Raw genomic sequence first — 1,153,433 nt, forward strand, 5'->3', positions numbered from 1 at the left:
TTTAGTGAGTTTTTTAATTGAAGTATAACTCACATAGAGAAGAGTACACAACTCATAAGTACGTAGCTGCATGAATTTTCAGAAAATGAACACCCCCATATAGCTACCACCCAGATCAAGAAATAGAACATGACAAGCATTGCAGAAGCTCCCTCCTGCCCCTGTGCATGTTCCTGTGAAAGAATTACCTTTAAGTCCTGAATCTGTCTGATTTGCTGTGGAAGATGTGCTTAGCCGGCAAACGTTCTACCAATTATTTGCTAGTCACTTGTGTACTTTAATAACAAGGGCTGCATGGTGCAAAGGACAAGATTCAGAAAGAAGCTCCATGTTTATCTTGGGGCTTCTAGTATCCCTGGCAAGCCCTCAGACCCCATCCCCAAGGGAACAGATTGTTCCCTTAGAGCTGAGTGCACAGCACACATTGCCCTTTAGTGTGAAGGGATTAGAAATACAAGAGAATGACATTGTCTATCAATTATAGCTGAGTTTATGAAGATCAACTGCTAGTTACCGCATACAAATTTCTCACTGTTGTGTGGACAATGAATCCTTCTGTTACAAACACTCATTAGGTATTGTCAGGGATAGACGAGGGACTCAGGGGACCTTAATGGCATTTTCTGTCAAGGGTTCCCATGCCCAGATCGGGTAAGTAGCACCCCGTAGGAAAGATGCTTTGAGAAGAATTACTTCTGGCTGAAATTGATCTTAGTAGCAGCCGGTAGATGAACTGAAAACCCAGAGCTAAGATAAATGGGGAAAGTAGTTAAGAGTCCAGGTGGGAAAATCAGTCTGGGGCCATACAGTAGGGTGCTTTTTTTTTTTTTTTTTGCGGTACGTGGGCCTCTCTCACTGTTGTGGTCTCTCCCGCCGCGGAGCGCAGGCTCCGGACGCGCAGGCTCCGGACGCGCAGGCTCACGCGCCCAGCCGCTCCGCGGCATGTGGGATCCTCCCAGACCGGGGCACGAACCCGTGTCCCCTGCATCGGCAGGCGGACTCTCAACCACTGCGCCACCAGGGAAGCCCCAGTAGAGGGTTTTGAAAGCCAGGGGAGGAATCTGTTGTTAGGCGATCAGGAATCACAGGGTTTTGAAGGGAGAGCTGTTCAGATGCTCATCTTCCTCCTCCCGTTGGTCATGATTTTTATTTCTGTTTTCAGAGGGGGTTTCTGATGTGACATGTAGGACAGAGGAGTGATTTGTCACCCCTGTGGCTTGTAGGGGGAGATGAATCTGTTCAGCGAGGCCCTTTATCAGCCCTCCAACCTCACCGTGGTGTTGGCTGCCTGTCCAGGCTCCGAAGGAGTTCAGGATGTACCACCCTCAATGCTGCTTTTGCGCATCGATTATTCTGAGCTGAAGGCACTTGAGAAACAGCAAGTGCAGGAGGGGCTCTCTGACCCTTTCCACCTAAAAACAGGCCATGAAATTTCCTATAAGAAAGATGCCTTCCCTGTATCAGGAAGTAAAGATACATCCTCATCACCAGAGACTGGGAATTGCTTTTTTACCCAAAGAATGGTGCTCCCTTGATACGATTGGCTGCAGAACCCTGGGAGGGTTTGTTAGAGTAAAAGTAGTTTAAGATCCAAGGCAAGATAACAAAGCATTATTATCTGAGTACTCAGCACACGTTGCCCTTTCAGAACTACCACCTGTGGACTTCCTGCACAGAACAAAGCCCTCTGGGAATGAGCACTTAGGAGGAAAAATGGTCTATTATCATAATGGAGTATTCAATTACTTGCTCCGATGAGAGGTGGAGGAACTTCTAAATTCATTGTATTAATTTAGAGTTTTTTGGGGAAAATAATTAAAAATGTAAACTATCTAGGTGCTGGGTAATGTGGATGATAGAGCGTGGTTATAAGGGGACTATGATACATTTTATTTATACAGTCTCTAGCTACAAAGAATATATTAGGTATTTTGCGGTAGGCTCCGAAGCACAAAACAAACAAGATTAAAATCAGCAATAAACCAGATCAGGAGATGCTAGTGAGATTCAGCAATAAATGTGATGCAAAACCAATGGGATGTGCCAAAGGCCTTCTAGGATTTGCTGCGGTCTGATGCTTGGGCTTTCTCATTTTAGTGATACGGAAGGATGTAGAAGGAGGGGTTGATGGCTGTGAAGGAGAGGTCATCCAGGGCGCGCTTCCTATTGCAGAAAGAACAATTCTGATTTTGTGGGGAGAATAGAATTTTCATGGCCTACGGATATTTGTGAAAGCCGTGTGTGTGTGTGTGTGTGTGTGTGTGTGTGTGTGTGTGTGTGTGTGTGTACTTCCCCCAGTCGCTCATTCCTGTGTGACTCCCCCTTACAATCAGCAAATCCTTACTTTCTATGCAACTCCACCTTATTTATCTTTCTGGGTTTCCTACTAAAGATTTTTTCCTCTCTCTGACTCTCAATTTTGTTTCTCCCAGTCCCTTTCTCAGCTTCCAATCTTTTAAAACCCTTGGTGTTCCTCATGTTAATGTAACATAGCATCCTGGACAGAAATAAGACTGTTGGAATCGGATTCTGCAAAGGGGGTCGCTTAGCTTTTGTTTGCCTGACCAGGTTAGGGGAATAAAGACCTCGTGATAGGCAGTTCTTTGGGTCCATGTACCTAAACGTAATAATACCTTGAAAAAATTTCTTATCTTAGAATTTTATGGAAATGGCAGCAAAGATTTATTGAGAAAGACTGAATGCACTCTCTGTAAGGAAGATAGCTTATTTTTCTCTAGGCACTTTTATTAAACATATACTAAAGCATATCTTCTAACACCCTGGTAAAAAACCTTAACCAGTACGTTGAAAGAAGATGGTTCAGGCCTAGTTTGCGCCGTCTTTTATGCATTCCATGTTGTTCTTGCTGCAAATGCAGATTCATTTGCCTGTCAAAGCATCACCGCTAAGGACTGAATCTTTTTTCACCTATTTTCTAGGGAAGATTTGCCGGCCATGTATTCTGCAAATTACTTGCTAGTTGCCTGCTCGACTTGTTAACAAGAAGGGGTGCAGACTGCTGCTGCATCTCTCATCCTGCTCAGAGTGCACTGCACCCTTGGTCTCTTGGCCTCTGTTTTTGCTTTGGTACAATTCATTTTCCCTGGATGGTGGTGATCGCAGAGCTGTTTCATCCCCCTTTGTTGAGAAGTATCATTTCTGCTTGACAGCTCTGTTAAAAGAACCTGCTTTGGGCTTCCCTGGTGGCACAGTGGTTGAGTGTCCGCCTGCTGATGCAGGGGACACGGGTTCGTGCCCTGGTCCGGGAAGATCCCACATGCCGCGGAGCGGATGGGCCCGTGGGCCATGGCCGCTCAGCCTGCGCGTCGGGAGCCTGTGCTCCGTAGCGGGAGAGGCCACAGCAGTGAGAGGCCTGCGTACCGAAAAACAACAAAACAAAACAAAAGAACCTGCTTTGAGCCACACCATGGCCCTTTCTGGGTAACACCATTAAACATTCTCTTCCTCTTTGTACCATTGACTGACGGTGTTATTGTTTGAACACTCCATTTCTAAAATCATGTAGTGACATCAAATTGCAATCATGCACTGCACCTGCATTATTTCCCAACTTGCTGGTGTGTTTCTACAAGGAGGGGCTATTTTCATATTTGTTTTGTTTTTCTCCATGTCTGGCTCATTGCTGTGTATGTATTAAATACCCAATAAATATGCTTTTTACACATACACCTTTCATATTTTTCCTCTCAATGTGTTATTTTTAAAATGTTCAAACCTACAGAGAAGTTGGGAGAAAAGAACGAGAACCTGTATACCTAGACTTATGAGTTGCCTATATTTGGCCACATTTGCTTTATCTGTTTATATATATTTATTTTCTAAACCATTTGAAAGTAAGCTGCAGAAATCATGATTTTTCACCCATAAATATTACAACACACATTTCCTAAAAATAAGGATATTTTCCTATATAATCCCAGTACTATCACGACACCTAAGAAAAGAGAATAATATACAGTCCATATTTAAAATCCTAGAACTGTCTCAAAAATGTCTTTTACATTTATTGCTATTGCTTTTTGAAAATCTAGGATCCCACTGAGGTTCATAGATTGCATTTTGTTCTTCTATCCTAAAAGTCAGTTTGAATGGATGTGGAAGTTCAAAGTCATTCATTTACTGTTTCTGTTCCATCATTCTTTGTGGTGGAATCCGGAATAATTCTTTCTACCTAGAAAGATCAAAGAGGGACTAGAGATAATCTTAGGATTAGAGTAGGGTTGATAGGCAACAGCATAATTACATGGCTGTGGATACTGAAATGTTATTTACTGAGGGTAAATAGCTGTTGCCTGAGCTCCCCACTCCCACCCCATGTGCTCTCTTTCTCATACCTCTCACAGCCATCGCTACAGGACCTGAAGACTTAATTCCTGGCACCACAGATGACCTCCAGGACCAAGGCTGAGTCGTCCATTCTAATGGGTTAGTACCTATGTCATATCATTCTTAACGTTTTAAATAATCACCCCTGGATTAAAAGAATGAAAACCTTGAACAGACATATTCCAGATGACTCTGTGTCTATTTCCATTTTTCCCATCTGTTAAATGAGATCATGGCTAAAAAAATGATTTTAGAACTTCTGATATTTCATCAAGTCACTCAGTAGGTTTAGGATTAAACAGTTTTGACTATTTAAGGTGTTTACGTCATCCTCTTATTCATTCCCATAATTCTCTGCGTTTTGCCCTTCTTTGCACTCATACTCATCCCTCATATATAACAATTCTATTTACATTTCCTCAAAGAAGAGCACATTTTCTACATGAACACTGTAGCCAAAGAACCCAGCATTCAGTGCTCAGGTGAAAACCATATTTGTTAATTTCCACGTTGGCACTGAATAGGTAGCAGGTGGTAATGATGGTTTTTAAAGGATTGTGTGCATATCTGAGCATTTATTTACTTAATATTTTTGAAATTAAGTGTGGAAATTTCACAAGCCTGTAAAGTTAAACAAATGTCACCTATTTTGCCTTGACTTAGTGCATACAAATGTTTATAAAAGTGGTGCTTCTGAGCACTTATTACATCACCAAAGGATTTGATGAGATTTTGAGCAATCATTTAATTAAAAATTTTTAAGTTTTAGAGTGTGTAAAAGTGAAGGAACTGTGTAGGAACTCTGAAATAAATGTATCAGAATTGCCAGTGAAATATTAGGAGAGATTTTTGGAGTCTGAAATGGAACATGGATAGAAAATGCTGAAGAAAGAAGATGATTGGAAACAAAATACCCTGGAATTTCTCGAATAGAGGCTAATAGTCAACAAGCTGTCAGCAGCATAGCAGAACAACGTGAGTACTGTGCAAGCAGGACATTAGTGACAGAAGTAAAAAGTAAGTAAAAGCCAGAATATCAAATTGTTTGTTTGTTCGAACAATGTATGTTATGTCAGGTAAAGTTCCTTGTAAGGATTTTTTTTAATTACTATTTTTTGAACAGATAATACATTTATATGGTTCAAAAATTTAAAAATACACCCTTACCCTTTAGCCACCCAGTTCCTTCATCAAGAGGCAACCAAGATTATCACATTATCAGCTTCTTGTATTCCTATAAGGGTATATAATCCATATGTAAGCATAATCTATTCAGAATATATATAAATTCAATATATCTACTCACATTCAGAAAAGAGAACAATATATTTGACAGTACATTGTTGTCACCTTCAGAAAGGTTAGTAGAATAGCTCACAAAAATAAAATATAGATAGAATATAAAACAAAGTTACTATCTACGTAACTACACCTAATCCAGAAAGAGAACATTACCAGTACCCCTCCCCTCCCCTCTTACCAAGAAGGTAATCACTATTTTGATTTATAACAGTATAGTATGTTTTGCCTGTTTTTGAACTTTATATAGATGATATTAAACCGTGTGCATTCTTGTGTGTCTGTCTTTTCTTATTCCACATCGTGTTTTTGAGATCCATTCACATTGTTGTGTGTAGCTGAAGCTGGCTTCTTTTTTGTTGCTCTAGAGTGTTCTCTCATATGGCTGTGGCATTGTTTATGCATTCCACCGTTGGTGGGTGTTTTTCTGTAATGCTCACTTTGGGGATATTATGAATAATGCTGTTGTGAATATCTTTTACACATCTCTTGGTGCATATGTACTCATATATCTGTTGGGAAAAATATATGCATAAAACATAAATAAGTCTTAATGTGTTACCCTTCTCTCCATACACACAATGGTTTTATTCGCAAGGGTTTTTTATGAAACAGGACTAATAGAGGCAAGTTAGTTTGGGAGAGCTAATCAAATTATACCATGTAGGTTGCTGTTTCTCACTTATCAGCTGAACCAATTCAGCTCGATCATCTCTGTTCAATAGATGTTTAATCCATACAGAATAATAATCCCGTCTGTGAATCAGGTTCCCATGTAATGCCTTCCAATCTCTGGGTATTAAAGGGCATTGTCATAACAAATAAAATGATCTCTGTGGATGGTTGAAGATCCTCTTAGAAGAGCTGAAGATGGTCATGCTGTTGTAGCAGCCAGAAGCCATTGCAAAGGGAAGTGTGATTTCAGGATGATTGAATTTCTTGAGACATTAATACAGGTGTCCCCTGTTCTTCGAAAGTTTGCTTTATACCCCTTTGCTTTTATTAAAGACCTACATTGGTACCTGTTTTCGGCATCTGAGAAATTCGAAGATGATTTTCACTTTGACAAAGAAGAAGTGAAAAGCAAAAATAGCGTTCTGCGTTCCTTCTGCAGCAAGCTCGTTACAGAGGCAGCACATACCCAGCGCAGGGAGAATGGTCCTGCCAAGTTCCTTCCCCGGGAATTACACTCAACATCTCAGCATGAAGCTGCCTTAGCTTTGAACTCTGTCTGTGTGCATCTGTGCTTTATCTAGATTTATTTTGTGCATCCCTTACCAAGATCAGTCTGAAGGTAATTGCTTCTTCCCTTGAGGCCATTTTAGCATACCAAAGGTTTCCTAGGAACGCTCTAATTTTGGATAGTGGGGGAAACCTGTACTTGAAATCGTGGAATGGACAATGCCACTGTATAACTGATTGGTACAAGTTTGTTTTGTTTTGTTTTCTAAATCACTGATGAGCCAATTAAGGACAAAAATAAGCATCAAATAACTAAATAAAAATTCAAATGCTTTGTTATTTTGGATATTTGTTTCATTCCACAATCAACATCTCTAAGCAGTTTTACAGAACAAGCACATGGAGTTTTGTATTATCTACAGTTTTCCTTATATATGTGAAAAATATAAACAACACATTAGAGGTTTTTAACTCCAGACAGTATGAAAAATTTCAGATATGAAATCATATTGTTGATTGCTTTAATGTTCCTTCTGATTTTATATATTAAGATGAGATTATAATCTATAAATCTATCAAAAATGTTTCTATTTTTGTTATTGTTCCCAAAAGGTAACTTCAGTTTGAATTAATTCAACTAAATGGTGAAGTCTTTTTAAAATTGCTAAAGGAAATACTGTGTTTAAATCACTTGTTATTAGTTTGATGACTGTGGTGACTTTTACCAGCCTCTCTGGTGTAATTTCCCTTAAAAATCAAGTATCTTTGGAAGATTCAGTCTCAGCCTCCTTATATATTATGGTAGAGAGGATGTTTCAACAAATACTGAGCCACTGCTCTGTGGAAAAACTGAGTGTGTAAAAATGAGTTTAACAGTGTTTTTGCACTCTCTTTTGCAAACAAGACCTAAGGAAACAAATACATTCTGTATAACTATCATATTCTCTTGTCATAATTGCTACTAACCAAGAATTAAGGGATCTGTGTTGTGCACGTGTGCCATGCGTAAGTGCTCAGGTGAGCTACTGACCTTGTAACCGAGAAGGACCCTCCGAGGTCCTCCCAGAATAGACACCCACCCCCGTCCTCTGCCTGCCTTTTGTCTGTAGAAAAACTTTAGTCAAAGAATAAATTTAATCAGAGAAATGAGAAAATATAGAAAAAAAGGAAAACAGTCAAGCAAGACAAAATAATAATACTTTAGCCATTAAACAAAGTCACGGACCTTTAGTTCTTCCTCAAGGACTATAGATAATATTCTGAGCCATGTCCTTTGAGCTGTTTTGCAGATACTGAAACCCTCACCAGGTGGGAGAAATTAACTGTATGCTGCCCACGCGCGCACAGGCCTCCAGACTGGTTGGAACCAGAAGGTTGATGATGTTGACTTCCAATTACCTCACCACTGACCAATCAGAAGAATGCCCCTGAGCTGATCACGCCCTGCTCCTTGAACACTGTAAGACTTTTCACTACCCTCTCCAGGGTGGGAGGTGCAGTCTTGAGGGCCTTAGCCCTCTGTGACCGCCCCCGCCCCCCCACTTGCCTGGCAAAGCAATACAGCTATTTCTTTTTTTTGCGGTATGCAGGCCTGTCAGTGCTGTGGCCTCTCCTGCCGCGGAGCACAGGCCCCGGACGGCAGGCCCAGCGGCCATGGCTCACGGGCCCAGCCGCTCCGCGGCATCTGGGATCCTCCCGGACCGGGGCACGAACCCGCGTCCCCTGCACCGGCAGGCGGACTCCCAACCACTGCGCCACCAGGGAAGCCCCAGCTATTTCTTTTACTTCACCCAAAACTCTGTCTCGGAGATTTAAACCAGCACCAGCGTACCGAGGCTGAATTTCGACAATAAACTTTGGCCTTAAAAGGTAAGCAGAATTTTAACCAGGTGAATTGAAAACCATTTTTTCTTAAAAACAACCATATGCTGAGTGTCCTACAAACATATATTATCTTTGAGTATCTCAACAAACCTGAAGCTAGGTAACCACATTTTAACAGGTGTGGTATCTAGGCTCAGAGACATTTTAGGTTGAGCAAAAGTAGGTAGGAAAAAGGGAAATATAAGAATACCTGGTGTGGGACTTCCCTGGTGATGCAGTGGTTAAGAATCCACCTGCCAGTGCAGGGCACACGGGTTTGATCCCTGGTCTGGGAAGATCCCACATGCCACGGAGCAACTAAGCCCACGAGCCACAACTGCTGAAGCCCGCGCACCTAGAGCCCGTGCTCCGTAACAATAGTAGCCCCTAATGGCTGCAACTAGAGAAAGCCCTCACGCAGCAGCGAAGACCCAATGCAGCCAAAAAAAGAATACCTGGAATATTGGGGACATGTCTAGAGAGTAGGGTATAATGGGGAGTGATCGATAAAGGAAGCTGGAAAGATAGCTCGGAGCTGGCTCTCTAGTAAACAATGTGAAAACCATGCTTTGGGCAATGGCAGTCCTTGGAGATTTTTAAGGCAGGAGTAAAAGGATCAGATTCCTGCCTTTTTTGTTTGTTTACAGGAGAGATTTATTAGAAGAAATACTACAGCATATATAAACTACATAAAGTCTTAATTTCTACTCATACAATGGTAGATTTGATGTAATGCATAATAAAATTTTCTTTAATCCATAGTGCAAAGTTTGATCACTAAGTCATTAGTTGATAAGCAAACCTCACAGAACGGCTTCACATCAGCAAAGGCCACAAACGCCATATACATACACGTGTATAGGTAGATATATTTTTGGGGTAAAATTTGTAATATTAAATTAACCATTTAAACGTGTACAGTTTGGTGCCATTTAAGACATGCACATGGTATGCAACACTCTCTAGGTCCAGAACTTTCATCACCTCAAAAGGAAATCGTATACCTGTAGCAGTCACGCCTCACGTTCCCTTCCTCCTGGCTCCCAACATCCACTAATCTGTCTTCTCTCTCTTTGGATTTACCTCTTCTGGATACTTCATATAAAAGAAATCAGACATATATGACCTTTTGTCTGGCTTCTTTCACTTAGCATAATGTTTTTGAGATTCATCCAGGTTGTAGAATCTATCAGTACTTCATTTCTTATTATGGATGAATAATATTCCATTGTATGTGTATATACCACCTTTGGTTTATCCATCTGTCCACTGATGAACATTAAGGTTGTTTCCACTTTTTGGATATTGTGAATAGTACTGCTATGAATATTTGTGTACAAGTTTTTATTTGAACACTTGCTTTCAATTCTTTGGCATAGGTACCTATGAGTAGAATTGCTGGGTCATGTTGAATTTTATGTTTACATTTTGGAAGAACCACAAAACTGTTTTCCAAGCAGCTGCAGTATTTTATATTCTCATAGGTAATGTACTAGGGTTCCATTTCTCCACAGACTTGCCAACACTTATTTTCTTTTTTCAAAAAATTTTAAATCATGGCCGTCCTAGTGGGTGTGAAGTGGTATCTCATGGTGGCTTCGATTTGCATTTCCTTAATGACTAATGGTGTTGAGCATCTTTTCACATGTGTGTTGGCCATTTGTACATCTCCTCTGGAGAAATGTGTATTCAGAAACTTTGCTTGTTAAAAACACTGGATTGTCTTTTTGTTGCTGAGTTGTAAAAGTTTTTTATATTTTCTGGATACTAAATTTTTATCAGATATATGGGATTTGCAAATATTTTTTTCCCATTCTGGAGGTTGTCTTTTCAGTCAAGAGATTTTTGAGCCATTTATTGAAACAGGAAACACAGAGAAAGAAGCCAATGAGGATAGAAAGGGGTAGGAGAAGTGGGCTCAGTTGGAGGTGTTGGTTGGGACACCCAGCCAAAGGTATTTGGCTGCACATGGTGCCTGGAACATCCTATGCATTTGGTGTTTGTTGATTGATGGAATCTGGGAGAGAAGCTGGGGACAGTTGCTGCTTTAGCTACAAGCCGTCAGGCTGTATTCCACAGAAACAAAGGACACTCCCCTTTCAACAAAGTTGTCCTTTATTGTTGAAAACACTATTTTTGGCCAACCTCCTAAAACAGAAACTCAAATGAACTTGAAGATTTGGCCACAATTTCCGGATCAGACAGCATAGGCTGAACCATGTTACCGAGAATACGGAAGACAAAATCAACCAGTGAGAGATACAGCCTATTGTAATCTACTTATAATATTTCCCTTCAAATAGAATACAATGTGTGTATATCTTAATCTAAGCTTATATTTATGTAAGATTTATTTGAACCAAAGTAATTGAAGACGCTGATATAAAATTCAAATCCTGTATAAATAAAACAGTTCCTTTTTCCATGATGCATCATTGACTTTTTAAAAAATTAATTAATTAATTTTTGGCTGCATTGGGTCTTCGTTGCTGCACACAGGCTTTTCTCTAGTTGTGGTGAGCAGGGGCTACTCTTTGTTGTGGTGTGTGTGCTTCTCGTGATGCTCAACACAGGCTCTAGGTGCACGGGCTTTAGTAGTTGTGGCACATGGGCTCAGTAGTTGTGACTTTTGGGCTCTAGAGCGCAGGCTCAGTAGTTGTGGCGCACGGGCTTAGTTGCTCCACAGCATGTGGGATCTTCACGGACCAGGGCTCGAACCCGTGTCCCCTGCATTGGCAGGTGGATTCTTAACCACTGTGCCACCAGGGAAGTCCAGCATCATTGAATTTTGCCTTCAGTTTATAATCTGTGTGCTGTGCCTTGATTTACTCGGCCATGCCTAAAGCAGATTTTTATATCTTGGGTGAGCAGGCAATGTTGATGGGGGCATGAAATACCTCCTTTTTAGAATTCTGCCCACATGGCTTATATTATGAGACACTCTTTTTAAAATCCCCTGGATCTGTGCTGGGTGTCCTGCAGACACCCAAGCCTGGCATTATTATTTTTATGAATCTCAGGGAAGCCATTCTGCTGCTGAGCTAGCCTCACTCACACGTTTCATTTATCCACAATAATAAGAATATCAATACCTTGGATTTATATAGAGCCTCTCATCCAGAGGTCAAAGCATTTTAATTTAATTGGCTGTTCCTGTGGCTTTAAGAGCCTCTGGGTATATTTACAAATGTAATAATAAGAAACAGTCTGCCCTGGTTTACAATATAATAGACAGCATAAAATAAGACCTGAACATACACTGCTTCTCACCCTCACTGCACAAACATATCCGATGCCTGGCCATGGGGTTCAGGGTCCTTTCTGAGCAGATCTCCGTGTGTCTCTTTACCCATAATTCCACTTTTTCTCCATGAGTTCTTTACTTTAGTGAAATTATTCTCTTATCATAGGATGCATGTTTTCCCTTTGCTCCTTAACCTGTTATAGAAGGCCCTTCTCCTCCTCAGATGCTTTTTAAGTCTGTACTTTTTTTGTTTTTGGTCCAGCTGACTTATAACCCATCTGTTCCATGAAGACTGACTGCTATAGCATCCTAGCCTTCCTTGCTTATTTCCCATTGAAAAATCTGAAGCATTTATGCTCTTATTCTTTGGGCATTGATGCTGTGGTTTATGGTCATTTCCTTTTCTTTTCTTTCCCTGTATAGCATGTCAGCCCCTCCACGCAGAGCAGTCTATCATCAATGCGTTAGATGTTCATAAACCTTAGCTGGTTCCAAGTAGCCCGGTGAGTTTGGGAGTCTGCGTTGAAGGCTGAAGGTTACAAACAAGCAGACCCACTATGCCTTCTCCTAATTGTATTTTCCCCATTGTTCACAGTTTAGTGCAAGTTTGGAATTAGTTTAGAAGGTCATCTAGAATAGAAACAGTGTTAAAGGCTATGGTTGTCACCTGAAGATGAAAGGTACAATGGTACAAAGATTTCCTGAGGTGGGATGTGAAGGAAGTGGAACAGAGAAGAGAAAACAATTTATTGAATGAAGGTTTAATTGGGGTGTGTTGATTTAATTATCATGTAATTGCATTTCCAGTGTGTAATTAAAGTAGCCCATCATTTTTGATGCTTATCCAATTCTTGCTTTTTAAAAACGAAGTTCTTTTTAAAAATTTCTGTTTATAAAAGTAACACCTATTCAGAGAAAATTTGGAAAACACAGTGAAGTGTTTAAAAAAAAAAACAACAAAAAATTATCTTTTGCTTGCTCCTCAAAACAACTTCATAACACCCAGAGATGTATTTTAAACAAAATTAGTACCGTACTTTAGTAACGACAGCTGATACTTACAAAGTGCTGGTCATGTATACCTCACACAGTCTCACTATAACACTCTAAGGGAAGTAGTATCCTCATGTGCTTTACAGATAAGGAAGCTGAGGCGCGGGAAGATGACGAAACTTGCCTAAGGTAACCTAGCAAGCAAGTGGAGAGCTGGGATCGAATCTGGCCAGTCTACCGCATAAACTACATTCTTTATTTTCTTATTGTGGTAAAATACACATAACATAGGAATGATCATTTTAACCATTTTTAAGCGTATCATTCAGTGGCCTTTAATATTCACAAAATTGTACAACCATCACCATGATTCAGTTCCAGAATATTTTCATCATCTCCAAAGGAACCCTGTGTCTACAAAGCAGCCATTCTCCATCCGCACCTCACCCCAAACCCTGGGACTCACTCATCTACTTTCTGTCTGTATGAATTCACCTAGTCCAGATATTTCGTGTAAACAGAATCATATGCTGCGTGGCCCTTTGTGTCTGGCTTCTTTCATTTAGTACAATGTTTTCAAGTTTCCTTAATGATGTAGCATGATCAGTATTTCATTCCCATTTATAGACGAATAATATTCCATTGGATGAATATGTCACATTTTGTTTATACCTTAGTCACATACCACATATTATACCACATTCATCTATTGATGGACATTTGAGTTGTTTCTGCCTTTTTGCTATTATGAACAATGTTGCTATGAATGTTTTTGTACAAGTATTTTTTTGAGCACCTGTTTTCAGTTCTTTTTGATATATACCTATGAGTGGAATTGCTGGGTCATAGGGTAATTTTATGTTTAACTTTTTGAGGAACCACCAAACTGTTTTCCACAGCTGATGTATCATTTTACATTCCCACCAACAAAGTTTGAAGGTTTTTTTAATCAACATTTTTTCCCCCATTTTAAAAAATTAAAGCCAAACTAGTAGGTGTAAAGTGGTATCTCACTGTGATTTTGATTTGCATTTCCCTGTTGTTAAGCATCTTTTCATGTGTTTGTTGGCCATTTGTATTGATATATCTTCTTTGGAGAAATGTCTGTTCACATCTGTTGCCCAGTTTTTAATTGGAGCTTTTGTCTTTTGCTTTTGAGTTGTAAGAATGCTTTCCATATGTTGGATATAAGACCCTTATCACATATATGATTTGCACATATTTTCTCACATTCTGTGGGTTGTCTTTTTAAAATTTCTTCATAGTGTTCTTTGATGCACAAAAGTTTTAAATTTTGATGAATTCCAGCTTATCTATTTTTCCCTTTGTTGCTGTTGCTTTTGGTGTCATACATAAGAATCCACCGCCAAATCTAAGGTCATAAGGATTTACCCCCTATGTTTTCTTCTAAGAGTTTTATCTCTTACGTTTAGGTCTTTGATGCATTTTGAGTTAAATTTTATGTGTGGTTCAAGGTCTGAATAGGTGGTATCCTCCCCACTCCCAAAATTCATATGTTGACTCCTAACCCTCAGAGGTGGTGGTATTAGAAGGTGGGGGCTTTTGGAGGTGATTAGGGATTAGTGTTCTCATAAACGACACCTCACAGAGATCCCTAGCCTCTTCCACCATGTGAGGGCCCAACGAGAAGGTGCTGGCTAAGCACTAGGAAGAGGGCATTCCCCATGAAACAACCATGATGACACCTTGATCTTGGACTTCCTAAGATTCAGAACTGTGAGAAATAAATTTCTGTTGTTTATAAGCTACCCAATCTGTGGATGGACTAAGACAGTGTCCAACTTCATTCTTTTGCAAGTGGATATCCAGCTTTTCTAGCATCACTTGTTGGAGGGACTATTCTTCTCCCATTGAATAATATTGGCACCCTTGTAGAAAGTCAGTTGATTATAGATGTATGGGTTTATTTCTGGACTTACAATTGTATTCCATTTATCTATGTGCTTATGTTTTTGCAAGTACCACACTTTTGATTACTGTAGCTTTTTGGTAAGTTCTGAAGTCAAGAAGTCTGTGTCCTCCAAACTTGCTATTTTTTTCAAGATTGTTTTGGCTATGTGGGATTCCTTGCAATACCATATAAATTTTAGGACCAGTTTTTCTAATTCTGCAAAAAGACCGTTGAAATTTTCGTAAGGATTGCATTGCATCTGTAGATAGCTTTAGGGAGTATTGACATCTTAATGATATTAAGTCTTCCAGTCCATGAACACAGGATGTCTTTCCATTTATTTAGGCCTTCTTTAATTTCTTTCAGCAAAGTTTTGTAGTTTTCAGTGTATAAGTCTTTCACCTCCTTGGTTAAACTTATTCCTAAGTATTTTATCCTTTTTGATGCTATTGTAAATTGAATTGTTTTGTTAATTTCCTGTTTGGATTGTTTATTGCTAGTGTCTAAAAGCACTATTGATATTTTTGCCTTGCTATTGTGTCCTGCAACCTTGCTGAATTCATTTATTAGCTCTAATAGTTTTTAAAAATTTCTTTAGGATTTCCATATGTACAACCATGTTGTCTACAAATAGAGATGGTTTTACTTCTTCCTTTCTAATTTGAATGCCTTTCATTCTTTTTTTTTTTTTGCCTAATTGTTCTGGCTAGAATTTCCAGATCTTTGTTGAGTACAAGTGGCAAAATGGACATCATTGTCTTGTACCTGATCATAGCTGGAAAGCTTTCAGTTTTTCACCATTGAGTATTAGCTGTGGGTTTTTAATAAACATCCTTTATCACATTGAATAAATTCCCTTCTATTTCTAGTTTTCTGAGTGTTTCATCATGAAAAGGTTGTTGGATTCTGTCAAAAGCTTTTTCTGTATCAACTGAGGTGATCATGTGTTTTTTTCCCTACTGCCTGCATCCTTAGCCACTATGCCCAATTACCCCCCTCTCTCTCTTTCTCTCTCTCTCTCTCTCTCTCTCTCTCTCTCTCTCTCTCTATATATATATATATATATATAAGTTCTTTAATTTTATAGCCTGCTTTTTGCACTTACATCATGAACATCTTCTCTTCATTAAAACTCACTAAAATTGTGATTTCCAATGGCTATATGTTATAATATATCTATCCTCTTGTGGACATTCCATAATTTATTTAATACTTCTGTTTTAAAATTTTCAGTATTTTTTCTGTATCTCTGTTTCTTTAGGATCAAAGTCCCTAGAACTGGAATTATCGGGCCAAAGGCAAGAAACACTAAAAGAAAAAAAAATATATTTCCAACTTATTTAAAAAAAATCACTGTGAACCTCTACCAGCTTATATCTGCCTAATCAAAGCAGTGGACATTCTCTGTGCTTGCTATTTCGTAACTCCAGGACCTCTGAGTCTGCTTTCTATCCGTCTCTGAAGTTCTTTAATCTCTACCTCTACTAAGGAGATCACTCACTGCCTTCCCTCCTTTTCAATATTTATTTTTCTTCTTGTTCCTCGATTTATGCACTTTCTATTCTTACTCTGATCGTTTTTTTAGTTCATCTGCTGAATTAGTGACTAAGCCAGTAGAGTTGAATGCAGGACATATGAAAACTTAACAGTAAAAATATTAATAAAGCACAACTGTGCATCATTACCAACTATATTTTATTTAGCTTGGGAAGAAAAGGAATCTGCAATCTGGTCAGTGTTGCTTTTCGGTTTTTCTGTCTTTTCTTTATCAGTATCCATTTGTGTGTTCCTGCTTGCATGTTTTTTAGGATTACCTGGAAATGTCAAAATAATCGAACTCACGCATTAAACGAATGTATAAACATTTAGTTTTAGAGAATACTAAAGAAAAGCATTTCTGTGTCTATTCATTTTCGCATTTTATTGGATTTTTCTTAACCACCTGTGTTTAAAGTAAAAACTTTGTATATAGACGTCAAGCACCGACCCTACTTAAATACACACCCCACATAAGCACTTTGGCAATGTCAGATAAATTTGATTTAAAAAGTAATAAAATTCTAAAAACAAGGAAACTGGGAAAAAACCCACGATCAGAATAAATATAAATGAAGACATTAGGAGATTTCATCAAGTCGCAACTAGATCAGTTTTTCTGCGCGCCCAGGAAACGCGGAAGAAAACTACAGTACCCAGAATGCTTAGAGCGCGCGTCGGCCCTCGAAACTTGCTGCTTCAGTCCCGCCTCCTTCCTTTACCGATTGGATTATCCAGTTCCGTGACTCTGGACTTTTCTTCTCCCATTGGTGCACTCTCCAGAGGTCAATTACAGAGTTTACCCTCTGTTCTTTCTGGCTCAGCCGCTCTCCACCTTGTACCAAGATGGCGGCAGAAGGAGCTGGTGGGAAATACAGAAGCACAGTCAGCAAAAGCAAAGACCCCTCGGGGCTGCTCATCTCTGTGATCAGGTGAGGGAGGCAGGGTCAGGGGACGGGGGCAGCGGTTCGACCTCCGCTTTGGAAGGGAGAAGGGTTAGCTGGGTTCTACCCTGCTGACCCCTCCCTTCCCTCCTTGCCTCCCCTCAGCCCCTCCCAAGGGCCCCCACAGTTCTGCCTTTTTCTCTGGGGTTGGGCTAGAGGGAGGAGCCCGGCCTCGCAGTGTTTTCCTAATTTAGGGCCAGAGCTTCGCATTAGGGTCCCGGGGCCCTAAAAGCACACTGTTTGGGACTTGGTGGAGAAAGCCAGGTGTGTTCACTTATTCATACATTTACTGATTGATTGCTTTCAGCACCGCTCATTGTGGAAGGCATCTTGTTCCCTGGGCTTCTGGGTGTCAGGCCCCGAAGTCCGGAGACTCCTGTCACGAGTTGCAGACTGTGTTCTCACACGTTGGACACCTCCAACCACCTGTGAATGGCCACAGCCTCAAATACAAGAGCCTGTAGTGAGCTGGTAGAAGGGCTGTGGGTTTGAAAGCACACATCCGTGTTTGATTTTTGTTCTGCCTTCCTATCCCGATCTAGTCTTTAAAAAACAAAACAAAACAAATTTCACGTTATCCTCTATGCATATCATTTTCCCAGACTATATATGGTGGGAGTAGGAGTGGTCGACCTTTTAGAGGTTTTTTTTCTTTAAGTGAAATAAATTATAAGGGTGGAGAACCGTTTCAAACCCATTTCAATAAAATGAAAATAAAAAGAACGGAGGATGCATATCTCTTGTTAGTAAATTGTTCTGACTCTGAAGTTGCTGCTTTGTCTGTCTGTTCAATTTGTATTCTTTGTGTTACCCGTCTTGCAACATTGTATTCATGATTACCTCTTATCCTTAACCTCTACTTCAAATTCTCTGTCAAAGACTGTAGCTTTCCTGGTTGCTTTGGCAACAAGCCTCAAAAAGGAAAACCATTTTAGGCTCATGTTTATAAAATCTGAGCATCCCTGAAGATGTATCTGGTACGTGCCAGTTCTCTTCCGTGTTTCCTTGGACCTGTCATTTTGTCACAAAATAAATTACTTGTTAGTGATAGAGTCCACTGTCCTTTGAAAAGTTTGAATAGTTTAGCTTTATCTTTTTCTATCAACGAGCAGTTGTTTTTCCTTTTTGAATAGTGAATGTTAAAAATTCTCCTTCAATTCCGTTCTGATACGTAACAGGTGTCATTTCTGTACTACATTATGTATTAGCATAACACTATATTTTCATATTCATCCTATTAGCAATAAACAGCATTTATTTTTACAAGCATCTTTTAAATGGAAAAAAGACAATAGGTGGATAAGGGTTTGACCTGAGGACAGGGTAGGAGTATATATGGGGAATAACCAAATCTCATCACTATTTGCAGCCATGGTACCAAATAGTTAAGTGATTAATTTGTTAGACGGATAGTCCACTTTAAAGCATTTAAAAGTCAAAATGATTTAAAGAAGTATAGTGTAATTGTAATGGAAGTGTTACATTTGGTGGATGGGTTATTTAAGTGCCTTGAGACTCATAAATGAAATTCTTAACCATTTATAAAATACTGAATAAAAATATTTCAGGAGGGTCAGCTGTTTCAAAGGGTGGACTATGGGGTTTTGCAGAAGAGGTTCTGCTGTGATGCCGTGCTTTGATGAGGGGATGCATGGTGTTTGGGACTGCGTCTTTTGGAGGCTGCTGCTAACCACAGCTTTTGGTTTTAAGTTTTGCCCCTGGCCCTTTAAAATGGAACTAATTGGGTGGACAGAGTCCTAATTACCTGCCGATGTACTATTTGGACACACAAGGTACCCACACAGCATTTTCCTACTTTTCTGTTGATTCACCCCCCACCCCAACCTTTTGTTTGGTGTGAAGTTGGGGCAGGCAGCCCTTCTAAATAGGAAACAAGCAAGATGGCATTTTGGAGATGTTATTTTATTTTTGTGAGGTCTTGTCAGGTTTTTAATTGGGAAATGTGTCTACCACTTACTGTTAGGTGATTTACTTCCCAATTACATGTGACTCTCTTCTCTTTATGAGTTGGCCTTTAATAGCTGGTTTAATTTGGAAGACAGACTTGGGCTGTGACTTGAGGAGACCTCATTGAAACCTCGGAGCGGAGCTTTTGTGGACAGACTCCGCTCACAGATGTCAAGGAGGTTTGAAGGCAGTTAAAGGCTCACATGGTCATCAACTTTTATGTCTTCACAGAAGTTGGAGTTTCAAAAACTTGGTAAATCCTTTATGGTAGACACCTGTTAAATCCCCTTCCTCCTCAGAGTATTTTGGTCAGCTCTGTATTTAATTCAAAGTAAACTTTGATGAAGGAGTCCACGTTTTGATCAGAACTTTGAACAAACAGCTTTGAGGTCCATGCCACAGACTGTGGCAGGAAGGGAGTGTGGTCACTGTTCAGAGCAGAGTCCTCGGAGTCCTCGGAGTCATCAGGGGATTAGTGTTGATGGAGAGGAGCACTAACTCCTCTCCATCTGAGCCTGTCTCATAATGGTTTTTAGGATTTCCAGCTCTCTTTGTACCCTGGGGAGTCTTGACTCTAGTGATGCAGTACTGTTTGAAAATTACTGTTGGTATATCTGGAAACTAAACACGTATAAACTTTCTGGAAGCCCTGGGGCATCTGGAAGCATATATGGATGTAAGGGGCAAAAGAATTCCCATTTTTTGCTAAACGCACAGAATTGATACCTTGGGAACCCATGTCTAAGTTTCTAACCTCGTGTAATTTTTAGCATTGAAATTTCTTAAAGGCTTTGAGGTATATAGTTTTAATTTGGGGTGATAACGATCAGGTTTTTTCCAAGCCATTTCTTATAGATAAATGTTGTCAGAGTCTTCAGTGGGAGGTTCGGTATAGGTAGTAGAGCCTTACTGTATTATCCATGTAAAGTGACCTTGGACTCATTACTTAAAAACCCCTGTGTCTTAGTTTGTCATTTGTAAAATGGGATAATCATACAATGTGCTCTGGGTTTTCAAAAAATTAAATAAGAGTATGTAAAAGTGCCTCACAGTTTGGCACAGAGAAGGCACCCAAATGTTCATTTCCTCCTTTCCAGGAGCCCCAGCTTCTCTGGTTAGAAAGTTGATTTGAGTAAGTTTGCCAGATAGCAACCAGGATATAATTTTCCGTCAGAAATATCCTTGCTATGTTGACTAGAATGTTTGATGCCAGTTGACAGAATGTTCTCTTTGTAACTAAGAAACCTTGTATAGCTGACTTAAGATGGTAATTCTTTGATAATTTGAGACTCAGCTAAAGAAGCTAGATTTAAATATATCTGTGCTTATGTGTGTATAAGAAACATGTAAAATATGAACAGACATAAAATGTAAAACATTTATTAAAGATAAAAAGACTATAAACAAGCAAACTGAAGGGACCATGGTCTCTTTGCCTAGATAACCCTCGTTGCCATTAAAAAATTATATATGTGATTTTCTAAAATTATATGCATAATTTTTAAAAATTAGTTACATATTTAGAAAAGTCAGATATTTCAAGAGGTACAAAATAAAAAGTAGACTTTCCCCCCTGTTCGTCTCCCTCATGAAACATACCCCTTTTAAGTGTCCTGAGGGAAATATAAGACTGTATTTAAGTATGTGTGAATGTATAATCTTTAAACAAAATAATATATATTCTTTAATGTATTAATATCTAATATTGTTTATGAGTTTATATGCACTTAAGGAATATTCATAAAAATTATATATTCTATGTGCTTTAAACAAATGGGATCATACTATGTGCACTTTTGAACCTTTGTTCATTTGTTTTTCTTTATCTTGGAGATCTTTTCTAGCAGCACACGTTGATCTTATTCATTGTTTTTAGTGTCTAGGTAGTATTCTGTCACATGGATACACCATAGTCTATTTAATTGGTGGCCCATACCCCCCCACTTTTTAACACATACTTTGGTTTTATTTTTTGTTCTGTTAAAAATATGTTGCAATGAGCATTCTTGTACATTGGGCAGTATATCCATGGTGTAAGTCCATGGCAGTGGCAAGAGAATAGCTGATTTAGAGTATATGTGCATTTTGTGTTTTGACAGAGCCAAAATGTCCTCCAGAAAGACGGTAATTGACATCCCCACAAGTGGTGTATTAGAGTACCTGTTTTCCCGTGCTCTTGCCAGAAACCGAGTATTTTTGATGATTGTCTCTGTTAACTCTCCTCTACTGCATGATTAAGAGGGAAGTGTTTACCCCACTGTCATTTAGACAGTGTTGTTGCATGTATGTGGATATATGTGATTTGAAAATATTTTTTCCTGGTCTGTGGCTTTTCTTCTTATTCTCTAGGCAGAGAATTCGTCTTGTCCCGAGCAGAAGTTTTTAATCTTAGTAAAATCCAGCTTATCACTTGTTTCTTTCACGGATGGTGTGTAGCTAAAAAGTCATTGCTGTACCCGAGGTCATCTCAATTTTCTCCTATGCTAACTTCTAGGTGTTTGATATTTAGGTCTCATACTCATTTTGAATTAATTTTTGTGAAGGCTGTAGGATCTCTGTCTAGATTGATTTTTATTTTGGTGACTGTCCAGTTGTTCTCACACCATTTGTTGAAAAGATTATCTTTTCTCCATTGTTGGATATATGTGAGATCTTCACCAACATTCTATGCTTTTCGTTCTTTTTCTATGCACACTTGTCATTGTAACTTTTCCCATTTTCCTTTATAAAAATCGTATCACATAGACTTGTTAAAAAAATGTCATCAGAGAGAAACATTGTCCAAAAATCCTGTTTCCCAAAATACTGTTTTTGTTTTTAAGGTTTTTGTGTGGATCCTGTCCAGGTACCTACAGGGCTTAACGGTTGTAATTATAACAAAGTTAACACTATTTTTAGCGTAACAAAAGAATATAAATATCCTTGTATGAATATTTTTAAAGTGGTAGAAAGTTACAGAGAAGGAAATATAAGTTACTCATATTCACCCAGAATTAACCGTCGTTAATAACTTTGCTTTCAGCTTTTAAAAATCATTGCATTATTATAAAAATAGTACATACTCATTATAAAGTATTCAAACAATGGAAATGCAGAAAAATGTGAAGATGAAAGTAAAAAATATTTTTCCAAACTTTATCCTCCATAAGTTACCATCATTGATATTAGGTGAGCCTAATTTTAGATCTCTCTCTGTGTGTGTGTCTCTCTCTGTATGAGATATTGGATGGATAGATAGAAATATTTTAAAAGATAAATATGGGATCTTACTCTGTGTGCTAAACTTAACACGATAACTTAATGTCTCCGTTTTTAAGGTATACATACATATAGTAAAGTGCACACATATTAAGTATATGGCTTAATGAATTTTTGCCTGTGTAACCAGTACTCGTGTCAAGATAGAGAACACTTCCAGCATCCCTGTCAATTTTTTTCCAGTTCAGTTTTTTTGTAAGGATATCCTGTGGTTCCAACACCATTTGTTTAAAAGACTTCTTTTTTCACTGAATTTCTTTGGCACCTCTGTCAAAAATCAGGTGGCCAGTGTGGAGCTATCAATATTTCTTGACTCTCTAGTGTGTTCCATTCGTCTGTTTATCTTAATGACAGTTCTACACAGTCTTGATTACTGCTTTTATAAGTCTTGGAGACAGATAGTGTAAGCTTTCCAACTCTGTTCTACTTTTTCAAAGTTTTTTTGGCCATTCTAGGTCCTTTGCATTTCCATATCAGTTTTAGAATTAGCTAATCAATTTCTAGAATAAAACCCGCTGGGATGTTGGTTGGGATTGCATTGAATGTCCTGATTAATATGGGATAATTGACGTCTTAACAATATGAGTTTTCTGATCCATGAACAGGGTATCTCTCTCCACTTAACTCCTCTTAGCAATTTTTTTGTAGATTTCAATGTGTAAGTCCACGTATTGTTTGTCAGATTTACCTTTAAGTAGTTTAAGACACTTCAAGTTGTCCCACAGCTCACTGAACGCTGATGTTCTCCCCCCGCCCCCTTTGATTTTTTTGGTTTTTTTTTCTTGGTGAGTTTTTATTTTTTGGTATAGTTTCTGTTGCTGTGTGTTAAAGTTCACTAATCTTTTCTGCAATTCCTAATCTGCTGTTAATTCCATGTAATGTAATTTTTATTAGATTGTGGTTTTGCTCTCTAAGAAGTTTGATTTGGGTATTTAAAAAAATATCTTCAGTCTTTCCTATAGCTTCTTTAACATGGAATACAGGTGTTATAACTGTTTAAATGTTCTTTGCTAATTTTATCATCTGTTGCCATTTTGGGGTTAGTTTTGGTTGATTAATTCCCCCTCCCCTGCCCCCCGCCCCCGTGTGCCTTGCCACTTTGGATGCTAGATTTTGTGAATTTTACCTTGTTGGGTACTGATATTGGATATCTTTGTTTTCCTATAAATATTCTTGAGCATTGTTCTGGGATGTGGCTGTTACTTGGAAACAGTGTGGCCCTTTAAGGTCCTGTTTTAAATTTTGCTAATTGGGAGCAGAGCAACATTAGTTTAGGGCCATTTTGTCTCAGTACTATGGCAAAATCCTTCTGAGTACTCCACCCAGTGCTCTGTGAGTGATGAGGTTTTTCACTCGGGCTGTGTGTGATTTCAGATAATTGTTCTCGCAGTGCTTTCAGGTGGTTCTTTTTGTGGCCTTGAGTAGTTTTCTACCACGCATGCTCAGGGGAAGACTCCAGGGAGCTCCTCCACAGATTGCCAGGGTGCTTTGGGTAGCTCTCTCCTCTCCGGGACTCTGCTCTGCAAATTCGAACAGCTTTCATGTCCAAGGTTTTGAAACCCGTTCTGTTTGTTGTTTCAGATGGGAGGGTAAATCTATTTCCTGTTATTTAATCCGTTCCAGCAGTAGAAGTCTATCAGTGCTTCATATTTTAAAAAATATCTCAGGATATTAATCGTCATGGGTCAAATTTTGGGTTGCCTATGCTCAGAGAGGAAGAATAAGGTAACCAGATGTGCTAAATGAAGTTGTGGCGCGAAGGTGAGCTAGGTATCTCAGCGCTGATGGTCTTTCTGATTTTGCAGTATTTTACAGAGTATTTAATGAAACAGTTCATTTCGTATAGTACTTTTTCAGGAACTTTTCCTCCAGAACTCTTAGAAATGCCTAGGAACTAGTTTGCATCTGTTTATGTACTTATTTTAAAAAATGTAGTTCTTTTTATTTAATACCTGTGATGGTATTGTTTATTGAGGTCTAGTGTGGCTGGTAAATGGGTTTTCTTTGGGTGACATAGTACTTAGACTCTTTCTGTTGGTGGTGGTTTTGTTTTTGTTTGCATTGGGACGCTTGCAACCTGTGCTGGCCTTTTGCAGTTTGCAGTGGTGAGCTCTGCTTCCCTATTGTCTTTGTTTGTTTGTTTTTTGTGGTACGCGGGCCTCTTACTGCCGTGGCCTCTCCCGTTGCGGAGCACAGGCTCCGGACCTGCAGGGCTCAGCGGCCATGGCTCACGGGCCCAGCCGCTCCGCGGCATGTGGGATCCTCCCGGACCGGGCACGAACCCGTGTCCCCTGCATCGGCAGGCTGACTCTCAACCACTGCGCCACCAGGGAAGCCACCTATTGTCTTTATTTATTTATTTATGGCTGTGTTGGGTCTTCATTGCTGTGCACGGGCTTCTCATTGCGGTGGCTTCTGTTGTTGCGGAGCACGGGCTGTAGGCGTGCGGGCTTCAGTAGCTGTGGCTCCAAGGCTCTAGGGCACAGGCTCAGTAGTTGTGGTGCACGGGCTTAGTTGCTCTGCGGCATGTGGGATCTTCCTGGACCAGGGCTCAAACCCCTGTCTCCTGCATTGGCAGGCGGATTCTTTTTTTTTTTTTTTTTTTTTGGGCAGGCGGATTCTTAACCAGTGCGCCACCAGGGAAGCCCTACCCTATTGTCTTATACTCTGCTGCTCCATACGTTTTTGTTAACTGCTTTCAAGCTATGAAATGAGTTATGACCTTGGTCTTTATGGTAGCCAGTCCTTTGTGGTTTTCACCTTGAAAAACACTGAGACTCACCATTTAACAGGAAGTTATAAGGGAAAATTCTCGTGTATCATTTGACATTGTAAGAAAAATAAGTATTTCAAGATCCTTAGAAACTTTTCTGACTTTCATTTATTCTTTTAAACATAGACTTTTATATAAAGCCTTTGCAAAAAATACCGTGGCATGTAATTCAGGTGTTTTTCTGTTGGCAACTTGGTGCCTTTTTGTGCTGAATATTACGGGAGACATTATTTTGTACTCAAAATGTCAGTTGAGAGCTTGTTAGAAATGCGGACTCTTAGGCGCCACCTGAACCACCTAACCTGAATCTGCTGTTTAACAAGAGCCTCAGGTGAGTCTAATAAATGTTAGTTTGAATAGCCCTTAGGACATAATTTGGGAAAATACAAGAAACCAAGTAGCATTGTTAGCTTGTTTTTAGCTGAGATAATGGTATGGCCATTTTTCTTTTTAAAAAGTACTCTTCTTGGGCTTCCCTGGTGGCGCGGTGGTTGAGTCCGCCTGCCGATGCAGCGGACACGGGTTTGTGCCCTGGTCCGGGAAGATTCTACATGCCGCCGAGTGGCTGGGCCCGTGAGCCATGGCCGCTGAGCCTGCGCGTCCAGAGCCTGTGCTCTGCAATGGGAGAGGCCACAACTGTGAGAGGCCTGCGTACCGCATTAAAAAAAAAAAAAAAAAAGTACTCTTCTTAACAGATAAATACTGAAATACATACCAGTAAACATGATATCACTTCTGGGATTTGCTGCAAAATAAGAAGATTGGAGTCAGTGAGAGTATAGATGAAACAAGATGGGAATGTGTTGATAATTGTTGAAGGTGGGTTTATTCAATGAGTCTCTTAATTTTTGTGTTTGAAAATTTCCATAAAAATTTCACATGTGTATGTATGTTTATAATATATGTATATGCTGGGGAGAGGGAAGGTGGTGGGAATGACAAGGTTCTGTAGGTTAATAAATTGCAGAAATGCTGCATAATATATTCCTCTTCTATCCACCCCGCTCCTACCCAGACAACCTCCTGCCCAGAGGTAGCTTGTACATTAACATATTAAAGTCTCCTGAAAATGACTGTTGTTAGGAAACCTTCAATTTGTGTAACCCAGAATTTCCAAAATAGCCTATTACCACATAATGTCTATTAATATCTTATAAAACACTGTTTCTGAGGCACTCACTAGAAACTTCTCATTAGGGAATAGCATACATGTTTAAAATGGTCGAATGCTGTAATGCGTTGTAGTAACAAACATTCCCCAGGAGGTGAAAAATGAGATGACTGAAAACGGTGCTTTAAGGACATGGGGCTTAAAATGGGAGTGAAAGAGAGGTAGGGTTTGGTTCGGTAAGGGTGGGGGAGATTTTAAGTTGACTTTGTCAACCCTAGACTGTTGTATGCTTTTGGTAGAGGTGATTTTACTTAATTTTGGTAATGGCCTTCTCTGTTGGCTACAAGATTTATACTTTTGGTCCCCACAAGTGTTTTATATAACCGAGTTAATTGAAATATAAAAAAACTGCATGTGTCAGGTGTAGTAATTGGCCCTAAGCACTGTCTGAAGGAAGATGCCAGTGAAATTTTCAATTGACTTTAAAGCAGAAATTGTTTACTGTCACTTGATATTAAGTGAATCTCTTTGTAGTGAATTAGGGGATGTTGTTTTTATGCAGCAGAAAACTTTTTCAGAGGGACTTGTCATTATGAATCACTATCAGTTGGGATGGGATTCACTATCAGTTGGGATGGGATTATCTTGTGTTTTGTGGGATCTAATAAGACATAATTCAGAAACAAGCAATTGCGATGTCTAATTGAATATAATAAAATCTGATTTAAAAGTGTAGTGTAGATTTGGTTATGCTTTGAGTGAAGCCATATCTTATGTGATTATATAGTGATACACATCTCATATATTTAATGTGTAATTTTTTTTTTTTACAAAACTCAGAATTATGAGTTTTTATAGTTCATTGGAAGCCTTTGTAGACTATTCTTCTTATACAAAGGGGTCTGCTTCATTTAATAGGCTTTGAAGACCACTCTCAACTTGTTTGGTTAGGGTTCATAGTCGTAGTAAACTCTTTTCCTCCTTTTCAGTTTGTACTTTCACACTACTCAGAACTGTATTTAGTGTCCCTCCTGACATAATAGGTATATTGTTACTGTCAGGCACTTCTTAGGATGGCTGTTACATATTTTCGAAGAAAAGAAAATCTGACTCACACTGAAATAACGGCTAAGCGGATCTAATAGTGTAATCTAATATCTTCTAGTTAAAAGCAGTTTGGAAAAGAAAATAGAATTCACGTTTTCAAGAATCATGTCAGCTCTAGACTCTTTTTTTCTTGTGTTGGGATCAATAACAAAAAGAAATACTATGTTCTAGAAAGATCAGTAAGTTAATTGTTCATTTTCGTCCTACTTGGAGTGAGGTTCAGAAACTAGTTAACCCTTGAATATTTGTTGAGAGTTTAAAAATACTCAGTTTGGGCCTTATGATAATATGTTAGAATATGTTGTAAAGATGACTCCTGCTTTTTCCATTATGCAATTTAAAAAATTCACAAGAATTGTCCGAAAAAGAGAGAAGGTGGTACTGATTGAGGGATTCAGGTGCTTGATGAGTAAAAAGTGCAGGGGCTCAGTGACATCTAGTTTATCTGCTAAGGGGCCCACTTTGAGTACTTCCCAGATTGGGGATCACTGAGGAGATTTGATTCTTACTGTAGATTTTGATCTATAGAGCTGTAGCTTCCTGGTAAGTGATTTCTGGATATGTGGAGCCTTACTTGTAATTAGTTTCTCTGAGTTGCTTGAAGTGATTTCCATTAATTGTTTAATCTTTATCATTCCTGGAGGAGAGGTCACTGGATGCTAACAAGGAATGCCCTTAGAAGACAATTAAGCATATTAACTGTTTTCAGAAAGCCTGACTTAATGCTGATTATTCTGCAGGTGTCACCAAAATTCAGGTGTATTATGTTAAATATTTCTTATAGCAGGTTAATTAGTTATCTGAGACTCTATCAGGCAGGTAACTCTTCTTGGGGAAGAATCTGTGTTGCTGAGGTTAAGGGGGGGATTACTGGTAACATCTGCCTTGAGATTTTACCCAACCAGAATAACACCTCCTGTGTTTTATAGGGTGGTGTATTAGTCTGCTCAGGCTGCCATAACAAAATACCATAGACTGGGTGACTTAAACAACAAATTTTCTCACAGTTTTGGAGGCTAGAAGTCTAAGATCACGGTCTTGTACCATCAGGGTTGGTGTCTGGTGAGGCCTCTCTTCTTGGCTGGTAGATGGCCATCTTCTCGTGTGTCCTCAGATGGCCCTTCCTCTGAGTGTGTGGGGAGGGAGAGGGCTCTCGTGTCTCTTCCTCTTTTTAGAAGGACACCAGTTCCATCGCATTAACGCCCTGCCTGTATGACCTCACTTAATTTTTTTTTTTTTTTTGCGGTACACGGGCCTCTCACTGTTGTGGCCTCTCCCGTTGCGGAGCACAGGCTCCGGATGCGCAGGCTCAGCGGCCATGGCTCACGGGCCCAGCCGCTCCGCAGCACGTGGGATCTTCCCGGACCAGGGCACGAATCCGTGTCCCCTGCATCGGCAGGCGGACTCTCAACCACTGCGCCACCAGGGAAGCCCCTCACTTAATCTTTATTACCTCTCTTCTAGGCCCTGCCTCCAAATACAGTCACGTTGGGGATTAGGGATTCAACATATGAATTTTGTGGTGGTAGGTGGTGTGTGTGTCACAATTCAGTCCATAACATATGGTACTCTGGGCACTCTTACTTGTTGAAATACCCTAAAATGCTTCCAGAGTGACAGCCTGGCAATCTTGAGGCTCAGGCAAGAGCCCTGGTCAGGCTAATTTTTCACACTTGTTGTCAGTCTTACTACATGCTTTTCTGTCTTACAATGTTTAACAGTCCTCTATTAGCCCTCCAATACCGAATACTTGTACTGTGGACGCTCTTCAGAGAATTTCTGTCTGGTCAGCTTGAACTATCAAAAGGCTTGCTCAGAGGAGGAAGTTAATGAAACATGATTTGTTCCGTTTAGTCCTTTAAATTCCCTAAATTCTATTCTTAGATTAAAATCATTGGAAAGCTTAATACTTTGGACTATATTCAGAGTCTTTGAAAATCTCTTAGGTCCGAGTTGTGTTTTAATGTTACGTTCTTGAAGGGACTTATAAGAAATGGCCGTGTAAAATTCATTACTTTGTTTTTAGAAGGTTGTTGAGGACATTGATCACTATATTGTGTAATGTCTTGTTTTATTTTTATTTAAAAATTTTTTTTTTTATTTTGGGCTGTGTTGGGTCTTCGTTGCTGCACGCAGGCTTTCTCTAGTTGCTGCATGTGGGGGCTACTCTTCGTTGTGGTGTGTGGGCTTCTCACTGTGGTGGCTTCTTATTGTGGAGTGCAGGCTCTAGGCACACAGGCCTCAGTAGTTGTGGCACGAGGGCTTCAGTAGTTGTGGCTCTCAGGCTCTAGAGCGTAGGCTCAGTAGTTGTGGTGCACGGGCTTAGTTGCTCCGTGGCATGTGGGATCTTCCCGGACCAGGGCTTGAACCTGTGTCCCCTGCATTGGCAGGTGGATTCTTAACTGCTGTGCCACCAGGGAAGTCCATGTCTTCTTGTTTTAAGTGAAAGTTTTTTTTTTGTTTTTAGAATTTAGTATTAGTTTAAAGTTTGCTTGCTTAGAGCAACTGGAATCTGTCTTTTTGAGAATGGGAATTATATATAATTGGCTAGGGTTCTCTTTTTGCATCGGCTACTAGGAGCCCCAAAGTTAAATTGGGGGCTCATTTCATACATGCTACGTTTGTCCGTATGACCTGTGTACCTGTGTTTTACATTTATATGGCATTGTTGTCCTGCTTGTCTTCAACTAGTTCCTCTTATTTGTATTGTCCACATTCTTGTATATACAAACCATCTCAGATCTTTTTTGGAAAGAACTGGGATAGAATTGAAATGAAACTTGAAAGTAAATATTGTTACTCATTATTCGCCATTAACTGTTGGTTGAAAGCTGTTATTCTTTTCTTTGGTGCTAACTCCCAGGTGACTTCAGAGAACACTTTTAGAGTAGAAGCCCGCAAAGCTGTCCTGATGTGGCTCCCGGCTTCCTCTCTGACCTTGTCTCCTATCATTGTCATCCGTCCTCCCTTCTCTAAAGCCACATTGACTTCTTGACCATTCCTTTTTCCTTGAACAGGCCAGACATGTCCTACTTCAGGGCCTGTGTGTCTTCTCTTGTCTCTGGGATCAGTTTACCCGGGTAGTGCCAGCCGTACCCCTCCTGCTCTCTCCGGCTTTCTAGAAAGCTCTGTTCAAATGGCATCTTGATCTGAGAAACCATTCCTGGCCTTCTTGTGTAAAAGAGTCTCCCTTCCCCCTACCCTGCCTTCGTTTTTCCATAGCTGCTCCCTCACTCTCCCGGCCTCCATGTGTTGTATGCCTGCTTCCCCCACTAGACCAGGGTGTGAGCTTCATGAGGGAGGGATTGGTTTATATTCACAGCTGTGTCTCTAGCCACTTACAGCTATGCCTGCTAAGTTGTAGGTGTGTCGTAACTATTTGTTCAATGACTAAATGGACGAAAGAGGGTCAATGTAGCTATTGCTTGTCCTTTCCTATAGATTTTTGAACTGACATTTATTTGTGTGAGATAGTCTAGTTGCAGTTGTTCCTTAAGGCAGGTGACTGCCCTCCATGACCTCTTCAGGTCCTGCATCTTGCTGCTGCTCATTATTTAGCTTTATCTAAGCTCTTAATGTACCAGGCACCATAAGAATATAGAGAAAAGGTCTGATCTCAGTTCGTAAACATCCTCAGGAATTTTCCACTGGGGGAGGCTTTAGGGGACTTGGGCTAACAATGTTGTGATTCACAAATGATTGATTTTGTTCCTAATAACGTGTCAGCCCCGCATTGAGGGCATCTTATATCTTACAGAGCACATTCACACACTTCTCCAATCCTCACGATAACCTGGTGAGGCAGGTTCTCTTACCTTGTCTGTTTGACAAGGAAAGAAACAGGCCCAGACATGTTAACTGACTTGCCCAAGGTCAAAGAGCTTGAAAGTTGCAGACGCCTCATGTTTGACATTATTTGGTCAGAAGCAAGACACTTCTGCTGTATTCCTAATGGTAGTATTCTAGATTTGTTTTTTTCATCGTATTCTGCCTTTGACTGGAGGTTATTGTTTCTCTTGAGTGATAGGTTACCTTTGGGGGACTAACCCTGTTTTCATAGGTGTGCTTTTTCTTTTATTTGATCTTGCTTTTGTCTTTTTTAAAGAGTAATATCGACTTTTGTGTACTTTCTCCTGTCTGGACTCCATTACTCTATTAAGTCCAAAGTGAAAGCAAAATTGTTCCATAGAAGGAGCCAGTTATCAGTGACTAGTTATTTTCCTTTCAAAACACTTGACCGGCTACACTGAAATACAGAAGCTGGTGTCAAAAAGGAAACTGACAAATTTCAGTTTAGACCTGCAGGTATTTCCCCTGGGTTTTTATGCTTGTTTATAGGGCTTTCTTGGAGCTGGTGGTTGTAAATTCACTAGAACCATTTAAGGGACGTGTTCCTACGAGGTGTTGTTAACAATAGCGTAGCATGGGTACCGTGGTCCTTTTAGTCCACTGGGTAAATAAATTCCTTCCTGGGATTAATTAGTCATGGTTAGTGATGTCATTCATCATGCAAATGCCAGAGCTGTGTTAGTGAAAAATTCTTAGTGATCCAGAGACGTCTGTGTCCAGCTTAACTGGAATCTACGCTTTTATGTGCATCCATGAACTTGGCAATAGTTTGTAAAGCATAATGATTTTGAGATAGGAATGGAAAGCTCTAAAGAATGGTTCAGTAACTTGAAGGCATCTTGGGATGGCAACTTCAAATAGTTTCTCCTCTGCTCCATGTCTTCTTTTAGCTCATGCTTTTTAAACCTTCTTGTCCAGATTCAAGACTGTTACTACTGAAGAAGCCGCCAGGTGCTCTGTTGACATCTCTAGCTGTTCACTCCTCTCTTGACATGTGGGCTGTAGCTTGATTAGGCTGCAGTCCTGCAGCTCGGGAGCTGAAGGCGGGAAAGGCGGTTTCACAGCATGTATAGTGGAAAGGGCATGGGTTTTGGCGTCAAGTATACTCAGCTTTAATTTCATTTTTGATGTTAGCTGTGTGCAACTTTACCTCACTGTTCCTTTGAATCTTGATCTGTAAAAAGGTGGTGATACTATCTCACCAGACCATTTTGAGAGTCACCTTAAATTATGTGTACAAAATAACTCATGCATTGTTTGGTGTATAATAGACATTCAGTAACTTATATCCTGTGCCTCACTTTTGACCTTCTTTTCCCAAAATGTGGGACACAGGAATGCATGTAAATTTGTGCATTTAGTTTTAAAATCTCCCAAGTAGAGGGTGAGTGAGAGCTAGATTGTCTGTCAAAGGGATCTTGGATCATTTTTGGACTCAACATTTTCAAAAGAATACTGTGTAGTTTTAGGTTACATGATTAGAAATAGAGTGCCTATATTATGGGATATAAAACCTCTTTCTGTCTGGATGGTCACACCCTATTAGAAGTATGTTGTGTCAGTTCTGAGTACCACATCTTGAGGCAGGATAGGGAACCTTTTAAGAACCAGACTCTCCAGGTCTGAGGCCTGGCTCTGTTACTTAAAAGTTCTGTGCTTCAAACGCACAACTCAGTCTTCATTTGTAAGAAGAGGGGGGACAATGGCACCTACTCCACAGGTGTTGTCTGGAATAAATTATTATATATAAACCACTTAGATTAATGTAGTAAGTCCTATGTGAGTGTTACCCATTTTCAAGGGAACTTCAGAAGAAAGTAACAAGGCTGGTGGGCTGCCATGTTGTGGGAGAAACAGATGAAGAAATTGGAGGTGCTGAAGGTGAGAAAAAAACTATTGAGAGTCCTTGACCATTTAAAGAGAGACTTTATGAAAGAGGGAATAGACTTATTTTATGTTGCTGAAAAAGGTGGAACTAGGATCAATGGGTAGAAATTACAAAGAGGCTGATTTTGCTTTATGTTAATGAAAGACCTTGTAACAAGTAGAGCAGTTCAAAATTGCAGTGAATGGCTTTGTGGGCCAGTGAGGTTTCCCTTGCACAGAGGCTTAGAAGGCCGAGGAGAAGTTCCTGACCTGGCTGGCGGGGTGAGCTAGACGACAGACGTTCTCTTCTACCCTGCTCTCAGTTCAGGTCAAGTGACTTGCTTAAAGTAGGATAATCCTACACTGAATTTTGCTGCGTTTTGGTAGCATGTGTGGGAACTTTCTCCCTAGAGTCAGTCTGCTTTTATGGTCTATCATTCATTCATTGTGCAGATATTTATTGTGGGAGGCATTGTATTTCTGGTCTCACTTTGCAGAAAAGAAAACAGGTTGGAAATGAATCTTCATTTATGGTCTACTATTGCTTGACACCATGCAGTCCCCGGAGGAACCCAATGAATTAGGTTTCATTTTTGTTGGGAGACGATTCTCCTTGGGAAGTTTGTGTTTCTGAAGTTCTTGTGAGCAAAGTACGGGTGCCCTTTGTTTTAGACTGTCAAGGATGTTTGTTTGACATGTTTGGAAAATAGAGAAAACCTTTCCAGAGCAAAGGGCAGGCATGTTTACTGCCTTTAAGCAGGCATGTTTAAGCTCAGGGTTCCTCTCCAGCAACTCAGCATGTGTAGGCATCCATTTGGGCCCATCCTTCCAACGCCCATGGGACTTGGGGGCAGGGGGCCTGCTACAAATATGCTGATGCTCGTGTTACTTGCTGTGCTATGACTAATAAAGTCCTGAGCTTCTGACCCACCCGGGAGTTTTGTGACTTCCCCTAGCATCCGTGAAACTGTGGCAGGCTAACTTGTTAGCTTCTAAGTAGGATAAAGTCTCAGACTTCGCATTTCTTGACAGTATGGAGGAGTGAAGTGGGAGGTCAAATCTCATGCCTCTCCTATAAAAAGGGAGAGGGAGGGGACTTCTCTGGTGGTGCAGTGGTTAAGAATCTGCCTGCCAATGCAGGGGACACGGGTTCGAGCCCTGATCTGGGAAGATCCCACATGCCGTGGAGCAACTAAGCCCGTGTGCCACAACTACTGAGCCTGAGCTCTAGAGCCCTCGAGCCACAACTGCTGAGCCCGCATGCCACAACTACTGAAGCCCGAGCGCCTAGAGCCTATGCTCTGCAGCAAGAGGAGCCACAGCAATGAGAAGCTGCACACTGCAACAAAGAGTAGCCCCCTCTCGCCACAACTAGAGAAAGCCGCGTGCAGCAACGAAAACCCAACACGGCCAAAAATAAATAAATTTATAAAAAAAAAAAAGGGAGAGGCAGGATAACCACAGGACCCACTCCAGTGGGCTGTTCTGAGGATTAAACATACTTTCTATAAAATGTGCAGCCTCTAGATATTAGTGGCTATTATCGCTGCCTTCCTTTTCTCTAATTAAAAAAAAAAAACTTTAATGGTTTTGTCCTCTCAGAGTTCTCCTATGTAAGTATATTTGACTAAAGGCAAAATGTCATTCAGCCCAGTTTACATCAAGAGGATGAATTTCAGATGTGGGGCAAACATGGCACAGGCTATTTCCTTATATAAATATTTTCTCTGAAAATGAAAATAGGAGCTAAAACCCCCTATAGGCCCATCTTTCTCATCTTCATTTTAGTAACCCTTTGTGTTTTCTAAGTCATTTCTAATGCCATGGTAATGTGTTACAGGGACCACTGATGCCCGAGAAGGTGTCCTCTCTCTCAGCCTGACATCTTCCTTGATGGTAATTCTACTAGTTAATGTAAACAATGTGAAATGCTTGGCATGTTTCCTCCCACAAACGGTGGTGGGGAGGAAATCATGCAAAACATCATAAAGATGGCAAACTGATCCAGTGTAGCTTTGAAAAGTCTGTGGCCATTGGCTGTGAAAGAGGGGAATAATAGTTCAATATCTGGGAACTCTTCCCTTTGGGACACTTGATAAATTGAAGGCATTTTCTGACTGTGCTTTACTTTAGATTAACAGCCTGGAAGGTTTCAGATTTAAAGAGCAAAGTTATATATCACAGAAACAACAGGGTGATATGCTTAGCCACCCTGTAGGCAAATACTGCAAGTAGTATTGGTAGCTCTCTCTTTGAAGCCAAATTCCCCCTAAGTTCTCTACTCTGACTTACTTTATTAGTCAAATGCTTGTGTGGTATTTTCTACCTGAAAGTAAGCTTGGAGGTAGTCTGGTGTAGGCTTAGCAGTTGACAGAGGAGGACACAGAATCTGGCGTGGTAAAGGCCTTCCTTCAAGTCTTGGGGTTCCCAGTGTGTGGCCTGGAGCGTATCCTGTAGCCCTCACAGGCTTCACCTTTTCCTTCCTTCCATTTCTATCCCTCCTGCTCCCCATTTCATGCTGGGCCCCATCTCTTGACATCTCTAACACACTTGCAAACTTCTTTTTTGAGGTCAGATTGAAGTCAGAGACTGGCCTGCTGAATCGCCCTCTAAATTGGAAGATAAGTTTTATATATTATGTGACTCATGAATTAAGATCTTTCACTCTAAGTGACATTTTGGAGAAGACTGTTGTACAGTGTTTTGCTTGCAAAAATCTGGAAGGGGTTATGTGACTGATTCGCTGACAGACCATCTCTGAAAGCAGTTCTAATGATGGACTTATAATTGATTGCATCCATCATTGAGAGCCTAAACTACCCCCTCCCTAAATTAAAAAAGATAAATGAAATAAAGTATGCTGAATGTATAGCTGACAAATCTGAGGGAATTTAATGAAACTAAATTACTGCAGCCAACAGATAAGAGAAAAAGGTTTCTTTGTTACTGATTATAACACTAAATTAAAAAAAAAATTATCCAAGAAGGATAAAAGAGGAAACAAGATCTGTGGTTCATGTATCAAACTAAGTTATTGAAAGATTTTTAATAAGTGTATCTATCTCATTCCCTGCTTATTGTTGATTCGTATCAATCTTGTTAGTGCTGTTGGAAGAACAGTAAATGCAGGAACTGCCTTGTAGTATAGCTGATATTGCCGTCTGTTGTAGTGGGTTTTAGAATGACTGTGACCTTATTTCCAGGCCGCTGGGGGGCTCTGTACTAAATTCATGTCATTTGAATGAACTATTTGGAAGGCGGTTCCTCAGTGTAGAAGCAATTTTATAGTGCTTTGGGCTATGTATAAAAGAAGACCGTAAAGCAATTATACTCCAATAAAGATGTTAAAAAAAAAGAAGACCAAGCGAAAGTGACTTAAACAATGGATATTTATTATCTCCCCTAACAGGGAGTTCCTCGGTAAGGCAGCTGTGGGTTGGCTGCTCTAGTGGCCCAATGATGTAATGGCAGTAGCTTGGCATTTCTCTTGGCTTCCCCTTCCAGGATTATAGTATGGCTAATGTATGATTATCTTAGTTTTGTATAACAGTACCCGGTGTTGGGAAAAGGGACCTGCTTCCTGTTAACCTTCTTGCAAGCAAACTACTCCTAGGGGCTTCCCTGGTGGCACAGTGGTTAAGAATCGCCTGCCAATGCAGGGAACACAGGTTCGAGCCCTGCTCCGGGAAGATCCCACATGCCGTGGAGCACCTGGGCCTGTGTGCCACAACTACTGAGCCTGCACGCCTAGAGCCCATGCTCTGCAACGAAGAGTAGCCCCCACTTGCCGCAACTAGAGAAAGCTTGTTTGCTGCAACAAAGACCCAAAGTAGCCAAAAATAAATAAAATAAATAAATAAAAAAATATCATTTTATAAAAAGAAAAAGAAAACTACTCCTAGAAGTCCTTAGGTCTCATTGGCCAGACTTGTCACTGGTAAGGGGAATGCAAGTACTTGAATTCACTCCAACAAATCAAGACCTACCCAGGTTCTTGCAGAGCTCATGCTGCCTGTTACCTGATTATGCCAAGGGGAAAAGTGAAGAGAAAGACTCCTTGGATTGGCAACCAATAAATCCATTTAGATAGGCTGCTGGATTTTACTGTGCAGGCGGTTTCATATTTTCTCTTAGTAACTTGTTTCATTTCCTAGTTAGTGAGGTGAATGTGCTCTCATTGACTAACTCATCCTTCGTCTACTTTTGGGTTTTAAGTTTGCCTCAGCTTGATATATTCTGTCTTTACCAGGACCCTGTCTACCAGTGATGATGTTGAAGACAGAGAAAATGAGAAGGGGCGTCTTGAAGAAGCCTATGAGAAGTGTGATCGTGACCTGGATGAATTGATTGTGCAGCACTACACAGAATTGACGACAGCCATTCGCACGTACCAGAGCATCACAGAGCGCATCACCAACTCCCGAAACAAAATAAAGCAGGTAAGCCTCCATCCTTCTAATATCTGGTGATTGTTGCATCTACCATTAGTCTAGGTGTTATAGCTTGGAGGTGCCCTGGTAGTGGTAACAGCCTTAACGAGTGATTCATACTGATGCTTTGCAGGAGTTTTGCAGGTTTCTGGAAAATGCCAGAATGCAGAGGATCACAGAGGGCATCTGGACTTGCTTCTTTTCTCCCTTAAGTCTGATCCTTGGCTTCTGCCATTACTTTTCTTTTTTTAAAAATAAATTTATTTATTTATTTATTTTGGCTGCGTTGGGTCTTCCTTGCTGTGTGCAGGCTTTCTCTAGTTGCAGTCAGTGGGGCCTACTCTTTGTGGTGGTACGCGGGCTTCTCATTGCGGTGGCTTTTCTTGTTGCAGAGCACGGACTATGTGTGTGGGCTCAGTAGTTGTGGCACACGGGCTCAGTAGTTGTGGCTCGTGGGGTCTAGAGTGCTGGTTCAGTAGTTTTGGCACAGAGGCTTAGTTGCTCTGTGGCATGTGGGATCTTCCCAGACCAGGGATAGAACCCACGTCCCCTGCGTTGGCAGGTGGATTCTTTTTTTTTTTTTTGTGGTACGCGGGCCTCTCACTGTTGTGGCCTCTCCCGTTGTGGAGCACAGGCGCCGGACGCGCAGGCTCAGCGGCCATGGCTCACGGGCCCAGCCGCTCCGCGGCATGTGGGATCTTCCCGGACTGGGGCATGAACCCGTGTCCCCTGCATCGGCAGGCAGACTCTCAACCACTGCGCCACCAGGGAAGCCCGGCAGGTGGATTCTTAACCGCTGCTCTACCAGGGAAGTCCCTCTGCCATTACTTTTCATTGCAGTGTGAAATGGCTCAGAGGAGATGGCCTCAACTTGAGGAAGCCTAAAAGGGGAGCTGTTTTAAGAATCTAGGGCCTTTTATTGTTAGAGGCTCTCGTTATAATGTATTAAATGTATTTATTGTGCTCATGTCACACATTGTGTGTGTGTATTGCTGTAGCAGTTGAAAATAAAAAAATTTTTGGTGTTGAGTATGTCACCCCATTTGAAGTTGGTTGTGATTTCTCTGCAGTCATTGTACATTCTTGGTGGTTTTTGAGAAGAAAATCTAACTCACAAATTATTAAATGTAAATACTTATGAATACTGAAGTTCTTGAACATGATTCTTTAGTAGTGACAAGCATGCATTAATTTTTATTTTGTAATTGTCTTTCATATTTTGGAGCTGTTTTTCTTTCACTTTTTCTTTCTCTCTTCCTCTCCTTCCCTCTTCTTGGTTCCTTTCTTCTTTGTTTTTTTTTTTATTGGGGTATAGTTGTTTTACAATGTTTTAGTTTCTACTGTACAGCGAAGTGAAGTAGAGTTCCTTGCGCTATACAGCAGGTTCTTATTAGTTATCTATTTTATACGTATGGGTGTATATATGTCAATCCCAATCTCCCAATTCACCCCACCACTACCTACCCACCCCGCTTTCCCACCTTGGTGTCCATACATTTGTTCTCTACATCTGTGTCTCTATTTCTGGTCTGTAAGGCAGAAATTGGTTCCTTTCTTCTTTCCTTCCTTCCCTCCCTCCCTCCCCACTTCCTTCTGTGGTTGGTCTTTGAAAAACTTTTGGTTCCTGGGTGCCACATCTTTAGTTCTTAAAGGATAAAGTGGGTTCATAAGGGGTATTTTTTATATTTGGCCAAGGGATGAACGGATCAAGTAAAGGTTATACACTGTCACATCATAGTTATGTGGTTCTTGGCTATTTATTTTGAGGGTCACTCCTTTAATACCTTGTGTTACTGCTCTCTGATAAATAACAATTGGTCCCACTTACTGAGCACTGATTCCTTGCCAGGCAGAATTGTGTCTGTTCCCCACTCAACAAATTTAGGATTTGAACTCTGGTCTCCCTGCTCTGAGGTCCTTGATGCTGGTTTTCAGACATCTTTTAAGCAGTAGTCCCCCATTTCTTTGTACATGAGATATTTTGCAGAACCCCAACATACCAGTTGCCTCTTGTTTGCTATTGGGCTGAGAGATGCAGAGCCTCATGCTGGCTCCCCTCCTTAGCGCTCAGCAGCTGACCTTCAAGCACCTCTGTGGCCAGAGGGCTGCATAGACCATTTGAAGTGCGCTGCCCTGTGCTATTTGATTGGTTCGGGAATTCTCTGGATGTACCTGCCCAGTGGTGGCTGTGCCTATGGTCTCCTCACATGTTTTCTTCCCTGCCTTCTAGACCTTATGATTTGGTAATAGGTACCTAAATGATTCTTCTAAGAATGCTGTTATATGTGAGTTTCAGCCTTGAAGAGTACAGTTCCACAATCAGTAGGTTCTTAACCTTTTTTGAAGCAATGTGGTGACCGCTTTACATTTTAAAATTAACTGGGCATTTTCAAAAGGAATTCTATAATTCTTAGCCTTTATAAGTGGTGAGCTCATCCTGTGGATTTATCGGTGAAACTAGGTAAAGCTATAGATCAGTAGCTCTAGATTTAAAGTGAACTGTAGTCCATTTTGACCCAATATACTAAGCTCAAGAGGGGTCAGAAAGTGAATCTGTAAAGCTGCTGACCTTCTGGCTTTGCCTCGGGTAATCACAGTAAGAGTGAAGGACCTCTTGGTGTTGGTGTTTTCTGATGAGTGTGCTTGACTGGAAGGACTTTGTCCTAATCTCAAGGGAGGCACTGCTGTGGTCTCTGCCTTGACTCCCTATCACTCTGAGTCAGTAGTATCTTTGCCCAAACAAAGAGTGTTTGCTGGTACTGAAAAGGAGAGTCTCATCTTGATTATTTCACATTTGTTTCAGTAGCCGGTCTTTTCACTGTCCTCCTCATTTTCAAGTATGCTGGAGTTCTGAGCAAAAGGAAACAACAGAAAATTGTTTTTTACTATATCAGACAGTTGTCAAGAAAGTAAATGTCACATAACTCAGTATTATGAACTAGCCTCAGTATTGGCAAGAGAAAAATAAAGGGCTAAATGTCTTTTCAAGAAAGCCTTTGATAGTTGATACATGGGAGAAGACAATTTTGGGGAAAAATGAAAGGGAATTTGTTTTTATTGTATAATTTGACAGTTTTGTACTGTGAAAGTCTGTTTCTCATCACCAAGGAAACACTGATGTTTCCTCACTAATCTTTGCCTGTCAGTTTTGGTTTTTAATTGCACTTTAGATTGTATACAGAATAAAGGTATGTATATTTTTAAAGTAAAAATGGGGATGATCCAGTAATCATTGGTTTACATTATTTCAGAGCCAAGCAAGATGTTGAGAATGTGTGAATCTGAGTTGACATTTTCTTTCTGCTCTCTGCCAAAAGAATGGAACGAGGATCCACTCAATAAATATTTGTTGAGTGCCAGCTATGTGCTGGTGGTGGTTTCGATACTGAAATATGTTTTAGATTTCCATGTAGTGGAAAATACCAGTCCCTGTCCTCATGGGGCTTACATGCTAGTGGGAAGACACAGGAAAACAAATAGATGATATTTAGCAACATTGATTTAGTCTCTATATTAAGTGTTTGTTTTGTGCTGAGCAGTGGTCTAGGTCCTGGGGTATAGAAGTGAGTAAAACAGACAAAAATTCCTGTCCTCGTGGAGTTTACATTCTAGTCAAGAAAGGCAGGCTATCAATTAGTAAGAGGGTATAACAGATGGTAAGAAATGCTGTGCTTAAAATAAAATTTAAAAAAAAAGCAAGGAAGGAGAATAGGGGAGTTGCTGTTTTGAACAGAGTGGTCAGGGAAGGCTTCACTGAGGTTATATTCAAGCCAACACTAGAAGAAGGTGAGGGAGAGTCCGGAAAAGCACCCCAGGAAGAAGGAATAGCAGGTACAGAAAGATCCTCAAGCAAGAACATGATTGGAATTTGGGAGAGCAGCAAGGTTGGAGCTGGAGCACAGTGAGAAGTGGGGAGAGTGGCAGAGGGAGACGAGAGTGCTGGTGGGTGAGGTGTGGCAGAGTGGGTCAGGTCACGTGGGGTCTTGATCGCTGTAAGGACTTTGATTTTAACTCTGGGTGTGTGGAAATCATTGTAAGTGTTGAGCACAAGAACGGCACGATGTGTCTAACATGTTAAAAGGGCCACTCTAGCTGCTATACTGAGAAGAGATTTTAGTGGGGGCCAAGGCAGATGAAGATGTTCACGTTCATGCTTTGTTACCTTTTAAAGCTTGAGAACACAGAACTGTTTACATTTCCCATCTTGGCACTTCTTTCATTTATGGATTCTTGTTGGTAGAATCTCTGTCCTTGAGGACAATATGAGCTGACAGATAGATCTGACTCTTCTTTGATGCTCCAGACTTCTTTATATCAGTCAAGTCCACTTAGAATTTTTTCGAGATTAAATGTGCAAATAAAATACCATGTATGATTGATCAGGTCACTTATGTGGATAAGTAAAATAGTTGGGCTGTCTTATTACTATTGAGTACAAATGAGATGTTGCTGCATTAGAAAACCTCAGAATTTATAGGTTCTACCAGTGTCTGTCATAATGACTGTTATAGCAGCACCAGAATAGATGAATATGAATGGATATGAGTTGGGAACTTGGGCCGTATGCTTGTTGTTAGTATTTGAATTTGAGTGTTTCTTCCATCCTGTATTAAGTAGATGAGATGATGCCAGATTTCTTTAAAGATACTAAGTATCCATCTAATGCTTATCATAGAAGCAGGTAAACTGAAGGGAAAACACAGACACTTGTCTCTGTTTTGATGTGCGCACACACACTTTACATTTCGCCCCAGTTTCGGCTGTTCTGTTGGTGCTTGATCGAGCTCTTAACTCATTTTTCTTGCCTGTAATTGGAAATAACCATATGTGATTGTTCAAGTGAAGTTGTTAGGGCTTGATCATTGAGTAATGTAACATTCATTACTTAACATTTAACTAAAATAATTTTGTGACCTTTTTATATGAAAGTATATGTTGTGAGGTGGAATTAGAATGAAGAATAACCTTAATGGATATAAAAAAGTAAGTCACAGTAGGACAACATGGTTTTGGTAGGAAGTTATTTAAGCCCAGACATAAAATCCCAGCTGCTTGTATGAGAAAGGGAAAAAAGCCTAGAAATGGACATGCTAAACTGTGGGCAAGAATGAGATATCATCATTTAAAATCTAGGCAGTGGTCCGGATCATCAATGCGGTCACAAGAACTACAAGGCAGTCTTTTCATTAAGTTTAACTGTGTCTGTATTTGTGTTCTGTATCCAGACTCTGCAACTCAAAAGCGTAGTATTGCCTTCGGAAAAGGTTGAGTGAAGCCTCTCAGAATTTAAGACCTTAAAATGGAAGCTGAAAAACTAAGGAGCAAAAAGCATGAGAAATAGAAGTTTGAGGGTAATTAAAAAATGATCTTTAGTTCTAAAGGGCTTTTAAACAGAGCACTGAGTAGTGTTTCTAAAGTTCATTTGTTTTAAGCACTTTCCGTTAAGACTATGGGAAAAAGTGGCTTGGACATGTGTTAGGAGGATACCCGTGAAAATGCTTACATGTGGATTTGTTTTTACTACAAATAAGAGAAAATTTGATACTCTGTACTTTTAGAAGTAAGAATAACGTTGATTGTTTCATTAATTTTCATTTCCCATCCCTTGCTTCTGAGGAACTTTACAGGATATTTCTAGTCTACAGTATCAATGAGGTGCTTGCACATTTGTTGTATTTTATTACAGATAACATGCACGCTCAAAGGCATTCCCCTCCTCCCCTAATACTCCATCCAAGTTCAATGCTTTTCTGATTTTATGGCTTAAAAGTTAGGGCCTCCACCACCTCCCCTCTGCCTCCATCAGCATCCTCCTCTGTCACATGTCCCAACGTGTTGTTCAGAGGCCCCAGTTCATTTCCTCCTCTCTTGATCTTTCTCAAGGCAGGGTTGCAAAAATCTCTCTCTCTCTGCTTTCTGTGTCATCTCACATATCCATTCACAATGACCTCTTGGGCCCTGTGTTCCTTATTTTCTCTTTTTCTAATAGTCTCTAATTAAAGTGATTTAGTTCTTGTTTATTGAAACTGAAATTCTTGTTTTAGGTAATTTGGAGCAAATGAAGTTACTAGAGTTCTGAGGAAGCAAAGGAAACTTGTGTTTGAGGAAGGATTTCTTTACTTGGGTTTTGATGTCATGATTTGAAAAGCTTGACTCTTCATGGATTTATTTAAGGAAGAAACAGAGTAACAGAATTTTTGAATCTTAACTATCCTGATTAAATTAGAATGGAATTAAAATGCTGTCACCACGTTTCTAAAAGAACAGGCCTTTGAGAAATAAACATTTAGGTGGAATATGGTACCTTTCTTACATTTACCTGCATTTATTCATGGATGGACATAGCCCTGTTTCTCCCCTCCCTGTTTCAAAAATCATATTTATTGAGCTAGCGTTTACGTACAATAAAATGCATTGTTTTTAGTTCAGTGAGTTTTGTCAGACGTATATATCCTTGAATATGTTTCCATTGCCCCAGAGACTTCTCTCCTGCTTCTTTATAGGCCGTACCCCCCACCCCATCTTGCCCCAAACAAATACTGATTTGAAATCTATCACCATATATTATTTTTACCTGTTACAGAACCTCATAGCGTGTATACTCCTGCGTCTGGCTTCTTTTGCTCAGCATAATCTTGAGGTTCTTCACATTTCTTCCTTTTTATTGCTGACTGGTATTCCCCCTGCCACCCCAAGTTTTAAAAGAGCATTTCTTCATAACTGACTTTCTGATCAAAAAGCTGAAGCCTCAGGGCAATTTAGTATTAAAAGTTCTTTTAGCTTCTTATGTCTGCAGCTCTGGCTAAACCGTTTAGGAAATGGTTTTGGTAATGTTCATTTTCCACACAGCCTGATGCCATTTCCCCCACCCCCAACACACACACATTCTACCTTCCTTTTCATTTTTCCTCCATGTAGTATGTAAAAATGAGGAGTGAGCTGATTATACTGTATATATCCTAGTGTGAAATGCCATAATGGTCTTTTATTCCAATCAGAAGGGAGTTTGCCAAGCTTTGTTGACACCCTGTAAGTCTATCTCCCACTATCTGCATCAAGAGCCTAGTTGGGTGTTGTATGACATAAAATTTATTTTTAACAGTTTCCATAGTAACCATTACACACAGAGGGAAAAGCTGAGAAGTATAGAACCAAGGTGATATAAGTAGAATATCAGAAATTAGATTCTGAGAGATTTTAACTAAGATTTAACATAGAATGGATTTAATAGCTGGAGTTCTTAACCCAGGCACCAAGAACTCCTAGAGGATCTAGGAATGGCCTTGAGAACTGTGTTTAAAAAATCAAATAAAACCACAAATGCTGATAAAAACCAGCATTCCCCTACCTCATCCTACCACAGTACTAATTCCAACACTTCGGAGGTATGGACTTTTACTCTTTTAGTTTTTTTTTTCCCCAGATATTTGTATTTCTGTATTTCTAAGTAATATGCTTATACTACTTTTCTGGATTTTTCTATTTTAGACATTGTATATGAGCTTCCAGTTATGGTTCCTCCTTCACTCTTTCCCCCACCCCACCTCATCTTCTCCCCTCATCCTCTCTGTATAGTTGTGTCCTAGTTTTCGGTTAAATAGCTGGTGCGTATTTTATTATAACGACGTAAATAGTTACATCTAAACCATCCAGCATACTTTTTTTTTTTTAAACCCCACATTTGTTTGTTTATTTATTTATTTTTGGCTGTGTTGGGTCTTCGTTTCTGTGTGAGGGCTTTCTCTAGTTGTGGCAAGCGGGTGCCACTCTTCATCGCGGTGCGCGGGCCTCTCACTATCGCGGCCTCTCTTGTTGCGGAGCACAAGCTCCAGATGTGCAGGCTCAGTAGTTGTGGCTCATGGGCCTAGTTGCTCCGCGGCATGTGGGATCCTCCCAGACCAGGGCTCGAACCTGTGTCCCCTGCATTAGCAGGCAGATTCTGAACCACTGCGCCACCAGGGAAGCCCAGCAGCATACCATTTTTGCTTGTGCAATTTTGTTCTCGTTTTCCTTGTAGTTAATGATTGTAAAATCCCATTGCCTTTGTTCTGCATCGGTTTCCCCCTTTCCTGGATCCTCTGTTTCTCCTCTTGTTTTTCTCTTATATTGATGGAGTACATTCTTCAGTAGCTTGCTGAGATAATGGTGCATATGAGGTTTATTTTTTAAGAGCTTGCATGCCTGAAAATGTCTTTATTTTTTCCTCACACTTGATTGATAGTTTTTCTGGGAAATAATTCTCTCTTAGGATTTTGAAGATACATTATTCCTTTGTCATGTAGCTTTCAGTGTTGCTGTTGAGACGCATTCTGATACACAGTCCTTTGTATGGCTTTTTTTCCTCCTTTGAAAGCTTTTAGGATTGTCTCTATATCCTTATGTTCTTACGAGTCAGGATAATGTGCCCTGGGTCTTTTTTCACTTCATTGTCTCAAACACTCTGTGTGCCTTTTCAATCTGAAAGTTCATGTCTTTTACTCTGGAACATTTTCTTCCATTTTATTATTAGTTTTTCTCCACTTTGTCTAACTTTTCCTCCCCTGCAATTCTTATTTGGACCTCTCGGATCAACCACCCCATTTTCTTTTATCTCCTATTTTCCTTTCTTTGTTTTTTGTGTCTTACTCTTTGGAGATTTCAAGAGTCTCTTCTAACCTTTGTGTTGGATTTTTTTTCCTATCATATTTTTAATTTCCAAGAGCTGTTTTTCATTCTCTGAATTTTTAATAGCATCCTGTTCTTGTTTCATTGATGTAATATCTTTTCCCCCAAGGGATATTAATTATAGCTTTTTAAAATTTCTTTTTCCTGCCTAGTTTCTGTTCCCCTACTCCCCTCAGCACTTTTTTCTTTGTTTTCATGCCTGTTTTTCCATATTACAGGCTTTACTTGACTGTGTGGTGATCCTTGGCTAACTGTTTGGATGGAGGAGGGAGGTATATTACAAAGCTGAGATGGAGCTCACAGCATGTGGTGGGGCTTGTCTAGTGATGATTGGCTGGGACCCAGCAGTTTCCTTGGTTGTTTTTCCCAGGGGAAAGCCATAAGTTTCCTGTGTTGGGGATCAAAGTCAAGCTGAGTGTTATTGGAGCCAACCCAGGAAGGAGGCTGTGGGTCCAGGGAGGGCTGAGGACCTTACTTGTCAGTGGGTCCACTTTGACTTCATTCTCCTGTTTTCTGTCCAGTGCCTCACACCCTCCTCTCAGCTGTCTGGCATTTCCTGGTCCAGATTCTTTCTAGTTCAGTTTCTTCAGATTGTAAACCTCCTATTTGGCCAGTGCTGTGGCAGAGGGAATTACATGTCTGTGTGGTTTGATGAGGATGTTGGATGAGGGCTCAAAATACTTAGTTTCTACCCTGTACTCTTGCCTTCAATATTCTGGGTGCCTCCTTTTCAGTGTTACCAAACCCCACTTGATGCCAGCCATCTTCTTACCAGCTTTCAAGGGTTTCTAGCCATCCTTGCTGTTCCCTCCTCTCTGTTCTCTCTTTTCTTGGTATTTTATGCTAAAAAATAAATAGAATTATTTTGCTATCTCTTTGGGATTGATGGAAGGAGTAGAGGTGATTAGAACCTTCTTCAACAGATTGTCAAAGGGGTCTATAACTCCCCAGAAAGCTAACAGTCATTCTTCTGTGCTAATCAAGACAGATTACAGAAGCTGTTTATTCAGGGCTCTTTTTACATTGGACAGTTTGATAAAAGTATGATTTAGATATTGTCCTAAAGTTGTAGGATTAGATTAGATGCTGTCTCAAGATACCTTCTAATTTTAGTGTTCAATTCATATTTTCCATGTTTGCTGGAAAAATGTCAAAATTTAGTTTTACAGTCACCAAAAAGTAGCATCATGAGTCTGTGTACCACCACACCAAATGTTGTAAAAGAAGACAGATTTTTAATTGTTAAAAACATGGTAGACTTTCTAGGGTGATGGGAATGTCCTATATATTGACGAAGGTTTGGATTATTGCAGGTGTGTATGCATTTGCTAAAACTCATCAAGTGATGCACTTTCATGCATAAATTTTACCTCAAACAGAAAACAAAACCAAAACTGTAAACAAACATGAAATTCTAATTTAAATAAAAATACATGTAAAGGAATGTCGAAAGTATATGAAAGGTCATGATTCTTTTTATTTTTTCATGCTATAAAAATCAAATTTTTGGGCTTCCCTGGTGGCGCAGTGGTTGAGAGTCTGCCTGCAGGGGACAATGGGTTTGTGCCCCGGTCCGGGAAGATCCCACATGCTGCGGAGCGGCTGGGCCCGTGAGCCATGGCCACTGAGCCTGCGCGTCCGGAAACTGTGCTCCACAACGGGAGAGGCCACAACAGTGAGAGGCCTGCATACTGCAAAAAAAAAAAAAAAAAAAAAAAAATTATCAAAATTTTAATTAGGGTAGAACATGAAAATACACTTATCATGTACATGGCGACTACCCTTCCCTGATCCTCTTCTCCTCCTCCTGTGTTATCAAGCTGTGCCTAGGCTGGTCAGCAAACTGTGCAGATCTATGAGAATGCCTGCAACTGTCATATTTAATGCCTAAAATCAGAATACATGGAAACAATTCTTGGTATGTTTTAATTCCCTTTATTTCACGACTGTCTCTGGAAGCGTCTACTCTTTTCTGGAAACTGGGCTTACCTTCATTTTAGTCAGTTGAGACGAACGTCCGTGTCCTTTGTTATCAACTTCAGCTAAAGTTCTAGACCTAGAAGGATGAACCAAGTGACCTATCATCTGAATAGGAAAGACGCCAGGAAGAATGGGGAAGGAATAATAGCACGGACTCGCAAATCAGTCATTCCCTTCTAGATATATTAACTTTGGTGTGGAACTTCATATTTTCAGAGTATATGCTCTATATCCTGAGTAATTTTCTCATTTCTCAGGAGAGAAAATACAGAGAAGTGGAGACCTGAGCAAGTGAATCTGTGTAATAACCAGGATTAGAATTTCACAAGCAGATTAACCACAGCAGAATGAGTGGCAGTGATAACTAGGAACTGTTACTTATAACAGTACTGGTGAAGAATACTAACCAAATTGTGGGTTTAGGCTGGAAAGACTTTGGACTGACCCAAGATTGAAACTGTTCTATTGTAGGTAAAAGAGAATCTGCTTTCATGCAAGATGCTGTTGCACTGCAAACGAGATGAGCTTCGGAAATTGTGGATTGAAGGAATTGAACACAAGCATGTCCTGAACCTGCTGGATGAAATCGAGAATATCAAGCAAGTGCCTCAAAAGCTGGAACAGTGCATGGCCAGCAAGCACTATCTCAGTGCCACCGACATGCTGGTAAGAGCACAGCCTGCGCTCCTGGGCATTTCTGCTAAGATGGAGCGCTTCCTTCTGTTCTCTGAATTCTGTCCTTCATGAAGCACATGACAAACTGCCCTCTTGGGATTCACGAGCCCTTGCAGGTGAAGCCTGCCGGTTCTCTTCCTAATGTCAGTGTTTGCAATAGTAGGCGATTCTCTTCCTAATGTCAGTGTTTGCATTGTCTGCCTTTGGAACAGCGGCAAGAAGTATAATGGTAAGAAACCAGTACTTAAGTCATGTTGGAATGGTAATGAGAGGTGTTTGTTTTAGTTTCAGAGGAAGATAGTTAATGAATCCCATTTTGAAGAATGAAATCTGCATGAGAGAGAAGTTTAGGAAATTTATAAACTATGTTCCAAAAATTCTGTGAAGGACTATTTATATTAGGGCTTTGTTTTTTTTCCTTTAAGTTGATAAGAAAGAAAATAATTTTGGGGGGAATAATTCTGGAATAACTTTGTCCAGCAGGAGTATTCCACAGCCTAGCCTTTAGCCTGTATCTTCATCCATTCTGCTACTTTGTAAAAAAAAAAAAAAAAAATTAATTTATTTAATTAATTTATTTTTGGCTGCGTTGGGTCTTCGTTGCTGTGTGCAGGCTTTCTCTAGATACTCTCTGTTGCGGTGTGTGGGCTTCTCATTGCGGTGGTTTCTCTTGTTGTGGAGCATGGGCTCTAGGCATGCAGGCTTCAGTAGTTGTAGCACGTGAGCTCAGTAGTTGTGGCTCGCGGGCTCTAGAGCGCAGGCTTAGTAGTTGTGGTGCATGGGCTTAGTTGCTCTGCGGCATGTGGGATCTTCCTGGACCAGAGTTTGAACCCATGTCCCCTGAGTTGGCAGGTGGATTCTTAACCCCTGTGCCATCAGGGAAGCCCATTTTGCTACTTTTTGAATTAGGAATGAAAATTCAGAGAAGGTTGCAGCTGGTGGTACATGTGGCTGAGCATCAAGATAATGAATAAAAAAATAGGGCTTCCCTGGTGGCGCAATGGTTGCGAGTCCGTCTGCCGATGCAGGGGACGCGGGTTTGTGTCCCGGTCCGGGAAGATCCCACATGCCGTGGAGCAGCTGGGCCCGTGAGCCATGGCTGCTGAGCCTGTGCGTCCGGAGCCTGTGCTCCGCAACGGGAGAGGCCACAACAGTGAAAGGCCTGCGTACCGCAAAAAAAAAAAAAAAAAAAAAAAAAAATACACATCTTGCTCCCTAAAAGCGCTAACTTTCCTAGGGCCTGTGGCTATTAGCAAGGGCTGCTCATTCCACCTCCTCTTTCCACACAAAGTTCCCTACTTCCTTCTCACAGTTGTCTGGTGACTACGGAAACTCTCAGGAGTAGATGGACTGTGTTTGGATTTTCTTTTCACTGTAGGTGAAAGTCCCTTATCTTTGTTTCAACAAATTAGATTGGCTGTAGCACTGGGGGGGAAAAAAACACTGCGAGGAATTAGTGGGAGAAAAACAGGTTAAATCCTCTAAGTGGTTCTAATTCATTCAGACTTCCAAGAGGAATTTTGCTCTAAGTCTGTCATACGAAGCTTTAAAGGAAATTTGGTAACCAAGAGATGAGATGTGCCGTGATATTCTCTCATATATTAAAACCAGGTAGTGTGATAGTGAATAGTCAGTTTCCACAGTGGAGGGAGATTAATAATGGTCTTTTCTTTGGAGTGGTAAAATAATTGGGTATTTTCAGTATCTTTATAATGTCATCTTCCTTAATGATGACTATACAGTGTCCAACAAAAAAATTAGTCACCTCTTTAGCTTTGCTGTTGGTTTGTGTTAGGAAGGCATATATGTGCTAAATATTCAAGATTCAGCAATCAGAATAGATAAGCTTATATATATTTGTGTAGCATTTACACATCTATTTGAATCATGATTTTTTGTAGTGGGCCTGCTTTTAAGTAAGTGCCATATATTAAAAATAGGTTGTTAAGGCTTCCCTGGTGGCGCAGTGGTTGAGGGTCCGCCTGCCGATGCAGGGGACACGGTTCGTGCCCCGGTCTGGGAGGATCCCACAAGCCACGGAGCGGCTGCGCCCGTGAACCATGGACGCTGAGCCTGCGCGTCCGGAGCCTGTGCTCCGCAACGGGATAGGCCACGGCTGTGAGAGGCCCGGGTACTGCAAAAAAAAAAAAAAAAAAAAAAAAATAGGTTGTTAGAACTTATTTTGGTGTTAATTATGCTCATTTTAGGATTTCAGATTTTAGGATTAGCCTTTATTCCTTAAGGGCTAATTTATTTAAGAGCTAATTAATAATGAACATTGTCTTGTCTTTGTTTTGACTTAAGGACCTCATTAAATACTTCTTTAAATTCTTGGCTGTAAGTTACAGAAATTTAGCTCTAGCTAGCTTAGGTAAAAGAATTGCTTTACTCATGTAACCAATCTGCTAAAAGAACAGGAGTATATGTGCAATGCCATCTGTATGTTTTTTCATTGTTTTACTGTAGACTTTCTTCCACATGTGGGCAGGGTTTGGATGTGTGGGGAAAAGAAGGGTTGTGAGCTGTATTTTACATTTTTCCAGCTTTGCAGAGGAAAATAATCTTATAATTCAAAAATGGGGGTCAGATCTAGATTAGGCAGCTTGGGTACTGTGATTGTCAGTTCCAACTTAAACTATTTTGTTGGGGGAAGGGGGGTCCTGGGGAGTTGTGTGGGAAGGAAGGGTAGTCACCTCTAGAAAAGAGTAAGTATGAGAGAGATAGTTCCCAGAAGTTCCTCTTTTTCTGTTGTAGTTCTTTATGTACTCTGGATACTTATCCTTTGTCTTTTAGATGGATTGTAAATATCTTTTCCCAGTTGGTAGTATATCTTTTTGTTTAGGGTGTCTTTTATTAAAAAGTTTTAAAATTTAATTCAATAATGTTTTTCACTCTTTATTTCCTTTGTTATGTGACTTATTTTGAGAAAGTGTTTTATCCTACTGTCATAAAGAGAATCTCTTATATCATTGTCTTGAATCCATTTAAAATGTATTATCATATATGGTATGAACTAGGGATCTAATTTTACCTTCTATATAGCCACTTGGCTCACACCATTTATTGAATTCATTTCCTACCGATTTATAATTCCATCTTGATCACATACCAAGTTTTCACATGTGCATGGGTCTGTTTCTGAGCTCTTTATGTTGTTCAGTTGGTCTTGTCTGTATCTGCACCAAAACCATGTTGTTTTAATTACTATAATTTTATAATATATCTTGATAGCAGGTGAAGACATTCCCTCACTTTGCTATTCAGAACTGTCTGTGCTATTCTTGGCCCTTTTCTCTTCCATATGAATTTTGGTATCAACTTGTCAAGTTCCATGCAAAGCGTGATGGTATTTTGATTAAATTTAGGAGAACTTCATCTTTGTAATATCAGGTCTTTCAGAAAAGGGTATCTCTCATTTATTGACGTCTTAATTTATGTGCTTTATAATAATGCTTAGTAATGTATTCCTTAGAGACAGTACATGTATTTTGTTAGTTTTACTTCTGGCTCTCAGCTCCTGGTTGCTTTTTAAAATAGTGGCTCTTTATTAATTATAATTTCTAGCTATTTGTTGCTGATGTATAGGGATGTGATAGATTTCTTGTTTATGAATCGTAGATTTCCTTGAACCTAATCCTTATCCTGCTTGCTTGGAAAATGATGATTTGTTCTTTAAGACTTGGCTCAAATTTCATCAAGTTTCTGAATGTCCCTGGTAATTAGATGCTTCTCTTTTTTTAAAAAAGAATTATTATATATTTTTATTGTGGCAAGAATACTTGACATGAGTAGATGCTTTTCTTTGTCTCCATAAATATAATTGCTTTTGTTTGTATGGTAGGTCATTGAGGGCAGGGACTATATCTTACCTATTTTTGTCTGCCCTGTACTTAGCATAATGTACTTCACATGGTCAGAGTTCACAGATGATTAGCCGAACGGGTAACTCTGTGGAAGACTTTGACACCACTAAATAGAGAAAAGGAAAATTCCTCTCTAGGAGCTCTGGTCTGATTTTTTTCTCCTCTGGTTTGGGGTTTTTGTTAGGTTTTGTTTTTGTTTTTTTAATGGCAAGGTTCTCTAGTTTCTAACCGTTCCTTTCTGCAATATTTAAATGGACAACAAAAACAATAATTATAATAATAGCTAATATGTGTTGAGCCCTCACTGTGTGCTGGTACCATTTTAAGTATGTTACCTTTGTTAACACTTTGAATTCTCACAACAACCCTATGAGAGAGAGGTTTCTGATGTCCTTCCCATTTTCCAGAGGAGGTAGTTGGTTTGGATGACCAGGGGGTTTAGCATATTCTAATATACAGTGAAGATTTCATGGAGGTAGGATTTAAGATGTGCTCAAAACGTTGGAAATATTCCTCAATTTGGTCTTTTGTATATGAGTAAATAGTAAGGTCTATAACTGCTCTTTGATTGCACTTCATATGAGAAAATAATCACATTTCCTTTCCCCATGGTTATGTGCTATTAGAAGTAAAATCTACTTAAGGCATCTCAAGGGTCCAAATGGAAATCTTTGCTAAAAGACATCAGAGGAGGACTTACCTGGTGGCGCAGTGGTTAAGAATCCGCCTGCCAATACAGGGGACACAGGTTCGATCCCTTGTCCAGGAAGATCCCACATGCTGCGGAGTAACTAAGCCCATGTGCCACAACTACTGAGCCTGTGCTGTGGAGTCAGTGAGCCACAACTGTTGAAGCCCATGTGCCTGGAGCCTGTGCTCCGCAACAGGGGAAGCCACCGCATGAGAAGCCCACACACCTCAACGAAGGGTAGCCCCTGCTCACCCGCAAGTAGAGAAAGCCCATGCCCAGCAAGGAAGACCCAAGGCAGCCAAAAATAAATAAATAAAGATAAATTAAAAAAAAAAGAAAAAGTAATTTCCTTTAAAAGACATCAGAGGAAAGTGAAGACAGAACAATCTAGTCTTTCAAACCCCTCTGATTTGCTTAGATCTTTTTATCAAGAGATTTTGTCTTTCCTTTTTTTTTTGCGGTACACGGGCCTCTCACTGCTGTGGCCTCTCCCGCTGCGGAGCACAGGCTCCAGACGCGCAGGCTCAGCGGCCATGGCCCACTGGCCCAGCCGCTCCGTGGTACGTGGGATCCTCCTGGACCGGGGCACGAACCCATGTCCCCTGCATCGGCAGGCAGACTCTCAACCACTGTGCCACCAGGGAAGCCCTGTCTTTCCATTTTTAAGGCAGGTGCAGATGCCCAGTAATTTAATCCCTACTCAGGTTAATAAATTCAGAGTAAATAAATCAGTGGTGACCCATGGCTCTTGTCAGCTCCTGCAGTTCCTATTTCACCATCAGCCTGGGCTGATAGCTGTAGACTTGGCTTCTAGATGGGATATTTATGTCTTTTGATAACTTGAGTATTGCATAAAATAAATTGTCATGACAGGGGATGTCTGCAAATAGGCATGGCCTTTTGTTTCCTCCTTCAAGGTAAAGAGCTGCTGTTAGCCTATGAAAAGCTAAAAGTGATCCAACAAGAAGCCTGTATCCGTCATATTGAAATCAGAGACTTGATTAATACTGTAGCCTGTAGCTTTGTGATATGTACGGTTTAAATTAGACCTCTGCAGTCATTGTGCTGGGTTGATGCAAGCGCATTAATGACATAATTTCTGGTTGCTGCATCACATTTCTGCAGTTTGTCCTTTGTATTCCACTCACATTAATTGAAGTAATTTTGCCAGTGAAGCGTGTTTCAAACCTCTGCATTTAAATTGAAATTTTAATTCCCTTATTGTCTTGAAAAGACGGCTGAAGATGCCTTGTTACAGGTTTCATTATCACTCAAAACACTCCAGCTGCTGGTTCTAATGTACAATGACTGATTAATTCTGGGAAGAATTATTAATGTAAGAACAGCTTCTTCCCAGTGGCATGAGCTAACCAGGAAGGTATTTCATGATAGTTAATATTTTTATGAACTATTTTTTTAAGGAGAATTTTGTGTGGAAGTCTGCATCGAACTGATATTGCACAGATGAGCTTTGAAAACCACTTACACAAGTTCTGATTTATCAACCCATAGAAGTCAATTCATAATTGCATTCAATCAGTGGAAACCAAGCCAGTGTGAGTAGTTTTGAAGCACTTTAGCTGACAGTCACAAGGCTTGTGACTAAAATAAATTTTTCATTTCTAAGCCTTCCTGAGATTGTAGAGATTTTGAATGTCTCTTGATCATTTTGTCGTTTTTTAAAAATTTATATGCCTTTTTAAAAAGAATCCATAGTTGTATAGTCAGATAAGGATTATTATGATAATTATAATAACAACATATATATGTTGCCTGTCTTCTTCCCAGAGGATCCCAGAGTGCTTTGCTGAAAGAGTGGTATGGTGGAATTATTTCACTTACTCTGTGAAGATGTGGCCACCTGGGGTGAAGAGAGTAAAACAGCTATTTAATTGCATAGTTTTTTAAGATCCTATAATAAAAATAGGTATATGTGTAATACTCTTCATTTACAAGAGCCTTTGCAATTGTTGTACAACATTCAAGGCTGTGAATGTCAGCGTGGGTCTTAGTGTGGGTCAGGTGGACCTGTGCTTGAATCCCAGCTTTGCCCTTTACTAGCTGGATGACTTGGGGCTACTTATTTAATTTGACTTTGCTGAAAGTTGGAGTTGAGAATAATTGTATGCCTCCAGAGTTGCTGAAGGGATTAAATGAAATATTAAGCTATGTATGTAAAGTACGCACAGCATACATAGTAAGACCTTAGAAATGTTATTTATAATTGATTATGTTTACTGATACTGTAAGAAAGGATGTAGTGATTGCTATCATGTTATACCCTCAAAAACTCGTCTGAGGTGGACTTGTTTTGAGCTGATGAGAGTTGAAGTAGGGCTGGCTAAGTTAGGCATTTTTGATTCCTTTTCTTCTTGCCCTGAATGAAAGACCACTCCACATTTTATATGGTCAAGGAATTCCTGCAGGCAGAGATAGGATTTTTCTCGGAAAACAAGTCTAGTCTGCTCTTACACAGGCACAGATGGATGATCAAGACCCCAGAGCCCTAGGCCATATTTTTGGGATTTGGCATGAACAAATTTCAGTTTCTGTGTCATCAGTCACCTCTTCAGCTTACATCAAGTATATGTTCGATGGGTACCCACTGACTGTCCAATTATGAGCGATGTAATTTGTTGGTAAACTGTCCAAGACCAGTTTGTTGCAAAATCTAGTCTTAGGTGACTCTTGGGTATTGTAATCAGATACAAGCCAGTTCACTATAAGAGAGTGCTTATCAACAAATGTTGATTTTAGTATCAGAGTAGTTGATGTTCAGTTATTCTTTCTGTCATTGCTTAGATGGCAGGACCAGTGGACCAATGAGGTTGCTCCTGTTGGTGCCAGTAAAACTGTGTCATCAGCAAATAAACTAATGCCTCTTTTCTCAAATTATGGGCAGGCAAGGGGTGACCATGCATCCACTGATTCATGTACAAGAAAAAAGGGGCCAAAGTGCATATTCCTTTCATCTGGCTTGAAAGATTCTGAGATCTCACAGGGCTGATTTTTCCTACCCTGACTCTGGGAATGAATGGTATTGAGGTGAAAGCACTGGGAATATCAGAGCCGAAACTCTAGCGAACTTATTGGACCAAACCTGACAGTGGTTCAGTGACTGCAAAATGTTTCAATATTCCATATAGATTTCCCTACATGATAAAAAAAAAATGTATCCGTGATCAATAATGAAACAGCCACCGTTAAAGCCCATCTGTTCCTAGTGTAGAATACTGATCCGAAAGACTGATGCCAGTATTCTATACTAATAATTTGTCAGCAAAGAATTTGGCACATATTTTGATAGACGGACAAATGAATGTGACGATACCATTGTTGATTACTTGTGTTGTTTCTATGTGGATCTGTGAAGGTGGCCTTAAACTTGAAGGACCTTACGTGCTAGGAGGAAGGGACAGATGTTGAAGAAATAAACAGCATCTCATATCATGATCAGTGCAACAGGAGTTCCAGGAATACGGGGGCTGGGAGTGGGGTAGTCTGGTGTGCTATTTTATTTTATTTTATTTATTTATTTATTTTTTGCGGTACGCGGGCCTCTCACTGCTGTGGCCTCTCCCGTTGTGGAGCACAGGCTCCGGATGCACAGGCTCAGCGGCCATGGCTCACGGGCCCAGCTGCCCTGCGGCATGTGGGATCTTCCTGGACCGGGGCACAAACCTGCGTGCCCTGCATCGGCGGGTGGACTCTCAACCACTGCGCCACCAGGGAAGCCCATGGTGTGCTATTTTCTGGTCAGCCGTAGCTGCTTTCAGCTGCATTTGGGAACCCTGAAATCCCTCAAACACCTACATCTGATTTTCTTGGCAAAAAGATGAAGGAAAAGCTGAAGATAAAGTTAGTAAATGAGTAACCTCGGTTTTTGGATCCCAAATTAAGTAAGTAGCTTTAGTGTGGCAGCGTTACGTTTCTCCTAGAGAGTAAAAGTACAGGGCTTTGTAGTAACTATTTTTCTTGCTGCTCATTGCCCTTTTAATTTATGTTTGTTTTTGAAGGCTGGGGTTTTTAAAAGCCACACTGTTTGATAGGCACTGGCTTATTGTAATAGCTTTCTTTCTCCTTTAGTTTTATTTTGCTCTTTCTGTCTGCTCTTCATTTGCCTCTTATTTTAAAGCAAATAGAAATTGTTTTATTTCACTAAACCTCATAAGGTTCAGCAGTTTTCAGCTGGCTCACTTGACTGTAGGGCAGTGGTTCCCAAACTCTGCACATTAGGGAATCCTTCAAGAATCCTAAAGCCCAGGTTGCACCCTAGACGGATGACGTTGAAATCTCTGGGGGTGGGACGCTAGCTTCAGTAATTGTTGGCATTCTCCAAGGGATTCCAATGTTCAGACAGATTTGGAACCAGTGATGTGTAGGGTATAACCTATGCTATGCAGTAGACCAAAACTAATTGTCCTTGACTTCATTTAACACTTACATTTGAAACCAAATATTTGTGTAAGACAGACATCACATGGCAATATTGACCTTTATGTAGAAATGTTGTAGGTTGACTAAAGTTACTTTGTTGCTGTCCTCTAGTGCAGTTTTTGGATAGAGCTGATGAGTATTTGGCTCTTAGTCTGATTTTATAGCCTGATTATTTGGTCAATATGAGTTTCGTTGAATGGCTAAATTAGATGCTCTCCAGGTTTGAGCTGACTTGGAACTCTTTAGAGCTGTCATCTTGGTGCTCTGATTTCTGTATCTTTACTGTGTGTTCTTATCTGACTTACTGCTGGGATTGAATGGATTGAAATTGGGGCAATAAATTTATTTATTGACAAGTGGTGTCTAGGTACAGCATAGTATAGTAAAAACAAAATGGGTTGAAAAGCCAGACGTTCTTAATTCTAGTCCTGACCCAACAACCCACTAGTTCTGTGAGGTTAGACAGATGCATCACTTTCTCTCTGTTTTCCAGTATCCTCTTCTGTATAGTGGATATACAGATACTTACTCCGTGTACATTATGGAATGGTTGTGAGAATAAAAATGAAACTTTGTACAGGTAAAGTGCTTTGGGAAACAGAAGGCAGTATAGAAATTTACAGTGGTGTAGGTAGCATGAGAGTCATCACTGTCACACGGGGCCAGGTGAAAAGAAAGTGGTAGTCTGGGGCTTCTGATGTTGAGCAGCATTTCTCTCCTGGCTCTACCATCACTAATGCTTACCTGTTGTAATCAGGTTAACCATAGGCGCACGTGCTTACATTTACACACTTCAAGTCTGTAGGAGGAATGATCTCAGTCAAGAATAACACACAAGTCCTTTGCTCACATCGTCCTTCTTATGTCTGGTTTCAGCCTCACGTATGGATTTGCTCGAATAGGATTTTGACTGGTCAGTCTGTGGCCAGGTGGGGACCCTAATGTATGTGTAAGAATGGCAGCAGATGGCAACGCCTGTTGTTGCTGGGAGCCCTCTCTCCACCTGGTGGTGGTCTGAGAATGCTGATCAGTAGTTTTTGCTTGGCTTTGACAAGATAGGGGGAGCTTGCTGAGGAAGTCTATTTTCTTTGAGATCCATCCCAATACTAATTACTTGTGGTTGCCTAGCTCTTAAATGAAAAAAAGCCGTATTCCTCTCATGTTCTTTTGTGGGATTTTATTAGTTCATGTTAGTAAAGAGCTGTAGAAGTGCTGAGCAGTGCTGAGCCTGCCCCCCCCTCCCCCCCCCCCGCCCCAACCACTGCTATAAAACCCTCAGCAAATCCTCCTGGGTTGGGACACATTGAAGGCAGGAGCCCATTGTGGCCCCCTTTGCCTGCCAAAGTCATAAAGCTATTCTTTTCTACTTCACCCCAAACTCTGTCTCTGAGATTCTGAGATTTGATTTGGCACCAGTGTACAGAGAGACCTAGAGCTTTTGGTAACAATGGGAACTGAGAATTGAAGGCATCATAAAATTAGGAACAAAGAAGGATTTTTTCATGAGCTTTTCCATAAGCAATTACAGTTCTTATAAGGTATTAGGTATAGTCTAATTTCATCAGGAAAGTGATTGTGAACAGAGTTGTTAAGTCCATTTAGAACAAAATAATGCTCTTAAGTTGGCATTATGCATCAGAAACCCTAAATAACGTTGGTCTTGGAATTCTGCTTCTTGAATATTATGTTAAGGAAGGAATTAAGAATTTTAATTGTGAAGCATTCAAAAATATGTATACAAGGATAATTATCACAGTAAGATTTATGGAAGTAAAAAAATTAGCAGTTACCTAAGTATAGTGAGTTGGTTTAAGTCATTTATGGAATATTCATATTATGGACTAGCAAGAAAATACTAAAAATCATGTCTAGTGATGGGCAGATGGTCCCAAAATATTTCCATATGAAAAAAGCATATTGAAAAGTAACAGTATTTTTGTAAAAACTCTGTGTGGAAAATGATCGGAAGGAGTCAGTTTAAAATGTATTTTATCTGATCAGTAAAAATATGGATCTTTTTCCCTTGTGATTTGTTTTTCAGGTTTTCTTGAACATCTGTTACTTTTCTAATTTGAAAGAAAAAGGTTAAGAAAAGCATTTCGGGGCCACAGGTTTTTTTTTAAAATATGTAAAATTGGCATGGGGCCTCAGTCTTAACAACTTTTAAAGACCCCTGAAAACAGAAAATTCTTACCTTTCATTTCTCGGATACTGTCATTCTGTGAGGCTTGTGCTAATGGGACGGCTATTTTAGAAGACCTGGTTGCCCATACTTTACAAGAGAAAAAAAAAAAAAGACTTGCTTTAATAAAATATGGGAATTAGATGTGGTAGAATGCCCTGATGTTTAAGAAAACCAAAAATAAGGGAGAACCCTCAAAAAAGCTTAAGAATAGTTTAGTAGACTGGTATGCTTTTAGAACAAGTCAGTGGTTCATGGCAGTCATAGGATGAGATCTTTGATGAAGTTGGAAGGCACATTTGATCTCTTGAGTTTTGTTTTCTAAGATAGATTTGAAGATCCTGTACAGGAGAAATTCACAAGTAAAAGGCCTTTTCTTTGACAGCACTTGATTTTACAGGCACCCCTCCCTTCCTTCACTTATCAATAACTTCATCTCATTTGCTTTATCCTGTAAATTCCATTATCTCCCAGGCAGTCTATTGCATTAAGCCTTTAGTACCTACTATCGCCTCATTTACATTGACGCGTGCTTGACCTCAGCCCTTGTCCTCTCTTTGTTAATGCACCAGCAAGCACTGATATCTCTCTGGAGCCTTATCATTTGGCTGTTACCTCAACTACTAACAACCCTCCATTTGAGCTGATGAAGGTTTATTAAATAAAAACATGCAATAACCCTGGCAGTAATGAAGGGAGAATGGAGGTGGCTAGCATCCTGTTCGTAGTGGTGAGAGCCTGCTGAGTCCGCATAATAGGTATTGGGCTTCCTGAGGGAGAAGAAGGGGCACCTGAATGCGGCTGATCAATGTTACGTTAGCAAAATGACTTATTCTAAGAATGGGCTTTTTTGATGGTCTGATTTGATCGTTGTTGATGGGCTACAAGCTGAGGAGTTAGGGGGAAGAAAAGTGTTCTTGCTCCAGGCACTCGGCCTTGCCCTGTGCAGCTTTCTTGGGAAGTCTGTCTTAAGTACCAAACTGTCAATAGCCCTGAGGCCTTCAGTCAGAGGCCAAGCTGAACCCTAGGGAGCCAGAAACCTCTATCTTATCCAGTGAAGCTGGGATCAGGGATTCTGTTTTTCCTCTAGACCCCTAGGACTCCCTGAAACCTCCACAGTAGCCTGAGCCCTTTATTCTCCCTTGTAAGCCCCATACTCTCTTCCTCCCTCCACCAGCCACTTGTGCGTGCAGAGCAGTCTAAGCCGTCCTCTACTTAGGCCACATGTGGTGGCTCGTGTCATGCTATAAACAGAAGTGAGTGGATGAAATTTATCCTTAAGAAAGTTTTTAAGTGCTATTATCAAGTTTATATCTAACAGGTAGGAGTTTTGTGCACAAAATCCTTTGGGGTCACATGCTTGTGTTTTATATCCCATATAATATGATACTATATTCTGCAAGTAAAATTGTTGCTAGTTTCTGTATGCAGTTAAATACTTAGGACTCTATACGGGCCACAACATTCTACAAAGTACAGTGATTTCCTAGATGCATCAAAGCCTTCAGACTGGCTCCTTAAACTGTTAGATTGAAACAGCCGATATTTGATCATTTTTGACTCGTGAAAACAGTAATTTTCGTATTTCAAACTAATACATGAAATCACGTTTTTTTTTGTTTTTTTAAACTTGCATTTGGTCTCTTTTACCAGTTTCTGTCTGATAAAGAATAAAATCTCTGCTTTGGGAAATACGGTATAGCTAAACGGGAATGTTTGGTAAGTGAATGATTTGGGATTCTTGTGAGAAACATCCTCCCTGCTTGTGTTGAGATGGGTATGAATCATACTTGATTCAGAGCGAGGCTTCTTGGGCCCATCTGGGACCCCCTGAGCTTGAATGTGGAGAATTCTAGATAGAGTACTGTCTTGAGGACTAGGGCCTGAAGACACCAGAGTTCGCCTTCCCACAGTTCAGGGGCCCATGGCAGCAGGCTGGTGACCTGGGTGCTAAGTAAATCTCAGGTTCCAAGGCATGTTGCTTTTGTTATTCATAGCCAAAGGTTTTTGGTGTTCTTATTTAGTTGGGGGTGTTCAGACTTGTGTCTTTTTATATACTTATGGGAAGGGATGGTATCGATTCTCTAAAATAGCCTAATTTCATATCTTTCTATTATATCTGTAAGTTGGGCCAAGGCAACATTTTCAGGATGGTTATGTTGTCTTACTAGAAAAATGCTTCCTTAAGGGAGATGTACTGACCTATTGAAAAGTGATAGAACATTTTGGAACCATGTAATTATCAGAGTCCTGAAGGAAATATTTGTTTTGGACTCAACAGTGGCAACACATTTGCTTTTTGTAGGGAACACTGTTGCCAAAATATTAGCCAGCAGATGGTTTAGTTATCAGGTTGGGTTTTTTTGCTTAAAATTGAAAGATTTTTTTGTTTGTTTTTTGGCTTGAACCTTAGTTCTATTTAGAAACAGTTACAGTTGTCATTCACCTTTGTGTATCTCACCTCCCCCAACCAAAAAAATAAAGATCAGTGGTTTCTTTTCTAGCGTTTTTTTCAATGAAGCAGCTGTTGAGAATGGCTGACTTTGATGTTACTTAAAGACATTTCCACTGGTTCGTGTTAAAGCACAAAACTAGATCTTTTTACCTAATCAGCTTGAGTAAGACTGGTAGAAGACAAACACTTAACTATGAAATCATTATTCCTAGTTTAAACTAAAACGAAAATGAGAAATAGACATTTGGGAAAGAAAATTTAAGGGCACTTGTAGTTTCTAATTACAAAGATTTCCTTTGTTGTAGGTTGATCTCTCAACTCAAGGCAAATTTCTTTTTTGAAAGCACCAGACGATTCTTGATTATGTACATTTTAACTGTACCTCTGACCTATATTATTGAGTTAAGGAAATATTTCTCAGAACTTGTTTCCTAAATGGATAGGTTTTCAATAGTGAAGCATACTGTCCGGTTCGATACCATGTGTTAAAACATTTTGTAGATGTTTGCTTATCTTCGTAATCCTAAAAGAAATATCTGTTTTCAACTCAGACAGATTTCTGTTGTCTGTATGAGCAGTTTCTAACTCTGGTGAGTTAGAACATTAACGTTCTGTCAGATAATAGTAGGTGTTCTGTGAAAAAATCCTTGTTGGTAGTATCTATCTCCCCTCCCTCCCCCTCTCCCCACGTGGATTTATTTTTGAAAATATGTGTAAGAAAACTTCCAAATACATCTGGTTGGCTCATTATGTAGTACTCTACCTTTAAGAAATGGTGTGGGGACACTCCCCAGAGTCCGCCATTAGCCCCACCAAAGAGCCTGTAGCCTCCAGTGCTGGATTGCCTCAGGCCAAACAACCAACAGAGAGGGAACTCAGCCCTCCCCATCAGCAGACAAACAGATTAAAGTTTTACTGAGCTTTGCCCACCAGAGCAACACCCAGCTCTACCCACCACCAGTCCCTCCCATCAGGAAGCTTGCACAAGCCTCTTAGATAGACTCATCCACCAGAGGGCAGACAGCAGAAGGAAGAACTACAGTCCTGCAGCCTATGGAAGGAAAACCACATTCACAGAAAGATAGACAAAATGAAAAGGCAGAGGGTTATGTACCAGATGAAGGAACAAGATAAAAACCCCAGAAAAACAACTAAATGAAGTGGAGATAGGCAGCCTTCCAGAAAAAGAATTCAGCATAATGATAGTGAAGATGATCCAGGATCTCGGAAAAAGAATGGAGGCAAAGATTGAGAAGATGCAAGAAATGTTTAACAAAGATCTAGAATTAAAGAACAAACACCTAGAAGAATTAAAGAACAAACAGAGATGAACAATACAATAACTAAAATGAAAATACACTAGAAGGAATCAGTAGCAGAATAACTGAGGCAGAAGAACGGGTAAGTGACCTGGAAGACAGAATGGTGGAATTCACTGCCACAGAACAAAGAATGAAAAGAAATAAAGACGGCCTAAGAGGCCTCTTGGACAACATTGAACACAACAACGTTTGCATTATAGGGGTCCCAGAAGGAGAAGAGAGAGAGAAAAGGACCTGAGAAAATATTTGAAGAGATTATAGTCAAAAACTTCCCTAACACAGGAAAGGGAAAGGAAATAGCCACCCAAGTACAGGAAGCACAGTGAGTCCAATACAGGATAAACCCAAGGAGAAACATGCCAAGACACATAGGAATCAAATTGGCAAAAATTAAAGACAAAGAAAAATTATTGAAAGCAACAAGGGAAGAATGACAAATAACACACAAGGGAACTCCCATAAGGTTAATAGCTGATTTCTCAGCAGAAACTCTACAAGCCAGAAGGGAGTGGCACGATATACTTAAAGTGATGAAAGGGAAGAACCTATAACCAAGATTACCCGGCAAGGATCTCATTCAGATTCGATGGAGAAATCAAGAGCTTTAAGGAGGGCTTCCCTGGTGGCACAGTGGTTGAGAGTCCGCCTGCCGATGCAGGGGACACGGGTTCGTGCCCTGGTTTGGGAGGATCCCACGTGCCGTGGAGCGGCTAGACCCGTGGGCCATGGCCGCTGAGCCTGCGCGTCCGGAGCCTGTGCTCTGCAACGGGAGAGGCCACAAAAGTGAGAGGCCCACGTACTGCAAAAAAAAAAAAAAAAAAAAAAAGGCTTTAAGGACAAGCAAAAGGTAAGAGAATTCAGCACTACCAAACCAGCTCTACAACAAATACTAAAGGAAATTCTCTAAGCGGGAAACACAAGAGAAGAAAAGGACCTACAAAAACAAACCCATAACAATTGAGAAAATGGTAATAGGAACATACATATTGATAATTACCTTGAACATGAATGGATTAAATGCTCCAACCAAAAGACACAGGCTTGCTGAATGGATACAAACAAGACCCATGTATATATGCTGTCTACAAGAGACCCACTTCAGACCTAGGGATACGTACAGACTGAAAGTGAGGGGATGGAAAAACATATTCCATGCAAATGGAAATCAAAAGAAAGCTGAAGTAGCAATACTTGTATCAGGTAAAATAGAGAATGTTACAAGAGACGAGGAAGGACACTACATAATGAGCAAGGGATCAATCCAAGAAGAAGAAATAACAATTATAAATATATATGCACCCAACATAGGAGCTCCTCGATACATAAGCCAACTGCTAACAGCTATAAAAGAGAAAATTGACAGTAACACAGTGCTAGTGGGGGACTTTAACACCTCACTTACACCAATGGACAGATCATCCAGACAGAAGATTAATAAGGACACACAAGCTTTAAATGACACAATAGACCAGATAGATTTAATTGATATTTATAGGACATTCCATCCCAAAACAGCAGATTACACTTTCTTCTCAAGTGTACATGAAACGTTTTCCAGGATAGATCATATCTTGGGTCACAAATTAAGCCTTCGTAAATTTAAGAAAATTGAAATCATATCAAGCATCTTTTCTGACCACAGTGCTATGAGATCAGAAATCAGTTACAGGGAAAACAAAACGTAAAACACACAAACACATGGAGCCTAAATAATACATTACTAAATAACCAAGAGATGACTGAAGAAATCAAAGAGGAAATCAAAAAATAACTAGAGACAAAGGACCATGAAAACACGACGATCCAAAACCTATGGGATGCAGCTAAAGCAGTTATAAGAGGGAAGTTTATAGCAATATAAGCCTACCTCAAGAAACAAGAAAAATCTCCAAAAAAACTAACCTTACACCTAAAGGAGCTAGAGGAAGAACAAACAAAACCCAAAGTTAGTAGAAGGAAAGAAATCCTAAAGGTAAGAGCAGAAATAAATGAAATAGAAACAAAGAAAACAATAGCAAAGATCAATAAAACTAAAAGCTGGTTCTTTGAGAATATAAACAAAATTGATAAACCATTAGCCAGACTCACCAAGAAAAAGAGGGTTAAGACTCAAATCAATAAAATCAGAAATGAAAAAGAAGTTACAACAGACACTGAAGAAATACAAAGCATCCTAAGAGACTACTACAAGCAACTCTATGCCAATAAAATGGACAACCTGGAAGAAATGGACAAATTCTTAGAAAGGTAGAACCATGCAAGACTGAACCAGGAAGAAATAGAAAATTTGAACAGACCAATCACAAGTAATGAAATTGAAACTGTGATTAAAAATCTTCCAACAAACGAAAGTCCAGGACCAGATGGCTTCACCTTAACACCCATTCTTCTCAAACTCTTCAAAAATTGCAGAGGAAGGAACACTCCCAAACTCATTCTATGAGGCCACCATCACCCTGATACCAAAACCAGACAAAGATACTACAAAGAAAGAAAATTACAGACCAATATCACTGATGAATATAGATGTAAAAATTCTCAACAAAATACGGGCAAACAGAATCCAACAACACATTAAAAGGATCATACACCATTATCAAGGGGGATTTATCCCAGCGATGCACGGATTCTTCAACATATGCAAATCAGTCAATGTGATACACCATATTAACAAATGGAAGAATAAAAACCATATGATCATCTTGATAGATGCAGAAAAAGCTTTTGACAAAATTCAATACCCATTTATGATAAAAACTCTCCAGAAAGTGGGCATAGAGGGAACCTGCTTCAACATAGTAAAGGCCGTATACGACAAACCCACAGCAAATATCATTCTCAATGGTGAAAAACTGAAAGCATTTCTTCCAAGATCAGGAACAAAACAAGGATGTCCGCTCTCACCACTCTTATTCAACAGTTTTGGAAGTCCTGGCCACAGCAGTCAGAAGAAAAAGAAACAAAAGGAAAAGAAATAGGAAAAGAAGAAGTAAAACTGTCACTGTTTGCAGATGACATGATACTATACATAGAGAATCCTGAAGATGCCACCAGAAAAGTATTAAAGGTAATCAATGAATTTGGTAAAGTTGCAGGATACAAAATTAATGCACAGAAATCTCTTGCATTCCTATACACTAACAATGAAAGATAAGAAGAGAAATTAAGGAAAAAATCCCATTCACCATTGCAACAAAAAGAATAAAATATCTAGGAATAAACCTGCGTAAGGAGGTAAAAGACCTGTACTCAGAAAACTGTAAGACACTGATGAGAGAAATCAAAGATGACACAAACAGATGGAGAGATGTAGCATGTTCTTGGATTGGAAGAATCAATATTGTGAAATGACTGTACCACTCAAAGCAATCTACAGATTCAGTGCAATCCCTATCAAATTACCAGTGGCATTTTTCACAGAACTAGAACAAAAAATTATAAAATTTCTGTGGAGACACAAACGACCCCGAATAGCCAAAGAAATCTTGAGGGGGGAAAAAACAGAGCTGGAGGAATCAGACTCCCTGACTTCAGACTATACTGCAAAGCTACAGTAATCAAGACAGTATGGTACTGGCACAAAAACAGAAATATAGATCAATGGAACAGGATAGAAAGCCCAGAGATAAACCCATGCACTTATGGTCAGCTAGTCTATGACAAAGGAGGCAAGGATATACAATGGTGAAAGCACCGAAGTCTCTTCAATAAGTGGTGGTGGGAAAACTTGACAGCTACATGTAAAAGAATGAAATTAGAACACTTCCTAACGCCATACAGAAAAGTAAACTCAAAATGGATCAGAGACCTAAATGTAAGACTGGACACTATAAAACTCTTAGAGGAAAACAGGAAGAACACTCTTTGGCATAAGTCACAGCAAGATCTTGTTTGGTCCACCTCCTAGAGTAATGGGAATAAAACCAAAAATAAACAAATGGGACCTAATGAAACTTAAAAGCTTTTGCAAAACAAAGGAAACTACAAACAAGACGAAAAGCAGACCCTCAAAATGGGAGAAAATATTTGCAAATGAATCAACAGAGAAAGGATTAATCTCCAAAATATATAAACAGCTCATACAGCTCAATATTAAAAAAAAAATCCCAATCAAAAAATGGGCAGAAGACCTAAATAGATGTTTCTCCAAGGAAGACAGATAGTTGGCCAAGAAGCACATGAAAAGCTGCTCAACATGACTAATTATTAGAGAAATGCAAATCAAAACAACAATGGGGTGTCACCTCACACCAGTTAGAAATGGGCATCATCAGAAAATGTACAAACAACAAATGCTGGAGAGCGTATGGAGAAAAGGGAGCCCTATTGCACTGTTGGTGGGAATGTAAATTGATACAGCCACTATGGAGAAAATAGTATGGAGGTTCCTTAAAAAACTAAAAATAGAATTACCATATGACCTAGCAATCCCACTCCTGGGCATATACCCAGAGAAAACCATAATTCAAAAAGACACATGCATCCAGTGTTCAGTGCAGTGCTAACACAATGGAATATTATTCAGCCATAAAAAGGAACAAAATTGGGTTATTTGTAGAGACGTGGTTGGATTTAGAGGCTGTCATACAGGGTGAAGTAAGTCAGAACGAGAAAAACAAATATCATATTTTAACGTATATATGTGGAACCTAGAAAAATGGTACAGATGAACCGGTTTGCAGGGCAGAAATAGAGACACAGATGTAGAGAACAAACGTATGGACACCAAGGGGGGAAGGTGGCAGGGGGTGTGGTGGTGGTGGGATGAATTGGGAGTTTGGGAGTGACATGTATACACTAATATGTATAAAATAGATAACTAGTTAGAATCTGCTGTATAAAAAAGTAAAATTCAAAAATTCAAAAAAAAAGAAATGGTGTGGCATACCTGAGAATTCTAGAAGGTCACAGTAGAGATCATTTGACACATGAATTCATCATATTTCGATCTGTGAGTAGATGTAAAGAGCATTTTCCAGTGAACAGTTCCACTGTATGTTGTCTGATCTTTCATCTGCCTCATCTGCCGTGTCTTGTCCTGTAATTTTAATATTTATTTGTGATAGTATTCATTGTTGTATGTCACATTTCTGAAACCGATTTTGATTATTTCTCAAAGAATTAATCTGTTGCCGTCCACTTTAATCCAGCTGCATCTCTTGAATTCCTGTTGATGTGTCATCGGTGTGTTATTTAAAAAGTGCTCTGCAGTCATTAAATTTAGAAAACAGTGAAATAATTTACAAAATGACCACTTCCCATACATTAAAGAAAAAAATGGTGGTATTTTTATCAGTAATTACGCACATTTCTAACTGTAGATGGATATTTAAGGATTTGTCCTCTATTAAAGGCTAAATGTTAGGAAATGCCTAGAAACCAGACCCCCCCCCAGTAAAACAGAATTAATCATCAGTCATGGTGGGATTGACTGCTGCCCCACCGAGTTTTCCTTATGTGTAAGCTTTATGGTACAAGCTACTTAAAACCACAGAAGATAAAGTTCAGGTTTTTAAACTGATGTTCTAGGGATGAAATATATGCATTGACAACTATTTTCTGCAAATTGTTTCGAGTACCACTAAGCAAGGTTAGAGTCAGGGAAGACAGTGGCCTTGCTTAGCTTGCATAATTACAGCTTTATAAATAGACTTTTAATTTGTGAAGGCCAGAAAATAAGGCACTGTATCTTCCTACAGAAATAGAGGCTATTTTCCTATTTGTGGTAAGGTTTTTAAATCTTTGAAGTTCTGAGACTACTCTTGATTGTATATATGGTAACTGTACTTGTATTTTCGGTCAAGAAAACATATTCAGAAAGTTTGTTTTCTACGTGATTAATAATAGTTCCATGATGGAAACAGCACTTTACTGAAAATGCTGCCTTAAAACATGTTGGAAACACCCTCCGAGGTTTCTTTATCCACATGGTAAATAGGTTCTGTTAAAAATAATGTGAGGAGCCCTCAGTATGTGCCAGGCACTGTGTTGCTAAGTGCTTTGCCTACATTTAAGAAAAATTAAGTGGCTTTGAAAGTTGACATCGTCGTATAGTTTTGTAATTGGAACATGAGCTGTTTGGGTTAAAAATCTTCATGCAAATTCTTACAAACAAATTGAGTGTGGACGTGCAGTGGGTGGTTTTTAAGCTTAAATATCTCAGCTGGATTTAATTACCTTGAGGGATAAGGCTACATGATGGGCCAGTGGTTTACCAAATTATTTTTCATTTTCTGAATCTTGATGTCACTAAAGGTTAATGCATCCTCTTTTCTCTGCTAGAGACCTGAGTTAAAATCCATTTTAGAGCACACGTGTAAATGAATTTGTTGTTGTTTTTCCTCCTTGGGGACACTTTGGTCATTTCGTGAGGCAGCCTTTCCATTTGGAATTGCCCGCAGCTTGCACCAGGCAGGGAGGCTCTCATAGCAGGGGCGGTCGCGATTCAGCCTGAAAATGAACTGGCAGGCTTCAGAGGGCAGAGCTGGCCCAGGGCCTGTCACTCTTTCATTCCTCGATTCTGTCTTGGTTAACTTAAGGAAACTTATTTGTTGCTGACATTTCATTATAGCACTTCACAAAACAAGTGATGTGTTTGTGGCTAAGCCATTGCATTTTCCTCCCCATCTCAGGCCGGTTTGTACTTGGCAGCTACAAAGCTTTCTGTGTTCACTGTCCGCACTCTCCTAAGTGACTGCATATACTGGGATAGATCTGTGATCAGCATTTTTGATCACTGATCTTTCATGAGTTCTATCATCTGTTGATTGTTTTTGTATAAATGCTTGATTTTTTAAGTAGTGTTATTAGTTATTGCCTTTATCTGTACAAATGAGGAACATTTAGATGTATAACCAACGCAGGGAATAGTCATTGCACGTTCATTCTTTCAGGGAGCTTGGCAGGGCTCTTTTCCCTGAGTTCAGCTTGTAGTCAACTCTTCTCCATTACTATTGTTATTATTACTACTACTACTGCTACTATCATTATTATTATTAGTCTTTGTGTTTCTCTCTTCTTTTTTTCTCCCAAGGAATAGTACCTCTTCACTTTTTTTTTTCTTTAAGAAAAATATGTAAGGTCTTTATACATAGAAAGACATAAATAAAATTTTATGTACATGTTTAAATGGGATTATATAATACATACTGTCTTTTTTTCCCCTTTGCAATTCTCACTTTGGTTTCAAAGTGAATTATTCCAAATTCCCTGAATCCCTCGTCTTGTCCATTTGTTGTAGGTATTCCTACACCATTTTTATTCATTCAATCCTTTGTGTCTTAAAATCTCCCAAATTGCACTTTATGCCAAGAGACTCTCCCTTCTCATAGTTTATCTTCTGTTCACCTTTCAAATCCCGTTTCTTCTATCAGACTGAGTCAGTCCAAGGAGAGGTGATGACTGCTGTTGTCTGCTTGTAACATTCATGTAAAAATGCATTTTCCTTTGTGTGTATGTGAATATGAGAAAGAGCTAGAGATGACTGTAAATACACTTGTAGACTTAGGCTTACCAAGCTCTGATTCATGATGGCCATGAGAATTATTAAGAAAATTATAAAGTGTGCTTTTATTGAGTCTTAGTCATAAGAGACTAAGTTTGACTAAAAGTTGATCTAAATCATTAGTATGTGGACATCTTGTGAGGATATAAACATTATAATTATTTCAGTAGGAGGTCGTTTTACTTGTGTCCATGGATAGGCAATGTGTGTGGGAATAAATAGTATGTACAGCTTTGCTGAGGTGCTTTAGATGCCTTCATGTTTACCATGATTGTTTTCTTCAGCATTATCTGTCTCCAGTGTTAAACCCTTCAAGAGTAGAACTAGGCCTATCCACATTACACTGAAAGTCTGAAGTATGCTGATAAAGTTCTCAAACTCTTTTGACAGTATCTTTTATTTTTATTTTTTAAAAATTTATTTATTTATTTATTTTTGGCTGCGTTGGGTCTTCGCTGCTGTGTGCGGGCTCTCTCTAGTTGCGGCGAGCTGGAGCTACTCTTCGTTACGGTGCGCGGGCTTCTCATTGCGGTGGCTTCTCTTGTTGCAGAGCACGGGCTCTAGGGCGCATGGGGTTCAGTAGCTGTGGTGCGTGAGCTCAGTAGTTGTGGCTTGCGGGCTCTAGAGCCCAGGCTCGGTAGTTGTGGCGCATGGGCTTAGTTGCTCCGCGGCATGTGGGATCTTCCAGGACCAGGGATCAAACTCGTGTCCCCTGCATTGGCAGGCGGATTCTTAACCACTGGACCACTGGGGAAGTCCCGACAGTATCTTTTAAAAGATAGCCTTTCTTATTTATAATATTACTAGATTATTTCATTGTCTTAATCTTTTTTTTTTTTTTTTTTTTTGCCGTTTTCAGGTGTCTGCAGTCGAGTCTTTGGAGGGTCCCCTGCTCCAGGTGGAAGGACTGAGTGACCTTAGGCTGGAGCTTCACAGCAAGAAGATGAACCTCCACTTAGTTCTCATAGACGAGCTGCATCGGCACCTGTACATCAAATCCACTAGCCGAGTTGTGCAGCAGAACAAGGAAAAAGGCAGGATGAGGTTGGTTAAAGAGGCTCTTTGCCACAGTGTCTTGTGGCCATGTAGAATTTTAAGGAATATTATTTGTTTCCCACAATACTGTTATAGTTTATTTTACTTCTCTTTTTAACATACTGTCTCTGAAAATGTAAGATAGTTTTATGATACCAAATACTCCACATTCTGGAGGCTGACATTCAAAGTTTGTTCATTCCCTCACTGCACATTTCTTGTGGTCCTTTTATGTAAAGATACATAAGAAACATTTACTGTGGGTCTGTAAGTGGATCAGAGAGACCTCTGGCATATCTCAGAAGGAAGAGAAAATAAATCCTTAAATTGTATAGTGAAGTCCGCCTAATTGAGAAATATAGGTGTATGAATATGAAGTTAGAAGACTCTTTGTTACTTAGGGCTGTGTTCAGCTTTGGACAGTCCTCTTTCTGGAGTAGTTTAGGGAAGGTTTAGAGAGAGCATTTTTTTTTTTTTTTTTTTTTATGCCTGGGCTCATTGTAGCACAGTCCTGTGTTGAAGGGCCTGGGTGGACTCAGGACATTTATTAGGTTAGGAGAAACCTGGTAGGGAATAAGACCAGATGGTAAGACAGTAGAACGTTGGCGTTATTAACATGTATCAGATAGCTGTGCACATCATATGTCCTTCCAACATTCCTTTAAAATAGCCATAAGATTCTTCAGAGGGCAGTTGAGCACTATATGCTGTTGATACTTTTTCATCAGGCTATAGATGAGAGGAGCACTGGAAGCAGTGCATGCTGGGAGTGAAGTCTATAAAATCCTATTCTGTTCAAACCAGAATTTCCAACTTTGTGTGTGATGCTTCAGTCTAGTCAGAGAAAGAAGTTTGCATCTCTTCTCTGCAGATGGGCACTAGAAAAACTTAGGCACACAAATTGAGCTAAGGGTTATGTACCTTAGACTTAACTTCAGCACTGCATCTGAATACAATCTTGTTGGAGAGTAAAGTGGTAGATGGGAGCTGTGCTAAGGAAATAGCTTCCAGAGTGTCTGGTGGTAAATAGTAGATCTAAATAGATTTCTACCCGTGCAAGGATTAAAAACAAACAGAATAACCCCACTCCCTTATAAGCCCAAGGGAAAAATACTTATTTTCCCTTATGCTGTAGAATAAGCATTAGGGAAAAAGCATTAAGTTGAGGTCTCAAAGAAGAGCATTTATTTGAAGAAAAAGATTTATAAAGCAAAATAGCAGAAGTTTAGGAGACTTAAGCTCAAGTTTCTCAAAAGATGCAAGATGATGTAGTAGGTTTAGAATTTTGCTAAAAATTATCAGCCTTTCCCCTCCAGTTGAGTGGGAGGAGTGTATTTCCTTCTCTTTGATTTTTGGGCTCTTGCTGTTGCTGATTGTTAGCATGTAACATGAGGAGCTTGAAATTTGCTTGTGCCAGGGAGCATGCCCTGTCATGCCTCTGCCATTGCCATGATGGCGCTGGTCCCAGGAGGAGGAGGAGAGACATGTGAAATCGAGCCATGTTCAGCTGAGCTGCCTAGCCTGAATCAGCCAGTCACAAAAATATGTGCTTATTGTTGAACATGACTGCGATTCTGTGGTTGTATGTAGCAAGCATATAGTTTCTATGAAATGATAATGGGGAGCTATATGAATGGGATTGGGAGAAATGCAAAAAGAACTGGCTACAACAGGAACAAAATGTAAGGAAAAACCAAAATGATAATAGGGAAATTAAGTCTTTCTTAAAACATTAGAAGAATTAAATCAGTGATATGAGGGAAAACTTTTCTTATCGTGAAGAAGAAAAACGCAAGATGATAGAAGAAAGATAATGTGAAATGTGGAGAATAGTGATCAATCAAATGATTTTAGGCATTCTACAGAATGACACTAAAATGATAGTGTTATAGGTTGAATTGTGTCCCCTTAAAATTCATGTATTGAGGTCCTAACTCCCAGTACCTAACTGTGACTAAATTTGGAGATAGGGTCTTTCAATAGGTAAATAAGTTAAAATGAGGTCATTAGCATGGCCCTAATTCAATATGACTGGTGTCCATATAAGAAGAGGAAATTTGGACACACACTTCCGAAGAGGGAAGACCATGTGAAGACACAGTGATAAGACAGCCGTCTACAAACGTAGGAGAGAGGCCTCAGGAGAAACCAACTCTGCCAACAGCTTGAGCCTCCAGAACTGTGAGAAAAGAAATTTCTGTTGTTTAAGCTACCCAGTCTGTGGTACTTTGTCATGGCAGCCCTAGCAGACTAATACAGACAGAAATAGTAGCAATAATTATAGTGTAAAGAAAGAAACTTAAACAGAAAAAAAGACCTTGGTCTGCAAATCAAAAGGATTCAAGGTAAACTTAGTGAAAAACTTACTCTTAGATATGATCATGAAGTTTTTTATGAATTTCAAAAACAAATACTGTAAGCACCAAGGAGAAAAATTATGTTACCTGCCCTGACAGATATAGTTATTTGCCCACCAATATCCATTCTCTCCTTTTTTTTTTTTAGATTTATTTAATTCCTTTCTTTCTCTTTTTCTTTTTCTGTGTCGGGTCTTAGTTGTGGCAAGCATGATCTTTGTTGAGGCAAGTGGGATCTTTCCCTGCAGTGTGGGTTCTTTGTTGTGGCACGCAGGCTTTCTCACTAGTTGTGGCATGTGGGTTTTCTGTCTCTAGTTTGCGGCACATGGGCTCTCTTGTTGAGGTGCGTGAGCTCAGTAGTTGTGGCGCGCGGGCTTAGTTGCCCCGTGGCATGTGGGATCTTAGTTCCCCAGCCAGGGATGGAACCTGTGTCCCCTGCATTGGAAGGCGGATTCTTTACCACTGGACCACCAGGGAAGTCTCTCTCCTTCATTTTTAATGACAACTCTTGTTTTGTTCGTGGTGGCCATATGTCCAGCTAAAAGGCTACATTTTCCATCCTCCTGTGTAGCTAAAGGTGATTCGTGAGACTTCTGCTTGCAAGCTGTTGAATCAGGGCTCACAGGAAAATTATTTACAGGTACCATCTAAACTGGTATGGTCACTCTTTTACTCTTCACTTGCCTTCCTTTACTTTCTGTCGAGGGCATGGATTGATGCCATCGTCTTGGACACTAGTGACCTTGAGGATGAAAGCCAAATCGTAAACTTTTTAATGACATGGGGCCTCCATTATGGCTCTGAATGGGTTTGTATCTTTTATACGGGAAAAAGGAAGTCCTTTTGTTTTACTCAGGCCACGGCTATTTGGGTCTTCTGTTTTATATAGTTAAACTTAGTCCTGATAAACAGAAAGGAGTAAAAATCAGGTTCACTGGGATTTGCTGAACATGAAATGCAAGAAGACAGCAGAGCAAAGTCTACAAAGCGTTGAATGGGAAAGAATTGGGACCAAAGATTTCTATACCCAGCCAAGTGGACATAGGCAACACAGAGACAAAACAGATATAAATTAACACAAAATGAAAAGCTAGTGTTCTTTTTCTGAGAAAAATACTCAAAAATGAACTATAAGATGTAAACCAAAATCAGCAACTTGAGAACAATAAAGTTGTAGGTGGTTTGAAACTGCTGCCAGGACTGACTGCACAGCATTAAATATGTAAATTTGCGTATAAATAACTGAAAAATATTTTTGTAAGATCAAAAATATAAGCTGAAAACTATTTTTGAAAAAGAAGGTCTATGTGGTTGAAGAATACTCTATAATAGTAAACAGGATTAGATACCTAGTGGGAAGCAACTGCATAGCACAGGGAGATCAGCTCAGTGCTTTGTGACCACCTAGAGGGGTGGGATAGGGAGTGTGGGAGGGAGATGCAAGAGGGAGGAGATATTGGAATATATGTATATGAATAGCTGATTCACTTTGTTATAAAGCAGAAACTAACACACCATTGTAAAGCAATTATACTCCAATAAAGATGTTAAAAAAATAGTAAACAGGATTTATATCACCACATTAAGTTAGTAGAGACTGGGAAATTTGGATAAGCAGGAGATGCAAAGGAGTGCTGAATTCTTAAGATGTCAGAAGTTTTGGATATTAATAATTAGAGAAAATGTTTAATTCATTTAATTTTGTGTTTATTAACCTAGATATGTATATTTAAAGATTTTTATATTGAAAAGTCACTAGAGAAGACAGAATCAAATAAAACATAATTTTTATTACAAAGGATGATGTTTTAGCCAGCATTCTTGATAGCAAATAGCAGACATCAGTCCTCGTAATAAAACAAGGAAAGAAATTTAGTGGAAAGTTATCAAGTAGGTCACAGAATCTAAGGAAAGGAAGTCTATATAATCAGGCTCTAAAACCCTGGAGGGACCAAGGGAGTTGCAGCAGCTGAGCGTACATCATAGATAAGCCATAGGAAGGGTCTGGTTGGGTTGCTGCATTATGCCTACAATTGCTGGATTTTTAACTCAAGTGAATGATCTCTAAATGTTGCTGCATCTTGCCTTTATTTCTTCAAGATTCAAAGTCTTGGCTGGAAGCATCCAATTCTTTGAGCTTGAGACATGTCAACTTGTATAGTAGGAAGAAGGGCCAGGCCCTCTTCCCTTTTTGCTTTGACCCAGACCATGGAGAGTGTCTCCAAATACAAAGACTGTTCCAATTGTTGGTATCCAAAAACAAACACAGAAACACAGATTTCTACTGAAGGAGAAAACAAAAGAAGTCACGTGAAGGCACTTAATACATATAAAGTAGAACAGATATTTTTGAAGTAGAAGTGGGAAACTAGTAGAATTGATAAAAGAAGGATACATGCCTGTATGGAAAAAATAAAAATGGTTTTTGGAGGCTGTGAAACAAAACCCGAATAAATGGGGAGACTTTCCATGTTCTTAGCTCATAAAGATGTTAAGTCCCAGTTAAATCTCAGTTGAGATTTTTGGAACTGTCAAATCTGTAGTTCACATGGAAGAATAAATGTATAAGGATTGTTTAAAAAAAAATTGAGAAGGGAGATTATAAGGCATTTCCTTATCTAATATTAAAGTATATTATAAAGCTACTTTAATCAAAACAGTACAGACATGCAAACACAAAATCAGATTGTTGGAAGGAAATAGAATTTAGAAACAGACCCCAGGATATATGAAACTTCAATATTTTAAAACAGTAGTTCAGTTCAGTGAAGTGAATGAAGGCTATTTAGTAATTTGTGTTGATACAATCAGCTGTGTGAAGAAAAGAAATTTAGCTGCCTACCTGTTATTATGTACAAAAAATTCTAACTTGGTTTAAAAAAATCACATGATGCAACTTTATTAGCATTAGGAAAAAATAGGAGAATATGTATGTGGGAGGCTTTCTAGGTCCACATCCTACAAAAATAGTACCATTTCATAAAAATACATGTAACAGGATGTTGACTGGAACATTTTGGGCAGAACAACAAAAATACACAAGCCCAATATTCAAGAGGACTATGGTTAAATGAATTATGGTGTATCCATGCTGTGTAATACTAGACATTAAAACGAATGAGAAAGATTTCTTAGTGCTGATAGGAAAAGATTTCCAAGGTGTATTCTTGGGTTCAAAAACGCCAGGTGAAAAACAGCATGTATGTTATGAATCTATTTGTGTAAGAATTGAAAGAATATATACTTAAATATATATCCTTTATATATAGATGTAAAAATTTGTGTGTGTGTAAATGATTTCTTAGAAGGATAATGCTGAAAAACAATGATAAAAGTAATTACCTATGGGAAATGGAAATGGGGTGGCAGGGAATAGAAAAGAAGGACTTATTTCATACCTGCTGCACTGGGAATGTATTCACCGGAGCATGTATTATTACTTTAATAATAATACTATTGATAATACATTTTAAAAAAGATTATTTATTTTTGGCTGTGTTGCGTCTTCGTTTCTGTGCGAGGACTTTCTCTAGTTGTGGCAAGTGGGGGGCCACTCCTCATCGTGGTGTGCGGGCCTCACTGTCGTGGCCTCTCTTGTTGCGGAGCACAGGCTCCAGACGTGCAGGCTCAGTAATTGTGGCTCATGGGCCTAGTTGCTCCGCAGCATGTGGGATCCTCCCAGACCAGGGCCCGAACCCGCGTCTCCTGCATTAGCAGGCAGACTCCCAACCACTGTGCCACCAGGGAAGCCCTGATAATACTTTTGAAGATAACTTTTAATGAAATGGCAACATGTTTACTGTTAAAAGGAAAACCTAGGGTTTAATATTCTATACAGGGTGATCCAAAGAATGTTGAAAATCATGTGTACATTTTTGTGTGTATGCATGAGTAGGGGTGTGTGTGTGTGTGTGCGTGTGTGTGTGTGTAGGGATGGACAGACTCCTTTCTGTTAAATGTTTTGAAAGACATTATACTATAATTAGATTATTTTCATTTTCTTTATATTTTCAAAAAAGAACATTTAATACCTTTATAAGCAGATAAAATCAATAAAAAATTATTTTAAAAAAGGTTAATCCTTTTACTTGTTGCATGCATCCTGGTTTAATACTTGATCACCCCATTGTATTTCTTGCTCCCTAACTAATTTTTTCTTTTTATGTATGTCTGTTTTCTTTTTGTTATCTTTCAGTGCTTCCCCTCGCCTTCCTGCTTTGCTTAGGTTTTAGCTTCACCTTATCTTGTATTGCATGTCTTCCCTCTTGGTTTATCATTTGAGACCATGACTGTTTTTGACTTTTCTACCCTCTGAATCATTATTCTTTCTGTACGTTCAGGCAGATCTTAGAACTATAGAGAATTACTGTGCCAGACATTCCTGATTCATTATTCTGTTACATTTTCTTACGAAGGGCATATTATATTTGACAGACACTTCTCAGCTGAGTTTGATTTGACAAACTATGAGCACTTGCTCTTTGACAGGTCCTGTGCCAGCTTTTGGGGTTATAGGGTGAATATATTAGTTATTAGATTTACAACTTAAAGTTCAACTCACCTCTGTTAAGTTTCAGTTTGACTAAAGTCAACCAAATGACCTGCTGCTGTGAATTTTGGGCAGAGTTGGACATATTTATTATTAAGTGAAGGAATAGAAATAAGTTATAATTAAAATGCAAATATTTAATAAGCTGTTAGCACTTCTAACCCTTCTTAAAAAAAAAAAACTTCATGGCCTGAAATACTGAAATCAGACACATTTTGAAGTAGATCCTTACTAGTTGGATGAGTGTTGAATGGTCAGAAAGTCCTAGGAGTTACGGTGGTGGGGGGTTGTTTTTGGTATGGTTAAATTTGCTTTATAGTTTTCCTGTCTGCCACCATGTGGTTATTAAATAGCAAACCACTCAATTACAAGATACAATTACTGATTTTGGGGACCTGTCTTATACTGGGAAGGATTTTATGTGCATCACCTGTCTTTTTCAACTCGGCTGTGAATGATTCTGAAAGGATTTAAAATAAAAATTTGTAATCATAGATCTTTAAGAAGAAAAATAATTTCTATCAGTATTTCTTTGAAATAAAGCTGTTCAGAGGATTCGTACTAATTAGAAACTCAAAGAACAATCTAATATTTTTTTGTGGTAACATTGGTTTATACATTGTATTCAATATAAGTTTCACGTGTGCAACATTATCTTTTGACTTCTGTATACACTACAGCCTACAGCGTGCTCACCACCAAAAAATTATTATCCATCACCCTTCAGTTGACCCACTTTATCTCTTCCGCCCTCCTCCCATTCCTCTTCCCCCTGGTAACCACTACTCTGTTCTCTGTATTAGTGTTATTTGTTTTGTTCTGGTTTGCTCATTTATTTTGTTTGTGTTTGGTTTTTATATTCCATACATGAGTGAAATCCTAGAGTTGTCTTTTTTTGTTTTATTTATTTCACTTATTCTAATGCCCTCAATGTCCATCCATACTGTTGCAAATGAGGAAGACTTCATATTTTTTATGGCTGAGTAGTATTCCTGTGTGTGTGTGTGTGTGTGTGTGTGTGTGTGTGTGTGTGTGTGTGTGTGTGTATCACATCTTCTTTATCCATTTATCTGTTGATGGGCACTGAGGTTGTTTCCGTATCTTGACCACTGTAAATAGTGCTGCTATGAACATAGGATGCATGTATCTTTTCGAATTAGTGTTTTTGTATTCTTCGGATAAATACTCAGAAGTGGAGTAGCTGGGTCATATGGTAATTCTAGTTTTAATTTTTCCAGGAATCTCCGTACTTCTTTCTGTAGTGGTGCACCAATTTACATTCCCACTAACAGTGTATGAGGGTTCCCTTTTTTCCACATTTTCTCCAAATTTGTTATTTCTTTCCTTTTAAGAACAATCTAGTTTTGATTTTATTTTATTTTTCTCAAAAATACTTCCTCTGAGAGATTCAAAACCCTTTGAAGGTATTAATTAATACTTCTCAACTTTATTTCTGATGTATGTATTTCTTTATTTCAACTTTTCTCTCTTCTGAAATGGAAACTAAGATATGTGATATTCTATAGTAGCAGGTACCTTTCTGTTGAGTTTCACGTCTGAGGTAACTACATGAGTGGGTGTGCCCCCTGTTTCTTGAACTCTTGAGACTAAGTCCTTCCATAAAAGAACAAGAGAAAAACCAGAAGTCATTTCCAGAGTTACTTGCCTTTGGGTTAGTGTTCACAAAGGAGAAAATTGAAGCCCAAGGGAAAATTTTAGAAAGAGAAAAGAGTCTATGCAAATAGTTTTACAGTAAATTGACTTTCTAAGAGTTTATTGATGGAGTTTGAGGGCCCTTCTGGCTCTGATAATAAAGTCAGCAGGTTATGTTTTTTCAGAGTTAAAATGGCAGGCCATTTATCACCCTATATTTAACTGAAATACATGTTTAGGTTGAAACTGAGAAAATGATTGTAGGTTTTAATCTAAAGTGAATCATGTGCACATCTGTATTTATAGAAGTGGGTATTATACTTACAGATATACATAGCACTGTGCACACACGTCTGTACTAACTGCTGCCTCATTTACAGCCTTGGTGGGCAGTACTCCAGCTATGTACCTGAATTTCCTGCTAATGGATACCTTCATTTATTAATGCTTTAAAAATAACTCCTCCACTTCTGTTATGGATATATTTATTAAATTTATCAAATCTTTTTTCTATCATGTAAAATTAAAATTAACTTCTTCCTAATTATTCAGTAACAGCACTGTAAACATCGGTGGTTATCCTTTGTCTCTTTGGGCATGTGTATCCAGAGGCTGGGGAGATGTGTAGAGCTAGTTTTCCACCTGTGAGTAAAATGCAGGTAGAAGAAGGAGAGGTGGCTGAGGAGAAAAATGAGAATACAACAGTAGTCAGTATAGAAGAGATGAACGGGTAAATATGATCAAATTGATTTTATGATTAGACTATTGTAGCCAGTCAGTGGATTTGAAGGCTCTTTTGGGTTTTCTTAAGATAGTGTAGGCAAATAGGAACTTACAGCTTTGTATTGGAGGAATAGAGTCACTGGAACTGTGTCAGTTCAGATCCTGGGAAATGCTATTGCTGTTACTTTTATGTCTCATTCCTCACTTGAGGTTTCGCGTTAGTCTGCAAATGATTCCATCACTTGGAAATGCATGAAGTTGGGTATAGCTCATATCTTACTCATACTTGGATGCTCAGCACTGAGTGAAGTGCCAAGCACATAACAGAGGCTGAGACTTGTTTGAGTAATGCTTCCCCCTTCCCTGTAGTAAGTGAAAAGGGAGAAGCTAATGACTGCCATAGTTAACCTCCGGGCCTAGGACAGTGGCTGTAAACATTAACACTAGATAAAAATAACACCTTGAAAGATAATTTTGCCTTTTAACCTAAAGTTTGTTTTTCAAAGTTTTCTGAAACATGTTTTTTTTTTTTTTTTAATTAGCTTAGAAATATACATGTACCTTGCATGTGGAAGTTTCAAAGGAGTGGTGGGAGGGAGATGGGGATATATCACTTAGGGGGTCAATGTTCAAACTTCCACACGTTTTTTTCTCCCATTTGGGGGAAGGTTTCTTGAAGGTGTAGTCTTGTTCCTGCTCCCCTCTGTCTGCCCTCCCTTTACAGCCCACTTTGAGAATCACTTCCGTGGTAGCCATTCTTACTGGTGATGTTATTGGGACTGGAAGGAGGTGAGAACTATGGCTTTGACCTGTCTATCCTTGGAACATGAGTTCGAGAAGCCTTTCTGTTAGAGATGCAATGTGATTAGATGATTCAGTTTCTTCAGGGTAGGGCACAGGTGTTATTTGCCTTGGCACTGCCTACATTCTTGGACTTAACAGATGCCTGTAAATGGGAATTATCTTGAAAATTGGTTTTTTATAGTCTTTGTGTCATTTAAAGCTAATGTGTTTATTTTGGAGACTCCAAAGTTAATTATTAAGATGAGTTGCTAGGCCTTTTTGGAAAAGGTGAAATGGGTAATCAAATACTGAATTAACCTGTTTGTGATTCCTTAAATCATCTTTTATAAACCTGATTCTCAACTTGATGAAATTTATGAATCTTTTTTTTAAAGGAAACTAAGTGCAGTGAACTCCCAGTATATGTCAAAAAAAAAAAAAAAAAAGAAAGGTCCAGCTTGAAAGACACAAGTTAATCTAGGCTTAACTTTCATTCAGTTATCATGGTAAGGTGTTATTTGATCTTTCTTTGCTGATAAAATAATTTTAATATAGAAACAAAGGGGGTAATGAAGCGTGTGGCAGAATTTGGTTATAAGGTGGTCATCAGATGATCAGAATATACTTAAACTATTTTTTTAACCTAGTATTGTAATAAAAAGTTAAAATGTAAATATTGATATTTGGAATCCTTCAAATACATTTTTATTCCCCTGTCTGTGACCAACACTTTACTTGAAGTAGACTTGAGATATTTGAAGTCAGAGTATAAAGAGGGTTCATGACAAAAGGAAAGCAATAAAGGATGGGCATGTTTTTGGACTTAAGTTGATTTTGGAGAAAGCGCTAAGTAACTACTGCTACTTTCCCCCTTCAGCTCCCTCGTGAAAGATGCTTCTCCTGTTCCTCTGCTTGATGTTACAAACGTTCCTACTCCTCGAAAATTCCTCGATACCTCTCAGTATTCTACTCCCGGAAGCTCAAGTGGTAAGTATTTAATTCTTCAGCCACTCAACTTCTTTTTGCTGGGCTGCGGTTCCTGGGCCCAGGCCTGGGGAAGCCTTCACGGCCAGGGTTGGGAGGGCCTGAGGTTACCGCCTTGGAGCCTGTGATCAGCCCTTTGCTGCCCTCAGAGGGAAGAAGACAGAAGATGATTGGTTGGGCCTATTGCATTATCAGTTTTAAAAACTGTCAGCTGAAGCTGGCCTGTCTGCTGACTCCAGCTGTGTTTTGTTTGACCAGCACTGCTTGTTTTTCTGAAGTTGAATTTGAATGCTTTTTTTATTTTTATTTTTTTTGCGGTACGCGGGCCTCTCACTGTTGTGGTCTCTCCCATTGCGGAGCACAGGCTCCGGACGCGCAGGCTCAGCGGCCATGGCTCACGGGCCCAGCCGCTCCGCGGCCTGTGGGATCCTCCCGGACCGGGGCACGAACCCACGTCCCCTGCATCGGCAGGCGGACCTTCAACCACTGTGCCACCAGGGAAATCCCCTGAATGCTTTTTGACGGAGCATATGCTTTTTGTTTTGATGTTTTGCTGTAACTTCTGTTGATCCTGTTAGCTTTTACCCAGCTGCAGCACGTAGTACCTTCCTGGTCTGAGAGCTTTTGAGTGTGTGACCCCTGCCCTATATCTTGATTTCTTATATCTTCCAGTGGCCTCTCCATGTCTACATGTGCCTGCATGTGTGTGTGTGCATGCGCGGACACACACAGTGCGCTTTGGGGACATATCCACAAACGATTATTGTTTATTCCTACGCAACCTAATACTGTGTTGAATAAGACAGAGGAGAGCCATTTTTGCCTATATTTAAAGTTGGGGGAGGGAAGGTGTACTTTGAATATGGATGCAAAGATTTAAGGGAATTCTTCTGGAGTGGCTCAGACCTGCCCCATCAGAAGGTTCAGCTCAGCTGGATTCAGACCTTCTGGGGTCTGCGAACACCTGCCCTGTTTGTCGCAGCTTTGGGCTAGGGAGAAGGTGACGGGATGTTTTTTTGTGGGCTGTCCCACAGTTGCCTTTGTGTGACGGCTAAAGTTCTCAATGCCTTTTAAAGAAAATAGTAATATTGATTATCATTGGCTTTTCAGATAAAACTTAGTTCCTACTAGTTCTGTAGTCCTATAGACCTTGAAATGATGAAGAGGTAGAAAAATAATTTGGATTCAGTCAATGTGTTTTGTGCAACTAACTGAAAGTGATTCTTTTGAGAGCCTAACAGTATATTGTTGCTGGGGCATATTTAATTACTTTATAAAATACAATTTAATTAAAATTTAGGGTTATTTAGGCCTGGAATCTTGAAGAGTATTGTTTTTACCGTAGGAAATGTATAGGAATTGCTTTATAATAAATTTTTCTATTAGTCTTAGTTACTGATTTTTTTTCCTAAAACCCAAGCACTTATTTTTATTATGACACTTTACAGAGGTTTGTGCTCAAGCTTCTTCCTGGAATTAACAGGTTTTGTTTTCTCCCCCTTTCTGTTGTAATATTGCTGTTCTCTGAATTTTGACACTGCTTTGAGCTGTTAGAGAGTGTGGAATTATGAAATAGAAAATGCATTAATACTTTTGATCTGTAGTTTACCTCTACCTTTTGTGGAAATTACCAATTGTTAGATCTTTGTGTTTTTATAATGTGAATTATTGCTTAGCCTGGTTATATCAATTTACATAAATGTTGCTGAGTCAATGGCCAAGTGAAATAAAAATTTTAATTGTTCATGAAGAGATGATGGGTCAGGCATTTTGAAAATGAAAAATATAAATACCAAAAAAGCTGAAGAAAATGCCAGTGATGGCAAATTTCAGTAGAAACTAATTTTGCAACATTTGTTATTTTTAATAAGACAGCTCTTCCTCTTTGCGCGCTTTTCCTGTCAGGCCCTGTAGATAGCCTTTATCACTGAGTGGAGTTCATAGTGACACTTTGACTTCAGCAGTCTGTGGGGATGACTCTGGAAGAACTGTGTGATAGATGAGTGGAGCTTGGGACCATTATGGAGACGGCTTGTAGATATGTGCACAAACCTTTCGTTTTAGAAAAGCTCATTTCCTTGACTTGTTTGGAAGACTGTCGATCTCTTGATTTTTCTGGGGGGTGACTGAAAAAGAAGGTAATTAAATTATTACTGATTAAAGTCAATAGTAGCAGTAGTTAAGATGTGTTTAGTACCTTCTAACAGTAGAAATAAGTGCTTTACATGAATTAACTCATTCAGTCCTTTCAGCGATCTTATGAGAGAGGCACTATTAGCCCCATTTTACAGATAAGAAAACCAAGACTGAGGGTAGTTAATAATGGGTTTAAGTTGACACAGCTGACAAATAGTAGCTGGGTTCCAGAGTATGCTCAGTTTGTTTTCCTGAAAATAAGGTATTATGGGACTTCCCTGGTGTTCCAGTGGTTAATACTCTGCCTTCTAGTGCAGGGAGAGTGGGTTCGATCCCTGGTCGGGGAGCTAAGATCCCACATGCTTCGTGGCCAAAAATCAAAACATAAAACAGAAGCAATATTGTAACAAATTCAATGAAGACTTTAAAAATGGTCCACATCAAAAAAAATCTTAAAGAAAAAAACAACAACCAAAAACTAGGTATTAGTTTTCCATTGCTGCTGCAACAAATGACACCATACATTGATCATCTTACAGTTGAAGTCCGTAAGAAGTCCGACATGGGTCTCATTGGGCTAAAATGAAGGCTGTGGGCAGGGCTATGTTCCTACCAGAGGTTCTGCAGGAGAATCCATTTCCTTGCCTTTTCCTGCTCCTAGAGGCTCTTGCTTTCCTTGACTTGTGGCTCCCTTCCTCCATCTTCAAAACCAGGGATGGTGGGTCACATCTTTCTCAGGTCACATCCTTCTCACCTCACATCTCTCTGACCCACTCTTCTGCTTCCTTCTTCCTCTCTTACGGGCGCATGTGATTAAATTGATTCCCGCCTGGATAATCCAAGATCCTTTCCCCATCTCAAGGTCCTTAACCTTAATTTCATGTGCAACGTCTCCTTTGCCATGTAAAGCAGCATATTCACAGACTCTGGGTATTCGGACATGGATATCTTTCAGGGACCATTATTCTGCTTATCACACTCTGCACTACCTATCTTCTTGACTTAAGTTATTTTTAGGAGCCAGTGTATAAAAATTTGACTTTCTTGAAATTATGTGTGAAGTCTTTGCAGTTCTAGTTTTTAGGACTATATTAATCCGGGTCACATTATTAAAGGGGATTGTGTAAATGAGGAAGATGTAAATTATCTAGAGAACTGCATAAACTGTTACTAAGTAAATATAAAAGTGTGGGGTTGAAGAAATACACTATAACAAAGGACAGAAATTTTGTCTTATTCTTAATAATGAACAGTAAGTCCCGGGAGTCTATTTGTGAAGTGCTCTGCAAGTCAGCCTAGAAAGTAATAGTCATTTTCAGCAGGGAATTTAACATAGGCTCTTAAAGCTCCTCTCTCATCTTGTGAAATAGTAGGATTGAGGGTGTAATCCATTAGAACTGACATTTTTATAGAGGAAGTTGCAACAGGGAATCCCTGGGTAGAATAGATCTCCCATCGGGGTGCCATAAATTAAAGTGAGAGGTGATTCCTGAAAACTTTCAGATTATTATTAATTAAATGAGAACTTTGATGGCTTGTGAGTGAGTCGTTTTTCAGATGTCTTATTTAGAGGTAGAGTTGTGAGTGACTTTTCTATTCTTTTTTTTAAATTAATTTTATTTTTTATTTTATTTTTGGCTGCGTTGGGTCTTGATTGCTGCGTGTGGGCCTTCTCTAGTTGCGGTGAGCAGGGGCTACTCTTCATTGCGGTGCGTGGGCTTCTCATTGCGGTGGCTTCTCTTGTTGCGGAGCACGGGCTCTAGGCGTGCGGGCTTCAGTAGTTGTGGCACGCGGGCTTCAGTTAGTTGTGGCTCGTGGGCCCTAGAGCGCAGGCTCAGTAGTTGTGGCACATGGGCTTAGTTGCTCCGCGGCATGTGGGATCTTCCCGGACCAGGGCTCGAACCCATGTCCCCTGCATTGGCAGGTGGATTCTTAACCACTGGGCCACCAGGGAAGTCCCTGAGAGGTGATCTTATCATAGTTTACATGTTACAGTTTGCAAGATACGTTATATCATTCAACTGATGCAGCAGTCCTACAAGGTAGTTGGGGCGGGTACTGTTGTCATTATCAGTGACAACACTGATATTGTCACTGTTAAGATTATTATATTTATATGACATATTTAAGTGTATTATCAGGTGTTTAAGTTATCCTAAAAGTATGGAATTATATATGTCTATGCATCATCTAATTAAAAAATAAAACATTTACTTACAAAATGCAAAATCAAGGCACAGATTGGCAGAAGCAAGCAACGCATTAAGAGGAAAATGATTAGCATCCACTTAATTTTCTTACATAATAATGAAAAAAGCAATGGCATAATAAAGAACTGGGCAAATGTGCAATTCACAGAAGAGTCTATATACATGGAAAGATTGGCATTTATCTGACAGACGTTAAGTATTCAGAATATATAAAGAATCCCTATAAATCAATGAAGCAAGCAAGTAGAAAAATAGGCAAAAATATGAACAGGCAGTTTGCATAAGAGGACACCTATGCTAGTAAATATATGAAAAACTGCTTATACTCCAGTTAATCAAGGCTTATTTTTAAAACTCTTTTTACAAATGTGGAAACTGAATCCAGGGAGGTTGAGTGATTGGTCCAGGTTCAACCAAGATGGTAATTGTTGGAGGCTGGCCTCATGCTGTCCTCACTCTGAATATGTAAAAGATGTATTTTGCAAGCCTTTTTTTCTATTATTCTCATCAGTCACAGTATTTTGTAATATACAGGGAACTAAAGTCTAATTTAGAAACAGTAATTCAACTATAACTTAGGTAGAAGGATGGGCGAAGTGTGGAGAAAAGCCAATAATTATAGTAAAATGTTGGTTTAAGCTTTTGGATTCCCATTATGTCTTTTTATTTGGCAAATTGCCTTTGGAACGTTTTGACTGAGCGATTACTCCCAAGATACACAGGCATTTCATTGTGGCTTCTTTATTCATTTTATTTACACTCCTGCTGGGATTGCTGTGAATATAACTATAATGAAATTGGACTTCCTACTCCCTTCCTTTTTGGAACCAGCATAGGTTAAGCAATAAAACTTAAAGAGATCACAAATGAGATGATTTTTTTTTTATTTTGCTGCTGTTTTCTTGATGTGTGTTTTATTTCATCAAACCTTGTTCTGAGACTTGATATTTATCTTAAGAATTTTGGGTCTGATATTTTAAAAATTCTCTTTACATGCGTTGGGAGCTATGAATCCTAATAAAAGGAGATGAAGTTTCTCTTTTTGGAACTCAAATGTCTAGAATAGTGAAGATCTGATTCTCCAGAATCTTGACACCTTTTGAGTTACTTCTGTCCTCAGGACAGGACCTCCCTTGGTATTTTTTTTCTTTAATTAATTAATTAATTTATTTTTGGCTGCATTGGGTCTTTGTTACTGCGTGTGGGCTTTCTCTAGTTGTGGTGAGCGGGGGCTACTCTTTGTTGCGGTGCACGGGCTTCTCACTGCGGTGGCTTCTCTTGCTGTGGAGCATGGGCTCTAGGCATGCGGGCTTCAGTAGTTGTGGCAGGCGGGCTCAGTAGTTATGGCTCATGGGCTCTAGAGTTCAGGCTCAGTAGATGTGGCGTATGGGCTTAGTTGCTCCGCGGCATGTGGGATCTTCCTGGACCAGGGCTCAAACCCGTGTCCCCTGCATTGGCAGGCAGATTCTTAACCACTTTACCACCAGGGAAGTCCCCTCCCTTACTATTTTAAATCAACTGTTTCTGAAGTATCCTTGCATTTGCTCTTATTAAATATCTTTGACTTCTATGATTGGTCAAAAGTAGAGTTGAGGAATATATACAAGGGAGACAAAATAGAACTAATAGTTCATATGTTTCTAAATGTAAAAATGAAGCAAGACCAGAGTTTATTTTAAGAAAAATATTAATTTTTAATGTATAAAAATGTATTTAATAATATAGTTTATAAATATGAATAAATACTGTATAACATATACACATATATAAATATATAGACCCAGAATTACCAAAGTAAATCTGAGGAAAAAGAACAAAGCAGGAGGCGTAACCCTCCCAGACTTCAGACAATACTACAAAGCTACAGTAATCAAAACAGTGTGGTATTGGGACAAAAACAGACATATGGATCAATATATAGAAACAATATATATAGTCTGCATTTACACATGTACAGCCTATATACACATATACATACATATACACAGTAAAAGTATGAAAACAAACAGGAAAAAGATACAGAATATAAATATAGGTATACCTCAGAGGTAGTGTGGGTTTGGTTCCAGACCACCACAATGAAGTGAGTCACAGGAAGTTTTTGGTTCCCCTGTGCGTGTAAAAGTTATGTTTACACTATACCGTAGTCTATTAAGTATGCAATAGCACTATGTCTAAAAAAACAATGTATATACATAGCTTAATTTAAAAACATTTTATTGCTAAAAGACGCTAACCATCATCTTAGCCTTCAGTGAGTTGTAATCTTTTTACTGAAGTAAAAAGGTGGAGGGTCTTGCCTTGGAGTTGATGGCTGCTGACTGATCATCAGGTGGTAGTTGCTGAAGGCTGGGAAGGCTGTGACAATTTCTTAAAATAAGACAGCAATGAAGTTTGCCCTGTTGACTGACTCTTCCTTTCACTTGAACACTTAGAGGCCATTGTAGGGTTATTAATTGGCCTAATTTCAGTATTGTTGTGTCCCTGGATATAGGGAGGCCTGAGGAGAGGGGAACAGCCAGTCAGTGGAGCAGTCAGAACACACACAATATTTATCCATTAAGTTTTCCATCTTACTTGGCTGTGGTTTGTGGCATTCCAAAACAGTTACAGTAGTTACATCAGAGATCACTGATCACCATAACAAATATAATAATAATAATGAAAAAGTTTAGACAAATCGTGAGAATTACCAAAATGTGACAGAGTGAGCAAATGCTGTTGGAAAAATGATGCTGATAGACTTGCTTGACTGAAGCTTGCTGCAAACCTTCAATTTGTAAAAAATGCAATATCTGCAAAGCACAATAAAATGAAGCACAGTAAAACAAGGTGTGCCTGTATTCTGTATTTATTAAAATATTTATAATCAATATGTATTATAAAATATGAATATTACATTATTCATGCATCAGAGATCAATATAACCATCACCTATGTACTTCCCACTAGATTAATAAATCTTACTATTTTTCTATATTTGCTCCAGATTCTTTTTTAAAAAAATAAAACATTACACATGTAATTGAAGCTCCCATGAATTCATGACTTCTTTCCCAATTCTTTCCTCTCCCTTCTACCCCAGAGGTTAGCTGCTATTTTGAAATTGTTCTGTATCTTTTTCCTGTATGTTTTCATACTTTTACTATGTGTATGTATGTATATGTGTACATATTTTGGGCATTTGTCAAATAGAAACAATGCATGTAGTTTATATATATTTATATTTATATATAAATTTTATGTTTACACATCCAAACTGTATTGTCCTTTGAATATTTTAAGGCTTAAGTAAATTAATTTACTTATTAATTTTAATTATATAATTGCTTAATTAACTTATAATTATATAATACAATATGTATTATTCTACTACTGGAGTGTTTCATTCAACATTGTATTTTTGGATTTTCTCATGTGCTATAACTTTAGTTTATTAATTTTACTACTGTCATAGTATTTTATTATATAACTAGATCATACTTTATTCATTCTGTTATAGATAGACAAGGTATAAGTTGTTTCTTGTTTTTCATTATTGGGAACCTTACAGCAATGAAGATTCTTGTATATATTTCTCTAGGACAGTTTCCTAACCCCTGGAATGGTTTATAGTATATCTAAGATAAACATTTCAGCCTTTGGAATAGCCAGTTGGGGCAGTCAGAATCTCTCGGCAAGTCCCTTCTAGCCACATGCAGCCACCTTCATATACCCTAGCTGTGCTATAAAAGTACTATTATTTTCTGTATGTGCCATGATGCCCAGGAGGTAGGGAAGCCTTGCTCTTAGGGTGCATGTGTGTGTATGGATAGGAATGTTGTGCCTTTTAAAGTTTACTTGCAATTGATTTTTAAAGTAGTTATACCAATGTAGAATTCTCCAAGCAGTGCATGTTTCTCTACCTCTTACTGTTAAATTGGCTTTGTTAGACTTTAATTTTTACAAATTGATTTCTGTAAATGTGACAGGTTTTTTTTTTTAACATCTTTATCAGAGTATAATTGCTTTACAATGGTGTGTTACTTTCTGCTTTATAACAAAGTGAATCAGTTATACTATACATTTGTTCCCATATCTCTTCCCTCTTGCATCTCCCTCCCACCCTCCCTATCCCTCCCCTCTAGGTGGTCACAGACCACCGAGCTGATCTCCCTGTGCTATGAGACTGCTTCCCACTAGCTATCTATTTTACGTTTGGTAGTGTATATATGTCCATGGCCCTCACTCACTTTGTCACAGCTTACCCTTCCCCCTCCCTGTATCCTCAAGTCCATTCTCTAGTAGGTCTGTGTCTTTATTCCTGTCTTACCCCTAGGTCCTTCATGACATTTTTTTTTCTTAGATTCCATATATATGTGTTAGCATACGGTATTTGTCTTTCTCTTTCTGACTTACTTCACTCTGTATGACAGACTCTAGGTCCATCCACCTCATTACAAATAGCTCAATTTCGTTTCTTTTTATGGCTGAGTAATATTCCATTGTATATATGTGCCACATCTTCTTTATCCATTCATCCGATGATGGACACTTAGGTTGTTTCCATCTCCTGGCTATTGTAAATAGAGCTGCAATGAACATTTTGGTACGTGACTCCTTTTGAATTACGGTTTTCACAGGGTATATGCCCAGTAGTGGGATTGCTGGGTCATATGGTAGTTCTATTTGTAGTTTTTTAAGGAACCTCCGTACTGTTCTTCATAGTGGCTGTACTAATTCACATTTCCACCAGCAGTGCAAGAGTGTTCCCTTTCTCCACAACCTCTCCAGCATTTATTGTTTGTAGATTTTTTGATGATGGCCATTCTGACTGATGTGAGATGATATCTCATTGTTGTTTTGATTTGCATTTCTCTAATGATTAATGATGTTGAGCATTCTTTCATGTGTTTGTTGTCTGTACATCTTCTTTGGAAAAATGTCTGTTTAGGTCTTCTGCCCATTTTTGGATTCGGTAGTTTGTTTTTTTGTTATTGAGCTGCATGAGCTTTTTGTAAATTTTGGAGATTAATCCTTTGTCAGTTGCTTCATTGGCAAATATTTTCTCCCATTCTGAGGGTTGTCTTTTGGTGTTGTTTATGGTTTCCTTTGCTGTGCAGAAGCTTTTAAGTTTCATTAGGTCGCATTTGTTTATTTTTGTTTTTATTTCCATTTCTCTAGCAGGTGGGTCAAAAAGGATCTTGCTGTGATTTATGTCACAGAGTGTCCTGCCTATATTTTCCTCTAAGAGTTTGATAGTTTCTGGCCTTACATTTAGATCTTTAATCCATTTTGAGCTTATTTTAGTGTATGGTGTTAGGGACTGATCTAATCTCATACTTTTATATGTACCTGTCCACTTTTCCCAGCACCACTTACTGAAGAGGCTGTCCTTTCTCCACTGTACGTTCCTGCCTCCTTTATCAAAGATAAGGTGACCATATGTGCATGGGTTTATCTCTGGGCTTTCTATCCTGTTCCATTGATCTATATTTCTGTTTTGGGGCCAGTACCATACTGTCTTGATTACTGTAGCTTTGTAGTGTAGTCTGAAGTCAGGGAGCCTGATTCCTCCAGCTCCGTTTTTCGTTCTCAAGATTGCATTGGCTATTCGGGGTCTTTTGTGTTTCCATACAAATTGTGAAATTTTTTGTTGTAATTCTGTGAAAAATGCCAGTGGTAGTTTGATAGGAATTGCATTGAATCTGTAGATTGCTTTAGGTAGTAGAGTCATTTTCTCAATGTTGATTCTTCCAATCGAAGATTCATGGATTCTTCCAATCCATGTATATCTCTCCATCTATTTGTATCATCTTTAATTTCTTTCATCAGTGTCTTATAATTTTCTGCATAAAGGTCTTTTGTCTCCTTAGGTAGGTTTATTCCTAGATATTTTATTCTTTTTGTTGCAATGTAAATGGGAGTGTTTTTCTGATTTCACTTTCAGATTTTTGATCATTAGTGTATAGGAATGCCAGAGATTTCTGTGCATTAATTTTGTATCCTGCCACTTTACCAAATTCATTGATTAGCTCTAGAAGTTTTCTGGTAGCATCTTTAGGATTCTCTATGTATAGTATCATGTCATGCAAACAGTGACAGCTTTACTTCTTCTTTTCCAATTCGGATTCCTTTTATTTCCTTTTCTTCTGTGATTGCTGTGGCTAAAACTTCCAAAACTATGTTGAATAAGAGTAGTAGGAGTGGGCAACCTTGTCTTGTTCCTGATCTTAGTGGAAATGCTTTCAGTTTTTCACCATTGAGGACGATGTTGGCTGTGGGTTTGTCATATAGGGCCTTTATTATGTTGAGGAAAGTTCCCTCTATGCCTACTTTCTGCAGGGTTTTTATCATAGATGGGTGTTGAATTTTGTCGAAAGCTTTCTCTGCATCTATTGAGATGATCATATGGTTTTTCTCCTTCAATTCGTTAATATGGTGTATCACATTGATTGATTTTCATATATTGAAGAATCCTTGCATTCCTGGAATAAACCCCACTTGATCATGGTGTATGATCCTATTAATGTGCTGTTGGATTCTGTTTGCTAGTATTTTGTTGAGGATTTTTGCATCTATGTTCATCAGTGATATTGGCCTGTAGTTTGCTTTCTTTGTGACATCCTTGTGTGGTTCTGGTATCAGGGTGATGGTGGCCTCGCAGAATGGGTTTGGGAGTGTTCCTTCCTCTACTATGTTTTGGAAGAGTTTGAGAAGGATAGGTGATAGCTCTTCTCTAAATGTTTGATAGAATTCACCTGTGAAGCCATCTGGTCCTGGGCTTTTGTTTGTTGGAAGATTTTTAATCACAGTTTCAATTTCAGTGCTTGTGATTGGCCTGTTCATATTTTCTATTTCTTCCTGATTCAGTCTTGGCAGGTTGTGCATTTCTAAGAATTTGTCCATTTCTTCCAGGTTGTCCATTTTATTGGCATAGAATTGCTTGTAGTAATCTCTCATGATCTTTTGTATTTCTGCAGTGTCAGTTGTTACTTCTCCTTTTTCATTTCTAATTCTATTGATTTGAGTCTTCTCCCTTTTTCTCTTGATGAGTCTGGTTAATAGTTTATCACTTTTGTTTATCTTCTCAAAGAACCAGCTTTTAGTTTTATTGATCTTTGCTATCGTTTCCTTCATTCCTTTTTCATTTATTTCTGATCTGATTTTTATGATTTCTTTCCTTCTGCTAACTTTGGGGTCTTTTTGTTCTTCTTTCTCTAATTGCTTGAGGTGCAAGGTTAGGTTGTTTATTCGAGATATTTTCTGTTTCTTAAGGTAGGATTGTACTGCTATTAACTTCCCTCTTAGAACTGCTTTTGCTGTATCCCACAGGTTTTGGCTCGTTGTGCCTCCATTGTCATTTGATTCTAGGTATTTTTTGATTTCTTCTTTGATTTCTTCAGTGATCACTTCGTTATTAAGTAGTGTATTGTTTGGCCTCCATGTGTTTGTATTTTTTACAGATCTTTTCCTGTAATTGATATCTAGTCTCATAGTATTGTGGTTGGAAAAGATACTTGATGCAATTTCAGTTTTCTTAAATTTACCAAGTCTTGATTTGTGACTCAAGATATGATCTATCCTGGAGAATGTTCCATGAACACTTGAGAAAAATGTGTATTCTGTTGTTTTTTGGTGGAATGTTCTATAAATATCAATTAAGTCCATCTTGTTTAAGGTATCATTTAAAGCTTGTGTTTCCTTATTTATTTTCATTTTGGATGATCTGTCCATTGGTGAAAGTGGGGTCTTAAAGTCCCCTACTATGAATGTGTTACTGTCGATTTCCCCTTTTATGGCTGTTAGTATTTGCCTTATGTATTGAGGTGCTCCTATGTTGGGTGCATAAATATTTTGCAGTTGTTATATCTTCTTCTTGGATTGATGCCTTGATCATTATGTAGTGTCCTTCCTTGTTTCCTGTAGTAGTCTTTATTTTAAAGTCTGTTTTGTCTGATTTGAGAATTGGTACTCCAGCTTTCTTTTGGTTTCCATTTGCATGAAATATCTTTTTCCATCCCCTTACTTTCAGTCTGTATGTGTGTCTAGGTCTGAAGTGGGTCTCTTGTAGACAGCAAATATATGCGTCTTGTTTTTGTATCCATTCAGCCAGTCTGTGTCTTTTGATGGGAGCATTTAGTCCATTTACATTTAAGGTAATTATCGATATGTATGTTCCTATTCCCATTTTCTTAATTGTTTTGGGTTCATTACTCTAGGTCTTTTCCTTCTTTTGTGTTTCTTGCCTAGATAAGATCCTTTAGCATTTGTTGTAAAGCTGGTTTCGTGGTGCTGAACTCTCTCAGCTTTTGCTTGTCTGTAAAGGTTTTAATTTCTCCATCAAATCTGAATGAGATCCTTGCTGGGTAGAGTAATCTTGGTTGTAGGTTTTTCTCCTTCATCACTTTAAATATGTCCTGCCAGTCCCTTCTGGCTTGCAGAGTTTCTGCTGAAGGATCAGTTGTTAACCTTATGGGGATTCCCTTGTGTGTTATTTGTTGTTTTTCCCTTGCTGCTTTTAATATGTTTTCTTTGTATTTAATTTTTGACAGTTTGATTAATATGTGTCTTGGCATATTTCTCCTTGGATTTTTCCTGTATGGGACTCTCTGTGCTTCCTGGATTTGATTAACTATTTCCTTTCCCATATTAGGGAAGTTTTCAACTATAATCTCTTCAAATATTTTCTCAGTCCCTTTCTTTTTCTCTTCTTCTTCTGGAACCCCTATAATTCAAATGTTGGTGCGTTTCATGTTGTCCCAGAGGTCTCTGAGACTGTCCTCGGTTCTTTTCATTCTTTTTTCTTTATTCTGCTCTGCAGTAGTTATTTCCTCTTTTTTATCTTCCAGGTCACTTATCCGTTCTTCTGCCTCAGTTATTCTGCTATTGATCCCATATGCAGTATTTTTAGTTTTATTTATTGTGTTGTTCATTGTTGCTTGTTTCATCTTTAGTTCTTCTAGGTCTTTGTTAAATGTTTCTTGCATTTTGTCTATTCTATTTCCACGATTTTGCATCATCTTTACTATCATTATTCTGAATTCCTTTTCAGGTAGACTGCCTATTTCCTCTTCATTTGTTAGGTCTGGTGGGTTTTTATCTTGCTCCTTCATCTGCTGTGTGTTTTTCTGTCTTCTCATTTTGCTTATCTTACTGTGTTTGGGATCTACTTTTTGCAGGCAGCAGGTTTGTAGTTCCCGTTGTTTTTGGTGTCTGCCCCCAGTGGCTAAGGTTGGTTCAGTGGGTTGTGTAGGCCTTCTGGTGGAGGGGACTAGTGCCTGTGTTCTGGTGGATGAGGCTGGATCTTGTCTTTCTGGTGGTCAGGTCCACGTCTGATGGTGTGTTTTGGGGTGTCTGTTGACTAATTATGATTTTAGGCAGCCTCTCTGCTAATGGGTGGTGTTGTGTTCCTGTCTTGCTAGTTGTTTGGTTTAGGGTGTCCAGCACTGTAGCTTGCTGATCCTTGAGTGAAGCTGGGTACTGGTGTTGAGGTGGAGATCCTTGGGAGATTTTTGCCATTTGATATTATGTGGAGCTGGGAGGTCTCTTGTGGACCAGTGTCCTGAAGTTGTCTCTCCCACGTCAGAGGCACAGCACTGACTTCTGGCTGTAGCACCGAGAGCCTTTCATCCACACAGCTCAGAAGAAAAGGGAGAAAAAGTAGAAAGAAAGGAAGAAAGAAAGAGGATAATTAAAATAAAGTAAGATAAAATAAAGTTATTAAAATAAAAAATAATTTTTAAGAAAAAGTTTTTTTAAAATAAAATAAAAAGAAATGAACGGATAGAACCCTAGGACAAATGGTGAAAGCAGAGTTGTACAGGCAAAATCTCACACAGAAGCATACACATACACACTCACAAAAAGAGGAAAAGGGGAAAAATAATAAATCTTGCTGTCAAACTCCACCTCCTCAATTTGAGGTGATTTGTTGTCTATTCATGTATTACACAGATGTGCAGAGTACATCAAGTTGATTGTGGAGCTTTAATCCGCTGCTTCTGAGTCTGCTGGGAGGGACTTCCCTTCTTCTTCTTTGTTCTCACAGCTCCAGGGGCTCAGCTTTGGATTTGCCCCGCCTCTGCGTGTAGGTTGCAGGAGTGCATCTGTTCTTCGCTCAGATAGGATGGGGTTAAAGGAGCTGCTGATTCAGGGACTCTGGTTCACTCAGGCCAGGGGGAGGGAGGGGTGGGGATGCGGGGCGATCCTGCGGTGTCAGAGGCTGGCGTGAGGTTGCACCAGCCTGAGGCGTGCCGTGCGTTCTCCCGGGGAAGTTGTCCCTGGATCACGGGACCCTGGCAGTGGCGGGCTGCACAGGCTCCCCAGAAGGGAGGTGTGGATAGTGACCTGTGCTTGCACAGAGGCTTCTTGGAGGCGACAGCAGTAGCCTTTGCATCTCATGCCCGTCTCTGGGGTTCGCGCTCATAGCCGTGGCTCGCGCCTGTCTCTGGAGCTCCTTTAAGCAGAGCTCTTAATCCCCTCTCCTCTCGTGCAGCAGGGAAGAAAAAGCCTCTTGCCTCTTCAGCAGGTCCAGAATTTTTCCCAGACTCCCTCCCGGCTATCCGTGGTGCAGATAGCCGTTTAGGCTGTGTTCACGCTGCCATTCCTCTCGCTGCACTGAAGCCCGAGCCTCAGCTCCCAGCCCCGCCTGCCCCGGTGGGTGAGCAGACAAGCCTTTTGGGCTGGTGAGTGCCAGTCGGCACCGATCCTCTGTGCAGGAATCTCTCCGCTTTGACCTGTGCACCCCTCTTTTCTGTGCTCTCCTCCGCGGCCCTGAAGCTTTCCCCCTCCGCCACCCGCAGTCTCGGCCCGCAAAGGGGCTTCCTAGTTTGTGGAAAACTTTCCTCCTTCGCAGCTCCCTCCCACTGGTGCAGGTCCCGTCACTATTCTTTTGTCTCTGTTTATTCTTTTTTCTTTTGCCCTACCCAGGTACGTAGGGGAGTTTCTTGCCTTTTGGGAGGTCTGAGGTCTTCCGCCAGCCTTCAGTAGGTGTTCTGTAGGAGTTGTTCCACGTGTAGATGTATTTCTGGTGTATCTGTGGGGAGGAAGGTGATCTACCCGTCTTACTCTTCTGCCATCTTCCTCCTCTCACTCCCTAGTCATCTCTTGATTGGATGAAGTTTATTACCTAAAAAATTCCTCAAGAAGTGGTCATGGGTGCAGAGTTCCTTTATTTGAAAACTTTTTTTTTTTTTCCCCTTTCCCTGTAGCCTTGTTACTTAAAGGACAACTTGGGGATATGAATTCTTTGGTTTACACTTTCAATTATTGAATTGTTTTTTAAAAAATGCTATTTTATTGTTTTTTTCCTTTGAGCGCTTTAGGAAAATTCTGATGCCTAATTTTTTTTTCCCCTGTAAGTTCCTTATTCTGTAGGCCTTAAGGATTTTTTAATCTTAGGAACTTAATAGTTTTAGTAGGATATGTCTTGGAGTTTTGATATTTTTTTTGCTGTTACTTTTCCAAGATACCCAATGAACTATTGTTTCATTTTGTACATTCCTTATTTTTCCTAAGATTTCTTTGTTTACAATTTTAAGTGTTCTGTTGTTTGCTTTCCCTCTTTATCACTGTTATTTTTTCTTCACCTGTCTTCCATTTCTACTACCTTCTTCATCTTTTCATTTCTTTTCTTTTTTTATCTCTGTTTTATCCTGTACTTTGGTTTCCTGCATTTCATCAGTATCCTTTATAAATTATTCATTTCAGTTTATTCTGCCATAGGTATTTTGTATTTTTTCTTCATATCTGAGATAATTTTATCTTTTTCTTCCATCTCTTTCCTGAGTTTGGTAAGTTTTCTTTTCACAGTTTGCTTTTGATTGTCCATGTCTGTCATAATTTTTGACTCAAGGTGGCTTTTCATATCCCCAAATTCTTGTTTGAGTATATTAATTCCACCTGGAGTGTCATCTTCTAGTTTTCCTGTCCTTCATGTTTGTTCTATTGGATGAAATTCTCCTCTGTTGATGTGTGTTGGGTTTTTTTTTTTTTTTGGTAGTACTCTCATGAGAATGTGTTCATTGTTTTTTCTGTTTATTTTTATGATATTGGGGTGTTTTGTAGGATTCCTAGCTCATTGGCTCCCTCCTCTGTCACTATAGCAAATTCCAGATACTTTAGCTGACTTTGTTTTGGCAGAGGGGGAAGCTTGTTTGTTCTCTGAATTTTGACTCTCCTGTTTCTCTTTTTGCTTCTTTCTCCCTTCATCATCCAACAGCCAAAGGGCATTTATCTCTTTCTTTCTGTCTTATTTCTCTCTCAGGGGCTGTGTATTTTCAAACACTGCTCTTTCAAATTGTGTCTGCTTTTAAGTCCCTATAGTCCATGCTGTGATCTGCTTGGATACTTTTTTAGTATTTTGAAACTTAGGGTGGAATTTGTCTTTCTAAAACTTTGGTGGTTTTAGATCAATCTTAGGCTCATCACTAACTCCCTTTTAATTAATCTCTTCGTCATAGTTTTTCATAGTCTACCTTTGCTTATAACAAAGCCTTGTAGCAAAGCAGAGGTGGGGCAGGAGCATGAGATATTACTTCCTGGGATTAGGTGGGTTCTTTTTTCTTATTTTTATTTACAGTTATTTTGAATTTGGGGCAATTTCTGTCTTTAGGTTATCATGAAGGCATAGTTTTTATGAGTTTTGTTTATTCTTCTTGTTGTTCTATGTTGGTTTTGGAGGAAATGTTGAGAAATGGGGACCTAAGCCACCACCCTTGTCTTCAGCAACCCTGGAGTTCCTAAAGCTAGAATTTTTAAAAATACATTTTTTTACTTTTGGGAATTTCTCTTGATGTCATATTATCTCATTAATAGGCACAATTCTATTGATAATGTTATCTACACTTTACAGATGAAGAAATTGAGGTCCAGCAAGATTTAATAACTTGAGAGACATCACACAACTAGAAAGTGGTAGACATGATAATTAAATCTAAAGTGATGCCAAGTTCTTGTTCTTTCTACATACTATCTCCCTGGGCAGTTGAACTTACAAACTCATACATTAACTACCACAGTCTGATACATTTTAGGGAATATTAATATAAACTGTCAATTTATTTATCTGTTCCTTGTCTGTTATCCTGTGTCCCTGTTATATTTCTAGTAGCCTCTTCTCCATTGATTGCTACTCCTTGACCTACAAAGGTGCATCCTCCTTGCTCTAGGTGATACAATGCACATTAAGTACTGTCCCAAGGAAAATTGATTCAATAGATGTTAGTTTTGTTTGTTTTTATCCTAATAGAGTATTCCACTCTACATTCTCCCCAATCAAACATGCCGTCATTTCCCCCTTAGCCCGGTTTCACTATGGAAGGATCAGTGTACATTCATTGTGTTTTCAAAACTCACTGCAGTGTGAGGTTCCGTCCCGCTGAACTGAAACTATCCCTGTGCCGAGGCTGTAAAGTCTCCTAGCTCAGTGTAAATGATCGCCCCACGTAGCAGCTGGCAACAGCTTTTGGGAATCTCCTTTCAGGAGTGGGGTGTAATTTAATCTGCACCTTAGGGGTGCTTAGTTGACATTTGAAGTACCTTAATCAGGAATGCATACTCTAGGGGTAGTTAGTTAACATTTGAAAGCCCCTAATCAAGATTCTATACTCCAGAGGCAACCAGTGCATCCAGTACTGCTCTCTCAGTCTGCACCAGTGGGTGTGTTAATTAGAATAAAAGATGTTAGAGGTAATTTTTCATTGGTGAACTGAATGGTATTTAAGATAAGTAGTTGGCCAAGTCCCTCCACTGGGGTGTAAATGGAGGATAAGGGTTTGATGAGGCCAGTAGCCTACCACGGTAGGTCTAGAGCTTGTTTGGCCCTGTGCTTGCAGCCGTTGGTGGAGGATTTTGTCAGCTCGCCTGGCCAGTGGAGCGTGTTAAGTCTATAACCCTACGTGGGCCAAATCCTGGTTGACTGCCTGCTTCTCCACCCAGAGCTCATTGCACACACACTCTGGCTCGACTTGTTTGCATTTCTTGTCCACAGACATGTTATTCTCAATTTTGAGCCCACTATTTCTTTTTAATTTCTTAATTTATATTTTGTGTATAATTGTGTTTAGAGCAGATTGGATATCTCAAGTATGAATTTACAGTGCCATTTTGATCAGAAGCATAAGAATTATTTTTAAGTGGTAACTTTCTTATTTTCTACTTGAGAATACTGACAGTGTTCTGAGGCCAGGCTCCCATCTTTGGGGGCAGCATTGTGAATGTGTAATTCTCTGGATATTTTGTGGTCTAATTGAGCTTGGTAATTTTTTGAAGGTTCTTTCTTATATTGAATTCTGTTCAATAGTGGCACATAGTTCTCCTCTTAAATAGGGGTAATGTTTTTGAACACAACATGTAAATTAAGTTCTATAGATTGAAATCATTTATATGAACTTTACATAATTTATGTCCTGTGCATAGTGTAAGGAGTGACGTCTATAGGAGTTTATAGTAAACAGTACTATTATCTCTTGTACTTTAATTGACATGTATAAATATAAATGATAAATGAAATAAAACAGCATATTTAATAAAACTTTAAGTGTATTACCAGGGCCCTTATCTTCTGCAGTTGGATGAAATATGTGTATAGGCATGGCATGGGTTACTGATCTTCTTACCAAACATACTGAGAAAAGAAAGCAGACAGGGACTAGTCTAGATTGCTTTCCATATTCACTGGGAAACAAAAAAGTAGTTTTCTTTCATAAGATACTTAGCTGCATAAATGGATTATTCACCTTGCTTATCTGTTATTAAATGGGCTTTTATAATATTGGTATACATAATTAACTATAAGCCTTGGAACTAGAGATATCCAGAGTTAAACCCTAGTTAATGGAAACAGGGAATTACAGAGTTTGAAAAGACCTTAGATAGCATCTACTTAATCCGTGCATGACTACCAAAGTGTCCTAGTTAAACCCTCCTTCCATGATACCACATGGACATGATTTATATCCACTTAGGCATATATGTCTGTACAGATATATAGTGATCTGTCTGCCTTATCTGTCTGATATGTCTGTTTATCTGTCTAGGACTATGTGTGTGTGTATAAAAGAAACAATTGGGACCAATAGCATTTTAGTAGAAATAATTGGTTAAAGAACATCAGAGTCGTAACAGTGCTAAATGTTTACATTTAGCACTGTCCTGTCAGTGAAAATCTTCAAAACCAAGTTGAAGAAATCGTCACTTGATAAGATCCTCAGCAAAAATAAAAAAGAGAATTGGGAGGGACTTCCCTGGTTGCGCAGTGGTTAAGAATCCGCCTGCCAATGCAGGGGACACAGGTTAGAGCCCTGGTCTGAGAAGATCCTACATGCCATAGAGCAACTAAGCCCGTGTGCCACAACTAGTGAGCCTGCTCTCTAAAGCCTGTGTGCCACAGCTACTGAAGCCTGCGCGCCTAGAGCCTGTGCTCCGCAACAAGAGAAGCCACCACAATGAGAAGACCATGCACTGCAGTGAAGAGTAGTCCCCGCTCGCTGCAACTAGAGAAAGCCTGGGCACAGCAAAGAAAACCCAACGCAGCAGAAATAAATAAACTTATTTAAAAAAATAAGAGAATTGGGAAAGGAAGTGAAGTATTTACAATTTTAAAGTGTTCTAAAACCAACACGTTGAGTACATAGTATAAGGATAGAGATACATACAAGAGAATGATTTAGGGTTTATTAGTTTGGAAAGATGTATATTTTGTGCTAATGGTCGTGTGAGGCCTTACTGAATTTCAGCTAAATTATTTTTATACAAGGTTTTTTCCTTAAAGCACCAATAATTCTGTCTGACCTCACAGGCTTTTTGTGGTTATCAGACTAGTCTTCATGGTTGATTATATTCTTCTTCTTTTTTTTTTTTTTTTTTTTGTGGTACACGGGCCTCTCACTGTTGTGGCCCTCCCGTTGCGGAGCACAGGCTCCAGACGCGCAGGCTCAGTGGCCATGGCTCACGGGCCCAGCCGCTCCGCGGCATGTAGGATCTTCCTGGACCAGGGCACGAACCCGTGTCCCCTGCATCAGCAGGTGGACTCTCAACCACTGTGCCACCAGGGAAGCCCTCTTTTTTTTTTAACATCTTTATTGGAGTATAATTGCTTTACAGAGTTGTGTTAGTTTCTGCTGTATAACAGTGAATCACCTATACATATACATATATCCCAATATCCCCTCCCTCTTGGATCTCCCTCCCACCCTCCGTATCCCACCCCTCTAGGTGGTGGTAGAGCACCGAGCTGATCGCCCTGTGCTATGTGGCTGCTTTCCACTAGCTATTGCTTTTACATTTGGTAGTGTATATACGTCAGTGCCACTCTCTCAGGTCGTCCCAGCTTACCTTTTGCCTTCCCCATGTCCTCAAGTCCATTCTCTACGTCTGTGTCTTTATTCCTTTCCTGCCCCTAGGTTCTTCAGAAGCATTTTTTTTTTTTTTTTTAAAGATTCCATGTATGTGTTAGCATACGGTATTTGTTTCTCCCTTTTTAACTTACTTCACTTTGTATGACAGACTCTAGGGCCATCCACCTAACTACAAATAACTCAATTTCATTTCTTTTTATGGCTGAGTTCCATTGTATATATGTGACACATCTTCCTTATCCATTCATTTGTTGATGGACACTTAGGTTGCTTCCATGTCCTGGCTATTGTAAATAGTGCTGCAATGAACATTGTGGTACATGATACTTTTTGAATTATGGTTTTCTCAGGGTATATGCCCAGTAGTGGGATTGCTGGGTCATATGGTAGTTGTATTTGTAGTTTTTTAAGGAACCTCCATACTGTTCTCCATAGTGGCTGTATCAATTTTTATTCCCACCCACATTGTATGAGGGTTCCCTTTTCTCCACACCCTCTCCAGCATTTATAGTTTGTAGATTTTTTGATGATGGCCATTCAGTCTGGTGTGAGGTGATACCTCACGGTAGTTTTGATTTGCATTTCTCCAGTGATTAGTGATGTTGAGCATCCTTTTGTGTGTGTTGGTAATCTGTATATCTTCTTTGGAGAAATGTCTATTTAGGTCTCCTGCCCATTTTTAAATTGGGTTCTTTGTTTTTTTTGATATTGAGCTGCATGAGCTGCTTGTATATTTTGGAGATTAATCCTTTGTCAGTTGCTTCATTTGCAGATATTTTCTCCCATTGTGAGGGTTGTCTTTTGGTCTTGTTTATGGTTTCCTTTGCTGTGCAGAAGCTTTTAAGTTTCATTAGGTGCCATTTGTTTATTTTTGTTTTTATTTCCATTTCTCTAGGAGGTGGGTCAAAAAGGATCTTGCATTGATTTATGTCATAGAGCGTTCTGCCTATATATTCCTCTAAGAGTTTGATAGTTTCTGGCCTTACATTTAGGTCTTTAATCCATTTTGAGTTTATTTTTGTGTGTGGTGTTAGGTAGTGTTCTAATTTCATTCTTTTACATGTAGCTGTCCAGTTTTCCCAGCACCACTTATTAAAGGGGCTGTCTTTTCTCCATTGTATATTCTTGCCTCCTTTATCAAAGACAAGGTGACCATATGTGCGTGTGTTTATCTCTGGGTTTTCTATCCTGTTCTATTGATCTGTATTTCTTTTTTTTGTGCCAGTACCCCACTGTCTTGATTACTGTAGCTTTGTAGTATAGTCTGAAGTCAGGGAGCCTCATTTCTTCAGGTCCGTTTTTCTTCCTCAATATTGCTTTAGCTATTCGGTGTCTTTTGTGTTTCTATACAAATTGTGCAATTTTCTGTTCTAGTTTTGTGAAAAATGCCATTGGTAGTTTGATAGGGATTGCATTGAATCTGTAGATTGCTTTGGGTAATATAGTCTTTTTCATAATGTTGATTCTTCCAATCCAGGAACATGGTATGTCTCTCTTTCTGTTTGTATCATCTTTAATTTCTTTCATCAGTGTCTTATAGTTTTCTGCATACAGGTCTGTTGTCTCCTTAGGTAGGTTTAGTCCTAGATATTTTATTCTTTTTGTTGCAGTGGTAAATGGGCGTTTTCCCTAATTTCTCTTTCAGATTTTTCATCATTAGTGTATAGGAATGCCAGAGATTTCTGTGCATTAATTTTGTGTCCTGCTATTTTACCACATCCATTGATTAGCTCTAGTAGTTTTCTGGTAGTATCTTTAGGATTCTCTATGTATAGTATTATGTCATCTGTAAGCAGTGACAGTTTTACTTTTCTGATTTTGATTCCTTTTCTTTTTCTTCTCTGATTGCTGTGGCTAAAAGTTCCAAAACTATGTTGAATAAGAGTGGTGAGAGTGGGCAACCTTGTCTTGTTCCTGATCTTAGTGGAAATGGTTTCAGTTTTTCACCATTGAAAACGATGTGGGCTGTGGGTTTGTCATATATGGCCTTTATTATGTTGAGGTAAGTTCTCTTCATGCCTGCTTCTGGAGGGTTTTTATCATAAATGGGTGTTGAATTTTGTCGAAAGGTTTTTCTGCATCTATTGAGATTATCATATGGTTTTTATCCTTCAGTTTGTTAATATTTTGTGTCACATTAATTGATTTGCATATATTGAAGAATCCTTGCATTCCTGGGATAAACACCACTTTATTATGGTGTATGATCCTTTTAATCTGCTCTTGGATTCTGTTTGCTAGTGTTTTGTGGAGGATTTTTGCATCTATGTTCATCAGTGATATTGGCCTGTAGTTTTCTTTCTTTGTGATATCTTCGTCTGTTTTTGGTATCAGGGTGATGGTGGCCTCGTAGAATGAGTTTGGGAGTGTTCCTCCCTCTGCTATGTTTTGGAAGAGTTTGAGAAGGATAGGTGTTAGCTCTTCTCTTAATGTTTGATAGAATTTGCCTGTGAAGCCATGTGGTCCTGGGCTTTTGTTTGTTGGGAGATGTTTATTCACAGTTTCAATTTCAGTGCTTGTGACTTGTCTGTTTATATTTTCTAATTCTTCCTGGCTCGGTCTCAGAAGGTTGTGCTTTTCTAAGAATTTGTCCATTTCTTCCAGGTTGTCCATTTTACTGGCATAAATTTGCTTGCAGTAATCTCTCATGATCCTTTGTATTTCTGCAGTGTCAGTTGTTACTTCTCCTTTTTTATTTCAAATTCTGTTGATTTCAGTCTTCGCCCTTATTTTCTTGATGAGTCTGGCTAGTGGTTTATCAATTTTGTTTATCTTCTTAAAGAACCCAGATTTCAGTTTTACTGATCTTTGCTGTCATTTCCTTCATTTCTTTTTCATTTATTTCTGATCTGATCTTTATGATTTTTTTTCCTTCTGCTAACTTTGGGTTTCTTTTGTTCTTCTTTCTCTGATTGCTTTAGGTGTAAAGTTATGTTGTTTATTTGAGGTGTTTCTTGTTTCTTGAGGTAGAACTGTATTGCTCTAAACTTCCCTCTTAGCACTCCTTTGCTGCATCCCATAGGTATTGGGTCATCATGTTTTCATTGTCATTTGTTTCTAGTTATTTTTGATTTCCTCTTTGATTTCTTCAGTGATCTCTTGGTTATTTAGCAGTGTATTGCTTATCATCCATGTGTTTGTATTTTTTACAGTCTTTTTTTGAATTGAAAGAATTTATGTCTATTTTGCAATGAACAAAACTAGGTATTATACATACTTGAATAGACAGAAAAATATGACTTTCACAATATAAATAAATGCAGTGTTCCAGTAGGAAGTAAATACAATTCAGTATAATTGCACTGTTTTAGAAATCAATTATAAGGAATAAACAGAAATGCAGACAGATATGTGTATAAAGTAGTGTTTGCTCTAACAAATATTAAACTAAATGTTCAACAATGAGGAAATTGTTAAATATACTATGAGATACTATGCAGATCTTTAAAGTTACATTTGTTTTTTATTACATTTATAAAAAATTCAAAGAGAAAGTCACAAAAATTATAATCATCCTCATCAGTTCCCTCAGTCCCATGTAATTAATCTTTTTTTCATCTTGATCTTTTGTTAGCACTTTTATGAATTCATCAATTTTCCATTAGAGTTCTGAAAATGCTTATTCATTCAGTTCAGCAGTACAGTCAGTTACCAGAAACCTGTACTTGTCAGAGTCTTTTCCATGAACTCCTTGAAGATGAAACCCTTTTATAGGAACATTTTTGCAAAAGCATCAGAGTGCACCCAGGACTGTCTGTAAATGACAAAAGACTTAAAAATGACCACGGTTAAAGATTTGATGAAAGTTCATAATAATGCAATTGACAAGGAAATTTAGTTATTTCTGAGATATACATTTAAAAGTAATAACTAGAATTATGACTTATAATATTATACCAGAACATATAAGATTTTTAGGAATTTCATGTAATGTCTGAAACATTTATATTAACATATTCCATACAAATAACCCAAAGAAATTCAGTATTAGTTGTTTTTTAATTTTTACATTTTATTTTATTTATTTTCTTATACAGCATGTTCTTATTAGTCATCAGTTTTATGTACACACATCAGTGTGTACATGTCAATCCCAGTCGCCCAGTTCAGCACACCACCATCCCCATCCCCCCGTGGCTTTCCCTCCTTGGTGTCCATACATTTGTTCTCTACGTCTGTGTCTCAACTTCTGCCCTGCAAACCGGTTCATCTGTACCATTTTTCTATGTTCCACATACATGCGTTAATATACGATATTTGTTTTTTCTCTTTCTGACTTACTTCACTCTGTATGACAGTCTCTAGATCCATCCACATCTCAACAAATGACTCAATTTCATTCCTTTTTATGGCTGAGTAATATTCCATTGTATATATGTACCACAACTTCTTTATCCATTTGTTTGTCGATGGGCATTTAGGTTGCTTCCATGACCTGGCTGTTGTAAATAGTGCTGCAAAGAACATTGGGGTGCATGTGTCTTTTGAGTTATGGTTTTTTCTGGGTATATGCCCAGTAGTGGGATTGCTGGATCATATGGTAATTATGTTTTTATTTTTTTAAGGAACCTCCATGCTGTTCTCCAGAGTGGCTGTATCAATTTACATGCCCACCAACAGTGCAAGAGGGTTCCCTTTTCTCCACACCCTCTCCAGCATTTGTTGTTTGTAGATTTTCTGATGATGCCCATTCTAACTGGTGTGAGGTGGTCCTGTAATTGATATGTAGTCTCATAGTGTTGTGGTCGGAAAAGATAGCTGATACAATTTCAATTTTCTTAAATTTACCAAGGCTTGATTTGTGACCCAAGATATGATCTATCCTGGAGAATGTTCCATGAGTACTAAAGAAGAAAGTGTGTTCTGTTGTTTTTGGATGGAATGTCTTATAAATATCAATTAAGTCCATCTTGTTTAATGTGTCATTTAAAGCTTGTGTTTCCTTATTTATTTACGTTTTGGATGATCTGTGGATTGGTGAAACTGGGGTGTTAAAGTCCCCTGATATTATTGTGTTACTGTCGATTTCCCCTTTTATGGCTGTTAGCATTTGCCTCGTGTATTGAGGTGCTCCTATGTTGGGTGCATAAATATCTTGCAGTTGTTGTATCTTCTTCTTGGATTGATGCCTTGATCATTATGTAGTGTCCTTCTTTGTTTCTTGTAGTAGTCTTTATTTTAAAGTCTATTTTGTTTGATGTGAGAATTGCTACTCCAGCTTTCTTTTGATTTCCATTTGTGTGGAATATCTTTTTCCATCCCCTCACTTTCAGTCTCTCTGTGTCCCTAGGTCTGAAGTGGGCTTCTTATCGACAGCATATATACGGGTCTTGTTTTTGTATCCATTCAGCCAGTCTGTGTGTTTCGGTTGGAGCATTTAATCTACTTACACTTAAGGTAATTATAGATATGTATGTTCCTGTTACCATTTTCTTAATTGTTTTGTAGGTCTTTTCCTTCTCTTGTTTTTCCTGCCTAGAACAGTTCCTTTAGCATTTGTTGTAAAGCTGGTTTGGTGGTGCTGAATTCTCTTAGCTTTTGCTTGTCTGTAAGGGTTTTAATTTCTCCATCAAATCTGAATGAGATCCTTGCTGGGTAGAGTAATCTTGGTTGTAGGTTTTTCTCTTTCATCACTTTAAATATATCTTGCCACTCCCTTCTGGCTTGCAGAGTTTCTGCTGAAAGAGCAGCTGTTAGCCTTATGGGGATTCCTTGTATGTTATTTGTTGTTTTCTCTTGCTGCTTTTAATATTTCTTGTTTGTATTTAATTTTTGATAGTTTGATTAATATGTGTCTTGGTGTGTTTCTCCTTGGATTTATCCTGTATGGGGCTCTGCGCTTCCTGGACTTGATTGACTATTTCCTTTCACATATTAGGGGAGTTTTCAACTATAATTCCTTCAAATATTTTCTCAGTCCTTTTCTTTTTCTTTTCTTCTTCTGGGACCCCTGTAATTCAAATGTTGGTGTGTTTAAAATCCCAGAGGCCTCTGAGACTGTCCTCAATTCTTTTCATTCTTTTTTCTTTATTCTGCTCTGCGTTAGTTATTTCCACTGTTTTATCTTCCAGGTCACTTACCCCTACTTCTACCTCAGTTATTCTGCTTGATTCCTTCTAGAGAATTTTAAATTTAAGTTATTCTGTTGTTCATCATTGTTCGCTCTTTAGATCTTCTAGTTCCTTGTTAAACGGTTCTTGTATTTTCTCCATTCTAGTTGCAAGATTTTGGATCGTTTTTATGTCATTACTCTGAATTCTTATTAAGGTAGACTTCCTATTTCCTCTTTATTTGGTCTGGTTGGCTTTTACCTTACTCTGTCATCTGCTGTGTTTTTCTGTCTTCTCGTTTTGCTTAACTTACTGTGTTTGGGGTCTCCTTTTCACAGGCTGCATGTTTGTATTTCCCACTTTTTGGTGTCTGCCCCCGTGGGTAAGGTTGGTTCAGTGGGCTTTGTAGGCTTCTTGGTGGAGGGGACTGGTGCCTGTGTTCTGGTGGATGAGGCTGGATATTGTCTTTCTGGTGGGCAGGACTGCGTCAGGTGGTGTGTTTGGGGTGTCTGTTAAGTTATTATGATTTTAGGCAGCCTGTCTGCTAATGGGTGGGTTTGTGTTTCTGTCTTGCTGGTTGTTTAGCATGGGGTGTCCAGCACTGTAGCTTGCTGTTCGTTGAGTGGAGATGGATCTTATCATTGAGATGGAGATCTCTGGGAGAGCTCTCCCCTATTGATATTACATGGGGCTAGGAGGTCTCTGGTGGTCCAATGTCCTGAACTCGGCTCTCCCACCTCAGAGGCTGAGGCCTGACACCCCGCTGGAGCACAAGACCCTGTCAGCCACAGAGCTCAGAGGAAAAGGGAGAAAGAAAAGGAAAGATAGGAAAAAAATAAAATAAGTTATTAAAATAAAAGTAAAAAAATACTATTAAAATAAAAAAATTAAAGTAATAAAAATAGAGCAACGAAACCAATAAACAAATCCACCAATGATAACGAGTCCTAAATACTATACTAAGATAAACATAAAAATCAGAAACTAGTCAGTCGCATACAGCAAACCCCAAGTCTACAGTTGCTCCTGAAGTCCACCTCAGTTTTGGGATGATTCCTTGTCTATTCATGTATTCCACAGATGCAGGCACATCAAGTTGATTGTGGAGATTTTATCCGCTGCTTCTGAGGCTGCTGGGAGAGATTTTCCTTTCTCTTCTTTGTTTGCACAGCTCCTGGGGCTCAGCTTTGGATTTGGCCCCACCTATGTGTGTAGGTCACCTGAGGGCGTCTGTTCCCCACCCAGTTAGGACGGGGTTAAAGGAGCGGCTGATTGGGGGGCTCTGGCTCACTCAGTCTGGGGGAAAGGAGGGGTACGGAATGCGGGGTGAGCCTGTGGCGGCAGAGGCCAGTGTGACATTGCAGAGGCCTGAGGTGTGCTTTGTGTTCTCCCGGGTAGGTTGTCCCTGGATCCCATGACCCTGGCAGTGGCGGGCTGCACAGGCTCCCGGGAGGGGAGGTGTGGAGAGTGACCTGTGCTTGCACGCAGGCTTTTTGGTGGCTGCGCAGCCTTAGCCTTTCATGCCCGTCTCTGGTGTGCACTCTGATATCTGTGGCTTGAGCCTGTGTCTGAAGTTCGTTTAGGTGGTGCTCTGAATCCCCTCTCCTTGCCCATCCTGCAACAATGGTGTCTTGACTCGTAGGCACTTCCAGACTTTTTCCCAGGCTCCCTCCCGGTTAGCTGTGGTGCACTAGCCCCCATCAGGCTGTGTTCACGCAGCCGACCCCAGTCTTCTCCCTGGGATCTGAACTCCGAAGCCCAAGCCTCAGCTCTATATTATTTTTTAAATTCCCTTTTAATTTTTAGCTGGTGTAAGTGAAATAGATAATATAAATTAATTAATACTGGCTCTGTTCAGTGTTTATGCTCTAGGAGATTTTGGGAGACAAACAGAAAGATAAGGTTGTAAACAAATGTGCCATTTGGGGCTGTGACATTTTATTATTCATACCTTGCTTATTTGTTATTTTTTAATAGGCTATCATATTAGTGTGCATATAAGTAGCTGTATGCCACTTAATCTAGGGGCTTATTGATTTCAACTACGTGTACCTCATTACCCAAGCACTCTTGCAGCAGGTGCCTGAGATGTTTAGGTGGCCCTTTGCATGTGTCCTGTCTGTGCTTCATATGTGCTCTTGTGAAGACCATTTTTGTCCCAGCTGAATTTCTGTTACCTTCTTGCCTGTCTGAAGCTCTGCGTATAGTTTTGTTTCATTTTCCCCCTCTGCCACGCTGAATTTAGATGGCTCCCTGGTTGCTAAGTACTTTGCTGCTGTTGAGGTTGGTTTTGCAGCATGGAGTGATTCTGTGGCCTGAGGTGTCTAGCTCTTCACGTGTGAAACAAAACCAGTAACTAAAATGTCTGTTATTGGAATGTCACGTCTGGAAATATCGATGACTTTTTTCGACTTGCCTTCAGAATTGTCATGTCAGTTTAGAGGCTTTAAGCCTTCTTGGTTCTACACCCAGTTTGCTACTATTAAGATATTTAAAATTAAATATGGTATCGTCAAATGCCCTCTACACTGTGAAGGAAACCATATGGATTTGGTCATTCTCTGTGTGCTTCTCTCTTGTGGGTTTCAGGGGTCTAGTGAGGTGAAGTAAGGCAGCAGAATTATGCATAAATCTGTAGAGGACTTATTCACTTAAGAACAAATTTGTGTAAGTAATTATATCATGGGTGTCATTAAATGAACATTAAATGTTCGTACTTAAGTGCATTTTATGAGTTGCGAGCAAAAAAAGAGATTGAGAATAGCCTACATGTCATCTGAAGTAGAGGTTTCAGAGATGTTATACAGTGGTTAGAAGGACTTATTCCATATACTGGGATATTTTCATTCTTCCTTAAATAAGTAGATTTCAAAACACTCCAGTGGTGTTGAACAACTTGGAGTGGTTTGTGTTGTACAGTTGAGCTTGAATCTAGTAAAGAATGTATATGTTCTTTCAGGATATCACATTTTAAAAACCTTTCAGTTGTTGAGAGGAGTGGAGGAGAGGGGAGGATGGGGACAACTTTGTTAGGGTCCATCTTTAGGCTGGTATTCACTTTTGCTTTTGTCTATCTTAATCCAGCCATTTGTAAAATGAGAGAATTATTTTTGGGCCAGAGGTTTTCAACCTGTAGTTCTTTTGGTAGTTGTGGAAACCCCTGAAGTCATATGAGAAGTTTTGTGTATATACATGTTAGTTCGAGGGAAAGGCCTGTGGTTTTCAGTAGGTGACAGGAGTCTCAGATCCCAGCCCTGCGCTCTCCCCAGCTCCTGCAGGGGTTAAGAACCACTGTTAGAAACCAGATGGTTTGGATGAGAGCTGTAGTCTAAACATCTGCAGAGACTTTCGACACATAACCCTACTCAGAAGACTTCCATGCTTTAGCAAGACCTGTCTTCAGTAGATAATGATGCTTTGCTGGACATGTTTATAAATAAAACTAGAATGTCGTTCTTTTGTATTTATGAGATACTCTTCATTACTCTTTTCCTCAGTCTTGTCTGACTTGTACCTATTATTTTTCCTTTCTTTTTCTTCATCTCTCTTATTGGTTATAATTTTAACTTATTTACCTTTTCTGTTCCACATGTATGTATGATGTCTTTTTATCAAGCTACTTATCTCTGACTAATAAGTAGGAATTTTAGACTATGGTCTGGCTCTTTGGAATTCTCCTGCAGCACCAAGTATGGCATTTTGTGAACAGTGAAGGTTGATAAATGTCGCCAATGTTAATAAATGACTCACCGGAAATGGTAGTCTGCGGGAAAATTTCCGTGGAGATTTGCTTACTTTTAATTTCTTCTCTCTCTTATTAATTGATGGGTATTAATATGAGGAACGTAACTGTGTGTGTGTGTGTGATTCTTTGATAGTTACTGTGTAAGTATAATTTAATTTCAAATTTAATTGAAAAACCTCTCTGATTCCTTTAAGGGAATAACTGCATTTTTTAGACCCGTTCTGTTTTTTGATTTGCCGATAGAATCTGTGGCTATTTATTAATTTTTTTACAGTGAAGGAGATAAACCTTCAGGACATCAAGGAGGATTTGGAGTTGGATCCAGAGGAGAACAGCACCCTTTTTATGGGTATCCTCATCAAGGGGCTGGCCAAACTGAAGAAGATCCCAGAGACAGTTAAGGCGATCAAAGAACGCTTGGAGCGGGAGCTGAAGCAAATTGTGAAGAGGTCTACAACCCAGGTGGCTGACAGTGGTTACCAGAGGGGAGAGAACCTCACGGCTGAGAACCAACCAAGGTAGGTGGGGGTGTGGTTTGTGTGGGTTTTTTTTTTTTTGGTTGCGTTGGGTCTTCACTGCTGTGTGCAGGCGTTCTCTAGTTTAGGCGAGCAGACGCTACTCTTTGTTGCGGTGCGCGGGCTTCTCATTGCAGTGGCTTCTGTTGTTGCGGAGTGTGAGGTCTAGGCACGTGGGTTCAGTAGTTGCATCCCATGGACCCTAGAGTGCACAGGCTTCAGTAGTTGTGGCGTGTGGGCTCAGTAGTTGTGGCACGTGGGCTCAGTAGTTGTGGCACGTGGGCTCAGTAGTTGAGCCATGCTGGGCTCTAGGGCACATGGGCTTCAGTAGTTGTGGTGTGCAGGCTCAGTAGTTGTGGCGCACGGGTTTAGCTGCTCCACAGCATGTGGGATCTTCCTGGACCAGGGATGCAACCTATGTCCCCTGCATTGGCAGGCGGATTCTTAACCACTGTGCCACCAGGGAAGTCCCATGGTTTGTGGTTTTGATCATTGTATTTACTGTACCTTTTCTAGGGTGGGTGGGGTAAGTAAATATCTTAGGTTTATGTTGTTTCTTGAACTCTGTATACTGTGGCCCATACAAACTCAGATTGGTGAAAACAGCTTGAAGAGGCATAGTTCAGCTGGTTTTTGAGGTAGTTGAGAAGTTTTAAAGCATGTTGTCCATACTCAAATGAAAGAATGTAGCAATTATTGAATATTTCTTAAGCACTTAACTATATTCAAGGCAACTTATGTATATTATTTAATTCTCACTATAACTTTTTGAGCTGATTACTTAGTATCCACGTTTTATAGTTAAGGAAACTGGGGTTCAGAGATGAAGTAATTAACTCAAGGTCACAGAACAAGTGGCTGGCCTTCCAGCTGAATGCAAGTCCATGGTATTTCCTCTGTCCCATGCTTTCTTCTTTAATGTGTAGTGATATTTGCCAATAGGCAAATCAGTCTCAGGGATTCCTTTATGTACTTAAAACAACTAATAAGGTTTGGATTTCATAATTCTTCTTTCGTAACGGGAAAACTGAAATTGTCCTCTGATCCTAACTCGGTCTTGACTGTGATACACTGGGAGCTCATGTCTGCCAAACCAGGGCTTAGGGCACACTAGTGTAATGTCATCTGATGGTGGGAGAAGATATTTCAAATTGAGGCTTTCCTAGAGAATCCAAGATTCACTCTACATGGATCTTCGTTCCCTCCTTCCCTTTCTCTGTTCTATTCCCCAGCCCTCCACGTACACCAGATATGGGCAAGGCAGGAATTTGTCGTTTGAAGGGAAAAGGCCAATGGAAACTACAATTTTATCTGAGAACAGAGGGCAAAGTAGGGCATTTCTTCTGAGTTGCTCAAATAATGTGTGTTCCTGGGAGGCGTGAGATAGTGTGTGTTCGACAGAGTTCATAATCTTGTTGACACGTCGTGAAGGAAATTCTGTTTGTACTTAGGACTTAAATTTTTTTTTTTAAAGAAGATAAACAAATTTAAGGAGAAATAATAATAGCTTAGTATGGAGTTCCCCACTTTAAAATTTTGAAGAAAATAATGTATTCTGTTTATGTTTTCTATATTCTTTTGTTTTTCTAAATAATAGTGATCTTAATTATACTTTAGAAGTCTTCAACAATTAATTCCCTTGTACACTTCATTTAGAAGTACGATTGGTGAAGAAAACATTCTCCACCCCTCTTATGCCACAGAGTATTTCAAAGCACATGTTTTGAGGAGCATGGGTTTTGGAGCTGAGCAGACCTGACTTTGAATTTCAGCTCTGTAACTGAGGAAAACAGAACCTGTCTTACAGGGTTGCTCGTGTTAGATGAGGTTATATGGTTAGAGCTTTGTAGAGCAGTGCCAGTAGGTACCATTACATGCATTTGTGCGTGTGTGTGAATACATAAGTTTATTTATTCTTGGTTCCTTTCTCAACTTTCATGTTCGTTGATCACTCACACTGTGATCCAGAGAAGCTGGGAATGGTTCTGAATGGAACTGTGCTTTTCTTCTTTCTTTGCCTGGTGCCTGGATTTTTGTGTAGACCTTTTGCCTCCTTACTAATGAACACTCCAGAATTCTGATTTGCTGTTTGCCCAGTTGCTGCAAGTCCCAAGATGAGTACAGTGAACTTTCATAGGGAAATAGCATGACTATAGTATATATTGGAAATAAAACGAAAAGGGCACGGGTCAGTAACTGTTCTGTAGTTCTCATTACAGTCCCCTTAGCAGCAGTGTGTCTTTCCTAGGATTTTGACCTCTTCCTCTTCCGTTCCTTCGGCGCCTTCCAAAATTCACAAGTGGAAATTACAGCAACAGAAGTGGAAATTCGGCATACTGCCCCAGGAAATAATAAATGTTTCTCTGTGAAGAATGAGTCAGCAGGAGGGTATTTTTCCCTCTTTAAGTTTCGTTTTTTGTCAGTATTTTAAAGGCCTTTGTAGGTAGGATATATTTGGACACCGGCAAGTGAACAAGCTATTCGTCTTGATTTCATGCCTATAACATGATCCCATTTTATAAAATGTACAAATATGAAAATTTGGGCCAAAACTCCTTATTATTAGATAAAATAGTACAGAGTAAGCAAATATTTGGAACCACTCTTTTCGAAAATCAAAGATTAAATTCTTGGGTTGGTGTTCCACATGGCTGATAATTTGGAGCTAGTCTATGGCAGCTGTGTGCCAACAAATGCTTTAAAACTCCTCAAGAATTAATTACCTGGGAAACTTCATTCAGAAGTGATTGCATTGTCGCTTCTAGAGGTTTAGAAGTTTAGAAAGGATATTGTCAGATTATCCTTGAAGCTTGCATGATACCTTGTGTTAAACTGTACTGGGAGGTGGGAGTGACATTATTTTAGAGAGAAGTCAAGTCAGAATACTTTACATTATTATTAATATTATCTTTTACCATTCAAGAAATCTTACGTTAAAGGTGTAAGAGACTGTTTTCCTTAAAGGAAGTGGGAGCATAGGCAAAAACAACCATGAATCCTTCTTCCACAAAATGATTCTCTCCCTCACTACCCCCCCGCCCCCCCGCAGTGAAATAACCTATTCCAAATCGTTAGCATATAAATGCTACTCTGAGGCTAGGCACCAGAATTGTAACTTTCCCTAAAAGTCTCATTGTTCAGCATCATCTTCTTAAATATATTCTGGTTGTGATGCATTGCAGGCCTGTTTTCATTTGTCTTTATGTAAAGAGAATTAATGTTGTGTGCTATTTTGCTAGAAAAGTAGTAGGAACCAGACTAGTGAACTGTTTTGCTTTCACTTCCTGCAGAGCCAGAATACTTTCACAGACAGTTTTCAAAAATCACTTTGGTCACCCACTTGTTATTTTATTTTATTCTTGATCCCCCAACCTATCTATTGTCTATTTATAGGAGAAATATTTTGTCTTCCTGTTCATTCATTATCTAGTGTCTATAAACCTCTGTTTACTATGAAAGGAAAATATTCAACTACTATTGTTGCCAAGTTGATAAACATTAGGGTAACAAGGGCTTTTTAAATCTCCCAGAACCACCTGCTACCCATAATTTCCTCAGAAAGGCAGGCAATGTCTTCAATATCAGATGGCTTGTGTGGTCTGCAGCCTGTGCAGCTCATAACCAGTTTCTTCAACTCCTGCTGCCTAGCTATTGGTTCTTTCCCAAAATCTAGCTCATGAGCATTTTCATTTTTGTTCAGAAAAGCTGTAGGAAGTCCTTTACTATTTAGCAAATAAGAAAAGCGTGAAAAATACATGGAACAAAATCTTCTCAAAGGTGTGATACCTTGTTAAGAATATGTGAGAGAGTAGAATGTGGGAGAAGAGAAGGATTGGCGTGTAACAGCTACTTGACTTACTTGCAAGTGGTCCTGGTTAAAAATGAAAGCAGACTGGGGAGGTGCTGGAGGCCTGCTCCACTTTGGTAAGACTATTGGTCTGGAAGAGGGCAGAAAGGATTGAATGAATGGACAATGGCTGCCAGGGAGACCTTTTCCCTTTTTGGAAGGAGACCATTTTGTGATGTTCCTTGATGTCTGTTATGAATGAGGGAAGATTAAGCGTCTGATATAAAAAGCAGAGAACACTGCATATTCTGTGCTCACTGTTATACTGAGGAAAAATTCATGGAAGAAACGGGAGAGAAATATGCTTTAATGCTAAAAGTAGTTGTGTTTGGACAGTAAGGTTATAGGCTCCACCCCCCTTTATTTTGCACCTGTTATTAAGTTATAGTGAAAAATAAATTCATTATTTAAGAATTAATATAAAGTATTACTCAAGTTATTTTAATCAAAAGAAATCATTACAAATGGAAATGCTGATTGGGGGTATTAGTGTGGAAAAACATAGTACGTATTTGCAGATCAACTGGATCATGTTCATTAAGTTACTTTTTATGGTGTGTATGTGTGTGTGAATGTGTGTGTGTGTGTGTGTGTGTGTGCATGTTTGGTTATTTTCTGACTACTCCTAGAATGGAAGCTTCAAGAGAAGAGAGAACTAGTTTGCCTTGTTCAGCACCATATATCCAGAATGTAGGCACAGAGCCCACCAGACCCATAATAAATATATTTTGAATGAGAGAATGAATTCCACTTATATTGAATATCAGTCATGGACCAGGAACTGGGCTCAAATGCCACACAAATATGGTCCCTGTCCTTATGGAGTTTAAAGTCTAGAGGGGAAGAAAGGCATTAGTAAGAGAACCTTTAGATAAGTGTATTATTACAAACTGTGATAAGTGCTGCAGAGGAAAAGCAAAATGTGCCATGAGAGCATATAACCATGGGGACCTAATCTGGTCTGGGTAGGTGGGCATTAGGGTGTGTCTTGTGTCTGGGGGGGGATGGTGTGTGTGTGTATTTTAACTAATAAAGTAAGGCAGCTTTTACTGTTGTTTTATACAAGTTGTAGTTATCAAGCTCCATTCATTTGATAGCACCTGCTAGTTATTCTTCTAGTTGTGCAGTTACCTTGAAGATGACATATAAGATGCGAGAAGGAGAGCATCCGATTTTTGTGCCATTTTCAGAGTTCTTTGCTGGTTGATTAGATTTTTGTGGTTTATTCGATTTTGATAATTGTTGCCAAGTGTGTTTTTCTTAGAGATAATACCAAGTTTTCATGTCATCAATAATGTTTGAGAGTTCCTGTAGTCTCTAGTAAACAGATTGTATTATCAAAATGTTTTTATCTTTGTCAGTCTGATCAGTGAAAAATGGTATTTCCAAGGTGGTTTTGATTTGTATTTTTTAGAGAAAATTTGAGTGAGGTTAAACTTCTTATTTGTGTAAAAAGTAATTCATTGTTATGATATCTATGTTATGTATGGATATATTACTTCAAAATAATCTGGGTTGAGTGTAGATATAGCTAAAACAAGATTAGTGATAAATGATACTTATTGAATCAGGGTGATAGGTACAGGATGGTTCATTATCCTATCCTAAAAGCCGACTTGTTTAAAAGTTGAAATTTTCAATAGTACAGTGGTCAAATAATGTTTTATTTCCTTACTGAAAAGTAGTGAACACCTATTTTTCCAGTATGTTTGTCTTTCTGTTGATTTACAGGAACTTTTTATATATCAAGAAAATTAGTTCTTTGGGATTTATATTCTAATTTCCCTCCAGCTTCTTTCTCTTTTGACTTTATGATGTCTGATCATGTATACGTTGTTTTTATTTTTATGAGGTTGTATTTATCAATGTTTTCTTTTAAAGTGTCTGGGTTTTGTGTCAGAACTTAGGTCTTCTTCACTCTTAGATTATAAATAAAATTTCCCAAACTTTCTTCTAGTCTTTATATTTTTGATCTGGAATCTGAAGGAGTGGCCATGCTACTTTTAAATAGTCATAACACTTATTACATTGTATTGTAATGGACTGTATACCCTTTTCGTTTCTGCCTCCTAAGTGTCTGTCATGTAATTGATTGTCAGTGTTAGATGAATACTTGCTGAATAATTCTAACATTGAATCATCCACTTTATAGTCATGTTTTTCTTCATAGTTGGTATTTGCCTCATTTCCTAAAACTCCCCACTCCCCCAGCCCCCGATTTCTCAGTCTCTGCAGGCTTTAGATTTGTAGAGATACATTGAATTACTGCTCTAAAAGTTAGAGAAATGTACTTTAAAAATTCAGAGTCCAGAACTTGAAATGAGGGCATACTGTTGTAATAGGCCAGTCATACAAAGTGGTTTTATCTATGAGACAGTCAAAAGGCTCAAGCCCCAAGTTTAGTTTTGTGGTACAAGTACAGTGTTTATGGAAAGAGAAATAAATATTTCTCGTGATTTCTTTATATCTGTGGCTAGAGTCAGGCATGTATTTCTTTTTCAAATAAGTAGCATTTCCTTTCATCTCTTCTTTCTCTATTAGTTACTCTTCACCTAAGTATCTGAAATGTAGGATTTGGTGGAATTGGTCATTTTATTTTACAGAAAAATCATTTAAGAGCAGCTTTGAAGCAAGGTCAAGCATTTGTCCTTGTGGCTTCTTGTAGCCATTCCCAAGCACTGCGTGTAGCACCTGGACATGCTTGGAATCAGGAAGGGCCTCGATGTAATTTAGATGAGTCGTTAATTTGAATCAAAGCAAGTGGGAAGCAAGTAAATTTAACTTCAGTGATTATGATTCCATTTGATTAAATCTCTACTTTTGATTACATGTATCAGTGAGAACATGCTCTAAATACACCCAACTATTAAATACTGAAGAGTAGGAATAGGATGAACCAGGGACATATGGAAGAAATTCCACTATTCCTCAACTAGAATATAATCCCCTGCAGCTTTACTAAAATATTTTTAGAACAAATGAAAGGAATTACTTCTTTACATATGGGGCTTATTACACCATTTGTTAACTAAAATATAGAGTTCATTACCATGGAAGGTAGTACTGGTCCCAAATCTACATACTTTCTTGTAAGACTTAAATTAATTGATGATAGCTTCTTCTTTTTTTTTTTTTAACATTTTATTTTATATTGGAGTATAGTTGATGAACAATGTTGTGTTAGTTTCAGGTGTACAACAAGGTGATTCAATTATACATGTACATCTATCTATTCTTTTTCAAATTCTTTTCCTAATTAGTTGTTACAGAATACTGAGCAGAGTTCCCTGTGCTATACAGTAGGTCCCTGTTGGTTATCCATTTTAAATATAGCAGTGTGTACATGTCAATCCCACACTCCCTAACTGCCCCCCCCACCTTCCCCCTCGTAATCATAAGTTCCTTCTCTAAGTCTGGGACTCTGTTTCTGTTCTGTAAATAAGTTCATTTGTATCATTGTTTTTTTTTTTTTTTTTTTAGATTTCCCAGGTAAGCAATAGATGATAGCCTCTTAGCATATCAGGTGAATTAATAATGTGGGTAATGTTCGTAGCTCTTTGGTAAACGTGCAGTTGGACAGCTGTCTTTCTGATCCTTATGATGTCCTTTGGTTATAGTCCCTGGAGAAAGGGAGCTTGGCTGAATGTGCTAGAGGTCTTACTCAGTGTTACATTTCTTAAATATTTATTTTATATTTGTCAGGGTAAAAAAAAAAATGCTTTTTATTTCTCTTGTTTTGCACGCTGTAGGAGGTTCATATTAGAGATGGGGCCAGTTAAGGAAATGACAGATAAAATCTACATTTTAGGTTATTGATAACGTTATTTAGGCGTCTGCCTTCGTGTCGCATCAAGGCCACTTCTTCATTTGGCAGATAGTAGGAGCTGCCTTAGACCTTTTCATTTTCTGTGTGCTTGTTGGTGTCATAATCCAAAGATACTCCACACTCAAACCGGCACTGAATCTTTCTCATAGCAAAAACACACAAACAAAGACTTGTGTCAGCTTTCCTCAGCTACCGCTGAGCCGCTCCGTCCTTCCGAGGAAGCTAAGGCTGCATTGGGGTGAGGCCCTCACTTCATCAGGCAACTAGCACCTCGCCCGGCAGCCCCTCCCTAGCGCTCGCCCGCACCATGGCCTCCGCCTTGGAGCTCGCCCGCATCTACTTGGCCCTCATCCTGCATGATGATGAGGTGATGGTCACGGAGGAAAAGATCAATGCCCTCATTAAAGCAGCCGGTGTAAATGTTGAGTCTTTTTGGCCAGGCTTGTTTGCAAAGGCTTTGGCCAGTGTCAGCATCTGGAGCCTCATCCGCGGTGCGAGGCAGGTGACCTGCCCCCTCCCCCACTGCTGCCCCAGCTGAGGAGAAGAAGGTGGAAGCGAAGAAAGAAGAATCTGAAGAGTCTGACGATGACCTGGGCTTTGCTCTTTTTGACTAAACCTCTTTAGTAACACATTCAATAAAAAGCTGAGCTGTTTGCTGCTAAAAAAAAAAAAAAAAAAAAAAAAAAAAAAAGTGTGTCAAATGAAATTCTTCCCTTGGTGATGTTTAGGAGTGAGGTCAGATATGATTAGAGCACCTTTGTGTGTATCTTAGGCTATACTTTATTTTTCTGGGCTCCTCTAGTTCCTGGCCCATATCATCATTATGTTCTCTAATCAGATTGGGCTGTAAGTTTTTAAGAGGGGGTTAACTTTGTGTTCGCAGCCTGATTTAGGGCTGGGCACGTACTAAGTGCCCAGGAAGTTTAATGAATGAATAACTAAGAAAAATGCAAAGAAGACAATTTTAAAATAAGAGGAAACGATTTTTATTTTTAAAAAAATCTCAGCACTACACAGAGTGGGGTCTAAGGACCAGCAATACCAATGTCACTTGAAAGTTAGAAATGCAAATTATCCCTGTGGGGAGGGGTGATTAAATTGGAATCCCTGAGTGCAGGGCCCACAGGAGTCTCTAGATGATTCTACACATGCTAAAATTTGAGAACACTCTTTGTAACATCACAGACATCACGGAGTTCTGTAGTTTTGTAGCATTTATGCTTCGCAAAGCAGTCTGCCATCTGGCATCTCACCTGAGTGAGCCTTACTGTTGGCCTCATCACAGGTAGGGGCGTTTTTATTAATCCCAGATTTACCCAGGGAAGTGGGAAAGCTGCAATAATTTGACAGTTTCACAAAACTGGTTGGTGGTGGAATTAAGAGGATAAGTTGTCTGTATCCTCCATGGAAGTTTGCTTTCTGGCTTATGTAAAGATCACAGTCCTAACTCATTTCCTGGGCCTGATTTTGTTCTTCCTCAGGAGAAGGGCGGTATTTTCGCTGACACATCCATTCCCGCACCCGTACAGTCTCCACCCCACACCCCGCTGTGATCAATGGCAGGCCTCTCAGCGATAGCTGGACATGTTAAGAAGTGTGATCAGCCGCCACAGAGTAAATGAGTCTTAATTGACTCACTTGAGAATCAGACTGATGACTTAGAGACACGTAAACAGTTCCCCTAGAAAGCTTGTACGTTCTTGTACTAAGACCAGTATACAACTAAGTACTAAGAATATACACCTAAAATCATAACTTTTCTTCTTTGGGAAGTGGATTTGTGGATACATTTTCCAATGTTCCATTATGATGAAATATGATTTTTCAAATGGGTGAAAGGCTTTTCTTCCCCCTAGCTTTATTGAGATAATAACTGACATAACATTGTGTAGGTTTAAGGTGTACAATGTGTTGATTTGATATACTTAAATATTGCAGAATGATGACTACCCTAGCATTGGCTAACACCTGCATCACATCACATAATTACCATTTCTTTTTGTGGTGATAACTTTTAAGATGTACTGTCTTAGTAACTTTCAAGTATTATATAATACAGTATTAACTATAATCACTATGCTTTACCTTAGTTCCTCAGATCTTATCCATCTTATAACTTGAAGGTTGTACTCCTTGACCACCATCTCCCGTTTTCCATAGCCCCTGGCAGCCACCACTCTAGTCTCTGTTCCTTTGACTTTGGCTCTTTTAGGTTCCACATATGAGTGAGAACATATAGTATTTGTCTTTCTCTGTCTGACTTATTGCACTTAACCTAATGCCCTCGAGGTCCATTCATGTTGTCGCAAATGGCAGGATGTCCTTCTTTCTCATGGCTGAATAATAGTCCACAGTGTGTGTGTGTGTGTGTGTGTGTGTTTTGTGGCCATGCCGCGCAGCATGCGGGATCCTAGTTCTGCGACCAGGGATCGACCCCTGTGCGTGTGTGTGCGTATGTTATCTATTCATTCATTGATGGACACTTAGGTTGTTTCCATGTCTTCGCTCTTGTGAATAATGCTGCAATAAACATGGGAGTGCAGATATTTTTTGAGAGTCTGTTTTCATTTCTATTGGATATATGCCCAGAAGTGGGATTGCAGGATCATATGGTAGTTCTTTTAATTTTTTGAGGAACCTCCATACTGTTTTTCATAGTGGCTGCATCAATTTACATTCCCACCCAACAGTGTACAAGGGTTCCCTTTTCTCCATATCCTCCCGACACTTGTTATCTCTTGTCTTTTTGATGATAGCCCTTCTGTCAGGTGTGTGGTGATAGCTCCTTATGGTCTGATTTGCATTTCCCTGATGATTAGTGATGTTGAGCACCATTTTGTGTACCTTCTGGTCATTTGTTTGTCTTCTTTCGAAAAATGTCTATTCAGTTTCTCTGCCCATTAATCGGATTGTGTTTTGTGTTGTTGTTTTTGAGTTGTGTGAGTTCTTTATACATTTGGGATATTAACTTTTTATCATATATATGGTTTGCAAATATTTTCTCCCATTCATAGGTTGCTTTTCATTCTGTTGATGGTGTCCTTTGCTGTGCAGAAGCTTTTAATTTGATGTGGTTCTCTACTTGTTTATCTTTGCTTTTGGTGTCAAATCCAAAGAGTCATTGCCAAGACTAATGTCAAGGCTCTTACTCCTGTGTTTTCATGTAAGAGTTATATGGTTTCAGTTCTAAGTTCAAGTCTTTAATTCATTTTGAGTTGATTTTTGTGTATGGTGTAAGAGTGTTCCAGTTTCATTCTTTTGCATATGACCATTCAGTTTTTTGATCGTCTTTTGTTGAGGAGACTGTCCTGGGAAAGGCTTTTGAAAGAATGATACTAATACTTTAATTCAAAGAAAAAGGGCCTGGGTTTATTTTCTAATTTCACTCCCTAATTTGCCACACGTTAGAACTAGAAGTTCATTCGAGGTCATCTACCAAGAATTCAGAAACTGAGCATGAGAGGTTGACTTGACAAGTGGGGAAGTGACACAGGAAGGCAATTACTAGAGCCAGGACTGGTTCTTTTTATTTTTACTGTGTTTCATTCTATATTGCTAATAGTTTTTTCCTATTCTTTTCATAGTGCAGATGGAGAATTAGTCAGCACTCCTCAAATAGTAACTGCTCTTTACATGAAGATTGTTATTAATAAAAGTGGTGAAACTAATCTCTATCCCTTGGAAGTAGGTATTAGATAACCTTGAAGATTAAATGGCATCTATGTCCTGTTTGAAATGAAAAATACTAGCTCAGCCAAGCTTATTATGAAAATGTGTATGTGAGATACAGGAGTGTAAAACAAAGACCATTTTGATATGAAATAATTGATGATCAGTTTCTTTTAATTTTTCATATAAAACCTTATAAGACCTAAGCTCAGAGTTCAGTATTTTCTTATCTTTTAGAACGTAGAAGTAGGGAAATAAATATTCTGTGGTTAATGCCTTTGTCTGTCAGTGGGAAAACGCAGAAACCTGATATTAAGGTCTCAGCAGATAAGTAGTAGAGCAGGACTGATTTTCTACCTTGTGTGTGTATCTTTACTTCGTGACCAAGCAAGGCAGCTTCTTGGCTGCTAACATGGATTTTCCAGCCAAATGACTAACTCAAGGTTCCCTGGATGTTAAATTTAGATCCAGATAGTTGAATCTCACCTTAAATATTGAACATTTTTCACAGCTTGATGATGTAGCTTTATACCATAGACATTTCCTGACGTGTGCAACTGTGACTATTCCTGAACATTTTCTTCTCCGTAATTCTCTGCCTTTTTTCATGGTGGCACTCCAAGATGAGATACATAGGAGTAGTTATGGGTAGGAAGTTAGTGGCTGTCTGGAAGAATAGGTAACGTTTTGCTTGTATTTATAAGAAGCCTGTTTTTAAAACCTGCCAGGTAATCGGAAGTATGTTTAAAGAACAAATATTTGCTTCTTCTTGACTCTTTCATGTTTTTTAATACAAAATAGATTTTAATACAGTATTATTAAAGTTAGCTCTGAATGCATATATATCTTTCAGCTTGTAACTATATTTCTTTTCGTTCTCATGTTTATGTTGATGAGGTTATCTTTCTGAGAGGAGAATTTTGTGTGAAATATTTTTGTTGTGGTCTTCTGATTTCCCTCCAGGAGATCACAGGCAGTAATACATATTTCCTTGCCACTTGTTATCTGTAATCCGGTCTCTATCTCCCCCATCTGCTGGAGCTCATTGTTTCATTCTTTCTTTGAACAAATACTCATTTATTGCCTGTCATATGCTTACTATTATGACAAATACTGGAATACTGTGATAAATCAGGCATAGTTCTTACTCTCATTGAATTTACAGTCTAGAGAAGGAGAGGCAAGGACTGGAGGAAAGGAGTCTCCTCTAAGGGTTGTTTTAAAAATCCAGGGAAGAGATGATAAGGCCTGCATTAGCAGAGTAACAGTGGCAATGGGCTAAAGTAGGCCCATGGTAGAGGTAGTAAAGAGGTAGAAATAAAAGAGGTTGGTAATTGATTGGATTTGAGGAAGAGGGGAGGGGAGGATGATTTTCTGGGGTAAGTGATACCGTTCACTGACTTAGGTAAATGGATAAGTAGGTTTGGGTAGGAGAATGATGAGTTTTATTTAAGACGTGTTAGGTTTGATGTCTACAGCTCACGAGAGCCGTCTGGACAGAAGATACGTTTGGGAGTCATTAGCGGGTGGATGATTGAAGACGTAAGTGGTGGATGAGCTCACCCAGAGAGAGTATGAGGATCGAGAAGAGTTGACAGCATTTAAGGAACAGGCTGAGGAAGAGATTCTTGAGAAGGCGCAACCAGGGAGGTGGAAGGCGAGTGGGAGAGTATAGGGTTGGAGCCCGTGGAAGGCAGTGTTTCAAGGAGGAGTGAGTGGTCAGTAGAAACAAGCACTGCACCTCCTTGAATAAGGACTGAAGAGGTCTTATTTATTTATTTATTTAGAGGTATAGTTGACTTATAATGTTGTGTTAGTTTCAGGTGTACAGCAGAGTGATTCAGTTATACATGTGTATGTATCTATTTTTTTTCAGATTCTTCTCCCTTATAGGTTATTATAAAATATTAAGTATAGTTCCCTGTGCTGTAGAGTAGGTCCTTGTTGGTTATCTATTTTATATAGAGTAGTGTGTATATCTTAGACTGAGCAAAATGATGATTTGAGACTTTTGCAGGAATTGTTTTAGTAGAGTACCAGGGGTAAACTGGTTGGCAGTGAGAAAATAGAGGCAGGATAGACTTCTGTTGATGCTCTTTCCAGCCTTGGTTTCTGTAGCATTTGATAGTACTGATAACTCTGGCCTCTTCTCTTAAATTACTTTTTTCCCTAACATCCTTTAAAAGAAACATTCTCCAAAATCGAGTCCTTTGGTCTCTCTTTATCTCTGAGCTTTCATTCTCTTGTCTATAATGTGGGGATAAAAGTAGTACCTTCCTCATTGGGTTCTCCCGAGGATAAAGTGTGCACTTCACACAGCGCCTGGCCTGTTGTCATCAGTGTGGCTGTGAAGACGTAGTTGTCTTTGTTGTGGTCCTCGTCGTTGTCATCATCATTATCTCACTCCAGCCTCACCGTTTAAGGGCTCTCGTCCATCATGACGGCTTTAGCTGCTGGCCCCATGCAGAGGACCCCAGGCTGGTGGCTCTAGTCCTGGACTTCTCCGAATACTGCCACCCTAAATTGCTCATTCTTTTACTCATATGTACTCAGGCACCCACAGCTTAACTAGGCATTGGGCCATGTGTTGGGGGAGAGGTGTGGGTACATAACCACACATAAACAGGGACTGTGTTCTTATTCTCTGGCCCAGGAGGCCATGCATGTTGCTCTTTTGTCACTTCTCTCAGTCCATTGTGATCATCTGCTTTTTTTTGAGGGATTGTAGAATGAAGGAATTGGCTGTTATTCTGTGAATTAGACCCTCTTTTAGTTAGCAGTGACAGAACCCACCTCCAACTAACAGAATTAAAGAGGGGTTCTATTGGGATGATACTAGTGTATCTTATGGAATACAAGCAGGACTTCACTAAGCTGGGGGAAGGACAGAGATGCAGCTGGGCCATGGGGACATCTGGAGTATCTCTTGTCCCCCACCTTTTCCCCCTCTACATGGTAACCGTTGAAGGAAGCAATTTACTGTTGTTTTGAGCTTGCTTTTTAGTATACTTTCACTTACATTATTGCATTTAATTCTCACAGTTTGTGATTAGGAAATTGTAATTGAGGAAATTTGTGTTTGAGGAGCCTGAGACTTGGAACAGTCCCATGATGTACTGAAAATCCCATGACTATTCAGTAGAGAGCTGCTACCAAGTCCAGCTTTCTAATGCCAGTCCTTCATACCGGCATTTATACCACATTGCCATCCCAGGATTGAAGTTTTCTTTCACTGACTGTGGTGTTGTATTGCATATTATTGCATACTGTTTTGTGACTCTGGAAATAACCTCTGTGTGTGTGTGTGTGTGTGCGCGCGCGCGCGCGCGTGCGCATTTGCACGCACGATTTTCTTCTGACTGGTAGAAATTGCAATTAACTGAAATTCTAATCTCTATGGTTCTTAGGCTTATTCCTGTCTGAGGCCTTTTTTTATTCAGTTCAATTTAAGGAATCTCTAGTAATTTAATGATTCTGCCTGCTCTTTTGTCTTTTGGATCAGTGGTGAAAACCTTGATCCTAACAGGATTTAAGCAACTGAGCTAGTTGCAGTGTCATGTTTTATATCATCTTTTATTTAGTTGAAATTTTGTTGGTGGAGTAGGGTCGGGAATGACTTTTTTCTTTTTTTAACATCTTTATTGGAGTATAATTGCTTTACAGTGGTGTGTTAGTTTCTGCTGTATAACAAAGTGAATCACCTATACATATACATACATCCCCATATCTCCTCCCTCTTGCTTCTCCCTCCCACCCTCCCTATGCCACCCCTCTAGGTTGTCACAAAGCACCGAGCTGATCTCCCCGTGCTATGTGGCTGCTTCCCACTAGCTCTCTATTTGACATTTGGTGGTGTATATAAGTCCATGCCACTCTCTCCCTTCGTCCCAGCTTACCCTTCCCCCTCCCCGTGTCTTCAATTTCAGGGGATGACTTTTGTGGGGCTCTGTGTGTGCAGGTCATCCTGAGTGTGTCTGCAGGGAAAGGCAAACACTTGTTTTCTCAATGTAGTGTCGGGTGGGCAGCCAGCGAGTGCCTGTGAATATTAACAGCATATTTCAGTTTATTTCTGGTAGCTTTAAATTGGGCCAGACTACTGCATTTTATGTCTTGTTCATGTGAGTGATTCCTGGTCTCTCTTATTCTTGCTGCATTGGGAGAGAGTCACTTGCTTTTTCATTTTCTTTTTTTAGGAGAGCATGTGTTGGTGAGGAATGGTCAGCCTTTGCAAAGTGTGTGATTGACTTGGATTCTTTCCCTTCTTAGCCATTCACTCCTTATCCCGCTGCTGAGTTCAGCATCCAGTGCTCCCCTGAAACCCTTCTTGCCAAGGTCACTGGGACCTGTGAGTTGTACATTTCTGTCTTTACATCAGCTGGCTGCCGTGTAGCCTTGGCTCTGTTGCTATTCTCTTCCCCACTGTCTTCTACAATTTTCCTTCCTGTCGTTTTCCTGCCTCGCTACTTCCTGAACATCTCTTCACTGCTGCTATTTCGGGGAATGTTGGCTTGCTTTTCTTACTCTGCATATTATCCCTGAGTAATCTCATCCTCTCAAATATTTATCACTTTGTAAATTTCCAAAAATCAGTGTCTCTCCTGGGCTCCAGACTTGCATATCAGAGGACCGGTATGTAACACCTTAAACTTAACATCTTCAGATCTAAACCCAACAGCTCTCCTTTTCAATAGTTTCTGTCTTCACTTCATTCTCATTCTCTCTCCCTCTCCCCACTCTCTCTTTCTCTTTCTCTTTCTCTCAGGAAGGGTAACCATTGTCTTCAGAGTTGCTCAAGCCAGAAATCCAGACAAAAGGATCCTGAAACCTCCTCTCTCTTTAATACAGTACAATTACCTCAACTAATTCTGTCCATTTTCTAATGTGATCCATCCATCAGTTGTGTGAGGCTCCTGAACAGGTATTAATTAATACTTTGGTTTTACAGATAGGAACACTTGAAGAAGTTGAGAGATTTTCTCATAATTACAGGGTTAGGGATTATCAATGTTGGGAAAGAATGTGCATCTTTTGTTTCTTTACCGGTTACTTACGTAACAAGGAAAAACAAACAAAAAACAAGTGAACCAATAGAGAAAAACTAATGTCCTCCTGGTAGTAAGATTCTGAAGGAGTCAGTGTTCATACTACTTCACTTTTTGAGACATCAGTTTCCTTTTTTCACTGTTCTATATGTTTTCACTTCACCACAGGGGAGGTGTTGGGCCCTCACTGGCCTTACTCAGAGCCACAGCAGATGATTTAAAAAACAAAAACAAAAAACAGCTAAATTGAGATATAATTCACATACTACACAAATCACCCCTTGAAACACTGGTTTTTGGTGTATTCACAGGGTGTGCAACCATCACCGCTCTGTAGTTCCAGAACATTTATGTCCCCCCTACAAAACAAGCCCCATATGCTTTAGTGGGTAATTCCCACCTACCTAAGAACCACTAACATATTTTCCTTCTGTGCAATTTGCCTATTCTGGATATTTCATATAAATAGAATCACACAAAGTCACAACGTAGTCTTCTGTGACTTTTTTCACTTTGCATAATGTTTTCAAGGTTCATGTTGTAATATGTATCAGTACTTCATCTCCTTTTATAGCCAAATAATATTCTATTGTATGAATATACCTCGGGTTTTTTGGTTCCATTTGTTAGTTGATGGACATTTGGATTATTTCCACTTTATGATTTTACTATTACTATTTTACTACTATTTTAATATTTTACTATTATGAATAATGCTGCTGTGAGCACTTGTGTACACATTTTTGTGCACATGTGTGTTTTTGTTTTTCTTGGGTATATACCTAGGAGTGGAATTGCTGGGTACGTATGGTAACTCTATGTTTAATGTTTTGAGGAACTGCCAAAGTGTTTTCCAAAGCAGTTGTACCATTTTTACATTCTCACCAGTGCTGTATGAGAGTTCAGATTTCTCTACATCCTTACCAGTACTTTGTATTGTCTGTCTTTTTGATTATAACCATCCAAAAACTGGTATCTCCTGGTTTTGATTCGTATTTCTCTGATGGCTGAGATGTTGAGCATCTTCTGTTTGCCTACTGGTCATTCATATATCTTCTTTGGAGAAATGCATATTCAAATCCTTTGTCCATTTTAAAATTTGGTTGTCTTGTTACTAGTTGTAAGAAATCTTGAGGTATTCTAGATACAAATCAGGTAAATTATTTGCAAATGTTTTCTCCCATTTCTTGGGTTGCCTTTTCACTTTCTTGATGGCATCATTTGCAGCACAAAAGTTTTAAGTTTTAATGTCAGAGCTGCGGGTTTTATTAGTATTGTCGAGACTGTGCTGTGGTGAGGCAGAGGAGAGCTTCCCTCTCTTTGAAATTGGTGGATGTTTCAAGGTAGGCAGAGCGGCAAATAGAGTGTCTTGATTTCCGGCCTGGCTCTTCTTGTTTTCTTCCCTCTGTAGCCTGTCTTATGGCTCTGATAGTCATACTACAACACATCTGTCTTGGTCTTGATCCTCCAGGTGTGGCCGAAGGTGGTCGTGTGTTGCATTTTATCCAGGGATTGCTATTTCCATACTGTTAAGATACCATGGACCTCATTTTACACCTCAGTTCCCTCTTAGGTCTCTTTTCTAAACAGAGCACTGCCCCTGGTTGCTGAGTTGCTCTTGTCCTTGAGTGGCAGCCAAGGTGTGTGTAGTCATGGAGTCTAGTGGCTCTGGAGATAACCAGACAGCAGCTGCTCCATTCAGAGGAGCCACTCCTCTTCCAGTGTTTTCTGCTTTATTGCTGGTTTGTAGGCCTGTACCTAGAACTTCATGCCATTGGGAAGTTGGATACCAGCATGCCTTACGCTTCTGAATGTCATGAATCGACATCATTTCAACAGAAACAGACGCACAAAGAAAACAAACTAGTGGTTACCAAAGGGGAAAGGTGAGGGGGAGGGATAAATTAGGAGGTTGGATTAACACGTACATACTGCTATACATAAAATAGGTAATCAACAGGGACCTACAGTATAGCACAGTACTCTGTAATAACCTATCTGGGAAAAGAATCTGAAAAAGAATAGATATATGTATAACTAAATCACTTTACTGCACACTTGAAACTAACACAATGTTGTAAATCAACTATACACCACTATAAAATAAAAATTAAAAAAAAAATCATTCCAGAAATGTTTGGGTATAGCATAACGTTACTACGTTTTAATTTTGTCAAGTAAGGACATTTGGCAATATAACTGCAGTCATGGGAGAAAATAACAGATTTTTCTTACCAAGAGAATACCAAAAATATCAAACAAATTTACCTTTGTGAAACGTGAATATATGGTCTTATTTTTCTGTCTACCACTGAAAAATACATTTTGGTCTGTGGATTGACATTTGGGAACCACAGGCTTTTACATACTCAGCATAAATCTTTATTTGAAAAGTAGAACCTTAATCAGGTATTTTCTCTGTATGATGCCAGATACCAGTCTTACACAGAGTATTTACCAACACTGAATTAACTATTTTAGTTAAGTTGGATTCAACTTCCTGTACTTTGTACCTCTTTCTGCTGATTTTGAGTAGTTCTTATATAACACAGATGAAAGTGAAGAATTGTTTTAGGTCAATGTGAGTATAAATATGAATTTACCTTTAGAAGATGTTAAAAAATCATCCTTCAAAGGTAGAATGGCTCCTATTTACAAATACGATGTGTAATTTCTGGATTATATATATATATTCTAGACTGGGAGGCATATGTACATTTTTATTGATTCTGTCTTGTCTAAATAAAAATGTCAGAGATATTAGGGTTTTATCATAAGATAATTATTGGCTGTCACATTGGCACATTAATTACAGTAATTGGTCAATAAAGAAGCCCTAGGAATAGATATTATGCTATAGGTTTTGATGAGATTGTAGTTACAGCCTCTTATTTATGGTAATAAAATCTTGTTAATCGACATTGCTGACAAGATGTTTTGCTTTCTTTTTCTACTTTCCAGGTTGGTTTATAAGTCTACTTAGGAACTATGAACTGAGAGCCACAGATTATACAATAAAGGTCACATTCCAAAATTGTCTGTACTCATTCATGGTATACACATTAAATTCATTCAGCCAATATTTGCTGCTCCCTGTTCTGAGTGCTCCTGCGTATACAGAGGCGTATAAAGCAGTGCCTGCTCTAAAGGACTCATAATGGGGAAGGGAGGTAAAATGTCTATATATAAATAAATGTGACCCACGTTGATTGAGTCACGCATGTGAGCCATATGTGTGATAAGTTCCTTAAAAGTGGAATAAAATACAACTTCAGAGGAGGAAAGGATGATTCCAAGTGTGAGTGATCAGTGATGCTGTAAGGCTCAGTGATGGGGGAATTACTTTGCATCCATGACATGAAGCTCTGAGCCATCTCTGAATATACATCTCCACTGTAAAACTATAGAGAGAGGTAGGTGGCTCAGTGCTCTGACATGAAAATCAACTTTTGTTCTGGGGTCAGCTGCCTTGCAGCCTCATTTTGTGTCCTTGAGTATATAAAATTCATGTAATAATATGTGTCCATCTCTCAAGATGCAAAATGAGATAATGCGGAGGTCCAAGCTGCTCCCTGTGGTGAAAGTCAGATTTCTCAGCAGGTGTGTAGTTTTTTCTGGCAAGTTAGGCCATACATTTGAATGGGAGTAAGCGCAGCTTTCCATGACTAAAAGGATTAGTGTCCTCACCAAAGTGCCCAATTTATTGCTAGAGAATAGCACATTCTCTGTAACATTCGAACTGTTGTCTGAAAAATTGCCTGAATTGCTTAGAAAAACTACCTATATAAAAGAGTATAGTAATCACCGAATTATGTTAAAAAGGAAACAAATGTTTACTGAGCTGCTACTGCTGGTTTAGGGACTTTAAGATTGTCTTTAAAATTTGTACACCATGTCCATTTTTTTAAATTGAAGTATAGTTGATTTACAATATTATGTTAGTTTCAGGTGTGCAGCAAAGTGATTCAGTTATACATATATATTTTTCAGATTATTTTCCATTATAGGTTATTATAAGATATGGAATATAGTTCCCTGCTCTATATAGTAAATTCTATTGCTTACCTATTTTATGTATAGTAGTTTGCATTTGTTAGTCCCATACTCCGAATTTATCCTTCCCCCTTCCCTTCCGCCTTTGGTAACTATAAGTTTGTCTTCTACATCTGTGAGTCTGTTTCTGTTTTGTATATAGATTCATTTGTATTATTTTTTAGATCACACATATAAGTGATCATATAATACTTTGTCTGACTTCACCATGTCCATTTTATAGCAGAGGAAACAGACAGATAAATTTTCAAAAGTTACTTAGATCAGACAAATGTTTGAAATGAAATCTGTTGAAATTTAATGAGCTGTTTACATGGTAGTGTGCTACTTCACTTTAGTTTGATGTTTTTCTTGCAGGCCAGTGTCAATCATTTTGTGTTTGTTTGTATGTAAATGTTTATTTTTTTCACTAGGTTACTTCTAGAACTGCTGGAGTTGCTGTTTGACAAGTTTAATGCTGTAGCTGCTGCACACTCTGTGGTCCTGGGGTACCTGCAAGACACTGTTGTGACTCCACTGACTCAGCAGGAAGATGTCAAATTGTATGACATGGCAGACGTGTGGGTGAAGATCCAAGATGTGCTGCAGGTAAGATCCTTTTACAGAGGGTGCTCATCTTGATTCGGAATAACAGGTAGGAACATAAAAAAATCAGCCACCTAAAATATTCTCTTAATCATAAGCAGTGAGAATGTAGTGTTCCTGTTTAAAGGTGATGCTTGCTGATGTTATGAACTTCTATCATTTTCAAAAGACGTTTTAAACAAACTTCTTTTGGCCAGGCTTTAAAATTAGGAGATTCTCAATACGTAGCAATCAAGGATCTAAACATATGTAGCTTAAGTTTATGACCATTTTCTTACAGTCAGCTCTTGCATATGTTGGGGTAAAAGACAGGTCAAGAGCTTATTTTAAGAGATGAAGATAAACCTGTAAGGTATAAATGTACCACTTTGATTGATCTGTTGAAGATCGGAGGAATGATATTACTGTTTGGTATGATGCTGCAGAGGGGGTATTTAGAAATTTTATTATGTTTTCTCTCCATGCGCCAGGAAAATATATTTGATATGGCCAGATGAAAATGAGAAATACGATTAAGAGTTAGCTGAAGCAAATTTGACATAGCTATATAGAAGTGACTTGGTTAGACAGTATCTACTAATAGGAAAAAAATTAAGTATATGTAGGGAATTGAAAAATATAACTGTGTAGAAATGAAATTATTTGCATGGCAAATAGGATTCTTTGCAGGAAAAAAATAAATCATGTATGTAGATTGTAGTTATTTTTGAGAGTATAGGCATGCTCTTGGTGGATTGATTGATTCCTGATTATTCATTCATTAGACAGTTTTTGGGATACAGTCTGTGTGCTTTATTGATGGTTCAGTAGAAAGAATATAGGTTGCAACTATATTCCATGAGTTTGTTTTGCTGCTATGTCAATTACCACGTGCCCATAGTAGGTGCTTGATGAATATTTGTGTGTTGAATAAAATATCTTTATTGCTTGGAAACTGGTTATTTAAGATTTTATATCTTGGTTTGCTAATCTGTCATGGAAGTATATGCTTTTCAGGTTACATGTTTATTTTAATGATGAAATTAGATAATAGATTTTAAAGCTATTTCAAAAATAGTTAGAATTAAGGACTTCTGGTTCTGTCCATGATGTGGTTACCTCCTACCATAAGTAACTTGAAAACTGGGTGGACTCAGGCGATCAGCATCATCAGTTGAGAGAAGAGAATACATGAGGTCACTTTCACATACATCCCAGCTCCTTCTCTGGGGACACTTTCAAACTATGACATAGGAAAGTGAACAAACATCAGCAGGCTCTAAGTAGTAGATGAAGCAGAGTTCAGGGTTCAGGGGTGTGGAGGCAGCTGCAGTTTGTGGGTTAGGATACTGAAGGAGAGGGAATTGCAGAGAGAAGGAACCCCAGAAATATGAAAAGAGTAGTGTTGAGCCTTTGGTCAGATGTGAAGTTTCACCCACTCCAAGGCAGAATATAGCTACTGTGGGACTGTGAGCTGAATGGAAATTGCAGAAGTTGCCAAATGCTCAGAAACATTGGAATTCAGACCGGCCAGTGTGGGGAGAACTTAGTGAACATCCTGTGCTTTCATATGTGACCTCAGATGTTTTAGGAATTGGGCTGTTCTAGCCATAGTGTACGTGATACTGTAATTTCATGTAACAAAGCCCCAAACCAAGTCTCTACAGTATTAGTCTGATCCACCTGTAAATAAAGTAATATAATCTAGTATCTCAATAATGAAGCATCCACGTTGTGCAGCATACGATTATTATACTTGCAAAAAAGCAGAAAAATGTAACTAATAACCAGAATTTTAAAAATTTGATGAAAATATCTGAAATGAAAAATTTACCAGATGGATTTAGCAACAGATTGCATGCTGTATAAGAAACGATTAGAAAACTTGAAGAAAAATCAATCAAAACCAATCTAAACTAAAGTACAGGGAGAAAATAGACTGAAAAGAAAAATGAGCACAGCCATAATGTCCTGTGGGACAGTATCATGCTGTCTAACATTTGTGTGGTTGGAACTACAGAGGGAGAGCAGGGAGAGAGATTGGGGCAGTTAATTATTGGAAGAAACAAGGACCCCAAATTTCTAAATTTGTTGAAAAACATAAACCCACAGATCAAGAAGTTCAACAAATCCAAGGAAGTTTAACACAAAGAAAACTATATCTAGACACATTATCATAAGGTAGCTGAAAAGCAAAGAAAAAAATCTTAAATATAGCCAGAGGAAAAAGAGTGCATTGCCTACAGGGAACCAGTGATAAAGATGTTCACTAATGTCTCATCAGAAACAATACAAGCCAGAAATTGATGTATGTCATCTTGAAAGTGCTATAAAATACAAAAATTGTCAATCTAGAATTTTATATTCACTGGAAAAATCATTTGAAATGAAGGTGAAATAGTGACGTTTTCACATTAACTAAAGCTGAAAGAATTTGTTTTCACTGGCCCTGCACTTAAAGAAATGTTAAAGAAAGTTTTTCAGGCTAAAGGAAAACAATACCAGATGGTAACTCATCTACAGGAAAATATAAAGAAGTCCAGAAGTGGTAAATATGTGGGCAAAAATAAAATATATTTTTCTCATTTCTTAATTTTTGTTTAAAGCAAAACCAATAGTAATGTATGTGAGTTTTATAATATATTTTGAAGTAAAATGTATGACAATAATTGCTCAAAAGATGGGAATAGGGTAAATGAAACTCTACTGCTGTAAGTTTCTTACATTATACATGAAGAGATACAATGTTTAAGGTAAACTGTGGTAAGTTAAGGATGCATATTATAATCCCTAGAGCAAACATTAAATTGTAAAATAGATGTATAGCTGAAAAGCTAGTAAAGGGCATAAAACTGAATAGTGAACAAATATTTGATTAATCCAAAAGAAAAAAGCAGGAAAGGAAGAAAAAAGAACAATGAAGAAAGAAAAGATAAAGTACAAAACAAAGATAGGATGAATAGAAAACAAATAGCAACATGTTAGACTTATACTGCCCATGTAAGTAATTACATTAAATGTAAATGGACTAGACACTTCAATTTAAAGGCAGAGTTTGTCAGATTGGTTTAAAAAAAGAAAAACCCAACCATACTGTTTACAAGAGATATGTTTTATGTTGTTTTTCTGAAATTTTAAAATAACTTCAAACTTTTAGAAAGGTAAGAATAGTACAAAGGGTGCCCATATAACTCTTAATTCAAATTCAACTGCTGTTAACATTTTGTCACTTTATCAATTGTTTTCTTTCTCTATATATGCACTTGTGTGTGTTTTCTCTGTTATCTATTTTCTATTTCCTAGTTTTGTTGATTGACCCAGTAATGTTCTTTAGGGCAGTTTTTTTTTTTTTTTTGCTCCTCCAGTAGAAAATCCAGTCTAGCATTAGATACTGTATCTGCTTTTCATGCCTCTTTAGTTTCCTTTAAGCTTGAACATTTCCATAGCTTTTCTTTACCTTTTATTATAACAGTGGCATTTTGAAGAATATATCCCCATCTTTTAATTCAAGTTCCTCATTTTGGGCTTAAGAGATTTTAAACATAAAGATATAGACAGATTAAAAGTATATGAATGGAAAGAGATGTACCATGAAATACTAATAAAAATATTTGTGTTATGCAAATGTATTGGACAGTATTAGAATATAATATTATCAAATGGAATTATTTGTATCAGTACTTATGGCATTTAAAACCTGAATACGTTAAGCCCTAGGAAGTATGTTATAGACTATGTAATCCTGTTGTCACAAGGTTATAAAATGCTTTATGAATAAGTTTTTGATATCTGATATTTGAATAAGACTAATGTTCTAAGTTTAAAACAACTTTTGAATCTACTAGGATCCTATTTATAGGATTTATGAAGAATTAATTATGGTTATGAACAAAGTAAGATATGCCTTACTTAGCCCTACTTACTTTGGATTTGTCAAATGTATATAATTCCTACACTTCTGAAAACAAAACCCATTATCTCATATTAAAAATGTTTATAATAAACTAAGGAACTTTAAGTTCCATCAGACATTAACTTGAAATGAAAAAATGAAAGTATGTTTCTGGCTTATTAAATGAGATATACCTTTCACACATGTCATTTCAAAAGATGATTGGGGAGCCTATCTTCCATATTATGGAATGAGTTATTCATTTGTTTATTTAAAGAGCTTTATTGAGATTTAATGTACCTGCCACAAGGTTTACCTGTTTAAGGTATAGATTTCAATGCTTTTTAGTATATTTATGGAGTTGTGCAACCATCACCATGATATGATTTTATAAAATTTTCATCACCCTAAAAAGAAACCTTGTTTGTATCCATTAAATATTTATTTATTTGGTTGTGCCGGGTCCTAGTTGTGGCTCTCTGGCTCCTTAGTTGCGGCATGTGGGCCCCCTAGTTATGGCATGCTAACTCTTAGTTGTGGCATGCATGTGGGATCTAGTTCCCTGACCAGGGATCAAACCCGGTCCCCCTGCATTAGGAGCATGGAGTCTTATCCACCATGCCACCAGGGAAGTCCCTCTTTGTATCCATTAGAAATCACTTCCCATTCCCCACTCCCTTCACCCTTAAGATGTATTTAAGACACTAAAGAGGCATCAACTGTGTGTTAAATCTCTGAGTAACTTGTAGTCCCCAAATCATACACTTGGCAATACTGTTGCCATTTCATGTTAATGTGTACATATACTGTTGGCATAAGCTATTTGACAGATAAAGAACATAAAACTAAAACTGATCTAATAGTACAAGGTGATGGGTCTAACGTAGAAATAACATTTCATTTCATGTATTATGTTTACTTGTTTTGAGGTCAAGATATGACAGTGTTCTTTGCTTTTTTCCTTTCTTTCTTTTCCTCTATTTTTCTCCTCCTCTTACTTTTCTACTTTTCTGCCCCCAGTTTGTGTTTTCTTAGACATGTAGCGGAAGAGTGGTATTAGTCATGACTTGAATTAATCTCTGGTTGATTGTTTCTTAGCTGTCTATTATACTCATCTTTATTAATCCACAGATTCAAGAATAAAGCATTTTAAAGTAAGAGGTCATCTACATATTTTAAATGGTTACTATTATGTAATAAAAATTGGGCTTCCCTGGTGGTACAGTGGTTGAGAATCTGCCTGCTAATGCAGGGGACACGGGTTCGAGCCCTGGTCTGGGAAGATCCCACATGCCACGGAGCAACTAGGCCCGTGAGCCACAACTACAGAGCCTGCGAGTCTGGTGCCTGTGCTCCACAACAAGACAGGACGCGATAGTGAGAGGCCCGCACACCACGATGAAGAGTAGCCCCCGCTTGCCACAACTAGAGAAAGCCCTTGCACAGAAACGAAGACCCAACACAGCCAAAAATAAAAATAAATAAATTAAAAGAAGGCTCAACATTAAAAAAAAAAATTGTTATACAATTTTTAAATCGGTTTTAGTTTTCTGTATTTTCTAGTTCCTTAAAAAATTCTTTCAGGTTACAGATTACTTACAGATTTCTTACAGTGTAATATTAGGTTATATACCCATTAATAAACTGGATACGCAGTGACACAGACACACAAATGGTCTAATGTTGCTAAATGTAAGAATGGTAGTTGGCACAGTGTGTCATATAATCATCCTGAAACATGTTAAATGGACCAAAAACGGTGTTCAGGATCGTTGAAGAGCTGATTCTTGGAGGTTTTGCAGAGGTCGAGAAGATGCAAATGGCATTCGAGACAGCTGGAATGGCAAGTGAGATACTGGTAAGTGGCACAGAAGGAATGAATGGACAAGGATATTCACGGATAAGTAAGAAAAGAATGGTTCAGCTGTAACTGAGGGTTTATTTTGTGCACTAGAAGGTAAGGTCAGATAGGTAGGTTTGGGTTCAGGTTGTGGAAGCCCTTAAGTGTCATCTAAGGGGATTGTGATTTGTCTTTAGGCTAATGGTTTCTGAAGCTGAGTATGCATTAGGTTTACCTCTGGATTGATTCCTAGTCCCATCCTTGACCTTCTGATTAAGGATCACTGTGGATGAGGACTGGATTTTGTGGGGTTTTTTGTTGCTGCTGTTGTTTTTTGTTTTTTTAGCTCCTAAGATGATTCTGATAATTTGTTTGGGATCCTGTAATTGGGAACTGTTGCTTTGGGTCAGTGGTCTCAAAGTATGTTTCCTGGACCAGCAGCATTAGTGTTACCAAGGAGCATGTTAAAAAAGAAATTTGTGTTCCTACTTCATAGTTACTGATTCAAAAACTCAAGGAGTGAGGCCATACAATCTGTATTTTAATAAGCCCTTCACGTGATTCGTATGCACGCTCAAGTTTGAGGACCCTTTCTTTAGGTGATACTGGGCCATTTTGGATTTGGATTGGCATGTGGTGAGATGAAGTAGGATTAATATGGTAGCACTGAAAAGGATTGGGTGTAGAGGCTGGAGACTAAGGCAAGGAAACTAGTGTGTAGGCTAGTGGAGAGTCTGTGGGTTATATTACTTGAGATATTGTCTAATAGTAGAACAAATCACAGGCTTTCATGGAGCATGTTAGAGGAATACAAAGAAGAGGGAAGGATTTGTAAACCTTTAGGGAGTCTTTTGGAAAATATATAAAACCATGTAGTCAACGTGTCATGCTGGTTTCCAGTATGACTGATATTTTAGTGTTAAGTTATTGGGGCGAACTATGTGCTAAGTATTGAGGAATAAAGCTGAACACAAGATAGAGAGCTCACTCTGGTGACGTGAGGGGCGTGGGCAAGAGTGTGTGTTTTTACCTCAGTGTTAGCCAGCTGGCATGGGAAGTAGCACAGGAGAATGTTTGCCAACGTGGAGGGCTTAGAAAAGAAGACTTTTGGTTTAAGTTTGCATGCAGAGGTTTATGCTTAGGGCCAATTTAGTTTTCTGATACTTGTTGGTGGAATGCTCTTTAGGTTAAAATCTTTTCTGGAGAACAGACATAGTTGAGAACAATAGACGCCTGCAGTTAGCATGTACCAGCATGTATGAAGGTGATGGGATCATATGCTGAATGGAGCTACAGGTGTTTAGGCTTCGAATTTCAGTGTTTCTTTGAATCGAAAATGTTTCTTGCTGAAAAATGGAAATGCTCTTTTGTTTACTGAATCTTGGGAAAGAAAATAATTTTTGATCACGTAGAGACTTCGGCAGCTTTTCTCCACTGGAACCTGGGCTGTCCCTGGCAGGCAGAATCCATCCTGTAGCTGGAAGCCTCATTTGTCTCGGCGTGTTTGTGTCTGGAGACAGCCGTGTGTGGAGACCCGGCTGTCGCTATCATAGTAACAGGGTGTCAGAGTTTTCTGCTGGTGTCATCCCTGTGACCACACACCATTGAACTCCCTTTTGAGTTTTACACACGCTTTAGAACTGTGATAATAGAAATGCATGTTTTTGCCCTTCTGAGTAACAAACAGCACCTTCCGAAATGTCACCTACTTGGTGACATGCCTGTCATACCGTTGGCTGCACATTTTCAAGTGTGTTAAGACCGAGGTACACTAGAAACACAAAATGCTCCATTTCTTGTGGGATTTAACATAACAGAGGAAATAAGAGGATCACTTTGAACAAACCTATCTTTCAGGTGTTACGATTCCGAAAAAAAATCTCATTTTTTTATTCACATCTCTTTTCAAAGCCAAACTGCCTGTTTAGCCATTGTCGGCTTAAGTGTGTAACCCCGAGTGTGCTAAGTAGTATTCTACAGATGGAGGCTGTGGGTTGTAATTACACTGTTGAACCACTGACAGTGACACCACAAGTCACTTCACTTTTTAGTGCCCTGATCTCTCTTTCTGGAGCTTAACAGAGACAGAATGGAAAATCATTTTACTTGTGTTAACTGCCACTTAAATGTCTAAATAGTGATAAAATTAACCTCATGCAGAGAGAACTTGAAGTTTGCTGTCAGGTAAGAAAATCCACAAATCTTATTGGTACTGATCCATGACCTAGAGGAGTTTTTCAAGGAGACAGATGCAATTTCTATTTTGAATTCAGGTCTGAAACTAGGTTATTCTTAGCTTTTGTTTCATGTGATATTTTGGTTAGCTGAGGATTCCATTCCTCAAAGTAAAACTAGCTTTTTTTTTTTTGCTGTATTCTAGGCCAGATAACTTGTGCGATTATTCTTACAGAAATAGTTTTTCTTCATTTCTCAACCTTTAACACTTTTTGATAGCCTCTGTTTGGGGTGGCATATTAGAGTCATGTTGTCGGCCAGGCCACTGAGTCTCTAGGAAGGTGCTTGCTCCTCGATTTTTTGTTCTGTCTGGTCAATGGATAGTATGCTGCCCAATGCATAGAATTAAGTGAACATGTGAAAGTTAAAGTAGAAATCTTCCTCTAAATTGAAGTCAGCTTCTATAGCATCAGGACTCTCTGTAGGTTGTTTTATGTTCACTACTTAAAGCAGGAAATGATGGGCAGCCAAGGAGATTCCTCTGGCTCCCCGTGCACGTGTAGCAGTTACGCAAGTCAGAGTGCTAGGGTGTCTGAGGCCCAGTGAAAGTTGTGGTGAATGTCATGGATATCTTAATACACTGGGCCAAACTTTAAAAAATAGTAGCTCGGTGGCTGATGCCCCAGAATTAGGTGGATTTGGTGGAAAGTCTGCTCTCCTTAAATTTCTAATTGCCCAGGAAGTATCTGCTTGGGTCTGATTGGGTCTTGGTCTAGAGGACCCAAGGGTAGAAATGACAGGGCTTCCTTACAGTCCACCACCTCCAAAGCTTTTCTCTTTGTCTGTTGTTTTTTTCTTTTTAAATTATTTTATTTTATTTATTTTTGGCTGTGTTGGGTCTTTGTTGCTGTGTGCAGGCTTTCTCTAGTTGTGGCGAGCGGGGGCTACTCTTTGTTGCGGCACGCGGGCTTCTCATTGCAGTGTCTTCTCTTGTTGCGGAGCACGGGCTCAGTAGTTATGGCTCACGGGCTCTAGAGCACAGGCTCAGTAGTTGTGGCGCATGGGCTTAGTTGCTTCGCGGCATGTGGGATCTTCCTGGACCAGGGCTCGAACCCGTGTCCTTTGCATTGGCAGGAGGATTTTTAACCACTGTACCACCAGGGAAGTCCCTCTCTTTGTCTGGTTTTGTCTGAGGTACTGGAGGGTGGACCGCTGAAAGCCAAGGCAGATTTGTACTGCCCCTGGTGATTTAAACGGCCTTAGTCCTTAAGGAGGCTGTGTGTTTATCAAGGTTTGGTGCACCTGGGCCCAAGCAAGGGGGTTACTAGTAACCAAGAGGCCATAATTAAGTGGTGATGATTAATGATAATAGGTGGGATAGTGTGAGGTAGAGTATCATTATATGATTTGAGTGAAATTAAAGCAACTGGCATTGCTCCACTGATACTGCTCTTGCCTACCTGAGAAGATTTTAGAGCAAAAATGATGATATCTTCCTGAATTGATAATACTTTACAAAAAAACGTTCTTTCTCTTAAACCTATTCTGATTGTGGAAGTAATTTGCGAGGTTGCCTAAATTCTTGAGTATAGCTATAGTTCTTTTGGTTTGATGGTGTGTTGCTGCACACCACATTGCTCAAACTTCATGGCTTCTGTTTGCTCTCAGTTTTATGAGGCAGAAATTCACTCAGGGCTCAGCAGGGTGGTGCTTCTACTTTACATGGCGTCAACTGAGAACATTCACTTGGCTCCTTCAGCTAAAGGCTGGGCTGCGTTAGACGCTTTCTGTCTCTCTCCGTAGGACCTCATAGCGTGACAGTCTCAGGGTAGTTGGACTTCTTACATGAATGCTGGCTTCCAGTCCGGAGCAGTCAAAAAGGTAAAGGTAGAGGCTGATGATCCCTTAAGGCCCTGCCTTGTATATTACATGGTGTCACATCTGCCGCATTCTATTGGTCAAAGTGGAGGGAAAATAGAGTCCATTCAGTGGGAAGAGTAGCAAGGAATTCTTGGCAATCTTTACTCCACCACAACATTGTAAGGTTTGTAAGTTTGCTTTTAGAATAATTCATCAGACACTGGCATTAGATTATTGTTGCTGGGTCTTTGTCACAAGATAAAGATCAAGATTTTATTCTTGCCTACTGATCTTTTTTTTTTCTTATTTTAATTTATTTATTTTAAAAAATTTTTTGGCTGCATTGGGTCTTCGTTGCTGCGCGCGGGCTTTTTCTAGTTGTGGCTAGCAGGGGCTACTCTTTGTTGCAGTGTGCGGGCTTCTCATTGCGGTGGCCTCTCTTGTTGTGGAGCACGGGCTCTAGGTATGTGGGCTTCAGTAGTTGTGGCACACGGGCTCAGTCGCTGTGACTCACGGGCTCTAGAGTGCAGGCTCAGTAGTTGTGGCGCACAGGCGTAGTTGCTCTGCAGCATGTGGGATCTTCCTGGACCAGGGCTCGAACCCGTGTCCCCTGCATTGGCAGGCGAATTCTCAGCCACTGCGCCACCAGGGAAGCCCCTTGCCTATTGATCTTAATTGGTTAGAGAATATTTAAATGATTATCAGGCTCAGCAAATCTTACCATTTCAATCATGTTAAAACAAAGACCATTTACAATACATTTAGGAAAATACAGCTCTTTCATGGAGTTACTTGGTTCAAGTGAATTTATGAAATTCTTAAGTAATTTCACTTATCTGTCACTTTAGACTCAAGCACTAAAATGATTTCTTGCATCTTATGAATCCCTTTGTCCTTTCTGTTTTTACCATTCGTCATATTGTTCCCATTTTAGAGCTGGAGAAACTGAGATAAGAGTTTTAAATCATGGTTATAGCACCAAAGAGTCAAATGTAGAACTCAGCTTGCCCTAGCTTGCTTTCTTTTTTTAAATTTATAAATGTATTTTATTTTATTATCATTATTATTATTTTTTTATTTTTGGCTGCACTGGGTCTTTGTTGCTGCATGCGGGCTTTCTCTAGTTGGGGCAAGCAGGGGCTACTCTTCCTTGCAGTGCGCAGGCTTCTTACTGCGGTGACTTCTCTTGTTGCGGAGCATGGGCTCTAGACATGCGGGCTTCAGTAATTGTGGCACGCAGGCTCAGTAGTTGTGGCTTGTGGGCTCTAGAGCACAGACTCAGTAGTTGTGGCGCACGGGCTTAGTTGCTTCGCGGCATGTGGGAATCTTCCTGGACCAGGGCTCGAACCCGTGTCCCCTGCATTGGCAGGCAGATTCTTAGCCACTGTGCCACCAGGGAAGTCCCCCTAGCTTTCTTTTTAAATGTTTAAGTCAGTGATTTACACGCCTGCTTTGGCTTGGACTTTGACGTCTTGACATTTCACTTGAGAATCTGTGATACTTGTAGGTGATTCATTTAGTTGAAATGACCTTAGTTCTCATAATTTTAAAATAAGGACTCTGCGTTGAGGACTATGTCTCACTAGGCATTTTACTAAGTGTATGTATATAAAGTAGTGTATTTATACCTATATATGTATACATATTTTCAAATTGTGAAAATTGAGGATTTCATGTTTCAAAGAATAGCAGTCACTGAATAGAGATTTGGGTTTTCCAGTTCTAAGATGCCAGGTATTTTGTTAAATGCACTAAAATTGGTTTAAGCCTTTGCTTTACCCCATAGGAACAAGAAAATTATTTATGTTTTCTCAGTGACTTCAGATTAGATCATCTGAATGTTCTGAATATTTTGGTAGTCACAGCTATTAGTTGTCACTGAGCCTTCCTTTCTTCCTCCCTTCCTCCCAGTCAGAATTACCTGTGGATCCCACATCTGAAAAGCCTCTTTCAGTAGGATTCCGACTGATTCTAATGCACAATCTGGTTAAGAGCTACAATGAACAAGTATTACAGGCTTGGTCATATTAAAACCAAGACTATTAGAAGACAGTCTTAAGGGGTGGGAGAAATTTACAAAAAGTGAGTTTAGTTTTATTTAGAAAGATGCATCACTGTGGCATGTTTAGGAGGGAGTGTGTGTTCTATGACATATAGCAAACGATGATAGCATGTTAAAGTGCCATAAAGATGGGAAATGCTTTAATATATACATACGTTAAAGGGAAAAGAAAATCCAAATGACTGTGCTGTAATTAGTCTCCATTTAGAGATTTTGATTCAACTTTATTTAGAGTTAGCAGCCCAAAGACAGCAAACATAGGTAATTCCTGTTTCTGACTTGAGTAGTTGAGAACATTGAAAAATATATTTTTTCATTCAAGAAGTTTTTGGACTGGAAACAGTTATATCAGAATCTTAATGATTGTCTTTTTATTAAGAAAAGAGTTGTTTTCTTTGTTTCTTCTCTCCCCACCCCTATTTATTACCTGTATGAGTTTTTCAGATTTATATTAATGGAAATTTGTTGTTGTTTTTAACTACGGAGAAAAGGTATTTCTTTTTTAAGATGTATATGTAAAAGGCATTTATGAAATTATTTTAACCTTGCAGGGAGTTAAGACAAAAACATAACCAACAATAATACAGGGCTGTTTATGGTCCCAGGAATAAATTTCAGAGGAGATCATAGAAGAACAAGGTCAGAATGCGTTAAAGCGTTTGAGTTCATGGACAAGGAGAGACTTGGCACACCCTAACATGGTTAGGGTTGAATATGTAATACACATAGTATTATAGAGAGCTGGGAAGAATGGAGGTTTTTTTGGTTAGCTTTTTTCTGGGGGGGAAGTGTTACCAAAATAAGATTGAATAGTTTTGGGTGCCAGGGAGATCTTTGAATAAGAGATTGGGCTTGCCTCTTTTGGCTGTGGGCTGCCGTAACGTTTTTTTTGTTTTTATTTTATTACAGAAAATTTCAAACGTGTTCAGAAATACATAGAAATGTATAATGAACCCCTATGCACCCATTGTCCAAATTCACTTTCTGATGTTACCAATTTATAGTACTATTGTCTCGTTTCTACCCCTGCCCATTTCCCTTTCCCTTATTTAAAAAAAAAATCCTAGAGAGCATATTGTTTCACCTATATTCCAATGTGAATCTCTGAAAGATAAGGTCTCCTTTTAAAAACCATGATCATACCTAAAAGCATAGTTTTCTTACTGTGAAATATCCAGTCAGGGTTCACATTTCCAGTTGTCTCAAATGTCATAATTGTGTATTTTTTACAGTTTGTCTGAATCAGGATTCAAATAAGGTTTAAATACCTCAGTGTGTTTGGTAAGTTTCTTAAAACTATTTTAATGTGTAAGTTCCCCTGCATCTCATTTTTACCTCTTGAAATTTATTTACTGAAGAAGCCAGATCATTTGTCCTATAGTAATTTCCCACATTCTGGCTTTTGTTGATTGCTTCCCCATTGTGTCATTTGCTATTTATCGATGTCCCCAACTTAGGTCAAGAGGCTTAATCAGATTTAAATTGTTTTGGGGAGGGCATGATTACTTCATAGATGATAGTAGCTGTTATGCTTTTTCAGTAGAAGAGTGAAATGATGAAAGTAATATATTCAGGATGTTTAATCTGGCAACAGCGTGCAGAATGAATTGGTGGAGAAGGAAGTGGATGGAGAGATACCGATTAGAAGTCAAGTTCAGTCAATACAGGAAGGAAGGGCTAGACTAGGGCAGGGGCAGTGAAAAGAAAGAGGACTGAGATTAGAGAGAATTTGAAAGAAGAATGAATTTTCAGAACCTTTTACCATTTACTCTAATAAATGGAGAGCCGTAAGTCAGGGTGAAGTTTTGCGCCTGCGTAGTTATTAGGATCAGGAAGATGGTGCTTTGTGCCTGTTAAATTTGAGGTATTGGCAGAATATCCCCATAGAATTGTGTTACAGGCAACTAGAGATGGAGCACTGGAGGCTAGGGGAGAGGTTAGGGCAGGAGATAGAAATTTAGGGATCATCTATCTGCCTGAGCGTAATAGCTGAAGCTATGCAAATGGACCAGCTCAGAAACTCATGAGTGTACAAGTGAAGCGAGGGCTACTTTCCTTCGGTAGTTCATCAATTTAATCAGCTCTCCATTGTTGCCACAAGCAACATATTTTATAGTCTCTAGAGACTGGAGCTTCTTACAGTGATGCCATGCTTTGCCTTTCTTTGCTTCTCCATCTTTCCATTATATGTGGGTGACATGGCAGCAAATTTGTGAGCAGGACCCAAGTGCTGTTCAGGTTAGGGATGGTGGCTTTCTGGAGTTGACCATTCCTTAGGGGATGTGGACAGACACCTTGGAGAGGGAATAAAAGCCTGTTTTAACAGATATGGAAGTGAGCCTCAAAGGAAAGGAAGAAGCAGAGCAAGCAGGGCAAGAATACACTGGGCCAGCCATTAGCAAAAGACCTTGGAGTTGAGGTGATTTGAGGTTTATTTCCCTCACAATCCCTGTATTAGCTTATTACCCCATGGCCAAATCATGACGGAGAACTTGTCCGTGATGGTGACACCAAGGGTTTCCTGATACGCTCTCCTGTTTCTTCTCTCATCGCCACTAGAACTCCAGGGAAGGTGGTTAATGGGAAGCCACAGAAATTATATATAGCCATAAAAAAGTCTTTCCTAACTTAAAGGATCTTAAGAAACTGTTACTCAGAGATCTCTCTCAAACTGTTTAACAGCATCCCATTCACCACCTATGTTTTATGTACATTTTTAGATTACAGTTTTGCTGCCAGATCTATACCTGTAATACAGTCAGGTGTTGATAAAACCTGGGCCCTTCGCAGGGGAATTTTCTTCAAAATTATTTTAATTTTTTTATCCTTAAGATCATATAGCAAATTTTCTAGCATTCAAAGGTGCAGATTTATTTATTCTTTTTAGTAGTTCTGGTCTTCCCAGAAGTATTTGTTGGTGTTGGCAAAGGGACACAGTAGTGAGTGGCACGAACCTTTTTTGATTAGCTACCTAAAAGCTTTGAAGGATTTAAAAAATACAAAGTGAGCCATGACAACAAAATTCACTGCTTCGATATGATTCCATCTAAGGAAAATGAGGGTGGCCGCCCAGTGAACTACAGCAGATGACGGATGCTCAGCACGCAGTCGCCAGTCTCACGGGGGTGATAAATGACAGCACATTAGCTGTGTGTTAGCAGCGTGATATGGCAATGAAAAAGGCCAGTGCTATTTTCGGCTGTGCTGCACGAAACAGCTTCTCCTCATGGAGCTGGGGCGTATCATCCCTGTCTCCCCTGTTCTGGTGAGGCAGCATCTGGGTTGCTGCCTTGAGTGTCAGGCACGTGTACACCAGAAAGAAAGACAAATGGGTGGGAATCCGAAGCCGAGCATCTGCAGCGATGAAGGACTCAAGATGAGGCAAGTCTCAGTGCATTTTGGAGAACTGGCCTGTTGAGGAACAGGCACGGAAGCAAAGAGATGTTAACCTTTTCAGAGATAGGATGGCACTGAAGAAACAGCGTCATTGTAAAGTTAGTCACTCAGAGTTATGACCCCTCAATAGTTGTCATTGGTTTAATACAGAGCACTTTTGGGGGGTTACTCAAGCATTTTCACAGAGAGCAGATCATCAAAAAGGGCTGCAGAGTAAAATTAACTACTTGTTTATTGTCAACCGTGTTTTTACCAGGTGATCAACGAGTATGGCAGTGTCTGCTCTCGTGGGAAAAGGAATACAAAAATCAAAATGGATAATGTAGGTCAGGTGCTTTTAAGTGAAAATTCAAACGCAGATGATAAACTTGGGAACAGTGAGGGGTGAGACTTTACAGTAATTTAAAAAAATTCAAATATGAAATAAAGGGATGGTTTACTTTCCACAATAGTAACATGAGCACAGCAGAAAGAAATCAAGAAATACAGAATGTAAACTGAAATGTCAGGGAATATTTCTACAGTGAAAACCGTTGGGTCACAGAGTAGTCCCTTAGGAAAGTGGGGTTGAATTTCATTGGCCATTTGATCCTGACAGAATTGAATGTGTATCAGTCGGGAAATAGAGTGACTATCCCCACAGGCTTTTTTCTTTCTTTCTTCTCTGATTCTGGGCCCTGGTTGATGATCTGTTCACCTGCTGTGATCAGAAAGAAATAACCACCTCTTGTTTTTCTCCACCCAGGCACATTTTAGATGCTCTGCTTATTGCCCTGTGGTTGACCCAGCAACAACCCAGCCTCATCTTACAGAATTACTCCCCTCTGTTTGGGATAGAGCACCAGTAGGGTCAGTAGGGTCCCTTACCGAAGGTGGATACTTTTGATAGAGTGGGCTGCTGTGTGTGTGGATTATTATGGTGGTGGTCTTCAAAGACACCTAATAACCCGGTAGGGTTGCAAGGTGGCCTCCCTGGGGTGCTCTGGGAGTAGAAGAGCCGCAGGAGTGAATACCAGTCCTATACTTCCTGTTCCTCCTAGGATTTTCATATAAGGAAAAAGCATATTCAGCAGGCTAGGTGACTGTGGACTCTTCCTTTGTCCTGTAAAAATGTGATAGTTCCAAGATTTTGGATGACTAAGGGCTCCTGAAGAAAAGCTTGACTCCTTAAGGTAGGGTGGTGATGTATGTGCCAGTCTTCGTAGTAGCATCATTATATAATCAGAGAAGTAAATTGGAAATGCAAATTGAAATTTAGGTTTATTACAAATGGTCTGTGTTTCCCTGTATTAATTAGGTTGTTGGATGAGGCTTTTTTTTTTCGTTGTCATTCAAATGCTTCCACAATTTGGACAAAGCCTATTTTTCCGTTTAGTTTACTCTCTTCCTTTAGAAATGCTGTGTCCTAATTAAATTAGTTTTTCTCTTTGTCCTCCAAATATGACACTGTCCTTTCTCACACTAGTACTTGTTGATACTGCACATCTTTCCCACTGTCTTTGCTGCCATCCCTGAATACCTTCTCTAATATACTCCTGTCTGCTCTATCTTATCTCCTCTGGAAGCATTCACTGAGCATTTCTTTTCAAAAATTCACTGCTCTTCTTGTTTTACTACTCATTCCACATGTCTCATAGTTATATTGGGTTGGCCAAAAAGTTCATTTGTGTTTTCCTGTACAGTCTCACAAAAAACGTGAATGAACTTTTTGGCCAACCCAATATATCTTTTCTCTTCTGAATCTGCATCTTTCCTTCTCAATCAGATAAAAGTCCTCTGGAAGACCGTTTCCTACACGTCATTCAGTTTCTCACAGTGCTTTCCCACCTTCAGTTTTTAATTCCTTTTTCTCAACTAGTCTGTAAGCCTTTTGAGAGAAGGGATGGGACTATTATTTATTAATTGTGGCCCCACCCCAGCCCCACCTCAGAATCTGGCACTGCTTATGTGCAGTATGCAGCTAATTAGTATTTCTTGAATGAATGAGTAGTAGATATACCCAGTTACATATCCGTTGATTTAGGATTCCATTTTAAATGCTTTTTAAATGTGATGAACTTTGTAGATTTAAAAGCCACGTAGCAAAGGGCTCATAAAACTTTGTTACGGTGACGATTTGAAAGACTGCTGCATTCCCAGGAGACCAGTTCATCCTCTCTTACACTGGATGGCAGTTAGATCATCCCCAGGGTTTCTGTTGGTTAGACAGATTAGCTTGGGGTTCCAAGTAAGGGGCATGAAATAATGTTGGCAGGAGAAACCGGTAATAATGGAGACTATCATGGTTTTGTTACTAGATAACGATGCTCGCTCATGGGCATCATTTTTATTGTGGGTGTGACAGTACTTTTGGAAGAATGGTGACAAATTTGATAGTAGGTTAAGCCAAAACTATCCAAAAGCTGCCCTTAGTTCTTTGGAAGAAAAGATTTTACAGTTTGATTTTTCATTTTGGTTTTCTTATCCTTATTAAGAAGGTTTTCTTTCATATCTTGCTATAAGTGAACCACATTTGCTGTAAATTAACTCCACTTCTTTCAGTAATATCTTTTGTGTGTAATTACCCTCTTTGAGTGTTAAGTCTTTCTTTAGAATCATTAAAGCTGCTATTATGGTATTCTTTCGAGTAAATGCTAGTTAATCAGAGCATGCATTTCGCCTACGGACAGCTGCCAATGAGCAGTGTGGAGGTGTGTCCTCTGAGTGTAGTTGGTGAAGTGTTCTGTGGTCCTCTGGGAGATGAGGTGCTATAGAAATGTAAGGTAAGGCTTTTATGATAACTCTGGGCTACTATACAGAAAGAACCATGCTAACTTCATTGATGATTCTTTTGCATAATCAAAGAATTAAGCAAAAAAGTCATATTAATTTTCAGCTCCATTAGAGATGCAAGAATCAAAAAAGATGTTTGCCAAGTGGGAAGGGACTAAATTGGTAGGAAAAGAAATTTTAATTTCAAGCTTCAAGAGAATGTTACAAATATAGCATTAAAAAAGATCTGACCAAAGGTGACAGTGCCCTTTTTAAAGACCAGCAAAGTTACAAGAGGAAAAAAATGGAAAAAAGGAACTACAAGAATATGAAATTAAAATTGCCATAATTGAGTCAGTTTATGGTAGTAAAGTACTTCTGAGAGACTCAATTTGAAGATGCCCAGCTAGACTGTAGTAATTAGTATAATTTTGCCATGGTCACCAAGTCTTTATATTATTGTTGCTGGTCAAAGAGCAGTACTTTCACTGTTTTTTTTTTTTTTTTTTTTAAAACCTGGTAGCAGTTGGAGATGATGAAAAATCCATTTACTTGTGGGAGGGTAAAGGTGAAATTCCTAAAGTGAAATAGGGAAATTTAAAATGCTCACTTGAAAGAAAGCTTGCATTTTTAATATAAAATACTCTTATAATTTTCTTCTACCTGCATATAAACACCCTTCCAGTATATGTGAAGAGGTGTTGTTCATCTCCTGGGATCATTAATCAGAAGACTAGACAGATGGGAAAGCATATGCCATGAAGAGCCATGCCCTTTTCTTTAAAATAAAAACCTGAAAAATGCCATTGGTTGTTTGATAGGGATTGTATTGAGTCTGTGGATTTCTTCGGGTAGTATAGTCATTTTCACAATATTGATTCTTCCAATTGAAGAACATGATATACCTCTCCGACTGTTTATGTCATCTTTGATTTCTTTCATCAGTGTTTTATAGTTTTCTGAGTACAAGTCTTTTGCCTCCTTAGGCAGGTTTATTCCTAGGTATTTTATTCTTTTTGTTGCAATGGTAAATGGGAGTGTTTCCTTAATTTCTCTTTCTGATTTTTCATTGTTGGTGTATAGGAATGCCAGATATTTCTGTGCATTAATTTTGTATCCTGCAACCTTACCAAATTCATTGATTAGTTCTGGTGGTTTTCTGGTGGCATCTTTAGGATTCTCTATGTATAGTATCATGTCAACTGCAAACAGTGACAGTTTTACTTCTTCCTTTCCAGTTTGTATTCCTTTTATTTCTTTTTCTTCTCTGATTGCCATGGCTAGGACTTCCAAAACTATGTTGAATAAGAGTGGTGAGAGTGGACTTCCTTGTCTTATTCCTGATCTCAGAGGAAATGCTTTCAGTGTTTCACCATTGAGTATGATGCTTGCTGTGGGTTTGTCATATATGGCCTTTATTTTGTTGAGGTAGATTCCCTTTATGCCCACTTTCTGGAGAGTTTTTTGTCATAAATGGTGTTGAATTTTGTCAAAAGCTTATTCTGCGTCTGTTGCGATGATCATATGGTTTTTATTCCTTAATTTATTAATGTGGTGTATCACATTGATTGATTTGCATATATTGACGAATCCTTGCATCCCTGGGATAAATCCCACTTGATCATGGTGTATGATCCTTTTAATGTGTTGTTGGATTCTGTTTGCTAGTATTTTCTTCAGGATTTTTGCATCTATGTTCATCAGTGATATTGGTCTGTAATTCTCTTTTTTTGTGTGATATCTTTTTCCGGTTTTGGTACCAGGGTGACGGTGACTTCATAGAATGAATTTGGGAGTTTCTCCCTCTGCAAGTTTTTGGAACAGTTTGAGAAGGATTTGTGTTAGCGCTTCTCTAAACGTTGGATAGAATTCGCCTGTGAAGCCATCTGGTCCTGGACTTTTGTTTGTTGGAAGAGTTTTAATTACAGTTTCAATTTCATTACTTGTGTTAGGTCTGTTTATATTTTCTAATTCTTTCTGGTTCAGTCTTGGAAAATTGTACCTTGCCAAGAATTTGTCCATTTCTTCATGGTTGTCCATTTTATTGGCATATAGTTGTTTGTAGTAGTCTCTTATAATCCTTTGTATTTCTGTGGTGTCAGTTGTGATTTCTTCTTTTTCATTCCTAATTTTATTGATTTGCATCCTCCCTTTTTTTCTTGATGAGTCTGGTTAAAGGTTTATCAATTTTGTTTATCTTTTCAAAGAACCAGCTTTTAGTTTTATTGATCTTTGCTATTGTTTTCTTCTTTTCTATTTCATTTATTTCTGCTCTGATCTTTATGATTTCTTTCCTTCTACTGACTTCGGGTTTTCTTTGTTCTTCTTTCTCTAGTTGTTTTAAGTGTAGGGTTAGATTGTTTATTTGAGATTTTTCTTGTTTCTTGAGGTGAGATTGAATTGCTTTAAACTTCCCTCTTAGAACTGCTTTTGCTGCGTCCCATAGGTTTTGCGTTGGCGTGTTTTCATTGTCATTTGTTTCTATGTTTTTTAAAATTTCTTCTTCGATTTCTTCAGTGATCTCTTGGTTATTTAGTAGTGCACTGTTTAGCCTCCATATATTTGTGTTCTTTACAGTTTTTTTTCCTGTAGTTGATTTCCAATCTCATAGTGTGTGGTCAGAAAAGATGCTTTATACGATTTCAATATTCTTAAGTTTTCTGAGACTTGATTTGTGACCCAAGATGTGATCTGTTCTGGAGAATGTTCCATGTGCGCTTGAGAAGAAGGTGTATTCTGCCACTTTTGGGTGGAATGTTCTATAAATATCAATTAAATCTATCTGGTCTATTGTGTCATTTAAAGCTTGTGTTTCCTTATTTATTTTCTATTTGGATGATCTGTCCGTTGGTGTAAGTGAGGTGTTAAAGTCCCCTACTGTTATTGTGTTACTGTCGATTTCTCTTTTCATGGTTGTTAGCATTTGCCTTACGTATTGAGGTCCTCCTATGTTGGGTGCATAGACATGTATAATTGTTATATCTTCTTTTTGGATTGATCCTTTGATCATTATGTAGTGTCCCTCCTTATCTCTTGTAACAGTCTTTATTTTAAACGTCTATTTTATCTGATATGAGTATTGCTACTCCAGCTTTCTTTTCATTTCCATCCCCTTTCAGTCTGTATGTTTCCCTAGGTCTGAAGTGGGTCTCTTGCAGACAGCATATACATGGGTCTTGTTTTTGATCCATTCATCCAGTCTTTGTCTTTTGGTTGGGGCATTTAATCCATTTATGTTCAAGGTTATTATTGATATGTATGTTCCTATTACCATTTTCTTAATTGTTTTGGGTTTGTTTTTGTGGGTCTTTTTCTTCTCTTGTGTTTCCTGCCTGGAGAAGTTTCTTTAGCATTTGTTGTAAAGCTGGTTTGGTGGTGCGGAATTCTCTTAGCTATTGCTTGTTTGAAAAGCTTTTGATTTCTCCATTGAATCTGAAAGAGATCCTTTCTGGTTAGAGTAATCTTGGTTGTAGGTTTTTCTGGTTCATCACTTTAAGTATATCTATCCTGCCACTCCCTTCTGGCCTGCGTAGTTTCTGCTGAAAAATCAGATGATAACCTTATGGGGATTCCTTTATATGTTATTTTTTGTTTTTCCCTTGCTGCTTTTAATATTTTTTGTTTGTATTTAATTTTTGATAGTTTGATTAATATGTGTCTTGGTGTGTTTTTCCAGGGGTTTATCCTGTATGGTACTCGCTATGTTTCCTGGACTTGAGTGACTGTTTCCTTTCACATGTTAGGGAAGTTTTTGACTACAGTCTCTTCAAATATTTTCTCAGACCCTCTCTTTTTCTCTTCTTCTTTTTTGCTTTTTCCAACCTTTCTCTATTCATTTTTTTTAACATCTTTATTGGAGTATAATTGCTTTACAATGGTGTGTTAGTTTCTGCTTTATAACAAAGTGGATCAGTTATACATATACATACTATCCCTTTCCTCTTGTGTCTCCCTCCCACCCTCCCTATCCCAGCCCTCTAGGTGGTCACAAACCACCGAGCTGATCTCCCTGTGCTATGTGGCTGCTTCCCACTAGCTATTGTACGTTTGGTAGTGTATATATGTCCATGCCACTCTCTCACTTTGTCACAGCTTACCCTTTCCCCTCCCCATATCCTCAAGTCCATTCTCTGGTAGGTCTGTGTCTTTATTCCCGTCTTACCCCAAGGTTCTTCATGACCTTTTTTTTCCCTTAGATTCCATATATATGTGTTAGCATACGGTATTTGTTTTTCTCTTTCTGACTTACTTCACTCTGTATGACAGACTCTAGGTCCATCCACCTCACTACAAATAACTCAATTTCGTTTCTTTTTATAGCTGAGTAATATTCCATTCTATATATATGCCACATCTTTTTTATCCATTCATCTGTTGATGGACAATTAGGTTGCTTCCATGTTCTGGCTATTGTAAAAAGAGCTGCAATGAACATTTTGGTACCTGACTCTTTCTGAATTATGGTTTTCTCAGGGTATGTGCCCAGTGTGAGATTGCTGGGTCGTATGGTAATTCTATTTTAGTTTTTTGATGAACCTCCGTACTGTTCTCCATCGTGGCTGTATCAATTTGCATTCCCACCAACAGTGTATGAAGGTTCCCTTTTCTCCACACCCTCTCCAGCATTTATTGTTTATAGATTTATTGAGATGGCCATTCAGACCGGTGTTAGATGATATCTCATTGTAGTTTTGATTTGCATTTCTGTAATAATTAATGATGTTGAGCATTCTTTCATGTGTTTTTGGCAGTCTGTATATCTGTTAAGCTTATGGGGCTTCCCTTGTGTGTTATTTGTTGTTTTTCCCTTGCTGCTGTTAATATGTTTTCTTTGTATTTAATTTTTGATAGTTTGATTAATATGTCTTGGCGTGTTTCTCTTTAGATTTATCCTGCATGGGACTCTCTGTGCTTTCTGGAGTTGATTAGCTATTTCCTTTCCCATATTAGGGAAGTTTTCAACTATAATCTCTTCAAATATTTTCTCCCTTTCTTTTTCTCTTCTTCTGGGACCCCTATAATTTGAATGTTGGTGTGTTTAATGTCCCAGAGGTCTCTGAGACTGTCCTCAGTTCTTTTCATTCTTTTTTCTTTATTCTGCTCTGTATTAGTTATTGCTACTATTTTATCTTCCAGGTCACTTATCTGTTCTTCTGCCTCAATTATTCTGCTATTGATCCCATCTAGAGTATTTTTAATTTCATTTATTGTGTTGCTCATCATTGCTTGTTTCCTCTTTAGTTCTTCTAGGTCCTTGTTTAATGTTTCTTGCATTTTCTCTATTCTATTTCCATGATTTTGTATCATCTTTACTGTCATTATTCTGAATTCTTTTTCAGGTAGACTGCCTATTTCCTCTTCATTTGTTAGATGTGGTGGGTTTTTACCTTGGTCCTTCATCTGCTGTGTGTTTCTCTGTCTTCTCATTTTGCTTATCGTACTGTGTTTGGGGTCTCCTTTTTGCAGGCTGCATGTTCGTAGTTCCCGTTGTTTTTGGTGTCTGTCCCCAGTGGCTAAGGTTGGTTCAGTGGGTCGTGTAGGCTTCTTTGTGGAGGGGACTAGTGCCTGTGTTCTGGTGGATGAGGCTGGATCTTGTCTTTCTGGTGGGCAAATCCATGTCTGGTGGTGTGTTTTGGGGTGTCTGTGGACTTATTATGATTTTAGGCAGCCTCTCTGCTAATGGATGGGGCTGTGTTCCTGTCTTGCTAGTTGTTTGGCATAGGGTGTCCAGCTCTGTAGCTTGCTGGTCGTTGAATGAAGCTGGGTGTTGGTGTTGAGATGGAGATCTCTGGGAGATTTTCGCTGTTTGATATTACGTGGAGCTGGGAGGTCTCTTGTGGACCAGTGTCCTGAAGTTGGCTCTCTCACCTGAGAGGCACAGCACTGACTCGAGGCTGGAGCGCCAAGAGCCTTTCATCCACACGGCTCAGAATAAAAGGAAGAAAAAATACAGAGAAAGAAAGAGAATAAAATAAAATAAAGTTATTAAAATAAAAAATATTATGAATAAAATTTTAAAAGTTAAAAAAAAAAAGATAAAAAGAATGGACGAACAGAATCCTAGGACAAATGGTGAAAGCAAAGCTATACAGACAAAATCTCACACAGACATATACACACTCAGACTCAGAAAAAGATGAAAAGGGGAAAAAATAATATGTCTTACTCCCAAAGTCCACCTCCTCAATTTGGGATGATGTCTATTCAGGTATTCCACAGATGCAGGGTACATCAAGTTGATTGTGGAGCTTTAATCCGCTGCTCCTGAGGCTGCTGGGAGAGATCTCCCTTTCTTTGTTCACCTAGCTCCCGGGGTTCAGGTTTGGATTTGGCCCCGCCTCTGCGTGTAGGTCACCTGAGCGTGTCCGTTTTTCGCTCAGACAGGATGGGGTTAAAGGAGCCGCTGATTCGGGGGCTCTGGCTCACTCAGGCCGGGGGGAGGGAGGGGTACGGATGTGGGGTGAGCCTGTGGCGGCAGAGGCCGGCGTGACGTTGCAGCAGCCTGACGCGCGCTGTGAATTCTCCCGGGGAAGTTGTCCCTGGATCACGAGACCCTGGCAGTGGCCAGCTGCACAGGCTCCTGGGAGGGGCGGTGTGGATAGTGACCTGTGTTTGCTCACAGGCTTCTTGGTGGCTGCAGCAGAAGCCTTAGCGTCTCATGCCCGTCTCTGGGGTCCGTGCTGATAACCGCAGCTTGCGCCGGTCTCTGAAGCTCCTTTAAGCAGCGCTCTTTATCCCCTCTCCTCATGCAGCAGGAAACAAAGAGGGAAGAATAAGTTTCTTGCCTCTTCCGCAGCTCCAGACCTTTTCCCGTACTCCCTCCCGGCTAACTGCGGTGCAGTAGCCCCCTTCAGGCTGTGTTCACGCTGCCAACCTCAGTCCTCTCCCTGCGATCCCATTGAAGCCTGAGCCTCAGCTCCCAGCCCCGCCCGCCCCGGCGGGTGAGCAGACAAGCCTCTCGGGCTGGTGAGTGCCAGTCGGCTCTGATTCTCCGTTCGGGAATCTGTCCGCTTTGCCCTCCGCACCCCTGTAGTTGTGCTCTTCTCCGAGGCTCCAAAGCTTCCCCCCTCCACCACTCACAGTCTCCGCCCGCGAAGGGGCTTCCTAGTGTGTGGCAAGCTTTCCTCCTTCACAGTTCCCTCCCACTGGTGCAGGTCCCGTCCCTATTCTTTTGTCTCTGTTTATTCTTTTTTCTTTTGCCCTACCCAGGTACGTGGGGAGTTTCTTGCCTTTTGGGAGGTCTGAGGTCTTCTGCCAGCGTTTAGTAGGTGTTCTATAGGAGCAGTTCCACGTGTAGATGTATTTCTGATGTATCTGGGGAGGAAGGTAATCACCGCCTCTTACTCTTCCGCCATCTTCCCGTGTGTCCTCTTTTTCTCTTCTTCTTCTGGGACCCCTGTAATTCTAATGTTGGTGCATTTAGTGTTGTACCAGAGGTCTCTGAGATTGTCTTCGATTCTTTTCATTCTTTTGTGTTTTTTCTGCTTCTCGGCAGTTATTTCCACCATTCTGTCTTCCAGCTCACTTATTCGTTTTTCTGCCTCGTTTATTATGTTATTGATTCCTTGTAGTGTATTTTTCATTTCAGTTATTGTGTTGTTCATCTCTGTTTGTTCTTTAGTTCTTCTAGGTCTTGTTAAGCATTTCTTGTGTTTTCTCAATCAGCTCCTCTATTTCTGAGATTCTGGAGCATCTTTACTGTCATTAATCTGAATTCTTTTTCAGGTAGGTTACCTGTTTCCTCTTCATTTATTTGGTCTGTTAGGTTTTTACCTTGCTCCTACATCTGTGACATTTTTTGCTGTCTTTTTTTTTTTTTTTAATTAGTGGGATTGTGTTCCTGTCTTACTGGTTGTTTGGCCTGAGGTTTCGAACATTGGAGTTTCTAAATTGTTGGATATAGCTGGGTCTTGGTGCTGAGATGAGGACCTCCCTGAGACCTCACTCTGATGAATATTCCCTGGGGTCTGAGGTTCTCTTGTTAGTCCAGTGGTTTGGACTCAATGTTCCCACTGCCGGAGCTTCAGCCCAACCCCCGGCTCATGAACCAAGATCCTGAAAGCTGTGTGGGGTGGCAAAAAAAACAAAGAAAAAGAGGAAAAATAGAGAACAATAACAAAGTAAAAAACAAAGTTAGAGTGGGAAACAAACAGATATGTTACAAAGAATAGAAAAATAAAACTATAGATGAATCAACAACCGGAAGGTACATCAGTACCACAGTAGTAAAAAACAGGAGGAGGGAAAAGAAAAAAAAGAAAGAAGGAAAGAAAGGAAAAGTTGTGGGGAAGATCTTGGCTGTGGAGGGTCAGGCCTAGGCAAGGGTGAGGTTTGGGTGGTGTGCGCGGCCTATGTTTAGGATCCACAGGGATGGAAAAGGCCCTGGGGGCTGCGAGGGGTGGGGCTTAGGCTCAAGGAACAGAAGGGACCCAGGCGTGTCCCCTACCCCTGGTGTCAGTGGGCAGGGGACCTCAGGTGGGAGCCCAGCAGGCTTCAGGGCTCGAGTGGGCCTGCGAAACCCCTTCCTCTCCTCTCCTGGTCTTCCGGTCCTGGAGGCCCCCTCCTGCCTGCCTCTTCTGACCTCCCCGGCCTCCCTCCTATGCCGCCAGGACCAATGTGGTTGGGGAGAGGGGGGTCCTTGGAGGGCAGGGGACTGTCCTTCTAGCTCAGCAGGCTCCCCCCAACCACAGACTCCCTGGCCCAAGGGGCCAGGCAGTCGCCCTCCGCTCCTCTCCCCCTCTTCCCTGAGGATCTCTCCCGCTTGCCTCTCTTTGATATCCCCTGCCTCTGGGTCCGAGTGGGTGGGGCAGTTGCCCTCTGCTCCTCTCCTCCTCCGGGAGGGCCCTTCCCCCCCTGCCTCTCCTGGTTTCCCTGGCCTCCCTCCTATGCCCTCAAGGACCCACGCAGTCTGGAGGAGGTGGGGGCCTTTGAGGGCAGGGGATCGGCCTGGGAGCTCAGCAGACTCCCCGTGCCTAGGTGGGTGGGGCAATTGCCCTCCATTCCTCTCCCGCTCCCTCCGGATGGCTCCTCTTGCCTGCCTCTCCTGATCTCCCTGGCCTCCCTCTTACGCTCCCAGAACCCACGCGTACTGGATGGGGCTTTGGGGGGGGGTACCGGCCTGGGAGCTCAGCAGGCTCGCTGGCCCATGTGGGCCAGGCAGTCACCCCCCACTCCTCTCCCCCTCTTCCCTGAGGGTCTCTCCCGCTTGCCTCTCCTGATCTCCCTGGCCTCCGAGGCACCAATCCTGTCTGGCGTCCACTTCTCCTCCCACCTCTGTCCCCCCACGTCCTACCAGTTCCCTTGGGGGTTCCTCCCGTCACCTTGGGCATTAGGGTTCCCCACCAGCGGCCGACAGGTGCCCTAGTTGTGGGCAGATGCTAACTTGGCATCTTCCCACACTGCCATCTTCACTTGTCTTTCAATATTCATAATTCATCCTCTTTTACCTCTGAGCATTTTTACTTGCCATTCCTCTAGTGTAGATACACCATTCTCTTCCCTCTAAACTATTTTCTCCATTAATAATGAAAAAGTGTATAAATTACAGTTGACATTTATTGAGCATTTACCACATGTTTATAGTTTATACACATTATCCCATTTAATCCCCACATTGATAATGCCATTATTATTCTTTCTCTCAAGGTGGCAAAAGTGAGATTTAAAGAGGCTAAGTGACTTGCCCAGCCATTAAGTGGTGATGCAGAGATTTAAACTCAGCTTTGTCTAATCTCAGTTAAACACTTAGCCACCATGATATATTGTCTCCATTGTTTTCAAAAATTATATAAACCTTTATGGCTTTGTCTCCTTCCCTTTATTATGGTATCTTACCACGTAAGCTTAATACGCTTGTCGTAATCTGAAAAAAATATTTGTAGAGGCAATTAGGCAGACCTTCCAGGCCAGAACTGCCACACATAAAGTCTTGGGAATCTTCTACAAGATGGATGGACCAGAATATCATAAGTACATACGGGCTATAACCTCCCAGGTTAAGTTTTATTTCACATAGGTCAAGCTATCTCCTTGCTTTCGTTCATAGTTAAGCTTGGGTGCCATTTTCAGTCGACTCCAGTATAAGTGAAAGGATATGTGTGTGTACATGGTCCTATTAGGAAATAGGGTTATATCAGCATTTCCCTAGTATGGTTACAGACAGTTGCTTTTGATCCCGCATCTCAGTGACCTTGTACACTTGCATGTGAACCCTTTGTTTTACACTCACTCCGCATTTGCTTTATTTACATGTGTGCTTTAGTCACTATGTGGACTAAAACATAGTGGGGCCAGATCGTCATTTAATAACATTTCCTTTCCACGTATTCCGCAATAATGCTTTCTTTCTTGAAGCCAGTGTTAAAAAGGGAGCTAAAAGCAAAACAAAGCTGAGTTTTTGTTGTCCTCTTCCGTTTATTTCCTCATGTTCCACCTTCTCAACTGAAGTCCTAGGGACCAAAGAGAACTTGATTCCCTTTAGTTCCTTTCAGTGTGAGCCTAACTTAGTGACTTCGCTTCCATTTTCTCTGTATGGAATTATTTGCATGTATTTCAGAGGATGACCTGTGGCTTGATTAGTATCTCTAAGCTGATTAGAGAATGTAAAGCGGTATGTAAGTGCTTATTATTTTTAAATTACATTTGTAAGGGTAAAAATACAGATAATTCAACCGTCATTATCATCATCATTTAGAATTTGTAGACCATTTACATTTCCAAAGTGCTTTATTCATGTAATTAGCTGGTCCTCCTGGTATTTCTATAAATTATGAGGGTATTATCCTTTGAAATGTTGACATTTTTAGTTTATAGTTTTTATTTCAGCTGAGCTACACCTTGTTAAAAGGGTAAAAGTGATTAATAGCTTTTAAACCACTAAAGGTAAGCATTCTTAAATACCCTTGGAGATAACTAGGTGCCTGGGACTACTGACATGGCTGCCAGACCAATATTTGAGAATGAATTTATTTCCTTTGTACAGATTATATATCTTAGGTTTTTCTCTTTTAATCTTCTTTCACCTTCTCCACCTGCTTATTTTGTATTTTTTATAAATACAAGAATATACATCTCATAAGTGTATATTTTTCACATGTTTTTACAAACTAGGCATACCCATGTGATCAGCACTGAGGTCAAGAAATAAGACACTGTCAGGGACTCTGAAACTCTCTCATTACTTGTTCATTTGAGGGCAAGATTCTGTCTTACAACCTAGAGACATAAAGATCAGTATAGTTGGAATTTTGGGCACAATGAGTTTTCATGCTGAGATGTTGCTTCAGTTATGAAACTCATCTTTATATGTTCCAGAAATTTTATCTCACCAGTTTAAAGTAGTGCTTAATATTCACAGAAAGATGCACAGCACACGTGTGGTGTAGAGAAAATAAGCTATTGGACATCCCAGGAGTGAAGTTGGGCCCTTTTAGAGGTGGGATTAGAGCCGGACTGCTCCTGAGGATAGAGAGCTTGTACAGTAGAGTAGGAGTGAGTGAAGAGACGGAAAAAGCAGGAGGGTAGAGTGGCGTATATTCCAAGCAGGGAAAATAGAGATATCTTGCGTGTGGCATTGCTGGTTACAGTGAGTCAGTATCCCCGTTTGTTTGCAGTAGATGATTCCTATGAGGGCGTAGTCATCGTTCAAAGAGGTGAGTAGGGGCCAGATTTTTGAGGATCTTGAATGTCAGCTAAGGATTCGTAGTAACGGACACTTACTGAATATCATTTTTGTGTTAGGCATAATAGTGCTTTTATATGCATTTTGAGCGTACATTCAAGACAGTTGGGGCTGCAGGGGCAGCGGTTAGTGGCACTAAAGACATGCGAGCAGCCTGGAGAAAAATGGGGAGACTGGAGGCAGGAGAAGCAGTTAGACGGCTGTTAGGGTTGATCAGACATGACATGATGAGACCTTAGAGTAGGCTTAGTCCTGCAATTTGTAAATCCAGCTACTTGAAGATCTTGGACCTAAAGAATAGAGACTTTAGATTTTCTTAGATACTTACCAATCACCTACTATAGCTACATCTCTTTACTAGGTTTGATGGGTTGCTCACTCTGCCCCTCTGCTCACTTGGCATTAGTTAAACTGGGGCAGCCCTTTAATAAATTTCTAATATTTGTATGTAATCTATTGTTGAGGAGTCACAGTACTGACTGGAGATTGAGGTTTAACAAGGTTCTCTCCATTTTTTTCTGAGGAATTTTTGCTTTCCTTCTTTACGGCAGCATGTCAATGTCAGAGCACTGAGTCTAGTTCATGGTTCTTCACTTCACCATTTTAGCAACCAAAGCCAGATCTCTCTGAGGAAGTTCTCTTGACCTCTTTCTCCTAGGTTTAGTGCTTGTTGGCCATAACAACTATCTAAGGTTTGTCTCCGGCCCTCCTTTCTTTCCATCACCCGTCTTGTTCCTGTTTTGTGTTAACATGATGGGTTAATAAAACTAGATAATGAGAGGATGAGCATAGAGATAGATGGGGTATACAGATTGGTAGATTAGTGGGTATTCTGGAACATGAATTGTGTGCTAGGGGAATAAGAAAGAAGGAAGGAAGAGCAGATGCAGGAATTAAAACATACATGAAAATAGGACAGAGAAAATGAAGTGTGAGACCTCGGCCTGGTGACTTGAGCTGTTTGTAGCCAGAGGTTCATGGCTGAAGTCAGGTTCTGAAACTCTTCACCAGGTTGTGCAGGGAGCAGTACAAGTTATAAAAATGTCTTTCAAGTTCTTTTAACCAACTGGAATTGTTGCCATGACTTTTCACACCACTCTAGGATGTGCCTAAGAATCCCAGTTAACACTGCTGTTTGTTTACGATATTGTTCCTTGATGCCAAGTGCACGTCTGAAGAGATGGAGCCTCTTCGTAGTGGCTTTTGTATTATATTGATCCAAATATAGGGAAGTATCTGTTTTCTTCTCTGTCCATTCAGTCAGTTTTTTAACCTCTCAGTGATTTTAGCTACCGTAAAATTTGGTCGGTCATAGATGGACAGTGTTTTGTGTTCTTTAGTAATTAGAGGATAAATCATCGGTGCGAATCTTTTTAATTGAAGATTTTTTTTAAATAACAAGGTATTAAATAGTGTATACAGTGATTTTTACATGAATTTTTTTTTTTGGTCTAAATTTTGATGTAAGTTTAGCTTCTTCAACCTTTTAATCTATTCCTGAATACATTATTGTTAATAGATGTGGTGTTTATTTTGGAACAGGAATATTAATTACCCCTTTTAAGGCAAATCATTATCCAAAACACAGTAACTGTGCCTCCACTGAGAGCTGTGGTAACAGTTTCACCTGACAAGAGGGGGTGGGCAGAAAATTAGCTAATGAAATAGTTGTTCCAGACTAGCATATAATTAAGGACTTTGCATAGCCCTTTGGGAAACTAGGAAACTGGGGTTGAGTTATAAGAATGTAAATTATCTATTGTTCTTCCTAATACATGTGTAGTGGAAATGAATTTTTTCTCTGGAAAGTATTTAAAACAAGAAGAAATCATAATTATATTAGTTTTGCCTAAGTATTCTGGCCTACTGAATGCAGGAAATCCTGTAGTTACTTTTTTTTAACATCTTTTTTTAAAATAAATTTTATTTATTTATTTATTTATATTTTGGCTGCATTGGGTCTTTGTTGCTGTGCATGGGCTTTCTCTAGTTGCGGTGAGCGGGGGCTACTCTTAATTGCGGTGCGTGGGCTTCTCATTGCGGTGGCTTCCCTTGTTGCAGAGCGCAGGTTCTAGGTGCGTGGGCCTCAGTAGTTGTGGCTCGTGGGCTCTAGAGCATAAGCTCAGTAGTTGTGACACACGGGCTTAGTTGCTCCGTGGCATGTGGGATCTTCCCGGACCAGGGCTCGAACCTGTGTCCCTTGCATTGGCAGGCAGATTCTTAACCACTGTGCCACCAGGGAAGTCCTTTTTTAACATCTTTATTGGAGTATAATTGCTTTACAGTGGTGTGTTAGTTTCTGCTGTATAACAGAGTGAATCAGCTATATGGGTAGAAGACCTAAATAGACATTTCTCCAAAGAAGATATACAGATTGCCAACAAACACATGAAAGGATGCTCAACATCACTAATCATTAGAGAAATGCAAACCAAAACTACAATGAGGAATCACCTCATACCGGTCAGAATGGCCAGCATCAAAAAGTCTACAAGGAATAAATGCTGGAGAGGGTGTGGAGAAAAGGGAACCCTCTTGCACTGTTGGTGGGAATGTAAATTGATACAGCCACTATGGAGAACAGTATGGAGGTTCCTTATAAAACTAAAAACAGAACTACCATACAACCCAGCAATCCCGCATATACCCTGTAGTTACTTTCTGACTCATGCTAATTGTCATTAAATACCAGTGTACTGCTTTGTAAGCTGCAAAATGTGAAGGCTGTTGTTGAGTTACTCCTTCAGTTATGGGGGCAGCAAGGCTGATATGTTTATTTTAGCTTTAGGGAAGTGAGTTGTGGACAGATCCCTAATTCAGTGTTTCTCAAGCTTTCATGCATATAAATCACCTGTTGATCTTCTTTAAATGTAGACTTTTATTCAGTAGTTCTGTGGTGGGGCTAGATAATTTACATTTCTAACATGCTCTCGGGTGATGGCAGTGCTGTGTGGACCACACTTTTTGAGTGGCAAGACACTAATATTTCTTGAAAGAAAGGGAGAAATCGTTTTATTCATGGGAACCACATGCATGTCATCCTTCAGCATTTCATATTGAGAGATTGGGAGCTGTTTAAAGTCTATAAAGAACTGTGGTCACTACTCCTGCCTCTTCAGTATCCTTTTCCTCTAATTCCTGTGATCCCACTGCATTTATGGAAGGACTGCTGGCTGGACATCACATTTGACCGAGAACTCAAGCTCTGAACTTCTCTGTGGGTTGTCCACATTAGTAGAAATGAATTTGGCCTCTGGTAGTGACTGGCCATTATGGTGATGCCAACATTATTTATTGAGTCCTGTGTCTTTGCTTAACTCAGTGCTAGGTGCTAAGCCAGCTATGTTCTCCACCATAGTGACTTCTGAATATTACCATTCCAGATGCTCCACATCTTTTAAAAACATCCTACATTGATCACTAAAGTTTAATAATTCCACCCGATTCACATCTCTGAAACCCTCTAATTTCTGTCTCACTGCAAGTCTACAGCTTTAGGTCAGGGCGGCATTTACTAGCCCCAGGTCACTGTACCATTCTGTAAACTGATCTTCTAGCCTGATTTACTCTCATTTTATGTTCCTTAATGTCCCAACTCTGAAGATTAAGTCCAGACTCCTTGGCGTGGCTTATAAGGCCTTCCTTGAGTTCGGCCTTGACAGCTTTTACATCTCACTTGAGTTCTTCGATGGGGTCCTATTCTTTCCTGCCCCGAAACTTTCACCCTTAACTTACCCTCTGCCTAAGATACTTTTCCTCAGCTTTCCTTCCCTGGGTAACTATCATTTATCTTTCATTTCTCAATTTTGATGTCAACCTTTCTGGGACCTCCAAAGAAGGATTACGTACCTCTGTTGTGGACTTCTCTAAAGCCCTGTGTACTTTCCTGTTCAGCTATATATTTTTGTTTCAATTTTTTTAAATTGTGGCAAAATACATGTAACGTAAAATATATCATCTTAACCATTTTTAAGTGTACAATTCAGTGGTATTAAATACATTCAAAATATTGTGAAACCATTACCACCATCTATCTCGATAACCCTTGTAAAACTGAAACTCTGTACTCATTAAACAATAACTCTGTATTCCCCCCTCCCCACAGCCCTTGAAAACCATCATTCTGCTTTCTTTCTCTAATTCTGAATGCTCTAAGTACCTCATATAAGTGAAATCATATAGTATTTGTGATTGGTTTATTTCACTTAGCATAATGTATTCAAGGTTCATCCATGATGTAACATATATCAAAATTCCCTTCCTTTTTATGGCTTAATATTATTCCATTGTATGCATGTACTGCATTTTGCTTATCCATTCATCTGTCAGTGGACACTTGGATTGCTTCCATGTTTTCACTGTTGTGAATAATGCTGCTCTGAACATGAGTGTATAAATACGTCTTTGAGACCCTGCTTTTAATTCTTTTGAGTATATACCTAGAAGTGGAATTGCTGGCTCATGCAGTAATTTCTATTTTTAATTTTTTGGCACAGTGGCTGTACCATTTTACATTCCCCTGGACAGTGTGTAAGAGTTTCAATGTCTCCACATCCTTGCCAACACTTGTTTTGTCCTCTGTGTGTGTTTGTGTGTGAGTGTGTGTGTGTGTGTTAATAGTAGCCATCCTAACAAGTGTGAGGTGGTATATCATGTCCATTTCCCTGATGATCAGTGATGTTGAGCATCTTTTCATGTGCAATATTATTGACTATTTGTGTATCTTTTTTGGAGAAATAACTCTTCAAGTCCTTTGCCCATTTTTGAATCAGGTGGTTTGTTGTTTTGTTGTTGAGCTTTAGGAGTTCTCCATATATTCTGAATATTAATCCCTTATCAGATAGATGATTTGCAGATATTTTCTCCCTTTCCTTGGTTGCCTATTTACTCCATTGATAATTGTTTTTTGACACACATACTTTTCAAATTTTCATGAAGTCCAGTTTGCCTATTGCTGCCTGTGCTTTTGGTGTCATGTGCAAGAATGCTAAATCGCTAAATCCAATGTGGTAAAACTTTTGCCCTGTGTTTTCTTCTAAAAGGTTTATAGTTTTAGGTTTATACATTGAGGTCTTTAATCTAGTTTTCATTAATTTTTGTATATGGTGTTAGGTAAGGGTTTAACTTCATTCTTTTGCTTGTGGATATCCAGTATTCCCAGCGTCATTAGTTGAAAAGATTCACAGCTATATTCTTAGTTCCTGGAGCATAGAAATATTTATTGAATAAGAGACTGAGTGAAGAAGTCAGAAGTTAGGTATTGTATCTTTATTTTGTCTAAGGCAGAATTTACGATGTTTTTGAGTCTATGGAAACTTTGTTTATAAACATCATACAATGCTGATTTGGTAGTAAAGTTCTATGAGGTATGTAGAACAAATGTCAAGAAAATTTATAATTTTATGTTAGTATATAGCCCGTGACCTGTATTAAACATGAAAGAAGAGGGAAAAGATCTGGAATAATAATCATAAGACCAATAACACATATTTGAGAAGGTATAGAGAAGTTGTGGAAAATGCAAAAAATAAGATTCTTCCTCCTTTTTGTGGTTTCTTTATTCAGATCATGGTAAAATAATATAAGTATTGCTAATAAATGTTAATATTAAAATCTCCTGTTTTCTGAATGTGATTTTTGTTTGCCTTTTGGGACAAATGCACCACCCTAAGGTGGTAATAGGATTATAAATTTTGAGCAAGGAAAAGAGAAACTGCATCCATCCATCTACCCACCCACCAGTCCATCCACCTCACCTTAGCAAATATTTGTGCGCCTGCTGTGGGCAAGACACTGTGTTAGATGCTGAGGTTGTAGGCAAGATACATATTAAAGAGAAAGATGCTGAGGCCGTAAGCGAGATACATATTATCTTAAAGACAAAACATGTCAAGACTTAGAAAAACATCTAGAAAGTGAGTCTGCTTTGGTGTTCTCAGTATAGGTAATACCTGAATAGTGATTTACTGCTTGCAAAGCTCTTTGATGTGCGTTATCTCCTTTTATTCCTACATCACAGATGAAGAAACTGAAGCTGAGAGTAATGTACACAAAGTCCCATGGCTACCCAGGGGAAAAAGTAAACTTGACCCCAGGAGAGATTCTGATTCCAAATCCCATGCTGTTTTCTTGCATGATCTGTAATGGCTCCATGAGCTACAGGGCAAGTACCTCCACAGAACCCTAACAAGATCATGGTTTGAAAAATACTTTTTTTTGTATTTATGGCACATGTTCCAATGCTTAGTAATTTTTGAGCATTGTGGACTAATATAACTAAATTTGTGTCCATTATATTACCTGTTGGGTCTCTCTCTCTTTTTTTTGGCCGCTTTGTGCAGTATGTAGGATCCCGACCAGGGATTGAACCTGGGCCCCCTGCAGTGGAAGCATGGCGTCTTAACCATTGAACCGCCAGGGAAGTCCCAGGTCTCTCTTACTTTAAAACATTAAAAACATGGTTTTACCCTTAATGTTTTCTAGGATTGTATTTTTAATTTAGTGGTCAAAAGAGGGTATGTATTTCTTGAAATTTCTTTTGATTCTTTTCGCCTCCTGTAGTTTCTTTGCTATATTGATAAGTACAAAGGGTGAAGTTCTTATAGCTAGAAGGAGCTTCAGAGAAGGAAACCTATTATTAGAATTCTAGCATATAAATAAAATACAGTTTTCATAGTTCACTTTAAATTAGTTTTGTATCTGCTTGTAAAGAAAGTCTTCATTTAGGCAACAGCCATTTATCAATTGACAGTTATCAATTGATAAAAATGAATGTATCCATGGTTCATTAAATGTCATATGCCATAGGAATGTAACGTGGTATTATAATTTTGAACTTGGACACAGAGAGAGAGGGAACAGTCCATTGCTGCCAATATGCATGTCCCAGAGTGTGTGCAGTAAGCCTCAAGTTATTTATTAGGACAACTACTCTTGCCCTCACGCTGGGATTGTTTACCCTTGGATTTGACAAAGACTTTCTCCTAGACCAAACTTTAGTTCGGTTCCTCTACCCCTCTTCTTGATTAGGCTTTGACCTCGGGCTTCTGTGTTTCTCTTTACTGAGTCCAGTTTTAGCAATAATCCTACTAAGTGAGTTGAGTAGGATGTTTGATTACTCTTAATAATTGATTTCTAAATGTATATTTGGTTTAATTTAATTTGTTTTCGTCTTCTCGGTAATTATGCAGTTATGATGTAGGTATTGGTAGTGATGATGGAGTTGATGTGGTAACGGTAGAGGTGTTGATGGTGATGATGTAGGTGGTGGTGGTGTAGTGGTGGCATTCCTTACTTAAGGTTTCGTTTGTTCTAAGCTCTGTGATGATCTCATTTTACCTACATTTCAATGTTCTGTCCAAGTTTTACTGCCTGGCTGACAAGTGGCAAGAATTGGGTTTGAACCTAAATCAGTCTGACACCAAAGTCTAAATAGTCTGCTGGAATGTTAGATTGCTTCCTATATTCTTTTCGGTCTACCATTTGTGAATTCTATATGTTTTCATAGAATGGTGACACTAGCCATGGGTTCTGGGACTGTGGGGCTAGGACGAGGTGGTCAAACAGGTATCAATGATTCTTCTTATTTACCTTTGCATATTTTAATATTTAACACTTTATTTATAAGACCAAAAGCCCTTTCTGAAGCACCATATGTAGCCTGTGTTGGGACCATCTTATGTAGACAGTGTTCTGTTGCTGGAGCTATTTTGAGTGACTGCATAAAAAGAGAAGTGTAATCAAAATCAGATAAACCTCCCGGTAGGTTAGTATATCGATAAATCATTGTCCTTCTTACTCACAGGCTGTGCCTCTGCATTGCTCATCAGGGATTGTACAATCAGCTAGCAAATTTATAAGTGTTTAGCTAAAATACAATAACAGGACGATCAAGCTTTATTGCCACTTTATTGAGGTTATGTTCTCCTGCTACAGAGCTACCATTTTGATGGCCTAAAAATACCAGAATTTTAGGAGTATGTGGTTTACTCTCACTTAATTTCATTCCCTGTGCAGAACCTGCCTGCTGCACACACGAGGGGAGAGATGCATGTAACGTCTGTGCTCCGTGCTGCATCTCAGCACAGTGCTTACCCCGTCTTCTCAAAGCAGTCATGTGGAGTGTCACCAGCTCTGAGAGGCAGAAGGTGCTGGAGGCTACATTTCTTTGTTTATGTTCAAAATGTTTCCAGAAATGGCCAGAGGAGTTGATTTGCTTTGGCTTTTCTGAGCATTTCCACTATTACCTTTCGAGATCACTAGCTCAGAGTAGTGGGTGTGCTTTCTTCTATCCTCATCCTGACCCCTGGGCAACTTTTCTTACATGGAACATATCTATCACCAACTAGCCTTTTTCAGCCTTATTCATTTAGCAGGCTGTGGTCATTCATTTAATTCCTCCTTTCTTTTCTCTATGTTTTAATTACCCCAGGGATCTGGTATTCTGAAGAATGTTGCCTTTGGCCAGCTTGATAAGTGTTGGAAATATGACTTGGCTCTTCATAGCTCTGGCTTAGTTAGCCTTACAGGGCTAGAGTCGGGAACTGAAGGAAAGAACTAGAAATTATTGGACCTCACTTGCCGCTAAACGTGATGTCAGTTAACATTTTAAAAGAATTTTGCCTTTTCCTGGTTCTGTATCATTGTTAATTAATCTATCTGTATGATTTTCTTAAGAGAACATTCAGAGTTATTTGCCTTGTTTTACGAATACAGACATAGAGACTAAGCATATAGATTTGCAGGGAGGCTCTTTTCGGGGCTAAGAAATAATATTTTACCTGGGCCTGCCTGCTTATCACCTTCTCATTTCTTCCTTACCTCCAGACAGCCCGTCCTGCCGAGCCAGTACACAGTGAGTGTACTTTTTAAATGGCTTTCTATCCATGAGCACCATACAGCTAGCCTGCAGGAATCATCATAATGTGTTGGGCATGTGTTTCAAGGTAGCTCATGCTCTTCTTATCAGGACGTATATCTTATCGGATATCAGAGGAGGCAGAGAAGAAAGCATTGTATTAGAGAAAAAAGCATTATATTAGGGAAATTAGAGTTTTGCTTAGGGTTGTCAAAAACGCCTTAAGAGTGATGAATGTATGTCTGTACTTGTGTGAATTTCTTCTCTGCATGTGGCTCTATACGTGTTTCACATTGTGCACATGTGGGGATCTGTCAGCTGTCTTATTTTGTATTTTGTTTGGATAGGTACATCAAAAGTCCCCAAAAGGGAGGTTAGGTTTGACATAAATACACTACCATGTGTAAAACAGCTAGTGGGAACCTGCTGTATAGCACAGGAAGCTCAGCTCGGTGCTCTGTGATGACTTAGATGGGTGGGTTGGGCGGGGGAAGGTCCAAGAGGGAAGGGTTATGTGTATACATATAGCTGATTCACTCCATTGTACAGCAGAAACTAACACAACATTGTAAAGCAATTATACTCCAATAAAAAAAAAAGTCCCCTAAAGATGGTACTAAAATTTATTGTTTGAAACCTACATTAGCATCTGTAGCTCTCGATCATTTAAATTGTGCTGGGTCAACATCTCTCATCCTGTTTTACTAAAGTTTGGGACTGGTATTACATTGAATGGGGCTATGATCTTAAGAGTCATATACTAGCTATCTTTGGGTCAGTTAACTTTGTTTTTTATTTTGGCTATAGATCATAAATTACTTATCTGTGTGAATAAGTTATGGTCAGCCATCTTAAAGATATCCATCTTTTATATCAAAAGGAACTTGGCAAATGAATGTGTGTATATTAGTGTAAACTTGTATCCTCTTCTATAAAAAACAGTTAAACTTCATGTCTTACATCTATAAAGTCATTTCTGGACACAAAGAAAAGGGCCTTAAATAGTTTATTAAGTATTAACCGAACATAAGGAAGTCAAAGCATCTTTCAGCCATCTACAGATTGTAGATCCTCATTGAATCACTTTAGCTATTAAAGCACTGTCTTTAATAGTTTGTGATGTCATTAGAAATAAACTTGAGAATTCCTTAAAGATGATACAGACAGATGGAGAGGTATACCATGTCCTTGGATTGGAAGAATCAACATTGTGAAAATGACTCTACTACCCAAAGCAATCTACAGATTCAATGCAGTCGCTATCAAACTACCAATGCATTTTTCACAGAACTAGAACAAAAAATTTCACAATTTATATGGAAACACAAAAGACCCCGAATAGCCAAAGCAATCTTGAGAACGAAAAATGGAGCTGGAGGACTCAGGCTCCCTGACATCAGACTATACTACAAAGCTACAGTAAGCAAGACAGTATGGTACTGGCACAAAAACAGAAAGATAGATCAATGGAACAGGATAGAAAACCCAGAGATAAACCCACGCACATATGGACACCTTACCTTTGATAAAGGAGGCAAGAATATACAGTGGAGAAAAGACAGCCTCTTCAATAAGTGGTGCTGGGAAAACTGGACAGGTACATGTAGAAGTATGAGATTAGAACACTCCCTAACACCATACACAAAAATAAACTCAAAATGGATTAAAGACCTAAATGTAAGACCAGACACTATCAAACTCTTAGAGGAAAACATAGGCAGAACACTCTATGACATAAACCACAGCAAGATCCTTTTTGACCCACCTCCTAGAGAAATGGAAATAAAAACAAAAATAAACAAATGGGTCCTACTGAAACTTCAAAGCTTTTGCACAGCAAAGGAAACCATAAACAAGACGAAAAGACAACCCTCAGAATGGGAGAAAATATTTGCAAATGAAGCAGCTGACAAAGGGTTAATCTCCACAATTTACAAGAAACTCATGCAGCTCAATATCAAAAAAACAAACAACCCAATCCAAAAATGGGCAGAAGACCTAAATAGACGTTTCTCTAAAGAAGATATACTGATTGCCAACAAACACATGAAAGGATGCTCAACATCACTAATCATTAGAGAAATGCAAACCAAAACTGTAATGAGGTATCACCTCACACCAGTCAGAATGGCCATCCTCAGAAAATCTACAAAGAATAAATGCTGGAGAGGGTGTGGAGAAACGGAAACCCTCTTGCACTGTTGGTGGGAATGTAAACTGATACAGCCACTATGGAGAACATTATGGAGGTTCCTTAAAAAACTAAAAATAGGACTACCATATGACCCAGCAATCCCACTACTGGGCATATACCCTAAGAAAACCATAATTCAAAAAGAGACATGTACCGCAATGTTCACTGCAGCACTATTTACAATAGCCAGGACATGGTGGCAACCTAAGTGTCCATTGACAGATGAATGGATAAAGAAGATGTGGCACATATATACAATGGAATATTACTCAGCCATAAAAAGAAACGAAATTGAGTTATTTGTAGTGAGGTGGATGGACCTAGAGCCTGTCATACAGAGTGAAATAAGTCAGAGAACAACAAATACCCTATGTTAACACACATATATGGAATATTAAAAAAATGGTTCTGATGAACCTAGTGGCAAGACACGAATAAAGACGCAGATGTAGATGATGGACTTGAGGACACAGGGAGGGGGAAGGGTAAGCTGGGCCGACATGAGAGAGTGGCACTGACATATATACACTACTAAATGTAAAATAGCTAGTGGGAAGCAGCCGCATAGCATGGGGAGATCAGCTCAGTGCTTTGTGACCACCTAGAGGGGTGGAATAGGGAGGGTAGGAGGGAGACTCAAGAGAGAGGGGTTATGGGGATATATGTATACGTATAGCTGATTCACATTGTTATACAGCAGAAACTAACACAACATTGTATAGCAATTATACTCCAATAAAGGTGTTATTAAAAAAAGAAATAAACTTGAGAATTTTTATTGTTACACAGAAATATTCTTAGTTATGCATTTTAAAGACAATTCCCTTTTCCTGTGCTTTTCCTGACCTCTGCCAGTACATTTAGCACATCCTTACACTTGCAGAATTCTAAGTAGATGGTATCACAGATTGTGTATCTGTTGATTTAATGTTTTCAGGACTCAACATCGGCAAAAGTGGAACAATTTCTTGGTCTTTACATTTCATTTAAACATGAATTGACATTCTCAAAGTCGTTTGAACAAAAATCCCAACATCAAATACTCCAGTGAAGGCACCTGTAGGTGAAAATTATGATCAGATTATGAGAGACTTATCTTCAAGGTCACAAAAGCGTGCTGGCTTAGGAAAAGCTGTGTCCCAATGTGAAGTGGACCATGATCGTTTATTTGGAACTCATGCAGTGTTGTTTATACTGAAATACTTGATTGTGTGTTTTTACCTGCTGTCTTTGGCCTTCTAAAAGTCAAAGTAAATCATAATAACAAAACAGTTTTTTTCCTTCATGTTGAGTTGCAAGTTTTTTGTTCCTCTCTAATAATACAGTTTACTTCTAAGTATGGCCTTTGAAAGGAACAGGTAAGACCCCAAATCTTAAAGTGAATCATTAAATAATAATCACTGTCTTTTACTGAGCTTGTTTGTAGGGTGTATTGTTTTTGAGGTTGTTACTTGGCTGCTGGTCAAAGTTAGTCCTGCTCTGCAGCAGGCAGTCTAATCATAAGCCTTGTAAGAGTTTCTGGGCTGTGCACTATTTGTGATTTGTACTTGCTGAGTACTTCAGAATTCAGCTGTTTTTTGGCCAGCAGTCGGTGGGCCGGCATTAGTTAGCCGATAAAAACGTGGTGTGCTGCAGTGGGGAGTTTGGAGGATTAGACATATATTTTTGGGAATGTTTCTGGATATTTTAATATTTCCATCTTTGTTTGGGGGTAGTGTCTAATTCTTTTTCCATATTCTGGTACAAGGCTTTTTAGCATCTAAGGATAGCCCAGTTCTGCAACCTCACAATTATATGTTAATCCCAAATCAACATGTAGAATCAAATACCCTCTTAATTAAAGCAGAGCCTGGTCATAAGGCTAATTTATATGACAAGAGCAACCATAAGAAAAAAGAAGCAATTATAAAGGGCATTTTTCTATAAACAGACTCCCAAATTGTGTTAAAATTAAAATTTAAGGGGAGAGATAAATTTTGAGGGTTTCTTTTTTTACCCCATGACAATAAAATCCAGAAGTGGTTTACAGTCCTTCTGCTGTCTTTCTCAAAACACTTGTTTGACGGGGAGGTACTAGGCAGGGACTCTGTCTCTTTCTTAGAGGTGCTGAAGGCATTATTGGTGCTCAGTTCATGTTTAATAACAACATTATTCAGGGTTGAAATGTGGCTGGCACACCAGGGTTAATGCCAGTGCTCTTAGGAGAAGGGTGATTGGCATTTTAATCAGTGCAAATGTTCAGAACCTTTGTCTGAATGACTGTATTTCCAGCTCTTCAGATTTCAGATTGCTCTGTGGTTCAGCATCAGTTCAGAGGGGAGAGCTCCATCTACTGAAGGCCCATTTCAGGATTATTCCTTCTATTGAGTTCAGCTATTTTCCTTTTGCGCAGCTCATTGAATTTTCTTTGGACTTACAAGCTTCAATGGAGGTTATGCCGAAGCTGGTAATTTGGCCTTTTCAAAACCAAATTCCTTGTCGTTTTGCTTAGTGCTTACATCCAAAGAAGTTATCAGGGAGCATTCTTAATTCACTCTATTTAATAGTTATGTTTTGTTGGGACCTAGATAGGTGGTAAAACTGCCCTTAGGAAAATGTTGCCGTAGATAGTCTTTCTTTAGACATCCCGAGCTTGAATCTCCTTCCATACCCTCACATTGGCATTTTATGGATACTTTAGAAGTGACTTTGATGTCAGATTGAAGCTTGACTTTGTTTAGCCACTTTGGCTGGCTCTGGGATTTTGTACAAGTGACTTAATTTTTATAAACCCTGGTTTCCCCATTGGGACTTGTGGCCCATGCTTAATGAGCTTGCACTTTGTTGGAAGGGCAGTGGAGCCTTTGAAAAGTTTTAAATAGGGGACTGTTCATAATTGTATTGTAGATCAGATCAGATATGTTGGTGCCCAGGTCTGTAGCTATCAGCCCCTTCAGAAGTCTGGGCCACATCACCCAAGATGCCTCATCTTGGGTTGGCTTACATCGACTGAGCAGTGAGAGAGTAGAAAGGCCAGGCCATCTCAGCCCAATTCTGGATGACACTGAAGGGCCATCCTACCTCCATAGCTCCCCCCAGTGTCAGCTGATGCTGTCATTTGGCCTTTATTGTGGCTTGACATCTCCCTCTGCTCCATCTGGCTTCCATTACTTATGTGAAAGGAAGCTGTGGGTGTTGATCCCAAGAGTACTCCTTAATGAACGTTCCATACTCTAAACTGTGTCCCAGAGGATCTGTTTTCTGGGGATCCCAGTTTGGGAATTTGGAGGATAGAGATTAAATTTTAGAATTCGGATGTTTTCCTATAGTTAGTAAGGGATCATTCAGATGATTTGAGCACAGAAGTAATAAGTTGAAAGCAGCGTATTAGGATGTTTGATCTGGCTTCCACATGGGTCACACAGGGGAGAGTCTGGAGTAATAATTCTGAGAGATTGAATGAAGCAATGGTTAACAGGTACTAATGAAATTGGGGGAGAGAAATGGAGCTTTGTTGCTTACCAGCTGTGTGGCCTTGAGAAATTACGTAGTCGCTTTAAGCCTTAGATTTCTGCTTTGTAAAGTGAGGGAATTAGTATAGATATCGTGAAACTATTGATAGGATTAAATGAGTTAAAGACAGACACATATTTTGGTGCTTAGTAAGTGCTACGTCCTTTGAATAGATGTACTAATCACAGTCACTTCACTACTGTCATGTACACAGACACACTCACACACCCCTTCTTCTGCACACATAGTTGACTCTTGGCTAGAAACCTTTCAGCTTTGCCTTTCATGATCTTCTTTGTGTGGTGGTCACGAGCTTCTCCTCTGTCGTGGTGCTTCCCTCTCACCTTCTACCCTTTATCCTCCTACAGTGCATGCAACAGGCCAGAATATTTCATGTTTTTCATTCTTCTTTGCCTGTGTACGTGCTTTTTACTCTTGCTGATGTGCCCTGGTGGTGCTCTGGTCCACCTGGGAAACCTTCAGAGTCCCTGTGTGGCTAACCTATTACTTAAAAACAATGATCGACTTCCTGGTCTGTATATTGTATACATTTCGTTTCTCTGACTTATACTCTGTGGAAATTTTTTATTTTCTTAACCATTTTCATTGTGACCCTCTTGGACCCAGGGCCCATGTTGTATTTATGTTTTACCTCCCATCATGCATAATGGTGTGTATGGCACATCACGGGCACTCAGTAAATGTTCATTGAAAGCAAGTTGAGGAAAGATTCTGTGTTGTGCCAACTGTTGTCAGATTCTCCTGAAGTCAAGGCAGCTTGGTTGTAGCCCTGAGAGGTTCCCAGAATCTGGGGATACTGCACAGTGCCGGGGTGCATGCACAGATGCTCTGTGTTACATCACCACTTTCTTGGCAGGTTTAGAGATCTGCTTTGCAGGTCGATGACTTGCAGCCAAGGGCGTTGGGTCAGTAGAATCCCTGATACCTTATCACCTATACCCTGTGGCTCCAAGATGTCTTGCCAGTGATGGTTTTCTTGTTCTAAGAGGTTGGAAATTGGAACAAGTCAGTTCACTCTCTGATGAGGAATGACTTTGGATTAGCTTTCTTTAAAAGTTCTCCTGTGACTTACCTTATCCTTCACAGATTTATAAGTTTATTCCCTGACAAACTTATACATTCTTTCTCACTGGTTTATTTGGGAGGAATAATTTTTCTACTATAATTGTAAAAATGAGTAAAATTGGTTTCAGTAAGTAATTATTGTAGTATTTATTAATTATCAGTCTAATAGTATCCTGCAAGTTGACTACAGTATTTTGAGTCTAAATAATAGAGAAAGTAGATGCTAAAAGAACTCACTAGAAGTAGGAAAGTCAGAAAGAGAGGCTATATGGAAAATGTATTTATCTTAGGTTATTATTAAAATAACAATCAGCATCTAAGATGAAATGTCCAAAAGGCAGCAGTAGTTCAAGATGTAAGTCAGGAGAGGCAATATAACTTTTACCCCCAGCTTTTTCTGGGGAAAAATTTCAAACATTGGAAACTACTGAAAGAATAGTAAAATAAAAACTAATATACGAAAAAAAGGAACAAACTAATACACACTTCACCTAGATTTGCCACTTCTTAACATTTCCCAGTATTTACTCTCTCTCTCTCAGTGGAAATATACATATTATATATCATATGTATACACACATCTGTACAAAATTATAGAAATATTTGTGTGTATTTATAACACACATGACATAGCACACATTACATTTTACTCATAAATATATTAGCCTATGTTTTCGTACAATAAGAGCATTCTTTTACATAGCTTTAGTACCATTATCACACACAATTTAATATTGATACAATCATATTTAATATACAGTCCATATTCAAATTTCTCCACTTATCCAAAAATAGCATTTGCTTTGTGCTTTAAAGAATAATTAGGGAGAAGCAAGAAGAACTACAATCCTGCAGCCTGTGGAACAAACACCACATTCACAGAAAGATAGACAAGATGAAAAGGCAGGGGGCTATGTACCAGATGAAGGAAAAAGATAAAACTCCAGAAAAACAACTAAATGAAGTGGAGATAGGCAACCTTCCAGAAAAAGAATTCAGAACAATGATAGTGAAGATGATCCAGGACCTCGGAAAAAGAATGGAGGCAAAGATCGAGAAGATGCAAGAAATGTTCAGCAAAGACCTAGAAGAATTAAAGAACAATACAATAACTGAAATGAAAACTATACTAGAAGGAATCAATAGCAGAATAACTGAGGCAGAAGAACAGTTAAGTGACCTGGAAGACAGAATGGTGGAATTCACTGCTGCAGAACAGAACAAAGAAAAAAGAATGAAAAGAAATGAAGACAGCCTAAGAGACTTCTGGGACAACATTAAACACAACAACATTCGCATTATAAGGGTCCCAGAAGGAGAGAGAGAGAGAAAGCACCTGAAAAAATATTTGAAGAGATTATAGTCGAAAACTTCCCTAACATGGGAAAAAAATAGCCACCCAAGTCCAGGAAGTGCACCGAGTCCCATACAGGATAAACCCAAGGAGAAACACGCCGAGACACATAGCAATCAAATTGGCAAAAATTAAAGACAAAGAAAGATTATTGAAAGCAGCAAGGGAAAAATGACAAATAACATACAAGGGAACTCCCATAAGGTTAACAGCTGATTTCTCAGCAGAAACTCTACAAGCCAGAAGGGAGTGGCACGATATACTTAAAGTGATGAGAGGGAAGAACCTACAACCAAGATTACTGTACATCAAAAGCTTTACAGACAAGCAAAAGCTAAGAGAATTCAGCACCACCAAATCAGCTCTGCAACAACTGCTAAAGGAACTTCTCTAAGTGGGAAACACAAGAGAAGAAAAGGACCTACAAAAACAAACCCCAAACAATTAACAATATGGTAATAGGAACATGCATATTGATAATTACCTTAAACGTGAGTGGATTAAATGCTCCAACCAAAAGACACAGGCTTGCTGAATGGATACAAAAACAGGACCCATATATATGCTGTCTACAAGAGACCCACTTCAGACCTAGGGACACATATAGATTGAAAGTGAGGGGATGGAAAAAGATATTCCATGCAATTGGAAATCAAAAGAAAGCTGGAGTAGCAATACTCATATCAGACAAAATAGACTTTAAAATAAAGAATGTTACATGTTAAATAAAGAGACAAGGAAGGACACTACATAACGATCAAGGGATCAATCCAAGAAGAAGATATAACAATTATAAATATATATGCACCCAACGTAGGAGCACCTCAATACATAAGGCAATTGCTAACAGCTCTAAAAGAGGAAATTGACAGTAACACAATAATAGTAGAGGACTTTAACACCTCACCTACACCAATGGACAGATCATCCAAAATGAAAATAAATAAGGAAACAGAAACTTTCAATGGCACAATAGACCAGATAAATTTAATTGATATTTATAGGACATTCCATCCAGAACAGCAGATTACACTTTCTTCTCAAGTGCACATGGAACATTCTCCAGGACAGATTACATCTTGGGTTGCAAATCAAGCCTTAGTAAATTTAAGAAAATTGAAATCATATCAAGCATCTTTTCTGACCACAGTGCTATGAGATTAGAAATGAATTACAGGGAAAAAACGTAAAAAACACAAACACATGGAGGCTACACCATACGTTACTCAATAACCAAGAGATCACTGAAGAAATCAAAAAATACCTAGAGACAAATGACAATGAAAACACAACAATCCAACACCTATGGGATGCAGCAAAAGCAATTCTAAGAGGGAAGTGTATAGCTCTACAAGCCTACCTCAGGAAACAAGAAATATCTCAAATACACAATCTAACCTTACACCTAAAGGAGCTAGAGACAGAAGAACAAACAAAACCCATGGTTAGCAGAGGGAAGGAAATCATAAAGATCAGAGCAGAAATAAATAAAAAAGAAACAAACCAGTAGCAAAGATCAATAAAACTAAAAGCTGATTCTTTGAGAAGATAAACAAAATTGGTAAGGCATTAGCCAGACTCATCAAGAAAAAGAGGGAGAGGACTCAAATCAATAAAATTAGAAATGAAAAAGGAGAAGTTACAGCAGACTCCGCAGAAATACAAAGCATCCTAATAGACTACTACAAGCAACTGTATGCCAATAAAATGGACAACCTGAAAGAAATGGACAAGTTCTTAGAAAGGTATAACCTTCCAAGACTGAACCACGAAGAAATAGAAAATATGAACAGACCAATCACAAGTAATGAAATTGAAACTGTGATTAAAAATCTTCCAACAAACAAAAGGCCAGGACTAGATGGCTTCACAGGTGAATTCTATCAAACATTTAGAGAAGAGCTACACCCATCCTTCTCAAACTCTTCCAAAAAATTGCAGAGGAAGGGACACTCCCAAACTCATTCTGTGAGGCCACCATCACCCTGATACCAAAACCAGACAAAGATACTACAAAAAAAAAATTACAGACCAATATCACTGATGAATATAGGTGCAAAAATCCTCAACAAAATACTAGCAAACAGAATCCAACGACACGTTAAAAGGATCATACACCATGATCCAGTGGGATTTATCCCAGGGATGCAAGGACTCTTCAATATACGCAAATCAATCAATGTTATACGCCATATTAACAAACTGAAGAAGAACAACCATATGATCATGTCAATAGATGCAAAAAAAGCTTTCCACAAAATTCAACACCCATTTATGATAAAAACTATCCAGATAGTGGGCACAGAGGGAACCTACCTCAACATAATAAAGGCCATATGTGACAAACCAACAGGAAACATCATTCTCAATGGTGAAAAACTGAAAGCATTTCCTCTAAGGTCAGGAAGAAGACAAGGATGTCCACTTTCACCACTGTTATTCACGTCCTAGCCACGGCAATCAGAGAAGAAAAAGAAATAAAAGGAATACAAATTGGAATAGAAGAAGTAAAACTGTAACTGTTTGCAAATGACATGATACTATACATAGAGAATCCTAAAGATGCCACCGGAAAACTACTAGAGCTAATCAGTGAATTTGGTGAAGTTGCAGGATACAAAATTAATGTACAGAAATGTCTTGCATCCTGTATACTAATGATGAAAAATCTGAAAGAGAAACTAAGGAAACACTCCCATTTACCATTGCCACAAAAAGAATAAAACATCTAGGAGTAAACCTACCTAGGGAGCCAAAAGACCTGTATGCAGAAAACTATAAGACACTGATGAAAGAAATTAAAGATGATACAAGTAGATGGAAAGATACATCATGTTCTTGGATTGGAAGGATCAAAATTGTGAAAATGACTATACACCCCAAAGCAATCTACAGATTCAATGCAATCCCTATCAAATCACCAATGGCATTTTTTATGGAAGTAGAACAAAAAAATCTTAAAATTTGTATGGAGACACAAAAGACCCCGGATAGCCAAAGCAGTCTTGAGCAAAAAAAGAGCTGGAGGAATCAGACTCCCTGACTTCAGACTATACTACAGAGCTACAGTAATCAAGACAATATGGTACTGGCACAAAAACAAATATAGATCAGTGGAACAGGATAGAAAGCCCAGAGATAAAACCACGCACCCACGGTCAGCTAATCTATGACAAAGGAGGCAAGGATATACAATGGAGAAAAGACAGTCTCTTCAATAAGTGGTACTGGGAAAACTGGACTGCTACATGTAAAAGAGTGAAATTAGAACACTCCCTAACGCCATACAGAAAAATAAACTCAAAATGGATAAGAGACCTAAATGTAAGACCAGACAGTGCAAAACGCTTAGAGGAAAACATAGGACGAACAGTGTTTGACATAAATCACAGCAAGGTATTTTTTGATCCACCTCCTAGAGTAATGGAAATAAAAATAAACGAATGGGACCTAATGAAACTTCAAAGCTTTTGCACAACACAGGAAACCATAAACAAGACTTAAAGACAACCTTCAGAATGGGAGGAAATATTTGCAAACGAATCAACAGAGAAAGGATTAATCTCCAAAATATATAAACGGCTCATGCAGCTCAATATTAAAGAAACAAACAACCCAATCCAAGAATGGGCAGAAGACCTAAATAGACCTTTCTCCAAAGAAGACATCCAGATGGCCAAGAAGCACATGAAAAGCTGCTCATCACTAATTATTAGAGAAATGCAAATCAAAACCACAATGAGGGATCACTTCACACCAGTTAGAACACGCATCATCAGAAAATCTACAAACAGATGCTGGAGAGGGTGTGGAGAAAAGGGAACCCTCTTGCACTGGTGCTGAGAATGTTAATTGATACAGCCACTATGGAGAACAGTATGGAGGTTCCTTAAAAAACTAAAAATAGAATTACCGTATGATCCAGCAATCCCACTACTGGGTATATACCCGAGAAAACCATAATTCAAAAAGACACATGCACCCCAATGTTCATTGCAGGACTATTTACAATAGCCAGGTCATGGAAGCAGTCTAAATGCCCATCGACAGACGAATGGCTAAAGATGTGGTACATGTATACAATGGAATATTACTCAGCCATAGTAAGGAACAAAATTGGGTCATTTGTTGAGGCGTGGATGGATCTAGAGACTGTCATACAGAGTGAAGTGAGTCAGAAAGAGCAAAACAAATATTGTATATTAACGCATATATGTGGAACTTAGAAAAATGGTACAGATGCACCAGTTTGCAGGGCAGAAATTGAGACACAGTTGTAGAGAACAAACGTATGGACACCAAGGGGGGAAAGCGGCGGTGGGGTGGGGTGGTGGTGTGAAGAATTGGGTGATTGGGACTGACATATATACACTGATATGTATAAAATTGATAACTAATAAGAACCTACTGTATAAAAATAATTCTAAAAAAAAATAAGAATAATTTGGGACCTACCCAAGGGTTTTGTATTAAATTTTGTTTGTCATGCTAATCTAGAGTAGTCCTTTTACCTTTTTTGTTTTTACTGATATTTTGAAGAGTCCAGTCCAGTTGTTTTGTAAGAATGCCCTACATCTGGATTTGTCCAGTTAATTCCCCTGATGGGATTCAGTTTGGCAAATTTTGGCAAGAGTACTCCATAGGAGGTGTTGTGTACTTTCCATTTTGTCACTGCAGGAAGTATATATTTCTTTATTCTGTTGTTGGTGATGCTGCATTTAATCACTTGATTAAAGTATTTCTTCCAACTCTGTATTTTTGGGCAGATCTCCTTTATAATTAATAAGCACTCTATAAAGTGGTACTTAGAGACTATTTGCTTATCTTCTTAACAGTCTGTTACCGAAACATTGTTGATTTTTGCCTGAATCAGTTATTACATGAACTGTAAAATAGTGTCTATAAAATAGCTAGGTAATGTAGATTTGAAAGTAATGTATCAGTTACTGGTTAGCAGGGGTAAGGATGGATTTGATAGATGATCAAGTTGGCTATCTATATGAAAAAACTAAAATTAAACACCCACCTCATGCTGTACAGAAAAATAAATGCCAAATGAGATATAAGTCTAAATGTGAAAAGCAAAACTCTGAAATTTTCATAGGGGAAACATACAGTGCATATTTCCATGATATTGCGATAGGGAAGAATTCCTTAAACAAGATGTAAAAATCACAAGCCCGAAAAGAAAAGACTGCCGTTTTGTAATACGTTAACATAAAAATCTTCACTAACAAAAGGCATTAAAAAGAAGATGAAAGGACAGACCATAGAATGGGAGTATATATTTGCAGCTCTTCTATGTGATGAAAGATAAGTATCCAGAGTTCAGCAGCAGTCATAGAAATCAAGAAAAAGACGAACTGCTCAACAGAAAATGGGCAAAGGATGTGACTAGGCAATTCACAGAGGAAGAAGACTGAATGGCCAATTAGGAAAGATGCTCAACCTTAGTAATAATCAGGGAAATGAAAAGTAAAACCCTGGTGAGATTCCATTTTACACCTATTGATTGGCAAGACCTAATAAGCTTGTTAACACCAAGAGCTGGCAAGGATGGGTAGGAACAGGAACTCTTGTATACGACTGCTGGGAACAAACTGCTGCTTTATTTTTAGTGATCAGTCTGGAAATACCTGGCACAGCTGAAGATGCGCGTATTTCGCATCTCAGCCTTTCTGCTTTTAGGGTTCAGAAAGTGGTCACGTGTAAAACAAGGAGACATGTACAAGGATATTCATTGTAGCAGTACTTCCAATAGGAAAAAAAGTACTGGAGGTGATAAATGTAGTGTAATTTATCTCCCCATGCACTGGAGCAGTTAAGATAGACTAGTTGTACTAAATAAATATAGTACTAAGCGAATAAGTTTTAAGAGACTATAATATATATGTGTAATATAATATAACTATTATAAGTGGATGTAATGTATGTAATATAATTGTAACCTAATATGTGTATGCTATGTTTATATATATAATGATAAACCAGCCATATTAAGATACTAGTGCACATATCATCCAATTCACCTATTTAGAGTGTACAGTTCAGTGGCTTTTAGTATATTCAGAGTTGTGCATCTGTCACTACAATCAATTTTAGAACATTTTCATTACCCTTAAAAGAAATCCTTAGCTGCCAGCCCCCCCCCACCCCCCAAATCTCCCATCTTCTCCAGTCCTAGGCAACATTAATCTACTTTCTGTCTTTATAGATTTGTCTGTTCTGGACATTTCATATAAATGGAGTTGTATGGTGTGTGGCCCTTTGTGACTGGCTTCCTTCAGATAGAACATGTTTCCAAGGTTCATCCATGGTGTATGTAGCAGTCCTTCATTTCTTTTAATTGCCAAATACTATTCCATTGTATGGATATGTCACATTTTATCCATTCATCTCTTGATGGGCGTTTGGATTATTTCCACTTTCTGGCTATTTTGAATGCTGCTATGAACATTGTGTACAAGTTTTTAAAGCATACAGAACGTTAGTATGTATTGTTTCTCAATAAATATATGTATAATCAAAGTATAAAAAAAGGGAAGAGATGGTAGAGTGGGCTTTAGCTGTATTTTTATCATTTTACCTCTTAAATAATGAAAAAAAAAAAGACATGATACAAGTAAGGCAAATATTAGCATTTGTTAAAGCATGGTAGATACATAGTTGTCTGTTACATTACCTTTATTTTTGTGTATGTATATATATATGTATGTGTAAAACCTGTATCTCTATATGTTTATATATACAGGCAACTATAGCAAAAAGATAGTTGATGTGGTGAGAGCAGAAAATTCTTCTGAGGAAGAATGAGAAAATGGAAATCCCAGGAATGCTTTGGTTCATGCTTCCCTTTTGGTGAGTTAGGAGAAACGGGAAATAAAGATTCGTCGAAAAGGTATAAGTTGAAGAGCCATATATTAGTATAGATACCAAGTAAGGGTTGTCAACAATGTCAGATGTTGCCGAAAGGGAGGGAATGTGGTCTTGTTGTATAAAAACAACAAAACCTTTTATTTGGTAATCAGCTCACTAATATTCTCAGAGGATAGAGTTTTGACTTTAGAAGTGAGGTTCAAATTTAAATTGTAGGAGGGAAGCCAATATGTGGTATGTGAGATAGAGTAAAACCCATTAAGAAGGTTGCCAGTGAATTGAAGGAGAGCAGTAAGGCAATAGCTTAAAAGGAAAGATGGATCAAAGAACTTTATTTAGCCTGTGCATCAAACTTGATACAGTACTTGACCATGATTCATGTGAACAGCTTGGAATTTCGAAGTGCCACTGCAGCAACACTGTTCTGATTTAGAAACTCGAGAGTGACTGCACTGCTACTTTATTCATATCTTCTCTCCTTTCTCCTTTGTTAGAAACATTATATTATTTGCATATATGGCTCTTTCTCTTTCTAGCTCTTAAGATCCTTTGGGTGAGGGAATAATGGGTTATTCATCTTTGTACCACTGCCAACCACAGTATTTTGCATATGGTAGATGCATGAATAATATACCTTAATTTTAAAAGGAGCAACTTTATTCAGCATGGAGACACCTTATGGGAAAACCTTCAAAAAGATGGAACGGTTGAGGAAAGTGTGTACAAAGTGCATGCAAAGCACCTAACTCATGGTCCATGAATGTTAGTATTTCCTCATGGCCCGTCCTCTCCCAGATATTTGAGAGGAAAGAATTGAGGAAAATCAATCTGGAAGATTCTGAAAGGTTGGCAGCGTTCAGTTTTTAAAGAGGGAGGGATGGAGAGAGGGAGCAGCAGCCAGTGTTGGAGGGGAGGAGGAATGATGATAGTGCACGGTCAGTGCCCTCCGTGTGGTGAGCAGGGTCCTGCACTGATGGAGGCAGTGCTGGGGGCTATTAGAGAGGAAGAGCCTTGGGAACATCTTTGTATGAGTGAGGAAATAAAAGGCAGGTGACTAAATGCATCGTCTGGTCACACTGAGAGCTGACTTGAATGTAGACAGTATGAATGATGAGGTCTTTGCGAATGTGCGATTTTTATGCTTTGGAAGCTGAGACTGAAGAAAAGCATACACAGTGTGTAATATAAGGGAGGGGATTCACAGGGCTGCAAATGAAAGATTTGGTGGAGACAGAGTCATTGCCTTTTAAACGTTTGAACAGTTCCCATATAGATAAGTAATTCTTTTAATTCTATTTTATTAGAGGACTAAACTCAGGCTAAAGAGTTGATGTAAGATTCCTGCCCAGTAAAAGTGCTTACCAATAATAAGCCATCCAATATTGTAATACACTATTTTGGGAGAGAGGGAGTTTCCTGTCAGGGGAAGGATTCAGAGAGAGAGAGGGGGCAGGATGTGAAGATGGAAGGTCTGACTGCATGTCCGCTAAAAACCTTTTCAACACTGAAGGTGTTGAAAAGATTTTGTGATCAAAAGGTTGGTGGGGTAAGAAGATCTGGTTTGTAGTTAAGAGCAGAAAAACTTGTAGTGACCAGGAGGCCAAGCTAGACTGGATGTCCGTTGCAGCCAGAAAAGAGCCAAAGATCTAAGACAGTTGGGAAACATCCATGCCATAGTTGCAACATGTTTTCTGCCTCTCTATTTTTAACATTAACATCATGGTTTCAACAATTGTATCTCCCATTACTTGCAGTCATGCTCAACCAGCCTGTCTTACCAGTACCAGTACCTTTGGGCTCCATGTGTTTTTACTGTCACTTAAAATTTCATTTTAGAGTGAATTAACTTCTTTGAAATAAAAACCAAGGAGTTTTAAATTTATTTGTGGATTGCACATGTGATACATGAATGTTTTAAATACATTTCCAGTTTTTGCCTGATTTTCTTTTCACTGGCATCAATCTAGAGGTGAATGTTTGATTTTGAGTGAAGCCTATACTATTACTAACTAAATTTTTCCCATTTTTATTACGAATTCTTGTTTCCTAACTTTTCTCACCCCCCTTTCATCTCCTCTTAGTAGTTTTATCAGTTTTACTCATCTCATGGAGAAAATGTCATGAAACGTACCCTGAAGTCCAGGACAAGGGACAACTAATTCACACAGAATTCATGTATTGGTTTCTTTCTTGGCTCAGTGTTTAACATTATATAAGCTGTAGGCTGTAATGTTGTAGGATCCCAAACTCAACACTGTTTTTCGATGTGGTACATTTAGTGTCTAGAATGTTAGTATTGATTACTGTAGTTTCTCCTGCTTGATCTGAATGTGAAAGGAATGGAAAAGTATCTTGGAGCATAAGGTTGGCCAGTTAGCTCTTTTTGCTTGCTTTGTTTGTGTGTTGGTTTCTAGAGAACACTGAATAATCTGTCTCTTACTTTCATGTCGTACTGCAAAGATACTATTGAATTAAAGTCAGTATTCTTGAAAAACGTGTTAGAAATTACTGAGAAGAATATCTAAAATGTACACAAGTTGGTGAAGCCCTGGTGAGAAAAAATGGGTCCATACATTGATTCTTTTGGGGTAAGGATGGAGGCTACAATCTTCAAGGAGCCACAACAGAATCTTTGGTTAAAACTTTGCTAAATATGTGTGATCCACTTCCTGAAATTCTGTTATAGCCATCGCTCCTGGGATTCTACATTTTCTTTTATCCTACTTTGAATCACGATATGTACTCACTACCTAAAACTACTGTTAGGTTTACTATGATTATGGTTAGATATAAGGTGAATATACTCTGGGGCTGGGAGACCATTGTAATTGATTGCCTAGCTATTTTATAGCAAACTCTTAAGTAGGATATGGGATTAGATACAGCCCTCATACGTGAGAAGCTTTTAGAATTTTAATTAAAAATGAAACAAAAATGAACACTTATGGGGAAGTACTGTTAGGATGATAGATATTTTCAGTGTTGAGAAAAGGTCATCCTTGACTATGTTTAGAAGTGATATTCAATATGGAAAGTGTTTCAATATAATCTTCCTGGTATGAGTGAATTCAAGGAGTGTTGGGCAGAAGAAGAGACAGAAGAGACTCCTGAATAACTCATTTCAAGTAGCAGGATGTCTAGGCAGAATTAAAGAAGGTAGAGTAGTGACTTCGAGAAAATTACAATGAGGTTTTAATTTGAGGGACATCAGAGGAATCATCTAGTGAAAATTTTGGTGATTATGGAATAACAGTACAGGGACAGATGAGCTGATGTATGGTCAGTAGGACTGGGAAAATGCCAAGAAACAACAGGAAAGGAGGCTCATAGCATAGAACAGATAAAAGGTTTACTTATAGAGGCAAGTTTGAAATTCTCCAGTTCTTCAAGTTGGTATTCATCATTGAAAGAATTAGGTTTTATAGGTGAGATGGTCAAAAAGTACAATCTTCCGATTATAAAGTAAATAAGTCTTGGGATATAACGTACAGCATGGGGGTATATAGCTAATAATACTGTATTGTATATTTTAAAGTTGTTAAGAGAGTAGATCTTGAAAGTTCTCATCACAGACACAAAAATTGTAACTGTGTGGTGGTGGATGTTAACTACACATACTGTGGTGATCTTTTATATATACACACACATATATATATATAGAGAGAGAGAGAGAGAGAGTCAGTCGTATTGTACACCTCAAACTAATATTAGTTATATATCAGTTAATTTTTTTTTTAAAAGTAAGTTCTCAGAACCAACAGTAAAGAAATTTACCACATTGTCTAAGGTGTTTTGATGTGAAGCAGATTTAAAAAGGAAACTGAAGTCTGAATGACTGATACCAAGAAGGAAACAGTGGCATGATCAGACACAGCCAGTACTCAGGTGTTTATTGAGTACTGTCCTGGGAGCCTTGGTGAACGTGGTTGGTGTTTTAAGAATCTTGTAGTCTGATGGGGGCAAGAGCAACTTGAAAGGTCAACCCAAATGGAGGACAGCATATGTTGGTGTCAGATGAGTACTACTGCTATTCAGAGTGGGGAATCTCAGGTCTCAGGCCCCAACCCAGACCTACTGTATTGGTTTTCTATGGCTGCCTTACAAATTACCACAAACTTAGTGATGTGAAGCAGCGCACACATTTATTATCTGCCGGTGTCTGTGGGTCAGCAGTCCTGGCAGCTTAGCTGGCTCCTCTGTCAGAGTGTCTTACCAGGCTGCAGTCAAGGGGTTGGCCAGGGCTGGGTTTACCTCAGAGGATCCACAGGAAAGAGGTTGCTTCCAGTCTTTTTTTTTTTTTTTTAAATTTTAATGTCATCAAGTGCTTTTCCTTTCCTCCCCTCCCCTCCCCTCCCCTCCCCTCCCCTCCCCTCCCCTCCCCTCCCCTCCCGTCCCCCCTCCCCTCCCCTCCTCTCCCCCTCCCCCTCCCCTCCCCCTCCCCCCTCCCCCTCTCCCCCCTCCCCCTCTCCCCCCTCCCCCCTCCCCCTCTCCCCCTCCCCCTCTCCCCCTCCCCCTCTCCCCCTCCCCCTCTCCCCCTCCCCCTCTCCCCCTCCCCCTCTCCCCCTCCCCCTCTCCCCCTCCCCCTCCCCTCCCCCTCCCCCTTAGAAGTGCAGGAGACACCTCTAAATTTATATGATAAATTCCTCTCTTATTTGTTTAAGATATTTTGAGTTGTTTTCTGTTACTTTCAGCTAGAGAGCTGAAATGAGAGCCCAATAAGTATGGTACTTAAACATTTTTTAAAAAATTCCTTAACTACTCCTTTCTTTTTCTCCCCTCATGTCTATATAGTTCATTTTCAAAGGCCAATTATATTCCTTAATTTATTGAATAGTCATTGAATATTTTTTTCAGGATACCTTAGAGCTGTGAGATGAAGAAATATGATCGTTGCCTTCAGTCAGTTTTTAATTTACTGATGGAGATGGACATGTAAGTGACCACCTATAATATTAGGCAGAAGTAAGAAATAAGTACTATATGTAACTTACATGAGGTGATGTTTATCTTTTGCTTGATAGCCTTACTTAAGGCCATTTAAAAATTTCATTTTTTTTGGAAGTAGCTGACTGAAGCTAAGGTCCTGACTCATGCTTCTGGACTTATCGTTTTTGCCTGTGCCTCTGAGCCCTGTAAGCAGGCCAGGGAGTCGGGCCACGTATGCCTTTCTTTATTAAAGTAGGTGGCAGGAATTACAATGATGTATGCAAAACTGAAAGCAAGTCAAAACAGAAGCTCAGCTCTGAGGTCAAAAACAACTTGGTGAAGTTATTTGCTCTCCTGAGATAACTAAGTCACCCTTACCTGGGGTGATTTGAATATTTCCATATTTCAGGTTGGTCTTAGAGGTTCTGTGTTCTCTATAGTTTGCATTGTGTATAAAAGGGTGCTTATATAGTTTGTGTTATATACTAAAAAAAGATACTTAATATAAGAACTCTGTGTTCCCTGTAGCTTACATTATGTAATAAAAAGGGTACTTATACAGCTTGCATTGCATAATATAAAGGTTACCCAATATAAGAGTTCTGTGTTGCCTATAGCTAGTATTGCATAATAAAATGGTGCTTAAATTAGATGGAAGCCAATGAAATTATAGTTAAACTGCATTGGGCTGATTTTAGAACTGCGTTTTCTTAACATGGAGGTTATATAGGTTGTATGTTTACCGGCTTATGCAGTTCCTCAAAATGACCCAGTTCAGAATGACATTCAACTTAGAGAAAGATGATTAAAGTGTTCATTGGTGGAAAGTCCCTTGGGGACTTAGGAGCAATTAAAAAAAAACTAGGAATCTCATTCCTTATAATAATAGAAAAAAAAATCTGTAGTTAGAAACAATTTTAGAGAAATACGTGAAGCTTTATCTTACTAAAGAAATTGTGGGAAATGCTTACATTTTTCAAAGAAAAGGAACTAATTAGTCTTATTTTGAAAATATCATTAGGGAAAGTAATAGAACAAATGGAATAACCCAAGGAGGAGCTAAATAATTTTCTTTAAAGTGAGAATTCTTCTAGAGATTAATTCTAAAGTTGTTCTGGAGACTTCATAATACAGAGGAGTGGAACCACAGGTAAAAACTAATACTGGCTTAGATATTCTATCTTATCTTTTTTTCTTGTCTTAGATAAGCCATCCATAGTTTTCTTATATTATAGCACTCTTTATCCTACCTTTACATCATTTGCTCATTTTGACATTGTGTGTGTATGTGCACACGTGCATGTGCACTCATACATGTGTGTACATGTGTACACATTTGTATACATTTGTCAGTTTCTTCTCTGCTCGATATTAAGTTCATTGAAAATGAGAACCATGTGGTTACCTTATTTTCACTATGTACCTCGTACCTAGCACTGTCCTTGGGCATAGTAGGCACTTAGCATTATTGAATGAATGGATATTTATTATTTATTTGCATAACCCTGCACTTTACAAGTATTACTCATACAGAGATATGCCAGAAATATTATAAGTAACATCATTTTTTGGCTCTTAGGATATTGTATATTTGATGTAAGGTTTAGCACTATGAATATAGTCAGTCAATGCTCCATAAAAAATGTGATCAACTTGACTCATTTCTTATCTTCTGTCAGAGAGAAGCTAACCTTAAAACAAGAAAAGAGAAGAATAAGGGAGGGATCAATAGGTGGGACATTTATCATCTTGAATCCATGACGTGGCAAATGACTACCAAAATTCTTGGGGAACGAAGCTTCTAGTAACTAGGTTGGCCAATGCACAGACAAGGTTAGGGGAGTTCTCACAGCTGCAAACTAAGTCAGTGGTGGCAGCAGTTCCGGTGTAGGAAGCAATGCTGTTTTTCCAAGGCCAGAGCTCAGGAGTGGGGCAACACACTGTCATGGTACCCTTTGGGGGAGGGGAACGTGCTCCATAGATTCTAGTTATGGGTCTCTAGGGAGAAAGGCTTTGAAGATAGTGAGCTGAGCAGCCATGAAAGCTGCAGAGGATTGGGGGACATTGGTAGGGAGTTGCCCTTTCCCTGGAGGACAGGGTTCAGTAGTTGGATTTAGTGTTGATTGTGCCCCTCCTGCCCCTTTCCCTTACATGTTTTTTCTGTTTCTCGTAACGCTTTTCACACAGAATATATCACTGGTCAACATGCCTGCCCGGATAGTAGAGTTGTTAACTGAATTCAACCTTGGTTAAATCCACGTATACTTTAAAGTTGGTGACATCATGCCCCAGTTGGGGGTTATGTCTGTAACCGCCACAGAAGCAGTTCTGTGCGTTACGCCTGCAGACGGCTCTGAATCTGTCAAGGAAAGAGCAAGATAAATATTTCCTTATAAATATAAAAGGAAGAGTTAAACTCTTATTGTTTAGAAACGAAGCTGATAAGCATATTACATTGTCTGAGGCACCAGAAGTAAGCAAATTAATTACATGCAAATAACTGTTGCTTATGAAGTGTGGGATAATAATAGTATCTGTTTGGATGTTTATGGTAAATTTATTTACATGGCTCAATTTTCTGCTACTTTTCCTGTGGAAAACGAAAAATACTTGGTTCCCTTTGCCTTTCTTTCAGAAATACTTTACAGAAATTGTGGAAACCGTTACTTTGACTTGCTATTATTGCCTTGCCAAAGGCAATTCTAAAGACAGTATCTGTGTACACATGGTGAAGAAAGAACTGTTAATTATTTCTGTTTCTTTCCTGCCTTAAACAAGTGGCTGCCATCACCAGCTTCCTTATGTAGTATAGAGGTTCTCATTATTGAATTGAATTATTGCACTCATGTCATTCAGTCCAGATTGACTTTCATGAACATTTTTGATGTCAGCTTCTTGGTAAACTTCAGAAGTTTCCTCCCTTAAAGCAACACAGGGAACTGAGCAGTTCATATTGACAGTGTGGTCCATGGTGTGGGTCTCTGCCGTTTCCGCTAACGAGTGGTTGGGTTTGTTTTGAAAAGATGGCTCTAGACTCTGCCTGGTGTTCCACACACTCCAGAGAACTCCCTGCATCCCCCTGTGCCTCCCCGTGCTCCTGTCTGTTCCTTGAGGTACGTCAGAGGTGATGAGGGGAGTTCTTTCATTCTTTCCAGATAATCAGTTCTTGTGGGTCATGAACTTGGATTGTGTATTGGATACCTCATAAGCCAAGGAACATTTTGGTTGGGAAAAGGAGTAATTGTTTTTCTAGCCAACTTTCCAGGCTAGGCTTATCCATGGAATGCCTCCCTCAATAGGATGAGTCTCCCCCCTACTGTGTTACTATTTTGTTTACTCTGTATGCTAAGTCCCAGGCATTTTGCTCACCTCTATGCATTTTCATCAACAACCCTGACATTTTGACATAATTGGAAACTATTATCTTACAGCATGCAAAACATTGTGGTTAATCACCTGCTGTTCACAAAACAGGAAGTAGAGTGGCAATGGACTTTTGCTTTAATTTTTGTGGGAGAAGGAATTTTAACATCTAATCAAAAGTGAAAACAGCATTTTGTATCTGGGATTAGTTTGTGTCGGTTACTCTTCAACCTCATTTTGCCATCTAGTGGTTACATGTGGGTTAGGGTGCAGGAGAACATGGGGGTGGTGTAGGAAGGTTGAACCACTGAACTCTGGAAATTAGAATCTTGCCTTAGGGGACTCTCTTGGCCAGTCCTCTCCATCGATTGCCATGATAGAGCTTAGGGTTCAAAAGGCTGGTGGCCAAATATTTTCTCACTGTGTTTCTGGTGGGTGAGGGGTGAGGGCAGTACACACATACACACCGTGGGGATCCACTGTTCGGCTTTTCTTCCTTTCAGATTGAGATTCTCGGGTAGAGAAATTATACTACCTTTAATAATCCGGATTAAAAGAAAGAGAAAAATCAGTTGGTAGATTTTGAGGAGAGAATCGATTTCCTTATTACAGAAAAGGATGAGAGACGTAACCACCTTGTGTTTGCAGATTATTTGCTTTCAGTCTATGATGCTTTCAAGAGTTTGAGAAATAGGGTATTTAACTTCTCAACTTATGACTGATAGGATCTTGGTGAAAGTGCTCCAGCCTAATGCAAGTTTAAAATGCAGTACTCAGAATTGCTGGATCATACTTGACAGTGATCTGTATGTCTACGGATTATTAAACCTCAGCATAGAGAATGTCCTAATTTAAAAATTTCCAATTTTAATTCCTTGGTCTGATGTAAGGAGCAGCTATCCCTTCTGTAGTCTTGTGTAGTAGAATGTAAATTTCTCAGCCGCAGGTGAGTTTCTGGTCAGGGCCAACCAAACTGAACTTTAGGGAGTTTCTCCCTCTGGGACTTCTCAGAGAATTACTAGCATGTCCTTCACCCTTGACTTTGTTCTTCATTGACATCTAAATGCCATTCGTTATTCCAAGCAGCCATAGCCTGTGCCACGAACTGGAGTACATACCTTGGGAAGAAGGAACTCAGAACAAATGGTGCTCACTCTGTGCTAATATTTTATATTTATTATGTAGGCACTCATACGGTTCTTCTAAAAATCCTTGAAGCTTCTGTAGGTTTGCCTAAGTACGCATAAACTTAATGTTCAGAAATTTGCTGCTGTGGAAATTATAAATCAGGAAACTGATTTAATAGTTGTGGCTTTAAGACTTGTTTAACATAACTTCCAGGTTCCTTCAGCTACATTCTACATAAGTGTGTTTTCTTGTTACTCCACAACCATTTTATTGGTGCTTGTTGTGTATATTTAGTTCTGAATTGGGTTATACCAGGATTTAAAGTTAATTTTGATAAAATTGCTTACAGTGAATATCTTCTTAATTTTTGTGTTTTCCTCCTCTTCACTAACCAAAAGTTACCTTATGAATGTTACACAGATGTGTATATCTGAGAACCCTGACTTGATAAGAGTCAAAAGCTGATTAAGGGGGATGGTAGAACTATTGATGCCTTGGAAAGTCTGAAGAGGCAGGGAAAGTATGAACCAAGACAGAGACGACTTGGGAATGGGAATTGCAGTAATTAATAATATGAATTAAGAAAAACAGTGATGAAGGAGAAAGAAAGAGTATATTGATTTAGTTGGTGCAAGGGTACTGGAACAATGGAGTCTTAGAATATTAGAGAAAGAATTGATAGAAACATGACTTTTCATGTCTTTTAATCTACTTTAACAGTGTTTTGGCCTTGGACCTAAAATAATGACCAAGTGTAAAATGTTACTTTGAAATCATAATCTGAATACTTAAAATATTTCACTAAGTATTTTTAAAGCAAATCTTCTACTTTCTATTTCAATAAGCCATTTTCCAAGTTTTGCCAAGGTAAATGATTTTATTAGATATTGAGCCCAATATGTTTTCCATAATTAAAAAAAATTTCCAGATTACAAAATTGAGATATATTTCACATCCCGTACAATTCATCATTTTGAAGTGTAAATTCAGTAATTTTTAGTATACGCATAAGGTTGTGTATCTGTTATCGATACCTAATTTCAGAACATTGTTCATCATCCCCAAAGGGAACTTGGTCATTGGCAGTAACCCACCATTAGTAGTCATTCCCATTCTTCCTTCTCCTCAGCTTTTGTCTACTTTCCGCCTCTATGGATTCATCAATTTTGGACATTTCATATAAATGGAGTGGTATAATACGTGATCTTTTGTGGCTGACTTCTTTCACTTAGTGTCGTGTTTACAAGGTTTATGCCTGTTATATCATGTATCAACACTTCATACCTTTTGATTGCCTAATAGTAACCCGTTGTATGGTCGTTTGATTTTTCCGTTCATTGGTTGATGGACATCTAGGTTGTTTCCACTTTTTAGCTGTTATGAATAATGCTGCTATGGACATTCATGTACATGGTTTTGCATGAAGATATATTTACAATTTCAGTATACCTAGGACTGGAAGTTCTGGGTCATATGGCAAATCTATTTTTAACTTTTTGAGGAACTGCCTAACTGTTTTCCAGTTGGCTGCACAATTTTATATTCCCACTATATTGGTTATGTTATTTGAAATTAATTGACATACTGTTAAAAATAAGTTTATCGGGACTTCACTGGTGGCACAGTGGTTAAGAATCCACCTGCCAATGCAGAGGACACGGGTTTGAGCCCTGGTCCGGGGAGATCCCACATGCCGTGGAGTAACTAAGCCTGTGCGCCACAGCTACTGAGCCTGCTCTCTAGAGCCTGTGAGCCACAACTACTGAGCCCGCATGCCTAGAGCCCATGCACCGCAACAGGAGAAGCCACTGCAATGAGAAGCCCACGTACCACAACGAAGAGTAGCCCCCGCTCGCTGCAACTAGAGAAAGCCTGCATGCAGCAACGAAGGCCCAACGCAGCCAAAAATAAATAAATAAATTTATTAAAAAAAGAAAAAAAAGCTTATCTGTGCTTTGTTTCCTGCCCTTCTGGACATCATGTTTACTGGAATGAGTTATTACCTGAAATTCTGAAAGGTAATAGAATTTTAGGACTCGAGGGATTCTAATGGATTCATCTTCCCACTGAAATAGAAGGTCGCTGAGGTCAGGCATTTTGCTCACTGCTGTACCCACTCCTCTGAGTTCAGTGCTATAAAATACTAGGTGCTCAGTATATGTTTCTGAATGAATGAATCTTTTCAAATACCTCTGTGTTTTAATGAGAAAAATGGTGCTCAGAGAAGTCAGGTGACTTCCGAAAGGTCACAGTCTTAACGGCAGAGCAATGGCTAGAATACTTTCTTCGCCATGGTAAATGGTATAAATCCTGGTATCTTACCATCACAAATGTCTTGAATTCACAATTCTTCCTGAGTTTGCTGGTCCACTGCTGAGCTGGTACAGCATTTTCTGACAGTTTTACAGCTTTGCTTTGGGGGTTTATTGACGTTTAGTGAGTGTTTTTTGTTCTTGTGAAGTCACTTACATGTTTGCTGCTGAGGCCAGCATTCATAAAAGGAGAGAAACATTTAAATAACTGCATTTTACCTAGGGAAGATAAATTACAGTTGCCCATCAATAAATAGATAACTTTCTTAGCTGCCAGGATTATTAGATTGTGTAAGACAATAAATTTGTCCCCTCCCTTGTGAGTCACTTGCCTTAAAACTTCACAACTAATTATCTGGAAGTGAGACAAGTTACTGCAGATTTGCAATCTATTTACTAGTATTCCTTTCTTTCTTAATCACCCTTGTGGATGGAAGAATCCATTTTATCAGTCTTTCCTCCATACTCTGCTCTTCCAGAGTAATATACGTATAAATTAAGTGTAGCTTAGCGTACGTAAGCGTAGATTAGCCTGTACTGGAGGCAATGCTCTTGGAGCCACGTTTGCATGTTAAGTGGGATTGTGTGCCCTGATGGATAGGTTTATAGACTAGACCCATAATGAAGTCGAGAAACACTGTGCAAGGGCTGTAGGTAGAAATCTAGGGCCTTTGAAAGCAAAAAATATATATTACACCTCCTTTGACAAAGCCTTTATTTTATAAGGCCTTATGGGAAACAGGTGGTTCAATTACTTTAGTTACAACTCATTTCAGGAAACAGAATATCAAGACATTATTTGAAGGTATTGAGATTAACCCCTTTTTGAAACTTTTCACAGCTGATTGATACCTGGTGTCAGGTTTAGTAGGTTATTATGAATTTTGGTCATATTTGTCCAAATCTGTGGGGCATATCATAGGGAGGGTCGTAAGGCTATTAAGGGCCTAATTGTATTTCTGATCTACTACATCCCTGTACTATTCGGAGTTAAGGTTAAGAAAATATAAAAGAATTTTCCTTCTTGCTAAGGTAAGAAATAAAGGATTTTTTTTTTGTATTAGCATGGGGTGGTAGGCAAAAAGACCCAGGCTTTTATTTAGAAGATTTATATTCAAATTTTGGTTCTCTGGCTAACTAGTTGTGCAATCTTTAAATCACAGAACTTCACCAAGGCTAACTTTTCTCATTTGTAAAATGTGGATAATAATAATTCCTTACAACGTAGATTTGTATTTGTAAGGATAATAATAGTTCCTTACAACGTAGATTTGTATTTGTTGAGATACTCTGTGGAACACACAGTAGGCATTCAGTAGTTGTCAGTGGAATCTGAACCTGGGGTTCCTTGGATCACTTTAATAAAGTTTTGCTATATGCATACATAGGTGTACGTATATACATACAGCACATGCATGCACACCCTCCTACCCCAGCTGTCTCCACCCCACATCTTGCTTCCAGTAGGATTTAACTGGTTAGGTGGTTGACAAGTTAACTCTTAAATGTATGTGGATAATCGGAGCCTTTAAAAATTATCTTCTCATGTTGTTTCCTGTAAAGACTTGTTCATAGCTGCTGTAAATCCATCAAGTGCTTTCCATTCTCTGCCAGTTTCTGTCAATACCACCACTACTACTTAAGTTATCAAAGTTGGAAATCTTTTCTGCCTTCTCTTTGCTTTGTGATTTTGCTGCCTAGCAGGCTATTTCTATGCAAAGTTAATACTGCATAAAAGATAGTTGATGCTGATGTAAGGTGGACAATTTATTAGTCAACAGATTACTGAGGTGCTAATAAAGCTTTTAATCATGTCCATTTATACTCAGAAATACAATATAATCCCAATTTTAAAGTGTTTTTTTCATGTTTAGTTTTTACTTTCTAATAGTCCTCTAAATGCTAAGCTTATAAAATAAGGTCTCGTTTACCTAGATGGTGTAAGTGACAACACCTTTGTATTCCATTAACAGCAGGATACCAGCAGGATACCAGGTGTGGGTAAACAAAAAAAATGTCTAGCGACCTGAATCTGAGGATATGGTAGATTGGATTATTGTTCAGCAAGTATTCATTCCCAGCCCGCTCCACCACCAAGCAGCCCTGCCTCTATGAGAGCAATATGCTTCCTGCTATCGTTGATATTGGGGTTAGACATGTGGCTTACCATGGGCAGTGCAACGTTCACAGATATACCACTAGCAAAGGCTTGAACTCTGCTTGTGCATTTGGACTAGGTCTTTTGCTGAATCCCAGATAACCAGCATATATGTGAGCAAGCTTACTAAGTTTTGAGGTGGTTTGTTACTCAGTATTATTGTGGCAGTAGCTAACAGATACAAAGAGATGCTGATTTCTTTCAAAGATTTTCTTTGGGCACTGATTTGGGAGCCTTAACTTTCCCTGTAGAATCAGAACGCTTTATTGTTTGATTGTACCTATTTTAATGCCATTTTTGTCTCTGTTCAGGATTAAAACCTCAGTTTAAAGGAATGCTGAAAATTCAGATCTAGAAGAAGGGCACTGGTTGACCCTGGTTGTCTATGCAAACCTGTCTATACTTGGAAGCTGTTTCTAGGAAAAGATAATGGCCGGTGGCTCCTTTCTTGTTGGTATTTCCTTAGTGGTTAAAAGGGCAGTGAATACACAAAGATAGTCTCTTTAATTATGGAAAGAGCCTATTAAAATTCCATTTTGTCTTTAGAAGTAAACATATAAAGGAACCTGGAGGAGGCCTAACACCTCTTTAAAATAATGGTATTGGGCTAATTCTTTCACTGTGCCTCGAGGACCATTAGATGTCAATCCTACTGTGTAGGTTCATTGGCAAACAAAACTGATTAGAGAGGGCAGGCTATGTGCAGAAGACTTCCCTAAAGCAGAGTTTCAGACACCTGCCCATTGTTTAAACCCATTACCCTCAGCAGTACTTTTATTTATTTTCCCTCTACCTAGAAAAAAAATGGGGGGGAAAAAGATTGTTTATTTCAAAGGGTATTGGAACTCATCCTTCAAAAGAGAACACTGAAAAAAAGAGAAAAGATATTGTGTAAAAAGCTCAGAAGGTTTTCAGAATTTCCCTTTCTTGCCTATTATAAACATGATCTTTCCCTTTGCTCTGAGCTCCCCCCTCTGGCATTCATGGTATATTTCTCTTTCTATTATTACAAACTTCAAAGCTCCCCCACCATGTCATTTTGCAAACCCTCTAGACTGTAAGTGATGGTTCCGGCTGCTTTTATTTCCTAGAGTTTGGCTGGGGTTGTGGATTAAGGAAGGCAGAGGAACTGCCTGGAACATTTATTAACTTTTAATTCAGTGAAGAAAAAACTGGAAACCCAATGCACCATTGATGTTGCTTCAAAGATGCTTTGAGCTTGTTTAACCATTTTTTAAGGCTTGTGTGCCAGGACTGAAATGAGGTGCCTTTTCACAGACCTCAGGATTCTGCTGTCATAATAGACAGATCCATATGGCTCTTTGTTTCTGCAATTAAAGCTTTATCCTTATTCTTTTTCTGCTTAAATGGCTATCTTTGTTCTGATGAAGACTGATTCCTTTATATTGTAAGTAAACTCCTAACTACTGAATCATATTTTCTTTAAAAAGAACAATGGTAATGCCCAATTTATTTAGCACTGTTTAGGAATCTGATTTTCAGTGTAGCTTAATTTTTCAGAAAACAAAATCTCATCCCTTTAAAGCACCAAAGATTGTATTTTAACTTTTTTTTTTTTTTTTTTTTTTTTTGCGGTACACGGGCCTCTCACTGTTGTGGCCTCTCCCATTGCGGAGCACAGGCTCCGGACGCGCAGACTCAACGGCCATGGCTCACGGGCCCAGCCGCTCCGCGGCATGTGGGATCTTCCCGGACTGGGGCACGAACCCGCGTCCCCTGCATCGGCAGGCGGACTCTCAACCACTGCGCCACCAGGGAAGCCCAACATTTTTAAACAGAAAATTTTGTATAATACATTTCTCAGATTGGGTCTGTAGGGGAGGGAAAAGTTTTCCTTTCCTTTAGGGTCCCTGGCTGGGTCTGAACATTAAACTGACAGAGACAGATTAATAGGAGAAAAACATCCAAATTTGTTTAAAATTGGTTTTATGCGATAAGGGAACCCTCATAAGGAAATGAAGACTCATAGACTTGGCAAAACCTATTTACTTTCTAATATTAGGTTGAACAAAGAGAGGCCATTATGGAAAAATGACTCAACTATGTGAGGAGGCCAAAGGAAGATAAGAATATTTCCCCCCCCCCCCCGGCCGCGCTGCACGGCTTATGGGATCTTATAGCCCTGACCAGGGATCAGACCCAGGCCCCAGCAGTGAAAGTGCTGAGTCCTAACCACTGGACAGCCAGGGAATTCCCGATAAGAATTATTTTAACACGGTCTGTTTGTATAGAATCCCTTGCGTCTCAACTTCTCGTCCTTCATGATAAGAATGCTACTTTGCTTCTGGTATAGAGAGGACATCTTTCATATAGGAATTTCATCTCTTTTAAGAAAAAGAAGGAAGATCCAAGTGTTTTTCTTATATTTGCTGTTTTTTAAATGCCTTTGACTCAAAAGAAGTTAATATGCCAGAGTGGCATATTTTGCTGTGACGTGCTCTGAACTCCTTCAGTCCCTTTTGTCACAAAATCCTGAACACATTGGGACTTTTCTTGATGATTGAAGGCCATGATTTTGAACCTGGTTAAGTGATGCTTCGTTTGAACTCTGCAGACCTGCCCCTTGTTGACTCTGTTGTGGTGTGTCACTGGTCACCTTATCGCCTTTGGAGTCAGGTGTGGTGTTGCCCCCACTTTGAATCAGACCCCGACTTCCATGTCTTTCTATCTCCTTGTCTGCTTTTCATGCCATGTGTCCTTTTTCCCCTTGCTGTGTGGTTGTAGGTCATCATATCTAGCTGTGTATCGTGTCTCAGACAGGCTTCTCTTGCCTTCTGAGTTGCGCAACTGCTGTGGTATAAACTGCAAAGGCAGGAAGCAAGGTGGTTAGAATTGTGTGTAGAATAAGTAAACAGCACTCTGGCATCAAGTGGTTGAGTTCGTAACTTCGATTTTTGTAACATAGGTACATTTTGGCTGTGGATACGTCCCTTTTTCTTTCCTATTAAGTTCTCAGTGGTCTAGGTTGCCAGATAAATTAGGTATTATTAGGCTAACAATGGCATCACTTCACACTGGTCAGAATGGCCATCATCGAAAAATCTGCAAACAATAAATGCTGGAAAGGATGTGGTGAAAAAGGAACCCTCCTGCACTGTTGGTGGGAATGTAAACTGATACAGCCACTATGGAGAACAGTATGGATGTTCCTTAAAAAACTAAAAATAGAACTACCATATGACCCAGCAATCCCACTACTGGGCATATACCCTGAGAAAACCATAATTCAAAAAGAAACGTGTACCCCTATGTTCATTGCAGCACTATTTACAGTAGCCGACATGGAAGCAACCTAAATGTCCATCGACAGATGAATGGATAAAGAAGATGTGGCACATATATACAATGGAATATTACTCAGCCATAAAAAGAAACAAAATTGCATTATTTGTAGTGAGGTAGACGGACCTAGAGTCTGTCATACAGAGTGAAGTAAGTCAGAAAGAGAAAAATAAATACCGTATGCTGACGCATATATATGGAATCTAAAAAAAAAAATGGTTCTGATGAACCTAGTGGCAGGGCAGGAACAAAGACATAGACGTAGAGAATGCACTTGAGGATCTGGGGTGGGGGGAGGGGAAGCTGGGGCGAAGTGAGAGCAGCATCGACATATATACACTACCAAATGTAAAACAATTAGCTAGTGGGAAGCAGCAGCATAGCACAGGGAGATCAGCTCGGTGCTTTGCAATGACCTAGAGGCATGGGATAGGGAGGCTCAAGAGGGAGGGGATATGGGGACATGTGTATGCATATGGCTGATTCACTTTGTTGTACAACAGAAACTAACACAGTATTGTGAAGCAATTGTACTCCAATAAAGATCTGTTAAAAAAAAATGATACTTAAAACAGGTGATATATACACATACATACCACATCTTCCTTATCCATTCATCCATTGATGGACAGTTAGGTTGCCACATTATTCACAATAGCCAAGGTACGGAAACTATGTCTTAATTTGTTCTTGTTGATCTTTTATTCCTAAGGGTAGCATAAGTGTTTGAATTATCTTAAGCAGCGTGTTTTCATGTGTTGTTAAAAGGAGACAGTTTATTCTTGACACTTGTTTTAAGAGGATGGTGCTCTCATATCAGCTTGATTGTTTTTGAAATTTTTTTTTTTTTTGCATCCAGACAAACTGGATATGAACTGGTCAAACCTAGAGTGGTCTGGGCCTTCCTTGTCCTTTTAACTCTCTCAACTGGCATGTCTGTACTTGCCCATCTACCCATCCTGAGTTTGGCCTCCTGATGAGAAGATCCCGAATTTGACTCTAACTGTCCTCTTTAGGCCAGCGCTACTGTTACGCATATAAATGATATTATTACCTTTGAGTCATTCTCCTTTACTCCTCATGTGGCATTAAGACTCATAAATGATGAAACACACTTTCCCCATAATCAAGACCAGTACCCTTTTCCTTTATCTCTTCTTTGTCTTTTTTTTCCCTGAGAGAAGGCAGTGTGGCCAATTAAAAAAATAAAAAGCCTGATATCATTGCAACCTTACGAGATAGTCTACTGGCCTAATCCTTCTTTACTAAGGCTGTAGAGGTCAGTTTTAGCGACCTGATAAGAAGACTAGGACTGACCTGTGAAGTAAACAGCCTTTGTATGTGAGTTCAGTGGCTTTCAGTTCTGTTTAATGTGTGTAGTTATTAACATGTACGACATGGAATGCACTATGCTGTACACAAAAAGCGACCCCACAATGAAGTCTCCCCTTTTAATTTAGCTTGTAGGAAATGCAGCAGATAGTTCTTTTGGCTTATGTTTATAATTGAGATCTCTTCTTTTTAATTTAGTGTCAACCTACTGAAAGCATATGCCTCTATGTAAATTTGTCTGTCTGCCCTGTCTGTAAATTGAAGATAAATTAATAAGTGGCTGGGGGTTGTGTTGGAATGTGTGTGTGAGGAGCTCCCATGAATCATTAAATTATATAATGATCATAATAAAGGTAGTTTTTAGGATTTCTGTTTATATTTGATTTCTCTTTAAACTTAGCATGTCCTCCAAATACATTAGAGGATTTCTTTTTAAAGAAAGTACTGAGAATGTTCGCTCAAATTTATGGTATCTGTTGTCCTTTTCTGGCTTTCATTTTGTGTTTCTCAAATCTACTATATTTATGTTACTAGAGTTTTTACTTTTTTATTCTGATTATGGTTGATGATTTAATTACCCACCAGATGTTCAAGTATTTTACCTTTTGCTTTTATATTATTTCATGCGTGAGAGAAAAATGAGCTATAACCTTTCTCTGTGGTACAATTTTCTGCTCAGAAGAAATGGAGAAGTTTGGTAGCATTCACTTTCTAGCTCTTTGAATGTATGCATGTTCAACTATCTGGTGGTCACTTGCTGTTTGCTGCAAACTTGGTGCTAATGTTGGATAGTGATGAAGAGTGTCTCTGGCCTCAAGGAGCTCACAATCTGTATGCGAGAAAAGGTCACTGATTTTTTTTTTTTTTAATGCAGCAGGTTCTTATTAGTCATCAATTTTATACACATCAGCGTATACGTGTCAATCCCAATCACCCAGTTCATCACACCAACACCCCTACCCCCCAGTGACTTTCCCCCCTTGGTGTCCATACGTTTGTTCTCTACATCTTTGTCTCTATTTCTGCCCTGCAAACTGGTGCATCTGTACCATTTTTCTAGGTTCCACATATATGCGTTAATATACGATATTTGTTTTTCTCTTTCTGACTTCCTTCACTCTGTATGACAGTCTCTAGATCCATCCATGTCTCAACAAATGACCCAATTTCGTTCCTTTTTATGGCTGAGTAATATTCCATGGTATATATGTGCCAACATCTTCTTTATCCATTCGTCTTCGATGGGCATTTAGGTTGCTTCCATGACCTGGCTATTGTAAATAGTGCTGCAATGAACATTGGGGTGCATGTGTCTTTCTGAATTATGGTTTTCTCTAGGTATATGCCCAGTAGTGGGATTGCTGGATCATATGGTAATTCTATTTTTAGTTTTTTAAGGAACCTCCATACTGTTCTCCATAGTGACTGTATCAATTTACATTCCCACCAACAGTGCAAGAGGGTTCCCTTTTCTCCACACCCTCTCCAGCATTTGTTGTTTGCAGATTTTCTGATGATGCCCATTCTAACTGTTGTAAGGTGATACCTCATTGTAGTTTTGATTTGCATTTCTCTAATAATTAGTGATGTTGAGCAGCTTTTCATGTGCCTCTTGGCCATCTGTATGTTTTCTTTGGAGAAATGTCTATTTAGGTCTTCTGCCCGTTTTGGATTGGGTTGTTTGTTTCTTTAATATTTAGCTGCATGAGCTGTGTATATATTTTGAGATTAATCCTTTGTCCGTTGATTCGTTTGCAAATATTTTCTCCCATTCTGAGGGCTGTCTTTTTGTCTTATTTATGGTTTCCTTTGCTTTGCAAAAGCTTTGATCAAAAAATCTTGCTGTGATTTATGTTAAAGAGTGTTCTTCCTATGTATTCCTCAAAGAGTTTTATAGTGTCCGGTCTTACATTTAGGTCTCTAATCCATTTTGAGTTTTTTTTGTGTGTATTGTGTTAGGGAGTGTTCTAATTTCATTGTTTTACCTGTTGCTGTCCAGTTTTCCCAGCACCACTTATTGAAGAGACTGTCTTTTCTCCATTGTATATCCTTGCCTCCTTTGTCATAGATTAGTTGACCATAGGTGCGTGGGTTTATCTCTGGGCTTTCTACCTTGTTCCATTGATCTGTGTTTCTCTTTTTCTGCCAGTACCATATTGTCTTGATTACTGCAGCTTTGTAGTATAGTCTGAAGTCAGGGAGTCTGATTCCTCCAGCTCTGTTTTTTTCCCTCAAGACTGCTTTGGTTATTCGGGGTTTTTGTGTCTCCATACAAATTTTAAGATTTTTTGTTCTAGTTCTGTAAAAAATGCCATTGGTAATTTGATAGGGATTGTATTGAATCTGTAGATTGCTTTGGGTAGTATAGTCATTTTCACAATATTGATTCTTCCAATCCAAGAACATGGTGTATCTCTCCATCTGTTGGTATCATCTTTAATTTCTTTCATCAGTGTCTTATAGTTTTCTGCATACAGGTCTTTTGTCTCCCTAGGTAGGTTTATTCCTAGGTATTTTATTCTTTTTGTTGCAGTGGTAAATGGGAGTGTTTCCTTAATTTCTGTTTCAGATTTTTCATCATTAGTGTATAGGAATGCAAGAGATCTCTGTGCATTAATTTTGTATCCTGCAACTTTACTAAATTCATTGATTAGCTCTGGTAGTTTTCTGGTGTATCTTTAGGATTCTCTATGTATAGTATCATGTCATCTGCAAAGAGTGACAGTTTTACTTCTTCTTTTCCAATTTGTATTCCTTTTATGTCTTTTTCTTCTCTGATTGCCATGGTTAGGACTTCCAAAACTATGTTGAATAATAGTGGCAAGAGTGGACATCCTTGTCTTGTTCCTGATCTTAGAGGAAATGCTTTCAGTTTTTCAACACTGAGAATGATGTTTGCTGTGGGTTTGTCATATATGGCCTTTATTACGTTGAGGTAGGTTCCCTCTCTGTCCACGTTCTGGAGAGTTTTTGTCATAAATGGGTGTTGAATTTTGTCGAAAGCTTTTTCTGTATCTATTGAGATGATCATATGGTTTTTATTCTTCAGTTTGTTAATACAGTGTATCACATTGATTGATTTGAGTATATTGAAGAATCCTTGCATCCCTGGGATAAATCCCACTTGATCATGGTGTTTGATCCTTTTAATGTGACGTTGGATTCTGTTTGCTAGTATTTTGTTGAGGATTTTTGCATCTATGTTCATCAGTGATATTGGTCTGTAATTTTCTTTTTTTGTAGTGTCCTTGTCTAGTTTTTGTATCAAGGTGGTTGTGGCCTCACAGAATGAGTTGGGAGTGTTCCTTCCTCTGCAATTTTTTGGAAGAGTTTGACAAGTATGGGTGTTAGCTCTTCTCTAAATGTTTGAAAGAATTCACCTGTGAAGCCATCTGGTCCTGGACTTTTGCTTGTTGGAAGGTTTTTAATCACAACTTGAATTTTATTACTTGTGATTGGTGTGTTCATATTTTCTATTTCTTCCCTGTTCAGTCTTGGAAGGTTCTACCTTTCTAAGAATTTGTCCATTTCTTCCTGGTTGTCCATTTTATTGGCATAGAGTTGCTTTGTATTTCTGCAGTGTCTGTTATAACTTCTCCTTTTTCATTTCTAATTTTATTGATTTGAGTCCTCTCCCTCTTTTTCTTGATGAGTCTGGCTAATGGTTTATCAATTTTGTTTATCTGCTCAAAGAACCAGCTTTTAGTTTTATTGATCTTTGCTATTGTTTTCTTTGTTTCTATTTCATTTATTTCTACTCTGATCTTTATGATTTCTTTCCTTCTAACTTTGGGTTTTGTTTGTTCTTCTTTCTCTAGTTCCTTTAGGTGTAAGGTTAGATTGTGTATTTGAGATATTTCTTGTTTCTTGAGGTAGACTTGTATGGCTGTAAACTTCCCTCTTAGAACTGCTTTTCCGGCATCCCATAGGTTTGGATCATTGTGTTTTCATCGTCATTTGTCTCTAGGTATTTTTTGTTTTCCTCTTTGATTTCTTCAGTGATCTCTTGGTTATTTAGTAATGTATTGTTTAGCCTCCATGTGTTTGTGTATTTTACGTTTTTTCCCCTGTAATTCATTTTTAATCTCATAGCATTGTGGTCTGAAAAGATACTTGATATGATTTCAATTTTCTTAAATTTACTGAGGCTTGATTTGTGACCCAAGATGTGATCTATCCTGGAGAATGTTCTGTGCACACTTGAGAAGAAAGTGTAATGTGCTGTTTTTGGATGGAATGTCTTATAAATATCATTTAAATCTATCTGGTCTATTGTGTCATTGAAAGCTTCTGTTTCCTTATTTATTTTCATTTTGGATGATCTGTCCATTGGTGTAAGTGAGGTGTTAAAGTCCCCCCCTATTATTGTGTTACTGTCGATTTCCTCTTTTAGAGCTGTTAGCAGTTTCATTATGTATTGAAGTGCTCCTATGTTGAGTGCATATATAATTGTTATATCTTCCTCTTGGATTGATCCCTTGATCATTATATAGTGTCCTTCCTTGTCTCTTGTAACATTCTTTATTTTAAAGTCCATTTTATCTGATATGAGTATTGCTATTCCAGGTTTCTTTTGATTTCCATTTGCATGGAATATTTTTTTCCATCCCCTCACTTTCAGTCTGTATCTAGGTCTGAAGTGGGTCTCTTGTAGACAACATATAGATGGGTCTTGTTTTTGTATCCATTCAGCAAGCCTGTGTCTTTTGGTTGGAGCGTTTAATCCATTCACGTTTAAGGTAATTATCGATATGTATGTTCCTATGACCATTTTGTTAATTGTTTTGGGTTTGTTTTTGTAGGTCCTTTTCTTCTCTTGTGTTTCCCACTTAGAGAAGTTCCTTTAGCAGTTGTTGTAGAGCTGGTTTGGTGGTGGTGAATTCTTTCAGCTTTTGCTTGTCTGTAAAGCTGTTGATTTCTCCATCGAATCTGAATGAGATCCTGGCCAGGTAGAGTAATCTTGGTTGTCGGTTCTTCCCTTTCATCACTTTAAGTATATCGTGCCACTCCCTTCTGGCTTGTAGTGTTTCTGCTGAGAAATCAGCTGTTAACGTTATGGGAGCTCCCTTGTATGTTATTTTTCATTTTTCCCTTGTTGCTTTCAATAATTTTTCTTTGTCTTTAATTTTTGCCAAATTGATTACTGTGTGTCTTGGTTTGTTTCTCCTTGGGTTTATCCTGTATCAGACTCACTGCACTTCCTGGACTTGGGTGGCTATTTCCTTTCCCATATTAGGGAAGTTTTCAACTATAATTTCTTCACATATTTTCTTGGGTCTTTTCTCGCTCTCTTCTCCTTCTGGGACCCCTATAACGCAAATGTTGTTGCATTTAATGTTGTCCCAGTGGTCTCTTAGCCTGTCTTCATTTCTTTTCATTCTTTTTTCTTTATTCTTTTCTCCAGTAGTGAATTCCACCATTCTGTCTTCCAGGTCACTTATCTGTTCTTTTGCCTCAGTTATTCTGCTATTGATTCATTCTAGTGTAGTTTTCATTTCAGTTATTGTATTGTTCATCTCTGTTTGTTTGTTCTGTAATTGTTGTAGGTCTTTGTTAAAGATTTCTTGCATCTTCTCTATCTTTGCCTCCATACTTTTTCCAAGGTCCTGGATCATCTGCGCTATCATTATTCTGAATTCTTTTTCTGGAAGGTTTCGTATCTCCATTTAGTTGTTTTTCTGGGGTTTTATCTTGTTCTTTTATCTGGTACATAGCCCTCTGCCTTTTCATCTTGTCTACCTTTCTGTGAATGTGGTTTTTGTTCCACAGGCTGCATGGTTGTATTTCTTCTTGCTTCTGCTGTCTGCCCTCTGGTGGATGAGGCTATCTCAGAGGCTTGTGCAAATTTCCTGATTGGAGGGACTGGTGGTGGGTAGAGCTGAGTGTTTCTCTGGTGGGCAGAGCTCAGTAAAACTTTAATCTGCTTGACTGCTGATGGGTGGGGCTGGGTTCCCTCCCTGTTGGTTGTTTGGCCGGAGGCAACCCAACACTGGAGTCTACCTTGGCTCTTTGGTGGGGCTAATTACAGACTCTGGGATTGCTCTCACCAAGGTGTACTTCCCAGAACTTCTGCTGCCTGTGTTCTTGTCCCCATGGTGAACCACAGCCACCCCCTGCCTCTGCAGGAGACCCTCCAACAATAGCAGGTAGGTCTGGTTCAGTTTTCCCTGGGGTCACTGCTCCTTCCCCTGGACCTCGATGCACACACTACTTTGTGTGTGCCTTCCAAGTGTGGAGTCTTTGTTTTCCCTAGTCCTGTTGAAGTCCTGCAATCAAATCCCACTAGCCTTCAAATTCCAAATCTTGGAATTCCTCCTCCTGTTGCCGGACCCCCAGGTTGGGAAGCCTGATGTGGGGCTCAGAAACTTCACTCCAGTTGGTGGACTTCTGTGGTATAAGTGTCCTCCAGTCTGTGAGTTACCCATCCAGCAGTTATGGGATTTGATTTTAGTGTGATTGTGCCCCTCCTGCAGTCTCATTGTGGCTTCTCCTTTGTCTTTGGATATGGGGTCTCATTTTTGGTGAGTTCCAGGGTCTTCCTTTCGATGATTGTCCAGAAACTAGCTGTGATTCTGGTGTTCTCACAAGAGGGAGTGAGAGCACGTCCTTCTACTCTGCCATCTTGGTTCAGGCCCTAAGGTCACTGATTTTACCACTCACTTTTTCTTTCTCTCTCTCTCTCTTTGTCTCTCTTTTCCTTTCCTTCCTTTCCTTCCTTTCCTTCCTTCCTTTCCTTCCTTCCTTTCCTTTCCTTCCTTCCTTCCTTCCTTCCTTCCTTCCTTCCTTCCTTCCTTCCTTCCTTTCTCTCTCTCTCTCTCTCTCTCTCTCTCTTTCTCTTTCTCTTTCTCTCTATTTATTTTCAGTTTTTTTTTTTCATTCAGTAGTCAGGACTTCCTCTGACCACAGCTGGGAAATGTTCTCTCTGATTTTTTTTAAATTAATTAATTTATTTACTTATTTATTTTGGACTGTGTTGGGTCTTCATTTCTGTGGGAGGGATTTCTCTAGTTGTGGCACGCGGGGGCCACTCTTCATCGCAGTGCACAGGCCTCTCACTATCGTGGCCTCTCGTTGCGGAGCACAGGCTCCAGATGCGCAGGCTCAGTAGTTGTGGCTCATAGGCTTAGTTGCTCCGCGGCATGTGGGATCCTCCCAGACCAGGGTTCGAACCCATGTCCCCTGCATTAGCAGGCAGACTCTCAACCACTGTGCCACCAGGGAAGCCCCCTATTTTCAGTTTTATTGACGTATAATTGAAAGACAGCACTGTGTAAGTTTAAGGTGTGCAGCTTAATGGTTTCACTTACATACATTATGAAATTCTCACAGTAAATTGATCATCTCATATAGATACAAAATTAAAGAAATAGAAAAAAATTTTTTTCCTTGTGTTGATAAATCTTACGATTTATACTCTCCTAACGACTTTTACATGTAACATAGAGCAGTGTTAATTGTATTTATCATGTTGTACATTACATCCCTAGTACTTCTTTATCTTATACCGGGCAGTTTGTGCCTTTTGACCACCTTCATGCAATTCCCCCTCCCCCCAACCCCCTGCCTCTGGTAACCACAAATCTGATCCCTTTTTCTATGAGTTTGTTTTTGAAGTATAATTGACCTCCAAAACTGTGTTAGTTCCTGTTACACAACATACTGATTTGATACTCCTATACATTCCAAAATGCTCACCAGGACAAGTCTAGTTCCAGTCTGTCACCATACAAGAGTTTACATGGTGACTGACTGTATTCCCCACAACTTCACATTTCATACCTGTGACTCATTTCCCACTAACATTTTCCATAATGTCTCTTTGTAACCATTTTAAGATTGATAGATATTTCATTATCTAATTTTTCCCCCCTTCACATCTTCTGTTTCACCATTTTTCTGTGATATTTCCATAATGATTGTAAATGACTTCTCAGGTGTGTAAGTGAATTCCCTTAAGAGGCTTAGTTTCCCATCATTCGGGCCTTCTGATTGTTACGAGTTCAGTTTTGTCAAGTGTTCCCCATCTGCTTTTTGTCAGTCGCTATTTCTGCAAAGTCTTCATTCTCTTTAATTATACAAATATGTCTTCTTCACTTTTCTTGTCAAAGACAAATTAAAAAGAATCAGTTCAGTTTCCGAGCTAGTTTAGTCTTCAATAATTCCATACCCCACTCCGTTTTTAGCACCATTTTTCTTTTCCTCCTCTTTCCCCACCTTGATAATTTTAAAAGTTCGTCTTCTCATGTCTGGCTTATTTGAGTAGCATGAATGAATTTGCTACCTCCAACTCTCTTCCATGAGTTTTAGCTGACTGTAACAAGATACTTTTCACTTTTCCCCATAGTTCGTTCAGATCTGTCTTTTTCTTTAGATATTTGAAGAGTCATTTGTGAAACTACATAAGGTGTTTCTTGTTCATTATTGGTTTCCCCAAGAGGAATTTTAATCGTATGTGTGTTAATTATTTAATTATCCGAATGATGCCTCATACGGTACTCCTGGCCTCTTGCGCACTGATGGAATTAATCCTTCATCCCAGGGCTACTCAGAGTTCCTGATTCTTTAATGTTTGTACATTTATATTTAAATGGTTCTTACATTAGCTTATAACTACCTTTCCCTTGTTTTTCCTCCCATCGCCCAAGTTCTGTCTCTTCTTTCTCTAAAGACCGATGTTCTTTAGATTTAAATTTTTATTTTCTGTGATGTTTTCTCCTTTCTTTCCATTGCCTCCAGTGCAGGTCATTATTTTCTCTTACACTCTGGTTCTCAAACTTTAATGGACCTGAGAATCACCATGGATTGCTCCTTAAAAGTCCAGATTCCTGGGGCCCCAACCCAGAAATTCTAATTCATCCAGCCTGTGAAGAGCCTAGATATCTTCATTTGTAACAGGCATCCAGGAGGTTCTGATGGCATGGTCCTCTGACTACACTGCTGTGTACTACAGCTACTGCCTGCTAATTACCTTAAGTTCAACAGCCAGATTTTTCATCTCAGAACATTCATCCAGAAATTAACTTATAAAATACCTACTATCTGCAAGGCACTGTGCTGGGCACTCAGAATATCATAATAAGCAAAATGGACTTTGTCCTTGCTCTTGCAATGCTTATAGTATATTGAATTGTTTTCTTCCTGTCTTCCTCATCTCAAAACCTTTCTTGATTTCCTCTTGTTTACATGCAACATTGAGTCAGTTCATCAATATTTTTTGCTAAGGGGCTTATAGAACATAAGAGCAATAACTGGGAATCAGGAGATTTGGATTCTAGGTTTATTTTTCCTTCTGACTGTGTGTGTGTGTCTTATGAAAGGAGGTGGGTTGGCTTAGCTCACTAATGCTCATTTCAGTCAGTGTTTGAATCTGTTGTGCCCCTGTGCGTTTAAGTTCTTATAGTCAAGTTTAGAGGAAATGTACCGTTTCATCAGTTCTAATATGTCATCATGTATAAGACCCCTCTCAATTTGAGCAATGTTAAACTGTGAAATAATATGCATCATGCAACCAATGAGATACTGCCTATGCGTTTGTGTGTGTGTTTGTATTTATGAGGACAGTGATACTACATGAAACTACCTTCTAACTCCTGACACATGATTAACTGGGACCAAAAAAGAAGTATCACTGGCCTGACACTCATGGATGTGTCAGGACTTATTAAAAGACAAAGTCTGTAACACAAAAGAAGCAAAGATGCAGTGGGAGTCTATCAGTCTCTCAGCCCAGTTGACTTCTCTTGTGTTTCCCCTGGGTTTGCCTCCCTATTGAGTTGTGGAGTGTGTTTAGAGAGTTCTAACTATAAAGTAATCAGGGTGACTGTAACTCTGTGGTCAAGTCTTCCATCTCTCGCTCAGTTCAGACAGCACAGAGAAACCAAACTCAGGTTAACACAACGCTTCTAGCGAGTTACACCCTCTTTATTTTTTCCTTTTAATTAAATGTGTTCATTTAAAAGCATTTTTAAAAGCACGTGTAGTGACCCAATAGAATAATCACTTACTGGCCACCCTGTCCCAGCCCCACAAACTTTAACTATTTCCAGGCTAGGGTCTTGTATAGGTCACATCAACCACCTTTTCGACTTTTCAAAAAATTATCGTAGTTCTTGGAAACTGCAAGGGCCATCTTATTTCTCTTCCTGTTTTCACTGAGTCTTACTGTTCCTGAATGGCACATTGACGGATACAGAGGAAAGTACTAGAATCAACTCTGTACTCTTATGAAGGCTCTCACTCTGTTGTTATTCTCACCTTTAACTCTACCCCTGGCTGCCCATTCAATTCCCTCTTCCTTTCAAGCACATTTAGCCTTAGCGTTAACTCCTCATGCTACATTTGGTCATCAGTATGCATCACTTGACTGTGGAGATATTTTAGTACTACTGGGAGATTCTGGTCAAAATCTTCCATTTCAAAAGTTGTAACTTTAGCAGCTAGTGGTAACTGCCAAATAAATGAGATGGGCTCCAGGTACCAGGGGAGTTAAAGGGAAGGAGAGATCACTGAGTCATTGGAAGATGCTTCAAGCTAGGAGTGGTATTATGGATGAGTAAGCAAGTAAGATCTGGGAAGCGGTACCAGAGAAAGGTAGAGGCAGGAAAGGGTGGGGAGTGTGTGGGGGAGGGACTGTACTGAATGGACTAGCACAGAGGCTGTACATGTGTGAGACATGCATGTGAGGAAATCCTGGCCAGGTAGGTTGGGGCTGAATCATGGAGGGTCTAGAAATCCCAGCTAAAAATGTTCAGTTTTACATTTTATGGTGCAAGAGTTTTTAACATCTTAATGAGGCATTTGTCACTCCCTGTAAGACCCCAGTCATTCTCTAAGGGATAGGGCTGGTGAATGGCACAGTGGGGCTCATTCTGACTAAAATCGTTACGGCTTTGTGTGTGTGGTATGTGTGTCTGTGTAGGTATGTGAACGTATGCAAACACAGTATACATACTAATAGATATTCTTGAGATGGGAGGCCCTGAACAGCCTGGAGGAGAGTACAGCACTGCTGGCAGAGTTCTCCTTTTGTTAGTAATCTTGGAAAGCTGTGAAGTGAAATCCCAACTACCTGGTCTTCCAGATCTCTTAATTTCTAATGATCACCCTGCTGACAAGGCTTGCCATAAGCAGTGGGAAGCATTGGAGATCTTTTTTTTGGTTTTCTTTTTGTGTGTGTGTTTTGTGTGTGTGTGTTTTAAATGTTGGAATTGATATTATGAAATTATTGTGTTAGGATGTGTGCTGGATGTAGTTTTCTGATGAGTTGGAGGGGATAGCTCAAGGCCAATTGAAAAGACCCTTTTGAAAGTCTAGTATGAGACGAGGAGGGACAGAATAAGGACAGTGAGAATAGAAAGAATGGAATACAGGGAGAATTTATCCACTTAGTAAACGTGTATTGAAATTTATTATACTTCAGAGTTTTAAAGTGGAAAAAGCTGGAATCTCTGCTTCCAACAGCCCTCACTAGTGGGCAGTCAGACATGGAAATTGTGATAACATGATGCGCTTAATGATGGAACGGTGCTGAAGTGCTGTGGAAACAGGGGGATTGCTCAGTCTAGGGGGGATGGGGAAGAGACTCAAGGGGAGCTTAAAAGGAGTGATATTTGAGCTTATTTATAAGCTGAAGGAGAGAAGCTAGTAGAGAAGGAGGGGTTGGTTTATGATCGAGGAGACAGAAGAGCAAACTAAATCGAGTGAAATATGGAGGAGGTCGGGGTAAATGGAGTTTGACTACAAGGAGAAGGCATCTGGGAGACTCGAAGATTGACCATACAGGGAGGAAAGGAGTAAATTAAAGTTGACCGAGGAATCAGTTTTGTGTAACTGAAAGAATGGTGGTACTGTTTGTAATAAAGAGAAGATGGATTTGTTCTAAGCCCATTTGAGTCTGAGGTGCTGACAGTCCAATAGGAAGCTGGTAGTGAAGCTTGATAAGGCAGTGAAAGATAAGGGTGAGCACCATTGATCAGAGGAGGTGGATAATGGTAATGTAATCTGTCATATCAAGTGCATGTCTGTGGGAATGGGGGGCTTGTGAGAGGGCAGGTTGCTGTGAAAGGCATGGAGTGGGTTTTAAGTTCTTCCAGAGGTGATGCATTGTCCAGGATCCCAGGCATGGAATGATTGTGGAGGCTAGACCTGGTGCGGGAATGTAAGTAGTGCTAGAAGCAGAAGGATGGCTTTCCAGGAAGTCCTGGCGGGACAGGCCCAGTGCAAGGGAAAAGATGAACAGCAGACACACCGACCTCTTGGCGGACTCTCTCCTGTGTAGTGTAGAATGTGAGCTCATCGCTGGTTTCTCTACCAGAGAGCAGCGGGGTAGCCTTGGATGGAATCAGAACTCAGACCTGTAGGGATTCCCTGGTGGCGCAGTGGTTAAGAATCCACCTGCCAGTGCAGGAGCTGCCAATGCAGTGGACACGGGTTCAAGCCCTGGTCTGGGAAGATCCCACACACCGCAAGAGCAGCTAATAAGCCCGTGCACCACAACTACTGAGCCTGCGCTCTAGAGCCCGAGTGCCACAACTGCTGAGCCCGTGAGCCACAACTACTGAAGCCCCCGCGCCTAGAGCCCGTGCTCTGCAACAAGAGAAGCCACCGCAATGAGAAGCCTGTGCACCGCAACAGAGTAGCCCCCGCTCTCTGCAGCTAGAGAAAGTCTGCGCTCAGCAATGAAGACCCAGTGCAGCCAAAAATAAATAAATTTATTAAAAAAAAAAAAAAAAGAAATGAGGCCTATGGGTAAGGACTTGGTCTGTGAAGTGCAGTTGCCCTAGAGTCTGTTGTCACTTCATTCCAGGGATGGAAACTCAAGTACTAAAAACTTGTCTGTGTCCCTTCCCATGGTCAAGCACCAGCGTGCAGAATTCAGCAGATACTCGGATGAGTGCTTCTCTTTGCTGCTCTTCAGATGCAGCTGCCTGCCTGTGGGCTTGCCCTCTGTTGGGGGATGTCCGTGGGTGGTAACAGTGACCTTTAGGAAAAGTTTCCCTGTCTTGTTGGCTGTGATGACGGGCCAGAACCAAGCATAGTACCTAAGGGCCCTGGGGCTTCATCCCTGTCTCTCAAAATTGTATTCCCAGAAAGGTCAGCTGGAAAATGCCCCCTCAGAGTGGAAGGTGGTTAAGTGAGATGTTGTCTTCCGTGCACAGAAAGCAAACGAGCACCTGCAATAAGGATGGTGCCCAGACAACAAAAGCTTGGGGTGGAGTGTTTCCCTTATGTTGGCCATTGTGCCAGGACTGGTGACAAATGATAGGCCACAGGAGCCACGTGGTTCAGGGAATTTTGATCACGTTCTGTTCTCTTGATCCCAGGAGACTTGGGTGTACTGATATCCTGGCCAAAAAGGTATGCTGAGAACCAGGTCCACATCAGAGTGGGGTGTAGTTCACTCACTAACTGTGGTTGGCCAAGGGTTCAAGCTGAACACTGTCTTCGGGGAGAGCTAAATTACAGAGTCAAGCTGGCTGACCAAGGGACTTTTTACTCCAAAGGTGCAAGGATGATTCTGGATGAGAGCCAGTGTAATAGGCTCCAGGAGACCAGAAAAGGAAGGATCAGAGTAGAGAGTAGCAATTAGTCTGAATAAGTTTTTTGCACCAAAGTGAGTATCTTTATATAGGGGTACATGGGGGTCTCAGGTGTGAAAAAAAGAACTCTTTCAAAGAGCCTGACCATCTGTGAGTAGTTTATTCCTTTTTACTAACCTTCTGGAATCTTTCTTCTTCTATTTGTCTCTATTTAGGCATAGTTAGTTGGAGAGTCATATTTATTGAGGACTGACTTTATTCAGATAATGTTTTAGTGTTGGGACCATGGCAGTGAACAACATAGCTGTTGGGACAGAGAAGAGTTCCTTCTTCCATGGAGCTTACATCCTAGAGGGGGGTTGGAGGCAGTAAACTCATATATACATAGGTACATACGAACGATGATTTCCTTCCTGATGTGTTCCTATGAAAAAGAAGCATTAAGGAAGGGACCAATGCTGTAGGGTGTGATTTGTTCTGGAGGTGTCTTCTTCAAGCTAGGGTGGTCAGCAAGCTCTCTTTGAAGAGATGACATCTGAGTTCAGTCCTGAATGATGAGAAGGAGCCAGCCACATTGAGACTGGGGAAAGGGAGAGGAGAGTTAGGGCTTTATTGGGCCATATTGTTTGTGGTGCCTGTGAGACATGAGATACAGAGCTAGCAGGTGGGCATATGCTTCTGGGTGTTCAGGGAAGAGATCTGGGCTGAGAGATTGTATTTTAAAGTTATAGGACTGGGTGAGATCTATTCACACTTTTGTGGGGCTCTTTTTAATCATGTATATTTGCCTAGAGATAAACTATGTGCATATAGAATTCTTTTTTTAAATAGGACACTTTTTAAAAAAATTAGGCAGAACTTTGGGAGCACGAATATGATTTTGTATGTGCATATTTTTTTCCATATTTCTGGATTATATAGTGATTGCTAAGTTCCTTCTACCATGCACTTGATTCTAGGAGACAGCATTTCTCAAAGTTTTCAACTTCTGACAAATTGAAATTTTTCTAAACTCATTACAGAATCTACTCAACTGTGCATATGCAGTCATAGGTTTCTGGTCTTCAGATTTATTAAGAGTCCCTGAAATCACTCTCTTAGTAAATATTATATTTGTAAAAGGATTGCTGAAACACGTGGAAAGTGCTTTACAGCTAACACACATGCGGCGTTCTGAAACTCCTTACAGTTGTGTAGAGTAAGGCTTTGGAATACAAGGTGACTTGTACAGGGCAACACAACTGAAAAATTTTAAGGGCAGCCATAGAATCCGTGGCCTTAATGTCTGTGCCTGGGCTCTTTCTGCTACCTCAGTGGTTCTCAGCCTTGCCTGCACATTAGAATCATCTTAAGGAGTTAAAACAAAGCAAAACCCACTATGCCCAGGCTCTGTACTGGAGGCCTGGACAGTGATTGTTTTTTAACACTACCCAGGTGATTCTACTATGAGGCTGTCGTTGTGAGCCGCTGGCCTGTACCAACTGCCTTCCCAGGAGCTGTGTTGACATCAGATGTATTGTCTCTTTAACTCTAAGAGATTACTGAGTCAACCGGGACACTTTGTAGCGATATTGGTAAGGAAGGCCTCTCTTTTCTTTCCATTAAAGTCTCAGATAGAGCCCTTACTCTTACTCTAACTGTTTTCAGTCTCTGTGAGTTTGAAGGCATCACACATTCTGTTTCTTTGGCGTCGGCATTCTCTCTGCAGGTACGTGAGACCAGTGAAGCTGGACCAACTCTTTTCTTCTCTCAGCCCAGTATAATCACAATCCAAGACTGTCAGTACAACTGTCTTCTCATTTAAAAGGGGACTTTGTCCAGATTTTTGGATTGAGAGATAGGCTTTTGTAATTTTTGCTCCATTCTTCGTGTTGTAAAATTCTCTCTGGTGATTTGTTTGTGTTTTGAATGGTTACTCCCAGCTTTTAAAGCAGGTTTGTCTGTGAAATGAAGTTGGCTTCCTCTCTCATGTGCCACTATTAACTAGTGACTAGATGCCAGTTTCTTGCTTGACCAGATTAATGCTACTAACCTGGTATTAACCTGGTCGCACCAGCAAGTATACTCACTGGGCCCTATACTCGCCATCATAAATACAGATATTGAGATTAAACATTTAGAAATTCTTAGTGATTGGGCAAAGTAATTTTATGTCTGTTGAATAATAAAAATAAAATTGGAGCTTAGGTTTTGTTCATATTTGTCTTTCTAAAATTTTACTCTTTCTGTGTTTTGAGAAAGTATCAAAACTGATCCATCCTCACAGATAATGTCAGAAGCCATGGACTAGATCTCTGAACCCAGCAGGAACTGAGAAGACTAAGGACCACCCCTACTTTTTTCACATGAATAGTGATAATATACTTGATTTGGGACTATTTTTGAGGATGTAGAGTGACAAACCGTCAAGTGGTAAACTTCAAGTTTTGGCAGTGGGAGTCAGCCTACAACTCAGCCTCAACTTACAAATTTCTAAACCTGTTTCTGACACTTTATTTGCCATCTGCCCTCCTTAGGCTGCAGTTACATTTCCATATGTTTATTTATCCCTTTGAAAACACAGAGACATTCTGGTAGGTTTAATGTTGGATTTTTAACCACGAGTCAAGTACTAAAGGGGAAAAATCATTTTCATTTTGCTTTGGTAGCTTATGTTTCCATTTTTAAGTGAGTCTGGCCAGGTCCACCCAGCATTTTCATCATTTCTTGGGTTCAGATGTATTTTGACTCTGCACTATTATGTTCTAGAAGATATATCATTTTCTAAAGCATATTGAGGCATGAAAACATCAGTGTTGATCCTTTTTCACTACACATTGTTTTAGGCAATCAAGGACTTTTGCTTGCTTTTCTCCCTACTAGGATATATAGATCTTACAGACGAGAAAGGAAGGTTGGTTCGCTCTCTGTGATTTCCGCAGAGTCCACCAGGACTCCCCTCCTTTCTCTTATACTGTTATTTCCTTTTGTAAGAATAAGGCATGACCATTATAGAAAATTTGGGAAATTCATAAAAATAGAAGAAGGAAAGTTAACTTTTCCATGTTCCCAGCACCTAGAAATAACTGTTCTTACATTTTAGTGGACCTTCTTCTCCAAATGTTTGCTTCATTAAAAATCACAAAATTGGCTTCCCTGGTGGTGCAGTGGTTAAGAATCCGCCTGCCAATGCAAGGGACCTGAGTTCAAGCCCTGGTCCAGGAAGATTGCACATGCCATGGATTGAGGTGATTCATCTGCAAGCAACCACCAGCAACTAGGAAGTGGCAAGGAAGGATCCTCCTCCAGAACTTTCAGAAAGAGCATGGCCTACCAACACCTTGATTTCAAACTTCTGGCCTCCAGAACTGTGAGAGAATAATTACTGTTGTTTTAAGCCACCGTATTTGGGTAATTTGTTACTGCTACCCTAAGAAACTAATACACTCCCGAGAACAGTGGTGCCTTATTTTCTGAACTCTCACAGGTTATGTCTTCTGGGCTTTCTTAAACATGAGAAAAAATTATTTTTGGCATGCACTTTTCCCTTAAAGATCTGTCGACATTGTTCCATAGTCTTCTCTGTCATGTAGTGTTGCAGAAGGTATAAAGCTATCCTGATTTTTGTTCTTTTTGTAAGTTCTTAGTTCTACCTATTTTTTATTTGCCTCACAAATTAGGTCTATCTAGAAAAAGGTCATTTCATTGCTCACCCTCCCCCAAATGTGGTAAACTCTTGTTTTACTCATGGTATTTTTTTCCCCCAAAACAAGAAAATATACTTCAGGGTGTGTGTGTGCGCGTGTGTGTGTGAGTGTGCGTGTACACGTATATCTTTTTAAAAAAATGTTTCTAAATTCATGGATTAAAACCGTGTTCTCAAATCTCCATATCATCTGTTCTCAACCTTTTCCACCTTTGTTGTTGTTTTCCCCTCTACATTTGGAAGTACTTCTCAAGTTTGTTTTTTATACCTCTGATTGTACTTGATGGAATATCATTGATTACCTTTGTCCTTTTATTATAGCTCTCTCTTCTGCTATGATGTTTTATTTTCTTTGTAGTTTTTCTCATGTTTCCTTTGTTTTTATTTTATCCTGGTGTCTTTTCAGTCTTTTTTCTCTTTAATGATTTCTTTTACTATTGCAAGAGGCCATGTGTTCTTCTTACATGCTACTTGAAGATGCCAGAAGTTATTGAAACTTTCTTGTTTCTAGTTTCTTGAACTGTATCTCTTCCTCACTTTTTCTTTTTCCTGTTTACTCATTCTCAAATGAGAGGAAGTTCCTCTAGACCCAATTTTTGCTGACTGTTCCAATATGAAGAATCTGCTTCTTAACCTATTACTAAAACGTGTGGGTACTAATGAAATCATTTTCTGAGTTTTATTGCTAGAAGTCAGTTTCATGTTTATGTCTGCCAACTCAGTTCCTAGTTTTCATATAATGCAAATCTGTTTCCTTGAGATGGAATCTTCATCCTCCATTACTACCTGACTCCCTGGTACATAGAAAATAGATGACACATCATAATAAACATAAATGCATCTTCCATGATTATTTTTGTCTTTATCTACAGCCTTTTACATAAGAAGATTCTATTTGTCAGCGCTCCATTGCCAGTCTTGTTCTAGTTTGTAGCATATTGATGAATTTGAAGTGCTGTTTCCAGTGGATATCGGATAAGAAGGTGTCCGGTAGTAAGCAGGAGGGCTAGCTGCCTCTCAAGCCAGCATCAGTGTAATAGTGAATGGTTGCCCAGTTTTGTTTGGTTTGGAGAGTACAGACAGTGGGAGAGTGGGAAAGGTTTTCTGTACCTATTTCCACGTGAGCAGATTCAATTTCCTTCCATCGGTGCAGCAGTTACTATTAAGTTTAAACCAAAAAGGTGTAGGTTTTAATCCCTATTCCATCAACCTGTATTTAGTGGAAATTCTTTAAAGATTCTGGTAGTAGTTGTGTGTGGGTTCAGAGTTTTGGCATTGTGAGTTGTTTTTTGTCTTCTTTTGCACTCATAGGTATTTTAATGAGTATGTGGGAGAGATTGTGTGGGGTACTACTGGCCAAATACCGTCTTTACATTTTAACTTGAAAGTCTGATGTTGGTTTGTCATTTCTACTTATAGGTTTCCTGTTGAATTGTAACTTAGGGCAAGATCATCTTTTAATCTTACTTTCTTCAGCTTTAAATGGGATTTTAAATGTCTATTTTAAACACAGATTAATATAACTATTAATTTAGGTAATTTACTAATATTTTATTTATTAATATAAGATATTTTTCTTGCATTCTTGACCAAATGAATTTTTCTTTCATTCATTTGATAGACTAATAGTATTAAAAAATTTCACTTTTTTCCCCTATTTGTAGATTTTCCTATTTGTATATTTGTATATCTCCAAGCATATATTATTTAAAAACTTTGAGTTAGACGAAGAGTTAAAGGGGTTTATTTATGGATTTGAGATGGTGGCTGCCCATCGGTGAACTGCCATGCTAAGGAGAGAATGTGAAATGGAGCATCAATTCCGACCTTTTTTGAGTAAGGTCTCCAGCATACTGCTAGCTTACAGTGTGTTGATCAGTTAGACCTGCTCAGCCCATACCTGACTGATACGGTGAAAAGAGATCAATGATTTTGCGTCAAGAAGACAGCTGTATACTGGGATGATTCCAGAATGACCTGTTGTCTTACTTTAACTTTTTAAGAATTTTTTTCAAATGTGATAAAAACACATAACATAAAATTTACCACCTTAACCATTTTTAAGTGTACAACTCAGTAGTGTTAAGTATATTCACATTATTGTGTTGCTTTTAAACGTTTTTCTCCTACTACTGAGAAGACGTGAAGCTCTAATATTCAGTCCAGTGCACTGTGATTTGTTGAACAGCCCAGCTTTTCACATGAAAGAAACAGCTGAAGACAGAATAAAATGAAATAAAGAAGAAAAGCAGTGAGGAGGGAAGAGGGATAAAGCTTAGATTAGAAATAGTCCCTATATGGGCTTCCCTGGTGGCACAGTGGTTGGGAGTCCGCCTGCCAAGGCAGGGGACGTGGGTTTGAGCCCTGGTCCAGGAAGATCCCACATGCCGTGGAGCAGCTAAGCCTGTGCGCCACAACTACAGAGCCTGTGCTCTAGAGCCCGAGAGCTGCAACTACTGAGCCTGAGAGCCACAACTACTGAAGCCTGTGCTCCTAGAGCCCGTGCTCCACAACAAGAGAAACCACCACAATGAGAGGCCCACACACCGCAAAGAAGGGTAGCCCCCGCTCGCAGCAACTAGAGAAAGCTCACGCAGAGCAACAAAGACCCAACGCAGTCAAAAATAAATAAATAAATTTAAAATAAAAAAAAAAATAGTCCCTATAGCAGCAGTATTAGTGAATATTTCATTTCCTTTATCTAAAACATTAAGAAGTTTAAGATTAGGGAAAAAAGGAAAAGTACCTTAAATGTGTACATCTATTGTAAAACAACTTGTTGATAACTATTTTTAAAGACATAATTATTTTAGATATGTTAAAATGTGAGAAAACCTGTATTATAGAATCTAAGAAATACAGGGAAGTGTTACGTATGGTGATGAGAAGCAGTACATGTTGTGTCTGAACAGATAGCTGGTGACCAAAGAGGCAGAACAGTGGCACAGCCCAGGCGTAGAGAGGAGCCAAGAGTCATCTTGCCAACCTCAACCACCGCCTTCTTCATACTCCACCCAACCTTCAGCTCTCTGCCCATCACATATGTCCAGAGGAGCTAATGCTCATTGATTCTAGATAAGAGGGGTTTTTTCCCCTATAAAATTTATTTTCAAGTGGGTTGCTTTGATTCTCCACCATTAAGGGCTGTTGACAGCAGCTGACAGTCTAACAAATGCAGACTGTGGAAACATGTTCTTAGCAATAATGACAGAATAGCCAACAAAACGTTACATATGTGAGGTACTAACCTTTGTGTTTACTCTGAGCAAATGAGCGATATATGGACACTCTGAAATATATGTCAGTTTAAAATTCTGTCACGTGAGCTTAGTTCAATTCTCTAGTCCATTTTCTGTTTCTTTCTATGTGAAAAGTACCTTATAATGGCTTCACTGATTGTTTATCAATTTCCTTTCCATTATGTAAGCTCCATGTGTGTCTACCCTCTGTCAGCCTGTAAGTTTATCATGACACATATACATGGAATGGATCTTTTCTGGGAGGAGAATAAACCATAAATATGAACGAGGTTTTAAAAGAGCCTAACATAAATCACTAAGAAAAATCTGTGGTAGACTGTGAGAGTATAAAAATCACTGCGAATTATAAATAAGACAGCAGGGTTATAGAAATCATTTTATATGAAAGCAGATATATTTCTTCTTACAATAGTACTCAATGATTTTAATAACATTGGTTGACCAGATTTGTTGTGGAATATAGTAGAAAGTTCCACAGTAAAAATTCTGGGTGATAATTGATAGCATGGAACACTGATGCAACTTATGCTATTGGAATTGCATTTACTTTATGTTGTTTTCAAGGTATTGTCAAAAGAAATCTTTCCCTTTTCTCTTTACATTTGCTCTTAGAAAATAACGTATAGATTTGTAATTCTTTAAAAATCTGTATTGAAAATTTCAAGCTCAATATTTTCACTTAATTAAAAAGTTATTTATCTGAAATTAGTGATTAACTTTTGGGTTACTTATTAATGAAGCATCCAGAGAACCTCCTTAATTTTTTTCCTATTTATTTTAACAAAATTTTCTAAGGAAAATTTATCATAAACATATAAGTAATTTTTAAAACATGCTTTAAAGAGAATATTCTATTACTAAAAGCATGATCTCTTGGTAATTAGCTGTTTTAGCAAAGAGGGTATATTTTGCTTTAAGAAGTTTTCTTTACAGTTAAGAGTTGTATGTTAAATGCACAACTTTATTTTGAAAGCAGGATGATTTCCTTTCTACGTAAAAAGTGCTTTATTCGTGTCATTTGAATTGAGCAACCTCTATAGATAATACAGGAGATAAAGAAAAAGTATAACACAATGTTCTTAGATTGCATCCTAGTTGAGATCAAACTAATGTTATTATTATTTTTTTTTAAAGGAAACACACTCTCCTTATGACTTTTGAGTGGTTTGTTCTCCTATTTATTTATTTATTTATTTATGGCTGTGTTGGGTCTTCGTTTCTGTGCGAGGGCTTTCTCTAGTTGCAGCAAGTGGGGACCACTCTTCATCGCAGTGCGCGGGCCTCTCACTATCGCGGCCTCTCTTGTTGCGGAGCACAGGCTCCAGACGCGCAGGCTCAGCAATTGTGGCTCATGGGCCTAGTTGCTCCGCGGCATGTGGGATCTTCCCAGACCAGGGCTCTAACCCGTGTCCCCTGCATTGGCAGGCAGATTCTCAACCACTGCGCCACCAGGGAAGCCCCTAATGTTACTTTTAACAGCACTGACATTTCAAGACAATATATGATTAAGTTCTAAATTGTGTGGTTCAGGCTGCTTTTAAATGTCAATCTTAAAGAAAACTAGAGACAGGCTACTATTACTTTTTTAGCCGTATTCACACATAACTGGACTGAAAACATTCTAAATATTCAGTTTCCAATAGATAAGGAGGTGTTTTCCTTAATTCATTTCTAAAAGGAAATTTCTTCTGTACTAAAACAACCCCTTGTTTTTATGTTTTGTATTATGTTTTTAATTATTTCTCCAAAACTACCTTTATTCCTTAAGAACATTTGCTTTGGTTCGTTTAGGCTGAAGGTTATGAAACACCAAACTCCTTCCCTGCTAAGAATAGAGCACATTTCTAAGGTGGCAATATGTGATTATTATTTAATAGAATTTTTATCTTGGCAACTTTCAGCTCATCTATGACAAAGCTTAGGAATACCACCATCTAGATTCATATCATTGATTTTTAGTTCAAGTATTGTTGACACATGAGACAAAATAATAAACTTTATTTCCTAAAGTTGTTACCTGTAGAACCTTTTTATTATGGAGAGTTTTAGGTTTTTTTGAAAGCTCTTTCACAGTTGATGATTCTGAAAATTCAAGTGGTAGATATATCTGTGAACCAATACTGATAGATAAGGCTGAGCTGGTGACTGTCTGGACAGGAAAGTGCTGACTGCACCTTTAAAACTGCATGTATGGCGGGGAGAGCTTCAAGATGGTGGAAGAGTAAGACGCGGAGATCACCTTCCTCCCCAAAAATACATCAGAAATACATCTACATGTGGAACAACTCCTACAGAACACCTACTGAACTCTGGCAGAAGACCTCAGACTTCCCAAAAGGCAAGAAACTCCCGACGTACCTGGGTAGGGCAAAAGAAAAAAAAAACAGATACAAAAGAATAAGGACAGGACCTGCACCAGTGGGAGGGAGCTGTGAAGGAGGAAAGGTTTCCACACATGAGGAAGGCCCTTCACTGGTGGAGACTGGGGGTGGGTGGGTGGGAAGCACTGGAGCCACGGAGGAGAGCACAGCAACAGGGGTGCGGAAGGCAAAGGAGAGAGATTACCACACAGAGGATCGGTGCCGACCAGCACTCACCAGCCCGAGAGGCTTGTCTGCTCACTGCCGGGGAGGGTGGGGCTGGGAGCTGAGGCTCAGGCTTCGGTCAGACCGCAGGGAGAAGACTGGCAGCGTGAACACAGCCTGAAAGGGTTAGTGCACCATGGCTAGCCGGGAGGGAGTCTGGGAAAAGGTCTGGAGCTCCTGAAGAGGCAAGAGACTTTTCCTTGCCTCTTTGTTTCCTGGTGCGCGAGGAGAGGGGATTCAGAGTGCTGCTTAAAGGAGCTCCAGAGATGGACGCGTAAATCTTGGAAATATAATGGAGAAAATACAAAAAACGTTTAACAAGGACCTAGAAGAACTAAAGAGCAAACAAACAATGATGAACAACACAATAAATGCAATTAAAAATTCTCTGGAAGGAATCAATAGCAGAATAACTGAGGCAGAAGAACAGATAAGTGACTTGAAAGATAAAATAGTGGAAATAACGTTATTCTTCTACAGAGCAGAATAAAGACAAAAGAATAAAAAGAATTGAGGACAGTATCAGAGACCTCTGGGACAACATTAAATGTACCAACATTCGAATTATAGGGTTCCCAGAAGAAGAAGAGAAAAAGAAAGGGACTGAGAAAATATATGAAGAGATTATAGTTGAAAACTTCCCTAATATGGGAAAGGAAATAGTTAATCAAGTCCAGGAAGCACAGAGAGTCCCATACAGGATAAATCCAAGGAGAAACACGCCAAGACACATATTAATCACACTATCAAAAATTAAATACAAAGAAAACATTAAAAGCAGCAAGGGAAAAAAAACAAATAACATACAAGGGAACCCCCATAAGGTTAACAGCTGATCTTTCAGCAGAAACTGCAAGCCAGAAGGGAATGGTAGGACATATTTAAAGTGATGAAGGAGAAAAACCTGCAACAAAGATTACTCTACCCAGCAAGGATCTCATTCAGATTTGACAGAGAAATGAAAACCTTTAGAGACAAGCAAAAGCTAAGAGAATTCAGCACCACCAAACCAGCTGTAAAACAAATGCTAAAGGAAATTTCCTACAGAGGAAACACAAGAGAAGGAAAAGACCTACAAAAACAAACACAGAACAATTAAGAAAATGGTAATAGGAATGTACATGTCGATAATTACCTTAAATGTAAATGGATTAAATGCTCCAACCAAAAGACATTGATTGGCTGAATGGGTACAAAAACAAGACCCGTATATATGCTGTCTACGAGAGACCCACTTCAGACCTAGGGACACATACAGACTGAAAGTGAGGGGATGGAAAAAGATATTCCATGCAAATGGAAATCAAAAGAAAACTGGAGTAGTAATTCTCATATCAGACAAAATGGACTTTAAAACAAAGACTATTACAAGAGACAAAGAAGGACCCTGCATAATGATCAAGGGATCAATCCAAGAAGAAGATATAACAATTGTAAATATTTATGCACCCAACATAGGAGCACCTCAATACATAAGGCAAAAACTAACAGCCATAAAAGGGGAAATCGACAGCACAATCATAGTAGGGGACTTTAACACCCCACTTTCATCAATGGAAAGATCATCCAAAATGAAAATAAATAAGGAAACACAAGCTTTAAAAGTTACATTAACAAGATGGGCTTAATTGATATTTATAGGACATTCCATACAAAAACAACAGAATGCACATTTTTCTCAAGTGCTCATGGAACATCCTCCAGGATAGATCATATCTTGGGTCACAAATCAAGCCTTGGTAAATTTAAGAAAATTTACATCGTATCAAGTATCCATTCTGACCACAATGCTATAAGACTAGATATCAATTACAGGAAAAATTCTGTCAGAAATACAAACACATGGAGGCTAAACAACACACTACTTAATAACCAAGAGATCACTGAAGAAATCAAAGAGGAAATCAAAAAATATGTAGAAACAAATGACAATGAAAACACAATGATCCAAAACCTATGGGATGCAACAAAAGCAGTTCTAAGAGGGAGGTTTATAGCAATACAATCCTACCTTAAGAAACAAGAAACATCTCAAATAAGCAACCTAACCTTACACCTAAAGCAATTAGAGAAAGAAGAACAAAAGAATCCCAAAGTTAGCAGAAGGAAAGAAATCATAAAGATCAGATCAGAAATAAATGAAAAAGAAATGAAGGAAATGATAGCAAAGATCAATAAAACTAAAAGCTGGTTCTTTGAGAAGGTAAACAAAATTGATAAACCATTAGCCAGACTTATTAAGAAAAAAAGTGAGAAGACTCAAATCAATAGAATTAGAAATGAAAAAGGAGAAATAACAACTGACACTGCAGAAATACAAAAGATCATGAGAGATTACTACAAGCAACTGTATGGCAATAAAATGGACAACCTGGAAGAAATGGACAAATTCTTAGAAATGCACAACCTGCCAAGACTGAAACAGGAAGAAATAGAAAATATAAACAGACCAATCACAAACACTGAAATTGAAACTGATTGATTAAAAATCTTGCAACAAACAAAAGCCCAGGACCAGATGGCTTCACAGGCAAATTCTACCAACCATTTAGAGAAACGCTAACAGCTATCCTTCTCAAAGTCTTCCAAAATATAGCAGAGGGAGGAACACACCCTAACTCATTCTACGAGGCCACCATCACCCTGATACCAAAACCAGACAAAGATGTCACGAAGAAAGAAAACTACAGGCCAATATCACTGATGAACATAGATGCAAAAATCCTCAACAAAATACTAGCAAACAGAATCCAACAGCACATTAAGAGGATCATACACCATGATCAAGTGGGGTTTATCCCAGGGATGAAAGGATTCTTCAATATACGCAAATCAATCAACGTGATGCACCATATTAACAAACTGAAGGAGAAAAACCATGGGATCATCTCAATAGATGCAGAGAAAGCTTTCGACAAAATTCAACACCCATTTATGATAAAAACCCTCCAGAAAGTAGACATAGAGGGAACTTTCCTCAACATAATAAAGGCCATATATGACAAACCCACAGCCAGCATCATCCTCAGTGGTGAAAAACTGAAACCATCTCCCCTAAGATCAGGAACAAGACAAGGTTGCCCACTCTCACCACTGTTATTCAACATAGTTTCGGAAGTTTTAGCCACAGCCATCAGAGAAGAAAAGGAAATAAAAGGAATCCAAATCATAAAAGAAGAAGTAAAGCTGTCACTGTTTGCATGTGACATGATACTATACATAGAGAATCCTAAAGATGCTACCAGAAAACTACTAGAGCTAATCAATGAATTTGGTAATGTAGCAGGATACAAAATTAATGCACAGAAATCTCTTGCATTCCTATACACTAATGATGAAAAATCTTAAAGTGAAATCAAGAAAACACTCCCATTTACCATTGCAACAAAAAGAATAAAATATGTAGGAATAAACCTACCTAAGGAGACAAGAGACCTGTATGCAGAAAAGTATAAGACACTGATGAAAGAAATTAAAGATGATACAAATAGATGGAGAGGGATACCATGTTCTTGGATTGGAAGAATCAACATTTTGAAAGTGACTCTACTCCCCAAAGCAATCTACAGATTCAATGCAATCCCTGTCAAACTACCACTGGCATTTTTCACAGAACTAGAACAAAAAATTTCACAATGTGTATGGAAACCCAAAAGACCCCGAATAGCCAAAGAAATCTTGAGAAAGAAAAATGAATCTGGAGGAATCAGGCTCCCTGACTTCAGACTATACTAAAAAGCTACAGTAATCAAGATAGTATGGTACTGGCACAGAAACAGAAATATAGATCAATGGAACAGGATAGAAAGTGTATAGATAAACCCACGCACATATGGTCACCTTATCTTTGATAAAGGAGACAAGAATATACAGTGGAGGAAAGACAGTTTCTTCAGTAAGTGGTGCTGGGAAAACTGGACAGCTACATATAAAAGAATGAAATTAGAACACTCCCTAACACCATACACAGAAATAAACTCAAAATGGATTAAAGATCTAAATTTAAGGCCAGACACCATCAAACTCTTAGGGGAAAACATAGGTAGAACCCTCTATAACATAAATCACAGCAAGACCCCTTTTGACCCACCTCCTAGAGAAATGGAAGTAAAATCAAAAATAAACAAATGGGACCTAATGAAATTTCAAAGCTTTTGCATAGCAAAGGAAACCATAAACAAGACGAAAAGACAGCCCTCAGAATGGGACACAATGTTTGCAAATGAAGCAACTGACAAAGGATTTATCTCCAAAATTTACAAGCAGCTTATGCAGCACAGCATTAAAAAAACAAACAACCCAATGCAAAAATGGGCAGAAGACCTAAATAGACATTTCTCCAAAGAAGATATACAGATTGCCAAGAGACACATGAAAGAATGCTCAACATCATTAATCATTAGAGAAATGCAAATCAAAGCTACAATGAGGTATCATCTCACACCAGTCAGAATGGCCATCATCAAAAAATCTACAAACAATAAATGCTGGAGAGGGTGTGGAGAAAAGGGAACACTCTTGCACTGCTGGTGGGAATGTGAATTGGTTCAGCCACTATGGAGAACAGTATGGAGGTTCCTTAAAAAACTGCAAATAGAACTACCATATGACCCAGCAATCCCACTACTGGGCATATACCCTGAGAAAACCAAAATTCAAAAAGAGTCATGTACCACAATGTTCATTGCAGCTCTATTTACAATAGCCCGGAGATAGAAACAACCTAAGTGCCCATCAACAGATGAATGGATAAAGAAGGTGTGGCATATATACACAATGGAATATTACTCAGCCATAAAAAGGAACGAAACTGAGTTTTTTGTAGTGAGGTGGATGGACCTACAGACTGTCATACAGAGTGAAGTAAGTCAGAAAGAGAAAAACAAATAGCGTGTGCTAACACATATATATGGAATCCTAAAAAAAAAAAAAAGGTCATGAAGAACCTAGGGGAAAGATGGGAATAAAGTTGCAGAGTTACTAGAGAATGGACTTGAGGTTATGGGGTGTTGGAAGGGTAAGCTGGGACAAAGAGAGAGCGTGGCATGGACATATATACACTACCAAGCGGAAAATAGATAGGTAGTGGGAAGCAGCCGCAGAGCACAAGGAGATCAGCTCGGTGCTTTGTGCCCACCTAGAGGGGTGGGATAGGAAGGGTTGGAGGTAGGGAGATGCAAGAGGGAAGAGATATGGGGACATATGTATATGTATAACTGATTCACTTTGTTATAAAGCAGAAAGTAACACACCATTGTAAAGCAATTATACTCCAGTAAAGATGTTAAAAAGATACTGCATGTATATATAATATGCATAATTGACACTCCATAGATTTATGAGTTTTACCTTACTGCTATTTTGACTGAAAAGTTGAATGATCAGGCTTCCGTGGTGGCGCGGTGGTTGAGAGTCTGCCTGCCGATGCAGGGGACACGGGTTCGTGCCCCGCTCCAGGAAGATCCCACATGCCGCAGAGCGGCTGGGCCCATGAGCCATGGCCGCTGAGCCTGCGCATCCAGAGCCTGTGCTCTGCAACGGGAGAGGCCACAACAGTGAGAAGCCCGCAGACTGCAAAAAAAAAAAGTTGAATGATTTATTTATGGTCCTTGCGACGTTTCAAGCAGCAAAAGTAACAGAATTTCAGGAAACATACGCGGTGCAGTTCTTGCCCTGCCTGTCGTGTCCCAAATCATAACCTATATTATTTATTAATCTGAGAATTATTGATTATAATAGCTTCATTCTCTTAGAATGTAAATTATAAGAAATTAATTTTGTGAGCAGTCTGTTTCCTTCCATGTTGGGCTAAATCAGAATGTCTTTGGTTGCTGTGCTACATGCTGTATTCAGTCTAGGTGTATTATGCCTTTTTCCATGGAAGCTATTATTTAATGGGAAATATGTGTTTTTCAGTTGAAGGTAAATGCAAAGGAAATGAAAGCTACTGTATTTCAGCCTATAGGTGGTTATTAACAAGTTATTGTAACTGAATCCTAGAATCACCGTATTCATATGGGTCACCAGATTCCAGAGGGGTCAACATGCGGCTAGAAAATGTTTAGATAATGGCTTCAAGGGTCCAGAAGAAGGAATAGCTGTACCAAGGGCAACGAAATAGTCACTAATTATTATATCTTCCCCACCTGGAAGTACATCACTCTCAGGAATGATAAGTTCTGTTGCCTTTATGGAGCACACCATCATCATTTACATTCATGTGATCATGTAATTGAACACCCTCAGGAGGGAGAGGAACTTCCGGTGGAGTTACTCTGGTAAATTGGGTTAATAATAACACACTAGTTTCTTTTCTGTCTAATCAGTGTCTCTGATAAGAGAAAACTTAGGAGATATCATCAGTTGAGCTCCAGGAGCTGCTCTGGATGGTGCAGATAATCTTGTACTTGAAGGTAGATAGATGTGCCTTCTCCAGTTCTCAGAGCTTACTATTGGGCTGCAGCTGCTACCAGTATAGAATCAGGTATCAGAGCCCATGGTTGAAGAACATGATAGGTTGCTGGGTGATGTGGAGAAATGGATCACTCCACATAGCCAGTGAGGTGACAAATGAAGGTACTTACATTAGTGCCTAGCACATAGAAGGCACTCATCAATACTATCTAATAAAGCAAATTATAGCAACAAGCCAGAGAATATGGAGAACAAAGATGAGTTGAGTCAGCAGCTGGAAGCTCTTCTGCTTTAGTGGTACGTTTTTTGAATATATACTTTGGTGTCGTGTTTATAATATTTTAAAGGTTAATTTTATTTACAGAATTATTTGTGTAAGCCAACAGAGAAACTAAATGCTGTAGTTCAAAGGAATGGAAGACCATTGAGCAATGCTACGAACTCCTTTGCGGCATAAACTGTCTTGTGCATCTGTGTATGTACAGTGCCTTGCACTCAGAAATGTTTGTTGAATGAATAGAAATATCAGTGAAAAGTTGATGTTTGTGCTGGGCCTTGAGAGGTGGTTGAATTTGATGTAGCAGAGGGAAATGAGACGGGTTTTCAAATTAGTAGAATTCTATGAATAAAGGCATAGCTATTGGAATGAGCTTAACTGATTTTGTGAGACGCTGGAGACGTCATTCTGATGAGTGGCCTGTGGTGGATATTGTGGTGGTAATGGTTGTATGGGGTTGTTTTAAAGACCAGTTCCTAGGAATTCTGTCTTTATTGATGCCCTGTTCTGATTATCTTGTTGGGTAAAACTACTTTAGGAGAACTGGGTACTAATGAGGCCAGGCTTACGGTTTTCATCTTCATAAAAAACATTAATTCAGTTGCTATTCATCGTGTGCGCATGTACACACGCCCACGCACTCCCATATGCACATACCCAGTAAGACTCAGTGTATGCTTCCTTGGGGGAAATGAGACTTCTACTGAAATTCTCACAGACTAATGTCGTAACTCTTAATCAGGTGCCTTACTGTGGTCTGTTGGTGACAAAGGGGCACTAGCAAGTGTGATAGCTCAGCACACCTACCTTCCTGCAGCTTAGAGCTCCCCATATTGAGTGGTGTCATTTTTTCAATCAGATTGCTTATTAAAAGTCTTACCCTAGGTGGATTGAGTCAAATGTAAAATTCTGAAAGTATCCCCTGGAAGAGGGAGCCTCTTCTAGTTCAAAGTTGGTGTATCCCATTGTTGTTCCAGCCCTCGGGAGGCAACTACAGATGCTGCTAAAAGGACGTCATAATTTAGCAGAAGTATTTTCCAGAATAGCCATTTAAAAATTCTTCTCTGCTTCCTCTTTTTTTCACCTCAAATTGGCTAACCAGTATATTGTGTTACATTTTCACTTACGGATTTTTTAAAAAATGCATGAGTTTTGGTTTGTTCTTTAGAGAAAAGTAATCCTGATACTACGATTATTAGAAATACTTCTAACTGCACTGGTAGCTGTAGCTCTGGTAGTAACACTAAGAACCCATGCTTTTTAAGTGTGTTGTAGGTACTTTGTATTGAGCAAACACTGAACTATTCTCAGACGTTTAGAAGGAATAAAAGAAGGGAAAGTTAGAAGTATAATCAGAGACAAAAGCAGAAAAAGAGTTGGATTGCAGAAGGGATATTTTTCCTTGTCTAGATGTGTACCTGGATTAAAGAATAATTATTTTTACTGGCTAGGTAGTACACTACAAATGATTTACAGTTTTGAGTTCTGCAGATATTTTGTCTAGAGCACTGTGTAGCTGTTTATCTTAGTCATTATCGTCCTCAGCGGTGGTTGTACCCAGCTCCTCTTAAGCTGGAGAATCTGAGATTGAGTATTAAAGCCGGAATGAGGACCTGATCTGGGGTTTGGGATCTGCCGTTTATCCTATCGCAGAATACAAACACTCACAAATTCAGTGAAGTGCACTCCAAAGACGTGGTTTTGCTTTCAACTGTGATGACACTATAATTGATCCAATATATTCTTTCAAAGAATCATAAATTCTTATTGGATTGTGAGGAGATGTCATGTTCATTTGTCAACCTGTCACTCCAGGGACACAGGTGCAGCAAATTTATGGAGGCAGCACCTCGTGTTTCTCCTGAGCCACATAAACATGAAGCCGTCCTGACTGAAAATGTGTGGCTTTCGATTACTCCTTATGTGGAGAGCAATTAAGATCTCTCTGTAGAAGGCATTTCACTGGGATTCTCAGGTTTTCACACAGCACAGGCAGGGATAAGGTCTGAGGGACACCAGAGGAATTTTTGGAGACCTGCAGATGTTGTCTCAGAAAAGAATACTAAGGCAGTTCTTCTCTGGCGGAGTGAATATTGCACGTTTTTAGTCAAGTGCATGATTAACTTTGACATTTGAAAATAGAACTTCATGTAAAAATAAGCATGGTACTTCTGCACGTTTAATTAAGATGTTTAGTTGCTGTCAAGACTGATCGTTTTGTTTTTTCTTTTTATTTCCCCTGTGAAGGACAATATATTCTAACTTCTGAAATTTCAGAAATCTGTACTTAACCTTTAATCGTCATTCCATTTACATGGAAATCTGATTAACAACTTTTAAAGTTCATGAGCTCTTGGTAAATGTGATTAAGACCTTTTTGGAGTTTGTTATTAAGAGCTGGCATTTACAGAAGACTAGGGCCTGGCTACTGTTGCTGTCTTCTCCATAGTTGGATGTCTTAAGCAATTAGCAGAGAACATGAGGTACATGAATTGTATTGTATTGCTTCTGAGTTAACGTGGTTGGTATTTAAATAGCACGCTGTCTTTTTCTTTCCTATGACTTGCTAAATGGTATGAGCTAGTTACCCAGTGGTAGAATAGGGCTAAGGATAAATTAGGTGGAGCTGTAGCAATTTGCATAACTAGGAGAGCTAGGCTCCTCCCTCCCTCTGATGTTCTGAAGTCATGTTTACAAACATTCATTCTCAGGTTGTAAGGAATCAGGTTAATCATCCTACCACATTGCATTTTTGTTTTGGAGTATATAGTTGTCTTACAATATTATGTTAGTTTCAGGTGTACAACCTAGTAATTTGATATTTTTATGGATTATACTCTATGTAAAGTTATTATAAAATACTGGCTATAGACCCTATGCTGTACATTACATCCTTGTAACTTACCTATTTTATACCTAGTAGTTTGTACCTCTTAATCCCGCTTACCCATTTTGCTCCTGCCCCTCATCCCCTCCCTTCTGGCAACCACCAGTCTGTTCTCTGTATCTGTGATTCTGTTTCTGTTTGTTATATTTACTCATTTGTTTTACATTTTAGATTCCACATATAAGTGAAAGCATAGAGTATATGCATTTTTTTAAATTGCATTCTTCTATGGGGGGTGGTAGTCTTTTTGAGAGTTAAAATTAAAAGATGTACACTTTGGAGAGAGAAATTTTTCAGGTATGCAACTTCTTTCTAAACTTTCAGGCGTTTCAGCTATTGAGATATTGCCCTTGGGTTGTGAGGACAGAAGGGAAGAGTAAATGTGTCGGAGCAGGTCAGTGTAGCATAATCACCAAATTGAGATGTGCTGTGATGTATGGAAAACGGGAAGTAAATAGTTAAACCCCCAAAGGATCCTACTGGACCATATTCTGCCAATCCGGCAGGTTTTATTCACTTGCCTGTAGAATTGGGCTCTCTGATAGACGCATATAATGCATTTCATAGGTACTTTGTGCAGAACACTGCTTGTTAGCATTTAGAGGAATGACAGGAGAAAATAATGAAAGTATCAACAAAGGCAAATCTTTAAAATATATTGTATATAACAGTATTATTAAAGAATACTTGAATCTTTACATGTTTCCGTACCAGGTAAAATTTTTATGAGCATATATTGCTTTTAAATAAAAGAGAAAAATAAAACAAAGTAGTATGTGGGAAAAATAAATTTGAATAGAAAAATTGATCTGAAATAATTAAATTCGATGCCAGAAATATCGATGAAGTAGTTCTCCATTTTTGGACCCTAGAGTTTCTGTGTTTACTTTAAACTTACTTAAACCAGCAGTGCAGTTAATTGGTTACTCTTTTAAATTATAGGCTAACCTCAAATGTAGTAGGTAAATGAAATGGCTTAGTCCCATGTTTTGAATTAACATAAAATATTTCAGTAGAAATAGCATATAATAATCACAAGCCTCTTATGGATTTGGAAATTTGTTTTCTGGCCACAAAACTGATAAAACAGGATTACTTTAGTTTAACCAAACTGTCAACAGTTTTTTTTTTTAAAATCAGTTTAGTATCTTACTTAAGGGAAATATATATATATATATATATATATATATATATATATATAAAATCTCATCATTTTCAGATAGAAGAATTTTTCTTATTTTATAGATGGAATCTTTATTGTAGATACAAGAGTTAAGTATAGAAATGAGTGATATTAAGTTGCTCCTTCAGTTTTAAAGGATTTTAGTTAAGGTATTCCAGCGTGGCATGAATCTGTGGTAATACAGGGAAGTATTAGACAAAGTGCCTTCTCATTAAGTCATGTTGGGAGTTTGAGATAAGTAGAGGTAAAGTTAAATATCCAGCAGTATATGATTAATTGCCAAATCTGGGTAATCAACTGTGAGTCCTGTAGGAATTTAGAGAGATGAGTTAAGATAGATTGATCAGGGAAGGTTTTGTGTATTTGGTAGGAGCTGGCTCTTTAAGGAAGGCTAGACTTCAGGTGAGTGGGCAGATCATTCTAGGTAGGTATAACAGGCATGTATACCAACAGTGAGTACCTTACTGAATTAACCATATACACAATTTGTACAGAGGGGTGTAAAATGTGATCAGATAGACAGAAGCCAGATTCGGAAGAGCCTTAGATGAATTCAGTTGAAATCTTCTTTGTGGACTCCTTAAAGAAAGGAACTGCTTTGTCCTTGTGCTTTGTATTCTCAGTGCCTCTAAATCTCATTATCTCCCAGTCTTAACAATATTCCCCGCAAATCCTAAGGGAAATGTACTTAACATAGTTCCTGGCACTCAGTAGGTACAAAATAAATGTTAATCAAGTCTGAATCTGCACTTGTTATTCCTAAATAATCCATTTTGAATGATCTATAAGCAAACATTGTTTTTTTGTAGGTGTGTCATTGTTCACAGATAAGAGATAACCAGTATGAAGGAGTCTCTAGTAACTGAACTGCTAATTGAAAATTCTGGGTTGTAGCCACTTAATTGAATAAACTGTCTCCAGAGAGCAATTTGGGTCTTTTCCAAGATGCATTAACTCTTTCAGGTCATTAGGGTAGCACTTATCTCATTGGAGCAGAAATTTAATAAATGGTATTCCTGTGATGTGAGTAAATTAATGTACCTCAAAAAGCCTGAAGTTTCACCATGGGTGTTATAGTTCTACTCCAAGGAGCTTGTCTGTGAATGTAAAACATCAATAAGTAGCTGCCCTTTCAAACATCTTACTTTCAATTTAGGTAACCTACTAGGGAGCATCGACTTTGTTCAAGGCACTGTGCTAGATGTTAACAGAGATACAAAGAAAAGGCATGGCTTGCACTGAGAGGCAGGAGAGAAGGCAAATAACCACAAAATAAAATCCTTGAGAGATACAAACTACAGTGTGGGTTTTAATGAGAGAGATACCATAGCTAACAGTTAAGATAGATGGTAACCTCCCAGAAGGTAGGGACCGTGGCTTGTTCGCACAATGTGCTTATTCATATTTATTCTCTCTGTTGGGACTGTAGGGGATAAACAGAGGAAAAGTTAAATATATATACATACACACATATAATGGTAATGAGCTGGATCAATCAGAAGCTTTTTTTTTGTTTTTCCCCCACAATTTTCACACATGTGCCTTTTTTCCCCCCTGTGAGATACGAATTATTAATGTCTGGTGTTAATCTAAAATGAGTATGGTAAAGATGTGAAAACCAGAAAAAAAAAACAGCATCTTTTGGAGATATGCTCCCTGATTGTCTGATAGTCTCAATTTGTCTGTCAGCCTACTGATGGAATATTGACCTTCAGGTAGTAAAGAGGTTAAGAAAAGTCTGTTCTACCTGCCAGCACATGTTACACATTTATATCTGTTGTGAAAGTAGAGGCAGTTAGTTGTTATCATAAGACTAAGGGTAAGTAGCATAAAAGACCACTGTGGGAGAAAAGAAGGTAGAGGCAACACCATAAGAAGATAAAACTTCCAAGGGTAACACCACTGCTTCCTCGTGCATGGGGTTGGCATCTCCACTGGGGATGTGGGTTGTGATTAGTAACATCTGGATGGTGAATGTGTAATTTGTTAAAAATCAATCAAGTTAATACTTAAATTCACTTTTTGGAACTCATTCTCCCATGCTTGATTAATGATAGAGGTAGTTACAAGCAGGGGGAAAAAAGGATAAACTCAGACATGACAAAAACCCTTGGGACTTATTTATGGAACAGGAAATTATCTAGGTTAACTAAATGGTAATTATATAAAAACAACTAAGAGGAAATAAGGCTGCAGAAGTCAGTTGGGTTGTGGAAGGTGCTGAATGACAGGAGGATATACAGGTTTATTTTGCTTGCAGGGACACCACTGAAGGATTTGGGCAGAATGATGACATTGAGCTGTGTGTTAGTGAGCGTAGTGGGTTGTGGGATAGATTGTCATGAGAGGTGTAAGGCGGGCTGAGCAGTTGGGAGACTGTTGTACTAAGCTGTGTGAAGGATGAGGATCAGATTTAAAGACATGAGGGTAGGAATCAAAACATTTAAAAGAGGAAACAGACACAAGATGTGTGGTATAATATAGGACTTGGCAGTTGATTTGGAGAACAAGCCTGAGAAGAGTCAGCTAACTACAGATTGTGATCCTGGGTGGTCAGAGAAATGACAGTGGTGTTAACAAAGAGGGGAACTAAGAGGACCTTTCCTTCTTCCTTCTTTCCCCCTCTTCCTCCTTTTGAAGAGAGGTGATAATAAAGAGTTTGCTTGGTCAGGATGTTTGTTGACCCCATGCCCCAATACTCTCAATATCTGTTGTGCTGTTTTCACTTTCTTACTGTGATAAGACACTCTTGCAGGCAATGACAGTGCATCTCTGGCGCTTGGGAGAAAGTATGATGGTAGAGGGAGATTTGGGAATCATCTGAAATGAAGATATAACTAAAATGGAAGAGAACAAGAGTAAAGAGTAAGAATATCGAACTTCAGATAGTTGAGAAGAAAAATGTGGTAGTCAATCTCAGGGAAGTGAAAGAAAATATTTCAGAAGTTTAGAGATGAATATTAACAGGAGCCTGAATTTGGTGATTGAGGTCTTTACTGTAGAGAGAAGGGGAGGAGGAAAGAAGAATGAGAAGAATGTCAGTGAGTAGATGATGAGGATATAGAGATAATTTTATTTATTTATTTAATAACATTTATAAAGTGTTTGCTATGCCCCAGGTTATGTTCAAAGTGATTTACAGCATTAACTCATTTAATCCTGATGATAGTTCTGTGGGAGTAGGTAATATTATTCCTGTTTTACAGATGAGGAACTAAGGTTCTCAGGCACAGAGAGGTAATATCTTAGTTACCTGGTTCCTGGGATGCATTTTAAAAAAACAACAAATTTCTGAGCCTTATCCTCAGAGATAATAATAGCCTGTTACGAGCCAAGCATTTTATGTATGTTGTTTATTTTAGTTTTCATATTAATTCTGTGAAGTAGATTCTATTACCCATATTTCACAGTTGAGGGAGATACAGTTTAGCAAGATTAAGTAACTTGCCAAGGTCACATTGCTAGTAAGTAGTAGAACTGGTTTTAAGCACAGACTTTTTGTGTCTGAATTGTCCTCTCAATTTGAAGTTCTAAGGTGGGGTGCATGAGTCTTTATTTTAAAATAGTTCTCCAAGTGATTCCTATGTATAGACCGGTCTTTCTAGAATTTTAGCACAAACTAAGAAGGAAGAGGTGTATGTATTTTGGGGAGGAGAAAAAACACTGTGGTCAGAGAGGAGAATTCAGAATTAGAGACGTTGGAGATGGAGTATTTCCAACGGAGAAAGAATGTCAAAGAGTAATAGAGGTCATTGGGATTGAGGAGACTGAGAAAGACTGTAATGGTAAAAAGGAGTCATTAATATATTCTGATGAAACCTGTGAGTCGTAGTACAGAGTAAAACTAACAGCAGCTAACATTTTTGTAATGGTGTAAGAAACCCATGGAGGTTGTGTCAACTTTAATGAGAAAAGGGGAGAAAGAGGCGTAAATATGTAGAATGAACTTTAAAATACGTTTTAGTGAAATGGGCAGAGAATGAAGCTGCAGTTAGGAAGGTGCCTTTGGGCTTTGAGACCACTTCTGTGTCTTCCCTTGGCGTGGTCTTGTTGTCTTCTATTTTCTATGGGTAAGCTATAAATAAAAAATCATGAAAGTACTGTGGGCTCCAAAATGCATGGAGGGAACACAGAGAATTGAAATAAGTGGGAAATTCAACACTTATAGTTGGAGATTTCAATACTCCTTTAAAATAATTAATGGAACAGCTGGACAGAAAACATACAAAACATGAGCTACACTATCAAGCACCATGACTTAAAGTGACATAGATGGTACACCCTACTTAACACCATCAGAATACAGATTCTTTCATGTCTGTCAGACATACTCCATGATAGATCATACACTAGACTATGAAGTTAAGTCTCAGTACATTTAAAAGGATTGAAATCACACAAAGTATGTTCTCCATACATAACAGAATTAAATAAACAACAGGAAGAAATGTTGGCACTTCTCAAATATTTAGAAGTAGAGCAACAAACTTCTGAATACACCATGGGTGTAAGAAGTAAGACCTAAGATCAACAATCAAAGTTTCCATCCTAAGAGCTAGAAAAAGGAGGGGAAAAAAAAATCAAACCCAAAGCAAGCAGAAGGAAAAAATGATAACGATTAGAGTGAAACATCAAATATAAATCAGAGGAACAATACAAAAAAGTAATGAAACTAAAAGTTGGTTCTTTGAAAAGATCAAAAATTGATAAATCTTTAGCTAAACTTATAAATTAAAAAGGAGAGAAATCTCAAAAAATGCCGAAATCAGGATTGAAAGAGGAGACATCACTGTAGACCATATAGATGTTAAAAAAGATTATAATGACTAACTTTATGCCAATGAGAGCACAGTTATGCCAGTTAGACCACTTAGATGAAGCGGACAAATTCCTAGAAAGAAACAAAATACCAAAACTGGTTCAAGAAGAAATAGAAAATCTAAATTGTCCTGTAACAAATACAGGCATACCTCATTTTATTGCAGTTTGCTTGGTTGAGCTTTGCAGATACTGCATTTTTTAAAAATTGGAGGTTTGTGGCAACCCTGTGTTGAGTTAAGTCTATCAGTGCTGTATGTTCAACAGCATTATTTTTAAATTAGGGTATGTACATTTTCCCAGACATAATGCTCTTGCACATGTCTAGTGTAAACATAGATTTTACATCCACTGTGAAACCAAAAAAATTCATGTGACTCGCTTTATTACGATACTCACTTTATTAGAATGGTCTGGAACCGAACCCACAGTATTTTCAAATTATGCCTATAAATTAAATAATTTAAAAATTTCCTACACATACATAAGTACACAAATGTTTTATCAAACATTTGAAGAAGTAATAATATCAATCCTTTGCAAACTCTTTCAGAAAACAGAGATGAGAAACACTTTTCAACACATCTGTGAGTCCATTATTACCCTGATAAAAATTCGAGATAACAGAGGAAACTATAGAGCAATGTCCTTCGTGAACATAGATGCAAAAATCTCAAACGAAATACTAGTAAATTGAATCCATCAACATGTGGATTCATATCACACGTATGAATGTATGTGGTATGTGTTACATACCACAATTAAGTGGGATTTATTAAAAAAAATCAATGAATGTAATATACCACATTCATAGAATAAAGGAAAAACCTTCATAATTATCTCAATAGACACAGGAAAGCACTTGACCCCACTGATGACTAAAAAAACAAAACAAAAGCAAAAACCTTCAGCAAACTAGAACTAGAAAGGAACTTTCTCCGTCTGATAAAAGTCTCTGTGAAAAACCTGCAGGTAACATCATAAGGGAACTTTCTGAAGTGTTAGAGGTGTTTTATAATGATTGTAGTGATGGTTGCACCGCTGTATACATTTACTTAAAAGCTGTTCATCGGTACACGACATTAGGTGAATTTTATGGTATATAAATTGTACCTCAACAAAGCTGTTTTAAAAATATTATGGGATAAAATCAGATTACAAATATTCGAAGATATATGTCCTTCACAGTATCCTTCAGAGAACTTGTAGAAAAACAGTTAACAGTCCTAATGGAAGTTAATTAGTGTATAAATCATGGAAATCTCATCAACATTATTTCCCCTTTCACAATTATGTATTTGAGGGTATGCATGAATATTCATATGCTTCACAAGGGATTGTATTCCAAACTAAATTTATTGTCCCTATCAAACTCATTTTTCCTGCGTTCCTGATCATTGTTCTTGAACCACAGTGTTTTAGTCCCTCACATGTGCAATCTTTTAGCATTTTAAAATTTCTCTTCTTTTCTTCGTAGAATACCTGCTTACATTTTTTCAGTTTTTTCCTCTGCGTCAACTCACAAATGTATCCCTAATTGTAAAATCTCATCACCACTACTTTAGTTTAAAATCCTTTTTTTTTTAATTTCAATTATCATGGTAGTTTTTTTTCTTGTCCCCCTCCCTTTATCTTATTACCTTAATCATTCATTTTTCCCCAAATCCCATTGCCTTCTAATCTATTATTGTATACGCCAGCAGATTAATTTACTTAGAGTGTGTTTATCAACATTTTATTTACCTATTGAAAGCTTTTTACTGCCCTCCTCATTCTGTACTTGACTTCAGTACCTGAGCCTGGTGTTAGAGGCCCTGAGAAGTTGGTGCATTTACCACCTCTCCAGGCTTACCTCTCAGACTTCATTTTTATGTTACCTGAAGTATTTGCAGTTCACTGAAGACACCCGGAATTTCCCTAGCACTGTTTATTTATTCTGTTCTTTCTGCCATTTTTTGGCCTTTTACACATTATAAGATTTTATTTATGTCCTATGATCTTTTTTTTTGTCTGTACGTGGGCCTCTCACTGCTGTGGCCTCTCCCGTTGCAGAGCACAGGCTCCAGACGCACAGGCTCAGCGGCCATGGCTCGTGGGCCCAGCTGCTCCGCGGCATGTGGGATCTTCCTGGACCGGGGCACGAACCCGCGTGCCCTGCATCGGCAGGCGGACTCTCAACCACTGCTCCACCAGGGAAGCCCTGTCCTGTGATCTTGAAACTCTTTTTTATTGTCCTACTTGGGATCAATCTTGTCCTTCTATAAATGCTCACAACAGTATCTTTGACCTGATGCTTCCAACTTTCTCCCATGTATTGTAGTCATTCATGTTTGTCTCTATAAGCACATTGAGGGAAGGATTGATGGATTGATTGATTTGGCTTTTAATTCACTTAAATTTTTAATTTATATATAGTAAAATTCACTTGTTTTAATATTAGGGAAGGATTTTTTTTTTAAGTCTTGTTTTTATATCCAGGATAATACCTTGCATATTTTACGTATTAAGTAAACACGTTTAATTTAAAATAAATGAAAACTTTCTTTTGAAAGCTATCTAAAACTGGGATTTCTTTGTTAAAAGCTCTTCTGTTGGGGGGGTGGGGGGAGGTAAATGTGAGCTCTTTGAGACTCTGCTTGTCAGGGCTTTGACAGGGGACCAGGAATTACTTGTGTAGTCTTGAAATTTTTTCATCTGTTTTACTTTGAACACTAAGGAACTATTCACAAGACCAAACATAGTAGTTTTAATGATACAATTGCCATTGATAATGAGTGTAATGAAGCAGGCAGCCATTCCATTTGCAGAATGACTGTTTATTTTTCTTTTGTTTTTCTTACTGCAGAATACTTTAGTCTTTATACAATGGGGAAATGAGACTGCTATTTTCAAAAGATAACGTCTTTTGTTTTTTCTTTGTCACTAATATTTCATCCATTAGCAACCTTACGCGGGGGGGGGGGGGGGGGAAGTCTGATAGTTTGTAGTAATTTTAAATGGTGGTCCTAGTTTTAGAAAATATTGTTGCTTTGTTTCAGTGTTCCTCTTTAATATTTTCTGGAATCAAGGTGATAGTTTGAGGGGTATATTACCCTGATTTTGCCCCTCGTCCACCTCTGGATTTCTCTTTTCAAATTCTAGGCCTCCTGGTCTCCCTTTGCTAGGCCTTGCCTCCTGCATCCCGTGAGACTAGATTCTGCTTGGTTCTACTCTTGCTCCACGGGTGCTGGGAGGGGTTCTCTGGGAAGAATCCAGAGGAACTGTGTGCTTCCTTTCTTCTCTCAGGGGTCATAGCCACCAGTTTCTACCGAATTTGGCTCTTCTCCGGGGCCTTCAAATTTTTATTTTTTTAATATGTTTTTTCACCTGTTCTAATTATCATCAGAATGAGGGATAGTCCAAGGAAGCTACTTTGCTGTTCCTGGGAGAAAAACTCCTGGGCATCTGTATTTTAAAAGAGCAAATTATTAAAAATTACAATATTTATTGTAGGCACAGTCAAGATATTGCACAAGAAAGTTGAGCCTTACTTCATATTGGGAGCTCAAGGGTATTTTTTTTCACCTTAGAATTGCTCCCGTCATGAAGCAATCTAGTTCTCAGATTCACGGTGGGGGGTGGGTGCGGGTAGGGGGACACATACACAGTATGGCTTTGCTGTAAATCATCAAACATTTGAAGGTAATAGTCAGGAGAATTGGTTTCCTAGTTGCAGAGATTGAAATCTGTGCAAACCACTACTCCCGTTTTTATAAGATACCAGTGTTTTACAAAAATAGTATTTGTGATATAAATGTCACTGGATGCATATTAGTATATAATTGTTTATCCATAGATAGCTTAGTGAAGAAACAAAAACTCATGAAGTTATCATAAGGAAGAAATAAGGAAAACATACTAAAGGCTATAAGGATGTATTGTAGAACCCAAGGGTAGAAAATCTAAGACCTTATCAGCGACTGGATTTGAGACCTTTGCACTATGGATAACTTAAGGTTGCAACCTTTGAATCGCTCTCCTGTGGGTCTCCTCTTTCTCTTTGATCATCTGGTTCATTCTTTATTCTCTCTCTGCAGATTGGCTGTCTTTGATTTTTCATCCACATAGTAAAATGTGGTTGCCCCAAAGTACTTACATCTCCTCACTTACATTGATGAGCACAGACCATATCCCACTAACACATTTCTGGGAAAGAGAATCTGATTGGCTAATTGAGGGTTGGCTGTTTCCCTGGTGAAGTAGGCTCTGACCTAGAGGGTGGGATCCCAGGCCTGGCTACCCAAGTCCGTTGTGTGGTTGGGGAACCGCCCTTAGATGAGGCGAAGATTTTGTAAGCTGGGAAGATACTAAAAAGGATCTACCACGTTAAGTATCTAGAAGGATCTGGGTGTTTCAGTGAGTAGCTACTTGGATAAATGCAGAGGCTGAAGACAGGAGATGTGTTAATTCTAAGTCTGTAAATCCCACATTTATTTTTAGAAAATTCTATGTGTATGACCACAAGCAGCCATAGGCAATATGTTAAATAAAGAGGATTAAATGGTAAATGAGGGGCCCATTCAGAATGATATTACCAATGTTAGAGCATGTTATAAATCTCAAAATCTTGGCCCTGCTTTATGTATCATGGGATTACTGACTAGCATCTTAGCAACTGCTAATCAGTCTTCTAGCAGAAGAGATGCCTAACCACTCCAATTGTACGCTCTATTGAAGCATCATATTTCTTTGCTTCTACCACAGAACCATCCAGCATACCAGATACCCAAAAAATACAGTGAATCATGATATCACTGGTGTATGTAGAGTTTTCACGTGCTTTTCAACACAAACTATGACTTTTAATTTTTTGAACTCTTGATCAACAAGAAATAGCAATTCCTGGTACTTAAAAAGAGAAAGGAATGAATGAGATATGTAGGAATTTAGAGGCAGCAAGAACACACATGGGATTATCTTCTACAGATTTTCTGTGGGCAGAATGTATTTGGTATTACATGTAATGCCCTTTGCCCCAGAATTCCAATCTGGGGTGATTTCCCGCAGGCAAAAGACAAGCTGTATAGCTTATTTCTTTTCATAAAAATGGAAATTTGAACTCATCCGTGAGTGCTTAGGATATTTATGTACCATTTGGAAGATGCAGTACGTTATCCACAATGATGCAGAATCACCAAGAAATGATAATGGTTATATTTTAATACCAGGCATCTGGTGTTTGTGTCAAGACTTTGTAGTAGATTTAGCGTAATTCAAACACATTTCAGGCATCTTAGAAGTAGGGGCTTATTCTTTGAGATATTAAAAAATGCACTTTTACCAATTTGAGTGTCAACATAAAACTTTACCTGTCTTAAAGCAGTATTTTTCAACCGGTGGTGAATGTTATTAGCAAAAAGAGGCAAACACAATGAAGGAAACAAACGTCGCAAAGCCTGCGGTTAAAATTGCAGCTATCCCTTTTTTACTTAACTCACAGGGTAGATTTTTGTACTGTGGACTCTTTCTACTTTGGAGACTGTCTCTAACTTGCATATAATGATATATGCATCAAGGCTTCTTATCACGTGCTTTTTAAAATTCAGTGGTTCCCTATATTTTTTGATTCACTGATATGTTGCATGGCTCTGTGGTGGAAATGAAGAAATACAATGCTTTAAGGAATATAAAAAATCCTCATGTTTATCAATGGTGAGGTGGCTTTTCATTAAATAATAGCTAATAGTCTTAGGCAGTTTGGGATGAATAATTATTTTTAATGATGTGTAAAGTGGATACTTGAGCTCAGCTGACTTAGGGGACAGCTGACTTAGAGTGGCCTGGGAAAGGAGTGGTTGAAGAGGGAACACTGGAACTGTTTTTTGGAAGGGGCTGTTAGGAGTCAGGAGAGAGGGTAATCTAGGGTAGGCCTTCCAGCAATGAGGGGGCCCTGGCATATTCAGGGGAGAGTTAACTGGGTGATCTTGATTGGAGTGTTGGGTGCATGTTAGGGAGAATAAGATATGATTGGAGTATTGCGGTCAGATAGTTGGAGGTGATGAGGAGCCTTTTGATGGTAGCAGCAACTGTGTTTTTTATTTTGTTTGTTTCTTGTTTTTAATTTTTATTGGAGTGTAGTTGATTTACAATGTTGTGTTACTTTTAGGTGTACAGTGAAGTGAAGCTGTTATACATTTACATATCAAGATATCCACTGTTTTTTAGATTCTTTTCCCATATAGGCCATTACACAGTATAGAGTAAAGTTCCCTTATACAGTAGGTCCTTATTAGTTATCTATTATATCTATCCTTATTAGCTATCTATTTTATATATAGCAGTGTGTATATGCCAATCCCAATCTCCCAATTTATCCTCCTCCGCTTACCCTCTAGTAACCATAAGTTTGTTTTCTACATCTGTAACTATTTTGTAGATAAATTCATTTGTACCCTTTATTTGGAGCAGCTTTGCTTTAGGAAGATCATTCTGTTGAGGATGTAGGAGGATCAGAAGAGTAAGAGATGGGAGGCAGAAAACTAAATGAGGAAAACTGCGTGAGGTGAACTAAGGTGGTGGCTGTCAGAGTGGACCAGAATGGGCAAACTCATAGAGTTGAGGTAGAGTGATTAATGAACTTGGACACTGACTCCTTTGTGGATACAAAGAATAAGGAAATGTGTTAAAGACAGTTCTGAAGTTTTAAGCCTGGAGATCAGTGAGAATAAGAAAATACTAAAAAACAAAGTTGGCAGAAGAAATTACTGATTTTATGGGAAGATGATTTAGGTTTCAGAATTTAGGGTTGATTTTATCAGTGAAATAGGTGAATAGGTCAGGCATGCAGTCACAGACTGGAGCTTGGGAGAGAAATGAGGGATAAAAACCACATCATGGTAAGAGAAATAATATATGTGGAGGCTGCTTTTAAAAGTTTAGAACCTAAAGATAAAAAGGAAATAAGATTATAGATCGTGAGGACCAAAGCAAGATTTTTGTGGAGAGGGGAGAAATAGTACATTTGTGTAGATAGAAAGGGAGAAGCTGGTGAATAGAAGTAGACTAAGACTCCTGAGAGCTAATAATTAAGGGGACTTCATTGATGTGGAGAAAAAGGAACAGTGACCATAAAATACCTGGATTTAAGAATGCTACTTAGTTAGGTCCTGGTCAGTCAATATTTTATCGTAAAAGGACAGTCATTGAATTTTAGGACAATAATTACCTCGACAGAATTACTTGGTGTAGTGTGTCTTCAAGCTTTGGTAGAAACATAATTCTGTCATATTGGTGTAATAACCACCATCTGAGTGAAACCAGGGCATTTGTAGACATCTTTCTGTGTTGAAATTTGAAAGACATCAACAATTTGAAATTCTTTTCTGATGTACTGGCCTTCTTTTGATCACGGATTCCTGCAAACTTTATTAGCATCAGTGCCAAATCTACAAAATAATTGAGTCCATCACTGGAGTTGTTACTAAAGTAGAGACCCAATTCAGTATTCTCCCTGACTGTTGTGCAGTTTCGGTGATATAGTAACAGAGGTAGTACTTGCCATTATATTACTTCATCAGCTTGCTGAGTAATACTCCAGTGGCCTTGTAAATAAATTAAAAAACATTGACCAATCTCTTAACATGTTTTATGCTTTCCCCGCGAACTCTTTATTGTACAGAAAATGAAATAAAGTCCATTTACTGCCACCCATAGTCATTCTCATTGATAGTTTTTATGCTCTTAGTGAGAATGGAGTGTCATGGGGAAGAGAACAGACTGTGGAGTCAACTAAACCTGAGTTGAAATCCTGGCCTGTTATTGTGTAATTATAAGGCCTTAGGCTAGTCCCTCCCTCCCCCCTCCCCTTCCCCCTCCCTCCCCCCCTCCCTTTGTCTTTGGAGTTTTTTCAAAGAGCATTTTAAGGTTCAAAGCAAAATTGAGGGGGAGAGTACAGGGATTTCCCATTAACTCCTGCCTCCACACATGCATATAGGCTAGTTTCTTAATACCACTAACTCTCAGTTCCTTCATCTCTAACTTACAATTAGTAATACTTACTTCATGGATTTGAGGATTGAGTAAGGTCATGTTTTTAAAATGTCTTGATATTTGATAAGTACTCAGTAATGTGTATGTGCTTATAATATAGACATAATTGGCTTTAAAACTTACTTGGAGCAATATATTCGCAGGTGTGCTTCATAAATGTTTTGATGATAATGCTTGATATGGCCCTCACATCTCTATTGAATGAATGAATGATTATATACATATATGCAAGAATAATAGTTATACGGGACCCTGGTTCTGAAAAGCTTTCACTTCAGTCATGGGTAGAATTGTTTGTCTACATGTACTGTATACCACTTGGTTATCTTAAAATTTTAAATGTGGCAAGTGATTATAGAAATGAGTTGAGTTGATACACTTTAGTCCCGGGTTAGATAATCTTAGGAACCATGGTGATTTCTGTTCCAGATCTGCTATTTTCTTTCACAACAGTGGGAACTTTTTACACTTGTCTTAGAAATAGTACAACTGATTCTAGCCCAGGCCCCCAAACCGCTGAGGCTCTAAAGTGGATTGATTTTTATAAGCAGGACCTGCTGGCAGTAGTGATCAAAAAAGCTGTTGCTTTTGTTGCTTTGAAACTCTGAAGATGAGTAGCGGGCCCTAGAAATTCTTTGCAGGTCAGGACCACTTAGTCTGCTGTGGGCTACGCTAACCTGGCTGGCCGGTTTGTTAGTGTGCTGGTGCAGTTCCTTGTCTATAATCTGAGAACTGATTTTCCTGATAAAGTTTTGTGCTTTCAGTGAGGTAAAATATCTAAATGGATTAACCCCTTGCCTGCAATATAGTAAGCCCTCAGTAAATGTTACGGCATCGCTGCTGCTGCTGTCGCAATTTGGAATAATGAGGATTAAATTATGACTAAAGGAGTATATTGATTAACTCACCCAGCCCGGTGCCTGACACATCGTAGACCCTGAATAAAAATGTTCCCTTTACCCCCATGTACAAATGCTCACTATACACCGTTCCCAGTTTTAGGAGTAGGTAGCAAATTGCTGACTTTCTGGCTATAATGAATCTTCCCTTAGGTCTACACCTAGGAATATGAATAGCTAGGTTAATATCCTGAATGTCAGGGAGGTTTCAGAATTAGGTCTTCATGGTTTTAAAATTGCTTTTTCTTAATAGCACATCATAAATGTGTGTGTTAAGCTGTTTGTCTGCTTGTACAGATGCTGTTGACTGAGTACTTGGATATGAAAAATACTCGTGCAGCCTCTGAACCCTCAGCTCAACTAAGTTATGCCAGCACTGGGCGCGAGTGTGCAGCCTTTTTTGCCAAGAAGAAACCTCAAAGGCCCAAAAATTCTCTTTTCAAGTAAGTGTCTCCTTGCTGGTAAGGTAGGTGTCAAGATGTGTTAGATCCCAGAAGAACAGTTTTCTACTTTATTGACAGCCATTACTTCACCCATTTAGAGTTGATTTGAAATAATTGATAGGAAGTGACTACATATTCAACTTTGTGTACTTCCATTTTCTGTAAGGGAGGTGACTATTTTGGAATATGGTTACTGGACTATCTAGAACTTTTAATAAAAAAATTCTGGAATTTGTTTCTGGGGAGTCATATAAAATGAAGAGAAATGAAATTCTCCCCTTGTTTCTGGGGAATTTTATATGAAATGAAAGGAAATGAAATATTTCAGCCTTTGGAAAGCCCCAAGTGCCAAGAAACAACCTTTGTTAATAAAGTCATGCAGATCTCTCTAGCTAAGTAGTACTGGGTTTTACTTGATTTAGTAAAAGAACAATGTGGAAATTCTTTTTTTCAAATTACGATTAGCTACACTCACCTGGCCACATATCCTAAGTATATGTCACTTGGTAACAGCTAACAGTTAATATTATTATTAACATTAATAATAATAATGATAACAGCTACCATTGCTTGAGTGCTTACTATGTACCAGGCACTGTGGTAAATGAGTTTCTCAGAAGAATCTCAATCAAACATAATTTGATTCAGATTATACCAAATTTGGGCAGCAGGGTAGTGGTTAATGCCTACTGAGTCCTTACTAAGTGCTAGCCAAGGCGTAAAGCCATTTTCATGGATTGTCTCACGTATTTATTCATTCTAACAACCTGATGGGCGTGGGTTCTATTTTTCATCCTCTATTACACGTTAAAAAAAATTTGAGGCGCATGCGCAGAAACATATAATTCAGAAAAGAAGACAGACAAGTAAATAATTGGTGATAGTTCCATGTAGTAAAATGTATGAGATGAGCACATGGTATTAGTGGAGATTAGGAAGGGACTTTCAATCAGGATCAGCTCTTAAGCTTCTCAGGAAACTTCACACTACCCTCCTCGGAGCAAAGCCAACTCTTCTACTGAGTTAACAGTGCCTTGGGAATCAAAGGCTACCAAACTCTACCTATGCGGTATTGGGTATTGTTTATTCTCGTGGTCAATGACTTTCTCTCCTCAGCGCTCGTCAGAGGGGATTATTGGATCACATACATGGCACAGAAAAAGCTCATTGGAAACCCCAATCTATTTATCAGACTTACACGTGATCTAAATGCAGTGTGGTATCCTGGAACAGAAAAAGGATGTTAGTGGAAAATTTTGTGAAATCCAAATAAAGTCTGTAGTTTTTTGTCATAGCAATGTTAATTACTTGGATGCAACAAAATGTACCACGACTATGTAAGACATTAACGTTAGGGAGAGATTTGGGTGAAAGGTACACAGGAACTCCCTGTACTATTTTGCATCTTTTCTATTAATGATTCCAAAATAAAATTTGTTTTTAAAATTTTTTTTAAAAAATCAAGGCACAAGAGGTTAAGGAAATTATGCAAATTCACACGGCTAGCAAGTGGTAGAAATAGGATTTAAATCTTGGCAGACCTGTGTTCTTCTAAGGAATTAATAGATATTTAAGAACTTGTATCTGTACATCTAAGCATGTAAAGTGACTACAGAAGTATCGTCCCAGTATTCTGAATTCCTTCTTTTTAAATAGTTGAAAGTCCTGTATCTTCTGTTGATGCACTTTTGAGATTTGTTTTCTGTCAAGGGTTCATAGAGTTCTTAATCATTAAGGAAAGTTTCAGCGGTTCATTTATCTTGTGGTCTAGAGGAGAGGAGATTTACTGTGCCCACACTGGAATGAGATCCATTCTGTTTATTGAATTCGTTCTCTCTCTCTTTTTTTTTTAAGCAGTTTTATTCAGAGGTTGGATGCAGTATCAGTTAAAAGGCTTTAGTCTGCAAGTAGCATGGAACCCCAAATGAATAGGTTAACCTATAGAAAGTTATTATCTCACACATAAGAGTAAATATAGAGGATTCTTTAATTCACCGGTACAGTATCATCAAGGACTCAGCCCTTTCCATTTCTCTGCATTCAGTCCCACTCCAATAAAAATGGTGGTGCCCAGGAAATAGTGTGTGATTCATCCTGAAAATCCCTTTTTTTTTTTTAAATTAATAGGCTTTATTTTTATCCATTTTAGGTTTACAGAAAAATTAAGCTGACAGTACAGAGATTTCCCTTATGTCCCTTTACACCATAGTTTCTCCTTTTATTAACACCATAGTTTCTCCTCTTATTATTAGTGTGGCATATTAGTTACAATTGATGAACCGATGTTGATACACTATTATTAAAGTCCATTGTTTACGTTAGGGTTCACTCTTTGTATAGTTCTGTGGGTTTGGAGAAGTGCACAATGTCATATATCCACCATTATAGTATCTTACAGAATAGTTTCACTGCCCTAAACATCCGGTTTTCCACTTAGTCATTCCTCCTCCTTTTCCTTACCCCCTTTAAGTGACTGATCTTTTTTACTATCTCTATAGTTTGTCGTATCTGGAATGTCTTAAAGTTACAGTCATACAGTACGTAGCTTTTTCAGACTGGCTTCTTTCACTTAGCAGTATGCACTTAAGGTTCATCCATGTCTTTCTGTGGCTTTTTGTGACATCCTTTGTATCGCTAAGTAATACTAGTTTGTGGATGTACCACACTTGTTTTTCCATTCAGCTATTGAAAGACATCTTGATTGCTTCCAGCTTCTGGCAGTTATGAATAAAGCAGCGATAAGCATTCACGTGCAGGTTTTTGTGTCAGTGTCAGTATTCGACTCATTTGGGTGAATACCCAGGAGCATGATTACTAGATCATATGGTAGGACTGTGTTTAACTGTGTAAGACACTGCCGCACTGTGTTCCAAAATGGCTGTATCATTACAAATCCATTTTTATTAATGATTAATCATCCATCTATTAATATTTTTTGCCAGTCACAAAGCCGCTCTGCAAGTTTTTCTCAAGAAAACTAATAGGACCTGGGTCTGAGGCCCATTCCTAAACCAGTCACCGGCAAGGGGAAGTAGACCATGGTGATAGTCTTAAACCAGTCAGAGTTCATCTCCAGTGATAGGTCTGCAGCTGGAGAGGGAGCCCCCTCTCCTGAGCACCCTGCCTAGTGAGAGGGAGCGAGGACCCAGACGCCCAGATAGAATCGGGCCTGTGCCAGCGAACAAGACAGACAGTGGGAGGAAAGGTGTTTGATGGAGGCAACTAAGACTGCCTCAGATACTGCCTAAGGCCTACGGTTAGGCCTTTTCTTTCCGCTCTCCCCTCCGTTCCTCCCTCCGCCCCTTCCAGTCCTACCCGCCCCTCTTCAAGCTCAACTGACCGTTCTCAGTCTACGCCTATTGCAGAAAGCAGGTTTCGGGGTGTTTATGCTGTCAGCCCTCACCCCTAACTTGCAACCTCAGACCACATAAACATTTTCAGACATTTAGCCAGTCCTGCAATTGCGGTGTTGGAAAACATAAGTGACTGGAAATGAATAAGTGAACTTAAGTAATCGTTACACATTTGTTACTATTACATAGTAATAAAAACTCATCACCTGCACAGAATTAGGCCCCTCTTAGAAATGTGCCCATTTCTAGTCTTGGTTCCACCATTAATGAGCCATGTGAGTCAGGGCAGTTCTCTTGTCTCAGTGGCCTCGGTGCCTTTGGCTGTAAAGTGGGGAGGTGAGACTGGCTAATCCCTCATGCCTCTTTTGCTGTAAAATTATATCCATCTGTGACTTGTTGCAAACGCAAAAAGGATTCCTGAGTAGTGAAAATGCCTCAGGTCATAAAGGATTCAGATTTTGGCAAGCTGTCATCTGTTTCTGTCACATCTGTGAAGAACCTTATTACTCTCTTTAATTGTCCCTAGCCAAGGTTAATTAAGTGTGTTTAAGTTCTTTCTTATTGTATGTGGTGTGCCTCTCTGTTCTTTGCTCGAGTTTAGTTTTTCTCTTGCTGTTTCTGATCAATAGCTGTCAGTGTGCTTTTTGGAGGTCAGTGGCTTCTCGTCAGCACTCGACTGGCAGGTGACACTTTTGAAGTACTGCACACTTTGCCTTTCTTCTGGCTGTTTGTGCCCTCTTAGTTCTCGGCAGGGTGCAGAGAAAGGATCAAGTAACTCAGCTGTTTCCCTCAGACTGACATTCATCTTGGTATTCATCTTCCTTGTCAAAGAACCGATAAAGAAGGCACAATTAAGAAAATGTTGGTGCTCCTTCCTTGTGGCCAGGAACCTATCCCGTTATCACTGTTGCTCTTTCACTGTGTTGCTGTTTGCCCCTTAGTGGCTGTAATTCTTAGAAGGATTTCTCTTGTCAGCCTGTTATCCCGACTTTGAAAATCTCAGGTTTGAAATGGAGTTTCTTAGCACATCAAAGGATTTACAGTTTGATGATACAGTCATAATTTTACTTGTTTTTGTTGTTGTTGTTGTTCTTCCTTGCCTGCAAGTTACTTTTAAGACTGTGATTTGTTGTTGTCATTGTTTTAGCTTTTAAAGCCATGTTCTGTATCACGAACCCATCCCCCATGTTTCTGACCTCTGAAGCAGTGCCTGGGGAGGTGTGAACAACAGTTTGTAGCTTGGTATTTTTGAAAGTATTTTATGTGGTAAAATACAACAACAACCAAAAAAACCAGGTAAAATTATGACTGTATCAAACCGTAAATCCTTTGATGTGGTAAGAAATTACATTTCAAACCTGAGATTTTCTGTCAGGATAACAGGCTGACAGGAGAAATCCTTCTAAGAATTACAGGTGGCCGGTAAGAATCCTGGCAGCCGTTTAGAAAGTGTATTGTTTCTGAGGACTTTTAAGGAGAGACCATAGATGCCTTGTTTCTCTGGTATAGTTATTTAACATCATTTCTCACAGCCCATTGGGCTAGTCCTCTCACTGGGGGAGTTAGAAAGGCCAGGGGTCAGCTCTGAGGAGCCCGTATTTCTGTGGTGGCAGCTGGCAGACACTGATGTCTTTTGAGCTGCCTAGGAGCAAAATCAGAATGCCATTAGAGGATACGGCTGTTGCTGTGTATGTAGGGATCCTGGCAAGGGATATGGAGGCAAAAGAAAGTTGCAGGATCGAGTGTATCAGTTGAAATAGAGAAGGAGCAGAAGATCCAAATACTGTCATGGAGGAGCGTTTAGGCAGGAATATCATTCACAAATCAAGGTCTATGGCAGCCTGCCCTGGCCTGGAACAGCCAGAAGGTCTTGGTCGTGGAACACTAGGGGGCATCGCACGGGCTGGAGTAGAATACTGTCAACAGTTCAACGGAATGTACAGAGCTGGACACCGCCTGTTTGGTTACTACCTAATCGTTTGTTTACGCTGCATTTCGTTGCAGGTTCGAATCATCCTCCCATGCCATCAGTATGAGTGCCTATTTGCGAGAACAGAGAAGGGAGCTGTACAGTCGGAGTGGAGAGCTTCAAGGTGGGTAATCGACCTTCTCCAGAAAAATCAGTTTTCTGGAGGATGATCTGAAGTGTTTATAGCATGTGAATTTGAGGTCTGCATTCACAGGATTCTTCCAAGATAGCAAAGATTGAAAGACCTGGAAATCCGTTTCTTCTATCATTTCCCAGCATGAGCTGCCAAGCAGCTAAAACTATTCCTGTGGCCACAGGATTTCTAGACCTGTTAATTCAGGTGGGAACTCAGTGTAAAAAGAAACGAGGGCAGTTCCTTTTTGCTTAAAGATGGCAGACATGATTCCAGTCACAGTCTAGGGGAAGGCCAGTCTTCTGTGGCTGCCAGTGTTATTTTAATTATTGTTTTCCGTACCTTCTGGAATATGGCAGGGTTACTTGAGATTTGGAAAAGTACAGATGCAGCCTCTGTTGTTATTTAAAGGGAAGAAGGATGCCTTTAAACAGTACGTTCTGATCAACATAACTTTGATACACAGGATAGTTGATGTTCATGTGTGGTTACTAAAATGTTGGAATCTGAAGAAGAAAATAATTAAGAAAATAAATTATAAGTAAATTTATTTAAATTAAAAAATCACACTCATAACATTTTTTCCTGTGACCAAAAGGATGCTGATCATGGTAAATGTGATCAGTTAAGAAAGATTGGTGAAGGTCTGCTAAGTGCAAGACATCCAAGCACTGGAAGGGATGGAAGTTGTTGAGTACATGGAAATAAAAGGTAAAAACCTTAAGATCCAGTTATGAAAGTAAAGAATGAATATCAGTAACAATATAAGGCAGTCAGTGGTAACAACTAAGTGGGTGGTATGAATAAAATTGCTAGAGGAGTTGAGAGGGGAGAGATTCTTTAAATTATTTTAGAACTATGGGCTTTCTCCATGAGGGATGGAGAAGAACACTTTCACTGTCTTTGATGCATTGCAGGCACTTGGAATATTTTGTAGCCTACACAATTAAATATTTAGTTTTTAAGACTCATCATAATTCTACAACAGAATATCAGGAAGCAACTAGCCAGCCTTTCTAGAGTTAAAAGACTATTGCCTAGTCATTCCTACCTTCACCTTCATTATTAATCTATCAGTAAATACCTGTAAATTCTTCCAAAGACTCTGCTATGCTGTCTCAAAGTTATATCACAGTAATAATTCCACAACTCAGACATAAAGTTACCAGAATTAAAAGCCTAGAAATACATTTGAGGATATAAGGAAAAGAAAATTGGATTACAAGCATTTTATTTAATAGTAAAGTATTGCTGTATGTTCTAGAAAACATGAAGTGTGTGTCTTGGAATCTTGAAGTGGAGAAGTACAGAGAGTAGTTAGGTTTGGAACAAATGAAGGAGTGAGCCACTGTATGGTCAGTCAGACAAGGAGGGAAGGAGGAGGGTGACCTGGGCTTCTGCAGGTAACTACCTCCCGGCAGTATAGGGTGCACTGCAAGGCTTGGAAGGAAATGATAGTTCTGGAACACACATTCTTGTAGGACTGATCATACTTGAACTGACACTTAGGGGGCGTAGAAAATTACCTAGGTTTGGAGAGCTCTTCCATATCTCCACCTTCCATCACAGTGTCCTACTTATTTTTTTTATTTATTTATTTTTGGTTTCCCAAAACCCCACAGGTTTTTTGTTTTGTTTTGTTTTACACACACACACACACACACACACACACACACACACACACACACACACACACACACACTGTATTTTATTTTTACAAGCGATAAATAGACTGCACAGTGTCCTACTTATAAATTCAGAATTGACCTAAGGAGTAGTTTAAGTTTACCTCCAAAATTTCTCTCCACCTGGCTTCTAGTATATGAAATTCCTTTAGTGAGGACACACAGAGCCTTTCTTCTTCTTTTTTAGCTTGAATCCTGATCACTTCCTTTTTTATTAATTAAAAAATTTAATTTTTTAGAGCAGTTCTGGGTTCACAGAAGAACTGAGTGGAAAGTACAGAGAACAGCCCCGTCCCTACATACGTATACACAGCCTCCCCGACTTGCAGCAGACAGCCTGCACCGCAGTAAAGCTTTTCACTTGACACTTAGAGATGAAAAGGTAGACCACGTAACTAATGGGACAGCAGTGCAACTTGTCATTCACTCGTATTCAAGCATTGTTACTGAACGAGAATAAATGACAGATACCAGATTCTTCTTTTTTAGTAGACAGTGAGCACGGTGAGTGAGCACTTTGCGCTTAGCTCTAGCTGTGCCCCATCCCCAACCCTACCCGTGGTCCATGACCTCTTGAGAGACAGACAGTACAGCCAATCAGTGAACAGTAGAGGGTTCTGGGCCCGTACTGCCTACGTTTAAAATCTAGCTCCCCATTGCCTAGCTTCAGAAGCTCTGTGCCTCCTTATCTCTAAATGGGCGTATCTCTAAACAGTGCCTACCCCATGAGGTTGTTGTGAACGTTAGGTGAGTAAGCTATGAAAAGTGCTGAGAAAAGTACCTGACATGTAGTTAATGTTATGCCTTCCTCCTTCTCTCCAAATGTTGTTATCTCTAGTTTTGTCACTTCAGAGTTTTCGTATACATTCAGTTTGTCTCCTCGTTGGGCTAAACCCTGCTCAGCTTTCCAACTTCAGTTTGTCACTGTGATGAGCCCTCCCTGCTGGTGTCTCCTCTCCCTAACATACCCCCTCTAAAACAAAAAGCACAAAGCACACACTCTCTGTCTCTCTTTCCTTCTCTCTCTCTCTGGGCTTGTGGCCCCTGCTGTGTGCTCACATCTTTACTGTTCCCTTTCTTATATCGTTCTCCACACTGTATTGCGGATTTGCACAGAGCTCTAAGCTCCATGAGGGACATACTGTTTTATTCCCTGTGCTTAGTACAGTGCCTGGTGTAGTAAATGTTCAGTAAATACTGATTGACTCACTGACAGAAGGAATGAGGATGGCAGAGGTCTAAAGTAGGATGGACAGCTTATTAGTGAGAGGTTAGGAAGGGGGTCCCAAAGCAGATGGGGCCACTGACAGCCATTATCAGCTTCATAGGTTTGCATTAGCTTTTAAGTTTAAGCCGAAGTAGAGCCTATACGTAGATACTTTTTTGTTCTTTGCAGTTATACATGGCTTTATTAAATAGAAATGTTGCCCTTGAGCTGTCTGGCCTGGGACAACATTGCTGTATATAATTGAAAAACATTGAAAAATCCAACTAAGTTACAGAGGACTTTCATTCTGTGAGAATGGTTAATCGAAGAATCATCATAATCTAGGAACTTTACCATCCTTCAAAAAGCTAGTTGAAATATGGAACTTTCAAGCAACAGTCTATTGTACTTACCAGTGTTGAGCAAAATAGGAGCATTTATCTCTGGTTAGAGGGGAGAAAGTAGCTAGCAAACATATCATGTTCATAATAATCATTAAAAATAATTGAGCTGAGCCGACACATCATGTGCTTGGTGAGAGGCTGTATCAGCTGACCAGTTTTTGTGCAAGTTTGATGGAGTTTCATTCAGGAACCAAAGTTTCTCTGATGAATGCTTTTAATATTGCAGCAGGAAGAAAGGAGCTGGGGGGGAATCACATCTTTTTTCCATAAAAAACGGTCATTCTTTTTCAGTTATTCTATTAATCTGACTGGTCTGAGGACCACAGTGAGATCTGCATTTCACCTTATCCTGAAAAGGCATAGTTAAATAGTTCAGTCACATCATAAGAGACTGGCAGGAGATTTTTGTCTCTTCTCTTAGAGCCATGAAGCCGCAGGCTTCGCTTCCCAGTGGTTTGGTTCGTGAGGTCAGCTCTTCCTTCTGTGGTAGGAGAGCGGTAAAGATAGACCATCAAAGTAACATTAGAAGGCTCACATCTGACAAAAGTTAAGCTCCTGTCAACATTTCTAATTCATCATGCAATTAAAAAATGTTCTACCTAACAACACACAAGGGGGAAAAAAGAATGAAAAAATGAGATTTCTTTGGTATCATCAACCCATCTCAGTTGGCTCTAACTGTCAGGGTACAGGTGGTTCATTACATTGTGTGCTGTAGGCAGCGGGGCTGAGGACGTTGGGGTGCTGTTCCCAAGAGTGCAGCGCAACAGCTGGAAGTCAGACTTGTTCATGTGTCTGCGTTAATCATGGATGTCCTGTTATTCTGAGCCCCTCCACTGCTTCATTGTACTGCTCACACAGTCATGTGGTAGCTTAGAAAGGTACTCATTTTAAAGAACATTTAGCTTCAATATAGTATCTGATTTTTTTTTAAATTTTATTTATTTTTTTATACAGCAGGTTCTTATTAGTTATCTATTTTATACGTATTAGTGTATATATGTCAATCCCAATCTCCCAGTTCATCCCACCCCCGCTTTCCCCCCTTGGTGTCCATACATTTCTTCTCTACATCTGTGTCTCAGTTTCTGCCCTGCAAACTGGTTCATCTGTACCATTTTTCTAGGTTCCACATATATGCATTAATATACGATATTTGTTTTTCTCTTTCTGACTCACTTCACTCTGTATGACAGTCTCTAGATCCATCCACGTCTCTACAAATGACCCAATTTGTTCCTTTTTATGGCTGGGTAATATTCCATCGTATATATGTGCCAACATCTTCTTTATCCATTTGTCTGTCGATGGGCATTTAGGTTGCTTCCATGTCCTGGCTATTGTAAAGAGTGCTTCAGTGAACATTGGGGTGCATGTGTCTTTTTGAATTGTGGTTCTTTCTGGGTATATGCCCAGCAGTGGGATTGCTGGGTTATATGGTAATTCTGTTTTTAGTTTGCTAAGGAACCTCCATACTGTTCTCCATAGTGGCTGTATCAATTTACATTCCCACCAACAGTGCAAGAGGGTTCCCTTTTCTCCACACCCTCTCCAGCATTTGTTGTTTGTAGATTTTCTGTTGATGCCCATTCTAACTGGTGTGAGATGAGACCTCATTGTAGTTTTGATTTGCATTTCTCTAATAATTAGTGATGTTGAGTAGCTTTTAATGTGCTTCTTGGCCCTCTGTATGTCTTCTATGGAGAAATGTCTATTTAGGTCTTCTGCCCATTTTTGGATTGGGTTGTTTGTCTTTTTAATATTGAGCTGCATGAGCTGTTTATATATTTTGGAGATTAATCCTTTGTCTGTTGATTCATTTGCAAATATTTTCTCCCATTCTGAGGGTTGTCTTTTCGTCGTTTGTGGTTTCCTTTGCTTTGCAAAAGCTTTGAAGTTTCATTAGGTTCCATTTGTTTATTTTTGTTTTTATTTCCATTACTCTAGGAGAGGAAGTGGATCAACAAAGATCTTGCTGTGATTTATGTCAAAGAGTGTTCTTCCTATGTTTTCCTCTAAGAGTTTTATAGTGTCTGGTCTTACATTTAGGTCTCTAATCCATTTTGAGTTTATTTTTGTGTATAGTGTTAGGGAGTGTTCTAATTTCATTCTTTCACATGTAGCTGTCCAGTTTTCCCAGCACCACTTATTGAAGAGACTGTCTTTTCTCCATCATATATCCTTGCCTCCTTTGTCATAGATTAGTTGACCATAGGTGCATGGGTTTATCTCTGGGCTTTCTTTCCTGTTCCGTTGATCTATATTTCTGTTTTTGTTCCAGTACCATAGTGTCTTGATTACTATAGCTTTGTAGTATAGTCTGAAGTCATGGAGTCTGATTCCTCCAGCTCCGTTTCTTTCCCTCAAGACTGCTATGGCTATTCGGGGTCTTTTGTGTCTCTGTACAAATTTTAAGATTTTTTGTTCTGGTTCTGTAAAAAATGCCACTGATACTTTGATAGGGATTGCATTGAATCTGTAGATTGCTTTGGGTAGTATAGTCATTTTCACAATATTGATTCTTCCAATCCAAGAACATGGTATATCTCTCCATCTGTTGGTATCATCTTTAATTTCTTTCATCAGTGTCTTAGTTTTCTGCATACAGGTCTTTTGTCTCCCTAGGTAGGTTTATTCCTAGGTGTTTTATTCTTTTTGTTGCAGTGGTAAATGGGAGTGTTTCCTTAATTTCTCTTTCAGATTTTTCATCATTAGTGTATGGGAATGCAAGATATTTCTCTGCATTAATTTTGTATCCTGCAACTTTACCAAATTCATTGATTAGCTCTGGTAGTTTTCTGGTGGCATCTTTAGGATTATCTATGTGTAGTATCATGTCATCTGCAAACAGTGACAGTTTTACTTCTTCTTTTCCTATTTGTATTCCTTTTCTTTCTTTTTCTTCTCTGATTGCCGTGGCTAGGACTTCCAAAACGATGTTGAATACTAGTGACAAGAGTGGACATCCTTGTCTTGTTCCTGATCTTAGTGGAAATGCTTTCAGTTTTTCACCACTGAGAATGATGTTTGCTGTGGATTTGTCATATACGGTGTTCATTATGTTGAGGTAGGTTCCCTCTGTGCTGACTTTCTGGAGAGTTTTTATCATTAATGGGTGTTGAATTTTGTCAAAAGCTTTCTCTGCATCTATTGAGATGATCATATGGTTTTTCTTCTTCAATTTGTTAATATGGTGTATCACATTGATTGATTTGCGTATATTGAAGAATCCTTTCATCCCTGGGATAAATCCCACTTGATCATGGTGTATGATCCTGTTAATGTGCTGTTGGATTCTGTTTGCTAGTGTTTTGTTGAGGATTTTTGCATCTATATTCATCAGTGACATTGGTCTGTAATTTTTTTGTAGTATCTTTGTCTGGTTTTGGTAACAAGGTGATGGTGCCCTCATGGAATCGGTTTGGGAGTGTTCCTTCCTTTGAAATTTTTTGGAAGAGTTCAATAAGGATGGGTGTTAGCGCGTCTCTAAATGTTTGATAGAATTCACCTGTGAAGCCATTTGGTCCTGGACTTTTGTTTGTTGGAAGATTTTTAATCACAGTGTCAATTTCATAACTTGTGATTGGTGTGTTCATATTTTCTATTTCTTCTTGGTTCAGTGTTGGATGGTTCTACCTTTCTAAGAATTTGTCCATTTCTTCCAGGTTGTCCATTTTATTGGCATAGAGTTGCTTGTAGTAGTCTCTTAGGATGCTTTGTATTTCTGTGTTGTCTGCTGTAACTTCTCCTTTTTCATTTCTAATTTTATTGATTTGAGTCCTCTCCCTCTTTTTCTTGATGAGTCTGGCTAATGGTTTATCAATTTTATTTATCTTCTCAAAGAACCAACTTTTAGTTTTATTGATCTTTGCTATTATTTACTTTGTTTCTATTTTATTTATTTCTGCTCTGATCTTTATGATTTCTTTCCTTCTAACTTTGGGTTTTGTTTGTTCTTCTTTCTCTAGTTCCTTTAGGTGTAAGGTTAGATTGTTTATTTGAGATTTTTTTTTGATTCTTGAGGTAGGCTTGTATAGCTGTAAACTTCCCTCTTAGAACTGCTTTTGCTGCATCCCCTAGTTTTTGGATCAGCATGCTTTCATTGTCATTTGACTCTAGGTATTTTTGATTTCCTCTATGATTTCTTCAGTTATCTCTTGGTTATTTAATGTATTGTTTAGCCTCCAAGTTTTTGTGTTTTTTACATTGTTTTCCCTGTAATTGATTTCTAATCTCATAGTATTGTGGTCAGAAAAGATGCTTGATATTATTTCAGTTTTCTTAAATTTAGTGAGGCTTGATGTGACCCAAGATGTGATCTTCCTGCTGTTTTTGGATGGAATGTCCTATCAATATCAGTTAAATCTGTCTGGTGTATTGTGTCATTTAAAGCTTCTGTTTCCTTATTAATTTTCTGTTTGGATGATCTGTCCATTGGTGTAAGTGAGGTGTTAAAGTCCCCCACTATTACTTTGTTACTGTCGATTTCCTCTTTTAAGCTATTAGCAGTTTCCTTATGTATTGAGGTGCTCCTATGTTGGGTGCATATATATTTATAATTGTTATATCTTCTTTTGGATTTATCCCTTGATCATTACGTAGTGTCCTTCCTTGTCTCTTGTAACATTCTTTATTTTAAAGTCTATTTTATGTGATATGAGTATTGCTACTCCAGCTTTCTTTTGATTTCCATTTACATGGAATATCTTTTTCCATCCCCTCACTTTCAGTCTGTATGTGTCCCTAGGTCTGAAGTGGGTCTCTTGTAGACAGCATATATATGGGTCTTGTTTTTGTATGCATTCAGCAAGCCTGTGTCTTTTGGTTGGGACATTTAATCCATTCATGTTTAAGGTAATGATCGTTATGTATGTTCCTATTACCATATTGTTAATTGTTTTGGGTTTGTCTTTGTAGGTTCTTTTCTTCTCTTGTGTTTCCCACTTAGAGAAGTTCCTTTAGCATTTGTTGTAGAGCTGGTTTGGTGGTGCTGAATTCTCTTAGCTTTTGCTTGTCTGTAAAGCTTTTGATTTCTCCATCAAATCTGAATGAGATCCTTGCCGGGTAGAGTAATCTTGGTTGTAGGTTCTTCCCTTTCATCACATTAAGTATGTCCTGCCACTCCCTTCTGGCTTGTAGAGTTTCTGCTGAGAAATCAGCTCTTAACCTTATGGGAGTTCCCCTGTATGCTATTTGTCATTTTACCTTGTTGCTTTTAAAAATTTTTCTTTGTCTTTAATTTTTGTCATATTGGTTACTATGTGTCTCGGCGTGTTTCTCCTTGGGTTTATCCTGCTGAGGACTCTCTGCACCTCCTGGTCTTGGGTGGCTATTTTCTTTCCCATGTTAGGGAATTTTTTGACTATAATCTCTTCAAATGTTTTCTTGGGTCCTTTCTCTCTCTCTTCTCCTTCTGGGACCCTTATAATGCGAATGTTGGTGCGTTTAATGTTGTCCCAGGGGTCTCTTAGGCCGTCTTCATTTCTTTTTATTCTTTTTTCTTTATTCTGTTCCACGGCAATGAATTCCTTCTGTCTTCCAGGTCACTTATCCGTTTCTGTCTCAGTTATTCTGCTATTGATTCCTTCTAGTGTAGTTTTCATTTCAGTTATTATACGTTCATCTCTGTGTGTTTGTTCTTTAATTCTTCTAGGTCTTTGTTCAACATTTCTTGCATCTTCTCGATCTTTGCCTCCATTCTTTTTCCGAGGTCCTGGATCATATTCACTATCAGTATTCTGAGTTCTTTTTCTGGAAGGTTGCCTATCTCCACTTCATTTAATTGTTTTTCTGGGGTTTTATCTTGTTCCTTCATCTGGTACATAGCCCTCTGCCTTTTCATTTTATGTATCTTTCTGCGAATGTGGTTTTCATTCCACAGGCTGCAGGATTGTAGTTCTTCTTGCTTCTGCTGTCTGCCCTCTGGTGGATGAGGTTATCTAAGAGGCTTGTGTACGTGTCCTGATGGGAGGGACTGGTGGTAGGTAGAGCTGACTGTTGCTCTTCTGGGCAGAGCTCAGTAAAACTTTAATCTGCTTGTCTGCTGATGGATGTGGCTTGGTTCCCTCTGTGTTGGTTGTTTGGCCTGAGGCGGCCCAACACTTGAGCCCACCCCGGCTCTTTGGTGGGGCTAATGGCGGACTCTGGGAGGGCTCACGGCAAGGAGTACTTCCCAGAACTTCTGCTGCCAGTGATCTTGTCCTCATGGTGAGACAGAGCCACCCGCCCTGCCTCTGCAGGAGACCCTCCAACACTGGCAGGTAGGTCTGGTTCAGTTGCCTATGGGGTCACTGCTCCTTCCCCTAGGTCCTGATGTGCACAGTACGTTGTGTGTGCCCTCCACGAGTGGAGTCTCTGTTTCCCCCAGTCCTGTCAAAGTCCTGCAGTCATATCCCGCTAGCCTCAGAATCTGATTCTCTAGAAATTCCTCCTCCCGTTGCCAGACCCCCAGGTTGGGAAGCCTGACATGGGGCTCAGAACCTTCACTCCAGTGGGTGGACTTCTGTGGTATGTGTTCCCCTGTTTGTGAGTCCCCCACCCAGCAGTTATGGGATTTGATTTTATTGTGATTGTGCCCCTCCTACCATCTCATTGTGGCTTCTCCTTTGTCTTTGGGTGTGGGGTATCTTTTTTGGTCATTAGTTCCAGTGTCTTTCCTGTCAATGATTGTTCAGCAGTTAGTTGTGATTCTGGTGCTCTCGCAAGAGGTAGTGGCAGTCTAGTGTCTGAGTTTTAATGTGTGGGTCTTCAGGAGAATAAGGTAACTGATGAACACATTGTCTCATGAGGGTTGAAAAAAAAAGTCAAAATAGTTACTGCTGCCCATGACCAAAACAGGGTCTCTGGTTAATCCCCTTTGCCTCGGTTTTCTCATTTGAAGAATAGAGCTGTTTCCAGTTCTGACTCTTTCAGGAGGGGATATTGTGACTGTAAAATTAGATATCAAAACTCTGGAAAAATTAGAATAGCTGTAATTGATTGAAATTAAAATGGTGCTTTAAAAGAAGTTTATCATTGTGGAATGAGGAGAGCTGCATCCCTCTCTTTATCTCTCATTTTCTCTTCCCATTCACTCTTACTGTTTCTCTGGGTCGGCTCACCTCAAGGTCACCGGTGACCTCCATCTTGGCAGATTCAGTGTTTGCTTTTCTGTGTTCATCTCACTTGCTCGTTCAGCAACTGTTTTCCTTTTCTCTTTCTCATGTTCTTTCTGAGTCTTCTCAAGGGCTCCTTGGAGTGTCTCATGGTTTGGTCCTGAAAGCTTTCCTGTGTTCCCTCTGTACACTCTCCCCTGATGGTCTCAACCAAAACCAAGCTTTGCTTGGGGCCAGGTGCAGATGACTTGCAGATCTAGGTCTCCTGCCCACATCTCATTATTGTTTCCTGATCTCTTCCAGCATCCTATCTCCCCTCCCCACATCTTATCATTCGTAATCTCAGCATGTTTTTGATTTTCCTCATAATACTTAAAAAAATATGTACATCTTGTCAACTTGTTAATATTCTACACAGAATGCAAGCCTTACTAATGCGTTCCAGTGCCTAGGACGATACTTGGCTTGAATTAGGCACTTCGAAAATATATGATGAAGGAGGCCTCTTTCCTCCATATCTCCTTATTTGCATGCACAAGCCTACTTATTTGAGAAACGCTAGTGGGAGCTTTAATAAACAGACTAGGAGTTCTGTACTTTGTCTTTGCTCGGTTTTTAAAATTTATTTATTTTTTTTGTGGTACGCAGGCCTCTCACTGTTGTGGTCTCTCCCGTTGCGGAGCACAGGCTCCGGATGCGCAGGCTCAGCGGCCATGGCTCACGGGCCCAGCCGCTCTGCAGCATGTGGGATCTTTCTGAACCGGGGCACGAACCCGTGTCCCCTGCATCGGCAGGCAGACTCCCAACCACTGCGCCACCAGGGAAGCCCTTTGCTCATTTTTAAAGGTGATCAAACTCTCTAATAGGTAGAGTACATTAATTGTCACCAATCCAAGTAGAAATGTATACTCAGTTTTGATTACAGTTTCTTCTCTGTCTTGGGGCTACTTAGTACTTCTGTTTGTACTCAATCATATTACCTTTAAGAGTGTCATTTTTATTACCATTAGTTAAATCAGTGGCATTTCCATGGCCCTGACATTGAAATAGTCTTTAAAGCTCTAACCACTTGAAATAGTCTGTAAAGCTACAACCACTTGAGAATTGACTTCTCTAAGAGGATTTGCTTTACATAGTAAATATGGAAGTACTGACATCAGGGAAAACTGGGCTCTTATACTGACCTGACCTGAATTTTCTGAGTTTTTCTTTCTAATGGGTTGTTGGTGACTGGGGTTGTGAATACTTAATAGTATCGTATGTAATTAATCTGCTTGGAGGTGCCTTGCCTTAAGGTAAGGCAATATTTGAAATAGATTAAGCATGAGTTGATTATCCTTTTTACAGAAGGATTTATTACAGGAGGATTTAGTATAGGAGTCTCCTGGGTAGCAGGCTGTTCTATAATGGAGCATTTAGAGCAAGATTTCACTTATGCACACATTTTCAGGGGCGTTTTGGCTGAAGTGAGGTACAGCAGTTTTACACACATACCACTCTCTTGTTCCACAGCATTATATGTAAGAAGCACTTGTAAAGCTTTATATTCGTGAAATTTGATTAGAAAATTCTTTGTAGTCTTTAAAATCTTGCTTAATGACTTTGTTAATAACTGAGTAACAATATGCAAGCGACATGGGGAAAAAAGTACTTTTTTTTTTGGTTAAAATTGCACATAATTATTTCAAAATAACCTTAATCTCTTACAGTTATCTCTTCTGTTTTAGGTTGTAAAATAGTATATGAAAATTGATTCCCCCTCCTTTTGTATATTTATATTCTTGCTTTTTAAAAGACAGATCATAACTTATATGTAAGATATGTCTTAATATGAAATTATAATAAAATTTTTATAAGTGCTAATTTCTTTATCTTTTCCTAAGAAGTAGTAAGTAATAAATATACTTTCCTCAGGTCATGAGCAGAGAAATGCGTTATTTCAAATCATGTAGGAAATAAAAGTGTTCCTATGCCACAATTGTTATTGAGCGTACCAGCCCTTAGTCTTAATCTATGCCAGATAGATGTTTATTTTATTTTAAAATGTTCTTTTGTGGATTTAGTTTATATAAAATGGATTTATTTTCTGAATAAGTCTAGTTCATAAAACATCCTTTCTACCCAGTGGACAAACCACTGGTAGCTGAACCATGTGGAAGGTCATGAGAAAATGGATCATTAGAGTGCAAAGTGGCCATCACAAAGCCTTACTTAGTAAAGTCTAAGAGCCTCACTCTTGAGGAATGACCCTTGGTCATTGTGCAGAACTAGTTGATGATATATCATCTTATTTTTAAAAAACTTTTGTTCTATCCATTTATTCATTCATCCATACAGAGATAGGGGAGAAGAGGCCATGCTGTTAAATGAGATATATATTTGAGTTTTAAAAGTGGTACGTATGCATGTCTATCTATATTATACTTCAGTTAAAAGGTTTTCTTTAAAGCAAAGTATGAAAAAACACCAGAAACTTCTAACATGATGTAACAGAGAATTTTGAATGTTAGCTTCTCTTATATTTTTCATCATTTGGTTCACATTAATTTTTTAACAATGTGAAGATGATAGCTTTGCTATTATTCCTTATTTTCTTAGACTTTCTCTAGGACCATAAGAAGTTGTATTTTTGGCAACCCTAGTAGTTTATATGATGCAACTAATAATTCTGACCTGAGCTCTTTTAGAAGGTAGAGAAGACCACAAACATTTGTAGTATGTAGTGAGGAAAGTAATTATTAGAAACTAGTGAGAATGCTACATAACAAATTTATCATTGTCCCAGTAAGACACAATTCATAAGGTAATTTTACATTTTCAAAATGAAAGTTGAGTCCTTCAGGAAGGCTAATAGTTAGAGATTACCTTATCTAAAGTGATCTGTTACCAAAATTCAGAAGAAATTGATGTAAACAAGCACATAGTATGATGTCTAGAAAATGAAGAAATAGATTTTAATGGTAGAATGTGCTTTAGAACTCATAATCTAGTGCTTTTAAACTCATTTTTCAGTCATAGAACCTGTCTTCTGTTTAAGTCTTATTTCATAGTTCAAATGGTTTGACTAAGTGGGGTTGAGGGCTCAGAGCCCCACCTGCTTAGATGCCCACCCGCCTTCCATTTGCTCCTTTCCCCTTCCTCTGTGTGGCACCAAGGCACCATTACAAAACTACAGACTCCCAGAAGCAGACTCCTACGCAACGGAAAACTTGATATCGGGAGAGAGATGACATTACAGATTTGTGGGGATAGGACAGACTAATCAATAGTGGGTGTTAAGACAATTGATTATCCGTAAAGAAAAAAAGACATTAGATTTGAACCTCATATCATTTAGGAAAATAAATTTTTGATGGGTTAGAACTCAGATGTGAAAGACGAAACCTCTGGACAAGTATGCTCATAGCAGCATTGTTTGAATAACAGAAAACTGGAAACAACTCAAAGGCCATAGACAGGAAAAAGGAGTTATAAATCAGTATAGCCATAATTCCACATGGCGCAATACTTTATAACAGCGAAAGTGAACGAACTCTGCTATACATTACCTTGGTTAAGTCTCCGAAGCAACCACATAGGAACATATATAGTCTAGTTCCATCTACATGAAGATCAGAAGCAGTCAGAACTGAATAGTGTCTTCCGGAGGCGTACTTCCTCATGTGATGAAAATGTAAGAAAGGTGAGATGGGGGCATAAATACAAAACTAAGGAAAGGGATCTGCTCCGGAAAGGATGGAGGAGGATATGATCAAAGAGAGGAGCACGTGGGGCTTGAAGGGGATAATGGTGGTGGTGTGTTTCTTCAGCTAAGTGATGGAAATGGTATGGCTTGTTGTATTATTTTTAAAACCATACAAATGTCATAGATACTCATATATATAATACATTTCATAAGAAGTAGAAATATAATCATTTTTAAAAGGGCCTCTAAGTGTCCAGAGACAAAACCATATATGTAGTGTAATGCCCCTGTTTAGAAGTCTAAACCAAATTTGGAGTTTTTTGTGACCACTGGATTGGTTCTTGGGCCTGCAGCCTTCCACTGATACTCCGTGTCCCTGCCGAAGCTGTGAATGATGACTGAACTAGTCCTGTACCTTAAGGAGTTCATGAGAAGATAACCTCAGGGTCAGGAGGGCTCCCTCCCCACTGACCCACACCCTCCCCTCCCCCATCCTCCATCTGGGTGTCAGAACCTAGCATTAAGCGAGGTCAACAGCTATTCTGCTTTTCTTTCCTGTATTTTCTAGGAATTCTGATTGTTTATTGAATCGGTACAGATTTATCACATGTGTTCATACTGGGCACTTCACTTGGCCTTTAGGATACAGTGATGAACAGAACCAAGTTTTGATTTTTGCCTTTGAAAGTCAAAAGAATAGAAAGGGACCATGAATGTGTCACAGAGAGCCTGGCACTTGTCTCCCAGCATTTGTTCTATATTAACAGAGCCCCTGATTTTTAGCCGGACACATGGCCACCCCAAAATATAAACATATGTAAGCTTTCCTTGCAGTCAGCCATGGACACATAATTCTAACCAGTAGAATGTGAGTGAAAGTGATATGCATAACTTCAGGTCTTACATTTAAAGGGAAGGCTCTCCTTCTCTCCCAGCCCAGTACCTGTGTGCTGTGTGAAGATGTTCATACACACAGTGTGAACGAAACATGGTGGGGAGTCATCTTAGACCGCGCAGGTGAGGCCGAACTGTAGGGATGGTAGAGCAGTGGGATACAGGGAGCTTGGGTTTCTGGGACCGTGGAGTGTCACACTGTGATGACCAGAGCCACCATCCCATCCCAGACTTCTCTGTGAGAGAGGAAGAAACTGTCTTGTTCAAGTCACTTGTAGTTTGATTCTCGTATTACTTGCAGCCCTACTTATGTTCTGATTAATTCAGCATACAAGTAAGTGATCACAGCCCTGTGATATGTGCTATGATGGAGTTGTATATGTATGTAATTGAGATGTGTGTACAAGTTCTGGGAAAGGCAGGGAGGCTTTCATAAGTATTTAAGGTTTGAGCTGCTTATAAGGGATGAAAGGAAGCTTTCCAGATAAAGAAAGGAGGGATGGGCATTTCAGGCAGTGGGCATGGAGGGATAAATGCATGCAAGTGAGAGAGTATAGGCTTTTCTTGTTTCATAACATGAATTGGATGTAACTTTTTCTGTTAATTAAGGAAATCAATTCATGTATACTGACCTCTACTGATTATAATTTGTTACTCTTGGGAACCAGAGATGACAGAAAGGACACCAAAGCTGTTGTGAATGGCTTTGGTCATTGTGCATCATAACAGTTAAGAGATGAAGAACTGATAGGAACCAGTGGTGTATTGACAATGATAGGAATATAAAAGATGATTATACTAGAGCAAAAGCTACACATAATCATACACTGGATTTTCTGAGTGGTGTTCAAGCAGTATAGCCTTGCCACTTTATTATTAAAAATCCTATAGGAAAAATAACTGTTTTAAATGCAACTATGGTAGCAGTATCAAAATCAGGCCGTGCATGGTAGCTACAACTTGAGATATTGGCAGCATCTGGACCAGCCCAGCCTAATTCCAAAGTCCCTTGTTCAGCTTAGGCTGCAAATGGCAGCTTGCTTCTGTGTGGAGATGGCAGAGTTCTGTGTGCTCACACTGGATTTCCAGCTTGTAATTGTGGTGTGGATGAAAATATGCATCAAATTACTTTTGGCTTCACCACAGTTTTAAACTTGAAAATCCCATATTACAGTAATTTATGATAGTCTGTATGAATGCTGCATGAATACTGTAATAGTCATAATATAGGATGTTCATTCCTAGAATTGTGATGACATCTACTGAACTGCAGCCAGTTCATTTGCATATTCATGCCCACTGAGCTCAAATAAGTCCCTGTTTGCTTGCACATTAATGCCTGATTTCAGCACCGGTTAACTCGTTTACATATCCCTGTTTAGTTGGTTAGTGAGGTTCATATGTGGAATATTGGTGCAGCTGTTCGTGCTTTGAGTAGCTAGGGCAGCTTTGTGGTTTAGTGGGAGGAGTACCTATTACTCATCTTGCTTTTACTAGGCAAGTCACTTTACCTTTCTGACCCCCCGGTTACTCAGCTGGTGTAGTGAAAGTAGCGATACTTACCCTGCCTCTTTCTTAAGGTTCTTGTAATTGATGTATTGGAGTTGACAACATACAATCAACATTTCTAGGCCAACCATATTCTAGGCACTGCTCCTGAAACATTTACATATGGGAGAGTTCTAGGTCCCATGGAAGGCAAGACATGCAAACAGAGGCAGTTTTAATAAATGTTAGAAGTACCTTGGGGAGCATGGAAGAGAAAACACAACATTCCCGAGGGAGTCATAGAAGCTGTTACAAAGGAGGAATCATTATATTGAAATTGGAAAGATGAGTTAACCATACTGACCAGGGGAAGGGCACTCACTGCAAGTAGGGAGAGGATGTAAAACACACAGCTGTGTGAAAGCTTCAGGGAACTAACTGTGGGTATTGCCTTGTGGGAATATTGGACCCAGTCAAGGGAGATGGGTGGGCAGATCTCAAAGGACCTAGTATAACAGCAAGAAGGCATGGTTTCTGTCCTGTGAATGTTAAGGAATCCTCTAAGGATTTAAAGCAGGAGAGTCACATAATCAAAGCTGTATTTTAGTAATAGTATTCTGGTGCCTTGCGGAGGAGAATCAATGCAGTGAGGTTGGAGACAAGAAGGCAAATTGTATTGTTGTTTCAGGTGAAAGCTTATAGAAGAGTATGCCAGCTTTTTTTTTTTTTTTTTTTTTTTTTTTTTTTTGCGGTACGCGGGCCTCTCACTGTTGTGGCCTCTCCCGTTGCGGAGCACAGGCTCCGGACACGCAGGCTCAGCGGCCATGGCTCATGGGCCCAGCCGCTCCGCTGCATGTGGGATCCTCCCCGACCGGGGCACGAACCCATGTCCCCTGCATCGGCAGGTGGACTCTCAACCACTGCACCACCGGGGAAGCCCATATGCCAGCTTTTTAGGAGGGTAATAGCAGTGAAGATGGAGAGGTGGGAATAGATCCAAAAGCTAATTTCGAGGTAGAGTCAGTTGGACACGTTGACTCATTCTGTGTGGAGATTGAGCAAGAGATAGGCTTGGTTCCCAGTTTTCCAATCTGGTGACTTGGGTAGATCATGATGTTATTTGTTTTAAGATAGGAAATACAAGAAGAGAAGTAGTTTTTATGGAGTGTTAGCGGTGAAGATAGCTTTTTAAAGTATATATTTTCATGTTTCTCTTCTAGCTTTGTTTAGATCTATATAATCTAACATTAGGTAAACTAACTAATTGAATTAATCTATTATCAACTCCCTCATGATTAAGGCATTCCGCAATGTTCGATTACGCATTACCATTCCCCTTCCTAAGTGCAGAGCATTGGAGTTAGAGTTTTTTCCCCTCCCTCCTCCTCTTTCTATTTTTAAATTGCAAATACTGCTTTCTCCTTTCTAGGATTTGACTGATCTGTTAACTTTAGTGCCCTAATAAGTCTCTGAAGAATATGAATTCTTTAATTTTTATTTCTAGGTATCTTCTGTATTTTTATTATTATTAAAATCAAGATACCATCCATCTTTCGTAATAACTTGTTTTTGATTTTGTACAAGTCACTTTACCAGTTTTCTCAATTGTAAAGAAAAGCTCAGTGTTCTCTCTGACTCTCATTCTGCCCAAAGCTCTAGACTCTTGAGTCTCAGCCAATCAGTCACTCTCTGTTCTGGGTCTGAGGACTACTTAGTATTTCAGAGCGTGGTCTCTGCAGCCAGGTTTCCTATCTGGGTGACTGGGCAAATTAACCCCTTTGTGTGTCAGTTTCATTTTCTATAAACTGTGAATATAATATACCTATCTCTTAGGGCCATAGTGAGGATGAAATGAGTTAATATGTGTTTAGAACATACTAAGTACTGAATAAATGTTAATTTATTTGTGACTGCCCCCTATCCCCCCCCCCAGCACTTAGCATCATTCTTCACACATAGGAGACACTCAGTAAATTCTTTTAAAATTAATGAATAAGCATGGTAATGGACAATTACATTTAAGTAGAATCTCCTATAATGGTCCTTAGAAACTCTTTTGCTTCTTTTCTGTTTTCTTTGACAAAAGTCCTTCTAGTTAGAGGGTTGAGAAACCATGTTTACTTCGGTGATCCTCCGAATCTTACAGTGTTAAGTGGCATCCACTGCAGTAGTCTGGGTGGAATTTACATATATCTCTAACCACAGGGCAGCACTTAGTGACTCTGTAGTGATCTGCTCTTCCCATTTATATCCTCCCCAGAGATAAATATTCATGGCAATAATGAAAGTAGCCATTTCTCTTCAAAGTTATTTTGATCTTGTCGCACTAACTCTGAACTTTACTACACAAATAATTTAGAATGATTAGTATATGGCAAAAAAAAAGGAGGAGGCTAAAGTGGAATGGACATGACTTCTTTTTATGGATTAACTACATCTCAGCATTTGGCAATGTTTTATATACCTTGTTGTTTTGCCTTCCTCTTTCCTCCAGTTTTAAATCATTTCCTTGCTACTTGTGAAAATGAAAAATAAATTATACTCTAACTTTTAACCTAAAAAATCCTAGAAGTAGCAGAGAGCTCAAATTAGTACCATAAAGGGAAATAAATTGAAATGATCTATTGAAAACAACATAAATTCTTAAAAACAACAAACGATGTATGACTGAAATGAAGTAAGAAAACAAAAACAATTACAACTAATCTGAAAGGGGAACTTTTGACTTAGCCTGGAAGGTGAGCAATGAGCTGTGTGTGGACGTTATTCTCCACAGAGTGGCTACAGAAAGAGGACTGGTCAAAGCGAGGCTGTGGACGGGTCAAGCCATTCACTCGTTTATGATTATCTACCCTTTGTAGATTCTGTGACTCTTTCTGGAATCTGTTGGAATCACTAATTCTAACTCCTCTTAAATATTTTGTGAGTCATTTAAAAAAAATTTTCAAGAGAAGATCTTTTGCTACAGAAATTCTTTTAGCATCTAATTTGAGCTCTTGACTCCGATCATTTCAAAACTATTTACTCCGATTAACTTAGTAGATGTAGTTTCCTCAGAATAGATACAGAATTTGGTCTTATTTCCTAAGGAATTGAAATCCTTTGTTATCCCCGAATCAGTCAGTATGGTTCTTTTTTTTTTTTAACTTTCACTTCTAGGACAATTTTAGGCAAATACAATGCCCCAAGGGGAATAATTAGCTCAATTTTAGATGCTGTTTGCTTCATCTTTAGCCATAATTGTTTTATTTTACACTTTGAAATTTGTCACTGCCTTAAATGTTTTTAGAAGTAATGATATAAATTATATAAATAGGAATTTTCTCTAACATATGAGCCTAGGAACTGAATCCTTTCTGTTCTTCCTTTTTTCTACCTTATTTTCTTTATTATTGCCATTTTATTTTACTTTTTATTGAGATAGAATATACCTACAATGAAGTGTGAAGTGTGCTTATCTTGAATATACATCTAAAATTTTGCATATTTATATAAATCATGTAACCAGCACCGAAAAGATTTTCTCATGTCATTTCCCAGTCCGCCTCACCCCCCTCAAGGTAACAATAATTCTCATACGAATGCTGTCACTTAGTCTTGCCTATTTAACTCTGTACAAATAGAATCATACTATGTCTTATGTATCTGGCTTCTTTTGCTCAACATAATATTTGGAGATTCATACATGTTGTTGAAGATATAGTTTGTTTTTATTGCTATATATTCTATTGTATGATTGTAGGGCAAATTATTCATTCCCCCTGTTAATAGACGTTTGTCACCTCCACTTTGGGGCTATGATACATAACTATGCTATGAAGAATTTTGTACATATGCACTCACTTCTCTTGGGAATTAATATAGGAGTGGAATTGCCGGGTCATGAGCTAAGCACGTGTTTACCTTTAGAAGATACTAACAGGCGTTTTACAGTTACAGAAATGAATGAGAAATTCTATGAGAATTTCATTATTCTACATTCTCACTGACGTGATTTTATCAGCCTGTTAAGTTTTCTCTTTTCTGGTGGATGTGTAGTCTACTTTATTAAAAAAACCAAAAAAAATCTCTCAGGTCTCCCTACTTCTGGATATGAGTATTCAGTTTACAGGCTATTTCCCGATTCACTGATTTATAGTACTACAGCTTTTCATAGTAATGTGACCCTGTGTTCTTCATAGGAAGTCCTGATTGTGTATATACGGTCTTACCCAGAATTCTTGGGTGGCCTTTCTTGTTAGAAATCACCTATTAACCTGTCATCACTTGATGGAATATAAAGATATCACCTCTCTTCTCTCTTTGCCTTTTTTTTTTTGGTCAGTGGCTTTCTATTTTGAATTACATCTTTATTACATGTATCTTATTGATATTCTCACTGGTGGTAGGCAGAACTCTAAGTTGACCCCAATGACCTGTGACCTTTAGAATTCCTCCTCTTGTGTGTGGGCCAGATCTGTGAATATGATAGAGTCTCATTCCCATGATTAGGTTACATCATACTGCACCTGTAATGGGATTTTGCAGATAGGATTAAAGTTCCTAATGATTTATCTTTGAGTTAATCAAAAGGGAGATTACCCTTGGTGGGCCTGACTTAATCAAGTGAGTCTTTAAAAGAGACAAGAAGCAGTACAGACACTAGCCTTGAAGAAATAATTCTTGTGAGAAGAGTGGGCCATGTGAAGGACCTGAGGTGGTTTCTAGGAGCTGAGAGTGACTCCTGTCCAACAGACAGCAGGAAAACGAGGACTTCAGTCCTACAACCACAAAGAACTGGATTCTGCCAACAACCTGAATGAGCTCGGAAGAAGACCCCAAGCCTCAGATAAGTTTGCAACCCTGCCTAGCACCTAGTATTCAGCCTAGTGAGACCCTGAGCACAGGACCCAGCTAACCCCATGCCTGGACTCCTAAGTCACAGAAATAGTGAGCTAATCAGTGGTTCTTTTAAACTGCTAAATTTGTGGTAAGTTGTTACACATCAATAGAAAATTAATATACTACCCAGTCTTGATACTTCAGGATTCTTCCTTTTAGACTTCCAAACATTCCCTTAGACAAATGGATGGAAGTTGCTAAACTAGTTCCCTTACTGTAAGCTAGGAAAAGAACCACCTTTTTTCTTCTGACTCCAAATTTACTTGAGCTGTCAGTCTTGCAATTATTCCCTGCCCCTCCAGGTCTCTGTGACTTTAACTTAGAAGCTGAGAGGGACTTTGAGAAAGGATGGAGGTCTAATATGTTTCTGTAGACTTTACAGTATGAAATGAGGTTAAAAAATTTTTATAATACTTTATATGTACAATAAAAAACATCATCATGATAACTCTCTAAGGCAAGCTGTACAGAACCTGTTACCTCTCTGGGCTGTCTCATGTGCACCAGACACTGAACATGTCCAAATCAAACTCATGATCTCCCCTTCTCCCCATCACCCCCAAGCCTGCTCTTCTTTCAATGTACCTGATTTCATTAAATGGCGTTGTTGACTTACCAGTTGCTAAACTCAGAAGTCATTCCTGTCTTCCACCTTTGTACTACACAGTTTGTTACCAGACCCTACTGATACTGCCTCCTAAACCCATCTACTGTTTTTATAAATGGCTCTTGCCTTACCCAGGTTCTAACTGCTATCACCTCTTGCTTGTTACTGCCTCTGCCTTAAATTCTTCCAAACCACTGGCTATACTGGAACCAGAGTGATTTAAAAGTATTCAGTGATTCCTTATGTCCCTTGTGCTAAACCCCATGTCCTTAATATGTATGATTTGACCACCAGTTACACACAGCCTCTTCTCGTCCCCTTTTCCTCACCATGGCCTTCTCGTTGGACTTCTCATGACCTTCTACTGGACTTCTCAGAACTTGCCAAGCTCATTCAGGCCTTGAGGCCTCCCTACTTGGAATTGGTTTGCCCCTATCTTCTCCTTCTCCTTGATAAATAGTTGTCATCTTTAAGGTACTTCTTTGCTTTATAAAAATATTTTTATATAATACTTATTAAGTATTTACCATGTGTAAATCAGTATTCTAAAAAATTTTGTATGGAGTATCTTCTTTCATCTTCTTAACTATTACGTCCTTCAGGAAGCTTTTTTTGTTTTGTTTGTTTAAATTTTCCCGGACAAGTTTAGGTTCCTTATTTGTAGGACATGGCACGCTTATAATTATTCAGCTAATTACTCGTTGTTGTTTGTTTGAAATGCGTACTTATTCATTTTAAAGTTCCACACAGGCAGGAACCTTGTCAGTTGTGTTTACCTTACATACCAAGTTCCTAGTCCAGTGTCCGGCATACAGTAAGTTCCCAATAATTATTCAGGCTTTTTAAAAATGAAAAGAAGTTCAATGTTACACATTAACCAAATGGTGAACTAGACAGAAGCTTAGGTCTTTTCTCTCCAAGTTTAGAGCTTTGTCCAGTGTGTTAATAATACTTGAGAGATGAGCAAATATATCATAGATTATATTAAGAAGGGAGATAAGGGAAACTAATATTATTTGAGAGAAGAGAGTGAAGTTATTGAGATGGCATTTTTGAGTATATACATAATTATCACTTGATTCTCATAATCATTTTGTCAAGTAGGCCTTGTTTTCTAATTTTTTATGGCTAAGAAACCACAGCTTATAGAAGTTAAGTAACCTGAACAAAGTCGCAAAACCAATAAATGATAGAGATGAACAGTTAATAGAGTTTCATTAGATAAGGTTTGCAAAATAACTTGCATTTGAAACGGCTTGTGCCTTTCTCTACTTTATTGAGATAATTTACATGCAGTAAGCTACATTCATTCAAAAGGAACAACTTGATGAGTTTTGATGGGTGTGTACACGGATACGGGACATTTTCATCACTCAAAAGTTTCTTTGTGCCCTTTTGTAGTCTGTTTCTCCCTCAATTCCCAGCCTCAGGCAGCTACTGAAATGATTTATGTCAAGAGATTAGCTTGCAATTTCTGTATTTCATATGAATGGAATCATACAGTATACCATTTTGTGCCTGGCTTCTTTCATTCAGTATAATAACTTTGTCATTCATATTGTTGCATATATCAGTAGTTTGTGCCTTTTTATTGCTGAGTAGTACTCTATGGTACGGATATACACAGTAGGTATGGGTATATCACATTGTTTATCCTTCCAGCTGTTGATGTATGTTTCAGTTGTTTCCAGTTTTGAGTTGTTGTAAAAAATGCTGCTCTAAACTTTCATGGATAAGTCTTTGTGTGAGATGTATATTTTCAATTCTCTTGGGAATACTTGAGCGTGGGATTGCTAGATCATATGGTAGGTGTGTGTTTAACTTTTTAAGAAAATGCCAGTTTTCTAAAGCGAGTATGGCATTTTATATTCCTACCGGCAGTGTATGCCAACCTTGGATTTGTCAGTCTTTTTAATTGCAGACTTTCAAATGAGTGTATAATGGTGTTTTATTGTGGTGGCTTGTAGATTTTTAATGTAATAGCTTATTGATATGTTGTGTAGCTGTGGATTTGAACATTCTAAATTCAAATTAGAATCCATCTCAAATCTTTTTTCGCTTGTTGTTAATAACTAGTCCAGACCTGTTGTTCTGTTATTTCTTTTTTTTTTTTAAGATGTTGGGGGTAGGAGTTTATTAATTAATTAATTAATTTTTTTTGCTATGTTGCGTCTTCGTTTCTGTGCATGGGCTTTCTCTAGTTGTGGCAAGCGGGGGCCGCTCTTCATCGCGGTGCGCGGGCCTCTCACTATCGTGGCCTCTCCTGTTGCGGAGCACAGGCTCCAGACGCGCAGGCTCAGTAGTTGTGGCTCATGGGCCTAGTTGCTCCGCGGCATGTGGGATCCTTCCAGACCAGGGCTTGAACCCGTGTCCCTGCATTAGCAGGCAGATTCTCAACTGCTGCGCCACCAGGGAAGCCCAATTTCTTTTGAAATAACTTTAAAAATATTTACCTCTATGGCATTTTTAAGTATAGAGAAAATAGACATAACTATTTTACAAGTCAACTTAGAGCCATGTATATTTATATTCATTCATATGTTAAAAACAGTGCTTACTAAAAGTACTGATTATTGTGTATCTGTATAGTTCCAGCATCTTCTGAACGTTTGTGTAATATTATTAAACAGTAGTGAGGGAGTTCTAAATAAGTCATGGTCTGAAGCTAAAAATTCCCAGTTGTTGCCTTATTAGTAATTGTAGGTCTAATGCAAAGTGCTGCTAATTAAGACTTTCTGTTTTTCTTTGCGTGCCACCGTGGCAGCAAATGGTATCTTAAACTGACAAGCTGTAAATTAAAACTTGCAGAATGCAAGACCTAGTCTAGGGAAAATGAAGTTATGTATAGGTGACTTGTTCCACTTGAATTACTCAAAGGGCTGCTGGTGTAGACCAGCTGTGTTCTCTGATGACAAAAACGAATCTTGACATTTGGGATAATGAAAATTCAGTTCAGCACCTCTTTGAGATGTATGATAATATATTTTCAGTCAGAAGCAGAGGGAAAGGTGGGAGCAAAAACGCTGGCTTATTAAAATAGGCAACGTGACAAGTGGACATTGCTGGATCTGCAGTTTCTAGGAAAAAAAAATGTCAAGGGAAACTTGTTTTACAAAAATGATAGGAATAGCTGTTTTATGGAACGAAGGTGAAAAGATTTGACTTTTGGTGTCTGACCTCTTTGCAGTTGCCTTTGTTCATGATTCCTAGTTTCATGGTTTATCGTACTTGGGGTGCAGGGTGAGGCATGAAAGACCTGGAAAGGAGACTCACTTTTTTGGTTTGACAGTATTAATGCAATCATCTAGTTCATACCTTGTAAGCCCACTTATCATTTCCTCTGCGTGCGGTTTTTCTAGTTTAGCGGATTAGCTGCACTGTCTCTTCAAAGGCTATCCAATCAAGGAGGGGTTATTAAAACCAGGGCTATTTATGACTGAGAATTAATTAGAGAAGCATTTTCATGCAAAACATCCAATTTTTTGATTAGCAATGGAGCAGGGCTGCAATTAACACTCTAGGAAGCTTAAATTTCCAGCTTTTTGATTCTCAGGAAATGAGATTATCAAACCAGGGTCAGATACTTGACAGCAAAGCAGGGGTGGGAAAGTGTGAAATTATATGTAAAAAAAATTGTCTTTTGATTTTAATTCTGAGATTGCTATTAAGGCAATGGAAAATTCAGAGACGTGGAAGAAAAAAAAATCTGAAAATGCAAGAACCTGAAATGCCTGATTTTTTAGTGGCCTATTTACTATGCAGAGTATCTATTATAAATGTTTGCTTGGAATGTTTTAGAAACACAGCAATATATTTTGTTCCTCTATTATTACTTATTATTCAATCTTTCTCCAATAAATTTCTTTTAGATATTCAGTGGCTGAACAAATATTTAAAGTGTTTGTATGCTTAGGAGACAAACCAAAATTTCTTTCGTTAGAAAAGGAAGTTTCTTTTCTAAATGGTGGTTTGCTGTTTTTGGAGTCTATTTATTTTCATTGGTGTTTTTAATTATTTTAAATCACTTGAGACATAGTCAAGGTAGTGAGTTATCTCAAGACATAGATTACCATTTAATGGTAAGTGACCTTTGTCAAGCTTAGGTGTCTGCGGTAAGAAGTAAGGCAACCCTAGACCTCTGTAAAACAAAGTGGATGCTGTCATCAGCATAATTGGTGCTCCCTAAGGAGATAGAACATAATGAAAATTCATTCATTCTGGAGAATATTTTTCACCTTCTCTTCTCTTAATTTAGACATCTAATTTCAGTTGAGAAATAGAGGAGCAATGCACCTTTTGTGTTAGCTCACTCTGCCAGGGTAGCTTTCTGTCTTTCCCTTCTTCATCTATTAGTTTCTAAGACTCCTAAGTAAAGGGACCTTGTCAGTATTTTAAAATCACCAGTCCTTCTCTTCACTGGTTTTCTTTTTTTTTTTTTTTTTTTTGCGGTACGCAGGCCTCTCACTGTTGTGGCCTCTCCCATTGCGGAGCACAGGCTCCGGACGCGCAGGCTCAGCGGCCATGGCTCACGGGCCCAGCCGCTCCGCGGCATGTGGGCTCTTCCCGGACCGGGGCACGAACCCGTGTCCCTTGCATCGGCAGGCGGACTCTCAACCACTGCGCCACCAGGGAAGCCCTCTTCACTGTTTTTTTGTGCTTATGATGGTACTCTGTGTATCTGAAGCTGTTGATGGGTACTATTTATGGACTGCCTGCTTATTGACATCAGGGCAACCATTGCCTTCCAGTGCTAAGATGAACACAGGTGAAGGGGTCCCTTCCTAGGCCAGGGATGGAGGTTGGGGGTTAAGATTTGTGGACAATCTGTGTCAATCTGGTTTATCTCATGTTCTCCCAGATTTGATTTTTCTGTTTCCATAAAGGGTAGGAGCTTCTGTTAGACTCCTGAGGGTTGTTTTTAAAAACAGCTTCATAAGCAGTTTCTGGACTATGCTGACCATGAATGGAGGAGACCATGTGACATCTGTATAATCAGTGATTTCTGTCATTACATTTTTCCCTCTAACGCATCTCTGATTTGGGAACATGATTTGTTGATCTAGTCTATCACTCTTGCAATCCCACTGTGGACCCTCAGCTTTATTTGTAGTTTTGCTTAATCCTCCTTCCTTTTTTGGTGAAGAGCATCCGTCACTGGCTGGATGACAATTGGCTGCAGTTTAATCCTGGGGAAGAGGTAGAGGAAAAACTGCCAGTCAGAGGCTGAAGAGTTGGTCTTTTCAGATTTGTAGCCGTCAGCCTCAGTGCTGATCTTCACGTGCTTGGATGTTGATGATTACATGCTTTTTTGGTGTCTAATAAGTATTTGCTGAAGAATTTATGATGTAATAATGTTTATAGACCTTTTGTTGTTGTTGGAAAATGTTTCTACATTTCCAAATCCATAACATAGGGATTCAAGCAGATGAATTAGCAGATGCATGGGTTTGGGGGAAGGGTGCATGGGTGGCTTACAGGGAATCAGTGACCCCATCAGTGTGTGCAGATTTGTGGGAAAGGTGGGGAGAAGTTGCCTAGTTTTCATTAGGTTTGTAAAATACTACTATCACGTGTATGTGTGTACGCACATTCACAAGTACATATAAAAATACAGTTCCCAGCTAAGCCTTATTATCTATAGAAGAAAACAATCAAATAACTTCAGTAAAAGCACATAAAATGATATCCTTTTGTAACAAGTGTGAATTAAATACATACATACCTATATTGTTTAAATATCAAAGGTAGGCAGAAATAAATGAATTTATAAAAATTGGGAAAATGAATCAAGAAAAGCATAGTAATTTAATATAAATCATTTTAAAGAAAGCAAGGATTATTGTTTAGTGGAGTGGAAAAACCAAGAGGATTCTAGGGTTTTTCCTCTAATGTTAGGTTTTTAAAAACTATAGTCTGATACAGCTCAATCAGTTATTTAAGGAACTCGATTTGCTTTAAGAGGCTTACAATTGGTAATAACCTTATTACATTCTGGAATTTCCAGGGGTGGGGTGAGGTGTCAGCTGTTCTACTGGCAACATTTCTCCTTTGTTTGGCTTGCTATGTGTTCGGTGTATATAGTGGTGAACGATGGGCTTGGAAGAATACTTAAAAATCTTTGCTGGCGATGATTAGAAAAGAAGGCTTTCACTTTAAGTATGATACAATCTTTAATAGTGATTGACTCATGTATGTTTATATGATTATACATGTACACATAATATTTAACTTAAACGTGTAAATACCTAATTATTGAAATTTGTACTGGGAAAATTACATTGTTATTGAGTTTCTGATCTTCTTTAATCCCATTTCCCATTGAAATACTTGATTTCATAAGGATATCCTATTCTAGCAGAAATAGTAGGGAAAAGAAATCCATTTTTGTAGGATCCTGATCAATCTAATTTATGAAATTAGATTTTTATGAGCATGAGGGTTGGTGTTGGCCAGTGAAATGAAAGGCTGAACCCTCAGGGTTCAAAGCAGTGGATTGGGAGAGATTAGATCAGGAATTGAAGTATCTGAGTCATTTGTGTGGTAGACGGAAAATCCGGCGTTGCTGAGCTTTTTAGAAAAGTAGGGATGAATGCAAAGGAGAGCTCAGGACTAAGTCTTGGTTGAAGAAGCACCGCTCATGAGACATGAGGAGTGTCTTGAATAAGTTAGGGAGAGGGTGGGCAAACAGATAACTAAGGTTTATAAGTATAAAAATCTTCCTCCGTCAGCTTTTTAAAAAACTCACATAGATGAGGTCTTAGTGATTCCCAATAACCATAATCAAATGTTTGCTTTTGCTTCTACAAAAAGGTTTTCTGACAAAACCTTTTTGTCAGTTTCGATAATTATACCTTTGTCTGTGAGCCCGATGTATCCAAAACTGTGGGTTTATTTTAATGATTTAATAGTCTGCTCTTGAATGCAAGTTTCTAAGTTAGAATTGTATGACTTTTGCAACCACTGTGATAATGGTCAGTGAAATACAATCTTTGGATAAATAATGCCATCACGTCTTTAAATGTTTTGTTCTGATGACATGTAATGAACCAGAGCCATGAAAATTTTTCTAACAGGTAACACCAAGAATTTCTCTCCATCTCTTTTATGAAACTTCTTTAAGGCCCAGGTAATTGCAAAATCTCCCACGTTCTTGAGAGGACTCCAGACTCACTCTGATTCTTTTAAGAATTTAGTGCTATTGCAAATCACATTAATGTTTTCAGATTTCTGTCTAATTGCTTGATGGTATGATAACAAAAGCTTGATAGTATAATAACAAAAGCTTGAGGTTCTGTAGCTGGATTCCCTTAAATAATGTAAAAATTGTTATAAATGATTAGTAGCTTGGATGACTTCCCACGTCCCTCTCTCGGGGTCCTAGTTGCTATGTTTTTATGGTTGTGTTCAACTTAATTGCCATTAACCACTGCTGAAGTCTCCTGCTTACTCACCATGCAGTCGTTGCCCATCAGTGGCATTTAGTACGGGATGAATGAACAAGTCCCTTCTTTGTGTGTTCAATGAATGTCTACATACTTGCAGATGGTCTTCCTCAAATAGAGTTTCTTTGAAATGGGAGATAATGCTGAAGAAATATTTTCAAAAATACTTATTCCATAGAAGTTGACTTACTTGATAGTTGCATTATATTTGGCAGTTGGATGACAGGTTACATCTTAGAATATCTAAATGGATTAGGAAGACACATTTCTTGATATTTATGTATGATTGATGTAAGTTGAAGGTAAAACTCCATGGTAGTGATTGAGTAATCTAAATATAGTCATGTGTGTAAATGAAATTTGGATGGTTTTAGTGATATTAAATCCCTCAAAACATTATATTCTGCTGTGGGAATAGGAAGTATCTTCTGAGTTAATAGAGTTTAGTGGTTTTAAAACTGTGTTTGTTCTAGAACACTTAGATGCCCGGAAAGGTTTGGGAAATTGACCAGTTAGGATTCCCAGTCCTCCCTTGAAACCTCCAATCAGGGAGGCTTAAGGTCTTTGCTTTTTTATTTTTATATGTTTGGATTCAGTGTAAGATTTTTTTTCTTTCAAGTGTTCCTCTGTAAAATTCTGTGTGTTTTGAATTCTGTACATGAAATTGTTGTTCATGTTGACTGAATTTTATGCATGAAATTGTTGTAAACATTAGTAAAACCGTTTAACCTCTCATCTTCACCTGCCCAGACGATCCACTGTAAGGAATTTAGTGTGCATCCTTCTACTTCCTGTTCTATGTGTTTATAATATGTATCAGGTGATCTCACATATACACATTTTCCAAATTGCTATTTCAAAAATGTTGTAGTGAACACTCCTATGAACACTTTTGAATACTTTAACATAGGTATTTAGAAGGGGAACTCTTGGGTAAGAGGATAAGTCTCTTCAGAATTTGAATATGAAAATATGAATTTGTGTAGACTACTAAACTACATTCGCTGGGGGTGGGATGAATTGGGAGATTGGGATTGACACATATACACTATAAAATAAGTAAAATAAATAAATAATGAGAACCTATTGTATAGCTCAGGGGACTCTATTCACTTCTCTGTGGTGACCTAAATTGGTAGGAAATCCAAAAAAGAGGGGGTGTGTGTGTGTGTGTGTGTATGTATGTGTACGTACGACTGATTCACTTTGCTCTACAGTAGAAACTAACAACATTGTAAAGCAACTATACTCCAAAAAAATTAATTAAAAAAATAAACTACTTTCCAAAAAACTTACCAGTTCACACTCCCTTCAGAAGTCCATTTCTTTACATCTTTGACATCACTTGATATTATCAATTTTTACAAAACTTGACTGGAGTGTATACCTGCTTTCTAGCCAGGTTTAATATCTTTTTGTACGTTTATTTGACAATGTAGTTTTTTCACTGAATTACTTTTATTATTATAGAGTTGAAAACTCTTTGATCTTAATCGCTTTCCTACTTTTTATTGGGTTGTCTGTTTTTACTTCTCTTTAATGATTTTTAGATACTTTTTGTATGTTCTATATTATAAATAGTTTTTTTCTTCCATAGTCTGACACTTAGGTAAGGTTTAATTTGGGGGGGAAAGGATTATTTTTCTAAAAATAATTTTAAACTCACTAAACTAGCAGTATTTTTGATGCTATGACTTCTTTCAGATGGGCGGATAGATATTTTTAAAAGATTCTTAAGTAGCTATTACAGTTTTCACTGGGTAATCTATTCTAATGTCTCAAGTCCTTATAAACTTTGTTTCTCAACTTACAAGAACATTAAATAAGGAATAATGAACATCCTCAATTAGTTTGAGTATTCAGCTTACTTAGCAGTCTAAAAAAATTTTCACATGAAGTATCAAGATTCTATTGTCTTCCAATTCATGTTTCAAGTTTTTCATTACTACGTAGCAACTTGGCTCCAGTTTTTCTTCCTAAAATTAGTTTGCTTTGTAGACTGTGATCATCACAGTATCCCTTCTGGATAGATTGTGCGTGGGCATCTGCACTTTTTAGAAGGGAAGAACAGATGTCCAATAACTTGCTGTGGGTTGTACCACAGCAGAACCAGAAATCAGAATCTCGCTCTGTTTAGATGTGCTCTCAAGAAAAGATACGTTTGGCATGCCCATAGGGCATAGCTATTTTGTCTAGCAATATGTGTCCTAACCTGTGGTCTTTCCTGTAAAAGGCACCAGAATCACTCCTGTGTTCTATTCCTCAAGACCTCTATGAATGGTTACCACCATGGTGGCTTATCTCCATAGCTGAGCATGGCTGGAAGAATTCTAGCATGACTAGGTGGCTTTTTCCCCATCACCAGCAGCTAGTAGTAAGGTATAAACTAAGGAATAAAGTAGGCCATTATAATTCCTCTCCTCTTAAAATCCGAAATCAACAAATACAGTTATTTTATCCATGGCCACAGAGATACCTGATTGAATATGTAATGACATTTCTTATTTGTCCTTGAAAACTTAGGTATTTTCAGTGAACGAAGTGCCATATGGGGTGTATCCTAAGACAGCGTTTTCCAACGTTAGGGTGCATCCGAAAGCCTGGAGGATTTACTGAAACAGAGACTGCTGTCCCACATTTTCTGAGTTTCTGATTCAGTAGGTGTGGGGTGAAGTCTGCGAGTTTGCATTTCTAATATGTTCTTGTGTGATGGTGATGGTCCAGGGAACTCATTTTGAGAACCTGTCCTCCAAACCTGGTAATAAACCAAGAAAAGACGGTGCTAATCAGGATAGCGCTATTGTCTAAGACCAGCTACTTTTGTTGCCTCTTTAATACCGTAGCACTTAGGAATTCTCTTATTTTCCCTGGAGAAGATCAAACCTAATAGAATTATGCACGTGCATTAAGAGATCATCAACCTTATACTTTTTCCCCTGGGCCTAGAGCAATTTGAAAAGAGACATTCCCATCAAATGACATAAAACCTGTAGCTATAGTAACAAATTAACAATTACCAGGCTCTATAATTGGGTGTTTGTGCAAGTCTCGTTCATTTGGGTTTATGCATGAATTGCAGAGCTGGAGATGGGAGAATGTTTTGGGAAAGGATGAAGGACTAGCTTTCAAACTGTTATTCTGATAGAGATTGCAGACTCTAATTTTGTATTAAAAATGAATAGTCAGTTTAGATGCTTATAATAGGAACACCACATTCTTGAGAAGAATAAAATACTATACAAAGATACTGTCTTTGTGCTAGGTGTTTAGTTGTGTATTAGTGTTGAGTTTTTATTCCATACTTTTCTTTTGATTATTTTTGGTCTTGAGCAATTTTAAAGGGAATCTAACAACCTGCTGGTTACTTAGTCAGAATACATTTACCTGCCTGCTTCTCCTCCTTTTTCTTTCTTTTTTTTTTTTTTTTGCGGTACGCGGGCTTCTCACTGTTGTGGCCTCTCCCGCTGCGGAGCACAGGCTCCGGATGCACAGGCCCATCAGCCATGGCTCACCGGCCCAGCTGCTCCGTGGCATGTGGGATCCTCCCGGACCGGGGCACGAACCCCTATCCCCCACATCGGCAGGCGGACTCCCAACCACTGTGCCACCAGGGAAGCCCTCTCCTCCTTTTTCTAAAAAAATATCCCCTTTCTGGTTGTATTCTAGATGGTAATGTTCGTAGCTTAAAAAACATATCTCCAACTGTCCTTTGCAAGTGGGTGTGACCCATGAAATATAAGCAGAGGTAGTTGGATAGGGCTTTTGTGACAACTAACTCCTTAAGAGGAGCTGACTCAGCTGGGAGTTTCCCATTTTAAACCCTTCTTCTTTCTCTCTGCTTGAAGTTTGGGTATGGTAGCTGAAGTTTCAACAGCCATCCAGGATTGAGGCCACCTTGATATTGGGAGCCAAGCAGTAATGCTGGTTGAGCAGGAAGGAGCCTCCGTCCCTGATGACCCTGAGTCAGCGTTCCAGCCCTGGACTGTGTACCTTTAGATTGGAGAGAGAAATAACCCTCTGTTTTGCTTAAGCAATTTACTTGGATTTTTTGTTATTTGCAAGTAAACCTTGCAGTTAATGTCAGAGGTGGCATTTCCTCTCTTTTTTAAAGAAGTGCTTATCTTTAAAACCTATGAGGTATTTTCAGTGTTGACCCTGTAAATTCATTATAAATTATCCCACGTGAATGACTAGATCCCTGTCATCTTACACCTCTTCTTTCCTCCTGGTGAAATAGCATGCTTTCAGAGTCAGATACACCTGTTTTATTTGTAACAGCTTTATTGAGGCATAATTAAAATAACATAAAATTCACCCATTTTAAGTGTACAATTCAGTATTTTTGATGAATTTACTGAGTTGTACAAACATTATCACAGTTCAATTTTACAACATTATTTATCACCCCAATAAGATCCCTTGTGTCTGTTCACAGTAAATACTTACCCAACCTCAATCACTGATCTACTTTCTGCCTCTCTAGGTTTGCCTTTTGGGACCTGTCATATAAATAGAATCCTACAATTATGTGGTCTTTTGTATCTGGCCTCTTTTAGTTAGCCTAGGTTTTTGAGGTTCACCTGTGTCATATCACACATCAATAGTTCATTGCTTTGTATTGATGAATAGCATTCTGTTACATGGTTATACTGCATTTTGTTCATCAATGATGGACATTTGGATTGTTTCCACTATTTGGCTATTTTGAATACTGCTGCTCTGAACATTGATCTGCAAGGCTTTGGTTCACCTGGCTTTGAACCTTAGCTCCTCCACTTAATAGCTTGGTGACCTCAGGTAAGTCTCCTAACTGCTCATCTCTAAGAGATGTGATTTCCTCATCTCTAAAATGTGATGATATAGTCTTGTGGAATTGCTATGAGGATTAAATGAAGTACTGTAAGAGATTATTTATTGAGAAATCTAAACACTGGAGGCATACAAGCAATAGCATTGTTTTAAAAGCATATGTTAAAATGAATCACACAGTTATAGTGATTTTCAGTAATGCACTGTGGGTGGTGATAATGCAACCTACAGGGCTGCAAATGACTAATTAGTGTTGTCATCAAAGTTTGTTAAGTGTGTTATGGACAGAGTGGTACTAATCACAGCAGAACCTGTAGTGACTGTATTATGATACTCCTGGTGATGCAGTAGTTGTGATGTTTGGTTGTTCACATGGATTGGCAGGTCAGAACCATCTTATAGTTCTAAATTGCAATGTGCAAATACATATTTTAATTAGGGAGGCAGTCAGAATTGAAGAGAAAGTATTGGTAGCTTTTAGCCCTGTGTTTGGTATTGTTTCTATATTTAAAATTTTTACCCTTTTCCCAAAAAGAAAAAAAAAAGCTTTTTACAATATTTCATGTCTTTCTTGTCTTTTTGAAGAGAATATTTTAAATATAAGATAACTTTTATTGATAAATTCGAATCATCTTTATGAAGTTCAAACAGAATACTATACAAAGGTTTAGGTCTGTTTGTCCTTGATCCAAATCATCCAGCGTCCTGGCTCTTTGTGTTCTTGGTATTTAATTTAATTTAGTTTAGTTTAATTTCATTTTCACCCCTTCCTTTTCCCCTCCCCTTCTCTTTCCTTTTCTCTCCTTATTGTCAATATTTTCTTTTGCTCTTAGCTTACTTCCTTCTAGTCATCTTTGTTCTCATTCTTTTCTTTAGACATAGAAATTGGATAGAAGACTGTGTTGCTCTCTGTAAAGTAGAAATAAATAGATCTGAGGTGAGGAGTAAGGCTTGTGAAATTTGTAACATCTACCTTGTCCCTTGAGCAGCCTTTTTGGTTTACTTCCGATTGTTGATTAGTATCTGGATTCATGAAATTGCTGGGTATATGTGAGCTCTTTTTGTTCTCCAAATTACTGGACAGTAGTTGGGCAGGGGACACAGTTGGTTGTTGCATTGAATGGTGTTCTTCTGGCACATCTGTGGCTCACCAGGGTCCCATATCGTGCTTGTTAATTTATGTATGCAGTGTGATACGTAACCTTTATATCCAGACATTGCTCTAGGTGATTTACATGTATTAATGATATTGATAATAATTTCTTACTAATGTGGAATTCAATTTGATTGATTTAGTTCTAACATTCAACGCAGAGGAGCATCCCTATATTTAAAACAAGTAGTTATTTTTTCCTTCATATAAATTCACTTTTACAATGAATGTTCTAGAAAATTTGACAACGAGGTACTTCTGTGCAGCACCAGATAACTCCTTCAGTATCTAAATTATTAATGAGAGGCTACCTAGTCTAGATTTATAAACTGTCCATGGAGGCAACAAGATGCATCAGAGTTCTTAAAAGAAGGGTAATGAAAAATACAGAACTATGTAACAAGGTATAGGTTAACATTTTTTAGTTGATTAGATAGCAGTGAAAGTGAGGACTTAGGCTTCAGGGAGCTAAGAACCTGGCACTATAATGAGAAAAATTTGGGTGCCCTAGGAGGTTGTGGATTATTTTTGACTCAGTATTTTATGTTAATTATACTATGGTAAATTACTCAATATATTGTCTGTGTATAAGAAAATTTTCTCTGATGTTGTAGACTAAGAATATTCCAAACTTATTTGTTGCCATCACTACTTTATTCTTTTTTTTTTTTTTTTGCGGTACGCGGGCCTCTCACTGTTGTGGCCTCTCCCATTGTGGGGCACAGACTCCGGATGCACAGGCTCAGTGGCTATGGCTCACGGGCCCAGCCGCTCCGCGGCATGTGGGATCTTCCCGGACTGGGGCACGAACCCGTGTCCCCTGCATCGGCAGGCGGACTTTCAACCACTGCACCACCAGGGAAGCCCTACTTTATTCCTTATTATTGAGAAGATCAGATTGATAAACCAAGTATTAAATTCTAGTTCTTATTACACTGTCAAAAGAATAAATTTTTTAGAGCATGTTGTTTCTTTTGCATACATCTCTAAAGATAGTTTACTGTGATTACTAGCTGCTCATTTATTTGTGGTATGACTTTCTATTACTGGTGTTTTTAATTATTATACTGTGAGAAGGATAAAGAACTGGATGAATATCTTTTTGCAGTTGGTTAATATTGATGCACAATACAGTGTGTTGCAAGACCTTCAGAATGTACTTTCTTTAGGCAGGCAATAAGATCTTTACATCTTCCGACCGTGGAGGTTGCTCCATCAGTAGCACAGGACACTGAATTTTCCAGTGGGGCTTGTTTTTCTTCAAGGCAGATTTTTTTTTTTTTGCGGTACGCGGGCCTCTCACTGTTGCAGCTTCTCCCACTGCGGAGCACAGGTTCCGGACGCGCAGGCCCAGCGGCCGTGGCTCTCGGACCCAGCCGCTCCGTGGCATGTGGGATCCTCCCACACCGGGGCACGAACCCGTATCCCCTGCATCGGCAGGTGGACTCCAGGGAAGCCGGAGGCAGATTTTTATAGTAGCAAAAATAGGTGCTCTACTACAGCCAGTTGCTAAAGAATTTGCCAACAGCATGTCTTCTTACAGTTTAAAATCATGATCAAAATAATGAAAATATGCCATTGAAGAGCCTTATTGTCAGTAACTGTGGTCTCATCAGTCTGTATAGAAAATTTGTCTTTGATGTTAAGTGACATCTCATCAATACATCTTTGAATTGAATCATTGCTCAATGGCAGTGTTTTAAAAATACTGGAAGTTTAAAAAAATAAAATACTTTTTGGATTTTGGTTGCATCACTACTGCAATTACTGTCTCTAACATGGGTCATATGACAGTCTCAGCAACTATATGAACAGTAGAAGGTTTTAGGGAGCTTTTTTTGTTTTGATATTTTGCATCTTTTTTTCTGTTACTTTTTAAAACACAGCTTTATTGAGGTATAATTCACATGACCATACAAATCACCCATTTGAAATGTACAATTCAGTGGTTTTTAGGATAAGCACAGTTGTACAACCATCACCATAATAAATAAAATAAATTACAACTGTGTCAGAAAGGCTAAAGCGTTTTTTCCCAACAGCTTAACATTGTATTTATTTTTATTTTAATTTTAAATGAACATATGTGAAAGATTTATTTAATTAATTGGAAACCAGCAGAATGGTAAAGCTAGTTCAGAATATTTGAGAAACTGAGTATATATCTATTTTACTTGTTTATGTTTATTGAAGTAAAGTTGACTTACGGTATTATATTAGTTTCAGGTATATAACATAGTAATTTCATATTTTAATAGATTATATTCCATACAAAGTTATTATAATTAATTGACTACCCTATGCTGCACATTACATCCTTGTAAGTTATTTATACCTAGTAGTTTGTACCTCTTAATCCCCTTCACCTATTTTGCCCCTCCCCTCACCCTCTCGTAACCACTAGTTTGTTCTTTGTATCTGTGAGTCTGTCTCTGTTTTATTGCATACGTTCATTTGTTTTATTTTTCAGATTCCACATACAAGTGAAAACATACAGTAGTTTTCTTTCTCTCTGACTTACTTCACTGAGCATAGTACCCTCCAGGTCCATCCACATTGTCACAAATGGCAAAATTTCATTCTTAACCAGATACAAGCTTGTTTAGGATGCACCAGAAGACCTGTGGTTGTCTCTTAATATACTTACCAAATTCTTTTCTATTAACGTTTTTTGTGTCTGTCTCATTCAGTGTGGGTAACTTACTCATTTTGATGTTTTCAGGGACAAGTACAGAATCTAGCCCATAGAAGGAATTCAGTAGCATCTGAGTGTGAAGGAATTGGATTTCAGGGCCCTTGTTTTACTGAGATGTGAAATGTTGACAGATGAAACTGTCAATTGATGAAGCTTCTTTGAGAAAAGGGGAAAACAGTGCTCAGTTAAAATACTGTACGGGGATTCCCTGGTGGCGTAGTGGTTGAGAGTTCGCCTGCCGATGCAGGGGCCGCGGGTTCGTGCCCCGGTCCGGGAAGATACCACATGCCGCAGAGCGGCTAGGCCCGTGAGCCATGGACTCTGAGCCTGTGCGTCCGGAGCCTGTGCTCTGCAAAGGGAGAGGACACAACAGTGAGAGGCCCGCGTACCGCAAAAAAAAAAAAAAAAATACTGTACTAATTTTATTCGCACCAAATACAATATTTGGTGCAGAATGTTTAAAAAAGATAAAATATATAGTCCAATGAAGAAGAATGGTTATTGAAGTTACATTTTAAATGCAAATAGCACAAGTTATTAGTTTATAGGAATTATGGGCGATGTTTCTGTTGCTCTTGCTAATTCTTCTCCCTTTTAGTTCCGAAAGTCCTACCTTCATTCCTCCTGTCTTACTTCACCTCTCTCCTTTTTTTCCTTTATCTTTTTCTCTGTCTGTTCCTGCTTCTTGTCTTCCCCCCTTTCTCACTCTCTTTCCCTCTCCACCACAAGCTCAGCAAGAGAGGGAAGTTTTTGAGTTTCATTTGTGCCTTTCTCCACTTAGCCATAAAAATTAACCAAGTATGTGTTGAAGATAGCCCTAGTATGATGGGAAATAAGCTTCAGATGTAGGATGATTACTGTTGGTGATGGTGTATAAAATAAAGGATTTTATGTGGAATGTTGACCCTTCAGGGCTAGTATGTGCTCATTACATGATTTGGATGGTAAACTGAGCCACCTTAATAATGTTGGCTACTGGAAATAACAATGTTTATAAGTCTGCACAGTGACATTTTTATGAATCCGGCTTTAACTTTTATTGCATTGAATACACTTACTATTGTTATTTTAATCATTCTTCCGGAGCTGTTTATGCTATGGGAAACGCTAGATGAAAATTTGAAATCCTTAGAAATTAAATGATTTTTATTTTACCTCATCTTTCATGATGATTGTAATTAAGATTTTATTTGTAAATCACTCTGCACATGAGAAAAAAGCTTTTTCTTTCATGATTTTCTCAATGAAAATAGTTTTTGTCATTTCTGTGTAAAAATACTTTCTCTTAAACAATCAGCGTTCCTTATTTATTTCTATAGTTTTAGAAATTTGTATTGCCCCCAAGGTATTTCAACAGTAATGGGAAAAATGAAGGATAACCTAGAATTACACCCCAGAGCAAAATATACTGTGTTTATTATTTGCTATTCATTCTAGTTCTGTTTCATATAGTATTTGTAACTTTAACAATGCAATAATAATGGTGTGGATTCAGCTTTCCTTAAAAATGGATTTAGGTAGTTTATATAATGATCCTATTTATTAAATCAAAATCAGCAAAGACATTTCGTCAGGACTAATATTCATTCTCTTCAGCCATTTTAGTAAATTTTAAGAAGTGAAAATGGAGTTTAGTATCAACCTTTACTGATGTGTTACAGCTTAATTTTTAAAATAGTCAAGCTAGCAAAAGCTTTCCCAAAACAAACATACAAACAATCCCCTAATCTACAGGTGTGGGCCACCATTATCTTTTCTGAGTTTCATGCCTTTAATGTGTTTTGAGTCTCTCTGAGGTGCCTAATATGTGTGATTTGTTTGAGTTTCAGCCATTATGGACTCTACATATAATGAATTTCGGGAAATACATAACAACAACTTCTGCTTGTAGATAAAGACAGTAAGATGATGGAGTGATCAAATAGAAATGCTCCTTCAGTTTATTTTACCAAGACATCTATCAGTGTTTTATTTATAAGGCAATTGAAGTCATTCATTTTATATGGAACTCTTACCCTCTGAATAACAAATAATACATTATCATATACACCATATTGGAGGAGGGAGTAATGAAAGCTGTACTTGAAAATAAAAGTTTAATATTTTGGGCTCATTGGGCACAATTATAGTGGCACTATCTTTGTTTTCAACTGAATCATAATTGCGTGTGCAGATTAAAAAAGAAAAATTTAGGTGGCACAGTACTGTAGGAGATAGAAAGTTCCCTGTTCAAAGAGGGAAAAGGTGTTTCTTTTCAGCTGCCGAGCATTTTAGATGCACAGAATCTGTCTCGGATATATCCCTTTGTAAGGGCCTTGCACATTTTATGAGTGACTAGAGTCAAACAGGAGCCTGTCTGCCCAAGATCTATGACAGGGCCATATGAAAGCCATGGTCAGATGTTTTGTTCTCAACTCTTTTCATAAACTGTACCATTCATAAACTGGAGTCTGCAGCATTTCATTTCTGAGCCAAGTCAGGTCGCCTCCTGGGGTTTCACTCTCCACTTTGTGTTTTGCTTTTGCCTGATGCCACACAGGAATACTTCTAAAGCTTCATCGTAGTGATAATTGTTATTTACCTTCAGTTAAAATTCCAGCTAGTAACTATAATGTGCCACAACTTCTTACGCACTGATTGCCTGAGACTACCCACTTTGGGGATAGTTTAGAGGAAAACATCATGCCAGAAAGAAAAGTTGGAAGTTTAGAATCTCGTAACATAAGTGGGAGGCGATAGTTAAGCTCTTGCATACCTCTGTTAAAGCAGATGCTTCATCTTGAATTCAGTAAGGATATAAATATATTAATGGTTAACAGCTCTCTATAGTTTGGGTAGATCCATGCAATGTTGAGATAGTTTAGTGTCATGTTTTTCCTAAGCATGGTCCCAGACCACTCAAATCTTACTGTAAGATTCCTTTCGATAACGACCTCTTTCTTAGTATATTGAAAGTATCTGACTTATAAACCACTATTTCAGGAATATCCCTTATGCACGGTGATTGAACTATCAAAACATATTTGATAATTATAAAGATGTTGGTTTGTGATTGTTTTAATCTCCTGTTGAGGATTTCAGAAAATTATTCTGTTGTCAGGCATTTGAAATCCTTTTTATACAAACAGAGAGCTTTGACCTGTTCCGTCTTTTAAGTGTGACATTTAGCCAGTTTAATTGTCCTCCACAGGTTATATGCTAGTTTCTACTTGCATACCATAAGGACCGTATTTGGAGTGCCTGATAGTGTCACTTCAGTGGTACCGTAGATAGTATTTTGGCCAGAGGAAAATGTGGTTCCTGATGACGAGTTAGCTGAGTTCTCCCTGAGCTGCCTTTTCCTTTCCCAGAGCAACCACTGTTGCTAGGTTAATAAAGGTCAAACTGATTGGTGAAACTTACTTCTCTTTAGAGTAAATAAAACATCTCAACCTTTTAAAGGTTTTATTGTAGTTTCCAAGTGAGAATAATAAGCTGGTATTGTTTCCTAACGGGTTTGTGGATTTCAGAAGAGAACAACATGCATCTGTTTTTTCTTGGAAAGTTCTTCCTCCTGATGGGGTTTATGCTGGAATTTCTGGGACTAATTGGGAGTATTCTCTCTTCTCCCTCCTACTTCCTTCTTTTTAAAGTAGAATTCTTTGCCTTTTTTGAATCATGAACCCCTTCTTAGAATGAGATAAATGCCTTAAAGTTGCATAGAAGCACAAAAAGAACCAACTATATTGAAATAGTTGTAATAAATAACAATATGTAATGGCAAAGTCTAATAACACTGTAATTTCAAAGCCGTTACGAGCATTAGTGTAATTTTTAACTACTTGCAACAACTGTAATATGATATGGAAATATTATTGATTTCTGTTGTTGACAGTGTTACATATATGTTCATATTATTGTAGTTATTGCCTAAAATCATACTTGAAGAAAATGCTGAATTTCAATTAGCAGTTAGTAAGTTACAGATAAGTTTTCCCCATCCAAGGTCATTATACTCCTTGAATTCTATCCGTGGACCTCAGATGAAGGCCTCTCCTTTTCTAGAGGGATTCCTGCGTGTCTGATCATTACTCTTCCTGAGCCAGTATTCCAGAGAGAGACTGTTATCTGCCTCTTATTCCTGAAGGGCTGACTTCTTACACATTAGCAGATGAGGCCCATAATGCTGCTGAGACTTCAGTCTCTTTAGCTTCTTCTGCCAGAAGAGACGTATGTTTGGTGCATTATTTTCCTTTCCCCGATAATTGGCTCTTTCTTCGCTTGAGAGACCAATACCATTTTATTACCCAAACCGTTGAGAAATTTCTTATTTTTGGGGGATGGTGTAGACCAAAGCACAAATCAGTCTGACAGAGTCCCTACTCTTTTCTCTTTCCAATTTGCTCACATAAGTTAATCTCATTTATAAATGTTGAACACGTCTCCTGTAGTTAAGTTGATGCCAGGTTAGGAATTCGTTTGTGGTAGAAGTTCAGTCACCTGGAATAAACCAATGATTCACTGGACTAAGAGGAAAGACCAAACTGATTTGCAGAGAATTTTTTTAAACACATGATCTAAGATGCTATAAAACTTTTCTCATTGGTCCTACAATCTGTTTCTCAAGAGAGGAGTTTACTGGGATATAGCTTGGTGCAGCAAACAAATGTATAGTGACTACCTACTTGAGCACATCAGTTCACAAAGGCCTTTCACTTCTCTGGACACATTAGGTAGAATCAGCAGTAAGAATATAACTAATTTTACTGGAGAGACTTAATGGGAAATAGATTGAGAAGACAATAAACAAGGGAGCAAAGTTATTACAGGGACACTAGCCATAATAACCATCCCTATCGACTGGATTTTTCTCGTATAGAACTAGTCGATTTGAAGTGAATAGCACGTATTTAAGTCATGTGATCGTCGGGGCCTTTTATGTTGTTAACTAAGGGCTCCAAGCATACAAATAGAGACCATTATCTCAGATCTTCCTTAGAAATGTCTGCTGTATTATATCCAGAGCTATAGGTAAAGGAATGAGAAGATTTACGCAGTATAGTGGAAGGTATTTTGGAAAGGTTGGAAAGCCTCTGGAAACCTAAAGAAAAAAGATAAGTTAAAAACTCTAGTTAGTATAAATTTCAGACTGTATACAAAGGAAAAACTGTATGTAGGTAAAGCAAAGGGTTTCATTTCATTTTGGAATGCCTGAAAAATGTGAATTGCATCCAATTGAGAAAAAGTGCAGTAGTTGAAAGTGTTCTATTGTGTAGGCCACTGTAGCAAGCCCTACAAGTCAGTCATCAAATTCCTAAATGAAACATGACATTGTTCTAAAAATAATCAAAATTCTTTCCTGTTTTCAGAAAGAAAAAAAAGGGGGAAAAAGTGGTGGGGACACATATTTACTGTTCATTTCTCATTTCCTTTTTTTTTTCCCCCATGGTCAAGCATCCTTGAATATATCATTCTTAAACTTTATTTGCATCAAAATCACCTGGAGGGCTTGTTAAACACACAGGCTACTGGGTATGTACCTCCCACCCCCCAAGGTTTCTGATTCATTATCCAGTCAGGAGTGGGACCCCAAAATTTGCATTTTTAACAAGTTAGGTACCACACTTGGAGAACCTCTGCACTTTATTATCCTTGTAATTGTTTCCTAGCGGTAGTGATGACTTTCCAAATAATCTTTTGCTTAATCTGTCTGCGTGACCCAATAGAGCACCTCATCTTGTTAAAAACAAGAGGAATCAGTTCCATAGTTAAAAGAAGCTCTAATAAACATACAAGACGCTCCGAGCCTTGATCTCAGAAACATCCAGAGTCCTTTAGACTGGAGAAAGGTCCATTATGAAACGTTAACTTACAGTCTCAGCAAATATGGAGGTTAAGGAGATGTTAATGTTGTTAACTGGCTGTGAAAATTCTGGTTGTTACAAATACATTTTTTTCTTGGCTGCACTGGGTCTTCGTTGCTGTGTGCGGGCTTTCTCTAGTTGCAGTGAGTGGGGACTACTCTTCACTGTGGTGTGTGGGCTTCTCATTGCAGTGGCTTCTCTTGTTGTGGAGCATAGGCTCTAGGCGTGCAGGCTTCAGTAGTTGCAGCATGCGGGCTCAGTAGTTGCAGTGCGTGGGCTCAGTAGTTGTAGCTTGCAGGCTCTAGAGTACGGGCTCAGTAGCTGTGGCGCATGGGCTTAGTTGCTCCACGGTAAGTGGGATCTTCATGGACCAGGGCTCAAACCCATGTCCCCTGCATTGGCAGGTGGATTCTAAACCACTGCGCCACCAGGGAAGTCCACAAATACACTTTAAATGTTTTATTCATTACTGCGATTGTGAGTTTGGCTTTAGTGATGCCCTGTTTAGGTTTGGTTAAATCTGCAGGTGTACTTTTTTTTTTTTTCTGGTGACTGATCATTATATTGGTTTTAGGTTGTTTGTCACCATCACTTGGTTTATGCAGATCTAAATAGGGTCTCAAATTCTCTACTTTGGTCATATTATTTACTGGTTCATTCAAATTCTGGGTGACTATTTTAAATGAGCCAGGACCCTTAAAATTGCTCAGCTTGAGAAGATATATGGGTACTCTTCATACTATTTAGTTTTCTGTAAGCCTAAAACTGGCCTAAAAAATAAAGTTGATTAATGTTTTAAAAAGTGCTCAGAGCCAACAACAAAAAAAATAGGTTAGAAAATATACATAAGTTTGACAGTTATTGGAGAAGAAAGATCCTGGATGTGCAAGGTGTTTTTTGTTTTTTTGTTTTTTTTTTAAATCCCTCTTCATTTATACATCCAAGCACCAACAGATGTATGATTTAGCATTTGCCCTGCACCTCTGGCTCTAGGAACTATGGAGTTTTTGTATATGGATTCTCTGCCGCAGTGAACTCTGTCATTGTTATGAACAGCTGGGAATGGAGTATAGCTTATTAAGACAGGAGATGTTATCCAAGCCTCCCCTGGCATCCTGAAGAGTAGTGAATACGTTTTGCTTCCCCACATCTAAAGTATCCATTTCCTTACCACCTAGTGTTCTCTTTGCTTTTATTGAAAAACTCTACGGGCCCCATTACCTCTTTGAATGATGTGCACAGTTTATACCAGCTGTTCCCTTATTATCTCTTTTTCCTCTTCTTTGGATTTTTATTGTGTTTATGGTGTATGTTGTACCTTTTTTTTCAAAAAATAAAGCCCCAGTGTAATTAGTACATAATTGTTTATGTAACTAGAAGAATATTAAGAACAGATTTCCACAAATAAATCCCTACCACTCAAACATCCTTGCTCCCTTGGGGATGAAAGGCAACTTTGCTGGGGAAGGGGTTGCAATTTAAATTCATCGTGCTTATCAGGAGAGGGAGCTTACATTTTGTAAGCTTATTTTGTGCCAGGTGCTTCAGCCATATCACTTCACTTGACTGTGGTAATAAATCCATGAGTTTTAAGTATTATCATCCCATTTTGTAGATGGAGCACTAAACATCAAAAATGAAATAACTCAGTAAATTGTGGAGCAAGGATTCAAACCTGTGACTTTCTGACTCTGTAATTTTTCTCTCTACTACTTCTGCAGACTTTTGGTGAGTTATACATAAATTCAAATGCCCATGTTCATTTTCCATGTGGCATTGTTGTTCACTTATGAGACATTATTCAGAACAAAAATAAAGACAACTAGAGAAAGTATGTTAAAAATACCACTTTTATCTGGAGATTCAGATTCATATGTAGATCATCATTTTTCTATTTGGAGGATTATTCGGTCTTTGCCAATGAAATTGGCAGGGATGATCAGGAATAATCTGGAGCTTCCTTTGTGATTGGAGAGAAACATTTCAACTTCTCTGCTAACCTGTATTGGAGTTTACAATGTGCCAGCCTTGTACATGCATTATTTCACTTCATCCTCTAGAAGTATAGGAATAGATGTGGAAAATGAGGGCCAAAGCACTTAAACAGTGTGGCCAACATAACCTGCAAGTATACAGTCTGGGGAGAGCTGCCATCAGAATCCAGAACTCACTATGTCAGTTTATGCTACCTTGCCAAGAAGTGGCAGTTTCAAACATGAGAGTGGGGTGACGTCATACCCTAGAAAAAGAGGTAAATTATTTGAATGCCTGAATATTTTCTTTTGCCATCGACGAAATAGAAATATTAAGAAAATGGAGGTATGTTTGTTCCTCCTTGAATACTAATCTCATAAAGAGAAATTAAAGTACATGTATGTTTACTTTGTATACTTTTGATTAATCCAAGAAAGTTAGTTGTATGATTTCTAAGTCCCAGTAGTTGGGTATAAATGGAGGGAACTGGGGGTTTAGAAAACAAAAGAGTTAAAAGCAGTGACAGAGAAAGGCTACAGGTTTGACACATACACAGCATTGTCAAAGGTAAAAGGAGAGGAAGGACGTGAATCCGATTCACTTTCTCGTGGCCCAGCATCTGTGAGTAAGCCAGGAATGATTCCAAGTGCTTTGGCATATTAACTGCATAACCTGGAGTGTAGTGGAGGGGCTTACCCTGATCCTTTTTCCTAAGGCACAGTAAGATATGTGACTTTTCTGACATCCATCATGGCAAGACTCAAGGAGGCAGGATCTAGTAGAGACTGTAATCACTGAACATTTGGGTGGAGTAATAGACAGTTCTTAGTATCCATATACATGCAAATACCTCTTAATATACATATTTTCTGTAGCAAAGCAAAACTGTAGGAAAAGGGAAATTTCTAGTTAGGAAAAGATTTTAATTAAAATTAGTAGTATGGTATCCATTGTTATTCATGTCCCTTAAATATATAGCTGATGTTATCTTTATATGAGAAGATATCTTTATTTTATTTTAGTGACTGTAAATGCACTTATATAGTCTTTCCCAAGTTCATTCCTGAACCACAGATTCTTCCATTGGTGTTTTATGGAATATTAAAAAAAGTTTTTTTTTTAATTGAGGATAGTTGATTTACACTGTTGTGTTAGTTTCTGATGTACAGCACAGTGAATCAGCCATGCATATACATATATCCACTCTCTTCTAGACTCCATTCCCGTATAGGTCATTACAGAGCAGTAAATAGAGTTCCCTGGGCTATACAGTACGTTCTTATTAGTTATCTTTTATATATAGTAGTGTGTATGCATCAATCCCAATCCACCAGTTTATCCCTTCCCCCTTTCCCCCTTGGTAACCATGAGTTTGTTTTCTGCATCTGTGACTCAATTTCTGTTTTGTAAATAGGTTCATTTATAACAATTTTTTAGATTCCACATATAAGTGATATCATATGATATTTGTCTTTCTCTGTCTGACTTCACTCAGTATGACGATATCTAGGTCCATCCATGTTGCTGCAGTTGGCATTCTTTCTTTCTTTCTTTTATGGCTTAGTAATATTCCATGGTATATATGTACCACATCATCTTTATCCATTTCTCCGTTGATGGACATTTAGGTTGCTTCTGTGTCCTGGCTATTGTAAATAGTGCTGCAGTGAACATGGGGGTGCATGTATCCTTTCGAATTATGGTTTTCTCCGGATATATGCCCAGGAGTGGGATTGCTGGGTCATATGGTAGCTCTAATTTTAGTTTTTTAAGGAATCTCCATACTGTTCTCCATAATGGCTGTACCAATTTACATTTCCATCAACAGTGTAGGAGGGTTCCCTTTTCCTCATACCCTCTCCAGCATTTATTGTTTGCAGATTTTTAAAAAATAAATCTATTTATTTATTTATTTGGCTGTTTTGGGTCTTTCTTGCTGTGCACGGGTTTTCTCTAGTTGCGGCAAGCGTGGGCTACTCTTCATTGTCGGGGGCGCGCTTCTCATTGCAGTGGCTTCTCTTGTTGCGGAACACAGGCTCTAGATGCGTGGGCTTCAGTAGTTGTGGCACACGGGCTCAGTAGTTGTGGCTCACGGGTGTTGTTGCTCTGCAGCATGTGGAATCTTCGTGGACTAGGGCTCGAACCTGTGTCCCCTGCTTTGGCAGGCAGATTCTTAACCTCTTTGCCACCAGGGAAGTCCCTATTGTTTGTAGATTTTTTGATGATGGCCATTCTCACCGGTTTGAGGTGATACCTCATTGTAGTTTCGATTTGCATTTCTCTAATAACTGGTGATGTTGAACATTTTTTCATGTGCCTCTTGGCCATCCATATGTCTTCTTTGGAGAAATGTCTAGATCTTCGGCTCATTTTTTGATTGGGTTGTTCGTTTTTTTGATATTGAGCTGCATGAGTTGTTTGTTTATTTTGGAGATTAATCCCTGTTGGTTGCTTTGTTTGCAAATATTTTCTCCCATTCTGTGGGTTTCCTTTTCGTTTTGTTGATGGTTTCCTTTGTTGTGCAAAAGCTTTTACATTTAGAACATTCTCTAACACCATACACAAAAATAAACTCAAATGGATTAAAGACCTAAATGTAAAACTCTTGGAGGAAAACATAGGCAGAACGCTCTCTGACATAAATCATAGCAGGACCTTTTTTGATCCACCTCCAAGAGTAATGAAAATAAAAACAAAAGTAAACAAATGGGACCTAGTTTTATGGAATCTTAACCATCCATGTTGGAGAGTATCCATGCTTCTTTAGTCAGGTTTTTAAAAAAAATTTTTTGTTTTATCTTTCATCAGTTTTAATGTGATAAACAATTTCATGTTTAGCATTTTTGATTTATAGTACAGTCTACTTGGCTTCTAACTACAGATTCATTAACTAAATTTGTATTCTTTTGTTAAATTTGAAAAGTAGGTGAAAGTTGGAGGGGAGACAAGGGAACATTGTAATAAAACCAAGAAAGACTATTGTCAGGGCATGTGGCGCTACCACTTATTTTGAGACCAAGGCAAGGCTTGAGAGCAGGTCTATCAACCTCAATAAGAAAAAAGACATGAAAAAATTTTTTTCATGTGAAAAATGTACTAGTCCTCAGGATATGGCTCCTTCTTGGAGTTGCAGTTGAGAATTCAGTTGTACTGCTTCTTTTCAGTGAACCTGACTTTTAATAATGTGATAGTTTTTTTATCCAAAACAACAGCAACAAAGAAAACCCCTTAGACTCAGTTTTTAGAAATGAGTTTTGAGCAATAGAGGCCTGGCAGGCAGGCCTACAAGTACCCAGTATTTATTATTTCTCATTTTGGGGAGCCCTAAGTTATCTGAACTTTTCCTCTCTCTGAGCCTAAACTTGACTCTTTAACTATATTCATTAGTATATGCCCCATCATAATTCACTATTTTAGAAAAATAAAAGGAGGAATGGGTTCAAAATGACAAGATTTAGGATAAATTGCTTCAGGGAAAGCCCTCTTAGGAAGTATCAGTTACTTTCTCCCACTGTAAACGGAGAAGAGCCGGAGAAACCAAGCACACTGACCAGGAGGTGGAGCTTAGCTTAGTAGGTAATTAGTTTTCCTGAGTGCTGAGTGCTTTTCATACATGATGCTATGGTCATAAGTTAATGCCAGAAAACAAAGCCCAAAACTAGAAGAAAACATTGACCTAGGAGAAAGGCTGTATTTGATATCCTTTTCTTTTAGAAGTAAATGGGACTTTGGTGTGGCTAAGATATAAATTGGCATCGTCTGTTCTTAGGTTTGGAAACCGTGTTTGATTTTGAACCTTAGCAGAAGGGAAAAAAATGAATTATTTACTCCAATATAAATTTGTTTGCAGGCATATGTAATTGACTTATTTAGAAGCAATGAAATAATTCAGATAATTTCAGAAAATTTGTTTTTGAGAAGGAATTCTAATAAAGGATAATTTGGACAATTATATTATGCGTGAGAAAAGACCGTTTACTAAAAAAGGAGTAATGTTATTATAGTTAGAGTTTAAAATGAGAGATTCTCTCTGAAAATAGTCTCTTCTCAGAGATTTCAGGGTGAAATTACATGGATGAAGTATGACCCAGAAACAGCCCTGTCAATGATTGCCACTGGGAATACAGTAATTGAAGATTTGCCTGTGTTGATTGACTTTCAGTATCTGATTACAGAAGCTCTAAGCAGTGTATCTTATTCTTTGATCTCCTTTGTTACCTCTTTTCAGGAATGCTTATAAGATGTGTCTGGTTTATCTATAGATTTTTGGACTCTTAGAAGGTCACTTAACCATTTCTGTTTAGTGTTTATCAGTAGACTATTTCAATTGATAGCAATATTAACATTGTACAAAACCTGAGCTAAATGTTACTAGAATTCTGAGACTCATGTTTTTGGCAGATAATATACTTATTTTTTCTTTGTAGAACCTCATATATATGAATGTTTGTGTTGAAATACTTCTTGATCCTGAGGGCTAGAATGAGGGCCTATGCCAGGGCATTGTAGCTTGTGAATGCCAACCCTTTTAGAATGTCTCATTGGTGCAGGTTATGTTTTGAGTAAATCTGTCTTTAGGAATTAAATTCAATGCTGTCAACATGAGAATCTGGTTACTTTATTTAGAATTTTACAGTGGCAGAATGTATTAATGGACTTTTACTTTAAAAAAAAAAAAAGACATCTGTATCCTATTCGACTCTAGCTCTGGGGGTAGCCTGTAGAGTGGATTACTTACGGTCAGCTTCTTGTGCCACAGCTGACTCTCCATCTCTGTGTAGATCTGGTTTAGTTTTGCTTTTTCTGAAGCTCTACTGTGCTGCTAGAAACATTGGTGGATGGATTAAGAAGACTATTGGAAAATAGACATACCTTACTAGTTCCTTCAGTTTTGCCAGGAGTACATTTTGACTCTTAAAAATCCAGTTCAGTTTTCCCATATATACTGATTTGGCCTAGTGGTAGGGGAGTACATGGTGAGAAAAGGGAAGGTAAGGAAGGTGAGGTCATTGTCCTGAAGGCTGTGGATGAGATACCTAACTCCAAGCCTTTGAGAATGATAAGTGCATGAAGTCCACATTACATTTGAGAATGCTTTTTCCAAATTAGCATAGATCAGAGAATTTTATTTCAGCTCCAGTAAGCACTTGGTTTGTGTTTCTAGTATGCCCTGTATTTTCATAATCAAACCATACCCTCTACCTTTTGACATTTTTGTTTTGCTCAGCACTTTTGTTCTGTATGTTCATGTTTTTATTGTCATTTTTGATTTAGTGTAGGACTTGAATAACGACTGCCTACATTTTAAACGATGTCACGTTGCAGTGTTTATTTGCTCAAATTTTTGTGCAGTCAGTAATCATACGTTTTTGGTGTTTCCTTTCTGTTTCAGAGATGCACCTTTGGCTGCAGTTGTTTCCAAAGCCCCTTCATTTTGTCCTGGGTCGAAGAGCCTTAGCTAATTTTAATCATCCCTGAGCTGTCATTTCTGTTCATCACTGTCACATTAGCATCATTCCTGTTCATCAGTGTCACATTAACAGCAAATCTGAACTTGCTGATTAGTAAAGTGGATGGAAATCACAGCTCTGTGTGTGTCCAAATAGCTACTAATCAGCAAGGCTTGTGACGGGGTCTGATGGTTTAATGCAGGCCTTAATCAAGGGCTGAGAAATGTTTTCTCTGCAGTTTAACCTTGTAGTATTGAATTACTTTAACATGTATATACACTAGCATACACACACACACAGAAGTAGTGTTAACATTAGCGTTCAAAGTCAATCAGGCTGAATCAAACAAAGGAAGGAAATAAACAGACCTGAGGATGGCTTCCCTTGCAATTTCAAGTCAGCCAACAGAAACGGCATATTTACCTTTGGACTCGTTGAGTCATTCATATCCGGCTGAAGAACTGCTTGACTGCAAATATACTATCCTTGGGGATGGAAACTGGAAAACTATGAGGTAGCTGGGATAGCTTTTCATGTTTATCCCAAATAGTGTTCTGAGGATTGCATTTAAGAAAAAGTCATCGTACCTTGATGCTTACAGTCCTATCTGAGGGACCACAGCCATTGTGAATCCTCACTTCACGTAGGATGAGCACTAACATTGGAAACATGGTAGAAAGCAAGGATGACACCAGCGTTTACACCAGCATTCTCTCAGAGGATTGTAGGGTTTGCATTCAAACTAAGGACAGCACTGGGATCAGGACTCTGGTACTATTTTATGGAAGCCAGTGTAACGCACACTTGTAACGTAATATCAATTCTTTCATCTGATTAAAACATTATTTTTACTTTTTAGTAGGTTTTTATTTTCTTTTATAGACTCTAGCCCTGGAAACATATATATCTATCTTCTAAACATGCTGTTATCTTTTTCTAAGATTAGTGACTGCATGTTTAAGTATTTCCAGCATATATTTTGTTGCTGTTATAAACTGAACATACTCAGTTTTTCCAAAATTTCTGTTACTATCACACTGTCTCTTTCTTTCCCAATGCCTCAGATTAATAGGGTGCTATCACATTTATTTCTCTTGCCTGTTATGACAAATGGGGTGTTTTACTTCTATTTTGAGTCTACTTAGTTTTGTTCAGAAATAGAACTTTGAGGCAGCAGCATCATGCAGTGGAAACTTGTGGGCTTTTGAGACAAAGACCTCTGAATTAGGATTGTTGCTTCTCCACTTACTAGCTTTTTGAGTTACTGACTTTTTCCAGCCACACTATCCTGATCTATAACAATAGGGATTAGTTGGGGTGTTGTGAGGATTATATAGGGCAACTGAAGAGAAATGGCTACCGGTCCCTTACTCAGAGTGAGTGTTCAATAAGTTATAATTTTCTTTTATATGCAATACTGTTTCCCATACTTTTTACTAGATATTTCCCTCCCTTCCTCCCCGTCTCCCTCTATTACCTTCTCTCTTCAACCCCCTCTCTTTGTTTTTCTCTGTTTACAACCCCAAAGTGTTAGTGATTCTTAGGAGATCACACTTATCGACTTGGGAGATTGCTTTGACTATGCTGTCTGGTCATTAGCTTAGACAAGTAGAGTCGTCAGTATTGTTTCTAACGAGCTTTTTTATTTCAGCGAACTGTTACTTCATCATACTACTTTTCCCAGTCACCTGTTGTCTCCCATGTTACTTAACTATTTTATCTGAGCTTGCTTCTTTATTTTACTGTCAGTCCATTTTAAAACTCTTCTTATCAAGTTGACAGACTTCCTGCCAAACATCTTTCTCTTGGCTGTAGGAGGAGGTTTGGCTATAGATAATAGAGACTCAACATAACAGTGGTGTAAACAAGATAGAATTTTATTTCTGTTTCACATAAAAGTCTGGCAGTGAAGTCCTGGCATGGTGGCCTTGATCCATGATGTCCTCAGGGGCCCAGGCTCTTTCTTATTAAAGTTTCGTCACGTGTACTCCGTTCCTAATGTCTCCTCTCTGTCCAAGATGAGTACCTGAACTCTTGCATCACATCTACGTATTAGTAGTCAGGAATTAGGCAGGGGCAAACTAGGACATGTCCCTCTTCGTGTACTGTACTTGATCTTTTTAAGTCTACATTAACTGTGGAAATAGAATGCCACCTGTGCTCTATTTTGTTCATTTTCTTACCAAGAGAAAAGTGTCCCTACTAGTCAGATTCTTTGTTCCCTAATGAATCAGCTACCATGATCTTTGCATGCTTAGCAGGCAGATCTAGTAGAATGTCATGTTGGATTTTTTCCTCCATGTTCCCCCGAAAGTAATTCAACATGTGGATATTAATACTGTCTTCAAGCAGAATAATGGTGCTGTACAACTCTTCAGTTTACTTTTCTCAAAACATCTGTGGAGACTTAGAGAACAAACTCATGGTTACCAGTGGGGAAGGATAGGGAGAAGGGATAGTTTGGGAGTTTGGGATTGACATGTACACACTGCTGTATTTAAAATGGATAACCAACAAGGACCTACTCTATAGCACAGGGAACTCTGCTCTATGTTTTGTGGCAGCCTGGATAGGAGGGAAGTTTGGGGGAGAATGGTTACATATATATGTATGGCTGAGTCGCTTTGCTGTGCACCTGAAACTATCACAACATTGTTACTAGGCTATACTCCAATATAGAATAAAAAATTTTAAAAAATCTTTGGAAATAGAGTCCATACTTAAGATATATCAGTACTCAAGTATAATTGTGAACTGTTTTGAAGGTATAATTATAAAAAGTTTTACATATTGATCACAACAGGCCATTCTTTTGGTTCATTTTGTTTTCTTTTATAAATAAATATTTCCTTTCTTTAGTACCAACAACGACAAGAACTTTCCCTGCTTTTTTCACATGATTTGTTGTGACGGACAGGCCATAAGAGTACTTTTAATGGATGAGGCTACTGGGTTCAGAGGTTGGGTAACTTGTCCAACGTCATATAACTAGTAAGCAGCAGACCTAAAATTCAGACCTAGATCTTCTGAGTCCGAATCCAAATCCTTTTGCACTGTGGTACAAGAGCTGGGAAATAAGTGCAGTCTTTCGCTTAGCACAGATTGTGAATTCTCAGAATTCCCTGTTGTTTTGTTGTTGTTGTTGTTCTTCTTCTTCCATAAAGGATGATAATGGATGGATCAGCCTTCATAGAAGAACCCTACCAAAATGTTTAGCTGGAATAGAGTTGTTTCCCCTTATTTCCTGTTAAACGGTTTTCTCCTCATCCATAGCTTAGTAAAGATCTCCTTCCCTCTCCTTAAAATCTTTTACACTTGGTCCTTTGTTCCTTTTTTTTTCTATGATTGAATTTATAATATATGTTAAAAAATTGTGTCCATGCTCTCAAGGAACTTAAATTTTCTTTAGGGGGATATAATATATGTATCAGGAAAGGGTCACATTGCCACACTTGTCTCAGTGAAATTGCTGCATGTGTATGTTTTTCTCTTCTTTTAGTGTTCTTTATCCAGTACATTTTTAATATAAACCGATACTGCTGTGTTATCCTGTATTCTGGAAATGTTTACTTAATTGTGTTTATCTTTTACCCATGTACCTTGTACTCATGGTTTGCTTTACTCCATTACTTCTGGAAAGAACAATCTTATATTTATACACACACACTCACTTCCTCATCTTATAATTACGAAGAGTGGGAAAGAAGGCATTGGCAGAGTGTCCTACTCTGCATGGAAATGGGGGTCACCCCATTCTTCATTCTGACCTACTTCAAGCACTTGTGATGCTTTGATTAGGTAAGAGACTTTTTTCTTCTGTTGTTGTCAGCTGGTATCTGATACAAATAGCTATCTCTCCTGTATCTCATTTTGTCCTTAACCTTACCTCCTGGGCTGTATTTTTCCATTTTGCATAGCTGCCAGTGTCTGAACTTTAAAATGAACTTAACTCATTCTTAACAGAGTTCCAGATCTCAGTTGCATTCTATTCTTTGCTGACTTAAGGGAAGACAGGCTCTCATAGTACCCGTTAATCAATAATAGAAAACGCCATTTGTCTCAGGCATAGGTTCTCTCTAAAAGCTAACCATGATATCTGTGTAAGTTGTGACAATTTAATAATTGGGAGTTTTTCCTTTTTTGTGTGTGACATAGCTTTCTGTATAGGAAAGGAAATTATAATATGGTTTTATAAGCAGAAAAACTTTCGCTAGATCCCATCATGGATATGGGAATTTTCAGTTGTCTGTCTGGAAGAAGTTCATCACTCAATGAAGTTTATGAATCCCCAGACCTGAGAATTTATAGACTCTTTCCCAGAAAGTTCTAAGGAGGCATGCCGAGGGGCACATCTGCTTTAGAGGCTATGGATTTGCTGTAGATAATCTCTCAGAATCCCTTCTTGCTTTATGATTCTTCGATAAACCTTTCTATAATTCAGCTATTTAAAAATAATCACTATCAGCAACCTCCAAACCCTGGGAGGAGTGGTTAGCCATTTCCTGTCAGTAGTTTTCAGTGTTTTAGAAGGAAGACATTAGATAAACCTAAGGCGTTTTTTGTTATTACTATTACCATTACTTGTTATCATTTATGTAGCACCTGCCTCACTAATGCAATTGCTTACAGGAGCTGCAATTTTATCCTGATGCCCACTTTTTGTCATTAAGTAATCTGTGGTAAACCACACATCATCTAAATGTTGCCATTGGATTTCTTTTTTCCTTCAAACTCCAGCCTTAGAATACTGTTTCTATCCCATTTGTCAGTGAGCCACTAATGGAAATATTTTAGGAGCATATGGTACTGGGTGCCCAGGAGAAGAAAACATATTAAAAACCAGGGTAACTCCATCTGATTACCCCATCATAGTTCTTGTTACCTCAGAAGACTATTAAAAGAACATTAATAAGTTTTCCGTGCCTGGCTTCATTTTTATAACCAATTGCTAAGTTGCCTTTTATTTACTTTCAAATTTACAAACATAATTTCCAAACCTATGCTTTCATTTACTAATGCATAGCTCATTGTATATCTGTATGTGTGTGTTTTTCTGGTAAATTACTGTTTCTTCCTTATTCAGAACGTTTGGGTCTCTTATTCTGCAAGGTTCCTGCCAGCAGTTATCAATTTGCATGTCATGGGACAATATATTGACCTGATGGACTTGGGCAGTTTCGCTTGCAAAGCTGATAGCTTCCCGTGATAAAGTAGAGAAAGACTTTGTTGCAGGAATCAGTTTATTTATTTTCCATTTACTTCTCATCAAAAAACTTAAAAAAATATTGTTTTGAAATTTGGAATCCCTTGACGTATGGGCTGTTTTTACATAATGAATCAAAGCACTTCTCTCTAGCTGTTTCCCTTTCTCTGACATTACTAACATTTATATTTTTAATTCTAGGAACATGAAAGTTTTCACATTAAAATAGATAACAATAAGGAAAATCATGGCTCATCTTTTGAATGTTTATGTCTACATGAAATAATTTGGCTTGATTAAGCTGATTATAGTCTTTATTTGCTTTTTGGAAATGATTCTCCCCACTTTTTCAAACAATTGAGAATTTGTGTACTACACAGGAAACCTAAGTTAGGTATGCCATCTCTAAGAATCTGTGCCCGAACGACACTTGCATTAATTTTCCATGTCTGAATGTCCATCACTGTTACCTCCTCCAATTTTTGGCACTACTGTCTAGCAGCTCTCTAATAAATTTGAAAGCTATTGGCCATAAACACTTAGGAATAATGATGCATCATGCCCCATAACTAGGTTTTTTTAGGTATGAATCATCCACCCAGGTATATTTGTATTTGAAAGAATAATTATCTTTGTTCTTGGGCCTTTACTTGGTGGGTGTTTCAGCAGTATGATAGAGTAAAAAATTCTAGGTAGCATTGGGAGTAATGTGGGGGAAAGAAATTTTGTCCACGCATTATTTTTGCATCACGTGAGTGAAGGGCTACCAGTGAGGAAAGCAGAGGCTCAGGGCTCTCTTGTGGTGCTCATGGCACTTCTGATTCCTAGGAGAATCCAAGGTCCTGAACTCTCATATAAGTTTGTCTCTTAATACACAGTGTAAGTGCATTTTATAATTTTTTTTTGAGAGGGGAGCTTAAAACAGCAAACATTTATTACCTCGCTGTGAGTCAGGAATTCAGGAGTGGCTTAGCTAGACGGTTCTGGCTCCTGATTCCTCATGACATTATAATTAAGTTGCTGGTCAGGACTGTTGTCATCTAAGACTTGACTGGGGCTGGAGCATATGGCTGCTAGCTGGAGGCCTCAGTTATAAACTTATTTTTAAAATTACTTTGAGATAATATGTTGCTTAGAGAATACCCATTTATTTATTTCTTCCTTTTTATTATTGAGATATAATTGTCATACAACATTCTGTAAGTTTAAGGTGTACAACCTGTTGGTTTGATGTGTTAATGTATTGCAATATGATTACCACCACAGTTTTGTTGACTAAATCACTACGGTGTGCGTTAGATCTAGGACTTAACTTACCTACTAGATCCTTACACAGCATCTCCCCAAATTCTCCACTCCCAGCCTCTGGTAATCACCATGCTACTCAAGGTTTTTACAAGTTTGGCCTTGTTAGATTCCACATTCTGTTTGACTTATCTCACTTAACATAGGTCTATTCATGTTGTTGCAAATGGCAGGATTTCCTTCTTTCTCTTGACTGAATTATATTCCATTGTGTATGTTTATGTATATACATATACACACACATGTATATACATACACACCCCTCACATCTTCTTTATCCATTCATCTTTTTTAATCCATTAATCTGTTGAGGGATGCTTAGGTTGTTTCCCTGTCTTGGACATTGTGAATAATGCTGCAATGAACTTGGGAGTACGTTTATCTCTTTGCTCTCCTGTTTTTATTTTCTTTTTATATATACCCAGAAGAGGAATTGCTGGATCATATAGTATTTCTATTTTTAATTTTTTGAGGAGTCTCCATATGGTTTTCTATACAATGGCTGCAGCAATTGACATTCCTACCAACAGTGCACAAGTGTTCGCATTTCTTCATATCTTCGACAACACTTGTTATCTCTTGTTTTTTTTGAGGATAGCCAGAGAATGCCTATTTAAAAGTGTCCACAAAATGTTTTGAAATGGTTTGAAACTGATTTAATGAATGACATTAAATTCTGTCTGATTATCAGTACCAGTTTTATTTTTCTTGTATGTATTCAGAAAAATTTGAATTGTTTTTCCTCAAACTTGTTGATGGATTCAGAAATAAAATTTAGAGATTTAAAAATATTAGTAATATTATGTGTGTTTAAAATAGAAATATGCCAGTCGAGAGCCATAAAATGACCAAACTTATAAAAATAAATTTTTCCTTCTTTTTAGTTAGACCACAGACATAACAGCTTGAGTGTTTTGGGAAACTTGGGCTTTTTAGATTTGTCCTTGAACTCTTGGTTGGCTTTGCAGTCTGTTATTTAGATATTTAGTTCTCTTTGGTAATGACTTAAGCAGGCAATCAGATTTTTTGTAACTCGTCCAAAATTCACTTTGTACATAAATTGCATATCCTGACATAATCTAAATGGTTTAAGATTTTTCCCTAAAGCAGTCTTTTATGTTTCTATTTAATTTATTGTTTCTATTTAATTCAGTATTTTTTTGTTTTTGGAATCTCAGTAGATTATCTTGACTATCCAGATATAATTTAATTAATTCTGTTGATTCCACCCAAGGTGTTATTTACTTGCTGTTCCCTAGCGTTAATTTTCAGAGGATTATTTTTATAACTTTCAGTAGCTAATGATCATACTGTGGGCAAGTTCCTTTCTTTACTTGATTCCTTCATTCCCATTGTTGCGTGAGTTGCTCGCCTGAGCAGCTTCACCTATCCTTTATACAATAAGCTTTCCTATATTTAATAACTATTATTAGATTATCCTTATGCTGTTTTTTCTTCAGCTACAATAATCTCACTTCCTTTAAGCTTTATTTCCGTACTGCTTTTATCCAGGCTTTAATAATTTTAGTGGCTTCTAGATCTTCTTTAGAAAAGAGTAGGATGAGATTATAAAATGAACCTCCTGCTAGAAGTGTGCTTGTCGTTTATCCCCTATATCAGTCAAATTCTTTGAGATCCTCAAACTGAAGCCTCTATGGGAACATTTATTATTTGTTCAAATATGGCCATAAAAATTGACTTTGCAATCATATTGAGTCATCTTGACAGTGCTGTGAGTGACAGAAACTAATCTTACCTGCTAGCCAGCAACATTTTAAAAATGATAAATGGACCCTCAGTCTTTAGTTAGCCTGTAAATGAAATTAGGTTTATCTTATTTCTCCAAGAAATAACATTACTTAGAAAATTTTGAATTATACCTTTCTGAACAAAGTTAAGTAGTAAAGGCTAGGGGCTACATTTTGATTATTATTATATACATATATTTTTTGCCTGGCTTTTAGCATCCAAATAATTGTGCTCTGGGAAAATGAAAGTGTTCAGAACTCAGTACATATTTCCTGAAGAGAACAAAGGAGTCTTCATCATCTATGCCTGCAACCAAACTTAAAAATTATACCCACATAGACTGAAAAATACATGCTTAAGTTTCATATTCACAGCGTGTCTAGGACTAATGTTTTCATTGTTTTATCTGTCTTCCTTCTAGTCCCCTAATCATTTAAAGATCAAGTTAAATTGAAATCTAGTACAATTCCTGTTGGAAAAGTGACTTTTACAGTAACTTCCGCCATTCATTTGTTTTCCCAGTAGGACACTGATTTACCTTATGTGATTCAGGTATCTTTGATTTGAAATTGTCTTTTCTTTGTCAGTCAGGATCAAAGACTTTAGAACCCATTTTTATCAGGTCCTATAGCAAATTAAATTAGGTCACCCCACAGTGTCTAATTCCTTTTTCTTCTACATTTTAACTGAAATTTTAGAACCTCTACACTGTCATTTTTCTCCCTTTCCTCTATTCTTGATCTCCAGGACCATGCTAATAAGTTTGTTAGATGGTATTTTGTCAAATGTGAGGTTTAACCAAATCAAGGGAATTAAAGCAGTGACCTTTTATGTTGTTTCTAAAGCAACAGGACATTGATGTGCTGGGTTGATTGGCTGCCGAAGCTGTGTGTGTGTGGGGACCTTGTTATCTTCCATTTGTAGATTTCCTTCCTTCTTCTTCCTGGTCAGCATGCTTCAGAGCTTTGTATCTCATACATCAAATTAAGAGGGAGATAAGGTTTGAATGACTAGGAGGATACCTCTTTACGTTTTGTTCTGATTATTATTATTGTTTTTAATTCTATTCCAGTTTGGGCTTTTAAAAGTCAAGGGATCTGTACATATGCTTGATGTTTGAAAAACAAGCCTGCAAAAAAGGCTACTTAAACTGTTTTTTTGTGTGACAGTTATGTCTCTGCCAGATACACAGAAATGAGAGAGATATTTCCCCTCTTCTACACTTTAGGTCAGGACTCCTGCTTTATGGAGAAAAAAGTATCATAATGCCTCATTTGTTAGCATCATTAAGAAACAAAGTATCTCTCAAAAGTTAATTTTCCAGATAACTAAGTTCTACCTCTGGGACTTACATTGGTGTTCAGTGGACATGGTGTAGGCGTTTGAGTCAAGCGCAAGTAAGAATCCTAGCTCGTCCAGTTTCTAGACGTCGAGCAAGTTGTTGAACTTCTCTGAGCCTCAATTCCTCTTTTCTGAAGATGGACTTGTAATAATACCTACTTCGGTGGCTTATCCTGAGGATTAAATACCTAGGACAGCACTTGATACAAAATAGCCATTTAATACCTATTAGGTTCTTTCGTTTTTCCTATTAAATATCATAACTTGATTTACCTTCCCTTTCTCTTGTTTTTTCACATTCTCATAGTCATAGAATCATTTAGATTTTACATTCAAGCAGTTTTTTTAATCTTCCTTTCCATATTTGCTACAGGTTCCCCAGTTCAGATTATTTTCATCACTCACTTGAACTATTTTCAATAAATATTGAAGGGTCTTAAAAGCCATCTTGTTTGACCACTCTTCTGATACTTGAATTCTCTCTGCATTACTTCTTCAAGGAGTTTTCCAGTCTCTATTGCTTACATTTACTGGTCCTGCTTTGACCCCATCTAGCCTCAGAGAATGTCTGATCCCAGTCTCTCATGGCAGCCGTTGTGATACATGAGGGTTACCAGCATGGTCCCAATGAGCCTCAGCTTCCAGTTTATATTTCTCGGTTTCCAGTGCCCTTGACGTTCTGTTTGATATTCTTGACTATTTCTGTTGGTTCAAGTAGCTCTTTAAAAAAAAACAAAAAACAAAAAAACAAACTCTTTGCCAGGTAAGATTTGCCCCTGTCCAGAAGAGAGTTGGGCAATTTACTTTTTTTTGTTCTTGATACTGTATATCTGCTAATGTAATCTAACATTACTCTAGATATATTTTAGAGCTAGTCACACTGTTGATTCATATTAACTGTTAAGGGTTTGTTGCCAAATCTGGCTCCCTGTGCACCGATGCTGAATAAAAATATGGAGACAGAGAATTGGAAGATGAGAAATAGAGAGAGGCTTTTTTTTTTTTTTTTTTTTTTTGGTGGTACGCGGGCCTCTCACTGTTGTGGCCTCTCCCATTGCGGAGCACAGGCTCCGGACGCGCAGGCGCAGCGGCCATGGCTCACGGGCGCAGCCGCTACGCGGCATGTGGGCTCTTCCCGGACCGGGGCACGAACCCGTGTCCCCTGCATCGGCAGGCGGACTCTCAACCACTGCGCCACCAGGGAAGCCCTAGGGAGAGGCTTTTAATTTTCTTTGCCAGGCAAAGGGAAGGCACAGTAGGCTAATGCCACAAGAACCGTTTCCCCCTCTTTGGGGAATCGGAGAACATTTTATATGTGGGGCTCGCAGTCTGGGGTATATGATAAGGATCAAAAGTGATGCAGGAAAAAAAAAAAAAAGTGATGCAGGTCTTGCATTTCTTTTCTTCTGCAAATTCTTAGCCAAAGCTGGCATCAGGTGGCTCAGCAACCAGGTCTGGTGTCCCTGAAGTTATCAGCTGTGACCTTCTTTCTGAAATAAAGAGTGCTGCAAGGGAGTGCAGGGGGAGAAGCAATGCCAGGTTCAAAGGGTAATTCATATGGAGTCAGAGAGCAGTCAGCTTCGTGAAGGACAAGTCTAGCTACAAGTGTTTGTTAGTAGTAACAGCTAAAGAATAACTAAGATTGCTTAACTCTTTCAGGCCTGTTGATGTTGTTTCCCCAGGCTGTTCATTGTTTCCTTATTTTTCCTTGTTGATCAGAAAAGTCTCATTTCTGTTTTTGCTGTAACAGGTTCTTCACTGGTGCTATTTTAAAGCTATATTTGTCTGCTTTATGATTTTTAAGATCAAATTTATTGAGATATATACAGTAAAATTCACTCTTTCTAGTTGGACAATTTGATAAGTTGTGGCAAATGCATACAATCATGTAATCATCACCACAATCCATACGTAGAACATTTCCGTCATGCCCAGAAGTTCCCTAGTGCCCCTTAATAGTCAGTCTCCTTCTTTACTCTCAGCTTCTGGAAGCCTTTCTGTCCTTATAAGTTTGCCTTTTCTCAATACCACTCGATATTCACATGGCTGATTTTTCTGCTCTCTTTTACAACTTGGTCTTTATTCTTTAAATTTTCTTCATCTTAGCTTGGGTGCATAGCTCTAGATTGTGATGATCTTTGGGAATCCTAATTCTGTCCTCCCAAGCTCATGACCTGCGTGAATAGGATATGCATTTTAGCTGTATTTTTCTTGCATATTATTGGGGGGAAAAAAAAGTTGACCAAAAACAAGAGCAAAGGCAGAATGCTTGTTTGACACTAAAGAACCTTAGGTTGACATTTATTCACTTATGTCTCTTTTGGTGTTGTACTTTAATTAAACTACCTAAGTACATTACCGTTCTGCTTATATTTATATGTATGTTTTAACCAAGGCCCAAACAGGAAATCTTGGCAGGTGTTTTGCTGAAGTCTGGAGCACAGTTTTCATCCTGGATTTCGTTACATAGTAGTCTAGTAACCTTCTCTGCCCACTAACATGACTTTGTCATCTGGTGTACTGTTTGTTAGAATTCATGTTTCTTCTGTCATATCTGTCCCTTGACGGTTTTAATTTTGAATTATTTGTGTATTGTATTTTCCATTAGCCATACGTGGTAAGAAACCAATGAATTTTGTATCTCAACTGAGCTTTTCTTGTGAATCAAAACTTTTATGAAGTATGTTGTAGGACATTTTCATATTTGAATTGAAGCCATGTTTTTTTCTTAGGAAATTCTTGTCACTTTTGTTAGGTATTAAACAGCCCTACCCTGGTAAGGAAGAGAGGTTAAGTAGTAAACTATTCATATTTACCAAACAAGCTTTCTGAGGGCAGGCACCATGTCTCCCTGGTGTACCTCTGTGACCCCAGCATCACGCAGAATGCCAGACCCATAGTAGGTGCTCCCTAAACAAGAATCTTTAACTTCAGACCCAACCCCTTTCATAGCAGAATGTACAGTGTTCAGTTGAATTAAGTACCAGGCCCTTTTTAGGCTTGTTTTATTATATATTTATGGTCATCATTTATGATAATAGTAATTTTTCCTGCATGAATTTAAATGATAAAGGTTTTTTAAAAAATAGAGTTCTAGGACTTCCCTGGTGGCACAATGGTTAAGAATCCACCTGCCAGTGCAGGGGAAACGGGTTCAATCCCTGGTCCGAGAAGTTTCCACGTGCCGAGGAGCAACTAAGCCCATGTGCCACAACTACTGAACCCCACGTGCCTAGAGCCCATGCTCTGCAACAAAGAGAAGCCACCGTAATGAGAAGCCCGCGCACTACAACGAAGAGTAGCCCCTGCTCACTGCAACTAGAGGAAGCCCGCGTGCAGCAACGAAGATCCAGTGCAGCCAAGAAATAAGTTAATTAATTAATTTTAAAAAATAGAGTTCTAAGTTTGAGATTATTAAACTAATATCACTGAGCAAATCTTGTGTTTAATGACATCTAGTTTTTGGGCAACAGTAATGACCTTCCTATTTTTTTTTTTTTCTTATTAGTCATCAATTTCATACACATCAGTGTATACATGTCAATACCAATCGCCCAATTCATCACACCACCACCACCACCCCCTAGCGGCTTTCCCCCCTTGGTGTCCACATGTTTGTTCTCTACATCTGTGTCTCAATTTCTGCCTTGAAAAACGGTTCATCTGTCCCATTTTTCTAGGTTCCACATATATGCGTTAATATACGATATTTGTTTGTTTTTCTGACTTACTTCACTCTGTATGACAGTCTCTAGATCGATCCACGTCTCAACAAATGACCTAATTTCATTCGTTTTTATGGCTCAGTAATATTCCATTGTATATATGTACCACATCTTCTTTATCCATTCAAAATGTCGGTGGGCATTTAGGTTGCTTCTGTGACCTGGCTATTGTAAATAGTGCTGCAATGAACATTAGGGTGCATGTATCTTTTTGAATTGTGGTTTTCTCTGGGTATATGCCCAGTAGTGGGATTGCTGAATCATACGGTAATTCTATTTTTAGTTTTTTAAGGAACCTCTATACTATTCTCCATAGTGGCTGTATCAGTTTACATTCCCACCACCAGTGCAAGAGGGTTCTCTTTTCTCCACACCCTCTCCAGCATTTCTTGTTTGTAGATTTTCTGATGAAGCCCATTCTAACCAGTGTGAGGTAATACCTCATTGTAGTTTTGATTTGCATTTATCTAATAATTAGTGAGTTGAGCAGCTTTTCATGTGCTTCTTGGCCATCTGTATGTCTTCTTTGGAGAAACGTCTGTTAAGGTTTTCTGCCCATTTTTGGATTGGGTTCATTGTTTCTTTAATATTGAGTTGCATGAGATGTTTATATATTTTGGAGATTAATCTGTGGTCCATTGATTCGTTTGCAGATATTTTCTCCCATTCTGAGGGTTGTCTTTTCATCTTGTTTATGGTTTCCTTTGCTGTGCAAAAGCTTTGAAGTTTCATTAGGTCCCATTTGTTTATTTTTCTTTTTATTTCCATTACTCTAGGAGGTGGATCAAAAAAGATCTTGCTGTGATTTATGTCAAAGAGTGTTCTTCCTATGTTTTCCTCTACGAGTTTTATAGTGTCCGGTCTTACATTTAGGTCTCTAATCCATTTTGAGTTTACTTTTGTGTATAGTGTTAGGGAGTGTTCTAATTTCATTCTTTTACATGTAGCTGTCCAGTTTTCCAAGCACCACTTATTGAAGAGACTGTCTTTTCCCTGTTGTATATCCTTGCCTCCTTTGTCATAGATTAGTTGACCATAGGTGTGTGGGTTTACCTCTTGGCTTTCTATATTGTTCCATTGATCTGTGTTTCTGTTTTTGTGCCAGTACCATATTGTCTTGATTACTGTACCTTTGTAGTATAGTCTGAAGTCAGGGAGTCTGATTCCTCCAGCTCCGTTTTTTTTCCCTCAAAACTGCTTTGGCTATTCGGGGTCTTTTGTGTCTCCATACAAATTTTAAGATTTTTTGTTCTGGTTCTGTAAAAAATGCCATTGGTAGTTTGATAGGGATTGCATTGAATCTGTAGATTGCTTTGGGTAGTATAGTCATTTTCACAATATTGATTCTTGCAATCCAAGAACATGGTATATCTCTCCATCTGTTGGTATCATCTTTAGTTTCTTTCATCAGTGTCTTATAGTTTTCTGCATACAGGTCTTTTGTCTCCCTAGGTAGGTTTATTCCTAGGTATTTTATTCTTTTACTTGCAATGTTAAATGGGAGTGTTTCCTTAATTTCTCTTTCAGATATTTCATCATTAGTGTATAGGAATGCAAGAGATTTCTGTGCATTAATTTTGTATCCTGCAACTTTACCAAATTCATTGATTAGCTCTAGTAGTTTTCTGGTGGCATCTTTAGGATTCCCTATGTATAGTATCATGTCATTTGCAAAGAGTGACAGTTTTACTTCTTATTTTCCAATTTGTATTCCTTTTCTTTCTTTTTCTTCTCTGATTGCTGAGGCTGGGACTTCCAAAAGTATGATGAATAATAGTGGTGAGAGTGGACATCCTTGTCTTGTTCCTGATCTTGGAGGAAATGCTTTCAGTTTTTCACCACTGAGATGATGTTTACTGTGGGTTTGTCACATATGGACTTTATTTTGTTGAGGTAGTTTCCCTCTATGCCCACTTTCTGGAGAGTTTTTATCATAAATGGGTGTTGAATTTTGTCAGAATCTTTCTCTACGTCTATTGAGATGATCATATGGTTTTTCTTCTTCAATTTGTTAATATGGTGTATCACATTGATTGATTTGCATATACTGAAGAATCCTTGCATCCCTGGGATAAATCCCACTTGATCATGGTGCATGATCCTTGTAATGTGTTGTTGGATTCTGTTTGCTAGTATTTTGTTGAGATTTTTGCATCTGTATTCATCAGTGTTATTGCTCTGTAATTTTCTTTTTTTTGTAGTATCTGTGTCTGGTTTTGGTATCAGGATGGTGGTGGTCTGGTAGAATGAGTTTGGGAGTGTTCCTTCCTCTGTAGTGTTTTGGAAGAGTTTGAGAAGGATGGGTGTTAGCTCTTCTCTAAATGTTTGATAGAATTCACCTGTGAAGCCATCTGGTCCTGCACCTTTTTTTTTAAGAAGATTTTTAATTACAGTTTGAATTTCATTACTTGTGATTGGTCTGTTCATATTTTCTACTTCTTCCCTGTTCAGTCTTGGAAGATTATACCTTTCTGAGAATTTGGCCATTTCTTCCAAGTTGTCCATTTTATTGGCATAGAGTTTCTTGTAGTAGTCACTAAGGACTTTGTATTTCTGTGGTGTCTGTTGTAACTTCTCCTTTTTCATTTCTAATTTTATTGATTTGAGTCCTCTCCCTCTTTTTCTTGATGAGTCTGGTTAATGTCTTACCAATTTTGTTTATCTTTTCAAAGAACCAGCTTTTAGTTTTATTGATCTTTGCTATTGTTTACTTTGTTTCTGTTTCATTTATTTCTGCTCTGATCTTTATGATTTCTTTCCTTCTGCTAACTTTGGGTTTTGTTTGTTCTTCTTTCTCTAGTTCCTTTAGGTGTAAAGTTAGATTGTTTATTTGAGATTTTTCTTGTTTCTTGAGGTCAGCTTGTATAACTATAAATTTCCCTTAGAACTGCTTTTGCTGCATCCCATAGGTGTTGCATTGTTGTGTTTTCATTGTCATTTGTCTCTAGGTGTTTTTTGATTTCCTCTTTGATTTCTTCAGTGATCTCTTGGTTATTTAGTAACGTATCGTTTAGCCTCCATGTGTTTGTGTATTTTACGTTTTTTCCCATGTAATTCATTTCTAATCTCTTAGTGTTGTGGTCAGAAAAGGTGCTTGATATGATTTCAATTTTCTTAAATTCCCTGAGGCTTGATTTGTGACCCAGGATGTGATCTATTGGAGAAGTTCCGTGTGCACTTGAGAAGAAAGTGTAATCTGCTGGTTTTCGATGGCATGTCATATAAATATCAATTAAATCTGTCTGGTCTGTTGTGTCATTGAAAGCTTCTGTTTCCTTATTTATTTTCATTTTGGGTGATCTGTCCATTGGTGTAAGTGAGGTGTGAAATTCCCCCACTATTATTGTGTTACTGTCGATTTCCTCTTTTAGAGCTCTTAGCTGTTGCCTTATGTATTGAGGTGCTCCTATGTTGGGTGAATATATATTTAGAATTGTTATATCTTCTTCTTGGATTGATCCCTTGATCATTATGTAGTGTCCTTCCTTGTCTCTTGTAACATTGTTTATTTTAAAGTCTATTTTATGTGATATGAGTATTGCTACTCCAGCTTTCTTTTGATTTTCATTTGCATGGAATATCTTTTTCCATCCCCTCACTTTCAGTCTGTATGTGTCCCTAGGTCTGAAGTGTGTCTCTTGTAGACAGCATATATATGGGTCTTGTTTTTGTATCCATTCAGCAAGCCTGTGTCTTTTGGTTGGAGCAGTTAATCCATTCACGTTTAAGGTAATTATCGATAAGTATGTTCCTATGACCATTTTCTTAATTGTTTTGGGTTTGTTTTTGTAGGTCCTTTTCTTCTCTTGTGTTTCCCACTTAGTGAAGTTCCTTTAGCATTTGTTTTAGAGCTGGTTTGGTGGTGCTGAATTCTCTTAGTTTTTGCTTGTCTGTAAAGCTTTTGTATTCTCCATTGAATCTGAATGAGTCCTTGCCGGGTAGAGTAATCTTGGTTGTAGGTTCTTCCCTTTCATCACTTTAAGTATATTATGCCACTCCCTTCTGGCTTGCAGAGTTTCTGCTAAGAAAACAGCTGTTAACCTTACTGCTTTCAATAAGTTTTCTTGGTCTTTAATTTTTGCCAATTTGATTACTTATGTGTCTCAGCGTGTTTCTCCTTGGGTTTATCCTGTATGGGACTCACTGCACTTCCTGGATTTGGGTGGCTGTTTCCTTTCCCATGTTAGGGAAGTTTTTGAATATAATCTCTTCAGATATTTTCTCTGGTCCTTCCTCTCTCTCTTCTCCTTCTGGGACCCTTATAATGCGAATGTTGTTGAGTTTGATGTTGTCCCAGAGGTCTCTTAGGCTGTCTTCATTTCTTTTCATTCTTTTTTCTTTATTCTGTTGTGCAGCACTGAATTCCACCATTCTGTCTTCCAGGTCACTTCTCTGTTCTTTTGCCTCAGTTATTCTGCTATTGATTCCTTCTAGTGTAGCTTTCATTTCAGTTATTGTATTGTTCATCTTTGTTGGTTTGTTCTGTAATTCTTCTAGGAGTTTGTTAAACATTTCTTGTATCTTCTCCATCCTTGCCTCCATTCTTTTTCTGAGGTCCTGGATCATCTTCACTATCATTATTCTGAATTCTTTTTCTGGAAGGTTGCCTATATCCACTGCATTTAGTTGTTTTTCTGGGGTTTTATCTTGTTCCTTCATCTGGTACATAGCCCTCTGCCTTTTCATCTTGTCTATCTTTCTGTGAATGTGTTTTTTGTTCCACAGGCTGCAGGATTGTAGTTCTTCTTGCTTCTGCTGTCTGCCCTCTGGTCGACCTTCCTATTTTTTATTATCACCAGCAGCATTATTAGTTTAAGAGTTTTTGTACTTTATCACACATTTTTATGAATTATATATATGGAAAAAAGAAAACATTAGCACCCAAACTTAGCTGAGATACAGCTGCAGGAGTGCTGTCTACTGTTGTCTAACCCCACAAATGAGGGCATGGTGCCAGATTCCATATAATTACCTGGGATGCTCTTTTTGATGTGTCAGTTTAGGTAGGCTACAGTCCTTAGTTAATTCAATAATACAGTAATCTATCTGTTGCGGTCTTTTATAGATATGAGTAAAGCCTGTAATCAGGTGACTTTGGGTGGGAGATTATCCTAGATATCTGGATGGGCCGGATTCTACCAGCTAAAGGTTTTAAAGGCAGAGTTGCAGCTTCCTTGAAGGAGAAAGTCTATCTGTGGCAACAACTTTAGCCCCTGCCTGAGGGTTAGTGCCTGCCCTTTGGATCTCGGACTTCCCTAGCTGGTTCCCAATTCCTTGTAATCTCTTAATCTGTATCTCCTACTAGTTCTGTTTCTCTGGTTAAACCATGACTGATACATTACCCTATCACAGAAGTGTTTCCTGATAATTTTATAATGAATAGTGTGGTGCAAACCATGGTTCGAAATTCATCAGTCTGTTCCTGAGTTATAGGTTATAAAAGACTCTTGCTATGTGAGAAATGCCTCTACTTGGAAGACTTTTTAGTTGTGCAGCTGCCGTCAACTGTACTGCTGTAGCTACTCACTGCTTTGCTGTTTGATTTTTTTTTTTCCAGGTTTTTCTTCAGAAGGGAAGTTTCATCTTGTAATTTTCTGCTCTAGAGTATAGGGAGATAATGGTTTTGTAATTTTAGTTGTTTTGAAATTGCTCTGTTTGCTTTTTTTGGAAGGAGAAAAGTAACTGCTGTGCATTTTGATTTACTGTATTCAGTAGTTTGACATAGAATATGTTAGCACAAGGTTTAAATGTGAATGTACTAGAGCACCAGTACAGAGAGTTGATACAAGGGAATGTCAGTTATTCTTAAGTTACTTTCCAGGATTCTGTCACATGCTGATATAGTGCCAAAGCATATGGAATCTCCATATGGTGTTTCTTTTGGGCTTCTTACCACCTGTAATCTAGCTAATTTTCATTCATTTAAATGTGTCCAAGAGGTAAGCAAACTAAATATGGAAATGGAAATAATATGCCAGTGTTAAAATGCTGAAGTTTGGGATGAGTTACTGTTATTATAGTAATTACCAAGGGGGGAAAAATCATTAAATGAGTGCATTAGTACTATAGTAGTAGTCTTTCTGTCACCTCATTAACAGCGGGGAGCAGTGTATCCATTTCTGACTTGCGGAGTGGAGAGGGAAATTAATTTTATTATTTTATTGAGTCTTCATTTGAAGATAGAATTTGATCATTTGGGGCATCTTTAAAAGTAATAATGAATTTAAATATATTTTCATGGTTCAGGAATAATGGTATTGTGAATGGCATTTGGCAATTTGATTGCATATAAAAAGTAATAAATCTGGTTGCATTCTGACTGCATGGTATTGCAGTTGTTTTATATCATTAAGAACCTTTGATTTCAGAAATGTTAAAAACAAATAAACAACAAAACATGGGTCCATTGAACCATGGTTTTCAGACCTCAAAAATGCTTCTCTAAGCTCCAGACAGAGTTACTGGTTTAAATGTCAGCTAGGATTGTTTTACATTGCATTTTAAATGTTTTAGCTTCTCTTCAAAGCAGCTGTTTTATTAGGGCAGAAATCGTTGAAGGTGTCTTTGTGCTACTGTTGTCATGTAAAAACAAAAAGGTACTTCTTGTTTACAGGGTAGTGAACATTGGAAACTTTTAACCGGACGTATTTTATTGATACCCACATGTTAAGGAAGTTGAGGCATAATTTTTTTTTTTTTTAATTCTTTTGGCTGCTTTGGGTCTTTGTTGCTGCGTGCAGGCTTTCTCTGGTTGCGGCGAGTGGGGGCTACTCTTGATTGTGGTGCGCGGGCTTCTCATTGTGGTGGCTTCTCTTGGTGCGGAGCAGGGCTCTAGGCACGCGGACTTCAGTAGTTGCGGCATGTGGGCTCAGTAGCAGTGGCTTGCAGGCTCTATAGTGCAGGCTCAGTAGTTGTGGCACACGGGCTTAGTTGCTTCACAGCATGTGGGATCTTCCTGAACCATGGATTGAACCAGTGTCCCTGCATTGGCAGGTGGATTCTTATCCACTGTGCCACCAGGGGAGCCCCGAGGCATAATTATTTTATTTTTTATTTTGTTAAATGTATTTATTTATTTATTTTTGGCTGCGTTGGGTCTTCGTTGTTGTGCACGGGCTTTCTCTAGTTGCGGCGAGTGGGGCTACTCTGCATCATGGTGCCTGGGCTTCTCATTGCTGTAGCAATGGACCATGGGCTCTAGGCGTGTGGGTTTTAGTAGTTGTGTCACTGGGCTCAGTAGTTGTGGCTCACGGGCTCTACAGCGTAGGCTCAGTAGTTGTGGCGCATGGGCTTAGTTGCTCCACAGCCTGTGGGATCTTCCCAGACCAGGGATCAACCCATGTCCCCTGCGTTGGCAGGCGGATTGTTAACCACTGCACCACCAGGGAAGTCCCCCGAGGCATAATTATTGATAATTGAAATTATTTCAGAAGCCAGATACATTAGGCATTGCCTCCTTTCCACCATGGCTACCTCCTGGGAACATGTGGCAGATTGGACAGTTACTTTAGGTTCCTTTTGCTGAATCTCAGTGGTGGCTTGGATTGGGGTTGGGGAGGAGGGAGAGTTCCCCTAACTTGTGATGCTACGCAACTAATCAACACAGCCAGCCCAGTCAGCCTACGTGAATGTATCACAGTGTCTGGTGCAAAGTACTAAACACCACCTTTTCTTTATAAGAAAAAATCATGTTTTTCATATTTAAATGTTTCTGAGATCAAGGCACATCTTATATTAATGTGCTATGTTTATTCATCTCTTTAAAATTTTTCATTGAATATTTGAACAAAATGTGTTTGAACTATGAGAGGAAGGAGCAGAATTTACCCTTCCTCATGTCTGATCTGTTAGCTTTTTGCGTAGTTGAAGGATATTGGATTAACATGCACTGAGCTCTAATACTACTGTTGCGATTGACCAGCCGGTAGGTAACATCGGGCAAGTTACAGTATCTCAGGCACTGATTCTTGACTGATAAAGTAGGGGCAGCATTTTATATCCTACTTACTTTACAGGATTATTATAAGAATCAAATAAGATACTGGATATCAAGTATTTTATGAAGTGTGACATGCATGTAAAAGATACTGTTATATTTCCATGTGCCTGTCATCTATTTTTTTCATTCCCAGTGCCTCAATTAATTCACGCCTTTTCCTACCTCACATTGGGATTAGGTTTAATTATCCTCTAAATAAATTGGCTGTCTCTGGCTTTTATAGAATGTGTTGAGTTGTCCTGAAATATTATTCCAAATATGTTACTTTCCTTTTCGAGACTTCTTTACTGTGCTACCTGTCTACTCTGCCAGCTGTTGTTTTCTTCGTATCCTTTTTCCTCCCATTCCATTCCCTGAACTACTTGCTGTGCTTCATATTCCCTACTTGCCACCTGTGTGCCTTTGAATGCGCTATTACTTCTACCTAGAATCCTTTTCTCCCTTCCAAACCCAATTTGTATGTACTCAGTAAAATCTGGTCTGTCTTTCAAGGTCCATCTCTAATATGATTTTCTACCTTTAATTATTTCCCCCACTTTACCAGACCCAAATTTTCTTTTCTAGAAATGACATAGATAATGGGAACCAGGAATAAGGGATGGGAGGCAGTATGGCCCAGTCTGATTTTCTGTTGTTTCCAACACAGTGAGAGGTGATCTCAGGTTTTATCTTGCTGTTGGAAAATTAGAAGTTCTGGTAGGTTTTTATCTGTCGTGTAGCATGTCACCCCCCAGTGCCTCCTGCCCCTACCCATGTCTCTTCTATGGTGCTTAAATTTTCCTTTACCTAGTAAGTGGATTGAATGTAGATCTATAAATATTCCCATTTTATATTATATATCTAATACAAATTTTAAATAAATCTTATGTAAGTTCTTTAGGAAACATGCTGTTTAGAAGAATACAGAGGTGAGCTGTCTGAAAGTAAAAATTCATTTTGTATATTGAAAAATTTCACAGGTTATCTGTTTTTAAATTTAATTTTTATTTTACATTGGAGTATAGTTGATTTACAACGTTGTGTTAATTTCAGGTGTACAGCAAAGTAATTCAGTTATACATGAATTCTTCTTCAGATATTTTTTCCCATATAGGTTATTAGAGAATATTGAGTGGAATTCCCTGTGCTATACAGTAGGTCCTTGTTAATTATCTATTTTATATATAGTAGTATGTGTATGTTAATCCGAAACTCCTAATTTATCCCTCCCCCCACCTTTTCCCTTTGGTAACCAGAAGTTTGTTTTCTATGTCTGTGAGTTTGTTTCTGTTTTGTAAATAAGTTCATTTGTATCATCGTTTTACATTATACATATAAGTGATATCATATGGTATTTGTCTTTCTTTGTCTGACTTCACTTAGTATGATAATCTCTAGCCTTTCTTAAGTAATACTTTATCCCATGCTAAGTGGTAATGTCTATAGGAATGCAGCCCAGGCCTTTTGCTGAAAGCTGTGAAATGCTCAGAGACTGTATTATTGCAGCTTGATCAAATTTTAAGTTTTAGTTCTCAATTATTTAATACTGTTCTCTAGAAGTCTTTATTGTTAATAAGGTTTGAGTAATAAGATTCATGAAAAATATGTTTAAATGCTAGGTTCCTAAGCACTTTACACCAAAAATTGTTATCATCTGTGTCAATTTCAAAATAAATTGATCTCCAGTAGAGAATTTCATTGCTTCTGTCCTCCAGCCTTCGTCCAGTGCTAGGCCAGTATCTACACTGACCTGCATGATCTATGCTTCAAACCATGCAACCAAATTGACTGTTTTTCCTCTAACAAAATTACCATGAACCAGAATTCCAATCACAGGGCTCATTTCAGGTTTTGGGTTTTGTGTCCATTGTCATTTCCTCTTCATTATTGTACCTGAATGTGCTCTTTTCCTAGGCCTGCCTGTCATGCTACAGGTGAGCATCCTGCATGTTACATTTTATCAATAGAGTTCCACCTGATCTCTCAGACACAGTTTAATGTCTTCTCTTCCCTATTCCATTAGCTCCTTATACATTAGCAGTCATCACATTATACTACAATTTTTTATTTATCTATTTCTTTCCACAAGTCAACTGTGAGAGACCCTAATGGGCAGGAATCATGTCTTACTAAGTTTTTTTTTTTTTTTTACATCTTTATTGGAGTATAATTGCTTTACAATGGTGTGTTAGTTTCTGCTTTATAACGAAGTGAATCAGTTATACATATACATATGTTCCCATATCTCTTCCCTCTAGCGTCTCCCTCCCTGCCACCCTCCCTATCCCACCCCTCTAGGTGGTCACAAAGCACCGAGCTGATCTCCCTGTGCTATGCGGCTGCTTCCCACTAGGTACCTATTTTACGTTTGGCAGTGCATATATGTCCAAGCCACTCTCTCACTTTGTCACAGCTTACCCTTCCCCTTCACCACGTCCATTCTCTAATAAGTCTGTGTCTTTATTCCTGTCTTACCCCTAGGTTCTTCATGACATTTTTTTTTCTTAAATTCCGTATATATGTGTTAGCATACGGTATTTGTCTTTCTCTTTCTGACTTACTTCACTCTGTATGACAGACTCTAGGTCCATCCACCTCATTACAAATAGCTCAATTTCGTTTCCTTTTATGGCTGAGTAATATTCCATTGTATATATGTGCCACATCTTCTTTATCCATTCATCTGATGATGGACACTTAGGTTGTTTCCATCTCCTGGCTATTGTAAATAGAGCTGCAATGAACATTTTGGTACATGACTCTTTTTGAATTATGGTTTTCTCAGGGTATATGCCCAGTAGTGGGATTGCTGGGTCATATGGTAGTTCTATTTGTAGTTTTTTAAGGAACCTCCATACTGTTCTCCATAGTGGCTGTACCAATTCACATTCCCACCAACAGTGCAAGAGTGTTCCCTTTTCTCCACACCCTCTCCAACATTTATTGTTTCTACATTTTTTGATGATGGCCATTCTGACTGGTGTGAGATGATACCTCACTGTAGTTTAGATTTGCATTTCTCTAATGATTAATGATGTTGAACATCCTTTCATGTGTTTGTTGGCAGTCTGTATATCTTCTTTGGAGAAATGTCTATTTAGGTTTTCTGCCCATTTTTGGATTGGGTTGTTTGTTTTTTTGTTATTGAGCTGCATGAGCTGCTTGTGAATTTTGGAGATAAATCCTTTGTCAGTTGTCTTCATTGGCAAATATTTTCTCCCATTCTGAAGGTTGTCTTTTGGCCTTGTTTATGGTTTCCTTTGCTGTGCAAAAGCTTTACAGTTTCATTATGTCCCATTTGCTTATTTTTGTTTTTATTTCCATTTCTCTAGGAGGTGGGTCAAAAAGGATCTTGCATTGATTTATGTCATAGAGTGTTCTGCCTATATGTTCCTCTAAGAGTTTGATAGTTTCTGGCCTTACATTTAGGTTTTTAGTCCTTTTTGAGCTTATTTTTGTGTATGGTGTTAGGGAATGATCTAATCTCATACTTTTACATGTACCTGTCCAGTTTTCACAGCACCACTTATTGAAGAGGCTGTCCTTTCTCCACTGTACATTCCTGCCTCCTTTATCAAAGATAAGGTGACCATATGTGCGTGGGTTTATCGCTGGGCTTTCTTTCCTGTTCCATTGATCTACCTTTCTGTTTTTGTGCCAGTACCTTACTGTCTTGATTACTGTGGCTTTGTAGTATAGTCTGAAGTCATGGAGTCTGATTCCTCCAGCTCCGTTTTTCATTCTCAAGATTGCTTTGGCTTTTCGGGGTCTTTTGTGTTTCGATACAAATTGTGAAATTTTTTGTTCTACTTCTGTGAAAAATGCCAGTTGTAATTTGATAGGGATTGCATTGAATCTGTAGATTGCTTTGGGGAGTAGAGTCACTTTCAAAATGTTGATTCTTCCAATTCAAGAACATGGTATATCTCTCCATCTATTAAAGATGATAATCTTTAATTTCTTTCATCAGTGTCTTATAATTTTCTGCATACAGGTCTTTTGTCTCCTTAGGTAGGTTTATTCCTAGATATTTTATTCTTTTTGTTGCAATGGTAAATGGGAGTGTTTTCTTGATTTCACTTTCAGATTTTTGATCATTAGTGTATAGGAATGCCAGAGGTTTCTGTGCATTAATTTTGTATCCTGCTACTTTACCAAATTCATTGATTAGCTCTAGTAGTTTTCTGGTAGCATCTTTAGGATTCTTTATGTATAGTATCATGTCATCTGCAAACAGTGACAGCTTTACTTCTTCTTTTCCGATTTGGATTCCTTTTATTTCCTTTTCTTCTCTGATTGCTGTGGATAAAACTTCCAAAACTATGTTGATAAGAGTGGTGAGAGTGGGCAACATTGTCTTGTTCCTGATGTTAGTGGAAATGCTTTCAGTTTTTCACCATTGAGGACAATGTTGGCTATGGGTTTGTCATATAGGGCCTTTATTATGTTGAGGAAAGTTCCCTCTATGCCTACTTTCTGCAGGGTTTTTATCATAAATGGGTGTTGAATTTTGTTGAAAGCTTTCTCTGCATCTCTTGAGATGGCCATATGGTTTTTCTCCTTCAGCTTATTAATATGGTGTATCACATTGATTGATTTGCGTATATTGAAGAATCCTTGCATTCCTGGAATAAACCCCACTTGATCATGGTGTATGATCCTCTTAATGTGCTGTTGGATTTTGTTTGCTAGTATTTTGTTGAGGATTTTTGCATCTATGTTCATCAGTGATATTGGCATGTAGTTTTCTTTCTTTGTGACATCTTTGTCTGGTTTTGGTATCAGGGTGTTGGTGGCCTCCTAGAATGAGTTTGGGAGTGTTCCTCCCTCTGCTATATTTGGGAAGATTTTGAGAAGGATAGGTGTTAGCTCTTCTCTAAATGTTTGATAAAATTCACCTGTGAAGCCATCTGGTCTTGGGCTTTTGTTTGTTGGAAGATTTTTAATCACAGTTTCAATTTCGGTGCTTGCAATTGGTCTGTTCGTATTTTCTGTTTCTTCCTGATTCAGTCTTGGCAGCTTGTACATTTCTAAGAATTTGTCCATTTCTTCCAGGTTGTCCATTTTATTGGCATAGAGTTGCTTGTAGTAATCTCTCATGATCTTTTGTATTTCTGCAGTGTCAGTTGTTACTTCTCCTTTTTCATTTCTAATTCTATTGATTTGAGTCTTCTCCCTTTTTTTCTTGATGAGTCTCGCTAATAGTTTATCAATTTTGTTTATCTTCTCAAAGAATCAGCTTTTAGTTTTGTTGATCTTTGCTATCGTTTCCTTCATTTCTTTTTCATTTATTTCTGATCTGATCTTTATGATTTCTTTCCTTCTGCTAACTTTGGGGTTTTTTTTTGTTCTTCTTTCTCTGATTGCTTTAGGTGCAAGGTTAGGTTATTTGAGATGTTTCCTGTTTCTTAAGGTAGGATTGTATTACTATAAACTTCCCTCTTAGAACTGCTTTTGCTGCATCCCATAGGTTTTGGGTTGTCATGTCTCCATTGTCATTTGTTTCTAGGTATTTTTTGATTTCCTCTTTGATTTCTTCAGTGATCACTTCGTTATTAAGTAGTGTATTGTTTACCTTCCATGTGTTTGTATTTTTTACAGATCTTTTCCTGTAATTGATATCTAGTCTCATAGCATTGTGTTCGGAAAAGATACTTGATACAATTTCAATTTTCTTAAATTTACCAAGGCTTGATTTGTGACCCAAGATATGATCTATCCTGGAGAATGTTCCATGAGCACTTGAGAAAAATGTGTATTCTGTTGATTTTGGATGGAATGTCCTAGAAATATCAATTAAGTCCATCTTGTTTAATGTATCATTTAAAGCTTGTGTTTCCTTAGTTATTTTCATTTTGGATGATCTTTCCATTGGTGAAAGTGGGGTGTTAAAGTCTCCTACTATGAATGTGTTACTGTCGATTTCCCCTTTTATGTTAGTATTTGCCTTATGTTTTGAGGTGCTCCTATGTTGGGTGCCTAAATATTTACAATTGTTATATCTTCTTCTTGGATTGATCCCTTGATCATTATGTAGTGTCCTTCCTTGTCTCTTCTCATACTCTTTGTTTTAAAGTCTATCTTGTCTGATATGAGAATTGCTACTCCAGCTTTCTTTTGGTTTCCATTTGCATGGAATATCTTTTTCCATCCCCTTACTTTTAGTCTGTATGTGTCTCTAGGTCTGAAGTGGGTCTCTTGTAGACAGTATATATATGGGTTTTGTTTTTGTATCCTTTCAGCCAGTCTGTGTCTTTTGGTGGGAGCATTTAATCCTTTTACATTTAAGGTAATTATCGATATGTATGTTCCTTTTCCCATTTTCTTAATTGTTTTGGGTTTGTTATTGTAGGTCTTTTCCTTCTCTTGTGTTTCTTGCCTAGAGAAGATCCTTTAGCATTTGTTGCAAAGCTCATTTGGTGGTGCTGAAGTCTCTCACCTTTTGCTTGTCTGTAAAGGTTTTAATTTCTCCTTCAAATCTGAATGAGATCCGTGCTGGATTGAGTAATCTTGGTTGTAGGTTTTTCTCCTTCATCACTTTAAATATGTCCTGCCAGTCCCTTCTGGCTTGCAGAGTTTCTGCTGAAAGATCAGTTGTTAAGCTTATGGGGATTCCCTTGTGTGTTATTTGTTGTTTTTCCCTTGCTGCTTTTAGTATGTTTTCTTTGTATTTAATTTTTGACAGTTTGATTAATATGTGTCTTGACGTGTTTCTCCTTGGATTTATCCTGTATGGGACTCTCCGTGCTTCCTGGACTTGATTAACTATTTCCTTTCCCATATTAGGAAAGTTTTCAACTATAATCTCTTCAAATATTTTCTCACTCCGTTTCTTTTTTTCTTCTTCTTCTGGAACCTCTGTAATTTGAATGTTTCTGCGTTTAATGTCCCAGAGGTCTCTGAGAGACTGTCCTCAGTTCTTTTTATCCTTTTTTCTTTATTCTTCTCTGCAGTAGTTATTTCCACTATTTTATCTTCCAGGTCACTTATCCATTTTTCTGCCCCAGTTATTCAGCTATTGATCCCTTCTAGATTATTTTTAATTTCATTTATTGTGTTGTTCATCGTTGCTTGTTTCCTCTTTAGTTCTTCTAGGTCCTTGTTAAATGTTAATTGCATGTTTTCTATTCTGTTTCCAAGATTTTGGATCACCTTTACTCTCATTATTCTGAATTGTTTTTCAGGTAGACTGCCTATTTCCTCTTCATTTGTTAGGTGTGGTGGGTTTTTACCTTGGTCCTTCATCTGTTGTGTGTTTTTCTGTCTTCTTATTTTGCTTATTTTACTGTGTTTAGGGTCTCCTTTTTGCAGGCCACAGGTTCGTAGTTCCCATTGTTTTTGGTGTCTGTCCCCAGTGGCTAAGGTTGGTTCAGTGGGTTGTGTAGGCTTCCTGGTGGAGGGGACTAGTGCCTGTGTTCTGGTGGATGAGGTTGGATCTTGTCCTTTTCATGGGCAGGTCCACGTCTGGTGGTGTGTTTTGGGGTGTCTGTGGCCTTATTATGATTTTAGGCAGCCTCTCTGCTAATGGTTGGGGTTGTGTTCCTGTCTTGCTAGTTGTTTGGCATAGGGTGTCCAGCACTGTACCTTGCTGGTCGTTGAGTGAAGCTGGGTGCTGGTGTTGAGATGGAGATCTCTGGGAGATTTTCGCCATTTGATATTATGTGGAGCTGGGAGGTCTCTTGTGGACCAGTGTCCTGAAGTTGGCTCTCCCACGTCAGAGGCACAGTACTGACTCCTGGCTGCAGCACCAAGAGCCTTTCATCCACACGGCCCAGAATAAAAGGGAGAAAAAGTAGAAAGAAAGGAAGAAAGGGAGGAAGGGAGGAATGAAGGGAGAAAGGAAGGAAGGAAGGAAGAGGATAAAATAAAATAAAATTAAGGTAAAATAAAATAAAGTTATTAAAAGAAAAAAATAATTATTAAGAAAACAAAATTTTTTAAAAAGTTAAAAAAAAAAAAAAAAGGACAGAGAGAACCCTAGGACAAATGGTGAAAGCAAAACTATACAGACAAAATCTCACACAGAAGCATACACATACAGACTCACAAGAAGAGGAAAAGGGGAAAAAAGAATAAATCTTGCTCTCAAAGTCCACCTCCTCAATTTGGGATGATTCGTTGTCTATTCAGGTATTCCACAGATGCAGGGTACATCAAGTTGATTGTGGAGCTTTAATCCGCTGCTCCTGAGGCTGCTGGGAGAGATTTCCCTTTCTCTTCTTTGTTCTCACAGCTCCCGGGGCTCACCTTTGCATTTGACCCTGCCTCTGCGTGTAGGTCGCCGGAGGGCGTCTGTTCTTCGCTCAGACAGGACGGGGTTAAAGGAGCCGCTGATTTGGGGGCTCTGGCTCACGCAGGCCGGGGGGGAGGGGCACGGAGTGCAGGGCGAGTCTGCGGCGGCTGAGGCCAGCCTCATGTTGCACCAGCCTGAGGCGCGCCGTGCATTCTCCCTGGGAAGTTGTCCCCGGATCCTGCGACCCTGGCAGTGGCGGGCTGCACAGGCTCCCAGGCGGGGAGGTGTGGATAGTGACCTGTGCTCGCACACAGGCTTCTTGGTGGCGGCAGCAGCAGCCTTAGCGTCTCCTGCCCGTCTCTGGGGTCCGAGTTGTTAGCAGCAGCTCGTGCCCGTCTCTGGGGCTTCTGTAAGCAGCGCTCTTAATCCCCTCTCCTCGTGCACCAGGAAACAGAGAAGGAAGAAAAGGACTCTTGCCTCTTCGGCAGGTCCAGACTTTTCCCCGACTCCCTCCAGGCTAGCCGTGGTGCACTAACCCTTTCAGGCTGTGTTCACGCCGCCAATCCCCGTCCTCTGCCTGTGCTCCAACCGAAGCCTGAGCCTCAGCTCTCAGCCCCGCCCACCCTGGCGGGTGAGCAGACAAGCCTCTCAGGCTGGTGAGTGCAGGTTGGCACCTATCCTCTGTGCGGGAATCTCACCACTTTGCCCTCCGCACCCCTGTTGCTGCGCTCTCCTCCTCGGCCCTGAAGCTCCCTGCCTCCTACACTCGCAGTCTCCGCCCATGAAGGGGCTTTTAGTGTGTGGAAACCTTTCCTCCTTCACAGCTCCCTCCCACTGGTGCAGGTCCCGTCACTATTTTTTGTCTCTGTTTATTCTTTTTTGTTTTGCCCTACCCAGGTACGTGGGGAGCTTCTTGCCTTTTGGGAGGTCTGAGGTCTTCTGCCAGTGTTCAGTAGGTGTTCTGTAGCAGTTGTTCCACATGTAGATGTATTTCTGATGTATCTGTGGGGAGGAAGTTGATCTCCGCGTCTTACTCTTCCGCCATCTTCCCCCTCTGCTTTGTCTTGCCCATGTCTTAACTAATTTTTTAAAACCCTTTGCCTTGCAACTTACATGCAGGAAGTGTGTGTAGAATCAAAAGATGGATTAAGAATCATAAGATTCCTCATCTTCTGATTCCCCTTAGGCACAGCAGTATGTCATGAAATATATAGAAACCTCCAAGACTGCTATGGATGGAAAAATATTTGGGAAAGCAGCGGACTGGATAGGGATTTCCCTGGTGGCACAGTGGTTAAGAATCCACCTGCCAGTGCAGGGGACATGGGTTTGAGCCCTGGTCCGGGAAGATCGCACGTGCCGCGGAGCAACGAAGCCCGCGAGCCACAGCTGCTCAGCCCGCATGCCACAGCTATTGAAGCCCTCATGCCTAGAGCCCACGTTCCGCAACAAGAGAAGCCACCGCAATGAGAAGCCTGCCTACAGCAATGAAGCCTAGCCCCCACTCGCTGCAAGTAAGAGAAAGCCCATGTGCAGCAATGAGGACCCAATGCAGCCAAAAATAAATAAATTTTTTTAAGAAGTAAAATTATTGGAAAAATTGAATCTAGCCTGTAATGCCCCTTGGGTATGGATTAATTCCTATAACACAGAATGGTCTGGGCAAGTTATTTATCTAAATAACAATGAACAAGTATTTATTGAATCCCCATCAGCCTGAGGGACTGTGTTAGATGTGGCTCTTCTGTGTATAGACTGAGGCATATAAATAGATTGTAAAAGTAGCAATCATTAAAATGCCATTTTTCATTGCTGATCACTGAGTGTAGTACATTAGCCGTGTGTTAACTGTTTTCCGAAGTAAGACATTTCAAGTCTCATCTTCAAAGATAACCTCTAACTTTATTCTTTTTAAGCTACATTTGTTTATAATAGTTATATTTTTGAATAATACCTATGTGCCCCTGTTTTTAATTTTTTTTTTTTTTTTAGTAAAATTCAAAGTCATTAACCTTGCCCGTCTAAGAATCCAGGCTTATATTTAGAAGCCTTGGGGTCACTTGAGGTACACACAGAGAGAAAGAGCACAGACTTTGGAATCAGACTGCCTGGGTTTAAACTTTGGCTGTGCTCCTTCAGCTACATGATTTTAAACAAGTTTACTTCAGCATCTCTTTGCTATTTTATCATCTACAAAATACAGACAATAGTGGTACCTACGTCATAGATAATTCTGAGGATTAAATGAGATAATGCAAATAAGACTCTTAACAATGATGGTTAGCTATTCTAACATACAATCCACATGCAACTTTTCGAAGTAAAAATTCCAGTTTGGCATACTCCTGTATAGCATGAAAATTGTGTTTTTGAACTTACAGAATTTTGAATATTCACCGTTTATATGTAACTATATAAGGTAGTTATGCTCTTATGATGGAATTGGCCAGATTAGGTTGTTTCTGATAGAAGTGGGGTGTGTGCATCACTAAGAAAATGCTAACCCCATGATTTTTCATGGACTTCATTTTTCCTGTTAGGTCTTGCCCATAGTTAAGTTGTTGCAGTGTAGCTTGGTACCTGTGCTCTTCAACTTGTCGCCAGGTATGTTCTTAATGGATTGTTGTAACTTTAATGAAACCCAGTCTTGCTGAATCACTAAACCTGCTTTCTCTTGGAGGGCTCTTTACTGGGACCTGACAGATCACCTCTCCAGAGCCTTCAGACGTCCTGGCTCTCTAATTCTTCTCCATAACGAGTTTTGTGCCGCATGATAAAATATTCATGTTCAAATAGGTTCTAAACTAATTATCTGCAGCCAGCAGTTGCCACTGCAGTCATTTGCTGTTAGCTTGGCTCAAGTTAATGGCTTGCATTTCAGTACAAATAGTCCCTTCTGGCTGTTGCCTGTCGCTGATTCTTATCCTAAATGGAATTTCCCTACGTATCTAGAGTTAATTCTTCTTAGTTTTGAAAGGAGATTTCTTGCCCTACTTTTTCCGTCCCTTTTTCTCCCCATTTTAAGATGACTAGCTCCCCACAGCTCACCTCCATCTTCAATCCCATGTCGCCGCCAAATTCATGACTCCCATGCTGCTGAGGAAGAAAAAGTCAACTTTACATTTAATGAGACATTTGGTGTCAGCGTTTTAAAGAAATAAAGTAAAGTACCACGGTAGGGATGAGTTTGTAAGAGAAGCATTTCTGCTTGGATGGTGGAGACCTACAAAGGGAGTATTATGATAGGAATTAACCACTTTGGGAACAGTTATGGGGCTGTACACGAAGGAGATAAGGCACTAATGGAGTATTTGTTGTGAGTATTGGTCGAAATGATGAGTGAAATGCTGAAAGAGTGGGGGAATTCAAGAGCAGAGGACTGAGGTCTTGGTCTTGGTCTTGGGGGAATCTGCAGTGATGCGGAAGTGAGAAGGAAAGGGGCCAAGCCAGCAAGGAAACCTTCCTGATACCCAAGGACTGGATCAGCTTCCCTGCCCAGGGCTTTCTTAGACACGTCCAGCTTCCTTCTGTTTCAGCAGCAAGGGAGTGAATGAATGTGAATGAAGTTAAGTCAGAGAAAGGGAGTATGTTGTTAGATTGATAGAGGGTGGGCCTCCTTTGGAGTTTCTAAGTGCCTCTACCTCAGTGTTGGTCATCTATCTCTTCAGAAGAGAGTAGCTAACCTAAAACAGTTAACAGGGGCGTTTGACCGTAGAGACAGATACCCATGTTCAACATAAATAATACGGCTTTTATTCAGCCTGAGTTTCTTAGAATGCTGTAGTCATCACACTCCTTTAAATACCACCTAGCCTCTCTCTTCCTTCCCAAGTAAAACAAACACAGAAATCTTAGGTTGCGTATTGGTTCTTTGCCCGTTATCTGATACATGCCATATGCATTTTGTAAATGGCCGAGGGATTTCATGAGCCCAGTGCTAATGATTTGATTTTAAAATCAAAGCTTTTCGTGAACTTTTAAAAAAATTGAATTTTATTTTGAATAAAAAGAGTTGTTAGATCCATACTCTTAGAACCTGTCAGGATGTTGAGATACAGGTGTGTGGTGCATAAAACTTGCATGATTTTTACGGAGCTCTGAATCGTAAAGAAAATTCTCCTGATACTAACTGTCTGAATCCAACAGTTCATTCTTCATTGTATTTAAAAGAGCACATGCATGGGGAATTAGAATAAGTGTTTTCCCCTCACGCATTGTTTCTGACCTCTGTCATATGTTTGTTAATTCATCTGCTTTTTATTCCTTGATCAAAGCCAAAATATATCTGTTAAAACACCCACAGTGAAATGCTTCCTGAAAGGAAATGTTAGCTGGCATTTAGGTTCTCTTTTTTCTTTTTTTAGTAAAAACATTTTTGCCCTGGAATCTGTTATAAATGTAATTCCCAGGAAATGTATAAAAGGAAAATCTAATAACAGCATTAGAATTTTGGCTCCTTAGAGTTCAGATATAACTTGAAATTAAAGGAGTTACTGCATATTTTAATTTGCATTCATTTTCTAGGTACAACTTCATAATAATCAATTTCTTCAATTAAATGTATGAATAATGCTCTCTTTTAAGTTCATGAAATACCTGAGGCATTTTCGGGGAGTAAAACATTGGCTAATTTAATGGGAAAAATGTGTTTAAGCTAACCCCTCTTCCCTTTAATGGTAGAACAATAATCTTGGCAATTACAAATGTTATACATGTTCTTTAAATTTCTATTCCTTTTTTTCTGTTTTCAATTTTAAAGGAATAAATGTATATTATGTTTTTCTGATAGTCCCCTTAGGCTGTGGTTATGCTCATTGAAGAGATATAAGATATAAATTTTGTTTAATGGAATCCTGATTGTTTAAGATATTTGACGGTTAACACTGTTGATACTTCTTCAAATCATCTCATAAACTTTCAGTTGCTTAGAAGGGGAATGCTGCTGATGACTGTCTCCAAGAGAATCGTGAGGGACAGAAGAAGGAAAGTCTGCACTCAGCTATGGTACCTCCAGGGGTATCATATGACCAGCTTCATTGGTCCTCTGTACTGTTTTAAGACTAAAGGGCTTAGGAGGAGAAATATAATATACAGTAATTATGTAAAATGCTTATCAGATCTATGATTTTAAGCAGTTAAACCAATTACCCCAAACTTTGGTTTGCATTTGCTGTATGTTTCTATTTCTCTTTTTTCTTTCCAAATTGCCTGTTCTTATCCCTTGACCATTTTCCCGTACTTCTTGTTAATTTGTATATATTACATATACACTTTATTAAGTGTGGCAAAATCATTTTCTTCCAGTGTGCTGCTCACTTTTTAATCCTTTATAGTATCTGTCATTATGCAAAAGTTTAAATCTTTTGTCAGTTACTGTCTTTTTTCTTTACAGCTTCTTAATTTTTAATTTTGTTTAAATAAACTTTCCCTACCTCAATATTAAAAAATAACAAACACTTTTCTTTTTCTATACTCCATAGTTAAATTTTTCCTTATTATATCTGGGTCATTAATACATATGAAATTTATTTTTGTGTAAATGTGACATAGAACTTAATTTTTTCAGATGTGACATCAGTGACCCAACCCACCTTTTATTGGTCAATCCTGGCCTTTCTCCAGTGATTTGAAATGTATGCTAGTCCCCACATGCATAGTTAGGGTTTCTTGATTTCAGATGAAAAGGAGCCAGCTTAGTGAGCTTAAGAGAAACGGGGTAGTTATTTAGGAGAGTGGGCTTTCTCTCAGAACCCCAGAACAGGAAATGTGGCTGAGCCTTGGGAACAACTATGACCAGTGTCTCAAATGCCATCAGGTTTTCATTCTCTTTCTGTTCATTTCTCATCTCTTCTTGTCTCTACATATCAGCTTTATTCTTCTTTCTCTCTGTAGACTGTCTTTTTATAACTGGTTCCTGAGCTTCTCAGCTGCCTGGAAATAGATTGACTCTTGGTCTCTAGTCCAAAAATCTCAGTTTGGGTCAGCTGCCCTTCATTGTGTCTTGGAAATGAAGTCATATAAAAACACAGCCAGTCCCACCAGAACCATATGGAAAAAGGTGCAGTGACTAGTAAAAGGTTAATACTTCCTTGGGTGCCTACTCTTAGGTATATGGGTCTGGTTCTGGGCTCTATAGAAATGATAATTTAGCTGTTTACCCATGCCTATTCCGATTCAATGCTGTGTGCTATAGTCCTTAGAAAACTGTAGGACAAGTACTTCTCGTACATATATTTTTTTCTTTAAAAAATACTACTGGCTGGTATTTATTCTTCCAGATGAAATTTAAAATCAGCATGTCAAATTCCATTACATAGCCCATCGTCTTTTGATGGGAATATATTGAATTTATAGATTTATAAGCTGAGAATTGGCTTCTTATTGTGAGACTGGAATCTTTTTATTTTTTTTTTCAATCTTTATTTTATGTTAAACTATGTTACATGGCTGTATTAGTGTCAACTGAATATTCATTCCTAATTTGTGCTTAACCAAATAATGCTTAATAGAATAATAATAATTTAGACAACACATGTGAGTGAAGGAAGTAAATAAAGATTTCCTTCAATCCTGTCAGTCAAGGATAACTATTTACATTGAGGGACATGATGGGACTGCATCTTCCACAGGGGTTAAAATTTTAGGATACAGCAAATGTCAGTTACTTGTAAGTAACAGGAAACCTGTTTACAGGAGTTTGTTATTATTTACATAAAAAGTCTGAAGATTGGCAGTTGGTTCAATGAAATCAGAGCTGATTCTGTACAATTCTTTTGCCTTTTGTCTGGTGGTAACAAGATGGCTGCTGCAGTGACAGTCATTATATTCATGCTTGAGGCAGGAGGGTAAGGGATGGGGTGTGTGATTTTGTCCTCTTGTCAGAAACATAAAAGGTTTTTCAGGTCACCTCGGCTTATGTCTGGTGACATGACCATTCCTCTATGCAGATAAGGTTGACAAAAGGAAGCATTTGGCACTTTAGTCTCTATTTTGGGAAATGGGGTTGGATTGGCCTTGGGTAGCCATTCAACACCATCTGTCTTTGCAAATAAGGTGAAAAATCACCCTTGAAAATATTTTAAGTTGTATAAACCCAGTTTTGTACCATAGATGATTGTTCCTCTGTATCTTCTTTAACTGGTATTTCCCTATACCCCTTAATTAATTCATTTTCTTCCCTCAAGGTTTTCTTTCTTTCTTTTTTTTTTTTTTTTTTACAAGAAATATGGACTTTAATGAAGATTCTTTCCCTTTGGTATCAGTGAGACCCGTGAAAACATCCAAACAAAAAGAAAAGAAAAAAGAGGGAGGTGAGGGTTTAGATAGTCCATGCTCCCTTATCCACAAAGCCTAATGACAGAGCAGGGCCAGCTCCCCTGTGGTTGAGGCAGGACCCGGCCTGGAGAAGGGATTCAGTAACTGCAGGTTTTAAGTGTCCCCAACCCCGGCCCCCACCCTCCCCTTGTGAAACTAACACTCTTCAGCCAAACTCCTGCCTCCCAGCCTCGCGGTGGGAGGTCCAAGTTTCTCTAGTCCTAGCTCACACTTGAATTCTCTCAGTGTCTGGTCTCTCAGAAAAGATAACGCTACCAGCAAAGGCCGGGGTGAGGAAAATGCCAATAGTTGTAAAAGGGCTTTGAAAAGTCAAAAAGGTGACATGTAAATCAATTATTATCATTTTGTGCTCAGGAATAAGCTATGGAAAACAAATTAGGAAAGTAAATCTACAGCCCTAAAAGATACGCATATAAAATAATAAACAAATGCAGTTCCAAATCTACCGATGGTATCTGGGGATTGTCTACTGCGTAAGAGTCTCAATGCCCCTGTTCCCACCTCCACAAAATCCACCTAGGATGACGCTTCAGTCATCCCCCCACCACTCCAGCAGGCGGAGGCAGGGCAGAGGCTACAGGGGGAAGGGCTATACTTTGCCTCTAGAGTATAGCCTGCATGCAACATGGGAGGGGTGGGCTTACCAAATGTATATATAGACCCCCTGGGGTGAGGGCCCCGCCCAGGAGGCACTGAGCAAGGGAGGGGTCCATCTCCCCGCTGGCTGGGAGGGGGCTCTGAGGCAATCGCTAAGGGTTGCATATCCCCGGGGAGAGGGGACAGCTGCCACTCCTGCCTCTGTTTGCTGACCTAAACTGGAGGGGTTGCTGAGCAAGGAGAGGACGGGGTCCCAGAAGCCAAGGTGTCAGCACCCCCATCCTTGACTTCAGGGGTCCAAGAACTCTTTGCATAAAATATCTTCAGGCCTAGGAGATGGTCAAAGGCACAAAGTTTAAACGCTGGGAGGGAGGGTTGTTGACAGGGGTCTGGGGTACGCTGAGCCCAGGGGTAGACTCAAGGTGTGATTCATTCCCCCTTCCCTGGAAGGGTGATTGCTCCACTGGGCCTATCACCACAGGACATTTTCCATCACAAGGAGGCATACTGCCCAGGCCTGCAGCACCACCTTGGGGAGGGGGGTATCCAGTTGACACAGGAAAGTCAAGGTTTTCTAAGAAGCCATTTTTCCTACTTGCCTGTCACCCGTACAATGCAGGACAGAGTCTCGGAAACCCTAGAAATTATTTACGTTTCATTTCCATCAGTTTTAAATTTATTCTTTGACTCTTTAATATTGGATTGCCTCGGCCATTCCTCATTAGTTGGAGTGGTGACTCTATTTGCGTTTGTCCATTTCCTTTTTACCGTGAAGAAATAGTGGAACTTGTGTGAAGGGTGCCTTTGCTCTTTCCGTCAACTTTGCCGTCCTGTTCTGGACTGCCCAGGCCCAGGGCTGGGTTTCTGCTCTGATGATAAGAAGGCCACACTGACCTCTAGACTAGACACTCATGGTGCTTCTCTGTTGCCTGAGTTCTACGTTATTAGGTTCCTTTGCCTCCTGAAACTGCTGCTTTGTGAACTGCTGGTTCACGTGGTCCTCTAAATCCCTTTCATCTGGCGCTTCCAGACTTGTCCTTGTTATTAGGTCTCATTGCGTCAGCAGTTATGACAGACCCCTGACAAACAGAGAGTTCTTTCTTACCTACGAAAAATATTAGCTTTATTTTAGCCATAGCTGTTTTCATAAGTGTGTGAAGAGCTGGAAAACTGCAATTAGTTTCAGATAAGCACAGCTGAAATAGTCTTGTTTTGTACTAAGGCAATAAATTGAAAGAAGGTTTGAGGGCATTGGGTCATTGTAGTTTCTGATGATACAACTAATGCATTATAGGTTCATGTATCATACTGGGACCTTGTTACTTATGAAATCTAACATAAAAGGATCTTAATGTGTCCTTAATAATCCTCGTGCCTCTTAATAAAAGCTTTTAATTTTTAGTCCGAGTCATCACATTTTTGTATCGCTAGCCCCCCTGTGGCCAAACTGAATACTTGACTAATTAACTTTAATAATAGAAAGACTCCTTAGGAATGTGCCGGTCTGCCGGGATAGACTGGTGACTCATGAAGTCATGGAAAGAGGATGAAATCATTTTGGTCATTCAGTGTCACTTTAAAAAAGAAAATTTAAATTGGCCGTTGCAGGCCAAGGAGGACAGTCTGCGGTTGGCGTTCAGGAGGCTACGTGCTGTATTTCAGCTGCTTGATCCGTCCTGGCGGGTCGTCACACTCTGGCATTAGTGGTCATTTTTAACGGCGTATGAAAATGAAAGAGACTGTGAGAAAAAAAAAAGATTCTGAAAATTCGTTTTATTTCTGTTGACTTGGGTATGATTCAAATTGAGTTTTATTGAAAGATCATTTGCCCACTTTTTGCCCTCTTTCTCCATTTATTTTAAATAAGAAACTAAATCAGATGTAATAAAGATGTTTTAGTCACTTTATGTTATACTTTGAACTGTACCTTACTAAACCAACTTTTCATGGCCCATTTTGAAGGTCAGGACCAGTCAAAATGCCGAGTTTTGGTGAGTGACTAGTAGCAGACAGGATGACTTTCACTATTCATTTAATAATGTTTCAAGGTTTGTACTGTGTTAGGCTTTTGACATGTAATGTGAGGACAAAGAGGAAAGAGATATCATAGCAAGTCACCAAGAGTAGAATTACATCCTAACCTAGGGCTGAGCCACAGGTTGTTATGGGACTGCGAGCTGAGGCCTGCGAGCTGAGGTTGCTAAGGTCAGTTCTAGCTGTCTGAATTGCAGTATTCAAGGAGTTCCATGAACTCAAGTTTCACCCAGCCAACTACAGATAACCCAGGGTTCTGACCTGGTGAGTGGGGACTTGCAATAGAAATCTCTAATCTGAGTAGTAGTATTGGGGTGCCCAGTTGTACCATTTTTAGTTTGAATTAGAATCCCAGTTAGTGACCCTGGGAAAGACTTTTCCCATTCAGAACCATAGCAAAGTGGAGCTAATTAGGAGCCAAGGGAGAAGCTAAGCTCAAGGATTGGGCATGCGTGGTAGAGTCCATAGGGAAGACCATAAACAGGGTGGGCTCTCCCAAGCCTGCTGGATCCTGGGCTTAACCTCTTTTATTCTTACTTTTCTCATCTGTGAAATGATAATAGTTAATAATAGTAGTTACCTCATGGGGTTGTTTATGAGCCTTAAGAAAGTACTTAAAATGGTGCCTGGGCCATATTGTTCAATGAATATGTTGGCTGTTCATAGATGCTGCCCACTCAAAGGAGTTAACTTAGACACAGACTTGGTTAGAAATGGCTCACGGAGGGAGTTAAGTCTGAGCCAGTGGTTCTCAAACTTTAAGCATGCATCAGAATTAACCTTGAGGGCATTTCAAAACTGATTGCTGGGGTCCACCTTCAAAGTTTTTGAATAGGTTTTAAATCTGGTGTAGAGTTGCCAGATAAAATGTAGCATACCCAGTTCAATTAGAATTTCAGATACACGGCACCTAATATTTAAAGTATGTCACATGTGGTATTTAGAACGTGCTTACACTGAAAAAGAAATACGTTGTTTATCTGAAATTTGAATTGAACTGGGCATCTCATTTGTTTTGATACTGCTAAATCTGGCAACTCTAGTCTCTTTGGGCCTGGGAATTTGCATGTTAAATGAGTTCCCTCCCAGGTGATACAGCTGCTGCTGGTTCAGGACCACACTTTGAGAACCTCTCAGTACTGCCTTGGGTGAAACCGAGGACTGTGCTGACAATTGCTTTTAAATAACTGTAGCACAAGATATAGATAAAGTTCCCTGCGAGCGCAAAGGATAGATATCAAAGATAGAATGCAGTAATGTTAGTATCTAAATAGTGACAATTCAGTGGGGGCTATAGATATACTGTGTAATTTTTTTAAATAAGGAATATGAAGTCATCATTTATGAAGGTATGTAAATGCATTGGCCTAAATGAAGTGAAGATAATAGATTCCATTTTTTTTAGCATGATTTAAATTTAGCCATATCTTCATGAATTTCAGATTTATAGCCTTTTAATGCCAGGAATTATATTTCGGATTTGGAGTGAGAGGGCCAAGGGCCAAACTTTAAACTCATCTGTACGTTATATTTTCTCTTTAAGTCAGAGACCAGAAATTAATCACACAAGAGGCAGTACGTGAGAGTAGTTATTTCATGAGCTTTAGGTTACAGTTATTTAACCCTTCCAAGATTCAGTTTCTCATCTGTATAGTGGAAATACTATCTCATAGGGTGCTTGCGAGCATGATGTATGAGAGTACACATACAGCATGGCTTAGCACGTAGTCAACACTTAAAGGTCGGCTAAAATGGGGTTAGGATTAACAAAACTCAGATCTTCAATTTGGTGGATAAATTCTTAAGCTATTGCTAATAAATCCTCAGAATCAAGTTTTGTTTAGTTTTCTTGACCAAGAAGCATCATTGGGTCACGATGCATAATCAATATGCATTGATTAAAGATGCATATTTAACCTTAGTTGCTTGGTTTATTACCCACCAGATTAGCTCCACAAGTGCAGGAACCATGCTTATTTTCTTCTGTTTTATCCTTACTATCTAGAACAGTGTCTTCCATATAGTAGGTACTCAATAAATACTTGTGGAAAGAATGAAGAATGACTGCCATTGGCAAACATTTTCAATAAACTATGTTTTAAAGATTTTATGGCTAGCTGTAGGTAATCTTGTTATATTGGAAGATTATGTTTTTATGGGTTTATGTTAAAGGTTTAAAATATTTTAAACAACAAACCTGGGCTTATATACAGAATGTCAAGGAAAAATGGAGAAGTGTTTACATATTTGTGCATTTTTTTTAAAGTGCTGATGTGAGAATAAAGTTACTTGACGTTTTTTCCTCTTTCTTTTGAACCTCTTGAATATACTCTGCTACCTTAAAAAATTTTTTTCTATTTTTAAAAAGTCAATGTAAATAGGTAATAAATTCACATGCTTCAGAATTCCAAAGTTTAAAAATGTATATGGTAAACATCTCCCTGCAACCTTTAACACCAGCCATCTTGTTAGCTTTCTGACGGGCAACTGGTATCATAAGCTTCTTCTGTTTCGTTTCAAAAATACTTTTTGCATAAACAAGCAAATATATTTATATTCTTTTCTCTCTTATTTTACGTAAATGGTAGCACATTGTAAATACTGTTCTGAACATTGTTTTTTTATTTTAATTTAGTATATCATGGAGCTTTCTTTCTTATTCCTTTTTATGGTGAGAGAGTATTTCACTGTATTGATGTATCATAATTTATGTAACTAATCCCCTATTAATGGGCATTCAACTTGTTTCTAATCCTTTGCTATCACAAGCAGAGCTGAAATATGAATGTCCTTTCGCACATGTGTGAATATATCTGAAAGATAAATTCCTGGAAGTGGAGTTTGTGGGTCAGTTGGTATATACATTTGTGATTTTGACGGACACTGCCATAATGCCCACTGTAGTGGCAGTATGCCCATCTATGGTGGCAGCGGCCACTTTAAACTTTAGCTAAGCTCTGTTTGATGCTATTTCTTCACATTCTTATCAGCACATTATATTACCAAACTATTGACTCATTCCCATTCTGATATGTAAAAAAGCGTTTTGCTTTAGTTTGAAATTGACTCCTCCTTTCTTTCCTTCTTTCTTTCTTTCCTTCCTTCTTTCCTTCCTTATTTCCTTCCTTCCTTTCTCCCTTCCTTCCTTTCTTATTTATTTATTGCTGTATTGGGTCTTTGTGGAGCACGGACTCTAGGTGCACGGGCTTCAGTAGTTGTGGCTTGCGGGCTCTAGAGCACAGGCTAAGTAGTTGTAGTGAATGGGCGTAGTTGCTCCGCGGCACGTGGGATCTTCCCGAACCAGGGCTCGAGCCCGTGTCCCCTGCATTGGCAGGTGGATTCTTAACCACTACGCCACGCAGGGAAGCCCTGAATTTGACTTTTTCTTGTGAAGTTCAACACTTTTTTCATACATTTAAGAACTTTCTGTATTTATTTTTTTGTGAACTGTTCATTGAATAATTTCTAATTGTATCATTTTCCCCTTTTTATTGATTTGTAGGAATTCTTTATCAGGTAATTTAGGACTTTGAGATACGAGTTTCCAATTTTTTTTTCCATTTATCTTTTGACTTTCCTTACCATAATTTTTGTCATCAGAAATATTTGATTTTTATTTTGTTTAATATATTAAGCTTTTCTCTTATGGGTTCTTCGTGACACATCTATAAAAGACTTCTACTGGCTTATAAGGTTACAATATGAGGAATTTATATTATAAATTATATATATGCACTATATGGTTATAATATAAGGAATTTTCTCATGATTTCTTTCATTAATTTTATAATTTTTTACATTAAAATTTTTACTGCATTTGGAAATTATAAATTATGAGAACATCTTGACTTCTTTGACTTTGTGACCTCACTAATTCAACTAATTTATTTTGAGTTCCATTTATGTGCAAGGAACTTTGCTAGATACCCTCTTATAGGGCATCTTATCGCTTAGTAAGGTAGATAGGATTGCCAAAACAAATTACACATAAAAAAGCATGACAGATATAATATAATGGTAGAGATGTTTGGGAATGCAAAAAAGAAGAGTGATTAAGTGTGTATAAGAAAGGACAGGATTCATAAGGAAATGTGTAGGCCATACTAATTTTTAAGTGATTAGTGTCTTAAAACAATTTATATTTATAAGATGCTTATTGAAAATTTGATTTAGAAGAACAGGTACAGTCTGAGTTATAAGAGTGTTCAGTGTATGGCGTGAATAGATTGATAATATGATTCATATTTATAGTAAGTCTGGCATCCCCAGTGATTTTTTTGTGTAGAAAAAAAAATTAATCAAGGGGACTAGGGAAACTAACTTGAGAGAGCCAGTTTTCAAGATGGAGAGGATGGCAATGTAAGAACAATAACATACCAACTTTATGATTTTGGAACTCCCTTTGAGAACCAGGAATAATTAATAAAGAGTTTTAAAAAGTCCAAAGTATAATAAGATAGAGCCTTGGATAAGTAGAAAGGTGATAGAATGACCTGTGAGGTGATAAAGAAAAAGAAGCTTAATCATGTGAGGAAATATTTAACACTTGGTACAATTGATGAAAGCAAGTAGCGGGTTTTCAGTCTCTCTACAGGACTTGAATGAAGGGAACAACAAAAGTATGAGATGTCTAAAGGGCATAAGAGATAAGAGAACAGCTTAAGTTTTGAAAGTAGGAAGAAATGACGTAAGCTTCAGAAAAGTGAGTGAAATTTGATATCAGGCACCAGTAGGTAGTTATTTTCAACTGGAGAAGATACCAAATTGTTTTCAAAGTAGAATAGAGATAACTTTGTAGTTAAACATGCATTAACTCAGTGTTAATAAGAGAATAAAGAATGAGAAAGATTCAATATTGGGGGGAAAACCCCAAAATATGTGTGGATTATATTTCAGATATATATGTGTGTGTATGTGTGTGCCACACACACACAGAAATTATGGTGGGCATTAAGTTTTGTTCCCAGAGAGCCAAAAGAAGTATAAAATATCTAATAACTCTTCAGTTTTTTGGCAGTCTTCTACATTTCACGTATGAAGATTAATACTGTTTTTTTCCTTTGTAAATGAATCCTCAAGTTTCCAGGCTTCTCCCTGCATACGTGTGGCAGCTGTTAGAGATTTGCACAACTAATGTTTTACATCTCTATCTCAACTCGAATTTGTTCATGAGACCTATGCTGATCACCAGTGTACACACTTTTTTCTTTTCACCACTCATTTTTATGAGATAATGACAAAATCCAATAAAATATCAAATAGTTGTATCACTCCTCTGTACCAAGATGGCAGTGCTGCTGAATCTGAATTGTGAGCTGGCAGGAAAGGCCTCTGTGGATTAAGTGGAAATATTCGACAGTTCACATTTGCTCTATAGAAGTCAAGTTACTAGTCCCAGTATGAAATGTATAGTAGATGGCACTGTGTGAGTACTGAAGACCTCATGTATTTAGAACCTCTGCAGTCTTTTCATACTAGGTTGCCAGGTCTCTTTAGACTGGGGATTGGGAGTCTGAGGTCTTCCAGCCTCAGCAGTTAATGCTCATCCACTTCAGCCACATCTTAGAGTTTATGAGAGTAAAACCTAAAGCAGGTTTTCTTCTGAGTGTATCAGCCCATTTGGTGGCAGAGATGTGATTAACAGTCAAGTTCCCTGAGTTGCTTTATTGATGGTTTTCAGCACGTGTTGCTCCTTTGCCATAGTGGTTCTTGATTTTCAGTGCACCCCAAGTGATACTTGGTTAAAAAAAAAAAAAAATTACAGGTTCTTTATCTCCACCCTCAGATTCTGCTTCAGCAGGTCTGGTATCTGGGCCGAAGAATCTACATTTTAAATAAGTATCCACTCGGATGAAGATGGTGCTCCTGCCACCCCATGAGATGGGTGGTCTGCGTCCTGCTTGAATCTGGAGCTCATAGATGTTACACAGCCATGTCTCCCTTCTAGGAAGTGATAAAACCAGGACTTTTACTTACTCCTCAGCATCTTTCTGATGTATAGTTTTCATGTTGTGGAAAGTGAAGTGGCTGATTCCACCTAGTGGTTGGGAACAAGATTTAGGAAGCAGCTAAAATCGGCTTGATTCTCTGCTTCATGGGACATAGGCTTGTTAATCCCCAATGTAAATTGCCCAGTATAAGCCACCTTTAAATAGGGATTTAAAAGAAATAAGATTATGATAACCAATGTTTAAAAATGATTTAATTTGAAACTATTTAGAGGTGCTAATTTAAAAACTGTTTTCTTTGCACTTTCCAGTCGTTATCCTATTGAGTATCCCAGGTGGCCTTTCCCGCGTAGACAGTAGAATTTAGAATCGTTTCAGAACCCTGCCTTTAAGTAACTTATGGAAGATCCAACTTAAATATATCAACAATTAAGGTACAATATTAAAGGGATTATTAAGTGATTACTTTTGTGGCTCTGCGTCATGTAACAGTTCACAAGAGACAAGCATGACTCAGAATAGTGACCAGATAAGCCCTTTGATGTTCCATACAGACCAGTGTCAACAGACAGAAGGGAGCCAGTGAGTGTAGACATTACTCATAAAAGTTAATAACTTTAGAAGGAAATTCAGTGAAAAACTAGGATTCACCGAAAAAAGTACATGGGGAGATTTTCTGCATTAATGAGCCATTGGTTGAAAATGAACTAGAAGATGATGGAGAGAATCTAATGGAAAAGGCAGTAGTATTTACGAATGAAGACTTTTCCAGGAGATATTAAAGCAACCAGGCTGTTATTCGAATGGTCATACTTGTTTGTGCTTAAAGGTATTTTAACACAACATTCCAGTCTATTTTCTTTTGTTTCCCCGTCATTAAAGCCTAAATTCTTGTCTAGAATGCTGTCTAAATTTCTGATCCAAATTTGCAGCGATGCAAACAGTAAATCTGAATCATAGCAGTGAATAGTCGAATAGGCTCAAACATGAACCTGCTTGGAAAAGACAACCGGAACTAAAAAATCAATAAGCATAGGGAAAAAAGCTTGTACAAGCTTACTCAATATAAAAATAGCAGTAAATCAAGAATAATAAACAGCCAGGTTGCTTAGATAATCGTTTTACTTTGAACAACATAAACAAGAAGAATTGATAGTTTCTGTGTATGTATATGAGAGATTTCTAGCCATTGAAAAGTTATGGCAGAATGAAGTACAAGCAAAAAATAAAAGGAATTCCTTCTGGCATACAAAAAGCACTTTTAGTATAAAATAGTCAACTTTAGGGAGATATATTACTGATTTGAAGAGCCGTTGGGAGTCTGGGGAAACTCTGGGGACATCTCTAAATGCCGTCCCGCTAGAACAGCATGCTTTTGATTGGTGATGAATAATCCCAGAATAGTGATATCTGAATATGATCTTCAGTGACTGAAAATGGCTTGCGACCCCACCTCCTATTCATAACTACAAGAAAATTTCCAATTTAATAAACTCACTTCTTCACTGTGAAGCTGGGGAACGTTTTGGGGAAACAGTCTATTATTTTTGAGTCTTTCAGTTAGATATCTTCCATTTACCATGAAGCCCTAGCCAGATTGTAAGATAATATTTAAGGATAGGACCATATGATAAAGCACTTACTATATGTAGGGTAATTTGAAACAATACTAATTGTGAAAACAAGAGTGTGGTCATACATGGCTGTCATAATACATGAACATTAGATCTTGAATATAGTTAATATGTTGATTTTAGAGCTTCTGATTAATAAAAGAAAGCCAATACTAGTCTTTGATGCATATAATACTCAAAAGTTTACAGAGAATGTTAGAGCTGGAAGGAACCTCCTTTGTAAAGTGTCTCTAAACTGAGATCTGGAGAGGGGAATTGACTAGTTATGGACAGAGAAAAATAGGAATCCAGTTGTTTTTGGTTTTTTTTTGGCACCAGTCCATATAAGCCATGGAGCTACTTAGAAAAGTGGAGGAAGGACCAGTTTCAGTGACAGAGACTGGAGATAGGGTGGTGCTTGCCTTATCCTCTGGCAAGTCTTCACCTCTGGTCCTCTACTTGGGCCCATCCAGTTGAGGAATCATCAGAGGCAACTCTAATAAGTGGGGAATTAGGGACCCAGGAAAGTGTGGTAATGCACCCCAGAGCACACAGTCCTGTAGCACTTCATGGACTTAGAGCTGGGCCTTTAACTGCCAACCTGGGTTTTGATTTGTAGCCTTCAGGGTTGTATTTTCCTGTGTTAATTATGAATTAAAGATGCTGGGGACTTGACTTCTGCTGTGAGAAGCTATTCTTCAGCCTTGGAAAATTTTAAAATACCTTTGGTTACATGTTATAATTATAGGAGTTATTATGTAGCACATGTAAGACATTTTGTGCTTTCAAACTACTTCTTAATATCATTGGCTATTAGGTAAGACTTCTCATAAGCTACTGTTCTCATTAATAGTGTGGGTAATTATACATTATTATTTATAATCAGCGTCTGATGTGAATAAGTAGAAAGTGTGTAGCATGTGAAGAGATAGCTCTGGCTCCTGAATGCACCACAGTGTGTGTGTGTCTGCATGTGTGTGTATACATATGTATATAATTATATAGTCATATATATGATTATATAAACAATTTTTACATAGATAAAAACTGTACACAAATATAGTATTTAAATATTTATATACACATATACCAATGCGTGCACACACATATGCTTTTAAAGATATATTTAGGGAGAGAATTACACTCAATTTAGATTATAATCGTTTGAACTAGATTGTAAGCTCCTTGAAAGCAGGCATTTTAAAATAACCTTGTCGTTACTCTCACTTATAGACACCGAATAAAAATATTTGCTGATTGCCCTGGTTTTAGTACTAAGTAAGGCAGCGATTGTTTCTGAAGGATAATTAAGGTCAGGGCTCTTTCTTTCCGTTGTCAGTTTGTCTAAAAGCATTGCTGACCTGCCACTGCTGCTCACTGCCTTTCTCCTGAGATGTCTGCTCTTCACGTGCATGAAAGATGAAGCTGGTGATCAGCGTAACCATGGCTTCTCTGAAATGTCCGAGTCCTAACTCTTGTTAATATTGTACTTTTGTCTCACACTGGCTGCTCTTCTTTTCTTCTTATTAGAACGTTGCCTCTGGCCTTTGCACCCAAATGCATCTGAAAAGATGTCATCTGCGGAGACGCTATTTGTTGAAGGTTTGGAGCCTCTTGAAATTGAAATATTATCTTTTGTCTTCAGTGGTGATAGCAAATCTGTTAGAAGCAAGTTTTTAGAAGGAATATTATAAGAATATTATATTCAAATGTATTGTAGGTCAGTGAAGTGCTCACCAAAAATGAAAATACTGGTATTTATGATCATACACATTTGTTGAAAAGAAAGAGATGTGCAAAATTCTCAGCCTAAGAAGTTTTAAAGTGATTTTTTTTTCCCCAAAAAGGAAGTTAGTATGTATTCATTATATGTACTTTCAGAGGTACTACATTGCTTTTATCTCCTAGATCTAACCTGTCACCAAATCTTGTCATTTCCTCTTTGCTTTAGATTTACCTCTTGTGGCTTCCCAATCTCACTTTTCCCACCTTGTCCAAGTCTTCATCACCTCACACCCACATTACGGTACACCTACTGTTCTCTCTAATTCTGATCCATTCTGTGTACTGTGTTTTCAGGGCACGTTACTTACATCTCGACTGGAAAGCTTGATCACAAAGTGGACAGGAGAGGTGTTGACTGGTAGTAGAGCATTAACTTTAAAAAGAGGTCCCCTTCACCTTCAAAGATAGTTACGGAGCCATAGCACATACAATACTGCTTTAGATGTTGAAAACATTTAATACATGTTTATGTGAATTAATAGTTTCCTTGGTTTTAAAATTTTACTGCTTTGGCGGTAGGGTATAGGAATGGGACAGCTGTAGACAGAGGTCAATCTTGTATGTTCAGTGTCAGAAAGAATAAGTTCTGGGAATGAGTAGACAATTTCTTGAGCTTGAAGTTGTAATAAGCACAGTAGAGCAAAGTGGGTTTACATCATAACGGTGCCTCTCTCCTTCCACACTGCTTTGATGCCCAGTGGTGTACAGTTCAAACATATTCTGGGGAGTGGTTATAACAGTCCTCTAATTTTCCCCCTCCCTTTCTTCACCTCCAGGTTCATCTTAAATGAACTACTCCTCAGTCCCATAAAGCCAGTCTGTTTCTGCATTCCTCAGTTCTGATTTCTTTTGGCAGGAAGACTAGATGTGGTTGACAGATTATAACTGAAAAGGGCTTTGGTAATTGCCCGTTCTGTTCGGTGACTGTGTTGCTGACAGATGGGCACAGTGAATATTGAAAGTGTTCTGGACCTCCGTACACTCCTTCAGCTTGTGAGTGGTGAGCACTGCCAGCATTTTTCTTACTATCTATTAGCAAATTTAAAAAGAATCACTTGGATCTTTACCTCTTTTTTCAACCTAACACTAAATCACATTTATGGCGAGGTTCTCTCCCACCTCTTCTACTCCCCCCTCATTATATATGTTTTTGGAATAGAGAAAATTCTCAAGATGTTAGTGCAGGCTGGCATGAATGGGTGCCAACAGTTCTTACAGACTTGTTAAAAGATTTATTTTTTGCCTGAGAATTACACATATGGCCTAGAATGATAATATTAGGATCTGTGTTGGTTGAGATAATTGGCAGATCACACCTTAAGAAAAGTGATTGGTTGGCTTGTCTCTTTAATTTTAATCCCTTGTCTCCGTCACAGTCAAATTACCATTATGTAGTATATTCCTGTGCCTTTTTAAAAAACTCGTTTAACCCATTTATAGGGGGCATCTGTTCGTTGAGCTTGAATTATTGAAAACATTCTCTTACTTTGGCCAGTTTAGTTACAGCCAGCAAAGTCAAAATGAGCAAAGGAACGGATCCCAATAACCCCAGCTCTATAAAGATGGTTTCTTAAGGGGAAGGAACAGTCACCACCCTGATAACATTAGAGGTGATCTTACGCAGTCTCAGTAGAAAAATAAACATTCACAAGTGAGAAATGAGACTGAAACCGTCTCAGTGAAGACTGGTTACCAACATGGAGACAGAATGTTGGACTGCAGTGTCCTGTTGGAGAGGTAACTGAGGCCTTAGCACCCATAGAGCCCTTTCATCACACAGCAAGTGTTTATTGAGGTCCTTGAGGTTTAGGGCGAATTAATCCATGTGTTTAACTTCAGCGATGACAAATAAGAGGATGACCTTTAAAATATCCATAGTCATGTTAATTATTAATTCAGCCTTTGTGTAATTATTGGCATTGTACAACAGTCTTCTTGTAACACACCTGATTCTTGTGATGCTGATAATAGACATTCATTTCTGCTTCTAAAAAGATGCTAAGGTAAATTACCTTCATTTGTTTTTTTACTTTCTAGTTCTGTTATTCACTATTTGTGTGCATGTGAGTGAATGAATGAGAGAGAAAAAGATAATATGCTCCAGGTTGGATATATATTTTCATTTGTTAATAAATGGAAGATGCTCACATACTTGTAGGCACAGAAGCTTGGACTTGGCAGTCTCTTTCACAATGTAATTTAAAGATAAATATAATCAAAAAGAGTAAATTATACAGATGATAGAGCTGGAACACATCTTTGTTAAAGTTTGGATAATGTTTTAGATTAGAAAAGTAAAATATGTTACTTCCACTCATCCTTAAATATTCAGTCTACTTAATGCATTCATCAGAGTTTAGGAAGCTAGGAAACAGTTGAAGTAAGAAACTTGTATTTGTCTGTTTTTCCCCTTTAATAAATTTTTCTTTATGAAAAATTTTTGAACTACAAAAATGCCACTTTGTAATTTCCTGGATCACCTTGTAACTGTTCCTAAGCCAACTGTTCCTACAAATTATTCCAATGATTATTATAAAGTTAGAAGGTCTCTTGGATAAAGTCTAATCTACATTATAGAGGACATAACTGAGACACCCCACCCCACCCACCCCAAAGTTAAGTGACTGGTTTAAGATTGCACAACAACTTAAGTCATGGAATCTGTAGAAGAACCCAGATCTCCTTGTTTTTACTCAGTACTCTTGCTTCTAATCATGCTGCTTCCTACCGCACTTGCAGTCTGGATGAGTTGCCTGTAAACGTCAAGAAGTTTCTGACTTCCCCCCAGAAAATGTGTGTGCGGAATACAAAGGAATTCCCTGGTGGTCCAATGGTTAGGACTCCGTGCTTCCACTGCTGGGGGCCCAGGTTCAATCCCTAGTCGGGGAACTAAGATCGCACAGGCCACGCGGCCAAAAAAAAAGGAAAAAAAAAACCAACAGACTATAGGGAGAAAAAACTAAGATAGATCCATCAGGTTTATTTGGAAGGACATTATTGCATAGTGAAATACTAGCACAATCAAATCATAAAAGTATGTGTTCATAATTGGAGACAAATCAGCATGGTAGAGATTATAGATGTTCAGAATAGTACAGATGTTCCTTTCATAATCCCCCTAATAGGTACAGATTTTCCCAACACTGTATATATATTTGATACTGTTATTCTTATATTGTCTTAATTTGTTGAAATTGTAGTATTTATCTTTTGTAATGGGATTGTAACATGGGATTCAAAGAAAAGGAAGGCTGTGGTTCTGTATCATCCCTTTTGGCCATATTTCTCTCTTTGAACTCAGCTTCACCTCGCATCAAATACTTAGTGGGATTTTCATGATTTACCTGGCCATTCTTAGCCATACAAAGGACTCTTTTTATATTACTTGATGCTCCAGATCCTTGAATCCTGTTCCCACATTGCTAATTATTTACTGGCGACTAAACATCTGACTTCTCATTCTCCAGTCACATGGTTTTTCAACTTGGGATATATTTTTATATCTCAAAATTAGAACTAGAATTTCTCATAGCCATTATATTTCTTATCATCTTGGCTCACTTGAAATACAAACGTGATTTAAAATACATATAATCCTGATATGGTGAGATACTTTGGGTAGCTCCTTGGATTGATAGGTTATGTGTACCTTTGCATTAAAATGAGCTGCTTCACTTTGGGGGATTATCAGTCAGCTTGCATACATTTTTTTTATAATTGAAAAGTGAAGTGATGAACTGTCAGTTTTATAAGCCTGTTGGCGTAGCTGTCAAAGTTCTAAGCATCCTTTGCAATGTTAGAGCTGGAGTTTCCCAGGTCATTGAAAGAAACCAGAGAAACAAATCTTTAATAACATTGCCTTCTCCTTGTTCCCTTGGGCTTGTAGTGAAGAACAGGTGTTGGGGGTGGTGCTGAAATTAGTTTGGAGTCATGAAAAAAGCAAATACAGCTCTTCCAGGCGGCTTAGGGCAAAATGACTTTGGAACACCACAAGTACTCTGCCCTCATCTGAGAAAATGCTGCGTATGTTCAATAGCTCATAATAACCCGGAAAACCCTAGGATTACATAAATAATGAATGGACTCAAAATGCACTGGTTTTTGTAATGTAGATGAAGGTAAGATATCTTGTCAGCACTGAAATTTGCATATTAGAATAATTTAGTTATCTTGTTCTTTAAAGAAATAAATGGCTATGAATATTCATGGTTCAATTAAAATATTAATGGTATACTGATACTTCACTTTTAGGTCTCCAGCCATCCATAAAGAGTTTTATTTAAACTTCATTAACAGTAAAGGGATGCTTTAGCATAGAGTATAATAAGTTGGCTTTTTGTTTCTGAAATGGAAATGTAGTACCTGACAGTAAATAATTTGTTTATTCTTGTAATGCATCATTTCTTTGCATAAGAAAAGATCATTCTTGAGTATAGAGTAAGGCATAGACATAGTATGAATGTCTTTTGGTGCTTAAGAACTCTTTTTTTTTTTTTAAGCACTACTATTTATCATTACTAGATAGTTGGGGTCTCGAGTTGCTTCATTGACTTAATTTAAAAGTTTTTAATTGTGGTAAAATACACATAAAATTTATCATCTTAACCAGTGTGTAGTACAACGTTATTAAGTACATTCACCACCATCCATCTCTTGAAATTTTTCGTCTTCCCCAACTGAAACTCTGTACCTATTAAACAGTAACACCCTATTACCCCCTCTCCCTGCCACTGGCAACCACCATTCTACCTTCTGTCTCTGTGAATTTGACTAGTCTCTGTAAGTGGGATAATATAATACTTGTCTTTTTGCGACTGGCTTATTTCACTTAGGATAGTGTCCTCAAGTTTCATTCATGTAGCATGTGTCAGAATTTTCTCCCTTTTTAAACCTGCATTATGTTCCATTGTATGTATATGCCACATTTTGCTTACCCGTCATTCATCTGGTGGATGTTTGAGTTGCTTCCTGCTTTTAGCTATGTAAGTAATAATATATGGATATTGTGAATAATGCTGCTGTAAACATCGTTGTACATATATCTCTTTGAGACCTTGCTTTCAATGCTTTTGGATATATACCAGAAGAGGAATTACTGGGTCACATGGTTATTCTATTTATAATTTGTTGAGGAATCACTAAATTGCTTTTCATTTTACATTCTCATCAGTAGCACACACAGGTTCCAATTTCTCTACATCTTCATCAACACGTTATTTTCTGTTAAATGTATGGATTTTAAGCTATGTGAGTTACATATACTTACTGTATAGACTCAAATAATGCAGAGAAGTGTACAGTAAAATTGAAAATACTTCTTCACTCCCTCTTGACTGATTGGGTGGGGGGAGGAGAAGGTATAAAGGACAGGGAGAAGTGTGAGATGACCATTGGCATGGGAAATTGGGTAGTAGAAGGTTTAGCTTTGACAGAAGAAGGCCAGATGTAGAGATGAGTTCAGATTGTTGAATTTGAAATGTATGAGTTACTCAGGTGAAATCTGGAGCTTGGGAGAGAGGTCAGGACCATACATGTGTTTGGGTGTTATTTGTATTCAGGTGGTAGTTGATACCGTGATTGTGTATTTGATTGTTCAGGGAGAGGAGAACAACAGAGAATTGGGGAACAGAACCTTGGGGGCCTCGACATGTAGGGATATATGGAGACCACACTCACCTAAAGCCATAGGGATATATGGAGACCACACTCACCAAAGCCAAAGCCCTTCTTCCTAAATTTCCTTTTTCTCTCAAGATAACAGCATTCTCAGTGTAGTTGGAATCCAAAATTGCTAGTCCTCTCTGTCAATTATCTTTGCCTAATCTGTCACCAAGTTCTTTTTTTTTCCTTTTACAATACTTTTCAAATCTGGCATTTGTTATTTTTTTCCACTTGCATCATTGTTTTTCAGGCCTTTGTTGGTAGTCTATTGCAGTTTTCTCTTAACCTACCTTCTTGTCTCTAGAATTTTCTCTCAGACTTTTATCTACTTTGAATATATCAGATTTCTATGTAAGCTTTCAAATGACAAAGAAAAGCTCTACTGTTTAAGAAAAATAAAGTTTGAAAGTGTTCATTTGTAAAAAGACAGGTCCTGACATTTAAGGCCCTGCAGAGTCCATCTCTAATTTTTCTTTTTGAATATAAATCTCAGCATAAATTCTAGGTTTTTGCCTTTCTGCAATATTTGATGCTCCTGAATTTTCATTCCTGCCTTTTCTTGTGCTGGTTCCATTACCACCTTCACTCCTCACTCACACAAAGGCCCAACTCAGCAATTCAAGTCTCATTTCTTCTTTGGAGAGGAGGCAGTGTGGTGCTGCATAAAGAACTGTGTGTAAATCCTTGTGCAGCTCCCTACTATCTGAGTAACTTTGAACAACTTATTTTTCTGAATTTCAGATTCCTGATTTGTACAATAGGCTGTTGTGTGGGTTTAATTAATAAAGTGAAATGTGAAGCACAGTAGTTAATATTTCTTATCTTTGCCCCTCTGGGTCATTTCCTTTCATTCATTTATTTATTCATTCAACAAATAGTTTCTTTGGCACTTCTCTGGGCAGCGAGGATGCTGCAGTGAACAAAACGGACAAAAATCCCTTCCGTGGTGGAACATATGTTCTAGAAGAGGAGATGGGTGATAAACAACATAAGAAATGTGTAATGTTTTAATAATGATAAATGTGAAGGAGGAAAATTAAAGAAAAGGGAGACATGAAGTATCAACGGGGAAGGTGGAAATTTTAGATAGGGTAGCTGGGGAAGGCCTCTCTGAGAAGTTTTCTCTTTAGAAATCCTGAAACACTTGACAAAATCCTAGTACTTAGTCTATGACACATTGTTGTTTGCCTAGAAGTGTGTGTTTAGACCCCAGCTTTGACCTCAGCTCCATTACCAGCCTCCTTGCACTGAGGAATACATTTGTATTAGCTCTCTTTTTTCCTCACCCCACTTTTATTGCAGTGAAAACATATCATCCTGACAAGGAATTGATGCAATATCAAAATATAACTGGAAGTGGTGCAAAAGGCAAGGCCTTCATTTCCAAGAGGAGGTTGATGGGATTCCACGAAAGTTAAATATTTAATACTTGTTTCATCTAACTTTTATTAGGCCAGACACTTACGATTGCAAAATCAACCAGAAGCATAAAGACTAGTTGGCTCCATCAGGCGTTATTTATGGTGCTTTGGAGAATTTGAATGAGGATGGCAGTGCCTCTGAGTTTCATAATGAAAACTGGACCTCTTAGGGGAAATTGCCTGCACTGAGAACTAAGTGAAACTCCAGTGCTCACACTGAAACTGAACTAGACTGGCCTTGGAAAGGTGGGGAGTCTGCAGACAATTTTATTCAAATCATTCGTCTTTTACAAGGTGTTTACATGTCAGACTGAACAAAAATCATCAAGTAAAATGTCCAAGTTTTAGCATCGTTGTTTGAACCCATCAGCAAAATCAGATGATGGCTTGAATATGTAATTAACAGTTAAATTTTCCTCCATATTTCTTTAGCTTCCAGCCTAGCAGGCAGGAAATTGGAATCAGAAAGAGGGACTCAGAAATGTGCAACTCTCATTTCTGGTTCAGTTTTTTCCAAAGAAAAGTTATACTGAGAAGAGTTAAATTTCCTGGCAACAATGACATGAAAGCTATGTTGTTGCTTTTGCTTTTGTTTTGAACTTTGAAAAAAGAGAATTCACCAAGCACTACACTTTGATTAGTTCCAGCCGTTGTTTTCCCCTTGGGGGGACTGTAGAGTATAATTTCATCGCACAGAAAAGTGGTACCTGAACTCGAACCAGAGTTTGAGCTTGTTTTTCCCTTGGGGATTTGACATTTTCTGTTTCCTGACATTTTTACCATTGTTAGGCACACTTCTTTGTGTTTTTGCCCTATATTCATCCCCTAAGGGAATTAGTGTATTTTATCTACTGGAAGGCAGGTATGCCTTCTGTTTTGGACAAGCCATTTAATTGTTCAAATAAATCCAACTATAGTGTAATAGACCAGTCATTAGGAACTGGGCCATGTGGCAGCATTTAGATTCATGAGACCCAGATTCTCAGTTCAATCCAGAAAAGAAATTAAATACCACATACACAAAATGAATGATTTTCTTTCCTCCCTCTTTCCTTACCTGACCCTTCCCACTCCATCCTTTTAAAATATTAAATTGCATCCTAAAACACAAACAAAATGCCATTTGTCTCAGTATTTCTGGCTTGCTTATTTATGGTTTTCTGTGTGGGAGAATAATGATTTATTAGCCATTAAGTAAAACAGTAACAAAGATTGCCTTTTTTTGCCATTCTATTTGTTTTATATAAAATAAGAGGTCCAAATAAAAAGGAAATGAAGGCCTAGCAGTTTTCTGCTCCCATTTCAGCTACTTTGATGTAATTCCATTTTAATTACTCATTTAAAAAATATGTAGTCATTATTTCCTAGCAACGTTGCCTCTTTTCCTTCATTTTTAACACTGTATATATTTGTTTGAAAAATATGCTTTCTAGAACTAAGTTGCTGATATGAATTTGTTAAGGGGCTTATTTAACTGTTTGCAGACATGAGTTCTTTTAGATCTGTACACTGCTGGACAGAACTGGCAGCTGACTGGATTATGAAAGATGACACTTGGTTTTGGAGGATTTAATGAATATAGGTTTGAGAATTGGCTCATTTGCTTTCATTTGCCCTGTGCTGTGGCAACAAGGTGGATTCAGATACAAAGATGTGTGGCAGTGACGTTATATCCTGAGAATATAATATGAGTCTCTTGGGTCTGTTGAGGGTGCTAACCAGTTTTTGCATTTTTCCCATTCCAAACTCTAAAATTCACCTGCTGGGATTATTCTTTGGCCAAACAAAAGTATATCAAGATCTGGACTTGAGTTCTCTGCAGCCTGAGAAGCCTTTGGAAAGCATTCCCTTTCGGCCACTATATTGCATGCAGGAATGTACACACTTGGGGTTTCCTAGAGAGTCCTTCAAAAATCACAGATATTAATCAAAGGGATTACATCTTCAAAAAATTAGGAAAGCCTCTCATTTTGGTCCCAGTAATTCTTCTCAGCCTTCGTTTGTTGTGAAACACAGGAGAGAAAAAGTACCACTTTTTCTAAACAATCACCACTTCTGTGCTATAGGTAAGTATTGTACAAGTGAAGCAGGAGAATGAATAACATCTAGGCAAGGAGAGATTTGTCAAGGCAAGCTTGGAGATGCTGCTTTATTGTTCTGGTTGTAGATGCTGGCATTTCTTCCTTAGCCTGGGTACCTCCAGTTCACTATCTGAAATTAACTCTGGTAATCCTTACCCAGCAGGCATAACCTTCAGAGCCTGAGATAATCCAGCTAGAAATCTTTCAGCCATAGGCCATCTTGCTCCTTGAATTACTAATGTGTATGTAATTATATAATGGGAATCAGCTCATCTTTGGGAGTCAGGATCGAGAAGAATAGCTGATGAACTTCAGTGGTCAGATCTATATAATCAGAGAAGATCTTTACGGATGGAAGCTCTTGAATTACAGGCAGACCTCCTGGTTTTAGATTCTTCAGTTCTGTGTTTCCCACACATCGAAGGATTGGCTTTAAAAGACAATTCTTTTCTTTCTACATCCACTTGTCACAACTCCTTTACCTCACTTTTCAAAAATTCTTGTAACAGTGTGTTTCTGTAATAGATGAGCAAGCATATTAGAGCAAACATAGTAAAATATACATCTTAAAAACAATATACAAAATAGATTATTAAGCAAACAAAAATAAAGCGGTTTTGTTTTATTCTGATTACATATTAAAACAAGAATAAGTGCATTTTAATTTCCTATCAGAATCCACATTTTATGTGGTTACATAAAGATGTAGTAGAATTTAGTAATTTCTTAAAATGCATTTATCAAAAGAATTCCTGTGATACCTAGCTGTACATGAGATAAAAAATAAGTAATATTTTTTCCAACAAGTAGAGTTGGGGGACAGTGATTAAGAGACTATCCTCAAACCAAAGACAGTCATATTGAACCATTCTGGGTGTCACTGAGGCAAAACTATCACAGCCTGAACTGAGAGAGGAATTTTAGAATCTAAGAGTTTCCAGAAACCTTAAAGGGGAACCAGCTTGATGTTAAATGCTGAAATTATGTGGACTCTCTTGTGTCCAAAAGCCTACCTCTTATTTATTATTTCATTTGTTTTGGTATCTATTATGAGATATTTGGAGAAAACGTGGTATGATTCTTACTCTACAAAGTACAAATTCATGTCCAAATAGACATTTTTAAAAAATTTTATTTTATTTATTTATTTTTAATATATCAGGTTCTTGTTAGTTATCCATTTCCAACTTGACATTATTTCCTCTAAATATATCACATTACTAGTTAATTATAGGACAGATATTGGAAACTAGACAGCTCCCTTGACTTTTGAGAACGTTCCTTGCATTGCCTAGCATTTTTGTTTGTTTTAAACCACTAACCATCTGTAGGGATCTTGGGCAAGGTGCTACACCCTTTGGTATCTTGATTTTCTCATCAATTGCTTTAGTAACACACTACTATGAGGCTCAGATGAGAGTGTGATTGCAAAAGCAGTTTGGACATTTAGCGACTATGTTATTTTAAAGTACTGTTATTTGTATAGACTTGTTTTCTTCAGTGAAACGAAGGTGCTGTAGTTTCCCACTTGTCCAATCATCTAGGTGCTGTGTACCCTCTGTTATCTGCACTAATGGAGAGAATCAATGTTGTAAATTTTCCAAAAAAGGCAGATAATTAGAAAATCATTTAGAAAATATTTCAGTATTTACATGTGGGTCCCTCCAATGTTCTAAGAATTCATAATTCAGGAGACAAAAGCAAAAAAACAAAAAAAATTCAGTCTGATTCAGAAGAAAATAAGCATCTTTACAACTTTGCCATCTTATCCCTTTGTTCCTCCACAGCCCGTTGCGGGCCAGAAGTGCATCTGTGTCTCCAACCAGTGAAGGGTCTTAGCTTAACCGTCGGGTTGACTTATTAGTATTTCGAACCTTCGTCTGGTCAGATAGGAATAGACATTTGCGAAATAGCCTTTTTCTTAGCTTCTATAGAAGCATCAGCTACATACAGATTATGCCAAGAAAGTACATAATTAAATATTGTCAATATACATTTGAAAGCAGGTTTGCTGTGAATCACGGATCCTGGGACTAATCCCCTAAAGATTGTCCTGGTAACAGTGAATAGAAATGTGACAGATGTAGACTCCCTTGTCCAGCCTCTCGCTTGTTGATATGCTGCTTTTGTTTTTGAACTAAGAAATAATTTATTTGGCATGTTCTTTTCTTTTTTATCATAGACCTCTTTGTGATTGGGGTGTTTTTTCAGGGGTAAAAAATCTCAGATTGTTTTTTTAGTTCATCGAAATGCTTAATTTTGATGTCTGTTGGCGTCACTGGCCTGCAATATTCACTCATAGTTACATTATTTCTATTTAGAGGAATCTCTCCCCTTTTATTAGTAGAAAGATCTGGTGGAAATATCTCGAGATAGAAGGCAGTCTGTGGAAGTGTTGGAGCTGTCTGTATGTGTATATGTGTGCATATATATATGCATATATGTATGTGTGTATGTACATAACACACATATGGGCCGATGTTTTTTAAGAATTAAGAGTGAACACATTCCCTTCGATTCTAATAGATTAGAATAGATTATATACCACTAATAGATTATAAACCACTCTGAATTGTTGTACGTATGTCCCACCATTTTGTGTGTGTGTATGTATGTATGTATAATCATTCCCTGGTGGAGCTCCTCTATAGATATACAAAACATTTCAGCGCAACCTCTCTCTTCCTCTCCATGCCCCCTTACTCCCTGCTACTTTCCCCAGGTTTCTCCTAGTTGGGGAGAAGAGAAAAGCCCTAGAGTATAGCAGACAAGATGGGCTAGCAGTGTACCGCTTCTCTTTTCTTCTCTGATGACAAAGAACAGCTCTGCTGTGCTCTCTACAGGAGCAATCGTGGCAGCTGCTGTATCTTAAGGTACGATCATGGCCTTTGCCATTTCACCAGGACGTAGCCTAAAAATAGAGCTGGTGGCAGAGTTAAGTCAAGCTTCGTAGCCTTGTGAACATCTGGGACTTGTGTCTCTTGCCAACAGAGCCTTGGCACCAAAAATGCTCTGTCCCAAATTTCCGGTTTGAAGAAAGCCTCTAGATCATCTCTGGGACACGAGGGCAATTCAATCCAGATCCTGCACCTGCCCACCCAGCTGGTCACCAATTACCCAGGTTCACATTTTGCATTGCTCTTGTTGACTATGTAACCTTAATTGTGACTATGTGCCTAAATGGCAATGTATATGTGGATGTGCGTGTGTGTGTATTTGTATAAATACACAGTTTCAAGTATAGAAGTGCACTATGGTATCATAAACAAATCTTATCTATAGAATGTGTATAGATGTAAACTTTTTAGAATTTCGCTGAATTGGGTCCAGCATGATGCCGACACACTCACTTTTATGAAATTGGTTTTTATTAAAGTCTGCAGGTTATTCTTGTCCTGACAGTGGCTTTGATTAAGCACTGTATTAGGGTCATATCCTAGAATAACAGCATTTTGAAATCCCTGGCTGTTTCTGAAAGAATTGTGATTAAAGTTCTGGCTCTTTTCCCATGATTACTAATGTCTGCTGAGGGTTGAGTTTCCCTGGTTGCTATTGGTGATTGAGTTGTGTGGCAGCCCCTTGTGCTCTCTTGCCAATATCAGTAGCATTGTCCAGGGGAAAGTGATTTTGCATTGAAATGCGAGAACTAAAATCTGTAACAAAATAAACATAGGTCTAGGGTTTCTGGTGTGACTGTAGAGCTAGAATGGGAATGTTTCCTAAAGTCTAATTCATCTGTGATTGAATTTCAGATGAAACAATGCTGCCGTGATGAGAAGGGAGAGAAACCCATCTAAAAGAGATTATGGGTGAACAGGCTGAGGAATAGGATATGGCAGGGTGAAATCTAGACAATCAGATACTTCAGCTTCAACTGGGCCTTTCTTCTTGAGAGGAGTGTTCTGTGCCTTGGCATGAGCGCCGCAGGGAGTGGCACACTTGGGAACCCCATGCTATTAGGAATGATCTCTTTGCCTGCTAATGGGAAGTGGAAAATGAGCTCCTTTCTTATGTGTGCAGAAAAAATATATAGTAAGTGTGTGTGACTGTCAAGAAATGTGTTTTCCTAGGTTTTAAGATGTACTGCGGAGTTATAGTCATCTAAACAAAAATAATTATTGACTATCTATTGCTATCCCAGTTGATGATAAGTTGTTTTCCACATTGGGAAAAAATGCCAGATTTAAAAAATTAAGAATATTGGATATGAGATTCTTTTTCGATTGCTACCAAATTTTATTCTTTTATTTGCTGTTCTTTTGTCTTTGGAATTTTTAGGACTTGGATATTTATTTTCTACCCATGTAGGTTATACATTCCTTGATGATACCGTATCTTAGACTTGTTGTTTTCTCTCACTGTCTTGTACACAAAACTGCTTTGTAATAGCTACCTGTGGATTGATTTAGAATTTACCCTTTGTGCTCTACAGAAAATTATTTTAAACCTTTAATGCAGTGTTGTACAAATACCTGAATAATCAAAGTTGCCTTAACTTGAGAGAGTTCTGAACTTAAAGAATTGGCACACTTGGTACTTCTTATTTAGCTCTTTTTTCATATTTCCATTAACTTTTAGGGCTGATTTCAAGATAGATCAATGGACTTTTGGTCTTACATCTGCTCCTCTTTCACACATCATTAGATATGAAGAAGAGAGAACAGCAAAATAGTAGTCAGTGTATATATATGTGCATGAACTTCAGAGACTAATTCATCAGTTGCTCAACAGATATTTTCTCAATACCCACTATTGTCCGATGTTCTTATAGGTGCTTGAGATAAGATAAGAGCAAACAAAGCAAAGTTCCTGTCATCTTTTATTATTTTTATTTTATTTTAAATGTGTTTATTGAGATAAAATTCACATACCATAATATTCAGTTTTACAGTGTACAATTCAGTGATTTTTAGTGTGTTCACAGAGTTGTGCAACCATCACCACTGTCTAGTTCCAGAACATTGTTATCACCCGAAAAAAGAAATCCCTGTCTATCAGGAGTCACTCTCCATCCCTCCTTCCCTCAGCCCCTTGCTAACCACTAATCTGTTTTCTGTCTCTGTGGATTTGCCTAGTCTCGACATTCAGTATCAATGAAACTATACAATATGTGGCCTTTTGTGTTTGTTTCTGTCACTTAGCATCCCGTTTTTCCGGTTCATCCATGTTTTAGCCTGAGTCAGTACTTTATTCTTTTTTACTGAGATAAGACTGTTGGAGGAGCAAGTAGGGAACGGGAGGTTGGTCCGAGTTTGGTTTTGGATGTATTAAATTTGAGTCATTCCTATTAGCATTCCAGTGGAGGTACCGAGGAGTCACTTGGACATACCAGTCTGGAGTTCAGGAGAGAGGTCTGGACTGGAGATAGGAATTGAGGCGTCATTGGCATATAGATGTTATTTAAAGCCACCAGGTTAAATGAAATCTTCTATGGCATGTATCTAGAGCAGAGAGAGGGTTCAAGGGTTGAGCCCTGGGGTAGTCAAGTGATAATAAGGTCAGGAAGATGAAGAGGAATCAGCAAGAAAATGGAGGACTGGCTACAAGGTAAGAAGGAGAATCAAGGTCCTGGAAGCTAAGTGAAGAAATTCTTTCAAGAAAGGAATGGTTAATTGAGCCAATTGCTGCTGCTAGATCCAATAAGAAAGATGAGGGTTGAGAATTGTTCATTGACTGAGACCATTTCACAAGGGTAGCTTCCATACCACCATCGAAAGAGTGTAAGTGAGAGCGTCACAACTGTGTAAATTCCTGTTCGTTCCCATGGCCCTTAATCCCCCACAGCTCTTACCGCCTCATCTCTGCAGTCTGTCCATCTCGTCATGCCCAGTATCTCATTCATGTCAGTTACCACAGCGAGCCCAGGGTCCCCAGTTGTCTGACATTCTCAGGCCCCTTATCCCCAATACCACTCTATACATCTCTGTTTCCCTCCTCCGTCCAATGAATTTACCCGTCTCATCATTGCAAATCCTTCATATCTCAGATGTCTTTATTGAATGTTCTTTTAACCTTCTTCCTAGAGCAATTAGAACTAAAACCCTTCTCATCCTTGAAAGCCCACTTCCCCTACTTGCTGTTTTAAATGGTGACTCTTTTCTGTCACATAGATATGATAGGTGTCTTCCTTGCCTCTTCCAGAGCATTTTCTTTCTCTTCTCCTTAAAAATTCCCACACCCTCAGATTATTCCATCTGTTATTGTTTCTTGTTGTAGTTATTTACAGACCCTAGCACTGGTTCCTGTTCTTTCCTAGCTGTGGATCATGCAATCCATATTTGCTAATAATAATTTGTTTTCCCAGTTTGGGCAAGCATCGGTGTTTCAGCCTGGCTTCGGTTTTTTACAATAGCAAGGACAGTTCCTTGAGAGCAGTTTTTTGAAACATTAGTAAATATGGAAGATGACAAATGCATTAGTCAAGCTCCTGCTGTACTGGCGTGATCTTGAGAAAAAAAAAAGTGTGAATTTTAAGTGATTTGTATAGTTGAAAGGAGAGCTTAACACATGTGTCAGATACGCTGATCAGATGATAAAGTGGAGGAAAACTGAGCCTCAGCCTTTTGCGCAGCCAGCGAAAGTAAAGGCACATTGCAGTCTTTGGAGGCAGATGGAATGCGAACAACTAATAAATCAGGTTTTGAAACATTGAAGAACAACTTGTTTCAAAGCACATGGTGTTGAATCTTAGACAAGATAGTACTGGGAGTAAAAATAGATTAAGCAGCATCAAAAGGACGTTGTACCTAAGCATCATCTGCATAACAATATTTAAATCCATTTCATGGCACCAAGCTCAGAAATTTAGTAAATAAATAATTACAGTGCGCCAAGAGGAGCCTTCAAGATCTCCGAGGAGTTGTACATGAAAGAGATCAGAGTGAAATTGTATTACCACAAGCATTCTCTCTGATCATTCTAATATTTCCTTCTCTATTGTGCTTTAAGAAGATCAGAAACTGGGCTTCCCTGGTGGCGCAGTGGTTGAGAGCCCGCCTGCCGATGCGGGGGACGCGGGTTCGTGCCCGGGTCCGGGGAGGATCCCACGTGCCGCGGAGCGGCTGGGCCCGTGGGCCGTGGCCGCTGGGCCTGCGCATCCGGAGCCTGTGCTCCGCAACGGGAGAGGCCGCAGCGGTGAGAGGCCCGCGTACCGCAAAGAAAGAAAGAAAAAAAAAAGATCAGAAACTATAATCACTTTATAACCTTCTCATAAAAAGCATTAACAGTAGAAATGCAAATGTTCATAATGGACAGATTTGCATCAGTGTTTGTGAACTCGCTTTATGCTTGGAATGTAGCTGTATGGCCATCTCTTTTGTTCACAGAGTGATAGAAAATGGGCCATTTCATAAAACTACATACAACTTAAGTATAGAGATAGATTTTAGGGAAGCAAACAGTCATGGCTCTGAAGTTTGAATTTATTATTTGCCAGGTAGGGATGTGGGGCAGGGGGAGCAAGCACAAATGAATGATTTTAAGAAATTTTAAGTCATCTTTTACTGACTTTTTAAGTGGAGTGGAGTCAGGAAATTTTCCTTTGATTTATTTTGGTAAGATGTTTTTAGTAGAATATGCTCCAACTTGAAGATGTTCAAAGTTTCATAGCAGAATTTTCCTGGGAGTTTGTTTTAAGCTAGATTCTAGATCTTTAATATGGAACAGTTTAATCTGAGACTGGGATTGGTTTTTGGTTGGGTAAATGGAGGCAAAAGACAGGAATTCTCTTATGTTCCTCAAAGATGTCTAGGTTAACAGTATGTCTGATAACGCCGTTTGAGTTTGTGGTCATTGCTTTCTGCATTCTCAGAATGGTGTTCCATTTATTGTGTTCATCAATTACTGAACACTTAACTAGGAGATAAAAAGACCTTGCCTTCAAGGCGGTCACAGTTCCTGGGGAGAGAGGGAGAGCAATATAGTTAACTGTCTGAAAACACAATGAGAATAAAGATGAAATAAAGTCATAAAATATGGGATACATAAGATTAGCTTGGCAGAACCATCATTTGTTCTGGGCCCAGAATTGTAAAACTTTTCTCCAGTTATGCTAAACTTGCAAGAAATTTGTACCCAATTGTGAATATTTTGCTTTCAAGCCTGCCTTATGATTTGGAGGGGTACTGGAAGCATATGTTAAGTCAGGTTGTTTCTTTAGTTAGGTATTTTTGAGACCATTGAATGCCACCCCTGAAGCAACTCTTGTTAAACTTAATGCTTCTGATGTTACACATTGTGTCATGCTATCAAGCCTCTACTTTGCTAAACCATGGCTTCCTGAGTGTGTACTATTTGCCAGGCCGGCACTCAACAAAAGAGATCTAAAATGACTGAAGGCAGGTGTTTACCTCAAGGGAGTCTCTTGTAATAGAACAATTAATATTGTGAATACAGTGAAGATATCTGTGCAGGGTTAAAAAAGAACCCTGGGAAAGTCTTGTGGCTTTAAGTAAGTACTTTTGAATTGGAGGGTACTGTCCACAGTTTTGGCTTGAGTAGTTAAATTGTGTTATTATCCTTCAGTTGTTAATAAATATGTATGTAGTATTCAGACATGCTGAAACTGGATTTAGGAGGGAGTTTACTAACTCTAGTGGATCCAGGGAAAATTAACAAACATTTTTTGTGTTAAATATACCTATAAATCTTCCTGACTTATGATGGGGTTACATCTCTATAAATCCATCTTAAGTTGAAAATACTGTACGTGGAAAATGAATTTAATACACCTAACCTACAGAACATCACGGCTTGGGCTAGCCTGCCTTAAAAATGCTCGGAGCACTTAACCTGAGCTGACAGTTAGACAAAATCATCTAACAGAAAGGCTGTATTATAATAAAGTGTTGAATATCTCATGTAGTTTATCGAATACTGAACCGAAAGTGCGAAACAGAATGGTTGTCTGGGTACAGGATGGTTGTGTGTTGGCTGCTTACCTTGTGATGGTGTGGCCGACTGGGAGCTGCGGCTTACTGCCTCTGCTGGGCATCACAAGGGAGCGTCGTACTGCATGTAGCTAGCCGGGGAAAAGGTCAAAATTAAAGTTGAAGTATGGCTGCTATCGAACGCCTGTTGCTTTCGCACCATCATAGTCAAAAAATCACGTAAGTCAAACCATTTTACGTCAGGGACCCTCTGTAGTGTACTTCTGGCAGCTTTACTTATTTTTTTGCGGGGGGAGGAGAATTTCAAACAAACTCAAAAGTTGGGGAAGTGTGTATGTGTGTGTGTGTGTGTGTGTGTGTGTGTGTATGTACTGTGTGTGTATGTATACACATTATACATACTTATATGTGTGTATATATGACTTCTATGTATATTCATCATCCACATTCAACAGTTACCACGGTTTACTTTATTTTCTTCAACTCCTGTTATATTTTTCTTTTTAATTCTTTGCTGAAGTATTTACAAGCAATTCCCAGACATCATGTCATTTTACTCCTGCGTGCCTGAATATGCATCTTTAAACACTAAGTGTACTTACTTGCTTAAATATCTACAATTCTGACAAGTGTTTAATATTGTCCTGAGCTCCATGGAAATTCTGGGAACTCTAACTCAAAATTATATATTTTGCCTCATTTAGGGTTTACCAATTAAAAGGATGTGGTAGAAAAGAAATCATTTTTATTCTATGAAGTCCAATATAAAAATACAGAACTCCTTCATATTACTTTAGGTACGAAATATTTCCATACTTAAGTTGAACTTATAGTTGTTCAAGATTTTGGTTCAGAAATTTATACCAAATGGGTTTTTCACTTTTGTGAATTTAGCATACTCCACTTATATGTGTATATTGTGCCTGCTGTGAGTTGGAAACTCTTAATAATTTTCTGATAGCAATTGCTGTAGCAATTGCTCTACTCTCTCTCTGTTGTGTTGTAAGCATAGGGAGTGTGTAGCAGTCAGCGGAGGAGAGATATTGGGTGGACCAAAAGGTTCGTTCTTTTTTTTCCCGTAAGATGGCTCTAGTAGCACTTAGTTGTCTTTAACTTCATTTGAAACAATTTTGTTAGATTGTATGTGACAGCTGTCATATCAGATTGCATTTTAAAAAAAGACTTATCAAAATTGTTGAATTTTTGTGTAACCTTTTTAATATTGAAGGTGGAAGAAAAAAAGCAACATTTCCGGCATATTATGCATTATTATTTCAAGAAAGTTTAAAAACGCAACTGAAATGCACAAAAAGATTTGTGCAGTGTATGGAGAAGGTGCTTTGACTGATCGAACGTGTCAAAAGTGGTTTGTGAAGTTTTGTGCTGGAGATTTCTCACTGGACGAAGCTCCAGGATTGGGTAGACCAGTTAAAGTTGATAGCGATCAAATCAAAACAATAATTGAGAACAATCAATGTTATACCACTCGGGAGATAGCCGACAGACTCAAAATATCCAAATCAAGCGTTGAAAATCATTTGCACCAGCTTGGTTATGTGAATCACTTTGATGTTTGGGTTCCACATAAGTTAAGCGAAAAAAACCTTGACCATGTTTCCGCATGCTCTTTTCTACTGAAACGTAATGAAAACGTTTCGTTTTGGTTTTTTTTGTTTGTTTGTTTTTTTGCAGTACGCGGGCCTCTCACTGTTGTGGCCTCTCCCGTTACTCATCTTTCAGGCTTTATGTAAATGTCACTCCATCTGACCTTGAAGTAAATTAGCCCCTAATAGATATTATAGAGATTATTGACATATTATTACAGGTATCATGGTCTCTCCTGCCACTCTGTTCCGATCTTGTAACAGAGAAGACAGTGGTAATTATATATTTTTTTGTGTGGTAGCTTAATGTCTATCTGATAACCCCATGGTTAAATCCATAAGGGCATGAGCTATATATTTTTTGATCACTCTTTTTTCGCAGCACCTACCACAGTGCCTGGCATGCAGCAGGCTTTCTACTAATTGTTGAAGGGTGAATGTTTGGTACATCCCTACAGTGTTATGCAGTCTTTAATAATCATGTTCTTGAAGAATATTTAATGACATGGGAAGATACTGAGGCTAGAAAGTTAGGAGAAAGCTGGCTCAGACATTTATATATACGTGGTTTCAATTTTTTTATACGTATGCTTCAGTTGTGTGCTTGTGTGAGTGTCATTTTAGTAGGCATTCCTTGTGTAGTGTCGTCCTTAGATTTATATCACCATGGCCAGATTTCAGCAACTTAGTTTTTTATAGGCTTGTAGTTGCTGGTATATAGAAATATGTGCCTTCTACTGACTAAATTTATTACTTAAATTAATTCATATTTTATTTTACTTTCATTTTGCATACTGGGGAAGGGCTTCCTCAGAAGGAAGTAGTTGAGTAAAGGCCTGACGGAGCTAAGAGAGTGAGCTATATAGATCTGGGAAGAGTGTTGCCCGGTGGAAGGGACAGGATGGACAGAGGCCCTGAGGAAGATGCATTCGTGGTGTGTTCACAAACAGTAAGACGGGCCGTGTGACTGGAGCAGACTGGGACGTGGAAGGAATAGTAGCAGACGAACCCAGAAAAGTGCAGGGGCAGATAGTAGAGAGTCTTCTGCGTCATTGTAAGGGATTGGGCTTTAACTTCAAATGAGATAGGAAGCATTCTAAAGAGAGAAGTAACTGGATTGACCTTGTATTTTAACAGAATCATCCTGGCTTGAATGTTGAGAATCTCCTGAAAGGGGGCAAGTTTGGAGGCAAGGAGACCACTTAGGAGACCAGTGATCAGGAGAGAGATGGTGGTGGCTTAGTCTAAAGTAGTAGCAGTGAGGGAGGTGAGAAGTGCTGGGACTCACTGTTTTGAAGGACGAACGGCCAGGATTGGCTGATGGATTGGATGAGAGGCATGAACAAAATAGAAGAGAGAGGATGACTTCAGGGCTTTCGACATGAGCAGCCAAAGGTTGATGATACTCTTACTATTGCCAGGACCTCATCTGGTACCTGTACGTGGTTGGTACTTAATAAATACTTGTTGAATGGATTTGAATTTAATCCGCCTCCCATTTGTTTTGTTCTAGTCTCTCTTTATTTCTCTATTGCTGGACTGGTGCTTGACTGTTGAGATTAAAAAATGTTTACACTGAAGCTGTGTCCGTGGACCATCCATTTCTAGACCTAAGTCGCTTTGTCTCATATCTTCAGAGCTTTTTTGTTAGTAACCTTTGCCTCTCTGCTCCCTCCTGAGGGACAAGTCATTCTTTTGTGCATTGACAAGTCATTCTTTTGTGCATTTTATTTTAATGAAAGCCTTGTCTATATTGTAGACTTTTGAAAAACATTTAAAAAGCAGATCCACCTGTCTTTAAAGAAATACAAAAGAAAAGTACTTTTCCAAGAAGAAGCTGTAGCAATAATTTTATATGATGTATTTAGAAAATGTTGATAAGTAGGTCCTTTGTTATGTGATTGAGTCACTGTTTTTGATCAGCCAAATGGAGTACTTATTGAATACCAATATTAGGAGTTCTGTATTACGTGTTATCTTCGCCAATCTGTTTTCTCGTATTATTAATATCATGCTACTTTGCAGAGGAACAATGTCATATTTTCTGTGCCAAACAACTGCAACTTCACATATCTTCCCTGGGTTTTATTATGTTTCTGTAAATTGGTTTACAAACTCAACAGCAGTAGTTGTTTCTTTTTGGAATGCTAGTTTTTCATTCTTTTGGTGTATTTTATAATATCTTTGTCTCTAACTTTTGGTGTATTCTTTTTTATAGCCCAGTCATAACATGAGCTTCTTGGTGTCATGAACTATGTCTTTTAGTTAGGTTTATATCACCATGAGCTCACTCCTAGGCACAAAAATGCTGTAATTCCTGTTACAGCTTGAATTCAATTAAAAGTGTTTTCCTATTAAATATATTTGCCTCAGAATTGCTTTTTTGAAAACCATTGATTATAGTGATTAAAGTTCTGTTACCTGCTTTGGGGTGAAAAATTGAGAAAGGTTTTAGGTTAAAATTGCACAGACATGCCATGAATTTTGCCCATTCTGTTTCTCATTGGGGAATTTCGTATTGGGGAATTCTTGTGGTAATCAAGGCAGAATCTAAGATGCTTCCTATAAAAGAAAAAGAGCATAAGATAGTCATAATTAGATGGTATAAAAATGTCAGCCCAAAATGATACTAATTATTTTTTCCTGAAGCGTAACTAATACCCCAAAGCAAAAATACAGTTCATTTTCACTTAGAATTATTGCATATGATACCTCAGTGATTATAATAATTGGCAGAAATTTCTACTTGATAAAGGTATGTGTGTTATGCAGTATCATCAAATGTAAATAAAACCAATGCGTAGAATATGTTGTAAAGGCAGTTTTATAATCTAGAAAATAAAAATTCATAGATGGAAGGGTTTTTTCAAGAAGAAACTATGTGGTTCATTCTCCTTATTTTATTGACGAGAAATAGAAGGCTCAGAGAGGTTAAGCAACTTACTTACTGCCATATAATTACTTGGTATACAAGTTGGAAAGAACTTCATTCTCCTTATCTGGTCTTATAATTTACTATATCAAATTGCATTTTATTATATGTTGTTATATTTCACTATATAAAGTTAATTGATAACATTTAAGGCCGGAGCTATATTTATTGTTTTTATTCTATTTTTGTTTTTCTTGTATTACTTGTAATTTTTATCTTAGGATAACTATGAAAGTTGATTAAAAACAAACAGCCAGGAGCTAGGGATATCTGAATAGACTCCAAAGGTACTTTCCCTGGAGTAACTGAATTCAGAGGGGAAGTTATCTGTAGATTGTTCTTTAAAGAGTAGATTGTGTGGAGACTTCTCTTTCTAGCAGAATGACTGGTACCTTCCCTGAACTTCCCATGAAAAAATTTTAAATGTTGGATAAAACACTTAGAAGGTGTTAAGTTGCTTTGGTGAGCTGGCAAGAAAGTTAGGATAATTGAAGCAAAAAAAAATAAAAGGACTGCAGAGAGATAATAGAGAAAGTACTATCAAGGTTAGTTTTCACTCTGAGGGTATTTGCCAAACACAAGTGAACTTGCAAGGCACAGAAGAGAAGCAAAACCCAGAACCTAGCCAACTCAGGGAATCTAGTAGAACATACCCCCAAACTCCACCTAGAGTATATGGATCATCTAGAAATACCATCTCTTTTCCATAATTTCTCCACCTCCTATAAAGGACCGAAAGAAAGTTGGTTACACTGGCATAGGCTGAAGGGAGGAAAAATTGCTAGAGAAACCAGTGTTGTTGCTAAAATATACATCCTCTGGGTGACGTGAGAAAATTTCAAATTGAGAGGTTAGTTTAAAATGGGTTCCATACACCATTGTAAGGCACTTATACTCCAATAAAGATGTTAAATAAAATAAAATAAAATGGGTTCCAGGTTGGTAGTTCCCTTAGGTAAACGAGTAGAAGCTATCACTAATGTTTTCTAGTGGAACATACCTTCTAACCAGGCCTCAAAGAATTGCTCAGGGTAAATTTCTAAGGGAATGATCTTATGAAACATACAGACACGCAATACACAACATATACAGGAAAAAAAGATCCAGGAACAAGATTCAGCAGAGATGAGAGCCAAAAAGAATCAGATCAGCAAAGACTTCCAGTATTGCAATTATGAGACACATAATACAGGCTTATCTCACAATATTATTTTAATTAATAACTTTTTGCCGTATGGGCTCCTGCTTTTTAGATCTTTTTCTTGCCTTATTGCAGTATCTGTATATTTTTAATAGCTGCATCATCCATATTCCAGTAATAGAGATCTACATCTGTAAATGTTTGTATCAATTATATATATGCATATTCGTGTGCATCTGTGTAATCAATTATTGTTTTGCATTTTAAGTGATTTTTTTTTAAAGTTTAATATAGTGTTCTGTGATAAACATCCTTGTTTGTCAAATCTTAAGTTTACCCATGATATTATTTTCCATTGAGCCTAGGAGGAAATTCCTAGAAATTTTGGGATCAAGTAGTGTGTAAAATATTAACACTTAGGGTATGTGCTTTTCAACAATCACAGCTGATCAAATGGGAAATTTAAAATTTGAGAATAAGTCCAAGATATGTTTGCCAGAAAAATGTGGAGCAAATATGATTGTAAAAGTTCACTACAAATTCACAACTTTTTGGTGGGTGGCTGACATTGAACTTAATGCATTTAATGAAGGATAGAGGTCAAGATTTCAAACATAACAGGCTCATTTTTTAAAATAATTGTCATTATTTCCGTTGTAGATGAACGAGAGGACTGTATTTCATTTTTTAATCAATCTCGTATTCCATTATGGTAAAAAAGTATATTGGACACTGAGACCGCAAGGAATGGAGAGTCTAAATAGGTTGTAAAACACTGATTATTGTTTATCAGTTATTGGCTGAACATTGGGTGTGCACAGTCCTATATTGTACTCTATTTATACAGCAACAGACAAAAAAAATGACGGTGCCAGCTCTAATTCTGAGTGTTGATCATGTCACTGCTCACGGTTAGCTGACTTGGAAGACCAGTTTTGATTCAGTGAGAATATTGCAAGAATTGTTGCCTAGAGTGCCTGGAAGGTTGGCTATTGCTGATTAAACCTAAACAGTGATTGGTAAAGTTATTTGAAGCCACCTGTGCTTCAGTAATCCAGATGCTTCCAGTGAGCCATGAAATAATGTTGTTTCTGTTTGGATGCCAGCACTGATTATCCTTGTCAGTGAGCTAAATGCTACCATGTTTTGCCACTTGTATTTTGACTCTTAATTTGTATTTGAAGAGACCTTTGTCTCTCGGACTTCTCAAAGTCATTTGGGGTTATTATTCTTTGTACCTGTCACATCAAGCCCTTCAAAATAATTCCTTTCAAACTTTGGGAGTACTTAGATTTAAGCATATCTCTGAGTGTGAAGACAATGACAGCATTTAACGATAGCATTTCTTCCAAATGAACTGTTTCTGCGCTAAGCATTCCCAGTGGCCTGGGCTCCACCGTAGGCCATTTCACAGGCAAAATAAGATTGATGGTCTCTGTGTTTTCAGCTTGATGCTTATTCGCGCCATAAATCTACCACTCAGCTGACAAGACAGCATCAGAAGGCTCCTGACTGGTCAAACATACGTGTTAGGTCAGCACTGAGATGGGCTCATCTGATTAGAGAACTTCACTGCATTCTGTCGTCCTTCATATCACTTGCTTTATTTTAACAAGAACGACTGAGCAAACAGTAGTATCTTCTGCAACCTGAAACTTGAGTGAGGAGAGAAACCTTATTGTCTATTTCAATCGTGGGTGATGAACCAGCACAGACACTTAGTTGAAACAGTACAGATAGTACAGATAGTTACCCAGCTGTACCAATGCCCAAATGCTTCTGCCCTAGCCACCACCTGTGACACCTGGTAATGCTTCCTTAATGATGGAAACAGACAGGGCCACCCCTACAGGAGTCAGGGGGTGGGGTCTAGGGCTGGTGGGAAAGTGTTCTTCTGGAGAACAAGATACTTATACTTCCTCTGTGTGCTGACCATTGCAGCACCTCATCCCCCTCACGTTCAGATTTTATTTTAAATAATTAGTTATTTAAAAATAAAACAGTAATGAGCATTAGGGCATAGACTTTTTGGAAAACAGTCTGCTAGTTCCTAAAAATGTTAAACATAGATGTAGCATATGACCCAGCAGTGCAAATTCTAGGTATATACGGAAGAGGAAACATATGTCCACACAAAACTTATAAATGGGTGTTCATAGTAGCACTGTTCATAATAGCCAAAAAGTATAACTACCCAAATGTTTTATCACCTGGTAAATAGATAAGTGTGGTGTATACATACATTGGAATTTTATTCAGCCATAAAAAGAAATGAAGTACTATACTGATAAATGCTACAACGTGAATGAACCTTGAAAACATTATGCTAGGAAACCAGGCACACGATAAGTAAGGTTGCAGACTCCAGCTTACATATATGAGAATCTCTGAGCTAGATATACCCAACTAGCCACTAAAATAAATTTAATTGATTGAAGATAATTAAAACTAGGGCATCTGTTAAAGAGTGGAAAGAGAAAAAAGGATCAATGCAGTCTCCTGATGTAGCCTTAAAATAAAGTGAGTTGGAGGATAATGTCACTAAGGTAAGAATGCTCCTCAACAGTGGTCAAAGTTCCCTTGTCCTTTATTGATCAACGATTTAAAAATCTGCATGCAGTGACTTTGGGTCCTTTGGTAATTGGTCATACTTCACGCTATGCTCTCCACAGAACATGCTATCTCAGACTCCATTACAGAAACTGTCAGTACTGTTACTAATGGAACTTTTTTTGACTTATGCTCATGAAGAGCTCCAGGTAAACATTTTACAGATGGCTCAGGATGAGCTATTATTAACCTTAAAAATTGTTGCTTCATTTCTCTTTGTTTCTTGTCATGCCATCCTCCAAAACCTCTTCTCTTTTTTTAGGAAGATAACTGAACTGTTTTTTTTTTTTTCCCTTCTCTTTTTTAAATCAAGAGATCACCCACAAAATAATAGATTGTTATAAATTTCACTTATTACTTAGGAGCTAGAATGTATTCAGTTCTTGAACTACAAGATACGATTTTTATTTCTTTATAAGAATTATTCATGGTCTTTAACCGAAAATACAGGAGAGATTGTCTTGCTTGAAACAAAACTCAGATGAGTTATTCGCTTCCCAGCAGCCTGCTCACATTGAAATTCCCAAAAAATAAGATACTGCACATGCACATACTCTGCTGTTCTTTATGCTTCAAGACACATGTGGTTTGTCCTTCTCACAATGATCCATCGCTGGGCAGTCCCTAATTTAGATGGTCTTCCCCTACGTTATACCTTATACCTATGAGTGACTCTAGGGAGAACGAAAAGGAACTTCCCTTTTCCCTCTGAGCTCAGATCCGTGGGATTTCCTTTCTTTCTTTCATTACTCAGTCTTACCCCCACTCCCAAACTTTGCTGCTGCCTAATTCTTTAACTACCAAACATCAAACTTAACTGCCCCCCACATTCACCACCCCATTTCTAGTTCAGGGGAGGGCTTCCTGTGTTTGTGACCGCAGGGGAAGTGAGGACAGAAACAGTTCTCAGTATGTCCCTCTCTATGGCCTCCTGTTCCTTTCAAATCTCTCCCTCTCACTCCAGCCTCGAATGTTTTTTGACCTTATAGAGACCCTCAAGTGTCAGCTTCTACCATATACTTTATTCAAGTTTCTTTCAAACTTCCCTTCTTTTCTTATCAAGCCTTGACCCATCTGTGGTTAATCACATGAATTGTTTTTCTTACCAGAACCTTCAACTCTTTTTTTCCCCGTTGCCTTCTCACACATCCAGCTGGTAAATCCTTAACTCTGGCTCTCCAAGTCTCTCTTCTCCACACTTATTTCTGCTCTAGAATGTTCCATATTATATGCTGTTGCTGTAAATTCCAGTTATTTCATCTCACCTGGGCCCTCAGCAGTATAGGATTATCAAGGACTCCTTCATCAATGTTTTTTTTCTCCCATTCCTTTCAAAGATTAGCTTATTTCAGCCCCACTCACCTTAAGTCTCCACCCCACTAAAGAAATTGAGCATGAATTTACTCATCAGGAACTCCTAATTCTTTGCTTTTTCATGCCCCCCCAAGAGACTCATTTTGTATGATAAAAGTACTGTGACAATGCCCAGGAGAGCGTTTTGTTTATTTGATTGTTTTGGTTTAGTTTTGGATTTGTTGAGTGTAGAATGTTGAGCAAGAGATGTGGTTTTTCTTTTTCAAAGGGTTGGTAAGTTTCAACTCCTAACAACTGTTGTGGCTGCTTGGAACACCCATGGATTCTGGTTCAGTTGGCAGTGACTGACAATGCTTATGACAGGGAATAATGGTATCTTGAGTGATGCATGTCATCCCTATTTTATTATAATTTTTGAGCACCAAAAGAACCACCGCCATCATTTGCTTTTCTCACAGGGTTTGCCATGTTCATATTAAGTTATGGGTTCATATTAAGTTATTAGCCCAAAATTCATGCTTCAGTATTTTCAAGAATTACAGAGGACAACATTATTAGAGGCAAGAGTATGGTATAATTGCAATTTGCTAAGAGAATGAAACTTAAATGTTCTTACAAAAAATATGAAGCTATGGCTGTGTTACTTTGGATGGGGAGGAATCCTTTCACAGTGGGTATGTATATCAAACTATCACAATGTAAACTTAAAATATCTTACAGTTTTGTTAACTATACCTCAATAAATCTGAGAAGAAAAATACAAACAAGGTTTTATGTTAAAAGAAAAAAATTAACTAAATTTACACACTAGAACTGCTTATTTTATTGTGAGACCTTTGAGACTTTTCAAAACATTTTTTTGTGATGATAGTATCACTGTATTTTGTCTTTTTTTTTAATTTTTATTTTATAGTGGAGTATAGTTGGTTGACAATGTTGTGTTAGTTTCCAGTGTACAGGAAAGTGATTCAGTTATACATATACATGTATCTATTCTTTTTCAAATTCCATTCCCATTTAGGTTATTACAGACTGCTGAGCAGAGTTTCCTGTGCTCTCCTTGTTGGTTATCTCTTTTAAATATAGCAGTGTGTACATGTCAATGCCAAACTTCCAATCATTTTTCCTCATCTTTCCTTTTTCCTTTGTTACTAAAGTAAAAAACCATAAAACACTGTATGGGTCTCAAAAGAATAGACATGTAGAACCGACCTGTAGTAACAGTAGAAGCAGAAGCAAAGAAGGGCTATTCAAATTTTTTACTTAAAAGGGGAAACAAAAAAAATCAGCTTATATCAGTGTTTAGGTATTAATACAGGCAGATTATCCGAGTTCCCTCCCTGAAGGTCCCAACCCTTGTTCTTCTACCTTCATGTTCCTGGACCTCCAAGGAGTCCTCACCAGTAGAGTGGGTTTAGAGGGCCCCTTATATCCTCTACTGGCAAGTCTGGAGAAAGGGGGAAAAGTAGAGTTCTGCTTCTTGCTGCTGGGACTGTATTAGAAAGTGTTATTTTTGGCCTCAGTTGGACCATTAAATGTGTTTCCTCCAGAATCATTGTCTACATGAGGGTTTTATCCATAGAACGTTGTTCTTCTTAAGCTTCACCTACATTTTTGGTCAAAGAGGCTTTGTGTGCCTTGACTTGGATAACCAACCGTGGTATTTAGGGTTGATTACATGGCAAGTGCATATTACATGTCAAACCACTGTAAAATCAGGGCTTAACTGCTCCCTATTTTAGAAATTTCCTCTGTCACCCATCATCTACATCATTTGATTCAACCTATGAATTTCTTGGGACCATAAAATGATATTAAGCACATTGTAGTATATACAGTTGGGAACAAATTGTTTGAATACTGAACCTACCATGTGTGGGACCTTGAGCAAAACACATCCCCCTAAGCCCCTCACGAGTCTCCATTTCCTCATCTGTGTTAGGTGATAATATTACAGGGGTATTATTAGGATTAAGTAAATACAAACACCAGTTTCCTAGTCAATGTTTAATAAATATCAGTCCCCTTCCCCCCTCTTAACCTTCTTTTTACTCCCTGTGTAATACATTACACCTGTCTTAATTATACAACATTAGGCTATCCAGGAATAAAATATAATTGAGCATTGAAATATAGGCAAGCCATTTACTTATAGTGGGAATAACTAATTTGTTTCTATTTGGAAGATTGTCTGCTACAAATAACATCTTAATCAATATACTTTTTCAGCACTTTATTGAAACATGGATTCCTCAGGGAGCAAACTCTATGCAAAATACACCTGCTTGGTCCTGTGTGGTTTGTACTTAGAATTCAATTGGTCTAAAAGAGATATTCTTTATCATTTGCTGTTTGTTCATTTGCTTATTCATGTATTTTTAAATTTTTTAATTATTTTTTAAACATCTTTATTGGAGTACAATTGCTTTACAATGGTGTGTTGGTTTCTGCTTTATAACAAAGTGAATCAGCTGTACATATACATATATCCCCGTATCTCCTCCCTCTTGCGTCTCCCTACCACCCTCCCTATCCCACCCCTCTAGGTGGTCACAAAGCACCGAGCTGATCTCCCTGTGCTATGCAGCTGCTTCCCACTAGCTATCTATTTTACATTTGGTAGTATATATAAGTCCATGCCGCTCTCACTTTGTCCCAGCTTCATGTATTTTTTTAAGAAGTATAGTTGATTTACAATATTGTGTTAGTTGCAAGCATATAGCAAAGTGATTCAGTTACATACATCTGTATTCAGATTATTTTCCATTATAGGTTATTATAATATATTGAATATAGTTCCCTGTGCTATCCATGCTTATTCATATATTTATTTAATAAACATTTGCCAAGTGCTTATGATGTGCCAGAAATTATTCTAGGCACAAGAGTTACATCTATGAATAACAGTATGTGAAAAGTATTGTTGATAATAATTATACACTAGGTAAGAGTTGAGTCCAAAAGATGATCCTTTCCTCAAAGGGGCTTGTTGCCTGGATTTTCTTCCCAGATCCAATAGCCGTAGAATATCATCACCAATCCTGATTTGCTTGACTTGTCTTTAATAGTAAGTCATTGGAGGGTAAGAATAAGTATTTTGTCTTCTTCTTCTTCTTTTTTTAAAATTTATTTATTTTTATTTATTTACTTTTAGTTGCATTGGGCCTTTGTTGCTGCGCACGGGCTTTCTCTAGTTGCAGCGAGCAGGGACTACTCTTCGTTGCGGTGCGTGGGCTGTTCATGTGGTGGCTTCTCTTGTTACGGAGCACAGGCTCTAGGTGCGCGGGCTTCAGTAGTTGTGGCACGCGGGCTCAGTAGTTGTGGCTCACGGGCTCTAGAGCGCAGGCTCAGTAGTTGTGGTGCATGGGCTTAGTTGCTCCATGTCATGCGGGATCTTCCTGGACCAGGGATCAAACCAGTGTTCCCTGCATTGGCAGGCAGATTCTTAACCACTGAGCCACCAGGGAAGTCCTGTTTTCTTCTTAATCTAGCACCAAGCACCAAGCTCACGTACAGACCCTTGTTACAAGTTTGGTGCTGCTGGTAGCAGCAGCAACAGCACTAAGTCATAATGATAATTTGTGCTTTAAGAACAGGCATTTGCTAAAGAACTTAATGAACTAAATGAACACCTCTGGCATGGTGACAGCTGTGAATTTAGGGAACTCAGGCCATTCAGCTGGCTCCTAGAGCCAATTAACGACCCTCTTTATTGATGCAATCAGAAATTGCATATTTATGGTACTGTATATATTTTCTTTTTCTAAATTTATTTATTTATTTATTTATGGCTGCGTTGGGTCTTTGTTGCTGTGTGCGGGCTTCCTCTAGTTGTGGTGAGTGGGGGCTACTCTTCATTGCAGTGTGCAGGCTTCTCATTGAGGTGGCTTCTCTTGTTGTGGAGCACAGGCTCTAGGTGCGAGGGCTTCAGTAGTTGTGGCTCGCGGGCTTTAGAGCTCAGACTCAGTAGTTGTGGCGCACGGGCCTAGTTGCTCAGTGGCATGTGGGATCCTCCCGGACCAGGGCTTGAACCCGCATCCCCTGCATTGGCAGGCGGATTCTTAACCACTGTGCCACCAAGGAAGTCCTGTATGTATTTTCATAATCCTTAAAAAGTATTTGTGAAGCAGAATATTTGCTATAGAAAAGTTCACCTTCCAGCCATAAAAACGAATGAAATAATGCCATTTGCAGCAACATGGATGGACCTAGAGATAACCATACTAAGTGAAGTAAGTCAAAGACAAATATCGTATGATATCACTTATATGTAGACTCTAAAAAAATTATGCAAATGAACTTATTTACAAATCAGAAATAGACTCACCAACAGAGAAAACAAACTTATGGTTACCAAAGGGGATAGTGGGGGTGAGGGGCAAGGGGATAAATTAGGAGTTTGGGATTAACAGATACACATTACTATGTATAAAGTAGGTAAACAGCAAGGACGTACTGTATAGCACAAGGGACTATACTCAGCTTGTAATAACCTATAATAGAAAAGAATCTGAAAAAGAATATATATATATAACTGAATCACTTTGTACACTTCAAACTAACACAACATTGTAAATTATTTATACTTTAATCAAAAAAAAAGTTCACCTTCACTGTGGTTCTTTTTTATGTGGAAAACCATAATTCAAAGAGTCACGTACCGCAGTGTTCATTGCAGCACTATTTACAATAGCCAGGACATGGAAGCCACCTAAGTGTCCGTCGACAGGTGAATGGATAAAGAAGATGTGGCACATATATTCAATGGAGTATTACTCGGCCATAAAAAGAAACGAAATTGGACTTCCCTGGTGGCACAGTGGTTAAGAATCTGCCTGCCAATGCAGGGGACACGGGACCAACTAAGCCCATGTGCCACAATTACTGAGCCTGTGCTCTAGAGCCCGCGAGCCACAACTGCTGAAGCCTGTGCACCTAGAGCCCATGCTCCACAACAAGAGAAGCCACTGCAATGAGAAGCCCGCGCACCGCAACAAAGAGTAGCCCCCGCTCTCCGCAACTAGAGAAAGCCTGCGCACAGCAACAAAGACCCAACGCAACCAAAAATAAAAAAAAATTGATTTAAAAAAAAAAAAAGAAATGAAATTGAGTTATTTGTAGTGAGGTGGATGGACCTAGAGACTGTCATACAGAGTGAAGTAAGAGAAAAACAAATACCGTATGCTAACAAATATACATGGAATCTAAAAAAAAAAAAGGTTCTAAGGAACCTAGGGGCAGGACAGGAATAAAGACACAGATGTAGAGAATGGACTTGAGGACACAGGGAGGGGGATAGGTAAGCTGGGACGAAGTGAGAGAGTGGCATGAACATATATACACTACCAAATGTAAAATAGCTAGCTAGTGGGAAGCAGCCACATAGCACAGGGAGATCAGCTCCCTGCTTTGTGACCACCTGGAGGGGTGAGATAGGGTGAGAGGGAAACGCAAGAGGGAGGGGATATGGGGATATATAGCTGATTCACTTTGTTATGCAGCAGAAACTAGCATACCATTGTAAAGCAATTATACTCCAATAAAGGTGTTAAAAAAAAAAAGTTCGCCTTCACTGTGGTTCTTTTTTATGTGGAAAGGCCAATTTTACATCCAGAACACATTAAAAATGTCAGATGAGGCATACTGCTTTCTGTGGTTCAACAAAAGTGGCCATCAAATTCTATACTATTTTCATCTAAGCTCTTGGCACAGAGCATGCGTAATTTTAACATTTATACATTTAATATTGATTATTTTTAACTGAAAAATTAAGAGAAAGACTAATTTCCTGTTGTCAGGCTCTAAGTATTCTCAGCAATTTTTAAAAATTTCACTGCAATTCTATTGACCCTAAAATAAGACAAAAGTGTTTTAATTGGTCTCACTAATGATATTGACTAGTATGATGTTGCCTAAAGTAGCAAGTATAACATTTTTTGAATTTGAACCTTTTGTTTTTTCAGTTTATTTTCCAATGATATATATGTGTGTGTGTGTGTGTGTGTGTGTGTGTGAGAGAGAGAGAGAGAGAGAGAGCGAGAGCGAGAGAGAGAGAGAGAGAGAGAGAGAGAGAGAGTGATCATTTAGATCCTTAACTGCTTGGTAATTCTAAAGGGAAAAAGTAGACAGTCATTTATTTGAGATGTACCATGTGTCAAATTCTGTACTGAATGCCCTGGAGTACATTATCTTACCTAAACATCACCACAAGTCTCTGAAAGAGTTTATTGCAATCTGTGTTTTATAAATGGGAAAGTTGAGACTCAGAGAATTTAAATATTTTTATCATACTTATACTACTAATAAATAGAGATCCGGGGTCTGACACAAATCTTTTTCATTCTTCCCACTGTACGGTATGTAGTCCTCTCAGGGAGAACAATCCTTTCCATTTCTTTCTGAGACTTTGGGTTTTTTTGTGTGTTTTATTAACGTGACTGTGTTAATTATAAACTACATCAAATTCTAGCTGGGAAGAATCAAGGAATATATAAGTTTAGGAGCTAATGACTTATAAGTAAATAAATTCTAAAAGAAGGGTCAGGCTGCGCGCACTAAGATGCTGTCATCCCCGCAGTCACTGTGTGGCCCTGGTGCCTTTTGCCAGTCACCTGAGGGAGCCCGTCAGCCATTGTGCTCCTTGTTAGGACCAGGAAATATGACTGGAGCATTTTATCCCCTCCTTTCTGAACAATATATATTCTACTTGTAATATGGCTGTCAGTTCCCCTTTCTTTCCAGCCATCCATCATCCTTCAGCATTTTCTCTGGTGCCTGTCACCTGGCCTGGGACAGCAGGGATTACTGTGAGCATAATGAATGAAGGGGAGGGAGCTGCACCGGCCCATTCCCTGATCTTCTCAGGGTTGAGCAACATGTTCCCTAAGAACATTCATGACGGCAGCTCCCAGATTACTTGATTAACAGAAGGCCTGTGAGGAGGGGCGAGTTTTGTTTCTCATGCAGAATATTGAAAAGCTAGAATAAACCTCAGAGGATGGAGACTCGCAGAGCATACAGTCTTTGGCCATGACCTTTACTTGTGGTCCTGACACCTTTATTTTCAAGCACTGTTTTCACTGGGTTGGTGCTGTTTAGTAGTAATTTAGTTATAGCTAGATTTGGACTTAGTCTGTGAAGAGGAAATCGCATCAAATGCAGTGTTGATGGCGCTTGGTAATGGGCTTGGAAAAGCATACAAGGTTCCTGTAGATGGAATTTTGGTTGTAGGCTGAGGTAGGAAGGGGAATTTTTCTTTTCTTTTTTTTTTTTTTTTTTAATAAGTCTGCCCAATCTTTACTTTTTTTTTGCGGTACACGGGCCTCTCACTGCTGTGGCGTCTCCCGTTGCGGAGCACAGGCTCCGGATGCGCAGGCTCAGCGGCACGTGGAATCTTCCCGGACCGGGGCACGAACCCGCGTCCCCTGCATCGGCAGGCGGACTCCCAACCACTGCGCCACCAGGGAGGCCCCAGTCTTTACTTTGTAATTAGTTTAACCGTACTGTGTGACTCGGTAATAGCCTGTATGTAGCTCACACAGATTTAGAACAAATGAAACTATTAGTTTCTAGCTTGATGCGTTGTCATCATGCCTTTATTTTCACAGCCAAATCTTCCTCCCACTGACATTTCTAGTGGCTATTGTGCCTTATTTTTGGTATTTTGCATCTTTATTCTTTGTTATCTGTGTTCCCCATGTGATTGTCATCAACAAAAGTTGACGAAGCACATCTACTAGCTGTAAGCCTTTAGAGATACAGAGAGCATTGCTGACATTTGTTAGGTTCTTGGCAGTTCACCAAGGACTTGCACATATAGTTTCTTATCTAATTCTAATAACATTCTACTGAGTTAGGTCATCGTTTCTTCCTTCATTCATTCACCAAATATATATATTTTTATAAGTACTTTCTGGGATGTTACATTCCAAGTGGGGAGAAGGTTACATAAGAACTAGAAAACAAGTCACAGTAACAGAAAAGACCTATGTTAAGGTTATATGGTTTATTTTATAAAGTCACTGTTAATGGAGTTTTGGACATTGGGAGAGGGGCACTTGACAGTTTAGGTGTAGACCTGGGCCCTAAAGGAATGGTGGGAGCGGAGAGGTCTCCCCAGATAGAGTCCAGTGTGGGCCAAGGCATTGAGGTAGTCATGCATACAGTGTGTTCAGTGTGCATGAAGATGCGAGTTTGGAGCTGGGGTAGTCAGGCCTGTATTTAATTATTGAGTATCTAAAATCAGAAAACTTCAGAATTTTTAGAAGCCATTAGAGACCATGCAGTCCAGCTCATATCTGTCCTTTAAGGATGTGCTCATATTGAGTAGATAAAGTGCATTATTTCTTGTGTGTAGATTTATGTATTTTGTAGGAAGTCATTTATGTTGTTCCTGGAGTGCAGAATATAACCTGATTTCTTGGACACATGTGCACGTTTCCTTGGTGATTCAATTCTGACTCGATTTTACGATCTTAGGAAGAGAAGTGTTAGTAAAGAAGTTATTTTTATTCTTTATTTTTTGTTTGTAACCATACCATGTGACCTTTTGAGGAAGATTTTTATTAAAGGAATAGCGCCTGTTGTAGTGTTGATGCTCTCCTTTCGCTTTCCTTTTAACTGAGCAAAAATCACTGACTTAGCAGAACGCTGATATCTCCAATGCAAATATAATAATACAAGAGGATTTTTTTCCAAATGAGAACAAACAGCTCATGATTTTGAATCTAGAGCTGTACATGCCATTACAGTTTCTGTTTTTCTTAAGAAAAGCCATCCTTTGATTAGTTGGTGGAAACGACTGAGCCAAGTGGGATTTGTCTAGACTCTGATGCCTCTGGGAAGTCTTGATGATCCAGGCTATGGATTTCTAAAGCTTCACATGTTTTTATCAGTCAATTTCCAAGATACCTCAGAGACCATTAAGGCAGATAATATATCAGGTGAGATTTATGTTTGGTATCATGCAGAGAACTATAATTAAAAAGAAACTTTAATTTAGCAAAAATAAATGCAGTATTGTAAGTGTAGATTGTTAGGGTTTTGAGAAAGTCTATTAAATAGCATCTACCTTTCCTGTCAGAGTTCTGACACTATTATGAAATAATATAAGTAAGTAAATGGAAGATGAAATACCACTTTTATGTTGATACAAGCTAGACTGAAGGATGTAGCCTAGTTAAGAGAGCCAGATGAGTTTGCTGACTGAAAATCAAAATTAGACAAATGTACTTACTTACAGAAGGTACTGGACCACTTTATCCTTCTCTGACAAGGTAGGACCTTCATTGCTAAACTTGGTGAGACAATGCTGACTTTGTACAGGCATTCTGGTTTCTCAAGTGGAATAAGGGGGTTGCTGAGCTCTGCATGCCCCGCTTTTTCTTCGCAATTTTACCGAAGGAGTTAGTTCACTTCCCTTGAGTGGGTAAAAGATGGACAGAGGCCAGGGATTACTTTAATTGAGCTTCATCCTAATGCATAGAAACATGAAGGTGGGGGGCGGGGGAGCATTTCTCCCAACACCCCAGGATGTACATTTGTCACGTTCTAAACTCTGAAATTAGGATATATCTTAAATCAGTGATATCTTAATGGCTATCGACCGGAAGATAGTCATAATGAGTTGTTTTTGCCTCAGTACGTGTGAGCTGAGTGGTTATTCTTCACATCATGACCCTTCAGTATTTCAATTAGCGAACCTCTTAAGGACCATTTGACGAAAGAGTATTAATCTTGGTTGTTGTAAGAACACCTTCTCTTTAAACCTTCTAATAGTATCAAGAACATGTCAACATTAAACCTTGCAGAATCGGTATCAGCAGCTTGGAGTAAAATACTGGATGTACTCCTTCAAGAAATCCACTTAGTGAAATTGTTTAGAAAACAAAGATAGCGACAAGTCTGAGCCATTCAGAAGAGCTGCACTCTGAATATTAACTAGTTTTAAGAACACCTTAACCAACTCACTTTTCTTAGGTTTCCTTATTATACGTGTATGAGAGATTTTGGCTAAATACCTCTTTATCTTAAAAACCTTAATAAATCCTTAAATTTACTTATTTATGAATTATTTAACCTAGTTCTGTATATTTAAGCTGTAAAGAACTTTTCAATAAAAGAAAAAAAAAGATTCCAAATAATAAGGAAGCATTGTATACTTTAGTTAGCAGGATTTTTTTTTCTTAGTGTTACTTACAACGATAGTGTATCTTACAATTAGTGAGGTCTTGGATTTGATGAAGTATGCTTGGTTAGGTGCATGTGGGCCTCTGCTGCAACCTTTCGAGCCCTAGACAAGCCTGAACGGCACTTCTTCCTCACCCTGAAGTTTTTTTGGTTTTTTTTGTGTTACGCGGGCCTCTCACTGCTGTGGCCTCTCCCGTTGCGGAGCGCAGGCTCAGCGGCCATGGCTCACGGGCCCAGCCGCTCCGCGGCACGTGGGATCTTCCCGGACCGGGGCACAAACCCGCGTCCCCTGCATCGGCAGGCGGACTCTCAACCACTGCGCCAGTAGGGAAGCCCTCCCCTGAAGTTCTCATGTGCCGTGCTGTACAAGGTTGACAGTGGTGATTAGAGATCAAAATTTTAGCCTTAACTGGGTTGTACCCTTGCATTGTTTCTTTAAATATAGTTATTCTTACTGTGCTTCCATGTTCTCACTCCAGAGTGAAAATGCAAATCCATTGCTTATTTAATGAGGAAGACTGAATCAAGTCATTCAAAATAAAATAATTTTGTAAATATTAAAGGCAGCTGTTTTCAAAGATGATCTTCCTTGTGATAGTGTAACATACATCTGATAGGCTTATTTCTTTGCAAAAGTTCTGATAAGCTAATCTCTCTTTTATTTTTTTTCTGAAAGGGGGTCCTGATGACAACTTAATTGAAGGTGGAGGAACAAAATTTGTCTGCAAACCTGGAGCCAGAAATATTACTGTCATATTCCATCCATTATTAAGGTAAGTCAAATCCTATGTACTTACTGAAGATCAATATTTTCATTATGTATGCTAATGTACTGAATGCCAGTAGGTCAGTCAGCATTAAAACAAGTCATAAAAAGAACTTTTTCCATTTTATAGGACCTCACAATCAAAGTTCGTCAATAGAAAATTAATGTCAACCCTACTAAGTAGCTACTTGGTCTCAGGAGTACTTCTTCATAGATACATTTATTTGATTTTCTTTCTTAACTACTCCCTGTCCCTGTCCTGTTCCTTGTCACTATCCCTTAACTATTTCAGGGGTTGGCAAACTATGGCCCACAGGAGAAATTTAGCCTGTCCCTTGTTTTTCTAAATAAATTTTTATTTCCAGAGTTAGGCTCATCCATTTATGTATTGCCCATAACAGTTTGGGGGCTCTAGTTGCAGAGTTGAATATTTGCAGCAGAATCCCTGTGCCTCACACAGCCTAAAATATTTACTTACTGGCCCTTTACAGGAAAAAAGAGCAGCACCATGATCTGTCTGTTTTAAACTAATGACTCAGATATCCTTTGAGAACTGGCAGGTCTCTGAACAAATAGGATTTACAAAAACTGAAAGGCATTAATATCAATCAAATATGTGGTTTTATATATTGAAGGATAAAACTTGTTAGTGATGAGAATGAAATCTATTAAAATGCTCAGTTTGTTGTGATACTGTGATTTAAGAAAATAAGAATCTGTGATACTTCCATTTAAAAACCTTCTAAGCCCTGAATACCTTTAAAAAGATACTTTTGCCGGGGGCGCAGGGAAGGGGTGTGGTTATTCAGTGGATCTCAAGTTTCAGTTTTATAAGATGAGAAAGTCCTACAGATGTTACACAATAACGTGCATATAGTTCACACTTCTGTACTGTACACCTGAAAAAGGTTAAGAAATGGTAAATTACATGTGTGTGTTTTTTTAAATTTATTCATTATGGCTGCGTTGGGTCTTTGTTACTGCACACGGGCTTTCTCTAGTTGCGGCGAGCGGGGGCTACTCTTAGTTGCGGTGCGCGGGCTTCTCATTGTGGTGGCTTCTCTTGTTGTGGAGCACGGACTCTAGGCTCATGAGCTCAGTAGTTGTGGCTCATGGGCTCTAGAGTGCAGGCTCCGTAGTTGTGGTGCACAGGCTCAGTTGCTCCACAGCATGTGGGATCTTCCCCGACCAGGGCTCGAACCCATGTCCCCTGCATTGGCAGGCGGATTCTTAATCACTGCACCACCAGGGAAGCCCAAATTACATGTTATGTGTTTTTGAGTACAACAAAAAAGGGTACTTTGGGGACACAGATATACAATATAATATTAATTAATTTATAATTAATTTATAATTAATCACCTAGGTAGATAGATTAATAGTAATATTAATCTATCTACCTAGGTAGATAGATTGATAGGTAGATAGCGTGCGTGTGTGTTTTTGATTATTGGAGTTAGCGTGAATGTCATAGAGTGAAGTAATTCTGTATTTCTTTTCCGAATATTTTTTATCCTTGAGAAATGCACAAAAGTTGGCCCACCCATGTCAGTTTGATGTGTGCATTGGCATTTGGCAGAATATTAGTGTGAGTGTTCACAGGTATGTGATATTTTTATACCGATGCATGTTTGTTCTTAATGAGCTAAAGCTTATATAGACATTTTGAAAGATGCTGGTGATTAGACAGTCTAGCAAATAACATTGTAGGTCATACATTATTCACGCATGGGAGGAAATTTTGCTGTCTTATCGCATTTTTATGAAACACAATGGTTTTTTCCTTGTCCTCAGAATTATGAAAAATATTGCTATCTTTTCAGACTGTTTGACCTGTGAAGGCCTGTGAAGCACTTGAGTGGCGGTATATTTAGATTTCAAACCCCACATTTGGGTCACTGCTTTGGAATTTATATAATAAATGTTAAATGCTTTTAGTCTTCAAACTAAGTAACGTTTGGAGATGATAAATTTTTTTCCTAAGCTTTCTCTTACTTTTGTATTTTCAAAATATGTTGTGTGATATATGCCCGAACACTGATTGCAACTAACTGGCAATTTTATATTAATGGAGTAAATTGGAGGGTCAGTCACGGTTCCAGCCAACATGTCAATGCACATTTCAGCAACAATGTGAAGAGAGGTAAGAGAAGCCAGTCTAGTTAGCAGAAAAGGGTAGGCCGGTCCTTATGAGAAACAGTAGGAAGAACTGAAAATCTTAGTGAAAAACAGAGGATTTGATATCTAATTTCAAATATATGTGCCACTTAAAAGAAATAAAGTGGTTTTGTTTTTTGTTGTTTTCTAAATCTGGATTAGAGCTAGTTAGTTGGTTGGATGGTAGAGAGATTTGACTCTACATAATGAGAATTTTCTAATGAGCCAGGCAATTCAAAAATAGGAAAGTTTTCCTTGGAAGACAGTATCGTTCCTAGAGATGCTTAATCAAAAGATGCAGTTAACAAGATGCTGAATTGTGAGGTCAACATTCTTTAAATATATGATTGGAATTCTCTATAATATACTCTGCAGCTTCAGCACTCTGGATGGAAGTGTTTCTTCCAATCCTGCTCATTTGGATTCCTTTTTTATGTTTCAGTTTAGTGCTCATGGTTATCACTGACCAGGTCAAGGCCTAGTTGACCAAGGCTGTGTCATTACAGCTTTGACTTTCTTCTTTCTGACACAGAGTAAGAGACACTCAGACCATGACTGTACATAGAGCAATTATTAGAGTCTCTACAATGGAGTTCCTTCTACTGTCTGTCTTTTTTTCTTCTCTGCTCCTGTTTTTGTATTTTCCTTTTTTTTCCCTTGTGCCAGTAACTGGTACCTGTGATTATAAGTTAACCCTTACAGTGACTCTTAAGGCAAAAAGAAGGCATGCTTGCTTCTGCTGTAAAGCTAATATGGGACTAAAACTATATTCTCAAGTAAACCTAAAATCATCATGACTGCTGCCACGATTTTGACCTAGATTTAAGCTGATATTCTAATTGCAGATTTTCTTCTCATTATCAATTAAATTTTCTAATGATCAATTAAAATTATTGGAAGCGTACATATGAAAGACTGTAGAGATTCTTTTCAGAGCAAAATGTTTACTTCATCGGTGTGTTGCTTTTTATGTATTCTGAACATGTATTTGTCTTGGGCTGCAGTAGCCAATATATGCTTATTCAGCGTTCAATGAAATAGGTTTCCGTCCAGCTGGAGGCCCATTTACATCTGATTTTGAAACCTAAATTGATAATGTAATTTGGTGTCAAAAATAACATAGGAATACCTAGAGGAAAAACGTGGTCTCTCCCTTTAATAACTTATATTCCTTCTGGGTGTTGGCTCTACACTGTTTCTCTGTATTTTATTTTACCCTTTCCTTTGCTTCTCAGAAAACACCCCCTCCCCGCATCCATTTTGTTCTCTTATTTCTGCTTTGCATACTTTGTTATAGGGTTCTTGCTTGGTCATTATCGACTTTCTTACATTCAGTAATTGTCATTTGAACATTTAATTATTAATACCGCCTACTATTTTTTTTTAAACACGTCGTACAGCAAGTGAAATATTTTCCATTTCATGGTCAAGAAACCCTTTTAATTTTCCTTTTGTAGTTCAAAACAAACAAAAAGAAACCTCAAACTAAGCACAGTATTTTTTTGAGACTTTGTTATTTAATAAGTGAGAGAGGAGTGTTCTTTGATTCAAGCAAGAGAAGCAAGAACAACCAGATTTAAAGAATCAAGGTGGAAGTACCATAAGAGAAGGTTTAATTTTTAATTACCTTAATTTAATGTTTTGGTAAGAGCATTGGTTTTGAACTTGGAAATGCTGGGTTTGCCCTTTCTATTCTTTTGGAATTGAAATAGATACTGGAGTTTTTGATGTCCTAGAGTGAGTAGTTTTCAGTACTCCTGGGAGAATTTTAATTACTTAGTGATTATTATTATTAAACTCATTGAGTATTCTTTAAAGCCTATTCCTGTAAGCTACCACCTTGTAAATAGGTAAGAAAGTATTTGACACATAGGAAGAAGAAAAAGGTGTAATGCCAGAAAGTTTCTAGGATATTGCCCTTAGTGAAAGAATATTGAAGTATTTTACTTAATTGGGCTCTATGAATTCAAAATCTGTACATATTTTGAAAGCTAATCTTCTTTTTTTTTTTCTTTTTCATTCTTATTGGGATATGACATATTGGGTTGGCCAAAAAGGTCGTTCAGGTTTTTCTGAACATCTTACAGAAAAACCAGAACTAACTTTTCGGCCAACCTAATACATTAATGTGTCCAAATCCTTACATATATATTTTCATATATTTGTATGCATTTTTACATATGTGTCCCAAAATGTAACCATGACCGAGGTCAATATATGAAACACTGATATAGATCATTTGTGGTGCCCCAGAAGATTTCCTCCTATTGACGGTTGATAGCCATCCCTCATAGGTAGTCATTGTTCTTATTTCTTCGGTTGTAGATAGATGGGTTTTGCTTGAACTTCATCTGAATGGAATACTACAGTAAGTCCTCTTTGGTGTCTGGCTTCTTTGGTATAACATTATGTCTATGTCAGTTACCATCTTTTTGGAAGTAGTAGCAGTAGTTGGTTTCTTTATGTCAGTCACTGTACCAGTATACCACTGAAATTTGCAGTTATAAAAACACAATATTTAATTACTGTTTTGGAGTAAATGAGAACTTTTTAGGATTTTATGGTCCGAAGACCTGCTTACAATTTAAACTCCTTCAAAACAACTTTTCAGGAAATCTTTTGCTTTCCTATCTTGTGGGACCAAGGAGCCACCCACGCAAGTAAGAGATTGTGGGGACAGCTGGGGCGTGGTCTAGCTGGGTGGGCTAGGTGGTGAGCCAGGGTGCCCGGAAGCCAGACTACTTAGATAATGAATATATACTGTGTCCTTGGAAGTAAAAGCCTGGGAAGATAAAATTAATTGACTCTGTATTTCCCAGACTTTGGGATTTATGAATCAGTCAGTGAAAAAATAATTAGAACCAACATAATTTGCCAGTTTTAATAAAGAACAAGAATTTCAACACTAAGAAAAGTAAAAAGTCATATAACCCAGAATTAAGAATTATCTTTCTCACAGAAAGATAGTTGGCAACTTAAGTCAGCATTCTTAGGCAAATATTAATACGTAGGAATATCACAGCAAGCAATGAGCAGGCTGAGGCCCAGCTGAGAGGCTCTACCATAACTGTAGAGAGGAGGTAAATCATGTGGTTCTGGTCCATAACGGACAGTCAGTAAAAATGTTTTGAACAAATGAGTCATTGGCAAGTGGGTAGGCAAGTTTTAAAAGCACAAAATAAGCTTGATCGATATTAAGTATTCTTTTAGTAGGTCTTGGAGTCTTGCATTTTAATTCTTGCTTATTAAAAGATACGTGTTTTTAACCTCTTTATACTATCTTGAGCTTATTGTTAATTACCGTTATTCATTGCCTTCACTTTAGCTACTCGGTTATTAGAATATAGTATATTCTGTCCAGTCACGTTTGTCATAGCCACTTTGTTTTCTGAGTTTTAATCCATCTGCAGCCTCTCCTGTGGCCACGAGAACTCCCTGTCAGCAGAGATGCCTGCCACCCCCGGGCAGCTCTCTTGCTGTGCCCAGTGTGCTTGGGGTGCTGGCATCAGCAAAGCCATCAATATCTCGTTTGCGTATTTTATTTATTTTTTAAATGTCAGAGTGGAAATAAGGGTAGCAAAGAAAATTGTATGAAAAGAGGCTACTAAATCGATTCTTTCAAGTGAAATTAGAAATGCTGAGCGGGTTTGATAGAGGTGCATCAGTGCTCAAAAATGCATCTGAGCGAATCTACACTTCTTTCTTACTTTGAAGCTTTCAAGAAAATTGAAATGAGGATTTCACTGAAGAATAAAAAGGACCCAACATCCTTCTCCGAAAGTTGGAAGCCCTATTCTTTATAAGCCTTAATTCATTACATTTTCTCTTTTACATATTTTTGATTGATGTGTTGATTTTTCAAGATGCAACTCCCGACATTCACTAGGAGTTGAATGTACTTAAGATAAACTGAAATTTCATGGAAAATTCTTCAATTTAATCATATTTTTCTGTTAATTACTTTTTATTCATTTACTCCTTTTTTTCAACAAATATTTATTGAGTGATTCATGTGTGCCAGACATTGTCCTTGCCTTTGTTCCTTATTAAAGCATTGTAGTAATTTGAGAATAGAAGAAGATCCGTGACAAAGAAGTCCATTATCCCACCAGTGCTCAATTTCCTTAATTTTTCCTATTTACTCTTAGGCATTTATTTGTTGTAGAGTTACATCTCTTTGTGTGGCCTTTCCTTTTTCAGAGGCAGTTTCTCCTCTAGCCTTAGTCCCATTTCCCTCCATGCCCTCTGGGATCTTGTTCTTTTTGTTAGCTCCTATCACTTCTCTGTCTTCAGTCATTTCCTCCCTACTGGCTTCTTCCCTGGGACCCATAGATATGCTCAACCTCTCCCATTTTATAAAATCTCTTTTCTTAATCCTGCATATCACCCACACCCCCCGCCCCCATCCCCAGCCTATCACTTAAGTTTCCTGTTTCCTTACTACTGAGCTGTTCAGGTATATGCTGTGCTCTTCATTTCTTTCCCTCCCTGCCCATTCATTTGCACACTCTTGACCCAGACCCGTCACCGTCTCAATGCCAAATCTCAAGGGTATTTTTCAGCCTTGTCTTACCTGATTTCATTACTGTTTTACACAACTGATCCTGCTTTTGTATTTCAATCTTTTCCTTCTTTGCTTCTCTGTCACCACTGTCTCTGGCCTCTTGTTCCTCTTCAGATCATCGTTCTCAGGCTTGTTAAGTTTCCCTTGTCTCTACCTGCTCACTCAACACATGTTCTCCACAGAGCCTTCCTAGACTCTTCTTTGCTTACTCTGCCATTATCTCACCCATTCAGTATTTTCAGCTATAACTTTCAAAACAGTATCTCCAAACTGAACTGTCTCCAAAGGTCCGGGAAGCAGGTTCGGGTCTAAAACTGAACTACTAATAATTATCTGTCTAAATTTTCCATCCCCAACCTCTACTCCCCTATGCATACCTACGTCCTATGCCAAATCTTCTTCTGCTTCTAATCTTCCTTTATTGCCTGTCCTGAGAGATGGATGCCTCCAGCTCTTTTGGTGACCAAAAAAATCTTGGCATCCACTTAGAAAGCTCTTATCCTCCTCACCTGACTCACGCACTGTCATTCATTTTTTGTCACTTCTGCTTCATAGTTATGTCTCATATCCATTCTCTCCTTCCCATACCTGTTGCTATTGCTTTACTCTCTCAGCTTTCTAATTGGTTCCCATTACTCCAAACTTAAGCTTCTCTAATCTGTCTTCCATGCCTCTACCAGAATGATTGTGCTGCTTCCCTCTTCTTTGTGATTTCCTGTTGTCTGCTACTGCAGTCGGAATGACTTTTTGTAGCGTATAAGTCCTTCTTGACCTTATCCGTACAGCTCTTACACTCACCTTTTATACTTTAGACCCTCACTAGACCTTTCCTTTCCCTAGGTCTGTCATGCTGTTACCCACATTTATTTATTTCTATCCAAAATCTACCCACCCATGCCAACCTTCTACTCATTTTCATTATCTGGCATACACTTTATTGTTTCAGATTCAGTCATGTCTGGTCTTCTCTATGAACTTTCACTGGTCTTACACTCACCCGCCCTTGCAAGATGTGAGTTGAGTTTCCTTTTGAATTTTTTGAGATTTCCTTTTGAATTTTTTAAGTTATCTTGCTTCAGACATATTTTCATTATAGCACTTAACACATCATCTTGGGACGGCTCAGGGCAGGACACAGTCTTATTTTGAAATTAATATACCCACACTCAGTGAAAATGTTAGAATAGAAAAATAACTGCCTTATCGTGGGAAAATGGTAACATCTACAATTACTAGTGATGTTTGGGAAGAAGGAGCAGAATAAGGATGAGAAAGGGAGTTGCATTGTATTCAAACTTAAGTTTTTTTTTTTTTTTTTTGCGGTATGCGGGCCTCTCACTGTTGTGGCCTCTCCCCCTGCGGAGCACAGGCTCCGGACGCGCAGGCTCAGCATCCATGGCTTACGGGCCCAGCGGCTCCGCGGCATGTGGGATCTTCCCAGACCGGGGCACGAACCCGTGTCCCCTGCATTGGCAGGCGGACTCTCAACCACTGCGCCACCAGGGAAGCCCAAACTTAAGATCTTTGCTTGGATATCTATTTGATATCCAGAGATAAATTATAAAATTTCCAAATATGTTTTGTGGTAAAGTTATTTAAGGAGAACTTATTCTTATTTAGGTCATTGTAGAGATGAGGATGAAGCAGAGAGAAAGTCACCTCTTTTGCTATCTTTAGTGCTTTTGTTAGCTGAGAGGCTGCCTGTGTTTGATTTAAAATGATCATCTGTAAAACTCCTTAAGGTAGACCGATAATTTCCCATGACAGCACATAAAGCGCTTTCTCTCCTCCCCTCCCCAAACCCAAGCACACACACCACAGGTACTTCCTATGTGAGACATTTGTTTAAAGTCGCCTGTCAGAAAAGGTGTGACAACAAGTCTCTCAGGTTTGAAGTTTGCAAACATCCTTCCAACTTACTGAACATCACAAAGACTGTCAAAATTTTTATTTCCCCATATTTTCTCTTTTCTCGAGGAGAAAAACCATTACAGATGTAAATGTTAGGAGCATTTTGTTATAGGCTTTGGAGAGTCTGCAGGAAGTTTTTTTCATAGTTTGGACTGGGGAGAGGAAGGGAGCCTCTGCTGCCATTTTGAAACCTTTCTAGCAATTTAAGTGAACTGTACTGCTGGGAACTAGATATTTTTTCTTCCAAATATTAGTTATATCTCATTTCCTTTTTTCTACTTTCTCTGAAAAATAGGCCTTGATATTTCTAAATTTTCAATTTACTTTTCCTTTTAGTTTCTTCTCAGTCTTTTAGACTCTCTACCAAACCCATTCTTGTATTAAACATCCACATAGGGATTTACCTGGGGGTTGGATGAAACATGTTTATATGTGCTACACTTGTTTCAGATATTATTTGGTGGATAGTGAATAACTACTGAGAAAGAAACCAGTTGTTCTTCTAAATATAATTAGCAACCCCAGCCTAGAAGAAGTTTGCATTTGGTTGTGATGAAGCCTGTGGCATGCCCTCTGCGCAGACAAGAAGGGGAAGACAGATGCATTTCTAATGCAATCAGGAAGCCCCTCTGTAATTTAAATATATTAGCATATCCTGAGAAAGGTGGTGTTTCACTGTCCCTAAGATAACTCAAAGTCTCTCCCAAACAAACATGATTGAATTACTTGAGGTCCTTAATGGATCAATGCTGTCTATGCTCGTTATCACAGCAAACTCCAAGAAAACTTACTGAAGTCCTAAGGAGTCAGTTTATTGATGCAGTCCTAGTGATTTTGGTAGCATTGCTCACATCCAGTTTGCCACCAAAAGTTTGATGCCATGCAAACATTGCATTTCTGGAACACTAATATTGTTTCCTACTTGTACCCAGAAAGAATAATGAGTATACATCTTGGATCCTTGTATTTCAGGTTATATATAAAAGAGTAAATAATCGTTTTGAAACATTCTGAATTCTAGGAATGTTAGGGTAATGTGGGATGAAATTGATCATCTAAGCATACGTTCTGGGTATCACTTTTGCAATCTGCTTGTGTATCGTAAAGGTCTCAAGTAAATGATAATAAAAATAACTAAAATTATTGAGCCCTAGTGATATCCCCAGCTATGTTTTAAATGCTTTAACCTATATATCTAATTCATTCTTCACTGCAACTCTATGTGGTAGGGATTATTATTATCCTTATTTTATAGGTAAGGAACCTGAGGCCTAGAGAGTTGATGTGTTTTGACCAAGATCACCCTATTGCAAATAGAAGGGCCAGGATTAAAGCCCAGGCAAAAGTACCCCAGAGCCCTTACCTCCTACTCTGTATTTCAAGGGTGTGCCTCTATTCAAAACCCTTAAAATAGGAGGTTTCTCAGGCTCTAGGGCTCTTCCACGGAAGTAGTTCATAACCATAATTCTCCTGCTGGCTTAGAAAAAAGGATTTTTCTGTTAAAAAAAAATGAAGAGTAAAAGACACAATATGACTAGCTCTGGGTCCCAGAGACATTGCAGGCCAGGTCAAGAGCAGAACCTCAGAGTGCTTTGTCATGGTGGCCTAGTCTCATCACTCTACCCTTCTCTTAGTTTTGCTTCTAAAAGATAAGCATCTGAAAATAGTTGGGCTGACTTAGAAGAAAACTTTATGAATTTAACTGGTTAATTAGGTGTAATTATTTGCATAACTTAAGAATTTTGATTATATAAATTTACCCAAGGTAACTTTTCAAACGTATTTAAAATAAAATTTAATTTATGTGAAAGAAAATTTCTGTACACAGATTAGGGATGTCTCTGTTGCAAGAAAGAATTAGCACTTGGGTGTTTTTAGAATAGAACATTGTGATCTCCCTATTAGCTTTGAATCTTGATATGAAGTGAAATGAAAACTTTCAAGGACCCTTGTGCTACTTACAGGAATAGCTTCTTTATGAGCATTCTCTGTTGGCATTGTCTTCTGGAAAGCATGCATTTCCATGTGTTTCGTGGCATTACATTATTTCTCCAGTGACTCCTGCCATTGTGAGCTCTTGTTTTTTTCAATGAGATATGACAAGTATCATATTCTCAAATATTCTAGTCTTCATATTGCTATTACAAATTGACTTTAAACGCATATATCTCTTAATGTATATGATTATTTTAAAGCAGCATGATAGAGCAGGAGCCAGAAGAGGAGAGGAAAGCAATTCTAACATACCCAGACCATTTGTTTGTATCATCTTGCTAACCCTAACTCTTATATGAGGAAGAGTCGACACATCTATATGTTTATTTGGAAAAGTTTGAGTAAATGATTAGCAGTTTGATTCAGAAACTTTATTAATTTTTAAAAATTTAATTTTTATTTTATATTGGAGCATGGTTGATTTACAATATTGTGTTAGTTTCAGGTATACAGCAAAATGATTCAGTTATACATATATCCATTCTTCTTCAGATTTTTAAAATTCACTTGTTCATTTAGTGTTTATACTTTTCTAAAAAGAATGTGAACAGCTGGTTGAACACAGCTGACCCTTCAACAATGTGGAGTTTAATCCACCTCTAACTTACAGTCAGCCCTCTGTATCCAGGTTCCTCTGCCTTCTGGGATCCAGCCATCCTCAGGCCATTTAGTACCGTAGTATTTACTGTTGAAAAGCATCCATGTGTACGTGGACCCGCACCGTTCAAACCAGGGTTGTTCAAAAGTCAACTGTATTTTGCTTGAGGAGCAGTTAAAAACTTGAAGTTGTGGGGAAACAATACCAGAAACAATTTATGAAAGGAAAGCAATAGAAGTATTTAATTTTTCTTAATTCATTTCTCTTAATATACCTGTGCTTTCCATCGCCTGCCTTAAATATCAGGAAGAGAAAGAAATGAGTGATTTTTCTCTGTGGTGGATTGCAATGAATATTGAGTGGACTTTTTTTGTCGTGGTGTAAGTCTCAGTATACCACTCATAAAGGAAAATAATTTTAAGGTTTAAAATTTAGCTTAGCATTTTCTTGAGCTTATTATTTTAAAACAGTACCCTCTCTCCTTTTAAAAAATACTGATATTTTCAAACCCTTTGTATAATTTCTTCCTAAGGTTTGCAAAACTCCCCCTGAGGTTTCTTCTGGTTCCCTGGAATTCCTCCTCTCCAGATATTGACAAAATCATTAAACAAGCCTGAAGCTTCATGATTACTTTTCCAGCGCCACTTTCATTGCTCTTTATCATTATGTTTAGTTATGTTTCATCTAGTTTTCAATATATGTGACAGGGTTCATATCCAGCCAACTGGAATTAATTTCATAGCTAAGCCTTTCACGAGCTGGCTCTGTAACATGCTCTGCCAGATACTGCCATGTGTGAAGCATTACTTTTTTACCACTAAAGATTATTTATCACTTGACTTCTTCCATGCTCATTTGTGTTTCTGAAGAAGGCAGGGAGAGGTGTGCCTGCGCTGAGTGTTTCTCTGGCTTTCCTCTGTGTGAACCTCACTAATAACTGTGAATCACCACCTTCTGTGCCTTTCCTTTTGAGCAAGAGGTGGGAAGTGGAGGTGCTTTGAGTGTAATGCCTTGCTTCTCAGCAAGAGGATGCCCTCAGAAGCTCTGGTGTTGCTCTAACCTACCTCCCTCGCTGCCCATTAGTGGCCTGAGAGGGTATTAAGAGCGAGAATGTGGTTTGGTGGGGAAACTATTGGAACTGACCTCATGAAATAATTTTTTAAGACCTTAGTCCTTAGAGGTTTGATGGTAAGTGACTGGGGAATTATTGAATATTGTATCACTACTTCGGGGAAAAATAATTTTAGCTAAACATTTCAGGGATAAGAGAAAGGAAGTGTTTATATTTCTAAGATTTGGTAATGTTCCAGATTGCTACCATTTTGTAAGTATCTAAAACAGACTTTTTTAATACTCTGAACCAGCTTAGAATGAGTCTTTTATTGGACCGTTTTTCCTTTATTTATCAGTTTGATAATTTAATTTTATGGCCAAGATATATTCCCTGGCTTAGAGATTTCCCTCACGTGGCGTGATTAGCAATCGTGTGTGAAATAATTATGTGGAAACATTACTAGCGAATTACTGCTTGTCTAAATACTGTATGTTTTCACTTGAGAACATTGGCTCTGGAATGTATTCCTGGCACTGTGAAGGAAAAAAAAGTCTTGAAGTTAAAATGCAGCCAGAAGTTAATTTGTGAAATGGAGCTTTAAGCTCAGTTGTTCCTCACACTGGCAGCAACTTGAGGTTGCTTATGTCCTTTCTAGAATGAAAAGTGTGCCCTTTAAGACTACTTAGTCATATTTTCAATCTTCAAATTGGTAATTTCTTAGAGAAAGAGCCAAAACTTTACCCGGTCAGTGTTTGTGCCTGTGTGTTGTTACACAGGATCTAAATGATAAATCCTAATTAATACCACTTAAAACTAATGGAGTGGCCATTTCAAGGTCCCTTACTACAGTAATTATGCCTTGGAACAGGGAAGTGAGTCTTATATTAAGATTTTATACTAATAATTCTGGCCGACTTCTGATACTGTGTTGGACCCCAAGTCGGGAATAGTTTTCTTATCATAAATATAATGAATAACCTACCCTGCTGGATATTTACTGTTTGGGGGAATTGACTCTAATATGTAAAATAACTGTAGTACAAGAAATTCAAAGAGGGAGAAAAGCCAGGAGTCATATTCTTATTTTCTATGTTGTTTTATCCTACGGTAGGAAGAAGTTTCTCATTTTAGCTTATGAATAAAGCTTTCTTAGTATTGAGATTGGTCCATTTGATTTCTGGAGTGGACGTTTCTTATGTGTCCCCAAAGCAAGAAAAAAAGAAGAGAGGGTGTTTCTTTGCTGATTTAATTATTATGACCATAAAAATTTCTTTGAATATGTTCTAAGTACTCCCCATGTGAGAAAGAAGGAAAAGTGAAGGAAGTCATTCACCACATTTCCCCCTTTTTCTCCCCAAAGAGGGCCTCAGAGTTCTGTAATAAAAAGCCACTTTCTCCTCACTCCCAGCATTTGATGTCGATGATTGACAGCGTGCGTGGAGACTTAGTCTCATTAGGGTCTCGGCCAAGGAACACATCACGGCCAAGAAGATCAAAACTCTGAACTGAAGCAGGAACTTTTCATTCAAACTTGAATAAATGTCGAGGAAAAGTATGATATATCTTCCAAAAATTAAAACAAAATGATTAAAAAATCAACACCTATAGTCTCTTAGCACTACAGATTCTGTGTTTGTTTTGAATTGAACATTTTCAGAAAAACATCATGATTCATTAGTCTGAAAAATTATTGCATTATCATAAGAAAGGGATTGTTGACTCTAATAGAAATAGGCTTTGGATCACTTATAGTATGATTTAGCCTCATAGCATTAAACCATAATATGAAGATACAGATTGCTTGTTCACTGAATAGGATGATTTTAAATATTACTCTGAGGACTTCTGTCTGATACCAGAATTGCCCACAAGGACCTTACTTTGTAACTCCAAAACTCTAGTAGGCAGATGTTATTTGGTAAGTCAGTTCTCTTTATTAGCTTAGAGATAAACAGAAAAACTGGTTGGTTTCCTTTTCTGGGTAATTTGGCTATAACGTTGATGGTTTATAACTGCCATTCTCCCTATGGCATCCACAGTTAATAGTCTTAGTGTAGATGAAAAGCTACCAGCATAAGTACTCAGAATGTAAGGATGTATTTTGTGAAATGTATACGTATGGGGAGGGAGTGAATTGTGATTACATTCACATACAGCCTAGAGGTACAGTGTATCTTTAATGAAGATAAGTGGGACATGGTGGAGAGTTTCTTCTTCTGATTACTCCCAAAGAAATTGAAGGCTACATATGGGTAAAATGCAGGTTTTTCTTTTTTTGTTCGTAGAGAAATATAAGCTATTAAATTTGTCTTTAACATAATATAGAGATTGTAGCACTTTTTTAATAAACACAACAATTGTTTTAAAAAAACCCAAAAACATTGCAGTTGCATTCAAGCCACTTAGAGGGAATGGAGCAATGGGAGGAGTGGAAAGTAACAAAGGGAAATTAAAGAGAAAGAAAAGAGTGACATGGATGCAGAGAGAAGGGGGAACAGTGGGGGAACAGTGAGAGAGGGTTCAGGAAGGAGACGTAGCAAGAGAGAAGTGGAGACAGGGTGGCGGCCGACAAGGGAAAAGCAGCCCCAGGACCAATGGCCTTCAGTGCCTCATTGTCTGTTGGCCTCAGAGCAATTGCCTATTTTTAATTTTTTTTGTTTTTGTTTCTGTTTTTTATTGCGGTACGCGGGCCTCTCACTGCCGTGGCCTGTCCCGTTGCGGAGCACAGGCTCCGGACGCGCAGGCTCAGTGGCCATGGCTCACGGGCCCAGCCGCTCCGCGGTACGTGGGATCCTCCCGGACCGGGGCACGAACCCGTGTCCCCTGCATCGGCAGGCGGACTCTCAACCACTGTACCACCAGGGAAGCCCCTGTTCTTTTTATTGTATGAGCATTCTACAACTTTGGTTCCAGAGAAACCCTCTTTGCTTTACTTTAAATGGGGAAATGGCCATTTACCTGTTCTGCAGCTTTCATTTACATGGATTTTTCCAGAAATAAGTAATAAAGTATGACTGAACTGTCTTCCTCTCTGGATAAGTCTTCTTTTCCTAGCATCCATTTCTCAACAACTCAAGAAGCTAACACCTGTCTGCTACCCACCTTCAGTATCATGTAGTTAGTAACATGCTTTCCCTTCTCCAGTTGTAGGGTTTGTTATTGCCCTTGGGCAATATGTTCAGGACTCACAGCGTGAATGTTCAAAACGAGGTAAAAAAGGGCTGAAACTTCTGCACATGTTTTCATTAATTTTTTTCGCAGCCTTGAATTGATTGCTTCCCTTCCCCAAAGCACACCCGGTGTGACCCTGATTTACTGTGGCTTAATCAATAAACTGCAGAATGACTAATTTGTTTCCAGTCATTTCTTTACAGAGTATTTTCCAAGCAAAGTTTAATATGGGAAAACTACTGCCTGTGAGCTAGGGTGAAGGGGAACAGGGAGACAGACACAGACAGCTGTGTGCCTATGTTTACTACAATAATTTTTTAAAAAGAATAAACGGAAGGGGAGCAGGAATGATCGTAAAGATGCCTATCCCTCTAAGATAATGTTTCTGCCATATTATGTGAAAGACCTCTTGATAACAGGCATGTAGCACTTTAATGCCTGTTGTTTTTGTTTTGTGTTGGTCTCTATAAGCCATGGACAAGATAAATTCCCTACTGAATGGGCCTCGTGGAACTCTGCAAATTCTAAAAGCATCCAATCAGAAGAATATTAAACCTTTGGGGGCAATTTAGCGTTTTCCTGTTTCTTTTTTCTTCTTCTTCTCTTAACTTTGTTCCTTCTGATTACCTTATGTGGAGTCGCAGTTCCAGTTTTATTCTGTGGGGATACACGGTAAGCACCTCATTGAAGTTGAGTGCAGAATTTGATGGGAAGAGTAGATGAGCAGGGCTGTGCTGCCACCTGCAGAAGCTCGCCACACAGCCTGCAGGGAGGGGACTGCCATGATTCATTTTTTTAAGCTCCTGGTGTGTACCAACTACTTTTCACGCCTTATCTTAAATCTCGTAACAGTCATTTGATTTGAAAAATCGGGAATGTGAGAAAGAGGCAGAGTGATTGGCTCAAGGTCATGGAACACAGTACCACATGGTAAATTATAGATTTGAGCTCACATTTGCCTGGCATGAATTTTCCTTTGCTTCCCAGTGCACCATTCCATCCAGCCAGGCTATTTGCCAGGTGCGGGGGTGGGGGGGGCTGGTTAGGAGGGGCACCTGAGATTGCTGTAGGGGAGAGGGCTTCAGGAGCATCCCAGCAAGGGAGAACGGAGGTCAGCCCAATTCACACGTGTGTTCTCAAGTCTCTGTTCCTCCATGTTTGCAGAGCAGCTGTGGCCTCACACAGTGAGGCGCTGAGAATTACTACTTTAAGAGCTGCTGTTGGTGGGAAAGAAGCACAAAATCACAGTGAACCACAGACCCATCTTACTGCGTTCGGTCATTGAGCAATGCGGGAGGAATTCTATACAGTTTAGTAACTACTTCCAAAACCTGGGCCGTGGTGGCATTCTGGCCCCTTATTCTGGGCAAAAGTAGAAAGATTATAGCTACAAAGAATGTGGAAAGCTCATACAGAAGTTGTAAAATACACATTTTACCGGTCCCATGGATATATTTTATTAGCTGTTTATGGTTAGGAGCTATATATTTGTGAAATCAAAGAGAATTTGGATGGCAGTGAGAAGTTATGTTTAAAAGTAGATTATTGGGTGGTTTATGTTTTGACAAGAAATACAGAGGATCCGTTAAAAAATACACAGTGAGCTACGAGTCCAGCAGGAATTTGGTGTGACAACATACTTTAGAATGTTCTTATAGATGAGAAGGGACAGGTATGAGTACTAAGTGTTCTGTTAGTATTACCTCCCAAACAATTCTTAGAATAATAAGGTAAAATATTTGAAATGGAAATGATTTGTTACTTAAAAGATATTACTATATACAAGTCTTTTAGAAAAGGAAAATGTCTTGGAAACATGGGGTTCTGAAGTTCCATATGACATTTTCTAGACCAGTGATCCTTGACATTGATGGAGATGATTGAGTAAATGTACCGTTAATAAAAGCTGTAAGAATGAAACTTGACCAGAGGCAAAGAAGATGGAGTAATATAGTTGTATGAGGAAGAGGCTAAAGAGATTGTGAAACCCCTTGTAGATCTTCTTATTATTTCAAGTTCCATTTCCATTACTGAAAGACCATTTTAGTCATCACTCTCCAAGGCTAACGTTTATTGAATGGTTTGCTATAATTGAATCACTAATGATGCAACAGTAGATCTTCTCTAACCTCTGATGTCCCTTAATTATTTTATCTTTGGTTCACCAAGAGTTTGAGGGAGTCAGATGACTACTTCCAGTCGGCAACAGAAATTAAACTTGAAATCAAAAGAGGCTGGAGCTGGGAATTTGTATTTGGGAGTCACAGTGATAGCCAACAATTTTTGCAGGCTCAGTTTGTGCCAATCTCAGTGATGAACCTTTCATGGATTAGCTCATCTAACCTCCACGAGAACTTCACAAAAACTTTCTGAAGCAGGTCATACTAATACCCACATTTTACAGATGCGGAAACTGGCACAGAAAGATTTTTGTAGTTTGCTGTACGTCACACAACTAGTAATTTTTACAGTGAGATTCAAACAGAAATCTTGGTGATGTTTAAATCCAAGCTCTTTAATCCCTGTGATACTCTGCATAGAGGTGATTTTTAAGCCTTGAAGGTAGTTGAAAGCTGAGGTCAGTTTAATCTTAGAACGTTCTAAGAGGATGAGAGAAGTGATCAGACAGCAAAGGACAAAGCCAGTTACGGAAACCATGCAAGAATGTTTAGAGGAGAAGAGAATTATTTTAAAAAGCTGCAGAGAAATCAAAAAGAAGGAAGAGAAATTACTAGATATAGAGATTATGTGTCTTTGGGAACTTTGCCTCAAGCAGTTCTGAGTAGGGCATTTAATCCTATCTCAATATGCCATTCATTTTTGAAGGGTTGGATTAGTTTACTCAGTGATTGTTCTCAGATATTTAATCTAGGATAATAGTTTCTAACATTTTTTAGCAAATGAGAGCCTGTTTGACACTTCCTTCATTTCTTTGTCCCATTCCTTCTCTCCTTCAAAATAAATTAATAAGTCCATATATAAAACAAAGGGGGGAAAGTAACATGATGTCTGCCTTACTGAGAAAGCAGAATAATACCAGAATTTTTTTCTTTCTTTCTTTCTTTCTTTTTAAAATCTTGCTCAGGAAGACTTACTAAGGAGTAGATACAAGATGGCAACAGGTGATGTGCTAAATGTATTAGTGGACTCTATTTAGAGTGAGATTTCCTATGCCTTTTACTAAGTCCTCGAAACATTTCACAGACATGCTCAATTCTCAAAAATAAAATATGACATGTGTAAGGCTATAAATTTCCTCTTTTTTTTTTGTAATAGAAAAATTGAAATCGAAAAAGGGATAGCATGGGACAAATATAACCCTCAGTTTTCCATTTCTGTGCATTCTCTCCTGATCTACACTTTTCCTGCTGGTTAGGACAAAGTGTCTGCACTGTTGTGGCCAGCTGCTTTGACGTATTACTAACCCTGTCCATATATCTGATGCGGCTATTGCTGCTTCCTCCTCAGAATACTTTCCTGGCTTCTCTCCCAGGACAATGCACCCTTCCGGTGTTCCTCTCACCTCACTGGCTCCTTGTGAGTTTCCTCCTCACCCACCTGACCTCTTAGCCTATGGTACCCAGGCTTTAGTCCTTGGCCACCTTCTCTTTTTGATCTACACTCATTTCCCTTGTGGATCTCATCTCCTCCTAGAGCTTAAAATACCATATAAAGCTGTTGACTACCAAATTTATATCTCCAGCCTGGGCTGCTCCAGTGAACTCCAGCCTTATTATGTTTTTAGCTTACTTGACATTTCTGTTTCTGTGTCATATGGGAATCGCAGCTTTAACATGTCCAAAACTGAGATCCCAACATTTCACACCATCTGTTCACCAACTGCTGCCCCTTAGTCTTCTCCACTTAGATAAATGGCAACACCATTCTTTCAGTTGTTCAGACCAAAAATCTAGGAGTCGTGTCTTTCTCTCACACCCAGAAGCCGTCCATCAGCATATCCTATTGGTTTTCCTTAAAATTACCCAGAATCTAACCAGTGCTCGCCACCGTCGTGAGTTGCCCTGGTCTATGCCACCATCATCTCTTGCCAAGATTAGTGAAGTAGGCTCCTAACTGGGCTCGTGCTTGATCTCTTGCTCTCCTCCCTTTTAGCCATAGTGATCCTGTTAAAATATGTCACTTTTGGCTCAAAATTCTGCAATAGAAATTGATGCAGCATAAAAACCAGGATTCTTTACAGTGGCTACAAGGCCCTACATAATCTGCCCCTACCAGTTGATGCTGAGCACGTTTTCTACAGCCCTCTCTGTAAATCACTCCCTCTAGCCGCATTGGTCTCCTTGAACTTTTCCTTGAACCTTTGAACAGCAGCACATTTGCACTACTGTTCCTCCACCAGCCATTCATGTGAGTCACCACCTTCATACCTTTGGAGCTCTTCTCAGATGTTACCATCCCAGGGAAGCCCTCCCTGGCTATCCTGTTTAAAACTGTACTGTGCTCTACGTTTTGCTCTTCATTTCCCTTATCACTATCTATGTACTGTATCTTTTATCTGGTTTATTGCCCGTCTCCTCCCACTAAGAATGTAAATTGTGCAGGGGCAAGGATTTTTGTCTCTTTTGTTCACTGTTATTGCCCTGTCACCTAGAATGGTGCCTGACACATACTAGGTCTCAGTTAATGTTTGTTGGAATGAATGAATGAAGTTTCAGAGCCTAAGATAGGGTTGTGGAATCAGAGTATGTAAGAAAATGTGTGTCTGTGAATACAGTTTTTCTCCTGATTTCTGAGCTCCAGTCCCAAAAGGACAATTTTCTGCCACTGAACAAAGGTGCCTCTGAGTACCCAGATCTTTATCCCTGTGAACAGCCATTACCTATTAGAGCCAGTGCGATGGGAGAAAGACATATTACCACCTCCAGTTCTGTAGAGTCCCTTTGGCCCAGAATGTTTTCAAAATGCTATCCCATAAAGGCAAACAAATCCGGAGACCTTTGTAGTTTCCCTTAGCCTCTGCTGCATTAGTCAAAGATAAATCTATGCAGAGTTCACTAAAGGGAACAGACAACTGCATTAAGCTGTGTAATGATGAACATTAATGGCCTGTGACAAAATACGTCTCTGTAGGCTCAGCTGCGATGCAAGTTGGAGATTTTTCCTTCTATTTGATAATGGTAATGAAAAAAACAAAACAAAACCACATCCAAAGATGCAGAGAAACAACCTGCAGGCCAAGTTCAAAGTGATTTTCATGGTGTCTCTGTTTTTCCTTTTTGTAAGCACGTGCATCTTGACCATAAAAGGTACATAGGCCGTTGTACAGTGATGGGGGACTCTCTGCTGTATTAAATAGAAGTGTACTGCCCTTTATTCCCAATAGCAACCTGATATAATTCATTTGTTTCCTTTTCTGAGGCATGTGCATTATCATGCAAATTGTTAAATTGAGTTTTTTCGCTGCTTGTTGTTTTTATTCGTAGACACTTATACCTTTATCATAGTGATCCACGTGGGTTGATTTCATTTTCTGTGCATTTCTTTCCCATTTCTGATTTAAGCGAGAAGCTTGTTTACTTACGTGTCCTTCTCCTCCCCATTGGACTTGCACATGGTTAGCTGAGCGATCTGGTGTAAATTAGTTGACTTTTTCTGTTGCACATGATTCTTATGAGGATCAAATACATATATGGATAAATATGCATTATAAACTACTGTAAGCATCTAAGTTAATAATGCCAACGTGGATACTAGACGAGCTGATCTCCAAGACTCCTTTTAATTGTAGAACTACACTATTCTAAGACTTCCCAAAGCAATGTTTCTAGTATGTTCTATACGTTTAGGTAATTGGGATATATAAATATAAATATTTTATGTGCAACACTTAGAAACCATAGGTTTTACATATATACATATATGTAATTTTTTTATATATATATCATGGAGATATATATATATATTGAATAGTGAGGCCTGGTCTAGGACTTTTTAAAAAAAAAATCTATTCAGAATGTCAGTATGATGTACACATACTGTATTTTCAGCATTTGCTTCTCAGATATTCAGAACACATTTTGCTCTACTGCAGGATTATTTGATAACACATTTCATTCCTCACTTCTGAATCTCATGGATGATCTACCAAAATATAACATCTCCATTTGTTACTAAATAAAACCCTGCTATGACTCTTTTCTATAAATCCAGTTTTATTACCTCTTCCAAAGTAACTTCTGATAGTTCAGCCAGAACCCTTACTTTTGTTTGTCATTTTCAAGCTAGGTTCTTGAATAAGAGGCCTAGTTCTAATTTTAGCCTGAGAAGAAAAGATTACACGGCAAATTTCAAGACGCTGGTTTTGCTACCTGATCTACTAAGTTTGTAAATTCTAGGAATCCATTTACTTTTGAAAAACATTTCTGTTCTTATTTTCAGTGCCAATTTGTTTCCTCCAGCTTTCCCATACCCATGACTTTTATAGCCCCATATAAAGTAGAGCGCTTTGCCATATTGATTTAATGGTATCTTTCCATAAATTTCCTGTTACAATTCTTGCTCCATACCAGGCAGCCAAGGGGGGGAACAGACGGATGTGCTGGTTAACTAATTTTAAAAGGGAAAAAATTTCATTTTCTCCATTCTTTAATGTCATAGTTGTCCTGCCAATGACCTGATACTGGGATGTATTAGGTTCCCCCTGACATATGTTACAGGAAGTAGTGACCTGACCTTTTAAAAATTTTATTAACATTTATAAATTTGTTCTAGTGTATTATGGTGGAAGCAATGGTTTTTCTTCAGAATGGATTGGGGTGACTGGTGTACAGATTGGTAGCCATGTCATATATTAAGCTGGTGAACATTTTGTAGAATATATAGATGCTGTCTTTTTCCCCCTCTCTTCCCCTACCTTTCAGGCTTATGCTAATGGGGATAATAAAATTTAAACATTTTTCTTTAAAGCATTTTACAAACAACTGAATCATTATTGAGAGCCTTTACGTAGCTGGTGAGATTTTGATTATTGCTTAATAAAACATTGAGGCATGGGCATTCATCCATTCTTTCATTCAACCTTTCCTCAGTACCTGATGTATTCCAGACACTCTGCGGGTCACTAGGGTTGTAAGAGTGATTGCCACAATCTCTGTTCTTAAGTAATTTACAAACTGATGGATTAGGAACCCGTGGTATACAGTCAAGATCCTAATCAGCGATTTTTTTTGTTTTCTGTCTCAACTCTGTGTTCAAAGCCTCAACCTATACCTTGAATTTTTTTTAAGCTATTATATCTTGGTTCTTCTAGGAAATAATTTAATTTATATGTAGTGTTTGGGTAAAAATATTTGTCATAGATTAATAAAGGAAATCTTGATTAATGTAAAACATTGGAATTTAGCTATATCCGGTTTTATTGATTTAGCAATTCTTATCTTTCTTTCTGTGCCCTAAGAACCTGAGCAGTGTGTGGTTTTATAAAAAGGACGCATCTCCCACAACTGGAAGCACAGGAGCCAGGCGAGCTGGCACGCTGCCTTTCTAACCTGTTTACCGCAGTAGCAGTTGTGATGGTGATGGTGATTGACACTCCCATCCATCATCTGCCTTTTCCCAAATGCTTCTGAAGCATAAATTAAGCCTCCTAAGTCCTCAGTGAGTATAGATTGCTGTTTTTATTTTACAGTAAATATTTATTTATTTTATAGACAGGGAAATCGAGGCATTGAGAACCTAAGTGGCTAGATAAATAAGTTATGGACGCTGCTGGGAAACATCAGCTAATGTTTATTGAGCCCCTGTGGAACATAATACTTTCATAAGCCCTGTGCAGTGTACTTTGTTTCTGGCTTTCCCCCTTATTGCTTGAGGAAAGTATTCCATGGAAACTATTGGCTCCGTTTTACTTTTTTGTCCTCAGGAAAAACTATTGTTGCTGTATATTTTACTTTAACATTTGCATTTTCTTAATGCATTTTACTTTTTACTTAGCTAGACAAGACCTAATAAAAAACATTAGCCATATTTCCAGGCTCCAGGTTTTTCCAGTTTTTCAAAAAATGTGAACATTGTCATATATCAGCTATTGTGCTAAGGGCCGTGGCTAGAAAGGTGTTAGACACAGTTCTTTTTCCTAAGAAGCTCTATTCTAGTTGATCCTTTTTACTGCCATACAACTGTAACGTACTTTTTGTTCGCTTGATTTTAAAACGAGGAACTCTTTATTGCAGAACTTTTCAGAGCCTTTACCTATACAGGGTTCACTGTGAATTTCCAGAGGCAAAGAGCATATGCGACATTTTCTAAGCTTATGGGAACGATAAGCTCGTTACTCGAGAAATCTATTTTGAACTTAGTAGTCTCTGGGACACATCTTAAAGAACGAATGACACGTTCATTTTTCACTATCCACTTGTGAGACAACACTATAGAAGTGAGCACGGGCAGGCAATCCTGCTTTCCCAGAACAGCTGTTGAGGTTGTAATCTGGTTACTCTTTAAAGCTGTTTTTTTCCCCCAAATTGAACAGCAGCCTATGAAAGAGGAGCACACTGCCTCCCCACTGCTCACACTTATGCATGATCTGTAGAAGGTATTCTTATGCAGGAAATTGACTCTTAAAAGATTAGCAGTCACCTAGTCTAGCCCCTATATTCAACTTGAGAGGAGACTGAAGCTAGTATAGAAAGGCTTTGTGACTGACCTGGGATAATAGAACTAGGGAAAAGCAGAGCCTGGAAGAAAAAAAACCCCGTCTCCTGGCTCTTCCATTACGCCACACTGTGCCTCCGATGATACCTGATCAGAAGTTTTCTACTTCAAATACTTGGAACTCCAACAACCAGTGCATTTGGTACAAACTCCTGCCTAACTAGACTTTGCCGTTAAATATGCTAAGAATAACCTTTACAGTCAACTGCCTTTTTTAATGTTTTCCCACAAAATACCTGAATCAGTCAGCTTTTCCCCTTTTACTTTATAGTTTTGTCATCTCATGTGCTGCCTATTCCGTCATCATGTTTAGGGTGTTTTACCTAAATAACCATGTTGTGTTTTAGGCACTGGTGAGGCGCCTCCTCACTCCTCCACAAATACATACTATAGTGACTCGCTATTGAATCTGATATACTACAGAAGCCCTGTGTGTGGTTTTTTATGTCGGAGGAAGTGCAGTAAATATAGGGAGGGCAGTGAAACCCATTAAATGTATGAATGGAAAATAAGTTGTAAGAAGGCCTTGCTTTTTATCATAAATGCATTTCAGAAATGCCTTTATGGCTTGGGAGGGAATACGTGGGCCCCTTCTTGACAGGCACAAAGGAATCGTTCATTCTGCATTTTGCCTCTCTCTTTGTACCCTGCTCTCTCTTCTTGCCCTTCTTAGTTATTAAGGCATGTTGGGTGAACCCCCTTTCTTTGGGTAAGAAGGCATTTATCTTTCTCTTTCACATTGGCACTACCATGGGTCAAAACAGATTCCCCCCTTACTCAAGGAGGCCGTGACTGGAGGGAAGAGGTGAGGATCAAACTCGACTTGCCTCTGGGGTTACAGAGTCTGCAGTGGTACAAGGAGGTGCAACAGGATGTTTCCAGCAGTGGGTGTGGAACAGGTGCTTCTGTGGCACCCCAGCTGGGGTGTGTCAGTAACAAAGCTTCCTGAATACGCGGCTGGATTCCCACATCACGGTGCCGGGGGAGGCTGGTGTTGAGGTGGGGAGAGAGGATAATGTGGGGTGTAGAGAGACAAACAGCTTGGGCACCTGTGTGCATGTGGGGGCGGAGGGTTGAAGGGAAGCCCTCAGTGCTGTTCTGACGAATCAGAATTTGTGATAGAGGGCTTCCCTGGTGGTGCAGTGGTTAAGAACCTGCCTGCCAGTGCAGGGGACACGGGTTCAAGCCCTGGTCCGGGAAGATCCCACATGCCGCGGAGCAACTAAGCCGCTGTGCCACAATTACTGAGCCTGCGCTCTAGAGCCCGTGCACCACAACTACTGAAGCCCATGCGCCTAGAGCTCGTGCTCCGCAACAAGAGAAGCCACCGCAATGAGAAGCCCACGCACCATAACGAAGAGTACCCACCGCTCGCCGCAACTAGAGAAAGCTCCCGCTCAGCAATGAAGACCCAATGCAGGGCTTCCCTGGTGGCGCAGTGGTTGAGAGTCTGCCTGCCGATGCAGGGGACACGGGTTCGTGCCCCGGTCTGGGAAGATCCCACATGCCACGGAGCGGCTAGGCCCGTGAGCCATGGCCGTTGAGCCTGCGCGTCCGGAGCCTGTGCTCCGCAACGGGAGAGGCCACAACAGTGAGAGGCCCGCGTACCGCAAAAAAAACCCCCAAAAAACAAAACAAACAAAACCCAATGCAGCCAAAAATAAGTAATAAATAAATAAATTTTAAAAAATCATAAAAAAAGAATTTGTTATATAGACACAAATCCTGGACAATTTAATGTGGAAAACTGGATTTTAGGAAACATTCAAACAGCACACCAAATGAAGAACCATGTTCACTGATTGGCCTGTGTTTAACACACAAGCAAGTATGTTCCTTTACCCTGAATCTTCTAAGTATTTTTATTTTTAAAAGAGAGAAATTTCCAGTAAAATGTAATTGTGTATGTTTGAGGTAAAAGAGGATTGTTGAAAAGAGAGGGAGGATAGCGGGACTGACACAAGATAAAATTCTTCAGAGGAGTCTGAGAAGAATGCCATGAGAGTGCCTTGATTCACTGAAGCTTTTTGAAGGTCTAGAAGAAAAGATTCTCATTTCTGAGGAACACCCAAAAGGACTTTGAAGAATGTCCTTTTTCTTATTATGTTTGTTTATGGAAACATTTTATTTTTATATAGGTTTTGGGTTTTACCTAATTTGACTTTGTAGCTATGAGATTGGGGGAGGGGAGTAGTTAGAAAGCTCATTTTATTTTTAAGACTGAGGTTTCTGATGGAATTTTGGTAACTTCCTGGAGATTAGTTATCTCAGCTTGTGGTAGTACAGTTCAGATCGGTTTTAGTGATGAGCATTAAAATTGCAAAGAACTGATTTGAGTGGATGCTTGTTTGTGTTTAGCATCTGGTTCAAAGGTGCGTTTCTAGCTTGTTACTTGGAACTCTGCCCTCAGTAGATGTATTACTTTACCACAGTTTTCAGAGTCTTTGGAGTCACATTTAGGTTAAAATTCTCACCTGGCGAGCTTTGTGACTTCGGGCAAATTCTTTAATCACCTCCGCTTGTTTCCTCACCTGTAAAATGGAAAAAATAACAACGAGCTGGCACTGTTATTCTAAGTGTCACCTTAAAATGATATATGGGAAAGGTCCTGGCATTTACTAGCTGCCCAGCAAATGTTTGGATTGTTTTAGTTTGATTCCATTTCTGACTCTGTGCTCTTGGCCTGTTGCTAACAAGCAGACAGGGAAACCACAGCACAGTCTGGCTGGAGGGTATTTGTTGAGCCACCCAGATTGCAAGACCACTTTGCCTCTGTCAGGAACAGGAGCCCCTGGAATTTTCTTCTTTCATTTCTTTTTTTTTTTTTTTTTTTGGCGGCACGCGGGCCTCTCACTGTTGTGGCCTCTCCCGTTGCGGAGCGCAGGCTCCGGACGCGCAGGCTCAGCGGCCATGGCTCACGGGCCCAGCCGCTCCGTGGCATGTGGGATCTTCCCGGACCGGGGCATGAACCCACGTCCCCTGCATCGGCAGGCAGACTCTCAACCACTGCGCCACCAGGGAAGCCCTCTTCTTTCATTTCTTGATTCCCTAAGTGTCTCTTCTTCCTCACATGTAACTTGTTATTAGTGGGACACTCTCTTGAATGTTTGTACCTGAGTCTTTCTACTTGTGAATAGTATTTGCCTGATTTAGGTCATCCCAACTGGTAGACTGAGTTGATGGGTCTGGAGAACATTCTTTTTCTACATTCCTCTGTTAGGGCATTTATCACAATGATAGAATTTTTTGTTTTTATTTTACAAATATTTGTTTAGCTCCTATTATTTGCCAAGCAACGGAAAAAAGAAAGTCCCTGCTCTCATGGAGCTTATATTCTAATGCGAGAAGTCAGACAATAAACCAGTACAAAATACCCCAGATGTGGTAAGTATTGTGAAGCAAAGTAGGGTAAGAAAGAGTAAAATAGCATGCTGTTTTCCATTGGGTGCTCAGGGAACATGTCCAAGCAAAGACTAGAATGAAATTCAGCAACAAACCATGAGATATCTGGGAGAAAAGCATTCTAGGCAAAGGAAAGAGTGTAAGCGCAAAAACCCTGAGACCAGAGATGAGGGCAGAGAGACGCTGGCGACAAAATTACTTCAGGCCTTGTAGGTGACGGACAGGACTTCGGATTTTATCCTGAGTGAGGTGGAAAGCTGTTGCAGAGTTTTGAGTAGATGAATGTCATGATCTCCTTTAACTTTTCTACAAGTACTGCTTTGTCTGCCATTATGAAGAATATCTGTAGGGGGCAAAAGCAGTAGCAGAGAGTAGAAAGCCATTGCAGTCATTCAGCTGAGAGGTGATGATCTGAATGAACTAGGCTGGCAGCTGTGGAGTTGAGAGGTGGTTATATTCTGGATGTCTTATGAAGATTTGCCAATGGGTTGAATATGGGTATGAAAGAAAAGAGGAGTCGAGCATATCTCAAAGATTTTGGGCCTAAGCAACAAGAAGGAAGAAGATGTGCTTTCCAAAGAGAGTGAAGACTGTGGGAAGAGCTAGTTGGAGGGTAAGATCGCATTCAGTTTTGGAAATGCTAAATTTGAGTTGTCCGATAGCCAAGTGAATGCGTTGAGTAATTAGTTGAATACATGACTGGAAAGTCTGAAAGTGAGAACTAGACCAGCATTGTCCAATAGGACTTTCTGTTATGATAGAAATGTTTTATAACTTCACTCTCCAATATGGTAGCCACAAGCCATGGGTGCCTACTGAGCACTTAAAATGTGGCTATAGTGCAACAGAGGAACTGATTTATTATTTTACTTAATTTTAATGAATTTAAATTACAATTTGAACTGCCACAGGTGGTTCAGGCTACTGTATTGGTCAGCATGCAAGACAGTAAATAGAAATCTGAGTCATCAACATTTCAGTGCTGCATAAGGCCATGAGACTGGATAAGATCTGCTTGGAGGGAGCATAGGTAAAGAAGAAAAGATGTCGGAGGATCAAGACCTACAGTGCAGAGAGGTTAGGTAGATACAGAGCTACCAACAAAGGAAGTTCAAAACGGAACAGATGGTAAGGAAGCAAAAGGCGAAGAGAAAGTGGTTTCCAGGAAACCAAGTGAAGAAAGTGTGTTGAGGAGAGTGAGCCACTGGGTCAAATGCTGCTGAGCTGTCCATCACCCTCAATCATAGTGAATCACTTAAGCAGTCTTTAGAGAGACAAGTCCTTATCTCCAAGCCTAGCATGTTGTTATTGCCTTATCATTCCAAAATGAAGAAGGTTGAACAGATGAATGGATCACTCAGTCAGCTTTTACAAACTTATTTGCAGGAGATATGCTCCCTAATTTAATGTCAGCGCACTGAAATCTTAGAACTGTTACCTTTTGGAAATCCCAAACTGCTCATTACTTCTTTCTCACTAGTACTTTCCACCATCTCACTCTCCCTAGTTTTAACAGGACATGATTTTGGAGAAGCTGGGATAGAGACAGCATCAGCACCTCTTATCTTAGCAGTTGACATGAAAGAACCAAATATCTGGCCCTAGACTTTCTCTCTAGCTTTGTGTACACTTGGTTTGTACCAACTTTTAGGGTCAAATGAAGAAGTTACTGGGTATGGCTGGAAAGAAGCAGATGATTTTACCCCAAATCCCTGAAACATTGATACGGCTTATTAAATTGACTCTTGTGATACTTACATATAATTTTTTTTTCTTTTCTCAGTTTCCCTTTTAGTTCTTGTAGACTCTGACTATTGACAATTGACTTTGTCTCTCCTGCCTTTTCTCTTGTGTATGTTTTTTCCTTGGTCTTTTCTCCATTTATTCCTTTATTTTGAAAAGTTCCATTCATTGTTCCTGTGCCCTGACTCAGATTACTTGGTCTGGCTAGCCACACATATCATTGCTTTGTCTTGCTGTACCCTAATATGCCTCCATTTGGAAGTTCTCCCCTGTGTTCTGACCTCTGACTCTATTCTGTACACCTGGCTCTGCCTTCTCTTCCATTCTGTGTGTGTTATACTGCTTCCCATCATCTCTGATTTGCTTAGAAATCTCAAAAAAACAAAGAGACAACAGGCATGCCTTTCTCCTTGCCACCTTTTATATGTTGATTATAGTTTCTATGGTAATCCTCTTCAGTATGATTTTAAATACTTATTATGATACTTTGTTGTTAATACTCATTTTCTTTTTTCTTTATATCTATACTTTACCACCTTATAATACTGAATGAATGTTATAATTGGCACAGAAAATTCATTATCATTCCTATTGTTAAAATACAGCCACGCGGGTAGTGTTGGTGCAGCATTGTATAAGGAGGAACAGATGCTAGGGTAGTAAGGGGCCAGAATCTTGAGACCCACACCAACCCTCTATAGTGAAGTCCAATGGGGGCAAGGAATTTGTGTCACTCTCAAGCTCTGAGTTTAAATCTGCCAAGGGAAAAATGCAGAGTCGTAGCTTGCCTTAAATGATTAAGTCACATGAGGGATGGGGAAAGAAAATCCCAAAGGATCGGTGGCTAGAAAATCTTTTACAGCAATTGCATGAGACCCTAGAAATCAGAGATGGAAATGAGAGTGGATTATATATACTACAAAAGACAAATGCACACACATTCCCTGCCGAATGGGCTTTTAATAGAAGACAAGCCGAATAAGACAAAATGTACGGTAATTAAGGGACATCTTAGGAGGGGTCAGGGTTGCTGAAATCTTCACGCATTCATACATTTAGTTTATTTTGAATTCTTCTATTATGCTAATTACATGACGGTATGAATTTTTACAATCCAGTTACATGAAAATGACAGATTATTAAGTGAGGTTTGTGTATTTAACCTCATGATTCGGTTATATGCCATTTATGTGCCTCGCCTAAAATGTTTGCCTTCTAATATTTGTTTGTTAACCCAGCTGCCTCCGTTTATTGCTGCCATATTACAATGAATGTTTTCTGCATTTTTATGAAGAGCCTATTAGCAGCCGAGGCTTGATTTAAAGAATTTCTCCAGTTTATGAATACAGTTCATCTCTGTGAATGAATTTAGTGCTTTAATGCTATTTATTTACTCCACACCATAAAAAGTAAAATAATAAATAATGGGTCCCTTGGGCTTGTGGTAAAACTCAGTGATCATTCTTTCAGCAGGAAGATGAACAAAACTTGAGTGGAGAAATAATGATCAAAATTCACCATGCTCACTGGCGTGCCATTTATATGCGTGAATCTAATAAAGGCGGAATTACAGTGCCTAACATGATGCTCAGTACTGGCATCTGAGTGTAATGAGACTGGGAGAGGGAAAAGACTCAGTCATATTAGCAACATTTTAGAAGATATCAACTCCAAATTAGCAATTCAAGTAAGAAACTGTTCTTAAAAGTATATAACACCTGATTTCTTGGGCTAAATAAATGTTAGGTTAGTGTTTTCCTCCAGCTTCATCCATGGAAAACTCTTGGACTTTGAGGGGAGGGTGGGGACGGGGGACATTGTTTCACAATTCCTTCATTATCAATTTATGATTAATTTGGAGGTTTTTAAGATGACCCTGTCAGTTATTCATAAGTGAAATATCTGCAAGGCAGACCCTCAACATGGTCATTGGTCAGTAGAGCTATTCTATTTCACGGTTGAAGTCCAGAAAGAGTTAACTCATGAATACTCAAAACTGTGTTAAATACACATTCAAATACACATTCATTCATACATATATTCCAAGATTATTCAGGTTATTTTTGTATTTTATTTCCTTCTTTAGACATTTGTTCCTTGAAGTAAAGGGTTGCAAATTTACACGCCGGTGGGAGCTTGATTGATAAATGAATGACTTAGGCACACTGGAGGACCCTTGTTCCATCTTAAGGGGCCAGCCTGTACTCAGGTCCAGCTAATGTTTGATTTTCATGTGAAATCCTCATATATTCAATTGTCATCTAATTTTTTAAAGTTAAATACTGTAGTCTCATACCAAATAGGTCAACACTCTGGTTTGGGTTCATAGGTTGCCAGCTTGATAATTCTGCTTTAAACTGTAAGTTCCCAAAAATGTTTACACAATCAAGGCTCCTGTTGAACTGTTAGCTCCAGTCACTCACTACTGGTTTGAGTGTGCCTCCATTTTGATTCCCCGTGGTCATGCCAGTTTACCTCATGATACATTGCTAGGGCTTTTTCTTGAAAGTAAATTACTTAAAACTTTTAACGTCTTTAAAAGAAGAGTGCTGAATAAAGTGAGGTATTGCAAAGTACAGTACATACAACTCAATAAACACGAAATACTTAGTGTTTATATTGCATTTTTATTTTTCAACCTTTAAAAGTCAATATAATTAAATTTTATTTTATTGAGTATTTATTAAGAAATAAATGGATGGTAGAGGGATATGCTTAGTTGTATCTTTATGGTAATAGAGTCATAGACAAGTGATTTGGTGATTGTGTTTTGCTACTAGCAAATGATAAGCAGAGTCAACACCAAGCGGAGGAATCAACTGCAAGCTTACCTTTTTTACAAAAATAAATATTAAAGGATTTTCTCATTTCATCCCAAGTCATTTGCTAAAGTCATAATTTTATTGTTTATCATATGATATTCAAGAGAGTTCATACTGATCTGTCTCTATGATCCAATGTTGCTTCTTTAGATAAAAATTTATTTAGCATCAACTAGAATGGTATATTTGTACCTGTATGTAATAGCATATCAATCTATGAAGGCTTTTTGTCTTCATAGTTCTACTTAAGGGTAGGTTAAACCACCTTAGAAAACCCCAGGTAACCCATAATAACCAGGCAGTGTATTATGGAAATACACTATAGGCTGTGTGTAAGCCTGTGGTTCTCGATCAGGGGAGAGTTGACTTTATTCTGAAAGATTCTGAGGGCTAATCTACTAGTTGTCTACTTCCAGTGTGAATAAATCATCCTACTTTGTAGACTATTTGATTTAGAGCAGACTGTATTCCTGATGGCCCTGCTAAGATAAATAGCCCTGGACTGTGTTTTCAGATAACAGGGTAGGAGTGGGGAACAGTGTAAAATAACCCTCTGATGAGAGCCTTCAGAAGGCACAATTTTGATTTGGGAAGCCCAGAGTTCAATACTTGTTCCTTTTTTGGACAGTTTCAATTATTAGATGGAGATGAAATCTGCCTCCTTGTAATTTTTACTTCTAATTTCAACCTCTAAATTCACATAGCACTATTTGGTTCTCTTCTCTGGCAGTTGAGAGTTTCTGCCTTGTGCATTATCTATACTTGTCTCATGAGTAAAGAATAGTGACATTGGGAAGGTTGCCTACTCCATGAGCCTGCAGCTTTGTCGAAGCACATGAGTCAGATCCGCTAATGCAACTCAAGTCAAGCAGAGGGTCACAAGATCAGTGGGATGAGAGTTGCAATTCATTCATTCAAAAAAATTTTACTGAGTGCCCATTATACACCAGGCACTGTTTCAGATACAAGATGATACTCATACTCTAACTTCGTATCTTAATTTACTTTCTAGACTGTATGTTCTTTAAGAGCAGGGTTCTTGTCTGATCACCTTTGTATCTTCTGCCTCACCTAGCACAGCATAGTACATTACATTTAGAATGTGCTCAGAAGTTTATTTTTTAAAGAAGTGGAAGATCTAGTTATACATATTTTGGAGAGCACCATAGAATAGATCTAATCCTTTTGTGGCAGCCATTAAATATATGTCACATTAGCATAATGTCCAGGCTAAATAGTCCTAATTTTTACATTTCTTTCTTTTGCGTAGTTGGATTGCCCTTCTTTGGTTCTTTTTCAGTAAAGTATTGTCCCTCTTCATGTGTAGGAACAGGACTGAATACAGCATTCGTGATGGGATGTGATCTAGACAAAGTGAAGGGGAGGGTAACTGTGCTTTCTGTGGTTCATTAATTTCCCATAAGGCATTTATTAACTTATCACCTTCTCCTTTTTCCCCCAAGGTTGCCTTACTTTTATTTTATTAAGTAAATATAGTAATTTACAGGGTGTTAAATATCTATCTGCTACCCAAGCATGTATGCCCTTGAACTATTTACTTTCCTGTTTTCCTGATAATTTTCACTCGTGAAAAGATTGTCTATGATTAAGAATTTTTATTTGCAGTCAGAAGTTCTTATGCATAATTATAGAAAGCTTTTTGAAAATTCTTATACAGTTGTCATTTGGGGGTACAAAAATATAGTAAACGTGTGTGTCTGTGTGTGTGAGAGAGAGAGAAACAGAGACAGAGGGAGTGAGATCGAAGTGCTCAATCTCCAAGGTTTGGCGTTCTTGCCTCCTTTTGTTTGATGGTAATTCTTCTTCATATTGATAATATTTGTCTTATCCTTATAGAATATTATTCTGTTTTATTTGAACTCCTTATTTCCTATGCATAACACAAAACTAATTAGTTTGGTAATTCTTAGTGTTTCCCTTATTCCTCATGTTTAAGTTCTAGAGAAAAGAATTACAAGATTCTTATTGACATCTTTGTTACGGTTAAGATGTGTTGCTGTTTATGGGAACAGATGACCAATCCCCATGTCTTTGTCATTGCACAAGCCTGCTACCAAATCCATGGATCAGACTACCCTATCCAGATGATTTACTGGGCTAGATTTGTTCCATGATTTCATCAGTAGACACTTCTCGTCTTTGTCAGCTCCATCCTGACCTCCCCACAAGGGGTATGTAGTAGAAATTTTCGGATGTCAAATGTATTGCATGCAATTAAAAAAAAAAAAAAAAAAAGACTGTCGTCCAAGTTATCAACCATAAGAATGAAATTCCAAAGCTTCAATTTGGGATTACAGGCTTGTGTGTGAAAGTTTGCTTTTTTCTGACTTTTTACTTTGGCTTTTGCTTTTTTTCTATATTCCAGCTTCCTTCATTCTTCAGTTTAATTTAGCAAATATTTAAGTCATCACTGTGTGCAAAAAACTGTGCTAAGCACCTTGATGGTTACAAAGATAAATGAAAGCTCTGTTCCATTTATCCCACTCCAAAGCCACCCAAGGAAACAATCACTCTTAAATCCTTCCCTTTCTGCTGAATAGCATCAAAATAGAATGCTTTGGGGTGTTTTTTTTTTTTCTTGTTAGTTTTAACTTAAAGATTTTGTGTATTTTGTTTGTTTCTTTCACTGGTAGTTACTTTTTAGAGAGCCTTCATCACTCAGTGAATTAGAATGTTTATTTAATGTCCTATTATGTGTTCAACAGTATACTGGGCTTAAAATGCATCACTATAATTGTACTCTTAAACTTTCATTGACTGTTTTAATAAGGCTCTGTTTTCTCCTGTTTTGTTCAAGTTAAGAATAACCTCAAAATAAGGGTGAACTTAATGGTGTGGAAATTATATCTCACTAAAGCCGTTATGTGTACGTGGAGGAACCTAACAGATCTTACCTAAATAATATTGCTGTATAAATACAAATAGGCTTCTTTGCTTAGATTTAATCCCATGTATAACAGATTTGCTGGGCCATTTTGTAGCACCATAGATGGGCAGCTTTATTCCACATACTAACTCCAGTTCTAAAACTAGATGGAATCTTAGTTAACTAAGTGAAACACTCATTTGGATAAGAACTTAAGCAAGGTTCAGTAATTCTCAATTTCCCACTTTGCTTGCAAAACACAATGTAAGTACAGAATTACGCTCTTCACAGCTTATTACTCTGTGTGTTCACTCACAGGGAAATAATTTAATGCAGTTTACTTCCAACTGTTTCCCTCACGCTGACCCCTTTATTAAAGTGACTGATTTCTCAAGGTTATGTTTATTTTGGAAAAAAAATTTTGGTGGGGGGGGAGGTCATAAATTTCATCCCACACCTGATCTCATCCTCCTTTTGTTTTTTTCCCCTTTAAAGTTTTCACATTGTGTCACCAAACCAGCTCTTGATAACTTCTACCCACTCTTCCTGCTTGGTTGATCTGAAGTTACTTCTTTCACTTGGATATCTATTTTTATATTGTTCTGGTTATTCTTTATATGTTCAAACTAATCTCAGGACTTTCGTTTAAAATACCTCTTATCTATTACATATTAATAACATAGGCCCTTGCCTTGGAGTATTTTTTTTTTTCAATGCTCTTAACCTTGGACAAGCAGGACATGTTTTCACCTACTGTCCCTGGAAGTCTGTTGCTTCTCTCCCATAAATTGTTCTTTCGGAGATGGACCATCATACTGCATGTGAATACACCACTTAGAACATTTTGTTTTTAGAATTTTACAAAGCCTTTTTGTTCCTTTTGCCACCTTTGTTCCCAATCATGCTTTTACACAGTCTCAAAGCATTTTCACAAAGTGTTGTCTTTAAGTTCTGCTTCTCATAGCTGATTGTGATCTAATATATCCCTCTCCCCATCTCTGAAGGCCTCTGAGCTTTTTTCTCACTGCAGATGGCCACCACACAGCCACTCAGAGCAGAGCCTTCGGCCTGATGTTCCCAGCGCTCCTACTGGGGCTGCTGTATCATGCATGCCCCAGAGCTGGCCCTGAGGAGTGTTTTTAGCTTCACCTGAGTTGCACTAATCCTCACAGGATATAGACATTATATTAACTATAATGCTTTATAAGCAGTTGAAATTGCCAGTCGTTCTTTGTGGCAGGCCTTTATTTTCTCCTACATGTTTCATTTTCTCAGTGCAGAACATCCTGTAGAATGTTGATGCTAAAAGACTACTCAAAATGGCTGTAGATGATAATATATGCCTTACAACATTAGTTTGCTAATTTGTCTATGATCTAAGTTGGGAGTGAACAGAAAGTTTGGAATGGTTAACAAATCATATCTCATTGTTAAGTAGTGGGGTTTTTAAAAAATTAGGTAAAAGTCCTTCATATTGATTTAATGAACGAATGAATGAATTTTCTCCCTTCCAAGGAGTGACCTTTATTTCTAAGTGTAATCCCTGTGAATTAGAGGCTAAAAATCTTTGTTTTACATCTGGAGAGCAAATGGATGTTCCCACTTCATTCTCAGACAAGAGGGTGATTGATAGCTTTGGTATCAAATTCTTAACTGAAATAAATTTTGTCTCAGTTTGAGAGAAAATAGTGATAACACAGGGTCCTTTCAGCCAGCCAACCCAAGGCATATGAGATTTTTCTTTCATCTTTATTTGCTTGTATCCTGGACTGAAAACCTCACATTTTCTCCTAAAATTGATTTAACAGTATGGCAAATGTTTAAAAATATCTAAAATAAAGAGAATAGCACATTCTACTGAAATAGGAGGCCAATAGTTTATACATGCTTGGTCTAATGCATTCCTTACCTTACATGAACCTCCAGAAAAGCTATAGGAAGGAAACACATTCCTCTGACACGACTGGGTGTAAAATGGATATAAACCAATTACTTTTTGCAGTTCTTAGTCTCAGGAATACTGACCCTTCTGACTTCATTTTGAGGCAAGAACTCTCTACCTCCACCTTGCAAGGAAAAATAATTGAGCAGAATTCCTAGCAAGAAGCAAATCAGGGTTTTCAAAGAATAATTTTGCTAGGACCTATGGAGCAAATCACCTCTAAAACATGCAAAAGATAATTATTTAAATACATTTAAGCTTCTAATCAAAGAGGTCTTTGATGAACTTTCCCCACTCTAAATACATCAACGTAAGTAAAGAGAGTAGAGAAAACCATTAGAAAATCATTATAATAAACACCAACCTTGATCCACTTCTCTCTCCTTTGGAACCTCCCCTCCCCTCGTTTTAAGCTATTCAGGTAGGTTCTGTATAGTGAAGTAATCTAACTCTCACAGGCCATCATAAAAGAAATATGTGACTTAAAAAAATTCTTTAAGATTTCAAGGAAACTGGGCAGTCCTGCAAGTGCCTGGTTTTTAGCTGTGACTTTCAAGTTGAACCTTTTTGATGGTAAATAGCGTCCTGCTTATGCCTGTGTGTTTTGGCTTTAAAAAATCAATCTGTGAGAAAATGGGCTTCCATCTTCCTTTCAGCCCCGTCTCCTTTGATGATTGATGTTCATTCAGTAAGCTGCTGACCCAAGAAAAAAGAATTGTTTGTGCTGTTGTTTTGAATAAATAAACTTACAAAGAATCAATGGCTGTAGCTTAGAGAAATTAGATGGTGGAGAGCAAGACTCTTTCTGCCATGTTTCTCATGTAAATAGAGCAGGTAGAGGGCATTTCAGCACCAGATATCTTTTTGAATGACGGAAACTTGCTTTGAAGGGAAACTTTTCTTTTCAGTTAAAAAGAAATGTTCTCCCTGTATCTGTAGTGAGAAAACAATCTGTGTTTATGACAAAATAGGACAACTGCCTTATCCCTATAAACAATTCCAGACTGGCAGTAGCAAGGCAAGCGTGCCCATTCACTGGGCCTTAGCTTACATTCAGTATTGTTAGTATATGGACTTAGGTCCTTCCACTGTAGTTTAGAGAAACATTTCTGAAGGACTTTAGAAAGTTTTATTTAGTTTTAGGATAGACAGGTGATTTTTCTGATCCAGCTGGCTTTTTTTTTAACTGATGATACATGAGTAATTTTGCTTTGCCATGTCACAATTTCCTTTACCTAAACCATACCACCAGATGTTTTGATCATGGAGGGAAGGTGATATCACCAATAATGACTGTTTTTCAGGCAAAAATGTGATTCAGTGGGTTTCTGGCCATGGGACTTACAATCAGTGTTTTAGGCAAGCCAAGATATTTGAAAATATAAAGGCTGCCTTGCTTTCTATTACCTTTTATTTTGGTACCACTCACTCAGAAGTATCTAATAAAAAGAGTATGTTTCACTTCTTAGTTTACTTAATCCACAGTTTCAGCGAAAGCAGCATACATTTATGTTAATAGTACATGCAGGGTCAGAACTTAACATTAACCGTGTTTTATAAATTGTGAACAACCTGAACATCAGAGAATAGTGGGAAAGCTAACTAAATTATGGTATTTCCAGATCGTGTTCTATTACAGAGCCATGAAGTCAGTTTTCTGTTCTTTAAAATGGAGATAATAATACCTAGCTCACAGGGCTAAGATAAAGACTACATACGTTCATATATGGGAAGCACTTAGAACAGTGACTGGCACATAAGCATCATATAGCTTTTTGCTATTCTTATTAGTGGTAAACACTAACAAATGTCCAGGAAGAGCCTTTATTAGGAAAAAGTATATACGTTTCAAGTGAATTTGTGATTATAGACACGGTATGATCTTAACTATGTAAATATTACTAGGAGGTAATATAACAAATAACAAGCATAGTTATCACTGGGTATTCTTTTTCCTTTCTTCTTTTTAATTTTGTCTGTATTTTCTGTTTCAATCGGATGAACGTATGTTCTATGATTTGAAAAAAATGTGATTTAAAAGATTTTCACTAGCTCTGACATAGAATCCAAGAATGCATTTTTTCTAAGAGAAATGATCTGATACATCCAGGTATGCTCAGGCAAATTCAGATATAAATAAAAAGAGTGAATACCCATCCGTGTAGAGCAAATGTAGAATTACAGCATAATACAGTTCTATCTAGTTTCAAGTCCTTGTGCTACCAGAAACTGACTTAAAACCTTAGAAGTGTCATCTGGAAAATGGAAATAAGGTCATTTTTTTCCGTTGATCTCAAGATGGTTGGAAGGATGCAATGAGGAAATATATGTAAAAGTGCTTTATAAATATTACCTAAAAGTTGTATTCTATCTAGGCTTTCTTTTTTGTTTAGAATTTCAACGTTACAAACTTTCAGGTATGAACGGTATTAACTAAAGATATTTTCTAAAATTGTTATGAAAGAATGAATGAAGTTTGATTCAATAGTTAGAAAACAGGTTTGTCTAAAACTCTATCTTAGGATTCAGTCTAAACTATATCCCCCATTGGGATTCAGATATCTATGAAGAACTGATTAGGTTGTTCAGAGTCTCGTTTATTGCAAAAGAGAATCCAGTAGACGTCCTTAGGTCAGTAAGCACTGCTTTCAATTTAGAAGGCGAATGGCGATCTGGTGTACACAGAGCTCTGGTATCAAACATTTAATTGTCTCCAGCCCAGCCCTCTTCTTTACTTTCTTTTTTTTTTTTTGAATATTTGAATTTTATTTATTTTTTTATACAGCAGGTTCTTATTAGTTATCCACTTTATACATATTAGTGTATACATGTCAATCCCAATCTCCCAATTCATGCCGCCACCACCACCACCACCCCAGCCAGTTTCCCCTCCTTGGTGTCCATATGTTTGTTCTCTACATTTGTGTCTCTATTTCTGCCCTGCTTTACTTTCTATTATTCAAATTTATTTAGTATGCAGTAAAGGGAGTTAATCCCAGTGAGTGCGCATGCCTACTTTCGCCCCCATTTGCTGTTTGCACAGTGAAATCTTCCGGTGCTGATACTGAGCAACAGAATTAGCACTGCCGTGTAGATTTACAGTCTTATCAAGAACTTGGGAATTTATTTTACCCTTTCCTTATAGTGAACCGAGTCCATCTTTTTCAGGCTCAGCTTATCTCTTCATAAGGTAAGGAATTCTTGTGAAGGTCAAAGAAAATGATAGATGTAAAAATGGCTTTTGAAAAACACCTAAATTACAGACACAGGTTATTTGTATAGCCTTGAAATATCTCTCCCGAAGTATTTATTAATTACTGTGGTGGTTTTGAGACAGGAGGGAACAAGGCAGGGCACAACCATTAAAGCATGACATAGCTGTTGAGAAAAACAGGATAGGATGAAAACTAGTTAGAAACCATTAGGCCCAAGATGGCAGAAGATTCAACTTTCCGTAGACATTGAGCCTCATTATACATTTATTGTGATACATTAGCATATGCTAAATGACACGCCCAGAGGTGCCATGACAGTTGGAACAGCCTTGGAGGCTGACCAGAAAAGGTCAAAAAGTGGAGGGTGGCCCGATTCCTGGAAATCCCTGACACTTCCCCAAAGTATTTGGAATAATTCTCCCACTTGTCAGCCTATGAAATCACCCAGCCCATAAAAACTAACCACCCCTTATTTGGGGGCTGCTCTCACTTTCTGAGACAACCCCATTTCTACCTATGGAATGCGTATCTCTAAATAAACCTGCTTTCACTTTCTACGGCACACTCTTGAATTCGTTCCTGCACAAAGGCAAGGACCGTCACTTGGCGGCCTGTCCCAGGGACTCACCGGAGACCTGGGACATGACCATCCTCTTGTGCCCCATTCTCCTGCAACAGTTTTAACATAGATACACAAATTCTTTGATACTCTTCCCTCCAGTAGGAGGCAAAGCCAATTCCCTTACCCTAGAGTATGCCCTGGACATAGTGACTCACTTCTAACAACCAGGGTATCTGGAAAGGTAAAAAATAATTTTATGGTGAGGAAACTTGATAGACACTGCCTTGCAGGTGAACAGTGTTTACAGCACTCGTAATAAGGCACACTGATATCATGTATCCCCTGATGTGGTAAGATGAAAAGGGCACTTCCCCTCTGTGGTACCCTCTCCCAAAATCCATAACCACGGTCTAATCCTGGGAAAACATCAAAGAAACAAAATAACCAGCACGTACACTGCAAAAGTTTTGAAATCGTGAAAGACAAAGACCAAGGAACTATCATAGATTGGAGGAGACTAAGACATGACAACTAAATTCAATGAAACATCGAGGACTAGACCCTGGAACAGAAAGAGGATATTCGTGGAAAAACTGGGGAAATCAAAATAAAGTCTATAGATTATAGTATTGTATTATACAAAGATGGACTTTTTAGTTTTGGTAATTACACAATGGTTAAATAAGGGTATACAGGAACTCTCTATATTGTCTTTGCAACTCTTCTCTAAGTGTACAGTTATTTCAAAATAAAATGTTAAAAGTCTAGTACATGAGAATTATCATACAGGTGTATAACTACTTTATTCAAAAGAAGTGATATGCTGGGTACTATATTCAGTTGTATATAATAGAGAAAATCTGTCATCTGTATAATTAAAAATTAATCTGTTTATTTTTAAATATGCACATGTATTGTAACATACTTTTCCATTTCCTATTTGGGAGGGAGGTTATATCCAAATGGTTGAGATGGAAGCTCATAAAAAATATGAAAATTGACAAGTTGGATAAATGATATAGAAATAAGTCTGTTAAGCATGGTAAAGATAATAATGCCATTGGAATAGCTGACAACTACGGAATGGTATAAATCTAGCACTGTTTTAATCCCTTTACATATATTCATTTGTTTAATCCTTACACCTAAAACTTATGACCCATGAGGCAGGCACTGTTAACTATCCTCATTTTGTAGATGAAGAAGTTGAGTCACAGAGGTAAAGCTCAAAGTCTCACAATACACAAACCAACCATTTTGCGCTACTAAGAATTCGTATGCTACTAGGTTCATACCAAAATGTTTACTACAGAAACACCCTGGTAGCCACGGGTGGCATTATGGAAGAGGTATATACACTGAACAATTTCATAAGCCACCTTTCTCATGCACATGTTATCATTTCATTGCATACTAGTCCTGTACCAGATATAAAGTAGTGTTTATGATCAAACCCTTTTACCACCACATAGGGTCTGAGGCTCCCAGTCAAAATGATTCAAAAGCTACACCTGCGGGGTCCTGGAGCACACTGTTATTTTCTCAAGCACCATTACGTGCTTTTGAAGGAAAGGAGTTGGTCCCCAGATGGCGAAAGGCTGTATGGATTTCCCCTCTGCATTGAACACCATGAAATGCTTTTCTTTAAACGAGTTGGTGTTCTGATCTTGCAGAGACTTTGTCATTATATGAAAGGGGGAGAAAGTCTGAGAGCCCCTTTGAAAGACCGCCCTTCCCACCTTGATTTTCTGAGCACTGTGACTCTTTTGATTGTCATCTCTCCTTTTCTGTCTGTCTTTGTGGGGCCTCACTTCTCATTCCCTGTGTTTATATTACATGGCTCATTCCAGCTGACACATTTTGTTAGTGTTATCAGACAGATTAGAAGGAGTAAAATCACCCGGAGTGTTGTTTCTCATTCTTTCTGGTCAACAGGCTTACTTTCAAAGATAGGGCTCCTTGATTGCTCTGCTTGGGGCGTAATTGATCAGTATCAAGTTTGCAGCTTATTCTACATCTGACTTGTTAATTTCACTCACAGTGTGCTGATTTCATATCCAGCATTTGTTCATATGATAGGGCTCATGATCTTATGTATGTATATATTAAACTGTTCAGAGACTGGCAATAGAAGAATGAGTGCTTTATCATTTGGTCATCTGAGCCATTAGAACTAATATCTGTAGCTTTTGAATCAAAGAAAACATGGTGATTATTATTCTTTCACTGATCATTAAGTATTGTTTAAGGTTAGAATTTGTAAAAATAATTTCCAGCAAAATCCTAATTTAAAAGCCCTACTCCTAGTATAGTTTTGTGGTCTACACAACATACTGTTTCTTTTACCCAACTTTGGGGAATTCACGTGAGATTTTTAGGCATTTTTGAACCAAGGAAAGCAGTTTTGCCAGTTTTGTTAAAATAGTTGTCACTTGTATGACACTAGTTTTTCATGTGGAAATAAAAATCAGGTAATAAATATTAACATCAAGATATGAAAAACTGGTGAATATTTTACCCATACATCCAAGGATGTAAAATAAAATACCTAGAATATAGAAATTTCCCCCTTTTTATTGAAACATAGCATATTAAGCAAATGATCACACTGCACAGTCAAGTTTGTTTATACACGTATAGCAAGCTGTACTAGGTCATTTAAAAAGTCAACAAATCGCACTTGCTATTTTAAAGATGTATTATTCTGCTAGTATTAACATGTATGATTTATCCAATTAGCTGCTTTAACAAACCTTAACTAGTGCAAACTACTTAGCACACATACGAGGAAATTGTAGCTCAGAAAAGATGTCTCTAAGTATCATATCATCCTTCTGCCTTTTGGCATGACTACATGTAAACCATGAAATAGTGTTTTACAAATGAAAGATATTCATCTTTCGTGATGATGTATTAAATTTACATTCATTAATTTAAAATTTATTTTAAATGCCAGAAAACTTTATTCTTTGAGTTTTAATGCACTCTTGTAACTTTGTAAATAATGCAAAATTATGGTTTAACTACAATAAATGTAAACTTGATAGCCTTTTTTTAAATTGAAGTACAGTTGATTTACAATGTATTAATTTCGGCTGTACAGCAGAGTGATGCAGTTATACATATATATACATTTTTTTATATTCTTTTCCATTATGGTTTATCACAGGATATTGAATATCATTCCCTGTGCTATATAGTAGGGCCTTGTTGTTAATCCATTCTATATGATATGCTTTTAAAGACAAATAATTTTAATACAAAATTACCATATTTTTATTTGATTTTTAATTTAAGGATTGGTAATTTAAACAATGCCAAATTACATCACCTCTGTAACAATTGGGTTTGATGAAGTAAAAAGACTTCACACGATATGTGACAAATGTGTGGGTTCTAGGTCAAAGGAAATGGGGGAGAAAAAATGTTAGCAATGACCACATAAAAATAAAATAAAGGGACTTTGATTTCTGGCAAGGCTGAAGGCTAAAAACTCTGGAAAATTTGCCAGTACAAAGGCAGTTAGAAAAGCTGGATATAGTGTAATAAACTTTCTTTTAAATGTGTTGCTGACCTCCTTAGAGAGTAAGAGGTCCCTTGGGGGTGAAAATAAAGAGAAAACTGAGAAACCAGAACAGTAAGCTGATACTGTATTGCAGCTGCCTGGGGGGCATTTGTCAGTCTCACTAACCAAGAGGCTTGAGTTTTAACAGCTGCATCACTACTGGAGACAGGACCTTGGCCCTATACAAGAGGGGATTTAGAATTAAAACCACCATATAAAGCCTAGAATTTTTGATGGGTTACACCTTCAGTAAAAGGGTAAAATAGAAAAAAATCCACTCATCAGCAAAGGAAGATGACAAAACAATTTGTCCTGGCAGAGCAAACAATTCTTCTCTACAGGGATATGCCTCATTTAGGCCTCGGTTCTTCCCATGGATAAAATTTCCTAGTGCATGAGTTCACAACCCCAAATAATAGGTAACCATGAGCTGGAGTCAAGCAGAGATAATAAGCAGTTGAATTAGTTCCCAATAACTTTAGAAGTGGGATTACTAATTGTAGAATATAAAAAGGGTATGTTTCAAACGTTTAAAAAATAAAATTTGCCTCAAAAACATGATAACAGAGTGAGATGCTCTCAAAAAATGACTAGGCAGTCTTAACAAAGAACCAAATAGATTTCTAAGGATGAAATTTTAATCTTTGCATTAAGAATTTAATTTATGGTTTAAATATTAGATTAGACACACTCGAGATAATTAGCAAACTATTTAAAACATCTGAAGAAATTACTTAAAATGCAGTGTATAAAGACAAAAGATTTAGAAAATAGGAAAGAAAGTTAAAATATGTAGGAGGCTGTGGCCCTTTTACAAAGGACCACAGATTCTTCGATGCTACTATCATTTTTTTTAAATAGATCTTTATTGGAGTATAATTGCTTCACTATACTGTGTTAGTTTCTGTTGTACAACAAAGCGAATCAGCCATATGCATACACATGTCCCCATATCCCCTCCCTCTTGAGCCTCCCTCCCATCCTCCCTATCCCATCCCTCTAGGTCATCGCAAAGCACCGAGCTGATCTCCCTGTGCTATGCTGCTGCTTCCCACCAGCCAACTCTTTTACATTCGGTAGTGTATATATGTCGATGCTACTCTCACTTCGCCCCAGCTTCGCCCTCCCACCCCGTGTCCTCAAGTCCATTCTCTATGTCTGTGTCTTTATTCTTGTCCTGCCCCTAGGTTCTTCAGAAACGTTGTTTTTTTTTTTTTTTAGATTCCATATATATGTGTTAGCATACGATATTTGTTTTTCTCTTTCTGATTTATTTCACTCTGTATGACAGACTCAAGGTCCATCCACCTCACTACAAATAACTCAATTTCGTTTCTTTCTATGGCTGAGTAACATTCCACTGTATATATGTGCCACATCTTCTGTATCCATTCATCCGTCGATGGACATTTAGGTTGGTACCATGTCCTGGCTATTGTAAATAGTGCTGCAGTGAACATTGCGGTACATATCTCTTTTTGAATTATGGTTTTCTCAGGGTATATGCCCAGTAATGGGATTGCTGGGTCATATGGTAGTTCTATTTTTAGTTTTTTAAGGAACCTCCATAGTCTTCTCCATAGTGGTTGTATCAATTTACATTCTCACCAACAGTGCAGGGAGGGTTCCCTTTTCACCACACCCTTTCCAGCATTTATTGTTTCTAGATTTTTTGATAATGGCCATTCTGACTGGTGTGAGGTGATACCTCATTGTAATTTTGATTTGCATTTCTCTAATAATTAGTGATGTTGAGCATCTTTTCATGTGCCTCTTGGCCATCTGTATGTCTTCCTTGGTGAAATGTCTATTTAGGTCTTCAGCCCATTTTTTAACTGGATTGTTTGTTTTTTTGATATTGAGCTCCATGAGCTGTTTGTATATTTTAGGCTACTCCTATCTTGAGATGAAGTCCATGCCCTTGAAACAGGGCAGGATTGTGACTAATTGAACTGAGTGTGTGGCATAAATCCTGTTATGTAATTTCAGAGGCTTAAGTCCTAAAAGGCTATATAGCTTCTACCTTGTTTGCTGAAATAATTGTTCTTGGAACCCTGACAGGAAACAAATCCAGATCCCCTGTGGCTGCAGTGTTCTGAGGAATCCCAAACCATATAGAGAGTTCAGTCCCAACTCTTTGGGTCACTACTAGTTGTTTGAGTATTCCCAGCTAAGGTGCCAGACATCCTGGAACAAGCACGGTGCATCTCTGCCCTGCCCTGTGAATGGCTGAACCACAGAATGGTGGTGGTTACTAAGTTTTGGTGTGGTTTCTTACTTAGCAATAGGTGAATGGAACGGACAAGATAAGAAGTTCTAACATATATCTGAAAGAAATTTCAAATGAAGATAATAGAAAGAATGGGAAAGAGGCAATATCTAAGGAAATAGAAGTTGAGAAATTTCCAGATTTGATAAATGACATACATCCTTGGATCCCCAAAATATAATGAATTTCAAGCAGGAAAGCTAGAAGAAACCCATGCCTTCAAGCAGCAAAATAAAACCGTAGAACACCAAAGCCAAAGATAAGATATTAAAATGAGACAGATAGATTACTTACCAGTGGAGTACAAGCTACGTTAGTTGGTATAGCAAAAAACTGGAGACATCCTAATCATTCATTGGCAGAAGGATTGATAAATACATTGATACGTTACAACAATAAAAAGCTACCCATTTTATCCAGCGGTAAGAAGGAATTAATGGGAACTTTATATATAGAGGTGAATCAGTCTCCCAAACGTAAAGAAGAATATGGTACAATGGCATTTATATAAAGTTGAAAAACATAAGAAACTGTACAAGTGGATATGTCTTTGTGCTCTTTAGCAATACATACATATATAAAATACAAAGACATTTTGAATGGTAAACATTAAAGTCCATATAATGGTTACTTCTGGGTGTGGGAGTGGAGAAGGAAAAGGAGTGTAATTACACTCAACACTTCAACTCTGTACTGTTTTATTATTTCAACTGAGTAGCAACTACATGGGTATTCATTATTCTTTACACTTTTTTGTAAGTATTATATTTGAATATTATATAATAAAAATTTGACCAAGAATATGAAGATTTAATGAATGGTAGTAATAGAAAGCTGTGTGACATCTCCTTGAAGTACATATTTAGTACATATTTAGTCTGCAAGGATTTGGAGGATAGAGATTAAGCAAATCCCATTTACCTTTTGGTTTAAGTGAATGGTTTATCACATGGGAAAAAGGTAAAAGCAGGGGAGGGGATGGAGGGGAAGAGTGGAGGAAGTGAAATAGGAGATATGGAATATTATGGCTGAAGTCTCAGAATTGTTAGAAATGGGATATGTTGGTTGACAATGAGCACGGTGAAATTTGAGCTTTTATATTACTAGTGATACCATTGAAAAATCTTTATATTCTTAAAATCTTCTGAATATCTGTAGTGACAAATAGTCTGCAACATCTTGTTGAAGATGACTATATTTTATTTCTCAAACACCTGGCAATCACTGATTTGTCAACAGTAAGTGAAGTCTTCTAAGTGAGTCTGAACGGGAAAGAGAAGGGAAGTGTGTGGGGCTGGGGAGAAGAGACTGTGGAGAGATAGGTGGGAAGTGAAGAAGTTACTGATTATAAAATTGTTAAGAATGCTGGTTTTGAGGCTGTTACTACCATCTTCATTCTTCTCTCTAAGGGTAATCTGGTCAAATGGATAAGAACAAGTGAGGGAAAGGACAGCTTACTTAGAGATTTAACTCAGTTTTAAAATCCATTGGCAAAACTTTTGCTCAGTCTTTTAGTTGGATCTTTTCTTGGCAAAGAATGGAGACTCGTTCAGGTTATTGCAGGTGTTATGGCATGTATGTGGTGTACTTGGAAGTTATTTAAAACTGCAGGGGGGGCTTCCCTGGTGGCGCAGTGGTTGAGAATCCGCCTGCCGATGCAGGGGACACGGCTTCGTGCCCCGGTCCGGGAAGATCCCACATGCCGCGGAGCGGCTGGGCCCGTGAGCCATGGCCGCTGAGCCTGCGCGTCCGGAGCCTGTGTTCCGCAACGGGAGAGGCCACAACAGTGAGAGTCCCGCATACCGCAAAAAAAAATAAAAATAAAAAACTGCAGGGGAAATGAGAATGACAGTAAACATTGTAAAGCTGAGCAAAAAGAGACAGCAGAATCTGAATGCTAGCTGGCTCACAAATATTGTCTTCCAGTAAATTACTCAACTAACTTTCATGCTTGCTTTTTCCCTCATTGTAGTTTTAAAAATTCAACTTACTCATCATGACATTTCTAGTATATCTCTGCATTGTAATCCTTCAGTTGCCCTTTTTTCCCCTCCCCCTAACTTCCTCATTTCAATTTCAGCTTCCTGACAGTAGGAATTTGAGCTTGGCTTGTAGCCAGCCTGTGGATTGGCTGCCATTGGATAAGATGTTTACCCTTGGTGCAGTTAGCTGTAGCTTGATAGGACGGAGTCTCGCGGTAGATCAAGGTACCTAGGCTGACTCCATCGAAAGGTGCTATATGTGGAGCAGATGTCCTCAATGACTGTGGCAGTGACTTGAGCTAATTAATACATGCAGCTAAGTACAGTCAGCAGAATATGATTTCCATCTAATCAGCTAGCACAGACTGAGATTTGACTGGGCTCCTACATTTTTGATTAATCTCTAGGCAAAGAGTAGTTATGCTTTGAAATCAAATTAAGTTTAACAATTGAGTTTCTCTGGTGTCCTTATTGTTCCATATATTTTGAGTTCTAAATTTCTATATTGGTACTTGCCCCTCTCTCTCTGTTGCCTCTTAGCACCTTTGTTCCCCACACCTCAGGATCTGACTGTTATTACAAGTACTAATGTTTCTCTAAACTAGTTAAATTTTTCAATCTGGCCTTAATATACATTCAAGCAGTTGTGCATTATTTTATCTTAACTATTTATTAATTAGTTGCCATGAAATACAACTTTAGAAAAAAACTTGTTGGATAAGGGTATTTATTTAACATTTTTAATTACATCTTAAGATACTAGTGTATGAATCCAGCAAACTGTGTGTACAGGCATATGTAAATTTTTTTTGGCTGTGTTGGGTCTTCGTTGCTGCGTACAGGCTTTCTCTAGTCGCAGCGAGCGGGGGCTACTCTTTGTTGTGGTGCACAGGCTTCTCATCGCGGTGGCTTTTCTTGTTGTGGAGCACAGGCTCTGTGAGTGCGGGCTTCAGTAGTTGTGGCACATGGGCTCAGTAGTTGTGGCTCATGGGCTCAGTAGTTGTGGCTCAAGGGCTCTAGAGCACAGTGGCTTAGTTGTTCCGTGGCATGTGGGATCTTCCTGGACCAGGGCTCGAACCTGTGTCCCCTGCAGTGGCAGGCAGATTCTTAACCACTGTGCCACCAGGGAAGCCTCATATGTAAAATTTTTAAGAGTAGGCTTAAAGGATATCTATATTTGCCTTAAAGCACTCTTAAAATAGTTTGTCCAGAGTAGAACTATTTAGCATCACTTTACGTGCCATTGAACTCAGAGTTAGAAGCATGATTTAGACACCCTGTAATGCACATAGAAATGTCCTGAGGCCTTTGCATAATTTTATAGGGATCTTCACCAAAATCAGGAAGAAGGTAGTATGTTTTACAGCGAGATTAACTCTGAAAAAGCTGGCCTTTTTGTGAAGCCAGCTAAAAATGGAATTCTGTGTGTAGGCACATAATGTATAGAACGGGCGTTATATTATGTGCATATCTGCATGCATTTTCCTTTGATCAATGTATATGTTTAATTAAGTAGAAGTCTTCCACAAAATGAAAATATATATTGAAAAAAGTGGCAACAATAAAACAGTATCTTGCAGCTTTTTACTTTGAGTCCCAGTGGATTAGTGATTTTCCTTTACATTGGAGATGGCAGTACAGTGGTGATTATTGCTCCTTTGGGACTGATAAGAAAAGAAATGGTGCCCAATTTTATTAGTGATTAGTATTCTCTGTTATAAATGGTATGGGAAGCTCTGGAACGAGAAAAGCAAGGCCTGAATTTTTTTTTTTTTTTTTTTTGCGGTACGCGGGCCCCTCACTGTTGTGGCCTCTCCCGTTGCGGAGCACAGGCTACGGACGCGCAGGCTCAGCGGCCATGGCTCACGGGCCCAGCCGCTCCGCAGCATGTGGGATCCTCCCGGAGCGGGGCACGAACTCGTGTCCCCTGCATCTGCAGGCGGACTCTCAACCACTGGGCCACCAGGGAAACCCTGAATATATTTTTTTAAACAAGTTAATGATCTTTCAGTATCAGTAAACATGTAGTTTGTCTGCCTTAGAAAAATAAAACCTTTAAATGTAATTTAGCTTGTCTGTCATTTTAAACATTTCAGAAGGCGTAGCCCCCTGGTCCAGTCCAGGCCCATTTTTCTTTGTCAGCCGATGCTTCATTGGTTCCTGTGTGAACGTTTTGACATTTTTATTACACTCTGAATACTTGAGAAACCAAAAGATGTCAGTGATATCTCCTCTACCAGTTACGCATTCACAGTTTTCTGTGTATACGTTGAAATTGTTCAAATGCCCTCTTTCCTTATGTATATTTTGTTCTATTACTATTTATCTAAATGGTTTATTCATATGCAGCCCAGTCCTTCTCATCTCCAGATTTATTGACATAAGTCAAATAGTTTGGAAAACAAATCCAGTCTTGAAACTATGTTTCAGTCTCTAAGTAAACTAACCAACACGTCAGCAACCTCTTGGTAAGTAATTCTTATAGTAGTGTGATTGTGACCCTGCTGAAGTACTTTCCCTGATCAGTTTAAGCTTCCTTCTTTAGTGTTCAACCAGTTTCTCTTGCATCTCTCTATTCTACCACATATAAAACACAGAAACCTGAGCAGTCTCATGGCCCAGTCTTACTATACCAGTTTAACCATGAGACCTGGGCATTAATGAAGATCTTTACCACCAGTTTTCTTGAAGAGGAGAGAAATCACTGTTGAAAATTCATCTTGCAGCAAAACTTTGTAAAGACCTCCTGCAAGAGGGAAGAGATATGGGGCTATATGTATAAGTATAGCTGAGTCACTTTGTTATAAAGCAGAAACTAACACACCATTGTAAAGCAATTATACTCCAATAAAGATGTTAAAAAATAATAATAATAAAATAAATAAAAAGGTCTTGTGTTACCAAAAAAAAAAAAGACCTCCTTCATGTAGCTTTTCCAAACCCCAAGGTTAAGAGTCTCAAGAGCTGCTAAACACGTGTCCACAGGCCCCATCTCACCGTGCTGTTTTCTCATTGCCTTCTCCTTCCTCCTCTCACTGCCCAGGCAGACTCTGCCTCCTTGGACGCCTGGCCTTCTCAGCTGTAGGCCTTGTCTTGAAGGAATTCTGGTGAATAAAATGCTTCATCTCACCAAACAGATTCATATGTTTATAGTCTGTCCTTTTACACAAAGGATTTAAGGTGGCTTATAGAGGTACAAGTACGTAAGCTCAACTTAATAATGTATGAGAAATAGGAAAACGAAGGAAACTGTGGCTCAAAAGTTCAGGTAGAACCAGTCTTGGCGTTAGTCCCCTGGTCACAGGCAGACCATGATGTGTGTCTGAGCTTTCCAGGGGTCGCTGCAGACATGCCCATATATATCACTCATGTGAATCCTTGTATCACATGTTATATACATGGTTTACCATAGCTTTGCTCTAACCACACTGGCCTCCTTTCAGTTTCTCATACATGCCAAGCCCTTCCCCACCTCAGCACTTTAAATTCTTAATTTCAGCGTTTCCTCCCCAGGGACACTTTACCTGACTTGTTTGTTAATCTGTCTCTCCCCATGACATTTATAAGCTACTTCAAGACAGGGACCCTGTTACCCTCAAGAGTTGAGCCTCCTCCCAACTAACCTATCAACTTTGAGAAGACTTACTGCCATAATCATTATTTAATGGGTGGGACAAAAACCAAGTATTAGCAACTTAAATAAGCCTGTGTTGATAATTGTTACACTGTTAGTGACAGCAGCATTTCTAGTCTTCATTATTAGTGATGTCCATTAAGTTGTCTCAGCATTTTAAAAGTTTGACATGCAATTCTAGAGGTATCTGAATTATGCTTATCTGAACAATTATGTTGCATGCATCAAATCCTATTATGGTAAAAGCCAGAGGACTGGATTTCCCTGACGGCGCAGTGGTTAAGAATCCACCTGCCAATGCAGGGAACACGGGTTCGAGCCCTGGTCCAGGAAGATCCCACATGCTGTGGAGCAACTAAGCCTGTGCGCCACAACTACTGAGCCTGTGCTCTAGAGCCCGCGCGCCACAACTACTGAGCCCATGAGCCCCAAGTACTGAAGCCTGCGTGCCACAACTACTGAAGCCCATGTGCGTAGAGCCCGTGCTTTGCAACAAGAGAAGGCACTGCGATGAGAAGCCCGCGCACTTCAACAAAGAGTAGCCCTTGCTCGCCACAACTAGAGAAAGCCCACGCGTAGCAATGAAGACCCAACACAGCCAAAAAAAAAAAAAAGCCAAAGCACTGTCCATATTCATTTATTTTTTATTTTTTTATAAACTTATTTATTTTTGTCTGCACTGGGTCTTCATTGCTGTGCACGGGCTTGCTCTAGTTGCCGTGAGTGGGGGCTACTTGTCGTTGCGGTGCACAGGCTTGTCATTGCAGTGGCTTCTCGTTGTGGGGCATGGGCTCTAGGTGCACAGGCTTCAGTAGTTGTGGCACGTGGGCTCAGTAGTTGTGGCTTGTGGGCTCTAGAGCACAGGCTCAGTAGTTGTGGTGCGCAGGCTTAGCTGCTCCGCGGCATGTGGGATCTTCCTGGACCAGGGCTCGAACCCGTGTCCCCGGCACTTGCAGGCAGATTCTTAACCACTGCGTCACCAGGGAAGCCCCCCAGATTCATTTATTATACTGAAATGCAGCTGTGTTAGGGATTGCTTGAAATAATACTGTGTTATATGAAGATTAACATAAATATGGGTCGGGTATTTTCCACATTTGTACCGTTTCTTAGGTAAAGACTAAAACATACTATTGATCAAGGAGCATTTAAAAGCATACATTATAAATGCAAAACCAATTGATAGTCCCCCTTAAATCTGGTCTCTTTTCTATATAATCTTTGTTGTTGTTGTTGTTGTTGTTTTGCGGTACGCGGGCCTTTCACTGTTGTGGCCTCTCCCGTTGCGGAGCACGGTCTCCGGACGCGCAGGCTCAGCGGCCATGGCTTACGGACCCAGCCGATCCGCGGCATGTGGGATCTTCCCGGACCGGGGCACGAACCCGTGTCCCCCGCATCGGCAGGCGGACTCTCAACCACTGCGCCACCAGGGAAGCCCTATATAATGTTTTAGGTTTTGTTGTTGTTGACATTGAACTAACATAATCTATTGGTTTCTTGAAAGTAGCTACTTTAGAGCAGCACATTAATCCCAGTCTTCTTTTTGCTGTGTTTCTGTTGTTGCATTTATCACAATTTTATTTCATTTGTTTACATGTCAGCCTCCCTTATTAAACTCTGAAGGCAAAAGTTGTTATTTGTCAGCGTCCTGTGCCTGGGACATTATTAGTGTAGTGTTCAGAAATTCTTTTTAAATGATGTCACAAATGGTTCAATCAGTCAATCACATGTAATGTGTTTATTTAATAAACATTTATTGAGTACCAGCTTTGTGCTAGGACTGTTACCTGCTTTAGGAAATTTTTCTAAGCACAGGTCTGGAGTTGGCTGTATCAGAATTACCGAGGAACTTTAAAACCAGTGCACATTCCTGGGCTCCATTCCTGGCGAGCCTGATACTATAAGTTAAGGCCTGGGACCTGGGAAGCTCCCGGGGTAATTTTAATGTACCCTCAGAGTTTGAGAGATGGAAAGATGGTCCTTTCCCTAGACTGGTTAGGCTTCCTTATATTTTGTCATTATCTTTGTTTCTATTGTTCTTATCTTTGTTCTCATTCATGGAAACAAAAGAAATCAAATGGGGAGGTGAAATGGCTTATTTTTAAGCTTAAGGAATGGGAAGGCACTTTAACAAAGATATTTCATTTAACTCTTAAAATAACTCTGTGAAGTAAATATTATTATTCCCTTTCTTCGCCCATAGATCACTAAAGGTTATGAAAACTTAAGGTCACACATCTAGTTAATGGTAAAGTATGGTTCAGAAACCAGAGCTCAGCAACTCAGGAGCCTGCCTGCTTTTCCCTCACTGTAACAAGCTATACCATAAAACTGAAATTAGCTCTTTTAAAAATGTATTGTGCTGGGACTTCCCTGGTGGTCCAGTGGTTAAGACTCCATGCTTCCACTGCAGGGGGCTCAGGTTCCATCCTTGGTCTGGGAACTAAGATCCCACATGCCCCACGGTGTGGCCAAAAAAAAAAAAAAAAAAAAAAAGTGTTGTGCTAACTGCCTATGTGTTCTAAGAACAAAGGAAAAATGCAGATAAGTTTAATGCATCATAAAACAGCTCAAATGCTCTATGAAAAAAAAGATTAAGTTTATATTTGTAACCTATGCTTTCATTTTTTTCCTCTTACTCTGTGTATCAGTGCCTCTCCATGGGGAAAAACAAAGCGTTAGGCTATTTTTTAAAATCATTGTGTCTAGTTTCAAGGAATGGCTTCACGTTTGAATTGAGACTTAAGATGCATAGAGATATTGTACAACTTTATTTTTAGCGCTACAGACTATCTCTTAAGCTTATGAAGAGAGCTACCAATATTCAGTGGACAATTACTCTGCACCAGGAGCTAATGTCTTGTTTTGTTTTATGTCACATATATTGGCCATTGTTTTTCTCTCTTGATGGTTTTTGAGGCCGTGTATTGAGATTTTGTAAAGAATGTTAAAGTTTAGACGTTGATGGTTAATTTACTTGTGTGTGTTTGTAATATGGAAATTAAAAATCGGGCCATTATTAATAAATTAATAAAGTAGGCATGTGCTTTATCAGTTCTTATGCCATGCATGTATTATTTCTATAAAACTGTGCACTAACCCAAGGTTGCTTTTTAAAAGTGCTGTTATTGTTTAGTAGCAACAGTGATAGATAGGATATAAATATTTGCAAGGGTGAAATTAGAACATACATGGAAGAGGCTAGAGTGAAATGTATTTATAGAGGAATATATTTACGTTTAGGCTGTTTAAAGATTCATATTCTTAAACTCCTCTCTGTTTGGGATGCCCTTCACCTTTAGCCCTTGGAACAAATTGATATTCATCCCTCAGGTCCTCTCCTCAGTAGAGCTTTCTATGCCTGACCCTTTTTAGGCTGAATCAGTATTTGTTCCTCTATAGCTCCCTGTAATGATTTACCTAAGTGTATGCCTTCTCAACTAAATGTGAGCTTTTTCATTTAAGGACCGTCTCTAGAAGCTCCAGCAGAGTCTGAAACATTACACATTCACTAAACGTTGGATTTTGGTTTAAGGACTAAAGTTTATGATTTGCCTTTGCAATGGAAAACATATTAGAGCAATTAATTTTGCATTGTATAGTTGTTAGATACATTATGACTCTTATTTTTAGGAAAACTGAGGTCCAGCATAGCTAAATAGCTGCTAAAGTCATATAGAATGTTCCTTAAATTTAATCTGGCACTATGTTCATTTCTCTTTCAATCCTATATAATTTTCAACACCGGCATTTGCCAAACTGTGCTCCCCAGGACACTAGTGCCCTAGGAAATATAACTGGAGTCATGGCCGGTAAGGGAGAAAATGGAATTTTAGGAGGAAAAAAAATCCTTGGTTAAATAAAATTTAAGAGTTTTTTGTTTGTTTTTAAACTTCAGGACTCTTCTGAACTATAATGTGCTGAAGGGTATATTGCCAAAGAGATTGCTATAACGTGGAGTATTTTCCAAAGTCATATGTTAACAGAACCCCCTCTTTTAAAATTACTCTTCTTTTAAGAGACTTTTTTTGAAAGATACAATTTAGAGAAGCTGCAGTAAATGAATTCTGTATGATGTTGATTCAAGTTCTTTATGTCAAAGTCATCTTGACTTTGTATGTGAACAAAAGAAATTGAAAGATATTGGTTGTGGACTCTTTTCCTGGATTTGTCTCTGATTTACTCCATGAGCTTTGACATATTCCAAAATTGCAGGAAATTGTTTCCATTTATTCATTGGTAAAGGGGAATCTCTGGGGAGACACATGGGCAAATACTCAACCTTTGGATTCGTGATTTTGAGCCTATAGTCATTATTTTCCTAGTAAGTCCTGGCCAAGATGCACGTGTCAAATCATATTATAACAATAATAATAGTCCACATGTGTTTATTTTACTGAATTTATGTTTTATTGCCTGAAAGAGGTTGGCTTGGTAATTGGTTTTTATATGGAGACTTAGGTATCCATTGTGGTCCAGGGAACATTGCAGGGATCACTCTCTGTTTTAGTTTATTCGTTAGTTGATAGAGGAAAAAAAACCATTCTCCAATGTTAAATATTAACTTAATAGTATCTGTTGTTAGAAAATTTAACTTGAATTCAAATCCTAGACTCAATATGAATTAAAGTTTAATTGCAAGAGGGCAGTTAGAGGTAGTTATATTGTAATTTGAGAAGGAAACCTCAGAAAGCTAATAGAGATTGTAGATTTGGGGAGAGAATCCACAGCCCTGGTTGTAGAGAAAAAGAACCCGTTAGGGTAATCAGTGCAAGGGAGTATTAATGCTAGCACTATGTGGAATTCATAATAGTAGAGGGACAATTGTGTTCTTATAGTTTCCCCAAGGGAAAAGGTAGCTTAATTTGGTTAAATGTGGCCTGGAATAAAACATCCACACAAAAGAAATACTGTGAATTTCAGAATGAGAATATTGGGTCTGTCTGAATTGAAAGGGAAGGGAGAGCTCTAGATGTGAATTAGTGTGGAAGGAGTGTGACTCAGGACACCAGACTCCACCATCTTCTGTCTTTGTCACCTTGGTCAACTCCATCTCTCTGTTACTTAAGAGGAAATGAAGGTCATACCTAATATGACTGATTCTATGATGTTGAGCTACGAATGTAAAAGGAAGTAGGGTAGACTTGTCATTGCAATTTATTTTTGAGTCAACATGTTAGAAACATGGTAATAGACTGATTTTTAAAATATTCCAGATTTGATAATCTAATTGAATTTTATCCATAAAAATAATTACTTTAGGATTTTTTTTTTAATATAAAAATGCTGCCATTGTTACAAACATTAAAAGAAAACAATCTTCCTTTGGAATTACCTTAGAGCAAATTTAAGGACCCCAAAATTAAGTACAATTGCTTTATATATATATATTTTTTATATATACTTATATGTATTTTATGTGTGTATATATGTTTTTTAAATTATCTATCTGTTTATGGCTGTGTTGGGTCTTTGTTGCTGCACGCAGGCTTTCTCTAGTTGTGGTGAGCGGGGACTACTCTTCGTTGCGGTGCGTGGGCTTCTCATTGCGGTGGCTTCTCTTGTTGCAGAGCACAGGCTCTAGGCACTGGACTTCGGTAGTTGTGGCACACAGGTTCAGTAGTTGTGGCTTGCAGGCTCTAGAGCGCAGGCTCAGTAGTTGTGATGCATGGGCTTAGTTGCTCCGTGGAATGTGGGATCTTCCCGGACCAGGGCTCGAACCCGTGTCCCCTGCACTTGCAGGCAGATTCTTAACCAGTGTGCCACCAGGGAAGTCCCTATATTTTTAATAAATATATTTTTTAAACAGCAAATGATAGTCCCTAATTTGTTTACTGCTTCACTCATTAGACTGAGGTTTGAATGATTTTAAATGGTCAAAAATTCTATACCAGACAAAGAAAAGTTACCATTTAATTTATTTAAGGCAGTTCCTAAAATAGAATTCTATAATATTTTTAACAGTGGCAGCATCTCTGAAGTAAATATCTAACATCCGTAGGCAAGTACTTTGGAAAGACTAACACTTACTTGGATGTTTAAATTCTCCTACGATAATTAAAAATAGCAATTATCTTACAGCATATTCTTACCTGGTGAAATAAACAGAAAGGGCCAGGTAAGCAGTAGATTGGAGAATCAGAATGCAGAGATATATGTCAATGAAAATAAATAGTATCTTGAATTTGCATGTGGTATTACACCAAAGGGTTAAAAATACCTAGAAAGTCTTAATTTTCCAAGTTGAATTTTTCCCTGAGTAATTAAAATTAAAATGTAGTCCTAGACTTTAGAAATTTTCCATTATCTGAATAGCTGTTACACGTCCTCAAAAGGTTCTGTGCAGAGTGTAATAGAATTGCATAATTCACAGTCTGAGATGGGATAATTTGAATTGGAGCTGAGTTGAAGCATAATGTCACCTTAAAGGTTTTAATGAAGGAGAATATTAACACCATTAAACAAGATCAAAAGCTAATAATCAAAGCATTTTTTAGGCACTGGTAAGGAGTTTGCTGCCACTGAGGCTTTGCTGTGCTGATTGTGTGTGATTTTTATTTGTGTATTAAATTATATTTTCTACTAGACAGCATTTAGCTAGAAGTTCCAGTGCATTTATAACTTTAGAAATGATCAAGCTTAATTTTAAATAAAATTGTAGTAGTCACTTGTCCTTTCTATTGGTGTATGAATGGATCTTCCTACCAACTATTTAGAATTAATGCCACTTTTATGACCACCATGTGCATGTATGTATGCAGATCTGTGTGTATGAAAAAATATATATGTGTGTATACCTTTTAATTTGATTAGTTCCATTAGCTTTAATATGATAAAATTATGGTGGTGAAAACATCCGGTTCAACATTTTCCGGCATGTTACCTTCCTTCTACTTTATAGGAATTTACAAACTTGGTTTATCAGTTACAAAAGCATACTACAAAGGTGATTAACACACGTATATTTGTATTTCTAGTTACATTTATACACATATACAATTTAGACGTGGCTTTGGTTGACTAATGAATGTCAAGTTTAGACACGGCTTTGGTTGACTAATGAATGTACAGATCACCACTCTCCAAAAGAAATATGAGCCACAAATGTAACTTATTTTCAATAGAAATATAATATGTATCATATTTTTAAAAAGTCTAGAGAAACAGATAAGCTTTAGTGATATATTTTATTTCACCCAAGACCTCCAAAATATCATTTCAACCCATAAGCCACAGAAAAATTATTAATATATTTTACATTCTTTTTTCCATACTAAATCTTAGAACTGTGTACTTTACACTTAAAGCACATCTCCGTTTGGACTCGCCACATTTGAAGCGCTTACTAGCTACGTGTGGCTTGTGGCTCCTGTGCAGGATGGCACAGAGCTTGATGCTTGTCACTGTGGACACCAGGGTGAGCCGGGAGGAGGATGGGGATGGAGAGGATAATGAAGTTAGGATGAAATCATAGATCGTTTAACAGCCTCTCCAGTAATCGCTGCTTCTTTACTACTGAAGGTCAAAAGAAACGCAGTGTAGAAAAAAAGACAGCTTCCTAAGTATTTGTGGATACAGGGGAAAGAGATGCCTATATTGTTTTTCTTTCTTTGCTGACAGAAGCAACATTTTTCAAGTTCAGATTGGGGATAAGAATCGCAGAAATGTCCAGACCTTGCTGATTCCTTCTCAGATCGGGGAGGAAAAGCCTCCCTGCAGGGATGGGAAGCTTCATTAACATTCCTTGTGTGGAGGTCTGGAACCGACCGGCTTTCTGTGAGGGCAGGTGCAGAGTTGTTTGTTTCTCCAAAGAGATTGCACCTGCAGACTCTCAGGCCCAATTAATCTGAATATAGAGACGGAGTATGAAGGGGTTGTCTTAGCGAGGACCTCCATAATAAAATACCATAAACTGGGTGGCTTAATCAACAGAAATTTATTTCTGGAGGCTGAAGTCCAAGATCAGGGTGCCAGCTTGGTTGGGTTCTGGTGAGTTCCCTCTTCCTGGCTTATACATTTGGTTCTCTTTTTGCTGTGTCCTCTTTTTGCGGTCTCTATCTACTATGTCCTCAGTAGAGAGAAGCTCTGATGGCTCTTCCTTTTCTTATAAGGACACTAATCCCAAAGACCCCACTTCCAAATACCATCACATTGGGGGTTAAGGCTTCACATATGAATTTGGGGAGGTACATTCATTCAGTCCATGACACGGGAATTGCTTTCATATCTCAGGCTTTCACTCTCTCCATTCCTGGTAAACCAGAGTTCTTACAATATTTTGTGTGTGTGTGTGTACACATTCAGTGGCCATTCTTTGCCTCTTCTTTCTTTTTCAAAAACCAGTGTAGGGCTTCCCCGGTGGTGCAGTAGTTAAGAATCCGCCTGCCAATGCAGGGGACACGGGTTCGACCCCTGGTCTGGGAAGATCCCACATGCCGCGGAGCAACTAAGCCCGTGCACCAGAACTACTGAGACTGTGCTCCAGAGCCTGTGAGTCACAACTACCGAGTCCGCAAGCCACAACTACTGAAGCCCGTGTGCCTAGACCCCGTGATCTGAAACAAGAGAAGCCACCGCAATGAGAAGCCTCTACACAGCAACGAACACTAAGCCCCAGTCGCCGCAACTAGAAAAAGCCCGTACGCAGCAGTGAAGACCCAACACAGCGAAAAATAATAAATAAATAAACCCAGTGTAAAATTGAAGCCAAGAGATTTATTTTAGCACATAATTAATTGTGAGGTGCTTTGAAGGGTTTGCATTGAAGCTTTTACTGGTAAAATTATGGAATTCAACTTACACACACCAGTGTAATTAAGAAAATGACAAAAGAAAAGCTATTGTAAATAGAAACAAAAAAAATAAAGCTGAAAACAAAATACCAATTAATTTAATACTTTCTTCTTTTAAAGTAGATTATAGAAACCTCTTATTTTTTTGTCAATTCCCAAATTCTTATTTCTGAAAAAATTTGCTATCATTTTTGTTTCTGACAGATTTGACAACCTGAAATTCAGATTCTCCTTTTTTTTCTTTAAACATCTTTATTGGAGTATAATTGCTTTACAATGGTGTGTTAGTTTCTGCTGTATAACAAGGTGAATCACCTATATGTATGCATATATCCCCATATCCCCTCCCTCTTGCATCTCCCTCCCACCCTCCCTGTCCCACCCCTCTAGGTAGTCACAGAGCACCAAGCTGATCTCCCCATGCGATGCAGCTGCTTCCCATTAGCTATCTGTTTTACATTTGGTAGTGTATATGTGTCAATTCTACTCTCACTTCGTCCCACCTTACCCTTCCCCCTCCTAGTGTCCTCAAGTCCATCTTCTACATCTGCATATTATTACTGTCCTGCCCCTAGGTTCATGAGAACCTTTTTTTAAAAAAAATATATTCCATATATATGTGTTAGCATATGGTATTTGTTTTTCACTTTCTGACTTACTTCACTCTGTATGACAGACTCTAGGTCCATCCACCTCACTACAAATAACTCAATTTTGTTTCTTTCTATGGCTGAGTAATATTCCATTGTATATATGTGCCATATCTTCTTTATCCAGTCATCTGTCGATGGACACTTAGGTTGCTTCCATGTCCTGGCTATTGTAAATACTGCTGCAGTGAACATTGTGGTACATGACTCTTTTTGAATTATGGTTTTCTCAGGGTATATGCCCAGTAGTGGCATTGCTGGGTCATATGATAGTTCTACTTTTAGTTTTTAAGGAACCTCCATACTGTTCTCCATAGTGGCTGTATCAATTTACATTCCCACCAACAGTGCAAGAGGGTTCCCTTTTCTCCACACCCTCTCCAGCATTTATTCTTTGTAGATGTTTTAATGATGGCCATTCTGACCTGTGTGAGGTGATACCTCATTGTAGTTTTGATTTGCATTTCTCTAATGATTAGTGATGTTGAGTATCCTTTCATGCGCTTGTTGGCAATTTGTGTATCTTCTTTGGAGAAATTTCTATTTAGATCTTCTGCCCATTTTGGGATTGGGTGGTTTGTTTTTGTGATATTGACCTGCATGAGCACCTTGTATATTTTGCAGATGAATCCTTTGTCAGTTGTTTCGTTTGCAAATATTTTCTCTCATTCTGAGGGCTGTCTTTTCGTCTTACTTATGGTTTCCTTTACTGTGCAAAAGGATTTAAGTTTCATTAGGTCCCATTTATATTTGTTTTTATTTCTATTTCCCTAGGAGGTGGGTCAAAAAAGATCTTGCTGTGATTTATGACAAAGGGTGTTATTCCCATGTTTTCCTCTAAGAGTTTTATAGTGCCTGGTCTTATATTTAGGTCTCAAATCCATTTTGAGTTTATTTTTGTATATGGTGTTAGGAAGTGTTCTAATTCCATTCTTTTACATGAGCTGCCCAGTTTTCCCAGCACCACTTATTGAAGAGACTGTGCTTTCTCCATTGTGTATCCTTGCCCCCTTTCTCATAGATTCGTTGACCATAGGTTCGTGGGTTTATCTCTGGGCTTTCTATCCTGTTCTTTTGGTCTATATTTCTGTTTTTGTGCCAGTACCATATTGTCTTGATTACTGTTGCTTTGTAGTATAGTCTGAAGTCAGAGAGTCTGATTCCTCCAGCTCCATTTTTTTCCCTCAAGACTACTTTGGCTATTCGGGGTATTTTGTGTCTTCATACAAATTTTAAGATTTTTTTGTTCTAGTTCTGTAAAGTAATTTGATAGGGATTACATTGAATCTGTAGATTGCTTTGGGTAGTATAGTCATTTTCATAGTATTGATTCTTCCAATCCAAGAACATGGTATGTCTCTCCATCTGTTTGTATCATCTTTAATTTCTTTCATCCGTGTCTTATAGTTTTCTGCATACAGGCCTTTTGTCACCTTAGGTAGGTTTATTCCTAGTTATTTTATTCTTTTTGTTGCAGCGGTAAGTGGGAGTGTTTCCTTAATTTCTCTTTCAGATTTTTCATCATTAGTGTATAGGAATGCAAGAGATTTCTGTGCATTAATTTTGTACCCTGCAACTTTACGAAATTAATTGTTTAGCTCTAGTAGTTTTCTGGTGGCATCTTTAGGATTCTCTATGTATAGTATCATATCATCTGCAAACAGTGACAGTTTTACTTCTTCTTTTTCGATTTGTATTCCTTTTATTTCTTTCTCTTCCCTGATTGCTGTGGCTAGGACTTCCAAAACGATGTTGAATACTAGTGGCGAGAGTGGACATCCTTCTCTTGTTCCTGATCTTAGAGGAAACGCTTTCAGTTTTTCACCATTGAGAATGATGTTTGCTGTGGGTTTGTTGTATATGGCATTTATTATGTTGAAGTAGGTTCCCTCTATGCCCACTTTCTGGAGAGTTTTTATCATAAATGGGTTTTGAATTTTGTCAGAAGCTTTCTCTGCATCTATTGAGATAATCATATCGTTTTTATTCTTCAGTTTGTTAATACGGTGTATCACATTGATTGATTTGCGTATATTGAAGAATCCTTGCATCCCTGGGATAAATCCCAGTTGATCATGGTGTATGATCCTTTTAATGTGTTGCTGGATTCTGTTTGCTAGTATTATGTTGAGGATTTTTGCATCTATATTCATCAGTGATAATGGTCTGTAATTTTCTATTTTTGTAGTATCTTTGTCTGGTTTTGGTATCAGGGTGATGGTGGCCTCATAGAATGAGTTTGGGAGTTTTCCTTCCTCTGCAATATTTTGGAAGAGTTCGATAAGGATGGGTGTTAGCTCTTCTCTAAACGTTTGATAGAATTCACCTTTGAAGCCATCTGGTCCTGTACTTCTGTTTGTTGGAGGATTTTTAATCACAGTTTCAATTTCATTACTTGTGATTGGTCTGTTCATATTTTCTATTTCTTCCTGGTTCAGTCTTGGAAGGTTCTACCTTTCTAAGAATTTATCCATTTCTTCCAGGTTGTCCATTTTATTGGCATAGAGTTGCTTGTAGTAGTCTCTTAGGATGCTTTGTATTTCTGCGGTCTGTTGTAACTCCTCCCGTTTCATTTCTAATCTTATTGATTTGAGTCCTCTCCCTCTTTTTCTTGATGAGTCTAGCTAATGCTTTATCAATTTTGTTTACCTTCTCAAAGAACCAGCTTTTAGTTTTATTGATCTTTGCTATTGTTTTCTTTGCTTTTATTCCATTTATTTCTGCTCTGATCTTTATGATTTCTTTCCTTCTGCTAACTTTGGGTTTTGTTTGTTCTTCTTTCTCTAGTTCCTTTCAGTGTAAGGTTAGATTGTTTATTTGAAATTTTTCTTGTTCCTTGAGGTAGGCTTGTATAGGTATAAACTTCGCTGTTAGAACTGCTTTTGCTGCATCCCATAGGTTTTGGATTGTCATGTTTTCATTGTCATTTGTCTCTAGGTATTTTTTGATTTCTTCAGTGATCTCTTGGTTATTGAGTAACGTATTGTTTAGTCTCCACGTGTTTGTTTTTTTATGTTTTTTTCTCTAATTGATTTCCAATCTCATAGCATTGTGTTCAGAAAAGATGCTTGATATGATTTCAGTTTTCTTAAATTTACTGAGGCTTGATTTGTGACCCAAGATGTGATCTATCCTGGAGAATGTTCCGTGCGCACTTGAGAAGAAAGTGTAATCTGCTGTTTTTGGATAGAACATCCTATAAATATCAATTAAATCTATCTGGTCTATTGTGTCCTTTAGAGCTTGTGTTTCCTTATTAATTTTCTGTTTGGATGATCTGTCCATTGGTGTATGTGAGGTGTTAAAGTCCCCAACTATTATTGTGTTACTGTGAATTTCCTCTTTTATAGCTGTTAGCAGTTGCCTTATATATTGAGGTGCTCCTATGTTGGGTGCGTATATATTTATAATTGTTATCTCTTTTTCTTGGATAGATCCCTTGATCATTACGTAGTACCCTTCCTTGTATTGCTACTCCAGCTTTCTTTAGATTTCCACTTGCATGGAATATCTTCTTCCATCCCCTCACTTTCAGTCTGATTGTGTCCCTATGTGTGAAGTGGGTCTCTTGTAGACAACATATATATGGGTCTTGTTTTTGTATCTATACAGCGAACCTGTGTCTTTTGGTTGGAGCATTTATTCCATTCACACTTAAGGTAATTATTGATATGTATGTTCCTGTGACCATTTTCTTAATTTTGGGGGGTTTGTTTTTGTAGGTCCTTTTGTTCTATGTGTTTCCCACTTAGAGAAGTTCCTTGAGCATTTTTTGTAGAGCTGGTTTGGTGGTGCTGAATTCTCTTAACTTTTTCTTGTCTGTAAAGGTTTTAATTTCTCCATGTAATCTGAATGAGATCCTTGCTGGGTAGAGTAATCTTGGTTATATGTTTTTCCCTTTTGTCACTATAAATGTGTCCTGCCATTGCCTTCTGGCTTGCAAAGTTTCTGCTGAAAGGTCAGCTGTTAACCTTATGGGGATTTACTTGTATGTTATTTGTTGTTTTTCCCTTGCTGCTTTTAATATTTTTTCTTGGTATTTAATTTTTGATAGTTTGAATAATATGTGTCTTGGTGTGCTTCCCCTTGGATTTATCCTGTATGGGACTCTCTGTGCTTCCTGGACTCGATTGACTGTTTCCTTTCCCATGTTAAGGAAGTTTTCAACTATAATGTCTTCAAATATTTTCTTAGCAGCTTTCTTTTTCTCTTCCTCTGGGATCCCTGTGATTCAAATGTTGGTGCATTTAATGTTGTCCCAGAGGTCTCTGGGACTGTCCTCAATTCTTTTCATTCTTTTTTCTTTATTCTGCTCTGCAGTAGTTATTTGCACTATTTTATCTTCCAGGTCAGTTATACGTTCTTCTGCCTCAGTTATTCTCCTATTGATTCCTTGTAGAGAATTTCTAATTCATTTATTGTGATGTTCATCATTTTTTATTTGCTCTTTAGTTCTTCTAGATCCTTGTTAAACTTTTTTTGTATTTTCTCCATTCTATTTCCAAGATTTTGGATCATCTTTACTGTCATTACTCTGGATTCCTTTTTAGATAGACTGCCTATTTCCTCTTCATTTGCTTTGTCCGCTGGGTTTTTACCTTTCTCCTTCATCTGCATATTTTTCTGTCTTCCCATTTTGCTTAACTTACTGTGTTTGGGGTCTCCTTTTCGCAGGCTGCAGGTTCATAGTTCCTGTTGTTTTGGGTGTCTGCCCCCAGTGGGCAAGGTTGGTTCAGTGGCTTGTGGCGGGGCCTGGTGCCTGTGTTCTGGTGGGTGGGACTAGATCTTGTCTTTCTGGTTGGCAGGGCTGCGTCTGGTGGTGTGTTTTGGGCTGTTTGTGGACTTAGTATGTTTTTAGGCAGCCTCTCTGCTAATGGGTGGGGTTGTGTTCTTGTCTTGCTAGTTGTTTGGCATGGGGTGTCCAACACTGGAGCTTGCTGGCTCTTGCGTGGAGCTGGGGCTTATCATAGAAACAGATCTCTGGGAGGGCTCTCTCCGACTGATATTACATGGGGCCAGGAGGTCTCTAGTGGTCCAGTGTCCTGAACTCAGCTCTCCCACCCCAGAGGCTCAGGCCTGACACAAGGCCAGAGCAGCAATACCCTCTCAGCCACACAGCTCAGAGGAAAAGGGAGAACATCAATAAATAAATAAATTAAATAATTTAAATTAAAAAATTTTAAAGTAGTAAAAAAAGAGAGAGAGCAACCAAACCAATAAACAAATCACTAGTGATAACAGGCACTAAAAACTATACTGAGATAAACGTAAACATCAGAAACACGTCAGTCGCAGACAGCAAACCCCAAGTCTACATTTCTCCCAAATTCCACCGCCTCAGTTTTGGGTTGATTTGTTTTCTATTCAGGTTTTCCCCAGATTCAGCATACCTCAAGTTGATTGTGGAGATTTAATCCACTGCTCCTGAGGCTGCTGGGAGAGATTTCCCTTTCTCTTCTTTGTTCGCACAGCTTCTGGGGTTCAGCTTTGGTTTTGGCCCCACCTCTGCGTGTAGGTCACCCTCAGGCTTCTGTTCCCTCCCAGACAAGAGGGGGTTAAAGCAGCGACTGATTAGGGGGCTCTGTCTCCCTCATGCTGGGGGGAGGGAGGGGTATGGTAGTTACAATTGGAATGCTGGGTGAGCCTGTGGCGGCAGAGGCCGGCGTGACATTGCAAAAGCCTGAGGCATGCTGTGTGTTCTCCCGGGGAAGTTGTCCTTGGATCACTGGACCCTGGCAGTGGTGGGCTGCACAGGCTCCCAGTGGCGGGGGTGTGAATAATGACCTGTGCTTGCACACAGGCTTCTTGGTGACTGCAAGAGCCGTGTTAGCGTTTCATGCCTGTCTGTGGTGTCCACACTGATAGCCGTGGCTCTCGCCCGTCTCTGGAGCTCGTTTAGGTGGTGCTGTGCCTTCTTTGGGCAGACAGGGAAGGAATGTCCTCTCCCTGTACCCTGAAACAATGGTCTCTTGCCTCTTAAAGTTCCATACTTTTTCCTGGACTCCCTCCTGGCTAGCTGTGGCACACTAGCTCCTTCAGGCTGTGTTCACGCAGCCAACCATAATCCTCTCGCTGGGATCCGACCTCCAAAGCCCTAGCCTCAGCTCCCAGCCCCCGCCCGCCCCGGCGGGTGAGCAGAGAAGCCTCTCCGGCTGGTGAGTGCCGGTCGGCACCGATCCTCCGTGCGTGAATCTCTCCGCTTTGCCCTGCGCACTGCTGTTGCTGCACTCTCCTCCGCGGCTCTGAAGCTTCCCCCGCCCCCCCCCGCCACCCCCGTCTCCACCAGTGAAGGGGCTTCCTAGTGTGTGGAAACCTTTCCTCCTTCACCGCTTCCTCCCAGAGGTGCAGGTCCGTCCCTATTCTTTTGTCTCTGTTTTTTCTTTTTTCTTTTGACCTACCCAGCTAGGGGAGTTTCTTGCCTTTTGAGAAGTCTGAGGTCTTCTGCCACGTTCAGTAGATGTGAGGAGTTGTTCCACATGTAGATGTATTTCTGGTGTATTTGTGGGGAGGAAGGTGATCTCCATGTCTTACTCCTCCACCATCTTTTGGACTAGTCACCATTATCTTAAGTGACAATGGGCAGTTACTTAGGTAATGGAATAATAGAAATAATAGCTGAAATTTGTGTGGTGCTTTATAGTTCATGGTATTTACAAAATGATTTTTTGAAATCCTTAAGGTGGAACCTAATGAAAACCTTCAGTCTCAGAAGTTTTAGGGCAAGGCCGCACAGCTGTCAGTTAAGACAATCCTACTTCTCACTGGAGATCTGTTAGTTCTTCTGTTACAATGCAGGTGAATCTCCCAATGTACAAGAATTATCATAAGAAGAAGAAGACCAAAAAAGTAGACTGGTGGTCAATACAGGAAAAAGGAATTCTTTGTGACATAGGAAACTAAAATTAATGAAGAGTTTAAGACATTTTTTATCACAAAATCTTCTTTAGTTTTCAATGCTAAATTTGGGAAAGAACAAACATTTTGGATGGCTTCATGGGGACATACTGATTGGATTCAGTAACTTACCTAGTCCTAGTAAGAACATTTCTTTGTACATCACTGAAAAAAAGGAATTGACATTAATCAACATGGCTAAAAGGAAAGAAGCAGTCAATATGTTTATTCTTTTATCATTCATTAAGTATTTATTGAGCACTTATTTTGTTCTGGAGAGAAACAGACAAGAATCTCTGCCATCCTGGAGCTTAAATTCTGGTGGGAGAGAAGGTTTTATATTATTACAGGTACTGTACTAGGTGCTTTATATATTCTCTCAAAAGTCCCATAGCAACCTATGTTATTACCATTATTTCCAATTTGAAGTTGAAGAAACTGAGTCCCAGTAAATTGTTCAAGATACACAACCAGTAAGCAATAGGAGTTAGTAACAGTAGTTAAACCTTGCTCTGTCTGACCCCTTCACCCCATAGCTCCACTACTATACCATGGTCACACATACCCGTCTCCACATACCCGTGGTCACACTCTTTACGAGAATACGTTACCAAATGTCAGCATTTAGTAATGTTAGAACCTGTAAGTTTGCTCATCATTCAGTTGCTTTTTTTCAGAGAAGTCATTTTGTAGTATTAGGCTTGATTACCTCTTCAGAAGAAATTACATCTGTTATGTTTAGTCTGATCTGGTAGCACAAGTGGCTGCTTTCCCCTCAGTAACAACAGGAAGATTCTTAACGGGCAGTATCTTCAGAGTGGTGATTCTGATAAGCAATTTCCTCTTGAATCGTGTAGTCGGTGTAATAGCAAGGGACAGCCAGTTATAATTAGGCAGTGTCTGCCAAGGCTGGCATTGGTGGGGGGTGCTCTAGAGGTATATGGATTTGGGGCAGGAATAGTATTCAGGAGATGACATCAAGAGGAAAAACAGTAAAAATAAAAAGGGGGGAAGACAGTTTCACACGTTACTGATTAAGCCACAGGGAAGAGTTCTGATTATCAGCAGTGGCCTGTCACCAGGCTCTGCCCCATCAGGTTAGAGTTGTTATTTTCCAAGTTGTAAAGACACCTTGTTTCTTGTCTGATTAAGGTTTTGATTACATCTGGCTTAATAGAAGGAGGCATAATCGTATTTAATGTGTGTTTGGCCAAGCCTCAGACTGGTAGCTCGGGTATTACAGCTAATCATTGCCTATATGAGTTTAGTATTGTTTTGAAGATTTTCTGTGATGGAATCATCACTGTCATAATTTGTTTTCTATTTCATTCTTAGGGAAGTATGAGATTTTAGTGTAGTAGTGAAGAACCTCCGGCTCTGTAAACAGATAGCCTTGGTGCTGATCTCTTCCTAGCTACAAAACCTTGGACGGATGACTTAATCTCTCATTGACTCAGTTTCCTCATCAGTTAAACGGGGATATCGATAGAACCTACTTCATAGGAATTTTGTGAGTAAAGCACTTAGACGAGTACCTGGACCATGGGAAACACTCTGTGCGTTAAGTGGACTGTTATTATGATTGTTGATGTTATTGTTATTGTTATTATTACAGACTTATTATCATGGCATATTCAATTTGGTCACCATTATCCTCTTAGCATCAAATGGCAGATGAACAAGAGCATTTACTTTTAGATTCTTAGTACCTTGTCTGTGAGTGTTGAGAAATTTATATTAGCCATAAAAGAACTTGTGAATTAAATAAAACATTGCATGTGGTTATAGTCAGGCATTTAGGACAGAATATTTGATGTCTTAGTCCTGGCTGGTGTAACAAAAATACAATTGACTGGGTGGCTTAAACAAGAGAAATTTATTTCTCACAGTTCTGGAAGCTGGAAATCCAAGATCAGGGTATCAGCAGATCGGTGTCTGATGAGGGCATGTTTGATGATTTGCAAGGGGCCACCTTTTTGCTATATCTTCACAAGATACAGCGCCCATCGTATAAGGGCACTAATCCCATTCATGAAGTTTCCACCTTTGTGACCTAACTACCTCCTAAATTTCCCACCTCCAAATACCATCACATTGGGGGTTATCAGGACTTCAACATACAAACTTTGGGGGGACACAAGCCGTTAGTCCACAGCACTTGGGGAGAAGCTTAGCAGAAACAACACAGGTAGCGGTGGGGCTCACCTCGAAGGTTGGGGCAGACCTTGGGGATATGCTTGTCGTCTGATCTTTTAGGCACCTTCCTGTGGCTTCTCTCTTGCTTACAGTCCTGGGTCAGTGCAGCTGCCGTGGCTCCTGTTTGTATGGGTGCGATGATTTAGGCATGGAAACTAGTTGGGATATAAATTGGTAGGTGCAGATACAAAATGCTACTATGTGAGACCTATCCTGTAACCTCAACTATTTTTTATTGTGCAGTCAGTCAGAGCGACAAGGAAGTGTATTGCAGTGCAGCTGCTACTAATTTCTTTTTCCTTTGTTTTACTTTGACATGACTGCCCCATTCTTTTTATTTTCTTTTTTATAAGCAATCCTCAGTCAGACAACCATGTCATGCTAGGCTTAAAATTAATCTCTATCAGGCTGAATTTTAACAGCTAAGAAAAATAAAAAGGAAAAGCCATCACCACCAGTATATCGAACATGTTACAAAATGAAGGAAGGAGAGGGGTAAATTAAGCACACTATTGGTAAAGTGGAGTTCAGGGGGTGGGGGTACAATATGCCACACTGTCCGCATAGAACAACAGTGATAGAAAAAACACTGTATCATTTTTAACTGACTTGTTCTGTTGGTGATGGAGGCATTTCAATGCACAGCCAGGAAAATAATAGGTTATTTTCACGATGGTAGAAGTTTAACAAATGCTCAGTCATTCACCTACATCATCACTGTCGTTGGCGAGAGCTTTACTGTATGATATTGATGCCTTGCTTCTTTCTTATTGCCGTATTCTTTTCAGATTCAATCTGTCTGCATTGGGCCACTAAACATGTCAATTTGCTACCTATAGAGTTAGATTGCAATGCTCAGGCTGAAATGAGAGAGAAACGGATTTAGTGAAACTCAGAGTTGTGGTTTTCATGGATTTTTGTAGCAGGATGCACAGACTGAAACCCACTGATAAGATACACACGATCACTTTTGAGTATCTCATAAAAGTACATGGTATTAAGCAATTCATTGATGTTTATAGGGAAAATAGACTCAGCTAGATACTGATAGACCCTCTACATTTTCAGGAACTCAGACTGTCAGCCTGGGGTGTACATGCTTATAATTAGGGCCATCATAATGGCTCTTGAATACTTCTAACACTCCTTGTTTAGGTGCTCTTAAGAGCTCAGCTAGTGAAGAAGAGGATAAATTTCAAATTATTTTCTGGCCCAATCGGACTGAAAGGAAGGATTTTTATTCTACAGTTGGGAGAGAGGTTTTTCTCTCTTTTGCAGTTTTTAGGGAAGGTAACCTAAGGACAAGTTGACAGTGAAGGAGGGAAGAGCCAAGAGAATCACGGACAACAGGGGCAGGAGCCTTGATTTTCCCATTCCTGATGCACTCCTGCCTTTGGACTTCTTGCCGTATGAGAAGATAGATTGTCTGTTGTACTGTTGTGTTCGCTTGCTGCTGAAAGCATACTGTTAGCTAGATCGCCTTGGATGGTCTGTCTTGTACACTCAAATATAGAGTGTTACTGTAGGAAATAACTCTTGTCAGTTAGCTAGCATCTGACAGAGTGGAAATGATCTAGGGGGGAAGTGACTTACCTAAGGCTTAGCCAGGATTAGAGTCCTCATCTTCAGAACCGAACTCTAGTTCTCTTTCCCATTCATATCATAATCGCTGTCATAATATAATAAAAAAAATAATTCTGGACTAGAAAGGAATAAATGACTCCGGACTTAAGCCTCTGCTGTGTCGCTACATGATCTTGAGCAAGGCATCCCATCTCTGGGCCTCATTTTCTCTTCCATAGAACGGGGTAGGTTGTATCTGTTCATCTCCAAATTTTCAGGTATAACCCTTCTGATTCCATTAATTTTTTTCTCCATTTTGGACTTTTTTTCCGAAAATTATCTTGATCTTCACAAAAGAGCAACAGTTTCTTGCTGGGTTTTAGAGCTAGAAGACGACTAGAAGGCAGAGAATAACAATTATGGGTAACATCGTGCTGGGTCTTCGAGGCTCTGAGCTGCCGAAACAGTTATTTGAGGACTTCAGAGGTCTCATTGTCCTCTGGTTTCTTGCTGCCACCCCTGAACACTCCCAGATGGAAATGGTCTTTCTTCACCTGAGACTGCAAAGATGGATCTGGTCTCTAACCATTTCCCTCCGACCCTGGAGTAGTCATTGAAATCATTAGTGTTTTCTAATGACTGTGGCGGGGGGTTGAGGGGGTGGGAGGTAGTAATATTGGAGTTCAACAAACAGGAGATATCCAAGGTTAAAAATTCTAAGTTAAAAGTTGGAGTAATTTAGAGTCTTAAACATGAAGACCCCTGTATTTTGACTGAGCATTGTAGGGACTTTAAAAGATGTTTGACCTGTCCCTGGTCTTCTTTTGTAATCAATATTTTTCTCTTACTTCTTAAGCTGCTTCTTAGGGACTTTCAGTCCTAATTAATTTTGTTGAATTCGATGATGACCCCCTCTTACTTCTGTATTTTGCGTGTTGTTTCACGAGACATTGCTTGCTTGTTTGTTTTCTCTTCACTATTAGGAGCATTCAGAGAGAGAGAGAGGGAGCATGGGGAGGGGAAGAAAAAGGAGGGTGCTAGGGTGCCAGTGCCTTTAATTATTGAACTTGGGGAGGAAATGGTATTTTCAGTGTAGACACATGAAACTAGGAAGTTTACTTCTCATGGTAACTCTTATTCTCTCTCTAGAAAGCATATTTCTTCATAGGAAAGTTACTGTCCAATATGCGTACTACTCCTGTTCAGATGGGGAGAACCATTTACAGGTGATGCAGAATCATTAAAGCAATTAGCATTGCCTTGAGTCACATTTGTATAGTAGAAAGCATACCATATGCCAATCAAGAAATTTTTTCTGCTTGAAAATATTATAGACAAGTTCTCAAAAGACTGTTACTCTCCTACCCTCAGAGAAGTTTGTTCTAGCATGATACTTGTTAAATACTCTTTTTCTAGATGTATTCTATTCATTTAGTGATTCATTCAGCAAATATTTATTGAATACTTACTGTGTGCAGAGCACTGCAGAGTGCTGGGGACATAGCCGTGAAAAAGTTGACACGGGACTCTTACCATCAAAAGGCTTTCAACGTGGTGGGAAAAACAAATTGAACAGTTGCAAGGGCTTTTTATAGAGCTTGAAATACTTCTGTATGGCAGAGACTTACATGTGAACACAACCTGTTTACAAACATGGATTTAGACAATTTTGAGAGAGGAGAGCACGGGTTGAGAAGGATCTGTGTGAGAAATTCTCCCTGTTCTCAGAAAAAGTACAGTCAGCCCTCCACATCCATGGATTCAACTAACCGTGTATTGAAAATTTTTGAAAAAAATAAAATTTCCAGAAAGTTCCAAAAAACAAAACTTGAATTTGCCATACTCGGCAAGTGTTTGCACAGCATTTACATTGTATTTACATAGCATTTACACTGTATTAGTATTATAAGTAATCCAGAGATGATTTAAAGTGTATGGAAGGATGTGGGTAGGATGTATGCAAATACTATGCCATTTTATATAAGGACTTGAGCATCCACGGATTTTGTATCAGAACCAAGTATCCAAGGGACGAATTCTGGGGACAACTGTATGCACTTTTCACATCTGGCCATGGCAATTTGACTTGAAGACTTAAAACGATTTTTAATACAGATCTGGACTCCTGTCATGAGATATAAAAATGAAAATACCCCCAAATTGGAGCTTTGTTTTAGAGTGTTTTTATAATTAAAGAGTTTGTTTTACATTAGTTTTAGAAATTCTTTAAAAGTATATTTCTTCAATTGCGTATAATTTACACCAGCTCTGTGTTTCTTAGACTCAGGTCTAAACAAAGAAACGAATTATTTTTTCATTCACTTAACATTTTTTTTAATCTTGTTAGCAAGTAATTCTACTTGATATTTTCCACAGATTCAGCTTTACTCTTAAAACACACACACACACAGAAGAAAAAAGAAAAAAGTCCAGACAACGATGAATTATTAGAACTTCTAAAAGTTTCACTGCTCTTTCTTATCCTTTCCGGTGACTGCTACCAAAGAATGAAATCAGTTAAATGACCCTTTTTTGTGTGTATTTCAAGGTTAATAACTGGTGAAAGAACTTGTGATCATTAGATGAGCTTTATAATTTTACAAATGATAGGTGTCCTCTCCTTTTAAGTGAGTATTATTCATTTAATAACTGAAGAGTTGCTGTGTGTCTCTCATTCGGTTGTAGAAGCGTGCTGGTTTCCTCATCAAGACCCTACTAAAATGTGAAGGTTCTGCATGTGTGCTTCTCCCTCACCCTGTCAGTGAAGCTCTGCATATTCTGCTCCCCACTCCACCCCATGGTTTTGTATTTTTTTTTGCACGGTTTTGTGTAATTTTATTATTACACATCGTTCATATAGCCATCTTTCTGCTAGATTATGAGCTCCCTGTGCCAGAACAGCATCTTTGTAAATCCAGTGCCCAACACAGTGCTTGGCATAGAGCAGGTGCTCGTATCTATCTAATGAGTGAATGAAATGTTGCCTTCTGAAGAACAAAACATAGTTACACGCACACACACACAATCAGCAAATAGGCATTAAATCTCTGTTTTATATAGGGTTGCCACTGGGCCCGTTGAAGGTACTAAATATATAGGGCCCCTCCCCGACCTTTGGGAAAAGGTTACAGTTTCATTGGAATCTAAATGCATACCTTGTTTTATTATGCTTTGCAGATACTGTGTTTTTTACAAATTGAAGGTTTGTGTCAACCCTGCATCTAACAAGTCTATTGGCACCATTTTCCCAACAACATTTGCTCACTCACTTCACGTCTCTGTGTCTTATTTCAGTAGTTCTTGCTATATTTCAAACTTTTTCTTTATTATTGATTCATTTTGGTGATCTCTGGTCAGTGATCTTTGATGCTGCTATAGCAAAAAAGACTACAAGTAGCTGAAGGCTCAGATGACGCTTAGTATTTTTTTCTTTCGGCAATCAAGTGTTTTTCAATTAAGGTATGTACATTGTTTTTTAAGGCATAATGCTATTGCACACTTACTAGATTACAGTATAGTGTAAACATAAATTTTATATGCCCTGGGAAACCAAAAACTCCCTGAGACCCACTTTATAGTGACACTTGCTTTTTTGTGGTGGTCTGGAACGGAACCTCTAATATCTCTGAGGTCTGCCTGAGTTTGTGAAAAAGATGTCATAACTAATAACGTATATATCAAAGGTGTGCTTTGTACAGAGACCAAAGGATAACCTCTGCCACAGGATTCTTGGAGGCCCAAGGAGCCCCCCTTCATTAAGGAGAATCAGGCACTTCTTCACAGAGTAAACGGAACTTCAGCTCAGCTTTGAAGGAGTGGGTAAGATTTATGCCAGAAGGCATCATAGGTGGTGGTTGTGTCTGGTGGCTTCCATCTAGGTCTTCATTAATTATGTGCCAGACAGGGTTCAAGGCTGATTGTGCAACCTCACCCAGCATGGGTTAAGGAATAGGTTTTACTAGGGGAATGGAAAACTTACACGGCTAAGTCAAGATGAGAAAAAAGGACGGCACAGTTCCCCCAGTTCTCCCATCATACCACAGAGATGTCTACTGGGTTTGGGCTTTGCAAGCCTGCAGTGTGGGTTTGAGTTCTCTTGTCATTCTGCCTTACCATAGGGCGAGAATGAGAAAGCAGCCTTGGCATTGGAGGAAAACTTAGGCTGCTTGGTTCCAGACAGTTCAGTTTGATGTCCCAGCTGTCTACAGAAGTTGTCTAAGTCCATCTGCTGGACTAGATGCTTTCAGACCCATGGCAAGTTTCAGTTTCCTCTTCTGAGGGAGGAAGCCACCAGGGCTGTGGATAACTGATCTGAAGTACAGTCCCTTCTGCTGGGAAAAAGGTGTTCACTTGCCCCAGCTAGTTTGTCTTCCAGGTGACACTGCGTGAGCGCTGGGACCTCCATCAGATAATCCTACTCATTGCACCACAGTGGTTGATAGTTTGGGCCCCAAAAGTAAACGCCTCAATTCAGATCCCTGCTTGCCCACTTACTGGCTATGTGACCGTAGGTTCTTAACCTCTCTAAGCCTCAATATGCTGAAATGTGAAATTAGGATAATAATAATTCATTCTTCATAGTATTGTAATGAGACAAATAGAATAGACATTTAATACCTAGTAAGTGTTCAGTGAACATTAGCTGAAAAGGAAGGATTGCTATCCTCCAAGGAAGGAAATAGTGAGAATGTTTGTATGGGAGCAGGCATGTTCTGGGGACAGTGGGCGGACCAGTTTTGTCCGGGAAAGGGCTCATTTTGGGGAGAATAAGACTGGATTTGTGGAGGGCCCTTAATGCAAATTAGAGAACCATCTTCCAGTCAGTTTGGAGCCACTGGAGATTTTCTTGTCAAACCATGATATGTCGAGGAATTTTTCAGAAAAATAATGTGGTGGTAGGCATTCCAGGTATTTTAAAAGGTAAAGAAACTGAAAGCAGGAAGACCTTATAGGTTAGAAGTAATTTATTTTCCAGGAACCTGCAGATTTGAGTTGCGTGAACTTTGACTTCCATTTGGGTTACCATCAGCCTTCTTCTGGTTAGTTGTAATCTTAGTTGCAATGTGCCTTCAAACCTGTGTCCATCTGCTGCTGTTCTTTGCGTGCAGAGTTTGAAGCTTAGCATTTTAAAAACAAAGGGTTTAAAAAGTCATCTAAGTTATTTTTAATAGGATATAGTAACAGATAAAAAAACACTATAAGACAATAAATATAAAAAGCATTTCTTTGGGCTTCCCTGGTGGCGCAGTGGTTGAGAGTCCGCCTGCCGATGCAGAGGACGCGGGTTCATGCCCCGGTCAGGGAAGATCCCACATGCCGCGGAGTGGCTGGGCCCATGAGCCATGGACGCTGAGCCTGCGCGTCCGGAGCCTGTGCTCCGCAACGGGAGAGGCCGCAACAGCGAGAGGCCCCCGTACCGCAAAAAAAAAAAAAAAGGCATTTCTTTGAAGTGGATTTTGGTGATTTCTCACTAAATTAAATTGACAACCTGAGAAATGATGCTCCCCTTTTCAAGAAATAATTATTTTTAATGTAATAAGCCAGAGTTTTATAAAAGTTTGCAGTTTAGCATTCTGTTTTCCAACCCTGCCCAGTGTACTGCTTGATAGAAAGTGAACAAGAAATGATGGATAAATGAATGAGTAAAATGATGGGTTGCAATGGAGTTCAGAATTATTGGCCTTTACTGTATGGGACTGTGACTGATGGAGCATGATTGCCTAATGTGTCTTCCCCCATCACCACCAGTGGACCGTAGGCCTCTTGACACAAGGACTGTGCCTCTCTTGTTCTCCCTGTATCTCCATTTCCTAACTCATATGCCTAGGATGGTCTTTCATTATTTCTTGCATAAGTGAATCTGCCCCTGAAATAGGATTAATTATGGGATTTTGAGAGTACGTCACCGGAAAGGGATTATTTCTGGGCCTTGGGCCACTCACTTAAGATCTCTGAGTCTTAGTTTCCTTAGCTGTAAAAATGCATATAACACCTATTTTGCTAATAAATGATAGGTTGAAATATAATACAAATACTTCAGAATTTTAATAATTAAGTCTGCTAAACATGCAGCTAATGCAGGGACTTGACTCCTGAGTGTTGCCCGTGAGCCATCCCAACAATGAGATTTGAAGGCACAACCGTCAATAAGGAAGTGATCACTTTCACAAGGAGACTGTGATGCACAAACCAGCCCACCTTAGGGTCTGAATTTGGAGGTATTTTATTTTCTTATTCATGTAAGACGAAGAGAAATAGTTACTTGGGGATATTCCGAGTTGTAAAACTAGTAGTCCCTGACAATGTAGTAAATTTTGCACTCCTGCCTCAGTGGTTTTCTGTTAAAATATCAGAGAAAAAGAACTTTTAAGAGAATCAGAAGAGTATTTTTCTTACCTGGCATCCTTATGACAGCCCAGCTGTGGTGTTTACCAAACAATATTTCTGTGGTAGATAAACAGAACGTAGACCGCGTGGAGATGTGAAAAATGAACTTTCCAGCAAGGGGATGGGTAACTTGAGATTGACTTGACTGCCATGCAAAACATGCAGTGTTGGCCAGGGCTTAAATTTATCTGATAATTTTAAGAAGGAATAATTTGGGGCTAAAAGAGAACTTAGCATTACATAGGAGCCTTCAATTTTCCTAAGTAAACATGCAGCTGAGTGGTGGTTGATGTTAGGACTGGTGTTTTGTTCTGTTCCTTTTGCTTCTGGTAGACATGCCCTTGCATTTACCATCTACACCCAATTAAGGGAGAATGGAGAACTTGAGATTCAGAGACCTCCTTCTTCTTGTCACTAAATTAATGGACTGGCCTTGGTTTGGGGTAGACGTGGGAAAATGTGGGGCTTCATTTCCATTTTTTCATTAAGATTAAGAAAAACAACCATATTTTGCACATTTATCAGCAGTGGCATCACCTTGCAGTTTACTATTTTCCATACTCTTAGGAGCTTATTATAGAGAAAAATACTTTGAAACACCATCAAGCATACTTTCTGAGTGTTACCTATTTGGGGCTCATATAATATCCTTAGGGAAAGAGCTAGGAATCAAAACTGATGATTGGAACCATTAATAAAATAGAGAATCTCTTTTAATACAGAGGGAGTGTGGTGTAGCACAAACATTGATACGTTTGAAAGTCAAGAGGTCTCATTCCTATTCCTAATTTTGTTACTATGTCAGAGACCAAATTTTTATCATATTGGATATAGGCCGTTGTAAGATTTAGAAACAGAAAGAAGCAGGCATAATATGAGGCTGAATGTAAGATGGAAGAAATTTTTGAACCTTTGTAGTCAGCCAGGTCTTTTTTTTGACCTCCTACTGAGTCGAGTGTCTCTTTTACTTGTAACCAATGGGAAGGTATACATGGTAAGATGTTTGTTGGGAGACAGTTTTCCATGGGTTTCTTTTGTTTCTTCACATCTCGTGGACAGAATAGCATGGCGCCCTTTTTGGGGGGATTATCTTCTCAAGGACAGTTGTACGGTGAACAGCCTTGGAAGAAGAAGTAGTGTCTCTCCTCTGGAGCAAAAGGCAAGGTTGTTTACTGTCCAGTATCAAAAATAATGGCTCCCTCCAGGGCGCAAAGATTGGGCAGGTTTGCTTGCAGCCCATTATAAAGAACCTCAGGATTCCCCTCTTGTCCTGTAACCCGCTACGTGTCATGTACTTAGTTGACCCTTGTCACATGGCTCCATGGCAGTTGGTCCTCAAGGAACCTGAACAAAGAAGTGATGATGCTCTGGCTTCTATTATTGCTGAAAGTAATGAAACGTACTTTGTCTCTGACCCACGGAGCTTTTTTCTTGTGCCAGCATCCTTGAAACTGTGACATGCTAACTTCTTAGCTTGTGAGTAGGGTAAAAACTCAGATCCTTCTCGTTCTTGACAGAGTGGAGTTTGAACATATTGATTTGGAAGTAAGATACATAGATGAAGTTATGCATCTGGTGAAATTGGCAACTTCATGTGAGCTCTGGCCCAAAAGAAGAGGGCAGAACTCAAGATAGAAAATGTAACTTCAAGATTTCTTGCTAAACAGGCTTTACCTATTATCCCATCTGAGACGTGCGTTAAAATCATTGTTGCATTGCCATGAAATGTTAGACATCTACGGATAATGCAGTTCGATTATGAGAGGTTAAGACCAAAAAACTAGAGAAAAACAGTTTCTTTGGCCGCACGTAATCAGCTGCTTTACCTGAGTTCATGAAATTCCTGTTGCTTCTACCTTTATCTAGGTTTCAGGGGGGCAATCAGAGGCTCTTTCAATGAAGGAAAATAGTTAATTTCTTTCTCCTTTAGGGAAGAATCAAGATTCTGCAGAATGAGGAATGTTAAAAAAGAAATAAATGTATCCTTTTCACAAGGAAAAGGAAGCTGGCTATCATTAGATTCTGCTTTGAGCAATTGTATGTCTCTATCAGTAGCCAATTTGGAAACATTATTGAAACTTTAGGTCTTTGATATAATATAACTGATGCAGTAAGCAGAAGTGATAACTGTTAGGTACATCACCTTGAATTCTAAGCATTTTAAAAGTCACTGGGAAAGGGAAAATAATCCATTAATTTTTACTAGAGTGTTCATTTAAGTTTCTCCTGTGAAAATCAATGTAAAATTTCCCTGCCATTCAAAATGCAGAGTGGTGTATAATATCATTACTCCCAACTACCCTAAATTGTTGAATTTTTAAACAAGCAGGCTTTTGAGTTATGCCCTGACCACATAAATTCAGCTTCTCAGATTGGATTATTGCCATATGGAAGCAGTAGCAGGAAAAATAAATTTATGTCAGTCTGAATTCTACTTCTGCATTTATTATTTAAGCTGTTCTTAACCTTTTCCTAGGTCAGTGATCATCTCATAGATTTGCTTTTATGCGTATGCCTCAGAGAATAAAGATTCCTTTCCTTATGAGTATTATTTATGAGTGAAATGTTACTTCTCTGTTTACATTAGTAATCTTAAATTATTTACCTGCTTTGGAATTCATTCGTTGCAGATTAGCAAGATGAAAGCTGTCAGATGAGCGAATATATTTGTGCTACTTATCTGTTGCCCATTAACGTAGCTGAATTGGGGAATTTGGCAAAAATAAAGAGTCTGTTTTAGGAAAGGTGGGAGGATAAATCAGGAGTTTGAGATTAACATATACACACGACTATATATTAAATAGAAAATCAACAAGGACCTACTGTATACCGCAGGAAACTCTACTTAATATTCTGTAATAACCTCTTTGGGAAAAGAATCTGAAAAAGAATGGATATATGTATGTATATAACTGAATCACTTTGCTGTACACCTGAAACTAACACAACATCGTAAATGAACCATGCTCCAATATAAAATAAAGATTTAAATTAAAAAAGAAGTCTGTCTTATAGGACAGAAAAGAAGGGAGAAGAGGCCAGGTGGTCCGTAACAAAGTCAGCCCTGCTGCAGCTGGTACCAACTGGCCCCGTAGCAGCTTTTACTAAACCTTGAGCAGTTGCATTCACCTTTGCACCCCTTATGTGTTGCCTTCATTAAATCCTAGGAGGAGTTGTTTAGGGTGGAGAAACAGAACACAGTTTAAAACAAGAGAAATAGCATCTCCCTCTGGGCAGCCGTATGACTTGATGGCTAATAATATAATAATAATATCTTGAACTACTAAAGAAGTTTACTTTCTTTCCATAATGACTTATTCAAAATTAACCAAACCCTGACTTATAAAAACAAAAAAATCTTACATGTAATCACTAGTTGTGCCAATCTAACTTATGTGAGAATTGAAAACCCCATTATCATGATTAATAATGAACCTCAGACTGGCAGATTTAGCAATGCTAAATTTTGCCCTTGGGCTGGTAAATTTACTCTGAGGCCTTGGGCTGCTAAGTCAGATCGGGTTTTCCCAAGCTGATATTTCCAGTCTTACAGCCTTTCTTGTTGAACAGCTTGGGGCAGAGAGGACTCAATCGGACCTGTTGAGAAAATTTCACTTTAACAGTGATTCCAAAGTCAGCTGAAAAGAGATCTCAGCAAAACTAAGGTTGCTGGAAGTAAAAGACAAAATTAAAAAAATTTTTTTTAAATGAAATATAATTGATTTACAATGTGTTAGTTTCTGGTATACAGCAAAGTGATTCAGTTATATGAGTTTGTATATATATATATATATTTTTCATATTCTTTTCCATTATGGTTAATTACAGGATATTGAATATAGTTCTCTTTGCTATACAGTAGGACTTGTTGTTTATATATATAGTAGTTTGTATCAGCTAATCCTAAACTCCTAATTTATCCCTCCCCCACCGCCTTTCCTCTTAGGTAATCATAAGTTTGTTTTCTATGTCTGTGAGTTTGTTTCTATTTTGTAAGTTCACTTGTATTATATTTCAGATCCCACATATAAGTGGTATCATATTAAAGACAAACTTTTAAACCCACATCTGGGAGATAGGTCAGTGAGGCAGATTTCAAAGCAGAACATCTTACATCTGAATCCTTCTGGAGCCTCTTCTGAAGGGTGTTCCCATTTATTCATTCACTCATTCATTCATTCGATAAATATTTATTGAGTTCCTACTGTGTACCTGGCATTGTTCTAGTCTCTGGGGATACGTCAGAGATCAAAACAGATAACATTCCTGCTTTTTGGAGCTCATACTCTAGTGGGGAAACACAGATATTAATAATAATTATTAATATGTCTCATTTTATTGGTGAATCATAAAATATAGGTATAATAGGCCAGCCGTGACACATGTCATAAGGACAGATAAAGTGGACTAATGGGCAAGTTAGGAAAGGGTTCTCTGTGAAAGTGCTGTCAGAGCAGAGGCCAAGGGAAGTGAGGGTATGATTCCTGCAGATATTTGGAGACAGGTGTTTAGACAGAGGGAACACTGGGTGCAGAGTGCCTGAGACGAGTGCATGCTTGGCATTTGGATAGCACTGTGAAGACCCATATTAGAGCACAGTGAGGCAGAGAGTGAGAGGAGATGGGGACAGAGAAGTGGTGGGGCACTGGGGGGAGGAGATGATCTTAGTAGGCCTCAGCCAAGACTTTGACATTGAATAAAAAAAGAGGGGCTTCCCTGGTGGCGCAGTGTTTGAGAGTCCGCCTGCCGATGCAGGGGACACGGGTTCGTGCCCCGGTCCGGGAGGATCCCACATGCCGAGGAGCGGTGGGGCCCGTGAGCCATGGCCGCTAAGCCTGCGCGTCCAGAGCCTGTGCTCCACAACGGGACAGGCAAAAAAAAAAAAAAAGAAGAAGAAGTTACTGGAGGGTTTAGAGAAGTAGAGGGAAATTACCTTAGATTTTAAGGCAATGCTGAGCGACAGAATTTTATGTGATGATGGGAATGTTCAAAAATCTGCAGTGTTGGGCTTCCCTGGTGGTGCAGTGGTTAAGAATCCGCCTGCCAATGCAGGGGACACAGATTCGAGCCCTGGTCTGGGAAGAGACCACATGCCATGGAGCAACTAAGCCCGCGAGCCACAACTATTGAGCCTGGGTGCCACAACTACTGAAGCCCACACGCCTAGAGCCTGTGTTCCACAACAAGAGAAGTCACTGCAATGAGAAGCCCGCGCACCGCAACAAAGAGTAGCCCCCGCTTGCCACAACTAGAGAAAGCCTGCGTGCAGCAACGAAGACGCAACGCAGTCAAAAATAAATAAATTAATTAATTAAAAAAAAATCTGCAGTGTTCAGTAAGGTAGCCAGTAACCACTTGTGGCTATTGAGCACTTGAACTGGGGCTCATGTACCTAAGGAACGGAATTTTTTGTTTAATAACATTTTAATTTGAGTAGCAACATGTGCTTACTGGCTAGCATATTGGAAAGCAGGATTTTAAATTTTCACTGGTTGCTTTGTGGAGAATGGAATATGGGGAGGCAGAAGGACAGAAGCAGGGAGAAGACCTTAGAAGCTATTGTAATAATCCAGACTTGGAATTAGCAAATACTTTAGGTTTTGCAGGTCGTTCAGTCTCTGTTGCAACTACTCAAGTGCATCATTGGAGCATGAAAGCAGCATAGACAATATATAAATGAGGGCTCGCCTGGTGGCGCAGTGGTTGAGAATCCACCTGCCAATGCAGGGGACATGGGTTCGAGCCCAGGTCCGGGAAGTTCCCACATGCTGCAGAGCAGCTGAGCATGTGCACCACAACTGCTGAGCCCGTGTGCCACAATTACTGAAGCCCACGCGCCTGGAGCCCATGCTATGCAACAAGAGAAGCCATCGTGGTGAGAAGCCCGTGCAACACAATGAGAGTAGCCCCCTCTCGACGCAACTGGGGAGATCCCACGTGCAGCAATGAAGACCCAATGAAGCTAAAAATAAATAAGTTTATTTAAAATATTATTTTTAAAAATATATAAATAAACTAGAGGGCTTCCCTGGTGGCGCAGTGGTTGAGAGTCCGCCTGCCGATGCAGGGGACATGGGTTTGTGCCCCGGTCCGGGAAGATCCCACATGCCGTGGAGCGGCTGGGCCCGTGAGCCATGGCCGCTGAGCCTGCACGTCCGGAGCCTGTGCTCCGCAACGGGAGAGGCCACAACAGTGAGGGGCCTGCGTACCGCAAAAAAAAAAAAAAAAAACTGGAGTAGTAATTCTCATATCAGACAAAATGGACTTTAAAACAAAGACTATTACAAGAGACAAAGAAGGACCCTACATAATGATCAAGGGATCAATCCAAGAAGAAGCCATAACAATTGTAAATATTTATGCACCCAACATAGGAGCACCTCAATACATAATGCAAATGCTAACAGCCATAAAAGGGGAAATCGACAGTAACACAATCATAGTAGGGGACTTTAACACCACACTTTCACTTTCACCAATGGACAGATCTTCCAAAATGAAAGTAAATAAGGAAACACAACCTTTAAATGACACATTAAACAAGATGGACTTAATTGATATTTATAGGACATTTCATCCAAAAACAACAGAATACACTTCTCAAGTGCTCATGGAACATTCTCCAGGATAGATCATATCTTGGGTCACAAATCAAGCCTTGGTAAATTTAAGAAAATGGAAATTGTATCAAGTATCTTTTCCGACCACAATGCTATGAGACTAGATATCAATTAGAGGAAAAAAATCTGTGAAAAATACAAACACATGGAGACTAAGCAATACACTACTAAGTAATCAAGAGATCAGTGAAAATATCAAAGAGGAAATTAAAAATACCTAGAAACAAATGACAATGAAAACACGACAACCCAAAACCTATGGGATGCAGCAAAAGCAGTTCTAAGAGGAAGCTTATAGCAATACAGTCCTACCTCAAGAAACAAGAAACATCGCAAATAAACAACCTAACCTTACACCTAAAGCAATTACAAAAAGAAAAACAAAAAAACCCCAAACTTAGCAGAAGGAAAGAAATCATAAAGATCAAATCAGAAATAAATGAAAAGGAAATGAAGAATACAAAGTAAAGATCAGTAAAATTAAAAGCTGGTTCTTTGAGAAGATAAACAAAATTGATAAACCATTAGCCAGACTCACAAAGAAAAAAAGAGAGAAGACTCAAATCAATAGTTTTAGAAATGGAAAAGGAGAAATAATAACTGACACTGCAGAAATACAAAGGATCATGAGACATGACTACAAACATGTATATGCCAATAAAATGGACAACCTGGAAGAAACGGCCACATTCTTAGGAAAGCACAACCTTCTGAGACTGAACCAGGAAGAAATAGAAAATAAAAATAGACCAATCAGAAGCACTGAAATTGAGACTGTGATTAAAAATCTTCCAACAAACTAAAGCCCAGGACCAGATGGCTTCACAGGCGAATTCTATCAAACATTTAGAAAAGAGCTAAAACCTATCCTTCTCAAACTCTTCCAAAATATAGCAGAGAGAGGAATACTCCCAAGCTCATTCTGCAAGGCCACCATCACACTGATACCAAAACCAGACAAAGATGTCACAAAGAAAGAAAACTACAGGCCAATATCACTGATGAACACAGATGCAAAAATCCTCAACAAAATACTAGCAAACAGAATCCAACAGCACATTAAAAGGATCATACACCATGATCGAGTGGGTTTTATCCCAGGAATGCAAGGGTTCTTCAATATATGCAAATCAATCAGTGTCATAAACCATATTAACAAACTGAAGGAGAAAAACCATATGATCATCTAAAGAGATGCAGGAAAAGCTTTTGATAAAATTCAACACCAACTTATGATAAAAATTCTCCAAAAGTAGGAATAGAGGGAACTTACCTCAACATAATAAAGGCCATATATGACAAACCCACAGTCAACATCATTCTCAATGGTGAAAAACTGAAACCATTTCCTGTAACATCAGGAACAAGACAAGGTTGTCCACTCTCACTGCTGTTATTCAACATGGTTTTGGAAGTTTTAGCTATAGCAGTCAGAGAAGGAAAAGAAGTAAAAGGAATCCAAATCGGAAAAGAAGAAGTAAAGCTGTCACTGTTTGCAGATGACATGATACTATACATAGAGAATCCTAAAGATGTTACCGGAAAACTACTAGAGCTAATCAGTGAATTTGGTAAAGTAGCAGGATCCAAAATTAATGCACAGAAATCTCTTGCATTCCTTCACACTAATGATGAAAAATCTGAAAGAGAAATTAAGGAAACATTCCCATTTACCATTGCAACAAAAGAATGAAATATCTAGGAATAAACCTACCTAAGGAGACAAAAGACCTGGATGCAGAAAAGTATAAGACACTGCTGAAAGAAATTAAAGATGATACAGATAGATGGAGAGATATACCATGTTCTTGGATTGGCAAAATCAACATTGTGAAAATGACTCTACTACCCAAAGCAATCTACAGATTCAATGCAATCCCTATCAAACTACCACTGGCGTTTTTCACAGAACTAGAACAAAAAATTTCACAATTTGTATAGAAACACAAAAGACCCCTAATAGCCAAAGCAATCTTGAGAAAGAAAAAAGTAGCAGGAGGAATCAGGCTCCCGGGCTTCATACTATACTACAAAGCTACAGTAATCAAGACAGTATGGTACTGGCCCAGAAACACAAATACAGATCAATGGAACAGGATAGAAAACCCAGAGATAAACCCATGCACATATGGTCATCTTATGATGACCATAAGGGAGGCAAGAATATACAGTGGAGAAAAGACAGCCTCTTCAATAAGTGGTGCTTGGAAAACTGGACAGCTACACATAAAAGAATGAAATTAGAACACTCCCTAACATGGTACACAAAAGTAAACTCAAAATGGATTAAAGACCTAAATGTAAGGCCAGACACTATAAAACTCTTAAGAGCAAAGCATAGCAGAACACTCTATGATATAAATCACAGCAAGATCCTTTTTGACCCACCTCCTAGAGAAATGGAAATAAAAACAAAAATAAACAAATGGGACCTAATGAAACTTAAAAGCTTTTGCACCACAAAGAAAACCTTAAACAAGTCGAAAAGACAACCCTCAGAATGGGAGAAAATATTTGCAAATGAAGCACCTGACAAAGGATTAATCTCCAAAATTTACAAGCAGCTCATGCAGCTCAATATCAAGAAAACAAACAACCGAATCCAAAAATAGGCAGAAGACCTAAATAGACATTTCTCCAAGGAAGATATACAGATTGCCAATAAACACATGAAAGAATACTCAACACCATTAATCATCAGAGAAATGCAAATCAAAACTACAATGAGGTATCACCTTACAACAGTCAGAATGGCCATCATCAAAAAATCTACAAACAATAAATGCTGGAGAGGGTGTGAAGAAAAGGGAACCATCTTGCACTGTTGGTGGGAAAGTAAATTGATACAGCCATTATGGAGAACAGTATGGAGGTTCCTTAAAAAACTAAAAATAGAACTACCATATGACCTAGCAATGCCACTACTGGGCATATACCCTGAGAAAACCATAATTCAAAAAGAGTCTTGTGGAGATATGGAGATATATGTATATGTATAGCTGATTCACTTTGTTATAAAGCAGAAACCAGCACACCATTGTAAAGCAATTATACTCCAATAAAGATGTTAAAAAAATAATAACAAAGTATTGGGATAGGGTCGGGGGGAGGGATAGTTAGGGAGTTTGGGATTGACATGTACACACTGCTATATTTAAATTGGATAACCAACAAGGACCTACTGTATAGCATCCCGGAACTCTTCTCAGTATTCTGTAACAACCTAATTGGGAAAAGAATTTGAAAATGAATAGATACATGTATATGTATAACTGAATCACTTTTTTGTACACCTGAAACTAACACAACATTGTTAATCAACTATACTCCAATATAAAAGTTAAAAAAATAAAGTATTGGGATAAACTCAAAAAAATAAAAAGCTTACTTTATCTACCTCTTAGCGTATTTGTAAGGAACCAAGGAGTTAATTACATCACAGTATTCTGCAAATCAGAGCTCACATTTTGCATGTTAATTTGTATGTTGTTATTCCATGTACCTGAGTGTTTTCCTCTTATTGCCTTTCCTTGCCAAGTCTAAGTATCCTACATTGAGGTTTTGTCATTATGTTTGACAAATGTGAATGTCATTTTTTAATTATTATTGTCCCTAAGCTTTAAATTTTTTTAAAAAAAATTATTTATTTTTTTGGCTGCGCCATGCAGTTTTGCGGGGTCTTAGTTCCCCGACCAGGGATTAGACCCGTGCCCCCTGCAGTGGAAGCGTGGAGCCCTAACCCTGGACTGCCGGGGAATTCCCCCTAAGCTTTAATTTTTATAAGTCTATGGTGACTTCCTTTTCAGTGTTTGGAAACCACCATATATCTGTAGATATATTGTAGTGATCTATTGGGACTCTTCTAATTCCCCAAGATACTGTGCAAATGACAGAGACAAGTAACCTGTTATTTGATAAGAGGGGGCGGGTATTGTTGCTTTATTTGCCCTCTATTTTAAACATGTCACGTAGATAGACTTTAAAATGCAAATTTTAACTCATTTTAAGTGAAGTCCCGAGAAATAATTGCCTAAGAGAATTATTTTTCTCCTCTTCACCAAATAGTTTTTGCTATTTTTCAAGACGTGGCTTGTGACAGAGCAATATGATATTTAAATAAAATTTGTAGAGTCAGAAAAGTGCCGAAGTTAACAACTTTTTAAAAGGGCTATTTTACCAACTCCATAATTGACATTCTGTCACTTCTCAGACTTTATTTCATTTCTGCTCAACTCAATATATGGATTTTTATACAAACCATTTGCCAAGCCCTAGACAATAGCGCCCATGGCAGATCAAATTTGTACAGGTAGGTTGTTTGTTATCCCCAGGAGAGCTTCATTGTATCATGGGGACAGCTTCCGTTAGCAGCCCAGGGTGAGAGTTGGTGACACTTAAAAACTCAAATTATTGATGGGAACATCCCTAGTACTAGAAAGAATGTAAAATTAAACCTTTTAAGCCTGTGCAGTCATTATCACATTAAGCAGGGAGATGGTGATGGGTCATAAATTGGTTTTCCGTTTTATTTAAACAGGACCTGGCAGAATGTAAGTGGAATCTTTGAAGTTCACTTATCTCATGATAATTCTTTTTTTTTTTTCAACATAGGTATCAGGTTGAAACTTTAGATAATCTCTTACTGTTTTTGTTAGACTCCATTTATTGGGAAAATTGTATTTAGAGTTCTGTCTTCTAGTTTCTTTTAGTTTCTGTATGCCTTCTAGAAATCCAGAGATTCCTTGACATTCTAATTTTTCTGTATTGATTTCATGCAACTTTTTGAAATTTTAAGGGATTTAACGAATTGTGATTCTCAATTCATTGTCAGTATTTCTTGAAGGTAAAAGTATAGTTTAGTGTTAGTCAACTGCTTTAAAGCCACTCATCACGCCAAACTTTGATCAGATCTTTAACTTTCCTGAGACTTAATGTAGATGTCAGTTGAAACTTTGGTTCATTCAGTCTTTTTCCTTTTTTTTTGCAGAGCAGTTGGTGTCTGACTTCTAATTCGAGCCCTGTTGACGATTCACGAGTTTATCTGAGTCCTCTCCATGTAATCCAGTCATCTTCCTGGCTTTTCTCATAAGAAATCTGATTACTTACATTCAAAGATTGTTTACCTGCCTCAGTTCAATGGGATCTTAAGTGCTTTACCTTTTGGGATGTTGTGGTCCTTCTCTACTTCTTGAAACCCCAAATCCTCCCCTATTAATCTTCCTGTTGAGACCATCTGAAGAGGATTCTCTTAGCATGGCCCTGCTCCATTCTACCTCAAAAATTGCTCTTTATCTTCATCTTACTTCTCTTCCTTTATTCCGTTCTATGAGAAATAAATCTTTCACCACTGAGTTTAGCTCTCCATTTGTTTCCTCTCTCTCATATTTTCCAGAATCTTGCTTTATTGTTCCCTTTGCACCCCAGCCCAACCCTCTCTCCATGCCCATAGGATGTTTATTTTCTCTATATCTACTGGTCTCATTCCCTTTACCTACAAACATGCTCAGTCTCTCCTTATCCTCAGGAAACCTCCCGACTTGAGATCTTCTCAAAACACTGCCCTTGGGCTTCCCTGGTGGCGCAGTGGTTGAGAGTCCGCCTGCCGATGCAGGGGACACGGGTTCGTGCCCCGGTCCGGGAAGATCCCACATGCCGCGGAGCGGCTGGGCCCGTGAGCCATGGCCGCTGAGCCTGCGCGTCCGGAGCCTGTGCTCCGCAACGGGAGAGGCCACGACAGTGAGAGGCCCGCGTACCGCAAGAAAAACCACTGCCCTCCTTTCTACACCAGGTTTATCCATAGAGTAGACTGTGCTCCTTTTCTCTACAACCCACCAACTCTGTTCTTTTCTCTTTCTCCCTCCTCTTCCTCTTTCCCTTCCCGGTCCTTTTCCTCTTCCTCCTCTTTCTTTTCATGTATTCTTACTTCATCATTTTGTCTAGAACAGGGGTTTTCAAACCTGGCTGCGTTTGAATCATCTTGGATGGCTTTTAAAAACTACAAAAGTCTGGGAACCACCCTTTTTCTGATTTAATTGGTCAGTGATATGCTTCCCTATTGATATTTTTAAAAATCTTCCTGGAAGATTCTGATTCTGCCAGGGTTGAGAACCACTGGTCTTAATGATCACTCTAATAAACCCCTAATTGTTAAATCCAAAAGATTCTCTCCCCAGTGTTTCCTCCTTGTCTTATTAGTTCAAGATAGGTAAAACCCTTTTCTTTAAGCTCATGAATATTCATGGTTGGAACTGTGCCCTGTATTTATCTCCTACCTTTGTGACTGTTCATTTTCTCTGTCCTCTTTTGCCTGCTTTCTCTTTCCTATTCCTGAAGTATTAACCTAAATAGGTCTTCTAGTCTATATCTAGACTAGACCTATATCTAGAATCTAGACCAGAGATCTTATATCCCTGCTTTACCATTATATTTATGTAATATTACTCTACTTTCTCTCCCTAAATCCAGAATCCTCATTATAAACTGCCTTCTAGACATCTTTAGCTACATATGCCATTGTCACTCATGTCCAAAAAAGAGCTTTTCATCTTGCTGGAATTGTTCTTTTTCTTTCTAGCTTCTGTTTTTTCAGCCATGTATGCCACAAGCATAATATTTATCTTTCCTTTTGCCACTACCAGTTATCATCTAAATCTTACAGATTTTATTCTAGGACCTGCTCTTTGGTTTGCTATTCTTTTAATATTTCCACAGTCATTAATCTTGTTCTGGCTGCATATGGACAATTGCAATAGTCCATTAGCTGGTCTTTCCTGTGTCCTACTCAGTGCTGTTATTTTCATTTTCAGGCTCAGTTCCAATCCTTTCGCTATCTTTTAAACCTTCTACGGATCTTTATTGACTATAATTGAATACAATTATCAAGAAATTCTAGGCATTTGATAATAGGTCCCTGCCAGCATTTTCAGTCTATCCCCATTTCTCTTCCACAAGATTATATGCTTCAGCTAAACTGGGCTGTTTGCTGTTCCCTCACCGCTAAGCTTTTTTTCTGACATTCCTTTTCTTGTATAAATGTTCTACCTTATGAAGCTTACTAAGTTTTTCTGAAGCTCTTTGGAAGGAGGATTTTTGCCATAAAAGTTCTGGTCTGTGTGGATTCTTCTCATGTTATTTGACTTCCAAAGTCAACATGGATCGAAGTAGCTTAAGGTTCCTGGTTGCTTGGATATAATTTAACCAGAGTGTGTTTGTACCTTCGAAGATGCCTTTCTGGCCAGTTGCGATGCATGGCACATCCTGGGGCTTTGTCTAGCAAATTGTTCTGTATTTTGAATCATGCCAGGGAAAGATGAGGTTTTTCAAATCTGTTGTTGTTGTTGGGGACAATTGCCATGTTTTCTGTAGGCTGGAGCCTATCTTCCCAGCCTGGACCTTTTGATGAAATATGCCATTCAGCCTTTGAGTTCAGTGACAAAATAAATAACCTAGAAGGTTGGACTAATATAGTTTTAGATTCTTTTAACTCTGCGTGCTTTCTGTGCGTCTCCATTATCAAACCCAAACTGTCCTCCTGCTGTCTTGAAAGAAATGAGATTTCTCAGCAGTAGCAAACAATAATGTCAGTCTATTTGAGACTGTTAATGACTCATCTGTAATGCTGGCGGACACATGAAGGCTGGAAAAATTAAATGTACAGCATCATTACCTTTGTGGTTAGCATTACTGGGAAACAGTATAATGCTTAGTGCAACATTTTAAAAGACAAGAAGAATTCTTAGCAGAATGAGCCTTATACTTGAAGGTGTGGATAATGGAATGACAAACTGATAACTTCTTGCTATTTGAGCTTCCTGCTACGAGGCATTCGGCAGAGATTAACTACAGGCTCTGAATTTCTGCGAAAGCTGTGCTGTTCCAGTCACTATGACCTGTTTTGCATAGATAATTTTGGATATGCATTTTTGGTGTTTTGAGAACATCATTGTAGTAGAACATAACTTAAAATCTTTTTCTAAAGTAGTAATTATTAGAAATTGTCTTAACTATTAGCTTCTTCTGATTTGAAGATAATGTTACTTATGTCTCCAGGGATACTGCAGAAAGGAGCTTAGGCACCATCTGAGCCAACCTGCCTGGAAGTTGCCTTCCATCTCGACATTGTTACTTCCATTCCGTCTGAATTCTTCCCCCGTAACTGAGATGAAAATGCTCTGGACTAGTTTTCCTTTTTATATGTGGAACACATTTATGAAATATATGGCTTGTTTTGACAGTTTGTAGGTGGGGAAGAGAACAAAACTACCTGGTCCAGATGAAGACTGAAACCAAACCTGAGATCTAAAAGTGCCGTCTAGACTATACAGAATAATATAAATGCAAACTACATGTGGTCCTCTGAGACCTGACACTCCTCCTCTCCTGTCTTGTAACAATACCCATTGTAGTACAGGACTATGCTTTTTCCAACAGGGCAACAAAAGGCATTTTGTGAAAGGACAACATTGAACTTTGAGACATCAGCCTACCTTGTCTTTTTTTCTCAATGATGAATGTGTACTTTTAATTTATCAAAACCCTTTTGCAGTCTTTATTATTTTGAATCTGTATTGCTTCCTTGAGTAACAAAAACAAGTTCTATACATCTTCTAGCTATTGTTTATGATACTTTCTTGGATTTGTTCTGAAAGGACCTTTAAGCTTCAACATAGGACGCCTTTGTTGTAGAGTTAAGCAATTTGGTGAATGAGTCTGTATATCATTTTTATAGATTTTTTTCAGTGAAAAAATATGTTTTTGTCTTCGTTTTCAGCCTTACATTGCTGGATTAAAAAGCAATTGACTATTAAAATTAACAGGACTTCATTGAATATCGGCTCTTTGAAGAGTAAAGCACTGTGTGTACTTGAGAGGATGCAAGGAAGTAGAAGATACAGTATATGTCATCAAGAGGCTTATACCAGTTGGCACTTAAATTCCACAAACCATTGATTCATAAAAGGCATGTCTGTATGCACGTGACTCTGAAATATCTTGAAGTGTCTTGAAGATAGGGACTGGGCCTCAGGAAGCTTGCATTCTGATCAGAGCAAACTAAACTAGATGGTTCAGTTAGGGAATCTGAGTAAGGCATTGAGATAAGAGGCATTACATGTTGAGTCATTGATTATTATAAGCAGTATTTCTATTTCTAAACATTTTGGATAAATTTTAAAAATTGTAGCATGGCATTTTGGCTGAGAGTATGAGTTCAGGAGTTGGCGAAAAGCCTTGTCCTGCTACTTTCCTATTAGGGGATCCTAGGAAAGTTCTTGCTCTTGTCGTAGTTCCCTCATCAGTACAAAGGAGGTAATCGTAGAGTTTTCCTATAGAATCGCTATTGAGGTAAAATATTACATCTAAAACTCATAAAATAGGCCTGTGCTTTTAGTGAAATTTCATTGTAGAACCGTATATATGAGTGTTGGCTAATTTTTCTTTAGAAGACGTTTGTTACTTGATCCCTTTGCACAATAGATGCTGCTCTTAACCCCCCTTATAGAGATCTATATAGTTAACATATTGTTAATGCTATTTTCATTTTATCATTTTCTCTAATGTGTGTGTTTTGAAAAAATCAACATTTCAAATATAGCAATGCCAAAGCTTTCTAGAATGATGGGAGAATAAGAAGTTTTGAAAGCAAAATTTAGCAGATAATGAGGTTTAGCTTTTAATGCTAAAACTTAGTTTTGAACTTGTTCAAATGGAAATGTCTCTTGAATGTGTAGTAATCGTTCTTGCCTCTCTAAGCCTTAGGTCTTCATTTCTTAATGGTTCCACACATCTGTCAACTACTGGATTGTAGGAACTTAAGAAAAAAAGCTTACCTTTAGTCATTTCTCTTCAAAATAAAGATCTTTATGCATACTATGCCATGAAATGATATTCCAACAAATTAATTGTGGCATTAAATTACTGGTGTTCAATCAGAAAAGCAGAAGCATGTGTAGGTATGTGTGTGTATTATATAAAAACACACATGTAATAAAAAATTTGTTACAGGGACTTGATCTTATGCAGTTGTGGGCTCTGGTTAGACAGTTTCTTTACACCTCTTACTGTAATTTGAAGTCTGCAGAGCAGATAGGAAGGAGGAGAGAGGGTTATAAAGTAAGGGATAATGTGGACAAGCTGGAACTTACGAGAATAGGCTGGAATTTGTGTGAGTTCTCACTGTCTCCAACTCTGATGATATGAGTGTTCTGCAGGAGAAGGTGCCCCCTTCATCACTGAGCTAAAGACACACCTGGCACAGGAGTCAAAGAAGCTGTACGAGGGTCCAAGGGGAAGGTGGAGGAGTTGTGGGCCCAACAGTGTCCCAGGCCAAGGGGTTGAACCAGCATCAGCATTAAGAGCCCAACCTCTTGAATCTATAAGACACAGTGAATACTACTTCACTTCCACCCCTCAAATCTCAAGCAAGGATGTCTCTTGTAGCCCGTTTTAACCAGAAACACATAGGGAAGGGAATTCAGAGAAATGCAGGTTAGCCTAGCCAAGTTGGCTCATCACACGGCTACCATATAACAAATTAGCCTTCCTGTACTACTTCTCTGTCATTTCAGGAGGGTAATATTCTACAGGTCAAACTTCTTCTCACCTCGTAACATCTGTATGACAAAATTCTAGGCATAGCCAGTGTATATAATTGCATCTTTAATGTTACTGTGGGGCTGAGGAACCTATATAATGGCTCATTGTATTTGAGGGTGTAGGACTCTAATGCAGTAAAATTAAGAGTAAATAAATGAGAATATTAAGGGAAATTCCTTTGAAAAGCTCCATCAATTTATGAGATCAATTCTATAATAATATTTCATATTATAGTGTAATTCGATTCAGTGAATTAATTTTCGCAAACAGAAAGATACTATGAGCATATTAATAGACAGTTATCCTTGCTACCCTCATCCAACCATAGGAAATGAAATTCCACTGAGTGTACAAAAAAGAGCTTGAACTTGATAGGAGGAATTGATATGCATTAGCTTGTACCCTTTAAGCAACAGGTATGACCCTTTGAAAACTCTAGGACTTTGAAATTTGCAATTATCCACAAATTTTATGTATCAAACCTGCATGGATATTAGCATGTGCATTAATAATAAGCCCTGTCCTCTCAACTTCAGGCTCTTGATCCATTATTGCCTGCTGGGATAACGCTTAACCTGCTTCATAAACATGGTTGCTTCATCAACCGAGCGACACAAAAGTTCTGTCTCTGGAAGCACTCCAGTAATGTTGGGCAGTTTCATGGTTTATTGACTGTCTTCCTTCAGATAGAATCCAGCCCTCTTTTCCATAATGACAGTATAAAATGCTTGGAAAACACTCATCTCAGCAAACTGCTTTTCCTCAAGACAATTATTTGCCCTTTCAATTAACGCTATCCAGATAGGGTGGTACTTTCTGAGAACAAAAGTCTCCTTTTTCATTCCCCCATGTGCTAATGATGATAACCTATCACGTTGTCTGTAGAGGTTTTACATATGTCACTTCATGTGATCTTCCAGGAATGATGGTCCTCTTGGATCATAGGTGTAGGGTACATAAGGAATGATGGTCCTGTTAAATCATAGGCATAAGTTACCATAGAAATGATGGTCCTGTTAAATCACAGGCATAGGTACCATAGAAATGATGGCCCTGTTAAATCATAGGCATAGGTACCATAGGAATGATGGTCCTGTTAAATCACAGGCATAGGTTACCATAGAAATGATGGCCCTGTTAAATCATAGGCATAGGTAACATAGGAATGATGGTCCTGTTAAATCATAGGCATAGGTACCATAGGAATGATGGTCCTGTTAAATCATAGGCATAGGTACCATAGGAATGATGGCCCTGTTAGATGAGGAGGCAGATACTAACATCCTTGTGTTAGAATCGAGGAAAGTAAGACAATGAGCGTTGGAGATAAACAGCTTGCTGCACCTCCGGATTGCCCACCCGCCTTCTTGCTGGCTGTCAAATGCTAATTTTTCTTCTCTTGCAAGGCCACATGCTCAGGGAAGGGTCTTTTTTCCTGCCTCTCAGGGTACATCATGATTTATCTATAGGCCAGTCATGTTAATGCTGTTTCTTTCACCAGTGATGGTCTGGGCCATGGGATAAATAATACAGTTCTGTTCAGAAAGTCTGAGAGAAAGTCTGCAGAGGCATCTGGGGAAAGGGTCTGTTTGATTGAAAGATAATAGAAAGAAATAAGCCCATTTGTTTCCGTCAACAGTGTCCAAAGTGCCTGTGTTACCTGCGGCAGCCGTTTTGCCATCGAAAAGGGACAAGCCTCTGATGCTAAAGAATAGAAAAATGGAAAGACCCTGAGTCCTTAATGATATTGTAAAGACACTGAATTAACACTGAATTAATTCTGAAAATGCCCTGCCTTTGGAATTCTTGTCCTGAATTCCAGTCGTTATTTTTATTGTTTAATCCACTTGTGAACCTGGTGCTTTGGCACTCAGAAAACGTTCCCACCTTCCCTTGGTGTGCCCTCAGGAGTACATTTCTGATGTCCCTGCCTCAGAATTCAGGGGATGAATTAGGTTCTTCCTATTAGGTGCATTCATGTGACATTTGGAAGGGGAAACTGAGGTGAAGGTTATTTTTTGTGGCTTGGCTGTTTTCTGGGAGCAAGAATGGAGATGTTGGTATTTTTGCAACAATGTTAAAAATTACTGACTAATTTCATGGCTATCAAGAGGCGATTGTAGCCTGGGCAGCCTCTTAATTCCTCACTTTCCTAATAGGGACAGGTTTAGTAGTGCCTGGTGGGGTCAGTTGTTTAGTGTTACTTTCAAATAATTCCTGGAAACAACTTCAATCCAGCTCCGCCATCCCTTCCTGTGATACCACAAGTACCAAATTTCTCCCTTTCTGCTTGAACTAACTATACTGGTTTCTGTTTCTTACAGTAAAACCCTGTTTACCACTTTTAGCCAGTTTTCTCTTACTTGTAGCTGAAAGAATCCTGGTTGAAACAGTCACATACATAGTAAATAGTGGAGCTGGGACTTTGTCCAGGTCATGTGACAACAAATCCATAGTTCTTTCCATTGTACCTTGACTAGTTTGTCAATAAGACAGTTTCTGGAAGATGACTCTGCTTTCTTCTTTCGTTTTGTCTGCCTTTCCCTTTGTCTTCAATAGTATCTTCCCAGCAGTGTCTGTATCTCTTCCCACCCTTGTCTTTCTAAATACAGGTTTTCCCTTGTCAACACTGGTTTGTTCCTCTCCACCTGAGGCCTGAGCTGATGTAAGGATGCTAAGGCCTCTCTTTACACACTGCTCTCTTTACAGTCCTGCTGTTCTTCTGATGGTCATTTCAAATACATTTAAAGGTATGCCTTAAATATAACATTTTAAAAAAATGAAGCCTCGGGGCTTCCCTGGTGGCGCAGTGGTTGAGAGTCCGCCTGCCGATGCAGGGGACACGGGTTCGTGCCCTGGTCCGGGAAGATCCCGCATGCCGCGGAGCGGCTGGGCCCGTGAGCCATGGCCGCTGAGCCTGCGCATCCAGAGCCTGTGCCCCGCAACGGGAGAGGCCACAGCAGTGAGAGGCCCGTGTACCGCAAAAAAAAAAAAAAAAAAAAAAAAATGAAGCCTCCCCTTATTTTCTTTGGCTGGCTTAGTTAACATCTTGTTCCTAAGATAATTATTGTTCCTGTCACTCTGTATCACAATTGTTTGAGTGTTTCTCTCCACTAGACAATGACCTTTGTAGAAAGAAGGACCAGGTCCTATCTGCCTTTGAATTCCACTGTCTGGGACATAGTAGGCACTCAGAAAATATATCCTGATCTGCTGAAACATTGTCTGAGTGTTCTGATCCCGCTATATGCAGATTACAGTATTACTCATTGGAATTCATTAATTCAAAATCCTAAAGATATTTTTCAGCTTTCATTTCTGAATCTTAAATATTATGTAAGGTACCTGAACCGATCTTTCACTAAAGGCATGTTTGAAACCTATGTCACGGATGAATGTCTGTGATATTATCTGATGTTGTTATGCACTACAGTTGTACAGACGGTAGTGTGACTTTGTTTCCCAGCACCTTCCAATGAATTGCTTGCCCCTTGTTGATCTGGATTGATTATATATTTATGCCTGTGACTTGCTGATGACAGTGATGCCCTCAGAGGCTGATGAAGTTATTTTACTAGAAATCCATTTGCCCTTTCACGAACTGTCCCCCAAAGTCTGTAAACTTGTTACTTTATGGTTGATGTACCTTCGTTGTTATTGTAATATGCTTGATGGGGACTAAACTATTTCTCCTGCTACTGCTTCTGCTGTTGAGTGTACCATTTCAGTTGTGTACCAGTCCTTAACCCTCTTCCTTAGTCTAATGATTCTTTCATTCATTTTTTCCTTTGGATCCATTGGCAGCCTTCTCCTATCACTTTCCCCCATGCTTCTTGGATTTTGCACTGCTCACTTCGTTGTTACAGCTATTTCCAGTCCTTCTTTAAGAATGCTTCTCTCCTGGGCTTCCCTGGTGGCGCAGTGGTTGAGAGTCCGCCTGCCGATGCAGGGGACACGGGTTCGTGCCCCAGTCCGGGAAGATCCCGCATGCCGCGGAGCGGCTGGGCCCGTGAGCCATGGCCGCTGAGCCTGCACGTCCGGAGCCTGTGCTCTGCAACGGGAGAGGCCACAACAGTGAGAGGCCCGCGTACCGCAAAAAGAAAAAAGAATGCTTCTTTCCTTTTGGAATATGTAACAGAATTTGTGACCAAGGTTTATTTTTTGAGAACTGCCCCTTTTAGATATTTCTGATTACTTTTAGCATCGCTAACTGCTCCTGCTTTATTGATTTTCTCATAGAGTTGATTTAAAAGATGAAATAAAGCAGAATGCAACATGACACCCTGATATATCAGGGTTTTCTTGTCTCCTAAGAAAACTGATTTCCACCCAATGTTACTAAATTGTGTTTGCTTATATTGAGGTAGACCTCAATAGCAGTTTAAGACTTTCAACCAGCAACACATTATAAATGCTCTTGAAAACTTAGATATATGAGAAATCGAGAAGTGTAAAGTGCTTGAGAAATAATTATTTTTTAAGTGAGTTTCATATTCTACAGCAAGAAAACTTCACATTCCTCCCTGACAAAGGAATCAGGAACTGATAAAAGCATTTGTCAATGATACATTAATATTCAGGGCAGCTCACCCAATATTACGTAGGTGTTTTCAAGTCAAAACTTTCAATACAACAGCATTTAAAAGACAACACACGCATCTCCAAAGGATGTCACCTTCATTCCTGGGTTGCTTGTCCCCCTGGAATTGTTGACCTGGGAGTTCTAGTAGATTATGTGCTGAAAATAAGGGAAATACATTATTTTAACATTAGAAGAGGAACAAAGAAAAAGGGGTTGTTTTTCTTTTTCCCAGCTGCCCCCTGGTGGCAAAGGCACAACAGACAGCAAAGGCATCAAACAAAGATTCTGGCTGTGTAGATGCTGCTGGTGATTCTTAAGAGGGTCTCCAACCAAAGTCTGTCCTGTACGTGTGTGCTTCTGAAAAAGAAGAGCAGAAATATTGGGTCTCCTAATTACATTTTGCTTCCCAACGGCATCTGTTCTTATCACAGTAGCACCAGGCTCTATCCGCTTGGTCAATACTTGTATATTAACAAGAGACAATCGATAGAAAAAATTTAAAAAGAAAGTCAAGGTAATTAGGCTGAAGCTGCTGCTTATGAGTTTTCAATAATTACTTTAGCTTTCTCTAGTTTTCCCATCTCCAGAAAAATAGGGCCTGATTGAGGGACTGGGTCGTGTTTGACTGAGGACATGTCAAGATTATACAAAGCCAGGCAGGAAATAAAATTAAGCTGTATTTGTTTTAGAGCAGTAAAAGGGGCTTTGCCTGATGGCATGGGAAGAATAGACGTTGATTTAAATGCACCCATTAGCAGCTGTGCCATTGTTGGTACCTGTTTCATGTCATCAGTTTTTGCACCACTGGCAGAAGCCCACTCAGAAGCACTGTGACATGTCATGCATCAAAGCTCCAGAGGAAGGTAGTGGATGAACTTCTCTCAGAAATGGGATCGTTTTGGAAATTAGATCCCATCCCTTACAGAACCACGAAACAGCTCAAAACCGTATGGCTGCCGTAATTCGGCCATTGCTCCTTGTGGCCACTGTTGACAGGTATCACTGTCCATTTACCGGGCCTTAATGAACGAGCTATCCACATTAGGTGAATGAGCCTAATCTTTGGTTTTGAGCTACTTTGACATTTTTGGGCCTTGATGCTGGAAGTCCTAAATGAATCAGAGCCACCCTGTTTCTGACTGCTGCGTATAAGGTTGGTATGTCTGCCTTTTAGGGGAAGGAAAAAAACAGAGGAATTCCTAGTTTGAGAGAGAGAAATCTAAGGAGAGAAGATAGGTTAGTGAGACAGATATTTCATGTTTTATGTCCATTTACAGTCTTCATCTGCACTATTTCTGTCAGCTCAAAGCACTTTATAAACTTTAGAACCAAATTATGTACCAACATCATTTCATTCACTGCCGATACGTAGCTGTTAAGCATCTGCCAGGTATATATTTCCTAGAGGCAAAAAGAAAAAAAATAAATGTAGAAGAGAATTAGATCTGGTTAAATATATAGAGGAAATTTAGATACGGAGGAATATAATATGCACATATTTATTGAGCATCTGCTATGTACAGAGCATTACAGAAGACTCCCTGGGTACAGGAAATAATATAATAAACTTTCTGCACATACCCCCACCCCACCACGTAGGTTTGTAAATCAGAAGTGAGTGATGGAGCCAAGATTTGAATCCAGGGCAGTCTGATTTCAAAGCACAAGCGCTTAACTCTATTAATAGAGGATCACTTTTACTTGAAGCTTAAAAAAAAAAAAAGACCGTCTAGGGGAAAATGAAATGTGTGAAGTGTGATCTTTACTCAGTAAATGCAAATCTAATTAATGATAGTGATGCTAGGGTGTGGGGATGGAAGAGTATTGAATAAAACATGTACACCCAAGAGCATTGAACAGTACGATGAGGAGTCACAGGTGGAACTGGAGCTTTGGTGTGAATTATTATTAATAGTTGTTAACATTACAAATGGTTGTATATTATTCCACCACTGTTGCCTTTGCATATGTGAATCTCTGCTACATGTATAATAGAACTTACAGCAAGTAAAACCAGTGCTGATTGTTGATTTGGGTCTGTCACTCTTATAAGATTGTGTGAAGGCCCTCAGAAGATTCTGTGTACCCTTTGGATTAGCTGAGGCCAAGGAATTGCAAATGTAGCTAAACCTGGACACATTTGATGGCTGAATTCTTTTTTTTTTTTTTTTTTTTGCGGTACGTGGGCCTCTCACTGTTGTGACCTCTCCCGTTGTGGAGCACAGGCTCCGGACGCGCAGGCTCAGCGGCCATGGCTCAGGGCCCAGCCGCTCCGCGGCATGTGGGATCTTCCCGAACCAGGGCACGAACCCGTGTCCCCTGCATCGGCAGGCGGACTCTCAACCACTGCGCCACCAGGGAAGCCCGGCTGAATTCTTTGTGGCATATTGCCCACAACCTCAAATGTTGGGAAGGTTCTAGCTGATGCTTTCACCGTGAAAGTAATACATAATAAGCACTTGTTCCTTTAGTTTAAATATTTATTTATTTATTTAGGCTGTGCCGGGTCTTAGTTGCGGCACGCGGGATCTTTTAGCTGTAGCACTCGGACTTCCTAGTTGTGGTATGAGGGATCTAGTTCCCTGACCAGGGATCAAACCCAGGTCCTCTGCATTGGGAACGTGGACCACCAGGGAAGTCCTTGTTCCTTTACTTTTAAAAAAAGTGATTCTGAATACACAACCACTTCTGGATTAAATATTTCTCGAAATTTGCCTAGGGGATAATTTTCGAAAGCTTATTTTCCTCTTCCCTCCTGACCCATTTTATTTAGACATCCCAACGAAAACCTTTTTCTACCTCTCTGCTTTTTTTTTTTCTCTACTTGTTGCTTCCATTGTCACTCCATATTTTTTTTACCTTGTTTTCATTTTTACCCTACAAAAAGTTTGAGCACCAAGTACCAAGTAAGAGTGATGGAATATTATGCAGCCATTGAGACAGTGTAGTTTAATTCTGTGATAGGAGCTTAGATGTGAGTCCAACTGCCTGGCTTGAATCTTAGTGCTTTAAATTAACTATGTAATCTTTAATAAGTTAGTTAAACTTACTGTCTTATTTTGTGTCTATAAAATGAGGGTAGTAGAAGAACTATCTTATAGGCTTGTTATGAAGATTAAATGACCTAGCATATAGAAAGCACCTTGTATACAGTACCCTGTAAATGTTAGCATATTTAATAATAAAAACTATTACTACATTTATATTCATATGGCATGTTTAATGATATAGAAAATGTTCATGAGAGAACTTTAGATGAAAGAAATAGGATATAAAGTGCTATATGATTACAACTGTTAATAAACACTTGGACATTTTTAAGTAGGCCAGAATAAAATAGACCAAAATTGTGGTTTGTTTTAGAACTGTTGCCTCCTGTTAATCTTTATCTATTTATTTTTGTAAATTTGAGATACTTAGTACAGAGTTATTTTATTGATCTCTTTACTTGGTTTTGATTGTCTCCCTCTCAAATGGAAGTTTTATGAGAAAGGATTCAAGCTGGTCTTTTCCACCATTGTCTAGCCCATGTCCAGAGCCACATATCTGGCAGAGAATATATCCCTTCAACACATATTTGTTGAATGAATATGTTTACTTCTTTCTTTTCTGTTTTCTAATTATGTTAATAGAAAATTTCTGTCTAAAAATGCAACGAACTAGTGAATAAAACAGAAAAGCAGCAGACTTATAGATCTGCTAGAGAACAAACTAGTGGCTACCAGAGGGGAGAGGAGAGGGGGAGAGGCAATATAGGGTCGGGGAAAAAGTGTTATGATGGGATTCTATGAAATCATGTGTGTGACACTTTTGAAAATTGTAAAGCACTGTGGAATTTAAAGAATCTTTCATTCAATTAAAAATAAAAGAAAATTTCTAACTGCTATAATAGGAAAAAATTTCTATTTTAAAAACGTTATGTCAGCTCTCCTAAAGGCATATTATTGCTCTGTAGTTCATGGTAAGGTAGCAAATAGTAAGAAAATGTTTCTCACATTACATGTTTACTTTTTTTTTTTGATGTCATTCCATCTCACAGCCTTTATTTATTTTAGTTTTTTTTAAACACCTGTATTGAAGTATAATTGCTTTACAATGGTGTGTTAGTTTCTGCTTTATAACAAAGTGAATCAACTATACGTATACATATATCCCCATATCTCCTCCCTCTTGCCTCTCCCTCCCAGCCTCCCTATCCCACCCCTCTAGGTGGTCACAAAGCACCCAGCTCATCTCCCTATGCTATGCAGCTGCTTCCCACTAACTATCTGTTTTACATTTGGTAGTATATATAAGTCCATGCCACTCTCTCACTTCGTCCCAGCTTACCCTTCCCCCTCCCCATCTCCTCAAGTCCATTCTCTACATCTGCATCTTTATTCCTGTCCGGCCCCTAAATTGTTCAGAACCTTTTTTTTTCTTTCTTTTTTTTTTAGATTCCATATATATGTGTTAGCATACGGTATTTGTTTTTCTCTTTCTGACTTACTTCACTCTATGACAGACTCTAGGTCCATCCACCTCACTACAAATAACTCAATTTCGTTTCTTTTTATGGCTGACTAATATTCCATTGTATATATGTGCCACATCTTCTTTATCCATTCATCTGTCTTTGGACACTTAGGTTGCTTCCATGTCCTGGCTATTGTAAATAGAGCTGCAGTGAACATTGTGGTACACGACTCTCTTGGAATTATGGTTTTCTCAGGTTATATGCCCAGTAGTGGGATTGCTGGATCGTATGGTACTTCTATTTGTAGTTTTTTAAGGAACCTCCGTACTCTTCTCCATAGTGGCTGTATCAATTTACATTCCCACCAACAGTGCAAGAGGGTTCCCTTTTCTCCATACCCTCTCCAGCATTTATTGTTTGTAGATTTTTTGATGATGGCCATTCTGACTGGTATGAGGTGATACCTCATTGTAGTTTTGATTTGCATTTCTCTGATGATTAGTGATGTTGAACATTCTTTCATATGATTGTTGGCAATCTGTGTATCTTCTTTGGAGAAATGTCTATTTAGGTCTTCTGCCCATTTTTGGATTGGGTTGTTTGTTTTTTTGATATTGAGCTGCATGAGCTGCTTGTAAATTTTGGAGATTAATCCTTTGTCAGGTGCTTCATTTGCAAATATTTTCTCCCATTCTGAGGGTTGTCTTTTCGTCTTGTTTAAGGTTTTCTTTGTGGTGCAAAAGCTTTTAAGTTTCATTAGGTCCCATTTGTTTATTTTTGTTTTTATTTCCATTTCTCTAGGAGGTGGGTCAAAAAAGATCTTGCTGTGATTTATGTCATAGAGTGTTCTGCCTATGTTTCCTCTAAGAGTTTTATAGTGTCTGCCTTACATTTAGGTCTTTAATCCATTTTGAGTTTATTTTTGTGTATGGTGTTAAGGAGTGTTCTAATTTCATTCTTTTACATGTAGCTGTCCAGTTTTCCCAGCACCACTTATTGAAGAGGCTGTCTTTTCTCCACTGTATATTCTTGCCTCCTTTATTAAAAATAAGCTGACAGTATGTGCGTGGGTTTCTCTCTGGGCTTTCTCTCCTGTTGCATTGACCTATATTTCTCTTTTTGTGCCAGTACCAAACTGTCTTGATTACTGTAGCTTTGTAGTATAGTCTGAAGTCTGGGAGCCTGATTCCTCCAGCTCCTTTTTTCTTTCTCAAGATTGGTTTGGCTATTTGGGGTCTTCTGTGTTTCCATAGAAATTGTGCAATTTTTTGTTCTAGTTCTGTGAAAAATGCCATTGGTAGTTTGATAGGGATTGCATTGAATCTGTAGATTGCTTTGGATAGTATAGTCATTTTCACAACGTTGATTCTTCCAATCCAAGAACATGGTATACGTCTCCAACTGTTTGTATCATCTTTAATTTCTGTCATCCATGTCTAATAGTTTTCTGCATCCAGGTCTTTTGTCTCTTTAGGTAGGTATTCCTAGGTATTTTATTCTTTTGGTTTCAGTGGTAAATGGCAGTGTTTCCTTAATTTCTCTTTCAGATTTTTCATCATTAGTGTATACGAATGCAAGAGATTTCTGTGCATTAATTTTGTGTCCTGCTACTTTACCAAATTGATTGATTAGCTCTAGTAGTGTTCTGGTAGCATCTTTGGGATTCTCAGTGTATAGTATCATGTCATCATATCATCTGCAAACAGTGACAACTTCTTCTTTCCTGATTTGGATTCCTTTTATTTCTTTTTCTTCTCTGGTTGCTGTGGCTAAAACTTCCAAAACTATGTTGATAAGAGTGGTGAGAGTGGACAGCCTTGTCTTTTTCCTGATCTTAGTGGAAATGGTTTGAGTTTTTCACCATTGAGAATGATGTTGGCTGTGGGTTTGTCATATATGGCCTTAATTATGTTGAGATAAGTTCCCTCTATGCCTACTTTCTAGAGAGTTTTTATCATAAATATGTGTTGAATTTTGTCGAAAGCTTTTTCTGCATCTATTGAGATGATCGTATGATTTTTCTCCTTCAGTTTGTTAATATGGTTTATGACATTGATTAATTTGCATATATTGAAGAATCCTTGCATTCCTGGGATAAACCCCACTTGATCATGGTGTATGATCCTTTTAATGTGCTGTTGGATTCTGTTTGCTAGTATTTTCTTGAGGATTTTTGCATCTATGTTCATCAGTGATATTGGCCTGTAGTTTTCTTTCTTTGTGACATCTTTGTCTGGTTTTGGTGTCAGTGTGATGGTGGCCTTATAGAATGAGTTTGGGAGTGTTCCTCTGCTGTATTTTGGAAGAGTTTGAGAAGGATAGGTTTTAGCTCTTTTCTGAATATTTGGTAGAGTTCACCTGTGAAGCCATCTGGTCCTGGGCTTTTGTTTGTTGGAAGATTTTTTTTTACAAGGAAAACCCCAAGAACTGGGACAGGTTGGAGGGAGGGAGGTAAATATGAAGAATTTCTTTTTTTTTAATAAATTTTTAAATTTTATTTTTGGCGGCATTGGGTCTTCGTTGTTGCTCGTGGGCTTTCTCTAGTTGCTGCGAGTAGGGGCTACTTTTCATTGCGGAGCGCGGGCTCTAGGTGAGCAGGCTCAGTTTTTGTGGCTCCCAGGCCTAGTTGCTCCATGGCATGTGGGATCCTCCTGGACCAGGGATCAAACCCGTGTTCCCTGAATTGGCAGGTGGCCTCCCAACCCCTGCGCCACCAGGGAAGCCCTGTTGGAAGATTTTTAATCACAGTCTCAATTTCAGTGCTTGTGACTGGTCTGTTTATATTTTCTATTTCTTCCTGATTCAGTCTCGGAAGGTTGTGCTTTTCTAAGAATTTGTCCATTTCTTCCAGGTTGTCCATTTTATTGCCATATTGTTGTTTGTAGTAATCGCTCATGATCCTTTGTATTTCTGCAGTGTCAGTTGTTACTTCTCCTTTTTCCTTGCTAATTCTATTGATTTGAGTCTTCTCTCTTTTTTTCTTTATGAGTCTGGCTAATAGTTTATCAATTTTGTTTATCTTCTCAAAGAACCAGCTTTTAGTTTTGTTGATCGTTGATATTGTTTCCTTCGTTTCTTTTTCATTTATTTCTGATCTGATCTTTATGATTTCTCTCCTTCTGCTAACTTTGAGGGGTTTTTGTTCTTCTTTAGTTGCTTTAGGTGTAAGGTTAGGTTGTTTATTTGAGATGTTTCTTGTTTCTTGAGGTAGTACTGTATTGCTGTAAACTTTCCTCTTAGAACTGCTTTTGCTGCATCTCGTAGGTTTGGGTCTTCGTGTTTTCATTTTCATTTGTTTCTAGGTAGTTTTTGATTTCCTCTTTTTGATTTCCTCAGTGATCTCTTGGTTATTAAGTAGTGTATTGTTTAGCCTCCATGTGTTTGTATTTTTTACAGATCTTTTCCTGTAATTGATATCTAGTGTCACAGCGTTGTGCTCGGAAAAGATACTTGATATGATTTCAATTTTCTTAAATTTACCAAGGCTTGATTTGTGACCCAAGATATGATCTATCCTGGAGAATGTTCCATGAGCACTTGAGAAGAAAGTGTATTCTGTTGTTTTTGGATGGAATGTCCTATTGATATCAATTAAGTCCATCTCGTTTAATGTGTCATTTAAAGGTTGTGTTTCCTTATTTATTTTCATTTTGGATGATCTGTCCATTAGTGAAAGTGTGGTGTTAAAGTCCCCTACTATGATAGTGTTACTGTCGAATTCCCCTTTTATGGCTGTTAGCATTTGCGTTATGTATTGAGGTGTTCCTATGTTGGGTGCATAAATATTTACAATTGTTATATCTTCTTCTTGGATTGCTCCCTTTATCGTTATGTAATGTCCTTCTTTGTCTCTTGTAATAGTCTTTATTTTAAAGTCTATTTTCTCTTATATGAGAATTGCTACTCCATCTTTCTTTTGATTTCCATTTTCATGGAATATCTTTTTCCATCCCCTCACTTTCAGTCTGTATGTGTCCCTAGGTCTGAATTGGGTCTCTTGTAGACAATATATATACGGGTCTTGTTTTTGTATCCATTCAGCCAGTCTTTGTCTTTTGTTTGGAGCATTTAATCCATTTACATTTAAGGTAATTATTGATATGTATGTTCCTATTCCCATTTTCTTAATTGTTTTAGATTTGTTATTGTAGGTCTTTTCCTTCCCTTGTGTTTCCTGCCTAGAGAAGTTCCTTTAGCATTTGTTGTAAAGCTGGTTTGGTGGTGCTGAATTCTCTTAGCTTTTGCTTGTCTGTAGAGGTTTTAATTTCTCTGTGAAATCTGAATGAGATCCTTGCTGGGTAGAGTAATCTTGGTTGTAGGCTTTTTCCTTTCATCACTTTAAATATGTCCTGCCGCTCCCTTCTGGCTTGCAGAGTTTCTGCTGAAAGATAAGCTAATAACGTTATGGGGAGTCCCTTGTATGTTATTTGTTGTTTTTCCCTTGGTGCTTTTAATATTTTTTCTTTGTATTTAATTTTTGATAGTTTGATTAATATGTGTCTCGGCATGTTTTTCCTTGGATTTATCCTGTATGGGACTCTCTGCAGTTCCTCGACTTCATTAACTATTCCCTTTCCCATATTAGGGAAGTTTTCAATTATAATCTCTTCAAATATTTTCTTAGTCCCTTTCTTTTTCTCTTCTTCTTCTGGGACCCCTATAATCTGAATGTTGGTGCGTTTAATGTTGTCCCAGAGGTCTCTGAGGCTGTCCTCAATTCTTTTCATTCTTTTTTCCTTATTCTGCTCTGCGGTAGTTATTTCCACTATCTTATCTTCCAGGTCACTTATGCATTCTTTTGCCTCAGTTATTCTGCTATTGATTCCTTCTAGAGAATTTTTAATTTCATTTATTGTGTTATTCATCATTGTTTGTTTGCTCTTTAGTTCTGCTAGGTCCTTGTTAAACGTTTCTTGTATTTTCTCCATTCTGTTTCCAAGATTTTGGATCATCTTTACTATCATTACTCTGAATTCTGTTTCAGGTAGACTGCCTATTTCCTCTTCATTTGTTTGATCTGGTGAGTTTTTACCTTGCTCCTTCATCTGCTGTGTGTTTCTCTGTCTTCTCATTTTGCTTAAATTACTGTGTTTGGGGTCTTCTTTTCACAGGCTGTAGGTTCGTAGTGTCTGTTGTTTTTGGTTCCCCCCAGTGGCTAGGGTTGGTTCAGTGGGTTGTGTAGGCTTCCTGGTGGAGGGGACTGGTGCCTGTGTTCTGGAGGATGAGACTGGATCTTGTTTTTCTGGTGGGCAGGTCTGCGTCCAATGGTGTGTTTTAGGCTGTCTGTGACCTTATTATGATTTTCGGCAGCCTCTCTGTTGATGGGTGGGGTTGTGTTCCTGTCTTGCTAGTTGTTTGGCATAGGGTGTCCAGCACTGTAGCTTGCTGTTCATTGGGTGGAGCTGGGTCTTAGCGTTGAGACGGAGATCTCTGGGAGAGCTTTCGCCGTTTGATATTACGTGGAGCCAGGAGGTCTGGTGGACCAATGTCCTGAACTCACCTCTCCCACCTCAGAGCCTCAGGCCTGATACCCAGTCAGAGCACTGAGACCTTCTCAGCCACACGGGTCCAGCCTCCGGAACTCCACACTCCAGAGACCCTCCTTTGGATCTATTTTAGCTTTTTGAATTTTTTTAAATTTTTTTTTAGGTTTTTTATCAATCTAGAAAAATCCTAGGTAGTTAATTTTCCACTGTTTTTTTTTTTTAATCTTTGCAAGACCTATTTTTTATTTAGACATGTTATCTGGTGTGCATTAGGATTCTAAGATCACTTGCCCTAACCCGCCAGCTGCCCAGGAGTCTGCAACCATATATGGGAGTCTGGATTAAAGGCTCACCCTGGCTGGCCTCCTTTTGCGGAGATAAGAAAAGGCTGAGGCAGTGAGCACCAATGCAGGATTTTGTTTTAAACATACTACAGCTCTTTTTAAATTAGGATTACTGCCAGTTCCAAGTTATATAGAGAGCTTCAGTTATTTTGTTAGTTAAGTATTACCTTAAAACCTTATTGTAGATGAAGAAATATTATTCCAGTTTTTTACGCAAAAAATGGTAGCCTGACTAATTAAGTCACAGATTCCTTCATTCGTTTACTCATCATAAATTTTCCCAATGCTAGAGTTGCTACCTAGTATCTTTTTGACCCACTAAGCCACAGCACATCTCTGCCAGAGTCTCAATTACATGCGCATGTGCCAGTGAGAGGAAGTACTTTTTTCTGCGCCAGATATTTTGCTTTCCAGTAAAACTTGGCCTTGGCATTCAGTGTTGAGGTCCGGAAGGTTCTCTGGTTGCTCTAAAATTCCGTGTTCATTTTTGAAGAGGAAACTTCAGCGAAATCGGATTGTAACAGTAGACAAAGGTTCATACAGAGAGAATTCAAACAGAATGGTGAAATCTTTTCATCTGTTGCTTAAAAATTTCAGTCACAGAGATGCATCTCATCTTTCCCATAATTCCTCATTCAACTGCCAGGCTGATGGCAATAAATTCTACCACGATTCTTATAAGTCAGGACACAATTTTCTGTTTTCTAAAGAGGGTCTCACTGAAGCATTTTGGAGAAAGACAAAACAAAGGAGAATAAGGGAAGGAGAGGAGAAAGTAGGTTGAGGAGAGAGAGTCAGAGGTTCAGAAGACGGACATTATCCCAGTACAACTACACCTGGGAAGGGTTAGGACTCATATATCAAGACAAAAGATATGTTGTTTCAAGAAGCACTTATAATAGCACCTGCATCTCCAAATCTGTGGTAAAAGTAATATAAATTGAATGCGTGTAGTGAATTCTCCAGTAGCATTTTGTTGCTCTGAAGATCTGAGACTTCTCTCCTCTGAGCCCTTAAGTTAGATTGACTCCAAATTGCTACTGATTCCGTTTTCTAAACTACTAGTATTGCTGTACATTAAGACCTATTCTTTTTTTTTTTTTCTTTTTGCGGTACGCGGGCCTCTCACTGTTGTGGCCTCTCCTAATGCGGAGCACAGACTCCGGACGTGCAGGCTCAGCAGCCATGGCTCACGGGCCTAGCCGCTCCGTGGCATGTGGGGTCTTCTCAGACCAGGGCATGAAGCCATGTCCCCTGCATCGGCAGGCGGACTCTCAACCACTGCGCCACCAGGGAAGCCCAAGACCTATTCTTTTAAAATTATTGTATAATATTGGAATGCATTGCGGTGAACTCACCTAGAAGCAGTTACTACTGAAAGTAACTTAGGCCAGAATATCAAGACAGCTGTATACTTAGTAGAAAGAATAAATGCTAAGTGCTATATTGCTCTTGTTTCTTAAATTAATTTATTTACTTTTGGCTGTGTTGGGTCTTCTTTGCTGTGCATGGGCTTTCTCTAGTTGTGGCGAATGGGCGCTACTCTTCATTGCGGTGCGCGGGCTTCTCATTGCCGTGGCTTCTCTTGTTGCGGAGCACTGGCTCTAGGTGCGCGGACTTCAGTAGTTGTGGCACGCAGGCTCAGTAGTTGTGGCACACGGGCTCAGTAGTTGTGGCTCGCGGCCTCTAGAGCGCAGGCTCAGTAGTTGTGGCGCACAGGCTTAGTTGCTCCGCAGCATGTGAGATCTACTCAGACCAGGGCTCAAACCCGTGTCCCCTGCATTGACACGCGGATTCTTAACCACTGACCCACCAGGGAAGTCCCTATGTTGTTCTTAATGGCATTGGTGGTGGTGATTTATATTGCTGTTATTATTTCGTTTTTCTTATATGAAATAAATTTGGCATGTTTAACTTGTAATAATAACTCTAAGAGGATTAGTAGTAACATGATTTATTTAAAATCACACAGGAAATTGGTATGCTCTGAGGGTCAGATGAAATAATTTGTGAATTGGTTTTGAAATTCACATACATTGAAATGTATGTTGGCAAAATGATGATGTATCTTTCTAGACCCTTATGTATTGAGTTACTCTGTTCAAAAGTAAAGATGATTTGAGCTGTCTTACCCTTCATAGGATCAGACAGAGCAAGCAGCCTAACTTAGCCTCTTCGTTACTCCCCTTCCCCCCAGCTCAACATAATTGTTCCTATTCTGAGGCAGTGTCTAAAATCTGTATAATTCAGCAAGAAAAACCGGCAACGAGGGAGAATATTAATTATTTTCTTGCCTATCAGCCATCACCACATAATTGCAACAGCTACATCCTGATTGAAAATTTAGTCTTTCAGACTTAGAATGGCTCATTAACTTTTTGCTTCCTGTTCTCATACTGAAAAAGAAGAATCTAAACAAAGAGGCTAGGAGACCAGTAGATTTTCTCTTCCTATGGGTATGTCCTTTAAACCTTCCCTTTGTGCTAGGCCAGCCCTATTTACAGATCTAGGAACTGCTGGTGTAGTATGAGCTGAAGTACTACAAAACCTGTATTTCCCCCAAATCCCTTTGTTGTTTTTTTTTGGCCACGCCACGCAGCTTGCAGGATCTTATTTCCCCTACCAGGGATTGAACCTGTGCCCTAGGAAGTGAAAGAGCAGAGTCCTAACCACCGGACCGCCAGGCAATTTCCCCACAAATGCTTCTTGCACTGATCAGTTATTAAAGTAACATCTTTCTACCTGGCCTTAGATTTCTACCCCAGAATCAATACTTTGGATTAGATAATGAGCCTGAGGATATTTTCTTCAGAAGGGTACTTGTTAAAAATGATATACTTTTGAAGGAAGACCTCAGATCCTAGAAACTTACAATGATTCTTGTCATTAGTATACTTTATAACTAATCTATGACAAGCTTCAGGAGAGGCAATGTGAAACCTACCAATGAATGAATCCCTGTCTCAAGAGGAATCACATGAAACCCTGGATTGGGAAGTCGTTTCATCGTTCCATTGGGAGTCCCCAAGGTCACTCCTATGTTTGAAGATTCAGTAGGACTCATGGAAGTTGGCGTAGAGTCGTACCTATGGCTAAGATTTATTACAGTGATGTAGTCAGGATACACAGTTGGCTGATAAGGGAAAAAGGCACAAATGGTCTTCAGGAATTCATGGACTGGCTTCCTTATGCTCTCTCTCCCCCATGAGATCACTCAGGGCACCTTCTTCTCACAGCAACAGAAATGCAGCAACATGTATGAGAGATTCAGTGCCCAAGGTCAGGGACTAGCCGCCTGGTCATGTAGGCACCCTTTGTCTAGCGCCCCAAATCCCAGACTACAAGAAAGAAAGCAGGTGTTCAGCATGAACCACATTGTTTGCACAAACAGTCTAAGCTCAGTAAACCACCTTTATCAGGGAAAGGTGAGAACGCTTCCAAAATTTAAATTTGTTTTTTGTTCTTTTTCCGGACTCCCTGCCCTAGCTTATAGACTTCAGTGCAGGCCAAAGAGGTGATGGAAAGGGGAGAGATTTCCCCAGATGGCCTACTTTACAATTTTACTCATGTCTCTGGGTCCTGATGATCATGGCCTATATTAAAAAGCTTTATGTATAATCAGACTGAAGTACTCTAAAACTATGACTTGTTTTGAGTGTTCAGTCATACATAATTCTAAGCTGGTCAGACTTCACAGGGTTAATATTATGTCTAAAATTCCCTAGTTCTAGCACTGAGCAGGATCCAGTGTGAACTAGTATTTTAACATCAAATCAGTGACCAATTTGTTTTCATACTAAATTGAGTCTCCTTTTATAGTACCTTGAGATTCAGTAAAAGATGAATTCTAGCCACTTGTTTAATATACTCTCTCCCTTCCCCCATTGGCCTTCATAGGGGTTGGTTGGCTTTTTCTTTGCCAGTGGATTTTAGTGCCATGAATACTAAACAGGCACGCCTCTGGAACTGAAATGAGATTGCTGGAAATTTATCTGCAGTGAAGGAAAGCTACTTCCTTAAGTGAAGGCCTAATGTTGTGATTTTCTAGTCATCAGCAAAGAAGGTAGATTCTATATTACAGTTATCTGGAGATTCGAATTACATGGGCTTTTATTTCCATCCCACATCCGCCTCCATTGTCTCCTTTCCCCCAAGATTGTGGATTCTCTATGTCCTTAATTTTGAGCCATTGTTATTAGTGGTTGATGGAAATGTGTTTTATGTTTCAAGGATATTTAGACCCCAATATGTTTAAGAATCATTGGCCTAAAACACTTTTTCTAATGTGTCCATTGAACTCCAGTTTCTCGGGAAGTCTTTGGCTACTTTGATTTTGTAGGCACTTCCCGGGATGGAGACCCAGAGCATCATTGGTAGACCACTGGTTTCTTCTGGAATGAATCTCATATGTAAAGCAGAAGTGCCTCTGGTACTTCATTTTGTAGAGAGTCCAGTTTTTAAATAAGACAGTGTAGGACCTGAGAGGTGGGTAGTGGATGTGTGAGGGGATTATAAACTTGTTTTGAACTTTGTCAATGAGAAGACTTCAGAAAATCAATTATTGGAGAATGTAAAATTTCCTAAAATGCAGGAGGCAGATCACTTGGAGAGAAGTCATTTGTATTTCACACCCAGATGTCTATTAACGTTGAGAAGGAGCCTCTCACAGAAAGTGCTTTTTCCCCTCAACTGGTTTACCAAATCCTTTGAATCTCTTGTTTCGTTGAAGACCATAAAAATATTTGGAAGGCCAGTGTATCTCACAGTCACAAAGGCACTTTTAATTGCTTCCATGAAGTTGTATCCTGTCTTTCTTCTTTCCCAACAAAATGACATGTATTAGCATTTCCCTGGTAGTTATTTGTAATTGCACTAGTGTTCACCGTTCCCAAATGTTACAGTTGAATCCTTGGAGATTCTGGTCACATTTCTAAGCAGGTGTACCACATTACAGCTCAAGACTTCTGCTTGAAATCTAGAGTTCCAATTAGTCAGATATCCGGCCTGAGAAGGGCTAGCGAGGGAAAGACCTGAGAAAACACACAGCCCAAAATAGTTTGAAATTTCCCTGCTGCTTTGCCTCCAACCAGATTTGATTTGTCAGCATGTGAGAGGGCGTTAGATCTTCTAAGAAACTGCTTGGTTTCCATTCCATTCAAGTATAATTGGTTTTCAGGGACTGAATTAAAGCAGGAAAGCAAAAGTTAGGTGGATGATGTAAGTGAGCAAATAACTCCATATGTAACAGAATCTTGGTCTGAGTGTTTGTTAGTTCTTTGTTGTTCTTCGTTTCCATCAAAACCACAGTTTCATATACGGCTTTTTGTCTTGCTGGATTTTACGTATTGTCTTAAAACACAACTGCAAAATACTTACATCTGATCTTCTATTTTAACTTGTTTCAAGAGAGCTGACACTGCTCTCTTATATACTATTCCTTTCACTTGGAATGGCTACTCTGTTATATCTCCTGAATTTTCTAATTTATTTTCTTTAAGACCAGTATCTAAAATCTTTTCTTCCAGTTAGTGTTCCTTTTCCAGGGGACTCATTTATGTCTCTACAATGCTTAGGAATTTAGCTAATTCATTTGCTTTCTCTTATTGCACTGCTACCTAAGGAAAGTTGTGTGATCAAGAGGAAGGAGCATAGGTGGTAGAAACTGAATCGTTCTGGGTCTACAGCTGGCTTTGCTGCTCACCATCTCTGAGTTTGGTCAGGTCATCTAACTTTTCAGAGCGATGATATTCTCATAATAGAATGGGACCAACGGCACCTGTCTTTCTAGGGTGTTGTTTGTTATTTCATTTGTACATTCTTTAGTTTGTGCATTCTTTCATTCATTCATTCAGAATAGGTATTGAGCAATCACTCTGTGGTGAGCACCATGCAAATGCTAGGGATATCAACATGGACACGGTCTGTGCTCTTAGGATGCCTACAATCTAGTGGGAAAAGTGGATATGAAACAAGTAGTTACAAGCATGGCCACTGTTTAAAAACAAAAAAAAAGAGTGAGTACAGAATGCCATAGGAGTATGACAGGGTAGAAACAGTGAGAAGCTATTTTAGTTCATTTGGGCTGCTACACAAAATACCATAGACTGAGTGGCTTAAACAACAGAAATTTATTTCTCACAGTTTTGGAGGCTGGGAGCTCCAAGATCAAGGCACTGGCAGATTCAGTGTCTGGTGAGAGCCTGCTTCCTAGTTCATAGATGACCATCTATCCTCACATGGCAGAAGGAGTAAGGGAGCTTTCTGGGGGGTCTTCTGTAAGGGCACTAATCCCACTCATGAGGGTTCTACCCTTATGACCTAATCACCTCCCAAAAGCCTCATCTCCAAATACCATCGCATTGGGGATTAGGTTTTAGCATATGAATTTTAGGAGGACACAAATATTCAGTCTATAGCAGAAGTCATCCAAGTATTTTTAATGTTTTTCACGGGGGAGAGAGACTGAGAGAAGTCATGAACAGCTTTGCTCAGCAAATAAATGTTAACTTAATGGATGTTTCCATGGAAGGTGAGCTATAAACAGGCCATGCTTTGCTGGCCTTAGGAGATTTTGCATATCTTTCACCAGTCTCAGTTTTCCAATTTGTCTCAACCTTTGAACTCTCAACTAGCTCTATCAGACATTATTGCACGTAACTACCTGCATCTGGCCTCATGTTTTGCTAATGCTGCCCCGAATAGGTGAAGCCTGCTTCTTTGCCCTGGGATTTGGTCCCTTCTGCTTCTCTGACACCAGTCCTCTTATCCCTATCCTGCAGAATACTCTTGATGTTTTTCTCTACCGTGTTGACCATCTCTTTCAAAGATCAAAGAACTTAATCTCTTTAGAATGTGCTTTGTGTGTTCTGAATCTGCTTTGTGTGTTCTGTATCTTTTCAGCTTAAACGTATGAATATAGGAAACTTTCATCTAGTGGTAATATGAACACCAAGAAGCTGAAATAACCACCAGTTCTGTAGTCTTCAGATTACAATGGCAGTGGCAATCTTACTGAGGCAGTCCTGGAACTTACTGCTGTATCACTAGCATACACAAGCATATGATACTTGGTAGATACTTAACAAGATGTTTTTAAGTAAAGGATTATATTAACAAACATTCAGGGGTGAGCTTAGATTACATCTAAACAGCAAACAAAAACTCTAGAAATGAGATATGTAGTAGGTACAGCAAGATGTCATTCATGCTGCAGAGGTGCAATGGAAGGATTAAATGACTTCTGTCTGAGAAGGCCCAGAAAGGCTCTGTGACCATTACACCACTGTCTTGGTTCATTTAGGTTGCTGTAACAAAATACCACACTGGGCAGTTTATAAACAACAGAAATTTATTTCTTATAGCTCTCAAGGCTGGAAGTCTGAGATCAGGGTGCCAGCATGTTTGGGTGAGACCTTTTCTTCCAGGTTGCAGACTTCTTGTTGTGTCCTCACATGATGGAAGGGACTGGGAACTCTGTGGGATTTCTTTTATAAGAGCACTAGTACTGTTTTTGACCTAATCACCTCCCAAAGTCCCTACCTGCTAATACCATCACCTTTGGAACTGGGATTTCAACATACAAATGTTGGGGGAACACAAGCATTCAGACCATAGCAACTATTTATGTTGAATCTTAAAGGATGACAAAGATTTCTCCAGGTGAACAAGGAAAGAAGCACATTCTAGCCTGAGAATTTAACATGTGGATTGTGTAAAGTTGGAAAGATGCTCACACATTGGCTGAACTACAAGTTACTCACTGAACCTGGAGAGCTGGGAGTCTGCGGAGGCACGGTGAACGCGCAGCTGAGGAGGTGGGCCCAGGCTGGAACCTGACGGTTTCTTGTGTTTAGGGCTAATAATTTTAGACTTTGTGAGTTGGGGAGTATTGAAGGAGTTCAGATCAGAAGAATAATTGGATCAGATTTGAACTTAAAAAGGTGGAGGAAAGTGAAGAGGAGATGAGTTATTACAGTGCACCAGCTTGACTGTACACTTTTCACATGCACTGACTCATTTAGACCTCACATCTTCAGTGCCCACAGTAATGTGTCAGTGGCGTCAAGGATATTTTGAACCAGGCAAAGCTGAAGACAGTGAGGACAGCTTATTATAATAGTTGGTAGAGAAATGATGGGGTCTTAAAATAAGATTGTTTCAGTAAGACTAGAGTGAGGAAGTCTTGGCAGCAGAATTGACAGATTTTGAACAGGCTGTTGGAGGTGAAAGAAAGGGGGGAGGCCAGGGTGCCAGTTCTGCCTTGGGCAGCTGGGGATATGACGGTGCCTTTCTCTGAAACAGAGACCTTGAGAGCCGGAGCAGGTTTCTGGGGAAAGATGTTAAGTTTAGGTTTGAACTTGTGGCATTTGGTCCTGAAGAAATATCTGGAAGGATGCATTAGTTAGTTACCTTGCAGTAACTTAAATGTAAAGGAGTTAGTGGTATTTGTGTGGTAATTAAAGCCATGACTGTAGTTGAATGGACTAGGGCGTTTGTTAATTAAGAAAATTACTGGGTGACACCTTAGGGAATATCCCACTTAAGGAGTGGTCAGAGGAAAGGGAGACTAAAATGAAGATACTACTACTACAAACTACTGTAATTCTTTTTTTTTTTTTTAATTATTTATTTTTGGTTGCGTTGGTTCTTTGTTGCTGCGCGCGGGCTTTCTGTAGTTGCGGCGAGCCGGGGGCTACTCTTCGTTGCGGTGCTCGGGCTTCTCATTGCAGTGGCTTCTCTTGTTGCGGAGCACGGGCTCTAGGTGCGGTGGGCTCAGTAGTTGTGGCTCGTGGGCTGTAGAGCGCAGGCTTTCTTTTTTTTTTTGATAATGTAAGTTTTTTAAAAAAACTTCTTTGAAATTTACTTAACCGCTCTGAACTTCCATTATCCCACCTGTAGAATGAAGGTATTGATCTTGATTGTCTCTGAGATTATCTCTAAGTCCTTTTACATGATAACCAGTCTGTGACTCTATGACTCTTTTAATGTAATAAACCTCTACAGCACTGGTAATTCTTTATTTTTTTGTGTCTTACACGCCATGAAGAATATGGTGAAAGCTTTGGATCCTCTCCATTAAAAAATGCCACTATGCACAAACACAAAAATGTTTCACGATCGAGGAACCAAGAACCTTTTGCCCTAAGCAAAGGAAAGAAAAAAAATATGGAAATGACATAGAATTCAGAAAGTATTTCATATCCAAGAAGTAGGAGAAATGATGTGGTTGATTTTTCTCTAGTATTGTGTAACCCAGAAAGCAGAAAATGGAAAGAAATTCTGAAAAGCATGTATAAAACACATTGTAAAGTTACATAAAAACATTGACCAAAATGAGTTGAAAGTATTTGGGTGTGATCTAATTATTTAATTTAGGAGAATCGCTGTTACTGTAGTAAAAAACGGTGACTCTTAGAGCTATACGTGGAAATACTGAATTCAGACTTCTAGAATGAGAGGAAACAATGGGCAAGATCACCACTGTCTGGCTGCTTTTTTAAAATGTGTGCTGATGGGCTAAATATACCCCCTAGCTTCACTGTACAGTGTTAGAAAATCTATCTGTGAAGTTGGTTGTTCAAGGTTTTGTTTTCTGTATAGAGCGAGAGCATAAGCAGATACTAACATCCAGCCTTAACACAGATGAGACCACTCCTTCCTCCAGCATCATCTCCTTCTGTGTGAAGCTAGTGGATCCTCACTTTAAAATGTGATTATAGTGGGGAAGTGATGTCATGTTGAAGGTAAGCCATTGAACATAAGTTGCATTTTGTGACTCTAGTTAAATTGCTTGGGAGTTTTCTGCTGAGCTAAAGAAGATAGGGGAAGAAAGCAATTTTAGAAAACAATAGGAAGCATCTCACTTTTTAAAGATGTAGACTCTGTTCACTTTGTGATTCAGATGTTCAAAGGAGTGTCATGAGGATGCTTCAGCTTTGGGAATGCCAGGTTGAGATGGGAAAGAAGACTGTCAACAGACAGCTTTTTTCCTCAGAGATTTTGGAGTCAAAACTACGTGATGGATTCTTCTAACGGAGGCGCTTTTTTTGCCATGTAATTCCATTGTGTGATTAACAAAAAGAACAATAATCCTGTAATGAGATGTCTTCTGTAATGTGTGGGAAAGTCTTTTATATGAACATTCTTGGAATACTGCAGATCTGGTAAAGACCAGGTACTTATGCATCTGGATTCTAGCTAAATATTTGTTCAGTGACCTCAGAGCAATTTGCTTTTCAATGCCTCTTCCTAAATCCTCAGTACCGCCTATAGCACATCCTATTGGTTCTGTCTCTCTGGAGAACTCCGGTTACTACAGTACTATTTTTATTCTCATTTTGAGGAGACTGAGTCTTAAGTGTTTTAAATAACTTGCCTGGCACAGCAAGGTACATGATGAAGCAGGGATCAGAGGTCGGGCTGTCTGGCTCCAGAGCCTGCTCCCTTACCCAGAGAGGTTAAGGAATGATTACTTTTCAGGTTGCTTTTATTTTCTGTTCAGTCAGGCGAATTCTGAATTACTGAGCTATTTAGGAAATATCTTTAATGGTACCACTTATGACTGTGACCCAGGCAGAACGTCATGACGTTAGTATAAAATGATTAAATCAATGCATAATTTATCCACTGAGTGGAGTGGCTATTTATTGAAGGCCCCGTGTCGGGTGCTAGGGTTACAAAGATGAAAAGGCCAGGATTCTGTGCCTGTGGGTGTGTCCCACTCTGCAGGAGAGGCAGACGTGTAAACCAACAGGCACACTTAGGCTGAGGGAGCTTCTGTAGTGAAACATGTTACAAAGGCAGTGGGAGCATTGGGGATGAACACATGTTCTTTCCTTTTTGCCGCATGTTATGTATGTATATACATTTCTAATAAATAAAACAGAACATGGTATAAAGTTCTAATGGTATACAATGTTACATAGTTATACACTGAAAAGTGTGGTGTGTGTTTGTGTGTGTGTGTGTATAATGTAGCATTAATTTTTCTTCCCAGATACCCAAAGGATTCTTTATTAATCTTTGAAATTTGATAATCTAACTACTATATATAGTATTTTTTTTTCTGGGATACATTGTGCCTTTTCAACCTTCAGATTATAGAGCAGAAAGATCATGTTGTTCATTAGGGAAAATCAAGACTTAAAGTGCGTTGGCAGTTTCAAGTACTTAAGGAATAAATGTTAACGTTTGGAGGTATTTCTGGAGGGTGAGGAAAAATAAGGAAAAGAGCCAGTAGCATCCTCATAGGGTGGGCAGTTTTAAATATGATGAAATAACGTGCCTGAAATTATGCCGTTAAAATCTTCTAGGTGAGGGCACTTTTCCCTAAATTGTGTTCTGGAGAATTATCTTGTTTTGCAAGATGTTGAAAGATGTTCTGGGCAAGTAAAGAGTTCCGTAAGCCAATAAGAATAAGATTGGAAAATACTGTTATTAATCCCATTCTAGGTAGTTCATTACTTTTTAGAACAATAAAGATTCTAAAAAGTCCCATAGTAAGAAAAAAAATCCATTTAGTTTTGTTACACCGGCACTTCCCAAATGTATATGACCACAGAACTTCTTTTTCATAGAATATTGGATTAAGATATTATTTCTCTAAGCAATCTTCTAATGGCTCTCTGGGAGAGGCTAATAAATGATGATGAGATGATGATGATGACATTAAGGATGTAATAACATAGTATCTAAGCTTCCCTGGGTATTTACCGTGTCCCACATACAGATCCAAAGTGGTTCTACATGCGTTATCTCATTTACGTACAGCAATTCTATGAGCTTCCTCATTTTACAGATGAAGAAATATAGGCTTAACAGGATTACATAACATTTTATGGTCACACACACAACTAGTCAGGTAGTATGACTCCAGAGCCACTTACCTCTGTCTTTACCAGCACTGTTTAATCCTGCACATAAAGCTGTCATCAGATATTTACAGCCTAGAATCACTGAGTCATTGACCCCTTTTCACCATGACAGCCAGCAAAAGAAGGGCCTTGCTGAGTTGGGATTCTGATGAAGGTGAGACAGAGGAGCGAAGAGAAAGGGCATCAGCCCTTGAACTTTGGGGGTGGGGTGGGGGCAGGGGAAGGGAGGAAGGAGCACAGTAGAAGGAAGGTAAAGTGGGAAGGTCGTGGTAGCCGCCTTCTGCCTTCCAGTTCAGGCTCGAAGTATCCTCTTTCTTTTCATGAGGAATATGACACAGAAATCAAAATGAGAAGAAGCAGGGTACAGGTTAGCATGAATCGTTGCCTGTCCAAGTCAGCACCAGTCTGAGCAAAGATGAAAATGTCAGGACAAGTCAAATCCCTTACAGGAAAGATCACTGGGAAGTAACCTCTGTTTCTACACATCCGATTGTAATGCTCAGTTCTGTGCAGTGAAGCTCTTCCGCGAGCCTGTGGACACAGCACACGGTATTGAGTCAAAGCAGATTTGTACAATGGAGGCACTGAGAAGGCCCTGTTCTTGCTAGTTCTGTAGTATCTTTGTACAGTAACTACATTTGAATATGTGTAGTACTCTAACACAGAAACTCTTTCAAAATATTGTTTTAGTGATGGGATATGGAAGGATATATACCATCTCAATATTTTCTTTTAATAGAATGTCAGTTCTTAGGGTAGGGGGAGAAGAGGGGAGAGAGGGCTGTACAATCACTGGCAACCTGTCCTCTTTGAATCTTAGAATCCAGTGTCTCCCAGGACAAGTCTCTGCTGCTGGTACCTCTCTTGCCGATATCACCCCACACCTGCGGTTCTTCTTTCCGGTCCCAGGGACTTCCGTTCTGCCCAGCTGGTTTGACCTTGCACTACTCTAGGCCTCATTTAGGAAAGACATTGGTAGCAGAGGCAGGACCTGGATCTCCTGGCTTTCGTTCCTCTCTCATCTCCAGTTGACACAAAACTGTCTTTCCTTAAAAAGTTTGAATGTCACACGATGTGTCTAATGTTTTATAAGGCTGATTTAAAGGAAGTCTTTTTTCCTAGACGACAGAAAGTTGTGTGTGACAAAAATATTTCCAAGGCCTAGGAAATGGTCTGTTTACTCTGAGAAATATTTGGTACAACAAAATGCTAACAGAATAAACTGTGCCGTACCATCTTTTGGATTTTCCATTATCATTATTTGACCTGGAATACCCAGCTTTACAACTTGATGGCAAAAACAAGACAGCAAATTCACAACCCTGCACCAAAGTTTGCATGCATCAGCCTATCTGCAGTCAGGGAGAGAGTAAACAAACTGATAATTTAAGAATTTAGTATTAACGATAAATCAACTAGGGCTTCAACCTTCCCTAATTAAGAAGTCTTAAAGGAAGATAAACTTTTTCTTTTTTTTTACAGATTTATTTTTATTTACTTATTTATTTTGGGGTGGATTGGGTCTTTGTTGCTGCACGCCGGCTTTCTCTAGTTGCGTTGAGCGGGGGCTACTCTTCGCTGCGGTGCGTGGGCTTCTCATGGCGATGGCTTCTCTTGTTGCAGAGCATGGGCTCTAGGTGCGCGGGCTTCAGTAGTTGTGGCTTGCGGGCTCTAGAGTGCAGGCTCAGTAGTTGTGGCACACGGGCTTAGTTGCTCCGCGGCATGTGGGATTTTCCCAGACCAGGGCTCTAACCTGTGTCCCCTGAATTGGCAGGCAGATTTTTAACCACTGTGCCACCAGGGAAGCCCCAGATTAGCATTTTCTGTTGATATTTACCTCTGAAATTTTGAACAAAATGTAAGCAGAAGATACCCTAAGGAGCATTTTTGGAAAAATCGCAACAATTGCTTAGATCCACATGATGAAATGATTTAATTAGCTTGGATAACGCTCTTTCTTCTAAAGTATCTGAAACAGACTCATGAAACTCATAAAAAGCCTTGTATTTTCCAGCGTATGTGAGAGTTTAAGGGTGCTTAAGAGCCTGCTTTGAAAGATTTGCTATGAGTCTCCCTTGAGAAAATGTCCTATTGCCAGAGTCAACAGGAAAAGAGGTTGACTCTAGTATTAGCCAATTGCCAGTGTCTTCCTAGAATGTAGAACTGGAAACAGACTTCAGAGCTCTTCCTTTTTTACAGAAGAATGAACTGATGGATAGATTGGCTGTTAACTCTGCGAACGTCCCATGGCTAGTAGGGGTGACAGAGCTAGGGCAGACCCCAGATTGCCTGAAAGATAAAGAGAAATTCACTGCTCTTCCCAGGCAGCCGGGAGTAGCTTGGTATTGATCAAGCTTTTGCTAGTCTGGATTGTTGAGATTTATTATGCCTGTATACAGGCCTTTCTTCTTTGTGTGACATCTGCAAAGTGGTGGGAAAGGCAATAAATTCAAAACCCAAAGATCTGGTTTTGAATCCCGGGTATGCCGTTTGTTAGGTAGGTGATCTTGAGCAGAACATTTAACCTCTCCAGTCTCAGATGCTGCATTATTAAAAGCAGATACTAATCACTAGGTAATTGCAGTTGTTAATAATCATCAGATAAGGTAAAATGTGTGAAAACTTTATAACCTATGAAGTCTTACGTCAAGGTAGGTGGGACTTGTTAGGCTATTGGCTGCTGCCTTTATGTTACACTGTGAACATAAGTTTTGGGGGTTTTTTGTCTGGGGTTTTATTCCCTGTAAAATGAGCATATCCTGTTGTTTTGGGAGAGTTAACACTTTAACTAGATGTTATATCTAATTAGGATCACTATCTTTTCTCCTTGATTTCAGGACTTAGTATTTAGATGGAAGAGATCTCTAACAGATATAGTCATGAGGCACCTGCCTCTTGATTGAATTTATCACTGGTTTACATGTAACCTGTGCTAGGTAAAATTTTAGAAGCTGAATAGGTGACTCTTTTTGTATGCAGAGGAGATAGGATTTTAAAATGGCTTATTCTCATTTTGAAAACCCAAGATTAATGGAATACTTTTAACAAGGATAGACTACGGAATTAGAAGTTGTGTGTGTCTCTCTAGATGTGCTTTTTTACCATGGGCAAATCATTTGTTTCCTAATCACTGAAAGCATCATGTTTCTGTAAGTATAAGATAAGAAAGGGAATGTATTTTAAGATCTTTGTATAGCATTTTCTCTTCTCTGCATTAATCATCTTCCTCTGTATTATAATCTTTTCTGTAAGGAAAATGTCAGATTAACCTATCATTTTTCTTTCTTCAGTGTTAAGTAAGCATGTATGCTTTATAGACTTTACCTGTGAGTCATAGTTTCTCTCCCTTTTGTAATTTATTTCCCCTTCTCTCTTTTGAGACTGTTTTGGGCCTCACATCGGCATGTGATTTCTGGGTGACTTGCTTTCTTCTCAAAGGACAGAGAACTTACTCTACGAGATTATGTAAAATCAGGCTTTTAAAAATAGATAATAATTCTATCTCTGCCTGGGTTTGGGATACTACCCCATAAGGCTGAAGTAAGGATGAAGTCTGGTGAAGCTCGGACAGAGCTAAAGAATTAAAATCAATTGAACTTTTTGTTTGTTTTTGGTTTTGGGTTTTTTTTGCGGTACACGGGCCTCTCACTGTTGTGGCCTCTCCCGCTGCGGAGCACAGGCTCCGGACGTGCAGGCTCAGCGGCCATGGCTCACGGGCCAAGCCGCTCCGCGGCACGTGGGATCCTCCCGGACCGGGACACGAACCCGTGTCCCCCGCATCGCGGGCGGACTCTCAACCACTGCGCCCCGAGGGAAGCCCGATCAATTGAACTTTTATCAGGAGTTCTGAGTGAAATAATCATTTGCATTCTCCAGTGCTCCCCCTTCAGTAGGATTTCTTTTCTTCGTATTCTTTTACTTGAATATGGCTTCTAGGAGGCTCATATTTAGAATTTCTGTGCTTATAAAAAAAGAGATAGCTTTATAATTACTGTGTAAGAACTATGAAATGGGGAAGAATACATTGGCAAGGCTTATTACAATTACTTTGTCATGCATCTGGTTATGTTGCCATATTTGTTTAATTAAATTCCCTGCTAATTATAACTGTATGTACTTGTGTCAATTATTATTTGCTTAACACAGGGAACAGTGTAATTCTTTAAAGGAAAGCAGCTCGCTCTCTATTTAAATTAAATTTCAACTTAATATGCTTTCTAAAATAATAGTAGTGACGTTTCATTAGAATGGTGGTTGGAAAGTATCTACCTCAGTGGAATTTGGACCGGCTAAAATTTAACAGAGCTGTTTTAATATCAAATTGTAATTGGAAATCATACAGTTCTAGAGTATAATGGTCAAGATTCCCAAACCACCATCCGATGCTACGTATGGTTCATCTACTGAAGAATACATTTTCACCCTTTAAGGAAAACCTTCCCTGCCCTTCAGAACCTTCTTATCACCTACTCTAGAAGAAAGAGGGGGAGAATTAGTACTTGACTGTGATTCGCAAAGACCCAACAAGTGCACTTCTCCTTCTAATACACAAATTCTCTGAAGCACTTGTTTAATAACAGATTGCCCAGATCGCTTGGTTATGATCACCCATGATGCTTAGTATATTTATAGACTTTCTCAAGCCTGCAAGTCTTTCATTAGAGTTAAAATAAGATTCCCAGTGGAGTTTTTTCCATTTCATTTTTTTCATCCTCTCTTTTTCACAATTCTTCTATAGGTTTCCTCTTCCTCCCACTCTTTGTCAGACACTTGATGTTTTAAAAAAAAAAATCCACCACTTATCTCATGATGAGCTGAGAACCCTTATTTATGTAATTGTCCCCTTTCATTTGCATGTACACTCCCACCTATTCAGAGGGCTCGATTCTTACCTGTTCCTTTCCTTCATTTTGTTTAAAACTAGTTTTCCTCTCTAAAATACCAACTCGAAAGTCTTGCAATATACTCTTAATGTTACTCTAATTCACATCAAAAACTTTCTTTTCTATTTCAAGGGCTTTAGCTTTGGCTCCACACAGAAATTGGTTTCAAACATGCCTCTTCAGGTAAATTGCCAATTTTCTGAGCCTCAGGCTTCTTATTTATGAAACAGGGCTGTAAGTGGTGTCTCTGCCTTATAGGGCTAGAGAGAAAGGCAAATGATATGACATATGTAAAGCATCTAGTTGAAACCATCACCAAGGCTAGATGATGAACCTTAATTGGCAAAAGTGGAAGTACTGCAGTGTTTTTTTGAGAGGGAGCCTTAGTTATCATGTGAAATTTGTATTTGGCTCACAGGAAGGTAGTGTCTATTAGCTACATGGTAACACTGAGGAATTCCCTAAAATGTGATGCTGAATTTATGATAGTTGTTCAATTCAACAAATACTTTTTGATTGACTACCATATACCAAACACTTCACTGTGTACAAGAGGTAAAAGGTAAGGCCTCTCTTCTCAGAGAGCCCAGGCCTCATGAAGAAGTCAGACCAGTAAATGGATAATTTTGGAATATTGTGTTAAGTACTATGGAAGAAATATAGAGAGCAGGTTTGGGAACATAGAAAAGAGGATGTCATATCAGAGGCTGTGACATTTAAACTGAGTCTTTCAGAATCAGTGAGGAATTAGGCCGATGAAGACATGGGGGAGGAGGCCCTATATGCTTTCTCTTCGAGTGGAGAACACGAGGGCTTTGCTGTCTGATACACCAGAGACCGGCCGGCCACGGGCAAGGCTGTGTGATCCACAAACAGGCCAGTTACTTAATTAACCTATCTGAACATCACTTTCCACGTCTACTTTTAGTGTTTACCACAAAACATCATGAGAATTAAGTGTGAGAATGCATATTAAGGGGCGAACTGAGACCTGGTGCGTAGTTGTTTAAAAATAAGTTGGTTTGATTGTAAACACTGAGAATTTGGCTTTCATTGCCAAGAAAGCCAAATTTTGGTATTTAACAGCGGCTGAATTTGCCAACCACCTACCCAGTGGTTAGGCTAGTCAAATGGAAAGTTTCATTCCCAATTAATGTACCGTTTTTCTCAGAGACTTTGAACAGGCACGTTTTTGATCCACCAGATCTTCCTGTCCTGGGGTTGTATCTGTTTTTTTCTTTTTTTTTTTTTTTTGCGGTACGCGGGCCTCTCACTGTTGTGGCCTCTGCCGTTGCGGAGCACAGGCTCCGGACGCGCAGGCCCAGGGGCCATGGCTCACGGGTCCAGCTGCACTGCGGCATGTGGGATCTTTCCGGACCGGGACACGAACCTGTGTCCCCTGCATCGGCAGGCGGATTCCCAACCACTGCGCCACCAGGGAAGCCCCTGTGTCTGGTTTTTATTCCAATTTCTTTTTATTAACAACCAAGGGAAATAGTTAACATTTAAGAAAAAAGAAGACTTACTTGAGAGAAACTTCTGGTTATTTTCTAATGAGGAAAGAAATCTCTAAATGCAATCTATCAATCCTCTTTCCAGGATAACAAAGCAAATCTGAGACAGTTTTGAACTTTTCCCTTATTCCCTTTATCATGAATGTTTAATATCCAAAGGGACCAATTTTTGTTCAGAATTAGCTTCCAGGATTGGACTATTAGCAGTCACCACAGGGAGCCTTACACTCCGATTGTATCTGCCACCCTTTTTTCCAGAACAGAATCATTTTCTATATAGTTATAGCAAGTGCCTTTGTTTTGCTGGCCTCATCATCTATATTTTAAATATGTCCACCTGTGCCAAGATGACGAGACATCAAGAAAGTGACCAAATTATATGTTTAGAAAGAGTAGATCACTGTTTTAATAAGCTTGGTAAAATCAACATGTACAGCCTTCTATACATGATCCCTCATGTAGCTATTTCAATTAAAAATCCTATAAATGTTATTATAATCCTGAGTTAACTATATTTTTAATCACATAACTTATACGAAGCACCTAGCATGTGTTAGCTCATTCATCTTTACAGTGGTCCTATCACGTAGACGCTTGTGTGATATCGTTTATCTAGGAAACTAAGACTTCAAGAAGTCAAGCAACTTGCCTGTTATTCTACAGCTGACAGGGCCGGGATACACACCAGGGCTTGTTTGATTCCAGAGCCCAGGCTCTGAAACACTAGGCTCTACTACATCTTTTTAATCCTTCTAAGATCTTCTAAAGTAGACTTTACACATGACAGTCCTTAATGTAAAGCATAATTTGATCTTTTATGATACTGCTTACTAGCTTATTAATATTTTTGTTTGTAAACACTAAAAGCAAGCTGAAGCCAATGCAGGCTTAATAAGATATTTATTTAGCAAGGATGTTTTTGCTAATAATAAGCCAAACATTATACCAGGCATTGGAGTTTGAAAAATAAAAAAGATATCTCTTGACTTTGAGAAGGTCACATCTATTTGGCAGAATGTACAAGAGTTCCCAATTCCAAATTCCAAAAAGCTCTGAAAAATGAAAGGTTTTTTGCATGAGGCTCATTTAGCACTAATACCTGACCTGAATTGATACGAGGCTCTACGTGGCCTTTTGGAGTTGTTACGTAATTGATAGTAAATGCCCTGCGTAACTTTTCTAAAGTTTGAACTTCTCATTTCTGAAATACATCTGGTCATAAGGGTCTAGCGGAGGGGATCGTGCACCCACACAGTGAATGGAGATGTGGAGGCCCCGAGAACGGAGCGGTCACTTGACTTGATTGAGTTAGATTCACGGAAGAGAGGCTTCAGGCACTGAAAATAGAATTTACCAAAAAGTAGAAGGCAATCCTGGCAGAGCAGAAGTCAGGGCCAAGATAGTACAATCCTTAAAGAATCTGACAAGGGTATATATGGGAGACAACTTGGCACCAGATCACGGAGGGCCTTGCATGCCGCAGGGAGTGTGCGCTGGTGCCCGCTGTGTCGGAGCCCCGGGGAAGCCTGGAAGGCCTTAAGCAGAGGAGTCATCTTACCGGATTTCTGTTGGAGAATTTCCTCTTGTTGCAGCTTGGATGCTTTAGTAGTAAACAGGGTCCAGAATGATGAAGACTTGAACCAAGGCAGTGGCAGTAATTAAGCAAAGGACAGAGAGGGGAGATGGATTTGAGAAATGAAGAAAACACCTCAAAGCTGACTCCCAGGTTTTCTAATTTGAGCAGCTGGGTAAACGGGAATGCCATCACCCAGGATGTGGAATACAATAGGAAGAGCAAGGGTTTGGATTGGGAGAGAGGGGCTAGTGGACCTAGTGATCATGTCCATTTTGAATCTGACTTTCCTCTCTAGCATGCTTGTGGAGATGCAGCAGGCCGTTGAGATTTGGGGTCTGAAGTACTGGTCATAAACTTTGTATTTGGTCGTTGGTGTTAATGATGACTTGTAGCTACTACAGTAAATGATATTACTGAGGGTGGGCATACGAAGTGAAAAAAATGCAGGTGACCTAAATTTAAGGTTAGATGGAAGAAATGAAGCTAAAGAGATTAAAGAGGAGCATTTAGTGGAGAAGAAAAAGGGAGGAGTAGCAAAGAATAGAAGAGTGGAGTGTGTCTCCTCCCTGCATGACGGGGGCGTCAGGTGATACTGTCAGCTGCTGTGGAGACATCATCAGAGAGCATGCGCACTGTCGAGAGATCACTTGGCACTTTCAGGCCAGCATGTTCTGTGACAGCCGAAGTTAAGGTGGCCGAGGAAGTGCCCACCACTAGTGCAGACTGCTCTAAAAAACTTGTGTGGACAAGACAGAGGGTTCTCTCATCCTTCAAGATACTTTGGAAGGCAACAATTGATTGAAGTAACATGTTACAGGCAATTAAATTATTCTCAGCATAGCTATAACCTATGGCTCACTGCTCGTTTCCTGTGTAAAGGAGAGAATCCTACCAGCTAAGTCTCTTAGACGTTGTCTCCAACAGCATGAATTAAAGTATAGCCATTAAATGTGTTTCCAGTGCAATTTGAGAATAACTGAGTAGATTTTTATTTTAAGCTGCAATGAAATAAGTTTTGGTGCTACTGACAAGCCTTCACATGGATTTGATGTGAAGAAATGAATTCCAGATGCATTACCCATGGGGATTCTAATCTAGGACTAGGGTTGAAACCAAGAATAATCTGTAAGTGCAATACCAATTAGAACTTACCTTTTAATTTATTTTTAAGCAGTTTCGTTATAGATTTATGTATGTTTAAGAATTGTATGCAACTGTGACCCAAATGACTTTCACCACTTGGTGATAAAATAGTATATCAATTGTAATGTCCATATTTTTAGGTGAGGCGTGAAGTGTGATGGTGGGAGGAGGATCTTGAAGAATAAATCCCCAAACTGAAAAGAACAAAGGGGTTCAGTAGCTTCACATCTCAAAAATAGTGTTGCTTGTCCTTCATCAGGAGCTTTGAATTTGCCTTTTATGGAACAGTTTATCATTATGTATAGAAGGTACTATGGAAGCAGTTCTCCTTAAAAATTTCTTTGTTTTCTCCTAATAGAAAATTCTGTCTTGTAGTATGTCTGTATTGCTAAAGAAGGTAGCCTAAATGCATCTTCTCCAGCAATGGGCAAACAAGACGTCTTACATTGATTAATTACTCATGAAAATCCTGAAAGATTAGCATCTTTTACATAGAAAAGCCTCATGCCTGGCCCCTGTGGGAAACTGACTCTAAAGAACCAAGTCTCGGCCAGAAGTAGAGAAGCTGCTGTTTGCAACCCCTAGAACCACAGCAGTGTGGTTGGTGGGGAAAGGGGGGGTAATGACTGAAACTCATAAATCTCCTTCAGTAGGCAGTTGTACGTGATATTTCACAGTGACTCTCCATCTAATCAGCATCATGTTTCATCGCTTCCAAGAAATCCACAAAATTACATCCCATGATTGACTCTTCCCATGCCATAACCCTAACTGTCCTTCCATAAAGACATGAGACTGTCGTCTCCATGATTTGATATGAGGGGGTCCAGGGACATGTCCATGTCCGAAAGTCTTTCTCCCTTGAGTCTATTAATGCAATTGAACTCTGCTACTGGAGATTTATTGTTAATGTATTGTTTTCATTTGTTTATCATTCATTCATTTATCCACTCAGCCATCAAGTATATGTTGCATATATTTAATGTATTGCTTCTTCCTAGGCACTCTAAGAAATAAAGATATGGTCCCTTTTTTTTTTTTTTTTGGCGGTACGCAGGCCTCTCACTGTTGCGGCCTCTCCCACTGCGGAGCACAGGCTCCGGACGCGCAGGCTCAGCGGCCATGGCTCAGGGGCCCAGCCGCTCCGCAGCATGTGGGATCCTCCCGGACCGGGGCACGAACCTGTGTCCCCTGCATCGGCAGGCGGACTCTCAACCACTGCGCCACCAGGGAAGCCCTATACTAGACATTTTAATTCATCTTCCAGACAACCCTAAAAGCTTACCAAGAGATTAGGGTGCACTCCCTGGTGGAGAAGACATTTAGGCTGGGTGTTGAGGGTGAGAAATATCACCCATGCACCAAAGCTAAATTTTCTTTTATCTGGAAAGTAGGTGTCTTATTTCTGGATATCCTATACAGTGCTTTGGTTATATAGAAGTATAATGAATGTATGAAATAAATGTTCTCAGATCAAATTTCTTTTACCCCAACATAAAAGTGAGGGGAAATCTTGAGGAATACCTTTTTTTCCTTTTTAAAAGGTGGTCTTATTTAAGGTACTTTGGTGATAAATTCTAGACAGGAAATAACCTCAGAGTATTAGGAGGGAGATAGATTGCATAATTTTGAGGAGATAAACCCTGAATGGAGAGGTTCATAGTCAATGACTTTTTTAAAATTATTATTGGAGTATAATTGCTTTACAATGCTGTGTTAGTTTCTGCTGTGATAGTGAAGTGAATCAGCTGTATGCATCCCTATATCCCGTCCCTCTTGGACCTCCCTCCCACCTCCCTCCCCCCATCCCACCCGTCTTGGTCGTGGCTCTTTCTCCCCAGAGCAGTATTTCTAAAACACCCAGCCAGTTACTTTGTTACATTACCTACCCTTCCCCACTTTCTGGGTAGAGTCCAAACTCTTTAATGAAGCTTGCAAGATCTGACCCTAGGTCTGCAGGGTCTCATTTTGCTTTGCTCTGCTTTACTTCTGTGTCTCACTCATAACCGAATGTTTTATGTCCGCTCCTTCTCCAACCATCCTACCTAAAGTCAGCTCTCTTCTGATTAGCCCTTCCTGAGAACTAATTGCTCCTTCCTTTCCTCTCCACCATACACGGTATACATTTACATCACAGAATCTCTAATATTTCATGCGCTCATTTGTTTACAGGTTGATATCCTCCTATTAGATAGTAAGTTGTTGGAGAACAAAAACATAGTTTTATCTACACATCCTCAGTACCTAGCATTATGCCTGATCCATAGTTATCACTCAGTAAATACTAGTTGGATAGATGGATAGACGTATGGACAAATGAAGTATTTTGTCCTGAGGGGACTCTCTATACAGCAATCCAGTTCACAAAGTCCATTAGCCTTATTTTACCTCTGGGCCAGTTTCCCCCTCTAAGGCCTGAGCCACATAAGACTCTGGACAAGGTATTGCAGCAGAGCTAATGTAGGAAAAGTCAGCTTTGAGTTTCAGTGCGATAATTACTTATCGGTACTCTGATGGGCAGATGTAAATATCTGCTGTATAGGTAGATTAGTGGATTTTATTGGCTCTCTGTCACAATTAAGTGACTGCTTCTGACTGTGTAGTGAAGAGTATAGCATTTTAAAAATAGAACATAATTATCTGCTATGATCACCTAGATAAAATATTATGGCTTATTTTACATTTCAGTAATTCACATAATGGAGCTTTTCAACACTTACCAGTGTCCTAGATCTCGGCTAATTCTTCAATAGAAGTTGGAACTGATTTTAAGAAGTTATGGGTTTATCCTTAGACCTTTGACACTAGGATCATTCCCACACTGAAGAAAGATGGGAGCAGATATGTCTAATAAGTAGAGTTTGAAGTTAAATTAAGTAGCTGACAAGCATTAGGCCACTTGAATTTACTTTGAGGTCATCTGTGTATTTAATGAATATCTGTTGACCAATTTCTTAGCCTTGGTCCAAGGATTTTCAGAAATTTTGGCCATAACAGTATACAGTCACACATACATACATTCTTACATACATACATATATATATATAATGATAATATGACCACATATAATACACTCTGATACTTTCTGTTTTATTCTGTCCTATTCCCTCAGGTATCAATCCATTCCATGCTGGTTATGATACAGTTTGAAAAACCCTGCTTTGATCATTATCAGTAACACATATTAAGCAGGTACAGAATGTGGCCTCCACCTCCAGCACATTCTCCATGGTTGTGGATGTGCATTGTACCAGTTTTGTAGGGGGTGAGTGGGAGTTACTGTGGATGTGTTATATGCCGGATCTCACACAACTTCTGTCAGATGACAGTCTTTTTTCTTGTTTCATTCGACCACATCTGTTAATGTTCCTTGCTTAGTTGCAGAATGTCATGGATCCATTTGGGGAAGCAGATGAGTAATCTTGTGAATGGAATATTGAACTGAGGGAAATTATTTACTTTCTGTGTTGATTCAGGCCGCATTTCGTCTTAACCCCTCTAGTTAGAGGACATCAGTAATGATTCCGTCTCTGCAACTCATTCCTAAATAAAATTAATCGGTAACTAGATAGCTCCCTAATAACCATGCTTGTTTTTGCATAATAGAAGGAGAAAAGGATTAAGTTCTTTGTTCTAATTAATAAGAATGAAAATAGAATCACAATCTGCGGTATGGCAAAATGAGAGAAAATAAGGCTTGTAAGTAATTTTCATGGTTGTTCAGGAATAATTGTTTCATTATTGAGTTAATAGTTTTTACAAACAGCTTCCATTTCCATATCATATTTCTGCAGTGGATCTTTATTGAGATTGCTTAGGCAGAAGGTGACAGAAGTCGTTTTAAATCCATCACTTGTCTAAAATATGAGTTCCAAAGTAGTTAGGGGAGGGGGATGCAGCAGGAAAGAATAAGGTATGGGAGGGAAATAGGGGGTCAGATTGAAATCGGTTGATTAATAAGACAACAGAATTCATTCACCAGCTTGTTTCAAAGGAGACTCTTATTATTCTAGAGAGAAATTAGACATCAGATCCCTCATAGGCCCCAGGCTCTGACATGTGTTTTATAATGACAGTTAATTAGATACTGTCTGCAGCAATCATAGGCTGTCATTTCTAATACATTTCTGGGAAGTTGAAGGACAGGAGAAGTCACCCCCCTCCCCGTCTTCCCCCTTCCCATAACTGAAATCGGTTGCCAAAATTAACTATGAATATATGAGGCACGAGTTCAACAATTATACAGCCGTTCTGCACATTTACGTTTCCTACTTAGTATGTGCTCTGCATCCCAGGCTGTGCCGGGCATGCATTTTGCAGACAGAGTTGTTACTGCAGCCCTGGTTATATTTAGGAACATCTCACATAGCAGCCTCTAACACACCTGGTCTCATGGAACATACCACTTATCATTGTAGCTTATGTGTTAGAACACAAAGAATTTTTCTCACTTTTGAGTGCAAACCTCTAGCTCCCCGCCAGCCCCTGTCTTCCATCTTTACTAAAGAACTTGCTGTGCATTAATTAAAATGATTTATTCTCATATGTAAACCTTAAATTTGGATAACTCCTGCAGTAGAACCTAACCTAGATTTTCAATGCCCCCTTTTGCTGAATATCATTATAAGCGTGCCAGTCAAATATAATATAAAAGAAACTAAGCCATGGGGCAGAAACCCTGCTTGGGACAGCTTAAAATCATAGATGGTTAAAATTTTAAAGGACCTTAGAAATGATCTAATCTAACCCCTTTACTTTACAAGTAAGGACACTTGAGGCCCAGAGCGCTAAAGCAATTTCGGCAAGCCTGCGTGGAAACTTCATTCTCCTGACTTCTAGAGCCTTGCTCCTTTCCCTGTATAGCACTGCCTCCTGCCTGATTATCTGGGTGACTGTGAAAATCAGTGGACTTCTCTGGCCTTGAGTTTCCTCATCCGTAGAATGAGCATAGGGATGGTAGCTACCTCAGGGTTACACTGAGCCTGAATGGGGAGACTACTCCATGGTCCTTTATGGGACTCCAAGGAATCTTGTATTGCCCTCTGATCGCTTTTATCACACGTCATCTTTCCCCAGTGCATGCCTGGGCTTCATCAACACCTGCCAAGAAGCATAAGAAGGCTCTCAGCCCCTTTCTGGTTGAAAACAACACTCTTTTACAAGCTACGCACTCAGTTTCTGTTACTGATTTTAGAGACATGGCCACTCAAGTCATGTGCGGAAGTTCAATCTTTTTCAACCCGAGGTATCATCCCTGATGTGGCTAGGGGTGTTTTCCAAACACGACAAAGTAAGACTCCCTACAGAGTTTCTTAAAAGTACAGATCCCTGTTCCCTGTGCTACTTCTGCCCTCCTGTCAGTCCCCCTTGAGAAGAGATCTAATGTAGTAGGTTTGGAGCAGAGCCTGATCATCTGTAGATCTGCCAGGTTTTGTTTTATTTGTTTTTGCTTTTCAAGCTCCCTGGATGACTGCCGGGGAAATGCTGCTTACCCAAGCAGATCAGATCCCCAAATGTGCTACCTTCCACAGCTGCTAAAGTCTCTGGATACTTTTTTGTGGGTTCTAATTAACTTTTACATTTTGGAGGTTAAAATGTCAGCAGTAAGCTGATAATACAATTCTTGGAGGTGCTGGCTCTCCTTTCCTTGCCCTTATAGTCACACATAAAAAAGCTGCCACCCGCGCTGTCCCTTCACAACTCCACCACCACCCTGTCCACAGCCCTGCCGACCTAAATGGACAATACTGCAGGTAGCGGTGTCGATGAAGATAGGTCTGCCGCCCATTACCAGTTGGAGATTTGTTTTGTTTTGTGGCGGTGGTGGTTTTAATCTCCCCACACCCACAATCCCAATAATAGACGTGAGTTTATATTAAGCCATTCTCTCTTACATCAGGTCCCCTCATGATCAAAGACACATTCTTTTCAAAACACGTAGTTGGGATTAAGGATAATGGTGTGTGATATTGAGTGGTAACAGAAAGCAGATTGAACCACACAGTCTTGACCTCATCGTGTGATTCTCTACCCATGAGCTAACCAGCCAGGGCAGAGCTGGGAAGGCTGCAGGGGTGCAGACCATCAACATCCCTGAAGATCCAGACTAATATCTTGAATAATTCTTAGGCATGAGCAGAAAGTGTATGCTTAGCCAGTTCCGTCTGTGTTACTATAATGGTTCACTTGCTTTCTAAATGAATGCAGCCCCCTTACCAGCTGTGGACTCTTAGTGTTTGTAAAGGTTTAGAGATGTTCCAGTAGGAAGTAGAATGACATTGAATAAAGATGTTGGGAAAAGAAGGCAATCAAAGATAGTGAGATTTTATATATATATATTTTTATAAAATATTATATATATTTTTTATAAAAATTATATATATAATATATACCTATAAAGTTAGTTTAGACAGAGCTCCGTACATAGTAAGCATGTAATAAATGTTAGCTCCTGTTGAAGTTATTACTATTATTCTTATGCCAGTGCTGTTTTAACTCAACCTGTTGCTGATAGTCAGTGGCATATTGACCATGGATATTAAGCATAGAAACTTGAGGACATTTAACTTGATTTTTTAGAAAGAAGCAATTTTAAAAATCCACTTAGTTCAAGCCTAACTTCTTACTCTATTTGTGCATATTATAGTATATGGTCCTTAACTTATGGACAATAGTTCTGAGTTCATATTTCCAGTGGGCTTTAGTGAATTAGATGTTTTTAGGTGAATTACATGGGCTGTTTGAATCTCATCCCTGGGCCAATTTCAGGAATCACTGAGGTTTATGGGTAACTCATGATGTCATTTCAAAGTTTATGATTCTTTTTCCCTGAAGATTCTAATCCTCCACTCAGCTTACCCCTACCCCGTTATTAGTTGATTACATAATGATGAAAATGTGGATAACCTGACTAAAGTCTGTTACCTACAGCAGTGACTCAGATATATGGCAATAAGGTGGAGCGGTGCCTTTACCCCAGCACCCCAGGTCTATGGATTTTAAGAAGATTTAACTCTTTATGGAGTCATAATTGTGGCAGTTTTAAAAAATGGTAGACAATATTGACATGGTTTTTTTCTTAGTTTGTCTTGTAGGAAGTGAGGAATTTCATTTCCCTCCTAAACTCTTTACTATGTAATGTCACATGCCAAGGTTTCTTAATCTCTTTAATCTGCAATATGCCTATCCATTGGGGAAAAGGCCTAGAAATCAACATGGATGAGATGCACAGCCTCCATGCGTTAAGCATGTATATAAATGAGAAGAGTGTACGTTCATCATTCTTAGCCTGCATCATGGAGAAATGACTTCCAGCCATTTGTTAAGCTATTCAGTAAATAGTCAATTTGGTAATCCCACAGGGTGATCTGCAAACACAGAGCTTCCTTAATCTGGGTACACAATGTAGCATTGTCCTTGTACTCTTGTCTTTTAGTTTGTCATCCTTAATGAAGTTAGACAAGAAGACAAATTTATTTTACCTGCCAAATATGTAGCAGGTGCGTCTGGAAGAATATATGTATAGCTACACTAATGTTATCTGCAATATATTCTCCCTTATAGCTTTCTCTGGATTTAGTACAATAGAAAGGACTGTGACACAGTTAAGGCATCAAAATATCCAAGAAAATATACAAGATCTTTTCCTTGTCCATGTTTTTTGTGAGGCATCCATAATCCCACAAGCTTATTCGTTCAGTCTTCTGCTGAACGTCCTAAGTCCATACATACATGCGATATAGTAGGACTGGTGTGGAACCCTCACTCAATGTAGGTAAGTCATGGCTATAGACCATTTGGGATGCTGTAGTGTCCACAAAAGAAAAACTGAAATTTGGCATTCTTGAAACTTCAGAAAAGGATTTCTAGGGAGTATAGAATTAGACTCAGTGCTAGAAGAGAACTATATCATCAGTTCTCTTGAAGGAAATACATCTGTCTTCTTTTTGCTTACGGTCTTAGTGGACTTAAGGTACTTTGGACATTTATGGATATTCTATGGATGAAAAGCGCTCTTAAATAGGGCGAAATAGAGACATAACTCTAGCTAGGTTAGAAAGCTAGAGGCAGAGGGGACTTCACGTTGCAAGTATGTATGATTTTAAGGCATAGGTTAGCCGCCTGAAGAAATGGAGTTCTTTGATTTCTTTTTTTTTTACTGTCTCCTTATGTATTGTCACATTCTGTTTTCTAATTCCACCCTTCGGTGGCTAGGAATAAAAATGGTGGTACCTTCACGTTGTTGCTCAGTAAAGCAACAGTGCAGCATCCTCCTTGCAGACTACTCTTCTTCCTCTCCCTTTCCAGTACTAACTGCACTGACAGGAAATGTACATTAGTTTCAGTTCTATATTAATCTATTCAGTCATCTTTCAGGAGTTAATTGAACATCTTGTCCCTTGTTCCAGACATTTGGCATCTGTTGCCCCAAGTTCAGTTCCTTTATGTGGAAAAAGGGACCATCAAAGAAGGCTAATTGACCTCTTTGTGAATGAAGGACTACAGCATGTGAATGATGGATTGGGTTCCTTTGTGAATATGGACAAGGTTCATTCACTCTCCCCTCTAATTTTTAAAATTGTGTAATTTATGAACAACTCAATTCATATTTGATTTGTTTCCTCTTAAGTCATCAACATATTATTTCTTAAGAGTTATCAAATGTTCAAGAGCTAACATTTGGTTCAGAATAAACCTATTCATATGCCAAATAATTTGGATTAAGTCCAGAAGCCTATTGCTTTGGGTCTTCAAATGGGTGTTCTTAACATAGTATGATTTTCTTTATTCCAAGTTATGGGCCATGAATTTGTTCCCTGCTTTATCGATGTCCTCCTAATTGCTTTGTATCTAAGAATACTTATGTGTAGTTCATTACCACATTAAAAATATGAAATAAAACTGTCCTGTAACAGGAAGGCATCTTTAGCCTTCTGGAAAGGAACTAAAGTGAAAACAAAAAAGTACAAGCTTTAATTTTGTTCTAAATAAAGGACCACTTGAGGGCCAAGAAAATTACTTAATTTATATTTTCAGACTTTTTTTTATAATTTTCTTTTATGTTTGATTTTTTTATATTTAGTCTGCTAAGATGATAGGCTTAAAATGATTTTACTAGGATCTTTCATGATTCTTGTTCCCTATCAAGGAGTTCTTTGAACATAGTGCTGATCAGAATTTCTACTGAGATTTGTTTTTTTGTCAGTTGACTTTGCTTTTATAGCTATATCTTTGGAAGAAATTATCAGAAAGCCTTATTACTGAGTTGTATATCCAGGTTTGATTCAGACAATCTGAAGGTCTCCTTTTGGACCACAATGTATAGTAAAAATACTTCCTGCAGAGGGTCATGTGAGAAGTTGCTACTGTAGAGCTGAAAAGTGCTTTCACATTCCTAGTGAATGCCATTCTGAAGAATAAGGCAGTATTATGATTATTGGTGGAATCAGGAATGGCCTGATTTGGAATTGCAATAGGAAGCCAGTGAGTAGTATAGATGAGAGATGTGACATATGGTTGAGAATGCAGACTTAAAAATATCCTGTCTAGATTCAAATCCTGGCCTAGTCATTTATTAGCTGTGTGACCTTGAGCAAGTCACTAAACCTCTCTTTTCTTCAGTCCTCATCTGGTATATGGGGATGATAATGATGAACTTTTCTTCAACGATTTTTGTAAGGATTAAGCTTGTTAAATACACGTGAAGTTCTGAAAACTGTCTCTGGCATATAGCTAGACATATATAGCACCTTTATTATGAGTCATTATGAAGTTTATCTTGGTCCCATACCTTAACCAGGTGATACTCTGTTCTCCCTGGAACTAAATCTCCCCCGCATCTCTTTGCTATTTGCAGCCTAGATATTTAGTAACATTCATTCTTTATCACTTATTTATAAAAAGGAAAGTGTCCCTGAAAGGCTCATAAAAGTATACTTGATTGATGGGAATCCCAGGCACTCTTCCTAGGACATGCTGTGATTAAGACAAAGGAAAGGTCCAAAATATATAGAGTAAGAGTTTTAACTCAAGTTGCCATTAATCCTACCTACCTCTTGATTCAGATCTTAGGGGATAATTAATGAGAAAAAATGTAAACCAAGTTCCTCATGATTCCCTTATTAACTTTAAAGAGGACTTAATTTGAGGTAGTATCTCATTTAAGACTTTTCCACTATTTCTCGGGTGGGGATAGAGTCAGAAAGTTGTGGTTCACTTACTGTCGTCCCACCGTTACTAATTCTGAAAGTTGTAGTCAAACCAAGGTTTCAGAGCCGTTTTCCCTTCATTCTATCACATAGCAGAAACAATACCCAAGCAATAATTGCTTTAGTCTATAATGTGGCCTCTGCCATGTCGATTTTTTTTCTTTTAATTCTTCTAAAATGCCAACAGCAGTTCCCTTCTGACTTAGCCTCGCATGGGCTGCATCAGAGACTTTTAAGTAATTGTTACGGTGTTAATTAAGATTTCATGGTCAGGCTCTTTTCCATAATAGGTGTGATAGGATTTGGCCTCCCCTGTATCTTCAAATGAACAATCCTCAAACATCCTTATGATCTTTTCTGCTGCCTTAGAAGATCTGATATAATGGAGGAATGATAAAGCAATCAAACAAATTGTATTGAGTCATTTCTTTGAGTGTAATTCATACATCCATAAGTACCCTGGATGCAAAATTACCTTTGGAGTTTAAATTTCCATTGCAAAGTTGCATTAGAAACGTAATTTTGTTTTGGTAGGCCCCAGGGTTTTGCTTTTAGATACTGTAAAATTTATGTCTACTTGCCATCTTCATTGTGTAAGTGAGAGGTTTAAATACTATGCATTTAATGGCCTTGTCTATAAAAATGAGTGTTTTTTTTTTTTCCTTAAATGGCTTTCTCAATACAGCTAACTCTTATTTTTGCTGTAGTGCTTGGTGAGAAGGTGTGGATTTATGATACAATAAGAAGCAAAGTGAGGCTTCCCTGGTGGCGCAGTGGTTGAGAGTCCGCCTGCCGATGCAGGGGACACGGGTTCGTGCCCCAGTCCGGGAAGATCCCACGTGCCGCAGAGCGGCTGGGCCCGTGAGCCGTGGCCGCTGAGCCTGCGCGTCCAGAGCCTGTGCTCTGCAACGGGAGAGGCTGCAACAGTGAGAGACCCGCGTACCACAAAAAAAAAAAAAAAAAGCAAAGTGAAGGGAAAAAAGGAGAAGGTACAAATATCTTAGAAACTCTCTTCCTTGAAACTTTTCAGAGCTCACTAGGCCTTTGGATCATTTGGGAAATTTCAGTTAGATTTCTTGGTGTCTAGGTTGGAGAACTTATCCTGATGATTTACTAGGGAAGCAGAGCAGTGTGTTCTGGTAGGTGGAAAGAGCAGGGGTTGGATGCCGGAAGGATGGGTTTTCTTTGACAAGTGATATTATCATAAAAGTAATGGGGCACTACAGTTGTTTTTACAACTCGTTATGTTCCTATTTCTAGTCATCAAGCAGTACCCTAAATGCCTTAACATTCATAGTTACAATGCTTTCCCCCCAAAATCCTTCATTTTCTTTATATGTGAAATAATATCTTCTTCCTATGATTCCTTTTTACGAACTAAAAAAGCCACGCTTTTAGCATTTTATTTGACAGTGTTACCAAGTCAATGAGAGGTTTTTTGATTTGTTCTGTTTTTGTAACTATGGAAAAGGGAAGCGTTAATGGTATCAGCAGCCTCCGAGATATGTTGGATTTAGGAGCCCATAAGTTGGTTGAGGAGCTTGTCACCAAACAAGTTTCTTCCTTTATATATATATATTTTTTTTTTCAAAGTGCCCTTTTATGTTAATAGAGTCAACTTCTTGATTGGGCTTAGCAACTCCCCCAGGTTTACTGGGAGTCTACCAGAATTATTGTTAATAATCCCCAAGAGCAATGTTGTTTTTTTTTTCTTTTTGGAGCCGAGTAGTTTCGTAAAGAATCCCACACTGGGCCGCAACGGCCCAGTTCAGCTATGCCTGCCGTGCTCACTCGCTGGCCGGGAGCAACTCTGGCGAACATGGCCGCCGTGAACACCCAGAGGGTCTGAAGGCTGACAGTCAGCTCTGCTCCCCACGGCACATTCCCTTAGAGGGAGAGCTAAGTGGAGCGCTTCCATGGCTGCCACAGCCCCTGCTAGCATGTTGGTATTTTTAAAACTAGGAATTATTAACTTTTGCCCCCTGCAGTGTGAAGCACTGAAGCCTTGAGCCTCTGAAGGTTGCTCTGACTAGAATATGCCTTGCTTCATGGTGACTCCACGTGTGACATCGCTAAAATGAGCAGATGATCATCTATTAGTTTTTGGAAGCGTGCGACACTGGCCGTGCCTTAGCCACACTGACCAGAGTAGAACATGCTGTGTATGTTCCCCCTAATGCTTTGGTTCTAAAAGAAAATGATGACTCTTAGCTAGTATTTCTTTTTTTTTTTTTTTTTTTTTTTGCGGTACGCGGGCCTCTCACTGTTGTGGCCTCTCCCATTGCGGAGCACAGGCTCCGGACGCGCAGGCTCAGCGGCCATGGCTCACAAGCCCAGCCACTCCGCGGCATATGGGATCTTCCCGGACCGGGGCCCGAACCCGCGTCCCCTGCATCGGCAGGTGGACTCTCAACCACTGCGCCACCAGGGAAGCCCTAGTATTTCTTTTTATATAAGGGAAATATAAAGTGTCAAGAAGCAAAAAGACCCTCTCTGAATGTAGAATTCAAAGCAGCCTGGGCAAAAGGCTGTTGGAAGCTGAAAACTTTTGAAGGCAGTGTTAGGTTATTTGGTTCATTTGTTGGTAGCCTGGGGGGTCATTAAACTCTAGATTAGACCAGAATTCTCGGGGTTCCTGGATTCACTATAAAAATAAACCGGCTTTCTGTAGGTTTTGAAATCTAAGATGGTTTTTCACTCTGTGGTGATGTTCTTGAAAATGGGCGAGGAGCTGGTAGACCCGAGTTTGGGTTCTAGGTCTGCCACTTACTAGCTGTGTTTCCTCCAACGTATAGCTCAGTCTTTCTGGGTTGCTTTCTTTATCTGCAAAGTAAAAGAACTGAAATACCAGTGAATGCAGAGACCCTTTTCAATTCTAAAATCTGTTGATCCTATCTGGTGTTTTTCCATATGATGGAAGCCAAGCCGCCCTCATAGCTGAAGCTTGTGGTAAAAATTGATACATCTCCAGAGAATTTGTCTTATAGTGGGCCTCCTTTACCTACATGAGTCTCCCATATGGGGCTGAGCATTACCTGACTGTGATCAATGGAGAGGTAGGGACGTAGAACCTCAACTCCCAGTTGTATTCTTAACTTACAGCTCTTATTCCTTTGGGCAACTTGTCTAACTTATCTTTAGTTTCACCAGCTATAAAACACAAATAATACCTCCTTCCAGACATGCCACTTAATGGATGACAACACAAAAAAAGCTTTTGTTGTGTCAGAATCAACCTAATTTTATTCATTCCCCTGTAGCTTCTAATATATATATATTTTATTGTTCCTTTGTAATCCTAGCCTGTATGAGTTTTTCCACGTAATTTATCTTTGGGGAGAATACAACCAAGTTGGGTCAATAGGAAGAGGCTGCCAAGGGTTGCAATATTGTCTGTGTTTGTAACATCTTTTAAGCTTTTGCTGAGAACATGTGAGCTTCCTTAGCTCAGAGGAAGTCATCAATCCAGACATGGGCAGTTATTTGTCAAAATGCTACATGAGGAAATGTTATATGTACCTAGGTTTACTAAAATAAATGTAACCTCTAAGGGGATGCAGTCATTCTGGGATCTAAACTAGTTAGATACCTGGACCTCTAGGCTTACCAATAAGCGAATATCCCTTCTTGGTTTTATACAAAATTGTTGGATTATTTCAAATCACACAAACACACCCATCCTTGGGGCCTTGAGGGCATTAACATTAATAAAAGTGTTGCAAAATTCAGTTAGAAATTATCTGATGCTCCCTGCATGTTGATCTCACTAGGCAAGGAGTCTCGTTTGCAGTAATCTACTTGAACAGATGAGACTCACATCAGGCAGGCTGAAAGCTGTCAAAGGATAAGTTTCAAATCAGGGCAGAAAAATGATCCCAACATGGGAGACTTCTTCAAAGCATCGTCCATAGTAGAAGTGGAGCCTGGGGCAAACCACACTTTAATGGGTCCCCTGAAACACGTTCTTTTGTCACTGAAATCCACTTAAATGAATGCCAGGGATTGTTGTGTTTATGTTAAATGTTCCCCGGCTCCAGGTACATATGTAACTACAATTATACTGTGCATGTGGGGAGAGGGACGTTGTATCAAGCACTTGATGGTCTTGTGTGAAGTATACAGACAGACAAGATAACTTTCCACAACCCTCAGCCCTCTGGCTACAAAGCCACACACCAGTGGATTCTGCTCTGGTCCCTGGCTCAAGCCATTGGAGAGTAGGGGGTGACAGAGTGGAAAGACCCAAGTGTTAAGACAGACTGGGGTTTGAATCCCAACTGTGCCATTTTTATTTGCCTAGTGACTTTGGACAAGTTGCTTCACTGTGCTTCCCCTTTAAAATGAGGATGTTTATCTCATGGGAATATTATGAAGGTTAGTAATAAATAAATAAAATATAGAATGTATGTGGCAATTTTTATAGTTCATAGTATTCAATAAATGATGTTTTTTTTGAAGAACGTTCTGTAACTCTCATCTTCTGTCATGGATATGAGCCACTGTATCCCTTGAGAACTTTATTTTTTTAGCCCCTGCCCGGTCATAGAGTAGTTAGAGCCTCCACCTCATCACAGCATCCTTAAGTCTCAGAGCTGCTAAACTCTTTGCCAAGACCAGTTCTGATTGAAGGGATCCAGAGACCAGGGATTATCTGTGGTTGACTGATGGAAGAAAGGATCGTATCTAATACCCGTGCAGGCTTTGCTTACATATGAAGCACTGCTGTGTGTGACATCATGATATCAAGCCATGGCCCTGGCCATTATCCTACTTGCAGTTCCCCTAGGACATAACTGCTTTTATGAACAGTGAATTTTATATGACGCCTAGTGGCGGAAGGGCAGTGTTCATCTCATTCACCTTGCCAAGTTACTCATCCATGTTTGGGCTCTTGCACTCTTGCATTTAAGTAGCATAATAAAGTGCATTCAGTGTGAATGCAATAAAGTGTGCATAAAGTGCGAACTGTGTGGAGAGTTAGTGTGTAGGATCATTGCTTGTAGGTGGTTTTAAAAATGGTAAATTATTTGGAAGGGAGGAAGGTTCGGATTTTCACAAACTAACAAAGCTTAATTTTTCTTCCTTTGCTTATGATATACCAGTGATATATGTTCTCAGTAACAGGAGGTAATACAGATTTGGGGTTATGATGTTTTCAAATTTTGCTAAACTCTCCTATACAATTGAATTGTTCAGATCATTAGTTTATGGTGGTGAGTACCAAGAGAAAGTTTCATGCAGTAGATGAAACGTGTATTTATTTTTGACTTGTTTTGATTTGCTTTCTTTGGACAACTTAGGAATGTGATAAATTCTTCACATCCCCATCCTTATGTTCTTAGAGAATAGTAATCATTAGTTTAAAACATCCATTTTATCTACCCTTCCATTTTCAATGAAAATATTATTAAGTTATTATGTTAATTCAAATCAATAAAGTTTTTAATTATGCCATTTAATTTTTTTCTTAAAGCACTTTCTCACCACTTCATCTCTCTCTTAACTAGGCAAAAGGTCAAGTGCAAGTGCATAGTAGTTATTGAACTCTAGTGGTTAAGACTTCGAGAGACCATTAAGAGGACAGAAAAATGTACCTTTGATGTCTTAATTTGATCACTCTAATTGAGAAAAATACACCTTAATAATAATTCAGTAGGTATATTGACCTGATCATTAATTTGCCTTGTAATTTGGACCCTCGGTCTTTGCCTTTCTGATTTTTATCTCCATTTAACTTGATGGATATATGGAGACCTTTAGACATCGGTATTCAGGTGATGGAGCACAGGCCTTGACCTGTACCTTTTTCTCTTCTTTTTTTCTCCCTGGAGTCTGTTCTTCTTGTACATGGCATTGCTGGTGGGCTCCATCAGGGAGCTGCCAGCACAGGCTAGTTATAATGATGCTTTCAGATTTCTTCAGAGTCTGTAATTAAATGACATCACTAGGTCTTAAATGCATCTGCTGTGGAAGTCAGAAGGCTAAATTATCCCATTAAAGAGAGAAAAGTGTTACTTGCTGTTAAAGGATCCCAAGTTTAGTATGCTGAAGAGTTGCTTCGGGAAAGCTGTGGAACGTAGTGGGAAGAATAGGAGGCTGGAAGGCCATGTGGTTCGGAACAAGCTGTTCAAGAATCACAGCTGCACTCAGGCTAACTTTTAAAAAAAGAAGACTTTTTAAAAAAATGCTTTTTTCTTTCCCCAATGCAGTTAACTACGTGGCTGCTGGTTTTCATTCTGAACAGTTGTGCAATTCTCAGCTGTTATCAGCAGTTCCATGACCCCAGAATAGTATATTGTAGTTAACGGGAGCACAGTTTGGTGAGACCAGGGCTGTGACTTTAGTTCCCATAGGACCAACTAACTTGAGTAAATTAAATCACCAGTTACTGTCTCTCTAACCCTAGCTAGCCATCCCCCATATTACTGCGTCACAGCAAAAGGGGATCTGGAGAAAGAACCTCTGTTGATCAGCCCCAAAGTGCCACCACTGTTGGAATGAAACTATGTCTTCTATGCCTATTTGGCTAAGCAGTTTTTAGAATTAACTTTTAGAATTCTAGTATGATTCCTTGTGCTACTATATGAAATATTTATTTGGTCTTTGTCCCAGCTTCCTGGCACGAAGCTCTTAAAACCCTTGGACTCTCTGGAATGACAGAGTGTCTTTTCTTTTTTTTAAAATAAATTTATTTATTTTTTTGCTGCATTGGGTCTTTGTTGCTGCAGGTGGGCTCTCTCTAGCTGCAGTGAGCGGGAGCTACTCTTCGTTGCAGTGCATGGGCTTCTCACTCCAGTGGCTTCTCTTGTTGCAGAGCACAGGCTCTAAGTGCGTGGGCTTCAGCAGTTGTGGCATGCAGGCTCAATAGTTGTGGCATGCAGGCTCAGTAGTTGTGGCTCGTGGGCTCTAGAGCACAAGCTCAGTAGTTGTGGCACGGACTTAATTGCTCCACGGCATGTGGGATCTTCCCCGACCAGGGCTCAAACCCATGTGCCCTGCATTGGCAGGCGGATTCTTAACCACTGCACCACCAGGGAAGTCCCCAGAGTGTCTTTTCTTTGCTAATGAGGTGACCGGTGGCCGGGTTCCCCTGCGTAGCTTCGGGATGGGGGCTGGAGCCCAGAAAGACCAAGGCATGATTAGTGGAACTTTCAGCCCCCCACCCCCTCCCCCGGCCTCCTCAAAGGGAAGGGAGGCTGGAGATTGAGTTAATCACCCACAGCCAATGATTTTATCAACCATGCCCACCTCCTTAAAAACTACTAAACAGGATTCGCGGAGCCTCCAGGTTAGTGAACACACCCACGTGTGAGGAGGGTGTTGTCCCCCAGCTCCACTGGGAGAGAAGGTCCTGTGCTTGGGACCCTTCTGGACCTCACTCTGTGTACCTTTTCATTTGTTCCTCTATAATATGCTTTGTAATAAACTAGTCAGTTAATTGTTTTCCCCGATTCTGTGACCTGTTCTAGCGAATTACCAAACCCAAAGAGGAGGTCTTTGTTCCCACAGCCTAGCTCCTGATTTAGCTAGTCAGTGAAAAGCATTAAAGGCCTGGGGCTTGTGACGGGCGTGCGAAGTGGGGGCAGTCTTGTAGGACTGAGCCTTTAACTTGTGGGGTCTGTGCTAACTCTAGGTAGTTAGTGTCAGAACTGAATCATTTGACATCCAGTTGGTGTCTGGAGAGCTGGAAAAAATCTGACACGTTGGGTGTCAGAAGTGTTGTGACTAAAACCAGCTTATACTTGTACATTAATCTTTTTCAGTTATCAGTTGTGATGTTCCCTTTTAAATATAAAAAATATAATATAGGTACTTGACTAAGTCTTAGGTTTTCAGTCACTGTTTTTTGTGGCACCGCTATAGAAGTGAAAAATTTTCTCACTGGATTTTTTCCTTCCCATATGTCTGGTTTATTACACTGTGTCATAATTTAGGCGTTTTATCCTTTGTTTACTGAGTAATATAGGGAGAGTGGTAAGAGAGGAAGGAACTGGGATGACTTGGACAAAAACCACCCCATATTTCTTCCTTCTTCCCTAAGCACAGACTTACTTTCTCAAAACTGCCTGGCCTCTTCCATCCTCAGCCCCAGAGAAAGCCACTACCTCCATCACCAATGAAGAGGTCAAAGGAAGAGATAGAGGAAGGAAACGAGCAAATGTTCTATATTCTTGGTTTTACTTTAGAAACCCTAAAAAGTCGTCTTCCTTCAAATCTCCTACTCTTTCCAATCTACACATATATTAATGATGGTTTTTTAAAAATTGTAAGTAAAAGAAACCAACACACACACAAAAAAGAAAACTTTTTGGAAGGAAAGTAGAGTATCTGATAGAATCCAAGGTCTCTGTTGGAAGGACAGAAACCAGGGCAGCTCTGGGGGCCTGAACAAGAGGAGTCTATGTGTCTTCCCTCTGCAGTGTGCGTGTTACTTGACCCAGCTCTCCCACTTTTGCCAGCTATCTTTGGGCACCATGCAAATCAGTTTGTGTAAAGACAGGGCCGTGCAACAGAAAAACTAGTTTCAAAGAGTCTATCTTTCTGGGGATTATGGATTCTTCCCTGAGAAAGGGACTGGGCGGGCCATCCTCAAAGCATCCTTGTTCTTATTGAAGTTTCCAGAGGCTTCATTTTAGTTAATCAAAAAGTAGGTGTCGGGGCTTCCCTGGTGGCGCAGTGGTTGAGAGTCCGCCTGCTGATGCAGGGGACAAGGGTTCGTGCCCCGGCCTGGGAAGATCCCACATGCCGCGGAGAGGCCGCTGAGCCTGCGCGTCCGGAGCCTGTGCTCCGCAGCAGGAGAGGCCACAACAGTGAGGGGCCCGCGTACAGAAAAAAAAAAAAAGTAGGTGTCAGAGTCTTTTAGATCAGCACCCGTTGCAGAAATGCAATGAAAGCTCTCAGAGCATCTTTAGTACCTGAGAAGTTTGGAACGCAAGATCTGGAAAAGCATTTTTCCTCAGGCTTAAGCCTGCATAGAAGGTCTATATTTGGTGTCATGTTACATTTTGCTGATCTTTATTCAGTTGTTTGCCGCTTCTTCCCCCATCCAACAAAAGGCCAGGTAAGATTTAACAGTGATGACGTCATCATCCTGGCTATGGTTTATGGATCTCTAAGGAACATATTAGTTGCTGCATATTAAATTTTCCCTTCCAAGTATCCAGGCAAATGGAGAAGAAAACCCCAAAGACCTATTTTCTGTTTTGCCCTGTCAAAAATGTAAAATAATGAAATTAGTCCACTAGTGTGTATATATATATATATATATATATATATATATATATATATATATTCAAGCTTCTGCGATGCTCAGAGTATTGTGCTCTGAATTGTGGAGAATATAAAGAAGTTGAACCAGTTTCTGAATTCAAATAGCTTACACTTTAGTTGACAATGTAAGACATAAACACAGAAGTAGTTACCATTATACTTCAAGGTTGTAAATAAATCGCAAATGATCAGTATGGATGGGAAGTGCTTTAGACATAAAAGAGGAAGGATTCATGGATAACAATAATGAGAAGTAATATTTATTGAGCATTTTCTGTCAGGTCCTATACTGAGTACTTTTTATGGGCTCTGTCATTTAATCCCTCAACATATATGCGATATTGTTTTGTAGATGAAACAACAGGCTCATAGAGGTTAAATAACTGATTCAAGGTCACAGAGATAGTAGTGGCATGACCTTGATACTTCTTCTCAATGCTTTTATTCTTAACCATTTTAGGGAATATCCTAGTGGAAAGGGAATAAAGTTCATACATGTTCAAAACAGTATAATTATTAGGTTCTTGGTGGGTTCTTCCTCTCCCTCTCTGCTGTGGCCCTTCCGTGTCTTTTCCATTTCTAAATTAGGGTATCTCAGGGCTCAGTCTTTGGACCTCTCCTCTTTTTTCTCAGATGCACTTCCTAATCTCATGCCATTAAAAACCAACTATGCACTAATATTTCCTAAATTTTTATCTGCTCTGCCAGTCTCTCCTCTCAACTCTAGACTCATACATCCAACTCCCTACTTGATCTCTCCACTTAGATGTCTAATTGGCATCTTCAACTAAATTTGTCCAAACAAAACTCTTAATTTCTCCCCAAACTTGTTCCTCTCATTGTCTTACTCATCTCAGTAAACACCAGCCCCATCCTTCCATGGGCTCAGACCACCACTCTTCATGCCATGCTTGACACCTCTCTCTGTCTTTTATGCCCCATACACAACAGGTCATTGGCAAAGCTTGTGTGCTCTGCCTTCAGACTATATAGAGAATCTAGCTGCTTTACACCACCTCTGCTGCTCGCCCTCTGATCCAGGCCACCGTAATCCCTCATCTGCGTTGTTTCAGTAGATTACTGTCTGAAGCTTTTACTACTTTTCTTGCTTGCTAAACTTCGTGGTCCACATGGCAGCCACTCTAGTGATCCTGGTAGAACACAAGGTAGATCATGGCACTCAATCGGATTTTTTTTCTCCAATGGCCTTGTTATAAAGCAGAAACTAGCACACCATTGTAAAGCAATTATACTCCAATGGCCTTTAAAGCTCTCTTAACTTGCTCCCCACCCCAGCTTCTCAGGTGTCATCTTTCGTTACTCTCTCCCTCTTCCTGCTTCACCCACAGTGGCCCCGTTAATGTTTTTCAAATGCAAAAAATATGTTCTTCCTCTTCACACTTGCTATTCTCCCATCCTGGAATGCTGTAGCACCAGAAAATGCATCACTTTTGACTTTCTTGTCTCTGTTTAAAATGTCACCTTCTCCAGAGGCTTTCCCTGATTATTTTATGTTCACGCTCATCACTTCCCATTTCCGAGTCTCCTTTATTTTACTTCATAGCATCAGTCACTACTTGATACGTGTCTGTGTCATGTCTGTCTCCCCTAACCAGAATGTAAGCTGCATTAGCATCTCTGTCTGTTGGGCCCTTAGTGTCTAGAACAACGCCTGCCACATAGTAGATACGCAGCAAATACCTGTGAACTGATTTAGCCATTGGGTTCACATGTTTATTTAACACAAAACAAATCGGTCATTTTACATACAATTCCACAGATCAAATGTCTTCATACTCTGCAGTGACCTGAAAGAGATGTCTCTTAGAAAGTTTGCTGTGGGATCCCGGCGCAGGGGCAGGTTCTGGCATTTTCATAGGAAACCCTGAAGCTGGAATATGTGATCGTTTAATAAATATTTGTTAACTGCAGTTGGACCAGATGCTATTCTAGGCTTTTGGGGAGGTTCAAAGATGTGTAAGACACAGGAGCTGGCAAGTGAGTAGCTCCAGCAGTGACATTGCCTTGTGCTAATGACCTACTGAGAAATTATAATGAAAGCGCTGTGAAACCCGCTGTCTCTCTTCAGTCACTATTCTGCGGTGATGCCACTGAATCTACACACCAGCACATTCCTAGATAATGTACGGCCTCGTTCCTGAGATCCACATTGCTTTCTTTTGGTGTTCCACTTTCGGTTTACAGTTGATTGGATTATTATTCACACCAATCCATGACCTTTCAGTTATCTTTAATCTGGCTTTCAGTTCATTTTTGGATTGCCTTGGTTTCCTCAGTCAGTATTCCATTAGTGATTATGAATGAAAGATAAAAATAGTGTTAGCTGTGGACTGTAAGTTAATGAAGAGCCCAGAGGAGGGATTTTTAACACGTTGAAAAGCAAGGTCATCCACCAGCTGATGAATGGTTAAATAAAACGAGGTATATCCATATAATGGAATGTTATTCTGAATAAAAAAGGATGAAGTACAGATCCATGCTATAACATGGATGAACTTTGAAAACATGATGCTAAGTGAAAGAAGCCAGTCACAAAGACACCTATTGTATGATTCCATTTATATGAAGAGCCTGGAACTGACAAATGTATAGAAACAGGAAGTAGATTAGTGGTGGCCTAGGGCTGGAGGTGGGGTGGAGTTGTGGGGAAATGGAGAATCACTGCTAATGGGTGTGGGGTTCTTTGGGAGGTGATGAAAACGTTCTAAAGTTGATTATGGTGATGGCTGCACAGCTCTGTGAATATGCTAAAACCCATTGGATTATAAACTTTAAATGGGTGAATTGTATGGTATGTGAATTATATCTTGATTAAAGGTACTTTGGAGGAAGAGAGGAAGGAAGGGAGGGAGGGAGGAAGGAAGCAAGGGAGGAAATTATTTGAAAAGTTCTGGGGCTTCCCTGGTGGCGCAGTGGTTGAGAGTCCGCCTGCCAATGCAGGGGACGCGGGTTCGTGCCCCGATCTGGGAGGATCCCACATGCCGCGGAGAGGCTGGGCCCGTGAGCCATGGCCGCTGAGCCTGCGCGTCCGGAGCCTTTGCTCCGCAATGGGAGAGGCCGCAACGATGAGAGGCCCGCGTACTGCCAAAAAAAAAAAAAAAAAAAAAAAGTTCTGGAACGCTGGGTTGAGACCGCATTTTCGTCACGCTTAAGGCTATATAGAAACTCTCTACCTTGTGCCACTTTGTATTTTGCTGACCTGGGTTCAGTTCTATGCCACGTCTCCCTACCTCACCCCACCCAGACACAAAACGGCACATTTTTCTTTTGCATCTCTTCATTTGTTCAATTATTAATTTCCAGCAAACTTTCTAATATAATTTTATAGTCATCCACACTAACAATATGGGATTACCATTTAATAATAAAGCAAAACAAAGCAGTGTATTGGAAAGAAGACCAGAAGAGGGTTTGAAAGTCCTGGGTTCTAGGCCCAGTGTTGACCTAGATCTAGCCATGGTCAAATTACAGAAACTCCATACCTCAGTTATTTACTTTGGTTATAGGATTGTGTTACCATTATAATAATTGCAGGTCTACTAATCAGTCTAAGTCTATCCATTTCAAAGGGAAAATGTTATTTTGATGTCAGTTGTGGAGAATAATGAGAAAAGACTTTCTTTCTATTGATACTTCAGTTTCTAAGAATACACTGTTGTTGAAAGTAGTGAAAGCTTTTATGTGTAAGCTTGTGCATTGGAACCATCACAGCCGTATTACTGTATGTCGTTTCTAACTCTTCATCTTAGATGTAGCCAGCATATTGATCATCTAGTTTAAAGGGTCCAGGGACTTGCTACGTTTTCTGGACAGCAAGATCTTCAGCCCACTGACAACATAATTAGGAGAAGTACATATTCTCATGTAACCCACCTGACGCCATTAGAGCGGGGTGCCTCCTGAGGAAGGCCAGAGCTGCCTCCAGCCTGCTAAGTGACGAGCACATGTCTCACACAATGCGATCTTCCCAGCAGAAGTAAGAGTCAGCCTATTTTACGGTCCGCCATATGGGCAATGAATCAGAGCCTGCTGAGCGAACTGCAGTTACCCCAGGTGGAGGAGGATCAAGCTTCTTTAGCAGCAGTAGAGCATGCAGTGGAGTGTAGACAGGAAAGGAGTTTGATGAATTGATTTTCACTGGAAAAGTCTGAGAGATGTCTTTACCCTTAGGAAACCTAAGGTTGCCTAGTAGTCCTAAAGCTTGACGCTGCTAAAGCCTCTGCCCTTCCCACTGGGGGCACGCATACAAGTTGCTCAGCACTGAGTAGGCTGAAACAAATGATGCAAAAAACCGTGCTTCGATTTCCTGGGGCTGGGGAGGTGATGGCCATAACACCTCAAATTGCACCAAAGTGAGAGAACTTGCACAACTGGTAGAAAATATGTAGAAGCGCTTTGCCTTTATCCCATGTTAGCCTTGTTTTACATAATTTTTATTTTCTGAGTGGCCCCATGCATACCATTTGAAATAATTGATGAGGCAAATTCTTCGTATAATTTATCCCCTATTACCAGAGCTGGGTTATCCTTTTACAAGATTTACAGCTAGCCAGTAACTGAAGGGAAGAGATCATGACTGGAACGTTCTTCAGCTTCACAGAAGGAGCCTTTCCAGCTGGAGATTTGTGGGTAGAGGTTCACGGGGCACGCTGTGGGGGGCTCTGGAGCCTGCTTGTCAGATAAACAGAACATTCATCCTCCAGCACGTGGTCCCAATAGATTTCACAAGCATTGACTCACTTAGAAAATAATTAGTAATCAAAAAGGGCATTTAAACTCAACTCTCTGAAGCATGGAGGAAGATGTACATTACATAAATTGAATTATCATTATAAATATCTACTTTAGTTATAGACATAATTAGGTTTTAGTGAAAGAAGACATTTATGTAGATCGGGGAGATGTGGGAATGTTTTAATTATTGAAGAATCTTTTTTTTTTTTTTTTTTTTTTTTTGCGGTACGCGGGCCTCTCACTGTTGTGGGCTCTCCCGTTGTGGAGCACAGGCTCCAGACGCGCAGGCTCAGCGGCCATGGCTCACGCGCCCAGCCGCTCCGCAGCATGTGGGATCTTCCCGGACCGGGACACGAACCCGTGTGCCCTGCATCGGCAGGCGGACTCTCGACCACTGCGCCACCAGGGGAGCCCTGAAGAATCATTTTTATTAGGGCTGGATAGTCAGGGACTGGTATTGAACTGTGGGTCCTGTCTTCTCCACTTAGTATGGTAAGATCTTAACGTTTTAGAACTAGCAGGAAGCTGGCAGCTGATCTCATTCAGCAGCTGACTGTCCTGGATTCTCAGCTCCTAGAAGTCTGTGAAGTCGGTGATAAGCTTCACAAGTTATTTTCAGTATATTCGTGAGCATGGATGCACGCATGATATGGCTGCAAAATTACAAATAGGTTTATTTATATTCTGGCTGGTGTTATATCAGCTCAAGATGTAGCACTTACTGTAGGCTCCATAGGAGGGGAGGCTGGGTCTACCCTAGTTCAGTTATGTGTACTTAGCTTCCCAAATAGGGCTTCACACATGCTAGGAACTTAATAAATATTCGTCGGTTGCATGGTTAGACAAAGGGGTCGGAGCACTGATCAGAAGCTCTGTTGGCAGTTATATAAATTTGAATTAATTCTTAAAAGGAGAAACAAATTATTGTTTAATAAATGCAGCTTGGTTACTAAAAATATTTCAAAACAATCTCGGTGAGAGTGAGTTAGTAAATTAAGGTTTGGGTGGGTTAACTGCCTCCAGTAGTTCTGAACCAGAGCCCAGAAAAGCTCATTGGCTTTGCTCCAAGCTGAGCAGCAGGGTGGCTGCAGAAACAGGGTTAGAATCCAGAGCTGCGGTCCACACAGTGTTCCCACCACCAACTATATTTTCTACAACTGATCATGTTTCTTTATATGTTTCATCTTTATGAAATAAAAATGTTGTCCAAGGTACAGAAAGCAAACATCTGTGGCTCTAAATAAAACTTGCCTCTGGTTACTTCCTTACTCTGATGTATGAAGCGTGGAAACTAAATTGAACGTTGTTTTTTTCCAGGCAGATGAGACTCTATTTAGGGGAATTTTGTGGTTTAGGGAACTTGGGAAGGGGTGGTTACAGCTACCTTAGAGAATCTGGTGACAGCTGTGGACCCTGGAGAAATACTTGTATGCCCAGACCTGTGCAGTTTTACACAGCTCGGGCGATTCACAAACCCCAGGTTAAGGACCCTGGTTGAGGGACTCTGCTGCCGTTCCTTTCGTCCCTCCTGTAGTTTTGGATGTTCTCTTTGGGGCTTTCCCATTTGCTTCTACTCAGATCAGAATTAAACAGCCTATAACGGTTAATCATTTAAAATACCCCAAAGGGTACCTTTCACATTGTCCATAGAAAGTGTGATTATTTTATTTATAGCTAAGGCGTTTTCATTTTTTTGAAAATATGGAAAATGAAAAAAAAACACTGCTATAGAAGAAAATTGTTCACAGGAACACAACTGTAAGTTCCTATGCTATGATGAAGCCGTAAGTGGAGCTACTGTAGAATGTGCATTTTTGTCCCCAACTGGAAATGGAGCTGTGAAAACTGAGTCAATTTTGCTGGTCTGAAAAAATGTGTATAAAAATAATACGTGTTTATAGCTCTCCAGGAGGAGGTATCAGAAGGAATAGTCAACTTCAGGTTCTCTGAGTAGGTCTGGAGGGGGCCTCCTTAGTATAGAGAGCTCCAGATGTGGGGAGCTGTCTTTCCAGAGGGTTCTCAGCTTTGGAACAGCCACAGGACTGGTGCCAGAAAGGTGAAAGTGGACATGGCTTTCTTGAGGCATTCTCTCCCATCCCACCCCCACCCTTTTTCTTCTTTACCTGTAAAAATATGTCAGTACCCTTTAGAGATACCATCTCATACATTCAGGTGACTTCAGTACTTAGGGTGGTATTTTCACCTTTGCTGTCCAGATGAGTCATAGACTAAGTGTATCTCTCCCATTTTAAGTGGTGAATTAGTTCAGAAAACCCTTGGCAGCCTAGCCCCTTGTCACCCTTACTAAAGACCTTGACATTCCCTGGCCTCCCTAGGGAGCCTGGCAGCAGAGCCTCTCTCTTCTGCTTTGGAATTCTTACTTAATTTTTAGTGTTTGTGAAGTCTCAAAATTAAATCACCTTTTTCTTGATACTGAACTTTAGTCACTATGTTATTCCATCTCTTAGCACCTGAGTGGCACTACCTTGAATTTAACTCATTCAGGTTTCAGTGCTTCCAGCCCAGGTGCTCCTTCCATCATTGTATTAGTGTCCTTGGGCACTGTCAAGGCTGTTGATAACAGCCTGAATGTGTCACAAGCAACTGCCACTGATCACCTTCGCTTCTTCAATATCAGAGCTCTTTGGCTCCATTGACGGAGCATCTCCCAGTCTAATCACTCTTAATCCCTCTGTTTTTCCACAGTAGCTACTCATTGTGAGTGTTTCAAGTGTTCAATCGAAGAGACTGTGTATTCAAAGAACTTAAAAAAAAAATCAGTATTACACAAGCAAGTTCATATATAACTATTGTTGAATATAACTATTACTCTCAATAAATAAGGAATGAAGACACTTAGAAAGGGGAGAACAATGGTTAATGGGCCTGCCTTTCCCTTTAGCCACAATCATGGTTGTTTCCACAACCAGGAAAAAATATAATCCTCATTAAAGGGCTATAAAGTTGTCTGCTTTAGTGATTCAACACATTAATGTCTCCTTGCTTTTAGTGCTTTTTTAGTATGTTGACCCTGCAGCTGGGAGTTTATTAGTCTTTGTGGCCTTTGGAAATGAATATTCATAATGAGATAGCAGTGATATTCCAGGTCTCTTTTAGGGCCCTGAGGGAATTACTCTTAGGTTCTAGGAAAGCTGAGGAAAGGGCCAAATCACTCCATCATTCCATATTGACTCTTGTAAGGTGGGGGCCATATGCGAAGAATCTGTGAAGTTCATCTCATCGGTAAACTGAGGCCCAGGGTTCCACACCCATAAATTGGGCATCCAGGTTGGAATCCAGGTCTTTGGATTCCCAGGCCATGTTCTTTCCATGACATCGTACTGTCTCCATATTAATTTCCCTTTTTCATTCCCGGGGTTCTAACCCACTGAAGGTGTGAAATGCCAAATATCTAGTTAGAATTTGACTGTGATAGTAAGAGTTTTGTGTCATAGCTGCTCCAAGAGGGAAAAGGATTGGAAAAGGGGCTCTTTTTGTCAACCCTGTGGGTTCTTAGTAGTAAACTCTCATGATATTTTGGGGCATTAATTTCACCAACTACATCAGATTTTTCCTTTTGAAAATTATCATGAGTATTAACAACTTCTTTATAACATCCTTAAGTTGATACACAGAGAGTTTATGGGACACCTGTTAAATGCTGATCATTATGGTAGATAGAGTGCAGAATATGGAAGATACGCGATGGTTCTTCCTTTAAAATTTCTTTTTCTTAATAGTACTGTAAGCATCTTGTGAAGATTTATAATTATAAGATAACTTCATTAAAATTCTTGTAATTGTATTTTAATTTACTGCAGCTACCCAGTCCTCAGCCTTAAAAGTTTTAGGTTAAATTTTACTTAACTTTCTCCATAGGCAGCTTATTTTAATGAGTGTCATACTCCTTTAATTTCTTAATGAAATCAGGTCAGATGAAAGAACAGTTTAGCTTTCCCAAAGGTGACGAAATGGTGGGATCCCTGGGATCTCCTTTGGATTCCAGACTAAAGTGGTATTTTTCCTGGAGTGGATACCAGTCGGATTTCTGGGGGGGAAAGGCTCTAGTGGAAATATGACCAAAGCCCCCTCTCCTGATCAAGGCTGCCCAGATAGGCTCCTAAGTTGGCTGAAGGGCAAACTAGATGACTTTGCCTATTTTAGGCATGGCGTTGACATAACATTAGGCTAACAAGATTATTTTCAGTGATCTGTGTCTTTGGTTTTATTTGGAAGACACTTGACTTTATATAGATGGGCTCCTTCCCTAGTTATGTACCGAGGAAGCTAATTATTCAGTCGGAGGGTAATGAAAGATACTGCTATCTGTCTGCCGATTTAATGGAGTGTCAGCACATCCCAAATAGGAAGTAATTGGATTGACAGACACAAAGCCAGTTATGAGACTGTTATTATCTGATTGGAAAAAGCAGGCGGAGAAGCATACAACTGTAGCAAAACTAATCTGATGATGTCTGTTGTTCCCGGAATGCATAGTCCGCCACACAGAATTCATGGGCTTTGAAACCCCTGACTGGCTTAGGAGCATTTGCAGTTCCTGCTCTCAGAATTCATCTTTATATTCTTATTACAAATCATTATAATGCAATCTAATAAAACAGAGTTTACATAAAGATGGGGCCCATTTATAAAACTGTCACTGCAGCCACTCTATTAATAGAGCCATTTTAAAGATTTATTATGAGCATATGTTACTTTTTACAGGGGGCCAGATTGAGAGCTGCAGGACTGGAACATGCAAGAATGTGCTACTGGTGATAATTAAAAAAAAAAAAAATTTAAGGTATTCTGCCCAGGGAATGTCATTAGACCCATGCTCTTTCCTTACGTTTCGGGTATGATAATCAAACAGTAGTCTTAAAGAGTCATGAAAGAAAGGTGACAAGGTCTAGAGCACCATGTTGCGTAAGCACTTTTTTTCTTTCACAGATTCCAGTTTTACTGCCTGGCACCACTGAAGGTCAGAGGACTCGTAGGATGGGCTAAGTGTGAGAGTAGGGCAGCAGATAAGCTCTGCAGCTTCATTCTTCTCGGAACAACTGGGTGGTATGGCTCTGGTGGGGGCGGGGAGAAGCGGTCGAGATAGTGCTTCCATTCATTCACTGATCGGTTCAGGGGGAACCATCACCTCCTAGAATTTCTAGTCCTTGGAATCCACAGCTAGAACTAGACAAGAACCCAGCAAGTTTCCATTTATTCAACAAGTATGTGTCGAGCACCTGCGGTGTCTTATGCAGTTTTCTGGTTGTCAAAAATAATGCATGACCGAAACGTTGAGAATTCCGTTTTATTTAGCAGATTTGCTGAGGACTTAGGCCCGGGACATGGCCTCTCAGATAGCTCTGAGGGACTGTTCTGAAGAGGTAAGAGAGGAGCCAGGATAGTCAAAACATCAAAAGGTTATTGTTAATTAAAGAAAACCAGACATCTCAAGTTAAGGAATTTAGTGCTTTTCTACGTACAGGAAGATGCAAGAGTCTGGGCTCATTGAAATCAGCTCTCTGGGGCCAGCGTCCCATGCTTTCTCATCCTGAGTCTCCTCAGGTACAGTCGTTGGGGGTGGCTGCAGTGGCTGACTGCTAGTTGGGGGGCATCCTGTTTCCATCCTGAGTCTCCTCAGGGCTCACCGTCGAGGCTGCTGTAATGTAGTGGCTCGATGGCTGCAAATCCTTTGTTTACTGATACGGCAGGCAACATTCTTCCACTCACATAGTTCTGTGTATCTACCTGTAAACCAACCTAACTTCATGCCCTCCTGAGGCTTACATTGCAGTGAGACAAATGGAGAATAAGCAAATAAGGAAGTAGATATATATGGTATCCAAATTCGATAAGTTCTAAAAAAAAAAAAAAAGAAAGAAGAGGCAATTGAAGGAGATAGTGGTTGGGAAACTGTTGTAGATGTCAGGCCTTCCTTGAACCTCTTCAGAAGAGGACATGTGTGCAGAGACCTGGCTGAAGTGAGGGAGAGAGTTGTGTGACGGGAGGAAGGGCAGCCCAGGCAGAGGGGCCCAACGCCGTCAGAGACCCGGAGTACATTTGAAGGATTATTGTCCCTAGACACGAGGTGCTGCCGGTTTGCTTTGCGTGAAAAAGGTCTCCGGCGTTTCTTGTTTGCAAGTTAGGAAAAACTGATAATGTGTATGAAAGGGTGTTGTCAACTCTAAACAGTATACAGGCATGGATATGGTTAGTAAGCTCCGAGTGAACTCTAGAAAGCTCCATTATTGTAAACTGAGTTCTTAAAAGTTTCAAAGGGAGTCCTACTTAAAGAGACTCAGTGATGGCCGAATTTTCATGATACAAATACTCTATCATTTATTTGATAGGCACATTTGCAAACAAGTGAACAAATGAATTAATTGTTAGAAGCATTACCTACCATATAATGAGCGCTACTATATTTCAGGTACTTTGCTTATATGCATTATAAGGTGAATATTAGGCATTAGTTCAATACATACATCACTGGAAACTTTAAAATAAGGAGGTATTGTTTCCCCATTTTGTAGATTAGGGGTCTGGGGCGTGGGGGTCAGGGAAGTCCTCTGGTTAAATACCTGGAGAGCTGAGTTTCCAACCTGGGCGTGTCTGACCCCAACCCTGTGTATGATGTTGTCCAAAAGATCATACCATGGAGTTCTTAACATGAGTGGCACATTGTGTGAGAAATAGAGAAAAAAATAAAAGCACTGTCTCTGTACTCAGAGAAATGAAAATATAGCTGGGAAGAGATGATTTCATGAGAAATAACAGCAGACAGTGAAAGATGAGGTATAAACACATAATTGTGTTCCTTAGTCTGTGAAAGCTAGGGAAGAAAGGGAGATTAATGCAGCCTGGAGACAATAGGCCCGAAGCTAAGCTTTTAGAAGACAGGTGGAATTTAGATAGGCTATATCATGGAGTTTCAGTTACATATGGGTGTTAGCATCTACTCCTGCACCTAAGGGGAAAATCGGATATCATCATGATTACCTATGAAAACCACTTAGCAAGTTAGAAATTAACTCCCGTCTCTCAACACGGTAAAGACAATGCAGCGAGGTTTTTCTCCAGGTCTTTTTTTCCTCTTTGGTTAAGCTCCAATAGAAGTATTCACCTTATGAATAATAGGCATCATAGTGTATTAAAAATACAGATTTTAAAATACCAGATAACAGAGTCACACTCAGAGTGGCTAGATGCTGACACCAAAAGAACCGGGAGCTGAGTCGGATTGAGAGACCTGGATTCGTGTCTCCCAGTCCTGCTTACCCTGGGACCTATTCTCATCAAGTAGAATGGCAGGCTGAATGCCTCGCCGTATTTACATTGCCCTCTCTCTCAACCCGTGTATTGTTGATTTCATATATATTGAATATGGGTATTCTGAAACTTCACTGAAATGAGGTGTGTTCTGAATGAGTGGAAAAACCTAAGTGAAAAGTCCAGGGCAGGAATAATTTGGGGTTCTTATGAAACAATGAGCAAATGAATATACTGCAGAGATGTGGGAACGTCATGGGGCCAGATGGTAGGACAACCCTGAAAACCAGAGAGAGAATTTGAGATTCATGTGAGGGAAGTCAAAGCCACTGAAGGTTTTTTGAGAAATGGAATATCACTGTGAAAGGGATCTTTAACGTAGAGTAATCTGGTGGTGGAGCGTAGGGTGGATAGTGAAGTGGGGCTGGGAAAGACTGGTTCATACACAGTTGTAAGAGTCTAGAAGAGGGTATAGACCAGAACTATAGACCAGTCATAGAGATGGGACCTGTTCGGAGACGATTTTGTTGCCTTTTCTCCTTACTTGATCTCATTAAAGGGAATGTTGTACATTCCAAAGAGTAGGTTAAATACAAAGAAATTATTGAATCAGCTAGCTATAGCTTTCTGGAATGTACTTCATCCATCCATCCATCCATCTATCTTACATTCTTTCCTCCCTCTCTACACTTATACTCACAGTCAAACACATTACTTCCCCAGATAACAGTTCCAATGTTACACTATGTTGGTGGCATAAAATTAGGTAATGAATATGAAAGTGACTCAAATTCTGAAAACAGATTTGAAACATTATGGTTATTATTTAGTTTTCATCCCTTTTGTCTTCTCTTAAAATCATATTTAGATTAGACAGATAGATATATGTATTACTTTGTACATTTGAAAATAAATACATCCTTCAGTGATCCAGTTTCTAATTATTCTGATTCCTTCTGCCTTTTTATGACAGTACCTTCTACTAGAAAATTAGCTAACCAAAGTGGAAAGGAGTCTTCTTTCTCTTCTTCAAGACCTAAAATAATCACTTTGGTTCTCTTTATAATGCTCTGAATGAAAGAGGCATAACTTTAAAATAAAAGTTTTGCTGTTTTAATAACATCTCTTTTATTTTCCTCATAAGACAGTATTAAAAAATAGTCATATTAAGTAATATTCCTGCACTGAATTTTCAGTCCTCTGATGATACGATTTTCTTCCTTTTGTTTCAGAATTTCAAACAGTCTTTGGGGAACAGTAGTTAAAAAAAGTTCACTCATTTCAAGTTCAACATTTCATGGGCATCTCCTGGTGATTGCTTTCAAGGTTTAGGTGACCCAAGTAACTGACAGTGTTGATATCTAATGAAAACTTCTTTTTCCCAGTGTGGAGACCTAACAGGCAGGTATCTTCTATCCTCTGGTAAAAATACTACAAAGTGTCAATCATGCACAACTTCTCAAGTCAGAGAGAAAGATACAAAATTTTAAAGATCACTCATGCTTTTGTTCCTTTCCAGTGTTATAACTTGGGGAATAGTGTTATAACTTGGGGAATAGAATGGCTCAGAATTACGGTCAAAGTTGATCAAGCTTATCTTTTTTTCAAATGCAAAAAAGAATTGTTACATGACAACTGGCCAAGAGCCACGACCTGCATGGCACACGCCCATGGGATCCTTTAACGAAGTGAGGGCAGGAGATGAAGGCATGGCACGTGGGGCCAGGGTGACTCGAGAGCATGAAGGTGGCTCTCTTTCTACTTGTTATTGCTTTCTTAACAATGCTATTTATTCCTGTGCGTATTTCCAAGGGTAGCAATGAGATGAGAGGCATGGACTGTATTTGGCAATGCTTTTCTTCTTGTTGGCTATGAGATAGACATTATTTACTACCATCCCCTCCTGCTTATGTTCTCTAGTTGGTTGAGTATATCATATTTGCTCTTTATGAATAATCAATAGGCCTACTTCCCTCCCTCTACACCACTGCCTACCCAGCTAATAACAGGCACAATTTGTCTTAGCAGCAATATTGTTTGTAATTTCTTTTTTCTTTTCTTTTCTTTTTTTTTTTTTTTTGCTGTACGCGGGCCTCTCACTGTTGTGGCCTCTCCCGTTGTGGAGCACAGGCTCCGGACCCGCAGGCTCAGCGGCCATGGCTCACGAGCCCAGCCACTCCGCGGCATGTGGGATCTTCCCGGACCGGGGCACAAACCCGTGTCCCCTGCATCGGCAGGCGGACTCTCAACCACTGCGCCACCAGGGAAGCCCTGTTTGTAATTTCTGAATGCTTCCTAAAGGAAGAACTATGAATTAATTAGAGCTTGCACAAATGATGTTAGATCTAATTGTCATGGGTAGAGAAGATACAAGCATAGAATGATCATAAACACTGGCCAATAGCAAATGAATATACATTTTCTTCACATATGCTCAGTTAATCACAGACCTAAGTTGGCTGGCTTGTATTGTGGCCATTTTCAGAGCTGGGAAAGTTTACACTGAGCTTCTGCCAATATGCTATGCTAGGCACAGAGGGGAATGCAGTGATAGAGACCAATATCCTACCTCAAAGCACCTAGAGTCATGTAGGGGGATGAGGTGTATAAACAAATTACGAAGTGGTTGGTACAGTGAGTGATGTTAGCCTGTCTAGAGTATAATTCTTAAGTTCTTTACTCTCTGGATCAGTGGCTTACATACTTCTTTTCACAGTAAAAATTGTATTTTATACATCAAGATCTGGTACATTCCTACATGTGGGTGTTAAATAAATAAATAAATAAATACACACATATACATATATGTAAAATAAAGATTACACAAATCAGTGTTTACCATTAATATATGTAATACATTCTGATATTTTCTATCCTATGCAGTCCACCTCCTCTCCCCTCTACTCTGTCTCTCTGAATGTTGATTGCAATCCTTTAATTTTATTTCATGTTCCCACATCGGTGTTAATTATGGTTTGGATTCAGCATTGCCTCAGCCTGAGCTCTCTTAAGAGCAGGTTCTATGTTTTGTCCGTTTTTCGTTCTTGTCATCTGGGGCCTGTTGTACAGTAAGCACACTAAATGTTTGGTGAGTGAAGAAATGGATACCCACATCTGCTCAGAACTGATTTTTGATCCAGCCTGACAGCACAGATATATTCCCTATAATCCTGTTTCTCATTGGGTCCCCTCTACTGAGGTGCATATAACAGGATTATGATTTATATATTATTGAGAAGCAATCCATGTAGATCAAGGGTAGGCAAAACATGTACCACCCTCAACTTTTAATCCATTTTACTTCACTAATGGTCTTTGTTTAGCATGCTATTGAGGATTTTTTTTTCCTGAAACCATGACTTAAGGAATGAAATCTACCTTCAATTATTTATGGTTTAAATTAATGCAAGTAAGACTTTCTGGCTTGCTACGCTGATACTCATTAATAAATATTTGACTGGGTATTAGGAAGATTCAGATTGACTAAATGAGGCTCTTTTTCAATGTAAACAAAAGCCCTTGTGTTTTTTTTTTTTGCAACTGTGCCTGCCCGATTCTTCCATCTGGCTTTCATTAAGGCCAATGAATGTTAGATGGGTGCAACCTCAAAACGATAGGTCCTTTGGGAACTGGAGTCAGCAGGGGTGGGGGGGTGGGGGGGCTCTGCTGTGGAATAACCCCCTAGTTAAACCAAATTTAATCTAGCAGGGTAATTGTGCTGTGAGGAGAAATGGCCAACCAGGTTAAAGAGAAACCCACATAGTCTAATTACTCTTTCACTTTTGTCATTGAAAAATAGAACATTGAACCAAGAGGCAAAAGATGCCTAACGTTGTGATCGAGTCTCATAAAATTCCAGATCTCTCGCAGCTCCTCGGGCCTGTGTGTGGCATTGGTGCCACGTCACAACACATTCTGGAATCCCTGCCTATAGAAGCACACCAATGGTAGAGGTTCCTGTCGTGTCCTTCCTTTTTAATACCTGTATTTTGCCCATTCGTTTTTCCACCCAAGTTGTATGTATTTGACTTCACCAATGTTTTTAAAACTACCAAAATATCTAAAACTAACTTGTGAAAAATATGCCTTTCCATCTTTGGAAATGGACACATTGGGAAATTTTCTAAAATCATTGAATCTGTGACCAGTTATTTTACTTTCTTCTGAATTTCCATGCATATGGGTTTTGCTGTTTTTAGGATATGATATAGAAGAAAGAATGGTGAACTAATTAGGAGCCTGATCTAGGTACAAGACACAATCTTAAAACTTGATAGCAGTGTGACCTTCAGCAAATTACACACACACACACACACACACACACACACACACACACACAGAGCTGAGGGAATTTGCAGCCAATCAGATGGACTAGATATTTTTTCAAAAGTTTAATATGAAACAAAGTAGTTTTCTGAAATTAATTTTTCCGTAAGACATACTGCATATTTTTTACGTTGATGAATCATATTTTCATTACATTTTTTCCATTGCTTTGAAAACAGGAAGCATTTCTCAGATGAAACCAGGGCAGACGTTGGCTTTTTTTTTCCTTAATGTTCAGACTACCTCCATAGGCTTTTTCTGTCTCTGGTATATTCAGCGACAATTAGTAGCAATAATCAGCCCAAGAGTATAACTCAGTGAACAGAGTAATCTGATTGCAGACACTGACTATTGGACAGGTCTTTTATCTTCTATGTGTTTTAGATATTTGTCATCAGCATAATCCAGAGAAATACCAGTTCTGCAGGAACTGATAATATTGTAATCAGAATCCTTCTGTAGGGTCTAGTTTTTCTTCAGAAATGTTGTGTATTCCATCATTTTAATGCCTCTACGATTGATAGATATTAACCTACAAATAATCTGCAGACAAGAGGCTCTATTTTTTCTGTATTGTTTTACATATAAATGTAATAATCTATGCTTTTCTGCATCTCAGATTTGTGAGCAGAATTTTAAATTCTGATTTAGCCTTACAGAGGATATGAAAACTTGAATAAAATAGGACAGTAGGAATGATAAAGTCTTTATTTCCTCCAGTAAGTGGACCTATTTATGAAACTATAAAGAAGGAAGTGACTCTGAGGCCTCTGGCAGGAAAGTAGGACAATAATAGTAGAACGCCAGCTGAGATGGCTTAAAAATGTTTAGCTTAGTTCACTTTCAATATTAAGCTGATATTACTACAGCCCATTTTATCATGTTGAAACCCTAACAGTGTGATATGACTATAAATGGCCAAAAGTGAGACTCTAGAAGGCACATAATTTCTTCCAAATAGGAAAGAGCTCTGTAGGAGGTAGATTTGAGGAGAACTTTGAACCATTACAGAAAATAACTTCGTGAATATTTGCAAGATAATTATAGATACTGGTCTGGAAAAGTGTGGACGTGGGAGCAGAGGATGGAACCAACAGTGTTATGAGAAGAAGAGCGTGACTTAATTGAAACAAGTATGTGAATAAAGGAGATAAAAGTAGAAAAGTTTAGGCAGGCAATGTCTGTGACTCGCATATATCATAATTGTTGGCTGGGGGATCACTCACTACTTTCCAGGTACTTTTTCTTAGAGCACTTTGCATTCAGCTTGGCAGTTAATCAAGTGATGATAAACCTAAGAGTGGGATATGAAATAATCATAAGCTGGGACTTCCTTGGTGGCGCAGTGGTTAAGAATCCACCTGCCGATGCAGGGGACACGGGTTCCATCCCTGGTGCAGGAAGATTGCACATGCCATGGAGCAAGTAAGCCCATGCACCACAACTACTGAACTCGCGAACCACAGCTACTGAGCCCGCGTGCCACAGCTACTGAAGCCCGTGCGCCTAGAGCCAGTGCTCCTCAACGAAGAGTAGCCCCCGCTTGCCGTAACTAGATAAAGCCCACGCGCAGCAATGAAGACCCGGTGCAGCCAAAACTTAATTAATTAATTAATTTTTTTAAAAATCACAAACTAAGCTCAGGAACAAGGTTAGTTGCCAAATAGGCTCATTAGAGGTAATTCAAACTGAGTTTTCCAAAGCACTCCTTTATTAAATATAATAAAATCCATCCTTGTTGAAGAACAGTGAAGGAGAGAACCAAGTGGCCAGCCTGTCTCTTCCAGCAAATATATACTGTAATTTTATCCCAGCAGGCTCACAGTTCATGTTTTTGACACATGATATACATCCAAGCTTTGACTTCTGTCATTGATGCAGAAGTAGTATTCAGTTTAGGCCAGATTCGGTAGATTTCACATTACCAGGAATGTGATCAGGATTTGATTTGTTAGTAGTTTGCCTTGAAAGGCCTCATATTAATAGATTTCACATAATGTATGCATCATTTAACTTCACAGTCTTTTCTTTTTTCTTTCACTTTCTCTATTCTTTTTTTCACCTTGTTTAGCCATCCATATTTATACCCTAAAACATAGCCTTACAATAACCTGTGCATTGTAACCCTTCAAAAAAGCACTGGCCTTTCAGACGAGCCTAAGTTGTGACAAAAACATAATATTATCATTTCTTAAAGCATTTATTGACTGTGTCCACTGAACTTGACATAGTGTTAAGTGCTTCGAGTATGATTCAGAAATGTACAAAGCACAGTTGCTGCTCTGAAGGAGCTTAATTCTGATAGGGAGGAGAATGGCTAATGCTATGTGACGAAGTAAAGGAGTTCAAATTAATAAAGTGGCCTAAAGAGATCAGGGAAGGGCTTCCCTGGTGGCACAGTGGTTAAGAATCTGCCTGCCAATGCAGGGGGCATGGATTTGAGCCCTGGTCCGGGAAGATCCCACATGCCGCGGAGCAACTAAGCCCGTGCGCCACAACTACTGAGCCTGCGTTCTAGAGCCCGCGAGCCTCAACTACTGAGCCCACGCGCCACAACTACTGAAGCCCACGAGCCTAGACCTTGTGCTCCAGAACAAGAGAAGCCACCGCAATGAGAAGCCCACACACCTCAACGAAGAGTAGCGCCCGCTTGCCACAACTAGAGAAAGCCGGTGCACGGCAACGAAGACACAACACAGCCAAAAATAAATAAATTTTTACTAAAAAAAAAGGGAGAGATCAGGGAAAACTTCGAGTTGAGTGAGCTTTGAATGGGTCCTTGAAGGGAGGTTATAGTGAAAATGACAGTTTTTTAAACATCCACTCTAGCTCATTTGTCACAATATAGAAAACGCCTGGATGAACTAGAAGTAGAGCACATGGACATCATGAAAAAAGACATGGAATTTTTTTTTAATGTGGAGAAGACACAGAAAACAAAGTTTGCTAATGACTGGAAGTGGAAATACGTTACTTATTTCTTGATTACCTACTAGGTACTAAACACTATCTACAGGAACAAGACACATCCCCTCTCCTCAGGATGTTTACAAACTAGGAGGGAATACAGACACCTCAACAGGAATATTCTGTGGACCTAGGGTGCTGTGGGGGACAAAGTGAAAGGCATTCAACCTAGACTCGAGGGACAGGTCCTCCTGGAGAAAGTATTATCTGAGCTAGTGGCTGTAGAGCAAGTTACATTTGGGAAAAAGAGGTATGGGCAGAATGTTTAGGCAAATGGACCACCATGGGCAGAGACCTGGAGGTAAGAAAGCAGGGCATGTTCGTGAAACTGCAAGTAGTTATATAATCTGTGCTTTCGTGAAATTAATATAGTAGCTGTATGTTAGATACATTGAAGGAAGAAGGGATGAAAGATGGAAAAACCAGTTAGGAGATTGTTTTAGGAAGGCCTGGGAAATAAATTACCTTATATCAAATTCCATCCATTCATCTACATCATCTAATTTAATGAAAGGCTAAAGTATGGTGCCAGGTGTTACAAAAGGAGACACAGGGATGTTTTCTCAGGCTCTGGCATGGAACTCTTTGAGGTGGTACCATTCACATCATGTGCTATGGGCACAACAGCCCCTGGGCAGTATGCTTTCACCGTGGACGCTTTATCCCCTATAACAGTACGTGGCATAAGGTCGACACTCCATAGATATTGCTTAAATAAGTGAAGGAATAAAGAAGTGAATCGAGATAATATAAAAAAAATGTCTCTAAGCCTGGAAGCGTCTTGCATGAGTAGCAAGAAGACTGGGTAACTGAATGGGGATGGTACAAAAATAGAGAACACAGAAAGAGAGGGTTGAAATAATGGGAGGGCGGCTCTGAGGTTCCATTTTGGACATTGTTTGAGTTAACAAGAGGATACCCAGAGAAAGTATCTAACAGGTGATTACAAACACAGGTTAGGAGCTTGGGGAAAGAAGTTAGGACTGGAGATCAGATTTATTATATTTCAAGACAAGTAATTTGGTATATTCAAATATTTGTATTTAGCAATATTATGGTCCTCTCAATCCACACAAGGTTCCACTACCTCAGCACACACGCTAGTAGGGTTTTCTGCATGGACTCTATTGATTGTGTTCTGCTCACCAGCCCTCCTCAACAGTTCGAACCCCAGGGGCAAACATCTGGGAGACAATAATGTTAGAAAAGTACGATGGATAGAGTGAAGTCCTGCATGGATCGTATGTAAGATACAGATATTATTATAATAGGGCAGACTTCAGGGAATTATTGCAAGAACTACCTAAAATAATACATATAAAGCTCTTCAGTTAGAACATGGTGAGAACTCAATAGATGTAATCAGTTATTAATACTGCTTCTATTCACGTAGCAACAGGGAGGAAATTTGCCAGACTGATATGAACCACCTAAAATAAAGTATATTTAATATTTTACACATAAGTTTCCAGATGATATGATAGACATTTTGTAATAAGTTGAGATTTTTTTTCTTGAAAATTTTCCTGACAGCCTTATCTTCCATTAAAAAATACAAAGAAAAGGTTATTTTACTGTAAATAAGATAAATGAAAAGCATAAAAACAGAATTCCAGGCCTATTGGAAGAAGCAGGATTATCATTTTATCTGAGTTTTATATCAGTAGTCCTTATTTACATGATTTTTTTGTTTAAAAAAAGATTGCTTAATATTAAGAGTTAGCATTTGGGTTCTTTCAATTTCTCAATTATATGCTTAAAAAATACAAATAGCTGTCATTATAAAGAGGCTTACTTCATTCTACCTAACGTGCTTTTCAGTCTGGAGGGAACACTTAAATGTAGTCACAAATCACTTGCAATATACTCATGGTAAGATTTTTTAAAGTTAAATTTGTTTACAAGCCTGCAGAGCTCAAATTTTGTAGATAATATTCTTTTCTCCCTCTACTTAATGATTTTTCCCTCTTTTCTCCTCTCGTCCTAAGCATGAATTTCACTCGTTACAAATAGAGCACCCAAATCCCTTTTTATTTCATTAGTTCAGCAAATTGTCTCCTAGGGGTATGGACTGAGGCCATGATTGGGCTCTGCGATGATGAGCGTATTTTGCACTTTTACCCAGAAAACCTTCAGATACAAAAGCCACGGAAAGTAGTTACACTCAGCATGAACGATTACAGACTGTTGGGGGAGACTCTTCCTGATGTGCCGGTGACTTACTCCCATGAATTAAGAGGCAAATGTGCTCCAAAGTGCATTAACCTTTATGGATTTTTCTTCGGTTTTCATGTTCCACTGATTTGTGGTCTTAAATATGCCTGTTGCTGCTGTTTCTGAATGAGTCCCTTGTAAATCATTTCTAAATGATCTTTTTCGAGTCAGATCATCTGAGTCAGTTGAATATATCTCCAATCAATTCCTCTGAGGCTTCTTTCCTTCTTGGCCCAAGTTATTTTCAGTTTGCTCTGTGCCTTAAATGTCGTATCTGAGAGTAACTGACTAAGTAAGAAATATGTTGTAAAGGAGCCGTATTTGCTGGGCAGCTGCTTGTTTTTTTTTTGTTTGTTTGTTTGTTTTTTTGCGGTACGCGGGCCTCTCACTGTTGTGGCCTCTCCCGTTGCGGAGCACAGGCTCCAGACGCGCAAGCTCAGCGGCCATGGCTCACTGGCCCAGCTGCTCTGCGGCACGTGGGATCTTCGCGGACCGGGGCACAAACCCGCGTCCCCTGCATCGGCAGGCGGACCCACACCCACTGCGCCACCAGGGAAGCCCTGGGGCAGCTGCTTTTTACACTGAGTTGTGTCCAGCCTTTGCCTGGCCTCACTTGAGTTTGATTCCAAAGGCCCATTTACCTGAGTACAGCTAACTGGACATAGTTCTTTGTGCAAGGATGGGCTTGTGTCCAAGAATGGATTTTACTCTGGGCTGTAGATTGATTTTTTTCATAACCAGTTAAGGATGGTAGGGATTTTGAGAGTTCTGTGTTCTCATAATAGCCCACTGGTTCCCTTAGAGTGATGTGAAGGAAGAGCACCCAGGACTCTTGTGAGTACTGCTTGGCATCTTTTCACATGGGCCCATATTTCTCCAGAAAAGTTCTGCATTTGGCAGTCAGTGTTTCATTCTCCTTCTGGCTCTGAAGATTATTTGTTTATTGGATTTGAGGGAAAATGTGCATTTTTTTTGTCTCCTCATAACTAATGTGTCATTCAGGCTATAGGGTGGTGGTTAGTGCTGTTGTTTGCCATCTTCCCATAAAACCAAAACACAAAATCAGTTTCAGAAAATTCAAATTCAGAATTCTGGCTTTTAAAGCACAAAATTATTTATTCGTGTCTCTGTCATAAATAGTGCATCACTGTTTATTGCTAATTAAGTTTTTCATGTAGATATTTGTAAATATCTGTGTCCTGGGACATTATTAAATGTACATATATTAAACTTGACCATGAGAATGGTGACATGGGGACTTACTTTTGAATATGCTTGACAACTTAAGCAGAGCTCCTATAGGCCTGTAAATGTCTCGTAGCTTTTCACATAGAAACCTTGAACTAAATGAAAGGGAGGAGATGGTTCAGATTTTTTTTAAATGTCTTTAAAGCCATTATACAGTAGAAGAGATTCAGAGCTTCTCGGTGGAAGTAAGCATGGTACATCTCTGCAGAGAGGCAAGACTGGATTAGAAGTTACTTTAGTGGAAATGATATGTTGTAAGATTCTGCAGAATGTAGGAGTTCAGAGGAATAAATCACACATATTTACTGGTTCTAATACATGCGATCAGGAGAAAAATCCCAGGCCTGTCAGGTAAATATTTTGTGTACATGATTCACCCCAAACTACCAAAACGTGTGTGTGGTAATATGACAGAATCAGGAAACGTCAGAATGAAAAGAATTAATTTATGTTTAAATTTATGTTTAAAATATTTTAGATAATGATATACATTATATACAAAAGTATACATCAAAAACAGAATTCAGAAAGAGAAATTAAGGAAACACTCCCATTTACCACTGCAACAAAAAGAATAAAATACCTAGGAATAAACCTGCCTAAGGAGGCAAAAGACTTGTACTCAGAAAACTATAAAACACTGATGAAAGAAATCAAAGATGACATAAACAGATGGAGAAATATACCATGTTCTTGGATTGGAAGAATCAGTATTGTGAAAATGACTGTACTACCCAAAGCAATCTACAGATTCAGTGCATTCCCTATCAAACTACCAATGGCACTCTTCACAGAATTAGAACAAAAAATTACAATTCATATGGAAACACAAAAGCACCCGAATAGCCAAAGCAATCTTGAGAAAGAAAAACAGAGCTGGAGGAATCAGGCTCCCCAACTTCAAACTATACCACAAAGCTGTAGTAATCAAGACAGTGTGGTACTGGCACATAAACAGAAATATAGATCAATGGAACAGGATAGAAAGCCCAGAGATAAACCCACGAACACTTGGTCACCTAATTTACGACAGAGGAGACAAGAACATACAATGGAGAAAAGACAGCCTCTTCAATAAGTGGTGCTGGGAAAACTGGACAGCTACATGTAAAAGAATGAAATTAAAATACTACCTAACACCATACACAAAAATAAACTCAAAATGGATTAAAGAGCAATTATACTCTAATAAAGATGTTAAAAAAATGGATTAAAGACTTAAATGTAAGACCAGACACTATAAAACTCTTAGAGGAAAACATAGGAAAAACACTCTTTGGCATAATCCACAGAGAGATCTTTTTTGACCCACCTCCTAGAGTAACGGAAATAAAAAGAAAAATAAACAAATGGGACTTAATTAAACTAAAAAGCTTTGGCCCAGCAAAGGAAACCATAAACAAGACAAAAAGGGGACCCTCAGAATGAGAGAAAATATTTGCAAATGAAACAACAGACAAAGGATTAATCTCCAAAATATATAAACAGCTCATGCAGCTCAATATCAAAAAAACAAACAATCCAGTCAAAAAATAGGCTGAAGACCTAAATAGACATTTCACCAAGGAAGACATACAGATGGCCAAGAGGCACATGAAAAGGTGCTCAACATCACTAATTATTAGAGAAATGCAAATGAAAACTACAATGAGGTATCACCTCACGCTGGTCAGAATGGCCATTATCAAAAAATCTAGAAACAGTAAATGCTGGAAAGGGTGTGGTGAAAAGGGAACCCTCCTGCACTGTTGGTGGGAATGTAAGTTAATACAACCACTATGGAAAACAGTATGGAGGTTCCTTAAAAAAACTAAAACTAGAACTACCATATGACCCAGCAATCCCACTACTGCGCATATACCCTGAGAAAACCATAATTCAGAAAGAGACATGTAGCACAGTGTTCATTGCAGCACTACTTACAATAGCCAGGACATGGAACCAACCTAAATGTCCATCGACAGATGAATGGATAAAGAAGATATGGCACATATATACAGTGGAATATTACTCAGCCATTAAAAGAAATGAAATTGAGTTATTTATAGTGAGGTGGATGGGCCTAGAGCCTGTCATACAGAGTGAAGTAAGTCAGAAAGAGAAAAACAAATACCGTATGCTAACGCATGTATATGGAATCTAAAAAAAAAATAAATGGTACTGATGAACCTAGTTACAGGGGAGGAATAAAGAGGTAGACATAGAGAATGGACTTTAGGACATGGGGTGGGAGGGCAAAGCTGAGGCGAAGTGAGAGTAGCATCGACATATATACACTACCGAATGTAAAAGAGTTGGCTGGTGGGAAGCAGCAGCATAGCACAGGGAGATTGGCTTGGTGCTTTGCGGATGACCTAGAGGGGTGGGATAGGGAGGATGGGAGGGAGGCTCAAGAGGGAGGGGATATGGGGACATGTGTATGCATATGGCTGATTTGCTTTGTTGTACAACAGAAAGTAACACAGTATAGTGAAGCAATTATGCTCCAATAAAGATCTATTAAAATAAATAAATAAATAAAGCCTTAGTATAATAGATATCACTGAAGAAAAAGAAAACCAACAGAATTACCAATAAACAGTGACATTGTTTGTGGGAGAGCCATGAATGAATTCCTTGTACTCCAAAAGCCAGAATTCTGCATTTGAGTTTTCTGAAATTTGTACCCTTAGTTTTGTATTTCGGTTCTATGGAAAGACTTTATTTCCCCCTGATTGGATTCAGGTGATGCATTTTTGGCAAGATATCAAAGAAGTGTTGCTGTATTCTTCTCTGCATCATGTCATATGGCACATGACGTCAGTTTGTCCCATTACTGATAATGTTGGCCGTAGAATTTTTTAAACTACTAGGCTGTGAATATAAGGAATACTTATACACTGTGAGCAAGTATTTTCATTCAACTGAATATTGCTGTCATTGCAACTTCTAAAATACAGTACAGATCCTCTGTGTTCAAGAATACTTCCAGCTGGTGGCAGCCATAATTGTTGGCTGAGATGAAATGGAAGAAATGGAGCTTTACAATAAGATGGAATTTGTGTTGAGGAGTCTGGGTTAAGGAATGGGCTTGGGAAGCTTGAATGAAATTTTAATTAGTATAATCTTCCTGGATAGAAATCAAATCAGTATAAAAATTTTGAAAATACTGGGTCAGGTGTGGGTACTGTGTGTTCATGTATGCATTCCAAAGGACACATAGTTGCTATAAGAAAGAGTAAATTTTAAATATAGGTACTGCATATGTACAGATTTTTGGAGGCCCACTGGTTGATGATAATCTGACAATAAAATCTTTGGTGAAATATTTACAAATGGCAACATTAGAATTTAGGAAATAAGATCCATGCTGTAGACTTTCAAAGGCAGTAAAAATAGGTTGCCTACACTCTTCATGTGTTTTTTGGTCTAGCCTACTCTACAGGTTGAGGTTTGGGAGCCTGATCTGAATAAGTTTCTTCAAAATCCTATGATTAGATACTCCTCCTACAGCATTATGTAGATCCTCCTCTTTGATTCTCATTCTCTCTGTTCCATATACACAGATGTACCTGCGCTTTGTGTCTGCCTTCTCATCATTTACAAGGATAGGAAATCCCTAGTGTGAAAGCACTTCATAAGATTAGATAATACCCTTTTGACAGGGTTCCATCTGTGTTCCATCTTAACTTTGAAGTGTTTTCTTTCCTAATGAGATTCTTTCCACTGTTCACAATTCGATGTTTTCTTACTTCCATAAAGCTGATTAGGAGCATTGTTGGAAAAACAGGGCTTTTTGATGAGTCTCCTCTGTACCCGTGACTGACTCTCCTACCTCCCATTCAACAGATTACTTTTACGGTTCTTAATAGGTGAACGGATACATGCAGCATACTTTGGGAATCCGGGGGAAATAAAATATAGAGTAACCCATGGAAAATGATGAGGAGCTACTCCCAGTATTTTTTTTTTTTTTTTTTTTTGCGGTACGTGGACCTCTCACTGCTGCGGCCTCTCCCGTTGCGGAGCACAGGCTCCGGACGCGCAGGCTCAGCGGCCATGGCTCACGGGCCCAGCCGCTCCGCGGCACGTGGGATCTTCCCAGACAGGGGCACGAACCCGTGTCCCCTGCATCGGCAGGCGGACTCTCGACCACTGCGCCACCAGGGAAGCCCTACTCCCAGTATCTTAACATGTAGAAATAATTCAACAGAAGCAAAATGAAGATGTTCACTGTAGGATTATCTGTAATAAAACCAGGAAGCAGCATTAATGTTTCTTAATAGATGTTTGGGTTAATAATGTATTGATGGAATGAATCTTACAATTATGAGTATTATCCTCTGTGAAAGGGCAAATATGAAGTACTGTGAACAACCAAATTGCATAAAGCAAAAAACAATGTGAGAAGGTGGGCAAGGACTAGAGAATACTCTTTCAGTCCAAGGCATCTGTGGTGGAGATATGGGTTAATTTTCTTTCTTTCTTTTTCTATGAATCTTTTATTTGGACCTCCAGTCCAAATCCTTGGGAGAAGGACGTTATTTATTGGAGAGGTCACGCCCTAGTTTTAGGAGCTATGGGTTGAAATTAAAGGAGCTATTAATTTTATTCAACACTGCATTCACCAGTTATTTCCTGAGAACCTACTGTGTAGCAGCCGTAGACTAGTATTAGGCACTGAGGATACATCAGTGAGAAATTTACACTTGTCCCCTGGCCACGTGGGGCTTTGGTCATTCCTACATCCCGTGTGTTCCTGAAATAGTCAAAGTAATAATCTAATGGCCCATATTGCCAATTGCAGATAATTGCATGGGAAAGTAAAGGAGCAAGTGAAAACAATCACAGAATGCGTCACACTTTGCTCTAGTCTCCAACCTCATCAGGATTTTATGTACTGATAGTAATTATACAGATAGCAGCAGCCGTCACTTAATTAGCAGTTGACTTTATGTCAGCCTCTGTGCTGAGCGCTTAACTTTTATTTCCTTATTTAATCATCAAAACAAATCCTGCATGTTATATCCATTTTTACAGAATACACAAATAAGATGAAGAGAAGCTAAGTAATCTGCCCAAGACTATACACTCAAGATCCAGACCCAGGAATACCTACTTTACGTGTCTTGCCCTTGGCCACTCCACTTCCCTAAACCTTTCCTCTCTGCAGTGACTGTGAGTGTGATTCGCCTCCTGGATGCCTAGGAAAGTTCTTATTCTGTGTCCTTCCTGCCCAAGAAAGGGCATTTTGCCATTTAATGTGATTGCTTCTCATTTTTTCCAGAGAAAAGAAGAGGCTGGTGAGACAGCCCTAATTTTTCTGTTTCATTCTCTTCTGCATGTTTTATGCCTTCTGAACAGTGAGGACCCTCACAGCTCCCAAAGCAGATTTGGAAACATGTTGAATGGGTCCCCTCAAGTTAGAGATGACACCATCAACCTGAATGTGTCATTTTAGACTGATGTGTGTGCTTTAGGGAATAAATGATTTGTATTCGAAAGAGATCATTCAGCTGAAAGTAATGGGAGCGCCTCCATCCGTGCTGCTCAGAGCAGTTTCATGTTTTAGGGGCACCAAAGACAAATAAGGGACTAGAAAAAAAGAAAAAGTGGATAATTTAGAGCCTCTGTCACTTTGTTTAGGAGCAGGTTAACTACTAAAAATCTCCTCCTAATAACTGGTAAAGATTTTGGAAATGAAAGAAGTACTTCTGCTCAGAAAACTCTTCTTCTAAGTCCCATTGAAAAGAATGAATAGCGTTTCTGATGATTGGTATATTTACTTGTTATTAAATTAATAACAGTGGTTGTCTTTCAGAGTCAGACCAAGGGGACCAAGATGCCCCTGGGTGGATGGTTTCTCTGAGGGTTAGATGAGATCAGAAGGACGCAACATAGTACGATGTGGTATTTGGAGATCTTAAAATTATAGCCATGGTTAACTATGTACTCTTTATTTCTTCATTTTTTTCCTGGCTTCTTCTACTCATTCTCTTCTTAAAAGATTTATTATATCTTGTTTTGGGTCAGGCTTTTATTTCCCTTCCCATGTTGATTACATCAATTAAGAAACCTCATTGCTGTTTGTCATGGCTTCTCAATTTCCACTTTCCTGGGTGATTGTGATAATCCCCTGTGCTCTCCTTCCTTGCCCCCACCCCCCGCCTCCACATGCCACAGAGGTTAATGGAATGTTTCACTGGTGATATGGAAGAACAACCACAATGTATTTATTTATTAAGTAAAGGAAACTCTTAATTAGGTTAAACGGCTAAACTTAAGGAACATTTATACACCAAACTTTAAATGTGGTCTAATTGGAAAGCAATTTATAAAATATAGTCTTTGATAAATGTCGATAATTTTTACACTAATTTAATTTTATTTGAGTAGCTAATATATTCACAGTTTTTAAAACAATCAAATGATTATAAAAAGTTATAATTGAAAAGTATATTCCCAGTCCTCTGCCAGGCCCCACCACCATCCCTTCTTCCTGTAGGTACTCACTTTTACTAGTTTTTTGTGAATCCCTCCAGGATGTCTTTATAATAAATAAATGAGGTTATATAATTCTTATATGCAGGTCAATATAGTAAATATGAACACTGCTAAATACCTTGCTTTTCTCACTTAACAATATATATCCTAGAGATCTTTTCCTGTTGGTGCATCAAAAGCTTCCACGTTTGAGAGTTGGGGCTGCTGCCCAGTATTGCAGAATGTGTAGATTCACCATAGTTTATTTAACTGATCTCTCATTGATGGATTTTTTTGCATTGTTTCCAGTCTTTTGCCATAAAAACAGTGCTACACTGATCTCTGTACCCTGTACGTAGATCATCTCATCCATATTTAGATAATAGCTGTCAGAAGAATTTCCCAGAAGTGGGATTTCTGGGTCAAAGGAAATGCATTTGTAGTTTTGGATGATAGTGCCAATTTGCCCTTCATGAGGGTTGTAACGTTTTTCACTCCCATCAGCAATATATGAGAATGGCTCTTTGTCCACACTTAAACCGACAGTGTGTTTTCAAACTTTTGGAATCTGGCTGATGCATGGTATAAAAAATGGTATCTCACAATGGAATATTACTCAGCCATAGAAAGAAACGAAATTGAGTAATCTGTAGTGAGGTGGGTGGACCTAGAGACTGTCATACAGAGTGAAGTAAGTCAGAAAGAGAAAAACAAATACCGTATGCTAACACATATATATAGAATCTAAAAAAAGAAAAAATGGTTCTGAAGAAACTAGGGGCAGGACAGGAATAAAGACGCAGACGTAGAGAATGGACTTGAGGACACGGGGAGGGGGAAGGGTAAGCTGGGACGAAGTGAGAGAGTGGCATGGACATATATACACTACCAAATGTAAAATAGATAGCTAGTGGGAAGCAGCTGCATAGCACAGGGAGATCAGCTGGGTGCTTTGTGACCACCTAGAGGGGTGGGATAGGGAGGGTGGGAGGGAGGGAGACACAAGAGGGAAGGGACATGGGGATATATGTATAACTGATTCACTTTGTTATGAAGCAGAAACTAACACACCATTGTAAAGCAATTATATTCCAATAAAGATGTTAAAAATAAATAAATAAATAATAAAAATACATTAATTACCAAAAAAATGGTATCTCAGTATAGTTCATTTTTCTCATTATGAATGAAGTTAAAACTTTTGGTGTGTTTAATGGTCACTTACTGTAAATTGTCGTTTCATGTCTTTTGATCATTTTTCTACCATGTTCTTTGTTTTTTTTTACTAACTGTCATCTGTGACATAAGTTGCACATATATATTCCCAGTTAGTCATTCATTTTTTTGTCTTTATTTCATGTGATTCTGTTTCCTTTTATTTCGCTTCTACACTTTTGAGAAAAATTTAAAGTACGAGGCCACTCTTACTTTGCAAAGCATTGTGGAACTGTAAAACTCACCATGCAAAGCAATATTAATCAATGGGAAAAATCACAATTGTTTCATGACTTTAAAATTTTTTGTGAAAACATTAAAAATTCTCTACTGTCAGTTACAAATATATACAGAAATGAAAAGTAGAACTAATATGTATTCATACACTGTAACATTAGAAACACTGAGAATTAAAGTGTTTTCTTCGTAAATCTTACCAAGAGTAATTTGAACAGTGCATGCCACCTTCTTTTTGGGTACTTTATGATACACAGTGAGCATCTTTTCTGTGCGTTGGTGAAATGTCATACTTCCTTCTCAATTTAGATCAGCTGCCAGCATTTAATTCTTTGCTTTTCAATGTCATGAAACATCTCCAAGGGTTCCTTTAAGGTAACATTTTTTGCCTACATCCCTTCCCCTGGGGTGTCTTCATCTCTTTTATCACAATCATTTTCTCTTTTAAGGTCAGTAAGTCCGCCTTTACTCTGGCTGCAGATACCTCTCGAATGGGGCCAGTGTCGATGTTCCCAGGGTCAGTTATTTCTTCTGTAAATCCATTTACATTCAGTTCAAATGTCGCTCCCAGTGTTACTTTCAGGGTTTTTTTTCCCCTGTACTTTTAGGTGTTTGGGCCAATTCATTTTTTCAGGTATCCATTTTTGTAAACTGTCACATGGGTCTATCACTGAGAGACAAGGAGACAACACAGCTACACACTTTGCTGTCTGTCCATGAACTGCGTAATGGATGTGCAGTGACCAATCACTGCTTGACTTTGAAAGAAGTGACATGTTTGATCATTGATTATGATAAACATTAATTATTTACATAGAGATTTCTTAACATACTGTGGTAACTGGAATTCAAATCTTGTTGTACTGGTGTTATTCACTAAACTTTAGTAACTTCCATTTGTGCATATCAGAACCATGAAAGCAGGAACTGCCAGTGTAGAAAAGTACAAAGAATAACATAACAAATATCTGCATACTCATCTCTGAGTTTTGACAGTTAACATTCTGCTATGTGTGCTTTAAGTGTTTTTAATAAAGGAAATTGATCATTACAAATAAGGTTAAAGTTCTCCTTTGCCCCCACCTCCCATCCTGTTTCCTTTCATAACCTCCCAACAGCATCATAAATTTAAATACTATCCTTTCTCTTTCTCTCTTTTTAGAAGTTCTATCTACACGTATAAAGATCCTAGTAAGAAATATGCAGTATTTGGGATGTACTTTGCATCATAATTTGGTTTTTTGTGTAATGCTTTCTTTTGCTTCTTATATTCTTATTTCCTTCTTGAATTAATAAAAAATATTTTTGTCTCTCCTCTTTTCCCCCTAGTGTGGAATTTTTGTTTCTGTTTCATCCTATTTCTATTGAATAAGTGAAATAACTTGTGTTAGAAAAAACTAATATGTAGATGGAAAATAGAGTGACCTGCTCTTGTTGAGAATTCTGGTAATTTCCCCACATCTCTCCATGGAAGCAGCAAAAGTCAGAGATACCCACGTGTGTTTGGTCATATTTCTGTAGCTATCTTTCTGATACACTTAACAGTCGTTGTGCTCTGTTTGTCTTTCAGATTCATTCAGGAGATAGAGCACGCCCTGGGACTTGGCCCGGCCAAACAGTGTCCTCTTCGAGAGTTTCTCACCGTGTACATCAAAAACATCTTCCTCCATCAGGTCTTGGCTGAGATCAACAAGGAGATTGAAGGAGTCACGAAAACATCTGACCCCCTGAAGATCCTAGCTAATGCAGACACCATGAAAGTGCTGGGGGTGCAGCGGCCTCTCCTACAGGTAATCACATCCTTTGAACTTACTATTTTTATCTGCAGTTTTCATTGACTTGGCAAGAACCACAAATTGAAAAAAGAAGGAGAAGAGTTACCATCTGTTTCCATATTCATCAGGGACAAAACAAGAGGAAATAAATTAAACAGGCACCAGGGAAATTAAGGACTAGTGTAGAGATAATGGAAATTCCTGAAGATCTTTAAGAAAAAAGTGGTTAGCTTTGAATATGGGAGATGGTGAGTCTCATTAACATGCAGGCAACTCCTCATTATTGGCCTGGAATTTGTCCTTGAAAAGAACTCTCTTTCCAATGGTGAATGCATCCTGGAGTAGAAGGACTTATAGGAAGGAAGTTATTCTGCCCAACCTCAATTACCAACAGTAAACCCTCTGTACCATTTGAGGGCTGACTTACCGTATATAACTTGGCTAGGTCACAGTGAATTTGAACCCACCCAAAAAACTGGCTTTTAAAAGTCAGATCATTTATTAATTTAAGTGATGATCATCTTAATATGAAAATTTTACTTTCATTGTACAAAGAAATGGTTTCTGGACAACAGAAATAAGATAATTTGTCAGATGTATGGATTAATAGACTTGAGGTGTTTGTTTTATATGCTTTAAGCCAGTGACTTAGAGGTAAATATAAGACTAAAAGAAAATTACTGTGAATTTCAATTCTGGCTATATGTTAATTATTATTACACTGTAATTGAATCTTTATAGTGTTTCTTCATTTAAGAGAATGATGGGTACAATAGCATAGTTTTATGTAAGTTGCATGGTATGAGGATATCTCAAAATGTAGAAGACTTGAGATCTTCAAGGAGAAGTTCTATAAGTGAGATATATATATATATATATATAGTTGCTTCAGTTGCCTGCCTTCACCTGCTTTTATATATGTCTTCCTTGGTTCTTCCTTCTTTGTACATTAGAATTAATAGAAATGCTGGCCCTTTCATAGGGAAATGTCCTAGTTGTGAGCATTCTTTTTTTATAAGCAAATTCTTCTATGGTATTGAGAAAATAGAATAGAGGCATTCACTTCTACCAGAACTTGAACAGTAGCATCACACCCAGGAAAGTGTTCATTTGCATTGCCTGAGTTTATGTTAGATGTGTTCCTAGTGAGGATCTGTACTGAGTATGGGATGCAGAGAAGGAAGAATAGCAAACGCATGTGCTCACTCATCCCATCCGTCTGCTGGATTACTCTTCCACTGGCTCTTTGCATGGCCGGCATCTTCTCTTGGTGCCTGTTCAAACGTCCCCTCCACAGGGAAGCTTTTCCTAACTATCCTGCCTAAGTAGGTCCCCTTCCTTGGTTATTCTCCATCCCCCCCCGCCCCCACCTCCTGCTCCGAATCTGTCTGTTCTCAACACTGAAGCCAAACTATGAACTGTGTCACCAAAACTCCCTTGCCAATGACTTGTGATCAGGTTCTGCCAATAGGAAACACTAGCAGGAGATTGGAGGGTGAAAGGAGAAAGAGGTTGGGTTCTTATCTCCTTCCTTTCCACTTTGGATCATAGTTTTGTCTTTGGGTGCCTCCCTCTGTCACCAGAGGTCCTGCCAGGCGACACTTCCTGTATGGCTTCAGCTCTCACTGGACGCTGGTAACACCGTCTCTCCTCCTTGGCCCTTGATGATAGCTTTCTGCTGTTACTGGTGTCTGGGTGCCTGAGCGTCCCTTGTTGCTTCTTTCAGTGCTGCCTGTACCTCTGTCAGTCATCTTTTCATTAATATTTCTTCAGTTAGTCATCTGAATGGAATTCTGTTTTTTGTTAGGATCATGAATAGATCTCCCCAGTTAGTCACTATTTTAACATTTTAATTTTTTTTCCTTCTTAGCACAACTATAATCATTTATTTTCTAGCTTGTTGATTTCCTATCTTTTCCCCCTAGAAATTAAGTTCCAAAAGTATAGTACAGTATCAGGCAGTAGGAAGACACTCGATAGCTTGTTGAATGAATGTTTATGTGTGTCGATGGGTGGGTGGGTGGATGGATGGATGGGTGGATGGATGGATGGGTGGATGGACACAGTGAATAAATTTTGAGAGTCTTAACTGCAGAGTCAGAGTGGGAAGATGAGAAAGAGAGTGACAAAAACTTGTTTACATTTATCTTATGTCTGACAATATCATTAACATCCTCTCCATCAGAAAACCTCTCAGTATGTATATCCCTCAAGGGTCATGCCGTATGCTGCACAGAGCAACTTTAATATGCTTAGTGTACTAAATGTAAGAGAAATAATGCACTACAGAGTGAATCTGGGAACTAAAGATGCTGGCTCATTAAACATGATGATTTTCAACTTGAGTAACAAAGACAGATTAGAACTCCACTAGTTGACTACAGTCTGGGCCATGTCAGGGCCACACACTGCTGGCTAAATGGCATCTCTGGGCAGCCTACCGATGTGCTTGTCAAGTCACTCATAACCTCATCACCAGCCATTTGTACATGTTGCTACACCTCTTGTTCTTTAAGTCAGTTACTCCATTCTGAGGCTATGTAAGAACTCCAACTTTACCTCTCCTCTCTTTGACCTTGTCAAGATATGATAGTTATATGTAAGTGAGTAAGTCTTAAAACTAAGGCCATGCAAGTTATCAACCTCCAAATATGTTTACAGAGCCCAAACACCTGCTTTCTTATTTGGTTATTTTGTTGTCCTCTCTTTCTTCATAAAAATTTTATAAGAATGCAAATTAGTTAGACCATATCAGTAAATTTGTTTAATATTGTCAGTTATGAGGTTACAAAAGCAAGTGAAGAGGTGGTTATTTTCCTTTCCCATCTTGAGAAAGTCTCTTGCTTTGTAATGATTGTAAATTGTTTTCAAACATAATTTCCCATGCTCAAATTTCAATGTTTCTTAAATGTGTTTCAGTGTCACCTTGATATTTTTATTCTCAGCTAATTAGACGTAACTAAAGAAAAATAATGGAGAAATTATTCTCAACCATTTTAGCTGAGAATACAAAACAATTGTTAAGAAGGGAGCTTGAAGAAATATATGTATGTGTGAAAAATGCAGGCGGGTTAAGTATTCAATTACATGTCCTTCAAAGTCATTCCCTCTGCTAGACTGTTGTTTGGTCACAGAGTGGAAGGGATCGTGCCTTTCCCCGGAGGCAGCACCCAGTGTCATGAAGCATCAGCCCAACTGGATTCTCCACAGAGAGTGGACAGACAGCTGTCTCAGTGCTGCTTCCATCTACTTATCTGATGATGTGCAGACGCAGAAAACCCCAGGACATTTTGTCCTTTCCTCTTTGAAATGACATTGGTCAGGATAGACAGTCGGTTATAAGGGGGCATTTACTTGGGTGATAATGTAGTTTTGCAGTGGTAGTTTTACTTTCTAGGCACAGAATTCATAGGAGGGAAGGAAGGAAGGAAATAGGAAGGAAGAAATTACAAGCACCATTTTATAGGTGAAACAACTGTGCAGATGCCCAAAGTGATAGTAGTAACAGTGGAAGTCTAATGGTGGTAATGATAGCATTCATAATAGTAAATAGTAGTAATGGTGACAACTAACACTTTAAAACATCTACTGTGAGCCAGACACTACTGAGTGCTTTATATGTATTGACTTGTAAATGTTTTATATGCATTGACAACAGCTTTGTGAAGGTGGCATTCTTATTATAAGGAGGAGACTGAGAAACAATGAAATTAAATAACTTGCCCATCCATAGTCACCTAGCTAGCAACGCTAGAACTGTAATTCAAACCCAGGCGACCCAACCCTGGATCCCGTGCGCTAACCTCTTTGTTACTAGTCTGCTGTGAGATGGGCAGAGTTTAAGAGTAAGCATTTAGACACTTTTTTTTTTTTTTTAGCAATTTGACATTGTCTGTTGAACCCAACAGTAAAAAATTGGGACTTGTGTTTTTATCACCGGGTTTTTAAAAATTTCTTTTTTCCAGTAGTTCATTTTTATTTATTTTATAAAAGTATACATCTGTGACAGACTGGGGGGATGGGGAAGAGTCTGGAACCAGACTCTCACCATAGCCAGAGATGTACTGCTCTAAATCCGTATATTGCCTCACAGGAGTAGAAGTGTAAAACCAACCGTCTTTCTTGCCTCAGCGTCTAAACCACTTTCCAACAGATGGAATAGCTCGGATATTTGTTACAGATGGTTCCCTCCTAAATCCCCAGCTCCTGCAACCATGCCTGCTATAGAGAAAGCAATGTTGAATAAATGGCTGAGTGAATGAAAATGAATGAATGAATGATGACTTCCTTACTTAGTACAAGGGCATGGGTGTGCGTGTTTTGCCCCCATGGTGTAAGATTCATGGTCTTGGGTTTAAGATTCATGACAATGTTTAAATTAAAATGTCATAGATCTTATGCCTCTGATGCTCTCAGATAGAAGCAGGATGGACTATACTTCATGCTCTTACCATCTGCGAGGCCTCTATTACCATCGCTTTTTCTGCAAAATGGCTCCATCCATTGCAAGACAAAGTATACTGATGCAAATTAAAGAAATCCATTAAGAGAAATTCCTCATTTCTCTTGAGTCAGATCTTCTGGCGTTCCGGACACGGAGCTATGGAGACAATTGATTGTTTGAAGTGGATACTCCCTCATGCCTTATATGTAACAGGCATCTACCAACTGTTCATTTATCAGACATGAGGAAAAATTCCCTCAGTTCCCTAGTTTATCACTGTTTGGGGAATGTAATTTATTCTTCTTTAGTATCTCCACCCAAAAAAGGGGAGGGGGGACTAATGCTTAAGTTTTTTAATCCCTTACCTATCACATAGCTGAATGGACATCTGTATGAACAAAAAATACAAGTAAAGTTTTCTCCCCTACCTCCCAGTGGAATACCCGGTATCCTTGTTACTTAGTGGTCTGTGGACAGGAACATCAGACTCTGAGTCAGAATCTGCATATGCACGGCATCCCCAGGTGCTTTGTATGTACATGAGATTTTGAGGAGCACGGCCTTGTACCAGTGCAACACCAGGTGTGATCCGTGGACGGGCAGCATCCACATCAGCTGAGCTTGTGGGAAATGCAGATTCCTGAACCTCCCTCCACTCTGGGATGGGATGCAGGAATCTCTGGTCTAACTAGCCCTCTAGTTGATTTTCATAGAGACAGAACTTTTAGAAGCATTGTCTTAATGCCAGCGTTTCCAGCTGGAGGTTAGGAAATGGGGCTCTAACACTCCGGACTCTTAGCCTTGAGACAAACAACAGTAGTTAACTTCAAAAAGCTATTCAGCTTTGTTTCATACAGGCACAGAAATTGTAAAAACAATATTTGCAGCAGCAGCAGCGGAAGCTGCTTCCTAGTCTAGCACGTTGCTGAATTTTGCAAAGTTCTTTCTAGACACAGGATGAGACTACGTTTTCTGGCTCATGTAGGGCAATGTGAGACAGAGACAGCTTTCCTAATGCTTTGGCTTCTGTTCCCCCATCATTGGAGGAAATAAAAAAAAAACATAAGCTGTGCAAGTCAAAAATTTTAGGCAATCTTGAAACATTTAAAGCATATTTTCATTTTCCTCATTGCCCCAGTATGTGTCAGAGCACATCTGAGAAGTCAGATGGTTAGAGGTGGGCTGCAAACCCCACACTCCCATCTCTTCCTCATCCTCCTGTGCTTTCGCTGGCTACCTGGAGGGGTGTGGTTCTCAACAGTACCCATTAGAATCACCCAGGAGCTCTCTGAACACACCTAGATCCCATCCCAGAGCTTTGGTTCGGTTGGTCAGGGGTGGGGCCTGGGCATCCAGGTGTTATAAGCTGCCCAGATGATCCCGACATATGCAGCCCGAATTAGTGCCGCTGGCCTGGATCTTTCTACTCCATAGAATCAGTTATTGCCCTGAGAGGAAGTACAAAAAAATTATAATTGAGGCATTCTTTAATTCACTTAGGTTTGTAACAGAGGGCTCTGTTTGATACTTTGAATCAAGCTTGATCCATAAGTCTTAGAATCAGATACAAATAGATTGAAATCCCAGACATTTCAATGGATAATTTTGTGGTCAGGACCAAATTGCTAACCTCTCCGTATCTATTTCCTCCTCTATAAAACAAGAATAATAAAATCTGTGTCCTAGGAACACATCATTTCTAAGGTGTAGGCGGAGTAATGGTGGTAGAACACATCACCTTCGTTGCCCGTGTCACAGACATCTGGACTTCAGCATTGCCCGCTGTTACCGGCTACTCGCCTGCTCCCTGACTCTCACCTTCATAGACTTCTGATTTGTACTGACGGTGCCTCTGCATCCCTGCCATCTCTTTGTAGATTTCAGCCTGCATCTCCTCTTATCACTAACTTGCTGCTTACTCACTCCTGTTCTTTGTGCTCTAAGACCCACCTATAACTTCTGTTTCCACTACCCTAGAGTGACAGCAGGAGATGGTATTGTTTCACTTCCTTTCTCTTTTTCCTGGACTTGCCCGCTGATCATTCGTTAGCAGCAGAGGCAACATGCAGTATTTATGACCATTAAAGCTACTATAGGCTTCCCTGGTGGCGCAGTGGTTGAGAGTCCGCCTGCCGATGCAGGGGACACGGGTTTGTGCCCTGGTCCGGGAAGATCCCACATGCCGCGGAGTAGCTGGGCCCGTGAGCCATGGCCGCTGAGCCTGCGCGTCCAGAGCCTGTGCTCCGCAACGGGAGAGGCCACAGCAGTGAGAGGCCCGCGTACCGCCAAAAAAAAAAAAAAAAAGCTACTATGTTCATTTCCTAGGGCAAACATAACAAGTTACCACAAACTAGGTGGCTTAAAAAGCAGAAATTGATGTTCTCATAGTTATGGAGGCCAGGAGCCACATTCCCTCCAAAGGCTCTAGAGTAAGACCCTTCCCTGCTTCTTCCATCTTCTGGTGGTCCTGGTACTTCTTGACTTCTGGAAGTATAACTCTGATCTCTGCCTCCATCCTAACATGGGCTTCTCCCATGTTCTCCATTTTTCCATTTCTGGCTCTTATAAGGACACTCTCATTGGATTTAGGGCTCACCTTAATCCAGCATGATCTCACCTCAACCCTAACCTTAATTCTATCTACAAAGACCCTATTTCCAAGTTAAGATCACATTCTGAGATTGTGTGTGGAATGTTGGGAGGACACTATTCATCCCACTACACCTAATAATTGGAAGCAAATTATATAGAATGCAACATATTCACCTTGCTATATTTTCCTTGAAAACCCTCTGGCAGGAAGCAGTGTAGCAGTATTGCTGTTAAGGCAATAGGGCCAAGGTGGTCTAAAGTCTAGGTGTCAGGAAGGTTCCAAATGAAAGATTTTGGTAGGTTGAATGATCGCTGGAGCTCTGGTTAAGCCTTACTGAAAGTTGGTAGACACAGCTGCTTACAGTGTAATGATTTGCCATTACACTGATGCCCAAGCCTGTTATTTCCCCAGCTACGCCAAGGTACTGCCGGCAACCTCTTGTTCGTTTCCCAGGGAAGTGTGGCCAGCAGCAATAGCACATGGTTTCATCATATCAAATTATGTTAATATGAAGAATGTTGGATTTGAGTGGTATTTGCATTGCGGCCAGTTGTTGCCACTGCACTCCATGGTGCAGAATAGATTTAGCTTTTATTAGCCTAAATAGATTAGTCCCGTTTAAGGTCTGTAGGAATTCATCATGAAAATCATTAAATGGAAAAAAGAGCTGATCAATTGATTTTTTTTTTTTTTCTCCCCTGTAAGCTCTGAGAGTTGGTGCTAATGGTCTCACCATGCTAAAATAAGTCTTAGAACCAAGATGCCTTGGGGTCTAAGCTGATTCTTCAGTGTTCACCTAACCCGAAAGAAATACTAACACAGTGTGGGGGTTTGATTTTCTTTAAATGTTACTTAATAAAGGTAAAATAAAAGTAAAATAAAATATTCACCAGCAATATTGTTTGGGTTCTTCATGACACATGAAGGCCTCAAGTAACCAACCAACTAGTGGTTGCTTCAGGTTTTATCCAGGAAGATGCAGTAGAAGATGCCTTTGTTCTTGTCTTTGGTTGTTCAGATTGTCACCGTGGCTTTCAACACTCACCTGTCTATTTCTGAGACAGCTGAGCAAATTAAGTCTTTCAGTACTAATGGGGACTTTGGGAATCTCATAACATTCATCTGTGTCTTCAGATTCTTATCAAGTTGTGTTATTTTTGTATGATTAATTCTATTACTAGTTTAATACTTTTTATTTTTCATAGAATTTTTGTTGTGATTCTTCATAGCCATTCAGGAAATGTAAATTTCATCATGGCATGGTGGGAAAAGCATATAAAATGGGGATCTGGTCTTGTCAATCCAGTGACCTTAGACAAGCCCAAGCCACTTATCTTCCCTGAACTTCACGTCCCTCATATAGAATGAGAATGATGCTAGCTCAAACAACCTCATAAGATGAAGGTGAGGAGTACAATGAGATCATGTGTTCAGCAGGGCTTTCTGAACTGCTCTACATATTGAGTTGTTGTCTCATAATTGTTATTATTATTGGTCCACACACCCACATGATCATTCAGAAAATCCATTAGCATCAAAGGGAATGATGCTTACACCTACAGAAATGAAAAATATTTCCTATTACATGAAAGGCTTCACTAGTTTTTACCAATAGTTTGTTTCATACATGATTAGACAACCAACATAAGAATCCAGCAATTTTTTTCCCACAGTTTATCGTGAGAATATTTGAAACATCTAAAAAGACTGAAAAAAAAAACACCCGCACACTCACCATCAGGATTCTACAGTTAACACTTTACTGAATTGGTTTCATAGCATAACCAAACCTGGTCATTTGAATTCTTTTTCAGCCATCCCAGAAATGAATTCCCAATCATTCCCTAAGCACTTTACCATGGTTTTTAATATCTTACTTAGGAAATCTGAACATAAAGGGAAGTAAATTAAGTGGGAAAGTAGTTGCTTTGTTAAGAGTGTTCAATTTCTAAAAGTACCCATTCTGACGTTTCCTTTAAATGGTGTCATGGAACAGGCAATTGACCAACTCATGCTTGTGATTAATCTATAAGTACTGCCTTTACCGACATGATGCTACCAGGGAACTTGCCCTCATAACTGTTGATGAAAAAGGCTCTGAAGTGAGCAAATGAGAGATGATTTTTATTTACAGGCAGAATAAGCACGTAATATGATCAACTTGAATTTTACAAATATCTTTATAGTCTTATCTCCAGATGGAGAAGAAATAGGACCTTGTCTCATTGGCTGGTTTTCTTAGAAACTCCCTGGTTAACTAGACTTCTATCAGTAACTTTTTGCAAATCAAGAAGGGGAGGGGAGAAAAAGTGTGTGTGTGTGTGTGTGTGTGTGTGTGTGTATGTGTGTGTGAAAACATATATATATTTCAACTAACTTCTTTTTTTTTAACATCTTTATTGGAGTATAATTGCTTTACAATGGTGTGTTACTTTCTGCTTTATAACAAAGTGAATCAGTTATACATATACACATGTTCCCATATCTCTTCCCTCTTCCGTCTCCCTCCCTCCCACCCCTCTAGGTGGTCACAAACCACCGAGCTGATCTCCCTGTGCTATGTGGCTGCTTCCCACTAGCTATCTGTTTTACGTTTGGTAGTGTATATATGTCCATGCCACTTTCTCACTTTGTCACAGTTTACCCTTCCCGCTCCCTATATCCTCAAGTCCGTTCTCTAGTAGATCTGTGTCTTTATTCCCGTCTTACCCCTGGGTTCTTCATAACCTTTTTTTTTCTTAGATTCCATATATATGTGTTAGCATATGGTATTTGTTTTTCTCTTTCTGACTTACTTCACTCTGTATGACAGACTCTAGGTCATCCACCTCAATACAAATATCTCAATTTCGTTTCTTTTTATGGTTGAGTAATATTCCATTGTACATATGTGCCATATCTTTATCCATTCATCTGTCAGTGGACACTTAGGTTGCTTCCATGATCTGGCTGTTGTAAACAGTGCTGCAGTGAACATTTTGGTACATGACTCTTTTTGAATTATGGTTTTCTCAGGGTATATGCCCAGTAGTGGGATTGCTGGGTCATATGGTAGTTCTATTTTTGTTTTTTAAGGTGTAGATTTTTCGATGATGGCCATTCTGGCCGGTATGAGATGATATCTTGTTGTAGTTTTGATTTGCATTTCTCTAACGATTAATGATGTTGAGTATTCTTTCATGTGTTTGTTGGCAATCTGTATATCTTCTTTGGAGAAATGTCTATTTAGGTCTTCTGCCCATTTTTGGATTGGGTTGTTTGTTTTTTTGTTATTGAGCTATCTGAGCTGCTTGTAAATCTTGGAGATTAATCCTTTGTCAGTTGCTTCATTTGCAAATATTTTCTCCCATTTTGAGGGTTGTCTTTTGATCTTGTTTATGGTTTCCTTTGCTGTGCAGAAGCTTTTAAGTTTCATTAGATCCCATTTCTTTATTTTTGTTTTTATTTCCATTTCTCTAGGACGTGGGTCAAAAAGGATCTTGCTATGGTTTATGTCATAGAGTGTTCTGCCTATGTTTTCCTCTAAGAGTTTGATAGTGTCTGGCCTTACATTTAGGTCTTTAATCCATTTTGAGTTTATTTTTGTGGATGGTGTTAGGGAGTGTTCTAATTTCATACTTTTACATGTACCTGTCCATTTTTCCCAGCACCACTTATTGAAGAGGCTGTCTTTTCTCCACTGTATATTCTTGCCTCCTTTATCAAAGATAAGGTGACCCTATGTGCATGGGTTTATCTCTGGGCTTTCTATCCTGTTCAATTGATCCATATTTCTGTTTTTGTGCCAGTACCATACTGTCTTGATTACTGTAGCTTAGTAGTATAGACTGAAGTCAGGGAGCCTGATTCCTCCGGCTCCATTTTTCGTTCTCAAGATTGCTTTGGCTATTCGGGGTCTTTTGTGTTTCCATACAGATTGTGAAAGTTTTTGTTCTAGTTCTGGGAAAAATGCCAGTGGTAGTTTGATAGGGATTGCATTGACTCTGTAGATTGCTTTGGGTACTAGAGTCATTTTCACAATGTTGATTCTTACAGTCCAAGAACATGTTATATTTCTCCATCTATTTGTATCAGCTTTAATTTCTTTCATCAGTGTCTTATAATTTTCTGAATACAGGTCTTTTGTCTCCTTAGGTAGGTTTATTTCTAGATATTTTATTCTTTTTGTTGCAATGGTAAATGGGAGTGTTTTCTTATTTCACTTTCAGATTTTTCACCATTAGTGTATAGGAATGCCAGAGATTTCTGTGAATTAATTTTGGATCCTGCTACTTTACCAAATTCATTGATTAGCTCTAGTATTTTTCTGGTAGTATCTTTAGGATTCTCTGTGTAGAGTATCATGTCATCTGTAAACAGTGACAGCTTTACTTCTTCTTTTCCGATTTGGATTCCTTTTATTTCCTTTTCTCCTCTGATTGCTGTGGCTAAAACTTCCAAAACTATGTGGAATAATAGTGGTGAAAGTGGGCAACCTTGTCTTGTTCCTGATCCTAGTGGAAATGGTTTCAGTTTTTCACCATTGAGGACGATGGTGGCTGTGGGTTTGTCGTACATGGCCTTTATTATGTTGAGGAAAGTTCCCTCTATGCCTACTTTCTGCAGGGTTTTTATCATAAATGGGTGTTGAATTTTGTCAAAAGCTTTCTCTGCATCTATTGAGATGATCATATGGTTTTTCTCCTTCAATTTGTTAATATGGTGTATCACGTTGATTGATTTGCATATATTGAAGAATCCTTGCATTCCTGGAATAAACCCCACTTGATCATGGTGTATGATCCTTTTAATGTGCTGTTGGATTCTGTTTGTTAGTATTTTGTTGAGGATTTTTGCATCTATGTTCATCAGTGATATTAGCCTGTAGTTTTCTTTCTTTGTGACATCTTTGTCTGGTTTTGGTATCAGGGTGATGGTGGCCTCGTAGAATGAGTTTGGGAGTGTTCCTCCCTTGCTATATTTTGGAAGAGTTTGAGAAGGTTAGGTGATAGCTCTTCTCTAAATGTTTGATAGAATTCGCCTGTGAAGCCATCTGGTCCTGGGCTTTTGTTTGTTGGAAGATTTTTAATCAAAGTTTCAATTTCAGTGCTTGTGATTGGTCTGTTCATATTTTCTATTTCTTCCTGTTTCAGTCTTGGCAGGTTGTGCATTTCTGAGAATCTGTCCATTTCTTCCAGGTTGACCATTTTATTGGCATAGAGTTGCTTGTAGTACTCTCTCATGATCCTTTGTATTTCTGCAGTGTCAATTGTTACTTCTCCTTTTTCATTTCTAATTCTATTGATTTGAGTCTTCTCCCTTTTTGTCTTGATGAGTCTGGCTAATCGTTTATCAATTTTGTTTATCTTCTCAAAGAACCAGCTTTTAGTTTTATTGATCTTTGCTAGTTTTCCTTCATTTGTTTTTCATTTATTTCTGCTCTGATCTTTATGATTTCTTTCCTTCTGCTAAATTTGGGGTTTTTTTGTTCTTCTTTGTCTAATTGCTTTAGATGTAAGGTTAGGTTGTTTATTTTAGATTTTACTTGTTTCTTGAGGTAGGATTGTATTGCTATAAACTTCCCTCTTAGACCTGCTTTTGCTGCATCCCTTAGGTTTTGGGTTGTTGTGTTGTCATTGTCATTTGTTTCTAGGCAATTTTTTGATTTCCACTTTGATTTCTTCAGTAGTAACTTGGTTATTTAGTAGTGTATTGTTCAGCTTCCATGTGTTTGTATTTTTTACAGATCTTTTCCTGTAATTGATATCTAGTCACATAGCATTGTGGTCAGAAAAGATACTTGATACGATTTCAATTTTCTTAAATTTACCAAGGCTTGATTTGTGACCCAAGATATGATCTATCCTGGAGAATGTTCCATGAGCACTTGAGAAAAATGTGTATTCTGTTCTTTTTGGATGGAATGTCCTAGAAATATCAATTAAGTCCATTCAGTTTAATGTATCATTTAAAGCTTGTGTTTCCTTATTTACTTGCATTTTGGATGATGTGTCCATTGGTGAAAGTGGGGTGTTAAAGTCCCCTACTATGAATGTGTTACTGTCGATTTCTCCCTTTATGGCTGTTAATATTTGCCTTATGTATTGAGGTGCTCCTATGTTGGGTGCATAAATATTTACAATTGTTATAGCTTCTTCTTGGATCGATCCCTTGATCATTATGTAGTGTCCTTCTTTGTCTCTTGTAATAGTCTTTATTTTAAAGTCTATTTTGTCTGATATGAGAATTGCTATTCCAGCTTTCCTTTGATTTCCATTTGCAAGGAATATCTTTTTCCATCCCCTCACTTTCAGTCTGTATGTGTCCCTAGGTCTGAAGTGGGTCTCTTGTAGACAGCATATATATTGGTCTTGTTTTTGTATCCATTCAGCCAGTCTGTGTCTTTTGGTGGGAGCATTTAATCCATTTATATTTAAGGTAATTATCTATATGTATGTTCCTTTTCCCATTTCCTTAATTGTTTTGGGTTTGTTATTGTAGGTCTTTTCCTTCTCTTGTGTTTCTTGCCTAGAGAAGTTCCTTTAGCATTTGTTGTAAAGCTGGTTTCGTGGTGCTGAACTCTCTCAGCTTTTGCTTGTCTGTAAAGGTTTTAATTTCTCCATCAAATCTGAATGAGATCCTTGCTGGGTAGAGTAATCTTGGTTGCAGGTTTTTCTCCTTCATCACTTTAAATAGGTCCTGCCAGTCCCTTCTGGCTTGCAGAGTTTCTGTTGAAAGATCAGTTGTTAAGCTTATGGGGATTCCCTTGTGTGTTATTTGTTGTTTTTCCCTTGCTGCTTTTAATATGTATTCTTTGTATTTAATTTTTGATAGTTTGATTAATATGTGTCCTGGCATGTTTCTCCTTGGATTTCTCCTGTTTGGGACTTGCTGTGCTTCCTGGACTTGATTAACTATTTCCTTTCCCATATTAGGGAAGTTTTCAACTATAATGTCTTCAAATATTTTCTCAGTCTCTTTCTTTTACTCTTCTTCTTCTGGGACCCCTATAATTTGAATGTTGGTGCGTTTAATGTTGTCCCAGAGTTCTCTGAGACTGTCCTCAGTTCTTTTCATTCTTTTTTCTTTATTCCGCTCTGCAGTAGTTATTTCCATTATTTTATCTTCCAGGTCACTTATCCGTTCTTCTGCCTCCGCTATTCTGCTATTGATCCCTTCTAGAGTATTTTTCATTTCATTTATTGTGTTGTTCATCATTGCTTGTTTCCTCTTTAGTTCTTCTAGGTCCTTGTTAAATGTTTCTTGCATTTTCTGTATTCTATTTCCAAGATTTTGGATCATCTTTACTATCATTATTCTGAATTCTTTTTCAGGTAGACTGCCTATTTCCTCTTCATTTGTTAGGTCTGGTGCGTTTTTACCTTGCTCCTTCATCTGCTGTGTGTTTTTTTGTCTTCTCATTTTGCTTATCTTACTGTGTTTGGGGTCTCCTTTTTGCAGGCTGCAGGTTCGTAGTTCCCGTTGTTTTTGGTGTCTGTCCCCAGTGGCTAAGGTTGGTTCAGTGGGTTGTGTAGGCTTCCTGGTGGAGGGGACTAGTGCCTGTGTTCAGGTGGATGAGGCTGGATCTTGTCTTTCTGGTGGGCAGGTCCATGTCTGCTGGTGTGTTTTGGGTTGTCTGTGGCCTTATTATGATTTTAGGCAGCCTCCCTGCTAATGGGTGGGGTTGTGTTCCTGTCTTGCTAGTTGTTTGGCATAGGGTGTCCAGCACTGTAGCTTGCTGGTCGTTGAGTGAAGCTGGGTCTTTGTGTTGAGATGGAGATCTCTGGGAGATTTTCGCCGTTTGATATTACGTGGAGCTGGGAGGTCTCTTGTGGACCAGTGTCCTGAAGTTGGGTCTCCCACCTCAGAGGCACAGCACTGACTACTGGGTGCAGCACCAAGAGCCCTTCATCCACACGGCTCAGAAAGGGAAAGAAAGAAAGGGAAAGAAGGAAGGAAGGAAGGAAGGAAGGAAGGAAGGAAGGAAGGAAAGGGGAAAAAATAAAATAAAGTAAGATAAAATGAAGCTATTAAAATAAAAAATAATTATTAAGGAAAAATTTTTTTTAAAAAAGTAAAAAAAAAAAACCAATAACAACAACGGAAAAAAAACATGGACGGACAGAACCCTAGGAGAAATGGTGAAAGCAAAGCTATAGAGACAAAATCTCACACAGAAGAATACACATACACACTCACAAAAAGAGGAAAATGGGAAAAAATAATATATCTTGCTCCCAAAGTCCACCTCCTCAATTTGGGATGATTCGTTGTCTATTCAGGTATTCCACAGATGCAGGTACATCAAGTTGATTGTGGAGCTTTAATCCGCTGCTCCTGCGGCTGCTGGGAGAGATTTCTCTTTCTCTTCTTTGTTCGCGCAGCTCCTGGGGCTCAGCTTGGCTTTGGCCCCGCCTCTGCGTGTAGGTCGCCGGAGGGCGTCTGTTCTTCGCTCAGACAGGACGGGGTTAAAGGAGCCGCTGATTCGGGGGCTCTGGCGCACTCAGGCCGGGGGGGAGGGAGGGGCGCGGAGTGCGGGGCGGGCCTGCGGCGGCAGAGGCCGGCGTGACGTTGCACCAGCCTGAGGCGCGCCGTGCGTTCTCCCGGTTAAGTTGTCCCTGGATCCCGGGACCCTGGCAGTGGCGGCCTGCACAGGCTCCCAGGAAGGGAGGTGTGGAGAGTGACCAGTGCTCGCACACAGGCTTCTTGGTGGTGGCAGCAGCAGCCTTAGCGTCTCATGCCTGTCTCTGGGGTCCGCACTTTTAGCCGCAGCTCGCGCCCGTCTCTGGAGCTCCTTGAAGCGGCGCTCTGAATCCCCTCTCCTCGCGCACCAGGAAACAAAGAGGGAAGAAAAAGTCTCTTGCCTCTTCGGCAGCTCCAGACTTTTTCCCGGACTCCCTCCCGGCTAGACGTGGTGCACTAACCCCTTCAGACTGTGTTCATGCAGCCAACCCAGTCCTCCCCCTGTGATCCGAGCGAAGCCCGAGCCTCAGCTCCCAGCCCCGCTCGCCGCGGCGGGTGAGCAGGCAAGCCTCTCGGCCTGGTGAGCGCTGGTCGGCACCGATCCTCTGTGCGGGAGTCTCTCCGCTTTGCCTTCCTCACCCCTGTTGCTGCGCTCCCCTCCGTGGCTCCGAAGCTTTCCCCCTCCGCCACCCGCAGTCTCCGCCAGTGTAGGGGCTTCTAGTGTGTGGAAACTTTTCCTCCTTCACAGCTCCCTCCCACTGGTGCAGGTCCCATCCCTATCCTTTTGTCTCTGTTTATTCTTTTTTCTTTTTCCCTACCCAGGTACGTGGGAAGTTTCTTGCCTTTTGGGAGGTCTGAGGTCTTCTGCCAGTGTTAAGTGGGTGTTCTATAGGAGCAGTTCCACGTGTAGATGTATTTCTGATGCATCTGTGACAAGGAAGGTGATCTCCGCGTCTTACTCTTCCGCCGTCTTCCTCTCAACTAACTTCTATATAGTATAGCCAGCTAGGCTTTTGGAGAAAGCCCAGAGGGGCTCGAAACAAAGAAATTATTTTTCTTTTGTCTGCAGAAAATCATCTGCAGCCAACCCCATATATTGTGTAAGAATCATTAATTATCTGAAGTCTTTATTTTTTGAAGTCCATTAAAATTCCAGATGTTTTCTTCAGCAATCCATCAATTCTCATAATGAGTTTGGGACAGATTTTAATTTAGATGCAACTTTTCAAGAATTCATTTATTATATCTGGGTTATGAGGTCAGTTTAAAACCAACAGGCTGGAAGGGCTTATCCACATGGATGGAGGAGTCGTGAGGGACTGCTGAATGAGAGAGCAATTACAGCTAGTGACACTTGTTTACCAGCTTTGCTTGGTACTGAGAAACTTGTCTGAGCACCAGGCTGTTTCAGAATGACATCAATATAGGGATAAGCCTTGGGTTTTAAAGGAGGATTCTGAATTTACTTTCTAAGTAAAGGCAGGCACCGATGGCCATCTTGGTTGTCACCTAGACTGTTCTATGTAATAGGGCTTATTTGGGGTAAGTATTTTGAGACGTTTGATGGGCTGCTGTCTGTTTTGATCTTGCCTCGGTCCACTCCTTGGTGGATAAGCAGGAGAGAAGGTAATGACTTACGACAGATCTGCTGACGGGGGCTGAACTACATTAACTACTCTGTCGCTCAGATCTTTAGAGAGCTGCCTTTGCCTGAAATAGATTTGACTTTACTTGCTAACAAAGGTAGTCTCAGATTTATTTCTTTTCATTAAATACAAGAGAAGAGGAAAAACATCCCAACATCCCATCAAAAGATACCAAGAGGGTTTCCCTGGTGGCGCAGTGGTTGAGAGTCCGCCTGCCGATGCAGGGGACACGGGTTTGTGCCCCGGTCCGGGAAGATCCCACGTGCCGCTGAGTGGCTGGGCCCGTGAGCCATGGCCTCTGAGCCTGCGCGTCCAGAGCCTGTGCTCCACGACGGGAGAGGCCACAGCAGTGAGAGGCCCGCGTACCGCAAAAAAAAGATACCAAGAAGGGAGAAAAGTCTGGCTTGACAGCCCAAGCAAATGATAGCTATCATTCTTGAGAGAAGCACAATTGCTGATCTGGCAAGATTAGTGGTGGGAGCTGGATGAGTGTAGACAGAGAACTGCTGTTCTTGGGGAATTTTTGAGGTTCTTATCCTAAGTCATTTTTGCCCCGTCTGGATAGTGCAGCTCTTGCTTAGAGATGTTCTAGTGAGAAAAGGAAGAGGGAGAAAGAAGACTCTCTAAGCTTGCAAGTTAAATGGCCCTTTAAAAGGAACTGTTCAAATAAAGCAGATGTTTTTCTTCGTGCTTTGCAAGGGTCCTGTCCTACTCACAACGTTGGGTGTACTTTATCTTAGCTTAAACACTCTAAAATGGGCTGGTGAAAATCTGACACATCAACTCTAACAAGAGTGACACAACACAGTTGAATAGTTTCCACTGTTGAAATTCTAATGCAACTAAATGATAAGTGTTTGCTCATTACACAGCTGCTTTGTGCTATCACTGGACAAGGAGATGTGGAGAGGCAGAAGAAATTTAAAGCATGGCTCCCCTCCCACTTCTCCGGAGCTTCTGGTTTAGTTGGGGAATCAGAATTCCTCACCCCTATGAATGTGAGAACAGTAGAGGACCTTTGGTACCTGAACACTGACTGTGATGGTTCAGAAGATTTGCAGTTTAAGAGTTGAGGATTCAGCTGAGGGCTGGAGGATTCAAGAAACTTTAGCCAAGAGGTGGGTCCTGAACTGGTACGTTGTAGGATATGTAGAAATGGAGAAGGTGGGGTAGAAAGTGCCCCAAACAAGGAACATAACGTAAGTGAAGACACCAAAGGATTGTTCATGAGATGATGGGATTAGTCTAGGTAAGTGAAGGAATGGAGAGTGAGAAGTAAGGTTCACAGGGCACAGGACTCCCACGGAGGTCTTAAACTTTGGCGGAACTGTTTCCTTTCTAACAGAGCCGCGAAAGGGTACACTCTAATCAGTGCTCTTTTTTTTTTTTGTTTTTAAGTTCCAAAACACAGGGAGAGTGGGCTTTGGTAGTTCACAGTCAAGATTAGAGGGCAGAGAGCCTGGGGTCAGAGAGGCCAGCCAAGGCAGGGGTCCAGTAATCCAGCTCTGAAAGGAAGACAGTTTCCGGTGAGTATTTCTCTCCAGACAGAAGCTTCAGGTAGTAACCTCATGGCTGCCTGAGGTCTGGTGACCTCAACCTTTTGCTCCGATTTGAAGTCATTCTTCTGATTGATTGTCATGATTGGCCGAACACACCACATGGGCTTACTTTCTGGGATAAGTGTCGTGCTCATAAATCGTCATCAGGTTTTCGTCCCTGAGCCCTCACCGGCAGCCACTGGATGGGGGCTTTCATCACCTCTGTCCGCAAGAGCAGCCATTTGGCTGTAGCATGTTCATATTTGTTTAAAGATTGGACAGTACTTTTCTCACTTATGACCTTTTTAGACACACAGGAGCTCTGTCAGTTAAAGTCCTACTTCAGGGAGAAGGCAACACACAGCTAACTCATTACGGGTTATCTATGTCATTATGTCTTTTTTGGATTGTACGTATGGGAAATACAGCCTTTTGAGGAGGAAAAAGAAAAATCCGTCTAGGCTTCTAGTTTCCCTTTCTTTTTCTTCCTCATTTTTATCTACTTTTTTACCTCCATAGTTACAGCTATTCCCATGATGGATGGTAATATCTTTGGAGTCCAGAATACCCTGGGTATTCACTTGCAAATAGCCAGAAAGTCAAATTCAGATAACTGCACTTCAACGAGAGCCATTCTGTGCTCTCCCCATCGAACACACACTACTTCTCTTTGCCCCATTTCAACCACAGGAGCTTAATAGCTTCTTCCTTTTTATTCCACAAAGCATTTTTTAATTTGTTCTCCCCTTGGTTGTTCCAAGGTCAAGGCTGCGTATCAGGTGCTTGCAGAAGTGCTCTGGTGACCTTGCTTGCTGTGTTTGCCCCTGGCTTCCAAGGCTTTGTCCAGAATGAGCAGCTTGCCTGAGCGAGAGAGGGCTGGACAGTATGCAGATTTCTTACCTCTTGAACAAGAAGTATCCCTTTTTCTCCCATCCTTTCCAAGTTTTACTTTAGAGCCAAAAGAAATCTCTGACACATAGTAGGCACTCATTGCTTGAATGAGTTACATGGAAATTGCCAGCAGTTATGTTAAAGTATGGCCTCTGTCTTCCAGTTAGGAACAGGGTATATAGAAGTCAACCTACGTTGTTTGCCAAGGAAAGTAGCTTTGAATTTTAGGGTTCTTTAAATAAACATTTTATTTTAGAAAGGTTTGAGATTTTCAGAAAAGTGGCAAAGATGGTACAGTTGCCATACAGCCCATACCCCGTTTTCCTTCTTATTAGTATCTTATATTAGTATGGTGAATTTGTTACAATCAATGAACCCATATTGACACATTCCTATTAATTAGAGTCCATGCTTTATTCAGATTGCCTTGTTTTTCACCTAAATGTCTTCTGTTCCCGAACTCCATCCAGGACACCCCATTATGTTTCATTGTCTCTTCCGGCTCCTCTTGGCTGTAACAGTTTCTCAGACTTTCTTTTTTTTAAATGATATTGACAGCAGGTTAGATATGTTGTAGAATGTCCTGCAATATGGATTAGTCTGACGTTTTTCTCGTAATTTGACTAGGGGTGTGTGTTTTGGGGAGGAAGACCATAGAGGTAAAGCGCCTTTCTCATCACGTCACATCAGGTGTGTATGCTATCAGCTTGACTTATCACCGTCACCGTTAACCCTGATTGCCTGGCCGAGGCTGTGTTTTGGCAGACTTCTCCACTAGAAAGTCACTCTTTTCCTCTGCTTTCCATAGTCTACTCTTTGGAAGCAATTCATTATGCACAGCACACGCACTCAGGGGTGGGGAGAGAAAAAAAAGAAGTGGGGAGTTACACTACACCTCCTTGAGGATGGAGTATCTGCATAAATGATTTGGAATGCTTCTGCCTGAAAGGTTTGTCTCTTTCCTCCCAGTTTTTGTATTTATTCACTCATTTATTTATGTCAGTATGAACTCATGGATTTTTACTGTATACAGTAGATTATAATCCAATACTATCTTTATTTTCTTGCTCAAGTTGTTCCAGCTTTGGCCATTGGGCGCTCCTGTGTCACCATCTTTGTGATTTTGTTTTTTTTTTTTTTTAGCACTTATTTTCTGACACTCCCAGATGCTCCAACCTCCATCTTTATATTTCCTGGCCCAGTTCTAGAATCAGACATTTTTCCAAGAAGCTCCAGTTCCTGTTATTAGAGAGAACAGTGTTGGCAACCAGGATCTGGGGATTTGATATGCTTGTTGCTACTTGGGCATCATTACTTCTAGGCCCTCTCAGCTGACAGGGAAAGGAAATCTGTGTGTGTACTAACCCTTGTATATATCCATATCTATATATATATTTCTGTATGTGGCCACTTATTAAGCTAAAACTGAGGTAATACTGATGTCTCTGACTCACATGCGTTGCCATAGGGATCATTCTAGCCTCTTCCTCTTGCTTATCTGTAGCCTTCCTCTCCAACAGTGGAAGAACCTGGCTCCTACCACCCATAATCCATTTCCCTAACTGTTCGATCCCAGCTTACATGCATAGCAATATCAGAATCGATAATCCATGCCCTGTGGGAAACAATTTTATCAACCAGTCACAGTCCTTATGTGCGGTTCCTTTTGCCTGTAGTTTTACAAACTCTACTAATTTCCAAAATTACTTGGGTCAGCACTTTTTTCTCCCACCTTCCTTTCAAGAGGGTTATTTTTTACATTTGTGATAAAGTTACATGGTTTTGTCACATTCCGCACTTCATCCTGGGATCCCTTAACCTCCTAAATGAATTTTTTCAAATTTGCATGTATTAAGGTTCATTGTTTGTGCTTTAAAGTTCTGTGGGTTTTGACAAACACATAATGTCATGTATTTACCATTGGAGTATCACCAAAATGATTTTTACCACCCCCCAAATTCCCTATATTTCATCTACTCAGCATTTGTCCCCTCTCCCGATGCCTCTGACGATCACTAATCGTTTTACTGTCTCCACAGTTTTGCAGCTTCCAGAAATCATATAATTGGCATCATGCAGTATTTAGCTTTTTCAGACTGGCTTCTTTAAATTAGCACTGAGTAACATTCATGGCTTTTCATGGCTTGACAGCTCCTTCCTTTTGATCACTGAGTAGTACTCCATGGTATGGATTATGGATGTGGTATATGTTACAGAAATACCTCAGTTTGTTTATCCCTTCACCTATTGAAGGATATCTTGGTTGCTTCCACCACAAGTAGAGCTGCTATAAGCATCCACAAACAGGTTTCTGTGTGGTGAGAAGTCTGCAAATCAGTTGGATATTGTTTTTAACTGTGTAGAGGAGTTGTGCGGATGAGGGGGCTGTGGATGGTGGTGAGGACGGACTCACAAATTAACTCACAAATTAACTCACAAATTAAGTACGTGATGTGGTAAGTGCTTTAATAAACGTATGAATATAAGTAAACTGTTGAATCTAAGAAAAAGGCAAAAGTAAAAATACTTAAATTTACTCTTAGGTTCTATTTTAAAACTTACTCAAGTTCCATTAAAAAAAAAAAAACTTAGCGTTCTTTTCCAGGAAAACACCCTCCCTCCAGCTCCACCCATCTCTCCCCCCACCACCAAAAAAAATAATAAAACCAACTTGCTGAAGACATTCTGCTACAGCATGAGTCAGGTGGCCCAAAATATTCTGTCTGAAAAAAGAGAGTCATAGGGCTTCCCTGGGGGCGCAGTGGTTAAGAATCCGCCTGCCAGTGCAAGGGACACGGGTTCGATCCCTGGTCCGGGGAGATCCCACGTGCTGCGAAGCAACTAAGCCTGTGTGCCACAACTACTGAGCCTGCGCTGTAGAACCTGCGAGCCACAACTACTGAAGCCCGCACGCCTAGAGCCCGTGCTCCGCAACAAGAGAAGCCACTGCAATGAGAAGCCTGCGCACCGCAACAAAGAGTAGCCCCTGCTCGCTGCAACTAGAGAAAGCCCGCACAGCAATGAAGGCAGACCCAACGCAGCCAAAAATAAATAAATAAATAAACCAAAAAACCCAAAAAAAACTATTTAAAAAAAAAAAAACAGGGTCATAGGAATTCACTGGTGGCAGACTCCTTCACAACTTAAAAGTAGGGGAGAAAATCCACTTAAGGGTGAAAAAACAGATCTTACCCAGGAGAAGAAAAAGAAAAAAGGCATAGGGATTTTTAATTGTCTGGAAAACTGGGATTAATAGGACGAAGGAACAGATATAAATCTTTCACCAAGTCCTTCAGAGTTAAAGACAAGTAAATTTATTCTGGGATTTGAGGTTCCTCCCCCAGAGATTTCTTATAGAAAGAGGTAAACCCAAAGGAAATAGCCACATGTCAAATGAAATCCTGCTTTGTCAAGAGCTAAACCTGTGTCTTTCAAGAAGAGCTTTTGTGTTCAGCTTCCAGGAAGAGATGCCAGGGGGCCGCGAGGAGGACTCGTGTTTCCTGCTCGTGCACGTTTGAATGTTAGCTGGCTGGCTCTACTGAGCCATTTGGAACCTGACTTATTCACCAGTCAGTGGTGAAGAAGGTGGAGAAAGAGTGTTTACTGCCTGGGAGATGGAATGCACAAGAATTGGTCTGTGCACACCCTTCTTGAATGTGTAGTAACCTGCATTTAGTAAAATATAACACAAGCTCAGAGGCTTGATTCGATGAGCAAGTTCTCTTCATTTCTAGAGGAATTACTAGGAAGGAGTGTAGGTAGAGGGGCCACATTGTAAATACAGAAAGAACTTTCTCCAGCACCCTGGATAACAAGAAGTTTGCGAGCTGCAAGTGATCAGAAACTTTTCGACGCATAGAACATAAATAAGAGAAAATTAAAGATTTCTCCTTAAGTGAAAAACAAAACAAACAATCAGAGATAAGTTATAATTTATAATGTTACAATAAATAATTATTTAATTATTACATTAAATAATGTTACAATTTAATTAGTCCCTGGGTAACTGTATTTTTAAAAATCTTGCTGTAGTACTTATATTTGTCTAAAATGCAGTCATTATTTATGTGATTAGTAATATATTTATAATGTCTACTTCCTTATGGAGTAGTTGTATAGAAATAATCATACGTGACTGGATTAAAAGCTATTTTTACTCTTTCTCAACTAGGTATATCGAGGGAAAACCAAGGTAATAAGCTTATGAAACTACTGACCAGGTTGACCTTATGAATACTAACCCTATTGCAGACCTTGTATCTGGCTAGAAATAATCAACTGCTTTAGAGCTAGCTTAGCAAATACAAATAGTTCAAGTACTGGCCAAAATTTTAGGTTTATTTGAATTCTACTTCTTTATTTCTTTCAGGTCCTGGACATAATAGGCATAGGCTAGTTTACTTAGATGACAGAAATGTAACAAAGCAAACAAGGAATGTTGTAACCGAATTCATGTACAGGGGACAAATATTCTTTGTAAGTCGTAACTCTGTTTGGTAAATGACTGATTGTGTATGGTTAAACTTCAGTATGAATATTCCCCAGCTAATGTTGGTATTCTCTGTCATGTAAAGACTAGACTACAGTAGAATTTTAGAGCTAGAATTTTAATCCAACTCTGAGTGAAGTCAAGCTCAACAGGTTTAGTGTCTTATCTTAGGAAACACATCTAATAAATGGCAACTCTAGCAGTAGAATCCAGTTATCTCTCCTGCTGACCCACTTCTCTTTCTTTTCTACCTGCAGTATTATTTAAAGCTTGCTACCCTTTCATGTACTGAATAATTTATTTACACTGGATTTTTAACAGCACCAACATTTGTACTATAAGAAAAATACTTTGTTCTGCTGAACTTCCAGAAAAGTATCATCTTGAACCACCTCCGATTTAGGATGCCTTTACTTTTGCTTTTGCTCCTTCCTCTAAAGGCAGAGCACGTTTCACTCCAAAACAAAATAACAAGCATCTCTCTTCTAATTTATGGTTTTCAGAACTTCAGAGTGTTTCTCTTTCTCTTGCTGTCCAGAATGCTGTCTGAAAAGTCACAGTGATTTAAATAATTGATGGCTACTTTATGAAATTGTCAGGCTGGATCCATCTTCCTGCCTCCCCCAACTCCAAGTCCTTGAGCAGCTAATCCTTTTATGATGTATGCTTTTTTTTTTTTTTTTAACCTTCCTGGTTTCATTTAGGTAATTCTGTTATTCACCCTGGAATATAATTGCCATTATACAGTGGGGGAAGAGGGTGGATTCTGGTGGGCCCCCTGCTGTTGGCATCTGAAGGTTGTAAAATGTCAGTCATGCTCTAGCCTCTGATTTCTTTGCCACCCCACCTTTTAAAGATTTCATTATATCTGTGTAAAAGCATAATTTGAAACGTGACTTCAGATTATTTTGGAAGATAAAAGATTAATCCATTGTTAAACATGAACAAGCATGGTACAGTGGAAAAAACTTTGGACTGGAATTCAGGGATCTTTATTCAGCTGAACAAACAATTTCTGAATGCCTGCTGTATACCAGGCACTGGACTGGTATAAGCATGAGGAAGTACAAAGACTTAAATGAAAAGTGCTGCGGGAGTGGATATCGTGGTGATGTGCCACCCAACTTGTGACTTTGGGCAGTGACCTCTCTGGGCCTCAATTTCTCATCTAAATAAAGGATATTGTGCCTCTTCAGAATGTCCTTCTAGCTATAACATCCCATGATGCTCTGAAAACAGACCATAAGGTAGCAGCCACGTTCCTTCTTTGTAAGATTTAATTGGAAGATTGGGAGGTAGTAAAAGGTATAAATTTTCTGTGACAGAAGTCAGTTTGTCGCCTCTGAAATCAAAGATGGTCCAGCCTCAAAGCTCTTAAACAAAGGATTCCTTTTTTAAAAAAAAATATATTTTCTACCTGCTAAGTCCAGTATGACCAAAGCAGGGTGTGTTTGGGGGCAGAAGGTAACAGTTTCTAAGCAACTGAAAGTTGTTATCAAAGGAGCAGTAACTTTCCCTCTCAAATTACTGCCTGACATCTTTTTTTTTTTTTTTTTTTTTGCCTGACATCTTTTTGCTAGCTCATGGAGCTGCTTTTCCAGTGAGGATTCTGATTCTAACACGTGTTTTTCACAAGGCTGAATTTTGCTGTCCATTGGCTAGAAGGAAAGGTCACAAAATGGTTCTCGTGCTTCTTTATATATTGTTCTTTCTCTTTGGAAGTGCGTAGTTTGGATACGGTGAAACTTGCCAATTCAAGAATATAGGAATAAACACAGTGATGGATCAGGCTTTGTAGCTTTTAAGAGGAAATGGTATTCATCTCTTGTCAGATCCTCATAGTGCTGGATAAAGTAAACCCAAAATGACAGCATATAGCCTGTTACAAATGGAACACAAATAACACACGATAAAATAGAAATTTAGAGTGGATTTTATAGCATATTTATTTTCAGGGAGCAAATCATAATCCATTTGCCCTATTGGAAAAACAGTTTTCCTGTTACACAGGGAAAGTGGAGTATTTAAAAAGGAAATGTATATGACAACAAAATGGACTTGGTCAAAATCGGCAAATTTGTTTCTTATTTACTTGCTTTTGCACTAGGGAGAGTAACATGGCGCCTAGACCTGCTTTCAGCAGTAATGGTTCTTTTATTAAAAAAACCTAACCATCTGGGGTAAAGTAGTTTGCTCTTGTCCCATCTTCTATAGGGGTATAAACTGATGCTAGAAATCTCTCCCCTTCGTATGCAATATTAATGCTTTCCTAATTTACAACCTACCTCCTTTTTCCTTCTCTTTATCTTTATAAAAATCTTTGCAAGCTGCCCTCCCCTCTATTGTCTAGTAATAAAATGCTGTGACTCTAGTAGTAAGCCCGCCTCTTTTTAGTCATTTTATTTGTCTTTAGGACTGTGTTCTTTAGACCAGTGCTTCTAAAATTTTAATATTCATGTTAATAACCAGGGATCTTTTTTAAATGCATATTCTGATTTAGGTAGTCTGGTTGAGACCTGAGATTCTGCATTTTGAATAGGCATTCAGGGAATGTTGATGCTGCTGCTTCATTAACCATGCTTTGAGCAGCAAGGCTATGAACCAGGGATCAGTAAGCTTTTTTCTGTAAAGGGCCAGATAGTAAATATTTCCTTGGGGGTATGTGAGCCATATGGTCTCTGTTTGAACAATTGTACCATTGTAGTATAAAAGCAACCCTAGACAATATGTAAATAAATGAGTATGGCTGGATTCCAGCAAAACCTTATTTACCAAAAAATGCAACGACTGGATTTGGCTTGCGGACTGTAGTTTGCCAACCCCTGCTTTAGACAGTGTGTTTGAAATGATGTATATATATTTCTAAAACTTGAAGGCTTTCATCCACATATTTAAATAGGATTGTTTTACAGTGTTAGGAACATATATAAAATGGTTAGAAGTTAATTTGTGCTCTACCAAGATACTATGCAAAAAAAAAAATTAAGCCAAATAAAGATATCTTTTCCCTCTAGAGGACTTAGAATAATGTGAGAGGCATAATGTCTTAGCACTGTTGTGGCATAATGGTAACAGTTTTAAAAAACCCTTCTAATTTGGCAAGCAGTGGTTTGCAGTTATATATTGTTATATGTGTACCTTTTTCAGAGCTATGACTCTTTCCTGTATGTGTTTCTTTTGTCACATCCCTTGCCATATCATTTGGCAGTGATCCATATTTGGGTAATGAGATAGTTTGTTGTGCCTGCAATGAAGAAAATGATTTAAAATGTTTTTTAATAAGTTAATAGGAGCAAGTGTTGAAATTACTGTAATGAGATAATGACAGTGCAGCATATTGCTTTGAAAATTGTGCTCTGGTGAAAAATGTATGCTCTTAATAAATTCATTTTCACTGGATTTTCCTTGGCAAGGTTGGTTAGCACTTGCCTGTTTGTCTGCTGGTAGTGGAGAAATGGATGCTACAGTTGGAAATCAACAAAGAATGAAGAGCAAAGCTGGTAATCATTTAAGAGTACTGTTGAGTTTTAGGATATCAGCCATGGAGGACTTGTGCCAGTACCCCAATTTTATAGTGACTGGTGCTTTATGGGAAGATTAGAATCCAAACTTATGAACCTCAGGCCAGTGTATTTGATTCACCTTTTTAATCTGTTTGTTGATGTAGAGCACATGAAGTGTTATACTTGAAAGTTATCTAACTATTCTTTCACATATTTAGCCAACATGCTACATGTGGATACTCAGCATTCAGCTTGGTGTAAGACACAGAGCTACCCCTGCCTTCAAGTTTACTGTTTAATAGAAGCGGCAGACGTATTACCAAATCAGTGTTACATCTGCCATGATCTACAGATGTACCTGGAACATTGGGAGTTCGGTAGAAAGAGTGGTCATTCAACAAAGATTTCATAAAGGATATGATGCTTAAGCTGAGTACAGAAAGGTGGGAGAACTTTTGAAATAGAGGAAAAAGCATTAGCAAAGATATGGAGGCATGAAATAGAACAGCACAGTAAGGGAAATAGATACCGATACATTGTCGTGTATGCCTGTAATGGAATTCTGTACAGCAATGAAAATGAATGGACTGCATGATATACATAGCCTGGATGAATCTAACAAAATAATGTTCAAAAAAATTAAGATCCAAAAGACTGTAAATTATAATTTTATTCATAACAGGCAAAATGGTACTATACAGTTTGGGGATGCATATTGAAGAAGTACAGTCATAAAGAATAGCAAAAAAAAAAAAAAAAGGTACCTCAGATGGGAAGGGAGAAGGTTTTGATTGGGGTGGGGAGTGCTTGGTGTTCTGGAAGGTTTTGTTTCTTTACCAGGTTTGTGATTCCATTGGGTGTTTGCATTATGATTATTGGTTAAGGTGTACATACATATTATAAAAATTCTTATAGATATGTTATTGTGAAATATATATATATTTTTTACAATAAAAGAGATTTTTAAAGAGAAGATCAATCCCTGACATTAGGCTGTAGGAAATGGAAGACCAGGAAGGAGATTAAGTAACAGAATCACACGGCCACTGATTCAGTTGAGGATGGAAAGTCAGGGTCTGCCGTGATCCCACATTTTTTAATTTGTTGACTAGAAAGATGGCCTTTGTTGAGATAGGGAATATACTATCCACGTTTGGCGAGGCCTTTCCTGCTATAGCTTTCTCTCCTCTTAGGCCCATTCTTACTCTACACAAAGGTTGTTATTCATAACTACTTCTTCAGGTAAGGATATCACAACAATCCTACCAAGAAACTGCTCAGTTGCCTATCTTCAGTTGCCTATACCTCCATTAATTCCAACAATCACCTCAAACTATATCTATCTATCTATCTATCTATCTATCTATCTATATATGCACACACACATATACACACAATACACACAGTCCTTAATGCTCACTTGTCTTCTCCGTGCCCTTGGCCGTACCTCTGTGCCATGCTTCTATAGGTGTAATAACATTGCTTTATCCTTTTCCTCAGATTCCATTCAGTTTTTACAACCAAACTTAAAATCCCCTTCAGAAGCCCATTTTTTACTAAAAAAGTTCATTATCGGGCCTCTCGAAACTAACTCCTGAAAATATCTGTGTTTACCTTAAAACCACACTAGATTTTCTACTTTGATTGTGATAGATTTGGTTCTTTCTCATATGGGTTTCTTTCTTTTTTTTCTAACTTAGGGGGCCTTTCATTACCTCAAGACTGTAAATTCAGACGTATATCTTGAAATTGAAATTTGTATAAGTAGACTGTGCGTCATGGGAACTTAGCTTTTTATTGCTTGTGCATTTTCTCTATATGAAATAGAGTGAATAAACTGTTACCTATTTAGAAGGATGATATGGAGATGATATGATACCTCCTCTGACTAGGTAGGCATATGCTTTATGTTGTTTTTCTGGTGCGAGTGCTGCATTTGCATCATCCATGCATATCCTGTGGCCTGCGTCATCGCATGGCAGATGGCCCACTGGGACCATTCCATTCAGTCAAAATGTATTGAGGCCGCAATGTGGGCAACCAGCAGAGACAGATAGCTGGGTTAGTAATATAGCCTCTTCCCATCGTACGGACTCAAGAGATCTGTGGCGTAGACTCATCCCAGACCATCTGGTGTCTGATTCCCTTGGAAAGTCAAAACCCTTGGTAGGGCTTGGTGGGCTTTCTCCCTGACACAGACACTTAACACACATCCTACCAACATCATCCCCCGGTCACCCAACAGATCGAATCTTTCTTAGTACCAGCTTGGAGCCTGGATGAAACAAAACTCCACACTTTGTGTTGCCATGCAGTGAGGTGTAAAGGAAGCTTTGCTTCCTTTAACAGATTAAAGGTCCATTTTTATCATGAACACAGGTCTCCGTAATCTGGTCTTTGCTGCAGTGGTGTCAGAGTGCCGGTGCTGCACTCTTCTGGTTTTCGGGGGGTGGAGTGGCGGTGGTGGTGGAGGAATGGAGTGTCTCTGGTTGACTGACTGAACTTGTCAGCCTTATAGGATTTAAAAGAACATAAAAGGCAGGCATTTGTTCAGCATAGTAAACCAACAGACTTTGCAATGAATTCTATGATAATTGCCCCTCACTCCCCCCCATAGAATACATGTCAACACACAGGGAAAAATGTAATTTATAGCAAAAAACAGTAAGACAACACACTTACTCAATATCTATGTAGTTGGTCTTCAATGAAGCGAAGAAATAGGGGATAAAGTGAAAGGAAATTTGAAAAAAGACAATGCAAGAAGAAAGCTGAGACTGGAATTTCATAAAATCCATTTCCAGTCCTGTCACCTGCTCGCTTCATTACCTTAGGCTTTCATTTAATCTTCTAAGCCTTCAGTTCTATCTTTTTATTCAGTTCTTTTCTTCAATTTCGTGTAAACCTCAAAATGCTGATAATAGAAATCAAAGGCCAACCTGAAGTTAGTCAAGTACCTTGCAAGCCCAGTCTTCCTACCACCCTTAGCTGAGTTGTGGTTGATGTGTAGGTGACATGCATCCCCCGCTGGCACCCTGGGCCTGGAGAGCCCCTGTCCGGTACCCAGTACCTCTGGATCACTCCACTATAGGTTGGACTGAAAGTGTCCGCGCTCTTCTGCCTTTGTAGTAGGAAAGTAGCCATGGACAGATAGTACATAAATGGACGCATGTGGCTCTGTTCCAATAAAATTTTGTTTAAAAAATAGGTGGCAGGCTAAACGTGTGCTCAGACCATAGTTTAGGCCACTGACCCGTGACAGCGGCAAGATTGCTGGATTTTGAGCTGGGTTTTCACATGAGGCTTAAAACCTTTATCATCACGATGTGGTCTTAAGTGGGTCTCATCACTTGTATATTTATTTGTAAAATTTGTAGAACTAGCACTTGTCATGCCTCCCTTAGAAAGGTAAATGGGGTAATATGGATGAATAAGATTTATTCACTATGAATTACAGTAAACATAGCCTTTTTTCCTGATGACTATTATTAACATTAGCAAGGGTAGTTTTCCTGGAGGAGCAGAGGATTAGGATTCACTTATTATTTCTCACAACTGTATCACAGTACCTTGGAACTTACGGGTTTGGGAGCAAAACCCCTGCAAGTCGTCCGAGAGCCCACACTGGGACGTAGACTGCACCTGGAGATGTTCATAGGCTTATGGTCCTAGTTTGAAACCCTAGCAACGTATCACCGTAACAAAGGGAAGAAATCAGAAATGGCCCTTTTTGCCTGAGTACCCAGCTTCAGGAAGATCATCTAGGAGAGGGGAGATGATGCCCTCGTGGTCTCTGATTCAGTCTTTTACATCAACCCTGGCAGTCAATGGGGTGATCAGTATTAAGGATGGTCTCCCATCTAAGTGTTCTCACGTGAAAAAAAAAATCTTTTTTATTGAAGTATAGTTGATTTACAATGTTGTGTTAGTTTCTGGTGTACAGCAAAGTGATTCAGTTATACTTATATATATATATTCTTTTTCAGGTAGATTACTACAAAATATTGAATGTAGTGCCATGTGCTATACAGTAGGTCCTTGTTGTTTTTCTGTTTTTATATAGTAGTTTGTATCTGCTAATCCCAAACTCCTAGTTTATCCTTCCCCACCCCTTTCGCCTTTGGTAACCTTGAATTTGTTTTCTATATCTGTGAGCCTGTTTCTGTTTTGTAAATAAGTTCATTTGTATCATTTTTTTAGATTCCACATATAAGTGATATCATATATTTGTCTTTATCTGTCTGACTTACTTCACTTAGTATGGTAATCTCTAGATCCATCCATGTTGCTGCATATGGCATTATTTCATTTTTTATGGCCGAGTAATATTCCATCGTGTATATATACCACATCTTTTCCCATTCATCTGTCAATGGACAGTTAGGTTGTTTCCATGTCTTGGCTTTTGTAAATAGTGCTGCTGTGAACATTGGGGTGCATGTACCTTTTCAAATTAGAGTTTTCTCCAGATAAATCTCATGTGAAAATTTTAAACTTTCCAGGTAGGATTTGCTAGACTCAAGGAACATTATGTTGAAACTTTCCCAGTTTCCATATTTTTTACACTAATACAGCTAGCTTGTAAACATGTCTCATAAGGGACAACAGTGGAAGATAATTGTATCTTAGATAGAATGGTATATTCTGTATAACATAAAGTTTCTAATTAGACTGGTGACTGTCCTCCAAAGTATACGTGGCATTTTCTTAACCCCTTCATGTCTTACATGTGATGTTTAATACATGTTCATTGAGTGGAAATATGTTCAGGGAAAAGTCAGTTTTTTTTTGGTATAGGACAGCCTTTCAGAAGCTAAGAATACCAGGATTGAAAAACCTTGTTTGGTAGCTTTTTCCTTTTAATGGAGGTCTCATCTATTTTAACCTGAACCTTGGGGACTTGAAAGTAGTTTTTATACAGTGGTGTCCTGGTAACTATTTAACAAGCAGCCCTCTGGGGGAAAAAGTGGGGAGTGGGAGGGAGATCCATAAATCAAGCCCTGATTTGTAGTTTTGTTAATTTCCATGGTGTAGCTATCCCTACCCTGGCCATTTTTTAAAAACTGAAGTATAGTTGATTTACAACGTTATGTTAATTTCTGCTGTATAGCAGAGTGATTCAGATATATATATATATATATATATATATATACACACACACACACACACACACACACATATATACCTTCTTTTTCATATTCTTTTCCATTATGGTTTACCACAGGATATTGAATATAGTTCCCCATGCTATACAGTAGGACCTTGTTGTTTATCCATTCTATATACAGTAGTTTGCATCTGCTAATGCCAAACTCCCAGTCCATCCCTCCCCCACACCCGCTCCCCATTGGCAACCACAAGTCTGTTCCCTATGTCCGAGTCTGTGTCTGTTTCATAGGTAGGTTCATTTGTGTCATATTTTAGATTCCACACACAAGTGATATCATATGGTATTTGTCTTCCTCTTTCTGGCTTACTTCACTTAGTATGATAATCTCTGTGTCCATCCACGTTGCTGCAAATGGCGTTATTTCATTCTTTTTTATGGCTGAGTAGTATTCCATTGTATATATGTACCACATCTTCTTTATTCATTCGTCTGTTGATGGACATTTAGGTTGTTTCCATGTCTTGGCTATTGTGAATAGTGCTGCTGTGAACATAGGGGTACATGTATCGTTTTGAATTATAATTTTATCCAGCTATTTGCCCAAGAGTGAGATTGCTGAATCATATGACAACTCTAATTTTAGTTTTTTGAGGATCCTTCATACTGTTTTCCATATTGGCTGCATCAATTTACATTCCCACCAACATTGGGGTGCATGTATCTTTTCAGATTATGGTTTTGTCTTGATATATGCCCAGGAGTTAACCCTGGCCAATTTTAATCTACCAACATGGTACTGAATGCAGTGCTGAAAAGAAATGAACACCATTGTATAGAATTTTTACTGTATGGATACAATGGACACAAATGACCTCAAGAGCATGGATAATAGCAATGATATGTGTGTTTAGTAATGCCTGGGTTTAACATCTCCTTTGCCAAAGTAGTAAAAATTTAACAATTCACTCTTATGAGCCAAAAGGAGACAGCTCCAGCCCATCACTATTCTTAGCACAATGTATCATAATGGTTTATTTGTCTTCCTTCTTCCCTAAATAATGAGTTCCTGAAAGCACATACAGTGTCTTCATTTGCTCACCATTGCATTGCTAATGCCTAGTACATAGTAGGTTCTCAGGTATTTGTTGACTGAATGAATTATTCCAATCTTTTACATTCTCACCAAATTAATACACCATGAAACAAAAAATAAGGTTTCTTTTTCTAAAAACCATGTTTTATTTTCTTGGTTTTGGCCAGCTTTGACAATATACTTACTATGAATGTTCACTCTAGGCACCTCAGCATATGAAATATTAATGTTTTCAATATCTTGTAACTAAAGGTATGTGAGTTATTCATGGGCATAGTGTTCAGAGAAACAACTCATCATATAAATATGTTCAGGAACTATTTTTCAGTAGAATGTCAACAGAACAGTGTTTGTGTTCTTTTAAATCAACAGAACACTACCAGTTCCTGTGATATGTACATTACTTCTCTTTATAAACTTGCAGAAAATCATAATATTTTCTCTTGATGCTGCATAACTTCTATATTTTCAGTCTAAAGCTTGGCATTGACCAGACACAGAAATTCTAATATCCGTGCACTTTAAGGTATTCTAAGGTGAAAATAATACACTCTTATAGTGTAGGCTAACATTTCCCAAAATGTGTTCCAAAGGATCCAGTTCTGTGGGATATTAATAGGTATTGTGTGAGAACTGGTTCCACGGTAAAATGGGCTTGGGAAAAAATTAGTTTAACATTAAATCAAATTTTTATAATAGCACACTGCAGAGGGGGATACAGTATATACTATTTCCCAATGGATTTTTTTCACAAGAGTTTTATCACAAGGACCTGATGTTCGAAGGAGTACTCTGGGAAATATCACGCTCACAAATGAACAGACTTACAGAATCATGTAATGTTGAGAAATGAGACCCCTTAAAAGATACCTCGGCTGCCTCTCCCGACTCCCACCTCCATGTCAGAATCCATTTTGCATCACCGCTGCTAGGTGGCCATGCAGCCTCTGCTGAATGCCAACCTTAGCAGGAAACTCACCACTCCATTTCTGGCCTCCTTTCCTTTCTTTGTTTTTAAAACAAAGTTCCTCCTTATAATTGAACCAAAAATATGTTTTAAATTGTCCGTTATTTCTAGTTTTGCCATCTGAAATATTGGCAAAACAAGTTTGCTTCCTTTCTACAATATAACTGTCATGTCTCCTGTTAGCCTCCTCTTCTTTTTTTTTTTTTTTTTTTTTTTTGTGGTACTCGGGCCTCTCACTGTTGTGGCCTCTCCCATTGCGGAGCACAGTCTCCGGACCCAGCGGCCATGGCTCACGGGCCCAGCCGCTCCACGGCATGTGGGAACTTCCCAGACCGGGGCACGAACCCGTGTCCCCTGCATCGGCAGGCAGATTCTCAACCACTGCGCCACCAGGAAAGCCCGCCTCCTCTTCTTTAAATTGAACAGTTCTAGTTTATTCAACTCTTCCTCATATAAAGAATTTTCTAGGATTCTCACCATCCTGATTACTCTCCTCTGGATAACGTCCAACGTCTCTCAAAATGTGATACCTAGAAATAAATACAGTGCTGTGGTCTGCCAAGTACAAATGTTTAACTTTTTAGTCAACAAATACTTCTTTTTTTTAAAAAAAAAATTATTTATTTATTTATTTTTGGCTGTGTTGGGTCTTCGTTGCTATGCGCAGGCTTTCTCTAGTTGCAGCGAGTGGGGGCTACTCTTCGTTGCGTTGTGAGGGCTTCTCATTGTGGTGACTTCTCTTGTTGTGGAGCGCAGGCTCTAGGTGCGCAGACTCAGTAGTTGTGGCGTGCAGGCTCAGTAGTTGTGGCACACAGGCTTAGTTGCTCTGCGGCATGTGGGATCTTCCCGGACCAGGTATCGAACCCGTGTCCCCTGCATTGGCAGGCAGATTCTTAACCACTACGCCACCAGAGAAGTCCCAACAAATACTTTTTTGATAGGACATTTAATGCTGCTAATCCAGCCCACAATTTTTGGTTGTTGCTGTTATTTTTCTAAGAATCTGATCAAATTTCTAATTCCCATTGATTTTTGATAAAATCCTCACGTCTTTATTTTTTTCTTATGCTAATAACAAAGCCAGTAATTTGGAATCTAAATGAAAGATATTTGTTGCTCTTAAATTTCATAGATTTGGTTTCCTGCTTATCAGGAAGATGTTGAATTCTGTGTTTGTCATCAGTAGTAATAACAGTAGTCTCAGTTTTCTGTTTTTCTTAAATTTAGTAAGTAAATCTTCTGTGCCTTTACTCAAAGTTATCGATAAAATTATTGTACAGATTATTTCCAAGGACCATAATCTGTTATGGATGTCCTTTTAGAATCCACTAAGCAACCATTTCTCAGTATAGCTTTTCAACTGCCTGCTAATAATTGACTTCACGAACTGTCTTCCGCCCCATATTTTTACCAAAAGGATAGACCTCAAGATAACTGAAGACATATAGATCACTCAGTCTAGTAATCCTATAAGAAAAAAAAATTTACATAACACTTTAGTGAATGCCTGATGTCTCTTAGATAACATTTCCTTTTCTAAATGCTCGTAACCCAAAAGATGACTGAAATTTTTTAATTTTATTTTTTATTTATTTATTTTTTTACTGGAGTATAGTTGTTTTACAGTGTTGTGTTAGTTTCTACTGTACAGCGAAGTGATGAAATTTAACCAATTCTTTCTAAAGTATATTCTCTCTCATTAAAAAAAAAAACCCTCAGCATTTTCTGACTCCAGTCTTTGGAATGGAGATTAGGGAACAAGCAAAACTCTTAGAGTCTTCTTTGAGAAAAGCATTCTTTCTAAGAGACAGGAATAGCAACATCTGTTGTTGCCCAAAGTCCATGCCCAACATGACTTCGCACAAAATAAGTTTATATTTATTGAGTACTCTCATATTGACCTAGGAACCAATGATTTGTTAAGTACACAAAATGTAACAGTAAACAAATAAATTAAAAGACAATCTGGTATCTTTGCTCTCAAGTCCTCCTGAAAGGCCTGGGGTATCCGAGAGGTGGTTAAGTTACCGTAAGCTAGATTTAGTCAATTACCTGTCTTTTTCTCCTGTTGTTCAGAATCCAGTAAATGATTCTAGCCTAAGGTAGATGAGTGCCTGTTAAAGTGCAGTGTGGCCGTGTGTTAGGCAATCAAGGTATTGGGAACAGTGCCATCCTTTATAACTGCGTGCTTAGTCACCAGCCAGAACACCTGCTCCATATAGCTAGCTGGGTTCTGTTGCCGTCTGCTGCTTTCTTCTTACTATTGTTTTTGTCAAGGTCTCATTGTTTTGATAATCATCCCCTCTCTTTTGTGGGGAAAGAAAATCTTTCTTTGCCCTAACATCTAAGATGCTTAGCATCAGGCTTAGGCGTACCTGAGGCCCAGCAAAGCATTCACACCTGTTGCTACTCCCCGGACATCCTGATTCCATTTGGTCCAGTTCAACAAGCATTTATTGAACTCTTACCATGTGCTTATGTTTGTATTCATCTCTGGAGGGCACAGAGATCCTTTTCTAATACTCCCCACCTCTTCTAACCAGGATTAACCTCAGAAGAACCTGTCGGTTCATATTAGCCAAGCAGAATGTGTGAATTACACGCTCTTGCTAACCCTAGGCTTTCCTCCTCCTCGGAGAGAGCTCAGCCTCCAGCTGCAGTCTTTTCCTGACTTGTCTGTGAGCACAGAGGTTCTCATTCGCAGGTCCTGACAGTCCCCAGTCCCTGGTGGGTACACTGTGTACATTTGCCTAGTGGAGGCGGAGTGTTGAACCTCGAGAAGATGTGGTACACGCGGAAGAAATAGCCCTCACCAGGAGTGTTCCTAGGAGAGCGTGTGTGTGAAATGGTCCATCCCATTTGACTGTGGGGAGAGGCCTCCTAAAGGCAGACCAGCCATGTCAGTTCACACCTGCCTCTCTTAGACGCTGGTGGTCCTGCTTCCTGTTTCTCAGGGTGAGTGCGGGTAGAGCTGAGTGTGGACATAGGGCACTTGGGGATCTGGGACTCATGGAGGGAAGTGCCTTTGGAGACTCTGAGGGCAGCAGCCCTTACATACACATGCCCCCTCTTATTGGTTTTCTGGTTACGAGGTATGTTTCCAGCACGTTCTCCTCCTGGGCTCAACTGTTCAAAAGAAAAAAAAGTTAATCCTGTACTTCATATGCTCTAAAGCTAAAAAGAGTGCAAGAGGGAAAAAGTTTACATCAGATCTGACAGTCTTACTGATCGTTGCTGATAACAACTGGTGGAGGGAAAGGTAATCAGAGCCTCAGGAATTCAATTCACTCCTTTAATCCACTCAGCAGATATTTTATTTTTAAAACACAAGTACAGCCATCAGCAAAACAGAGAGACTGTGTGGGACCCTGAGGCATATGAAACTTTGGAGCCCTCTTAACTCCCACCTCACCCCTACCTTCCAATAGTCCCTCTTAGCCATTTCTTTTTGGATGTATCCTCCTCACTCACTATCCCTTTCCTTTACTCCCTAGAAACAAATTAAATAATAATAACAAACTTGCCTGATGGCACTAATTAAAAAAGGAAGAAGCCTTATGATCTAGACCATCAGCTAGAGACTCGTGCAGTATGTTTTCCCTACTTCTTGTGACTCTCGTAATGTCCCCACGTCTTTCTCCTTTGAAGGAAGGAGATAACACGGCCCTGCCCTCTAGCTGATGATGGACTTGTAAATGCCCCAACTCCCCACTCCTATTACCAAGGCACTAGCAAATCAGCTCCTTCTACCAGCAAAGAGAAGTGGACAGTTGCTTCTCATGTTCAACTTTTCCCAGGCATTTAGTGGAGAGTTATTCTGCCACTTTATACTCCTCTCTCAACCCTTCTCAAGCCTTTCTGGAATAATCTAGTAATCTAAGCCAGAAAACCAACTTGGTTTCGCCTGTGAATTTTAACTGCTCCTCTACAGCAGGTACGCTAAAAGATTTCTTCTGCCTAGTAAGATATGAAAAGAAGATTAAACAACACCCACACCCATGTCTTTGACTTATCGGGCAAGCAGGACTGACTCTTGGTCTCGATTCTCAAGATACCAGCACAAGGAGATAGGAGCTTTGTGTCTAGGGCCCTGGGATCCATGTTTTAGCCTGTCACCTTCAAATCTCCAAGTTCATTTTCTCTGCACCAAGTGCCCAAGTGGTGATGTAATAGTACTCAACCTAATGTAGAATGATGAACGATTCTGAAAAGCAGAGTTTATACCTTTTGCTTTGGGGAGAGGGTGGCAGCAACTAGTGACGGGAAAGTAGGCATTAAATCAGCTCCCTGTTTTCTGTCTGGCAGTCAAAGCATTTCCCTTCACACTCAACAGTGTTGGTGAACGGTTATCACATGTGTAGACTCTAGTGGGAGAAGCATCAATTAGAGTCCGGCACCTTCTTGTAAGCCTTTAGCTTTACCACTTATTAGCTGTGTAAATGGATCCTATCCCTTAACATCTCTGAGCTTCAATTTCTTTGCCTGTAATCTGAGATATTTACCTTACAGTGTTGTCTGGAAGACTAAATGATCTGGAACATGCAAAAGCACTTTGTAGAGGGAAACCGTACATGAATATTGATTTTTAAGAATCTGGCCCGCATGGTTAAAAAACATGATCTTTGGAATTAGACATGGGGTCAGATCCCAGACCTGCCACTCACTAGCTGTATGGCCTTTGACAGGAAGCCTAACTTCCTTAAGCCTTTGTTTCCTGATCTACAAAATGGAAATAATACTAACTTGACCCTTATAGCATCAGCATGGGAATTAACTGAGTAATGCCTATAAAAGTACATTGTGTATGTAAGCTCTATACAGATTTAAGTTATTGGTGCGATTGTAAATGAGAAAATACGTATGTGATGATGTAGCGCCCTAGAGTTGTGAGAACATCATATCGGTTGAGCACCTGGGGCACACTGCCCGGGCGTATTCCTGGCACTGCCATTTACCAACAGTGTGACATCACCTGTTTGTAATGGCTTATTTACTTCTCTGTCACCCACAAGTCTGTGAATTCCTTGAATATAGAGATTGTCTTCTCACTGCATGTGCATCTCCTAGTGGGGTATCTAACATGTAGTAGCTCGGAAAAAGTCTGTTGAATGAATAAATGCATGATTTTTATCATCGGCTATACCTTTATGCTGTTGTACCCTGTAAGTATCACTCGTATTTACAAAAATAACCAAACATTTGAATTGGTAGGGCAATGGCCAATGCTGCTTCCCTTCTGCATCTCTAGGCTTCTTAACACCTCTTGATTCAAGTTCCTTGCTTGATCGGTTCTTATCTAAAGCCAGAAATGCAGTGAGGAAATAGAACCTTTTAAAAATAATATCTCCACTTGATCTACCTGGATGATTGTCCTCTAATACCTTGAGACTAAACAGACCTCATTTTATTTGCCCGATGGCTCTGGTAAAGACGTGCTGAGTGCCTTTTGGAATCACGCATCTTGGAAACTCCCTGAGGGTAGGGACTTGGCATTGTGCAGGTGCTCAAGAAACGTGGATTCGGAGACGGGATGGTGTTCTGCTCAGTTCACAAACATCAGAGAGTTTCCCTATATTTTTACTCCATGGCACTTTCCAAGCCCTGTAAATATTAAATTATTTTCAAGTTAGTCAAAAGAGTGTCACCATCTTAGGCATCTCTGTGCTTCATCTGTTCTGAACAGCAAGTGACATCTTGTTGCAGCTTTGCTGTCCAATCCCAGGGTGTGTTTCAAATTCCACTTGCTGATTTGGGAACAGCCATCTACTCCAGCAGTTTGCTTTGCTGCCATCTTTGGCATTCTCTGGGTCCTTGACTCTTGTTCCCCCGAAACCTTGCAAGACCCCACCCAGTGGGACCAGTTTGTTTCTCAAAGACCTTATTCCACTTGTCTCATTGATCCTTTTCAGTTGAGTTAAATCTATACCCATTGTTTGCGCTGTCCTCTCCCCAACCCCAGCTGCTCTCAGAGGTAAATGGCACCCCAGCCACTGCTACATTACAAGCGTGCATCCCGAAGGTAACAAGACTTCCTACATCAATCTTCAGTGCCACCTGGCTCCCTGATAAGCATTTTTTAGATGTGGCTATGTTGCCAGGAGCTTCCCTTCCACTCCTCCCACCACCTCTCTCGAAGAGCTTTTCTGAATATGACAACCATCTAAAGACGAATTATCTGCTTGCAAATTTAATTTCTGTTTCTCAGCAGGAGCCACAGGTTCCCACTGGGTTTGAAAGTGCTGCTGTTTGGTCAATGAATGAGTATCTCTTGAATCCGGTACCCGCACTGGAACTGCAGCAGCGCCTGGCTTTCTATTTACTTTAATCTCCTACTTGCAGCTGGCGTTGGAGACCTAAATGGGCTTATTCACAGGGTAGTGACTTCCAGTCGTCAGTGCCGGAAGGAAGTCATACTGAAGACAAGGACTAGTGAGCTGCCTTCCTGCCATCTTCCATCACTTAGGAGAGTTTGGTTGGCTTTTTTTTCTTTTTAGAGGGTGAAGCCACAGAATCCTTCCAGAAATAGAACAAATGGCTGGACCTAAGAGATTCATGAAGGAGTTTTGAGAGTTGAAAAAGAATGGGATTTTTTTTGTGTGCCTTTGGTGTACAGGATTGTGAAGATAAAATAAGATGCTAGATGAAAATTGCTCTGAACACTTACAGATATAATAGTCAGTGTTGCCATTGTTTTGTATGCTGAAGCTTTTTAAAATGCAAGAAATTTTGTAACAAATAGTTGTATTATCGTCTAGAAAGCAGAGCCAGAAGCCGACTAGAAAACACATTCCTTAGAACACATCTGGGATGCTTCTGTCAGGTTATGAAATCACCTCTTTTGTAGGTCACACAAGGTCAAATATTGGCAATTTCATATGGTTCGCCCTATGCAATGCTGGCTTTTTAGACAGAATTCTGAAAGCCAACGGCATCATAGATAAGTTTTTCCCTTTGACAAAAATCCAAAGCTTGTAGACCAGCGCCCATATGTCCTTAAGAGGAGCCCAACTCCAAGCTGTTAGCTGTGTGAGTCAGAAATATGCCTCAGGACTGCTGCACGAGGGGAACATCTGGTTACACAGACGGTCTCATGTTGGACAGCTCGCTGTCCCTTTCTAAGCCTCATTTTCCTCAGCCTTTCAACATATGATACAATCAAGCTAACGGAGCATGAGAGATCATCAGACTACAAGTTCCGAGGAAGAAAGTAGAAGAGCCAGCAATTCCTCATTCCAAAAACCTGCCACTTACAATGAAAAACTTTAATTGTGGCAATTTGTGAGAGAGAAGAAGGAACCATACAAAACAAATTAAAAGCAAGTCTCCCTCCCTCCCCCATACCTCCCCCACTCCTGCCCTTATAGCGGCTATGCTGGGACAAATACCTTAATGTCTACTAGTTTTGGTTTCATACGAAGGAAAATATATTTCAGAGAAATGGTGAATTGAAGATCAAATAGTAAAGTGTCTGGTATAGAGCCACAATACTTAGGTGCTTATGGATGTTGTTTCTCTTCTTCCTCTTTATTTCCAGGTTTCAGAGCTGGAATTTAAATTTTTTAGGTCTATGCAATAATAATACCCTATACAAAACACTAGAAACTTTTTAAAAAGTCTCCACATACATATATTCTCATGATCTACCTAAATGTATTATATGCATAGTACACATGATGTCAACATGTATGTTTCTTTCTCTATACTGTATAACTAGAAATAATTCAACTCAGTTGCTCCCTGTCACCCATGCATGGTTGAGAGCATTCTTGCTTTTACATTCTTATTCCTTCCGTTCTCTCTACGGGGAATGTCCTTCCATCCATCTCCAACTATCCAAATATTACTAGCTTAACTGCCATCTCCTTCACAACGCAACCCCTCATTCTCTTTAGCTGAAAGGAATTCTCTCCATCTATTCTCAAGTCAGAAAAGGAATTGAGGCATGAGAAGGGAAGATTGCTTTAAAGCAGACCTACGCTCAGGCAGGGTAGGCACTAAGCTGTAGAAGAGATCCTCAGTGGTTTTCAGGAACTGAGAAGAAGCTACAATAGGACCAGAAACAGTGGTTCTCAAATTTGGGTGCACAAAATTGCCTGCAGACCTTGTTTTAAAATGGAAATTCTTGGGCCCCGCCGCACAGATTCTGATTCTCTAGATCCAGAGTGGGGCTCAAGAATCCGCAACTTTAACAAGCACTCCAGGGTGATGCTGATGAAGTTTCTGGACCACACTTTGAGAAACACTGGTTTGGAGGGAGGTGGTTCACATATGAAGATAATGAAGGGTAGAGGAGGCAAGGTCATGAAACAGGGTACTTGGTCAGCTGTTGTTTGCATAACTTTAGAATCATTCCGATACAGCCATAAGGCACACACGAACGCTGGCCCACATGGTTCATATCTTTAGTTTTCTTTGTCCTTTTGTTTTCCCTCTGTCCTGCTTCGTTAAAAAGAGCTTTATTCCTGGAGACTTCTTTAACTGACCCATTTTATTTCTTGGGTTGCTCAACTGATTGATGGAGTAAGTAACCGAAATCCTAGTTCCGGCGCAAAAGATTACCTTTAGGTAAACTAAATCATTGCTTTCAGCTGAGAAACTGATGGCTGCTCCTAAGATTTTCAGGGATCTCCACAAGAAGTCCAGGTTGCTTCTTAAACTACAGATAGATAGATGTATACACACATACATGTTTCTTTTTACATTTGGTGGTGGTGATAGATTTATGTTAATGGTGAGAAGTTATATTAGGGCAAAGATTTGTGAGTAAAAGCTTTTAAAAATTAACTTCTAAAGCAGCATTTATCAGGCTGAGGATTTCTGAGTTTTTATTCATGAATCTGAATAATTACATCTCAGACAAAAATGGACTACTTGTCAATACAGATAAAAGCTATAATAACAATATAATATGATCTATAAGCATTACTGAATTCATAGTATCTTTGGCTCATTAGATATTTTCTTTATCAATGACTATTGAAAGTATTTACAAATAACACCAGGAGGAGATCAGCACAATTTTTTTACATTAAAGAGAAACCAGTGAAGCAGAATAGAGGGTCAAAAACAGACCAACACCTGATTTATGACAAAAATGCCATTGCAGGGCTATGGGGAAAGGGTGATCCTCTCAGTAGCTAGTGCTGGATCAACTAGATAACCAACTGGAATTTAAAAATAAGGTTTGGGGCTTCCCTGGTGGCCCAGTGGTTATCTGCCTGCCAATTCAGGGGACACGGGTTCAAGCCCTGGTCTGGGAAGATCCCACATGCCGCACGGAGCAACTAGGCCCGTGAGCCACAACTACTGAGCCTGCGCGTCTGGAGCCTGTGCCCCGCAACAAGAGAGGCCGTGATAGTGAAAGGCCTGCGCACCACGATAAAGAGTGGCCCCCACTTGCCGCAACTAGAGAAAGCCCTCGCACGAAACGAAGACCCAACACAGCCAAAAATAAATAAATTAAAAAAAAATAAAAATAAGGCTTTTGTAGGTGAATATCTTCACGACTTACACAAAGATTTCTTAAACAAGACATAAAAAGCATAAGTGATGAAAGAAAAGATGGATAATTTTGAGCTTCATTAAGATCTTCTGTTCATCAAAAGACACCTTTAAGGGAGTAAAAAAATCAAGCCGTAGAGTGAGAGAAGCTATTTGTACTACACGCTTCCAGCAAAAGATACATGTCCAGAATATATACAGAACTTCTACAAACTAGTAAGAAAAAGATGGATAACCCAATAAAAAATGGGCAAAAGACTTGAATAGGCACTTATGAAAATAAGGTTTTCCAATAAATATATGAAAAGATGTTCAGTATCATTATCCTTAAGGGAAATATAAAATACCATATTGAGATACCACTGCCCATATAACAAAATGGCTTAAAAAACACTGTCATACTGAGTGCAGTAAGGATGGAGTAACTAGAATTCTCACACACTGCTAGCAGGAGTACAAATTGACACAACTACTTTGGAAACTCTTTGGCATTATCTGTTAAAGATGATCATATAAATAAATATCCTGTTGCCCAGCAGTTCCACTCCTGGGTATAAACCCAATAAAACTGTGTACATATGCTCATCAAAAGGCATGAACTAGAATGTTCATAGCCAAACTCGAAACAACCCAATATCTGTAAACAATAGAATAGATAAATAATTTATGGTATGTCTATTTAATGGAATAATATAGTGGAATGAAAAAGAACAGACTCTTGATAAATACCACAACATGGATGAATCTCACAGACACAGTATTGAGCCAAATAACTATACACAAAAGTTATATCCTATATTATTTCCTCAAAGTTCAGAAACAGGTCAAAGGAATCAAAGTGGGGGGGGGTACAAGTTAGGACAGTGGTTATCTTTGGGCAAGGACAGTGGCTGGCAGAGTGAGTAATGGAGGCTTCTGGAATGCTGGCAATGCTCTCCTGTTCATTAGGTGGTGGTTGTATGGATGGACTAACTTTGTAAAAATATATCAAGCTCTATGCTTTTTACTAATGGACTTTTCTGTTTGTGTATTATATTTCCTTTAAACACTTTGCCAAGAAAATAAAGGCTGTGTTAGAGGATGCCGTCTAGTTTGGGATGGCTTTCTTTTTTGGAAAAATGCCCAACTATGAAGCTCTGACATACTAGTGACTGACAGTTGTGACAATTAACAATTCTACTGGAATCTACTGACCAAACAGAGCTTTATGAGTAAACAGATTTCACAAAAGGCATTAGGTGGCCATTGAGTTGTTTTCTACTTGCACATGTTTAGGATGGTATTAGTAGCAATAATAATTACATTTTATGTTGTTTCTGGAATTTCTCCTCTTCACGCCTCGGACTTACTCCTGTCACCATCATCAGTTCTTCTTTTGATGATGGCTGACCATCTCTACCGTAACCTCTGATGGCAACTTCACATAGATAGCTGTGATGAAATGCGACAGAACATTGTGTGGCTATTTATTTGTTCCTGGGTTCCTGAAACTTGATTTGACTAGGTCCATTGATTTATATATGGAAGTTGATGAGATCGGTGAATATTTGAATGGCATTTTACCTAGAGCCTTGGTGTCATGTGCACGACAACCTTGTGAGGTAGGTTATTTCTTCCATTTGATAGACAAGGAAATGTATGACTTCGTTAATGTAGCACAGCTAGTAAGTGGTCGATCAGGATCTAATATCCAGATCTCCTCTTCTCACCCTGCTTCCGTGTTCTTCTCACTTGACTGCACTGCCTCTTCTGGATTAGGAAGGTTTTAGGAGGTCTTGTTAATTTACAAAAGTTGTAATTTTTAGGTAATTCTACCAGCTCCCAAACTTTTCCTACAAATATTAGTATTTAGTAACTTGCATATCAATCCGTAGCGTATTGGTAAGCAATAAACTGTCAAATCCTTTTCTTCTGGCCTTTCAGACGTTTGTACTCAGATTAGGAAAGGCAGAGGGGTTTGGTTAGTATAGGTAATTCCAGAACAATAGATAGATTTCCTGTCACTAGAATTTTGGATTTTGTAAGTAAGTTAGGTTACCAGATGTGGAAACCTAAACGTTGTCCTGCCATGGTGTATTTGGATCTAGTAGTTTTACATGATAAGAAGTAAAAATGCAGGAGTGAGGCTCGATGATCAGATTCCTCAGAGCAGGAACCCTGAGAGCAGACACCCAAGGAATGGACAGCTTAGTCCTCCTATGCCGTGATAATACTTGATGGCCTGGGGACAGTGGAGGGAGAGGTCCTCTCTGAGCACTTATCTTCTCCAGCCCTGGGTCCCTCCTCTGGTTTCTCCATCCAGTTACCTTGTCGTTATTCCCACTTCCCCATTCTGTGCTCTGATAGGGAGGTGTGCCCACATGCGTGGCTCTCATCCTCACTGGAGGCAGTTGGTGTACTTGATGAAATATCAAAGGCTCTTTTACTCCTGTGGTTATTTCAAGAAGTAAATAATTGATTGCTAACTATATACATACAGGGCACAGCACTAGGTACTGTGTGATATACAAAAATGGATGGAGACTTCCCTGGTGGCACAGTGGTTAAGAATCCGCCTGCCAATGCAGGAGACACAGGTTCGAACCCTGGTTTGGGAAGATCCCACATGCCGTGGAGCAACTAAGCCCTTGTGCCACAACTACTGAAGCCCATGAGCCTAGATCCCGTGCTCCACAACGAGAGAGGCCACCGCAGTGAGAAGCCCGTGCACTGCAACCAGGAGTAGCCCCTGCTCACCGCAACTAGAGAAAGCCCGCGCGCAGCAGCGAAGACCCAGTGCAGCCAAAAGTAAATAAATTAATTAATTAACTAATTAATTTTACAAAAAACAGAGTCTTTAAAATAAGAAAATTGGGTAGGACCAGGCTTTGCTTTCAAGAAACTTAAATTCTAACAGAAGTATATGAAAAATATATCTGTCATAAATCCTATCTTATTTATCGAAGTTCTCCTGTAATTTTTTCACACCTGAATTATTGTCGTTGACAAGGATAGTGATGCTCTTGCATTTTGTTTCCTCTAAGTACTTGACTGATTAAGAAAATTAAGTACCAAAGGTTGGTTAGTATAAGCAAAATTGAAAGCTTCCGAGTTACGTAAACAGCAGTCATAATAAAGCTAGGTACCAAAGCCCATGTGCTTTACCCATACACCCTTAGTCAAAGCCCATTTATTCTAGAAAAATTTGTCTGTCTGATTTTCTGGTTCACATTATTTTAAGAAGCAGCAAATTAGTTGCAGAAACTGAGAACAATAAGAATCTACTGCTATTTTTTACTCAAAGTTTGAAATTTAATAGCTGCTAGTCTCCATAAGAAAAACTTTATAAAATCATAAAGTGACATGCTGGTTTGGAAACATTTAAATGGGGTGAAAACTGCTTTGTCTGCCTTGATAGCCTGTAAAGACATGGCTTTATTGCTAAACTGAAAGGTCGATATTAATAGTGATGAAACATTAATTTTTAATGAGTCATTAATTTGTAATGAGTCATTATGGAGTTACATTAAGACCTGTGGAGTCTTCTCCAGTGGACAGAAATGTATGAATATATTTTTTTAAAAGCATCAGAGATGGGAGTGTAAGAAATTATATAAAGTATATGGTTGTATGGAAATTTTGTTTTATTAAATATTATTTTGAAATAAGTAAACCACCTGTTAGGAATTAGGATTTTGAGAAACTTTTCCTGAAAAATGAAAGTGAAGGATTATTATGGATGTAATTTGAAAGATGTTTACCATTATATAATACTTCAACATTTTTCCTAGATAAATTTCACAGGACAAAGTTATTATCTTGACTAATTTCATTTGCCCAAACAGATTTGAGATTATTTCTAAGATTTCTGTTTTCAGTAAATTTCGTGTTTTCATTCCCTTAAAAAATGGAAACCTTATATTTGTAGAAATGAAGATTAAGAAATTCTTTGGCAATGCATTGAAACAGGTGAAAACATAAATGTAGTTTGTTTATGATGAAAACCTTGAGAGTCCTCTGATGTAGTTTACTTAGAAATGTATATAAATTCAGTATATGAACAGTTCTTTTATGTTAATATTCTCAACATATAATTGGACCAGATTACCTTCCCGTGTTTTGCATTTTCATGTTTATTTTTATTCATTCCTCTATAGAAATACTCGTATCCTAGTTAGTTGCTCCATTACAGTACCTCTATTATTGGCCCCTCATTGTGAACTTGGAGACATCTATTTGGCTGTATGTATTTTCTTAATAAAGAATATATTTATTTCTCAATATTTTCTCAGCAAAATTACATTCATTATACTATCATTTATGAAGAGGGGACTCTTGAGCAATATGCTTTTCGTAGATGTGATCTCATTTAATCTTTGCAACAGTGATGAGCTTGAGAGAAATTAAGTGACTTCTTGAGGTCACAGGGCAAGTCACTGGCAGAGTCGGGGCTGAATCCTGGTCTTTCTAACTCTTGCCTCTGGCTCTAGGACCTCTACTGCCTCCCTCAGGCATTGGGCTTAGTGGGGGCCAGAAGCTGACTAGCCGCTGAGTATATGCAGGGCCTCATGTGTCTCAAGGTCTAGTTTTGTTGAAATGGTTGGGAGGTAGGCAGACAAGCAATTCTGCAGTCATGGTTTGTCCAAAGCACTGTGGGAGCACAGAGGAATGAAGGACCGACTCAGAAAAAGTCAGGAAAGGCTTCGCCAGAGGGCTGACATTTGAACTTGCAGATTGAGTAGGGGAGTACGAAGCAGAGAAAGGAGGGGTGGCCATTTCAGGTATTGGGAAGAGGAGGCCCTAAGGCCCTGAAGTGGCAGGGGGTGTATAGTTCAGTGCAGCCGTGGATCATGGGGGAAGAAGGCAAGAGTTAATGCCAGCTAGAAAGGCCATGCTGATGAGACCGCCGTACCATTCGTGGTGAGGAGGTATTGGGTGGGCAGTGGGGTCGGTTCATCTGGGACGTTGCTACTTCCTTCTTCCACTAAGTCTCAGCTCTGACAAGCACCTTCCAATTTAATTATTTATCTTCTTCCCTCCAGGGTAGAACTCATTTTGGTTCATCTCTGGATCGGAGAGCCCACGCGTGCTCTGAAACTTTGAGTTTTAAAGCTCCGCAGGGATTGTGCAGCTTTCTCTAATGAAGAGAGAGATGTGCGTGTTATGTCTACAGAGGTGGATTTTCTCCATCCTAGTCTTTGCTGAGAGGCTCATTTGCAAGTTCCTGTAGCTGATTTGAAAACGTTTGGCTCTTCCGTGCCCTGCAATCTCTCTACCCGTGCCAAGCATATTCAACTATTGGACCTTGTCCTGGGACTCTCAAGTCTATAGCACAATCTTGGGCTCCATGTCATCAGTGGTCCTGCTGCCTGTCAGGGCACTGTATGGCAGCAGCTTCTGCCATTTATGGAAGCTACGTCCCCCCAGTCCAGGCGTTCCCAGACTCCAGGGCTCCACTGTGAGTGACGCAGCCAGTGGGCTCTGAGCCAGACTGCTTGGGTTCAAGTCCTGGTTCTGCCACTTACTAGCTGTGTGGCCTTGGGCACAGTTCCTACCCTCTCCGTGCCTCAGTTTTCTCCTTAGGAAAATGGCAGTTACAGTACCTTCTTCACAGGGTTGTTGCGAGGATTGAGTAAATTACTATGTAAATTTCTCACTTACCTATTAACTTACGAACACTTTCTAAGGCACCGGTCAGAACTCAGTGAAAGTTCTCAATCCCATCCTTCCAAAGCATGCAAAACCTCCTTCCCTTTCCCACTGAGGCAGTCTAGCTCCATTTCCCAGAGACCCAGATGGCAGATTTTCTTTTCGGGAATTCCTTGAAGCAAAAGGCAGCTGTTAATCCTTTCCCTGGGAACCAAAGATCCGGTTATTCTTTTACAAGTGGGAGCAGAAAAGGAGAAAAATATTCATAGAGTGCCCCCCCGCCCCAAGTTTCCTGTGACAGCACAGAAATTAGTCTCTCAGAAGATTATTGCCACATGCGCTTAAGCGTGATACGTGGTCTGACCTGTACGATAGCAGTGGAAAACTCATCACTTACCTAAACCTGACAAAGACTAATTTTTAAAAGCCTCAGAGGTGGGTGTCCATATTAAAAGAAACCAGGTCCTTTCAGTAGAACCTGGGCAAAAGTGTATTGATTAACTCAATTAAAGGAAGATTATAACTTGGTGCACTGCACTCAGTGTGTTATCTGACTGTATAGTTCCCAGGGATCTTGAAAGCATGTGTGCTAATGGCTTCTCATTCAAAGCAGCATGAATTGGAGCTTATTTCATCAATTAGGTAATCAGATAATTGCCAAGAACACAGAAGGTAAAAAACAAGAATTTCCTTTTGTAAGTAAATTAAAGTACTTTAAACTCTATTTAGTAAAAGAGTTTGGTTCAAAGGGATCCTTTCTGTTTCTCAAATATTAAGGGTTAGAGCTTTTTTAGCTTTTATTTATTCTTCTAATCTCACTTCCTGGCTTGGGCTGGGTTCATAGAACCCTGAAGATTTGACTGGGCCATTTGTTTGGGACACTTCCAATGACAGTATCTTGAGGTCATTTCTCTTGGACCAGACTCCACAGAGGAAGATTCTCTGATCTGCGGTCTGCAGGCCTCGCTGCCAGCATCCAGAGAACCAAATGGGAAGAGGATGGAAGAGGGCTGGGGGGTCTTGGCATCTCATATGTATAAATTCACTTCCTTCCCCTGGTTCTTCCATCTTTAATTGTCATCCAGTCTCTGAGTCCAGAGACCTTCTGTTTTACTCTTTTCAAGGAATAAACCTTCAGATTTTTATCAGAGTGGAGGATAGACAATTACCCAGTGGGGGGCGAGGGGAAATCTGTGGATCTGACTACTTTCTTAAATAGACTTTCAACTAACCCTTATATTAGTCACTCCTTCTCTTTTGTCCTCATGACCAGAGGAACCTGGGGGGCTGTCGGGAAGTTGCAGTAGAGAGTGGATTGTTTCTCACCTTTTCCTATTACTGACATAAGATTCCACTTTCCTGAGCCTGTTAGAAGCATTTACCACTCTGATCTGCTTTCCGGCTTCTAATATTGCATTGCTTTTGTCTTCTCCCTCCTATTCTCTTTATCCTTGTAGGCTTGTGTCTTGGACAAAAATAATCTCCTTACTGCCATTTCATTGAGATTTGGGGAGGGAGAGAGAATAGATGTGTATGTTCAATCTGCTTTCTTTACCCAGAAGTGAATTCTCCCCTCAGTACATCTTTCTCATCCCTGTTCCTATGCCTCTACTCATAAAGCTCTGCCCTGCTTCTCCTCTCAGGCAACTGGAGGAAGATGGAACACCCAGACCCCTTCTTTCCTACCTCCCAATACTGTTAAGATCTGCCTTTTCTACCTGCCTTCCCTGGAGGCCCAGCTCAGATGCTAACTTGTCTGTGAAACCTTTGCAGAGCATCTCAGGCTGTGATGAACAGCACTCATATATCCCTCTTATGAGTCGCTCAGTCTGTGTATATATCTTTTACATCCTCCTCAAGAAGCTGAAAACTAAATTGTAGTCTGTTTCCTGCCAGGGCCTTGCCTGAGAATTTATGATTAAGCTGCCACGTGGTATAATGGAAAGGGCCTGGGCTTGGGAGTAGGACCAGTCTGAGGGCAGCTCTGGGCCCCACCCTTTGCTATCTTGGGCAAAGGAACTTCACCTTTCTGAAGCTCCCTGTCTTTGCGATATGAGGTCTGTAAAGACTCAATGAGATGAAGCATGTGGCCCTGCTTAGCATAATCCCTGGCATACAGGAGGTATTTTTTAAAGGTTAGTCTCCCCCGCTCCCTTTCTGTGTGCGTATCTCCTTAGCATAGTGTCTTCCTTACGGTAGATACTCAACAATATTCACTAAATGATTGTTTTGGAAAAAGAAGTTGATAAAGTTTCTTCATTAAACACAGTTATTCTATTTTTCTGTATCCAAGCTGTACCACATCAACTATAGCAGGAAGGTAGGATCTCTTCTCTAAACTAGAATTTTATAGCAGGAAATCCTTATTGCTTGAGTAAGGGGACGCTGGGGGAGGAAAAACACAGTATCAACAAAACCGAAAGGGCCTTGATCTCAATATTGGCTTTACCAAAGCCAACCTGGGGCTTACAGCTGTGCTTCCTCTTAGCAATTATAAAAGTGAGAACTGTGTTAACTAACTTCCAGTTCAATCCGCAGTTTGCCACTCGGGATCTGGAAGCTAGCTGATTTTTTGACCTAAGCTGCTCTGCTATGTAGGGTTGCCAGTTATAATTATATGTTCAGGTGTCAGTTAGCAAAGCAGCCCATTATTTGGCAGTTTGGAGTAATGATATGGATCTTACACTAATCTTCCAATTTGACAAGCATTTGATAAGTACTTTATACATGAAATTCTATGTCATACTACACCTAGTAAGGTTATATGAAGAGCTGGAGGTCGACATTTTAAATGTGCATTCTTTTGTAAGCTCATGAATTTTCAAATATTACTAGAATCTTGAGTAACAGAGAAAAAAGCAGATGGTTTTCACACACACACAAGCATCGCTTTGTATTCAAGTGACAAGAATTTCAAAGACAGTCACCTCATGGAACAGATAGGATGGAAATTCATTTAGAGAAAAAAAAATTACTGAATACGACTGTACTACACTGTGCTTGACTATGGGGAAACCTTGGTCAGTGAAACAGACTGGCTTTCTCCAAAGATTGCTAGTTCCCTGTGATATTTGACTTTTTCTTCTCTCTGTATCAGAGCTTTACAGTTTTCTCAGTGCCATATCTAGATTCTAATACTAAAATAGGATTCATGATGTTCCTGAATCTTCTTTTTATACAGTTTCGCATTATTGCTTACCTAAGGCCTATCATTTCCTACTCCTCCTTTACGTCTTGTTTCCCGCAAATAACGCGTCTACGTAGAACAGAGAATGAAGATGCAGGACCTCACTTAAAGAGTGTGAGGCTGGGTGGCAGGTTTCCACCATGGTCTTTTGTTTGCTACTCATGACCTATGACATGTTAGAGAACGTAGGCTCAGGCCTTCTCTGAGCTTACCTTCTCAAACTCCCTTGTTCACACTGGCCTCTGTCTCCTTGCATCAGATTAGAATGGCTCTGTGGTTTTTCAAAAGCTCTTTCATTTTGTTTGTTTCCCTCTTCCTGCATTTATTTCCTGGTGTGGCAAATTTGGGACATTGTGAAGGTCAAGTCTCCAGATGACGATCCACCCACTTATCTGAGAATGGATGTGTTCGGGTGGTCACGCTCAGTGGTGTGCAGGACCTAGCTCCCATAGGCTCCAGAGGGTTGGCTGTTAAATTTTCAGAAATCTTGTAAGTCAGTTATTAAACACAGCCATTATTAAAAAGTAAATTCTGTAATATTAAAAACACAGGTAATAACTACTCAAACTCAACACTTCTTGATTATTTTACATTTTACCAGTATCTCTGTTACTAGTTTTTTGCGCCTATCGTAGCTGATGGCAGCAACACTGTATTACCAGGGGTGTTACTGTGCATCTCTCTTCCCACTTCTGAGTTCAGTGACGTCCGTCACACTGGCAATTCACTAGTTGTGAAATCGGCCGTGGTGGGAGTGTTTACAAATGGAAACTAGCAAATATTACAAATTGGGACTCCCTCAGCTCCCTGAAGAGCAGGTTGCTAACCATTTACCAGCACATGACCAGTCAGGCTGTTCTAGTCTACTGCTGCCAGCGTTCCGGTCACTGATGACCTTGAGCCACGTCAGTTACCATTTATCTTCAAGACGGCAACACTCTTCCACTAGCATGGTCATGCCTGCCATACGTGTCTCTGCTCCTGTGAACATCAAGCCCAGATTTTTACAATGTCTCCATAGCTACTTTGAAGCTGCCCTTCCCTGCATCCTTCTCATTCCCAGTGAATCAGTTGTTCATTTCTCTCGTTCCCCCTCTGTTTTCCAGCTCCCTTCCCCTTCTACTTCTCCTTATTCTTCTTAAGAACAAGGGCTCCGATGCCAGACTGGCTGGCCTCGAGTCTGGCTCCACCATTCACTAGTTGTGTTACCCTGGGCTTTATGCCTCAGTTTCATCATCTGCCAAGTGGAGATCATAGTACTATCTGCCTCATAGAGTTACTACGGTGATTAAATGTGTTAATAATTTTAAAAGCACCTAGAATAATGCGTGGCATACCATAAGAAGTATATGCGTATTTATTTAAGAGAACAAACAGTTCCAGTTGCTATCCAGCCCTTACCCACAGGCTTATTGTGTGGTAGAAAGTTTAAGACAGAAAGGAGAATAGCAAAAGGAACACAGGAGAATAAAAGAAGAGGAAGAATGGCCTGGGGTTATAACACAGGATTAGTAGCTCCAGGGAACTAGGAAAAGTGTTAATGAAATAACCTGGAGAAAAGGTGGCGATCAGGAAGGGAGACAAATAAATAGGAAGAAAAACAGTTACATTTCACAATAATCTGCAAAGATTAAAGTGTATAAATATAAACGTTTTCTATTTTATTTTAGATATACAAACCAAGAAAATTAAGGGATACTTTATAATGCATAGAAATTTGCCATTTTAATTTAAGCAATGAAACCAATTTTACCCCTCTTTCTAGGTAGAAATTTGGTTGTCACATACTGAAGGTACTTAGGCTAAATCAAATTTGTATTGAACAAGAGCCATGGAGACCGAGTGAGAGATATATGTCCATATCTATGAAAAACGCAAGCCTAGGAGCCCCGTACTCATTTGTCTGACCATCTAGAAATCTCTAGTGATCTAAGCATTTAATTTTACCCTCATTTTTAGAACAAAAGGGAAACAATAAAAGAAGAAAATGGGCAGCAGGGACATTCCACTTTTCATTAAAAAAAAAAATCTTAGTGATAAAAGGAGCAGAGAGTTTAAAAGAAAAAAATGAGAAACCATTAAAATGATTTGAATGCTCTGTCTATATTTTGCGGTAGGCTCTATTGTTTTCAGTTACATGGGAACAGTGGTAATTTTATGAACCGTTAGAGTTTTCTTTCCAAATTATATCTGTATGTTCTTAAAGTGCCTCCTAAGTTACCCACAGTAAGAGGCTGTTGAACGATTTTATTATTCCATTTAGTACTTTTGAATTTTGTATTCATTTCATATTGTAAGAAATTTTATACCTACAACCCAAAGATAAAATCATGACAGCTGAATCTTTGTGTGCTTAATTCCTCCTACTTTTTAAAACACGTGAGTCTGTCTCTGTTCTCCTCCTTCGTCTCATAAGAGACTCCAGAATGAATACAAAACCCTGGTTTGGTGGATTGATGACTGCCCACCCCCTCGAGCCCAAAGCCGAAAACAATCACCACAGTTGAACATTGTCCCTTAGCATCTATGGCTCATCAGACATAGTGACCTGTAAAACATGTACTCTGTTAATGATACCTAACACCTCCCTCCTAGAGCTGTGGTCCCCAAAGCCCAATCCACTAACCTGGGTCAGCCAGTCCAAAGTGGCATCCACAGATAATGGGTAAAGCCAGGTCAGTGTAGTGGGCGTGGTAATGGGGGGATGGGGTGTAGGTGAGTATGTGAGTGAGAGAGAAAGAGAGAGAGGATTTTTAAGTTTACTTTTGGGGGAAGAACCGTCCTTTTTTTCTGATATTATTTTCCTCCCATTTTTTGGTGTTAAAATAGTCATACTTTTATCATACTTCTGTAAAAACAGTGATAGTGTAAGTGATCTGTTTTGGTTTTGTTTTAAGCGTCGTAACTTAGCACCATAAAAAGTTGGATCTGTGTTGATCCATTTATGTTTCCTGGCTGCTGAAATCCTAAAGTCTAGAAATTATTGTACACGTAAGTGTTGGCTGTATCTTTCCCAGTGGCGTGGGCGTTTCCTGTGTGAAGAAATTCTCTTAGAAGGAAATACATCAAAGCTTCGATATTCTGATTTTTAACCACTAACTGTTTTTTGGACTCAGGAGAAAAGCTGCTTCCCTGGGCAGTGTGGGTGGTTCTATTACTGTTCCTTTCATGCAAACTTCGGCGGGATGCCATTGAGTTGAGTTCAACAGATGCATTTTGGTAATTTCTAATCTTGTATAGGCACAAATAATGTGCTTTGATAACTAAAATCTAGGATAAGTGTGAATCGACTCATCTCCTAAACTTGGGAAAATGAGGTAAAGCTCAAATTGACTTTACGGTGGGCAGGCTGGCGATGCCACCATGGGTCATGAAGACTATCACACACCCCTTGCAAGTGAAGAAAAGAGAGTAACTTGTTCAGTATCCCCAAAGGCAGGCAGCGTTACAACTATGTTTGCAGCCCAGGTCTCCTGATGCACGGTGATGTGATTTTTGCCCAGTGGTGCGTACTGTTCTGCTCAGCGTGCAAAGGTCACGTAGAACGGTTAACTTTATCGAATGGGCTGGAATGCTGGTTTTACAACAGCCAGTTTTGTTAAAAACAAGATCTTTTTGAAATTCATGAGCTCTTCTCAAATAGTCCCTCCCAGTATAAGTCATAACCGAGTTGGATCTCTACCCTTGAACGAATTTCCGCTTGCACGCTTGCATGCTTCCTCACATACTCTCTCCCCCAAATAATTCCATATGTTCTCGTTTCCTGGAAGCCAAGCTCCCTCCTCATTCTCCTCCTCAGAGGGCTCCGGCTCTCACTTCTGAGATGCCTGAGTAACTGAGGCTGAAACGATTTGGAGGCAAACTTGTCAGCATAATTGATGATTATATGGTGTGAGCCACCAAAGACAGGTGAGCCTGCACAGAGTGGAACAAATGCCTGCATCTCCCACTGGGTTCAGCCGGACTTCCTCCTCTGTCACGTTGACTTATATATTTGTAGCTCTTCCCTAATGAATTGTGCCCCATTGTGGGTCATTGCAACCTCCTGCTGGGGAGACCTTGCCTTTGCTAGGAGAAAGAATTGTAAAGGTTCTGCTCTGTGAATTTCCAGGTTGGTTTGTCTGTTGGTGCTAAGTAGAGTGACTGGGGACAGGTAATCTTTAAAAGGGCTAAATAGTCACGTAATAGGCTTGAATAATACCGCTACGTCAAGAAAGGGGTTTCTGGGAATGCAGGTGCTTTGCAACTCGACAGAAAGTAGTCCGAGTTGAATGAGAACTTGAGAAATATAAACAAATACAGGCATTTAAGACCACCTTTGTTGGCAGCTTGGTGTTCTCGAGCTCTTTAAAAACCTCTTTCGAACTGTTATACTTGTTGCTTGAAACTGCTTTAAATGTTAGACTTGCTAAAAAATAGGGATAATGACTGCTCTACTTTCTCACAATCTGTTGGGATATTGATTGAGATATTTATGAAGTACTCTGAGTTCTCAGGAAGAAGGGTGTTAGAAAATGCAATGGTGATGATGTTGGCAGGGCATGGAAAATTATGCGAAAATATAATTTCAGAAAGATAAGTTTGAGACAGTTTGAATTATTAGCCTGAGCCTGTCTGGCAGTCTTATGTCCTTATGTCCAAACCTTTTGTCTTAGGTATCAGTTCTGGGTGGTTTACGAGGGCAGGGTATCAGGAAGGTGTGAAGAGATTAGAGCCCTTGCTGGCTTAAAACTGTCACTGAAGGGTCTCTTGGCTGCTGGCATTGGAGTGACCTGTGCCTCCAGATGGCTGATCATCCCGGAGAGCCTAGGACCAGGAGGGTCCAGTCTTTACTTCCTGCCCTAACTCCATCCCATCCACTTGCTGAGCTCCTTCACAGCTTCCTGTAAACCTGGTTCTGGTCTCACCAGTCGCAATGCTGAAACTGTCATCTGAAGGTCACAGTAACCTTCCAGAATCAGTCCTCATTCACCTCGACTGTGCTGCACCGGGTATTGTGGAATGCCTGGAAAAATTAACTCATCACTTAGCACTTCTGTGTTTTTTTCTGGAAGCAACTAAAAATTCAGGCTGCCTGAGTTCAAATCCCCGCCGGAACTACAGCTTTCTAGTTGTGTGACCTTGAACAACTCTTCGATTTCTTAGTATTTGGGTTTCCCCAACTATCAAATAGGAATAATAGTAGCCATCTTATAGGTAGTAAGTACATATTATATAAATAAAATGTATTAGGGAGTTAAATGAGATAATGCATAGTAGGTGTTCAGTAAATGTTGGATAGATTTTCAGATGGGTGATGGGTAGGTAGCTCATTCTAATGTTCACATTTGTATTATAATATACATGCTATTTATATTTGCTGGTATATCCAAAATAAGACAGGAAACCAGGGTACAGTATTTGAGTATTTTACCTTTGTTAATCAAGTCAAGAAGGGGCTAGAATTTGATTATCTTTGAATGTATGTTTTCTATAAGTTTATATTTGTTCTTTTTCATGCCTTTTTACTTTTATGTGGCTTCCTGTTATTAATTTTTTCTTTGAGTAAATTACCTTAAAAAAATCAACTTGTATTGGTTGGGTTAAGGAAAAGAAAGTTTGGGTTTTTTTTTTTTTTTTAATGTGTATCGACTGTAGAGCGTGGAATAATATTGGGTCCTTTGAACAGAAAGAGAATGTTTCAAAATATACAACTGGGAAATAAAATTCCTGGGGAGACTATGACCTGGAGTAAGTCTTCCATTGGAGGTTCTTATTTCTCCATCGGAGGATTTGTGAGTGGTTGGTTTATTTCTTAAAAGTTGGAAGCCCTTACACTACCTCTCTTACTTGAAGCTCTTCTCCCTTAGCTTTTCTAGTACTTGTTTCTAGTACCTCTGTCAACCCCCATGTGCCAGCCAGGTCCATCTTCACCTGACACCATTTTTGCCAGGAGAAGGCACAGTATGGGGTAGTAAAGAGAACATTGAAATGGGAATCAGAAGACCTGAATTCTTCTTTTTTCCTTTCAAATCTCATTTCTTTTTTTTTTTTTTCTTACTGTTTTTAAGATTTTTCTATTTATCCTTGGTTTTCAGCAATTTGATTATAATGTGTCTCGCTGTGGTTTTTGTCATCTTCTGTTTGAGATCTGTGGGCTTATAGTTGTCATCAAATTTGGGACTTTTTCTGCCATCATTTTTTTCTGCCCCTCCCCACCTGCTTTGGGAGCATCAGTTGCACATACACTAGGTTGCTTGATGTTGTCCCACAGTTCACTGACTCTCTCTTCCATCATTTCCATCTCTCTTTCCTCTGTGTTTTATGTTGGATAGTTTCCATTGCCATGTCTTCCGTTTTTCTTCTTGTCATGCTCGTGTTTTCCTCTGTGTTCTTGAACATAGGAGCATATTTATAGCGGTTATTTTAGCCTCCTTGTCTACTAGTTCTGTTCTCTGGGTTCTTTCTGGGTCTGTTTCTCTTATTTGGTGCTGGACGTGTAATTTGGGTGCAGCATCGGATGCCGGATTCTGTTGTAGTCTTTTAAATATTGCTGAGCTTTGTTTCGGACACGTTTTATGACTTAGAATTATGCCATTTATTTCAAGGTTTCCTTCTAGGATTTGTTAGACATGTCAACGTGTCCAGGGCAATCTTTAGTCCAAGGTTAACTTGGCCTCACTATGGTGCCAGTACCTTTCTGAGGACTCCAGCAGATCTATTGGGTGTCCCACTCCAGCCGGTGGGAACATGAACCACTCCCGTCTCTGTGTGAACTCTGGGAATTCCACCTGCTCTTTCCAGGTAGTGCTTTCACCAGCCTTGCATGTTTCAGCTCCACAGGCACAGATCAGAACTCAGCCAGAGATCTGAGGGCACTCTTGATGATCTACAGAGATCTCTCTCCCTCCCTGGATCTTTCTCCTTCTCCCTCCTTCTCTCCTCCCTCCTTCCTCCTTCTCCCCTTTCTTTGTGCAGCTCCCTCCTCTCCACTATTTTGCCTCATAAAACTCTAGCTACCTTAATGTTCCAAAACTCCAAGTTCTATCTCAGCTCAGCAAGGCTTCCAGGCACTGTTTAAGTATCACCTTCCTGCATTATGGCCTGGAAACACCAGCTGGGGCATCCATAGGGCTCACTTCATTTATTTTCCTTCTCCAGTGTCTGAAAACTATTGCTTCATATATCTCCTCTTGTGTAAACCAAGACCTCAAGCTATTTTATACCAAAATACTTTAGTATTACTTCTCTGCAGAGCAAGAGCATTTTCTTATCAAAATAACATTATCACTGTTACCAATGTTAGCAGTTAGTTCTTAATATCATGTAATATCTAGTCCATTTTGAAATTTCCCAAATGTTGCAGAAATGTTCTTCTCAACTGGTTTGTCCAAACTAGGGTTCCATCTAGGACCATAATTGTTATGTGCTTAAGAGAATTTGACTGTGGATAGCAAGTTGCTTTCAGCTCTAGAATTAGGATTCTGAGCTCCACTACCTAATACACTGCGCTGCTTCTCTCCATCTGCAGGAAAAAGCCCTCAGCTTGTCACTCAGGCCTTCCACAAGCTGGTTCCCCACTGTCCAGTCAACCCTTTCTCATCCTCCAACCACCCTTGACTTCTCTTTGCTATTTGTGACCAGCTCACTCCTCATCCCCAGGCTTTGCCTACCTCTTTTCTCTAGCCTGAAATACCTTGTTCCTTCCTTTCCATGAATCCAAACCTGACCCATCCTCCAGATCCCAGTTCAGGCTCCCCAACTCCTATTCTCCTCCATTGTCTTTTGCACTTTCATCTCTTGGAAAACCACTTGTTTCTTGTTCTGAATGATGTTATCCCAACTAGATTATCATTATCCCCTGGGAAAAGAGACCATGCTTTATACCAAGAACATTGCTTGGCAAGAAAAGAAGTACTATAGCTGCTAATTTTGTTGCTAATATACTTCTGTCTCCCTCCTAACATGTAGCACTATGTAGTTTGCAGGATAGTAACCTTAAAGTGCTTTTGAATTATGTGTGTGGTATGTGTGTGTATGGGGCGAGGGAAGGGTGGAGTTGGAGATATTTCTTACAAGTGCTAATGCTCACCTATTCGTTGATTTATTTCTCCTCTCTGGGTTCCATTACATATCAAAGGGAATTGATAACCTGTCCATAGAGTTATATTGATTTGATGTATATAAGTCAACAAACATTCCTTTATTATTTAGTGTTAGCTTGGGAAACAAAGATGCCCTTGGGATTTCATAGTCTAATTAAGCACAACTGTTGTATACTTCTTTCCCCTTCCCTGCTATTTTGTTTTGCTGTGAATATGAAGTCACAACCTCCTAAATAAACCTCATAAAAAGCCAGCTGTACTTATAAGATATATTAGGCACAGATTTTATTCAACCATAAATGAACCTCTACTCAAAATGTTAAAAATAAATACTATTTGTAATTTACATCATATGTGTTTTCCAAGTTTTCACTTGGCAAATAAATTTTATGACCACTTTTGTGAATTCTAAAGGGATATAGTTTTTCTGATTGCCCAAAATTTGACCTCATATTTTCTTTGTTTAAGCCTACATATAAATTCTACCTAGCGCTTGAGGCTGCCAGAGCTCCGAATGTATTTCCCAGTTGGTTATATAAGTGTATTTGTCTTTTTCTGAATGGTAGAATGGAACCTTTTGAAATTATCTTCCTACACTTGGAGTGGATCATCTAGTGATTAGTGACATCAGATTGGATTAATTTGTTGTATTTTCTTGGTGGGGAGGAGATATTCGAAATATTTAGGTGTCATGTATGTATATGTTGTAAAAGGACCCTGAGGATCTAGCTTCGTACTGCTTCTCTACACACACACATGCACACCCTTCATCCCCAGCCGTGAAGAACCATGTGCAATTCCCCGAATCCCACACCACTTCATGTTCATGCTGCTTCATCTGCCAGAAGTGCTTCCCTCCCCAGTCTTTGTCAATCGACAAGTTGCTATTTATCTTTCTGGACTCAGTTCAGTTGTAACTTGCTCTTTCTCAGGACTCCCTGCACCCCTTCGACCCCAGTTCAATTAACTCTTTCCTCCTCCGTGCTTCTATTGCCCAATATACAGATGCCCAAGGTAGCAGCACCTATGAGCCTTTATTGTCCTTGTTTGTGAACTTGTGTGTCTTCTGCTACTAATATCTAAGATGGCAGGAGGGCAGGAAACTTGTCTCATCTGCCTTTTGATCTCCTAAGTTAGCCTAGTATTTGGCATAGAGGACATATTTGCTTAATAAATCTGTATCTATTTAATCCATTCGTTAAATCCCAGCTCTTTCCCCACAAAACGTCTAAGCCTTCTCAACAGTTCTCATCTATAGCAGTGGTCTATGGTAATATTGCCAACAGTACTGCTACATCTTCACATTTTAAAAATATACCCTAAGTGAAAACCATTATAATGGAAGACTCACACACTCACAGATGGTATTCTCAGACAAATTTTTGAAGGGGTGCCTATTCATTTGTGTGATGGTTGGACATAAATTGTTTAAAATTGAGATTTAACATGTGTGCACGTAACCACCGACCAGATGTCCCTCCCAGTCCCCCCTCCTCTCTTGCAGTGGGTATTAATCTGGGTTCTCAAATGAAACAGAACCATCTCTGGGGGAGATGGCTAGATAGATAGATATGTTCTAGGTGTTTCTAACAGGAGGACCTAATGAAGGTTAGGGAGAGTTTTCCCACACAAAGGAGTTTTTAGCTGAGACCTGAACGATAAGAAAAAGTACTCTAGGAAAGGAAGACAAGGGACAGAACTTTGCAGGCAAGCGCAAAGCCCTGAAATGAGAATGAAGAACTGAGGCAACGCCACGTAGCCAGATGTTAGACAAGCAAGAGGAAAATGGCAAATAGTGAGGCTAGAGGGGTAGCTAGAAGCCATGCCATGAAGGGCCCTATGGGTTACATGAAGAATATGGGGCCTAGTGCATTAAAGAGCTTTAAGTTGGTAGAGACATAATCAGATAGAACTTTAACTTTTTTCTTTTGATGTTAAATGTACAAACTGTGAAGTGCACCAATCTCAAGTGCAAAAATTTTTTACACATGTTTTTACTCGTGCAGTAGCTACCCACCCAAGGTATTTCCAGCACCTGGAAGGTTCTCTCCTTCCCATTCAGGACCCACCGCCTCCAAGGGTAGCCACTGTTATGACTCCTATCACCAGAGATTACTTTTGCCTGTTTTTGAACTACAGTAATGACAAAACCATACAGTTGTGCTGCTTTGTGTCTGAATACTTTCACTCGGCATGCACGTCCGTGTCATGTGTAGTAATAGTTCATCCTTTTTCCTTGCTCTGCAGTATTCCGTTGTATGAGTATACCACAGTTCATTTGCCCATAAACTATTGATGCACATAAGGACCACTTTTGTTATTTTTTTAAACTATTATAAGTAGAACTGCTATGAGGACTTGTGTTCATGTCTTTTTGGTGGACATAAGCACTCATTTCTGTGGGAGACATAACTCTTTTTGTCTTTTAAAGATTCATTTTTTCTTAAGAATTTTTTTTTTTTTTTTTTTTTTTTTTTGGCTGCACTGGGTCTTCTTTGCTGCATGTGGTCTTTCTCTAGTTGCGTTGAGCGGGGGCTACTCTTTGTTGCGGTGCGCAGGCTTCTCATTGTGGTGGCTTCTCTTGTTGCAGAGCATGGGCTATAGGCGTGCGGGCTTCAGTAGTTGTGGCACGTGGGCTCAGTAGTTGTGGCACGTGGGCTCAGTAGTTGTGGCTCGTGGGCTCTAAAGCGCAGGCTCAGTAGTTGTGGCACACGGGCTTAGTTGCTCTGCAGCATGTGGGATCTTCTCGGACCAGGGCTCGAACCTGTGTCCCCTGCATTGGCAGGCGAATTCTTAACCACTGGGTCGCCAGGGAAGCCCAGACATAACTTTTTAAAAGATTACTCAGCTTTTGAGGTGGAGGATGATTAGGAAGAGCATAGACGTGGCAGTTTCCTCAGTCACCAACTCCCTGGATGCATAGTCTTTTACCAGTTAGCTTATTAAAGGAGCAAACCTATTCAGAATATTTTAAACATCACGCAAATCAAAATATAGATAAAAAACAGAAAGCAAAATTTCCTTTTGATTTCTGTCATTACTGTCATTGTTGTAGTTATTATCGTTTATGGCCAACCACAGCTTAGAGCTGATGGTAATTGGAAGGACAATATGGAATGACAAGTTTTGGTGACTTGTAGTTGGATGTGTCCCCATAAGCAGAAACATTGTTGTCATCGTCAGACATTCGTCAAGCCCTCTCCCTCCACAGTTGCTGGGTTATATGTATGGTGTAGTGGGGTGTGTCTCAAGTGGCGAATGGATTTACTCTATGTTTTCTTTCAAATTCTTCCTAAAGTAGTTTTCCAGGACCCTAGGTTCTCTGCAGCATCTCTGAACCATCCCTGATTCAAGGGCTAAAACAGCACACATACAGAGACTGCATTTTCCAAACTAAAGTTTTATGAGTTTGTACTTCCTGAATTGTGTGTGTATATATATTTATGGATTTCCATTATAGAAAATAATACAGTCAAGTGAAATTAGGAATGTTTTGGTAGCAAAGTCTAAGACTTTTAGTCGTAATAAGTGTTCAGTCTTTAGAGCCATGGGAATTAAGGTACAGTAATGTAGTAACAAAGAGGCCATGGTCTGATTCCACTTTACCAAATCAGGCTTTTGACCCACTATTTTACATTAAAATTATACTCTAAATCTGTCTTTTCACTCTGTTCTGAATGTGCATTAATTCATCTAATAAACATCTTTTAGCACCTTCAGTGTGCCAGATACCTTGCTACTAGGCAGTAGAGATATGAAGGTGTAGTCACTGATCAAAAGGATTTTGTAGTGTGACAGAAGAGACTGTAAATAAAGAAGTGAACCAGTAGTTCCCATACCCCATTAGGGCTTGGGCCAAATGGACAAGGTCTTCAGTGTCCAATGATCTTCATTCATTCATTCATTAAAATTTTTAAGTTCAGAACCAAAGAGCTGGTCCTTATATACTGTCCTCTTATTTTAGATTGCTGATATATCCCTGTAAGAAACTTTAGTTGTTTATTTTTCATAGCAGTGTTTTTTTTTTTTATTGTCTCAGCTATCTTGGGATATTTTTTCCTTTTCTCATTTTTCATGTCATGCTCAGACTTATTACCTGGTAATAGGTTGCAAGAAATGAGAATTGAGTTATTTTTAAACAAATATCAATCATTTGTGATATGTTTAATAGAAATTATAATGAATAAAATCAGGGTTTTACTTACTATGAAGTCATTATAGTCAACATTGGCAATTCCCCAAATTAATAATGAGACAATAAATCATTTGTGATACCAAAGGGATCAAATAAATAAAAACAGGATTGACCTTGTTAGAAATTTGATATTTTCAGTATTTATCTGTCAGAGCCACTGATTTGGAAATTGTTGTAAATTCTTGGAAAATGGAATCTTTTTTCCCCTGTAAAAATATGCATCATTTGGCAAACTACAGTGTCATTTTCCTTGAAGAGAATGTAGTGATTGATTATCCAGAGTGCTACCGTGACAAGGTAAACCAACCAAATAGCTAGAAAATTGTATATAATCATATAGCATCACATAAGCTAATCATTCCCTGCAGGTACTTCCTGTTTACCCCCAAAATCTTTATCTCCAGGGGATATTCCTCTGTGCCTACAATCTCCCCTTCCTCTCCGACTGTCATCAGCACAGTTCTCATCACCCAAAAACACGGGCATAAATACAGACCAAACTGAACCACCCAAAGAGACTTCCCAATGCAAAGATGCCTGTATCTAGTATCCCTCACATATATGACATCCCTCACATTATTTATATGGGTTGACATTATTAGTCCTGTTTCTTTGATTAGTAGTATTGTCCTGAAGATCCTAAGAAATTATAAAACAAGCAAAGGAAGGGAAGGATGGGAAGGTTTTAGAAAATAAGAACACCCGTCTCACTTTTGAGAAGTTGATAATCTAATCAGGAAGAACAAACACACCTAAGATGACCTGGAACAGTTACACAATATTCCCCAAGTCTGCAAGCACCAAGACACCGATTGAGCGATGAGGGCCAGTAGAGTAGAGGAGCCATCAAATTATCCTTGGTTACCAGAAGGCTAGATGGAGCGGTCAGAAAGGAAGGGGCTCCCGAAACTGCCCCAGAGTTGATTATCAGTAGCGTAATTGGGAATAGAACCAGGCCCTTTCTCTCAATAATCTGAGCAATTTCTTTGTGCTCATCTTCCCTGCAGTGTTTGTCAGATTTCAAACGGCTTTTGTTAGGATGGCTGCACTCTACTCTCCTTTATTAATTGCTGTCCACGTGTTGTAGGATATCCTGTGCTCTTAATCAGGATGAGGATTTTTGATTCTTCTTAGCAGCATGGGGACATGTAGCTAAGCAGAATCAATTCCTGTCACTCACACACAAACACAGAGGAACAGGATTATGGATCAGGGTGAAGCTGCAGTGCTTTAATCTTAAAATCAATACAGAAAAGGAAGTTGAACTTGTGGGGATTCTATAGAGACTGTAAGTTGGTTTCCTATGCAGTTGCCTTACACGGTATAACTGCTCCTTCCTTTTCACCTTCTGATTATTTTACTTGGAGTGTGGGGAGAGGAGAAGGAAAGAAGAAACCTCTAGAACCAAATAGTCCTGAATAAGCATGCATATGTAAGCTCGTAGCTCAAACTGATCCTCCGTTGTGTTGAGAAAAGCTGTACATGTTTATCCATTCTTTTTATGTTTAGAAGAAAAAAAAAGCTAACCCAAATGCTGTACCCCATAGTCTGTATTTAAGCATAATAAAATGCCTTTGATTATTTCAAAGGTTAGTGTCAGGCTGGAAAAAATATTTTTAATGTTTACTTTTATGGCTAAGTCTACATTGCTTATGGAATTCTATATAAATAAATACATATTCATCAAACCGGTTATTGGCCAAAGAATTCCAAGCTTCTAAGCATGTGATTAATATTTACTCCAATGTAATTGTGCTTCTTTCAAAAGAGGCATGAACTAATGGTTTAAACAACTCTGTCTTTTCTTAACCAAAGATTTAGAATTTATTGAATATGCCTCTTTTCAGATATAACACCAATTTGCTGCACAGTACTATCAGTGTCTAAGATGGGCTTATTTTTTCCCTTGGATATTCCTTTAATTCAGTTTAAAAACATGTCTGAGTCTCTTTGGACACTGCTTCTACAGTGACAAAAACAACAGGAAATACTATGATGTCATGAGAAAAAGTTTGAGGCAGAAAGGTATAGCTAAAAGAGCAAAGTCTGGAGCCCTTGCTTTGTTTCTTTCTTTTTCTAAGCCTGTTTCCTCCTCTTTACACTGGGGATGATTAAGGGATTCAGCCAATAGGTAGGTGCGTTGAGAGGATTAAAGGACATAAAGCATGTAGAGTGCCTAGCTCAGCTTCACACTTGTAAGAATCTAATAAGTGTTCATGATTATCATGATTATTCTGTGAGTTTCAAGTGAGGTAACATATGCTGTATATGTGAAAACATTCTACAAGCTGTAAGGCACAATACAAATGTTAGTTGTTATTCTTAATAGATTGATGGTTTTGAAACTTTAAAAAACAAATCCTAGAAGGCTTTTTCTTTATGCTGCCTGTCATGAGTCCCTCATCTCAAAGTATAACCTTGGGGGTGATAAATCAGGCTCCAACTGAATATGCATTTTCTTTCTTAAAAGCCGCAGAGATATCTTGTAGATGCCAAGAATTCCATGAAATCAATAGGAAATTCCCTGTCCTGTGTCCTTCCATAAAAAACACTTTCTCAGATCTTTGGAAGATTAGCACTATGTAAGATACTTATTTTGTTGTTGTTTTTCAGGAGTATTCTTAAATGTCACATCCTTCTAGGAAAGCTCAAGTGTCTTAAGTGATCACATCCTTTCAGTAGCCCTTCCTTGTCGTAAACATTACTCGAGTCAAAACACTCATGAGTTTCTTTGTCCTCTCTGTGTTCTTTTCCAGAGCACAATCATTGTAGAGAAGACAGTGCAAGACCTCATGAACCTGATGCATGACTTGAGTGCCTATTCGGATCAGTTCCTCAACATGGTGTGCGTGAAGCTACAGGAGTACAAGGACACCTGCACTGCAGCCTACAGGTAGAGCTTCCGTTGGAAGCTAAGCAACGTCAATTTAGAACTTGACCTTTGGGGTGGTGGCTGATACTGCCTTTATAGCCTAACTTTCCGTCATTGTAGAAAATGACCATCCTTGAGTTTGTCAAGAGGCCTGATGAGAACATGTGCCAAAGAAATAGTCTCCTAGACACGTATAGTCGTACCAGCAGAGGGAATGGAAGGTACAAAGGGACAGAGCCGCTTAGGACTGCCTTTGGGTGGCTTCGATGAAGTGTCAGCCTTGATTTTTATGAAAGTCTAGAATCATAAGATGTGTCTTCCTCAAGGAAATTCTGGATCTTGATTAGCCCCTCCTGTGATTCTAAAAGATCTTTAAAGTAAAGCAATTTGGAACTCTTAGTAACCCTTAATAATCTATAATATGATTTCTTTTTAGTCTGTCCAAACGTATTCCTCCTGATGTTTGACCTATAGCCTTCCTACTGTCATGAAAGGATGGTTACCCTGTTTAGCATCAATGGAAATGAAAGATCATTGTTATGAACTTGAAAACCTTTAGTTTTCCCTCTGATTTCTTTTCTCTGAGTTCACAAATCTCTTTGAGCTTGTGGAAAAGATCATAGCACTTCTTGTAAAAAGGTAATAATAGGAACAAATTATGGTCTGGTTGACAAGACATGAAACAATTAGAGAAGAAAAGAATGTATAATAAAATACTAAATTTTATGTGATGTATAATTAAGGATAGATGGGTACAGTATAGTATATCATCAGGTACTACTTGTACAATACAGACTATAAGAGCAGAAGGAATAAAACACGAAAAAGAGTGACAGGCTGATTGGAGTCAGGAAAGATCTCACAGAACGTGAGTTAGGTTCTGGACCTTAGAAAGATGGGTGAGATTTAGGGAGGTGGAAAGAATAAACAGGGGCATTGCAGGGATGAAGAGGAAGCACAAACGTAGTTGCCTGGTATTCAGAGGGGGATTAAAGGAGGAGGAGGTTTGAATGGAACAGAGTTCCTAGGAGAAGGTAGTAGGAAGTAATGTTGAATAGGAAAAGTAAGACCATATAACAAAGGATCTTAAAAAATAAGACTTGGGGGGCTTCCCTGGTGGCGCAGTGGTTGAGAGTCCGCCTGCTGATTCAGGGGACACGGGTTCGTGCCCCAGTCTGGGAAGATCCCATATGCTGCGGAGCGGCTGGGCCCGTGAGCCATGGCCACTGAGCCTGCGCGTCCGAAGCCTGTGCTCCGCAACTGGAGAAGCCACAACAGTGAGAAGCCCACGTACCGCCAAAAAAAAAAAAATAATAAGACTTGGAAATTTAGATGTTGACTAGTAGATGATAAGGAGCCATTATAAGTAAACCAGGGAGCAGTGTTCAGGGAAGATTAATCTGGCCAAGGAATATAACATAGATTAATGCTTAACCTCCTTCACTCCTGCAATAAGTAATATTTATCCACAGTTACAAGAACCAAATAAAGAAAAGAAACTCAGAGAGATGCATTCCCAATAATATTTTACTTTTTTTGTTCAATAATTATTCATCAGGAATGATAATACTTTTAGATTAAAATCATACACATAATCAACAAGTGTGCTATATGCAGTTGTGTACCAACTGATAATTCTAATGGCACTTCAAACAAAAGATATGTTAACATTTAGTCTTTTGGTAAAGAAAATTTTAATTTAAATTTTTTAGATTTTAATTTGTACAAATAATTTATTTTTTGCAGAAAACTACAAATAGAGTAATGGTAAAGTACTTTAAAGCATAAAGATATATTCCAATAGGGTAAAACTTGGTGAGGAAATGAAATAGAAATAATAACTGAAAGAGAAAAATGAAAAATACCTAACCATTAAAAAAGAGTTTATTTTTGTGTGTTTTAAATGTATCATGCCCATTCAAATCCCTATGGTATTGAGATTCTGTTGGTTACGCTTAAAATAGTGATTTAAAGAGTCAATATTTATAATGTGCCAAAATTCAATATTTTGTAACCATTAAACTCATGCTAAAAAAAAAAAACAGCTAAATTTCAATTTTAAAATGTGGGAAAGAGAATATAGTTTTTCAAAATTCCTTTAAGAGATACCCAAACGAAAATTTTAAAAGCCACTGCCCTCGTGTTAGTTGTCTAAGAGTGGAATTTCTGGGCCACAGAGTTAACTCCAAAATGGTTGTATGAATGTCACATCTACCAAATGACAGTCAAATAACATACTTTAAAAATTTACTTTTACTTTAACCTGCATTGAATTTTAAGCTTTTTTTTTTTTAAAGCAAGGCATGTCTTCTTTTTCTTATATTTCATTAAGGGCAGCCCATAATTTCTAACAAATAATAATGCCAGTGAGTATTAATTATAATGGAGATGTTACCTAACCTGCCCAAGATATAGCAAAATTGACAATAGACTCTAAGTCCCACTGATGGTCATTTATATATTATTGTTGTTCTTGTTATTTTGAAAGAAATCTTTTTAAAAGTTTGTATAGCTTGGCACCTTATTGATTGTAGGTGACCTTTTCCTCATTTATGATCCTGCCTCACAAGTCAAGTGATAGGAAGCTTACTAAACCCACAAAGCAGAGTGGTCACCGTTGAACAATTTCTTGTTTTGAAATGATATTCAGATTGGACATAGTTCTTATTTCTGTAGTGATTCCAAATCAGTTTCATCCTTACACATGAAAACCCTTTAAATATGTGAAGATGGCTATCATGGTCCATTTAGTAGTTCTGTTTTGTTTTTCTTTTCCCCTAGACAGAACATCCTTGGTTTCTGATACGTCCTGGGTCTGCAAACCATCCCACTCTTCCTTCTCTGTTACCATTAGTCTGGTAGTATCTATCTTAAAAAAGGAGTACTCCACTCTGAGCCCAATGTTGCAAGTGTGCTCTTGTTCTTCAGCAAAACCATTGCCTTCTTTGTGCAGGACCCAGTGCCAGACACACATCATTGCATGTGAGTGTGTAGGAATAAAGAAGTCCATCAGTTACAGATTGTACCTTTAATGAGCTTACATCCTTGGTTGAGGATAGAAAGGAAAATAGGGGACAAAGAAATCAGACATGTATCCACAGCATCAATTTATGACAGAAAATATGGTAAGATAGGTAATGATGACATGCTCTAGGAGGAAGAAATTACTTAAAGAGGACAAGAGAGGTTTGGTGAAGGTTACAAACCTAGAGTTTATGAAGAATGAGGAGGATTTAGACAGGATTAAAACTGAAGGAGCTAAAGGAGTGAAGGAACCAGAACAATGTCAAGGTGGTGGGGAAGAGCAGGAAAAGGATGAGCAAATGATGAATGTTTGGGTTTTGGAAAAGATGGCTAAGCCAAAATGGAGGCTTTTGAATGCCAGGCTTAAGGAACGTGACCTGTCAAAGTTCGGTAGTGGGAACCACTGAAGGTCAGTAAACAGGGAATTCCAGGGAAGACCTGTGCTTTAGGGAGATTTTTCTGAGCTTTGTGTAAAATGGATTGGAAAGGCAAGAGTGTGGAGGTGGAGGGGAGAGAGGCAGAGAGTGCCTGAATTAGAGGAGAGGCGGGGGAGGCGGAGGGGAAGGGGCAGACCAGGAAACGTAAATTAAGGGGGTAAATTTGTAGGGCATGGCCACTGGTTGGCTGTAGGGAATAAGGAAATATAAGAAGAAACAGTAGCTGAAATTAACCTTATCTTTTCTAAGCTATATTTGCAGGGATTTTTTTTTAACTTAAATTCAAGATCTCACATGTAGCCGTTAAATTTAATGTTATTTTTAGCTCATCATTTCAGTCTATTGAGATATTTTTGAATCCTCGTTCTGTCATCAAAAAATCATAGCTATTCCTCCAAATTCCATGTCATTCTTCATTTTATTAGCAATCTTTTAGTTTCCTTGTGTGTGTCATTTTTTAAAATGTTCAACAGGACAGGGCTAAGTTGAGAGTTTTGGGGGGCATACGTCTTGAGACTTCCTTTGAGATTGATGACCATATATTACTCAGTACTTCAGGGGTTCATATGTTTTTCTTTTTTTTTTTCTCCACTCCATAACTTTTAGTATATTTTTTAACATCTTTACTGGAGTATAATCGCTTTACATTGTTGTGTTAGTTGCTGCCTTATAACAAAGTGAATCAGCTATACGTATACATATATTACCATATCTCCTCCCTCTTGCATCTCCCTACCACCCTCCCTATCCCACCCCTCTAGGTGGTCACAAATGACCGAGCTGATCTCCCTGTGCTATGCAGCTGCTTCCTACTAACTATCTGTTTTACATTTGGTAGTGTATATATATCAATGCCACTCTCTCACTTCATCCCAGCTTACCCTTACCCCTCCCCGTGTCCTCAAGTCCACTCTCTACATCTGCATCTTTATTCCTGTCTCGTCCCTAGGTTCTTCAGAACCATTTTTATTTTTAGATTCCATATATATATGTTACCATACAGTATTTGTTTTTCCCTTTCTGACTTCACTCTGTATGACAGACTCTAGGTCCATCCACCTCACTACAAATAACTCAAGTTCGTTTCTTTCTATGGCTGAGTAATATTCCATTGTATATTGGAATATACATCTTCTTTATCATCTTCTTTATCTTCTTTATCCATTCATCTGTCTGTGGACACTTAGGTTGCTCCCATGTCCTGGCTATTGTAAATAGTACTGCAATGAACATTGTGATACATGTCTTTTTTTTTTTTCTCTCACTCACACACACACACACACACACACACACTGTATTTTATTTTTAAAAGAGATAAACTGACACCAAGCATTGTAAATGGATGACCACAACAAAAGCAACACTGATTGCAATTACCAAACACGAAACACACTCATACTGTGTCATAATATTGACATTCAGTCCAGGAATCTCCACTGTAACAGCTCCTTTACTTTGCAGTGAAAATTGATTTCTATATTTTTTGCCTCTGAGTCCTTGTGGGATTTTTTTTTCTGATTCAAACAGAAAGTCACAAAAATTATAATCATCCTCATCAGTTCACTCAGTCCCATGTAATTAATTTTTTTATCTTGATCTTTTGTTAGCACTTTTATGAATTCATCAGTTTTCCATTAGAGTTCTGAAAATGCTTATTCATTCAGTTCAGCAGTGTAGTCAGTTACCAGAAACCTGTACTTGTCAGAATCTTTTCCATGAATTCCTTGAAGATGAAACCCTTTTATAGGAACATTTTTGCAAAACCATCAGAGTGCACCCAGAACTGTCTGTAAATGACAAAAGACTTGAAAGTGACCACAGTTAAAGATTTGATGAAAGTTCATAGTAATGCAATAGACAAGGAAATTTAGTTATTTCTGAGATATACATTTTAAAGTAATAACTAGAATTATGACTTATAACATTATACCAGAACATATAAGATTTTTAGAAATTTCATGTAATGTCTGAAACATTTATATTAACATATTTACATACAAATAACCCAAAGAAAGATTAGTATTAGTTTTGTGTTTGTTTTTTTATACTGCAGGTTCTTATTAGTCATCGGTTTTATACACATCAGTGTATACATGTCAATCCCAATCGCCCAATTCAGCACACCACCATCCCCACCCCACCGCGGTTTTCCTCCCTTGGTGTCCATACGCTTGTTCTACATCTGTGTCTCAACTTCTGCCCTACAAACCGGTTCATCTGTACCATTGTTCTAGGTTCCACATACATGCGTTAATATACGATATTTGTTTTCTCTTTCTGACTTACTTCACTCTGTATGACAGTCTCTAGGTCCATCCACATCTCAACAAATGACTCAATTTCATTCCTTTTTATGGCTGAGTAATATTCCATTGTATATATGTGCCACATTTTCTTTATCCATTCATCTATCTATGGACACTTAGGTTGCTTCCATGTCCTGGCTATTGTAAATAGTACTGCAATGAACATTGTGATACATGTCTCTTTTTGAGTTATGGTGTTCTCAGGGTATATGCCCAGTAGTGGGATTGGTGAGTCATATGGTAGTTCTATTTTTAGTTTTTTAAGGAACCTCCATACTGTTCTCCATAGTGGCTGTGTCGATTTACATTCCCACCAACAGTGTAGGAGAGTTCCTTTTCTCCACACCCTCTCTAGCATTTGTTGTTTGTAGATTTTTTGATGATGGCCATTCAGACTGGTGTGAGGTGATACCTCATTGTGGTTTTGATTTGCATTTCTCTAATGATTAGTGATGTTGAGCATTCTTTCATGTGTTTGTTGGCAATCTGTATATCTTCTTTGGAGAAATGTCTACTTAGGTCTTCTGCCCATTTTTGAATTGGGTTGTTTGTTTTTTTGATATTGAGCTGCATGAGCTGCTTGTAAATTTTGGAGATTAATCCTTTGTCAGGTGCTTCGTTTGCAAATATTTTCGCCCATTCTGAGGGTTGTCTTTTCATCTTGTTTATGGTTTCCTTTGCTGTGCAAAAGCTTTTAAGTTTCATTAGGTCTAATTTGTTTATTTATGTTTTTATTTCCGTTTCTCTAGGAGGTGGGTCAAAAAGGATCTTGCTGTGATTTATATCATAGAGTGTTCTGCTATGTTTTCCTCTAAGAGTTTTATAGGGTCTGGCCTTACACTTAGGTCTTTAATCCATTTTGAGCTTATTTTTGTGTAAGCTGTTAGGGAGTCTTCTAATTTCATTCTCTTACATGTAGATGTCCAGTTTTCCCAGCACCACTTATTGAAGAGGCTGTCTTTTCTCCATTGTATATTCTTGCCAGCTTTATCAAAGATGAGGTGACCATACGTGTGTGGGTTTATCTCTGGGCTTTCTATCCTGTTCCATTGATCTATATTTCTGTTTTTGTGCCAGTACCATACTGTCTTGATTACTGTAGCTTAGTAGTATAGACTGAAGTCAGGGAGCCTGATTCCTCCAGCTCCGTTTTTCTTTCTCCAGATTGCTTTAGCTATCCGGGATCTTTTGTGTTTCCATACAAATTGTGAAATTTTTTGTTCTACTTCTGTGAAAAATGCCATTGGTAGTTTGATAGGGATTGCACTGAATCTGTAGATTGCTTTGGGTAGTATACTCATTTTCACAATGTTGATTCTTCCAATCCAAGAACATGGTATATCTCTCCATCTGTTTCTATCAGCTTTAATTTCTCTCATCAGTGTCTTATAGTTTTCTGCATACAGGTCTTTTGTCGCCTTAGGTAGGTTTATTCCTAGGTATTTTATTCTTTTTGTTGCAGTCGTAAATGGGAGTGTTTCCTTAATTTCTCTTTCAGATTTTTCATCATTAGTGTATAGGAATGCCAGAGATTTCTGTGCATGAATTTTGTATCCTGCTACTTTACCAAATTCATTGATTAGCTCTAGTAGTTTTCTGGTAGCATCTTACGATTCTCTATGTATAGTGTCATGTCATCTGCAAACAGTGACAGTTTTATTTCTTCTTTTCTGATTTGGATTCCTTTTATTTCTTTTTCTTCTCTGATTGCTGTGGCTAAAACTTCCAAAATTATGTTGAATAATATGTGGTGAGAGTGGGCAACCTTGTCTTGTTCTTGATCATAGTGGAAATGGTTTCAGTTTTTCACCATTGAGAATTATGTTGGCTGTGGGTTTGTAATATATGGCCTTTATTATGTTGAGGTAAGTCCCCTCTATGCCTGCTTCTGGAGAGTTTTTATCATAAATGGGTGTTGAATTTTGTCAAATCTTTTTCTGCAGCTATTGAGATGATCATATGGTTTCTCTCCTTCAGTTTGTTAATACGGTGTATCACATTGATGTATTTGCGTATACTGAAGAATCCTTGCATTCCTTGGATAAACCCCACATAATCATGGTGTATGATGCTTTTAATGTGCTGTTGGATTCTGTTTGCTAGTATTTTGTTGAGTATTTTCGCACCTGTGTTCGTCAGTGATATTGGCCTGTAGTTTTCTTTCTTTGTGACATCTTTGTCTGGTTTTGGTATCAGGGTGATGGTGGCCTCGTAGAATGAGTTTGGGAGTGTTCCTCCCTCTGCTATATTTTGGAAGAGTTTGAGAAGGATAGGTGTTAGCTCTTCTCTACATGTTTGATAGAATTCTCCTATGAGGCCATCTGGTCCTCGGCTTTTGTTCGTTGGAAGATTTTTAATCACAATCTCAATTTCAGTGCTTGTGATTGGTCTGTTTATATTTTCTATTTCTTCCTGGTTCAGTCTCAGAAGTTTGTGCTTTTCTAAGAATTTGTCCATTTCTTCCAGGTTGTCCATTTTATTGGCATAGATTTGCTTGTAGTAATCTCTCATGATCCTTTGTATTTCTGCAGTGTCAGTTGTTACTTCTCCTTTTTCATTTCTAATTCTGTTGACTTGAGTCTTCTCCCTTTTTTCTTGATGAGTCTGGCTAATGGTTTACCAATTGTTTATCTTCTCAAAGAACCAGGTTTTAATTTTATTGATCTTTGCTATTGTTTCCTTCATTTGTTTTTCATTTATTTCTGATCTAATCTTTATGATTTCTTTCCTTCTGCTATCTTTGGGGGTTTTTTGTTCTTCTTTATCTAATTGCTTTAGATGTAAGGTTAGGTTGTTTATTTTAGATTTTACTTGTTTCTTGAGGTAGGATGGTATTGCTATAAACTTCCCTCTTAGACCTGCTTTTGCTGCATCCCATAGTTTTTGGGTTGTTGTGTTTTCACTGTCATTTGTTTCTAGGCAATTTTTTGATTTCCACTTTGATTTCTTCAGTGGTAACTTGGTTATTTAGTAGTGTATTGTTTAGCTTCCATGTGTTTGTATTTTTTACAGTTTTTTCCTGTAATTGATACCTAGTCTCATAGCATTGTGGTTGGAAAAGATACTTGATATGATATCAATTTTCTTAAATTTACCAAGGCTTGATTTGTGACCCAAGATATGATCTATCCTGGAAAATGTTCCATGAGCACCTGAGAAGAAAGTTATTCTGTTGTTTTTAGATGGAATGTCCTATAAATATCAATTAAATCCACCTTGTTTACTGTGTCATTTAAAGCTGTGTTTGCTTATTTATTTTCATTTTGGATGATCTGTGCATTGGTAAAAGTGGGGTGTTAAAGTCCCCTACTATGATTATCTTACTATTGATTTCCTCCTTTATGGCTGTTAGTATTTGCCTTATGTATTGAGGTTCTCCTATGTTGGGTGCCTAAATATTTACAATTGTTATATCTTCTTGGATTGATTCCTTGATCATTATGTAGTGTCCTTCTTGGTCTCTTGTAATAGTCTTTATTTTAAAGTCTATTTTGTCATATATGAGAATTGCTACTCCAGGTTTCTTTTTTTTTTTTGCGGTACACGGGCCTCTCACTGTTGTGGCCTCTCCCGTTGCGGAGCACAGGCTCCAGACGCGCAGGCTCAGCGGCCATGGCTCACAGGCCCAGCCGCTCCGTGGCATGTGGGATCTTCCCGGACCGGGGCACGAACCTGTGTCCCCTGCATCAGCAGGTGGAGTCTCAACCAGTGCGCCACCAGGGAAGCCCTCCAGGTTTCTTTTGATTTCCATTTGCATGGAATATCTTTTTCTATCCCCTCACTTTCAGTCTGTATGTGTCCCTAGGTCTGAAATGGGTATCTTGTAGACCACATATATACGGGTCTTATTTTTGTATCCATTCAGCCAGTCTATGTCTTGTGGTTGGAGCATTTAATCCATTTACATTTAAGGTAATTATCGATATCTATGTTTCTATTACCATTTTCTGAATCATTTTAGGTTTGTTTTTGTAGGTCTTTTCCTTCTCTTGTGTTCCCTGCCTAGAGAAGTTTGGTGGAGCTGAATTCTCTTAGCTTTTGCTTGTTTGTAAAGGTTTTAATTTCTCTGTCGAATCTGAATGAGATCCTTGCTGGGTAGAGATCTTGGTTGTAGGTTTTTCCCTTTCATCACTTTACGTATGTCCTACCACACCCTTCTGGCTTGCAGAGTTTCTGCTGAAAGATCAGCTGTTACCCTTATGGGGATTCCCTTGTATGTTGTTTGTTGCTTTTCCCTTGCTGCTTTTAATGTTTTTTCTTTGTACTTAATTTTTGATTGTTTGTTTAATATGTGTCTTGGTGTTTACTCTTTGGATTTATCCTGTGTGGGACTGTCTGCGCTTCCTGGACTTGATTGCCTATTTCCTTTCCCATATTAGAGAAGTTTTCAACTATAATCTCTTCAAATATTTTCTCAGTCCCTTTCTTTTTCTCTTCTTCTTCTGGGATCCCATAATTCAAATGTTGGTGCATTTAATGTTGTCCCAGAGGTCTCTGAGACTGTCCTCAATTCTTTTCATTCTTTTTTCTTTATTCTGCTTTGTGGTAGTTATTTCCACTGTTTTATCTTCCAGGTCACTTATCCATTCTTCTGCCTCAGTTACTCTGCTATTGATTCCTTCTAGAGAATTTTTCATTTCATTTATTGTGTTGTTCATCATTGTTTGCTCTTTAGTTCTTCTATGTCGTTATGAAACGTTGCTTGTATTTTCTCCATTCTATTTCCAAGATTTTGGATCATCTTTACTGTCATTTCTCTGAATTCTTTTTCAGGTAGACTGCCTATTTCCTCTTCATTTGTTGGTCTGGTGGGTTTTTACCTTGTTCCTTGATCTGCTGCCTATTTCTCTGTCTTCTCATTCTGCTTAACTTACTGTGTTTAGGGTCTCCTTTTCTCAGGCTGCCGGTTCATAGTTCCCGTTGTTTTTGGTGTCTGCCCCCAGTGGCTAAGGTTCATTCAGTGGGTTATGTAGGCTTCCTGGTGGAAGGGACTGGTGCCTGTTTTCTGATAGATGAGGCTGGATCTTGTCTTTCTGGTGGGCAGGACCACGTCCTGTGGTGTGTTTTGGGGTGTCTGTGAACTTATTATGATTTTAGGCAGCCTCTCTGCTAATATGTTGGGTTGTGTTCCTGTCTTGCTAGTTGTTTGGCATGGGGTGTCTAGCACTGGAGCTTGCCAGTCATTGAGTGGAGCTGGGTCTTAGCGTTCAGGCGGAGTTCTCTGGGAGAGCTCTCGCCGACTGATATTACATGGCCCTGGGAAGTCTCTGGTGGTCCAGTGTCCTGAACTCAGCTCTCCCACCTCAGAGGCTCAGGCCTGACAGCCAGCCAGAGCACCAAGACCCTGTCAGCCACACAGCTTCTGGGAAGTCTGAGGTCTTCTGTCAGCATTCAGTAGTTGCTCTGTAGGACTTGCTCCACATGTAGCTGTATCTTTGATGTATTTGTGGGGAAGAAGGTGATCTCCATGTCTTACTCCTCCGCCATCTTGAAGGTCCTCTCTCGTCACACAGATCAATCAGGGAAAAGCTTGAAGGCAGATTTAGGGAAATCTTCCATTACTCCTGTTGCTAGAGGATCCACATTTCATCTGGAAAGGACATAAATCTGGTAATCTCACTTCTGGCCTAGCCCATCCACCTTTTTTCTCTTTGTGCTTAGTCTGTTTCACTTGCTCGTAGCAGGCCCCGTGCAGAGGCCTTGCCCCAGCCCTTCAGACCAGAGTTCCTCGTGAGATGGCTCAGCTTCGGGCGTGCACTGACGCTGCTCCTCACAGGACGCTCAACTCAAGATCTCATGTGTTTTTCTAACAATAAATCCAGACTCTAGTTCAAGAGAAGTCTCTGGGGCCTAAATTTGAATACCAGCTTTTTCACCTATTAGCTATATGACCTTGAACAGTCACTCAGCCTCTCTGTGCCTTAGTTTTCCCATCTGTGAAAAAAGATAATAATAGTTTTTCCCTCATAGGATTGTTTTGAAAATGTTAACCTTTTAGAACTGTTTTAACAAAATATTAAGCCCCACCTCCCAAATGATTAGCTGCTATTTTGATAATGACAGTGACAATGATGACAGAGATTACCTTTACTACCATCTATGACCACACCCTATATTGCATCATCCACTCTATAAGAGACTTAAATTTCTTACTGGTGTTCTCCCAGATCTTGGAAAATACCCATTGCTTTTGGTTCTTGGTATATTGTGGTCATCAAGCATCATGATCCTTCCCCGAAGAGACTATACCGCTTTGGTATCCCTCATGGCCAGATTCTCTGGAATGATGTCCACTTATTGGTGCCCACTATCACATCATTCCTTATACAGGGTATTATCTGTAGTAGTCTCTCACAGTTGCTGAATTACAGGCCCTGGATGAATTTATCTCAGGGTTGGGAAAAGTAATTCTGTGAAGCTTTGAAGGGAATTAAATAGAAAATCATTTACGTAGTTGTTACACAACAGCGTGCGCACACACACAACATATAACCCCATGGTGCCTTTTACCTATTACTTAATCAGGTTTTCCAGGCTCGGAAGAAAGTGTTTCCTCATTGTATGAGTCTGAAGATGCAAAGTGTCCTTACTTCCTCTCTTCCCATTTGTTGCCCTCCCCCAGATTGGCACCTGCTGAAGAGTAATTAGGGCAGTCCTAATTTGGACAGCCAAATCCTGATTACAGTGACAGGAAAAACAGGAAATGTTCTAGTTTCGCTGCCAGCAAATGACTGACTTAAATAGAAATCCATATACAATTCAAATGATCCAAAATGCTGTAACACTGGGGAAGGAGGAAGGCGGCAGGGAAACATTTCCATCCGATTCTTTCTCAGCAGATATCTTTTACTGAAAGGATCCAGTCCATAAGCTCACAATGCCCTCTGCTGAGAGCTGGCATGTTTTCCAAGTTTACCATGAGAACCTGAGTGTCCACTGGGAGTTTGAAGATCTGAGGAAAGGTCGAAAACATCTCACCTTTCTCTGAGCCCCTCACTCTGGAGAGAAAGCCTGTTTTATATAATGATGTCATGTTACGTGCTTTGGATAAAGAGAGGTTTCCTAAAAGTGAGGTGAGGACTAGAAGTCTTTTCTTAATTAGTCACACCCCTTGGGGCTTAAAGGAGAACTCAGCTGTGAATTCTCTGGAGCTCTGCATTAGTGATCAGGCAGTTGGTCTGTTCGTCTGCTACTTCCAAGCTGAGTGCTTCTCTCCCTCTGTCCCCCTTTTGTCCTGAGGTACGAGCAGCAGCTTATGTGTCCCAGAATAGTCATTTGACAGTGGAAAATCACAGTTCTTTAAAGTTTCTGTCTGTTCCAATTTAGCATCAGTTCATCAGTCAATTTTTTTTTTTTTTATTTTTGCCTTCCTGCATTGTGTTGGGCCTGGTAGAAAATACAAATAAAACATCTTCTAATCTCAGAGGCTCAGTTGATATAAGACACAAACATGTTTTTATTAGGGGAAGGTGTAACCATCCCCAGGGTCCACGTTTTACTACTTCTCCAAAGAGGCCTGAGAACTCATGCCAGGGCATGAAGGAAGAGCGACGTGGAGATAAACTTGTGATCAGCCATGGCAGAAACCAGGTCTGGCACAGGGCTGGACACCTTGTTGGCCCTCAACATGTTTATTGAGTGAAGGAGGAGATTCTTGACAGACCAAAGAAGATGAGCAAGCAGTAGGGACATGATGCGTGGAGGAGGGGTTGAGAAATGAAAATGACTGGGGTGAACAATGTAGTCGGGTAAGAATGAGCAGAAAAGAGTTTTGTTTTGTTTTTTTAAACTTCCCATATTAAGTACAGGAGCACCATCATAGGTCTTGGGAAGGAAGATGACCTACCTCGTCTGTCATCAGAGTGGTATCTTTAAAAGGTCTCAGTGGCCCCCTTGTGCCAAAGAGCAGAGACTAGACACTGTAGGCTGTGACGGCTTGTGAAGCCCTTTGGGTTTCCTGTGTAGACAGAGACCAGGATCGTGAATGAATGAGAGTCTAGTTGAGCTGGCCTGGCTGTCTTTGCCAGCTAAATAACTTTGAACCTCAGAATAGCCAAGGGCATGTGCCCGAGAAACCCTCTGCAAGCTCCATGCCAGCCTGTCTTCCGCTTTGCCTCTTGAAACTGTGCTATATGAACCAACTGTGCTATATGAACCAAACTGAACCAACCCACTCTCTTGGTTCACCTACCATTGATACATTCATTTTTATTAAATAGTGAAGAGATACAAAAGAACGTTTATAAAATATGTACAGTATCTGGTTCATAGAGAGCACTCAGCAAATGAGAGCTTTTATTATGTGCTCCTGTAACTTACTACCCGTAACTATTTTGATATTTATCCCAGTGTATTGCAATTTAAAATTTCTTTATTATGTGTTATTTGATCAGTTGTTGGTTTACATGTCTTTCTCTCTCAAATACCGTTTTTCAACTGTGGACTCGCATCAGAGTTATTTGGGGAGATCTTAAAACACACAACCTGGATTTCCCACACTAGGCCCACAGAGCCCTGGGCCTGGGCAAGAGTAGTTCAAAAATGTCCCCAAAGTGATTCACGTATGTGTTACTGATCTCAACTCTGGGGCTCTAGAAGGAAGTTACTATGTTTTTTCCCACATAATTGTCCCAACATTTAGCATGGTATCTGCATTCAGGCCTTTCCCTCATGTTTATTGATCAAGTGAATAGCTTTACTTTTGTAGTGCCCGTCAACTGCCTTCCTGCCAAATACAGATGCTACCCACCCAACCAGGCGTCCCACGAATTCCCTAGCAACAGCCAGTCTTAATTTCCCTGCACCTAACTCAGTCTACCGTGATCAGTGAGGAGCCAGTTGCAGTCAGTTTGAAGCAAAGCAAACTGGACTAGAATGGAAATACACACTCTGGAAAGTACATGGTCACTGCTCAGGGGACTTTATAGTCATCGATCATCTCGTCAGTCTAACCTTCTGAAGGTTAGATTCTTCCAACCTTACAAATGAGAAAACAGAGGTTCAGAAAGGTTCATACCATTTATGTATGAACACAGAGTATGCAGGTCACAGAGTATGCAGATGGCTGTACGTGCTTGAGGAGCTAAGTCTGTCTCTGAAGCCCAAAGAAGAGGCAGTGGAATTAAAGAGGAAATGGGAAACTCAAGCAAAGTTTCAAATAGTTCAGAGAGACATTATAATTGGAGCACAGACTCCAGAACAGTCACTGTAGGCTCAGTTCAGGCTGTACCCTCATCAGCCACTAAAGTTACTTAATCTCTGTAACTTGGTATATCATCTGTCAAATGGGAATAATAACAGTGCCTACCACACAGGGTTGTTATCAGGATTGAAAGAGTTAGTATATGTAAAGTGCTTAGAAGAATGCCTAGTTCGTGGTAAATACTAAAGAAGTCTCAGCCAATGTTATTTATTGTTGCTGTAAGTGGTGTTCTTGTTATTATTTACTTTTAAATTAATTCATTGATAATATTGTTGATGTTTCCTAAGAAGATGGCAAAAAAGTATTTTTATGCCATCTGTTACATCCCTGATGCTTTGTGCTTCAGTAATATCAGTCATTCATTCATTCAGTCTGTTACTTTATTCAGTAATTATTTATTAAGCATTTCTGGAGTCCATCGTTACTCTAGAGCTAAGAGTCTAGAAGTGAATAAACTAAGCAACGTCCTGCCTTATTGGATTTTTACACTCATTAATAGAAAATAATCAAGTATCAAACAAAATAAGTTTCTCAGAAATTTTACATTCTTGGTCCACTCTATGATTATTGTCTTCTTGGTTTTTTAAATATCAAACAATTACGACCCTTCATATGAGAGCTTCTCTATTTAAAGGTTGTTATTAAATTATCCCCAAAGGTTACCTGCTGTAAGCTCTGAAATTCCAAGTCCTTTTCCCTGGGTCCTCTTGAATTGTTTCTGTTTCCCATCAACCATCTCCAGAGTTATCAGATGTTTCTTAAGTTGTGATTCCAAGGTAGAAATACATAGCATAAAGCTCTCTTTATGATGAGTGTGATGTGAAAGACAACCTGATGTTTCTTTGCTCTTCCTATTTATTCTGCTCCATCTTATCTTAAGAGATTTTTTAGTTTCGTGTTTGTGTTTGTTTTGTTTTAATCAGCAGCATAGTACCAGCTTTGATTTCTGCATCCATCATTGTCATGATCACAGTGTTGCTGGACGATGCACTGTAGTTTGGCCAGCTACAGGTCCAGTCGTTCACAGTTGAAAATTGACTACAGTAGCTTAATTTGGACCAGCCTTGTCCGGGGTTTATTTATCTAGCTTGGCTCCTAGTTTTTGAAGTGTCTGAAAGATTCAGTCTGGGAAAGTAAACATCATGCCCAGGCTGCCACCAAACAGTTGAATCCAATTAGCCCCACCTGCCCCTGGTTGTTTACCTAATGAAAGACTCAGCACCCCAGCTGTATCCAGGGACCAGGCACACTTGGATTTCCCAACTGTTCCAGAGAGGAAGCAGTGCACATCAGAGCCAGTAGACACCAGCAGATGTTTTCTGAATGAAATTCACTCAGCTGTGTCTAGAGGGTGGACTCTTCCCATAGCAGCCTTATCACCTGTTCCAAGAGGTATACCTATTTTCCTCTTCCTCCTGGGAACAGGTACAAATTGTTTCACAGATGGCTCTGTCTGTGGCCCATTGAGCTGTGAATTAATTAGTAGATTATGGTCCTGGTAGTGATGATTGACCCTACTCCTCTTGTGGAATAATTATTGTAGATTTAGTTCTCCTTTTTTGAGGCTATTTAGATATATCCTGGAATTTTGTAACCCACATAATCCCATTTATCTCAAAATTATAAACTAATAAATACAATTAGTTAGGATGGGAACTTTGCCATTTGAATGAAAAATTCCCTTTAGGGTGACCGTATGGTTCTAATCAGTGCTAATATTTCAAATCAGAATATTTGGAATTGCTTTTGGGATTGATGTTCATTACAATATGAATTAATAATTTATTGTTGAGGGCAATATATAGGTAGGCAGCGTGCTAGTTAATTTGGATTACTGTTTTTTAATAAGACAGGGTCTATGAATATTAGTGAAGGCAGTAATATAATACCATTTTATTGAATTAAACCAGTCTTAAAAAAATACATAAGTAAATGATGTGAGTACCTTTAACATAGTATCCCACTAAGCTAATTTTTTCATTCCAGCGAGTGCTAAAATGAAAAATTCTAGATCCCGAAAACGTACAGTACCATCTCACACGTACAGACCCAAACTGTCTCCTGAACCCTGGGGCAGATGGGAGCCAGGATGGATGGGCTCAAAGAAAACTGAGTTGGGTTTGGACTTCTAACTCTGTGGGGCAGAATTTGACTTGTACTTTGGGTATAAGAGGAATTGAACCGGTCAGCCACAGTTCTTTGTACTTATGGACACTGAAATTTAACTTTTATATAATTTTTACATGTCACAAAATATTCTTCTTCTTTAGATTAAGAAAAAACATTAAAAAATGTCAACCGTATTCATAGCTTAAAACACATACAAAGTAAGCTAATGGGGCAGATTTGACAGACAGACCATAGTTTGTCCAACACATTGTGTTGGACAGAGTCCTAATTATGAGGTTATAAACAGTAAGTATAAAAGGAAGGCTTTTATTCATTTGCTTTCCAAGGGGGAAGATTACTGTAGGCTGACATAATCAACAGAGTCCTCCTAGAGAAAGTGAGGTGTTAAGGAGACCGTCCAGTAATAGGCCACCTATGAATAAGTGAAGGGGAAGGTTTGACAGTAATCACTCCTTGGTTCATTTGTCTTGAGTCAGGACTTTTTTATGTTGGACGTTTTTTTTTTTTTTTTTTCCAGAAGGGGACACACCTGTATTCATTATTCTGACTCGTACTGAATTCAGACAGGTATAGAGAGACCATGGCAAAGTGATCTGTAATTTGGTCAAAATGCCAGATGGCTTGATGGCTCACCTAAGTCGTTCAGTGCAGAGAAATAGTAAAGGAAAACCACTAAAATGGTTTTAGCTTAATCAGTTACCCAGTCTCCTAAAACTGAAGAGGGCTTATTTTTACGTCCAGTTCTGTTCTTATACACTTTCCAAATAGCAGGTATTGTGCTAGGCGCTAGGAGCCCAAAAGCTAATGAGAAATCAGCTCTGTCCTCAGAGAACTCATCATCTAGTAGGGGATGCCAACTTGTAAAGAAGTGTGGTAGGACCACTGAGAGCAGAGGTGTGTGTAAGGCAGTGGTTCTCACCTTTGAGTGTACATTGGAATCACCTGGGAAACTTTTAAAAATGCTGATGCCTGGGTCCCATCCCCAGAGATTCTGATTTACTAGGTCTTAGAAGTGGCCTGGGCGTCCAGTACTTTTTTTTTTTTTTTTAAAGCTCTCCAGGTGCAGTCGAGATTGAAAACCTCAGGTAAAGGGTGATATGGTACAAAAGAAAGGACTCAGCTGTCCCAAGGGAAGAGCCTAGGTAACGTTGGATCAGTAGAGGCAAACAAGGAAGATGGAAAAAGGCTCTCTGGGCAGAGATAACACATACAAGCAGGAAACAGTATATCCCCTTCAAAAACCATTAGAATACTCACTGCAGGTAGGGTGTTGAGCCAACACAGGCAGGGATTTGACTGGGAGTAGTGACCAGAGACAAAAGAGGAAAGCAGTAGCAGGAGATGAAGTTGAAAAGGTAGATGTTCATGCCTTGCTAGGTTTGGACTTGGTCTTAGAATTAGGCATCAGTGAAGAATTCTAAGAAGGAAAAAACATGACTGCATTTGTACAATTTTAGAAAAATGATTCTTCTGACTGATTTGGTGAGTTGGACTGATGGTCTTGAAGCTCCAGGCAAGACACCCGGTTATAAGGTTACTGCCAAGTCCAAGTGAAAAATGATGAGGGTCTAAATATAGGCTAAGGGCAGTGAACCTGGACAGGAAACAACAGATTTTTAAGTTACCAAGCAGATGGAATTGGGAGGTTATGGTGTCTATGGGTAATGAGGATGACTCCGAGTTCCTGACTTAAGTAACAAGATGGATGGTTGGACTGTTGGCCAAAATAGGGAATACTAGATGTTCAGTGGGAGACGGAAAGGTGGATAATAAATGAGCTCCTTTGACTCTAATTTAAATAGCTGGTAGGACTTCCAAGTTCAGTTCTCCCATTAACCTTTGTATATGCAGATCCGAGACTTAGAAGAGAGGGCAGCCCTGAAGATATTAATTTGGGAGTCTTTGGAATACAGGTGGGTCACGTCTGGCCAGAAGATGAGATTGCCCAAGTGAGACATGCAGTGGAATACCAACATGTAAAGTATGGACAGAGGAAAAGAACCCTCAGTTCGGCTAAGAAAGAGCTTAGGAGAAGATGATGATGTGGTTACCAAAGGAGTAATATTTTAAGAAGGGAATAGTCAAAAGTATCAGATGCTTCTGAATAATCAGAGTATAAAGTAAAAAAAAACACCCACGGATTGGTACAGCAGTGTCAGGGAACCGGTGGTTCTAGAACCCTAAATGCAATTGATTTAATACTGAATTTTGACTTCAGTTAGAAGTGTGGAGTGGATAGATTTAGGAAACCCTTTTCCTCCTCCTAATACATAGAAATTCCTAATACATAGAAAGTCCAGATAAAAATATGTATCTTTAAGAATATATTTTAAATATGTAACCAATTTCAAAAGAAAGAAAATTTTCCACATGCCTCAAATGAAGGGGGAACCAAAAGCCATAGCAACAAGCAAATGTTGAAGTTGAGAGGCCCACAAAGGTGTCAGGACCACATATAGAGGTTGTCCTTGTCTGTCTGGGCTGCTATAACTAAATACCAAGGATTGGGTGGCTAATAAACAACAGAATTTTACTTCTCACAGTTCTGGAGGCTGGAGTCCAAGATCATAGTGCTGGAAGAGTCAGGTCGCAGACTGCTCGTTGCATTATCACCTGGCGGAAGGGGCTAGGGAGCTCTGTGAGATCTCTTTTATAAGTCATTAATCCCATTCATGAGGGCTCCACCCTCATGACCTAATCACTTCCTAGAGGCCCTACCTCCAAATACTGTCAAATTGGTGGTAGGATTCCAACATGTGAATTCTGGGGGGACACAAACATTCAGACCATAGCAGAGTTGAAGACCCAATAGGGGCCTAGCCTATTAACACCTGTGTGGCCTGAAATTTTATCAGTGCAGAAGTTGTGCATGGGGTTTTTCCACCTACACATGGAACCAGGAAAATTCTGTGCTTGAGAATGAGCCACCCTACTTGGAGTAGAAAAAGTGGCCCCTAAAAGAAATCAGAATCCTACACATGTGACATGTGCAAGTAAGGACCTCAATTTGTACCGCCCATGTAGGGAGAGAAAATTTTAAGCCAAGACAAGGAAGGAAAAAAGAATCTTAAAATCTTATTTGGAACTGGTGAAACCTTTAGGATCCAGGAGAGGCAAATGCAACCCACCTAAGAGTGACATCTCCAAAATGCAGGGCAAATGTGGGACTCCTACAGAGGACATGTCCCACTGAGGTAGAGCTTGCAGACCAGCAGAGCAGACCACATGAGAAAACTCACCATCGTGAGAAAAGAAGGAAAATGCAGCTGATAGGACATTTGACATCCAAAGAATTACCAAAAAATACAGAGACACATAAAAAGAACTTTACAATTACTGTTTTTAAAATATTCAAAGAGATAAAAGAAGGAACAGAATTCATAATACAAGCACAGGAGAGTTTGGAGGGGGAAGCCAGTGGATTTGTCTAGAAGTAAAACATATGATCATTGAAAAATTTGCAAGAAGGAATAGATGGGTTAAATCATAGAGTAGATCCTGGAGGGAGACTTCACGAGTTGAAAAAGTGAACAACAGGTGAGAAAGTAACGTCAGTGAGTGGAGGCTGCACTCATTTGATGACAGTGTGTGTGAAGGAGAGAGAGGAGCTTTACTAGAGACAAATGCTAGATCAAGAAAGAGATTCAGGGGCTTCCCTGGTGGCGCAGTGGTTGAGAGTCCGCCTGCCGATGCAGGGGACACGGGTTCGTGCCCCGGTCCGGGAAGATCCCACATGCCGCGGAGCAGCTAGGCGCGTGAGCCATGGCCGCTGAGCCTGCGCGTCCGGAGCCTGTGCTCCGCAATGGGAGAGGCCACAACAGTGAGAGGCCCGCGTACCGCAAAAAAAAAGAAAAAGAGAGATTCAGTCATTCATTCATTTAAAAAATTAACACGGGATTGAGGAATATATTGAGAGAGGCCCTAAATATGCAGAAAAAACGGGGGGATCGTTGTGGGGTGGGGAAAGGGTCCCCCAGAGCCTAGGTAGAGGGATTACTGGAAGTGGAGAATGAAACAGATTTGAAAGTATTTCTGTGGGGGATCGGAGGTGGGATGTTTGAAAGTATATAATTAGGTCTCCTCCTTTATTTGACGGATGGGAAGAATGCGGGGGGGGGGGGGATAAGCAATGAGATAAAGAAAGGGCAAAGGTTTAAAAGATAGCCATAGACATTTAGGTTGCTTCTATGACGTGGCTGTTGTAAATAGTGCTGCAGTGAACAGTGCAAGTGTCTTTTTTAAAAAATAAATTTATTTATTTACTTATTTTTGGCTGCGTTGGGTCTTTGTTGCTGCGCACAGGCTTTTCTTTCTAGTTGCGGCGAGCGGGGCTACTCTTCATTGCCGTGCGCGGGCTTCTCATTGCGGCGGCCTCTCTTGTTGCGGAGCACAGGCTCTAGGCGCGCGGGCTTCAGTAGTTGCGGCACTCAGGCTCTAGAGTGCATGGGCTTCGGTAGTTGTGGCGCACGGGCTTAGTTGCTCCGCGGCATGTGGAATCTTCCCGGAGCAGGGCTCGAACCTGTGTCCCCTGCGTTGGCAGGCGGTTTCTTAACCACTGTGCCACCAGGGAAGTCCTACAAGTGTCTTTTTGAATTATGGTTTTCTCTGGGTATATGCCCAGTAGTGGGATTGCTAGGTCGTATGGTAGTTCTATTTTTAGTTTTTAAGGAACCTCTGTACTGTTCTCCATAGTGGCTGTATCACTTTACATTCCCACCAACAGTGAAGAGGGTTCCCTTTTCTAGACAGCAAGGGGGAAAAGCTGGTGGGGTGTGTGTGTGATGAATTGGGAGATTGGGATTGACATATGTACACTAATATGTATAAAATAGATAATAACCTGCTGTATAAAAAAATAAATAAAATTCGAAAAATATGTATATATTTTTAAAAGATAGTCATAGAGCAAATGAGAGAGGAGGTCGATCAGAGGCAGGTAAAAAGAATGCCAAAGAACGTTGAGGAGTCTTCTGCTGTGGAATAGCATAAATCTGAGATGGTGCCATTCTGATAGTGTAAAAATTATATTGTGGGATTAATCCATAAATATTGCAGAAAAGATGCAAGAAAATAACAAAGAAAAAACAGAAATGGAAGATATCAGTCAGGGTAATTTGAGAGATCCCAGGGAAGAAGGTTCTGTAGTCTAATTTTTGTATTGCTGACCATAGTTACTATTAGAAAACTTTTGCTTGTGGTGAGTTAGAAGAATTCAACTATGGTTCTCTTATTTATTCTAGCTTATTTTCAGATTACCAGGGCAATATTGCTCCCTACATCTTGAAATCTTGTTACCTCAAGTTAGGTTGTCATGAGTCAAGGTTTTTAGGCATCAGCAACTTCTGTCTACAGACATTGTCTGTTGGGTAAAGGAGATTTTACCGTACATCCAAGCATATACACCGTGTATATATTGTATATTTAGAAGCGCATGATGTTCTTCAGTATAACCCTTATACCAACATAAATTCCTGCCTGTGATGGAGGGGAAAACCTCCTATAGTCTTGGTCAACTTCAGAGGACTAGCCAGCTAATTAGCAATCCCTTCATAAATAAATGTCATTCTGTCACCTAGAATTGCTGAGGGGGATTTTTAGACCATTGAAATTAGTTATAGTGACAGAAATGTTGAACAGAAAGGGAAGCTTCTTAGTTAAGTTGAAATTGAACGTTTACAGTGAATTTACAAGTACATTTTGGAAAGAGCCGTGTTAATAGCTCACCCATGGGCCCTATTAAAGGAGTTGAAACCTGTCACTCTAGGTCATTTGTCAAAGCCCACTGGAGAGAGCAATAATCAAAGAGTTTTCTGCCTTACATCAGGGGCAGAAGATTTCTCTGTCATGGTAGGTTTACTTTGAATAGAGGGGTATCCATGGTTCAAAAAACACCTTCAAGTAGAGCTAATTGGTAGTTTAAACCAAGAGGTCAGAGAACAACTTTTTGTAACACTTCCATCACCTTTCAGGTATCATTTATGTTATTGTGCAATTATTTAATTGCACTCTTTTGTATGGTTAACCCACTTTTTATTTGTTCAACATCTTTCTCGAAAGAATCCCTACCTACCCCCACCCCCCAAACCTCCCATACACTTTCATTTATTCTAAGGGATTAACTATGATAAGGGGAACTAATTAATATTATTAGTTTCATAATTACTCAACAATGAAGAAACTAAAAATGGAATCTAGGAATGATGTTTCCCACAAAAGTGACCTATTCACAGATGTCATGCTTCCAACTAGATAATGGATTATGTTAATAGGAGAGGTGGATATGGTATCTTATTTTTCTGCAGCAAAGGTGGATGGAAAATGCTAACTGGAAGCCAGGCAGTGTCCTGAAGTGTGTCTTTTCTGTTGGTCGTGTTTAGGGGCATTGTCCAGTCAGAAGAAAAACTTGTCATCAGTGCATCTTGGGCAAAAGATGATGATATCAGCAGGCTCTTGAAATCTCTACCAAACTGGATTAACATGGCTCAACCCAAACAGCTGAGGGCAAAGAGAGAAGAGGAAGAAGATTTCATAAGGTAAAATGGTCTATTTTCTAAGTTGTACTAAACATGGGAAGAAAAACATCCATTTAGCTAATTCTTTCCTACATGAAATTTTGACCATTTCTAAATATCAAACAGCAATGAACTGAACTTAGTAAAGTCCATTTCTATTGTACTACACCTCATTTCCTGTGCAAGTATGGCTTGTGCTCAAAACTTTAGAAGGAAGGGATTGATGTGAATCAAATTTGGAGCATTGCTAAATCAAGTTAAAATATTTTTTACTTTGTAGGTCATTCTCCCTTCTTAGGGAAGCTCATAGTTTATTCATTCATTCATTTATTTATTCAACAAAGCTGTATGGCCCTTGTTTTGTGCCATACCTTGGAAACATGACAGTTAATAATGTAAAATTCCTGCCCATAAGTGTGTTACAATTGTTCTTAGCATGTTCTTTAGTTCACAGAACCGTTAGTTGAACTTTCCAGAAATATATATGTGCTTCCCACATTTGTTCATGTATAGTGTATCCAATTGTTTTCTACTTATTTTGACAAAAGTAAGGTCTCGGTTTCAACTTTATCACTCAACTTTTACCTTTGCACAATTTAAATTTCTTACTTAGCCATGAAGATGTAGCCTAATTTGATGAAGCTACTCATTTTCACATGGCTCGCTTGCCACAGTGAAATATTTTCACGTCTGTCATTTTAGAGCTGTGTAAAATAGGGAAAAAAAGTGGAGGTAGTATTTTGTCACATTAAAAGTAAGTATATTCTTATTGTCTTTTGCTATCCACGTGAATGAATAAATAGTAAAAAAAAAAAGAAATAAAGTAAAAGCACTTTAAGGAAGCAAAGACCAGAAAAAGAATAAAAGAAGTAGTGACCAATATTTTACTCTTAAGTCATCATAGAACTATGAGCTCATCTCTCTCAGAATGTGAGTTGCAACTATAGGTAAATAGGTCTTTACCGTTCACAAAGTTAACCGTATCCGTACACTATGGTGCCGTATTTTTACCAACATTTTATTATGAAAAATTGCTATAGTGCCATTTAAAACTTTCTCAAAATCGTGAGACTCAAAAGTTCACCTGTAATTTAACCTAAAGTCTTCCTGTTTATGGTTTCTCCCTCATCATTCACATTATCTCAGAAAAACTTGTCAACTAGTTATATTGTTATAAGAAAACTATATTATATGTGCATAATTTATTTTTTAGTTAATAGACTTTATTTGCATGAGGTAGCAGTTTTAGGTTTACAGAAAATATTGAGTGAAAAACACAGAGTTCCCATATATCCCATCACTCACCCTCACCCCCCCCAATTTCCTCTATTTTTAATATCTTACAGTAATGTGGTATGTTAGTTAGAATTGGTAAGCTAATATGGATGTATTATTATTAACTAAGTCTGTAGTTTACATTAGGGTTCACTCTTTGTGTTGTACATTCTATGAGTTTTGAGAAATGTATAATGAGTATACCCATTCATTGGTTACAGTGAAGGTAACCATTTCAGTATTGCGCAGAATAATTGTTTCACTGCCCTAAAAATCCTCTGTGCTCCTCCTATTCACCCCAGCCTTCCTCTCCTCCAACCTCTGGCAACCTTTTTTTTTTTTTAAACTGTCTCCGTAATTTTGCCTTTTCCTAAATGTCATATAGTTGGCATCATACAATACATAGCCTTTCGGATTCGCTTCTTTTGCCTTGCCGTATGCACTTAAGGTTCCTCCATGTCTTTTGGTGGCTTGGTAGCTCTTTTTTAATCTCTGAATAATATTCCATTGTATGGACATACCATAATTTGTTTATTCGTCCACCTACTGTAGGATTTGTTGGTTGCGTCCAAGTTTTGGCAATTATAAATAAAGCTGCTATAAACATTCGTGTTCAGGGTTTTTTGTGGATGTAAGTTTTCAGCTCACTTGGGTAAATACCAAGGAATGTGATTGCTAGATCATATTGATGTATGTTAAGAGTATGTTTAGTTTTTGTAGAAATTGCCAAACTGTACTCCAAAGTGGTCGTACCATTTTGCATTCCCACCAACAATGAATGAGAGTTCCTGCTGCTCCACATCCTCGATAGCATGTGGTGTTGTCAGTGTATTGGATTTGGTACATTCTAATAGGTGTGTAGTGATCTCATTGTTTTAATTTGTATTTCCCTAATGACATATGATGTTAAGCATCTTTTCATATGCTTATTTAATAACTATATATATATTTTTGGTGAGATATCTGTTCAGATCTTTTACCATTTTTAAATTGGGTCATGTGTTTTCTTATTGTTGAGCTTTAAAAGTCCTTTGTATATTTTGGATACCAGTCCTTTAATTGATAGGTGTTTTACAAAAATTTTCTCCCAGTGTATGCCTTGTCTTTTGATTCTCTTCACAGAGTCTTTCGTAGAGCAGAAGTTTTTCATTTTAATGGAGGCAATCTTAATGATTTTTAAGACAATGGATTGTGCTTTTCTGCCGTCTGGTTTTAACTGAGTGTTTTGTATAGTTCCACTTTTTCTCCTCTCTTAGTATATATATTATATTTCTTTTTTTCTTAACTTCTATTTTTAGTGGTTGCCCTAGAATTTGCAACATACGTTTATAACTAATGCAAGTATCTTATAACAAAGTAGTCCCAATTATTTCCTCCCATCCCTTATAACATTGCTGCCATTCACTGCATTTATCCATAAGCTATAATCACTGTACATAATGTTGCTGTTATTATTTTGAACAAACTGTTAACTGTTAGATCAATTAAGAATAAGAGAAATAAAAGATTTTATTTACCTTCAATTATTCTTTCTTTAATTCTCTTCCTTTTTTAATATAGGTCCAAGTCTCCCTAAAGAACTTCTTTAACATTTCTTGTAAGGCATGTCTATTGAAGACAAATTCCTTCAATTTTTGTTGGAGAAAGTGTTCATTTTTCCCTTACTTTTGAAGAGTAATTTCATAGGGTTCAAAATTCTAGGTTGATGATTGTTCTAACACTTTAATTATCTCACTTTGCTATTCTTGCTTCCATGGTTTTTGAAGAAAAGTCCAATGTAATTTTTATTCCAGTTTTTCTGTAGGTAAGGTAATTTTTTCCTATGGCTTCTTGCAATGTTCCTTTGTTTTTGATTTTGTGCCATTTGAGTATTGTATGCCTGGGTATAGGGGTGTGTGTCTGTGTGTGTGTGTGTGTCTGTGTGTGTGTGTTTCATGCTTGGTGATCGCTGAGCTCCCTGGATCTGTGATTTGGTGTCTGTCATTAGTTTTGGGAAATTCTCTGTCATTATTGCTTCAAATATTTCTGTTTCTTTTTCTCTTTCTTCTCCTTCTGGTATGCCCATTATACATACATTATAACTTTTTGAATTTGTTCCTCAGTTCTTGGATATTCTGTTCTCTTTTCATTCTTTTTTCTCTTTGGATTTCGATTTGGGAAATTTTTATTGATGTTTCTTCAAGCTTACTCATTCTTTCCTTGGTTATGCCCAGTCTATTAAATAAGTCCGTCAAAGACATTCTTCATTTCCGTTATGGCATGTTTGATTTCTAGCATTTCCTTTTGATTCTTTCTTAGAGTTTCCATCTCTCTGCTTATGTTACCTATAGTTTACACGTGCACATGTCAAAGGCACAGCTTGGCAAATTTTCATACTTTTCAATGTGTAACAGTATCCAGATCAAGAAACAGAATAATAGCAATAAGAAACAGAACAAAGCAATAGTGAGCCTTCTCGTGCTTCCTTATGGTCACTGTTTTCCTCTCTGAAAATTACCCGCATCTGACCTTTTTATATGGAATCATGCACTTATATATTCTTTTATGACTGGCTTCATTTGTTCCACATTATATTGACAAGATTCATCTATATTCCTGTGTATAGGTCCTTATTACTCTGTACTCTATATTGTATTCCATTATATGGGTACACCCCAGATTTTTTTTAATATTGTATTATTTGAATGTTTATGTGTGTATATATGCATTCATTTATTTTTCTCCTGTTGGGTACCTGGATACTTTCTAATTTAAAACTGCTTCAAATAGTGCTGCTTTGTATATTCTACTATATGTCTCTTGGTAATCATATGTATATATTTCTGTTGCTTACATTTTAGGAGTCAAATTGCCGGGTCATAGCATATGCATATGTTGAGTTGTAGTGCACACTGCCAAATAGTTTCCCAAACTGGTAGTAAGAGTTTGCACTCTCATAGCAGTGTATGAAAGTTCCAATTGCTCTGTATCTCATCTGTATTTGATATTTTCCATCTTTTTAATTTTGGCCTTCTAGTAGATTTGTAGAGGTATCTCAGTGTGGTTTAATATGCATTTCTCTCATGACTAATAAAGTTGAACATATTTTAATGTACTTTTATGGTATTTATTGGCCATTTGAATATCCGCTTTCACAACATATTTGTTCAGATCTACTGCCCATTTTTTAATTAGGTTGTCTGTCTTTTCCCTACTGATTTGTAGGAATTCTTTACACATCTGGATGTAACTCCTTTGTGATGGATAGGTAGTAGGTAGGTAGGTAGATAGATAGATAGATAGATAATGTCATCTTCCTCCACTTTACAAATTGCCTTTTCACTCTCTTAATGGTGTCTTTTAATAAACAGACTTTTAAAATTTTAATAAGTCAAATTTATTTCTTTAATAGATAGGACATTTTGTTTCCTATTTAGAAATCCTTTCTTATGCCAAAGTCACAGAGGTGTTTTTCTCTAAAACTTTTACTGTGATGAATGTTTTTCCCAAGCATGTGAAATAAGTTATACACTCTTAAAATTATATTTCCTATCCATGCTCTCTACACTTCTTAATTTAGATCATGTTGTCATAACAATAGTAGAAGAGAGTAGCCTCATGATTTTTTCTATCAAAAGAGGTAAAGAATTATTGAGACATGATGAATTAGAGTGCCAACTAGGAATAATCAGACTGACCTTAGGGGAGAGTCAGGCCATGTTACCATCATGTTTTCCTGCTGCTAGATTTCTAAGAGGTCTGGGTAAGCATAGTCCCACTATTGATCTTTAAGTGTACTTATTTAATACATCTATAACCTGAGTAGTTGTATTAGAAGTAACTTCTGGAGGATAATTATTTTTCCCCAACTTTTCAGGTTACTTTAACTGAAAGTAAGTCTTCTTCCTGTTGTTCCTAGGCTTATTGTCTTTTATGCCTGCAAAGAGATTGTCAATCAGTTTTATTAGTTATCTTCAATAGCTTAGAGTTAAGGGGAAGGGTTTCTAGCCCTATTTCAGAAAAGAGAAGGCTAATGCAGAGATGAACGTCTGTATACCACCTCATGCTTCTGATTTAGAAGAGCTAGAATTAAGTTCTTGGCTTTCTTTATTTCCTTTTTTCTCACTGCATTGTCACCTTCCATCTTAAATTTGAAGGCAAAGCAAATTAAACATATTTTTTTTAATTTTTGGTGAATTATTATATCCATGAAGTAAGATGCAATCTTAGGTATATAACTCAAAGAAATGGTATGTGTGATTTTACTCATGTAACCACCTCCCCGATCAAAATACAGAACTTTTCTTGCACCCCAGAAGGTTACCTCAAGGTAACCACTATTCTGACTTTTATCACCATAGTTTAGTTTTGACTGTCCTTGAATTTTATATAAATTTCACCATAGTATCTGGTTCATTTTACTGAACATTATGACTGAGATATTTGTCCACGTTTTTGCATGCAAACAGACATGGTTTGAAAACAAATTCTATTTACTTTAAGAGAAGAAAAATAATTTTTTAGATCTATTTTGTTTTGTATGTGATTGATTGTTTTCTCTTAATCTGTCATATTCTCTATCCTGAAAGCAAAGGTACATAGAAGGGAAGACTCTTCATTGATATTCCAATGTGGTAGAGTTACAGAGCCTTGATTTTCACACATTAGAGTACCACAGAGCGTGGCATGAGCTAAAAAGACTGAAAAATCACACTCTGTTCCTGTAATTAGTTTTTAAAGCTTAGAGAGCTATTTGGCGCCCAGATGAATATAGAATCCAGTGTCCTTTGCATTGAATAAAGGTTATGCTCCCTTCATTACTAAACGAGGCCCTTTTCTATTCTTGTTTTTTAACTAAAAAATAAAATGTATCATTTCCTGGCTTAACTTCGAATAAAGGAAAAAAATAGGTCAGGCCAGGACTTTAATAGAAAAATGAAAAATAGCAAATATCCTTTTGTTCCCAAAGAAGCTGAAAGCAGGCTTTCTAGCCCATTATCTTTGCACCTGTCATATATATGTGTGTAGTTATCCTTTTGAGATCAATGAATATCCACTGATAAAAGCAGTCCTGTTTTCTGGTCATGTAATTAACAGAAGAGTTAAGGTGTTGGAAGAAGTAAAGGGGGTGGGGAGGCCCTGTGCATTAGAGACTATTCCCCCAAATCTGTTACCCCCATTTCACTCAGGGCCCCAGAATTTCGAAGAATAAGAGTCATTTCCCTAGAGCCAGGTTTGAAAATCCTGAAGTGGATAGATGTGATTGGCAGGACCAGGACAAGAGTATTCAGGTGATAAAAGCCAAAGAATATATAAAACTTACAAATTAGTCTTGAGCTCCAGCATGAAGAAAGATGAATGATAAAGAAGTTTTCTGGAAAGATTGTGTAATCTATTACAATCAAAGTTGACAGTGCCTGTATTTGATGGCAACATTGTGTGGTTTCAGGCACTATTATTCCCATTCAACAGATAAGGAAACAGGTACAGAGAACTTAAATAACTGCCCCAAATTCACAGAGCCTCTAAGTTGACAGAGCTAGAATTTGAGCCCAAGTAGTCTGGCTCCTAGAGCTAGCACAGAGTGACCATCCAGTCTTAAATTGGGTGAGGAATTTGTACTTTTGGACCTTTGATTTATGCCTTCATTTTCATTGATCGTCATCCTCTTGACTGATATTTTAATCGTAATTTGCTAACGTTGCAGAAAGTTACCGTACAGGTGCTTTTACCCTGGGTTTAGTTTGTTATTATTAGAATTAATTGTATTATATTTCATGTATTATATTGTTGCCCATTCTTTCCCTTCCAGTAACAGGTTGGTAACAGAATATCCAGATATTTGAGGGAAAGACTGTATTGAAACCAGAAATGTACAGTGCTTTAAAACTGATTGTCTCGGATGAATTGGGAGATTGGGATTGACATATATACATTAATACATATAAAATAGATAACTAATAAGAACCTGCTGTATAAAAAATAATTAAATTAAATTTTAAAAAACTGATTGTCTTATCTTTCCTCTGAGTTTTATGTTTGCCTAGTCAAAGAAAAGAAAAAACAATTATTGTTGAAAAAAGAAAGAAGGATACAAAAGGGATGGAAATATAAAAATGATATAAAACAAATTATGTAGGTTTTAGATAGTGTGTGGCACAGACCTGAATAAGGAAGAAAAACTAAACAACATTTTTAGCTATTTTTAGTTATTTAGAAGATAACTATTTATTTCATCTGGAGGATCAAATGAGTGATATGTTAAGACTGATTTTTGTCACTTTACAAAATTATGAACTCAGAGTGCTTAAAGAACTTTCAAAGAGCAAGGCAATTCCTAAGACTTTGTTTGGCATGAGTTCTATATTAGATGTTTAATAAAAAGAGTCAGAATAGAAGCAGAAAGCAGGTTTGTACTTTAACCTTCTGTGGACCCTAATAGTACATCGAAGACTTTCAATAAATATTGACTGAATGAAACTGAATTTAAAAATAGGAAGGATCATTCACTCTTCAATTGAAAAAAACTAAAATATAAAAAATGGTGAGCCAAATGCCTTAATTGGAAGAAAATACTTTCAGTGGCCTCCCTGAAAGTTACATGAATGGTAGCATGTTCCTTTTGAAAGCTCACAGTCCTGAGTTCTAGCCCTCAGCACTGCCATTAATTAATCTATTTTGTTTTGTTTTGTTTTTGCCTTTGGTTGGTCTTTACACTTCTTTTTCTTCATCCAGCTGAGATTAAACAAGAGAAGTAGAAATCTAGTAAGCCTGGGAATGTATTTAAATGTAAACATAGTACTAATAAAATAGAGCACAGGGGGTTCCCTGGTGGTGCAGTGGTTAAGAATCCACCTGCCAATGCAGGGGACACAGGTTCGAGCCCTGATCCAGGAAGATCCCACATGCCACTGAGCAACTAAGCCCATGTGCCACAACTACTGAGCCTGCGCTCTAGAGCCCTCGAGCCACAACTACTGAACACATGTGCTACAACTACTGAAGCCCACACGCCTAGAGCCTGTGCTCCTCAACAAGAGAAGCCACCGCAGTGAGAAGCCCGTGCACCGCAACGAAGAGTAGATCCCGCTCGCTGCAACTAGAGAAAGCCTGTGCACAGCAACGAAGACCCAACACAGCCAAAAATAAATAAATTAATTTATTTATTTTTAAAAATCACCTCAATAAAAAACAATAAACATTAAAAAAATAAAAATCGGGCTTCCCTGGTGGCGCAGTGGTTGAGCATCCGCCTGCCAATGCAGGGGACACGGGTTCGAGCCCTGGTTTGGGAAGATCCCACATGCCGCGGAGAAACTGGGCCCGTGAGCCACAACTACTGAGCCTGCATGTCTGGAGCCTGTGCTCTGCAACAAGAGAGGCCGCGGTAGTGAGAGGCCTGCGTACCGCGATGAAGAGTGGCCACCGCTTGCTGCAACTAGAGAAAGCCGTTGCACAGAAACAAAGACCCAAAGACCCAACACGGCCAGAAAGAAAGAGAGAGGGAGGGAGGGAGGGAGGGAGGGGGAGGGGGAGAGGGAGAGAGGGAGGGAGGGAGGGGGAGGGGGGGAGGGGGAGAGAGAGAGAGAGAGGGAGAGGGAGGGAGAGGGAGGGAGGGAGGGGGGAGGGAGGGAGGGAGGGAGGGAGAGAGAGAGAGGGAGAGAGAGAGAGAAGGAAGGAAGGAAGGAAGGAAGGAAGGAAAGAAAAGAAAGAAAGTAGAGCACAGATAATTTTCAGAAAAATTCCACTTGGAAATTTAAAGCATCTCAAAACAATGTAAGCAATGACTGTTAAAAGGTTCTAGATAACTACAGCCATTGAAGAATCTTTAGAAAAATTTGAAGGAATAAGTAAAAGATCTGATGCAGGAAAAAAAAAAAAGACTTTAGCTCGCTCGAACAAATGTTTATTAGAATAGAGACATTTATTCCACTACCTCTGCAGGCTTAATGTGACTTTAACAATATAATTATAAAAGGAAAGATGAATCAGAAAATATGAATATATTAAATAAGTACAGGAGTAGAAAATGCTTTGCTAAGATGTTTTTTTTCCCTCAATTACACAAGATGAAGGTCATAGACGTATATAGGACATTGACAGGCAAGACTGGATGAGAAGTAGATTTAAATCTCAAAATTAAACAAAAAAGACAGGTAATTAACTGGAGTCTCAGCTACAGACATATCAATTAGTGTTCAAGATGATTGAATTAGGCACTTTGTTATTATATGAAAATGATATGACTCTTGTTAGCGTACAATTGGCAGTAAATGAAAAAAATGTAAATTTCCTCTATACAGTGCTTAAATGCTAGCCTACTGAGACGGTTATTTGAGGATTGTAGTTATCTATTAGTATCAGTAAAAAGTCACTAATGTAGTATTTTCTACATTTTATTTTTTGTTTAATTTTAGATCATTGAATTATTTATTTATTTTTCTTTAACTTAGATGTACATTCAATACCATTCCTCTTTCTCTCATTTGGAGTCTTAATAAAAGAAAAAAATAATCCCTCTAATTTAGTCCTACTCAGCCCTTCAGAAAGTGCGGTTGAGAATGATGTTCTGTGCCATTGTGATGGTGGCAAGGATACCTGTCATCTCTCTGGGGTAGGAGCAAGAAGAGGTGTTCCTAAGCCAGGGGCAGACACGAGACAGTGCACACCCACCACTGAAAAGTCCCATGCCTGCTATTCTTTCCCTCAGGCCATCTCTACTGGTAGCTGCTCTCTGCTGCAGGCTTACTTCCCTGCCAGATGATGAAGGACCCCTTGCCTTCTCGCCCCTATCTTACTGAACCTTCTCCTGTTCCCAGTCTACCATACTCTTTCCTCCCGCTATGTGTTTGCCCATGCCCCTTCCTCTTCTTGAGATCCCCTCTGCTCATCCCACCCTTGCCTCCTGTACCTGTCCAGTTGGGCTCTCAGGATACAGCTCAGGTATCAACTGCTCCAGCATCTCCTCCCCATAACCCTCTCCCTTTCTGCATCTCACCCTGCTTCCCTCCTGGGTTAGGAGCTCACAGTCTTTGGGGGAGTTAAGCAAATAAGCACCTTAGAGCAGGGTGAATACTACTGCTAGAGGTAAAGATAATATGTAAATATGTTAAAAAGAGACCAGTAGAAAAATGAAAAATAATAATGTAACTACACTGAGAAGGGGAAATTGATATGATTGGGGGGTGGGAAGAGGGGACATAAGTAAGCTAATTCCTCACCCATCCACGGGGCAGGAGATCAGTATAAAAATTCTAAAATGAATGTAGCAGTGCATAGCAGTTTCCACAGATTATATACAGCGGTGGATATAACCACTGGAAGAATTAGAAACAGAATTTTTTTTTTTTTTAAAGTTGTAGATGCTTCTTTCTGGGGCATAAGACTGAGGTGAGGGGTGGTGGTGGGACAGGGGGTCACTGTTCATCATTATCGGTTATTTAACCATGAGTAATTAGTACTTAGCTTTTAAATTTTTATTTGCTTAAAAAATTTTCCACATGTCCTCAAACCCTGTTAGTATTCACTGCCAGTTCACCAATTGTTCACAAATACACTATCATTCTAACATTTTTTTATCCCTGAAAAAATACCTTAATCTTAAGCCATCTTCACTTTTCTGCCAATTTTATGTGAAGCATTTATTCCTCTCTGTAGTATACTTTGCCCCAGAGATTCCCATCTTTCTTTGTCTTCCTCCTAAGACCCCCCACCAATTGCTCAATCCCTTCCCCAGAGAGCTACTTTGAAGACATGACGCTTAGTTGCTCAGTTTCAGAATTATTGCCATTGCTTGAGATCAGTTGTTTAGTGTCTGCTCTGAATAGATTTAAAATTCTCAAAAGGAAATTGTATAGCAATTTGAGAAATAACCAGAATCTTCGATAAACTGGAATACTCTGTGAGGAAGTTCAGTGCTGTATAAATTTTGACTTTGAAATCTATAATAATTCTTGGTAGTTGAAAGACCAAAATATATGTTTAGCTTATAGTAAGTAATTATTGGTTATTTTAATCCCATATGTTGATAATCTGTTTTGAAGCTTAAGAAATGTTCTTTATAGAAAACTATTGCTGTTTCTAGGAATGCATAACTTAACAGTGGCTCCTGGCAGAAAAACTGTGCACCTCTGAAAGTCCCAGCACCTACAGAAAAAAACCCTGGCACCTTATTGTTTATATCCTGTGTTGCTGGACAACATCCTACAAAGTAGCCAGGCTTATTTGAGTGGCTTGGCTAAAGAAAGACGCATTCATGTTCCAAGCTAACCGAGCATTTCAAGTGCAGCTTTATTCGAAGTTGAATCTGAATCAGAACTCTGAGCAGTGCCATCAGCCTGAGAATAATGTGCTGCTTCCCAATTCGCTCTTTGCTTGTTGTTACCTAGTATCGATTTTCATGGAACTTTTCACTGTACTTACATACATATATATCAGTGTACTCATCTACTTGGTACCAAAAAGGGAGGCACAGAATGTAGAGAAAACCCTGAGACTGAGCCCTGAGCTCCTACCCCACCCCTACCCCTAATTCTCCATGTGTCTTTAGCCAGGTTCCCTCACTCTTCTGCATCTCCATCCCTCATCTGTAAACAACAACCTTTTTAAAAAATTTTATTTTATTCAAGTATAGTCGATTTACAAGATTGTGTTAATTTTTGCTGTACAGCAAAGTGATGCAGTTATGCATACATATACAGTGGCTCCTGGCAGAAAAACTGCACAGCTCTGAAAGTCCCAGCAGAGGTGGGACTTTCTTTTTCATATTCTTTTCCATTATGGTTTATCACAGGTTATTGAATATAGTTCCCTGTGCTATACAGTAGGACCTTGTTATTTATCCATTCTATATATAATAGTTTGCATCTGCTAATCCCAAACTCCCAATCCACCCCTCCTCCACTCCACCCTTTGGCAACCACAAGTCTGTTCTCTGTGTCTGTGAGTCTGTTTCACAGATAAGTTCACTTCTGTGATATTTTAGATTCCACACGTAAGTGATATCATATGGCATGTGTCTTTCTCTTTCTGACTTACTTCACTGAGAATGATAATCTCTAGGTCCATCCATGTTGCTGCAAATGGCATTATTTCATTCCTTTTTATGGCTGAGTAGTATTCCATTGTATATATATACCACATCTTTATCCATGCATCTGTCGATGGACATTTAAGTTGCTTCCATGTCCTGGCTATTGTGAATAGTGCTGCTGTGAACATAGGGGTACACGTATCTTTTTAAATTATAGTTTTGTCTGGGTATATGCCCAGGAGTGGGATTGCTGGATCATATGGTAATTCATTTTTAGTTTTCTGAGGAACCTCCATACTGTTCTCCATAGTGGCTGTACCAACTTACATTCCTACCAACAGTGTAAGAGGCTTCCCTTCTCTCCACACCCTCTCCAGCATTGGTTATTTGTAGCCTTTTAATGATGGCCATTCCGACTGCTGTGAGGTGGTACCTCATTGTAGCTTTGATTTGCATTTCTCTAATAATCAGTGATGTTGAGAATCTTTTCATGTGCCTGTTGGCCATCTGGGTGTCTTCTTTGGTGAAATACCTGTTTAGGTCTTCTGCCCATTTTTCAATTGGGTCGTTTGTTTTTTTGTTATTGAGTTGTATTAGCTGTTTCTATGTTTTGGAGATTAAGCCCTTGTATAAATGACAACCTTTGATTCTCAAACTTATAGGCTGGTTTTGTGAGTGTGTGTGGGTGTGCGTGCACACCCACACACACGCTTTAACTAGCATATTAGGTCATATTTTATGTCCAGTAAAGTTGTGGGGTTTTTTTGTTTTGTTTTGTTTTTACATTTTATCTATTGCATTTATTTATTTATTATTTATTTATTTATTTTTGCGTTACGCTGGCCTCTCACTGTTGTGGCCTCTCCCGTTGCGGAGCACAGGCTCCGGATGCGCAGGCTCAGCGGCCATGGCTCACGGGCCCAGCCGCTCTGCGGCATGTGGGATCTTCCCAGACTGGGGGCACGAACCCGTGTTCCCTGCATCGGCAGGCGGACTCTCAACCACTGCGCCACCAGGGAAGCCCAAAGTTGTATTTTTATGTTGTGTATTTACACTTTAGAATAGGTTGGAGCCCTTTATGTAATCAGTACACTTAGTACATTCTGTCCATTTTATAGAATTTTGAATATAATTTTTCTATTTTTTTTTAGCTACTAAGGGTTCTGGTTTTAGTATGTTTACATTTTTGGCATATTTTTGGTAAACATTCATCATTTATTTGATATCTCAGAATCACAACTTTCAATTATAAAGCTGTCTTGATAAGAAAACTTGGTCAGTTCCTTGATGATTATTGTTTTCCAGAAAAACATCATCATAAAAGCAGAAAGTGCCGTAAAGGCTTTTGAAACCAGGTTCCTTGATCAGATCAGGATTCAGCACCATCAGAGGAGTAGGGTTAATGACAAGCATGCTTCTAGCATCATTGCTTTAGGATTTTGTTGTTGAATGTCAGGCCTAGAGTAAGACACACAACAGTTGCTCAATAAATGCTTGGTGACTGTTACGTCTGTGCTCATGTACTACTTGATATACAAGTAAAGGAGTTAAATAAGAGTAAGGATAGCATAGAAGGAGTCTTAGAGTATAGGGTGTATATTAGTCTGCTTGGGCTGCCTTATCAAAATACCCTGGACTGGGTGGTTTACACAACAGAAATTTATTTCTCACTGTCCTAGAGGCTGGGAAGTCCAGGATCAAGGTGCTGGCCAATTCAGTTCCCGATAAAGGTTCTCTTCCGGGCTTGCAGAGGCCTGTTTTCTTGCTGTGAACTCACAGGTCAAGGAGAGAACAAGAGATTTCTCTCAGGTTTCTTCTTATAAGGTCACTGATCCCATCATGAGGGCTCCACCTTCATCATGACTTAATTACCTCCGAAAGATCCCATCTCTGAATACCATGATTTTGGGGTTGGGAGCCTCAACATATGAATTTGGGGGACTACATCTCAGTTCATAGCAAGGTGAAGATACTTAACTGTTTACCTTTACCTGTTACAGTCTGAGCTGTAATTTTACATTCATGATTGGAAATTAGTCAAATAAAAAGGCTGACTGTTTAATGTATAGAATATGTTGCTACTAATACAGGCAAAGGGACAAAAGTTATGCTTCAGGAAGAAAAATGGCAACTTAAATTAAAACTATGATTGTAGAGAAAATTTAAAGCATTTCTTGTCAAATGACTTATGCAGTTCTGAGTCAAAGGGGAACAGGGTTGTTTTTTCTACATAATGAATCTCCTGTAATGTAGTATTTGAACTTATCACCTAGTCGTCTTCTGTTGACCTGTGATTAAAATCTTGGCCTTTAATTGGAGGCTCACTGTTTGAACCCTGATGTTTTGCCACCAGCCCAGCCTATACAGGCTTTTGATAAAAAGGGTGATGTTTCTGTGTCTGTCTCTCAGGCAGGGAACCCAGGTAGAGGTAAAACTGCCTGGAGCAGAATGGTGCCTGAGCTTCAGTCTCTAGACCTTTGCCCTGCCATCACCTTGGTAAACCTCTAGCCTCTCTTTTCTAGAAGACACTTATTTGAGCATGATAGTTTTTCTGTGCTCACCCATGAGAACATAGCACATAAACTACTCCAGAATTCCTATACAAGGACAGAAAGATGAAATGACAGAAGAAAATCTGCGTTTATGCCTACGTGGATTGAACATGTCGGAACATAACTGGCTGTCATGCTGAATTTTCTCTCTCCAGATCTGAAAGGAGAACAGCGTGAACAGTTTGCAAGAGCTCTGACTGTTTCAGTAATATTGTTTACGTTTTTAATTTAGCGCATTAAATTCTCACCATACAAGTCATGTTGTACCTCATACAAAACCTTTGTTTCCCGAAACTCAGCACATTGGGAAGAAACTTAAAGAGTACTGTCAAGAGATCCATTTAGGAAGCAATTAGGAGATTGCTGTTCTAGGAACTATTCTGGGCAGGGGAGATACTGATTTTGAAACGTGCATCAATTTTCCATCTATTTCTCATTTCTGATTTTTTCCCCTAAACTTAAACTTGTTTTAATTTGGAAAGTTTTAAACCCATAGGAAAGTTGAAATAACATTCCAATGACTGCATATATACCCTGACTTAGATTTACTGACTGTTAACATCTTGCCATCCCCTCTCAGTTTCCTCTCCAAATATATATACACACTTCCCTCTTGCCAAATCATCTAAAAGTAGGCTAAAGATATCATGACTTTTTACTCTTAAATTCTTAGCATGACTCTCCCAAGAACAAGGGCATTCTCCTACTCACCCGCATTATTACCATGTGCTTTATGTTGCTGCCGTAACAGATTACCAGTGGCTTAAGACAATACGGATTCATTTTCTTACAGTTCTGTAGGCGAGAAGTCCAATACAAGTCTCATTGGGCTAAGATCAAGGTGTCTGCAGGGCTTCGTTCCTTCCTGGAGGTTCTAGGGGAAAATCCATTTCCTTGCCTTTCCAGCTTCTGGAGGCCAACCTCACGCTCTGGTCTGTGGCCTCCTCCTCCATCTTCAAAGCCAGCAACCTAGCCTGTCTCTGAGCCTTCTTCCATCATCACATCTCTCTCCCTGACCACAGCTAGGAAAGCATCTTCACTTTGTGATTAGATTTAGTCCACCCAGATAATCCAGGATAATCCCCCCATCTCTATGTCCTTAACCTTAATCATATCTGCAAAATCATTTTTGCCTTATAAAGTAACATAATCATAGGTTCCCAAGATGAGGGTATAGACATCTTTGAAGGGCCATTGTTCTGACTACTACACCACACCTAACAAAACCAGCCTTCATTCAAAGTTTATCCAACATACAGGCTATAGTCAAATTTCCCCAATTACCAAAAAAGTGTCATGGATCCAATCAAGGTTTACATATTATAATATGTCTCTTTGGTTTCCAGTCATCTATAACAGTCTCATCAGCTCCCTCTCTTTTTCATGACATGGAATCCTTTGATAAAGAGTCTAGGCCAGTTACCAAGTAGAGATCTGAATTTAGCTAAAAGTTTCTTTGTGATTATATCCAGACTGAACGTATCTGTCAAGAATACCCATGTAGGTGGTGTTTTGTGCTTCCCACTATGTCACTTCATATAAAGTCTGGCTGTGCTGCTACTGGCAATGCCAAGCTTGACTTTTTGTTTAAGGTAGTGACTGCCAGATTGCCCCATTGGAAAGGTGGGGGGTTTCTCTATAAAATGCTTGATAGAAGTTCGCCATCTTTGGGAGACACAATCAAGGAACACATTCACAGAGCCAGACTTTAACACAGCATTTTTCAAACTGTGGATCATGGCATATTAGCAAATTACAAAATCATTCTAGTGGACTTTGAACCCCCCCAGAGGAACTAGGACAGGGCCTGGGTAATGGTGGATTCCTAGTAAATATCTGCTAAAGAATGTATGGCTCAGTAATAGGCAGATAACCCAATTAAAAAATGATCAAAGGGAATTCCCTGGTGGTCCAATGGTTAAGAATCCGCCTTCCAAAGCAAGGGACGCGGGTTCGATCCCTGGCCGGGGAACTAAGGTCCAACGTGCCACGGGGCAACTAAGACTGTGCGCTGCAACTACTGAGCTCACGCGCTCTAGAGCCGGTACACCACAGCAAAGAGCCTGTGTGCCGCAGCTAAGACCCGGCACAGCCAAATAAATAAATAAATAAATATTTTTTTTAAAAAAAGATCAAAGGGTCAGAATTGCCACTGCTCTAAAGGAGGTATACAAATCGTCAGTAAGCACATGAATAGATGCTCAGTATCACTAGCCATCAAGGAAATGAAGGTCAAAACCATGAGACACTACTTCACATCCACTAAGATGACTATAATTTTAAAAGATGGGTAATCTACTGCACATCCACTAAGATGACTATAATTTTAAAAGATGGGTAATCATTGGGCTTCCCTGGTGGCGCAGTGGTTGAGAGTCCGCCTGCCGATGCAGGGGACGCGGGTTCGTGCCCCGGTCCGGGAGGATCCCACATGCCACGGAGCGGCTGGGCCTGTGAGCCATGGCCACTGGGCCTGCGCGTCCGGAGCCTGTGCTCCGCAGCGGGAGAGGCCACAACAGTGAGAGGCCCACGTACTGCAAAAAAAAAAAAAAAAAAAAAGATGGGTAATCACAAGTGTTGGCAAGGATGTGAAGAAATTGGAACCCTTGTGTACTACTGGTGGAAATGTAAAATGATGCACCCACTTTAGAAAACAGTCTGACATATTCTCAAAGGGTTAGAGTTACCATATATGACCCAGCAATTCCATTCCTTGGTATATATACCCAAGAGAAATGAAAACATACATCCACACAAAAATTTAGATGTGAATGTTCATAGCAGCGTTATTTATAATAGCCAACAAATGGAAACAACCCAACTATCCACCAAGTGATGAACAGATAAACAAAATGGGATAGATCTATGGTATATCCAATGCAATACTATTTGGTAATACAAGAAGTACTATTGTATGCATGAACACGGATGAACCTTGAAACCATGTTAAGTAAAGAAGCCAGTCACAAAAGATGACATATTGTGTGATTCCATTTATATTAATAGGAATTATATATGAATGTCCAGAATAGGGAAATCTATAGAGACAGAAAGTAGATTAGTGGTGACCTAGGGCTGGAGTTGAGGATAAATGGGAAGTCTAACAGGTGCAGGGTTTCTTTTTGGAGGAGATAAAAATGTTCTAAGTTAATTGTGTGATTGTGTGACTCTGTAACTATACTGAAAACCAACCATTGAACTGCACATACTAAGTGGGTAAATTTTATGGTATATGAATTCGATCTCGGTAAAGCTATTATTTTAAAAAGTGCCCGTGACCGAGCCCCACCCATGCCAATTAAAGTTGAATTTTGGCAGGTCGGGTTTGGCATCAGGTATTTTGTTTAAACTTCTCTAGTTCAGTTTTTAATGTCTAGCCAGGGTTATAGCTACTGGTTTAGGCTAACTACCAAGACCCTTCTCAGTGCCAGAACACTGTAAATCCAAAAGTCTAGTGTTTTATGCCTGTCCCAGTGAACAAGGTGATTTAAAAGCACAAGGGGACAAGCTGGTGGTCACCCCCCAACACACCTTAATAATAGTCATGATTAATTTCTTTGGCTGACATCTCTGAGTGAGTAGAAACCCCAGTTCCCCTGCAACATATATATATATATATATATATACACACACACACACACACACACATATATGTATATATATATAGCAAGTATATTAAGAGTATTGCAAGTTTCTAAATCATGGACAGACAGTAGGCAAAGGAAGCAAATGAAAAATCTTTGATTGTGATTATTGAAGGAGGAGACAAATTTCTGAAGAGGAGAAATTACTTATTAAATATGAAAAATAGCTACTCACATGATTGTGTGTGATGAAAACTATTGAAGGATAGACTTAGTGATGAGGTTTAGCAGTTTCTAGGAAGAAAAAAATAATATTGTAATCAAGGTAACTGGACTATTTTATTTCTTCCTATTTATGAGGGTTTAGCCAAGATCACTTTAGAAAAGTTTTTAAAAACCTGATTAAAGAACCCATCAGAATGGTACCACCTCCATTATTTTTGACACAGACAAATAAGGTTTTGGAAGTGTTGAAGATTGAGCAGTTGTAAAAAGCAGGAGTGATAGATGGAAGTGTCATTGTCACATCTCGTAAGAATCACTCGGTATTATTAGGAATCTAGGTAGGTGACCTGACCATTTTGTAACCTTCATCAGTTTAAGCTCTGACAGATAATGGCTAAGTGGTCTTTACAGGTTACCTTAACATGTCTCAGTTTCTCTGTCTATACAACAGAACTAATTAATCCCATGCCAAAGAATTTAATCAAGTTCCAGCTGCAGTGAATATGGTCAGACATCTTATTAGGTCTAGTATAAGTCAAGGTCTGATCCAGAAAACAGAAACCACTTCAAGTATTCCCATAAATTCCTTCAAGTGGGAATTAAATGTAGAGAATTTGTTATTACAGGTGAATGAGGATCTGAGTGTCAAACAGAGGACATTAGGAGAACCTGTAGATTAGCAACAGCAAGGAGCCACTGCCTCCCTTTAGCTCTTTCCAAAGGGAAGAGCCATTTACTGGAGCACAGAGGTACCCAAAGGAATTTGGGGCATGGTAGGAGCTAGAGCCAAAAAGGAGGCGTGTCTGCGGTTGGAGACAGGACCCAAGGCGAGGGGGAGGGAGAGGAATAGCAATGCCCTGACTTCTTCTCCTTCCCCTTTAGCCTTCAGTTTCCCACCAGGGCCTCCCATTGTCAGAACCCAGCTGAGAACCTGGAAAACAGCTGGCAGGAGTCAACCCCTGCCTCCCTCTGATACAGATCACAGCAAAGGTGAGGAAATGGATCTTAGGGCGAACAAGCTTGGACTTTCAGGGTTCACCCCCTTTTTATTCTGTATCCATTAAAACTTGGTACTTCTGCCCAATTCAAGGTAACTACTCATCATTTAAAGGAATTCTCCCTCTCTCCCCAACAAGGGTGAGTCAGCCTCATCCATCATTCAATTCATCTTAAGTCTGGGATCTCTGCAGTCCCATGTCAAGGCAGATGTGATTCCTCATGTACGGTGACCTCTGAACTAGAATGGAAAGTTAATACTACCAGCTCCTCATGTAAAATAGTAGAAGAAATAGCACCTCACACCCATTAGGATGACTATTATTTTTTAAAATAAAATTAAAAATAAAACGGAAAATAGTAGATTTTGATAAGGATGTGGAGGAATTGGAACCCTTGTGCATTGTTGGTGGAAATGTAAAATGATGCAGCCGCTCTGGAAAACAGTTTGGTGGCTCCTCAAAATGTTAAACATAGAATTACCATATAAGCCAGCAATTCCATTTTCTGTGTATACCCAAAAGCATTGAAAGCAGAGATTCAAACTGATACTTGTGCACCAATATTCATAGAAGCATTATTCACAATAGCCAAAAGGTGGAAACAATTCAGATGTCCATCCACAGAAGAAAGGATAAACAATCAATGAAATACACAGCCTTAAAGAGGAATGAAATTCTGATACATACTATAACACAGGTGAACTTTGAAAATATTGTAAGTGAAAAAAGCCAGACGCAAAGGGACATATATGATTCCACTTATATGGGGTACCTGGAATAGGCAAATTCATAGAGGCAAGCTATAGAATAGTGGTTCCCAGGGACTGGAAGGAGGAGGGAATGGGAAGTTACTCTTTAATGAGTACAGAGTTTCTATTTGGAAGATGGAAAAGTTCTAGAAATAGTGATGTTGGTTGTACAACATTGTGAATGTACTTAATGCCGTTAAACTGTACACTTAGAAATGATTCAAATGGTAAGTTTTATGTATATTTTGCTACAAAAATTAGGAGTTTGGGATTAACAGATACACACTACTATATATAAAATAAACAATAAGGACGGGGAACTATATTCAATATCTTGTAATAACTTATAATGGAAAATAATCTGAAAAAGAATATATATATATATATATATATATATACACACACAACAGAATCACTTTGCTGTACACCTGAAACTAACACATATTGGTAATCAACTATACTTCCATTTAAAAAAAAATAAGGAAGTGGAAAACAAAAAGAAACCCTTGATTAATATATGCATAAAAATGCAGGGCATGGGCCTTCCCTGGTGGCGCAGTGGTTGAGAGTCCGCCTGCCGATGCAGGCGACACGGGTTCGTGCCCCAGTCCGGGAAGATCCCACGTGCCGCGGAGCGGCTGGGCCCGTGAGCCATGGCCGCTGGGCCTGTGCGTCTGGAGTCTATGCTCCACACCAGCAGAGACCACAGCAGTGAGAGGCCTGCGTACTGCAAAAAAAAAAAAAAAAAAAAAAAAAAAAATGCAAGGCTGCTGCAGCCTCCATTTCTCTAACTGGTCACATTTCTCTAATTGGTGACATTTATTACTTCCTTCTTCTACCATCCATCCCATGTTGCCCTTGCCCTGTGCCAGCGCTCAGCCGCTCAGAGTGTTTAGCCTATTTGTGTTGAACTGAGCCTTTGTTCCTGAAAAAGGCTGAGTTCTTGGCAGTTCTGCCTTTAGTCGGCTGCTATGGGTTTTTTTCCGTGACTGTTACTATGGACCTGGAAATACTAAAAGGGGTTCCAGTGAATCCGATGTAGTCCTCTCTGCCTTTACTTCATAGAAGCAACTCACTTTGCCCTTGGCAATTGAGGTCAGTCCTTCCAGGCATCAAATTGACCCCTTTCTCTGCCTTTTGGTTCAGTAGTGTGAGAAGCCCAAAAGAACTGGTTGACAATCTCTCTTACCCATATAATTTAGTCATTGTTGTATTTTCTGGTGGAAGCATTCCTTCCTGAGTGCCTCTAGACCAAAGTTGTGGGAACAGGAGCAGAAACCTCCATGAGTAGTTTTAATAATGAGAAGAGGGACCTTTCCTACTTCTAATCCTTGGATTCCCAGACCTATACTTTCTTGTTATTGGAAAAATAAATAAATAAATAACAGCACTATATATTGGTGTCCTGAGTCAAAGTACCCCAGCACTCCAGCCTTGTACATGTTGTCTCCCAACTGCACCATAGCTGAATCCTGCATCAGCCATTTCTCCTGGTAAGTTTCTTGGCCAGCAACACTGTTGAACAGCATACCATGATTGTGAATAAGAGCTTGAATAAATCTCCTGGGAGTGGTGCTCCTTGAAACATTTCAGGCAAGGAAAGCAATTCCGTACTCAGAGTGGGTACAGCACTGCCCCCTCCAGGACGCAAGGCGTCTGGTCGTCTGCTTCTCCACCTGAGCCAGCCGGTGTCTTTCCCCTGCTCTGTTCTGGATCATAGGGGACTGCCCTTTGTACAGTGTTTCCTGGCTCTTGGGGCAGTTATCTTACAGCGGGACAGCAATGGGAAGTAGTAGTAGAAGATTTGGGGAGTGGGACAGGGTCTGAACATGTATGTTATGTGGTCAAATGTAGCCCAGATCTGCAAATCAGTCACTTTGAAACTATTTGTGATGTTTCTTTCATAAGTGCATTTAGTCTGCTGAAAGTGCACTTTTTTTTTTCCTTCCTAAGATTTCAGGGAATAACAGAATTATTTAAAGACTAAATGGAGACAATTTTCACATCTTTGGCAAACTTCTCTTAAATGAATTGTCAGATCGACCTCTTTAAAGATTATAATTGTGTGGTAAAATTAAACAGGTTTTACACTCTTGGCAAAGTTCTCTTAAATGATTTCTTGTCAGATTCAAGCTCTTTAAAGATTATAATTGTGTGGTAAAATTAAACTGAACAGGTTTAACACACTCCTTCAGTGTTTTAGGCTTCTACGTGAGCATGTTGGCCTACCGATAATAAAGGTGACTTCTCGCATAGGTTCAGTGCCTGAAACATACGAGTTTTGGGTTCTGATGTCTGTTCCTGGGTATATCAGAGAATCTTTAGGCCATGACTGAATGCCTCTTATTTCACCTTCTCCAGATAATGATTTTTCTGCTGCCCATTTCACATAAACATATTGAATATCTTCAGTAAATAATGTGCTTTCATAATAAGCAGAAGATGAAGGCTAAGTAAAAATTCAGATCTAGAAAGAAGAAACAGTATTAACCCAGATGCTGGGGGTAGTCACTCTAGCCATGAGACCTCCACAGTGGACACTGACTGCCATCTGTGTTTTTGGTTTTTTTGAGAACTTTTTTTTTTTTTTTTTTTTTTTTTTGCGGTACGCGGGCCTCTCACTGTTGTGGCCTCTCCTGTTGCGGAGCACAGGCTCCGGACGCGCAGGCTCAGTGGCCATGGCTCACGGGCCCAGCCGCTCCGTGGCATGTGGGATGCTCCGGGACTGGGGCACGAAGCCGTGTCCCCTGCATCGGCAGGCGGACTCTCAACCACTGTGCCAACAGGGAAGCCCCGAGAACGTTTTTTAAAAATTGAAGTATAGTTGATTTACAGTGTTTCAGGTGTACAGCAAAGTGGTTCGACTATACAAATACATATATACCTATTCTTTTTCAGATTCTTTTCCAGTATAGGTTATTACAAGATACTGAATATAGTTCCATGTGCTATAGAGTAGGTCCTTGTTTATCTATTTTATGTATAGTAGTATGTGTCTGTTAATCCCAAATTCCTAGTTTATCCCTACCCCCCTTCCCCCTTTGGTAACCATATGTTTGTCTTCTATGTCTGTGAGTCTATTTCTGTTTTGTAAATAAGTTCGTTTGTATCATTTTTTTAGATTCCACATACAAATAATATCATATGATATTTGTCTTTCTCTGTCTGCCTTACTTCACTTAGTGTGATAATCTCTAGGTCCATCCATGTTGCTGCTAATGGCATTATTTCATTCCTTTTTATGTCTAGGTAGTATTCCATTGTGTGTATACACACACACGCACACACACACACACCATATCTTCTTCATCCATTCATCTGTCAGTGGACATTTAGGTTGCTTCCATGTCTTGGCTATTGTAAATAGTGCTGCTATGAGCATTGGGGTACATGTACCTTTTCAAATTATAGTTTTGTCTGGATGTATGCCCAGTAGTGAGATTGCTGGATCATATGGTAACTCTATTTTTAGTTTTTTAAGGAACCTCCAAACTGTTCTCCATAGTGGCTGCACCAATTTACATTCCCACCAGCAGTGCAGGAGGGTCCCCTTCTGACTGCATCTTGAGCAAGCCTGAAGCCACGGTCTTAACCAGCTTTTAGACCAACCAACCATTGCCTCCAGTTTGGCTCAAGTAACTGTAATACCCGTGTCCTCCAATTTTCCAGGTTAAAATGCTTGATGCGTCCATCTGGAAGGTTTTCTCATTTGTGGTAGGGCTTTCAGGTTTTTGGTAAACATGTTCATTGGAGAAAGTATAGAAAATACAGAGAAACACAAAGCATGATCCAGTCACACAATTAAACATTTTGGTATATAGATATCCAATCTTTTTTCAGTTCATATAGATATATAATTATGTTCTTCTTAAATATAGAGTGACTACAGTTTTTTTTTTACTCAACTTCATATTATGGCTAAAAATAAACTATATCAAACATTTTTTCTATGGTATCAAATATTTTCTACTATGTAATTTCTAATGACTGCATAGTTCTCCACAGTGTGGATATGCCATAATTTATTTAATAAATTAGAGGGTTTAGGAAAAATCTGTAGTTGAGCAGCTAGAGCCATCCCCTTAAGGTTATTGTAACACATAAAACCCGTCCACCAAACTCTTTGACATACACAAATCCTCGAAGGAATGGTTTTTCGTGTGAAATGGTTATAGCTGTCAATCATTTGTTCTCCATGTCATGGTTCTGGTGCTCTCTCCAGGTTTTCAGGGGGTGATTATGGATTCCTGTCAAATGAGATGTCTACTATGTATTCAACACGAGGCAGTTTGTATTTTTCTCCATCTATTGCTTTCCCATCGGAGGAAGTTAAGCAAATCTCTGTGAGCCAAAGGGGAATGGGATAGACGTCTAGTGCTGGCAGCACACGGCAGACATGCCCGGGTCCCAGAGATCCCGCATAAGTAGATTAGACTGCTACATAAATACATTTGTCTTGATTGTCACATTCCACCCAGGGTTACACCTACATGCGTAAAAATGGCTCCAAGCCTGTTTTTCAAAGGCAGTTTGCCTCCCTTGTTGCTTTTTAACCACCCAGCTCACAGGCATTTTTTGTGTTATAGCTATCAAAGATGATTAAGGGGCTGGGAGAGCTGATATATAAGGACAGATTAAGAAAACTAAATATTTACAACTTGACTGAGTGATAGCCAAGGGGAAGATACTATAACTGTCTGCTGGGCTCAAATCATGGAAGAGATACTGTTTTGCTTTCCCCAGTAACTCAATTTTAGGGATATCTAAATTCAGAGAAAGTTTTCTGAAGATGACATCACTTATGCTAATTAGATAATTTTGTCAGTTGAAATTACATTTCGCTGCTTACTAGCAGAGACTTGGAATAGCAGTGGCTTAAACAAATAAGGTTTCATTTTCTCTCCTATAACATGAAGCCCAGAAATGTATCGTCTGGGGCCATGTGGCAGTTCCATGATGTCATCGGTGCCCCCATGCCCTCCTGTCTTTGGCGCCATTATTCTCAGCATGATATTCGTACTCAAGGTCACCTGGTATTTGAAGAAGAGCTACCACAGCTTCACTTACCTTGGCTGAATTCCAGAAAGGGGAAGGCAAAAGAGGTCCCTGCCAACTAAGACTGCTTGGAAGAACTTTCTCGGAAGCCCATTTCCTGATTCCAGTTTATATCTTATTGACCACCACATCAACAAGAGGGGCTGGGAAACTGAGCAGGGTTTTTGGTTTGGTTGATTTTGTTTTTACGTTGGGTACCTTGCTTACCACAGCGATATCAAGGTCCTTTGACTGAGAAGGCATGGGAACATGGCTGCCGGGTAGGCAACTGGTGGTTTCTGTCGCAATGACTTACCTCTTAAAGATTCTGAGAAGTCTGGACTCTGAGACACAGTGACATTTGCTATGTTGTTCCATTTGTAAAACTAGCCCTTGCGATCTAATTTATTTACTTCACGTCACTCATCTATTTCAATTTATTTGTCACAGCATACCCTGGGTTGATGCTAAATAAACCAGCCATCTCAGCAGACCTAAGAATAATAATAACTACAGCTTACTAGCTTTTACCCAGTTCCATGCACTGTGTTACGCACTTCACATCACCTGAATGGTTTGCTTCAAAATACTCCAAGGGGGATGGGGAGTAGATATGGATAAATGAAATAATACTCACCATGAGTTGCTAATAATTGAAGCTGAGCGATGGGTATATGGAAGTTTGTTATTATTTATATACTCTTCTCTCTCCTTTTGTAATAACGGAGATTTTCCCAGTAAAGATCTTTAAATCACCTCATCTACATCTTACATTATTTCATATGAGGTCGGTACTATTACCCCTAGCTAACAGTGCTCAGGGCAGTTAAGCAGCATCACACAGTGAGTGAGTGGCAGATTTAGGATTCAGACCCAGGTCTTCCTGACTTAGAAGCCTGTGCTGTAACCCTTATTATTCAAAGAAAGCATGCTTCCCCCATAAGGAGACTAAACCTCATCAGAAATGTAGATTTTCAGGCCCCACCCAAGCCCTATTACAGGACCCCCAAATAAGGTTTGTTTGCACACCCGGGGTTCCCATGCTCTGTCCACTGCACTGTTACTGCCTTCGTAGCCACAACTTAACCAACTCAATCGTGAGTTTCCCATAAAAAATGTTACCCTCTGTTGAAGCAAGAAGCCTTATCATGAGTCACTGCTTGGTAGCATTTAATAATAATTGAATAGGCACTTAATTCAGAGCAGTTAACCTCTTTCAACCTTGAGTGTCTGCTGTAGTGCTGAGCACTACATTCCTGTGTCAGTTAAGCGCCATTCTGACTATGTGTCAGCTGCTAACAATCACTGCTTGCTTGAAACTTGGTTTGGTTTGTTCTATTGAAATAACGCCCTTGCTTCTGTTAACTTAAGGTGTTGTGAGTTTTAAAAGTTTGGGGACTTAACAGAAAACTGTTCAGCTACCTGTTCTACCTTCCGGCAGCATCATCTCTGCTTACCCACCTCTGTATAACTTTCCTGAAAAGACATGATTTTTCTCCCTAACATCTTCAGTCATCTTGTATCATTTCAGCCCTGTTTTTGAAAGAAAGAGAACTATGGGTCAGTTCTTGTGTGTCCTGTAGGCAGAACATCAGCCTCCATTTCTCCATCTGTGCCTTGCCTGTGCCATATGGTCTTTAGGATCCCTTCCAATGTCATTCTTCTCTAACCCCACATAACGTGATTTTTCAAGCCCCCCAAAACAAAAACATTATGAAGACCCTGGACTGTATGTGAAATCTACTTGATTATGTTTTTTCAGCCAGTAAAAGGATCCCTCATTGATTCGTACTCGTTTCTCTGTCCGAATAATGAATGCCTTGACGCTGTGTAGCTTCCTTGCCTCAGATCCATGTTAGAACAAGTAAATGAATGAATGAATGAATGAATGAATGAGGCCTGTCGTCCATCTCAACTATAATCTGCTTTCTCAAAGAGGCTGTGCCCTCCGCTTTTGAACAGGTTAAAAGATTTTCAAGCTGCCAGGTGAATGTGTTTGTTTTATATATTATAATCACCTTCAAACCGCATATATACTTAACACCCTAAGCTGTTCTTCAACTTCCATAGCAGAAGAGGTAAGGGAAAAACCTACAGAAGAGCAGGCATCAAAGCCATCCCCAGGGACCATCACTGTATAGGTCAGGCCCATGCTGGTTGAGGGTACAAGCATCAGAGTCGCTTCATTCTTCTTCCACGAACTCTTTCTCCTACAAGAGTAATTTGAAGCCAGTTTATGTATAAGATAGTGTTCTCACAAAATTAAACCTAGGAAAAATAGCATGCTGTAATATAGTGACAATAACAACCATTTTGCTAGACATGCCTTAGAATGTCTTGTCCACCCCTATCTTTTCCATGCTATAAGTAAAGTGTGTTTCTGATTTGTTTTGCAGAGCAGCCTTTGGCAAGGAGTCAGAAGTTCTTATTGGGAACCTGGGTGATAAATTAATCCCTCCACAGGACATCCTCCGTGATGTCAGCGACCTCAAAGCCTTGGCCAACATGCATGAGAGCTTGGAATGGTTAGCAGGTCGAACAAAGTCGGCTTTCTCCAATCTTTCTACATCCCAGAGTAAGTACCAGCAGGGTGGTTCCTGTGGGGACAGCTGAGGAACTAGACTGAATACTTTCATTTGAAATGCCATAAGGGGACATGTCCGAGTTGTTGGAAGATCTGTGCAAGAATTCTGCTTGTGCTGAGCCTCTGGTACTTTGTCATTCTGTGAAAGGAAGTAATCTCAGCTTCCCCACGTGGGGCGTGGGAAGCCAAAAAGGCCCATGTTAACATAGCTTGATGTTAAACCTTAGAAACACCGGATTGTGTAAGATTGAACCACTGTGTCTTAGCACAGAAAGCAATACATTTTGTCCTTCTTACAACTTTTCAAGGGTAGAAACTGTGTCTCAGAGCTCAAAGCTGAGCACGCAGTTGATGTTTTCATTTTAACTGATAGAAAACGAATGAAAAAGTATCTAAAAAGAGAATAATAGAAGTGATCAAGTTGCTAGAAAACAGAGACAATGAGAAAAACATTTATTCTGGAAAAGAGATGGCTGAAAGATAACCTCATTATACATCTCAAGGAAATTAAGGAATAGGGTCTGAAGTAAAAATGGGAAACCTTTTTCTATCAAGGACCAATGACCAATTATTTCAAAAATAATTTGAAAACTTTGGGACACATAAACTTTATTCAATAAGTATAGCACAAATGTTTTTTAAAAGCATTAGTTCAGAAGTGTTAAACAGTTAAAGGCAAAGAAAAAATGATATGAAGAAGGAATAAAGGAGATGGGAGATTTGAATGCATGAATGGAGGGACAGAAAACAGGATAGAAAAAAGCAAAATCACAGCAAGAACATGAAAGAAACTGAATCAGCTCTGAAGTTAGTATTAGAACGAACTGTTAGAAGATTGTTAGAAGGAAAAAACTTGTATTATTTGGACTGTGGACTTCAAAGAAAGTTATTTTTTATCATTGTCTCTTGAAAAGTTATTATTGCTTGATTAACCATGATTTCCAGCCCAGAGAGGGAGAAGATGTGGATGAAATAAACCAGAGTAAATTATGCCCTGAAATGCAGGCCCCACGGGCAGAGTCTAGGAGACCTTTGAATGCTCACTTACTTATGATCTCATGCTGATTGTGTAGCTGTCCTGGGGGTCAACAGGGGGTGAGGAAAGCAGATGGAAGGAGGGGGCTTCTGAGATTACATATTCTGCTTTAGAAATCTTCAAATATTACTTTTTATTTATACTCTTATGTTTGCACTTTTTAGTATTTAAAATAGTACTTTTAGCTGATGATAAAATTGTACATGTTTATTCTTAGAAATGTATTCACCTACTAAGGATAGTTTGGACTCAGTATCGGGTCTGAGCAGACTCTGCCTAAGTAGGTATCCTTGAGAGGTTTTCAACTTTATAACGACCTCATATCAGGGAACCTGTGACAAGTAGTAGTCAGAATAAGCCATTTTATCTCCCAGACTCACCCGACTCCACCAAAAAAAAAAAAAAAAAGTCAGCAAGAGCTGACTCCCTTTTGCTAGTTGCAAAATAAACAGCTCTGAAAAGGGACCAGATGCCTCTTTTCCTAGTTTCCTTTGACTCTTGCAAACGTAGGGCTGCTTGGGTTGGTTTGTTAGTGATGATTGGAAGGAGTCCTCTCGTTCGGTGGGCCATCGAAGTCCAGTATTTCATAATGCAGTCTCTTATTTTGGCAGCACAGCCTCCCAGGTTTCTGTTCTGTCCATCCTAAAAGAGCTCCACGAGGCAGAATAGGACACAGCCTCCACAGCAAGCCACTGAGTGATTCACACAGTCTAACCTGGCTTCAGCTGTTCTCAAAAAGAGAAAGATGCTCTGTGAGTTACGGTCAACTTTGTAACTGCACCATTTACCTGTTCTGTTCACGTCACCGAGAGTCCCTAGTACAGCTGATGTCTAATTCACGTCTTCCAGCACCTCTGTTATTCTGACAGAGACATCTTGTCCCATGCCCATTAATACCTCTCATGTGCTCAGTTCCATTTTATAGGCTGTACCCTCTCAGTTCCTTTCAGGGTGATTATTCCAGCCAGTGAGTGATTTAAGTGACTGTTAGCATTTTGACGATCAGTGCAAAGCCCAAGTGAACTGTAATCACTACTTATGTTGTCTCTGTAAAAACAGAGCATCCAGCAAACCTGGTTTATTCTGCTAACAATATGCCTTGCTCACCCACACGGGGCTGTTCTTTGAATTCCCAGGAGGGATGCCCACTGATGTTTATAATTTGAACAAAGCAGGGAATGGGTTACTTTGATTGGCCATGTCAGTGTGACTTTAGAAAGGGAATAAAGGACAGCTCTTTATTATTCTTTTGAAAAGTGAACCAGATGATTACCTCAACAAAAGTGTTGCCAAGTCTGGAGACTCGATAGCATGAAGAAAATGCCAGACTGTTGTCTAGCACTCACAGAGACTCAGGATGGGGAAAAGGCAAGAAAAGAAGCATAGAAGTTTCTTTTCTTGTCCACATCCTTTAACTATTTGGTATGGTAAATGCCATGCTTTCTTATAATTAAGAAGCTACTAGTAGAATGGAATGGAGGAAGTTTGCAGAAAATTATTTTCATAGTAGAAAATCTCTTTAGATATTAATAGCAGTATTCTCCTCCACCTGAAATATCTCATGTCATAGTGAAGAGAGTATTGCATTTTAATGGCAGAGCATGGCTGGCCACTTGCCCAGGAGATAAGAGTTGACCATTTTTTCAAAGACAGTTTTTCCATCTCTTTTAGTATTTGCCTAAGCATCACTCTGTGTTCTTTACATTTAAAAGAGTCTCCTCACCTCCTGTAGATCCTGACCACTCCAAAGGCACTGCTCTTAACTTTCACAGTCCATGGTTCCTGCTCCATTTCTCCTGGTATTCCCCCGCTCAGCCTTCCTTAACCCTGTTCTACTTAAGATTCTTTCTGTTGAAAGTCACAGCCCAATTAAAAGAAAAAGAATGCATCAATTTATAAAACTGGTAAATCAAAAGACTTCAGGTGTGGCTGGATCCAGAGGTTCACAAGATAACACCATGTAACAGACATGTTTACACACCTGCTCTCTCTCCCCCACTTTCTCTATTTTTGGTGTATTTCCTTTATTGCTTTCCGTCTCAGGTAAGACCTTTTCGTATGGCAACATCCTTGGTTACCAGCAGCCCCAAGATTATTTGATCCCAGACAAAAAGAGCATTTTTGCCAACAGCTCCTGAAACAGTCCTAGAGAAGACTTGGATTGACCTAACTTGACCTCCTCTCATGGGTCTCTCAGGCTCTCTCTGTATATGCCTAGTTTTCTGACTCTTTACCCACGACTCAGTCTCCCACTCCCACTTCTAGAATGTCTTTATGTTCAGGGTCTGTTTTAACAAATATGCTTTCAGTGCAAGGAAGTTGAGCAGAATCATATGTAGCGTTGGGCATTCAGGATCTAGGTTTATACATATTTTCTCTCATTGATCACAATTTCAACCTTGTAGTAAAGGCACAGGATAGTATCTGTAATATCTGCTGTTTGTAACAATCCTAAATAAGAAGTCTGAGATTAACTGTTATGGTTAAGAAAATTCTCAGAAAATAGTGACCTAGATAAAAATTAAGAGTGTATTCAATTGGAACACTAATGATTTTCTTTTCTATTTTATCCCTTTGTTTTAAGGATGTGTTGCCTTTAAAAATAGGGTACAGAGAACTTGAAGGGGGCTCCAGAGCTTGTTTTGACTGCATTTGCTTCCTCAAGGGGACGCCTCCTCTCTTTCTCAGATTCTGTAAAAAAAAAAAAAATCTCCAGGGTTAGAGAATCTAAAACTTCCTTGATTATATATTCTGCTCTTTAAGTAACCTTACCATCGAGGAGGTCATCTGTTTTTTATTAAAGTCCCTTTGCTTCAGTCTAAACCTCTTCTGTCCTATTCTTCAGAAATTAAATGTTGAATATTTTTTCTATGAAATACTTTAATGTGTCTGAAAACATTTCCCTGGTCTCTACCTGCCCATCTCTGGATATTAAAAACTTTTGGCCTGAGGGTCCCACCCAGTCTCTGAGTCCAGGGCAACCAAATCTAGCAGAAGTAGGAGCCCAGATCAGGCCCAAGTTCGCTTACACTCTCTCGGATGGTGGTTTGACTGTTAGCCTTTGTGAATGTGGCCCATGTTGCAGGTTCCTTCAACACCAGTTGTATCCCCTTCTGGCTCCCTCAGCTCCTGTTACCGCAGTTCTTGCTGTGCCCACGTGCATTGATAATAAAAAGTCATACTGTAATCTTTTTTTTTTTTTTTTTTTGCAAAACCACAGGGTCAAATAAATCTCATAATTTTGGTTCCTGGAATTGGTTCATGAATTGCAGTATTAGTTATGCAGTTATTTATGTACTTCTTTTTTCTTGTATTGTGGTAAGATATACATAACATCAGACACACCATTTTAACTGTTTTTAAGTGTGCAGTACAGTAGAGTCACGTGAACTCTGTTTATTACTATGCAACAGATCTCTGGAACTTTTTCATCTCACATAACTGAAACTCTGTACCCACTGAACAATAAATACCGTATTTCCCCCTCTCCCCCAATCCCTGGTAACCACTTTCCACTTTCCATTTCTATGAGTTTGACTACTTTTAGATGCGCCCTTATAAGTGGAATCGTGCAGTATTTGTCTTTTTGTGACTGGCTTATTTCCTGTAGCCTAGTGTCCTCAAAGTGTTATAGCATATGACCGGATTTCCTTCTTTTTTAAGGCTGAATGATATTCTGTTGTATGGATATACGACATTTTCTTTATCCAGGCATGTGTCAGTGGACATTCAGAGTTCACCCACCTCTTGGCTATTGTGAATAATGCTGCAGTGACACATAAGTGTGCAAATTATACTTCTTTCTTAAAGCAGAACTATTCTTAGGGATCTTAGAAATCATCTGGTCTAACTCAGATGTTTTGCACATGGAGGAATCAAGGCTTCAGAATGGTCACTCTGCATGTCTCTGCCTGAACTGGTATGGAAACAAGCCCTCAAATTGCCACTTTAATTTTCTCTCTACTACATCATCGTCTTGACCATTACCAAGGTTAAGTACTGGCAGTGATAACAGTTCCATTCATACCCTATTCCTATTAAACCATCCAGGAAGGTCATCGTATTTTTTTTTTTGATGAAAGCACTTTAATGCCTACAGTCAACTACTGATCATTTCTGATCATCGTCTTGTGTGTAACCAGACTTTCTGTGCTTTAAATATACGGAACTATTGCACATATCCCTTTTTGCATTTCATCTTAGTTGTAATAAAATATCTCATTAATTTTTCTCCCTCTTTTTTTGTTCTACAAATATTATTGAAGTTAGAAACTCTGCCTGTCTTGTTATCATGTTAACAGAGTATCTTCTAGCTACTGCACTCTCCTATGGCAGCAGCCACTAACCTTGTGTGACTATTTACATTTACATTAATTAAAACTAACTGAAATATAAAATTCATTTGCTTAGTCACACTAGCCACATTTCAGATGTTCAGTGGCCACTGTATTAGCGAGGCTAATGTAGAACATTTCCATCATCACAGAAAGTTCTGTTGGATTGTGCTATAGATCAACACTTAGTTCGCTACTGATAAAGTTCTAAAATAATGCCAGTTCATACAGTTAGCTTTTTGAAACATACTTGAAATGTCCACCTAGTTCTATCAAGACATGGATAAATACTTTACTTGTTCAGTCTCCAAATCCCCTGACAGAGAAGTACGTGTTAGGCCTGGCTTTGTCCAAAATTTTTTCTATTGATGCTAAAGGGAAAAGAGTTTAGTGGTCAAATACACTTGAGACCCATTAGGTTAAAGAACCTTAAATGTAGTTCCTGCATACAGTAAAACTTTTAAAGTCTTTTTATGTCAACGGAGTAATTACAGCAATGCAGTGTTTCCCAAACTTCTTTATCAATGGAATTCTCTCACCCCAGAGCATCTTACAGGACTTTTCTTTTATGGAACAACTTCTGGTAAACACTGTCCTATGCTATATTTATATAATTTGTTCAGAATCATTTATTTCTCACAGCATAGGCACAAGATAGGGCATATGCTTCACTACTGCAGGAATGTAATTTCATATTATTGGCAGATTTGCACACCATCAGATGACTTCTGTTGCAATTTGGTTACTTTATTACTTGATTGAATTATTTTTAGAAATGTTCAAGTCAACCAATATGAAATGACTCTGGTTTCTTTTTTGCTTGTTTCAAACCTGGCTGCTGCCCAATCATAACACTTCACTCACAATTCTCAAAGATTCCAGCTACTAATATAATTCCACACCTCAGTTCACTGATGAATGTTAATATGTCCAGAGATTGATTTTTTAAGAAAAATTTTAATTTAGAATACTTCCAGATTTTGAGTAAAGTTGCAAAGGTAGTACAGAATTCCTGTGTATCTCATACCCAGTTTTCCCAGTTGTTAACATCTTACATTTGTCGCAACAGATGAGCCAATATTGATACATTATTATTAACTAAGGTCTATATTCACATTTCCTTAGTTTTTATCTGATGTCCTTTTTCTGTTCCAAGCTCCCATCTCTAGGATATCATAATACATTTAGTCATTGTCTCTTTAGCCTCATTTAGACTGTGAAAGTTTCCTAGACTTTCCTTGTTTATGATGACCTTAACAGTTTTTTTCTTTGTTTGTTTTGGGGGGTTTTTTTGTTTGTTTTTTTTTTTTGCGGTACGCGGGCCCTCTCACTGTTGTGGGCTCTCCCGTTGCGGAGCACAGGCTCCGGATGTGCAGGCTCCGGACGCGCAGGCTCAGCGGCCATGGCTCATGGGTCCAGCCGCTCCGCGGCATGTGGGATCCTCCCGGACCAGGGCACGAACCCGTGTCCCCTGCATCGGCAGGCGGATTCTCAACCACTGCGCCACCAGGGAAGCCCTCGACCTTAACAGTTTAAAGGAATACTGGTCAGATATTTTGCAGAATGTCCTTCAATATGGGTTTGTCTAATCTCTTTTCATGATTAGACAGGGCTGGTGGGTTTGGGGAAGGAAAACCACAAAGATAAAAACATTCTCATCGCATCTATCAAGGATAACTGCTATCAATATGACTTATCACTAGTGATGTTCTGGGATTGATTTTTGTGCCTCCGATTCATATAGTCCCCTCTAGACAGTTCCTTCTGAACTCTAGATTGACTTTCCACTTTCCCACCGCAAACTGCTTTTGTCTCTCTTTCTAGTGACCATTTTTTAACATGATGAATGCATCTATTATAAGCCCAATGTTTGGACAAGTTGAATAGCTGCTTAAAAAAATAGTCGTCACAATTATGCAGTTGATAAAGATTATAATCTTGTGGGTCTGAAAGGCCTACGGAAGGAGATGTTTTTTTCTGCCCTGAGCCACTCGATTCGGGCCTGCAGCTACTTCTTAGTTGCCACATGTGCTAAACAATCCTTAGTAAATGTATACAAACCTATTAATTTCAGACAAAGCCATGCTGAGATTAAAAGAGCTATCTGAACTTTTCTTCACCAAAAATAAAGTTTTATTTTAACCCGTTTACATTAGGTCCTTCTAATGTGCAGTGTTGACTGAAAACCCACTTACAAGTGAAACTTATTTCCTGACAAATGTCCTTTTAGAGTAGCGATTCTCAAAGTTAGCTGCATGTCAACTGTAATCAGTTGGGGAGTTTTAAAAAATACTGGTGCTGGGCCCCACTCCCAAAGATTTTCATTGAATCGTTCCAAGATGTGGCCTGGGCCTCCCCAAACCATTCACATCAGAGGTTGAGAACCACTGTCCTAAAGGATTGGTTCTCATCCTCGGCTTATATTAGGATGACCTATTGAGCTTCCGGTCAGACTCTCTGCGGGAGATGCCCAGAGTACCATGCTTTCAAAAGTCTCCTCGGGCAGTTTCAACAAACAGCCGAGGTGGAGACCCACTGATTTTTGAGCCCTCCAGAATTTCTTCTTTAATTTCTAGAGCTCTTATATTTGGGAAATGCTTGATAGTTATTTTGCCAGTTTTAGTCTCAAAAGTTTATCTTTTGAGTTAACAAGATATCTTTTGGGTTAACATGACTTCCCATTTTACAGACGAGAACACCAGGCTCAGAGTGTTGTAATTCGTGTCTATACTAGAGTCAGGACAGCTGCCCACTTCTGCTTAGCAGTTCCTAGTTAACCAAACTGTCCCCCAGGTCTGATTAAAAATAAAAACCTTCCTCTTACCTTTTTCAAATCAGTGAAATGAGAAGGGCACAGGAATCAGTGTCTCTCTTAACACAAAAGGCTGTGATTGCCAAACCAATTGAATGAATGTAGAAGTGTTTACAAGTCAATTATATCACTGAAAATAAAGATGGACAAGGTCCAGGTGTCTGTACACCCCCCCATCCCTCGAGTATATGGTTTTTTCGCCAACCAGGAGGCCTTTATACATTGCCAACCATGATTTAACATTTTCTAGAAGGTGGAATAGGAATTGAATATGAATAGAGCTCTCTATCATGGGCTTTTTCTGCCCTAATGGCAAATGGAAGATAAAATGCAGAGCCCCACCCCCTCCCCTTGCTGTTTGTTTTTCTGCCTTGACACAAATGAGAATTAAAATGTCCCTAGACAAGATCTCCTGGGACATTGTCCCATTTCAGCTTTGCTTTTGTCAAACCATTAAGCCAGAATTTTTCTGTCATGATTTCATCTGATTATTTTTAATTAAAACTCTGTGTATGGTAATTTCTCTCCTGCTCCGGTATTTACAAGTTTCAAATATGTGTGGACTGTTATCAGACAGCACCTCCTCAGCAGCTGCTTAGCCTAACTCTACATACTTAGTGTCTCGAATCCTCTTTTCGAGGTTGGGCTTTCTCTGCCATAATCATTTTTTGGTCTTGTTCGTTGTCATTTTCTTCAGCTGACTCTCATTCTGTGGTTTCACTCTTATCATTCCTCTTCCTCAATTGCTGACAACTTCCAAATTCATTGTCATTGGTTAGTTTCATGAGCATACTGTTTACTAAGAAAATTACATTACCACTGGAATAATACCTTGTTCAGGGCTTTCCCACCTACTGTCCAATCTGGAATTTGTTTTGATCTTATCTAATTGACACAACTTCTACTTTTGTGTGAGCCTTTATCGCTTTTTTGAAAAGTGTCCAAATACACTTCCATGTTGTACCAGTTTCCGAATTAATCATATGTTTTGTAGGAATGAAAACACTAAACGACAATTTTATGATGATTCAGTTTTGTTCATTTTCAGTCTTAATTGTACTCTATTGTTACTTATAAGCTGATTGAAATTTATCTTCATGAAGAAAGACTTGTGTGGAGAAAGTCCCTGCGCTCAGGGTGTTCACCTGGTTGTTCTTAGGAACTTTCTGAGGCCCATGTTGTTACAAACAATGGAGATGCTGGTTATTCTCTCACTTTATAAGGAAAAACATCTGGACCCCTGTAGCTCCTTCTCCACACTGATGTACTCTGCACTGTTACTACTGATTATCATCCAAACTTCAGGCTGACCCATGCCGTTCCCATGTTCCTTTCTTCTCAGCACATCTTAAGTACTGATAACACGGGTTAGTCCCCTTTTTAAACATTTCTTATTTTTTTCCCTTTCCTCTCATTGAATACCCTCACATGGCTCCTAGATCGTGGTCATTTTGCCTCCTTCTAAACCTCTATGTTTTTCTTTTATTTCATAGACTCTTTCCCATGCTTCTCCTTTAGTCTTGGAGGCTTATAGTACATATTTGACTTTGAAGTCAAGTACACTTGGGGACAAATGAGGCAAGTTATTGTATCACCAGAGGAAAATTATTTCACCTTTCTGGACTAAATAGGTCTTCTTACTTGTTCAATAGATACCATGATGCATCCTCACTGGGTTGGTGTGTAACCGTTACATGAGATGATGAACTTGGAGTGCTAAGCATGAGACACAGAGTGGGAACTTAATATGGGGTTCCTGGGGTTACTACTATGAATCCTATCACTGGGGCTCTCACTCATTGCTCTGCTCCCCGAATACTGGGTCTTCACCTTCTCCCACCCCTTCAGGGTTCTCTTTTATCTCAAGTCTTGTGGTTGCTTTTAAAACCCTGTTAACATCTGTCCTTTTTGTTTTTCAAAACTATGAAAAGAGGGTTCCGATGTTGTTGAAAAACATGCCAGAAGCAAATACAGTTCCTTCTTGTCAATCAGCTGGTCATCTGTCGAGTCCATTGTCCTGTGCCGAGTACTGATTAGAAAACAGCACCCTACCTCCCACAGCAAGGAGGTGATTATCAGTTGTGAAGCTATGGAGGGCTAGTGCTGTGGGCATTCTGATGTAATTTTGGAGTTTTAAGTATCTACTCATAAAGAATTATGTGGCTGTTTCTTTGAAAATGCCAACATTTGTATCCAGAAGGGAAATATTTTATGAAAATATGGTAATATCATGGATGGCTTAAGTGTGGTGACTGGGAGCTTCCAGATGAATGATTGTATCTTCAAACAAAACTCTAAAATGGAAACAGGAAGAAGAAATAGGAATGAAAATCTCTGGGGAAAGGGGGAGGCAGAAGAAGGTGGAAAGCAAGAGAGGGCTTTAAAATAGCATGCTGAAATAGCAGAGCCAGACGGAGGAGAGAGTGGAAATGCAGAATTACCCGGGTTGACACCCTGAGCGGAGGCGAGGAGAAGTGGCTACTAGGGCAGCAGGTTTTGAACGAGAAATCGGAGGGGACCGACTTGGCCGCCACACAGAAAAAAAAAACCTCTGATAATGAATGAGAAGTAAGTGAAAGATTGTACCTGAAGGCACTGATTGTGCTATTAAATGTAAGCTCTTATCTGGAAAAGCCCTCGGATAGTTGGGTGCTTTAAAATGTGAGATAAGCCCCCTTACCAACATGAAGCCATGACTTCATGAACTTCTCACTAGAAAAAGAGTGTGTCTTTTAATTTCTTCACCCTCAAAACTAAGCGTGGGTGTACTACAAATGCAGGGGACCAGGAAAGATGAATCCTGATGGGGGAAACAGAAAGAGGATAGAGGGCTGGCCTGGACTGAATGGAAGAAATCTCTATCGCTTTGTGGGATTGGATTTAGAAAAATGTTCCAAAACATTTTTGGATATAAACTGAATCTGCTTTCTCAGACAGCTTACTTATTAATCAGTAATACACAAAGACCCTTTGCAGTCAGCCAGCCCCTGGGAAAGGGTAACAAAGGGACGGTATACATGAATGTGTGTGCATGTGACAGTCCCAGAGGATGCCAAGATGATGACAATGGCACTCAACATTTAGACTGCATTTCATACTTTTTCAAGGACCTTTATAATCATTCATTCTTAATCCTTTATCCCTGCCTCAAGCTGCAGTTAATAGCCTTTATTCTCTCAGTTTTACAAAGCATGATCGTGAAACAGAAGTTTGGCCATTGGCCCAAGGTCAAAGTGAGACGGTGACAAAATCTAGATTGAACCCTACTGTTCTCAGAGTGCAGACCACAGTGTCTAGAAAAACAACATAATTGCCTGTTGCTAGTGTGCCCCAGAACACCAAACTAGCGCACCTCTGTTTCCCTCCCCGGGATAATGTTATTCTCTAGCTGTCTGCCAAAATCACAGCAGCGAGATAAATGGCACGCTGCATCCCAGAATGCGTCTGTGAATGACACTGGGTGCACTTTAAAGGGGGTGGTCTTGACCTTCACCTGCTGTAAGAAACCGAAGCTGGAAAACCTCCACCCCCCTGCCAAGGATCTATTTCGAAACCAAATTTTATAGTCGTGTATTTAGGGAAAGGTTCTCAGTTACTTTATTATCCTAAATTCAATATCGTAATTTATATCCACTCTTATAAACTATACAATAAAAATGTAAAAGAACTCCCTTCTTCTTCATATGAGGTACAGGAATAGATCAGGTGTAGGTCTCCAAGGCACAGTGTTGTTTATGAATAGCAGTGAATTCTGTGTACTAACATCTTTGAGGTCTGGTCGTTGAATCCTAGGTGAATTTGGCTGGAGTTCTTAACTAACAACGTAATCCAATCCAATTTTTATGAAAGGAAGAATAATGAGGACTCTTCTCTAAGACTAATGAAAAACCTAAATGTTTTTCTAGAAATCAAGAATATCTGATCAGATTCTTCAAGGAAGCAACAATCCTGTAAATGTCAGAAAGGTGTTACATTCTGGAAAACCCCTTTGGTCGAATTCATCTAAAGAAGGTCTACTTGCAGGTGACTTTTCAGCAAGTCTGTCAAAAGCTTCTTGCTACAGATAAAAATTCAGTAACCTTTCACTGTGGATGTGCCACAATTATCACTCATTTAAAAACAGTCCCTCTAATAGAGTATTTTATCATGCTGGACAGTCTCTGCATTGTTCATTATTTGGTGTTTGCTGAGCTGACGGCACTTCCACAGCACTTTTCTTATCTCTACTTCTTCAGAATTGGATTTTATATTTCTGAACCAGCCAGATATGACAAGTCATTTTCTTCCCTCTTGTCTTTTAAGAAATGCAAACTTGATTTCTTTTTTTTTAACAATCACCACTTAAAGTTATTGGAAATGTCTGTATTAACTAGCATTGGGATATGCAGTGGAAGACTATTGCATTTTAATTGCAATTGGGGTTTCCTCTCTTCTTTTTCTTTCTTTTTATTTTCCAATATTTGTGTATTCTGTATCTCTTTGGAACCTCATTCTTCGAAAACACACAGTGTACAGCAAAGATGAGGTATTATGAAGCCTGATGTTGCTAGAAGACAACGTATTATTTGAATTATTGTATTCCTGAACCTCAGGAAAGGTGGTGATAAGCTATGTAAGTGGGTCTCTGTATGTAAAGATTGTCTTTATATGAGAAACTTACTGAAAGGAAAATGATAAAGTCATTAGCCTAACACCTGGGGTGGGGGGGATTGCCAGTTCAAACAATATCTCTTTCTATATATAGCTCATTATTGAGAATCTTAACATTTTAAGTCTGAAAAAATGCAGCTACCTGTGGTTCCAAGTGAATGATTTTTAAAAGCTCCATGACACATACTTTTAGGTGTTTACATTTTATCCCAGGTTTTATCTTGGCCACTTTCATGGAATAGTTCTATTTTCAAATTAAGATCAAGTCTCTTCTCTTTATAATGAGGAATCTCTGGGAGATTTGGGTGAGGCAGCCTGAACAAAGGATCAGAATAAAGCGGCCACATACGCTCTGACTTTATTGGAAACTCTCTCCTTGGGCCTACTGAGGACCTGTCCATTTTCTCCAAGAGAGTCTGTTGCACAATTTTTAGGGAAATAGAGAACTTCACTCAAGAAATGATGACAAGATTTTTCACCTTTTATGCCACAGCCTTTAAATAGTGGTGCCAGAATACTGAGAAAGACCGTGTAGAGAGAAATTCTCACTGAAATATTCATTTTAAGATTCATGGATTATTATCGTAAGTATCAAAACAGAAATAACATCAGAGTCTTTTTTCGTACACTAATTATAAAGGCCATCCTGTAGGATCAGCTTTATGAAGAAAAATATTTGCTCAAACTTTACCCGGAGAGAGATGTTCAGAACTTCTGTCATGTCTACTTCTGAAAGAGGGAATGTGATGAAAAATCCACCATCGTATTATTTGTTTAAAGGTACCACAAGCCCAATTAACGCGTTTGCTCAAGCCAACAGCCTTTGGGCTTCTCACAGAAATCTTGGAAGTGTGCTAGAGAAATGCCCCCGCAAAAGAGTTCTGCATATGCTGCTGGATCTGCCTCGATCTGCGAAGCACAACAGGGGTCACTGACAGACAGATGGCTGCCACAAGCGACACCAGTGGCCAGAAGCTCTTCCCACCACCTCCTGTTCCCACAAACAAGCGGGGAGAGATGCTTTTCTTCAACACCATGCCTAGACTTTCTCTCCCCTGACCCAGCCCTACCCATGGAATATTGAGGCAAGACCGACATCTAACGTTACAATCCTGCCTTATTTCTATTACTCAGCACCAACAAAACAGAGGAGCATGGCCTCGGCCTGGCACAAGGCACTTTTGATATCATCGATGATATTGTCTGTGTCCTAAATCCCTCACAGGATTGCTTTGAGGATCAAGCCAACTACTGTACGCATGACCCCTGATCCGGTGCCTACTATACAATGATCTCTCAATAAATGGTAGTTTTTTCCTTCTGTTTCTTCTCTCTTTAAACTCGTTGCCTCAATCTTAGCCATCCTAAGAATATTTCATTTCCAGCTCTTTCATTTTACTCTCCATATTTGCCCATGATGGTGCTCAGTGTGAAATGCCCAAGTCCGCCTCCAGTTTCCCCCCTTCTCCTATCCTTCCTGTTGATGACTGGCCCATTCTGCTTGATCATTGAATTTCACCGCCAAGGGATCACTGGTACATTGCGTTTGAAATTCAACTTTGAGCACTTACGTTTAACAGCCTTCCAAGATCCATGTGGCCTTTGAACTCAGGCACAGGGTGTGTTTATTCGGGGCCACAGTGAGTGAAACTTAAGGTTAAACCTCAGCTCTCATTAAATGACTTTCTCTGTAAACTTGTACTTCCGTATCAGGAGATATGGAAATGAAGAAATTGCTGCACTGTGGTTTTAGTAAAAACTATTAAGAAAAATGACAGACCATCCAACTCCAGAGCCAGTAGGAGCTCTGAAGCTCTTGGGCCTTTTAGAGGCATCAAAGGATTCTGTCTGTGTTCAGCTGCATTCTTTTGTTCATTAGGGACTAACTTGTAACATGTCTCATTGAGTTGATTGTTCCTATGGACTTTTTTCAGTTAGGTGTCTTATAAATTGTTTTATTTTTTAAAAAGCAGAATAACTATAGACTATTAAATGTCTCAGTTGCCCTGAATATCCCTAGGAAGGTGAACAGGATACTGACACTTCATTAATGCCATAAATGGTAGAATTTTTAAAATAAGAAGTAAATATGCATTAATTTAAAACATCTGCCATAACTTTAACATACTAAGATTTTATTAGCTATAGTCTGTAATGTTCAGTAAAATTCTGATGGCAAAGTATGACTTAGTCCAAAGTAGGATTTTTCTTATAAGGATCTGAGGAGTTCAGGCCATTCTGGTCTTTAGATTAAGAATTTAAGATTTTCTTTTTTAATTGAAGTATAGTTGATTTACAATGTTGTGTTAATTTCTGCTGTATAGCAAAGTGATTCAGTTATAAATACATATATGTGTATACATATATATATGTATATGCACACACACACATTCTTTTTTATATTCTTTTCCATTATGGTTTATCACAGGATATTGAATGTAGTTCCCTGTGCTATACAGTAGGACCTTGTTGTTTATCCATTCTATATATAATAGTTTACATCCGCTAACTTCAGATTCCCAATCCATCCCTTTCCCACCCCCCTCCCCCTTGGCAACCACAAGTCTGTTCTATATGCCTGTGAGTCTGTTTCTGTTTTGTAGATAGGCTCCTTTGTGTCACATTTTAGATTCCACGTACAGGTGGTATCATATGGTATTATTTGTCTTTCTCTTTCTGACTTACTTCACTTAGTATGATAATCTCTAGGGCCATCCATGTTGCTGCAAATGGCATTATTTTATTCTTTTGTATGGCTGAGTAGTATTCCATTATATATATGTACCTCATAGAAGTTAAGATTCTTAAGTGCTAATATGGTAACTTCTATGTCCACTGTTGTGGTAATGGATTATTCCATGATTTCCCTTGTATACCAACCCTTTACTAAGGATCACTTCTTAAGGTTTCACTTTCATCGTGAAACAACAAAAAGACTTCATTATCACAGAGCTTCTATTACTTCAGCAGAATCACTTGAAACATCTAAACAGTTGAGAAGTGCATCCCAATAATATACTTAGAAAGGATGAGAAGCAAGAATAGTGAAACTAGCTATTTAGCTTAAATTCTATAGGGATCATTTACCCATGTTGCAGTTCACTTAATTTTCTACTTTCCACACTGAATTAGTCATGCGAATTAGTTAACAACCCTGCCACCACTGCCAGATCAGCTAGTACTGAGACTTCTTTCCCTCATCAATACTCCATATTGGCTTAGATTGTACACCAAAGCACCAGGTAGAAATCACACCTAACCCAGGCGTGCTGAACAGGGCCTAGTGAGTAGTACTTCATGTTGATACAGATGTTGACAAGGGCAGTGTTAATTATCAGTATCAGTAATAAAGCCAATTCAAGGCTTATCTCCTTGAACATAGCAGGTACTCAGTAAATGTTTCATCAAATTGAATTAAATTAACAAAATGCTTCCAGTGTGGGCCTGAAATCTGCTACCCTTCTTCCATTTGCTGATTGGCTGGTAAATCTATGTCTGCAAATGAGCCATCTCTTTTTCTCCATTCCCTTTCTTTCCCCTCTCAATTCAAGCACTGATAGCAACAGTTATATAGCACAGGAAAGTTCCTCCCAAGGCACCCATTTATCTCTGTTAAGAATTTCCCCTAGGATTAAACAGTATGATTATCTTTGGATTTCCACAATATTTTTGGCCATTAACTTCCTTATTTAAAGCAGTATATTTAAGTCTCTATCAATTTTCTCTTTTGCCAAATGTGGATGTTATTTACTGAAAATGTTCTTTCTGACCTTCCACTCTGACTTGTCTTTCCTTTCCTTAATAACCTTTCCTGCAGTACTTGTTTTGGCACCAATACTCACTCATTGACTAATGAATGTGTTATATTCTAGAAGTTCTTTTGTAAATTGACTGCTAGAAGCTCTGAGTGTGGTTCTCCCATAGAAACACTGTTATTTCTGGTTATGGGCTACAGGACACGATTTTTAATCTCTGAGTCTCAGTTTTCTCATCTACAAATTAGGTATAATAATGCCTATTTTGTAAAATTTATTTTATTGAAGTATAGTCGATTTACAATGTTGTGTTAATTTCTGCTGTACAGCAAAGTGATTCAGTTATACATATATACATTCTTTTTCATATTCTTTTCCATTATGGTTTATCACAGGACATTGAATATAGTTTCCTGTGCTGTACAGTAGGACCTTGTTGTTTATCCATTCTATATATAGTAATTTGCATCTGCTAATCCCAAACTCCTAATCCATCCCTCCCTGACCCCACCTCCTCCTTGGCAACCACAGGCCTGTTCTCTATGTCTGTGAGTCTGTTTCTGTTTCACTGATAAGTTCATTTGCATCATACTTTAGATTCCATATATAAGTGATATCATATGGTATGTGTCTTTCTCTTTCTGACTTATTTCACTTAGTATGATAATCTCTAGGTCCATCCATGTTGCTGCAAATAGCATTATTTCATTCCTTTTTGTGGCTGAGTAGTATTCCATGGTATATATGTACCACATCTTCTTTATCCATTCCTCTGTCAGTGGACATTTAGGTTGTTTCAGTGTCTTGGCTATTGTGAATAGTGCTGCTGTGAACATAGGAGTGCATGTATCCTTTTGAATTATAGTTTTGTCTAGGTATTTGCCCAGGAGTGGGATTGCTTGATCATATGGCAACTCTAATTTTAGTTTTTTGAGGAACCTCCATGCTGTTCTCCATAGTGGCTGCACCAATTTACATTCTCACCAACAGTGTAGGAGTGTTCCCTTTTCTCCACACCATCTCCAGTATTTGTTATTTGCATATTTTAATAATGCCTATTTTTGATAGTTGCTGTGAAGATCTGCTAATTTTAATTTCTAAATATATATGTATACATTTGTCATTTATTCTTCATCCTTGCTGTCACCGACGTAATTTATACATTTACACCTTCACTGTTTCTCACCTGAATTATCTCAGTAGCCTGCTACTGATTGGCCTGTTTCCATTCTCCTTATCCTCCTATGATACAACTGCCATACCAAAGTGATCTATCTAAATGCAGATATGACCAGCTAACTTGCTGCAGTGGCTTCTCATCATCCCCTGGGAGATCCTTAACATGACACAGAAAGTTCTTCACAATCTAGATGGTTTTATGGGCGTTGATCTGCCCTTAGTTCTCCTGCAGTGCCATGCCATTTCTCACCTTCTTGCCTTTATTCAAGCTGTCCCCTCTGAGTACCCTTTCTCCTTAACCTGGTTAAGTCCTGTTCCTCTTTTAAAATTCAGCTTAAGCATCACCACTTCAAGAAACTTTGGGGAGCCTTCTCAGGCTGTATTAAATAACGTTTATCTGAGCTCTAAAAATACCCAAGAACTATCTCTAGCATTTTACATACTGTATTATGCATTTATTTACTACTCTATCTGCCTTTCCAACCAAACTGTAAGTGCCTTGAAAGTATGCACTTTGTCTCTTTCCTCTTAACACCACCAACTAGTACATAGAAGGGACTCAAAAATGTGATTGTATCAAACAGCAAATGAATGGATAAACTAATTGACCTTAACCTCTGTTAATAATATTATTCCAGGGAGGAAATATATATTTCTATCTGAATAATTCCAAGAACACAGTCCCCTGTTCTAAAGTCTCAGAGAGAACTTTCCTCCCCACCACTGCCCCTACAGGTTCCAATAGCTCCCCTAGTTTTGATTTCTAACATTTACTTACTATGAGACTACACCTTAAATAATGTGATGTGGACCAAATCCAATGCTATAATATAAACAAGAACAACCTCTCTCACAAGGGCAGTATTGTGGCAGAGATCCAGTAAACATTTTTGAGAGCCAATTAAGAAAACCTGTCTGGAGTTGGACTAAAGGAGGCACTATGGGCAGGGTCAAAATCCTTCCCAGAAAAGAATACGAGGTTCATTCCGGTAGACTAATGAATTGTTGACTTAGACACCCAATTTTTTTTGCCATAGAGCAGTGGTTTTTCAGACAGATTAGAGGGGTCCTGAGCAGGCATAGTTTGAGGCTTTCTACCTTCTCCTTTAACCAGAGCCCCTTCTTAAATTTTAGGCCAGTAACTGAGATTAGTATTGAACTCAACTCATAGACTTAGCTATGACTCATTCATGTCCACAGAGTCAGAGGCTTTGAAAAACCACTGAAGGCTGCCAACTCCATCTTTTATGTTGTTCCTGGTATATTTCTTCCCAAGACATTGAAGAAATTATCTAACTATAATTAGCTAATTATAATTTGCCAGGGAGGAGACTGGCATAGAATTTAGGAAGGATATTCATCAAATTGACGAACCTATAGATTGGGAAAGTGGAAGAATACCGTTTTGAGTAAAATACAACCCAGGTCCAGCCACGTGGTTATATAACCATATAGTTAATAAAGATAAGCAATTTGTCACCTAGTATGAGCCTTAAGTAATTGTAAAAAAAAATAGGATGAACACATACATTTATCAATGCTTCCACCACTTGCCCCACTGAAACAAAACAAAAAGTCCACGGAAACTAAAAAGCAGAAGAGGAAATCCAAGAAAGCCAATTTCTGTACCAGTAGTGAGGACACCAAGAGGTTATTCAACCTACCTTTAAAAAAAAAAAATTGGCATAGCTAACTACCTCTGAAAGAGGGAGTGAAGATGGGGCTAAAAATAGGAAGACTTGTTGAAAGTCTGTTTATGAGACATTTACCATCAGATTTTCTCCCCTACTTCATGCAGCTGTGGCATTGCTCCTATCAAAATCACAAAAGAGCGCTAGAGATTTATTCTCTAAAAATGGTTAAATAGAAATTCCTTGGACTGCAAGACGTAAGACATAGTTGAGTGTGGGGCTACCATCCTGACATTAGGGCAATTAATTCAAAGTTCACATTAATGACTACTGAGACCTGCCTTCCCTCACTGATTGGCTGGCAGCCAGGCATATAACTTCAAATAAGAGACTGGAAAGTCTTCTCTGAGGAAGCTGAACAGCCCAAAAACCAAAGACACTGACGTCTGTGGTTCCCCAATGAAACAGACCAGCCAGATCACCTACAATGATGACCTCAGTCCACAGGCTCCACCTCCACAGACACAAAACTTCAGTCAGCCCCACTTAAATATGAGCAGACAGCCAAGGATAGTAGACATTTAAGGAGACCATATAATTGAAATAAACCAAAAAAGTAACTTAGCGGATTCTCCAGAAAGGAAAAACCACTTAAAAGAAAAAAAAAACTATAGTTACTATCCCTAGAAGAAGAAATAAGAGAAGATATTGCATCCGTGACATAAGAATAATACACTATATGAAAGGAGCATTCAGAAAACAAAAAGGAATGCTTGGTAATAAAAAATAAGTTGTGAAAATAAAAATCTCAGAAGAAAGGTTACAAGACAGAGTTGACGAAATAGCCAAAAAAAAAAAAAAAAAGTAGAACATAAAGACAAATAGAAAATAGGAAAAAAATAAAAAGGACCCTCTGGAGCAGACCAGTATGTCCAAGAACTGAATAATAGGGTCACAGAGAGAAGAAGAAATAAAGAGCATCATCAAAGAAAAATTAAGAATACTTCCCAAAACAAAAAACATGAATTTTCTTTGTTGTTGTTTTTGTAAATGAAATTTTACTGGAACACAGTCACACCCACTTGTTCCATACTATCTATGGCTGCTTTTGCACTGCAACGCCAGAACTGAACAGTTGCAGCAGTCATAGATCAGCAAAGCCTAAAATGTTTACTAGCTGACCCTTTACAACAAAAAGTTTGCCTTCTTCTGGGCTAAATTATGGTCATACCCTTCTTCCTTTTTTTTTTTAATCTTTATAATAGAAATTTATTCTGGATGTTCACTTTTTTTATTGATGTATAGTTGATTTACAGTATTGTGTTAGTTTCTGCTGTACAGCAAAATGATCCAGTTATACGTATATGTATATATTCTTTTTCATTATGGTTTATCACAGGATGTTGAATATAGATCTCTGTGCTATACAGTAGGACCTTGTTATTTATCTATTCTGTATATAGTAGTTTGCATCTGATAATCCCAAATTCCGAATCCATCCCTCCCCTACCCCCTCTTCCCCTTGGCAACCACTTTTCTGTTCTCTATGTCTGTGAGTCTGTTTCTGTTTAGTAGATAAGTTCATTTGTGTCATATTTAAGATTCCACATATAAGTGATATCATATGGTATTTGTCTTTCTCTTCCTGACTTACTTCACTTAGTATGATAATCTCTATGTCCATTCCTGTTGCTATAAATGGCATTATTTCATTCTTTTTTATGGCTGAGTAGTATTCCATTGTATATATGTACCACATCTTCTTTATCCATTCATCTGTTAATGGACATTTAGGGTGTTTCCATGCCTTGGCTATTGTGAATAGTGCTGCTATGAACATAGGGGTGTGTGTATCTTTTTGAATTATAGTTTTGTCTGGATAGATGTTCAGGAGTGGGATTGCTGGATCAACATGAATTTTCAAGTTGAAAGGGCCCAGAGTGCCCAGCAGAGTGGATGAAAATAGACCTAGATTCCCACCAGGTCAATCACTGCAAAACTGCAGAACCCTCAGAATAAAAAGAAAATCCTACAGCTGTCAGGGTGCGGGGGCGTGCGGGGGCAGGGGGAAGGTTTTATAGAAAGAATCAAGAAGCAGAAAAGCAATAACTCCTCAAAGGTAACACTGGAAGCTAGAAGACAATAGAAAAATACCTTTTAGATTTTTAAGAAAAAGTATTTCCAACCTAGAATTATATACCTAACCACACTATCAATTCAGCGTGAGGGAAAAAGAAAACCTTTTCAGGCACACAAAGTCTCAAAAAACTTACTTTCCATGCAATCTTTCTCAGAATCTACCAAACTGAAAGAGTTTACGTAAAATTAGGAAGGCATAGTATACAAGAAATGGAGATTCCAACACAGAGAAGGAACCCCCAAAAATGATCATGGCGGGAGGTGCCAATATGGCAACAGGCATAGCGAGTAACTAGCCCCCAGAGGAATGATTCAGAAGGTCACAGGAGAGGTTTGTTCAGGAAGGTGATGTTGCTAGAAAACTCAATGTGTTTGGATTTATTGAGAGAGAAGTGTTTGAGGTTGAACGATCTGTCAAGTACAAAAAAATGAAGCAAACAAATAACAAGGCTGTTATTAGCACCAGAGAAAACAAACCTATTGTGCAGGGGGAAATGTGGCATCTTGCATGGCCCTAGATGTCAGTAGCATTTATCTAGTCATAATAACATGAAATACTGATCTAACCACAGTTATGAGACAACTGAGTGAGAAAGTAATGGGAAGAGAGTGCATAAGTGGAGGGAGTTAAATCCTAATCTTTCTTAGTGGGAGGGCAACAAATAAACACCTAAACCTGAAAAATTAAGAAAGTAGCAAAGTAGACAAGTTCTTTAACCATACAGGGATAAGCACCAAGGAAATTGACTAAGAGTTGAAAGTTGTCACCTAATGAAAAAGCTTATAAACACTACTTGGCTCTTTAATCTATGTGCATATCTAGATTTGATTAAAATAAAAAGGGAGCTAAAAATTGATTACAGTAGTAAAGGTCCTCGCTGGGCCCTCATTTTTTTTTGATTTATTTATTTACGTATTTATTTATGTATTTTTTTTTTGGCTGCGTTGGGTCTTCATTGCTGCGTGTGGGCTTTCTCTAGGTGTGACGAGCGGGGGCCACTCTTCGTTGCGGTGCATGGGCCTCTCATGGCAGTGACCTCTCTTGTTGCAGAGCACGGGCTCCAGGCATGCGGGCCTCAATAGTTGTGGCACTTGGGCTCAGTAGTTTGGGCACGTGGGCTCCAGAGCGCAGGCTCAGCAGTTGTGGTGCGCGGGCTTAGCTGCTCCGCAGCATGAGGGATCTTCCCCGACCGGGGATAGAACCTGTGTCCCCTGCATTGGCAGGCGGATTCTTAACCACTGCACCACCAGGGAAGTCCCTGGGCCCTCATTTTTAAGTTTTAATCAATTCTAATGAATAATTTACTATATGAACATGTTAGGTAGACCCAATCTAAGAAGAGCCTATTGTCTACGAAGTTTCAGTCAGTCTTCCTGAGATCCAAAAACTAGAGAAAAACAGACCTTCCAAATGTCATTTGGAATCTGGGCTTTCACGATTTCTCCTGTGAAGTTTATGGTAACTATGTAATCTGCCCTTGTTCCTAGTACTCTCCACCAAACCCAAATCTTACCAGAAGTATTTGCTTGGGTTTGGGTGAGATAATAAATGCTCTACTATCCACTATGTAATAAGATCCCAGGAGGCTGCTTCTACATTCTGCCTTGCTTGTGGTTACACTATCTTGAAGATGTTTTCTGGTTTCATAAGGACTATTAGATAGCTAAAATTAACAGGATGCCTGACATAGACTAGATCGAGCTAGATTCTGTTTATCAGCAATAATTCCATGAGAAATAGTAGAACCCTGATAATTTGATTTAGGTTTTTTTTTTTTAGATACAATGGAAAAAATTTAAGCCCTTATATGTGCGTGCATGCATGCATAAATAAATGCACAAGAGAAAAAATTGGTAAAGTAATTCAAGTATGTTTAATATTTAGAGATATAACATTATACCCCATAAGTAATATTATAAATAATTCACTATTGTTAAGATATTTCCACAAACTATATGACAGAGTTTTTGAGGCAAATCCCTGTGTAGTATAATAATCATGCAAGAAGATTTTACTTACCTCAAATTGCTACCAACAGATTAACCCAGAGAGCCAGATACTGTGCTGTAATAGTATCCTGGCTATTAACAGACAAGTGTTTATAGGTGTATGATCAGAACTTGAAGCCTACTTCTTTATGATCAAAACGTAAAACTTAGCAAAACATTTACCTGTACTGGGAGTTTTAGAATATTATTTCTAATTTTCTTAATGCTGTGGTGGTAAGTGTGGTAGGCAGAATATCACCCCCCCAAAGGTGTCAATGTCTTAATCCCCAGAACCTGTGAAGATGTTCAGCAAAGGGGAATTACGTTTGCAGATGGGCTTAGGGTTGCTTGTCAGCTCACCTTAAATAACGTAGGGAAATTATCCTGGATAATCCAGGTGGGCCCAGTGTAATTACAAGGGTCCTTAAAAGTGGAAGAGGGAAACAGATGAGTAGGCCAGAGTGATGCAATGAGAGAAAGACAACCCTACATTGCTGGCTTTAAAGATGGAGGAAGGGGGCCACAAGCCAAGGAATGTGGACAGCCTCTAGAAGCTAGCTAAGACAAGGAACCAAATTCACCCCTAGAGCCTCTGACACCTCAATTTTAGCCCAGTGAGACCCGTGTCAGATTTCTAATCTCTAGAATTGGAAGATAATAAATCTGTGTTGTTTTAAACTACTACATTTGTAGTAATTTGTCACAGTAGCAATAGGAAACTAATATAGTAAGCATTGTTGTCTCTATTTTGAAGATGATAAAAATAAGGTTCAAAAGATTGAGTAACTTCTCTACAAGCATGCAGGGGTAGTAAGTGGCAAAGCCAGGACTGGAACCTAGGACAGTGTGATTCCCAGGTTTCCCAAGAGTGAATCCTGACATTTTGCTTGCAGTTGTAGCTGACATTTATTGAACACCAACCAAGAATGAGGCAGTCCCTGTCCTAAGGTCTCCACTGTGCTATCTCATCTAGTCCTTACAGCAACCTGTGAGGGAGGGGGTAGTTATCCTCACTTCTTACAGGACAAAGTTGAGGCTGAGGGAGGTAACAGAGAGTGATGGAGGTACGATTTAAATCTGTACCATCAGACCCGAGTACCCCCACTCTTCATCTCAACACCACTTCGCCATCCGCTTGCAGTTGATGGACAAGGGAACTGAGTGTCAGCTGGCTGACTCTTGCGTGGTCACCAATCAATGTGGAGCCACAGCCAGATGGAGAACCCAGGTTACCTCCTGCCTCCTCTAGGGCTTCATCTTCTTGAAGAATGTACTTAATGTGGAAATACAGGTAGGAAAAAAAAAAAAAAATCTGAAACAAACATACTCTAGAGAGAAAAGGGTACATTTGCTCTCTACTTCTTGTTGGTGCAGTTCAGTTTCCTGAGAAACTTTACACCTACCCCAAATCATTTCTGTCACAAATAATTGTGCAGCTCCCAGGTAGCTGTCCTGTCTGTAATTTAGTAGTTAGGCTCATTAACATATCTTTTACCTAGGTGAAGCTTCTCATTAGGTTAAATGCGTTAAAAGATTATCACCCTGACTGCATAGCTCTAGCTGGGGCTGAGATGCGCCGCCCTTGACCCTGTGTTTCCTTTGACAGACTCTCCAGAGAAATGGTCCAAGACGTTGAAAGGGCTGTGCTCTTATTTTCTGTCACTTTTGTACATAATCTAAATCTTATCACACAAACAACACATAACGCAAGTTAAACAGATTTAAATTTAAGCAAAATTGAGTGTCACCACATGTGCTTATGCCAGATCTATATAATTCTTTAGAGGTTTCTGGAAACATGAACCAAGCCATTTACGCTTCATAGGAACAGATTATATCATTTGAAATCCTCAATAAAAATGCAGTCTCATATTCTACAGATGGGTGTCATTTAATTAAAATATGTATTTAAAATGCAAAGGGCTACATTAATTCCGTGCTGTGGCTGAGATTTTAATTGCACTCGAGTTAGGAAATTCTGAGTTAATGTTCCCCTGGCATCACTCATTCAGCCTCTTAGAACAGATGTATTGTGATCCAAAGAGGCTTTCAATATGTTTTCACATGCGTTACATATAGGAATGGCTTTGCGATGCTAGGGTGGCAGGCACCCTACAAACAAAGAGATGCTTCCGTGAGGAGCCAGCACCACAGCCTGTGGCCACTTGCCCTGGTTCCTCCACTTTGCCAGGTGGCCCCAGCTAATCACTCCCTGCCCCTGTGCCTCATCTGACTCCCCTACATCAGATATCCCCAAAAGGTTGTCATGGGGCTCCTGTTTTGTGGGGGAGTGGGTCCTTCAGTATTTAAAGGGCTCAGACTTTTTTTTAAAAAAAAGACCAGCTCTGGGAATGCCTTTCAGGTTTAGAGTACATTTTAGAGTATACTCTAAGTGTTTAATAAATGCCAATTGACCAACCAAGAAAACCATCAACCTCCCTTATATAGTGTTGTGATACAATAAACTACGAAATATGGTCCATAGTGGAACACAGGAATTTTGAACTCTTAGGAACTTCTCTTTAGACTACAGACAGTCGAGGGGCAAAAGAAGTACCAGCGCCCAGAAGCATTTCTTACAAGTAAGGCATGGAGTTGAAAGAAAGTGACAGATAGTGGAGGCCGTGGGCACCAAACGGGGATAATTAGTGTCAAGGATTTGGGGAAAAGACCGATTTTATACTTAAATTTTTAGAGAGGAATCCATGATATTAAAGTATCAAAAAAGAAAGAGATGAGAATTCCCATGAAGGGAAAGAGCAGGATGAAATTGACACCAAACCGTCTGTCCCTTCAGTCTGTGCCCAGGCCTGGGGAAGGGTATTCAGTGGTGAACAGAAGATCCGGGATCCATGCCATTTGGGGCCTTAGAGCCTCGTGGGGCCATTATCTACATAGGACATGAATGCAGATACGTGGTTAAATTACACAGAGGTTTTGTTTTATTTTTAACACAGTCACCTAGGAAATATCGAAGATTATGGAGAAAAGAAGAAAGGGGTAGCTCGACCTGAAGAGATGAATGTTAAGAGTAAGTTTAGAAATGGCAGCCTGTCTTACATATTTTATGAGGTTGTTTTTTATTATGTATGTACGCCCCTGTGAAATCTTTTCAACTAAAATCTGCAACTCTAATATGAGAGAATCTATAAGAAAGCACAAGTTCTTAGGAAAATCGGCAGTATATAAATCTTTGGGGAAGAAAATAAATCCAAAACTCCCTTAGAAAAGTCGGTAAAAGAACCAGTCATAGAGCTCAGGTCTTCTGGCTCCTCGTCTAGTTCTTTACGACAGAATACAATACAGTCTCCCTGATACTAACTTTTTTTTGTTTGTTTTTTTTGCTGTACGCGGGCCTCTCACTGTTGTGGCCTCTCCCGTTGCGGAGCACAGGCTCCGGACGCACAGGCTCAGCGGCCATGGCTCACGGACCCAGCCGCTCCGCGGCACGTGGGATCCTCCCAGACCGGGGCACGAACCAGTGTCCCCTGCATCAGCAGGCGGACTCTCAACCACTGCGCCACCAGGGAAGCCCGATACTAACTTTTTATATTAAAACAGAAAGCCAGCTAAGTTGAAGAAACAGCCATATTTGTCTCTCAGGCTTTTAAGCTTAGTTTTATCAGTCTACACTTCACTGGTTCAAGATTGTCAGCCATAGAGCAAACAACCACCACCAGAAGGAAGACTCTAGTTTCTAAATGGCCTTCCCCAGACCCATCTTTCTTAAGAACCACCTGTGGAGAGGCTGGTTAAAGGCTGAAAAGAGAACCTAGGCCCTAACTGTGTAGTCCTTTGTGAACTACAGTGGTTACAAACCCCAGAGAAATGAAATACGATGATGTGCCTCAGCGGCCCAGGCCTGGCTTTGGAATTCTGCAGGGGAGATAAGGTTTCGAGGACCTTGGCAAATGGAGAAACCTGATCATCAGGGTTAATGTGCAAGGCTTGACTCGTAAAAGATTGATTGCTCTTTATTGTTGTAGAGGACCAATAGGGCTTCAGAGTTGTTGGTTTTTAAAAAATATTCCCGGCTCACATCTGGGCTCTTATATAAATCAGATATATCTATCTATAAAATCTGATGGAGAACTGTTTTGCCCCTTTTTTCTTTAATTTTTGTAAGATGGAGAAAGAGAGAAAGGAAGGAAGGGAAGGGAAGAAGGAAAGAAGGAGGAAGGGAGTACGTTTTCTTAAGGCACGATGTTTGCACAAACTAATTGAAAACAAACCTTTTTCGGAAGAGTTATTGCCTCCTTAAAAGTGCTATAATTTCCATGTGAAACGTATGCCTTCTTGCAGAGGCAGAGAGGAGTACCCCAGGCAGTTCTAAGGAGACAATTTCTTACTGGTTGGAGTATACACACCATGAAGGCTGTTAATTCACAAAATGAAAAACCAGTTAAGTGTTCAGCTGGGTCCTCCTCACCAGTGGCAGCTGCGCCCTCTCCCGCGTTAGTGTCTGCTGAGCTGAGGGGAGCCTCTCCCGCGTTAGTGTCTGCTGAGCTGGGGGGAGCGTGGTCAGGCCTGCTGATCACAGCTCATCTCAGTGAGTTTACGCCGCTCTCTGAGCTTCGTTGGGCATCTCTCCTGTCTTCGTTGAAGTGAGCAGGCCAGGGGTACCAAAGAGGCTCTGAGTTACTCTGTGTATTTAAAACTTTTCTAACTTGCTCTTTGACTTCCTTCCATGTCCCCAGCAGAACCTCTCTGGCTCTACACATGTGTCACTTACACTGCAGTCATCCATTGGTTAATCCCCGCAGCCATGTTCTGAGCTAATTAGAAAGCAACATCTTTATTCCCATTTTACAGATGGAAAACCTGAAGCAAAACAGTGTGAGCTATGCTTAGCCAGTGACAGAGCTCGGGTATTGATCTCGGAGCCTCATTACTTTTCATTAAACTAAAAAGACATTTTACTCTGCCTCTCTTTTTTCTTCTCAAATTCTGTACTTCTCATTCTTCAGCACCCCTCATTGTACATGATGAGTCTGTCCATCTGTGATTTCCACTTCCTCATATGACAGATTTTTTTACCAGTCATTCATCTGTAGTGCTTTATTTCCTTCTAAAAAATCCGTTTTGGTGAGTCTTGGACATGTGTTCTAATTTCTGGATTAGAAAGTCCTTTATTTCTCTTTCTTATCATTTAAGTTGCTTCCTTACCTAATAAAAGAAGTATAGTGACATTTTAACAAACTTGAAATATCAGAATTGCTTAAGTTCAAAGCATGTTTTTTCTTTTATTTATTTATTTATTTACATCTTTATTGGAGTATAATTGCTTTACAATGTTGTATTACTTTCTACTGTATAACAAAGTGCATCAGCTGTATGTATACATATATCCCCATATCCCCTCCCTCTTGTGTCTCCCTCCAACCCTCCCTATCCCACCCCTCTAGGTGGTCACAAAGCACTGAGCTGATCTCCCTGTGCTATGCGGCTGCTTCCCACTAGCTATCTATTTTACATTTGGTAGTGTATATATGTCAGTGTTACTCTCTCACTTCGTCCCAGCTTACCCTTCCCCCCTCCCCGTGTCCTCAGGTCCATTCTCTACGTCTGCATCTTTATTCCTGTCCTTCCCTTAGGTTCTTCAGAACCTTTATTTTTTTTTTTTTTAGATTCCATATATATGTGTTAGCATACAGTATTTGTCTTTCTCTTTCTGACTTACTTCACTCTGTATGACAGACTCTAGGTCCATCCACCTCACTACAAATAACTCAATTTCGTTTCTTTTTATAGCTGAGTAATATTCCATTGTATATATGGGCCACATCTTCTTTATCCATTCATCTGTCGACGGACACTTAGGTTGTTTCCATGTCCTGGCCATTGTAAATAGTGCTGCAATGAACATTGTGGTACATGACTCTCTTGGAATTATGGTTTTCTCAGGGTATATGTCCAGTAGTGGGATTGCTGGGTCGTATGGTAGTTCTATTTTTAGTTTTTGAGGGAAACTGCATACTCTTTTCCATAGTGGTTGTGTCAATTTACATTCCCACCAACAGTGCAAGAGTGTTCCCTTTTCTCCACACCCTCTCCAGCATTTATTGTTTATAGATTTTTTGATGATGACGATTCTGTCTGGTGTGAGGTGATATACCTCATTGTAGTTTTGATTTGCATTTCTCTAATGTTAGTGATGTTGAGCATCCTTTCATGTGTTTGTTGGCAACCTGTATATCTCTTTGGAGAAATGTCTATTTAGGTCTTCTACCCATCAAAGCATGTTTGAAAGCATACTGTGGTAGGATGTGCAGAGGGAGTATTATTCATGTGTCTTTATGTTTAAATAAAGCAAGTCTTAGATGAACACTGCAAATGCAAAAATTTACAGATTTTCACTCTCTGTATTAGGGAACTTCTTGTGATTCTGTGTGTTATGGGTTTTTTGAATTGCAGAGAATAAGGAAGGGCTGGAAGTGTATTCCTTACAAAAGTGAATTTGGCTTTCCTCTGATTTTGCCTTTGACCTCTGACTGTTCTGTCGTGTTCCCTGGTCTTGCCAGCTGCTGCACCCTACATCCATCTTCTCCGGTAGGTGTCCCCTACTGAGGAGACAAAAAGGCACATGGTCAGTTAGCTCGAGAGTCATAATGGTTACAGCTATAGACAAGGATTCATAAATCATGTGTTCTATTGAATTTATCCAATAGTTAATTTCTATTGGATAAGTTTATCTAGTTTAATTTACTGGATCAGTGAAGTCCTATCTCATGGAGCCATCAGGGAAGATACTCATTCATTCAGTAAATATTTATGGATCAACTTGTTTTAACAAATAACACAGTACCAGCTATGTGCTGGGTCCTGGGGACATGAATAAACAAGGCCCAACCTCTGCCTGCAGGGGATTTATAAGTCATGGAAAAGACAGGCATGAAAGTTATTACACCATGTTGTGATTCGGCAGCATACTATGGGAATATATAAAGTGCACATTTTAAAGGAGAATATAAATATCAGAGAAGGCTTTCTGGAGAAGGTGGCAGCTCATCTGGATCTTAAATGATTAAATAGTAATTCACCAGACAGAAGGGCATTTTATGGAGGAGAAACCAAGAAGGGAGGGGGAGGGGAGGAGAAAAGGCTATGATGTGAAAAAAATATGGTGAGTTCAGGGTAATTCAAATATTCCAGAGGGCTGGAACATGAGGTTCACAGTAGGGGAGCAACAACCATGAAACTAGAGATGGGGCAAAGGTCAGCTGGGATTTTATTTGGAAGACGATGTCAAGATATTGAAAGATTTTATTTTATTTATTTTTTAATATTTATTTATTTATTTTTAATATTTATTTATTTATTTGGCTGCACAGGGTCTTAGCTGCTGCGTGCGGGATCTTCGTTGTAGCATGCGGGATCTTTTAGTTGCCGCATGTGAACTCTTAGTTACGGCACGTGGGATCTAGTTCCCTGACCAGGTATCAAACCCGGGCCCCCTGTACTGGGAGTGCAGAGTCTTAGCCCCTGGACCACCAGGTAAATCCCAAGATATTGAAAGATTTTAGATGTAGAGAGATGGTCAGATGGGGTTTTGGAGTGATTTCTTCAGCAAGACTACAGAGGAATAATTCTTGAGGCAAAGAGATTAGTTAGAAACCTGCTACATTAGTATGGGTGATAGGACTTCCCTGGTGGTGCAATGGTTAGGAATCTGCCCGCCAGTGCAGGGGACATGGGTTCGAGCCCTGGTCTGGGAAGATCCCACATGCCGTGGAGCAACTAAGCCTGGGTGCCACGACTACCCAGCCTGCGCTCTAGAGCCTGTGAACCATATCCACTGAGCCCGCCTTCCACAACTGCTGAAGCCCGCGTGCCTAGAGCCCGTGCTCTGCAGCGGGAGAGGCGGCCACAATGAGAGGCCTGCACACCACAGCGAAGAGTGGCCCCTGCTTGCCGCAGCTAGAGAAAGCCCGCGCACAGCAGCGAAGGCCCAAAGCAGCCAAAAATAAATAAATAAATTTAAAGAAAAAATACTAGATTAAAAAAAAAAACCGGGTGATGGTGAAAACCTGAACCACGATGGAGACAGGGAGGTTGGATTTAGAGATTACAGAAGAATGATCAGCAGGCCTTCCTAGTTAGATATAGGAAGTGCAGGAGAAGGAGGCATCCAAGGCCTTTCCAGGTTCCTTGGCTATACAACTGGGTGGACTATGGCTGTGCTAAGCTTTGTGCCAGGATATGGAATTAGCTCTGCCAAACAGGGCCAGAAGTTAAAATGACGCTCGTTAAAATGAAACCCTCCCTGCACATCATGGATGTGTAGTACAGCTTACATCTACATACAAGCAACTAAAGAAGAATATCCAGATGATTTAGTTGAACTAGAACTTTATTGTATAAAATTCTCCTTAGGATATATACTCAATTGATTCACAGAAATTTCTCTCATCGTAGAGATAATTGTATTAGTAGTAATTGATCTGTAATACACAAATGTAGTCTTAGATGGTGATCATGATCATTGTTATTAGATGATGATGATGATGATGATGATTATTTTCCTAGCAGACCTGCTAGATGTTGCAAAATGGACTCATTCAAATGTCTTTTTTTTTCATGCCCTGTGTTTGCCCCATGTTGAGAGATAAGAGTGAAATAGGGTTAACATGTAGAATTATAAGCATGTTAAGGTAATTGTAAGATAAATAACCTAGAGGGGTTCAGAGGTAATTCCCACACTGGGCAATAAGCTTCTGAATACCCCTAAAGTAACTCAACTTAGTATTGTTGGTATCACAACAAAAGTTCTTGTGAATGGCTTAATGAAGGAAGAGGTTAACGCTACCAACTAAAATTAAGATGTGGGATCCTGTATAAGTTTCACTGGGAATTGACTCTACTACTGATTTTGCGATTACTTATAAACATGTTTGCTGTATGTACAGTGCTTTCATGTAAAATAATGGCACAATACAAAATGGACCATTTGTGGTACCTAAGGAAATTAAAACCCTGTAGAAATTCTTCTACATCTATTTTGAGTTCTGTATCTCATATGGAAGAAATCACAATTGTTTAGCAACCATCCTTGCTAATAGATAACATGAGAGAAATATTTTATGAAAATCCACCTCTCTGAGGAGAGGTTAGAAATAACATTCAGTTCAAGAGTGAAACATAAAAAGAAGCAGCAAGTAATATTGTTATAAAAGTGTACTACAGACCACTCAGTGAGCTACAGACGATGGATGGTGCTCTCTTGATATAATTATGACATCGATATGCTGATAGTCGTGATGGGAGGTTGCAATTAGCTTGATGTTTTCAGAAGTCTAATTCAACTAAAATAGGCTGAGATGTAAGTTCTCCACTTGTCTTTTAGATGATTTTCCTTCCAAGAGGGAAAAATATGGAGACTAAATATTCTGTACTTAATTCTGACCAAAAAGAAGAAAATTTAAGAAGCAAAAATTATAATAGTCTTTGGAGAATTTTACCAAATGAGAGTTCACACAGCGAAGAAAGTGAAATACATTTTCAGAGATTTGGGAAAAAAATATAGATGTGACCCGATGGTTAGAACCTATCAAAGGGAATATAAATATAGTTCATGATTGAGGGGTGAGAGATTATACAGTGTAAAATTTGAACCATATAATGCTAAGTAATTTCAACAAAAAATAATATCAAACACACTCTGTGCCAAGGTGTATTTTTAAAATACACACACACACACACACACACACACTCATACACACACACTCAATCCTCACAATAACCCATGAAGTAGATACCGTAGTTATTCCCATTTTTTACATACCGGGAAACTGAGGCACAGAGGTGCAATTACTCACTCAAGGACACATAGCTATTAAGTTATCAAGTGGTGGACCAGAATCTGAACTTCCTCAGTGTGCCTCCACAGTCTGTACTTTTAACCACCACACTGCTGTACAGTATCCAGAGAGCTCTCTGATGAGCTCACATAGAAGAATCATAGATGAGTGCAGAGCAGGCACACGAAATGTAAGGGGAGCCTTTAGGTAAAGAGTCAGGGAGGCAAAACCCAGAATGCCTTGCTGCTCATTAGAGATGCTGAGGACGTTTAGGCACAGAAAACAGGAAATGTATAGGCCCCCAATTAGTAAAGTAGTGAAGGCCATTAACAGAAAGCACAACGATTCTATTTCTCTTTTGTTTCTGTCTTACTTAGAAAGGGGACTGTTCTTCCAACGAAAGGGTAGGACAACTCGTGGTAAGAAACAGTTGTGAGGAAAGCATCAGGTGGCATCTGTCTTCCAAAGTGGAGTTCAAATATATTATGTTGGGGTGTTTAAGGAAACCTGCTGAATTTGAGGAAATGTGGAGCATGTAAAATATGACAGAACACCAGATTACAGCAGATATGCCTATTCTTTTTTTTTTTTCTTTTCTTTTAATTTTTTGGCCACGCTGCATGGCACGTGGAATCTTAGTTCCCTGACCGGGGATCGAACCCATGCCCCCTGCAGTGGAAATGCCTATTCTTAAAACAGTGAAAGCTGAAGAAATTCTAGAAACTATAGACAAAAGTTTGACAGTGATCCCTAGAACTGATATGATTGTTGGCACCTAGAACAATGTGATGACGGACAGGAGGCAAAGGAAGGCATCATAGCTGCCCAAGAGCCACCAAAAGAGACTGGACAGCATTTATAGTGGAGAGAATGGTCACTGTGCATATATCTGTCTAGTTAGTGGGCAGAGACAAGTCTAGCCACAATCTCAAATGTGTATGTTTAATTTCCAAATAGATATGAACATGTTTTTCAACTTAGCTCTTCTGTTTTATCAAACCAAGATTTACCGAAATCACTTGTTGTTTCTCTGAAAATGAAATTCTATTAGTCAGTCCAACAGAGGAAGATGTAAAAATGTAAGAATGTTATTCACTTTTTAAAAGTGAGTGTTCTGATGAATAGCCTAAGAACAAAGAGATCTAAGCCTTTATGGGTCAATACCTAGATGGTTCCTTCTAAACTTCAGGCCTTTAACCTGGTTGCCAAAGGGCTGGTGATCCAAACCATGGAGCCCAGAAGTTGCGACATACTTAGTGTTCTCACGGACATGGAGTATTTTAGAAGATACCTCAGTATGAGGCCGAAGCTTTTATATAGTCATTGAAAGCAGCTCCAAACTGAGTGACTTCGCTAAGATGAAAAGTCTAGGGACTTCCCTGGTGGCGCAGTGATTAAGAATCTGCCTACCAATGCAGGGGACATGGGTTCGATCCCTGGTCTGGGAAGATCCCACATGCCGTGGAGCTGCTGAGCCCGTGCGCCACAACTACTGAAGCCCGGGCGCTTAGGGCCCGTGCTCTGCAACAAGAGAAGCCATCGCAATGAGAAGCCTGTGCACCACATCGAGGGGTTGCCTCCTTGCTCTCTGCAACTAGAGAAAGCCCGCGTGCAGCAATGAAGACCCAACGCAGCCAAAAATAAATAAATAAAAGAAAATAAAGAAGTCTACTTTGTTGAGCCTATACCTTTAATCTGTGATTTCTTTAGAAAACTGCAGAAAACCCCACGGCACGGTTTTCTGAAAAATTAGACAGCAGGATGGTTCTGTGAAACATTTCCTGAAGGGAAGATTGAATCTACTTTGCAAGGGAATCTTGGCGTGCATTAGTCAGAATGAGAGCAATTTATAATTTGTTCAGTACTCAGTAAGTACCAAAAAAATTATCCTACAGTTCGTGTAACTAAAATGATAAAGAGAAAGCAAGTCGTTCGTTTCCAGGTAAATATTATTTTTATTACTTATATAGCTCTTCCTGCCACTCATCCCCATTCTATAGGAGTTGTCCCATAATTTAAAGGTTTGGCTGGCACTCGGAGGTTGCAGTACAGTGGGACGTTGTTTGCTTGTGACCAGATCCTTCCTCTTCAAGGGCAGTGGTTTGCAAACAGCTCTTTTAGCAGCAGACTTGTCCTGCCAAATCTTAATGGGTAGCGAATGAAAGAGGAGCTTCTCCAAAGGCGGAGGAGGGCAAAACCAAGAGAATGGAGATTGGGAGATTAGGAACGCTATGGAGCACATCCTGAAAATCCTTGCCGCAGGGGTTACGACATGCCATCGAAGGGTGGCCCAGGGATTCTTGGTGACCCTTCATCCCACTCCTTCCTGCTCCAGATGTGCTCTGAGATCTGAGTTGCCTTAGCTCAGAAATATCTCCTGAGCAGAAGGTTATATTTATTCATCAAGGCTCAGTCAGGAAAACAGAAGCCATTTTAGGGATTTCAAGCAAGAGGGAATTGAATACAAGGAATTAGATGTTTTAAAAATTGCTAAAAGGGCTTAGAAAATAGCTGGAAGGAAGCAAAGAGCAAGGAGAACTAGCGGCTGGCTTGCAGGGAAATGAAGAAATACAGGAACTGCGCCAGTGGTTTCACCTGCCTGCAGTCAGGAAGCAGCTGTTGCAGGAGCTCTCCTGGAAGCTGCCGCAAGCCTCTTATTTGCCATCTGCTTGAGCATCTTTCTCCCGCTGCAAGAGGAGAATGATGCCCTCCCCTTCTTTTCGCCTTCCACATCTTTCGGGAGTGCCTCTCACTGGCAGAATCTAAACTCCAAACCCTACTGGCAAGAAGTTGGAAAATGTGCTTCCAGGAAAGGGGCTGGGGATGATGCCAAGATGACAGCAGACAAGGGCACAGACTATTTGCCCATCTCACTTTCTGTAGTAAATTTAATCTAGGGTGATATCAAAAGGAACATAGTCCCAAGAAAGCAAATAAAATAACAAGTCTCCTATGGTGGTAAATATAGAAACCATCTTTCCAAAATAAGCCTGATTCAACTGTTTTAGCCTTAATAGAAGACCTGACTTGTCAGTGTCTTTATGTGCATATTGAAATAATTTGTAACGCAATTTCAGTCTCTTCAAGTGAAATCGCAATTTCTATCATTTCAGGTCAAAATTTCAGAGTCTGTATGGATTCATCATCATTACTCCCTTACCTCTACCACATGGACACGTACTCGTGTGTATTTCTTCTCTCTCCTCATAGTGCCTTTAGCAGGAGGGAAAATAAACTGACCATGAAATAAATTCTAATTCAAAATATAAATATAAATATGACCTTTCCAGCCCTATGTGAGTAAGGAAGACCTGATCTCTCAAAAACACAATTTCAAAGCTTTTTTGAATATCCTTTTGAACTCCTAAGATAACACCCCAGTTCACTTTGCTAAAGAATCAAGTACTGGGGACATCCTTTTCTGGAAAAGAGAGATCCTTGTCATTCCTCCCTCACAATAAGGTGAGGAAGACAACTTGATCTCCTCCCAAGCTGCTTTTGAGTGTCATTCCTTGCTTTCCCACCAAACGGCCACCTCCTCATGCCTGCCTGAAATGCCCTCTTTTACTGGATTTGCAGCCCTGAAGAAAATCATTCTCCCCTTTTTGTGGATGAAAAGAGCAAATTTAAGCCTGCCACCCTGAAGCCTTTTTTTCCTCCTGCATGTCTCCACTGATTTGAACATTGAGAGAATTCTGTAGTGTTCTCAGACCTTTGCAGTTCCTTATTTAAAGGTCAAAATGTCATGAGTTTATACAGGTTGAATGTCTTAATATCTCAACATGTGATTTCCTTTCTGTGCGTTAGCCACAGGAACAACTAAGCCCACAGCTGTCTGGTTTTTTGCAAGGTGTTTTGATGAGTAAGGAGATGAGTCTAGGAGTTTCACTCTTCCAGAGTTCCCACTAGGAGATCCAACAATAATAGCGTAGATTTACTGAGCCCTTACTATGTACTAAACATTGTTCTGAAAGCTTTATGTGTTCTATATCGTTGAATCCTTACACAGACCTTTGGAGGCTGAAACAGTGACTGCTCCAATTCAAAGTTTTCACAATTTGCCCAAGGTTATTCAGCTGAGTCAAGTTGTTGAGTCAGAATTTAACCACTACTTTCTGAGCCTAAACATCGGTAGTTAACCCCAAAGAAATGTTGTGGTAGGTAGAAAAATCAGGTTCATAATTAATATGAGAACCATACTCTTTTACTTCAGGAAATAAAATTATTTAGATTTTCAGGCAATATCCTGAAATTATATAATCACCTGATAGATGAATGATTGCTTCTCTATGTAGCTTACCCTTAACTGGCATAAAAAACAGATTATTAATTTTGGTTTTTAGAAAGTTGGTTCTGGAAGCATCTCTGTGAACTGTTAATTATCCTAGGGATTATATGGCAAGACCAGAATGGATGTGTGAACAGTATTCATGTGTTACTAATGTATAAAGACAGAAATATGGCTGTATATTATGAACCTTCACAAGGCATTAGTCAATAGGTGTGTGGCACCCATTCATCAGCTTAGCCCGCACAGGGAATATCTGACCCAGCAGAAATGAAAGGGGAGCTGCTTAACTGTTATCTTTACTGCATCCTGGAGAAGTGGCCACGCTTGTCCTCACTGAGTAGAAATTCTCTTAGCAAAATTTACATCTGTAAACCCTGCCCTGTGTGTTAGCAAGTTAATTCTCTCCAAATTTCTTACTTCCAGCCTGCTTCAAAGCGAGCTGTCACCAACTACACAGCTAGTCTCGGTGATGGTCTGTGTGCTTGGTGGCCGGGTCAACTCTGTCTTGCAGTTAAGTCAGTTGTCTGTGTGTCGTCCGCATAGCAATAGGATCAGAGTGACCAATGCTTCTAGAATTCTACCTATTTTTCTCATCAGGTTTTCCCATTAAATGCATAAAGCTAGTATAATCCTTCCTTTACCTGAAGCTATATAGATAAAGGAGAAGAATACTGGGTTTTTGTCACTTTGTCATTTTTTTCATTCAACACATCGTTACTGAATATGTAATAGTAGTAGTAACAGTAATTGCCTTATATTAAGCCCTTGTGTGCCGACGCTATTCTAACTGTTTATACCTTTTCTCATTTAATATTCAGAATCCCGTGAGGTAGGTATGAGGATTCTCCTTTTACAAGTGGAGAATCTGCGATGAGAAGTTCACCCAAATGGTATATGAGAAAGTCAGAATTTGAACTCAGGTCTGTCTCCAAAGGGTACCATCTTGTTCATTGAACTTGACACTTGACTGCAGGTTGCAGAAACTGCTTTCTATGCTGGGGCTACAAAGATAAAAGTGAGGTTGTACTTGCTGTCAGTCAAAAAGGTGATGTTTATTTCTCACCTTGGCCCAAACTTATGAATGATGCAGCTGCCTGAGCAGGAAACTCGTGAAAAAAGGCAAAGAAAAAATTAAAATAAAGAGGGATGACATATAGGATTTTCATTTTAACTCCTTTAGTTCTATCTTTATTTGTGGCACTTTTTTGCTGTCATATTGGGTTACATGCTTTCTTTCCGTTTGGTTCAGTTTTACCATTTGTAAATGGACCTAATGTTTCTAATTTACCCAGTGAATAAGCCATCCCCTTAGGCTCTTTGGAAATTTTACAAATGCAGAGCTGGAAGGATCCTGTTTGAACACACGCATAAATGTTATCGCTTCGCTGTATAATATTTTTGCCTCTAAAATTCTGTTAAAACTTAAATCTGTGTCGTTTTTTCACCAAAATATCTGGTTAAGTATTTATTAACATTTTAAGATGCTCTTAGATGCAGGGTTGTTTTTGCCTCTCACTGTTGTGGCCTCTCCCGTTGTGGAGCACAGGCTCCGGACGCGCAGGCTCAGCGGCCATGGCTCACGGGCCCAGCCGCTCCGTGGCACGTGGGATCTTCCCGGACCGGGGCACAAACCCGCGTCCCCTACATCGGCAGGCGAACTCTCAACCATTGCGCCACCAGGGAAGCCCCTAGATGCAGGGTTTTACAGGAATACAAAAGGCTTACAGAGTCCATGGAAATCTAAGATAGCTCTACAATAGTGTCTTTCAACAGAAGGACAGGAGCTATTCATTAACGTTTCCCCCCATTTCTCTTTCATATCTGGCAGGACCTGAACTGGCCATACCGCACACCTTTTCAGTAGACGATTAGGTTTTTACTAAGCCTCAGGGAGGATTATTTGGAATAAAAGAAAAATCAATCTTAATGTTTCCCCCCAGGACTGAAAGAGACTGAGGTCTGTTCTATCATTCCCAAGGTGTAAAAACCATGTGTGTGTGCCGTTTGCACTGCATGGAGATAGGAGTCTAATGCTAAATGTCATGGAGGTCCAGGGCCTGCTCAAGCTTGTGACCATCAAGCACTGTTTCGTGAGGAACTGGATGTGATTTTCCCACTATGGAACTCTGTGGTGTGTAGGATAAACTGTTGGCTCAGAATTGGCCTCTCTCCTTGGTAGCCTAAGGAAACAGCTATCCTTTTTTACCTTGGTTCTTACTTTTGATTTGTTCTTCACAATGGGCCTTACACAAATCTCCCTTGCTTTCCCTGTATAGGTCAGCATTTGGCATAATTCTGCAGTTTCAAACACTCATAGGCTTTCTGGAGCTTCAGTTTCTTACCCTGAAATAGAATAATGTCACAGGCTACTAAACTATTTGGAAAACATAGGTTAACAGCATTGTGAAGATATAATGGGAAAAAAAATTATGAAATTCTTTGGTTTGTTCTTAACTTGAAGATTTAATTCCATAGGCATTACTGCTGAGTGTAAAGAAGAGCTATAGACTATGAGAGATACCAGGAAGAATAAGTTATTGCCTTTGTTGTCCTGGGTCTCACAATCTACCAGGGAAAATACAGTGCAAGGTGAAAGTGGTGAGGCCAGAAGAGGGGGGCAGAGAGTTACTAGAGTTCAGGGGACGGTCCCTAGCTTTGTGGCAGGTGCTGTGTTAGGGACCACATTCCCCATTTTGGTCCTCACAACAAGGCTCCGAGTTGTAGAGATGAGGAAAACGAGGCTTGGGGTTGTTAAGAAATGTGTTCTAGAGGTGACTAAAAAGTGGAAGAATAAATTTTACTCCTTTGGGAAACAATAGAAAAGAGTATGGTTTCACAGAGATGAAAATTACTCTTAGCATCATCCACAAAATTAAGTGCAAGTTATTTTTTTTAATTGAAGTATAGTTGATTTACAATGTTGTGTTAGTTTCTGGTGTACAGCAAAGTGATTCATATATATATATATATTCTTTCTCAGATTCTTTTCCATTATAGGTTATTACAAGATATTGACTATAGTTCCCTGTGCTATACAGTAGGACCTTGTTGTTTACCTATTTTATATATAATAGTGTGTATCTGTTAATCCCAAACTCCTAATTTATCCCTCCCCCCTTTCCCCTTTGGTAACCATAAGTTTGTTTTAAGTGTCTGTGAGTCTATTTCTATTTTGTAAATAACTTCATTTGTATAATTTTTTTAGATCCCACATATAAGTCATATCATATGATATTTGTCTTTCTCCGTCTGCCTTACTTCACTTAGTATGCTAATCTCTAGGTCCATCCATGTTGCTGCAAATGGCAAAAGTGCAATTTCTTTGTCGAAGCTGGTCTTCGGGTTCTTTTGGTGTAGGTTTTGTTTTGTTTTTGTTTTTGTCTTATAATAATACATTCCCAAATAAATGTTATTGAACATCTGGGACATTGGGCTGGGCAGTGAGTGGGACAGGCATATACACATGTGTATGCATGCACATACAGGTTCTAATCTGAATAATGCATAATATGTCCCCATACTTTACAATCATAATTTTATAGGTCAAGGAGCAATTTGAGTCAGCATTTTGGTTTTCAAAATCAATTGACTTTGCTAGTTTAAACCCAAAATTTCTAAAGTAATCGGGACTGAAAAGAGGTAGTTACTGTTTGGGGACAGAAGAACCATTGCTTCTGAAATAGGAAGCAAAATGGAGAGAACCTACCAAACATGTTTCTTAGATAAGGCCCATACTTATGTAGAAAAGAACTTAAAACTAGGTTCTAAATTGTTAGGAGAGTGGGAAAGAGTGACTATATGACTTGATAATAGGGGCTAACGCTAGGGCTGTTGGCAAAGAGTAGCTAGGTGTTAAAAATGTGTTTCAGGAAAGAGAAAGAGTGATCGGAGGAGTCACCATGAAATTTTAGCTTGGAGTAATTGGCTTAGTGAAGGAGGAAGAACGTCTCTATCATAGGAAAATTCAAATTAGATGCTAATAAGACAGTAGATACTTTAGCATGTGAAAATCACCTATCCATACTGGAAGCCAGTAGGTTTCATAGATAAATAATTTAAGAATACTTATAGTTAAAAAAAAAAAAAAGAATACTTATAGTGCTCGCTTCGACAGCACATATACTAAAATTGGAACGATACAGAGAAGACTAGCATGGCCCCTGTGCAAAGATGATGCGCAAATTCATGAAGCGTTCCGTATTTTTAAGCAAAAGAAAAAAAGAAGAATACTTATAAGTGCCTAATGTGTACAAAGCACTGGGGTGGAGGAAGGTTAGCATACATATGCTGCAAATAATTTAAGGGAATGAATAAAAAGTAGGGATAGTGGGCTTCCCTGGTGGCGCAGTGGTTGAGAGTCCGCCTGCCGATGCAGGGGACACGGGTTCGTGCCCCAGTCCGGGAAGATCCCACGTGCCGCGGAGCGGCTGGGCCTGTGAGCCAGGGCCGCTGAGCCTGCACGTCCGGAGCCTGTGCTCCGCAACGGGAGAGGCCACAGCAGTGAGAGGCCCGCGTACCGCAAAAAAAAAAAAAAAAAAGTAGGGATAGTGGTGCAGAGAAGTTAAGAAGGCTGAGGATAGAGCTAGCTGGCATTAGAGTTCCAACTTGGATCTGTGGTATTATAGTGTAGGACACTTTTAAATCCTATCCTAGTGTTGGGCTCGATAGTAGCATATCCCATAGGTATTTAAGGAGAAAAAAGAGGTTAGATGGGGGTCTCCTGTCACAGCCCCCATTGACTCTGTAAGCCCCAGGAGTTCTTAGTGTCACAGGCTAATTGGCATCCTTAATTTTATTTTTTTATAATGTGTGCCAGATTACAGCATCAAAGGATCTCAAAATTATTTCCAAAATCTAATAATACATTGTTCTAGGAGTTAGGAAGGTCCTATTAGCCACCATTTTCTAAATAGGAAAACTGAAGATTGAAAACTAAATAATTTTATCCCAGGTTCAAGCAGAGATCTTATGTGGTATCTGTACAAACAGGAAGAGGAGTCAGAAATAACGATTATACCAAAATTTGATCTTCTAAACTGTTTTCCAGTGAGAAAATCTCATGAGATCATTCTTCATTGTCTTTTCCCATCTTCTAAAAAGTTTGAATTCACAGAGTTAACCTTACTTTTCCTTCTATGACCATCTTCCCCTTTTCAATTTATCACTTTCATGACAGCTGATACTAGTGTAAGCTAATATTGCAACAATTTTAGATAATATTGCAGATGCACAAGGACATCCTCCTATGAATCAATTAAAGAAGTCACAGTAAGTTGCCATTGAAAGTGTAGCAGCTGCATCCTTGAAAACAGATGCTCTTCTGGGTCTGAATGTGTTCAATTTTGACTAATTTTAAGACCTAAACAGATTTCAGTCTGGTTAATATTAGGATGTGGAACCACTTGAGACATCCTAATGTCCTAGGCTGATTGCTTCTCCGTGACAGTTAGTATATGGCTTTCCTTGAGAGATGCTGAGTATTCGATATGCCAGGGATTTTATTTCAATAGAAGAGAGAGACCCCCAAGTCTTGGCTTCAGGAAGGTGGACTCATGAAATCAAGGTGACTTCTAAAGGCAATACAATTTATAGAAACAGTACTTAGGCTGTAGGGATTGGCCAGAATTGTCTTAAATTGTACTTCTGCAAGATTCCTAGACAGCCCAGGAAACCAGCTGTAATAAATTACTTCCCTATCCTACTCTGTCCCTAGGATATACTCAAGAAACTAAAGTGAAAGTTATAGTTGTAAATGGCAAGTCATTCCTTCTCCTGCCTGATCTTTATCAATCTGTTATTATATGAATTATTTGTCATGTTACATCGGTCAATTAAATCATTTGTTCTGTTTAAAAAGGCCTTGATCAAGCTCCTGTAATGCCTCCTGTTATTCTGCTGGCCCTGAAAATGTGGGTGCGTGTGTGTGTGTGTGTGTATGTATATGTGTGTGTATTTGTGTATTTGTGTGTGTGTGTGTGTGTGTGTGTCTGTATAAAATCCCTTACTTGAAGGAGTTAATGATCTGGTAGGGTTACATACTGATAAACAGATAATATCAATGGAATATGATAGCTAATAGAACTGTGTGAAAAACACAACCAGAGGAACAAGTGACCCTGCCTGGAGAATCGGGAAAGACTTTCTGAGCAGAAAGCATGAATAGTTCAGAAAGAGGAATAAGAGCCATCAAAGGTATAGAATCCTAAAACACCATAATATGTTTAGGGAATTTGCTTTAAAAGGGTGGCAGGTCAAAGGGCCCAGAGTTGCGGAAGAGGGAAGTTGGAGAGGAAGGAGAAAATGATGAAAGATGGAGAAAAACTGGGTTGGGCAGAAACCCAAAATCATGGAAAGCCTTGCTAAGGAGGTTCATGATATAAGCAATGGGAAACATTGATACTGTTTTTACAAGTAATTGACATAGTCAAATTTTGTGTCTTAGATAAATAACTGTTTAACTTATATTTAATTAGCTAAATATGGAAGATTGAAGTAAGGTAGGGGCCAGGCACTGAGGCAAAGACATCAGTTAGGAGACTATTGCAGTAGTCCATGGAAGAGATGAGGGTTCCACCAAGAAAGTGAGCAGATACAGAAACGACAAAATATATTAAGAAAACATTTAGGAAATAAAGTTGGCAGAAATTATTCCTTGCTGAGGGGAGTGAGAGAGGAGATTACTCTCAGTATTTGCAGCTGAGATTTCCAATAGAAAGAGAATTCAGGATAAAGAGCAGATGCTAAAGATAGACTTTAGTTTTGAACACATTGCATTTGAGAGGCCTGCAGGATGTACAGTAAAGATAGCTTGCAGACAGTTGATCGAATGTAGTTTAGGAGTCAACAATTCCAAGATAATAGGAAAAACCATGAAAATTGATGAGCTCACTCAGAGAGAGCATATAGAATGACAAGCAAGGGAGACCAATAGAGAAAAAAAATCCCCGGGAACCCCAGCATTTATGGGTGCGCTAAAGGAAGAGTATCCAGTGAAGGAAATTATTAAAACAACGGCAGGGAGGTGAAAGGACACCCAGAGAACTTTGGTGCCGTACAAGCCAAAAGAAAGCAGAATTTCAAGAAGGAAATGGGCAGTCCTGTGGAATGTAGCAGAGAGCCTTTCTGAGGGTAGGATTGAAAAGTGCCCAATGGATTTGGCAGTTAGGATACCATTGGTGACTATTATCAGAATAATTATTTAATAAACAGGTGAAAGCAGAAATCAGATTATGGAAGAACTAATGGAAGGCAAGACTATGGAGAAAGCAAATGTTGACAGTCCTTTTGAAGTCTTAGTAAGAATCTGAGGGACTTCCTTGGTGGCGCAGTGGTTAAGAATCTGCCTGCCGATGCACTGGACACGGAATCAAGCCCTGGTCCGGGAGGATCCCACATGCCATGGAGCAATTAAGCCCATGTGCCACAACTACTGAAGCACACGCTCTAGAGCCCGTGAGCCACAACTACTGAGCCCACGAGCCACAACTACTGAAGCCCGCGTGCCTAGAGCCTGTGCTACAAGAGAAGCCACCACAATGAGAAGCCTGTGCACCGCAACCAAGAGTAGCCCCCGCTCGCTGCAACTAGAGAAAGCCCGTGCACAGCAACAAAGACCCAATGCAGCCAAAAATAAATAAATAAATACAATATTTTTTTTTTTTTAAAAAAAAAGAATCTGAAGTGCTCAAGAGAGGAGTTAAGAGAGTGGGAAGGACAAAGTGCCTGGGGAGCACAGCATGAATTTGGGAAAGTTGCTGAGAAAGAGAAAGGAACTAGCCAAGTACTAGTGAAGGATTGACAGGTGGTAGTGAAGACTTTCGGGGGATTAAAATCCAGAAAATGTTAGTGGCAACAGTCTGTACTTTGTTCTGTTTTCCTGTCAAAAGATGAGTCGCAGAATTAGCCCAGGATTAGATCAGGTTGCCACAGAAGAATCTACCTAGAGAGTCATTGGCCAGACAGTGGCATGTGGCCACCTCCAGCCACAAGCAAGGCTGGGAATGCAGACATTTAGCTTCTCATAGTCCACCGTGGAGTGAACAAGAGAGAATTGGCAATATCTGTTGGTTCACCTAACAAGCAGTGTCTGCCCCAGAGACCAAGGTTCAGCATCCTCATACAAACCAACCAATTTAGCACAGAAAGCCACAGTCACGTTGCCACAAATAGTTAGGTGTCTCAAAGATGCCTGCTTTTATGCAGTGGTTGTAAGAGGAACAAGGATACTTTGAATGATCTGATGTGCCCCATCCCCAGTATTAGAAAAACAGCTCAAAGTGCATATCTTAATAAAATAATCAAGTACTAATATTGTTAAAGCCTAATATAGGTGGGCTCCGCCAATGTGAAGAGCAATCCCTGAGATAAATATACAGCCACGAACCTCTGAAAGATTGAGTGTGTATGTGTGCGGGTGTCCAGTAACCTCCTATCTTGACTATAATCTCCCAAGCAGATTCTCTCAGCATTGCTTTTTTGTAGATTTCCATTTGACATTTGAGAGCTAGGTAATTGTTTTGTGTTGGCTTTGCAATGCTCAGCACTTCTTTTCTCAGTACATTCCTTCTTGTTAAGAAAACTTCATAAATTTCAGTGAGCCCTGAGGAATTCTCAGACCAGCTTTTCAGTGGAGCCCTGGGCATCAGTTTTCATGTGCTTTACTAAAATGTTATTTTTGCTGTAGATTACAGTCTAGCTAAATGTACAACAGGCTGCTATTCTAAACTATTGCAAGTTTTATGTAGACTGCTTTCCCGGCTATTAACTTACTCTACTTGGATTCTTTTTTTTTTTTTTTTTTTTTTTAATTTGCAGAGTTTGGCCAGTCAGCTGCTACACATGATGAAATTACGTATTTCCATAAGAAGAAAGGGAATGTTTTTTAACTTGGTGAAATTTGTCCAAAATGCCTTTGGTAGGTTGGGAGATTAGTATAGCCTTAGACCTTGGACCATGAGCCCGGTTTCCTTAGGGTCTGATTTCTTCCTTTTTATTTATTTATTTAAATTTATTTATTTTTGGCTGCACTGGGTCTTCGTTGCTGTGTGTGGGCTTTCTCTAGTTGTGGAGAGCGGGGGCTACTCTTCGTTGTGGTGCGTAGGCCTCTCATTGTGGTGGCTTCTCTTGTCGCAGAGCGTGGGCTCTAACGCGCAGGCTCAGTAGTTGTGGCACGCGGGTTCTAGAGCGCAGGCTCAGTAGTTGTGGTGCACAGGCTTAGTTGCTCCACGGCATGTGGGATCTTCCCAGACCAGGGCTTGAACCCGTGTCCCCTGCATTGGCAGGCAGATTCTTAACCACTGCACCACCAGTGAAGCCCCTTTCCCTTTTTTTATTGATATATACGTTGCTCTTCATGGAACAGGTAGTGTCACACAACAGAGGAATCAAAAGCACTAAAACGCCTTGAAATATTAGACTAGTGTAACTTATAGTTGCTTTCATCCAGTCTGCCAAAAGAAAACATTATGAAGGCAGTAATCTCACCTTGCAGTCAAACAACTTGAATAATGATAGCATTAGAAGGAAAGCAGTGTCTACATCCAGTCCTGCAGACCGAGTTAGTGAACATCTCGGACGATGCCAAGGCTGGTAATAAGTTTAAATCTCCATCGCTATATTTCCTTCCTCCTTACACGTCAGTTCCCTTGAACAAAATTCTTTTTTGTGTGTGTTTGCCATGATATTTTAATTTATTGAAGTCTGTTTCCACTGAGGAGAACTTAACCTTTTAATTCTTGACAGTCTCTCCAGGCTTGTCTCTGTGCTTGGCTGAGTCTAGGAACAGATGCAGCTCTGAAAGCCCACAACTGCAGATATGCCTTCCACGACATATGTAAGGTGGACACCTCCCAAGTTAGCCAGTAGTGCCTCGCCAAATCCCATGTCCCCTAAGTCCAGGGAGCCCTTCTTCCAAATGACACTGCATCCTCTGAGAAGGAGAAGAATTTTCACATGGAAAAGCAAAAGATACTAATAAATGGAAATTGAACCTCAAGGTGGATGGAATTATATCTTTTAAGTACCTTGTTGCTATAATTAAGCTTAGGACTCTTAACCTGGACAAATCACTTGCTAAAGAATAATTATTACTTGTGTTTATTATTTATATTAATATTCAGTGAGTTTTACGTGCTATTGTCCGAAGCAGTTTATCTACATTAACCCATTCAATACTCCCAACAGCTGTAACTTACTCAGTGTTCCCAACAACATTCTGAAGGTATGTTATCTCCATCTTACAGAAGAAACTGAGGCGGAAGGAATTTGCCATTAGCTCTTGGTCACAATAATAAGTAAATAGTGGAGACGGGACTCAAGGCCAGCCTTTGAGGCTCTAGAGAATTCAAAGAACTTTTGAATTAAATTGCCAAATTATTGTTGATGATCTTTGAGAAATTATGGGGAACTGGATACACAACAGAAGTCTAGACATAAGGAAACGTAGTTCACATTTTTGCTATTTAGTATTTTCCTGTAGAAAATGGCCAAATGCTATTAAATATTTTATCAATTACTTGCAAGAGATAGAGAAGGTAGGTTTATCAAATTTTCCCAAAAGACCTTTTTAGGGCTTTTAACCGATTGTAAGTAAGCTCTGTTTGAGTTAAGGAGAATGCAGCACATCCTGTTCCCTCGCCCCACACCACCCCAGGAAGATTCTAGGCTTACACGCAAGGAGCACGGCTTCTAGAACAAGGGAATTGATCACTCTTTCTAGACAGGTCAGACCACTCTGTGGTATTTATTATGTTTGGTCCTAAGTCCCACATTTCAAGGGAAATACAGAACAATTGGAATTTTTTTTTGGTGAATTATGAGAATTATAAAATGACTCAGTTGGATTATTTGGAGAATAGTTGAAAAGTCTGGGGACATTTAGCCCAAAAAGGAGAAGACTTCAGGGAAGCCAAAAGAGATATCTTTAGTACTTGAAGTGCTGACACAATTAAGAGTGATTGTTAAGTTGGCAGAACCAGGGCCAATGATTAGAAGTCAATGACAACAGACATGGCTTGATGTAAGATGGTCACATCTTTCTTAGATGGAATAGGCTGCCGCAAGAGGAACTGAGTTTCCTTTCACAAACATTTGTGTGGGTGTGCAAGCAGAAGCTGAACAGCCACTTGAAGATGTACAGATAACACAAGCATAGACCACATGGTTGGGCTAGATTACTAAGTTCACTTCCAACTCTGAGCTCCTGTTTCTGTCATTCTGTGAATTGATGCAAGACAATCAGCTGGGCTTTTATGTTTAATCAAGTACCGAAATAGTCTGTCATGTCTCAGATGTCTGATGCTGCCAACACTAGTATTAGCCAAATTGATAAAAACAACATGATGAACAACAAAATCATATGTCATTTCAAAAGCTATCTGTAGGCATCTAATGAAATGATTGGTGTTTTGTCCTCACCCCTTCTTTCAGATCTGTCTCCTGCTCAAGATACCCACGTGAATGTGGATCTCCCACCAGTGTCAGAGCAGATCATGCAGACTCTGAGCGAACTTGCAAAATCTTTCCAGGACATGGCTGACCGCTGCTTGCTGGTCCTACACCTGGAAGTAAGGTATGACACAGCCAAGCAGAAGACTGTGATTTAATTGCACTGTGGGTCATAAATCACTCGCTTATGTCTGGAGAGTGTCACTATCATTTTTGGTTCATATTATAGATGTCTTTTTTTTACACTGAAAGTGATTTTTAGTGTTAAAGTTTTTAAGCACATGCTGTATTGTGAATATGGTGGTTTGGAGTTTGCATGGCCTATGACATCAGAATGATCTAGATTGGAATGTCTATACTAGTTGGCTAGGCCATCTTAAGTCAGTTAATTAACTTTACTAACTCAGTTTCCTCCTCTTAAAAATAGGAACAGTAATTTCTAACTTAGAGATTTTATAAATGAAATGATAAGTTATAAGTACAATGCCTACCACAGAGTAAGTGCTCAAAATATGGTAGCTTTTCGACTATGATGACTTTATTGCCATTGATATTTTTAGTAAGGTACTATGCTAATCTATACTAAGAAGGGAGTATACAGATGCAAGAACCATGATCCCTTTCTTTAAGAACCTAAAACCAGGACTCCTCCGGTGGCGCAGTAGATAAGACTCCGCGCTCCCAATACAGGGGGCCCAAGTTTGATCCCTGGTCAGGGAACTAGATCCCACATTCATGCTGCTACTAAGAGTTCACACGTCACAACTAAGAAGCTGGCAAGCCGCAACTAAGGAGCCCTGGAGCTGCAACTAAGGAGCCCACCTGCTGCAACTAAGACCCTGTGCCACCAAATAAAGAAATAAATATTAAAAAAAAAAGAACCTAAAACCCAATTGAAGACATTAAGTTCAATCATAATTCAAGAAATTTCCAAGATATGATATTCTTGGACTCTTGCTTCTTCCCCTGAAGTGTAGAATATTCTGATTAGCTTTAGTAGACTCTATTATCACACCTCTAGAAACAGTAGGAAGAAAAGACCAGCAAGTCTCCAATCATTTATTTATTCATTCAATAAATATTTATTGAGTGCTGTCTTTGTTCCAGACAGTGGTCTAAGAATTCGGATACAACAATGACAAAAACACTCAAGGTCCCTACTTTCATAGAGCTACATTCTAATTGGGGTAAACAGCCAGTGAGTAAATAAAAAGGGAAATTTCAGGTTAGTGTAACTAAAAAAAAAAAATAGCAGAATGGAATTAAACCACGCTATCAAATAGAAATATAAAGTGAGCTTACACATGTGAACCACATAAATAATTTAAATATTCTAATGGTTCCATTTGAAAATGTAGAAACACGTAAATCATAATATATTTTATCCAACCCGGTATATCCAAAATATTATCATTTCAATGTGGAATTAACATAAAAATTATTTATCTATTTTGCATTTTTTTGTCCTAAGCCTTTGAAATCTACTTCATCTTTTATGCTACGGCCCGTCAAAATTTGGATTAGTCACGTTACAAGTGTTCAGTGGCCACATGTAGCTATTGTTATACTGGACAGTGTAGAGAACGGCTAGGGTTGATGAGAAAGGGAGATCTGGTATTTTGTTTCATAGATAAAATGGCCAGGGAAATTGTGCCGAGGTACCAAGAAAGAGCCATCTGTACAAAGACCTAGTGGAGAAGAGTTTCAGGCAGGGAGGGGCACTCACGAGGTCCTGAGACAAAACCAAACTGGCAGATTTGAGGAACAGAGAGGAATCCAGTATGATTGTAGCCTGGTGAATAAGGAGGTGGGGAGGAATGGAAGGAAAGGTAAAGAGGCAGGCTGGAGCCTGAGCACGTGGGGTCATGGAGCCCGACTCATCATAGGGTCTTACAGACCACGTGAAGAGTTGGGATTGTTTTATTTTTTTTATTGAAGTGTAGTTGATTTACAGTGCTGTGCCATTCTCTGCTGTACAGCATGAGTTCATATTTTATTCTAAGTGCATCAAGAAGCTATTAGAAGGTTTTAAGCAAGGGGGAGATATTCATTCATTCATTCACTCATTCACATTTTTAAAAGATCAGTCTGGCTGTTGTATGGGAAAAAATTGCAGGGAGAAATATGAATGGAAGCAGAGGGATCAGTTAAGACCAGATATGAGCACCAGAATGACAGAGGTGAAGGCGTGAGAAGTGTTGGATTTGGGACATGTTCTCAAGGTAGAGCTGATGTATTGATAGATTGGATTGGGTGCAGGACTGGTGGCAGTGAGAGAAAGAAAGGACTCCAGGAAAACCACAGCTTTGGGGCCAGGACTCCAGGGAAACCACAGAGCAAAACTATGTGGATGCCAAGACCATTGAGTGAGGTGAGAGAGACTGAGGGACTGAGAAAGGTTGGGGGAGGGGTAGAAATCAAGAATTCCATTTTGGTGATGTTTGGTTTGAGATGCTTATTAGACATCTGGATACCAATGTCAAAGAGACAGTTGGATATATAGTTTTGAAACATCAGGATCAAAACCCTCAGGATCTGGGGCTTCCCTGGTGGCGCAGTGGTTGAGAGTCCGCCTGCCGATGCAGGGGACACGGGTTCGTGCCCCGATCTGGGAAGATCCCACATGTCGTGGAGCGGCTGCGCCCATGAGCCATGGCTGCTGAGCCTGAGCGTCCGGAGCCTGTTGCTCTGCAACGGGAGAGGCCACAACAGTGAGAGGCCCGCGTACCGCAAAAAGAAAAACAAAAACAAACAAACAAACAACGCTCAGGATCAGAAAGTGTATAGTAATACATTTTATTTTGTATTACTGTGAGACATTATTAAAGTTGATAGAGTATTGCCTTTTTGTTTCAAGTCCTTAGTAGATTTAGGTTTTAAAAATGTAAATAGGAGGCTTCCCTGGTGGCGCAGTGGTTGAGAGTTCGCCTGCCGATGCAGGGGACGCGGGTTCGTGCCCCGGTCCGGGAGGATCCCACATGCCGCGGAGCGGCTGGGCCCGTGAGCCATGGCCGCTGAGCCTGCGCGTCTGGAGCCTGTGCTCCGCGGCGGGTGAGGCCACAGCGGTGAGAGGCCCGCGTACCGAAAAAAAAAAAAAAATGTAAATAGGATTTTGGTTCGTATGTTTGGACTCCTGTTAGAACTTGGCTATCTTGCAGGTGTGCTCAGGCAAAGCTTACTTGATAACGTATTGTTGATGTCACTCCTTTTGTATGCTGCTTGCTTTTTTCATTCTTCATTATCTTGTCCAGTGAGTTACTTCTGTATTGCTTGTGGAGACCTTCGAGTAGGGCAACTGAAGTAGCATGGTAGATTTCAAGTCTATTTTACTCAGCATTATTTCTGATCTTATTTCTTACATTCAGTTGTTGAGAAATAAAGACTTTTCCTCTATGATTTCTGATTTGTTTTATGATAAGTGTTCGATTTGTTTTCTATTTATTTACAAGCTGACAGTGAAATAAATCGGGTATTTTCTGTGAATAAGATAAACGCAATCGACAGGGGGAAAAAACACCCAGTAACACTCTGATGCCTCTGTTACCTGGGTTGCATAGAAAAACAAGGGGACATCAAATTAATTACTATCACGGCTCCTGGAATTTATGCCATTGGTTGTGTGGGTTCACAGTGTGCTCTTCATTTGGAATTATCAGCCTGTAGTGTGTAGTCAATTCCAAGTTGGATACTTTCAAGGCATCTTTGCCTTACCCAAAGGTCTTTGAGTAAGATCTTTTCAATCCTTGACCTCTATCCTGCCCTTTTTATTTTTGTACATATTGGCAGTACTGTTCTTAATAATGCCAAACATATTTTAGTCATTGTTTATTAACTTTACAAGAAACCATTCAACGCTGTAACACCTATTGCTATATCTCCTTCATCATTAGTTTAAAAACAGAAAAAGATCATTTTCAGAATAGATAACAAAAAAACACTGAGTTTTAGAGTCCTGGATGCAGAATTATCTTTCCCTGACTTTAAATGAAAACAGTAAACATGTTTATTTTTTCCAAATTAAATTTCCTTATGTCTTCATTTAACATGGTTTCAACATTCAGGTTGCTTTCCTATGAATGTGCTCCAAATTGTCTTTGTTCCTCTTCAAGTATGGTACAAAAAACTAGACAGAACACTGCATGTACTGCTCAGATAGTGAATGTTGACACAATTTTATTCATTCCTTGTCACAGTAACAAGCTTTTGTTTGTACAGTTGATGATAGAAAATTAGTAAGGAAAATCTCAACTAAATCATTACTGTAGTTGTCCAGAGCTAGAATAGAGGAGATGGCTAAGTGCTCTGGGCACCCATGGTGGGTGACTGTGGAAGAAACCATTAGCACATAGAAGGCAGGAATCAGGTGTGCCTCCTTCACTGCTCTGGCTCCAGAACCTGGAACAGTCCTGCTGCGTGATAAGCGCTCCGTGACTCTCGAGAATTAGCTGGTTTGAAATCAAACCCAGATAAAGTAAGTGTGGGTTCCCCAAACAAAACCTGTTGCTCATTAAAGAAAATGAGCTGGTTTGGAGATCATTTTCACTTGGCAGTCCGTGACATGTATTTAAGAGGTACAAAGACTGCATGGCCAGCATCATCCTTGTCACCATCAGCAGCTAAGGTTTGTTTTGTTCCCATCCCACTGTAAAGGAGAATTAGAACTCAGGCCCTGCGGTCCAGGAGCTGGTACAATGAAGAAGTGGCTAGTTAGGCACTGTCTCTGGCACTTTTACCCAAGAAGCCACTATAATAAGAGAGCACAGATAGAATAGACAAAAAAACTTAATGGGAAAAAATTAATGGGGAAAGCTAGCAAGTCCAGAACAACTTCAAATGCCAAAGATTTGTCTTATTCTCTCAAATATTTTATATCCATAGCCCATCTTTTTCTTTAACATTGTTAAAACCAAAAAGGGTTCTCCCCGCCTGTGTGTCTATCCACACGTACTCTTTTTCCTCCTAATAAACACTTTATTTGTTTCACTAAAAAAAAAAAAAAAAAAAAAAAAAAAACCGAAAAGGGTTCTCAAATCCAGTAGGTTCTGTGTTGAAGGACCCATCCAAAGAGCATGTGACATTTTACCTGTGTCACTGTAGGTCACATTTAACCACTAAAGCAGTGCTTTTTTACAGTTTGAATCATAAGGCATGTGACACCCCCAAGAGATGAAAGACATGGTGAGACCATTAAAAATTGTTGACGTTGTTTTTTTTTTTTTCTATTTGAACTTTAGAAGAAGAAAATTAAGTTGCCATTTGAGTCTAAGATGCTAAGAATGTCACCTTTATCAGCTGATTTCTCTCACCATCAGGAGGGTTCTAAGTGGGTTGCACAGTAACTGCCTGTCGCTGTTGGTATCCTAAGTGTGCACTTTCTGAAAATCAACCATCCCGCTGTGTAATCAGCAATATTTGCAGAAAACCTTAATGCCAAAGTTGTGTTAAGGTCAGCAACAACATGCCAGAATTCAAAAGAAAAAGAAAAAAAACCTTTTTCTGAATTTGACATTTGCCAATGACTGTTTTAATTTCTTTTCATCTCTAATCATTTTGGGAGAGGAAGATAATATCTTCAAACAGTTTTTATCTCTCCTCTCTGCCACTCACTTCAGGATCGCATAAGCACTCACCTCCAATTCATAGTAATTTCCTACCTAAGTAGTCTCTACTTCTAATTTCTACCATTCTCCACCATTAATTCACCCTTTATACTGTGCAGAGTCATCTTGCCAAAGCTCATATCTGATTATATAATTTCACCTCTTAAAATCCTCTTAAGACTCCCTGTGACTTCTCACATAAAGCCCAGAGTCCTTAGATGGCCTCAAAGCTTATGATGACCTGGCCCCTGCACATCTCCCCAAGCTCACCTCACGCCTCTGTCATGTGATCTGTATGTACTAAAAGGAACTTCCGGACATTCCTTAAAACTGTCCTCCATTCACACCCTCATGCCTTTGTATTGATATGTGGTCTTCCCATCGTCTGAGGTTGTAATGTCTGTAATTTACTGTAAAAATACTTTAGCATTAATGTCTTGATTTTATTTTCAACTAAGAGTTACTTAGTTTAAACTTCAACCGCAGTAGCAATCAATTTCCCTAGGCGTGAATCCCACTCCAGGGTTGATCAACTTTCATTATACCAAAAATGTCACATTCTGGAGGGACTGCAACTGATGCCGTTACTGGTATCCTGATCAAAGCCATATACTTTAATAATTAGCACGTGAATGTCAGAATGAGCTTTTATTGGCAAAATTAATCATTAGTTGATTAGCAACTGTTAAGGTGATCACCTATCATGAAAATGAACTAGTAGTCAAGATACTTGGATTCCCTTCCATGAGCAGGTTATAAAAATATAGCACATCCTTTGTAAAACTTAGCTTAAAATGGATCATAGCTCTAAATGTAAAACCTCAAACTATAAAACTCCTAGAAGCAAATATAGGAAGAAATCTTTGTAACTTTGTTTGGGCAAAGATTTCTTAAAGCTGACCCCCAGAGTACCACCCATAAAAGAAAAAACTGGTAAATTAAACTTCATCAAAATTTCAAACAATTCTTTGAAAGACATTGTTAAGACGAAAAGACGAACCAAAGATTGGGAGAAAATGTTTACGAAATGCGTGTCAGCTTGTATCCAGCATATATAAAGAACTCTCAAAAGTTAATAATAAGAAAACAAGTCAATAAAAAAATTAGGCAAATGATGTGAACACAAACATATATAGATGGCAGGACTTCCCTGGCAGTCTGGTGGGTTGGGACTTCGCCTTCCAATGCAGGGAGTGTGGGTTCGATCCCTGGTCAGGGAGCTGGGATCCCACATGTCCCTTGGCCAAAAAAACAAAGCATAAAACAGAAGCAATATTGTAACAAGTTCAGTAAAGACTTTTAAAATGGTCCAAATCAAAAAAAAAACTTTAAAAAAAAAGATGTATGGATGGCAAATAAACACATGAAAATATGTCCAGCATCATTAGTCACTAGGAAAATGCAAATTAAAACCACAATGAGACACCACTATACATCTATTAGAATGACTTAAAAAAATTTTTTTTAATTGATAAGCACTTGACATTATCCTAAGAGAAATAAGCTAGACAAAGAAAGACAACTACTGCATGGTATCACTTATATGTGGAATCTTTTTTTAAAAAAAATCACAGAAACAGAGTAGAAAAGTGGTGGCTGGAGGATGAGAGAAATAGGAAGTGGCTGGTAAAAGGGTACAAATTTCAGCTCTAAGATAAATAAGGTCTGAGGATCTAATGTAAACCAGAATGACTAGTTGATAACACTGTATTGTATAATTGAAATTTGCTGAGAGAGTAGTACTTCATGTTCTCATTGTTATAAAACAGAAACTAACACACCATTGTAAAGCAATTATACTCCAGTAAAGATGTTTAAAAAAAAAGGCTAAATATGTGAGGTGATGGGTGTGTTAATTAACTAGATGAAGGGAATCCTTTCACAGGGTGTACAGATATAAAATTACCAGGGCAGGGCTTCCCTGGTGGTGCAGTGGCTGAGAGTCTGCCTGCCGACGCAGGGGACACGGGTTCGTGCCCCAGTCCGGGAAGATCCCACATGCCGTGGAGTGGCTGGGCCCGTGAGCCATGGCCGCTGGGCCTGCGTGTCCGGAGTCTGTGCTCCGCAACGGGAGAGGCCACAACAGTGAGAGGCCCGCGTACCACAAAAATTACCATGGCATACACTAAATATCTTATAATTCATTGTCAATTATACCTCCATAAAGCTTAAATTTAAAAAAAAACCTGACAGCAGTAAGTGCTTTTGAGGATGTGGAGCAACTGGAACTCTTGTACATTGGTAGTAGGAAAGCAAAACAGCACACAGCTGCTTTGGAAAACAGTTTAGCAGTTTCTTATAAAATTAAACGTCTATGTCCCATATGATGCAGCAATCCCACTTGTAGATATTTACCCAAGAAAAAGGAAATGTTATATTTACACAAAAACCTATACACGAAGCAGCTTTATTCTTAATCACCCCAAACTAGAAACAACCCAGATGTTAGCTGGTGAAGGGTTAAGTTGTAGCACATCCATACGCAGGAGGCCACTCAGCAATCACGAGGAATGAACAGCAACATGGATAAATCTCAGATTGAAAGAAGCCAAACCCCAAAGGCCACATGCGGTATGATTGCATTTATATGGCATCTGGAAGAGACAAAACTGTGGGGACTGAAAATAGAGCTGTGGCTGCAGGAGCCTTGGGGTATAAGAAGGGGTTGACTTCAAGGGTGGCACAAGGGAATTCTGGAGGTGATGGTATTGTTCTATAATTTGATTATGCTGATGCTTATACAACTGGCTGCATTTGTCAAAGCTCATAAAAGCGTACACTAAAACGGGTGAATTTACTGTTTGTAAATTATCTGTCAATAAACCTGACTCAAAAAAAAGAAAAATTATGGTTAAGCCTATAGTTGCATCTTTGGGGATGATGCCCAAGGCTGTGGCCATTTGTTTAGGAATATTTCTTGTTACCTGATGCCAACTCTAAGCATAACAGAATCCTAACTCTGAATTGTCATTATGTCTACTCCCAGTCAACCTTCCATGTCAAGATCAGACAGAGAACCTAAAACAATCCCTAAGCTTACAGAACAACCTGTTTTCAACTATGCCTGCCAATGGATGGTGCAGGGGGTTTGTATGTTTGTTTTTAATAAATACCTGTATGAGTGGTAGAATTATTTGGCCTGCAACGTCTTTCATTACAGCTTAATACAGAGGTTATGGAGTAGCCAATTCTTACGCATCTCAGAGTTCCTTGGCAGTTAATGATACCTACCAAAAAGAACCTAAGAATTTTACATTATCAGACTGACTCGGGGCATTTCAACATAGGAATGTACTCCTTCCTCAAGCTCACTCAGATATGTCCTCTGTGACCGGTATCACCTCCTGTTCTGAACCTTTCCTCTGCAAACTTCCATGGCACCCTGGGTACACATGCTTCTGAGTGAGAAACTGTCATCTTTGGGTCATTTTTTTCTTGGTCATCCCCATTAGGCTGTGGCGTCTTTAATGGCACAAACTGTGTCTTACATTCCCAGGGCCTAGCACAATTTCTAACACACTCATACATGTTCAGTAAGTGTTTTGGTTAAGTAATAGGTTAACAATGCTAAATATAATATCGCCAGCCCCCGTGCTCTCTACTCTTTCTATGTAGTAGCTCCTCGGAGCACCTTATGAGGTATGTGTTGTTATCATCCCCATTTTACAGATAAGGAAACTGAGGCCTAGAGAGAGAAAGTAACTTGCCTGAAGTCACATAGCTAGTAAATGGCACTTGAAACCAGTTTCAAAGATCTGTGACCTCTGCCTCTCATTTTCACTACAACAGTATCTGCTTGAAAGAGATAATGCTTTTCACTCTATGCAAGGAATCTTGTCATGGAAAGGATTTTAAAGCTCATCTACTCTTCACCCCCCATGTATGGATTAAACAAGCGAGGATCACAGAAGCTGACTTGTTTGAGATCACTCCGTTTTTCTATAGAATAACTTAGAAGGCTTCCTGGTGAAAAGGGGGAGGGACACATTAAAATGTACAGGGCCACTGCTGTCTTAAATTTTGGGGTGCTCTGTCACAGGAAGATGGTTATTTTCATCAGAAGGAGTTATTACTAACTGCTTTCCCCATCCCTCTCCCTTTCAGGGTTCACTGTTTCCACTATCTCATCCCTCTAGCGAAGGAGGGGAACTACGCCATTGTCGCTAATGTGGAAAGTATGGATTATGACCCTCTGGTGGTCAAGCTCAACAAAGATATCAGCGCCATTGAGGAGGCCATGAGTGCCAGCCTCCAGCAGCACAAGTTCCAGTATATATTTGAAGGTCAGACCCTGCCTCTGTCCCTGGGAGTTTGGGAGGAAGGAAAGGTGAAGGTTTTCCTGATTTTCTCTATTACTGAAGTTCAAAACTTGTAGGAAAAGGTTGTTGATTTTTTGTTTGTTTTTCCTTTTGGTTTAAAGCTGCAGTGCCTAGCCTCTGTGTGTGTGTCTAGGTAGGCAACAGTATGGCTTCCATCTGCTCCTTCTTCATAAGGAGATTTAATCCGAGGTAAGGCAGATGGCAGCCAGGCTGCCTCATTGACATGCTGCTCATGAGAGCTGGGTAAATTTGCAGAGTGGACCACAGATTAACTCAAGAGGAGCTCATAATGGAAAAAGAAACACACACACACCAAACAGAGACAACCCTGAAAGATCCCCTTGTTGGCTAAAAGTATCACTGGAAGAGGAAGGTTTCTCTCAGAGAATGAATTGTTGTCTGAAAAACACAGAAACCTCTGATTAGCAGCAGTTTTAAGAAGGCTGCATCCTTAAATGCCTTCAGGGTCAAGCAAGTAAGGAAGGGTGTGAAAGACAGTACTTTCCAAAGGCATTCGCCTTCAACATTTAAAAAAATGCACCGCCAGCCAAATCATTTTCATGATGAATTCCTCCAAAGGACCCCTTTTAGGATTTCAAATTATATCCCCTTTTATTCTTGTTCTGCTCGGTTTATATGTGGACTTGGGGGCCAAAAGTATCTGTGGCATCTCACAGAATTGAGCCAGTGTCATTTAAAACAATTAAGAAGGTACTTAGCGCAAAGGATTGTGGCAGCCTAAAGATGGAAAGAGAGTGTCAACGCATGACCATGTCTTGCTTTATGAAATGGTCCTGTTCTAGCAAATGTGGACCCCTTGCCCCCTAAAAAAATCCTGTTTTCCCATTAAATTATAGTGATGGAGATCTGTTCTCAAGGGGAGTATCCCTAAAAGACTTTAGCCAGAAAGTATGAAACAAGGTTGGCTATTAGTCAGCCCCATGGCTCTGTGAATTGGAGACTGCAGCAATAGTCTGCAGCTTGGCGGTACAGGGCGCATCTAAGAAATCACTTTCCCGGCTACGCAGAATTCCCTTCGGGCTCTTGACAGTGGTTCTTCCAAGCCCCACGTATCAACATTCACATCCCAGAGGTTTCCTCTCATTTTGACCAGACAGTTCTTAACATCTAATTCTGCTGGGCAGCAACATCTTCTTGAGATACAGGTATAATCCTCTGACATAGAAGATATTTTAGCTATAAAAAAAAATCATAAATTTGAGAATTCCTATTTAAAAAGCTAGCTATCCCTCTGTGATATCACTTTCCAAATTCAAAAGGCATAACATTGAGTTTCCCAAGTTGGGGAGGTGGCAGTGGTCTCAGTCTTCTTGGTGTGTCAAGAAGGAGTATTTAATTTTTTTTTTAAGGAGTATTTTAATCACAGATATTGTTTAGAATTCCTGATGTATAGTGATAATACAAAGCAGACCAACTTTTAATTGGTTTATTATTATAATTGCTTATACTTAATTGGTATATACATTTCTTTCTTTCTTTATTATTCTCTACAAGCATCGCATTGCCTCGTAGCCTCCAAGTAGGGCAGACCGCACTAAAGCACTGCAGAACAAAATTCTGCCTGAAGTTATGGGCTCAGGAGAATCACAGCAAAATAACCTACAGAGATTTTTCACCTAAACTGTCTTGCTTTAAATGTAGAATCCGTGTGTGTGTTTCTTTCCCTTCGAGTGAAAAGCTTTTTACTTCGCTTTCAAATAGTAGCACATACACACGAATTTGTGGTCTTGAAGCAACACTGGGTGAGTGTAGCTGAAGCAAGAGACAGTGCCTTCCCCTGTCCTTTTTCTATATTTATCCGAATCAAGGGAAAACTCATTCTGAAGACAGAAGGAGCCATTGACCCTGAAATTACGCCCTGAGATAAAAATCGTAGGCCGCTTGTGACTAGTCAGACTAACTTTAGAATTCTGGGGAGAACATCTTGCCAGAGTCCAACTTTGTAAGAAGAGAAGAAGAAGGAAGAGAGGTTTACTTACTTCCAAGTATTTAGAATTAAAGTCTAACTTCTGAGAATGGTAACCCACATGGGCCTCGGGTTGTTCCGAACCAGCATTCCTCAACTTCATTACCTAGGGTAACCTGAATGGGACCTCTTAGTTTGTTGATGTACTACCCAGCTCTTTGCTGAATTTCATAGACCTTGAGAACAAATCACTTAACGATACCCCAGAGAAGTGCACAGGTGTCTTGCAGGAACTCCACAGTTAATGCATGATCTGCTTTTCCTTTGCACTTTGTTTCCGATTACATTCTCTCCAGTTACTACTTCAGAAGTATACTCCATTATCAGTGTTGAGGTGTAGTAACATGAATGCCAATAGCCCATTTTCTTATTTTTACTTATGTAGGTTGCCAATCAACGTTTGAGCCAAAAGTACACCCCTACCTGTTTTGTAGGAGGAAAAGGAGACCAAACAGATCATCATATTTACATGTGTTCTTCTCTGCTTTAAAATAACTGTACAGAAAAACAAGAGTTCTTTGCACTTCAGTAGTTTAAAGCAACCTGGCATGTACTCTAAGCCCTGGAATGGTGGCTTTAGCTGTATATGGCAGTGCTGGAGCTGCAGATATACCAGTTTTTTTGCCAGCAGAAAGTCTTCCCATTTGTAACTACTTGGGCACTGTCTAAATACTCTGAAATCATTGTAAGATCAGCTGGTCCAACCATCAGAAATAAGTTTTCCTTGGTCATTTAAATTTTCTGAGCAGTAGAAGAGAGAAATCCTATGTCGGTTAAAGCATGATGGCACTAATCTGTCTTCTCTTTCCTCCCCACTGCCCTGTGCTGATCCCTCAGGCCTAGGACACCTGATCTCCTGCATCCTTATTAACGGCGCCCAGTACTTCAGGCGCATCAGTGAGTCTGGCATCAAGAAGATGTGTAGGAACATTTTTGTCCTTCAGCAGAATTTGACAAACATCACCATGTCTCGGGAGGCAGACCTGGACTTTGCAAGGTAGGAGGAAAGATTGGGCTCAGTTCCTGTACCAAAGCCAAGGCCTCATTGTCTATCAAGTCATTTTTTAAAATGGGTTCTTAGTACTTAAAAACTTAGTTTAAAAAAAAATGAGGGCTTCCCTGGTGGCGCAGTGGTTGAGAGTCCGCCTGCCGATGCAGGGGACACGGGTTCATGCCCCGGTCCGGGAAGATCCCACATGCCGCGGAGCGGCTGGGCCCGTGAGCCATGGCCGCTGAGCCTGCACGTCTGGAGCCTGTGCTCCGCAACGGGAGAGGCCACAGTGGTGAGAGGCCTGCGTACCACAAAAAAAAAAGAGAAACAGAAGTGACGGATGTTAATTAAACTTATTGTGATTATCATTTCACAATATATGCATATATTGAATTATTATGTTTACATCTAAAACTAATACGTCAATTATACCTCAATTTCAAAAAAAGGAAGAAATGGAACAAATAGATGTACTTTGGTTATAGAGAAGGTAATTCTCTAAAATTCTATTGGATGTTTAACAACTCTTAAACAGGTGATTTTTCCTATTGTCGAACCTAAGTTCTTTTACTACAGAACTTTAGTAACTTTGTTTTCTAATTGTAAAAGTAATATATACTCATTGCATAAAATATGTAACATAAAATATAAAGAAGAATATATAAACATTAGTCATAAACTTTTAATCTAGAGACTATGATATGTGATACACTTTCTCCTGGTTTTTGTACATGTGCTGTGTGTCTTGGTGAGTTCTCATGGGCATGCATATCATTTCTCTTTACAAAATTGTTAATGGGTTTTTTACTCATTTAATTGCATTTTCCTATATCAATAATAATCTGTGAAAGCATGGTTTTTCCCATATCCATTAATATCCCTTGAAAGTATTATTTTTAACACCTGAACAAATGTTCCATGGAGTAAGTAAACCATAATTTAGTTATCTACGTATACGCAGACTTGTAGACATTTGAATCTTTTACATTTTCTCTCATCCTAAATAACGTGTTGAATGTAGTTTTACATGAATCTTTTTCCTCATCTCTTCTATCTTTCCCAGTTGAAACCCATCCCCCCTTCTTTTTTTCATTGGGGGGAAAATGGTTACTCATCACTACTCGCACTGTTACTTTATGTAATTGAAGGTTCTTTTTTAAATAGCATTTTCACTTTCTCTTTTCTAGGGTTGCTGATCTCAGTTTTTAGTGTTTCCTTATAGTACACTTTTTCAGATACAAGAGTTAATTTTTTTCTCTCTTCATATGGTATCAACACTAGCCATACCTTTGGAGCTTTAATGAAAACTCAAGTTTTGAACAGGATGGATAATGATTATGGTGTTGGTGCTTTATTGACGATTATACCTAGATGAATTATTCCATGAACTCCTTTATGGCGAGGAAGTCTTTTGTTTTTAATAGTCCAGAATGCTCCTACCTAATATTTAGTATTTCTGTGTTTTTCCACTTGATTTTTTGATTCTTGTAGAAGTTCAAGAAAAGTTGAAATAATTCTTGAGACACTTAAGGGGATGATGAAATGTTATATTACTTTGACAGTTATTAAGACATCTATGCTACGATCTTTGTTTTGAAATCGTATAACCAAGTATCTTCACTTTTAACCTGTCTTCTCCAGTCTATCACTCCATTTGTTCCACTGCTACCCTGTTGTTCTGCTTTTCTGTCCTCCTTCCCTGTCTTTCTTTCTATTTGTGTGTGTGTTCATTAAATTCCCTATTTTAGGCTAAATTTGTTGGAAAGCGTTCCTTGCTCAGATTAGGGAAACCAGGTGTGACTGAATGCTGCATTTATTTGGTCTCTCTGATGGGGAATGATCTCATTATTGAATTAGTCTATTCATAATAACATTGACAAGGGGAAGGTAAGAACATGGAGGCCTGAGGGATACGGAGAAGCGTTACTAATTCTCTGAGGAATATAATTCCTAAATTCAATCAACCTTTTTTTAAATGATTTTTTTTTATTTAGCTGAAATAAGTAAATTAACACAGCTTTTGGCAGACAGTATGGGGCCCGAACACATAGTAAAAACACTAGCATCTGAATAATGAAATGTTGACTGGGCGGTGTTGAGGTTGGCGTCGATGGGCCGTATACCGGCAAAGCAATTCTTCCGCAAAGCCATGCCTTTCACAGTTGGATTTGGGAGTGGTATCCAAGGAAGTGGGTGTAAGCTGAAATGTGACCTCTTGGGAGAGGTACTGCTATTACTACTCTTAATGGATTATGAGAGGAGATAGGCTAGCTTAAGTGTATAGCATTGGATGATTCTGTCCTGATCTCAGCTCAAAAGACACATCTTTACCAGACTTGTAAGCTCCAGGAAGCCCAGATTTTTTGTTTCCTCAGTGCATGGACCAGAGTAAGTGCTCATTTTGTGTATTGGATGAATGACTAGGTATCAAATCAAGGCTTCTTTTTGTGGTAAAGAATTTGGATAATGACAAAGTTTAGTTTATCTTTAATGCCCTGAACGTTTTAACCAGCTGACGTGGGTCAGTTTTCTTATTGGCTTATGAGAAACAGAGCATCTCCCTTGCAATTCTTTCTTTGTAGAGAGAAAGTGTTACAAAAAGGAGTACTACACCCCTACTATTCGTAGTCTCTTTCTCCTTCATTTTCTCTCACTCTCATACATACACATATACATAAACACACTTCATAGCCTTATTTTTTTCTGTTCTTGTTTTTGGTAGGGACAGGTTTTATGAAATGGGCTCTATCAATTCTACTGAATGTGAAGCTATGTAAAGTAAATATAACAGCGATACCAAAATAGCCAGAAATAATAGACTGTAGCAGCAGTGTGTCTCAGCATTCCTTAAGCAATGTCTAATCAAGCATAGACAGCATCTGTATTTCCAGCAAATCTCTATAGGAATGTAATCTTCTAACACAGTAATTAATCACTAGTTGCCATGTGTCAGAAAACTTATTTAACAAGAAGTTGCAAGGCTCTTGTAGTTTTTTACTTTCATAGCCTTCCCGGCCAGTGGAAAATAGAACACTCCTTCCATAATAAAGAAATGAGAGATCTGCACTGATTCCATTCATGCTGACTCTTTTACTCAGCGGTATTGTTGAGTAGTGGTAAACCACTACTCAGTGGTATTGTTGAGTTGTCTTTTTTTTCATACACACCTTTGCTCCAGCTAATCTCTAATAGGGATAAATCTTGGGTAAGCAAAGGATCAAGATAACCTATAACATGACCAGAATTGCAGAGAGACCCTGTCCCCTATGGTAATTTTCTCTGCTATGGTTTTGACCCAACCGCTGATTTTTCAGACTCAAAAAGAGGCTTTGTCCTGGAAAATCACTACAGACTAACTTGAAAGTAGAAGGCCTTTTTTTTTTTTTCCTGGATGTTAATTAGATTTATTGTGGTGATCATTTCACAATATATACAAATATTGACTCGTGTTGTACACCTGAAACTAATATAATGTTATATGTCAATTATAACCCCAATAAAAAATCACTCTATATATATAGATATAGATATATGTGTATATACGTAATATAGTTTTATGTACACACATCCATTTAGTTCTGTTTCTCTGGAGAATGCTGAAGAATACAGGCAGTCACATTTTGTATTTTTAGATTCCTCATGAGAGAAGGTTGGCCATTCCTCAATATTCCATTGTTTTCCATGTTCCAATGTTCCCTGCACTGGTTTTCCATGTAAATTTCAGAATATCTTGGTTGGGAAAAAAAAAAGATATTACTCTGTGTGTGTGTGTGTGTGTGTGTGTGTGTGTAAACATAGACAGTTCATATACAGAGAATTTTTCCAATGTAAAGGATCTTCATTATATTTAAACTCACACCCTTTTATGTACATCTAGAATACTCCTACCTGTTAGCTGTTTTCCTTCACTTTTGCTCAGTAATCCTTTTCTTGGCTAGTTTGCTGATGTTTTCCATCTAAGATGTGTAACAAGATTGATGGCCTCAAACCTTCAACTTCAGCTTTCCTCCTTTTGCAAGTTAGGATTGGGTTTGGGTCAACTCTGGGTCAAAAATATATTAGGTTAGTCTTTTCAGATTGTGTTTAGATCCATATATCAAGAACACACTAAAATTGAGATGGCTTCCTTGGCTGCCCTCTTAAACCATTCGACCTTTTAAGATTCTGTTAGCAAGAACACTGTGGTGGAAGTCAAACCACTCTTAAGGTGCTAGAGTCCTAGCTTGGAGCTGTGTTACTTTAGGTAAATCACTGAACTTCTCTGATGAAAATTGCGCTGCCTACCTTAATGGAACTCAGGAACAGATGATATTGGATTTGGAAAATTAATTTGTAAGCTGTCAATGAATATCAAAGTGTATTAAATTTTTCTTCATTTCCTAAATAAATGGTACTTGATTTGTAGTACTACACCCTATCTACCACTTCCCATTTTCACATTAAATCAAAATTATAATCTCTTATATCCTTGTTGTTGGATAGTGAATAGACATACTGAAACCTCTAAGCATATTTGGAGACCTGCATTCCTTTATCTGCCCTATACAACTTACCTAGTGTAGGAACAAGCTTCAAATTTGGGGAAAGCTGCTCATTCCTCAATTCCATAGTAGGGTCTGAAGCATTCAGAGCAAACAAAAACGCAATTAGAGTGATTCTAGTGTGAGGTATAAAAGACCAAATTGGCAGCCTCTCTTTTCTCATTGAATGGTTACTAAGAAAGCCCTGCTTTTCCCAGCATAGGTACTCATCATCTATTTCCCATGATGTAGCAGAGTTATGATCACTCTTAGAGGGATACTAACCGAGTGATTTTGTTTTTAATGATGGGCACTCTCTGCTTCTAGATGCCCCACCCCTCTCTAGCCCCAGTCCCTCTTCCAGCAGCTCCAGGTTAGCTTTGAAGCTGTTCTATATATGCTGACTTAACCAGTGAAGCTCTATATCTCCCATGTATAGTGCCCATACTGTGAAGCAGGAGCATCTCCACAGAAGATACCAGAAAAATCTCACTGGTAGAGAAGGAACCATTTGGTACCCGGGGACCAAAAGAGAAAAGAAATCTTACCTGAACTGCCGCCTCTGAACATAAGTTTATATGGAGAAGTACAATACACCAATATTTGTTTAACTCAATAAGAGATTGAATCAAGAAAGTGAAAGACAGCCAATAGAGTGGGAGGAAATATTTGGATATCATATATCTGATAAGAGACTCATATCCAGAATATATAAAGAATTCTTACAACTCAATAATACAAAAACAAATAATCTAATTAAAGACCAGATAAAGATATCTCAGTAGCAATGAGCATACCTAGTAACCCGAATCTGGTTTCTAAGTACTATTCTTCAAAAAAAGAAGGCAGGGATCTTGGGGGAAATGGCTGATTGTAGGACTGGAGCAGGAAATATACAAGATGAGCCTGGAGCATCTTGTAGTACCAGAAAGTAAGGAAGTACTAAAAACATGCACATACATAACACATTGTGTCAAAGAGGCACAGGAACCAACAGAAAGAGCTCCCAATGGCAAAGTTGGGATAATCTGAGTAAGAAAATAAAGTAGTACTGAATTATGACCCAAAGTATAAAATAAATATCCATAAGTCCATACTGATATAAATGATTGAATACATTGGTAAACGAGGAAGAGACAAATCTGTGCAGAGGCATTCCAAATAGATTATGTAGCTACCGTACTCTAAAGGTAGGGGAGGGACTTCCCTGGTGGCACAGTGGTTAAGAATCCACCTGCCAGTGCAGGGGACACGGGTTCGAGCCCTGGTCCGGGAAGATCCCACATGCCGCGGAGCAGCTAAGCCCGTGCGCCACAACTACTGAGCCTGCGCTCTACAGCCTGCAAGCCACAACTACTGAGCCACGTGCCACAACGACTGAGCCCATGTGCCACAACTACTGAAGCCCGTGCGCCAAGAGCCAGTACTCTGCAACAAGAGAAGCCACTGCAGTGAGAAGCCTGTGAGCCTCAACAAAGAGTAGCCCCCACTCGCTGCAACTAGAGAAACCCCACTCACAGCAACGAAGACCCAATGCAGCCTAAATAAATAAATAAACTTATAAAAAATAAAGGTAGGGGAGCCAAACATTCCACTTCTTAAGGTAGGTTTCACATAGTGACTTCCTTCCAGAGAGTACATATGGAATGGGGGAGAGTAACTTTATAGTGGAGAAATCTGACACACAGTATTTCAGTCAGGCAGTCAAGGTCAGCATCAACATGCATAAATCATGCATATAATAGAGAGAAAAAATATCAAATAAATTCGAATATATGCACATCCTACAAAATACCTGTCCAGTACTCCTCCAAACTGTCAAGGTTATCAAAAACAAGGAAAATCTGACCAACTATTGTAGCCAAGAGGAACCTAAGAAGACATGACAACTACATGTAATGTAGTATCCGGGATAGGATTCTGAAACAGAGAAAGGATGTTAGGTAAAAACTAAGGAAATGTGAATAAACTATGGACTTTAGTTAATAATAATGTATCAATATTGGTTCATCAGTTGTGATAAATGTATCATACTAATGTAAGATGTTAGTAATAGGGAATCTCGGGGTAAGTTATATGGGAAGTCTCTGTTCTACTCAATTTTTCTCTAAATCTAAAACTATTGGGGAAAAATAAAATTATTAATAAAAAGAATAGGCAAAGGATTTGAATAGGCATTTCTCCCAAGAAGATATATAGATGGCTAATATACACATGAAAAGATGCTCAACATTATTTGTTACTAGGGAAATGCAAATCAAAATCAAAATAAGTTACCACATTACACCCACTAGGATTGCTATAATCAAAAAGAGACAATAGCAAGTGTTAGAGAGGATGTGGAGAAACTGGAACATTCATACATTGCTGATAGGAATATAAAATGGGGCAGCTGCTTTGGAAAACAATTCATCAGTTCCTCAAAAAATTAAACATAGAGTTACCACATGACCCAGCAATTGTACTCCTAGACATATACCCAAGAGAAATGAAAACTTATATCTCCACAAAAACTTGTACACAAATTTTCATGGCAGCATTATTCATAAAAACCAAAGAGTGGAAACAAGCTAGGTAACCATCGACTGATAAATAAAATTTGATAAATCCATACATACGATTGGTATCATTCAACTAAAAGCTAAAGTACTGATGTATAATACAACATGGATGAACCCTGAAAACTTTATGTTAAGTGAAAGAAGCCAGTTACAAAAGACCATATATTGTTTAACTCCATTCATATGAAATGCCCAAAATAGCCAAAGTTATAGGGGTAGAAAGGAGAGTGAGTAGTGGTTACTTAGAGTAGGTGGGTTGGAAGGAAATGGGGACATGGGTACAAGGTTTCCTTTTGGGGTGATGAAAATGTTCCAAGATAGATTGTGCTGACAGTTGCACAACCTTGTAAATATACTAAAAGACATTTAATTGTACATTTTAAATGAGTGAATTGTATGGTATGTGAATTACATCTCAATAAAGCTGGGTTTTTTTTTTTTCTAGAAAAGAAAAACTAATATAATGTTATATGACAATTATACCTCAATTTTTTTAAAGGTTGAGCTTTAAAGCTTTGAAAATCCTAAATGTTAAGTCATAGGAAATAAGTAGCCCAAGTTTTTTACTCACATTAATGAGGAACTTTATAAAGGAAATATCTAATGCTTTTTTGAGTTCCCCTAACCCATCTGGAGAGAGAGGAAATGGAGGCAGAATTAATTTTTGGAGGAGGTGATACTTAATACTAATCTTAAATGAAATTATCCAGGGTAGGGAGAGAGCCATTTGGAACAGAAAGGGCAGTTAGAGTGACTGGAGCAGATGCTCAAGGAAGGGAGTGATAAAATAGGAGACCTGAGGAGAAATCAGAACTAGCTCAGGATAAGCGCCACCCTATCAGAGGCTTTCTCTCTACAGTTTCAAATCATGCCTTCTTCTCCCACCAGCACTCCCTATGTTCCTTACCCTGATTTATGTTTCAGCACGTATCACCATCTAACATATTTTATATTTACTTGTTTACTTGTTCCTCGCCTGTCTGTGAGCTCCAGAAGGCAAGGACTCTTGTTCACTTCTGTAGCCCTGGGGCTAAGAACAATACCTGGCATGTAGTAGGCATTCAATAAATATTTGTGGAGTGACAACTTTATTCTGTTGGTGACCTAAAGGGCTTTAAGCAGAAGAGTGAGATGGTCAGGTTTGTATTCTAAGAAAATAATTTCAGTAGCTGTATAGGAAATGGACTTGAGGGCAATAAAGCTGGAGGCCTTGCCGACCAATTGGAAGGTGATTGTAAAGAGAGAGGTGTGTAGGGCCTGAACCAGATCTGTCCTGGTGGGGATGGAGGAGACAGATTTGAGACGTGTGAACGAGCTAAAATGTGCAGGATTTAAAGAGCGATTGAATGGTGAAGATAAAGAAAAATGAGTCAGGGATGACCGCCACTCTCTGACATGGCTATCTAGCTGGGTCCCAGTACCATCAAATAAGATACGCCTACAGGAAGAGGGAGGAATAGGCTTTGTGGAAGAAAGATCATCGTGGACATGACAAGTGTAAGATGCCTGTGAGATTTCCGAGTGGAGGTGGCTCACGTGCAACAGGATGTGTAAGCTAGAAGCTTGGAGGAGAGTGAAGGATGGGAGGGGCCTGGATTGAACAGTTTGGGGAATCATCAGCATGGGGTTGTTGTTTAAAACTATTAGAGGAGGGCTTCCCTGGTGGCACAGTGATTGAGAGTCCGCCTGCCAATGCAGGGGACACGGGTTCGTGCCCTGGTCCGGGAAGATCCCACATGCCGCGGAGCGGCTGGGCCCGTGAGCCATGGCCACTGAGCCTGCGCGTCTGGAGCCTGTGCTCCGCAACGGGAGAGGCCGCAGCAGTGAGAGGCCCGTGTACCGCCAAAAACAACAACAACAACAAAAAAAAAACAACTATTAGAGGAGATGGCGAACCATCTCCTGCGGAACACCAGCACGTAAAGGGCATGAGAAGGAAGAGGAACCCCAGAAGAGGATAGGGAAGGAATGGTCCCACAGTACAAGAGCCAGAAAAGGACAGCATGTGAAGGTGCTGCCTGCACTGCAGTAGTCCTTTACCCACAAATTGATACAGCATCTTTCTTCTCAGTAAATGAAAGCATCTTCTCATTTTAATTTCTCCAACTCCTCTTTGAGGTAAACTGTTCAGGTGCTTTCCTCAAGGTGACAGAGCAATTGACAAAGCCAGCTTAAATATATCAGTTTTGGACCCCTGCTTTATCCTTGACCTTGTACTTTCTCTAAGGCCAGGAAGGACCTCTGGCGTAGCTGAGAATATTGAATTCCTTCCACGGGAGCTGCTTAGGTACACTTACTTCCTACAGACCTGTTGTACCAGGAACATTATTTTGGTTTGGGGCAGGAAAAGTTATGGGTTTTCCTATTTGCAGTGACCAGGGCATTTTTTGATGGATAGGGAATAGCGATGACATGCTGCCATCTGCTGGAAGCACCCACAGACATCTAGACAGACCTGTGGTCCCCTAACTCCCTGTCACTCTGATGCGACAGTCAGGAGGTGGGTAAGCTTCAGAGGTGGCTCGGCTGAAAATATGAAACACCCCCGCATTTCGTAAAAGTTTCTTTGCTTGCCTTGCTTGTAGAGCAACTTTGTTTCTAAAAAAAATTCTTTTTTCACATCATTTGCACATTTTCCCCCAACTTTATTGTGCCATTAGTCTTAACTGCCTTTCTGATTCGGGGATAACCTATACCTTTTCTACCCTTTACCTGCAATACTCCAGATTTTTGACTCAAGATCATTAACCATGTGGATTTGTGATTGATTTTGTAGGAGAGATTAGTATGCTACCAAAATTCTTTTAATGATGATGCCACTAAAAATTCTGTTATGCCTCTTGAATTTAATGGTGATGCAAAACTAGCCCTGACTTTCCCAAGTACCCAAGTAAATTGGGAAATATAATGGGCTAAATACCTTTAAGGAAGTATGCCAGTTAGTAAAATTTAGTAACAAAACAAATTTGTATGGCATGATCTCTGAGGAATTTTCGTAAATATCTTTATGAGTAGATTTAAATAGCATTACATCCCCCTAATTAAACTTTTATTTGACTTTGTTTCTGACCATACCTATTTCTAACCATACCACTTTCTACTGATCTCCTTTTTCTATGTTTATTGCACTTATAGTAGGTTCCATACATCAATTGCTTAATTAGGGCTCTCTGAAGGCAAGTGAATATGCCTCCTGGTCTTCATATCCCCCAAGAGCACCATAAAACAGTGAGTACTCAGAAGGCTCTCAAAAAGTAATACCTGTCAGTACTGGTGTTTGATTTCTCATAAACTATCTGATGTGTGAGGCCTTGATTAAGTAAGATTTCTTTTGATTACGCTCAATTAATGTCACCATACCTTGTACATACGTAATGTCAATGTATAATTTAGGGTTCCTCGAGATTATTGGCAGCCAGTGGTCGTGCATTGGAATGATTCAGAGATTAGCATAGGTGACAGGTGTTGTTATTTCCAATAAAGATCCCAAGGAACAGAAATCAGAAGTGACTTGTCCAGAATCTGTCATCACATTGTGCTATTTATATCCCCTGCACTACCTCTGTAGTCGTCGTAGTGCGGAAATTAAATTAATTCACCCAGTGAGGCCATTTTCTGCCAGGAAAAGATTGCATTGTTCTAGAAAGGCATTACGCTTATTCTGTGACTAGAGCCCATGAATGACCATTTATTGACTCTATTAGAATTCTTACTGAAAAACTTGAGGCTGAAGGCTGACCTGTCTTGTTTTATAAATTAAGATAGAATGTTTAATTTTGATGCTTAAAAGTAGGAAACAGGCACAATTGCTACAGTGGTAAAAGCAGAGCTACAACCCCTTACAAACCATATCAAGACCGGACTTCCTTCTGCACTCCCTTTCTTGTTCCATCTTTTACAAAAAGCCTTTCTCTCCATTCCCACCCCCCTGCTTTGCCTAACACCATTTGCCAGTCTAAGAGAACAAGACCACAGTGCTGCAAGGAGGCCAGGTGGCCACAGTGAGCTCAGTGGTCAGCACCCAGCCAGGCCCTTTTGCTCTCTCAGCCCCCCTAACAGCCAGGTCCATATCGATTTCTCGCTTTATAATCTCTTTCCTCCCCCACCTCTATTTTCTGTACTCTGTAATTAATACCTCATTATATCAATATGGTTCTTCATTTGTACCCATCATTTAATATTTTATTGCTCTAATTTTTATTAATGTGTTCTTCCTCCCCACTTCATTATAAAGTTCCTGTGACTAGTTGCCATGATTTGTTTTGCTTGCTTTTGGTTTCTGAATTTGTTTTCATTTTCCTTTACTTCTTCGTAATAGTAAGCAATCTAAAGTGTTCCAAAATGTAATTGGAGTTTTCAAGTATGTTTGATGAATATGAATTTCCATGCACGTATCAGAGAGCGTCCATAGCTAATTACAGATAGGTTACCAAGAAATAAACATGTACCTAGCCTTGTAAACCTTTGACTCCGGACTGACTTTCGCTAAAGCAAAGGCAGCTTCTAGAAATCAAGTACCTTTAGTGTGAATCACCTAGAGGCCTAAATTAGTTAGTTTCTCCCAGTGACGATGATGATATGTTACCATTTTAATGAAAGGGCAATTATTGTTACTGTTATATAATCGAACTCAGTAAATGACACAAACCATAGGAAATGCTCTACCTACATTGGTTCACTGAATCCTCCCTGAAACTATATATGTAGCTATTATTACCCCATTTTCTAGTTGAAAAAAACTAAAGCCTGAAGAGGCTAAGTAAATTCCCAGTTTACAGAATAATAAGATTCAGGGTTCAAACTTAGGTCAGTCCAACCCCAAAGTCTCTGAATGTTCTTAACCATGTGAAATCAGGGCTGTCATCTGGTAATACTGGGTTTCTGTTTTGCTTCGTTTAATTAAAATACGATTTTATTTTTCAGTTAGGCTCTCATCTTTCAAACATTTTCTTTTCCTTTATTTTTTCTGGTTGTGTGTCTCCGTTGAGCTCTGGTCTTGGCAGTTGTAATTAATGCTTTAATTAGCAGTGTCACTGGAGGACTCTGCAGCTCCCTCTTATGCTGGAATGTGTTGGGCCCGGTTTTGCTCAGCCATTAGGTCCTTGGTGCTGCTTGTTGGTCCTCTGCCCGCTTTCCAAACAACCGTCCTGGAGCAATAGCACTGGACGCCCAAGACCATGCTCTTGGAACCATACCGCAAATTAGAACCAGTACACGATTCATATCACTGGTAAACTCTATCATAAATCCCAAGTACATACGCCTATACTCTTAAAACACCAAGCCGATTAACCAGGTGGTTCTCAAAAGCTAGAGGGTATAAGAATTTCCTAGGGAACTTGCTTTAGGTGGAATTCTTTGATTCCATTCCTAAAAATTCCAACTTAGAAGGTTGAAGGTGGGGCCCGGGCAACTGCAGTTTGTTTAACAAGTGCCCAGGGGATCCTGATGCAGGTAGTTTGGGGCACTCTTGGAGGAATACTGGCCTAATCTCATGTTCTTCGAGACTCTACAATATCCAGGCCATTTTTCTTTCAGCCTCTTATTCCCCTTCAGTCCCCATTACTCTTTTTTCTTCTCCTGCTGCAGGCAGTGAAAGTAAAAATTACCTGAAAGCACGTTTATGGATTAGGTTAAATCATCATTTAAAACCCCTACGGAGTCACCATTATTATTTTGAGGCAGAGTCACGTTGTGTTCTTGGAAGTTTCGGGGTGAACAAAATAGTATTTTTTTATCTAATGGGTGGCTGGTAAACAAATTCAGCCCATGATTTTTGCATAAACTTGTGCACTTGTCACTTGAGCTCTCTTGGCTGAAGTTTCCTCATCTATAAAATAAGGGTTTGACTAGAAGATCAACTCTAGGGTATCTTGCAGATAAGACTCGCCCCGAGTTGCACTATGTGTAGCCAGAGATGGGGTTAAGGGGTCTAGAGCTCCACCTCGACCCCTGTCAAAGGAGACCATCAGAGGAAAGGCTTTTAAAAGGAGGGTAGTTAACTTCCATCTAATTCCATAAAGATACTGTAAAGATTCCTCAGGTATGCAGTGTAAAGCAGGTGCTTTAATGTTTGTTGACAGGATGGACGAACTAATGCATGTGTGTGTGAATGAATAAATGAATGAATGAAGAAAGAAGCATTGTAGGCCTGTTTCTTTTCACAGTCAAGATCATGGTTGTAGCATTTGCTCACCACACGTACTGGGGAGTTAGACAGATAGAGAAGCTGGCTACTGTTTTTTGCATGACCTATAAAGGTCATATAAGACTCTGAACAGTAACTCAAAAAATAAACATGTAGGTACTCAAAAATATAAATGTCACATCTGCTGTAGCTCTTCATCTCCTTTGCTGTGCTGTGGTTTTCCAATTGATGGAAAGGTTTTATTCAGATCAGCCATTTCAGTTTTTCCTGGAGGCACTCTTAATCTTTGTGTTCTAACCTTTAAGGATATAGCCTTCAGTTGCTGCTGTAATGATTTCCATTGCCTGGTATCCACATGTTTAAATTTCTCCAAAGAATTGCACACCTTCTGTTTTTCTCAATTGGAGATGGGAGTCAGATGAAAAAAACAAGGCGGGGTATGAGAGGCCAGCTCTTGATTGACGTCTCTCTCTTGATACCTGGGTCAAGGCAAGGAGCGGATCGATGGCCTCAACTTTGCAGTGAGCATTAATACCGCATCTCATACTCCTTTTGGCAGTCTTTCACAAAGACGCTGATTAAACATTTTGGGGTACAGGGGACAGAGGAGGGAGGGAGAGGTTGGGGATTTTTAGTGGCTAGAGCATTTTATTGACAACATTAAAGGCTTCATGATATATTCGACCAGAAATTAATTACAGCCCAGTTCACCATTTCTCCCTTAGGTGACAGTCTTCTGTTGATGTGTGCCACCGTGAAAGTAATAATAGGTTTCAAATGTTTGTGAAAAACGTAAAGTAATTACTTGCTGTGATAAATCAGTTGTTTGAAGTTTCAGCTTCTCTCCGCTGCATGTATGTGGCGGTGGGTCTGTTTCTGTTGTTAACTTTAATTATATAGCATCGAAGAATTTTTATTTTTCAGTTTTCAGAAATTTTGCATTTTTTTCCTTTCTTGGTTTCCTAGTTCTCCAGGGATGAAAGTATTGAAGTGATAATGACACATAACTTACATTTGAACAAGGGAAGCATATGTCTGCCAGGGAGCTGATTGCCTTCATTAAATTTTGTAGCTATTGGCTATCAGCTATTTGCCAGTTCCTCTAATGAGCCTTAAATATTCACTTTTTGTTGTGTGCAGAGGAAAAGAATGTCCTCTCAGGCATTTTGAGTCTCCTCACCAATGGCATATGTTTAAATTTGGGCCCTGAAGCCAAAGAGTCTCTAATAGCTCTTTTTCCTTTTTTTAAGTTAGAAAAAAATGCAGTTTTCCAGTAAAAGCTGCAGCTCCTTTCATGAGATCCCTTTCTTCTCACAGGAGCTGTGCAGATCTGTTTGGATAACATCCACCCCTGTGTTAGCTCACCTGTAGAATGAAAGACAAATTTCCTTTTGGCAACTACCTTAAAAGGGATCCTCACCCAGGCAGATACTGGCCAGCGTGACTTAACGATCACACACAGGTATCCTGCTGTTGGCGCTGAGGCTGGCTCACCCCTAAAAATATGAACTATACGTTAGACATGTTCACAGTTCTTTTTAACTCAAATAATTAATATTAATATTAAGTTTTTCTATTCTGTCTAATCTGTCCTGGCCATTCCTGCCTGATCAGTGAGCCATTATAAACCCTAACTTCAAAGGTTTGTTTAGTCTCCTATATCAGACTGTCCTTTTCTTAGAACAATAAGTTTGTTTTTCCCTTTCCCATATTAATCTCTTTCTTTGAAATATTATTTATATTTAGAACCAGATAGAAGAGCAGTTAAGAATCGGTTATTGATAATTCTTCTGTATGAAAAATCATACCACCTGGGACCTCTGTGTTTTTTCAGTGTAATGATATTTACCCCTGAGGATGGAAAATCCTGTCCCGCATCAAAGAAGACTACCGCATTTAGTATAGTTTTAGCATTACGTATATTTTACTGTATTCTGCCTTTAAAAATTGATGATTCAATATGATGTCTCAGTATAGGCCAGAACATCTGATTAACTGTAACGCCTCATTTTCTTTTCATGCCGCGTCATAAAGTTTTTATAGCTCTGTAATTCGGTCACAGCATCTCATTTTTCCACACATAAGTAAAACTAGGTAGTAACAACAAATTGCTTAAAATAAATATTGTTTATTATTTTATTCTTGTTATTATTACTAATAACAACTATTGTATTGAGTACATACTTTGTGTAAGGCACTCTGCTTATGTGATTTATACACATTATCTTATTTAATCCTTATAATAACCTAGTGTGCTTAGCTCTTAGTTTTCATTTTACAAATGGGAAAATTGAGTCTCTGAAAGATTAAATAACCCAAGGTGTACACAACTAGTAAATGACAGAACCATGATTCAAAGCCAGGTCTGTCTGCATTTTAGCTGTTGTGCTATACAGCTCATGACAATGTAATGCATTAGTATTTCAAGAAGATATACCACAGCCTCAGTGATCTTGTAGATTCTATTAGAACAATGATGACGGGGTATTCCTAGTTGAAAGGGCTTTTGAAGGAAGGGTAACAATTTTTTATCTTCCCTGAGGGAAAATGAAAGGAGAGATTGTTATGTAGGCCTGTAGGGATAAACAAAAGAAAACCAGAAAGATTATGAGAATGGATTTTAGCACAGCACCTAAGGCCTGTCTAGGAATGATCATAGTCATTGTTGGGTACAACAAGGCCAGGATGGGGGATGGGACCTCCAAGAGACCTGGCCCAGCAGCAGCATTACAGGGTGTCCAGGTCAGGAAGGAAGACTAGACCAGACAGCACAGGAAGAGAGGGGTTACTGCCAAGTGCAAACCTCAATTCCCAACGTATCAGTAAAACATCTACATGTGATGGTAATACAATGACTGATGAAATTGTCTTAAAATAGCTTTTAAGAAGCTATTGTTTTTTTCAAATGAATTTAATGTATTCAGAAAGGAGGGGGAAGAAAGAAGTTATATCTTTTGTTCTATCAATAGAAAACCGAGTCATTTTTAAAGGAAAGTAAAATAGTGATATATGATTGATATTTGTCAGTTTTGGACCACCTAGCTTCTTTCTGTGTTTAGGGAATTCCCCACAACGTGGCCTTGGAGGGAGGCAGAGCCCATCTTCCATTATAAAAACCCAGAGTCCAGGCTTGATCACTCGATGGGGACCCAGCCTTGGCTGGGCCGATCAGATGCACCTACTCGAAACTCTAAATCAGGGAGCTCAGGACTCTGAGTACAGGGGTGATATAGAGTCTTGTGACATGGTATCAGCAGCAGTGGCAACTTTCAGTCACCTGGGGTAGCAGCAGCAGCAGTGGCCATGGCGCGGTCAGCATCCAGTTCTGCTGGCAGCAGAGTTAAGACGTGGTGTTCTATGCTTAGCAGCAGCAATGGTGGCATCTTCAAGAAACTGTCCTTGAAGAGTGATCCTGGAGTGATTTTGGCCTCGAACCCAACTGTGCCTAGCATTGTTTACCCTGCTCACTTTCCAAGTCTGATTCTTCAGTCTTCCTGAATCATCTATGACTTACCCAGAATCCTTTTGATAATTCCGTCTCTGTAACTTAGAATCTTGATTGTTCCATATATACATAGGAAAAAAATTTAGCTTTTAATCCTGTCAATCCTCAGTAAAGCTTGGAGTCTTACATTATTACTCATCACTATTGAAGTTTTGATATAAAAAATTATATCATATCTCTTTATCTTGATCCATTATAGAGAGTACTTAAATTCTAATCAAGAATTTTACTTTTTTAAAAAGAAAACAAAATTGGCTGGATTGCATGCCCTATAGCTTGGCTCCCTGTAGCTGAGAAAACTTAATTACTGGATCTATACATTTGTTTGCATTATCCTTTGCTATATAATAAATTATCCCAAGACTTAATACCAAGAACCATGACCATTATATTGGTCCTGATTTAGAAGATTGACTAGGGCTCAGCTGTACAGTTCTTCTGCTGGCCCATCCTGGGGTGTTTTGCATGGCTGTAATCTGGTGGCACATGGGGCTGGGACATCCAAGATAGTTTGCCTCATATGTCCGGTGGGGATAGCTGGAAGGCTGGGCTCAGCTGGGATGCTCAGGTGGCTGGATCCCTCCCCCCACCCCATGTAGTCTCAGAGATTCCTCCCTTTCATATAGCTTTTCCATGTGGTTTCTCCATCAGGGTAGTCATACTTCTTACACAGTAAGAAGACTCCCAAAAGCATGAAAGTAGGAGCTTCCAGGCCTTTTTAAGACCTAGACCCAGGACTGGTGCAGTATCTCGTCTACCACATTCTATTAGTTAAAGCAAGTCACTAGCCTAGCCCAGACTTAGTATAGGAGGAGACTACACAAAGACATGGATAAGGTAAGGCATGGTTCATTAGGGGTTATCTTTGAATTTATTATTTATTTTATTTATTTATTTTTGGCTGCATTGTGTCCCCGTTGCTGCGCGCGGGCTTTCTCCAGCTGCGGCTTGTGGGCTGTAGGCACGCGGGCTTCAGTAGTTGTGGCGCACGGGCTTCGCCGCTCCGTGGCATGTGGGATCCTCCCAGACCAGGGCCCGAACCCATGTCCCCCGCACTGGCAGGCGGACTCCCAACCACTGCACCACCAGGGAAGCCCTAGGGGTTATCTTTGAAATTTAGCTAGCACTGTATCGAAACGTCAGGCCCTAGGTTAGATGTTCCGTGCTTGGTACAGTAAATATCTCATGTATTTGTCAGGATTCTTTCAGTGGCAAAGAGCAGAAACCAAATCCAAACTAGCTTAAGCCAAAAAAGAGAATGTTTTGAATCATGAAACTGGGATATTTAAGGGGTGATTGGTTTTAGACTTGATTTTGTCCAAGGATTCAAACCATATCAGCAGGACTCAATCTTTTTTTTTTTTCTGTCAAGCTCTTGCTGCTGTTTGCATCTGCCAGGCTTTCATTGTATAGCCTCACTCCCCATGTGGCAAAATAGTAGCCCCAAAGTTACATCATACTCATAGCTGGAAATCTTAGGGAAAGGGATACCCTCTCTCCTGACATCCATATGGCATATCTCCTGGAGGGACTCTGATGGGCCCTATCCATCTCTGAGCCAATTGCTGTGGCCCAGGAGAATGGAGCATTCTGATTGGGTAATCCAGTCACGCATCCACACCTATTGTGAAGGGTTGATCAGCCTAACCTGGACCTCATAGAATGGGTTCCAGAGAAGAGGAAAGGTTCTGTTACCAAAAGAAGTGGGACGGATGCTGGATAAACAAAAAGAGATAACTACTACATCCAATAGCAGTTTGCTGAATGAATGAAATTTAATAAGTGAGTGGCATGGCCAATAAAGTTATGGAGTTTATCATATGCCAAAGAAGATAGACAATTAAAAATTATTTTATGGAAGGAGTTAGATAGAGGTGCTGCTGGGACATTATTCAGAGTGGATTGGAATAATTAGAGAAAAATGTAAAAGAAGCAGTTTTTGAGCTGTACTTTGAAAGAGGTGAGATATAGAAGGAATGGGAGGATATTATAGACAGCTGAAGGGTTACTTTGTCAAGAACCAAAAGCTACTAAAAAGAAGGTTACAAAGTATAGTTCTGGAATGCTACTGCTCTCCTTAAACTATACCTTTAAGAAAACTGAGAGTTTGGTTACTATAGTGTGTTGTACTATATAGTTTCAGATTTAGTCGGTTCTAAGGAAGAATTATTTTTTAACCCTGAATGTGGCATGTGGGTGTTTTAAGTGTTTAAGGGGTTCATACAAAAATAAAACTTCCAAGGTGATTGCTATCAAAAGAAAAGAAAATCTCTTAAAATATATATTCATCTGTTGTCCTCTGTCACTTGGATCAATAATAAATGCTGAAATTACCAGGAATAACAGTAATCTGTATTTCTGCATTTATAGTCCTCCTGTGAAGTTGAAAGTTTCTGTGAATGTGAATTAATTTAGCTCCTGTCTCATGTGCAAAGGAAGGAAAGAAAGTGAGCCCAGCTCCCTCTCTCCCTGTCTAGGTCTCAAAGACAGTGAAAGATAACCAAGAGTATGAGGAGACAGTAGCAAAACCTGAACTGTCTAAACTGACTACAGTTTCGATAAGATTGGTGAAAAGAGAAAGCAGTAGAGGGTTAGGGGGGAAGTTTAAAATTTGGTAAGTTAGCGGAGAGGGGTAAATTAGGAGTTTGGGATTAACATATACATACTACTATATATAAAATAGATAAACAACAAGGACCTACTATATAGCACAGGGAACTGTACTCAATATATTGTAGTAACCTATAATGGAAAAGAATCTGAAAAAGAATACATATATGTGTGTGTATATAGAGATGTATAACTGAATCACTTAGCTGTACACTTGAAAGTAACACAGCATTGTAAATTAACTATATTTCAGTAAAAAAACAGAAATAGAATTTGGTAAGAAGAGTTCTGATGAGCTCTCAGACTTCTTAGATCATATTGTCTTCCCAGAAACCTTTCTACAAAGACTTCGCTAGGTAGGACTTCAAAATGGTATCACCTGGCCACTTCCTTTAACACGTAGGAAACTGGCTCAGAGAGATGCAGTAACTGGCCAGTAAATGATCCTGATAGGACTAGAGCCCAGATTTCCTGACTTCTCACTCAGGGCTCCCTCCTGGAGACCTTGATGTTTCCTGCAGGCTACTGTCAAAAGCACTCACAAGTTCACATTCACATCGGGACCCGTGATGCCCTAGGGCAGTTGACAGGCAACTGGAGGAGAAGGGACATCATCCTGTGGTTTGAACCCTCCCTCCCTCCCAGTTTCTGATAAAATTCTAAGGGTGTCATGCTAACCCCACTCCCCTTAATGTTTGCCTTCTCTAAGATTAACCAGAATAACATTGCTGCTGGACACTTCTTTATAAACAGAAGTTACTATGTGATAATAATTACGACTTCTGTTCATCATCTACACATACTCGTGTCCTTGTTATTAAGTAAGCACAGAAACATTATTAGTTTTCTTAGCTTTTAGTATTGATATTGCCATGTTCTCTGTAAGCCATAAATATCTGCTCTGCCCACATCAGTTTGAATCATTTTTCTCAAGTAAATTAAAGTAGAGATGATAACACAGTTAGTTACCATCTAAATTCCACTAAACTCTTAAGTCAAAACAAAATATAAGAATTGTGATTATATGAGAGGGAGATATTGTAGGGGGAGACTTGTTACTAAGGAGTGGAAAGTCAAGTCCTCAACAGGAGAACATGGGGTTCTGAGATCACCCCAATGTGGAGGGTGGCTGGACTCCTGAACCGGTAGGCACAGTGCATATGCCTAGGCTTAGAATTTGAATGTCAATACTACCTTGTTAAGTGCTAACTCTGGTACTAGTCTTCCATCTCCAATGAGAATTTCTCCATGGGTTCTCCTCCTGAGCCCAGAGTTCATTATAATAATGTAGAGAAGTAGCCTTAAAATGCCAGGTAGACAGGGAGGATCTGTATACCTCTGACCAGTGTACACTTTAAATGGGTGAATTATGTGGTATGTGAATTGTATCTCAATAAATCTGTTTTCCAAAAAACCCCAATAAGAACAAAAATTGAGAGTAGTGGTATAGAATGACAGGGAGCCTCCCCCTACCCTTTTATTTTTCTCTCTCTCTTTCTCTCTCTCTCTCTCTCTCTCTCTCTCTCTCTCTCTCTCTCTCTCTCTCTCTCTCGTCTCTGGTTAAGGAAAGACAGACACAAAATTTGTAACACTGCCTCTGGTAGCAAGAGGGTGCTTTTATTAGTCCTGGAAATGGAGCTAATTAGGACTAAAGAACTTCCAGGTAGAGAAAGAGTAGATCACACTGGGAGGGAAAAGACAGGTATTACTGGTTCAAAATCTGATACCTACTGCCATCCCAGCTGGATGAAGACTTTCTTATTATAGCAAAGGAGCTGGGCTACAAGAAGCTACAGAAGTAATAACAACTCGGAAGTTAAAATAGATGCATCTAATGAAGAGAAAGAAACTTCTGTGCAAATGAAGCTAAGACTTCATTATAGATCCATTAAGTTAAGGAAAGCTAAATAAATGTAAGGGCATTCTTTTGTTTTGTATTTGCAATGAAGCTTTGTCTTTTCTAAGTTTTTGTTCCTCACTGCATCTCTCAGTTCAGGTTGTTTTAACAAGCAGACAGTGAGTTTAGTTACAAAGTCGTGATTTAAAATACCAAACGTCTGATCTCCCAAGTAACCCAAACCATCTGGGATTATAAATTATGACTCTGTATTGCCACCTGATGACAACAAAGAGTACAGCCCATCTAGAAACACAAGCTCTTTAGAAACAAATTAACCCCTTGTAAGCCGGAAATCAGAATCTTTGATACAGAGATGGTGACAGAGGCCCTTTATGAGGTCCTCTGACGTTGGTGTTAGAAAGAGGCATCTTTCTAACAGAGGCACCTTTTGTCAGAGGCATCTTTAAGCATACTGAAGTCTTTTCTCATAACCACATTACCTGGAAAGCAATTTCTTATATATTGAAAGTGATTTTCAATCTATTACATCCAAGTATTAGGTATGTGTTGCCCTATGTCTGTCACCACTTTCTCCTGCAGTTGGAGCTGCTGTCACTGTCCAGTGGCTGCTACTGGGGTGTCTGTGGCAGCTGCCAGCCTGTTCTCACTGTGGCTGCTGTCATCACCATCACATACAAGCTGTTGCCCTTGCGACTGTCATCCTGCTGCTAATGGGACTGATGGGCACCTCTCTGTGCCACATCAAGGGGCAGAAGCTGTTCACCAACCCCAGGCGCAGAGCCATCTGACATCCTTTACTGTTACTGCTTATTACCACCCTCCCAGCAATGATGCCAGCTGAGACCATAGCTTCACTGGTGAATGGGGTGTGATAGTCACCTTGCTACCTGTGGAAGCAGCTGGGCCTCTCAGTGAGGCTGGCCCTGGGCTGGCCCTGGGCACTCAAAGAATCCTGCACTTTTAAGAGTCAGCACGTTAGAACCCAGCATCTCTCTTCTTTATTTGTTTCTGGAGATGAAAGCAAGTTGAAAACCAAGCGATACTGTGCTCCATGACCGTACACTGAATTTCAATGCCATACGTTAAAAGTTATTTTAAAATGATCTGCATCATCTCCAATATATATATATATTTATATATATATATTTTATATATATATATATAATATATATTTATTTATTTATTTATTTATTTATTTGCCAACAGGTTGTATTTTTATTTTCCTCTGTCAACAGGCGTTATAACACATCTGCCTGGACAGGGCAGGATCCAGGGTGATGATGGGGTGCCCACAAGGTCTGGGTGAGGGAGGATGGGTACTCTCTGGGTAGACTTGACTTCCCAGATGCTGACTATCACAACCAACAAGTCACATCATGACCTCCGGCTGTGTTCTCTTTGACACTTCCACATCTGATGTCCCCTCAAATACAGGCCAATTTGGCACGCAGTCAAGTATTAGTGCGAAGACACTATGCTCAAAGGTATGCATTCCAATATATCCTTCTAGGAAAATGGAAAAAAATCATAAATGTCACAATTATCATAATGACAGTTTGACCAGAAAAGGACATAAACGAACAGTCACAAATGAGAAAAAACAAATGACTCTTCTATTTAGGAAAAACATTCAATTTCATTAGTAATAAAAACAGTAAAATTTAAAATGAGATGCCATTCTCACGTCCCAAACTGGCAAAGATTAAAGATCTGATCATCTTTAGGGTGTGACAAAACAAGCACTCTCTTATACTGCCAATGACGTCTCCAATATTTTTAACAAAGCTCATGAAGTTTAAATAATACGTAGGGTTCAAGATGGCAGACCAACGCCTGCACATTCACAGAGAAGCAAAAAGGAATAAATCCACAACTGAGAAAGAATAGGAAGGGATTTACCAATGAACAAGTGATGTCAACAGATTTCTGGAAGATGGGAAGAAGATGGGACACTGGATAAACCAGTGGGGGTAAACCTCAGTCTGGGAAGTGCAGTGAGTGCTTTGGAGAAGTTCCAGGCTCGTGGTCAACAGTCTGCCACACACACACACACACACACACACACCCAAAAAAATGTGAACGTGCCACGAAAAACTGAAAACGGGGATTAGTAACAATTTTATAAATGATAAAATATATAGCACTGTTTTATTCACCCTTTCAACATGGTGGCATCCAGAATTTATTCCTGAAAGAGCCATCTTAGGAAATAGTTAAGGAAAGTCAAGGCTCTGGCGTGGATGTTGGAACCCCAGGATAGACCCTCCTCATCGTGGCATCGGAGAAGGAGGTTCCCAGACTGACAGTTGGCACCCTACCTGCTTACCCTAAAGAGAAACCTACCTGTTAACACTACTGTCTGCACCACTCACATGGTAACTCAAAGGCAGAACTCCCTCCCACTCAGAGAAGAGGCTTTTTAGGAACCTATACTTAGAGGCCTAGTATCCAATTACTTGGAGTCCCAGGGAAAGATCAGAAAATGAAGGGGAAGGGAAAGTACTACAGAATTAGTAGAAATGCTTTTCTAAAACTGAGGAAGGACACAAGTCTTCATAGTAAAAGAGCGTATTGAGCGCCCAGTGCAGTGAATGAAAAAACAGCCTCACCTAAACACAGCCTCATGAATGATCAGAAGGCCAAAAGTAAAGTCGCTAAAAGCTACAGAGGGAGAGAAAGAGGGAAAAAAAGTCAGCTGGCGTCAGACTAGGGACCAACAACACTAAGTGCTACGAAATAATGAACTGGTATCTTCTCAGTTCTGAAAAAGAACCATCTCGACCTAGAAGTATATATCCAAAGAGTGTATCAGCCAATTCTGAGGGCAAGATGAAGACATTTTCAGATTTATAAGGATTCAGAAAGTTTGCTTCTCATGTTCTTCTTCCTGAGGAACTAATTAAGTGTATGTTTGAGCAAAGAGAGTAAATAAACCAAAAAATTAGAAAAATGTAATATTTAAAAAACACTTGCTCCCACTCAGAAAAACAGTGAAAGGGCAGCCATAAGGCAGGTGCAGAGAACCAGTCCAAGTTGCAGTAATAAGATACAGCTCCTCAGAATGGTCTCTGGGGAGGGGAAAGACTTAAGAAAATAGATAGTAGGATTGAGAAGTTAGGCGGGAAAAAAATCTAGGGGGAAAAAATCTAAGTATGATAAATACAAGTAATGCAAGAAAAAGGAAAGTCAACTGGAAATTTTCCGGGGGAAAAAAAACTCTACAAGAAATTTATGGTTTGAGTACAAAGTAAACTTCTAGAGCTCTCCTCTTTGAGAGGCCCAAGGGCTGTGACCGGCTGGTGGAGCAGGAAGTATCCCTGACTGCACCAAGCCGAGCACAGAAGAGTACTTAGAACACACGATAATGTAAATGCTTTTATAGTTTTTCATGAATAATTTAGACAAAGAATGAAAGACTTGATTGTGTTTGCAGGACAGCACAGGCAACAGTAAAAATGTAGCTGCGAGAAAATGGAAGACGGGGGTAGAGTGAAGGGTGGTAGGGGGATAATAGCGGGAGGACAGTTTTAAAAAGGGTCATTAATAGCTTCATCTCAAAAAGTGGGGACAGGCAGGAAACTAGCAGAAGTAAAAATAATGGTTTAGGTAGTTTATTTAAATTACTAACAACAGCATTTTCAGGGACTTCCCTGGTGGTCCAGTGGTAAAGAATCCGCCTTCCAATGCAGGGAACGCAGGTTAGATACCTGGTCGGCGAACTAAGATCCCACATGCCGCGAGGCAACTAAGACCATGCACCACAACTACTGAGCCCATGCACCTCAACAATAGAGAGAAAACCCACAGGCCACCACTAGAGAGAACCCCTCCGCCGCAACGAAAGATCCTGCATGCCGCAAGGAAGATCCCGCATGCCGCAACTAAGACCCGATGCAGCCAAGAATTAATGAATGAATAAATAAATAAATAAATAGAACCTCATTTTCACACTAAAATGATAAAATATAGGAAGAGGAGAGAAGTATTAGAGGTGAGCTATATCTTTATCTTTCACATCAGGAGGTTTATTAGGATACTTTTGACTGCATGTAGCAGGAAACCCTGACTTAAATGACTTAAAATATTTATTTAAAAAAATGTTTTATCTCCCATCATGTGAAGTCCCAAGGTAGGGTTTCTTGAGGGTTGGCTAATTCAGTGGCCCATTGACGTCATTAAGAACCCAGGTTCTTCCATTTCTTTGCTTTTCCTTCTTCAAGGTGTGTTGGCTTCCTCTTCCACAGCCCCCTCAGCGGTCCTGTGCTGGTTCCTGCATTTCCAAGCACCATAGAAATATCCAGTGGAAGAGCGTGTTTCCCTTCCTATGCTTTAGGTTTGTCAACAAGGAAACATTTCTAGTGGTCCCTCAGCAGACTTCCTCTCATGTCTTACTGGCCCCAACTGCATCACATACCCTCCCCTAAACCAGTCATTGGCAACAAAAATGGAAAGCTGCCTTCCTGCAGCCACTCGTCAGCCGACTTGACGTGGCAGAAGTTCCCTCAAAATGGCAGTTTGTATCTCAGCATGAACCTAAGATTTGAGCATGACAGCTGTTAATCTCATCTTTCTCTTAATTGATAAGTGTTTATACCAACGGACTAAGAAAAGTTGTCTGTGTTATCTCTGTACTCAGTTCAATTACAGACATAGTTCAGAATAAAAGACTATAGAGACAATCTAATTTCCTTCTTTGGCAATCCTCCCTTGAGATATAGATATATAGGTTCCTTCTTTCTGGCTTATGTATCAAATCTGAATCCTCGGAACGGCTAAGTGAGTTTTTTTTTCCTTTCATTAAACAGCTTTATATAATTCATAGATCCTAAAATATCCTTCCTCTCTTTAGATAATCCATAGCTTTTACATAATATGTAGATTCTACAGAGAGAGAAGAATTCTGCATCTCTCCTCAAAACTTCCATGTTTTGTACCTTGGTAAAGTGGAAACAAAATGCAAACCCAGGTTTGAGTCCCAACTCTACCACTTACTAGTAGCTGTATAACCTCCAGTAGCTTCTTAACCTTTGAACACTTTAGCTATCTCTAAAATGGAAATGATTTGTTTACATTTTAGGGTGATTTTAAGGATTAAATGAAACTGCAAATAGAAGTACCTAGTATAAATATAAGGAGGATATGGGCAACTGTTCATTCTTTTTCTTCCTAGTGCAACATGCAAAAGGGTAGCCAGTGCCTGGTTTCCCAGTTTAGATGTTTGAGAGTTGGTAGACATTACTGAAAAGTGAATCAAATTAGGGGGCAAGGTAGAGGAATTTAATTCTCATTTGAAATGTGAATATAGTAACAAGGGGAGAGATGAAAGGTAGCAAGGATAAAGACCAAAGAAAGAAGATATCAGTGGTTTTGACCAAGTTTCCCCAATCAAAGACAGCAAGCTGCTGTCACATTGACCTGAGCTGGATCCTAGGCAGCGCCATTGAAGGGGATTTCAGTGGGATGGTTTCCTCACAGAAGGAGACTGGGGTGAGTTTATTTCTTCACTTTGAATTATAAAAAGAAATCAGGTTCAGATAATCAAAAAGCATGAGATGATGGTTAAAATACATTATAGGATTACAATTCAATAATAATTGAATTTCTGGAGTGTTTTTCCCTGGTGGAGAAACTCAAAAAAGTTCAAATGTATCATCTCAATGAGTTACAACATGTGTCAGTCGTCAGTCAAGGGTGATGAGGGCCTGGTGTTTAACTTTCTGTTCTTCACATTGTAGAATAAGGCAATGAGGCAGAACAGTGTTCCTGTAGTTTTAGCATCGTGGCTTTATATACTTTGCCATGAACATTTTAGGCACAATGTGGAAGTAGATTATCCCCATCCCTCCTCGGGGGCTTTGTTGGTCCTGAGTGGAGGCATCATCTTTCTTGTTTCATCTCTGGATGCCCTTAGAGCAGTTGCTCTAGTTGAATGAAATGTCACAACAAAGTAAACTGAAGACTTCCTGTGACTTTCTACACATTGTTATTCCCTGCCTGTAGCCCAGGTGTTCTTGAAAAAGCACATGTTTTTGTTTCCAATATTCCAATTATAAAAGAGTAATCCTCAGCATCTTACTACTGACCAACTGATTCTGAACCTAGGGAGTTCTTTTCAAAATTCCTAGCACCATGAATAACAAGGAAATAAAATATGTTAACTTGTCTTTCCACTACCTACTTTTAAAAGGTCAAGATGAGAACAAAATCCGCTGCAATATCAGCCTCCTTCCCCCACTGTGGGCTGCACAGTGGAACAGACATCACATTTTCTGAGACCTGTCTGAGAAGTATGAGGCTAAGGAGTTGCAGTATTGATTGTGTAAGAATTAGCATATCTGGCAGATGGGGACTGTCTGAACGCATTCATCTGCACCAGGTGGACTGGCATTGCTGAACTTTCACACGTCAGATTTAGGATTTTAACGTGCAGCCCAAGATGTAGCAACCTGAGACTTCTCCGGTGGATATCCAGTGAACACATAAAAAGATTTAAGCCTTTATTAATTCCAGCTCTGTGGCATAAAAATATTTTTTCCAAGTGCTCTATTGATACTGTAGGCATCTGAATTTGAATTTCTCCTCTTTGAGAACCACTGCATGTAGTCAGTTCTTCAGAAGTTGTTGGCCTCTCTAATTTGTCTTCCATATCTTTTAACTTGTCTTAGAGTGCTGAGCTAAATTATGTGGGTAAATTAATCTTTTTTGAGAAATCAGTTGCAAAACATTCTGATTCTGCACCTCTCCCTATCTCTGCCTTCTCATCTCTGTTTTACTTCTTTCACTGTTTCTTGCCTTATGTTCCTTTGCTGTTCTCCAGGGCCCCTAAGCCCTCATCTTCCCAGATAGTAAGCAGTGAGAGGCCTGTACCAAGCAGAGCAGGCACAACACAGGACACTACCAACCTGTCTATGTCACCAGCAGCAATAATGAGGGGCTTTTGTAAGATCCCTGGGCTATATGTTTGAACCAGGACCCCTCTAGAGCTTGACTGGCTCTAGGTCAGGACCCTAAGAATCAAGATAAATGAACATTTGCTTACCCAGCAGCCTCAAAGCACTCCAGGTGCACACAGAAAGATATCTATATATGTGTCCATAAAATAAATCCCATAACCTGTGTTGCTACTTCTGCTGATACTGAGGTTTCTTCCTTCATTTTCTTTGCTACAACATGGAAAGATCCACCCACCTTTCCATTGCCCAACTCTTCTGCTTCCATCTGGTCTGGATAGAGACCCTGATTAATCAGAAGTAGAAGTGGGTGAAAGAGAGCTACGTGCAGCCATATTAATAGATACATAGATAGATACGCATGCACATGCGTATGGTGCGTGTTCGTGTAGAAAAGATGAGTGTCTCTCTAGATATAGATAGTTGTGTGTATGTGTGGTATTCAGAGTATAAACGATATAATCCTAACTTGAAGTACATGATGGAGCTTCAGGAGGTCCATAAACACCCCTAAATTATGTGCAAAATCTGTGTTTATGTGGATGTTAATTTTCTCTGGCAAGATAGTCCATGGTTTTACCAAATTTTCGAAAGGCGCTATGAAATTCTAAATCCTTTCTCTTCGGCCCTCTGTCATCCTTGGAACATTCTGAACAGAAAGTTAGGGATCGGAACAGACAATCATGCTACTGATGAAATGATATAAACTTGCCCAGGCCTGAGAATGTTGTCTCCCTCTTCACTGCCCACCATCATGGTCCTCCATTCAGAACTGACAACCCCTCCCCAGATATTCATATTGCTTTGCTTAGCTGTCCCAATAGAATGAATGATCATGGGCATAGAGTCTCAGAATACACAGGCTTTCACTTAATTGAAGCATTTATATTCGAAAAGAGCTCATCTTCTTTCATAAAGCAAGCTCCCATTCCTAAACCTGACAGCACTCTCCATTCAGGAGGGAGATCCGGTTAGTCATTGGCTCCTAATTTTCTTTCATCACTCTTTGCTGGTCCTAGCAATTCTTCCTCCAAGTTTTCAGGTATTAATAATTGGTTCGTTCACTTTGGATTTGGTTCTAAGAGCCGGCTCACAGTGTGCCAAATCTGAACCTTAATTCTGTTCCCCATCCCTGAACCTTAGAGTTTACATTACAAAAATGTCTGACACCTCACCATGGCTCATCCGTCTATCATGTCAAGCTCTCACGTCCTTGTTGACTCTTTCTTCCTCTAAGTGGTGCTCAGTTTGATTCTTGTTTTTGCTGTTCCCACCATCACTACCATATCACATCTGGAATAAAGCAACAATCCTGCAGCTGATGTTTATGTCTTTTAGTCTCTTCCCTTCGGTCATCCTTTGTGATACTGCTCCCTGAAATTAATTTTTTGCTCAATCCTTAGAGTGAGTTTTTTGTAAATACTATATCCAGCACAAACTTTTCAGGTGTGAGTAAAAATTCTGCTAATCACTGTCCTTTCTTAACTGGCCAGCTTCTTCTCCCATTATTTCTTCCAGAATCTTCTGTTCCCACTGATCCCACAGTCCTCCTTACATGTGATTTATAGTCCAGTCTCCATGCCTTTGTTCTGGCTGTCGTTACTTATTCTTAAACTTCCTCCTCTTCAAAATGCATCACCCTCCCACACCTTTTTTGAAATGATTGACTGCTCCAGCTGACACTCATTTTTCTGTTCTCTACAGTCATTGGCATATTATTTATATCTCCCATAATGCAAGCACATGACATATAATAGATATTTAGTAAATATTTGATTATTTCAAGGATAGCTTTCTAACCAGTGGAAGCTAATAATAATAAAAAGGTATATTTGGGGAAAAGCAGATAATGGCTGGTCCAGAGTAATCACTGCACACATTTTTACAAATATACAGCTAATTCTGAGGTCACTGAGGCTCAAATAACATTATCTGTCATATCTTCAATATACCTGTATGTCTTGTGCATGTTTAATGCTGATGCTTCTAAGGGGTAGGCAGTCACCCATGGTAACCAAGAATGGTACTTTCATCAATCGACGCATATGGTATAGGTAACTGGGCCTTCTCTTTGACCAGTCAAGTGAATATTTAATATAGCTTCTGAAGCATATTCCGTGGCTGAACTGTGAAATGAGATCAGCCGGTATATACCTTTACCCTCTGATAAACATAAGGCATTTCCCTTCCCCAGACTGATGGGAAACACCACTAAATTTGTGTACATCCACCTCTACCTGTGATTATGGCATCAGACGTTTGTGTACAGTTCCATTCCAGTTGATCCTATGTAAGGAAGAATTTTACCATTGTAATTGCTATTCCCAAAGGTTAACGTAAACTGCTTTAGTCAGCAAAATATATATATCATCTTTGCCTTGCTGTATTATAAATTGCTGACTCTCTCTTCTTTAGAGCCAATAGTCATTTCTTTGCCTCCTTAATTTATGCATGAAGCCCAAAGAAAAACCACTTAGTATTCTTAATGAAATGGCATAAGGTTTAGATAATTTTTTTAGTATATGCAGTAAAAATGCAAATGTGTGTGGCTTATTTGCAAATGCAGACGTTAATAACTGATATTTAAACAGGCTGGATTAGCAATTTTACTGATATATTCAAGAGATTTTTCCAATAATTTGCACACTCAAAATCAATTTGAATACAACATGTAAATTGAATTTAATTTTTTGATATAAAATTGTAGTTATCAGCTTGAACCATTAAATTTACTATTTAATATATGCTTTCCAGCTCACTTGGTTAGAATTTCATTGCGCCTTATCTATATAAATTTAATTAGGCTCGATATCATCAGTATATTATAGAACTAATTAAAGATTTAGATAAGTGCTGAGGGGACTTATTGAAAACTCCATAAAGTTCCATTTAGAAAATGAGATATTCTTCCTTCAGTTCATTGTGAGAGAACGAAACAGCAAGGAGTGTTTCTTGCAGTGTTTCTGAAAAATTATTTAACTGGATTTAATGGACTTATTCCATTCTTTGAAGAGCTTTTTAATTACTCTGTATCTTCGTGCAGTCCAACAACAGTTATAATCTTTGTTTAAAGACTTTAAAATCTTCTCCTCCCACTGAGCTAACTGTCTTGTATTCTGGTGTGCACATGTGAGTGTGTGTGTGTGTGTGTGTGTGTGTGTGTGTACACAGGTAGGTGGTACAGGATTTTTAAACCCTGATTGAGATCATATAATATGTAATGGTTTGTATGGGGAAATCTACCAGTTCTCACAAGTAGGATAAACACTGAGAAAGATCCGAGAATGCCCACCATAAACACAGTAGGAAAAGGGAGAAGATAAGAAACCCTGACCCAGGAGAAAGTCCCGGGGCAAAACTGAGGTTCCCGAGTATGGCTTCTTTGAATAAATTGTTTTGTAGAAATCACTTTGAATTCCCTTGTATCTGCGACTCCGCTATAGAATATAAAGCAGATTATTTAAAAGACTGATTTCAACTAAGTGCTTTGTGTCTTCATTACAAAGCACAATAAAGCCTTTTACTACAATGAAGCCACTATTACTTTCCATTGAGTATGCACTGAAATAAAGCCACACTACCGCACTCCCAGGGTGCTCAGTGCTCTTGTCAAAAAGCACATTTTTTTTCCAGTGCAGATTGAGTGACACAATGCATGGTTTAAAAAAAAAAGGAAAAAAGAAAGTGAGAGGACAGATAACACATGTAGGCCATCTATGACTGGGCACACTGTTGTTCAGTACAGAGACACCCAGGAAGCCAGCGAGCCAGAAAACCTGTTGAGGGCCTGTGTGGTGTGATCGAAAAGTTCCAGGCTTTGGGCTTCGGAGAGACAGATTTAAAGCTCTGCTGTTGATTAGCTGTGTGACCTGAGACCTAATCTTTCCACGCCTAAATTTCTTTCCCTGGAAAATGGAAATAATATTAATAATGCTGCCCCTCCTGCCTACTTCAGTCTCCCTCATGGATTGGGATGGTTTTTAAATGTCGTCTATTCTAGTTTTAATCCATTTACTTTTCCAGATACAGAAACTGAGGTACAGTGGGATTAAGTGGTATGATCACTGGTGAGCTAGTGGCAGGGCCAGGATTAGAATAGATGCCTCTGAGATCAGGTCTGCACTGTCACATGGACTATAAAAGAACACATGGGCATTTTCTTTCTTTCTTTTTTTAAAATTTATTTGGCTGTGCCGGGTCTTAGTTGCGGCATATGGGCTCTTAGTTGCGGCATGCAGGAACTAGTTCCCTGACCAGGGATCGAACCTGGGCCCCCTGTATTGGGAGCGTGGAGTCTTAACCACTGGACCACCAGGGAAGTCCCCCACATGGGTATTTTCTTAGGGACATCCTGGCTGCACTTGGTAGCACTCAGTTTTTTTTCCCCAAGCAACTATTTCTGAAACATGTCACTGCAGTTTCCCTGCCCAAATGGTTTGTAAACATTTGCACCTCCCAGTCTGAGAAAACATTTGCAGGAACATTTGGGTCACAAACCAATGTTTGTTTCACCCCCCCCCACACACACACTTGAAATGTTTCCCTTTGAAAACATTAGAAATGGTGCCAGTAAAGCGGATTCTCGACAGAAGCGTAAGCCTGGAGTGGGAGGGACACTCCCAGCTACCTAGTTTGGGGCATTCAGGGACCTCCAGGCACAGCAGTCCCTTCCAGGCCCAGAAGGAACGTGCAGCATCTCCCAGCACAACCTTAGACTGGGGCATTCTTTGGTTTTGAAGTAAAATAGGTACATGAAGAAGTGCTACAGGTTAGGTGAGGGTTTTTTGGTGGGGGTGGGTGTGGGTAAGCAGGTTAGTTCCCTCCTGTGCCTGTGAATTTAGACAAGGTGTTGAAGGGGAAGTGAGGAGAGAAGAAGCAGAAAACTGGCCAGAAAGTCTCACTGACTCACAGACTGCCGGCTTACTTGTTTCTTCCTTATTTTTTGCCACCCTACCCTGCTGAGTGTGCAGCTTCAACACTGTAGTGCTGGCTTCAAGCAGGGTATCTAGGTTAACCTTGGTTAGTAGCACTGGCCTGATCAATGATGGAGCATGGACTAGTGACTAGATCAGTAACTTGGGGGTCCAGGCAGAGGGGGCTTAATCATAACTCTACTTCTGACTTATGGATTACCTCAAATAATCCTGTTACCAAACCAAACTTTGGTCCACTCACCTGCGACGCAGCAAAGCCAGTCTACTGCCACCGGGTTGTGATGAAGGAAACTACAGCGTTTATCATAGGGCCCCAAGCAAGGAGAATGGGCAGCTTGTGCTCAGAAGACCCAAACTCCTCGATGGCTTTCAGGAAAGGGTTTTTAAAGGCAGTATTTGGAGTGAGAGTTGCAGTTCATAGACTTTCTTCTGATTGGTTGGTGGTGGGGTAATAGGGTGATGTTTTGTGAATCTTAATCAGCAATCTCTGGTTCTGTCCAGTCTGGAGTCCACGTGCTAGTGGTCAGCATGTAGCACCTTCCTCTGTCTACCAGGGTGGGGGTCCTTGTTTCTACAGAACAACTCAAAGATATGTGTCAGATGGTTATGTATATCCCTTGAGGAGGAGCTAGGACTCTATTTGATCGCTGAACTATTGTTTAAACTATCATTACTCTTGCTTGACTGCTTCTGTGTTCCCTCACTTCCCTAATTGATAACTGCTTTAGTCTGCTCTTTGGACCTCAGGAAAGGTCTAGGAAACCAAACCCTTTTTCTACAAACAGGAAACAGAGTACACGGAGGTGCTTTTGTACCCAGGAGGACCCCATAGAGCCCTACTTGGTTTCAGTCCCCGCTTTTCTTTGATACTTCTCAATCCTGAGGGGAACAGGGATGGAACAAGAAAGGGAATCAAGTTTTAGATGAAGAGGTTCATCATAGGGTCCTCCCTGGCAGTCCAGTGGTTAAGACTCCTGCTTCCACTGCAGGAGGCGCAGGTTGGATCCCTGGTCGAGGAACTAGGATCCTGCGTGCCACACAGTGCAGCCAAAAACAAAAAAAAAGAGGTTCATCATAAACTCACTAGGGGAACTCAGTTTTAGGGGGACTTGATTTCACTCCCCTCTGCCACCTTCCTCTCATTTCGCTTCCTATACTGATCCCAGGTCTCGAAAGCAGCATTTCCCTGGGGCCACGGGAGAATAATCATAGGCCCCATCCTGCTTGCTGACAGAGCCCCACTAGACTGTACGTGAAGCACTGTGGAAGTGCATTCGATTTTTGAAAGCCCTGGAAATTATGAGACACTAATTCTGAAGGTAGCAGATGGGAGGAAATGGAATAAGCCCTCTCACTCTTTCCTACCACTTTATTCTACAGTATTTGTGGAAAACTGGGTTCAGGAGTCCAGGCTATTCTTGCTGCTTTTAAAAATAACTTTCAACTTTTCTCATTATAGATCAACATACTTTTTCTGTAAAATCTGTCCCCATCCCACCGTACACCTTCCTTTCTAGTACAGCCTCAGCTCAACCCTGAGGAGTCACTCGTTACCATGAATAAAGATCTGAAGGTCAGCTGTGTGAAAAAGCAGATGAGTGCAAGAAGTCTCAAATTTCACTTTAATTTTGCATAAGGTAGCACAACAGTCGCACTTTGAGCTGTCGACAGAAAATTAATCAGTCGATCTCAGAAAGAAATGGAAAATTTTATTTGAGCCACATTTGAGGATTATACCCCAAGAAGAGCATCTCAGAAAGCTCTGTGAACTGTTACACCCATTAGAAGTCAAGGCACAGTCATATAAGTTTTTTGAGACAGAGGGCTGTACATAAAATGATGTATTATTGACAGTTTACATAATCCAGATCTAAGTGTCATCGTGGTGCGACATGTGACCCCTCACAAGCCCAAGACGGAGTGGTATCTTTTAAGGAGTTGTCTTTTTGATGCTGGGAGAACGTTGCTCTTTATGGTTGAGCAGGTATTCCTGCTTGATGGGGGAGGTCTGGACAATGCATAATGCAGATACACAATGCACAGTGGAGCAGGGGAGGCCAAAGGGCAGAGAATTTTTGTGTTTACATTTTTCTTGTCTTGCCATAAAATACGAATTTTATTTCACAGAGCAGTCATCTGCACCTCCGCTTCTAATTTTTTCCCCCATCTGATGCCCAGGCTAAAATAGTATTCATATATTCTTGCCAGATACGTGTATTTGCATTAGCCCTTTACAGTTTATATAGGGCTGTCACAAGTATGATCAGAATGAGTCTCTTGATTACGAGTAAACATTTTTGTCTCCCCAAGCTTGATTCTGGGTGCAAATTGTTTTCTCATGGCCCAACTCAAGGGTTTTTCTGGAATGATCTGGGGGAGGGAGGTAGGATAGGGATCCGGCTGTTGTTAACCAGCCTGCTGACCTTAGGTATTTAGCCCTTGTGATGCTCGATTGTGAGGACGAAATCAGGTAAACCTTAAAGCATTTGGCATATAGCAAGTGTTAAATAAGTAGTCATTGTTCCCCTTAATAAATACATTAGTATAATCATTAGTGTATCTTTGACTCAATTATATTTCTGTTACTCTGTAATCATACACATAGAATTGTTCCCAATCCTAACCTGTTTTTCTAGTGGAGGTTATTTATTATGAGTTGTCGTAAAGTTTTCTTGAGAATGGGGATGGAGAGAGTTCAAAGGCATTTAGTGCCAAGATGCTGGGGAGTCACAGAACCTACAAAAGTGTAGAACCCTGAGAAATGGCTTTAGTTCATTTCGGGACACTTAATGAAAATGTGAGCTGGCAAAAACGTTTCTGTATCTGGCAGCTTACAGAATCTTTTCTGCAAATGTCACAGAAGACCATGAAACTGCAGCAAATGTCTTGATTAATGGATCAATCTTCACAACAGTATTGGCTGTGGATGTACGTCTTCTGCAGAGTTAAGACAGGGTTCTAGGACTTCCCTGGAGGTGCAGTGGTTACAAATCCGCCTGCCAGTGCAGGCGACACGGGTTCAAGCCCTGGTCCACGAAGATCCCACATGCCGCAGAGCAACTAAGCCCAGTGCGCCACAACTACTGAGCCTGTGCTCTAGAGCCCGTGAGCCACAACTACTGAAGCCCACGTGCCTAGAGCCCGTATTCTGCAACAAGAGAAGCCACTGCAGTGAGAAGCCCACGCAACGCAACGAAGAGTAGCCCCAGCTCGCCACAACTAGAGAAAACCCACGTGCAGCAACAAAGACACAATGCAGCCAAAAATAGATATATTAATTTTAAAAAAATATTTTTTAAAAAAGTCAAGATTCTAGTTCATAAAATTAGCATTTTTATAACAGCTTTATTGAGATAGAATTTACATGCCATAAACATTAACCCTTTTAAAGTGTGAAATTCACTTTTTTTTTATATAGTCATAGATGTATAGCCATCATCCCTAGCTAATTTTAGAACATTTTCATTACCCCAAAAAGAAACCCAGTACCCACAAGCAGTCACTCCCATCCCCCACCCCACCCCTGGCAACCACTGATCTACTTCCTGCCCCTGTGGATTTGCCTAATCTGGATGTACCATATAAATAGAGCATGTGATCTTTTGTGATGAGCTTCTTTTAGTTAGGATGTTTTCAAGGTTCATAAAGTTAGCAGTTGTCTTAATGTTAGCAGTTGTCTTAACAAATCTTAACTATACAGCTTGATTACTTTTTTTTTTTTTTTTTGTGGTATGCGGGCCTCTCACTGCTGTGGCCTCTCCCGTTGCGGAGCACAGGCTCCGGACGCGCAGGCCCAGCGGCCATGGCTCACGGGCCCAGCCACTCCGCGGCATGTGGGATCCTCCCGGACCCGGGCACAAACCCGTGTCCCCTGCATCAGCAGGCGGACTCTCAACCACTGCGCCACCAGGGGAGCTCTTGATTACATTTTACAAAGTGAATACACTCAGATAACCATCACCGAGATAAAAGCAGAGAATATTAGAATCACCCCAGAAGCCTCCTTGTACCCCTTTCTCAGTCACTACCCCCAGGACAGGTATTTCCTGATTTTGGTTGATTTTATTTTTCTGAGTTCGGTTCCCTGCACAGCCGCCATGCAGCCATGTGGGTGTCCCAGCCTCTGCGAACTCTGATTTCAGGACAGACGTTTCCTCAGCACTCAGGGCCTCAGTCACTGCATTCACTACTGTTAGTTCCCATGGGAAGTAAAGCAATACTGAACCTCTCAGGAGCCCCTCGCTGTGCACTCTGTGTCCTCCCGGCTATTCTGGGCCACCTGACCCCAGGCCTCATGCTTCTCCTGTCTTGGTCTCCAGCTTCCCTTCCAAACACCAGCACTCCCTTTAGCACGGGCCATTACAAGGGAGGGGAGAAAAGCACCACCTCTGGGCAGGCACAGTTTGTGACAGACGTTGACCTGCAAAGACAAACCTTTTGAGGGGAGACTCCCATTTACAATGGAGGCAGCCCTCACTCAGCCACTAAACTCACCTGCTGTGTCATCGGCTGGTTTCCATTCTGATCAGAGGGGTATTCCTGTCACAAGACTCTGTGTGTTAGCTTCTCTGCAGAAATTTTAAGAAAATCTTTTATTCCAGAAATTAAGTTTTCATTTTAAATTCACTTTCTGCTCTTTGAAAACTCTAGTTTCTGTGTGGTCCAGAGCTATAGGTTAGCATTAGCATTTAAATAGAAGTATTAAGCATACTCAAAGACCTTTCTCTCAGAACTTGCCCTTTCTGGGAGGTTTTTCAAATGTGATACTTTTTTCTTCCTAAAAAAGGAATGCAAATGCTATATGTATTTTCCCCATCAAAGGCCCTTTTCTTTATATATACACTTAGGAGAAAGGCATTGTTGATCAGTCTTACTATTAGTCTTTTTAATGGAAAGGGTCAGTTTAAAAAAATTGCTATTCCATCCCTCAAGGCCTGATTTTCTCTGCTGACTCTAAGAATGAATTTTCCTATGGTTAATTTTATCCTATTATGTCTCATTTTTCTCCAGACACCCTCTAGGAACTCAAATCCCGATTATAAACTAAGAACCTAGTGCCAGCCAATTCTTGCTATGTAATATGAGGCTCCCTGTACCAGTGTTCCCAGAAGCTCCCCACAACTACAGTAGAGAATCCAAAGGGCCAGGGTCTGAATCTAGGGTCAGTCTCATGGAGAACTTGACCTTCTTCTCAGACCCTCTATTTATCTGCCAACTAAGGTTATCAAGCCTAATGTGTGTGGTTGTCAAGAGATTAAACAACATAGTGACCTTCCTCCTAATTTATGATTTTATATGTAATTGTAAGTGTAAGGCCAACTGGCCCGAGGCAGGGGAACGCAATCAGATTCACAGGTTGCATCAGACTGAAACTCTCCGGACCACCCAGTTCCAGAAACTGACCTGGAGACTTTCCGGACCACCCAGTTCCAGGAACTGACCTGGGGACTCCCCACCCCACCCCCCCCACCCCCCCACCCCCCCCCCGCCCCGGCCCAGCCTTCCCGCCTTTCGAGGGGCGGGACTATCGGTCCCCCAGGATACCCGAAAAGACCACCAAATAAGGAATACCCTGCGCCCTCCCAGATTCACCACACCCCTTTCCCTTCTTCCCCTATAAAATCTTGCCCAACCCTCGCCCAGGCGCGACTTCTCTGGCCCCTTTCTCTCACACCAGTGAACCTCGCCCGGGAGCGCTCTCTAATAAAGCTCACTTGAAGCTTTCCTCTGTTTCGCGGTGCCGTTTGTTAAGATCCGACCTTACAGTAAGTGTCTTAAATCCTCTCTCCCTCACATTGAGCTCCCTCAACCAGACGAGTGGAGGAGTAGGGATAGAAGGTAGCTTCTGGTACAAGGTATCCCTCCTGCTTTCTCCTGTTGTTACTGCCTGTCTTCCCTTTCCTCTCTGCCTCATCTCAGCCCGGCAGTGGGTATTGTAGTAGTTCATGCCAGTCGTGACCTGAACAAAAGCTACTAGAGGTGAGGGCCTGGATTTTCCTATCAAGGTATTGGCGCCCTTCTCTCTCTTTGAGGTTGATTTTGTTCAGCTACAAGCTTGGGAACAGGAGTTGTGAGGAAACCTAGAAGATGGATATGGCCTGATAGAGGAGAATCTGAGCAAACCAAGGAGAAGCTGGGTAGTCCGACAGCCTGAAGGCTCTCTAGCTTCTCCAACTGTCCGTCCTCCACCTACAGAAAGACGTGGAGAGGTCTTTCTAAAACCCAGTTGTCATCATGTCTGACTTCTTCCAAAACTCCTCTCTTCAGATTCCTCCCCATCAACTACAGCTTTGGTTCCCAAATGTCAGCGTGGAAACTGAAGCTAGACCGCTGTTGTCTTCCTTAGGAAAATGAGGAAAATAATGACAGTCTAGTGAGTTTGTGAGTCTCTCATAAAGGAAAACATGTCCCTTTTGTTCTGAGATTCTTTCTTTCCTGCTTGAGGAGTATTAAAATACCTTCTTTTATTGAATCCTGGTAATAATAGATGATAATAGTTTTGTCTTAATAACCTGAGCAAAACAAAAGGCTAACAGCTCTAAAACAGTCACACCCTGCATCCCTTTCTTCGATCCACCCACGAAGTCCAGTCTTTACTGTGACGCACAAGGTCCGCTATCATCTGGTCTAGCTTACCTTGCTAACCTCTCATCCCTCCTTCCCCCTCCACACACCCGTTGCACTCTGGGGAGGGATAAACCATTTGTAGTTCCCCCCAAATACCATATTCTTCCTACCTTCCCACCCACTTCACACATTCTGCCTCCCTTACTTCTAAGAGTTCTTTCCTTCCCTCATGTTTGCCTCCTCGTAACACCTCCTCAAAAAAGCCTTCCCTGACTGATCTAAAAAGTACACAGCCCTTCCTCTCGGTGATCTTAGATTGTCTCGTTTGTACCTGTATTAGAGCTGCTGTCACATTACTGTAAATACGTGGCCAGTGTCACACCAGACTCTGCATCTCCAGAGAGCAAGGACTGTGTTTTACTCTTTTCTGCATCCACAGTGCCTACAATATACTACCTGGTGCATAATTGATGCTTAAATATTTGTTGAGCAAATAAACAAAGAAAGAATTTTGAAAGGTACTGTATAAGCACTGAGGACGCTACAGGGAGTCATAAGACACAGTCTTTGTCATCAAGAAGGCTGCATTCTGGGAGAAGATAATAAATATATATTATGGTACATCCATATAATTGAATCCTCTGCAGCTATTAAGAAGAATGAGGCAGGTTGATATGTACTGAAATGGAACCACATCTAAGGTATATTAAGTGGAAAAAGCAAGTTGTAGAAGAGCATGTAAACACCACTTCTCTTTAAATATGTGTGCTGTGTGTGGGTACATACACACGCGTGCTCACACACACATACGTACACGTGCGTGTGCACTCACACACAACTATGCTTGTATATGTATTGAATATAAAATGTATTTGAAAGGATACCCTGGAAACTTTGTAACAGCAATTGTCTCCAGGAAAGGAAACAGGGTGGATGGCTAAGGGACAGAAGTAGGAGAGAGACTTTGCACTGTATGCTTTTTGTCCCTTTTATTTTGTTTATTTAACAAACGCTTATGTATTATGTGCACTTTACAGATATTAACTAGTTTAATCCTCCTGACAACCCTATGAGGTGGATATTGTCAGTATCCTCATTTCATGGTTGAGGAAACTGAAGCCCAGAGAGGTAACTTTTGCAAGTTCACACAGGTAGTAACTCAATACCCCGATACCTTTTTTAAAAATTACACTTCTAGTTCCAGAAGAATCTTAGTTGCTCTGTTTTGTTTTGTACTTTAAATAAACAGATCCTACTGTGGATGATACATGTTAAATGGGTGACGCATCCGTAAGTAACAGAGAAGGAAGAAATTGCTTAGGATAGCGTCCTTCATAGAGGATAGGGGTTTCAGCAATCTTGAAGGTTAGGCTTTGAATACACAAACCCAGAGCCAAAAAGAACTAAATATGTTCAAGGGGCATTGATAGCTCAGTTTGGCTTCAATAGAAGGTTGATAGAGGAGAAAAGTGGGGGAAAAGGGTGGGATTGGCACCAAATCCAAGGCTTTGGATGTCAGTGTTAGGAGTTCGGACTTTATCCTATTGGCACTAGTGAATACACAAGTTGTTGTTGTTTTAACACAGAATAGCGATCTGATGCACGTAGAACTGGAGAAGATTAACCTAGGAGGACTTAGTGATTGTGAGAGACGCAGGTAGGAGTTTAAATAGTTAAGATCTATGATAATGAGATTGGTAAGAAGAAATGAATATATAAGATGTTGCACTGATAGACCTAGTGATCATCAGGCAAAGAAGTAAAGAGCGAAGACTCAAAAGTGACACTGACATCCAGAGGTTTTGCAAACTATAGTGCTGTGAAGCAAAACTTGCAAGTTAGGGAGGCCACCTGATAAGGGCATCTGATAGAAATGTCTGCAAATCAGTGAAAATGAAGCTTTGATCTATTCAGAGACCAGATCATGAGAGAGAAACCATCTCATATAGAGACTTTTGGAAGCAGAGAGAGAAGAACAAAGAGCAGGGCGAGCCCCTGACTGAGAGGAAGGCCTGCAGTGGGCAGACAGAATAGGAGCCTTTAAAGGGAAGGAAGGAACTCAGGGAGCTGGGGAAGGAGCCTGAACCACGTGGCTCCAGGAACGGTGAGTCCAGGATGGAAACTGTCAAGGGGAAAGACCACTGTGTTTGTCTGCTAGGATGTCATCAGTGACCTTTTTGAATATAGTTTCAGACAAAGTGGAGGCTTTTGAAGGATGGCAAATACAAATGATTTTTTTGAGAAATTTGACAATGAAAGGGAGAATAGAGACGAGATGAGACATAGAGTGGACACAGGATTGCGTGAAGGGCTTAGAGTTTCTTGTTTGGTTTTGTTTTTGTCCAGATATGAGAAACAAGGATATTTGAAGGCAGACATGAAAGAACCTGTGAAAGGGGTAGATACTAGATACAGGAGTTGAAAGCAAAACTCCAGCAGGATCCTAAGGGCAATGGGAGGGATTGGGATTAAAAGCATAAGGCCAATCTTAGAAAGAAAGGGAAAAAAAGGCTAGAAAAGAAACCCCTCTTTTGAGCCAAGAGTCGACAGGAAAAGATTAATAAAAAGTCATTTCAATGTGGAGGATAGGATGCCTCACACAATTATGGTAAAGTAGGTTCCAAAGAGAGAATATATATGTGGCTGGTACAATAAAAGTTGCCTGTGGTTTTTTTGTTGTTGTTTTTGCTTTTTTTTTTTTTTTTACCATTTTTACAGAGCAGGTATTCTACCATGTTGTTTGATTTAATCCTCAAACCTGCCCTGTGATGTTATATTATCTACCCTATTGCATAAATGAAGAAATTGAAGTTCAGACAAGCTAAGAAATTTCTTAGGTCAAACAGGTTAAGTAAATGATACGGGATTCATGTCTAATTCTGCCAGCGAATGAAAGAAGAGTTGGGGAGGATTGCAGATGACTAGCCAAAAACAGATGTCTTCCCTCTGTGCCCTCCCCTTTTTCACCTGCAACCAGTTATCCCAGACATCCACATTGCCCCCTCAGAATTACATCAGAATAATACCCCTTAGCCTGTTACACAGAGAACCTGTGTTATTCATAGTTCCTCCCTTCCCAAGGTCAAAGGATCATTGACTGCTTTTTTATCTTGGGGTCTATCACTTAATGAAATTTACTGACTGTTGGCTCTCTCATTCATTCTTTCCTTTTCATTTATTCACCACTCACTAGATGCCCAGGGGGTTAACAGTGAATGGTACAGAATCCAACCCTGCCCTCAGAGAGCCTGCATTCTAGGATGGGAGGCAGACATTAATTTATGTAATAAATGCTTACATAACATTTACTCTGTTCCAGCCACTGTTCTTCATTATTTGATCCTTGTAACAACCTCATGTACTTTTTCCTTTCTCAGATGAAGAAAATAAGGCACAGAGAGTTTAATAAATTGCCCAAGAACACACAAATAGTAAGAGGCGGAACTGAGATTCAAACCCAGGCCCCTGACTCCTGAGTCCATGATCTTAACCACTGTATTATGCTGTGTCTCTAATTGTGTTTGTGTGTTTATATGCACATAGTTTTTTAAATATACCACATATATGTTAAAAATATATTTTGGAAATATCTCTATCTTCTGATGGGGATGAAGGCTAAAAAGAAAAGAAGCTAAGCAAAAGGACAAAGCTTGATGAGGATGGGCCAGGCATCACTTTACCTAAGGTGGTCAGGGAAAACCTCACTTACCGATAAGCTGACATTTGAGCAAAAATTGGACTGAATCTCTTCTAATCTTCTATTTTCCTCCAGTCTTCTGTCCCTTTAATCCCATTTGATACTCTTTTCTGATTTATTTCAAGTGGATTATAGTATAAAGCAACACAGAACTAGGAAGCACAACAAAGGCAGGGATTATCATCACCTTCTTGCCCTATAACGGGTACTTTTTTAATAGTAAGTAAAAAAAATGCCCTGGTTCAAGGCCCTTACCCCCCCGCACACCCTCATGGACCATTTTTACCAGTCCTGTTCTAAAGTTTCTCCCAACTATTGAATATAGGAGATCATAATTTCTTCCAGACATATTCACTTGGGTTTTTCTAAGATAAATCTCCTTTCGTTATCAGCTGCCCATAATTCTAAATTCTCTGGTGTCCTTTACATTATTTCTATTACTTTGTTGCTGTTCCCGGCCTTTCCCCACTTAGTAACATTTGACCTTTTCAGCACTCTTTGTAGTTCTTGCACATTAATTAAAGTATTAGGTGAGATCACTGTTATACAGCAGTGTCCTTAGCATTCAGTAGATGCTTTCTCCTCTGAATTTGATTTGCCTTCATTGTTATCCTTTGTTTGTTTTGCAGTCTGTGTCCTATCAGGAGTAGCCATTCAGAATAAATTCATTTTGCTAGTTACAGTTTTTTAGAGGCACTGTATAAAATGGTTCACTGACATCCAAATATATACCAGCCACAGTGGTCTTTACATCCACCAAATTCATATTGCTATCCAAAGCTATCCATCATGTTTGTCAGAGTATTTGGGTCTTTAATTAAACCCTGCTGGTGATGGTACATATTTCCATTAGCTCCTTCTGATTTAGTCTATTATTTTTCTAATTGACATCCGTTCTGAGTCACATGTCTGTGAATCTCAGGTGGCCCATTTTGTAGCTTTGGTTTGTTTAGCTTTTCTCCCTTTCATAAATAACCTAAGGGTTTAGTAAATACCCCCTCGAGTGTTTGCCGTTGGGACCTACTGATTGGCATATGCTCATATTTTCAAATAATCCCCTGATTTTTTGGTCCCTCTGCCAAAACCGTTTTCCCTTCTGGCCCTTCAGTCCTAAAAGATACAGTCTTTTGTCTTGGCAAAGTAGAGAAATTTCCTGTAACAAAAGTGAGCAGCATAGTAGGGTCTCTGCCTAGGACCAAAGGGTAAGGAGTCAGGGTTTGAGTAACTCAGCGGACTGCTGGCTGAATAGCAATCTTTGCATCTTAAGCCCCCAGCAGGGATAATGGCTTGCAGTGAACTGTCCATTCAGCTTCACTGAGTTTTTGTCTTTGACACACTGGTGAGGTAGCTGGCTAGGGTCAGAGTCAGTAGCTAAAGAATACAACTAACTGGCACTTACCAGAATCAATCCATCATCCTGGCCTCATCGGCTTAATAGTCTAATGGGCATGTTCTCCCATCAGACCAGACAGTCCATGCCTATCCTCACTGACCCTTCTCCCCAACCACTACAGGTAGAGAAGAATCTCCATCTTATAAATACAGTAACCCAGCACCTGTTACCGCTTCACTTCTCCATCACTTGAAGCAGAAACCTTGGTTTCTGTACCTTGTCTAGGGCCCTTCAGCTCTTCTTTCTCATGTACCGAAAGAGAGTAGCACAATTAGCAGGCAGGCTGGCTAGCAAGCCCAGGACTTATTTTACTTTAAATTAAAACATTTGCCTGGTGTCTTAGAGACCTTTGATCTGGGCCTGGATTGGATTTTTTTTTTTTTTTTAAGTATAGATTAAAAAAAAAAAAAGCTTCTTGAAATCAAGGACTATACCTTTGTATATTATATTAGCATTTAAAATGTTATTAGAGCTTCCTAAGCATTAGTAATAATAATACTGGGTTTTCCTTTGAAGAGATCCTTTGCATTATTTATTGAAAAGTTGATCATTCCATTTCATTACTTAAAACTGAGAAAACCATAGGGCCTTTGAATTATTTTTATTCAGCATATCTCAGCAGTTATTTCCCGGATTGTTAGTCTGAGAAATATAGATAATATCCAATACAAGGGCCTTGTGCTAATTGGTAAACAGTTTGTAGTGTTGAGGCCACCAAAGTGCATAATACCATGTCCTTTTATCCACCTATGATATTAGATAAATTATTATTTTAATTGAGAAGACTCTAAAGTGATATTCAATAAATTATATTTTTTTAATGGAAAAGACTCTCTTAAGTGATATTCAGCACAGCATAGCTCTCCTTAACCTGGACTCACCTTTTGATAATCAAAAGAGCATTTACAGGAGTATGAGACAAACACAATTATGAAAGTAAAATGAAGGACGTAAATAAAAAAGTCACAGAACAGGAGGATAATTCTATTCACTCTTTCATATTTCATTATTTGATAACATCAGAAGATGACTTCATCAGAATTGCTTTGGCAAGTGCAAACAAAAATGTGCCCGATCACTATTTATTAAAACCTTCAAAATGGGAGGAGTTGAGCAGACTTCTTAATGGACTGAATAATTATTCATACAAATGGGGTTTGACCAAAGGCAGTGCCAGACCAAAGAGACACAGTTTTAATTGTACTGAATTTAAAATGCAGCTCTTCCTCTAGCCCTGTTTTAGAAAACTTAATTTAAAAAATTATCTGATGTAGCAGAGAGTGACATGTGAATCCTTAAGTTGTTGAGGAGAAAATTCTAACCACAGATATTTATAAATTCAGAATGTGTTCCAAAGTTGGGGAGCAGAATTTCCAGCGAAGGGAACAAAAAGACATTTTCTTCCCATATCAGCAAGTGTAACTGAGCTGGGGAGAGGGTCATCATCACAAAAGGTCTGGTTCTCAGAGGAATTCCTTTGAGTGGTTTTATTTTCTGAAGAGAAATAAAGCAAGGCTCTGGCCACTGCTATCAAAAATATCAGGGTCCGGGGCTTCCCTGGTGGCGCAGTGGTTGAGAGTCTGCCTACCGATGCAGGGGACACGGGTTCGTGTCCCGGTCCAGGAAGATCCCACAAGCCGCGGAGCGGCTGGGCCCGTGAGCCATGGCCGCTGGGCCTGCGCGTCCGGAGCCTGTGCTCCGCAACAGGAGAGGCCACAACAGTGAGAGGCCTGCGTACCGCCAAAAAAAAAAAAAAATCAGGGTCCGTTACTGAGAGGAATGAAGGCAGCTGACTTTAAATTTTAACATCTCCCCTGGAGAGCCACTGCCACCCCGCCCCTAGTCCTGCTGAAGCACGGCGGTTTAAGCATGGGTGCCATTGATGGAGGCAGTGGTGTGTGTGCCTCATTATACAGAGAAAATGTAGGTAGACGACCCATCAAAGAAGCCTCTGCAAGCCTGACAGCAGCAGACTCCCGGGCTCTCTTTACCTCTTGAATGGGTTTCTGCTGCCACCAGCTGAGGGAATTTATGCACTGTTGTTTTCTAAAGACCATTCTTTACCTCTCTTCACCCCTCTTTACCTTGGCCTTCTTTACCTCTCTTCAGACTGTCCTGGTGAGAACAAAAGACCTGCACAACTTCTTGTAAGGAGTGTTAATAACTATCCCCATATAGAATACGAATCTAATTCTGCCACTGATGCTCTGAAAATTATTTAGCTTTTCTCTACCTTAGTTTTCTCATTCCTGAAATGGAAATAACTTCAACTCTTTCAAATTAGAATTTTCAATCATGTCTGTAATAAACTCTAAGCTCTTTTAAGGGGAAGACAAATGAGAGCAATTATGTTATATTTTTTAATAAACTAATTTATTCTTCTGACACACAGAATTACCATCCATTTATCACTGGTCTGGAAAGTACATCTGAGCTAAGTTTACACTTGTTCAGAATGTTTTCGAATCAATCACTACTGCATCTTGCTTCCCATAGCTTAGGGAAAGTCAGCATCAACTAATTCTGCTAGAAGCCCGTGATTTTAAAGGACTAAGCAGAGGATGCTGTAAAGGTTTTAATGCCAGTGCTAAAATAGCATCTGCTGTAACCTCTGTTTTTCACGTGGGGGGAGGCAGAGGTTCGAAAAGCTGACAGCAATTGTCCAAGGTCACACAGCTAGTTAGGGAGGAATGAAAGACTTAACCAGAATCTGAGCTTAGCTGATCTCTTGAGTATTTACTTCTCTCAGTCCTTCTGCTGTAACTACCTCTCAGTTATTCATGGGATGATTATCTGGTTTATGGGTTATTCAGTTCCTTTCTTTTCTCTTTCCATCTCCCTGCTTATTACCATGTATACCATTGAGTGAGTAGAGAAAACAGGAGTTGAATGTTTTATCTGACAATTTTGTGACCCATCAACTCCTGGGTTTTTATTAAATTGCTCATAATGTTGCAACTATTGGCTAAAAAGAATTTGGGGGGCTACAGTCGATGCTAAGTTATATTCACGTAAATTTTTCTTCCTTTGAAACTTACATTTTAAGTCAGCTTCAGAGCCTAATTCTCTTATTGACATTAATACTATCGTTATCTCGGGAAGGACTAGATGAGAAAGTCTTCACAGTGAAATGACTTAATTATCCCCCTTCCTCGAGGAAGTAATGAATCAGAAAGGCAGCCAACTTTTGGAAAGAAAGGGCACCTTGTCCATTACCAGATTGGAGGGGCAAAAAGGGAGAAGTAGAGAGAGGTGACAGAATGAAAAAGCCAAAAGTCTTTCCTGTAACTCTTTTTTTTGTTGTTTTTTTTTTTTTTTTGCAGTAAGCGGGCCTCTCACTGTTGTGGCCTCTCCCGTTGCGGAGCACAGGCTCCGGACGCGCAGGCTCAGCGGCCATGGCTCACGGGCCCAGCCGCTCCGTGGCATGTGGGATCCTCCCGACACGGGGCACAAACCCGTGTCCCCTGCATCGGCAGGCGGACCCTCAACCACTGCACCACCAGGGAAGCCCTGCTGTAACTCTTGAATGCTGAATATACAACATGATTTCATTATTTGGTTTAGAGCAGTGAATTCTCAGATCAAATCCAGTGTTATTCAAATATTACTGTGAATTGTATAAATGAATTTTGAATTGCCACAATAGTAGTTTGTTCCATTACAATGGAAGGCAGAGTTGAATGTGAATTTTATTTAATTCATATTTCCTAAATCCTGACTAAAAATGAATTAGCTAGACAAGTATCCTTTGTAATTAGTACTTCCGCTTTTTACAGGTTCAAATATTTCTGTATTACAGTGACTTTAGAGCAAGTATAGGGTTCAGAGTCCTTCATTTTGAAGCCTTGAACAAATGACTCACACTCTCTAAAACTCAGTTTGCTTATCTGTAAAATGTAGGTGATCTCAGAAGCTACTTCAAAGGGTTGAATACGTTAATGCATCTAAAAGTTCAACATTACTGTTAACTATTACTACGATCAAGACGAATTCTAAAACCCAGCCTGTGACATAGCTGTATATCTGTGGAAAATGTAGTTTCCATTTGGGGATCTAGGAATCTGAACACCATCCAGTAGAGGGGGGCAGATGGAGGAGCTGTGAACAGTCCCCCAGTCAGTGAACAGTCCCCCAGTCAGTGCCTTCCTTTCATCCCCACACGCAGACTTTATGCGCCTCCTACAGGTATAGGAATGAGGCGTGCCTGGCTTGGGAATAACTGGTCTTATTAGGGCTTTCTTCCCTCACTTGACAAAGAAGAGAACTGAATCTGTTTCCAGTAGCTTTTAGAGATACAGTGATAACTTTGAGTATGGCAAAGTGGGAGGGAGAACCAGGGATGAGAGACTAGAGCACTCCTTGCTTCGTACCTGTAAAAATTTATGAAGCGCTCTGAAATAGAAGTAAGAAAAACACTAATACGCAGAAGATACAAAGATATCGACAATTTGCTTATACATGTGTGCATACCCATGTACGTTAAAAACTGATACGTAGATAAAAAATTGTTCAACCTCATATAAATTAAAAGAATGTGAGGGGGGCCTTCCCTGGTGGTGCAGTGGTTAAGAATCTTCCTGCCAGTGCAGGGGACATGGGTTCAATCCCTGGTCTGGGAAGATCCCACATGCCGTGGAACAACTAAGCCCGTGCGCCACAACTACTGAGCCTGCGTGCCACAACTGCTGAAGCCCACATGCCTAGAGCCGGTGCTCCGCAACAAGAGAAGCCATTGCAATGAGAAGCCTGCGCACCACAACAAAGAGTAGCCCCCGCTCGCCGCAACTAGAGAAAGCCCGCACGCAGCAACGAAGACCCGATACAGCCAAAAATTAATTAATTTAAAAAAAAGAATATGAGGGGCTAGGTGCTGTCATATGCTGTTGGTATGAAGATAAATTGATACAAGTTTTTTAGAAAGCAATTTGGTGGCATTGCCGAAGTCCTAGAACATATACTTATCTTTTGACTAATTCTGCTTTGGAAATCTGTCCTCAGGAAAGCAAGTTTTTTAAATTGGAAACAACCGAAGTGTCCAATAGTGTGTCAGCCGAAATATTTCAACTATAAGAAAGAAATTGGTAGGCTACTACATGTGGGGGAAAAAATCTAGAAGGAAATGCCAAAATGTGGTATGTCTTTATGGTGGAATGATATGAGTAATTTTTTTTCCGCTTAATCTTTCTGTATAGTCTGTATATCTTATATGACACGTGTCTTAATTTTCCAATCACAGAAAAACAAAATAAACTTTATTTTTACGCTTTAAAAAGAAGATCTGCCCAACTTATCAAAATGTCCTTCGTATCCTTACTGGTATGAATGTTTTCAGATAGAATCACTGGGGAGAAAAAGTTGCAGTGCAATACCATTGAAGTAAAATAAGAAGATAAAAACACAAGGAAGAACAGTCTGTGGATAAAGGAAACATGAGGAAGATATGAGAAAATTATCTGTTTGGACCCGAACAAAATTTAAACGTTGTCGTGTTATAGACTGTGAGACCAGTCTATGTGACATCACTTTTCTATCTCTGCACTCCCCTCCCTCTCCACTTTGGGAACTCTGCCCAAAGGCCCACAGCAAAGGGAGAGAGAAACCACAGGGAAGAACCACCTCCTCACAGAAATTTCCATCCCTAAGGGGGACATGGATCTCTGGTTTCTGGAATGGGATATTTGGTCCACGTCTAGCAACTGGACCCTGAATATCACAGGCTATGAAGAAACTTGCTCTACAAGTCATGAGCCAAAAAAGGCTTAAATCAAATATGTGTTCACTGGTCCCATCCAGGCAGCTAAGTCAAGTGCTATCTCATATAAAATGTGGTGCCCTGGAAGCCATGGCTGCTCTTCTAATGTGTGATGATAAAGATCAAGCTTTCATTTCCCTGGGACCTGATAAATTATTTATTCCAGTTGGGTTACATGTTCATTTCAGTGTGTCAGTGTTTAAATTATTTATTCCAGTTGGGTTACATGTTCATTTCAGCGTGTCAGTGTTTACCATGGAAGCTCATTCTAATTGTGTAGTTTGAGGCATTTTCCTAAATATTTTCTCCTTAGAGCACCTTGTAGCACCCTTTCTCCACCTCCAAGTACAACTGTTGCTATGCTGATTTAGTATAGTCTTTGCTCCTAGGTACTCTTCTGAAAGATGAATGAATTGCATTCTGTCTTAAATATCTATGTTTCTTTATGATCTAATATATCATCATGGTTATGGGGATTTTTTTCCCCTAACTATAGAAAATACACCATCAGTTACCTGTCAATTTTGTTTAATAACTCAGCTTTGCAATTCTGGGGCACTGTTCATCTGAGGCTCTTGAGGACTCTTTTAGTCTCTCAGTCCACTTCAGAGTGTCATCCTGGGATTTATAAAGGTCTTCATTGCACAGAGGATATTGAAACATTAAGGACTTAAGTGGCGTGCCCTTTATCACTTATCACGCTGCAGGCTCCAGGTCTAGAAATCCAGGCATCTTTGTTTTGGTGTCTGCTCCCAGCATGGAACAGCGGTCTCTGTAGAAAACCAGCCAGTATCCCTGGAAACAATTCATCAGATTTTTCAAAAGAAATCCAATTTCGTTTGGTCTAATGGGTTCAGCGTTACTTCTTAAAATGAATGATGAAAATATCAACATCATAATACAAAGAAACCCAATTCTTTTGGTTTAATCTCAGCGAAAAGCATCACAACCCCACTTACTGCTTCTGTCTTCTTCCCTAATGCTTTTAGATCCTTGGCTCAAGCAGATGGGAATGGGTCTGTAACTATTCCCCCATCAAACAAACTCTGGCTCAGAGTCCTGGCTGGTTCCAAACCTTTGCAAATCACAGTATCTGGGGATGGGGCCTCAGGAATCTGTACTTTTCATAAGTTCCCAGTAACTCTAGTTAGAGAATCACCATTCTGGAACTGCAGCTATCAAGTCCTTTCTAGCTTTGAAAGAACCATGAGCCCCCAGTTCTCTCTCATTCCATGTGACAATTCTAGATTCAAACATGTATTTTTCTTGAACAGTGTTTTGAACATTTGTTTAGTAGTTTCCTAAATGGACAGCTGTCTCCCTCAACTGTGCATCTAAGGTAAGAGGAATCAGAGGATGTAGGGCCTCGTTTCTGAAAACTGGGGCTGGTATGGGGGAGGAAGCCAAGGTGTGCCAGGGGACATGTGAAGCCATGGATTAAATGTGATGCACTCTCCTACAGCAGCAAGTTTTTCCTACAAATAGTATTTTTTTAATTCCAGCAGAGGTATTGTGGAGGAGGAATAGTTCACATGAGTTTTATGCTAACATGAAGCTTCAAAACAATTCTTGACTGTAGCTAATGTTGGGCTTCAAGACCTCTGGAAGTCAGAGTTCATTCACTTATTCTTTCAGAAGTACCTCTGTCTATGTTCAAAGTTACCGTTGACCAGTGATTCCTAAATACGTGGTCCCATGAGGTTAGAGTGAACACTCGTTTGAAACCACTACAGAAGACTAGCCCCAAGAAGACCGTTTACACAAGGATGTTGAGCTATTTGCTGCCAGGAGTAACTCAAAAACTCTCCAATTTAAGACGAGCACCTGCTATTCCTGCCACCATTTAGGAAGTAGTCATAAAAGAGCATTATTTCCCCCATTTAAAAAGAGTGTTAGGGATTCCCTGGTGGCGCAGTGGTTGAGAGTCCGCCTGCCGATGCAGGGGACACGGGTCCGTGCCCCGGTCCGGGAAGATCCCACATGCCGCGGAGCGGCTGGGCCCGTGAGCCATGGCCACTGAGCCTGCGCGTCCAGAGCCTGTGCTCCGCAACGGGAGAGGCCACAACAGTGAGAGGCCCACGTACCGCAAAAAAAAAAAAAAAAAAAAAAGAGTGTTAATTGGAAAAGGCGGCTTAGCAAAGCAGGAAAATGAACTAGCCACGTGAAAAGATGACAGCGCTCTTGCCACTTTCCCATTTGTAGCAGCAGTTTATAAAGTATTCTTGAAATGACCAAGCTCCCAGAATGTATTCCTTACCATAAAGATGGCTTAGTTCTCCCATAGGATAGTCTTTTTTTCAGGATGTTCCTGATGAAGAAGAAATCCAACATCCCAAGGCTCCAAGTCCAATAGTACAAGATTTTGGGGCAAGTGATCCTGAAAGGTCCCTTCACCCGCCCCCCCAAGTTGCCTTGGGCAAACTGCCTTGTTCTGTCCCCTCAATCCTGGAAGAGCCACCTTTTCTGTGGGGATGAGAAGAGGAAGTAAACTGTCCCTGGGGAGGCTCCTCTGTCCTTTGGCTATGATAGCATCACTGGCTCAGAGCCTGCACTGAACTCTACCTCCCGGGGCATTTGTAGTACCTGGGCAAGTCATAGCCTCAGAGCCCAGTAGACTTGGTGAGGACTGTAGTGGCATCATGTTGGTGTTAAGACTGGCAAGTGGCAGCCCTCTCCGTCCTTCGCTCCCAGCTTCATGTTTTCTCTGCACTGCACGTTCACTCTAATGCCTGCTTCCCTTACATTAGAAGGCACTACTCTTCTCTCCATCACCTGGGCCAATGGCTTTGAGCCAAATGGCTCTCAAGGCCCTTCCTTTTTGCTAGAATTATACCTGGTCCCCTCCCAGACCATCCTACATACTGCTGTCACATTAACCTTCCGGAAGCACAACTTGGAATGGTGCCTCTGTTCTCAGCAGAACTTGGGGCCCCAGATGGGAGGTGCTTTCTTGACTTATCTAGACCTAAAGTGCTTTATTGACTTAACTATCCTGATGTTGTTAGACTCTCTACCTCTGTCCTTCACTGCCTTTTGCCCTGACTCTCTGCTATTCAGCTGCACTCCCCGGGCTAACCAGATTACTCTTCCCTGTCTTTGCTCATCTCTTTTCTTTTCCTTTAATCTAGAATTTCCTTCCTGGAAGCCCTGCCTGACAGTATCCTACACCATTTGAAGTCTTCCTTGATCCTTCCCCTCCCTTCAACATGGTGTGATTCCTCCTTCCTCTGCTGGAAATTCATACCATTGATACCTCACTCCGGGCACTTGGAACATTCTTGTCTTTGTCTGTGAAGAAGAGTGTTGGACTTAAGAGTCAGAAGCCTGGGTTCATTCTGTCACAGCCACAAATGTCTTTGTGACACTGGGCAAGTCCTATAACTTCCCTGGGCTTCAGTTTTCTTATCTGAGAAAAGGGAGTAATAGCTCCCTAGGTGTAGTGAGGGTTACATGACACAGTACATGGAAATTAACTTTGCTAGCAGTTTTCTGTGCTTTTCATTACCTTTCCCTACTTGTCTCTGAGCTATCTGAGGAAAGGGGCTGTGTCTTGCTCATCATTATATGCTACTATTACTATTAATACATTATTATAAATATATTTCCAGTAATAATAGTTAATGTTTATGGAGCAGGTAGAATTGTGTCAGGCACCATTCTAAGTACTTTATATGGATTAACTAATTCTCCCAACAACCTAAGAGGTACTGTAACTTCAGAGATACTATTATTATCCCACTTTATGGAGAAAACCATATATTTCACAGAGCCTCCAATGAATGAGTCAATGAATGAGGGATTGAATGGGACAGAAACTACTAGCAATGCCTGCCAGATGGTTATTTCTCTCTCTTGCTTCTGTACGCCAACTTCTCTTTCTTTTGATCTCCTGAGGCAAATGCAAAATTAGGAGAAAGTCTTGCGTGAACTGAGACCTTGATGACAGGTGTCCCTGGGTCTTTATTTAGACTTCTCATGAAGTGAGCTCCAAGAGGATGGAGATCATGTCTGTCTTGTTCTCCGTTACATTCATATGGCTCAGAACAATGTCTAGTGATCAATAAATGTTTATTGAATAGATAAACTAAGTAGTTTATAAATAGCACATTCATTACCACTGAAACCACATAGATTGCTGACCACGGAGCCAGTGAGCAGTGTTGTGTCTTGCTTTCTCAGGCAGTACTACGAGATGCTGTACAACACGGCCGATGAACTCCTGAACCTGGTAGTGGACCAGGGCGTGAAGTACACAGAGCTGGAGTACATCCACGCCCTGACGTTGCTGCACCGCAGCCAGACGGGGGTGGGAGACCAGACCACCCAGAACATGCGGCTGCAGCGGCTCAAGGAGATCATCTGCGAGCAGGCGGCCATCAAGCAAGCCACCAAGGATAAGAAAATAACTACGGTGTAATGGGTACACCATGGGAGGGGGCGGGGGACTGCTCATTTTGTTTCCTTGGTCATACTCCTTTCTTTGGTATGTTATTTTGTATATTCCGAGCTGACTTAGTTTCCTCTACACTGATGCTTGAGTGGAGAGAAGTTGTAAGGGTTCTTTTCTCTTTGGTTTTGGTTTTTCATATAAACTGTAAAGGGACTTCGCAGTACAGAATGTTTGGATTGAACATTTACTTTGATGCAGTCAATTCCAAAGGGCCTAGGGTGGGATGGGGTGGAAGGTTGTGTCGAATTGAACTCTGCAAAACAATGAATGCATGAATGACTAATACCCAGCAATCTTTGGTAAGTAGATTGTTCCTAAGTTCTAGTCCCTCCCTAAAATCACTTAATAGGGTTCTATTACATAAACAGTAGGATTTTTACTGTCTTGACCTTGTCAGTTTACAGTTCAATAAGTGTATGTGCATTGCTTTCTGTCTCTATTGCCAATGGCTTCTCAGCTGCCTGCAGTTTTCAACAAGTTTCCCTGACCGAAACAGGACCTCTTCAGGGATTGGGAGAAAAAATCCTTTTATCTCAATCCTTGGGAGAGTTTTGTATGCAGTAGCCTGGACCCAGGTGATAGGTTGGTTTGATGCCTTTTTTTTTTTTTTTCTGCTGTATCAAAACCAAGCACCATCAAATTAATGACGAAAATGAAAGAAGGAAAGGCGATTCAACCCTCTTCTTGATTTTTCTCCTCTGTTCTCCAAGAGAAAGTGATGGTTAGAGAATTTTTTTATCTTACTTGAAACATTGTCTGGGTGTGAATGATTCTTCAATGCTTACTCTCCTTGGGAGCCCCTAGGTCTTTCTCATCTTAGAAAGTAGCCCAGACCTGCCAGCTGAGTGAAAGGAAGCCGGAACAGCTGTGACGTTCCTCCTCTGTGCACCCACCAGCTGAGGCTGCCCTCGGCTGGTGTGGGAGCTCGCTGCTCCTGGCACACTCGCCTTCCCCACTGTCCCCATATCTCCAAGCTCTCTTCCTGCCTATGGCTCATATATCACAGAAGAAAGCAATGTCCTGACTGGGACACAACTTGAAAACACGTGGAAAGGAGAGTGGAAAGAACTTGGACCACATGAGGTCATGCCTTATGCCCTGATGGTTCAGAATTTTACACCTGTTTGTACAACTTAGGTCTTGTTGGGAAAAGCAGAAAATTAAAAAATGGTTTGAGAAGCTTAAATGTTGAGTATTGTTTTTCTTGTATTTATTCAGCAAACATTCCCTGAGAGCCTAACATGTACCAAATGCTGCTGGGCAGGGGGGCAGATCGTCAGTAATGAGGACACCCTTATTACCTACCTCTAAGACGGGATGGGAACCGGACTCTAACCAAAATCGTAAGAGATGTGCACTTGGGGCTGGGTTAGAAATCAGGGCAGTGGGGCATCTGTGAAGGGAACTCAACAGGCAGCTGGAAGATGGTCTTCCAGGAGATTCTGGAAGGAATGTTGTAAATCTGTGTACCTTCAGATGCCCAACTGGGGAGAAGTTGAATCTATATGGGAGATGACCATGGAAAAATGTACTGCCCCTAAACAGCATCACTGGAAGTAGTCTCCCCGAGAAGTGCAGGTGGGAAGAGGGAGACGAGGGGAGATCAGAGCTGATCACTGTGGTTTGCAAGCCTCCCCTTAGTGGCCGTGGCCTGCCCACAGAGCTCCTGTGCCTTTTCTTCCCCTTCCTGTCCACTCTAGACAAAGAACCTTGGAGTGGTGATAGGGAGGCCAGAAGAGCCAGGGTGGGATGAGGGAGTACTTAGGATCATTTGATTGGATGTGGGAAGGGACATGGGTTTGGACAGAGTAGAATGCCAAACACGCTGAGAACCGGCAGACAAATGGCCACATGAGCTGCTTCGGGGGAGCGCTTAGAAAAGTGAAATCCGTGCTTTGCTTACAACGATGATAAGATTGAAAAAGGTCAATTCTGCACAGAAAAAGCGATCTAGGGTTCTTTGTCCCGAATTTCTATGCAAGATGGTGCATCAGTCATTATTCTTCGACAGGTCAAGGATAGCCAGTGACACACTCGGTGGATGGTCACGTGGATGCCATGGAGATGGCACAGCTGCCTCAAGACCTACCCCCTTCTGGGACACAGTGAAGAGTTCTACTTGTTGTGGTCCTACTTTGGGAATGTTTTGTGAGACTGCTTTTGTGCCGTTCACAGCCATGACCGGACATCACTAAAGAGAGCCAGGGTCTGCCAAGGGCGGGGTCCAACCTCAACTGACACTGATATGTAGCCACAAGAGTTCGTTTCCAGCCATGAAGACCACTCCATAAATGTGCTTTTGCAGCTAAAAAGGCCAATAAAATAGGCCTCCCCAGAAAGGGCACTAAGCCAAAGCAAACCATTATCTCGCTCTTCTACAAAGCGGCAAATGGGATGGACATGCATGGGTTACTGTCTATACCACTGTCAGCACCATGGAGAGGGCTCATGAGGAAGGGTCTGGAGGTGGAGAACAGACAAGAGCACGAGGAAGGCCGACCCTGAGGTGAGATCCAGCCCGGTCATCAGAGAACCAGCTCCACAAGCAAGAGCAGCCCCAGAGAGAGATTCCTTCTCTTACCGTCACTGTCATCTACTCTCTGGTACTTAGCTTGCTGTCCCACAACCATGTCGCCAGTACTACTTTCTTTCAAGGGATTGGAAAATATTAAAGGAGTCTCTCCCAACTCAGCCTCCTTTAGAATAAATTCCTTGAAGAAGAGGTATTCTTCAAAGGATAGGATCCAACCCTTGATAGATTTTGGTAAATCGTGTTCTCAGAACTGCCTGCTGACAGTGGTTTCTTCTTCTGCCGTGTTTTCTTACTTTCGATTATCTTATTATCACTTATCAGTACACCTCTTAATCTGTAAACAATACTCTGGATAATATTGTGCCGTTCACCCCATGAGCCCTCATTTACACCTGTGCTGTGGTTACAGTTTCTCTCAGGGACTTTCATCCTTGTACAGTGTTTTTATTCCTACTTCACAATGAGGTGTTTTTAGTCGTATTGCCCAAGTAGAACTTTTTCCCTCTCACACGTGATTACATCTCTGCTGATAAGATGAGGAACAAGGATAGACGTTCCTCGTGCAGCCCTTGGCCGAAGAGGACCCCTGCTTCCAGGCTCTGAAAGACAAGTTCATTTCTGAGGAGGCAAATCAGCTCAACTTCAGTGGTAGGACCAGGCCTGAGCTCCCACAGCCCAGACCCTTGAGACGGCCTGTCATGCAGGATGTGGCGGGGACTCTCCACCTGGAATTACAGCCCTGGGCAGAGTGACCTCACTCACAGAAGCCCCAGCCTCTCTCCAGGACATCGTTCTTGCCTGAATGTTTTCTCGGCCTGACAGTCATTAATTTGTGTTTCAAATAGCTTGAGAAGAAAACCTCAAATACAGCCAAGTTGAACTGGCAACCAAAGCCTGATCACTCTTACTGTCGAGTCATATCCATGAATGTCTTAGCGCTAAGGCATTCATTGTCAAAAGGATATGATTGCCGGTTACAGCAATAACAAATCCGGATACGGATTCATGCAATGGCAAGCAAAGGAGACAGTCCCTTGTGACGTGGCGCTGGTACTTCCACTCTGATCTTGCCCTCGTCAGAGTCCATACATCCCAAGGCTCCCCTTTCATTTAGGAAGACATCTGGTAGGACTGAGGACTGAAATCTTCAGCCGACCCCTCTTCTGCTCTCTCTGAGCTTTGCCTTTCTGGAAGCCCTGGGCTGTATCTCACTATTCACTCTTCCCTCCTTAACCAGCAAAGAGCGTGGAAGTTGATGGAACAAATGGATTCCTGCTTCACAGCTTCCATGAATGTACCAATGCCATTGCGTTCAGGATTCTTGCTCTGAGACGTAGCTGTGGCTGCTTCCCCAGGACCAGGGCACAGAAAATTCACAGTAAACAACAGAGGGTAACCAGGGTCCCACAAGCGCAAGCTAGACTCACTCCATTGGAGACAAACGCAATGAGAAAACCAGCGAAGTGGCCGTCCTTCTAGCAGGATGTGAAAACAAGGAGCTTTGAAAAGCAGAGCGTGTGCTGTAATACACATACCTGAGAGCAATTGTCTTAATGTGGCAGGGATGGAAAACAAACTGGGCATAATTTGGAGGGAGCGAAATGAGATACCGAGAACAAGAAAACAAAGAATGACTGGGCTCAGCAAAGGTCTCCACTCTGTCCTAATTAGGCACAGTTGTTCTAAGAAGTACATAATTAATAAGCGGATGACCAGATGTGAAATACAGCCAAGATTCTTCCTGAGATGGAAGTTGTAATGAGATGTACACAGCTGGAGGTGGTTGTCCTAATTTGGCTGAGGCTCAAGACCTGCCTGGAATTTTGAGGAGGTGCAGAGGGAAACCGACCACAGCGTCACATCTGAAAACAGCTTGGCCTGTTCCAACTGGGCCGGGGTGTAATGAGAGAGAGTTAATTATCAAGAGATGCAGAAGCCCCTGGAATTGAGCTGGAAGTTTCTTTCAAAGGGAAATGTGCCTGATTTGAGGACTTGCTTTCACATACCTGGGCCACAGACTTATGTCTGTAATTAAAAATATCACCAGAACATTCACACACCTGGAGCAGGGGTCCCTAGGAACCCGAGAGAGAACGCAGTGAGCTGTGAAAGCAGCACATGTATTTTATTCATGTATATACAGTTTATTTATGGACATACAAGTGAAAAGAAATAAAGTCAGGTGCTGTCGGGTGAGTGGAGTTCCCATTATACTCAATCTCATTTAGAAATGTGGCCTCAGATGCCTGCTGACTTTGCAAATAGATACTCTAGGAGGAGAAAAATGGGCAATCTCCTCATCCCAAACTTATTTAATTACTACCAAGCTGAGTTTTCTTTCACAAGGATTTATTTACTGTGAGAGAGCAGGAAACGCTTAGTACCCGTTTTTTGTTACCGTTTTTATTTTATGGTTGCTATTATGTTATTTTAGATACCGCTTATTGAAGACTGAATACGTGTCAGGTGCAGTGCTGAATGCTTTAACGCGTACTTCCATTTAATCCTCACAAGAATCCTATGAGGTAGGTAGTATGATCATCCCTACTTTATAGAGGTAAGGAAACACAGGCTTAGATTAAGGACTTGACCCCAGACAGATGCTGACGCCAGAGTCCGTGTTTGGAACCCCTCTATTCTCTATCCTGAGCCAAAACCCCTCATCCCTTGTAGCAAAGGGAGGGCACTTCACGTGCTGCATTTGAGTTCCAAATGACATTTTCTGGTAGTTTGCCACCTCCATTTGCTCTGTCCTCTCCTGTGGCCCCACTGAATTTGGGGCTACCTGTCTCTCTCCCCTGCTTCTCCTCAGCCCCCCCACTGCCTGAGGCCACCTCTGTGGCCAGTACATCAACATAACTCTTGGAAACAAAAACATGTGGCGCAGGGGCTGAGCCCAGCCAGCTGGAGATGGGAGAGGACCCACACCTCGGCCAAGTGTTGGAGTGACCAGGAGGGTGAGAGCTAAACGCTCAGATTTTAGAATCTGCTCTACCTTGGCTCAGAAGGTCACCTCGGCCTTTTACAAGTGGTTTGCTATTGTACAAGTTATTAAATGCCCCAAGCCTCAGTTTCCTCATCTGTGAAATGGGATAATAATAATAATGACAGCTCCTGTCCAACACTGTTGCTCTGTAAAGTAGAAGAGGGTCTTCAATACCTGGCACATAGTAAGTATGACATGTACATGATAAATAATATTCTAATAATAATATGATCTTGTCTGTCTCTTTGAGGTGCTATTGACTCAGTAGCTAGAAAACCTGCCCTGTTGATGTGGCCTTTACGAGTACAGCCACCCTGACAGGCCCTGTTTTTAGAAAGGCCTTGGTTTTGCCAGGAGGAGCCCAGGATTTGGAAGCCTGAAGAGCCACCCTCCCACCCGCCAACAGTCATTCCTGATTTTGTTACTCCACTGTTTCAGCCCCCCCTCCCACACAGGACAACTGCCCTCGGTGTCTGGTTCTCAAGCCTGCTTCCTTTTTATCAACAGCTATTAGTGAGTTTGCATCTGATTGCCCACCAAAGTATTATGCACATCTCATTAAACTCTGAAGGCTCCAGTACCGTTTAGGGACCAGGACCTTAACAGAGGAAATGGCCTGCCTGGGCTTTGACTTTGCTGTGTGTCACTCTGCCCACCTATGCTGAGGAATGTCGGATCCTGGATCTCTAAGTTCACAAATTGGTCTGTGAAATCGAGGTGAGAAAAGGGTCACTTTTAAAAGTCAAATCCGGTCTGAGCTCTCATTTACCATTCTTAGCAGAAATCCAACTTCAGTAATTTTTTGTGGTTTCTTCCTGGGGGCGGGGAAGGGGAGGCTTCCATGAAGACAATATGGTCATCACTGTGTCCTGATCTCTTCGTCACTGCTGGTCTGGATGCCAACTGCCCTCAGGTGCCGCAGCTCCGAATGTGGAGGTCCCCTCCAGTGTTCTGAGGCTGCAGTGACCAGCCTCCACGCGTGATCCCCCCACCGTCAGCCCCACCCACGTCCTGCCCACTGGGAGGCACTGAGCTGGGCGCAGGTTGGAGCCACCATGGAATCTATGGCCCCTGTCAATCTACTCAGCTTTGGGGGATTCAACATTCCAGGTTGGACGATTCTCCCCTCTCTCTTCCCAATGCCAAAATCTCTTCTCCTTTCTGCCACTGGGAGATCCAAGGTCCTTTCCCAAGGCTTAAACCTTTCAAAACAATAGCCTGCTTGAGGGAGTTCCACCCCCTTCCCTCTTCTTTTCTGCCCTGCTGAGCTCCAGGAACAGGCTCCAGATAACCTTCCCATAGGGCGGCAGAGGGAGGGAGTATTCATTCTAGTTGGGGATGAGGAGATGACGTCACCTGATTTCTCAGTAACTTGCCCAGTAGTCGATTCATAAGACCTGGATAGAACTTTGGAGCGCTTTCGTCCCAACCATCTCAGTTTTCTGAGGGGTCAGGGGAAGAGTGCTAAGGAACAGAGTAGAGACGTTTAGTGACTGAGGCAGGACCAGCACCCAGGTCTTAGACTGCCAGTTCCAGAGAGCCTGCGTTTAGAGCCCAAATGTGCCCCCACCCTATTAGACTGCCACGCGAAGGAGTAGAAGGCAAGGCCCTGCCTTCAAACACATGACCGTCACATGGAAAGAACAGGGCCACAGACAGGACTCAACTACGGAATATTGCAAGCCAGCGTGGTGCTGAAAGTTCATTATGTGGTTTAGGCTAAGTACTTGAGGAATTCAGAAAAAAATAATAACATTATAGACGACTGTTAGCCGGATACAACTTCATGGAGGGGTAGGAACTGGACTACGGTCTTGAAGAAAGTGTAGAGTTAGGGTAGTGATGGGGGGACTTGAGGTGAAGGGGTACATTTTGACAAATGCTACAGTTTGGAAGGAAGCAAAGAAAATTAAGCAAAAAAGAAAACTCTCAGAAATAGAAGAAGGATCAGCAGAGTATAGTTTTGAAAACTAGTCAAGAGGGAAAACGAGTCAGGGAGGAGGCCCAGCACATTGGATGTGCTTTCATTTGTTCCAGACCTTGCTGGGAGTCAGTGGATACGTGGGATCTTTGAATCTCTTGGGATTACATGGATGCGGCATTTGGAGGGATGGTTTGTTACTGCATTATATGAAATAAAAGTCTGATAGTTTTAATTAGATTCTCAATGTTTCCTGTTCTCTACCTTCTAGGAATATGGTAGGATTGCATTTCCTGGCTCCTTTGTGTTTGGCTGGAACCATAAGATTAGGTGGCCAATGAATTGTGAGTAGAGGTGTGTCACTTCCCAGCCCAAGCATTTAATTACCTGTGTGCAAGCCTCCACAGCACTGCCCCCTCTGCCACAGCATCTAGGAACATTCCAGATGGTGACCACTCAGTGTGCTTGGGTCCCAGAGGGAGGAAGATGAAGAGCTCCATTTGACCTGCAGTGGACATGTGATGTAAGCCTGAAATGAATCTTTCTTGTTTTAAGCCATTGAAATTTGGGGAGTGTTTGTTACTGCATCATAACCTTGCCTATCCTGAATAATGCACATAACAAAGATGAGGAGAACGGGAAGATCAAGGGAGTTTTAATGGAGGATTACATCAAAGATGTAGTGAAGTTATTACATCAAAGAGGACTGTTTGAGTGGAGTGATGGGCACAGGAGCCAAGTTTGGAGGCTCAGGGGAGAAGAGGTGGTGCTTTGCCAATGTCAGGTGCTCAGTCAGCATGTTTGTCCTAGAGATGGAGGCAACAACAGGGATGTGTTTTTCGCCCAAGGAGTGACCCTGGAGCCCCCAGTTTATTTATGTCTTTTGCTTTTTCTGCCTCCTTCCTTTATTTTCACTCCTGTAATATTAGTACACCACGTACATACGTCTTAGTTCAGTGTTTCTAACTATTCATAGGAAAGCTCCTATATTCAATACATAAAGAGGAAAAATTAGTATCTGTTATAATTAGCAGTTATTAAAGCTTAAAACCTCTACATTTTCACTGAGGTCTAATCATCTCAATGGACCAGACCCTTTTTTCTTTGGAAGCTTTCCATAGCAGTGCCATTCAGTGCCAGTCCCCAGAATTGAGTTTTTATCCTCTGACAACAACAGGTCCATTCACCAAAACATGAAAAAGACTGGGAGAAAAATCTATTTTCTGTTTTTCTACCCTCTTCTCCAATAGCGCAGAGTTCCTTATATTTCTCTGGTGTTCCAGTGGAAGTAAATGTTAATGGCTTTGAAGGAGGTACGAAGTTGCAATTTGAAAAGAGAAAACATAACGCTGAGGTGCTGTTAACTCAGCCAGTTTTAAGAGACTAATAGAGCACAAGGTACTAGGCCTTTGGGCACTTAAAGAGCTGCAATTCACTCATCTACAATATAGCAAATGTTAAAGTATTTTCACAGAGGTTATAGAAATCCTTAAGTTTTGCAGTTTTATTAACTGTTATAATTTTCTTCCATTTACCTTTCCTTATTTCTTAGATACAGTTAGTTGTGGTGCAGGTCATGCCCCAGCAGACCCCTGTGATGGTTACACACTGTCCCAAACCCTACTCAGAGTTTAGAAGGCAAGAAAGGGTATCTAAGTAATTTGCCCCATGTTCCACCCGTCAATTGAGGACTGATTGTCTTAGTCTCTTCTGGCTGAGACTTGCTAAAATACCAGAGTCTTGGTAGGTTATAAGCAACAGAAATTTAGTTTTCACAGTTCTGGAGGCTGCTAACGTCCAAGATCAAGGCACCAGCAGATTTGGTGTTTAGTGAGGGCCCACTTTATGGTTCATGGATGGCACCTTCTTACCATGTCCTCACATGGTGAAAGGGGCTAGGGAGCTCTGTGAGGTCTCTTTTATAAGGGCACTGATCCTATTTATGAGGGCTCCACCCTCATGACCTAAGCACCTTCTAATACCATCACTTAGAGATTGGGATTTTAATATATAAATTTTGAGAGAGCACAAACCTTCAGCCCATGGCATGGATCTAAACCAGTTTGATATTCCTATTTGTCAGCTTCCTTTGGTACACATTAGTAGCCTTCAACCATAAGAAGTAAGTAGGAGCAGCATACCTCCTGCCCATGGCTTTGCTAGCAGGTGGTATGCTACAAAGTAAGCAGGCCACAGACAGCATTTAGCAAGCGAGGACAAAAGTTGTCTTTCAACATGCTCTGTAAGTTCAGCAAAGTCCCCACCCGCTGTCCCTCTCCTCTGACCAACACCATTATTGGAATGTTCACTTCAAGGCAAACGCAACATTTTGACAGCAGGATCAGAATCACCTTCTAGTCAGATCTGGAGGCATAGTTCTCCATAATTAAGGGGGATCGAGGACCCAAAGTACTGGGTCCAAAGTCCACAGCTGTCAAGTACTGGGTTTACTTATTTTTAAATTCATTCATGAGAAGGCAGTAAAGCCTATGACGTCTCGGCAGCCAAGCTCATGTCTTGAACACATCTCACCACTCACTTCTAGCCCCTCTCTTGGTAATTAACCAACCTTCTGGTACTGGGCAGATTTGGATGGCAGGACTTAAAAAGTTTGCCACAGCCATCTCTGGAGAACAGGTTCTGGAAGGATGCCCCGGGGTCTGGCCTTGAGGAACAGCATTCCTCAGGGAGCCACCTGCTTGGGCTATCCTGCCTCTCATTAATATCCCGCCCTGCAGATGCTGCGTTAGTGTCAGTTTCTAATGCCCCACAATAGGACATCTACTGATTGTCATTTTCCTAGTTGTGGACGTGGCTTTGCTTTGAGTGGTCCATATGACCTTGGGACCTAAAACTCGAATTTGCAAGGCAGGACCCAGGCTTTAGTCCCAACCTGCCTCAGAGCACAAATACACTAACTAGGTCCACAGAAAACAAGGCTGGGCTCAACCCCAGTGATATGGTGCTTTTCTGACCCACTAAGGGCTCCACTGTAGCCGCCTACAATTAGGAACCATGAACTAGTAGAGAGAGCCCCCCAAACCTAACCCCTACTGTTGGTGCAAACTGGTTCCCTGTCCAGGGGTGTAGAGCTTTATACCCTTATCATGCCCAAATTAAAGTCCATCTAACTTATCCTGTTACTATCTAGGGCCATGCCACTAGCCCATAGCTTATTAATAATGTATAGCTGCAGCCTCTGACTTAGTCAAGCTACAAAGGTCCCTCATTTGCATGATTAGCTCTTACCTTACTGATTAGAAAGTTTCATCCTGTCCCCAAACCTACCCTTTCTTAATGAATGGCTCTTTTAAAGGGAGCCAAGTTCTCTAAAATGCATCTCAAATCCAAATAAAAAGGAACCACCAACAAAATAAAACCCCATTATTTTCTTTGTGGAATGAGAAGAGAGGAGCTTAAGAAGGTTTTAAAAAGTTCCGCACCATGCTTACTGAAGGAACGAGAAGTAGCTATGGCTGTTAGCGGGGACTTGGGGGACATGCGGTTGGAGAAGGACTTGGGGGCTCGTAGGAGACATGAATGTGTTTTTAGTGTTTACATTGAGGAATGCGGGGTAACCACTAAGGGATTTTAAGCAATAGAGTGGGATCAGGTTTTGACTTGAGAAATATTACCCTGGGAAGAAGATGAATAATGAATTGGAAGGTGGACGACAGGGAGACTAATATAATCCAGGAGGAAGATGATGCTTCGCTTTATTGCTCTTCACAGATACAGCATTTTTTACAAATTGAAGGTTTGTGGCACCCTTGCATCAAACAAGTCTATTGGAGCCATTTTTTTTCAACAGCATTTGCTCACTTCGTGTCTCTATGTCACATTTTGGTAATTCTCAAATATTTCAAACTTTTTCATTATTATTTTATTACAGTGATCTGTGATCAATTATCTTTGATGCTGCTACTACGACTGGCTGAAGGCTCAGATGATGGTTAGCATTTTTTAGCAGTATTTTTTAATTAAGATATGTACATTTTTTAGACGTAATGCTATTGCACACTTAATAACCATAGTATAGTGTAAACATAATTTTTATATGCACTGGAAAACCAAAAATTTTGTGTGACTCACTTTATTGCTATATTCGCTTTGTTGCGGTGGTCTGCAACTGAACCCACAATATCACCCATGAATGCCTGTATACTAAAATCCATTGAAGTCGTACACATTAAAAGTGTGAATATTACGGTATATATCTCAATAACAAACTATTTTTAAGACAAAAGTGTCCACTTTTCAACAAAGAAATTATGAGACACACAGAGAAACAGGAAGGTATGGCCCACACACAGGAAAAGGAGCAGTCAATAGAAATTATTCCTGAGGAAGCCTGGATGTTGGACTTAACTATATAAAGACTTTCAATCAGCTATATGTTCAAAGAACTAAAGAAAACCACGTGTAACGAGGTAAAGGGAAGAATAAGAATAATGTCTCACCAAGTAGAGAACATCAGTAAAGAGAGAGAAATTGTTTTTTTAAAAGAGGCAGCGTTTAATTCCACTCCCCTTGAGTTGGGCTGCAGTCAGCAACTCAATTCTACTGAGTAGACTATGGCAGAAGTGATGGTGTGTGACCATATGAGGTCCTATAAATACTGAGGCTCTGCCTTGCTCTCTTGGATCACTTGCTCTGGGGGAAGCCAGCTGCCACGTCATGAGGACCCTCAAACAGCCCCATGGGGAGAGCCACATGGCAAGGAACTGAGGCCTCCTGCCAACAACCGTGTGAGTGGGTCACCTTGGAAGCAAAGCAGAAGCTCCAGTCAAGCCTTGAGCTGGCTGTAAATACACCAGCTGACATCCAAATAACTCATGAGAGACCCTGAGCTAGAACCATCCAGGTAATTTGCTCTTGGATTCCTGACCCTCAGAAGCTGTGTGTCTCACACAAATTGTTGTTTTAAGTAGCTAAGTTTGGGGATGATTTGTTATGTCCCAAGTAGCAACTAATACATGCTGAGAGGAAAAACCCTCTAAAATAATCAAAGAAAAGAACTAAGGTCATTAGAGAAATGTTACCAGGGGGCTAATTTTGTTTTAAAACGGGGAAGAACTTTCTACAGTGAGAGCAGCCCACAGTGGAACAGGTCACATTTTAAAGTAGTGAGCTGCTTGTCACTTAAAGTTTTCAACCAAAGATAGATGGCCACTTATCCTAGGTGATGAATGTGGTTTCCTTCTCCAGTGGGTAGATGATTTTTATGAATGACCTCTGTTTTCAATTTTACTTAGAATTTGGCACCCATCACTACCACTGCCATCTGTTTTCCAGAAAGAATTTGAAGCACTCTGGAATTATGACACAAATACATAAACAAGCTAAGATAAAAACAAAAAGCAGAGACCAGAAACCACATAGAAGAATTAGGAAGATTACTGCAATCAAAATTAAGCCTGATAGAAGCTTAAAGAAGAAGAAATCCAACTCCCAACCCCTGGAGATGTTGACTCAGTAGGTGTAGAGTGGGACCTGGCAGTCTGTTCCTTTTTTAAGCCTACTAGCTAATTCTGGTTGGAGGATCTACTGGCCTGGAATGTTCCTCCCAACTCTGTCATCTCCTCTATGCTTTTCTTAGGGGCTAAACATTACCCAATTTAAGGTAAACTGAAGAATATTCCCTGTTACAGATAGAAGAAAATGTATCTGTAACACCTTAAGGTGTTGCACTGTAACTGATTTGTAATGGATCCCTTAAGGTGAGTATGAGAAAGCCTGGCTCCCTCCTGAATGGAGAAAAGCAGATCTCACTGTCCATATCTTCCAGGGACCACCTTGAAATCTCCTCAAACAAGGCTATTGAGGGCTTCCCTGGTGGCACAGTGGTTGAGAGTCCACCTGCCGATGCAGGGGACACGGGTTTGTGCCCCGGTCCAGGAAGATCCCACATGCCACGGAGCAGCTGGGCCCGTGAGCCATGGCCGCTGAGCCTGTGCGTCCGGAGCCTGCGCTCTGCAACGGGAGAGGCCACAACAGTGAGAGGCCCGTGTACCGCAAAAAAAACAAGGCTATTGAATCTTGCTAACATGGGGAGGCAGTCTCCTTGGTTCCCCCCAATGGAAGGTGCAGGAAGTGCTTTTGGCTCATAGGCCATCCTTGCTAAAACAAGCTCCTGGGTGACACAAGACAAGGGTCAACTCACCAATCCCAAGGCACCCTGTACTTTGACCAGGGATCAACTGGCACAACCTGATATGGGATGGAAACATCCAAGTTCCTAGCAGGTCCCTCTAATCCCTAAGTCTCTCCTCCTGGTTATTTCAGTGCCCCTGAAAAAGACACGAAGGTGTTACAGCTCTGATTCTGAGTCTGACTGGGCCTAGAAAATGTCCATGATCGTATCAGTTGGCCACCTTAGTCATAAAAGGCTCTGGAAGAAATCTGACTTGGAATTGTACTGCCTTCCAATGAAAATTCAGGTGATCCGGGATATCCAAGGTCCTAATAACTACTGCATTCTCAGATTCCAGTGCTGTGAGCCTTGGGCAGTGAAGTCAACTGTGTAGAGCCCGGCAAACATGCATCCCCAGCACTGTCATGAACGGAGGCTGTACAGTTATTCATCGAAATCAAGTCTGAGACAAAAGTAGAGAAACGGCACCTGATTTTCTTTCCAACCAAAGTCCCTGCTTAATTCCAAACATATTCTGCAGGCTGGATGTCGGGCAGCTGAAGGGTGATCAGTCTTATGCTGGAATTAAAGCCTGCTGGGATGCTAATGAAGAAGCACCAGTGGGTTTGCTGGAAGGTAATTTAGATCTACATAATTATGACTTAATCCCTCACCCTGTGACATCAAAAAGGTCTCTACCCAAGTGGAAGCTGCATGAGCTCATGCCACAAAGTACAGCTGTGTGACTCCTGGTCCCTTTTTTGTGTAGTGCTCACGTCAGTCATGATAACTTTATTAAATGGTGTGACCCGACCCAGTTCTTGCACACAGGGCGCTATCTCCTAATCAAAACTGCAAAATGTGGCTGGGCAGGCTGTGGAGAGAAATCAAGATGTGCATCTTAAATAGCAAATTAACTGCTCTGGTTGGGAGAGCTGCTGGCAAGCGGGCATGGTTCAGAGCAAGCTCAGTTTTTCGTGGGAGCAGCTGGAAGTACAGCCTTGAGCTTGTACTGTCTTCAGAACTCCAGCACTGGGACTTCCCTGGTGGCACAGTGGTTAAGAATCCGCCTGCTAATGCAGGGGACACGGGTTTGAGCCCTGGTCCGGGAAGATCCCACATGCCGCAGAGCAACTAAGCCCGTGCACCACAACTACTGAGCCTGCGCTCTAGAGCCTGTGAGCCATAGCTACTGAGCCCACATGCCACAACTACTGAAGCCCACGTGCCTAGAGCCCGTTCTCTGCAACAAGAGAAGCCACCGCAATGAGAAGCCCACACACCACAACAAAGAGTAGCCCCCGCTCGCCGCAACTAGAGAAAGACCGCGTGCAACAATGAAGACCCAACACAGCCAAAATAAAAAACTCCAGCACTGGTTTTGGGGACAACTGTCATGGCAGGGAATTGCCACTGGGACACCCCCTCATCACACACAGCAGGTTCCCAGGGCCAAGGAGAGCCCTCTTTGAAGTACATATGCTTCTCTTGCCTCTTCCGAGGGAGATGAGAAATAGACGTGGGAACTAGAGACCCTGCAAGCAGTGTCAACATTCCCTTCAAAGTATAGCTTGGAGCCCATTCAAGTACCTGAACCAGATGCAAAGCCAGTGCGCATGTCATAAAGCACAGAAAAGTTATAGGGGTTACTTAGGGCAAAGGCCATCAAAGAGGGATAGAGATTATGTCAAGCTTGGATAGGGAGATGAAGAGTACATCCAGGATGTTTCCATAAGGAGGTGACATCTGAGTTTGGCTATAAGTATGATGTTTTGGGTTGAATCATATCACCTCAAAATTCATATGAGGAAGTCCTAACCCCCCAGTACGGCAGAATGTGACTTTATTTGGAAAAGGGTCATTGTAGATGTAAATAGCTAAGATAAGGTAATACTGGAGTAAGGTGAGCTCTTAATCCAATGTGAGTGGTGTCCTTAAAGAAGGGGAAATTTAGAAAAGTACACACACACACACACACACGCACACACACACACACACACAGATGCTATATGAAAATTGGAATTATGCTGACACAAGCCAAGGAACTTAACCAGAAGCTAAGAGAGAGGCCTGGAACAAACCCTTCCTTAGTGCCTTCAGAGGTAACATGGCCCTGCTGACACCTTGATTTTGGACTGGCCTCCAGAGCTGTGACCCAATACATTTCTGTTGTTCTAAGAAGCCACCCAGTTGTGGCACTTTGTTATGGCAGCCCTAGCACACCAACACAGATTTGTAGGACTATATTTTTAGACATGGGAGAAGAGAAACTTGGGTGGAGAGAAGAGCACAAACTTATTCAGTTGAGAATGTGCTCGCACCTCAGGAGCATCCTACAGTTCAGTTTTACTGGAACCAAGAGTCTGGAGAGGAGCCGGGGGAAAGAGTCAGGCATAGAGAGTTTGGAATGCCAGGAAACTTTTTATCTGGGGGAGTTTGCTTCTCAGCCGATGTATGTTGTGTTTATATTTATTTTACATCCACTTGGGCAGGAAGTGATTTGAGGCATCTGCCTTTAGTCTGTAGGTCATGGGGAACCAGGTCGTGTGCTGCCAAGTGACTTGATCGGAGCCTCCACGGGAAAATGAACTTGGCCACCTTGAACTTGGCCACCTCCGTAGGGAAATGAGAGGCAAGCAGCAACCTCGGTAAGAAGCTGCACCGATCATCTGAAAAGGAAGCAAAGAAGGACTGACACAGGCAAGTGGCAGCAGAAGAGAGAAGAGGGGAGGAGGTAAAAAGGTAAAAGTCTATGTTGACCTGGCAAATGTTCGTTAGTGGAGAGGAAGGGAGAGGGAGGAATTGACCATAATGTTGTCAACATTCTGAGCTTGGTGACTGGGAGGACAGTAGTGCCATTTACACATTTAGTGAGGAACTCCTTCCAGTGTTGGGGGAGTTGAGGGGTTCTGATGCCGAAAGCTCAGCCTCTGTACACCGGTACCGAATCGACTCTCGGAGGTAGAGTTTTGGGTGAAGTACAAAAGAATAGCTTTATTGCTTTGCCAGGCAAAGGGGGACACAGTGGGCTCCTGCACTCGGAAAGTATGTGTCCCAACCCAGGGGAGTTTGGTTTGGAGTTTTATGGCAAGGGTTCAAGGGTGGGACTGCTGATAAGATTAGGGTGTGTGTGGGGGGGGAGGGGGGTGCTGTACTCGTTTAATCTGGTCTCAGGTGATCTTCTTGATGAACTTCTCTGGTTCCTTTAGTGTGGCCCCAGGTGGTCTTCTCTAGTATGGAGAATGCTGACATCTTCCATTTTCTGGGTTTTAATTCTATGAAGGGCTTAAAGACATTGTCATGTGTATCCCTTGAGGTGGAACCAGGACCCTGCCCCAAGGCTGCACTATTGTTTTCTGTCTGCCCCTCCTTTTTCTTTGCATCCCTTCCTGTCCTGGATTAGCAACTGTTGGAATCTGCCCTTTGGGACTCCGGAAAGATCGTGGAGGCTGGAGTCAAGAAACAGGGGACAGAAAGGCCGCACATGTCCTGTTTGGTTTCAGTTCCTTTGTGCACACTGACTTTGGGGTGACTGTGTGGGCCCCAAGCAGAGGAGTCCAGGAGCCAGTTGAGCTTGGAAGAAAATATGGCATCATTCACCTAGATAAGAGAACTGAAATTTTGAAGCCAGCTGAAAAATAACACTTCTAATGTGTTAGAAGTGTTAGAAATGTGAAAAAAAACAGTGTTAATCCATTTGAAGATTGTTCTAATATATTCAAATATGGGTTGTTTTGCTTCAAAGTACAAAGAAAACATTTAGTGGAAAAAACTGCTTGAACCTTGCTTTTAGCAAAGTCATCCCTCCCCGTGGAAGGCTGAAGTAATGAAATGAATAGCTGTTTATCAAGGAAGGTCTCTACCAACTGGAAAAACAAAAGCATGAACTCAAGCCTGAGGCCCTGCAGCCCTTGAGGGTGATCTCCCTGCTTTGCTCTTTGGGCCACAGCAGGAGAGAGGAAGCAGAAGTAGAGCCACCAAGAGAGTAGGAAGCAAAGACAGACACAGCAGCTTGGCTTTCTTCGGAGAGTTAATTAGTTGGTGAGTACTGAGCTTTCTGACAGAGGAAGCTCTGGTCATCAAAGTATTCTTAACTGATGCATCAGGAGAAAGAGACAAAAGGAGCAGCATCTGGGAAGAAGACCCCTTGGATGCTTTTAGCACCAGAATGGAAAAGTACTTTCTTTAAAGCAGAGTAAGAAAAGCCATGGTTAAAAGTTCAACAGTAAAGGGTAGTAGAAGAATACACTTAACTCATACCTGACCATACTTAACGCCTTTGCTTAAGATTCAGGAACACTTAAGCAGGTAAAAGTGAACAGAGCTCATACAATCTCATCACCAAAACTTATGAAGCCCAGTAAAAGTGGATAAGAGCTCCCATGGTGGCGTGTCACCCGAACTACTCACTACCTCATTGCCTCATTATAAAAATATAATGTGTTTTATTTTGGGGACAGATTTATTTTGGGGACAGAGGCTGAGATTGTCTTTGCCAATATATATTTTTTTAATTTACTTATTTTTGGCTGTGTTGGGTCTTTGTTGCTGCACACAGGCTTTCTCTAGTTGCGGTGAGTGGTGGCTACTCTTCATTGCGGTGCGTGGACTTCTCATTGCGGTGGCTTCTCTTGTTGTGGACAATGGGCTCTAGGCTCGCGGGCTCTAGAGCACAGGCTCAGTAGTTGTGGTTCATGGGCTTAGTTGCTCTGCGGCATGTGGGATCTTCCCAGACCAGGGCTCGAATATGTGTCCGCTGCATTGGCAGGTGGATTCTTAACCACTGCGCCACCAGGGAAGCCCGTCTTTGCCAATATTTTACTTAACACAGGTTCACTGCAGGAATTATAATAATTTCACAAGCCAATAGCATACAGGATAATGTCTCGTAATGAGCCAATAAAGAAAGAACATACTCCAATGCAAGGATAGATTAATCACACTATTGTTCCAGGCAAGGGGAGACAAAAGGAATAAAGTCCAAATTTTGTTCAGGAGGTACCTTTATATGAGTTGGTACTCGGTAGAGATGACTTGACTAACCAAGAACTGACGTCCAGCTGCCGGCACAAAGGCCAAAGTCCCTTGCGGCTCAAGCATGTTTCTAGGGAATATGGTGCCATGGTGCTGGTGGGCAAGGTGATCTCCAAGAGCGGTTGCGTGACTTTTGCCACTGCCACTAGAAGAGTCACCTTTGCCATGGCCCTAAGGGTATTTGGAGACCTATTTAGGTCCGCAAAGGGTCGCCTTGCTCAGACCAAAACTCTGGGATGGTCCTCACAAACTCTGGGTATTATCATCTAAATGTCCCCTCACCATGTTTGCTTTTTCATATGTTTTGATTGATAAGCCCCCATCGGGGCCGCTGGGCAGCTGAGCTCAGAGTGCTTATCAATGACAACAGATGAGACGATGACATCTGGACACAGCTTACTTCGTTCTTATTTCAAAACTAAAACTGGAGGGAAGGGGGCAGCGCACAACCTTTAAAAGAATGACATAGCCATTGGACATGACAAATATTGGTTAGAACCAGCTAGGTCCAAGACGGCAGAAGATTGACTTCCAGTGGACCTTGAGCCTCATTATAGGCTCATTGTAATATATTAGCATAAGCTAAGTGACACACCCACCAGCGCCATGGCAGTTACCAGGACGAACATCAGAGATCAAAAAGTGAGGGGTGGCCCAGTTCCTGGAAATCTCCGCCCCTTCCCCAAAGTAGTTGGAAAAATCCTCCTCCTCATTAGCCTGTGAAATTACCCAGCCCATAAACACTAACCACCCCGTAGTTCAGGGCCCCTTGCCCTCTGAGATGGCCCACACTCTGTCTGTGGAGTGTGTTCCTCTATAAATAAATCCACTTGTTACCTATCACTTTGTCTCCCACTGAATTCTTTCTGTAAGGAGACAACAAGAAACTGAGCTTCATTAAGTCCTGACACCAGGTGTGTGATCTCAATTAAAAGACCGTGGGTTCAAGTTCCAATCTGAGTTGCACAGTTTCAAAACCACTTCTAAAAAAGACCTTTTTGGTCTTTGTCATAAGCAAGTGGATTTGAAATCATATCAAACCAATACGCAACAGTGAACCACAAGTAATTAATTTCTAGTAGCCACATTTGAAGGTGAAAACAAACAGGTGAAATTAATGTTAATAAAATTTAACATTCTAATAAAATAGCTTGTTTAACCCAATATGTCCAAAATATTACCATTTCAACATATAATTAATATTCTTAAAGTTTTGAGGTATTTTATGGAGCTTACTAGAGTATACTCTACCTGAGGGCAGAGACTTCCCTCAGGCTGTATTTTGCACTGTGCTTATCATAGTGCTTTGCACATAGCAGGTCCTCCATAGGCATTTGTGGAATTGAATTTAAGGATAAAAATCTGGGGTGCCCTATAAGCATAAAGTTGTAGTGTGAAAAGTTTTAAGAGTATAAAGAACACAGAGAATATTGAGAAATTCATTTGAATTTGACAGACAAGTAGGAGGAGCATGCTGAGAGGAGACCAAGTTGGGAGAAGAGGTACATGCGGGGTGCAGTCGGCAGACCCTTGAAGAGCCCCAGAGAAATCAGAGACCCGGCATTATCTCATTATCACATTAAAGAGCTCGAGCCCAAGTTGACTGCCCTTTGTTGACAGATACCTGTTTGATCTTATAAAAGAACATGGGAGAGAAGTTTCCTATAGCTTCTGTGAAATTGCTCTGCATTTCACAGAGAAAGCTCTCTCAATTACAAAACAGAAATGAATGGGAAGTTATTAACTGCCCCAGATTCTACCAAAAGGAAAAAAAAAAGCACTAAATAGCTCAAGTAACAGGTTAACCATTGGAAACATTCAAGAGTGAGTTCCGTCATCAAGGGAAATAATGAAAGACACAAGGTGGTCCTTGGCCTGGGCAGAAGGTGGCCATTTTAGGAAACCCAGGCTCCGTCTGACCCCATCCCACCACTACAAAGGTTGGTGATGTTATACTAACACAGTTGCAAGAGCCCTATGTGGGCGTGTCACCAATCCACGTAAGAAGAGACCATCTCTGCCTCTGAACCATTTTTTTTTAGAGGAGACCCAGAAGCCCCTCCAATAGGGACATACCATTGGCCAGACAAGTGCCATGTGATCAACCTAAATCAGTCACCAGCAGGGAACAGGACACTCTGATTGACTGAAATGAATCAAGGCCCTCAGCAGGGGCTGCCACTGCATGGGGCCAGCCTCCTGGAAGCAGCGCTTGGCTTCTGGAAGGCAGGGTTCCTGGAGGAGGTTGAAGTGCTGTTAGGAAGGAGGGGTGCAGCAGAGGTTGGGGGTAATAGATGCTAGGTCTGCAAATAGGGTATGCTCCAACCTGGGTATCAGTTTTTAACTCTACTTGTTAAACTAATCAGCTTTTTTTCCTCTAAGAGATTTCACTGGTACTTAATTATACTTCAGTTTTCCATGGGATGCACAGAATGTGGTAGAAAGAGCATGGGCTTTGGGGTCAGAGACCTAGGCTTATGTTTTTTGCTCTACCACCTACTGGCCATATGCACTCTTAAGCAAGTCACCTAACCTCTTAAACTCTGTCTTCTGGTTTGTAAAATGGGAATAGTAATTCCCATTGTTGTGAATATTAAGAAACAGAGTATGTAAAGAACCTAGCATAATGCCTGCCACATACCAGCTGCCCTTATTGTGAAATTCCTTTAGCTGTGTTAGAAATGGTAGCAATACTGGGTGGGCCAGCTGCTTGTTAATTTGCTAGGGAGGGTGACATCCTAGATTTTTCAGGGGAAACACATGAAATAATTTACAGTTCCACAGAGTCTCCTGAGAAACAGGGGCAATGAGGTATTTTTCATAAATACTGAGGAAGGGAGGCATCTAGAATCAGTCTAGCGAATTAGGGGACCCAAACAAAGGGGAAACCATGGGCATGCCCTTTCCCTCCTCACTCAATTTGACACTGGTGCTTGTTCACTAGCCTACGATAGTGAGAATGGCTGGGTTCTAAAAGGGCTCAGGTAGCCACAGCCCCCTCTGCTTTCCTTAGCTCTTGGTCCATGGCTCCATCATTAGCATCTCTCACATTGTATTACAAAACTCACCCATCTTGGGCTTCCCTGGTGACGCAGTGGTTGAGAGTCCGCCTGCCGATGCAGGGAACACGGGTTCGTGCCCCGGTCCGGGAAGATCCCACATGCCGCGGAGTGGCTGGGCCCGTGAGCCATGGCCGCTGAGCCTGCGCGTCTGGAGCCTGTGCGTCCAGAGCCTGAGCTCCGCAACGGGAGAGGCCACAACAGTGAGAGGCCCGCGTACCGCCAAAAAAAAAAGCAAAACAAAAAAACCTGACGCATCTTGATGAATCATCTATACTTAAGTTTCTCCTACTAGACCAAGGGTTAGCATAGGCAACTTTTCTTATTTATCTTGTCTCCCTAAGAGAAATTCCAGGAATAGAAGCTTCTGTTTAGTATGTAAATTCTGAAGAGAGACGGCCATTTACTAACTAACTTGTGACCCCTTTTAATGCTCTGATGTGGTCATGGAATGTTTGCTTTTGTCTTTAAGGGATGACTGCAAAGCTAACAGAACTGCCCTCAGAGGAGCCCTTAGGAAGGGTAGGAAGGAATGAGGCTCTGACCCACATTTAATTTTGAAGCGGCTGCCATCTTCTTGCTGAGTCATTCCTTTCTTATCTCAGCCTCTCTTGGCAGCTCTCTTTTTAACCGCTGCTCCTTGAGAGGGAGTTCTTGTTCCTCTATTCTAGTAGAGTGGATCAAAAGCTATGGAGTCAGCTCTCTTCAATTTGCTGCTTTTCTTCAGGAGCTGTGTGTTTACCAGACTTCCTTCAAGAAGCATGTCCAATTTTTTAAACAGTCTTGATTGAGGTTTGGCAGTAACCCTAGTCCCTATTTTGGGATTTCCACACATTACTCATGCTATGGTGTTTCCTCTCTCTAGATGGTTCGGTTTTTGAATGGTTGAGCTCAGAATTGTAATTTTGACAGCTTACAGCCCACATTCTGCAGTCAGTCACATAATTAAAATGCTTATGTTCTTTTTCTCTCAATTAATACATTAATGGACCTGCTTAACAATGAAATGTATTTCATTTCCATATTTAATATTGCTAATCAGGAGTTGGGTGGGTGGATAGTCATGGTAACATGAATAGTAGACCAGCATTTTTTGGGGGGAGGGGAAGGAAGTGTGGTAAAACATAACCATGCTATAAATCCAAGTCCTTCTCCCCAAGTAAGTACCAAATACCAACCAGTATCTGAATGATGGAAATTTGCTTAAGGCTTAAAACCAATAGCCACACTGTAATTTCTCATTAATTGGACTTGTCTTTGGCCTCACATGACGCCCCCAATCTTCCCTTTCGAAGCACCTGATCTTTTTCTCAATAATGCCCCCTATGTCAAGGTAGGGATCCAGGTGCTATTTCTTCTTACTCTCCTTCATCTGTTTTCCTACCACTAGAAACAGTCTTACTGTTTCCATTCTAAGTTTGCTCATGCTTTCTAAATTCGCAAGCATCCCAGCACATTCTTTCCTTTCTCAATCTTCCTCTCTTCTGTTCATCTATTCCTGTCTACACAATTCAAACGACTGCCTCTTACTACAGTGGCAGCCTCTTCAGTGGGTACTGTTGTAAAACAATATAGATTTTTTTCCTCTTTACTCAGAAAAACTAATGTCTTTTGTGTTCAAAAAGAAAATTAGTAGCAGCTGAAAGAAGAATTTTAATGACACTAAAACCTAGTTGTTATTCAGCTTTAACTTTAAATCCTACCTCTTCTTCTACAAATTCCTATTAATTCATCAGCTAAATAATGCAGCTGCTACTAAAGATTCTGACATCTAATTCTCTGCCTGTGCAGGTTTATTGCCAGGATGAAAAATACTTTGTCTTTTTACTTTCATTTTTTAAAACAAGCATAATGAAAATATAAAATATTGTTTAGGGTTTGTCTAAGAAGACTTGGTAGCTTCTTTGAGAAATGGTTGGTTGGGGAGATAGGAATCAAGTTTGGAAGTCCTGTCTCCTAGCTTCCTAGTTGTTATTTGAATAAGTATGAACTGATTGGGCATGAAGATCTCTCCACCTATATTTTTAACTATGATCCATATCCATTTATTTCTTTAAAATGTTAACATAAAGGGTAATTTTTGAGATGGCAAAGGACTAAGAATTAGCCTTGTAACCTGGTAAGTTGTGAAGACTGTCATCCTTGGAATAGGTTGGGTTTACAAAATATCCCACAAGTAGTGCACTGTTTTCTCTTCCTGATAGCTGCTGGCCGGAGGTAGCTGGGGATATCTGTAAGTACAGAAGCATTGTCGTATGAATTGAATCAGCAATAATGGTAGATGGTACGTGTGGGAAATGCTATACTGACTACTTGTGCCTAAGATTCACCCCTAAGGTATAAAATTCTAGGGGTAGTTTACAGAATGATTTAATTCAAGTAGGTAGCTAGATAGTAGAGGTCCTTTCCGGACCAATCAGATTAGTTCAATAACTGAGGCAGGCTTTGGTGTGGGTTGAGTTTGCCCATCAGTTAGATTCAAATGCATAGAAGAGAAATGAGACAAGGAAAGACATGATTCCTTTGAGAGATGACTTAAAAGAGCAAGATTTAAAGGAATAGAATACTTCGATAGTCCCAGATTTCTGCCATCTCTTGTTAGCCTCTGATATAAATTATTGCTTAATATAATCCACCCCTGGGTTTACTTCTATGCCCAAACTGTAAACATAGCTCTATGGCTGAATGGTATATAAACAATGCCTTAGTTGAAGCCATGAAAAGGGACCTTCGGACAGGAACCACGGTCACAGAGCGATACAGGTGTGAGGGAAATTCTGACCATTCTCTTGCCTGTCCCCTATCCTCTGCCTTCCATTGGGTAAAATCAATTAAAAGACAGAGGGCAAGGGATCCAGGTGATACTGTCTGCAGGAGTTAACCCCTCCAGGGATACAGAGATTGGAAGGAAACAGAAGGGACAGGGAGAAAGGGAAACTAACCAGTGTCTATGTCTCACAGATTATTAAATTAATACTGATCAGGTGCTCAATAGTGCCTACCCTATTGTCAGTCCCATCTTGTATAGTGTTAATAGTGTTAATGCTGTCTGCCTGAAGAGACAGTCTTGGGGTTTTTGTTTGTTTGTTTGTTTTTTGCGGTACGCAGGCCTCTTACTGCCGTGGTCTATCCCGTTGCGGAGCACAGGCTCTGGACGCGCAGGCTCCGGACGCGCAGACCCAGCGGCCATGGCTCACGGGCCCAGCCGCTCCGCGGCATGTGGGATCTTCCTGGACCGGGGCACGAACCCGTGTCCCCTGCATCAGCAGGCGGACTCTCAACCACTGTGCCACCAGGGAAGCCCCGAGTTTTTTTCTTTTTTAAGAATTGAAAATATTTTTTAAAGTAGTAGTGTCTTTTCAACAAATGATGTTGGGAAAAGTGGATGTCCACGTGCAGATGAAGCTGGACCCTTGCCTTACACCATATGTAAAAATTAACTCAAAATGAATCAAAGCCCAAGCCATAAGACCTAAAACTATAAAATTATTAGAAGAAAACATAGGACAAAAGCTTCATGACATTGGATTTGGCAGTGGTTTCTCAGATGTGACACCAAAAGCACAGATAACAAAAGTAAAAATAAATAAATTGGACTAAATCAAAATAAAAAATTGTGCATCAAAGTATATAATCAATAGAGTGAGAATGCGGCCCTTAGAATGAGAGAAAATATTAGCAAATCATATAGCTGATGAAAGATTAGTATCCAGATTATATGAAGAACTCCTACAACTCAACAACAGAAAAACAAGCAACGTGAGTTTTAAATGGGCAGAGGACTTGAACAGATACTTCGCCAGAGAAGATATACAAATGACCAATAATCACATGAAAAGATGCTCAATGTCAATAATCATTAGAGAAATGCAAACCAAAGCCCAAGGAGATACAACTTCACACCAGTTAGGGTGGCTACTATCACACAAAACAAACACACACAAAAAACAGAAAATAACAAGTGTTGGTGAGGATATGGAGAAATTGGAAAACTTGTGCTCTTTTGGTGGGAATGTAAAGTGTACAGCTGCTATGGAAAACAGTATGGCCGTTCACTACAAAGTGAAATAGAATTATCTCATGATCCAGCAATTTCACTTCTAGGTATATTCCCAAAAGAATTGGATGCAGGGTCTCTGCACACCCATGTTCATAGCAGCATTATTCACAATAGCCAAAAGGTGGAAGCAACCCAAGTGTCCCCTGACAGATAAATGGATAAGCAAAATGTGGCCTATACATACAGTGAAATAGGATTCAGCCTTAAAGAGGAAGAAAATTTTGACACATGCTACAACATGGCTAAACCTTTAGGACATTATGCTATGTGAAATAAGCCAGTCACAAAAAGGCATATACTGTATGATTGTACTTAATATGAGGTACCTAGACTAGTCAGATTCAGAGAGACAGAAGGTAGAATGGTGATTTCCAAGGGCTGAGGTAAGGGACAAATAGGAAGTTATTATTTAATGGGTATAGAATTTCAGTTTTGCACAACGAAAAGAATTCTGGGGATGGATGATGGTGATGATTGCACAACAGTGTGAATATACTTAATGGTACTGAACTGTACACTTAAAAATGGTTATGGGGCTTCCCTGGTGGCGCAGTGGTTGAGAGTCCACCTGCCGATGCAGGGGACACGGGTTTGTGCCCCGGTCCGGGAAGATCCCACATGCCGCGGAGCGGCTGGGCCCGTGAGCCATGGCCGCTGAGCCTGCGCGTCCGGAGCCTGTGCTCCGCAACGGGAGAGGCCACAACAGTGAGAGGCCCGCGTACCGCCAAAAAAAAAAAAAAAAAAAAAAAAATGGTTATGATGGTGAATTTTATGTTATCTGTATTTTACCACAAGTTTTTAAAAGGCATAGCATAAAAAGCAACTCAGTACTTAAATAGTTAAAATCAGATTTCTCCAAGACGATTTTTATGCAAAAGAGTTTTATAAAAGCCATAAATCACTTTCTGAATGAATTCACAGTCAAGATGGACTCTTTAGTAACGTGACTTGGTCAGGAGCAAAAATCAAAACATGACGGAGTGCGAGCTGCTTGAGGGGAACTCACTAATTAATGAACTTTGAAAAACGTCCTAAGCCTCCATTTATTTATCATGAAAATACTATGCGTATCCAGAGCTGTTTGTATCTGCAAGACTCTTTACAGAGTCCCATGACTCACTAAAAGGCCCTGTGGTATGACTCAAGGCATGATTTCTCTTTACCATCTTCTTTCTACTTTGAATATATAATGTTTCATTTGAAGGGAAAAGTATTCCAAAGCTACCTCTTATCTACTTGTACGTTTTCGTGCAAGTGTGGCTTTATTATTGTTGTTGTTGTTGCTATCATTTCTGTGTGCATCCTAGACTTTTTTAATACTCTTAGTGGTTTGCATCATCATAGATCTTAAGGAAAGAGGAAAGCAAGAGTGCTTCCCATACAGTGGGACATGAAATGGAGGCTGATGTCCAAGGCCACTTGGCTGGACAGGGTGGCTGGTACAAAGACAGTAAAAGATGTGAGATTTGTTCTTTTTCACAGACTCCAAAGGACTTTCTTTCCATACCTTAATTAGAAACCACCCATAAGTGTCACCTTCTATGCTGGTTAATTTTACATGTCAACTTGACTGGGCCATGGGGTGCCCAGACATTTGGTCAAGCATTATTCTGGATACATTTGTGAGAGTGTTTCTCGATGAGATTAACATCTGAATCAGTAGACTGGGTAAAGCACATTGCCTTCCCTAATGTGGGTGAGCCTCGTTCAATCATTTAATGACCCGAACAGAACAAAGAGACTGAATGAGAGGGAACTCTGCTTGTCTGACTGTTGAGCTGGGACATCTGTCTTCTGCTCTTGGACTGGAATTTATATCATCAGCTCTGCTGAGTCTCCAGCTTGCCAACTTCAGTTCTTGGGACTTCTAGCCTCTCTAATCATGTGAGGCAATTCCTTATTGTAAATATTATATAAATATCCTATTGGTTTCGTTTCTCTGGAGAGCCCTAACTAATATACCTGCGTTGTTGGAAAGATTTGCAGCTTCTCTTTTGGGCTTTATAGCAGCAAATATTTGTTTTTGATGGAAGATAATACTGACAGTAGCAAAGGCCAATATGAAAATAATCACTTGAGTAAGAGTCAAAGATAAAGATTCTAAATTCAATCTGTCACTAAACAGTTGGGTGAGACTGTAGGCAATTCATGCACTGTATATTAACTTTTGCTGCCTTTTCGAACCATCCCAGGTATTAGTGGCTTAAAGTGACCATTTATTTAGTTCATGACTTTTTGAGTTGACTGAGCGGTTCTTCTGGTCTGGTTTTTGCTGGGTTCCCTCAGGAATCTTAGATCAGTTGGCAGGTCGGTGGCTGGTACTGGATGACCGAGGCTGGCTTCATTTGCACGTCTGGCAATGGGAGTAGCTGGCCAAGGCCCCAGAGAGCTAGGCCATTACTTCTCATTATCCACTAGGCTGGCCCTGGCTTCTTCACACGGTGATCACAGCATCCCAAAGCCCAAGCACTTCCAAGTCTCTGCTGGTGCCACATTTGCTACTATTCTGTTGGCCAGAGCGAGTTACATGGCCAAGCCCAGATTCTAGGAGTGGAGAAGTAGACTCTACCACTTGATGGGAGGGGCTAAAGTCACACTGCAAGGGGTGTGTACAGGGATAAGAAGAATTGGTGGCCATATTCGCAATCTACCCCTCACACCATTGGCTGAATGTGAGTCAGCCAATTTCACACTCATCTCATTTAACTCTCTCTGTAACCTTGGGAGGCAGGCATGAGGACTGGCTTTGATTAGCCAGGTCTGACTCTAAAGAAGTCCTATTAGACCCTTTGAATGCTGATTTGTGTCTTTTTATTTCTTTGGCAGCTTGAGAGTCCAGATACTCTGTTCTGAGACAGGCATCCTGCTGTTTTAATTCCAAACACTCATCTACACAGATGTGATTTCACTCAGGAGGAGTGAAGTGGCAGCTACGTTCCGTATTCTCACTGTAAAGCCAAGCTTTTGTGTAGTCAATATATGTTTATAAAGCATCTGCTATGGACAAGGCACTTTTTGCAAGGAAAGGAGGGGCCCTCAGTGAAGAGAGGTAACTAAGGAAGTTTGGCCATAAGGTGTAGATGTATGTCGTGTAAAGTGCCCAAAATACACAGTATATCAGAGACCAACAGAGTCTCCTATTGATCTCATGGGAAAGCATCATCTATGTGAAACTGTCCATTACAAGAATTATAAGGTTCCTGCCTTCCCCTCATGGCTGTCAGAATCTCTCACCAGGCCCATCTTTTCTCCCCCTCTTTCAAAGTGTTATCCCCTAGGCTCTGCTAAGACATTTTGACACATGAGCCAGTTTCATCCACTTCTTCACTCATGCTCCATTTCTCCCAGGAAGGCAGCACCCTTCCCCATCTTTCCAATTTCCTGTGAGCAGGTTTTCTTTCAATATCAGTGACTTCTCAGAGATTCTTCCTGAAACATCCAGGCCAGCCTCTTTGCCTCTATTTATGCCACTTCCCATTTTGGGACTGTCCAGCACCTCTTCCTGTGTTTCTCCTCCTTTCTTGAAGACCTTAACTCAATTCTTACCTCATCTATGAAGCTTCTGAGCATCCCTGTCTTGGGACACAGCTTTGATCTCAACAGACCACTCCCATGGACCAGGCTGGGGCCCTGCTTTATCCACCTCAAGGAGTGAGTCCTATTTTCCAAGAGTGGTAAAGGGAAAGTGGTGGTCCTGTTGCCTCCAACTCAGTCCCTCCCTGAGGGCCTGTAACATTAACTAGAAATCAATCAGGTGGGACTTACTTTCTCTTGTGTACTTCTTTTTTTTTTTTTGCGGTATGCGGGCCTCTCACTGTTGTGGCCTCTCCCATTGCAGAGCATCAGCAGGCGGACTCTCATCCACTGCGCCACCAGGGAAGCCCTCTCCTGTGTACTTTTAATTCATTTAGAAAATCTCTGTATCCTGCTGCCCCAACAATAATGCAAATCTCTTGATTAAAGAGATACAGACTTTAACTTTTATATCGCCAGCACCTGAAACAGACCCCGCTTACATAGGTTGTGTAATTTAATTGCTGATAATAATGACCTGTGTATTTCCTGTGTTTTACATCACGGCCTGCATGGTTTGCTTTCCCACAGAGCGCCACCATTGCAAACTTGCTCTTAACTAGATGAAGTATGTTGTGCTTTTTGAAGTCTGTGGCTGTGGTGGGATTTCTGGCACAGTTCATTCACCTGACTTCTGTTTGCCCTTCCTTCTGTTTTTATTATTTAGTGCCATTGGGAGGCTTTGGTTATTAAACCTCATGTCTCTCAAACGCCCTTTCCTTTCTATCCCTTCTGCGATGATTTCTTCCCGAATTCCTTCTGCTCTTCTTCGATCTTCTTCTGAATGTCCTAGCATAACATCCTCATATCTTCTTCCAAAAGACTGTATATAGTCCCTTCTGGTCATCATTTTAACATTTTAATCATTTTAATCTTAAGTTGTTGTCCTGCCTGGCCCCCGACAGACAGACAGACACACACACACCACACACACACACACACACACACACACACACACACACACACACACACACACACACACACACACACACACACACACACACACACACACACACACACACACACACACACACACACACACACACACACACACACACACCCCTTTAGTACCTCACCAGGGCCAGACTCTCTGTGCCTCACAATTACTTCCAGAGAAACTAATTCATACTTCTGGAGAAAGCAGAGTATTAATGGTTAAGATCAGGGGCTTTGGATCCAGGAAGACTTGTGTTGGAATTTTGGTTTGGATACAAATTTTGTGACTGAGCAACTTGCTTAGCATTTTTGGGCATCATTCTTTTCCTTTGTAAAATGGGGATATCAATTCCTATTTTGGAGAGCAGTTGGAATAATTAACTGAGAGATATCTACAGCACTTAGCACAGGCCTGGTTTACAGTAAGCAATGAATAAATAGAAGCAATTATTGACGTCTTATGCTAATAGGAAGACTTTTGACAAAATATTCCCTCCCCTCCCCTCCCTCCCTCTGCCTAATTCTGTCTTCTCTACCTGGTAAAATAACTTTTCTAGAGAGAATGCCTTCTATTCTGATGCCCAGAATTCCAAATTAGGGGATTCTATTCATACAGTTCCAGCGTAGGGGGAATTTTGGTGAACTAGCGACAACAAAGATTGAGCAAGGAGAGGTGTTGACTTTAATTCCTGCTTGGCTGCTAACAAGTCAGGTGAGTTTGGGTAAGTCATTATCCTTGGAGGGCCATCAATTTCTTCTTCTATAAAAGGGAGAGTTGGAATAACGTGGGCTTTTAAGTTCTTTCTGGTTCTGACATGCTATGATTCTATATGAAAGGGTTATTCTCTGAGTTCTTTTATTTATGTTTAAGAACATTAGCTGATAACATTTTTTTTCTGAGACATCTTGTGTACCTTTATCTTGCCTCACATTTTCCACCTGCAAAAGCAGTAGTTGAAGGTAGACAGTGGAGTTGGTCATTCTAGGTTTGGATTTCAGCACCACTGCTTGTCGTTGGGCCTAGTTATTTAAATTCTGTGGGCCTCAGTTACCTCATCTGTTGAATGCAGATAGACAGAGAGTAGATGTGCAGATGAAAAGAGAGAAACATTTAGAAATATATAACTCTAAAGGCTAGAGTTTAATGTCCTGTAGGGCATAAACCAGTTTTATCTCTAACCTAGTGGACTTATTTCAGAATGTGTCTGTTTGTGGACTCTGAATACCCTGTTAACCTCTTACTGGTTCCCTCATAAATTGATGTGTTAAATAAAATCTTTTACACGTGTTTCTATTTTTGTATGATAATCATCTTTTTAACTTTTTTTTTTTTTTTTTTTTTGCGGTACACGGGCCTCTCACTGTTGTGGCCTCTCCCGTTGCGGAGCACAGGCTCCGGACGCGCAGGCTCAGCAGCCATGGCTCACGGGCCCAGCCACTCCACGGCATGTGGGATCTTCCTGGACCGGGGCACGAACCCGTGTCCCCTGCATCGGCAGGCGGACTCTCAACCACTGTGCCACCAGGGAAGCCCTCTTTTTAACTTTTTGAAATTTACTCTTTAACAGGTCCTAACTAACTCTGCCTTAAGACACTTTTCTCAATAGAATGACAGTGGCAAAGCTTGCTTTGCTGAAAATGCTGATTAAGTTATTGAAAACTACAAAAAACACACTGGGTTTCCATTTTTATACTTTCTGCCCCCTTCGTCCTTATGTCAGTTAGCTAGCTATGTCCTATGGGGGTGAGGGTAGAGAAAAATCCCTTGGAGGAGTTTTTAAGACACTGGAAAAAAAGAAGCAGGCAAGCAGTAAGATGAGCCTAGCAGAAAGAGATACTTTCATTATGGCCTTTACATTTATGACTAGCAAGATAATGAAGGAAGGTAATTCTGAAAGCTTTCTGTCAGTTTTAATGGACCCTCAAGCACTGAGAAAGATAACAGTCAATGAATGGTGTCCATAAGAATTTTTTTCTCCTTCTCCCCTGACAGCCAGTGACAGGATCATTTTGTATTTGCAACTGCTGTCATTGAAGCATGGAGAAAAGGCCCTGTAAGGCCAGGAGGATGAGGGTGACTTCCCCACAAGGATCTCTATTGTCATCACTATGGCAATAATAGTTACTATAATTTTCATTCTGCTTTTCTATACAGTGTCTACTTTGTGGAGCTCAAGGCTATGGGATTTGGGTTACATGAAATCACGCTAGCATAAAATCATGCTTTGAAATCTTGAAAGAGTATTTTAGAAAACTGCAAAGAGAACCTATGCAACAAAATAAAAATAATTACCAATGCAGGTCATTGACTAATACAATTATTTATGCGATGCTAATAGCTTTACAGAGGCTTTCTGATACAGTGTCAGTTTGACAGTCGTTTGTTTGTCTCTGTTTGGATTGTTAGACCACTGCCAGTTTTTCTACCCAAGGACATGGCTTATCATTTAGGTGTAAAAATGTAAGTTAATTGCCAACCAACTCTCAGTCGTTGTCTGGTAGTTTCTCTTTATTATCCGCAATATGGACAGGAACCATGCCTTCTATTTCATTTATGCGCACTGCACTCTGCATAGAGTAAAATTTCAGTGTTATTAGCTCTCAGACAGACAGCTTTAGAGACATCTAACACTAACTCTGCGTAAAGAGCCTCCGTGAATGAAGTAGGATAGGGTGCTCACCAGTGATCTCAGGGCGGGATGAAAAATATCTAAGAGGGGCCTCGAGGTTGAGAGAAAACAGTTGAACACAAAAAAGGGGGTGCAGAGAAAAGTGAAAAACGAGCAAGACAAGCAAAAAAAAAAACAAAGCCAGCGACCACACACACACACACACACACACACACACACACACACACACACACACACACACACACACACACACACACACACACACACACACACACACACACACACACACACACACACACACACACACACACACACACACACACACACACACACACACACACACACACCCCGCGCGCGCGCGGAAAGTCGTGTACCCATGGCAGCGCAAGCTGAAAGCGAGGACGCAGGGAGGGGCGGAGACTACAGCCCCCAAAATCCCCTGCGGCGCCTCCTCCCCTGGCGTCAGTCTCCTAGGCAATCCCGGTAAATAAGATGGCGACCTCCGGGAGAGATCCCCAGTTGCCGAAGCCTTCCTGTCTCCGGGGAGCCGTGAGCAGTTCACGAACTGGAGCCCAGTCGAAACTGCTGCACTCAGAAAAGGAACGTCAGTTTCTCTGGTCTCCTTTTCCCATGGGGCAGAGACCTAAAAATACTTTCCGCAAAACCTCCTCCGACCTACTGCAGCAGCTCATTCACTGCTATCAAGAGTCGGACGTGGACAGAGATTACGATGACCAGGAAGAGGGCGAGGGAGAGGGCGAGGGCAAAGTGGAGTTCGAGGAGTCTTCAGAGTCCGAAATGCTGAAGTTTGAGGTGTGCCTTCCCCCCACCCCTTACCCCCTCACTTCCTTCTCCAGCGGTCGGACCCCTCACCAGCCTGCGGCTGAGCCCATTCCTAGGGCTCCTTGCCTCCAGGAACGCCTCTTCCTTACTGCTCTGAGACTCCCCCTCTCTCCTTCCCATTTCTGTTACCCGGTTTCCTCACCCTTTGCCTGAAATATCTTCAAGTATATCCTTTATTTTTCGTTTGATTTCTTAAGAGTCAAGTTACACAGCATCTTTGAGGAAAAAGTTCTATTTGTATGGGAGTTACGGCTTGACGGTGTTGTGAATAGACAGACTTCTACTTCTGCACCCCCTGCACCTTTTCCTCATGACTGAAATACTCCAACACTCTCCCCGATGAAGGAGTCCCTTCATCCTCCTTCCTCTAGGGAAAAAAAAAAATTACCCTTTTGAAATAATCTAAGTGCTTCCTCAAAGACCAAGTGACTTGCAAGTTTTTATATATTACTTCTGCCAGGGGTATATGATGCATTACACAAACAACACACACTGCTCACTGTGAGAGTATTTCAGGATGTGGGGAATGTTCCCAACATTCCCACCTGTAATGCCTCGTTGGCAGCTTGGCCTTTCACACTAATACAGATTCCCTCTTTTCTACAATACCTCTTCTAAACATGACCCAATTCCACTTACACTTATTAGCATCCTGTTCCTTCCTTAGCCCGTTGCCTGCCTTCTTATCCCTTTCCACTTCACATCATGTCACTTCTTTCTCTTGGCTTTCTAATACATTATTTGCTTGCTTTCTTTAAAAAATTTTAATTGGAGTATAGTTGATTTACAATGTTGTGTTAGTTTCAGGTGTGCAGCAAAGTGAATCAGTTATACATATACATATATCCACTCTTTGGATTTGCTTTCTTTTGATAAACTGTTAGGTTTTCCTCTTTGTCTTGCCTGCCAAGAAACATAACTTTTTTTCTTAATTCAGTATTTTTCTTAATTTCAGTAGTTTTTCTTTAGATTAGGTTTTTCTCTTCCCTTTCCTCCTTCTTCACAGTATAAATTGCTTCAAATTCTTTTCAGAAGTAGATATAATACAGAGAATACAGGCCTAGTTACACATCAGTTTTGCTTAAAGTGGACCACAGAAAATTACTACTTATTTTGTTCATCTTTTGTTGATTTACTTTGCCATGCTTAACAGTGACTACTGGAAAACTGTAGAGATGTTTTTACAACTTTCAGGTGTTTGTATGGCTTCCACCCCAGAGGAATTAACAAATGAATCACCAGGTTATTCTAATTAATGCATGTTCTTCAGCTGTGGGGTTCATTAGTACCATTGTTAATCTGTCTTCAATATGCCATTAACAAACCATAGAGGGAGGGGGTTGACTTGAACTAGTTAATCCTTTTTGGCTTGTAGGCTTTTGTGTGGAAAAAGTTTATTATTTCTTCTATTTATATTCTAAAATTAATATTTGTTTTGTGTTCTCACATTCTCTTTTACCTTTTTATAGTGTCTCATATGTTTTGATATGCTGAATAAACCAAAAAGTTTTCAGAGGAAACATTTGGACTTTTATGTTCAGTGATTTATTTTCCATATCCTAGCCCGATTAAGATTTATAATGCTCTGATGGTCAAAATGATTATTAAGTGCCTATAACGTAATTAGCCTCAATGAACTTGAGGGAGTTAGGGCAGACCAGCTGTTCAGAATATTGCCTTTGGAATTCAAAGATCTGTATAAAGCCTTTTGTTTGTTGTGAGATTTTGAGCAAGTTACTCATACTCTCTGTGTCGCATCTGCGCTACAGGAATTATAATACTATCTATCTCATGGAGAGCTGTGAAAATTTAATGAGATCCTATGTGTAAACTACTTACCACAATATATTATTTACACTGTTACTAATCCAAGTAATAACTTACCTGTTCTTATCTACTAACTACAGCCCATCAGGTGACTTCATTAATTTAGCCTTCATTGAACAAGCATTCACAAGTGATTGCTATATTGGAAGTACTCTGACTCTACAGGGCAGAAGAAATGTCTGGGCCTGTGATATGTTTCTGCTGCACGAAAACCACTCCAGTAACTTTATGTGGATGATAATGCCTGCTCATTGGATAGTTATGAACATCAAATTTAATGGGAAAGTCTATGTTAAAGTTCTTAACATAGTGTCTGATACAGTGCAGGCTCTCAGAAAATTAGAGATGTAATACATAATAGCTACAGTAATGGTAGAAAAAGATGAGAGTGTGACGGAGGACATACATGGTCCCAGCTCTCAAGGTGAGATAAGAGTGAGTGTTCATCCTATGAAAAGATGTGTCCAGATGATAGCCGGGTTGCAGGCATGGCGGAAGACTGGAAAGGAAGTCAACCCTTACTTGGGTGCAGAGGTGGTGTGTGGGCAGGCAGACGGCAGCTTTTCCAAGTGGTGGGTTATAGGTGAGAGCAGAAAGACAGATGAGGTGGGGGCCAGGTTGTGGAGAGCTCTGTGCTGTTGTAGGGACTGTGGACTTGACTCTAAGCAGCAGGGAACGGCTCTTGTCGCCAAGGGAGGTTAGATAAGAAGATGGTGAGCCTGGAGGCAGGGAGATCAGTGCAAAGAGGAGCAATATCTCTGGGGAAGAGACGCGAGTCTGGATTAAGGCAATGGGAATGGAAAGGAAGCTAGAGAGAAATAGTATTTAAAATATTTAAGATGAAACACTTACTAATTGAATATCGGAAGTCTAGGGTGACTGCTAGGTCTGTGGCGTGTTCCGGGGGGAATATTAGGGCCACTGACCACCATGGGAAACAGGGACAGGTGGAGCTGTGCATTCAAGAGTTGGGTATGTGAATCATAGGCCTCTGGAAATCAGGAGAGGAGGGCTCAGGGTCAGAGACCTGGAAATCATCAGCATTGGAGTCTGTGAGATCATCCAGGAAGAGAAGAAAGAAGAGAAGGAGAGGGCCAAGAAAAAAACCCTGGGGGTACAGGTATTTCAGAGGCAGGCAGATGAAGAGGATTCAGGGGAAGAAACTGGAAAAGACTGATAAGAGAAAAAGGAGAAGGAAGAGAGCTGAACAGGAGGGAAGCCAGGGCAAGAAAGGGTGTTGAGAACATTGGCGTGGGTTATGCCTCCAAGAGGTTAAGTGGGAAGAGGCCCAAAAAGGGCTCATTAGGGACCTCCCTGGCCATCCAGTGGTTAAGACTTCGCCTTCCAATTCAGGGGGTGCGGGTTCCATCCCTGGTTGGGGAGCTAAGACCCACATGCCTTGCAGCCAAAAAACCAAAACAGAAGCAATATTGTAACAAATTCAGTAAAGACTTTTAAAATGGTCCACATCAGGAAAAAAAAAATCTTTAAAAAATAAAATAAACCCAACAAATTATTAAGCCTCAAATAAATATTTCTTAAAAAAAAAAGGGTTCATTAGCTTTGCCTATTTGACAGTCACTGTAGACCTTGGCCCATGTGGATTTTGTGATGTGAAGGCAGCAACCTAAGTGAAGCAAGTTGAGGCGTGAATGGGAGGTGAACAAGGGGGAAACTAGCTTGGCTATTAAGGGAAACTATAGCTGTAGCTAAAGGAACATGCAGGACTGAAGAGAGCCCCTGTAGGACAGAAGGGACTCACATGCTCGTAGAGCTGGAGAAGTGACGGCTTGGAGAATGGCAGTGGAGAGTGACCGGTTGAAACCACAGGCAAAAGAGGGCAACATTGATGATCCCTGAACACGGTCTCTGGGGAAACAGAGGGTGCTGGACCCTGAGTGTGGAGAAGGCGCTGACCTCCTCTGAGACCCCAGCAGGAAGCATCAGGACAGGTGCACGATGTGGAGGGGCTGATGTCTGACCATTCCTACCTTGCCTCGGAAGTGGAAGAGAAGGACTGAGAGGGTCCCCTGCTGCGAGTGAGGACAAAGGAGTGGAGGCACCTGACAGCTTGAGGAGGGGGCTGGAGATCTCACCAGCAAGGTGGGACCTGAAAGGCAGCTGAGGAAGAAGGGGACCATAATAGCACCATAGCGCCGAGGCCCAGCTAGAAGCTGACTTGGACGTGGCACCAGAGTGGGCCTTTCCCGCCCACTCAGCCCCTCGGGGGAGAAGTAGTCTTGTTATTCGTTCAGCCCGTGTTTTAGCACCAAACATGTATTAGGTACTGTATCCCTCCTCCCCACCTTACACCTTCGCTATTTGAACTCTTTGTAGTTTCCCCAACGGGCTATACTCGCCGTTGCCTTTGGGATCTTGTACATGTTGCCCCTTGTACCTGCAATACCCTCTTGGCCCTCTTCTGCCCTTTCTTCCCCTTTGCCAGAATAACTCACAATTTTGGGTTTCAGTGGTTCTCTCACCGAGGAAGTCTTTGCTAACCCCCTACTCCCCACTAAAACGGCCATAAAATGGGTGCCCTGCTCCTAGTGAAAGCACCCCGCCTACCTCTATTGTAGTTTATCAAACTCCTGAAATAGTTTGTGTACTTGGATGACCTGTGCTTCGTATGCTGGAAAGATTTTTATCCCAAATGGATGATGAACATGACATAATCCCTGCCCCAAGGCAGTATTTGAGCGTGAAGTTGATTCAGGTTTGGGTACGCATGGGGCAGTTGCAGTCAGGGGCCAAGGAGTCAGAGACTTGAGGGTAGAGAGACATTGAAATTGCCCATGGGAGACCCAGTAGAGAAGGAAGTATAGTTAGGAGGGGACAGATAGACTCTGAGGTAAAGGGAAGGCTGAACAGACCGGAGATTTTGTTGTGGTCAGAGACCAAGTTCAGTAGGTGTTGGAAAGGTTGAAGGATGGGCAGCTGTGGGAGCCGAGAACAATGGAAGACTTGAGGTCTGAGGTTTCTAGGGTGGAGCAGTTTAGCATGATGACTAAGTCCAGGGCATGCCCAGGGGAGTGAGTGGCTGAAGTTGGCTAGAGATCAATTTTAAGGTGTCTGGAGTTGAGAAAATAAAGGAACATGTATGTGTGCATGTACTTGGAATGGTCGGGGTGTTGAGTGGCCCTCCTTAGGGATTCTGAAACCACCCAAGATACAGATAGGGCTGGTCAAGGTCTGAAGATGACCAAAGACCAGAAGGGAGAGACATGACACTGGCAAATGGCAGGAACCTCAAAGGATGTGTGAGGGGGTGGCCGTGAGGAGTCTTGCCCTGGGGCTTTGGGACAGTGCTGACAGTGTGTCCAGTCTCTGTATCAATGGCTGTGTTGAAAAACAGATGTCCACCTACTGTAAATAAGGGATTCTGTAGTTTCTTGTTCCCAGGAAATGGAGGGGGTGGGCCACATGGAAAGTTTTGGGAGGGAAGGTAACACTCTCTCACCTCTACTCCTTCCCAGGCCTACTATAAAAAATTGCAACTTTGTTTAGAAAAGTAGATCTCTTTCCCCCATTTTGTGAACAGGTTGATTGGTATGGATGAATAAGATGTGGAATTTCTGAATTCACCAGTTTGTGCTATCAGCTGCCATTTACTGGGGACACTTGCTGTGTTCTAGGCACCACGCTAAGAGCTTTATGTTCACAGTTATTTTTCATTCTCTCCAAAACATTAAGAAAAAGTAATAATATATAGATGAAAAATTTATAGATGAAAAATTATGAGTCTCAGAGAAAACTTTGTCTCCCAAAGTCATATATCCAAAATGGCAGATCTGGGGTTCAAACCAGCTGTGCAGTATCTCCGTTTGAGTGATATTTGCTTCTCTGGGTTAGTGGAAATGGGGGAGGAAAGAAAGCTCTTTACAGTAGCACAAGCCTGCATACTTATGTCCTTAGTACTAGAAGCCTGAGCAGCATCATTGGTCCTTGAATGAGTATAGAAGACCTGAGAGAGTGTTTTGCCATCACAGTCCCTATACCAGTTGGTTAGTAATATTGGCGTGACTGACGTGGTTACTTGTATTTTGTGTCCTCGTGCTGATGTTAGTGTGTTGGTTATAATGGAGCTGAAGGCAGCACAAACACAGCACTAGTCCATCTATTATCTGTTCTATCTGTCATTATTGGGGGAGGGGTGTGTTGGGCCACCACTGGTCCAGGGTATCTATACACTAAGGGCCAAACTCCTTCTACAAATGATATTACCCTTTTAATTAATCTTGTAAATTGTATGAATCCAGCAAAATTAGCCAGTACAAAGTGAACTGAAGACCTGTTTTCTCCAGCAAGAATACCAGATGTAGAGAAGTAATTGCCTTAATTTGATGTAACCATCCTTTGGGTTGTGGACAAGCAGTCAAGTGTAGTGGTTAGAACTGCCCTGGAGTCAGACAGATTCGGATTTGTATTCTGGCTCTGTCACATACTAGCTATGTGGTTTCAGGCAAGTTAACTTCTGTGAGCCTTAGTTTCTTCATTTGTAAAATGGAGCTAAGCGTACCTCCCTCAGGATTGTCAGGAGGATTAAATGAGTGGACCCACTGAGAGCTCTTAGCACAGTGCCCAGAACAGAAGCACTAAATCAACGTAGCTGTCATCACTAATATTGATGCTTCTACTGCTACTGTGTTAATTCTGCTTTGAATACCTAATACAAGCAACAACCTGAAAGTTCAGCGGCAATACATTGATTTGACCGATATTTTCTTAATCATATGTAATATGTATGGGTCTTCAACACAGTTTTTTTTAAAATTACCATTTCCTTTATTTATTTATGGCTGCGTTGGGTCTTCGTTGCTGTGCACAGGCTTTCTCTAGTTGCAGCGAGAGCGGGCTACTCTTGGTTGCAGTGCACGGGCTTCTCATTGCAATGGCTTCTCTTGTTGTGGAGCACGGGCTCTAGGTGCATGGACTTCAGTAGTTGTGGCACGTGGGCTCAGTAGTTGTGGCTCGCAGGCTTTAGAGCACAGGCTCAGTAGTTGCGGCGCATGGGCTTAGTTGCTCTGAGGCATGTGGGATCTTCCCGGACCAGGGATCGAACCCTTGTCCCCTGCATTGGCAGGTGGATTCTTAACCACTGTGCCACCAGGGAAGTCCCAACAACACAGTTTTCTTTGGTAAATTTTGGAAGGCTCAGCTCCCAGATATGTAATATAGTAAATAAGTGCTGGATATGATGAGGTGGATTACTTCTTTTCTAATGGAAATCCTTTCTTTGTCCGCCTCTCTGGTTTTTTTGCAGGGAGAATTTGATGGGGTCCTGAGACAGGAGGTCGTGGCTGAGAAACTCTACAAACTGGGGCGCTCAGGCTCTGGGACTGAGCAGGTCTACCTCAGTCTGACTTTATCAGTGAGTATGAGAAGCTCACCATTGGCTGGCTACATCTTGACACTGGTGGGACCACATCCATTTTCTCTGGTACTCATACCGTTTTTGGTGGCCCCCAAATCTCAGAGTCTTGCATGTGATGGAGAATGGCGATGAGTTATTTATGTTTGACATCAAAGAGCCCTGGCCAGTCCAATAATCAGCCCCCTTGCCCCCCGCCAAGTTCCTTTGTTTTCATTTCCTTCACAGTCTGTTTCTTTCATCTTAAGCAGTCTGTTTTATAGTAATCAATGCTTTCCTTCCAGGAGGTTGAATTTGATTCTGTAAAACCAATCAAAAACTCTTTAAGAATTTTCTTTCTGATCAGTGCCAGGACTACAATTTATATCTGAATCCAAGGGAACAAAATATTTTTGTATTGACTTTTCCCCCCTAAGTATGTCAAGAAATCAGTAGCTGTGAGCTGTAGCTCACTTTCTAAAAGGTAGCTATTATGAAAGAGAAAAATGTATTGTTATTCATCAATTTTCAAGATTTCAATACCAGCACAGAATCTTATTTTTGTATGTATGTATTTCTTTATCAATCAATATTATCTATTTTGCTTACATTTATATATGACATGAAGTTGAAAACACTTATTTTTTCCAAATTATTCTGAAATGTTTCTCTTTAACTAAAATATGGTATACTGATATATTCTTTACTGTAGATTTCTTTCTTTTTTTTTTTGGATCCTTTTTTTAAAATTTATTTATGGCTGCATTGGGTCTTCGTTGCTGCGCGCGGGCTTTCTAGTTGCGGCGAACGGGGGCTACTCTTCATCACGGTGCGCGGGCTTCTCATTGCAGTGGCTTCTCTTGTTGCAGAGCATGGGTTCTAGGCACACGGGCTTCAGTAGTTGTGGCACGCGGGCTCTAGAGCACAGGCTCAGTAGTTGTGGCGCATGGGCTTAGTTGCTCTGCGGCATGTGGGATCTTCCTGGACCAGGGATCGATCCTGCGTCCCCCACATTGGCAGATGGATTCTTAACCACTCTGCCACCAGGGAAGTCCCTGTTTGGATCCTTTTTTTATGAAACCGGTGGCAAAAGGATATTTGGGAGTATAGTGGTATTTTATTGCAGTACCTTTTTGTATGTTATTGGCCATTTAGATTTGCTAAATGCCTCTTGTAGTCTCTTGCCCGTATATTTATTGGATTGTCCATCTTTATTAATTTGTGGATATATACTCTGGATATGTATTCTTTGTCAGATGTACACATTATCTTCTCCCAGTGGCTTGGTTTTTGACTCTCTTAATGATACCTCTTAATGAACGGAATTTCTTAAATTTGAGTGACATCAATATTTTTTCTTTCATGATTAGTGCTTTCTGTGTCCAATTTTAAAAATCTTTGCCTATAGAAGTATCATAAATATATTTCCCTTTAGTTTCTTCTAGAGGCCTTAATGTTTTATCTTCTACACTTAAGTGTATTATCAATTTTGAATTATTATTATTTTAACATCTTTATTGGAGTATAATTGCTTTACAATGGTGTGTTAGTTTCTGCTTTATAACAAAGTGAATCAGTTATACATATACATATGTTCCCATATCTCTTCCCTCTTGCGTCTCCCTCCCTCCCTCCCACCCTCCCTATCCCACCCCTCTAGGTGGTCACAAAGCACCGAGCTGATCTCCCTGTGCTATGCGGCTGCTTCCCACTAGCTATCTGTTTTACGTTTGGTAGTGTATGTATGTCCATGCCACTCTCTCACTTTGTCACAGCTTACCGTTCCCCCTCCCCATATCCTCAAGTCTATTCTCTAGTAGGTCCAGCACAGAATCTTGACTCTAAATTTATCATGAGAAGCTGTAAGAGCAGAGTACTCAGTATTTCAGCTTCTTTCCTCATTTTGTTTCTTTGTAGTCCTAGAAAATTAATTTATTTCTTTTGCTTTCTTGTATTGTAAAGCATTAACTGCTCCGTGAAGGTCCACAGAGTAAATGCAGATATGTAGGTGAAAAAAACACACTGAAATTTTGCTACAGCACCCTAATTTGCCTCAAGCACATACAATTCATAGCAAGGCTGTTTTATCTTGGATTTGAACTAGTAAACTGTCCAACAAATGTTAAGCCCTTTTTACCCATGCTGGTTTCATGGCATGTCCTTTGAGAACAGCATACGAAGGCTCTAATCTTTTACTGTTTTCACTTTACAGCATTTTATGGATGACTCAGCCAGTCAGGCAGTAATGTACAGGGACCCTGTGTGCATTGCACTATGTCAGACTTTGGAATGGAAGATAATTCCAGTAGCGGTACATCTGTACACAAGTCCTTTTCAATCAATACTCTACGTATGTACGTAGTGCTACGCCTTAAATTGATCTACAAGAAAGCACAATCCTTTAAATCTTATTTCAGCTAGATGGACTGAAGCTTCTTACTTTGCCACTGACCTCCTTACATTTGAGATATTACATGTTGAATTACTTTGCCCTAATAGCCTGTCTTACTGAATACACTTTCTTAGGGTTGGCCAGGTTAGTGATTTTTCCCGCCTTGTGTCTTAACTTATGTTGCACATAATTTTCTAACTTTCTCTAATTACTTGTGTACACAGTTTCTCTCCTACCCAAAGTCGTAAGTTTCTTAAAGGCAAAATACAGCTCTAGCCCAACTCTGTACGTGTTTCTCATCATGCCAAGCTTAATGCCTTGTATGTAGTAGGTCATCAGTAATTTACTTATTATTGTTCTAGAGGCCTTTATTATCATTCTTACATTTGAGAACTTGCTTATCATGACACTTTGGTTGGCTTTTTCTGACTCTGACATCACAACGTAAACCAGTGACATGAGTCTTTGTTCCAAGGGACCAAATTCCCCTCCAACCCCTCGTGATGTTCACTAGATGCAAGATTTCATGGGAGGGATCTCGGACAAAGATTCAGGAGACTTGGAGCTGCTTTTGTGTTGCTAACTTGCTAAGTGATTTTAGGCTATTTACCTACCTCTTTGTACCTCACATTCCTCATCCCTACACTGGGGATAATCTGCCCTACGGATCTCACAGGTTTGTTTGATCAGATGAGATTATTGGGAGAGAGCTTTGAAGCCTGAGGGAGCCTAAGAAGTATTGTTATTAATGATCACTCGATTAGGTGTGAACTCTTCTAACATTTCATTTGAATTCTAGGCATTTGCTTTTTCTTTTCTTCTACTAGATAAAGGCTTTGGCTTTATTGCTTTTATGTGTGGGTTTTTTTAAATATAAAACTCTGCTCTAAAGGTCTTCATGAACACTGCTTTAATTTGCCTTTTCATGTTGTGTATGTTCTTGCTAACAACACTAATTTTCCAAGCTATTATTTCCTTCAGAAGAATGCATTTTTGGATGGGGTTTGTAGTCTGTTTTGAGACCCTATTGGTAGTAGGCCTCAGATTTTATTCCCTCACTTCTACTGTACTTTCAAAGGAAATTCTGGATTTCTTTCTGTCAACCTCTATTTCCAGATGTCTTGAGAAGCCTGAGTACTCATCTGTTAAAGCAACATTAAATCTTTTACCTTTTATTTTCTCAGGGTCTTGATTTAATTGACATTAGCATCCTCTGTGGATACATTCACCTGCAGAAGTTGGATCTTTCAGTAAATAAAATTGAAGGTATGTAATTGTCATTCTAGTAAGTCAGTGGATTGCTGAATTATTTAAAAATTTAAGCTTTGCAGAATGTAATATACTTTAATACTACCAAACTTGATATAAGTGCTATTGCGGATCACTTTACACATTGATCCTCTGTCTTCCATGGAAAAAAAAGCACCTATAACTGATGACAAAGGAAAAAGGCAGAGGTCAGCAAACATGCTACATTATGCGATGGTTGAGACCCACTCAGTGATATTAAAGAGCGTCAGATGGAATGTTTGCTTTGCTTTTTCCTTTCAAGAGATGGATCATTACTTCTTTAATGCCTCCTGAATATTTGATGATTCCCATTTCCTTCCCTTTTTTAGTTTATTCAGTGTAGATGAATTAGTTCTTTTTACCCCCTTTAATGGATGCTTTTCTTTATTTTGCATTTGCATCTACATCTTAATCCTGGCTAGCTACTTCTGTTCTTATTTGAACACCAGGGATTCAGAAATTTATTCTTTCCCCCTCTCTTTGCTGTCTCCATATAGTTAGTGGGTTCTTACAAGTCTAACTCTGCCATTTGTGGTTCCATATAAGGTATCTGTTGTGATACTTTGCTCACATTGAATGAAATTAGTCACATTTTCTTCAAACCTTGATCCTTGTTTCTAATTTTCTGACCCTATTTGAAATTTCTGACCTGCTTCTTTCTTCATTGATCACCTTTCTGTTCACTTTAGCTTTTTTTTTTTTTTTTTTTTTTTTTGCGGTACGCGGGCCTCTCACTGCTGTGGCCTCTCGCGCTGCGGAGCACAGGCTCCGGATGTGCAGGCTCAGAGGCCATGGCTCACGGGCCCAGCCACTCCGTGGCATGTGGGATCTTCCCGGACCGGGGCACGAACCCGTGTCCCCTGCATCGGCAGGCGGACTCTCAACCACTGCGCCATCAGGGAAGCCCCACTTTAGCTTTTTAGAAGACAATTAAGTGTTGCTGATATGGACTTCTCTGCTTTCTTCCTCCCATCTGACTGCAATAATTAAAATTCACTCTTTTCAATGGCTAAGAAGCATTCTAGCATATTTTAATTCTTAAAATGCTACTGTTTGAAAGGCTTTTTGTTAATTTTTTTCTAGTTTCATAAAACTTCTTTACGGAAAATTACAAACGGGCACAAGTAGAGAGGTTTGTAATGAATGTTCAGGTTCAACAATTGTCAGCCCATGGCCCATGTTGCTTCATCCATCCTTCCCAGGGTTATTTAAGGCAAATGCTAGATATGTTATCATCGGAAAGAATTTTTAGTGTTAATGGCAGGCGCTCTCCCCACACCCCATACCTCCAAGATTGGTTTCATTTACTGGTTAAGGGATTGCAGGGTTGGGGAGACTCCAGCAATCTTTTGTGCGCGGCAAAGGGGAAAGAGATGTGGCTTCATACCCTTGCCGCTTGAGCAAGCAGTCCCCGGTAGCAAATGAAGCTTTCCTCTTCAGATCAGTCTCCTTCAGTCTTTTATGTCCCCCTTTATTAACTCATCAAGTGTTCGAGAACTTATTGTGTGTAAGGCACAGTATATATTTTTCTTTTCAAGAGAACAGCTTTATTGATGACCTGATATGGACCAGATTTCAACTTGCATCAGAATCACCTGGAGGGGACCTGTTAAAACACAGATGCCTGTGCCCCACCCTCAGACTTTCTGATTCCGTAGATCTGGGGTGGGACTTGAAAATTTGCATTTCTGATTAGTTTCCCTGGAAGCCAGTACAGGACCACACTTTGAGAACCACAGTTGTAGACATGAGGAGCTCCTGCCATCTGGTGGACAAGGAGGTCACTACACCGAGTAGGGAGAGTTAGAAGCCCAGCAACCCAGAAGGTGGATTTTTCCTATCAGAGTGATTCGACAGCATTGAGCATCTACAAAGTGTGAAATGTACTCACCATCCAAGTGGTAGCTGCTGCTTTTGCTTCAAGACAGAGCTCCATGGTACAGCACTTACCTGCCCACAGAAGATCAGCTCCAAGGGGGTATGGGGGCCCGTGGAAATTAAGAGGGTCGCGATCACCGTTGACAGATATGGAGCTGAGCTCAGATGGGACAAATAGGCAAAACTTGTAAAGCAATTACAGTTTCTTCTTAGCTTTCCTCTCACAGGCAGCCTTTCTGGATTTGCTCATGAATTCCCACCAAAGTGTTGATGTCTCAGTGTTCTGTTCCTCCTAGAACAATTTCATAAAAAAGACAGGCTAAAGAAGGCTGTGGTTTAGACCAGAGAAATAAAGTAGAAATTGGTGGAGATCTTCTGGCTTCCGTGACCCTGAGAAGGAAAGCTGTTGGGGGGATGGGGTCAGGGGCCCCTCACCTTTCTGGCTCTACCTACTCCAGGGCAGGGCCCCAGTACTCAGCTATGCTTCCTTCTCCTGGCCTGGGAGTGACTTTGTCACCTGGTGAAGGGTAGAAGCACTTTGCTGGGCTTCAGGTGTGGAGGCTCTGTTCTCCTCCAGAGGCCATCTTCTGCGGGGCTTTGATTGCTGGTTGTGTGATCTAGAGTTAAAAGACGGGTGGAGAAGCAAGTTACAGGTAGAGACGGGGCTGTAAATCCTTGTCATGTGATTCCTTCTGAGCCTTTCCCTAATCCTCCTGCTGTCCCAAAGTCCACCTGCTGTAAAGTCCCAGAACAAAGCAACATAATGCTTCACTATTTTTCTTTTTTTTTTTTTTTGTCCCCTGTATTGGCAGGTGGATTCTTAACCACTTAGCAACCAGGGGAGTCCCCAGATTGTGTTTTCAAAATCATTTTCTCATTGTTTTTCTATTTTATTTAAAAAGTTAAACTTTTATTTATATAGCTAAATATTGGTTATCAAAACTCGTATGTTTGATCTTATTCTGTTATCTTATTTTCTTTTTTTACATGTATCCATGATTTCTTCCATTTTTTTTTATTTCTCATTTTTTTATTGGAGTATAATTGCTTTACAACGGTGTGCTAGCCTCCGCTCCATAACAAAGATGCTTCACTATTTTTATGTCCTGTATATATTTTCATTAGAGGCGAGTATTAGCACAATAGTCCTTGACTTAGTATTCTAGGTTCAGAACATTGGCTTGGGATAAAATGCAAAACTCAGACATACTTCTTAAGCAGCGCAAAATCACAGTAAAATAATAGCAATAATTTGAATCACTTCAAATAATTAATGAGATTTAAGATTCAGTCCATCTAAAACAAAATTTAATTTATAACAAAGAATGAATTGTGGCATTTTTAGTCTTCCTGAAAACACCTAATGCAGTTATTTAGGGGCTAATTATCAAGAGGAATATCTCAGGCTTTAGTTCCTCCAAGGCTGGCATTTTTTTAAAAAATATCTTTATTGAAGTATAATTGCTTTGCAATGTTGTGTTAGTTTCTGCTTAATAACAAAGTGAATCAGTTATACATACACATATATCCCCATATCTCCTCCCTCTTGCGTCTTCCTCCCACCCTACCTATCCCACCCCTCTAGGTGGTCACAAAGCACCGAGCTGATCTCCCTGTGCTATGCGGCTGCTTCCCACTAGCTATCTATTTTACATTTGGTAGTATATATAAGTCCATGCCACTCTCTCACTTTGTCCCAGCTTCCCCTTCCCGCTCCCCGTGTCCTCAAGTCTATTCTCTACATCTGCATCATTATTCCTGTCCTGCCCCTAGATTCTCGATAACCTTTTTTTTTTTTAATATTCCATATATGTGTGTTAGCATACAGTATTTGTTTTTCTCTTTCTCACTTACTTCACTCTGTATGACACACTCTAGGTCCATCCACCTCACTACAAGTAACTCAATTTCGTTTCTTTTTAGGGCGGAGTAATATTCCGTTCTGTATACGTACCACATCTTCTTTATCCATTCATCTGTCGATGGACACTTAGGTTACTTCCATGTCCTGGCTATTATAAATAGAGCTTCAATGAACATTGTGGTACACAACTTTTTGAATTATGGTTTTCTCAGGGTAAATGCCCAGTAGTGGGATTGCTGGGTCGTATGGTAGTTCTATTTTTAGATGTTTAAGGAAGCTCCCTACTGTTCTCCGTAGTAGATGTATCAAATTACATTCCCACCAACAGTGCAAGAGGGTTCCCTTTTCTCCACACCTCTCCAGAATTTATTGTTTGTAGATTTTTTGATGATGGCCATTCTGACTGGTGTGAGGTGATACCTCATTGTAGTTTTGATTTGCATTTCTCTAACGATTAATGATGTTGAGCATTCTTTCATGTGTTTGTTGGCTGTCCGTATATCTTCTTTGGAGAAATGTCCGTTTAGGTCTTCTGCCCATTTTTAGATTGGGTTGTTTGTTTTTTTGATATTGAGCTGCATGAGCTGCTTGTAAATTTTGGAGATTAGTCCTTTGTCAGGTGCTTCATTTGCAAATATTTTCTCCCATTCTGAGGGTTGTCTTTTGGTCTTGTTTATGGTTTCCTTTGCTGTGCAAAAGCTTTGAAGTTTCATTAGGTCCCATTTGTTTATTTTTTTTTCCATTTCTCTAGGAGGTGAGTCAAATAGGATATTGCTGTGACTTATGTCATAGAGTGTTCTGCCTATGTTTCCTCTAAGAGTTTTATAGTGTCTGGCCTTACATTTAGGTCTTTAATCCATTTTGAGTTTATTTTTGTGTATGGTGTTAGGGAGTGTTCTAATTTCATTCTTTTACATGTAGCTGTCCAGTTTCCCAGCACCATGAAGAGGGTGTCTTTTCTCCATTGTATATTCTTGCCTCCTTTATCAAAAATAACGTGACCATATGTGTGTGGGTTTATCTCTGGGCTTTCTATCCTGTTCCATTGATCTATCTTTCTGTTTTTGTGCCAGTACCATACTGTCTTGATTACTGTAGCTTTGTAGTATAATCTGAAGTCAGGGAGCCTGATTCCTCCAGCTCCATTTTTCTTTCTCAAGATTGCTTTGGCTATTCGGGGTCCTTTTTGTTTCCATACAAATTGTGAAATTTTTTGTTCTAGTTCTGTGAAAAATGACATTTGTAGTTTGATAGGGATTGCACTGAATCTGTAGATTGCTTTGGGTAGTATAGTCATTTTCACAATATTGATTCTTCCAATCCAAGAACATGGTATATCTCTCCATCTGTTTGTATCATCTTTGATTTCTTTCATCAGTGTCTTATAGTTTTCTGCATACAGGTCTTTTGTCGCCTTAGGTAGGTTTATTCCTAGGTATTTTATTCTTTTTGTTGCAATGGTAAATGGCAGTGTTTCCTTAATTTCTCTTTCAGATTTTTCATCATTGGTGTATAGGAATGCAAGAGATTTCTGTACATTAATTTTGTATACTGCTACTTTACTAAATTCATTGATTAGCTCTAGTAGTTTTCTGGTAGCGTCTTTAGTATTCTTTATGTATAGTATCATGTCATCTGCAAACAGTGACAGTCTTACTTCGTCTTTTCCGATTTGGATTCCTTTTATTTCTTTTTCTTCTCTGATTGCTGTGGCTAAAACTTCCAAAACTATGTTGAATAATAGTGGTGAGAGTGGGCAACCTGTCTTTTTCCTGATCTAGTGGAAATGGTTTCAGTTTATCACCATGGAGAACGATGTTGGCTGTGGATTTGTCATATATAGCCTTTATTATGTTGAGGTAAGTTCCCTCTATGCCTACTTTCTGCAGGGTTTTTATCGTAAATGGGTGTTGAATTTTGTCAAAAGCTTTTTCTGCATCTATTTGAGATGATCATATGGTTTTTATCCTTCATTTTGTTAATATGATGTATCACATTGATTGATTTGCATATATTGAAGAATCCTTGCATTCCTTGAATAAACCCCACTTGATCATGGTGTATGATGCTTTTAGTGTGCTGTTGGATTTTGTTTGCTAGTATTTTGTTGAGGATTTTTGCATCTATGTTCATCAGTGATATTGGCCTGTAGTTTTCTTTCTTTGTGATATCTTTGTGTGGTTTTGGTACCAGGGTGATAGTGGCCTCATAGAATGAGTTTGGGAGTGTTACTCCCTCTGCTATATTTTGGAAGAGTTTGAGAAGGATAGATGTTAGCTCTTCTCTAAATGTTTGACAGAATTCACCTGTGACGCCATCTGGTCCTGGCCTTTTGTTTGTTGGAAGATTTTTAATCACAGTCTCAATTTCAGTGTTTGTGATTGGTCTGTTCATATTTTCTATTTCTTCCTGGTTCAGTCTCAGAAAGTTGTGCTTTTCTAAGAATGTGTCCATTTCTTCCAGGTTGTCCATTTTATTGGCATATAGTTGCTTATAGTAATCTCTCATGATCCTTTGTATTTCTGCAGGGTCAGTTGTTACTTCTCCTTTTTCATTTCTAATTCTATTGATTTGAGTCTTCTCACTTTTTTTCTTGATGAGTCTGGCTAATAGTTTATCAATTTTATGTTCTCAAAGAACCAGCTTTTAGTTTTATTGATCTTTGCTATTGTTTCCTTCATTTCTTTTTCATTTATTTCTGATCTGATCTTTATGATTTCTTTCCTTCTGCTAAATTTGGGGGTTTTTTGTTCTTCTTTCTCTAATTGCTTTAGGTGTAAGGTTAGGTTGTTTAAGATGTTTCTTGTTACTTGAGGTAGGACTGTATTGCTGTAAAGTTCCCTCTTAGAACTGCTTTTGCTGCATCCCATAGGTTTTGGGTCATCATGTTTTCATTGTCATTTCTTTGTAGGTATTTTTTAATTTCCTCTTTGATTTATTCAGTGATCTCTTGGTTATTAAGTAGTGTATTGTTTAGCCTCCATGTATTTGTAGTTTTTACAGATTTTTTTCTATAATTGATGTCTAGTCTCATGGTGTTGTGGTCGAAAAAGATACTTGATACAATTTCCATTTTCTTAAATTTACCAAGGCTTGATTTGTGACCCAAGATATGATCTATCCTGAAGAATGTGCCATGAGCACTTGAGAAGAAAGTGTATTCTGTTGTTTTTGGATGCAATGTCCTATAAATACCAGTTTAGTCCATCTTGTTTAATGTGTCATTTAAAGCTCGTGTTTCCTTATTTATTTTCATTTTGGATGATCTGTCCATTGTTGAAAGTGGGGTGTTAAAGTCCCCTACTATGATTGTGTTACTGTCGATTTCCCCTTTTATGGCTGTTAGCATTTGCCTTATGTATTGAGGTGCTCCTATGTTGGGTTCCTAAATATTTACAATTGTTATATCTTCTTCTTGGATTGATCCCTTGATCATTATGTAGTGTCCTTTTCTGTGTCTGTAATAGTCTTTATTTTAAAGTCTATTTTGTGTGATATGAGAATTGCTACTCCAGCTTTCTTTTGATTTCCATTTGCATGGAATATCTTTTTCCATCCCCTCACTTTCAGTCTGTATGTGTCCCTAGGTCTGAAGTGGGTCTCTTGTAGACAGCATATATATGGGTCTTGTTTTTGTATCCATTCAGCCAGTCTGTGTCTTTTGGTTGCAGCATTTAATCCATTTACATTTAAGGTAGTTATTGATATGTATGTTCCTATTACCATTTTCTTCATTGTTTTGGGTTTGTTATTGTAGGTCTTTTTCTTCTTTTGTGTTTCCTGCCCAGGGAAGTTCCTTTAGCATTTGTTGTAAAGCTGGTTTGGTGGTGCTGAATTCTCTTAGCTCTTGCTTGTCTGTAAAGGTTTTAATTTCTGTGTCAAATCTGAACGAGATCCTTGCTGGGAAGAGTAATCTTGGTTGTAGGTTCTCCCCTTTCATCACTTTAAATATGTCCTGCCACTCCCTTCTGTTTTGTAGACTTTCTGCTGAAAGATCAGCTGTTAACCTATGAGGATTCCCTTATATGTTATTTGTTGCTTTTTCCTTGCTGCTTTTAATATTTTTTTTTTATATTTATTTTTTGATTGTTTGATTAATATGTGTCTTGGTGTGCTTCTCCGTGGATTTATCCTGTATGGGACTGTCTGTGCTTCCTGGACTTGATTAACTATTTCCTTTTCCATATTAGGGAAGTTTGCAACTATAATCTCTTCAAATATTTTCTCAGTCCCTTTCTTTTTCTCTTCTTCCTCTGGGACCCCTATAATTCGAATATTGGTGCACTTAATGTTGTCCCAGAGGTCTCTGGGACGGTCCTCAATTCTTTTCATTCTTTTTTCTTTAATCTGCTCTGCAGTAGTTATTTCCATTATTTTATCTTCCAGGTCACTTATCCATTCTTCTGCCTCAGTTATTGTGCTATTGATTCCTTCTCGAGAATTTTAAATTTCATTCATTGTGTTGTTTACCATTGTTTGTTTGCCCTTTAGTTCTTCCAGGTCCTTGTTAAACGTTTCTTGTAGTTTCTCCATTCTTTTTCCAAGATTTTGGATCATCTTTACTGTCTTTACTCTGAATTCTTTTTCAGGTAGACTGCCTATTTCCTCTTCATTTGTTTGGTGATGGGTTTTTACATTGCTCCTTCATCTGCTGTGTGTTTCTCTGTCTTCTCATTTTGCTTAACCTACTGTGTTTGGGGTCTCCATTTTGCAGGCTGCAGGTTCATAGTTCCCATCGTTTTTGGTGTCTGCCCCCAGTGGCTATGGTTGGTTCAGTGGGTTGTGTAGGCTTCCTGGTGGAGGGGACTGGTGCCTGCGTTCTGGAGGATGAGGCTGGATCTTGTCTTTCTGGTGGGTAGGACCACGTCAGGTGGTGTGTTTGGGGTGTCTGTGACCTTATTATGATTTTGGGCATCCTCTCTGCTAATGGGCAGGGTTGTGTTATTGCCTTGCTAGTTGTTTGGCATAGGGTGTCCATTACTGTAGCTTGCTGGTTGTTGAGTGGAGCTGGGTCTTCGTGTTGAGATGGATATCTCTGGGAGAACTTTCGCCATTTGGTATTACGTGGAGCCGGAAGGTCTCTGGTGGACCAATGTCCTGAACTCGGCTCTCCTACCTCAGTGGCACAAGCCTGACACCCGGCTGGAGCACCAAGACCCTGTCAGCCACACGGCTCAGAAGAAAAGGGAGGAAAAAAGGAAAGAAAAAAATAATATAAAGTTATTAAAATAAAAAATAATTATTAATAATTTAAAAAAGAGAGCAACCAAACCAAAAAACAAATCCACCAATTATAACAAGTGCTAAAAACTATCTCAAAAAAGAAAAGAAACAGAAACTGGACAGACAGAACCCTAGGACAAATGTTAAAAGCAAAGCTATACAGACAAAATCACACAAAGAAGCATACACATACACACTCACAAAAAGAGAAAATAGAAAAAATATATATATATATCATTGCCTCCAAAGTCCGCCCCCTCAATTTGGGATGAATCATTGTTTATTCAGGTATTCCAGAGATGCAGGGTACATCAAGTTGATTGTGGAGGTTTAATCCGCTGCTCCTGAGGCTGCTGGGAGAGATTTCCCTTTCTCTTCTTTGTTCCCACAGCACCCGAGGTTCAGCTTTGGATTTGGACCTGCCTCTGCGTGTACGTCACGTGAGGGCGTCTGCTCCCGCTCAGACAGGGCAGTGTTAAAGGAGCAGCCGATTCGGGGGCTGTGGCTCACTCAGGCCAGGGGGAGGGAGGAGTATGGATGCAGGGCGCGCCTGCGGCGGCAGATTGGGGCACGCCGTGTGTTCTCCCGGGGAAGTTGTCCCTGAATCACGGGACCCTGGCAGTGGCGGGTTGCACAGGCTCCCGGGAGGGGAGGTGTGGAGAGTGACCTGTGCTGGCTGGCACACAGGCTCCTTGGTGGCGGCAGCAGCAGCCGTAGCATTTCATGCACGTCTCTGGAGCTCGTTTAGGTGGTGCTCTGAATTCTCTCTCCTCACACACCCGAAACAATGGTCTCTTGCCTCTGCAGCAGCTCCAGACCTTTTCCCGGACTCCCTCCAGGCTAGCCGTGGTGCACTAGCCCCTTCAGGCTGTGTTCACGCAGCCAACCCCAGTCCTCTCCCTGCAATCCGCCCGAAGCCCGAGCCTCAGCTCCCAGCCCCACCCGCCCCTGCGGGTGAGCAGACAAGCCTCTTGGGCTGGTGAGTGCCGGTCGGCACCCATCCTCTGTGCGGCAATCTCTCTGCTTTGCTCTCCGCACCCCTGTTGCTGCACTCTCCTCCGCGGCCCCGAAGCTTCCCTTCCCCGCCCCCCACCGCCACCTCCTGTCTCCGCCCGCGAAGGGGCTTCCTAGTGTGTGGAAACTTTTCCTCCTTCACAGCTCCCTCCCACTGGTGCAGGTGCCGTCCCTATTCTTTTGTCTCTGTTTTTTCTTCTTTTCTTTTGCCCTACCCAGGTACGTGGGGGAGTTTCTTGCCTTTTGGGAGGTCTGAGGTCTTCTGCCAGCGTTCAGTAGGTGTTCTGTAGGAGTTGTTCCACACGTAGATGTATTTCTGTTGTATCTGTCGGGAGGAAAGTGATCTCCACGTCTAACTCCTCCACCATCTTGGTCTCCCCCAAGGCTGGCATTTTTGAAGCATTGACTGTTAGCAGCTCAGGGAAGAGTGAGCTGGGCCGCAAGGAGGCCTTGGTCATTTCTTTCCTGGTTGTGATGGAAGAAGGGGATGGGACAGGTGGGCGGCCCTGGAGAAGAAGGTTAAATTGTGGGCTCATGGTGCCTTTTCCACACTGTGTGTGTGTGTGTTTTGCATATTCCTATTTTTATCCATTTCACTCATCTGGAATAATTAAGATGTGCTTCCAACTGGTATAGTTTTAAAATGTTCTGATATAATGTATGGTGTTTTTAATGACTTCGTCTAAGTTTTATTTTATTTACTTACCTTATTCTTTATTCATTTTATCCCCCAGATTTGTCTTGTGTGAGCTGTATGCCTTATCTTCTAGAACTTAATGCTTCTCAGAATAAACTGACGACATTCTTCAATTTCAAGCCACCCAAAAATCTCAAGGTAGACTTTATTAATACACTAATTACATGTGTTAATTGGTTTGTGAAATACATTAATGAGCAAAACAGCACTAAAAGAGAATTCAGAGAGAATAAGACAGGAGAAATGAAATAAAAAAGGAGAAGGATTTGTGTATCATTTATTTTAGAAAAGGGAGATAGTCTTTCAAGAGATTATCTTTTTCGGAAGCTTTGCTAAAACCTAGTGTCCAAACCAATGAGCTAACTTCTTTCCCTTTTCTCTGCTTCATTTAAATACTAGTTATTGTTTGTGTATTTTTATCATAGCAGAACAATTTTATACCTGAAAATTCTGTAAAAATTTCCTGGGGGCTTAAATTTTGCCTTCTTTATTCATCCATAGAAAGCGGAGATTTCAGATCTTCATTCTTGCTTCTCTGCACTTGCTTTTGCATTTCTGAGGCAGAAGGAAACTCTGTGAATGGTGGTTGATGGAGCAGTTTACTCTGCTGTGGAGCACGGTGGCTCATACTCTAACGTGTGTGTAGGTCACGTGGCGTTCTTGTGAAAATAAGGTTCTGATCCAGTAGGTCTGAGGTGGGCCTGAGGCCCTGCTTTCTAACAGCCTTCCTGATGATCCATTGCTGCTGGTCCATGGACCACACATAAGCAGAGAGGTCACAGATTAATGGTACTCCGATTTTCTGCACACTGGAATCACCTGGAGAGTTTTAAAGACTACTGATGCCTGGATCCCACTGCCGGATATTCTGGTTCAAGTGGTCCAAGGTAAGGCCTGGGTGTGGGAATTTCTAAAAGACCCCGCCCAGGTGGCTCTAATGTGCTGAGAAATTTGGGAACCATTGCCGCAGCTTGGGACGAGTATTTTTCTATTGGACTCAAATATTTCATTAAAAAGTTGTTTTAAGGAGTGGACATCAATGATTGCCTTTTATTACCTATTAGTTTTCTTTTGTTTACAAGCCAAATTAATGTAGATCCAACGTATTCTGCTGGAGCTTGCACAAATATAAGTCTGTTTGAAATTAAGAATCTGACATCCTCCATACTGTCAGTGAGACATCTTTCTTAATTTTTCTTCTTTTATTTCACATTGCTACATTTTTATCAGTAGTGAGTTTTTTCCCTTTGAAATTACAGTTATTGCTGTGGTGACATTCCTTTATCCAGAAAAGCCACACAAGGTGCCTATTTGTCCTCATTATGGGGCCTTGTGGTCTCCAGGTCATCAGGAATTGTTCTTGCAGAGCTGTCTTGATTCTCCCTCCTTTGCTGTCCCCTTCTGCTTTGCCCTAAGCCCCAGTGAAATCAGCCATGGCAAGAGCGTGACCCCCTTCCTTGGGAAAAACTTGACTGGAGTTTCTTTCATTCACAACCTTGCCTCACCCCCTCCCCAAAAGACTGCACAAGTAAACAAAAACAAATCAGATACCCCATCTTTTTTTTTTAGAACAGTTTTAGGTTCATAGCAAAATTGAGGAGAAAGTGCAGAGATTTCCCATATATCTCCTGCCCCCACAAATGCACAGCCTCCCCATCATCAACATCCCCCACCAGAGTGAGACATGTGTTACACTCAAACCTACACTGACACATCATAATCACCCGAAGCCCACAGTTTACATTAGGATTCACTCTTGGTGTTGTACGTTCTGTGGGTTTGGACAAATGTATGATGATGTGTTTCCATCGTTATGGCAGATACCTCAGTGTTTAAGTTCCTAGAGGATTAAGAGCAGATGTATTGGTAACTTTAGGAAAGTGCTTGCAAAGTGCCAGAGTGCCCCTGACAAGGTACTTCAACCCTATGTGAACCCTAAGTGAACCCTTTGTGAACCTGGGAGGGGAATGATTGAGGCCTTCCAATGTTTTCAATGCAGAGTCTTACTAAATCCTCCCAATAGAACTGTGAGGCAGCTGGGATGGTCCCATTTTACAGATGAGTTTGCTGAAGCACAGAAAGGTTAAATAACTTACTTAACCTTTGCTGGGAGGTCACAGGGCTGGCACTGAATCCCATGTCTGAGACCCAAAGCCCATTTTTCCAGTAAATCACGCTTGTGTTTAATGTCTCACCCTCTCGGAAAGCTCTGCTTATGTTTCATTTATTATCTGTGTGCCTTGTGCCACCAACCAAAGAAAGCATACATGTCCCAAAGAGCAGGAGCTTATACTTGTACCCTTTTTGTATTTCCTAGAATGGTTTTGCTCTTAGTAGGTGAAGAAGGTTCGTTTGATTGATGGGCACTTCTTACAAGCTCTGGGTTCCAGTGGAACTCCCAGTGGGAGTCAGGGCAATATCATAACCCTTTTAAGGTCTCTCAACAAGCCCAGTATCATAAGTGCATGGAGGGCACAGTATTGGCATATAGTCCCAACAGGTGTGTAGTTAGCTAGGTATCATGAGCACACACAAGCTGTGGCACAAGAATGAAAGGTGTTGATGGAAAAATGTCAGCTATAAGTAAACCTAGGTAATTATAAGTTTATTTCTAGCCCATCATTATTATATAGAAGAAAAACGCGAATGAGAAATTTCATTTTTTCATGCCAAACTGATTTTTTAATTAAGTCATGGAATGCATTTTACATAGTTGCAATTTGTATATGCATAAAATTTTGTTTCCGATTTTTTTTAACAGGATTTGTTTGCACATTTCTATTTCTTCACATGATTCACATACTTGTATTTTACTTACTATGCAGTCTTGTTGCTGTATTGTAATCAACTTAACCAATTTTCTACACTTGCCACTTGAGCTGTTTTCAAAGAAGTTTTTTTTAGTGTCCAATATTTAAAGTTTTTAGTATTTAAAGTATTTAGTATTTAATACATTGATAAAAATAATCTTAGTGCATGGGTTGGGGGAGGTAAAATTACTGTTTTAAAGGGCACAAGAAGATAACAATAGTACTTATTATATAATTGCTTGATAGTTTTCCAGAAAATGATCACCATGTGCCTAGCACATTAAAGCAGTGTTTAAAAATATATATATATTTTTTATCTTTTGCCAGTAGGTGAATAATTAAAGTTATTTAATGTTGTTTTTCTTTCTCATATTTTTGAGTAGGAACAACCAATATTGTTGAAAATGCTTTCCTAAGATAGTCAAGTTTGAGAAAGGGTGCTGAGTGGACGAGGTATGGCCTGAGGGTTGAATAAGAAAGACTTTTCTGGCCTTTAGGGGGTGACACAGGAGAGTAAATTGAGCCAGAAACAGAGAAGGCAAAGAAGCCAGAAGCAAGATGTGCATATAAACTAAATGAACACAGGCTATTGGGCGTCAGCGAAAACGAAGACATGGTGGTTAGTAAGGGTGAAACTGAGGTAAGCTCTGAAGGAAGATCAAGAAAGTTTAAAATAAGTGCTGAAAATGGGGAGAGTGACTGAAGAAACAGAAAGCGTTTCTGTTGCGCGGCTGTCCATGCCAGCCACGGGGAAGGGTCTCCCCTTTAGTACCCCTCAAAGTGGGCAGACGAGGGTCCCAGCTAGGAAACGATTAAACACAAAGGAAGTATGTTAGCCTGAGTGTATTTTCAACTATGAATTGTAACCTCTCATCAGAAAATACATTCTTGTTGTGCAGGTAATTGTGTGGTTAAGATGAATGAGAAAGTGTAACGTCCTGCTCTTTTTCTCTTATCAGAAGGTGGATTTTTCCTACAACCAGATTTCAGAAATGTGTGATTTGTCGGCATATGAGTCTCTCACGAAACTAATTTTGGACAGTATCCTTTGAATGATTAAAGGGGAAAGTTTGATTAAGAGGCCCATTATACATGTGTACTGGATGACCTGAAATAGTGCGGGATAGGCAATTTACTAGAGATGTGTGACTCATTTAAACGGTTAAGAATTGATATTCACAGAATGAGGATATTTTACGGACCAAGGAGTAAGAGTGCAAATCAGAGCTTGCCAAGAACATCTTACACCTGAAAAGCTAAGAAGACGGTCATTCTTCTGATAAACATAGGCTTATTTTTAATTCTAGAACCAGATAAGAAGTTCTGTTTTACCCGACTCCCTTCTTCAAATTTACTTAAACTGGGGCCCTATTTTATGTAAATTCAGTGTCTGAAAATCCAGATACGGCCAAAATTAGTGATTATTTATTTTACAAAAGAATTCACACTAAGCTCCCTTGAACTAGCAGTCCTCTCTAGTGTATCTCAAATGACGCTTTCATAAAAATTTTAAAAAAGTAAAACCAACAATTTTTGATTCGCAGCCAACTTCCAGAACATATCTGTTGCATGAGCCAGGCTCCTGTGCAAACAGAGCACCTACCTTAACATAGACACACTCCAGCTTCTGGACCCTAAGGGGTCTGTGAGTTTAATGAGCTTGAATCTCTTCCTTACCCTAGAGACCAGTGTTCTCTGGGTGATAAGGGAGCAGCGCCTTCTCTTTCTCAGTATCTTTCTACCCTCCTGAGGATTTTTCAGGGCAGAGTGGAGAACGAATTGATTGCCCTTGGATACCTCATTCCAGGGATGTGGCAGCAGCTAGTACACACTAGTGATGAGGCTGAGATGTGGGGAGAACAGAAGGTACGTTTTCTTGAAGACATATTTTGTAGGAAAAACGCTTTATTTGTATATGATGGAAAGCTTAAAACATCACATCACTCTCTTTAGAACTTGTGTGTGAAAATGAGCAATTAGTGGACATTTAGAGGGTGCTCTTGAAACGAGCAAGTTTTCCTGAACGTAGCCGAATGAGAAAATGATCAAAATGAAATGTTTTGATGACAAACTAAAAGTAGTACACATTAGCGGCACCCGTCCATAGAACCTGCACTTTATGCTTGACTGTATATATATTTCATTTGGAAAGAGATAGAGTCTGACGGCCCAGAAGCTGTCTGGCTCAGAGATCTACTCATCTCAGGCCATCTAGAAGAATGCTCCTCAGGGACCACCAACAGTGTGAGCATTGCCTGGAACTTCTTAGAAATGCAGACTCTTAGATGCTACCCCAGACTTCTGAAATCAGAATCTGCATTTTTAACAAGACCCCCAGGTGATGTGAGTTCATATTAAAGCTTGAGGAGCCCTGGTCTAGCCGTCAGCTGCCCCCCTAAACTCCAACCAGACAAAAGGGATTGAGCATCCAGAGCTCCTTCTATTCTTCAGTGTACCCTAAGTGAGAATGGTGGCACGAAAGTCTGGAGTTCTGTCTCCCAGAAAATATTCTATGTGCAAGCATGGAATTGCCAGAGAAAACTTCACAGTATTTTGGACTGAAAATGGAGGATGCATTTTAAAACATTTCTATCATGAAAGTCTTAATTTCTACATAAATTTATCTTTCCATGTAAAAAGCTAAACTGTTGTGACTTTGTAAATGTCAACAGAGGAAAGAATCAGGGTTTTTTAAACTTGACTTTAGATGTAACAATGGAGTCTTATCTCCAAAGTGTAAAAAGCTTTATTACATCAGAACCGATTGGAATTCAGAACATAGACACATAATTAGAATGTAAATACCGTGGCACAGTTCCTCATCTTTGTTGTTAAAAATGCAAAGACAGACACCCAGAACTAGCTCCCCTTCATAAACTACCTCTTAGATAGCTTACAATTTTGAAAAGAGAGTAGGCTAATTTTTAAACAGTACTAACTATGCCTCTTCCTTTTGTTCTGTTCAGGCATATCATATTGTGTATAATTATGTAATTAGAGTTTTGAAAAGACTTAAAAGCTTTGAGATAAAAAAGAATTTCTAAACAACTTTTTAATGCCAGAACATTTAAAAACTTAGATGAAATAGATAAATCCCTAGAAAAATGTTATACACCAAAGCACTGACTTGGAGATAGAAACCCTGAGTAGTCCTATACCTATAAAACTAGTTCATTACAAATTAAAATCAATTAAATTAAAAATCTGCATACAAAAAATCCCAACTTTCAAGAACAGACCTTTCAAAAATGAACAAATTCTTTCAAAGATTTAAAATAGAAGGCATATTCACAATTCATTTTAATGAGGTTACTTTGTTACCCAAACCAGACAAGGAACAGTAAGAGAAAAGAAAATGACAGGCTTATTTCACTTGTGATATAGATGTAAAAATCCTAAACAAAATATTAGCAAACCGATTCTGACAGTATATGAAAAAGATAATATACTATGACCAAGTTAGGGTTATCTCATGAATGTAAGAGTAGTTTAACATTAGAAAATTTTAAAATGTCATTAACGACATGAACAGATTAAGGGAAATAAATCATATGATAAATAGATATAGAAGCTCAATAGTTACAGAAAATTTAATAGAATCCATTCTTCATTCACAATAAAAACTTTTAGTAAACTAGTAATAGGGAGTTTCCTCAACTTGATAAGAATGTCAACAAAAATATTTGAAACAAACTTTACCCTAACTGGGGACATGTTCTAAGCACTCTTTAAAATCAAGGATACAAGAGAAGATAACCGCCTTTGCCACTTCTAACCGTCATTGTTTAAGAGGTCTTACTCAGCAGCATAAGATAAAGAAATGAAAGCAAAGTATAAAGATGGATAAGGAGAAAAAGTCATTTTTTGCAAATGATATGATTGTCTACAGAATATAAAAAAGAACTTGCAATAAACTACTAGAAATAATAGAGTTTTGAGAGTTCCACAAGGTAGTGGATATGACTTCAATAAACAGAAGTCGATTGCATTACTCTACACCACAAACAAGCAACTAGAAAACACAACCTTGAAACGCCATTTACAAGAATATGTATCTTATTAAAGATGAATAAGACCTGTCGGGGGAACATAATAAAACTTTATTGAAGGATATTAAAGACCTGACTAAAGGGAAATATAGTATGTTCCTGGATATGAAGATGGGAGAAGATGTGTAAATATAATTTTATAGAAAATGAATCAGAAAGGCTAACAAACATGACTATATCCATTCAGTTGACAGAATGTAAGAAATCTAAAAATACCATGTGTTGGAGAACACATAGGTCAAGAGGATCTCTATTTTTCTTCCTTACGGGTGTGAAATTTGTTCAACCACTTTGGAAAACAATTTTGTGCAATCTTGTAAAGTTGAACATCCACGTTTTCTATGATCTAGCACTTTCATTCCTATATATAGGAAGTTTAGCATACGTGTACCTGGAGTCTTGTAATAGCAAAAAATTGAAATAGCCCAAATATTCCTTGATAAGAGAGCATAAATAAATTATGGTATACTGATACAATAGCATTATCATATAGTTGTGAAAATGAATAAACTGTATATATCTCCATGCACCAGTAAAGTTGACTGTTAATAAAACAAAATATAATTTTTAAAAATTTTTTTAAATTAAAAAAAAATTTTAATTAGAAATTTTTTTAAAAAAATTTTTGCCCGCGTTAGGTCTTCGTTGCTGCACGCGGGCTTTCTCTAGTTGCTGTGAGCGGGGGCTACTCTTCCTTGCGGTGCGCGGGCTTCTCATTGCGGTGGCTTCTTTTGTTGTGGAGCACGGGCTCTAGGCGTGCCGGCTTCAGTAGTTGCGGTGCATGGGCTCAGTAGTTGTGGCTCGCGGGCTCTAGAGCACAGGCTCAGTAGTTGTGGCGCACAGGCTTGGTTGCTCCGCGGTATGTGGGATCTTCCCAGACCAGGGATCGAACCCGTGTCCCCTGCACTGGCAGGCGGATTCTTCACCGCTGTGCCACCAGGGAATTCCAAACCAAATATAATTTAGGTATAAAACCAAAGGGGAAAGGGAAGAAGAAATAGTCAATTCAGCCTAGGGGTTATCTCTAAGAGGGAGCCGTCAAGACGTGACAGGAGAGGTGTGCAGAGGTAGATGTAACTTACTGCTAATGTTCTACTTCTTGGGCTGGGAATGGTGGTGGTTTCAAGAATACTCATCAAATTTTTAAAAGTTAATAAAAGCAGGCCATGTATGGCCAATGATGTGCCTGTCTTCATTAAATTTTTTTTAAATTTGAAACTTAGAAATTAATTTCCTTGAAAACAGTTAGTTACCAAATGTCAAAGTCCAGCTCTATCAGAATTCCCTGGAATTCTGGTCCCCACCCTCCTATTTCTGGTCCCCACCCTCCAGAGCTTTTGGTTAAGTAGGTCTGGGGTGGTACCTGAGAACTTGAATATCTAACAAGTTCCGGGATGATGCTGGCATTGCTGGTCTGAGGACCACACTTTGAGATCCACAACTCTAAGCTAATCAGTCCTGTCTGGTCTGAGGACCACACTTTGAGATCCACAGCTCTAAGCTAATCAGTCCTGTCTGGTCTGAGGACCACACTTTGAGATCCACAGCTCTAAGCTAATCAGTCCTGTCTGTTATATCTTGAATGTCATGCTTTTCTCATCTGCTGCCATTCCATTTGTCCTTTTTTAAATGCTTTAGAAATTTGGCTTTTTAAACTTTTTGTATTTATTCAAGATTTCCTTAGTGAGCATCTGTGTTTTCTATTTGAGGGAAAAAAAATTGCACTTTTGTTTAAAATAAAATTAAAAGAGAAGTATAATTATCAATATTAAAAGCAGTTATTTAAAATTAAAAACAAATCAGTTAATCAAGCTAGTAGTACTGACAATGTGATTGTAGTAGATTATGTTAATACCTCAGAATGAATTGTTAACTATAAAATATCAACTTTTTTAGTTAATCTTATTATGGTATTTTTTCCTTCTGTAAGTGGGCAACTGATGATTAATTGATAATCACCCCAAATCGAAAGATGATAAACTTTGCCGAGGATTAGTATATTTATTTAGTCTTAAGAAAGGATGCAGTTTATTCTTTACCTATAAATATTAATTGATCATTGGAATTTATTCCATGATTATAGAATCATGAAATTTTTAAAAAGTGATTTATAGAATTTTTAAATCCAGACAGGACTTTAGGGATCATCTAGTGCTGTTATTTTATGGGAGAGGAGCCTGAGACTCAGGGAAACATCCGATATTATTTGGTAAGTGGTTGAGCTGAGACTAGTCTTCTGCATTCCATTGTTCTTCTCATGTTGCAATTCATTGAATAATTACTACTTTTATCACATAGCCATTTAAAGTGTATGCATGTTTCATTTCTTAAAGAGATTCACTCCCATAGTGAAGAACATTTTTCACTGGTAAGGTGATATAGATCCTTCAGGATTGGTTTTGATTAAAGTCATCATTGTGGTTCTTTCCACTAAGAGAATTGTGATGGATTTCCTATTTATTTCTTAGTAACTGTTTTCTGTACACCCGGCCCATATTTTATGGTTGTAGACAAATGAATAAGAGCAAATGCTGACTAGTGAATAATTCATGTCAAGCACTGTGAACTGCTGACAGCATCGCCCAAATGTAAAAATATATTGTTGGGCTTTTCCCTAGCTGTAAAGTTATGCTTATGTGCCTTTGGATTCCTTCACTCAGTTTCCACGAGGATCTAACATTCCACTGTAAAAGATTTATTCACAGAATCATAAAATTTTAGAGCTGGAATGCAGTATGATGATCTTGTGTTCTCTGAGTCTCTTTCTCCTGATAGTAGCCTTTTAAAATTAAACTATACCTAAGAGGATTAACTCAATAAGCTAATTCATTGTAACAGTTTAGTGGCTTATCTGATTATATTTCTTCTTATCGGAATGTCCCAAGACTTATGAAAGAACATGAAAGAATAATGTTAGGAGGAAGGGCAAGTAACATTTCATGAAGGTTCTTAAGAAAAGGGGAGATTGGAGAGATAAAGGTATTCCTGAATTTAGAGCTCTGGATGGACCAGTCCTGCATATTGACTGTTGGCATTGCTGGCAGTCACATATGATGTGACCATGGGAGTAATTAGCAGGGGAAGCCATTGCGCCACTGTGAAAAGTACTCTTTACTTAAGAGCTTGATTGCGGTTGACCCTTGAATAATGGTGGGGGTTAGGGGACCGCCCAGAGCAATCGAATAGCCACACATAACTTTACAGTAAGCCCTTTGTATCCGCGGTTGTGCACCAGTGGATTCAACCAACCTCTACAGATGGTGTACCACTGTAGTATGTATTTAGTAAAAAAAAAAAAAAAAATCCATGTATAAGTGGACCCATACATTTCAGACCTGTTTGTTAAGGGTCACCTGTAATTTATAGTGCCTAAAATTCCTTGAAATTTAAAGGGGAGTGAAGAGTTGGGAAATAGGAGATGGTTTCGGTGAAATGAACCTGTTTCTCAGCAGAGATGTTCAGTCAGCTCCTCACCCTTTGCCCCAGTGCTGTGAGTGATGGCAGTGGCAGCTGCAGAAGCCATGGCCATGATTGCAGGGGGCCATCTGTATTCCTCCTCCTTTTGGCCCTTGCAATACTAATTTCATAAAACATGACTTGCCCTACTAGTCAAAGCTAGAGAGTAAGCCGGGTGCACCAAGGGAACGGCCTCTAATGTCTTGGAAAATTACTGTATACAGGCTTTCCTTTTCAGTTCCCATTGTCTCTTAACAGTGTCCAGCTTCCTGTTTTCTAGTTTTCTAATCCTTGCCTGCTTCCCATGGGAGTGCTTCCTGACTCAGCCACCCACAAGCATTTGTTTTACTCTCTGTCATAATTCAGAGTATCTTCGTTTCTGTTGAAGCTGAGCTACCAAGACACTAGTGCTCCTGAAATAGGACTTAAAGACTGTTGCTTCCTCTGCTAGATTAAGACATGGCCATTTGAAGTTTTCCGTGCTTAATTTTTCTTACCAAAGATTGCTACACTGAGGATATTTTATTTCATCTATAGAGTGATTGTTTAAATAGCCCAAAGAAAATGGAAGCAGAAAGAAGAATCGTGTTTGTGAGCATAAGTGTCTATTTGTAGAGCTCGTCTGGCAGGAAGCTTTATGAAAGTGGTTTTGAAATGTGTGTTGACAACAAGCCGAACTATGCTTCGGCTTGAATTGGATTGAATTCAATTGGTTCCAGGATTGAATTGGATTGAATTCAATTGGTTCCAAGATTGAATCTGGAACCAGCGAGGAAAATCGAGGAATTTCTGGTTCATTTGGCAATATTTTCTCATCATTGCTTTTAGTTTCTTAATTAAACTGTGTCTCTGTCTTTGTTCTTTCAGAATCAGTCCTGGCCTGATCCTCCTCTTTGTGCTGCTGGCCAAGAGGCAGAGGATGTGATTCCTTGGCCTCATGTGCTTGTAATTTAGTAACGATAACAATGCCTTATAATTGTGAGGTACTTGTACAACTCACTCACATACATTTTCTAAATTTTTTCTCATGATCTAACTTTTGGCCTTCACGGCAGCCTGATGTTGTATCCATTTTACAGATGAAAAATCTGAGCAGAGAGAAATTACATCACGTAACTAGTAAGTAGCAGAGTTAGGATAACTACAAATAGTTATGAGGCAACATGCACATTTCTGTGATACTTACAATCCCTTCCTTTCTCTTAAAAAGTTTGTTGATTGTGTGATTAATCTCCATAGGTGGGGTGTTAGAAGTTGACCAGAAAAGGCTTTGAGGAAGAAAGAGTTTGTCTCGAGTGGATACCAAGAATTGGAATTGCTCTGATATTTACAACTATAATAGTCACTGCCAAATTGCCTCCAGAGAGGCTATACCATAATGAACCCTCTCACCCAGTAGTATGAAAGAATCTGTTCTTCAAAAGCTTTAAAATGTTTGCCAAACTGATAGGCAAAGGATAGCATCTTAATTTGCTTTCTCCCGACTACAGGTGAAGCAGAGTGTCTTTTCATATGTTTATTATGTTAGCCACTTGGATTTGCTCTTCTGGGAATTTCCTGGATATATTCTTGCCCCATTTTCTATTGGGTTATTGTCATTCTTCATGTTTTCTAGATAGTAATTCTTTGTATACTCTGTATGTTGTGAATATATTCGCCCAGTCTGTCACCTGTATTTACTTATGTAATTAAAAACTAATAGAAGTAGGGAAATGAGGTTGTCAAAAAGAAATACTTAAGATGTTGGTTTAATGCAAATGTTAAAAAAGAGAAAAAACTTTAAAAAGTGGAATTTCAAATTAAGTCCTGAAGAATGGGTAGGGTTTAGAAATAAGTAGGAAAGCAGTATTTAAAAAAATTAGGAAAGTCAAGGGGTATATTCCAGAAGTATTGAGAAGATTGACCTGGCAGAATTGGAGCATTCTCACTGGATTATTATGGGGGATGAAATTCGATACATAGGTTTTGCTTAAAGTAAAGGGCCTTAAATGCCAGAGTGAAGAATTTGGAATTCGTCCTGTGAGAATTTTTTAATTGAAGCATGATATCCAGTCAATATTTTGAAAAAAATTAACCTGACTACAGTGTGTAAGGTGACTTGAGGGCAGGAAAAAATGGATGTTAGAGGTATCCATTGGTACTAAAGCTGAATTAAGTTGGCAGAGGTGTGAATGGCAAGGAAGGACATATTTGAAAAGATGTTTTAAAGCAAAATCTGCCAGGTTTTGGTGATGATTGGACGCCCTGAAGATTACAAGTGGCTGAGAAAATGGTGATGTCTTAGGCTACTTGGGAGGGAAAACTGGGCTTGGGTGGAGAAGTGATATTAAATCCTAGAAATTTGCCAGAAAGATTGAGGACAGAGAGAGGTAAGTAGAATTGGTGCCTTTGAGTTTGCACTTTTAGGTGACTGTAAGGATGGAAAACAAAAGCTAAGAGTTAAGTTTTAAAATAACTAGAAAATCAACAGATGAGGAAAAAAAGAAGGCTGAGTTTAGGCCTCATTTATTATAAAGAGAAGAGAAGCCAATATAGATAGAAGAAAAGGCTATTCCTCTCAGTATCACCCATTTTCTGCAGATGACACCTCCCGGACTGTTTCCCTGGTTATGGGGATGATAAAGTGCATGTGCCTCTCCAGGGCAACCCTGGATTCAGTTCTGCCTGTGGAAAAGTACAAGGGTTTCTCATGGAGACCATTCAGGAACCAAGGAAAAAACACTGCCAAGGTGGCAGCTTTGAACCACTCTGAAGTGTTTTTCCTCACTGATTAAATGAGTCACATATGAACACAAAGGCAACTGAGCACACTCAAAAGCTATGCCTTTAAAAAAAACAAACTAATTTTACCTGGTGCACTATTAACTTCTATATAAAAAAAATATCATTTTAAGATTTAGCATTCATCCTATATTAGCATAGAGTACTTTTTTATTTATGCTGTTGTCTGATTTTTCTCATGATGATTTGACACTAATTCATTTTTTCTTCCAAATGTTTCTAATACCATTTTCCTTAAACATAGTCATGGTGTATAGGCAATGAGATAGCTGAAATCAACGGACTAGAGCTGTGTAGCAGTCTTACCCACCTTAGTTTGGCCAAGAACAAGATCACAACCATTAATGGCTTAGGAATGTTACCTATCAAAATACTTTGTCTGGTGAGTCTAACAAAACTGTTATTCTTTATAGAAGTACTAGTTAATGTCTTAGTAAATATATGAATGATGGTTAGGATTTTTCAGTTTTATAAAGAGCTAATTCCTTCATGAAATGTCATTGTCTTTAGTTCTGTTTGCTCCTTTCCATATCTGGGGTGTGTGTGTGTGTGTGTGTGTGAGATGAATAATTCATGCTAAAGTAAAATGATTTTCTAATTTGGTACACAAATTCCATTTTTTAAAAGATTGACTTTAACACTGAGAAAGGAAGGCATACTTTTAGCAACTATTAAGAATATTTTTATAATAACCAAGAGATCACTGAAGAAATCAGAGAGGAAATAAAAAAATACGTAGAAACAAATGACAATGAAAACACGATGACCCAAAACCTATGAGGTGCAGCAAAAGCAGTTCCAAGAGGGAATTTTATACCAATACAATCCAACCTCAAGAAACAAGAAACATCTCAAACAACCTAACCTTACACCTAAAGCAATTAGAGAAAGAAGAACAAAAAAACCCCAAAGTTAGCAGAAGGAGAGAAATCATAAAGATCAGATCAGAAATAAATGAAAAAGAAATGAAGGAAACAATAGCAAAGATCAATAAAACTAGAAGCTGGGTCTTTGAGAAGATAAACAAAATTGATAAACCATTAGCCAGACTCATAAAGAAAAAAAGGGAGAAGACATATGAACAGAATTAGAAATGAAAAAGGAGAAGTAACAACTGACCCTGCAGAAATACAAAGGATCATGATAGATTACTACAAGCAACTATATGCCAATAAAATGGACAACCTGGAAGAAATGGACACATTCTTAGAAAAGCACAAACTTCTGAGACTGAACCAAGAAGAAATAGAAAATATAAACAGACCAGTCACAAGCCCTGAAGTTGAGACTGTGATTAAAAATCTTCCAACAAACAAAAGCCCAGGACCAGATGGCTTCACAGGTGAATTCTGTCAAACATTAGAGAAGAGCTAACACCTCTCCTTCTCAAACTCTTCCAAAATATAGCAGAGGGAGGAACACTCCCAAACTCATTCTACAAGGCCACCATCACCCTGATACCAAAACCACACAAAGATGTCACAAAGAAAGAAAATTACAGGCCAATATCACTGATGAACATAGATGCAAAAATCCTCAACAAAATACTAGCAAACAGAATCCAACAGCACATTAAAAGCATCATACACCATGATCACGTGGGGTTTATCCCAGGAATGCAAGGATTCTTCAATATACGCAAATCAATCAATGAAAGAAACGCACATTTATGATAAAATCCCTGCAGAAAGTAGGCATAGAGGGAACTTAACCTCAACATAATAAAGGCCATATATGACAAACCCACAGCCAACATCGTTCTCCATGGTGAAAAACTGAAACGATTTCCACTAAGATCAGGAACAAGACAAGGTTGCCAACTCTCACCACTGTTATTCAACATAAGTTTTGGAAGTTTTAGCCACAGCAATCAGAGAAGAAAAAGAAATAAAAGGAATCCAAATCGGAAAAGAAGAAGTAAAGCTGTCACTGTTTGCAGATGACATGATACTATACATAGAGAATCCTAAAGACGCTACCAGAAAACTACTAGAGCTAATCAATGAATTTGGTAAAGTAGCAGGATACAAAATTAATGCACAGAAATCTCTTGCATTCCTATACACCAATGATGAAAAATCTGAAAGAGAAATTAAGGAAACACTGCCATTTACCATTGCAACAAAAAGAATAAAATACCTAGGAATAAACCTACCTAAGGCGACAAAAGACCTGTATGCAGAAAACTATAAGACACTGATGAAAGAAATTAAAGATGATACAAACAGATGGAGAGATATACCATGTTCTTGGATTGGAAGAATCAACATTGTGAAAATGAGTATACTACCCAAAGCAATCTACAGATTCAGTGCAATCCCTATCAAACTACAAATGTCATTTTTCACAGAACTAGAACAAAAAATTTCACAATTTGCATGGAAACACAAAAGACCCCAAATAGCCAAAGCAATCTTGAGAAAGAAAAACAGAGCTGGAGGAATCAGGCTCCCTGACTTTCAACTACACTACAAAGCTACAGTAATGAAGACAGTATGGTACTGGCACAAAAACAGAAATATAGATCAGTGGAACAGGATAGAAAGCCCAGAGATAAACCCACGCACGTATAATCACCTTATCTTTGATAAAGGAGGCAAGAATATACAATGGGAAAAGACAGCCTCTTCAGTAAGTGGTGCTGGGAAAACTGGACAGCTACATGTGAAAGAATGAAATTAGAACACTCCCTAACACCACACACAAAAATAAACTCAAAATGAATTAAAGACCTAAATATAAGGCCAGGCACTATAAAACTCTTGGGGGGAAACATAGGCAGAACACTCTATGACATAAATCACAGCAAGATCCTTTTTGACCCTCCTCCTAGAGAAATGGAAATAAAAACAAAAATAAACAAATGGGACCTAATGAACCTTAAAAGCTTTTGCACAGCAAAGGAAAACATAAACAAGACAAAACGACAGCCCTCAGAATGGGAGAAAATGTTTGCAAGCGAAGCAACTGGCAAAGGATTAATCTCCAAAATTTACAAGCAGCTCATACAGCTCAATGTCAAAAATAACCGAAGAACCCAATCCAAAAATGGGCAGAAGACCTAAATAGACATTTCTCCAAAGAAGATATACAGATTGCCAACAAACACATGAAAGGATGCTCAACATCACTAATCATAGGAGAAATGCAAATCAAAACTACAGTGAGGTATCACCTCACACCGGTCACAATGGCCATCATCAAAAAATCTACAAACAATAAATGGTGGAGAGCGTGTTGAGAAAAGGGAACCCTCTTGCACTGTTGGTGGGAATGTAAATTGATACAGCCACTATGGAGAACAGTATGGAGGATCCTTAAAAAAACTAAAAATAGAACTACCATATGACCCAGAAATCCCACTATTGGGCGTATGCCCTGAGAAAACCATAATTCAAAAAGAGTTATGTACCACAATGTTCATTGCAGCTCTATTTACAATAGCCAGGACATGGAAGCAACCTAAGTGTCCATCGATAGATGAATGGTTAAAGAAGATGTGGTACATATATACAATGCAATGTTACTCAGCCATAAAAAGAAACAAAATTGGGTTATTTGTAATGTGGTGGATGGACCTAGAGTCTGTCATACAGAGTGAAGTAAGTCAGAAAGAGAAAAACAAATACCGTATGCTAACACATATATATGGATTTAAAAAAAAAATGGTTCTGAAGAACCTAGGGGCAGGACAGCAATAAAGACGCAGACGTAGAGAATGGACTTGAGGACGTGGGAAGTGGGAAGGATAAGCTGGGATGAATTGAGGGATGGCATGGACTTATATACACTACCAAATGTAAAATAGATAGCTAGTGGGAAGCAGCCGCTTAGCACAGGGAGATCAGCTCGGTGCTTTGTGACCACCTAGAGGGCTGGAATTGGGAGGGTGGGAGGGAGACACAAGAGGGAGGAGATATGGGGCTATATGTATACGTATAGCTGATTCACTGTTATAAAGCAGAAACTAACACACCATTGTAAAGCAATCATACTCCACTGAAGATGTTAAAAAACAGAATATATTTTAATGTCTTATTGATGAACTAACATTTAAACATATTTAAACATAATATTTATTGCAGTTGAAACTTCATTGCTCTCAAGTGAAGCACTGGGCACTGAATTTGGCAGTCCTTTTACATCACTATGTGCCAGTTTCCCATTCTAGAAAACCAGAATTACTGCTGAGAATAAATGAACAATTCCCATCAAGAAGTTAAAATTTTTAATGTTTTTCCTATAGAGAGCGTGCTTCTTAAGCTGTATGACAGTGTGACTCTGACTGAATGAAAATACAATTTACTTTAAAATCAGCAGGATCATAGTTGTTCCAAAGATATATACAGTATTTTTGAAATAACAGTCTAGCTCATTAGTTTGGGGGTGATTATATAGTTTGTAGATTATCTAGGATTCTTTCTTCTTCCTTTCCTTCTCCTTCTCACTTCTTACCCTTGGATGGCTTTGGGATTCTTTATTATATCTGTCATGAGGTGGATGGGGGGATTTTAAGCCATGAGGCTAGTAGCTTATTTCTTACGTGAACTATCCCACAGGAGAGTGTTGAACATTGTTGTTTTTTTTGTTTGTTTGTTTGCGGTACGCAGGCCTCTCACTGTTGTGGCCTCTCCCATCGCGGAGCACAGGCTCCGGACGTGCAGGCTCAGCGGCCATGGCTCACGGGCCCAGCCGCTCCGCGGCATGTGGGATCCTCCCGGACCGGGGCACGAACCCGTGTCCCCTGCATCAGCAGGTGGACTCTCAACCACTGCGCCACCAGGGAAGCCCCGAACATTGTTGTTTGAAATGACATCTTGGGTTATCTGCAGATTTTTGACATATACAATGTACAATTCCTGTCTAATTTAACCACAGACAGCTGAAGGTTGGCTATGTGTTAAGCCTGAAGTGCTTTTTCAAGAGCCTTCACTTCTTACAATGAGTTAGGTGAGGGTAAAGTACTGGTTCCCAGTACTGAGGTTGGAAATGAAGCATGGAAAGGTTTAATAATTTCCTTGAGTTTTTCTGTTTTCTGTCCACTAAAGCATGTAAGCAAAGCATAAATGAAAATGAATTTGGTAGGCTGAATTGCAAATTTAAAAATTATAAAAGAAAGTCACATTCTAAAATTATGATAATTTGAAGGATTATTGGCAGTATATTCTATTTAATTTGCAGCTTGTTAGAACCTTATCCTTTTATTTACATATCTTTTTGCATTGGCATTCCCATTAACTTTAAGTGGAGCATGATATGTGGAAAGAGATTGGGGGTGTGCTTAAGGGAATGAGAATTGAACTGATTATTAAGAATGACATCACATAGCACTTTCATCCTAAGACTTTGTTTCAATAACTAAATAAATAATCTGTGTTGATAATTTCATCTCAAGTAGCTTTTAGAAGAAGCATAAAAGACTTATTTTTCCTATAAGTAGATTAGGTGGATTGTTCCCAACCCCCATCCTCATCACCCAAAATGAACTAGAAAATACAGAATATGCCATCATTCATTTTCCTTAAACTTTTTGAGAATAGGAAGGTTTTCTTTTCCATATATTAATAAAGTTCATAAAATAAAATGATACTCATTTGTTTCAATAGTTTTTAATACTTTTTAAAAGATTTGTGGTATCAGTAATCCAGTTGGTTTACTACTGAAAGTAATTCACTTTACATTTTAGAGAAAAAAGAACAATTCACCATACAAACCAGTTGTTAATTCTCTTCCATCAACTTTTTTTTAAAAAATAAATTTATTTATTTATTTTTGGCTGTGTTGGGTCTTCGTTGCTGCGTGCATGCTTTCTGTAGTTGCTGTGCACGGGCTTCTCATTGTGGTGGCTTACCTTGTTGCAGAGCAACAAGAGGGCTCTAGGCACGCAGGCTTCAGTAGTTGTGGATTGCGGGCTCTAGAGCACAGGCTCAGTAGTTGTGGCACACGGGCTTAGTTGCTCCGCAGCATGTGGGATCTTCCCGGTCCAGGGCTCAAACCCATGTCCCCTGCATTGGCAGGCGGATTCTTAACCACTGCGCCAACAGGAGAGTCCCTCTTCCATCAACTTTTACCATAAATATTGGGGGAAATGTGGTTCACTTATGGTCTGCTCTGTCAACCACCTCCTTTAGCAAGTAAGGACAGTACATTCCAAACTTCAAAAATCATTTTGTCTTAGTAAAAGCCATTTTTTTTCCCTTCCAACTTGGGAGATCGAGAATATTTCTCATTTCATTTTAGTTTCTCTCTAAAGACCGCCTTTTCCCTGCTAATCATGATAAAACAAGCAAGAACTGTTCATGCAGGCACTAGACGTGCACTTTGAGAAGAGGTGTATCAGTTTTTCATCATTGGACATAGGGTTTTAATAGATAACTTTGACTCAGAAATTCTGATTCGTAATACTTCTCAGTTCTGCTTTCTTTTATGACCACAGGTTATGTAATTAAACTTTTCTATGCCTCAGTCTGTTCTTGTGCATCTACCACTTTGAAAGCCATCAGAGACACTCTAAAGAAGAATTACAGTTCATCTTCCACATCTACAGCACTTCAAAGGTCTTTGGGGAAGAGGTGTATTATACATAAATTTGATATGTGGGCATATTTTAAATAGGACATTGAGGTCTTATTTCAGTAAGTTAAATTAATAAGGATATTATGTTCAGTTTACTGTAGTTTTTTTCTTTCCCCTTTCTATTACACTTTCTAGAACTTTTTTGAACAGTAGGAAATTTGACTTAGGCAAATGGAGTTTTGAGTATTTTTCCTTCTTATTATGGAATTTTTCAGGCATATATAAAAATAAAAGGAATAGTTTAATGAACCCCCATGTACTATAATCCAGTTTTATAGATTATCAGCATTCTATTAATATATTTTAAACAGCCATAGAATTATACTAATGAACATAAACCTTGCTCATTATTGAAGTGAAATCTTATGAAAAGTTGAGTGAAAATGAACTCTTACTATTAAATACTTTGGGAAGCATGTACCAGGAAAAATATTATAGATGGTAGAGAATACTATAATTTAAGTTTTTAGTTCTAAAGTGCTTAGTAAAAGTTTTAAAAGTTTAAGGAGGGGGGGAATTCCATGGTGGTCCAGTGGTTAGGACTGCACACTTCCACTGCAGGGAAACAGGTTCGATCCCTGGTCAGGGACCTGGGATCTTGCGTGCATGGTGTGGCCAAAAAAAAAGTTTAAGGATGGGTATAATGTGGCATTAATTGAAATCTCAAAATTACACTTTACTGTGCTTCTCAACTCAAAGTTTAACTTTACTGTGGCATAGTTTTATACCTCAAAGGCTAAAGAACCCAAGGAATTTTGAGAATGTTGGGAAATGTACAAGAAAATACAAATTATTGTTATCACTATAATTTGTTGTTATGGGTACAGGGGGGTTGGGAAGAAGAACAGTGTTTAAGTCTTATATCTTTCTCTGTTTCATGGTATTGTCTAAGAAGATGCTTACGTGTGAATTATTTAAGAACTTTGTTTATGCATCTATTGTTGTAGAACATGCCACCCCATGTGGAGTGGCATGGAGAAATTTATTAGTTAACCATTTTATTAGCTAGCAGTTCTGTAATCTGAGCTGGGCCCAGCTGGGCGGTTCTGCTGGTCTTGCCACGTCCAGCTAGCAGATTGGCTGGGGGCTGGGCTCAGCCAGGATGCTGCAATGGCTGGATTTCTCCTCTCTGTTGAGTCTCAGGGCTCCTCTCCAGGTGACCTCTCCGCAGATTCTCTCCCACAGAGTGGCTAGAGTTCTTACATGGCAGCTTAGGGCTCCAAGACACAAGAGGAGATGCTGCCAGGCCTTCCTAAGTCTTAGATTTGGAACCGGGACACTTCTGCTGTATTCTTTTGGTTAAGGCAGGTCACAGGTCTATCCTGGATTCAAGAGGTGGAAACTGTACAAGAGTATGAATAAGTGGAGGCAGGTACCAGACTACTACAGTCCTCATGATATGAGATGACTATATTCAGAATATTTCTGAAAACAGAGTGTATGTGGGAGTTACAGTATTCAAGTGGTTTTCTGTGATGGTGATGAAAGAATTGCATTAAATTTACATTTCTAAAGATAAGCTTGGAGCCATGCTGCCATTAAGCTTGAGGTTAGCAATGTCAGAAGCTTATACTACCTAGCTTTTGTCTTTCCTATTGATTCAAACATTCATCTGCTTTACCTCTAGCGAAAATATTATGTTCTGAGTCTTCCAGCTGAAAGACTGGGATTTCTTTCTGGGGTGTATGTATATGTGTTTAGGGAGGTGAAAGATGGGAATGGGAGGGGGGACAAGAATGTCTTACTGATTTTAAGAGGTTTGGGGCAGTATCCAGGATGAAAACTTGTCATTACACTTTTCCCTTTAGGACATTAAGTGTATTTTATCAATTTTAGAGCAATAACCAGATTGAGAAGATCACAGGTTTGGATGACCTAAGGGTCCTGCAGATCCTGGATCTGAGCCACAATCAGATCAGTAGCCTCCAAGGCTTGGAGAGTCATGACTTCTTGGAAGTGATCAACCTTGAGGATAATAAGGTAATGTCATATTATACTTTATATGTCTTGGTTTTAGTGTCTATAATTATTTCTCAAGTGCTATCACATTCAATGCCAGCTTAGGAAAGTTATTCTAGAAAACCTCCCAGAGCAACAGTTGAAGGACTGCTTTTTTTAAATAGTAATAATTCTTAATTTTTGAACATTTGAAGATTCCTAATTACATTGTTTTGAAGGTTTAAACTGCAACCAGGTGCACATGACTTTGTGAAGTAGATATATTCGTGTGAAATTTGTGGTAGAAAGATGGCATTAGGAATGTCTGACGTGTCAGAGGAGGGAAACTAGAGACAAGAGAATAGTCTCAGGTTGGTGTTGCCTGTGTCCCATTTAATGAGAAGAGACACAGGAAGTGAATTCTTATATCCTATTTGTAACGATAGGGTACGTTCCCAACCCGAATGAGTTGGGGATTGGACTTACTCAAATTACCCTATCTGGCTTAATGCACACATTACTTCACCAACTGGCTTTCACTCTTTTTTTTTTTTTTTTTTTTGCGGTACGCGGGCCTCTCACTGTTGTGGCCTCTCCCGTTTTGGAGCATAGGCTCCGGACACACAGGCTCAACGGCCATGGCTCACGGGCCCAGCCGCTCCGCGGCATGTGGGATCTTCCCGGACCGGGGCACGAACCCTTGTCCCCTGCATCGGCAGGCGGACTCTCAACCACTGCGCCACCAGGGAAGCCCGGCTTTCACTCTTAATTACATTTTATTTTTAATAAAGCATTTGTGCTCCTAATCATGGTGTATTAAGTTGGTACCTATAACTCACCTCTTATGCAATCAGATCTACATTTTGATTTTATTCATCTCGAGTACTTTTTCATATTTTGGGGAAAGATTTCATAAGGAAGACGAATGGTTATTTCTTCTTGAAGATGAAAATTTTGGCTAACCCTGAAAGAGACCTAGATCCTAGCTGGAGTGAGATGCGTTCCTGTGGAGATATTTCTCTGTTCGGCTGTGTTGGTGCTTATCAGCTGGGTCTGATGACTCTTTCTCCAATGAGCTTCCATTAGCTGTTAGATTTCTAAAAATCAAGAAAAGGAGGCAATCTTTAGGTCTGGGAAGAAGTGGATTTTTAATCACAGGCAAAAACTGTTCCTCCTCATTTTCACTTGGCTTGCATATTAAATTGTTTGTTAACTTCTAAGGTTAATTCTAGTGGGTGACTTTTGTTCACTGTCCCACCTGTCTTAGGAAGTCAGCCCAATCTCTGTCTCATATGGTTTTAGTGTCTTTTTCATGAAATGGCCATTAAAATGGTTTGCAGATACATACAGGTGGTGTTCAAACGGCAGAATGCACTCATTACATTTCAACTGAGTGCATCTCAGGATTTAGGAAAAGGAGTAATGGTAATAATAATGACAATTACAGTCATAAAATAATGCAGAGATTTTCATTGCATATTTATGCACAAGGCACTGTTTTAAGCACTTTGCATATATCATCTCATTTAATCCTCATTATAACCCTATTATTATCGCTATTCTACAGATGAAGAAACTAGAGCAAAGAGACGTTAAGTAACTTGTCCAAAGTTATACCATATCCAGTGAGTAGCAGAGCCAGGGTTCAAACAGAATGATTTGCCTCCAGAGTCAGTGTTCTTAACCCTGCAGGCTAATACATTAAATGAAATGCTAATGGCCCTCCCTTCAGAAAAGTGTGTGGTGTTGTCATGATCTAGAAGAGTGCTTTCTGGCTTAAATATAATGTGAGCCTCATGTGTAATTTTAAATTTTCTAGTAGCCCCAATAAAAAGGTAAAAAGAAACAGGTGAAATTAATTTTTTGCTTTATTTAGCCCAATATATCCAAAATATTGTCATTTCAACATGTAATCTTTATAAAAATTATTGATGAGATATTTTATATTCTGTTGTTTCATACCACATTTAGGACATCTATTGTGTATTTTGCACAGTACATTTGAATTTATCCTAGCCATATTCCCAGTGGTAAGTAGCCACATAGGGCTAGTAACTACCATATTGGGTAGCACAGGTCTAGAAAGACCTCATGAATAGTATGGTGTTCTCTTCCATTCCAGGAGACTTTTCAAATTACATTTGAAATAGTTGAAGAAAAAAAGGGGGATCATTAGGGAAGCACAGAGTTTATAATTTTCAAATGTTGAAGAAACTCCATTAAAAAAGAAAAAAGTGGCCACACGTCCCAAAGGAGGGATCCTTTGGCAACAAGCGATGGGGTCCGTAACAATGGCACAATTCCCTCACTCCCCGCTGGGCAGGTTGGGGAACAACCAGCAGTATGTGAAATATTCTGTCAGCCGAGCCATCCAAAGATTTCCTCAGAGGTTTCTCGAGCACTACTGAGAATACTGTGTATCAGGGATGGAAGATTTATCATTTAAGAGAAACATAACATAGCTATTGCTTCTCATATGATTAACTTGATGTTAGGAATATTATCTTATTGGGAGCACTTTTATCAGTATTATTTACTTGGTATAAGCTGTTGAAACATTGCTGTAGCTTTACATGATCATTTGAACATCTCTTTTAAGTTTTTTTTGCAAATTCATCATGAGCTGGTGATTTGGGGGCCTTTGTCACTCTCCACTCTGCAATCCTTGTTAGATTTGAAGTCATTTCTATCATTTAAAACTTATCCCCCAAATGTTAACTCTATTACAACCTCAGCCTTTTCTTCTAGAAGCAAAATATTGGTCTGGGAGTTACTTAGAGACTGCTCTTTTACTTCTCTGAGTCTTACTTGGTGTCATTATTTCATCTCTCTCTCTATCTAGCATGTATTTTACGAAAAAGACTTAACAGGCCTCTTTAGGTCTGGATGGTTAGGCTTGGAGAGCATGGCTTAAAAGGAAATGTCAAAGAAAGGAGCCAACTCCTCCCTACATAGTGGAAGTTGAAAGGCTTCTGCTTGGTGGGGAGTAGCCAACAGGGGCAGAGGAGATCAGGGAAGAAGTGTAGACTGGAATCTGGGGATCAGCGCTGCTGGTATGACATTCTTGGCATCAGATGGCTGAAGTTCCTTTCAGAATATAATCTTTCTGGCAGTGTTTCACTTAAGGTGGTTTGGGGGAGTTCTGTCTGTACACCTTTTGTGATCGCCTGTGACACACACAGCCTTGGGTCTTGGCATTTGAAGAGAGAAGACATGAGGGTGGGTCTGCTGCCGGGTGAGGTCTGCAGGACGGGGTGGGCGGTGCATGCAGGATGGCCCGTGTCTGGTGCACATTACCAGTTCAGCAGAGGTGGGGGTACTGGTAGCCAGGTGCCTCCACATGTGTTCCCCTCTGCCCTTACCCACTTCATCCTACCTTTGAAAGGACTGGGAGGGGAGCTGGATCCCTCTCATTTGACTCTCAAAAGACTGGTTCATCCCAACTGACATCTTAGTGATAACATTTTACATAGTCTGTGATTATTCTATTCATAGTGTTCACAGCATTTACAAGATCTTTCCATGTTAAGCGCCATCGATGTTACCATCTTCTAAAATGGTTGCCTAGTGTTCCTATTGCGGGACTGTGCCATGGCTCATTTAATCACATAATGATGGAATTTTTCAGAATTGAGAAAATTTTAAACTTTTACCAAAACGTTAGACCGAATGCTCATGTATCTAATTTTCGTCTGTCTGATGATCTTTTCAGTATAAACCTCCTGAAGGTGGGACAGCTGGTTTATAGCTTATGCATGTGTAGCACATCCACTCCCACCAGCGATGACTGCAAGTGCACGTGGCCAGGATGCGTTGGTGAGACATGTTGGCTGCGAGGAAACATCTCCTCCTAACATTTGTGTTAGGTCCAAACACAAGAGCTGTAGGCTAGAGGGGAATCAATCTATTGATTGATTGAGCAGTGTGAACCAAAGTGACTCTTCCACCTTCCCAAATAGCACAGTATTTAAAAATTGATCCTTTTATCTTGTAGATGATCCAAATGGCAGTTTAATGGAGAGTCTAGTCATCTTATGGAAAAAGCATAACATTGCTATAACCAGATTAATGTGTGCAGGTTGTATATTGTAACTCGGAATTGGCCTCTCATATTATGTCTTTGAAAATGGCATCCTTAGAACATGGCACATGTGTTCCTCCCCTGATTTAGCTTTGGGAATAGCTTACATTTCAACTGCATTTTGTCATTGGATAACTCAGGAACTATTAGTGACTCTGCTGTTGGAGTGATCTTACCATGCATGCAGAAATGACTTGGGGAGAAATAGAAATGAAAAAGTGATTATTAATTTTTTGTAAAAGTTCAGCATCTACATCTGAAATAAGATTATAATTATGCTAATTACAGGACATTCAAGGAAAACTGTTTGTCTTTAGTTTAGTGGAGAATTCAGGCCTGCTGCCACCCAAGCTCTATCCCTGCTCAAATTAAGGAACTATCAAGCAACCTTTTTCCCTCTTACTTTTTAAAGTCATGAAACATTACCTGACAAAAAAAGTGTATAACACATAAACGTACAGTTTAGCAAAGAATTTTAAGGTGAATAGTCATGTAACATTCACATCAAGAAGTATGTCATACATGGGCTTCCCTGGTGGTGTAGTGGTTGAGAGTCCGCCTGCTGATGCAGGGGACACGGGTTTGTGCCCCGGTCCGGGAAGATCCCACATGCCATGGAGCGGCTGGGCCCGTGGGCCATGGCCACTGAGCCTGCGCGTCCGGAGCCTGTGCTCCGCAACGGGAGAGGCCAAAGAGTGAGAGGCCCCCATACTGAAAAAAAAAAAAGAAAAGAAATATGTCATACAATCTCCCATGTTTACCTTTTCTTAAAACAATTATCTCATTGAAAAACTGATAGAGCTCCACATGCACATGCAGTAAGAAGGCTTCCCCAGCCACAGATGACCACAGTAACCAGCAGAAGCAGCGTTGGGGAGGGAGATTGGGGAGCTGGAGGCTAGGCAGAATAGTGATGGGGAGAAGCATGTAGCCCTTGCGTGCATTTTTTGCGGTTTCTCTGATTCTATGTGCTATTTAATTTCTGCCTTAAGATAAACGTGGGTGAGATGAGAAACATCTACCTCACTGTTGTCTATCCAGAGAGGAAAAAAGGAAATGTGGCTGTGAGTTTGCATTTACTGAAGGAGCATGCAATAATTCCCTTGTTCTGTGTAGCTTTGTGGAGTCTCATTAAAAAGCTGGATAGCCACAAGAGCAATTTTTAAAATAAGCTGAGTTTAAGGGATCCAAAGTAGCTCCTCTTGTATTACGTTCTCTGTTGTCTTGGTGCATTTAGTCTGTTGATTATATTGTGTGTGTGTGTGTTTGTTTTTGGATTAAACAGATTGCTGAGCTGGGTGAAATAGAATACATTGAAAACCTACGTCTCCTTCGAGTTCTCAATCTTCTAAGAAATCCAATTCGGGTGAGACATCCTTTATGTTGGGGGCAGAGGAGAGGGATGAGGACTTTCTTGAAATTCTTCATGAAGTGCTTTTGATAGAACATCAGGAATGTGAATAAGGTGTGTTTATCTTCATTCTCTATTAGAAGGTGTAAGCAAAGTCGCACCTATGTACCACCATAGGTGCATGTAAAGCCTGAAATTGAATACTGGTTGCCTACTCTGTGTGGTCATTTGTGACTCATCCGGGTGGTAATAAAGATTATCAGGCGGGAGCTATTGAGATTGTAGAGCAATGTCCTTTTACATGAAAGAATGCGTGATGCCTGAGGTGTAGACGGAATGTGGTTCCTATTTAATAACAGGGGAAAGTCTAAGATTAGACACTTAAAGAAATTCGCCTTGGGATTGTTGTAAAATTGGCATTGTAAAATGATTATAGAAAAAAATCATATATTTCCTACTGATTCTTCACCTATGGATATCAAACTTTCAGACTTTTTCAGGATTCTTTTTTTTTTTCCCCCAGTGATAGATCCTTTCGCCTCAGATCTGTCCCTCCTTCTTTGTGCGTATGTCATTCATTCCCCTTTCTATCTATATCCTTCACTCGCCTTTCCATAGGCTCTTGAATTTGTATGTATCTCTGAGTACCTTTCTTTTTGTGTGTGTCTTGAGAAACGTGTCCGGGCAGGCAAAAAATCAAAATGAAAAATAAGATCTAAAAATAAAAACAATGTTTGGTATGAGAATAGTGGCAGGCAATTTAAAGCATCCCTAGGAAAGAAAGTGTTTAAAGTGGCCATCCCTCCCAGTTCCAGATCCGTAAAGAGCATCTAGGTGTTTGCATAAATAAATAGCACAAACCCTTTCACATGTTAACTCATTTATATATAAACTTCCCCCACATTTGCACTTTGAAGTACACAAAAGGTACCATTGTATATTCATTTCATGTATATTCTCATCCTCAGAATGCATCACCCACTTAATATCTTTCCCTTCAAAGAGATGTAGCTTCTTAATACAAAATAACTGTAACTATATTTCTAAAAGGCAGGTAATCCTAACACAGAAGATGATAGGGCGTAATATGGGGGTTGTTCTGTAAGTGAATATCATTTTATTATTGTAAAACAAATTCATAGTTAATCATACAAATTAATATAAAACAATACAAAGTAATAAATAATTAGAAATTAATGAAACTCTTTGGAATTAGAAGATAGGGTTTGGGTCACTGGCCATAGAACCTTAGATGAAATACTTCACTTCTCCGAGCCTCAGTTGTTTTTTCTTTAGAAACGAACATAATCAGAGCTGTCCTGCTTATCTCACAGGGAGATTAACAGGATCACACATTTGAAAAGCTTTATAAGTTACAAGGCACAGTCTGCGTTTGAGTTGTTAATATAAGGGGACTGGTAAGCTGAAAATGTAAAGACCTATGCAGGGTGTGTGTGTGTGTGTGTGTGAGTGTGAATGAATGACAGCGTTAGTATGAAAGTAGACTGCTAGTGGAAAAGGAAGGTAACTGAATAACCCTCTTGATATTTTAAACAGGAAGAATCTGACTATTGTTCCTTCGTAATTTTTATGCTACTTCGATTAACAGAATTAGATCAGAAGAAGATAAGAGTGGAAGAAAAGGTATGTAATCGTATCATTTCCTGTGTTTATGAGTTGATAGGCTCAAAAGCTCATGCTGCCTGCTGCAAGACCAATACAATCCATAAATGATTACATAACAGTATGTACAGTCATTATTTAGGGGGCGTTTCCTTGTCCTAGGATCTATCTGTTTCACCCTCTGCAGAGCTGAGTGTCAACACAAATGCAGTGAAAGCCCTGCTCTTGGTACAGTGAGGAGACTGGCTGTGGGAAACAGAAGCAGCCCCCGTGTACATAGGCTGGCAGCAGTATAGCCGACTGTTAGTTTGGATGATAGCTATCATATTTGGAGGGTGTGTGATCCTATCTGTGTTACTCGAAAAGTTCACTTAATAATGAAGTGAATTATAATGTCATTCTAACACATCATCGAAAAGACTCAAATAAATCAATACTCTGATTTTTAAATCCTTTATGCTACTCTTTAAGATAATGATTCTTCTGGACACAAGTTGAGAGTAACCAGACATTGAATGCTAGCACCTGCCAGCCCCTTCCATACCTGTGGAAGCTAATTTGTCATGTTGTCATGACTGGTGTCAGCTGAAATCTCCACTAATGAGGGGTTTCTTACACTGGATGCAAATTTGAGATGGGAATGAAAAAGCAGGTATAAATACGCAAAGAGGCAGATATTCCACTTCATAAATGCCTTTCTGAAATCTTGGTTAAAAAATAGTTACAGATGCAAGTCTGTTATCATTCTCTCACTCAAAGGCACTTATTAGATTTCTCTTTCCCTTTAACATTGTGCGAAGGGAATAACATTTAAAACCACGCATTAGATAAAGGTATGGTAGACAAGAATAGTGTATTTAGAGGGATGACAAGGCCGGGGGACGGAGAACTGTCCATCGTGGGGAAAAGGCCCATATCTTTGAAAAGAGAAAGTTACACTAAAAGAGGGGGAGGTTTAGTAGAATTTGAGATCATAGGAATAGTTCTTGGCATGATGGCATGAGGAAAAATTCTGCAGTAACAACTACCTGGAATCTAGAGCTATGAATTTTATTTCTTTTCATACTAAAAGTTGAAATGTTTACTATATTAAAGGTCATCTTAGACTTTAGAGGTTTTGATTTTGCTTTTTTCCTTTCAAACCAGGGAGTATAAAGAAATAGGTGACCAAGGGGCTCCAGCTCAGTACTTTAAAATAATTATTATTCTTTAGGTTTTAGGAAAGTTAGAGTAGACATGAAGACAGAACACAGATTCCTGGTCACGTGTCTAGTACATTTCATTATAGAAAATCTAAGGCTTGTCTTCCTTTTAAAATGAATTTTTTTTCTTTTCCCTTTGCATTTCTAATTCTGGAAAAGGTCGCGGCAGTGAACAAATACAACCCTCCCCCAGAAGTGGCCGCAGCCCAAGATCACATGACCCATGTTTTCAACAGCCTGATGCAGCCACAGAGGATCTTTGACAGGTATTTCTTAGGGACCCTTTGGGTAGAACACGGGGTAGCCAGCATAGGACAACCTCATCATTTCCCTAGCCCTGTATTTTGTGACCCATTCCTTTCTCACCTCTCTGAGGGAGGGGATCAGGTCTTTATTTGACAGGCTGTATAGTCTCAGATATAGTATATTATCATCACATGTTTGAATGTGGGGCTCACTTGTTGGCATTTTCCCAAGTGTGGTGATGAGTAGATTCAACATCCCTCTTTCATCTGGACCCTTGAATGGTGGCTAGCCTGTGACATAGGATGGTGAAATGAAAAAGAAAAAAAGTTTGCCAACTTTTCTGCTGTAGGATAGAACCACAGACCTTAGCCTCATTAACAGAGAATTGTGACGATCTCTATCCATTGTCAGTTTCTCCTTAGCTGTGCGTGAATGCTAGATACCCCTGCCAAAGAGCACCCAAGACCGCAGGTTATACGTTAGAGAGTCCCTAGAAGGAGGCCCTCCTCACCTGAGGGAAACCCGAAACAGTCTTTACAGTGATTGCCCTGAGCCCCAGGCAACCTAGCAGGGAGAAGTCATCCAGCTTGGTTGAACACAGGAACAGCATCTCTTACCTCTGAGTTCGAAGATAAATTTACCACGATTTCTCCATATCTTTTTAAACAGTCTGTTGGAGCAGATGGCCATTTACGCTATAAGTATAATACAGAAATTCTATCAATGCCCAAAGGCATTTTAAAATTACTTGTAAAATCTCTTGGTTATTAATGGCTTCTCTTCTTCATGTGGTCTGCTCCTGTACTTCACACAGTTGGTTTCCCACAGAGAGAAGATGTTTTATTTTGCGTCCAGGACATGATTTTTTACATGTAATTTAATAATGTAGATGTTGACAGTTTTATATATTTATGGTAGCTCTCTAGGTGAAATGATTTATCATTTATTTGCATACATCTGGAAAAGCACATTTGATTTAAAAGAAGGGCATTTATGTCCTCATTGTATTTCTTTTCTAGTTTATGAGATTGCTAGTTGTTTCATGCTTTAGGGTACATTTATATAAAAATATGTATCAAAGAAATTTACAGCAATGTCTGATAAACACGTATTTCTGGATCATTTCTGACTGTCAGGCAGAGAAGAGCAAATGGCCAAGCAGCCCCAGATGCTCCGGGATGGAGCAGGGCTCACTCTGAAAAGCTCATGGAGGCAGGAGCAGGGGTGCCATGCCCTTCCCACTCTGAGTCAGGATGCAGCTCCCTGGCAGCCCCAGGAGTCAGGCTCTAGGAGAGGAACCCTGACTCTTGGTCTTGGGACTTTTAGGCTGTGATATTTGGGAATCACTGTCCCCTCTTCTGGCGGGATTGGGGTGAGGATCCAATATTGAAATGACATGGCAGAACCTTGACTCTGGCCTGGTAGTCAGTGATAGCTTTCTTGCTCTCACCTATGACAAGGTTCTCCAGGCTGATCTTGTACAAGTCCTGTCCAAACTCTGGAATCGGCCATTTCTCCAAGAAGCCCTGGTTTGTTTCAGTGAGAAATGGTATTTCCCAATCATAATGTGGGTGCTAGAGACAAACATGGCACTGGGTTGATCATTGTTTCCACGTCTTTTAGTGGACAGAGCTAGGGATATATTTCCTTCCCTCCCCTCCCTCCCCTCCCCTCCTTCTTTCCTTCCTTCCTTCCCTACATTCATTGATCCATCTATCTATTCTTTCTTTCTATCTATCCATCCACCTATCTTGCCTATTTGTACCTACCTATTACATCTGTTCAATCTTTTATATCTATCTAATCTGTATTTAGATAGATCCATCTATAGATAGATGCTAAAACACCTCCTGAATTCATATTGGTACAATTCAATTTCAAGACTGTAGTTGAGCTTTTACTTAATCTCATCTCTGTTACATCTGTATCTCCTTTTCTCCCTCACCAAAGACAGAGGAAGATGGAATTAGAATATCCCATAATTGCTCTTTTTTAAAGTCCCATATTACACCACAACAGTGTCAGAATACCAGTAGTAATAATTACTGGAAACATGAAAAACATATTTTGCCTATGTTCCTCCCATTAACCATTCCCTCATTGTTTTTTATTGTGGTAAAAAAAAAAATATATATATATATATAAAAAACACATAAAATTTGCCATTTTAACCACTTTAAAGTGTACAGTTCAGGGCTTCCCTGGTGGCGCAGTGGTTGAGAGTCCGCCTGCCGATGCAGGGGACACAAGTTCGTGCCCCCGTCTGAGAAGATCCTGACCGCTGAGCCTGCACGTCCGGAGCCTGTGCTCCGCAACGGGAGAGGCCCGCGTACTGCAAAAAAAAAAAAAAAAAGCGTACAGTTCAGTGGCATTAATTATATTCACAACATTGTGCAACCATCACCACCATCTGTTTCCAAAACTTTTTCATCAGCCTGAGCAGAAGCTCTGTAAACATTAGGCAATAACTCCCCATTTCCTGCTACTCCCAGTCCCTGGTAATTTCCAGTGTACTTTCTGTCTCTCTGAATTTGCCTACTCTATATATTTTATATAAGCATCAATCACTCCATTTTAAAAATAGTGTACTGTATTTATATTGTCAGAACATATATCCATCACACACTATACTTTCTCCTTTGCTGTCATTTAGTCTTACTTTTCTGGGTAACGGCATATTTATTGCTCACTGCCAGCCCTTACAACTGATGCCTCCTCTTGAGTCATTTTGGTTGTATGAAGCTTGTTCTCTAGCAGATTCCTTAGGAAGAGCTGTGGAATCAGTATCTCTTGAAATCTTGCATGTTGATAATATTCTCTGCCCTTTACACTTGAAAGTCATTTTTGCTATATGTAAAGTCCATGGCTCACACTTTTTCCCTTGAGAATATTAGAAGGGTTTCTCCATTTTCTTTTGGTGCAAAACATTGCTGTCAAAAAACTGGTGACAATCTAATTTTCTTCCCCTTATAAATCATGTGTTCTCTTTTTCTAGCTGAATAATCCCCCCAGCTTTTTTTAAGCCCAGTAATTTTACTAGACTATGTCTTGGTATTATTGTTACAACATTTATAGCCCAGTTGTTCTAGGCTAATATTCTCAGGTATGTTGTATAGTGTTATTTTATTTTTTTTAATTTCAGAAAGGTTTTCTTGAATGACAGTCTTTAATATTTGTTCCTTATCTTTGGTTTTCTTCTTCAGGAAGAAGGTCTCCTTTGCCTATCCTCAATATTTCTCACTTTCTCTCAAAATTCTTTCCTTTAATTACTTAAAAAATTATTTCGAGGTAATTTTAGATTCACATGCAGTTGTAAGAAATAATACAGAGAAATTCTAGATATCTTTCACCCAGTTTCCTCCAGTGGTAATATCTTGCTTAGCTAAAGTAGAATATCAAAACCAGGAAGCTGACATTGATACAAGCCACCAACCTTATCAAGTTTCACCAGTTTTGCATGTACTCCTGTGTACATTTAGTTCTATGCGATTTTATCACATGTGTAGATTCATATGAGCATGACTCCAGTCAAGATACAGGAGTTTTATCACATGGATCCCTTTGCTTCCCTTTTATAGCTGCAGCCACCTCCCTCCTGCTTATCTTCCCTAACGTTTGGCAACCAATAATCTGTTCCCCTTCTCTGTAATGCTGTCATTTCAAGAAGGCTATATAAATGGAATCATAGAGTGTATGTATAACCTTTTGGGGTTGACTTTTTTTTTTTTAACTTAGCCTCTGTTGAATATATCAATGGTTCATTCCTTTGTATTGCTGAGTAGTATTCCTTGGTGTGAATGCACCACAATTAGTTTAACCAACCATCGAAGGACATCTGGGCTGATTGCAGTTTTTGGCTACTACAAATACAGCTTTTATGAGTATTCACGTGTAGGCTTTTGGACGTTGCAGTTTCAACCTGCCTGCTTTCTGCTGGATACCCATTGTTTTGGGGTTCCCTTGTTCTCAGACGCTGCCCGTTGCTTCCTCCTTCTTCCTCTTGCCCAGCTTCCAGTGCCGTAAACATCTTGCGGGTTTGTGGCTTTTCATCTGGTTTGTTATCCACATTTTCCATGGGCTTTTGTTCTCAAGTTTTTCTGTTTTCCTGTGAGTGTTCAGAGAGATTGAAAAATTATGCTGCACTGCCCCCATTCTTCACAGAATCTATACCTCAACCATGATTTTTTTCAAAATATTATATTTTATTCCATACTTCTAGAATTTGTGTCTTGAGTGGAACCCAAACACTTCAGCTCTGCACGTTGCAAGAGATTTTATATAAATTAGTCCTTTGGTCTTTTAGACCAGAAGCCATGCCGAGATTCATATATAAGCTCTTACTTATTAGTTGTTACTTTGAACAAGTTAATTAACCTCTCTGTACTTCGGTTTCTTTATGTGTTAAGTGTTATTACAGCTTCCTGTGATAATTAAATGAGGTAATGCATGTAAGACGCCTAGAATAGCACCTGGCATATAGTAACTGTTCAGGTAAATTTCAGTGATTACTGTTTTCTTTGCACATGAGTATTCTTTTTTTTTTATTGGAGTATAATTGCTTTACAATGTTGTGTTAGTTTCACATCTGTGTTCTAATTGGATAGATACAGATGTTAAAGTTTACCTCTCAGAGGGCAGTCTTATTTCTTTCATTTTGAAGTTCTTGGGGGGAATACTTTATCAACCAAGAATTAATATCTCTTACCATATTTTTCCTTTAAAAAATCTTGTTAAGGTAAATATTTTTGCTATTTTGCAGTCGACTTGCTTCTGGAAAGTAGGACCATCCTTCCATAGAGTGTCTACATATAGTAAATGCTGGATTACTGGATTAATTGTGATTGTGACATGGACACTTTACACACTGGATGCATTAATATGCATGTCTACTCTGCCCTGTTGCAGCACCCTTCCTAGTCTGGATGCCCCTTATCCCATGTTGGTATTAGCTGGTCCTCAAGCATGTGGTAAACAAGAACTCGCTCACCACCTCTGCAGACAGTTCAGCACTTACTTCAGATACGGGTAAGTTTCTTTATTGGCTGGTAAGGCTGTAAAATGTCGGATATTGCTAATGTTGGCTATTAAAACGTACATAGAAGGCTTATGAGCTTCTTTGCCAGTTATTACACTGTGATATTCACTGTATTTTTTTTTTTTTTTTACTTTAATCCTCCAAATGTTTTACTTAATTCAGTGACAGCCGAAATCACGCCCCAAGGTTTGGAAATACACGTGGTTGTAATAAAGCATCATGGTGTTGGAACACGGGCTCCTCCTGTTGCCATGTGGTGTGACAACGTGAATCACAGTGTTGTGATGGATGGTGGGTGGGTCTGTGCACCGGTGACAGCCTCTCCTAATCTCTGTTGGAGCCCACGCTGCCAGCACGTCAGCTGCTTTATTTCCACGCGGGTCTTTCTCTTTCGAGGGATATTTCAGAAGGAAGGAAAGAGAAATGGCAGCAAAAGATTTCCTTTTCCTTTCCCTCAGGTTAGCATTCAATACACTTTCAGTTTTCTGGAGCAGATATTTTGCTGTGTGGTTCCCTAATGACTCAGTTAAAATAGCAGAATATATCCAAAAGCCTAGAACCATCCTAGAAAATCTTCAGCTGGATTTACAGACTTTTTAAAGGTGTCTGGGTCTCAGATTTAGTTATTGCTGTGACCTTTTAAACTGGTTTCCTCTTTTATTGTTTTAGGTATGGCAGAGACATTACTGTTGGATTAGTGATGTTTGTCAGTGAGCTGAGAATGTGACTGCAAAGATATATAGGACAGCAAGAAAAAGAAATGCACATTATTCTCTAATGCTGTTGCACACAGGTTCCTTCCCTTAAGCTACACATGTTCAGACAGTGTAAATACTGTTTTAAACAGGTCTAGTTATCTAGAGATCTAAAATTACATTCCTCATTTGAACAAATCCAGAATACAAATACTGTAGAATAATTTACTCATTAATATATTCTAAACACCCTGAAGCAACCAAAATAAATTAAAACTTAATATCAGAATTAAAAAGTACAGAGTGTCATTATGCTTATACAGCGGTACTGAACCTGTTTCAAAAGATAAGTGGAGCACAATGAACGGACGATCAAATTAGGGCAGGAAGGTGTATCCTGACTATCGTGCTAATGTATAAACCTGGAACCTTTCAGCAAACCAAAGCTTTGCTGAAGACTTTGGTTACATAAAGACTTACATAAACCAAAGCTTTCCCTGGTTAGAAGTCCTTTCACATCTCTGACACCAATTCTGTTGCAAATGGTTCATAGCCTATCCTTCATATTTGTTTGTGATATGCACTCTGAGGCACGCTGGGCCAGATGTGTTCTTAGAGGTGTTTATTAACTCATCGTCAGGATTCTGATCCAGTCGGCCTCAACATTCTCACCTCGATAGGCCCCCTCAATGTTCATTTTCATTAAATCCTGCTTTTCCCCTATTAGAATGTCTATCCGTCAAGCTTGGGATGATGTATTTAATGCCTGTTTCCCATGCTCGACTGTAAGCCCAATGAGGGTGGGGACCAATGTCAGCTTTGTTCACCACTGAGTTCTCATCGTTCAGCAGAAGGCCAGGAACTTAATAAATGCATGAGAAATATTTGCTAAATGAAAGACTAAGTGATTGAGTGAATGGATGGATGAATGAATTAATGGTATTATATGAAAAATTTAGTGGGAAATAACTGTGGTAAGAAGCATAGGTGGTTTTTCCCAACCTCCACTGATGGATACATGGAGAGATGAAGGAATTCATTCATTTGTTCATCCATTCTTTCAATAAATATTTATTGAGTTCTTCCCATGTGATAGGTCCTGAAGATACAGTGGGAACAAGATCGGTGAGGCCCTTGCCTTAGTGAAACTTATAACCTGGTAGGGGACTCAGACCTTAGTTAGCATCATATGCAGTTTGTGTGGAGGCACAAGATGACAAAACATAATCCTAAAATTAGCTTCCTGCTCCTATACTGTTACTGTTGCCACTGCTGTTTTTCTCCTCTGGATGGGATTAGTAGCAAGAGGAAAGACACCCATAAATACCCCACACTCATGCATCCACCTCCCTCACAGGCTCAGAAGCCTTGCCTAACCATGCACCCTCATGGGGGCAGAGGTCAGGGCTCGTTCAATAGCACATCATTCACCAAAGCAAGGATCAGAGAGCATATCACTGGATAAGAAAAGGTATTAGGGAGCTAGTAATTTCAAGCATTGAGAAAGTCAGATAGTACTACTATTACATGCAGCAACTTTCTAATTAAAACAAATGATAAAACCAAAGCACATCTTCAGGGGCAAGTCCTTGCTCTTGTTTATTTTATTTATTTATTTTTTGAATTTAATTTTATTTAATTTTTTTATACAGCAGGTTCTTATTAGTCATCCATTTTATACACATCAGTGTATACATGAAAATCCCAATCTCCCAATTCATCACACCACCACCACCCCATCCCCCTGCCGCTTTCCCCCCTTAGTGTCTGTACGTTTGTTCTCTACATCTGTGTCTCAATTTCTGTCCTGCAAACCGGTTCATCTGTACTATTTTTCTAGGTTCCACATATATGCATTAATATACGATATTTGTTTTTCTCTTTCTGATTTACTTCACTCTGTCTGACAGTCAATAGATCCATCCACGTCTCTACAAATGACCCAATTTCGTTCCTTTTTATGGCTGAGTAATATTCCATTGTATATATGTACCACATCTTCTTTATCCATTCATCTGTCGATGGGCATTTAGGTTGCTTCCATGACCTGGCTATTGTAAATAGTGCTGCAATGAACATTTTGGTACATGAATTTTTTTGAATTATGGTTTTTCTCGGGGTAAATGCCCAGTAGTGGGATTGCTGGATCATATGGTAATTCTATTTTTAGTCCTTTAAGGAACCTGCATACTGTTCTCCATAGTGGCTGTGTCAATTTACATTCCCATCAACAGTGCAACAGTTCCCTTTTCTCCACACCCTCTCCAGCATTTGTTCTTTGTAGATTTTCTGATGATGCCCATTCTAACTGGTGTGAGGTGATACCTCATTGTAGTTTTGATTTGCATTTCTCTAACAATTAGTGATGTTGAGCAGCTTTTCATGCGCTTTTTGGCCATCTGTATGTCTTCTTTGGAGAAATGTCTATTTAGGTCTTCTGCCCGTTTTTGGAATGGGTTGTTTGATTCTTTAATATTGAGGTGCATGAGCTGTTTATATATTTTGGAGATTAATCCTTTGTCCATTGATTCATTTGCAAATATTTTCTCCCATTCTGAGGGTTGCCTTTTCGTCTTGTTTATGGTTTCCTTTGCTGTGCAAAAGCTTTTAAGTTTCATTAGGTCTCATTTGTTTATTTTTCTTTTTATTTCCATTACTTTAGGAGGTGGATCAAAAACGATCTTTCTGTGATTTATGTCAAAGAGTGTTCTTCCTATGTTGTCCTCTAAGAGTTTTATAGTGTCCATCTTACATTTAGGTCTCTAATCCATTTTGAGTTTATTTTTGTGTATGGTGTTAGGGAGTGTTCTAATTTCATTATTTTACATGTAGCTGTCCAGTTTTCCCAGCACCACTTATTGAAGAGACTGTCTTTTCTCCATTGTATATCCTTACCTCCTTTGTCATAGATTAGTTGACCATAGGTGCGTGGGTTTATTTCTGGGCTTTCTGTCTTGTTCCATTGCTCTCTGTTTCTGTTTTTGTGCCATAACCGTATTGTCTTGATTACTGTAGCTTTGTAGTAGAACTAGTCGGAAGTCAGGGAGTCTGATTCCTCCAGCTCCGTTTTTTCCCCTGAAGACTGCTTTGATTATTCAGGGTCTTTTGTGTCTCCATACAAATTTTAAGATTTTTTATTCTAGTTCTGTAAAAAATGCCGTTGGTAATTTGATAAGGATTGCACTGAATCTGTAGATTGCTTTGGGCAGTACAGTCATTTCACAATATTGATTCTTCCAATCCAAGAACATGGTGTATCTCTCCATCTGTTTGTATCATCTTTAACTTCTTTCATCAGTGTCTTACAGTTTTCTGTATACAGATCTTTTGTATCCCTAGGTAGGTTTATTCCTAGATATTTTATTCTTTTTGTTGCAGTGGTAAATGGGAGTGTTTCCTTAATTTCTCTTCCAGGTTTTTCATCATTGGTGTATAGGAATGCAAGAGATTTCTGTGCATTAATTTTGTATCCTGCAACTTTACCAAATTCATTGATTAGCTCAAGTAGTTTTCTGGTGGCATCTTCAGGATTCTCTATGTATAGTATCATGTCATCTGCAAACAGTGACAGTTTTACTTCTTCTTTTCCAATTTGTGTTCCTTTTTCTTCTCTGATGGCCATTGCTAGGACTTCCAAAACTATGTTGAATACTAGTAGTGAGAGTGGACATCCTTCTCTTGTTCCTGATCTTAGAGGAAATGCTTTCAGTTTTTCACCATTGAGAATGATGTTTGCTGTGGGTTTGTCATATATGGCCTTTATTATGTTGAGGTAAGTTCCCTCTATGCCCACTTTCTTGAGAGTTTTTATCATAAATAGGTGTTGAATTTTGTCAAAAGCTTTTTCTGCATCTATCAAGATGATCATATGGTTTTTATTCTTCAGTTTGTTAATATGGTGTATCACATTGATTGATTTGCATATATTGACGAATCCTTGCATCCCTGGGATAAATCCCACTTGATCATGGTGTATGATCCTTGTAATGTGTTGTTGGATTCTGTTTGCTAGTATTTTGTTGAGAATTTTTGCATCTATATTCATCAGTGATATTGGTCTGTAATTTTCTTTTTTTGTAGTATCTTTGTCTGGTTTTGGTATCACGGTGATGGCGGCCTCATAGAATGAGTTTGGGAGTGTTCCTTCCTCTGCAATTTTTTGCAAGAGTTTGAGAAGGATGGGTGTTAACTCTTCTGTAAATATTTGATAGAATTCACCTGTGAAGCCATCGGATCTTGGACTTTTGTTTGTTGGAATATTGTTAATCACAGTTTCAATTTCATTACTTGTGGTTGGTCTGTTCATATTTTCTTTGTCTTCCTGGTTCAGTCTTGGGAGGTTCTACCTTTCTAAGAATTTGTCCATTTCTTCCAGGTTGTCCATTTTATTGGCATAGAGTTGCTTGTAGTAGTCTCTTAGGATGCTGTATATTTCTGTGGTGTCTGTTGTAACTTCTCTATTTTCATTTCTAATTTTATTGATTTGAGTTCTCTCCCTCTTTTTCTTGATGAGTCTGGCTAATGGTTTATCAATTTTGTTTATCTTGTCAAAGAACCAGCTTTTAGTTTTATTGATCTTTGCTATTGTTTTCTTTGTTTCTATTGCATTTATTTCTGCTCTGATCTTTATGATTTCTTTCCTCCTGCTAACTTTGGGTTTTGTTTCTTCTTCTTTCACTAGTTCCTTTAGGTGTATGGTTAAGTTGTTTATTCGTGAATTTTCTTGTTTCCTGAAGTAGAATTTTATTGTTGTAAATTCCCCTCTTAGAACTGCTTTTGCTGTATCCCATAGGTTTTGGATTGTCATGTTTTCATTTTCATTTGTCTCTAGGTATTTTTTCATTTCCTGTTTGATTTCTCCAGTGATCTCTTGGTTATTGAGTAACGTATGGTTTAGCCTCCATGTGGTTGTGTTTTTTACGTTTTTTCCCTGTAATTCATTTCTAATCTCATAGCATTGTGGTCAGAAAAGATGCTTGATATGATTTCAATTTTCTTAAATTTATTGAGGCTTGATTTGTGACCCAAGATGTGATCTATCCTGGAAAATGTTACGTGCACACTTGAGAAGAAGGTTTAATCTGTTTTTGGATGAAATGTCCTATAAATATCAATCAAATCTATCTGGTCTACTGTGTCATTTAAAACTTGTGTTTCCTTATTAATTTTCTGTTTGGATAATCTGTCCATTGGTGTAAATGAGGTGTTTAAGTCTCCCACTATTACTGTGTCACTGTCGATTTCCTCTTTTATAGCTGTTAGCAGTTGCCTTACGTGTTGAGGTGCTCCTATGTTGGGTGCATATATATTTATAATTGTTATATCTTCTTTTGGATTTATCCCTTGATCATTACGTAGTGTCCTTCCTTGTCTCTTGTAACATTCTTTATTTTAAAGTCTATTTTATCTGATATGAGTATTGCTACTCCAGCATTCTTTCGCTTTCCATTTGCATGGAATATGTTTTTCCATCCCCTCACTTTCAGTCTGTATGTGTCCCTAGGTCTGAAGTGGGTCTCTTGTAGACAGCATATATATGGGTCTTGTTTTTGCATCCATTCAGCAAGCCTGTGTCTTTTGGTTGGAACATTTAATCCATTCACATTTAAGGTAATTATTGATATGTATGTTCCTTTCACCATTTTCTTCATTGTTTTGGGTTTGTTTTTGTAGGTCCTTTTCATCTCTTGTGTTTCCCACTTAGAGAAGTTCCTTTAGCATTTGTTGTAGAGCTGGTTTGGTGGTGCTGAATTCTCTTAGCTTTTGCTTGTCTGTAAAGCTTTTGATTTCTCCGTCGAATCTGAATGAGACACTTGCTGGGTAGAGTAATCTTGGTTGTAGGTTCTTCCCTTTCATCACTTTAAGTATATCATGCCACTCCCTTCTGGCTTGTAGAGTTTCTGCTGAGAAATCAGCTGTTAACCTTATGGGAGTTCCCTTGTATGTTATTTGTCATTTTTCCCTTGCTGCTTTCAATCCTTTTTCTTTGTCTTTAAATTTTGCCAGTTTGACCATATGTCTCAGTGTATTTCTCCTTGGGTTTATCCTGTATGGGACTCCCTGTGCTTCCTGGACTTGTGTGGCTATTTCCTTTCCCATGTTAGGGAAGTTTTCAAGTATAATCTCTTCAAATATTTTCTCTGGTCCTTTCTCTCTCTTTTCTCCTTCTGGGACCCCTATAATGCGAATGTTGTTGCATTTAATGTTGTCCCAGAGGTCTCTTAGGCTGTCTTCATTTCTTTTCCTTCTTTTTTCTTTATTCTGTTCCACAGCAGTGAATTCCACCATTCTGTCTTTCAGGTCACTTATCTGTTGTTCTGCCTCATTTATTCTGCTATTGATTCCTTCTAGTGTATTTTTCATTTCACTTGTTGTATTGTTCATCTCTGTTTGTTTGTTCTTTAATTCTTCTAGGTCTTTGTTCAACATTTCTTACATCTTCTCGATCTTTGCCTCCATTCTTTTTCTGAGGTCCTGGATCATCTTCACTATCATTCTGAATTCTTTTTCTGGAAGATTGCCTATCTCCACTTCATTTAATAGTTTTTCTGGGGTTTTATCTTTTTCCTTCATCTGGTACCTAGTCGTCTGCCTTTTCATCTTGTCTATCTTTGTATGAATGTGGTTTTTGTTCCACAGGCTGCAGGATTGTAGTTCTTCTTGCTTCTGCTGTATGCTGTCTGGTGGATGAGGCTATCTAAGAAGCTTGTGCAAGTTTCCTGATGGGAGGGACTGTTGATTGCTGTTGTTTAAATTTTCTTTTATTTTATTCTTTATCCATCATATATTTTATTGATTTTTAATTAAATGGAAAGAAAAAGGGCTGAATACAGTCTCATTTCTCTGCCATTTGCTTGAATGTTTTCTTTCCCTCCTATTTATCTCATTTTCTCCCAGCATTTTGTCTTTCTTTTTCTTTTTTCTTTTTTTTTTTTTTTTTGGTACGTGGGCCTCTCACTGTTGTGGCCTCTCCCGTTGTGGAGCACAGGCTCCGGAGGCGCAGGCTCAGCGGCCATGGCTCACGGGCCCAGCCGCTCTGCTGCATGTGGGATCTTCCCGGACCGGGGCATGAACCCGCTTCCCCTGCATCGGCTGGCGGACTCTTCTTTTTTTTTTTTTTTTTTATACGGTGTGCGGGCCTCTCACTGTTGTGGCCTCTCCCATTGCGGAGTACAGGCTCCAGACGCTCAGGCTCAGCGGCCATGGCGCACGGGTCAAGCCGCTCCACGGCATGTGGGATCTTCCCGGACCGGGGCACGAACCCTTGTCCCCTGCATCGGCAGGCGGACTCTCAACCACTGCGCCACCAGGGAAGCCCGGCTGGCGGACTCTTAACCACTGCGTCACCAGGGAAGCCCTTGTCTTCCTTTTCAAATTGCATTCACCCAAGACCAAGACATTCAGTGAAATTTTCACATGGTAAGTTGCATATCCCGATGTATAAATATTAAAAACATGGCTCGGTGGTATAACAAATATTGGAGAGGCTGAGGGATTGTGCTCTTGTCCAAGGATCTGATTTTACCATTTGTTCTTGGTTTTAGAAATAGGTTGGATGTTCTTTCTTTACTTGTATTAGTTACAAGTGGCCTAGAGATAGGCATTTACTGCCTTCGGAGTCTCTCCATTTATTTCCAGTCTTAACAATACCATACAAATCAGTGGCTTCCTAGAAAAGTGCTGGGTAATGAGAGAAACAGAAAGCAATACCGGCACGCCTGTTCATCTTCCAGATTTAAGGCCTTGAAAGTGCTCTGAATGGTCATGAAAGTAAAACTGTATACTTCTTCCTTATTTCTCTATTTTATAGCAATCTCTATTTGTGTAACCTTTTTCATGATGTTGACTACTAACTATATTTTATTTTTAGCACTATAATATGGTAAAATAAAAGCCTGCAGCTGTTTAGCTAAATGAGATGGTATGAGCTGTAGCTCCCCAAGAGCCGTCTAATCTAGTGTCTCTTTATACAGGTGTGACAGACTAGTAGAATGGTTTATTTATTCCTTCAGTCATGTTTCTTGAGCACCATCCATGTGCATTGTACCAGTGATAAAATTGTAAAACAAGCAGACATGAGTCTTGCCCTCCTGGCAGCTTACACTCTGCTGTGAGATTAGATAAGTAAATGCTAACAAGACAGTTTGATGGGTGCTATGATGAGGGAAGTAAAGAGCCTCTGTGACAGGAGAAATAAAAAATAAGTGGGATGTGAGATTTGAGGCAGGGGGGAACAGGTGCCTGAGATCCAGGCAGAAAGAACAACAGGCACATTTGAGTTTTTTGGCTGCGTTGGGTTTTTGTTGCTGCACACAGGCTTTCTCTCGTTGTGGCAAGCAGGGGCTACTCTTTTGTTGTGGTGCATGGGCTTCTCATTGTGGTGGCTTCTCTTGTTGCAGAGCATGGGTTCTAGGCATGCCGGCTTCAGTAGTTGTGGCACACAGGCTCAGTAGTTGTGACACACGGGTTTAGTTGCTCCGCGGCATGTAGGATCTTCCCGGACCAGGGCTCAAACCCGTGTCCCCTGCATTGGCAGGCGGATTCTTAACCACTGCACCACCAGGGAAGCCTGGCACATTTGATTAACTGAAAGTACACTGTAGTGTGGCTAAGCTTGAAGCATGGAGGAAGATGGCAGAAGACCAGAAAAATAGACAGGGGTCTGATCATAAGGGGTCTCTAAGCAGGGGAGTGTCATGATCACAGCTGCATTTTAGAAAGTGTCCCCTGTGGGCAGTTTGGGAGGGTGCTTGGGGAGGGAAGGCTGGAGATGAGGAGACTGGTTAGGATATAGTGACAGGTGATAATGGCATGAATTAGAAAGTGGTATGCAGTTACAGGAAAGTGGACAGAGTAGTGGCTTCCTGGAATTTGATACTCAGACACAGTATGTGCTGGAATCTTCTCTGTTTGTGATCTCTTAAATTGTGTCCAGCAGTTTATTGACATATATTTGCATTGTGCATTGGGACCAATTTAATTTGCCTACCAAATGCCCTAGGAATACGTGGGCTTTTGTGGACACCCAGTGAAAGAGTTCCCTCACTAACAATATGGCATGCTATAAATGTGCTTGAATTTGGATGTGCTCACAGCCAAGCCTCTGCCTAAATATGTGCAGTAACAAGTTATTTCTTGAAGCAATCTGGTCCAGAGTTGAGATTCTAAATCTTCATGCTTCTGAATCACACTAAAAAAATTTCTACTTCCTCAGCTGCCTGCTAGCTCTTCTTAGGCATTGTTTCTTCTTCCTCTTACATTTTCCTGGATTTAGTAATATTTCGTTATTTGGCCTGGCCTTCCAGATTCCTTTCCCTCCTGATCATCTCCTCCTCTCCATGGACTTGGTGTGTTAGGATCCTCAGTGACAGCTGGCCAGTGAATTGGCCTTTAAGAATGTCTGACTCACCCTTAGGCTTTCAGTGCCAGTGTTGTATTCTGGGGTTAATCGCGAACACAGCTCTTTGTCTGTTAAATGAAACTAACAGGGAGTATGGCTCCCATTACAAACCATGATTTAATTAATTTTCCGTGATTTAACTAGTAAATAGTAAACTCATGGAAATGTAAATTACAATTGAAATTATATTTAGACAGGAGAGAGGAACGATGTTGAAGGTGGTGGCCCAAGCAAATTGCTTCGTCTGAAATCTGGCACCATGTTTTTCTGAGTTTAATGAAACATTGCTTTCACTGTGAAGTATTTCCTTTTCAAGACATTCACATTTGGGCAGCATACTACACAGCGAACATTTCTATATGTGAAAATTGGATGACAGGTTCAAAAAACCGCAGGTCATCTTAGGTCCTTCTTAATAGAAAGTTCCGTAGTGGATGCTGGTTCTGTCATAGCTTTCTCCGTGTCAGTGAAGCCATCTCTTTATTTACCTGCCTAGAAGCTTCAGATTGCTTCTTTGCTTTGTCTTCCTTTTAGAAATTCTGAAAAAATCCCTGCTACTCAATTCCTTTGTTGGAAAATGCAAATTCAGTGCCGTGTGTATAGGCTATGCTAAGGGTGTGTGGTACAGGATGCCAAGTCAGCGAGTTATCTATCCTGACTGTCAAGGACACCAGTAGACAGAAGGTCTCAGGTCCCTGCCAAGGGGTATAAAGAAATTCCAGTGCATGCAAACAGCACAACAAACGTCATGGTGTTTTGACAGCCTTCTCTTAAAATGTGCTCTTTCCTGTGTATACAATTTAAATGTAATGTTAAGACCTTTAAATTTATAGTATAGCTAATTCTTGATTTTAAGGAAGGGGAACAGCGGTATGAATTAGAAAAGTTTGTCTGTCTTTGACTTTGAAGTGGAGAAGATTTTGAGGTTGTGAGTTTACCCTCTTAGTGTGATACTAAAAGGACTTGACTTTGGTGTCATCCTGTGGTTGTTACTTAGTCACGTTACTTTACTGCTGTGCCTCAGTTTCATCATCTGTAAAATAAAAACAGTAGCACCTACCTCATGTCTTTCTGTGAGGAGTCAATGAAATAGTATGTCAAGTGTCTAGCTACCTGCATCTCCTGTTTTAAAACCATAGGATAATCTAAAAATCAGTTTGTGTTCCCAGAACTTAACATTGGGAAGTCAGCATGGTCTGAAATCAACAGTCCTGGTCTAGATGGGAGCCCCATAGTCTAGTTCTGGGACCGATACTGGCCTGCTCTGTGGCCTCGGGCAAGTCATTTTTATAGTCATCTTAAAATGGAGCTCATCACAGCTGCCATCCACTTAACATGTTTGATTAATTCATTCATGTCACAAATCTTTAGTAAATGCCTACTGTGGGCCAGGCATTGGGAATGCAGTGGCAGATAAGATCAACAAGATAAAGTCCTCTCCTCATGATTTGTATGTCCTGCTGGAGAAGATAGGAAAAAACAGATAAGAGAAGGCAGTTTGGGTGATGGAGAGTAATTGGGGGCATGGTGGGCTGGGGTAGGGATGCTATTTCAGGTAGTGGGCAGAAAAGGCCTCTTTGGTTGAGCTGAGAATGCCATTCAGCTTTGGAATCATGGCTTCCCATGGGAGGTTCGTACATAGTACTGATAAGTGTGGCAGGAATAAAGAATGAGCTGGTCTCTGCCCTCAAGCAGCAGAGGAGATGGGGTCCTGAATAGGGGGCTGGGAGGAGTTGGTGGCAGGCACTGAGGCTCAGGGTGGATAAAGAAGAGGTGCAGAACCCATCCACAGGTGGTCAGGAAAGGCCTTTTGGGGGTGACCCTTAAATTGAGTCCTGAAGACAAGTGGGCTAACCTGGCAGAGGAGCGGGGAGGGAAGCGTTACAGAAAAAGCCCATAGATCAGAGAGAGCATGAAAGCACTTGGGTGGAAAGTGTATGGGTAATAAATACTGTTATACTTCTTAAAGTATTATGATGTGATGTCAGAGGTGGTGATTCAGAAGGTGATAAAGAACAATGAATGAAAGTTTGGTGTCGATAATCTAAAAGTTTTTATAATCCCTATGAAGTCTAGCAAGTGGATGTAGTCTAGCACTGCCAGAGCTCAGGGTTCTCAGAACAATGTTACTTGATGTTTCGTGGATCAATTTTAATTTTTGAAAACACACTTTACACCAAAACCTTTTCCATTTTGAATTTCAAGCTAATAGAAAGAGACGAAGTTCTCTGCATTCTGTTTTCAGGGCCTGTCACACCACAAGACGGCCGTACTTTGGAGAAGGGGAGCGGGTTGATTATCATTTTATCTCTCAAGAAGTTTTTGATGAAATGCTAAACATGGTAAGACTGCTCTTTATATTTAATGCACGAGAAATGTATGTTCTGTGGTAGAAATATTAGGAAATAGTGTTAAGAAAGAGAATTATATTTGTGTTTTTCCTGAGAGATGTGTTCTTATTGAGTTGGTTCTTTTCTTAAACCATTTGATACATCACTGTTCACATGCTGCTTTATTTTATGATCTTGGAGAAAATATTGTATATTTCCAATGACACTGAATAAATAGACGTTTTAAGAAAATGGAAGAAAGCACCACGAAAAGATCTTGAGATCTGTGTTTATCAGGTGCTGCTCTATTGGTCAGATTTGACTCAAGATAAACAATTCCCAAAGACTTGATGTGATGCAGCAAGCTTGGGAATGGAGCCCTTACCGGGGGTTGGGGGCGGCGTGTTCTGTCCCGAGACCACTCCCTCTGTTTGGTATCACTGGTGCTTTCTAATTGTTGTGACCCTAAACACCATTTCACACTGGTGTGTCCCAGCCAGTTGGTCTTCCCTGGACACATACACAGACTTGACCTTCCACCATAACATCGCTGTGTTGAGAAGTCCTAAGTCCTGGAGGTCATTAATGCATGTGGAAGCTCTCGACAGTAGACAGGAGAAGTTTCCTCATTTCTTTGAGGTCTGTGTCTTTCCTAGGTGAGGATAACTACCCTGCCCTTGTTCATTTCATTGGAGCTCTGGGCGACCTTATTCACCCATGACTTCAGTTAAACAGAAAGAACATCTCATATCTTTATCACTACCGATGGATCTGTAAGCCTTTTATTTTCTCTTCACCTTGGGCCTTATTTTTGTTTATATTATCATTTTTTCTATCACCAAATGAATCCTACACAACTCTTTTTTTTTTCCCCTGAAGCTTCCTGAAGGACGGGATTAAGGACTAGTCTATGCTTCTGCTTTTGAAAGATTACCATCTAACCAGTGATACTCTTACAGCTACATCCCTCCTCCCCTCCCTCCCCTTCTCCATCCTCCATTCTTTTTCTGCCCCATCCCCAGATAATAGACCTGGCTTATACCTCAGTGCTCATAACTGTGGAGCATTTAAGCATAGGCTCTGCAGTTGCCACGAGTTTAATTTTGAATGACCAGCTTTACACATGGTGCGTATTTTCTCTTGCATTCACAGAGAAACCCAAGTGAAAAAACACTATAATCCCTAGGCCATTTTCCCTTTAATCTTGTCAAAAGAACATCTTGGAAATTCTTTATGAGTTTCTCTCCTAGGGCTATGTTTTAGAAGTTCGGTTTTATGTACCAAGGGTAGTCTGAGACTTTATATTTCTAAAAGCCGTTAAGAGAAACCTGAGGAGTTATCTTGATATTAGTAAGAAGCATTCTCTTAAGACTCTTTGGGTTGAAAGACAGCTAGTTCCCAAAATTGATGTTAATTTCTTGTTAGAGTCTGGGGCATTTTTTCTTGATTTAGTTCCACTGTTCTCAGTGCCCCATGTGCTCCTCTGATGTTTCATACCTTATCATATCTGTAATCAAGTAAGTCTGGTTCAGTTCCTAGTCTGAGAAATCACTGTAGTTTTGTACTATATTTAGTCTTCTAGTTTTACTCCCTCTATGAGAGTGCTTGTGTGTTTGAGAAGTACTCATTTTTCCTGCTTCTGCTAACATATTACTTCACTGTAAGGGCATCATCATATTCAACTTGAATTTTGCTTCAAATCTTCTTTTCTTTCAAGTGAGCTTGAGGCTGTTTCGTGAAGAGAGACAAACCTAGAGATTAGAAACTCGTGACACATTGTCAGGTGAGCCAACCACGCCCACACACTCAGCCTCTGTACACAGAGCCCCTCTCCATGCACGTTCCCCTAGCCAGCCTGCCCCCTCCCAAGTCACAGTACCCCTTGACAGACAGCCTGGGCACACCCCACCCCAGCATGCCTGCTGTGGACAGTCACACCTCTCCACTCTGACAGGTACACATAGACTAGCACATGCTTCCATATACACTCCACACCCTCCCCAAAAACAAAGATCATCCCCCCATGTGCCCACAGACGCGTGAACCCTTCTTAAGCCTATATACACAGTCACTTACCTGCAGAGACTCTTGTACTCTTGTGGAAGTAAGATCACAGATCTGGAGGTCTCTGAGGTATGATTATTGCTGTTTATTGAGAAATCCACAGGCAGGAAGCGGTGAAAGGAGTATCACCCTCCAGAAGCTGGGGGACCACTCATCTCAATTCTTAACAAATCAGTTGAACAAGGCCTGTTTTACATACACTAGTACAGTGCAAGATTTCTCCCAACCTTACATCCTTCCAGAAAATGTTTTTGGGATCCACAGAGGGAGGCCCTTGTACACACAAGTAAACAAACTCATAGTATATATCTGAAAAGTGATTCAAATATACATTATGAAAACAGAGTGAGTCACAGTAAACAAGATAAAGTATGGCGTACCTGACGGGAGACTCAGGTGTCTGTCTATATAGATATAATATAGATAGATAGTAAAAGGAAAGGAGTCACAGTATTTGTCCCAAAGAACACAGTATGACATTGAGGGAGTAAAGTAAAAGGATATTTATTGCTGGGTCTTTAACTTATAGAATATATGACATAAATGTCTTCTGATTATGGTGGATGGGGGTTTTCCTCATCACCCGCAACAGACACATCCCCCAGAGACCCACCCTCCTGAGGGACACCGTATGTCTCCTAGCCTTCTAACAACCCCCCGCCAGGCAGCGCCCCCCCCCCACAACATACACACACGCAAATCTCCAGAACATTTGGGCCAGGAGGCACAGGGCAGCATCAAAGACCCCTGACTGCTACTGTTTTTAATGACGGCGCTGCCTTTTGCTGGGCTTCAATTGATGGGATTTGGCCTTGGGAGTTTTCACTTCATTATTTATTTCAAAATCATGTTATCTGAGGAGTCACGGTGGCTAAGGATGTCCACATTTTTATTCCTTCTGTTGTCATCAACATCCCAGTTTAGATTAAATCTTGTTGTCTAATAAATATAATATCATCAAAGGAAAAGGCAGACAATTTTTTTTAATACATTTATTTATTTTTGGCTGCGTTGGGTCTTCATTCCTGCGCACGGGCTTTCTCTAGTTGCGGCGAGCCGGATCTACTCTTCGTTGCTGTGCGTGGGCTTCTCACTGCGGTGGCTTCTCTTGTTGAGGAGCACGGGCTCTAGGCGCGTGGGCTTCAGTAGTTGTGACTCGTGGGCTCTAGAGCACAGGCTCAGTAGTTGAGGCGCACGGGCTTAGTTGCTCCGCAGCACGTAGGATCTTCCCAGACCAGGGCTCAAACCCGTGTCCCCTGCACTGGCAGGCGGATTCTTAACCACTGCACCACCAGGGAAGTCCAGTTCAAACAATTTTGAGAGATGTGTTCTACTTGCTTTTTTTTTTTTTTTGCACGAGACTACAGTTTCAGGAAGAACTGGGCTTCCAGAATACAGAGAGAAGGCAGTATTTGTACCTCAGATGACTAGAGGGCACACAATACTGATGCTGAATACATTTGGGGCAGTTTCAATAAAAAGCTATGTTTATAAGGAAAAGCAGGATGGGTCTGTTTTTCATCGCTTATCTCAGGATGCAAAGGTTTATGGATGTCGCTGTAATTCATGGCCTTCAGGCTTATCTGGGAATGCAAGGCACTTGAGAATGGAAGCTTTTGGGGGAGACCTGGTGTACTGGCATAGCTGAAATGGCTGAGGCAAAGGGTGAACTATTAGTTTTGCTTTCTCAGTAATGAAGGTTTATAGTGCAGGTTTGGCAGGAAGTGGGTAAGTAAGCAAAATGATCTGTTTATCATAAGCTTCACTGCCTTTACTCCGCTCTAACGTTTGGTCAGCTGGTTATTTCCAAAAGCCTAATATTTTTTGGCCAGCTGGGAATTGTGAATGAATTTCTGTATCAGTTTGGTATTAAGTTTCATCAACCCATTGTCATCCTTATACAATTGCTAATATTTATACGTTTTGTGGAATCGTATAAAAGTAAGACATCAAATCATTTTATTTATATTAAATTCCGTGATGGCAGCTGTTACAGGAAAATCTTTGCACTTCTTACATTGCAGGGGAAATTTATTCTGACCTTTAATTACGGTAATCACAAGTATGGATTAAGTAGGGACACCATAGAAGATATCGCAAGAGATGGTTTAGCAAGCTGTGTTCATATGGAAATAGAAGTAAGTGCTTTTCATTCAGTCGATTTCTTTTTAATGCGTAAATGTGTATATATGTGGGATTGGGGAGGGGGCTGCAGTGTGTGGATCTACAGTGTGTAGGCCGAACACTGCTAGGCCCAAGAGGAATGCATACAGATGTGTGAGATTTTAAGTTCGTAATTAGCTTAGGGGAAGAAAGATACAAATAATTCAAATGACAGGAGTTGGATTACAATACTAGACATCACCCAAACGCTATGGAGTAAAACTGCCACTCAAGATTTATTTTCTAAGTTATCTCCTCACTAAATTATCCGTTTTTCTTTTTAGAGCACTGGTCTCTGTATAAGTGATATCAGATAAAATGTTTCCTACAGGGTGTGGAACTGGTTCCCTGTCCACACAGGACAGTGGCAGGGCCCTGCCACTGACCTTGTCCCTTCCTTCTCCAGGGAAGGCGCATGGGCCATGCTGCCATTTGATTCCAGCTGCTCACTGGTTTACTATCTTTTCATACTTTGAGCAATTTAGACTTGCAGATTTCAGGAGATCTTTCTCTCTTCCCCAGTATCTTCCCCCAGTGATCTTCTGTAATTAGAATATACAGAAGTCTCTCTAAAATCAACTCCAGAGTAAAACCAGGAATTTCCTACTCATTTATTTTAAAAATATGTGGCTTTATTAACTATTTGAGATCTTCAAAGACAGTTGATTGGTTTTTTGGTTTTCCTTTACTATCGACTTGAATCTCCCTTAAAACTTTTTTCCTCTCTGACTTCCAAGAGCAGGAGACTGGGATTCCTTTTCAGCCCTTTGTATTGGTCTAAGTGTTGCCTCACTTCAGTGAAACTGGTCACATTTCTTCCAGTTCGTTAATTTTCCTAACTTAAAAATCCTGCAATTCTTATCATTCTGCAGTTGATTTGTTGTGCATCCTTAAGAAGGTTTACTTTGTTTCTATGCTAATTAGCCAAAAGAAAGACCTTTTCCCTAAAATGTCTTCCTTGGACATGGCAGAAACAAAAATTAATGCAACTTTGAGTGCAGACTCACCAGCTCCTGTGTCTAACTTTTTCCAGTTTAATGGTTCTGAGTTCTGGCCCCTGTTTTACTTTTTTCCTTCCTGAGAGCTTTCTCCTGCTCATTTCTAAGAGGTTGAGTCCATAAACCAGGCTTTATTCCTGACTCTTCCGAGCTAAACCATTTTTCCCAACTGTCCTCATCATTGACTCTTGTAGACATTGTTTTTGAAAAGATCCTGTATTTCTTCCCTCTGAATTTTTAAAAACAAAGATTTTGAACATTGAGTTAAATTATTGATGGTAGGATTGAGGTGGAAGAAACTTTAGAGTCCATTTGGAGTAGCTCTTCCATTTCACAGATGAGGACCCTGATTACTCAGGGAGCTTGAGGGATTTGCACAGAGTCACAGAAGCTGGAGAGCTGCAGCCCTGACCCAGCCCTCCAGATCCTCAGAGCACTACCTGCCACTGCTTCCCTGGTTGTGTGGGCTCCCGGTTAGCAGGTTATCATGAGCTTGGCCTTCCCATGCTCTGGGTACAGGCTGTGAGATATGATAGGAACCAGCCAACCAGGTTGCTGGTTTAGGAACAGGAAGGGCCCAAGTTGATGACAAAAGGGTAACAGAGGAGCCTTGCTCTATGGTAAGATCTCTATCTCCTGGGGCTGCAAGGATGCCTTTTGAAATGTAGAATTGAAATTACTTTTCAGTAATAAAGATGCAGTGAGCATACCTATTTGTCTCTAGCAGTTTTCTCTTTTAAGAGTCATATGCATTAGAATGATTAGTTAGAGGATAACCAGGTAGGACAAATTCTTATTTTTCCAGTGATAATGTGATATTTGATGAGCAGAGAGAAGTAACCTAATCCTGGGATACTTGTAGGAAAATAATAGCTAATTATACAGGTAAAATAAATTCCTCAGTACTTATTACACCCATGTTGTCACGTATCTTCTAAATGATTTCTAAATTGTGTCTCTGTTTCTAACTGATTATCTTTTCTTTAAATGCATAGGGTGTAAGAAGTTTAAAACATTCCTATTTTGAGCCTCGATACATCCTGGTGGTACCCATGGACAAGAAAAAATATGAGGGCTACTTGAGGAGAAAAGGATTATTCAGTCGTATAGAGATTGAATTTGCTGTCTCCAGAGTAGACCTTTATATTAAAATTCATCAGAAATATCCAGGATATTTTGATGCAGTAATCAATGCAGGTCAGTAACTTTCAGCAAAGTTTTATTTTTGAAGTGTAAGTTTACTGGGGAAAAATCTGCTCTAAAGTACCTTCTTATTGTTGACCGAATGCAGTTTCTTGTGGTTGTAGGACTGAGGTCCCTGGTTGCTGGCTGGCTATCTGCCAAGGGTGACCCTCAGTTTTTTGAGGCTGCTCTCAGGTCCTACCTACATGGCCCCCTCCGTTTTCAGGCCAGCAATAGCCCATCAAATCCTACTCATGCTTCGAGTCTCTGCCTTCCTCTTCTGCAACCAGAAAACCTCCTTTTATGGGGATCATGTGATTAGAGTAGGCCCACCTAGATAATCTCCTTTTTGATTAGCCCAAACTCAGTTGATAAGTAACCTTACTTACATTCGTGAAAATCCCTTTGCCATATAACCTAACGTAATCACAGGAGTCGTAGCTCATCATGTTCACAGGTTCTGCCCACACTCAAGTGGGGGGGGGGGTGATTATACAAGGGTGAAGTGTCATTGGGTCTTAGAATTCTGCCTACCACAGTATTCATAAAAATAGATCTAGTTAAAAAACCATCACCACAGATTGGCTCTATTTTGATATAATTCTGTTGCTTTAACATACATTCTCTTCCTTACTGTAGATGATCTGGATGTTGCCTACCAAACTCTGAGTCAGCTCATTAGAGAATACCTTGGATTGTCGGAGGCAACTGCCAAGAGTTTGGCTCCAACCACAGGTACTGCTCTGTCCCTTTTGTTCGGCATGGAAAGGAAAACAAATCTGTGGGTTGTTATTTGGGGACTCATCAACCTGTTCCCATGGGGCTGGTTCTGACTCTTTAATCCCTGTACTTCCTCTGGTCCCCACAAATAAGCTGCATGAGTCAGCCCTCTGGGCCAGTCCCTCTGCTTGTCAAGGTGACCATAATGGACCTCACAAGACTTTCCTTTAAGCAGTACCTTGGAGTACCTACTCATGGTAGGTATGGGTCAGCCCCACAGTTCAGAACTCCACCTCCTGGAAGTTTGGCTCCTAAGGGGGCTGAGGTGGTGTTCTGCTTCACAGCATTGTCCCAATCCAAGAGATTCTCTCCCCCTTTCTTTGCATTTCCATAGTCCTCAAAATGTTGCACTACAGAGTATAACGGAAGAGCACTGGTCGGGGGATGTGAGCCTGGTCCTGGCCCTGCTGCCCCCTGGGACAGGCTGCTTAGCTGTTCTGAGCTTCTGTCTTGTTAGATGGAATTAATGCTCCCCACCTGCCTCATGAATCATGCACAGCACATGACGTGGGATATATGCGTGCATCTCCTTGGAATCTAGGAATTCTAAAGCCCTAAATTAGAATTTTAGTACATGAGTATTTTGAGATGTATTTAACAGCTTCCCCCCAAATCCACCTCATACCCCTTAGGATGGCTACTATGAAAAAGCAAAACAAAACAAAAAATAGAAAATGTGCTGGCAAGGATGTGGAGAAATTAGAAATGTAAAATGGTGTGGCTGCCATGGAAAACAGTATGGTGGTTCCTCAAAACGATTAAAAATAGAATTACCGTATGATCCAGTGATTCCACTGCTGGGTGGAAGAACCGAAAGAACTGAAAGCAGGTGTTGCACAGCCTTTGTACACCCACGTTCACAGCAGCATTATTCACAGTACAGTAGCCAAAAGGTGGAAGTAACCCAAGCAGTCATTGACAGATGAATGGATAAACAAAATATGGTTTATATGTACAAGGGAATAGTATTCAGCCTTAAAAAGGAAGGAAATTCTGACACCCGCTACAACATGGATAAACCTTGAGAACATTCTGCTAAATGAAATAACCAAAAACACATATACTGCATGATTCTAATTATATGAGGTACCCAGAGTAGACAAATTCGGAGACGGAAGGAAGGAGGGTGGTTACCAGGGGCTGGGGGAGAGAGGAACAGGGGCATTGTTTAATGGTGGCAGAGTTTCAGTTTTGCAAGATGGAAAGAGTTCTGAGAATTGGTTGCAGAACAATGTGAGTGTGCTTAACATACACTTAAATGTGAGTGTGTTTAACCATACACTTAAAAATGGTTCAGATGGCAAATTTTATGTTACATGTTACAATTTTATGTTTTACCACCACTATAATAATAATAAAAAGCATGTCCCCCCAGTGGACTGAACTGCATTCACGTATCACATAATGTAGAATATAACGTAAGACTCTTGCTGCTGTGCCGATGCTGTGCCGATGCCACAGCTTTGTGTGTACGTGTGGTTTAGCCTTTGTGACTCTGCCCACGTAGGATCTTGCTGGCCGGGTTGCATCCTGGCCAGGCAGAAGCAGGCCCGGTCACGGTTTTGCCGGAGTTCAAACTAACGGTGCTGCTTTGCAACTCTACACACTTTCTCCAGATCAGGTGCCCATGGAATTCTGGAATGAGGTCGGTGTGAAAATGGTAACAACCAACAGATAATGACCGAGGTTTTCCTTCCAGTTGAGTCTCCTAGGAGACAAGTAGCCGGAAAGTACCAGAAGAAAGTGCGTGCTGTGAAAGTGGGCCCCTCTGGCGGAGGGAGGGCTGTGCTGTGTCACGGAGGAGGACGTCCAGTGAGCATTGGGTGGTGTTCATCCCGCACGGCCTCCTCCTCCACGTCAGGTCTGTTCTTTAGAAAGCTGAGCCTGTCCAGTTGCATCTAATGAGGCTTCCATGGAAGCTCCATGGAAGTTTCTCTTGAGGAAATCTGGCTCCCTTTGCTTTAAATCTTTGCTAGTCCAGCAACCTCTGATGTTTAATTTGGTCCCCTGCATGGATCTGTTCCCATGGGGCTGCCCCCTAGGTGAGAGCAGCCTACCCCATCCCTGTGCCAGGCCCATCTCCCATTGTGAATTCATAAGTTGGTGCTGTGGCTTTTAAATCAGCCCCTCGGGGGTCTGGAGAAAGCTGAGTCGATCCCCTGAGCCTGAGCAGTTCCGAGCAACAGAGACAAGCGTGGTTTTCCATCAGCAGCACTGAGGGCGCCTCTCAACTGTGGTTCTTGAGCAAGACTCAGCCTCCATGGCGGCGGGGTGCGGCCCCCAGCTTGCCCTGCTCTGCAGCCATCAGGAGCACTTGAGTACTGGCTGTAGCTGCCACTTGGCAAATTAACAGACCAGATAATGTGCGCATAGGAAAATAGACTCCTGTTTTGAAGGGTTTTATGAAACTTCATTTATTTGGACTAATTAGGTTAGACCTGTCTGATTTAATGAAAAGTATGAATTATGGAATTTGTAAGTAAGAGTGTTCTCACTCTCAGATACATTTAATACCTGAAACTGGTCCATCCAGTTACTGACTAATTGAATCCCAGCTTTTAAAAGTAGATGGGCAGGTTTGTACTTAATATACCAAATCATTGACCTCAATAGACGCCAGTTTTTCTGACAAGTTTACTATTTGTAAACTAATGTGTTTTCTTAAGAAGCCAAACCCTTTATTTTATTTATACAGTTCATCTGTGGAGGAAGTTACTTTTTTTCAGTTGATAGTTTAAGGATAAATTTGCACATAACGTGATTTTTGTGGAAGCCATATATTATTCAAGTATTTAAAAATTGTAATTAACATAGTCCTTATTAATAAGCTTATAAGTAAGTGTCTCTGGTGGCCCAGGAGTAGAGCCAGCGGCCCCTCTGAGTCTCAGGGCTGTGAGGTACACGCGGGCCAGATGTTAACAGGTGCAGTGCAGGAGAGCAGAGCCCAACCATAATCACCTCAAAATGAATCTCGTGACTCCCTGAGGAGGGCCCAGAGCCCCAGAGGGTCACTGCCACAGGCCTGGCTGGTTCTCAACTCTTGGCCTCCCCTCTGAGCTGGATCACTCCGATTTTAGGTTCTGTGGTTTAGCTATATCTACGTAAAGACGTACATAACTTACATAAATGTAAATGGGATCCCTAGAAGCAAAAATCCATAATTTTAGTATACTGGAATAATTTTTATGTATAACTGAGCTGTCAAAGGTAAGAAATTAAAAATAGTTAAGATTCTAGGAAAGCCAGTTTTTTTGTCTGAGCAATTAAAAAACTGGACTGGAAATGGGAAGCCTTAGTTTTGCATTCCAACTTTCATCAATAATCATTAACTTGATTAGAGAAATCACTTGAACTCCCATTTCTAAGAAACAAAACCCAAACAACTCTATATGATATTCTGGAACATTTTAGAATCTGATCTTCCAGAGTTGAGGTTTTCCCTAATTAGGCTAGAGCGTCCATCTGTATATTCAGCTTCAGTACAGAGAGAAATCTGATGGACAACGGCGTTGTTTTCATAGAAGCAGTAATCCTGTGTCAGTGCAAAGTGAAAATGATTGCCAAACATTTGAAGTAATAATACATAGCTTTATCTTTAGTAATTCCATGTTACTAATTTGTAACTGAGAATGCAATTTTAAATTCTGCTCTTAATGATAAGAGTGGAATAAAGTGAAGAAAGAAAGCCCAATGTTTATCCAGATTTCAGTACAGCGGCCCATCAGCCTGGACCCAGAAGTGCAAACCTTCACCAGAGGAGACACTAATTAAATTTCCATTAGATGCATGTATAAAATAGTAACTTTGGGTACAGAGTGATTATAAACCCTCAAGATCTACCGTTAATTAAAAATGTATATCAATTAAGGTACCGAATTGTCTTTTTTTCCCCTATAACAATGCAGGTAATATTCATTTCTAAAGCAGGAAGATTTAAAAAACTCCTGAGTAAACAATATTATGTCTATAAAATAAGGAAGAACTCACTATATTCAGAACTCAGTATATTGGCATGCCTTTACTCTCCATTTGTCTCTTTACAACTGATTTCTGGAATAGTACTTCCTGCAAAGCTTTTAAATAGCTGATCCAACCACCACCCTGAGTTCTCGCTATAGAGATCATAAAATAAAATTTTATTTGAAAATCATTATTTAGAATTCTGACTAATGATAGATAAAAATGATGATGGTGATGATGAGTCAAAGAGGGGAAAATTGAGCAATTTACTAGTCCATAAAGTGGTGCCTTTGTCCCTAATAAAGGTCATGGTATCACTTGGCAAATTATGTGAATTGTTAAATTGCAAAAGTGGGGGGAAAAACTCATGTCTGATCATAGGAAACCAGGAGGGCTTAGATGGAAAGAACCTTCAGCATTGGATTTCACTATTCTTATATTTTTCTGTTTTGTTAAAAAATACAACAAACCATAAAATTTTCCATTTTAGCCATTCTAGATGTACACCTGAAAGGCATTAATTGTATTCACTGCCTATTTTAAATATTTTTTACTACTCCAAACAGAAACTCTATACCCATTGAGCAAAATAACCAACACCCACCCCGCCCCACTCCCGGCCAGCCCCCCGGTGACCTCTAATCTTCTTTCTGTCTCTATGAACTTGCCTAGTCTAGATATTTTTACTGTTCTCACATTTTATTTTAACCTTGTTTCTTGACTAAGTTTGTGTTTTAATTTATAACTGTTGTAAACTAGGGTGATCAGAATGACAAACAGGGCAGCCGCTCAGAAACCCCACCAAGTGGTAAGGTTTTCCTTTCTCCTCGTCTCCTCCCGGTCCCTGGAGACACCTGGCTTGACTGGGTGCTCGGGGTACACTCCCAGGCTAGGAGGTTCAGGAAGAACCCGGAGTAGTCCGAGCACCTCCTGCTTTGTGGGGAGAGAAGGGCTGGTGGCCAGGAGCCTGGCTGGCTTCTGGGAATAGACCACCCTGGGCTCACCGCCGAGGTCTGATGCGGTTTGGACTCTCTGAGTATCAGGTCTCCCCCAGAGTAAGCTGAGACTAGTTTCTTCAAGGCTGTTCCAGACCGGTGTGCCGCCTCCGAAGTGACCACTAGCATTTCAGAGCTGTGTCCTAAGGACTGGGTTACGATGATATACAGGTCACCAGAACATACCAGGGCTTCTACCCTAAACAAGTGCCTGCTGGGGCGATTGTGTCAGGAGACCAGAATCACTCTAAGAACATGCTCCAGTGGTGGTGACTAAAGGAAGCAACCCCCTTCTGCAACACTGCATGATTAGTGGCCTCTGAGAGCCATTTCTTTTTTCTATAAATTTATTTATTTATTTATTTTTGGCAGCATTGGGTCTTCGTTGCTGTGTGCGGGCTTTCTCTAGTTGCGGCGAGCGGGGGCTACTCTTTGTTGTGGCACGCGGGCTTCTCATTGCGGTGGCTTCTCTTATTGTGGAGCACGGGCTTTAGGCGCATGGGCTTCAGTAGTTATGGCACGCGGCCTCTAGTAGTTGTGGCATGCGGGCTTCAGTAGCTGTGGCTCGCGGGCTCTAGAGCGCAGGCTCAGTAGTTGTGGCGCACGGGCTTAGTTGCTCCGCGGTATGTGGGATCTTCCCGGACCAGGGCTCGAAGCTGTGTCCCCTGCATTGCCAGGTGGATTCTTCACCACGGCACCACCAGGGAAGCCCCTGAGACCCATTTTTGAAGCCAGGGTAGTACTTGGAGGGAAGTGGTTGCCCTGGGGGTGGGGTGGCAAGCAGCTTGGATGGTGGGTCCTCAGGAGCAGCTTCCCTGAGCCATGGTGCCTTGTGATTCCATCAGATCTATTCTTTCCTTCCTTCCTCCTTTCACCACTTATTTACAGAGTGCCTGCTGAGCTTCTGCACCTTGCTAGGTACTGGTAAACTGGCATGACTCCTCACAGAGCTCGCAGTTTCTTTATGGGACAAGGAAAAAGGCCGGTAAACAAGGAAACAAATGGGGCTTCATCTGACTTAGCTGTCCATCCCCTAGTTTCTACCATGAAAAGCAGCATTGACCCCTAAGGTGGTGAAATTTTAAATCTCATTCACTTAGAAACTTTTCTGGCCACTTTCAGACCTAGATATAAATTTTGGTTCTGTGAAGAAGCCTCTCTGTGTTTATTCATAAAAGTTTCTGTTTTCAGGTGACTAAATATTGCTCTAATTCCACTAAATAAGTGAATTATAGGCACTAGTATCCCCACAGAGAAGGAACGGTTAAATTCTTCGATATGTGTAATTTTATTCTTTTCAAGATCCCAGGTGCATCAAAAAAAAGAAAAGATCTTTTTGGTTATTCATTTCTAAGGTTACGTCATCGTATTTGTTAAGATGTTTTTAGCTAACTTCTTTTTATATTAAAGCGGGAGCTGCCTCTAGCAAGAAGACTGCCTCTGGGGTGCCAGCACACCTGGTTCCATCCCCAAGGCACTTGGCGAAACTGCAAGCAGATGGCCAGATAACAGAGCATCTCTCTGGAATGCAGATTCCTGCAAAGGTTCCTGAAAATCAGAGCCTAGCTCCCTCCCAGAACCAGGAGCTGACTCAGGAGGGAGCAACCCATCAAAAAGAGCGTTCTCCCAATAGCCAGGTCAGCGCTGTGCCTCCGCCACAGCCCAGCTCATCAGCGCTTGGTGTTCCCCAGCAGGCCCGAGACTCATCCCCAAACTGGAAGGAAGGGGATGCTCAACACTCAGATCTTTCTTCAAAAACAGTAACCACAAATCTCCCTGGGAATGAGGCCCCGACACCTGAGGTGAAAGCAGGTGAAGGGGGGCAGTCTGCCATCACTCCTTCCCAAGGGCCTTCTCAGCACCCTGACCCACCGTCAGCCCACAGCCCTCAGCTGGACCAGGATGAAGAATCAGGGGAGGCCAAGGTAACCCCCACCGGCCCTCTCCGCTCTGAACTTCCCCAGGGATCTGACCCAACATCCCTTAGCCCCCAGAGAACCCAGGATGAGGAAACTGGGTCAGCCAGTCTTCCACCCGGCAGTTCCCATCGTGATCCTCCAAGAGATCCTTCTGGTCCCGACGAGGCCAAGAAGCTTGGTCCACCTCTGGGGGATTCTCAGCAACCTCTGGAGGAGGGAATCCCCAGAGCAGAAGTTGTTCGGGTTGACACTCCTTACCCAGCATTGCCGCATCCCCAGGACTCAACCAGTACCAAACAGACCCAGGACAGGGAAGACCCGGTGACGTTGCCTCCCAGAAGCCGGCTGGCTCCCACCAGGCTGCCCCAGCCCCGGGTCCTTGCTCCTCTCCAGAGTCGGAGGCGCACACCCAAACTCCCCCCACCCAGCAGACAGGAGGCTCTCGGAACAGCCTCAGATCAACCTATGACTCCCTCTCCCAGGCCCCCGCTAGCTCAGGAAGGAGACCCCAGCAAACTTCCTCCCACCAACACCCCCCATTCCAAAGAGCCACACAACCTGAGCCCCCATCCGGGCCACAGTCCCCAGCAAGTCCAGGAAGAGAGAGTCAGGGAAGTGAAGCTCCCCCTTATCAGGCCCCCGGGGCAGGAGCTGGCACCACAGGCCGCCCCCGATCCGCCCGAGGAAGGGGAGGTTCAGGTAGTCACGCTCCCTCGAATTCCCGCTCCCTTATCAGAACAGCTGCCTCAGAACACGGGGGCCGCTCCTCATGATTTGAGGCCTGCAGAGGAGAGGCACGCTCCCAAGGCAGGCTGCTCCTCCAGCAAGAAGATTCTAGATGTACAGGCCTTGTCCCCAAACCAAGAGCCAGTACAGCAGACAGGAACTAGGAAAAAAAAAACCCTATCCACAGAGACAGCTAAAGGGCCCTCACAGCTGAAAAGGGCACCACCTGGAGGCCACGAGGCATCCTTGCAGCCAGAATCCCAGAGTAAGCCGGCTCCCCCAGAGGCCCCCAGCCTCCTCGGAGCCCTCAGGGGGACTGGAGAGGGACAGTCCAATCACCAGCCATTCCTGAACCATCCCACGCTGAACCATTGCCTAAAGATGCCCAGATACAGGAAGAGAGAAGGGGAAAAGTACATTATTCCAGAAGAAAGGCCCATGCCAACCTCCTCGCAAATGACCTGGTTGAGAAAGTAGCCAGGTCCAAGAAAGGACCATCTTTGAAAAGAGACAATTTTGGAGGATTATCTCAAGAAAATATAGCTACCCTCAGCGGTGATCAGCCAACTCCAGGGGGTCATCCCCCACAAAGGAGACCTCTCCAGAGTGAGGGGCCTCTGCAGAGTCAGCACCCAGGGAGCACCCAAGGCGAAAAAAGAGAGGTTCATAGAAGGGGAAGGTCTCAGAAGGGAGAGGCTGCTTCGCACCCCCAGAGCGGCATGGTGTGGTCCCCGCCCAGCAGCCTGTCAAAGAGACTCAAGCCCATCAGGGGACCAGTCAGACCAGAGAGAGCTCTGTCCAAAGGGACGGTGCTTCCAGGCAGCAAGCCAAAGAGAGAGGCACCCGGAAACACAGGGGAGCACCCCAGAATCAGGCGTCTGCTGGGGAGCAGGGCAACTGGAAGGGTAGGCTGTGAGCTCGGGGCAGGCAGAGCACCAAGGTGTAAGCCGTCCCTGGGCCACCAGGTCATGAACGTCTGCGCCCCGTAAAGCAGTGCTATGCAGAGTGGAAAGCTATGGCCAGGGCGCTGTGGTCTGCACACCAGCTTCCCTCTGCAGCCCCTAGCCAGCATGGATGGGAGGCCCCCCGTTGCATTATTAGAAGGTAGTTAACCTTCGCACATGTGTGCCACCTTTGTGGCTCACCTTCGCAGCCTGGAAGAGCAGCCCTGTGGTGGGGTATACCAGCAAGCGGTGCCCCTGCTCCAGCAGAGAGAGCTGGTCTGAAAGGTTGGTGCCGGCCGGGAGGCGTTGTGTCCAGACTTGGACGAACTCCAACCTGACTTCAGGCTCTGGCAGAAGCAGTGCTGAATTGCCATTAAGCTTTCTTTTATTCATTAGGAAAATTCACTTGTAGATTAGAAAATTCTCTCATGCTTCTTGCGTTATCAAGGGATCCAGAAGCAAAAAGAACTCTGAGAAAGGAATCCTTTGCAGTTTCTGGGTCTTGGTCTCTCCCACAAACATTCCAAACCCACAGTTAATTTGTGGGAAGAGGACAGGTTTTTTACTCCCATGACAAGTGATCGAGGGCTTCGGATTTGCATTGGCTTATACTGCCTGAAACTTATTTTGTTTGAAATGGACACCTTCCTTCTCTCTTTGAAGGGGAACCTCATGTAAATTAGCTCATGCCTTCGTTATGCCAAACCAGCTGGTTAAAAGAATTAGTAGGGAGAAAACTGAGGCGAACCCATTTTTTATTTATCTATTCATAACATCAGGATTCTTTTGCTGGCAAGTGACAGGAATCCAACCTGAGCCAGCTTATGTGAATCTTTTAGAAGGGAGGGGAGTATGTCACTCAACCAAACTCTGGGGAGGGCAGAGGGGCAGCAGAACCTCAGAGAGATTGGGGACCATCTCTGAACATAACCAGAACTGTCATCATCTCCAGTATTTTCGTCATCTGCTGGACCCTTGTCATCTCCTAGAATCTTGTCATCTCCAGGACTCTTATCATTTCTCCTCTCTGTTTTTTTCTCCATGTTGGCTTCCTCTCTATGATATAAATGACTATATATCAGTTTCTGCATATGGCAGGGAATGTGACCATCAGTAGCTCTTAAATTTTACATTTGGTATTCTATCTGGCACCTCCCACTACCAGAAAGGAATTAACTCACATGCTCCTTGGTCCTAAGATTTAAAAAATTATATTCAGGGAAAGACTCTGATTGGCCCGGCGTGGGTCAGATGCTCATTCCACAGCCAATTTACTCTGGCTGGGGACAGGGCACATTTAGATATACTCATTGGGTTCAATCCTGTGAACCCTAGCATTCACATAAAAGAGAATAACGTAAGCAGAGCAACCAATTTAATATTTGACTCTTAAGAATTCACAAGATATTTATTGAGTACTTACTATGTATACATGTTAAGCTGGGTTTGGCATCCTGTATTTTAAAAATGTAACTGATGACTACATGCCTGTGTAAACGTGTCTTATCTTACACAAAGAGCATGTGTCCACAAAAATTGTGTGTATGTCAAATGTTATTTCAAGTGCAGTAGAGAAAATTGATATTTTTATAATCCAGGATGCAGGACTCTTCTTGTATAATGAAGAGCCTATGTTATACTAATAATTACACTCTGATTTGTCTGGTTTGTCCAAGATGAAATGAATAAGGTGAATTTTTTAACATCTCATAACTTATTTTTCTTAAGTTAGTTCAAGTCCCCCAACAAGCATTGATTGAGTACTTCATATATGCCAGACACTGTGATAGTTTCTACATAGAGTAAGATGGTGAGGATACTCCAAGGAGCTCTCTCTTCTCAAGGGAGACGGATAGGAAGGTTCATTACATGTGATCAGGGCAGCTGGAGGCCCCACAGCACACTAGGATAGGGTTAACATCAAATAGAGAAGGAAACTCCCAGAACGCCATAAGAATACTAAGAAAGGCCACTGAATTCAGGCTGGGATGTGAGAACTGGATCAGAAAACACTTCCAAGAGGAAGTCATCTTTTCAGCCAAGTCCTCAAGGTTGCAGAGCAGTCAGCAGACTGATGGAAGGGAAGGGAAGGTCTCAGACGAGGGAACAGCATCTGCCTAAGCGTGGAGGGAAGAGCAGGCGTAGCATCTTCTGGACCGAAGTGTCAGGAGAGCTATAGGCGTACGTAGCTCCAAAGGGCACATTGTGCTGTGCTCGTGAGATTGGAAACTTGATCTTCTGACAATGGGGAGCCATTGAATGGTGAAATTTTTTATCTTAGAGGCATCTGTTTCGAGTCAGCGTAGAGGATCACTTTAAAGAGGGCAATTTAGATGGCAGCAGGAATGCTGGGAAGCTATTGCATTAGTCCTGACAGGAAGGTAGTAAGGGCCTGAAATAAGGCATTGTGGCAGGAATGGGCAGATTCAAGATATTTGGACTGGATGTAGGGGGAGTGCAGACTGTGAAAGAGAGGAGGAAAATCAGGATACCCACCCACCTTTAGGACCTTTGTATGGGGCATTTTAGAGGCACTAGTACCTCACTGAGGTGAAAAACTACAGAAATTTCCTTGGTCTCCTCCTCGGGCAGCTGTTTCTGAGGCTCCTTAAGGCATTTGGGCCTGCATTTTCATTAGGGTTCTCATGCAAAGTGAGACGCCAAATTTCCCATCTTTTGACTTAGAAGAAGTTCTAACGCCCTTCCCCGGGGTCCATGATGGTGTCAGGTTCGTGTTTGTGTTTTGGTCGTATTAACATCTCAGATTCAGTGCAGCTGGACATTTTGTTTGTTGTTCAAGGAAAGGAATAGAAAAGATTACCAACTCCTCCCTTGGTGAGAGGTTTTTAACAGCTATTATTGATTTTTCTCAGTATAAGGGGAACTTCTGCTTTTTAACTGTAGAACATAAATATTTAAAAAATTGTCATTTTCCATCTACATTTACAAACAAAGTTTGTACCACTTTCATATGCTATGTTCCTCAGCAAAGGGATCTTTATGGGGAAAAAAAAGAACGTTGTGGACTTTAGTCATTCTATTAGCTAATACAATCTTCAGCTTTTTAAAAGAAGTCTGGCATTTAGTATTCAAATCAACAGAGATGATAATTCCACTGGGTGCAAGAGCCTTCTTCAAATATTTAAAGAGCTAAATCAATTCTTTTCAAACCTCAAAAGATAATTGGACAAAGGGTAATTTGGTAGTAATTTACAGAAGGGGAAGTAAAAATGGCCAAAAAATATGTCAAAAAGTATTTAAGTTTCACTCTCACTTAAGTCAAAACAGAATAGACTTTTTTGGGTACCAGAGTGGCAAAGATGGAAAACAAATGCCTGTTCTCGGTGAGGCTCAGGGTCAGTGCACTTTCTCTGTCATCATTGGGAAGGTAAATGGGCACAACTTTTCTGGGGACAGCTTTACAGTACCTGTCAAAGCCTCCAAATACTGCATGTCTTTAACCTAGCAATTCCAATCCAAGAATTATAAGGAAATATGGTATGTACAAGGGTGTTCATATTAATGTCTTTGTAATAAAACCTGGAAATAATTAAGCCAGCTAATGGGATTTCAGAAATAAGTTATGGGCCAAAAGTTCTGGTTCAGCTGTATGTTGCCCTTATAAAAATGTTGTAGAATTTTGGAAGGGGAACATATTTGTTACTTATTAAGAAGAAAGCAGGTTAAGGAGGTACAGCTAGTATGGTTCCAGTTGTCAGCTCTGGGTTGTTAGATTATGGGTAATTTTTATTTTCTCTTTTATGCTTTTTAGTATTTTGTAAATTTTCTACAACAAGCCTGTGTGTATTCAGAAAAAGTTATATAGAAGTAAATTCCCACATATGAAAAGCTGTCCTGTGAAAGCAGCACCCTAATATTCTATTTCGATTTGGCTTAATGAGAACTTTCTAGGAGTCAGAGTCATGTACAGAGGAGCAGACAGGCTCTCCCCATAACTTAGATGCTCTGTGATGGGAATCTCACAGAAAGTCTCCTTAGGTTGGGTGATTAGTCCGACTGGCTGAAATTTAAGGTTCCTTTTATAATCTGTGATCTGTTCACTACAACTAGCTCTGCTGGCTGGCTCTGAAGAACCCGGCAGCCTATTTTATTAAATAGAGAGCCTAGTACTAGAAAATTGCAGAGTTAATACTCATTAGATCAGTGGCTTTCAAACTTTCTAGTCCAAAACCCGTAACTAGGGGTACAGCTCATAATATCATGACCTACACACAGACCTACATGCATAGGAAACAAAGGTATAATGAAATACCTTCACTGTGGTGATAAACTCTGATACCTTCTATTCTATTCAATCTTAATTCTTTAACACACTGGTCATGACCTATTAAACTGATTTCACAATTTAGTCTGCAGCCTGCAGTTTTTGAAAAACCCTGTACTGAGTGCTCTGGAGCTTTGCTATGGTTCTGTTCTTAGAGGCCTACTGACCAGGTACTACCCTGCTCAGGTTGCCTTCAAGTGAGGTGGGATGGATTGGCATGATTTATACTGAATTATTTTCTGTGACAACGGAAGGATTCAGTGTATTAGCAGTTATGCTCTTTGTCAGTGTTAGGACTCTGGATAAGGTATATTGAAAATTTTTACGCATAGTATAAAGTTCTTATGTAAAGCTAAAAAAACCAGTCTTGATCGAGTGTTTTAACCACTAAGTCCTTAGCTGGTTCCCTTTCCTTCTGTTTCACGACAACACTGAAAATCACCTCGTTACTATAAAGGTTCCTCCAAATCACAGTCTGTCCATAAATGAATTTAAAGACATCATTCTAGAAATCACATTTCTTTATTGACCAGGCATTCAGAAAAGAAAATAAGAAGAGACTGTTTCTTTCTGTTGATGATAAATAATGTTAGACACCAAATCTTTCATCTCAAAGGTGATGATGAGAGAGCAGTCCTGATTAGCAAAAGCTGGAGTCCTTTTTTAAAAAGTTTGTAACCTTAGAAATTCATGATTTCAGATAACACTGAGTCAAAATTTTCATTGGAAATTCCAGTTCCAGTACAATCTAGCTGTGTGACCTTGAGCAGTTTACAAAGGCCTCATGTAATATAAAATGGAGATAATAGTAGTACCTGCCTCAAGATTATTGTGAGGATTAAATGAGTTAATATATTGAAAAACACCCAGAACAATGTCTGGCACATAGTAAGTACTTATATGAGTGTTTGTTAGCATTAACATGTAAGCAGTAAAAAAAAAAAATTTTTAAATAGCATTTTATCCTTTTTTTTTTTTAAGATTTTTGTTTGTTGTTGATGTAGACCATTTTTAAAGTCTTTATTGAATTTGTTACAACATTGCTTCTGCTTTATGTCTTGGTTCCTTGGCCACGAGGCATGTGGGATCTCAGCTCCCTGACCAGGAATCGAACCCGCACACCCCCCTGCATTGGAAGGCGAAGTCCTAACCATTGGACTGCCAGGGAAGTCCCAGTAGCATTTTATCCTTAATTGGAAAGGACTGGTGGAAATATTTGGCAAATGATGCGGTCTTCTCTGAAAATCCTTTAAAATTTTTGACAACCTTAATTGAATAAAGGGCCTTAAACAGAATTAGGATTATATTGGAAAGAAATTGCAGTTCAGGAAAATGTTACTGAGATCAAGAGATTCTTTAACGCACATTCACAGGTAGCATTGCAGCTTGGAGAACTGAGTGAGGAGACATCAGTTCCGAGGTTATTATGAAATTGACATGTGATACACATGGAAGAGACTTGTAATAGCGCCTAGAACGTAGTATGCTCAGTAAATGTTACCTATTATTTTTATTGTTACTATGTCATTGATAATATCAAAGGCATTTACGTTCTGTGTTTCGTCTAGGTTAGATGGTAAATGGCATCAAGTTACTTGACTCAGGAATAAACTACCAGATAGCTGGCATTTTGTTTTCTCTTTGTGGTAGGTTGAAACAGAGACTGGCTTCTACATGGTACCGGATCTAAAGACCCTTGGTTTCCAAGGACAAAGATAGCAAAGGGAAGAAAGACAAAAGATGTCTTTGCTTGAGAAGTGACCAATGAAACAACATCTTTGAAAATGTTGTTCTTGAAGGATGAGCTCTTGCAAACGAAAACTACACTTAGCAGAGGTGGGGCTGTAGGGTTGGGTGGAAGTCACATCGGAAATTTAGTTATCAAACGTAACGCTCAAAGGAGAGGAAGCCTTTAGTTTGTGTTCCAGCTCCCTGAATGTTTCTGTCCTATTTCTGTCAGCCATAGCTACCCTTTCCTTCTCTCCTTATCCCAAATTCTGTACATGTCCAAATCTTATGCATCAAGTTTCCACTCTTGAAGTTTATCTGTCCTACATCCTCTCTCCTTCAAAGTGTCAGTTAACTACTTCATGATAAACTCATTCATTTAAAAGAAACCCTGAAATTCATGGTACTATTGTTATATGTTTTATTTAGGACATCCTCTATACAGTGTCCAAATATTTAACCCATTAGTTCAGCTCTACTGAAGACATTTCAAAGTATGAAGTTCAATGGAAAAAAGCATTCTTTTTGTACCTCATTCTTTCAGTGTGAGAAGGCACATTCACATGCTTCCTTTGTCCTGATGTAGAATCTGTTCTCTGTTTAAATAGCTGATTATTCCTTTGATCGGACACTCAAGAATATAGCACTTTACTGTTAGAATAGTTTAGTATGTGCATTCATTTTATCATGTATAGCATGAACATTATTACTATATGATAGCTTTCTACTATAAAAGCTTATTTTGCTATGGAAAATTTTTATGGATATTATGTGAAATGATTATTTTTCTAGTTGCTATTATTCCTTTCTCAGAAGCACAGATAGTCAAGACTTATAAGATTTAATTCTGTCCTGGAAAAAATGGCTTCTTTTGGCACCTTCAGTTTTGTGATAATACTTTCTAATGAACTGAGCATTTCCCTTAACTGTGAATTATGTAACTATCCTATTAAAAATAAATAAATATTTTAAATTGTGTAGCAGATTATTATGCTTTAATTTGCTTTTGGTCCTTTTTATGGTTACATATTTCAGCATTGAGACTTCCACAGGGATTTTTATAGCTATTTACATTTTACATATGTATATGTATTTAATCATGGTAGTATAAATTACTCTTGCTAATTTAAAAAACCTCACTACTACCAGAATAAACATGTTTTTTAAGCCCCATTTGAGTGGGAAAAACTGAATGATTCTGGCTATCTGAGAACTTTTGTATGAAAATTAAAGCCTACTTCCAAGTCATACATTTCCAAGTGTTTTCAAAGAGAGACAAACACTGGTGCTGATTTTTTTTTTTTTGGCAAAGTTTTATTTAAATATTAATTTGGTCTCATGTTTTTAGACAGGAGATTGACTTAGTTGTTTTGCTATACAAGTAACCTTACTGCTGTAGAAAAATTGGTTATCAAAATAGGGATTTTTGTTTTTCAAAATATACACAATCTGACCCCCAAATTCTAATTTTATTACTAGTTATTGAAATGGCTGTGTGCCTATAATATCAGATCATCAGCATCTTTTATTTTCTCCTTTCTTTTTTGCAGTAAAGGGCCCTATATAGTCTGTGTCATAATGTGTTATGAAATATACACAGATGTTTTATCTTAGGTGCATGGCTTCTACTGCATTTGTTATTTTGGTTGGATTCTGTGGTTATTCTTTTAAAATGTTTTATACGAATATTATTTTAATTCACTTGACTGCAAAGAGAGATAATTCTAAACAAAAGGTCTAAGTTATTTTGAATTAATTTGAGATATAGTTCTGGTTGTTCCAGATATTTCATTTATATTTTCTTATATTTGGTAATGATACCAATCCATAAAATAGCTTGAAGATCTGTCATGCATCATTAACTTCACTTAGGCTTCATTGTAGGTGTTTAAGTAAATGTAACCAGCTTATATACTGAAGAACTTGGTCATTTTTGTGGACTGTACAGTAACTTATATATATAATTTAATGTTGCCTCAAGGTTGACTTTTAGATACTTTGAATAAGATCACTTTAAGAAACTTGGTTGCAGGGTATTATAACACTGGTAACTGGGTTGTTTTTTTTATTCAGAAGTAAGATCTCTTGTTCATTAATGTATTAAGACATTTGAAACTATATTAAGAACTGTATGAAACTCTTTATTATAGGAGTCCGAGTCCCTAAAGTGGCAGCATTACAATGTAGTTTAATAGTAATCTAAACACATTATTTTTTCCCAAATTGTTTTGTTGCTGAGAAACCATTAAGACATTCAACTGTTGAATTACAGCTGCGTTGTATCATCAGATAGAACTTGGTTTGTTTACATCATAGTACAATTGGCTTACGTCTGAGAAAGCTGGAAGAAGGAACCCTGACACAAATATATACTATATTTTAAATAAGCTTTTATACATAGAGAGGGTCATTTCTATGGAAATTATATAAATATAGCTTCTATTTCTTTAAATTTCATCTTTTTTTTCAGATTCATCTGATCTTTTTCACAATGCTCTGTTCTTAGAGTCCCATCAAGAGGACAAGTGTTTTGGTTTTGTTTGTTTGTTTTTTAATGAGCATAAGATTCAGCCCTTCCGTCTCTTTTTTGGTTGTTAGTTTGCCTTGTTTCAGCCGTGCTGAATTCTTTACTGTAATTCAGTTGTGTTAAGCATGCTTCTGGGTCTTAATACAAAGCCACTCTCTCTGCCTGATACGCTTTTGCCCCAGATATTTGAATGCCTTCCTTCTTTATGACTTCAGATCACTGTGCAGATGTCACCATCTTAGGGAGGACTTCCTTTGGCCATCATGCTGTCTCTCATTGTCTCCTTATCTGCCTGCCTGGTCCTTCATCGCACTTATCACTACTACCTGACATTATCTGGTGTTATTGTCTGTCTTCGACATTAGAGTGTAAGTCCCACAGGTCAAGGACATTTTATTTACTGCTCTATCCCAACACCCAGAGCGCTGTCTGCCACATAGTAGGTGCTCAACCGATACGGGTTGAATGGCTTTTCCATTATGAAGATTTAGCAGAGTATGTTTCCACATAATAATCGTGTCCTATTACCTCTGTGATTGTTATGAACATAGTTACTTCAATGTTCTTTCCAGAATGCTCTATCACCTGGAATTTCTTGCCTGTGGATTTGCCCATTTGTTGCATCTTCTGAGTCTCTCCCCCTCTCTCAAGACTGGTGCTGGGTTGTGGAGCTTTAGGCTTCCCTACCGTGGTTCAATACTTTTACTTGTCTGCAACACCTTTTACCTACTTTTTTTAAAAATTTATTTGTTTATGGCTGTGCTGGGTCTTCGTTGCTGCACACAGGCTTTCTCTAGTTACGGCAAGTGGGGGCTACTCTTCGTTGAGGTGCACGGGCTTCTCACTGCGGTGGCTTCTCTTGTTGCGGAGCACAGGCTCTAGGTGTGCGGGCTTTGGTAGTTGCAGCACATGGGCTCAGTAGTTGCGGTACATGGGCCCTAAAGCATGCGGGCTTCAGTAATTGCGGTGTATGGGTTCAGTAATTGTGGTGTGCAGGCTCTAGAGTGTGTAGACTTCAGTAGTCGTGGTGCGCAGGCTCAGTAGTTGTGGCATGCAGGCTCTAGAGCATGCGGGCTTCAGTAGTTGTGGTTCATGGGCTTAGTTGCTTCGCAGCATGTGGGATCTTCCCGAGCCAGGGATTGAACCCGTGTCCCCTGCAATGGCAGGTGGATTCTTACCCACTGGACCACCAGGGAAGTCCAGCTTGTACCTTCTTTTTTTTTTTTTTGCGGTACGCGGGCCTCTCCCATTGTGGAGAGCACAGGCTCCGGACGCGCAGGCTCAGCGGCCATGGCTCACGGGAGCCGCTCTGTGGTATGTGGCATCTTCCTGGACCGGGGCACGAACCCATGTCCCCTGCATCGGCAGGCGGACTCTCAACCACTGCTCCACCAGGGAAGCCCTGTACCTTCTTTTTATCAGCTAGGGATTGCCACACAATTTGGTAGGAGTGCAATTTCAGATTCTATACCAGCACACAGCCCAGGAGTAGAGGTCTGATTTCCCACAGGTGTCTCCACCCTCAGTCCAGGTGAGACTGTGCCCAGGCTAAGTCCTGAGGTCTGTGGGCTGAGATTTCCAGACACTCCCTTTCCCACTTCTCGCCTAATAGAGAGCCCAGGTCTCGTACATTAAGCACACAGGGACTGGCCTTGCCTCTCAGTCCAGAAACCTCAGCCCCCGAGGCACTCTCTGACCTCTTGACATCAATTTCCACTCCTCTGACTTGGAATCTTCACTTCACTTCCAGCACCTGGAAATTTTTCTTGCTTGGTTTCAGTTTTGCTATGTGATAAAAACAAATTTCTGTTATATGTTATCCACTATTTATTTTGTCTTGGGTGGGGATAGCTTCCCACATCTGCTCAGTCAGCCATATTGGCTAGTGTAGGTGTGGAGATTATTTATTTTGGCATTTTTGTAGCAATACTGTAAGTGTTGATGTTCCTAATAAATCCAAATGTATGTACACCTGGGCCCGCTATACGTGAGCAGTGATAGAAATTTAGATTCTTTATATTCTAGGCCTCTGGACATTCTGATGTTTTGTAGGGAACATTAGACAGTATTTATGTGTAAATTCTGTTAAATACTGACCTCATCATCCACTCCATTCTTTTAAAAAGGTTTTTCTTAGTGTTGCATGATGATGATGATGATGATGATGATGATTTTAGCCTTTTAGGACAATTTTGTCAAATGGAAAGTAATTATAAAGGGGACTTTTCACTTAAGTATCTGAAAGCCATTGTTTTTGTTAAGTTTTACTTCCTTTAATTTCCATTCATAAGTCTGTATTATTTGAACACTAAGGGTACTCCCAGGACATGTCTACTAGGTGCTGCAGGCTGACTTTATAATTTTCAATAATAATTATTATTGTTATCGTGTTCTGAGACATAAATTTTTAGTTATCTTACTTTCAAGTTGAAATGCACAGACTTTAAGTATACACTTTATTGTGTTTGGGCAAATCCACGCATAAAACATTCTCTTACTTCAGAAAGTTGCTTTATCCAATTTTATGCCTTTTATTTTAAACTTTACTTTTTTCCCTAGCAGATATTAAGAAACCTCAGCTGAAACCTGAAAAGACTTCGAAGAAGTTTAGAGCTTCGAGTGAATTTGAGTCCCTGGATTTTGCAGACAGAAACTACTTTGTGAAATTATGGGCCAAACTTTCAGGCAAAAACATACCAGCGGTAAGAAGGGATAGAGGGGTGAGGGAAGCTGGAACTGAGCATTACAAAAGTCAGACAAAAAGGGCATTGGATATTTCAAGACTAATAAGTTTCACCAAAACTGTCCTCTGACTGGTGTCAGCTGAAGACAAGTTTTTTCCCCCTCTTTCTACACCTCTAAGAATAGGCATGGGTTCTAAAAACAGAATATACAGTGTAGATTTTTTTGAGTACCTTTCCCCCAGGCTCCCAGTGGAAGTTCTGACGCTCAGTTCTCCTATTTAACAAGCATAGACAAGAACTACATAGAATTAATACTGTAGAATATGTATTTCAAGGGAAAACTTGCTTTACTGTTGGGATATAATGTTGCGTATTCTTGTGCTGAGCCTTCAAAGTGAGTCCACTCAAAGAGTCCATGTCTTATAACCTTGCAGTACTTAGACCCATCCTATGACTTAAAAGATCCCGTTCTTTGAGAACTCAGAGAAGTCAGGATATGTGGAAGCTGGCCCTACCTTCATATTAGGTCATGCTCTTTTCTGTTTGTGATGGTTTTTCTGTGATGGTCTGGGAACACAGAGACCTAGATCGTTGCCATTGCCTCAGAAGGGACAGAACTTCTGATTTGGTTGTCAGCTCCTTGGTCGTGTTTCCCTAAGCCTTGCCTGTTCTAAGCAAATAATCCCATTGTCTTCTAAAGTCAGAACCATGGGCAGTGGTCACAAGAATCAGACTGGTTACTTCAGATGAAAAGTCTAGGGCTGTGGTGTACATGGGCATAGCTATACATTCTGCTCTGATTAAGTCATAAGAATGGGATGTTTGAAGTACAAGGAACAGATACCCGTTAAAGTCAGCTTAAGTAAGAGGTAGTTCCATTATTAAAAAATACATGATGAGTGGATTCACAGTGCATCGGGAGCAGGGATGAAGTACAGATCTCACAGGAACCAGAAATAGGGTTGGAAAGTGCGTCCCAAAGGCATCAAGTTCCTCTCATCTCTGCTTCTGTTTTTCCCGTGCTCTGTCGTCCTCTCTCTCCTGGCTGGCCTCCTCTACTCACTCAGCTTCCCTCCCACATAATTTGAACTCATTTGCACACGTGCCAGCCCTGACTCACCATGGCTCTCTGCCGGTGGCTCTATGCCCACAATTCCTGGCCACTTCTCTCCGTCTCTTTAATTCATACTGTGGAAAGCAAAGCAATCTAATTGGCACAGCTGGACTTTCTAGCCATACCACACAGATCAAATTAAACTGCTTGTCCTGTCACCAGTGGCAGGGCAAAAGGCAGGGCCACTTGATACACATTCTGGCCTCTTAGAAGCAGCAGGGGATGGGTGCACTCTAAACATCTAAAAATAATATAAATTTGTATCCTGATACTGGAGTATAGGAAATGCCCTATTTATTTATCCAAAATAAGTTAACTCTGGAATTGTTCCCACCTACCAGGATCTGTGGGAAATCAAATATCAGTCATTAGGAGTGGGGATCACTCCCATTCTTTGGATTAAGTTCAAGAATCCTGAGGTTTATGTCATGCTAGAAACTTAGGGAAGGGCCTCTGGTCTCCAGACTATCATGGTTACCATGGAGATGTTCCTTGTCTGAAACCCGGAGTTCCATTCTGAGCCAGGGGCTCTGGTATTCTCCAGATCCTCTCCTGCTTTTATGTTCACCCAGTGCCGACCCCCAAGGTCTCACCACACCCTGGGAGCGCACTCGACATGAGGAGCCCGTCAGCCTCTGTCCTTGCAGTCCTGGGAAACCCAGCTCTTTTCAAGTCAGTCTACCACTTTCTCTCTGCACCTGCTGTCCTGTACAGCTTCATGCTTCTTGGAGCTTAGACTTTCAAATATAAGGTCTTCTTTTAATCTCCCAGGACATGGCATATCCAGACTGTAAAAACTCCAGAGCACACATCCTTAGCCACCTTTATTCTTTAATCACAAGTCTGTGTCTTGACAACCAGAGCCAGCTCACGTCCCAGTTAGACTGTCCTGCCGCACAACATCATTCACACCGATGAGAAACACACCGTTGAGTCACACCCTCTGCCCGTTAGTGGGTATCCATGATTTATTTAAATATGACAAATCTGAATATTACCTGTTAGAAAATTTTCAGGCCTAATTAAAGGTAGCTTTTCTTTTTTTTTTTTTAAGATTTTATTTTTATGTGGACCATGTTTTTTTAAGTATTGAATTTGTTACAATATTGCTTCTGTTTTATGTTTTGGTTTTTTTTGGCTGCGAGGCATGTGGGATCTTACCTCCCTGACCAGGGATTGAACCCACACCCCCTGCATTGGAAGGTGAAGTCTTAACCACTGGACCGCCAGGGAAGTCCCTAAAGATAGCTTTTCTCTGGTCAAGGGCACTCAGGTACTCAGGAGCAAGAACAGAGGAGCAGATGAAAAACACACACAACACGCACACAGTGGGTTTTCAGCTGTAATTCATCTCCGACATCTCAATATAAAACTAATGAACAGTATGGGGGAACTGGAGAGTGGAGGGTATGATAAAAAGGCAATGCGAGAGTAGAGGGGCCACCTTGGTGGCGGGAGGGGAGCAGTTATGTGGACCACGTGTTGTCAAAAATTCTTATGTAATTTTGACATGTCCAGCACCACTCCTTACCTGTAGTCACCTCCCTGAGAAACTGTTCAGCCCCCATAATCCAGGGCATCTAGAGCCTAGTGTAGAAATCTACTGTGTCCTGTGTTAGAGGGTGGGCAGTTTCTCATCCAGGATGGCAACAACGCTCAAACCCCTTGCAGCCTGAGGTTCTGGTAATTTTGCCTGCCAGTACTGGTGGAGGTATAATGGAACAGAGTAGTTTCATAGAAAAGCAAATCAAATCCCCCAAGAACCAACAGATTCACCCCTCAAAAATTAGAACAAAGGTAGTACTTAATTGCCACTGTCATATATATGGGGTGAACTTGCCTAAGATTATTTTTAGTACCTCGTTTTCTTGTAAAGATTATGAATTCAATGCTATTTTGAAATTTTAAGTATTTATCAAATATTGAGATATTTCGTAAGTTATTAACCTCTTGCCTAGCCATTATAATGCTGCAAAATGAGCAAAACCTTTTTAAGATCATCACCACAGAAGCTTTAATGAGATATTATGATTATATTGGAGGCCATAAATAGCCTTTATATGTCACTTATAGTTTGGAAAGGGCTTTTGTGTAAATTATCTCATGAACCCCTATTGCAACCCTTAGGAGATGTTGTTATTCATTTACTTTCCCAACATAAATCCCTATGTATTTTTGGAACTTTATGGTGGATTGAGGAAAGTAATTGCCACTATCTCTGTCAAAAACCTATATCATAAATCTTCCAAAAAAAGAAAAAGATAGAAATGTTTGTGCTTTTTTGGGGTCTTAACTGTAGATTTAATATGTTCATATTTACCTGTAGAAACTATCAAGAGAGCCATTTGACACTGATGGACTAAATAGGAATTCCCATTGTCAATGCTTTTTTGGTCCTGTTTCTTTCAAAAGCACCCTTTCCACTTACGTTGAACACTGCATTCTTCCTGAAACCTACCCTAAACTTACTGCGTATGTGAGGTCTTTCGGTTTACCCCCTCTATTCTAATATTCTACTCTTTCCTTGTGTGTGGTTTGTCACCACGTGCATGTCAAGGTGTGATTACAAAATAACAGAGCTGGTTTTGTGTGTGTCTTCTGAAAACCAGCCCTATTCCTGGGTAGTCACATGGCCACACATCATAACTGGTTGGGTAAGTGTATATTTATGTGTGTGTTTGTGTGAAGATTTTTTGCTGTGGAATTATTGTGAGTAGATCTTTGCCTTCTAGGAGAAGCTTTATTTTCAGAACTTCAATTGTATCTGTTTCTCCAACCAGCTCCTCTGATCTCCTTAGGGGACAGCCTTACTCCTGAAGCAGCCCAAGTTACTGAAAGCCAATTTTCTAGAAAAAAAATTGCTGAATGACCAATTCATTCAAAGCCAATTTAGTGAATATATGTGTGTGGCAGATAAGGCCAGTGCAATCAAAAAGCACCCAAAGATATGAAGGTCAGTGAGAAAGTGGACCTGTAATGACAAAATATTGGGCCCTACGTCTACTAAGCACTATTTTCTTTCACTACTGTGAGGCAGGTCAGCTCAGGGAGCTTGTCAGAGATAACACAGCTTAGAAGTGTCTATTTCGACTCCAAAAGAAAAATGCTTTCTTCTCCTCAGGGCATGGTGTTCAACACTATATCTATTAGCTGGAATAACACTATAAAGAGATACTTCTCTTATCTGCCACCTAGTTACCAAGTGGTACAGTTCATGTAGGATCAGCAGTCCAAGTGCCTTTTTCAAGATAATGAATTGGTTTCCTGTTATTCTCTGAAGGTGACCAACTAATTTTAAAATATCATTTGTAATCATGATTTTGATTTGTGCATATTGAAGGCTATCCACCCACTGCATTTTTTATCCTTATCGAAACTCAAATTATTCTATCTTTGACCAGCTAGAGCTTCTGCAGGTTGACACCTGTGTCCTTTTAACGTGACCCATTTTGCTGGTTGGTATGATGAGATATTCTGTGCTCTTTTGTTCATTACCTGTCTTAGACCTGGAATCAGTCTTTTGTCCAAGAAGTCTTGGTTTCTTCAAGTGGGAGATGGTTGTACAAGAAAACACATCATGGTTGCTAGGAATGCTCATTGCTCTTGGGGTGGCCATTGTTTCTAGGCCTATTCTGTGGATAGATAAAATATTTCATTAGTTCAAGTTAATATTTCCAATTTGGATTCAAGACTTCAGCATTTTTACTTAACTCCTTCTCTGTTACATATTTTTTCTTTTCTCCACGCTGAGAGTCCTGCTTCTCAGAGATAGAGGCGATGATAGAATTATAATATCTTACTAAATTTCTCGTTTGTTTTAACCACATGACACACAGAAGAGTCTCAGAATAACAATACTAAATACTACCAGCACCCATTATAAAAACTGAAAGCAGTTTATAAAAAAGTGTTTTTACAAATGTTCCTCCCGCCATTGTTTGTGATTATGTTATAGCTGTACTATCAGAGCGTGCCCTCATATCCTCTCTCCCTTTTAACTCTCATTTTGTCTTAGTTATCAAATACCTTCATACTTAATACTCATCATTAGACCTCAGGTCAGTGTCTCTCTAGTTGTTTTATTGCCTAAGCTTATTCTCTACTAGATACAGAAAGGGCTGTGGGAAAAATATTTCCTGCATTCTTGCCTGTTGATAACAGTCTGTTACACTTTACACTTGAATTGTAGTTTTTAGTATCTATCCTGTTTCTTGGTTTTGTTTTGTTTTGTTTTGTTTTACGGTACACGGGCCTCTCGCTGTTGTGGCCTCTCCCATCGCGGAGCACAGGCTCCGGACACGCAGGCTCAGCGGCCATGGCTTATGGGCCTAGTCGCTCTGCGGCATGTGGGATCTTCCTGGACCGGGGCACAAACCCGTGTCCCCTGCATCGGCAGGTGGACTCTCAACCACTTTGCCACCAGGGAAGCCCCTGTTTCTTTGTTTTGGCTTATTTTATCAAGATCTCCTATTGTTGATATGTTGGATCTTTTTTATCTATCTTAAATATTTGTCATTTTCTCTTGAATCTTTTTACCTCTTTCTTCATTTCTTTTTGAGGTTAAAGTTTTTCCTTCATTTTCTATTTCTCTTAAGTCATTATTTGTTGTGTTTATTCACTCCTGTATTTCTTCTAGTTTAGTTTTCATTTCCTAAGCGACTTTTTCCTGTATATTCTAATTCTTTCCTGATTTCCAGCACCTCATTTGTGAGTTTGCAGAAATTGTAATTTATTTGTTCCTTAATGTTTTGTGTCATTTTCTTAATGTCTTTTAGTTTATTTTTAAATAGATTATAGATTTTATCTGTTTCCCCTTCATTGTGTACAGAGATGTTATTCTCCTTTTCCTCTTATTTCTTATAACTTTGCATTGGATTTGACTGGAAATTTTCTCATTTTTATGTGAAATTCATTTTCTCAAACATTTAGAAGGAAGGTGGTTTTTTCAAATAGTATCAAGGTATATGGCAGTTTCCTTCCTGAGATTTCCTGGTTCTGTTCCACTCTCCCGCTTTGGTCTAGATTTCCTCTTTCCTATGTCTCTGTTTGCTCTTTCCCAATTAATTTTTATTCCACCCCCATGAGCTTTTTTTTAGTGTAAAACCCTGTCTTAGAAGGGAGCCCTAGTGGATTAGTTTCAAGAATTCACAGTTGATCCAGCTCCTGCAGAACTTACTGTGGACCCCTTATTCTTACCTACTATTAGAATGGAAACAACCCCTCCTATGTTTCATCCGTGGTTTCCAAATTGTCCTGCTGTGCTTCCTAGTGAATACTTCTTAGCTATCTTGGGGCTCTCCTGTTCTCAGGTCTTTTAGTCACCCTGTTTCTTTCTTTGGCTTCCTCTTACATAGACACTGATACCATGCAGGTGTTGTGGTTATTGTCACCTGTATTGGGGGCTTTGAGGGGAGCTTGTCACCTAGTTTTCTTGTAAATGTTTGATTTGTTTTCATTTTGCTATTTAGTTGCTATATCTGTTTTTACGTGGAAATTCTGGAAGGTCCAAAAACTGTGCTTCCACTACCACTGTCATCTTCCCAGCCATGATATAATTTAGATCAAGGATCAATATAGGAAAAAAATAAGGGTGGTACAAAGTAAAATCACAATAGAAAATGTATATACTAGTATAGAGTGATTGGGGGAAAAATAATAACAAATCAACAGAATAAGACAGCGGATTTAGTTGATATGTAGTACTTTTATAGTAATATGAGACAATTTAGATGTATTTATGGAGCTATTTAAAATAGTTTTTAAGTGTTAAAATGTAAGTAGAGTTTGTTTCTTCCTTTCTTATCCCATTATAAATCCCCTCCCTCCTACCCAGCAGACATTTTCTCCTCATTATGCTTACGCAGAACCACAGAGGTGATGGTCAGGGGAACAGTAAAGTGGTCTTGGCAATCAAATATCCACCTGAGAGACTGTGTTCAATGAGTCTGCATGTTAGCTCTCGTGTCATGTGTCTAAGGAACAATTTCACAAGCTTGACCTAGAATTTCTCAACGGCGTGTATAGTTATAAAACAGCATGTGCTATCTTTGGTTTTTTCCTCTTTTCAGTTGCCTTTTGACACCAGATTATAAACCTTTTGAATGCAGAGACTATGTTTTTTTTTTCTTTTCTTTTCTCTTTTTTTTTTTGGCTGCATCGGATCTTAGTTGCAGCATGCAGGATTTTTCGTTGCAGTGCACATGCTTCCCTCTAGTTGTGGCATGTGGGTTTTCTCTCTAGTTGTGGCGTGTAGGCTCCAGAGCATGTAGGCTCTGTAGTTGCGGCACGTGGGCTCTCTTGTTGAGGCGCACAGGCTCAGTAGTTGTGGTATGAGGGCTCTCTCTCTAGCCATGCCCCACGGGCTTAGTTGCCCTGCGGCATGTGGGATCTTAGTTACCTGGCCAGGGATCGAACCCACGTCCCCTGCATTGGAAGGCAGATTCTGTACCACTGGACCACCAGGGAAGTCCCAAGACTATGTTTTTTTGTATCTTTGTATCCCCATAATCAAATGCTCACCAAGTATTTAGTGATAGTGATGGGGTGTTGGTGAAACATAGGAGGAAGACCTCCCAATCTGTCCTATTTCAGGATCATACTTAACATCGTTGGATATATTCAATCAGTTAGTTACTAGGTGTGCTAAGATCTGGTAAAACTAAAAAGACAATAATAGTCTGTATCCTTGAGAGATAATCTCATTAAAAAGATAAAATATATATATAAACATGATATCTTAATAAAAAATTGCCTCATTATTATTTAGATGTCAGATAAAAGTTTACATATTAAATTGTAGTCTTCATAAAAATATTTCTATTTTATTTATAAAGTTTTCTTTCTTTCCACTGAACAAATATTGTTTTTTAGGCCTATGTTTTTTCCCTTTTTCTTTCCACACATTTGGCAGTCTCTAGCAAGAAGACAATGATTATAGCTATTTTAATCATCTGACATATTTTTAGCTTCAATATAATTTTAAATCATATTTCCTGCCTAGGAAAGAGAGTCTATGGCGAGACAGTATGAGGCAGCCCGGCAGGCCCTAATGGGAAAGACGCCTCCTCGTCACACATCCCTGTTGCAAAGGTAGTGATTTACCACATTTATTCACACCTGGGCATCTTTAAATGGATTTTTTAGTATCCAGATATACCAAAGGAATCTTAAATCATCAACACAAACAGGGACCTTTGTACTAAAATGGACCCAGTGGTTCAATAGTAAACCTAGTACTAGAAGTGGTATTTCCCTTTCATTTATATATATATTTAAAGGCACAATATACTCACAGCTACTAGAAACTGATGATTTTTTGCAGTCTTTGAAGACTGCAAAGAATGATGTTTCTGGTGGTGTTTGAATATAAGTATCAGCCTTCGGCAAGGCTTTGATGATGGAAGGTTAATTGTATCCTGTTGAATATCCTATACTTGTCCTTCATGAATCTCAAAAAATAGTAGTTAATGATTTGTGGGATCATTTGTTTAATGTCTCCTTTCCACATTAAACTGTAAATTCCATCAGGATGGGGACCATTGTATCTTTATTAAGCCATGAATTCTTATTCCTTAATATGCAATGTTTCACTTAGTCCCTGATGCATAGTAGAGGCTTCATGGATATTAGTGGCTGTAATAATTATTGTACTATTAATTATTACATGTGAAGAGGCACATTTAGACTTTAAGATTTACTCAAAGTGAATAACCACGATGTTTATGAGATGTTTGTGTTTTATTTTCTCATGAATGTTATAGGCTTCAGTATTCTGAATTCTCTTTTCTGTGTGACCTTTTGGAAAATTTGAGTAATAAAGTGAGATCCCTGTTTTCAGAAAGTCACTAAGAGCACTGACAAGACCTTAATTATAGTGTTTTAAAGAGCTTTTTAAAGTGCGGTGAGTTGGGGAAGCAGAATACAAAAGCCATTTAAAAATGTTTTTCAATTTCACTTCTCTTTATTGTCTGCAATATTAAGCGATCCGTTAAAAATCTTTAACCAATATAAATTAAGTTTTGTCTTTGTCTGCTATATAGCAAAAAAAGTGTGGTTAATTTTCTCCACATTGGCAAGCTATCTTTGGGTAGTCTGATTCAAAAGGCAGGCTGTGTGGAATATACAAAGTTCTACTTGGGGGTTGGGAGGGTGGTGGCCAGGAGATGGGCACTGTCCCCCAGAGCAGCTAAAGCTGGGGCCTGTGCGACTTCTCACCAGCAGAGTGGCCATGCCTATTGAAACACTGTGGACACTAAGCTGTTTTAAATCTGAGCTCCAAATGGGTTATACTAGGGCAGAAGGATGCTTTGAATTTTCATGCATTTATATGCAGTCGGGCTGCTTTGCACATAGCACCTCTATTTAGCAAGTCTAGAGTGAATAGCAGTAGGATTTATTCACTAAAAATAGTTAATGATTCTTTTCAAGTCACTCTGGGAAAACAGGCTAGTATAGATGAAAAATAGATATTTTATGCTAGAGTTCAGTTGAAAGTACAATATTAGAATTTTTATAAATATTTTCTGGTATTATTTCAAAACATTAGATTATAAACAAAACTGGAAAATATCTATTTCAGTTTTTATAGCAGTTGATATATTGCTGGACTTCACATAACAAATGAATGAGCGTTTACAATTGAATATGTACCAATCAGTAGGAAGAAAATCTGCCTATATTAATGTCTTAATTGATAAGGAATATTCAGAAAAATACAAATTTGGTTAATCCAGAAATTAGAATGTAATAATGCCAGTGTCTAAGGCAAGCTCTGACGTGAATGCTTGTGAGTGTATATATTACATTATTCCAAATAGGTTTTATTGGCGTATGCATTTACTTGGGACGTGTAAAGATCAGTATTTAGGTATTACATGTGTGTACGCTTGGTATTATTACAAAATTCTGTGGATTTTTTCAATTTCCAATTTCAGGGGTCTAGTACCAGCACCCGTCATCGACAGTCTACCTAGTTTTACAGCTTTAGAACTAAAGAAAAGTTTCGAGCTTTATGGAGGTTACTTTAAAACTCCCTTTGGACCTTCTGAAAAGAGGTGAGTTGAGTTTTATTGGATAGAATAAGTTATTTTCTGCTGGTTAGTTCAAATGATGGCACTCATCCTTAAACTTCAGGGAATTCCTAAAGCTGGGAAGCAGGGCCCCAACTCCCACTATGGAATTTGAATAGAATAGATTTTGGCCCTCTAGGGAGGGCACAGGCTTATAACCTAGGTTCACTGGAACCTAAGAAGCTTCTCTTTGGGACTTTGAAACTTGAGGGAGTGCCACACTGATGCAGGGGCAGTTAGAGATCATTCAAGTCACCAGTGGTGGAAGAATCAAGAATCCATTGTGGAGCGCAAGCAATGGTGTCTACCAGTCTCTTCCTGTATTGCAACTTGGCTGTGTTCTTGGCACCTAGCTTACCTTTGCTCTTGCCAGGTTTAAAAACCGGGTTCTCTAGTTTTCCGTTAAATCTATAAACTACCAAATAGCTTTTCAATAACTCCCTTTTTGATATTTAAACCCCTTATAGACCAGATCAGACCCTTCACCACTGATTTTAGTGCTTGGCTTTTGTGGGTATTCTATTACATTCCTTTTCTACTTCCGCTGTTTCTGCCACTACCATTGACTATGTCTCTATAGGTCTTGAATCCACACTTCCCAAGCAAAGATCTGGCTGGTTGAGTCAATCACTATCTACTACGGGTGCCACTCTTGAGTAGAATCTCTAGCCAGAGCCCTCACAGGTAACAGGCTGGTCTATAGATTTGTTGCCCTTAGGTCAAGCAACCATCCTTTATCCAATCATCTGTGGCCGGAGCAGTGACAGAGAATCAAGTAAAGAACTCTTTAGAAGGGGTCCGTGGGTTTGGTCTCTCTGAATGCATGGCAACAAAGTAGACAAGAGTGACTGGAAGCAAGCACACTAAAACATTAGCAGTGGGTCTTCCTCTAGATTTATCAGTTATTTTCATTTTCTTCTTTATCTTTTTTCCTGTAACTTCTAAATCGTCTGTACAGGATATATATGGTTTATTTTTATATCCTAAAAAAATTATTAAAAATCCATGAGAATTTGATGAAATATTCAGTAAATGGGAAAAATAGGTCCTAAAGATACAATTAAGTTTCTTATATCACTTTATATGTTAAAACAAATTTTAGATAAATTATAAAGAGTTAAATACAAATCAATGCTTATAATATAAATGGTGTGTTAAATATCAGGTGCACATGTATATCCAGCATAATACAGGTTTAAAAATATTCATGTGTATGTATAGAAAAAAAACACTAAAAAGATATATACCGAAATAGTATCAGTTATTATCTTCTAGTGGTGGGATTGTGGCCAATTTTTATTTCCTTTGTTCTTCCCGATATTTTCAACAATGAGCATTTTATAATATTTGAAGTATTAATATAACTTTAAAATATTAATATGTCATTTAAAAAGTCTGCCACAGCAAAGAGATGTTTTATGAGGGTGATGTGTCATAATGAGAGTGTCAATTTAAAAAAGGAGTAATGCTTTCCTTTGTTTCTGAGTTTTATTATTGTAATACTTTGGGTTTCCTTTCATAAATTTGATGATGAAAAACAACAGGCCCCACTAAATGGCCACCCAAGTCTGCACATCTCACAGGATACTAGAGACTCTAGATTATAGTTAGTTAACAAATTACAATGACATTGTTGAAACTGTAGATCTCTGAGGATTTATTCACACTCTGGATTTTTTAGTACAGTTAGGTAGCCTGATAGGAGTACAGTGAGAGAAAGAATATCTTAGTTTAGGCTGTTATAACAAATTACTGTAGGCTGAGTGGCTTAACCAGCAGACAGTTCTTTCTCACACTTCTGGAGGCTGAGAAGTCTGAGATCGGGGGCCAGCGTGGCCGGGTTCTGACGAGGGTCCTCTTCCTGGTTTGCAGATGACTGGCTTCTTGCTGTGTCCCCACATGGTGGAAAACAGAGAGAGGAAGCAAGCTGTCTTTCGCTTTTTCTTATAAGGGCACTAATCTCATTCATGATGGCTTCACCTCCTGACCTAATTACCTCTCAAAGGTCTCACCTCCTTACACCATCATATTGGGGGTTAGGATTCCAATATATAAATTTGGGCAGGGTGGGGTAGGGACACAAACATTCAGTCCATAGCAGAATTTAAAAAAATAAAATAAAATAAAATGCCTACTAGGCTGCAGTGGGCTTATTTATCATCTGTTCCCACAGTGAAAAGGGTGGGTCAGACGTTCACTCAAGTCTGACCCTTTCCTCGTGGTAACACATGTGCCTTTCAACCCAGCCACTTTTTTTTTTTTTTTTTCCCAGCCACTTTTTGACTCCTGACTTTCAAAGCATTTTCATTTACTCTTAATACTTCCTTTGATACAAAAGAAAAGTAATCGTTTGAAAGGCAGAACTTGCTCTGTGATCCCTTTTTTGGTGTGTGTTTTAAATGAAGAGGTATTCTTTTCCAAAAATAAGAGACCAAAACATATGTGTTTTGGGTTGAATTGTGTACATAATTCAACTCCCCGCAAATGTACATATTGGAGTCCTAATCCCAGTACCTCAGTGTGTGACCTTATTTGGAAGTAGGGTCATTACAGATGCATTTAGTTAAGATGAGGGCAGACTTGGGAAGGGTGAACCTTTAATCCAATATAATTGGTGTCCATATACAAAGGAGAAATTTGGACATACACACACACACAGAGCAAGGGAGCTTGGGTGATGCAGAAGCCAAGGATGGTCAAAGATTGCCAGCAAAACATGAGAAGCTAGTAGAGAGACCTGGAACAGACTCTCCTGCACAGCCTCAGAAGGAACCAACCCTGCTGACATTGATCTTGGGCTTTTAGACTCCAGAATTGTGAGACAGTGACTTTCAACCATTCAATCCTCGGTACTCTGTTACGGCAACCCTAGCAGGCAAATAAAATATATATTAAAAACCCAGTGAAGGGCTTCCTTGGTGGCGCAGTGGTTGAGAGTCCGCCTGCCGATGCAGGGGACGCGGGTTCATGCCCCGGTCCGGGAAGATCCCACATGCCGCGGAGCGGCTGGGCCCGTGAGCCATGGCCGCTGAGCCTGCGCGTCCAGAACCTGTGCTCCGCAGCGGGAGAGGCCACAACAGTGAGAGGCCCGTGTACCGAAAAAAATCCAGTGAAATTTTTGGTGCCATTTTCTTTCTAAGTTCCCTTCAACATACTCTATTTATATCACTTTAGAGATTTGGCCATAAAATCTATGGATTATTGGGGTTTTTTACTAAAAAAAGAAGAACATCTTTATGCTTCTATAGTTTGGAATAAAAGATGTAACCCATAAAACCTAAATACATCTACGTCTGTGTTCAGGGGGAAAAGACTCAGTCTGGTCATACTTCTAGAGAGAAGACCCCAAGCATGGGTTAATCACGGCCCTTTTCCACTGCAGGGGTAGAGGAAAGAGTTGTTCAGTGACTGGAAAATCCAGATGTTGGCAGTACTGGTCTCAGTTTATATACTTCTCTAGGAAGCGCTTCTTGGACAAGCTCACTTACCTTACATGGAAGCAAGAAATTGGGAAACAAAGTCTTCGAGGAGCATGGGTGTTCTACCTGAAGGGGGCTAGCATTCTGTGAGGGGGTCCAAAAGCTGTTGTCTAGTAACAGGAAGACAGACCCAAGAACTCTGTCCAACCCAGTAAGAGGTACCCCCGCCTTCAAGCAAGCCATTAGACTTCTCTAGTTGATAACCAGTAGTCAAAACTTCTGAGCAGAACCCCTAGGCACAGGGAGATTGCCCCATCCCGGAGTATCCCTGCCTGGGAATGTTGATGCCATCTGGCCCTGGCTGTAGTTGACAGGAAGCTTAGGTCCAGCGAGCAGCCCATGTCCATGCTCAGCAATATGGAAGCTTTCCAGGAGCACTGGTTCTGGATTCAAGCCGTGAACTACCGCCCAAGAGCTGCAGCCTCTGCTTGCCATTCAGACACATTGGACGTGTCCCCTTAGTATGCCTACACCACCCACTGTATTTCATCCTGGGTCAAGGACAGGCCCAGAGAGCTAATGGTACTGTGTTTCCAGTGATAGAGCTCCTGGGAACACCTCATTGAGACTTGCTTCTACCCTTTACATCTCTGGTAGTCATAACATCATCCTGGTAAGATGTGGACACCCTCACTTAAATGACAGGCTTTATCTTGAATAGACCCAATTTGGATCAGCCTTTGCTACTGCTGTGTATGAACTGAAGTTAAATGTGGAATGTGAACAAGTGGAGGTCAACTTGAACTTGATCCTAGACTCGTACTTCTTTGCTGAGATGGGAATCATTACGTTGGAAATACAGAGAAGAAAGCATAATCATAGCCACCAACTAGGCTTTGCAGTAAACAATTATCTATTGATTTTCAACATTTTAAATCAACCTTTAGCTAAATTATGAAAAGACATAACTATGAATACAAAACTTAATACAGGGCTTCCCTGGTGGTGCAGTGGTTGAGAGTCTGCCTGTCAATGCAGGGGACATGGGTTCGAGCCCTGGTCTGGGAAGATCCCACATGCAGCGGAGCAACTAGGCCCGTGAGCCACAACTACTGATCCTGCGCGTCTGGAGCCTGTGCTCCGCAACAAGAGAGGCCACGACAGTGAAAGGCCCGCGCACCGCGATGAAGAGTGGCCCCCGCTTGCCGCAACTAGAGAAAGCCCTCGCACAGAAACGAAGACCCAACACAGCCAAAAATAAATAAATAATTAATTATTTTTTTAAAAAAAACTTAATACAATCAATTTTGACAGTAAAAATTTCCAATGACAGAGCTTAGGAGGTGGAGATGGCAAGTGAGTATATATCATCTGCTGTTGATGGAACAAGAAATGGGGATTGTTAAATATGATACATGAAGATGTAGATCTGACCGATGGAGGAACTGAAAATAGTGATCGAACTGTGTGTGGGGAGAAAAATGGGGGGGGTTATTAAGTTAGCTAAATCCTTTTTGATCATAGCAGAAATCTGTATCAAAGATATGTTTAAAACTGGCAAGTCAATAAAAATCAGTGACATTTAGAAATAAAATGTTTATTGTCAGAATATCGAAGAACATTTAAGAATGGTTGGCTCTCAGGAGAATGAAATTGGGGTCACCGTTACTTTCTATTTTAAGCCCTTCTATATGACTTAATTCTAACTATATGTATTTAGTAGGCTGATTAAAGTGTTAATGAAATGTTTTTAAAGAAATGAGTAAAATCGCAGAAGAAAAGATGAATATATTTTGATTATATAAACATTTTAAGTTGCTCTAGGTCCAAAACAAATTAAAAAGGAAAACAGGAAGCTATATAAAATATATATTAATAACATATAATATACTATATATGATATATAGTATATGTAACATCTAACATAATATATTGAATATAATATTCATATATGTTTTATGTTATATATTTAATTTATAATATATAATTCAATATATAATATATAACATATATATTCACATAAATTGATATGGAAAACATTTAGATCCTCAAAAGAGAAATGAAGAAAAGAGGTAAATAGTTCACAAAAGCTAATTAATAAATACAAGAAATAATGTTTAATCTTGCCATGAACCATGCTCAGCTGTTCACAGTGCTCGCTCTGCAGGATGAGCTCTGCCGCAGTGGAGTTGCTTCCCCCAGAGGAAGCCAGGAAGCAGGTGGAGCCCAAAGGAGAGCAGCCAACTGGTAGGAAGCCCACTGGCCCAGACACAGAGACTTCAGGCACCCAGGTCACACCCCAACCTTGTCCTAAAAAGGGGGACAAAAAACTAGCCTTAGGTATGCCCAATGTGTGGTCCAGATCAGGCCCCCTAACACGCTTTCATTTTTCTCTGTCCAAGGACTGCCCTATATAAATTGCACTTGATTCTGAAGTCCTAGGAATTAGGATCCATGCCTGACCCATCTTGTTGTATAGACGCCAGCACCTCTCAGGATGCCTTGCTCTTAGAAGATATTCAGTGATGTTTTGTATAATGGATGAGAAGTCTATGCTAATATATACAGTACTTAACATATCAGCTGCTAATAGGTCTTGGTACCTATGTATCATTGAAAACTTTAGCTCAACAGAGATATGTTTGCAAACTACTGAATGATTTGACAAAGATAACCCAATGATCATATGGCCATTAATGGTATTTCATCTCAAAGATATATTCATTTTTCAGTGGCATGGATTCCAGTGATTCCATGAAATACTCTGCATTATTTGAATCTTGTCCATGGTCAAAAGACTTGCCTTTTCGGCCTCCGGAAGACAGAATTTATTCACACCCAGAATCAACAATAGGTGATATTGAGGATCAGGCCCTAAAAGGTATGAGTCATTTACATATTGTTCTCATATAAATATTAATATTATAATTATATCTATTTCCCACTGTCTTTCTGTTTCTGATTTTTTAAAATTAAATGTGTGTTTAAAGTTGAGAATCTCTCCTTTGAGGCAGGCTGGGTTATTTATCCCCCATTGTAATAGATGAGAAACAAAGTTAAAAAAGATCAGAAATGTGCCCAGGGTTGCTTAGCTACTTAGAGTGGACTGCTGCTCTGCCCATCTGGCCACACGGCCTGCAGGGGTGTTCTGGGATGAGGGGCACGTGCTCTCGAAAGGAGGTTTTAGCAACTTGGGCTACATTCAGTGAAGGTGAAGAAACGCAGGGAAGTTTTCATATCACTGACCAGTCTCCTGCCCTGGGGGTCTGGCAGAATCCTGGCGGTTTGGGGTTTGAAGGATCAGGCCAGCCCCTCCTCTTCACCTCCTTTTTACACCTTGCTCCCCAACAGACTTGCGAATGCATGTCTCCTGGCACAGACAGCATGGCCATCGCATTTTTGTCTCTGGCAATGTTCATAAACAACATTGAGTAAAGACCTTAAACAGTGTGGGGAGGCTGAAGGGCTAGAGGTGAAAATGGAAAAGGGAGAGAGTAACCCATTATGGGGCTCTGTGAGCAACTGATAGAGGAATGAATAAATTGGGCGGAATTCTCTAGGACCTGGAGGCTAAGAGAAGCCAATATTAGTAGCCTGCGGGGGGTGGGGTGGTCTGCCTGAGACCAGAAGAAGACTTGAGAATCCCCTGCTTCCTCAGGTGACCATGGGAGCCAGAAAGAGTACAGACGTGTTAGGTCACCAGGGACAATAGGACACAGTAGGTGGCATCTCCAGAAGGAAGGTCCCGAATCAGGCACCTTCTGACCTTTTCAGAGGTGGACGCCCTGTTCAGGGGTAGCTGTATTCAGGACAGCTGACCGAGATAGGGTATTTTCCAGCATTTTACTCATAAGGGAGGACAGAAGCAGTAAATTAGGATCTGTTGGCCTGAAATAAACAGACTGCCAGGTATCTCTCCAGCCAAGGTGGGTTTATTAGTGATCACTTCGGGGTCTACAACCACAGTGAGCCACATGCAAGGCCGCACAGGGCAAAGGAAGGAGAAGGCTTCTTATAGAGGGAAAGGGAATTGGGAGAGCTTTAGTAAACCAAGAGTCTATGGCTTTTCATTGACTGAGTCCTTGCCAGGAAAGAAGAGGAGACGTCTTCCTTTGGGGCTCTGCTATGGTCGCAGGGCGTGAGAGGCTCCCCCTTCTGGTCTCCCAGCTCCACTTCATGGAGGTTTCTGTTATTAATTTTTTACAAGTCCCAAGACTCAAGTTCCAGGATATAATCCCAAATTCTCAAGTAGACATACTATGTCATCTCACAGGATGTGTGAAGTGTTCTGGGCACTCTTTTAAAGGCTGTGAGCTGCCACTTCAGAGCCTGAGGGAACCCAGGAGCCCTGGGACAGACATGTCCTTAAAGCTCATCATGGTTCTGGCTTCCCACAGGTCGTGTTCCCAGACCTTTCCCATCTCATTTTCTCTCCTCTTCCTGTATCCTTCCTTATAAATGGGATACTTAAGAGTTGAAAACTACATTCCAAACATAGTCTGGCCAGAGCAAAGGGGGGCTGTTACCCGTGGGGCAGGGCTGTGGAAAGAACATTGCATTAGGAATCAGAAGACCTGGGTTTTGGTTCCATTTCTACTATTGTCTGGCTGTACAGTGTTGGGCAAATCAATTAATGTCTGAGCCTTAGGAATAATAATATCCATCCCACAATAATATAGTAATATCCTATATTACTGTAATATATATATATTATAATGTAGTACATAATATAATAATACAGGACCAGCAAGGTGGGGTATGGTGTAAGTAAGAAGTAAAGTGCTGGATATCTGCTAGGTATTATGATTGTAAATTTTTATACACATAAAAGATTGTGGTTGTTTTCTGCTGGGATGGTTTCTGGAGATTTATTTCATGTGAATGGGCCAGGTTTTCCTGTTTCTTTATGTGCATTGTGATCCCGTGTTGAAGATTGGGCATTTGAAAAAGCAGCTACCTCTCCCAGGACGTGGACTGGCTCCGTGCAGGGGACGCCCTTCGCTGACTGGTGGGGCATGTTCTGAGCCCAGGGTCAGTCCAGTGTGAAGGCTCAGGGTCCTTTCAGTCCCTTTCTGGGCGTGCCCTTTCCCTGACCTCTGTGTGTGCTTTTCCCCAGTTCCCCAGTATACACAGATGCTTTTAAATGAATGTATTAATTGCCCTAAGCATCTTTCTCCTGCTTTTTCTTGGGGCCTTAGCTGTTCTGTGGTGTTCCTTAAGTAAGAATCTCTTGTCCCAGGCGTCTTTAGGTCTGTGCCTCCTCAGGGTTTTTCAGGAGCCCGGCCCGCTGCTTCCTATAGCTTCCTCTAGCCTGAGATCCCAGCTGTGCCACTTCTAGCCATCTGGGCTATGAGTTAGGTGACACAGAGGCCAATCAGGCTGCCGCTAGATGGGCTCTCAGGAGGGAACTGGGAGCCAGGCCCCTCTTCCCCCAAACTGTACTTCAGCCCCTTGGGAGGGGGAGGGGCAAAGGTGAGTAAAAACATGAGATTTCTTACCCTTGCTAATGTGGTTTTTTGATGGTTGGGCGTTCACTTGGTTGCTGTAGATCACTGACTGATTTCCAGAGCTCCTATTAAGTTACTTCAGCTAGTCTCTAGTTTTTTGTTTTTTGGGTTTTTTTGCAGTACGTGGGCCTCTCACTGCTGTGGCCTCTCCCGTTGCGGAGCACAGGCTCCGGACGCGCAGGCTCAGCGGCCATGGCTCACGGGCCCAGCTGCTCCGCGGCATGTGGGATCTTCCCAGACCGGGGTACGAACCCGTGTCCCCAGCATCGGCAGGCAGACTCTCAACCACTGCACCACCAGGGATGCCCTCTAGTTTTTCTTTTAATGTTTCCCTGGGAGAACAGGGGCCTGGAGCTTCCTAACCTGCCATCTTGCCAACATCTTTCTGTGGTGATTTTCTCAGAAATCACATCATACTACTAGCTCTCGGTCAGTTAAACCCACATTTTTTTTTTTCATACGAACTGCCAAACCAAGTTTATATCATCCAGTATATGTGCTGTTGATTTTTTTTTTTTTACATAAATGCAACTTTTATCTTCAGCTTTTTATCCTTTTGGTTTCAGCCCCACATTCCAACTTGATTAGATCATTTGGGGTCTTGATTCATCTTCCATATTTACTACTTTATAAATTTTTATTCAGCCAGCAAACATGCCACCTATGCCTTTGTCATTGTTGCTGTCAACATTGGGACCCAGGACTTGGCTAAGAGAAACATCCTGTGACAAGTCTTTGGACACTGACTTCCAGGGAGAGTCTACCTGCTTTGTGACGCTTACTCACATCTCTCTAGTGCATTCACACAAGAAACTGCGATGCGTGCCTTGCATTATATCAGTCGTATTTTCTAACTCAGGGGTCAGCAAGCTTTCTGTAAAGAACCAGACAGTAAATGCTTTTGGCTTTGTGGACAACATAGACTTTTTTGCAACCACTCAACCCTACCATTGCAGTGTGAGAACAGCCATAGGCAATATGTAAATGAATGGGCATGGGCTGGTTTCCATTCAACTTTATTTACTAAAATGGGCTGCAGACCAGATTTGTCCTATGTGCTATAGGTTGTTGACCCCTGCATAAGTAATAGGGAAATTAAGTTAATTTGAAATAATTTTTCTTTGCAAATCCCTTCCAACACTTATCACTCACTACAGTTCTTTCTGAATGCACAAACCATTTCTTTAATAAACTGGAATTTGCTGAGGTTTAAAGTCAGGTGTGCCGGTTTGTAGATCTTTATTTCCATTTTTTTAAATGGCAATATTATTTGCCTCCAGTACTTTTCTCATTGCAATGAATTCTCAAAGACCAGACACTCTAAAATCACTTCTGTCAGTTATTTCAGCACCCTGGGAGGTAGCTTACCTGGGTGTGGACAAGGGAACTGATGTAGAAGGGAGCCCTGTTCTATTGTCTTCTTTCTTCTTCGGGGCCTTTATTTGCTTAAGATATTTTTGTTACCCTTTCCAGCTTAAAAAAATATCTCCATGATGAAAAAAAAGTAGAAAATAAGGAGGAACCTTTTCTTTTTTCTTTTTTTTGGCTGCACCGCATGTGGGGATCTTAGTTCCCCAACCAGGGTTCGAACCCACGCCCCCTGCAGTTGGAAGCGTGGAGTCGTAACCACTGGACCACCAGGGAAGTCCCTTTTATCGTTTTTTGTCCTCTGTTAACAGGATCTCATCTTCTCAAGGAGTATGCCATTCTTGCTCTAAATATACCTTAAAAAGGTCCATTTTGCCTTTAACGTTTTGGATTGCATTGGTTTGTTTAATAAGCTGCGTCTTCCCGATCTTACAGGTCACTCCATTTTGCTCACTTCCTGTAGAATCCTCTGCCTCACTCTCTCAATCCCTCCTACACTGATTTCTCCCCACTGAGAATTCGGCTTCCTCTGTGGACACTATGCTTCCACCTTCAGTCTCATCTTCCAAACTCCTCTTGCTTCCATAGTCCCCAGAGGAACCTAGCTCTGTGGTTCATCCTTGGTGTCTTCCTCCTTGGTTAACAAGCCAGGCTTAAAGGGCACTAGATGAGTTTTCTCTAGGAAGGACTTCAGAGTGTGTGTTTGTGTCTGTGCTAAGTCTACTCACGTGTGATTGAAAAGGAATATTGTGCAGGGCATTATGACAGAGGGTATGAATGAGCAGGGTAGAAGAGTAGCATAGGAATTGCTTGCTGTAGCAACCTTCTGGTCATTGGGCAAGTCTACCCAGCCCAAGGTTTGTCCAACCACGCACATGATATATTCTCGACCTCATCCCTTATTTTTCTTATTTGGGTGTCATTTATTTCTTACAGTTTGTTATGAATGAATTCTGAAAGTTATTCTGGTTCTTACATCATGCAATGTTTACTTTCTTTGTTTAGTGTACCAAGGGGTTAACTATACATACCGTATCTTTTTTTTCTTAATGTTTTACAGCACTACATAAACAGGTATTTCCATGTGGAAAAGGGTCTCTCCAACACAGAAGACACACGATCTCAAGCATCAGTCGCCCAGGTTCCAACACCAAACCCACCCTCCCTCCGATCCCTCAGGGCCGCAAGTAGACCCGTACCTGACATTTGATCTTAACATGGAAAACTTGCTCTGATCATGTCCAGTCCCTTTGTCTCCCCTGGCCATGGATCCTGGCTATTCCTCACTCAACCAACTACCTACAAAAGAATGTTCTATATGCCTTAATTCTCTCAGTTTCTTTTGTGATTCTCTGAATAGTGTCTATCTTTTTTAAAATGTAAGTTATTCTTAGCTTTTATAAATGGAATTTCAGTTTTTCCCACAGCTATGAATGAATTTTCTAGCTGTTTCCTGCTCTGAAATATCAGATGGCAAAATCTCCCAAGATCTCTGCCTTGCTACATGCATAGTGATTGTGGGATAAAGACAATGAAGATTGTGCTCTTAAAATTTCAGTGCGTCCATTTATAGCATTAGTGTATACTTTACAGGATTGAAATATTTTGTTCTTCTCATTATGAAAAAATTATGGAGTTCCATTTAACTTCTGACCAACATGATACCTCAAATTCCTTTAGCAATATGAAGAAATAAATCAGGTATTTCTTTTATTTCACCCTTTTTTGACTCTGATTATGAAAGGTTTATAAGCAATTTTCATTGTCTTTGTGGTTTCACTTCCTGCCATCTGCAGAAGAAAAATTGAGCAGTTATAGGCGAGGCTGGTATTCGGCTGATTTGTGTGAACGAGACTATGCTGGTTGTTAAAACACTGAAATGCACCCGTTTGGATGGGTAAATGGTCTTTCCTCTGAATCCTCTGTGCATGGTGATTCATGGGAACAAGAGCCTTCCCATAGTACGGCACTAATTGTTAAATATTTTAAATATCAAAATCCTCTAATGCTTTCCTTTTTAAAAAATATCAAAACTTCCTTTGATAATCCCCTTTCCCGTAACTCATATTTGGATGTAACACCATTTGCTGTTGGCTCCTATCTTCCACCTAGCCCTGTTCTCAACAGGAGCTGGTTAAAGTTCTTTTCCTGGGGTGGGTAGGAGAGGCTGGGAGGGGGAACGTGGAGGAGAGTACAAGGCTGAGCCGGAGAAGGGAGGCAATGCTCTCTGGAAAAGTAGGGGTGCAGAGAGTGGGTCGCTGTGCCCCAAGGATTCACCAGCATCATCTGATCTTTTTAAAAGTTATTATAAAATATTTTAGACACAAGGGAAGATATAAAAATAACAGTTTCAATTTCAAACAATATGGAAGAGATGCTTTTAAAAAACAGTTTATCCTACTAAGCACAGCTAAAAGCATAGAAATTATATATAAAACAAAGGTAAGATTGAGAGTTAGAAGGAAGAAGGCAGACCACCTGAGGACCCTGGGACCTGAGTAATGACATAATGGTAATTTCCCTGGGTCTCCTTTTGCCTTAGTTATCCTAAACTGGGTGCTGGAGAAGCTAAAACCCCAAAACACTAATGATACAGACAACAAAATTTCCAACAAAGAGCCTGCTCCTTCTAGCTAAAAGACTAGGAAAGGAGCAGACTAGCAACACAGAAACCTTTTAGACAAGGACTGCTTTACTCCAGCTAAATACTGTGAGTAAAATTCTGGCCCCATCCTTTTTCTCACCCTTGTTAGCAAAGGCTTCCACACTTTTCTAGCTGTAACAATGTTCCCCTTCTCTTCCCTGATGTGATAGTATCAGGGAAATTTTTGTGGAGAGCCAGGATGTTTACCACCACCCAGTGTTAATAAGAACCCCCTCTCAGAGTATCATTGAAGGCTACTTAGGGACCTAGACTGCCATTCCTCACCTGGTAGTAATGACGCACCTTTTCCCCTTCCCATCAGGTGGTGTCAGAGGTCTTGTGGAGGTCCAGCACCTTCACCACTGACCTGTCTCCTTGCAGTGTCAATGGAGGCCATGTGAGGACCTAAACTTCCACACCCACTCAGCATTAATACAGCATCATTCCCACTTTTCCCATCCTAAGTGTCAAGAGAGGCCAAGTGGAGAACTTAGACTTCTACCTCCACCTGGCAGTAATGACTCAGTGCTCTCTCCCCAACTGGCATGGTGTCAGAGAAGGTCAACTAAACAGAAGGTTTAAATAAGATCCAGAGTCTCATATTATCCAAAATGTCTAAGGTATAATAATTAAAAAATACTTATCAAGAATAAGGAAAACCTTAACTTAAATGAGAAAAGTCAATCAACATATGCCAATACAGAGGAGAAACAGATCTTGGAATTATCTGACAAGGATTTTAAAGCAGCTGTGATGAAGATGTTTCAACAAGCAATTATGCACATGACTGAAACAACTGAAAAAGAGACACAATCTTAGCAAAGAAATAGTCTTGAAAAGAAATAGAAGATATAAAGAAGAAACAAATGGAACTTTTAGAACTGAAATTGAAATAACTGAAATTTTAAAACTTACTGGATGGACTCAACAGTAAAATGGAGAGGTCAGAAGAAAAAAATCAGTGAACTCAAAGACAGAGCAATTTTAGTTACCTAATCTGAACAACAGAGAGACAATAGACTGAAAAATAAAATGAGCTCCAAGGACATGTAGGACTATATGAAAAGATCTAATGCTTATGTCATTAGAGATCCAGAAGAACAAAAAAGAGTATGGGGCTAAAAAATTATTACTGAAAATTGCCCCAATTTTGCAAAAGCCAAAACCCTACAAATTCAAGAAGATGATGAATCCCAGACAGGAAAAACCCAAATAAATCTGCCACAAGACACATAATCAAACTTTGTCAAAAAGACAAAGAAAAATATCTCAAAGCAGCAAGAGAGAAACAATATCTTAATTATAAGGAAAAAACAAATCAAGTGATAGCATATTTCTCATCAGAAACTATAGTACTGCCAGAAACCACAGAAATGGAACAACATTTTCTAGTCCTAAGAGAAAAAAACCTGTCAATCTGGAATTCTCTATTCAGTAAAAATGTCCTTCAGGAATGAAGGAGGAAATCAAGACATTCTCAGGTGAAGGAAAACTAAGAGAATATATTGACAGCAGACCTAGCCTAAAAGAATGGCCAAAAAAAAAAAAATTCTTGAAACAGAATGAAAATGATAAAAGAAGGTAATTTGAAACATAAAGAAAAAAGAACAGTGGAAATAGTGAAAATATGGATAAATACAATAGAAGTTCCTCCTCATCTTGAGTTCTCTAAATTATGTTTGATGGTTGAGCAAAAATTATAACATTGATGTGGTTCTCAATATATGTAGAAGGTATATATAATTTAAGGCAATTATAAACAGGAGTAAAGGGACTTAAAAGGAGGTAAGCTTTCTACATTTCACTCAAACGGTTAAAATGTCAACACCGAGAGACAGTGATAAGTCATATATGAACAATATAATACCTAGGATACCACTAAAAAAGCTACTTTGTGAGATACACTCAAGAGCACTATAGATAAATAAAAATGGAATTTTAAAAATGTTCAAGTGACACGTAGGAAGTCAGGAAATAGAAAACAGAGAACCAAAAAACTAAACAAAATACCAAAAGCAGCCTTAAGCTCTACCATACCAACAGTTACATTAGAGTAAATGGTCTAGATACACCAATTAAAAGGCAGAGGTTGGCAGAGGGGATTAAAAAAACATGACCAAGTTATATCATGTCTACAAGAAATTCACTTGAAACTTAACAACATAGGTTGAAAATAAAAGAATGGAAAAGTGTTTGCATGTATCATGCAACCATTATCAGAAGAAAGGAAGAGTGGTAATATTTGTATCAGATAAAGTAGGCTTCAGAGAAAAAAAATTACAAGATATAGAGATACATTATATAAGGATAAAAGGGTCAGTCCACCAAGAAAACATAACGTGATTAACTATGTATGCGCTAAAGAACAGAACTACAAAACGTGAAGCAAAAACTGACAGAACCGAAAGGAGAAACAGTTGTATATTTCAACATCTCTTTCTCAACAGTTGATAGAACAATTAGACAAAACCTCCAAGAGTATATAATAATTCAACAACATCATCAACCAGTAGGATTTAATTGACATTTATAGAACGTTCCAGTCCAGTGACAGCCCAATAAACGTTCTTTTCAAGAGTGTTTCATGAATGTTCTCATGGAACATTTGCCAAGACAGACCATACCCTGGACCATGAAAGAAACCTAACAAATTTAAAAGAATTCAAATCATACAAAGTATGTTCTCTGACCACAATGGAATCAAACTAGAAATTAATAACAGATAATAGAAAAGTCTCCAAACATCTGGAAATGAAACAACACAGTCTTAAATAATCTTTGGGCCTAGGAGAATTAAAGAGAGATCTATGGTCTCAAGGGAATTTAAAAATACACGAAACTATATGGTAGTTCTATTTATTACTCAGCTATAAAAAGAAACAAATTGAGTTATTTGTAGTGAGGTGGATGGACCTAGAGTCTGTCATACAGAGTGAAGTAAGTCAGAAAGAGAAAAACAAATACCATATGCTAACACATATATATGGAATCTAAAAAACAAAAAAAAAGGTCATTAAAAACCTAGGGGCAGGATGGGAATAAAGATGCAGACCTATTAGAAAATGGATTTGAGGACACAAGGAGGGGGAAGGGTAAGCTGGGACAAAGTGAGAGAGTGTCATGGACATATACACTACCAAATGTAAAATAGCTAGTGGGAAGCAGCTGCATAGCACAGGGAGATCAGCTGGTTGCTTTGTGACTACCTAGAGGGGTGGGGTAGGGAGGGTGGGAGGGAGGCTCAAGAGGGAGGGGATATGGGGATATATGTATGCATATAGCTGATTCACTTTGTTATAAAGCAGAAACTAACACACCATTGTAAAGCAATTATACTCCAATAAAGATGTTAAAAAAAAAAAAGAAACTGAAGAGGAGGATTCTTAAATCAATAAGCTCCTACCTCAAGAACCTGGGAAATAAAAATAAACCCAAAATAAGCAGAAAGAAACAACACAGAGCAAAAATCATTGAAAATGAAAACAAAGTAATAGAGAAAAAGCAGTAAAACAAAAAGCTAGTTCTTTCTTAGAAAAGATCAATAAAATTGACAACCTCTCTCTGGTTAAACTGACAGAAAAAAGAGAAGACACAAATTACCAATATTATAAGTGAAATGGGATGAAACTTCAGATTCTGCAGGCATCAAAAGGATAATAGGGAATACAAACAATTCTACACACACAAATTTGACAACTTAGATGGAATGGACCAATTCCTCAAAAACAAACTACCACAACTCACACAGTATGAGATAGATCATTTGAGTAACCCTATAAATATTGATGTATTATAGGAATTGAATAATTAAATTGAATTAAAGTATTCATAATTATGAAAAAGAAATCTCCAGGCCCAGATGCTTTCACTGGAGAATTTTACCAAATGTTTACAAAAGAATTCATACCAATTCTACATAATCTCTTTTAGAAAATGAAAAAGGAAGGAACAGTTCCCAACTTATTTTCTGAGGCAAATATTACTCTGATACCAAAGTCAGACAGATGGTACAAAAAAAGAAAACTGCAAACCAGTATCGCTCATGAATAGATGCAAAAAATCCTTTAAAAATTTCAGCAAATAAAATTCAGCACTACATAAAACGAATTATACACCATGACCAAGTAGAGTTTAACCCAGGGATGCCGATTCACTAATTGAAATCAACCAATGTAATCTACCATAATAACAGGCAAACAAGAAAAATTTACATGATCAGATCAATTAATGCAGAAAAACCATTTAACAAAGATTAACACCCATTCATGATAAAAATCTAGGAAGAGAGGAGACTTTCTTCTATTTGATAAAGACTTTGGTACATGTCTCTATCTCTAAACAATATACACTTTTGTTCACCATGACTTTAAACTTTATTTTATACTGTATATATTCATCAATTAACTTTTTCTCAACTTTATGTTTATGGGTTTAATCCATGAACATTGTGTTGGTTTAGTTTTAAGGTTTCTCACTGCTGTGTACTATTCCACTGTAAGAATGTACCGCAATTTATCCACTTTCCTCTTGATGAATGCTAAATTTGTTTTCAGTTTTTTTTCTACTATAAAAGGTGCAGCTGAAAAAATTCTTCTATAGGAGTGGAATTGCTGTGTTATAGGTATACAAATCTTTAACTTTACCAGATATTGGTTACTCTACTATGCCCTCACAAATATGTAAGGGTTTTTATTTTTCTACATCTTCAGCAACGAGTGGAATTGACAATCTTTTTATTGCTAATCCAATAGGTGTTAATGTAAACTCATTGTGGTACTTCGGATTTCTCCAAAGTTGAACATTTTTTATAAAATTAGTGGCCATTTATGGCTCATCTTCTGTGAGTTGCCTATTTATATGTTTTGTCTAGTTTTAAATTGGGTTATTATCTTTTTCTTACCAATTTGCAGGATTTATTTATATATTCTGGTTATTAATTCTTTAGTTATATGAATTGCACATCTTTTCAAAGGCTGTGTCTTTTCACCTTTTAAAAATGTTGTATTTTAATGAGTAAAAGTTATTAATATGGCCAAATTTTTCAAACTTTTTCTTGATAGCTTGTGCTTTTTTATGTCTTACGTGTTCCTTCCCTATGCCATAGTCATAACTATAGTCTCTTAGATATTATTCTAAATGCTTTGTACAAAAAAGTTTTGCCTTCCCAATTTAGGTCTATACTCTACCTGCAATAGAGCTTTGTGTATGCTCTGAGGTAGGACTTAATTTTTTTCTAGTTGTTCCACCTCTTTTTCTCTCTAATCTGTAAGACCTTGTCTCTCATATTATTTCTATAAATGTTTGGGTCTGTTTCTGGGTTCTCTGCTCTATGTTACTGTTTTATTTACTATACATTTATAATAAGACTTACAACCTGGTAGGACAAGTTATGCCCTTTGATTTTCTTCAAAATTATCATGACTGTTATTCACATTTTGCTTTCCAAGTAATTTTAGACATTATCAAACTTGCAAATGCCTTATTTAAAGTTAGTTCGAATTACATTTAGTTCATAAATTTGAGGAAGCTTGTTTTCTTTATGATATTGAATCTCCCCTTCTCTAAACATGCTCCCTTTTGTACATTTTCTTTAATTCCTTTAATAAGTTTGTATACTTTTCTCCATAAAGGATATATGTATCTTTAGTGAGGTTTATTCCTAGGTACCTTTTATTTTGGTTATTTTAAGTGGAATATTCTTTAAGATTATATTTTCTGTGACTGGTGTATGGAATGCAATTCATTTCTATAATTATCATGTGTATTATATATTCTGACAATATATTTGCAGATTATTTCAGGATTCCATGGAAATATCATAAAAAATGACAATTTTTCCCCCTTTCTTTACATTCCTATTATTATTCTGTTTTTAAAATGTCATTTCATTATTTTTTCTTTTAAAAACATACCTGGAGAGAACTTCCAATACAATGTTGAGTAGAAACAGTGATAGTGGACATCCTTGTCTCACTTTTGATTTTAAAAAGAATAATTCTAATGTTTCACTATTAAGTGTGAAATTTGCTGTAGATTTTTGGCAGATAATCTTTGGAAAAAAATTTTCATTTAATTCCTGGCTTACTATGAGTTTTACAATGAAAGAGTATTGAAAGGAAGGTGTTTTCTTTGTAGGGTACAAAAATTTGAGGTATATATTAATTCAATCATATTATTGTATTATTTGAACTGTTATTTTCTTTTTTTTTAAATTAATTTATTTTTGGCTGCGCTGGGTCTTTGTTGCTGCACGTGGGCTTTCTTTAGTTGTGGTGAGTGGGGGCTACTCTTCGTTGAGGAGTGCAGGCTCATTGTGGTGGCTGCTCTTGTTGCTGAGCATGGGCTCTAGGTGCGGGGGCTTCGGTAGTTGTCGCACGCAGGCTCAGTAGTTGTGGCGCGTGGGCTCTAGAGCACAGACTCAGTAGTTGTGGTGCATGGGCTTAGTTTCTCCGCGGCCTGTGGGATCTTCCCGGACCAGGGCTCGAACCCATGTCCCCTGCGTTGGCAGGTGGATTTTTAACCATTGTGCCACCAGGGAAGTCCCCGAACTGTTATTTTCTTAGTTTGTTTTTCTTTTCTACTTACTCATACTGAAATGTTAAAAAAAACACCCTCTCACTATGATTGGGTTTCCCTCCCCTTCCCTCCCCTCCCCTCTCCTCCCCTTCCCTTCCTTTCCCTTCCCTTTCCTCCTTCCTTCTTTCCTTTCTTCTTTCTCCTTCCTCCCTTCCCACATTACCTGCTGACTGTGGAAAAGTTAGTGGTACATAAAAAACATGCTTACCGGGCCTTCCCTGGTGGTGCAGTGGTTAAGAATCCACCTGCCAATGCAGGGGATATGGGTTCGAGCCCTGGTCCGGGAAGATCCCACATGCCTTGGAGCAACTAAGCCCGTGCACCACAACTACTGAGCCTGCCCTCTAGAGCCCACGAGCCACAACTACTGAGACCATGCACCACAACTGCTGAAGCCTGTGCACCCCAGAGCCCGTGCTCTGCAACAAGAGAAGCCACCGCAATGAGAAGCCTGTGCACCACAATGAAGACCCAACGCAGCAAAAAAAAAAAAAAAAAAAAAGCATGCTTACAGAAGCATCAAAAGTAAACATCACACAAATTTTTAAAAAAGCAGTAGGGTAGTGATTTTATAATCAGACAAAATAAGAGGTCAAGATGAAAATCATTAAATGATAACATAAAACACCCTTTTACATTAAAACAGGTGCATCCCATTACAAAGGTATAACAGTCATGAATGCTTAGGAATTGGGTCATATAACATCAAAATATATAAAGCAAAAAAAATGTTAGAAATGTAAATTGCTTTCTATCTAAAGTGCTCTCATCCATAAACCTAGGATTATAACAGGATTGCCTGTTAGGATTTTTTTTGATGATTAAGCTGGATGATGTGTGTATGTAGTGAGTACAAATACCTCAGGCCACAAACTCTTAATTTTAAGCTCAAATCCAAAGTGAAAGAAATTTAATCTTATTCCCTATCAATTCAGGACAATCTCAATCAATTCTGTTGCCTCTCCCTTGCTTTTAACCTGGGATTTCATCCAACTTCTAAGGGTTTACGGAGTTTTAAGGCATCAGCGGGAGGCATCTGGTTCCTGCATTAATGAGAAATTCTTGGGTCTTGCCTACTCTCCAGGGACCATGCCTATAGCTGCTGACACATCCCTATTATTTTGACCACTCCAGGTATGTTGACTTTTTGTTTTTAATGTAATTTTGATTCTCTTTGTGAAAGCACATAAGAAACCAACTGCTCTGCTGTGCCAGTCTGGGTCAAGGGGTCTGTCTTAGGCCCTCTCTGCCTTGACACCCTTGCAGTCTTCTTTCTTTGCTGAGTTCCCAGAACATGGATATATTGGGAGCTCAGTCAGCTGGCTGCCTGGTAGAGCTCCATATGGGAAGTGGACCCCTGCTCTTCAGGTCCCACATTCAAGCAGGATTTCTATTGTATCCTAGACCTTGAAGTTATCTGTGGAGTAATGGTTCTCAACTGGATTGGCAAATCACTCTTTCCATAAGTTTAAAAAACACCAGTGTCCAGGCTCCATCCCAAGCCAATTAAATAAGGATCTGTGGGGATGGGGGCTAAGGCATTGTATTTTTTTAAAGTTCCCAGAGTGATTCAATTGGATAGCCAGGATCGAGAGCCACTGCTCCTGGAAGATAGAGTGGGGGCTTTTCTAGAATGATTTTATCAATTTTTTTGTTGTTGTTGTCTTCAGCAGATGACTGACCATCTCACCACACCCTTATTAGCATAAACTATATTACAATTTTTTAATGTTTATATTTTTAAATTTTTATTTTATTGAAGTATAGTTGACTTACAATGTTTTAGGTGTGCAGCAAAGTGATTCAGTTGTACATATGTATAAAAATATATGTATTCTTTTTCAAATTCTTTTCTATTATAGGTCATTACAAGATACTGAATATAGTTCCCTGTGCTATACAGTAAGTCCTCATCATTTCTTTTATATATAGTAGTATGTATCTGTTAATCCCAAATTCCAAATTTATCCCACCCCCCACCTTTCCCCTTTGGTAACCATAAATTTGTTTTCTATGTCTGAGTCTATTTCTGTTTTGTAAATAAGTTTATTTGTATCATTTTTTTTTAGATTCCACATATAAATTGTATCATATGATATTTGTCTTTGACTTACTTCACGTAGTGCAATAATCTCTATAGGTCCATCCACATTGCTGCAAATGGCATTCTTTCTTTTTTTTTATGGCTGAGTAGCATTCCATTGTATGTACGTACCACATCTTTATCCATTCATCTGTTGATGAACATTTAGATTGCTTCCATGTCTTGGCTATTGTAAATACTGCTGCTTTGAACGTTGGGGTACATGCATCTTTTTGAATTAGAGTTTTCTCCGGATATATGCCCAGGAGTGGGATTGCTGGATAACATGGTAACTCTATTTTAGTTTTTTAAGAAACTTCCATACTGTTCTGCGTAGAGGCTGCACCAGTTTACACTCCCACATAATTGTTTATCATTACTAATTTGATAGTTGAAAAATGCTATTTTATTGATTAGGTTTAATATTTCTCATATGCTTATTTTTTATTAGTATTTCCATCTTAGTGAACTGTTGGTTCATATCTTTATTACATTTTTATCCTGGGATGTCAGTGTTTTATATTTTTGTGAGAGCTTTGTCTATTAAATATTAACTATGGGGTCCCCATTTGTTTTAAATATCCATCCCAATTTGTCATTGGTCTGTATTTATTTTAAATAGAGAAGATTTTAACTCTGTTTTCTTATAAAGCGTTTGCTTATGTATGATCATGAAATCTGTTCTCTAAAAGCAGTGCTTGTCCAATAGAGCTTTCGGTGATGATGGAAATATGTAAAAATATCTACATTGTCCAGTATGACTGAGGAGCTGAATTTTTAATTTTACATACTTTTAATTAATTTAGATGTGAATAACTACATGTTACTAGTGGCTACTACACTGAACAGTACAATTCTAAAGGGTTTATCTTCATAGTCTTGGTTTTTTGTTTTTTGTTTTTTTGGCTGACAGTTATTTTGAGAGTTCTCTTATAAGTTCTAGTTTTGGTGGATTATAATGAAGAAATGAAAATATGGCTTTTGTAATTTATATTTTTTAAACTTATGCCTTGGCATGTGCTGAATTTTAAAAAATCATCAATGGGATTGAAAAGAAAGTCTATGGTATAAAATTTTGCTACATCTACTAATTCAATTTTTCTAATTACATTATTAAAACTATCTACATATATCCTCTTTTTTTTCGAGTTTGGACTTCTACTCATCTTTTTTTTTAATTATTTTTTATTGGAGTATAGTTGCTTTACAATGTTGTGTTCGTTTCTGCTGTACAGCACAGTGAATCAGCTATATGTATACATATATACCCTCTTTTCTGGATTTGCTTCCCATTTAGGTCACCACAGAGCACTGAGTAGAGTTCCCTGTGCTATACGGTAGGTTCTCATTAGTTATCTATTTTATACATAGTCGTGTCAATCCCAGTCTCCCAATACATCCCACTCCTTCCTTCCCTCCTTGGTATCCATTCGTTTGTCCTCTACATCTGTGTCTGTATTTCTGCTTTGCAAATAAGTTCATCTGTACCATTTTTCTAGATTCCACATATAAGCGATATTATACAACATTTGTTTTTCTCTTTCTGACTTACTTCACTCTGTATGACAGTCTCTAGGTCTCTCCACATCTCTGCAAATGGCACAATTTCGTCCCTTTTTATGGCTGAGTAAATATATCCTCTTATTTTTATCAATTTGCTCTGTCATAAACGATCTTGGTATTATAGTATCTCACTGTATTTATGTTTTCTGTCTCTTCTTACATATCAAATAGTTTTTCGCTATAAAAATGTTTTTCCTTTATTTTGTTTGCTTTTTTATAGTTTTTTAGTTTTCTTGCTATTTAGATTTTGATGTTATGTTAACCAGCTCATAAATGCTCAGGACTATTATTTCATAATTATGGATTTCACCTTGTTTCAATATAAAAGGGTCCTAAAAGAGTCCTTTTTGTTTCATCGAATCCTTTTTGCTTTGAACTTTCCTTTGGTAAGATCAGTGTCACCTCTGCTTATTTCTATTTGCCTGACACATTTTGTGCTATCCTCTTACTCTTATTCTTTCCATGTGATTTGATTTTGGTCTCACTGTTGTCAGAAACATGCAGTTAGTTGGATGTTCTTTTTTAACTCAGTCTGGGTTTCTGCCTTTTACTTCAGTTGTGGAGCAAAACTATTTTTATTTCTTTTTAATACTGATGAGCTCAGTCCTTTTTCTATCGTTTCATCTTAAATTTTGACAGTTTGAGACTCTTTTTTGACCATTTCACTTATTGGTTTATGTCTTTTGCTATATATTTTTTTGTTCTTTTCATTTATAGTAATTTGGAAGGTATATTTTTCCCTACCCTGATGTATATCTTGGAATTTAAAATGTTTGTAGTTCTCCCTGCCTTTTCCATTCCCACAGTTATAAATTTAATTAGGAATTGTAGACTCAGTTTATAGACCCTCACCCCTCTTTCTATTTTCCCCAAATAAATCTTTAAGAGATGTTTTGGCTTTATACTCAATACTTAATGTTATTTTATTTCTCTCTGGACTTTTCAGTAATGTCAGTATTTACTACCAATTCTTTTATATGATTACTTTCTTATTGTCAAATTCTTCATCTAAAAGCCTGAAGGGAGAGTGAGGGAAGGGAAGCATTTCAGAAAATAGTTCCACAGTAATGGAGTAATCTTATTTCTGTATTCTAGTAGGAAAAACAAGAGGTGAGAGCTGATGGAACTCTTTTTACATTTTTAAAATATTTATTCTGCTTTTCCCAGGATATATTTTCTTTCTACTCTCCCAGGATCCTGCACTCAATAAATATTCCAAGACTTTCTATATGAACTTAACTTTAGATGTCATTCCTAGTACCAGTTACTTTTGTTACTGTTATTTTGTTTGGATTTTATAAAGGCAGCGTGTTTCATTATTTATTGAATGGGAAGTTAGGATAGGTAGCTGGTTATATGTTGCCATATTAACCTGGACATGTACGTTTCAATTTCCAGGAAGCACAAAATTTTCAAAAGTTCATAAAGATGAACATATGTATGTATGTACGTATATATGGTCTACCACTGCATTCCAAAAAGGTTTGAGGACGTGTACAGTGGTGCATTCAATTCAGTCAGATAACACATGAAAAAGTAAGGATATTGAGGCAAAGAAAAAAAAGATGATGCTTTAATATGTCAAGTGCAAGCCCTAATTGTTGGAGGAGGGTCACAAAATTAAGCTTCCTAGTAGTCACAGTAAAGAAGGAAGCACGAGCAGTTCCACAGGTTCAAGATTCATGGTGACCTTAAGATAAAGACAAGTAGTTGCCCAGAAGCAGCACAGCCTTTCTTGGTAATGAGACTTGGGGGACATTTCTTTCCTAGTTTTCCCAAAGTGGGTGCTGTCTGAACATGTGGACCACATTCTCCATACCTTACAGGCCTTGAAGAGTCTTGAGTTTGACACAGCTATCTCTTACAATGTCCTGCAATGTAGACTGTGTAATATAAAATCACAATCCCTACCCACCTCATCCCACCCCCAAAAAAGCAATTTTTTGAGAGGCCCTGTCTAAATATGTGGAGAGGCGCTATGATATAATGGTTATTAGTTATGTGAGGCTGCTGTCAGAATTTCCTGAGTTCAACCCCTGATTCAGCCATTAGCTTGGAGTCTGACCTTAGGCAACTCACTCAAGTCTCCATCTCTTCCACCGCCGGGCTCAGTCATGGAGGGACCGATGGAGATGTCATTTCACAGGCCTGGGGGTGGGGTAGCGGTGTAGGGGCTGTAATGAACCCCGCTGTAATGAGTGAGGTCTCCAGCCTCAAGTCTCCAACCCCCTGTGTTGGGTCTTGGTGGAAAATTAATAATCAAGTGGTAGAAAACTGAAGGAAAAATAAAGTGTTTCCTCTATTCTAACTGATAAATTAGAACTAATTCAATATTCAATATTTTAATATTTTAAAACTAAGGGCACCTTTTTAAATTGATGGCATGCCGTTGCCGAATTGGCAGCATTGTTTTTCTTTCTTGGTGGAATATAAAATGATGGTGTATAATTTGTAACATCTTAGATTCCATAAAATATGATAGTGATAATTATTGCAAGAGACCAGGTTTTCCTCAGGGGCAGCTAAGGTCAGTTTGTGGGAGTAGGATGGATTCCTTTAAACTTCTGGCAATCTAAGAGGGCCATGGCTGTCCAGTTAGGGCTCTGTCTGAGAAGGTGGTCAGCAGATATATGGTTCTCCCTTTTTTTTTTAATTTTGTTTTTTTGGTTGTGCCAGGTCTTAGTTGTGGTAGGTGGGCTCCTTAGCTGTGGCTCGCGAGCTCCTTAGTTGTGGCCTGCGAACTCTTAGTTGTGGCATGCATGTGGGATCTAGTTCCCTGACTAGGGATTGAACCCGCGTCCCCTGCATTGGGAGGCGGATTCTTAACCATTGCGCCTCCAGGGAAGTCCCTGGTTCTCCCATTTTAAAAAGAAGCCCCACTAGGGCTAACCCTTGCATTAGCCATCTTCCCCAGGTGCCTTATAATGAGAGGAAAGAACTGCATGTACCAGGAAATTCCTTTTGTCAACAGGGAGGATAGTCAAACTACAAAGAAGCATAAGGATACGTAATTAGAAAAAGGTACAGAGTAAGGGGACAGCCTGCAAGGGGCCCCTCTGGGGCCACCTCCCTATGGTTATGTATTATTTCACCAAGCCAGCCCAGACTGTTGAGCGATCATTGCCTGTAGACCATCCCTCTGACTTTTCCCTCTTGTGTGGTAGCATGTTGTTGGCAAGGCTGACCCCAAATCCACTGGGAAGGATATCAGAGACCACTGTATCTGAGCATTCAGAAACTCACATAGCACAGGAAGGGCCTACTGTGAATAGCTACACCACCCCAGTCTGGGAAGAAGCTACATCTACCTTCAGGGGAAGTTCATACCCTCTTCCCCCAGAACTGTTCATATAAAGCGCTTGTCAAATGATAAATGCTCAATAAATCTTAGCTGTTTTTATTTTTATAAGTACTTTTGGCAACACGTGTTTGGAAGATATGAAGAATCTATTAGGGAAAACCAGAAATGCTGCTGTGTTTCATGGTGCCTAGGAATGCTGAGGTGGGGGAGGACCTAAAACTTCCCTTATGGGTTGAGTCATCATGCATCCCAGTTTGCGTGGGGCTGTCCCAGTTTATACCTGTTGTGCCAGCAAGATTCTTAACAGGGCTCCCTTTCGTTCTCAAAAGCCTCCTAATGTAGATAATAATTGATATGCTCACGCTATGTGTAGGTCACATGGAGTCAGTCTTTCCACTTCTAGTCATACAATGTGAGGAATAAAATAATTTAAATATAGAAAGATTAAAAATTGAATTAGTGAGATACATAAAAGCTTAAGAACAAGAATTTAAAAATCAAAAAATAAGAATAAATAAAAACTAAAATAAGAAAAAAAAATCCATAGTAAAAAGTCTCCATATGGACTTTTCTCCATGGACTTGTTAAATGAAAAACATTTGAGAAAGCGAAACAACTATTTTAAACTAAAAGCTCAAAGTAAGTATTTTACAAGTGTTACATTAGGATGTGTAATAATACATTTTAAAAGACAAAATATAGAACACAGAGATTAAATAAACTGCAAAATAGGATAAGAATATAAACAAAACAATACAAATAGAGAAAAACTCACTAAAATCATACATATCTCTGTATATAATACACACATATAGGCTTATATTTATGGAATAGTTTTATATACACACAATAGTTATCTCCTTAATAAAACAAATAAGCCAAAAACCAAAAGAGAAATGGGGGGAAAAATGAAACCTGGGCTGTGACTGAAAGCCACTGAACACCAGCACCACCTAGAATTCTGTACTCAGGTGCTTTCTCTCAGTACGGGACTCAAGCAGAGTCCCTGTGGGGGGCAGGAGGTGTGAGGGCACCCAGAGACTGACCTGACCCTCTTCTCCCAAACCATATCGAACCCCCTGCACAAAGACTTCTCATGGCAATGTTGGTGAGATGCTGCATTTTTGCCACTCAGATCTCCAAGTGCATAAGCATCATATATTATCATGTTCATACTTTTTGGAGAAGTGGTCACATGTGTAAAATCTCTTCCCTGAAGTACCTGATTAATGAAAACATCCCAATCCCAAACTGTATTGACAGCAAAAGGTGTTGTTTAGAAAGATGATGAAATCAACACATAAGTAACAGCTCCTCCATGTAATAACCAGCCGAGCACCAAGACAGAATCTGTGGTGTCACTGCCTCTAAAAAGCAGATGCAGCAGGTTGTGTTGAACGAGAACTATGAAAGGTGAGAGCAGTTTGATCCACTAATTAGAAGGCCTCCATGCAATCACAGTGACTCAGCTAAGGTCACGTACTTCCTGCTTGCATTTAAGAAGGAGAAAGGTCTGCGGTTTTATATTTTCTCCTATTGATTAACATGTGAAAAGCTCCAGGTTTTTTGTTAACCTGGGCAGTTGTTGTCATGAGAGATTAGTTCAGCAATTTGATGAGCTGAATTTCACAGCATGTTAAATTAGAATGCCAGATACTAAAGCCCCAAATCTAATTTTCACCCTAGTTTATAATGTTCTCTTGAAAATTCTATTATCTAATACATACCTCTAATTCTCTAACTCCTATAAGTTATAGTACCTTCCTACCAATTGTAAAATCAGAAGTATTCTCAACTGCCACTGTGGAATATTTAAATTCTTTATTTACTGGATCATTGAGCTTAGGTACAGAGATCTATTCTTCCTGAAATTACAGTACTTGTAAATTGTAGCAGAATTCCTGATCTAACTATGAATTCTGCCAAATGAAGATTTGTTTCTTGGGCCAATAATTTTACCTAAATAATAACTCTACTTGCTTGTTTGGGGGGCAGGTCCTTAAAAACCCAGTCAATATATGATTCAGAAAGCTAGACAAAAGAAGGAAAAACAGAAAGGCAAGGTAGCTTTAAGGTGAAGGATGCTGGTTGGTTCTGACGCACATATGAAGTTAAGCTATTGATGAGAACTTGCCTGTAACCCTATCTCGGACACTCTTCCCCCAGATAACCACACTGCTCGCTCCCTCGCCTTTCCAGGTCTTTGCTCACACATCACTGTCTTAGGTCTTTCTGATCAACCCATGTAAAATCTGTCTAAAGCCCCCATCCCCTCACCCCGTTTCCCTGCTTCATTTGTCTCCCCAGCACTCTCACCATCTAACATTCATTTTCATTATTTATCTTGTTTATTGTCTATTTCCCCTTATTAAATGTAAGCCCCAGGAGGCAGAGCTAACCAGTCCTCAATTTTCAGTTTCCCATTACCTTGTGTTTTCTTTATAGTACATATTGTTTGATGTTGCTATGAAAATACTATCATTCACTTTGTCATCTTCTGAGATTTGCTTTTCTCATTCAACAGTATGTCTTCGAGATTCATCTTTGTTGATGGTAAAGCTATAGTTCATTCACTCATTACTTTTCCATTTTCTCATTCTCTTGTCAGTGACATTTTTGGTCTTTTCCATTTATTTATTTTTATTTTGCAAAGCAAGCAGCACTATCATGAATAGTCTTGGATTTGTCAGCTGGTACACATGTATAAGAGCTTCTCATTGGGTAGAGCCAGGAGTGGAATTTCTGGGTCCCAGGACAGACATGTTTTCAGCTTTCAAAGATAACATCAAATTCTTTTCCAAGTCAGTTGTACCAATTTACACTCCACATCAGTATATAAAAAGTTCCTGTTGGTATACTTCTTGTCCACACGCCATTTTCTGACTTTTCCGTGTTGGCCTATCTGATGACTGTGACATGATACATCACTCTGGTTTTAGGATGTTATTTCCCTAATTATTAATGAGATTGAGCATCCTTTCATGTTTAGAGGCCAATGGATGTTTTTTATTCTGTGAAATACTGTTGGTGTCTTTTTTTCCTGTTGTTCTGTTCTGCTGTTTGTCTTGTCCTTATTGACTTCAGGAGTTCTTTATAAATGCTGGATAGTCTTTATTTTATATATATATAAAGGATATACATATATAACAAATATGTTCTCCTAGTTCGTAGTTTAATATTTCTCCTTTCCTCTTTCCTCCCTCCCTCCCTTCCTTGTTACACTTTCCCCCAGAATATCTATGGGTTTGGAACAGGAGGGGGACCCATCCATGTCAGCTCAACCCATCACATTATATAGAAATTTCCAATAGACCCTTCCTTTTAAATTTTCCCATTACTAGGATTTTGGGCAATTTTTCCTAGATAACTTTTTGGAAAGATAGACAACTCCTTTGACATATGAGTTAGTCATTTTCATTTTTAAATTGTGAAAGTACAATAATAATTTTTTTCATTTCTCCGAGTATCCTTTGGAGTTGAACCAATTTCTAATATTCTTCCATAACCTAAACCAACTGACACATAATTTATGGGTAATTACATAATTTATGAGTAATCTGACAGCTGCTATAGCACTTAGCAAATTTTAATTTGTTGGAATTATTTGCATAAATGGTATTTTGAGAGCCAAAGTTTTCATTGTTATTTTTTTACCTTCTCCAAAGCTCTTAATTCTGCATGAAATTTAACATTAAATTTACAAAGATTCTTGTTCTCAGGTTAGGTCTAGACTCTCAGTTGATTATAAGTTCTGTAAGGGTAGGGATTCCATTGATTTTGCTCACCAATATTCTCCTAGTGGTGGAGTACCATACCTTGCACATTAGTAGCTTGCTCAAAAAATACTTGCCTAATGAATTATGTGAATTACAGAGCCACTAAAACTTGGCCATATGTCTTTAAGAATCTATAATAGAAATGTTCACAGCCTATGGACCAATAAATCTACTTCGAGGTACGTATTCTAAGAAAGGGATCAGGTGAAGGCAGACAGATTTATATACAAGGGTGTCCATCACTATTTATAATAAAGTAAGTTTGGAAACTGTTGTTAACTATTGTTAAATATTCAGCAATAATGAATTTGTTCAAACAGTTATGGAGCATCTGCGTAATAGAATGACATGAAGTCATTAAAACTCCCATTTTCAAAGAATATAAGAACTGCATACAAAATGGTGTGAAGTAAATAAAACGGACATAAAACTGTACATTTAATTATCTGAATTTTGGTATATGGTATCTAGGCATAGAAAACACTAGAAAGAAATATACTAATATTTTTCAGTAGTTGTCTCTGGGTGATGGGGACCACCAATAAGTATAACTGCCGCATTAGACTGTAAGTGCCTTGAAATTAGTTCCAAGGTTTTCCGGGTTGGTATTTTTACAGTTTGGCACAGCACTTGTGAATTGTTGACAGTCAACAATCAATTAGAATAGTACACTTTAGTAAGAATTCTTAATCCTTCATAGTCCATTATCAATAACTTGTTGTTGATCGTGTATTTTTTAATTAATTTTTGGCTGCGTTGGGTCTTCGTTGCTGTGCGCGGGCTTTCTCTAGTTGTGGCGAGTGGGGGCTACTCTTGGTTGCAGCGCGTGGGCTTCTCATTGCAGTGGCTTCTCGTTGCAGAGCACGGGCTCTAGGTGCACGGGCTTCAGTAGTTGTGGCACGCAGCCTCAGTAGTTGTGGCACGCAGGCTCAGTAGTTGTGGCTCGCGGGCTCTAGAGCGCAGGCTCAGTAGTTGTGGTGCATGGGCTTAGTTGCTCCGCGGCATGTGGGATCTTCCCGGACCAGGGCTCGAACCCATGTCCCCAGCATTGGCAGGCGGATTCTTAACCACTGCGCCACCAGGGAAGCCCTGATCGTGTATTTTTAAGCTTCCTTTATCGTCATATATTCCTGCCTGCAAAACAAGCCGTTGGCATGCCCCGCCAGCCACATCCACCAAGGGCAGTCTGGGTACTGGAAATGGCAGAGGTACAGATTTGTCACCAGCACCTTCGAATGCCTGTGAACTGTTTCAGTGAAGCGTGTTTGTGGAATCTATGCTTTACCTATGTGAAATGAACTCAACATGCGGTATCCACAGCAGAGTGTGTCCATCTTTGATTTGAAATAGATGTATTTTCATTCACTCTTGGTGGGAGATTGTCAAGCACAAGGCACTAAGCATGCTGAGCTCAGATAATTCGCGTCTTCCATAAATTATCTACAGTGGTTCTATTTGGCTACTTATGGATGATTCAGAGATTGGGACATGTTTTCATTAAGAAATATTCTGATTTCGTTGACTTACCTGTTGACTGCCAAGATCTGATCCTGTATCAAAACTGTGTGACTCCAGCATTGGTTAGTGTTAGGCCTGATCTTCATGTCTTCCTGGGCTATTCAGTTCTAGGATCACAGTCCTCTTGGCATGAGGGCTGTTGAGGAGCCCTGGCAGAAATGATGAAGAGGGCTTTAGGAAAGTAAGAAGTGTGTTCCAGTTTCCACAGTAGAGCGGCTCCGGAAACAGTGTGATCGCTCTCAGATAAGCTCTTCTAAGATTGGCCGAAATTCCTGTAGCCACTCAGGAAGGAGAAATCCTCCTTCAGGATCTAGAATCAAGGAATTGGCGTGGATGCATCAGCAGATGCCAGGGGCCCCCCAGACCCCACTGGGCACCAGCTGCACCATCCCCAGTCTGGGGGAGGGGGAGTTAATGGCAGGGTGGTTAAGTCCTCTTGGAAGCCAGAAGAATTCCAGGCAGACAGACGGCTCTAAACTGAGCCCCCAGTCCTTCTTCCCAAGGCAGGAGGTACAGGATCTACAACTGCACACATTGTTTCTCTGAGCACTGATCTGCCTCTGCTTCTCCATTCTTTTCCTCCATTAAAAGCCTTTGCCTGGCTCTAATTCCCCCTCCAGAGCCTCTGTGCTCCTGCACCTGAGGTAAGTCGAGCATTTGGACCCACAGAAATGCTAAGAGTAACACAGCCAAGGGGACACCAAGACAGGGTTTCCAGGGCAGGTACTGGAGATGCAAGGTCACCAGGCTTCAGGGACCTCACCATTAAGAATGACCAGAAATTCAGAAACACACCACCCCCCATTCATTTTCTAAACATCACATGAGCCTCCTGGGTCTTTGTTCAACCCCAGGGAGATGTGGGAGCCATGGCAAAGACAGAACTTGGGACTCCCACCAGCCTGGCAGTATGGGGACTGGGAATCAGTTCTTTAAGTCAATTTCTTTATATCAATTATATGTGACACTGCTTTCACAATCTCGCTTGTGATCTAAAATTCATACCCGTTACACTCACACCCCCTGGGATGGTGGGGAGTGTGGTTTTTGAGCACCGATAACGAAGTTGGGCTTCCCAAAGACGTTAGGGAAAAAACCCAAATCATATCAACAAATACTTGATCCCCATAAGGCAGGAAGCCTTCTGTCGTCCAGCACATGACAGCAAAGTGCTAGTCTTAGCATCGGTGAAATACCTTCTGTCACTGTCAGCTGTCTTGGTTTTCTGACGCCCCTAAATGCCATTCATGGTTATATATTCCACCAAGGGTGCCCCTCTTTACGTAATTAACAACCTTCTGCAGTGGTTAATGGATAAGGAAAAAGCTCTCTAAGGAGTTGATCTTAATTCATCCCGTGCCTCCTGTAGGAAGACACGTGCTTCCGTGCCAAAAGTAGACATGACATGACAGGGAATTTACACAAGGCCTTTCTAGAGTAATTTACTGGCAAACTTGGGTGTATATTACTGTAAACTGCTGCCTACCATGTGATTACAAGATTAAGAAAGAAGGAGTGAATTGCTAATCTTGTCAGTCCAACTGTTTCCTTCCTTGATAACATTTGTGTTATTGCACTTTGGGTGATGAAAGATTGTAATTGGCTGTTGACATTGATTGAAGGAAGGAGATGTGGGTTGTTGTTTTTTTTTTTTAAGAGAATTAATTAGCTTGGTGAGGGAGGTAACAATTCAAATCTGCGGCACTCACAGCTGCAAAGCAGAAGTGAACTGTCAACGAGTGTTTTCATCTCATTCTTCCCCACCTGTTTTCTTCCTTTTGATGACATCTTTTCCTAGATTTAACACATTTAAAATGGGCCCACCAAAGAAAGAGAGGGGGTTGGGGGGACCGGGGAGCCTTCAAAAGAAAAAGAAAAAATGTCACTTTCAGGATTTTTTACACCAGAAACACTGTAAATAGTGTGTGTTTCATTTGCATGTGTTTAAGTAGCATTTGAGGAAGATGCAGAGACAGATTAAGCTAGGCCAACTCCATGTCACTCAAGCTGTTCTAAACCAGAACAAACACCTGAGCCCTGGCTGCTTGTGTGACAGCTAGAAAAAAAAGCCTCTGGTTTGCCTTTGGTTCAGTCTCAATGTGGGCTGATTACAAGAGCAATTAAAACCTGCTGTCCTGCAAGTATCTGCTTAAACTAGCAACCAATACACCTTTCCTTTCCACCCACAGACAGAAAACATGGGTCCAAGAATTAGGAGGTAGATGTGAAGTGGTTTCACACCATTACCCCTAACCAAACGCTTGTAAAATGTGTGTTTTGTGTTCTCACAACTTTAAGTGCTGTCGGTCTACAAGTTTTAGGTCCCAAGGGAGGAATGCCGTTGCCAAGGGATGCAACAGATTCAGTTGAGGAGGAAGTTGAGACTGCCACCTGGTCACTTGACTTGTTAATGTCACTGAAGCCATAGGCAAATAGGGGAATGTTATCGTTGCTGGTGGGGATTGAGCCTGATTGTGAAGGGGAAACAGAGGTCCTGCCACATCATGGAGATAAAAAATGTTTTCGACTCAAGGCATCCTCTGGGAAACTTTCTTAGTGTTTACATGCCCAGAGGTACAAGTTAATGGAAGACACCACCAGCGCAGGCAGCAACTGGCTCAGACCCTTCAGGAATGAAGGTTTGGGTCATTCCACAAGGTAAAGACCCTTGACCAAAGGGAACATAGCATGAGGAGTAGAATAAAAAGTTATAAATACCAATGATGGCCTCACAAACAGTAGCTAAAATGAGGACTAACAGTAAGCCTGCCTGTGTTGTTCCTTGCATTGTTAAGAATATGTTAGTGTATTAACATTAGCAAATTAGTTTTATTTTCAGCAACAAATCCCCAGCCCTCAACCTGTTTCATTTTACATAAGACATGTGGTGGTTAACTTTAAATTTAGGCTTTAGGTTACAGGATATCAAAGGGGAATTTCGACCAAACTAGAAATGGATCTGGGGACTTAAGGGGAAAGAATGAGCGCGTGTTCATTTGTGTGAGGGATGTCGCATCGTGCTGGGCAGAGGCATGCTGTTTTACTCGAATTGTTAGTCTGGAAGTTAAGTATTATTGTTTAATAGTCCAGCCATGGGACACACTGTGCTGGCCTGCCTGCTGGCAATTCAGCTGTTTCCCCATCTAATCCTAATCGCTCCCCTGTTTGGGAGTCTTGGAATCTACAGTCCACAGAATCTTTGCCAGCAGTGTTCTGGGACAGATCCCTCTAATGACATGTACCCGTGTGATGTGTAAGGCAGAAATGAAACAGGAGCCGTATAGCTGTGACAGTAGGCAGACGTGGGCTTTTGCAGACGTGCCATTTTATGGAAGCTTCCACTTGCTTTCCTTGGTGACTTTCTTGAGTGGCTGAACCAGCCCCGACCTGCCTACTTCCTGTGAAAAATAAACCGTTAGGTTAAGTTACTGTAGTTTGGGTTTCTATTACATGTAGTTAGGCCTAATTCTGATAAAATTTGTATAAAATGGATGACAGTTAAGTTTTTACTTTCTGACAAAATTACATATGCAAACACATCTGCAGAGACAAATGTTTTCCAGAACTAAAATTTGAGCAATACTATAACATTTATTCTTGTTTGAAAAGGGGATATTAGGCAATCCAGTGGATAATGCATTAAACTCCATTTGTGCCAAAGATACTGAATCACTGAAAATGAAAACTCTTGTAATGATCTTATAAAACTCTTATAATGGTTGAAGGTTTATTATCAAAGTGTAATTCAGGGATGGCATTTATCCGGGTAGATGAGATAACATAATTTAAATGCTTTCTGAGACAGAACTTGGAGAAACTAAAAGAATGATTAACACATACATTAAACATTCCGTAAATTACAGCTACTTAGGCAAATCATTGATAAAGGCTTTGTGATTTAATTACCTATGCTTCCATACTGCACATTTGATAATGTTGATTAACCCAAAAGTCATGTGCTTCAGATACCAGGAATAACAGGAACATTCTGAAGTGAGCATTTAAGAAGCAGAACTGTTTCAGAGTCCTGTTTCACTGGTATTTATTTTCTTCTCTATTTTTTAAGATTTCAAAAATCAACTCTGGGTATACAAAATAGCATTTTATGGCAAAAAAACCCAGAGGTTTTTTCTTTTTTAATTGAAGTATAGTTGATACACTATTGTGTTTCAGGTGTACAGGATAGTGATTATTTTTGCAGATTATATTCCATTGTAGTTATTACAAGACAATGGGTATAATTCCCTGTGCTATACAGTATATCCTTGTTGCTTGTTTTATATACATAACAATAGTTATTTGCATCTATTAATCCCATACCCATAATTTGTCCCTCCCCACTTCACTTTCCCCTTTGGTAACCACAAGTTTGTTTTCTCTACCTGTGAACCTGTTTCTGTTTTGTATATACATTCATTTGTATTATTTTTTATATTCCACATAAGTGATATCATGTAGTTTTTGTCTTTCTGTCTTATTGCAATAGGATAATATTCTCTAGGTCCATTCGTATTGCTGCAAATGGCAGCATTTCATTCTTTTTTATGGCTGAGTAATATTCCTCTGTGTGTGTGTGTGTGTGTGTGTGTGTGTGTGTGTGTGTATCACATCTTCTTAATCCAGTCATCTGTTGATGGACACTTGGGCTGCTTCCACTTCTTAGCTATTGTAAATAGGCTGCTATGAACATTTGGGTGCATGTATCTTTTCGAGTTATTGTTTTCATTTTTTTCAGATATATACTCAGGAATGGAATTGCTGGATCATACGCTGGTTCTATTTGCAGTTTTTTAAGGAACCTCCATACTGTTTTCCGTAGTGGCTACACCAATTTACATTCCCACCAACAGTTTACGAGGTACCCTTTTCTCCACATCATCTCCAACATTTGTAATCTGTATGCTTTTTGATGATAACCATTCTGACCAGTGTGAGGTGGTACCTCACTGTAGTTTTGACTTGCATTTTTCTAATAATTAGCAATGTTGAGCATCTTTTCATATGCCTATTTGCCATCTGTAGGGCTTCTTTGGAAAAATGTCTATTCATGTCTTCTGCTCATTTTTTGATTGGACTGTTTTGTTTTTTAATATTGAGTTATATAAGCTGTTTGTATATTTTGGGCGCTAACCCCTTGTCGGTTGCATCATTTGAAAATATTTTATCCCATTTCATAGGTTGTCTTTTCATTTTGTCAACGGTTTCCTTGGCTGTGCAAAAACTTTTAAGTTTAATCAGGTACCAGTTGTTTATTTTTGCTTTTATTTTGCCTTTGGAGACTGATCCAAGAAAATACTGCTATGATTTATGTCAAAAGTGTTCTGCCTATGTTCTCTTCTAGGAGATTTATGGCTTCAGATCTTAGATTTAAGTCTTTAAACCATTTTTAGTTTATTTTTGTATATAGTGTGAGGTAATGTTCTAATCTCATTGTTTCACATGTGGCTGTCCAGCTTTCCCAGCACCACTTGATGAAGAAACTGTCTTTACTCCATTGTATAATCTTCTCTCCTTTGTTGCATATTGACCATAGGTGCATGGGTTTATTTCTGGGCTGTTTTATCCCATTGATCTATTTGACTGTGTTTGTGCCAGTACCATACTGTTTTGATTACTGTAGCATTGCAGTATAGTCTGAAATCTGGAAGGGTTATACCTCCAGCTTTGTTCTTTTTGTCTCAGGATTGCTTTGGCAATTTGTGGTCCCATAGAAATTTTAGGATTATTCTAGTTCTGTGAAAAATGTTCTGGGTACATTGATAGGGAGTTTTTAAATCTGTAGATTGCTTTGGATAGTATGGCCTTTTTAATAATATTAATATTTCCAATCCAAGAGTACAGGATATCTTTCCATTTCTTTGAATCATCTTCAATTTCCTTCATCAATGTTTTATAGTTTTCAGAATATAGGTCTTTCACCTACTTGGTTAAGTTTATTCCTAGGTATTTTTTTAAGGCAATTTTAAACAGGATTGTTTTTTAAATTTCTCTGAATTAGTAGAAATGCACTAATTTCTGTATCTTTGAGTAAGCACCAACAATACCCACCCCCTCCCCATCTGGACCACACCCCAGGCCCCTGGGCCACCTTTACCTCAATAGGTTGGATCTTTTCCCAGGACCTGGCCACCCTAGATCCAGTGCCAGGCTGTGACATGGAATGAATGGGCTGGGGTGTTCACTTCCCTTGGATTTGGGAGCATGGCAAGGTGGTAGCCGCTAGGGCAGACCTCTCTCTGCCCTGTCTGGTGGCAAGCCAGCACCCACACATTCCTGACAAGTGGACTCTAGGCTCCTTCAGCCTTTCCACCTGTCCGAGGGGTTCTCCAAGCAGCCAAGGGGGCTTGTCTCCTCTGTGCAGGACCCCAGGGTTGGGATGCCTAGTCTGTGGCTTGACCTGCTTACTCCCCAGGACATGTGTCCACCCCTGCAATCTCCCTTTTCCTCTTAGTCTCCTCCCAGGAGTACAGGTCCCCACCTCATGTTTCTTCCCTGTCCTTCCCAATTATGTGAGAATCTTTCATGCAACCCTTGTTGTATGGGAGACCTTCTGCCAGTTTCCAGTTAGTTTTCTGTGAGCATTTTTCCACATGTAGATGTATTTTTGATGTGTTTGTGGTGGGAGGTGAGCTCTACATCCTCCTACTCTGCCATTCTGATCCCCCTCTACTATCAATACTTTGTTCTTGCTTGTATCACAGAACAGGTCATAAACTCTTGGGAGGAAAAGTAGATAATACGATGAATTCAAAGACGCAGGTTAACATAAGGGTGAGAAAACAGATTCAAGACTGATTGTTGACATTTGACATATAGAGATCAACACCAAACAGAGAGACATAAGGCAAAGGAAGCTCGGTCAGTTTCTTACTAAGATTCTAAAGGTAGCATAGTGTAGTAATGACGAGAGTGTAGGTTCTGGACTTGGTCTTCATGGGTTCAAATTCAGACTCCAATCCCACATATGAGTATGTGAGGCAACTTAGCTCCTCTGTGCCTAAGAAACTAGGGTAATTTTCTAACTTCAGTGATTTGTCATGAGGATTACATCAGTTAATGTAAGTGGAGCAAGGTGCCTCACACATAGTAAATATACATTTGCTATTGCTACTATTTCATGCCATTTAATTGTTGGAATGAAACCCATTATTGTAACAGTGTTAAAGATTCTGGGAAATTGATATAGATGTGTGGCCTTCATGAAAGGAGTGTGTTCATGCAGTAAACTTCACTTGAAGCTATTATAGGAAATAATAAACCTCCAATAATTATCATCATATGCTCCCTCAGCTTCAGAAAGCATCTGTGCACCATGTAGTCACATGCAATAATAAAGCCAGATGCTAAGTTCTTGAAGTGCTGATTAAAAAACAATCAAACATGAACATAACTTAATTTTGATGATGGGATGATTTTATTAAGTTAATTTGCAGATAAAGAACATCATTGAAAACCTTTGACTGTTAAATACTTGCATAGCCAGATGTGCTTTTTTTCTTTTAAAGAAAAGTTTTGATACACACTCCATTCATTCATCTGTGTTGATTTCTGATAGTTGAATGCTGACTGTAAGACGAGGACAAAGAAACTGAATCTTTTCTGACATCCACCTGTGTGCTTGAGCCCTTAATAATGAGGGATATCTAAGGCTGAGACACTGCTGCAGCATCTGCAGTTATGTCTTGCTGCTGGCACTGGAATCACAGGGTACCCTATAGAACAGTGGTCCCCAACCTTTTTGGCACCAGGGACCAGTTTCATGGAAGACAATTTTTCCATGGATGGGGTGGTTCAGGTGGTGATGCAAGCAATGGTTCAGGCAGCAATGTGAGCGATGGGGAGCTGCAGATGAAGCTTTGCTTGCCTCCCCACCACTCAGCTCCTGCTGTGCGCCTGGTTCCTAATAGGGTTCCTAACCCTAACCCAACCTAATAGAGATCCCCAGGGGTTGGGGACCCCTGCTCTAGAAGACTGCTCCACTGATGAGATCATACATTTTGCTGGGGAGTTAAACCATTATCTAGTCTCCCAAAGGGCTACTTTTTTTTAGGCTTGTAGTTCATAACTTTTTAGAATTACCACCCTCTATGCCTATATTTCAGAGTGAAGGGGCTTCAGAAGCAGCTGAGACCATTCCAAAGATGCAGTTACAGGCTTAGTATTGTTTAAGAACATTGAATCCTGTCTATCTGATAAAGTTGTGCTGATTCTTTTTCTTTTTAATTGTGTGATTTCTTTTTAAAAAATTTTATATTGGAGTATAGCTGATTTACACTGCTGTGTTAGTTTCACATGTACAGCAAAGTGATTCCATTATACATATACATATACCTGTTCATTTTCACGTTCTTTTCCCATTTAGGTTGTTACAGGATATTGAGTTCCCTGTCCTATACAGTAGGTCCTTGTTGATTATCTATTTTATATATAGTAGTGTGTATTTGTTAATCTCAAATTCTTAATTTATCCCTCCTCCCCCCTTTCCCCTTTGGTAACCATACATTTGTTTTCTGAGTCTGTTTCTGTTTTGTAAATAAGTTCATTTGTATTTTTTTTGATTCTGCATATAAGCAATATCACATGATATTTGTCTTTCTCTGACTTACTTCACTTAGTATAATAATCTCCAGGTCTATCCATGTTGCTGCAAATGGCATTATTTCATTCTTTTTTAATGGCTGAGTAGTATTCCACTGTATATGTGTACCACATCATCTTTATCCATTCATCTGTCAATGGACATTTAGGTTGCTTCCAATGCTTGGTTACTGTAAACAATGCTGCAGTGAACACTGGGGGCATGTATCCTTTTGAACCATGATTTTCTCTGGATATATCTCCAGGAGTGGGATTGCTGGATCATATGGTAGCTCTAGTTTTAGTTTTTTAAGGAACCTCCATACTGTTGTCCATAGTGGCTGTACCAATTTACATTCCCAGCAACAGTGTAAGAGGGTTCCCTTTTCTCCATACCTTCTCCAGCATTTATTGTTTCTAGACTTTTTGATGATGGCCATTCTGACTGGTGTGGGCTGATACCTCATTGTAGTTTTGATTTGCATTTTTCTAATAATTAGCGATTTTGAGCATCTTTTCATGTGCCTCTTGGCCATCTGTGTGTCTTCTTTGGAGAAATGTCTATTTAGGTCTTCTGCCCATTTTTTGATTGGGTTGTTTTTTTTGATATTGAGCTGCATGAGGTGCTTGTAAATATTGCAGATTAATCCCTTTTGGTCACATCATTTGCAAAAATTTTCCTCCATTCTGTGTGTTGTTGTTTTGGTTTGTTTATGGTTTCCTTTGCTGTGCAAAAAGCTTTTGAGTTTAATTAGGTCCTATTTGTTTATTTTTATTTATATTATTTTAGGAGACAGACTGAAAAATATACTGCTGTGATTTATGTCAAACAGTGTTCTGCCTGTGTTCCTCTAAGAGTTTTATAGTATCCAGTCTTAAATTTAGGTCTTTAATCCATTTTGAATTTATTTTTGTATATGGTGTTTGAGAATGTTCTAATTTCATTCTTTTACATGTAGCTTTCCAGTTTTCCCAGCACATTTTCTCCATTGTATATTCTTGCCTCCTTTGTCACAAATTAATTGCCTTGGTAGAACAGTCATTTTGACAATATTGATTCTTCCAATCCAGGAACATGGTATATCTTACCATCTGTTTGTGCCATTTTCGATTTCTTTCATCAGCATCTTATAGTTTTCAGAGTACAGGTTTTTGTCTCCTTAGGTAGGTTTATTCCTAGGTATTTTGTTTTGATGCGCTAATAAATGGGTTTGTTTCTTTAATTTCTCTTTCTGATCTTTCATTGTTAGTGTATAGAAATGGAACAGATTTCTGTGTATTAATTTTGTATCCTGCAACTTTACCAAATTCATTGATGAGCGCTAGTAGTTTTCTGGTAGCATTTTTAGGATTTTCCAAGTATAGTATCATGTCATCTGCAAACAGTGACAGTTTTACTTCTTTTTCCAATTTGAATTCCTTTTATTTCTTTTTTTGTCTTGTTCCTGATCTTAGAGGAAATGCTTTTCACCATTGAGTATGATGTTAGCTGTAGGTTTGTCATATATAGCCTTTATTATGTTGAGGTATGTTTCCTCTATGCCCACTTTCTGGAGAGTGTTTATCATAAATGGGTGTTGAAATTTGTCAAAAGCTTTTTCTGCATCTACTGAGATGATCACATGGTTTTTATTCTTCAATTTGTTGATGTGGTGTATCACAGACTGATTTGTGGATACTGAAAAATCCTTGCATCCCTGGGATAAATCCCACTTGATGATGGTGTATGATTCTTTTAATGTATTGTTGGATTCGGATTGCTAGTATTTTGTTGAGGATTTTTGTATCTATGTTCATTAGTGATTTGGGACTGTAATTTTTTTGTGTGGCATCTTTGTCTGGTCTTGGTATCAGGGTGATGGTGGCCTCAAAGAATGAGTTTCGGAGTATTCTTCCTCTATAATTTTTTGGAATAGTTTCAGAAGGATAGGTGTTAACTTTTCTCTAAATGTTTGACAGAATTCACCTGTGAAGCAATCTGCCCCTGGACTTTTGTTAGGAGTTTTTTAGTCACAGTTTCAATTTCAGTACTTGTGACTAGTCTATTCATATTTTCTGTTTCTTCCTGGTTGTCTTAAGAGATTGTACCTTTCTAAAAATTTGTCCACTTCTTCTAGATTGCCCATTTTATTGGCATAGAGTTGTGATGTCCGTTGTAACTTCTCCTTTTTCATTTCTAATTTTATTTATTTAAGCCCTTTTTTCTTGATGAGACTTGGCTAAACGTTTATCAATTTTGTTTATCTTTTCAAAGAACTAGGTTTTAGTTTCATTGATCTTTTCTATTGTTTTCTTTGTCTATTTCATTTATTTCTGTTCTGATCTTTATGATTTCTTTCCTTCTACTAACTTTGGGTTTTGTTTGTTCTTTTCTCTAGTTGCTTTAGGTGTAAGGTGAGGGTTTTTTAATGAGATTTTGTTGTTGTTGTTTCCAGAGGTAAGATTGTATTGCTATAAACTTCCCTCTTAGAACTGCTTTTTCTGCATCCCATAGGTTTTGGATCATCGTGCTTTCATTTTCATTTGTATCTGGGTATTTTTTGATTTCTTCAGTGATCCACTGGTTGTTTAGTAGCATATTGTTTAGCCTCCATGTGTTTACGTTTTTTGGTTTTTCTTTTTTTCTTGCAGTTGATGTCTAATCTCATAGAGTTGTGGCTGGGAAAGATGCTTGATATGATTTCAATTTTCTTAAATTTGTTGAGGCTGGCCTTGTGGCCCAGCATGTGATCAGTCCTGGAGAATGTTCCATGTGCACTTGAAGAGAACGTATATTCTACTGCTTTTCAATAGAATGCTTTATAAATATTGATTAAGTGCATCTGGTCATTTAAGGCCTGTGTTTCCTTATTTATTTTCTGTCTGGATAATCTGTTCATTGGTGTAAGTGGGGTGTTAAAGTCCACCACTATTATTGTGTTACTTTCAGTTTCCCCTTTTGTGGCTCCTATGTTGGGTGCATAAATATTTACAATTGTTGTATCTTCTTGGAGTGATCTCTTGATCATTATGTAGTGTCCTTCTTTGTCTCTTGTAATAGTCTTTATTTTAAAGTCTATTTTGTGTGATATGAGAATTGCTACTCTTTCTTTTGATTTCCATTTGCATGGAATATCTTTTTCCATCCCCTCACTTTCAGTCCGTATGTGTCCCTAGATCTGAAGTGGGTCTCTTGTAGACAGCATATATACAGATCTTGATTTTGTATCCATTCAGCCAGTCTATGTCTTTTGGTGGGAACAATTAATCCATTTATGTTTAAGGTAACTATCACTATCTATGTTCTTATTGCCATTTTGTTAATTGTTTTGGATTTTTTGTTTGTTTGTTTTGCAGTATGCGGGCCTCTCACTGTTGTGGCCTCTCCCATTGCGGAGCACAGGCTCTGGACGTGCAGGCTCATCGGCCATGGCTCACGGGCCCAGCTGCTCCACGGCATGTGGGATCTTCCCAGACCGGGGCACGAAGCCGTGTCCCCTGCATCGCAGGCGGACTCTCAACCACTGCACCACCAGGGAAGCCCTGGATTTGTTTCTGTAGGTCTTTTTTCTCCCCTTCATCTTTTGTTCTCTTGTGATTCGATAACTAACTTTATTGTTGTGTCCAGATTCCTTTGTGTGTATGTGTGTGTGTGTGTATCCATTGTAGATTTTCTGTTTGTGGTTACCATGAGGTTTTGATATAGCAGTCTATGTATATACAAGGCTGTTTTAACTTGCTGGTCTTTTAATTGCAAATGAATTTCCAATATCCTGCATTTATACTCTCCCTTTGCACAAATGCTGGTTTTGATATCATATTTGTGTGTAGATGATTTCCTACCTTTACTGTATGTTTGCCTTTACCAGTAAAGTTTTCCATTTGTAATTTTCTTTTTTCTGTTTGTGGCCTTTTCTTTTCTGCTTAGAGAAGTTCCTTTAGCATTTGTTGCAAAGCTGGTCTGATGGTGCTGAATTCTCTTAGCTTTTGCTTGTCCGTAAAGTTTTGATTTCTCTGTCAAATCTGAATGAGAGCCTTGCCAGGTAGAGTATTCTTAGTTGTAGGTTCTTCTGTTTCATCACTTTAAATATATTGTGCCACTCCCTTCTGGCCTGCAGAGTTTCTGCTGAAAAATCAGCTGATAACCTTATGGGATTTCCTTTGTAATTTGTTGCTTTTCATATTTTTTTTCTTTGTCTTTAATTTTTGTCAATTTGATTACTAGGTGTCTTGGCGTGTTCCTCCTTGCGTTTCTCTGTGCTTCCTGGATTTGGGTGAGCATTTCCTTCCCCATGTTAGGGAAGTTTTCAGCTATTCTCTGTGCTTCCTGGATTTGGGTGAGCATTTCCTTTCCCATGTTAGGGAAGTTTTCAGCTATTATCTCTTCAAGTACTATCTCAGGTCATTTCTCTCCCTCTTCCCTTTCTGGGACCCCCCCCCACACACAAGTGTTGGTGCATTTAATGTAGTCCCAGAGGTCTCTTACACTGTCCTCATTTCTTTTCATTCTTTACTCTCTCTCTTCCACAGCAGTGATTTCCACCATTCTTTCTGTCTTGCAGCTCACCTATCCATTCTTCTGCCTCAATTATTCTGCTACTGATTCCTTCTAGTGTATTTTTCGTTTCAGATATATTGTTCATCTCTGTTTGTTCTTTAGATCTTCTAGCTCTTTGTTAAGCATTTCTTGTATCTTCTCAGTGTGTGCCTCCATTCTTTTTCTGAGATTTGGATTATCTTTACTATCATTACTCTGAATTTTTTTTTGGGTAGATTGCCTATCAGTCATCTCCACTTCACTTATTTGTTGTTCTGGGGTTTTATCTGTTCCTTTGTCTGGGAAATATTCCTCTGCCATCTCATTCTGTCTAACTAACTTTCTATGATTGCAGTTTCCATTCTGCAGGCTGCAGGGTTGTACTTCTTTTTGCTTCTTCTGTTTGTCCCCTGGTGGATAAGGCTGGTCTAAGAGGCTTGTGCCGGCTTCCTGGTGGGTGGATTCCTGCCCTCTGGTGGGTGGAGCTGGGTCTTGTCCCTCTGGTGGGCAGGGCTGTGGGCTCAGGATGACTTTAGGCAGCCTATCTGCTGATGGGTGGGGCTGTGTTCCCACCCTGTTGGTTGTTTGGTGTTCCAGCATTGGAGCCTACAGGCTGTTGGCTGGGGCCAAGTATTGGTGACAAAATGGTGGTTTCTAGGAGGGCTCACGCCAGTGAACACTTCCCAAAACTACCACCACCAGTGTCCTGGTCCCTGCAGTGAGCCATAGCCACCCCCTGCCTCCACAGGAGACCCTCGAATACCAGCAGTTAGGTTGAGCCCAGGATCTTGTGAGGTCACTGCTTTTTCCCCTGGGTCCTGGTGTGCATGAGACCCTGTGTGCACCATCCAGGAGTGGAGCTTCTGTTTCCCCTAGTCCTGTGGAATTCGTGCGATCAAATCCCACTGGCCTTCAAAGCCAGATGCTCTGGTGGCTCCTTCTCCTGATACCAGACCCTCAGGCTGGGGAGCTCAACGTGGGGCTCAGAACTTTCACTCCTGTGGCCGAACCTCTGCGATATATTTATTTTCCAGTTTGTGGGTAGCCCACCTGGCAGGTATGAGATTTGCTTTTATCGCTAATACATCCCTCCTACTATCTCGATGTGGCCTCTCCTTTGTCTTTGGATGTACGGTATAATTTTGGGTAGGTTCCAGTGTTTTTCTGTTGATAGTTGTTCAGCAGTTAGTTGTGGTTTTGGTGTTCTCATGAGAGGAGTTCTACTCTGCCATCTTGTCTCCCCCATCTGTGCTGGTTCCTAATGAGATGACTTTTAATTATGCTATATTTAGTGCAAAATCTATTTGTTTTATTCTTTTAGTGTTCTGTACCTAGGGTCCACTGACTAACATAATTAAATATAGACTGGGGAACAGGGTCAAGATGGCAGAGTAGAAAGACCCTGAGCTCACCTCTCATGGGTACACCAAAATTAAAACAATTTACAGAACTATCAATGAAAAAGACTGGAACCTGAAAAGATCTAGAACTAAAGAGATTAAGGAGGAACAACCAGATGGGTAGGAGGGGTGGAGTTGCGGTATAGTTAAGATCCACACCCCTGGGTAGGCAATCCACAAACAGGAGAATAATTACAATTGCAGAGGTGCTCCCGAAGGAGCAAGGCATGTGAGCCCCACAGAGGGCTCCACACCCTGGGGGGTCCTGCACTGGGAAGATGAGTCCCCAGAACGTTTGGCTTTGAAGGCCAGTGGTGCTTACTTTCAGGAGACCCAATGGGCTGTGGGAAATATAGACTCCATTTTTAAAGGGCACACACAAAAATCTCACATGCTCCAGGACCTGGGGCAGACCTACCTGCTGATCTTGGAGAGGGAGGAAGCAACTGGAGACACCCTGGGGACAAAGACACTGGTGGCAGCCATTTTGGGAAGCTCTTACTACCATGTGGACACTGGTCCTGGCAAGCACCATTTTGGAATCCTCCCTCTAGTTTATTAGCCTCAGGATCCAGCCTCACCCCCACCCACCAACCTGTAGGCACCAGTACTGGGACACCTCAGGCCAAGGAACTAACTGGAAAGGGACACAGCCCTGCCCACCAGAGGACCCAGTTCCACACACAAGTGCACAGGCCCTAGACTTAGAACTGCCTGAGCTCTGGCCTCACCAACTAGCAAGCCTGCTCTAGCCTCAGGACCAGTCTCATCTACCAGCAGAAGGCAGACAAAAGCTCTGGGACCTGCTAGGCCCTGGCCCCACCTACCAGTAGGCCAACACAACCGAAAACTCTACAGCCAGACTCCGGGACCCAGGCTGCAACTAGCCCCAGGATCTGACTTCACCCACCAGTGGATGGGCATCAGTCCCAAGATCTCCTGGACCCTGAATCCACCCACCAGTGTGCCAGCATTAGCCCTGGGGCTCTCAGGGGTTTCCCAGCAAGCTGCATCATGATCTGGCCCTAACAACCAGTGGCCAGCAGCCTCCACGAGGCAGGGCCTGGCAACCAACCAGAGCGGGGGCAAGCCATGCCTATCAGACTTCTCACAGTAGCCAGCCCACCACAACAGGAGGACCCACGCAGCCCTCATAGAGGCATCGCTAGAACACATAGCTCTGGTGACCAGAGAGGCATGCACTGCTTGGACTCATAGGAAGTCTCCTACAAAGGGCCACTTCTCCAAGGTCGGGAAATGTAACCAACCTGTCATACATTGAAATAAAAACAGCAAGTTGGGCAAAATGAGGTGACAGAGGAACATGTTCCAAACAAAGGAATAAGATAAAAATCCCAGAAGAACTAAGTGAGGTAGGGTACCTGAGAAAGAGTTCAAGGTAAGAATCATAAAGGTAATCAAAGAACTTGAGAGTACCAAGTGAAAAGTTATAAGTTTTGAACAAAGAGTTAGTTAGAAAATATACAGAACTAGATGAAGCATACAATAACTGAAATGAAAAAATACACTAGAAGGAATCAACAGAAGACTAAATGATACAGAGGAATGGATCAGTGAGCTGGAAGACAGAGTAGTGGAAATAACTGAAGCTGAGCAGCAGAAAGAATAAAAAGAAATGAGGATAAGAGACCTCTGGGAAAACATCAGCATACTGACATTTGCATTATAGAGGTCTCAGAAGGAGAGCAAGAATAGGCAGAGAACATATTTTAAGCAATAATAGCTGAAAATATTCCTGACTTAGGAAACAGATGTCCAAGTCCAGGAAGCACAGTGAGTCCCAAACAGGATCAACTCAAAGATGACCTCACCAAGACACACTGTAATTAAAATGGCAAAAATTAAAGATAAAGAGAGACTATTAAGAGTGGCAAGGGAAAATCAACAAGTTATGTACAAGGGAATTCCCATAAGGATATCAGCTGACTTTTCAGCAGAAACTCTGTAGGCCAGAAGAGAGTGGCACAATATATTTAAAGTGATGAAAGGGAAAAACCTACAGCCAGAAATACTCTACCTGGCAAGGCTCTCATTCAGATATGATGGAGAGATCAAAAGTTTTATGGATAAGCAAAATCTAAAAGAGTTCAGCCCCACCAAACCAGCTTTACAAGAAATGTTACAGGGACTTCTCTAAGCAAAAAAGAAAAGGCAGCATGAAAATCATGAAAGGGAAAAAAGCTCATTGGTAAAGGCAAATATACAGTAAAGGTAGGAAATCATCCACATACAAGGCTAGTAGGAAGGGTAAAAGACAAAAGTAGGAAAACATATCCACAGTAAGCAGTTAAAGGACACACGAAACAAACATGTAAAATATTATGCCCAAAGCAGTAATTACGAGGGGAGGAGAGTAAAAAGGCAGGGTTATTAAAATGCGTTTAAAATTAAGAAATCAACTTAATCATATTTATGTGTATACGCATATATATGTGTATATACACATTATGCGTATACACAAATACATATATATATCTACATTCACACAGCAAATGGTAACCACAAACCAAAAATCTGTAGTACGTGCACAAACAAACAGAAAGGAATCCAAACATAACACTAAAGACAGTCATCATCACAAGGGAAGAGAACAAAAGAAGAAAGGAACAGAAAAGAATTACAAAAGTGCATACATATCAATAATTACCTTAAATGTAAATGGACTAAATGCTCCAATCACACAACACAGAGTCACTGAATGGACACAAAAGGAAGACCTGTATATACGCTGCCTAAAAGAGACTCACTTTAGATATAAAGACACACATTAGACTGAAAATAAGGGGATGGAAAATGTTATTACATGCAAATGGAAATCAAAAGAAAACTGGGGTAGCAATACTTAATCTGAGACAAAACAGACTTTAGAACAAAGATGGTTAAAAGAGACAAAAAGGACGTTACACAATGATCAAGGTATCAATCCAAGAAGAATATATAACAATTGTAATTATATATGCACCCAACATTGGAACTAAATACATAAACCAAATATTAATAGACATAAAGGGAGAAATTTACAGTAACACAGTAATGGTAGTAACACACCCCTCTTACATCAATGGACAGGTCATCCAGACAGAAAATCAATATGGAAATACTGGCCTTAAATGACACATTAGACCACATGGACTTAACAGCTATTTATAGAACATTCCATCTAAAAGCAGCAGAATACACATTCTTTTCAAGTGCACATTGAACATTCTCCAGGAAAAATCACGTGCTAGGCCACAAAGCCAGCCTCAGTAAATTTAAGAAAACTAAAATCATAATCAGGCATCTTTTCCGACCACAATGCTATGATACTAGAAATCAAATACAAGAAAAAACACTGCAAAAAACACAAATACATGGAGGCTAAACAATATGCTACTAAACTATCAGTGCATCACTGAAGAAATCAAAGAAGAAATTTAAAAATACCTGGAGACAAATGAAAATGAAAACACAAAGATCCAAAATCTATGAGACACATCAAAAGCAGTCCTAAGAGGGAAGTTTATATCAATACAAGCTTACCTCAGGAAACAAGAAAAATCTCAAATAAACAACCTAACTTTATACCTAAAGGAACTAGAAAAATAACAAAACACAAAGTTAGTAGAAGGAAAGAAATCATAAAGATCAGAGCAGAAATAAATAGAGACTGAAAAAACAATAGAAAAGAACAATGGAAGTATGAGCTGGTTCTTTGAAAAGATAAACAAAAGTAACAAACCTCTAACTATACTCATCAACTCAATAAAATCAGAAATGAAAAAAAGTTATAACCAAAACTACAAAATACAAAGGATAAGAGATTACTGTGAACTATATGCCAATAAAATGGACAAGCTATAAGAAACATACAAATACCTAGCAACATACAATCTCCCAAGATTAAACCACAAAGAACTAGAAATATGGACAGTATCAGTAATTAAATGAATGAATAATCAAAAAAAAAAAAAAAAAAAAAACTCCCCCAAAACGAAAGTCCAGGACCAGATGGCTTCATAGGTGAATTCTACCAAGCATTTAGAAAAGAGTTAACACCTATCCTTCTGAAACTATTCCAAAAAACTGCAGAGGAAGGAACTCTTCCAAAAAACTGCAGAGGAAGGAACTCTTCCAAACTCATTCTACTAGGCTAGCATCACCCTGATACCAAAACTAGGCAAAGATATCAGAAAAAAAAGAAAACAGGCCAATATCACTGATGAACACAGGTGCAAAAATCCTCAACAAAATACTAGCAAACCAAATCCAACAATACATGAAAAGAATCATACACCATGATCAAGTGGGATTTAACCCAGGGATGCAAGAATGGTTCAATATCAAAATCAATGTGATATACCACATTAACAAAAATTGAAGAATAAAAGCCATATGAAGAATAAAAAGCATATGATCATCTCAACAAATGCAAAAAAAGCTTTTGACAAAATTCAATATCCATTTATGATAAAAATTCTCCAGAAAGCCGGTATAGAGGGAACATACCTCAACAATAATAAAGGCCATATGTGATAAGCCCACAGCTAACATCATACTCTATGGTGAAAAGCTGAAATTATTCCTCTAAGGTCAGGAAGGAGATAAGGATGCCCACTCTCACAACTTTTAGTCAACGTATTGGAAGTCCTAGCTATGGCAATCAGACAAGAAAAAGAAAGAAAAGGAATTCAAACTGGAAAGGAAAAAGGAAAACCATCACTGTTTGCAGATGACATGATACTATACATAGGATATCCTAAAGAGAGCACCAAAAAACTACTAGAGCTCATCAATGATTTCAGTAAAGTTGCAGGATATGTAATTAATATACAGAAATCTGTTGCATTTCTATACACTAAAAACAAACCATTAGAAAGCAAAATTAACAAAACCATCTCATTTATAATCACATCAAAAAGAATAAAACACCTAGGAATAAACCCACCTAAGGAGGTAAAAGACTTGTACTCAGAAAACTATAAGACTCTGATGAAAGTGAAGACAACACAAACAGATGGAAAGATGTACCATGTTCATGTATTGAAAGAATTGATATTGTTAAAATAGCCATACTACCCAAGGCACTCTACAGATTCAATGCATTCCCTCTCAAAATACCTGTGGCTTTTTATTTACAGAACTAGAACGAATAAATTTAAAATTTGTTCAGAAACACAAAAGACCCCCAAATAGCCAGAACAATCTTGAGAAAGAAGTATGGAAATGAAGGTATCATGCTCCCTGACTTCAGACTATACTACAAAGCTACAGTAATCAAAACAGTATAGTACTGGCACAAAAACAGACACATAGATCGATGGAACATAATAGCCCAGAAATAAACCCACACACTTCTGGACATTCTAGGACAAAGGAGGCAAGAATGCATAATGGAGAAAAGACAGTCTTTTCAATAAGTGTGGAGAAAAGACAGTCTTTTCAATAAGTGGTGCTGTGAAAACTTGACAGCTACGTGTAAAAGAATGAAATTAGAACATTCTCTAACACCATATATAAAAATAAATTAAAATGGATTAAAGACCTAAATGTAAGACTGGAAACCAAAAAGAAAACATAGGTAGAACACTCTTCAGCATCAATCGTAGCAATATTTTTTTGTATCTGTGTCCTGAGGCAAAAGAAACAAAAGCAAAAATTAAACTTAAAAGCTTTTGCACAGCAAAGGAAACCATCAACAAAACAAAAAGACAATCTACTGAATGGGAGAAGATATTTGCAAATGATAAGACTGATAAGGGGTTAATATCCAAAATATATAAACAGCTCATACAACTCAATATCAAAAAACAACCCAATTAAAAATCAGGCAGAAGATCTGATGGACATTTTTCCAAAGAAAACATACAATGGCCAACAGGCATATGAAAAGATGGTCAACATCACTAATCATCAGATTAGTAATGCAAATCAAAACCCAATGAGAGGACTTCCCTGGTGGCGCAGTGGTTAAGAATCCACCTGCCAATGTAGGGGACATGGGTTCGAGCCCTGGTCCGGGAAGATCCCACATGCTGCGGAGCAACTAAGCCTGTGTGCCACAACTATTAAGCCTGCGCTCTAGAGCTTGTGAGCCACAACTACTGAGTCCATGCGCCACAATTACTGAAGCCCACGCGCCTAGAGCCCATGCTCCGCAACAAGAGAAGCCACCACAATGAGAAGCCTGCACACCGCAATGAAGAGTAGCCCCCGCTCGCCGCAACTAGAGAAAGCCTGCACGCAGCAATGAAGACCCAACGCAGCCAAAAATAAAATAAATCAATTAAAAAAAAAACAACCCAATGAGATATTACTTCACATTTGTCAGAACGGCCATCATCAAAAAGACCATACAAAACAAATGTTGGAGAGGATGTGGAGAAAAGGGAACCCTCGTGCACTGTTGGTGGGAATGTAAATTAGTGCAGCCGCTGTGGAAAACAGCATGGAGGTTCCTCAAAAAAGCTCCAGAACTACCTTATGATCCAGCAATTTCACTCCTGGGTATATATCCAAAGAAAATGAAAACATTAATATACACGCACCCCAATGTTCATAGCAGCATTATCTACAGTAGCCAAGACATGGAAGCAACCTAAGTGTCCATCAACTGATCAATGGATAAAGATGTGTATATACACAATGGGACAGTACTCAGCCAAACAAAAGAAGGAAAGTTTGCCATTTGCAACAACATGGATGGACCTGGAGGGTATTACACTTAGTGAAATAAGACGGAGAAAGACAAATACTGTTTGTTATCTCTTATATATGGAATCTAAAAAAAAAACTAGTGAATATAATAAAAAAGTAACAGACTCACAGATATATAGATATATAAACTAGCTGTTATCAGTGGAGAGAGGGAAGGGGGAGGGGCAAGATAGGGGTAGGGGATTAAGAGATACAGACGTCTATGTATAAAATAAATAAGCTACAAGGATATATTGTATATACAGCACAGGGAATACAGCCAGTATTTTGTAATAACCATAAACGGAGTATAATCTATAAAACTTTTGAGTCACTATGTGGTACACCCGAAACTAATATATTTTTGTAAATTGAGTATACTGCAAAAAAAAAAAAACAGATTGGGTGTGGTATACTGCTTTGAAAGTTGCTTTTGCATTAAGATTCATTTAGAAACTAACACACCATTGTAAAGCAACTGTACTCCAATAAAGATGTTTTTTTAAAAAAAAAAGATTCATTTAAAGGCAACAGATGGAAGATAAAGAGAGCTGGCCATTGCAACATTACAAAAATAACATTTCTATTAAGGCAAAGAGGTTTTGAGAGATTTGCTACAGAAACTTACTGCCATGAACCTCTAAAACCTCCCAAGGTAAGCCGATCCTCTTTAAATTTCTTAAATAGAAACTGACCTGTCGCCTGAGAAGTGGTTTGTGATTGATCCAGCTGCCAGGCATTAGAAGACACGTTGCTTACCATCGTTTGTAGTAAAATGTCCCACCACTATACAAGGCAAAAATTGTAGAGCTTTTGAAACTGCACACAAGCACTTGAAAGGTAATGGTGACTGGAAACACCTGCAAGAAATTTATCACTTTTATTAAAAAGCAATGATTGTACAATTCCAGATAAAAAACCAGGTGTCTGATGAGTTGTTTCTGAAGGTAGAAAATAGCTCTTTATAAGAAATCATAGTAAAAAGACTCATTCAATTTGTTTGGCAAAACATTTTATTCACAAAATGTCCCTTTCCTCCTTAACTCTCAGCTCAAATAACTCGTAAGGCTGGAAGCCGACATCTGATATTTACACAGCTCAAAATCTGAATACTCACTAATGCCTTAGCTGTTCTACATATTCTGCTGCTGTCTAGTCCCCTCCTCCCCCATCTCTGTTCTTAAATCACAGTATGAATGAAGAGCTCGGAGGCTGGATAAATCAAATCCCCATCATCCCTCCCCAGCCCCACAACACATAATCTGTTAAGAAATCCTACTTAAAAATCATCCCCTTTTTCTTTGGAGGATGATGCCATTCTCTGGAATGAAAGCAACTCACACAGAAATGATTTGTGATTGCAAGTGATACACAAAGACATTTTTATCACGTTGGGGAATAACTACTGCTTCTCTCGGTTCACGGGAGTCTTCTTTACATCTTAAAAACTATAAATAATCCAATGTGCCAAAGAATTATTACAACTTTTCCCTTAAAAAATATGGGTCTTATTTCTTCTAAATGTAGACGAAGCTTTTCCCCTCACTTACCTCTGGTACCCGCACAGCTTGCCTTACTTGATTGAAATTGAGGACATTTTGCAGGATCTTAGTGATTTAAGTAGGTAAAGCTCAGAGGAATGTCTCAGTATGATACTGAGGAGACAAAAAGACAATGAGCTCTAGGCATCAGCTGATGCAAACCAACTCTACCAGCTTTGGAGATGTAAGGGTCACCCCAGGCAGCCTACTCCAAAAACTTTCAAGCATCTTTAATGGTCCCCTGAGGGCAGCTCCTGGCACTGAGCATCAAATAGATGGAAGGTGCTAAGTTTGTAATGCTCTGCCCTCCTCCCACCAGGCAACCGGAGGACAAAAAGCAAACAAAAGCCGAGTACCCACAACTCCTGGCGTGTATCCTTCCTTCCCTCTCTGGCTTAGAATCTTAGGAATGTTTCGTCTCATTCGTTTTCTTGCTAATCAACTGATCAAGAGTGGGAATGGGTATCAGGAACCATTAGAAGGTTTCTCCGAAACTTGAGGGAATAAGAGATCTTGGTAAGGGTTTATTTATTCATGGGACAAAAGTCAGAGCCTGGTCCCTCCCTTCTCTGCAAGGTCCACTGTGAGGAAGCTGCTAGAAAGAGAGAGCACACACTACAGAGTCTCCCACCCCAGCCTGGTACACACTGAACATATTCCAATGCTTATGACTAGTTATTTTACTGACACTGTTTATACTCGTTTTCAAAGGTCACGCATCTGTAATAAAAATGGATTTTATCTATATTGACAGTTCTTTCAACCCAAGACTGAACTACCACAGGTAAATTCCATGCACATTTTTCAGAATAAAGCTATTGAGACCAAAATGCTCATAATTCTATTTACTCCTAGGCAAAGAGAAACAAACTACAACAAATTGTAGGATCTTGATTTCAGATCTCTACGTTGGGGTGCCTCTCAGTGTGCATCCGTGGAGATGCTCAGGTCTTTGTTGCACAGTCTCATATGCCAGCCGTCCGTCAATGAGCATGTCCACCAGCCCAGAGCTAATTCACTGGTTTACAATTACTCCTGACCTAATGCTTTCCACCTCCTCTCACCACAGGCATTTGGCACTGGGAGTGAAGTCAGCTAGAGGCAGGGTAAAAATGAGCAAATACAGATACTACTGCTTTCCAAATATAGACAGGAACGTGGTAAGGATTCTCAGCCCCACTTTGAGCTACAACAGAACATATAAATATTTTCACATTACATTATTACATTAAATCCCATTCATATTCATCTTCACATACTCTGCCAGATATTCGCATCCTTATGGACACACCCCCCTAATATCAATGCATAACAAGATACATGCTACACAGATACGTATACCCTGTAAAAATCCACAGAGAAACACCCAGAGGCCCCAAAGAATAGAGGCATAAACAGATACAAGATTAGTAGAAAACTACGTGAGTGACCAGAGGTTGCTGAAGAAACTGGAAGTGGGGATCAGAAGTGAAAAGAACATGCAGAAGGGAGGAAACGTGCTCAGGAAATGACTGCGAGATACTAGAATCCTTCAAAATGATCAGGTGACCTTCCCAGAAGAATGGAAGGGGTTTGGTAGGGGTGGATCAGATCAGCTCAGCTTTCGTGGTTTTTCTTCACTTGACACAATGACCTAATCAAAGTACCGTATTCATTTTGGATAACTGGGCATGAAGAAGGAAAAAACGATTTGGATTGTGTCTAAATACTTTAGAACTAGATAGAAACTTTTCAAATGCATTAACGGTTTTAGTTGGATGAAAAAGAAAAGATCAAAAATAAATTCCTAAAAAAAAATGAAAAAGCATTTATAATATGACAATAGAACTGTGGTAACGGTTCTGTACACATTAAATAAAATAATTCAAGTGTCCCCCATATTCTCCTGGTACCTCACGACTCTGGTCAAGCTGTGAAGTGAGTACACAGGTGTACACACACACACACACACACACTATATTCTGGCTAGTCATTTGCTATTTGATCTTTGTTCTAAGGGTAGAGTCTTGGATGCCTTAAACACCAATCTCTCTAGTAAACAAACTAAACCCTCTATCTCTGGGGCACAAAATTACATGGTCTTGACCCAGAGAAAGATGAAAGGCATTTAATAGACATTTCTCCTCCAATTAGGGATGAGTCTGACCCTCTACAAAATGGTTTATTTGCTCTTTTAACAAGGATTGAAATCAGTTCCAACTTGGATTGAAAAATAAGTTAACCAAGGGGAATAAATTGTTTAAAGAAGTATTAACTAGTGTCTGTTAGATTTATTTCCTAATAACCAAATACTAGAGGAAAAAAACCAATTCCCAGGGCATTTCAGACATTCTGTTCTTACATGCGCTTATTTCACTGTATGAGTGCCTTAATCTGTCCATACATATCCTCCTGTTAATAAGACCAGCAGAGGTGTTCAGACTGAGGAACACACACACTCTAAAGCCAGAATCTAAAACCTCGTGGACCCAGTTGAATGCTGTCTGTGTACATCAACACTGTTTCAGTAACTAAAAATTGTAATATTTCCCATCAACATAAAAAAAGTGATGCTACGTCATGTAAGGCTCTATCCTGTCAAGACTCCAGATATGCCGCAATCAAAGAGCCCCTGGGGACAGGTTCTTCTATTAAACAAGAAGAAAAGCAGCTTTTGTTGTTCTTGTTTTTAAGAGGATATTTAACACATGGTATTTATAGCACCATCAGTCTGAGGAACTCTAACAGTACCTTTTGAGTCCATGAACAAGTTCACACCTAATTCCGCATCTTTTAGTATAGACCTTCACTGGCACTGAACAGCTGTCAATGTCCAGAACCACAAATTGATCTGAAAACCCTGTGACTTAGGTGGAGAAACAGCATCCACATTTTATGTAACAAAAAACCCGAGCAGCCTAAGGGACTTCCCCAAAGCAACCTGGTGGTTCTAGGACACTTATTGCAGACCCATCAGAGAATAGCTCCAGATAGTAGAATAAACACACCACACCCTGGGTGAGCTCAAGAGACCCTGAGAGCCAAATCTCGATATAAGAACACAACCTGAACCCAGCGCAGAAGGAGAGGCCTCTGTCTGTGTGCAAAAAGATGGGCTGGTAAGTCTGACGGCCTCCAGAGCACGTACCTGCGTGAGACAATGAAGGTCCGAACTGAGTGAAGGACAAGGAAATAAAAACACTGACTTTCGTGCTCTCCTCTTCTCCCAAGTGATCACAACCCACACGGGAGCACACACACACCTACATGTGCCATCCTGACACCGTTCTTTCTCAAAGTTACCCCATGGGAGGAAAACCAGACCTTTGAAATGATTAGCAAAAGGGGGGCATGTTTCTATTAATACATATGATAAAACACACACACTCCCATACCCATCAAGAACATTAAGATGACATCCTCCCCCCCAAAAAAAATTTCCATTTTAGTTGTGATTTGGCCTGACTGATACACCACACCCACACCCATTGAATATATTGGTTCACTCATTAGCCTGGCTGGTCATAACTATCAGAGTTGCCAGGCAGAGCTCCCCCACGTGGAGCCCACCCTCAGTGCCTGTCTGTGCTCTCTGGGTGCCCCTGCCCCCGGAGCCAGCTTCTCCTGGGCCATCCTGGCATCACCATCTTAGCTCGAGGCTAATGAACCAGAAAAGTGAGAGAAGACAGAAAAAGTCTCTCTTTCCCAATTCCTACACAACCTTTCTTTCTCATTAACACTGTGCTATACAGAGATGCTGCAGGTTTGTTCTAAGTACAGAAAGCAAAAGGTGTGAAAGCATATGACTTTTGCATAGAAACAAGAAAAGGAAAAATGTGGGAAAGGATTCCCACCAGTCCTGCCCCGGAGTCACCAGGGTGCACAGGGCCACCTGCTTCTTTCCCAACACACAGGAGAAAGCCCAGCCCCAGCATCCCGGTGCGGCGGTTCACCCGGCCACTCGGTTGTTCCTGGTTGGGGGGGCTGCCTGGAGCGTCTGCCTGAAAAGTGCTGCTGTGGGTGGCAGGTTAATGGAACAAGGGGAAAGGCCACAGGAGGATAGAGACTGTTACAGCAGAGAATCATCAGGACAGGGATAATCTTGTCCAAGACCATGGATGTAAAACTAGTAGCTCTGGGGACTCAGATTTCAATAAGCAAGTACAGTGCTGAAATTCTGAGAAACAACAAATGCAAAGGCTGTTCAATGGTGGAGAACTGGTCTTTTTTTCCTATTTCAGGGTTGGGGGCTCCTATTCAGGGTCCACAAATGTGGGTCTGTATAGGCATGAGAAATCTGAGAAGCACGTCCCTCTGAGGATTCTCTGGTACATGGGGGGTGATTCAGCATTAACCAAGGTGAGATGGTGGCCAGCCCCTGGCTCACTAGCCTCGGGTCTCTCTACTCCAGGAAGGCCTCAGCTCTTCTTGGCCTCCTTCTGAGGCTGGCCTTTGGTGGCTCCCAGGGTGTTCCACACCTCTGTGTACATTAGGGTCCCAATGAAGACAAACAAGGTGCCCAGCCAATGCCACCGAGTGAAAGGGTTCTGGAAGTACAAGATGGAAAAGATGAGGCTCACAAACTTGCGCAGAGTCACGACGAGGGTGACGGTGAGGGAGGCGCATTCTGTGGTCAGGATGAAGACGCCCCGGATGCACACGTACCTGGAGGCGCAGGTTAAGGTGGTTTTCTGTAGACAGCCCAGAGATCAGTGGGAGAACCTTCTGCTCTAGGACCCAAAAACCATGGGGGTTGGCTCCAGCTGCCCTGAGGCTCTTCCTTGCTAGAATATCCTGTAGAATTCCTGGCCTGCCATTCCATTTGTGGACCCTAACTTGAAACTGCCTGAAAGCCTCCTATTATTCTTATCCTGGATTCTTGCCAGAGTTTACAGAGACATCGCCTCCCCAGTAATGACAGAAGGTAACGCTCTCGGTAAAGGTGATCACACCTCCTCCCAAAAACAACTCTGAAGGGCAAACGAATGAGGTGACTTCAGAGGAATGAGGTCCATCTCAATCTGTTTCATTGTTTCAAAGACTCAATGATTTGTATAATGGACTTACTGGTGGTTCCAAAGAGCCATTTTAAAAATCAGTTTTTACTTAATTTGAAATTTCTTGCAGGATTCTGTGGCAGCTTGTGAAACATCCTAGGACACTGGAAAACTCCATGTAGAAATCACAGCACATTTCTGTCACATACTAATCCTTAATTACCCATTGATTTCTACACCTCCACTCAGAGCTTTTCCTTCCTGGTGCCCTGGGACTTACTGACCCTCCACACCACCAGCATCTCTTCCCCCCTTCTTCCCGCAACAAAGGAGCTCACTGGATGGGCCTGTCTGTCTCCTGCTTACCGCAGAAGAGATCAAGGCAAAAACGAAACTCATGGCACTGCACCATTAGAAGAAAGGAATAAACATTCTTATGCCAAAATACCACAGCAAAGGCCATATGGCAGAGGGGTGCAAAGGATACTGGGTGATGACATTCATGAGGAGGTAGAACCACATGATGGGCACTATCACACCAACGACTGGAACCTGATATAATTCTGCAAAGATTAAGAGGAAAGAGAGTTGTATCACTTCCGACAGCTTATGTTTTCATCTTTTTGAACAAAGTAACACAGATGAACATAATAGAAATAGAAGCGTTATTTCTCTTGCAAATACATTTGGATCGTACACTACTTACTTGCCTTGATTCGAGGCTACACCAGCCTCAAGAGTCATTACATTGGTTTCTTAAAACAAATTATAATTTATTTTACTTAGAAAAAAAACTCTTTACCGTTCACCTGAATAGGACCCCACTTTACAGAGAAAGAGTGTGAAACACAGAGAGCTTCAGAATGATACGGTCTTAACTGACAGTTAACACAAGATGTAAGATAACCCATAACTAAATGCCATTTGGAAATACGTTCAATCCTTAATCAAAGAATTCTAAATTATACAAGGCTGTACCATTCTATATCTATTAAGTTAGCAATTGAACATTTATAAATAATATCCTAATCTGGCAAGGTGGTAGTGGAAGTAGCAGCCATTCAGTGGGTGATAGTATAAATTGGTGTTTTTTGTTTTGTTTTGTTATAAATTTATTTATTTTATTTATTTATTTTTGGCTGTGTTGGGTCTTCGTTGCTGTGCGCAGGCTTTCTCTAGTTGTGGCGAGAGGGGGCTACTCTTCGTTGTGGTATGCAGGCTTCTCATTGCGGTGGCTTCTCCTGTTGCGGAGCATGGGCTCTAGGCGCACAGGCTTCAGTAGTCATGGCTTGCAGGCTCTAGAGCGCAGGCTCAGTAGTTGTGGTGCACGGGCTTAGTTGTTCCACAGCATGTGGGATCTTCCCGGACCAGGGCTCGAACCCGTGTCCCCTGCATTGGCAGGTGGACTCTTAACCACTGCGCCACCATGGAAGCCCTGGTGTTGTTTTAAAAATCAATTTCACAATATGTATTAAGGAGCCATAAAAGTATTGCTTCTTATTCTTAGGAATTAATCCTAGTTAATTCAAAAGAAAAAAGTTTTATATATTTTGCAGTCATATCTATAATAAGGAAATACTCTGAATCAATCTAAATGTCCAATGATAGAGCAAGGACTACGTAAGCTAAGGTAAGCAAACTAGATGAGGCGTTATATACGTGACAAAAAAAAAAATCGTAAAGATTATATATAGTCATATAAAAAACTCAGAATGAAAGTGAAAAAGCAAGTATAAAATTATATCTACACAAGGATTACGACTATGTAAGAATGTATGCGAACAGAGTCAGGAAGGAAACTGGTAAAATGAAATTAGCTCACGTGTAGGGTGATGAACTGTAACTTTCCTTCCTTTAAATACATTCTTATGTTAGTTTTATATCATGAGACTTGCACACTAAATATGTGGGAGGAAATAAAATATCCAAGATCAGAGAATAAGGACATAGTAATCCTCGAAGGGCCAGTTTTTTTTATATTGCTAAATTGTTTGTGGGGCTTGAATTATACAGCATAACTGAGAAAAGTGTAACAAAGTGATGTTGAGATCTGGTTAGTAAATGAACATTAATTTTCTTTTGCAAAAAATAAAAATTCATATATATAACTAATTTATTAAAATTGTATGTCTGGACTAGTGGGAAATCCCCATAATTTGGTATTCTATTGTCTTTGAAACACTTAGCAAGTATTGAAATGAAAAGAAAGTTAACAAATATTATTACTGTTTAATCATTTCAGAGATTCACTGTATCAATTTGCTGAGGAAAGACAATCAGTATGACATAAAGTATTTAGACAGATGTACAGTTCCCTTAGAATATTCAAGGATAACACGTTCATCTGAGACACTTAAGCAAGAGAAAAAAATGTATACTTCACTTAGGAATGATTCTAAAGATTCAATTTTTTGAAAGCAGACGTTAAAAAATTTTTTATAAAGATACCCATCCCTGTGACTTTTAGAAGGAGCATTCTAGTAACTAAATCAATATCAATCCTAAGGAATTTGATAATGTGTTTATTTCCATAGCCCTTTGCTATGTGGGGACTCTTAGAGACCTTAAAAACCACTGCATCAAAAATCAGCTATATGTCAATTATACCTCAATAAAAAAGAGTCAGGGGCTTCCCTGGTGGCACAGTGGTTGAGAGTCCGCCTGCTGATGCAGGGGACACGGGTTCGTGCCCCGGTCCGGGAAGATCCCACATGCCGCGGAACGGCTGGGCCCGTGCGCCATGGTCGCTTAGCCTGCCCATCCGGAGCCTGTGCTCCGCAACGGGAGAGGCCACAACAGTGAGAGGCCCGCGTACCTCAAAAAAAAAAAAAAAAAAAAAAGTCAGAAATGATTGAGTAATTGAGTAATTCAGAGCTTTAAAAACTTTCTTACACATTGCCACCATCACACCTTTTGCAAGCAAACGGGACAGGCAATTCTACAAACTCAAACAGAGAACAGTCACAACTTCACAACTTGTGACCAGATAGCAAACAAATGTTTACTCAGCACCTACTGTCATTCTACAAAATACACTTACCATTTTAGGTCTGAGCAACATGAAGACTTAATTTTAAAAGTGTGTATTTGTTCCTTGTGTAATCATTTGTCTGTATAACAAGCTATGTCTTTTAGTAGATAATAGGATTATATCAGTAATTTATTTGAAGTTAACTGGCAATTATTAGCTAATTTATTAAATCCTTTAAAAAGTAATAGCTAGGGGCTTCCCTGGTGGCGCAGTGGTTGAGAGTCCGCCTGCCTATGCAGGGGACACGGGTTCGTGCCCCGGTCCGGGAAGATCCCACATGCCGCGGAGCGGCTGGGCCCGTGAGCCATGGCCGCTGAGCCTGCGCGTCCGGAGCCTGTGCTCCACAACAGGAGAGGCCACAACAGTGAGAGGCCCGCGTACCGCAAAAAAAAAAAAAAAAAAAAAAAAAAGTAATAGCTAACTTACACTGTAGACATTTGAACTAATTTTGTTTACTCCTGCTGCCTATCTGCCCTGTAACTAGGAAAAAGCCCTGTCATCATTTTTGTTCCTCCTTGCTCAGAGGCAGCTCAGCCTGGATCTGTGAGCAGACTGCCTTTCCCAGCAGAGAACAGGAGTAAAGAAGCTGGACTGCTGCCCAACTTCTCACGGCTCCAGTCACTGCAGTATTATTACTATTTGTTTGCATTCTCAGAACATCATACATTGCACATTCAAATGCAAACACAAATTCCACAGCAAAACAGAAAATTTGAAGATACTGTCTTACTTCATTGATTGAGAAGTGCCTATAAAGGCTTTTGCTGCTGCAACCACTGATTAATGGCACTATATTCCAGGAAGGTGGAATGGGGACTGTTTCCAGGGTGACAGATGATTTGGATAAGACCATGAAAAAAGCAGTGGTCAAGTCGAGAGTAAAATGGAGACGCTGCCTCTGAAACTGTTAGGTAATTCTACTAGATAACCCCAAACTCACCAGAATTATTGAATAGAACGGCATGGTCATAAATGTCAGAAGCCAGGAAGATGAAACCAGGAAGTGGAAGGGCATGCTAGGGGAAGAAACATTTCATGTAAATTTAAATGCAAAAACATTCTAGAAGAATTAGAGTATCTTTACACTGATTGAAAGTTTTACAAGTTGTTTAACAAGCAATATCAAGAAAAGCAAGTCAGACTTATTTATTAAGTTAAAAGTATCCAGTGCTACTGACCACTTACATTGTAGGGCATGATATCAACCTCCAAATTACAGTTCTTGCCCTTTGAAACAAAAAAATAGAGCCAGCATCCTTTCCTCAACAAAAGGGAATGGAAAGTTGAAACACACAGTCATTCTGCCCAAAGGATCTGCTACATTTTACTATTTTTACTATTTACTATAACGGATTTAAAAATTATATGAAACGTGCAGGCAGATTTTAGGGTGTTCAGGAAACTAGTGGGAAAAGAGAGTGGAGGACAATATGAAGTCAGGGATAAAGAAATGAAGACATGAATAAGAAGAGATTGAAGAGGAAGGGGAAACAATAGGTAAGCAAAGATAAGGTGCTTGACAACAACCCACCACTACTACCACCACGATAACAAGGAATCACAGTAAACGTTTACCAAGCAGTTAACTATACACCAGGTACCATGCTAAAAGAAACACGGAAACCAAACAGAATGTTTCTTTATTTTTTTAATTCTCAGCCGCATACTCTAGTTCTAAGTAAATGTCTCAAGTTGCTTGTCTGCAACTTCAGTACAAACAGTTGGCAGGGAAGGAATCCCTGAGATTACTGAATCCGGAGGCAATGATATCACCATGACCTTGAGGAGCCGGGCATTATTTCAACAGAAAAGACGGGGGAGAAAGAGGAAAGTTAGAGGAGGGGGTTCTAGATCAGCACTTTCAAACAAGAAGCGAAAGCGTATATAATTAACTAATTAAACTCTCCATCAAAGGAATAAAGCCCATCTGAGGGACTTACTCCTCAAATCCCATCTCCCCCAACTCTCCCAAATGCCTGACCGCACATATTCTCCTCGGCATGGGGTTTCTGAAACTTCTATTCCCTTTCTAGGTTTCCATAGTGGTTTTAACTTGATTTCATCTATAGGAACATTGGGTTCCTTGTCCCTTGGGGTTGTTTCTGGTTGGCAGACATGTTCTGTTCACACTGACTGATAATGATCACCTCGTGTAGAGAACTGTGGCAGCCTATTAAAAGTGCCAAAGTCCGTGGGCCCCAAAACAGTTTATTGGATAATAAATTGATCCTTCAACTACATCAGAAGGATGACATATCACATTTGAAATAACATATTACAATAACAATAACAACTCAATAATTTTCATCTTCCCTGGATTCAAGAAACTGCTTACATTATAAAACAAAGCCTCCTTGGAGTGTTTCCCAAATTGTTTGTACAGAGTCTCTTGGAAAATACCCATCCTTGCTGACATCAGAAGAGCGAAAGTCAGTGCCCCAATACCTAAAAAGCAAACATCGAGTTACAAGATGCCTGCATTTGCTAACTTCCAGATCTTTTCTTAAAGAACATTAAGTTCTACAAACATTACACACTAAATGTGCAACATGTACAAAATTTAAAAAGAAATAAAAATCAACCACAATATTACCATCCAGTCCTAAACAGTTTGCTATCTCTCTCTGTGTATATACTTAGGTAGATATTTTATGCTGAGACAGGATCATAATGAATATATAATTTTATATCTTGCTTTCTTCACGACCTTTTTCCTGGATTTTCCTTCAAGTCATTCATTAAAATTTTTTCAAAAGTATGGCTGCATATTATTCTATCATGTGGATGTACCATACTTAAATGTCTTATAATAGGAGAATGGTTAGATTACTTCCAATTATTTCATCATTAAAATCAATGTACATCCTAGTACATAAATCTTTAAACAAAATGTTGATTATTTCCTTAGGATACACTCTCATAAGGGGGATTACTGAGTCAAAGGTTGTAGACATTTTAAAAACTCAATACATACACATACTTTTTTTCCCAGAAAGGCTGTGTCAATTTACCATAAACAGTTTATATGGAAATGGTTGCTTACTTTTTTTCCCAGAAAGGCTGTGTCAATTTACCATAAACAGTTTATATGGAAATGGTTGCCTTACTGCATCCTCAGCAGCAATGAGAATAATCATTTATTATCTTGCCAATATAAGAGACCAAAATTAAAAGGTACTGCATTTTGGTTTCAATTTGCATTTCTTTGATTACTAGACTAGCAAGGCTGAACATAAGTTTACTGAACATTAATTTTGTCCCCATGAATTGTGTGTTCATGTCTTTTGCAAGTTCTTATTGGATAAAGTATCTTTCTAATAGCTGATAAAGAGCTTTCTATGTTAAGAACAACAATCTAAAGAGATAAAGTTTCAAAGTCAAGAGGCAAGGAGAATAGTTCTTTCATTGCTACTTTTCTTCCATTTGGTCAGTCTCAATATCTTATTGCCATCACTAACTTTCCCCTCTCTATCATACACAGCAAGGGCAAAGCTCTATAGGAGTTGTTTAATTAATTCAACAAAGAGATATTTGTATTTTTAAAAACTCCCCAGGAGATTGTGATGATCCGTCAGGTTTGGGAACATTGCCATGTGGAACAGCTTATGAGGAAAATAAATCTAAGATTTAGAAATGGGTCCCTTGGAAATTTAAAGAGTCAACTGCTGTAATGTGCCCTCCTTTTGTAGAAGCTTCTGCTCAGCAGACAGATCATAAAGAAATGGATGATACTCTATTGCTCCCAGAGAGTGTGATGGACAACTAGACACAGACTTTTCTTTATACACCAGTGGCAACCAAGACAGCATCCATGCTGTAGAACACAGTACTATGAATACAGACTTTTTTTTTTCGTTTCTTGAACACTAAGGTTCAGAGATATATAATCCCAGATGCCTCTCTCTTCTATGGCATAATTTGTTTAGCCAAAGCTTCTTGCCAAGAAACATATCCCTTAGGAGAAACCTCTGAAAACAGAACTGCAGAGGCAATTAGCTTTATTGTAATTACTGTACTTGCCTAGAAACCACCACGCAAATGCCTGGAATCCATCATTCTCACTCGAGCTGGACTGGGAAGTCTAGGAAATAAGAAAAAATACGAGGTACAGAGACCAGAACTACATTCAAGGGGCCTCAATACAAGGGAAATATTTATGTTACCCGTTTCCCTCTACTCTTCTCTTTCAGAGATTTAAATCCTTGTATTACAGGAGTATTTACATTTATTATATCATTAATAAGTACCTGGGCCCCCAAGGCAAGTAGTGAATAGAAATCATTTGTGAACAGATTCTTACCACCTGCTTTGCTGACATGAAAGTGCAAATAAATATCCCCACAGACACCAGGGCGATGGAGGCATATCTGAATACACTGTATCTGCGAAAATAAGAAGAAGAGCACCTCAGGAAAGCATAGATACAGATTTCCACAGGACGCTGACAGTCAGATGGTTCATGAGAGTACAAGTCACCAAAACACAATCAAGGGGATCACTTCCCAGCAGAGTCCACGTAAGTGTGCGTGAAAAGAATCAGGATGCCGACTAGTTTCTAAATAGCGCCCTTTCTGGTGGTGGTTAAGACAGTTTGTTTCCCGTAGTTTGTGCACCAATAGATTGTTTCATCAGAAAACAAAGACAGACCAGACAGGACAGCCCATCCTGCTCTCGAGTCCGGATGAAAGCCTGCTAGATCTTAAGGGGTGCCTGTTGCTTTCCCTGGCTTCTGGGGCCCAGACCTGAGTGTGAAGAGACACAGCATGAGAGGAAGGGCGGAAGGAATATCAGGGACAAGCAGCAGGGGAGGGCACTGTCTCTACGTCTCTTAAATATTGTTTTGAAATGTTGGCATAGTTGGATAAAGCAAGTAATATGAAACTAATAGAACTATTAGCAGTAATAAGAGTGGCATTTCACATTAACTAAAATAGTATCAATTAACGTCCCTCTCAGGCTCTTGGTGATAAAGCAAAAGGCCTCAGACAGGAATGAAAAGAAGTTAAAACCTTACATCTGAAGTTTTCTACTCAAATACTTTGTATAGTTCTGGTCACAGCGCCTCAGAAAATGGCCAACGGAACTGGCTGCGGGGCAGAGCAAGGGGCCAAGCGCACCACGCTAGAGAAGAGGGGCGGGCGAGGACACAGGCGCTGCTGCGGGCAGACAGAAATATAAGGGAACTCTCCAGTCTGCAAAGATCAGATAGGGAGGTCTCAAATTCAGGCCTAAACAATAATGAAGGGCATGGTTAAGGTGAATATAGATTTGGTCTTCAAATCCTGGAAAAGGAAACACACTATAAACTTGACGGGTGCTACTCAAGATAAACAAAAGGAGAGAATTACTAAACCATGATATTAGACAGTTAGCTTAGGGAAATTCCTGTTCTCTGGGGGATACAGACTGGAGAGAGTCAAAAAAGACTTAGAGAGATTCCAGAAGACAGACTAAAAACAAGCTCTTAAGGAAAACTGCAATGTTTAAGGCCCCCAACATTTGGGGTATGTCAGGAGAATACATTCCTTTTATAATAAGTTCTTTTGTATCCCTGCTATGCGCCAAAATCAAAGGTTGGAAAGACCACGGGTCTGTCCCAATGTGACCTTTACATTACCAAGAAGCACAGGGGTCCCTTCAAAGATAATGAACCTGACCATTACCTCCGTGTGCTTGAATAGACAGAACCTGGAAAAGAAATCAACTACAATGGTGCTTATCTGGGGAATACATAAGCCTCAGGAGACAAAGAGCTCATGATAAGGAGCCTTTTCATGACACAGCCCTTATTACTTAAAAACTCTAGCTTCCCACACTGAATTGACAGCTACTTTCCAAGCTGGTACAGAGGGTTTTAATACTTCGGGCTGGTTACTAAATACATTGAAAAGCAGGCACCAACTTGCACGATTTTGGTCTCAACAGTGAGGATGAACTTCCCCCTGAGAAGTGTTCCAGACTGCACGGACTGTCTCTGCCCCACACCTCTCCTCCCTGGGAGTGAGGCACCGAATGAAGGTGAGAGACAAATGCTTGGCAACAGCATCCCAGATACTTCTGCTATTTCCCAGCCGTACCCAGACAGAGCCACTGGCCACAGTTACAAAGAAGGGCCCTGAAACTTTTCATCGCATCTTGTTTGGCCACTTGGGCCTTTGTTAGGAATTTTCTTTATAATACGTATGATTATTTCTTAGCTCATTATGTTGTACGCTTCCTAGGTCAGCACTGTCCCACAGAACTCCAGGGAAGCTGGCAACGTCCCACATCTGGGCTCTCCCAGGCGGTCACCACTAGCCACATGCAGCTGCTGAGCACTTAAAATGGGACTAGTGAGATGGAGAAACTATATATTTAATTTTATTTACTTTTTAATATTTAAAATTAAATGTAAATAGTCACATGTAGCCAGTGGTGACCACGTGGGACAGTGAAGTTCTAGATCAATTGGCTTCGTAGATTAGTATGGTACTGAAGATTCAACGATGACAAGAGTTTATTAATTCTACACAGAGAATATGCTGCTCCAAAGCCACAGGTGGGGCCTCTTACCTGGTCCACTGCCTCAGGAATGAGCACCACTCTCACAGACAGAACTAAGAAACAAGGCAGATGGCCAAGCACAAACTTATCATCACTATGAGAAAAGGAATCCAGATGAGCTTATGGCTGGGGCTCAGCTTATCCTTCCTATACACAAAATATAAAAGAGTATTGTTTACCTTTTCTTCAAAATGATAATTCCTAGAATCATGTTGGCAATTAGAGAACCCTGTGAAAAGAGACAACAGAGTTTTAGTGCACTAGGGAAAGGAGATAACACAATTCAAGATAAGTATGAACAGGGGCAAGGTGGAGGAAACAGCTGGAAAGGGAGGTTAGGATGAATGATCAGTGAGGTACACCATGTTGCTAGGATGGCAGAAGTTACAAACCATAACGATCTACACGTAAAATAATACAACATTTTAAAGTTGACAATGAGAAGAAAAATGATCAATTCTCAATAAGGGGTCAAAGCTGAAGTTGGGCTAGCAGGAATGAAGTATGTTATAGACCTATTTTTGTCGAATTTCCCATCTGATTTACAGGAGCCTTTAACACGCTTCTCCTCGCCCACAGTTTGACTGAATGAAGCTGTGCAGGGATCTGTCTCTTGTCTGGAAAGTTGTCAATCAATCAGCAAGTGTCTGTTGAAAGTCTATTCTGTGATCAATGCTCTGAAGGTCATCTTAGTCATTATAATCAGCTCTGGAAAGTTGCTTTAGGGACAGCACATTCCATCTCACAAAAATCTCAGGCCACACAGAAAAGTTATAATTCCAATTTTTACCTATTTTGCATTCTTCTGCAATCCTAACTATATTCCCTCTTGAGTTTCTTTCCTGTTCTTCTGGGAACACTCTGTTCTTATTTATATACAAACTAGCTCTCCCACCATGCATGAGGCAAAGATGAAAACCTCTGCTGCTTTGGGAGAAACCCTACCTTCATCAAGAATTTCCTTTTACGTAATTATCTGAAGTCTCTATTTTCAAAAAAAATCAGAAAAGAGAAGTATCTATATCATGTACTAGAAGTCAACGTAATTTCATGGAAGAAACAAAGAGTGATGAGAAATAAGTTAAATAACATTCATAGCGAGAACGAATATAAAACCAACCAGATGAAGAAAATTAAAGGTAAAATCTGTTATCCGGGGAAACTTTAACCTTCCTTTTATTAATCACCTGTAAGACCTCTGATAAATAAAAGTAAACCACCCACTTTCATATTTTTTTGCCCTATTTCTCAGATGAAAGCCAGCCTCTGCTTATTCATCCATGAGACCTATTCTTACACCCTAGACTTTACTCCTTATAGGCTCTTTCTACTTTTGTCATGTGTTTAATGGACCCACTTGGCTGCATTTTCCAGAGGAACGTGTTCACGTGAGCCGGCAGACTTACAGATCTAAATATCATGTGCAGGGGCATGGCGATGTTGAGATTCAGGGCGTAGTTGTTGACCACGCTGACGGTGAAGAACATGGTCACCATTATGGCGTAGTACCTGAGAGGCAGAGACGACAGCTCATCACACAGGATCCACGATGTCAAGAAAATCAAGTAGAGAAGGAAATACATATTTTTGGTTTAAAAAATCTTGTGCTTATTTCCTCTGGATTAAAAGATCGTATCACTATTATCATGTGAAGTCAAGCACCAAGTACATAGGAAAATACTTCACAAAGCCAGAATAACGTGGAAAAAGTTTGAACTATAGAATGTGTTCCAAGAAACACTATTTTAATATTTTTCTAGTATGTACAGCAACTATAAATGAGGCTTCAAAAAGAGTTACCTGATAGACAGCAATAGGTTTTTTAAAGTGAATGGATAATTTTTATTATTGTATCAGTTCTTTGTATATAATTTTCATGTAGCTCTAAAGAACTTAAAAATTGTTAAACTCTCAAATATTTCCTCTGTACACTTGTTTATACTATTAATTTTCACTGTTTCTAAAGAAAAGATGTGCTAAGTCAAGGCTTACTTTCACCCTAGCAACTGTTAAAATTATCCCACCTTGAACCAGTGGCCTCCAAATTAATGAGGGCATCATTTGACTTGCATAGATTTGTATTTAAAATTAGGGCCCCTGTTTTTTGAGACTGTATAGGTCTTTAAATAATAATAAAAAGCAAAAACTAAAAGAAATCCAGGAACTCTAATCATTTAGAAAGATAAAGGGATGAACACAAATAACAAGTTATAAATTAATTAATTACATAATTTTTAAGATGCCTTTCATACATATTAGCTTAAACCATTTAAAATGCCGTTTTTTGGTAGGTCAAAAGGGGTTGAACATCAGCAATTTCATATGATTCAACCTAATACATTCAACAAGGGAAAAATAATAAGTACATGGCTAAAGAATGCAGGGCAAAGGTGAATAAGTGGTTCCACATTCTTCAGGAATTGTCGAAAGTCTTTGAGCACAGATCCCCATCCTTTTCACCTTTGCACATCTGGAGAAGATGACAGCAGTGCGTCTCAAGTTATCTTCCCTGACAAGAACCAATTTTGCGTTCCTGGTGAGGTAGGGGGCTATCTGCCCGTGCACACCAGGGCTAAAAGAACACAGTCTGGAAAGTCTGAAGAGCTTTACAATGAATGCAGAACACAGTAATACACACACGCAAAGTTACTGGTGAGAACTACTTCACAGCTTATAAATAATATACTGCTGGTGATTTCACAAGCTTTCTTGCCCTATTTTCCTAGTTCAGTCTTGAAAAGATGCCATCTGGAGATAGAGGTCATCAAGTTCTTTCAGGATAATTAATTCCAACTATTCCACATCACTGCCTACACAGTATTGCCTAGAAATCGCTCATGGGGATGAATGACAAGAGCAAGATTTTGATTATGGCTTCCCAGATAGAACATAAAATAGGCGGCACGAATTGCACACATGGGAGCATGGTTGTTAGGGCAGGTTCACGGGGAGCCTCCAAGGGCAGGTTAGGGAGTTTGGGCTTCACTTTGAATCTGATGGTGACCTGAGTGCATGTGGAGTGGGTGTCGTGATACAATGGTAGGAAGTTGAAATGGAGGGATGAAGAGGTGATAGGCAGGAGGTCAGCCAACCAGGCTATTATTATAAAAGTCATGGCGAGAGTGAATACGTTCCTGAACTGTGCTAGTGGCAGCCAGAGAAGAAAGAAATAGTGGAAGGAGGAGGGAAAGGACCAGAGGAATCAAAAAATGCTGGGGTTCCTACTCTGATATAAATGCTGGTCTTGGGAACAGAAAGTTTTATGCAGATACCAAAGCCAATGGGGAAAGGGAAAGTATTCAGAATATTTAGCATCACCTTGGGATATTTAAAAATACAATATTAGTAACAAAATTCAGCCAGATTTTCTACAGCGGGCTACTCAGGAAGGCGGCAAAATAACACCAATGAATCTTAGCCAGTCCTTGGATGCATTCACACCAGAACGTCCCTCTCAAAGGGATTAAGTGACACTATCCTACTAAATACAACTGGATGGATTACACTTTGTGTGTGTGTGGTTCTTTCTTTTAATTTAACAACAAGGACCTATTGTACAGCACAGGGAACTCTACTCAGTGTTCTGTAATAACCTATACAGGAAAAGAATCTGAAAAAGAATGGATATATGTATAACTGAATCACTTTGCTGTACACCTGAAACTAATACATTGCAAATCAACTATACCCCAATATAAAACAAAAATTAAATTAAATTTAAAAAATACACTTTGAGGGCTTCCCTGGTGGCGCAGTGATTGAGAGTCCGCCTGCCGATGCAGGGGACACGGGTTCGTGCCCCGGTCCGGGAAGATCCCACATGCCGCGAAGCGGCTGGGCCCGTGAGCCATGGCCGCGGAGCATGCCCATCCGGAGCCTGTGCTCCGCAACGGGAGAGGCCACAACAGTGAGAGGCCCGCGTAACGCAAAAAAAAAAAAAAAAAAAAAAATACACTTTGATTTCAAGTCTCTCACAGCAAGAATGCTGTTTTCAATACACTGTTCGTTATAAGATCTGCCCTGTTTTCTGTTTGGCCCCATGAGTACAGTTATGCAAATTTGGACTAATGGATGGAGGTCTGGAAGCAACAATTTTACCTTAGCTTGCAGTTCATTTTCTTTTGATTGAGGTGACAGTCACATAACATAAAATCCACCATTTTAAAGTGAACAATTCGGTGGTATTTAGTACACTTACAATGTTGTGTAACTACCACCTCTATCTCCAAAAGCCATTAGTCTTTTAAAAGTAACAATGATACCACTCTTAACATATTTGATAACTTTACCAACAAGAGGAAAATATGCATAACTGGTTAAAAATTGGTTGTCACACCAGGCCTTTGACCATATACCAGACAGACACAGACAGACACACGCACACATATATATAGTTGCCTCCATCAGAGTTATTTTAAGTGTCATGGCAGGAATTTTATTCTAAGAATAGGCTCCCTGCAGTGTCACAATGTATTAAATTCAGAAAATGAATTATTCTACTGATATATTTGGTACCAATCTTATAAAACGATGGCTCATATTCCTTTTGTATACATACCAGAAAAGCTCTTAACTTAGAAAAAAAAAAAAAAAGGCTAAAAAGAGACTTCAATGCGCCATACCTTATTGGGATAGCTGGATGCTTCCTTCCCAAGTCAGCTTCAAAGAGGAAGCCTTCCACAGCGATAAATAAAAATTGTGCAAATGTCACGATGTTCCCGCATCCTGGATGCTTCCTGTGTAGTGAATAAAAAGAAAAAAAAAAAAGACACAGAAAACTGAGATAAAGAGCACTAAGAATTGTTTTATTCATAGTTCAGAATAACAGGGAAGATGGATTTCTGTTACCCATTGTCCTTCTTTATCTCAGTTTTCGTATCCCACGGATCACACACACTTAGCAACAGACCCACAGAGAAGAACGTCAGCTTTCTTCCTTTACTCTTGCACGGGTATAGCAGGCCATGAGTAAGAATGATAACGCTCGTTCCTAGAACTATGATACAATTTTCCCGGTAAACTGTAGGAAGTTGGTCACAGGTTCTCGTTGAGATCCTCACTTAACCAAGAGGGCTTTAGTCCAGATCCTCGTCAGCTTGGGCACAAGGCCCAAGGACAGAAACATGCTCAGATCTCCTGTAATGTTTACATATCCTCCCAACCAGGATATCTCCGAGACTGCTGTCAATCAAAGACTCCTACCCAGTGTTAATGACAGGGATGTTACCTTAGACAGAATCCCCATGGGGGCAACAATGGTGGGGGGCTGGGGGCGGAATCTTACTATTTTTCTAAGTATAAAGCAAGGGTTATACGTACAGCACATAAGTCCATATACAGTGTACCTGCAGAGAGATGATTAGGAAAAAATGTCTACAAAGGGTCTTTGGTGGGGGTGGGGGGAGGGCCAATAATGAAGACAGGACTGAGGAGCACTGCTGCTGTCTTACTAGTCTCCACCACCCTTAACACAAATGTATCAGGGATTCAACAAACGTTCGTGGAATTCAGTGGAACCTCTTCAGTGATCTACTCAAGGGTTGGGGAATCTTCCACAGTGACCGTTACGAGCAAATCTACAAGGTAGAAAAGTTCCTCTGATATCAATCCCTCTTGAGGCACTCTGTGAAAGTTAGTTACTTCAAATGTTGTGGTTTTCTTGAGCTTGTCCTCCATGAGGCACTGCCCAATCATTGGAAGAAGGACAAAGTGAGCAGCTGTCTTTGTTCTCCTGAGGCCTCCAGAGTTCCCACATTACCAATAAACGCATATTACGAAATATAGTGCCCTGTTCTGCATTTTCATCTTAACCAAAGACATTTACCCAAACCTACTGATGAGAGGGATTTAACTGTATTATTATATATTAATATAATGCTATTTATTAAAAACAACTCCATTCTCTATTGGTGTTATTAATATTAAACAGCAGTGCCAAGGATCACATTCTTAAATACTCCCATGAGGCATAAAAATAGACAACGCCAAGCCTAAGCCATTCCTGTGCTCACCGTCGGAAGCGAACTCCTGTTCCGCTTTAGGCTCTACTACCTATGAAGGTGTCCTTGAAAACTACTGCTCTATATCCAATTCAACGTTTTCTTCTAGCACGCCTTATGTTTGAGGGACAGGGCTAAACGTTGCAGGAATCCATAAATAACCATGTAAGACATTTCCCTCAGTCTAGGAGCTAATTAAAACCATTAGCCTAAGTATGACTGACAGAAGAAGGAACCTTAGCTCCAGATAGCTCCTAGCACAGTGCTTTTCAACCCTGGCCAGGCTGCTCTTTAATAACCATAAGCCTGAGAAGCCTCCCCCTCCCAGGTGGGGCGGGGCTCTGGATTTGAGGGCTGGGAGGGGTGTGTGTGTGTGTGTGTGTGTGTGTGTGTGTGTGTGTGTGTGTGTGTGTGTGTGTGTGTGTGTGTGTGAGAGAGAGAGAGAGAGAGAGAGACAGACAGAGACAGAGACAGAGAGAGACAGAGAGAGACAGAGAGAGACAGACAGAGAGAGAGAGAGTCATAGGGTTGACAGCCAGTCCACAGTGCTTAAAAGCACACAATGACACGCAGGATATCCAGCTATGCTGCTAACCTTATGACAGTAGAAGTTTATTACCCTAAGTTTAGTTTGCTTATCTTTAAAATGGGAACAGTATTAGGGCCTATCTCATTGGTTTATTGTAGAGTAAATAAGCCAGTCCCTGAAACACACTTAACAGGGGGGAAAAGGCAAAAACTAAAACACTAGGATACCTTCAATCTAAGTATAGGAACCCTTTTAAAGACATTTATGTTGAGCAATTTTTACCTGTAAAAAAGAAGTGATGTGTTTTTAACGTCATAGGATTCAATGAGAAAATATACATAAATCGCCAAGCACAAGACTTAGTCCAAAAAGAGCTCATTATACTTCTTGTTTTCCCTTCCATTTTCTCTTTCCTGAAAGCTTAGGACAATTCAATTAAAGAGTAATTATCAAGAACCTATTGTGTGTGCAGGTAGGTGCTGGCTGAGAGGGAGCTGCCAATTGAATGAGACCTGATCCCTGCCAAACACCGAACGTGAGACAGTAGGAACCCAGTGCCCTGTGGGGATGGTTAGAGGACCGTTCTATTCATCTTCACACCACCAATCTCTGGGCACCGAGTCTGGCTTTCACCCAAGCAACTGAATGAATGTGGATGCCTCACTTTAAGCAAACATGATCTAGAATATGAGGACTGTATGAAAGCTAAAAATAAACTATTTTGAAAAATGATTCACTTTTAAAGTGTATTCTTCATAGGATGTTGTAAAAGGCATCATAACAGGATCGTATCAAGGTGGCAGAGGAGTAGGACATGGAGCTCACCTTCTCCCACAAATGCATCAAAAATACATCTACATGTGGAACAATTCTCACAGAATATCTGCTGAACGCTGGCAGAAGACCTCAGACTCCCAAAAGGGCAAGAAAATCTCCACATAACTGAGTAGGGCAAAAGAAAAAAGAACAAAAGAGAGAGAAAGGAATCCGGATGGGATCTGCACCCCTTTTGGGGAGCTGTGAAGGAGGAAAGGTTCCTGCACCCGGGGAAGTCCCCTCACTGGCAGCAAAATCAGCTGGGACAGAGAGGGAACTTCAGAGCCTCGGAGGAGAGTGCGGCACCCTGTTTGCAGAGAGAGACCTGCATAGAAGATCAGTGCTGCCAGCGCTCCCCAGCTTGGGTCGCTTGTCCACTGGGGAGAGTTGGGGCTGGGTGCTGAGGCTCAGGCTTCGGAAGTCAGACCCCGGGGAGAGGACTGGTGTTGGCTGTGTGGAGACAGCCAGCACACGCGGAGGAAAGAGACAGCAAATATCCAAACCCAAAACCACCCTCACGCCAAAAAAAATTAAACCCACACAAGCTACGCAGGGACACTGCCACATATAAATAGCCCTCCAACACTACAGTAGATAATTGTTTCTCCTAAACTCACACAGTAAGAGAAATACAAGCAAAATGAAGAAGCAGAGGAACTACTCCCAGTTAAAAGACCAAGAGAATTCCCCTGAAGGAACAAACAATGAAACAGACCTCATCAGTCTAATAGACGCCAAGTTCAAAAAACAGGTAATGAAAATACTGAAAGAATTAAGAAAGGCTATTGACAGGAATGCAAATTACTGTAAAAAGGAACTAGAAACTATAAGGAGGAGCCAAGAAAAATTTAAAAATTCGTTTGCCAAGACGAAAGCTGAGGTAAAGGCAATGAATAGAATGAATAATACAGAAGAAAGAATAAGTGATCTGGAAGATAGAATAATGGAAATTACCCAATCAAAACAGCAGACAGAAAGCCAAATGAAAAAAAGAAAAAATGAAAGCAATAAAAGAGACCTGTGGGATAATATAAAGCATGCCAATCTACATATAATAGGGATTCCAGAAGGAGAAGGAAGAGAAAAGGGGGTTAAAAATGTATTTGAAGAAATTATGGCTAAAAGCTTCCCAAACCTAAAGAAGGAAACAGATATCCAGATACAGGAAGCACAGAGGGTCCCAAACAAGATGAACCCAAACAGACCTTCACCAAGACATATAATAAAAATGGCCAAAGTTAAAAAGAGGATTCTAAAGACAGCAAGAGAAAAACAAAGAGTTAATTACAAGGGAACCCCCCATAAGGCTATCAGCTGATTTCTCTACAGAAAACACTGAGGGCCAGAAGGGAGTAGCAAAATATATTCAAAGTCTTGAAAGGGAAAGATCTGCAGCCCAGAATATTCTACCCAGCAAGATTATCATTTAGAATAGGAGGAGAAATAAAGAATTTCTCAGACAAGCAAAAACTAAAAGAATACAGCAATTCTAAAGCTATCTTAAAAGACATACTGAAAGGTCTGCTCTAAATAGAAAAGAAGCAAGAAGATACAAGAAGGAGGAAATCACAACTGGAAAGTAAATCACTTAGCCAGTAAACAGATCAAAAAGAAAAAACAAAACCTACTTGTGAAAGTGATGATAAACACAAGGAACAGCAAAAGGATAAACATGAAGATGTAAAAAAGACGTCAAAATCATAAAATGTGGGGAAGGAGGGTAAGAAAATGCAGATTCTTTTTTTTTTTTAGGATATGCTTGAGCCTATACGACTACCCATCTAAAGCAAGCAGATACAGGAAAGGGGGTTAACATACTTGAATAACAGGGCAACCACAAATCAAAAACATACAATAGATTCACAAAAACCAAAAAGAACACAAGCATAAAAGGAAATCACCAAACCACAAACAGAAAAACAAAGAAGATACAAAGAATCAACTGGAAAACAAAATTTAAAATGGCAATAAATACATATGTATCAATAATTACCTTAAATGTCAATGAACTGAATGCTTCAATCAAAACACATAGAGTGGCAGACTGGATTAAATAAACAAGAGCCTACAATATGCTGCCTACAAGAGACCCACCTTAGGGCAAAGGACACACATGGATTGAAAGTGAGGGGATGGAAAAAGATATTTCATGCAAACGGAAATGACAAGAAAGCAGGAGTTGCAATACTCGTATCAGACAAAATAGACTTTAAAGCAAAGGCTATAAATAAAGATAAAGAGGGACGCTATATAATGATAAAAGGATCAATACAAGAAGAGGATTTTATACTTGTCAACATATATGTACCTAATATAGGAGCACCCAAATACATAAAACAAATACTAATAGACAAAGGGAGAAATTGATGAGAATACAACAATAGTAGGAGACTTTAACACCTTGCTCACATCAATGGAGAGAGATGCTAAATGATACAACAGAACAGTTATATTTAATTGATATTTGCAGGACATTATATCCAAAAAAAAAAACCCAGAACACACATTCTTTTCAAGTGCACATGCAACATTCTCTAGGAATGACCACATACTAGGGCACAAGACTCACCACAACAAATTTAAGAGTATAGAAATTATATCAAGCATCTTCTCTGACCACAGCAGTATGAAACTAGAAATCAACCACAGGAAAAGAACTGAGAAAGAATAAAAAAAAGATTACATGGGGACTAAACAACATGCTACTAAAAAACCAATGGGTCAATGAGGAAATCAAAAAGGAAATTAAAAATTACCTTGATACAAATGACAATGAAAACACAACCATACAAAATCTATGAGATGCAGCAAAAGCAGTTCTTAGAGGGAAGTTCATAGCAATACAGGCCTTCCTCAAAAAATAAGAAAAATTTCAAATAAACAATCTAACCTACCACCTAAAAGAATCAGAAAAAGAAGAATAAACAAAACCTAAAGTCAACAGAAGGAAGGAAATAAATAAGATAGAGATTTAGAAGACAATAGAAAAAAAATCAATAAAACCAAGAGCTAGTTCTTTGAAAGGGTAAAGAAAACTGACAAATCTCTGGCCAGGCTCACCAAGAAGAAAAGAGAGAGAACCCAAATAAACAAAATAAGAAATGAAAAAGGAGAAAGCACAAGTGATACCACAGAAATACAAAAAAACATAAGAGAATACTATAAAAAATTATATACCAACAAATTTGACAACCTAGAAGAAATGGACAACTTTCTAGAAACATACAGCCCACCACACTGAATCAAGAAGAAATACATTATTTGAACAGACCAATCACTAGAAGCGAAATAGAATCTGCAATTTAAAAATACGCCCACGGGGCTTCCCTGGTGGCGCGGTGGTTTAGAGTCCGCCTGCCGATGAAGGGGACACGGGTTCGTGCCCCAGTCCGGGAAGATCCCACATGCCGTGGAGCAGCTGGGCCCGTGAGCCATGGCTGCTGAGCCTGCGCGTCCGGAGCCTGTGCTCTGCAATGGGAGCGGCTACAACAGTGAGAGGCCCGCGTACCACAAAATAAAAATAAATAAATTTTAAAAGTAAAATAAAATAAAAATACGCCCCACAGGGACTTCCCTGGTGGCCCAGTGGTTAAGACTTCACCTTCCAATGCAGAGGGTGTGGGTTCGATCCCTGCTCAGGGAGCTAAGATCCCACATGCCTCATGGCCAAGAAACCAAAACACGAAACAGAAAGAAATATTGTAATGAATTCAATAAGACTTTAAAAATGGTCCATATCAAAAAAAACTTAAAAACAAAAAAACTCCCTACAAACAGAAGTCCAGAACCAGATGGCTTCACAGGCAAATTCTACCAAACATACAAAGAACTTATACTGATCGTTCTCAAACTCTTCCAAAGGATTGAAGAGGAGGGAACACTCCCACAGACATTTTATGAAGCCACCATCACCCTGATATCAAAACCAAAGATACCACCAAAAAAAGAAAATTACAGGCCAATGTCTTTGATGAATATAGATGCAAAAATTCTCAACAAAATATTAGCAAATTGATTCCAACAACACATAAAAAAGATCATACACCACAATCAAGTGGGATTCATCCCAAGTTCACAAGGATGGTTCAACATAGGCAAATCAATCAATGTAATATACCACATTAACAAAAGAAAAGTCAAAAACCAAATAATCATCTCAACAGATGCAGAAAAAGCATTTGACAAAATTCAACATCCATTCATGATAAAAACTCTTACCAAAGTGGGTATAGAAGGAACACATCTCAACATAATAAAAGCCATTTATGACAAACCCACAGCCAATATAATACTCAATGGTGAAAAGCTGAAAGCCTTCCTGCTAAAATCTGGAACAAGACAAGGATGCCCATTCTCACCACTTCTATTCAACACAGTATTGGAAGTCTTAACCACAGCAACCAGACAAGAAAAAGAAATAAAACGTATTCAGATTGGAAGGAAAGAGGTAAAATTATCACTATACGCAGATGACATGATACTATATATAGAAAACCTTAAGGACTCCACACAAAAACTACTAGATCTAATAAATGAATTCAACAAAGTAGCAGGATACAAGATTAACATTCAGAAATCAGTTGCATTTCTTTATGCTAACAATAAAATATCAGAAAGGGAATGTACAAAAGCAACACCTTTCAAAAATCACACACACAGACACAAGGAATAAAACTGACCAAGGAGATGAAAGACTTATACGCTGAGAACTATAAAACATTAATAAAGGGACTTCACTGGTGGCACAGTGGTTGAGAATCTGCCTGCCAGTGGAGGGGACACGGGTTCGATCCCTGGTCCAGGAAGATCCCACATGCACCGGAGCAACTAAGCCCGTCCGCCACAACTACTGAGCCTATGCTCTACAGCCCTCAAGCCACAACTACTGAGCCCACGTGCCACAACTTCTGAAGCCATTGTGCCTAGAGCCTGTGCTCGGCTACAAGAGAAGCCACTGCAATGAGAAGCCTGCACACCACAAAAAAGAGTAGCCCCTGCTCGCTGGAACTAGAGAAAGCCTATGTGCAGCAATGAAGAACCAACAGAGCCAAAAAAAAAAAAAAAAAGACTTAAACATAAGACATGACACCATAAAATTCTTAGAAGAGACCATAGGCAAATCATTCTCTGTAATATATCACACCAATGTTTTCGTAGGTTAGTCTCCCAAGGCAACAGAAGTAAAAACAAAATAAACAAATGGTACCTAATCAAACTTACAAGCTTTTGCATAGCAGAGGAAACCATAAAAGCAAAACAAAACAAAGAAAAGACAACCTACGGAATTGGAAAAAATATCTGCAAATTATGCAACTGACAAGGGCTTAATCTCCAAAGTATACAAACAGCTCATACAACTGAACAACAACAAAAAAACAACCCAATTGAAAAATGGGCAGAAGACCTTAATAGACAATTTTCCAATGAAGACATACATATGGCCAGTAGGCACATGAAAAGATGCTCAGCATCACTAATTATTAGAGAAATGCAAATCAAAACTACAATGAGGTACCACCTCATACTGGTCAGAATGGCCATCATTAAAAAGTCTACCAATAACAAATGCTGGAGAGGGTGTAGAGAAAAGGGAACCCTCCTACACTGTTGCTGGGAATGTAAATTGGTGCAGCCACGATGGAAAACAGTACGGAATTTCCTCAGAAAACTAAAAATAGAATTACCATATGATCCAGCAATCCCACTCCTGGGCAAATACCTAGACAAAATTATAATTCAAAAAGATACATGAGTAGGACCTGTGAAGAAGGGGAGAGGCAGCATGTGGAAAGGAGGGCCTCTGGAGTGTGGTGTTACACAGTTTGCAGAGCACACTGGACACAGTAAAAAATTAGAATATCTTCAGAGGAATTCAAGAGAGTGATCAACATTAATGTGTCAGAAGATCGGAGGAAGAACCAAGATGGCGGAGTAGAAAGACGTGCTCTCACTCCCTCTTGCGAGAACACCAGAATCACAACTAGCTGCTGGAAAATCATCGACAGGAAGACACTGGAACCCACCAAAAAAGATACCTCACATCCAAAGACAAAGGAGAAGCCACAATGAGACGGTAGGAGGGGCGCAATCACAGTAAAATCAAATCCCATAACTGGTGGGTGGGGGACTCACAGACTGGCGAACACTTATACCACAGAAGTCAACCCACTGGAGTGAAGGTTCTGAGCCCCATATCAGGCTTCCCAACCTGGGGATCTGGCAACAGGAGGAAGAATTCCTAGAGAATCAGACTTTGAAGCCTAGTGGGAATTCATTACAGGACTTCAACAGGATTGGGGGAAACAGAGACTCCACTCTTGGAGGGCACACACAAAGTAGTGTGCGCATCGGGACCCAGGGGAAGGAGCAGTGACCCCATAGAGACTGAACCAAATCTACCTGATAGTGTTGGAAGGTCTCCTGCAGAGGCAGGGGGTGGCTCTGTTTCACCGTGGGGACAAGGACACTGGCAGCAGAAGTTCTGGGAAGTACTCCTTGGCATGAGCCCTCCCAGAGTCTGTCATTAGCCCCACCAAAGAGCCCAGGTAGGCTCCAGTGTTGGGTTGCCTCAGGCCACACAACCAACAGGGAGGGAACCCAGCCCCACCCGTCAACAGGCAAGTGGATTAAAGTTTTACTGAGCTCTGCCCACCAGAGCAACAGTCAGCTCTACCCACCACCAGTCCCTCCCATCATGCTTCCTAGATAGCCTCATCCACCAGAGGGCAGACAGCAGAAGCAAGAAGAACTACAATCCTGCAGCCTGTGGAACAAAAACCACATTCACAGAAAGATAGAAAAGGTGAAAAAGCAGAGGACTATATACCAGATGAAGGAACAAGATAAAACCCCAGAAAAACAACTAAATGAAGTGGAGATAGGCAACCTTCCACAAAAAGAATTTAGAATAACAATAGTGAAGATGATCCAGGACCTCAGAAAAAGAATGGAGGCAAAGATCGAGAAGATGCAAGAAATGTTGAACAAAGACCTGGAAGAATTAAAGAATAAACAAACAGAGATAAACAATACAATAACTGAAATGAAAACTACACTAGAAGGAATCAATAGCAGAATAACCGAGGCAGAAGAACGGATACGTTACCTGGAAGACAGAATGGTGCAATTCACTGCTGCAGAATAGACTAAAGAAAAAAGAATGAAAAGAAATGAAGACAGCCTAAGAGACCTCTGGGACAACATTAAACACAACAACATTAGCATTATAGGGGTCCCAGAAGGAGAAGAGAGAGAGAAAGGACCAAAAAATTGGTCGAAAATTTCCCTAAAAGGGGAAAGGAAATAGCCACCCAAGTCCAGGAAGCGCAGAGAGTCCCATACAGGATAAACCCAAAGAGAAACACACCGAGACACATAGTAATCAAATTGGCAAAAATGAAAGACAAAGAAAAATTATTGAAAGCAGCAAGGGAAAAACAACAAATAACATACAAGGGAACTCCCATAAGGTTAACAGCTGATTTCTCAGCAGAAACTCTACAAGCCACAAGGGAGTGGCATGATATACTTAAAGTGATGAAAAGGAAGAACCTACAACCAAGATTACTCTACCTGGCAAGGATCTCATTCAGATTCGATGGAGAAATCAAAAGCTTTACAGACAAGCAAAAGCTAAGAGAATTCGGCACCACCAAACCAGCTCTACAACAAATGCTAAAGGAACTTCTCTAATTGGGAAACACAAGAGAAGAAAAGGACCTACAGAAACAAACCCAAAACAATTTAGAAAATGGTCAAAGGAACATACATATTGATAATTACCTTAAACGTGAACGGATTAAATGCTCCAACCAAAAGACACAGGCTTGCTGAATGGATGCAAAAACAAGTCCCATATATATGCTGCCTAAAAGAGACCCACTTCAGACCTAGGGACACATACAGACTGAAAGTGAGGGGATGGAAAAAGATTTTCCATGCAAATGGAAATCTAAAGAAAGCTGGAGTAGTTATACTCATATCAGGTAAAATAAACTTTAAAATGAAGAATGTTACAAGAGACGAGGAAGGACACTACATAATGATCAAGGGATCAATCCAAGAAGAAGATATAACAATTATAAATATATACGCACCCAACATAGGAGCACCTCAATACATAAGGCAACTGCTAACAGCTATAAAAGAGGAAATCGACAGTAATGCAATAATAGTATAATAGGGGGACTTTCACACCTCACTTACACCAATGGACAGATCACCCAAACTGAAAATAAATAAGGAAACAGAAAAGCTTTAAATGACACAACAGACCAGATAGATTTGATATTTATAGCACATTGCATCCAAAAACAGCAGATTACACTTTCTTCTCAAGTGCGCACGGAACATTTTCCAGGATAGATCACATCTTGGGTCACAAATCAAGCCTTGGTAAATTTAAGAAAATTGAAATCATATCAAGCATCTTTTCTGACCACAATGCTATGAGAGTACAAATGAATTACACACGCACACACACACACACACACAAAACGTAAAAACACACAATCACATGGAGGCTAAACAATAAGTTATTAAATAACCAAGAGATCACTGAAGAAATCAAACAGGAAATCAAAAAATACCTAGAGACAAATGACAAAACACGATGATCCCCAAACCTATGGGATGCAGCAAAAGCAGTTCTAAGGGTGAAGTTTATAGCTATACAAGCCTACCTGAAGAAACAAGAAAAATCTCAAGTAAACAATCTAACCTTACACCTAAAGGACCTAGAGAAATAAGAACAAACAACACCCAGCTAGCAGAAGGAAAGAAATCATAAAGATCCCAGCAGCAATAAATGAAATAGCAACAAATAAAACAATAGCAAAGATCAATAAAACTAAAAGCTGGTCCTTTAAGATAAAGAAAATTGATAAAGCATTAGCCAGACTCATCAAGAAAAAGAGGGAGAGGACTCAAAACAATAAAATTAGAAATGAAAAAGGAGAAGTTACAACAGACACCACAGAAATACAAAGCATCCTAAGAGACTACTACAGGCAACTCTATGCCAATAAAATGGAAACCTGGAAGAAATGGACAAATTCTTAGAAAGGTAGAACCTCCCAAGACTGAACCAGGAAGACAGAGAAAATATGAACAGACCAATCACAAGTAAAGAAATTGAAACTGTGATTAAAAATCTTCCAACAAACAAAAGTCCAGGACCAGATGGCTTCACAGGTGAATTCTATCAAACATTTAGAGAAAAGCTAACATGCATCCTTCTCAAACTCTTCCAAAAAATTTCAGAGGAACGAACACTCCCAAACTCATTCTATGAGGCCACCACCACCTTGATACCAAAACCAGACAAAGATACTACAAAAAAAGAAAATTACAGACCAATATCACTGAGGAATATAGATGCAAAAATCCACAACAAATTACTAGCAAACGGAATCCAACAACACATTAAAAGGATCATACACCATGATCAAGTGGGATTTATCCCAGGGATGCAAGGATTCTTCAATATATGCAAATCAATGTGATACACCATTTTAACAAATTGAAGAATAAAAACCATATGATCATCTCAATACATGCAGAAAAAGCTTCTGACAAAATGCAACACCCATTTATAATAAAAACTCTCCAGAAAGTGGGCATAGAGGGAACCTACTTCAACATAATAAAGGCCATATACAACAAACCCACAGCAAACATCATTCTCAATAGTGAAAAACTGAAAGCATTTCCTCTAAGATCAGGGACGATACAAGGATGTCCACTCTCACCACTATTATTCAACACAGTTTTGGAAGTCCTAGCCATGGCAATCAGAGAAGAAAAATAAATAAAAGGAATACAAATTGGAAAAGAAGTAGTAAAACTATCACTGTTTGCAGATGACATGATACTATACATAGAGAATCCTAAAAATGCCACCAGAAAACTACTAGAGCTAATTAATGAATTTGGTAACATTGCAGGATACAAAATTAATGCACAGAAATCTCTTCCATTCCTATAGACTAATGATGAAAAATCTGAAAGAGAAATTATGGAAACACTCCCATTTACCATTACAACAAAAAGAATAAAATACCTAGGAATAAACCTACCTAGGCAGACAAAAGACCTGTATGCAGAAAACTATAAGACACTGATGAAAGAAATTAAAGATGATACAAACAGATGGAGAGATATACCATGTTCTTGGATTGGAAGAATCAATATTGTGAAAATGACTCTACTCCACAAAGCAATCTACAGATTCAATGCAATCCCTATCAAATTACCAATGGCATTTTTTACGGAACTAGAACAAATCATCTTAAAATTTATACGGAGACACAAAAGACCCCGAATAGCCAAAGCAGTCTTGAGGGAAAGAAACGGAGCTGGAGGAATCAGACTCCATGACTTCAGACTATATACTACAAAGCTACAGTAATCAAGACAATATGGTACTGGCACAAAAACAGAAACATAGAGCAATGGAACAAGATAGAAAGCCCAGAGATAAACCCACCTATGGTCAACTAATCTACGACAAAGGAGGCAAAGATATACAATGGAGAAAAGACAGTCTCTTCAATAAGTGGTGCTGGGAAAACTGGACTGCTATATGTAAAAGAATGAAATTAGAACACTCCCTAACACCATACACAAAAATAAACTCAAAATGGATTAGAGACCTAAATGTAAGACCGGACACTATAAAACTCTTAGAGGAAAACATAGGAAGAACACTCTTTGACATAAATCACAGCAAGATCTTTGTTGATCCACCTCCTAGAGTAATGGAAATAAAAACAAAAATAAACAAATGGGACCTAATGAAACTTCAAAGCTTTTGCACAGCAAAACAAACCATAAACAAGACGAAAAGACAACACTCAGAATGGGAGAAAATATTTGCAAACGAATCAATGGACACAGGATTAATCTCCAAAATATATAAACAGCTCATGCACCTCAATATTAAAAAAAACAAACAATCCAATCCAAAAATGGGCAGAAGACCTAAATAGACATTTCTCCAAGGAGCACATACAGGTGGCCAAGAAACACATGAAAAGCTGCTCAACATCACTAATTATTAGAGAAATGCAAATCAAAACTACAATGAGGTATCACCTCACACCAGTTAGAATGGACATCATCAGAAAATCTACAAACAACAAATGCTGGAGAGGGTGTAGAGGAAAGGGAACCCTCCTGCACTGCTGGTGGGAATGCAAATTGATACAGCCACTATGGAGAACAGTATGGAGGTTCCTTAAAAAACTAAAAATAGAACTACCATACGACCCAGCAATCTCACTACTGGGCATATACCCAGAGAAAACCATAATTCAAAAACACACATGCACCCCAATGTTCATTGCAGCACTATTTACAATAGCCAGGTCATGGAAGCAACCTAAATGCCCATCGACAGACGAATGGATAAAGAAGTTGTGGTACATATATGCAATGGAATATAACTCAGCCATAAAAAGGAATGAAATTGAGTCATTTGTTGAGATGTGGATGGATCTAGAGACTGTCATACAGAGTGAAGTAAGTCAGAAAAGAGAAAGACAAATATTGTATATTAACGCATGTATGTGGAACCTAGAAAAATGGTACAGATGAACCGGTTTGCAGGGCAGAAGTTGAGACACAGATGTAGAGAACAAACGTATGGACACCAAGCGGGGAAAACCGTGGTGGGGTGGGGATGGTAGTGTGCTGAATTGGGCGATTGGGATTGACATGTATAAACTGATGTGTATAAAATTGATGACTGATAAGAACCTGCAGTACAAAAAACAAACAAGCAAACAAATAAACAACTAATACTAAACTTTCTTTGGGTTATTTGTATGGAAATATGTTAATATGTTTCAGACATTACATGAAATTTCTAAAAATCTTATATGATCTGGTATAATGTTATAAGTCATAATTCTAGTTATTACTTTAAAATGTATATCTCAGAAATAACTAAATTTCCTTGTCAATTACATTATTATGAACTTTCATCAAATCTTTAACCGTGGTCATTTTTAAGTCTTTTGTCATTTACAGACAGTTCTGGGTGTACTGATGGTTTTGCAAAAATGTTCCTATAAAAGGGTTTCATCTTCAAGGAATTCATGGAAAAGACTCTGACAAGTACAGGTTTCTGGTAACTGACTATACTGTTCAACTGAATGAATAAGCATTTTCAGAACTCTAATGGAAAACTGATGAATTCATAAAAGTGCTAACAAAAGATCAAGATAAAAAAAATTAATTACCTGGGACTGAGTGAACTGATGAGGATGACTATAATTTTTGTGACTTTCTGTTTGAATAAAAAAAAAATCCCACAAGGACTCAGAGGCAAAAAATATACAAATCAATTTTCACTGCAAAGTAAAGGAGCTGTTACAGTGGAGGATTCCTGGACTGAATGTCAATATTATGACATAGTGTGAGTGTGTTTCGTGTTTGGTAATTGCAATCAGTGTTGCTTTTGTTGCGGTCATCCACTTACAATGCTTGGTCTCAGTTTATTTATCTCTTGTAAAAATAAAATACAGTGTGTGTGTGTGTGTGCGTGTGTGTGTGTGTGTGTGAAAAAAAAAAAAGATACATGCACCCCTATGTTCATAGCAGCACTATTCACAATAACCAAAACATGGAAATAACCTAAGTGTCCATCAATGGATGAATGGATAAAGAAGATGTGATATATACAATGGAATACTACTCAGCGATAACAAAGAATGAAATAATGCCATTTGCAGCAACATGGATGCAACTAGAGATTATCATACTAAGTGAAGTAAGTCAGAAAGAGAAAGACAAATGCCATATGATATCATCTACATATGGAATCTAAAATATGGCATAAATCAACCTATCTATGAAACAGAAACAGACTCACAGACACAGAGATCAGACTTGTGGTTGCCAAGGGGGGTAGGGAGGGATAAGGATGAACTGGGAGTTTGGGGTTGGTAGATGCAAGCTATTACATTTAGGATGGACAAACAACAAGGTCCTACTGTATAGCACAGGGAACTACATTCAATCTCTTGGGATAAACCATAATGGAAAAGAATATGAAAAAGAATGTCTATATGTGTACAACTGAGCCACTTTGCTGTACAGCAGAGATTGGCACAGCATTGTAAATCAACTATACTTCAATTTTTAAAAAAATGTTAAAAATAAATAATTGAAATCAGGATCTTAAAGTGATAGCTACGTCCCCATATTCATTGCAGCACTATTTGCAATACCTAGTAAAGATACAGAAACAACTGAAATGTCCATGGACAGAAGAATGTATACAGAAAATGCGGTATAAACATACAATAAATATTATTCAGCCTTAAAAAAGAGGGAAATGACACCATTTGCAACAACATGGAAGGCATTCTAAATGAAGTCAGCGAGTCACAAAAGGACAGAAGGACTGCATGATTCCTCTTATATGAAGCATCTAACATAGTCAAACTTACAGAAGCAGACAATAGAATGGGGATTGCCAGGGTCGGGGGGAAGGGAAAATGGGGACTTGTTCAATGGGTATAAGTTTTCAGTTATACAAGGTGAATAAGTTCAAAAGATCTCTGAAAATCGTAGTGCATATGGTTAACAATTCAGTAGTGCACACTTAAGAATTTGTTAAGAGGGTACATTTCATGTTCAGTGTTCTTACCATAAAAAAAAAGGGAGCACAAGGGAATTTTGGAGGTGATGGATATGTTTATTACCTTGATTATGATGATGGTTTCATAAGTGTATGCATACTCATCAATTTGTATACATTAAATGTGTCCAATCTTTGTTTATGAATATCCTTCAACAAAGGTATAAAAAAGTTAAAGCTATTGAAAACATTAAAAAAATTAAAATAAAAGGCATCATAATAATTTTTAATTTTATCTTTATTTATGGAGGTAGTTATTATTATGGCCATTTCATTGCTAAGACACTGAGGGCCAAATGGCACAGAATTAGGTAAGTCTCCCAGGGCCACCTGGCAAATAAATGGTGTTTGCAGACCTTATATTATTATCATTGTTATTATTATTATTTTTTTTTACAATTCAGTGGTTTTTAGTATTATATTTAAAGTTGTGCAGTTATTACCATCATTTAATTTTTAGGACACTTCCAAAAGAAATCCCATACCCATTAGGAATCACTCCCTATTTCCCCCTCCCCTTGACAATTCTAATCTACTTTGTCTCTATTTCCATAGGATTTTTATATCTCCCTAACGTACTCACATAATTCAATTTTTAAAAAAATCAACTTACAGAGCTTTTTAAGAACAGAATGCTGTATAGCTACCAATGGAACTATTTATCTTAACTTGAATAAGTCACTTTAAAACTTCAGGGTACAAACCTGGATCCTTTTCCCCTGAATTGCTTGTTTTCTTTTAATAATAATTCTTTTTTAAAATAAATGTATTTATTTATTTTTGGCTGTGTTGGGTCTTCTTTTCTGTGCAAGGGCTTTCTCTAGTTGCGGCAAGCAGTGCGCGGGCCTCTCACTATCGTAGCCTCTCTTGTTGCGGAGCACAGGCTCCAGACACGCAGGCTCAGTCGCTGTGTTTTCTTGAACTTTATTCCTTAGGTATTATAATCACTAACTGCAAACAGTTTCTCTTTGAATTCTCTTTGGCAAGAATACAAATTATTACTTTTTTAAAAAAGAAGCAATTCTGAAGAGAAAGAATTAGGCAGATAGTTTATGGCTTCTGTATTTCTTATTCTAGATTTAGAAAACTTCCTTATTTGATTCAACATTAGGCACTTGATGAAAAAATAAAATGCGAAAAAGAAAATGTTTCAGATTGTTTTCCTGACATAAGACATCTCGCCTAGTTAGTGAGCTGATGTGTATCTTGTTTCCAAGGTAGAATGTAAACTCTCTCAGAAGGGAGATCAAGGCACTCATTCATTACTTCACATCTGCCCTGCACACTGCATGGGCGCTTTATATTTTATTATAGGTCCCAATTATAAGTATGAAATCAGAAAAGAAAAACCTAAATTTGTTCTCCAACTTGGGGGAAAATGGTTACAAATGCTCACTTCTCCCTACAAGTCAGTTTAGCATTTCAATTCATACTTAGTGTTCCAAGGAAGCTATATAAGAAGCACAGTTCCTGCTCTATAAAAATCTATTAGCGTTCCACTGTGATGTCCCAAGATAAAGTCACAAATTATGAGAAAGCCAAATCTACAAAGAACCTTAAAAGACCATCTGGTCCAACCAGCTCTTATTTTCTTGATCTGAAATATGATAAGTTGGAGTTGCCCAAGCAAATCAGGACAAAGCTGCTATTCAGTTTGGGGTACCACTCATTAAACTAACAAATGTACCCCTTACCACATTATGAAAACCCATTGCTGTATGCAAACATTCAGATGTACAAGAAAGATAAGGAATGATTTTTTTTTGGTTTTTTTTTAACAAATTATTCTAAGTATTCTAAATAGAAGATCCAATAATGCAGAAAAACATCCTGTAAAGTTAGATTTACCCACAACTTTTCAGGAACAGCTCATAAAACTGGGTGTATGTATATTGAAACAAAGGTTATGAGAAGGGGAACCTATTACGAGCTTCAGGCTTTGCACCTGCAGCTCATTTAATCCTTCAAAATCCTGTGAGGCTGGCAGAGCTATCACCGCCCTTTCACAGCTAAGAGAACAGACTCAGGGAGACGAAGTAACGTAGTTAAGGGCTCACAACTGGTTAAAAAATAAATTTAAAAAGGCCCTCAGTTACTAACATAACGTATTCTGATGTCATACAGCCTTTGGCAAGGTTTAATTCAATGGCATATTCGACACAAACATTACACTATTATTCTCTGACCTTCACTTCCATGGCTGGCCCGATTTTATCACATTTTTATATTTTTAAACCAATTTCCAAAGTGACCTTTCTTTGAAGTGTACCAGCTGACAGCTGGTACAGCTGTGAATGTACTGTAAATGACAGATACATTTTTTTTTTCATTTTCACTTCCCTCACTGCCTACTCCAGAGAATGACAAATGAAAGATTTTAATCAACACTTTTTGCACATTAAAATTTCAAGCTCTGTAATCGCAAAAATTAATGCCACAGAGTTTACCTTAAGCAAACTGGTTGCTTCAGAATGACTTAATCAATGTTATCATGAAAATAAAATACATTTCTAGCCGGCACCACAGGAGGAAATGGGTGACCAAAGCCTCAGGGCTGCTCAAGCTCAAAAATAACAGGAACGTTGAAAAAAGTATTGGACTAGGAGTTTAGATTCCTGGATTCCACTTCTGGTTCTGCCACTTACAAGTAGTAAGAGACGACCTAACTTCCTGGGACATGTTTCACTTTCAGTAAAACAGAGAATATAATTCTTGACCTATCTTGTACACAAGATTGTTCTGATGGTCAATGGAGATAATGTGCAGATTTAAAAACATGGTGCTAAACAGCACCATAGATATTATTTTATAGGTGGAAAAAGGAAGCCCAGAGAGGCTAAATAACTCGAAAACGTCACACAACCAGGGGATGACAGAGCCAAAGACGGGAACCCCTGAGATTTTCAGTCCTGAGCTTTATAGAGTCCACCTGTTGTCTTTAACGGCTTCTACTCAATGAACTTTGCACATTATTACTCAACATTATTTGCGTGCCACCTCAATAAAACTACCCTGGTGTCCCTTTGGGAAAGTGTCATAACCATTCTTGATTTATAAAGCTACACCTCAAAATGCAAGCTTCCTGATTTAATATCTTAATGCTGGAAAGGCTATTCCCGGTCAATTGGACCGACCTGCAGCATAAGAATTCGTTCTACTACATCCGCGAGAAGCATATTGGGCAAAGTACTCACAACCATCTCTAAGGCCAATAAAAGAACTTCTTTGCAGGCCACTTTAAAACAACTGAAACTTTCTTTGCAGCGTGTACCAAATCAGATTGCTTTTTAAGTCCAAGCTTTGCTCACTTCATATATATGGCATTAGCAGGATCGAGAAAAGAGCTGGAGGAACCTTGGGTTCTGCCACGAGCTCCCTGGGAAAAAAAACTCTCCAGGCTTCAATCCCCCAGAGTGTGAAAAGAGGGTGACGACAGCAAACACCCCCAGTGTTCCCCTCGAGGGATGCTGAGAAACTATTGGGCGGGAGAGCGGACGGTGCGCAGGATGACTGAGCAGCCGACTCAGCGGTGTCCCAAGCAGCCCAGTGCAGACACTGGGCGCAGGCGGTCCCACCCCGGGCCCCGCCCGGCTAGGGGGGGGGACTGCGCGTGGGGGTGCCCCTCCCCCGGCTTCTTTAGTGCGACCGGCGGGGGTCACTCACCGGACCAGGAGCTCTAGGAAGATCACGTTACTGCAGCAGCCTGCGAAAACCAGGCCCACCGCGAAGGCCGGGCGCATGGCCGGGGCAGGGTAAGGAGAGCGAGCGCGCAGAGGAAGCGCCCGCCTAGACTGCTACCCCAGGAAACCCGGCTGCCGCCTCGCCGCGGCACTGAACATCACCACCGTCTCGGAGTGCTGCTCTCCCGGGGCCGTCGCTGTCTCCCTTTTCCCGGCGGCCGCCACCAACGCTGCCGGCGAGGAGCTGTAGTTAGCCGTTAGCCGGGGCCCCATTCATCCGAAGGGGTGTCCGAATCCGGGCCAGACTACACTTCCCAGAATGCTGCGCGCCCGTACGTCCGGCTGCGTCGTAACTCGCTTCTGCCCGGCAGCTCCACCGGAGAGGAGAGATAGGCGAGGTGCCCGTCATGCCTCGCGCGGTAGCAAGCCGCGGGGCTTGCTGGGAAGTGAAGTTCCAACGTTGTTAATGTTGTTTCTTAAGAGGCCGCCAAGGGCTCTGAAAGGGATTCGTCCAGCACTTTCACGGTAAACTCACAGCTGACGGCACTAGAGGTACACACCTGTGATTGCTTGATCGTTGGAAGTATTCTAGTATCTGAAAATTCTCCTGAATTGGGAGAAAGTAGAAATTCTCTGAACTTCCTTCTCTACCTTTTGAAAAGAACATTGGACTCGGGAAGTTCTGGGATTGAATCTTGGCTTAGCCACTAATCAGCTTGGCTATCTCAGGCAACTGCTTTCTCATCATAGGTAAAGATGGGAACAGTTAATGCCCATCTTACCTGGCTGTTGTGAGGATTAAAAGCTATGATCACCTGGGGATCTTGTTAAAATGCAGGTTCTGATTCACTAGACCTGCTGTGGGGCCTAAGGTTCTGCACTTCCAACAAATTACCAGGTGTCAGTGATGCTACAGATCTGTCAAACACACTTTGAAGAGCACAAGCCTATAAACCAGCTGACTCTGGAGACCTTTCCATCCCACCCGTCTCACTGGCTCAGGGACTCTGGGCCAGCCAACCAGCCACCCAGGCTCCTCTTTCCCTGTAGCCTACAGTCAGGCTCAAACAAACTAACTTGTCCTTCTCCTTCACTTTAACACTGAATATCTTTAAAGAGTAATCTATATTCACGGTCTCTGCTTTTTACTCTCATCAAAGCCAGGTTATTGAAAGTAGCCTCATTTAGAGCCCTAATGACCTCTCAATTGTCCAAACCAAATATCACAGGCTCACCTTACTTGATCTTGCCACGGCTTTCGACAATGAAAGCTCAATCCTCTTGACATTCTCTTGTCCCTCTGCTCATAAGACACGAGCGGCCTGTTTCTCTTTCTACTTCTCTGACTTATCTTTTTCAGTTTTCTTTTTGGGCTTTTCCTCCTCTGCCCACTGAGTTCTAACAGAGCTCCATCATTTGTCCCTCCTCTGTTTCCCTGAACACTTTCTATTGGTTATCTCATCTCCATAACTTCAACCATCACCATATGTAACTGAGATCTTACGTGTATGTACAGCCCCAATCTCCTGTGTGCCTTAAATCAAAGTTTCCAACTGCTTATTTGACATTTTCACCAATAAATCCTTGTAAACCCCTCAACAACAGCATATACACAGTTCATTATCTACCCTCCCAAATAGGGCCCTTATTTCTACTAAGGACATTATCCACTATCTGTTCTCTTTGGGCAAAAACCTAAAAGATATTCACAGTCTTCCTTGCCTTCCCATCACACATTTCTTTTATCTCTACATTCTGTCTCACAAGTATCTCTAGATTCCAGCCTCGCCTTTCAGTTTACATCGATGTCTACTTATCCTCCTAACACATCTTGGTGCCTTCAGCCTCTTCCCTCTTCAACTCATCCTCCATGCTGTTGCCATGCTGTTTCCAAAAACAAACTCAAACTCTTTATGTCACACTGCTTTTCCAAGATGTCAGTTCCAATTACCAGTACTGTGTAACAAACCACCCCAAAATGTGGTGATTCAAAATGTAGTATAGGGCTTCCCTGGTGGCGCAGTGGTTGAGAGTTCGCCTGTCGATGCAGGGGACGCAGGTTCGTGCCCGGGTCCGGGAAGATCCCACATGCTGCGGAGCGGCTAGGCCCGTGGGCCATAGCCGCTGAGCCTGCGCATCCGGAGCCTGTGCTCCGTAACGGGAGAGGCCACAACAGTGAGAGGTCCGCGCACCGCAAAAAAAAAAAAAAAAAAAAATGTAGTATAGAACAAAAAGATGTTCTCTCTCACACACAGTTCTGTATGTTGACAACGTTCGACATATACCTAGTCCGTTCTCCGTTGGAGTTTCGGATGCCGTTGTGGTCAGATGCCAGCTAAGGCTGGAGGCTTCCGAAGGCGTGACTGGGCTGATGAATGGCTCTCTCCTCATGGCCTCTCTTAGGCTGTGTTTCCTCACAATATTGTGGACTCAGGTTAGCCAGACTTCTTACAAGATGACTAGCTCCCCCTAGAACAAACGTTCCAAGAGATCAAGTCAAAAGCTGTAGTGGCCTCAGTGTGTGACACTGACACAGTGTCACTTGCACCAAATTCTGTTGGTTCCATTGGCCAACCCAGATTCATTGTGGGAGGGGACTAGCAAAGGCATCATCTGTGTGGGGGGGAAGGGGCATCTTTGAAGACTAGCTATACAATGTTTCTTGGCTCCTTGTGTGAAATTCACACTCTGTAGAAGGCATGCAAACATGTCACCATCAAGCCTCAGTTTACGTTTGTAATCTCCTCTCCTGCCATTCTTTCCAGTGCTACCTGGACTCCTGCCACGTTAAATGCTCTGTTCTCTGAGTTTATAGTGACTTTCAAAATTCGCATCTGTGCACACGCTGTTCTGCTTGCTCTGAAAACCCTTTTCTTTTTGGCCATCTCCTACTCATCCTTTTATGGCAATGGGGACACAGGAGTGAGTAGATACTTCTACACTGTACAGGGGGAAGGTCCCTGCTCAGACATCACCTTTCTGTGTGTAGTTTTTCAAAGCACCATTCACAGTTCCCTCCTCTATATCTCTAGCACCCCATCCATACATAAACCAGTCCACGAATCATGTTGTATTGTGGTTATACATGTTCATGTTGGTCTCCCCCTTTAGACCATGCCCCTTTGTGGACAGAAACCAAGAATAACTAACTCATCTCTAGATTCTTAGCATCATATACAGTGGCTGGTATATAATATGTACATACACTTTTTGTTGAATGAATGAATGAGTGAGCTTGACTTCATTACTTGAGTCAAATAATTCACACCTCATAAATTCAATAAATATATAATATTTTTCATCTTGACTCATTTCTAAAATGTACACATCAAAAATGTACTGCTCAATAATTTGCATAAACAATGATATATAACCAATACCCTGGCCAGGAAACAGAACATTACCAGCACCCCAAAAGATCCCTGTGGCCCCTTCAAATCACTAATCTCCTCCAGGAATAACCCCATTTTTTACTTTCTAGCAACAGAGATTAGTTTTGCCTGGTTTTAGACTTGACATAAATGGAATCATACAAAATATTTTCTTTTGTTTCTGCTTCTTTCATTCAATGATATGTTTGTCGGTTCATATGTGTTGTTGCACGTACTTGTAGTTCATTTATTCTCATTGCTCGATAACATTCCCTTGTATGAACGTACCACAGTTTATCTCTTCTCCTGGTGATGGACATTTGGGGCATTATGAAGAGTGCAACTATGAAATTTCTTGTACATAACTTTTGGTGAACATAAACACACATTTCTGTTGGATATTAGTGGATTAATCAAGGTCCTTAGTCAAGAAACAGAAATCATACAGTAACGAACAAGGAAAGTTTAATATAAAGAATTATTAACAGTAACAGAGGATTACTTAACATAATGGGTTAAGAAACTCCCAAGATAATAGGAATAGTAACTACAACCTAGGAATGAAGCAGACCACTCAAGGAAGGAACAAATTTGGAAGAGGGCCTTCTCTCTTGCAAATTGAGACTCAGGCTTTACCAAAGAGGGCATGGCTATAGCCCACTAGCTAGTAGAGAAGTTCCGTAAGGTGCTGATAAAACTAGCCGTGAACCACCCTCTGGGGTCCGGCTGGGGCACTGGCCAAGTCATCGGGTGTTGTACTTTCCAGGAAGCTGGCTGGGGCTCTGGAGAACATCCTGGTAACCTCCTGGAAGGATACCACTGAACTCACTGAGGCGATGTCCTATATGCTGCAGGAACAAGAAGAAAGGAAAAAGCACCAGAACCAGGAAGACAAGGCCCCTCCTCCCGCTGTGTTCCTGCAGTGCTGTCATGACGAAGGTCCACACTGTGCCACCTGGCAGAGGGGAAATGTCCAGAGGATCCAGCTCCAGCATCACAAGCAGGGCCGTGAGGGGTGGATTTGGAGCTGGGAGGCTGTAAATCGACAACTGAGACTCCCATGGGGTGGGGGTGGGGGGTGTTAGGGTCATTTCAACTTCCATATTTTAATTGTTTCATCGTAAAACCAAAGTTACAAAGTGCAGGCAAGGCTTCATCTCCCAGGCTTTTTTCTGCCTTCTCCTCTGAGTTCAAACTTCTAGCATCTTTGAATGAATAGCGACATCTTAGACAGCAGCTGGGCTCAACGTGTTTAAACCTTCGCAAAATCCGCTTCCCTTGCGTGGAAGGACCTGTTGCTTTGGGAATGTTCATCATCTTTGCTCCTGTGTTGTCAGCAGGAAAAAGCTGTCAAGGTTGCCTTAAAAGCCATTTTTGCTTCTAGCTCCAGCCACTCAGACATATTTTGAATCATTTATTAAATCCACTTAACCAAGGTGTTGACAAAAAATTAAGTAAGATGACTGCTGTGGGATACTGCTTGACAAGTGTCCTCAAGTTGACAATCCTACAGAGATCTGTCACTTGATTTAAAAAAAAAAAGTTCTCATATCTATTATGTGAGGATGATTTTCTCCTCTATCACATAAATCTTGAGATGCTTGGAGCTGTGCATGGGGAAGGCACACTATAAATATACGTGAGGTATTATTTATAAAGTCAAATTTTTTTGTTACTTGTTTCATAGGTCAGATTCAAGCAATGCCCCAGTGTGTTGATAGATTTATGTGATCTAGCTTCTTCAAGGATGTTATTCAAAGACAGATGACCTTTTTCAGAGTACTGTAGTTAAGGCACATGGAGCTTTGGCCAGGAAGGAAACTTTCTTGACCAGAATGTTAGTGGTATGAGGTCAAGGACTTTGTCTTATTAGCCACGGTACCCTCTATATCTCTATGGCGTTTGGCTCATAGCAGATGCTCACTGAGTTTGGATGGAAGGTAGAAAGGAAGAAAGAAAGGAATGGAGGGACAGAGGGATGGAGGGACGGAGGGATGGAGGGACAGAGTGAGGGAGAGAGAGAGGGAGGGAGCGAGGGAGAATGAAGGACCTTTAGGAAAACCAGCTCCTATGTAAGAAACTCATATGCAAAACAGGTGAGGGGTTGAAAATGGTACCTGCTATGGTAGAAACTACTAAGCAGGTTAAATACCTGAAGAAATAATCCTGAGTGCTCAGGGCTATGGGCGAGCTCCTGGTGGCAAGAACTATGTCTACTTGAACCGTGTGCCTCCCAGTTTTCCCCTTCATCGTTGCTGAATTGATGTTTGTTAAATTGTATTATTGAATTGAGGTGGCAAATCTCACTATGAGGAAAAGATACTGTTAAACCACTTTTAGGAAAAAAATGATGTCAGAGAATCAAGTATTTACATCAGGTATGACGTGTCTCTAAGTTACTTACTATGCTTCCACCTTCCCCAGCCCTAGGATAACTGATAATATTTTAAGAGAATAAAACGAACCCATGGGGTCATTTCATTTTGATTTTCCTACCCTGGTTCCATCACCTTTTCCCCATCTCAGGCATTAAGCTATGTTACTAACCCCCCTGCTGAAACACGCTTTGATCTGCTATTCCCCAGGGGTGAACGCAGCACATCACAGTGACTGTTTCAGTTTCTAAATGCTTCTGCACAGAGCCCATCTATCCCTCCATCAATTATGTGAGGTAGATGGGGATAATTATTCCTACGAGAAAATCTGAGGGTCAAAATGTTTAAATATATTTGCTAAGGCTCACAAATTTGAATGCATGTGGGACTAGGCAGGTGAGGTCAACATGAAACTGATTTTCAAAGTAAATGGTGAAACTGTGCAGAACGTATTGAGTTTTTTTGGGAATCGGAAGGTGTAATCCGTGTCTGGGTACATTCAAATTCAAATTTTTTTAATTTTAGTTTTAATTTTGGTAACATGTATATTACAAACAGTTTACCATCTTAACTGTTTTTAAGTGCACAGTTCCCTGGTATTAAATACATTGACATTGTTGTGCAACTATCACCACCATCATCCCCAGAACTTTTTGCATCTTGCAAAACTGAAACTCTGTAGCCATTAAACAATCATTCAGCCTTACTTCCTCCCCCCCCCCAGCCCCTGGCAACCACCATTCTAGTCTCTGCTTCTATGAATTTGACTACTCTAGGTACTTCATGGAAATAGAATCACACAGTATTTATCTTTTTATGACAGGTGTATTTCACTTAGCATAATGTCCTCAAGGTTCATCCATGTTGTAGCAGGTGTCAAAATTTCCTTCTCTTTTAAGGGTGAATAATATTCCACTGTCTGTTTACACCACAATTTGTTTATCCATTCATTAATTGATGGACACTTGAGTTGCTTCCACCTTTTGGTTATTGTCAGTAATGCTGCTATGAACACGGGTGTACAAATTTTTCTTTGAGACCCTGCTTTCAGCTCTTTTGGGAGTATACTCAGAAGTGGAATTGCTGGGTCGGATGGTAATTCTAGCCTTAATTTTTTAAGAAACCATCATACTATTTTCCGCAGCAGCCACACCATTTTCTATTTCTACCAACAGCACACAAAGATTCCCTGTATTCTGTCTCCTCGCCAACACTTATTTTCTGGTTTCTTTTCTTTTTTTTTTCTTTAAAAATAGTAGCCATCCTAGTGGGTGTGAGGTGGTATCTCATGGTGGTTTTGATTTGCAAGTCTCTAATGATTAGTGACACTGAGCATCTTTTTGTGTGCTCACGAGCCATTTGTATATCTGCTTTGGAGAAAGTGCATTCAAGACCTTCGAATTCTCATTTTTAAAGCATGGAATTTTTTTTTTTTTTTTTTGCGGTACGCGGGTCTCTCACTGTTGTGGCCTCTCCCTGTTGCGGAGCGCAGGCTCAGCGACCATGGCTCACGGGCCCAGCCGCTCCGCGGCATGCGGGATCCTCCCGGACCAGGGCACGAACCCGCGTCCCCTGCATCGGCAGGCGGACTCCCAACCACTGCGCCACCAGGGAAGCCCAAAAGCATGGAATTTTGAGCCAGGTTCTTTCTGCGGGCTGATGGCTTCTGACCCCGGATCACGCCCTAAGCAACAGAGCCAGGACAAGAAGGAGGCAGTCCTTGCCCAGGACACATCTGGCACCTGCCCAATCTGCTCACCCAAACAGGTTCCCTTTGCCATTGATGACACTTCTTTTTTTCTTCATTTAAAAAAAAATTTTTGTAGATTTATTTTTGAATTTGTAACACATGCACATAGTACAAAATTCAAAAGGCACAAAGGATACCAGTGTAAAACAATTTCCTTCCCTTTCCTGAACCTCCGTCACCCAGCACCCCTACTTTGAGGCTACCATTGTCACTAATGTTTTGTGCATTCTTCCATTTACGACAAAATATGTAGGATTTTCTCACTCAGACACTATTTTTTTTCTTTAATAATACATCTTGGAGAACGTTCCATTGTAGTGTTGTGTTGTTCTTTTTAATGACTGCATAATATTCTATTTATGGATGTGCTGTCTTTTATTTCACCAGTTCCCTGTTGTTGGATCTTTAGGCTGTTTCCCATATTTTGCTCTAACAAACAGCACTTCACTGAATATCAATGGCATGTATTTTTGAGTAAACTGAAGAAGTGGACAATTGGTCATGACTTAGCTATGAAACATAGTCCAGTTAACTGACTGACTCATGTCATGTTTCAGATTCATGTTTTAGATTGGTAGGATTAATAGTACCAAGCTTTTTCAATGCAGCATTATTTACAATAGTCAAGATATGGAAATAACCTAAATTCCCATCAATGGATGAAAGAAGATGTTTTATATATATATACACACACACACACACACACACACACACACACAGTGGAACTACTCAGCCGTAAAAGAGAATGAGTTCTTGCCATTTTCAACAACATAGATGGACCTTGAGGGTATTATGCTAAGTGAAATAAGTCAGAGAAAGGCAAATACTACATGATTTCACTTACATGTGGAATCTAAAAAAACAAAGTGAAGAAACATACAAAACCAAACCAAACCCAGACTCATAGGTACAGAGAACAGATTGGTGGTTTCTAGAGGGGAGGGAAGTTGGGAGGGTGGTGCAAAATGGGTGAAGGGGATCAAAAATACAAGCTTCCAGCTATAAAATAAATGTCATGGGGATGTACAGTACAGCATGGGGAATATAGTCAGGAATATTGTAGTAACTTTGTATGATGACATGTGGCAACTAGACTTATTATGGTGATCATTTCTCAATGTATACAAATGAATCACTATGTCGCACAACTGAAACTAATATAACGTTTTATGTCAGTTGTACCTCAATAAAAACAAAACAAAACACCAGGATCCAACCCTCAATTTGCATATTCACCTCACCCACCTTACTATATTTAAAACAGTTATTTCATTCATTGTGGATTTTTCTGCATTGATTTTGATTTTTTGAAATATTGCATTAAAATATTATTTTTTGCCACAAGAAAAAAATTGAAAAAAAAAATAGTGCCAAGCTTTCACAGGACTCCCATACCAAAGGACACTTCCTCCTAAACCCGTTCCCATAACCAGATAGTGAAGAAAACAAAAACAAAGTAGATATTTTATCTAATACTTATGTACAAGACAAAATATTATATAGTATGCTTCATACCTTGTCTTTAAAACTATGGCCTAACAATAATTCCTCATAGGTATAATATCACTAGGAAATAAATGTTAGTGCCACAAGGGCAAGATTCCAGCTAAGCAAATTTCCAGATAATGCATCAAGTTTAGAACTGAAAATCGTACTGAAATAATTTTTAATGGGAATCTTCATGTTATTCCCTGCTTTATCACACTTAATACAGGGAACATTGACTGTCCTTATCTTGTGCACTGAACATTGTGGTTTTGAGCATCCGTTATTGCAGTGTGGTGATTCTTACTGAGTCACTGGATGAACCACGGCCTCTGAGCGCCCTGATACTAAATGGCCTCCGATTTTCTCCAGGAAACGAACTCTGCCCGTTGAAGGCTGATCGATGCTCCTCTGGCGCCCTCTAGTGTCCTATGCTCACCCTGGTCTATCACTTAACACTATTGAAATTGTTTCCTTGCCTATCTTCCCGCGCCACACCGCAAGCTCTGTGAGGGAAGTATGAGGTTCTTGCCACTTTTGTGCACCCAGCTCTCAACAATAGTGCCTCGCCAACAATAGTCACCCATAAATATTTGTTGAGTGAATGAATTATTGAATAAATGAATGAAGGAGTGAGTGAATAGATTCCTGTATTCCTTTTTTGAGTTCTCCTCCCTGCTTTTTATGGTTTTAATTTGATCTTCTTTTGCACTGTTGCTCTGTATACATTAAGCTACATTAAGCATGTTGGCCTTTGGCCACTGTCCCTTCCAACTCTCTCTAACCTAAGAAACCCGACTGACTGACCACGTGATTGGGTTTAAAAACAAGTTAGGAATAGAGTTCTGCATGATTCAAGTTTATAGCTTTAGCGCATAATCTTTCTAACAGGTGTTTTGGGAATTCAAAGACATATTTTGTTTTCCTTCTGGTTCTTGGGTTCCGAATAGAGTTGTCAGTCAGCTGATTGCTGGGTTAGAAAGCTATTGCTGTTTTGTAAGTCTACAAAAATTCAGTAGGCGGTGGGTTATGTGGTCAACACAATGCTAGGAATTATGGGATTATACATCACAAGCCTTGCCCATGGTAAGAGCTTCATACGGATCTGTTGATGGATAAAGGAAAAGTGCAGAGAATGGGTCTGCTGCCCTCAATAATAATAGCTAACATATGGAGCACTTACTGAATGCCGGGCACTTTTCCCAAATTATCTCATTTAATCTTCATAAAAATCCAATGAGATAGGCGTAGGCACTATTATGATCTCCACTTTCTAGGGGAAGCAACTGAGGCTTAGAGAGATTTCCAAAGTGATATAAAGTTGTGCATTTGGTTAACACCCAGATCTGTCTGATACTAGAGACCAGAGTCATAACTTCTCTGCTCCAGTGACCCACGAGGTTTTTAGTTTCATCAGAGAGACAAGATAAACACACATGAAACCACCAAGGCGTCTCAGAACACTCCAGATATAACCCAGCCCCTGGTACCTCTCCTCTGCTCATCTACCACTCTTCCCGGTGCATCTGCTCTCCAGCCACTCTGGGCTCCTTGCTTTTTTTGCAGGATGCTGAGCACATGCCTGCCCCAGGGCCTTTGCACTTGCTATTCCTTCTGCCTGGAACACTTCCCCCAGGTACATCCATGGCTTTCTTCCTCATTTCATTCAGTTTTGTGCTTCAATGGTACTTCCTCAGACATTCTGACATTCTATCTGGCCCTGCCCTACTCTATTTTCTTTATTTTACCATTACCTAACATGATGGTAATTACCTCTTTATAGATTTTTTTTTTTTTTTTTCTGTGTCTTCCACTAGATAGCAGACTCCAGGAAGCCAGGGACTTTGTGTACACCTCCACCAATGAGAACAGGGCCTGGTACATAGTAGCACTTAATATACATGTCAAATGAATGAAGATCATTAAGATAATTATCCTTTAAGATAATTGGCAAGTATTAAACAGCAGTTCTGTGCCAGGTATTTTGCCAGATGTTTTATGTCATAGCATCTCACATATTACTTTGCCACACCCCTATTAGAGAGGTATATTATTTTCTTCTCACTTTATTTTTTTTTGACGTCTTCATCGGAGTATAACTGCTTTACAATGTTGTGTTAGTTTCTGCTGTATAACAAAGTGAATCAGCTATATGTATATATATATCACCATATCCCCTCCCTCTTGTGTTACCCTCCCACCCTCCGTATCCCAACCCTCTAGGTGGTCACCAAGCACTGAGCTGACCTTCCTGTGCTATGCAGCTGCTTCCCACTAGCTATTTTACATTTGGTAGTGGATATATGTCCATGTCACTCTCTTACTTTGTCCCAGCTTACCCTTCCCCCTCCCCGTGTCCTCAAGTCCATTCTCTATGTCTGCGTCTTTATTCCTGTCCTGCCCCTAGGTTCATCAGAAACATTTTTTTTAATATTCCATATATATGTGTTAGCATATGATATTTGCTTTTCTCTTTCTAAGTTACTTCACTCTGTATGACAGACTCCATTCACCTCACTACAAAGAGTTCAATTTCATTTCCTTTTAAGGCTGAGTAATATTCTACTGTATATGTGCCACATCTTCTTTATCCATTCATCTGTCAATGGACACTTAGATTGCTTCCATATCCTGGCTATTGTAAATAGAGCTCCAATGAACATTGTGGTACATGACTCTTTTTGAATTACGGTTTTCTCAGGGTATATGCCCAGTAGTGGGATTGCTGGGTCGTATGGTAGTTCTATTTTTAGTTTTTTAAGGAACCTCCGTGCTGTTCTCCATAGTGGCTGTATCAATTTACATGCCCACCAACAGTGCAAGAGGGTTCCCTTTTCTCCACACCCTCTCCAACATTTCTTGTTTGTAGATGTTTTGATGATGGCCATTCTGACTGGTGTGAGATGTTACCTCATTGTAGTTTTGATTTGCATTTCTCTAATGATTAGTGATGTTGAGCATCCTTTTATGTGTATGTTGGCAATATGTATATCTTCTTTGGGGAAATGTCTATTTAGGCCTTCTGCCCATTTTTGGATTGGGCTGTATGTTTTTTTGATATTGAGCTGCATGAGCGGCTTGTATATTTTGGAAATTAATCCTTTGTCAGTTGCTTCGTTTGCAAAAATTTTCTCCCATTCTGAGAGTTGTCTTTTTGTCTTGTTTATGGTTTCGTTTGCTGTGCAAAAGCTTTTAAATTTCATTAGGTCCCATTTGTTTATTTTTGTTTTTACTTCTATTTCTCTAGGAGGTGGGTCAAAAAGTATCCTGCTGTGGACTTCTCTGGTGGCGCAGTGGTTGAGAGTCCGCCTGCCGATGCAGGGGACACGGGTTCGTGCCCCGGTCTGGGAAGATCCCGCGTGCCACGGAGTGGCTGGGCCCGTGAGCCACCGCCGCTGAGCCTGAGCGTCCGGAGCCTGTGCTCCGCAATGGGAGAGGCCGCAACAGTGAGAGACCCGCGTACTGCAAAAAAAAAAAAAAAAAAGTATCCTGCTGTGATTTATGTCATAGAATGTTGTGCCTATATTTTCTTCTAAGAGTTTTATAGTGTCCAGCCTTACATTTAGGTCTTTATTCCATTTTGAGTTTATTTTTGTGTATGGTGTTAGGGAGTGTTCTAATTTCATTCTTTTACATGTAGCTGTCCAGTTTTCCCAGCACCACTTATTGAAGAGACTGTCTTTTCTTTATTGTATATTCTTGCCTTCGTTATCAAAGATAAGGTGACCGTACGTGTGTGGGTTTATCTCTGGGCTTTCTATCCTGTTCCATTGATCTATATTTCTGTTTTTGTGCCAGTACCATACTGTCTTGATTACTGTAGCTCTGTAGTGTAGTTTGAAGTCAGGGAGCCTGATTCCTCCAGCTCCGTTTTTCTTTCTCAAGATTGCTTTGGTTATTTGGGGTCTTTTGTGTTTCCATACAAATTGTGAAATTTTTTGTTCTAGTTCTGTGAAAAATGCCATTGGTTGTTTGACAGGGATTGCATTGAATCTGTAGATTGCATTGGGTAGTAGAGTCATTTTCACAGTGTTGATTCTTCCAATCCAAGAACATGGTATATCTCTCCATCTGTTTGTATCATCTTTAATTTCTTTCATCAGTGTCTTACAGTTTTCTGCATACAGGTCTTTTGTCTCCCTAGGTAGGTTTATTCCTAGGTATTTTATTCTTTTTGTTGCAATGGTAAATGGGAGTATTTCCATAATTTCTCCTTCAGATTTTTCACCATTAGTGTATAGGAATGAAAGAGATTTCTGTGTATTAATTCTGTATCCTGCTACTTTACCAAATTCATTGATTAGCTCTGGTAGTTTTCTGGTAGCATCTTTAGGATTCTCTATGTATAGTATCATGTCATCTGCAAACAGTGACAGTTTTACTTCTTCTTTTCCAACTTAGATTGCTTTTATTTCTTTTTCTTTTCTGATTGCTGCAGCTAAAATTTCCAAAACTATGTTGAATAATAGTGGTGAGAGTGGGCGGCCCTGTCTTGTTCCTGATCTTAGAGAAAATGGATTCTGTTTTTCACCATTGAGAATGATGTTTGCTGTGGGTTTGTCATATATGGCCTTTATTATTTTGAGGTAGGTTCCCTCCATGCCTACTTTCTGGAGAGTTTTTATCATAAATGGGTGTTGAAATTTGTTGAAAGCTTTTCTGCATCTATTGAATTATTCATATGGTTTTTATCTTTCAATTTGCTAGTATGGTGTATCACATTGATTGATTTGTGTATATTGAAGAATCCTTGCATTCCTGGGATAAGCCCCACTTGATCATGGTGTATGATCCTTTTAATGTGCTGTTGGATTCTGTTTGCTAGTATTTTCCTGAGGATTTTTGCATCTATGTTCATCAGTGATATTGGCCTGTAGTTTTCTTTCTTTGTAACATCTTTGTCTGGTTTTGGTATCAGGGTGATGGTGGCCTCGTTGAATGAGTTTGGGAGTGTTCCTCCCTCTGCTGTATTTTGGAAGAGTTTGAGAAGGATAGGTGTTAGCTCTTCTCTAAATGTTTGAAAGAATTCGCCTGTGAAGCCTTCTGGTCCTGGGCTTTTGTTTGTTGGAAGATTTTTAATCACAGTTTCAATTTCAGTGCTTGTGATTGGTCTGTTTATATTTTCTATTTCTTCCTGGTTCAGTCTCGGAAGGTTGTGCTTTTCTAAGGATTTGTCCATTTCTTCCAGGTTGTCCATTTTATTGGCATAGAGTTGCTTATAGTAGTCTCTCATGATCCTTTGTATTTCTGCAGGGGCAGTTGTTACTTCTTTTTCATTTCTAATTCTGTTGATTTGAGTCTTTTCCCTTTTTTTCTTGATGAGTCTGGCTAATGGCTTATCAATTTTGTTTATCTTCTCAAAGAATCAGCTTTTAGTTTTATTGATCTTTGTTGTCATTTCCTTCATTTCTTTTTCATTTATATCTGATCTGAAATTTATGATTTCCTTCCTTCGCTAACTTTGGGGTTTTTTTATTCTTCTTTCTCTAATTACTTTAGGTGTAAGGTTAGGTTGTTTATTTGAGATTTTTCTTGTTTCTTGAGGTAGGATTGTATTGCTATAAACTTCCCTCTTAGAACTGCTTTTGTTGCATCCCATAGGTTTTGGGTCATCGTGTTTTCATTGTCATTTGTTTCTAGGTATTTTTTGATTTCCTCTTTGATTTCTTCAGTGATCTCTTGGTTATTTAGTAGCGTATTGTTTAGCTTCCATGTGTTTGTATTTTTTACAGTTTTTCCTGTAGTTGATATCTAGTCTCAGAGCGTTGTGGTGGGAAATGATACTAGATACAATTTCAGTTTTCTTAAATTTACCAAGGCTTGACTTTTGACCCAAGATATGGTCTATCCTGGGAAATGTCCCATGAGCACTTGAGAAGAAAGTGTATTCTGTTGTTTTTGGATGGAATGTCCTAGAAATATCAATTAAGACCATCTTGTTTAACGTATCATTTAAAGCTTGTGATTCCTTATTTATTTTCATTTTGGATGATCTTTCCATTGGTGAAAGTGGGGTGTTAAAGTCTCCTACTATTATGGTGTTACTTTCGATTTCCTCTTTTATAGCTGTTAGCATTTGCCTTATGTATTGAGGTGCTCCTATGTTGGGTGCATACATTTTTACAATTGTTGTATCTTCTTCTTGGAGTGATCTCTTCATCATTATGTAGTGTCCTTCTTTGTCTCTTGTAATAGTCTTTATTTTAAAGTCTATTTTGTGTGATATGAGAATTGCTACTCTGGCTTTCTTTTGATTTCCATTTGCATGGAATATCTTTTTCCATCCCCTCACTTTCAGTCTGTATGTGTCCCTAGGTCTGAAGTGGGTCTCTTGTAGACAGCATATGTATAGGTCTTGTTTTTGTGTCTATTCAGCCAGTCTACGTCCTTTGGTTGGAGCATTTAATCCATTTACATTTCAGGTAATTATTGATATGTATGTCCCTATTACCATTTTCTTAAGTGTTTTGGGTTTGTTATTGTAGCTCTTTTCCTTCTCTTGTGTTTCCTGCCTAGAGAAGTTCCTTTAGCATTTGTTGTAGAGCTGGTTTGGTGGTGCTGAATTCTCTTAGCTTTTGCTTGTCTGTAAACGTTTTAATTTCTCTGTCGAATCTGAATGAGATCCTTGCTGGGTAGAGTAATCTTGGTTTTAGTTTCTTCCCTTTCATCACTTTAAATATGTCCTGCCACTCCCTCCTGGCTTGCAGAGTTTCTGCTGAAAGATCAGCTGTTAACCTTATGGGAATTACCTTGTATATTATTTGTTGCTTTTCCCTTGCTGCTTTTAATATTTTTTTTTGTATTTAATTTTTGATAGTTTGATTAATATGTTTCTTTGCGTGCTTCTCCTTGGATTTGTCCTGTATGGGACTCTCTGCACTTCCTGGACTTGATTGACTATTTCCTTTCCCATGTTAGGGAAGTTCTCGACTATAATCTCTTCAAATATTTTCTCAGACCCTTTCTTTTTCTCTTCTTCTTCTGGGACCCCTATAATTCGAATGTTGGTGTGTTTAATGTTGTCCCAGCAGTCTCTGAGACTGTCCTCAATTCTTTTCATTCTTTTGTCTTTATTCTTCTCTGCAGTAGTTATTTCCACTATTTTATCTTCCAGGTCACTTATCTGTTCTTCTGCCTCAGTTATTCTGCTATTGATTCCTTTTAGAGAATTTTTAATTTCATTTATTGTGTTGTTCATCAATGTTTGTTTGCTCTTTAGTTCTTCTAGGTCCTTGTTAAACATTTCTTGTAGTTTCTCCATTCTATTTCCAAGATTTTTGATCATCTTTACTATCATTACTCTGAATTCTTTTTCAGGTAGACTGCCTGTTTTCCCTTCATTTGTTTGGTCTGGTGGGTTTTTACCTTGCTCCTTCATCTGCTGTGTGTTTTTCTGTCTTCTCATTTTGTTTAACTTACTGTGTTTGGGGTCTCCTTTTCACAGGCTGCAGGTTCATAGTTCCCGTTATTTTTGGTGTCTGTCCCCAGTGGGTAGGGTTGGTTCAGTGAGTTCGTGTAGGCTTTCTGGTGGAGGGGACTGGTGCCTGTGTTCTGGTGGGTGGGGCTGGATCTTGTCTTTCTGGTGGGCAGGGCCACATTTGGTGGTGTGTTTTGGGGTGTCTGTGTACTTAGTGTGATTTTAGGTAGCCTGTCTGCTAATGAGTGGGGTTGTGTTCCTGTCTTGCTAGTTGTTTGGCATGGGGCATCCAGCACTGGAGTTTGCTGGTCGTTGGGTGGAGCTGGGTCTTAGCATTGAGACGGAGCTCTCTGGGACAGCTCTTGCCAACTGATATTACATGGGGCCAGGAGGTCTCTGGTTTTCTGATGTCCTGAACTCGGCTCTCCCACCTCAGAGACTCAGGCCTGACACCAGGCCAGAGCGCCAAGACCCTGTCAGCCACACAGCTTTCAAAGGAGAGTGGTGTGTATGGTGAGTCTGGCCTCCAGCCGCTGGGCCTGATGCTGACGTTCCCGTTCCTGCTCCCGCCTCAGAGCATCTGCTGACCCCACCTGTTCTCACTTTATAGGTACAGACAAGGAAACCGAAATTTACAGAGGTTGAATAACCTGCACCAGGGCAGTTACTGTCTGAGCTGGCACGTGAACATGCTCTTTCCCACTATGGATCATGTCCTGAGAGTTCATTCTCCCCAGGCTTATTTTTCCAGCAGAGCTACAGTCTATATCTCCAAAACTTTTAGCAGAAAGTAGTTTTCTCTTCCATGTTGCACTGATTTCAACAAGTTCTAACAGTACAGGGAAGGTAACTGGAAGATGAGCTTTAAGCTTCAGCCTAACGTCAACGGCACAGCCTCACCAGGGTCAGCACGTGGGACAGCTACTTGTCCAGGACCGATTTCCTCCAAGACGCTTTAGATTGCCCTACTTTTTATTTCAGCCATGACAGATGGCTTATCGAGAACAAATAACTCTGTGAGCAGTAACGAGGAGAGGAGAGTGGCCAGAGGACCTCCAAGGCAGAGGAGGTTTTTTGTTCCTACCCACCTCTTTAAGACAATGATAGCTTGTTCCTACGCAGAATATTTTCCAAAGTTTTCGATGATGTGTCAACAGGTGTTTTTTCCAAGTGTGGTTTTTGCATACTGCTTTCCCCTCACTGCTCTGATTGCTGAAAGTTGCATCATGCCCTTGGAAAGTGGAGCATCGGTCCCTGATCTCCTGCTGGAGAATAATTATTCTCTGAATGTGGACCTGGAAAATTCCGTCTTTAACAAACCTACCCCACTTGCTTTAGCTTGGTCTTAAGGGGAAGGGTGACGGAAGGCAGTTCTTTCATGCAAAATCAAAACAACCCAGAATTAATATCAACTCTGTTTACCCTGAGGCACCAATGTTGTAGTCTGGGTTTTTGTTAAAAATAAAAGTTTCGGCATTTCATTATTAACAAACCCTGTAACAATACAGATGCTCTTTTTGTCATTGTTAAAGAGCATTGGTTTCCTCCCCCAGACCCCCAACACCCCCAGTTTCATGCAACAGTGTGGAGGGTGGTACAGGGGGCAGGTGGATTTGAAAAGAGGACGTTCCAGTCTGCTCAGCTTCAGGCCTGTGGGGGCAACAGCTGAGAAAGGAGGCTGCAGCTCATCCCGAGATGCCACGTGTTGACAAGGCAGCTGGGGGATTCTAGGAAACTAGCGTCTATGTGAAACTACTTGGCTGCAGGCTGTCCTTACACAGACAGATCCTTGAGGTGGATCTCATTATCCGTAGTTTTGCAATCCCCAAACAGTGAAATAGAAGTTCGGAGAGGTTGATAGTTAACCCAGGGTTACTTACCTAAGATTCACTTCTCTATTTAAAAGCCTTCATTGATCTCCTATATCTTTACAGAAAAAACAAAAACAAAACCGAACTTCCTTCCAGGGCCCTTCTCACCCTATCTTCCCAGCCTCATTTCATACTCTCCATCCCATGCATGGGGCCTGGGTTACGAGAAGCACCTGGGCCTCCCCCAGCATGCGCTGACCACCTTTGTCCAGCCTTGCTGCTTTGCATCTGTTATTTCTGTCTCCAAAGCCCTCGCTTTAGAACCACCTGGCAAATGTCTGCTCATTTCTTCAATTCTGCTCAGGTGCGACCTCATCTTCCAGGCAGTTCTCCCGACCTCATCCTGAGTTGGGACTCTGGCTTAAAAGCCCCTGTGGCCCCCCGTGCTTTGTGTATCCTGCACAATGCTGTGCAAATCTGACCACTAGTCATTTCAAGACTAACACTCCTCAGTGGCTTCCCATCACCCACAGAATAATGTCCAAAGCGTAGCATCAGCTCTGTGGCCCTCTTGCTGTGAACGCTTCCCCTCACTTTTTCTTCTAGAACTGCATTGACCAATTTGGTAGCTACTAGCCCTGTGTGGCTACGTAAATTTAAAGAATTTAAAAATAAATAAAATGGAAAACTCACTTCTTAGTAACATTAGCCACATTCCAAGTACTCAGTAGAAATGTGTGGCGTGTGGTTACCATGTTGGAGAGATTTAGAGAACATTTCCGTTGTCAGAACATTAGAACAGAACAGAAAGTTCTATTGGACAGCACTGTTCTAGAACCATCTACCCCCACTTCCTGTACCGCCTCTGTGTCTTTATTTGTGCTGGTCCCTCCCCAGTCCTTTTTAAACCCCCAAGTCTGCCCCTTCTAGTCCCAGCTGGGCAAACTGCAGAATCTCATGCCTGAGGAACGGCCTTCACTATTGCCACTGTCCTGTTTTTACCTTATCAGGTGGTAGAGTGTCCCTGCTGGATTAAAGGTGATTTGGGCTCTATTTGGAGGTTATCATTTCAAGGCCACCAAATTCCATTGGTTTGAGTGGAAAGACACAGCTACTGTAGAATGTTTTTCACCTTCTGTTGACCTGGGACCCCATGATTCATCTGCAGCGACAGCTTCCATACCACAGTATCATCAGAAAGATCTCAGCATCCTTATTGGCATTCTATAGAAGCCTTAGTGACAATTCTGAGCTGATGGAAGGGTCTTATGCATCATGAATATGAATATCATTATTCAAATGCCTCTGGTAGATGTCAAAGATAAAAGGAAACGTTTTATTTTGTGTTCATTAAGCACTAGAAGGTATGTTTCCCCTGGATGAGACTCATTAAGCCTGTAATGGTTAATGGGAGTTAAATTCCAACATCACATCAAGGAGGAGAAATGATCCCTCAAGTATTTGGAAACTCCTTCCTCCAAATTGCAGATCAAAGCTAGGTTATGAACTTCTGTGCTGTCTTGCTAATGGATTAGACTAACTGCATTCTTTGAATTTTTTTTCCTTTCCAAACACTAACTTTCCCTAAGTAGAGATGATTACAGAAATTTTGTAAGCGTGAGGGATTGTGAGGTCTACCAGAGCCAGCCACTGTTACCAGGTTTCCCTCCAGGCGAGAGAAACTAAAATTGTATAAACGGCAGTTCTATATCAGGGGCTTTACTTATGCCCTCTCACATCTCATAGAATCCCAGTGAGATGTTTGCTTCTGTCTTATCCATGAGGAAACTGAGGCCTGGACGGTGACGTAACCTACTTCAAATCACACGGCTGATAGGAGGATGAGGCAACAAGCCCGGTGCTGTCTGGTTTAAAAACACATTCTAATCCACCGTTTTGGGCCAGCTCCCAAGTGTCTGTCAGATACCTACTCTGTGATAAATTTTACATACGGGGCTGTGGTAGGCACCCAAGAAGAGGAAAAACAGAGCTAAAAGGATTGCCAGAGAGGTGTGATTGATTCACACGAACTCATCCAGGCTATCTGCTGATGTGGTTTTCTCTCCTGCTGATGAAAAAATGAATGAATCCCAGATCATGGTGAGCGAGTAGCTAGGAAAGTGCCCTTGAGGTGCTTGGGAGAGGAAGGGGGAGGTCAGGGGTGTGGACAGCGCTGAGTGGTGTCCTCAGCGTGCTTGTGGGATGGGACCTTCCTCCCTGCATCTCACCTCAATGTGGGGGAGGCTTCTGGTGACTTCTGGAAGGAGAGACCTCAGAAAGCTCAGCCCCATTCAGAGTTTAATAACATTTAAGACAAAATGTCTCTGCTGCTGAAGATGGAGGAGAAAATGGATCCCTGCTCTCCTTACACCATCTTCCTGCGACTGCTTCTGGGCTCTAAGTAGAACTCAGCCCAGCTTTGTCGTCTTCCCTCCCAGGACCCATTCAGTGGGTCTGGATAATATTTGTGCTTCTCTCCTTTGTGCTCTCTTTGGCTTATCCTGTCTGGAGTGAAATGTGAGGCCCAGGGAAAAAAAGAAATGGATTTGCAAAGCAATACTTGGAGTAACAGACGACCCTGCTGAGACCCCACCTGGAAGACTGTGCTCAGCTCTGAGCATCTAATTACCAGCCGGGTACCGACAAATGGGGTGAGTGTTGGGAGGAAAGATACAAGAGTGATGGAGGGCTTACAAAACTGGATTTATGAAGAAAGATTAAAAGAGCTGAATGGTGGAGACCCGTAAATGATGATCTGGGGGAACTCGGGGACCATCTACTCATATCTGACGGTCGCAAACAGTCAGCAGAGTAAGAATTATTTTGCTTAGACCTAAGAAATACAACAACGGGTAATGAAAAGAAATATATAACAATAATAGACTGTCATTTTATACCTATTCCCATCCCAAGAAACCTCAACACATTTTATAGCTCAGTATAATATATACCCTACAGTGGGGTGTATGGAGGCTATAAAGCGGCTTGTAATTTAGATAAAGCTTTTGCAAAATAATAATATTTAGTGAGAGGGTAATGGGCACTTTGCGTATGAAGTGCAGAGCCCTGGTTACGTTTTGCCTGCTGCCTACTCACAGGCAGAGTGGAAGTGGACGAGGATTGCTTTGTATAAGTAAGACCACTTACCAAGTTTTCTGCTGCCATTTTCAGAGACACACACAATTCAACCCTGTTTTACAGAAAAAAGAAAACCTTCCTAGTCCGAGAAATACAGGTCTCAGAAAACCACAGAGGCTGCTACAGCTCAGCTCTGAACACACGCTCAGGTTGTCAGCTACCTGCCAGAGCAGCAGGGACCAGGGACCACAGCCAGACCTCTGGGTCTCTACCCTGCTCCCCTCCAGACCCTGGACACTTAGGAATTGGGCAGGGTCCCTTGTCTCTCTCTCTGGACCTCAGCTTTCTCAGCCTTCACTGGAGGAGGCAAATCTCTGTCCCTTTTCTGAAGGTGATGCTGAGCAGTGCTGAGACTTGCCTTTTGCTGTTCCCTCTGCCTAGAATGCTCCTTCCTCCAATATCCACATGACTTACTTCCTCAGTGCATTCAGCTTTCTGTTTAAATGTCAAATTGTAGACAGACTGCATCTGGCGACCCTTCTACAAGAGCAATACCCTCGCCACTTCGTTACCCTCCAACTCCTTACCTTCTTTTTTTTTTTTTTTTTTTTTTGCGGTACGTGGGCCTCTCACTGCTGTGGCCTCTCCCGCTGCAGAGCACAGGCTCCGGATGCGCTGGCTCAGTGGCCATAGCTCACGGGCCCAGCCACTCCGCGGCATGTGGGATCTTCCCGGACCGGGGCACGAACCCGTGTCCCCTGCATCAGCAGGCGGATTCTCAACCACTGCGCCACTAGGGAAGCCCTTCTTCATTATTTTTAAGGCATATTTATCAACATTCGAAATATATCATATATCATATCATATATCACACATTTTACGTCTCTTTTGACTAGAACGTAAGTTCCTTCAGGAAAGGGGCTTACCTGTTCCATCCACTGTGGCATCACCAGCAGCAGTAATGTCATTGGATGCTACACTTAACCTTCCCCAAATGATTTGACCTTTCCAAATGACATCGGGATCTATAAGGAGAGAGCGGGAGAGAGGGTCTCAAAGAGAAGGAATAATTGCAAACTGAAGGAAGTCATAGGCTCCAGAAACTTGGTTCTTTTATCACTTCTCCTGCCCCTTGTAAGTGGGACCAAGAGGTCTGCCCTTACTTGCTGAGCTGTTGTGCAGAGAAAAACCTTCTGCAAAAACAAAGCCGAGCATCACCTCCCTGACTACCTGAGGCACTGCTCAGGAGACGGGGAGAAAAAGCCAAGGCCACATGGCCTTTCTGTCACACGGCCTCACAGCATGTCCCTGGAGGTTGTGTGTCTATGTCTGCTCCACCCTTGATTAAATGAAGTGGTTTCAGAGGCTCCCCGCATGACGAGTAGCATACGGCGGCCTCATCTCCCAAGACAACAAGTCACTTGCTTGTTCTGCTTCTCAAATCTCCTATGCAGCTCTCGTGAGGCCCCCCACCAAGGATGGTGTCCGCCTCCTCCAGGTTCCCATATCTCTACCTGGCATACTGTTGACTCTGCATTAAGGACCATAAATGAAAAGGATGCTGACACCTGCCAATAAAGGAACCAGAGGGGAGAAACCTCTGAATCCTCTTGATGCTTCAGCAACTTACAGGTTCAGGACAATCACTGAAAACTTAGGTTGGAATAACACATTGCCAGCCATTAAGATTCTTAACCTGGTGAGAGGCAGGAAAAGCACAGCAGCAAAGCGCCTCTTCCACTCTCCCGGCTACTTGGAACTGCGAGACATACAGCCCGTCGAAGTACACATTGTGCAAACAGCCTGTGCCAGAGACTTCAGGTGCCTGTGATCATCAGCAGAGGGGAGTTGGCCCGGATTTATAGATTTCCCTAGGATGAGATCGTTACTTTATACATATATCCAATCCTACATGAAAAGTTTCTTTATAATCCCTTTACAACTTTCTGCAAGTTTATGCAAAGTAGAAGGCAAGGAGCTTATAGACATAAAACCTGGACTCCAGTAGGAGATGACCATGGGTCCCAAGATAGTTCTAAAATTTCAGGCTTTAAATCTGGTTCCTGCAATGTGAAGTTTCCTCGAGTTGTAATCTTGTGCCTCAGTGTTCCTATCTATAAATTGGAGAGAAGTTCACTAGTGTATCCCATAGGACTATTATAAGGGTAAGAATTTTAAGAGATTAAAAACATGCTGCAGACATAAACTACATGTGCAATGTATAAGGTTCCCTTATTCTGAGACACCAAAAAGATACATCAAGTAAACTCCCTTTGCTAATATTTACTGAGCATAGGCTGTGGGTGGCCAGGAAGTGATAGGGGAGGGGGGTGGACCAGTCTCAGACACAAAACCTCCAGGGACATGCCGTGACATGTCTCTGCGTGACAGAGAGGACATTTGGGCTTGGCTTTTTCTCCCCATCTCCTGAACACTGCCTTGGATATTCAGAGTTGATACTCCCCTTCATTTTTGCAGAAGGTCAGAGCCCTTGGTCCCACTTACGAGGGAGAGAAGAAATGATAAAAGAACAAAGTTTCTGGAGCCCATTAACTTCCCTTGATTTGCAAATTATTCCTTCTGTTTGAGGACCGCCCCCCCGCCACCCCCCGCCATCTTCTTACAGACCCAGATGTTATTTGAGAAGGTCAAATTAGAAAATACAAGACCAAAAAAGCCAGGTACCAGTTAAGAAGTACCTTTTCTGAAAGAAAGCATTAATGGAGCCACCTCAGATGCTCTGTGCAGACTTTCCACACTAGGTGGGTAATGATGAAGGGACCCCTCTTCTTTCTTTTTAATCAAAGATACCCATTTTCCTTTTCGGTTCTTCACCTGGCAGTGTGGAGAGTTCATTAACCGGGTGGCCAAAGGGAGTCTGTTGGGCAATGTGCTTTAGAAGGGAAGGAATTAGGTCTATTTGATGTTTGAGGCTACATTTTGTGGGAGAAAATTACACAAATAGATTTATTTTGGCTCCCGAAATGGTGAATGACAGAGTTGAAAGTTCAGTGTGATTTGGGCATTGTGGCTGCCTCGGTGAGCCTGTGCTGAGGTGAAACCTGGACCATAAAGTTCTCTAAAAGAGAATGTCCTGCTCCATTTGTGAAGAAATTCTATCTGAGTCATATGTCATATGTCACAGTCAGATGTCATCGTGAACATGCACAGAGGTAAATAAATCCAGAGATGAAAGTGGCAGGATGTGGGCAGCATTCTGAGCATTGGGTGGAGGGATAATTTTAATTGAGTTCAGTATGTGTAATTTTGTGTGTGTGCAAATGATTTTTTTGAGGCTCTCTCTATCAAGCTTTAATTTAGGAACGTAAAGTTGGTCTATAAGAGTTAATGGGCTCTAATTTTAACATAAAACACGGAAGAAGGGGAAACTGCGGAGTTATGGGAAAAGTAACCACATATTTGGAATCAGATGCTGGCTTCAAACCCTGACTCGGCTTCTTATTAGGTGTTGTGACCTTATGCAAGTTGTTTAAAAACCTGCAGCTTCTGTTTCTTCACCAGTAAAAGGGAATAATATCATCTATGATAAGCCCGAGAATTCAGTAATATTATATATGTAAAGCTCCCAGCACACAGGATGCACTAATTAGCTTTAACCTCTTTCCACCCTCTGTCTACCTTAAGATGCATCAGATGAAACGCACAGCCAAGGTTAATGGAGAAGGCTCTGTTTCCTGCGTGAGAGAGCTGTTGCTGATTGTGCCTCCAGGTACCCGGTCTCACGGTGGCCAGATCAAACCCACAGCCTCAGGAGGCTTCGGGGCCCCCAGGGGGCTCTGGGCAGCTGCTCACTGCACACCAACTCCGTTTAGAATCCAGATCCCTTAATGCTTCATTCCTCTTTGGAGATGTGATATGACCTTGGGGAAGTCAGCCTCACCTGGGCGTGGGGAGCCTGGATGATCAGTGAAGCGACCAAACACACCTCTCTTCCATGCTTGCTGCATGGTCAGGCACGTGCACTTGCACCTTGGGTCCCAGAGAAGAGAGAGGTGTGCGGTGCTCAATGGCATTCTCAGAACTCCTGCAGGAAGCCTTGCTCTCGTGGTGCTGCTGGGGAGTAACCACAGGCTCTGCGGAGGACTAGAATACAAGCCACTTCTATCTCCCTGTGACCTGTGACACTTCTTTCCTCCTGAGTGAATGTACTGAGCAGTTACGTCCTCCCTGCCTTGGCAGGACAGGTGTCATTCTGTCTTGCGAAGCAGGGGAGAACTTTGCCTTCCACTTTCTCCTGCTTTCTCCTCCAACCTTTCGGATTCTCCTAGAGATTTTTCTGCTTACAATCAAGTCTTGTTCAACACAAACAGGAAAAATCACTTCCCTCAAGCTAATGGCCTCCACAGTCCTTAGAAATGCTGATTCGTGTCTAGCATGGCTTAAAACCAACTCAGGACGCCCCTGCAGGAGATTTCCTAGTTGCAGGAAAGTGGGCTGGGGTGAGCTGGAAGTGATTTGGAAGTAAAGAGGAAAGCATGAGAGCCAGGGGAGCTGGGGTGCGTGAGGAGGATTTATGAGAAGTAGAGAGGTGGGGTCTTTGAATAAGAAGTGGGATTCAGGGGAGGGAGGGATGTAACCAGACTGGTTGGTGAGCCCGGCTCTCTCTTAATTATACTGGGTTGGCCAAAAAGTTCATTTGGGTTTTTCTATAACATTGTTCTGTAAGAAAAAAGAGCAATTCTCACACAGGAGGAACCAAGGTGGCAGAGTAGAAGGATGTGCTCTTACTCCCTCTTGCGAGAAGACCAGAATCACAACTAGCTGCTGGACAGTCATTGACAGGAAGGCACTGGAACCCACCAAAAAAGATACTCCACATCAAAAGACAAAGGAGAAGCCACAATGAGACGGTAGGAGGGGCGCAATCACAGTAAAATCAAATCCCTTAACTGGTGGGTGGGTGACTCACAGACTGGAGAATACTTATACCATAGAAGTCCACCTACTGGGGTGAAGGTTCTGAGCCACACGTCGGGCTTCCCAACCTGGGTGTCGGGCAACGGGAGGAGGAATTCCTAGAGAATCAGACTTTGAAGCCCTGTGGGAATTGATTGCAGGACTTCAACAGGACTGGGGGAAACAGAGACTCCACTCTTGGAGGGCAAACACAAAGTACTGTGCATATCAGGACCCAGAGGAAGGAGCAGTGATCCCAGGGAAAACTGAACCAGACCTACCTGCTAGGGTTGGAGGGTCTCCTGCAGAGGTGGGGGGTGGCTCTGTTTCACTGAGGGGACAAGGACACTGGCAGCAGAAGTCTGGGAAGTAATCCTTGTGTGAGCCCTCCCAGAGTCTGTCATTAGCCCCACCAAAGAGCCCAGCTAGGCTCCAGTGTTGGGTTGCCTCAGGCCACACAACCAACAGGGAGGGAACCCAGCCTCACCCATCAACAGTCAAGTGGATTAAAGTTTTACTGAGCTCTGCCCACCAGAGAAACAGTCAGCTCTACCCACCACCAGTCCCTCCCATCAGGAAACATACACAAGCCTCTTAGATAGCCTCATCCAGCAGAGGGCAGACAGCAGAAGCAAGAAAAGCTACAATCCTGCAGCCTGTGGAACAAAAACCACATTCACAGAAAGACAGACAAGATGAAAAGGCAGAGGGCTATATACCAGATGAAGGAACAAGATAAAACCCCAGAAAAACAACTAAATGAAGTGGAGATAGGCAACCTTCCACAAAAAGAATTCAGAATAATGAGAGTGAAGATGATCCAGGACCTGGGATAAAGAATGGAGGCAAAGATCGAGGAGGTGCAAGAAATGTTGAACAAAGACCTAGAAGAATTAAAGAATAAACAAACAGATGAACAATACAATAACTGAAATGAAAACTACACTAGAAGGAATCAACAGCAGAATAACTAAGGCAGAAGAACAGATAAGTGACCTGGAAGACAGAATGGTGGAATTCACTGCTGTAAAACAGAATAAAGAAAAAAGAATGGGGCTTCCCTGCTGGTGCAGTGATTGCGAGTCCGCCTGCCGAAGCAGGGGTCATGGGTTCATGCCCTGGTCTGGGAAGATCCCACATGCCGCGGAGCGGCTGGGCCCGTGAGCCATGGCTGCTGAGCCTGCACGTCCGGAGCCTGTGCTCCACAACGGGAGAGGCCACAACAGTGAGAGGCCCGCGTACTGCAAAAAAAAAAAAAAAAAAGGAAAAAAGAATGAAAAGAAATGAAGACAGCCTAAGAGACCTCAGGGACAACAGTACATGCAAGAACATTAGCATTATAGTGGTCCCAGAAGGAGAAGAGAGGGAGAAAGGACCAGAGAAAATATTTGAAGAAATTATAGTTGAAAACTTCCTTAACATAGGGAAGGAAATAGCCACCCAAGTCCAGGAAGGGCAGTGAGTCCCATACAGGATAAACCCAAGGAGAAACACACCGAGACACATAGGAATCAAATTGGCAAAAATTAAAGACAAAGAAAAATTATCAAAGCAGCAAGGGAAAAATGACAAATAACATACAAGGGAACTCCCATAAAGTTAACAGCTGATTTCTCAGCAGAAACTCTACAAGCCACAAGGGAGTGGTGAAAGGGAAGAACCTACAACCAAGATTACACTACCTGGCAAGGATCTCATTCAGATTCGATGGAGAAATCAAAAGCTTTACAGACAAGCAAAAGCTAAGTGAATTCAGCACCACTGAACCAGCTCTACAAAAAATGCTAAAGGAACTTCTCTAAGTGGGAAAACAAGAGAAGAAAAGGACCTACAAAAACAAACCCAAAACAATTAAGAAAATGGTCATGGGACTATACATATCAATAATTACCTTAAACGTGAATGGATTAAATGCTCCAACCAAAAGACACAGGCTTGCTCAATGGATACAAAAACAAGACCCATTATATGTTGTCTACAAGACACCCACTTCAGACCTCCTGTAGACACATACAGACTGAAAGTGAGGGGATGGAAAAAGATATTCCATGCAAGTGGAAATCAAAAGAAAGTTGGAGTAGCTATACTCATATCACATAAAATAGACTTTAAAATAAAGAATGTTACAAGAGACAAGGAAGGACACTACATAATGAAGAAGAAGAAAATATAACAATTATAAGAAGAAGATATAACAATTATAAATATATATGCACCCAACATAGGAGCACCTCAATGCATAAGGAAACTGGTAACAGCTATAAAAGAGGAAATCGACAGTAACACAATAATAATGGGGGACTTTAACACCTCACTTACACCAATGGACAGATCTCCAAAATGAAAATAAATAAGGAAACAGAAGCTTTAAATGACACAATAGACCAGATAGATTTAATTGATATTTATAGGACACTGCATCCAAAAACAGCAGGTTACACTTTCTTCTCAAGTGCACATGGAACATTCTCCAGGATAGATCACACCTTTGGTCACAAATCAAGCCTCAGTAAATTTAAGAAAATTGAAATCATATCAAGCATCTTTTCTGACCACAATGCTATGAGATTGGAAATGAATTTCAGGGAAAAAAACGTAAAAAACACAAACACATGGAGGCTAAACAATACGTTACTAAATAACCAAGAGATCACTGAAGAAATCAAAGAGGAAATCAAAAAATACCTAGAGACAAAAGACAATGAAAACAGGATGATCCAAAACCTATGGGATGCAGCAAAAGCAGTTCTAAGAGGGGAATTTATAACAATACAATCCTACTTAAAGAACCAAGAAAATTCACAAATAAGCAACTTAACCTTACACCTAAATGAACTAGAGAAAGAAGAACAAACAAAACCCAAAGTTAGTAGAAGGAAAGAAATCATAAAGATCAGAGCAGAAATAAATGAAATAGAAACAAAGAAAACAAGAGCAAAGATCAATAAAACTAAAAGCTGGTTCTTTGAGAAGATAACCAAAATTGATAAACCATTAGCCAGACTCATCAAGAAAAAGAGGGAGAGGACTCAAATCAATAAAATTAGAAATGAAAAAGGAGAAGTTACAACAGACACCACAGAAATACAAAGCATCCTAAGAGACTACTACAAGCAACCCTATGTCAATAAAATGGATAACGTGGAAGAAATGGACAAATTCTTAGAAAGGTATAACCTTCCAAGACTAAGCCAGGAAGACAGAGAAAATATGAACAGACCAATCACAAGTAATGAAATTGAAACTGTGATTAAAAATCTTCCAAGAGGGCTTCCCTGGTGGTGCAGTGGTTTAGAGTCCGCCTGCCGATGCAGGGGACACAGGTTCGTGCCCTGGTCCGGGAGGATCCCACATGCTGCAGAGCGGCTAGGCCCGTGAGCCACGGACACTGAGCCTGCACGTCCGGAGCCTGTGCTCCGCAATGGGAGAGGCCACAACAGTGAGAGGCCTGCGTACTGCAAAAAACAAACAAACAAAAAATCTTCCAAGTAACAAAAGTCCAGGACCAGATGGCTTCACAGGTGAATTCTATCAAACATTTAGAGAAGAGCTAACACCCATCTTTCTCAAACTCTTCCAAAAAATTTCAGAGGAAGGAACACTCCCAAACTCATTCTATGAGGCCACCACCACCCTGATACCAAAACCAGACAAAGATACTACAAAAAAGAAAATTACAGACCAATATCACTGATGAATATAGATGCAAAAATCCTCAACAAAATACCAGCAAACAGAATCCAACAACACATTAAGGATCATACACCATGATCAAGTCGGATTTATCCCAGGGATGCAAGGATTCTTCAACATATGCAAGTCACTCAATGTGATACACCATTTTAACAAATTGAAAAAAAACCCCAACAAACTGAAGAATAAAAACCATATGATCATCACAATAGATGCAGAAAAAGCTTTTGATATAATTCAACACCGATTTATGATAAAAACTCTCAAGAAAGTGGGCATAGAGGGAACCGGCCTCAACATAATAAAAGCCATATACGACAAACCTAGAGCAAACATCATTCTCAATGATGAAAAACTGAAAGCATTTCCTCTAAGATCAGGAACAAGACAAGGATATCCGCTCTCACCACTATTATTCAACATAGACTTGGAAGTCCTTGCCACAGCAATCAGAGAAGAAAAATAAATAAAAGGAATACAAATTGGAAAAGAAGTAAAACTGTCACTGGTTACAGATGACATGATGCTATACATAGAGAATCCTAAAAATGCCACCAGAAAACTACTAGAGCTAATCAATGAATTTGGTAACGTTGCAGGATACAAAATTAATGCACAGAAATGTCTTGCATTCCTACACACTAATGATGAAAAATCTGAAAGAAAAATTAAGGAAACACTCCCATTTACCATTGCAACAAAAAGAATAAAATACCTAGGAATAAACCTACCTAGGGAGACAAAAGACCTGTATGCAGAAAACTATAAGACACTGATGAAAGAAATCAAAGATGACACAAACAGATGGAGAGATATACCATGTTCTTGGGTTGGAAGAATCAATATTGTGAAAATGACTCTACTACCCAAAGCAATCTACAGATTCAATGCAATCCCTATCAAATTACCAATGGCATTTTTTGTGGAACTAGAACAAATCATCTTAAAATTTGTATGGAGACACAAAAGACCCCGAATAGCCAAAGCAGTCTTGAGGGAAAGAAACGGAGCTGGAGGAATCAGGCTCCCTGACTTCAGACTATACTACAAAGCTACAGTAATCAAGACAATATGGTACTGGCACAAAAACAGAAACATAGAGCAATGGAACAAGATAGAAAGCCCAGAGATAAACCCACACACCTATAGTCAACTAATCTATGACAAAGGAGGCAAAGATATAAAATGGAGAAAAGACAGTCTCTTCAGTAAGTGGTGCTGGGAAAACTGGACAGCTACATGTAAAAGAATGAAATTAGAACACTCCCTAACATCATACACAAAAATAAACTCAAAATGGATTAGAGACCTAAATGTAAGACTGGACACTATAAAACTCTTAGAGGAAAACATAGGAAGAACACTCTTTGACATAAATCACAGCACGATCTTTGTTGATCCACCTCCTAGAGTAATGGAAATAAAAACAAAAATAAACAAATGGGACCTAATGAAACTTAAAAGCTTTTGCACAGCAAAACAAACCATAAACAAGACGAAAAGACAACCCTCAGAATGGGAGAAAATATTTGCAAACGAATCAACAGACAAAGGATTAATCTCCAAAATATATAAACAGCTCATGCACCTCAATATTAAAAAAACAAACAACCCAATCCAAAAATGGGCAGAAGACCTAAATAGACATTCCTCCAAAGAAGACATACAGGTGGCCAAGAAGCACATGAAAAGCTGCTCAACATCACTAATTATTAGAGAAATGCAAATCAAAACTACAAAGAGGTATCACATCACACCAGTTAGAATGGGTACCATCAGAAAATCTACAGACAACAGATGTTGGAGAAGGTGTGGAGGAAAGGGAACCCTCTTGCACTGTTGGTGGTAATGTAAATTGATACAGCCACTATGGAGGTTCCTTAAAAAACTAAAAATAGAATTACCATCTGATGCAGCAGCAATCCCACTACTGGGCATATACCCAGAGAAAAGCATAATTCAAAAAGACACATGCACCCCAATGTTCAATGCAGCACTATTTACAATAGCCAGGTCATGGAAGCAACCTAACTGCCCATCGACAGATGAATGGATAAAGAAGTTGTGGTACATATATACAATGGAATATTACTCAGCCATAAAAAGTAACGAAATTGAGTCGTTTGTTGAGACGTGGATGGATCTAGAGAGTGTCATACAGAGTGAAGTAAGTCAGAAAGAGAAAAACAAATATCGTATATTAACACATGTATGTGGAACTTAGAAAAATGGTACAGATGAACTGATTTGCAAGGCAGAAGTTGAGACACAGATGTAGAGAACAAGCGTATGGACACCAAGGGGGTGAAACTGCGGGGTGGGGGGTGGGGATGGTGGTGTGCTGAATTGGGTGATTGGGATCGACATGTATACACTGATGTGTATAAAATTGATGACTAATAAGAACCTATTGTATAAAAAATTAAAAAAAATAAAAGCAATTCTCTCTCTGCCTCTTTAAGACACTTATCAGGAAAGGCATATATTACCTTCCACAGGTTTTTGTGACGGAATTGGTATTTCTTTCGAATGCAGCCCTGCACTGAGACATGCCTTTAACAAAACAACCCAGCTAAATTCAGGGGCCAGGAGTAATCGTGACATGTTTAATGCGCCCTGGACACTGGTGACAGTGGTTGAACACTTCATGTTCATTTGCTCACCTAACCCTTACAGCAATCTTACATTTATCCCCATTTCACAGAGGAAGAAACCAAGGCTTAGCAGGGTTTAAATTTAAAAAAAAATTAAACAACAAGTCTTTATTTCTCACCGTTATGGAGGCTGGGAAATCCAAGATGAAGGCGCCGGCAAATTCAGTAAAGTCACACAGATGTGAAGCGGTGAAGGAGGGTAGAAGCAGTAGAAACGCAGGAGTATCTGGCTCCAGAGTCCATGTGTTCTCCCTCTCCCCACACTCTGTTCTCCCTGTTATAGAAGATGCTACGTCTTGGGAAGGCAGCTGTGCTCACCACTGCACCACCAACACTGGGCTATGTCTCTGGACATCGCACAAGTGAATCGCTGGAGTAGCACGGACCCAGTTAATCCACACAATGCACCTGTGCTGAGCAAGACGGCGAGAGTCAATCCTCTTTGACTTTTAAATTTAGAAGCCTTCACAGGAATATGCTTCTCAGTTCATAGTTGCCCTCTCAAGCAAAGCATTCCATGGCTTAACTATCTCAGGAGACCTTCAATGCCTTTCAGCAGTGCCCACTCACTCAAAATTTGGAATGATGAATGGGCAAGGAAAATCAGCAAATCCAAGATATGGTCAAGCATGGGAATAGATGCTTAACTGTTGTTCAGGGACAGAAGTAAAAGGGATATAAGTTTCTTAGATTTAATATGGACCCCAGAGTATGCTTCAAGATATGTTTCTGACGGATTTACAAGGATGTCCACCTCACCCCATCAATAAAATCGGGGCAACAGAGAACACAGGTAAGGGGATGGGTGCAGTCCATCAGGGCATAACTTCTGAAATCAGAGGGCAGAGTTGGGGAGAAATGAGTAGTATAAACTCAGGACCGGAAGGAATTTTGAAAAGTTATCTAATCTGTCCCCTTAAGTCATCTAAGGCAGGTTCATTTTATTTTGAAAGACCCCCAGGGAAAGACACTCAGAAACCTCTTTTTGGTAGAGCCATTGCAGTGTTAACAACTCTCGCTTGCAGAGATTTAAACCCCCCTAATTCATCACCTGCCACAGCAAAAACAAGCTGAGGGGGTCTATTTTTCTAAGGATTTACACCCCTACATACTTCCAAAATGTGTGTGAGGCAACCCACTGATAGAGTTGGCTCAGAGTTTAAGGAAAAGAGAATGTAAAAAAGCTGACCGTTATGTGATGTGTTGCCCTAAAGAAAGACAAAGGATGGCCTCAGTGTGTGAACATCTGGGCTGGACTTTGTATCACTGGAATGGAGCAGAGAGAGTCCCAGGGCTATAGCTGGTGCAGAGTGAAAGAGCCGTTTGTAAGTTGCTTTGAAATAGTCTAGGGAAAGAAGAAAGTGGCAGTAGGTAAATTCTGACACAGTAGAAGGTTTGAGGAAGTAATCCTCAAATTTTAGGGTCTTAGTTTATAACCTGTGTCACGGAGGGTCCTTAAGGAATCTGTGCATCTATGTGGGGAAGTTCAAGTGAATTCTGCCATCATTCCAAAGCTGGATGGATGAATGATCTATAAAAAGGCAGGTCCAGGTGGGAGAACCTGTGGTTCTAGTGGTGGCAGCAATTAGGGAAGACGTTGGCCGCGGGCAGGGGTGCCGGCTAAGCCAGGACGGTGTCTGCTGCAAGGGCAGAATGAGGCTTGCTATCATGTGTAGCACAACAGGAAAGAGACTCATCAGTCTCTGTGAAGGTACTACGCTGACATTTAAGGCATAGCTACAGAAGAGTGTTTCATGCTGACAGGCTGAAAGAAAATGCAAATGTTGAAAGAAACTGAACTGAGGGTAAGGAGTCTTAAATTGGTTGGAGGCAATCTAGGCTGTGTGAAAACACAGTGTGCATAATTTGGAAGCTAGAAATACTCCTCTTCATTAAGAGAAAGACTGTTCAGTCATGGTGTTCCTATTATTGCTATGGTTACTACTGCGAACTCAACTCAATAATTAAACTGGGGTCCGAGGTGCTTTACGAAGACCAAACACCACCATGGATATCATGGTGTGAAGGTGAGGCAAATCTTGCACAATTCCTTCAGAGGCAGAAAACAAAAACTAGTAGAAAAGGAAAAGGAAAAATGAATAGAAAGGGGACTGAGGGCTTCTCCTTGTGGACCCTTGTGTGACCTGCACCTTAGTGGGAAGTCCGGGACTTGGATGGAAGGAGGAGCTGAGGGATGGATGGATGGATGGATGAATAAGTGGATGGAGGGATAGATAGATGGATGGATGGATGGATGGATGGGTAAGTGGATGGAGGGATAGGTGGATGGGTGGGTGGTGGGTGGTGGATGGATGGATGCATGGATGGATAGGTAGGCAGATGGATGACTGGATGTTTACAGTTAAAATCTACCTAGGGCTTCCCTGGTGGCACGGTGGTTGAGAGTCCGCCTGCCTATGCAGGGGACACGGGTTCGTACCCCGGTCCGGAAGATCCCACATGTCGCGGAGCGGCTGGGCCCGTGAGCCACAACTACTGAGCCTGTGTGTCCGGAGCCTGTGCTCCGCAACAAGAGAGGCTGCGACAGTGAGAGGCCCGCGCACCACGATGAAGAGTGGCCCCCGCTCGCCACAACTAGAGAAAGCCCTCGCACAGAAATGAAGACCCAACACAGCCAAAAATAAATAAATTAAAAAAAAAATTTACCTAGAATATCTATAAAGCAGGAAGGGGCTGGGAGGAAAAGATGGATAGTGCCATCGTTAGCTATGTGTAATAGACAAATTCTGGGGCACTGGCAGCACACCCCCCATGCAGAGGCCTTGAACTGGTGTTGGTTTAGGTGACTATATCAGCAGCTGTTGTGCTAGCTTTTACCTCCTGCCTTTTCCTTGCTCTGTGACAGCTCGCTTGTCCGGTTTTCTTCATTACTCTCTGGCCATTGCCTCTCAGACTTCCTAGCTGATTTTCCTCTACCTAAGCTCTAGATGTTAGAGTTGTTCACTCTCAGCCCTGGGCCATGTTCTCACTCACTTTGTATTTTCTCCTTGGGTGAACTCACCCACTGCTGTGATTTAAAAACCCTCTTTATCCTGATGGCTCTAAAATTTATCCTTCTTGGCCAGAGCCCTCTCTGAGCACTAGATTCATATGTACAATGACCTACTCTTCAACTCTGACGTCTCAGAGGAAGCTGATGCTTCACGTGTCTGAAGCAGAGCAGTTTTCCCCTCCTGCCCCATCTTCTCCTGCTCCAGGGCTCTGGTCTCTGTACTGGCACCTGCCCCCACCCAGTTGCTCAGACCAGAAATCTGGGGAGCATTCTCAGTTCTACCCTTTATCTCATTACCCCTCTTCCCAATAAAATACATCCCAACACCTGTTATGTCTGTCTCCCAAATTTATCTTGAATCCTTTCCTTCTCTTCTCTTCATCTCTGTTGTCATAACTAAGAAGCCAGCACATTTCTCCTCTGGACCCTCAGTTGCTCCTAACTGACCTCCCTGTTTCCACTGTTCCTTCCCAGTAACAAGTTCATGCTGTCACCAGAATGATCTTTCAAACTAAACCTAAAAATGATGCATCTGCTTAAAATACTGTCATTGTGCCCCATTGCACTGCCAGCAAAATACTTCAACCTGGCTGTGAGATCTAGCTCACACCTGAGATCTAGCTGAGTCCTGAGACTCAGCCCAATTCAGCCTCTGGCCACACTGGCATGTAAGGTTCTCAAATAAACTCAGCTCTGCCCTGCTGTGGGGTTTCGTTCATGTGGTTCCTTGGCCTGGAATATTCTTTCCCTTCCCTTTGAATGACTAATTCCTACTTCTTGTTCAGAGTTCAGCTTAAATGTCACTCCCTCAGGATAGCAATCTGAACCACCAATTTATATAACACCCCAGTCTTGGTCTGTTGAGGCCTCTATAACAGAATGCCATAGACAGGGTGGCTTATTTAGACCAGAAATATATTTCTCACAGCTCTGGAGGCCAGGAAGTCCAAGATCAAGCTGGCAGATCCTGTGTCTGGTGAAGACCTTCTTCCTGGTTCATAGATGGCCACCTTCTCACCATGTCCTCACACAGCAGAAGAGGTGAGGGAGCTCTCTGGGGTCTCTTTTATAAGGGCACTAATCTCATTCATGAGGGCACCACCCTCGTGACCTAAGCACCTCCCAAAGGCTCCTCCTAATACCATCACACTGGGGGCTAGGTTTCAAGATATGAATTTGGGGGGTGGACCCAAACATTCAGTCTATAGCACACCCCCAAGCATTCTTCTCTACCATAGCAGTCTGTACGTCTGCATACTACTTCCTCTCACTTCGTAATTTATAAATTTATGTGCCTATTTTGGTAGTATCTTTTTCTCTCTACTAAATTATAACTCCATAAAGGCTGGTGGTACTTTTTTTGTTTGTTGTTCACAAGTTTCTATTTTCTAGGAATCTGGAACTGAGAATCAGAGAGGGTGTCAGTGTCTGCTGGTTGCCTGCACTGAAGACAAATCCTCCAGAAGCTGTGGGAATGAGTCTCTTGCCAGAGAAGAGAAAGCAAGAGGAGAGATTCCCACAAGAGCAGTGACATAGACCCAGTGGTGGGGAGACAGAGACAGAGACCCAGAGAGAGGCAGCTACACCCATGCTCGCTCTGGTTTTGTTTTGTTTTTCCTTATAAAGTCTCAGAATCCTCACACCAACCCCCTTTTAGCTTGGGCTAGGCTGAGTGCATTTCTATAACCTAAAACCAACAGGGGCTGGTTGGAGACAGAGACAGAACAATTGGAAAAAATTTCCTTAGCAATTTAAGCAAAAAATATAAATCTTGAACTACTCGCTGCAACTGACCCAGTGACAAATTTCAGGAACTGGGGCATGAGCTCTCCACATCCCCGTTGATTTGCCTGTTACCTGTCTCTGGATTTGGAGGGTCCTTCTCTGACCTACAGTCTCTCCAACTGTCTTCATGCTGGAATGTAGCTGTGGCTGAGGAAGGCCAAGTCTCTGACCACCCAGACACTGGTCACCTGGAAGCAGAGTTAGATGTGAGCCCTGGAGTTCTCTCTCTTTGCAGCTGCAGCACTGTAGAAGCCATTCAGGGCAATGATGGATTTTGTGTTTCTACCTTTGAAGGACGAGGCCGGGCTAATGCAACATACCCTTCCCGAAAATGATGCATGTCTAGGTTTCTGTGCTTTAGAGTATGTGATTTCTGAAGGGTAAACATGGCCTTAAAGGGGGAAATTGTTCTGCTTAACTATGCAGAGAATTCCCAGCAGTTCCTTTAATTTGGTTTTCTCCAATAGGGCACATTTGCATTTACTGACTTGTGGCTTTTTAGAATAGCAAATGAATCTCTCTCTTCTCTGTGTTTCACTGAATGACTAGGCGGTCTCTAAGCTACAGTAACATTAGCCAGTTCCCCTGAGATTTGGAGGCCCGTCCATCTAGCTGGCTTGTTTCTTTTCCTCCACCATCCCTCTCCCACCTTTTTTCATTTTAGATCTTTCTGGTCATGTGAGGACTGAACCTCAGAAATGAGTGTGTATGTGTGTGTGTGTATGTGTGCCACACAGATGCAGTAGGATGGGGATAGGAGAGGAGAAGGGAAAAAGTGTATGGGGCTTCCCTGGTGGCGCAGCGGTTGAGAGTCCGCCTGCCGATTCAGGGTACGCGGGTTTGTGCCTCGGTCCGGGAAGATCCCACATGCCGCGGAGCGGCTGCGCGTCCGGAGCCTGTGCTCCGCAACGGGAGAGACCACAACAGTGAGAGGCCCGTGTACCGCAAAAAAAAAAAAAAAGAAAGAAAGAAAGAAAAGAAAAACTGTATGAAGTCTTGCTTAGGATAAAAAAGATCGCTTTGGTCTACAGCTGAAGTTAGTAAAGGGAAGGGGTGGATGTTCTTATTGTTTTACAATTTAATGTTTTATTAGCCCTTCACGTGTGGTACTTAATATTTGGTGTTAGTGACACATGTTACCAGTGGCTTCCCCCCATCCAGCAGTGAGGAGGGGCAATTCTGAGCAAAGAGTCTGTCACTCCCGTGGTCACATGGCCCCTGAACTCCAGAGCCTGAGAGAGCAGGGGTTCCTGAGACCAGCGGGCTTTGGAACTCACATTCCACAACATCACAGCTGAGTGAACAGAGAGAGAATTCCCTATACTCTAGCAGAGAAGCCCAGTTATTGAGGTTGATCTAACACACCCTTTGTGGCTGGACGTTTTGTTTGCTCCAATATTTTGCAACTACAAATAAGGCAGATCAGGAATCACTCACTGGGAATGAATTATAAGTAGAGAAGAAAAGGGTTGAAACTTCTCATGAGGAACTCTGAAAATTTGATAGAATTCCCTAGAAAAGCAAGAAAGGCTACAAAACAATCCCACGATGCACTGGAATTACTAACATGTAAGATAATAACTTTTAACCAAACTGAGTTTGCGCCCAGATTGTCCTTTTGATTCATTTAAGTAAGCTTCTTGGGGTCAGATGATCTAAATCCATGCCTAGTGGAAGAGAACTAGTGTGGGAGTCAAATATCCTGGTTTTGAGACACTATTTTCCCACCCAGCCTGGGCAAACTGCAACATTTCTAAGCGTTCCTTCTCTGAAAATAACAACTACTTCACCTGGTTGTTTGAAGGATTCGATGTGATATGGTATGTGAAAATATTTTGTAAACTGTGAACCATGAAGAAATTATTATTTCTCCTCTAGGCTACTAGCCACAGTTTTCAGCAACGGTTGATCAAAATAGTGAAAATTCTTTTTCCACTTGCACAGCATCTTATAGGCACACAGTATTCAATATTTATGTGCTTAGTGCTACGGTTGCTCTGTTGGCTTCTCTGCATTCATCCTGAAGCCAGAACCCATCAACTTGTTCTAGGGTGTGTTAGGATTAGAACCTTCTAGGGCTATATATACTCTGGGAGTAACTTACATTTCTGGAATTGCCAAGTGGAATTCAAATGATTTCATTTCCTTCACCAATATGACTCTCCTCTGATCATCTTCAAAGTTCCTCTCGCGTGCTTAGATGGAAGGCGTAGTTCAGGAGCACTGCATACATATTTCCTATAGATCCAAACTCTAACATGACAAGAAATTCTCTGAGGGAGTCTGCCGCATGCGGCATTCTATAATGTGCTGACTTAAAACCCATCCAGGGTTTAGTGCAACATTTATTACACACCTGTTTGGCATAAGGCACAGGGCTAGGTCCTGTGGAATGTAGAATACATGTAATTCCACTCATCCAGGGTAAGAAGCCACCCCAGATCTATGCACACAAAACGAACTGAAGATTATTTATAAAAGGAGTCTTGCATTTTTGCTGGTAACATGCTCTGTGTGGTTTGGTAGGTGACACAACGATGTCACTAAACATTCCAGAGCCATATTATCACAAAAACACAAAAACAGCACAGGGTCCAGAAAGGCTCCTCTGGTGGACGTTGCTTCCTTATTTGCCAGAAAGCAGTACGGCCCGAGCGTTTCTTTTCCTTGACTGTGAGAAGCTTAAGGCAAAATAAATCTGGCTGATGATAAAGCCTTAGTTTCGGCCCACTCTCAGGACCAGACAAGTTGTCAGGAGGGCACCACGGCCAACTTGCTGATGAAGTTACAGGGACAAGAAAGAAGAAGGGCAGAGCAATGATCTTGGCTGGTGGCTTTTGAGGGGGTGCCCGAGCAGTTGTTATCTTGATAACTTCTGTTTCATAAAAGGATGTCAATTTTGTCAGTTTTTGTTGTCATTGACTGCATAACATTTACCCTTGGAAGTGATGGTACCACATGTATCAGCTGTTTTCCAACTTATAATGGGAGGAAGTTAATATAATCAGTGAAGGTGACACAAGCTTCTACAAACAACAGTGGATGTGGATTTGCCGGACAGACTAACGTCTCCCAATCCAGGCTTGACAAAGCCTGCCCCGTGATGACCTGCTGATGGATGCTTGCCCACCATCTTCCATGGGCTGTTTAGACTGTACACAGTCAACAAGTGCCAATCAAGTAAGCATCACACAGCTGAGAATAGACACAATTGTTCAAAAATGGTAACTATGTCTCCCCGTTTTCACCTTCAGAGTGATGCTTTTAGAGATTCATTAAAATATATTGCATTGATTGTTGAAATTTAAGAAAAATTACTTCTTTCACAGTTTCAAGGTTTCCCAGAGCTTAAAGGGTTTTGAATAACTTTGATTGCCAAAGTGTTACAATGTAAAAATAGACCTGGAAATTTCTCTTGGCAGTAAGAAGAATTGCTGCTAATTCGATATAGACCCATACATTCTGGAGAGAGGAATATGTTTTTAAGGCATTCAGGTGCCAGGGATACTCCAAAGCCCGTCACGTTTGGGGTGGGGTCGGGGGGAGCGTGTCTCTGTAGCTTTCCTACGTTCATAAGAGGGTGTTGCTCCCACTGTTAGCCTTGGCCGGGAAGACGCCTCAGGCATGGGGCCGGATACTCAGCCGTAACGTAACACGCCCTCTAGTGGTTAGCAGGGAGCGTAAACGGACTCAGTAGCCCTCTGCGAACAGCGCACTGCAGGCTGCTGGTTCCTGGGCTTTCCGATGTCTAACACCAGGGAAGGTCCCCAATACACATTTTGGGGGCTAACATAGGGTTGTCATTTTTTTCAATCTGATTAAGTAAACCTGACAAAAAAATGTTAATCTTCCATCCACAATTAGCATCATTTCATGAAGAAAAGACATTTTAATGCCAAAAAATACAGGAAGGAAAAAAATCACGGAATACCGGACAATCTTATAAAATGAAAAATGTAGTTTTTTAGGAACTCCCCAGATTGATTTTTTTTTTTATTTGCCCCTGCTTGTAAAAAAGAAAAAAAAAAAAAGCGGCGGGGTGGGGGGTTGTGTTATTTAGAATTAAAAGATTCGGCTCAAGGCTCAATTCCTGACCCACTTACCCATGGTCCATGGCTTGGGGAGAGGTACTTTCTGTCTCTCAGCCTCAGTTTTCTCAGTCATAAATCAGGGACGATAAGTCCCCTTTTCGGGACTGTTGTGAGGTTCCAGCGTGATTCCATATGTGAAAGGGCTTTGTGAACTGTCAGGAGGCAGGCAGAGGTCAGCTACACCCAGCCTCCGGAGCCTGCGGGCACGCTGGTGATTTTCCCCTTCCCGTAGGATTGAAATGATGTAAGAGATGCTTTCACTCCAGCCGTGCGGACAGTATGGTTTCTCATCAGAGATTCTGCTTTGAGGGGCGAAGTATTCTCTCTCTGGCAACAGGGCTGTTGACTGCGGAAGGGCTGGGGAGTCACGAGGGGCTCTGGGGGTCTCTTTCGGTGACAGTATTAATGGCACAAGGTGGGAGTGAGTCGGGGTCTGTCTGTCCTGTTCGGTGTTTGTGTTCTTTGCCTTTCTAGTGCGTTGCCTTTGGTTTCCTGACCGGGTGAGGACTCTGTAAATGCCCTGCAACGTTCCTCTCCCTCAGAACCTCTATCCCAGAGAATTCCTACAAAAGCATCCTAAAGATGTTTCCCGAAGTTCCCAGACTCACCCAGGTCCTCCTCCTGTTTCTCATTCAGTTACTTCAAAAGGTTCATAAGAAATTGCTCCCTGCGCCATCATCTAATTCAAGCTAAATCCCATTCCGGCCACTTCAGAAGCCCGGTGGCTTAAGATTTCCCTAGCGCAGCAGCACGTTCCGGTATTGCTGTCCTGTATCATGGGGCCACTTTTAACGGAGGTACATCATGAGGTGTGGGGTGTCTCCGGTACAACTGGGGGGATTTTTCTGAGGATTGGAGGCCACTGGCAGAGGCTGACCCCCAGAGCCTCGTCTTCCGTTCACGGGGGTCCCGCCTGCCTCTCACACTTGTCTGAGCGTCCCCGGCAACAGGCCCCGTGAGCCACGTTAAAAGGAGGTGAGACCCGCAGCACCTGCTGGAGGCAGGCCTGGACCCTCCCTGTGTCCTGCCAGTGCCCTGCCCCTGCCTCCTTGGCTGTGGACTCCTGGCCCCATACTCTGACCTCTTTTCCGCTTCTTGTCCTTTCAGTCCGGTGTGCCTACCTGTAAGCTCCCCCTCCCACCTCCTGGATCTCCATGTTCTGCTCAAAACTGGGTTCTGGCCTCTATTTGCTCCTCGGCTTGTGTTATCATCCAGATACTCAGCGAAAAACATCAGGCCCCTGCCTTGCCGGAGCCCCCATCAAGCTAGCTGCCTCTCTGCCCCTCCTCTGGGGAGATGGGAGATCTGAACCAGTGATGCTTGTTTAGGATCATCTGGGCAGGAACGGTACCCAGAACCAAGAAAGAAGCCTCTGGGCCTGAGAGGATCGTAGGGACAGGAACGGGAAGAGGTCCCACGCGCTGCGTTCTTCGTGCCCAGGACACTAACTGGAATCTCTGCCACTTTCCCACACATCCCTGGCTCTTCCTTCCCCAGCTGCCCCTCCTCACAGGTCCTCCCACTGCCCTTCCTTCAGCTGATGTAATCACCTCATTGGAACACTGAGAGCCTTGACAAGCACTCTCTGATCTCTCCCCCTTGCTTGCTTCACCTGCCTTTCTCTCAACACCTCTTTGGTCCCAGACTTTCTCTCTCCCTCCTTCATCCCTCTCCGGAGACACTTCCTTAAGCAAGCGTGACTCACACAGCTCGTAAGAGCTGTGAGCACCCAAGGGAAGATGGTGATCCCGGTGTGTGTGTGGGGGTCTTTGCATCACCCTTTGGGCCTGGACCGCAGCTGCTTTAGGCTGCCCTGGAGGGCTAACCCTCACGCACAGCCTTGCTCATCTCTTCCTCATTATGGGGTTGCCTGGCAGCCCCCCTCCCCTACAGGTAAAGTTCAGTAATCACCCCACCCCCACGCTGAGAGCTCATGCCAGGCAAGCCCTCCAAATGCGTTCAACCCCCTCTGTGAGTCTCACTTAGCTCGGAAGGTCAGGAGGTTCAGAACGGGGAAACCGGCAATCTAGTCCCCAGGTGAGAGCCAAACAAGATGCGGCCTTGATGGGTGGGCAAACCATGCGGCATGCAAAATTAGAAGAAAAGGCGGCAGGCACATAGTAAGGAGGCTGTTCAGGAAGCTCTGCCAGGACAGCAAAGCTCAGTGCACACCCTGTGGGCTGGAAGGCATCCAGACTGGGGTTCAACACTCCAGGTCTGCCTCTAATGAGTGGTGTGATCTTGGGCCGGTTAGTCAGCCTCTCAGAATTTCAGTCTCCTCATCTGTAAAATGGGGATGGTAGGTAATACCTTGGGCCCTTGTAGAATAAAGGGAGATCATGCAGGGATCACTCCCTGCGCAGTGCCCGACACTTGGCAGGTTTCTGTTCCGTTGGGAACCGGAATTGCAAAACGTGACGTGCCACCGCCACCTGGTGGCAGATTTTGGAGTTGCAAATGAAAGGCTCCAGAAGAAAACGGTTTGTAAGAAGGCTTGCTTTGACTTGCTTAAATAATATGATGTATAAAGATGGGTAGAAACTGGGGAAGATTGTACAAAGAAGTGGGGATGGGAAGGCATCCTATTCAGGGAGAATTTCAGGTGGGGAGGTATAGCAAAGATATTTAAGAGATATGCTGTTCCTCATATTGCCATAAACCCTCCACAAATAGGCTATGGACAGGGATACTGCTTGACCCCAGGGTGTGGCCATATGACAATACCACTACATCTAGGCTTTACAAGGTCCATGGCTTTTCTGACTCTATACCCATTTCTATGGTGAAAGTGCTTTTCTCTGGAATGTAGTAATTCTAGCACTGCTGGGCAAGACCCCCCCCCCCCCAAGAGCACGTCCTCAGGGTCTGTGGATTCTGCAGGGGCTGGTCTGGGCATATAGATATCTCCAGTCCTGACAGCTAAGGAACCATGTTCACCCAGCTCCTACTTTCACTGGCTCCTCTCAATGGGGCCCCAAAGGGATCAGCAGGAAAATCTTGGGTTGTACACAGTGGACATCACCCACAACTTCAAAAAGACAACTGTGGACTCCCTCTTGCGAGAGCACTGGAATCACAACTAACTGCCAAACAATCTTCGAAAGGAAGACACTGGAACCCACCAAAAAAGATACCCCACATCCAAAGACAAAGGAGAAGCCACAATGAGACGGTAGGAGGGGCGCAATCACAATAAAATCAAATCACATAACTGCTGGGTGGGTGACTCACAATCTGGAGAACACTTATACCACAAAAGTCCACCCACTGGAGTGAAGGTTCTGAGCCCCACGTCAGGCTTCCCACCTGGGGGTCCGACAATGGGAGGGCGAACTCCCAGAGAATCAGACTTTGAAGGCTAGCGGGATTTCATTGCAGGACTTCAACAGGACAGGGGGAAACAGAGACTCCACTCTTGGAGGGCACACACAAAGTACTGTACACATCAGAACACAGGGGAAGGAGCAGTGACCCCACAGGAGACTGAACCAGACCAACCTGCTAGTGTCGGAGGGTCTCCTGCAGAGGCAGTGGGTGGCTGTGGCTCACTGTGGGGACAAGGACACTGGCAGCAGAAGTTCTGGGAAGCACTTCTTGGCATGAGCCCTCCCGGAGTCCACCATTAGCCCCACAAAAGAGCCTATAGCCTCCAGTGCTGGGTCACCTCAGGCCAAACAACCAACAGGGAGGGAACTCAGCCCCACCCAACAGCAACCAGAGCTCTGCCCACCAGAGCAACACCCAGCTCTACCCACCACCAGTCCATCCCATCAGGAAGCTTGCAAAAGCCTCTTAGATAGCCTCATCAACCAGGGGGTAGACAACAGAAGCAAGAAGACGTACAATCCTGCAGCCTGTGGAATGAAAACCACATTCGCAGAAAGATAGATAAAATGAAAAGGCAGAGGACTATGTACCACATGAAGGAACAAGATAAAACCCCAGAAAAACAAGGAAATGAGGTGGAGATAGGCAACCTTCCAGAAAAATAATTCAGAATAATGATAATGAATATGACCCAGGACCCCGGAAAAAGAATGGAGGCAAAGATCAAGAAGATGCAAGAAATGTTGAACAAAGACTTAGAAGAATTAAAGAACAAACACACAAGATGAACAATACAATAACTGAAATGAAAAATACACTAGAAGGAATCAATAGCAGAATAACTGAGTCAGAAGAACAGATAAGTGACCTGGAAGACAGAATGGTAGAATTCACAGCCATAGAAAAAAATTAAGAAAAAAGAAAGAAAAGAAATGAAGATGGCTTAAGAGACCTCTGGGACAACCTTAAACACAACAACATTCGCATTATAGGGGTCCCAGAAGGAGAAGAGAGAAAGGACCTGAGAAAATATTGAAGAGATTATATTAGAAAAATTCCCTAATATAGGAAAGGAAATAGCCACCCAAGTCCAGGAAGCACAGCGAGTCCCAAGGATAAGCCCAAGGAGAAACACGCCGAGACACATAGGAATCAAATTGGCAAAAATTAAAGACAAGGAAAAATTATTGAAAGCAGCAAGGAAAAAATGACAAAAAACATGCAAGGGAACACCCATAAGGTTAACAGCTGATTTCTCAGCAGAAACTCTACAAGCCAGAAGGGAGTGGCATGATATACTTAAAGTGATGAAAGGGAAGAATCTACAACCAAGATTACTCTACCCAGCAAGTGTCTCATTCAGATTCGATGGAGAAATCAAAAGCTTTACAGATAAGCAAAAGCTAAGAGAATTCAGCACCACCAAACCAGCTCTACAACAAATGCTAAAGGAACTTCTCTAAGTGGGAAACACAAGGGAAGTAAAGGACCTACAAAAACAAACCAAAAACAATTAAGAAAATGGTCATAGGGACATACATATAGACAATCACCTTAAACGTGAATGGATTAAATGCTCCAACCAAAAGATACAGGCTTGCTGAATGGATGCAAAAACAAGACCCATATATATTCTGTCTACAAGAGACCAACTTCAGACCTAGGGACACATACAGACTGAAAGTGAGGAGATGGAAAAAGATACTCCATGCAAATGGAAATCAAAAGAAAGGTGGAGTAGCAATACTCATATCAGATAAAACAGACTTTAAAATAAAGGATGTTACATGTTAAACAAAGAGACAAGGAAGGACACTACATAATTATCAAGGGACCACTCCAAGAAGAAGATATAACAATTATAAAAATATATGCACCCAACATAGGAGCACCACAATAAATAAGGCAACTGCTAACAGCTATAAAACAGGAAATCGACAGTAACACAATAATAATGGGGGACTTTGACACCTCACTTACACCAATGGACAGATCATCCAGACAGAAAATTAATAAGGAAACACAAGTTTTAAATAACACAATAGACCAGACAGATTTAATTGATATTTATAGCACATTGGATCCCAAAACAGCAGATTACACTTTCTTCTCAAGTGCACACAGAACATTCTCCAGGATAGATCACACCTTGGGTGACAAACCAAGCCTCAGGAAATTTAAGAAAATTGAAATCATATCAAGCATCTTTTCTGACCACGATGCTATGATATTAGATATGACTTACAGGGAAAAAAACGTAAAAAACACAAATACATGGAGGCTAAACAATATGTTACTAAATAACCAAGAGATCACTGAAGAAATCAAAGAGGAAATCAAAAAATATCTAGAGACAAATGACAATGAAAACATGACGATCCAAAACCTATGGGATGCAGCAAAAGCAGTTCTAAGAGGGGAATTTATAACAATACAATCTTACCTCAAAAAACAAGAAAATTCTCAAATAAACAACTTAACCTTACACCTAAAGGAACTAGAGAAAGAAGAACAAACAAAACCCAAAGTTAGTAGAAGGAAAGAAATCATAAAGATCTGAGCAGAAATAAATGAAATAAAAACAAAGAAAACAATAGCAAAGATCAATAAACCTAAAAGCTTGTTCTTTGAGAAGAGAAACAAAATTGGTAAACCTTTAGCCAGATTCTTCAAGAAAAAGAGGGAGAGGACTCAAATCAAGAAATTTAGAAATGAAAAAGGAGAGTTACCACAGACACCACAGAAATATAAGGCATCCTAAGAGACTACTACCAGCAACTCTATGCCAATCAAAGGGACAATGTGGAAGAAATGGACAAATTCTTAGAAAGGTAGACCCTTCCAAGACTGAACCAAGAAGAAATAGAAAATATGAACAGACCAATCACAAGTAATGAAATTGAAACTGTGATTAAAAATCTTCCAACAAACCAAAGTCCAGGACCAGATGGCTTCACAGGTGAATTCTATCAAACATTTAGAGAAGAGCTAACACCCATCCTTCTCAAACTCTTCCAAAAAACTTCAGAGGAAGGAACACTCCCAAACTCATTCTATGAGGTCACCATCACCCTGATACTAAAACCAGACAAAGATACTACAAAAAAGAAAATTACAGACCAATATCACTGATGAACATAGATGCAAAAATCCTCAACAAAATACTAGCAATCAGAAGCCAACAACACATTAAAAGGAATGTACACCATAATCAAGTGGCATTTATCCCAGGGATGCAAGGATTCTTCAATATATGCAAATTGATCAATGTGATACACCATAATAACAAACTGAAGAATAAAAACCATCTCAATAGATGCAGAAAAAGCTTTTGACAAAATTCAACACATATTTATGAAAAAAACACTCCAGAAAGTGGGCACAGAGGGAACCTACCTCAACATAATAAAGGCCATATATGACAAACCCACAGCAAACACCATTCTTAATGGTGAAAAACTGAAAGCATTTCCTCTAAGATCAGGAACAAGACAACGATGTCCACTCTCACCACTATTATTCAACATAGTTCTGGAAGTCCTAGCCACGGCATCAGAGAAGAAAAAGAAATAAAAGAATACAAATTGGAAAAGATGAAGTAAAACTGTCACTGTTTGCAGATGGCATGACACTATACATAGATAATCCTAAAGATGCCACCAGAAAACTACTTGAGCTAATCAATGAATTTGGTAAAGTTGTAGGATAGAAAATTAGCGCACAGAAGTCTCTTGCATTCCTATACACTAACAATGAAAGATCAGAAAGAGAAATTAAGGAAACAATCCCATTTGCCATTGCAACAAAAAGAATAAAATACCTAGGAATAAACCTACCTAAGGAGGTAAAAGACCTGTACTCAGAAAACTATAAGACACTGATGAAAGAAATCAAAGATGACACAAACAGATGGAGAGATATACCATGTTCTTAGATTGGAATAATCAGTATTGTGAAAATGACTATACTGCCCAAAGCAATCTACGGATTCAATGCAATCCCTAACAAATTACCAATGGCATTTTTTACAGAACTAGAATAAAAAATCTTAAAATTTGTGCAGTGACAAAAAAGATCCCGAGTAGCCAACGCAACCTTGAGGGAAAAAAACAGAGCTGGAGGAATCCGACTCCCTGACTTCAGACTATACTACAAAGCTACAGTAATCAAGACAGTATGGTACTGGCACAAAAACAGAAATATAGATCAATGGAAAAGGATAGAAAGCCCAGAGATAAACTCACAAACCTATGGTCAAATAATCTATGACAAAGGAGGCAAGGATATACAGTGGACAAAAGACAATCTCTTCAATACGTGGCGCTGGGAAAACTGAACAGCTACATGTAAAAGAATGAAATTAGAACACTCCCTAACACCATACACAAAAATAAACTCAAAATGGATTCGAGACCTAAATGTAAGACTGGACACTATAAAACTCTTAGAGGAAAACATAGGAAGAACACTCTTTGACATAAATCACAGCAAGATCTTTTTTGACCCACCTCCTAGAGTAACAGAAATAAAAACAAAATTAAACAAATGGGACCTAATGAAACTTCAAAGCTTTTGCACAGCAAAGGAAACTATAAACAAGACGAAAAGACAACCCTCAGAATGGGAGAAAGTATTTGCAAATGAATCAATGGACAAAGGATTAATCTTCAAAATATATAAACAGCACATGCAGCTCAATATAAAAAAAAAAAAACCAATCCAAAACTGGGCAGAAGACCTAAATAGACCTTTCTCCAAAGAGGATGGCCCCACAAATACCCATGGAGATGGCCAAGAGGCAGATGAAAAGCTGCTCAACATCACTAATTATTAGAGAAATGCAAATCAAAACTACAATGAGGTATCACCTCACACCAGTTAGAATGGCCATCATCAGAAAATCTACAAAGAACAAATGCTGGAGAGAGTGTGGAGAAAAGGGAACCCTCTTGCACTGTTGGTGGGAATGTAAATTGATACAGCCACTATGGAGAACAGTATGGAGGTTCCTTAAAAAACTAAAAATAGAATTACCATATGATCCAGTTATCCTGCTACTGGCCATATACCCAGAGAAAAACATAATTCAAAAAGACATATGCACCCCAATGTTCATTGCAGCTCTATTTACAATAGCCAGGAGATGGAAACAACCTAAGTGTCCATCATCGGATGAATGGATAAAGAAGATGTGGCACATATATGCAATGGAATATTACTCAGCCATAAAAAGAAATGAAATTGAGTTATTTGTAGTCAGGTGGATGGACCTAGAGTCTGTCATACAAAGTGAAGTAAGTCAGAAAGAGAAAGACAAACACCGTATGCTAACACATATATATGGAATCTAAGAAAAAAAAATGTCATGAAGAACCTAGGGGTAAGACGGGAATAAAGACACAGCCCTACTAGGGAATGGACTTGAGGATATGGGGAGGGGGAACGGTAAGCTGTGACAAAGTGAGAGAGTGGCATGGACATATATACACTACCTAACATAAAACAGATAGCTAGTGGGAAGCAGCCGCATAGCACAGGGAGATCAGCTTAGTGCTTTGTGACCACCTGGATGGGTGGGATAGGGAGGGTGGGAGGGAGGGAGACACAAGAGGGAGGAGATATGGGAACATATGTATATGTATAACTGATTCACTTTGTTATAAAGCAGAAACTAACACACCATTGTAAAGCAATTATACTCCAATAAAGATGTAAAAAAAAAAAAAGAAAGAAAGAAAGGCTCAAGATGGCAGCCAGAGTGCATGGGGTGGAGGGCGTGGTGGGGTGGTGGTAGAAGGCCCCGAGAGAGGGATTTTAATGAGCAGTTGGTCCACATACCTAAAAGCCTCTGGTCTGCTGGCTGCCCCTCACTGCACCCTGCCGGCTCTAAGGGAAGGATGCTTGCCTTTCTTCTCCACACACCCCTTCATGCTACAGATTGCCTTTCTTTGACATCACGTCCCTCCAAGGCTGATCTTGAAGACCCCCATCAAATTTCACCAATTGGAAGAAAAGTGCTCAATCTAAAATACCTGAAAAGAATACACCTTGCCCAGCCTCCTGGTTCCTAGATACCCAGCCATGACTCTCTTGATTTCCGAATGACAGCAGCACATGGAGGCTGCCTTCTCATTCTTTCTTAGAGCTAGGGTTCTAGATGCAATTTGTTTCCTGCCACGATTCTGGCAGATGCAAAACGTAAGCTGCTGTATTCAAGTATTCCCCTTGACTAAGAACCTGTGATCGTTCCCTGTTGTGCCAGTGAGCTGAACTTGCATGAAGAGTGGAGAAGCAGACAGAGCTGTGAGGTAATTGTGTGGTGTCATCAGTGATACCAGCTTCCTGACCTGGGAATCACAGCTGGAGTAATCTTGAAACCAATAGTCTAAAGGTGGCCCCTTATTCTGCCTGCCCAATGATTTCAGGAGTGCCTGATTCCCTATATTCCGTCCCTTTCAACAGGAGTGGTTCTGTTTCCTGCCTGACTCTCGTATGCTCATTCACATACACATATGTATTTCTGGCTGCCTTCCCACACCACAGATTTCTATTGGGGAAGTATTTATTGGTCATCTGCTTAGGGGTAGAATGTGCCACCTGCTGTCAGAAGTTGACGTCCAAAGGAATCTTCTACTGATCTTAACAAAAGAGACTTTGTAGCTCAGGGACCAACACCCCAAGACAATACAAAGTCAATAAACAAATAGTTGATAAGTTGTGTGTAGTTGATCACCACCAAGGGCTCTCAGCAGTCAGAAGGGGTGGGATCAATGGACTTACTTCATTCATACGAGTTTGAACTAGACTTGAAGTACAGGTCAACCCTGAGTAGGTGAGGAGAAGGGGAGTATGAAAAGAGACAGGCAAGGAGTGACATCTGGAAGGGTCAAAATCCTGGACTTATGTCCTCACTTTGATACCTTCTCTTGTTGGGTTGATGATTTGATCTGTGAGAGCCTGCTACCTTATTGGAAAATCATGAATGTCCTACAGGTTGTTGAGAGGATCAAAGGAGATTAAAAAGTAGATACAAATGAATTTATGTATGAAACAGAAACAGACTCACAGACTTAGAAAACAAACTATGGTTACCAAAGGGGAAAGGTGGGGGGGGGATAAATTAGGAGATTGGGATTAACAAATACACACTACTATATATAAAATAGGTAATCAACCAGGACCTACTGTATAGCACAGGGAACTCTACTCAATACTCTGTAATAACTTATATGGCAAGTAGAATCTGAGAAAGAATAGATCTATGTATATGTATAACTAAATCACTTTGATGTGCACCTGAAACTAACACAACATTGTAAATCAACCATACTCCAGTATAAAATAAAAAAATTTTTTAAATAAATTCTGGGGACTTCCCTAGTGTTGTAGTGGTTAAGAATCTGCCTGCCAAAGCAGGGAACACAGGTTCAAGCCCTGGTCTGGGAAGATCCCACATGCCGCGGAGCAACTAAGACTGAAATCATGTTTTATATTTAACCAGTTCCCAACAATGCCAAGCACAGGGTTATGCAGGAGTCGAATTAGAAAAATCTAGAGTTGGAAAGGATCTCAGAAGTGACCTGGCCCAAACACTTCAATTTCGAGGCAAGGAAACAGACCCATAAAGAAATATACAACCAAGTTAATTATAAACTTAGATCAGAATGTAGGTCATTTGATGTCCAATTTTGTATTCTTCCATTGCACTATAAAGACTTCTGGTAGCTTGGAAGCTGACCAACCTCAAGGTCTTTGCACTGACACATCAGCTCAAGGGTGAAAAGAGCATGGGCAGATCATGGAGAAATGAGTCAGCACAAGTCCATCTCTTCTGAAGATTCTAGAAAGTGCTGGAATCTAGAAGCTCAACCACATTCTAAGTGATGGGACAAGTTAGGAGGCTGATTCACAACTGTTGGATAAACATGGGAAGATATTTCCCTTTGGTATCTGGAAAGCGGGTGTGGCAGGTCTGAGTATGCTCCCTCCCTAAACCTGGTTCTTTTTGCTCTCCAGGTCATGATGGGATTATCATCTCCAGATTGTGGCTGGGCTTTTAAAAGTAGAAATCATTCATCCATTCCTGCACTGTTAATCTGTGAGAAGGGGAACTGAAGTCAGCATTTAGATCTACTATTTATATTTATTGTGTGATGAGGGGTGGATGCACTCTTCCCTCCTCTCCATGTTTTCCCACTAACCAGAGCCTTACACATTTGGCTTTGACTTTCTTGCCATTTCTGCTGAAGTGTATCATTTTCTAATCGGGAAAAATCCTTCAAGAAAATGGTAACTCCTCAAGATCCACAACTGCCCAGCTCTTAAGTACAGTACTTTCTCTGATTCATTCAATCAGAGCAGCAAACCAATACTTTATAGATGGTGTTCTATTTATTCAACAAATATTTATTTCCTGCTTACCATATGCCAGGCCTGCAAAAGGCACTGAGGATACAATAGGCAGTGTGACACAGTCCCTGTTCTCAAGGAGCTTAGTGTCTAGTGGGGAAGACAATTACACTACAAGGCAATGGATGATGGGGTGGACACAGCACAATGCAATGGGGGCCTTAGGAAGGGCAGGTGGCCCAGTCTTGGGAGGGGGCACACTGTGGTGTCCCAGACATTTCCTAGAATAAAGAATGTCAAACCATAAACTGGGGGGATTAGTAGGAGTTAAGGAGGTGGTGAAGAAAGTGGCCCAGGCAGGGGAAACTGCATATACAAAGTCCTGGAGCCCTCCACGTATGTTCAGGAAATGGTAAGTCAGGTAATGTTACTAGAGCGTGAAGTTCAAGGGTGGAAGAGCAAGAGATGAGACAGAAAGGATAAGACAAAGTGAGCTACATGCATGGCCTCAGAAACCTCACACAAGGGATTGAACATTATCCTGATGGCAGTGGGGGCACCACTGAGGGCTGCTGGCAGGGATGAGATGCAATGTGATCAGGTCCCAGGTGAGAGATCACACAAAGGGAACAATCGTAATAGTGATGATGATAATTATTAGCATGGGTGGTAACTGTATTGAGTGGAAGGGAAATTTCCCTCATTGAGGAGGTGAACTGAGGAAATAATAATCAGTTTAGAGTTCAGGTTTATAATACTGGTGATTACCAGCAACTGCTCTAAGAATTTTCTGAAGGATATAAACTTAAAGGCAAACAGAGCTTCAGGCATAAAGATATTTATCAAAATATTGTTTATACAAATGAAAACTTGGAAATATTCAAAATTTGAATGTTCAAATAAGAAGAGGAAGACTAAACCACTTATATCATATCCTTAAAATGAAATATGAAGCAGCTATAGACATAGTGTCATCAGAGATTTTTTAAATGACATGGGAACATATGTAATAAAAAAAAAAAAAGGCAAGATCTTACCTATGGTGGGAGTGTATGGGTGGGTGAATTACATGCAATTTTTATTTTCTCTTTTATGCTTTCAAATGTTTTGTAATTTTATGCAATTAATCTGTATTTCTTCATCATTGAAAACATTATTTGAAATAAAAAATATTTTGATGCCAATGACCATCCATGCTCTCTTCTAGAATCACCCAGAGAGTTCCGAATCTCATTCATGGACTTTGAGGAGGGGTGGACATTCAGCAGATATGCCCCCATATGGTTATACACATAATTTACTGCTGGCCCGCTTCCAATTGGTTGGTGCCCTGGCATGTGGGTGGCTACATATTTTGATTGTCACCCAGAGAAGAATTTGTGTCACCAGCAACTTTGTTTCCAAACAGGCATCTTCCTTAGAATGTGTATGTAATTTCAGTGGAAAAGTCGCAGATCCTAACGCTGACCCCAATTCTTACTAGCTGGGTCACCTTAGTCTGATTGTTTTAATCTTCTGAGACTCACTTATAAAATGGGAATACAAAATACTTACCCCAGCACCTATGCAGCATGTTGTGAGACTAAATGAATGTGGGTAAAGCCTCTGGCTGTAACAAGAGCTCTTTGGCCTCATCTTTGTCCATACAAAGTATACCTAAGGTGCCATGTTGCTCGTCAGCCAGTGTTGTAGTCACAGGATCTCCAAGAACACCTTGGCCTAACATTGAATTTGCAAAATTATCTGTTATGCATGCATACCCTTTTAGACTACCAAAAAGGTGGTGAGTTTTCTCCAGGAATTGCTGGTTTCACTACCATTTTCCATGATTCTCCTGGGTTGGACCATGGTTGACATGGGACATTTTTTAGCTCACTTCACTCAACTGCAGAAACTTTCCACCAACACTCACTACCAGCAGGCTGGCAGCACAGAGGGGTCGTTTCTGATTGGGCATGTGCAACACCTAAAATATCCATGAAAATGGTACTTCCCCAGGATTTTCTATCAAAGGAGAACCAAAGTTCTCTCGGTTCTCTTTCTGCCAGAGCAAACTTTTCTGGCAGGGTTTTGACACTGCAGGAGGGTACATGTGTATAAAGTATTGTGATGACTAAGTCCATTAAAACTGAGAAGCCCACCCAATCAAAAAATGGGCAGAAGACCTAAACAGACATTTCTCTAAAGAAGACACACAGATTGCCAGCAAACACATGAAAAGACGCTCAATATCGCTAATTATTAGAGAAATGCAAATCAAAACTACAATGAGGTATCACCTCATACCAGTCAGAATGGCCATCATGAAAAAGTCTAGAAACAATAAATGCTGGAGAGGGTGTGGAGAAAAGGGGACCCTCCTACACTGTTGGCGGGAATGTAAATTTGTGCAGCCACTATGGAGAACGGTACGGAGGTTCCTTAAAAAAAACTAAAAATAGAACTATGATATGATCCAGCAATCCCACTCCTGGGCATATATCAGGAGAAAAACATGGTTCTAAAGGATACACGCACCCCAATGTTCATAGCAGCGCTATTTACAATAGCCAAGACAAGGAAGCAACCTAAATGTCCATCAGCAGATGAATGAATGGATAAAGAAGCTTTGGTACATATATACAATGGAGTACTAAGCTATAAAAAAGAATGAAATAATGCCATTTGCAGCCACATGGATGGACCTGGAGATTATTATACCAAGTGAAGTAAGTCAGAGAGAGAAAGACAAATATCATATATTGCTTATATGCAGAATCTTATAAAAAATGATACAAATGAACTTATTTACAAAACAGAAACAGACTCACAGACTTAGAGAATGAACCAAGGGGGAAGGATGGGGGGAGGGATAGATCGGGAGTTTGGGATTGACATGTACACACTGCTACATTTAAAGTAGGTAACCAACAAGGACCTACTGTATAGCACAGGGAACTCTGCTCAGTGTTCTGTAATAACCTAAATGGGAAAAGAATTTGAAAAAGAATAGATACATGTATATGTATAATTAAATCACTTTGCTGTACACCTGAAACTAACACAACATTGTTAATCAGCTATACTCCAATATAAAATAAAAATTAAAGAAAACCCAAGAAGCCTAATACCCACTAATGATGCAGCTCAAATTTCCCAAGATCCTGAATTACAAGCAAGACCAGTTGTTCAGTTAGACAGGCTCTTTTTCTGTATGCAACGGCAGGTTGCCTGTACAACCAATGTAATTCATTTGTAGAAAAGAAAGAGACAGCAAACATTTAAAAATGCCATGTATGTTGCATTTCTTTTCCCATTGGAATGGGAACTTTAATGCTACCGTATCACCTCGAGTAGGACACAGGCTCAAGTTAGTTTCTGTAGTGGATCCAAGATGGCTGCCCAAGGTTGCCTTCCAGCTATGTGCCAAAGCAAATTAATAGAGGGGAGCATTGAAGAAGGTTGTCCTGGGTGAGCAGAGCTGCTGTTGATCAATCAGTGTTGCTGAAATCTAAGGAAATGAGTTGCCTTATTTTTTCCAGTTCTGGAATCATGGAAAACCAAGTGGCATTGCATGAGTCACAGCCATGCACATGGGGTTTCATGCTGGCTTTTAGGATGTCAATGACTCCTTTCTCTGCAGCATTTAATGTTGACCAGGCACTGCCGAGAGTCACCCAAGGTCCTGAGTATATAGAGAGGGAGGTATCCTGCAACTGACAGCCCCAGCCTGGAGATGTGAGGGGGATGATTTCTGACCACTGGATATGTCCATCATGGAGCTGAACAGAGGACAGACATCTGGAGCCTCCTTCCCTTCAAGCCAAGTCCCAGCTGGGATACTGGATTCCTAGCCTGTAGCAGGCTATAATCTGGACACTGGGAAGGGACTTGTAGAAAGAGGAGGCATTTGAGATGGGTGGGTGCCACGGGAGCAGAAGAGTTGGTTAAGGGAGAAGGCAGAAATCTAAACTCAGTGTAGAAGACTCAGCACACGGTACAATCGCTGAGATCCAATTCTGCCGACACCTCTCTTGAGGAAGGCAGAGAATTTCATAATATATTTCAGAAAAGTGTCAACATTTTCATCAATAACAAGAAAAAATTATTTTTCTAATTTTAGATGACTGGCAATTATCAGATCCTGAGAGAAGTGCAAGGCAAGATGCCTGCCTGGGGAAGCTAGGCTTTTGTGGGTAGAAAAGGAATTAAAATGCAAGATGGCTTCTGCTAAGTGCCAAATAAATGATTTAGGCAGTAACTGCCTTGCAATCGAAGGAAAGGAAAATAATCAGGGCCCCCTGAACCACCCCCTTCCAATACCATATGACTAACTTCCTAGCGACGAAAGAAATATTTGTTGAAAGCATGATAGAACTGTCAAAAATCCAAGAAATCAATTACATAAATTGTGAAGCATAAGTCATAATTCTATTTGTTCTCCAAGAGTGTAAAATTTACCATTTTCCACTAAGATGGAAAATAAGAACCCACTACTGCTTCTGCCAAGAGAATCATGCACACCTCTTGCACAGTCCAACTTGCTTTAATCAGGCTCTGTCTGTGCAGCTGTTTTTGCTACTAGCATTTGTCCTTTGAGGTATATAGAGGGACCATCGGTCATCAGGTTAACTCAAGGGTGGATTTCTTTTTTCTATCTTCGGATAGGATCACTGGCACAGACTTATATCTAATGAAGCAATGAACAGAGAGATGGTCATGAGGAAAAGTAGATGACATGAAGTCATCAAAAAGTTTACAATGTTGGCAAATCATTTTGTTTGTCAGAAATGTCAAGGACTGGCCTCCTGGTCTTGAAGGACTTAGGCAGGGAGAAAGTGTGGAACACCCTTCCAGGGAGGGCAAGACTGTGATGAAAGATGTAGAGATAGGACCGAGTGGGCATCGGAGAACAGCTAGGGAAAGGGTGTGACTGAAGCAGATGTTTCTCTGTGGGTACTTATGAGAAATTGATGTAGGGTGGTGGGTAGCATTATGGGAAACAAATGAGTAGTTACTGTTTTGAGAAGACATGCTGTCTTCGTTTGAGTTCCCTCAAAAGCAAACCTTGAGTAGGGAATTGGGTACAAGTAGTTTATTTGGGAAGTGATCCCAGGAAACATGGCGAGCAAGTGGGAAAGTGAGATGGCGGGAGGGAAAGCCAGCAAAGCGTGTGAATGAGAGGTTGTCACTGTGGGCGGGTGTCCCGCTGGGGTCCTCCCAGAAACTTGAGGAACACTCAAGTGTTTTTTTCTTCTTGGAATTGATCATGAGTCACAAAATGAACAATTTCAATTTTTAAACATACCATCACTTTCCTTCATACTTAACTGAGAATGAGTAAACAGAATTTCATCCAAACTTGGCAAATGCCCTTTACATTTAGCTTGAGATGAAGCATGAGAATGGTCCCTGAAGTCTAACTCCAGGTGGACCTAGTGGTTAAGCTTCTAGAAATAATGCTGAGAATGAACAGGCATTTATCAAACATAATTAAAGCATTCCAATGGAGTTTGACAATGAACACTGACACAGTCATGAATAAGATTTCAGGACGGTCCCACACTGAGGCATGAGAAAGCTGAGGTTTTGATCTATTCAGTTCCATCTTATTGGCTTGAAGTTAGTGCCTGGCCTTTTAACTCCCTGCACTCTGGCCTCCCCACAAGTAAGCTAAGTGTGCTCCCAGCATGAGGTCAGAGAAAGCCTTCAAGAGTAGCAGCACTATTCACAATAGCCAAGACATGGAAACAACCTAAACGTCCATCAACAGATGAATAGATGAAGAAGACGTGTATACATACACACACACGATGGAATACTACTCAGCCATAAAAAAGAATGAAATAATGCCATTTGCAGCAATGTGGATGGACCTAGAGATTATCATACTAAGTGAAGTAAGTCAGACAGAGAAAGACAAATATTGTATGCTACCACTTATATGTGGCATCTAAACTAGGACACAAATGAACTTATCTACAAAACAGAACCAGATTCACAGACACAGAGAACAGATTTGTGGTTGCCAAGCGGGAGCAGGGGTGGGGGAGGGATGGCTTGGGAGTTTGGAGTTAACAGTTTATCTATTCTATTATGTATAGAATGGATAAACAACAAGGTCCTACTGTATAGCACAGGGAACTATTTTCAATATCCTGTGATAATCTATAATGGAAAAGAATATGAAAAGGAATGTACATATATGTATAACTGAATCACTTTGCTGTACAGAAGAAATGAACACTGTAAAACAACTATACTTCAATTTAAAACAAAACATAAAAAAGAGTAACAGGTGCTTGAGGGAGTCAGCCATCACTCCGTATGGAAACTTTCCACTGAGTTGTAGGTGACTTCAGGTGAGCAGAGGAGATATGGGTGGGCCACCATCAGCTTCCACCATGTATTCTTCTTGCCTTCAAGGAAAACTCTAAGAACGGGGAGTTGGTCCAGTATTCCCAGCTGCCCCTTTGCCCCTCTTCCTGTGCTTCCTGTGTTTCCCTTCCAAACCCACCCCCTAGAGTCCTTACTCCCTGTCTCTTTTCCAGGTAGTTGGGTGGGGATGGGGGCTCAAAGGCAGCTTTTGCCTTTTAGCAGGTGACCAAAGAAGGAATTTTCAATTATGAAATGTCAGCTGATTGAGAAATATTTTGGGGGAGAGACAGAGATCTACCCAGAGCCTTGAAATAAGTTACCTTCTCGGCTTCTGCCAGATGTCAGCTCACTCCCAGCCCTGGGGACTCTGATACATATCATCACCTTATTTTCTGCAAGACTGAAAACCAGGAGATATTCTTCAGTCGACATTTGGAATTGCCACAACTGTAAAGTGACGGCGACTTTACAGTGACGGCACTGTGCCTGCGAGTCGAGAATAAGAATTCAATAAGTTTTCAAAATATTCATCCAAAGAATTCTTTTCAACAGGAGATCTTTCTTTCTCTTACAAGAGGAGCTGAAGAGCCAGAACTATCACAGAAACTATCAGCCAAGGATGGAGCGAGTCATCCTACACCTGAAATGATGACATTCTCTATTCCTGCCACACACAGGCATCTCCATGGTGACTAATTGTCACATCCCAGAGCAGACAAGAACACAGACACATAGAGAAATAGCACGAGTGGATGCACGGTGATTCAGTTTCCATGCAGATGGTCTAAATCAGAACAATAAAACGAAGAAAATTTCTTAACATGAATTATCTAGGAATTGATTTCTTTTTCCCTCTGGTAGCATTTCTTTTTACACAGATTATTTTTTAAGTTGACTTTTTTGGGGGGTATGCAGGGAGTGACAAGCTGTTAGGGACCAGAATAATAAAAATCATAAATCTGGAGGGAGTTCAAGCGGTCACCTTGCTCAGCTTCTGGTTTCCAGGCGGAAATGATCACTAACAATGGCGTTCTGAAAGAGCCTGCAGGAAGGATGATTGGAGAGTCTTTTTCAATATCCCAGCTTGCACGTTTTAACCCTCCAATAGGAAAGTCCCTTCTTATATCAATTGTGTGTCTCTGCACTGAATTTTAAGTCTATGTTTTATATTCTGTTCTCATTGGCACATGGAGAACAGCTGGTCACGGCGAATGCTACACTCTGCACTTATGATAATATATTTACCCCTAGTACTCTGGGTTTCTGCTGTTTCTAAACCAATAGAGTTGGTCCTTCGCAGAATTACCAAGGAGAAGGGAGTAGGGAATAGCTGGCTGGTGTGTGTGTGGCAGACTGCAATTTGTCCCCCTACATTTGCAACAGTTATTTAAAATAAAACTGCTTTCCCTAAATTTCTGCAAGCTGGCGTGTGGGTGAGGTGACCCAGCTATGGCCATCCAGACCCAACGCCTTGTTGGGGGGCAACAAGAAGGGAGAAAGTGCATGGAACAGAGCGGCCCCTCCCACCAGGACAGCCCCCACCGCCCCCCAGGACCTAGCGCTCAGAGAGGAACAAACTCCCTCACGCGGAAGTCTGCCGCCCATTAGTTTTCTTCTTGGCGCAGTCTCCGCTGTACCCTAACCCAGTGGTCCAGCCACTGGAACTTGAGCAAGCCAAATAGGAAAAGGTCATGTAAAAAGCCTTCCCCAAGACAGTAGTTCTCAGCTTTTCCTGCCCCGCAGCCACCCATAACACACAAGACAAACGGCGTTCACATATTCGACTCTCTCAAGGGCAGACTCAGATTTTGAAGAAATTCCTCAAAATGTGATGGTTAAATAAAGCTCCGTGAGCATCCCAGATGCCCACAATCCTAACAGTCCATCAGCCGGCTGCTCACCCTGGATTGAGGCTGGGGCAAGCTGGGCTCACACACACTTCCAGGTCCTCAGGCTGAAACACCATCCATCTCTCCCTCTCTCGAAGTCACAGGGATGGAAAGACAGCGGGGTTACCACAGGCTCACCTGAAGCCCACATGCAGATATTAAAAACCGTAGATCATTCACAAGTTTCCTTCTGTCAAGACACAAACACGGTCCAGCCCTTTCGCTCGGCAGGTCTCACTGGTGTGGGGACACGAGCAGGAAAAGGAGAGGGGTTAAAGGGCAGGGGCAGGCAGCGGAACATGGCAGCCCACAGAGCACAGCTCCTGCTGATTCCTCATTTTTGTTCCATAGTAAGATTTGCACCACTTTTGGCCCCGTTGCTCTTTATCTCATCTGATTCTCACTGCTAGGTGTGTCTCTTAGGGAAAGACAAGTAACAAGGATGTGATGTGCACCCTTGATGGCTCTAGCCCCTTTTCCTCCCTGGTGAGCCGGGCCAGGCCAGAAGGGACTGTTCATGACTCCATTAGTACCCTGATCTTTTGGCTTAGTTTGCATTCAGCTGCAGGGTGTCCCTGCCCCCTTTCCCTAAGGCATACACCCTGGTCTTAGCCATCTGACCCCTTCTTCCTAGGGATCAGAGCAGATCTGGCCCAGGTCAGCCACTTGCTGCCTCCCCTCCATGGGACACTGGCCTAGGCCTCTGAGGCTCCCAAAGGCAGGGCCCTTTCAAGTAGGGACAGCCCCTGATCTTACTGCACTGGGACATGAGGAGAGAATACAAGACCACTTTGAAAAAGAAGAGCCAAAAAAATCCAAGGTGAGAACAGTTCTAAGACAGCAAGACAATCCCCAAAAGAAGGCACGCCACTTAGAAGCAAAGAATTTTAATATATCTGGACAAAACTATAATTCAAAAAGATACCTGCACCCCTATGTTCACAGCAGCCCTATTCACAATAGCCAAGACATGGAAACAGCCTAAATGTCCATCGATAGATGAATGGATAAAGAAGATGTGTTATATATATATACAATGGAATACTACTCAGCCATTAAAAACAATGAAATAATGCCATTTGCAGCAACATGGATGAACCTAGAGATTATCATACTAAGTGAAGTAAGTCAGAAAGAGAACGACAAATACCGTGTGATATCACTTACATGTGGAATCTAAAATACAACACAAATAAACTTATCTATGAAACAAAAACAGACTTGCAGATATAGAGAACAGACTTGTGGTAGTCAAGGGGGAGTGATGGATTGGGAGTTTGGGATTAGCAGATGCAAACTAGTATATACAAGATGGATAAACAACAAAGTCCTACTGTATAGCATGGGGAACTATGTTCAATATCCTGTGATAAACCAAAATGGAAAATAATATGAAAAACAACGTATATATGTGTATAACTGAATCACTTTGCTGTACACCAGAAACTAGCACAACATTGTAAATCAACTATTCTTCAATAAAATAAATTTTTAAAAGAAGAAGAATTTTAACATTTTTGCCCTCCTCCTCCTAAGAATTCCTCCCTCCAACTCAGGGTCCAGGAATGAGTTTTGACTTGCTCAACCATTCTCCCCAAAGGGTAGAGTGGAGTCAGTGTTGCAAAAAGAAAACACTGAACTCCCGCAGAAGTTAAGTGGGACAGGAACACTATTAACAGCCCTATGAGGCAGCAGGGGATTTTTTTCAGTTTGTTTGTTTGTTTATTTTAGCTGTGTTGCGTCTTCGTTGCTGCAAGCGAGCTTTCTCTAGTTGCGGCGAGCCGGGCCTACTCTTTGTTGCAGCGTGCGGGCTTCTCATTGTGGTGTCTTCTCTTGTTGCGGAGCACGGGCTCTAGATGTGTGGGCTTCAGTAGTTGTAGCACAAGGGCTCAGTAGTTGTGGCTCGTGGGCTCTAGAGTGCAGGCTCAGTAGTTGTGGCACATGGGCTTAGTTGCTCCGCGGCACGTGGGATCTTTCCAGACCAAGGCTCAAACCCATGTCCCCTGCATTGGCAGGTGGATTCTTAATCACCAGGGAAGTTCCAGCAGGGAATATTTATTATCTCCATTCCTCATCCAAGGAAACTGAGGCTCAGAGAAGTGAAGTGATTTGCGCAATATCACAAAACAATTTAGAGGCAAACCAAGAATAGTTCAACTTATTGGTCATGCTTTTCCCTGTCCCAGGATGGTCCAAAGCTTCTACAGCTCGCTCTCCAACCCTCCCACTCCAAGAAACTCACCAGTTTATTAATGCATCACAGTATGCATTGTGATGTGTGTTGAAACACGAGCCCACCTGCCTTGGTTGAAATTGTCCTGAAATCAGAACCTGGACAAGGACTCTGGTGTGGGTGGTCTATAGGGAGGGGATCCCAGGAAGTAAGAAGATGAAGAAGGAGAAAAGCTGATTACACATGTAACAACTGGGGCTCAGTCCTGCTGGGGGTCCTCCAGAGAACCATGTGAAATGCACTTCAGATTTCCCTCCAAAGGATGGCAGCTGGGGTATTGATCTGCCAACTCCTGCCCCCATTGGTTGAGGAGCTCTCACAAGAGCTTTGCCCCAGCATTTCCAGGTTGAGTGAGATCCTGTGGCTTCAGAAGATGCCCCAAGGCAAAAAATTAAGAGCCGTGGCAGTGCTGGAAGTGGGAATGGTGGAGACAGTGTGCACCAGAACTCTCCTCCAAGGCGGCAGCTGAAATCAGAGGTGGGCTGAGTGGATGGCACCTGGACATCAAAGGGTCTGCTTCACCACCGTTAAGATGGTTGGGGGTCAAGGAAAAAAATGACATGAAGAGCAGGCAGGGCAGTCAGTGAGTAGCTGGATGAGAAGACGCATGGGGGAGGGGTGGCAAATGTGTGTGTGGGGTGTGAACTAGTGGTGGGAGGAGTGTTTGGCTTTTACCTAGATTCTCTTTCCAGAAAGAGTCCAGGATCTGGAATGAGAAGACTGAGGCTTAAGTCACAGAGCTGCTGGGATCCAGCTGTTTCACTTGGACAAGCTCTTGACCTTTCTGTAAATAGGAATAGTAATTCTGCCTGCCTCAAATATTCCACAGTGATGTTCTGAAGGTCAAACTGAGCTAATATATACAGAGAGCTTTGTAGGCTGTGATGGACCACACAAATGAGCTGCAGTTGTTGTTACAGAAAGTGGTATAAGTGCTGCTTGGGCTGTAAATCTCATCTCCTCACCTTCCATGCAATCAACACACAACGTTCCCATTTCTAATAGATAGTGCAGTTTTAGTCTACAATGCGCCAAATCTCTTTACCCATGGTCTTGCTTACTTTGGTTATTTATCCTCACTTACCCTTGGTGAAATTGCTTCAAATATTGCTTGTATCACACGTGTAGACACTGGAGTAGAAAATGGTAGAATTCATATAAAGGCCAAGTTGGTAATGTCTATCAAAATGATAAGGACATTTACCCTTTGGGCCAGCAAAACCACTTCTAAGAATTTATTCTTCTGATTATCTTCACAAACATGAAATACTTAAGTACAGAAGTATTTGTTTCAGTACTTTTTGTAATAGCAAAAGATTGGAAACAGCATAAATGTTTACAGTAGGGTATGGGTTAAATAAACCATGGTGCCTCCACAGAGTGGGATCCCATGCAGCTGTTACAATAATAATAATAATAATAATAAATCCAGAAACTCTGTATGTTTTAATATGGAAGAACCCTAGGATATATTGTTAGGTGATAAAAGGTAGGTTCAGAGCACTTTATAAAGTATGCTACTATTTGTATATGGAAGGGAAAAACCCAAATATACAAGAAAATAATAAAACTGATAACCAGAGAAGGCCAGAAGCTGAGGAGCGAGGTGGGCAAGGACAAGGGTGAGAATGAGCTTGTTCAATGTATGACTTTTTATTCATTTTGATATTTGACCCAATGTATCATCTACCTAAAAATAATTAAAAATGGAAACAAACAAACAAAACCAAGACTAGTTCTCTCCTGGGTTTCTTTTGTCAAATAAAAACTGTAAAAGGTAGCTAGGAACTAGGAGCTGACTTGGTTTACCAGATGACTGATGACAGAACTGAAATTCTAATAACAAAGGGCGTGGGGCAAACTCACAATCACCTAATAAACTAGCGCCCTGCTATTATTAGGATCTCTGATAGGAATGACCAAAAAGTGCTCCAGCCAAACCCACTGATTGTGGAAAGAGAGTGGAGAGCTCACTTAAGGTTTATTATCATAGCATTATTATGATTACTTATCAGGAGTTTCGTAGACTTTACTTCATTTGGTCCTCCCAAAAGCACTGGGAGGTATTTACCAGCATCAGCATCATCATTTCCACTTTACAGAAGTGAAAACTCATCTTGGAGAGGCTAAATAATTTCCCCAAAGCCACAAAGTGCTGCTGGGATTCAAAACAGGCTTGTTTACATTACGAGAGAGAAAAAAATTATCAGATGCAAATCCAATTTACCTACTCAGCTATTTGTTTTCTAAAAAGTGTTTAGCGAGCATCTATTAAGTGGCAGACACTGTAGTAGATCCTTGTGACATATCCAGCAGATTAACCTTCTTTAAACATAGACTAGATGCTTTTTAGAGATTGTTCTGGGAGTTTTCTGTCTACTTCCTGTTCTGTAGAGGCTGTGGCTAGGCTAGCTGCTTGCAGTGGGAGAACGGATCAAGATGGGCCTCATTTTCCATCAGCTTTTCACTTTATTGATGGTTAGTTAAACCCCCAAGAATCAGGAGGAGAGATAGTAAAGCCCACAATACTGGCTCAAGATGCAGATATCCCAATATGCAGCTCAGTGAGTGTCCTATTCTCTGGTTGGTCAGCCCTTGGGGAGGAGGAGCTAGTAAGAGCAGCAAAAGAGGTCAGAGGTGAAAATGTGAGGAGGGGGCAGGGCAGAGGGACCCCCCTTACCACCTCCATCTGGCTCATTCACACACTCATATCTGAGCAACGTTTCTGTTGGACTCTAAGAGAAGCATAAATAGTGAAATCTCCCCAAACTCAGAGAGAACTATTTTATATTTTTATTAACCATCTTAAAGAAAGATTGCCAGGGAAACTAAAGATTTTGGTAAAATATGATGCCAATTAACTGTCAAGTAGAAGTGACATTTTGAAGGCTGTGCCTCAAGAATTTGGTTAAAGAAATTCTCCTGCTTACGTGAAGCCCATAGGACTGAAAGGTGACTTTTTCTGAACAGCTTCTTTGCTCCAAGTACTGAGAAATCTGGGGGAAATCTACCACACTGCATTACGTCCCTTCTCAAAGCAACTGACAGCATTTCATAGTTTGTCAATAAGAGAACGTGGAGCAGAGCCTGTCTAATCTAGGACATTTCCCACGTGGTACAGCTTTTAAAAGTCTGAGATATCTGACTTCCTTGGGTATGTTATTCCCAGTACCCCTCCCACTCAAGCTAGATTCAGTTCCAACTTGTCTTTACTGTTTCCCTGATTCTATTTTCCATACAGGTACTGAGGTCAGGGAATTAGGAGTCACAGGGAAGACAATAGTCAAGGTGGACAACTGTTCAAGTGAGGAGACCTAATAATAATGAAAGGCAGCACTTTGAAAGTCCATCAAGACCAGAGTCATATGGGAGTGGTTCATATTTCCAAGTCATGTTCATTTTAATAAAGACCTTTTAGTTCTCTTCAGACCCTAATTAGCAGGATGGGGCAATGCCCTTCAGAACTTTACAACTTTTGGACAGCTGCATATATTAACGAAGTTAGAACACACCCTCACACCCTACATAAAAATAAACTCAAAATGGCTTAAAGACTTAAACATAAGACATGACACCATAAAACTCCTAGAAGAGAACATAGGCAAAACGTTCTCTGACATAAATCATAACAATGTTTTCTTAGGTCAGTCTCCCAAGGCAACAGAAATAAAAGCAAAAATAAACAAATGGGACCTAATGAAACTTATAAGCTTTTGCACAACAAAGGAAACCATAAACAAAATGAAAAGACAACCTACAGACTGGGAGAAAATATTTGCAATGATGTGACTGACAAGGGCTTAGTTTCTAAAATACACAAACAGCTCATACAACCTAATAACAGAAAAACAAACAACCCAATCCAAAAAATGGGCAGAAGACCTAAATAGACATTTCTCCAAAGAACACATAGATGACGAACAGGCACATGAAAAGATGCTCAACATCGCTAATTATTAGAGAAATGCAAATCAAAACTACAATGAGGTACCATCTCACACTGATCAGAATGACCATCATTAAAAGGCCTACGCTAACAAATGCTGGAGAGGGTGTAGAGAAAAGGGAACCCCCCTACACTGTTGGTGGGAATGTAAATTGGTGCAGTCACTGTGGAAAACAGCATGGAGGTTCCTCAAAGATCTAAAATTACAGTTGTCATATGATCCAGCAATCCCACTCCTGGGCAAATACCTAGACAAAACTATAATTCAAAAGGATACATGCACCCCTATGTTCACAGCAGCACTATTCACAATAGCCAAGACATGGAAACAACCTAAATGTCCATCGACAGAGGAATGGATAAAGCTGTGGTACATATATACAATACAATATGCAATACTACTCAGCCATAAAAAAGAACGAAATAATGCCATTTGCAGCAACATGGATGGACCCAGAGATTATCATACTAAGTGAAATAAGTCAGAAAGAGAAAGACAAATACCATATGATATCACTTATATGTGGAATCTAAAGTATGACGCAAATGAACTTATCTACAAAACAGAAACATTCACAGACATAGAGAACAGACCTGTGATTGGCAAGGATGAGGGGGGTCAGGGAGGGATGCATTAGGAGTTTTCGATTAGCAAATGCAAACTATTATATATAGGATGGATAAACAACAAGGTCCTACTGTGTAGCACAGGGAACAATATTAAACATCCTGTGATAAACCATAATGGAATAGAATATGAAAACGAATGTATATATACATCTGAATCATTTTGCTGTATAGCAGAAATTAATACAACATTATAAATCAACTATGCTTCAATAAAACAAATCTTTACAAAATAAAAATATTTCAAAAAGAACTTTACAACTAAAAGAGCATGTGGGGCTTCCCTGGTGGCGCAGTGGTTGAGAGTCCGCCTGCTGATGCAGGGGACACGGGTTCATGCCCCGGTCCAGGAAGATCCCACATGCCGCAGAGCGGTTGGGCCCATGAGCCGTGGCCTCTGAGCCTGCACATCCAGAGCCTGTGCTCTGCAATGGGAGAGGCCACAACAGTGAGAGGCCCGCGTACCGCAAAAAAAAAAAAAAAAAAAGAGCATGTGTAGGGTGCATCACATATTAGGATGCGTGACAGAAACTCTGGTGCTCACCCATACCTAGTTCTCCTCTCTTTGGGGGCATGTGGGTGGGTTTCACGTCTTGCTCTCCTGGCGGTTGGGCAGACCATGTGCTTCGTGCTGGTCAATGGGCTGTAACTGAGGTATCATTCACCAGGGCTGAAAGTTTATTTGCTGGGGTGAGAAACTTCAGCCCTCTTTTCTCCTACCATGATGATCTTGGAAGCCTGTGTGGGGAGAGTCATAAGAGTATCTGGTACCCCTGAGCCACCACATGGAGGACAGCTGCCCAGAGAGTTTTCTAGATTCGAAGTGGACTTTGTGTGAGTGAGAAGGAAATGTTTATTGTTAAGCCCCTGAGATATTCATGTTGTTATTGCAGTTTCACCTAGCTTATCCTAACTGGCACAGTGTGGGCTTTTAGCTTGCTATAGCTAGAGTCAACGCTCACAATGAACTGAAATCACACAGAATATTAGAAGTTAAAATCTCAGCCACCATCCCACAGCGTTCATAAAGAATAATCGAAATATAAGTTGCCATCGTTAATAATTACTCCCGCAAGGTAAGCAGGAAGGCACTAATTTCCATATGAGTTAGTGGCATCTCTGTTGGTGGGAATGGAAGGAAGGTACCAATTTTAGTGAATCTGAGGAATAAAGAATCTAAGTTTGTTGTGCCATAATTAAAATTTTGTTTTGTTTAGCAATAGACTCATGAAATGACTTAAAAACAAGTCTTGGACTTCCCTGGTGGTGCAGTGGTTAAGAATCCGCCTGCCAGTGCAGGGGACATGGGTTCCAGCCCTGGTCTGGGAAGATCCCACATGCCGCGGAGCAACTAAGCCCAAGCGCCACAACTACTGAGCTTGCGCTCTAGAGCCCCCAAGCCACAACTACGGAGCCCACATGCCTATAGCCCATGCTGCGCAACAAGAGAAGACACCGCAATGAGAAGCCTGAGTACCACAATGAAGAGTAGCCCCCGCTCGCCACAACTAGAGAAAGCCCGCACGCAGCAACGAAGACCCTATGCAGCCAAAAATAAATAAATTTATATTTCTTTTAAGTCTTAAATTGTGTTGTAACTTTTGAGTCATTACTTCCCCCTCCTTTTCCCCCCTACCTTCTCCTTGTATAGTGCATTACAAAAGTTTTCTATCCTCGGCTCAAGAAGATAGAACTGTGGATCAGTCAGGATGTTTTGGGCTGCAAGTAGCAAAAACCCCCCCAACCCAAACTAGCTGAAATAGTCAGGATGTGGATTATCTCACATTACTGAGGTCCTGGGGGCTTTGTGGGGCTCCGGGCTAGCCCATCCAGCAGCTCAATCATGTTATCAAGGACTCAGATTATTTTCCAAAGCTGATAGCGAGGTAGTTCAGCAGATCCAGACACCACATCCATACAGGATGACGCCCAGAAGAGATCATCTCAGCTTGTGTTTCTCATTTAAGAGAGGAAACATTTCCCAGAAGCTACTTCTTATTGGCCAGAAGTGGTTACATGCCCAATCCTGAAGCTATCACTGGTGAGAAGGATAAAACTGTCATGGTTGGTTGAGAACAATTAGGCCAGGTTTAAGAAGGTGAGCATTTGGGTGGATTATCTCTATTTCCATTTTGCAGTCACAGAAACAGACGTTCTGGGTCATTTTTTCTTTTGATTCTTCTGAGTTGATCCCTTGTGTCTTAATTCTTCTATCACTACCAAGGTCAAGATTTTGCAATAACTTCCCATCTGTCTGCTCTGGCTCATCTTGTTTTCCTCCAGTCCACTGTACACATCTCCTGCTGGATGAAGGTTCTTAAAACCTGCTTCTCATCTTGTCACATCTTTATCTAATTACATCAAATGTCTCTCTCTTGCCATTGGTTTTAGACGCAGACTTCTCTGGGTGCTTCTACCTGTCTGGGTGGTTTAATCACATGGACCCCATCCACCACTAATAGGCAACCCACATGGTTTCCCTCACCGAACACATCGTTCCCTGCTTCCGTACTTCTGTGTTGTATCTGCCATCTTGAACATCCTATTTCACCGTCTCTGTCTGTCTGAACCCTTCGCTTTCTTTAACCATCTCAGACTCACCTTCTTCATGAAGGTTTTCTTGGTTAACTCCAGCCCACGCTGGCGTCTCCTCCCTGAATTCTTATTTCAGGGACAGCCAACACCATAACTGATTCTTAGTATGTGTTGAGCTGCTCTCCCCAGATAAATGAAGCATGTCCTGAGAGCAGGGACTATTGTTCTGCTTCCTTTCTGTCCCACACCATCTTTGCACATTTGTCACACCTGATGGATCCTTCAATCAGCAAGCAATGACTGAGACCCTCCCCTCATGGCTACACTGTGACATTAGCACAGATGGAGTCCAACAACCTGATCCTACTGGAAAAATTAACATCATATGCACGTTTTGCTACTCATCTGGGACAGAGAGAGGTCCCCTCCGAGTAAGTTAAGCTTAGAAACAGGACTGGGAGTCGAGTTTTGTATCTGGATGTTTCTAGCCCACTTTTGATAACTCAAACCTGTATACCTGTTGAGAAGGGCATGCTTTTGGAACTGCATTCCAGAAAAAACCCAGAAGGTTGACAAGCATTTGGTGTAGCCTCTTCAGCAACAGAGTTCCAGTCATGCATATGTACGTTTGTAGGTACCATCTTTTGTTTATAAAAAAAGACTTGAACCTCCATTCTTTTTGTTTTTTAATGGGGAAGTGTTCGTAGACACGTTCATATCCACTTGCTCTTTCCCCTTGCCAACAGTAATATGCATTTGGTGGTCTGGACGAGGCCCGCAAACAAGCACCACTGAACAGAGAGAAGGAAAGTGTCCCTTAGAGGAATCGGATTGCTCCCCTACTCTGTGCTATGTGCACCAGACCCTGTAAGGCCCTCTGGGCACTGGGCTGCTTGTGCTGTATGTAACAGTGTGTGGTGGGAATTAACACCTAATTCTATGTCCCAGCTTTATTGCTGAGGTCCTTAATGGGTCAGTATAATTAAGCACGGTTTGCCTGGTTAGTTAGTTCAGGTGTCTAAATCTGTCACAATAAACTAGGTGATGTTAAACATGTTTGGATTAGAACCGGCTGGAGCCAATGCCAATGCAGACAGCTATATTAATCACATGGGAGGTTATCTTATTTGAGATTTTCTATGCACCTCTGAGTTAGTGTTTCATCCATCAAGGGCTTGCTGAAGACATCTGTAAACTTTGATTTATTGCACTGTTCCTCGTACAGAATTAAATAGCATTATACTCAAATATATTGGCTTAATTGACAGGTAGAGATTTAATCCTGTTAATTACCTAGCCAGCTTGAAAGCTTCCATTAACCCCTTGCTGAATCGGCGAGATTTAGAAGAGGTATCTCAGCACCTATTCCGGGCTCAGGTAAATAAATGCATCATTGTCCTTCCTCTTCAAAGAGTTTACTCTCTCCAGCCTCAGTTTGTGAGCGAACATGCACACCCATGAGACAAGTGTGGCACATCGGGGTAGCCCCCTGTCTGACTCCAAAGAGAGCAGTCCTTTAGGTAAATCATATCAGGAGGTTTGTAGTCACGATCTCTCCTGGCTTTGCATTTTTATGTGAGCATCTATTACGATAACGTGTGAAAGTCGTTCATTTATTTATTCAACACCCTTTTATTGAGTACTTACTATGTTTAGGGACTTGGCTTGGCTGGAAGGAACGAAAATATATGTAAAGACAGTTGAGACCCTCAAGAACCTTACATCGTTTATAAATCATAAGGTGCTCTACAAACCTATAGGACACTCATTAATGATGATAATCGGTGCTGTTATAATGCATACTAATAAGTTATCCATACCAGAAAACATAAGTGTAGCTAAACTTTATCTTTCTAGAATCAGTACTTCTAACAAAGGACGATAGGTGGAAATTTCGAACACTGTGGGAAAAAGACCACAGAAGACATTCAAAGGAGGCAGATTTTTCTGGAACTTTTTAACTCATCCATCACAAAGCAGCTATGCTCTCTTCCTGCACACACGGCAGGACCCCACCAATGGAGCCACCTGCTAAGCTTCTCTACTCCTCAGGTCAACTGATGTCCTCTCTGTTCCTGGTCACTGTGCTAGGTGTGGAGGGCACAGAGAGAGCAGACTTCTCTACCTTCTTGGAGCTCACAGTCTAGTGGAGACAAGAGAGTAGTAAGAGGACTGTGACGGAGGGTCCCACGGGGGGCTCTCGGAGCCCAGAGTGGACACGCTTAGCCTGGGAGGATTCAAGGAAGGCTTCTTGGAGGAGGAACTCTCTGAATTGGGTTTTAACAAATGCTTAAGAGTTATCCCGTTAAAGAGAGAAGGGTGTGTAAGGAGAGCAAGCTAGAGAGTGGCAGTTTGCACAACATGAGTGACCTGGCCAAAGGCACAGAAGAGTGAAACCAGAGTCCTCCCAGGAAGCCACAAGTACTTACTGTTTGTAAATTAAATTCAATGAGTAGCCTCAGTTGGGACTGGGCAAGGGCTATGTCACGAGGGTCTTGTAGGCCAGGCTAGGAACACGGTACTCAGGAGCCAGCAGAACATTCCAAGCAGGAAAGTAAAAGAGTTGGGGTTTCTAAAATTGGTCTATCCAGCGATCAACCTGGTAGGACAGTGGAAGATTTATTCATGTTTCTCAACTTGAATAACTTTTAAATGAGTGATCAACCTAGTGGGAGAGTGGAGGATTTATTCATGTTTCTCAACTTGAATAACTTTTAAGGGAAAAATTTTTTTCTTGTACACTGCAAGAGCTCTTAGTGGACCAAGGTCCATGAAATTCATGATGCTTTTTTAAAATTCATTTTTATATAATTTCACACTTACAAACAAATTGTGAGACATACGAAGAACTCCCATATAACCTTTACCCAGATTCACCAATTGTTAACATATTGTTGACATTTTGCCCCATTTGCTCATCTATCAATCTATCTACCAACCTACTACAGACACACACACACACACACACACACACACACACACACATTCACTGAGCCATTTGAAAGGTGTTCGCAGCCTTTATTCACATTCATAATTACTCCAACGTCTATTTCCTAGAGATAAGAAATTTCTCTTTTTATAACAAATATTTATCAAAAATCAGGAAATCTGACATGGATACAATACTATTATCTAATCCAATCTTACTAATTATCCTAATAATGACTCATAATTTTAAGAACTGTGATGTAAAAAAAGAAACCTAATTTTATGCAAATATCTTTCATTGGCAAATTATTACTGAAACAGAAATTAATCTTTATAATAATAAATGCTTTTGGATTATCCTAAAAGTAAAAGGACAGAATTTTAAGACCCTTCTAGAACTCATGGATTTCTGGATCCATGTTTGAGGAAAATTGTTGGAAGCCAAGGTGGAGACAGGAAGAGCTCTATTCATCATGAAAGCATAGACTGTCTTTTACTGTTCACACTAGTCAGAGCATAAGAAGGTTGAGCAGTGGGAGAGCAGAGGTCCCATCCCTGTTCAGCAAAGTTAAGTACAAAAAGCCTGAAGGACCTAGGAACCAGGGAAGGGATACTGCCCGTTGACACTCAAGCCAAATACAGAGCAGGAAAGGGGCAGAGAGTAAGGCCAACAATACTCCCATGCCCTGTCTCTTAGCAGGCACCAAGTCTGGGATAAACAGAGAGAAAGAGAAAACATGGGGAAAAAGAAGGATGTGATTTCCATGGCTCAGTGGGAGGGCAGTTCTCTGAAATCAGAGGAAAATTTTAGTGGGTAATGTGATATTGTTAGTGCTATGTAAGAAGATATGGGCTCTAACAAAACAGAATAAAGTAATGGGAGAAGCTGAGATGAAAAGGCAACAGGGTGGGGCTTCCCTGGTGGCGCAGTGGTTGAGCGTCCGCCTGCCAATGCAGGGGACGCGGGTTCGTGCCCCCGTCCGGGAGGATCCCACATGCCGCGGAGCGGCTGGGCCCGTGAGCCATGGCCGCTGAGCCTGCGCGTCCGGAGCCTGTGCTCCGCAACAGGAGAGGCCACAACAGTGAGAGTCCCGAGTACCGCAAAAAAAAAAAAAAAAAAAAAAAGGCAACAGGGTGAAATAATAAACGGAGACAGTGGAGATAGGCTTGCAGGGAAACGAAAGGCGAAATTATTTATTTATTTGTTTATTTATTTATTCATTCATTCATTCATTTTTAAAGAATTTTTTTAAAATTCACTTTGGAGGCAATAAAGGACAGAATTGAAACTGTGGAAAATAGGCTCAGTGATGGGGCAGATCTTTACTAAATTTAAAAGCCTTAGTTGTTCCAGGCACATTCAGGAGACAGAGAGAAGCATGATCACTGAGACTTTAATAAACCTCTTAGTCTTTGATGAGGGAGGCAATATAAATAAGGACAAAAGGAATGTCCAATGATAGATCTACTTCAAAGCTTGTAAGTTTCAACAGCATTCTATCAAGCACCTATGCTGCATTACCAATGCTGAACTTAAATACGAGACTGTAATGACAAACTCAATAAATTCAGATGAGTGGAAATTATGTGGATTGAAAACATAATGCAGAACCTTTGGCATCACATTCTGGCTTACTAACTGAACATTCGTTCCTTAATCTGTAAGACATGAGGATTAATAATACCTACCTTCTGTGCATATTGTGAGGAGAAAATGAGTTTTACCGAGCTTATTATAGTGGTTGGCATATAATAAGCACTCAATACATAGTAGCTATTGGTAATTTTACTATTGTTATTATTTTTTGGTCACATCCTCTTTTTTTTTTTTTTTTTTTTTTTTTTGCGGTACACGGGCCTCTCACTGTTGTGGCCTCTCCTGTTGTGGAGCACAGGTTCCGGACACGCAGGCTCAGCGGCCATGGCTCACAGGTCCAGCCGCTCTGCAGCATGTGGGATCTTCCCGGACCAGGGCACGAACCTGTGTTCCCTGAATCGGCAGGCAGACTCCCAACCACTGCGCCACCAGGGAAGCCCTGGTCACATCCTCTTTTACCCCAAATAAAAGTTTAAAGAGAAAAATAATCAAATAGATCAGTTATGAAGATACAAAGTCTAATGGAAGGCAGCCAAAGCACTACCAATAGGTTAACTGAGACTCAAACAATTTTTTTTATTTTGTAAAAGAAAAAAAAAAGAATAATAAGAATGCAAAGAAATGATACAAAGAAATGGAAAGATACCTTGTCCTCTTGGATTGGAAGAATAAATATTGTTAAAAATGCCCATACTACCTAAAGCAATCTACAGATTTAGTACAATCTCTATCAAAATGCCCATGGCATTTTTTCAGAGAACTAGAACAAATAATCCTAAAATTCATTCAGAACTACAAAAAAGACCCTGAATTGCCAAAGCAATCTTGAGAAAAAAGAACATAGCTGGAGGTATCACCCTCCCAGACTTCAGACTACACTACAAAGCTATAGTAATTAAAACAGCATGGTACTGGCACAAACACACACACATAGATCAATGGAACAGAAGAGAAAGCCCAGAAACAAACCCATCACTTATGGTCAATTAATCTACCACAAAGGAGGTAATAATATACAGTAGAGAAAAACAGTGTCTTCAGTAAGTTACTGGACAGCTATATGTAAAGCAATGAGATTAGAACATTTCCTCACACTATATACAAAAACAAACTCAAAATGGATTAAAGACCTAAATGTATGACATGATACCATAAAATTCCTAGAAGAGAACATAGGTAGAACACTCTTTGACATAAATCATAGCAATATTTTCTTGGATCTGTTTCCCAAGACAAAAAAAGCAAAAATAAACAAATTGAATCTAATTAAACTTAAAAGCTTTTGCACAGCAAAGGAAACCATCGACAAAATGAAAAGACAACCTACAGATGGGAGAAAATATTTGCAAATGACATGACTGGCAAAGGGTTAATATCCAACATATATGAATAGTTCATACAACTCAATGTCAAAAAAACAACCCAGTCAAAAAATGGGCAGAAGACCTGAATAGACATTTTTTCCAAAGAAGACATACAGATGGCTAATAGGCACATGAAAAAATGTTCAGTGTTGCTAATTATTAGAGAAATGCAAATCAAATCCACAATGAGGTATCACCACACACCTGTCAGAATAGCTATCATCAAAAAAGTCTACAAATTACAAATGATGGTGAAGATGGAGAGAAAAGAGAACCCTTGTACACTGTTGGTGGGAATGTAAATTGGTGCAGCCACTATGGAAAACAATATGGAGGTGCCTCAAAAAACTGAAACTAGAACAACCATATGATCCAGCAATTCTACTCCTGGGTATATATCTGGAAAAACCAAAAACACTAATTTGAAAAAATACATGCACCCCAATGTTCATAGCAGCACTATTTACAATAGCCAAGATATGGAAACGACCCAAGTGTCCATCAACAGACAAATGGATAAAGAGGATGTGGGTAAAAAAATATGTATGTATACATACACACACACACACACACACACAATGGAATATTACTTGAGCATAAAAAGAATGAAATTCTGCCACTTGCAGCAACATGGATGGATCTAGAGAATACTATGCTTAGTGAAATAGGTCAGAGAAAGACAAATACTGTATCACTCATATGTAGAATCTAAAAAGTAAAACAAACTAATGTATAAAGCAAAACAGAAACAGACTCACAGATATAGAAAACAAACTAGTGGTTACCGGTGGAAGAGGAAAAGGGGGAGAAGCAAGATGGGATTAAAAGGTACAAACTACTATGTATAAAATAGATAAGCAACAAGGATATAGTGTACAGCACAGGGAATTATAGCCATTATCTTGTAATTACTTTTAATGAAGTATAATCTGTAAAAATACTGAATCGTTCTGCTATACACCTAAAACTAATATGATATTTATAAATTAACTATACTTCAATTTAAAAAAATAAATAATAAGATTAAAACAAATGTTAGGAAAACACAAGGAATAAAATGGCAGAGATAAAAGCAGAAATCACTTTTTTAAAAAATAGCATAAAATTAGTATAATTTTGGAGGTGAAACAGCAAACTATATTCACTACTTATAAATTTAAGTTTTAAAAAGATGGAGACATATGCATACTTCTATATAACAGGGCTGAATACTGTAAAAATGTTACTTTTTCCCAGATTAGTTTATCAATTTATTAAAAACCCAATCAATATGCTGATGGGACTATTTTTGAGAAATTGGCAATGTAATTACAAGGTTCATCTGAACAGGTGAGAGTAGCTAAGAACGTTTTGAAAACATTCTAATAATATTAAATTCATCAGAACAGTCTAGATTCAGAAGAAAAGCTATTTTGAGAGCAGAGTGACATCAGTATAAAAAGGACCTTATTCAACCTGATACCTTATTAAAGTACTAATTGTCATTAATCTGGAATTCACACCTACTCAGGCCCAGCTCTAGATATTTTTGCCTCTTTAATGCCCAGACCTCCAAATCAAACAACAGAAAGAGAGGTTGAAAATAAATTGCTCAATGTCCCTCAACGAGCCCAGAAAAACAGTGAAACCCTAAACCATAAATATCTCTGGATCTTATTCAAGTGGAATCATATGTGTTTACTGAATTTTGTTATTTATTTTAAAAAATCTATTTTAATCGCAAAAGGGATTTGGCATGCACAAGCCGTTTCAAATCCTTTTGGTTATTTTCAGTCCATAGGTTTTTCTCATCTTCAGGCTTGGAAGATTGGGAAGGTCGTGTTCAAATTTTAACTTTATTGTTCAAGGACAAACACTACCATTTGTAAACAATTTCTAAAGTGACCGCTAGAATGCTTCTCAAGTAGGTTTTGTTTTATACTTAAGGTCTAAAAATAAAGCAGGTTGCTTTCATCCACCATCTGAAGGAAAGGATAGGAGTTTTGATGATCGGGGGTGTGGCTTGGTGAAACTGCTGAGTGGGATTGACTAGGCTCAGGAAGCCTGGGGCTAGCAGAATAAAGGTGAGACAGAATGCACAAGTTCCCTCCAACCTTCCTAAAATTACAGGTGTTATACGGAAAGATGGGGAGTCTCAAAGTCTGGGGGAGTAGTACAACAACCAAATGTTAGTATCAGTGCTGATTCCAAATACTCCGGACCGTAACCAGGCCATGGGTTAAGAAAATGTGTCCTAGAGTCAAAAAGACCATGAAATTAGCCCCAGCTCCTCCACTTGCTAGCAGTCTAATGTTAAACAAGTCCCTTAAACACAGACTCCCAAGTTCCTGGTCTCTATATCAGGTATTACACAGATCTAGACAAATGGTAGCCAATACTACTTGGTATAAAAGACTTTGGTCATGGTAAGTCTAAGTTTCTCAGCACAGGGTGGTAGAAAATGAGTTGAAAATACATAAGTGTGATAGGCAAAAGGAATTCTAACAGGTGAAGTATGGGGTATAATGTTTTCACTGTATGCATGTGATGGGGCAGGAAGAGAGAATTTAAAAATTATATGACGTACACTATGGGGGAAAACTATACATATTAATGCTGGTTTAAAAATACTAATAAACCCACAGAAGAGAAAATCCATAGGAGTTTGGTGTAAAGAAGAAAAGGCAGGTAGAGTGGATGGTCCAGAGAAGCGCTGGCAAGTCAGCTTTGGGAGAAAGAAAGGATGCTGACGCTAAAACATCCAGCCTTTGAGAAGCCAGTTAGGACATCATTCCTGTGTGCTAGGGAGGACACAGAGTCGTGGGGATGAAGGAGAAGATGGCATGAGGTCAGGGGGTCCTGCTGCACCTGGGTGACCTCTGTCTGGTGGCTCCCATGCACATGGGAAGGCGCAAACAACCTTGAGCAATGGGAGAGAGTCAGGCATAGACCAAAGGGTCTCCGTGAACTCAAGTACAAGATTTATAACCATGAGCACAAACACGCTTACGCTTTTTATGCTTATTCCCATGCAGATCATTAGATGAAATAAATTGGTATTGACACCAAGTAAAGCTTACAATAGCACTGAACTTTCAACTCTCTTCCAGTAGATTCCTTATCTTTGCCAATTTGTGGCTCATCTATTTACAACTTAAAGAGATTAGAAGGATATTGATGACAACAGAATGAGTGTTGAGTAAGTGGAAGAAAGGGCTCTACCTCACGCTTTGTAAAAATGATTATATGATTGAGCAGGCTATAAAGCCACTGGCTCGATCTGAGGTTTATAGAAACAGGACTTTTAACCATACAGAAGTAGCTTTTAGCATCCATTATGCAAAGGTACCAAGACCTTAGCTCACATGAATCAACAGAGTTGACTGGGAGGTGTGGGAAAGATGGAGGGATAAGGAATTTGTTATGAAAATTCATGAGTATCTTTAATCAGAGATGGAACTAACTCTGCCCTTTCCTGGATCAGCAAAAAAGAAGCTTTGTCTCCATATCTGTGTCCCACAGAGAGGAAGAAGAAAGAGAGACAGGATAGCATTAGAGAAGGCAAGAGAGGGCCAAGATAGCCAAGCTCTCTTTCCTCCACACTTTGAAGTTATTCTTATTTTATTTATTTTTTTGGCGGTACGCGGGCCTCTCGCTGCCGTGGCCTCTCCCGTTGCGCAACACAGGCTCCAGACGCGCAGGCTCAGCGGCCACGGCTCATGGGCCCAGCTGCTCCGCGGCATGTGGGATCTTCCCGGACCGGGGCACGAACCCGTGTCCCCTGAATCGGCAGGCGGACTCTCCACCACTGCGCCACCAGGGAAGCCCTGAAGTTATTCTTAAATAAACTTGAGTAAGACAAGCCACACTATGTGCCATGGAAGACACACTGACAAAGTACATGTTTTATTTGACTGATTATTTCCCATTCGTGATAGAAATCTAGCAGAGAGACCCCAATGGGTCCCCTTGTTGAGAACCTAGGGCAGTTAATCTTTTTAAAGCTCAAATTCCTCCCAGAATATTCCAGGCATCCTGGAGTGAGGGTGTCTCATGTGAATTCTATGCATTAGTTATCTTGGTTACACAGCACAGTTTTACTTTTCCTATTCATTGGATGATGCCAGATCGCGTCAACTCCAAAAGGAACATCTAGGCATGAATTCTCCACCTGGGTCCCCACTGAGGCTGCCACTAGCTGATGTCTGATTTGAAGGCCTACCTATCTGAGCAAAGGAGTTTTCACGTGGCACTTCTGAAGTCCCTGGTGCTATCTTCCACCATTGCAGAGCTGCTGGGACCAGTATGGCGGTGTCTTGTGTTCTCAGAGCCCTGTGGCGATAATGATGAAAAACTCTGGGAGGCTTGACTTGCTCTTTTATTGCAGAGCTCAGCCATGAGCACCTGGGGTCCGAGCCAGGAGGGGATGGTTTGTGTGACAGATGACTTACTCCACTCAGCTGCAGTTCCCCGGCACAATGAGATGAAAAAAATGCTATCCTCTTAGTAGCTGATACAAGAATTTATCTTAGGAAGAGACTTGCCTTTTTGAGAAAAATGCCGTGATAAGCTCACGTGTGTAGTCAATTCCTTTGAAGCATAGCTGTTCTCTGGTGCCAAGGTTTCAGAGAAAGAGCCAGAGTTACTCTGCTTAAGAAAGCAAACCTTATTTATCTATGTGTTTATTTTGTCTTGGAGATGGGAAAGAGGAGAGTAAAAACCGTAAAATGCTTGGTTTGCTTGGCTTTCTTACGGAAAGCAGTGAATGGGGCCGACCTTGTGTATATGCTGAGTCTGGGCAAAACAGAGGCCACAGAAACAGATAAAGGAAGGGGAGACAGGCCAGTTGCCATCTGCATAGCTAGAGCAGGTCCGTTGTCTGAAATCAAACCTGTGCCGACTACCTGGTCCTTGATTATACAAACTGAGTCCAAGGGGATGTGCCCCATCAGGGCCCAGGACGAGCTCAACAGGTTTGTAGGTCAGGGTAGGTGCAGCTTAGGAACTACAGAACGATCCAGGCACTACTGAAAATGGAAGCAAAACAGACCTCCTCTGAGCAACGAGCACCTCCTCTGACCTTTGTAGTTCTGTCTTCTTCCCTCTTCCAGGAGGGGCCTCTACAGGCTCAGAGGAGTCTCGGCACCTGGACAGCTGCCGGTAACTAAATCTCTCCGGTTTCCAGTAAGACCTCTACCTCTGCCCCAGTTTTCCCTTCTATTCCATTTCCTGCCACTCCATGCATTCCACACGCATTCAGTGAGCACCTACTCTGTGCCTAATGCTTCAGCAGGCTCTGGGCATACAGAGGTAAACAACACACAGTCTGTGGGAAACAAATGCTCGATTTCTCTGCACCATTGGTGGGCCGAGCTCCAGGGGACTGACCCCTTATTCCGCCTTGCCTTTTGAGCACACTGTTGAAAATACAATGCTTTCGTCTAAAGAGGTTTTAATCATTTCCTCATCTTCAAGCTCAGTCTATCACAGAGATGAGTTTTGATTCTAGCATTTCTCACACAATTTCATTATTTTCTTATATGCAGGTGCCTCCTGTGTTGGTTTTCTATTGCTGCTGAAACAGATTACCACTAACGTAATTGCTGAAAGCAACACAAATTTATTCTCTTACCGGTCTGGAGGTCGGTGTGGCTGTGTTACTTCTGGAGGTTTTGGAGAGAATCCTTCTTTTTCACCTTTTCCAGGATCTAGAGGCTGCCATATTCCTTGGCTCATGGCCCAGCAACACTCCGACCTCTGCTTCCATCATCACATGACCTTAATGACTCTGACCCGCCTGCCTCCCTTATATATGGACGCTTTTGGTTAATTAGACCCACCTGGCTAATTCAGGCTACTCTCCTTATCTCATGAGCCTCAATTTAATCACACCTGCAAAATCCCTTCTATCACTTAAGGCAACATATTCACAGGTTCTGGGGATTAAGATGTAGGCATCGTTAGGGGGCTATTATTTGCCCCACCACATTCCCCCAGTATAAAAAAGACTAAAAAAATTTTTTTAAATAAAATTAAAAAATAAAAGAGACTGCCTTCGTCACCCTGCCTCTTCTGGAGCTGTGCTCCATCTCACAATGTCAGGTCCACAGTGGTCTAGGGGTGGAAGACCAGTCTCCACAAGATGTTGGGGGGTCATCTTGGACATGAGGTGCAACTGAGGATTAAAAATGATAAAATCCGCTCCTCTTAAAATTAATTAATTAATTTAACAAACACTTACAAAGAGCCTACCTTATATAGATGCTGTTCTGAGGCCTGGGGGAAATAGCAATGAGTGAAACAGAGGAGTCTTTGATACCATAGGGCTGATGAACTAGGAAAAAAAATACAGAGGCTTTTTCAATGTCATATATCATTAGGGAATTGCAAATTAAAACAACAACAAGATATCATACACATCTATTAGAATGCTAAAATCCAAAACACTGACAATACCAAATGCTGGTGAGCATGTGTAGCAACAGGAATTCTCACTCGTTGCTGGTGGGAGGGCAAAATGATACTGCCACTTTGGAAGACAGTTTGGTAGTTTTTTACAAAGTTAACCATATGCTTACTGTATGATCCAACAATCATGCTCCTTGGTATTTTCCCAAATGAGTTGAAAATTATATCCACATAAAACCCTGCACACAAATGTTTATAGCATCTCTATTCATAATTGCCCCAAACTGGAAGCAACCACAATGTCCTTCAATAGGTGAATGGATAAACAAACTGTGATCCATTCATACAATGAAATATTATTCAGTGATTTAAAAAAGATAAATGAGCTATTAAGCCACCAAAATGACATGGGGGAATCTTAAATGCATATTGCTGAGTAAAAGAAGCCAATCTGAAAGACTACATATTGTATGATTCCAACTGTATGACATTCTGGAAAAGACAAAACTACAGAGACAGAACAGAGATCAGTGGTTACCAGGGATTTGGGGGAGGGAGGAGAGATGAATGCGTGGAGCACAAGGATTTTTAGGGCAGTGGAACTATTTGTATGATACCACATGGTGGATAGATAACATGTAACGGTGGATACATGACCTTATGCATTTGTCAAAACCCATAGAATTGTACAGCACAAAGATAAACCCTAATGTAAACTATGAACTTTATGTACCTTCTGCTCAATTTTTCTGTAAACCTTAAACTGTTCTAAACATAAAGTCTGGTCATTTGAAAAGGCATAGTATGTTGGATGATGTTGTGTGCTATGAAGAAAAATAAAGCAACACACAGGTATAGAAGTAATGGTATGGTGTGGTGTGGTGTGGTGTGGTGTGTGTGTGTGTGTGTGTGTGTGCAAACTATTTTATATTTTAGATGGTTAGGGATGACCTCACTGATGCTTGAGAAGTCTTAAAAAAGTGATGGTGCAAGTCATACAAACTTCTGGTGTAAAAAAAAAACCCTTACAGATCAAGGGAAGCAAGTGCAAAGGCCTTGTGGCTGGCATGCGCTTGGTGTGTTTGGTGTCAGTGTGGCTGGAGTGGATGAGCTGGAAGAGACAGCAGGGGTGGGGTGGGGGAGGACCATGTCATGGAGCACCTTGCAGGCCACTATGGAGAACTGGGATTTTACCCCGAGGGAGATGGGAGCCCCTGGGGGATGATGAGCAGAGGAGAGACACGGTCTGATTTATTTTTGAGAAATTTCCTCTCGGAGGAGCTTCAAGATGGTGAAAGAGTAAGAAGTGGAGATCACCTTCCTCCCCACAAATACATCAGAAATACATCTACACGTGGAACTGCTCCTACAGAACACCTCCTGAACGCTGGCAGAAGACCTCAGACCTCCCAAAAGGCAAGAAATTCCCCACGTACCTGGGCAGGGCAAAAGAAAAAAGAAAAAACAGAGACAAAAGGATAGGGACGGAACCTGCACCAGTGGGAGGGAGCCGTGAAGGAGGAACGGTTTCCACACACTAGGAAGCCCCTTTGCGGGCGGAGACTGCTGGGGGCGGAGGGGGGAAGCTTCGGAGCCGCGGAGGAGAGCGCAGCAACAGTGGTGCAGAGGGAAAAGCGGAGAGATTCCCGCACAGAGGATCTGTGCTGACCGGCACTCACCAGCCCGAGAGGCTTGTCTGCTCACCCTCCGGGGCGGGCGGGGCTGGGAGCCGAGGCTCGGGCTTCGTTAGGATCCCAGGGAGAGGACTGGGGCTGCCGGCATGAACACAGCCTGAAGAGGCTAGCGCGCCACAGCTAGCTGGGAGGGAGTCCGGGAAAAGTCCGGAGCTGCCGAAGAGGCAAGAGACTTTTTCTTCCCTCTTTGATTCCTGGTGCGTGAGGAGAGGGGATTCAGAGCGCCACCTAAAGGAGCCCCAGAAACGGGCGCGAGCCGCGGCTAACAACGTGGACCCCAGAGACGGCATGAGACGCTAAGGCTGCTGCTGCCGCCACCAAGAAGCCTGTGTGCGAGCACAGGTCACTATCCACACCCCCTTCCGGGAGCCTGTGCGGCCGGCCACTGCCAGGGTCCCGTTATCCAGGGACAACTTCCCCGGGAGAACGCACGGCGCGCCTCAGGCGGGTGCAACGTCACGCCTGCGTCTGCCGCCACAGGCCCGCCCCGCGCTCCATACCCCTCCCTCCCCCCGGCCTGAGTGAGCCAGAGCCCCCGAATCAGCGGCTCCTTTAACCCCGTCCTGTCTGAGCGAAGAACAGACGCCCTCAGGCGACCTACACGCAGAGGCGAGGCCAAATCCAAAGCTGAACCGCGGGAGCTGTGCGAACACAGAAGAGAAAGAGAAATCTCTCCCAGCAGCCTCAGGAGCAGCGGATTAAATCTCCACAATCAACTTGATGTACCTGCATCTGTGGAATACCTGAATAGACAACGAATCATCCCAAATTGAGGAGGTGGACTTTGGGAGCAACGATATTTTTTTTTTCCCCTTTTTCTCTTTTTGTGAGTGTGTATGTGTATGCTTCTGTGTGAGATTTTTGTCTGTATACTTTTGCTTTTACCCATTTGTCCTAGGGTTCTGTCTGTCCGTTTTTTTTTTCTAGTATAGTTTTTAACTCTTGTTATCATTGGTGGATTTGTTTTTTGGTTTGGTTGCTCTCTTCTTTCTTTCTTTCTTTTTTATATTTTTTTATTACTTAAAATTTTTTTTATATTTAATAATTATTTTTTACTTTTTATTTTAATAACGTTATTTCATTTTATTTTATTTTTTCATTCTCTCTTTCTTTTTTTCTCCGTTTTATTCTGAGCCATGTGGATGACAGGGTCTTGGTGCTCTGGCCGGACGTCAGGCCTGTGCCTCTGAGGTGAGAGAACCAAGCTCAGGACATTCATCCACCAGAGACCTCCCAGATCCACGTAATATCAAACGGCAAAAGCTCTCCCAGAGATATCCATCTCAACACGAAGACCCAGCTCCATTCAATTACCAGCAAGCTACAGTGCTAGACACCCTATGCCAAAACAACTAGCAAGACAGGAACACACCCCACCCATTAGCAGAGAGGCTGCCTAAAATCATAATGAGGTCACAGACACCCAAAAACACACCACCGAACGCAGAACTGCCCACCAAAAAGACAAGATCCAGCCTCATCCACAGGAACACAGGCACCAGTCCCCTCCACTAGGAAGCCTACACAACCCACTGAACCAACCTTAGCCACTCGGGGCAGACACCAAAAACAACGGGAACTACGAACCTGCAGCCTGAGAAAAGGAGACCCCCAAACAAAGTAAGTTAAGCAAAATGAGAAGAAAGAGAAACACACAGCAGATGAAGGAATGAGGTAAAAACCCACCAGACCAAACAAATGAAGAGGAAATAGGCAGTCTACCTGAAAAATAAGTGAGAATAATGATAGTAAAGATGATCCAAAATCTTGGAAATAGAATGGAGAAAATAAAAGAAACGTTTAACAAGGGCCTAGAAGAACTAAAGAGCAAACAAACAATGATGAAAACACAATAAATGAAATTTAAAATTCTCTAGAAGGAATCAATAGCAGAATAAGTGAGGCAGAAGAATGGATAAGTGACCTGGAAGATAAAATAGTGGAAATAACTACTGTAGAGCAGAATAAAGAAAAAAGAATGAAAAGAATTGAGGACAGTCTCACAGACCTCTGGGACAACATTAAGTGCACCAACATTCGAATTATAGGGGTCCCAGAAAAAGAAGAGAAAAAGAAAGGGTCTGAGAAAATACTTGAAGAGATTATAGTTGAAAACTTCCCTAATATGGGAAAGGAAATACTTAATCAAGTCCAGGAAGCGCAGGGAGTCTGATACAGGATATATCCAAAGAGAAACATGCCAAGACACATATTAATCAAGCTATCAAAAATTAAATACAAAAAATATATATTAAAAGCAGCAAGGGAAAAGCAACAAATAACATACAAGGGAATCCCCATAAGGTTAACAGCTAACCTTTCAGCAGAAACTCTGCAAGGCAGAAGTGGGTAGCAGGACATATTTAAAGTGATGAAAGGGAAAAACCTACAACCAAGATTACTCAACCCAGCAAGGATCTCATTCAGATTCAATGGAGAAATTAAAACCTTTACAGACAAGCAAAAGCAAAGAGAATTCAGCACCACAACAAATGCTAAAGGAACTTCTCTAGGCAGGAAACACAAGAGAAGGAAAAGAGCTACAATAACAAACCCAAAACAATTAAGAAAATGGTAATAGGAACATACATATGAATAATTACCTTAAATGTAAATGGATTAAATGCTCCAATCAAAAGACATAGAGTGGCTGAATGGATACACAAACAAGACCCGTATATATGCTGTCTACAAGAGACCCACTTCAGACCTAGGGACACATACGGACTGAAAGTGAGAGGATGGAAAAAGATACTCCATGCAAATGGAACTCAAAAGAAAGCTGGAATAGCAATTCTCATATCAGAAAAAATAGACTTTACAACAAAGACTATTACAAGAGACAAAGAAGCACACTACATAATGATGAAGGGATCAATCCAACAAGAAGATATAATAATTGTAAATATTTATGCACCCAACATAGGAGCACATCAATACATAAGGCAAATGTTAACAGCCATAAAAGGGGAAATCGACAGTAACACAATCATAGTAGGGGACTTTAACACCCCAATTTCACCAATGGACAGAGCATCCAAAATGCAAGTAAATAAGGAAACACAAGCTTTAAATGATACATTAAACAAGATGGACTTAATTGATATTTATAGGACATTGCATCCAAAAATAACAGAATACACTTTCTTCTCAAGTGCTCATGGAACATTCTCCAGGATAGATCGTATCTTTGGTCACAAATCAAGCCTTGGTAAATTTAAGAAAATTGAAATCATATCAGGTAGCTTTTCGGACCACAATGCTATGAGACTAGATATTAATTACAGGAAAAAATCTGTAAAAAATACAAACACATGGAGGCTAAACAATACACTACTTAATAACCAAGAGATCACTGAAGAAATCAAAGAGGAAATCAAAAAATACCTATGGGGCTTCCCTGGTGGCGCAGTGGTTGAGAATCTGCCTGCTAATGCAGGGGACACAGGTTCGAGCCCTGGTCTGGGAAGATCCCACATGCCGTGGAGCAACTAGGCCCGTGAGCCACAACTACTGAACCTGCACTTCTAGAGCCTGTGCTCCACAGCAAGAGAGGCCATGATAGTGAGAGGCCCATGCACGGTGATGAGAGTGGCCCCCGCTTGCCACAACTAGAGAAAGCCCTCGCACAGAAACGAAGACCCAACACAGACAAAAATAAATAAATTTTTTAAATACTTAGAAACAAATGACAATGAAAACATGACAACCCAAAACCTATGGGATGCAGCAAAGCAGTTCTAAGAGGGAAGTTTATAGCAATACAATCCTACCTTAAGAAACAAAAAACATCTCAAATAAACAACCTAACCTCACACCTAACGCAATTAGAGAAACAAGAACAAAAAAACCCTAAGTTAGCAGAAGGAAAGAAATCATAAAGATCAGATCAGAAATAAATGAAAAAGAAATGAAGGAAACAATAGCAAAGATCAATAAAACTAAAAGCTGGTTCTTTGAGAACATAAACAAAATTGATAAACCATTAGCCAGACTCATCAAGAAAAAAAGGGAGAAAACTCAAATCAATAGAATTAGAAATGAAAAAGGAGAAGTAACAACTGACACGGCAGAAATACAAAGGATCATGAGAGATTACTACAAGTAACTATAAGCCAATAAAGTGGACAACCTGGAAGAAATGGACAAATTCTTAGGAAAGCACAAACTTCTGAGACTGAACCTGGAAGAAACAGAAAATATAAATAGACCAAACACAAGCCCTGAAATTGAGACTGTGATTAAAAATCTTCCAACAAACAAAAGGCCAGGATCAGATGGCTTCACAGGTGAATTCTATCAAACATTTAGAGAAGAACTAACACCTACCCTTCTCAAACTCTTCCAAAATATGGCAGAGGGAGGAACACTCCCAAACTGATTCTACGAGGCCACAATCACCCTGATACCAAAACCACACAAAGATGTCACCAAAAAAAGAAAACTACAGGCCAGTATCACTGATGAACATAGATGCAAAAATCCTCAACAAAATACTAGCAAACAGAATCCAACAGCACATTAAAAGGATCATACACAATGATCAAGTGGGGTTTATCCCAGGAATGCAAGGATTCTTCAATATATACAAATCAATCAATGTGATACACCATATTAACAAATTGAAGAATAAAAACCATATGATCATCTCAATAGATGCAGAAAAAGCTTTTGACAAAATTCAACACCCATTTATGATAAAAACCCTTCAGAAAGTAGGCATAGAGGGAACTTACCTCAACATAATAAAGCCCATATATGACACACCCACAGCCAACATTGTTCTCAATGGTGAAAAACTGAAACCATTTCCACTAAGATCAGGAAAGAGAAAAGGTTGCCCACTCTCACCACTATTATTCAACATTGTTTTGGAAGTTTTAGCCACAGCAATCAGAGAAGAAAAAGAAATAAAAGGAATCCAAATCAGAAAGAAGTAAAGCTGTCACTCTTTGCAGATGACATGATACTATACATAGAGAATCCTAAAGATGCTACCAGAACTTTACTAGAGCTAATCAATGAATTTGGTAAAGTAGCAGGATACAAAATTAATGCACAGAAATCTCTTGCATTCCTATACACTAATGATGAAAAACCTGGAAGTGAAATTAAGGAAACACTCCCATTTACCATTGCAACAAAAAGAATAAAATACCGAGGAATAAACCTACCTAAGGAGACAAAAGACCTGTATGCAGAAAACTATAAGACACTGATGAAAGAAATTAAATATGATACCAACAGATGGAGAGATATCCCATATTCTTGGATTGGAAGAATCAATATTGTGAAAATGACTATACTACCCAAAGCAATCTACAGATTCAATCCAATCCCTATCAAATTACCAATGGCATTTTTCACAGAACTAGAACAAAAAATTTCACAATTTGTATGGAAACACAAAAGACCCCAAAAAGCCAAAGCAATCTTGAGAACGGAAAATGGAGCTGGAGGAATCAGGCTCCCTGACTTCAGACGATACTACAAAGCTCCAGTAATCAAGACAGTATGGTACTGCCACAAAAACAGAAATATAGATGAATGGAACAGCATAGAAAGCCCAGAGATAAACCCACACACATATGGTCACCTTATTTTTGATAAAGGAGGCAAGAATAAACAATGGAGAAAAGACAGCCTCTTCAATAAGTGGTGCTGGGAAAACTGGACAGCTACATGTAAAAGAATGAAATTAGAACACTCCCTAACACCATACACAAAATTAAACTCAAAATGGATTTAAGATCTAAATGTAAGGCCAGACACTATAAAACTCTTAGAGGAAAACATAGGCAGAACACTCTATGACATAAATCACAGCAAGATCCTTTTTGACCCACCTCCTAGAGAAATGGAAATGAAAACAAAAATAAACAAATGCGACCTAATGAAACTTAAAAGCCTTTGCACAGCAAAGGAAACCATAAACAAGATGAAAAGACAACCCTCATAATAGGAGAAAATATTTGCAAACGAAGCAACTAGCAAAGGATTAATCTCCAAAATTTACATGCAGCTCAATATCAAAAAAACAAACAACCCAATCCAAAAATGGGCAGAAGACTTAAATAGACATTTCTCCAAAGAAGATATACAGATTGCTAACAAACACATGAAAGAATGCTCAACATCATTAATCATTAGAGAAATGCAAATCAAAACTACAATGAGGTATCACCTCACACCAGTCAGAATGGCCATCATCAAAAAATCTACAAACAACAAATGCTGGAGAGGGTGTGGAGAAAAGGGAACCCTCTTGCACTGTTGGTGGGAATGTAAATTGATACAGCCACTATGGAAAACAGTATGGAGGGTCCTTAAAAAAACTGAAAATAGAACTACCATATGACCCAGCAATCCCACTACTGGGCATATACCCTGAGAAAAACCATAATTCAGAAAGAGTCATGTACCACAATGTTCGTTGCAGCTCTATTTACAATAGCCAGGACATGGAAGCAACCTAGGTGTCCATCGACAGATGAATGGATAAAAAAGATGTGGCATATATATACAATGGAATATTACTCAGCCATAAAAAGAAACGAAATTGAACTCTTTGTAGTGAGGTGGATGGATCTAGAGTCTGTCATACAGGGTAAAGTAAGTCTGAAAGAGAAAAACAAATACCGTATGCTAACACATATATATGGAATCTAAAAAAAAAAAAAAGGTCATGAAGAACCTAGGGGCAGGACAGGAATAAAGATGCAGACCTCCTAGAGAATGGACTTGAGGACATGGGGAGGGGGAAGGATAAGCTGGGACGAAGTGAGAGAGTGGCATGGACATATATACACTACCAAACGTAAAATAGATAGCTGGTGGGAAGCAGCCGCATGGCACAGGAGATCAGCTCGTGCTTTGTGACCACCTAGAGGGTGGAGTAGGGAGGGTGGGAGGGAGACGCAAGAGGGAGGAGATAGGGGGATATATGTATGTGTGTAATTGATTCACTTTGTTATAAAGCAGAAACTAACACACCATTGTAAAGCAATTATACTCCAATAAAGATGTTAAAAAAAAAAAAGAAGAAATTTCCTCTCACTGTTGTGAGTGCAGACTGTAGTGGGGACAAGAATGGAACCAGGAGACCTGATGCAAGTCCTGCAGACTTGGTGGGAAGAAGTGTCATAGCTAAAGACAGAAACAGGATCGTGTCCGCGTTTGAACTTCTGATCCATTTAAATAACAGAAGACACTGGGGCCCAGTGCAGCTGGGAGCACGCAAACTCAAGGGGAGAATTTAATTCTCAGGAGAGATTTAGTTTAGAAACCTAGGAGATGGGAGTATTGGGGTGAAGCCGCTCTGCCTGTTTCTCAGAGTTTCCAGGCTGGGGTTTCCCCCTTGGTAAGTCTCATACTGTCTACATTCAGAATGGGCCTTAACTATTCATCTGAAAAGAATATGCAAATTCTGTGCCCCTGTAATGGTATCTTTTGTGTGATTGAAGACCCCAAATATTTTAAGTTCTGCCCATAGTTTCTTTGTATTCATTAACTAAACTTAATCTTCATAATTATCCCCTTATGAGGCCCTATTGACAAATGAGGAACTGCAGACCCTGAAAGGTTAAATACTATTGCAAAGTCATCTAGTAATTAATAGCACCCAGATCTACCTGATCCTGAAGCCCAGGCCCCTCCTAAGACACGCAAAGACAGAGTAGTAGAAAGAACTGAACATCCCAACAGATGCACTCATCACACAGCCTTGGAGTTTAATTCCAGAGAGAAAATGTAGAAGACAACATTTCCATGCAAAACCTCTTTCTTTCCTTTGGCTGTTTGATACCCTCTTTCAAAGTGGGTTTGAGAGAAACGGTGGAGTGAGTGAAGGAGGCAGGTTTGGAGAAGAAGAGTTTAGAGAGCAGGATAGTGAAGTGTGTGCAGAAGGGGCAAGTCTGGGCGTATTTCTTTACTTCTCACCTACTGTTTCTAAGTGCCTCCCAAGGCGTGGAGGCTAATGGCTGATAAGGACAAAGAAGAGCTACTTGCCTCTTAAAAGCTGTGAAGCTTGTGGGGACCTTCTGGTTTCTGCCACCTCTTCTAGGTGGGGAGTGAGGCCAGGTGAGGGGGTCAGGCTGGGTGGGGGGTTGGGTCCCTGCTGTGGTCCCCAGCAGGCCTGGTTCCCAGAGACTCTCAGCCTTGTCCCACACTACTTCTCCCCACTATTGAGTAGAAGAGCCTTCCCTGGCCACACGGGCTGGGCGGATTTGCTCGGGGAAGCTCCCCCATTTCCAGGTGCCATGGTCTAATGGAGGTTTGGGTGGAGAAGGATGTCAAAGAGAGCCCTGCTGACTGATGACCCTGAGGTGGGTAATGTTCACGTCCAGGGGCCATTCACCAGCTGAGTAATAAAGTCCAAAAGCAGAAACGCTGGCTGAATCCAAATTGCATGTTTGTGACACAGAGGGCGGTTGGCAGGGAGATGGTGTGGACTTTATTGCTGCTCCCCAAAACCTGAAGGCCATTTTAACTAGCTTTCAAACAGCTTTTGTACTTTTTGGTCTTTGAGTTTGTTCTTATGGCTACACACACCCACCCACCCATAATCCCATTTTAATGAAATCAGGGGAACATCAAAATCACTACATTGTATCAATGTCTCCTTAAAATGGATATCTCTTGCTTTGTAGTTTATTAATATTTTTAATTATTTAAAGCAAAATTTCCACACACTGTTGTGCTGGTGAATAGAGGTCAAGTTTTTGTGTTTTTTTATTTATTAATTTTTTTATAAAAAAGAAAGCTTGTTTTCCAGTTTTCAAAGTAAGCTGTCAAGGAAGGAAAGGCTGTGACTAGCTTCGAATGTAATATCAGATTCCTGGTATAATCGGATGTGTTTTTCAAAACATACTGCTAATATTTGGAGTGAAGTTATAAATATTTATGGGAGTGAGGGGTGGCAGGAGCCAGGCTAGGGGACTAGTGGGGAAATGGAAGGATATCCAATTAGCTCTGCGTGGAAATTAACCATGTAGTTCTGTAGAAATGGCCGAACTATTGAGTCACCACATCTAAAAGAAAAATGACAGTAGCAACCTAACTAACCGAAGCGTTTTTGTATTTGTACGTGTATGTGAGGGACGGTGAACTGGGGAGGCGATCATGAGGCATTGATGGGGAACTCTGGCCTTGACTGAGCTGTTTCAGAGGCTGTGGGCTAGCTGGTCCCAGAGGGAGTAAGGCTCAGAGGATGGGGAAAGAGGATGCAGCTGGCGTGGAAGGAAGGAGATGAAGTGATGCTGTGGGAAAGGGGAGGAGTTGGTTTCCCCCCCCGCTAAGATGCAGTAAAGGGTCAAGGGCAGACTTGACGTATCTGAGTGCCAGCTCCCAGTAAAGAACACCTTGGAGAGGGAGGGGGTGGGGGAGGCATGAGCTGAGTTTCCCAGAGAGCTGGAGAGCTTGGAACATGGCAGTCTGGGGACTCCGGAAAAATGATGCTGATGAGCACTTGAAGTGTTCCTAATGGAATTCTTAGTGAATTTGTTTAATCCACATACCTAGCATGTGATTGTCTGTTAAACTGCTTTCTCTACCATATGTATCACTCGGGGTCCCTATAGGAAACAGATGGCATACTCAAATGGGTAATTGAGAAGAGTTTAATAAAGGGACTATTTGCAAAATTGTGGTCACAGTGTGAGGAAACCACAAGGGATAGTACCTGGGGCTGGGGACAATGTGGGGAGAGCATTGTCATCCCATCACCTGGAGGGGAGGGGAGGAAGCAGTACTGAACCTCGAAAGTGGAGAAGACCACTTTGGAAGAGCAGCTTGGAACGACCTATGAGGAGAAAGCCAAGGGAATAAATACACCAATCTCTCTCTCCCTCCAATTGCCTGCTGTTGACTCCCATTGGCAAATCCCAATTTGAAGTCAGACATGACAGTGTGGCTGGCAAGCCCAAAATCCATAGTCGAGTGGCAGGCTGCAAGTTTGAGTAAGAGTTAACATTGCAGCCTATAGTCCAAAGGCTGAAAAACCAGGGAGAATTTCTATGCTACAATCTGGAGGGAGAATTTCTTCTTTTGGGGGAAACTTCAGTCTTCTCTGAAGACCTTCAACTGGTTGGGTGAGACCCACCCATATTATGGAGGGTGGTCTGCTTTACTTAAAATCAGCTGATTGTAAATGTTAATCCCACCTTAAAAATACTTTACAGCAACATTCAGACAGGTATTTGACCAAATAACTGGTCACCATAGTCTCACCAAGTTGACGTATAAAATTAACCATCACAGTTCTCATGGTGGGGCAGGGTGGAAGCAGAGTTACACTGAGGTTCAATTAAGACCTTACAGTTTAAAAATTATTCTCACGTGTGTTGAATTATCTGCCCCTCGAAACTATGCGGTGAGACAGGTATTATCATCCATCATTTACAGATGGTGCAACTGAGGCTCAGAGACGTTATTGCCCAAGGACACAGCTGGAAAGTTCTAGAGGCAAGGCTCAAACTCAAGTCTCCTGGCTCCAATGCTAGACAGTTTCTAAGTGAGTAGTACAATATTTTAAAGTCCCACTACGAAATCACACAATATCAGGAGTTTACTTCAAAATAATAAAATGGGGGAGCAAGTGAGAGTACGGATGAAATGTGACTGGCCACGTGTTGGTAACTGTTGGGCTGGGTGAGGGGTACTTGGAGGGTCATTGTATTTTTCTCTACACCTTTGGATATGTTTGAGAATTTCCACAATCAAACGTTAAATATTATCTCACAACTTTGTCAGCAGTTTGCTATCTTACAAAGTACATCTATCCACTCAAGCCCCATCATTCACAGCTGTAGGAACCCCAGCCCTTTGAACCTAGCTCTGCTTTTTCCTACTTTGTTTTCGAAGGGCATTCTTTGCCACGGAGTAAGGGAGGTTACGGCAGGTGTCTTTGCTGGCAGATTACACTGAGTATCTTCTGATGACACGACACTTTACCCATGAGCTGACATGCAGGTTATGCCACAGTGTGGTGGTCACAAGCACAGACTCTGCAGCCAGACTGTTTGGGTTTGACCCCTGCCTCTGCCCCTTACCAGCTGTGTTCCCTCAACAAGCCACTTAACCTCTCTGTGACTCAGCTTCCCCACCCAAGAAGTAGGACCATGATAGTACCTTCCTCCTCAGTTTAATTACAAGGACTGAAGGAGTTAATATTGCTCAAAGACTTAGGCTAGTCTCTGAACACAGTAAGTGCTATGTAAGCGTGTATTGAATAAAACCTACAAAACTCTCTTTCTATGAGAAAGAACTGCTTTTGTCTGCATCTGGTTTTCTGGTTTCTTTGTCTTCCAATGCTGGAAGAGAAAGCAATAAGTAAATCGTTCATTCATCCAATAATTATTGAATGCCTGTTTCATACCTGTTATTATGATGATCATAAAGATGAGGTGTTTGACAACAAGGAACACAATTTAGTTGGGAGAGGCAGACCATTAACTAAATCAATAGTTAACATTTACTAAGACATAGACATTTAGAGAATTGTATGAAGGTTATGCATCATCTCCACAAAATACTCATACACATAAATTATTGGGTATAATTTAACCCTACATACCAGGTTAAGAATCCCTAAAATAAACAATTATAAATAGTATGATAAGTAGAAATATGTGCCCTGCTTACCTTGCTAGATTAATTTCTCTCCTCTACTCCCCAGTTCTACCATATTGTCTTCTTTCAGTTCTTGAATGAAATGGTTTCTGAAGTCTTGATTGTACACCTTAACTAGAAAATAACAAATAAATAAGCAAAACCTTCTAGGTTCCTATATCTACTATATCTATATCTATATATAGAGAGCGTTATGTATATACTCCAAGGTATGTATATTTATTTATAAATTGTACACATGCATTATCACTGTTAACTAAGATATCGAGATGAGAATTATAAATAGGGCAAGGTTTGCCCTTAACGACAGGGGACGCAAATCCATATTTCAAGAAGGCTTGGTGATAGTTTTGTATTCTTTTGGCAGTTTTCTTGTCAGGTCTGATTAAATCATTGTTTTTATCTCAAAATGTGGTTGACAAAGAGCTTGTATGAGGCAATGTCAGTTCAGAAGAAAATTCTTATTCGTTTGTACTTACATTATTAGCATTCCCTTCAATCTGTTCCTTCTTTGCAGGAACCTCTGTAAGCCATGTTTCATTTTGTGAATTTCATTTCATGTTTCATAATGCCTGTTACACAGTAGCTGCTCGAGAAATGTTTGTTGAGTTGGAGGAAGGAGCACGTAGGAAACACAATAAACCCAGACCGGGGGTTGGGAGAAGTTTTCTCAGAGGAGACAGCACCTGAGTTGGTATATAAAGGACAAGCAGCATTTCACTACAGGAAGAAGCTGGAAGCAGCAAGGCGAGGAAGAGCAGACGGTCACAGGAGGACAGTAGGAGTTATCGTGGTGCGTGAAGGACCTGCAGGGGCCCCCACCTGGCAGCGGCTCCAGCTCTGCACACACAGGACAGAAGGTGAGGCTGGAGGGGAAACTGGGAAATCAGGAGCGGACATGGAGAGCCCTGTGCACTGGCCTTTGAAGGATTTGGCCAGTGGGAAGGTGTCGGAATGCAGGTGCAGCAGTGGGGGCCCCGGCTAAGGTGGGTGCAGTGAGGATGAAGAGAAGTGGGCACCGCCAGGTGGGTGGGGAACGATGCCACTAACCAAAAGGGGGCACAGGAACATCAGCTTGTGTGACGGGCTGGGGATGAGGGCTGCAGGGCTGGCCATGCTGAATTTGAGGCACTTGGGACGTAGCCCCAGGCGTAAGCCATAGTGGTTAAGATTGCTGGTCTGGGGTCATGGTGTCTTCTCTGATTCAGGGGGAGGGAACCCCAGTCAGAGGGCTGATGGGATGCAAAAATGGGAAGACTCTGCCCCTGTCTTCAGGTGGGTTCCAGTCTGTTGGGGGACGAGATATACACGTACAATTACACATTAGGTGGAAAGCGTTAAGAGAGGAACCAGATGGGAATTCATAAGGGAGCTATCGAAAATCACTTCTGGAGGGGGCAGAGGAGGTAGGAATCTGCTTGGAAATGCCCCACGGGGTAAAAGTCGTGATTCGTCCACATTTTGTGGCAGGAGCAGAGGGAAAATGTGGGTGTCTCTTTGACATTAACCTCAAAAAGCTAGTCCTTTAAAACCGAGATTCCACGGTGACTTTTAAAAATAGCCCTTAGCGTGGAGCCTTTTTGAAAGTCTAAATAAATTACCTTCGTTGGTTTCCCCTTGTCCACACATTAATCTTCTCAAAGGCTGCAGTGCATTAATCAGGCCTGCTCTCTCCTTCTGGAATCGCCTTTCCCTGCTACGTTCTGCGGATCTGAGGGACCCATCGATTCCACACCCTGCTCGTGCCAGCGGTGGGAAGGAGCGTGCTCCGCCCATGGGTCTCAGAAGGCCCTGCGGAGTCTCCCCCGTGCTTGGGGTTCCACTGGAATTTTCTGGCCCCCAGACATCAGGGCTCTCTGTGTGACAGGCCACACACTGGCTGAGAGCTGCACAGTTTCACCGCCCCTCCCCCAACCCCTATAAATGTCTTGGGTTAACCCCATCCCTTCCCAGGGATATATTTACATGTAGTTGAATGACTAAGTAATTTGACACTATTTGGCTAGATACCTCCAAACTGCCTGCTTCTATAAATATTCTAGAAGGGGCCCAGCCAAAGCTTCGGAGTCGTGTGGTTCTATGCCTTTCTTCCCCTGCCCAGCCATTGCCATCACCATGACCTAGTGTGCCCTTGACTTGCAGGACAGTCAAGTTGATTTTGGTGCAGTCAGGCAGCCTCCTCTTAGAAGCTTTGGAGCTCCCAGCAGGGTGTCTTCTGAATTATTTTTGTCCCTGTCGATTCTACTTTGCCCCAAATCTGCCACACTTCGTGGGTTTCCCAGATTTAGTTGACTGGGCTTTCTCCACGTCTACAAAATGCAGTGTGCCCACACTCCAGCCTCCCCTAATGAGTATGGCCATCTAGCCTGTCTGGGGCCCTGTGACCTGGCTGGTCTGTAGGGTGCAATTTCAGACAAAATGGGGACCAGGACAGGGTCTAGGACCGGTGTTGAGCTCTATGACTGAACGAGGGGCAGCCTACAAGGACTATTCTGGGAGAGTCGTTGAGTTGCAAAGAAGCTCTGAAGCTTTGGGTGGAGGTGGGGGCCTGTTTGCACAGCTTGTCCATAGCTCCTGAGCTGACCGTGAGTCAGGGAAGCTGTTGTTTACCTTAAAGGGCCATCTAGAGCAGTGCAGGTCCACATACTCCTAGATCATCCCCAAACTGCAAAACTGAAGCCCATAAGGTTGTCTTCCTTCCTTAGTTAAGGGCCTTGGCCACAGTATTTGAGGAGACGGCCTCATCCCAGGACTGAATTAGGAGCAGCTGGGCTGTCCCTGCCCATCTCAGAGAGGAAAAGCTGGCCATGGCTCTAGAAGTCCAAAGTGTGTGGGGTTGCCTCCCCTCACGCCCATCCCCTCTTTGCTGTCTGAAACTTGGCTCCATGTGTCTGCCAACGATGGCCAGGCTTCCTCTACCCATTAGCTAGACGGTTATTAAAACAATCTGAAAAATATTGGGTTGGCCAAAAAGTTCATTTGGGTTTTTCTGTAGCATCTTACGGATAAACCTGAACGAAATTTTTGGTCAACCCAGTAGCATCCCTAGACCTCCAAGGCAGCCCTGGCCCTTGGCATTAGAGAGAAATTTTTTGAAATATTTGACTTTAAGTCATTCTTATTCAGCATGACAAGGGGAGAGCTCTGAATCTGAAGAGTTGTTTGAATAATTTCCTGAGTTTATTGTCAGGCAAGATAGGTTGCAGTGGTTGAACTAGATGACATTTAAAGTCCCTTTCAGCTGTGAAAGCCACGTTTCTCACAGGTGGTCAGACAAGTCAGGGACACTTGTGAGGTGGTTGAAAGACCACCGA

The 1,153,433-nt window shown here is 39.8% G+C and overlaps 3 protein-coding genes, 1 non-coding gene and 1 pseudogene across 8 annotated transcripts; 4 read left to right on the forward strand and 1 right to left on the reverse strand.

Annotated features, from left to right (window-relative positions):
- The first annotated feature begins 17,149 nt into the window (after window positions 1-17,149).
- EXOC4 (exocyst complex component 4) lies at window positions 17,150-821,347 on the forward strand. Of its 2 annotated transcripts, none has more exons than XM_067747055.1 (18): window positions 17,150-17,308; window positions 37,502-37,691; window positions 48,798-48,992; window positions 72,315-72,499; window positions 83,433-83,542; window positions 114,295-114,538; window positions 135,386-135,560; window positions 255,445-255,590; window positions 260,948-261,036; window positions 399,719-399,815; window positions 583,248-583,467; window positions 651,520-651,656; window positions 675,112-675,267; window positions 703,071-703,249; window positions 752,299-752,440; window positions 762,021-762,199; window positions 765,060-765,219; window positions 819,891-821,347. In XM_067747055.1, the coding sequence occupies exons 1-18, from the start codon at window positions 17,223-17,225 to the stop codon at window positions 820,126-820,128; spliced, it is 2,928 nt and encodes a 975-aa protein (XP_067603156.1). In that variant the 5' UTR covers window positions 17,150-17,222; the 3' UTR covers window positions 820,129-821,347. The 2 variants fall into 2 exon arrangements, with proteins under 2 accessions (XP_067603156.1, XP_067603157.1); XM_067747056.1 differs by lacking the exon at window positions 17,150-17,308 and adding an exon at window positions 35,127-35,148.
- On the forward strand, window positions 122,339-123,311 carry LOC137228652 (large ribosomal subunit protein P1 pseudogene; annotated as a pseudogene).
- Window positions 744,970-745,076, forward strand: LOC137229610 (U6 spliceosomal RNA). The gene has a single exon (XR_010945767.1). It is a non-coding gene; the product is annotated as a U6 spliceosomal RNA (small nuclear RNA).
- Window positions 821,348-853,457: 32,110 nt separating the features above from the next.
- LRGUK (leucine rich repeats and guanylate kinase domain containing) lies at window positions 853,458-971,735 on the forward strand. 4 transcript variants are annotated; one of them, XM_067747057.1, is made up of 20 exons: window positions 853,459-853,839; window positions 860,960-861,067; window positions 864,623-864,704; window positions 875,442-875,542; window positions 879,174-879,255; window positions 888,758-888,882; window positions 896,913-897,056; window positions 902,381-902,461; window positions 904,004-904,090; window positions 905,431-905,537; window positions 910,423-910,542; window positions 922,893-922,989; window positions 927,066-927,179; window positions 929,198-929,399; window positions 930,024-930,119; window positions 949,808-949,950; window positions 958,047-958,135; window positions 959,980-960,099; window positions 966,266-966,414; window positions 971,469-971,735. In XM_067747057.1, exons 1-20 carry the CDS (start codon window positions 853,519-853,521, stop codon window positions 971,597-971,599), a joined length of 2,499 nt encoding a protein of 832 aa, XP_067603158.1. In that variant the 5' UTR covers window positions 853,459-853,518; the 3' UTR covers window positions 971,600-971,735. The 4 variants fall into 4 exon arrangements, with proteins under 4 accessions (XP_067603161.1, XP_067603158.1, XP_067603159.1 ...); XM_067747058.1 differs by having other exon boundaries at window positions 949,811-949,950; XM_067747060.1 differs by lacking the exon at window positions 860,960-861,067 and having other exon boundaries at window positions 853,458-853,839.
- A 42,318-nt stretch (window positions 971,736-1,014,053) lies between these two features.
- SLC35B4 (solute carrier family 35 member B4) lies at window positions 1,014,054-1,054,204 on the reverse strand. The gene is made up of 10 exons (XM_067747062.1): window positions 1,053,802-1,054,204; window positions 1,033,772-1,033,885; window positions 1,030,556-1,030,658; window positions 1,029,329-1,029,378; window positions 1,026,907-1,026,988; window positions 1,026,627-1,026,687; window positions 1,024,942-1,025,051; window positions 1,023,547-1,023,622; window positions 1,020,063-1,020,138; window positions 1,014,054-1,019,243 (listed from the first exon to the last, which is right to left on the reverse strand). Exons 1-10 carry the CDS (start codon window positions 1,053,876-1,053,878, stop codon window positions 1,018,997-1,018,999), a joined length of 996 nt encoding a protein of 331 aa, XP_067603163.1. The 5' UTR covers window positions 1,053,879-1,054,204; the 3' UTR covers window positions 1,014,054-1,018,996.
- Window positions 1,054,205-1,153,433: the final 99,229 nt, after the last annotated feature.

This window comes from Pseudorca crassidens, chromosome 8, assembly GCF_039906515.1.
Source record: "Pseudorca crassidens isolate mPseCra1 chromosome 8, mPseCra1.hap1, whole genome shotgun sequence".
Classification (NCBI taxonomy): Eukaryota; Metazoa; Chordata; class Mammalia; order Artiodactyla; family Delphinidae; genus Pseudorca; species Pseudorca crassidens.

What these genes read in the sequence shown, in the direction of transcription:
- EXOC4 (XM_067747055.1), top strand. Translation starts at nt 17,223, where the DNA reads ATGGCGGCAGAAGGAGCTGGTGGGAAATACAGAAGCACAGTCAGCAAA. An exon ending in ATATTCCATCCATTATTAAG is followed by an intron (nt 399,816 to 583,247) that starts GTAAGTCAAATC and finishes TTTGTCTTTCAG; the next exon opens with ATTCATTCAGGAGATAGAGC. An exon ending in CAATCTTTCTACATCCCAGA is followed by an intron (nt 703,250 to 752,298) that starts GTAAGTACCAGC and finishes CCCTTCTTTCAG; the next exon opens with ATCTGTCTCCTGCTCAAGAT.
- LRGUK (XM_067747057.1), top strand. Translation starts at nt 853,519, where the DNA reads ATGGCGACCTCCGGGAGAGATCCCCAGTTGCCGAAGCCTTCCTGTCTC. An exon ending in CTATCAAAATACTTTGTCTG is followed by an intron (nt 888,883 to 896,912) that starts GTGAGTCTAACA and finishes TATCAATTTTAG; the next exon opens with AGCAATAACCAGATTGAGAA. An exon ending in TCAACCTTGAGGATAATAAG is followed by an intron (nt 897,057 to 902,380) that starts GTAATGTCATAT and finishes TGGATTAAACAG; the next exon opens with ATTGCTGAGCTGGGTGAAAT.
- SLC35B4 (XM_067747062.1), bottom strand. Translation starts at nt 1,053,878, where the DNA reads ATGCGCCCGGCCTTCGCGGTGGGCCTGGTTTTCGCAGGCTGCTGCAGT. An exon ending in ATTATCATTTTGAAGAAAAG is followed by an intron (nt 1,026,989 to 1,029,328) that starts GTAAACAATACT and finishes TTATTTTCGCAG; the next exon opens with ATACAGTGTATTCAGATATG. An exon ending in ATTTGCGTGGTGGTTTCTAG is followed by an intron (nt 1,025,052 to 1,026,626) that starts GCAAGTACAGTA and finishes TTTGCTTTTTAG; the next exon opens with GTATTGGGGCACTGACTTTC.